The 1,148,009-nt window shown below is 39.8% G+C and overlaps 8 protein-coding genes, 5 long non-coding RNA genes, 1 other non-coding gene and 3 pseudogenes across 46 annotated transcripts; 7 read left to right on the forward strand and 10 right to left on the reverse strand.

The window, feature by feature from the left end:
• Positions 1 to 141,179: 141,179 nt before the first annotated feature.
• On the reverse strand, positions 141,180 to 158,011 carry LOC112582652. Its single transcript, XR_006552390.2, has 2 exons — positions 157,907 to 158,011; positions 141,180 to 141,974 (listed from the first exon to the last, which is right to left on the reverse strand). It is a non-coding gene; the product is annotated as an uncharacterized LOC112582652 (long non-coding RNA).
• A 433-nt stretch (positions 158,012 to 158,444) lies between these two features.
• Positions 158,445 to 309,349, forward strand: PDE5A (phosphodiesterase 5A). Of its 6 annotated transcripts, none has more exons than XM_044946065.2 (22): positions 158,445 to 159,076; positions 159,246 to 160,253; positions 181,024 to 181,612; positions 196,770 to 196,859; positions 224,504 to 224,575; positions 226,477 to 226,566; positions 229,299 to 229,436; positions 231,700 to 231,767; positions 240,409 to 240,517; positions 241,559 to 241,646; positions 252,229 to 252,404; positions 255,483 to 255,542; positions 270,041 to 270,187; positions 275,275 to 275,400; positions 277,155 to 277,249; positions 285,506 to 285,593; positions 289,226 to 289,326; positions 291,040 to 291,117; positions 295,975 to 296,038; positions 300,937 to 301,011; positions 302,746 to 302,829; positions 305,127 to 309,349. In XM_044946065.2, exons 2-22 carry the CDS (start codon positions 160,228 to 160,230, stop codon positions 305,262 to 305,264), a joined length of 2,502 nt encoding a protein of 833 aa, XP_044802000.1. In that variant the 5' UTR covers positions 158,445 to 159,076; positions 159,246 to 160,227; the 3' UTR covers positions 305,265 to 309,349. The 6 variants fall into 6 exon arrangements, with proteins under 6 accessions (XP_044802000.1, XP_044801998.1, XP_006067722.1 ...); XM_044946063.2 differs by having other exon boundaries at positions 158,445 to 158,833; positions 159,246 to 159,392; XM_006067660.4 differs by having other exon boundaries at positions 158,445 to 160,253.
• Positions 186,264 to 186,393, reverse strand: LOC112586310 (annotated as a pseudogene).
• On the reverse strand, positions 271,532 to 382,197 carry LOC102415178. Of its 17 annotated transcripts, XR_006552373.1 has the most exons (9): positions 382,001 to 382,197; positions 365,232 to 365,348; positions 358,372 to 358,432; positions 357,748 to 357,836; positions 344,245 to 344,345; positions 343,623 to 343,687; positions 309,235 to 309,315; positions 300,220 to 300,327; positions 283,881 to 283,952 (listed from the first exon to the last, which is right to left on the reverse strand). It is a non-coding gene; the product is annotated as an uncharacterized LOC102415178 (long non-coding RNA). The 17 variants fall into 17 exon arrangements; XR_006552372.1 differs by lacking the exon at positions 300,220 to 300,327 and having other exon boundaries at positions 283,881 to 283,948; XR_006552371.1 differs by lacking the exon at positions 300,220 to 300,327.
• On the forward strand, positions 360,479 to 363,483 carry FABP2 (fatty acid binding protein 2). The gene is made up of 4 exons (XM_006067659.3): positions 360,479 to 360,545; positions 361,701 to 361,873; positions 362,872 to 362,979; positions 363,349 to 363,483. Exons 1-4 carry the CDS (start codon positions 360,479 to 360,481, stop codon positions 363,397 to 363,399), a joined length of 399 nt encoding a protein of 132 aa, XP_006067721.1. The 3' UTR covers positions 363,400 to 363,483.
• Positions 382,198 to 382,208: 11 nt separating the features above from the next.
• Positions 382,209 to 387,311, forward strand: C7H4orf3 (chromosome 7 C4orf3 homolog). Its single transcript, XM_025290640.3, has 2 exons — positions 382,209 to 382,540; positions 385,933 to 387,311. Coding segments are annotated over exons 1-2 (207 nt in total). The 5' UTR covers positions 382,209 to 382,334; the 3' UTR covers positions 385,934 to 387,311.
• A 1,217-nt stretch (positions 387,312 to 388,528) lies between these two features.
• On the reverse strand, positions 388,529 to 447,454 carry USP53 (ubiquitin specific peptidase 53). Of its 2 annotated transcripts, XM_006067661.3 has the most exons (17): positions 447,269 to 447,454; positions 430,878 to 431,063; positions 429,072 to 429,761; positions 425,666 to 425,758; positions 421,764 to 421,898; positions 419,558 to 419,671; positions 419,395 to 419,477; positions 415,971 to 416,076; positions 415,229 to 415,375; positions 413,548 to 413,697; positions 408,222 to 408,384; positions 407,581 to 407,733; positions 406,437 to 406,583; positions 404,606 to 405,344; positions 402,655 to 402,731; positions 392,517 to 392,613; positions 388,529 to 391,454 (listed from the first exon to the last, which is right to left on the reverse strand). In XM_006067661.3, the coding sequence occupies exons 3-17, from the start codon at positions 429,213 to 429,215 to the stop codon at positions 390,464 to 390,466; spliced, it is 3,339 nt and encodes a 1,112-aa protein (XP_006067723.2). In that variant the 5' UTR covers positions 429,216 to 429,761; positions 430,878 to 431,063; positions 447,269 to 447,454; the 3' UTR covers positions 388,529 to 390,463. The 2 variants fall into 2 exon arrangements, with proteins under 2 accessions (XP_006067723.2, XP_006067724.2); XM_006067662.3 differs by lacking the exon at positions 430,878 to 431,063.
• An 87-nt stretch (positions 447,455 to 447,541) lies between these two features.
• On the forward strand, positions 447,542 to 713,804 carry LOC102409318. 6 transcript variants are annotated; one of them, XR_006552366.2, is made up of 7 exons: positions 447,542 to 447,811; positions 452,258 to 452,335; positions 462,202 to 462,321; positions 501,505 to 501,618; positions 659,953 to 660,150; positions 695,351 to 695,493; positions 712,602 to 713,802. It is a non-coding gene; the product is annotated as an uncharacterized LOC102409318 (long non-coding RNA). The 6 variants fall into 6 exon arrangements; XR_006552370.2 differs by having other exon boundaries at positions 712,605 to 713,799; XR_006552367.2 differs by lacking the exon at positions 462,202 to 462,321.
• Positions 470,593 to 470,705, reverse strand: LOC112586320 (annotated as a pseudogene).
• MYOZ2 (myozenin 2) lies at positions 471,792 to 511,394 on the reverse strand. Of its 2 annotated transcripts, XM_044946067.1 has the most exons (7): positions 511,233 to 511,394; positions 510,623 to 510,713; positions 498,081 to 498,160; positions 494,738 to 494,907; positions 489,500 to 489,629; positions 480,650 to 480,833; positions 471,792 to 472,238 (listed from the first exon to the last, which is right to left on the reverse strand). In XM_044946067.1, the coding sequence occupies exons 4-7, from the start codon at positions 494,894 to 494,896 to the stop codon at positions 472,004 to 472,006; spliced, it is 708 nt and encodes a 235-aa protein (XP_044802002.1). In that variant the 5' UTR covers positions 494,897 to 494,907; positions 498,081 to 498,160; positions 510,623 to 510,713; positions 511,233 to 511,394; the 3' UTR covers positions 471,792 to 472,003. The 2 variants fall into 2 exon arrangements, with proteins under 2 accessions (XP_044802002.1, XP_025146423.1); XM_025290638.2 differs by lacking the exon at positions 498,081 to 498,160 and having other exon boundaries at positions 511,233 to 511,392.
• On the reverse strand, positions 603,434 to 803,153 carry SYNPO2 (synaptopodin 2). Of its 3 annotated transcripts, none has more exons than XM_006065089.4 (5): positions 802,867 to 803,153; positions 647,582 to 647,733; positions 642,973 to 643,772; positions 638,349 to 640,534; positions 603,434 to 607,282 (listed from the first exon to the last, which is right to left on the reverse strand). In XM_006065089.4, exons 1-5 carry the CDS (start codon positions 802,969 to 802,971, stop codon positions 606,746 to 606,748), a joined length of 3,780 nt encoding a protein of 1,259 aa, XP_006065151.1. In that variant the 5' UTR covers positions 802,972 to 803,153; the 3' UTR covers positions 603,434 to 606,745. The 3 variants fall into 3 exon arrangements, with proteins under 3 accessions (XP_006065151.1, XP_006065150.1, XP_044801997.1); XM_006065088.4 differs by having other exon boundaries at positions 603,434 to 607,285; XM_044946062.1 differs by lacking the exon at positions 802,867 to 803,153 and adding an exon at positions 648,655 to 648,726 and having other exon boundaries at positions 603,434 to 607,285.
• TRNAE-UUC lies at positions 795,584 to 795,656 on the forward strand. Its single transcript has one exon. It is a non-coding gene; the product is annotated as a tRNA-Glu (tRNA).
• Positions 803,154 to 850,932: 47,779 nt separating the features above from the next.
• On the reverse strand, positions 850,933 to 854,285 carry LOC123334470. Its single transcript, XR_006552391.2, has 3 exons — positions 853,628 to 854,285; positions 852,728 to 852,918; positions 850,933 to 851,148 (listed from the first exon to the last, which is right to left on the reverse strand). It is a non-coding gene; the product is annotated as an uncharacterized LOC123334470 (long non-coding RNA).
• Positions 853,291 to 969,363, forward strand: SEC24D (SEC24 homolog D, COPII coat complex component). 2 transcript variants are annotated; one of them, XM_025290263.3, is made up of 23 exons: positions 853,291 to 853,509; positions 855,700 to 855,858; positions 865,126 to 865,255; positions 870,743 to 870,891; positions 872,155 to 872,430; positions 872,968 to 873,098; positions 883,045 to 883,156; positions 894,452 to 894,579; positions 925,104 to 925,242; positions 928,419 to 928,534; positions 936,483 to 936,607; positions 941,704 to 941,895; positions 942,488 to 942,581; positions 949,928 to 950,044; positions 950,765 to 950,935; positions 952,245 to 952,341; positions 952,467 to 952,612; positions 953,582 to 953,720; positions 954,487 to 954,605; positions 959,683 to 959,862; positions 961,717 to 961,908; positions 964,040 to 964,129; positions 968,533 to 969,363. In XM_025290263.3, exons 2-23 carry the CDS (start codon positions 855,741 to 855,743, stop codon positions 968,671 to 968,673), a joined length of 3,102 nt encoding a protein of 1,033 aa, XP_025146048.3. In that variant the 5' UTR covers positions 853,291 to 853,509; positions 855,700 to 855,740; the 3' UTR covers positions 968,674 to 969,363. The 2 variants fall into 2 exon arrangements, with proteins under 2 accessions (XP_025146048.3, XP_006065148.4); XM_006065086.4 differs by having other exon boundaries at positions 853,292 to 853,509; positions 872,971 to 873,098.
• LOC123334471 lies at positions 949,741 to 950,769 on the reverse strand. The gene is made up of 2 exons (XR_006552392.2): positions 949,882 to 950,769; positions 949,741 to 949,781 (listed from the first exon to the last, which is right to left on the reverse strand). It is a non-coding gene; the product is annotated as an uncharacterized LOC123334471 (long non-coding RNA).
• Positions 969,364 to 1,003,362: 33,999 nt separating the features above from the next.
• On the reverse strand, positions 1,003,363 to 1,042,926 carry METTL14 (methyltransferase 14, N6-adenosine-methyltransferase subunit). Of its 2 annotated transcripts, none has more exons than XM_006065084.4 (11): positions 1,042,719 to 1,042,926; positions 1,038,661 to 1,038,749; positions 1,037,934 to 1,038,021; positions 1,036,273 to 1,036,353; positions 1,035,854 to 1,035,941; positions 1,023,872 to 1,023,962; positions 1,022,344 to 1,022,485; positions 1,017,357 to 1,017,449; positions 1,015,012 to 1,015,128; positions 1,013,357 to 1,013,567; positions 1,003,363 to 1,004,841 (listed from the first exon to the last, which is right to left on the reverse strand). In XM_006065084.4, the coding sequence occupies exons 1-11, from the start codon at positions 1,042,782 to 1,042,784 to the stop codon at positions 1,004,537 to 1,004,539; spliced, it is 1,371 nt and encodes a 456-aa protein (XP_006065146.1). In that variant the 5' UTR covers positions 1,042,785 to 1,042,926; the 3' UTR covers positions 1,003,363 to 1,004,536. The 2 variants fall into 2 exon arrangements, with proteins under 2 accessions (XP_006065146.1, XP_025146050.1); XM_025290265.3 differs by lacking the exon at positions 1,042,719 to 1,042,926 and adding an exon at positions 1,042,431 to 1,042,641.
• Positions 1,042,927 to 1,099,944: 57,018 nt separating this feature from the next.
• Positions 1,099,945 to 1,101,149, forward strand: LOC102407053 (annotated as a pseudogene).
• Positions 1,101,150 to 1,148,009: the final 46,860 nt, after the last annotated feature.

Below are 1,148,009 nucleotides of genomic sequence, written 5' to 3' on the forward strand. Positions count from 1 at the left end.
GTGTTCCCATGTCAATAAATGCACAACGCACAGGCTAATGTGGCACAGTTAGCACAGTTTCAGAAACATGAGGCTCTATTCCAGCAGACCAGAATAGCTTCCACCCTGTCTCTCTCTATAAAGTAATTTAACATCTGTGAACAAATGCTTAAACACACTGACTTAGCAATGCTGAACACATTTATAAAACAAATACTCCTCTTTTAATATAAATCAGAACTTCTAAATTATATGTTTAATTGATGTTTACATGTGCTTCTTAAAACACATGTCATTGAGTCCTAATATTTAGAAGAATACATGTTTAAAAGAAGGGGTGAAAAGTAGAAACAGAAAAGCTATCTATATTTTTACTATTCTTACAACATTTTTACCATGACTCCCTAGTGTTCCCTTTTTAAATCTTTCTTTCCCATACTGTGTTGTCAACTGTCAGTAGGTAAATATATATATATATACATATTTTTTCAAGCCTTTAAGAAGAAGCTGAAACAAGTTTAAAGTTCTTTGAAGTCAGTAGATAGGAATCAAATCATATGTCTAATTATCTCTGATGAACTTCAGTACTAAATATGTATTAACCATGCTTTACTCTCAAAAGGATTCATTTTTATGCTTAGCATCACAAATTTTTATTAAAGCAGATGGCAAAAGATTAGGCTCAGAATATAACTAAATAATGAAGCAGAGGTATCAACTGAGATGTGTACTTTGAAATCTATAATTTTATCAAATGGCTGACATACATTAAGTGTGAAAGAAAAATTTCACATTTGCAGAATCTAGATGAAGAGTAATAAATCCGGGGTTCCTGGCCATCCAGTGGTTAAGATTTCACACTTTCAATTCAGGGCACACGGGTTTGATCCCTAGGCAGGGAAACTATAATCCTACCTGTCACATGGTGTTGCCAAATTAAAAGAAAAAAATTCTGATGAAGGGTCTCTACTGTTTGAAGTGTTAACAATCATTTTCTTCCTAGTTGTCCTTAGTTCTCAGGCTCCTCTCTTTTTTCTAAGTATCTTACTTTCCAGCCTAGATCATCATTTCTTGCTGCTGCTGCTGCTGTCACTTCAGTCATGTCCGACTCTGTGACCCCACAGACGGCAGCCCACCAGGCTCCCCCGTCCCTGGGATTCTCCAGGCAAGAACACTGGAGTGGGTTGCCATTTCCTTCTCCAATCATCATTTCCAATAGAGACTAAACACACTTCCCTATCCCGGGCCTCTTTCTGGAGCTTCAGATTCACATTCTTAGCTGCTTATTAGCTATAATCCCTGAGCTCACCTATCTGAACCATAAATTCAACTCATCCTAAACCAATTTAACAACTCTCTCCCTTAGAGGAGATCCTTCTCTGGTTTTCAGGTGATAGGAATTCTGGTTTGTTTGTTTGTTTTCCTCATACCCTCAAGTTTATAATAACAGTCATTTTCAGCTCTTCTTTCTACTTTACTCCTTAAATTCTGGCAGTCATCAAGTCATGTAGATTCTATCTCCAAAACATCCTTTGCATTGTCTCTCTTCGATCCTCACTTTCCTCTGCGTTGTTCATACCTTTCTTGTTTTTAACTGGAGCTCTGTAACAGGGGACGGAGAGGAAGAGCATCTTCTCCTGTCTACCCTGGCACAGCTGCCAGACCATTCCTTCTTACCCTCAGCTCTCAACTCATCTTCTGGCTCTAAAAGCTTCAGTGGCTCCACCAAATTAGCACTCTTACCCTGGTATTTAAGATCCCTCTAAATATACAGGCCTGACATATATTTCCAGTCTTATTTCCTACTCCTTTCCCTCAATTTCCACATGTTCCAGTCAAACCCGGTGGCCTCTCCAAAGAAGACCTGTGCCTTCTTTCTTTAAAGGTTTTCTTTCCTTCCTGACACTTTCAGACAGAACAAAATGGTAGAAAGAACATCTGTGAGCTTTGGAGTCACTGCATTCAAATCTCTACTCATTAGTTGTAGAATTGTAGAAAAATTATTTAATTTTTCAAATCCTCTGCTTGTAATCTGTAAAATGTGCATAATTCCTACTTCATAGCTACAGTTTGAGCTTTAAATGACATAATTCAGCAAAGGAACTGGAACTCAGTGCATACTACTGTCCCTACCTCCTTTCTTCATGTAGACAAATCTCACACATAGCGTTCTCACTCCATTAAACTTTTTTTCATCTTCTAAACCGTCTATCTTTACTGTGCATTAAAATCACTTTCTGTGATTTAAACTTTTTTTCATCTTCTAAACCTTCTATCTTTGTGCATTAAAATCACTTTCCAAATTGCAAAACATCTTTGATGTCGATGATTTTGTTTTACTCATCTCAGGATCTCTGAGGCACCCTATATAGTGTCTTGAATCTAGCTCAGTAAATATTTGTAAAATTGAATTGACTATCTCTAATAACAAGCAAGATGCAGGAAAGAAGTCCCTAACTGATCCTGGATCTATGGAGACAATCTACTAATCAGTCACATACAAGATGAGATCACAGAAGAGACCAAACATTCAACTACAGAGAACAAGACTGCCTGCCTTCTTGCAGAATTCAACTTATGCGAGCAACAAAGTAAACCTCACGGCCACACCTCCAGAAGGGTGCAGATGAGTAATTGTTCTGTCCCCTAATTTGAAGCATCTGTTGCCATTAGAAGGAAGTAGAATCCAAGAATCAGAAACTGAGGGAATTAATAGGAAAGACCAACAACAGGTGATTTCACCAGCTCCTGCCAAAAGTGAACTGAGACACAAACATAGCAAACAAAATCAGCATTGACAGGACTGGATCCAATTACCAGGTTAGATACGTCTTCAGGCTATTTGTTAGCATTCTTTAAAGTATCTCTCTTCATTTTTTTATATTTTGCTTTTACTCCAGATTTCATGTGGATGAACATACTGCATGGCAGAAGGCCATTTACTGTACTTTTTTGGGGCCCCAGATTCTTGTAAAGACGGCTTTTGTGAAGCCATTTTTATCTCATCAGCTAGAACTTATTCATATACATTACACTCTTTCAGTTCAGTTCACTTGCCCAGTCATGTCCAACTCTTTGCGACCCCATGAACTGCAGCATACCAGGCCTCCCTGCCCATCACCAACTCCTGGAGTTCAACCAAACTCATGTCCATTCAGTCCGGGATGTCATCCAACCATCTCATCCTCTGTCGTACCCTTCTCCTCCTGCCCTCAATCTTTCCCAGCATCAGGGTCTTTTCCAATGAGTCAGCTCTTTGCATCAGGTGGCCAAAGCGTTAGAGTTTCAGCTTCAACATCACTCCTTCCAATGAACACCCAGGACTGATTTCCTTTAGGATGGACTGGTTGGATCTCCTTGCAGTCCAGGAGACTCTCGAGAGTCTTCTCCAACACCACAGTTCAAAAGCATCAATTCTTCAGCACTCAGCTTTCTTTATAGTCCAACTCTCACATCCATACATGACCACCAGAAAAACCATAGTCTTGACTAGATGGACTTTTGTTGGCAAAGTAATGTGTCAGGTTTTTAATATGCTGTCCATGTTGGTCATAACTTTCCTTCTAAGGAGTAAGCGTCTTTTAATTTCATGGCTTCAGTCACCATCTGCCGTGATTTTGGAGCCAAAAAAAAAAAAATAAAGTCAGCCCCTGTTTCCACTGTTTCCCTATCTATTTGCCATGAAGTGATGGGACCGAATGCCATGATCTTAGTTTTCTGAATGTTGAGCTTTAGATGCCTTCAAAAGTTTGCAAGTTCCCTCTTTCTTGGGATCAATTCAAAGGAAAATACTGTTACACATTTGCCTTTTGATGTAGAGATTACCCCATTTTTATCTACATACTGATTGATGTTATTTCAAGCAGTTTCAACTGATAACTATCAGGATAAAAGCAACTAAGAGAAAAACAATAAGTGTATAGAAAACTCCTTAAAATTTATCTTGTAATTATTTCACTGTGGGAACTAAGTATATGAAAGTATCAAGCATGCTCATAAACCCTTAAGAAAAAAAGTAACAATTCTGTGCTGAAGACAGCTGACCTGACTTCACGTGTGTCTTGGTTCCAATAGTTTTTAAACTTTGTTTCCCAATTGAGCCACAGAATTAGAAACCTGACTAAGGGGAAGAGCAAGTTTTGAGAGAAATGGAATTGCTTCTTTTAATGAGGCACCCATGGAGAACAGAGACCAGCCAAGAGTAGTAGGCCTTCACTCTTGATTATGGAAGCAAAGAAATAACCACAGATAAAGAATTGAGGTCAAAGCCCCAGCAGCATCCATCCTACCTACTCAAGGACACAGCAGACCTACCTCACCCTTTTGGCTTTTGTTGCAACAGGGATCTCTGGCTAGGATGCAGCTATGAACACAAATACTGCATCTATCACCATTCCTACCTATTTCGGTAAATTAAGTTTAATTCATGAAAATACCCTCCCTATGACCAGGGCTGCAAAATTAGGAAAACTGGTTCTCTTTTATTTTTCCTTCTTTTCATTGATCCAAATCAATCAACTGCATTAAATAAAAAAAAAAAAAAAAAACTAATGGTAAGGATTCATTTAAATGAACTCATGAGGGAAAGAATAGCATAAACTTCCTACTTTAATCGCTCTAGCATATTCAGTGGCCATCTTTAAAAGTCCTTCACAATATGCGTAAGTGAGTTAATCTAGACTACAACATCATCAGTTTTAATGTTTATTCTAAACAGTTTCACTGAAAGCTATTTTAAATATTTCCAGGTGGTGCTAGTGGTAAAGAACCTGCCTGCCAATGCAGGAGACACAGGTTCCATCTCTAGGTCAGGAAGATCCCCTGGAGTAGGAAATGGCAACCCACTCCAGTATTCTTGCCTGGAGAATCCCATGGACAGAGGAGCCTGGTAGGCTACAGTCCACATGGTCAGAAGAACTGAACACAACTGAAGCAACTTAGCATGCAATATAAAAAGTCATCTAGTTGGTAGTGTAAAGTATAAGTACTCCTGTGATATCAGTATTAAAAGTTACTACAGTGCCTAGGATGTTGTGGATCCACTATCTATAATTGAAAGAGCATTTAAATCCATATTAAAAGTGACAGGAAGTTTAGTAAAATATGTTGAATATTCAGCTTTCCCCAGATAAATGCTTCAAAATGGAATGGAAGATATTTGACACCTAAAGGGAAAAGGAAACTTCTATTGTAGCCACATGATAGATACTTCTGCTTTATAGATGCTTATTTTATTTTGTTGCTATGTGTTTAAAGTGCATTGTATTGTGAAATTATTATGGCTAAATGCTTTCTTAAAAAAAAAAAAAAAAACTCTCCTAAGGAGGACTAAGGAAAACTCCCAATAAGTGGGAAAAACTAAGAAATTCAAACAAGCAGATATTGAGTAGTAGCTGGTCTCAGGATCTGTCATGCTCTCTGTTTAGCAAGTAAGTGACAATACACAAATACAACAAATTTCGTTACCTGCCCATGCCTCCAGTGGTTCCCACTTACTGCATGTAAAATTTGAAGTTCTACATACGACTTACCAAACATATATATATATATATATATATATATATATATATAATTATGTTGCACTAACCAACTGTGTAATAATAATAATAATTATAATGCAACATAATACAGAACATATATATTATTGTTTCAAGCCTTATGACCTAAGGGATTTTTAAAGTTCATATTCAACTTAACAGACACAACATTTTTAAAATACAATAGGCTGATCACCAATATAATACTCAACAATGAAAAGTTAGAAGCTTTCCCACTAAATATGGAAAAATACTAAGATGCCCACTGCTACCACGTCTCTTCAACACAGTATTCAAAGTCCTAGTCACAGCAACCAGACAAGGAGAAAATATAAACATAACCAAATCAGAAGGGAAAGGTACAATTGCCACTCACTACATGCAGACAACATGATACTAATGATAGAAAAGTCTAAGCATTCCACACAAAAACTTCTAGATCTAACAAATACAGTCAGCAAAGTAGCAGGATATAAAATTAGCATTCAGAAATCAGCTGCATTCTATTACACTAACAATGGAATATTAGAAGGGAATGTTAAACAAACAAAATTGCACACACGCGTGCACACACACACACACACACACAAATACCATAGGAATAAACCTGACCAAGAAGGTGAAAGGCTTTTATGCTGAGAACTATAAAACATTAATAAAGATAATAAAAAGAGATTTCAATAAGTGGAAGAGATCTCATACTCTTAATTGGAAGAATTAACATGGTCAAAATGGCAATACTACCCAAAGCAATTTACAGATTTAACCTCTAATTTAATCTGTGATCCCTAAAAAGTTACCCACAATATTTTTCACAGAACAGGAATAAATAATCAAAAAATTTATATGAAACCGTCAAAGACCGAATTTTGGTACAGCGATCCAAAGGGGGAAAAAAGAGCAGAAGGCATACCTCTCACAGACTTCAGACAATACTACAAAACTACAGTAATCAAAACAGAATGGTTCTGGTACAAAAACAGGCACACAGATCAATGAAACAGAATAGACAGCCCAGAAATAAACCCACACACGTACAGTCAATTAATCTTCAACAATGGAGACAAGAACATAAAATGAGAAAAAGACAGTCTCTTCAGCAAGTAGTGCTGGGAAAGTTGAACAGACACATGTAAATGAATGAATTTAGAATGTGGTGTGTATTCACACCATGCACAAAAGTAAATCCAAAATAAATTAAAGACTTTAACATAAGACATGACACCATGAAACTTCTAGAAGACAGCACAGGCAAAATATTCTGACATGAATTATAATGTTTTATTAGTTCAGTCTCCCAAGGCAATAGAAATAATAAATAAATAAGCAAATGGGACCTAAACAAACTTGAGCTTCCCAGTTCATGATAAAGAATCTGCCTGCCAATACAGAAGATGCAGGAAATGTGAGTTCCATCCCTGGGTTAGGAAGGTCCACTGGAGGAGGAAATGGCAACCCATTCCAGTATTCTTGTCTGGAGAAATGCCATGGACAGATGAGCCTGGCAGGCTACAATCCATGTGGTCGCAAAGAGGTGGACACAACTGAGCACAAAAACACAAACTTACAAGCTTTTACACAGTAAAGGAACAATTCGGTCACTCAGTCATGTTCAACTCCCTGTGACCCCATGGACTGCAGCACGCCAGGCTTCCCTGTCCATCACCAACTATCGGATCTTGCTAAAACTCATGTCCACCAAGGCGGTAATGCCATCCAACCATCTCATCCTCTGTCGTCCCCTTTTCCTCCCGCCTTCAATCTTTCCCAGCATCAGAGTCTTTTCCAATGAGTCAGTTCTTCATATCAGGTGGCTAACGTATTGGAGTTTCAGCTTCAGCATCAGTCCTTCCAATGAATATTCAGGACTGATTTCCTTTAGGATTGTCAGGTTGGATCTCCTGGCAGTCCAAGGGACTCTCAAGAGTCTTCTCCAACACCACAGTTCAAAAGTATAAGTTCTTTGGTGCTCAGCTTTCTTTATAGTCCAACTCTCACATCCATACATGACCACGGGAAAAACCATAGCTTTTGAGCAGATGGACATTTGTTGGCAAAGTAATGTCTCTGCTTTTTAATATGCTGTTTAGGTTTGCCATAGCTTTTTTTCCCAAGAAGCAAGAGTCTTTTAATTTCATGGCTGCAGTCACCATATGCAGTGATTTTGGAGCCCCCCAAAAATAAAGTTTGTCACTGTTTCCACTGTTTCCCCATCTATTAGCCATGAAGTGATGGGACCGGATGCCATGATCTTCATTTTTTGAATGTTGAGTTTTAAGCCAACTTTTCCACTCTCCTCTTTAATTTTCATCAAGAGGCTCTTTAGTTCTTCTTCACTTTCTGCCATAAGGGTGGTGTCATCTGCATGTCTGAGGTTACTGATATTTCTCCCAGCAATCTTGATTCCAGCTTGTGCTTCATTCAGTCCAACATTTTACATGATGTATTCTGCATATAAGTTAAATAAACAGGGTGACAATATACAGCCTTGACATACTCCTTTCCCAATTTGGAACCAGTCCATTGTTCCATGTCCAGTTCTAACTGCTGCTTCTTAACTACTGATTTCTCAGGAGGCAGGTCAGGCAGTCTGGTATTCCCATCTCTTTAAGAATTTTCCACAGTTTTTCATGATCCACACAGTCCAAGGCTTTGGTGTAGTCAATAAAGCAGAAGTAGATGTTTTTCTGGAACTCTCTTGCTTTTTCGATGATCCAGTGGATTTGGCAATTTGATCTCTGGTTCCTCTGCCTTTTCTAAATCTAGCTTGAGCATCTAGAAGTTCTTGGTTCACATACTGTTGGGGAATTTTGAGTATTACTTGGCTAGCGTAAAGGAAACCATAAACAAAATGAAAAGACAATCCACAGAATGGGAGAGAATATTTGCAAATGATGCAACAGACAAGGGCTTAACCTCCAAAATATAAAAGTAACCCATACAACTCAATAACAAAACAAATAAACCTATAGAAAAATGGGCAGAAGACCTTAACAGACATTTCTTCAAAGAAGACACACAGATGGCCAGTAGGCACATGAAAAGATGCTCCACATAACCAATTATCAGGGAAATGCAAATCAAAACTATAATAAGGTTTCACCTCACACCGGTCAGAGTCTTTCTCTTTTTTAATGGCTAAGTCGTGTCTGACTCTTGTGATCCCATGGACTGTAGCCAACCAGGCTCCTCTGCCCATGGGATTCTCCATGCAAGAATACTGGAGTGGGTTGCCATTTCCTTCTCCAGGGGATCTTCTCAACCCAGGAATTGAACCTGGGTCTCCTGCACTGCAGGCAGATTCTTTACTGACTGATAAGAATGGCCGTCATTAAAAAGTCTACAAATAACAATGTTGTAGAGGATGTGGAGAAAAAGGAACCCTCCTACACTGTTGGTGATAATATAAGTTGGTACAGCCACAATGGAAAACAGTACAGTGGTTCCTCAGAAAACTCACCATTCAGATAAGATCATGGTATCCAACCCCATCACTTCATGGCAAATAGATGAGGGAAAAATGGAAACAATGGCAGATTTTATTTCTTGGGCTTCAAAGTCACTGTGGTCAGTGACTGCAGCCACAAAATTAAAAGATGCTTGCTCCCTGGAAGGAAAGCTATGACATACTTAGATAGCGTATCCAAATGCAGAGATACCACTTTGCCGACAAAGGTCCATGTAGTCAAAACTATGGTTTTTCCAGTAGTCCTGTACTGATGTGAGAATTGGACCATAAAGAAAGCTGAGCACCAAAGAATTTATACTTTCCAATTGTGGTGCTAGAGAAGACTCTTGAAAGTCCTGTGGACTACAAGGAGATCAAATCAGTCAATCCTAAAGGAAATCAACCCTGAATATTCATTGGAAAGAGTGATGCTGAAGCTGAAGCTCCAATACTTTGGCCGCCTGATGCAAAGAGCCGACTCATTGGAAAAGACCCTGATGCTGGAAAAGACTGAAGGCAAAAGGAGAAGAGGGCAGTAGAGGATGAGATGGTTGGATGGCATCACTGACTCAATGGACATGAATCTGAGCAAACTCCAGGAGATAGTGAAGGCCAGGGAAGCCTGGCATGCTGCAGTTCATGGGGTTGCAAAGAGTCAGAGATGACTTAGCAGGTGAGCAACAACAGAAAACTAAAAACAGAATCACTGTATGATCCAGTAATCTCGTTCCTGGGAATATATCCAGACTAAATTATAATTCAAAAACATACATGCACCCCTATGTAATAGCAGCACTGCTGACAATAGCCAGAATGTGGAAATAATCTAAATGTCCATTGACAGATGAATGGACAAAGAAGATGCAATACATATATACAACAGAATATTACTGAATGATAAAAAAAAGAGAGAAATAATGCCATTTGCAGCAAAGGGATGCAACTACAGATTATCATAGTAAGTGAAGTAAATCAGAAAGAGAAAGACAAAAATATTATATGATATCACTTTTATGTGGAATCTAAAATATGGCACAAATGAACCTACCTACAAAACAGAAACAGTTCATAGACATAAAGAACACACGTGTCATTGCCAAGGGTGGGCAGGGTGGTGGCAAGCAAGACAGACGGGCTGGGAGTTTGAGGCTGGTAAATTCAAACTATTATATTTGGAATGGATAAACAACAAGATCCTAATGCATAGCACAGGGAATTATACTGAATATCCTGTGGTAAGCCATAACAGAAAAGAATATTAAAAAAGAATTCATATATGTGTATAACTGAGTCACTTTGCTGTACAGCAGATGCTGGCACAATTACAACATTGTAAATCAACTATTCTTCAATTTAAAATTTTTTAAATAAATGGGCTCATCAGTAAAAGATTTTCAAGCAAAAGCATCTACTACATTAGAATGACATGATGTGGGATAAATGGAATAAAACTTTTAAGTTTTCAGAGAAAAGAATGTAAATATTCTGACAGTTAAAGGAGAACTTGTCAAGTTTGAAGATAATTGCAGTACATCATTGTATTTCTTGAACCTAAACCAATGTGTGTTTATTATTCAATGAACCAGAGATATCCTCCAAACCTGAACTCTAAAAGAGAAATAAAATAGTGTAAGAAGCAGAAGAACACTGTGAGAATTTAACTTTGAACCATAGGGAACTTTGGACCATAAAAAGATTGGAGAACTAGGTCTAAAATCAACTAAAGTCGAAATGAAGAGTCTTGGAGATAAATCTCAAAAAATAGAACTATACCTGGCGTATGGCAAATCCTCATAAATATTCACCATCCTTATTTATTATTTTATCATATCATTATCAGTGGCCTCAGCCTACCTGGTTAGCACCTAAGCATCCTCAGCAACTGAGGAATTTCCAAAGGACATTTTCCGTCTTCAGTCTTCAAGTGGACGTCCTTGCACCCCTTGACTGCCCTTCTTCTTAACTCCCATGACACTCCTTCTTGACCCTCATGACACTCACACCTGTTTCTATTTTGAAAATTCTAGTTACTATATAGCTACTATACAATTCCTATATAGTTATATTTTCTTTTTCATAAGCTAACTACTGCCCTATATGTCCATTCTCAGCTCATCACTCTTTGTTAGCCTACATAGTTTCTCTGAGTGATGGTTTCATCAGCCCCTTTGGATCATTTCTCAGTCTGTTTATCCAACTTTAACTTTTCCTCAAATCTCTGAACCATAAGTCCATTAGGAGCAGATCTGGATGCTCCTAGTGGGAAAAATGCATTCACCATTTTGTCCTCCCAAATTTGCTTACCTTTTCTTGGCTCTGTAAGCTGGTGGCACAGGCATTTCCCCCTTTACCAAAAGAAAAAGATCTAGCATACATCCATTGTTTTCCTTCTTCTTTCAGCACTATTTCCTCTTATCATTAAATCCTTCTCATCTTATTGCTAGAAATCTGTTAACTCAGTCCCTTCCTCCTCCCTTGTTCCCTAGTCTCTTCCTCCTCCACTCTTGTTCAGGCTTCACAATCTCTCAACTGGACTATCGTAATGACTTGTTAATTGGTCTCCCCAACTGTAAACCTGCCCTCAAATCCACACTTCCTGACCATATCTGTCTGCTTTAAATATTATTCAGTGGCATCTTGTCCAGCATCTCATCAAGTATAAGCCCTCTAACACCACATGTGAGGACTCCCATTTCCTCACCTCTGTCTCTTCCAAGGGCTCCCCTGGTGGCTCAGCTGGTAAAGAATCCACCTGAAATGTGGGAGACCTGGGTTCAGTCCCTAGGTTGGGAAGATTATCTCTAAGACTCTTCCTATCAGGCTCCAAAATGATGAAACTGCAAGCAATTTTTATTTTGCTTCATCCTTTGCCTGAAATATTTGGCTCACACTTCTTATCTTAGATAATTCATATTCATTAATGTCAAGAAGCCTTCCCTGACCTCATCAGTCTGAGGGCTAAGGGTCTTGATCTATAATTCTTAAATGTTATTGTTGTTTAGTCACTAATTTGTGTTCAACTCTTTTGCGACCACATGGACTGTAGCCTGCCAGGCTCCTTTGTCCGTGAGATTTCCCAGGCAAGAATACTGGAGTGGGTTGCCATTTCCTTCTCCAGGGGATCTTTCCCACTCAGGGATTGAATCTACCTCTCCTGAGTTGGCATGCCGATTTTTTACCACTGAGCCACCAGGGAAGCCTATATTTCTTACTTACCTGTACAGTATCTATATCTATATATCCATATCTTTAGGTCTTCCATTAGACTGTGGATTGCCAGCAGGACATGGATTTTGTCTTATAAAAAGAAAATCCTGTCTGTTTATCCCCTGCATCTTACCACGGTGCTTCCACTATAGTCACAGCACAATGAATGCTGAACAAGACTAAAGTTTTGAGTAACAGCACACAATTCAATGCTATACTTCATCAACAAGATGAAATAGTTGCTTCCTGGTGGAACTTGGTTGGTGCAAATGTAATTGCAAATTTGAACTGTGAATTTTAAATCATTATAACTAGGCTCAAACACATCTTTATTAATCACTATTGCTTGCTTGTGAAGTCGCTCAGTCGTGTCGGACTCTTTGCGACCCCATGGACTGTAGCCTATCAGGCTCCTCTGTCCATGGGATTTTCCAGGCAAAAGTGCTGCAGTGGATTGCCATTTCCTTCTCCAGGTGATCTTCCCAACTCAGGAATCGAACCCAGGTCTCCCGCATTGCAGGCAGACGCTTTACACCGCCTGAGCCACCAGGGATCCTGACATTAATCACTATAGGAACCATTAAAATCAACATATTTTTGCCATCAAGAAATAAGTTTGTTTATTCCTGTAGTATAAAAATCCATGCTCTGGGATTCAATGAACTCTTGGAAAGCATGTTCTGTCTCCTGCTGCTTATGGAAGCATTTTCCCTACAAAATTTGTTGAGATGCTTGAAGAAGTGGTTAGTCAGTTGGCGAGAGGTCATATGACTATAGCAAATGAGGCAAAATTTCATAGCCCAACTCATTCAACTTTTGAAGCTTTGGTTGTACAACAAACAGCCAAGCACTGTCTTGAAGAAGAATTTGGCCATTTCTCTTGACCAACATTGGCTACAGGCACTGCAGTTTTCAGTGCATCTCATCAATTTTCTGAGTATTACTTCTCAGATGTAATGGTTTTGCCTGGATTCAGAAAGATGTAGTGGATCAGAAGGGCAGCAGATCACCAAACAGTGACCATGATCCTTTTTGGTGCAAGTTTGGCTTTGGGTAGTGCCTGGAAAATCCCATGGACGGAGGAGCCTGGTAGGCTGCAGTCCATGGGGTCGTGAAGAGTCAGACATGACTGAGCGACTTCACTTTCACTTTTCACTGTCATGCATTGGAGAAGGAAATGGCAACCCACTCCAGTATTCTTGCCTGGAGAATCCCAGGGATGGTGGAGCCTGGTGGGCTGCCATCTATGGGGTCTCACAGAGTTGGACACGACTGAAGCGACTTAGCAGCAGCAGTGCTTTGGAGCTTCTTCTTGGTCCAATCACTGACCTGGTCATCTCTGGTTGTCATACAAAATCCACTTTTCATCACACATCACAATCCAACTGAAAAATGGTTCACTGTCATCACACAGAACAAAAGATGATGACACTTCAAAATGACAATTTTTTGATTTACAGTCAACTCATGGGGAGCCTGGTGGGCTGCCGTCTATGGGGTCGCACAGAGTCGGACATGACTGAAGCAATTTAGCAGCAGCAGCAGTATGAGGCCCCCATTTATCAAGTTCTTTCACCTTTCCAATTTGCTTCAAATGCAGAATGATGGTAGAATGGTCAACACTGAGTTCTTTAGCAACTTTTCATGTAGTTTTAAAAGGATCAGCTTCAATGATCAACTGTCAACTTCCAATGGCCAACCACTATGCTCTTCATCTTCAAGGTCTCGTCTCCTTTGCAAAACTTCTTGAACCACCACCGCACTGTATGTTCCTTAGCAGTTCCTGGGCCAAACGCATTGTTGATGTTGTGAGTTATCACTGCTGCTTTACACCCCATTTTTAACTCGAATAAAAAATTGCTTGAATTTGCATTTTCTCTAACATAATTTCCTTAGTCTAAAATAAACAGTAAGTAACAAGTCATTAGCAACAAAATATAAAGCGAAAAATGCACATCAAAATGATGTATAACGGGGGGTGATCCTAAGATGGCAGAGGAATAGGACAGGGAGACCACTTTCTCCCCTACAAATTCATGGAAAGAACATTTGAACGCTGAGCAAACTCCACAAAACAACTTCTGAACGCTGGCAGAAGACATTAGGCGCCCAGAAAAGCAGCCCATTATCTTCAAAAGGAGGTAGGACAAAATATAAAAGATAAAAAGAGAGACAAAAGAATTAGGGACAGAGATCGGTCCTGGGAAGGGAATCTTAATAGAGAAGTTTCCAAATACCAGGAAACCCTCTCACCGGCGAGTCTAGGGGAAGTTTTCAAATCTTGGAGGGCAACATAACCGGGAGGAAAAAAAAATAAAACCCACAGATAACGCGCCTAAGGGCAACTCCCAGCAGAGAAGTATCCCAGACGCTCGCATCCACCACCAGCAAGCAGGGGCTGAATGGAGAGGAGCTGCAGCATTGCTTAGGGTAAGGACCGGGCCTGAATGCCCTGAGGGCAATCTGAGGGAGCTAATGTGAGATAGCAACCCAGACTGTGGGACAGCCAGAGACAGAGAAAAAAACAGAGAGAGAGAACTATCCCATGAAAAGCTCTAACCTAAGGCACTGCCGGCCAGCTCACAGAACAAAGCACGGAGCCAATACCAGAGGAAAGCTAGCAGGCTGTGGACCGGTCCATCCCCCACCGGAGGTAGGGGCCAGGCAGGCGCCAGCCAGAGCCAGAAAGGGGCAATCTCGGCCCCAGAGAGGGTATCCCCTACCAAACTGCGAACAGGCTTCCAGTTTCTAACCAAAGACTTTCTGAGATTCTGGATGGCTGACATCCGCCGGGAGGGTTGCAGCCAGAGATCAGCTCCCTGGAAGAGACACATAGCACACCAGAGATGGGCGTGCCCGGAAACCCAGCTGCTGGGACCCAGGAGGTGATAAGACGCACAGCACCTGAGGAGAGTGTGCTCACCACGCACCTGGTCGCCTGAACTGCTCAAACCAGAACGGCACAAAACACAGGCCCAACCAAGTCTGTGCCTTTGGGGAGTGCCCGAGAACCTGAACCTAAGCGGCTTAGACCTGGGAAGTGCACGCAACCCAGGGTCTGCTCCCCACTGAGCAACCTGAAGCCTGAGCATTGTAGACTGGGAAAACACACACGCCGTGAGCAGGGGCAAACCCAGTGTGGCCGAGACACTGCAAGCACTCCCCACACACGCCAGTGGTATTTGTTTGCAGTGTTCCTCACTCCCCATACCACGACTGAACGAGTGAGCCTAAACAAGAGATCACCTTCGCCCCCTTGTGTCAGGGTGGAAATTAGACACTGAAGAGACCGGCAAACAGAAGAAGCCAAATAAACAGAGGGAACTGCTTTGGAAGTGACAGGTACAACAGATTAAAATCCCTGTAGTTAACACTGACTACATTGGAAGAGTCCTACAGATCTTGAGAAGTATAAGCTGGAACAAGGAACCATGTGAAACAGAACTGACCCCACACTGCCCGCAACAGCTCCAGAGAAATTCCTAGATATATTTTTGCTGTTACCATTTTTTTTAATTTTTCTTTTTTTTAAGTCTGCTATTACTCTTTTAATTTTCATTTTTATAACCTTTTATCACCTTGCAAAAAAAGACCCTATTTTTAAAGCAAACTTTATATAAATTTCTTATACATTTTGTGATTTTTTTTCTTTAATATTGTATTTTTGAGTCTAACCTCTACTCTAGATTTTTAATCTTTGCTTTATAGTTATTTGTTACCAATTTTGTACATTTAAGAATCCAGTCTTCAGTACCCATTTTTACTTAAGACTGTGATTACTGGCTTGGTTGCTCTCTCCCCATTTTGACTCTCCTTTTTCTCCAACAGGTCATCTCTATCTCCTCCCTCCCCCTTCTCTTCCCTACCCAACTCTGTGAATCCCTGTAGCTGTTCCAGGCTGCAGAGAACACTTAGGGAACAGAGCACTGGCTGGATCAGTCTCTCTCCTTTTGATTCCCCCTTTTCTCCTCCTGCTCACCTCTATCTCCCTCGTCTTCTCTGTATAACCCCATGAACCTCTCTGAGGGGTCCAGACTGTGGAGAGAACATAGGGAATTGTTTACTGGCTAGCTTGCTCTCTCCCCTTTAGATTCCCCCTCTTCTTCCCCTGGGCAACTCTATTTCCCTCCTCCTATTCTCTTCTCCATCTAGCTTGGTGAACCTCTCTGGGTGTCTCTCACTGTGGAGAATCTTTGCACTCTTAACCTAGAAGTTTTATTATCAGTGCTGTATGGATGGAGAACTCTTGAGGCTACTGTAAGAATAAGACTGAAAACCAGAGGCAGGAGGCTTAAACTCAAAACCTGAGAACACCAGAGAACTCCTCACTCCAAGGAACATTAATGGATAAGAGATCATCCAAAAGCCACCATACCTACACTGAAACCAAGCACCACCCAAGAACCAATAAGTTCCAGAGCAAGACATACCATGAAAATTCTCCAGAATGCAGGAACATAGCCCTGAGCTTCAATATACAGGCTGCCCAAAGTCACTCCAAACCCACAGACATCTCAAAACTCACTACTGGACATTTCACTGCACTCCAGAGAGAAGAAATCCAGCTACCCACCAGAACACCGACACAAGCTTCCCTAAGCAGGAAACCTTGACAAGCCACTCACACAACCCCACCCACAGTGAGGAACCTCCACAATAAAGAGGAACCACAAAATGCCAGAATACAGAAAGGCCACCCCAAACATAGCAATCTAAACAAGATGAAAAGGCAGAGAAATAATCAGCAGGTAAAGGAAGAGAATAAAGGCCCACCAAACCAAACAAAAGAGAAGGAGGTAGGGAGTCTACCTGAAAAAGAATTTAGAATAATGATAATAAAAATGATCCAAAATCTTGAAATCAAAATGGAGTTACAGATAAAGAGCCTGGAGATAAGGATCAAGAAGATGCAAGAAATTTTTAACAAGGACCTAGAAGAAATAAAAAAGAGTCAATTAATAATAATGTAATAAATGAGATCAAAAACACTCTGGAGGGAACCAACAGTAGAATAACGGAGGCAGAAGATAGGATAAGTGAGGTAGAAGATAAAATGGTAGAAATAAAAGAACCAGAGAGGAAAAAAGAAAAAAGAATTAAAAGAAATGAGGACAACCTCAGGGACCTCTGGGACAATGTGAAAAGCCCCAACATTAGAATCATAGGAGTCCCAGAAGAAGAAGACAGGCCATGAGAAAATACTCAAGGAGATAATAGTAGAAAACTTCCCTAAAATGGGGAAGAAAGTAGTCACACAAGTCCAAGAAACCCAGAGAGTCCCAAACAGGATAAACCCAAGGCAAAACACCCCTAGACATATATTAATCAAATTAACAAAGATCAAACACAAAGAACAAATATTAAAAGCAGCAAGGGAAAAACAATAAATAACACACAAGGGCATTCCCATAAGGATAACAGCTGATCTTTCAATAGAAACTCTTCAGGCCAGGAGGGAATGGCAGGACATACTTAAAGTGATGAAAGAATAAAACCTACAACCCACATTACTGTACCCAGTAAGGATCTCACTCAAATATGAAGGAGAATTCAAAAGCTTTACAGACGAGCAAAAGCTGAATGAATTCAGCACCACCAAACCAGCTCTTCAACAAATGCTAAAGGATCTTCTCTAGACAGCAAACACAGAAAGGGTATATAAACTTGAACCCAAAACAACAAAGTAAATGGCAACGGGGCAATACTTATCAATAATTACCTTAAATGTAAATGGGTTGAATGCCCCAACCAAAAGACAAAGACTGACTGAATGAATACAAAAACAAGACCTCTATATATGCTGTCTACAAGAGACCCACCTCAAAACAGGGGACACATATGGGCTAAAAGTGAAGGGCTGGAAAAAGATATTCCATGCAAATAAAGACCAAAAGAAAGCAGGAGGAGTAGCAATACTCATATCAGGTAAAATAGACTTTAAAATAAAGGCTGTAAAAAGAGACAAAAGGACACTACATAATGATCAAAGGATCAATCCAAGAAGAAGATATAACAATTATAAATCTATATACACCCAACATAGGAGCACCGCAATACATAAGGCAAATGCTAACAAGTATGAAAGGGGAAATTAACAATAACAATAATAGTGGGAGACTTTAATACCCCACTTACACATATGGATAGATCAACTAAACAGAAAATGAACAAGGAAACACAAACTTTAAATGACACAATGGACCAGCTATACCTAATTGATATCTATAGGACATTTCACCCCAAAACAATCAATTTCACCTTTTTCTCAAGTGCACACGGAACCTTCTCCAGCATAGATCATGTCCTGAGCCATGAATCTAACCTTGGTAAATTCAAAAAAATTGAAATCATTCCAATCATCTTTTCTGACCACAATACAGTAAGATTAGATCTCAATTACAGGAGAAAAACTATTAAAAATTTCAACATATGGAGGCTAAACAACATGCTTCTGAATAACCAACAAATCATAGAAGAAATCAAAAAAGAAATCAAAATATGCATAGAAAGGAATGAAAATGAAAACACAACCCAAAACCTATGGGATACTGTAAAAGCAGTGCTAAGGGGAAGGTTCATAGCAGTACAGCTTACCTCAAAAAACAACAAAAGAGTCAAATAAATAACCTAACTCTACACCTAAAGCAACTAGAAAAGGAAGAAATGAAGAACCCCAGGGTTAGGAAAAGGAAAGAAATCTTAAAAATTAGGGCAGAAATAAATGCAAAAGAAACACAAGAGACCATAGCAAAACTCAACAAAGCCAAAAGCTGGTTCTTTGAGAAGATAAATAAAATTGACAAACCATTAGCCAGACTCATCAAGAAACAAAGGGAGAAGAATCAAATCAACAAAATTAGAAATGAAAATGGAGAAATCACAACAGACAACATAGAAATACAAAGGATCATAAGAGACTACTATCAGCAACTATATGCCAATAAAACGGACAACTTGGAAGAAACGGACAAATTCTTAGAAAAGTATAACTTGCCAAAACTGAAACAGGAAGAAATAGAAGATCTTAACTGACCCATCACAAGCACAGAAATCGAAACTGTAATCAGAAATCTTCCAGCAAACAAAAGCCTGGACCAGATGGCTTCACAGCTGAATTCTACCAAAAATTTAGAGAAGAGCTAACACCTATCCTAGGCAAACTCTTCCAGAAAATTGCAGAAGAGGGTAAACTTCCAAACTCATTCTATGAGGCCACCATCACCCTAATACCAAAACCAGACAAAGATGCCACAAAAAAAAAAAAGAAAACTACAGGCTAATATCACTGATTAACATAGATGCAAAAATCCTTAACAAAATGCTAGCAAACAGAATCCAACCACACATTAAAAAGATCATACATCATGACCAAGTGGGCTTTATCCCAGGGATGCAAGGATTCTTCAATATCCGCAAATCAATCAATGTAATACACCACATTAACAAATTGAAAAATAAAAACCATATGATTATCTCAATAGATGCAGAGAAAGCCTTTGACAAAATTCAACATCCATTTATGATCAAAACTCTGCAGAAAGCAGGAATAGAAGGAACATACCTCAACATAATAAAAGCTATATATGACAAACCCACAGCAAACATTATCCTCAATGGTGAAAAATTGAAAGTCTTTCCCCTAAAGTCAGGAACAAGGCAAGTGTGCCCACTCTCACCACTACTACTCAACATAGTTTTGGAAGTTTTGGCCACAGCAATCAGAGCAGAAAAAGAAATAAAAGGAATCCAAATTGGAAAAGAAGAAGTAAAACTCTCACTGTTTGCAGATGACATGATCCTCTACATTGAAAACCCTAAAGACTCTACCAGAAAATTACTAGAGCTAATCAATGAATATAGTAAAGTTGCAGGATATAAAATTAACACGCACAAATCCCTTGCATTCCTATACACTAACAATGAGAAAAAAGAAAGAGAAATTAAGGAAACGATTCCATGCACCATTGCAATGAAAAGAATAAAATACTTAGGAATATATCTACCTAAAGAAACTAAAGACCTATATATAGAAAACTATAAAACACTGGTGAAAGAAATCAAAGAGGACACGAATACATGGAGAAATATACCATGTTCATGGATCGGAAGAATCAATATAGTGAAAATGAGTATACTACCCAAAGCAATCTATAGATTCAATGCAATCCCTATCAAGCTACCAACGGTATTTTTCACAGAACTAGAACAAATGATTTCACAATTTGTATGGAAATACAAAAAACCTTGAATAGCCAAAGCAATCTTGAGAAAGAAGAATGGAACTGGAGGAATCAACCTGCCTGACATCAGTTTCTACTACAAAGCTACAGTCACCAAGACAGTACGATACTGGCACAAAGACAGAAATATAGATCAATGGAAAAAAATAGAAAGCCCAGAGATAAATCCATGCACCTATGGACACCTTATCTTTGACAAAGGAGGCAAGAATATACAATGGAGAAAAGACAATTTCTTTAACAAGTGGTGCTGGGAAATCTGGTCAACCACTTGTAAAAGAATGAAACTAGAACACTTTCTAATGCCATACACAAAAATCAAGTCAAACTGGATTAAAGATCTAAATGTAAGATCAGAAACTATAAAACTCCTAGAGGAAAACATAGGCATAACACTCTCCGACATACATCACAGCAGGATCCTCTATGACCCACCTCCCAGAGTAATGGAAATAAAAGCAAAAATAAACAAATGGAAACTAATTAAACTTAAAAGCTTTTGCACAATGAAGGAAACTATAAGCAAAGTGAAAAGACAGCCTACGGAATGGGAGAAAACAGTAGCAAATGAAACAACTGACAAAGAATTAATCTCAAAAATATACAAGCAACTCCTGCAGCTCAATTCCAGAAAAGTAAATGACCCAATCAAAAAATGGGCCAAAGAATGAAATCGACATTTCCCCAAAAAAGACATACAGATGGCTAACAAACACATGAAAAGATGCTCAACATCACGCATCAGAGAAATGCAAATCAAAACCACAATGAGGTACCATCTCACGCCAGTCAGAATGGCTGCTAGCAAAAAGTCTACACACAATAAATGCTGGTGTGGAGAAAAGGGAACCCTCTTACACTGTTGGTGGGAATGCAAACTAGTATAGCCACTATGGAGAAGAGTGTGGAGATTCCTTAAAAAACTGGAAATAGAACTGTCATATGACCCAGCAATCCCACTGCTGGGCATACACACTGAGGAAACCAGAACTGAAAGAGATACATGTACCCCAGTGCTCATTGCAGCACTGTTTATAATAGCCAGGACATGGAAGCAACCTAGATGTCCATCAGCAGATGAATGGATAAGAAAGGTATGGTACATATAATACACAATGGAGTATTACTCAGCCATTAAAAAGAATACATTTGAATCAGTTCTAATGAGGTGGATGAAACTGAGGCCTATTATACAGAGTGAAGTAAGCCAGAAAGAAAAACACCAATACAGTATACTGACACACACATATATATATATGGAATTTAGAAAGATGGTAGCAATAACCCTATTTGTGAGACAGCAAAAGAGACACAGATGCATAGAACAGTCTTTTGGACTCTGTGGGAGAAGGCAAGGGTGGGATGATCTGAGAGAATAGCATTCAAACATGTATATTATCATATGTGAAACAAATCACCAATCCAGGTTCGATGCATGAGACAGGGTACTCAGGGCTAGTGCACTGGGATGACCCAGAGGGATGGGATGAGGAGGGAGGTGGGAGGGGGGTTCAGGATGGGGAACACATGTAAACCCATGGCTGATTCATGCCAATGTATGGCAAAACCACTACAATATTGTAAAGTAATTAGCCTCCAATTAAAATAAGTTAAAAAAATAAGAAAAATTAAGAAAAAAAAGATGTATAACATAGCACAATACACTTGAGAATGTATTCCAATATCAAGTGGAAAAGTTAAACAGTGAAAAAATGCAATTACTTTTGCACCAGCCTAATAAAATCTTTTAAATAAGGCTTTGCTAAGAACATAAAAGGAAAACATAAAAATGAAAATGCAAAGGCTTACAAAGGATCCTAAAATAATTCAAATCTAGTTATAGATTGTTTAGATATGTCAGTTCTCTCTATTCCAACATTATAAGGTTTAAATTCTAGTTTCAGGCTCCCTACACAGAAAACCTGAATTAAACAGAGGTTTAAAATATGCCATGCCCTCTCCCATCTCTATGCCTTTACCCATGCTGCTCTAACTCACACTTTTATTCACCAGGCTAACCTATACATCTTCAGTCTAAGCTCATCTGTGAGTCTAAGGAGAGATACCACAACAGTTATATGCAAAAAGCATTTCTCAAAACAGCATGCACACTTTGATTCTGTCTCAATATATATTTATCTCTGGGTGCATCCAATCCAAATGCATACTTTCATTACACAAGTGTTCAGAAGGACACCTTACCTACCCCCAGGGAGTGGGACGGAAGCAGGACTGGCTCAGAGACTGCTATTTTCACCTTCGTGATACTTGGGAGGAGTTCAGAGTTCACTTCTAGGAGGTCTGACCGGACCTTTCCAGACTGGGTTAGGTGCTACTCCTTTCGGCCCACAGCATCCCAGACAAATTCTGGAGCACAGCAGCATCCCCATAAGTTCTTATAGTATGCTATTTGAGTATCTGTTCCACAATCTATAAGCTTCTTGAAAGCTAAACTTATTTCTGTACTCCCAGGTGAATACAGTACCTGACATATAATAGAAATTAATCTTATATTCTAGAAATTCAACAAATTTCAATAAATATGAACAGCTGAATTCTCCATGACTATGTGCTTTTTTCCAGGAACAGAAGTGGCAGTTTCATGAAAAAAAGTGCTCAATGCCCTGAAATTCAGTGTTTTTAGATACATTCCAAGATAAGAAAACTGTCTATACTCAGTCAAATTTGCTAATAGCTTTCCAAAATTCAGGAGACTTGCTGTTAGATCCTTGTCAAAAATATACCAAACCCACTGAAAATAGGTAATCAGACAAATACTTGTACATGAATGTTCACAGAAGCACTATTCACAATAGCTAAAAGGTGAATACAACCCAAATGTGTATTTATGGATAAACAAATTGTAGTAAGGCAATGGCACCCCACTCCAGTACTCTTGCCTGGAAAATCCCATGGACGGAGGAGCCTGGTAGGCTGCAGTCCATGGGGTCGCAAAGAGTCGGACACGACTGAGCAACTTCACTTTCACTCTTCACTTTCATGCATTGGAGAAGGAAATGACAACCCACTCCAGTGTTCTTGCCTGGGGAATCCCAGGGACGGTGGAGCCTGGTGGGCTGCTGTCTACGGGGTCGCACAGAGTCGGACACGACTGAAGCGACTTAGCAGTGTATCCATACAGTGGAATATTATTCAGCCTTAAAAACGCATGAAGTATTGACACATGCTGCAACACAGATGGACCCCATCAACATTATTCTAAGTGGAAGAAACCAGACACAGAATATCATATCTTGTATGACTCCATTTAAATAAAGTATGTAGGGACTTCCTTGGTGCTATAGTGGATTAGAGTTCACCTGCCAATGGAAGGGACATGCATTTGATCCCTGGCCTGAGAAGATCCCATCTTCCACAGAGAAACTAAGCCTGCAGCTACTGAGCCTGCATGGCCGAGAGCCTGCAGCCACAACAGGAGAGGCCACCTCAGTGAGAAGCCTGTGCACGGCAATGAAGAGCAGCCCCACTCGCCGCAACTAGAGAAAGCGTGCGTGCAACAACAAAGACCCAGTGGAGCCATAAAAACAAATAAATAAAATTTAAATGGAATGTCTAAAATAGATAAATACACAGAAACAGAAAGCAGACTGGCAGTCACCAGAATACGGGGCAGGGTGGGGTAAATGCAGAGTATAGACAGTCTTCTTTTGGCATGAAAAAACATTTTCGAACCAGACAGAAGTCACAGTTGCACAATATTGTGAATGTACTAAATGTCACATTTAAACAAGGTCAATTTTATGTTACATGAATTTCACCTCAATGAAAAACACATGCCAACTGCTTATCACTTAGAAAGAAGTAGTTATAGAAGGGTTAATTTGATAAGTCTTTCCCATCATAAACCAAATATTTAAAGGGAGGGAACTTAACATGTGCTATGTCTTATTCATTAGTAGAATAGCTACTTATTTCTTTCAAGTTTTAAAGGTTTCACGGGGATGATAAAAAAAAAAAAACGAATTACTGGAAGAGAAGATCAAAAAGCAATTAATATTTTGTATCTCCCAACTGTAAAAACAGATTAGACAAATTTGCAAGGTTCATTTTTCTGCAGCTCTTATTTGTTTTTAAAAGCTAAATTTAGCTGAGCTCTTTCTGCAAACAATCAGAATTAATTCTTTTGTCATTATTAAATAATCTACTTCTATATGTGCTATAAACTTCAAACTGTAGAAATAGATGACTCAAGAATATGAAACTTGAATTCCTTGAGAATGATGTAATCACATTTATTTGGATTCAGCTATTAATGTTATCCCATATGGCACTGCCTGTACTGTCATTTCCATGAGAAAAGAGAAATGACTTTTCCATATGGAAAATGTTAAGGATTTTTAGCACAAAATAACACACATACTTGGTTATTAATACTAAATGGTATCTAATGACATGGACTAGTAAATGCAATTCCTTACATATTTAACTTATGGTGCAAACCACTTAGGCTTAATAAAGGGATGCACAGTGCACAGTAATATGGTATCAAAGTGTGTGATATCATTTCTAGAAATACTATTAATATTTCATGGGAAATTACCGAACTAGACGAGCTCAACAATTACTGACCCTCTAGTACATGGTGCCCCTTCATGGATCACAGCCTTGTCAGGGTGAAGGGGCTTGAGTAACTCAATGAAGCTATGAGCCATGTCATGCAGGGCCACCCAAGATGAAGAGGTCTTAGTGAAGAGTTCTGACAAAACATGTGCAGTAGAGGACGAAATGGCAATCCATTCCAGTATTCTTGCCACAAGAACACCATGAACAGTATGAAAAGGCAAAAAGATATGACACCAGAGATAAGCCCCCCACATCAGAATGTGCCCAGTAAGCTACTGAGGAAGAGCAGAGGCAATTACTAATAGCTCCAGAAAGAAAGAAATGGCTGGGCCAGAATGGCTCAGTAACGGATGTGTCTGGTGGTCAAAGTAAACTCTGATGCTGTAAGAATAATATTGTATAGGAACCTGAAATGTAAGAGCCATGAATCAAGGTAAACTGGACATGGTCAAGCAGGTCATGCAGGAGATGGCCAGAGCGAACATCGACATCTCAGGAATCAGTGAACTAAAATGGACAAATTTAATTCAGATCACCATTACATCTACTACTGTAGGCAAGAATCCCTTAGAAGAAATGGAGTAGTCCTCACAGTCAGAAAAACATGTCTGAAATGTAGTACTTGGTGCAGCCTCAAAAACTACAGAATGACCTTGGTTTGTTTCCAAGGCAAATCATTCAACATCACAGTAATCCAAGTCTATGCCTTAACCACTGATGCCGAAGATGCTGAAGTTGACCAGTTCTGTCAGACAGGACCGAGGGACTAACACACATATGTCACATGAAGACCTACAATACCCTTTGGAACTAACACCAAAAAAACATGTCATTTTCATCATAGGAGACTGGAATGAAAAAGTAGGAAGTCGAAAGATATCTGGAATAACAGGCAAGTTTGGCCTTGGAGTACAAAATGAAGCATGGCAAAGACTAACAGAAATTTGTCAAGAGAACACCCTGGTCATAGCAAACTTTCTCCTAATGACACAAGAGACAACTCTATATATGGAAATCACCAAATTGTCAATATTGAAATCAGACTGATATATTCTTTGCAGCTGAAGATGGAGAAACTCTATATAGTCAGCAAAGAAAAGACCTGGAGCTGATTGTGGCTTAGATCATCAGCGCCATATTGCAAAATTCAGGAAAATTGAAGGAAGTAGGGGAAACCATTAGGCCATTCACATATGACCCAAATCAAATTCTTTATGATTATACAGTGGAGGTGATGAATCGATTCAAGGGATTAGATATGGTAGACAGAGTGCCTGAAGAACTGTGGATGGAGTTTCATACCATTGTACAGGGGGATGGTAACTAAAACCATCTCAAAGGAAAAGAAATGCAAAAAGGCAAAGTGGTTGCCTGAGGAGGTTTTACAAACAGCTAGGGAAAGAAGAGAAGGTAAAGGCAAAGGGAGAAAGGGAAAGATATACCCTACTGAATATAGAGATCCAGAGAACAGCAAGGAGAAATAAGAAGGCCTTCTTAACTGAACAATGCAAAGAAATAGAGGGGAAAAAGGAAAGGAAAAGACTAGAAATCTCTTCAAGAAAATTGGATATATCAAGGGAACATTTGATGCAAGGATGGGCATGATAAAAGACAGAAATGGTAATGACCTAACAAAAGCAGAAGAGATTAAGAAGAGGTCACAAGAATACACAGAAGAACTATACAAGAAAACTCTTAACAACAAAAGTCAAATTGCTATGAACAAGCTAGTGAAGGTGACGGAATTCCAATTGAGCTATTTCAAATCTAAAAGACGCTGCTGTTGAAGTGCTGCACTCAGTATGTCAGCAAATTTGGAAAACTTAGCAGTGGCCACAGGACTCAAAAAGATCACTTTTCATTCCAATCCCAAAGGAGGACAATCCTGGAGAATGTTCAAACTACTGGATAATTGTGCTCACTTCACATTCTGGTAAGGTTATTCTCAAAATACTTCAAGCTAGGCTTCAGCAGTATGTGAACCTAGAACTTCCAGATGTACAAGCTGGGTTTAGAAAAGGCAGGGAACCAGAAAACAAATGGCCAACATTCTTTGGATCATAGAGAAAGCAAGGGAATTCCAGAAAAAAAAACATCTACTTCTGCTTCATGCTAAAACCTTTGACTGTGTAGATCACAAAAAATTGGAAAATTCTTAAAGAGACGGGAACACCAGACTATCTTATCTGTCTCCTGAGAAATGCGCATGCAGGTCAAGAAGCAATAATTAGAACTGGACATGGAACAACAGACTGGCTCAAAACTGGGAAAGGAGTATAACAAAGCTGTATTGTCACTCTGCTTATTTAATTTCTATGCAGAGTGCATCATAAGAAATGTCAGGCTGGATGAATCACAGGCTGAAATCAAGATTGCTGGGAGAAATAGCAACAACCTCAGATATGCAGATGATACTGCTCTAATGGCAAAAAATGAAGAGGAACTAAAAAGTCTCTTGATGAGCATGAAAGAGAAGAGTGAAAAAGCTGGCTTAAAACTCAACATTCAAAAAACTAAGATCATGGTATCCAGTCTCATCATTTCATGGCAAATAGAAGGTGGAAAAATGGAAACAGTGACCGATTTCATTTTCTTGGGCTCCAAAATCACTGCAGATGGTGACTGGAGCCATGAAATTTAAAGACACTTGCTCCTTGGAAGAAAAGCCATGACAAACCTAAACAGTGTATTAAAAAATAGAGGTATCACTTTGCCAACAAAGTCCATATAGTCCAATCTATGGTTTTTCCAATAGTCACATACGGATGTGAGAGTTGGACCATAAACAAGGCTGAGCACCAAAGAACTGATGCTTTCAAACTGTTGTGTTGGAGAAAACTATTCAGAGCCCCTTAGACAGCAACGAAATCAAACCAGTCAATATTAAAGGCAATCAACCCTGAATAGTCATTGGAAGGATTGATGCTGAAGCTGAAGCTCCAATACTTTGGCCACCTGATGTGAAGAACTGATTCACTGGAAGAGACCCTGATGCTGGGAAAGACTGAAGGCAAAAAGAGAAGAGGGTGGCAGAGGATGAGATGGTTAGATAGCATCACCTACTCAATGGACAGGAATGTGAGGAAACTCCACAGGATAGGGAAGGACAGGGAAGAACAGGGAAGCCTGGCATGCTGCACTCCATAGGATCACACAGAGCGGGACACTACTGACCAAGTGAACAACAGATTATATGGTCAACACTGTAACAGGGGACAAAATGGTAATAAAAACAGATGAGTAACTTTAAGAAACTGACAATATTCTGAGACCCACAGAATCTGAACAAGCTGTAACTAGATAGCTTTTATGTATAATAAAGTATGCATATATTACAAAATTAGTACAAACAAGGCAGTAATGGGCTCATTGTGGAGAAACTGGACTGAATGGTACATGAACTGGCCTTAGTAGAATGAACAGGAGTCCAAAGGATGAACAAGGTGGGGATAAAATGTTTCAGATGGTCTAGGAATATAAAACAACTTCACCATCATCTGAGACCAACAGCCAATCTAATACTGAAGGAAGAAAAAGAAAATAAGAGTGTGGGAAGAAAAGAAGGAAAAAGAAGGGGAGGAGATGGAGGATGGAAGAAAAAAGATAAGCAGGATATGCAAGAAGTTAATAGAGAATTGACAGAAAATGAGGCTGGAGAAATAGATTGGAACTAATTTAGGAAGGGCTTTGCTGAGCTTGAACTACCTCTTCTAAGCATCAGGGGATTACTAAAGGACCTCATCTGGGGAACGACATGGTCAGACTGAAATGTGGAAGAGTCACTCTGATAGCAATATGGAAAAACAACTGCAGGGGCAAGTCTGAAATCAGGAGGATCAAATAACACCCTACTGTTATAGGTTGTTATTTGTTACAAACAACAACCTGCTGGAGATGACTAGAGATGAACTAACATAATACCACTGGAGACACACTAGAGAAGGGAGACTTGAGATACAGTATGTGTGACCACTCAGGTACTAAAAGTAAGAGAACAGAGGAAGCACCAAATAATGTAAATAAATAAAGTGTAAATTAGATAATTTATACTTTAGATAGTGGTGGTGACATATCACTAGTGTAGACAGAGAACAGAAAAGCACAACAGTTTCAAGGTGGACACACTGCTCAATTCTGGGTATGTTGACTGAAGGAAATTATTAGACCTCTGGCTGAAGATTCATGTTTAGAGTTATTCACTTTTAAGTAATAACTGAATACAGAGATAGACAACATTATCCAGGGAGAGACAATAATGAGAAGAGGACTAAAGAGTAAACCAAACCTAATCACACTTCAAGTAAGTGTGGCTCTAAAGAAAATGTCACAGAAACAGTAGGAAATCCAGAAAAGCATGACATCACAGGAGGACGACATCATCATCTCATGGGAGGAAATACTTTCAAAGAGGAAATAATCAACACTGTTCGATGCCAGAGGAAAACAGCATAAACCAGAGACCGAAAAATGCTCACTGGACTTGACAATAATGAGGTGAAAAGTAATACAGTGGTAAATTCAGCAGAATAAGGGAAGTAGGAATTCAGATGGTAAATTAAGGGCAAAGAAACAAAGGTATACCTGTGGCGGATTCATTTTGATATTTGGCAAAACTAATACAATTATGTAAAGTTTAAAAATAAAATAAAATTAAAAAAAATAAAACTAAAAAAAAAAAAGAAACAAAGGTAGTTTATTATCATCTTCCAGATCAAATTTTACTCTTTATTTTATAAAGGTATTATTCCAGTCAGATGGTAAAGAAGGACAGAAATAAAAGAGGCACTAACCATGGAAAGAACAGTTTCAAGAAGTGTTTTAGGCTTCTTTTTAATGTGTTCAATGTCAGTTCAGTCCTTTTTTAAGAAAATAGAATCACTGGCAGGTTGACCTTTACAATTCTCCTCCTAACAGGACAATCATTGCTGAAAATTTTTAAATGTTTTGAAATAGAAACTTTAAAATTTTAGGAAATTCTTTGCAGCAGAGAAACAGGCATTTGTGAGCAAGGCACCCTAATAACTTCACTTATTGGAGTGTGTGTGCATGCTAAGTCGCTTCAGTTGAGTCACATACTAGAATGAATAGCAAATAAATACCTTCAGATGTGCTGCAAATCAAGAAGCTGTTGACACCACGGAGGTAACGTGGTGGTTAAGAACAGCGCTGAAATCCATCTGTCCAGGTTCAAGGCCTGGTTCTACTTTCTCTCTCTGGGACACTGTCCAAGTTAATTATGTTGTCTTCAGTCTCAGTTTTCTCACCTGTAAAATGGAGGTAATAATGTAATCTACATATTATAATTAAGTTCTGCAGGAGTAAATGATATAAAATTTCTCTGGTATTAAATGGTAAGAATGATGATGTTGATCTGGTATATTTTCCTAGATGGTTATGATGCTGATTATACATAGTTTGCAAAATCTTATTTAAAGCTGTGAACCTGGATAAGACTGTGAAGGCAATGAGGGTTGACAGAAAAGAGAATAGGTATAAAGACTGTTTCAGGGTTATAAGATATTAGGATCTTAAGGAAGACACAGCAAAGGAGACGAAATTGGAAGAGTCACTGACGTAGGAGGAAAACTTGGACAGTAGAGTCCATGGACCCAAAGGGCAGAAAGTGTTTCAAGAGGGAGTGGATGATCAGTTGAGTCAAATGATACTAAGTCAAATAAATGCTAACAGAGAATTGATCACTGGATTTAGCAAAGTGGAAATCTTTAGTGACCTTGACAGGAGAGTGTTAGTGGACCTTTACCTCCCGTGTTAACAAGTGCATGGCCTTGGTCACCTATGTGCAAGCCACTGACTAGTACAGATTTTTTCTCATTGTAGAATATGGTTCAAATAGGGACAATGAACTGTGTCTGATGTTTGCTGGGGGCTTCTGGAAGAGACATTTACATGCTCTTCTCAGAGAGCTAAAGGAAAGATGCATGTTCTGCCACTGGATGTTACCAAGAAAATGAGGATCACTGGGAATTGTTGGCAAGCATCTTACAATCTTGAGAAGAAATAGTTTTGCCACAGAGGAATAGAAGTTAGGTAGAAAACTAGTTCACTAACGACATAACTGAATTACCAGTTATCTGAATTTTGATATACCTCTACTTATCCTCCCGCCAAATCTGCTTCGTTCAGGATCATTATAATAGGAAATAAATTCCATGTTTTGTATGTCATATTAGATTTTTCTGTTACTTGCAAAACAAATATTCCTAATAGTGCAACTTATCAAGGCTCAAATTACATGAGCTGAGTCAGGGGCAGGGCAGTAGTTACTAGAAGAATTTTGGACTGTCAATAAAAATAACTCCCAGCACAATTTATACATTAACCACGACCAAACCGTGCTCTTTTTCATTTCTGCTTACTTCTCAATTTTAAAGACATTCTAATGATTTATAAAATTAATTAAATGACTTTTTAAAAACTAGAATTCTGTTTTGAGAGGATCTGGGAAAACAGTGATCAAATTGGAATGTCTTACTTTCTATTCACTTCTACTTTGACTCCATTTGCCTGTGTTAAGCCAAGCAGCAGCTGGTGATGGTGAGCCATTGAGTATAAGTAAGATACTGAGTTCTGAAAAGGTCTTGGCAGAGGAAATAATATGGGATCCTTTCTAACATGGGACAAGCATAAGCCTGAAAACTAAACTCAGAGGCCCTCAAGATGAAGTTCATACTTGGTGAATGCTGGGAAAAACTTCAGAGTTCTGTACACCCCCCAGCATCTATGGCTGACCTAGTCTCTCATGTTTCTCAGTCTGACTGATGCCCATGAAATCTAAGGAGTAGGCTAAAATTCCCCTATTTCTGAGGGTAGGAAAGAGTGAGTAGAAAGATTGTCTCTGTTGTCTACATAGAGTCTGGCTGTCTACCTGCTGTACAATTCTCCAGTGGTTTAGACACAGGATACCTTGCTTATAGCTAATGAAACCCCTGACACTCCAAGATCAGTACCCAGCTCCACACCAATAAAAATAAAACCCGTTACAACAACAACCTGAAAGAGAAATATCAAAGAATATAGATACCCAGTGAAATAGAGCTGCTTGGGAGATTTATGACAAGCTGAACAACAACAACAAAAATGGAAGAGCACTTTAGTATAGCACACAGACACAACCTAAATACGTATTTAAATCTAAACAGATAATGGTAGACTGTCCAGGAATGAGTTGTAAAAGTTCTAAACAAGAATTCTTAAAATGAAAGTCTAGTGAATTTACAAGTGTTTAACTACCTCAGCAAAACCTAGAAATTATGGATGGTGGTAAGATGAGACTGAGGTGAAAATACTGAGGAATAAAAACATCTGGTGGGATGCTGCACAGAAGGTAAGCAAGTGAAAGCATGCTAACTGGCATAGCTTATTGGAGTGAGCCAGATGATAATTAGGAGGAGTGGAATGTCTTGGTAGAAAAAGGGTGGCCTCTTCTTTCTCTGGTGGTTCAGATGGTAAAGAATCTGCCTGCAATGCAGGAGACCCAGGTTTAATCCCTGGGTTGGAAAGATTCCCTGGAGAAGGGAATGGCTACCCACTCCATTCTTGCCTGGAGAATTCCAAGAAGAGAGGAGGCTGGTGGGCAACAGTCCATGGGGTGGCAAAGAGTCAGATATGAAGAGCAACTAACACTTCCACACTCCTTTCACAATGTATACATATATTAAATAATTACACTGCACACTTTAAATACATTACAGCTTTATTTGTCAAATACACCTCAATAAAACTAACATGACAGTGAGTGAGAAAAAGCAGAGAGGAAAGAGAGAGAGAGAAAACAAGAGTCTAGTGAAGTATTTATTTCTTCATCCTGCTTTACCTTTTGGACTTTCACACTCTATGAGTCTATATAGTTCCTCTTGTGTTTAAGTGAAGGAAAAAAACAACAACAACTAGGTATCTCATTTTTGAACAGTAGCAGAGAAATGCATGTCTGACTTTGAGCAGCAGAATAGGGGTGCTTAAAAGGGTGAAGAGGGATGGAACGAATAGTAACCTGAACAAACCAGAGAAACAAGAATAAACTGCAAATAATAATGTAAAATAAGAGGAAAAATTAAGGAAAAAAAATAAAATGTATCAGACGATATGCTCAATGTCAACAGACCATACACTTCCATTAAAAGATTTAGTCATATTAGATTAAAAAGAATAAAAAATAAGTGGAAACTATTTAAAATAATTATTTAAATAACATGTAAAATAAGGAAATGGGAAAGAAAGTATCAGATAAATGCAAGCAAAAAGAAAAAGAGATAGCAATATTAATATCAATACAGAACTTAAGGTACTGTCTTAAACTTGATAAGCAGGGGAAAACACTAAACTAGATAAGAAGGGAAGTTATATCATGATAAAAGATACAATGTGTGGAAAAAAATGGACTGTATGAATGCATCAATCAAAAAAGGTGCTAATTATATAAAGCAAAATCTGGTATGATGGAAGGAGAACTTGATTAAAAATACATTCATAGTGAAAAAAACTTAAATCTCTTTTCAAATCAGATAGAGACCCAACATAAAAAAGACAGAGAGAAATTGAAAAGTATAAGCAACAATACGTCTCAAGTGGAGAATTTAACATTCTCCTGCATTCAACCACAATATTATCTCACTTGTGGGAGAAATTAAATGAGCATGTAGGAATGACCTGGCCCCTCTCTCTGGCAGTTAAGGCAAGAGGAAGGGAGGCGATAGAGAACGAGATAGGAGAGCGAGGAGGAAGAGATCAAAGAGGAGGGAGGGAGGAAAGGAAAGAGAATGAAAGAGAAGAAAGTGGAGAGCCACAAGGAGATGGGAGCGAGGATCAGGGTGGATAAGAGGAAGAAAGACAGACATACACACACCATGAGTTAAAACTCTGTCCCTTTCTCTCTTCAACTTCTGTGTAAGGAATAGTGTGGCACACTGGAACGAATGAACATGTTTTTAGAGTAGTGCTTTAGAAGGTAATGATATTTAGCACTGAGACAAATTTTTCTGCCTATTTATCTCATGAAAAACAAAGAAAACATTGAAATGAATTACACAATGATACTGTATTTAGATTTTTTGATTCTGCACAATCATTAAATTCTTTTCCAGGAAAAGCTATTATTAACAGTCCTAATTGTAGTTCTGCAAAACAGCTCTCAATGGCTTGTCATGTTCAGAAGGGTGTTTTTCTGTAAGCTTCTGAAAGCCCTAATTAATGGAAAAGACCAGCCTCTAATTGCTTCTCCTATAAGTGCTTAAAGTACAAAAGATGCTTGATGAAATCATACTATCATATGATCAAAATGGATCTTTTTTCCAATCACAGAAATGTCATTTATACAACCACAAATCCTAAGACATTAAAAAGACTAAAATATTTTACTGTATCTAAGAATGTTGTTAATGCATTCATCAGAGTATCTAAAGTCCTTTTTCTTTTCTCATTGAAAAGTAATTAGTTTTGAATATTATACTATTTAAATTTATTGTTTATCCAATTTTTCAAAATTTTAATGTGAAAATTTTCAAATATTTGTAAGTTCAAAGAATCTTAGAGTGAAAATATATAAACTAACAACCTGGATTCTACCATTAATATCTTACTATCTTGTTTTATTGCATAAAAAAGAAATTGTCAAGAAAAAGAAATGCAAAAAGGCAAAATGGTTGTTTGAGGAGGCCCTACAAATAGCTGAGAAAAGAAGAGAAGCAAAAGGCAAAGCAGAAAAAGAAAGATACACCCATCTGAATGCAGAGTTCCAAATAATGGCAAGGAGAGATAAGAAAGCCCTCCTAAGTGAACAATGCAAAGAAATAAGAGGAAAATGATAGAACATGAAAGAGTAGAGATCTCTTCGAGAAAATTAGAGATACCAAGAGAACATTTCATGCAAAGATGGGCACAATAAAGGACAGAAACGGTATGGACCTAACAGAAGCAGCAAATATTAAGAAGAGGTGGCAAGAATACACAGAAGACCATACAGTTCAGGTCACTTGCTCAGTCGTGTCCGACTCTTTGCGACCCCATGAATCGCAGCACACCAGGCCTCCCTGTCCATCACCAACTCCCGGAGTTCACCCAGACTCACGTCCATCGAGTCAGTGATGCCATCCAGCCATCTCATCCTCTGTCGTCCCCTTCTCCTCCTGCCCCCAATCCCTCCCAGCATCAGGGTCTTTTCCAATGAGTCAACTCTTCGCATGAGGTGGCCAAAGTACTGGAGTTTCAGCTTTAGCATCATTCCTTCCAAAGAAATCCCAGGGCTGATCTCCTTCAGAATGGACTGGCTGGATCTCCTTGCAGTCCAAGGGGCTCTCAAGAGTCTTCTCCAACACCACAGTTCAAAGGCATCAATTCTTCGGCGCTCAGCCTTCTTCACAGTCCAACTCTCACATCCATACATGACCACAGGAAAAACCATAGCCTTGACTAGACGAGCCTTTGTTGGCAAAGTAATGTCTCTGCTTTTGAATATGCTATCTAGGTTGGTCATAACTTTCCCTCCAAGGAGTAAGCGTCTTTTAATTTCATGGCTGCAGTCACCATCTGCAGTGATTTTGGAGCCCAAAAAAATAAAGCCTGACACTGTTTCCAGTGTTTCCCCATCTACTTGCCATGAAGTGATGGGACCAGATGCCATGATCTTCGTTTTTTGAATGTTGAGCTTTAACATAACCTTTTCACTCTCCACTTTCACTTTCATCAAGAGGCTTTTTAGTTCCTCTTCACTTTCTGCCATAAGGGTGGTGTCATCTGCGTATCTGAGGTTTTTGATATTTCTCCCAGCAATCTTGATTCCAGCTTGTGCTTCTTCCAGCCCAGCATTTCTCATGATGTACTCTGCATATAAGTTAAATAAGCAGGGTGACAATATGCAGCCTCGATGTACTCCTTTTTCTATTTGGAACCAGTCTATTGTTCCATGTCCAGTTCTAACTGTTGCTTCCTGACCTGCATATAGGTTTCTCAAGAGGCAGGTCAGGTGGTCTGGTATTCCCATCTCTTTCAGAATTTTCCACAGTTTATTCTGATCCACACAGTCAAAGGCTTTGGCATAGTCAATAAAGCAGAAATAGATGTTTTTCTGAACTCTCTTGCTTTTTCAATGATCCAGCGGATGTTGGCAGTTTGATCTCTGGTTCCTCTGCCTTTTCTAAAACCATCTCACCTTACCCATATATATATTCCAATTTTTCCATTAAATTTAACTGTTTAGGCTGTTTAAAGTATGAAATGAAAGTCTAATCTGCCGGGGACCAGCCCCGGCTGATCCAGGGTATTCGAAGGAGAGACGGCTAGGCGAGGGTCAGGGAACAACTGCTTAATTACACTTTAATTAAGGATACAAAGAGTAATAGAATAAGGATAGCTCAGTGAGGAAATTCAGTGGAGAAAAGCGGCTGAAATAAGGATAGCTCAGTAGGAAAATTCAGTGGAGAAAAGAAGCTGAGTGGCTTGGTTTACGCGGAAAATCAATATAACCCGTGACACCAGGTTAGCTCTGACCACGGAGGCCGCAGGCGCCCTCTCGAATAGCGGAAGGTGCCCCACCTTAGACACCTTCTCGAGTGGGTCTTAGAAGCCCAGGCAAATAAATGGTTGCAGAGGACATCCGCGCTCCAGATGGACACTCAGCTGGAATTTGGGAGAGAGAGTGACATGGGGAGACCAAGTTTCAGTGAACAAGGCCCGCACTTTATTTTCCAAAGTAGTTTTTATACCTTAAGTTATGCATAGAGGATAATGGGGGAAGGGGTAGAGTCATGCAGCAAGCCAGGCTTTTTTCCTGCAAACTTATCATATGCAAAAGTTCAGGTGATTGACATCATCTTCTGGCCAGGAGGCCTGTTAACATTTTAAGAAACTTATCTTTCTCTAAAGGTGATTATTCCAAAGTCAGGCGCCAGCCTTCCAAAAAGCATTGGACAAAGCTGCATTTTACATTTCTATACACCCATTATATCAATCAATACACTGCCAAGGACACAGTAGGTAAGGAGTATGGAGACTTAGCAGCAAACATTGGCCCAACAAGTGAAAAACCCTTCACCAATACAATTTCTAATCTTTTAACTACTCAAAGGAATCTGTGTTTAGGCAGTTTAGAACATCTCCTGCCTCTCACAGTTGGGAGGCTCTGAACAATCACATGTGGCCGGAAAAACCCATTCAGGCAGGCTAGAGGATTTCCAAAGGAGTTTGTAGGTTGAAACACTGTCACATCCAGGAATTATTAACTGGAGCTGTAAGCTAACTCTCTTTTCAGAGAGAGGTAGTGGGGGACAGCCCCCCGTAAAGTCAGAGGTGTAGGTGAAAGCACAAAGCAGAAAGTAGGCAGACTCTGGTTTTGGGGGTAGATGCTCGAGAATTTCCAGGGGGACTCCTGAGGCTCGATCCCGCCTTTGCGTATGCCGAGCCTCCTTCCTCATGACCTTTGTCATGGGCGGAGTGCCTCACGCTGGCTCCCGGCAGTGATAGAATTCCAGTTGAGCTATTCCAGATCCTCACTCAATATGCAATATGCCAGCTCCCAGCACTAATCAATATTTGATTTAATTCTTTATACAAACTCCATTTTAAGTACCAAAAATCTTGTTTTTCATTTGGTTTCAGTTGTTTTTTAATTAGTCTTACCACCCGGACTGCCATTACCAAAGGTCAGCAATTTTTATGCTGGAAAGTGTTGGTGTGATGGATCTTTGTGTGTGACTCCTTTCCTCATCTTTTTGTCCCTATGCTAATTCTGAACTTGTTCACCTTCAGATCCATTTCTTATCTCCAAACTAGGAGACTCAGGAGGAAGAGGGCTGAGGCCTGTTGCCTGCATTTCTCTGTTCCCTCATCAACTGCCTCCAGCTGGGTTCAATTAACAGGAGATACTAGATGAAATTAAAGAGTGGGATGAAGGGAGAAGCCAGGGCATTCCTCCTCATTTTCTGAATCGGCCAGCATCTCTAGGGACAGCCAACTCTCCTCCATGATCCCAGTTCTGTAGCCTTGGCCCCCAAACTCCTATGACTCCCCTTCTCCCTTTGCACACCTCGAAGGTAGAAGCTTCCTGATGTTGTTGATCTCTGGCTAGCCTTGCAGTCCCTATTCGGCTTCTACGTTTTCCATCATCTAAGTAAACCAGTCCTCTGCTTTAAATTCCGTCTATTTACTTGATTTAGTCTGATACATTCTCCAGTAATATTTAACCATGTGCCTTTATCAGAAGAAAAGCTCCAATTTTCTTTGAAGCAATAAATAACATGATGGCCTTGCACACTGTAGCACAATTACTGAGAATAGCTCATTCTCACCAATCAACACCAAATGCAATATAACTGATCAAACACTGCTGAGTGTCACATAACCACCACCGCCAGAAATACAGAATCCAATTTATCCATCACCACAGAAATGATACTATCTTCATTCACAGATTCTGCAGACTCCGTATTGAGTTCACAATTTCTCTGTTCTTCCTTGCCCTTCACTTATGATTCCACTAAATGTATAGATTATTAAAATATTTTCCCTTTGAGCCTTCATGCTCTCAACCATCTAAACTGATCTGCCAAATTTATTAAGTAACTGGGCAAGTATCCATTGAGAACCCAGTATTTGCCAAACAGTATACAAAGCAGAAGCTACAGGTTCACCGTGATATAGTCTCTCTGAAATCTCAGTAAGCTGGTAATTATAATTCAGTGTGATAAACAATGTTTTGGTAGGTAGAATTCTGAGACTCCCCAAGACCCCCTCGCTCAGGTTTGCATGCTTTGTACAGGCAAGATTGTGTATATGTATAGGCAAGATTTGTGAAAATGAGGGAGAAGTCCTTTCCTCGATTAGGTTACATTATATATGTAATTATACATTATATATGTCGAAGGCAATGGGTTTACTCCTGTGATTGTGTGATTTACATAAGACTGAGTCTTAGAAGATGGAGAAGAGTCTCCTGCTGGTCTTGAGAAACCAAACTGCCAAGTTTTAGACAGCGCCATACGACAAGGACCTGCTCTGAGGTGGGCTCACTCAATAGCTATTAAGAAAACAGATACCTCAGTCCTACAACTGCAAGGAAATAAATTCTGTCAACACCACGAGGGAGCTTGGAACACTAATTTTCCCTAGATGAGGACATAGCCAGCCAACATATTGATCTTGGCTTTAGATCCTGACCCACAGAAACTGTGAGAAACTCATCTGCTACATTTGTGGTAGGTAATTTGTTAAAACAGCAATAGACAAAGAACATAGATTTAACACAGCAGAGGACATTAGGGAACACAGGAAAAGACCTAACCCAGCCCATGGCCAGGGATGACTTTCTGAAGGAAGACCTAACGCTGAGACCTGAAGACTCTGCAAGTGTTCATCAAGCAAGGGGAGGGGAGTAGGGAAAGAAGGTGAGAGAGAGATTTCAGAGAATCCTGGAAGTGTGTGTGTGCATGTGTATAAGAGAGAGAGAAACACAGACCATATAATCTTTCTCTTTGTCTCTAGCAGTTTTCTAATAAACTTTAAACCATATACTTTAAAATCCTTCACCCTTCACTTCTATTCCCTATGACCATTCTCACCACAATCTATACTTTAAACAACTTCCACCATGTTTCTTACTTTGCAATTCCTATCCCTAAAATCTTACCTAATGTCCTAGGTGCAAACACCAGCTTCTCTGACTCACAATAGGTCTTCTCATCTGCTTCACATAACAACTGTTTCATCACCTCCAGGATGCCTTAATCTTAAAAGTACTTCATTTGAGTCTCTACCCAGAACCTCACACTTCACCACCAACAGTGCATTTGTGTACCAAGTGTGAGAACCACCATTCTTGGTATCCTTGGCTTTTGGAGGCTGGAACCATGTCCAGTTTATGTTCTGTCTTGTTTGAGCTTCTTTTATCATATCATAAACACCTGCTGACTAGCTAATTTTTTTTCTGGCAAGCAAGGCTTAATGACATCTGAGCTATTCCAAATACTAGAAAGAAACCTCTCTCATCCCTAGCCCTGAGACCACCATTCAGGTCTTCTTCTCTCATGGGATATTGTGGGGTTTGGAGACATGGATAATAGAATTTCCATTTTTACCTTTGTTACCAATCAAGTGTATGCATAGCTAAGCTTTCTTACTATTATTATTATTATTATTGACTACTAGGTCTTTGCTGCTGCATTGGCATTTCTCTAATTGTGGCAAGTGAGGGCAACTCTCTAGCTGTGATGCTCGGGTTCCTCACTGTTGTGGCTTCTCTTGCTGGGGAGCCTGGGCTCTAGGGTGTGCAGTCTTCAGGAGTTGCAGTACATAGGCTCAGTAGTTGTGGCTTCCAGGCTCTAGAGTACAAGCTCAACAGGTGTTGGCACACAGGCTTAGATGCTCTGTGGCATGTGGGATCTTCCCAGATCAGGAACTGAACCCATGTCTCTTGCATTGGCAAGCAGATTATTTACCACTGAGTCTCCAGGGAAGCCCTAGTGAAGCTTTTTGAGTGCCCATTATATCCAGCATTGTGTGAAACACTTTATGTGGATTACTTCATCCTATGCTCACATAAAACCAATAGACAGATGTAGTAATATACTACCCATTATATGGACATGGAAACTAAAATTTAGGGAGATTTTGTAACTAAAAGTTAGGAGATACCAGCCCCAGCATTATGTGTCTAGAACCCAGGCTCTCAAGCACTACAGTATGGTATTTTTTCAGGTCTCAACCTGGACATTACCCAGGAAGCCCTCCCTGACCACAGATGCAGCCAAATAATGTTGGACCTGGGAAGCTATCTCCTCCTCAGGGTGTTTTTTGTTTGTTTATTTGTTTTTTAATGCTCAGGCACAGAGTTGAATGAACACTCCATGCACTTAATCACAGTCCTGCCATTTATCAACTTTGTAATCTTAATCCCTCGAGAAAAATATGATTACTATTATTCTGATCCCATGAAAGCTGAAGCAAGTACATATACTCAGCAGAGTGCACTTCTGGAGACAAATGAATATGAAAACACAATGATCCAAAATCTATGGGATATAGCAAAAGCAGTTCAAAGAGGGAAGTTTATAGCAATACAAGTTTACCCTGGGAAGCAAGAAAAGTCTCAAGTAAACAATCCACACTTACACTGAAAGGAGTTAAAAAAAAGAACAAACAAAATGCAAAATTAGTAGAAGAAACGGAATCATAAAAATCACAGCATAAATAAATGAAAGAGACTAATTATATATATATATATATATATATATATATATATATATATATATATAATCAATGAAAGCAAGACCTGGAACTAGGAAAAGATAAAATTGTTAAACTTTTAGCCAGACTCATCAAGGAAAAAAAAAGAACAGGAGAGGGCCCAAATCAATAAAGTTAGAAATGAAAAAGAAGTTACAATCAATACTATACAAATACAAAAGATCATAAGAGACTACTACACTAGTAAAGTGGATAACCTAGAAGACGGACAAACTCCTAGAAATATATAATCTCCGAAGATTGAGCCAGTGAAAAATAGAAAATAAGAACAGATCAGCTACCACTAAGGAAATTAAATAAGTAATTTAAAAATTATATTCTTTGCAGCAAGATAGAGAAGCTCTACAGCCAGCAAAAACAAGATCTGCAGCTGACTATGTCTCAGATCACGAGCTCCTATTGCAAAATTCAGGCTTAAACTGAAGAAAGGGAAAACGACTAGGCCATTCAGGTATGACCTAAGTCAAATCCTTTATGATGACACAGTGGAGAAATTGATTCAAGGGACTAGATTCTGTAGACAGAGTGACTGAAGAATTACGGACAGAGGTTCATTAACAATGTACAGGAGGCGGTGACCAAAACCACTGCAAAGAAAAAGAAATGCAGGAAGCAAAGTGGTTGTCTAAGGAGGCTGTATGAATATCTGAGAAAAGAAGAGACGCAAAAGGCAAAGGAGAAAGGAAAAGATATACCCAACTGAATGCAGAGTTCCAGGGAAGAGCAAGGAAATATAAGAAAGCCTTGCTAAGTGAACAATGCAAAGAAACAGAGGAAAACAATAGAATGGGAAAGACTAGAAATCTCTTCAAGAAAATTAAGAGATATCAAGGGAACATTTCACAGAAGGATGGGCACAATAAAGGACAGAAATGGTAAGGACCTAATAGAACCAGAAGAGATTAAGAAGAGGTGACAAGAATGCACAGAAGAACTGTACAAAAAAGGTCCTAGTGACCCAAATAACCATGATGATGTGGTCACTCACCCAGAGCCAGACATCCTGAACTGTGAAGTCAAGCAGGCCTTAAGAAGCACTACAATGAACAAAGCTAGTGGAGACGATGGAATTCCAGCTGAGCTACTTCAAATCCTAAAAGATAATGCTATTAAAGTACTGCACTCAATATGCCAGCAAATTTGGAAAACTCAGCAGCCACAGGACTTGAAAAGAGGAGTTTTCATTCCAATCCCAAAGGCAGGCAATGCCAAAGAATGTTCAGACTACCTCACAATTGCACTAATTTTACATGTTAGCAAGGTAATACGCAAAATCCTTCAAGCTAGGCTTCAACCTTAGGTGAACTGTGAACTTCCAGATGTACAAGCTGGATTTAGAAAAGGCAGAAAAACCAGAGACCAAACTGCCAACGTTCATTGGATCATGGAAAAAGCAAGAGAATTCCCGAAAAACATTTACTTCTGCTTCACTGATTATGCTAAAGCCTTTGACCGTGTGGATCACAACAAATTGTGGAAAATTCTAAAAGAGATGGGAGTACCAGAGCACCTTACCTATCTCCTGAGAAAACTGTATGCAGGTCAAGAAGCAACAGTTAGATGTGGACACAGAACAGATTGGTTCAAAATTGGGAAAGGAATATGGCAAAGCTGTATATTGTCACCCTGCTTATTTAACTTCTATGCAGAGTACATCATGAGAAATGCTGGGCTGGATGAATCACAAGCTGGAATCAAGATTGCTGGGAGAATATCAACAACTTCAGATATGCAGATGATACCACTCTAATGGCAGAAAATGGAGAGGAACTAAAGAGCCTCTTGATGAAAGTGAAAGAGGAGAGTGAAAAAGCTGGCTTAAAGCTCAACATTCAGAAAACTTAGATCATGACATCCGGTCCCATCACTTTATGACAAATGGAAGGGGGAAAAGTGGAAACAGTGACAGATTCTATTTTCTTGGGCTCTAGATTCACTGCAAACGGTGACTGCGGCCATGAAATTAAAAGACTCCTGCTCCTTGGAAGAAAAGATATCACAAACCTCAACAGCATAGTAAAAAGCAGAGACATCACTTTGCCAACAAGATCCATATAGTCAAGGCTATGGTTTTTCCTCTAGTCATACAGATGTTAGAGTTGGAACATAAAGAAAGGCTGAGCACTAAAGAATTGATGTTTTTGAATTGCGGTGCTGGAGAAGACTCCTGAGAGTCCCTGGGATAGCAAGGAGAGCAAACCAGTCAATCGTAAAGGAAATCAACCCTGAATATTGTTGGAAGGACTGATGCTGAAGCTGAAGCTCCAATACTTTGGCCACATGATGGAAAGAGTCAACTGACTGGAAAAGACCCTGAGTACAGGAGGAGAAGGGGCAACAGAGGATGAGCTGGCTCAATGGCATCACTGACTCAATGGACATGAATGTGAGCAAACTCCAGGAGATAGCAAGGACAGAAAAGCTTGACACACTGTAGTCCGTGGGGTCACAAAAGGTCATACACAACTTGGAGAGTGAACCAAAAAAAAAAAAAAAATTTTTTTAAATTCCCAACAAACTAAAGTCCAGGACTAAATGACTTCATAGGTGAACTCTATCAAACGTTTAAAGAGGAGTTGACTCATCCTTCTCAAAGTGTTCCAAAAAACTGGAGAGAAACGAATCCTTTTGAATTTATTCTGTGATGACAGCATCACTTTGATATCAAAACAGATATCATAAAAAGAGAAAATTACGGGCCAATATAACTGAAGAACACAGATGCAAATATTCTCAACACAATCTTAGCAAACTGAAGCCAGCACTACATCAAAACAATCATTTACCATGATCAACTAGGATTTATCCCAAGAATGAAATGATTTTTCAATATCCACATATCAATCAATATGATATACCATATCAACAAATTGAAGAATAAAAACCATATGATCATCTCAATAGATACAAAAAAAAACTTTTGACAAAATTCAACATCCATTTATGATAAAAAAAAAAAATCTCAGGAAAGTAGGCATAGAGTGAACATATCTCAACATAATAAAGGCCAGGTATGATAAGCCCACAACTAACATCATACCCAGTAGTGAAAAGCTGAAAGCATTTCCTCTAAGATCAGGAACAAGACAAGGATCTCCACTTTTATTCAACATAATTTTGGAAGTCCTAGCCATGACAATCAGACAAGAAAAAGAAATAAAAGGAATCCAAATTTGAAAGGAAGAAGCAAAACTGTCACTGTAGATAGCATGATACTATATACAGAGAAAATCCTAAAGATACCTCCAGAAAATACTAAAGCTCATCAATGAATTTGATAAAGTTGTGGGATAAAAAATTAATACAAAGAAATATGTTGCATTTCAATATACGTATAACAAACAATCAGAAAGAGAAATTAAGGAAACAATCCCATTTACCATAGCATCAAAAAGAATAAAATAACTAGGGATAAAACTACATGAGGAGGTAAAAGACTCATATTCTGTAAACTATGATGCTCATGAAGGAAACTGAAGACAGCACAAACATATGGAAAGATATAGTGTGTTCATGGATTAGAAAAATTAATATTGCTAAAATGACCATATTACCTAAGGAAATCTACAGATTCAACGCAATCCCTATCAAACTACCAAGGGTATTTTTCACAGAAACAGAACAAATAATTTAAAATGTATGGAAACACAAAAGACCCCAGATAGCCCAAATAACCTTGAGAAAGAACAGAACTGTAGGAACCACACTCTCTGATTTCAGACTATACTACAAACCTACAGTAAGCAAATGAGTGTGGTACTGGCACAAACCAGACACATAAATCAATAGAGAGCCCAGAAAGAAACCTATGCACTCAAGGTCGGTCAACAACAAAGGAGGTGAAAATATACAATGGAGTAAAGACAGTCTCTTCAATAAGTGGTGCTAAGAAAACTGGACAGCTCCATGTAAAAGAATGAAATTAGAAAATTCTCTAATACCATATACAAAAATAAGCTCAAAATGAATTAAAAACTTAAATGCAAGGCTGGAAGTGATAAAACTCCTAGAAGAAAACCTAGGCAGAACAAACACTCTTTGACATAAATGGTAGCAATATTTTTTGGATCTTGTCTCCTAGTCACCACAGATATTGTCTGTGGATTTCCCAGACAAGAATACTGGAGTGGATGGCCATTGCCTTCTCCAGGGGATCTTCCCGACTCAGGGATCAAACCCAGGTTTCCTGCATTGCAGGAAGAGTCTTTACCATCTGAGCCACCAGGAAAGCCCACAGCAAAGGAAATAAAAGCAAAAACAAGCAAATAGGACCTAATTAAACTTGAAAGTTTTTGCACAGCAAAGGGAACCACTGACAAAATGAAAACACAATCTACCAAATGGGAAAAAATATTTGCAAATGATATGATTGATAAGGGGTTAATATCCAAAATACATAAAGAGCTAATACAGCTCAATATCAAAAAAATAATAATGACCATCCAACACAATTTAAATAGGCAGAAGACCTGAATAGATATTTTTCCAAAGAAGACAGATAGCCAACAGGTACATGAAAAGGTGTTGAACATTGTTAATCATCAGAGAAATGCAAATTAAAGGTACAATCAGATATCACCTTACACATGCCAGAATGGCTACCATCATCATCATCATCATAATAACAACTGTTGGCAAAGATATGGAGAAAAGGGAGCCCTCATACACTGTTGGTGGGAATGTAAATTGGTACAGCCACCGTGGAAAACAGTATGGAGATTCACAAAAAAACTGAAAATAGAACTACCACATGACCCAGCACTTCCACTACTGCGTATATATATGAAAACAAACACTAATTCAAAAAGATACATACACCCCAAAGTTCATCGTAGCACAATTTACAATAGCCAAGACATGGAAGCAACCTAAATCAATGGAGAATGTATAGTATGGTATATATGTATGTGTGTGTATGTATATACATATACACACACATATATACACACACATGTATACATATACATTCACATATATATATATACACACACAGATATGCACTGCATTATTTATATGTGTGTGTGTGTGTGTATATATATAATGGAATACTACTCAGTATAAAAAGGAATGAAATTTTGCCATTTGCAACAACATGGATGGATGTGGAGAGTATTATACAAAGTAAAATAAGACAGAGAAAGGCAAATACAATATGATCTATTTTATATGTGGAATCTAAAAACTAAAACTAGAGAATAGAATAGAAAAGAAACAGACTCACAGATACAGAAAACAAACTAGAGGTTAGTAGTAGGGAGGGACAAGATGAGGGTAGAAGACTAAGAGATACGGACTATTATGTATAAAATAAAAAAGCTACAAGGATGTACTGTACAACACAGGGGATAAAACCAATATTTAATATTAACTAAAAATGGAATATAACCTTTAAAAATTGTGAATCACTATGCTGTATATCTGTAACTTATACAATATTTTACATCAACTATACCTCAACTTAGAAAAACAGAAAAAATATGGTAACTATTCTTCTAATCCTTAAGGGAACTGAAGAAGGCATGTGCACTTAGGATAGTGCACTTCCGATACTGAAAAAGCAAAATTCCTCTTAAGTCAAGCATTCCTTTCCACGCATTAGGATGATAAATGTCAGGTATGTTGAATGTTGAAAAGTCCTTTGAAACATTACCTTAATTATACTTATTAAGTTATTTATAATGACCAGAGAGAGAAGGGACTATAAATGATATTTTTCTATCTGTGATCTTTAATGGTGAACTTTAAATAATACTGGTGTAAACTGAAAAATTTCAGCTACTTCCCAAATCCCCAATAACTTCAAATAAGGTAAAAAGTATGGTATTCAAGATAGAGGCTCAGAAATTATCAACCTGCTTATTATTATGCATGCAGAGTACATCATGAGAAACGCTGGACTGGAAGAAGCACAAGCTGGAATCAAGATTGCCGGGAGAAATATCAATAACCTCAGATATGCAGATGACACCACCCTTATGGCACAAAGTGAAAAGGAACTCAAAAGCCTCTTGATGAAAGTGAAAGTGAAGAGCGAAAAAGTGGGCTTAAAGCTCAACATTCAGAAAACGAAGATCATGGCATCCGCTACCATCACTTCATGGGAAATAGATGGGGAAACAGTGTCAGACTTTATTTTTGGGGGGCTCCAAAATCACTGCAGATGGTGACTGCAGCCATGAAATTAAAAGACGCTTACTCCTTGGAAGGAAAGTTATGACCAACCTAGATAGCATATTCAAAAGCAGAGACATTACTTTGCCAACTAAGGTCCGTCTAGTCAAAGCTATGGTTTTTCCTGTGGTCATGTATGGATGTGAGAGTTGGACTGTGAAGAAAGCTGAGCGCAGAAGAACTGATGCTTTTGAACTGTGGTGTTGGAGAAGACTCTTCAGAGTCCCTTGGACTGCAAGGAGATCCAACCAGTCCATTCTGAAGGAGATCAGCCCTCGGATTTCTTTGGAAGGAATGATGCTAAAGCTGAAACTCCAGTACTTTGGCCACCTCATGCGAAGAGTTGACTCATTGGAAAAGACCCTGATGCTGGGAGGGATTGGGGGCAGGAGGAGAAGGGGACGACAGAGGATGAGATGGCTGGATGGCATCACTGACTCGATGGACGTGAGTCTGGGTGAACTCCGGGAGCTGGTGATGGACAGGGAGGCTTGGCGTGCTGTGATTCATGGGGTCACAAAGAGTCAGACACAACTGAGCGACTGAACTGAACTGAACTGAATAATAAAAAAGAAAACAGCAAAATTATTTTTAAAAAATAATGTTGAGCATTAAAAAAAGAGAGCGAAAGAGAGGTTCAGAGCAGCTGTATAACCCAAAACATCAGAGTGTGAGCAGTATGTTCAGGACAGGAGGTCAAATTGACTCAGTCTTTTCAATGTAGCTAATGAAGGGCCAACCTCAAAATGTTCCGAGTTTCAGAACTTTTCAGATAAACATTGGAAATGGTGAATATAATTCATTTCAGATAATGATTTACTGAAAAATACAGATGTAGCGAAAATTTCATCATTTTAATCTATTCTAAATATGGTCTCCCTGAAATACAGCAGCCACAGTCTCAACTGTGAGCCAAGAGATGTGGGCTCCAATGCTGGCTCTGCCTTAACTAACTGTGTGGCCTTGGCAAGTCCCTGTCTCACTGGGCTCAGCATCCTTATCTTTACAAAGGAGAGGATGGGGAACCTGACTGGAGGACCCCACAAGTTCCTTCCGGCTTAAACGGCAAATGGATTAAATGAGGTGGTATCTTTTATTTATTTTTGGTATCTTTTATTTTTAAAGCAGATGATTACCTTTGAGAGCATACACTTTAAATAAAGCACTGGTTTAAAGCATTTTAGAAGGCATTTTGATAGCCACTGATTGGAGGAAAAGACTGTAATTAACATCTGGAGTCAAGACAAAATTAAGTCACAATGGAAGAGTATTTAAAAATTTTCCTGAGCATAGAAATGAGACTTTCAGGATTATCATTTTTAAAATTATAACTATTTCAAAATGTACATGATTAGTAACCCTGTTAAAAAAAAAATAAGCACAGCATAGTGTATATAAAATGTATTTCACAGAAATCAACTCAGAGATTTTGAAAACAAACTTATTGTTACCAAAGGGGAAACACAATGGGAGGGATAAATTAGGAATTTGGGGTTAATATGCACACACTACTATATATAAAACAGATAACCAACAAGGACCTACTATATAGCACAGAGAACTCTACTCGATATTCTGTAATAATCCATATGAGCAAAGAGTCTGAAAAAGAATGTATGCATATGTATAAATGAACCACTTTGCTATATACCTGAAACTAGCACGACATTGTAAATTAACTAAATGCATTTTGCATGTAAATCTCAATTATAGAAAGCAAAGCCTTCTTATAAATTATTTTGAAGTATTCATATTACATTTTAATTCATAACAGCCTAAATTTCCAATGAATTTACATATATATTTTTATAATATGAATATATGTGAATTATTGCAAATAAGCTAAATGAATTTCTAAGCATTATATTATACATTTTTAAAACTAGCGAAAGTGAAAGTGGCTCAGTCATGTCTGACTCTGACTCTCTGTCTGACCCCATAGACTATACAGCCAATGGAATTCTCCAGGCTAGAATACTGGAGTGGGTTGCCTTTCCCTTCTCCAGGGGATCTTCCCAACCCAGGGATTGAACCCAGGTCTCCTGCATTGCAGGCAGATTCTTTACCAGCTGAGGCACCAGGGAACCACGTATAATTGTACTTCTATAGTTCATCAGGACATTCCTGCTTCAGAAAGCTTTGAAGCCCGGAGAAACCCTTTATGTCTCAGTTTCACACAATACAGAATACCATACTTCCCTAAATCTTTACAGAATAGTATATTCCACCAAAGGAGACTGGAAGTAGGGATTGAAAATGCTTGTCAATGGTCTGACAGCTAATGGAAAGTCATTTCAAAACTGATGAAGTGGTATTTCCCTTGGGAACTTGTGTGAATTTTACTGGCATGCTCTAAAATTTCTTACTGATTCCTGGTCTATGAATCAAGTTTTTGTTTTCTGTTCCTATGTTAATACTGTTATTTGTCTTGTTCTTCTTTTGTTTCAGTTTTCCTTCTCCCAGGAACTCTTATGAGTAAATATGATGATTCGTAGGCATATTTTGAAATTTCATCTTTCATATCAGTATCAGAAAATTAATCCCTGGTTCAAACTATAACACAAATGCCCAATCTTATTCCTGTCCTGGTGAAATCCCAGGTGGCTCAGTAGTAAAGAATTCACCTGCCAGTGCAGGAGATACACATTCCATCCCTGGGTAGGGAAGATCCCCTGCAACAGGAAATGGCAACCCATTCCAATATTCATGCCTAGGAAATCCACGGACAGAGGACCCTGGTGGGCTACAGTCTGTGGGGTTGGAAAGAGTCAGAAACGACTGAACAACTAAGTACACATACAATAAAATCAAACAGTTTAGAGATATCGCTCAAATCCATTATCTAGACTCTCTGCATTCCTCAAGAGACACAAACTAAATTGCCAAATCTCTGAGAGTCGGTAAACAAGGAACAGAATGAAGTTACACCAAAAAGTGAGAGGGGGGAAAAATATCAAAGAGATTCTATACACTAAGCACACATACACACACATACCTACACTCATGGATGCTTATCTATGCTTCGACCATGTCACATTTAGAAATGGAGAAGGAAATGGCAACCCACTCCAGTGTTCTTGCCTGGAGAATCCCATGGACAGAGGAGCCTGGTAGGCCATGGGTCCATGCGGTTGCAGAGAGTCAGACATGACTGAAGCGACTGAGCATGCACATTTAGAAAGTATTAGAAAAATTTATATACGTGACATCTGTGTTAAGCATAGGATTAGTGTGGATAATTCTAATTCTGCAGTTTCCATTAGTAAATGACAATTGTATGTTTTCTAGGCAGTCTTAAAAAGAATGGTCTTGGTCTCTGAATGGAAGAAGCTGCTGACATGGGTGATCTGCTACTTCGGAGATTTTTCACTCTGGTTGCTCTTGGGTCTTTAATGGTCATTTAATCAACCTTCAAGTACTTATTGAACTAGCTCTAACTAAACATTGTGATTTAAGTGCTGAAATTACTGAGATATTGCTCCAGGGAAATTGATGTTTTTCATGTTTCTAGGGCAACAGTTAATCTCTCCCAGCAGCAAGTCTGTTAAAAAATAAGGGGATGGGAATATTCAAACCCTTCTAAATGAAAGGAAACACTGTATTTGAAGATTAAGGTCAATGGAGAGACGAAACACACACTAATGATACAAGGCAGCATGATGTTTAAGTAATGACATAGTTACTCAGAAAAGCAGAAATCAAGAAAATTTCACTTGATTAAATAGTTTTTTGTTCGGGTAATTTTAGTTTGGTTTTTTTATGTTACTTTCTGTGGTTTTTCAATACAGTTTAACTGCTGATCTGCCTAGAGGTTTGGCTCCAGAAATCTGAAGTAACCGTGTAGCCCTTATAGCAGCAGAGATGAAAGTAGGTGCAGAGCTGTAAAATAAGCAGATGCAGAGAACCAAGGCAACTATTTGTTTTTCTTTTTTGTTTTTTAAGATCCTACTATTCTTCTTAGAACTACCTTTCCCCTCTATTATTTAATATCCACTATTGATACACCTGGAAAACAGATATTCCTCTTCTGTAACAGAATATTCTCAATTATAGTAGTTTTTTCCTTTCAAAATGTGCAAGGGCTGGATCAGAGACTAATAAACTCTTTGAAACAACAGTGCTTTTTTTGTACTTTCCCCTCTCATTCATGGTGAGCAGGGGGTTGGGAAGTGGAAGACAAGTAGTTTTGGTTTCAGATGCTTTACTGAGGGAGGAAGGAAGAATTTCCACCTTCAAGAATCCTGTTACATAATGCAGATATGGGTAAGAAGGAGCAAACCTTTATCAACTGACATAATATTTCTCTAATTGATGTCTCTCAAGAATGAAGGAGAAATTCAAAAGGCGTTATAGAATAATGAGGGATGCTACTAAAGGAAATCCGGGAAGAAAATTAAAGAGGGACAAAATCATTTATGTAATCAATAACCTGCTAACCACCTGATTAGTAATCTCCCTAGATGAGTAGTTTGTTTGTTTACTGTTTGTTTTGGTGGGGAGGGGTTAGACTATGGAGAGAGTACAGTTCTAAGAACCTGACACTCTCAATTCAAGGAAAGAAGAAAAGCTTATTGAGCATTTAACACTTGGCTTTGTGTACACTAGTTCAGGGTATCAGCTCACCCCACCTTCTTTCCTTTTAAACAAGTTCATGTTGTACCATGATCTCTCCTCCAACCATCCGCCAAGAAATTAGTTTTGTTTTTCTTCTTTTCCTACCGAAGTAGCTAAGATTGAAAACTGCTTTATTTTGTTTAATAGAATAATACAACAAACAGTTTCATGAAGAATCAGAGTACTCTCAATATACACAGAAACAAAAATATAAGTGAATGGAAAATTCCCAACAGTGCATTGTATGACTGGTTGACCTCTTCAAAATGTGTATTTGCTTGTTTTTCTTTTCAATAAATGGGCTATTTTAATACCTACTCACTAATGAGAGCTATCAATGTTTCCAACTGACAAACAGCCAATGCAGAAGGATTAAGAAAAACATGGATAATGATTTCCTTGTAGGTAAAGAGAAAAATTATCACTCACGCTGTGTTTCAAGGAAGTCTTTCTGCCAGTATTAAGTTCCTTGGAGAAGGGAGAGTTCCAATGCTTTACAAAATAAAATTTTAAAAATCAACGTGTTCAACTTGTTTTTACCTTTTGAAGACCTTCTAAAGAAAAGTGTCATTTTTCTAAGTTTTCTCTGATACAATATTTTTTCAGAACTATCTTTCCCTATTCTAGATTATCACAATTTTGCCTCTCCTGTGTCAGAGCAAACAAGAATAGATGAGAAAAGATTTAGCAAGTTAAAAATAATATGAACTTTAAAAAAAAAAAAAGAAGAAGACTCACAAAGGTTTATTTGATTATGTCTCCTTCTGTAAATCTACTTCTTGGCCATAGTTTTTTTTTTTTTTTTTTTTTTTTTTAAATACTCAAGGCCCGAACATGCTGGCTCCTACTGTGACCCAGAGTTAGCTGGGTAGGTCCTTGGACACAGACATAAACTCAGAATCTGGGTTTGCTCCTAGCATGTCACAGGCTTCTAGAAAACGTGGATTGTCAGGGACAGTTCGGGTGAGATGGGGAGCTACGTCTTTGGAGATTGGTTAGTAAGAAGGCATAGCATCCATCCTAATGCCTTTAGATTCATATTTTAGTGTAAGAAACAGGTAACTGTCAAAGGGAAAAGATATAAACACTGGTTTCCAAACTTCCAGCCTCATAGCCTTGGTTTTCTGGCAGTTTCCACATGCTCAGACTGGAATTGATTGAAGCAGCTTATTTTGACTTTCTTACTCACCGTTCACGAAAAAGCAGTGAGCAAACACACATGGAAGGGCTAAGTATGCAAATACTGGCTGGGACTCCTAAGTTTTCTTCTTATGATCCTAGCAACTGTTTCTAAACATTCTGAATTCATGCAACTGCTCGGGGGTTCACCTACATGTTGTGCCAGGGAAAAACGGGTGTAGGAACTTCATGAAGTGGAATTGATAGAGGATTATCAAAAAATAAAATGATGCAGTTGGAAAATAATAGATCCAGAGAGGTGTGTGTGTGTGTGTGTGTGTGTGTGTGTGTGTGCACGTGCGCGTGTGTGTGTAGATAATTGGGCTCTGGCTCATTTGCTTTGTGAGACCCATCAGACTGGAAGGTGATTTCTGACAGCATTACTGCAGCTGAGATGTCATGGCAGCAGCCCTCCAATCCCTGTGGCTGCAAACTCAGAAGCATCTGAGACAGCTCACTCAGATGGGTCTCCAGTGGAATCCGTGGCCAGATGGCTGGTGACTTCCTTCTTCTCCTCCTTGTCAACTGTGGATAAATTTCAGTTAACAAAGTTATTTCTGAAGATAGCCTCCTACATCAGGAGACTGTTGGGTTGAATAAACATCCCAGAATTTTACTTCTCCAAATGAATGATCTTACATGGCCACATGCAGAATCAGTGATTCTTCCTCTTGCGTTTCTGGAGCATGTTTTGGAATTGGTTTAACCCTGGTTTCAGAGCCTACAAAGTGGTTCTTTATGGCTTTTGGTTCAGTCAGGCTCTTCTCAGGGAATAAAGATGGACAGCCCCGAAATGCCAGGAGGAAGCATTTCTTTCCACCCTTTCTTACTGCTCCACAGTTCCTGGTTAAGTAGGAGGCAAAATGAGCTCTTATTTGCCTAAGTACCTGCTGTGATGTGTTTAAAATAAAAACAATCATTTCTTCCAAGTCATACATTTGGCGTCTCTTCAGGGACCGAAGAAATCCTTTCTCAGCTCTGACATGGAAATTGATTCATAATTCAGTTCACATTGATTAGTTGAAAATCTGATCTCAATTCTACCCAAGTGCTTATAGTTCACCGAACATCTGAAAACAGTGTAGAGTGAAATGTTTCTGTGGATTTTCGTTTGGTTTCCAGTTCTGCACTGGAAGCTCCAGTAGTGATGTGCTGGGAACTCCAACAGCCGCTGGGCCCAAGGATGCGAGAGCATCCTGTCCCCAAGGATGAAGGCACCGGTGTGGGCGTATGTGTACCACGTGGTTCCCTCACCCCGCCCCCGGATGCTCGCAGTCCCCTGGTCAGGTGTGGAAAGATGGCAGTGAACATCAGACTGGGACTTCAGTGCCTTTGAACACCTGCCATTTGGAGCAATGGGGTAGAAGCAGTTGGGCATTCAGGGAAAATCAGAAGATTTGTCTTGACTGATGTCAAGCTGACAATGCACTGGCAATCTCGTTTTTGTTTTTTTTTAATGTTCCCACTCTTGCTAGCAGTGCTACAGAAAGCCCTTTATGAAAGCCTCAGCCTGATCTATCAGCCACTTAACCACGATATTAATTTTTTTTTTCAGTTGCTGAACTTTTAAGATTTGGAATTACTCTGGGCTGGAAACTAGTTCTGTAGCTCAACCACAACAGTCTGTTAATCAAACATTGCCCATCTTTCGGTAACTTGAGAGTTCTTTGGTGTTGAAAAGGTCCTCCTTTCTAACTACCCCTACACTGGTAGAGAAAAATAGATTAATCATACACCTTGTGGGTTTTTTTTTTTTTTCCTATAGGAAATCAGGTCAGTGCTAGATTTCATAAAATAGTTTACAAGAGGTTTGATCAGAATTTAATAAGCATATCTCACTTTTGATGGAATTTCCTGTGTCCGACACAGTTGCATTCTAAGTTTTTTTTTACGGGGGGACTGTATGCGGTCTTCATTACTGTGTTGCACTGCACAGGCTTATCGCAGTGGCTTCTCTTGTTGTAGAGCACGGGCTCTAGGGTGTACAGGCTCAGTAGTTGCCCTACAGCATGTGGGATCCTAGTTCCTGGACCAGGGGTCAAACCTATGTCCCCTGCATCGGCAGGTGGATTCTTAACCACTGAACCACCAGGGAAGTCCTGCATTGTAAGTTTTGATTAGTGGCTTTGGTTAGAAATCTGGGCTCCCAGCAAGTTCCCAAGCTCAGAAAGATGCTTGTAGGATCAGAGCTGACCTTGTGTGGACTTCTGGCTACAGTTTTTGAACAGTAGTAGCTTTACATTGGGCTTCCCTGGTGGCTCAGTGGTTAAAGAATCCACCTGCCAATGCAGGTTCGATACCTGGATTGGGAAGATCCTCTGGAGAAGGAAATGGCAATCCACTCCAGTATATTCTCTCCTGGAGAATCCTATGGACAGAGGAGCCTGGCGGGCTACAGTCCATGGGGTCACAGAGTCAGACACGATGGAGTGACTGAACAATAAGGACCATGTTAGAGAACATTTATCATGAAGGTACTCCTTGTCAGGTGCCAATTGAAAAAAAAAATCTCAGGAGGCAGTGAATTTAGTCAACGTACACCTTCGAAGTCTCAGACCTGAGCTGCTGAGAGGAATGAAGAAAGTTAAGACGCTTTTACTTACAACTTTCAATTCTGGCTGATTAAACATTTAAATCTCTTTTCCTTAAATGACTAACACATCTAGGTAGGGTGAGATTATTCAGAGGTTATTTTTCAAAAAATTTCCAAATCTCTGGCACAGGACTGGCAATATCCCTATAATGTTCTTTTCATTTAAAGAGTGGTGTTGCAGGAGGGGAAAAAAATCATTTTATTTACACATTGTAAAATGTCTAGCTGACAAAGAGCTTTCCTAAGAGTATTTGTTTTGGTGAAGTAAATTGGCATTGATGCAGAGAGACTGATTCAAGAGAAAAGGATGCCAAAGAGGAAACAACAGAGGGATAGAAATTAAAAAGTAATAAAGGAAGAAGTTTAGTGACTAGCAGGAAATTGCTTATCCATGGTCATTTATTGAAATTATACTTTCAACAACATGCTATAAGTAATACCAAAATCTTTATATTTTAATGGCACATTTAATATTTATTTCAAAGTCTTAAGGAACTCTTCACTCAAGTTAATATACTTTTTGGCATACTTGACATAAAAATCTACATACAGAAAATACAGTGCATCAACTGAAAAAAATGCACAACCCAAAAGCTGAGAATTATGTTTTATTCAGTGGAATTTCTACACTTAAGCCCAGGAGTCAGCCTTTTAGCTCTAAAGGACTGCTCTGAAGAGGTAAGGAGGGAGCCAGGATATATAGGAGTTTTTGCAGCAAAAACTCAGAACATCAAAAGGTTGCTGTTAATTAAAGAAAACCAGACATCTCAAGTCAATGAATTTAGCACTTTCCTGTACATGGGAAGATGTAAGAGTCTGGGTTCACTGAAATCATTCCTTTGATACGCACCTTCACTATCTGGGGCCAGTATCTGGTTTTGTTTTCCATCGTGAATCCCTTCAGTCAGAGCGGCTGCAGTGGTTGACGGCCAGCGAGCCCCAACATCCTGTGTTTACTGACATGGCAGGTGACATTCTCTGTGCACAAGTAAAACTATCCCATTCTTATCCCTATTATGTCTTCCCTTCCTCTACAAGTATTTGGAGGGTCATAAGGCAGAGTGTTTAAGATTCCATATTCACACTGGGTAACTAGTTTGATACCCTCTTAAGCTCTGAGCCTTAGCCAGTATACTAGAGCTGACAATCCTATTTTTACAAGCCAATTATTAAACTTTCAGGAGGTTTTAGAGCGGATCGAGGGCCCCTTGGTAGTTTTAAATTGTCCATGTGGGAGGATTTACACCATGTTAATTGTCAAATTCTATGAACCAGGACTCACCCCAGCACCCCCAAACCTGAGAGCTAGTTAATAAACATTTACCAGTACACCACTGGTCAGAGCTATTCTTTGACTCTTTCACAAAATACCAAAGAAAATAAAACCTATTATACAATTCAGCTTTGACCAAAAATCTCTCTAAAATATTTTATACTTTTTTAACCAATTGTTTTAGAATTTCAGGAATCAGTACTATTAAATTTAAAGAATACAGGCCAATCACATCATAGTCTATTAGACTTACCTATAAATAATTCTATTTATTTTAATGCTTGTAGTAATGTCTTTTAAAGAATTACATACACTTTACTCAGAAACAGTTAGTGTCTCTCCATGATCTCCAGTCCCCTCCCGCTGTCCCTCCCCTGTTTTGAGGATTTATTGATTTTGCAATTTGACTTCCTCAGAATACATTTATCTTATGAGTAACTGTGTATGTCAAAAAATATAGTATTTACATTATTAGCCATTTGGCATGATTCTGTCAAAGACAGACAGAAAAAGTCAGAAGACAATACAGCTGACCTTTGAACAACAGTGGGTTTGGGCCTTCAAAACCCCTCCAACCCCTGAGCAGTCAAAAATTCATTTATAACTTCTTCATTTATAACCAGCTATGTCCACTACTTTTTATCATCAGCCATCCATATCCATGGTTCCACATCCAGATTCAACCAAGCAAGGATTCAACCAACTGTGGCTCTTGTAGTATTGTAATACACATTCAGTGAAAAAAATCTTCAGAAAAGTGAACTCTCGTAGTTCAGATCTGTGTGTTCAAAGGATAACTGTCGTCACATCAATAGAAATTAGAGTAAATGTAAGTGTAAAATGCCCTGAGGAGAAGAGGAGGAGACAGCTTCCCAGGGCCAATATTATTTGGAGACAGCTGTGGTCAGGAAGGACTTCCTGGATGGAGTAAAGACCAAACTGAGATCTGAAGAGACACCATAATATAATGATTGAGACATGAGCTCTTATAAATTCCTAATGGACAACAAAAAGATACTAAATACATCTGCACATAAACTAAATTTTCTCCAACTAAATTTTTATAGAAAAAACAAGGTTGTTTTATTCATTTTGGCTTTAGCTTCACAATTGAGGAAAGCACAATGCTGCTCAAGGCATATTCTCTTATTTTTCTGCTGAAAACTAGGCCCTGGATCTCTGCATAATAAATACTCAGCACCTTTGTGGCAGCGTTCAGTATAAACCAGATTATGAGAGTGTCTTATATATTTAAACAAGGACAGGGGTTCACAGGGAGGTCAAAGAGTTTAAACTTTCCTTTTTTTCCTTGATTTGGCTCTTGCTCAATATCCCTCAGGAAATGAGCTGTGAAGGGATGTGCTGCCACATCAAAATTTTGAAAGAAGATACCTTAAAACCACCAAAGTAAACCTTCCTCTGGATAATTTAACAGACTGACCGTAGCGCATTTCATCACTGACCAACAGAGCAGAAATAGCTACTACAGCCAAAGGCTCGTTCCAGAAACGTTTCTGACCAGTCTTCTTGAGCTTTAGCTTCATGGTTCCATATTTAATCACTTTAGCACTTTGCTGGTTAAACAACTCTGATATGAACTGTGAATCCCAGAAATTGTTGTTTCATCCCAAACAGTTGGAAAATTGGTAATTCTCTTTTCCCCTACCAATAGTTACAGATGCAAAAAGATCATTCCAAATCCCATTTATTCTGCTCAATGAATTGTCTTGTTCTGTGGTTTTCAGAAACCTTAACCAACTGTCCTAGTATCTTTTTGTCTCATTTTATATAACTGCTTTAAACAAATCATCCAAGCTCAGAACTGAATATATGGTAGCAGATTCAGACTCAAGCCCTGCAGAGCACTGGTATCTATTCTCCACGTAACACGTAAGAACAGTTTCCTAGGTCAAGCAGGGCAAGACCTCCAGATCAGTGAACCCTTACCTCTTCTCTGATTCACCTAGCCATTATTTACAAATTTTCTCTAATTTCTTTTAAAATAAATTGAGTATCTTTGTGAAATCATAGACACTATAACACTACTGTTGCTGTTTAGTCACTAAGTCATGTCCAATTCTTTGTGACCCCATGGACTGTAGCCTGCCAGACTCCTCTGTCCATGAGATTTTCCAGGCAAGAATACTGGAGTGGCTTGTCATTTCCTACTCCAGGGGATTTTCCTGACTCAGGGATCGAACCTGCGTCTCCTGCATTGGGAGGCAGATTCTTTAGCACTGAGCTACCTGGGAAGCCCCCATAACACTATTAATTTTCTTTAATTTTTAACAAATTAAATATTACTTCAATGACTTTAACTCTGAAAAGTTATAAATGGCAAATGACTTTTTCTTAGAGCATACAAGATACCAGAAATGTTACTGCTTTCTGTGCACCAGTGATGTTCATGAACTTGATCAATGTATAGTCATTTAGGAATCCACTGGGATAGAATATGAGCCAGTTGGTGTGAACCCAGCTGTGTCCACCACTTTTTTTTTTTTAATAACAGTAAAGCTTCACTTGTGTAGCATTTTTCTTTGTAATTTATTTAAAAAATCAGAATCTAAGGTTATAACATCCAGGGCCTTTTATATACTATTTCCTCAAAGAAATCAAGTCATCATCCCTCAGTTTATGTGGAGAATTGGTTCCAGGACTCCTATGAGTATCAAAATCTGTAGATACTGTGTCCACCACTTTTTAATCATCTGTGAGGGTCATGTGTCATGTACCACGGCTGGATTCTGAGTGAATGGCAGTTGACCAGAGGGGGATTGAAATGCAAATGTGTTCCCTGCACATATGCTCTTGATTCTAAATGATTGAAGCTCTGTTTTATATCACTAAAATCCAAGAGTGTCCAGGTATGAGGGGGTCTAGCCCAAACTGAAAGCAAATCAAGTGAATCTCTGAATGGGCCAAGCAGAACCAAACTTGTCCGTCACTTTCTCCAGGATCTGAGAGGTGATGGTCTCTGAAAGTGCTTTACCCTATGTCTCCTCTCCCTTTAGTTCTGGGCTCTAGGTCCAGCTCCCTCATCTAGACCCATTTTTAAACTGCTAGGGATCTCTGGATAAGCAGCTTATCCATGTGGACTACACATCTATATGATCATTCTCTGCATGATTAAACTCTTTACTATGAAAAAATCATCACAGGCCCCATTGAGCCATCTGATTCCAGGCTGGTTCCCTGTCAGATTCTAGGAACTTTGTTAAGCAAAGGAAGAAGCTCCTCCCAGCTGATCTTACCTTCTGATGCAGACATGTTAGTTCTAGAAACCCCCACAGACCTAAGTTACAGTAAGTCCATCGGAACATTATATGATGCAGAGCCTTTCTTCATGTTAGCAGCCATAGCTTGGACACTGAGAATAAGTCAGGGGTTTTTCCACCTGTTGGATTATATATCTTAATAGTAATCAAAAAATCACAATATTAACATGCTTGCACTGCTTAGTCAAGTGAGTTTGCACCATCAGCATCTTGTATTACTATTTATCTTTAATATTTTTCTTTGGGAGTGCCTTTGCACTAAACAAAGAAAAATTCTTCCTGTTCTCCATCTCCCTGTCCTTTGAGATGATGTTATACCAAACACTAATTTATAAAAAGAATGGTCTCTCAGAAGTGATGAAATACCAAAACTTTAAACTCCTTAAAGTTTAAAGTGCTGTTTGTTTCAAATCTTAACAACACTGAATTCTAATTTAGTCTCAACATTATAAATCAACATTCCAATAATTCTTTTTATCTAGCAATGATGCAAGATACCAAGTTGAGATTCCATCACAAGAAGACATACACTTCCCACACAATGTATGTTTGGTTTTGCATTCAGGCACCTGGGAGAATACTAGATTAATAATGCCTGTCATTTTCAGGTAACTTCAGTTTCCACTGTGTAATATAAAACCAATTCGAATAGGATTTTTAGCATTCTTTTCATTACTTATTAGACTTTCACTTAGTGAGACATAGTGTGTATATGAGTATGTCAGCTTATGTCTCAGTTTCCCCCAAATACATGATATTATACTTTCAACTTAAGGACTAAAAGTCTTAGGAGAAGCACACTGATTGAAACCACCCACCCTGGCCAGGCACCATAGTAACCATTTGCATGAGTTGTTTCATGGCAGGAGGTCCTGGTAAGGAACACAGAACTAATAAGCCTCCAACAACCCGAAGAGTTCGGGAAAGGTCAAAATGAGACACCACATGTCCGACCGACCACCCCCCAGAGTCCTTCTCTCTGGCATTCATCTTGGCTGAACAAGGCATGAACCACCAGGAAGGACTCATAAGTCAGAATGATTGGCTCAAGACAACCGGGAAACTAATCCCATCACCATAAAACCCGAGACTGCAAGCCACGTGGCAGAGCTGTTCTCCTGGGTTCCCTTACCCTACTGCTCTCCACCCGGGTGCCCTTTCCCAATAAAATCTCTTGCTTTGCCAGCACATGTGTCTCCTCAGACAATTCATTTCCAAGTGTTAGACAAGAGCCCAGTTTCAGGCCCTGGAAGGGGTCCTCCTTCCTGCAACAAAAGTATAAAAAAGATTCACAAACATTGCTTATGTTTGCTTTCATCTGACTGATGACAGTTGTATCACATGGCCCCAGGCAGTGCTAGGAGAAGGCTGCTAAGTACACACAGATTGGCCAAACATCACTAAGAGAAGCAAGTCACAAGGTGTGGTCTGTGGTGGCACCAGACACCTGCATCAAGTAATTCCTCAAAATATAAGAAATTCACTTAAGGGAAATGCAGCTTATTTTAACAAATGTTCCTGTGGTAAATTTCAACTTCCTGTTGGATAGTTGTTATTGTCTGGGCTGCTTTAAAACTATTGTTAAGAAACAGCAGATCTTTAAAAATTACAAGCTTTAGTAGAATAAACTGAGCTATCAAAGTGTGGCTATACCCAGAGTAACACTTGGGTGAATTCAACCCAAAGGAATTATAACTTAATAAAGATATATGAGATAGCATCAGGGCATTTTGACAAAATATTTTCTGTCACTTTTATGAAGTTTACTTTTAAATATGTTAACTCAGTCTTTGGAATTTAAAAACAAATGTCTTCTATAACTGTTTAAATAGCTTTAGCATTAATAATTAATTAAATAGCATTCAGACATACTAGACTCTTTCCAATGTTAGGATTATGGGTTGAAATTATTGCTTTAATCCGTTGAGTTGAAACATTTCTACTTCCAACACTAGAGTCAAAGGAGCAAGAAAGGTGATACAATAGAGTACCCTGATTTTAGCATTAACATGTGACTGGTCTCAACTGTCAAGTCTCTCTTGTCAGTTATCACCTACTCTCACCCCATTATCTCTGTCTAGTTTCAGTCTTCATTATTTCTAACATGGCTGGCAACTGTAGCTTCCTCTCAAGCCTCTGGGCCTCCAATCTTCCTCCCCCGCAACCACCCACCACCCTTCAGGAATCTGGCCATTTATACCTTCCTTAAAGCTACGGCAAGTGTTCAACTGCCTATTGTACTTAAAGTTCAAACTCTATTAAATAAACCAAATTTCTGTTAGGTAAATCAAGTGATGAAACAACTTCTTCACAATTCATATTTAACCTATTTCTTCAGCCTTACCTTTAACCATCATTTATGCACTCCTAAATACCTTGAACTGTAATTTTTACCACAATGGCTAAAACAGATTGTGTGATTAGACTCTCCCAGTTCTAATCCCAGTAGACACCTCCTAGACATGTGAACTAAAATTAAGTGCTTAATTTCTTTAAATTTCAGTTTTCCCATCTGCAAAATGAGTATTAAGGGATTGTTGTTAATATTCAATAACACAATTACTCAATAAAGAGTAGCTAGGACTAACCACAGCAAACAAACACTTTATTCACTCTTATTTCCATGCCTTTACCCAAAGCCATTTATTTGCCTGATGTGTCCCTCCCACCTGGCATCTTTTTGTCAATGAATTCCTATCTGTCCCTCAAAGCCTGATTCAAATGGCAACTCTCTTCGAAAGCCTTCCTCTGCCATTTCACTTAGAAAAAGGTAGTTGCTCCCACTGTGGTAATCTTACAGCATTTTGTGCATACTGCGCTATTAAAACATGTATCCTCCTAGATCCACATATACCTTCTTCCCCACACTGTAAGATCTGCATGGGAAACAGCAATAATAACTTTGCATCTTTGTATTAATGGTTGAACTGTGTCCCCCACAAAAAGATATATTTAAGTCTTAATACCCAGTACCTCAAAAGGTGGCTTTAGTTGGAAATAGGGTTGTTGCAAATATAGTTAGTTAAGATGAAGTCATACTGGAGTATGATTAGCTCCAATCCAGTATGACTGGTGTTCTTAGAAGAAGGCAGCAATGTGAAGACAAAGAAACAGAGAAAATAACATGTGGGGATGTTTAGCACTGTAACTTACATTCTGCTCATAAAGTGATAATTATTATTAATAATCAAGGCAGCAATATAAAGTTTTTCAACAGATGATTCATAAAAATGACACAATTATTCATCTTTACATGTTATCTATAATCTGAGGATACTGTGTCTGAGATTCCAGAAAATGTTTTCTCAAAACATTTTTTATTAACAGCACATTTGCTCTTAGTGACCTATTAATATATATAGTGTTATGCTGATATGTGCCCTACACCAAGCCCAAGCCACAACGAAAGATCACGCATGCTACAATGAAGACCCCATGTGCTGTAACTAAGCCAAATAAACACATTTTTTTAAAGAAAAGAAAAAGAACACACCAAGTGAAGGTGGAAGCAGAGACTGGGGTGATACATCGACAGCCAAAGAATGGCAAGGAATTGCTGGCCTTCACCAGAAGCTAAGACAGACAGGGAAGGATTCCTCCTAAGGGCCTTCAGACTTCAAGCCAACATTTTGATCTCAGATTTCTAGCCTCCAGAACCGTGAGACAATAAATGTCTGTTGTGTAAGCTACCCAGTTTGTGGTACTTTGTTATGACAGACCTAGGAAAGTAACACATATTCCCAGATTCAGGGAAGAAACTCCAATATATTTGTGTTGGAGAAACAAATGGCTTTAAGAATTTCACTTAATCAGTTTGGACTTACATAGAAAAGTAAGGGTATGTAGATGGCTATATTAGATCATCAAAAGCTCTAGCTCTAAGAATCTATGATTCTGTGTGATTTCATAGTTTAGTGCCATATTTCCTTCCCTTCCCCATCTAAAATTTTAAGATGATAGATTCTTAGGATTTTGAAACCTTTGCTACATTCCTCCTTGCCCTGTAACCTACATTAATTGCTCATAAAGTGAAAATAATTACTAATCATCATGGCAGTGATATAAAGTTTTTAAACAGATGATTCATAAAAATGACACAATTATTCATCTTTACATGTTATCTGTAATGTAAGAATATTGTGTCTGAGACTCCAGAAAATTTTCCTCAAAGCATTTCTATCTACAATACATTTGCTCTCAGTGGTCTATTAATCTACTACACTGTTATGCTGATATGCGCCCTACGCCTAACATACTAATTTACACAGAAATAACGGTATTTAGTTCAGTTCAGTTCAGTCGCTCAATTGCGTCCGACTCTGTGACCCCATGGACCGCAGCACGCCAGGCTTCCCTGTCCATCACCAACTCCCAGAGCTTGCTCAAACTCATGTCCATTGAGTCGGTGATGCCATCCAACCAACTCATCCTCTGTTGTTACCTTCTCTTCCTGCCTTCCATCTTTCCCAGCGTCAGAGTCTTTTCAAATGAGTATAACATTACAGACAGATAAAACTAATCTTAAATTCTAGACCAGAATCAAGGTCTACTTCTCTACTTTAGAAACTGTAGCTAAGAAAAAGGAAAAAAGTCTAGAGGAATTTGGAAAGTGAAATGTAATTTCAGTCACAGTCGTTAGAAAGAACATTCACTGTATAACTGAAAATTCCAAAGCACACAAAGAAAACAGAAGGCCGTGCTATGTGGTGCCTAAAATAACACATTATTATAAAGTAAATCGATTTAATTTTGAGAGCATCAAAAATCCAAGACTATGAAAGTGTGGCTGCTGAGATCTCTCTGAGCCTTAACTTCAAGAATGTGCAGTGAAGGTGCTAAATCTGTCATAAAATAGAAAGCTCTGCCCTCCCTGAGCCAAACATCCAGTTTTCTGACACCTACATTTACTCGAAAGAGATGTTTCACCTTTTATTATTCAGGTCTGTGAGCACAAGATCCCCAAAGAAAGATGCCAGTATACTGACAGTCCAGTCTGCTGGCTTGCAGAACTTCTATGAGCATACATGTTCCACTCAGTAATCCAATAGTCCAACAGCCATGTGATAATCATGGGTTATGTCTTATCCCAGGCCCACTATTAGTTTGCTGTGGCAACTTTGAGCAAATTACTTTTTTTCTGAAGCTCAGTTTCTTCATTTGTAGGCCAAAATAATGACAGTCTCTGCTTCCTAGGATTTGTTGTGAGGATTAAAATAAGAGAAAGTTCAGAGTGCTTAATATAGAGCCTGGCATATTATAATCACCCAATAAAAGTTAACTGTTATCTTCATCAGCATTATTACTGGTGCATGTAATGGAACTAGGAAGCAAGTTAAGGGTAGGACAATGCCTATTTCTTAATGGACACCAGATAGTAACACTCTAGGCCAGTTATCAGCAAACTAAGCTTGTGGTCCAAGTACAATCCAAAGCTTGCTTTTGTAAATAATCATTTACTGGAACATAGTCACTCCTGTTCTTTTGCATGTAGTCTATGTGTACTTTCCCCTGAAGATTTAGTAGTTGTAAAAAAAGAAAAAATGGAAAGCCTACAGATCCTGAAATACTTATTATTTGGCCCTTTAAAGAACAAATTTGCTGATTCTGCACCAGGTCCTTGTAACTTCTAGTATGGTTTTCGGCACTTCAGACATGTGGACACTCAGGATCCCCACACGTTGTGAATCAGAATCTGCACCTTTACACAGGACCCCCAAGTGATTCAATGCACATTAAAGGCTGAGATGCACTGGTTGAGGCGGCTGCTGCTGCTGCTAAGTTGCTTCAGTCATGTCCGACTCTGTACGACCCCATAGATGGAAGCCCATCAGGCTCCTTCATCCCTGGGATTCTCCAGGCAAGAACACTGGAGTGGGTTGCCATTTCCTTCTCCAATGCATGAAAGTGAAAAGTGAAAGTCAAGTCGCTCAGTCGTGCCCAACTCTTAGCGACCCCATGGACCACAGCCCACCAGGCTCCTTCGTCCATGGGATTATCCAGTCAAAAGTACTGGAGTGGGCTGCCATTGCTGGTTGAGGCCAGGGATTGGCAAACCTTTGTAAAGAGCCAAATAGTAAATATCTCAAGCTCTGAAGCACTGCATCTGTGTTGCACCTGTTCAACTGTGGGAGAGCAGCCATAAACAACATGCAAACAAATGGGCATGGTTCTATACCAATAAAATTATTTATGGAAACTGGAATTTTAATTTCATATGATTTTCTTATGTCACAAAATAACCTTTTAATTTTTCCAAATATTTAAAAATGTTAACACCTCTTTTAATTTATGCACCACATAAACAGGCCACAGGCTGGATCTGGCCCACCGGCCATAGTCTACAGGCTTGTGCTGGGCTGCTGCTGAACCAGCACTGAGCCCCTCCCCTCACTAATTCCACGATCCTAAATATACCTATTTATATTTTCAGTGAAGTTACCTGTCATTTATTTAACTTATCCTAGAATACATTTCTCCTCCTCCCACATAATTTCTCACTTGTGATATAAAGTTTCTGTCAAATGATGTGATGGCACACTACATCGTTTTTCATAAACAGAATAGAATATAGCACAGAGAAGCTGAGCTAAGAGACATATAGCTCTATCTATCTACCTGTCTATCAATAGATTTCATGTATGTATGTGCACACGTATACCTGCCTCTGAAGGAATGTGAAATTGATCATGATAAAGAACTCTCTAGCCCTAAATTTGAACCAACCATATCAAACATTTCTAATAATAAGTATGCAGTCTGGGGTCAAGACTCTTTATTTTGTATGCAAACCTGATGAAATATTGGGATTTTAAACAAATCAGTTTCATAAAAGAAGCTTAATTCATAGAAATCTTTAATTAATGTTTAAATTTTACTGAAGTTAAGTTCAATAGAAACCTGTCACTAGTGATGGCTAGATAAGAGAACTTTGTTGAATTAACATTAATAATTTAGGATCACCAATTTAAGAAACATGGAAGTACTCAAAATTCATCAGAAACACAATCTACATTAACTATCTGAACAATCCTAGAGGGAATATTTATATCTAAAATTTTTAATCTGAATGACTTTGTCAGAGTATGTTCTGACTCCTGGTCCAGGCTACTGCCACATTTTTACATATACTTTTTTTTTTTTTTAAACTTTACATAATTGTATTAGTTTTGCCAAATATTTATATCTTATTGACTCTCTTTTATCTTTCTCCCATCATTCAGTTTTCTCTCTCCTTTCTAGGATAATCTGTTTTCTGAGACAGGCCAAGATAAAGACCTTTCTACTTAATCTGACAAACCCTCTAACTATAAATCATTCACTAATGAAGATTTTTCCCCAGTATATTCACTAGGAAGATTTCACCTACAAGAAACAGAAAATCCTGGCCTAACTAGCTGAAGCCTTATGAAATTTATTATTTTATATAAGATATTCTCAGGTGAGGCAGCTTCAGGATTGCTTAATTCAATGCCTCAACAACATCATGAAGGACTAAGGATCTTTCTATCATTCTACAATGCATTCTTCGGGATATGGCCTTGTCCTTAGGCTAACTACCTTATATCATAATCAGACAAAAGAACATCTAGTGAAAATAGTGTTTTTGTGTATCTCTTTTTAATTGTGACAAAAATTTTCGCAAAGTTCCCCGGAAGATTTCATTCCTTGCACTAACCAGAAATGCATCATACCTATTACTAAAATATGAACAGCCAAGAAGAATGAGATTATCATAATTGGATTAGGAAAACATATGGCTTTATTAAAGAGGTTAAATTATATGAACAGAAATCCCTATTAGGGGGAAGGAGGAGTGGTGTAGGAATTATCACTGAGTAAAATCAAACAATACTCAATATGACAACTGAAATTCCTATTTAGCAAACTGTCCCTAATAAAGGGTATCTCATTCATCAGCCAGAGTTAAACTGAAGGTAGCTAATTGTGTGTGTGCGCACTCGCATTCTTAGTCGTTTTCAACTCTTCCCGACCCCCTGGACTATAGCCTGCCAGGCTCCTCTGTTCGTGGAATTTTCCAGGCAAGAATACTGGAGTGGGTTGCCATTTCCTACTCCAGGGGATCTTCCCTATTCAGGGATCAAACCCACATCTCTTTCATCTCCTGCACTAGCATGAAGATTCTTTACCACTTTGCAACCTGGGAAGCCCAGCTAATTAATTTTCAAGAAATAGATACCACTGGGAGATTCAGACTGTGACTGTATAATCTGAATATTGGTCTAATATAGATCTGAAGCAGCCAAAATGTAATTACAGAACTGAAGGCACATACCACACTGTGATTTCCCTGGACTTTCCCGGTGGCTCAGACGATAAAGAATCCGCCTGCAATGCAGGAGACCCAGGTTCAATCCCTGGGTGGGGTTCGATCCCTCGGTCAGGAAGATCCCCTGGAGAAGGGAATGGCAACCCAATCCAGTATTCTTGCTTGGAGAATCCCATGGACAGAAGAGCCTGGTGGGCTACAGTCCATGGGGTCGCAAAGAGTCAGACATGACTGAGCAACTCAATTTCACTTTCTTTCATCACAATCTGAGGATAGCTATAGAGCTTTGCAAAATCTAACGCTAACATCTTTCCGTAAACCAATATCCATCATGTGATTCGGGCAGTTGGTATTTGTAATCAGCAACCTGGCTCCAGCCAACTTTCTCAACAATATCATCAATTCCAGTTAATATCGGAGAAGGAAATGGCAACCCACTCCAGTATTCTTGCCTGGAGAATCCCAGGGACGGAGCAGCCTGGTGGGCTGCTGTCTATGGGGTCACACAGAGTCGGACACGACTGAAGTGACTTAGCTGTAGCAACCAATTAATATGAATGCTAATCAATTAGAATCTGCATTCTTTTTAGATCCCTTTTCATCCACCTCAATCAAATGCTTGTCATTTTAATAATAGTCTCTTGGTTCCTGCATTCCCCTCATATTTTCACTGGCTTTTGATCATAACTTTACAGTGATTCCAATTTTCGCTATTTGTACTCATCAAGAGCAACCAACATTTGCTTTTACAGGTGGGATATTAGGGAGTGGTAAGGACTGCGGAAAAAATCAAGAGCAGATGGTCTACTCATGGGATCAGCTGCTTCTCAGCTTGGCTGACTTAGCTGATGCTACTGGTTTTCAGGCTCAATATGATGAGATTTTCCAGTTTTTCAAGAGAAATTAGGAATATAGATGCTTATGTAGTAATCTCCCAATTTGAAGTGGCTGATGGGTGATAAGAGGACCAAAATAAGAAGAGAAGTTGGTGCATTCTCTTCCTTCTGTCTCTCACTGTCCACCCTTAGTGTCTACCTAGCAGCAGAAAGTACAGAAAGCTTGGTGAAGGCAGAGCACTGTTTCTGAGACCCAGCTGGTGACAGGGCAGCTTTGCAGACCATTACCACTTATTTTTCCCAAACAACATAAACCAATTCTAAATATATTCTAAAACTACTCTAAGTATTCCAAATATAACATAGAAAACTTTCAAACAAACTTCCTTCTGTAATTTAAAAGTCTAAATCAGAAACTGACTGATATTTGTTAATACACATCAGGACCTGACATGTCTCAGAGACACTTATCTTACCTTCCTGTTATGTTTTGCTCTTTTTTCATAAGAATATAGTTTTATGTTGAGTAATTTAGGATGGGGGTGTCTCTTAATGGGCTTAACAACAAGTGCTATTTAAGTATTTTGCTGCTAAAAATGTGACAGTTACACTCTCTTTTTCCCATGCATGTTCTGAAGACACATTTAAACATTCAATCTGTGAGAATCTGCTTACTTCCTCTGCAGAACATCGAAGAAAAAAGTTACTACCTGAACAGAAAGATTAAAGTGTTTAAATGTGATCAGAGATCTAGAAATAAAATAACATACTCCATAAAAAAATTGTGCGAAATCACAACACAGGTACATTGTAAATGAACAACTCAGAAATGCAGTATAAGAGAACAGGAACATAAGAGATGCTATTAAAGTAAGCTTTAGAATAAGCAAAACCATATAAATTTTGTTGTTTTTTTACAAAGAATAAAGGAAAAATAAGATTAAAATGTCGATATTTAATTTTGCCACTCTTTGAACTTAAGGGTGAATTGTAGCTTGAGAATTTTCTAAAGGTTTGATGAATAATAATTTCCCTTTAAATCCAAAGTTTTTCCCTAATAGCTTTTTGGAGAACTGTCTGATCCTTGACTGTACACAGTCTTGGCTTATGAATAAGGCAAAACAGTTTATGAGGGATAGAGTCTTTGATATATAGACGTGTGTGTGTACATGCTTAAACTGTTTATAATGGAAATGTAACCAGAATAAAGATAAAATTACATAATGGATTCTTATATGATGTAACCACTGCCTCAGAGTCTTGGGAAAACTGTTGTTCAGAGACTTCCAGGATTCCAAGAAATCAACAAGGAAGTCGAAGAAAAAATGTAGGAAAAAATTTTTTTAAGTTCACTGTCCAAATGGGACCTACTTAAACTCAAAAGCTTTTGCACAGCAAAGGAAACAATAAACAAACAAAAAGACAATTCTCAGATTGGAAGAAAATATTTGCAAATGATGTGACTGATAAGGGAGTAATCTCCAAAATTTACAAACAGCCTAGACACTTAATAGTATCAAAACAAACAACCCAAAGAATGGGCAGAAGACCTGAATAGACATTTCTCAAGAGGACATATGATGGCCAACAGGCACATGAAAAATGTTCAACATCGCTAGTTATTAGAGAAATGCAAATCAAAACTATAATGAGATACCACCTCACACCAGTCAAAATGGCCATTATAAAAAAAAAAAATCCACAAACAACAAATGCTGGAGACAGTGTGGAGAGAAGGGAACCCTCCTGCACTGTTGGTGGCAATGTAAATTGGTACAGCCACTATGGAGAACAGTACGGAAGCTCCTTAAAAAACTAAAGATAGAGCTACCATATGACCCTGCAATCCCACTTCTGGGCATATATCCATAGAAAAACATGGCCCAAAAAGACAGATGCACCCCAATGTTCACTGCAGCACTGTTTACAATAGCAAGACATGGAAGCATGGTAAATGTCCATCAACAGAGGAATGGATAAGATGATATGGTATATGTATACAATGGAATATTACTCAGCAATTAAAAAGAAAGAAATAAGGCCATTTGCAGCAATGTGGATGGACCTAGACAGTGTCATGCTGAGTGAAGTAAGTCAGACCGAGAAGGAGACAAATATCATACGACATCACTTATATGTGGAATCTAGAAATGATACAAATGAATTTAAATACAAAACAGAAAAAGACTTACAGACTTAAAAAACAAACTCCTGATTGCCGAGGGGAAGGGATAATTAAGGACTTTGGGAAGGTCATGTATACACTAATATATTTAAAACGGATAACCAACAAAAACCTATTGTATAGCACATGGAACTCTACTCAATATTATGTGCCAGTCTGGATGGGAGGGTGGCTTGGGTAGAATGGATACATGTATATGTATGGCTGAGTCCCTTCACTATTCACCTGACACTATCACAACAATGTTAATCGACTACACCCCAATACAAAATGTTTTGGTGTTATAAATAAATAAATAAAGTGCTACAAGGAAAAAAAAGAAGTCTGCTGTCTAATCTAAGGTTATTTGAACGCTTCTATAGATGTTTATTGGAACAGCTGACACTGAGGCTCCGACACTTTTGCCCACCTGATATAAGAGCCAAACCACTGGAAAAGACCTTGATGTTGGAAAAGACTGAGGGCAGGAGGAGAAGGGGACGACAAAGGATGAGCTTGTTGAATGGCATCACTGACTCAATGTATATGAATTTGAGCAAACCCTGAGAGAAAGTGAAGGACAGGGAAGCCTGGCACGCTGCATGCAGTCCATGGGGTCACAAAGAGTTGGACATGACTTAGTGACTGACCACCACCACCAATAAATGTTTATGAGATTTTATCACCTAGTATTAAGGTTCATAAAATACATCATTTATACACACAACAACCATATGAGTCAAACTCTCTAAACTTTCAAGTTACCACCCAGCTTAAATCCATCTCTTAAACTTGATTTAGTATGTTGCTCTGGATTCCTCCTGGACAGGACAGACTAGATATTGGGAAAGCAGCTGAAGACACAGACAAACTACTGACTTTCATTCTTTCTCTCTAAAAGGCATTTAACAGCACTTTCTGTTTCAGACAGGTAAGATGTTGGTTTATGTGTATTTTCATTTATATAAAGTATTGAGATCTTGGAATCTGAAAGATCATTTTGGTCTTTCAAAAAATAAGGGGAAAGTGAGGAGCAAGGCATTTTCCAAATGTGTGAACTAATCTGCTCTTTTTGCCACTTTGAGTTTTGGAATGGAAGTTATAATCCAAATTATTTTTATGATTCAAAATATCAACAAGTGAACCAAAAAAACCCACAGTAGTAACAAGTATTTGTGATTGTGAAACACAAATCAACACATACTCTCTTGCTTCAAGCGCATTTATGAAATTATTTCCATTCTATCTAGTTCTGGTACTGGTCCAAAGGATGGGGAAAAAAGAAAAACACAAACCCATTAACACAAAAACACTAAAAAAAAAAATACCTAAACTTATTCATTGATAAGATTTCTAAAAGTTCAGAATGGAAAGCATAACAGGAAATGATAGTTTGTTTATAAACAGCTTGATAATGGACTAAATGAGAATTAGTCCATAGAAGTCTTAATTTGGTCATATTCATTGTTAAAATAGTCCCTGGAGTTGGTGATAGACAGGGAGGCCTGGCGTGCTGCGATTCATGGGGTCGCAAAGAGTCGGACACGACTGATCTGATCTAATCTGATCTTACCTAGCTTGGGCTTCCCCTGTGGCACAATGCTAAAGAACCCACCTGCCAATGGAGGAGATGCAAGAGATGAGGGTTCAATCCCTGGGTGGGGAAGATCCCCTGAAGTAGGAAATGGCAACCCACTCCAGTATTCTTGTCTGGAAAATCCCATGGACAGAGGAGCCTGGCAGGCTATAGTCCATGGGGTCGGAAAAAGTCGGACAGGACTGAGCGTGTGCGCGCGTGCACGCACGTGCGCGCACAAACACACACACACACACACACACATACACGTCTTACCTAAAGCTTGTGCTGTGCTGTGCTTTCTCACTCAGTTGTGTACCGCTCTTTACAACACTATGAACCACAGTTCACGAGGCTCTTCTGTCCATGGGGTTCTCCAGGCAACAATACTAGAGTGGGCTGCCTTGCCCTCCTCCAGGGGATCGACCCAACACAAGGATCAAACCCAGGTCTCCCGCATTGCAGGTAGATTCTTTACAAATGGGCTACCAGGGAAGGCCACATAAAGTTTACAATTGCTTATAACTTTCACTCTGCCTCAGTGACATTTTCCTATCTTTGTTCTCTATAACACCATGGTAAGTAAAAATGAGCTGAACCAGGACTCCTAAGGACTCATGGTTTTCTCATCTTCTTTGCCAGGCATGGCTTCTGCTCCTTCTGTGACCCTCCTAGTTGCTGAGGGGAAGTCTGTCCCTTTAACCACCCCCCCATACCCCCAACCAAGTCATCTTTCAAGTCCTGAAACTCCTGATTTTGACTCTTTTTTTTCCTAATTAGTTGTTCAGTTGCTCTTTATACACACACAGACATTTATATACACTTCCAAAAATTTACTTATTTACTTAACCTCACTGTGCCAAGTCTTAGTTAGGTATGCGGGATCTAGTCCCCTGACCAGGAATGGAGCCCTCACCCCCTGCACTGGGAGGGTGGAGTCCTGGCCACTGGACCACCAGGGAAGTTCCTCAGTTCTTTCCAAGCAACTCTAGGTTCTGGGAGTGGTGGCTGTTTTAAATATCCCCATCTCTGAGGATTTTCTTGGTATTTCACTAGACGAATCTGAACTCCCCCACCCCGCGCATTCCCCCTGCATGAATGACTTGACTTTGACTGAAGGCAAAGTCCTGAAAAGGATCCAATTCCATTCGCGTGACGGAGCATGAGACAGCCTTACAGCACCCGGTGCCTGCATCTGCATCTGAGGGCACGACAGGGAGGACGATGCCGTAGAATGCACCGCTGTTTGCTAGTTGGACATGAATGGTCAACTGGTGTTCTGTCAGAAATTCAGCTTTCCCTTCTGTTCTCCTAAATATGTGATGGATTTGTGAAGTAAACTTACTCCTTCCAAAAATGGGTGCACTTTTTACCTCAATTCACTCCTAGAGCCTGAACTTTTAAGTTTCTTGCCAAGAAACATATCCCCATCGTGGCACCCATACCCACTTTCCCTGGAACATTCCAGCACCAGTTTTATGATAGCCCCTTCATTGCGTTGCTCCCACCACTCACCCGATACCCACCCTCTCGTCCACACCCGGGCAGGCAGGGCTGGGACACCAGACCTACCTTGGCCACGGGTAGCACCGGGCAAGTGAGGGTGGCAGGGACAGTGGCTTCTGAGTGCACAGGAGTGGGTGGTGGTTGACGAGATCCGCCCTCAGGTAAGCGGCGTGAGGAGAAGGACACCAGCGGCTTGGGCAGGAGAGAGAAGGGCCGTAGAAGTAGACAGCGCCGGCTATTTTCAGGCGGGCTTCATTTGAGTGGCCTCCTGCCCCCTAATATCTGATATTAGGGAAGAATGGTGGCAAACTGTTTTCCTCCTCAGTTACAGTTGGACACCTGCCTGCTCTCCGCGCACAGGGGGCTCAGGAACTGCCCCTGAAAGCCGAGAGCCTCTCGCGCATGCGCAGTCGGCTTCCCAGAACCGGCCCGCTCCAGTCTGATCCTGTCAAGGCTTGTTGGCCTAGAGCTTGGTTCAGCGCAGGTGAGCCTCATCCGGGAGCTAGACCCCGCCCCACCCCCCGCCCACCGCCAAACTCCTGCCCAGACCCACGCAGTCAACAGGTTAGCTTGACCAGACCGCTTCCTGCCTTATGTAGGATGTAGAGAAACTGGAACTGGAATTATATGCATATATATATATAGGATTTGTATGTATGTGACGGCCACTGCCCTAAACATCAAATTGACCATGCTGTTTCCACATTCAATGGGGCGCAGCAGAGGGAAGGATTTTCTCTCCGTATCTGTGTATCTCCCTACCTGCCAAGCTTCTTCCGCGCATGTATCCCTCAGTCCATGTATCTACGGTCCACCGAAGCAGCTAGGAACAAAGACCCAGGAGAAATGAGAGTTCCTCCTTAGGAGAACAGGAGGAAAAGGCTAGGGAACTTGGTAACCCCCGACCTCACATTCTCTTTAGGAGAATAGAGGGTAGAAAACAGTTTATGCCGTGGGGCCAGTGGGCTGAGGGAGAGAATTCTGGGCGTGGTGATTTCAGCAGAGCTGGGCTTACTGCTGAGGAGCAGAGGTGTAGGGAGGAGACTGGGGCCACAGTCTGGGGCCACAAAGGAAACGCTTTCTCTGCAGATCCAAGAAAGAAAATTATTTGGGGAACTGGAAAGAAAAGACCCTAGGATACTTTCCTCTTTTCCCAGGTCCTTAGGAGCATTTTGAGACCTCCCTTGTAGCTCAGTTGGTAAAGAATCTGCCTGCAATGCAGGAGACCGGGGTTCCATTCATGGGTCAGGAAGATCTCCTGGAGAAGGAAATGGCAACCCACTCTGGTATTCTTGCCTAGAGAATCCCATCAACAGAGGAGCCTGGCAGGCTACAGTCCATGGGGTTGCAAGAGTCGGACACAACTTAGCAACTAAACCACCACCACCACTAGGAGCATTTTAAAATTATCACAGTCTTCCTTCCTATTCTTCCTATTCCTTCCTTCCTTCCTTCGTATTCTACGAATTTAATATAATTTATGAGCTTTAAGCACCCCACTCCAGTACTCTTGCCTGGACAATCCTATGGACGGAGGAGCCTGGTAGGCTGCAGCCCATGGGATCACTAAGAGTCGATTAGGACTGAGCGACTTCACTTTCACTTTTCACTTTCATGCATTGGAAGTATTTGGCAAAACTAATACAATTATGCAAAGTTTAAAAATAAAATTAAATTAAAAATAAATAAAAAAAAATAAAACAAACTCAAAAAAAAAAAAAAAAAAAAGGAAATGGCAACCCACTCCAGTGTTCTTACCTGGAGAATCCCAGGGATGGTGGAGCCTGGTGGGCTGCCGTCTATGGGGTCACACAGAGTCAGACACGACTGAAGTGACTTAGCAGCAGCAGCAGGAGCTTTAAGAATGTATAATACTTCCATTTTTCTCTCATTTCTTGTGCCATAAATTTCATGCAGTTTATTTCTACTTATGCATTTTTTAAACTGCTACTTTGTATTACTAATTGTTTTCTTCAGACACGATGGCTCCTATGCTAAGTGTTTAGTTAACTTTCTAAGAAACTGCTGAGATATTATCCAAAATGAATGTGACATTTTACATTCAGCAGCATGTGAGGGTTCCAGCTTCTCAACATTCCTGCCAACGGTTGAAATTGTTAGCATTTTCAATTGTTTATATTGGGTGTACAGTGATATTTACTGGTAATTTTCAATTTGCATTTTCCAAATGATTGATGATGTTGGGTATTTTTCTTGAGCTTATTAGACGTAAGTGTCCAGATCTTTTTCTTTTGTCCGTTTCTTATTTGGGATGATATTGTGTTATGAACGTTCTTTATATATTCTGTGTATATATGTGTGTTTTACACCCTTTTTCAGATACGTTTTGCAAATATTTCCTCCCGTTTTGCAGCTTGCCTTTTCATTAATAGTGTCTTTTGACAAGCAAAAGCTTTGATTTTGATGAAGTCTAATCAAATTTTTCATTTATGGCTTATGATTATGTCTTATTGAATAAATCTTTGCCAAATCCAAAGTTATAAAGATTTTCTCCTGTTTTCCTCTAAAAGACTTACGGCCTTATCTCTTATATTTACATATATTACTTATTTTGAATCATTTTTTAATGTATAACCTAATAAAAAGAGTTGAGATTCATTTTTTTCCATACAGATATCCAGTTATACTAGCAGTTTCCTGAAAAGACAATCCATTCCTCCTCTGATTTTTTGATACTTTTGTTGAAAATTGATTGATTATATGTGTTGATCTATTTCTGAATTATCATATCTTTTCCATTGATCCATGTCTATTCTTTACCATTATTATACTGCTTTGAATACAATAGTTGTATAAACTTTGAAATCAGATGATATAATTCTTCCAGTTTTGTTACCATCATCCCTAGATAACCACAGGGAATTGGTTCCAGGACCCCTGCCCCTACAGATACCAAAATCCATATGTGTCCAAGGTGCTTATGTAAAATGGCATGATATTTGCATATAACCTTCACAATTCTCCCATATACTTTAAATCATTTCTAGGTTAATTATAATACCTAATACAATGAAATGCTATGTACTTGGGTTGTAAATGCCATATAAGTAGTTGCTAGTGCATGTCAAATTCAAATTTTGCTTTTTGGAGCTTTCTAGATTGGAGAGGCAAGGATATTTTTGATCCATAATTGGTTAACTCTATGGATGTGGAACCCATGGATACAGAGGGTCAATTGTAGTTTAATAAATCATATGGAAATTCTAGATCATTTGAATTTCCCTAAAAATTATACAATAAACATTTCTATTTCTGCTTGCACTCATTTATGAAAGGTATATTTACTGGATATAGAATATTAAGTTGACACTTTTTTCTGTCAATATTTTGGAGAGATAAGTCCATTTTCTTTGGAATTGCATAATTTATGACAGGAAGTCTGCTGTTGTTTTTATCTTTGTTTTTCTGGATGCAGTGTGTCTTTTCTTTCCTGATGTTTTTTTAAGATTCCCTTTGCAGTGGTTTAATTATAATGAAACATGGAGAGACTTTATTTATGTTTATTTCACTTGGGCTTCATTTTGATTTTAGGATCTGAGGATTTATAGCTTTGTTTGAATCAAAATTAGAAAACTTTTGGCCATTACTTTTTCAAATATTTTTTCTCTTCCTTGCCTTCTCCTCTGGAAATACAATTGCAAATATGTCAAATCATTTGTTATTGTCTCACAGGTCACTGAGGACTAACTTTTCTTAGTTTTTTTCCTCTGAGCTTCTTTTTGAATGCTTTCTGTCACTACTCAATATGTATGTTGGATTTGTGCTTTTTAAAGTTCTTGTCTATTACTTAATTGTACTATGCTTTTCATTTTGGATCTGTTTAATTGACTGACTTTTCTCCAAGTTATGGGTCACATTTTTCTGCTTCCTCAAATACGTGGTAATTTTGTTTGGATGCTGGACATCATGGGGGATTTTATGTTTCTGAGTGCTGTATTTTGTTGTCTTTTAAGGTGAATCTGTTTTACCTCCAGTGCTTATTTAGCCCCACTTTTAAGGTGAGGCTTTTCTGGAGTTTCTACTAAATGCACCATATATTAACTGAAGTCTCTTTACTTTGGGTTATGGGACCTTGAATAATTCTCAGACTTTTATGAACTCTATAAATTTTTGTAGTTTACAGCTCTGTAGTCATTGTTCTTTCTTCTGATATAGTTCATGCCCAATGATATATTTTTTGATAGTCAAGGAAAGATTCAGTGGGACTCTGAAGGTATATGGAACACTTCTGCATAGCTCCTTTCTCTTATGCAGTCTGTTCCACAAATTCTAGTTGCTTTGACTTCCCCAAGTGATAATTTAACTCTTCAATTCATTGACATATCCAAGTTTTGTTTGTATCCCTCCCCTTCTTGTACTTCAGTGGAAATTACTTCCAGGAAGAAAACCTGGGAGAAGATAAGGCTCACCTCACTCATTTGTTTATCTTTCATTTAGGATTACTGTTCTGTGTTGCCTACCATCAAGTATCTTAAAATAATTATTTACTAAAATTTGTCCAGTTTTCTAATTGTATGGATGTGAGAGTTGGAATGTGAAGAAGGCTGAGCGCCAAAGAATTGATGCTTTTGAACTGTGGTGTTGGAGAAGACTCTTGAGAGGCCCTTGGACTGCAAGGAGATCCAACCAGTCCATTCTGAAGGAGATCAGCCCTGGGATTTCTTTGGAAGGAATGATGCTCAAGCTGAAACTCCAGTACTTTGGCCACCTCATGCAAAGAGTTGACTCATTGGAAAAGACTCTGATGCTGGGAGGGATTGGGGGCAAGAGGAGAAGGGGACGACAGAGGATGAGATGGCTGGATGGCATCACTGACTCGATGGACGTGAGTCTGAGTGAACTCCGGGAGTTGGTGATGGACAGGGAGGCCTGGCGTGCTGTGATTCATGGGGTCGCAAGGAGTCGGACACGACTGAGCGACTGATCTGATCCGATCTGATCTGAATTGCATATCCTCAATATCTGTCATGGCCAAATTGTGCATTGGCAGGTGGATTCTTCACCACTAGTGCTACCTGGGAAGCCCTACAAATTCTGACATGACTTAGAATGGGGTTTGGTTTTAGAAAATTCTGAGATTTAATATCTTTGAAATATAATAGAATTAAAACATATATTTGACTGTAAAAAAAAAAAAGGTAGACCTTTATTATTTAACCTCACACGTCTCTGGAGTTCAGTTTCTTCTACAAGCAGGAAAAGACAAAATATAATTGGACAAATAAAATTAATTCAGCTTCTTTTGATTTTAAAATATTTTGGAGGAAAAAAAAATCATTCCATTAAAGGTTAGTCACAACTGTTTCTCCCTTCTTAGAGAGACTTCTCTAAATCTTTCTTTACAGCTAGCTTGTGGGTCCAGGCCATGATGGTGATATAGGGAAAGATCTGATCCACATGCTGTTTCCTGCAATTTTTCCTTTCCTTCCTCATCCCTGAATGAGGCTCATTCCAGTGCCTGCTGTCAGTCTTTTTCCATGGTTTCATCTGCCATTGATGCTTCTGCCTCTTATCACGTTCCCTTGTCCTGAGGTCCCTATAGTGATTCTTTTCTGTTTTACTGATTGTCTTAAATCTGTGCTGTTTATGGGAGACTCAAAATAGCTCAGTCGGTAAAGAATCTGCCTGCAATGCAGGAGACCCCGGTTTGATTCCTGGGTTGGGAAGATCCCCTGAAGAAGAGAAAGGCTACCCACTCCAGTATTCTGGCCTGGAGAATTCTATGGACTGTACAGTCCTTGGGGTCAAAAAGAGTCAGACACAACTGAGCGACTTTCACTCACAAAAGAGTCATCAGTGCCATTCTACAATATGCAGAATTCTTTGAGGCAGCCTTCAAATATTGCCTCAGACATTGCTCTTCTTCCCAGAGACCACATAGCACTAAGCAAGGCTGAATGCAGGGTTTGCTAAAGAGCTTACAGCCCTTCATCTTCCCTCTCCCCAGGGCATTCACACCCAAGTAGATGAGTATGTCACTCAGATCTATACTTGCCCCACTTCTCTTTCTGTAGTTTTCAAATCCTGTTCTTAGTTAAAAGGAACTTCCTATCCTGTTACAAGAGAACTTTCCTTTCAGTACAAGCCTTGTTCTCTTCACGCTGTGGCTTCTTACAAATGCAATACTAGAAGAGTTAAGTGAACCAGGCCCAGACTTTTAATTGTAAAGAGAAGCTCTGGGGATTTACAAAACAGTCTTGTTCTTTAACAAAGCATGACTTCATGATTAAAGTCTTGCAATGGATTAAAAAATGTCAGCTCATAGACTCAGAGAGAAATAAAAGACTTCTTTGTTCTGTACCTGCTCTCTGAAGCCATTGATTGAACAGATAGGCAGCCATTAAACACCTCAGGGCTAGGGAACAAAAAATAAAGCAAGCACTGATTTAATATCTGAAAGAAAAATATTGTCTCTTTTACCTTCTTTATAGTAAATCTTTGCATGAGGATTAACTTTCATTATATCCTTCTCCTCCCTTCTGGCATCCACATGTCCTAGTTGTAATAATAGTAAGGGCTAATCTGTGTTGATTTCATGGAGTATATCAGACATTTCTCTAAGTGTTTTAACCTACCTTACTCCCCATAACAATCCATGTGGTATGTATTATTAATGTCTCTATTTTACAGAAAGGAAAGTTGAGGCACAGAACAGTTAAATAACTTGCCCAAGATCACATAAACACTTTATCTTAGATATAATTACTCCTAAATTTCACTTTTTAATTTAAAATTACCTTTAATTTTCAGAATTTTCATCTGTAGAATGAGGATAACAATTGTAATAATATAAATGAGGCAGTATGTGTAGCGTTTAGGCAAAAGCTTCTCAGATCCAGATTATCTGTGTTCAAATTCTGTGTATCTAAGTTACTAGCTGGTACCCTTGAGTTCCTTTGACTTCTCTGTACTTTGTATAGTCACTTCAACTATAAAGCAGGAAGGATGCTAAATATATCCACCTCTGAGGATTATGATGAGGATAAATTCATTAACATAAGTAGAAACTAGGACCCAAACCTGGCAAATAGCATGTTCTCAATAAATGTTAGTTCTTTTCAAAAACTCCTTATCTGAAATTCTGTAGTCTAGGCAAATTTTGAAATTTAAAGACATTTTTTAGAATGGCAAGGACATTACCCTAGTAGGGCATGAACCACCCCTTGACCAAACATTAAGACTTCTATAGCTAAATGTGCAAATATTTACTTTTAATGGGATAAATAAAGACTAATATACTCATGTCAGTTCAGGTCAGATTTTGCTGTCAATTATTTCAAAATTTTCGTTTTCAAAGTTTTTTTTTTTTTTTTTTTAGAACTTCAGATGAGATATGATGTACTGTATCATTTCATATTGTTGTAAGGATTAAATGAGGTGATCTATGTAAGCTAAGTTAAACACAGTGCCTGGCACATAGTAAGTTCTCTGTAAGTGTGCATTTGTCATTATTATTGAAACTAATGCTATTTAGTATTACTATTATAGTAAACCCACAAAATATTTACATCTAGAGCAGCATCTTCATAGATCCTTTACAGTATTCTCCCAGAGAGTCCCACAGATAACTTCCTATGAAGTTCCTGAAATTCCTTTTTCTATCATATTTCATGCCTGGGCATGAAACTTATCTATCCCCTTTTCTCCTCCACCTTACTTGGTGAACAGCCCCTGTTTGACCCCTCAGTCTTATCACTGTCTCATCAGTCCCAGCGAAGGAAAGAACACATCTTCCAGGGAAAAGGAAGAAAGAAAGAATAAAATAATGCATGTCATTTGCTGAATATTTGCTCTGGGATCAGTGCTAGGTACTTTATATAATTATTTTTTTATTGAAGTACAGTTGATTTACAAAGTTGTGTTAGTTTCAAGTGTACAGAAAAGTGATTAAGTTTTATATATGTATATATATACACACACACACATATGCATATTTCTTTGGAGAAATGTCTACTTAGGTCTTCTGCCCATTTTTTTAATTGGGTTTTTTTTTTTTATCTTGAGCTAGATGAGCTGTTTGTATATTTTAGAGACTAATCTTTGTTGGTTGCATCATTTGCAAATATTTTCTCCCAGTTTGTAGGTTGTTTTTTCATTTTGTTTATGGTTTCCTTTGCTGTGCAAAAGCTTTTAAGTTTAATTGCATTCCATTTGTTTATTTTTGTTCTTTTTTCCATTACTGTAGGAGATGGATCCAAAAAGATATTGCTACAGTTTATGTCTAAGAGTGTTCTGCCTATGTTTTCTTCTAGGAGTTTTATAGTATCTGATTTTACTAAATGATTTTTAATCCATTTTGAGTTTATTTTTGTGTATGATATTAAAGAATGTTCTAATTTTATTCTTTTACATGCAACTGTCCTTTTAACCCAGCACCAATTATTGAAGAAACTTTTTCTCCATTGTATATTCTTTCCTCCTTTGTCATAAGTTAACTGACCATAGGTACATGGTAGATAAATATCTTATGTAATTCTCTCAAGTACTTTATGGAATAGCCTTTGCCATTCCCTGCCTGAGAAATTGAGACATAGAGAAGTTAAGTGATTGTCCAGTACTTCAGGAAGAAGTCCCTGAATTTTTTCATGTGCTTCTTCCTCCCCTCTTCTCCCGTGGGAAAGAATCATAGTTTATTCATGTTTTCTAAAGGATGCAAACTGTTCCAAAGATTAAGAACCACTGAGATTATAGATGCTATTAAAATAGTAAATATTATGGGTGGGATTACTGAGTGAGATCAGATTTCAGATTCAAGTGAGATATATTTACAAGTCCCCCTTCCAACTTAGGTAGTATAACATATTGTTCAGTCTGTAAGATGGGGATTAAAAGACATCCCCAACAACACACCAAAGACTGTATAGCCTTCTCTTCTGAGCTCACCTTCAGCATTTCCCCCCTCAGCTTCCATCTTGTTCACTCCCTAAACCCTTTTTGTGTACTCCCTCCAGTCTGTCACCCTCACTGGGTTAAAATCTCCTTTGAAAGCAAAAAAGTGAAGCTGCTCAGTTGTGTCCGACTCTTTGCAATCCCATGGACTGTAGCCGACCAGGCACCTTCATCCATGGAATTTTTTAGGCAAGACTACTGGAGTGGGTTGCCATTTCCTTCTTCAGGGGATCCTCCCGACCCAGGGATCGAACCCAGGTCTCCCACATTGCGGGCAGACATTTTACTGTCTGAGCCACCAGGGAAGTAAGGGCTATGTCGAATTCCTCTTTCCATCCACCCCCAAACTACGATATTTTACACATAGTGACTCCCTGCTATACTTTTGATGAAACAGAAACTAAGCAATACCTTAAGGGAAATCTCAGAGTGGCAATTCAACCTCAGTTGTGTCCTCATTTTGCACAAACATCAGTCTCAAAATCAGCTACAGCTCTTACTTTCCTTTGAGTTCCCAGAAACAGAAGAATCTGAGGTTCTTGTCAAATAACTATTACAGAACATTTTAAACATCATGATAAGTACTTCTCCAGGCAAACACCTATTTAATTAGTCTCCGAAGTTGTAAAATGTACTCTTCTTTTCCTCCACTTGCTGTGTGTGGGATGCAGATGTGTAGAAATAGACTGTGGGTGGAAATCCTCAAAAAGTAAGCCCAAATCAATTTAAGAATAAAAAGAAGAAATCCACAGATAATCCCTTTCATTTCTTTATTTTTCAGTATAGCTTTCCTATAAACCACAACTATATAAAAATGAGATAACAAATGCTGCTTACGTGATATATGACGTCTCCCAGTCATCCATGGAGCATATACTGTATACACATTTAATTTGAGTCCTTCTGTTCTCCAGAAAATCATCTTTGTCTCTTTTCCTTTAGTAAGGATTTTATTTGCACAGAAGTTTGGGTCTTTATGGAATACTAGTAGTATTCAGTAGAGTGAACACTGAAGTTCATGTTTCCATATTCACTTATCCGCTTATTCACATATCACTTATTCACATATCTGCTGGGGTCAGCATGTTCACAAGAAGGGGAATTGAGGGGCAGCAGGAAGTGGAGGTGGGGAAGTTAGGAGACTTGTCTCAATTGTTTCTATCTAAATTACAAACCACAGATCAGTGAAAACCAGAACTTTTTCAAAAGATGATTTTCATGCATTAAGAGAATGGCAGTTGTTTAACTGGTAAACATATTAATAAATTTGTGGGTAACTGAGGGTGGGTTAGGGCACTAAAAGATGGTTCCCCAAACCTCTTTTTGGCATAGCCACTATTCATATGCTACTGTATACATTAAACCACATGATCCCTTCACTGAAGAATGTAAATAAAATTTGAATTTTAAATTAATTAGCATTGAGAAATGGAAGGTTTTTCTTCTTTCTTTTTTTTACATTGTTCAAGGACATATTCGTTGACCCTGCTATGTATTCTGGGTAATACGAAGATACCAGAGAGTTCAGGGTAGAAAGTATATGCCTAGCCCTAACTTCAGGGCTTCCCAGGTGGCACCCGTGGTAAAGAACCCACCTGCCAATGCAGGAGACTTCATGAGATGTGGGTTTAATCCCTGGGTCGGGAAGATCCCCTGGAGAAGGGCATGGCAACCCATTTCGGTATTTTTCCCTGGAGCATCTGTGGACAGAGGAGCCTGGCAGTCTATATAGTCCATGGATTCACAAACAGTCAGACACGACTGAGTGACTAAGCATGCGCTCCCTTCAGCACGGCAGTGATGTCCCTCTGTCAACAGCTGATTGGGTCAGTCTGCCTCAGGGCACTACCTTCCCAAGACTGGAGACCCTCATTTTTCTTTCCCCCAGCACTTAATGCATTGTTTCTTCCTTTAGAAACTCAGATTTCTTTCTCTGAGAAGTAATACAGAGTGTGCTGAATTATGGCTCTTTCAAACTGGAGCTTGGTCTATGTTTTCTTCTTTAATTCCTGGAGAATAATTGGGGGAAAAAATTGTTTAATTCCTAATGTAATTTTCACCTCCATTTAATAGAATTGACATTTGAAATTTTTGCACTGAAAAAATTGTTATACAGTTATTTTAACTTGATTTCGAGAAGACTAGAATTCAGTTGGATTGAAAATTATGGGTAAAATTGTGGAATAAAGGATGTATTCATCAGGAATTAAATCCCTAACATAGTTTATTTTCGATACTATAGATTCTACAAGAGAAAAAAATCCTGCTTTACCTTCTACAGAAATGATGTATGGTGAGGGATCATTTTTGTGGCTCACAACTTTGGAGCCTGTGGAGCCAGAATGGAGAAATGAAGTGAACGTGCTTTGATGTCTAAATTCCATTGATAATTTAAGCAAAAATAACAGTAGAGTGAGCTGTGGAAATAGCAGTAGAAGAGAGTGGATGTTTCAAGAAAAATATTCACACAATTGTTTAACACTGAACTGGTCAAACAAAATTGTGAACCATTTTCTTCTAAGGAAAAAAAAAAAGGATGTTTACGTTCTTGATTTTTCTTTTTATCTGAGTCCAACTATGGAGAATCTAAAGTAAGACTGGGTGGGCCTCCCAATAATTCTTCTTCAGAGAAGCCTTCAGTGAGAAATTACAAAAACCAATACCAGGGAAAGGAAGCTGTTTTAGTGAGAATGTGGATAGCTGGGGAGAAGGGGAGAAAAATATAAAACAATAAAGTCAAAAAGGGAAATCTCTCCAAAAATCTAACTTCTTTTTCTTTTGCTAGCTATTTGACTAGCATCAAATGACTCAACTCTAATAAATTTAAGGCAGTAGTTTTTAATCAGGAATAAGCATCAGAGTTACTCACAGAGCCGTTTCATAACACAGTTGTCACCCTAGGCTTTCTAGAACAGAAACCCTACAAGTAGGACCTGGGCAGAGGTCTTTTTTAAAAAGTCCCAAGTTACTCTGAGGGACACCTCAGCTTGGAAACTCCTTTTCTCATGTAGTCCACCTTTCCCCCAGGTCTCACCACTCTGTGCTTACAAACAGAGCCACAGTAACAACTCGCATCGTCCTCCGCATGCACTTGAGGGCTTCATCCACACATCTCCATAGTCCCCAAAAGCGTAGCGCAAGAGAGCACTCCTCCGAGATTTTTCTGCCTGTCATCCCCTGCTTCAGTCCTGGCTAGGAGAGCCACTTGAGAGGGGTACTTAACACTGGCTCCCTACTCGCTGTGCTGATTCCTGTTCTGGTACTCACAAAGTAAAACCCCTTAATCCCAAACGGTTTTGGTTCTCTCAGAACAAGGCTGTGTTATGCCTCGATGTGGTGAAAGGATGCTCCTTCACAGTGCAGAGGCACCATCTCCTAAAAGACGGAGACCTAATCACAAAACCAGAGAACTCGTCCCCTCCCCTGAAAGCTCACCACTATATTAATAAAGAACTATTTACAGCAGTTTCTTTTACAACTAAGTCATGTTCAGATATCAAGAAAAATTACACAGCATAGCAAATGGCAAAAAACCCCACAGTTTGAAGAGATAGGACAAGTATCAAAACCAAATATGGCAGGGATATTGGAATTATCAGACCAGAAACGTAAAACACCGATGAGTAATGTGTTAAGGGCTGTAATGAATAAAGTAGACAGCGTTGAAGAACAGATGAGCAATCCTCAAAAAGCAAAACCAAGAAAAGGAAGACTGAACAAAACAGAACAGAGTATCCAAGGACTTAGGGACAACTACAAAAAGTGTAATGTATGCACTATAGGAAGGAGAGGAGAAAAAGGAACAGAAGACATATTTGGAATAATAATGACTAGACACTTGCCCAGGTTAATGTAAATGTGCCAAGACAGATTTAGGAAGCTCAGAGAAAAGCAGGACAAATACCAAAAACAAAAATGCTATACATTTGCAAGTTATGAAAAACCATAGATGAAGAAAAAATCCTGAAAAAAGCCGGGGGGAGCACCTCATTTATAGAGAAATAAAGATAAGAATCACAGCTGACTTCTTAGAACCCATGCAAGAAAGAGAATGGAGCAGAATATTTAGTGCTGAGAGAAAATGATGTTATTCTCTCAGCTCCCTCCTGCTACATCACCATGGCCCCTAAGCCACATAGTAGGTGCCTCAGTGCCCGTGGGAACAGGTCCATCTTGCAGCCCATGTCTCCATCAGGGCTCCGACTAACTCCGTGCGAGCCTTTAATAGAAGAAACAGCCTTCTGTCCACTCACGTCCCTCTCCATTTCTCTCTTCAGACACCCTCCTCTCTGAAGACACTTTCCTTCTATGTGAACTACTGCACCAAAAACAGCCTCTTTGAACTTTCAGCTGCAACTTTTCGTCAGACACATACCAAAATTCCAAATCCCAGTTTAGGTTGAGATGAGATCCCCATTACACCAGTAATTCTTCTACAACAGTACCCTTTCTCTCAGGTTACCTAAAATCTAGCCAAGTCCAAGGCTAGATTTCTTGGTTATGCAAGTTGATGAATCTCTGCGGTTACCCAGAAAATGCAGTTAACATCTGCATTTTAAACCCAAGGGCCAAGTGCCTTTGGGATTGACCTACGGATAAGGGCAGGGGAAAAGACTGAGAGGACACTGGGTAGAAAATGTATTCTCAGATCTCCAGTCTTAAAAACTGTTTGAAAAAGTTTTTTAAAAAATAATACAAATGACCTTATTTACAAAACAGAAGTAGACTCACAGACATAGGAAACAAACTTATGATTACCAAAAGGGAAAGCCAGGCATAGATAAATTAGGATTTGGGATAAACAGATGCTACTATATATAAAAGAGATAAACAAATGCCTACTGTATGGCTCAGGGAACTATATTCAATATCTTGTTATAACCTATAATGAAACAGAATCTGAAAAAAGTCTATATGTATTTTTGAATCACTTTGCTATATACCCAAAACAGTGTAAATCAACTACAATTAAGAAATAAATTATAGAAATGGAAAAATTTATTAAAAAAAAAAAAAGAACAAAAGGTTCCCTGAATCAGTTCCTGATCTTCTGGCCTCCTGCATCCCTTCTCTGCTCCCTGCTTTACCTGCACTTCCCAAATCTTGCCTTTCATCTTTCCTGGTGTCTCCACTGTCCAGCCAGTTGCTCAAGCTGAAAACAAGGCACCAAATCTGGCTCTTCCTTCTCCTTTCTCTCACCTCCCATGACAAATCTGTCGTCAAGTCTCATTAGTTCTATACTCTGAATTTCTATTGATTCTGTTGTCTCTTTTTCTCCATCCCACCATCTCTAATCCAAACTTGACTTCATGAGACTAATGCAATAAACCCCAGCTGATGTTCCTCAAGTTTACTTCTGTACCCTGAAATGTTTTCTGTGGTACAAATGGAGTAATTTCTTTAAATGTCTGCTTCCCTCCCTATTACAAATCTTAATATCTCCCTAAATCCTTTGAATGTCAGATTCTTATATAGAGGACAATGATTTCTACCCTGATGATTATAATATGTTGAGACAATGTAAAGTATATGGATAGAGAACATGTATATAAAAAGCCTCATACGTTACTTGGCATGTGTCAGAGTTATTATTTTTGCTTTTTAATGTAGTCGAGGACTTTAGACTGAATAGAAAAACAGAAGTCATTTTTAGCCCTAAACATCTATGATTGTATGTTATTAAAAGGAGCTGGAATGTACCTAAATTTTAAATTTGATGGCATACTCTTGAGATTTTCTATTGGTAATAAAATACTGAACCTGATGGACACTGATATGACTCATACTAGGCCACGTCCAAGCTTATAAAAATCACTCTGTCTACAGATTACACTTCCCCAGCCCCAGCTCTGTCATCCTTTTTCTGCTGGGTCATAGGTTGCTGAAGGATTGCCTGGGCTAGGGAGTCAAAAGAAAAGAGTCAGAGCTTCAAATAAGTCAAGTCTTAAACCGAAATAAGAGATTTAATATAAGCACTACTCATCTTTGTCTCAAATGGGCAGGGGTTAGCGGGGACAAGTTTCCAAAAGTGAAAGTGAGGGGTCATATTTTTCAAGTTAACCCTGAAGAAGGAGACAGGAACAATCAGAGAGGGGCATAACAGGTGGCCTTCTGAGAATAATTATACTTTATAACTTAATTGAACTAAGTTGAATTTAACCCCTGCCCTGGCTCCCTGGTTGTCCTCCACAGGAATCCAGACACTGGAGAATGAGAAACTTGTAGTATTTCCTCTTGTTCCTAGAACTATTTTATGTCTTCTGAACCTGTATGTATTAATATATGGTAGCTGGTGATGGGTTGGCTTGTACGTGTTGAGTAACTACTGGGCAAAGGAGATGGATAAAGAATACAGAATACAGAAGGAAAACGGTGTTTCTTAGCATATCTATATATATATATATCTATATATATATATACATATACACACACACACACACATCTACATACACAGTATCTTCTTCCAAATGCGTAAGTCTATATTCTACTGTTGCCCAGATTTTCTTTTACAGATTCTAAATTCCTGCTTCATCATCCCATTCTTGAAAGGGATCTCTTGGATCAGTGACCCATCATATACTCAGTCATTTCTGGAATTTCCACAGATTTGGGAATCACAGCGTGTCCTTTTCAGTCTGTTATAGATACACATATATCTCTCAATGAATGAAGCATGAGTTTATTTGCTTAAGACAAATAAATAAATGAATAACTAAAGTTTGAGAACTCCCTACTAAGTTGGTTCTTACAGCTTGGATCTCAGAGTCTTCATCTGTAAGTTGTGGGTAGAATGCCTACCTTGTTGGCTGTTACAAGAAACTGAGAGTTATAAATGAAAAACCTTATACTCTGTTTGGCACAGAGTAGACAGTTATCTTTTCCCTTAATAAGGCTCCATGATATCCCAAATTTGGAAATTAAAATTGCACACAAATCCCAAGAATTAACATCATAAGAATTTTTCAAATAATTCATAGCTCATCGTCACAGTATACATGTTTAAAAATGTCAAATAATTGATGACATCCATTAGACTCCCAAGGACATATTTGGCTTTCTGTTATGAATTCCAATACTTGAAAACCTTGGGGGAAAGTCTTCTGTAATAGGGTATGTCAAATACAAGCTCTGTTTTTGCTTATTTATACTAAATAGCCTCTAACCTCCAGTCCACTATGCTGTACAAGATTTATTTACAAAGTCTTCAGCCAGGGCTAGAGTTCCATGAGTTCTGAGTATACATGAACTTCCCTCTTGCAAATTATTTTGGGTCATGCTTCTCTGATGTGACTCTGATTTCCGTATGTTTGTTCGCTTATGTTTAAAAACTACATAGTTATGAACAATTTTCGTCCAGTGAGAGCTATTTTTTCAAGAGTATACTATTTAGAACAAAAAATAAATTTATTGAATACATTCCCACTTGGGTTATAAATTAAATTCTGTAGACAGTGACAGGATCCTTACATCTTAAGCAAGACAGCAAGTTATATAATTTTTAAAATGTTTAGTGAATTCTGTTGACCCATATTTTGAAAAGCATACAAATTTCGCTCTGTGGAATAGTATGAATCTGCCTGGAGAATCCCAGGGACAGCGGAGCCTGGTGGGCTGCCATCTATGGGGTCGCACAGAGTCAGACACGACTGAAGTGACTTAGCAGCAGCACCCAAACTCACATTTACCTAAATTTTTTAAATGTAGAAAAATTCAGATCCCTTTTGCTAAGTAAATTACATACTATTTTTCAAGATACTTGTCATATGACTGCTTTAGTTGGTTGACCTTGTGTTCTCACCAAGATACAATATTGTTTGAAAAGAAATTGTTTTTATATGAGGAATGGGGAAGGGAATTATAAAAATACAAAAATCCTCATCCACATCTTCAGTATTTAATCAGGATTTTTCAGCACATTAACAAAACTGAAAAGCAAGGTAAGCATATTTGAAAGTGACGTTCATTCTTATAACTCATTTTGATGCTATTCATTATAGAGTACTTATAAAATTCTTTCCTAAATGATATATTCATAAATGAAACTTCATGCAGTGAAAAAGCTACCTTCTACAGAAATCCAACTCAATTAGATTTAGTGATAAGCTGAGATACTGGCTTATCTGAAACTTAGGTGTGTGTAATGATAATATAATCATAAGCACCTGTAGAACACTCTGAAGTGCCTTTACATATATTATCATTTATCATTTCATCACAAATAGTTACAGAAAAATGGGGGGGGGGTGGTGTTCAAAATGTAGGAAAAAAAAACTAAACCTAAACTTATATCTCAAACATCTTTTATTAGTATTTTACTGATAAGGAAATAGAGCATTTAACCAGAAGAAATAAATACAGGCTTTGAACAAATAGTTCAGAAAAATGGTTTTTCATTTAAATATAAAAATGCATATACCATGACTACTGTCAATCCTATAAAATTTACTCTTTTGAATATATAACTATTAATACATTATAACTTAAATGGGTTCAATAAGGGTACTGACCAGACACAGCAAAACTTAGGGACTAGAGCCTGACATGTTAAAGCTAGGTTAGGAGTTCAACAAAGAAGGAGCCAAAATCCAGAAAAGAAATAAATGGTGCAAATAGTCATTGTTCTTAAGAATTACAAAGGAGTTATAGTTGGGGAAACCAAATATGTATAATAGAACCACAGTCTAGCTGGTAACAAGAGGCTGATCCAAGGGGGCAGCAAACAGATCCAACTGCAATGGAAAGTCCTGGGATTACTGGATGTGGAGTTGTAGTGTGAACTGTATGCCCTCATGGGTCAGCTGGTCCTCAGGTACAGAAGGTGGGCCTTTCTTAAAGGTGTGTGTTCTAGTCTTGTTAGTCTTAACTGTGTGGTTATGAAACAGTAGGAATAGTGATGCAGTTGCTGATTTCTTATTGATTTGGAATATTATTCAAACCAAATATTTAGCATTGTTTCTATAATTAACATTTATAAGTTATTATAGAAATGAGAATGATTATTAAATATATACAAAATTCCTAATAAGATTACTTTTAGTTCATTTTGAAGAGGTTGATGCTTAAATCCTTCATCCTGATCAATAAGAGAAGAAAAGTATTTCATAAAAGCTTTAGGCCTAGCACTTTGACATGATAGACACCAAAAATTATTTGTTAATTGAGCATGAATTATTTCTAATTTGTTGAAATTTGAGGTGAGTCCTTTAATAGTCTTATCCTAGCCCTTTTAGGAAGTAAAAACCAATACTGCAATTCAATATGATTTTTTTGGTGTTGTTTTCCTTTTTACCTTTGTGATTATATAATTCCAGCAAACCCATTTGCAGGATTCTGAATTTTTATTTTAATTATATATATAGGGTCTTTTTTGACTGAAAACTGTACTTAATTGTCCCCCCCCTTTTGTTTTCACAGAGGATGTTTCTGCCTAATGTTAGTTTTGATCTCTAATACAAACATTGTTCTGGAAAATGTTCTGAGATATTTTTGTGTCTCATGAGGTTAAGGGAAGGAAGTCTATTAGAGGATGCTGCTTGATGCAGGAAAAGTAAGACAACAGCTCAAAGATAAGTTTCCAAAATGCATACCTCCACTGACTCAATGTAAAATTGATTCATAAAATCAAACTCTAAAACTGTTGGTAAGAAAAGAAACTAAAGAGCAGGCAAAGGAACAGAATTATGCCAAGGACTCAAGGGAAATTTCAGGAATAAAAAATAATATCTAGGAGCCTAAATAAAAAGTCAAAAGCTGTACTTTATCGCATTTTGTCATCAATGTGTGCCTTGAATTAAATATTTGAAATAGCATTTTATTCAGAGACAAGAATATAAATTAAAAAGTGAAATTAAAATGTCTGCAACTAATACCAATGTAGAAAACTCATTTCTTCTCCTCTTCTCCTGATCCCTACTTTACAGTAGAAGGTTGATCTTCACTATTAATTAGTTCAAGGAGAGAAATCACATATCACCCCCAAAAGTTGACCTGACCAGGTCAGGGAACAGTTCTCCTGGGAATCATACAGCATTTTTAAGTCTCTTCATAACGGCATCAGTGGTGTCTTGGTTTGCTTCTTTCAGCTCCTGTTTTTCTATGCCCTCGAAACTAGTGCAAGCAGAGAGGGGTTTTTTGTTGTGTGTTTTTTTTTTTTTTTTTCCTCCCTAGTCCCAGTGTAGCCCTGGAATGGCTGCTATAGAAGGAAGAGACTGGGGGACACAGTGATGTTGATTCAGTTTAAGTCTGATAATCAAGGCTGGATTTATGAGAGGACTGGGGGAGATAGATTTCTGTACCTAGAACAATATGTTTTTGCACACTTAGATGCTGCACGGGAAATTTAATGGTAACTGTGTGTTTATTTGTATGTGACTAGGTATTTTCCAGTATCCTGAGAGACCTTGCTGAAAAACACACACACTCAGAGGAGAGGCAAAAAAGAACAACTGAGCTGTAATAAAGCTTAGCTTCATCTTCAAACTAGAGAAACGGCATCATCATCAGTTTAAAAAGAACTCTTCACAGTCACACTGCCAGAAACCTCACCCAGGCCAGAGGTCTTCATCATGGCAGCCTTGAAGATAACCAGGAAAAGCCTCTTAGAACTTTGGCTGCTTAGTCCCAAGTGTCAGCAGTGACAGTGATGTTAATCAATCGTTATCTGTCCCCCTCTTTGCTTCACCTACACCTGCCACAACGCCCACATATACACCCACATGTATTCATGAATAGGAACTATTTCTCTACAATCCTTAACACCTTCTGTATTGAGGTGAGTGGTCCCATATTTGTCTTCCTTCTGCTCTTTCCTCAAACCAAAGTGTCAAAATATGAGCATTTATACACAGAAACACATGGCAGTTTCCTAAATATTCATTTGGCTGACAGTCCAGCAAATTCCAGTACTCTGAGGATTAACTAGTCACTTTATTTCTTTTGGAGAGCTCTGCTACAACCGAAGCCCAGCATTTTGTTTATCTTCCAGGGAACATGCTCAAATGCACTCATCATGACAAAGTACCTGCTGTGGAAATGCTTTTTAAAATTGTGAGACATGAAGGCGTTTTTGGAGGAAGAAGGGTCATTATCTAATTTTTAAGATTTTTGATACCTTGTAAGAATCTTAGAGAGTTTGAACAACTTACTAATAGCTTTAGTGTTTCCAGCCGATCTTTAATGTATAAAGTTAAGCGGATGCATCTTTATGTTAAATGAAGTATTTGAAGCCTATAAATACAAACCAGTTTCATTTAATTGTTTTGACCACCTCCTCCTGCAGTAACATTTTCTGAAGCACTGCTGACAAAGAGTAAACAGAAAAATTTGCATTTCAGAGCCCTTTATTTCCCCAATCATGCGCTGGCTGGCGTGGATTCTAATGAATAATGCGAAAACTCAGTGGCAGGAAGCCAAAAAGAGAATAAAGAGAAGCAAAGATGGAGATAACAAACTATGCCACAAACTATCCTATTAATCCTAGAATGACTGGGAATTGATTATTAGCGAGCTCATTTTTTGTTTGTTTCGGCTCTTGACTAGAGAAGGCTGGCTTTGCAGAGCGTCATAAAGCATGACGAACAGAGGCTTTCTCAAAGGCTCAAGTCCCTATTTTTTCACTAAATGGATGTTAACACTAGGACTATACAAGTCATATATCATTAAGAAAAGAAATTAAGATTTTAGAGTCTTCTCTAAATATATTTTCATAAAAGTAAATTGGAAATAAAGAACACAGGGACTTTATCACTTATCTCAATAGCTAGATTGTTGGCATTTGTATTTAAACAAGTAACTCTAATATGATATAAATGCTATATTCAAAATATGTGCTATGGAAGACAATATATTACATCAATAACAATTAAGATATATATTCTTAGCCTTTTTTGACCCACATTTTATTCAGTTATCAGCATTCGACAAATATTTGTTGAACATGTATGCCAAATGTTTCCATTTAACAATGCCAACTGTTATCTCCTATTCTCTTTTAAAACAAAGATTATTAAATGAATGGGGATTGATGGAGAGAACTGATGATTTATTGGTCTTGGGAACATGAGAGGGAGAAGGAATTTAGAGACCTGGCTGGACCAGAGGTATGCTGGTAAATGTTTAACAACTGGCTCTCCAGGGTTTTAAAATCAAAGAGGCCCCATTTGTTTGTTCATTAACGTGGTGGTAAATAACACCTGGCTTCCCAGTAGTAAAGAACCTGCCTGACATGCAGGAGGCATAAGAGACATGGGTCTGATTCCTGGGTTGGGAAGATCCCCTGGAGAAGGGATCTCCTGGAGAAGGGAACCCACTCCAATATTCTTGCCTGGAGAATCCATGGACAGAGGAGCCTGGTGGGCTACAGTCCATGGGTCACAAAGAGTCGGACACGACTGAAGCAACTTAGCACGCACATAAAGAACACCATCGTGTCTGATCTCGGTCTACCAACCTGACATCATCGAATGTGGAGTTGGGAAAAGACGAACACAATCCATTTTCCTGATCTGTGATGAGCCCACTCTAGTACATCATTGTTAATACTCAACAATGACTTTCTGGGGTCACCCTGAGAGCCTATCTGTGACTACATAACAGGCAAAACCGGGAGGTTAAACAGCTTTGCAGAGTGACTCATAAATGCTCATAGATATATTTATATATGCCTGCATTGTCTTTATATCTCTTCTTTTAGAGCATCTAATCTCTCATGCTGTCTTTCTTTAGCCCTCTGGTAAACTGAGCAACTGACCTCTGCTACCACAAAGAGAAAAACAGCATCTGCTATGGGAAGCTGGCAGTAACTTTAAGCTCCCTTTGCAATATGTTTCACGATTTTGTCACATAACATTAAAAATATGTGTCCCTGAGGATGAGATTTAATAAAATCAGTGATGTTTCTGCTTCATCAAGGAAATTCTTAAATAAAACTTGCAGTTTCCAATGAGAATATGTTAAGATAAAGAATTCAGTGACTCTAAGTCTTAATTAGAGCTAAATTTCCAGAAGTTTACCCACTATTGCTTTTGTACCATCATCGCAAATATCAAGCCAATTTAAAGGGTCAATAACATCTTAGTTTTGTTATGAAAATGATTTTTACCTTGCAGACCTCAAAAAAGCATCTCTGAGCCTCCTAGGGTTCCATGGACAACACTTTGAGAGCTACCACTCTAACCTAGAGTCACGAATGTCTCTTGGCTTGGTTGTCGCAGTAAGCTCCACATGTCCATTCTGGCTACCTTGTGATCCATTCAGCAACAAACAGTCAAAGTGGACTTGTAATAAAGCAAACCTAATCATGTCACTTCCTACTCAAAACCCTCTTAGGACTTCCCGTTACTCTTAGAATTGAATGAAAACCCTTTTTATGGCTGACAGAGCCCTCTGTTATTTTGTCCTTGTCTGCCTCTGCAGCCTCATCTCCCTCTGTCCTCCTCTTCAATCTGTTTACAGCAGCTACGCTAGCTTCTTTCTGTTCTTAACCACAGTAGATTCATTCTTGCTACCGGTCTTTGCATGTGCTCTTCTTTGTAATGTTTTCTCCATATTCCACTGACCTGATTAACTGGACTCATTTTGTAGCTATCGACCTAAATCTCACTCTAAGGATTTCCTTATCAGTCTCCTGTTAGATTAGATCCCCTCTCATGTATTCTTACCTTCTTGTGATTGTATAATTACGGTTGTACTTGTTTTTGAGATCTGTCTTCTCTGAGAGACCATAACTGTTCTCATGGAAGAGACTATGTCTGTCATCATCTCCATAACAGATTAAGGGCTTTGAATGTTGTCTGACTTGATTGAAGATTGTCACCTAGTGTGAAAAAGAAGGAACTGGAAGATGATCTGCATGTAAGTGTCAGTCTACACCTTTGACAGTGTATAACACCGATTCTTTGGACCTTAAATGAGGAGCAACAACCTTGAGAAGACTTTTATTATTTTTAGAAAATGCTAACTGGAGGTGCAGAGAGCATGGGCCCCATTCCCCCCAGGAATTAAATTGGAGCCAGACCAGCATGGTTGTATTCACAACTGAAACTCCACTAGTGAATATTTTGTTATAGGGATAATTTTGTCATACCTAAATTTCTCTCTTTTTTTAAGGATCTTTCCAAGGAGATTTCTACTTTCTTCATTCAAAGAGACTTCAAACAACCTATAGACATGTTCCAGCAAAGATCTGAACTCTGGCAATAAGCATAGTTCAAATGTGGACTTCCGCTACACACTACCCAGTCATTTTATTATCTCATCCATCCCTCCATGTTAGTAAAAATATTGAAATATATACTAGCTCTGAATCAAGTGTATAACTTACTGACGTTCTGGAAAAATTATCATCCTCCCAAGCTCAACACCACAGTACCACTAGAAAATATTAAATATCTCCTTCTATTAAAGAAAATATGTATCAGAAATTAATTCCAGGAGGCTCAAAGTTCTTCTTTGAGGTATGCTCAGTGTGGCCTCACATGTCTTATGCCAGGTGTATGACCAGTAAGTGACTGTAAACAGCAGCCTAAGAAGGGAAAGTAAAAGTTATAATTTTTAATTATTTTTTTCTTGGTTCAAAATAAGCCACCAAAATAAGACTTGCCAAAATACTCTTGCGTATATTCTCCATTGATTATTCTCAAAATGAAATTGATGCATGTTGCACAATGCAATATATGGACAATTCATATTGTCAGAATTGCTTGGTGATGAAAAGTGAAAGTTTTGGTTAAATGGCTAAATATTTTATTTAAAATATCTCAGCTGCATTTAGAAGCATGTGAGACATTGTTTCCATTTTCTATTTCCTGCAGTATTCCTCCCAAAGCTAGAGTTTGTTTTAAAAAGATAAAGATTAAACACTGCAGTGAATTATGTCCCCACTCATGTGCAAACACCTTTTTCTTTTTGCTTGTCTTTGTGAATATTTTAAATCTAATATTTATTACATTTTGTTTGAAAAAGAGACAGGTTAAAATGCAGCTTGAAAAAGAAAAGATGGTAACTGTTAAGAGATCTAATTACAATGAACCTACCATAACTAGGTCAGCGAGAGGTTAGGAATGAATTTGTTTGTAATGGAAATAGGAACTTTTCTGGAACATTTAAATAGCTGATATTGTGTCATTGCCTTGGATGTAATTAGTCATTTTGTTAGACTCAGTTTGAGAACGGAATCCTAGGTTGAAAAGTTCAAAGTACAAGGGTAGTACCTAGAGAAGAGCTGGTAGTTGTACTGGGAAACCTAGACATCAAGAGACCCCTCAAAGGCTGATTGCTGAAAGGAAGAAAGCAGCAGGAATCCCCATCCTCTAAGTGTGGAAGCATCAAGGGAAAATTCCATCCTCTGCAGCAGTTGGATAACATTGCTACTAAATGGTTTGGGGTTTACCTATATCCTTTCATATTTGTTGTTTCTAATGCCTTTTTCTGTTTGCACTATTTGATTTTAGGTTGTTCACCCAACTGACAGGTCACATAATACTCCATAGTTCTATTGTATCTCCTTCAAGGACCTTTTTGCTCACAAAAGCTGTAAGACTAAATAACTATGGTGTATTATATACAAATTTCTTGATCTCAGAAAAGCTGATGGCAGAATTTATATGTTATCCTGCTTCTTGCCTTTAATTTCCTTCTTGCTTCCATTAGGTATACTTTCGCCATGGTTAGTGCCTTCTCCAGAGCTAGAGCAAGAGGGAGGCAAGACTTCAGATTCATGCCAGTTAAGTCATTGGATAAACACTGAGAAGACAAGAGTTGGACACGACTTAGCAACTGAACAAAAACACAATAATTGACTCAGATTATACATTCTTTCTCTAGAATAGCAATGTCTGGGAGAACCTTCTGTGATGATGGAAATATCTGTACTGTTCGATGCAGTTACCACTGGTGCAACTAATGTTTTAATTTAATTCTTTTAAATTTAAATAGCCACATGTAGCGCATAGCCACTGTATTAGTCAGCACAGCTCTCAAATATGCCTTTCTAGTTATCATGCTCAGCTATACAATATCATTTTGTTAATTCCAAAATTACCAATTTAGGAACCATGATTTTTTTAGTTGAACTAACCTATCGCTGACTTTATGAGCTATAAAGAAAATGGCTGATAATCAGATTAACAATGTGAAAAATATTATAGATCAAACGTTTCACTTCTATAGGGACATAATGAATTAATATAGATAATAAATTTGTTAGATGATGAATCACTTTTATTATTCATTGATGTGAAACAGGTCTAAATGGACCTTCACTTGAAAACACTCTTGTGATGGTTAATTTTAGGTGTCGACTTGACTGGGCTAAGGGAATGCCAGGCAAAACTTATTTGGTGGTGTGGCTGTGTGGGTATTTCCAGAAGAGGTTACCAGTTGAATTAGTCGACTAAGAAGAGATCCACCCTCACCAGTGCAGGTGGGAATCTTCCAATCAGTTGAGGGCCAGAATGGAACAAAAAGCTAACGGTAAGGCACTTCTCTCTCTTCTGGAGCTGGGACATCCATTTCTCCTACCCTTGGAGGTCAGAGCTCCTGGTTCTTGGACCTTATGACTCTGGGACTTAACATCATCAACTCCCCTGGTTCTCAGACCTTTGCCCTCAAACAGTTATACAACCAGCTTTCCTGTCTCTCCATAACTGCATGAACTGATTCCTACAATAAATCTCCTCTTATATGTCTGTATGTATTCTGTTGGTCTTGTTTGTCTGGAGAACCCTGACTAATACAACTCTTTAATTGTTAGTTATTCCTTTATCTGAACTATACTAGACACTGGACTAGTGCTGGAGATTTTTTAAATGATTTGCCTTCAAGAAGCTTTCTGTCCTAGAAATTAAATATGTATCTTTGACATTATAGTTTAATATTACTATAAATATTATATATTTACCACTTTGAAGATATTTAAGAACATTAAATCACCTAAGGTCCTCCAAAAAAGTTCATTTTTAGAGATGTATTTTTAAAATGTATTTTTATCTCATGTATTTCATATGTTTCACATAAATCTGAGCTTTCCCCAGATTAGGACAAAGTCATGGTTTTTATATTTTATTTAATTGTATTTACACTGATTATTATTTATATGAGTCATGGTTTCTTTAGTATAATGTATTAGCATATAGTATAGTTTATGTGTATGTATAATATATATATATATCTCAATATTTAAGGTTTGGCTATATTTTTAGGTAATAATAAATTGAAAATTTCATAATATTTAAACCATGACTTAGTTTTATATATAGTATATAGCATTAATGTGTTAGTGTAAGTACTACATTTCTCATAAGTACTATAAGTTTAGCTATAATTATATAAGAATAACCATAAGTATATATATATATAAATATAAAGATAAGTACTAATAATTTCTTATTTTAATTTCTTGCATGATTATTTTAACACCTAATATGTCTATCATTAGTAAAAATGGTGAATCAGTTTGCACTTGATGAAAGGGGCTTAATATATTAGCTTTTCCAGGAATATTGAGTATGGGTTATAGAGCCAGACTGCCAAATTGTTCAGTTCCTTGCTCTCTCAACATACTAAATGTAACCTTGAACAAGTCATTAAATTTATCTGTGCTTCAACTTCCTCACTGGAAAATTAGAAAATAATATCTGCCTCTTCATAGAGTCATTGTGAGAATTACCTTAAAAGAGTCATTAAAAAAAGTGCTTTACATAATCCCTGACACATGATAGTGTTCAGTAAAACTTTATTTTTATTATAAATTTTTTTTCTTACTACTACTCCTACTATTCGGAATATTGCAGGACATAGAGACTCTGTATCATATATTTAGAGGAGATATTTGAGTAAGGGGAGCCTGTCACTGCTCATATATTATCATAGTATACCAGGTACTAATCCAGAGTTTAAATACTGGAAGATTTTTACCCTTGGTATCTAAATTTGTAGACAAAAATCTTCAAGTATTTTTATTTCCTTATAGAATGTTAATTTACATATATTTTTCCTCTCAGTCCAAGGTTAGAAAGTGCACACCATTTTGTAAGTTTGTACTTTAATTTAAAGAATATATATTTAACATGGAGTCATTGCAGAAGATTACCCTATGTTGGAAAAAGCTTTATTTTTTTCTGAAGGACATGTGTATATGAAATTTGAAAATATAGGCTTTACACTGTATGCCTCTAGAGACAAGGAATGGATATATTAAAAATGGGAAAAAAAAAACTTCTAAGGAAACTTTTAAAAATATATACTGCACTGCTGCTGCTAAGTCGCTTCAGTCGTGTCCGACTCTGTGCGACCCCATAGACGGCAGCCCACCAGGCCCCACCGTCCCTGGGATTCTCCAGGCAAGAACACTGGAGTGTGTTGCCATTTCCTCCTCCAATGCATGAAAGTGAAAAGTGAAAGTGAAGTCGCCCAGTCGCGACCGACTCTTAGCGACCCCAGGGACTGCCGCCTACCAGGCTCCTCCATCCATGGGATTTTCCAGGCAAGAGTACTGGAGTGGGGTGCCATATACTGCACTAGTAAGGATATAATATTTGAGAAAGGCTATGATTCAAAAGCATGATCAGAAAATTTCAAATAGAGCATTGAATTAGATCTCTAAATACCACCATGCACTCAGTAAACAGATGGAGCTGGCAGTGCAAATCAAATTGGGAAAACTGAACATCTCAGTAATGCTGCCAGTTTCTCAAGCCTCAAAGGTTTACATCTTTGAATTCTTGCCTAAGTCAGTATTATAGTATATGGAATGTTCCGTGAGTTTAATTTAAGCTCTGCATTTAAAGGTATGTAATTGTAATTCCACTCCTCAACTATAAACTTATAGGAGATTTGAAGGAAATAACTGGCTACAAACGGGAGAGTTAAATAGGAAAATGTGGGCAGTAAGTATGTTTTGAACCCCTATTTCTCTCTTAGGATTAGATTTGAGGCCATTAGCTGCTATAACAAATAAACACACAAATGTGCACTAGCTCAACTACAGTAAAGATTTATTTCCCACTCAAGTTCAAAAATTGAAGTTCTTAGTTCGTGGATGGTCTGAGCAAACTTCAGAGACCCAGGCTTCTCCAGTTTTAGTTCAGTTCAGTTCAGTCGCTCAGTCGTGTCCAACTCTTTGAGACCCTATTAATCGCAGCACGCCAGGCCTCCCTGTCCATCACCAACTCTGGAGTTCACTCAAACTCATGTCCATCAAGTCGGTGATGCCATCCAGCCATTTCTCCAGTTTAGGATGTGTTATTTTCAGCATGTTGTTTCCAGTATGGCAGACTAGGCCTCAGTCAATCAAAAGGGAAAGGAATAAATATCATCAGTGGAAAGGTTTCCTAGAGAAGACCTGGAAATAGTACAGGTCACTAATAGTCATATTCCACTGGCTGGAACTCAGTTACATGGCCACATCTCACTTCAAAGGAAGCGGGAAAAGAGTCCAGGGTATGCCCAGGATGACAGGCCACAGCCACACTCCTCTGTGTAGACTCATCTCTGAGGACTATAGTTTCCTCTCCTCAGTCTCTAGTGCTCTCCCAGCTGCCTCCATCACCTCTTCAACTGCTGGAGGAAAGCAGTCTATTTAATTCACAGTTATGTGTCAGCCCTGGGTGTGAATTTTAAAAGCAGAAGACTGAAGAATGATTACTTATTCCATAAGAAGACAAATAGACAATTTTGTTGTTTTCTTGGTTGTGATTTTGTGGGTTGGGTTGGTTGGTTGGTTGGTAAAACAGGTTCAAAAAATACTTTGAGCAAGGTCCTTAATCCACACACACAAAAAGGCAAGTTCTAAAAACCAGTAAGATTTTTGGAAAATGGGAGAGAAAGTACAAATTAAATAATAGTACAAATAGCATCTGTTTAATTCTGGCTTTTTCTTAATATCTTTAGCTATCTACAATGTAAAGTTTTGGCAGATTGGTGTCTGTACTGGTGTTAAGTAAAAGATGTATCTCATCAAGTCAGCAACAGAGACCATGTGTTAATCCCTATACTTAGTTTGCATTTTTAAAATAGAAATCGTAAGTACAATGTGTTCCAAAACTGAAATCTTGATTCTTTCAGAAACTTGTTCCACCCACATACTGTCCCTTCTCTGTTGATGCAACTCTATCCTAAGAGTTGCACAAGACCAAAATTTAGAGTCATTTTTAACATCTTTCTCTCATACCTCTTATCCAAACTTCTCTCTTCTCTTATCCAAGAAATCCTATTGATTCAATGTTCAAAACACCCAGAATATGAACACTTCTCCTCATTTTCACTTATGGATTGAATCCCCATCCTCTTTCATCTTGATTACTGAAATAGACTCTTAACTAATTTCAGTGTTTTTATTTTTGCCTACCCATCCCCACCTGTACCTCCATACCATACTATACACACACAGAGACTACTCTCAACCCATGGGGTTGGGGAAGAAGCAAAAGTTGAAACAGTGAAATTCGTCTAGGATCTACCACAGTAATCCAGGTAAGAGGCAGCGAATGTTCCTACCACTTTCTCCATCAGTCCGCTTCAGCCATAATGACCTTATTGCTATTTTTGAACAAGCTATTCTCTCACGTTTCTCTCTAATGTCACTTCTCAACCAGGCCTTTCCTGAGTGTCCTATAAATATTTTGATGTGTTGTCCATCCTCCTGCTCAGAATTTTCAAAGCCTCTTGAAATGAGTGTTCACTTTCTCTTTTCTTAATTGAGGTGTAATTGAAATAGGAAATTATATTAGTTTCAGGTACACAACATAGTGATTTGTTATTTGTATATACTGCAAAATGATCACTATAAGAAGTCTAGTTGACGTCCATTACTACACAGAGCTACCAAAACAATGTTTTTCTTGTGACGAGTGCTTTTGGGGAACACATGTATACCTGTGGCGGATTCATTTTGATTTATGGCAAAACCAATACAATATTGTAAAGTTAAAAAATAAAATAAAATTTTAAAAAAGGACCTACTGTCATAGCAACTGTCAAATATGCAATACATGATTTTTTATTATAGTCACCATGCTGTACATTACATCCATGTGATTTATTTGTAACTGAAAATCTGTACTTGTGCCTTTTACCCCTTTACACATTTTGCTGAGCTCCACCCCCCACCTCTGGTAAACACAAATCTGTTCTCTGGATCTATGAGCTTGTTTTCTCTTTAAGATTCCACATGTAAAATCATATGGTATTCCTCTTTCTCTGTTAGACTTATTTCACTTAGCGTCATGCCCTCAAGGTCCATCCACGTAGTGGCAGTGGCAAATGGAAAGATTTCATTTTTTATGACTGAATAATATCTCATTGTATTTATTTATAATACCGTACTTTATTCATTTATCTGTCAGTTAGTTTTAAGTTGTTTCCATGACTTGGCTATTGTAAATAATGCTGCAATGAGCATGGGGATGCATGTATGTTTTTGAATTAGTGGTTTTTTTGTTTTTTCTTTAGGCAAGTACCTAGAAGTGGAATTGCTAGATCACATGGACTTCTGTTATTAAGACTGGAAGGCCTCCTCCCCCCCATACTGTTTTGCATAGTGGCTGCACTAACTTACATTCCCAGCAGTAGTCCATAAGGGTTCTTTTTCTCTGTATCCTCACCAACATGTGCTGTGTTCATGTCTGGTGGTTTCTTCATCTTTGTCACAAGCATTCTTGCCGCATAACTACTTAGCCACAAGGCAGTCTTGCCATAAAAGATAAGTAACAAAAAATAAAAGGACATTAAAAAGAATGTAAACAGGAAACATCAGAAAGGAATAGATTATTGCAAAATACAAAATATTTGAATACCTTTAAAATATGTGTAGACTCATGGCAATACTTCTCAAAAAAAATGTATTGGCTTGTACCAAAACACTTGTCTTCCAGGCCTTTTTTCATAGTATTTTATATCTGTTGTTGTTGTTTTTTTTTGGCTTGTTGATCCTTCTCCTTGTTCAGAATCATACATTTTCTTTTTTCACTAAAATGTCTTCCTTCATTTAGATAGACTTTCCAAATACTAGGATGCCTATTTATAACTGAGCTTTGTACTGTGTTGTGTAAACCTTCCACACTATTGGTTTTTCTTGGAATATTATTGTCACATGTCCATTGAGCGGCATTCCAAAGTTCTGTGGGAAATGGGTATTTGGCCTCTTTCTCCTCCAATGTACTGTATTTCAAAAACAAAAAACAAAAACAACTTTTGGTGCAAAGTCATCATCATCTGTCACACGTTTTGTACATCAAACCAAACTATCAACCATTCATTTTATTTTTACAGAAAAATTGCCATATAGCCAATTAGTTTTGCTGCAAAAATGTGGCAAAATCATTGTGGCAAAGATGCTTAGGGCAAAAGTATCTAGAAACGTTATTTCTTGACTTTTTAAATAATAGCCATTCTAATAGGTATAAGGTGATATCTCATTATGGTTTTGGTATGCTTTTCCCTGATGATTGATGGTCTGAATTTGGCAATAAGGAGTTCATGATCTGAGCCACAGTCAGCTCCCGGTCTTGTTTTTGCTGACTGTATAGAGCTTCTCCATCTTTGGCTGCAAAGAATATGATCAATCTGATTTCGGTGTTGACCATCTGGTGATGTCCATGTGTAGTCTTCTCTTGTGTTGTTGGAAGAGGGTGTTTGCTATGACCAGTGTGTTCTCTTGGCAAAACTCTATTAGCCTTTGCCCTGCTTCATTCTGTATTCCAAGGCCAAATTTGCCTGTTACTCCAGGTGTTTCTTGACTTCCTACTTTTGCATTCCAGTCCCCTATAATGAAAAGGACATCTTTTTTGGGTGTTCCTTCTAAAAGATCTTGTAGGTCTTCATAGAACCATTCAACTTCAGCTTCTTCAGTGTTACTGGTTGGGGCACAGACTTGGATTACTGTGATATTGAATGGTTTGCCTTGGAAATGAACAGAGATCATTCTGTCATTTTTGAGATTGCATCCAATTACTGAATTTCAGACTCCTTTGTTGACCATGATGGCTACTCCATTTTTTCTGAGGGATTCCTGCCCGCAGTAGTAGATATAATGGTCATCTGAGTTAAATTCACCCATTCCAGTTCATTTTACTTCACTGATTCCTAGAATGTCGACGTTCATTCTTGCCATCTCCTGTTTGACCACTTCCAATTTGCCTTGATTCATGGACCTGACATTCCGGGTTTCTATGCAATATTGCTCATTACAGCATCGGACCTTGCTTCTATCACTAGCCACATCCACAACTGGGTATTGTTTTTGCTTTGGTTCCATCCCTTCATTCTTTCTGGAGTTATGTCTCCACTGATCTCCAGTAGCATACTGGGCACCTATCGACCTGGGGAGTTCCTCTTTCAGTATCCTATCATTTTGCCTTTTCATACGGTTCATGGGGTTCTCAAGGCAAGAATACTGAAGTGGTTTGCCATTCCCTTCTCCAGTGGACCACTTTCTGTCAGACCTCTCCACCATGCCTGCTGGTCTTGGGTGGCCCCACAGGGCATGGCTTAGTTTCATTGAGTTAGACAAGGCTGTGGTCCTAGTGTGATTAGATTGACTAGTTTTCTGTGAGTATGGTTTCAGTGTGTCTGCCCTCTGATGCCCTCTTGAAACACCTACCGTCTTACTTGGGTTTCTCTTACCTTGGACGTGGGGTATCTCTTCACGGCTGCTCCAGCAAGGTGCAGCCGCTGCTCCTTACCTTGGACGAGGGGTATCTCCTCACTGCTGACCCTCCTGACCTTGAACATGGAGTAGCTCCTCTCGGCCCTCCTGCGCCCGCACACCCACTGCTCCTTGGACGTGAGGTTGCTCCTCTCAGCCGCCGCCCCTGACCTCGGGCGTGGGTAGCTCCTCCCAGCCACTGCCCCTGGGCCTCAGGCATGGGATAGCTCCCCCTGGCTGCCACCCCTGACCTTGGATGTTAGGTAGCTCCTCTTGGCCGCTCCTGTGCCTTCGCAGCTTGGCACTCATGGCCGCCACCCCTGACAAGACCGGGAGCTGACTATGGCTCAGATCACGAATTCCTTATTGCCAAATTCAGATTTAAATGGAAGAAACTAGGGAAAACCACTAGATCATTCAGGTATGACCTAAATCAAATCCTTTATGATTATACGGTGGAAGTGATAAATAGATTTAAGGGACTAGATCTGATAGATAGAGTGCCTGATGAACTATGGACAGAGGTTCGTGACATTGTACAGGAGACAGGGATCAAGATCATCCCCATGGAAAAGAAATGCGAAAAAGCAAAATGGCTCTCTGGGGCGGCCTTATAAATAGCTGCGAGAAGAAGAGAAGCGCAAAGGAGAAAAGGAAAGATATAAGCATCTGAATGTAGAGTTCCAAAGAATAGCAAGAAGAGATATGAAAGCTTTCCTCAGCGATCAATGCAAAGAAATAGAGGAAAACAACAGAATGGGAAAGACTAGAGATCTCTTCAAGAAAATTAGAGATACCAAGGGAACATTTCATGCAAAGATGGGCTCGATAAAGGACAGAAATGGTATGGACCTAACAGAAGACTATTAAGAAGAGGTGGCAAGAATGCACAGAAGAATTGTACAAAAAAGATCTTCACGACCCAGATAGTCACGATGTTGTGATCAGTCACCTATAGCCAGACATCCTGGAATGTGAAGTCAAGTGGACCTTAGAAAACATCACTATGAACAAAGCTAGTGGAGGTGATGGAATTCCAGTTGAGCTATTTCAAATCCTGAAAGACGATGCTGTGAAAGTGCTGCACTCAATATGCCAGCAAATTTGGAAAACTCAGCAGTGGCCACAGGACTGGAAAAGGTCAGTTTTCATTCCAATCCCAAAGAAAGGCAATGCCAAAGCATGCTCTAACTACCACACAATTGCACTCATCTCATATGCTAGTAAAGTAATGCTCAAAATTCTCCAAGCCAGGCTTCAGCAATACGTGAACCATGAATTTCCAGATGTTCAAGCTGGTTTTAGAAAAGGCAGAGGAAGCAGAGATCAAATTGCCAACATCCGCTGGATCATGGAAAAAGCAAGAGAGTTCCAGAAAAACATCTATTTCTGCTTTATTAACTATGCCAAACCCTTTGACTGTGTGGATCACAATAAACTGTGGAAAATTCTTCAAGAGATGGGAATACCAGACCACCTGACCTGCCTCTTGAGAAACCTATATGCAGGTCAAGAAGCAACAGTTAGAACTGGACATGGAACAACAGACTGGTTCCAAATAGGAAAAGGAGTGCATCAAGGCTGTATATTGTCACCCTGCTTATTTAACTTATATGCAGAATACATTATGAGAAACGCTGGGCTGGAAGAAGAGGAAGTTGGAATCAAGATTGCTGGGAGAAATATCAATAACCTCAGATATGCAGATGACACCACCCTTATGGCAGAAAGTGAAGAGGAACTAAAAAGCCTCTTGATGAAAGTGAAAGTGGAGAGTGAAAAAGTTGGCTTAAAGCTCAACATTCAGAAAACGAAGATCATGGCATCTGGTCCCATCACTTCATGGCAAGTAGATGGGGAAACAGTGGAAACAGTGTCAGACTTTATTTTGGGGGGCTCCAAAATCACTGCAGATGGTGAGTGCAGCCATGAAATTAAAAGACGCTTACTCCTTGGAGGGAAAGTTATGACCAACCTAGACAGCATATTCAAAAGCAGAGACATTACTTTGCCAACAAATAAAAACATAGTCAAGGCTATGGTTTTTCCTCTGGTCATGTATGGATGTGAGAGTTAGACTGTGAAGAAAGCTGAGCACTGAAGAATTGATGCTTTTGAACTGTGGTGTTGGGGAAGACTCTTGAGAGTCCCTTGGACTGCAAGGAGATCCAACCAGTCCATTCTGAAGGAGATCAGCCCTGGGATTTCTTTGGAAGGAATGATGCTCAAGCTGAAACTCCAGTACTTTGGCCACCTCGTGTGAAGAGTTGACTCATTGGAAAAGACTCTGATGCTGGGAGGGATTGGGGGCAGGAGGAGAAGGGGATGACAGAGGATGAGATGGCTGGATAGCATCACTGAGTCAATGGGCGTAAGTTTGAGTGGACTCTGGTAGTCGGTGATGGACAGGGAGGCCTGGCATGCTGTGATTCATGGGGTCGCAGAGAGTCGGACACGACTGAGCAACTGAACTGACTGAACTGAACTGATGACTGATGGTACAGAACACCTTTCATGTACTGATTGGGCATGTGTATGTCTTAATGGAAAAATGTCTATTCAGATGCTCCCCCCATTTTAAATCAGACTGGCTTTTTATTTATTGAGTATATATTTTTTACATTAACGCCTTATCAGATGTATGATTTGGAGATATTTTCTGTCATTCAGTAGGTTGCCTTTTCATTTTGTTGATGGTTTCCTTTCTTGTACAGAAGCCTTTTAGTTTAATGTAGTCCCATTTGATTATTTGCTTTGGTTGCCTTTGCTTTTGGTGTCTAATCCAAGAAATTATTTTCAAGCCTGGTGTCAAGGAGCTTACCTGATTTTTCTTTTTTATGAAATATATAGTACTCTAACGTTTTATAATTTGCATGATTTTTTATATTTATTGTTTGCCTCTCTTCTAGAATGTATACTCCACAGAGCAGAGATTTCTTTTTTCTTTTTCTCATTTCTACCTTTCCAGTGCCTAGCAGAATACCTGGCACATAATAAACACTCTATGAATATGAATACCTCCCTCTTAGAGATTTGCAAAGTCAATTAGTACATTATATTCTCTGAGATAGTCTTTTATAAAGAAAACTATTTAACTATAACCCAGCATTTCTCACATTTACTTAATGCAACTCCTTTTTCATGGAGCAACTGTTAGCATACAATTGAATTATCATTCTGAAGCGTATAATGGAGAAATATTGCTCTTGGTCAATGGTTTAAAAATAATAATATCCAAATGGGATTTACATAAATAAATAAAATGTGGGCTCAACATATGAAAATCAATGGGTCTCCTGCAGTGCAAGCAGATACAGTACCATCTGAGCCACCAGGGAATCCCCCAGTCACAGTAATGTGCTGTGCTTAGTCAGTCAGTCGTGTCCAACTCTTTGCGACCCCATGGCCTGTAGCCCACCAGGCTCCTGTGTCCATGGGATTCTCCAGGCAAGAATACTGGAGTGGTTGCCATGCCCTACTCCAGGGGATCTTCCCAACCCAGGGATCAAACCCAGGTCTCCCGCATTGCAGGCGGATTCTTTACCATCTGAGCCACCAGGAAAGCCCAATCATAGTAGTACAGTATATTAGCTAAATAAAAGATGAAAGTGACATGATCATCTCAATAGAGTCACAGACAGCATTTGAGAAAATCCCAAATTCTTTTATGATAAAAACACTCAACAAATAAGGAATAGAAGTAAAAACTATCAGCCTGAAATATAAGACACTAAAATTTAAGATCAAAACTAAAATCAGAGTAACCAGGAGACTTTCACCTGAGATTCTAGCTTTGTTTGCCAACCTATCAGTTTCAGTGAAATTAGGATGCGTTAACTGTAGGGGGAGGGAATATAACATATACACTAATACACACAACTTCTACCGGGATGTCCTGGGAGGCACTGTAACTTTAAAGATCCCTGAAAAGCTTTAGCCTGGAAACAGATTCGCCAAACCAAACAATCATGAGTTTAACATCGTCAGTGACTCATGTGCACCGTCTCCAACCCTCGTCTTCTGACTCAGAGAATGAAATGTTGCCACAATCGAGCCTGACAGTACAAGTTGTGAAGCCCTAAGTGGCTTTCTAACAAATTTAGACTTGACAGTTATTTTGTCTTTCTCTTGTCTTAGTGGGTTAGTCCACAAGAACACGGCACATTTTCTGGCTTCTGAGGGAAACACACCCTAAGCTATCTGCCTGCAGGCAGTTTTCCAGGATGGTGCCCTGCAGATCGGGCTGTAGGGTGTGCTTGTGACAGCTGTCTGACAACACAGGGGAAGGATGTCCAGAGGAGATTGTGGGTGACTGCTAGGCCAAACTTCTCAACTTCTCATTAGTCTCCTTTTATAGAGTTAAGAGCTAACCACAAGCAGTTGCATGCTTTGATAAAAGTGGATCGTAGAAATGGAAATAAATGCCATATCTGGCATGCATTTTAGGCTCAGTTCTTTGAATAGTTGAATGTAAACCGTTGTCTTTTATGGGGTAGTATCGTCTAGCAGGTATTTTAAAACCTTTATGTTTTATCTAATATTATTACATAAATTAAGCCATTTTCAGTTCAGGTCAGTTCATTTGCTCAGTTGTGTCCGGCTCTTTGCAACCCCATGGACTGCTGCACACCAGGCTTTCCTGTCCCTCACCAACTCCTGGAGCTTGCTCAAACTCATGTCCATCGAGTCAGGGATGCCATCCAACCATCTCATCCTCTATTGTCCCTTTCTTCTCCCACCTTCAATCTTTCCCAGCACCAGGGTCTTTTCCAATGAGTCAGTTCTTTGCATCAGGTGGCCAAAGTATTGGAGTTTCAGCTTCAGCATCAGTACTTTCAATGAATATTCAGGACTGATTTCCAGTCTATATTCAGGATTGACTGGTTTGATCTCCTTGCAGTCCAAGGGGCTCTCAAGAGTCTTCTTCAACTCCACAGTTCAAAAGCATCAATTCTTCAGTACTCAGCCTTCTTTGAGACTTCCCTGGTGGTTCAGATGGTAAAGAATCTGCCTACAATGCAGATTCCCCTGGAGAAGGAAATGGCAACCCACTCCAGTACTCTTGCCTGGAAAATCCCATGGACACAGTCCACAGGGTCGCAAAGAGTCAGACACAACTGAGCGACTTCACTTCAGCCTTCTTTATGGTCCAACTCTCTCATCCATACATAACTACTGGAAAAGCCATAGCTTTAACTTGATGGACTAAAATGACTTTGACTAAAATGACTTGGAATAAGCCATTTTGGGGTAAAACAAATCGTATCTGAATATCAGTATTTAAGTGTTTCTAACATAAAATCATCTGGAATAATTTGCCTCATTCTTAGAGCCTAAATTTTCCTGCTTATGAACATAGCAATAGTGAAAGTCATCTTTCTATTTCTTGTGTTGCCAGGAAAGCTATTGTACAGATAGTGTAAAATAACCCTCTGAATTTAGCCTTGAATGAATGATATGGGCCTGAACTAAAAGAATATAGGACCTTATAGGGTGCCTTCTTGGGAGCCAAATTTAAAAGGCTAATTTGTTTTCCTACCCTTGTTTATCTTTTGCTTTGATTTTATTACTTAGTTCTTTAGCTTGTTATGTTCAGTATGTATTTTGTAAGAGCCTGGACAAACCCTTTTAGAATAAAGTGAGGGTATAAATAATAAAATTTTAATTAAACAGTATAATCATTTAGTTGGACTTCCTTGAGCACATGCTGGGTGATTATGGGGATGATGAAACAGTAGAAAATCTTAGTGTTTTATTTAGGAACACCAGCTCGCTAACCACTTAAACCATGTACACATAAATAAGGTTCTCCTTAACATTTGGGAGAAATTTTAAAATGAAAAAATAAACTGGAAGTGAGCATTAAATATTTATCAATATACTTTTATACTACTTGTTATGTGCCAGACACTATTCTGGTTGTTTTATATGTATGATGTATGTTCTACTATTACCATCCACATTTTGCAAATGAGGAAACTGAGGATCAGAATGGCTAAGTACTTTGCTTAATGTCACACTGGTTAAAAGTGGTCAGCAGATTTGAAACAAGACAGTCTGACTATAGGGTCTATTACACCATTAGGCAGTGTTAGCTCTTCAGATGGCACAGGCAGTTGTATAAATAGCTCTGTGATTCTGAATCCTGAAGGCTCAGTAGCATTGTCCTGGGAAGGGGTGAGGGAAATTAAAACACATTCTGATATCTGGGCCCCACTTGGAAATCATCATGTATATTTTCTAAAATCCCTACAGGGATTAATAAACAAAAGGACAACATTCTGTTCTTGTACCCTATGTTAAGAACTGCTGAAATAGACGAACCACCAGTTTCAGTTCATAAACCAAAGAGCAGCAAGGCCTTTGAAGAGATAGTCTTATGTTCTGAGCAGGCTTTTCAAAATCTTTGGAATGGGGGAATGATTAAAATGAGTGCAGTGTCATAGTGATAAAACACTTACGAGAATAATCATGACGCAGTGAAACCAACCCATGTACATACAGGTTCCAAGCTGTCTCTGTCAACAAAAGACATCACAGTTGCAGGAGGAGGGTGTTACATTCTGTAGTCAAGAGAACACAGAAATTTAGGTCCAGTGAAGGAGAGCAGACCAAACAATGTCTCTTTCACAGCATGTGTAGGTTACACTTTCCATTAATAGAAATGGAAAGAAGTACCATTGTAAGGTAGCCACTCACCAAGCTAAAAATACAGCTGCATAATCCATTTTTACTATTTACATGAAAAAAATATATATATATATCCCTTTAAACCTATGTTTTATGGTCAAAACTGTGTGAAATATCTTTAATTTGTGATAGAAGATTACAGAGATGGAAGCTTGGTTTATTGAGTTCATTTATTCTCTATTTAAAAGCCAGACTTTATTTGGAGGAAAGAGAGAAAGAGTCAAGTGAGAAAGAGGTGAAGTGAAAGAACCTAAGTGTTACCAAGTCATAAAACTAACGTGTGTATTTCTCTTGAGAGTTGTTTGTTCCTCATGGAGACAGGATGCAGTGCCTTTTAATGTCAACCCTCCCAACTCTTTCAATTATTTTAGTTCCTGGAGTTTTCCAGATGCACAGAGGATTTAACAAATTACAAAGACTACATGTATGAATTATTCACTGAGCTTTTTTGTTCATAGTCACACTGTTAAATGCAATTGTGTTGGGTGCCAAATTCCTGAAAAGCAAACAAACAAACAATGGTTTAGATGCTTCAAAGCCTTTTGTGACATGATAGGAGTATAAAGATGTAAATTAATACCTGTCTGCAAAGGCTGCCCATGTTTATCCCTACACTAACACCAAACCATTTTGTTAATGAGGTGACTTAATAAGATGATAGTTATAGTTTCCTACTTATATTTCACTGTGAGGTTCTTAACTTGAGGGAATAAACTTCTACCTGTACCCAGAAACTCAGTCTTTCACCTAATTTTATCTTGGCTGCCATGTGGTAAATAGTGCTTAGCCTTGATGGGCTTTTTTTTCTTTCTTTCTCTTCAGGCTTCACAGTTTTATGGAGCAGTTTTACAGTTTGGAACTATAAAGGATCTCCTAGAGGATTTGCAGGCCTAACTCCATATCAGTTTGAATAAGCACAGGGACAGCACTTGGTGTGATCCTCCAAGGACTTCTCATTGCAAGGTATTACATTAGATTGTTTGATGCTAGGGGGAGTATCTACAATACAATAAGAAAAGTGATAGCCAAAATAATAATAATCATAGTAATAATCTGTCGTTAATGATCATGTTGGTATGTTCTAGCTTGTCATTTTCCCTGATGTAAGTAGTTTGAAGAAGCAAGCTAAACAAATTAATACTCTTATGTAAAATTACAGAGCAAGTAGCATTTCAGATAAATATTTTCTGACATGGTAAAAACATCTGTTGCTCTACAAACATTCTCTAGCCAGGGGACATTATCTGAGGAGGGTCATTGCACAGAATCCACGAGGGCCCATCTTTCTCTCTTGACCTGCACTCTGCAGCATCTGAGCTTGCCGGGCAGACCTGGTCTCCTCCATGAGATTGGTAGGCACGTGCCGGTGGAGTCGGCTTTGCAGAGCCAACTCCACCTGCAAAGGGCTCCTAGATGTCCATTTTGAGTCAGAGTTACAGAACACTGCCATTTCAACCTGGAGTCTCAGCTGCATTTTCTATTTCAGCTTTACAAACCATTAATACACTGACTTGTTCCCAACATTTATGGCTACTTTCTGCCACTTGGAACTCAGAGAAAGGCGTGGGTGATTCATTGGCTCCTAACATTTTTTTTGACTCCTAACTTTAAATGGCCACTTTAGGCAAGTTGCTTCACCTTCCTATAATTTTTAAGAATAAAATAAGAATGTTCAATACTAAGGTCCCCTCCAGGCATTTCAGCTTTACTAGGTAACACATTTTTTAAAACCCAGCTGTAGCTGATTACCATTAAAATATATATATATAGTCAGATTTGTGTGGGTGTAGGAGTAAAGGGAACCCTTGTGTGCTATTGGTAAGATTGTAAATTGGTGCAGCGGCTATGGAAAATAATATGGAATACTCTCAAAAAAGTAAAAATAGAATTACCATGTGATCAACTCCACTTCTGGGAATATATTCAAAAAATAAAAACACTGACTCAAAATGAAATCTGCACCCCTCCCCCATGTTCATAGCACAGTTATTTACAATAGCTAAGACATAGAAATACCCTCAGTGTCCATTGTTGGATGAGTGGATAAAGATGTGGTGTATATATGCAATGGAATATTATTCAGCCATAAAAAGAACAAGAAAACCCTACTGTTATGTGGATCACAATAAACTGTGGAAAATTCTGAAAGAGATGGGAATACCAGACCACCTGATCTGCCTCTTGAGAAATTTGTATGCAAGTCAGGAAGCAACAGTTAGAACTGGACATGGATCAACAGACTGGCTCCAAATAGGAAAAGGAGTACGTCAAGGCTGTATATTGTCACCCTGCTTGTTTAACTTCTATGCAGAGTACATCATGAGAACCGCTGGACTGGAAGAAGCACAAGCTGGAATCAAGATTGCCGGGAGAAATATCAATAACCTCAGATATGCAGATGACAGCACCCTTATGGCAGAAAGTGAAGAAGAACTAAAAAGCCTCTTGATGAAAGTGAAAGTGGAGAGTGAAAAAGTTGGCTTAAAGCTCAACATTCAGAAAACGAAGATCATGACATCCGGTCCCATCACTTCATGGGAAATAGATGGGGAAACAGTGGAAACAGTGTCAGACTTTATTTTTGGGGGGGCTCCAAAATCACTGCAGATGGTGAGTGCAGCCATGAAATTAAAAGATGCTTACTCCTTGGAAGGAAAGTTATGACCAACCTAGACAGCATATTCAAAAGCAGAGACATTACTTTGCTAACAAAGGTTCATCTAGTCAAGGCTATGGTTTTTCCTGTGGTCATGTATGGATGTGAGAGTTGGACTGTGAAGAAAGCTGAGCGCCGAAGAATTGATGCTTTTGAACTGTGGTGTTGGAGAAGACTCTTGAGAGTCCCTTGGACTGCAAGGAGATCCAACCAGTCCATTCTGAAGGAGATCAGCCCTGGGATTTCTTTGGAAGGAATGATGCTCAAGCTGAAACTCCAGTACTTTGGCAACCTCATGTGTAGAGTTGACTCATTGGAAAAGACTCTGATGCTGGGAGGGATTGGGGGCAAGAGGAGAAGGGGACGACAGAGGATGAGATGGCTGGATGGCATCACTAACTCGATGGACGTGAGTCTGAGTGAACTCCGGGAGTTGGTGATGGACAGGGAGGCCTGGCCTGCTGCGATTCATGGGGTCGCAAAGAGTCGGACACGACTGAGCGACTGATCTGATCTGATCTGATGTAACACCTTGGATAGATCTTGAAGGCATTTTGCTAAGTGAAGTAAGTCAGATACAGAAAGACAAATGCTGTATGATCTCACTTATAATCTTAAAAAAACCAAACAAACAAAAACCCAAACTCATAGAAAAGGAGATCAGACCTGTGGTTACCAGAGGAGAGGGTGAGGGAGTAGGGATGAGAGGAGCATGATCAAAGGTTACAACCCTCCAGTTATGAGATAAAGAATCACTGGGGATGTAATGTACAACATGAAGACCATGGCTAACACTGAAGAATGATACGTGGGCACATTGTATTATTGTGCTTTTCTTCTTTGCACTTCAGAGATGTTAGATTTTTCACAGCTGAAGGTTTGTGGCAACCCTGAGTTGTCAGAGGATGGTTAACATTTTTTAGTAATAAAAAATTTTAACTTAAGGTGTGTACATTTTTTTAAACATAATGCTATTGCACACTTAATAGACTGCAGTATAGTGTAAATATGTTTTTATAAGCACTGGGGAACCAAAAAAGTATGTGACTTGCCTTATTGTGATATTCGCTTTATTGTGGTGGTCTGGCACCAAGGGAGAAGGCAATGGCACCCCACTCCAGTACTATTGCCCGGAAAATCCCATGGATGGCAGAGCCTGGTAGGCTGCAGTTCATGGGGTCACTAACAGTCGGACACGACGGAGCGACTTCACTTTCACTTTTCACTTTCATGCATTGGAGAAGGAAATGGCAACCCACTCCAGTGTTCTTGCCTGGAGAATCCCATGGACGGAGAAGCCTGGTAGACTGCAGTCCATGGGGTCGCACAGAGTCGGACACGACTGAAGCGACTTAGCAGCAGGAACCAAACATGCAATATCTCCAAGATATGCCAATATAGGAAAGTTATTATGAGAGTAAATCCTAAGAATTTTCACATCACAGGGAAGAGTTTTCCCCTTTTTTATTTCTTTTCTTGTTTTATCTATGTAAGAAGATAAATGTTAGCTGAACCGATTTCACAATGAATGTAAATCAAGCCATGACTTAAACTTATAAGGTGATGCATGTCAGTCATCTCTCAATAAAACTGGAGCTGGGGACAGAAGTAACCAAATGTGCATTTCTCTAAAAACACTACACTTATGTTCAGGTCTACATATTCGTGAGGCTTTGAAGTAAGAATTAAGAATACAAAGTAAATTCTCATTTACACTATTTCTCTATTCCTTTAAGATAGTGGATCAAATATTAAAATATATTCTTTCCCATTAAAGGAATTTTACAGTTATTATTATTTTCTTATCCCATTTTGGGTACAGATTGCATCTGGAAAATTCAACAGGTTAAAAAAAATGTATGTATGAAATGATATATGGATCCAACATGCATCCATGAAATAAATATTCCAGGACTTATCATCTCCAAAGCCAAATTGCTATGAATCAAAACTCATATATGATTGCAAAGTATTGCAGCAACATATTTTGCCTAAAAAGGAAAAGAATAGAAAAAAGAAGAGTTTCATTCTTTGAACACCTAGATGTGCTAAATATCATGTTAGAGACATTTATATGTCTGTGTAATGGAAATTCTTGTGACTGTTTTGTGATGTAGTTATTTTTATCCTCGTTTTTATAGAGAAGTCATTTGAAGTTTGGAGAGATTGAACACATGCTCAGCAACACACTGTTAGTGAGATCTAGAGTTTGAATCCCTATCTGATGAACCCATGTCTATCAGAACCCATGTCTTTTCCAAATCATTCTTACCATGTGCTGGCATGAGCTGCACTGGGCGCTGGCAGTGGAGAGTGTGCAAAGCTATGGTGACAGGGTGGCTGTTCACTTTTGACAGGATAAACTCCATTTCTACTCCCAGCATCTATGCTTTGTTTTTTTCCTCATGGAGCATCTATTCAGTAATAAGCCTCACATCCTCAGGAAGCAATTGTCCCATCATTCTTAGAAGACTGTTATGTCCTTAAATGTTAGATGGAATGAAGTCATACATCAGGCCCATGGTGACTGGTCTTTGTTTAATGATGGTAATGCATTTGTCCTAAGGTCAAATAGGATTGTTACCAGAACTCTACTGAAACATAAAAGGCAAATGGAAAAGAGACAAAAAAACCAGGATCGGTTTCAGATCTCAAAAGAAAACCACAAAATGGATCTGATGTTGAAAAGCAAAACCTGGGGACAAAAAGCAGTAAAAGAAATGTATTTTACAAATGGCATAAAAATTTGCTTGAAAGATTTCAGTTTTGCATGGCAAAGGAATAAAAGGAAGAAAATGCTTGTTTCTTTCCTGTAGAGGGGAAAAAAAACTAGTGACAGATGACCTTAAAAATAGAAACTTTAAATAATTTTACTCCTTCATGTTTTATTTTAAATAGCATACATATAGGAAAGTATATGCATTTGCCTACATATATACAGGTATAGACCTCAGTGAATTTTCATAAAAAGAACACACCTTGGCAATCACCACCAGGATCAAGAAATAGTACATTTCCAGGGTTCTGGAAGTCCTCCTCGAGCCCCTGCCAGGTGCCTCCAATGCAAAAGTACCTCTCCTGTCTTCTAACACTATAGATATCAGTTTTGCCTGTTTTTGACCATCATATAGACAGAATCATACAATGTGTATTTGACTTCTTTTGTTGGACTCTTAGGAGATTTCACCCGTCTTGTTACATGTAGCAGTTCATGTTCATTGCTATCTAGCATGTCATTAAATGAATGAAATGAAGTTTACTTGTCCATTCTGTGTTTATAGATATTTGAATTGTTCCCAGTTGTGGCTATTATGAATGCTTAAGCATATGCATATTCATGTACCTGACTTTTGTAACTCATATACCTGTTGCATATGTACCTACAAGTGGAACTGCTGAATCATTGGCTGTGCATTTGTCCAGTTTTAATGTTTATCATGAAAAGATCTTCTGAAGCTGCTGTATCAGTTTATACTCCTACTAATGTGCAGGAGTTCTAGTTGCTCTAAGCCATTGATTGAGATTGATATTGTCAATCTTCTTAATTTTAGACATTCTGGAAGGTGTAGGGTGATATTTTAGTATGGTTTTAATTTGCATTTCCCCTTTGACAAATGAAGTTGAGAACATTTTCATATGTTACTGGCAATTTGGCTATGCTTTTTTGTCAAGTATCCATCCATGTAAGTCTTTTACAACATATTCTAATATTTTTTCTTACTGATCTGTTGGATTGTGGGGGGGATTCTCTTTTGGTTTGTGTATTGCAAATATCCTCTGCTTTGTGGCTTGCTTTTCTTAATACTCTATTTTTATCAACAGAATTTTTAATATAGTGCTGCAGTCCATGGGGTCGCAAAGAGTCAGACACGACTGAGTGACTAAATTGAATTGATACATCAATACTTTCCTTTTTGATTAGTGTTTTTTATATTCTGCTTAAGAAATCTTTTCCCATTCAAAGTTCATGAAGTTATTCACTTGGGTTATCTCTATAAACTTCATTGTTTTACCTTTCACATTTAAATCCCAGCATCACTTTGAATTGATTTCTGTGTGTGGTAGGAGTTTCCTTTCTGAAAAAAAATACCTGTTTTAGTCAGTCATCCAGGACAAGAGATAGAACAGTAGGAAATCACAGTAAAGTGAGAAAAAGTATCTAATTGCAAAACAGTCTTAAAATATTGTGTATGTTTGGATTACTTGTGCTTGAAGATGGGATGCTTATTTATAAATATTTTGGCAGCTATTACTATAGAGTCAGCAGCTTTGTCCTGAAAGGATAAGAAAGAGAAATGAAGTAACTTTTTTTGGACACTAAAAAATACAAAACCCTGGTTATTTATGGTGATGAGAGGGTAGGCAATCCCCTATTCAGAATGAGCTCAAGAGCTATAAGCAAGAGTTTTACAGTCAAAAAGAACTGGGTTTACATTTCAGCCTTGCCACTTACCAGCTGTTTCTGCTGCAGTTATATAACTCAGCCTGTGTTCTCTTCTGCACAAAGTCATAAGCCACCTTCCTGGTTAAAAGGAGGGGCAGTCAGATACTATGTATGTCTTATTCACAGTTGTGTCTCCAGCACCTACCACAGCATGTGTCACACAGTAGGCAATTTCCCATCTGTTTATACTATCAGTTATCTACATTCTAATTAGAATAAATGTAAGGGTTCCCTTGAGGGCTAAAATGTAAGAAGTCATGAAGTAACTTGGAAAACATGAGAGCTATGTGCTGATACTCAAAAGCAAAGTTGATTCTTAATAAAAGGAATATTATTATTTTCCTTTTATTATAATAAAAGGGATATTATTATATCCCTTTTATTATAATAAAAGCAATATTATTATTTTGAAATATCATTGAAAGACCAGAAATAGAGTAACTAGCATGCCTTTGCAAACCCAAGTAGTGCTGGAAAGACTAATTTAATTTCCTTTCCTTTTATATAGCAATGTGTATAAAGGAAAAACTCTTTATTCTTCAGTAAGGGTTTTCATTTCATCCTACCCAACATTCCTGGGAATATACTAAATTCTTGCCCCTGTAAGTGTGGGCCTTGGCCCTAGAGCAGCAGCATAAATCTCCTCTGGGAGCTTGCTAGAAATGCAGACTATCTTTCAGACCTACAGAGTCAGAACCTGCATTTTAGGAAAATCTCCAGGGGATTTTAAGCACTTTAATTTTGAGATGCACTGGACCAGTCAGTAGATTAAAGTATCTACTGATCTGATAACCCACACTTTAAAAAAAATAAATAAAAAGCTGGAAGTGGAAGCAAGGATAGAAAGGATAGAGAACTGAAGAAATTGCAGCCATCCTATACAAGGTCAATTTATTTGTTAGCAAGGCCATTTTGACAGCAAGTCCCAGGAACTGGGCACTGAATGTTCTCAACCAGGACTGTTTATCTTTCCATTTATCATCATTTTTTTGGCTCTTTTCACCAGTCTCAAAAAAAAAACCGTAATGATTGGATCTTACTTTTGATTTCTATCTTAGCTTAAAGAGGATTCAGCAAACTGAATAAAAATAAAATGGAGGAAAGGAAGGAGGCAAAGTCTCTAAAGAGATTGGAGCCCTGGTCTTTCATATTGATTCTGCCAGAAACTATTCTGCTTTTCAGTCTCTGACTTAGAGTCCTAAACTCTTTGCCTGTACTTTCTGTGTCTGCCCTTTGAAGAGGAAAAACAGCATGAATGGATTGGGCTACAGAATTTATAAAAAGTATTTTTTGTTAGTTGGTTTGAAGAAGTAAACTCTGGTGGATTGACGCACATATGGACACTTTATCTTTGACAAAGGAGGCAAGAATATACAATGGATTAAAGACAATCTCTTTAACAAGTGGTGCTGGGAAATCTGGTCACCCACTTGTAAAAGAATGAAACTAGAACACTTTCTAACACCATACACAAAAATAAACTCAAAATGGATTAAAGATCTAAACGTAAGACCAGAAACTATAAAACTCCCAGAGGAGAACATAGGCAAAACACTCTCTGACATACATCACAGCAGGATCCTCTATGACCCACCTCCCACAATATTGGAAATAAAAGCAAAAATAAACAAATGGGACCTAATTAACCTTAAAAGCTTCTGCACATCAAAGGAAACTATTAGCAAGGTGAAAAGACAGCCTTCAGAATGGGAGAAAATAATAGTAAATGAAGCAACTGACAAACAACTAATCTCAAAAATATACAAGCAACTCCTACAGCTCAACTCCAGAAAAATAAATGACCCGATCAAAAAATGGGCCAAAGAACTAAATAGACACTTCTCCAAAGAAGACATACAGATGGCTAACAAACACATGAAAAGATGCTCAACATCACTCATTATCAGAGAAATGCAAATCAAAACCACTATGAGGTACCATTTCACACCAGTCAGAATGGCTGCGATCCAAAAGTCTACAAGTAATAAATGCTGGAGAGGGTGTGGAGCAAAGGGAACCCTCTTACACTGTTGGTGGGAATGCAAACTAGTACAGCCACTATGGAGAACAGTGTGGAGATTCCTTAAAAAACTGGAAATAGAACTGCCTTATGACCTAGCAATCCCACTGCTGGGCATACACACCGAGGAAACCAGAAGGGAAAGGGACACGTGTACCCCAATGTTCATCGCAGCACTGTTTATAATAGCCAGGACATGGAAGCAACCTAGATGTCCATCAGCAGATGAATGGATAAGAAAGTGGTGGTACATATACACAATGGAGTATTACTCAGCCATTAAAAAGAATACATTTGAATCAGTTCTAATGAGGTGGATGAAACTGGAGCCTATTATACAGAGTGAAGTAAGCCAGAAGGAAAAACACCAATACAGTATACTAACACATATATATGGAATTTAGAAAGATGGTAACAATAACCCTGTGTACGAGACAGCAAAAGAGACACTGATGTATAGAACAGTCTTATGGACTCTGTGGGAGAGGGAGAGGATGGGAAGATTTGGGAGAATGGCATTGAAACATGTAAAATATCATGTATGAAACGAGTTGCCAGTCCAGGTTCGATGCACGATACTGGATGCTTGGGGCTAGTGCACTGGGACGACCCAGAGGGATGGTATGGGGAGGGAGGAGGGAGGAGGGTTCAGGATGGGGAACACATGTATACCTGTGGCGGATTCATTTTGATATTTGGCAAAACTAATACAATTATGTAAAGTTTAAAAGTAAAATAAAATTAAAAAAAAAACTCTGGTGGATTGAATAAATTAAATGAGCTAATTAAATAAATAAAGTGAGCCCAGCTCACTGTAGTGATCTATGAACATAAAAGCTTGTGAATTGCTACATGGTTAAATCTGTTTTGTTAGTGGGTACCCCCAAAGACTAACTGTTTGTGGTTAACTATCTTTGTTAAAGAATGTTGGTAGAATAATGATAATAATAACAATCACTAATATGTATGGTTTGATTGACATATATCAGGTGTGTAAGTATTATGGATATAATCCCATGTTTAGCTTTCTCAATAATATGGAAGAGTTAGGGAGATTTTATGTAAGTATTCATTTACTGAGCCCCAGTAGGTAAGAGGAAAGTAAAAAGTCACAATAACAAAAAATATTCACGAATAAGACGGCCACTTACAGGATGAATTCCCACTCAAACAAGCATCACTTCTATTTAATGCCAGTATCCTAGTACAGAAGCCAAAGTTTTTGTCTCTCATTGTCTTGTTAATTGTATCAAACATCCAGCACCACGGTGAAAGCCACCAGCAGACACGCGTCCTTGGGCTGGGGACTCCAGCGAGACGGTCAGGACCTTCTGTGCAGCTCTCTCTCTCTCTCTCTGTCCTGCCTGCTACAGTCCAGCTGCTGCATTTCCTCTGAGCCGCCGAAGCTCTCTTTCTGTCCCAGCTGATCTCACTGCTGATGAAGCCCACCCCCCGCCCCAGGGTAAGGGAACCTTTCCTCTTTCACAGCGGTGCAGGTCCCATCCTAACAACAAAGTGTAATTGTAGATTTTGGAAAAGGTGAAGTTGATTAAAAATATGCTTTTCTCTCATCCTACCTAGTTACATGGTGATCTTTCTTGCATTCTTGGTCAGATGAGATCTTCTGCCAGCATTCTGCATGTATTCTATGAGAATTGTTACACATGTACATGTATTTTTGATGTATTTGTGGAAGGAAGGAAGCTCCATGTGCTTCCATTCCACCATCTTGATCCAGCTCTTATCCATTTTGTACATGGGAGAACCGAGGCTTTACCTGGCTCTATAAACTTAGATCACAGCTGGGCATCCATTCTGTAAGATCCAGTCTTAGTCCACCAGAGTATTGCCACTAAAGTTGGGATTCTAAGGACAAGAATTTGACCAACGAAGCCAACAAAATAAGAGAAAGGAACTTTCAATCCCTGAGCTCTAAAGTTGTTGAAAGTTACTGTATGCATGCCTGCATGCTAAGTCACTTCAGTCATGCCCAACACTTTGAGACTCTATGGACCATAGCCTGCTACGATCCTCAGTCCATGGGATTCTCCAGGCAAGAATACTGGAGTGGGTTGCCATGCTCTTCTCCAAGGAATCTTCCTGACCCAGGGATCAAACCCGTGTCTCCTGCATTGCAGATGGATTCTTTACCCACTGAGCCACCTGGGAAGCCTGTGAAAATTATTACTTGATGATAAAGGACATAGAATAGTACCTCGGAAGGTCACTGAATTTATTATCTGGAGGTCAAGATGCATCTGCTTCCTTAGAGAAACTGAATGTAACTGGTAGTGAAAGAAATTTTTTCTAGAAATATGGTATTTGTTGGAGTATTTAGTTCAAAGCAAATTTAAAGGATTAGAGAAGATCTGCAACCATAAAAGCATGTCATGCAAGCCCAGTGCTACATTCTGCTCAAGTTTATGGACAGTGAATATGTGATTGATTGCACATCCAGTTGGAAGCAAATGATGCAGTACCTAAGGGAACTCTGGATGCAACCTCTCATTTACAGACACACCCGAAGGTCCCAGACTATGCAGGTATATGTGCTAATTACAGAAGTGACAAATCCCTCATGACATAAACTGCATGATAACTGGGATGTCCACTGGGCAGCACATCTTTTACTTCTAATTGCTAAAGTGATAGCCATGTCTATTCTTCCTTTTCATATATTTGAGGAAAATTAATCTGCCTCGAATTTTTAGTTGGGTAAGCATGATATCCTTGGGGGAGGAGGGACAGAGAACAATTCTTTATGGCTCATTATCAGATCTCCCACTGGCTCAAATTAAGTGCAATTTTGTTACAGATGTAAACAACAAAAGCAAGAACATTTACTGGTGAGAAAGATATGTTTGAACTGGGGAAGTTGGATGCTTGCCAGTATCGATCCTAACTGGAGAATCAACTAAGAATATTAACCCTCTTAGGAAAAGTCAGGGTAACAAAGAAATTACAAGACATACAATGAAGTGTTTTATAATCAGATTGCCTTAGTGGATAAAAATGAGGCCTGACCATCCATCACAGATGAAACATATTTAAGCTAATGTAACTCCCATGTGTTTAAGCATGTTGTATGAATTATTCTTCTACACACATAATTTGCTTTACTTTTTCAAAAAACTCACTATATATTAAGAGATGGAGACATGAATGCTTATTACTTTAGACTTATAGGACAAAATAAAATAATTGTGTATAATCGGCAAGGTGAATAATATGGTGATTAATGTTTAGTTGTGCACATTTGCATGAGTGAAGTGATACCAAGCTGGATGTTCCGATATGCACTCATGTGAAGGTTAAGTTTTAATATTTAAGCTAGGATGTCTAAGGTAAGTAAGGTTGTATGGAATGGGTGGATTAGGCTATATACAACTCTATAAATGTGTGATGGCTTAGAGGAAAAGTCAGAGAGGTCTTAGAGGATATAAAATGTTCTAATACTAATAGTAATGAAAATCATAGGCACAACACTGAGGATCCAGGGTGAATAAACTGTGAATGAATGAATGAATCAAGTATTTAGTCAATGACTTAGCTAAAAGCCTCGGAGAAGGTGATGGCACCCCACTCCAGTACTCTTGCCTGGAAAATCCCATGGATGGAGGAGCCTGGTGGGCCGCAGTCCATGGGGTCGCTAGGAGTTGGACACAACTGAGCGACTTCACTTTCACTTTTCACTTTCATGCATTGGAGAAGGAAATGGCAACCCACTCCAGTGTTCTTGCCTGGAGAACCCCAGGGACGGGGGAGCCTGGTGGGCTGCCGTCTATGGGGTCGCACAAAGTCAGACATGACTGAAGCAACTTAGCAGCAAAAGCCTACGAAGAAAACTGAGAAATGCTTAAAAAGTGTATGAACACAAGATCATTGCAATGATATTTATATGAACATGGGAAAAACAGAGCAATGACCCCAACAGAATATATCTGGACATGTCAGCAAAAGTCTCTCAATAGCCCTAACGCTGCAGAAAATGGCCTGCAGCATTTGGCCCTAACTTATCAGCTTGGAAAATCCATCTGGGCAAATCATTGTCACTATTTTTTTGTGTAAAGTAAAATAATCCTCTTCTCTACTGGAGACCAGAGGCCTGGTCACATTCACAGTCACCTCCTTTGAAAGATTCAAGGGAATGTGTGTGTAAAGGTACAAACAGCCGCTATAACAAATGTCACTTTGCCCTACCACATGTTCAAATAAATCATCCAATTTCTAAACCCCACTATCTATATTGAATACCATATTAGGCAACAGAAAGGAATTTATAGTATGTTTATGAAAGTTTTCAAATAATGCTAAGACAGGTGGGCTAATGGCAGACAAAAACAAGGTAAGAGCTAGTAACCAGAAAAGACTGTTAAGAACTAATGAACTAAATGCAGGCCATTTTCTGCAGTGTTAGGACTTTCAAGAGACTTTTGCCAACATCTCCAAATAAAAAGAAAAAAAAAAAAATCTAGAGTCATAAAGGACAACAGATTAAACCTGTTGTCTCAGTCCTTAGCCTTACATTGTCATATGATGCTTACAGATATAGGATAAATAGGAAGATGGGAGCTAGAAAGTATTTTTTCCCTCAAACATAATATGTAAATCTTAATTAAGAACTTTGTATTTGGGGACTATATATTGCCCCTAAAAGGGGGAAAGAGAAGAGAGTCTTGGAAGAATCATAGGAATAATAAATAATTTAAAATATGCTATAGTTGTATGAAACATTAAAGATATTTAGATAAGAAAACGAATATCTGTCTTCTGAGAGTCTTAAATTTATTTCAGAGTTGTATAAAACAAAATATTTTTACACTGATTTTAGATAGAACGGAACTCTTTATAACCCTTTTACAGGAGGATGATATCAAACCCTTATAACTAGAATGAACTACTGGTTCATATCCACTAAGAAGGTTGTAATAATAAAAAAAAAAAGATGGACAATAACAAATATTAATGAGGATGTAGGGGAATTGGAACCCTCATATATAGATCATGGGAATGTAAATTGTATAGTCACTTTGGAAAACAATTTGTCATTCCTTAAAAAGTTAAATGGGGACTTCCCTGATGGTCCAATGGCTAAGACTCTGTGCTCCCAATGCAGGGGGCCTGGGTTCAATCCTCGGTCAGGGAACTAGATCCCACATGCTGCATTTATATGAGTTTATATGACACAACTAAGACCTGGTGCAGCCACATAAATATATGTTTTTTTTTAAGTTAAACAGAGTTATCAGGTGTGTGTGTGTTCAGTCGCTCAGTCATGTCCTACTCTTTGCAACCCCATGAACTGTAGCCTGTCAGGCTTCTTTGACCATGGAATTTCCCAGGCAAGAATACTGAAGTGGGTTGCCATTTCGTTCTCCAGGGGGTCTTCCCAACCCAGGGATTGAACCCACGTCTCCAACACCTTGTGCATTGGCAGGCAGGTTCTCTACCTCTGAGCCACCTGGGAAGCCTAGAGTTATCATGTGACCCAACAATTCCATTCCTTATAGATACCTAAGGAGAATTGAAAACATATGTCCACAGAGAGACTTGTATATTAATATTCACAGAAGCATTATTCACAATAGTCAAAAGCAGAAAAATCCAAACGTCAGCTGATTGAAGAATGGGTTCACAAAATATGGTATATCCAAACAGTGGAATGTTATTCACTCATAAAAGGGAGTGGTGCATGCTATGACCTGGATGAACCTTGAAAACATGCTAAGTATAAGAAGCCAGACATAAAAGACCACATATTGTATAACTCCACTTATATTAAGTGGTCAAAACAGACAAATGTGTGGAGGTGGAAAATAGATTAGTTGATCTAGAGAGGGGATGGGTTTCGGGAGTGACAGGGAATAGGGTCAGAGTTTCTTTGGGGGATAATGAAAATGTTCCAGGATTAGAGATATTTTGGAATCCTATCGTGGTGGTGACTGTACAGCTTGGTGAATATAGTAAAAGCCGCTGAATTGTATACTTTAAAAGAGTGAGTTTTATGATAGGTGAATTATATATCAATTTAAAGAACCATATACGTGAGTAATTAATATTAGGAAAATAGCCATATTTTAGAAAATTTTTTTTTCTAAATTGAACCGAACGATATCTCTGCTTCCAGTGCAGGGGGTGCAGGTTCGATCCCTAGTCAGGCAGCTGAGATCCCACATGCCTCTTGGCCAAAAAAACAAAACATAAAACAGAAACAATATTGTAACACATTCAATAAAGACATTAGAAAAGAGGATAATGCACATCAGCTGTTCCCTCTTCTTTAGAAAAGATGAAATAAAAATACTGGACTGAAATGGAAAGGTTAATTCTACAAGGTCTCTGCCCACATAGACTTCCCTGTACAGTGGAATAGACAACCATACAAACAAAAAATTACACTACATGAAAGACATGGGGGGAAAAACGAGGGATCTATACAAGGTAATATAACACAGAAGAGAGGTCTATCCCTGGGCGGCATCAGCGCTTAAGGAGCATTAAAATTAATATAAACTGATCTGAGTCTTGATGCAAGAGTGCATCTTCCCCAGACACACAGGGTGTGGAAACACATGCAGATGCAAACTTCATGAGTCTGCAAGTCATTCTGTTGGGCTAGAACTTACAGAGATTTTGCAGAAGAGCTGATGAGGCTCAAAACGTTTCGTTTTTATGAGGAATGAAGCTATGAGCTCTGTTCCATAGGAGATGGAAAGCCATGAAAGATGATACTCAAGGAAGTGAATTATTCATTTTTCATTTTAAGCAGATCATGCTGGCAGCAATGAGAAGACTGAAGGCTACATGACTAGAGCCTGAGAGATTCTTAGAGAGTAAACGATTAAGGCAAGTAAAAGATGAAGCACTATTAGCAGGAATAGGGATAAGGTGACCAGGTACGGAGAGACGTAGAAAGGCACTGTGAGCTGAAAGAAGAGGACGGAGGGAGAATGACTCACCTTTGACTTGGGCAGAAAGACATTTCCCCGTGTTGTTTACATTTAAATTGTAATGTTAATTTGAAGTGTTTGTTCCAGAATAAAAAATCTAGAGAGTAGAGTTTTGAGTTTTTAGAAAGGAGGAGAATGTATGGGCTGCAGATATTTATTTAAGGGGTCATTAGAACTTTCCTGAACTAATGGGAATGGATAAGATTGAGCAAGAAGAACTAATTTAAAAAGAAAAGAGGGTAAAGGCCAGAAGCCATTTGAAGCCTAGATTATGGATAAGACAGCGTAGAGCCTGGCATGTACTGCTTAGTAAGTATTTGTCGAATGACTGGACAAGTGAACATCATATTTGCTCCCAAGGATAGCAGGTAGAATGATGGGTTGAATATGGACTCAAGAAAGAAGGATGCCACAGAATCTTCTTTCCTAACTGTTAATAAATCACAATGAGAAATATTGGAAATTTCAAGTGCAGAGATGAGAGTGCTGACGAAATGAGTATGAATAGAAAAGAGGGCTGAAGGCAGTTCTAATCTGGCAAAGGAGGCAGATCCAGCAACTAAGACAGACAGGCAGCCAGTGAGATGGGGGTAAAGGGAGATGGGAGTGGTTTCTTGGAAACAAAGTGAAGAAAATGGAGAAGGGGTAGTCACTGCTCCAGATGCTGCTGAAAAGCTAGGTGAGGACTGAGGATTTTATATTGGATATGGAAAGGTGGCTCGAACGGTAAAGAATCTGCTCACCATGTGGGAGACCCAGGTTCGATCCCTGGGTCAGGAAGCTCCCCTGGAGAAGGGAATGCAACCCACTCCAGTATTCTTGCCTGGAGAATCCCATGGACAGAGGAGCCTGGCAGACTACAATCCATGTGGTTGCAAAGAGTTGGACGTGACTGACACTTTCACTTTTCATGGCAAGGTAGAGATCATTAGTGACCTTAACAAATGTTCTTACATGAAGCTGAAATAGGAAAAAATCTGACTGTAGTGAGTTCAGGAGTGCTGTGGAAGAGTCAAACATGTAGGTTCAAGTAAAAGATTCAGACAGAGAATAGGAAGTGAAGAAAATAGAAACAGGTTTGGAGTTCTAGCAAAAAATGGAGTAGAGAAATGGGCAGAGCTAGCAAGGGATGAGGAGTCAAGAGAGAGGTTCTTTTTAATGAGATGAGAGATGTTCTGCACACTTTTAGTTGATAGGAGTAATTTAGTGCAGAAAGAAAGGATGGTGCAGAAGAGGGAAGAGATCAGTCCAGCCTCAGAGAAGTTAAGGAGGAAGAGGACCCAGTATACAAGTTGGGGGAACAAGGGGTTGGTAGGAGCCGTGCTACCGCGTGAAAAGCAGAGGATGTGGGTCCAGATGTAGGAAACTCAATATATTTGGTATAATTTAATTTTGCAGATAAGAAAAAAATAGTAATACATAACTTCCCAAGAACCAGGAAGCCAAGATAGTTAATTAAATTTCTGTCTAAAAATTATGACATGTTAAATGTTAGCCTAAATGGGACATAGTATATTACTTAAAAATAATACTATTATGTTTGTAAAGTAATTTGTTTCTTAGTAAGTGTAAGAATAAAGTGGTATAAAACAGTTTGAATATAGAAAGTATCTGATTTTTACATATCAAATAATATAACAGCAATTATATTGGAATCCATGTAAAGGAAATTTTAACACAACTGAAAGATTTCTAGGGTCACTTAACTAGCCTGACATTAAACAGGAAGCCATCGATAGCAATATTTCCTTTATGAATACATACCCAAATCAAACTCAGAGGGGTACATTTCTTTGAAAAATAAACAGAAAATAAATGCCCTGATAGCTATTTTCTCAGTAATAGTGTGTCTTCACAAAACATTTTTTAAATAATTAGAATTTATCTGTGTATTTTCACAAAATACTTGTAAATAATTATAATTTATTTTACATAGGAGGCGTTCCAAAAAACCCTTTGTTAATGAATACACATATGAATAATATTTGAAGAAACATTGAGGAGCTTTCTAGATTCTATGAATTATTAGTCATAGGATTATTATTAGTAATAGAATTATTAGTCAAATTATTCTTCGAAACATGAGATAACTTCCCTTATAAAACATTGCCTATTTGGGTCCTAAAGAAAAAAAAAAAAAAAACTATTGTAAGCTGTTTAAAGTCAATTAGCTTTTGTAGGACAGATAATACGGAGAAGGCAATGGCACCCCACTCCAGTACTCTTGCCTGGAAAATCCATGGACAAAGGAGCCTGGTGGGCTGCAGTCCATGGGGTCGCTAAGAGTCGGACACAACTGAGCGACTTCACTTTCACCTTTTACTTTCATGCCTTGGAGAAGGAAATGGCAACCCACTCCAGTGTTCTTGCCTGGAGAATCCCAGGGACAGAGGAGCCTAATGGGCTGCTGTCTATGGGGTCGCACAGAGTCGGACACGACTGAAGTGACTTTAGCAGCAGCGGCAGCAGGACAGATAATATAAGGGAAAAAATTATCTGAATAGAGTCATATTTTTATTAGTGGAAAAAAGGCTTGAGCATGCTATTCATGTTTTCATTAACTTGTTTTGCAACTAGAGTTTCTTTACAGTTAGTGGCTAGTTTTTCTTCATTGTAAATAAAGCAGCTAGATAATATGGCTTAACCTGGATTTTTATGTCCAACAGGGAAAATAATTTTTAAATATAACATTTGACATATGGTTGTATTCAATAAGTATTTGTTAATTTGGTTTAAAGATTGTACCTATTTCATATGAAGTAATAAATTATTAAAACAGTAAACCATCAGTCCAAGAAAAGGTTGGAAAATAGTTACTATAAGATCAATTGGGACAATACTGTGATTATATATGAACAAGTTCTGACCAACAGAACAGATATCTGCTACTTAATTTAAAAAAATAGAATTATTGCTTTTCACAAAATACCTAAATACAAAGTAAATGTAAAACATATTTTGAGATTCTTAAGGTCAATTCTCTAGCTTACATAAAGCTGGGTCATTTTTACCCCTTTGCACCAAATAAAAGTATCATAAGTGCTATCTGGGAAGAAAAGCAAGCAGATTTAATAATCTTTTTCTACATGAAAAGTAAATGCTTTTTTTTTAAAAAAAAGTTAGTAATTTGATTATAGGCCATAAATAATCACTTAACACAGAAAATCATTTAAATTTTAAAAGTAATTTTGGATCCTATTTTATACTTGAGAGCATATTTATTCAAGTCATGAGCATACTTTTAAATTTGAGTGTAAGTGAACTGGTATTTCATAAGTGCAAATTAGTCTTCTCTGCTAGATTGTTATACAAAATGGACACACTATTTAATTGCTTAATTGTTTGAGATAGTCTCACTTTGAAATCCCATATTGATAGTGATCATTTAAATTCAGAATGCTTGCTAAAAATTATATGGTATATATGCTGTCATCTACTCAAGGGTCAAATGCTCTTTGACCATTACATTAAGGTACCATGACAACTTTAGACAAATTTTAATCCCTCTGATTCTAGCAATTCATTTTAACTGTGCTGAGAAAGTAATTTATGACTTTTTAGAAATTTGCTGGATTTTAAACATTACAACTTTAAAACATTTTAATATATCATGTGGTGTTAAAAATATGCAAAGGTTCTACAGCAATGCATATACAAATTATATACCCATCTTCACTCTTCACTTTCCTTTGCCAGGTAAATTATTACTTGGGCTTCTTGCTATCACAGGAAACTTGTAATTTCACAAAACACACAATGTACAATGTTAGGAACTGAAGCTTGATAACTTCAGATGAATGGGTATACTTGAATTGGCAAGTTTTAAACAAATGTATTCTTTAAGAGGTGCTTGTTTGGCTTGACAGGCCACTAAGTATAGACTTCTGGGTTTACATGAGTCTTGCCATTTTGATACCATGAGCAAGGACTATCTTTTTTACTTGTTTTATTGACTCAACACCAGAATAAAATCTTAATAGTGCAGAGATAAAGATACTTTCAGCAGCAAATGACAGAAAACCCATCTCAAACTACTTTAAAACTCAACCTGGCTTAATTAGCTAGAAGGCCGGGAAGCGTTAGAGGTGGGAATCATGTGACCTGCTGGAGCTCTTTTTCCTCCTCTAAATAGAAGTTTCATTTTCAGGATAATGTCTCAGTCAGTTAGTCAGTTTGGTCACTCAGTCGTGTCTGACTCTTTGCGACCCCATGAATCACAGCACGCCAGGCCTTCCTGCCCACCACCAACTCCCGGAGTTAACTCAAACTCACGTCCATCGAGTCAGTGATGCCATCCAGCCATCTCATCCTCTGTCGTCCTCTTCTCCTCCTCCCCCCAATCCCTCCCAGCATCAGAGTCTTTTCCAATGAGTCAGCTCTTCGCATCAGGTGGCCAAAGTATTGGAGTCTCAGCTTTAGTGTCAGTCCTTCCAATGAACACCTAGGACTGATCTCTTTTAGGATGGACTGGTTGGATCTCCTTGCAGTCCAAGGGGCTCTCATGAGTCTTCTCCAACACCACAGTTCAAAAGCATCAATTCTTCAGCGCTCAGCTTTCTTCACAGTCCAACTCTCACATCCATACATGACCACAGGAAAAACCATAGCCTTGACTAGATGGACCTTTGTTGGCAAAGTAATGTCTCTGCTTTTTAATATGCAGTCTAGGTTGGTCATAACTTTCCTTCCAAGGAGTAAGCATCTTTGAATTTCATGGCTGCAATCACCATCTGCAGTGATTTTGGAGCCCCCCAAAAATAAAGTCTGACACTGTTTCCACTGTTCCCCCATCTATTTCCCATGAAGTGATGGGACCAGATGCCATGATCTTCGTTTTCTAAATGTTGAGCTTTAAGCCAACTTTTTCACTCTCCTCTTTCACTTTCATCAAGAGGCTTTTTAGTTCCTCTTCACTTTCTGCCATAAGGGTGGTGTCATCTGCATATCTGAGGTTATTGATATCTCTCCTGGCAATCTTGATTCCAGCTTGTGCTTCTTCCAGTCCAGCATTTCTCAGGATGTACTCTGCATATAAGTTAAATAAGCGCGATGACAATATACAGCCTTGACATATTCCTTTTCCTATTTGGAACCAGTCTGTTGTTCCATGTCCAGTTCTAACTGTTGCTTCTTACCTGCATATAGGTTTCTCAAGGGGCAGATCAGGTGGTCTGGTATACCCATCTCTTTCAGAATTTTCCACGGTTTATTGTGATCCACACAGTCAAAGGCTTTGGCATAGTCAATAAAGCAGAAATAGATGTTTTTCTGGAACTCTCTTGCTTTTTCCAATATCCAGTGGATGTTGGCAATTTGATCTCTGGTTCCTCTGCCTTTCTAAATCCAGGTTGAACATCTGGAAGTTCACGGTTCACGTATTGCCAAAGCCTGGCTTGGAGAATTTTGAGCATTACTTTACTAGCGTGTGAGATGAGTGCAATTGTGTGGTAGTTTGAGCATGCTTTGGCATTGCCTTTCTTTGGGATTAGAATGAAAACTGACCTTTTCCATCCCTGTGGCCACTGCTGAGTTTTCCAAATTTGCTGGCATATTGAGTGCAGCACTTTCACAGCATCGTCTTTCAGTATTTGCAATAGCTCAACTAGAATTCCATTACCTCTACTAGCTTTGTTCGTAGTGATGCTATCTAAGGCCCACTTGACTTCACATTCCAGAATGTCTGACTCCAGGTGAGTAATCACACCATTGTGATTATCTTGGTCATAAAGTTCTTTTTTATACAGTTCTCCTGTGTGTTCTTGCCACCTCTCCTTAATATCTTCTGCTTCTGTCCTTTATTGAGCCCATCTTTGCATGAAATGTTCCCTTGGTATCTCTCATTTTCTTGAAGAGATCTCTAGTCTTTTCCATTCTGCTATTTTCCTCTATTTCTTTGCATTGATCGCTGAAGAAGGCTTTCTTATCTCTCCTTGCTATTCTTTGGAACTCTGCATTCAGATGCTTACATCTTTCCTTTTCTCCTCTTTTTGCTTCTCTTCTTTTCACAGCTATTTGTAAGGCCTTCTCAGACAGCCATTTTGCTTTTTTGCATTTCTTTTCCATGGGGATGGTCTTGATCCCTGTCTCCTGTACAATGTCATGAACCTCTGTCCATAGTTCATCAGGCACTCTATCTATCAGATCTAGTCCCTTAAACCTATTTCTCACTTTCACTGTATTATCATAAGGGATTTGATTTAGGTCATACCTGAATGGTCTAGTGGTTTTCTCTACTTTCTTCAATTTAAGTCTGAATTTGACAATAAGGAGTTCATGATCTGAGCCATAGTCAGCTCCCAGTCTTGTTTTTGCTGACTGTATAGAGCTTCTCCATCTTTGGCTGCAAAGAATATGATCAATCTGATTTCAGTGTTGACCATCTGGTATGTCCATGTGTAGAGTCTTCTCTTGTGTTGTTGGAAGAGGGTGTTTGCTATGACCAGTGCGTTCTCTTGGCAAAACTCTATTAGCCTTTGCCCTGCTTCATTCCGTACTCCAAGGCCAAATTTGCCTGTTACTCCAGGTGTTTCTTGACTTCCTACTTTTGCATTCCAGTCCCCTATAATGAAAAGGACATCTTTTTTGGGTGTTAGTTCTAGAAGGTCTTGTTAGGTCGTCACAGAACCATTCAACTTCAGATTCTTCAGCATTACTGCTTGGGGCATAGGCTTGGATTAGCATGATATTGAATGGTTTGATTTGGAAACGAATGTAGATCATTCAGTAGTTTTTGAGATTGCATCCAAGTACTGCATTTCAGACTCTTTTGTTGACCATGATGGCTACCCCATTTCTTCTAAGGGATTCCTGCCCACAGTAGTAGATATAATGGTCATTGAGTTAAATTCACCCATTCCAGTCCATTTTAGTTCACTGATTCCTAGAATGTCGATGTTCACTCTTGCCATCTCCTGTTTGACCACTTCCAATTTGCCTTGATTCATGGACCTGACATTCAGGGTTTCTATGCAATATTGCTCTTTACAGCATTGGACCTTGCTTCTATCACCAGTCACATCCACAACTGGGTATTGTTTTTGCTTTGGCTCCATCCCTTCATTCTTTCTGGAGTTATTTCTCCACTGATCTCCAGTAGCATATTGGGCACCTGGGGAGTTCCTCTTTCAGTATCCTATCATTTTGCCTTTTCATATGGTTCATGGGGTTCTCAAGGCAAGAATACTGAAGTGGTTTGCCATTCCCTTCTCTAGTGGACCACATTCTGTCAGACCTCTCCACCATGACCCGCCTGACTCTAAATAGAAGTTTCATTTTCAGGATAATGTCTAGAGAGAGGGTTACTCTAGGAATCTCTCTCACTGTGATGGTAAGTCTTTCTCAGAGGCCCCTTGCGAACCTCTTTTCAGTTAGCTGGGTCACATGTCATCTCTAGCACCCATCACTTGGTCTAGAGGGGCAATTAGCTTTAGGTGCACTAGACCCGCCCGCCAGAGCAACCTGGAGTGATGAGGTCAAGTTCTCCTGAGACCTACAAGAGGTATGGGGAAGAGACGATACCTTGAATAAAGTCTAGGTATTGTTGGAAGGAAGGGAGAAACCAATGCTTGTACGCAGCAGAAATGTCTGTTTCAAATGGTGATTGTTGTTCATATATAAAATACAGCTCTCCAAAAATCAAAAGCAAGTGAAAAATTTGAGGGAGCACTCTTCTATATATACAGAATTGTTATTCTGTAGCTTCATAATCTTTCAGTCAGGAGATTTTTGCAGTCCTGTCTTTCAGTTTCATGGTGTGCTTTCAACCTTTTTTCAAAAAGGACTTATATACCAACTTGGTCATTTTGTGGCTGCTGTTTTTTAAACTGGGCTTCCCAGGAGGCTCAGTGGTAAAGAATAAGGCTGTAACTTTGGAATGGTAGCAAACATTTTATTTGCCTTCTGTATTTGTTACTGTGCATTTCAGATTATGTTTTTTTCTAACTTTTTATTCAACCAAACTTTAACGAGCACTATCCTTACCTGGGCTTCCCCAGTGGCACAGTGGCAAGGAATCTACCTGCAAGTCTGGAGCCGCAGGAAACATGGGTTTGATCCCTGGGTCAGGAGGATCCCCTGGAGGAAGGCATGGCAACCACTCCAGTATTCTTGCCTGGAGAATCCCATGGACAGAGGAGCCTGGTGGGCTACAGTCCATGGGGTCAAAAATAGTTGGACATGACTGAAGTGACTTAGCACACACACACTCATCCTTACTCAAGGTACTTTTTACACATCTTTCATACATTACTGACATATATATATAGTTCAGGGATTTGGTGGTGAGAGAGTTTAAGGAGGATATGCTGGGGTATTTGATAATAGGGTTTGCTTGGAGTGAGGGATTAATTAGAACAAAATAGGACCTATGCGAACTCTCATTACATCTTACAATTATATAACATCTTGGCTGTGTTCCTAGATTAGCTGCATTCAAGCATCCAGCAATACTCTTGCTTCACTTGCCACTTGATTTAAATGTGACCGTAATTGATGCTTATAAACCAATAATATGGCTAGAGACCCGTCTCTTATAACCAGCTAGAAAAAATTCCTGAGCCTTATCTCTTCATCTATAAAATAGAAAGACAATCTGCCTTACTGAAGGAGGGAAGATTTAAATGCAATGAACTATGTAAGATCATGAAACAATGCCTGACATAAAATAGGCCCAGGAGTCTCAGTGCAGGAGACCCGGGTTCCATCCCTGAGTTGGGAAGATTCCCTGGAGTAGGAAATGGCAACCCACTCCAGTATTCCTGCCTGGAGAATTCCATGGACAGAGGAGCCTGATGGGCTACAGTCCATGGGGTCACAAAGAGTTGAACACGACTGAGCGATTGAGCATGCGTGCACACAGACCATAAAGGTTTAGCGACTTCTAGAAAATGCCCATTGACGGAGTCTCCTAATTAAAGAAGTTAACCATCAAAGGGATTGAAACATGTAGGTACAAATCCTTTTATTGTATAGTATTATAAGATTATTTGTTTGTTTTAGTGAAGAGCAAAGAATAAAGAATGTAGTAATTGGTACAGTTTAGTTTCTTCACCCCCAACCCTCCCCTCCCTGCTAAGTTGCTGCTAAGTCGCTTCAGTCATGTCCGATTCTGTGCGACCCCATAGACGGCAGCCCACCAGGCTCCCCCGTCCCTGGGATTCTTCAGGCAAGAACACTGGAGTGGGTTGCCTTTGGTATAGTTTAGTTTCTTCATTCCCAGCCCTCCCCTCCCTATCCCACCATCAATTTACCAAGAACCCCAGGGACCAGACAATTCCATTCTGGTGGGTCCTTGCCAACAATGGAGTAGAGGTTGGAGCCATGTGGACATGAGCCAAGGAATTCTAGCAGCTTCTAAAAGTTGGAAGAGGCAAGAAATGGATTCTCTTCCAAAATGAACCAATCCTGCAGACACATCAGTTTTAGTCCCACTGATTTTAGCCCTGTGAGACTTAATTCAGCCCTCTGACTTCCAGAAGTATAAAAGAATAGATTTGTGTTAAGCCACTCACCACAGCCATAGGGAACTAATAAAAGTGATTTTCCTAGTTACATGAATATAGTGAGGGGGCACCTAGGAGGATAGATTCCTTTTGACACTCACTCCTTACTGTTGCTGCTTAAAAACCCATACGAGAAATGTGCATGAAGAACCTTGGAGCCTTAGAGAGATTGGGACCAGGACAGAAATCTGGAGTTAGAGTGACCTGTCAGGATAGACTAGGGTGGTTCTGACCAAGACATGGTAACAGAGAAGAGCAATGACTCATCCCTGAACAACCAAAAAAGAAAAAAATGTTTCATGTAGTCCAATTAGAATACCCATTCTGTTTAACAACCCTAACTGACAAGTGAGAAGCAACATATTTAGTCATCTGGTATGAGTCGTTTATCTATTAGCAACTCTATGGGAAAATACACAGACTATTAGGTTGAACTATATGAAATTGACAATTTTTCCAGGTATTTTACCTATAAAAATGGTAATGTCATATGGTACAACATAAAGTCTGTAAATGGTTGCATTTCGAGCCCCAGCCACACTCATCTAGAGCTCGACATGGAACACCTGGTAATTCTCCAAAACACCCTTCTCGCCTTACACCACCCTAACCTGACCCTCGGTAAGATTTTGGTGTGTTGGCTATCTTCTATTTGCTTGTCCAGACCCATCCTCCACCATTCTCACCAGCACCCTGCTCTGTAGTCTTGGAAGGCTGACCTACGTGGACTGCCCTGGCCACTTGGCTTCAGGTGGGTTAGATAAGCAGAAGATCGAAGGGCATGGGACAATGAGATGAGAGTGTGTATTCACCCTCCTTCTCCTCCACTGGGTCATCTTTGGCTATCTGCATCTCTCCCTAAATGCTACCAACTTTTGTCAGATACCCTGTACAAACAGCTCCCTTGATGTCTGGTAACTTCTCCCTTTCCTTCAGTCCAGGGAAAGGTAATGGCTCTCTACTGTTACTAGTTTGGAAGTTCTATACAATCCTTATTTTTGTTTTCTTTAAACACTCCCACACTTTTACAAATAATCCTGACAAGACCTCACAGTATAACACAGTGGCAAAGAGTGCATACCCTCTAGCTGCACTGTGTGGCTTCAGTCACTAGCTCTGCCACTTACTGTGAGCCCTTTGCCCATTAATATAATCTCTGCATGCCCCAGTGTCTTCATCTGTAAAATGGCGATGATAGCAGCTCACGGCTGATAGGGTTATTAGGAGGATTGAGTGAATTATTATTTGTATATTATTCCAGAGTGCCTGGAATATAGAAAGTGTGACATAAAACTGTTAAATAAAATAACACAGTACCAGAAAATGACCAATTTCCACAGAAAGCAAAAGAATGAGTAAGACTCAATGAATCCAGAAAACCTTAAGGATAGTCTTAAACACCTAGTCTCTTCTAAAGTATTCTAAAACATTTCATTAAGGGTAACATGCTAATTACCTGATATAAGTATGTACATGTGCTGTTTTGTTAATTTGTGGCTTTCTAAAGCATAATTTTGAACCTCCTTACATAGACTGTAGCTTTCTCCTCTGCTCTTTAATAAATCTTGAGATGTGTATATATATATATCAAGTCTGGTTTATAAGCCAAGATCCTGACAAGAAACAGATAACACTCTCAAACTAGGTGATTCAGGAGAATTTAGTTAGGGGACTTTACTTTGAAAGGTGGACAAGATTTTCAAAAGCCCATAACAAAAGATAGTACAGTGCATGATGGCGGGGAGTCATTCCCTCCTGCAGGCTGTAAAGCGAGAGTGGTTCTATGGAGAGGCTGTCTTGAAGAGTCTTTGGCAGAGGGACAGAGTCTATCAGGGCTCACCCAGCTAGGAGGTTACCAGGTGTTTGGTTGTTTATTGCTGTGAAACGATAATCACATACTGTGCTCACAGTTTTGTGGGTCACTAGTTCTGGCAGGGCACAGCAGGGATGTAAGATTATTCTTGCTTCACAAAATCCTGGAGCCTCGGCTGGGGTGATTGGAGCAGCTGGAGCTGTCTGAGCCAGCACAACAGGGGTCATATATATCTGGGGCCTCAGTAAAGCCGTTGGCTGGCTCCTTTGGTTCTTCTTCACGAGATATCTGCTGGGACTGCCATGTCCTCCAAGACCTTGTCCTCACTCACATATCTGCCTCAGAGGGCTGGAACGGCTAGCGGGTGGCCAGCATCACTCTCTCCATGCTCTCTCCCTGTGGGTCCTTCCAGCAGGGAAGTCTCAGTGTAATTGACCTCTTACTTACAAGACAGCTCAGAACTCCAAGAGTGAGTTCTCCAAGAGACTGAAGCAGCGGGGTCTGTAAGTCTGCTTGTGATGATCTAGCCTCAGAAGCCTCAAAATGTCACTTCTACTGCATTCAGTTGTTCAAGCAAGTTACTTAGGCCAGTCCTGATTACAGGGGAGATAGGAATTAGACTTCACCCTTCAACAGCAAAAAGAAAAAAAAAAAAAAAATGGCATCATGTTTAGTTTACCATAGCAGGTTTCTTAAAGATTCTGAGCTCATTTTCCTCCTGGCCTGCCATCTCTTGCTGATCCTCCCTATTAACCAAGACAACCAAAGGCCAGAGGGCAAAGGAACTTGTTATTTTTAATCCTGCTAAAATTTAATAAAATGAGAAACTTTACAAATCTATATTATTATACTTTTATAATCACATATTATATATTATATTGGTTAATATGTTTTTATATTCATATTTTTAAATTGAACAATAGTTGATTTACAATGTATTCATTTCAGGTGTACAGTAAAAAGTGATTCAGTTCATATATATACACATATATATTCTTTTTCAGAGTCTTTTGCCTTATAGGTGATTACAAAATATTGAATATAGTTCCCTGTGCCATACAGTAGGACCTTGTTGGTTATTTATGTTATATACAGCAGTGTATCTGTACTAATCCCAAACTCTTAATTTATCTCTCCCTCCCCATTTCCCCTTTGGAAACTATGAATTTGTTTTCTATGTCTGTCAGTCTCTCTTTTGTAAATAAGTTCAGTTTTATCACTTTTTTAGACTCCAGATATATATGACATCATATGATATTTGTCTTTCTCTGTCTGACTGACTTCACTTAGTATGAAAATCTCTAGGTCCATCCATGTTGCTGCCAATTTCATTCTTTTTATGGCTGAGTAGTATTCCATTGTATAAGTATACCACATCTTCTTTATCCATTCCAATGTCAATGGATATTTGGGTTGCTTCCATGTATTGGCTATTGTAAGGAGTGCTGCAGTGAACATTGGAGTGTATGCATCTTTTTGAATTATAGTTTTCTCTGGATTTATGTCCAGGAGTGGAATTGCAGGATCATATGATCAGCCCTGGGATTTCTTTGGAAGGAATGATGCTCAAGCTGAAACTCCAGTACTTTGGCCACCTCGTGCAAAGAGTTGACTCATTGGAAAAGGCTCTGCTGCTGGAAGGGATTGGGGGCAGGAGGAGAAGGGGACAACAGAGGATGAGATGGCTGGATGGCATCACTGACTCGATGGACGTGAGTCTGAGTGAACTCCGGGAGTTGGTGATGGACAGGGAGGCCTGGCGTGCTGCGATTCATGGGGTTGTGAAGAGTCGGACACGACTGAGCGACTGAACTGAACTGAATTGATGGTAACTTTATTTTTAGTTTTTTCAGGAAATTCCATACTGTCCTTCATACTGGCTGCACCAATTTACATTCCTACCAACAGTGTAGGAGGGTTCCTTTTTCTCCACACTGTCTCCAGTATTTATTATTTGTAGACTTTTTGATGACGGTCATTCTGACCAGTGTGAGGTAATATACCTCATTGTAGGTCTGATTTGCGTTTCTCTAACAATTAGCAATGTTGAGCATATTTTCATGTGCCTGTTGCCCATCTGTATGTCTTATTTGGAGAAATGTCTATATAGATCTTCTGCCCATTTTTTATTGTGTTGTCCTTTTTTTTATATATTGAGCCATTTATATATGTTTGATATTAATCCTTTATTGATTATATTGTTTGCAAATATTTTCTCCCATTCTTTAGGTTATCTTTTCATTTTGTTCATGGTTTCATTTACTGTGCAAAAGCTTTTAAGTTAAATTAGGTCCCATTTGTTTATTTTTGTTTTTATTTCCATTCCTCTAGGAGATGGTTCCAAAAAGGTATTGTTGAAATTTATGTCAGTGTCCTGCCTGAGTTTTCCGGAGTTTTATAGTATCCGGTCTTATATTTAGATCTTTGATCCACTTTGAATTTAACTTTGTACATGGTGTTAGAGAATGTTCTGATTTCGTTCTTTGACACGTAGCTGTCCAGTTTTCCCAGCATCACTTATTGAAGAGCTGTCTTTTCTCCACCGTATATATTCTTGCCTCCAAAGGAACTTGTTTATACAGTCCTTATAAGCCAGCCCTCTGGGGAACAGAAGAGCCAGAGGAACAAACAGAAGATACCCAGTGCCTCTCCTAATCTTCAAATATTTATTTTAGGACTTCCAAACACTGTGCTATGGTTATACAGGAGAACATAGGAATCACCAAGAGGAGGGAACCATATAAGCCCTTCATTACCTACATCTGTATTTCCTATTGTTGTACCTTTCATTCTTAATCTGCATTCATACCCAACAGTGTTCTTTGGTTTGGGCTAGAATTTCATCACCTACACATCCTCAATTTCTGGTAGTCTATTTCCCACCTACAGGAAAAAATAGACTTACTTCCAGTTGGAATCCCACCATTGGGATATCTTGACAGATTATCCTTACACAGGGCCACTGGCCACATGTTAGTCTGTTGTGCTTGCATACTGAAACTCGGGGTACAGCGCACTTGCACCCCCAGGAGTCCAGCAACGTCAGGCACCATGTCCTCTGCCACCATGAAGCTCTGTTTAAAAAAATGATGGAGGGTAGGGAATGGTAGAGTATCAGGTGAAGGCCCTGGAAACCATACCCTACATCCTTTTCTTTTTGGTTTGTCTCCAGAATCAAATAGTTAATACCTTTTTCAGCAAAGGCTAGTAAAGTAGCATTTTCCTTCTATACCTTCCAGAATTTTTTGCTGTCCAGTAATTTTAAAACATCTCACAGTTTCATTTTAAACTGTTTCTTCACAGTTTTCCTGATTCTCCAAATCGGAGTCTTTTTACTCTAGAATTATCCACCTAATTCTAGTGACAGGTGACATAGGCACATTCATATCTTGACAGGATGTCTGACCTTTCTTGTCCTGGGATTAGGTGATTCTGAAGAATGGGTGGTAGGGATATTCTTATAAGTCATTCCTACATCAGGGCAGCTAGCAAAAACTCAACAATAAAAAGGAAAGGACAGAAAAAGAAAAACAAACATAATATCGATTATATGTAGAATCTAGAAAGATGATACAGAAGAACTTATTCGCAAAGCAGAAATAGAGACACAGATGTAGAGAACAAATGTATGGACACCAGGCTTGGGGGGTGAGAGGGTGGGATGAGCTGGGATCGCCATATCACACTACTATGTATAAAACAGATAAATAATGAATGAGGACCTACTGTATAGCACAGGGAACTCGACTCAGTACTCGGTGGTGACCTAGATGGGAAGGAAATCCCCAAAAGAGGGGATATATGTATACAAATAGCTGACTCACTCTGCCGTACAGCAGAGACTAACACAATATTGTAAAGCAGCTCTTTGTTGCTGTTGTTTAGTTGCTCAGTCATGTCCAACTCCTTGCGACCCTGCCGTGGGCTGCAGCACGCCAGACTTCCCTGTCCTTCACTATTTCCCAGAGTTGGCTCAACTAACTATACTCCAATACAAATTAATTGTTTAAAAAATGAACTGACTTTGAACCACATAAAGATATCCCCCTTAAACCAGACTAAATGTATTCCTAACTCAACTTCCTCTTAGCTGAATCCCCCAAATGCCTTCAGTCACTCCAGTGATCTTACTGAAGAGTCTGAGGAGGAAATGTTGGGTGGAAACAGTCATTCGCTCAATGTCAGCAGTTAAGTAGTTGCAACAATGTGACCACATTGCTAGGACTCACTCAGACTCAGAAGGTGTCCTGTAAGTGAACGATGCGGTATGCTTCCGTAACTTTGAGGTGAAACCACCTCTGCCCTTTCGGCAGATGAATTTTCCTCAGGAGGAGCCCAGTGCTCTTCTCTGCCTCTGTACCTAGATCAGGGACATCCTGACTCAGCTTGCCACAGTCTCCACCAACCCCCGCCACCCCTGGCTGCCTCCCAGGGCTAAATCTCAGGTGATTCAGATATACATTTTAGTTCATCTCTTTCAGAAGTTCCAAGTTCCTTATGCAAATTAATCTAACTCCATCCTAGGAATCTTTCTTTGCTCAAGGGGTCCCAGGTTCCCCCTTTAGGGGAAACCTTCCTATACCACTTGTACATAACTACAGGCAATACTCCATGCGATTTTTAGCAGATCTGATTCAAAGAAACTGTCTGCCCTCTTTCTCACAGGTTGGAAGTGCTCACTTAATTTTTAATTTTCCCCCTCAAAGGATACCTACAGGTACTGTCTGCCTCAAGAGGCACCCTGTTATTTTTTATCATCAACTACAACAAAAAAATACATGAACATATATCTATCAATCACATACTATATGACATTTTAGGTTATGATGTGGAACATACACAATTTACTGTTCTCAAGGATCTTGTAATCTGGTATTCAATACTTTACTTAAAATTAAAGACCCAGTATGTGCCAGATAGTATTGTGGGACCTGATGACCCAGTGGTGAACGAAGCAAACTCAACCTTATGAAGCTTACAGACATCAGGAATTAAAAAAAAAAAAAAAAAAAAAAGTAGTAAATATAGAATATAATGTCCAGAGTAGACAAACGCCTCAAGAAAGTCACAGCTCTGTTTGGCAGCTCTGATTGTGTGTCTTATTTGCTTACTCAGAAGACCCTTCTGAGATGATCCTTTAAGAAGATCCTTAAAGATCCACATTAAGTGAGAGGTTGAGGTAGATTCAATGCAACTATTTGGATTTTTCCAAGGCAGAGAGGGCAGGTGTGAGAGCAAACATTTGAAAGTTTTTATAAAATCTTAATAGCAATAAAAATTGTTAATGAGTCACAAGAACAGTAAATAAGACGTCAGAAACATTATTCATTCATTCATTCATTCTATAAATGATTACTGAGCCCTATTATGTTCCCTGGAGGAGGAAATGGCAACCCACTCCAGTGTTCTTCCAGGATAATCCCATGGACAGAGGAGCCTGGCTACAGTTCATGGGGTCGCAAAGAGTCAGACACAACTGAACAACTGAGCACATGATGTTCCTAGGGATACAAATATGAACACAGGGTCCTGGAGGGTGTAACTAAGATTGGTATGACTAAGACACAGTACCTGTAAATAAATTTCAAATAAAGGGTAAAAATACAGTGCAATGGCTGAGCAGGTGTTATGAGATTACTTATGAGGTATACATAAATAAACCTTGTGTGGGAAGTGGGGCCCTTAGAGGGCCTGAGAGTGTTGAGCTTCCTGGAGCACTAAATGTCTAAAATAAATCCAGAGGAAATAGTAGGAATTAGCCAGAAGCAAAAGAGAACAAATTTCAGCCTCATGCAAAATCCTAGGAACATGAGAATATGCTACATTTAAAGAAATGAGGCATTGAGTTTCTGCAGTAAACCAACTTCAGATCACAAATAGCTTTCTATGTCCTACTGAGAAGATTATCCTCTACCAGAGGATAATGGGGAGACACTGACATGTTTTAAGAGGGAAGTGACTCCATCAGGCTAACACTTCAGAAAGATCACTCTTCCTGTAGCATGGAGAAGGCATGGCTTCAAGGATTGAAGACAGGAAGTGGGTTGGAGAAAAAGATTTAAGAGTCATGATGAAAGATCAGTCTTGAGGACTCCATGACTGCTTGGAAAAAGAGAAAATTACAAATGAATTATTTACACAAAAAAGGTGACTTCAGAGAATGGATTTGGAGTCAGTTTTGAAGGATGTGCTGGATCTGAATTGATGGGTTGAGAGTTTAATAGAAAGGAGAGGTCTAGAAATCCCTTCATGGAGTTATTCTCTAGGTGAGAACTGTTTAACTGTGTGCTGGGCACTCTGACTACTATGGTGTATTTATTATATCACTTAATAGAACAAGTCTATGTGAACCATTGTTACTCTTGTTACAAATAAAGGAACTGAGGTGTTGGGCAGTCACATAGCTGACAAACAGGATAATCAGATCAGATCAGTTGCTCAGTTGTGTCCTACTCTTTGCGACCCCATGAATTGCAGCACGCCAGACCTCCCTGTCTGTCCATCACCAACTCCCGGAGTTCACGGAGACTCACATCCATTGAGTCAGTGATGCCATCCAGCCATCTCATCCTCTGTCGTCCCCTCCTCCTCTTGCCCCCAATCCCTCCCAGCATCAGAGTCTTTTCCAATGAGTCAACTCTTTGCATGAGGTGGCCAAAGTACTGGAGTTTCAGCTTGAGCATCATTCCTTCCAAAGAAATCCCAGGGCTGATCTCCTTCAGATGGCCTGGTTGGATCTCCTTGCAGTCCAAGGGACTCTCAAGAGTCTTCTCCAACACTTCTAATCTAGACTATAAAAATCAGTCTCATAACCTTGTAACCATTTTACAAAAAAAAAAAAAAAAAAAAACCTCATATTTCCCAACGGACCATAGGTGAAGTAACTTTGGGCTCTTTAAAATATACCCCCCCAAAAAAAAATCACTCTCAGCATGAAATCTACAAACCAAAATATTGTCACTACTGAAGAGATGCAAAAAGTCAAATGCAGACTCTGAAAGCAATTCAAAGAGAAATTTCCCAAAATGTTTCAAGCAATGGCAACACAGTTTATAAAAACATAAGGCTTTCCAAGGTAACTATGGCAAAGAGACAATAACTTACATTGATCAATTCTAGAGTTTTAAGACATTATAGAAATGTTTTTTCACGTTCTCAGACTAGTATTGCACAATACTTCCAATATATGCACCACCTCAGTGATTCCACTGACGGAGAAGAATGAAAACAAATGAACTGAAGGAATCAGGCAGGGCCTGTTCCATAGAGCAGTTCCTTCTTTCAACTGATTTATTGATTACTGTTCTTGGAAGTGCCATTATTTAAAGACAACGTTTTATGTAAGCATAGCTGGAATTTTATCCTGGAACTTCCAGACTAGAATGTTGTACATTACCTACTTTCAACATATTGTTCATTTCCCTATAAGAAGTGAATGGGAAAATTGAGTCACTGTGAAAAGAATGAACTTCTGGCTTCATCTCCATACAGCCTTTGTTTATTTAAAACATGTATTATTTTCAAGGCATGTAGCAAAATTGAATGAAGAATTTTGCATAAGTGTCCCTAATACTTTGGGTCTTTTTTGAGTTTTAGTTGATTTTATTAAATTATAAAATGTTGACTTTTGTTTTCAGAGTTGAGTCAAACAAGTTATCCAAAAGCTACTCTTAAGAGATGAAAATTATCTCTGGTCATGAGGTTCTTTTTTTTTTTTTTTTTTTCTGTGGCATTATAATTATATCACACTTTCCTTACGTATTTGGAAAAAGGCAGGCTTCATAATTGGAGAAGGAAATGGCAACCCACTCCAGTGTTCTTGCCTGGAGAATGCCAGGGACGGGGGAGCCTGGTGGGCTGCCGTCTATGGGGTCGCACAGAGTCGGACACGACTGAAGTGACTTAGCAGCAGCAGCAGCAGGTTTCATAATGATGTCTATGCAGTCATCTGAGATGTTTTAAATGAGACTGAGCATCACCTAAAAAAAATTTTAGTCTGTAACTTACAAAGAAAAGACAAATGATTCTCTAGGCTGGAATCAAGATCAACAAAACTATATCTCTTGATTTACATTTAAACATACACATTTTTGTTCCTTTAACCTTTAAAGAGTCTATTTTTAAATGACCTACTTTTAAACTGGTTTTTAGTTAAGTGTGTCACACCCAGATGCAGTTGACTTTTAAAAGTGTTTCACTCCTTGCTATTTCTTTCTAAACTAATTATTTTATTTTTAGCCATTCTGACTAGCACAAGATATTTTCTCTAGAGAATGAAATCTTTTCTTTAACAGGAAAGTGGATGAAAGGAGCATAGGTTTGTTCTGGGTATAGGTGTTTTAGGTTATTTCATGTTTCTGTGAATGGTGCCTATTATACTGATCAATTAAAACACCACCGTTCTTCTGTTTAATATCTTCTGCAGATGCAGGTGAAAGGGTAGTGAGAAGCCTCAGGAGTTCCTGAGGTTGATCTGCCCTGAGACAGGACTTCAAAGCGTTACCAACAGATGGTTGTCCACCTCATTTGTAAAAGTTGCTAGGGGGAAATTCCACAGTTGTTTTTCATCCTGAATCCATCTGTGCTGCATCCCTTTGTCAGGAACGTGTGTCTAGTATCTGTCCAGAATCTCTCCTGTTTGAATGTAAGTCCATTTCCTTTCATTGTGACCTTCCTTGATGGGAAGAACAGCTGCTCGCCATGCACTGTGTAATGTCTCTTCACACAGATCAGCCTTTATATATCAAATAGAATTCTTGGCTGCTTCAAGAGACTTAGGTAAAAAACCCTATGTTTGATTTGGAGGGAAAATGCTGTGTACTGATTGAAATCATTGCACTGCACCATAACACGGTCTTATTATTCATAGGTTGGTTCTGTCTTTGAAATTCATAATTATGGTTTGATTTAAATTTATGCAGTTAAAATATTAAGCTGATCCCTACCATGTGACACCTTGAAATATGTACTCCAATGCTCTCTGTAGAGAACTGCTAGATCACATGAGCCTAGTGCTGCTAAAAATAAAGGATGATCTTGTGACGAGTGATAAGACTTCCACAGACCACTAAAAGAAATAAACCTTTCCCAAAGATCAGTTGCTGACATATTTACATATATCCAATAAGCAAAAGTACTGCCATAGGCAGTATCAAAGTTGAGTGAAAATTTAAAGCTATTTAAAATTTTAAATCTTCCCAATTCTGGGTTGGGAAGATCCTCTGGAGAAGGAAATGGCAACACACTCCAGTACTCTTGCCTGGAAAATCCCAAGGACGGAGGAGCATGGTAGGCTACGGTCCATGGGGTCGCCAAGTGTCGGACATGACTGAGAGACTTCACTTCACTTCAAAATTCTAAAAGATGATGCTGTTAAGTGTGGCATTCAATATCTCAACAAATTTGAAGACTCAGCAGTGGCCACAGGACTGGAAAAAATAAGTTTTCATTCCAATCCCAATGGAACGCCTCTCCATTCCAAAAGAAGGGCAATGCCAAAGAATGTTCAAACTACCATATAATTACACTCATCTCACATGCTAGCAAGCTTATACTCAAAATCCTTCAAGCTAGGCTTCAGCAGTACATGAATCGAGAATCTCAAAATGTACAAGATGGATTTAGAAAAGGCCGAGGAACCAGAGATAAAATTCTCAACATTCATTGCATCATGGAGAAACCAAGGGAATTCCAGGAAAAACATGTATTTCTGCTTCATTGACTACACCAAAGCCTTTGACTGTGTGGATCACAGAAAACTGTGGAAAATTCCTAAAGAGATGGGAATACCAGACCACCTTACCTGCCTCCTGAGAAACTTGTATGCAGGTGAAGAAGCAACAGTTGGAACCAGACATGGACTGGTTCAAAATTAGGAAACGAGTATGACCAGACTGTATATTGTCACCCTGCTTATTTAACTTATATGCAGTTAAATAAGCATCATACAACTGCCAGGCTTGATGAATCACAAGCTGGAATCAAGATGGCTGGGAGAAGTATCAACAGCTTCAGATATGCAGATGATACCACCCTTATGACAGAAAGTGAAGAGGAACTAAAGAGCCTCTTGACAATGGTGAAAGAGGAGAGTGAAAAAGCTGCCTTAAAACTCAACATTCAAAAAACTAAGACCATGGAATCCAGTTCCATCACTTCATAAAAGGGGGAAACAAAAGGGGAAAAGTGGAAGCAATGACAGATTTTATTTTATTGGGCTCCAAAATCAATGTGGATAGTGACTGCAGCCGTGAAATTAAAAGACACTTGCTCCTTGGAAGGAAAGCTATGACAAACCTAGACAACATTTTACAAAGCAGAGACATCACTTTGCTGACAAAGGTCCGTATAGTCAAAACTGTTTTTTCCAGTAGTCATGCACAGATGTGAGAGTTGGACCATAAAGAAGGCTGAGTGCCAAAGAATTGATGCATTGGAATTGTGGTGCTGGAGAAGACTCTTGAGAGTCCTATGGACTGCAAGGAAATCAAACCAATCAAACCAAGGAAATCAATCCTAAAGGAAATCAGTCCTGAATCTTCAATGGAAGTACTGACGCTGAAGCTGAAGCTCCAATACTTTGGCAACCTGATGCAAAAAGCTGACTCCTTGGAAAAGACCCTGATGCTGGGAAAGACTGAAGGCAAAAGGAGAAGGGGGCAGCAGAGGATGAGATGATTAGATAGCATCACTGACGCAATGGACAGGAATTTGAACAAAGTCTGGGAGAGAGTGGAGGACAGAAGAGCCTGGTGTGCTGCGGTCCACAGTCACAAAGACTTAATGACTGAACAAAAACAACTGCCAAATACTCTTTAAAAAGCCCACATTTCTGTTTAAATTGACCCAACAAATAGCTACTGAACACATGTTATGTCCCAATCACTATACCTTATTCTACAATATTATTCTAGGTGGATTCTTGAGGTAGCCTCCATGATCCCTTCCTCCTCTATTTACACCCTGGTATGGTCAAGGGCAAAACCTTAATTTGTTTCTTTCTACTAAAAAAAAAAGTACAACCTAAAAGTTGAGAATTATATTTTATTCATTGGCCTTACTAAGGACTATAGCTAGGATGAAAAGTGAAAATGTTAGTCACTCAGTTGTCCCCAACTCTTTATGACCCCATGGACTGTAGTCCACCAGGCTCCTCTGTTCCTGGAATTCTCCAGGCAAGAATGCTGGAGTGGGTTGTCATTCCCTTCTCCAAGGGATCTTCCTGACCCAAGGATCGAACCTGTCTTCTGCTTTGCAGGCAGATTCTTTACCATCAGAGCCACTACAGAAGCCCGTAGCCTAGGACGCATCCTCTCAAATAGCTCTGAGGGACTATTCCAAGGAGATAAGGGAGGAGCCAGAGCATGAAAGAGTCTTTGCTGAAAAACAAAACAAAAACCATGTTGTCAAACATCAAAATATTACTGCTAATCATACACACACACAGCCATCTGAAATGAATGATTTTAGTGCTTTTCTGTGTATGGGAAGATGCTAGAGTCTGGGGTCATAGAAATTAGTCCTTTTAGATATGCATCTTAACTATCTAGACTAGTATCCTGTGTGTCTCCGTCCTATATTCCCCTCTGGGCACACGGTTGGGACAGCTGCAGTGGCTGAAGGCTTGATGGCAGGCAACATTCGCTGTTTACTGAAACGGCAGGCAACGTGTTCTTTTGCCCACACTTCCAACAAACAATATGGCAAAGGTATGCATGTGATGATGCGTCTGTGACAGTTTGGATGACATTATTAAAAAACTGCCCTTCTTGTTGGAGGCTGTCTCCCTTGCTGGTTCTGAGGAAACAAGTGGCCACGTTGGAAAGCTCCACGTGGCAAGGCACTGAAAGTGGCTTTGAGAACCAGAGAGGGGCCTTCAGCCAGTGACCTGTAAAAGTTTCAGCCAGCATCCAGCAAGAGAAAGAATTTCTCAGTTCTGTAATCCCAAGAAAGTTAATTCTGCCAACAGTCTGAGTAATCTTAGAAGAGGATCCTTCTCCAGTTGAGCCTCAGATGAGACTGTAGATCTGGCCAGCACCTTGATTCCCTTGTGAGACACCCCTGAGCAGAGTGCCCAGCTCAACCAACCTAGACTCCTAATTCACAGAAACAGAGATAATGAATGTGTGTTGCTTTAAGCCACTAATATTGTGGTAATATCATTCCATAGCAATGGATAACTACAGCTCAGTCTTTACCTTTCTTGACCTTAAAATCTTTGAAGCATGCAGGCGAGTTATTTTGCAGAATGTCCCTCAATCTAGGTATGTTTGTATGGAAATCAATCAATCTCATCCTCATGATTAGATTCACAATTTTGACAGTAATGACATAAATATAATGTTGTATCCTCCTCAGTATGTTCTATTAAATGTGTATACTATTGGTTTGTCCCAATAAAAGCAGAGACATTACTTTGCCAACAAAGGTCCGTCTAGTCAAGGCTATGGTTTTTCCTGTGGTCATGTACGGATGTGAGAGTTGGACTATGAAGAAGGCTGAGTGCCGAAGAATTGATGCTTTTGAACTGTGGTGTTGGAGAAGACTCTTGAGAGTCCCTTGGACTGCAAGGAGACCCAACCAAGCCATTCTGAAGGAGATCAGCCCTGGGATTTCTTTGGAAGGAATGATGCTCAAGCTGAAACTCCAGTACTTTGGCCACCTCATGCAAAGAGTTGACTCATTGGAAAAGACTCTGATGCTGGGAGGGATTGGGGACAGGAGGAGAAGGGGACGACAGAGGATGAGATGGCTGGATGGCATCACTGACTCGATGGACGTGAGTCTGGGTGAACTCCAGGAGTTGGTGAGGGACAGGGAGGCCTGGCGTGATGCGATTCATGGGGTCGCAAAGAGTCGGACACGACTGAGCGACTGATCTGATCTGATCTGATCTGAAGTGATAATGAATCACTTGGTTAGAGTCTCTTTGTTGTAAAGATACTATTTGCCCATGGTAACTAATAAGAAACCTGCCAGGTGATACTTCAAGCTATGTAAATATCCCACCCATCATCACACTCTCATCAGTTAATTCTAATGACCATTAGTGATTTTTCTGGGCTTCCCTAGTGGCTCAGACAGTAAAAGAATCCGTCTGCTATACAGAAAACCCAGGTTCAACGCCTAGGTCAAGAAGATCGCCTGGAGAAGGGAATGGCTACCCACTCCAGTATTCTTGCCTGGAGAATTCTATGGACAGAGGAGCCTGGTGGGCTATAGTCCATGGGGTCGCAAAGAGTCGGAGGTGGCTGAGTGACTAACAACTTATTTTCAATGATTTTGTAATTACATGATTCCTTTTATATTCATTTTGTTGACATTCTATTGTAAGGAACATTCCTTTCTCTTCTGTTTATTTGCTTATCTAGTTATTTATTTATATCAGTATGGAATCACAGTTTCTTATTTTAGTCAATGGTTTAAAATTTGTTACTATCAGTATATGTCAATATATATCAATACGTATTTTGATATTCTAATTGTTTCAGACTTGTATTAGACTTTGGAAGTCCTCTGTTCTGATATGCTGGCATTATGTTTAAGTCTTTCTTACATTCTGTCAAAACAATATTTTCCAGGTATATTTTGCGCTTTCCCTGTCACAGACCTGGAATCTTCTACAGAGACTCTTGGTTTCTTTTAAAGTGAAGAAACATATTTTTAAGCCAAAATCTAGGACTAAGTGTACTCTGACACATGAATATCATTGCTTCTAGTATTTCTCAGTGACAGTGGGATATATATTGAAATAAGTTTAACAAAATACATGTAAGACATGTACACTAAAAACTTCAAGACACTGCTGGGAGAAATTTTAAAAGATTGAAGTAAATGGATAAATACATACATTAATAGATATAGGACTCAGTGTTATTAAGATGTTGGTTATGAAGATGTCTACTGCTTAGCATCTCATAAGGGTGCAATCAGTTTATTGGCTGGAATTGTGGTTGTGGTCTCATTTGAGGCGTGACTGGGGAAATATCTGCTTTTGAGCTCACTTTAGTTCTTAATCTTACAGTTATAATACCAAAAAATTAATTTTCTTGGTGGCTGGAGCTCCTTGTAGGCTATCAGCTGCAGGCTGCCCACAGCTCTTAAAAGCTGCCTGCATTTCCTTGTCATGTGGGATTTCCCCACATCATGCACACACACACACACACACACACACACACACACACATTTAATTTTTAACCTCCAATTCCATTTCAACATCACAATGTACCTTCTAGGCTTCCCCTTCAACAATGAGGGACCTAGATCCTATTATATGTGCTAATATATTGACTCAATTTTCTCAAGCTTAGAATATATGTTTGCTGTAAGAAAAAAGAAGATACTATGTAGTATTTGAAAAAAAAAAAAAAAACAAGGCAGGAAAGATGTCATGACTTTCATAATCTGTGTTCTCTTTTGGAAAAGGAATTTGATCATCCACGGTTTTATTTGTTTTTTCTAGTTGTATGAACAAAACCTTTAGCAACAGAAATGAGTAAAAGTCATACAGAACCTTGTAAGCCATGTTAGAGATTTGAGTTTTTTCCTAGTACAATGAGAATATAACAGGTTGGAGGGCTTGTCTGTTAGGTCATTGCATTTTTTGTTGTTGTTGTTTTAAGTAGCATTTACCTCACCTTCCAAGTTATTTCCTCGTAATGTTTATTATTACTCATCCTTCAACTTATTCTAAAACAAGATTTGATATGCTTAGAGCAATCCATACCAATAAGTTAGAAAGAATGTATGTTAAAAAAAAAAAAATGGAGGAAACTGGGATAAAGAATAAAAGAAGCCAGAGAACAAGATGCCAGGGTGAGGCCAATTCAAAATATTCTTAACTTTAAGTACTTTAAAGTTACAAGAGGTACTGTTCTGAGTTTTCTAGAGACTAGAACAGTTTGAAATGCCTCATCCCATCCCTTCACAGTAACCCCCACCCAACATCTATACCACACAGAATTGAGACTCACTGATGGGAGAGTCCAGGGATTGTTTTTCTTGCACAATTTTTTTTAGACGCCTTCCTGGTTTCTGATAATTTAACCCTTTCAGGTTGGGAGAGAAAAGGGACATTTGGATAATGCCTGTTTATTTAATCATGGTAGCCAACCAAAGCAAGCATTTTAAGCCAAAAATTCACTCCATCCTTAGTTGGAAGTAGAATTTTAAAATATAATTGACCTCCTGAGAGGAGAAATGCATGACCTTCCACAGAGAAAAATTGAGCACTGAGGAGATGGTCTTTAGGTCATGAGCGCTATAATCACTATCATAGTAAGAAATTAGAAGATCATCCTCATTTTAAAATCTGATATAACTTATCATGTATTAGTTCATACTCCTTTGCTTGCTTTTTACTGGTTTGTGGCTACTGGCATACAGCAGTGAAGTTTCAAAGAAACGGAAATGACAAAAGGACAATCATTTAATGAAGGAAGTATAAACCATTGCACTGGGGGACTGGAAGACATTTCTTAAAGTTCTCATATTATCTGTTTAATTACGTGTTTCTATGTAGTGAGTAATGTCTTACATTCTTGCCAAGAATATTTGGAAAGGAGTTTGTTAAAAGTATGTCAGCTAAATCACTTTTGGTATATCACTGCTAATGGTGTCGTTCACACGTTGTGAAACACACAGCTCCAGTTTAATTCTGCCAAAAAAATTAGGTCATTGCAAAATACCATATTAAAACCGCAGGGAGATGGGGATGAGAATAAAGCAAGGGAAGACTCCCAATTCTTTTTTGTGAAGCATGATAGAAGTGAAGTGAAAGTCGCTCAGTCCTGTCTGACTCTTTGCAGCCCCGTAGACTATACAGCGGAGAAGGCAAAGGCAACCCGCTCCAGTACTCTTGCCTGGAAAAATCCCATGGGCGGAGGAGCCTGGTAGACTGCAGTCCATGGGGTCGCGAAGAGTGGGACACGACTGAGCGACTTCACGTTCACTTTTCACTTGCATGCATTGGAGAAGGAAATGGCGACCCACTCCAGCGTTCTTGCCTAGAGAATCCCAGGAACGGCGGAGCCGTCTCTGGGGTCGCACAGAGTCGGACACGACTGAAGCGACTTAGCAGCAGCAGCAGACTATACAGTCCAGGGAATTCTCCAGGCCAGAACACTGGAGTGGGTAGCCTCTCCCTTCTCCGGGGGAACACCCCAACCCAGGGATCGAACCCAGCCGCAGTTACAGGCAGTTTTTTTTTTTTTTTTACCAGCTGAGCCACAAGGGAAGCCCTATCAAAGCATGATGAGGATAACGACAAAACAGGGTAGGAATGCTGAGTCCTTTTAAACGGATACATTTTTCGTGGTATGTGTACTTTAACTCCAGTTCAATATAAATGAAGAATTAAAAACTGGGCTAACTGGCTGCTCTGCACGGTACCTGGGGACTGCCCCGTAGATCAAGTTAACCTACTTGTATGGAGATTTGTGATTTCATACACAAACCATGGTGATTATTGTATCTCAATTTACCTTTATCTTTTTCCAGTTAGGAAAGGGGGCTTAATGCAAATTAAGCCTTTCTTGTGAAGGCAGTTAATTTATACTTACTATGGTTATTAACGTTAATCACAGGAATGGCTCTGTTAGAAGTTACCCACCAGGACTGTTAAATCTATTTTGGTGACTCACGTCCCAGATCTCGTCACCCCAGATGTGGTCCCTTGGCTGGGGCGCCCTGAGCCGTTGCGCCGTCAGGGCTTCGTGGGAGGTGGGTCCCAGCTCCTCCCAGACCCACGCGCTGATCTGGCGGAAAGTGAGGCAGGACAGTCATTGTTCTCCCAGGCCCGGGGAAAAGAGCGCGGGCTACCAGCACCTCTCATTTTCGGGCGAAAATTTCCCCAGCTACAGCTCTCTGGGTTTGGGCTGGGTCTCCACAGCGTGACCTTTCCTTGCCTAGAGAGGGACGCTCAGCGAACACATCCACCGTCACCTTTGCGCGCTCCTCCGGAGCCGGCTTGGCATGCAGCGCACCCCAGCGGCCGCACGGCCTCCTTTCTAGTCCTGGCCACTAGGCTTCCGGAGAGCTCGCCAGTCGCCGCCCTGGCCGCCCCGGAATCTAGAGACTAGAGAGACTTCCAGAGCCAGTCTCAGACACACCCCGGGGAAGGCGCGGGGCTGCGGCACCCCACCCCCACCCCCCCCGCCCTCCGCACCTGGAAACGGTGAGGACCTGGAGAGGCGGGGCGCGGCAGGAGGCTGGCCCGGCGACTGAGCAGCTCCGCCGAAAGCCTGCCCGACTGAAGCAGGGCGAAGGGGGGAGGGTCTCGAGGCGAGTTCTGCTCCTCCGAGGGAGGGACCCCAGCTGGAGTGGAAAACCAGCACCAGCTGACCACAGAGACACGCCGCGCTGATCATGGAGAGGGCCGGCCCCGGCTCCGCGCGGCCGCAACGGCAATGGGACCAGGACTCGGTCGAAGCGTGGCTGGACGATCACTGGGACTTTACCTTCTCTTACTTTGTTAGGAAAGGCACCAGGTAAGAAGAGGAGCCGCGGAAGCCCCGGCCGGGGCATGGAGCGTGACCTGGGGTTTCTCTCTCTCCTCTATTGAATGCTCCCCTTCTTTAAGCATTAAGCAGTCTCCACTCTCAGGCCCTTTGCTTTTGAAGTTGGGCCATGATCTTACGGTGTAGAGACCTCGACTTTTAAGGCGAGTGCAGTCGAAAAACCCAAGCGTCGGATCCGATCCAACTTGCTCACAAAAGTTCAAATACAAAAATGTATGTGCCGAACCCCCACCCCCACCCCCTCCACACGCCGGCAGCCCTGGTAGTCCCTGGGAGCAAGATTATTTCCATATATTTGTTCTCACGGGCCTTTCTCTAGCCTCCTGGTTCCCCTAACTCTCCTTAGCGAAACCAAAACAGTGCTTGACCCCCTTCCCTGCAGCTCCGGAAGCACCATTTCCAACGCGGTCCCCGTGGCTCCGCTCCTCCCCCGTCCCCCTTTGCCCCGGCCCTGGCGGGGCGGAGAAGCCGGGGTAGGGGCGAGACCGAGAAGCACCCAAAGGCAGCACCATGCCGGAACCTTCCCAGAGTGAGTGCTGTCGTCTTTTGCCCCCCTCCCAGTCCCCTGGTTGTCCCGCGCTCTTCCTTTCCTTCGCGTTTGCGCGCAAGGCGGCGGCGTGGAAGGCGCTCCGTGGAGGGGCTGGCGGCGCGCACACAAAGGACGGCGGAGAGCTGACCCCGGGGGGGTGGCAGGTCCCGCGCGGCCCGAGGCGACCCCGGAGGCCAGTCTTCCTGGTCCGGAGCCAAGCGCCGGGGCGGCTGCTGCGGAGGGTGGGGAGAAGGGAGCCTGTGCTTGGGGAGGAGGCTGCGCAGCGGACAGTCGAGGCGCGCGTGGGAAGCGCCCGCGGGAGAATTGGAGAGGCATCCAGGCTGAAGCCGAGGGGCTAGGAGGGTGGAACGAAGAGTGGGAGGCGGGAGGGTGCCCGGAAGCCGGAGAGTTGATGCGAAGCCGCAGCGAGGGCGAGGCTGCTGCGCGCGGACGGGTGCTGACTCCCAGGCGCACTCCTTTGGAGAAGGGGCCCGGACTTCGCCGTCGCCGGCTCGGGGCAGCGGCCTTCGGGCAGCCGGCGCTGGCCGCCTCGGGCGGGAGGGAGGCACGCTCGGGGCGGTGATGGTGGAGGAGCCGGCCGGGGCTGGCCGCCGGACTCCCACCCTCCGGCGCACCGCCGCGGTCCGGCCTGGCGCTCCCCGCCAGGGGGCGGCGCGGCGCGGGGCGAGCGGGCGGCGGCGCGACGGCGGGGACCGTAGGGAAGCCGGCTTCGAGCGACCCGCCTCACCTGGGCGAGTCGTCGCCCCCGACGCCTCCTGCAGTCCAGGGTCCGCCGAGGCCGCCTGGTGTGCACCTCCAACTCCCCTCGTTTGCTATGTTGCCTTTTGGAGACAAAACAAGGTACTTCCTTCAGCACTGCCCCAGTCTTTCCCAGTTTTCCCGGGGGGCGCGGTGGGGCCGGGTGCTGTGCTGGGTGGTGGCACCCGGGTCACACTGGCTGGGAGATGCTTTATTGAAAATGCGTTCTTTGACATTTTTGTCTTCCTTTACATTCCTGCAGATGTAATATTTTTGAAATCTTAGTTAACTGAGTCTTTTTAACTCCCGTTTCTCCCAGCGAACGTTCAGGGTTGCTATCGGTTTGATGACTTTGGGGGTTTTTAACAGAGGCGAAGGTTTCGGGACAAACCTTATCTCTTCTGTTTAATTACTCCGCCTTCCTTTTAAAATCCTCTTCTCCGTCGCTTTCGTCTTCTATCACAGTATTTAATCTGGAGTGACCAGAGGATAAACCCTGAATAAAAGTGGTTTCTTTCCGAAGGGCACTTTTCTGCGCGTTTGGGGTGAGCACCAAGACCTTCTAGGCCTGGAATGATCCATTGCTGGAGGCCGACAGTTTCTAGAGGTCGCCTCCTCCGAGGCTGTCTGTCCCCGGATTCCTTTCACCGTTTGCACACTTCCACCCTTAATGAATTACAGCGCAGAAGAGACTGGACAGGAGAACTGGGCTGATCTTTTAAGTGTGTGGGGGGATGTTCTTTAGAGATGTGCCTTAGGCATATTATTAAGAACGAACGAAAGTATTTATTTAAAAATCAGCGTTGATGTCCTTTTCTTTGTTTTCTCTCCTCTCCCTTTAAAAACACAAACTTGGGCGTGTTTGGCGGTAGCTTTTAACTCATACATAAGAACACTTCACTTTGGGAACCTGCCAAAACTTGAAGAGTAATATTTTTTTCCTAATAAATGAATTAAGTTACATTTCTTTTCACATTTTTTTTTCCTCCGAAGTAGCATAGGATTAAAATCTCAATTCTCAAAATTACACTACTTAGTGTAAAATTTAGATCATCTGGAGTTTTTATATTACAATTGATGTTGAGAGTAGGTTGAACACATTCTGTGATGTGTGTGTGTGTATATCTAATCTTGAGAGAAGAGTTTATGTTGAGTAGAAGTTGGAAAACGAAAGTGAAGATATTCAAGAATAGTGCAGGCCCTCAGCTTTAGGAATTATAAAGTGCTGAAAGTTGTCAGTGTGAAGAATATAATCTGAGTCTTGTGTGTAGCCATAATTTTTTCTAGAAACAATATTCCAGTTTGGGCTTATATTTGATAGCGTTAACTGGAGACTTAAAATTTTAAGAATGAGAGGTTGGACATAAAAATGCCAACCTGCTAAACACCGTGTGATTCACACGGTTGTGGTAAACTCTTATTGCCGACACTAACTTTACAGCTAAGTTGTGTGTGTGTGTGTGTGTGTGTGTGTGTGTGTGTTTAACAAGAAGCTCGTGTTACTTTGCTCCCCCTCTTTCTCAAATTTTTTATGTATAAAATGAATACTGTTGTAATTCAGGAAACTTGTGAAATAGAATAGTTTTGTAGGGGCAGTTTGCATGTTTATTTAAAATAAATTTGGATTTACTTAGATTGGCCATCTGCATCTGTAGACAGGCTTATTGGTAGAACTGTTTCCTCCTTATTTGATTTAATTGTTTGACATTTATGGATGCGTCTCTGTTCTCTTCCCAGACTGAATGGTCTGCACCCAATAGTAGTCATTGAATAGAAGGAAGGTTCTGGCACTCCTAAAGTCTCGTTTAAACACCTGTGAATTTTGATTGACCTGGAAAGCAATTATTGCTGCTATATTGCATTGTTTTCTATAATTATCTTTCAATACAGAGCTAAACACCTACTTAAAAGCCAGAGCGTGCAGCACACAAATAAATGGTTTTTAGCAATCAAAACCTGGTTAAGTGGATTTGAGAGCGTCAGTTGAACAATTTACAACATAATCTATTGGCATAAAAATTAGTTTGCGACTAGAAACTAAAACCTATGGAAAACTCCCACCCTTGCTGTTGTAGAAAACTTTGCAGTCCTACAGGTTTGAGATACCGTGTTCATTAAGGGCTTACGTGCTCCCGCCTTTGCAGATGAAGCCTTTCTGGTGCTAATGCCACTTTAACAGCTGTTGTTATTCTTGACAGCATATTAGAATAATTTACCTTTCAATAGTTACTTACCAGCTCCGTGATTGTGGGCAGTGTTTTATCTTATTTAGTATTGAGGAGGTAATATGATTGACTAGTACTTTGTTTTGTACTAGGCAAACGCAGACTATTTGGCACATACTGGAAATAGGAGATATTAAATGAGGGCAACTTTTTATGACTTCTTGGATCAAAGTCCATAAACAGCAGTTTTACACTCCCATACAGTTTTCTATGATAGACTTTATTTAACGCTGCAAAGCTGTGGTGAATCAGTTGGTGTTCCAGGTTCACTGTTTAGGATTCTTTCTTGTTTGTTTGTTTTTAATATTATTTTTTCATCTCTTGAAACTGTAATTATTATTTGCAAAATATTTTTCTTAAAGTCAGATGATGGGTGTAAAATAAATATTGCTATTCACTCTTTAAAATGATTATTTCTATATCATATAGGAATATAACCTTTTCACAATTTTCAGACAAACATTTTGTTAAACATTTTTTGTTAAGTAGTCATTAAGGTTGAAGACAATAAAATCCTGTGGGTATTGACTTAGTCGGGCTTTGATATTATTTCTAATATTTTTATTATGGTAATTCTGGTGTGATAATGTCCTTTTATCCTTGTATTGCTTATAACCAGGGTCCTTATAGCCAGCTCTAAGGCACTTTTTAGTGCCCTAAAAGTTCTCATGTGGATTGAATTTGGATGTGATTGAATCTGGAAGAATCTGCAGGAGCCCCTGAAATGATGCTTCTCATCGCTGTTCTGTCACTAATGTTCTCAAGGTTTTCTATTTAGTTCCATTTTTAAAGCCCCCAATACAAGATTCCTAAAACTGTGGTAGAACCCAATGCAGTGGCAGTTAGTCATAAATATCTCAAAATAAATATATTTGTTTAATATTAATATAATACTTAGGCTTGTAATGCATTTCATTAACTTTTTTTTCAGTTTGTGATCTAAAGTGAAAGTGAAGTCGCTCAATGAAGTCCGACTCTTTGCGATCCCATGGACTGTAACCTACCAGGCTCCTCTGTCCATGGGATTTTCTAGGCAGTAGTACTGGAGTGGATTGCCATTTCCTTCTCCAGGGCATCTTCCTGACCCAGGGATGAAACCCGGGTCTCCTGCATTGTAGACAGACGCTTTACCGTCTGAGCCACCAGGGAAGTCCTAAAGGACTTATCTTTGTGATCTAAAGATCTATAGAAATTGCTAATATTTTCATGAAGTCATCTTCAGTCCCTGAAGATGAGCAACTTTTAGCGTTTTGATTATGTCGTGCAACAGAATTTCCTATTTAGATAGTTCCACCTGAAGCAATGACTTGAGCCTTGTCTCTGATATCATTTCTTTAAAAATATTTGAAGGTGTTTTCAAGTTGTATGGGTAGAGTTTGTACCTTCACCCTTACCTGATTACAGAGAGTATGTCTTACCAAGATGCTTCGCTTCCTCTAGATTTGAAGACATGATTTAACTTTAAACTGCTTGAACTTCATAGTACATTTTAATAACGGTTGGGAGAAAGCTCTTTCATACTTAAAATGGCTGGGGAAAAACTGCGTGGTGTTTATTAGTTTGTCCCCCACATATTTTTCAAACTAACAGTTTGGTAAACCTGTAACTGTTGTATTGAGTTGTTTTCTTTCTTTGTTTTCAGGGCTAAGTGTAGGATAAAGGCGCTTCTTAGGATAAAAGCCTTTGGTTAAGGACTGCGGAGAAGGCGATGGCACCCCACTCCAGTACTCTTGCCTGGAAAATCCCATGGACAGAGGAGCCTGGTGGGCTGCAGTCCATGGGGTCGCACAGAGTCGGACACGACTGAAGCGACTTAGCAGCAGCAGCAGAGTAATTAAATAAATCACTGAGTTGATTGATAGTGAAGGGTTGAAAAATGAATTTTGAATGCAGAGTAGCTACTGACTGTGCAGGACTTCCTATGAGATTAGTTTAGCTGGACAGATACAGATTTAGTTGACCAATTGATGTGGCTGATTGATGTGGTCTTGGAAATTTCTGTTAAATCAGGTTCAGTTAAAAAAAAAAAAGTACCTGTGAATTGCAACCTAAGAAGAAAAACTGAAGAAACTTTTCCATATGAGTCATTCACTTGATACTTAGCTCTGTAATCTTACTTACTGACTTGGTATTCTCATTTTATTTTGAATCTTTTTTTTTTTTTTCATGCTGTGAGTGCTTTATTCATTTTCTCTAACTGGCAGGAATTTATATGTATTGCCAACTAAATATCAGGCAGGTAAAGCAAACTGAGTGTTAAGTTTATAAGAATCATTCTGATAAATATTCGTAAAAGCTTCTAAAAGCCTTTTATTGGGTAGGACAGGAAGTTTCCTCTGTTTTTTTCCGAAGATGTTATGGAAAAAAGCAAACTTTTCCAACTCAATATATATATAGATGTGTGTGTGTATGTGTGTGTATATATATGCCCCATTTGTAGTTTGTAGTGAACTTGCTTTTTAAAGTCTTAGGTGCCATTGTTAGCTTCTGTGTTCTTTGAAACTGTTTCCTTGATTCTGAATCATAAAGTAAGATTAACTTTTTCAAACTGTCTTTTCGGAATAATTTTATTACATCTAAACTTGAGAGAGAAGTCTCCTATCTGATATAATATCGCTGGTAATAATCATGAAAAAAGTAATCACTTCTACTTACTGTTGAATAAGCGTGCTGAGGTTATAAGAAAAGCTCCTGATTTTTTTTTAAGCTGGTGAAATATTTAAAACACACACAGGATCTTTGAACTTTATAGAGCTGGAGATCATGTAATTCAGTGTTTCTCAAATTTAAGTAACCTTCCCCTGTTAAAGAAAGACATTCTTATTGACCTCCATTATTTTAGTTAAAAAACTTTCAGTCACAAATGACAGAAATTCATGTTGAACTCATACAAAATTGACATTCCTGGGGATTGGTTTGGATGTGAAATTCAGTGTGATGACATCATCTTGTCAGTATTCTTTTTTTTTTTTTGGCCTGTATAAATATCTAATCAATCTGTCTTTCCCCCTTTCTTCCCTCCATCCATCTCACCATCCATTCATCCCACCATCCATCCATTTGTCCAGCCATCCTTTTGATGCTATGTTATATTGGTTTTAGTCTCCAGCAGGCTTTCTTCATGTGCTGGAACATTTTTCTTGGCAAGTTTATGTGGGTCTTAAACTTTTGATGTTTGAGAAATACCTTCTTATCCATGTCAGTCCTCTCAGAATTATTTTGGCCTTACCTGCATAATTTGCCTGCTCTGGACTAACCTTTATTTCTGGAAGAATAGGTTTGTCTCCTTCCTTCGTTGGGGCAGGTAACCCATAGTGGGATGTGTCAATGGGGGAGGAGATGTTCCCAAACGAAAGTGATGTGAGTGCACCCAGAAGTTCCAGCTATCTGCCGTACCTAATATTGACTTTCTCTTATTTTAATGCTAGTTAAATGTGGAATTCTTAAGAGTAGGTATAATTTAATCATAGCTATAGCATTTGTGCAACTGCAATACCAAAATAAATGTATAAGTTAATTATGAATAAAATGATAAAACTCTAGCCAGATGCAAATTGACAACACTCATTAAATCATCCTTGTGGAGTGAATGTGGCCCTAATGGCAATATAATGCTGGGTCTGGTGAGGCCGTCTTGCCTTTGCTACAGTTGCCTTGTGATGATTCATTTTTCCCACTGGGTCTCTCTGAACAGTCATGAAACTTTTAGCCTATAGCCCAGTACACCAGCTTTTGGTTTTACTTGGCTTGAAAGCATATTTGCATATTAAATCTACCTCTTTTATTTTCTCGTTATCCCAGAACCACTGGGCTGCAGTGTGACTGTAAACACAAATATAAACTTGACTCCTAAAATTGCAGGATAGTAGTTGGTTATAAGGTAGTCATCCCAGTAATTTAAAGTGTACATCTTTGTCTGTCTTGGTTGTTGTTATTGTCATGAGTGTGAAAACAGAATTGCAGCATTTCCATTGAAACACTGTGTGTGTGCGTGTTAGTCACTCAGTTGTGTCCAGCTCTGTGTGACCCCGTGGACGTAGCCCACCAGGCTTCTCTGTCCATGGGATTCTCCAGGCAAGAATACTGGAATAGATTGCTGTGCCCTCCTCCTGGGGATCTTCCTAACACAGGGAATGAACACAGGTCTCCTGCATTGCAAGCTGGTTCTTTACCATCTGAGCCTACTACAGATCTTCAAAACATACTTGCTTCAGACTCTGAGGGCTTCTCATACTTCAGATTGAGACATGCCAATCTAGTCTAATCTTTTCTCCATGTCTAAGCCGCAAAACAAATTGACTTACATATTTACAGCATAGATTTTGGTTATTAGATTTTCTTTTAAATGTAAATAGATACATCTTTAAGGAACATTTATCATACATGTGATTATGAATGCATGGAAAATTGCAAAACATGTCCCTTCCAACTCTTGGTCAAATTTGAATGTAAAACCATATGAAGTGGTTATGCATTTTATTTATATTTGGTCCCAGTAAGCTTCTGAGATGTTTTCATAGCTGGAGAAGACTTGGGAATGTTAAATAACTTTAGGCAGCATTTGTTTCTAATCCATGCCAGAAGCAAGGGAATTACTCAGTGTAACATCAGAGTAGAGGTTATTGTAGGAATCACTTGGAGGTGTCTCAGATCTCCCCTGTTTCATTAAATACCCTGTTATAGTATGGTAATCTTTTATTCTTATTAACCCTTGCTTTTTTTCTTCTTTTTTAATTGAAGTGTAGTTGATTTACAATATTGTGGGAGTTTCAGGTTTTCAGCAGAGTAATCAGTTATATATGTATCAGTTTCATATATATGTATAGTATGTATATTTTATATATATGTTCTTTTTTTCAGATTCTTTTCCGTTACAATAAACCATTGCTTCTTAAAGGGGATGCTGTTTGGCCTTTGGTAGTGATACATTTTGTTGTGAGAAGCTGCTCAGCATATTGCAGGATGTTTAACATCCCTGGGCCCAGCCACTAAATGTCAGGAGCACCCCGATTGTTTTGACACACATTTCCAAATGCCCCCCCCAAAGTCTGGCACCAGTACTTGGTTGGGAACCACTGTTCTGAGCCCTTTAAAATTTATTTCAGTTTACGATGGTTAAAGGGCCCAGCTAAGACAGATTTAAGCTTCAACTCCCAAACTACATCTTTCTTAAGAATATGACCTTTAGGTACTTTATTTTCTTTCTCTGTAAAATATTAATAATAACATTACTTCTGGTGTTTTTAAGAAATTTAAAGGAAATAATGCATATTTTAAAATCTTTTTTTTAGAGTGATTTTCAGTAGGTTACAATTTATTTTACGTTGGAAATCATCAGTGGTTTACTTATAATTGCAAGTTTGGGGAGTCATCCCCCTATTCTGATACATGGAAATTAGAACAACAGAATAGGGATTTAATAGACTTTGTGTCCTCATTTTTAAAGTGAATTTTTATTAATGGTTTGAACAGAACCTTCTGAAGACTGTGTAAGGTACTGGAAAGGGAATTGGAATGGGAGTTCAGACCTCCCGTCTGTGTCCCCAGCTTGGTAACTGGCCCAGGTTAATAGACCTTGGCTTTATGTGAGATGGGAGTGGTGAGAAATCAAGGCAGAGAGATTTATAAATGAGTTTAAAATTCTCTTCCATCTCTAAGCATTCTTGATTCTCACCAGAAGAGCAGAGTGTCAACTTCTCAAATTTGAATAGTTTCCTTCTTTAAGTATTTTCCAAGTAAGAGTGGTGGATCTAGGTCAAAGTGTCCAAACATGGCAACTAAAACTGTAAAATTAGGGTCCAGGAGCAGGAGAAATATCTGTTATATTTTATGTGAGTTATTGTGTGTTTTTCCTACAGATGATTTTAGCCCATTTCCATATGTTCTCAACCATCCTTTGACAGGAAATTAGTACACTCTTTTTGATTCTAGTTTTAATTAGTTAATTCACATGAAGATGGAAAAAGCACTGGAAAGAAAGAGAAAGGGGTGATGTTTTAATAGTGGCCTTAAAAATGTGTTCCTGCATTGTGTTTTATGGATCACTCAGGGCCTGCAGCTTTTTGTTCTGTATTATTTGAGGTGCCCTGCAAATTTCCCCAAATGTTATACCACACGAGGGTAACATCCATGAGGCTCAAGTATCAACCTACTTACAGAATTCCCCCAAGTAAGCCTCCTTGGGTAGGAACTAAAATGGACCGACTTTAATCCCTAAATCTCCTGTAGCAAATGTTAAAGCATTGTTTTTATCAAGTATTGAAACCATTCCCCAGTTTAAAATTATGGTTTTTATGAAATATTGTTAAGGTTTTTATCATAGGCAGTTAGTTGTATATTTTATCACAATTTTTAAACAGTTTTATTATATCTTTAGTATTTAGAAACCACATCATCCTCCAAATTCTATAACTTATTTTTAGCGATTAAGTTCTGAGTAGTAATAGAAAAACAAATTATGCTCTCACAGTGATTTTTCTCAGCCAAATGATCAGCTCTTATTCTTTATGTATTATTTAGAAAATTATGTCATACATAAGTAGTTATTGGTCTAAGGAGTCCATGTTTTTTCTATTCTAATTTGAGAAACTATAGGCATTGAAACACCTTTTTTGTTTTGCACAAGTGTTTTTGTAGAGAAATTAGTGCTTTTAAACTAGGAGCTTGGAAGACAAATGGCTAACATCTAGTTATTCTGTAAAAATCCATGAATAAATTCTTTTTATTTTTATAAAGAATTTAATTGCCTTTGAAAATATACTCCAGTTAATGTTTGATTAACTTAAAAACAGTAACTGTAATATATTAAACCCTTAGTACCAGACTCTGTGCGATCACTTTATAGGTGTCATTTTTCTTAATTTTCTTAAGAAGCCTATGAGGATTAATACCCTTATCACCATTTTATAGACAGCATAAATAATGCACCTGAGGTCTTATCTTAGAAGCGACTCCGGTTGAAGCCTAAGTCTGTCCCACCTGGGGCCCTTCATTCTCTACTGAAGTTCAGTGTCAGTATTAATGGAAGCAAAGGAAAGACTCAGAGATTTAATATCATGAGAAATTTAACTCAGGAAGAGGCTGAGGTTCCTCCTGGTGCCTCTTAATGTGCAAGCACGTCACTAAATGAGCTGCCTAGAGACCTTGCCCAAGTGGGTTTTGTTTCCATATATGATTTTGAAGCATAAAAAGTGGGAACTCTCTAGTGATATCTTAAAAGAGAATGGCTGAAAATGTAGGTATTAGGCTGTTAACAATTATATTCTTAGTATTAGACTATGGATACCCTAAGTGCAGTATTTTCAAAGAATTTTTTTCCTCTGGTACATTATTTTAGGCAAGAGTACAAAACACATTAAGCTAGTTGCTCTACAAGTAGGTTTCATCTAATTATATTTTTAGCTCATGAGAATTATTATGTTTACATTAGAATTTTACACTGCTTTGTAAATTGTTTCCTTTTCTTGATGCCAAGAAATTTTCTTTAAAACCTAGGCAAGGTATTTTAATTATTTTTCCCTTTCAAAGCATCTGGAATACTGAATATGTATTTTAAGGTAGTCCTGTCTTTTTAAGATTCGTTTTGTAACCTGAGTGAGCAGTTCGACTTTGGTAGAAAGTATAGTTAGTATTGGATGGAGCTGCTTTGTGTGTGTGTGTCCCTTTTGCTAATCATATTTGCAGTGCCATGTGAGAGCTTGTATTTCACTATGCAGTGTTTTGCATATCCTATTTAATACTTCTAGATTATAGGCATTTGGAAAAAACTGTGATCTAATTAGATTAATGGAAAATTATATTAGTTATAATAATTATAAACTGTCGTTTCCTTTCTGTGATAGGTAGTAATATTGAGTGAAAATGAGAAATTGCAAAAGGGGAAAGTTTTCATCCTTAACAGAGTATGTGCCATCATATAGTGACTTTCTGGTTTTTTTTTTAAATGAATGTGCCTGTGTGCTCAGCCGTGTCTGATTCTCTGCGACCCATGGACTGCAGCCCACCAGAATCCTCTGTCCATGGGATTTCCCAGGCAAAAATACTGAAGGGGGTTGCCATTTCCTCCTCCAGGGTTTTTAGTGAATATTACTAATCAATTTAAAAAATTTTTGAAAAGTATGAGATGAAGTATAGGTGATATACAAATAAAGCTATTTAAATATACAGTAAAAACAGATATTATTAGCTTGCTACCATTAAATTTAATCATTACCTTGACTCTAATTTTAAGAATAATTTTCATCTTCTTTAAAAATATGAACACATGGGATGTGTAGTATGAAATAGCACTTTATTTCTGCCACGTGTGTAATTTTGATGAGATAAACTCTTTATTACAATGATTAAAAAAAAAAAAAAAAGACAATTCACCTAGACTTTCTGCCCCACAGATTTCCTTCTGGTTCGTTTTTTGATCATTCACAAGTGAATGTATTCATTCCATTCCTCTGTATATTATTAAAGACCCCAAGTGTCTGACACTGGAAATGCCAGTGCTCAGCCTTTTCCTGCAGCAGCTGCTGGAGCCTGGCTGCCTGGCCTTTTGAGACATAAACTCAGTTTTGTTGAGCGCTCCACCCACACTGACACATTGTCTTGAAGGATGCAGTGCTATTAACACTCTAAGGAAGCCTCATGAAGTCAAAATATGCTAAAGATTATTCCTCCTGACACTGATTTTTATATTACATCATCATTGCATGGGCAAGACTCTTGAGCTGCTAGGGTCTTCAGTAAAGTAGAATATTAAGGTAGTAAACTTCTGGTTGGATTCATTGCTTTAAAAGATTTGAGATTTAAAATCTAAGTCACATTATGATAACTCATAGCAAGTTTTTATCAGCTTCCAGTTGGCTTCATTTCCTGCCATCTAATTAATATCAGTTTGGGGGGGGGGCGGTTCTTTACTTGCTCTTTTGAGGTTCTTTACTTCTTTACTTGCTCTTTACCTGCCTTGTGGGAAAGGGTCCCTTGGTGAGCTGTGAGCAGCATCTGTGCAAACTTGTGTTACAAGTTTGAAATCACAAATGGTATTCATATTTATGTTACCTGAGAGGAATAACTCCCGGCGCTGATTTTGGTACCCTCTAGGGTTTCTGCATCTCACTTCCCAGGTGGTGCTAGTGGTAAAGAACCTGCCTGCCAATGCAGGAGACACAGGTTCGATCCCTGGGTCAGGAAGATGCCCTGGAGAAGGAAATGGTAACCCACTCTGGTATTCTTGCCTGGAGAATTCCATGGACAGAGGACCCTGGCAGGCTACAATCCATGGGATCCCAAAGAGTCGGACATGACTGAAGTGAGTTAGCTCGCATGCAGGATTTCTCCAGTTATTGTAAGACATATTGTAAAAGTTTAAGAACAAAACTGAATGTTTACCCATTTTAAAAGAGGCATATAATATATTTCATTTATGAGGTAAGAAATTTTTTGTGTAATAAAGTATGGAAGGAAATAACTCACTAGAGGATAATAAAACAGGTTTCGGTGAGGAGAGAAGGTATGATTTGGATGGGATGTTAAACATCAGGATCTTGTCATTGATTATAAATTCTTGGCATTAACTTTTATTGCATTTCTTTTGGCTGTGGCTTTATTTTTAGCATCCAGGGCCTGTTGTCTTTCATTAACGGCCTTGTAAAAGTTCAATCAGCTCAAAGACTTCAAGATGGTTGCTCTGTTTTTGTTTGCAGGGCAGTTAACAAAGAGTTGCTTATACATAAAAGTAGGGTTTCTAAGTTATTAGAACCTCCAGCAGAGGGTAAAATACCTTTGTGGAATTTGCATCCATTTTGTTCTTTTTGCTCAGACAGCTAGGATGTAATTTATGTAGAGTTATGATGTGACTCATCTTTTTAGGGGGAAGCTTAGTGGGATTCTAGAATAAATAACAATCTGCAGTATATTCTTTGGACAAGGACCTAGATGGTCAGGGTGTGTGTAGACAGGCTGTTTCCAAATCATTTCAGACCCACTCAGCCTGTGGGCCTGTGCCACCAGGAACATGACCATTCTTCCCCCTTACTTTCTCTGAGTCTCTTGGTTGAACGTCATGAGGAAATAAACACCCATTGCCCCTTATGCCAGCCCTGCAGCTCCATTGGAAAGGGTCTAGGAGATAGCAGCATCTTAAGTAAGTGGAAGAGATTTTGAAATGCTTCCTTGTGCATTTTCTAATTTGACTTGAACTTCAGCCGCATGAGATGAGTGAAAGAAGAAGAAAGAGAAGAAGCTGAGGGGCAAAAGGAGATGACGAGAGTTGACTGACCTAATAATAATCACCACCTATTGGTCTGCTGATAATGTTAGCACTTGTGGGAGTCTTCCTGACCCATTCAGAGAGTTGCCCATTTTTAAAATGAAGAACTTGTATTCAGGAGAAAATGAACTCCAGAGAAGTCATGATTGTTCAGTAGAATTATCTCCTGATGGCCAGTTTAGTATTCTTGACTTTATACTCAACTGAAGATAGTCACCACCTTACACATCAGGAAGAAGTTAGAACAGGCAGTACTTCCCCTACTGAATACAGGATGAAATTGAAACTCAGAAGAAGAAAATTGTTTGCTATTGGTTACAAATTCCATTGGTAACAAATGCTAAAGTATAGATTGGAATTTGGGATTTATGACTAAAAACATAGCCTCTCAGTGCTTCCCAAGAATTTTTAGCAATGTGTCAGCCTCCCTTATATAAGTAGATTGCAGTTTGTTTTTTCTCTACTAAATATATGGTATGATTTGGACAGTAAAATGAAAAGGCTTGATGTAAGGAAGAATTTTATGCCACAAATTATTAATCTAAGAGCTTTCAAAAGTTCAGTTACCATAATACACAGGATCCTTTGTGCTCCTTCAGTGATACAGTTATTTGATAGCACAGAGCTCATTGATGTGCTACACAGACCTACCTTTTCTTTGATGTCTATCTACCAACAATTTCAGTTGGGAAAAACAGAATATCAAATGACTAGTATGGTCATTTGAAATAAATTCAGTATAATTTGAATTTTAGATACTGTTTATGTTCAAACTGTATTCATTATTTATCTGAAACTCAGTTTTAATTTGTATCCAGTATTTTTATTTGCTAAGTCTTTCAAAATCACAGTGGATAGTGACTGCAGCCATGAAATTAAAAGACACTTGCTCCTTTGAACCTAGATGGCATATTAAAAAGCAGAGACAAAGGTCCATATAGTCAAAGCTATGGTTTTTCCAGTAGTCATGTGCAGATGTGAGAGTTGGACCGTAAAAAGGTTGAGCACTGAAGAATTGATGCTTTTGAATTGTGGTACTGGAGAAGACTTTTTAGAGTCTCCTGGACTGCAGGAAGATCAAACTAATCAAATGTTAGGAAATCAACCCTGAATATTCATCGGAAGGGATGCTGCTGAAGTTGAAGCTCCAGTACCTTGGCCACCTGATGCGAAGAGTTGACTCATTGAAAAAGACCCTGATGCTGGAAAGATTGAGAACAGGAGGAGAAGGGGGAAGTAGAGGCTGAGATGATTAGATGGCATCACCAACTCAATGGATGTGAATTTGAGCAAACTCAGGGATAGGGAGGACAGAGGAGCCTGGTGTGCTGCGGTGCACGGGGTCGCAAAGAGTCGGTCATGAACTTAATGAGTGAACAACAACAGCAATGCAACCCTGAGAATTACTCTTATCTTGAACACATTTACTATGCCTTCTCTTCAGTGCATCATTATAGGTTTATAGACCCTGACCTGTTTTCAGAGAAACAGGCCTGAGATTCAGTCAGACACTGTCCTTCAGAGTTTTTGTTCTGAGTCCCTTGACACAGTGTTTTTACGTCAGAGATTTAGTGTGCCATCGTTTTGTGGTCTGGATGCAAAGAATTAAGTTCCAGGATGTGCTGTTACAAGTGAGTGTGTTCTTTCTATACCACATATATTTAAATTTAATTTTTTACTCTTTCTACTGCATCTGGATGTTATGAAGTGTCTTCTTCATGACAAACATTGATGTTCTGGGAACTTGTATATTCTTATAGGTTGTAAGACTTGGAATAGGAAACCTAGATTTGATTCCTAGTTTTGCTACCAGATAGCAGAGTGTGTTTGGTTCAGCCATTTAGAAAGTAGGATTGGTAATACCTGCCTCACCAGGTTTAAATAAAATGGTGCTTTTTTCTTCCAGTATCTCTGATAGACATACTTTTCAAAATCTCATAGACTCAAGGAAGAGAAAGAAGGGACAGTAGAGATCCTGTCTCAAGCCATAGAAGTGATTTGCCCCAGTCAGAGCTATCAATCAGGTTTCTTAAATCCCATCTGGTATATTTACCCTCATATTTGACATGTTCATCTTTCCATCTTTATTCATTTATATGCAAAACCCACTTCAGTACTCTTGCCTGAAAAATCCCATGGAGAGAAGAGCCTGGCGGGTTATAGTCCATGGAGTCTCAAAGAGTCAAAGATGATTTTAGCAGCTAAGCAATGACATATAACTTCGTATGACAGCAAAATTCAGTATGTGTTTAAAGCAACTTCTGGACACACTATAAGTCTCAGTTTGGGAGGAGAGGTCTGGGCCTGCTCACTCCTGTATCCCTGGTGGCAGCGCAGTGCCTGGCGTGCACAAGGAACTTCATGAGAAAATTACAGTCTAGAGCAAAGGACACTTAAAGTGAATCCAGTTAAAATGAAGAAGTATCAGTGAAAAGGTTTTGATTGGAACTTTACTTTGAAAAATGGAACCACAGGTTATGAAAGTAAATTTATTTTAGATCTAATAAAATTTAAATTATAATGGAAACTCCAAGCTAATTTGTAAAATAGACAGTTTCTGGCAAATAACTTTACTTGTTTGACATTTGGAACAAAATCATAGAGTTTTTTTTTCCCAAATACAGTTTTTTAAAATTAACATTTAAAGATCTTCCGTTTTTCCAGCAGCCTTTCTTAATCTACAATCCACTTATTTGAACAGAATTCTCTTTTCAGGTATTTGTTATGTTAATGATCCTTGTTGATTTTGTTAGCTGGTTTTTAATTGGGCTTACCCTTTAATTATCAGTGGCTTTATGTAATATTAGAATAGTCTCCAACATCACTTTGTTCTACTTCTAGAAATTCTATATCTTATGTAAGTTTACATTTCAATCTGCAAGTGATTTGTATTTGTAGAGCTTTAAGTGTTAAAGAACAGGAGTTGATCAATACTAGTCTTAGGAAAGAAGGCTCACTTCACATAGCCATGTAGGTCATGCTCTGCAAAACGTCAAGGGATGCCTGAAAGGAGAGAGGTGTAAGCGATGATTTAATATTATTTATGGCTGGCTTATAAGTAATTGTTTTGATGTTATGATAACTTATATTTTCCTCCACAGGCATATATATCTACAGGGACTCAGATAATCAATAATGTGGTCTTAAGAAAACATTTCCTCCCATGACTGGTGGTTAATAAAAATTGTTGGTTGAATGACTGAATATACCAGATCTACCTTTCCTGTGTCATTTAATACTGAGTTCATTTCTCCAAGAAAGTATCTACAAATACAACACCTGTGAGACAAATTAAACATAATAATGCAAAATATCTAATAAAGAATGTGGGGGCACTGGCTGTATTTAAGATGTAAAACAGGCCCTACAGGATACATGAAGGTAGAGTAGCCACGATCAGTTATGAGGCTTACATCCAAGGAGTGGTGACCATTAATAGCTAAAACATAATGTTGATTTTCTAAGCATTCAAATTTTCAAAAGACTGTTGTCCTTTTTAATGCAGTTAGTTTAGGAGGCTTCATTTATTTATTTATTCATTCACTTCACTCAGATATTTATCAGGGACATAGTATTAATATGTGACAGACATTTTCTAAGTACAGGAAGGCAGTTGTTAACAAGACAGATGATTATGAAATTTACATCTCCTTGGAAGAAACAGACAGTAAACCAACAGGTTAATAAACAAGAAAAAATAGATGATAGTAAGAATTCATTACCACTCTTAATGGCAGAAAGTGAAGAGGAACTAAAGAGCCTCTTGATGAGGGTGAAGGAGGAGAGTGAAAGAACCGGCTTAAGACTAAATATATAAAAAAACAAAAAGCTAAGATCATGGCACCTGGCCCCATTACTGCATGGCAAATAGAAGGGGGAAGGTTAGAAGTAGTGGCAGATTTCCTCTTCTTGGCCTCCAAAATCACTGCAGACCATGACTGCAGCCATGAAATCAGAAAACGATGGCTTCTTGGCAGGAAAGCTGTGAGAAACCTAGACAGTGTGTTGAAAAGCAGAGACATTACTCTGCCAACAAAGGTCTGTATAGTCAAGGCTATGGTCTTCCCCATTGGTCATGTACAGTTGTGAGAGCTGGACTGTAAAAAAGGCAGAATGCCAAAGAATTGATGTCTTCGAACTGTGATGCTGGAGACGACTCCTGAAAGTCCCTTGGACTGCAAGGAGATCAAACCAGTCAGTCTTAAGGGAGATCAACCTTGAATATTGGGAGGCTGAAGCTCCCAATATTTTGGTTACCCGATGCAAACGGACGACTCATTGGAAAAGTTCCTGATGCTGGGAAAGATCGATGGCAGAAGGAGACAAGGGCATCAGAGGATGAGATGGCTGGACGGCATCACGGATGCAATGGACGTGAACTTGGGCAAGCTCTGGGAGATGGCGGGGGATAGGGAGGCCTGGCATGCTGCAGTCCATGGGGTCGCCCACAACTGAGCGACTGAAGAGCAACAACAAGAATTCAGATCATGTCGGGAGGAACATAATGTGTTGGGGTCCCTTGAGAGGTGGAGTGAGCAGGGAAGACCTGTCTGTGCAGGTGAGGAGGGAGCTTTGACCTGCCAGATGCAGGTGAGGAGAGCGTTCCAGCCTGGGGGCAGTCAAAGTGTGATGTGCTTGAGGAGCATCAGGGAGGCCTGTGTGGACAGGAGGGACTGTGGTCGGGGATTGGAAGAGTTTAGGTTTTATTCTCAATTCAGTGAGAAGCCCAGTAAGATGGTTAAGATGTTAAGGCTTACTTTTTCAAGGATTGCTCTAGCTGCCATGGGGAGAATGGGTTGAAGGAGGCTACTATGATTTCAGAGAGTCCAGTTAAGGGGCTGTGGCCATAGTCCAAGATGAGAGATGATGCAGCTTGAACCAGGGAAGATAGAAATCAGCAGATTGGACTATAGGGTTTTGGAAGTCAGCTGGACAGGACTTGGTTGCTAGATTGGATGTGAGTTGAAGGAAACAAATTCAGAGTAATTCCTAGATGTGCAGTTGAGTAACTGGGGATGGTGCTATTTATTGATATGAAGAAGATGGACAGGGAGTGAGATTGGAGCCAGATGAAGGGTGGGGCGTTAGGAATCGTGATTTCACCACTTTAAGGTGTCTGTTTAGATGTTGTCAAGTAGGTGGTATGATTAAAATGTTGATCATTATTTTTCAGTGAGAAGATAAGAAATAAGTTGAGGCTGTGTTTCAGGTTCGTAGCTGACATAGTTAAAATACCTGTTTTTATGTTGATTTGAGAAGTTTTTAAGTTACATGTACATATTTTTTAATCACATAAACTAGATTAGCTTAAACATATTGCTGTGTTCCTGTTTCATGTTTTACAAAACATTTAATTCAAATGCTTCCTGTACATTTCTCACATACATATCTGACGTCAGTGTCTTTGGCACAATCTTTCTTTGTGATTTTGGAGGTTACATAAACATTTCCCAAAGTATGTCCCCCTCATTTCTATAGAACTAGAAGTTTTTGAGATACACTGTTACCAGAGTATATTCTTATGACTAGAAATTTTGTCCCAAGCCACAGTATGCATTTATAAAATATTTGGCAATTACATTAAAAAATTCTGTGCTGTAGGTATATACTGGAGTACTATAGTAAGTACTTTTTTTATTTTATTTTATTTTTAAATTTTACATAATTGTATTAGTTTTGCCAAAGAGAGCTTTAAAATGTATCTAACACTTGGAATTATGAGATAATCCTGATAATATCTATGTTATATTTTTTTTTTACCCATTTCATTCTAGATTGGTGTCAATTCCGGGTAATATATATTTACCAAACAATAGATTATTGTTCAAAATAAAATAATTCAGGGAACATTCTATAAGTGAAAGACTTAGTGGAGACCCAGAAAAATGATTAACTCTTCTCTCCTCCTTCTGGATCTTCTTTTTTCACTTAATAGATTGTGGTGATTATTCATATCAGTACCTTGTATTCAATTTTTGCTTCCCAGGTGGCGCTAGTGGTAAAGAACCTGCCTGCCAGTGCAGGAGATGTAAGAGATGCGGGTTCGATCCCTGGGTTGGAAAGATCCCCTGGAGGAGGGAGTGACAGCCCACTCCGGTATTCTTGCCTGGAGAATCCCAAGGACAGAGAAGCCTGGTGGGCTACAGCCCATAGTGTTACAGAGTTGGACATGAAGCACCTTAGCACAGGCAGTGTTCCATTTATAAACATGCCATGATGTATTTTGCCAGGCTTCTATTTATGGGATTAGTTTGCTCTTATCTTTGCTATAACAAACAGTAAATAAATACACTGATACTTCTTTTGCCGTGTGTGTAAAATCTTTGGAACAAAGGATACATGCATTTTAAAACTTGTTAGATTCTGCCTGCTTGCCCTCTGAAGAGGTGTTATCAATTTCTGCTGCAGCCAGAAGGATTGGAGAGTGTCTGCATCCTGTCTCTTTCATGAAAATAACCAGTAAACCGTTGCTGCATGGAGATTGCATTGCTCTTATAGGCCAGTTCTTTTAAATATCCTCAGTGCTAGCAAGTTATTGTCTTCTGAAAATAAATTTTTGAGTTTGGAGAAAAATCAGGTCTGTATTTGGAGAAAAATCAGGTCTGCATACGATATGTATTAAGTTAGCCGGTACTCTAGGCTTTTTGTGGTTTTATTTGCTTATTCAAAGCAAGGCTCAGTGAAAAACAAGATCTAGCTTTTAGGTAAAACTAATATTCTTATATGACTTTGAATTTTTTTAGAAGTTAGTTTCAAAAGTTCCCAGAATGTTTAAAGTAATGGGGGCATCAATTGGCATCAGATTACAGCTTCCCAAGAGGATTTATTTGAACTGAACAACAGTCTTTCGGATGTGTATGATCTGATATATTTGGCTTAAAAAAAAAATACTGACTATGAAACCTTTAGCTCAGATAGGTTTCTTCACGGAGTGGCACATGAACAACATAAATAATTTAATTTTTCTTGGATTTTTATACTAGTTATTGCCTATTTTTTGTTTTCCTCCTTTATACAAGGAGCAAATAGAAGATTATTCTAGATTATTGGACATGCAATATTAGGATGTTATTAATGGAAGTCTACGATCTTTCTTCTACATACGAGATCAAATTGTTTCTGTTTTCTATTTCCTTTCCTAAATCTAATCTATATATAGTGGTATAGATAAAAACTGTCTAAAATTAAGCATGTTACCTAGCCAAATTCAGATAATTTTTTAAAAAATTTTAAAATATTTAATTTCAGAATAAGTTGTGTGTTTTAAATAGCAAATTTCCATGCCTGTGTTTTCCGAAAACTGTCATCAAATTTAGTAGCTTTTACTTTAATTCAAACTGATTTTGAGAGGTACCAACTTGACACTTGATGCATTATAAATCAGATATCTGAAAATATATGTATATAGGAGCCAATCTTTTATTAAAATGTTCCCTGAAACAATTGTTTTCAGTTTTTCAAAATAAACTGTCTTAAATAGACCGTTATGTTTTCATTTTCTATGACAAATGGTTACTATATCAGTTAACCATGAGAGGATTTTAGAAGTTTTCAGGGGTAGCAGTATTTAAGGAGGGAGCTTTCCAGGGGGCACAGTGGTAAAGAACCTGCCCGCCAATGCAGGAGACAAAAGAGATGTTGGTTCGATCCCTGGGTTGGAAGATCCTCTGGAGTAGAAAATGGCAACCCAGTCCAGTGTTCTTGCCTGGAAAAGTATATGGGCAGAGGAGCCTGGCAGGCTACCGTCCATGGGATAGCAAAGAGTCAGCCATGACCGAGCAGGCACGCCACACTCACACACACACACACACACACACTCACTCTGTTTTGTTTTTATTGAGGTATAGTTGCTTTATGGTGGTGTGTTAATTTCTGCTCAATGATGAAGAGAATCAGTTATGTGTACACACATATCCCCTCTCTCTTGGACCTCCTCCCTTATCCCGCCCCACCCCACCCCCCTTGCCCCTTCTAGGTCACCACAGAGCACCGAGCTGAACTCCCTGTGCTGTGCAGTAAGTTCCCAGCACCTGTCTGTTCTCCACGCGGCCGGGCACATTCCTCAGTCCCAGTCTCCCAGCTCACCCTCTGCACGTCCACCTGTCCACTTTCTACATTTGCATCTCTGTTCCTGCCCTGCAGATAGGTCCATCAGTACCATTTTTCTCGATTCCATATATATGTCTTAATGTAGGACATCTGTTTGTCTCTTTCTGACTTACTTCATTATGTATGACAGACAATAAGTCCATCCACGTCTCTGCAAGTGACCCTGTATCCATCCTTTTTTATGGCTGAGTAGTATTCCATTGTGTATATGCACCACATCTTATTTATCCACTCCTGTCTTCCTCAAATATTTGATGTACCTACATGTTCTTTTCTGCAGAGAAATGGTCAATGCATGGTTTGCTGAGAGAGTCCACACCATCCCTGTGTGCAAGGAAGGAATCAAAGGCCACACGGAATCCTGCTCTTGCCCCTTGCAGCCAAGTCCCCGTGCAGAGAGCAGTGTCCCTGGAACACCGACCAGGAAGATCTCTGCCTCCGAATTTGATCGGCCGCTTAGACCCATCGTTATCAAGGATTCTGAGGGAACTGTGAGCTTCCTCTCTGACTCAGACAAGAAGGAACAGATGCCTCTAACCTCCCCACGGTTTGATAATGATGAAGGGGACCAGTGCTCGAGACTCTTGGAATTAGTGAAAGATATTTCTAGTCACTTGGATGTCACAGCCTTATGTCACAAAATTTTCTTGCACATCCATGGACTCATCTCCGCCGACCGCTACTCCTTATTCCTCGTCTGTGAGGACAGCTCCAACGACAAGTTTCTTATCAGCCGCCTCTTTGATGTTGCGGAAGGTTCAACACTGGAAGAAGCTTCAAATAACTGCATCCGCTTAGAGTGGAACAAAGGCATCGTGGGACACGTGGCTGCTTTTGGTGAGCCCTTGAACATCAAAGACGCCTATGAGGTAAATGAACTCTTGGAACATAGGCAGGGTGGGGCGTGGACTATGGATGGGGCATGGGCAACTACTGTGAATCATAGGGATATTTGAAACTGAGATTTCATCATTTACATACTATTTAAAGTGGGAATCTATGGTTAAGAACCTCCCCATCTTTGAAAGTCAGTTTCTTCACTGGTGGCTGAGTCCAACACAGCGGCCTTAGAGAAAGGTTGTCTTGTTGTTCTCTTTAATGATAATTTGACATAGCTCATCTCACAGTTGTGTTCTTTCATTGTTTTTTGTTGATCACTATACATATCCCCAGGCTTCCCTGGTGGCTCAGAGGTTAAAGCGTCTGCCTGGAATGCGGGAGACCTGGGTTCGATCCCTGGGTCGGGAAGATCCCCTGGAGAAGGCAATGGCAACCCACTCCAGTACTCTTGCTTGGAGAATCCCATGGAGGGAGGAGCCTGGTGGGCTACAGTCCATGGGGTCGCAAAGAGTCGGACACGACTAAGCAACTTCACTTTCACTTTCACTTTCATACATATCCCTATCCACGTTATCGCCACGTGAACTTCCAAGTATTTTACTGAGATTCTAAAATAATAGGTCCAAAAACTGTCTGAAAACCAAACCAATAGTCTTTTTAAATTCATTCATTCACTTAATCATACACATTCATTTGACATCTCATTGATACCAAAGTCTGATTATCTTTCTTTCCACTCTTTCAGTTGTTTTATTAAACAAATAAATGTATGTGTATCTTGAAAAAACAGAAATTTTTGCTCTACAATATTTTGGTGGAAGGATTTGATACTTCTTCCATTTTTGTTTCAGTAGTGAACAAGTCTATTATAAACTTAAAGATTACAATATATGTTTCTTCAAAAATCCTATTGAAAATGATTCTTTTATTAATAGAGTTAGAGATTTTAAACAAAGCATCTTAATTGTATGGTAGTATGTTTATGAATCATGTTCTAGCACCTTGATAGAACAACTGTTCTTGCTGCCTATCATGTGGTACACTGTGTAGGTTCCATAGTAACACAGAGGAGTTGAGGCTCCTCTGTGCAGTTTGAGGGGTCATAGATGTTTTGTTCAGCCTTGTACTCCTGGTGCCTAGTACAGTGCCTGGCACAGATTATGATAAGTCCTAATAAGTATTGATTAAGAGGAGACTGTGGTAGAGGAGATAAATAAGTAGAGTAGAAAGCAGGTCATAATAGAGCCAGGAAAAATGTGTTAGGTTCAGGGAAGTAGAAGATCACATGTAATTGGGGAGATGGAGAGAGGTTTCTTTGAGGAAGCAATGACTGGCACAGACCCTGGAGGATGGGTGAGATTTGAGTAGATTGAGTTGTGTGCATGGTGAGAGCCAGATGTAGAGAGAAGTTTGAAGAAGAGACGGGAAGTTGGATCATGTGGTGCTTATGTGGGTATATGTGGGGGATTGTGTAGATTTTGAGGAGCTACTGGAGATCACTGAGGTCTTGAATGCCCAGCTGAGGAGTATGTCTTTGATTCAGAGCCATGAGGAATAATTGAAGATGGTTTGAAAGGAGGACTGGTGTGATTCAGACTGTGCTTTAGAAGGATGAATATTATGGTGGTCATAAAGTGAATTAGGTGGAAAAATACTGGAAACTGGTAGGAGAGGCTGTTTTAATAGGCTGAGGAAGTAAGGACCTAAACCAGGGCACTGGCCTTCAAGATCAAAGGAGGAAATGGATTGCAGAAGCAGTTGAATCTGCCAGACTTGGAAGCTAGTAGGAGATGGGAGTGAGAAGAGAAGTTGGAGATGCCTCAGGTTTTGAAGTAGGGTCAGTAAATAGTGGTGACTGGTGAGGAATTCTGAGGGTAGGGGCCTGGGGAGATATGTGATAGTTCACATATGTTAAATCCTGAGATAGCTTTCAGAATCCACTCTATACCAGCAGTGTTTTCAACTTTGGTTCTTCACGGAGCCATCTCCATGACCTCTTTGAGCTCTGTGAATAACGTCACACCGTAGCAGACTCCAAGAGTATTAAGGGCACAGTTGAAGGATTGCTGCCAAATTTGCTGAATCCCCTTCCCATCTTAGGTGACAGTGGTAGAGCAGGACCATAAATATGCTTCGGTTTTGCTGAGGAAGCCTTCATTTGTCTGCATTTTCCCAAACTTCACCGGCACTGAGGATTTCTTCACGTATATCAATTTTATTTCATTTCTTTACCATCTTTAGAGTTTTTGGGTTACCCCAAAAGTTTGAGTTTTTCATAAGATGTTACAAAAAGTCTGAAAGAACTTTTTGGTCAACCCAATAACATGGTGTAATTTTTGTTCTGCGGTGAGCAGTGATTTAATTCTTGTCTAAAATAGGCCCAGTGCCCTTGATTGGCAGTGCCCCAGGGTGAAGCCCCTTAGCCTGGAGGATTTCTCATGTTGCCACTCCACCCTTGACACCCTCGATCTGCGTTTATAGTAGCCTTGCAGAAGTTCTTCCTGGCACAGAATTTCATTAAAAGTTGTGGGATTGATTGTGATGTAATTTACCTTGGTATTAACAGTGAAAATCATTTGGCTAGTGGATAATTCATTACTTGGCTTCCCTGGTGGCTCAGTGGCAAAGAACTTGCCTACCAATGCAGGAGACGTGGGTTCGATCCCTGGGTCAGGAAGATCCCCGAGAAGGGAATGGCAACCCACTCCAGTATTCTTGCCTGGGAAGTTCCATGGACACAGGAGCCGGATGGGCTAGTCCATGGGGCTCGAAGAGCTGGCACAACTGAGCAGCTGAGCACACACGCAGTTCATTACTCAGCCCACTCATAATTAGTAGTGCTCAAAATGCTGTCTCATAGCCTTTGTGGAAATAGTCAAAGTATGAAAGCATGTTCTGTTTTCTTAGTCCTACACACTCCTTAGATATGTAATCTGTAGACACTGTATAGCAGCATTTCTTGGGCTTACATGACCACAGAATGCTTAGAAGTTGTAGTGCGGCAGTAGAGAGCCAAGCAGTGGCCATGAAATAAAGTAGTGTTCAGATTGAAGCTAAGAATAAAAAAGTCTCTTAGATAAATTAATTTTAAGAAATGGTCAACATTTGATTCCCATTTTAAAACTTTGTAACAGAACGGTATACATTTGGGAATTCAACTGTTTTATTACTGATAAAATAATACACTCACATATTTAAAACATGACCTGATCCACAGCTTAGACCAGTGAGTTTCAGTTACACCACAAATGTCAGCGATATTCAGTCAACACATCATCTCCTCCTCTACCAGGCCATCGCCCATGCAACTTTCTTGAATGTGGCACAGCATTTATTAATAATAAGGTATTGACACAATAATCAGAACAACTTATATGAATGTGTTGGAATTTTCCTAATACTTGAAAACTAGACATCATACAGTATTAAGATCAGATTGTGTATCGCTCAGTGTTCTTCAGAGAAACAGAACCAGTAGGATATATAGAGATAAATAAGAAGTGGTTCATTGTAGGAATAAGCTCACTTGGGAATGGAGGCTTAGAAGTTCCACAGTCTGCCTTCCATCTGCAAGCTGGAGAACCAGGATTGGTGTAGTTGATGGTATAACTCAGAGTCTGCAGGCCTAAGAATCAGGGGGGCCAGTGGTGTAACTCTGGTCTGTGTTTGAATCAAAAGCTTTAGAGCCGGGAGCTCTCGTGGACTGCAAGAGGGCAAGAGAATATGGATATCTTAGTTCAAACAGAGCGAATTCGTCCTTCTTTCCTCTGCCTACTCAAGGGAGTGGATGATGCCCACTGGCATTGATAAAGATCTTCTTTACTCATTCTCCTGATTCAGATGTTCATCTCCTCTGGAGACATCCTCACAGACACACCTGGAAATAACGTGTTATCAGCCGTTTGGGCGTCCCTTAGCCGTCAGGTTGACACATAAAATTAACTATCACAGACTGCCTTGAAGCCCTGGTTCTATGTCTGGTGGAAGCCTTACGCCTCCCAAGATTTCCTATGTCTAAGGATTTATATTGTCTAAATAACTCTCTTATTTCCTAAGGCAATAGGAACGCAAAACTTAGACCCATCTCTTGTTTCCATGGGGCAGCCTCTCCACGGACACCATGATTTTTAGGGAGAAAAATTGGAGGGTTCTTAGGGAAGGATCACATCACCACTCATGTGGCCTTTACCCTCGAGCTGCAGCTCTTCCCGCCCCAACCTCATTCCCCTCTTTTCAGTCCTTCTTCAGATAAATACGTCTTCACTCTCTCTCATCCTGCGGGTCTCAGGTGCTACTCAAGTGAATTGCTGATGAATAAAATTATTTCCAAAATGAATTTCAGAAGAAAGAAGTGACAATAGCTACTGTCCCAGTCTTAATAAACTACCAGTTTTGATACATTTGTCATCTTGTGATTGTGTCCCAGGGAACAGAGTTTGGGAGCTGCTGTATCTTTGTTAAATGCTCTAAAAATCTTTAGATATTCCACTCTGTGGAAGAAGACCGGCATAGAATTTGGCAAATCTAGTTGGTTATTTCCTTTTCTATTATTTTTATCTTTATATGATTTCAAGCTTATAGAAAAGTTGCAAGACCAGTATCAGAAACTTGGATATACCCTCTACCCAGATTCTCTAATTGTTTATATTTTGCCCTGTTTGCTTTATTATTTTCTTTTTCTGTGTGTAATGCATGTAAGTAATGCATGCATATTATTTTTTTCTGAGCCATTCGGAGACATTTTTTTATATGTATTTTCTGATAAGAACAGATACTGCACTTGATCTTAGCTAAAAGGCTGAGAAGCAATTACTATACATATTTTCTAACAAGAATATTGTCTTCCACAATTGTCATACTTTTATCAAAATCTGGAAATTTTTTGATACAAAGCTCTTAGCTAACATTTCATAGACAAATTTGGTCAGTTGCCCCATGAATGTCCTTTGCAGTGATTTTCCCCCCCTCTGTTCAAGGCTCTCAGTCAGGGTTACATATTGCATGTATTTGTCCTATCTTGTTAGTTTCCATTAAATCTGGAGTAGCTTCTCAGTGCTTCTGTATCTTTCTTGACATGTATTTTGGAAGGAGACAGGCCAGTTATCTTGTAGAGTGTTTTTCTTGAATAGATTCACGTTAGGCGCTTTTGGCAGGAATACCACAAACGTTCTTTCGACCTTGTTTGGCTTTACAGACGACGATCAGTTCTTCACCTCTGCACCAGTTGTCCAACTCAGTCCTGACACTAGTTCCCTGGAGTGAGTGCAGACCCCGAGGTTAGGGACCCTGTCGTACAGCGTTGTCCCCACTTAAGATGCCACAGCCATAAGAAGGACCCCCAGGCTAGCCACACTTGTTTCGGGCTGACTGCAAATGCAGGGGTTCTCCACCTGGGTTCAGTGATTTGCTGGAATGACTCAGAACTCAGGAAAGTGCCATACTTAAGATTATAGCTGTATGTTTATAAAGGATAACATTCAGAAATAGCCTAATAGAAGAGATACAAAGAACAAGGAGTGAGAGGCAGGGGACACAAAACTTCCTTGTCCACCTTCTATGGCAACACCATCCCAGCACACAGTAGATGACCTTTACCCAAAAGTTCCCTCAATCTGATTTTTCTTTCAGTATGTAGGGATGGTTGATTAAATCATTGACCACTGGTGATTGGACTTGGTCTCCAGGCCCCTCTTCCTTATCCAGTGGCAGGGCTGAACGTTCTGACCCTCTAATCGCTCAGTGGGTTTTCCTGGCAGCCAGCCCCAGTCCTGAAGCTATTTGAGGCCTTCTCCCCCATGAGACTGCCTTAGCGTGAGCTCAGGTATGCTTGGCAGGGGCTTGTTACGAATATAAACAGACTATCAATTAGGTAATTCCAAGGGTTTGAAGAGATCTAATGCCAGACTAAACATGTTTTGTAATTATACCACAGACCTTCTTAGCATATGTGACCAGGTAGCACACGATGTTACTTTACCACGTTTTTGATGATGTTAAGCTTGGTAAGTGGGTTAAAGTGGTGCCCACTAAGTGTTTCACTATAAAGACACAGGTTTCCCATTATAATTAATAAATATCTATAGGGACGTTATTTTGATATTGTGTGAATGCTCTTTTCCTTCTCAGTGCACTTACCACTTTGGGCATCTACTAATTTTCCAACTTTATATCAATAATACCATCTATATGTGTTAGTTAACATTCTAATGTAAAGAAGAGCTTTGCCTTCTTTATTCACATTATTTCTATCATTATGGATGCATGGATTTTTATTTTTTTAATGAGTTATGCTGTGTTACTGTCTTATTCATATTCTCAGATTATATCCAATTTATTGGCTCCTGTGTCCTTTTGGCTCAGTCTGCTGCTGCTAAGTCACGTTAGTCGTGTCTGACTCTGTGTGACCCCATAGACGGCAGCCCACCAGGCTCCCCCGTCCCTGGGATTTTCCTGGCAAGAACACTGGAGTGGGTTGCCATTTCCTTCTCCAATGCATGAAAGTGAAAAGTGAAAGTGAAGTCGCTCAGTCGTGTCTAATAGATGATGCTATGAAAGTGCTGCACTGAATATGCCAGCAAATTTGGAAAACTTAGCAGTGGCCACAGGACTAGGAAAGGTCAATTTTCATTCCAGTCCCAAAGAAAAGCAGTGCCAAAGAATGTCCAAACTATTGCACAATTGCATTCATCTCTCACACGCTAGCAAAGTAATGCTCAAAATTCTCCAAGCCAGGCTTCAACAGTACATGAATCGTGAACTTCCAGATGTTCAAGCTGGATTTAGAAAAGGCAGAGGAACCAGAGATCAAATTGCCAACATCCATTGGATCATCGAAAAAGCAAGAGAGCTCCAGAAAAACATCTACTTCTGCTTTATTGACTACACCAAAGCCTTTGACTGTGTGGATCACAGCAAACTGTGGAAGATTCTTAAGGAGATGGGAATACCAGACCACCTGACCTGCCTCCTGAGAAATCTGTATGCAGGTCCAGAAGTGACAGTTAGAACCATACATGGAACAAAAGACTGGTTCCAAATTGGGAAAGGAGTACATCAAGGCTGTGTATTGTCACCCTGCTTATTTAACTTACATGCAGAGTACATTGTGCGAAACTCCAGGCTGGATGAAGCACAGGCTGGAATCAATTGCCAGGAGAAATATCAATAACCTCAGATGTGCAGATGACACCACACTTATGGCAGAAAGCAAAGAAGAATTAAAGAGCCTCTTGATGGAAGTGAAAGAGGAAAGTGAAAAAGTTGGCTTAAAACAACATTCAGAAAACGAAGATCATGGCCTCTGGTCCCATCACTTCATGGCAAATAGATGGGGAAACAATGGAAACAGTGACAGACTTTATTTTTTGGGGCTCCAAAATCACTGCAGATGGTGACTGCAGCCATGAAATTAAGACTCTTGCTCCTTGGAAGAAAAGCTATGACCAACCTAGACAGCACATTAAAAAGCAGAGACATTACTTTGCCAATAAAGGTCTGTCTAGTCAAAGCTATGTTTTTTCCAGTAGTCATGTATGGATGTGAGAGTTGGACTATAAAGAAAACAGTGCCGAAGAATTGATGCTTTTGAACTGTGGTGTTGGAGAAGACTCTTGAGAGTCCCTTGGACTGCAAGGAGATCCAACCAGTCCATCCTCAAGGAAATCAGTCCTGAATATTCATTGGAAGGACTGATGCTGAAGCTTAAGCTCCAGTACTTTGGCCACCTGATGTGAAGAACTGACTCATTTGAAAAGACCCTGATGCTGGGAAAGATTGAACGCAGGAGAAGAAGGGGACGACAGAGGATGAGATGGTTGGATGGCATCACCCACTCAATGGACATGCCTTTGAGCAGGCTCCGGGAGTTGGTGATGGGCAGGGAGGCCTGGCATGCTGCAGTCCATGGGGTCGCAAAGAGTCGGACACAACTGAGTGACTGAACCGATGTCTTTTTGATATGTTCCCACATCACTCTTGGCATTTTCTAGCTTTCTGGGGGAGCTGAAAGTTTTAACTACTTAGTAGGATGTTCTAGACTTCCCTTACACTTTCCTTGCCATTGACGTAGGGACCCTGGTTCCTCTCAGTGGAAGGGATGGTATTTTAAAAGCAAGATCTAGGCACTAGGCATGCTCATTGCTACTAGTTTTTCAGCAGATAGAGCTAGAAAAAAATATACAGACTAACATACACTAATATTTTATTTATTCCTATAGCTAGCTATAGCTATAGTTACCCACTATATTATAAACAATAAATTCTTACCTCTGATTTCAATCTAACACCTCAAGGTACCTTTTGTTTTCTTCCTCCAAAAGTGAAGAACCAGGCTTCCTTCTTCTTCTTTTTTTTAACTGAAGTATAGTTGATTTACAGTGGCATGTTCAGATGTATAGCACAGTGGTAAAGTTTGTGTGTGTGTGTGTGTGTGTGTAAGTACACATACACATATATTTCAGATTTTTTTCCTTTTAGGTTATTATGAAATATTGAATATAGTTCCCCAGCTTTACAGTAGGCCCTTATTGGTTATCTTTTTTATATACAGTTTGTTAATCCCAAACTCCTAATTTATTGCCCCACATTTTCCCCTTTGATAACCATGTTTGTTTTCTATGTGTAGAGATCTATTTCTGTTTTGTAAATAAGGTAATTTGTGTCTTTGTTTTTTTTTAAGCTTCCACACATAAGCAGTATCATAATTACCTTTCTCTGTCTGGCTTACTTCATTTAGTGTGATAATCTTAGATCCATCCATGTTGTGCAGATGACATCATTCCATTCTTTTTCATGACTGAGTAATATTCCATTCTACAACAAAAGAGACAGGAATATACTGGACAAAAGACAGTCTCTTCAATAAGTGGTGCTGGGAAAACTAGACAGCTACACATGAAAGAATGAAATTAGAACATTCTACAACACCATACACAAAAATAAACTCAAAATGGATTAAAGACCTAAATGTAAGACCCGTTACCAAAAAACTCCTAGAGAGAAATGTTGGCAGGACGCTCGTGGACATAAATCACAGCAGTATCTTTTTGGGTCCATTTCCTTATTATTTTTATGTTTGTGCTTGTGCTCAGGCCAAGTTCCAAGCTCTTTATTCCTTTCTGTAGAATCTGTTTCCTCAGGCTGAAGAACTTTCATTAGTATTTCTTTAGTATTGGTCTGATGGTGACAAATTCTCTGATTTTGTTTAAATCATCATTTTGCCTATAATCTTGAAAGATAATCTTTACTGCAAAGATACTTCTCGGTTAACAGTAGTTTTCTTTCAATATTTAAAATGTTTTCCCACTTGTTTCTGGCTTTCACTTTTCTTATGAGAAGTCAGCAGCCTTCATTTCTTACACGTTTCATGTTACGTATCATTTTCACACTATGTGTATATGTTTAAGGTTTTCGCTGACTTTAGGAAATTTTTGGTCATGTGTTTAAATACTTTTTTTCAGCCCCATTTTCTTCTCTTTGGACTCCAATTGTATATATGTTAGGCCATTTAATGTTGTCCCGGAGAACGTTGAGGCTCTGTTAACTTGTTACAGTTTTTGTTTTCCTCTGTCTTTTTGATTAGGTATTTGTCAGACTACCTTCAGGTCACTGACTCATCCAAGCTGCTGTTAATCAGTCAACTCTTCATTTTAGACTTTGTACTTCTCAGTTCTAGAATTTCCATTTGGCTTTTTAAAAGTACTTTTTTTCTTTCTTTGCAGAGATTCCCATCTGTTCATTATTACCATATTTTAAGTTTTTAAATACATTTATGATAGCTTCTTTGAAGTCCTTGTTGTTAATTCCAATATCTGAATCATCCTGGGGTCATTTTTTACTGACTGTTCTTTTTCTTCACTATGGGTTGTAGTTCCCTATTTCTTCATTTGTTGTGATTATGTTTATTGTAGGCTGGACATTGTGACTGTTTGTTGAAAGTCATTTGGATTATATCATCTTCTTTTAAAACAGGGCTGACCTTTATTCTTGCAGGCAGTGAAATTACTGGAAGGTACCTCTGATGGGTGGGACCCCTGTGTCTTCAAACATTTTTATAATTGGTAGCACCATTCCACTTTCAGCTTTCAACAGGTAATTTTTGCTTGTTCTCTTAAGAGTCTTCCCAAATACATGTTCAGCCTGGCTAGCCCCTGTCTTCTGCCACTCCTCCTTTACACCCTCCCCCACCCACAACACAGCTTGTCTTATCAGGTACTTTGCCTTGCACATCCCAGCACTTTTGTTATTGTCGTTGTTCAGTCCCTAAGTCTTGTACGACTCTTTGTGACTGCATGAACTGCAGTATGCCAGAGTCCCCTGTCCTTCACTGTATCCTGAGTTCGCTCAAATTCAGTCCATTGAGTCTGCGATGTTGTCTAACCATCTCATCCTCTGCTGCCCCCTTCTCCTTCTGCCTTCAGTCTTTCCCAGCATCAGGGTCTTTTCCAATGAGGGACTTTGCATCAGGTGGCCAGACTATTGGAGCATCAGCTTCAGCATTCATCCTTCTAGTGAATATTCAGGATTGATTTCCTTCAGGACTGACTGGTTTGATCTCCTTGCTGTCCAAGGGATTCTCAAGAGTCTTCTCCAGCACCACAGTAATAAAGCATCAATTCTTCAGTGCTCAGCCTTCTTTCTGGTCCAACTCTCAACAGCTATACATGACTACTGGAAAAACCATAGCTTTGACTTAGACGGATATTTGTCAGCAAAGTGATGTCTTTGCTTTTAATACACTATCTAGGTTTGTCATAGCTTTCCTTGCAAGGAGCAAGCATCTTAATTTCATGGCTGCAGTTACTATCCACAGTGACTTTGGAGCCCAAGAAAATAAAATCTGTCACTGCTTCTACTTTTTCCTTCTATTTGCCATGAAGTGGTGGGATTGGATGCCATGATCTTAGTTTTTTGAATGTTGAGTGTCAAGCCAGCTTTTTCACTCTCCTCTCTCAACCTCATCAATAGGCTCTTTGGTTCCTCTTCACTTTCTGCCATTAGAGCGGTATCATCTGCATTTCCGAGGTTGTTGATATTTCTCCCAGCAATCTTGAGTCCAGCATATGATTGAAAAATCCAGCCCAGCATTTTGCATTATGTACTCTGCATTTCAGTTCAATTCAGCCGCTCAGTTGTGTCCGACTCTTTGCGACCCCATGGACCACAGCGTGCCAGGCTTCCCTGTCCATCACCAACTCCCGGAATTTACCCAAACTTCATGTCGATTGACTCAGTGATGCCATCCAACCATCTCTTCCTCTGTCATCCCCTTCTCCTCCCACCACCAATCTTTGCCAGCATGAGGGTCTTTGCAAATGAGTCAGTTCTTCGCATGAGGTGGCCAAAGTATTGGAGTTTCAGCTTCAACATCAGTCCTTCCAGTGAACACTCAGGACTGATCTCCTTTAGGATGGACTGGTTGGATCTCCTTAAGTTAAATAAAACTTAGCAATTTTTATTAAATTGTTACAATTTAATTTAAGGGTGACAGTATACAGCCTTGTCACACTTCTTTCCCGGTTTTGAACCAGTCATTTATTCCATGTCTGGTTCTAACTGTTGTTTCTTAACCTGCATACAGATTTCTCAGGAGACAGGTAAGGTGGTCTGGTAATCCCATCTCTTTAAGAATCTTCCAGTTTATTGTAATCCACACAGTCAAAGGCTTTAACATAGTCAAACAACCATAGTCAAACGAATGTTTTTGTTTTTGTTTTCTGGAATTCCCTTCCTTTCTCTGTGATCAAAGAAATATTGGCAATTTGATCTCTGGTTCATTTGACTTTTCTGAACCCCGCTTGTACATTTGGAAGTAATTCTTGGTTCATGTACTGATGGAACCTAGCTTGAAGGACTTTGAGCATAACCGTGCTAGCATGTGAAATGAGCACAGCTGTGCGGTAGTTTACACATTGAGAGCTGCACCATAAAGAAAGCTGAGCGCCAAAGAACTGATGCTTTGAAACTGTGGTGCTGGAGTAGACTCTTGAGAGTCCCTTGACTGTAAGGAGATCAAACCGGTTGGTCCTAAAGAAATCAGTCCTGGATATTCATTGGAAGGACTGATGCTGAAGCTGAAGCCACAATACTTCGGCCACCTGATGTGAAGAACTGAGTCTTTAGAAAAGACCCTGATTCTGGGAAAGATAGAAGGCAGGAGGAAAAGGGGACGACAGAGGATGAGATGGTTGGATGGCGTCACTGACTCAATGGACATGAATTTGAGTAAACTCTGGAAATTGGTGATGGACAGGGAGGCCTGGTGTGCTGCAGTCCATGGGGTCACAAGAGTCAGATAGGACTGAGCAACTCAACTTGAAAATTCTTTAGCATTGCCCTTCTTTGGGATTGGAATGAAAACGTGTTTTCTAGTCCTGTGGCCACTGCTGAGTTTTCTAAATTTGCTGACATGAGTGTGGCACTTTAACAGCATCACCTTTTAGGATTTGAAACCATTCACATGGAATTCCTTCACCTCCACTAGCTTTGTTCGTAGTGATGCTTCCTAAGTCCCTCTTGACTTTACACTCCAGGATGTCTGGCTCTAGGTGAGTGATCAAGCATTGTGGTTATCTGGGTCATTAAGACCTTTTCTGTACAGTTGTTCTGTGTATTCTTGCCGCCTCTTCTTAATCTCTTCAGCTTCTGTTAGGTCCATACCGCTTCTGTCCCTCGTTGTGTCCATCCTTGCATGAAATGTTCTCTTGATATATCCAGTTTTTTTTGAAGAGCTTTCTAGTCTTTCCCATTCTGTTGTTTTCTGCTATTTCTTTGCATCGTTCGGTTAAGAAGGCCTTCCTACTCTCCCCTTGCTCTTCTCTGGAACTCTGTTTTCATTTGAGTGTCTCTTTCCCTTTCTCCCTTGACCTTCACTTCTCTTCTTTGATCAGCTGTTTGTAAAGCACTTTGGAAGCCCTGAATTCAGTTCCATTTGGAACTGTGGTTCCTTTGGGGACCACCTGCCTTCCCCTTGGTGGGAGGAGTGCTGCCTGGAGGAGCGAGATTACCGCAGGGCAGCCATGTGCGTCCTCTGCATGGTGTGCAGTTTAGCTGTCTCAGTTGTTTGATCTGGTCGGATATTTTCCAGCAGGATAACAAGTCTGGTACTAGTTGCTTTTTATAGGAGATGGATATTTAAGTTTTGTGGGTTTTTTTTTTCACTGCCATGTTCTCATAAACAGTGAAAGAAATAACAATAGTAATAGTAGTGCTCCATTTTTCTTTCAGTGGCTCCTGGACCTAGAAGCATTAGAAGTTCTCCGTGTTTGTAGCCCTTGCGCTGGGTGCATTGTCAAAGGCAAATTCTTTGAGATGCCAAAATTCTCTTAAAGTGATTTTGAGGCAGGCATTTCTCCTACTTCTTTCACTAAAGAGTGAAATCCAAGGTTGCTGTTTATTTTAAACTTCCAGTATACACAAAATCTGTGGCAGTCCTATACCTTTCAAACTCTTGCTTTGATTAGACAGTTGAGTTTAATCCTCTTCTTTACAAATTGGTCTTGTGATTCAGATATTCATTAACAAAATAATTGCTGAGGATGCATTTCCATTCATATTTTGATTATTAGCCTATGGAATAATTCCCTATATAAATTCATAACGTTTAACTTCTTTTAATTCATCCATATCAGTAGCCTGTCTGCTTTCTTTAGATACCTTGCAATATAGCATGTTATTTAAAACTGTTTTTTGGAAACATTCAAGCAAGATTTTCTCTGTCTTTTTAATACAACTTTGAACATGTTTGCAGAAAAATTAAAATGCAATAGTGTTCATTTGTAATATAAAATATGTTGATTCGCCACCATTTTGTAACTTTTGAAAGTTTGTCTTTAAGGCCAAATTCAGCCCTCTAAATGGGAAAATTAGCCTCATTTCCGACCCTAGTTTGATGGAATTTAGTGTAATCATTTACTTCATTCACAGCTTTGGCTTTGCGTGACGTTAGACTAATTAAAAAAAGAAAATAGAAATGACCTTCAAAGATGAGGATTTTTCCAGTGTGACTACTCCATATTTTCCAAAGGGAATTCCAAAAGCAGAGTTTTTACAGCAATAATTCTATTATTAGGTTGAGTATGTAAGTTCCCAAGGCTGCTGCTTTGAAGGGAACAATATTCGTTCAGATATTTATATTCTGGTACGTTTGCTTGCATTCTAATTGTATCTCATGTGCTCGTATCTGTCCATTTCCTTGAGCTTATCCTACCTCTACAAGATTTGTTTTAAGCTACAGTAAGCTAAAAATGATCACATTGGATAACTGTGGGTATCAGTTGTTAATGAATTGCTTCATTTATTTAACAAATGTTTTTGAGTTCCTGAGTTGATCCTGGGAATACAGCAATGAACCAACCCTCACAGAGTTTACAGCCTACCTTTAATCTTCTTAATCTGGTTTAATGGAAAATAGCATGCATCTTTTTTTTCTTTAACCTACATTTTGAACTTTTACACATTTCAAAAGCCCTTTGTGATTATTGGATGTGCAAGAATGTACTTTGTGAAAGGGGAAAGAGATTCAGAAGATTAAGGAGTTGTTTATAGTTTGATGAAGGCCATGCACTTTTATTAAATAAAAAAGAAAAGATTTTAATTCTTATGAACATCTGAGATAGAAATACAGAATACTGAGGTAATAGATAAACAATCGTTTGTTGCTATTGTGTTATGCTCAGTCTTGGACAATGTACTATAGCCCATCATGCTCCACTATTCACAGAACAAGGTCATTCGTTACAAGGGAAGTAACATCAGTATTGGAAAGGTTATTTTGGATGTGGTGGGTTTTATAGGAAAACATTTCAGACCAGAGATGCTTACCTTTTTCAGAAGAATCACTGAGATGGGACTAGGCAAATTGTATACAGAAGAGGAGAGTTGTCACTTTATCTGGAGTTTAAGTGAGACTGTCTACATTGGTTACTTTTTTGAATTTTCTTTATTCCTTAACATTTGTTTGCATCTGTATTTATTCATGAACACTAGCTTCCTTAAAAAACTTTAAATTTATCCTTGTCAAAGATTATATGTACTTATATGATTTGATACGTTTTACAATGATAAAATTTAACATTCAGAGCAACAAGGTAAGTCAAAGGTTAGATTTCTCTAATCCTATAAATCAGAAAAATGACATCAATCATGGAATAAGTCAGTCACTAAATTGAATTTCATCTTCCTTACTAGGATCCTCGATTCAATGCAGAAGTTGACCAAATTACAGGCTACAAGACACAAAGTATTCTTTGTATGCCAATTAAGAATCATAGGGAAGAGGTAAGCCAGTTTTCCATTTTATAAAAGGTCATTTGGAGGCATTTTTCTTTTTGAAAAATTTTTTTTTTACTTTTCATACTTCTGAAATAATGCTATAGTGCAGTTAACTGGAAAGTGCTTAAATGTTCTGCTTGATGTTTTTTTATTTAGGCTTCAGTAATAGAATTGTATCCTGATTATTTACTTTTACTTGGAAGTACATTTTAGACATATACTTTTTTTTACCTCTGTTTCCTGAAGATCTCACTCTATCCTAAGATACATAATTGTGGTTGTGATTATAATCAATTTATTTCATATTATATTTTGAACACTTGAATAATGCTTGTTTCATAAATGGTTATCCAATCTCAGTGGTCATCAACTGATTTTATTTTTTATTCAAAATGAGGTTTTGAAAAAAATGGATATTATTGTAGCTAACTCCAGGCAAAATTTATTGTGAAATTATAACAAGCAGATGAAAATAGGTTGGTTTATATTTCATCTAATTAGAAGGTTTGGATTCTGTAAATACTGAATTCTCTCTTCATTTTACATTTATTTGAAAAAAATAGTTAATAAATGATCGTTTAAACTGAATGCTTCACTTGAGTGTTCTCAGCCCTGCGTGCACATTACAAACAACGGTGGAACTTCTAAAAAGTTATGGGGAACACATGTAAACCTGTGGCGGATTCATTTTGATATTTGGCAAATCTAATACAGTTATGTAAAGTTTAAAAATAAAATTAAAAAAAAAAAAAAAAAAAAAAAAAAGAATCTCTAAGGGCCGGATGTAGATACTGATACATTTTTAAAGCTCCTCAAATAATTCTAAAGTGTAGCCAGGGTTGAAAATCATCTAAGTGAAAACAAATTGAAAGAGCTCCTATTTGTGGTTCTTAACCTTGGCTGCAAGTAGAATCACCTGTGGAACATTTAGAACTTCTAAAACCACAGTTGTTGTTGTTCAGTCACGAAGTCCTATCGGACTCCTGCAACCCCACGGACTGTAGCCCGCCAGGCTCCTTTGTCTGCATATTTTCCAGGCAAGAATACTGGAGTGGGTCCTTCCTGACCCAAGGGTGGAACCTGCATCTCCTCTCCTGCATTGGCAGGTGGGTACTTTACCACTGAGCCACCTGGGAAGCCCACCCAGTCTTTTACCAAGTTCCACAGATTCTTTTTCTATTAATGTTTCCCATTTCCATTTCTTTCTTTCGATTTCATTCCTGGTACCTGTACTGTACCATGATTCAGATCTTGAAGTAATGTCTGAACTTTTAAAATATTCTCCTAAGGAGTTTCTGTACTTTAAGTCCGCTTCCCTTTGATCCCCGCTACTTATGCTAAAGCACGGCCTTCTAACTCCATGCTTCCAAAACAGGACTGTGCACATGGGATCCTGAAAATGCAGGTTCTGAGTTCAGTGGTCTAGGTGAGCCCTGAGGGAGTCTCCTGCAAGCCCTGACGTGATGCAGGTGCTCCCGGCCTGCAGTCACAGGTGAACAGGCCCCAAGTCAGCAATTTCTTAGTCTTCTAAATACCTTCTCAGTGCCTTAGAGTTGCTACATGGTTTCTTAAGGTAGTTGCAGCCATGATTACTAAAAATACCTGCAGCTAAAACATATATATGAGATTAAATAATTAATAAGCTAATTAATTGTGAATGAATAAATGAAATTGAAAAGACCATACATGGACCAATGGTGTTCTTTAATTGGATTGCCAGATAAAGGAAATATAAAGCATATCTTATGCAATATTGGCGGACGTAGTTATACTAAAGAACTATTTATTATTCATCTAAAATGAAATTTGACTGGACATCCTATGTTTTATCTGGCTGCCCTAGTCATAAACCAAGGATGTAGTTGTGTGCACTTAAGAAGGTAACGTTCAGCTTTTAGCTTATAAGTATGTTTTAAAACCATGGCCTGAGAAACAACTTTGTACTGGTCGAGAGACTTAGCCCAAATCATGCTGTGGTCAAACATCTCTTTCTAAGCTTCATGAACACTGAGGATTGAGGGAATCCATGAGAATATGCAACAACATCACCAGGGTGAAGAGACTGCCTTTCTGCAAGAGAGCATCCTCTGGGTACACACGTTTCTGTCTTGGTAACTGCCAGTGAGGAAAGTGAAAGTGAAGTCGCTCAGTCGTGTCCGACTCTTTGCGACCTCCTTGACTGTACCTACCAGGCTCCTCCGTCCATGGGATTTTCCAGGCAAGGGTACTGGAGTGGGGTGCTTAAACTAAAACAACAGCAACAAAAACCCCTGCTGTACTGAGGTACAAGTTAGGTAATCAGATTCACTCATTTTAAGTGTATAGTTTGATGAGTTTTTAAGAGATGCATGTACAGTCCTGTGACTACCACTATCATCAAGATACAGAATACCTGGGACTTCCCTGGTGGTCCAGTGCCTAAGCCTGCGCTCCCAGTGCAGGGCCTAGGATTCGATCCTTGGTCAGGGAACTAGATCCCACGTGCTACAGCTAAAGATCCCAGTGCAGCCAAATAAATAACAACACTAATAAAATTTTGAAAAGATGCAAAGCATTTCTGTCCCCTCAGATATTTCGCTGCACCCCTGTAGTTGATCTTCTCCTCCCTCAACCCCCAGCTGCCAACAGTCCCTGAGCTGTTTTCTGTCACTGGTATCTTGCCTTTTCTAGAATGTCATATGCATCATGTAAGTGGAGTCACACAGTATGTAGTCCTGTGTGTCTGCCTTCTTTCACTTAGCGTCATGCGTGTGATTCATCCATGTTCTTGCGTGTGTAAGTAGTGTGTTCCTTTTTTATTGCTGAGTGATTATTCCATGGTGTGGATGTGCCACAATTTGATTATCTATTCATCCGTTGGTAGACTTTTGAGTTGTTTCCAGTTTTTGTCTCTTAGGAGAAGACTCACAGTTGATGTTTGCATACTGGTCTTTTTGTGGACATATTTTCGCTTCTCTTGGGTAAATATATATGAGGGGTATTTCCAGGTCATATGTTGGGTGTTTGTTGAATTCCATAAGAAATTTCCAAAGTCCTTTCCAAAGTGACTGTGCCATACGCTTTTTTACCACTGATGTGTATGAGAGTTCTAGTTGCTTCACATCCCTAGGCAACACATGTCAGTGTCAACTTTTAAAAGTTTTAGTGCTTAAATTTGGTTACGTGAATAAATAACCTCGCTCACAGTCATGGGCCATCTGCTCGCTTACAGATGAGTAAAGTGGGTTCAGCCGCAGGTCCCCAGATTGTGACTCACCAGAGCTCCCCCTAAGACTTCTGCTGCATTGTTGAGCATTCTCAGCATTGCCTGCCTCCAGGCCTCTTCTTCCTCCCCTGCTGTCTCTGTTTTACCCTGTGATGATTTGATGAGAAGACTGAGCTCTTCACTGGTTTTCACAAAAGCTTATTCACACAGAACATTTCGTGAGATAAAAAATTTTCAGTGACTTCACTGGCGTCTTAGTAACTTTACTGATGGGAAGGTTTCCAAACACAGCTTTTTAAACATCTTGTTGACCCTCCCCATTCTTTGTCCTCTCCTCCCACGCTCACACTGCTGGGTTTGAAATTATTTCCTGTGAGAATGATTTCTTCAGAAAAAAAGGAATGAAGAGAAACAGTCAGAAAAGCAGTCGTACTCTCAGCTTGGTTGTGGTATAAAAAGTCATTTAGCTGACCAAGAACACTAAGAAGATGAACTGTATGGATTCCAAAATTATCTTTAGATTTATAGATACATAAACAAACTGGGAATAATGTTTGCTATTGTGTACATACAATAGAAAAGTGCTCTTTCTCCCACGAAGCTTTTTAAATCACAATGGGAGAGCCCCAGTAGGGCTTTGGGGAGTAGTTGTTAATGCTTGCTCTGAGCTCGAGTCCCATCTTCAACACTTACTTGATGAGAAACCAGGATGGAATTGGTTAATCCCTTGGCTCTTCAGTTTCCTCATCTGCTGAATGAGGGTTGTAAAAGGACGTACCTCACAGGGTTGTTGTAAAGATTAAATGTGTTTGTTCATGCAAAGGGCTTGACATAGTTCCTGGCACACGGGAAGTGATCCATAAATGTCAACTGTCATTTGTTTAAAGGAGACATGGAACTTTCATGAGAAAAAAAGGATGGAGAGGTCATCAGTCACGTAATAACCAGCCAGCTGGGATCAAATGACGGCCAGCACAGTCCCTGACTGGTCTGTTCACCCTCTAACAAACCTTAAGCTTCAAAGAAAGATACTTTTCATTGTTTTTGCTCATAAATGAGGCAAAGTAAATTTGGTTTCTTCTCTTTGTGTTAGTGCAGTTGTATCGAGTAAGCGGACACTGACTCCAACAAATTACCAAGGAACCGAAGATGAAATATGATTATTGATTGTTTAGTAAATGCCTTGGCACCTTTTAGTGACCCCAGTTTCTTAAGGTACCAGCTCTGGAGAGCTGATTGAAAGGAGCAATTGAATACTGAATACTAGGGTCTGAACTACAACATAGTCCAGAATATTCAGGAAGATTTTTAAGATTCAGTAAAATATGTAATCACTTCATCTGCCTCTCTTCTTGTGAAATCTCCCAACTAATTAAACATTTTCAGGAGTTCTTTTCATTAGTGTTACAATTGTAAGTATAATAGTGCAGTGCCGTTTTGGAAGTCAAAATCAAAGATATTCCTAAAACTTCTGTGATATAATTTTTTTTTTAAGTCATAGAGGATAAATGTTTACAACCTTCCCTTCTCTGTATACTCCCTTCTAAGACAGTGGGGTTAATGGGCAAAGGGTTGTGGCGGTAGGGAGCGGACTGGAAATGCTGCTGCTAAGTCACTTCAGTCGTGTCCAACTCTGTGCGACCCCATAGATGGCAGCCCACCAGGCCCCCGCCAGTCCCTGGGATTCTCCAGGCAAGAACACTGGAGTGGGTTGCCATTTCCTTCTCCAATGCATGAAAGTGAAAAGTGAAAGTGAAGTCGCTCAGTCGTGTCTGACTCCTAGCGACCCCATGGACTGCAGCCCACCAGGCTCCTCCGTCCATGGGATTTTCCAGGCAAGAGTACTGGAGTGGGGTGCCATTGCCTTCTCCACTGGAAATGCTAGAAGAAACGCTAGAAGAAGCTAAAATAATTTATTTGGGAAAGGTCACAGAACTATTGGCTAGAGAAAATGAATGAAGACAAAAAGTAAAGGGGTCAAGGGAGAGAAAAGAGCCAGTCTGGGCTGTATAATAAAATGGTTTGAGGAACAACATGGGTAGGACTTGGGAAATAACTCCTTATACTGTGGAAACTGTTTGGAGGACTTGATGCATGTTAATTCTTTTAAATCTTTGTCACAACCAGAGGAGGTGGTCGTTATTTTATTCCCACTTACAGAAGATGAAACTGAGATACGGGACGTTTAGGGAACTTGGCCAAAGTCACATGACTAAAACTTGGCGAATCTGAAATTGAAACCTAGGCAAGAGGGTTTTTTAAAATTCCACTGTGGACGATGACTGCACTGTCTTTCTTCCGCTTCATTGTTTTCTTGAGCTGCTGCAGTAAATGCTTAGATTACTTTTGATTTGGGGGTGGGAAGTTCCCTGATGTGATATGTGACCATGTAGAAGCCAGGCTTGAAGGTGGAGACAAGGAGAACTGGCTATATTCTGGTGGCTCTTCAAAGTTGTGCTCAAACCGCTCTGCCGACAGACCTTTTTTAAATTGGAAAAAAAAAAAGAGAGAGAAGAAAGGGAGCAGGTGGGGGTGGGGAGGAAGAGGGGTCAGAGTCTGCCCTTTATAATGTATTTGGAGTGATACATCCAGTAAACATGAAGAAATGTTTTCCAGGGATATAAGCTGCAGGAGCATGGTTCATGTGAATCTGGGCGCGTGTGCTCTGTGACATGCGCAGGAAGCATCATGAAAACATTTGCAGCAAGTATGTGAATTTTTAGAGCTGCTGTTAAATTTCTTTTAGGCTTAACACTGGATTTTTCAGGCCTGGGCACTTGGATCCATTTTTTAAATTTTTGTCACACACATTAGTTATTACTATAACTAGATGGTTCTTTTATGTTTAGTAAACAGTAGGGAAACTCAGGAGGAGGAAATGGCAACCCACTGCAGTAGTCTTGCCTGGTGAGTCCTGTGTACGGGGGAGCCTGGTGGGCTGCCGTCTATGGGGTCGCACAGAGTTGGGCATGACTGAAGCGACTTAGCAGCAGCAGGGAAACTCAGCCTTTTCTCTGTAGCTCAGCTGATCTATTCCTGAAATACTACCCTCTCTTGAAGTATTGCTTGTTATGGCATGTGGAGATGAGCGCTTTGTTTTCCAATGGCTGCATCAGTGAGGTAGAAGCCAGGACATTGTGAAATAATGCAAGTTCTTGAAAACGTTCCTATTGATCTGAGGTGGAGACTATATCCAATAATGTCAGGTTAGGCTGACACCTGTTTTCTCTTGGTTGAATGTCGACTCTGGTTATTAAGTAGAAATCTGATTTGGAATCAGAGCTTTTATTCTCCTGTTTTTATCATCTTGAGTTTATCTTATCGTACTTGATGACATAATTCTTCATTGCAAATGTAACAGCCATAAAAAATATTTATGATAAGGTTTTTTTTTTTTTTTGCAGTGTGATAAAGGAGCATTTTTAGCTATCTATCTAACTGTTTATATCTTCTTTTAAAAGAAACCTGAAAAACTTCAAAACATATCAGCTAATTTTATGATATAAATATTTTGATGAGTCAGAGAGATTTGTTGCATGCCAAAAATCATAAAGTAAAGCATTAACGGAATCAAGTGTGTAAATCTAAGTGTAGTATACAAAAGTAAATGTTTTCCAAAACTAGGCTACATGACTTTATCTGCTCATTTAAAAATTTTTTCAGTTCAGTTCAGTTGCTCAGTCGTGTCCAACTCTTTGCAACCCATGGACTACAGCACGCCAGGCCTCCCTGTCCATCACCAACTCCCAGAGTTTACTCAAACTCATGTCTGTTGAGTCGGTGATACCATCTAACCGACTCATCTTCTGTCGTCCCCTTATCTTCCCGCCTTCAATCTTTCCCAGCATCAGGCTCTTTTCAAATGAGTCAGCTCTTTGCATCAGGTGGCCAAAGTATTGAAGTTTCAGCTTCAGCATCAGTCCTTCCAATGAATATTCAGGACTGATTTCCTTGAGGATGGACTGGTTGGATGTCCTTGCAGTCCAAGGGACTCTCAAGAGTCTTCTCCAACACCACAGTTGAAAAGCATCAATTCTTCAGCGCTCAGCTTTCTTTATAGCCCAACTCTCACATCCATACATGACTACTGGAAAAACCATAGTTTTAACTAGATGGACCTTTGTTGGTAAAGTAATTTCTCTGCTTTTGAATATGCTATCTAGGTTGGTCATAACTTTCCTTCCAGGAAGTAATTGTCTTTTAATTTCATGGCTGCAGTCACCATCTGCAGTGATTTTGGAGCCCAAAAAACAAAATTTGCCACTGTTTCCACTGTTTCCCCATCTGTTTGCCATGAAGTGATGGGGCCGGTCATCCCCTCCTAAATGATCTTATCTTAAAAATAATTGTTGAATCACTGTAATATGTAAAGCACTGGTCTAGGCAATGAGGTTTTTTTTTTTTTTTTTTTTTTTTTTAATGAAGCAAGGAAGATACTTAAAAAAAATTTTTTTTTCAGTTTCATTGAGAAGATTTTGTATCAGAAATTAAACATCAATACAAGGTAACAGGACAAATGTTAAATACGTTCGGTATTCAGTACATAAGTTTGAAAGTCTGGATTTTGAAAGCCGGAGAAATCACAGAGGAAGGATGAAAGCTGTGGTTTCATACAGCAGATCCCTGCTGTGTTTATCCCACAGCCTTGAGAGAGGAAGCTGGGAGATGGTGGAGGCAGGCTGAATACTTGCCTATGATATCCTGCTTGCGCTACCAACTGAGCTTTTCTTAAACTGGACATGTAAGCTTGGAAAAATAAATGTTAGAGCCTTATACATAATCCTACAATTCCAAATCAGCCTAGATGAAAACATAGCTACACAAATAAGGAGAGTTTAATTGTAGACGGGCAGTGGATCTAGATCTATTTTAGGCCTAAAGAATTGGCCGGTTATATATATTTTTTTAATTTATAAAATGTCCATTGCATTTATTCCCCTGTGATATTTTCTCATAGCTTTGTTTTAGAAACAAAACAAAAATACTCTGAAAAGTTTCCGATGGTTCCAGACTTGATATCTTGATGTTGATGGTCTTTTCCTTTTTCCACATTGCCCTTTAAATAATAAACAAGTGTATTTTACAAAGAAGATGGTAATGATTTTCCTCAGGAAAAAACATTTCTTAAGAGTATCAGAGGAACAATATATTACTAATAGGTTAGATTCCTGAGGCCACACTGCTGATCCAGGAGAAGAGTGAATAAACCCTTGAGACTGAATATTACATTAATGGTAAGCTATGTTTACCCAGATTTTATTGTGGATGCTCAGAAAATTTGGTTCAGAGCGAATGCTGTGTTTTATTCAATATGAGGTTTATCTTCATTGTACTTTTAGAATAATCATTCTCAAACTTCATTTTAAGTTTGATAGAGCATTTATAAGTTTAATTTTGAGATGTTTTATATAGATCCTGAAGTATGACTAGTAGAGATCTGGAACCAGTTGCAGATATGCATAATTTCTTTGTATAACATCTGACCCAGAGCCACATAATTACACCTTGGGATGGATTTTTATTATTAAATAATTTTCATGCATTATTAATCTTTATGCATTCTTAAAGAGTTTAGATAGTTGTCAGTGACATGGCTGCTATCAGTAGATATATATATGAACATCTGTATCCATCTAAAAGCTAAGATTACATAGGTAAAATGCTTTATAAACTATGTATTTTATATTCCTTCTTATTAAATCCACATTGAAAAGTTCCTGCTTATTTCTCTTCTACCACCGAGTGGAAATTAATATTCTATGCAGAGTTCAAATTAAAGTGTAAGAGATGATATTTAAAATTTTTTGAATCATAATCATCTTTGTGTGTTTGGTTTTTTTTTTGGCATCACTTGGTGAAGTAAAGTGAAAATGGTCTGGATTTAGAATTCCAGATCCATTTGATTATTACTGATTAGTTGGTGATCATGAGGGTGACATTAATGATCTCTAAGCTTAGTGATTTTGAACAGCAGCCTCTGTTATCTCAGTTTCCGTGGTTCAGGAATGCCAGAGCAGCCTAGCCAGCTGGGTGGCTCCGGCCCCGGCTCCCTGCCCGTGGCTGCACTCAGGATCCTGCAGGGACACCTGCCTCGTGCATGAGCATGCACTTCCCAGAGGGCTCGCTCGCCCTGGCAGGAGACCCTCCCATATCACGCCGTGTCCTCAGCACGTGGCAGAGAGCGAGCATGGAGCGATCAGCCGCGCCTTGGGTGATCAAGGCCCCAGAGCTGCTCACTTTTGCCTCATAGTAACTATTCACTAGAATCCAGGCGTCAGGGACTTCCCTGGTGTCCAGGGGCTAAGGCTCCACACCCCCAGTGCAGAAGGTCTGGGTTCGATCCTTGGTCAAGGAACTAGATCCCACATGCTGCAACTAAGATTTTGCCTGCTGCAACTAGAGCTCGCCTGTTCTGCAGCTAAGACCTGATGTAGCCAGATAAATAAATATAAAAAAAGAAAAGGAAAGAAGCCAGGCATCAAATCCAGACTCAGGAGGAGGGCAGTGAGGCTCCACCTCTTGAAGAGAGGAATGTCAAAGGGTGGGTGGACATACTGTGAAACCACCAAATGTACCAAGTGTATTTTGAGGCTTTAGTATCTTTCCTTAAAGCTGGCCAGTTGATAAAGAGGAACTCTACTTGTTACTTAAAATAGTATCTTAGGGACTTCCCTCGTGGTCCAACAGTTATGAATCCACCTTGGAATGCAGGGGACGCAGGTTCAATCCCTGGCCAGGGAACAAGACCCCACCTGCTGTGGAGCAGCCAAGACTGTGCACCGCAGCTGTTGAGCCGTGCTCCACAACGAGAGAGTCGTGTGCCACAATAGAAGTTCTCACCTGAGAACAACTAAGACCCCATCAGCAAATAAATAAATAAAAATATTTTTAAAAAATAAAATAATATCTTAAACAACAAGGACCTACTATGTAGCACAGGAAACTATATTCAGCATCTTCTAATAATCTATAATGGACAAGAATCTGAAAAAGAATATATTTGTATATAAGTAAATCAGTTTTCTGTACTCCTGAAACATGTCACCTATACTTCAGTTAAAAAAAAAATCTTAAAAATTATTGTTTTTCAGCCTTTCATGTACTAAAAAATAATATCTACCAAAGGCAACACGGATAAGAGTTTTAAAAAATGTGGCAAGTTGGTATATGTGCTCTTCTAGAAAATCCCATGGGCAAAGGAGCCTGGTAGCCTGCCGTCTATGGGGTCGCTAAGAGTCGGACACAACTGAGCGACTTCATTTCACTTTTCACTTCATGTTTTGGAGAAGGAAATGGCAACCCACTCCAGTGTTCTTGCCTGGAGAATCCCAGGGACAGGGGAGCCTGGTGGGCTTCCATCTATGGGGTCGCACAGACTCGGACACGACTGAAGTGACTTAGCAGCAGCAGCAGACTGGCTTGAGTCAAAGAGAAAGTAGAACCAGAAGAGGAAGAATGCACGCATGCTAAGTCACTTCAGTCCTGTCCGACTTTTTGCAACCCCACAGGCCATAGTGGGCCAGGCTCCTCTGTCCATGGAATTCTCCAGGTGAGTATACTGGAGTGGGTTGCCATTCCCTTCTCCATAGGAGAGGAAGACTGAGGAGACAAGAGGAAGATGCCTGCTGTTTGAGCTATGGCAAATGATTGAGGTATTAAAAGTCTTAAAACATTATGTCACAAATGCGAGTCTTCATGAGATCACTGTTTGTGTGTAGCTTAAGTACTTGGCTTCTTACTACCCATGGGAAAATACCCACTGGTGTGTCTTTATGATCGGTCATCTCTCTGCACCATATTTTCTGCCTCCCTCATGGATCACGACTGGAAGCAATTGGTCCAGTACTTCAGCCCAGTGTTTGCTTGAGTATAAACTGGAGATGAGGCCATACAGGCAGGCCGAGGCAAGGTCACAGAGTCCTTAAATTGCCATGCAAATGAGGTGCTGGGTTTTATTTTATTTTTTAAGCCAGGAAGCATTTGCTATCATTTAAAGATCTGTGTGGCCACAGCATTAAGGATGAACAGTTTCCTTTGTTTATACTGTAACCCAGAGCCACATAATTTGAACACTTGATAGATTTTGATTTCCATATTTGTTCATACACAGAGACGGTTCTGTCTGGAAGCAGGGCAGTTGGTAAGGAGGAGTTTACATAATCCAGACTAGGAGTGGACTTGTTACACCTCTGTTTACGGGGGTGAGGGATTGATTTGATGGAGGTTTGAGTGGAAGGAAGAATGTAGAATACTTTCTAGGTTTTCTAGGTAGATATAATGAGGGAGAATTGTGATATTTCCTAAAATAGAACATGCAAAAGAGAGAATTGGTTTGTGGGCATGAAATCAGCTGGCTCTTTGGGGGCCAGTGGGTGGATATGTTGTCTTACTGTCTGTTATTTTCTCCTCTCTCCTCAGATCTCAGTGCTGTGTCCCCATCCCCACTTTGAGCTGGTGGTCTTGCTTACTATTTCGGTGAAAAACAAAGCAATTAGAGGCGTCCTTCCACAGAGCGCTTCCCCATCTCTTTTCCCCACTCCTGTATCTGACTTTATACCCTCTAGATTCCTGCCTCCCCCCTCCCTTTTTTTTCTTTCTTTTTTAAGTAAAAAAATTGTTTAGGGTTTGTGGGGCTTGCCTTTTTTTTTTTTAATTAAAAATTTTTTTGGCCAAGTAGCATGTGGGATTGTAGTTCCTCAACCAAGGACAGGACCCCACCCCTTGCATTGGAAGCTCAGAGTCCAACCACTGGACCATCAAGGAAATCCCCTCTGATTCCCCTTTGACTTTAACCGTTCATGAAGTAGCAAAGGTCAGCCTGGCACTTGAGCTCTCTCATCCATCTCATCTGCTCAAAGACAGCCCAGCAGCTCCTCCCTCTGTGTCCAGAATCACCAAAAGTCGCCTCCTCCACCAAACTGGTTTGTCAGCATCAGTTCAGTTCAGTCACTCAGTCCCGTCTGACTCTGTGCCCCCATGGACTGCAGCACGCCAGGCCTCCCTGTCTATCACCAAATCCCGGAGCTTACTCAGACTCATGTCCATCGAATTGGTGATGTCATCCAACCATCTCATCCTCTGTCATCCCCTTCTCTCCCACCTTCAGTCTTTCCCAGCATCAGGGTCTTTTCCAGTGAGCCTGTTCTTTGCATCGGGTGGCCCACGTATTGGAGTTTCAGCTTCAGCATCAGTCCTTCCAATGAATATTCAGGACTGATTTCCTTGAGGATGGACTGGTTGGATCTCCTGGCAGTCCAAGGGACTCTCAAGAGTCTTCTCCAACACCGCAGTTCAAAAGCATCAATTCTTCAGTGCTCAGCTTTCTTTATAGTCCAACTCCCATATCCATACATGACCACTGGAAAAACCATAGCTTTGACTAGATGGACCTTTTTTGGAAAAGTAATGTCTCTGCTTCTTAATATGCTGTCCAGGTTGGTCATAACTTTTCTTCCAAGGAGCAAGCATTTTATAATTTCATGGCTGCAGTCACCCTCTGCAGTGATTTTGAAGCCCCCCAAAATAAAGTCTGTCACTGTTTCCATTGTTTTCCCATATATTTGCCATGAAGTGATGGGACCAGATGCCGTGATATTAGTTTTCTGAATGTTGAGTTTTAAGCCAACTTTTTCACTCTCCTGTTTCACTTTCATCAAGAGGCTCTTTAGTTCTTCGATTTCTGCCATAAGGGTGGTGTCATCTGCATATCTGCTGCTGCTGCTAAGTCACTTCAGTCGTGTCCGACTCTGTGCAACCCCATAGACGGCAGCCCACCAGGCTCCCCTGTCCCTGGGATTCTCCAGGCAAGAACACTGGAGTGGGTTGCCATTTCCTTCTCCGCATATCTGAGGTTATTGATATTTCTCCCAGCAGTCTTGATTCCAGCTTGTGCTTCATCCAGTCCAGCATTTCTCATGATGTTCTCTGCATATAAGTTAGATAAGCAGAGTGACAATACACAGCCTTGACGTACTCCTTTCCATACAAACATGCTATTATTTCTCCCATCTTAAAAACAAAAGCAAATGCTCATTGGACTGCACATCTCCTTGCAGAGACCACCATTTCCCTGATGACCACAAGAGCTAAACTCTTGGAAAGAGCTGTCCCTGTTTGCTGTTTCCATTCCTCCCTCTCACTGGAGCATAATCCACCCCAGCCTTCAGCCTCACCACTCTATGGAAACCACTCTGTGCAGGGCCACAAGATATCCATGGGGCAAGAGCTAGCGATGAGAACTAGCAGTTCTTGACTTACCTTGTAACATGTCTAAAACATCACCCCTGATCTTCCTTCCCTCTCTACCTGCTCTGTACACAACTCCATCACAGTTAACTTGTCTGTCATCCCAGCCATTCAAGCTAAATTCCTTACAAGCTGAAATCGGGTGAAATTCATTCTCCCCCCCCCCCACCGCCCCCCAGGATATATCCAGCTCATCAGGAAAACCCTGGATGTTCCCTTCAGCTGGTGCTCTCCACCTGCACGCCTGCCTCCCTGGCGCTTCAGCACAGAGCACCTGAATTATAGCAGCCTTTCCCACCCCAACTGATGTCCCTACTTCCAGCCTTGGACTTCCTGCAATCTAGTCTCAAAATGCACTTTATAAAATGTGTTAGATCTCATCTCTCCCCTGCTTTAAACCTTGCAATGGATTTCCCCTTCAATCTCTAAGAAAGGTCCCTCATGATCCGGCCCCGAAGCCCCTCTGATCTCACCTGTTATCTCTCCCTGCCAGTCCTCTCTAGCACAGCTGTTTTCTCAACGAATCAGGTAAGCTCCATCCCCAGGCCCTCTGCACTAGCTGTTTCCTTGTCTGAAGTCCCTTCACCTAGTTCTCCACGTGGCTCACTGTCTCATCTCCATCAGGCTTTTTTGGTTTGTTTTAAAATATTCATTTATTTATTTTCGCCATGTCGGGCCTTAGCTGCATCAGGTGGGGTCTTTTGTTGGGTCCCGCAGGCTCAGTAGAGGCGGCACATGGGCCTAGTTGCCCCGTGGCACATAGGGTCTTAGTTCCCCAACCCGAACCGAACCCACGTGCCCTGCTTGGGAGGCAACCCCCGGAGCACCGCGGAAGTCCCTCCTCCAGGGTTTTACTCAGATGACGTCTCAGTATGAAGTTCTTCCGCCGTCTATATTGATTGCTGCTGCGCTGTGCTATGCTCAGCCGAGTCCGACTCTTTGCCACCCCATGGACTGTAGTCAGCCAGGCTCCTCTGTCCATGGGATTTCCTAGGCAAGAATACTGGAGTGACTTGCCATTTTCTTTTCCAGGGGATTTTCCCAATCCAGGGATTGAACCAGCATCTCCTGCATTGACAGGGAGATTCTTTACCTCCTGAGCTGCCTGGAAAGCCCCTCTGTATTGACTATCAACCTATTTCCATCCTTGCTAGTCTCCATTAGGCATGCTATGTATCAGCTTACTGGTTTTTGTTTCCCCTCCCTAGACTGTAGACTCCATGAGAGCGAGGTGAGACAAGAATGTTTACCGAGGAGATGGGAGGGCGACATTTAAACTGCACGCCTGGTATGCCGTAACCTAGTTTACCTGAAATCTACTTAAAAAAAAATGTATCTTTGCCATTTTAGAGCCTAGAAACTGAAACAGACAAATAAAAGGGGTCTCAAGTAGAAATTTAATCAAGCTACGTGGTTAATAGCAGTAGTACTTGGATCTTCCTGCCAACCTTTAGAGATCAGAAATAACTGTTTTGTGTTGACATCGTCATCCCCATCTCCGATGAAGAATTAAGGACTGGGTCAAGTTAAGGAATGTCCCAGTATTTCATATCTGTAAAGTGGGAGGGCTGGAATTCAGACCCAGGTCATCTTATTCTAAGGCTGCATTCTTCTCACCATGAAATAGTTACAAGGTAACTAACAACCAACTCTTGTACTATTTTAGTTTTGGAAAATGCAAAACTATGGACTGGAGTAATAGAATGATAAAATCCAGAGTTGCCAACAGTGATTCCCAGTTAATTACTCAGTGTAGTATGTGCACAGCTGTGCGGAGGAGGGCATGTCTCTGTGCTGGTAACGCCTACTGCTCCGAGTTCTGCGGGTGAGACAGGTGTCTGTCTGCATCTGAGCTTTCCTGTAGGTTATCTTTTAAGGCTCATCTTCCATCTTGGAGGAAAAAACACTTAGAGATAAAATAGTATAAATTATATTCTCTATATGAAGGATTTGTTAAAGGTAAAAGAAAATTATAAACACACACAGATTTCCCCCCTGGATCTCTTCAGTTAAATGTTGTGAATATCTAGCTTCTATGATGTGAATATCTGGCTGTGATGCAGTTCGATGGGCTAGTAGAAACAAGAACACTGATCTAAACACTTAGTTCAGCTCCCCTTAAGAAGGTGTTCGCTCAACCCTGTGACACCAGCTTTAATTTGTAAATGAGGTTCAGCCTGTTCAGTGTCCTGATGCATAAAACTCGCCTTTTGCCACTTTGCTGTGTTACTCCTCTCCTGTGTGTATTGGGTACACATTATGGGCACAGCCCTTTACCCTGTAATTATCAGAGAGCTTTACTAGAACAGCATCCAGCCAGGCTGCAGAGCACGGACCTTTTGTAAGTGTAGGCAGTGCCGGAACAGACTCCATCCTGGTTTGATGGAATCCAAACCCAGCAGCACTGTCCGGGTGAAGCCTGTGCTTTTGCAGGCCAGCACCTGGCAGAACGCAGGACCTCTCCCTGAAAATAAATCTTAGCTGTTCAATAGATCCCAGGCTCTGAAGTCATTTTCAGCAATGACGTGTAAAGGTGGGCTTAGACAGTGATAAGATTATTCTGATACAAAGTGCAAGTGCAATTTGTACAATATATACTGAGTACACAAATTTTTTATTGTTATTTTGGACTTGCTCCCAATGAGCCAAGCGAGATAGAGTTCAAAGGAGAGAGTTACAACTGTAGTAAAAACAACTCAGTCTTAAGGGCCAGCTTAAGGTCAGTGATGGCTGAAGAACCTCTCTTCACCGCTGTGTGCTTAAGGTGTGAGGCTTCAGCGGGAGGTGCAAATAGTGGGAGGCTTGACGGGGGTCGTAGTGAGACAGGGAGTGTGACAGTGCCCACCGCAGAGCTTGTCCCCTCACAGAGGCTCAGACTGTCCGCGTCCTCCCTGTGCAGTGATCAAGGGCAGACAAATGGAGGAATGGAAAGTTCCATAAAAACAGTAAGGGCTGAGCCTTCCCTGCCATGGGAAGGACAGCAGGCTCTTTTCTGCTGTGTAACCTTTGTGTCTCTGCAGTTTGTTAAGGGCAGAGGAGGAGACAATTCGCTCACAGCGGCTGTGTGCTGCTCTGTCTCAGACCTGAATCTCTGTATCCCTGGGGTAGAGAGGTCTAATAAGGCAGCAGGTGCCTGTGGTTCTAGGTTTCAGACCTTCACCTCATCACTTAAAAACTGGTGTAGCAGAGTTTGGCTTTTGGCAGGGAAGAGGATTTTTTTTTTTTTTTGGTGCAAAGGGATAAGAATAAATACTTGGATCAAGAATTATGCCCAGCATCCCCTTGTCTGGAAGGAAACCAATCTCAGGTTGGCACCACTCCCACTGGATGTTCCCAGGGCGGGACAGCTACTGACCCCCAAAGGTGGATGTGTTCCCGCGCCATCAGGGACCTCTGCTCTGTTGCCAGCGCGGAGCACACGGTCAGGACATCAGCGCGTCCCTCCGTGACCAGGGCAGCTGGGGTTGCAGCATGTGGACCGCCACCTTACAACATAAGAAGCAATCACCAGCTTACTTTTAAATACTTTTTGAAACTAAGGTAAAGTTTACATACAGTGAAATATGTAGGCCTTTGTGTATTATACAATTTGATTAGGTTTGACACATGTTTATACATTTGTGTAAGTAACACCCCAGTCAAGATAGTGAACAGTTTAATCACCCTTGTCAATGCCCAAGAGCCATGGGCTACCCAGTTCTGACTTTTATCACCATAGGCTTATTTTGCTTTTTCTTGAATAATCTGCTTATTTTTGAAATTGCTTATTATCTAGTTCCCCCTGAAACACAGGACTTTTATGTTATGTAAGTAGTTCTTGGCAATAAAAATAATTTATAATCAGGAGTCTAAGAAAACAGAACTTTAAGCAGCCACTTTGGATTTGATTTTGTCTTGTTTTAAAACTGTTCCATTCCCTTTGAGGAAAGCATGCATTAACAAGATAAGCATATGTATGGGGTCTGAAAACAGTCCTGGATATACTGGGAAACTGTTGGTCTTCAGGATTCATCTCATTTGAATCCTAGTACTTAGGAACCTAAATTTTATATTCTGGTTTCACTCTCCCCTGCAGAGTGGAAAGATCATAGACTTAGGGGTTATACCTGGAGAAGCACTGGGGTCTCCACATTCTCGCACTACCTGTTAACTTCTCTGAAAATCAGCTGCTCTTCTGATGAAATAGGAGTAATCATATCGACCCAAAAGTGTTGTGACAAAGATTAGAGGGATTAACAGAGAAAGTACCTGTTACATTGCAGATCCTTCCTTCTCCTTTTTTTAAATGGCAAAAGTTTTTGGCATTATTAGTTTCCTTTTTTTTGACCAGGAATGGGTTTATTAACTATATTAGAGCCACTGGCCATTGATAATGTATTTCTGATGCCAGTTATCTTCAGGGCACTGCTGTTTATATCTTGCAACTTCCTAAAAGTTTCTCTTCACCCCAACTACCTCTTCTTGGCCACCCAGGCTGCAAAAGTAAAAGTATCCACTCCTGTAATCTTTCTTGTCTTGTCTCCCAACCCGGGAAGATCCATAAACATACTCTTGAAAGAAATAGGTATAGCAGGACTTGTGCATAACAGTTGGATAAAACAGATCACAAGCAAGTAAAGTCAGTCTTACCAGCCATTTAAAGAAAGAAGAAACTTTGATTCTCAAAAAGCCAGACAATTCAAAACAACAATGAAAGGTCAAAATTAGCAAAGATACACATTGGCAACACAGAAAAAGAAAACTAACGTAGCAGATGATAATTTAAAAGTGCTCATTCTCTGTAGTAATCAGGGAAATACAAATTAAAGCAATAATGAGATACATTTTTACCAACAGATTGACAAAGATTAAAAAGCCTAATCATACTAGGTGCTGGTTAGGATGTGAGGTTAACAGAACTTTTCTGCACTGATGATAAAGGTAAAATTCTATAATCCTTTAAAGATTTCATCAAAGAAACTCTCATGTGTGTGTGTGTGTGTGTGCATACTGTGTCACTCAGTCGTGTCTGACTCTCTGCAACCCCATGGACTGTAGCCCGCCAGGCTCCTCTGTCCATAGGATTCTCCAGGCAAGAATACTGGAGTGGGTTGCCATGCCCTCCTCCAGGGGATCTTCCCAACCCAGGTATCAAACCCAGGTCTCTTGTGTCTCCTGCATTGGCGGGTGGGTTCTTTACCACTAGCACCACCTGGAAGCCCCAAAGCTCTCACACGTGTACAGAGTTCTATACAGGTATGTTCATTGTGGATTGTTTGTAATAGCAAAAAACTGCAAATATCCCAGACATTTGGCATGAAATACAATGAGACTGGGAAGAGAAAAGTCCAATTTGGTATTTTCATAATTTAACTTAAAAAGAGGAAACATTACCAACAATTGAGTAGTTCTATATCAATGGCTATCAAAGTGTATTTTGTCCCTAGACCAGCAGCATTCGGCATCACCTGAGAACTTTTAGTAAACTTAGTAAAACAGATTCTCGGGCACCAACCTAGATCTCTGACTCTGACACTCTGGGGGTGGGACCCACCAAGCAGTGTTTTAACAAGCCCCCCTTTCCTACTGTTTTAGATGACAAGGGGTGGATGCTTACTGTCTCATTCTCTGTGATTTTCTATATTTTTAAAATTAAAACAATCTCAGACTTTTCTTTCATGATTTTCCAAAGTCCTTTTAGGCTGTAAGTTTCAACTCCATAGCTAAAGACTTATTAAGTGTATATATTTCTTACTGCCACGTAAGTTTTCATTCTTAATATCAAGGGAAGACGAGAGGGAAAATGGTCAAATATTATTCAGATGTGAAGTGTCCAGTAAGTGCATGTGTGCTAAGTCACTTCAGTCGTGTCCGCCTCTTTGTGACCTTATGGACTGGAGCCCACAAGGCTTCTGTGTCCCTGGGACTCTCCAGGCACAAATACTGGAGCGGGTTGCCATGCCCTTCTCCAGGGGGTCTTCCCAACCCAGGGATTGAACCCCTGTCTCTTACATCTCCTGTATTGCGAGGCAGGATCTTTACCACTAGCACCAAAACTTCAGTAAGTACATCACCCTAAAAAACTTTGATTTCTCTGACCCTCTTCCCTTATCATCAACAGCAATTATCTATAAGGCATTGAGAACAATGTCAAGTATTGATGCTCCCATAGGCATAAGATATAAATCATGTCCTTAGGAAACAATTGTGTTGCAAATTTAGGATGTAAGTAGAAGGAATGAGGTTAAAAATGAGAATACGTCATCACCAGATTATGGCACGCTTAACTATCACACAGAATTTCAAAGGACTTTGAAGGCAAGCTTTTTGGAGACAGCCTCAGTTGAGAAAGTGGAAGAAAATTTTTCAAGGGATGATGTGCGCCAAGGTGGCATTCTATGTCAAAGACCCTTGTAAGTGATTTTAGTTTATGTGGAGTGTATGGAATCAGAATCTTCAATTTTTTTTGTCCTATAGATGGATGGATGGAACCATTAAAAGCTTTGAGTAGTGAGATCAGTATTGTGTGCAAAATAGTGTTCCAAGAAGAACACAATAAGTTTGGCATATGTGTCAAAGGTGGACTGAGGCAAGAAAACAACAGCAGTGAGATGTCAGGGCTTTCAAAGAAAGTGAGGATTTATCTTTTTTTATTATTTTATTTTATTTTTTAACTTTACAATATTGTATTGGTTTTGCTATATATCAAAATGAATCCGCCACAGGTATACACGTGTTCCCCATCCTGAACCCTCCTCCCTCCCCATACCATCCTTCTGGGTCATCCCAGTGCACCAACCCCAATCATCCAGTATCGTGCATCAAACCTGGACTGGCAGCTCGTTTCATATATGGTATTATACATGTTTCAATGCCATTCTCCCAAATCATCCAACCCTCTCCCTCTCCCATAGAGTCCAAAAGGCTGTTCTATACATCAGTGTCTCTTTTGCTATCTCGTATACAGGGTTATTGTTACCATCTTTCTAAATTCCATATATATGCGTTAGTATACTCTATTGGTGTTTTTCCTTCTGGCTTACTTCACTCTGTATAATAGGTTCCAGTTTCATCCGTCTCATTAGAACTGATTCAAATGTATTCTTTTTAATGGCTGAGTAATACTCCATTGTGTATATGTACCACTGCTTTCTTATCCATTCATCTGCTGATGGACATCTAGGTTGTTGCCAAGTCCTGGCTATTATAAACAGTGCTGTGATGAACATTGGGGTACACGTGTCTCTTTCCCTTCTGGTTTCCTCAGTGTGTATGCCCAGCAGTGGGATTGCCGGATCATAAGGCAGTTCTATTTCCAGTTTTTTAAGGAATCTCCACACTCTTCTCCATAGTGGCTGTACTAGTTTGCATTCCCACCAACAGTGTAAGAGGGTTCCCTTTTCTCCACACCCTCTCCAGCATTTATTGCTTGTAGACTTTTGGATCACAGCCATTCTGACTGGCGTGAAACGGTACCTCATAGTGGTTTTGAGTTGCATTTCTCTGATAATGAGTGATGTTGAGCATCTTTTCATGTGTTTGTTAGCCATCTGTATGTCTTCTTTGGAGAAATGTCTATTTAGTTCTTTGGCCCATTTTTTGATTGGGTCATTTATTTTTCTGGAGTTGAGCTGTAGGAGTTGCTTGTATATTTTTGAGATTAGTTGTTTGTCAGTTGCTTCATTTGCTATTATTTTCTCCCATTCTGAAGGCTGTCTTTTCACCTTGCTTATAGTTTCCTTTGTTGTGCAGAAGCTTTTAAGGTTAATTAGGTCCCATTTGTTTATTTTTGCTTTTACTTCCAATATTCTGGGAGGTGGGTCATAGAGGATCCTGCTGTAATGTATGTCGGAGAGTGTTTTGCCTATGTTCTCCTCTAGGAGTTTTATAGTTTCTGGTCTTACGTTTAGATCTTTAATCCATTTTGAGTTTATTTTTGTGTATGGTGTTAGAAAGTGGTCTAGTTTCATTCTTTTACAAGTGGTTGACCAGTTTTCCCAGCACCACTTGTTAAAGAGATTGTCTTTAATCCATTGTATATTCTTGCCTCCTTTGTCAAAGATAAGGTGTCCATATATGTGTGGATTTATCTCTGGGCTTTCTATTTTGTTCCATTGATCTATATTTCTGTCTCTGTGCCAGTACCATACTGTCTTGATGACTGTGGCTTTGTAGTAGAGCCTGAAGTCAGGCAGGTTGATTCCTCCAGTTCCATTCTTCTTTCTCAAGATAGCTTTGGCTATTCGAGGTTTTTTGTATTTCCATGCAAATTGTGAAATTATTTGTTCTAGCTCTGTGAAAAATACTGTTGGTAGCTTGATAGGGGTTGCACTGAATCTATAAATTGCTTTGGGTAGTATACTCATTTTCACTATATTGATTCTTCCAATCCCTGAACATGGTATATTTCTCCATCTATTAGTGTCCTCTTTGATTTCTTTCACCAGTGTTTTATAGTTTTCTATATATAGGTCTTTAGTTTCTTTAGGTAGATGTATTCCTAAATATTTTATTCTTTTCGTTGCAATGGTGAATGGAATTGTTTCCTTAATTTCTCTTTCTGTTTTCTCATTATTAGTGTATAGGAATGCAAGGGATTTCTGTGTGTTGATTTTATATCCTGCAACTTTACTATATTCATTGATTAGTTCTAGAAATTTTCTGGTGGAGTCTTTAGGGTTTTCTATGTAGAGGATACTGTCATCTGCAAACAGTGAGAGTTTTACTTCTTCTTTTCCAATCTGGATTCCTTTTATTTCTTCTGCTGCTCTGATTGCTGTGGCCAGAACTTCCAAAACTATGTTGAATAGTAGTGGTGAGAGTGGGCACCCTTGTCTTGTTCCTGACTTTAGAGGAAATGCTTTCAATTTTTCACCATTGAGGATAATGTTTACTGTGGGTTTGTCATATATAGCTTTTATTATGTTGAGGTATGTTCCTTCTATTCCTGCTTTCTGCAGAGTTTTTTTTATCATAAATGGATGTTGAATTTTGTCAAAGGTTTTCTCTGCATCTATTGAGATAATCATACGGTTTTTATTTTTCAATTTGTTAATGTGGTGTATTACATTGATTGATTTGTGGATATTGAAGAATCCTTGCATCCCTGGGATAAAGCCCACTTGGTCATGGTGTATGATCTTTTTAATGTGTTGTTGGATTCTGATTGCTAGAATTTTGTTAAGGATTTTTGCATCTATGTTCATCAGTGATATTGGCCTGTAGTTTTCTTTTTTTGTGGGATCTTTGTCAGGTTTTGGTATTAAGGTGATGGTGGTCTCATAGAATGAGTTTGGAAGTTTACCTTCCTCTGCAATTTTCTGGAAGAGTTTGAGTAGGATAGGTGTTAGCGCTTCTCTAAGTTGAAAGTGAGGATTTAAATGGTGAAGCACAAGATATGATATGGGGTGAGAAAGAGTGCAGAGGAACAGGAGCATGTGAGATTAATGCTAACAGAATGTATTAGTTTCTTATTGCTGTCGTGAAAAAACTACTGGGATTTCATGGCTTAAAACAACACAAATGTATTATCTTAGAGTTTTGGAGGTCAGAGTCTGAAATAGTTCTCAGCGGGCTGGCACAAAGTGTCAGCAGGGCTGTGTTTCTCTGCAGAGTCTCTAAGAATAAATCTATCCTCTTACCTTTTCTTGCTTCAGTGGGCTGCCTGCAGCACTTGGCTTGTGGCCTCTTCCTCAACTTCAGAACCTGCAGCTGCACCTTAAAATCTCTAACTCTGACTTGCCTGCCTCAAACTTTCGGTCATAAGGATTCTTGTGATTACATTGTATGTGCTTAGTTGCTCAGTCGTGTCTGACTCTTTGTGACCCCATGGACTGTAGCCCACCAAGCTCCTCTGTCCATGGGATTTCTCAGGCAAAAATACTGGAGTGGGTTGCCATTTCCTTCTCCAGGGGATTTTCCCAACCCAGGGATGGATCCTGAGTCTCCTGCATTGGCAGGTGGTTTCATTACCACTGAGCCATCGGGGAAGCCCTCTGATTACATTAGGATCACCTAGATTATTCAGGATAGTCTCCAGATATATAACTTAGTCATATCTGCCAAATCCCTTTTGTCATTTGAGGTCACATAGTCGTAGGTTCCAGGGAGTGGGATGGGACATCCTTGTAGGTCTTTGTCTTGCCTACCACATGAAACATGGCCATCATTTGCTGATTGCCTAGGATTCGGAAGAGAGGTGAAAAAGCCTGGAGTGGTCAGGTCAACCTGTCAGTTTCATTTTGTCTGTATAGGAGGTGTGGGCAAGGGCACAGGAGTAGGATTCCCTTCCAAGTGTAACAACCTGACCAGAATGTCAGCTCCAGAAGACCAGATCTGTATCTGTCTTGTTCACTACTGTGCCCTCTTCATTGTCTACAGCAGTGACTGGGACATTCATGGTGCTTATTAATGATCTGTTGAATGAAATATTTGTTGCTGAATGAATGACTGATTGGGGAAGCTTGAGGAAGAGCACTAGGGAGAACTCCCCACTGTCTTCTGTCTGCATCAAGTTCCTGTTTTCTTGGTGAAGTTAGGTTCTCAGCTCAGGTTGTAGATGGTCTGGAATCACGTCAGAATGATAGAGACATTCTGCTGGTGGGAGAGAGAGACAGCTAAGATTGTAGAGCCTTTTCCTTCTCTCTCTGGCTTTTAGCCTCTGTGCCGAGCATCTCCTGGAACGAGGAACAGGGAGAAGCGTAGAAACTGATGTATGGCCTCAGTGAAGGTCGGGGCAGCTGCTGATGGAGGAAGAAGTTGTTCGCTATGGCGACGATCGCTTGTCCCTGCAGCGACCAGCTGTCACATTCCTCATTGTCACCCAGCCAGAGTCAAGTCTTGCCCTTTGCATTCCTAAAAGAACACTTGACCCTGTGAGGACATGATATGCATTTATGCTGTGAAAAGTGCCAGTGAAATAGAAAACCGAGAAGCTTCTTGATGCTTTAAAAAATAGCATAAAGCATTGGTGTTTGAGGGCCCTGCAGGTAGCCAGCGGGTGAGCAGAAGCGATTGGGTTTCTGATATGGAAGCTAACATGTTTAGGGGCTTTGCCTCTCAGATATGAGGTCTGATAAATACTTTGAATAAAAGCTGTCCTTGTAAACTGACATTAAAAACCTTGTCTTGAAGAAAATTAACTAATTCATTGAAAGGAGCAATAGATGGTAGAAAAAAGAAAGACTTTTTATTAACACGAGGAGGACATGGGGTACATGCTTTGCTGGGCTCTATGAAATTTGGAGAATCAAAGTCTTCTGGTCTTTTACTGTCTTACGTCACCTTGGACAAACAGTGTACCTTTTCTCGGATTTTTATCTGTTGTCTTTATCAGTGCTGTTTTAAAAATGTCATCCATCTAGGTATTGAGGCACATGTGAGTATTGTATTTTCCTGGTCTAACAGTCTCTTGAAAGAACTTGCCTGTTTTTTTTTGAAAGAATATATTAATTATATTTAATTTATCATCCCTTAAATTAACCTCTCTATCTAATCTATAAAATTATTAGTAAGAGAAATAATTGGTTACCACAAAGGATGGAAAATTCATCATTGGAAGTCCTTATTCCATAAAGTTGCCTAATGATTAATATCTTATTGTAATGCTAAGGAAACAAAATTAAATATAGGAAAGAGCTGGTATTCATGGTGTACATGGTAGGTTTTAAAGCCCGTGAACAAGATTTCTGGTCAGTTTGCCAGACAGAACAAATGCAGAACACCACCCCACCCCATCCCTATTCTGCAAATAAGTGGAGGATAAAATTTCACCAAAAGCGACTTTTAAAATGACAGATGATCTCAAGAAAGGGAAAACACAGGTATTGGAAAGAAGGGGAACTCAGGGTAAGCAACGTGAGTGACCAAAGTCCAGATGGCGTGTAGAGGCATGAGACTCGGGGTGGTAAGAAGAATGTCTGTGGGTAACAGAGAGCGACGGGAGGGGATGAGTCCCCTCTGCAGGCATGGTGCGGGGAGGGAAGGGACTAAGTTCCCAGGGGAAGCCGAGGCCTGTGAAGGTGCCATCCATGGAACCAGGCCAAGAGAACCCCACTTGTGGCCAGAAGCAGTAGCAGGAAACTTGTCTCTGTCTGCAGTTGCGAGAGAAAGGAGAGACCCCAGTGGCTGGGGAGAGCCGGGCTTGTGCCCCGCGGGGTATAGAGCTCAGATTCGCACCCTGAGTGCCACGCCAGGTTAGGAGCACGCTGTGTGCCCGACACTTCATTCTTGAGGGGACGGGCATGGACTTATGCTCAAAAGTACGTTCAAAAGATGAAGGACAACTGGCACTAGTATTTAAAGGAAAAAGGAGGAGGAGGAGAGACAGGCAGGTTTGGGAAAAAAAAAAATCAAATAGAAATTCTCAAAATGGAAGATAGTTATTGAACTACGTGAACACTGTTGTGTTGGTTGAAAATTGTCCTGCTTATTAGTACATTGTCTCACTAATATATGGTTCCAGATACAAATAGCACATGGATACATACTTTTTTTTTTTTTACTGTACAATTATCTGAGGAGGTTTGCATAACAGTCTCTCTATCTGTTTTAATCTCATTTTCTTTAAAGTGGAGATTTAAGTCTTTTATCAAATGATTTATTAAAGACAAAAACTCACATGTCATTATTTGTGAGAAACTCTCTCTTTTATGCATATTTGGTCACCCTTCTGTGCTCTTAGCAATCTGTGGTTATAAAAGTAATCCTGTCATTCCTTGTGCTGTTAAGTGTATGTTTATATATCACCCATTCTTGAGCTGTTCCAGGCAGCCTTTCTTCCAGTTTTTAATCACTCCTTGGTACACAGTAGGCCCCACAATATTGTTGAGTAAAAGAACGAAGACTTAAAGTCATCCAGTTTCACTGGTAGCTCTATGTATTAGACCCCAGACCTTAAAGAGGCTCCCATCAGTTGTATTTCAGTAATGTGTCTGGCTGCAATCCTGATGTTCTGACCTTAGACAAAAGCTTTTGTAAGCATTTAGTCATTGAAATTGGAGCCTTGAGAAATCTGTTGGCCAAGAACTAACGAGTGTAAAATAGGTACAGGATAATTGAATGATTCTGCTTTTTAAAAGTCAACATCCTTGTACGCTGTCATGGGGTGGGGAAGAAATGTGTTGAGAAGAGCAGAAAACGGCATCAGACAAGAATGTGTTTCCCCTTCCTTGCTCTGCTGTGTTAGAGAGGAATTTTGTTTCCATTTCTTAAAGCTAAGGGACTAGGATGAGCTAAGAAAAAAGGATGAACTGTCCACACAAAACTAAGGACTTTATTCCTCAAATATAATCATTTAGAGGATAATAGCTTTTTCCACTAATTAAATTGCAGAAGGAAGGAAAGAGTGGAACTTTTAGTAATAAAGAGGAAGCAAAAGTAAGTTGAAGGTCTTTATAAAACTAATAATAGAAACTAAGTTGGAACTAGATGGGTAAGTAAAATATACTTTAAGCAGAAAGATGAAAAGTTTCTTAGGAGTCTTGGTAAGTGTTTTGTGGAAATGTAAGGCACATTTCCAGAGTTTAGCTCAGTCTTCTTAAGATGTAGTTTATCTTTCAAACACCTTCTGATTTGAAATCAGGCTCAGTCTGTTAATTTCTTGTTTGATTTTTCAATAAAACTTTCCCGCTAAATAAGTCTGTTGATGGTAAGATAATTTTCAAGGTCAGAAATTTCCAAAGAAGTTAGACTACCTTCCTAAATTAGGAATTATTGTTACCCTAATTGGTTCTCCTGTATTTTAAATTCTGTGACTGGGCCGTTGGTCCTGTTTCATTTGCAATAAAATAACATTTAGCCCATTTGAAATATTATAGTTAAAACCAATATAAAAATGTTCATTTTGTCATGTATTTTATTGAAATGTAATATAAATTGTGTTTATTTTTTTTTATTAAAAAGCCATGAAAATTATTCACAATAAAAGTGATTGCTGATAAATTTCTTTCACAGAGCAGCATGAAATTCCAAAATAAAATATAGTTTGGGACTCAAGAAATTAGAAACATTTGAACTCTTATGAAGAAAAAAAATATTACAAAATGCTAGGGAACTAGTTTAAATGCTGAGGGATTTGTTTTAACTTTGTAGCTATTGTTTTAATTTTATAGCTTATTGTTATTTTAAAGCACATGTAGAAATTCTTCTGTAAACACGCTTTGGTGAATTTATACCAATAATTTCTGGCAATGAAATTATCAATGTTCTCTTCTTATACCAGGTTGTTGGTGTAGCCCAGGCCATCAACAAGAAATCAGGAAATGGTGGGACATTCACTGAAAAAGATGAAAAGGTACCAAAACTTGTGGCTGGTATGATCTCATTAGGAAGATGCTTTCTCTTTAGAGTGTATCAGTTCAGTTCAGTTCAGTCGCTCAGTTGTATCCGACTCTTTGTGACCCCATGAATCGCAGCACGCCAGGCCTCCCTGTCCATCACCAACTCCGGGAGTTCACTCAGACTCACGTCCATCGAGTTGGTGATGCCATCCAGCCATCTCATCCTCTGTCGTCCCCTTCTGCTCCTGCCCCTAATCCCTCCTAGAGTGTATAGACCTTTGGAATAAGCCATTATCAAAACTGTTGATCACAAAAGCAGTATGGTTTGAAAGGATCTGAAATGTTCAGAGGGGTCTCTTTTCCTCTGGCTAAATCAGTACTGACCATGGTCCTCAGTCAACAGAACCCCCACCCCCAGCCTGACCCCTCCCTCGCCACGCCCCCAAGCCTGCCTCGCCACGCCCCCAAGCCTGCCTCGCCACGCCCCCAAGCCTGCCTCGCTAAGCCCCCAAGCCTTCCTCAGGGCTGTGTGCATGCTGGGGCTATCCAGAGAGTGATGTGATATTTTAACTCTCCCGTTTATTTTTTCATCACTGGTATAAAGAAATTCAACATTAAATTAAAAAAAAAAAAACCCTAAAGCACTACTCCAAGTTCAGCACTCCAGGTCTGCTAAAAATTGGAATTGCTTCCTGGTGAAGCAAATTTCAGAATATTTTATAAGCTTTGCACACAGACGATGGGGCGCCAAGGTGTGAATTCAGGCTGGATGATGTGAATTTAGCTTCAGAAAGAGCGGCAGTCAGCATTATTTTATTACCTTTATCGTCCAACTCTGGAGGGATAGTTTCCTTGCACCACATCGATGTGTTTTCCGTTTTAAGGACGGAAGCCCTTAAACCTGTTTATAACTTCATTCTGTCTGTAGGTTTTATTATTTCTCTTCCTGGATGTAATTATATGTATATCATGGCACCCTCTGAATTATTCCTCTTTAAGCCCATTGCTATTTCTGTCCCTCCACTGAAAATTAGTAGGAACTTTTGGAAGACATTCCAATAAGACAGAGTTATTTTTGTCTCCTGCTGTAGGCTGTATTGGCACTGGTGTTGGTCCCCATGCCTTAATTGCTTCGGAACATAGCAAGTACCTTTTTAAATGTGTAGTAGTCATCTACATCCTGTTAATGACATCTGAGAGTATTTGGTGGGAAACATGGTCCTAGATTGGCTGTTTATTCCATTATTTGTCTATAATCCATTCAGGTAAACCCCTCTTGAAAGATTGTCATTCTTAGTCTGTATCATCTCTTGGCAGAATGAATTCATGATTGTGAATAAAGTATGCCACTCCTTTTAATCAATAATTAGTATAACTGTGAACACATCACCTTGGTATAGTATTGTGAGGGTGATAGGCCCGTGTTTAAAAGAATATATTTAATATTTGCAATTTAGTATGGGATTGCTGTTGCCAGTATTCTCCTAACAAGTGTGTGAGCTTTCAGTTTGCCCCGGTAATAAGGTACAGACTATTTTTATAGTCTTAGCTTAAATCCAAGTCTTAATATCATTTAGAGACTACACCAACTTTTGCATAAAGTGAATTTCAATATCAAATCATGTAAAGAGATCTCTGTCTCCTCTCTTTCTCCTTGCTTATTTTACAACTATTTTATGACGTTAGGCAACTTTATTAACACTTGTCATCTACTGATTATATCATTTAGCTAACACTTGATTTGCAACAGTTTCTAAATTTATGCAGAATAAATATCTACTGTGTTTATTTGATGCTGTTGGTTTTTTAATATTTATTTGAACTATAAATATTTTTGGATGTTGTTCCTGTTTCCAGCAATATAACAAGACAGGTTTATTGACAGTTCTTAACTTGGCTGTTGTCTGTTTTCTAGGACTTTGCTGCTTACTTGGCATTTTGTGGAATTGTTCTTCATAATGCTCAACTCTATGAGACTTCACTGCTGGAGAACAAGAGAAATCAGGCAAGTCTGATTATAAAGAGAGAGTATAGAAATTCTTTTTAAGAAAATGGTTAAATTTTTATATTATATATATATCATACAGATTCAGTTTCTAAATATTTTAACTGTTTCTACTGTTTGTTCTGATAGATATTTTTTCCATTTTGTATTTTTCTGTGAGCTATTGCTTTATCACTGTTAACAGGTAAAGATTTACTTTTAACTTTACACCACCCTTTGTCATCATGGTACCAGTATTATGATGTCACTGTTTTAAGTTATTGAATGAATTGCACTTGTAATATTAAGGATTTAGTTCTTATTTTATCACTTAGAGATGTCATCTCTTGATTCCTTGCTGTATAAGATAAGGATCTCAACATCCCTCATCTCTCCTTCCCAATTACTACTCCTTACCTCTGCTTTTCCTATCTGGACTTCTTCTTTTATGTTGCCCACACTGATAACATGTACACAGATGGTCTTCAATTTACACTGATTATTTAGACTTACATTTTCAACTTTGTGATGGTGCAAAAGCTATTCACATTCAGTGGAAACCATGCTTCACACTTTGAATATTGCTCTTTTCCTGGGATAGTGACACATACTCATGATGCTGGCTAGCGGCAGTAGCCAAAGCTCCTCGCAGCCACGCCATCATGAGGGTAAGCAACTTCAAACCATTCTGTTTCCCACACAGCCATTCCAGTTTTCACTTTTAGTACAGTATTGAGTAAATTCATTAGGTATTCAATACTTTATTATAAAATAGGCTTTGTGTTAGATGATTATGCTCAGCTGTGGGCGAATGTAAGTGTTCTGAGCATGTTTAAGGTAGGCTGGACTAAGTTGTGATGTTCAGGTGGTTGGGTATATTAAACAGATTTTTGACTTGCAGTATTTTTAACTTACAATGGATTTATCAAGATGTGACTCCATCGTAAATTGAGGAAGAACTATATTGTTCTAGGACCATGATTAACTTTTCTAAAGCTTTGTCTGGATTAATTCCAAAGTTGCAATTTAAAAAAAGTATTTATAAGTACTGCAATATAAATATTGCTCATATTACCTTTGTTATATAATTTAGTTTTTCTTGTTGATTCTGAAATTTATTCCTTTTTCCTTGAACTGTTTGCACTGGTGTAGCCTCAAGTTATTGCTCTCTCCCCACAAACTCTCCATTATTTAGGCATTCTCTGGAGTTCTTCTTTTTCATGTAGAATCTCCAGATTGAGATTCTCTTTCTTTCTCCTTTCAAGCAAACCTGTTTCTCCTCATGCCTGCTGTGCAGGGTTCATGGTAGAACTTTCCCTCACTGCTTTCTTAGGAAGACTCCATTAGTTATCCACTGGATCCCAGAACTCCTTCTTTCTCAGTTTACTCCTTTGTTCTGTTGTAGCACATTCTTAATTAACTACTTGCAACAGGTATTGTGATGTGAGCACCTTACATGTATAAAAATATTTATTATACCATCCTGCCAGTTTGGCTGGGTATAAAATTCTGCATTGAAAAATGTTTCTCAGAATTGAAAGATAATGCTTTGTCTTCTGCCAGCATTGTATTGTTCTGATTCCTGGAGCTCTTTTTTTATCTATAAGCTTTTGGGATTATTTCTTTGTCATTGCTCTTGTAACTGAATTTCACAATATGATTCTTGTTTTCATTCATCATGCTTGTACCTGGTCATTCCTTTCAGTCTGGAGATGTAAGCCCTTAGGTTTTACGTATTTCTTTTTCATTATTTCTTTGATAATTCATCCCCCTACCCTTTAATTTCTCTTTTTAGAACTTGTGTTAATAAGACAGTGGACTTTCCATGGCTTTCAACTGCAGCATATTCCTAACATCTCCCTGCTCCAGTCTCACCACTCATTAATCCAGTCTTCATTTTATGAAAATGAGGTGATCTTGTCCCTTCTCTACTGCAATCCATCACAGTCCAAATGGCTTCAAAAGACAGGGCTTTCGGGATTCTTGCTCCATTTGCCTCTGCAATATCATCTGCTTAGTTTCCCCTTTACACTCTGTATTCTTAAAAAATTTGATCAAAACATACAATATGCCAATTTCTCTTTTTGACTGTGATATTTTCCTTCCTAACTTCAATGACTATTCTTCAATAACTATTCTAACTTCAATAATTATTCCTAACTGAATAATTCCTGCTCATCTTTCAGACCTCCCCTGGCATAGTATTGCTTCCGGTAAATCTTAAATAATAACCCTTCCTCGGCCCTCCATGCACAGATAGTCCTGTGAGACCAGATGAAATTCTCTGGAGTTAAAGGAAAGAGAAATTATCAGGAAAAATATGAAAGGAACTCTGAAAATTTTGTTTATTTAGGAAAACATTTATTCTGTGAAAATGTTGGCAATGTTGGTAAATGTTGATCTCAGAAGTTTGGATCAACAAAAACAATAGTGTGTTTTATGTATCAGACACTGTTCAATGTTAACTTATTTAGTCTTCATAACAGCCCCATAATTTTGGTACTGTTTTTCTCATTTTCAAGAAACTAGATCACAAAGCCTGCAGGAGGAGAAACCAGAATTAAAAACTCTTGGCTCTGACTTCAGAGTCCGATCATAACCACTGTACTAATTGTACTAACAATCAATAGGAAAGTTTTCTTTTTAAACTTGGTTTTAATTTGTTAGATTATATATAAACCATTTACAACCCATATAAGTCACTGTATTGCTTTAATAATTACTAAATCAGAGCTCTTAATTTTTTTGTCTAGGTGCTGCTTGACCTTGCTAGCTTAATTTTTGAAGAACAACAATCATTAGAAGTAATTCTAAAGAAAATAGCTGCCACTATTATCTCTTTCATGCAGGTGCAGAAATGCACCATTTTCATAGTGGATGAAGATTGCTCCGTGAGTACAGAGTATGACTTTTTTATTTTTAGAAAGACAGAAGCTTACGGTCCTTAAAGCACTGCTTTTAAACCTCACGTTGGCCTCAGAACTCCCTCTCAAGTCCAGCTGAACATGGTTGTTTATGTAAAGCTGATTAAAGAATGTGTCGTTTGGTTGGAAGGGGGTAGAGGTGAGGTTGGAGGGTGCCCCGGTGCGCCCTCACCTTGTTGACCCTCCGCTGAGCAGTCACCACTGAGTGTCAGTGGGCTGCTTTCGTCAGGCCTGCACTACCCTGATGGGGAAGTGCATCGTCACGGCAGCGTGCAGGCCTTTTCTGCCCGGGAATAGCGGTGCCCTCTTGCTGTGAGCAGGTAGACCAGTTCTGCCTGTTTATTCTGAGTGGAATGGGATTGTGTGGAAATCATAAGGCTTGGCCCAATGGAGGCAGTGCTGTTAAAGGTACCTGTTAGTCCCAAATTCTTCCCACCAGGGAAAGTTGCTTAAGTATTCTAAGCGGTAGATTTCAAGCCATTGATTTGCATGTAAAGCAGTAAGATCTGTGTGGAAAGATGGCGTGTTCCCATAGAGCGCTGCTTACTTACAGGCCAGCTGACCTTGCTGTGAGCATCAGCACCTTTGGCCTAAGGCCGTTTTCTTTTCTGCAGTTTCTTTTCCTTCTTAACTGATGAATCACTGCTTTTGGTATATTTCTTTTTGATGTAGTTGTTTGTTTTCTTTTTCCTTTAGACCCTGAGAACATGCTCTTCGTTGGTGGGTTGGGAAAGAAAATAGGGATTCTTGCATAAAGTCAGTTACAATCTGTATAGGATATTTGAATTGATTTTGGTTGGGGGGGGGGGTGGAGAAATGAGCTACAGTCCATAGGATTACAAAGAGTCAGACATGACTGAAGTGACTTAGCATGCATGCATGGGGGGAGAAAAATAATAGTTTTTTCTATTATTTTATTGAAAAAAATTATTTTTTATAAATATAAATAAAATATATTTTATTTATAAAAAAGATTTTTAATACTTATATTTTAAATTTTTAATTATTTTATTAGATAGGAAGACAAGACTGTGTGCTATAGCATTATTTGAATCATTGTGTTTGTGTGTGTATAACTCTCATTAATAGGAAATCAAATGAGAATTCACTGTGCTGTAAGATAATCAGTATTCTCATGGAAATTATTTAAAATATTTTCACTCAGTTATAAATTCCTTAATATAGAGATAATTACAAGATTGTAGCTATCCTTCTGAAGTTCAGGTCTGAATTTAATGCAGTATATCAGTTCACCATTTTTGCTCTGTGACTGCTCTTTGTCATTTAATTTTTGAAAGTTATACACAAGGGCACTCCGTTTTTAGACCATTTAAATATCACTTTATTTAACATTCAGCTTATCCTTCTACCAGTTAACAGCTATCATGGCAGCAACTGACTGGTATCAGAGTTGCTTTGGCAAAACTAATACAGTTATGTAAAGTTTAAAAATAAAATAAAATTTAAAAAAAAAAAAAAAAAAAAATAAAGTACAGCTTTAAAGTATAGCTCAGCAGTATGCCCATTAATCTGTTTTGCTCACTTTTTAAAGACTTAATTTGTTGGGGGTAGCAATTAAGTGACTTGATGTTCATTTATACTGTGATTATTTTTTTATAAAAAACATTTCAACACATGAGCAAAAATCCAAATGTGAACAAGAAAAAAATATTACTCATTTCTTCTGTTCCCACATTAAACTGATATCATGTTTTATTTGTTTCCTTCCAGTTTTTTATTCAGTTATAGTATGGGTGTAAATATGTATGCTGCTTTTCAATTTAACTTCAAAAGTACATCCCTTTGTTGCCAAAATCTTCATAATTTAATAATCTCATAAAATATTATTGAATTATGTCTTTTAAAAAAAAAAGACCCAAGAATAGCAGTGAATATATGCATAAAGTCTAAAACTTGAGGATTTTGAATAAATATAGAGAAAATTTGAAGTTAACATGTTCATTAACAACTGGCAGAAAAGCAAAAACAAATAGTACTCAAATAAGTACTTTTGTAGGTCAGTATCAGAAACAATAGGAGCATGGTTCTTAGCAACGGGAAGTAGGTTTGAGAGTGTCATGAAGTAAGTACTTGGGTCAGTTTTGTCTGAGAAAGTGAAAAAATACAAGAAGTGGTGTCTCAGTTCCACAGACTTGTATGTCTGTGTCTAGATAGTTTTCAGTGTATTCTCAAACTTATTTCTCAGTATGTGTTGTTGCTCTGTTTCCAGGATTCTTTTTCTAGTGTGTTTCACATGGAGTGTGAGGAATTAGAAAAATCGTCAGATACTTTAACACGGTAAGGACTTACTGTCTATCTGTCGTTTTCACATGTACGTAATGCTGGTTACATAGCTATTTCACGACCTGTTGAAGACACAGAAGCTGCAGTTGCTTTTTTCCTCCTACAAGTAACTTCATTTGTGAAAATACTTTACTATTTGACGTTATAGTTCCAGGATTTTTCCACTGCAGTTGACCTGTTGGAGAATTCTTTCACAGAGTGAATAGTGTCACAATTAGTCTAGGCCTGGTACAGTGTTTTCTGTGAGCTGATTCATTTAAGACCCACAGACATATATTTCAGATATATTTTTGCTTTGTACTTTGGGCCCTCGGTGAAAATTTGATAGGCTTCTGAGTCTGTTCAGATTTGGAAACAGCCCTGGGATTTAACTGACCCCAGAAGGGTGCCTGCAGTCTCCATCACACCAATACATGTATGCATGGCAAGAATCAGAAATCTGTTGTAGTTCATTTCTTTTTCATGTTCTTTGTAATATTAAAATTTGTATTCATTTTTTGTTGGCTGGTACACAGAAAAAATAGAAAGTCCAGGTTATATGTATCAAGGTTATAGACGTTACTGGCCCAATTTTATACGTGCTTTCTGAAGAACTTTAAAAAGGATTTAGAGTTAACTAACAAATGTTCTTTCTCATATTTTTGTACCCTTAGCAAATTACTGGTGGTGGTTGCTTAAGCAATTGGGTAATCCCAGGAATATAAGTCTGCCAGGGTCAAGCGTCAGGAATTCTTAGGCATAATGCCATTTGTATTTTTCATTATTTATTTCTTTCAATTATTTCACTCCCTAAAATAATTCATGTCAATTTATACTACCCCTTATTAGTGATATTATAATTAAAAGCCACATATGATCATGGAAACAGAACATTATTTAACTTTACCATTGACGTTAAAGTTCCAGAGTTTTTACTCTACAGTTGACCTATCAGAGGATTATTTCATGTTGGTGAATGATGTCACAGTAATATCCTCAGGAACCAAGTCCCTTGGCGGTAGTTCTTTAAAAACAACCTTTGTGCAAATCTGTCGAACATTCTATAAGATAACTGGCCTGACGTGAAGTGAAGTGAAGTTGCTCAGTCACGTCCGACTCTTTGCAACCCCATGGACTGTAGCCTACCATGCTCCTCCGTCCATGGGATTTTCCAGGCAAGAGTACTGGAATGGGTTGCCATTTCCTTCTCCAGAGGATCTTCCCAACCCAGGGATCGAACCTGGGTCTCCTGCATTGTAAGCAGACACTTTACCATCTGAGCCTCCAGGGGATAACTGGCCTAGTCTCTTCAAAAAGTCAACAGTCATTGGATAAAATGGAGGGAGGGGCTGTCCTTGGACATAACAGCCAAATGCAGTACCTGAACCTTGATTAGATCCTGCTGCTAAGTCACTTCAGTAGTGTCTGACTCTGTGCGACCCCATAGATGGCAGCCCACCAGGCTCCCCCGTCCCTGGGATTCTCCAGGCAAGAACACTGGAGTGGGTTGCCATTTCCTTCTCCAATGCATGAAAGGGAAAAGTGAAAGTGAAGTCGCTCAGTAGTGTCCGACCCTCAGCGACCCCATGGACTGCAGCCTACCAGGCTCCTCCGTCCATAGGATTTTCCAGGCAAGAGTACTGGAGTGGGGTGCCATTGCCTTCTCCGATTAGATCCTAGTTAAAAGCAAATAGCTGTCAAAGACATTTGTGAGGATAATTGAAAATCTGAATATGGACTGTATACTGGATATTGGTGTGGAATTATTGTTAGCTTTTCTTTGGCATTACTAAGGGGTTAGTAGAAGAATGTTCTTATTTTTAGTAGATTCGTGCTGGTTTATGTAAGGATAAAGTGTTAGGATGTCTGCATCTTAGTTTAAAATAGTTCAGATGGGCCAGCTGGGGAGGCAGTAGGGTGTAGTAGGGTGGGTGGGTGATAAATTAGGAGGTTAGGACTAAGCCTATATATACTACTGAATGTAAAACATAATCAACAAGGACCTCCTGTATAACATAGGAAACTATACTCAATATTTTGTAATAATCTATCAGGGAAAAGAATCTGAAAAAGGGAAAAGATTCAGTTATGTATGTGTACACATAACATATATGTATTATACACGTATATATACATATATAACATATATAATTTATGTATATTGTGTTGTACACCAGAAGCTAACATGACATAGTAAATCAACTGTACTTCAATTAAAAAAATTTTTTCCTTCAATTAAAAAAAAATATTTTCAACAAAAAATAAAATATGGTTCAACCAAAAATAAAACAGTAAATATATCTAAATATAATAAAGCAAATATATCTAAATTTAGTATAAGTAAATGAATATATTTGCACATATGTAGATATAGCAAATGTGGTAAAATATTAAAAATTGTTGAATCTACGAATAGGATATTTATTTTGCTTTCAGCTTTCTTATGTATTTCACAAGTTCACCATAAAAAATTGGAAGAAAATGTTTGTAATAAAAAGCTGGAAATAAAATTAAAATCATCTTTGTAGGTCATATAAAGCCAAACTGTCTGAGCTTGCAGCTGCAAGAGCAAAATGCTTGAGTGTGCAGCCTGGTTTTGTCCCAACCTTCCTCGTTAGGATGGACCCCATGGACCAGTGTGGGGTCTGCAGAAGCTGTCTTCTGCCCTGTATGCCCTTTCCTTTCTTCTTCTCTTCCCTTTCATGACATTTCCTGTCCTTTTCTGTGCTTCCCATCAGGATGGAGAAACTGTTGACTCTTGTGATTTAAAGTTGTTACTTTGTTAAGTGATTGCATTTAAATCAAAACATTATATTAAGAGTATTATTTTACCAATATGATACAATGAAAGACCTTTTCTTCTATTAAAAGTATTTCAGGAAGCTGCAAAGGAGCAGATGTAACTTGGGGACAGATAGGGAATGTGTTTGACTTGCGGGGTACACCTGACCCAGGCCGTGAGTGCTGACCTGGGTGTGCAGTGGGTATTCAGGGTACATAAACCATGGAATCTCTACCCCAGAGATGTTTCTGCTACCCTTCAATTTTTGTTTCATGAAATTATATCAGAATAACTGACCTTTATTTCCCTTTTGGCATTGTTGGTCATGAACTGAACTTTATTTCCCATCTCCACATCTGTTCTTTCCTAAGCTTCTGTGTGTGTATTTTCTGGCATATTTAACATTGCTTTAGTGGATTTTGAATCCTTTTTGAATATGTGATAGTATGCACATGTCCTGGTGAGTATATATGTATCTTTCTTAAGTGCTGGTATTGGGCTGTACTGCCTAGGTCAGTTATAAAGTCTTATTCTTAGGAGGAATATTAATAGATACTATTTTAATTTTATGACACCATAACATTTTTGTTGCTTTTTATAATGAACATTTTAGAAAACTTTTAAACATTAAATATTTGATTATTTTACTTTTGGCTTGCATAAATAATGATTACTATGCACACAAAAATATATATACATGTTTATCAGTTTATATATATCCAGAGGAGAATAGGAAAATGAGTATGATATGCATATTAAATGTATAAAATGATGAGAATTCCCTAGCCATCTAGTGGTTAGGACTCTGTGCTTTCACTGCCGGGGCCTGGGTTTGATCTCTGGTTGGGGAACTACAATTGTGCAAGCTAAGAGGCACAGCCAAAAAAGAAAAGAAAAATGTATAAAATGAGGAATTATCTATATTTACCTTTAAATGTATTTGTGTGGCAGCATATTTCTGTGTACTTTTATGTATTCACATTGGGATTTTTGTTATTAATTCAGATAAGTCCTCTAATTCTGATAGTTGAACAAGCCCAGTGACTTGGTGTAATAGTGACCTCTACTGGTGAATATGCATTAAAAAACTAAAATCTTACTATATATTTGATGTGTGTTACTGTCTTGTTTTGTTTCTAATGAATATCACATTCCCTCTCTGTAAAAGAAAATATATCTTTCCACTTTTAAAAAGTATTCCAAGACAGTCTTAGTGTAAAGATTTTTTTATAAAGGATAAATGTCAGTATGGTTACCTTAAAAGAGACTAATTTTACATGGACCATTTTAACTGATTCATTAACCGAGTTTACAGTAATGAAAATTATCTAACACCAGTACCTTACATTAGCTAATAGTTAGCTTTTAATCTAATGATGCAGTACGAGACCTCATAGTGATGTATGTTTTTATTTTAATAAAAATTAGATATCAGGCTTCATTTTGTGAAAACTAAAATGGTGTTTAGTAACTTTAGTTTTGTAAAAGGACTAGCTGATACTGACCCTTGGCCAGCAGATTCTTTATAACATTTCTTAAATTTCTTATTGATAGAATTTAGGCCTTTCCAGTTTTCATTATTAAACACTTTGTCAATGCAAACCTCTTTCATGAGATGAAATGCTTGGCAGTTTGATGATGTTAGCTGTAAGCAAATCATTCTTTTTAGGCAATTATGTGTCAGTGGAAAAGCATGGCTCACTTAGTACTCTTCTAACCAACCATCTGATTAACTTTTAAAAGATAAAATAATTTATTGAAGACAGTTTTGAAATGTTAAGTATAAAAATAAAGAATAGTGAAGGTGAACATTATACATAATTATTAGAATTGTATTATCAATGGGATCAAACACAGTAAGCTCTTGGGGTTTGTAGAAATTGAGAAGTGAAGGTCATCTCCAGATGATGGGAGGTTTCAGAGTTTCCTGTGCTTCAATTCAGAGAGCCACCTAATTAGAAGGAAAAGTGAATGTGATGTTATACCATTTCTGTAAGTTCGTAATTTTAAGAAATAGATGTTTTAGTGCTATAATTCCACATTAGTTAATTTCATGTTAATTTTGTGCTGTGCTTAGTCTTAACTCAGTTGTAACCAACTCTTTGCAACCCTATGGACTGTAGCCTGCCAGGCTCCTCTGTCCATGGGATTCTCCCGGCAAGAAGACTGGAGTGGGCGCCATGCCCTCCTCCAGGGGATCTTCCCGATCCAGGGATCCAGCCCAGGTCTCCCGCATTGCAGGTGGATTCTTTACTGTCTGAGCCACCAGGCAAGCCCCGTGTTAATTTTAAATGCATATTTTATCACATAATGACAAACACATGGAATTAGTCCTTTAAGCTCATGTTCTTGGAATATATATACTACTTGTTAATTATAATTACATTGGGAAACATATTTAAATGCAGGAACACCTACTATTTGTAAAATAGTAAAAAGATTTGTACTCCTTTAAAAAATGGTAGACATAGAGTATGAGAGTGTAGACTCTGAAATCGGACTGCTTAAGTATTTGGGTTCATCTGGCTCCCTCTATTGAAATCATGATAATAACAAAAGTCATATGTTGTTATCATCATCATCATCATCATTGTAGAAGACATTTGGACAAAGGAATCCTTTTCCAGTGTACTCCTTTCTCTTTGTAGATGCTTTTTCATTTTTCTTATCTTTACTGTAGCATCTTTTATTTTCCTGAGACTTCCATTTTCTATGAAATATTTATTGTTTTAAAATAGTTTTGTTAACTGAAATCCTGCACTTATCTCATAACCTTTTCTTGGGATTCTCCCCAGGTAATTATGTACGAAGTATTAGGAAGCCAGGCGTATCCTAGGTCTAATGTCTCTAACATTTTTCATGCCTTCTCAGATTATCAGTCTAGGCTCAGAAGTGTTCAGTCTGAAATTCATCTATTCCTCTGTTACCATGGTCGTTTCCCTTTCTTTCTTTTTCCGTTGTATATAGTACTGGACATAAGTTCATTACCTGACTTGGCCAATTACACTTAACCTAAAGTGTACATCAAAGAACTGAAAGTCACTCAGTCGTGTCTGACTCATTGCGACCCCATGGACTATAGAGTCCATGGAATTCTCCAGGCCAGAATACTGCAGTGGGTAGCCATTCTCTTCTCCAGGGGATATTCCCAACCCGGGGATTGAACCCAGGTCTCGATCTGGGTTCTTGAACCCAGAAAAAGAGAATGTCTACCCACTCCAATATTCTGGCCATATCAGAGGAAGGAAAGACAAAAATATCTTGGCCAGAAATGGGGCCACGACTTCAAGAGTCTTTGTGATATCACTAGTGATCAAGAACACCATTTGAAACCACTGTCCTAGAAGCAGTTTGCACAGGCTGAGTGAGAAGGCAGATAAGAAAAGATTGGAAACTTGAGAACTCAGAGCAAGTGGACAGTTTTCCTGAGACACCACTTAATTTTGAAATGTTTCCGTCTATTCAGTTCAGGCAGTTCAGTTGCTCAGTTGTGTCTGACCCTTTGCTACCCCATGGACTGTGGCACATGAGGCTTCCCTGTCCTTCACCAACTCCTTAAGCCTGTTCAAGCTCATGTCAATCGAGTTGGTGAAACCATCCAACCATCTTATCCTCTGTCATCCCCTTCTCCTCCTGCCTTCAATCTTTCCCAGCATCGAATGAGTCTTTTCAAATGAGTCAGTTCTTTGCATCAGGTGGCCAAAGTATTGAAGTTTCGGCTTCATCATCAGTCCTTCCAGTGAATATTCAGAACTGATTTCCTTTAGGATGGACTGGTTGGATCTCCTTGCAGTCCAAGGTACTCTCAAGAATCTTATCCAACACCACAGTTCAAAAGCATCAATTCTTCAGCACTCAGCTTTCTTTATAGTCCAACTCTCTCATCCATACATGACTATTGGAAAAACCATAGCTTTGACCAGATGGACCTTTGTTGGCCAAGTAATGTCTCTGCTTTTTAATATTCTGTCTAGTTGGTCATAGCTTTTCTTCCAAGGAGGAAGCATCTTTTAATTTCATGGCTGCAGTCATCATCTGCAGTGATTTTGGAGCCCAAGAAAATAAAGTCAGCCACTGTTTCCACTGCTTCCCCATCTATTTGCCATGAAGTGATGGGACTGGATACCATGATCTTAGTTTTCTCAATGTTGAGTTTTAAGCTAACTTTTTCACTCTTCTCTTTCACTTTCATCAACAGGCTCTTTAGTTCTTCTTCACTTTCTGCCATAAGGGTGGTGTCATCTGTATAACTGAGGTTATTGATATTTTTCCTGGCAATCTTGATTCCAGCTTGTGCTTCTTCCAGCCCAGCGTTTCTCATGATGTACTCTGCATAGAAGTTAAATAATCAGGGTGACAGTAAACAGCCTTGACGTACTCCTTTCCCTATTTGGAACCAGTCTGTTGTTCCGTGTCCAGTTCTACTGTTGCTTCTTGACCTGCATACAGATTTCTCAGGAGGCAGGTCAGGTGGTCTGCTATTCCCATCTCTTTTTTAGTTTGTTGTGATCTACACAGTCAAAGGCTTTGGCGTAGTCAATAAAGCAGAAGTAGATGTTTTTCTGGAACTCTCTTGCTTTTTCAGTGATCCAGAGGATGTTGACAATTTGATCTCTGGTTCCTCTGCCTTTTCTAAATCCAGCTTGAACATCTGGAAGTTCATGGTTCACATACTATTGAAGCACGGCTTGGAGAATTTTGAGCATTCCTTTGCTAGCGTGTGAGATGAGTGCAATTGTGCGGTAGTTTGAGCATTCTTTGGCATTTCCTTTCTTTGGGATTGGAATGAAAACTGACCTTTTCCAGTCCTGTGCCTGCTGCAGATTTTTTCAAACTTGCTGGCATATTGAGTGCAGCACTTTAACAGCGTCATCTTTTAGGATTTGAAATGGTTCAACTGGAATTCCATCACTTCCACTAGCTTAGTTTGTAGTGATGCTCCCTAAGGCGCACTTGACTTCACATTCCAGGATGTCTGGCTCTAGGCTCTAGGTAACCATCGTGGTTATCTGGGTCAGTAAGATATTTTTTGTATAGTTCTTCCCACTATTAGGCTTTCCTATTTCTTCAGTTAGTGATCTTACAGTTACTGTAGGCACATCCTTTCAGAAATTTATGGAGTAAATTTGCATAACCCGACCATCTTTGCCAAGTTTATTCCCATCACCAGTGAGTGTAGGAAGTTTCCTAATGAAAAGACATATTCTATTCTGTTTTCCCAACTCTGGCACTGGCATTATACTTACTTACAAACCCTCTGACATCAGGTTAACCTTTTATGTTCTACCTGTTAAGCAAGAAACTGGAAAAAGAGTTGGGAAAATATTGTAAGCTCAAAAGCATTGTTTTTCATTTAAATACATGTCTTAAAGCACCTCAAAGCAGAAAAATGAAGAGAGAAAAACTTAATAAAATTCTAGACCTGCTCGATTTTTCTATTGGTCTAAAATGTGTAAAAGATTATTCTATTGGTATGAGTAGACAAATAAGGAAATAAAAACAGACACTCGACTTTAGACATTCTATTATCTGATGAGAAAATAAGACATAGAGGAAAATTCATATAAATTTCACATTAAATGGCACAAAAATCAACATGACCATTAACAGTGGTAATAAGATTACTTAATGACATTTTAAACTTGTTTTTGATAGCTGAAAAGTTGTGAGCCTTTGTTTTTTCAAAAAATTTCAATTGTAGTAACTACTGAAGTTGTGCATCATCGAATATGTTTAAAGCTTCATTTTCTAATTAAGCTGTACACTTTGCTCCATACTTTCAGACTGCTATGTTTCTCTTATAACCATCTATGTGCCTGTTTTGCCTGCATTTTTTCACTGCATGGAAAGAGCTCACCTCTGTTCTTTCCACAGGGAACGTGATGCAAACAGAATCAATTACATGTATGCTCAGTATGTCAAAAATACTATGGAACCACTTAATATCCCAGACGTCAGTAAGGACAAAAGATTTCCCTGGACAGTAAGTAACCTGGTTCTAGACTTGGAGCTTGACAGCTGTTTTCCTATCGGACCTGCTCTGTACTAGTTACTCTTAACCGAAGGACCTGCTCCAGAATTGGCTCTTTGGAAGTGATCTCTGCTTGCCCCGATCTGAGGAAGGGAAATAAAACAGCTCAGAACATCTGTTCAGAGGTGGTCAGCAATACCTACGTATTTTTCTCTGTACTTTTTGTCAGTTTTTTAAAAATGTATTAATGAAATATCATTAACTTTGAGGTAGTTTCACTGTTACCTACTTAATATCAATTGACACTCTTTAGATAGTATTGCTAGAGTTCCCGAGTTTGTCTTCAAATATTAAGTTCCATATGGCTTGAGTGTCTGTAACTGGTCATCTACCACAGTGAACAGCTCGTGAAAAAACAATGAGTATTTGTTTTTCTTGACAGCACACCTACAAGGGTCAGTTTCTCAGACATTGGAAACTTTAGGTTCTAGTATGTTCTCTCATCTGACTTAAGAAAAGCATTGCGGTTGGAGGCAGCTGCCTTGACTTTGTTATTTGCATATCTAGGAGACCTTTTTAGGACTGTAGCAATATGGACAATAGAAACAGTGGTAAAACTAAAGAAAGAGACATTTGTAACATGTAGAATCCTTGGTGGTGTAAAGATTCTGATTTCTACCCTTCTTATTAAGTTACTTGAGACATCTACTACACAGGGACAGTTGGAACTCAGTAAATATTTTGCTCAGTACTACTGTAAGCTGCTTAAGAAACTTTAAAATGGAAAATAAAAGAAATATAGGTAAATAAAATGGAAAATAAGAAAAAAATTAAACATAGGATATTTATTATTTTTAGTAAAGACTGTTTTTTATTGCATTTATATGAGCTTCATTATAATTTGTGCATTTTTTACACTCTGATGTTATCTCCAGCTAATAAAAGATAAGCATATTAATAACTTCATATGTCCAGTATGGTTTGTATAGCATCTAATGGGCAGACAATCTGTTCATAGTATTTAGCTGTTTTGCTTTTCGTTTCTTTGTTTAGAATGAAAACATGGGAAATATAAACCAGCAGTGCATTAGAAGTTTGCTTTGTACACCTATAAAAAATGGAAAGAAGAACAAAGTGATAGGTAAAGCCTTTTCATTGACCTCCACTCTGCACTTACTAAAGAAAAACATATATTCCTAGAAACTTCTTTCCAGTGTAAATTTAAAGACTAAAATATGGAAAAAAGATGAAAATTGGAATGATAAAAGAATTTTGAAATAATTTTACCTTGGTAAATGTTGACAAACATTTGTTAAATATCTTGTTAAATATGATATACTTTTGTAATTATAATCCTGTTTCAACAGAGGTTTTGTTTAAAAATGACATGTTGAAAGTTAGTAGACTGAGAGATATCAAATTGATAATGTATATTGTTTTAGAGCCTCACATCTTAGTTTATGATTTTTCTTTTTTTGAATATGTGGTTTAGCTTGTAGATTGTATTCATTGAATACTCCATGTTTTCGGCACCCGGGATAAATCAGTGAATAAGTCAAAATCCCTGCCTCAGGGAGTTTACATTCTTATATAAAGTTTAGTAAAACATGTCTACTGCAGGAATGGTGGAAGAAGGCATTCTCAGAAAAATGAGATGATGTTTCCTGTTACTGACATATTTGTTTCTTGGCACTTCAGGTTATATTAAGAGTCAAAAAGAAAATTTATATGCCAATTATGGCTTCCTTGGTGGTTCAGATGGTGAAGAATCCACCTGCAATGCAGGAGACCCAGGTTCAATCCTTGGGTTGAGAAGATCCCCTGGAGAAGGGAATGGCAACCTATTCCAGTATTCTTGCCCGGAGAATTCCATGGACAGAGGAGCCTGGCGGGCTCCAGTCCATAGGGTTACAAAGAGTTGGACACAACTGAGTGACTAACACATGCGTGATTGATGCTGTAAAAATAGCCTGAACTGTTAAATATTCCCCCTAGAAATTGAAATAAAGGTTAAAACTTTTAAATAAAAACCCTAATGGTGCAAAATTTAGCTGTATAAATTTACCTTAAAAAATCTGATTAGTTTCCAGGTTGAAAATCAGTTTCCAGAAAAATAATTTCTGGTTAGTTCCAAGATTTGACTGTAATTTTATTAAAGAAGAGTGTCAGTCAGAAAGGTGAGGGAGGCAGGTATTGTTTATGAAAGTGGGGAGTGGGGAGACCAGTACTAAAATTGGCTGTCCAGTTCTGTCCAGTAGTCTGGGAACTTTGGCCCTTTCGTGGAGATGGGTGTGGAAGGCTGTATCGGTGTACAGGCTCTTCTGACCACTTGACGAGACCAGCACGTGAGTGGCCGTGCATGCAGCAGGTGGTCCTGGTACTTCCCAGTGATTCCAGTTCTCCTCCTGGTGTGCGTCCTCGCTTTGAGACAGATACACCGACTTACACCTTGAAACAGCCCACCAATCTGACTTCCCTTGTTCTGATTATTTACTTTCCAAGATATGTTAACTCATGTGAGGAGAATGCCTTCTTCCTAGCCTCACGAATGCATGGCTCGTTTTGCCAGTTGTTCCTTTTCGTAGATCAGTCCCCTGGACTTGAGGTCGTGGGCTGAGTTACAGGTGCACTACTCGTATTCCTGAGGCAGATCCAGTTCTTGTTGGTACCCATTTCTTGATACTATTCTGGTTTTATAAGTCAGTCTGTGAGCTGAGGTACTGTTCTGCACCCCAGAGAGCAGGAGGTGTCCTCGGCGTGGTAATCTGCTTTGCGAGCCTCTGGGGCTGGGCTCACTGGTAAATTGTCTCATCAGCCTCTTGGAAGACAGCCTGGTGACTCCCTGAAGGCTGTTCATCACTTACACGCCTCTCAGTTCTCAGAGAAAAAAGGAGAAGCTAGTGAACTCATGTATTAGCTCTTTTCAAGAGTATCACTGATCAGATCCCTAACAGAGACCAAAAAACTGACCGAGGTGCCCTACGATATGACACTGAGTAAATGTTTAGTTAAAAGTTTATATCCTAGGGAGTTAGGTGCAAACTACATTGCAGATGTTATGCTTTTTGATAGAAGTGTAGAGCTTACAACAAGCTGCCTTTGACCTTTGAAAAGGTGAAATGAATTCCAGAAGTGATGCACCATTTATTAATACTAATATGTTTTGGTGAGAAGGAGGGCAGAGTGGCAGCTGGCCGCATTAAGTCATGTCTTCACTTTTTCTCAGCAGCATCTCTTTGGAATAATTGGGAATGGGGAGTGGCTGGAGGAAGTTATAATCAGGCTTTTTCATCACTTTACACAAGTGATAAATAAGAGTCATTTGGGGAAGCACAGAGATCCCTGGATAGGAATAGGACTCAGGATATCCACGTGGTTCCACTCTCCATTTAACCTTTTAAACAGTTATGGGCACCTTATACAACTAAGTCACACCCTTCAGATCCCTTCAGAATCCACCTTCTATGGTCCTGTCACTGTTCCAGACAAGTGAACAAGAAATGAACAGTACCAGCTAAAGTAATCAGACTTCTGTCTGCATATATTTTATGTCACTCTTATTTGATAACAAGAGTCAAAAGTAAGCAAATGTTGTTTTGGAGAAGGAAAAATTCCCTACCAATTAGAAGAAAGAAAAATACCCTAGTGAGATTTCTGGTGGGGGTTCAAGGTAATTCCAATAGGGAAAATTTTCAGTGTTCCCCACTGTTCTGTAAGTTTGACAAAACAGAGAATTTGAATTCTCAAGTGAACTTTATATTCACAGATGTACCATGGAAAATAGCATGGTTGTAATAATTTTTCTTACATGTCACAGACCAGATTTTGCTATTATGTAATTCTAATACATAATCCCTACAGAGTTACATGCGGAAAGACAGACGGGCCCATGTGTTTTTTGTAATCTTTCTTTCCTTCCTTTTTTTCCATTACTGACAATTAGATGAAATTGTAGACATTAGACGAGTGCAGGGCCTGTTGTATCATTAATGTCTGCTCAGTGGTCTGGCTGATACAGAATGTTTCCACGACTTTGTTTCCAACACTATTAAGAAGCTCCTTTCCTCATGAAGCATTCATTTATTTTAACCAATTATTTCCCCTATTTATTAGATTACATTTGTCTTTTTCTTATATTTACCAGAAATACTCATGCCTATTTTCCATGTCAGTTTCAGGGCATGTTTTGAAGAAATCAGTTCCATTCCCATCCAAAAGGAAAAGTTGTTGAGAACATTTCCACTTTAGATAACTTACATTTATATCTCTTCTTTTAGTGAAAAAGTGATGCAAATCATAGTGTTACACCACATGTTATTTGACACAGTGAAGTATGAGAGAGAAGTATGTATTTCTTACTGAATGTATTTTCTAAACTCATACTGTCAATTCTTTGCTCATCTATGTGTGGCAATATGATTCCAAGGCATAAGTAAATGCTGTAAAATTATCTAAGTTTAAATTTTACTTCTACTTAATTTTCTTTTTCATATTAAATTATATCATTTGGCAATCTATTCAGTTGTTTGTAAAAAGATTTGCTAGGGTTTTCCTGATGCAAACGTAATTACATTGTACAGCATCATACATGGTACATGTTGCCTATGTTGCTTACGGGATCCAGTTTTTCCCAGTTAGAGAACTGTAAATTGTGTTTAATGATAAGAAGCACCAGAAAATAAGGCTGTAGGGACAGTAATAATTGGAAGAAAATGAGAGAAAAAAAAAAAAAAAAAAAAACTAGTGCATTGTATCTTTAAATTATAAAAGTGAAAATCTACAGAATGAAAATAAACATAAGGATTATAGTTTCAAGAATTGATTGAAGAAATAGAAAAATAAGAGAAACTTCATAGTAGCCCTGGAAAACAGAGCTTACCTTTATTGGACCACTAACATTGAGGAATTTCTAAAAGATATTAATATGAAGTATATACTGTTTATAAGAACATGCTGTACACAAAATGGGCAAAATTTGTAAAGAGATAACAATATTAGTATCAGAGAGGGTAGATTTTAAGATAAAAGAGCATAATGTACAGAATCACTTTGCATCGAATAAGTTAAATTCACAGAGGGAAGTATAATTGTCATAAATGCCTCTAATGTAAATAACATCATTGATATATAAAAGTCAAAGCTATTAAAAATACAAAGAGAAGTGGACAAAATGGTAGTCATAGTGAGAGTCTTTAATACATTTTTCATAAAATGCTAAATAGGAAAAAAGGAAACATTAGAATTGATTAATATAAAAAATGAAATGATTTAAGTGGCATACATTTACTTTTATATGTCATAATTTAAAAACAAATTCCTGTCAAATATCCATTAGAAATTTACAAATACACACATACAACATAAACTTAGTCATCTCTGGAAAGTAGAATTGAAAACCACTGTCATGGATCACAGTGCATTAAAACTAGAAATGCATAATAAAAGGATAAATTAGAAGGGAAAAGCTCACTTAGAAAATGAAAACATTCTCCCAAATGTCAAAGAAGAAATCAAAAGTCAAAATGAAAGTATAGCATTTCAGAAAATTAGTGGTCACCTCAATTTAATATAAAAATGCAAGGTCAAAAATGTACTCAGAGGAGATGTAGAGTTTTAAATATTTTGCTATTTTCATTGGGAAATAATAAACTAAAGAGCTGCTTGATGAAAGTGAAAGAGGAGAGTGAAAAAGATAGCCTAAAGCTCAACATTCAGAAAATGAAGATCATGGCATCTGGTCCCATCACTTCATGGGAAATAGATGGGGAAACAGTGGAAACAGTGTCAGACTTTATTTTTCTGGGCTCCAAAATCACTGCAGATGGTGACTGCAGCCATGAAATTAAAAGACGTTTACTCCTTGGAAGGAAAGTTATGACCAACATAGACAGCATATTAAAAAGCAGAGACATTACTTTGCCAACAAAGGTCCGTCTAGTCAAAGCTATGGTTTTTCCAGTGGTCATGTATGGATGTGAGAGTTGGACTATAAAGAAAGCTGAGCACCGAAGAATTGATGCTTTTGAACTGTGGTGTTGGAGAAGACTCCTGAGAGTCCCTTGGACTGCAAGGAGATCCAACCAGTCCATCCTCAAGGAAATCAGTCCTGAATATTCATTGGAAGGACTGATGTTGAAACTGAAACTTCAATACTTTGGCCACCTGATGCGAAGAGCTGACTCATTTGAAAAGACCCCGATGCTGGGAAAGATTGAAGGCAGGAGGAGAAGGGGACGACAGAGGATGAAATGGTTGTATGTCATCACTGACTCGATGGACAGGAGTTTGAGTAGGCTCCGGAGTTGGTAATGGCAGGGAACCCTGGCGTGCTGCGATTCATGGGGTCACAAAGAGTCGGACACAACTGAGTGACTGAACTGAACTGAATCAGGAAATAATGAAACTATTTCAACCAAGTGTTCATCTCACTCCCCACACTGCCCCCAAAATAAATAAATGAATAGGAAGAAAGAAAGCAGAGGAAAGAAATTGAAAAGGGAAATTTATGAAATGAAAAGGGATAGTAAAACGAGATGATGGGCAAACACTAAACAAACATCCAACACAGATAATGAGGGAAATAGATCAGATCAGATCAGTCGCTCAGTTGTGTCTGACTCTTTGCGACCCCATGAATCGCAGCACGCCAGGCCTCCCTATCCATCACCAACTCCCGGAGTTCACTCAGACTCACGTCCATCGAGTCAGTGATGCCATCCAGCCATCTCATGGAACAAGAAAAGAAATGTAATTATAGATGCAGAAAAAATGTTATATAAAGGATGTTATATAATACACTGTACCAAAAAAGTGGTATGTTTTGATGAAACAAATTCTATAAAAATTGGTAATAACCAATACTAAGGAGAGTTTAAAATTTCTCATGGAAGTAGTTGAAAAAGTTATATTTTTAAAGTCATTAAAAAAAAAACAAAACACTATTACCCAAAGTAAATTCTTACCAAAGCAACCAGAGGACAGGAAAGGATGAAATAAGGTGAAGTATGAAAAAGGAAATAACAAAGTAACTAACAACATGATATGATTGTTAAGTGGAAAAACCCAAGAGAATCAGCTAAAGGTAGCTATCTAAAATGAGAGTTGCAAAAGTGCCTGGCTTTCAAATTGTTAAAGGAAAATAACTTGCTTACATGGCAAAACAAATTTGTTGGAAAATAATAATGGAAAAAAATCCCATTTTCAACAGTAACAAGGAATAAACTTTGTCAGAAATAGGAACATCTATGTGAGGAAAACTATAAAACTGTACTAGATAACTTGAAAATCTTCAGTATATGAACTGACAAAACATTTCCTGATGATAAGAATTTTTTTTTAAGATGTTAAGTTTTTGCAGATTAGGTTTTATTTCAATTTTAATACATGTCCTGATAAGGTTGTTTCTCAAAGGGGAAGGGAGTTCTTAACAAACATATAAAAAATTCATCTGGAGGATAACATATAAGAAGAGTTATTTATAAAATTCTTCTGGAAGGATAGTGTAGAATAATCAGAGTTGATGGATAAAGAATTGTCTTATCAGAAATTAATGCTGTATAAGTAACATAATTAAAAGTATTAAATATGTGCTCGAAAAGATGGCAAGATTGATGGAACACAATAGAAAGTCTAAATGCAGACCCAAGTCTGATATAATTTGTGTTGGTATATAATAGACTATATTTCTGTTTCTAAGATGTTATTGGTTGAAAGACACCATTTTATGTACCTCAAAGAAAGAAAGACATGATTTCTGTTACACCATTACAAGCAATTGATGAGAATGCAAACTGATTTCATAAAATTTAAATGTGAAAAAAGCATACTGTTGAAATAATATGAATTTATTTTTTGAGGTGACAATTTAAATTATTAAAGTATGAATAACTAAGTTTCATAAGAATCCAGTAGCAATTTCGGGGGGGGGGGGATTAAGTACAAGTAAAAGATTAAATGTGATAGAATGAATCTGTAAAAGTGCTAGAGGAAAATATTGGTTTATATGTAGTCTTAAAACAGGGAGCTTCTTTTAAAATCAAGACACTATAGTTGAAAACATAAAAGATGACTTACTTGAGAAATTAAATCTTTTCTGCAGCGAAAAACTTCCTAAATTAAGATAATTGGCAAATAACAAGTGAAAAAAGATTTTTTTTGCAAGGTTGGTCATAAGGGTATAAAAGGGCAGGTCTTGTGTGTATATGTGTTAGTCACTCAGTCATGTCTGACTCTGTGTGACTCCATGGACTGTAACCCGCCAGGCTCCTCTGTCCATGGGATTCTCTAGGCAAGAATACTGGAGTGGATAACCATTCCCTTCTCCAAGGGATTTTCCTGACCAAGGATCCAACGGAGGTGTCCCGCATTGCAGGCCAATTCTTTACTGTCTGAGCCATGAGAGACCACAAGCAGAATGTAAGAGTTGACGCCCTGCTCTGCCACAAAGCCAGAAGGAAAACTGTGGTTGCTAAGAACATCTGACCTCTGGAATTATAGAAAAGGAAACCTCAGTGGATGATTTGAGAAGCTACCCAGTTCCCTTCAGCATAATTTCCAGAGGCCTTCAGTGCCCTCTAGCTCTCAGAGCTGCTGTTGTGAGCATGTGAAATAATGTCTGTACAAGTACTTTGTGAACTAATAATATTACGTAGCACTGATATTTTATTATCTAGCTCTGCTACTTCTTGGTTTTCACCTAATATGTTTTTGAATATTTTATTTTATGGTTATACATAGTGATTGGTTTTGGCTGAGTGATTTTATTTTTGGTTCTGCAGTAACTACTTTGTTTTTACATATAAGTGCTTCTGATTTTATATCGCTTGCTGGTAGATGTGGCATTTCAAATCACTAGCTTTAAATTTCATTACTATACTCTTCATCCACTCTTCCACATCTTTAAGAAATACATTGTGCAAACTATCGGTAAATGGGTCCAAGCTTTACATTTTCTCAAAGAACCCTGTTTGTTATAAACTTTTTTCTTCTTCATAGATTTTTTTTTCCAACTTAGGTATTTCTGTTTAATAGAGTTAAATTTTATGAAGGGTATAAAGAGATTAATGAGATTATCATGAATGCTCTATAAATGTGACTGCTTTCAAAGAAGAATCAAAGTATATTCCTAAAGGCATCACTTGTCCTCTCCCCTTTTCTTAACCCTGAGCGTTACTCTGTGTCTGCCTGTCTGTCGAGGTGGGTCATGACACAGATACATGCTTGGTGTTCTGCCCTGAGCTGTGGTCGGTACAGCCAGCTCTCGCTGTGTGTATGCTGAATTTGCCGTTGTAGTACCTTTCGATTCCTGAGGTATTAATTAATACCACTTACTGGGCTTCCTCAGCGGATCAACAGTAAAGAATCTGCCTGCAATGCACAAGCCACAGTAGAAGACACGGGTTCCATCCCTGGGTCAGGAAGATCCCTTGGAGTAGGAAATGGCAACCTACTCCAGTATTCTTGCCAGGAGAACCCCATGAACAGAGGAGCCTGGCAAGCCTGATTGAGCCTTGTGATTCATGCGGTTGCAAAGAGTCAGACACGACTGAGCGACTGAACTGAACGGAGCGGCTAAACAACAATGTATTCATTCAAGGACTTGACTGAGGCTTATGATTTGAACTGTTGTCCAGGAAAGAGTTCCTTACCTTGGTCCCAAGCCTAGCAGACTGCCTGATGACCACATCTCAGCCTCACCTTGTCATCTCAGCTTGTCTTTTCCTTTCCATACATGCAGTCAATCTTATGAAGTGACAAAAAGAAAAATCCTGTTTATGAAAAGTGGCCATCAAGCAGGAGAAAACTTAGTAAAAATTGAAAAGCAGTTACATTGTGATATGAAGATAAGGAATGCATGACTCTCAAGAACATGTGATGTGGGAGATAGCCAGATGCCTTCATAAACAGTTCCATGTTTATAATTTGGGGATTCACAAAGGTGGGAGGACATAACCCTTGTGTTTGCACTGTACATGGTATGTGGTCTTTTAAATTGATAAATGCTGATTGCCATTTACTCAAGGTTTTTACTTGCAGTGTCCAAATTTTAAATTTTTCTTGATAATGGAATATGTGTTAGAGAAGTAACCTCTGCAGTGGTAATACTGATAAATAAGGATGGCTTTACTGTCTAAAATAGAAAAACTCTCACAAACAAAGAGCAAAAGGAGGATACAGAAAATTAGTAGTGTTAAAAACAAAGTGCACATCAAAACTACATGTGCAACCGTGCATCATTTCAGACCCTCTGAAATCCTTTTGTGCTCCAGGAAAAAATAAGAGATAGCAAACCACAGTCTTCATGGGAAAGTAATTGGGTCAGAACTGCAGTCTTGCATCCTTTCGTTAACTTGGTTAACATTTTTTGAGTCCTGCTGTGTGCCAGGCCTGGCTAGCTGAGGAAGTGGAACTGAAAAATAAAATCTCTTAAGCCCGAGATATGTACAGTCTAGAAAGAGAGACAGAAATAAAACTCCCCATGATCCTCCAGGTGATAAAGTTAAGGAGCTAGGAGAGGTGTCTGCCTCCCCTGGGGGCGCCTCTGGGCGCTCCCTGTGAAGGGCACATAGGGATCTCCTGGGTAACATGAAAGAGACTGGGACCAGCGGAAAACTATAGGCAAACGTGTGGGTGAGCAAGAATAAGGTGTGGGTCGAGAAACTGCCAACAGTCATCAGACGGGTAAAAGGCACAGGGCAGCTGCATGGTAATAATCTGGTCTTTGGGGCTAGCCTGAGCTGGGGTTTCAATTTTAAACCTAAGCACCCCGGAGCACATGACTTAACCTTCCTGAGACTCTGTCTTCATCTGTAAAGTGGATGTGAGCACACCTTTCTCAGTGTAAGTCATGCAGACCAGAGTCCACGTGTGTCCTGAAGCATGGAGCACTGCACCTACTCCGCAGTGGGCACGCGATGGAGGTCTGTGTTATGTACGTAGAGGCAGAAGAGACAGGACGTTAGAAACACTGTTCCCCAGAGGTACGAGGTCATCAGACTCCTCGCAGAGACCCCTTGGGATCGGAGCCCCGTAGAACAACGAGTTCAATTAAGATTTGACATAGTCTTCCATTTATATATACTATGTGTTTGACTTTCCAAGAAAGACCAGGACTTGGGAGGTTAGGTGATGATTTTCTTCAAAGATTAATTTTGCTCTTAGACCTAAGTAAATAGTCATCTCTACGTGCATTTATTTGCAGTATCAAAAATGATTGGAAATACTCTCCTGGATGCAGAAGTACATATTTGAAATTTGAGACTGTCTCTGTGAACTGTCTGTTTCCTACATTCTATTTTGTGGATAACTGTGTTTTTTAACTTCTGATTTCTCAGTAAGGAAAGGCAGCCTGGGTGACCCAAAATTCTGATGTGCATCAAAATTGTTCTCTTGGCAAGAGTACAAAAATCCAATTAGTCTCCAAAGGACAAATTGTCTTTGGGGATTCAACTGATATAAAATTCGTGACAGTATCTGGAAGAAAATAGTACTCTAGGATTTTTTTGAACATAGACAACATACATTTAGGACTGTGTGAAATGAGCTTGTATGTAAATTAACTCAGTTCATTGTTCTAGCTTATATTTGTGAGGATCCGTTTGCGTATTTGGAGATGGCAAGCGTTCCTAAGAGAAAAGCCCTAGACCTTTGGGGGTCTGTGTTAAAGTCTGTGCATGTTGTGATTAGGAATAGTAACATTTGTTCAATTTCTTGGATTATTATAGGGGTTTGCCAACTTGTTAATAAGATGGAGGAAACCACTGGCAAAGTTAAGGCTTTCAACCGAAACGATGAACAGTTTCTGGAAGCTTTCGTCATCTTTTGTGGCTTGGGGATCCAGAACACACAGATGTACGAAGCAGTGGAGAGAGCCATGGCCAAGCAAATGGTCACGTTAGAGGTGGGCTGCCCCTGCAGGACGCCTCAGGCTCCCTGCACGCACTCTCAGCTGACCCCTCCCTGCGGCAGCGCTCGGTGTCTGTGACGTCACTGCGACCGTACGAGAACCACGTGCTTCCTCTCTCCTCACTTAAACAGCTGAGGAAACTGAGGCCCAGCATACTTTAGAAACTTGTTGAAGGTCATACGACCATATCAAAGCTCAGGCCCCAGTCCCTTCTGTCCTCCGCTTTCTCAGCCGAAAGCGGTCCTTAGTCCTTAGTGAGGAGCTGCTCACACTGATGATAGTCCCCCGCGCCCTGTCCTTTCTCAATTGCCTGAGCCTCCCCATCTCTCCTCGTGAGCAGCTGTAGTCACACAGCAAAAAACAAAACCAGATATCCCAAGCACTCAGAATCAGAAATGAGGAAAAGGGAAAACTTCCAAATTACAGATTTGTGGATCTTGAGAAAATTCTGATTCATTAAGTCCTGGGTGGAGGCTGGGAATCTGTGTTACTACCAGCACCGCGCCCCCCCCCCCAGGTGATTCTGAGTGTGAACCATGGCCTGGGGACTGGCCTCAAACCTGACTCCCTCCCAAGCAGGATGCGCCTACCCACCTGGGCCAGCCTTCTCCAGATGTGTCTCACTGACTCCCTGAAAACACTTGGTGTAAGATAGAAATTTCTTACATCATAGACCAGTCTAGGGAATTAGACTTCAGAAAGGGCATTCCTTAGTCATTCATACACTGGTGTGAAATATATTTTAGTGTTTGCCTACTCTTAGCCTGTAGAGATCAGTAGGAATCAATGTTTGAGTTATGGATTGTAACTCTTCCTCCACCCCCTAATAAATAAGAGCTAGAAAGATATGTAAGTCAAGATTTACCAGTAACCAAGATGGTATACTTTCTAATGTGAATATAAAACTCTAAATAGTTTTAGTAAAGTACTAATATAAGAGACTTTGGATTAGAAATCAGTAGAAATCTGTTTCAAATACACACACACACAAGTATACATATATTTTAAATTAAATGTATGCATATATATACATATATACAATTTTTAATACAATTTTTTACTGTTTCCATGACTACTGAAGAATTGACTCTAAGCCAGCTATCAATTAGAAGGTAATCTCTTTTTAAACATACTTCCTATTTGGAAAATTTCAAACATAATGCTGAAGTAGAGAGGATAGCTAAGGAGCCCCCGTGTCTTCATTAGCTGTCCTCAGTTGACCTGTGGCTACTATCATTCCATCCATACACTAGCCCACTTCTCTGCACTCTTCTTCCTTATTAATCCACTGATTACTTTGAGACAAATCCCAGGTATAATTTTGTTCAAACTTTCTGAATATTTTCCCCGTTGAGATTTGCTTCTATTTTTACACTAGTTTTATTTCAGTTAAAAATGAGTACTTCTACTTTCACTTAGTATACCCATTTTCCAATTTCAATTCATTATAGGAAATCGTATCTGTGATCACCAAGTTAACCTTGAAAAAATTTTCTCCCAAGGCATTGGATAAAACCCAGGGACATAAATGCCTTATGTTTTCTTATGACAGGGAATTATTTTCACCTAGAAGACATCAGTATAATGACAGTAAAACAACAGTAAATAGCTAACCTTTATCAAAGGCTTACTCTGTGTTCTCACATGCATTAACAAAAGTTAATCCTTACAACACGATGAGTGTGGTGCTATTTTTATCTTCAGTGTGTGGCAAAATTAATTTTTTAAACTTAGCATGTCATGTTACTCCTTTATTCATTTTCCGTGTTGCATTGCATTGGTTTATATTAGACTAGTTCAGGGTCACCGTCTTAGCCTTCCTCAACAAACCACCTCCCTGGTGTCAACGGCAGGTTAGGTGTGACCCGTCAGCTTCACGGTGGCGGGAAACAGCAGCTCTGCGGTTCCTTAGGTTTCCTAGTGATTAATGCTTCAAACACTAAGACAGTCACATGTATTACCATAGTGTAATATTCTGAATCACAGTACATAGGCATATTTACCATTTGGCTTTAGATTTTTAATTGCTTACAATTTTAAAAACTAGTTAAGGAAAGCTGGTTTGGGTCACTGAATTACTTGACTCGCCATTTAAAGTCTGAAAATAAGGTACCTTTTTATCACTGACCCTAAAACTTTAAGAGATTTTAGTAAATCTGTGTTAACTCTGTCAAAAAGGAACTTTTAAAAATATTTAATATGATAAACAATTTAACATATAATCACTACCCTGGTTTAGAAGAACATCTAAAATATTATCCCATCATTTGGAGTTATTGGTTTTGAAAATGGGAATTAATGATTCACATGTTAAGTTATAGGAAGATAGTAAATCTGCCTTACTATCTTCTTGTAACTCCATTAGGATGGTGAAAAGTGTACGAGATTAGGAGATGAAAGCTTGGTCCCAGGCCCTCTTCTCACTGGGTGTAAGCTCACAGCCAAGTGATGAGAATCCCTGAGCCTAGGTGTCCTGTGCTGTTAACAGATGGATTTATAGGCCACTTCTGCTCTTCTCAGTTCTTGAATTCTACAAGTGGAAAAGTATCCTTAAATCTGTCTGACATTTATCTCTCTGCTATGCAGTTTTTCCTTATGAATTCTGCAGTGGTTACAGGCCTCATCCAAGAGCCACTTCCAGCCACTGCTTTCTTCCTAAATATCAACATTAAAATGTCAGCTTATGCAGAAGTCTTTTATCTTGATTCAGTACACCAGTAAAATAACTAAAGTCAGTATTTTTGTTTAAGAAAAGTAACACAGAATTTTCTGCCAAGTTTGAGCTAATAGTGTGACTTATAAATAATGTGTTTGTTGTATCAACGTTGTCAGAGGAAAAGTGACAGTTTTCTTTGAACACAGGGAGTATAACTTTCCGTTTGCATAAGAAGCATTTGAATAAAAATCTAAGATTTTCTCTCTGTTGAAGAAAGCAGCAAAGAAGATACAATGTTCTGAGGAGTTTAGATACCTCTGCAGGAAGGCTTAGGAGAATCCCAGGCTTGAAGTCGTGGTCTGTGTTGGGTGTTCCTCTCTTGTCTAACATGCATTCCTTCTGTTCTTGCCCCATAGGTTCTGTCTTATCATGCTTCAGCTGCAGAGGAAGAAACCAGAGAGCTGCAGTCCTTAGCGGTAATCCTCCTCCTCCTCCTCTTTTGTAAAAATGACTAACCAGAGGCACCTAATTAAGACGTAGTTATGCTTCTCTCAGGGCAGCTGCTGCTGCGGGTAGTGGTCCCCAGACCTTTAATTAAATGTGGTAAATATTTATATGGACATTTATAAAAAAATCTAATCCTATTTTCTTGCAAGGCTAGAAATTCACTGATAACACAGAGCAAATGATAACATTGTATTGATTTTGTAACACATTAAATGATTCTGATATTTTCCCAATAATTGTTATAATCTTTACATCTTTCTTAAGTCAAAATTAAATTTAGTTTTTGGTTCCTGGGGAAGTGTGGACAGGGGATTGCAAGGTGGTGGTGTGGTTTGAGTACTAACAACAAAGCTTTTATAGCTTGTTACTGATAACGTACTCTGCGTTATTAGAAATGGAGAATGGTTTTAATTTCAAACCATATGGCTTGCAGAATGTTATTTGAAATTGGGTTCAAATAAGGTCAATTCCCGAATTTTTGCAAAGTTTTTTTTATTTATTTATTATGGATGCTTTTATATAATAAGCATCCATCTTACTTAGGATGCTAGGAGAGAAAAGCACATTGATGTGTGTCTTGATGTGTGCCCAATTTGATTGAGATTGCCTTGGTTGAGGTTAATGGAAATTCAAAGCACTTAGGCACTGATAACCAAGCCTGCCTTGTGAGTTTACATTCATGTAAGACAACGTAAAGTGTATGTGAGACGTCGTGGGAGCGAGGGACCAATGAGAGGGTCGCTGAGGCTACTGAGATTCCTTCTCTTTGTCATCATCATTATGGCTTGCCAGATGGTCACGCTCCATGCCCTTATATACGTTTTCTCATGTAAACTGCACAAGCTGTGCTACGGATGCCACACTGAAGCCCACGGACTTGCTCTGGGTCTCACCAGCAGAAACTGAAGAGTCAGGATAGACATTTGCACTGTCTGTCTCCAGAGCACTGCACGTTAGCGCTGTCCTGTCTGTGATGAGCTTTAGGGAGGGAGGAGGTTAAAGATGATTCAGACGTCCTGGCCTTGGTAGTTCAAAGAATGATCATCCCCTTCATTAACCAAAGTGGAAATATTAAGAAGGAAAAGATAGATTTGATGCAGAACACAGTAAGTTTGAGATGTGGGTGGAACAACCAGATAGACATCTTGCACACTGGGAAGGGCAGGAAACTAGAGGCGGCAATTTGGAGGTTAAACGATAGGGTTTGGGGGTGGAATCCCTTGATAGTGAGATGATAGGAATGGAGCAAGTGCAGGAGAATGCGGGAAGAATGCAAGGCTGAGGGCAGAACTGTTGTAGGTATACGTTTAGATGGAAGCTGTAGGAAAAGAAGCCAGCTAAGGCAGAGACATGGTAGTTAGACAGGGAGGCAGACTTAGGCGAGGGCAGGCAAGCAGAACAGCTTTTATAAGGAAGGAGATCCCATCAGTTGTTGCAGGAAGGTTGAGAAATAGGACTGAGAAAAGGCTGCTGGATTCAGTGATTAGGTGATGGTGGAGAAGGCAGCTTCAGGAGTGAAAATGCAAAAGGTCAGACTAGATGGTGAGAAAGTGGAGGAAATGAGTAGTAGTTTAAAAAGTATGTTTTGTATGAAAGAATGAAATGGCTAAGAAGGGTGTTGGCTGCATCATGTAAAGTTTTTTTATTGTTTTGTTTTGTGCTTGTGAGCAGTTTGCTTACAAGCAGGAGAGGCACAATGTTTGTGGACAAAGGGCCAAGGTCCAGGGTGAGCGTGAGCCTAAGAATGTAGGACAGTGACAGGTCTGGACCTTGAAGTGGTCTAAGCATTACAGACATTTCTTTGGCCAAGACCAGAGAAAAGCAGTGATGATAATAGTTACACTTACTCTGTTAGTCACTCAGTCGTGTCTGACTCTTTGTTACCCCACAGACTGTAGCCCACCAGGCTCCTCTGTCCATAGAATTCTCCAGGCAAGAATACTGGATTGGGTTACCACTCTCTTCTCCAGGGAATCTTCCCAACCCAGGGATCGAACCTCTGTCTCCTGCCTTGCAGGAAGATTCTTTACCATCTGAGCCACCAGGGAAGCCCCACACTTACTGAGCACTTACCATATACCTGGTGTGTTTGAAGTTCTTTGTGTATGTTAAGTGTATTAAGTCCACAGCTACCCTATAAGGTCAGTATTAGCATTTTGAAAATGGAATCTGAGGTTGAATTTAGATTGCCCTACTCAGGATCTCCCAGGTTGTGAGTAGGTACCAGGACAGACAGTCCAGACCCAAAGCACACACATCATTGCACAGCCCTGGAGAGAGTGAGCTAGGAAAGGAAGGAGGGTCCAGACTTGTAGATTCTTGATTAAATCACTGAGTATGAAGCTGAGTCATCTGCCAAGAACAGTCAAAGGAACTCGAGATGATTTCATCTGAAAGGTTAAGCTTCTCTGGAGGTTAGCCTCATTCGAATTGGCTATATTTCTTTTGCTCATGATGATGTTTGAAGGAATGAGCTGTTTTTCAATTATTTACAAAGGTTTAAAAGTTTAAAGTATCTCTCACATCAGGCTTAATTGCCCATTTGTCTAATCCTCCTAGAGTGCTAGAGTTTTGCACTAACTGCATGCTGTGAGCAGGAAATGATCACATGGAGAGAAGCATTTTGAAGCGCTTGCAAGCTCTGTGGGATTAATATTACTGCAAAACGAGGCTAGGTTACACTCTTCCATGTGTTGTTTCAGATAAATAAAAACTAGCAAAGATAATGCTAAAAAAATTCATTAGGATATTAAATTTTGCTTTTTACTCTGAAAATAGCATAGTCTTTCAGAAAAATCTGAAAATTATTTTCTCAATCCTGTTTATAATTTTGGCAAGAGGAAAACACTTTGGAAAAACTGAGCATTGCTTGCTGTCTTGCAGTATTGTTCAAAACCATCTGTTGTTCCATTTGGAAAAGAGATTTCTGGCAGCTGCATTGAGAAATTTAGGATAACGTAGGTCAGATAATTCATTTAAATTGGTTGAAATTCAGAAAATGATTACAACTCTGTTTTCTGTCAACCTAATAAAAATTCCTTTGCAGCCCCAACTACACAGGTGCCTGCATCATCCAGCAATTACCAAAATTGCTATCTTAGTCACGTGTCTGATGGTTCATCTCAATTTAAAACCTAAAATAATTGAAAAGCTGTCAAAGGCTTAATTTTTATTTTTAGAAATGCGTTCTTGAAATACTGTGCTTAAGTACACTAAATATTTCTGTGCTCAGAAAAGTTCTCGATACAGCAGAAAGTATAACAAAGTTGATAGGAAATTCAGAATCCCTTTTTTTCCCCTTGCTTTACTTGACATTTTTGTCCTATTTTTAATCTTATTTTTTGTTGGCTTAAAATTGGGTGTAGCAGAAATAGGGCCTTAAACAAGCATTTTGTCATATGCCCTTTAATGATCTTTCGTCACAAGTTTTGAGATAAAAATAAATGGACCCCAGTTGACCTGGCTATGATCATTGGAAAGTCATAGTTAAGATATCAGAATGAAATGTGTTTATTACAAGTAGCTGCATATCCGATTGATCTGTCGCCTCTTCTGCCTTCTTTTGCTGGAATCACAGTGAATAAATATCTATTGGAGCTTCGTTGTTTAGATGAGCTTCCCAGTTTTGTCATGGAGTCGGTGCTGGTTCAGTTCCAGTCCCTGTAGCTTGCTGTATTTTATAGCAATTTCTTTAATCACAGACGTTGTATCTAAAAGCACACAGACCCTGTTGTGATCCTGTATCAAAATAGGGAGAGAGGAAGAAACTACCCACTCAGGCAGGATTTCCTAGGACAGAATTTATACCTCCTCCCGACCTTACCCTTTCAGTAAGCTCACAGGAAGCCCCTTGATCAGGCATGCCTGTGAATGCTGCACGTAGCAGCAGTGAGGGCCACTCCCAGATGCCTGACTCAAATCTCACAATGCCGAAGGCAGTGGTAGAAGACAGAGCCCGTTCCTTATGTCACGATGCTCATCACATTCCTTCTTTGGGATTTCTTTGGGAGAAATCTCTATGGATAATCAAATTTTGCAAATGGAAAATTTAGAGCAGATAATAATGAAGAAGAGTTGACCTATGAGCTTGATAACCAGTGTCCCTGAATCGTAGTGTAGTAACAAGGCATCCAGTAAGGCGCCTACTTCCTCATGAAGAGCTACAAGTATTTTTGAACAGTTGGGGTCCTTTCACTTCCTCTCCACGGTCAGTTGATGCATTCATTTTTGTGGATGTCTCTAACATGAATTGGGCTGTATGTCTTCCACATTGCCAGATTTAATAGATTCTGTTTGATTCTTCCTACTTTCATTTGATAAGGGGATTAATTCCAGTGGCAGTCTTAGCTCCAAAGTATGGGGGCACTGTTCTTGAGCTTCTTATGTACTAACTGGATGTTAGCCAGATCTGTGTATTAGTCCCAATTGCAGTCATACATTTTCTCTGCAGTTTTACTTACAGGCAGGTATGGACTTTACTGGAATCTTGACACGGTCATGTGCTTTCTTTACATGGTTTTGAAAAACTTTATGCTAATCTTTCAGGGTTTTTTACAGTCTGTGCCTCTTCCATATTGCAATTTAAAGGAATCCATTTATATAATGTTAAAGGAAGGAGAAATAATAAAATACATTGATATAGTTATTGAAGAAAATACTAATCTGGTCCTGCTGTGCCTTACTCCCTTCTTCATTCGCTTTAAGATTTGATTCCACATGCTGAGTTGGAATATTCACCTCTTTTTGTATTAGTAATGTTTCTTTCTCATTTGTACTTGCATCTTCTTAGGAGAGATGTAGTCTGACAGCCTTATACACTAATTAGGGGCTTTTGCTTTAAGAACACATTTTCTGGGCACATTGCACATGAGGAAGACATTAAGCGTCTGTAAGGTGTTGTGTGATGGCCATAATGTGGCTTTGTTCAAAGACCTGAACCCAAACTGCCGTGTACAGAAGAAGGCCCCAAGGCGTGAGATGGCGACTGGGGCAGAGCTGCAAATACCCGACTGGGCGTCTCTCCTTGTAGCTACCGATAAACATGTCAGATATCTGAATTTCATTCCTGTAAATAACTTCCTTAAATCATGTATCATTGAGGAAAATCTCTTTTCCTCTTTACATTTATATTGAATAAACATCAAGGAGGAATATAACAAAATACCTTCATAAAACACTGAAGCTAATTGGAAGAATTTGACATTTTATGGAAGATCAAGTTCAGTAGCTGCCCTTCTTTTCAGAGTTATTATGATAAATAACTTTCTGAATAAGGAGCCTGTTCTTAACAGTTGGCTGTTAGGAGTTGTTTCTCTGATTTTTGTTTTACGTCCTGATATTTGATACGTCAGACCTAAGGCAGGCCGAGTGCCTGACTACAGTGTGACCTTTTTTGTCTGAAGCTCGTACAGTTGAGCTCATTGTGTAGCCACATGTCTGTATTTTCTTCTGAGGTTACCAGAGACTTTGCCACAGGCTAAATATAAACCTTTTTGCATGAGCATCCACCAAAAATATGAAATTCAATAATTTTTAAATGACCCTTATATTTACCTTACCCAAGTGTATTCTTATTTTCCTTGAGCATGTGCTTTATGGACTTCCAGGAGACTATGCATTTTTAAAATGTATTCTTTCCTATAAAGTTTCTTTTCCATGGTTGTGTAAAAGGGACTCCAGGGTGTCTCCTTCTGTTGTGTAAATACTTATTTCATGATAAGCGGTAGTTGAATAAGAGAAGGGCTGTCTTAAGTAAGGTACTGATAAAGCTCAGGAATGATTGTCCCTGACTTTATAAAGATAGGTGACTTTATTAGTCAGGGTTCTCCAGAGACACAGAACCAGTAGATTTTGTATGTACATGAGAGAGATTCTTAGGAATTGACTCACGTGATTACGGGAGCGGAGAAGCCTGGCAGTCTGCTGTATCCACGCTCAAGACCCAGGAAACCCGTGGTGTCGTCTGGTGTGGTCTCAGGGCGCGAGAACAGGGCAGGCTGATGGCAGAAATCCCGGTCCAAAAACCGGAGAAGGTACGGGATGGCCCCACTCCAGCAGGGTGGGAGGCAGCAAAAAGGGGTGAATTCCTTTTTTTCCCACCTTAGGTTCTGTGCAGGCCCTCCGTGGCCTGCGTGGTACCCACCCACCCTGAAGAGTAGTCTGCCCTGCTGAGTCCACTGATTCAAATGCTCGTCTCCTCCAGGAACACCGTCACAGACACACCCAGAAGTGTTTAATTTGGGCATCCTGTGGCCAGTCAGAATTAACTATTCGAAATGACTTTAAAACAGTAAATGTGTACCTAAGTTCCCCATCACTGTGTTGTTAGCGATCACTCATGCAAACTATCAGCATATTTGTGTTGTCGTTACTTAAAAATCTGTGTATTTCCATTATTTATGTATCTGTCTTCTCCATCAGACTGTTAGTTCTTGAGTCCTATTTTAATAATAATAATAGAAATAGCTATTATTTAGTGATTGCTTAACAGGAACTTGGTTTATACCCTTTGTTGAATGACTGATTCTGGAAAATTCAGACTTTTAGAAAGTCTGTAATCTAGCATGAAATAACACAGTTCATAATTCGTCAAAGCATTCAACAAGATTATACTTTCTTTTTTCTTAAAATGATTATGAAGCTAGAAATAATTTAATGATTGAATAAAACGGCCTGCTAACTGGTCACAGAGCTGGTCCTGTTGAGGGGTACCGAGATACATTTTCATTGCCAGCTTTCAGTTTCATGAAGATAGCATGATGGTTAAGAACGGGAGTCTAGAGAGAGGTGTCTGGGTTCAGATTCCACCTCTGTGATACCGGGCAAATCTGTGCCTCTGTTTCTTTATGCCTCAGTTTCTTCCTCTGTAAAAAGAGGATAATAAAGGAACTTCCTTCAGAGAGTTGGAGTGCCCAGAGTTCCTGGTACCTATGCCCCGTCCACATGCATATTATGTACCAGTTACTGTTAGTAGGTGGTGATACTGGGAGGAAAATCAGTTCTAATACCGGAGAAGCAACATTGAGGCCTTCATCTTCCCTGTCATGTTCCAAGTCTTTTTGCTTAAGCTGTTCTAATTATGCACACCCGGAGGATGGCAGGAACTGAACTGAGAAGGTGTCTTTAAATGAGGCAGGCAGCTCCATGTAAGCAGTGGATCACTTCACTGTAAGGTACCTTACCGGGTGGGATCAGATGAGCGACAATTTGGAAGCATCCAGTGCTGCCCTCCACACCATGGGGCCCACTGGGATGGTGTTATAGCTTCCCTGGGGTGTGGGGAGGTGCTTGGAAGCAGGGCGTGCATTCCTAAGTCAAGGTTTATGCGTGGGTAACTGGTCTCTCAGGTACTGGGAATATGGTAAGCGAGGTCTTCACCACTGTTTGGAGCCAGCAGGGCAGAGAGGCCACCTGGACCTAAATGACATCTATTCACTACAAAGCCCTTGATGACAGAAGAATGATTTACTACAGAGTACAGTCCTGGGGGGGTCGGTGGAAGCTCAGCATGGCCCACGATGGCATCAGTTGTGCTAACAGGTATATAAAAGCATACACTCATTTTCTAATTAGCCAAAGAACAACAACAGGTAGGTGGAAAACTTACTGGAAGAAAAAAGCACCATATGTTCTAAGAGAAATGTAAACCTTTTGTTTATGAATAACATATAACCAATTCTCTACTTGAGGGAAGTCATCTTGAGTTGACCATTTTAAGTAACTTCCTACGAGAGCTGCTAAAAAGCAGAACACTTTTGGTAATTGTTTTCCCATCCTGAGTTTCCAGTGTTCTTGCAAGTGAATGAATCAAACTTTATTGCCACTTACACTGAGTTTTTAAAATTATAATGTGAAGTATTCATTGTGCAAATGAAAGGAAATCAGCTATAAATAAACATTTTCAAAAGTAAATAAAGTGAATACTTGAACTGTAAGAGAAGGCACAGTCTACAGTTCATCTGTTGGGTCTGACATAGCATGGTTCATTACAAATTTTAATGTTTGTATTATAGCTCTTTACCAAATTACATTATTGTTAAATATTATTATGTATTATTAAATATTATGTTTAAATATTATTAAATATTGATGAATTGATTAGGTGCTTGATCACAAATTTTTTATTTATACATTCATATTTATCTCTTGTTTTATGTGAGTATTATGTTAGGTGTTCCAGATATAACAGTGAATAATCAATGTCTTGCCCTCTTGGGATTTAAAGAATAGTGAGGGACTAAATGTATAACATAATTGTGTAATATTATGTAATTATAATCAAGAAAAAAGGTGCTCTGACTATAAAATATAGGCATGTGAAATTATACTGTAGAGACGTTTCCAGCATGAGTCACCACACCGTCTCAGCGTCTCAGTTTCATTCCTGGAGCCTCCGCCGCTCCTCAGCAGTGCTCTAATGTTCATCTGTGAGGTGTGGCAAGTCTGATTTCATCCTATAACACAATTCAGCAACCTGCAGGATAAAATGGAGTGTGGGTTTCGGCTCTATTAGTGCTTCAGCGGACAGAGTGTTTTAGGAAGACCATAAAAACTCTTTTCTCACAATTTATAGCCCAGAGCTTCTCCTTCCTTCCTGTAATCCTTGCACAGCAGCTGGAAGCAGCGTTCCACCACCGTGTGACACGGCAGCCATCACGGGTCCTCAAGGATTTCCTTCTTGATAACTGCAAGAGATGACCTCAGTGACTGTTACATGCTATTGATTATTAATAACCACTCTCTAATGCGGCAGCTCTCCAGCACTCACCAGAATCATCTGGAAGTTTCCTTATAATACAGATGGCTGAGCTCCATTCCCAGAGTTTCTGATTGAGTAGTTCTGTGTGGTTGGTGGCTGTTCAGTCACTAAGTTGGGTCCGACTCTTTGCGACCCTGTGGACCGTCGCCTGCCAGGCTTCCCTGTCCTTCGTTGTCTGTGTTCTGTGTTACAATCCAGGAATTTGCATTTTCAGCAGGTTCTCAGAGGCCACTGCAGCTGCTGGAACCAAACTTTGAGAGGCGCTGCTCTAACAGAAACTTGATTCTCTTCTGCCTTGTCCAAGAGAGCTCTCTGACCCAGAGGGCTCACCCTGAGAACCTGTTGCCCACCGACACTTTGCCCAAAGAGCACCATCAGGACTCAGTTGCAGATAACAGGAGCTCCTTTTGCTGTTTAAAGCAGAAAATAATTAAGTGCTTTCACATAATTGGAGAGGGTGGCTGGATGACCTCAGGAATTAGTCCTACAACAGAACTGTAGTTTGGTTCAGTGTGGGAACTCCCATGGAAGACAGAATCAGAAACCCATTACAGAACCTCCTTCCAGAATCAGCCAGGGCGGTTTGGTTTGGGAGTCAGAAAGCGTCTACTAGAACTGCAGCCTCCACAGCTTTTGACACCCTCTGGAACCACATTTCAGGAACATGGGTTCCTCATGTGTTAGTTTGAAATCCAGGTCTCCCTCAAGTATACCTCACGGGAGAAACCAAATTCCATCTGGAACCCTAGATGAGAGGGAGTCTGGGAAATAAATTTTTGAGCTTTCTTGACTCTTAAGAAAACGAAGGCTCGCTTGGAAAAGGTGGATGTAGATATTGTGTTAATAGAGTCTTGCTACAGGGTCTACCACAGAATGTTTCTTGGGTGCAGCTGAGACATACAAAAACGGGAAAGAACTAGCTATATGATGATGTGAGGGCTGTATTCCAGGCAGAGGAGGAGGAACAAGGAGACCCAGAAGTGAGTATTAATTAACCTTGAAAACAAATGGCCATGATACAGACACCTCCCCTATCTGTACATTAAAAAAAAAAACAAAAAAAAAACACATAGATGGCAATTTCTGAAAACTCAATTTTTCATTTAGGGTGTTACTGCAGTAAGTATAGAGGCCACCATGTAACCAGTCTCACCCTCCTCTGCTCTCATGGTGGAGGCTAGGATCCTGTATTTAAGGCTTCTTGGAGGAGGAATGTCTCTTCTGTCCTGTGTGAGGAATCAAGCATGAAAAGCATAGTATAACCATAACAGCTAAGGTGCACCATCTATCTAAATGGTTAGAGAACTGGAGGCAGAGCCTGGACCTGTACAGGAATGTCACTGGCAAGATTTAGATGCCACTCACAGGGTGGCCTTGGGTTCCAAAGTGAAAAGGCAGTAAGAAATCCTAGTTCTGTGGTCACAGAGATAACTTAAACCTTAGCGATGATCTGATCCAACCCCCTCATTTTACAGGTGAGAAAATAGGCAAAGGTTGAATGTCTTGTTCAGGGTGACAAAGTCAGTGGGACATCGGGACCAGAGCCCCTAACAGCAAACATCGCTTCACCATGTGCTTCACCTTGCTTTTAGACTTCTCTTTTTATGATCATAACCAGTTCAGTCACTCAGTCGTGTCCGACTCTTTGCAACCCCATGGACTGCAGCACGCCAGGCCTCCCTGTCCACCACCGGCTCCTGGAGTTCACCCAAACTCATGTCCATTGAGTCAGTGATGCCATCCAGCCATCTCATCCTTGGTTGTCCCCTTCTCCTCTTGCGTTCAATCTTCCCCAGCATCAGGGTCTTTTCACATGAGTCAGCTCTTCACATCATTATGCCAAAATGCAAATGTGGTGGCAGATCTGGGATGTTGCTGGGTCACGATCAGTTTATTATGTAGTTCCTTATCAGTTAGATGGTGTTCACAACAACTGTTTTGTTTTGTTTTTTAATATTTGTTTTATTTTTGGCTGCATTGGGTCTTGGTCGTGGCATGTGAACCTTTCATATCCAGGCTCCGTAGTCGTGGTGCACAGGCTCTAGCTGCATGTGAGAGCTTAGTTTTCTGAACAGGGATCGAACCTGAGTTCCCTGCATTGGAAGGCAGATTTTTGGCCACTGGACCACCAGGGAAGTCCCATTAAATAAAGTGTGTTTATTTATGGCTGGGCTGGGCCTTCACTGCCGCGTGCCGGCTCTGTCCACTGCAGTGCACAGGGCTGCTCCCTGCAGCGGTTCTCTTGTGGAGCGCTGGCTGGGGCGTGCAGGGCTCAGTGGCTGTGGCATGTGGAATCCTCTCGGATCAGGACCAAACCTGTGTCTTCTGCACTGGCAGACAATTCCTAAGCGCTGGACCACCAGGGTTGTCCAGAACAACTGGTTCTGATTAAAGACCACTGAGCAATGTGTCCAGTTTCACCCTTAGTGAATTTCACTTCCAGAGCTGTTTGTTTTTAATTTTTGCAAGAATGGTGAAAAGGGATCAAGGCCTTAGGAAAAGGAGTCATAATAAAAAAGGGACTTAAATGAATTTCCTCTAAAGAGTCATACAAGGAATAGTTTATTTATTAATAGTTTATTACTAGTTTATTAGTATGAGTGGCAGATGTAATTAAAGGACTCAGAAGAAAAGTGACATTATATTAGCAAAGTGCTAGGTTAAATATTTAATCCAAGGAGCTTTGTATATATTTTTTTACATTCAGTATTTGGTTAATTTGACATGGATTGGAACGCCCAACTCTAGAAAGGCTTAACTCTATTCAAATTAAGCAGGCAAATATCTAATTGTTTTTCCCTAAGAATTCACAAGCATTGTGTGCTCACATGGGAGAATAGCAGTGTGGAAGAGTGTTGTTGTTGTTCAGTCTTGTCCTACTCTTTTGCAATCCCATGGACTGTAGCCCACCAGGCTCCTCTTGTCCATGGGATTTTCCGGACAAGAATAATTGAGTGGGTTGCCATTTCCTTCTCCAGGGGACTTTCCCAATCCAGGGGTCAAACCCGTATCTCCTGCACTGCAGGCAGATTCTTTATCACTGAGTTACCAGGGAAGACCTTTGAACAGTGTTAGGTGGTATCATAGTTCCAGAAGTTTTGAACTGGGTTATTCAGTCATAATACATACATATATTTATAGCACTGTATTGCTTTACAGAGTCTATAAAATGTTATGTCTGTTAAGTATTCAATATCATAAGTTATATTACCCCCCCAAAGATTTCACTTTGCAAATTCTGACAAACCATCCCTGAAAGGAAGAAGCTATGAAAACCCAGAATTGTATATACATAACCTCTCCCAGACACACCACATCTTTTCCCCTGCTTATTAGTAAGATGTAGAATATTTTATTTTATAAATGGTAAGTTAGAATGACAGGCAGTATGTTTTCTTTCAAATCCCCTGTATCCCAAGCCCTTTCAAGGCAAACAAAGTTGAATTCTCTTGTGATGGTCAGAGAAGCAGTTTATGAGAGCTTTAATGATGTATGACTTTCTCATGACTTATTAACAATCAATCCCAAGAATCTGGAACCTCTGTATCACTGACCACAAGGTTCTGGAGGAAAATGTCTGCACACCCGCCTTAGATTAGCTCAAAAGTCTGAGTCATGGTGTGACGAGGCTGATCAAGCAGAAGAAAAGCGTCTCTTCTCTCGGAAGAGAGTGCTCAGAAATTAGAGTGTGTAATGGAGCAAGGCACCAGGCATGTTGGCTGGCTGTGTCCCGTGCGTGGTGTTTAGAATGTCCTTTGTGGAAGGAGCGAAAGCCAACTTCCTGCGCTAAGAATAATGATGTCCTAAGGAATGAACATCTGTTCTCTTGTGCAATGTTTAAGAGAAGCAGCTGTTATCTGCTTTGAGTTAAAAGGTAGGTTTGCTCCCACCTCCACACTTCCGAGCTCTACCCCAGTGCCTGCCCGGTCCCTGATGCTGGAGGCTGCTGTAAACAACACAGCCATTTACCCAAACATTTCAGTCCCCCTCCTTCCCCTCCTCGAGCCCATGCCTTAGCCCGTAGAGCCGGCTGGACGGAAGGCATATTTTCTTGTGAAATTTGGGCTCGGGGAAAGAGACTTAGTTTGGAGTATGAAGAGGGTGACATTCTTTTAAAGTTGAAACACGTCTGGAATGCTTAAGTAAAAGGTGCCAGTCAAGATGCACGGAGAGTGTGCACGTGCCCGCGGCTTGGCAGGGGAAAGCTCTAGGTTGCTCCATAAGATTTTATAATTCTGTGTTTGACCTTTTCACTTCACGAAAAGATGGAGTGAGAGCAAAGAAGTGATATGGCAGATACTCAGAGGAAGCTTCAGGGGTTTAGAGAAAATCAAGGAAAAAACATTAAAAGGAACCTGGTTGAGATTTCTGTATTTTCTTCCCTCTGCCCCCCACCAAGTTAAAGCCTCTTAAATTTCAGCCAGATGTGGCTAAGGCCACTAAAGTACTGGCAGAATAAATAGTCAAGAGGGTTGAGGAGTGAGGTTCTTGTAAGTTTTCATGCTGGTGGGGGGCCTGGCAGAGAATCTGGGTGTGAAACCTGCTCAGTCTGAGGGGCCTGGGGGTGTGGGGTGGGGGTTTGGGGGAGGACAGCTGGCTGTGGCTAGTCGCTTCATGGGAATTGAAGCTCAATGTGGCCTGATTTTTCAGGAAAGACCAGAAATACGGCTTTATTGTTAAAATCTCCCAATTTTAAAATAGTGTAACAAATAATGGTGATTTTTAAAAATATTCAGTGCCAAACAAAACAGATTGGAATGAATGCATCTGCTAGTTTTCCAACTCAACATTTATGGAATTCACCTTTCTAGGAGGATTTGGGACCTTAAAACCAGACCTTATAACTTGTAACTCAAATTAAGTGAAGAGAATGCCATTTTTTCCCCCTCCCAATCATTTAATAAGTATTCATATTAACAAATATCAGAACTCTATCCATCAGTAGACACAATGGAGGCAAAGATGTGAGATTCAGCCCGACCTGTCATGCAATGTGGTTAGGAGCGGATAAACAGGAAAGTACACTGTAGTGAATTTTGTGTGATTAAACAGGTATTCCCACAGTGGGCTTGCTCTGAAGGGCATTTATTAATAGCTCTAATTTGGATGGGAACTGTGTCTTAGAGAAGTCCTTTAGTTTAAGAAAGTAGGAGAAGCAGGAGGTAAAAGGAATATTGATTTTTTTAAAAGAGCAAGGTGTATCTGAAGAAATTGCAAGTGTTTACTACCATAAGATGATTAAAAATCAAACCAAGGATGGAGCTAGAGTATCCATTTCAAAAGGTTGTCTTGAGAATTAAACATAAAATGCTTAGAACATTATCTTTATCCTGCTCACTACTTATTCTCAGTCCATAGTACCGGGACAGGTCCAGAATAACTACTCAGTAAATATCTGTTGAGTGAATTGACGCTGAGGAAATGTAAAGCGGTTGGATCACTGGACTCCTTAGATCTGCCTAGTGGTCCAGGTACAGTTACCCTCTCTCCACCTGGCCTTACTTAGAAGCATAGCAGTTACCCACAAGCGGCTCAGTTAAAAAAAAAAAAAAAGGAATAACTTCTGTAGTAAAACATTTCTAGTGTATGACATTAAAAATAAAAAATTAAGTCCAACGTGCCATTTCTGAAAGCAAAGCAAGGAAACTCTGCATTTGTGTTGCTCTGATTAACAGCTTCACTTAGTTTCTTCCTCTCCCTTTACCCAAGGCTGCTGTGGTACCATCTGCCCAGACCCTTAAAATCACTGACTTCAGCTTCAGCGACTTTGAGCTGTCTGACCTGGAAACGGCACTGTGCACAATCCGGATGTTCACTGACCTCAACCTTGTGCAGAACTTCCAGATGAAACATGAGGTAGCAATGTAGTGATGTGCTCTGGAAATTGTGTGTGTGTGTGAGAGAGAGAGAATTAGTTTCGGATTCTAGTATGGAATGAAGTTTCAGTATGAAATGAAGATGAATGAAGTATGAATGAAGATTCATATACTGTCAACTAATACAGACCCAGAATGTTTGAAGAAAACTTATCAGCCACTGAGAAGACATGTACTGGGTTCCCACACGTATCAAGCAGCAGGTTGCAGAACAGGGCAGGGTGTTCCCGACAGAGAGCAAGGGGAGGGTCGAGGTGGGGCGTGGAGTGCTGGTTGGGGTGACGGTGGCAGAGCTGCTGGAGGATGGTGAGAAGCAGGCCGCGTGGGTCCTCGTACGCTACTTAGAGGAATTTGGATTTTATGCTGAGAACAATGGTGAGTCACTGAGGAATCTTAAGCAGGGAAGTAATAAGATCTGGTTGCAGAGGTTATGATAACACAGTAGAAAGAAGGACCCAAACAGAGTGAACGCCTTTGGAAATGAGGGAGCAGAGGGGCTGATGTGCAGCCAAGCTCTTGGTTCAGACAGGGTCACACATACGGAGTGAAGATGAAGACGGACTTTAATCCCAGCCAGTTACCTTACTTGCCTCTCAAAAATAGCAAGACTGAGCTCTGTCCCTTCTCATACCAGTTGGGGAGATTTCAGGGAATTCTAGTTTGTTTCATAATGCCTGTGTTATTGCATGAAAGAATAAGGGAGAATAGAAGGGCCTATATGAAAAAGAAATTAAATAATTTGCCTTTAAAGCTGTCTTTTTTTTTTTTTCCAGTCAGTTGCATGTCTAGTCTCCTCGTATGGATTTCCTATATGGATATGTAAATACCTTGAAGGCCTCCACTATCCAGCACTCCATTAATACATAAAATAAAAATTTATTAACAATAAACAGTGTACCCAGCACTGTGCTAGGGACGCACTTTAGTGATGAGTTGTCCCTGATCTCAGAGCCTTACTGAGGTCTGAGAGCTGAGCTCTAATATAGTTAAGGTTAATACAGTGTCATTTCTGGTATTACTGGGGGCCCAAATCTGGTTCTTCCTTCAATTTAACCAAACTTTATATTATTCTTGGGTGAAAATACAATCTGTAGACTCTAGTAATAGTTCACTCCTATTAGAGTGTGTTGATTAAGGGATATCATATCATTTAATTATTTCAAGAAGCTCTCAAGAAACGTCCTTTGGTTATTATCGTCCCTGTGTTACAAATGAAGAAACTGACATAGCGTGAAAGTGAAGTAGCTCAGTCGTGTCCCAACTCTTTGCGACCCCATGGACTGTACAGCCTACGAGGCTCCTCCGTCCATGGAATTTTCCACGCGAGAGTATTGGAGTCGGTTGCCATTTCCTTCTCCAAGGGATCGTCCCAACCCAGGGATCGAACCTGGGTCTCCTGCCTTGCAGGCAGACAGACGCTTTACCGTCTGAGCCACCAGGGAAGCTCCAGACATAGCAGGATGGAGTAGAAGGTTCTTGGATTTGAGTCATAGCTCTACTGGTGATTAGCTCTCATTTCTTTGGGCAGGTAGTTGCTCACGTTCTCAAGTTTTGTAACCTGTTAATTGGGAATAATAGTATGACTTTCCCTGTGGGGGTCTTGTGAGAATTATACATGTATCTGTGTGATTGTCTATTTGTATGTGTGTCTATGTGTGCACACCTGTATATTTTGCTTAATACAAAAGTATTAAGTAGAAAGTTAATCCCTTCTTTAAACCAGATTTGACCATGGTTATATTACCCCATAGGGCTCATATATTAAAACCTTTATTAATGGCATGAAGATCCCATTTAGAGCCAGAAGATCTAAATGTGAGTCTCAGTTCTGCTGCTTGCTAGTTATAGGACTTACATAAATCTAGGTAGCAACTCAGGTCGATTTCCATTCCTGAGGTCTCCCATACTGTGCACCGGTAATGGCTCTGTTGAAAGGGCCTGGCCAGGACAGGAATATGATCTTTGTACCTATTTATGAAATTATTACATAAATTGATTTATTTCTTAAAAAGATAAGCTCTAAACAACAAAATTCTATAAAGCAATTATCCTTCAATTAAAAGTAAATTTTAAAAAATAAGCTTTAAGGTAGCATTTGAGTGTTGGATAAGAAGATAGTCCTTTGAATTTCTCCCTCAGTCTTTTATTTTTACCTTTCCTGAATGTTTGTCCATTAGGCAGGTATTTCTCCTCAGTGTCTCGTTCATCTCCTCTGCTTTTCCATTTGAGTAACTACTGTTCTGATTCTGGCCAGTGTCATCTTGAACGTCTCTATTACTCTTGTTGCCCTTCCTGCCTTGGCGACTCATCCGTTTTATTTCAGATATTATTGTCACTATACATTTCAGATATAATTTTAGGATGATGATTAAAATGTTGCTGCTAGAAAAGATGTTAGCATCATAAAGTGCCCTGACAAAGAATCCTTCCTACTGAAAGATATGACAAATCTTCTTGTCCCTGTTGGCTTCCAGACCTTTTCTCTCCTGTAACGCTCATGGATCTCTGAAACAGATTCTTTTACTTTACTCTACCAATCTGCGTGTGCTATGCTTGTTTTCCTTTACCGTCTGTCTTTGACAAGTCATTCCTCCCATGAATGGACAGGATTGTCCACTTCCAAGTCCACTCCACTGTGTACCACAGCATACTTTTTCCTTGAAGCATGACGCAAAAGTCTCTATTCCTGGGAAAACTCTAGGACTGACTTCATGCCACTTGGAATCCTGTTGACAGTTTATAAATTTGTGTTCTCATTTTTACGTGAATTTATTTCCTTTATATGTGTGCTTTTGTTAGTTTTGCTACTGATTGAAACTCTTGAAGGCAAGAGCTGAGCTGTGTTTTCTTTCTTTGCTTCCTTGCACAGAATCTTAAGTATGTTGCTCAGGACTCAGGAAGCCTTTGTAATTGTTGGAGACCAATTCACTGTACTGAGCATGCTCCCTAGGGTCTTCCAAACTGCTCACAGCTGTTCAGGAGTCCTGTACGAAAGGCTGTATTACAAGTTTGAACATTCCAGGCATAGCCACCAAGCATTTAACAGATCTGACCATAATTTTCCTAAATGTTGTTAAGAACATTCTGATAACAGAATACAAAACTGTACTTGAATCTGGTTACTAATTAGATACAATGGGGCAGTCGTTGGGTTACTCAGTTCAACAGGCCCATCTTAGTAGAAGCAGAATCAGGAGTTCCCTGGTGGTCCAGTGGTTAGGTCCACTTAGGATGACCAGGTTCAATCCCTGGTCAGAAAACTAAGATCTCACAAGTTGCACAGCATGGCCCCCCAAAAAAGAAGAGAGTAGTCCATTAGGAATTAGGTTTCATAATTATTTTGTCCATTATTTCCCATTATATGCTATACATGCCTATTTAATTATGTCTACAGATTTTATGATTAGTAGAGAGATATGCCCATAGGTTAAATATCTGGGCTTTCCTGCTTATTTTCCTTGATTCTATATTTAATCAACAGAATTTTCTACAACAGGAGTTCCCAGGTGGCTCAGTGGTAAAGAATCTGCCTGCAATTCAGGAGACATGGGTTCGATCCCTGAGTTGGGAAGATCCCCTGGAGAAGGAAATAGCAACCCATTCATTCCAGTATTTCTGCCTGGGAAATCCTATGGACAGAGGAGCTTGGAGGGCTACAGTCCAGGGGGTTGCAAAAGAATCAGACACAACTTAGCAACTAGACAATTTCCTATAAGACTTCACTGTATACTTTCTAAACATATCAAAAGAAAGTTAATAGTTCTTACTTAAAATTCTAATAAGATGAACCTATTACCTTCAGGGTCAACTTTATTCAGAAATGGTCATGCTGTAGTATATTTCAGGTCAGCACATGTCAGTCTTAGCCTTCGAAAATCCTCTGGGAAATATGGTTACTCAGGGGTGGGTAAAAGAGCTTGGGGACATTTGGGTTCCTTTTATCAGAATTCTCTGTGAACTGCATCATAGAACAAGAAGAAAGAGACCTGAGAAGAAAAGGGAGGATATGAAAGCATTGATTTTTCTGCCAAATCCTCTATAAGCAATTTTGTACTAACAAAGAAGAAACCTTGTTTTTTGGCCTACTTTTGCAGCCAATCAAACTGTGTTGAATATTATTAAAGCAAGATTCTTTTCCCTGGTACTTTTTCATTCCCCAGAGCAATGGCTTTTGTGTATGAAATATCCCCATAAATATACATAGGGAGAAGCACATATTTATTTTTAGAGATCCCCCAAAGCATAGTAAATTATTCAGAATCGAAGAGAGGCAGACTCTGATGCTAACACAAACACAAAATTATCATGCTTAGGGCCCATGAGTCCCCCAGGGATTTTGTTAAATCCACCACTTAGGAGTTGAATTAAATAAACCTAGCTTATGAGATTTTCTGAACAGTCTGTCCTTTTTTTCTCCATCTTTAAAAATACATAGATTAAACACACTCACATACACACACACACCAGGGCTTTGTGTGTGTGTGTGTGTGTGTGTTTTAAATTACTTCTTGATAACCAAGCAGTAACTCTGCCTGAATATTTAAGAATCGTTTAAAGGGACAGAGGCTGTGATGTGGAGTTTTAGTTTGTCCCTGGGTGTGTGCCGTGTGCCCTGCCCCCAGTCTGTCCCCAGAAGGGCCTCACGAACACCTGTGCGGACGCACAGAAAGAGGGCGTGCGAGCAGCTGCCTGCGGGCTCCCTGCGCATGGGTTCATGCACCTGTGACTGGACTGTCCCAACTGACTACACGTGGACGTAGTATCTTCTAAAAAGCTAGTCTGTGCCCTGCCTTTCTTAGAGCTGCCTTGCCTTTTACATCTAATTTAGCTGGCACCGTGGTTTGCATGGTGGACTCTGGAATCAAACTCTCAGGATCTGAATTCTGGCCCCATCCTTCACATGCACTGTGGCCTCGGGCAAGCTTCCTCTCCGAATGCCACTCGCATCATCTGAAGTGTGTCCCACAGAGCCCTGGGGTCAGATGTACATGCTTCGTACAGTGCATGAAGTCAGTGTAGGGTGAGCGTTAGCAGTTATTTTGACTACTTACACCTTGTTTCCTAAAGGTCCTTTGCAAGTGGATTTTAAGTGTGAAGAAGAACTATCGGAAGAACGTCGCCTATCATAATTGGAGACATGCCTTTAATACAGCTCAGTGCATGTTTGCGGCACTAAAAGCAGGCAAAATTCAGGTACTGCTCAGAGTCGTTTATATATTTAGACGCTTTGTTGCTTCACAGCATATTCTTCCAGTTGTTTTAATGTGCACTAGTGATGACCGAGAATAATACTTACTTCCAGTTAGAAGTAAACTGCCTTGTGTGTGCTTGTGCTCAGTCGTGTCCGACTCTTTTGCAGCCCCATGTGTGACCCACCAGGCTCCTCTGTCCGTGAGATTTTCCCAGCAAGAATACTGGAGTGGGTGGCCAATCCCTCCCCCAGGGCACCTTCCCAACCCAGGGAGTGAACCCTTGTCTCCTGCGTCTCTTAATTCAACAAGACTAATATGGCAAAATAATTTCTAATTTTCTTTCATATATAATATACATTGCATGTTTAAAAAATTTTTTAAATAGCTTCATATTAAACTTAATAGTCTTTGGCCAAATAAATACCTCCTTCAGAGGAAACTCCACAGTAGAAGGAAAAGTATCCAGCCTCTCACAGTCACATTTAAACTGCTCCATAGTAGACTTTCTCAAAAACCACTCGGGTCCTAAACTTGGCTCCATAGATGGGCCCAGGGTTCTCTATCACATTTTCTCTGGAGCACTAATTTTATAAATATCATTTCATGGAAAAGGTTTTGGTTTCATATACATGACCAGAGACTTTAACAAAGAAGATCAGTGCCAAAAAGATTCAAGTAATTCATTCCTTTCCAGGTCAGATTTTTCATATCTCTGGCCTTAGATTCTAACTTCACTGGGAATTGACTAGTTATTCTAGGTAAGTGATTCCAGGCACCCATCATATGACTGTTTTTAATTCAGAGCTTCCATGCTCTTTTTTATTTAACAAACTCTCAAAATTTTATCCTCTGTCTCGACTTTCATTTAGTGCACATTTTAACTGGCTAGAACTAAAAAAAAAAAGTGATTGTTGTCTTAAGAAGCCATATCAAATACCATGATTGTATTTTCCTACTCTAACAAACATTTATAAGAAATAAGGTGAATTTATTTTGGGGTTTGAGACAGTCATGAGGACTGTATCACTGAAGCCTCTCCCTGCATTTTGTGAACAATAATAGAATGGTGACTTTTGTATATGCTGTAGACATTACTATGTAGAATGTTCAGAGGTCCAACAGGACAGAGCTGATGATAATTTCACCTGTGTTTTCTTACTAATGAAGGAGAATAGTTGAGTAGATAATACAAATGGCAGGAATTAAAAATAACCTGTATTTGGCTTTGGAATATATTATGCAACTTTTCAAAGCCAAATTTTCATTCCTTGTCTTTTTTTCCTATTGTTGGCTAGTAATCACATCTGTGCTCCTAATGAGAGAGTCAGGTATATAGTAACTGGCAGAGAGAAAAGGCCACAGAATCTAGAGGGAATGCAGAAGGTTCCCTGCAAAAATTCAGGGAGAAGACAGTTGTTGGAAGTTCGGATTATCCCACATGTATGTAGATAATGAAGAATTAAAAACATTGACTGCACATGGACAGATTGTTGATTATGTGAGGCATCTTAATTTTTTCTGTTGATAACAATAACCCCATTCTGAAGACTGGGGTTATTACTGGGGTTATTATCATTGAATATGACTGATTCAATCCCTGCAGGAAAGGATTCTAGCGCGAGTCCTCTGTGACTAGAAAGAAGCACATATGTAAAGTGCTGAGGACAAAACCACGTGATGGGTGGAAAGAGGTAGCTAACGCGCTTTACCAAACGGTTCTTTCTCGTTCTCTCCCCACGGTCTTCGGTCACGTAGAAGAGGCTGACGGACCTGGAGATACTCGCACTGCTGATTGCTGCCTTAAGCCATGATCTGGATCACCGCGGTGTCAATAACTCATACATACAGCGGTAAGACATTTGCCCCAGCGGCAGAAGAGGGTGTTTCTTTTAAATTGTAGGGTTGTTTTGTTAAAAGTAGAAGCCACGGCAAATTCTAATGGTACGAAATTTCAGTTGGTCTGGGTCCCGTAACATACTCTGGTTTTATTTAAGGGAAATGGAAAAAATAATGCAAGTCCAACATCACATCGGGAACATCTCTGGCCTGAAGTTTGAAAAGTATTGACATTGAGACTCTTATTTCATTGGATAATTACCAGGAGTTTTGCTTTAGTTTATGAACACCAGGCTTAAGAGCTTCATTGGAAAACTATTAAGACTAGTACAGAAAAGGTAGAATTTCACCCTGGAATAAAAGATAGTACTTGAAAAGTGCTTAGCTCGATCCTAAGTATTAGTAAGTGTCATCCATAAAGAGGCTTTTGGTCTTAGTGAAGGCAGTAGACCACAGTACTGGCAAATCTGGGCTCTGAGCTCAGACCTGGATTCAAGTCCTCCCCCTCGCCACAGAGTCCCTGTGTGATCGTGAGCAGAGGTGCTCACCTCTGTGAAATCAAGATAATAGCCTTCCTACTCATAGGGCGGACATAAGTTTTTTAAGACATAATGCACATCACTACCAGGTAGAATGCCTGGTACATTTTTAAGTGTTAAAATGAATCTTAGCTTCAGGTGCTAGTGATAGTCCTGTCGTCATCAGAAGCCTGCTTTGGGACTGATTTTGAGAGTATAAGATACTAATTCTTCAGACAAGTTTTTCAGGCTCATTTGTGGGCCGTGCTTACATAACATTTGCAATGGCAAATGCGATACTAAAGGTGATCATCAGATTTATGACATCGTAAATGCTATCATGACATTTTTATTTTCTTGGAGCAAATTAGTTGAAAGCATACATTTCTTGGCGAAATATCTTATTACTGAACATTTTTTAAAGTATGCAAGTGATTCAGCTAATGCATATATCTCTCTAGGATATTCCAGATATCTGATATCTTGAGAGAACTTCAGAAAGTTCTCTAATCACATCCCCTTTATCTAAATACAGCAAGTGGAAAACTTGATGTAAAAAGAACTGTAGCAATGTAGCGACCACGTCCTCTTCCAACCATTGATGGGAAAGGATCGCACGCTGTGGCCTGGCTGTCGGAGGCGAGCTGTTTCCTCTCTAAAAGCTAACGTTCTGGAGAACTGACTGTGTGATGCGCCCTTTGCCCTCGGCGCTCTGTCACGTACTGTGGTCCTGAGCCTCACATCAGCACGGGAGCAGCTATGAGAGGGAGCAGTGATGCGAAGAGACGTGTGCCGGAGAGTCGCAAGCAGGCCGGGGCTCAGCCGGTGGGGCCTCCTCCTCTTCCCTCAGCCTTGAGCATCGTGTCATCAGGGTATGGACTGTTACTGTATGGCTGGCCATGCTGCCATGCTTCAGAGTGAAAAAAGTACTCAGCTATTTTTTCCCTTTGTTTATTTAAAAATAATCACCCAGAAAAAAACATCTGGAGAAACGTCATCTTCTCTTCAAAAAAAAAAAAAAAGTCCTGGGAAAAAAACTGCAGGATCTTACTTCCACATATACCACAAAGTAGACTTGCACCAAGTAATAACAACTTTTAAAAATAAATTAAAGGAGTTTCAAAGATACTTATTTTTTCCTACATCCCTGTGGTTTGAGTAGAGGAAGCCAAGAACGTCCCAGGGATGTTTCTCTTTTTCTTCTTGGTGATAAACAAGTGGTATCTCAAGGAGAATTTTCTTAACCAGGGGCCTCTTGGGAGACTAAGAGCGTCAGAAACATTTCCATATAAAGAACTGACTTCTAGAAAGGTGTACTGTGTCCAGACCTTTATCAAATAAAAGGCAACACAGAAATAAAAGTCAGTGCGTCAAAAAGAGAAAAAGCCCTTATGAAGTAGCAAAGTCAGAAACAGAACTACCATCATCTGTTCTTCTTGAAGATCTCATCAGAAAATCTGAAGTAAGAGAGGCCTTGTTTAGGAAACTGTCTTGATTCTTGATCGGGTTCTCTGGTTCCGTCCTGGCTCAGGAAGACCGCCCTTACGAGGAGCACTGTGAGGATGCCAGTGAAATACCTGGGGGAGAGTGCACTGCCTGCGCCTTCCTCCCGCACATGGCTGGATGGTGGGAAGAGTGGTTTCAGATGGATACTAAAAACAGACCGTCACAGGAACAAGTGGCTGAAGAACAGACATCTGCTTATGTAGAGAAATTTTCCCCCATTAGGCCTGTAGTCCATATAGGAGGACTGTGGTAGATACATTTACTTGGTTAGATTCAGGATTTGTGTTTTATAAACGTAAGTATAGTGAAATTATCCTACATTTTAGGCAGATGGATAATGTGCAGTTACTGGGCCCTGTACTTTGTTAGGCAGAGAGCTATAAACGTGTAAAATTCAATTCCTGTTCTCCAGGAATTTTTATTGTCTCTTCAAACAGTGGTGACTAATGTCAAAGTATCTGGTAAGTCCTGTGTTCCTTAATAACATGGGCTGGAAGTGTAGGATAGAGAAGGAGATGGGTCATGATCAGCGTAGCCCATCTTTACTGTTAATGGAAGAAGTCAGAGTTAAATCGGATCTTTGAAGTGAGTAAGATTTAGAGAGGAGAGAACATGAAGATATTCCAGAAATACCATGAAGTGGGCATTTTCATTGGCACAGCAGTGATGGCTAGCCTGACTAGTCAGAATGAAAAGTAAGAGTATGAAGAAGCAGAAGTTAGAAGACCCTCTAGAGGGAGGGCTAGGAAACCAGGCTGTGCATTTTATTTGGTGTAGTGACCACTGAGTGGCTAATGGCATTGCTTAAGAAGAAAAGATCTGAAAGTATGGTACAAGGTAAACAGGTAATAATTAGAACCACAGAGGTCAGCCAGAAAGCTGTTAGGGGAAGCCAGGTGTATATGAACATCACATATTAGCTCGAGGAAGGAAGAAAACTATTTAAATCTAATACTGAACAGTTAGTTATATGCAAGAAGGAAGGGGGAAATGATAACCCTGGGTCCAGGAAATGAGCAACGATGGTGCCACTGATGAGTGGGAGAGAGCTGGGAGGTGTGTCTGAATGCTGTGTCCTTGGGGGGGAGCTCAGAGGGGAGAGGAGCCCAACAATGAGGAGGATAACACAGGATGGTGGTTAGAAGAGGTAGGATGACCAAGTGAGGTTTTTTTTTTTCAAAATCAGAGATTCAGCCAAACCAGAATGAAAGAATTTCCTGGTAACCACAGTCCGATCACGTGTGCGTGTGTCCTGGAAGAACTCGCCCTGCACCGTGGTCCCCGCTGCTCTGTAACAGAGGAGCAACAGTGAGCTGGGTCATGAATGGGCTGGTGGTCACAGAGGGTCAGCAGGATCTCAGAGACGTCAGAGGGCAGCAGCGGCAGCACAGGAACCATAGCCCGTGAAGTTCAAACTGGGCAGAGTGTACTTGAGCCAGGAATGAGGTCATCCTTGGTAACGCTGGAGAGCCTGAGAGACTGGAGGTCTGGATATGAAGAATGTGCAAGTTCAGTTAGTCTTAATGTCAGTAGCTAATAATAATAGTAATAACAATAATAGAAGTTAACCCTCAACACAGTCATAGCTTTTAGCCTTGTGGCATTTGGAACTCTTTCTAGCACTTTATATACGTGAGTTCAGTTAGTCCTTAGACCGGCCTGAGTGCACATTCAAATCCTGACTCCTCTCACTGTGTCTTTGAGCCAAGTCATTTAAACTGCCTGTGTCTCCTTCTCTGTATAGTAGAATAATGACGGAAGAATACCTGTCTCACAGGGTTTCCTACAAGGATTAAGAAGTATAAACAGATGCAAAGTGCTTGGAACAGTACCTGAAACAGATTATCTGCTCAGCGAGTTTTAGCTGTTTTCACAGGGGTATACTATTAATGATATACAAGAGCTCAAGATCTTGCTCTGTCCCAGAGAGGGACAGGGACTAGTAGAGAGACTGCCTGGTAGCAGCTCGAGAAGGGAAAGTCTTCTGTTGTGAAAAAAAGACAATCGGCAGAGTCAGGGAGGTCAAAGAACTGGAGTCACAGGGTGAAATGATTCATCAGCTTGAGTATCTGTGATCACAGAGAACAGGAACATAAAATAAGCCCTGACTGACAGGCGATCATGATGATTTGGAGAGAAATTGTGAAGCTGAGAAGTAAATGGTTTGGCATGGGTTACAAAGAGTAGCTAAAAGATTTGAGCCCAGAGCAATATATATGGATGAGAAGCCAGATTAAAGGACGGCTGTTAGAGCCAGTGAAAAGGAATACTGTGCTGGGGCGGCTGTGTTTTCTCCCAGCACTTTCATTTTCTCCTGATTTCTAAGGCACTGGTCTGATTTCTGCACCAGCGTCCTTACGCCGCCCAGAGATGGAGCAGCAAAGGGAGGAGAGGCAGGGAGAGTGTGCTCACCCACGACTGCTCACTAACCGCGGTGGGGAAGAATCCCGTGGCAATAGTGGTTTAAAGTGTCCTTGTGGCATGACCTCGAAGGAGGCGGTGATGTGGCCTTGTGTTTAAAGAGTGAGAAAGTGACAGGACAGGGGATACACTGGTTTCCATGAATATCTTTGTAAAGACAGAATTTGGGGCATTTGTCACCCTGTCGTTGACTCATAAATCCATAGTTTTAGAACATAAGTAAAGGTAAACCATGTGAGTAAGCATGTAAAAATGTAAGTAAGTTTGCATTTGTTTATCTCACAAGCCAAGAATCTTCTCTAATATGAAGCAGTCCTTTCTGCATGGTGTAAAAACGCAATATGCATTCTCAATTTTAAACATGTTTCCATTGTCGCTGCCTGGTTGTGTTTCCAGTCTGGCTGCTAGGTCGGTGAGGAGATGCTGTGTGTGCAAAGTGCGGTGGGTCGCGAGCCAGAGTCACGCGGTGAAGAGGGTGTGTGTGAACCCCGGCTCTGCCACTTGTGTTGACCTTGAACAAGTTAGATGATCTCTCTGAACTTTAGGTTGTCTAAAAAAACAAATGCTAAAATGCTGTCGTGACATCTAAGGCTGGGTCACCCTGGAGCAGAGCCTGGGACAGAAGCCGGGTGCATACAGCTTAGGGGTGCATGTGACCCCAGGGGGCGGAAATGCAGGCCTGAGGGCGAGAAACGGAGAGGAGGGGAGGCCAGGAGGAGGACGAGGGAGCCAGATGTCCGTGCACACGGCACCCGGTGCTCACTGCCGCCAGCAGCCTGTGAGCGGTCCAGGACAGGAGACGCAGAGCTGTCTGCAAACTGACGGAGATGAACGGGGAGGGGCGGCTCTCCACCCGCGCGGTATCCCGCGGTCACAGCTGACCTCCACAGGCCTCACCGCTTCACCCTCCCAGCTGAGCGGCCGAGTGCAGAGTGCTCCTGTGGGCAGAGATGAGGTGTTCCCGCGGGGCGGCGCGGGCACCTCCTCAGGGGCTCGTCACGCCACATGTCACAGCAGGGCTGGCGCTGGACGCCCCGACAGCGGCTGCAGTATAGGGGGACTGAGGACTTGACGTGGTGAGCTAAAGCGTCCTATACGAGAGTAACGTCAAAACTAAGTCAACTGCTTAGCACAGGGCTGGACATGTTACAGCAGAGAGTACTTGTTCTCATTGGGGAAAAGGAATCTACCAAACTGAAAAGGAATACAATCTAACAGGTAACAGACTTAAAAACAACCAGCAGAGTAAAACAGATGGATGTGCTGAAGTTTCTTATATAAATGGAAGTAACAGGCATTCCAGAAGCTTTTCCTTTCCTAGGTGAAGGGCATGAGGAAGGCTGCAGTAGTTTTACTGAAGTGTAAACACGAGTGGTTCTAGTGGGTCTGGTCCGAGTGAAGAGAAAACACTGTGGCCACAGCAGAGACGGTAGACTCCAGGCAGGATGTGGAGGGGATCACGGGTCTGTTTATGCTGGGCCCTCTGTAAGCCCAGGCCATCTTCCTGGAGACCGCTTGCACGGCTCAGATTTCCAAGCGTGCTGATGTGACCCAAGCCTCTCCAGTCCAGACATTTATACCCACGTGGCTGGACCACAGCCACCCTAAAATCAATACATCGAGCGCTCACCTAGTCAGCCTCCCTCCTTCACCCCCATTGTCTCCTCCCTGTTGCCCTGTGTCAATAAATGACAATGCAGGAACTTAGCCTCTCTGCTTTCCCCCTTCATCTCTCTCATCACCACTAGTTCCCACCACCAGGACTCACTGCCAGCTCCTGACTCGTCTACCTCCTTAAACAATGCTCTCTATTTGGGATTCTACCAAGCCCAGTAGAATCCCCAATTCTACCAGATCCACTCTAATCCAGGCTCTCTCTCACCTGGCTACTAGAACAGTTTCCCACTGGGCTCCTAACTAAATCCCAGTAGTCTCCATGCATCTCCAGAATGGTTCCAGTGCATTTTTCTTCTAGATTTGCTTGTTTTAGTTCATCCCACCGTCTTCCCTTTGTCCAGTGATCAGCACAGGATCTGACCGATGGTACAACTTACTAGATATGAAAGGAGCAAAGAAGACAGGCAGGAGTTACTTTGGGAGCAAGGTTACGACAATGACGAGACGTGGCAGCTTGGGTGGTGGTATGAGATGAAATTACCCATTCTCTTACCTTTATTTCCGTTTTACTGTTTTTGTTTTCCCTTAAGCTGCTCTCACTCTTGGCTCATTTTTTCCTGTGTCACCTTTCTTCGGTCTTGGGTGGTGTCTCTATCTTCAACAAATGAAATACAAAGTAAAATAATGATTCACATAGTAGTATAAAGGAATGACCAATCAGTTGTATTATTTAAGACTTGTATGATGCTTTACAATTCATAAACCCGTGTCCTCTAAATTTAAGAAACAGACTTTCAGGAACTATAACTTTTTCTGTTGTTTTGAAAGAACAAATAGTGGAAATGGTGCTTTATATTCCCACGTGAAGGGTCATGAGAACTAGGAGATGGAGGACTCTGCTTATGATGCTTCAGAACTTGATTTGTGACTGTTAAACATAATGAACTGACTGTAATATTCCCTCCTCACCCCTTTACTTAACATGGGCTTCCCAGGTGGCGCTAGTGGTAAAGAACCCGCCTGCCAATGCAGGAGATGTAAGACATGTGGGTTTGATCCCTGGGTCGGGAAGATCCCGAAGGAATCTTCGTGAAGGAAAGGAAATGGCAACCCACTCCAGTATTCTTGCCTGGAGAATCCCATGGACAGAGGACCCTGGCGGGCTACAGTCCATGGGGTCACAAAGAGTCGGACACAACTGAAGTGACTTAGCACGCACACACCGCTTTACTTGGCCAAATGTTCTCTACCGTTCTCCCCGAGTTCAGCACCGAGTCCTGCGCTGCAACAAGCTGCACCCACAGGGGGCTTTTTCTAACTTAGCTGTCTCCTTCCTCCCTCCAGTGGGGCAGACATGCACCCGCTGTCCCCCGTTCCCTTGCTTCTCACCACTCACAGCTCTTACATGCACATGCACAGAGACGCTGACCTTCAGCCTTATTTCAGAACAAAGACTTATATGGAAATTGGTATTTCAAATTTTAAAGTAATTGCACTTTTGGACTGCAAGGAGATCCAACCAGTCCATTCTGAAGGAGATCAGCCCTGGGTGTTCTTTGGAAGGAATGATGCTAAAGCTGAAACTCCAGTACTTTGGCCACCTCATGCGAAGAGTTGACTCATTGGAAAAGACTCTGATGCTGGGAGGGATTGGGGGCAGGAGGAAAAGGGGACAACAGAGGATGAGATGGCTGGATGGCATCACCGAATCAATGGACGTGAGTCTGAGTGAACTCCGGGAGTTGGTGATGGACAGGGAGGCCTGGCGTGCTGCAATTCATGGGGTCGCAAAGAGTCAGACACAACTGAGCGACTGAACTGAACTGAACTGAACTGCACTTTTGAAATTGTAAAGTATTGTTGGTACTGCTGTTTCAGGATTTTTTTTTTTTTATGTGTAGAGAGAGTAATCCTTTGTTCTTATTCCTTCTACTATTATTATTTTAATAAAAATTAAAACCAATGAAATTGTTCATACTTTGAACGGGGAGCAGTTACACTGATACTTGAAAACAATTTGACTCTTGACATGTATTTCCCAAAGATGACATCACTGTTTACAGCAGAAGGAGAGAAAATTGTTGGATTAATTTTTATGAAGTAGCCTCTTTTTCAGTTAACCAATAACAAGAAGAAATTGATAACTGATATGTTGGGGAAACTGGTCATATCTTAAACTTTTTTTCTCTTTCTTCAACTATGTTTCAGAAGTGAACACCCACTTGCTCAGCTCTACTGCCATTCAATCATGGAGCATCATCATTTTGATCAGTGCCTGATGATCCTTAATAGTCCTGTAAGTACCTAGTTTATGGTTGTGGACTTTCAAAAGAGAGTTTATAAATTCAGTTTTATTTTTAGTTTTGGATTTATTCCCAGCATCATAAATTCTTGAGCATGCTTTCTTCCTTTTTGGGTAAGAAAGGCAAAGCCAAAACATTTGAGATCTTCACAGCCTTACTTCTCTAGAAACCAAAACTGTCTTAATGTTGCCTGATAAGGGAAAACTGGTTACTTACCTCAGTTTGGTTATTCCAAGTTAGGAACAAACAAAACTGGTATTTTATGGTTCTCTGTTAGTTCTGTCTTTGTTTTTGTCAAATGATGTGGTTTATACTGCTCTCAAATGTCTTTCATAGGCAATACCTTTTCCTCTTTTTCTTGAAACTTCTGACCACTAATAAACATTTCTGTTAAGGAATAAAGTTATTCAGTGCTGGCTAAATGAATTATCAGTGTAAGAAAGCATGTGATATGCTATGCCAGTCATATTTATGTTAAGGAAAATATTAAAATGATATACGCCAAAATATTCACAATGGCTGTCTCTGTCTACTTAAATTATTAGCTTTTTTATTTTCTGATTCGGATTTGTTCATTATTCGCATTATCCATTTTATGCACATATTACCTTTATAATAAGAAAAAAAATGTAAGTTGTAGACTCTTATGTTGAAAAATCACAATGCGTGGTATATAATTTTAAAGCAATTTTATCTCCATCTCTTTACATTTGCCCACTGGGTTCGTTCTTCCCTGAGCCCTAGAAAACTTAAGAGGCTTATGACTTTTGTGGTGACTCTTTTTAAGTCAAAGCTTTCTAGTTACTGCTTTACATCACAAAATACAGCGTAATTTTCAAGTTAGAAACCAGAATGTTCAGTCCTGTGGAATAGTACAGATTCTGGACTTGATTTAAAGCTTCGGGTCCTCTCTCTTCCTGCCCTGGTTGGCCTCTTCTGTCCCTCCTTAGGCTTCTTTTGACACCTTCCTTACCCTCAAGTCCCCACGTCCTGGAGAACAGGAAAGAAGAGGGCCCGGAACACTCATCAGACTGGTGCTCTTATGCCTGTCCCCCTCTGTATGCCTCATAGGTGTTAAAACAGGTTATTTTCTTATGGGTAAGTCCATGATTGTGGCCACGCGCCCTAACTGTGGGCTTTTTCACTGACGTCCCCCTTAATACTCGTGGTCACCTCTCTCCAGTGTATCGCCTTATGACTTCCTCCTCAGCTCCTGGAACTCTGAGTAGTGACTTTCATCTCCTTTCTGCTGTGGTTCCTTGGCCCTCCTTGTGGTCCTCTTGAAAAGGACAGGACTTAAAGGGACCTAATGCGTCCAAAACTTTGAAGAGGCAGGCCATCCTGAATGGAAGCAACCTCTCCTTCCTGCTCAATCAGAGGGTCTGGCCAGCTTGGGTCTTGCCTTTTCAATTTTCCAGACGGGAATCAGACACGCGTGCACTGTAGTCCCAACCCACCCACCCAACTCCAGGAGACACACAGTGACTGCAGGCTGCTCTCTCTTACTTGAGGCAAGAGGAATGCTGTCCTGCCTCAGTGTGGGTGAAGGGCTAAGAATTATGTGGCCAGTTCTGGCACCTCCTTGTAAATTCTGCACATGCTCTAGTACAGACTGTCTGCTACAGATGTCACTTTTAAGAAGAATTAGTGTGTGACTGGGAGGTAGAGGGATGATGTTGGTAAAACGTACAAATTGTACTGTTTCGTGCACAAGTTCTCTTGGGTTAGGTGTCAGAATTATGGGAGCTGAATTTCAGGCTTCAGCAAGAAAGGAAGAAACGCTCTGCTTGGCTCCTGCCCGTGTAGCCCTTTCCGTCGTTATAGGAGTACTGGAAGTGGGCACTTGCCCCGAGAGGCACGCCCTCGCCCTGGACTGCGCTGGGCCGTGGGAGGGGGGCTGCTTATCCCCCAGTGCCTCCTGTGATTCAGCCCCGCTGTCTCCGCGGTCCAGTTCTATCTGCACTGCCCCAGGCCTCCATAAACCAGCATTTCCATTCCGTTGTTTTTGTGCTGCTTTAATGTGCTCAGAGGCAGCTGCCAGACTTGTGAGCCTGGCCTGTCCAAGTTACCTTCAGATGTCCTAATTCTTGGTTTGTTTTGCGCTCTGGTTTAAAAGTTGCATAGGCTTTGAGTGGTCTCCCCCAGTACTGTTTTTCCCATACACCATGTTATTTTTTTAGTGTGTGGTTTTTCTGAACTGAGACTTGTCAGGAATGTCTATGTTGAATGATAGTAGAAACATCTGTACCTTCGTTGGAGTTTGCTGTCTTTGCCCTTCAGCTCAAACTTCATTTTTAATATCCTATTTAGTTTTAAGAAAATGTGCTTAACCTTTTTCTTAAAAAGCATATTGTACAGTATTCCTATCACACTGCTCTCTGTTATCAGATGACATAACTTACTATGTAATATATTATAACATAAAAGGAATCTTGCTGTATATATGGCTGGCCTCATATTATAAGACCCATCTCTACATTCTCTCTTTGTAAGCACCAGTACATAAGAATTTATAGCTTTTGCTCATGGAAGGGAAAATTAAAATATAATACCAAAAGACATTTCTACTTTTTCATTTAACATAGTCTTATCTTAAATAAAAGTATCAGAACCTATCTTCTGAACAGTACTGTTTTGTCCAGAATCTAAAGTGATTTAATATTTAAAACTAGTGTTTCTTGTATAATCATAGATTATTAATTAGACGTATATCACAGTTTTGGCAACTAGTTATCCTCTAACCAGTGTCTGACCCCAGCTCAGCAGTTTTCTCTCTTCAGAGCAAATCCTTTGCCTCCACACCCTATTTCTAAGCTTCTGAGTGTTTTCCCCTCAGCGCTAAGGTTTAGGAAGCACATCTGACTCAATTTACAGGTGTTGTTTTGAGTATAGTCTGAGTACCCAAAGTATGTTTTACTTAGTTCAAGATCAGTTGAGTCACTGTGCTTTAAATTACAGGCAAGAAATTTTAAAAATGGTTACGTAGCAAAAACTTTAGGTAATTTGCACATGGATTAGCCATCTTTGAGATTCTCCTTATAGATGTTTCAAGCTCTTCCTTTCTTGAGGAGGCACATATTGCTCATGCCCGCTATCCATCTATACCGCACATGTTCCTAAGAATAAACACTCTTCTCAATAAGAAGTTAAAAAATATAAATCTGCACCAGAAATGTTATTGGATTTGTTACAGAAGCCAGAGAAATGATTTTTAAAATAATCATTTACAGTTTCATCCCTCTGTTCTTCACATCTATTAATATAGATGTTGATTTTTCAAAGTTTTACTTGCTGTCAGATTTAGCAGTTAACTTGCCCAAAGGAAAAAGGTATATAGGCATTAACTTTTGGACCTGGACTAAAGCCAAGAAGTACAAGAGTTGGAAAAACATGCTTACTTTGGTCAATGAACCATCATGAAGCTGCTTTTTCCTCAAATGACAAGGTGGTGGGGTGGGTGCATCAAGGGGAAACATTACTTCATGGTATTGACTTATGTAAGTGGATGTCCTCTGTCTTCCTGAGTTCAGAATGTGTGTAAGAGATATGACTGTATTTTCAGATTTTGTTCTTAGCAGCAACATCTCCAAGTGGAGGGCTTATGATGGTTTTCTTTTTTATAAAGGGCAATCAGATTCTCAGTGGCCTCTCCATTGAAGAATATAAGACCACCCTGAAGATAATCAAGCAAGCTATTTTAGCTACAGACCTAGCACTGTACATAAAGTAAGTTTTAAGAAATATCTTGATAAATAGATTTTGGATGTGTTTGCATAGTTTCCAACTTTAAAAATTGCCATTGGGATATTTTTAGATTATAAAAACCAATGTCCTGGCAAAGATGTTTATCAAACTATGGAGCAGTTTGTTAAACAGGAAACCAGAAAAGTCTACTTAATGCTAGAAATGACAGAATACAGAATTATTTCTGACATTTGTCTTTGAAGCTCTGCACAAAGCAGATAACCATCTCAAGGTCATTCTAAGCTTGGCTGGCCAATCTAAAGAATAGAATAATGCCCTCTATAAAGGACACCTGCTTTTCCTTCGTCCCTCACTCCCCCAATGTCTGACCATTTCACAGTCCCTTAAACTGTTATCCAAGCCCATGTGGGCAGGAAAAGGAGCTGAGTGCCAAACAAGTAAATCTTGTTTCTTTTTATTGGATTTTGGCAGATGAAGAGTATTAATGTAGAACCTTATAATTAATGAAGTTAACGACTTAAGAATTAAAGTATGCATTAGAGTGTATCGGTGATATAGGTGTGTGTTTGCATAACTAAACTTACTTTCTAAAAGAAAGGAAGGATGTTGCTGGGTTTGGGCAGCAGTTTGTTTCCCACGCAGAGACTGAGCTCTCTGCTGCATGTGTGGGGGTGAAGGCAGAGCGGCAGTCATGCTCACAGGATTTCCTGGGAGCAAGGGGCTCTCCCCAGCTGTACACAGATGCACGCTGTGGTTTTAGCCACTCTTGAAAAGTAAAAACAAACAGAACAGGCACACAAAACCGCATACCAGATAGACACTACTGTACATCTAAAAGTGACTTATGTCTGAAAGAGTCTGTTTCCTTGGACTTTAGAGCACTTTAAAGTTAATTAGGGTAAAAAAATATATATATTGTAAATTTCAGTTCAAAATGACTGCAGGATAAAGACCGTCAAGTTACCAATAATTTGAAAAGTACCTGAAACCACAAAGACTTCCTGACCTTTTCAAGCCACACGGGTCTCCCCTCTGGATCCTTCTGAAACCTCTTTTCATCTTGGTTCTCAGTCACAGACAGGCAGTTTTGTTATGCAAGTTTCTCTTATGAGTGTCCCGTGACTTTGACTAGTTTAAATGTTACGAAAAGAACTCATGTCTCAGCATTTTCCAAGATGCTTATCCATGTTGAGCACACGGAGGTGTTCACTATACAGTGAGCAAACATCAGTTTATACTGGGTCTTTCTTTGCTTCAGAAGAACTTCACAGCTTTATACTGAGATATATTTTGGTATACAGTAAAAAATTATGTGAATGACACGTATAAAATTAAATTGAAACCATAGAGATCTTGCACCATATGCAAAATTTCTTAAATCATTCTCAGCATCAGATTTTTAACTCACATTGTTTCATTTTCTTAAATCATATTCAAGAATTGAAATTTCTATTACTTGTGACCTTAGTTAAAAGTGAGTTAAGATTTAATATTTCAACCAAAGAATATGGTAGAAGAGAGGAAAGTAAGGTGTTCAAGATTTTTATATGATTCTTATATTGGATTATATATTCTGATTTATAAGAATATATGTAACAATGTAAGATTCTTATTTGAGAAAAACCACTAGAGATTCTTTTCCCTGAAATTTTACTTGATGAGCCTTTGTTGACCAAAAAGATAAGAGCTTAGGGGACTCATCATAACTACCAAATATTTTTCTTTATTTTAAAGGAGACGAGGAGAATTTTTTGAACTTATAATGAAAAATCAATTCAATTTGGAAGATCCTCATCAAAAGGAGTTGTTTTTGTAAGTAGGATTACTATCCTTAAAGCTGGCTTTGCTATGCAATTAATTTTATTGCAATTATTTGTTACAATGTGATAATCTTAGAGGCTGTCAGAATTCTTACAGATGTTATACAAAGGGCTAAATAGGAGTATTTATTTGAAAATAAATGCATTTGCAAATTCAAAAGAGTAAATTACTCTTTTTGTCCTAGAAGGACCTTTAAATGTGGTAGAGTGTCATACAAGGCTGTAGAGTTCCCTTGTTCACACTCACAGTTCTTTTGACTGGAAGACCTGAAAATGGCATCCTAAAGACTGCTGGAGCAAGAACACGACTATGAAGTGTTTACTTCTCTTACGTGATGGCAGAGCAGCAGTCAGACCTTCAGTTCAGTTGGCTGCTCAGTTGTGTGACTCCATGGACTGCAACTCCCTGAGCTTGCTTCCCTGTCCATCACCAGGCTTCCCTGTCCATCACCAACTCCCAGAGCTTGCTCAAACTCTATCAAGTCAGTGATGCCATCCAACCATCTCATGCTCTGTCATCCCCTCCTCCTGCCTTCAGTCCTTCCCAGCATCAGGGTCTTTTCCAGGGAGTCAGTTGTTCACATCAGGTGGCCAAAGTATTGTAGCTTCAGCTTCAACATCAGTCCTTCCAATGAACACCCAGGACTGATCTCCTTTAGGATGGACTGGTTGGATCTCCTTGCAGTCCAAGGGACTCTCAAGAGTCTTCTCCAGCACCACAGTTCAAAAGCATCAATTCTTTGGTGCTCAGCTTTCTTTATAGTCCAACTCTCACATCCATACACTACTGGCAAAAAAACATAGCTTTGACTAAATGGACTTTTGTCAGCAAAGTAATATCTCTGCTTTTCATATGCTATGTAGGTTTGTCATAGCTTTTCTTTCAAGGAGCAAAGGTCTTTTAATTTCATGGCTGCAGTGATTTTGGAGCCCAGGAAAATAAAGTCTTTCACTGTTTGTATTGTTTCCCCATCTATTTGCCATGAAGTGACAGGACTGGATGCCATGATCTTCATTTTTTGAATGTTGAGTTTTAAGCCAGCTTTTTCACTCTCCTCTTTCATCTTCATCAAGAGGCTCTTTAGTTCCTCTTTGCTTTCTGCCATAAGGGTGGTATCATCTGCATATCTGAGATTATTGATATTTCTCCCAGCAATCTTGGTTCCAGCTTGTGCTTTATCCAGCCCAGCATTTTGCATGATGTACTCTGCATATAAGTTAAATAAGTAGGGTTACAATATACAGCGTTGACATACTCCCTTCCAAATTTGGAAGCAGTCTGTTGATCCATGTCCCTTTTTAACTGTTGCTTCTGGACCTGCATACAGGCTTCTCAGGAGGCAGGTAGGTGGTCTGGTATTCCCATGTCTTGAAGAATTTTCCACAGTTTGTTGTGATCACACAGTCAAAGGCTTTAGCAGAATGCCTTAGTAGTCAATGAAGCAGAAGTAGATGTTTTTCTGGAATTCTCTTGCTTTTTCTATGATCCAACAGATGTTGGCAATTTGATCTCTGGTTCCTCTGCCTTTTCTAAATCCAGCTTGAACATCTGGACGTTCTTGGTTCACATACTGTTGAAGCCTGGCTTGGAGACTTTTGAGCATTACTTTACTAGCGTGTGAGATGAGTGCAATTGTGCGGTAGTTTGAACATTCTTTGGCATTGTCTTTCTTTGGGATTGGAATGAAAACTGACCTTTTCCAGTCCTGTGGCCACTGCTGAGTTTTCCAAATTTGTTGGCATACTGAGTGCAGTACATTCACAACATCATCATTTGGGATTTGAAATAGCTCAACTGGAATTCCATCACCTCCACTAGCTTTGTCCATAGTGATGCTTCCTAAGGCCCACCTGACTTCACACTTCAGGATGTCTGTCTCTGGGTGAATGATCACACTGTTGTGGTTATCTGGGTCATTAAGATTCTTTTTGTACAGTTCTTCTGTGTATTCTTGCCACTTCTTCTTAATATCTTCTGCTTCTGTTAGGTCCATACCATTTCTGTCCTTTATCGAGCCCATCTTTGCATGAAATGTTCCCTTGGTATCTCTCATTTTCTTGAAGAGATCTCTAGTCTTTCCCATTCTCTTGTTTTCATCTATTTCTTTGCATTGATCACTGAGGAAGGCTTTCTTATTTCTCTTTGCTATTCTTTGGAACTCTACATTCAAATGGGTATATCTTTCCTTTTCTCCTTTGCCTTTCGCTTCTTTTCTTTGCTCAGCTATTTGTAAGGCCTCCTCAGACAGCCATTTTGCCTTTTGCATTTCTTTTTCTTGGGGATGGTTTGGATCACTGTCTCCTGTACCATGTTACAAACCTCCATCCATAGTTCTTCCGGCACTCTGTCATATCTAATCCCTTGAGTCTATTTGTTACCTCCACTATATAATGAATGGTGAGGGATTTGATTTAGGTCATACATGAATGGTCTAATGGTTTTCCCTACTTTCTTAAACGTAAATCTGAATTTTGCAATAAGGAGTTCATGATCTGAGCCACAGTCAGCTCCTGGTCTTGTTTTTGCTGACTGTATAGAGCTTCTTCATCTTGGGCTGCAAAGAATAGAATCAGTCTGATTTCATTATTGACCATCTAGTGTTCATGTGCACAGTCGTCTTGTGTTGCTGGAAGAGGGTGTTTGCTAAGACCAGTACGTTCTCTTGGGAAAACTCTGTTAGCCTTTGCCCACTTCATTTTGTATTCTAATGCCAAACTTGCCTGTTCCTCCAGATATCCCCTAACTTCCTACTTTTACATTCCAGTCCCCTATGATGAAAAGGACATCTTTTTTTGGTGTTAGTTGTAGAGTCAGAGCTTCAGGGTTCTGTTTTTCCTCAGCTGTTGTCCCTGTCCCTCCCTCCCATCCTTTGCTATTACTATCACTGCCTTTACCATGACAAGAACTAGACCATTAAAAAATAACTAAGTGAATAATAAAGACAGAAGTGGTAATAAGACTGAGGACAGTGCTCTACTACAATTTTATAACTAACATCTCTTTAGATAGATAGGTATCATTTCACATGCAAACAAACATACAAATGTCCAGCTGTCTGTTCATACAAATGTCATGCTTCATGTAAGAGCCTCAACATGTTTTTTAGAGCAATGCCTTAGAAAAGTATACACACACTACTGCAATCTGTGACCAGTTTTTCCCAATAACAAAAATGGAATCCAACCTCAATTCCAAGTCTGTGCCACCGTTTTCACTGCTATACTCTCCTAACTTCTGACCTCTTGCAGAGAAGCACTCAGTACACCTAGCACTCAGGTTGCCTCTTCCACTGTTCACTGTCCAGACACTGCCTGGGCTTCTTTGGGGGAGACAGTTTGCATTGGCAAGCATTATTGGAATCCTTCATGATTAAACATTTCTCTGGTGTACTCATTACCTGCGATAAGAGTTGGTATAAGAGAGTCTGAGGCCAAAAACCATTTTCTTTGTGGCCTAATATGGTTAGGGAAGATGTACTTTTATTTAGATTGTCCTCTAATTGCAGCCATGAAATTAAAAGATGCTTACTCCTTGGAAGGAAAGTTATGACCAACCTAGATGGCATATTCAAAAGCAGAGACATTACTTTGCCAACAAAGGTCTGTCTAGTCAAGGCTATGGTTTTTCCAGTGGTCATGTATGGATGTGAGAGTTGGACTGTGAAGAAAGCTGAGTGCCAAAGAATTGATGTTTTTGAACTGTAGTTGTTGGAGAAGACTCTTGAGAGTCCCTTGGACTGCAAGGAGATCCAACCAGTCCATTCTAAAGGAGATCAGTCCTGGGTGTTCTTTGGAAGGAATGATGCTAAAGCTGAAACTCCAGTACTTTGGCCACCTCATGCGAAGAGTTGACTCATTGGAAAAGACTCTGATGCTGGGAGGGATTAGGGGCAGGAGGAGAAGGGGATGACAGAGGATGAGATGGGTGGATGGCATCACCGACTTGATGGACGTGAGTTTGAGTGAACTCCGGGAGTTGGTGATGGACAGTGAGACCTGGCGTGCTGCGATTCATGGAGTCGCAAAGAGTTGGACATGTCTGAGCGACTGAACTGAAGAGGTACAAGTGACGCAGTCCTTTACCTTGAGTGTTTCTGTATGTGACAGTGATGGCCTTTTTGCCTATGTCTTCAAACAGATTGAAAGAATTAGATGGCAGGTATTTAGACCTGACATGGAAAAACACTACCCCAAAGAGAAACCATTTCCATGCAGTAGTCACGGTACTGAGTTCTAGAGCACCTTGTCACAGACCCCAGAGTCCAACATGGTTTTCAGCTTCTCTAACAAGAGAAGGAGTAAAGAGTGCCATCTCCTTTCATTTCCCTCTTCTCTCCAGCAGGTACTGTTCAATAATTTAAAGACTTTTCACATAGGAGCCACGACGTGTGCTGAGTGAACTAGGATGACCCATCACAGTCCTTGCTGTCACAGGGATTTTATCAATAGGATAGCTGATGATGTTTCACAGTTAATTATTAGTAATCAATGTGTTTTCACCATACTGTCACTGAGAATGGAAGGCCAAAGTAAAAAAATAATAATAGCAGGCAAGTTTTTGCTCAGAGGTTAGTAATTTCTCTCTTTCTGCTAATCTGGAGATACAACAAGGCAGTTTGAGGGCAAATTCCAGTGGTTCACTGGGTAACCAAAACAACTGACACTGTGATACCCTTGTATCAGTTCTGCTTCTATATAAATTCTATTTCTGTTTCTTTAGTCTTTGTAAACTGCCATCTCTGGAGTTTATGGGGTTTTAATTTAGCTTTTTATCAGTAACTAACTACTTACTAAGGTTTATAGTCACATAAAGGTAAACAGGAGTATTGGACCTCTTTTTCCTTAACAGAGCGATGCTGATGACAGCTTGTGATCTTTCTGCAATTACAAAACCCTGGCCTATTCAACAACGGGTAGGTTTAGTGATGAAAAAGTAGTAATTAAAAGTCAAAGTATGTGATGATTTGAGAGAATAGCATTGAAACATGTATGTTACCATATGTGAAATAGATCGCCAGCCCAGGTTTGATGCATGAGACAGGGTGCTCAGGGCTGGTGCACTGGGATGACCCAGAGGGATGGGATAGGGAGGGAGGTGGGAGGGGGGTTCAGGATGGGGAACACATGTATACCCGTGGCTAATTCATGTCAATGTATGGCAAAACCAATACAGTATTGTAAAGTAATTAGCCTCCAATTAAAATAAATAAATAAATTTTTTTTTTAAGTCAAAGTATGAAAAACCTTTACTCTTAAATGTAGCTTTTAAAGTACTTGGGAAACTTTTAATCTAAACTTTAAGTAGTATTAATAGCAGATAATTGGACATAAACACTTTTCTTTTTTAGAACACTTGTTATGACTTAATAATTATTAACACAGCAAAAACGTAGCTGTTGATAAAGTTTAATTCCAGTACTGTTTTTAGCTCAGTTGTTTTTTTTTTTTAAGCACATCCCTTTAATAGTCTTAATAATTAGAAGACACAAACTCCGTTTTCTTGTAGTTAGCCTACTAGGCTGTACTTCAACTCTAAATAGGCATTAACAAGTAGAACTTAAACATTTCTGGTGCTCATCAATATAGGACATGTTGATACAAGATATGCAGAAGGTGCTAATTAGAGCCCGGGGTCAGGTGGCTAGAAATATATTGTCTCTCTAAATAAGTCAGTGCCGTAACATTGTGCTGAGGCATAAAGGCCCTAGGCTAAATATAAGGGGGGGTGGGGGGTATACATGCGATGATGTGTATATTGTGTTTGTTTTCTGAGACTGCATTGTCAATCCTAAATGTACTACCTGAGATTATTGACAGTTGCTGTTGGTCACGGCTATGGGATACATAGTCATGGAGCCCAGGAATGACAGGCTCATCTCCTGAACCACGTGCTGACAAGACAGTATCAGGAATGCACTCTCCAGGCGCCAAAGCTGACATGCCATAAGCACGCCAGAAATGTCTCTACAGACCTTCCTGCTTCATAATAAGTAACACTACATGCCCATTTCAAAACAGGAAAGAGAATGGAAGAGGAAAGAATTTCTTTCTTTCTCTTTCTTTTGAATCAAACTCTGAAAACATACAGCAGTGAAGCTGGGGTCCAGATAAAAAGCAGCACTATAAAGCCCCTATAATTAAAACAGTTTGGAATTGGTATCAGACCCATGAACACAATAGAACACTAAGAATTGCATAGAACACTTACATAATTAAGATAGCATTTCAAATAACTGGGGGAAAGACAGACTTTACTATATAATGTTAGGACGGTTTTCCCATCTTCCATAACCAGATGGCAAAAGATGAAACTGGATCTATTCTGCATACTTAAATTCCAAATGGACCATAGAGCTCAGTGTAGACAATTAAACCATACAAGTACTAAGTAAAAACATCTGTGGATTCTTTTATAACTGAGGAGTGAAAAAACTTTCCCAATTACGGCTCCATATGCAGAAACAATAAAGACTGACAAATTTGATTACATGAAAATAAAAAATTAAGAAAACTTTTTTGCATGACAAAGACACAATAAGCAAAAACAGACAATGCTGCTGCTGCTGCTGCTAAGTCGCTTCAGCCGTGTCCGACTTTGTGTGACCCCATAGACGGCAGCCCACCAGGCTCCCCGGTCCCTGGGATTCTCCAGGCAAGAACACTGGAGTGGGTTGCCATTTCCTTCTCCAATGCATGAAAGTGAAAAGTCAAAGCGAAGTTGCTCAGGCATGTCTGCCTCTTAGCAACCCCATGGACTGCAGCCTACCAGGCTCCTCCGTCCATGGGATTTTCCAGGCAAGAGTACTGGAGTGGGGTGCCATTGCCTTCTCCGAACAATGAGGAATAGGTAAAAATACTTACAACTTTTATCTGATAGCTAATATCCATAATATCAAAGAACTTCTTAAACATAAAGAAAACAGCTAACAATCCTACTGGAAAATGGGCCAAGATTTGAACAAAAAGTTGATAGAGAAAGAAATGCGAATGGCTCTTACTCATTTGAAAAGGTCTCAGAACCTCAATCACAAGGAAAGATGCAAATTAAAACTGTACTGACACAAAACGATTTGTCCAGAATCTCATAACAGCATTATTCCCAATAGTCAGAAGCTAGAAACATCCACATGTCCCTCAACAGGAGAGTGGATGCATGCATTGCAGAGCACTGCCGCACACAGTGCCGCTCTGCTCAACAGCAGAAGGGAGCTGACGCCGGCGCAGGCAGCGCCATGGACAAGTCTCACCAACAGTACACATCCAGTGAAAGCAGCCGGACACAAAAGAACACGTACTGTGATTCATTTATGTCGCGTTCTAGAAAAGGCAAAACTAATCAGTGGTGAAGGAAATGAGGAGAGTGGCTGAGTGGGGAGGAAGCAAAGCAGGTTCGGTGACTCATGGAGAAGGGCCTGAGGGCAACTGCTGGGTGATACAAACACTGTTTCTTGGTTGGGGTGTGTGTTAACCTAGTCACATGCATTTGTGACTGCAGACCCATGATCTATGCAATTCATTGGAAAAAAAAAAACACACTAAGACACCATTTCTCAACTGTCTGATTGGCAAACATTTAAAGATTTTACAGCATACTCTGTTGGGGAAGCTGTGGGAAAACAAGAAATGCAAAATATTGTAACTGTTTGGAAGTATATGATTACACATACTCATTTACTATTACTTCTAGGAATCTTATCTCAAAGATATACTGGCAAGAATATAAAAATACATTTACATAGACTATTCATTTTAGTGCTGTTGGTCATGGCAAAGACAAGAAATAGCCCAAGTGTTCATTAATATGGTACTAAGTGAACTGTAGTATTTATTTATATGATGAAGTCTCTGCAACAGTAAAAAGAAAGGAGTACTTTCTATATACTACTATGGGGTGATTTCAAAGATATAAGTAAAAAAGAAAAAGCAAGGAAGAGAAAATGGGTATGGTATGCTACCATTTATCTGAGAAGGCAATGGAATATGAATGTATGTACTTATATTTATTTGCATATAGTTTTAAAAAGCAGAATTAACTGTTAAAAAGTTAATGATTTCCCACAGGGGAAGGAGGGAATAAGATTGAAGGAACAGAGATATAAGGTAGAGTTGCTTGCATGTACTTGTTTTGTAGATTTAATTTATGAACCATGTAAATTGTGTTTATAAAGTTGAACTTAAAAAAAAATCACATAACCTGGGAAGCAAAATGCAACAATGTGATTTTGGTTGCAAAACCACACTGAGGGGGACAGTTTTATTCCAAGAGATTTAAAACCGTTACTTGACCATGTAACTCCAGTCGATGTACACGAAGAAGAACAACAGCAAACAATTAAAGCTGCTTTTCAGTAATCATATTAGGGGAATTTTGTATATATATTCAGTCACCATAGTGGATGATGTGGGTAAAAGCAAATGAGAAATTATATTGATATTGTTGAGAAGTAGGATTTTTAGTGTGAGTAGAAAGAGAGAGATCCAAGGTGGATAAGGTTTTGCAGAAATCCTATAGTCCTGATTTGAATAGGAAATACTATATGAACTTACATTGTGTAAGCTCCATTCATTAAAAGGGCTTAAAAATAACCAACACCCTGGTAGAAATGAACGAGCCTTGTGCCCTGATTGAAGTTTCTAAATACCTCAGTTTAAAAGAATGAGGACTCCATGAAGAAATGGCTGATTGCCCGTTCCAAAACAGGAAATGTACAAGATGAACTAAGAACATCTTGTTATAGCAGAAAGCAAGAACTATCAAAGACTGATAAAGCCGTGTCAGAAGAGCAAAGAAGCCAACTCAGTTGGCCAAAATGGAACAATGTGGGTGGGCATCAGTAAGGACTGAAATACATTAATTATGTTTAAATCCAAAGTTCAAAATAATAATAAAAATAATAAAGCCTTCTTTAGTCATGTTTGTTGGATGCTTGAGAACTGAGTTATTATTTTTTCCCAATGGTAATTATAATAGAGAAAATCAAGTTATTTCTCCTTTATTTATACAAATTATACTTCAGGGTAACTAAAAATTGATGTGGGGGACTTATTCTATTTCAGCTATAAAGAAAAAGGGAATGATTGCTTTGTATATTACCTTTTTGCAGCCTCTAAATTAATGGATCCAGGCAAAGCTCATGAAGGACTGTTAATATCACAAAGAGAGGCGACCAGGCATTCCATTGTCAGAAGTACATGGCACAGCCTGAGAAACAGTCGTAGCAAAAAAAAAAAAACTCAATCGAATCAAGTGTCTAGATCTCATTACTGGTGTATGGAAATACAGGGAACAGAGAAACATTAAATTTCATTATGGAAACACAATCAGCAAAATCCAGGCAACAGGAAACTACAGGAGAAACAACGCAGTTTATTCAACAGCAGTCAAAATCATAAGGACATTTTTTAAAAAGAGAGACGAGGAGGAATCGGTAGACTGGAAGACACCTAAGAGGCATGTCAATCAGCTTCAGTGTAAGGACCTACCTCATCCTGTGCTTCCCGCAGCGCCTGGTGTAACCGGTGCTTAATATCTCACTGATTATGCGTACGGATGGGCACACAGTGCTTTCTTCCCACTACTGCTGAGGCCGAAATAACATGTTGCTCTTTTCTCTGAATTATAGATTACAGACTCTAGCCTTTGTGATTAGGTACACATTACAATAAAGTATTTACTGTTACTGCTTTATTCTAATTTTACTGATGTGGTTAAAAGCCACAGATTTGATGGGTTTTATTATCTTCATTTAAAGTCTGTTTTACTGAGTGATATGCCTTGAATTACCCACACTTAGTCTGTTATTGATTTCAGATAGCAGAACTTGTTGCCACTGAATTTTTTGACCAAGGAGACAGAGAGAGAAAAGAACTCAACATAGAGCCCGCTGTAAGTATGAGACCTTGTTGGGAGGAATTATTCATACGCATGTTTTTGTTGTAGATTCCTTTTTGTGCTTCTATGAGATTTTAGGAAGACAATTTCTCATCTTTTTATAAAGTCCTTGTTCTTTCCTGAAGAATTAAACATGTTCGTTACAGAAAACATGCAAATAACCAAGGACAGAAAAGACTCTTGAGTTATCAAATCACACCTACTTTTTGTAATTTTTTCCATTTATATATCATAAGCCACTTTGCATTCTAACAGATGTTCTGTCCTATATACCGTTTATAATGGTTACATGAAGTAGTGCATGCATGCTCAGGCATGTCCAACTCCTGTGACCCCATGCATTGTAGACTGCCAGGCTCCCCTGTCCATGGGATTTGCCCAAGAATACTGGAGTGGGTTGCCATTTCCTCCTCCAGGGGATCTTCCCGACCCAGGTATCAAACCCACGTCTCCTGGGTCTCCTGCATCGGCAGGCGGATTCTTTACCACTGAGAAGAAGTGGTAAGCCCCACATGAAATAGATGCAGCTATTATTTACTCTTTGGTATAATTTTGTAGAGTTTACTATTACAAACAGCACTTTGATAAACAGCTGTTGTTGTTAAATATTTGTATACTGCATTTTTTGCTCAGGGTAGGTAGAGAATTTCTAATACAAGAAGATTCTTCTCAACCAATGAAGTTTTTCCTGAAATGGATGAGTTTTTCCTGGAAGTGGTGCATAGGGTCATTCTTTTACTCAAATGAATATTTATTGAGCCCACATTAAATGGGCCATGGTTACAAGATGCCCCTCCTCTGGTACCATTGCCTCTGCTTTACTCTTTAGCCTCATCTGGGCACACCCTATGTCTCATTTGTCTTTTGCAATTATTTAGTCTCCTAGACATAGTAGTCGGAGCTTTCCTGGTGGCTCAGTGGTAAAGAATTCTCCTGCAGTGCAAGAGACACGGGTTTGATCCCTGTGTCAAGATCCCCTGGAAAAGGAAATGAGAACCTGCTCCAATATTCTTGCTTGGACAAACCCATGGACAGAGGAGCGTGGCGGGCAATAGTCCATGGGGTCACAAAGAGTCAGACGTGACTTAGTGACTAAACACACACACAGTAATAGGCTTGTTAGAAGCTCGGAATCCTCTCAGAAAATGGTGGGTAGCAGAGTGATGGTCACAGCTAACAGAGAATCTGCTTCATTTTAAACAAGCACTGAGATAGACTCTTTGCTCCCCTCAGAGGTGCTGGCTTTGTCTTATGTCGTCATGAGCTCCTGAGAAAAAGCAACAGTGATATCTGCGTACTTTTCACTCAGAAAGCTCTCTGTGTGAACTGAGTTGTAATCGACTGTGGCCTCAGTGGCATCTTTCACAAAGCTGAGAGTGTTTGATTCCACATCAGTAGACAATTAGAAAGCATGTCTGTTCTCCAGATACATGTCAGCAGTGGACTCTAGGTCAGTGCCTAACTCTAGGTCACCAGTTGATCTGAGGTCAGTGATCCGTTCTGGTTCTGGGGGTCACACAGGGACAGTCACAGCCCCAGTGAATGAGAGAGAGAGGACCAGGGCCTTCTTGAGCATGGTTTGGTGCAGGGGGGTAGGAGCCTCCAGAAGGTGAAGAGGCAGGTAGGCAGGTATCTGGCCTTCCTCAGCTAACCCAGGGATTCAGCGTTTCAGAGCCAACTGGTATTAAGTAAATGCAGATCTGTGTATGTGTGTTTCTGTGTTTTCAGGATCTAATGAACCGGGAGAAGAAAAACAAAATCCCAAGTATGCAAGTTGGATTCATAGATGCCATCTGCTTGCAACTGTATGAGGTATTTACTATGAAAACTACTAGACTTTTGACAGTGTTATGAAGTAAATTGAAGCAATGAACATCAGGCACATATTTTTTCCTTCTTAATCAAGAAACTAGAAGTAAAATAATCAGGACATTTCTTTTACTAATGAACATGATGTTTGTACTGAACAAGGAACACATTTTATATTTACTATTCCTCAAAAATGTTAATTCACTGATGTATAACTACCTAGTGAGTGCCTACTGCGTGCTAGGCTCCAGCAAATTCATGTAGCGAATGCTGAGAAAAAGTATGTGCAGTGCTACACTCAAAGGAGGCATATTCTGTATACTCTATGTTAGCATATTCTTTTTAAGACTAAATTTTGGCCTAAATAAGGATAAACAGTTATCTAACTTCTTCTCATAGGGTGACTTTACTACTGTTAAGAAAATTTTTATGAGGATTACAGGAAGGCAGCTAGGAAAATATTGGAGGTTCCCATTTTCATATACTTGTTAGTTTGGGTTTTTAAAATTATTCTCCCTAACATATCCAACTAACTAGTTTAGATACTATGCCCCAAATACAGAAAGTAGATGCTGTCCTCGTCTTTATACATTTAAATAGGAAACTGTCTTAAGTTTAAGTATTTGGGGAAAAAAACATTTATCATAGGAGGAATCATAGACTGCCAAGACCAGAAGAAAGGCTAGAAATTTTTTAATCCAGACATTTCACAGATTCAGTCATTGAATCTGTAAAACGTCCATCTTCCAGGGAGATGGAATGCTTGTCCCAACTAGGTAGGTAGTGGGAGAACTGTGTTTAGAGTTCAGTTCTCAGCCTGGGCCCAGGGTTCTAGCCATCAGATGAATTGAAGAAAGAAGCTGTGGCTGATGAGGAAAAAGGAGGGAGGGACAGGAGAGACAGCAGAAGAAAACAGGACGAAAGAACGCGTGTGAGGCCCCGGCGCCGCCTTCTGCCCTCCCTTCTCGGCAAGCTGGCCGTTTACCGCTGTGCAGAAGCCTTCCCAGCAGTGTCTCCAGCACCTCCAGTCATCCTTTCTGTAACTAATGCCTTCCTTATGGACTGGATTAAGAGTTCCTCAGCTGCAGATACTAATGTCTCTCTCCATTTTTTTCCCATACCCATATAGTCAAATCACCCATTATAAATTTCATCCTTCTATATTTCCTATTCATTTTATTTGAATCTATAGTTAAATTCTATGTGATATATACAGGCATTTTTACTATTATTACAGAAGTTATAGGTTCTTATAGAAAAATCAGAATAATAGAGAAGCGAAAAGATAAAATCACTTATAATTCTACTATGTGATAGCCACTGTTATTTCAGTGCATATTCTTTATGACATTTTCATATATTTTTCATTTAACAAAAATTGCTCTTTGCAATCCATAATAGAACGTACATCTTTCTGTTTCAAATGTGTCTTCTAAGACAGTTTTAATGGCTGCAGAATAGTAACACAATATTCCTAACCCTGCTGTTGGGTATTTAAGTCAATATTTGTCTATGACACAGAAATCTACAGTGAAAGTTCTTGTAAGCTAAATAGTTATGGAACTATAGTTGGTAAATAATAATGCCATATAGAGTTTAATCTTTATTATGCTGCTGCTGCTAAGTCACTTCAGTCGTGTCCAACTCTGTGCAACCCCATAGATGGCAGCCCAGCAGGCTCCCTCGTCCCTGGGATTCTCCAGGCAAGAACACTGGGGTGGGTTGCCATTTCCTTTTCCAATGCATGAAAGTGAAAAGTGAAAGTGAAGTCGCTCAGTCATGTCCGACTCTCAGCGACCCCATGGACTGCAGCCTACCAGGCTCCTCCGTCCATGGGATTTTCCAGGCAAGAGTACTGGAGTGGGGTGCCATTGCCTTCTCCGAATCTTTATTATAATCTTGGATAAAAATCTAAAGTATATTGGATAAAATTATTTTATAGAAAATCACAAAAACTAAGCATCTCTCCATGAAGTCAACACTTAGAGAGAACCATCTGTAGTACATAAAAGCAAATGGATTCTTTCTCTACAGAGCCAATTCCACACAGATCTGTCTTCACTGCTTAATAATGTTATGTTGAAATGTGTGCATTTGCTCTTTGTCTCAGCATGTGTTGCCCGTCTGTATAGCTTAAGAGGAGTCATTCATAAATGATCTGTGATCACAGCTCTGGGAGAACCCCAGCAGTGGGTCTGCTTGGGAAGTGAGTGTGTGATGTGACCCTCTGGGACAAGCCTGGGGAGAGGGCTTATTTCCCAGTTGCCAGCTAGTCACCGGCTTTCTTTCTCTCTCTTTAGGCCTTGACCCATGTGTCAGAGGACTGTTTCCCTTTGCTGGACGGCTGCAGAAAGAACAGGCAGAAATGGCAGGCTCTTGCAGAACAGCAGGAGAAGACACTGATTAATGGTGAAAGCAGCCAGACCAAGCGGAACTGAGAGGCCTATTCATGCAGAGCTGAAGTTGACAGATGGTGTCTTCTGCAGTATGCCGAGTTTTGCTACATACTGTACAGATTTGGTGTATACTTTGCCACTGCTGTATTTTTATTTTTGCACAATTTTTGACAGCGTAGCATGAAATGTTTTTAGAGGACTATTGCATATTTTCTGTACATTTGTTTTATGCCACTGAACTGAGATTATCAACACCACCCACTCTTAGCACGTGAATAAGAGCACTGTTTGTAATATTTTGTGTACTGCAGGTACAAGTTGCATTCTTGCACAGAGGCTAATTTTGGGTTTGTTTGTTTTTTTCTGGGGATTTTAAATAATTGGTTTTGTGTTTTCTGAATTATCAATCTTTGAAGAATGTTTAGAATCTTTTCTTTCTTAAAAATAGTCTAGGAGCAAACTGAATATATTCTGTGACATTTAAAACCTTCATAGAACAGAGAAAAGTGTTGACTTTTAAAGCTTGTTGGATTTTAAAAGGAATGGGCTATATTTTTCAACACTTATTACCTTAACGAAAGAAAGTTAAAACTCTAAACAAATGGAAAGTACTATAAGGCAGTATTGTAAAGAAAAGACATTACTTAATTAATTTGGTTTTTGTGTTGTTAGAGAACAGGCAAGAGAGAGATTTCTTATTTCAGTGCAATACATCCCAAAGGCTACCCATAAATGCTCACTTCGACCTAACAGACCTGGTAGAGAGCAGGAGGAGCCTGGGAAGAAGACCCAGCCCCTGAGTCTCGAGGGATGAGCCTGCTGCAGAAATGGAGTGGCCAGGACAGCCGTCAGGGAAGAGAACGCTCCACCGGAGGACACCCTGACAGTCAGGGTGTCACACACTGAGCTTCCTTTTCGTTCACCTCACGAGTCATCGTTGTAAGTCAACACTTTAAAACACAACAAGCGATCATGGGCGCACAGGCCTGAAATGAGCTGTGACCACTCAGGACAAGAGGGTATGCACCCTAAACTGGCCCCTGAGCTCATACTTGGTGGGATTTACTTCTCATAACTTTTAGTCCATTTAGAAAATGCTAATGTTTTCTTAGAACTTGAGCTCATTTAATTGTATTCCCACTGTACATATGTGCCCCTAAAGACACTTGTATTCCATATGAGAGCAGTAGATAACGAAGCGAGAAACTGGTTCCGGAAAAGAAAATCTGCTCTAAATGTGCAGTAATGTTTGGACTTGGGGAAGAATAGGAAGACAGGCGTTTCATCTGTTCATATCCCTCCACATCTCTGAAAAAAGTTTCTGAGTTTCTATCACTGGTTTGGATAGAAAAGCTCTTGGGGATATGATAATGCAGCATAGAAGAATTTTCACTAAAACATATTTTCCATTTATATACATTTTTTCCCTAAACATCCTAAAATTCAACATATAAGTTTTGAAAATTCTAAGTGTGTATATGTATCTTGACATAAAGTAATTTTATTCTTACTCTTCAGTTAAAAAAAACACAAAACATATTGTATTGCCATCATTTTGTAGTGGTAAGGGAGAGTCTAGAAGGTTATCAGTTGTTTAATGCAGTATGTATTACTGTTGTAATACTTGTAACTTCAGCATGTTATTCTGTTTTTAAGTCATACACATGAGATCTGAGAGTTTGCCTCTTGGTGGCACTGGTGTGTAACTTACACAGACTGTCACTAACATAACATATCTTCATACCAGGATATGCCTATGCATGCATACACAATTCCTTAGTACCGAAAAATTGTTTGAAGAATAGCAGTCTTTTCAGTAACCTATCATCTTTTTACCATACACATTGTGATTTAGCAGCTATGCTAAAATCTGTAATCAAATATTTCAGCAGTTTGTTCAGGGCTTCTCATGTATGTCATTACAACTTTTACATACATAGTAGACTATGTATAGAGAATTTGTATGTATGTCATTTTAACAAGTAAGATGATAGATTTAGAAATTCTTGGCTTACTTTTAGATAATGGCTTATTTTACTTTACTAGTTTAGAAACTGAAAGAAGTTGGGCAATGCCATACCTATTTTATCTTTGGGTATTTTAGTTCATACAGAAGAAGAGTGCTTCTTGAAGCCTGGTTAGTTGGTTCAAATAATTTTTAACTTTTAGGAAAATCATTCCATACATGGATTAATACCTGGTACATGGACACAAATTCTTATGTGAATATTTCCTTTCCAGTATCCTCTCAAGTTGGGGGAATATATATATATTCTCTCACCCTACCCTATATTTATATTACCTGTAACTAGCAAGAAATTGTTCTAGATTAGTTTGCTGTTGTTCTAGCTGAGTAACATGATACCATTTCATTTCAATTTTCAGCCCCAGAAGTCCCCACTACTTTGCTAAGTTGTGAATGATGTCTGTAAGACTGCCTGCCTGGCCTTATACTTTCACAGGAGTGGCCTTTGCCAGTCACTAACCCGTGTGAACTCGAGTTTCAGTGTCATAACTGCTGTGAATGTGAACCAGTTGTGCCGCTGAAGGAGTTGTGTTTGGGCTAAGCCTTCCCTGCAAGGGGGATGTCACAGAGGACAGCTCCTGTGTCAGAGCTGGTGGGCCCTGGAGACCACTGTCGGAAAGGAGACGGCGGGCCCCAAAGCAAGGTGTCTAGTCCCATATGTTATTTCCTATGTTGAGTTTCCAAGACTGGGGAGGAAAAAAGTACATTTCTTTGGCTCCTAGTGCAGATCATTAGTTGTGTGAGATTTAGAGCTCTCTCAGCACCTCGCCTCAAGGTACAAACGCCACCGATCTCCTTACTACAAGTAACAGTTTCCTCCCACGGGAGTGTTGGAGATGAGAAAGCGTATGACAGCGTACTGGAAATAATGGGTTGCGGGAGGAAACGGGTCACAGATATATTCTCACCTAGCTGTGAAGTGCCTTTATTTTCAGCACAGAGCACAAATGTCAGACCAACTCCAATTTGATGTTCTGTTTCCCTGTGTTTTCCATCAGATTGTAGTCCTAAAACTTTACAGGCCATCAGAAGAAATGCTGTTTGTTTTGTTTTACAAGCTTGATTTAAGATGGGATTGGGGGAAAGAGTATAATTGCTCTCCTCTCCTAGGAATAATTATAGTTAAAACAAGGTAGTATAACGCAGTGCTCAGCATCCGACATGCCTCAGTCCACCTTTTACTGAGCTTCTGCCACATGTCAGGTACTGCACTCCACAGTGGAGACCATGCAGCGACCTCACGGAGTTTGTAAGTCTCTGCAGGGAGTGCGGATAAGAGACTCACCAGCTTCTGCTTCTGGCGATTTAATGTGAAAATATAGGGTACAGTTATCACTTTCACTTATATGTATTATACAGTTTTTCAAGGACCTTCTTTACCTGGAACTTATTAAGAATCCGTCAGTGAACATCCTGTCTTCCTATAAGTATGAATCACTTAGCCTGTTGATAGCTTAAAGAACACCTTATGTTAAGTATGGAGTCATATATTCCACTGTATAGATTATTTTTCCATATGCTAGCCAGGTAGAGATTACTCAAGAGTTCTCTCAGACTGTTAAACTGCACACGGTTTTGGACCCCTTCTGCTCCACCGCAGGGAGCGAGGAAGAAAGTATTAAAACTCACTTTGCCCTTCCCATATGCTTCTCAAAAGCCTATGTAAACATGTCTTAATGAATGTTGTTGAAAGCCATGTAAATAGTTAAAAACATAAATTTCTAATACAGTTTAAGGGAAGAAAAGCTTATGAATTATCACTAGCCACTTAATATCTATTTCTTATACCTTTTCAATACATTTGAACAAATATATAGTTTCTAGCACTATTTTTATACTAGGATAAAGAGTTATTACTATGTATATTATGTTTAGCATTTAAGTCATTTTAAATAATTGTGAATGTTGGTTTCTTGTCTTTCCTCTCCCCCACCATGAAAACCATTTCATATGACTTTGACAAAATCACTTTAAAAGAACACTTACCCACTTATGATGCCAATGATCAGGGTGGTTTTTCCATTGTGCAGACTCATCACTTGTCAGCTGTTTCCTCATTTTGCCATGCTGTGTAAAAATAAAAAGAAGAATTAACAAGTAAGTATGAGCACTGTGTCATTCTTACAGGACTTTGAATTTTAGGTGAGGAGAATGGGCCCAAGAGTTTGAGTGACTTTAATCCAGCTAACCTGTGGTCCTATTAGCTGGGCGGGGGCGGGGGGGGGGGGGGGAGGCGGATGTGGTTTAATAAACTCCTTTGTTCAGCCTAGACACCTGAGTAAAATAATCTTTTTGTTAATATCCTTTGCTACCAGGTGGAGGGCAACATTTTCCACACACCTTAGCACTTCAAGTCTCTAACAACAGAGAGAATAACTGTTAGCATTCTCAGATTGCATGAGGAGCTAAGGCTTAGGAATTAAAGACTTGCCAAATGGCATGAGTTGGATGTGAGCCCAGATCTGTCTAGTTTGAAAGCAGATATTTGTTCCACTTAGTTCTCTTCTTGAATTTTAATTGTAAAAGGTCCCGAATCCACTCTTAGTGAATCAAATGGGTTATCTAGAAGCACGAGATACAAGATGTCCTGCAGATGTGGCTTTATTTGGGGCTTCAGAGTTAATACTCCTTTGGTTCATCTGGTAATAGCTAATGCTATGCCATCACAGAATCCCAGGTACCACTGTGCTTCAGTGCTGCTAGTCTAGAGGCATGGAGGTATAATTAAAGGCAATACTTCTGATTCTGATTCAGTTTTGCCACTAGACAAGCCCTCTCACGTTGAGCACAGAGTATCCAGTCTATGCCTAATTCACAAAGCTAAAGACAAAAATAAAATGAAAGCTCATGTAAAACAGTATTGTAGATCTTCTAACCACTAGATAGCACCATAATTTCAGTTGTATTTAAAGAAGTAATCTTAACTGGGTACAATGAATAAACTGCTTTTAAAAATATTTTTACCGGCTAAAGAAAAACAGGGCTTCCCTGATAGCTCAGTTGGTGAAGAATCCGCCTGCAATGCCGTGGACCCTGGTTTGACTTCTGGGTCAGGAAGATCCACTGAAGGGATTGGCTACCCACTCCAGTATTCTTGGGGTTCCCTGTGGCTCAGCTGGTAAAGAATCCACCTGCAATGTGGGAGATCTGGATTCGATCCCTGGGTTGGGAAGATCCCCTGGAGAAGGGAAAGGCTACCCATTCCAATATTCTGGCCTGGAAAATTCCATGGACTGTACATGGGGTCACAAAGAGTTAGACACGACTGGGGTGACTTTCACTTTCAAAGAAAAACAGAAAAAAAATCAATAAAGAATTAAGATTTGCTTACTTCTGTCCAGTGATCATTTGATTAAGATTTTCTGCAAACAATAATTGATCATCTGAAGTCTCTCTAATTTATACTCATTAGTCTTTCCACAGCGACATCATCCCTTCTTGTATAAAATCCACATTTTTGCTATTAGCTGTGCTGCCTTCTCAGTAAATGGATATAGTTGATATATATATATGTATTTGATATATGCAAATATCAGTGTGTAATTTTCTGCATTTAAGGCATATAAAAAATTAACAGAAACACCTTGAATTTGCAGAGAATATTTTCTGATTTTAAGTTACATTCAGCCTTGGCAGGAGAGAAACTATGTGTTTCTAACCACATGTTTTTTTTTTTTTTTTTTCAAAATAAAAATACACAGGAATTATGAATGGAATCAAAGTAATAATTACTGGAATCAAAAGAAATCTAAAAGGCATGCCTGTCTCATTTTTAAAGGTATGTATGCAGGCATGTGTGTGTGTAAATATTCAGGAACTAAGTTGACTCTCAGTCATCTAACAGCAATCCCAATGCTATGTTTTAGGTTTCATCTTTCTATCTGAATTTAAGGTACAAGAGCACATGGCTAAGGGCGGGAAGTGGAAGGAATGAACTATCACATGAACTACCACAACAGCTTTAAACTTTAATATCCCCTATATTAAATACTTTTAGAGCCACGTTTCATGTCATATCACTGTTTCCCTTACCCAACAGGAGCATTTTCTAGGCTTTATACAACATCAATCCAGCATACTGCTGTAAGTCACGAGCTTACCCCTTCACCAACCAGCTCTCTGAAAGGTAGGGATTCTCTGATCATGCTGATATGCCTTGACAGGGAGGAAAAGCATAAAACATGCTCAATGGCGACCTTGGCTACAGCTGCTCTCTCTCCAGAAAAGCTAACAGAAGTATTTACTAAGGGTGCTCTACCAGTCTATCAGAATAAGTAATGGACTTCTTGGGGGAGTGTATGAAGGCAGGGCTGTGTCCCATCATCATGCCCTCTCTTTCTTCAACCTCTGTTTCTCTTCTTCTACTCTGGCTCCATGCATAAGGCCTTCAAGCATACTTGATTCTCCTGGCCCTAAAGAACAGCTGCCTGGATCACACAGCCCTCCCGCCAACATCTCTTGCATTCTGTTTCTGTTGATACTTTGAAGGTACCCAACAGTGAAAGAACAAATTTTCATCCAATTCCCTTTGACGTAAAATCGGATCTTATAAAGAAAGGATAAGGTAATTCTAGTGAAGGGCAACAGAAAGATCAATACAGCATTTTTAGAAATTCTCAGACAAGAGCTAAATTTTAAGATGGAAAAATAAACTGAATAAAACAATTTCGGGAAAGAATATTTGTTTTCTATTGTGAACAGGAAGTCACCAGGCTTTCACTAATAAACTGATAACCACTGGTGGAGTTACTCTCATTGGGAGTTTCACCATTTTGCTAGGAGCCAAGAGAAATTCATAAAAGGCTAGTTAGAGGTCAATGATCTCATGGAGAAGATAAGACTTACATTTAAAAATAACAATGCCCAACAAAAGTCAACAGAAGATGTTGATTCATTTCTAAATACTTGATTCTTTCCTAAGTATCAGGCTCAGGTAAACTAATACACATTGTCTCACAAAGCATCTAGTCCAGCAGAAGCTACACAGGAGGGCAAATAGTCACGTCTCTGCATCAAGTGTGGGAGCGGAGGGTTCACAGATGGCTTCCTGAAGTGTGTGACAACTGGCTTACCTAAGTGCAAAGGAGGAAGAGTATTCCAGGCTGAAGGAACGTGTGAAGACCTAGAGGCAGCAAACGTGAGAACCCAAAAGGCTTCCCACAATTTTACTTAATTTTTATAAAATTTATACTTTTAAATGATGAGGGTTACAAACATATTTATAAAGTATAAATATTATGAATACTTATAAATGTATAAAATAAAGCAAATGTGCTTTATTTTTAAATTGAAGTATAGTTGATCTGGGGCTTCCCTGGTGGCTCAGGCGGTAAAGAATCTGCCTGAAATGCAGGAGACCAGGGTTTGATCCCTGGGTTGAGAAGATCCCCTGGAGCAGGGAATGGCAACACACCAGTATTCTTGCCTGGAGACTCTCATGGACAGAGGAGCCTAGTGGGCTACAGTCTATGGGGTCACAAAGAGTCAGACATGACTGGGTGACTAATATACACACTTAGCTGATTTACAATATTATGTCAGTTTCAGGTATACAATATGATGACTCAATATTTTTATAGATTATATATTCCAGCAAAATGTTCTTTAAATGTATATTTGAGTTTTTAAGAAAATATAAGAGAAATCTCTAGAGGCCAAAGAAAGGCTAATTAAAAACCCAGTTTAAGTGTGTGAGCTGATACTATGTCAGGCCCAGGAATACCTGCAGATCTATATCACGAAGGGGTTTTAAATGAGACCTGGAAACATGGTCTTGAGAGTCAGGGAAGCACCTAGGAAATGGCCCTCCAAGAAAGACTGAACACTCTGAAGAGCTGTGCTCTCAACATGTAGAAAGTGGGGGAAAATTCATTCAGAGACACAGGACAACTAAAGGAAGCCTGCCTGTCTTAATCTGAGCTCTGGTTAAAAAATAATAACAACATAGAGTCCATCTTCACATTAACCCAGATTTGGGGTTTGAAGCTGATGCAGGACTATCCAAGTTAAATAGCAAACAAGAAGTCTCAGGCAGGTAATATCCATGAACAACTGTTGAAAGCAAAGGCAAAATGTCTTTGGAAGAACACATCCTCAAACAGGCCCATGAAATTTCCACACAATTTATACCACTAAAGACAAACTCATAATTGCAATATACACGAGGAAACAGTAATTCACACCATACAAAGTCAGAAGCCATAAGACTGTAGGATCAGATCCTCAAAAAATTCAGGCAACAGAACCCCTAAACAGAGGCTGCAGGGAGGCATCACTGGCTCCTCGCTCTTGTGCTTCCAAATGCAGGAACACCCTTCAGGTGACACCCGTGGCCTCCTGTTCCAGCATTCACCCAAACAAGCGGTTCCTGAACTTGAACACTACCACTATGGATTGATTTTTACATGGCAATAAGCTAGGTAAATATCTCTTCTCAACTTCCTAAATTTTCATTGAAAAAAAAAATCTGTTAGCTTCCTATTGCTGGTGCAGCAAATTACCACAAATGGACTGACCTAACACAAATTTATTATCTTACTGTTCAGGTGATCAAAAGTCTAAAATGTGTCAGCAAGGCTACATTCCATCCAGAGGCCACTTCCTGGCCTTCCTGAGCTCTCAGAGGCTCCTGGCACTGATGAGTTCATGGCCTCTTTCTCCATCTTCAGAGCCAACAGCATAACATCTGCAAAGCTCCCCCCTCAGTCACACACCACACACTTCCCCCTACCTATCCCTGCTTCCATCCTCATGGTTTCTTCTCTAACACTCCTGTCACCCTCTTAAGGATCCGTATGATCATGTGGCCCATCCAAATAATCCAGGATGAACTTCCTTTTTCAAATGCTTAACAACCACCTCTGCAAAGCTTCTTCAGCCACATAAAGGGACATATTCACAGATTCCAGGGGTTAGGATGTGGACATGTTTAGGGGCCATTATTCTAACACAGCCACTTTCACATGGGCTCTTGAATACGTTTTTGGTGTGCTCTTTTAATAAGACTGTTTTTCAGAAAAGTTTTGGGTTGGAAAAGGATTGGCCAAGAAAGTGGTATAGTGGAGTAGAAAGACCCTGAGGTCACCTATCATGAGCATACCAAAATCACAGCTAAAGAGCTATCATCTATGAAAAAGACTGCTCCTACCAGAAGAGCTCCTCTACAACTAAAGACAAAAAGAAGGAACCACAGCAAGACGGGTAGGAGAAGTGGACTCACAACCTATGACCAAGTCTCATATCCCCACGTGGGCAACCCACAAACAAGAATAAGTACAGGGCTGTCCCAGAGGAGTGAGTTCTTAGCCCCACTTTGGGCTCACCAACCCTAGGATCCTGCACTGGAAAGATGAGATTCTAGAGAATCTGGCATTGAAGGCCAGTGGGACTTAATTTCAAGAGCCCCACAGGATGGGGGTGGGGCAGGGGAGAGGTGGGGGAAATAGAGACATCATTCGTACAGGGTGCACATAAAATTTTACACCAGGACCCAAGATAAAAGCAGGAATTTAATGGGATCCAGGGCTAGACCTCCTTTCTCGTCTTGGCAAGTCTCTGGACAGGTAGGGGTGGCTGCGGCTCACCATGGGGACATAGACCCTGGCGGCAGCCATACCGGGGAGGTTCCCTCTGTCACATGGACATGCCTACTGGTGGCCACCATTTGGGGACCCTCCCTCTAGCTCATTAGTGCCCAAACCTGGCCTTATCCAACAGCCTTTAGGCACCAGCACTTGGATGCCTCAGGTCAAACAACCAAACAGGGTGGAGGCACAGACCCATCCATCAAGCAAACAGGTTTCCTAAAGACTTCCTGAGACCACAGCCATCTCTTAACACTCCCCTAGACATGGCCCTGTCCCCCAGAAGCTGCTGCCAAGACCCAGCTCCACCCACCAGTGGGCAAGCCCAATCCTGCCCTCCAGAAGCCTTTACTGGCTTCTAGACCAGCCTCAAACATCAGTGGGCAGACACCAGACACAAGAAAACCGTGCTCACACAGCCCACCCACAACAGGCCAGAGGCTTCCTGGGACAGCAGGCCAGCACCAGCTTCTCCACAGCCTCGTACCCAATGTGGCAGGAGGCTGTCCCCCCCACACCACCAGTGATCTGACCCCTGCCCGGGATCCCTGGGCCCGACAGCCCAGACTTCAGAACCCAGTTATGCCAGTAATTTGTCACCAACCCCTGGAATATTCTGGACCCAGATCCTGCTACTAGTGAGCCACCACTAGCCCTAGGGCCACCTAGGGTTCTGTAGCCTGCAGCCTGGAGACCAGGCCACATTAACCAACAGTCAGGAGAATCCACATGGGGCAGGGCCTGATAACCAACCAGGCTAGGGGCCTGAGAAACCTACGATACCACCCGTGTAGTGAGCCCTGTCACAGTAGGACTCACAGCTCTTTTACAGAGAAGCCCTAGAGCGTACAGCTTGGGTGGTGAGAGGGGAGTGTGCTGTGGTGAGGCACAGATATCCACAGAAGGATACTTCTCCAAGGTCAATAGACATAACTAACCTACCATGTGCATAAAAATACAAACAGCACTTAGAAAAAAATGAGGCAGAAGAGGACCATGTTCCAGATGAACGAACAAGAATAAAACCCCAGAAGAATTAAGTGAAGTCCAGATGGACAATCTACCCAAGAAAGAGTTTAGGTGTAAAGGTGATCAAAGAACTCAGGAGAAGGATGGAGGCAGAGCAAGAAGTTATAAGTTTTTAACAGAGCTACAGAATATAAAGAACAACCAAACGGAGGTGAAGAATACAACAGAAATGAAAAATACACTAGAAGGAATCAGTGAAGAAAGTCTATATATATATAGACTACTATTGATGAAGGTGAAAGTGGAGAGTGAAAAAGCTGGCTTAAAGCTCAACATTCAGAAAACGAAGATCATGGCATTTGCTCCCATCACTTCATGGGAAATACATGGGGAAACAGTGGAAACAGTGTCAGACTTTATTTTTCTGGGCTCCAAAATCACTACAGATGGTGACTGCAGCCATGAAATTAAAAGACGCTTACTCCTTGGAAGGAAAGTTATGACCAACCTAGATAGCATATTCAAAAGCAGAGACATTACTTTGCCAACAAAGGTTCGTCTAGTCAAGGCTATGGTTTTTCCAGTGGTCATGTATGGATGTGAGAGTTGGACTATGAAGAAGGCTGAGCGCCAAAGAATTGATGCTTTTGAACTGTGGTGTTGGAGAAGACTCTTGAGAGTCCCTTGGACTGCAAGAAGATCCAACCAGTCCATTCTGAAGGAGATCAGCCCTGGGATTTCTTTGGAAGGAATGATGCTAAAGCTGAAATTCCAGTACTTTGGCCACCTCATGCAAAGAGTTGACTCATTGGAAAAGACCCTGATGCTGGGAGGGATTGGGGGCAGGAGGAGAAGGGGACGATAGAGGATGAGATGGCTGGATGGCATCACTGACTCGATGGACGTGAGTCTGAGTGAACTCCGGGAGTTGGTGATGGACAGGGAGGCCTGGTGTGCTACGATTCATGGGGTCGCAAAGAGTCGGACATGACTGAGCGACTGATCTGATCTGATAGATGACTATCTTCAGTGTTATTTTAGATTCCTTCTTTTTGTGTGTATATGTGTATATATATATATAAATGTTTACTTTGAGTTTACCATGAAATTTTTGTATATATACAGACTACTATACAAAAGCTGCTATACAAAAGCTTCATGGCAAAAACATATCAAATATCTATAATATATACACACAAAAAGAAGGAATCCAAAATAAATGATACTCATCAAATCACAAGAGGGAATAAAAAGGGGAAAAAATACCTACGAAAACAACTCTAAAACAATTAACAAAATGGCAATAATAACATACATATTGATAATCACTTTAAATGTAAGTGAACCAAATGCTCCAACTAAAAGCCACAGACTGCCTGCTGCTAAGTCACTTCAGTCGTGTCCGACTCTGTGTGACCCCATAGATGGCAGCCCACCAGGCTCCCCTGTCCCTGGGATTCTCCAGGCAAAAACACTGGAGTGGGTTGTCATTTCCTTCTCCAATGCATGAAAGTGAAAAGTGAAAGTGAAGTCGCTCAGTCGTGTCCGACCCTCAGCCACCCCATGGACTGCACCTTCCAGGCTCCTCTGTCCATGGGATTTTCCAGGCAACAATAGTGGAGTAGGGTGCCATTGCCTTCTCCGACAGACTACCTAAACAGACACAAAAACAAGACATGCTCTTGTAGGCAACATGTCTTGTAGGCACAAAAACAAGGCATGGGTCTTGTTTTTGTGTCTACAAGACATGTTGCTTACAAGAGACTCCCTTCAGATCTAGAGATATACACAGACTGCAAGTGAGGGAATAGAAAAAGGTATTACATACAAACAGAAACCAACAGAAAACCAGAGTAGCTATACTTACATAAAACAAAATATACTTCAAAATAAATACTGTTACAAGATAACAAAGAAGCACTCTACATAATGATCAAGGAATCAGTCCAAGAAGATAACAATTGTAAATTCATGTGTACTCAAGAAAGGAGCACCTAAATAACTAAAGAAAATATTAATGGACATAAAGGAGAAATTGACAGTAACACAATAATAGAAAGTGAAAGTGAAGTTGCTCAGTCGAGTCCGACTCTTTGTGATCCCATGGACTGCAGCCCCCCAGGTTCCTCTGTCTGTGGGATTTTCCAGGCAAGAATACTGCAGTGGGCTGCCATTTCCTTCTCCAGGAGATCTTCCTGACCCAGGAATTGAACCTGAGTCTCCCGCATTGTAGGCAGATGCTTTACCATCTAAGCCACCAGGAGAGTCCTATGTATATGTGTGTGTGCTATGCCAGATAAAGCATACCCTTTAACGCAGTAATTCTGGTAATGTTTCCAAAGAATATATATATATAGATAGATAACTCAGCCATACAAATATGAAATTTTACCATGTGCAATAACATGGATGAACCTGGAGGGTGTCATGCTTAGTGAAATAGGTCTGGTAGAGAAAGACAAATACTGAATGCTATCACTTACATGTGGAATCTAAGAACATACGATAATAGTAGAGGACATTAACACTCCATGTATGTCAACAGACAGATCATCCAGACAGGAAAGCAATATGGAAACACAGACCTTAAAACACACATTATGAACGTAAAAGACACCCAATGAACTTAACTGATTTATAGAGAGCATTCCACCTGAAAGCAACTGAATAGACACTCTTCAAGTGCACATGGAAATTCCCCAGGACAGATCACTGCTGCTAAGTCACTTCAGTTGTGTCCGACTCTGTGTGACCCCATAGACGGCAGCCCACTAGGCTCCTCTGTCCCTGGGCTTCTCCAGGCAAGAATACTGGACTGGGTTGCCATTTCCTTCTCCAATGCATGAAAGTGAAAAGTGAAAATGAAGTCGCTTAGTCGTCCCCAGCTCTTAGCAACACCAAGGACTGCAGCCTACCAGGCTCCTCTGTCCATGGGATTTTCCAGGCAAGAGTACTGGAGTGGGGTGCCATTGCCTTCTCCAGGACAGATCACTAGCTGGGCTATAAAATAAGCCTCAGTAAAACGGAGGAAAACTGAAATCATATCAAGCATTTTTTTGTCTGTTCACAACACTATGAGACTAGAAATCAACTATAAGAAAAAAAAAAAAACTGAAAAAAAGTAAAATAAACCACAAACACATAGAGGCTAAACAATATGTCCCTAAGCAAACAATGGATCACTGAAGAAAGCACAAAGGAAATTAAAAAATACCTACAGACAAGTGAAAATGAAAACTCAACAATCCAAAACCAATGGATGCAGCAAAAGCAGTTCTAAGAGGGAAGTTTATAGTGATAAACACTTACGTCATGAAACACAAAAACTATCAAATGAACAACGTAAAATAAGAAACAAAGAAACAAGCAAAAAGAAAAAAGAGAAAAAAGAACAAGCAAAACCCAAAGTTGGTAGAAGGAAAGAAATCATAAAGATCAAAACAGAAATAAGTGAGACACAGACTAAAGAAAAAACAATAGAAAAGATGACTGACATCAAATCCTGGTTCTTTAAAAAGATATTAAAAAAAGAAAATGACTCCTCAAGAAAAAAAAGAGAGAGGGCCCAGATCAATAAAATCAGAAAGGAAAAAGAAGAAGTTAAACTGACACCACAAAAATACAAAGGATCCCAAGGTATATGAGCAAATACACGCCAATAAGATTGACAACCTAGAAAACAGGGACTATTCTTTTCCAAAAAAAAAAAATTCTTAGGTACAATCTCCTAAAAATTCTTAGGTACAATCTTCCTTTTTTCCAGGAAGAAAAAAAATATGAAGATACCAATTCAGTTCCGTAACAGTCGCTCAGTCGTGTCCAACTCTTTGTGACCCCATGGACTGCAGCATGCTAGGCCTCCCTGAGAGACCAATTATCCATACTGAAATTGAATCTGTAATTTAGAAACTCTCTACAAACAAAAATCCAGGAATAGATGTCTTCACAGGAGAATTCTACTGAACACTTAGAGAAGAGTTAACACACCTACATGGGATTAACATATACACCCTACTGTATTTAAAATAAGTAACCAACAAAGATCTGCTGTACAGCACAGGGAACTATACTCAACACTTTGTAATAACCGTATAAGAGAAAAGAATCTGAAATAAATAGATGTATGTATGTGCAGAACTGAATCACTTTGCTGTACACCTGAAACTAACACAACATTGTAAATCAATTATATTCCAATTTTTAAAAGTTGGGGGAAAAAAAAACCAAAACACCCAGAATGGTTCTGTCACAGAAAAGACACACAGATCAATGGGACAGAAGAGAGAGCCCAGAAATAATGGGCTATTAGTCTACAACAAATGAGTCAAGAACATACAATAGAGAAAAGACTGTCTCTCCAGTAAGTGGTGCCCGGAACACTAGACAGCCACACGTAGAATAATGAAGTCAGAACATTCTCTAATACCAGATACAAAAACAAACTCAAAATGAATTAAAGAACTAAATGTACAACTGGATGCTATAAAACTACTAGAGGAAAACATAAGCAGAATACTCTTTGACATAAATCGCAGCAATAATTTTTTTATATCTATCTCCCAGAGTAAAGGAAATCAAAGCAAAAATGAACAAATGGGACTTAATTAAACTTAAAAGCTTTGGTACAACAAAGGAAAGCATTGAGAAAATGAAAAGACAACCTACTGAATGGGAAAAAGCATTTGCAAATGATATGATCAATAAGGGATCAATACCCAACATATATAAACAGCTCATACAACTCAACATAAAAAAAAAAAAGGCAAACAATCCAATTAAAAAATGGGCAGAAGCCCTAAACAGACCTTTTTTGAAAGATGAAATGCAGATGCTCAAAAGGCACATAAAAAGATGCTCAATATCACTAATCATGAGGGAAATGTAAGTCAAACCCACAATGAGATATCACTTCACACCTGTCAGAACGGCTAACTTCAAAAAGAACAGAAATGACACGCTGGCAAGGATATGGAGAAAAGAGAAGCCTTGTGTACTGTTGGTGAGACTGTCAATTGGTGCAGTCTGTGTGGAAAACAGTATGGAGGCTTCTCAAAAAGCTAAAAATAGAGCACCATGTGACCCAGCAATTCCACTCCTGGGTATTTATCCAAAATAATAATAATAATTTAAAAAGATACACACACTGCAATAGTAGCATTCATAGTTCACAGTAGCATTATTTATAATTACCAAGATATGGAAGCAACCTAAGTGTCCATAAACAGATCAACTGATAAAGGTGGTATATATGTTATATATTTTATACACACACACGCACACACATAGATAAATAGATATAATGGAATATGGGGCCCTGGTGGTTCAGTTGGTAAAGAACCTGCCTGCCAATGTAGGAGACACAAGAGATGTGGGTTTAATCCCAGGATCAGGAAGATCCCCTGAAGAAGGAAATGGCAACCCACTCCAGTATTCTTGCCTGGAAAATTCCATGGACAGAGGAGCCTGGCGGGCTACAGGCCATGGGGTCAAGAAGAGTTGGACACAACTTAGCACATGCACGCATGCGCACACACACACACACACACACACACACACTGGAATATTACTCAGCTATAAAAAAAAGAATGAAACTTTGCCATTTGCAGCAACATGGATGGACTTGAAGGGCATTATGCTAAGTGAAATAACTCAGACAGAGAAAGACATACTATATGCTATCACTTCTATGTAGAATCTAAAAAATACAACAAACTAGTGAATTTAACAAAAAAGACACCTACAGATAAAAATAAGAAACAGTGGTTACTGGAAGGAAGGGGGAGAGAGGTGGGGTGGTGGAGTACAAGGTACAAACTATAAGGTATAAAACAAGCCACAAGAACTAAATCTAAGACTGGATACTATACGGAGACAGCAGAGGAAAACACAAACAGAACACTCTTTGACATAAACCGCAGTAATAATTTTTGTGCAACACAGGGATAATAACTACAAATGGAATGTAACTTTTGAAAACTGTGAATCATCTATCAGTTCAGTTCAGTTCAGTTCAGTTGAGTCACTCAGTCGTGTCCGACTCTTTGCAACCCCATGAATCGCAGCACACTAGGCCTCCCTGTCCATCACCAACTCCCGGAGTTCACTCAAACTCACGTCCATCGAGTCGGTGATGCCATCCAGCCATCTCATCCTCCGTCGTCCCCTTTTCCTCCTGCCCCCAATCCCTCCCAGCATCAGAGTCTTTTCCAATGAGTCAACTCTTCGCATGAGGTGGCCAAAGTACTGGAGTTTCAGCTTCAGCATCAGTCCTTCCAAAGAACACCCAGGGCTGATCTCCTTTAGAATGGACTGGTTTGAGATAAATCCACGCACATATGGACACCTTATCTTTGACAAAGGAGGCAAGAATATACAATGGATTAAAGACAATCTCTTTAACAAGTGGTGCTGGGAACTCTGGTCAACCACTTGTAAAAGAATGAAACTAGAACACTTTCTAACACCATACACAAAAATAAACTCAAAATGGATTAAAGATCTAAACGTAAGACCAGAAACTATAAAACTCCTAGAGGAGAACATAGGCAAAACACTCTCCGACATACATCACAGCAGGATCCTCTATGACCAACCTCCCAGAATATTGGAAATAAAAGCAAAAATAAACAAATGGGACCTAATTAAACTTAAAAGCTTCTGCACATCAAAGGAAACTATTAGCAAGGTGAAAAGGCAGCCTTCAGAATGGGAGAAAATAATAGCAAATGAAGCAACTGACAAACAACTAATCTCAAAAATATACAAGCAACTCCTACAGCTCAACTCCAGAAAAATAAATGACCCAATCAAAAAATGGGCCAAAGAACTAAATAGACATTTCTCCAAAGAAGACATACAGATGGCTCACAAACACATGAAAAGATGCTCAACATCACTCATTATCAGAGAAATGCAAATCAAAACCACTATGAGGTACCATTTCACACCAGTCAGAATAGCTGCGATCCAAAAGTCTACAAGCAATAAATGCTGGAGAGGGTGTGGAGAAAAGGGAACCCTCTTACACTGTTGGTGGGAATGCAAACTAGTACAGCCACTATGGAGAACAGTGTGGAGATTACTTAAAAAACTGAAAATAGAACTGCCTTATGATCCAGCAATCCCACTGCTGGGCATAGACACTGAGGAAACCAGAAGGGAAAGAGACACATGTACCCCAATGTTCATCGCAGCACTGTTTATAATAGCCAGGACATGGAAGCAACCTAGATGTCCATCAACAGATGAATGGATAAGAAAGCTGTGGTACATATACACAATGGAGTACTACTCAGCCATTAAAAAGAACACATTTGAATCAGTTCTAATGAGGTGGATGAAACTGGAGCCTATTATACAGAGTGAAGTAAGCCAGAAAGAAAAATACCAATACAGTATACTAATGCATATATATGGAATTTAGAAAGATGGTAACAATAATCCTGTGTACGAGACAGCAAAAGAGACACTGATGTATAGAACAGTCTTATGGACTCTGTTGGAGAGGGAGAGGGTGGGAAGATTTGGGAGAATGGCATTGAAACATGTGTAATATCATGTATGAAACGAGTTGCCAGTCCAGGTTCGATGCACGATGCTGGATGCTTGGGGCTGGTGTACTGGGACGACCCACAGGGATGGTGTGGGGAGGGAGGAGGGAGGAGGGTTCAGGATGGGGAGCATATGTATACCTGTGGCGGATTCGTTTTGATGTTTGGCAAAACTAATACAGTGTTTCAGGTTTAAAAATAAAATTCAATTAAATTAAAAAAAAAAAAGAATGGACTGGTTGGATCTCCTTGCAGTCCAAAGGACTCTCAGGAGTCTTCTCTAACACCACAGTTCAAAAGCATCAATTCTTCGGCACTCAGCTTTCTTCACAGTCCAACTCTCGCATCCATACATGACTACTGGAAAAACCATAGCCTTGACTATATAGACCTTGGTTGGCAAAGTAATGTCTCTGCTTAATGCTATCTAGGTTGGTCATAACTTTTCTTCCAAGGAATAAGCGTCTTTTAATTTCATGGCTGCAGTCACCATCTGCAGTGACTGTGGAGCCCAAGAAAATAAAGTCTGACACTGTTTCCACTGTTCCCCCATCTATTTCCCATGAAGTGATGAGACCAGATGCCATGATCTTCGTTTTCTGAATGTTGAGCTTTAAGCCAACTTTTTCACTCTCCTCTTTCACTTTCATCAAGAGGCTTTTTAGTTCCTCTTCACTTTTTGCCATAAGGGTGGTGTCATCTGCATATCTGAGGTGATTGATATTTCTCCCGGCAATCTTGATTCCAGCTTGTGCTTCTTCCAGCCCAGCGTTTCTCATCATGTACTCTGCATATAAGTTAAACAAGCAGGGTGACAATATACAGCCTCGACGTACTCCTTTTCCTATTTGGAACCAGTCTGTTGTTCCGTGTCCAGTTCTAACTGTTGCTTCCTGACCTGCATATAGGTTTCTCAACAGGCACGTCAGGTGGTCTGGTAATCCCATCTCTTTCAGAATTTTCCACAGTTTATTGTGATCCAAACAGTCAAAGGCTTTGGTATAGTCATATAAAGCAGAAATAGATGTTTTTCTGGAACTCTCTTGCTTTTTTGATGATCCAGCGGATGTTGGCAATTTGATCTCTGGTTCCTCTGCCTTTTCTAAAACCAGCTTGAACATCTGGAAGTTCATGGTTCCCGTATTGCTGAAGCCTGGCTTGGAGAATTTTGAGCATTACTTTACTAGCGTGTGAGATGAATCATCTATACATACATCTATATTATACAACTGTAATTTATATACTATTATACAGCAACTATATGTCAACAAAACAGACACACACAAACAGACAGACACACAAAGGAAATAGAGTTTTGGGTTCACAACAAAACTGAAAACAAAGTACAGAGTCCCCAGATACCCCATACCTCCACAGGCACAGTCCCCCACTATCAACATTTCTTAGTGATATATTTTTTTACAGTTGATGAATCAACACGGACACATCATTGCCACCTAAAGTCCAAAGTTTACATTAGGGTTCCCTCTTGAAAGTGAAAGTGTTAGTCGCTCAGTCATGTCCTACTCTTTGTGACACCATGGACTGTAGCCTTTAAGGCTTCTCAGCCCATGGGATTTTCCAGGCAGGAATATTGGAGTGGGTTGCCATTCCCTTCCCCAGGGGATCTTCCTGACCCAAGGGTTGAACCTGGGTCTCCTGCATTGCAAGCAGTTTTTTACTGTCTGAGCCATCAGGGAGGCCCCAAGGTTCACTCTTGGTGTGGTACGTTCTATGGGTTTGGACAAATGTATAATAACAGGTATCTAATTACAGTATCAAACAGTAATTTCATTGCTCTAAACATCCTCTTTTACCTTGTCATCACCCCCAACACCTGACAACCACTTTTTTTTTTTTCCAATTTACAGACTATTTTTTCAGAGCGTCTGAGGCTCACAGCAAAATTGACAGGAAAGTATGGAGACTTCACATACACTCCCTGCTTGTATCACTATAAAATCATACATATTCCACTGCCCTAAAAACCCTGTGTGCTCTACCTAGTCAGTCCTCTCCTCTCCCTCAGCCCTGGCAACCACTGACTTTTTCACGGTCTCCACAGTTTTGCCTTTTCCGGAATATCACATGGTTGGAACCATACATTATGCAGCCTTTTCAAACTGGCTTCTTCCACTTAGTAACATGCATCCAAGTTTTTTCCTATGTCTCTTCTTAATTTCCTAGTCCATTTATTTTTAGCTCTAAATAACATTCCATGGTATGAGTGTACCACATTTTTAATTCAAATTGTGCATATAGACAGGGGCCTCACAAACCCAAGGGGGCTGCCCTGCCCTAAGGCCTTAAAAACATTTTAAATAGGTAAGGAGTTTATATGATAAAGTAGATTTTATGAAGTTTCTGAAAAATGTGTTAAGTCCCCCATACAGAAAGTACAATAAATAGTAGATTAGAAGGCAATGGCACCCCACTCCAGTACTCTTGCCTGGAAAATCCCATGGATAGAGGAGCCTGGTAGGCTGCAGTCCATGGTGTAGCTAAGAGTCATACACGACTGAAGCAACTTCACTTTCACTTTTCACTTTAATGCATTGGAGAAGGAAATGGCAACCCACTCCAGTGTTCTTGCCTGGAGAATCCCAGGGATGGGGGAGCCTGGTGGGCTGCCGTCTATGGGGTTGCACAGAGTCAGACATGACTGAAGCGACTTAGCAGCAGCAGCAGCAAACTTCCATTATTGTTACTTTTATTATGATGATGATAACGATGAAAGACTTCTATCCCAGATGTTAAAAGATTTTATTCTTAAGATAAAAGTTGACTATACATCTAGGGGACTTCCCTGGTGATTCAGGGGTTAAGAACCCGACTACTGATGCAGGGGACACACGTTCAATCCCTGATCAAGGAAGACTTCACGGGCAACTAAGCCCATGCACCACAACTACTGAGCCCGTGCTCTGAAGCCAGTGCTCCAACAAGAGAAGCCGGCACAAGGAGCCCTTGCCCCACAGAGAGAAAGCCTAGGCGAAACACAGCCATGAAGACCAAGCACAGACACAAACAAATAAACTAAAGAGAAACGGAAGTGCACCTAGGATGAAGGGAACTCAGGTTGTGCTTTGCCATATACCAGGCTCCTTCACGTGCATGACCTCGTCTCATTTTCAGAGCAGTTCTGAGATGCAGGCGTTGCTTTCATTCCTGATTTTCAGAAGCTGAAACTTGAGTTTCTGAGACTCAGTTGTTTCAACTCTTATAACTTGCAAAGTTGCCATCTGAATCTACATCAAATCTGGCACAGTTTGCATTACAAAATAATGCCAGTCTCTAAGGTTCCAGATGGTTAGGCTGCTTTATAAATCTGTAATCTGCAAAGTGTGCGTGCTCCTGGGCCAGCAGACCAGCGTCACCTGTTGAAACTGCAAATTTTTGAGCCCAACGCCTGATGTTCTAAGGGTCAGGCTGAGCAATCTGAGTTCTCATGAGCCTTCCGTTTTATTCTGATGAAGCCTGAGAACCACCAATCTAAGACACTGCTCTTTTCTTCTGCTAACAATCCCAAGATTAAAGAGAAATAAAATACTTCCACACAAAATCACTTAAGCAATGATTAAAGTTACATTTCCATTCAAGAGAAATTTGAAACAGCAAACTCACTGAAAACGGTTTGCCCTCTAACTATGCCCTCTAACTTTCATCTCAACAAAAGCACAACATATTCCATCTATGTAGGGAAGAGAGGTCAAAACATTGACAGTTTGGATTGAGTTTCAGCAGGGCAGAAGTAAGATGGTCATGATGGTCTCCAGAATTTCCTCTCCTCCTGATGATCTACAATTGCTTAAATAGGACTTTGAAAGATTACCTCCATTATCAACCCTCCTCCTCCCCATGGATAATCTCCTTGGAGAACACTTGACTGCAAAAGGTCAGAATGATGAGATTAAGTCCTTCTCACAGTTGTAACAAAGAAAAATTGGATGTGGCTGAGAGGGGAACAGGGAGGGCTGACATTTCATATGGCACAGATACTGCTTCCTGGTAATTCTCCACACTGTTTCTAGATCTGGGAGAAGAGGGCAAAGGTGCTCTTCCTGATTCATCATCTACATATGTCCTGATGGCTTGGATCAACATCCAGGAGTAACTTGGAAGGGCAAAGTTTCCTGCCAGCTGCCACCCCAGAGGTCTGACAATCACTTTGCATTATCAGAACCAAGGATCAGTCCAGCTTTGAAAAAGGCCCTGGCAGAAGACTCAGGCAAAAAGCATCCCTGAGCATGCAGTCTGTCCCAAGTCCATCAGAGAGAAAGCATTTCAAAGGAGATTCAGAAAAGGAGGTGAAGCTAGTGGTGCTTTCATCTGAAGCCGAAATCCAGGGGATGGCTGGTCCCCCACTCAGCCTTAGGCCTCTCCGGCTGCGCTAGTTTGGAGCCTCTTAAAAACCCAGAGCAAACTCCACATGAGGACGGGGCAGTCCCAGCTCCACAGGGATACAAGGCTCCACTCTGGCAAGGCTCAAGGCCCTCGGGACCACCCTGCTGCACCGAGTGAGTGAACTGTCTTTCTGGCCAGAGCCCTGCCCCTTAGAAGAGCTGTGAAGCCTGTGTCCTGGGCACAAATGGCAGGGGATTTCACACCAAAGAGGCCTTTTTTATAGAAAAGAGCTACCAGAGGACAATTCTCAGAGTCACAGAAAGGTCTCCTAGCACAGTGGAGGGAAGGAGGTGAATGTTTATTGAGCAGGAAATATGTGGCAGGCCCTTTCCATGCATGAACTCATTTTATCCTTACAACCCTCTCATTAAGTAGATATCTGGGTCCCCAGTTTTCAGACATGAAAACAAGGCAGAGAAGGGTTACCTGCTCAAAGAGACATACCTTGCAAGTGGACCAGCTAGAAAATGAACTCAGGTCTGACTTCAAAGTCCCTGCTGTGCTGTCACAGGAGAAGGGACCCCACTGGCTAATCTCCAGTATCTGAGAGGCCACTTTCAGCCTTTCTGCACGAGCCATTGTCCACAGATCAATGGCAATTGCAGCATACATCTCATCAGTGCCATCATTTTTGGCCTACAAACATGCATCCTACTCTGTCCAGAGAGAGGAGTCATGAGCTTCTACAACCGCAGAAGTGGCTAGCGATCAAAAGCAGCTGAGCTGGGAGTTTTTCTCATGGATGATGGGAATGTAGGCTGTCTACCCCTCTTTCTCCATTCAAACCTCTTTCCTCCTTCCTCCATATTACCTCCCTGCATGTTTACTCAGTCGTGTCTGACTCTTTGCGACCCCGTGGACTGTAGCCCGCCAGGCTCCCCTGTTTATGGGATTTTCCAGGCAAGAATGCTGGAGTGGGTTGCCATTTCCTCCTCCAGGGGATTTTCTCAACCCAGAACCCGTGTCTCCTGCACCGGCAGGCAGATTCTTTACCACTGCACCACCTGGGAAGCTGTACACCCCAGTTAAACAGAAATCCATAATAAATCTTTTGTTTTAATCTCTTATGTGAGGGGGAAAAAAAAAAGGCCAAGGTGAATGAGCTTTTGATTGCAAAGGTAACCAAAGGGCATTTGCTGCAATCTGCTTGTTTCAGCACAATCTTTAAGTGCTCTCTTACCTGCCCTGAACAAGCGTGATATACAACAGAGTCATAATCATCAGTGATATTTAAGCCAGTTAATCATTCATTTGTGATTGCCTAAATCGTAAGAACCATTTTCTGTGAAGTTTATTTTCCCATTTTCATGCTGGCCAAATTAACTTCTTGTAAAAACAGACTTCTTTCTTGGGGTATACTGGGGATTTATTTAACTATTACAGAATAGTGAAGTGTTAACTAATACTCTAATATTTCACATTAGAAATTCTATTTCCCAAGAGACCAATAGTCAAGGTAAGAAGTTACCATCCTGCAGAAGTAACCGACCCAGAGTATCAGAAGGAAGGCTTGCTCTTACACAACAGGAGGAGGAAGGAATATGTTTGGTACCCACATGACCCACTAGAAAATTGTTTAGTATCTCTCTGCCAAATTTTAAAAGAAAATAGATAAGGGCAGCAGTCACAGCGAGAGAAGGGCATAACGGCCAGGATCCCAAGGCTCCTATGAACAGCCCCCAAGAACAAGGCAAACCTAGAATGGATAATGGGAGAGAGAGCTTATAAGCATCAGCTGTGACCCCAAGGACAGCTGCTGCCACAGGGCTAGTTACTCCGCATTTTCCTCAGAAAAAGAGACCAGTCAGGGTACTGGAGAAGTTGTTCCCACATGAAGTAACTTGAGCCTATGCAGCAAGTTGATCCAAGCAATGCAAGAGCTAAATTTCAGTGAATACTGTGGTGTCCTGACAAGATCCATCTCCCATCAAGCTGCCACGACCCCAACCGTACCCGCACACAGAACCACAGCACAGAAGCTTTCATCTCCAGGCTGCCAGGATCGTCCAGCACTGACAGCGTCAGGGCACAGCTAGGTCCTCCCTAAACCTGGCCCGGGCCTGAGGCTGCACCCTCTCTCCAGGGGCAGGCTGTGTCCAACCCCTCCGTCTAGCCTGTTTTTACCAGAAAATTACTAGAGCTAATCAATGAATATAGTAAAGTTGCAGGATATAAAATCAACACACAGAAATCCTTTGCATTCCTCTACACTGATAATGAGAAAATAGAAAGAGAAATTAGGGAAACAATTCCATTCACCATTGCAACGAAAAGAATAAAATACTTAGGAATATATCTACCTAAAGAAACTAAAGACCTATATATAGAAAACTATAAAACACTGGTGAAATAAATCAAGGAGGACACTAATAGATGGAGAAATATACCACGTTCATGGATCGGAAGAATCAATACAGTGAAAATGAGTATACTACCCAAAGCAATCTATAGATTCAGTGTAATCCCTATCAAGCTACCAATGGTATTTTTCACAGAGCTAGAACAAATAATTTCACAATTTGTATGGAAATACAAAAATCCTCAAATAGCCAAAACAATCTTGAGAAAGAAGAATGGAACTGGAGGAATGAACCTGCCTGACTTCAGGCTCTACTACAAAGCCACTTCCGGACCGTCTTAGAGGACCAGCTGAAGACTGCATGCACCACGCAGCAGACAGCCCCCACTGTCTGATTTAGAATCAGGTCGCAGCCCGGTCCTGCGGCCTCCGTCATGTAGAGGTTTCCCCCACGAGCAGTCCCGCAGAAACTCCAGGCGCTTCATTCTGTCTTCAGGTCTGGTTTGCAGGGTACCAACCTGAAATAGTTGGGGATAATCCCTAAATGGGGGGATTATCAAAGGTTATTGTCTCCTTTTAATCTATATTTGTGATTTTCAACAGTAAGTATGTATCACTTCTGTAGTAAGAGCTTCATACAAATATCTACATATATGTATACATATAAAGTTTCTTAAAGTCACTGATTTCAAGGGAGAAAAGTTCCTGGTGGCCTTGATACCCTGGCACTTCCAGCATACCCCACCTGCAGAGACTAAACATGATTTTTTTTTTTTTTTAAACTAGAAGGGCTAAAATAGAATTTATTTGGATATGCTTTGTACTATATATGTGAAATGTATTTTTCTATATCAATGCTAATATTAATAAAAATATTCAGTAAATGTGTACATGTTTCTTGAATTTCCATTTTATTCTCTGCAAAATGTTTTGTTGGAAATGTGGACTTTGTAATGTGTGTTAATGTTCACAGACCTTCTGCTCACTTGCAGCAACAGGGCTACAGACTCCCTGGTGTCACTGAGCCCTAAATCAGTTTCTGAACAAGTTAGCCTTTCACTTCAGGAGGGTTACTGTAATTAGATTTAAATATGGTCATTTATATATCAGCAGGAACTGGTACACAACAAGTCTTGACAATGTATTTTAGGAAACATCATGGCATGAAATTCAATTCAGCTTATGTGTTTGTTCTGTTATTATATGGATCATTTTTACATAGTTATGATTTTGGCATATGGGGTCTCAGAGGTCATATGCCTTGGGCTAAGACAACTTTCTGGATTATAATTAATTCAAATCCCAATTATGCTCTCCCAAGCAGGAATGGTTCTATAAAATCCTCCTGGCTGTGGCCAGCATGTTCCAGTTTAGTTTCTTTAGTTTATTAAGCCAAATGCACTACAGGCTATCCTTATGGAGCTGGGTCATTCAACCAAAGCTGACAACCTAATACTTTACAGAACAATACACTGCAGGTGGACATAAGAAAAAAACTCACCTATGTTCTCCTCTAGGAGTTTTATAGTTTCTGGTCTTACGTTTAGATCTTTAATCCATTTTAAGTTTATTTTTGTGTATGGTGTTAGAAAGTGCTCTAGTTTCATTCTTTTACAAGTGGTTGACCAGTTTTCCCAGCACCACTTGTTAAAGAGATTGTCTTTAATCCATTGTATATTCTTGCCTCCTTTGTCAAAGATAAGGTGTCCATATATGTGTGGATTTATCTCTGGGCTTTCTATTTTGTTCCATTGATCTATATTTCTGTCTTTGTGCCAGTACCATACTGTCTTGATGTCTGTGGCTTTGTAGTAGAGCCTGAAGTCAGGCAGGTTGATTCCTCCAGTTCCATTCTTCTTTCTCAAGATTGTTTTGGCTATTTGAGGATTTTTGTATTTCCATACAAATTGTGAAATTATTTGTTCTAGCTCTGTGAAAAATACCATTGGTAGCTTGATAGGGATTACACTGAATCTATAGATTGCTTTGGGTAGTATACTCATTTTCACTGTATTGATTCTTCCGATCCATGAACGTGGTATATTTCTCCATCTATTAGTGTCCTCCTTGATTTATTTCACCAGTGTTTTATAGTTTTCTATATATAGGTCTTTAGTTTCTTTAGGTAGATATATTCCTAAGTATTTTATTCTTTTCGTTGCAATGGTGAATGGAATTGTTTCCCTAATTTCTCTTTCTATTTTCTCATTATCAGTGTAGAGGAATGCAAAGGATTTCTGTGTGTTGATTTTATATCCTGCAACTTTACTATATTCATTGATTAGCTCTAGTAATTTTCTGGTAGAGTCTTTAGGGTTTTCTATGTAGAGGATCATGTCATGGGCAAACAGTGAGAGTTTTACTTCTTCTTTTCCAATTTGGATTCCTTTTATTTCTTTTTCACTCTGATTGCTGTGGCCAAAACTTCCAAAACTATGTTGAATAGTAGTGGTGAGAGTGGGCACCCTTGTCTTATTCCTGACTTTAGGGGAAATGCTTTCAATTTTTCACCACTGAGGATAATGTTTGCTGTGGGTTTGTCATATATAGTTTTTATTATGTTGAGGTATGTTCCTTCTATTCCTGCTTTCTGGAGAGTTTTTATCATAAATGGATGTTGAATTTTGTCAAAGGCTTTCTCTGCATCTATTGAGATAATCACATGGCTTTTATTTTCCAATTTATTAATGTTGTGTATTACATTGATTGATTTGCGGATATTGAAGAATCCTTGCATCCCTGGGATAAAGCCCACTTGGTCATGGTGTATGATCTTTTTAATGTGTTGTTGGATTCTGATTGCTAGAATTTTGTTAAGGATTTTTGCATCTATGTTCATCAGTGATATTGGCCTGTAGTTTTCTTTTTTTGTGGCATCTTGTCAGGTTTTGGTATTAGGGTGATGGTGGCCTCATAGAATGAGTTTGAAAGTTTACCTTCCTCTGCAATTTTCTGGAAGAGTTTGAGTAGGATAGGTGTTAGCTCTTCTCTGAAATTTTGGTAGAATTCAGCTGTGAAGCCACCTGGACCTGGGCTTTTGTTTGCTGGAAGATTTCTGATTACAGTTTCAATTTTTGTGCAGTCCCACTGCTGGGCATACACACCGAGGAAACCAGAATTGAAAGAGACATGTGTACCCCAATGTTCATCGCAGCACTGTTTATAATAGCCAGGACATGGAAGCAACCTAGATGTCCGTCAGCAGATGAATGGATAAGAAAGCTGTGGTACATATACACAATGGAGTATTACTCAGCCATTAAAAAGAAGACATTTGAATCAGTTCTAATGAGGTGGATGAAACTGGAGCCTATTATACAGAGTGAAGTAAGCCAGAAAGAAAAACACCAATATAGTATACTAATGCATATATATGGAATTTAGAAAGATGGTAACGATAACCCTGTATGCGAGAAAGCAAAAGAGACACAGATGTATAGAACAGTCTTTTGGACTCTGTGGGAGAGGGAGAGGATGGGATGATTTGGGAGAATGGCATTGAAACATGTATAATATCATATAAGAAACAAATCGCCAGTCCAAGTTCGATGCAGGATACAGGATGCTTGTGGCTGGTGCACTGGGATGACCCAGAAGGATGGTACAGGGAGGGAGGAGGGAGGGGGGTTCAGGATGGGGAACACGGTGGTGGATTCATGTTGATGTATGGCAAAACCAATACAATATTGTAAAGTAATTAGCCTCTAATTAAAATAAATACATTAAAATTTTTTTTAAAAAAGAAAGAAACTCACTAATCTGTACCTGGTTACACAAATAGGCAGAAGGTGCTTGAATTGATTTCAGAGAATTATCTTTCACCACTCAAAATCACTGGCGCCAACTGCTATGGAGGAAGTTAGCTTTACATAACAAATGTTTATGGATTAAATTACCCCTTTAATACATCAGCTTGAAAATAAACTTAAAAAAACTCAATGCTTATATTGATATGCATTATCTGCACTCCTTGATACAAAGTTTGACTTCATCCTTAGCTAACAACTACCTCTAAGGCAGCTGAAGGGTAATAAAAACACAATTTACAAAGAAACTGACAATCAGATACTTTGCTGCTGCTGCTGCTAAGTCGCTTCAGTCATGTCCAACTCTGTGCGACCCCATAGATGGCAGCCCACCAGGCTCCCCCATCCCTGGGATTCTCCAGGCAAGAACACTGGAGTGGGTTGCCATTTCCTTCTCCAGTGCATGAAAGTGAAAAGTGAAAGTGAAGTCGCTCAGTCGTATCTGACTCTTAGGGACCCCATAGACTGCCGCCTACCAGGCTCCTCCATCCATGGGATTTTCCAGGCAAGAGTAGTGGAGTGGGGTGCCATTGCCTTCTCCGATCAGATACCTTGAGGACCATTAATTTTTCTCTGACAAAGAGATGGGAATACCAGACCACCTTCTCTGCCTCCTGAGAAATCTGTATGCAGGTCAAGAAGCAACAGTTAGAACCAGACATGGAACAATGGACTGGTTCCAAATTGGGAAAGGAGTACGTCAAGGCTGTATACTGTCACCCTGCTTATTTAACTTACATGCAGAGTATATGATGCTAAATGCCAGGCTGGATGAAACACAAGGTGGAATCAAGATTGCTGGGAGAAATATCAATAACCTCAGATATGCAGATGACAACCACCCTCATGGCAGAAAGTGAAGAGGAACTAAAGAGCTTCTTGATGAAAGTCTAAGAGGAGAATGAAAAAGTTGGCTTAAAACTCAACATTCAAAAAACTAAGATCATGGCATCTGACCCCATCACTTCATGGCAAATAGATGGGGAAACAATAGAAACAGTGAGAGACTTTGTTTTCCTGGGCTCCAAAATCACTGCAGATGGTGACTGCAGCCATGAAATTAAAAGATGCTTGCTCCTTGGAAGGAAAGTTACAACCTACCTGCACAGCATATTAAAAAGCAGAGACATTACTTTGCCAACAAAGGTCCGTCTAGTCAAAGCTATGGTTTTTCCAGTAGTGATGTATGGATGTGAGAGTTGGACTATAAAGAAAGCTGAGTGCCGAAGAATTGATGCTTTTGAACTGCGGTGTTGGAGAAGACTCTTGAGAGTCCCTTGGACTGCCAGGAGATCCAACCAGTCCATCCTAAAGGAAATCAGTCCTGAATATTCATTGGAAGGACTGATGTTGAAGCTGAAACTCCAATACTTTGGCCACCGGATGCGAAGAACTGACTCACTGGAAAAGACTGTGATGCTGGGAAAGATTGAAAGGAGGAGGAGAAGGGGACGACAGAGAATGTAATGGTTGGATGACATCACCAACTCAATGGACAGGAGTTTGAGCAAGCTCTGGGAGGTGGTGATGGACAGGGAAGCCTGGTGTGCTGCAGTCCATGGGGTCCCAAAGAGTCGGACATGACTGAGCGACTGAACTGAATTTTACTCCGAACAGGATCAGACTCATCATTCCATTTCTGAAGATCTCTTTTTACACTGACAAACTGATCAGACACTGTGGAATGAGCTGATTCAGAACAGCTTAGTGGGCTGACTACACAGGTGAGCAGAATAGAGGAGCTGGTAACATGACAATGTTTCAAGTGACAGGAAAGTGGAATGCATTGTGGCTCCTTTTAATTTTATATATCAATCTCAAGGCCTACTTGTGAGGCAGACCAATTAGTATACCCTTTGTAAGTATAAACATTTCCATCTAACAGTCATTAGTTTGGAAAGTCAAAGTGAGATCGCAACTAGAGTGGGTTGCCACTTCCTTCTCCAGAGGATCTTCCTGACCCAGGGATTGAACCCGGGTCTCCCAAATTGGAAGCAGACGCTTTACCATCTGAGCCACCAGGGAAGCCCTTTAATCATCTCTTAAAATGAATTAAGCATTAGCATTTGAAGAGTGTCTTTATCCTCTTTCATACACAACCCCATTAAATGAATAGCTAGATGGATATAATTTAAACTGGAAATTTTGACTGATGCAACAACACAAAAAAAACAAACATTTCAAAATGAGCTGTTGGAACACAGAGCCTAAATTTCAACATAGATATAATCAGATCAGATCAGTCGCTCAGTCGTGTCCGACTCTTTGCGACCCCATGAATCACAGCACGCCAGGCCTCCCTGTCCATTACCAACTCCCGGAGTTCACTCAGACTCACATCCATCGAGTCAGTGATGCCATCCAGCCATCTCATCCTCTGTTGTCCCCTTCTCCTCCTGCCCCCAATCCCTCCCAGCATCAGAGTCTTTTCCAATGAGTCAACTCTTCGCATGAGAGTGCCAATTGAGAGAATTTTTTGAGGATTACTTCACTGGAAAGAAGATGCGTTTTGGGAGAACAATGATGAGGGCTGTTTGTGATGCACCTCAAACAGTCACAGCACTCACTGAACATCTTGTGCTCTAATCCTGTCTTTAGTCATAGTTTTGATACCTTGCTCATCATGGTTTTTTGCATTAATATTTATTTTTAAAATATTTCATTACAATAGTTTATCTTAATTGCTAAGTTTTTTGGCACCCGCTGTAATCTTGCACTCAGGGTGACTGCCTCAGCAGCTTCGCTGCATCCCGTCCCAACTGACAAGCACAAGGTAATGTCTGACCCTCACCTGTACCTGCTATAGCAAGCTAGGAGAGCAGACACACATGGGTGGCTCAGAAGGTCCTGGCCTCTCCTCTAGCAATGGGTCAGAAGTATGGGAATTCTAGGGACTAGATGAAAACTAGTGGTATAAATATCTGCCCGGGGTCATTTAAAAAGGTATCCTCTCATTGCAAGCACGCGGTAGAGCAGTTCTCCTGGGTTCCCTTACCCAACTTCTCTCCACCAGGTGCCCTTTCCCAATAAAGTCTCTTGCTTTGTCAGCATATGTGTCTCCTCGGACAATTCATTTCCGAGTGTTAGACAAGAGCCCAGTTTTAGGCCCTGGAAGGGGTCCGCCTTCCTGCAACAAATGGAGACTCTGGTGGGGACTCTTCTTTGCTGAGACTGACATCCTGATCACTCGGGGTACTCAGGGGCCAGCTTGCCTGCCAATGGACCAGACCCAGTGGCCGCAACTGGGACCCTTTTGTCCCTGGTCTCCTCCTGACGTGGACAACTGGCCAGAGTGCCCTGACCGGGTAAGGAACAAGAGACTTTATTGACCTCTCTTCCCTTCCCTCTCTCTTTCCTCTCCTTAACCCTTCCTATCCTTCCCCATTTTTCTAGTCCCCCGGTCCTGGACGTAGGAATCTGGTTGAAGGGCCCTCAGCCTGAGCTGAGGATTGGAGACTGATCACCTCCTCTTGGCAGAGAACTCGAATTCTGGTTCTGGTCTGGTCTGATTTCTGGTAAGGCCGAGTTCCAGTCCTCCCTTCTCTGGAGGCCCAGGGAAAAGTCCCATAATGCCTGGGTATCTGTAGGTGGCAGGAGACTGTAAGGCCACCCCTTCGCCCCCCTCTCCCGCCTCCTCCCCCTTCTTCTTTCAACCCGGCTTCCTTTCCTCCCTTTGAAATCTTTGATGTTAGTACTTGGATCTGAAGTTCTGTGTCTCTATAGGAGGTTTTCTGAGAGACTGTATTCTCATATTTAAGGGCTTCCCTGGTGGTGCAGAGGTTAAAGTGTCTGCCTGCAATGTGGGAGACTTGGGTTCGATCCCTGGGTCAGGAAGATCCCCTGGAGAAGAAAATGGCAACCCACTCCAGTCTTCTTGCTTGGAGAATCCCATGGACGGAGGAGCTTGGTGGGCTACAATCCACGGGTCACAAAGAGTTGGACACGACTGAGCGACTTCACTTTCACTTTCCAACAGGAGAGTCTGAGAGGGTGGAAGCCAACCTAGGAGTAAGGGGTTTTGTGATAACTGCCACAAGGCAGAATCCCAGGGGCACTGGGAGGAACCGACTGAAGATGAGGCACTGCTATGAGTGGAGAGTTAGACTGAGGGCCAGGTCAATCAGAGGGGCCGCCTCTAGCCCTCCTCCCAACTGCACAGCCCTAAGGACTGAGCAATAAGGTTTACAGTATACTCTTTCCTGAAGACTGCTAGTGTGTCTCCTGCCAGGCCCTAGAATGAAGGCGGGGTGGGGAGGAAAAGTCCTAACTGAATGAAAAGTAACGTATTCTTCAACATATGAGATGAAACATATCTAAATACTGAATTAAAACTATGATTTTGATATTAAAGTGACCTTAGGACTCAAGGCCATGTTGCAAAACTCCAATGGCAGCATTCCCATTATTATCTATTCAAGTTGGGGAGACACATTTACAAAGATTACAATGCAAATGGTGTCCCCTATAGTTGGGCAACTTGGAGGCCCTGATAGAACATTTTATTACTTAAACGGTCAGAAAAATCATGAGACTGCCTAGATTTTTATGCAGGCACAGGAAAATAAAAAACTCCCAGTGAAAGATTAAGACCAAAAGGAATTCACATTTTAGTTAAACTTCATAAATTGACTTATACAACTTATGGTTATAGAAGGATGAATGGAGGGAAGAATGAATGAATTCAAAAAAGAAAAAAAAAAGCAATTTAAGTTATTAAAGAGAGTGATTCTATTTCAGTTAACCTGTTTTCTTAACAGGGAGATGATACAAGAAGAAAATTCCTGTTGAAAAGGGTAAAAACATTCATTGGGGGCAAATGTCAATGTCTGATTGACTGATACTGTTTAGGGACTTTATCTGTATTTCAAAGGTTGGTCTTCCATACAGATGAGCTAACTGAGAAGAGAATGCTGTGCCCTGATGCCCTTGGGAAATACATACCCATCTGGTACAGCTGTTATCTGCTGTCTTGTTTGCTATTCTACTCTCTGACACCACCAGGGCGTTCCCACATACCTGTGGTTATCTTTTCTCCAACCTCATTTTCATCATCTTACTTTCAGTCCTCATTTCTCACCAAGATCACAGTAATATTTAATTAGCCTTCTCTTCCAGATGTGTCCCTCAAATCTTTCCTATATTTGGTCTCAAATGAAGCTTTCTAAAATATAAATATAATCAAATGAAGATATGCATGTGGGTATCTACAGTACACACACAAACCTATATGAATATACACATATACACACTTATGTATTTGTATACACACAAGATGTGTATACATACACACACATAAATATACAAAGGAATATATGAAAATATATACATACACATATACTTAAACTGGAAGAACCATATGTAAACATCACAGCAATTATGTTCAGTTGGTGGGATTATGAATCTTTAAATTTTTCTTCATGCTTTTTTATATTTTCTAAGTTATCTGTAATGACTGCTCAATATAATTTTTAAAAATTTCTTAATGATCTCATTAAAATCTCATCTCATGAAATGAGAAAATTTTAAACAGTTTTCAATTTTTGAAGTACTTACAAAATAGTATATATAGTATGATCTCATCTCTCTGTGTAAAGTGTATACTTTATATAAATGAATGGTGTGTGTGCATTTATATTTATATAGAAACATACACACAGAAATGCTAACACTGATTACCTTGGGAGATGATCCTTTGAGCAATTTTTACTTATCTTTTTGCTTAGCTAACATATTCAAATCTACAATGAGTACATACAGTCATGGTAATCTCCGTGTGTGATTCTCTGTGGCAAGGAGGTAAAAATATAGCAAAGCTAACTGATATTTTTTCTAAAACTGGTAAGATCTCCTTTATTTCTGCAATACTACTTCTGCCAAGCCCAAAATGTAGTTCTTTGACATTATTCCTTCCTTCTGAGATGAAAATTTGCTTCATTTCATCAAGGAGTCAAAGTTCCTTGCAGTATTTTACCAACTAGTTAGCTTTGGAGCCAATTATCTCCAACTATCTTTCTTTTGGAAATTTGCAAATGGGCGCTCTTTATTCAGACTGAAAAGTAGGCAGAAGTCAAATTACTACACAGGGTAAGCCCATGACCTTATAGTGTCAGAATAGAAAGGAGTGGGGTATGGTGGAAATCAAGATGGCACAGTAGGAGGACGTGGAGCTTACCTCCCCCAACAAAAATATCACTTCTACATGTGAAAAAAATTTCATGGAAAACTAACTGGAAGCTGACAGAAGTACTCTTGTACCACCAGAGTTTCAATAAAGATCAATAATCAGGTAGGATAGGGGATAAATGGCATTGGGTTGATTCCTGTGTCTCTTGTGGAGATCTGTAAGGTAGAGAAGGCCCACATGGGTGGGCTCCCACATGGGGGAGAGAGCAGGTGGAGCCACAATCTGGGCATCCCAGTCCTAAGATCCTGCACAGAGGAGACAAGTTCCCTTGCCTGCTAAGAAATGCCCCGAGACAGACAGGGCTAGAGAAGCCTGGATTCTACTTGTAAGAGGTGCTCATGTGCTGGCTTGCAAACAATCAAGGCAGAGAGAGCCTTGCTCTGGTAGCTGCCACCCTGATACACTTACCAATCCAAAGGGGGCAAACATCCTAGCCCTGCTCCCTCCACGCTACAGCCTGGCATGAGATCCCATGAGATCTGGGCAAAGATCTGGTCTAGCCATGCAGAGACAGACGGGGGCGCCTGGGGAATGATCCAGGTGGAGCCAAGGGAGCCACTGTCAGTGCGCACACCTGGCGGTAGGTGGGGCCTCAGTGGTCAACATCAGGATATGCAGGAACACTGCCACAAAAGCACTTGGCAGCCAAGTGCTGAATCGCAGGCAGAGAGCCCCGGGAGAACACATCTAGTTGCAGAGAGACAGCTGGAGGGCCTGAGGTACTGTCTGAATGAGGTGATGATGGCCCCTGTGAGCATGCTCAGAAGTAGGCAGCAGTTCCACTCTCACGGGGAGCTCCCTGGGTCCTCCACTCCACACCACAGTTTAGCACTAGAACTGGTATAGACAGGTTCTGAGAGAAAGTGCCACAGAAGCAGCCCAGATCTTACACAGAACAGCTACAGTAGTTCCTGGAGCTACGAACAACCCCAGCCCCAGCCCTACTCTACTCAACACCATGCACTAACTAGATCTGGGACAAACACAGAAAGAGATGTGACCTTGGGCCACTTCTGAGCAGAACTGCAGACACCTACAGAGGTGGTGCACAGGCCCCCTCTGACTGCACAGGCCTCACTGCTTCAGCAATCACCTCCTCTGAGGCAGGACACCGAGCCTCATCACGCAAGGGCAATAGAACTCATCAGTCCCAAACTTCGCCACTTTTACTCCAACACCTGGGGAGCAGACCCTGGCCCTGACAGGGCAGAGAGGAAGCCTCGCTTCACGTCTAACACAGGCTCTAGACACTACAACAATATCCACACTCCCTATCAAGAGGTTAACAGCCAGCATATCCTGAGGAAAGGCGTGGCTGGCATACATACCAAAACCAGCCCTCATACCAAAAACATTAGACATCTACACAGAGACTCTCCCACATAAAAACAATGTTTCAAAACCACAGCAGATAACTGTTTTTCCTAAGTTCATAGAGACAGAGAAATTCAAGTAAAACGAAAACACAGAGGAACGACTCCAACTGAAAAGCCCAGAGAAATCCCCTGAGAACAAATGGAAGAGTTTATCAGCATACTAGACAACAAGATAAAAAAGAAAGTAATGAAAATGCTCACTGAATATAAAAAGATTGTTGATTGGAACACAGACTACTGTAAAAAGGAACTAAAAACTATAAAAATAAACCAATCAAAACTGACAGTTTAATTGCTAAGATAAAAGACGATCCAGAGACAGTGAACATCAGACTAAATGACACAAAAGAATGACTAAGTGATCTGGAAGGCAAAATAATGGAAATCACTCAATCAGAACATCAGAAAGGAAGACAAATGAATTGAAAGCAACATATAAGATCTATACAATAATATAAACTGTGTCAGTCTACACATAATAGACATTACAGAAGAAGAGAGAAGAGGATTGAAAGTGTATTTAAAGAAATTAAGAAATTCCCAAACCTAAAGAAGGAAACAGATATCCAGGTCCATGAAGCAGAGGGTCCCAAAAGAGATGTACCCAAACTTACTCAGGCCAAGATATATCATAATTAAAATGTTAATGGCAGCAAGAGCCAAGCAAAGAGTCAGTTACAAGGGCATCCCCATAAAGCTATCAGCTGATTTACCTGCAGAAACTGTGCAGACATAAAGGAGTGGCAAGATATACAAAGTCCTGAAAGGGCAAAATCTGCAATCTAGAACATTCTACTGGGAAAGATTATCATTTAGAATAGAAGGAGAGATAAAGAATTTCTCAGACAAGCAAAACTAAAAAGAATTCACCAATACTAAAACTATCTTAGAAGCACAAGCTGGAATCAAGATTGCCGAGAGAAATATCAATAACCTCAGATATGCAGATGACACCACCCTTATGGAAGAAAGTGAAGAGGAACCAAAAAGCCTCTTGATGAAAGTCAAAGAGGAGAGTGAAAAGGTTGGCTTAAAGCTCAATATGCAGAAAATGAAGATCATGGCATCCAGTCCCATCACTTCATGGCAAATAGAGGGAGAAACAGTGGAAACAGTGTCAGACTTTATTTTTGGGGGCTCCAAAATCACTGCAGATGGTGATTGCAGCCATGAAATTAAAAGATGCTTACTCCTTGGAAGGAAAGTTATGACCAACCTAGATAGCATATTCAAAAACAGAGACATTACTTTGCCAACAAAGGTCTGTCTAGTCAAGGCTATGGTTTTTCCAGTGGTCATGTATGGATGTGAGAGTTGGACTATAAAGAAAGCTGAGCACCGAAGAATTGATGCTTTTGAACAGTGGTGTTGGGGAAGACTCTTGAGAGTCCCTTGGACTGCAAGGAGATCCAACCAGTCCATCCTAAAGGAGATCAGTCCTGAGTGTTCATTGGAAGGACTGATGCTGAGGCTGAAACTCCAATACTTTGGCCACCTCGTGCGAAGAGTTGACTCACTGGAAAAGACCCCGATGCTGGGAGGGATTGGGGGCAGGAGGAGAAGGGGACGACAGAGGATGAGATGGCTGGATGGCATCACCGACTCGATGGACATGGGTTTGGGTAGGCTCTGGGAGTTGGTGATGGACAGGGAGGCCTGGCGTCCTGCGATTCATGGGTTCACAAAGAATCAGACACGACTGAGCAACTGAACTGAACCAAACTGAAAACTATCTTAAAAGAAACATTGAAGGGTTTTCTCTATATATAAGAAAAGCAAGAATCTATAGAAGAGGGAAAATCACAATATTAAAGACAAATACATAAAAGAAATGAAGATCAATTAAGCCAGTATATAGAAAAATATATATATATATAAATGATGATAACTGCAATTAACAATAACAGGATAAGCATGAAGATGTAAACCAGGACTTTAAAGTCACAAAATGTGGTGGAGGGAGTATAAAAATGTTGATCTTTTAGAACATGTTTAAACTTATATGTCTTAAAGAAAGTAGATATAATTACAGGTCAACATACTGGAAGTTCATGGTAACCACAAATCAAAAACATATAACAGATTCACAAAAAAACAAAAAGAAAGAAATTTAAGCATTTTACAAAAGAAAGTCATCAAAGTACAAAAGGAAAAATAAAAAGGAGAACGAAAAACTATGATTAAAATGGCAATAAGTACATACCTGTAAATAATTACTTGAACTATCAATGAACAAAATGCTCTGATCAAAAGACATAGAGAGGCAGACTGGATAAAAAATAAAAAAACAAGAGAAAGATGAATATTATATGGTATCAGGTACAGGTGGAATCTCAAAAACAATACAAATGAGTCTATATACAAAACAGAAACAGACTCAGAGACAGAACACAAATGTATGGTCACCAAAGGGGAGAGAAGAGAGTAGGAGGGACAAATATACTGCCTACAAGAGACTCACTTCAGGGTGAAAACCACTCACATACACTGAAAGTGAGAGGAACTGGACAAGAGAGTATAGCAGTAATCATAAAGACAAAATAGACTTTAAGACAAAGACCAGAGAGAAAAACAAAGACTCTATTATATAATGACAAAGAAATCTATACAAGAAAAGAATATTTTACTTATTAACACATGTGCTCCCAATATAAGAGAACCTAAATATGTAAAACAAATACTAACAGACATAAAGTGAGAAATGGACAATAATAGTAGGAGACTTTGACATCTCACTGACATGGGTGGACTGATCATCCAGACAGAAAATCAATATAACAGAGGTCCTAAATGATACAATAGATCAGTTAAGACTTAATTGATACCTGGAGAATCCCAGGGATGGGGGAGCCTGGTGGGCTGCCGTCTATGGGGTCGCACAGAGTCGGACACGACTGAAGTGACTCAGCAGCAGCAGCAGAGGATGCTACATCCAAAAAAAAAAAAAAAAAAAAGAGAGAATCAAAAACAAAAATAATAGATTCTTTTCAAGTGCATATGGATCTTTCTCTGGGATAGAGCACACAGTAGGTCACAAAATAAGCCTCAACAAATGTAAAGGAACAGAAATTACTTCAAACATCTTTTTTGATAACAACAGCATGAAATTAGAAATCAACCACAGGGACCAAAAAAAGGAAAAGAATGAACACATGCAGACTAAATAACATGCTACTACAAAAGCTATGGGTCAAAGATAAAATCAAAGATACCAGAAAATATCTTGAGACAAATGAAAACACAACCTTACTAAATTTATAGGATGCAAACAAAAGCAGTTCTAAATGGGAAGTTCACAGATAGAGGCCTTCCTCAAATTTAAAAACTTTTGCACAGCAAAGGAAACTATAAACAAAACAAAAAATAATCTGAGCAATGGAAGGATATGTGTAAATTATGTGACTGACAAGGGGTTAATATCTAACATACACAAACAGCCCATGCAACTTAATATGGAGAAAACAAACAATCCAATCAAAAAATGGGCAGAAAAATTATACTTAATGAAGTAAGTCAGAGAAAGAAAGATGAATATTTTATAGTATCGGGTACAGGTAAATCTAAAAAACAATACAAATGAGTCTTTATACAAAACAAACAAACTCAGAACACAAATGTATGGTCACCAAAGGGGAGAGAGGAGAGTGGGAGGGACAAATCAGGAGGACGGAATTAACAAACTACTACACAAGCTGGAATCAAGATTGCCGGGAGAAATATCAATAACCTCAGATATGCAGATGACACCACCCCTATGGCAGAAGGTGAAGAAGAACTAAAGAGCCTCTTGATGAAAGTGAAAGAGCAGAGTGAAAAAGTTGGCTTAAAACTCAGAATTCAGAAAACAAAGATCATGGCATCTGGTCCCATCACTTCATGGCAAATAGATGGGGAAACAGTGGAAACAGTGACAGACTTCATTTTGGGGGGGCTCCAAAATAACTGCAGATGGTGACTGCAGCCATGAAATTAAAAGACGCTTACTCCTTGGAAGGAAAGTTATGACCAACCTAGACAGCATATTCAAAAGCAGAGACATTACTTTGCCAACAAAGATCCGTCTAGTCAAGGCTATGGTTTTTCCTGTAGTCATGTATGGATGTGAGAGTTGGGCTGTGAAGAAAACTGAGTGCCGAAGAATTGATGCTTTTGAACAGTGGTGTTGGAGAAGACTCTTGAGAGTCCCTTGGACTGCAAGGAGATCCAATCAGTCCATTCTGAAGGAGATCAGCCCTGGGATTTCTCTGGAAGGAATGATGCTAAAGCTGAAACTCCAGTACTTTGGCCACCTCATGTGAAGAGTTGACTCATTGGAAAAGACTCTGATGCTGGTAGGGATTGGGGGCAGGAGGAGAAGGGGATGACAGAGGATGAGATGGCTGGATGGTATCACTGACTTGATGGACCTAAGTCTGAGTGAACTCCAGGAGTTGGTGATGGACAGGGAAGCCTGGCTTGCTGCGATTCATGGGGTCACAAAGAGTCGGACACAACTGAGCGACTGAACTGAACTGAACTGAAACATCAAGTGTACATGTATAGTGTATACATAGCATCCGTGCTGGCTCAGATGGTAAAGAGTCTGCCTGAAATGCAGGAGACCTGGGTTCCACACCTGGGTCAAGAAGATCCTTTGGAGAACAGAATGGCTATCCACTCCAGTATTCTTCCCTGGAGAATTCCATGAACAGAAGAGCCTGGCGTGCGGGCTACAGTCCATTGGGTCACAAAGAGTTAAACACAACTGAGCAATTAACACTATACATGAATAAAAAACAAAGATTTACTGTCTATCATAGGGAATTCTGTTCAAAAGCTCATAATAACCTATAATGGCTATAATAGGAAAAAAAACCTGACATCACTATGCTGTACACCTGAAGTTAACACAGTACTGTAAATCAATTACACATCAATAAAAGGTCTAAGAAAAACGGCACTGGTATACTGCTTATGATGAAACAACCTGTTCAGAGCAGTTCAGCTCAGTTCAGTCGCTCAGTTGTGTCCGACTCTGCGACCCCATGGACCGCAGCATGCCAGGACTCCCTGTCCATCACCAACTCCCAGAGTTTACCCAAACTCATGTCCATTGAGTCAGTGATGCCATCCAGCCATCTCATCCTCTGTCGTCCCCTTCTCCTCCTGCTCCCAATCCCTCCCAGCATCAGAGTCTTTTCAAATGAGTCAGCTCTTCGCATCAGATGGCCAAGTATTGGAGTTTCAGCTGCAGCATCAGTCCTTCCAATGAACACCCAGGACCAATCTCCTTTAGGATGGACTGGTTGGATCTCCTGGCAGTCCAAGGGACTCTCAAGAGTCTTCTCCAACACCACTGTTCAAAAGCATCAATTCTTCGGCGCTCAGCTTTCTTTATAGTCCAACTCTCACATCCATACATGACCACTGGAAAAACCATAACCTTGACTAGACGGACCTTTGTTGGCAAAGTAATATCTCTGCTTTTTAATATGCTGTCTAGGTTGGACATAACTTTCCTTCCAAGGAGTAAGCGTCTTTTAACTTCATGGCTGCAGTCACCATCTGCAGTGATTTTGGAGCCCAGAAAAATAAAGTTAGCCACTATTTCCACTGTTTCCCCATCTATTTGCCATGAAGTGATGGGACTGGATGCCATGATCTTCATTTTCTGCATATTGAGCTTTAAGCCAACTTTTTCACTCTGCTCTTTCACTTTCATCAAGACACTCTTTAGTTCCTCTTCACTTTCTGCCATAAGGGTGGTGTCAAATGCTTATCTGAGGTTATTGATATTTCACCTGGCAATCTTGATTCTAGCTGGTGCTTCCTCCAGCCCAGCGTTACTCATGATGTACTCTGCATATAACTGCCCCTGGTCGGTAGATGCCCAATATACTACTGGAGATCAGTGGAGAAATAACTCCAGAAAGAATGAAGGGATGGAGCCAAAGCAAAAACAACACCCAATTGTGGATGGGACTGGTGATAGAAGCAAGGTTCAATGCTGTAAAGAGCAATATTCCATAGGAACCTGGAATGTTAGATCCATGAATCAAGACAAATTGGAAGTGATCAAACAGGAGATGACAAGAGTGAACGTCGACATTCTAGAAATCAGCAAACTAAGATGGACTGGAATGGGTGAATTTAACTCAGATGACCATTATATCTACTACTGTGGGCAGGAATCCCTTAGAAGAAATGGAGTAGCCATCATAGTCAACAAAAGAGTCCAAAATGCAGTACATGGATGCAATTTCAAACACAACAGAATGATCTCTGTTCGTTTCCAAGGCAAACCATTCAATATCAGGGTAATTCAAGTCTATGCCCCAACCAGTAATGTTGAAGAAGCTGAAGTTGAACAGTTCTTTGAAGACCTACAAGACCTTCTAGAACTAACACCCAAAAAAAGATGTCATTTTCACTATAGGGGACTGGAATGCAAAAGAAGTCAAGAAACACCTGGAGTAAGAGGCAAATTTGGCCTTGGAGTACAGAATGAAGCAGGGCAAAGGCTAAAATAGAGTTCAGTCAAGAGAACACACTGGTCAGAGCAAACACCCTCTTCCAACAACACAAGACTCTACACATGGACATCACCAGATGGTTGGCACCAAAATCAGATTGATTATATTCTTTGCAGCCAAAGATGGAGAAGCTCTATATAGTCAGTAAAAATAAGACCGGGAGCTGAATGTGGCTCAGATCATGAAATCCTTAATGCCAAATTCAGACTTAAATTGAAGAAAGTGGAGAAAACCACTAGACCATTCAGGTATGACCTAAATCAAATCCCTTATGACTATACAGTGGAAGTGAGAAATAGATTTAAGGGACTAGATCTCATAGAGTGCATGATGAACTATGGACAGAACTTTGTGACATTGTACAGGAGACAGGAATCAAGACCATTCCCAAGAAAAAGAAATGCAAAAAAGCAAAATGGCTGTCTGGGGGAGGCCTTACAAATAGCTGTGAAAAGAAGAGAAGTGAAAAGCAAAGGAGAAAAGGAAAGATATAAGCATCTGAATGCAGAGTTCCAAAGAATAGCAAGGAGAGATAAGAAAGCCTTCCTTAGCAATCAATGCAAAGAAACAGAGGAAAACAACAGAATGGGAAAGACTACAGATCTCTTCAAGAAAATTGAAGATACCAAGGGAACGTTTCATGCAAAGATGGACTCAATAAAGGACAGAAATGGTAGGGACCCAACAGAAGCAGAAGATATTAAGAAAAGGTGGCAAGAATACACAGAAGAACTGTACCCAAAAAATCTTCACGAGCCAGACAATCATGATGGTGTGATCACTCACCTAGAGCCAGACATCCTGGAATGTGAAGTCAAGTGGGACTTAGGAAGCATTACTACAAACAAAGCTAGTGGGGGTGATGGAATTCCAGTTGAGCTATTTCAAATCCTGAAAGATGCTGCTGTGAAAGTGCTGCACTCTATATGTCAGCAAATTTGGAAAACTCAGCAGTGGCCATAGGACTGGAAAATGTCACTTTTCATTCCAATCCCAAAGAAAGGCAATGCCAAAGAATGCTCAAACTACCGAACAATTGCACTCATCTCACACGTAGTAAAGTAATCCTCAAAATTCTCCAAGCCAGGGTGAAAATATACTGCCTTGACATACTCCTTTCCCTATTTGGAACCAGTCTATTGTTCCATGTACACTTCTAACTGTTGCTTCCTGACTTGCATTCAGATATCTCAAGAGACAGGTCAGGTGGTCTGGTATTCCCATCTCTTTCAGAATTTTCCACAGTTTTTTGTGATTCACACAGTCAAAGGCTTTGGTATAGTCAATAAAGCAGAAGTAAATGTTTTTCTGGAACTCTCTTGCTTTTTGATGATCCAGTGGATGTGGGCAATTTGATCTCTGGTTCCTCCGCCTTTTCTAAAACTAGTTTGGACATCTGAAAGTTCACAGTTCACATACTGCTGAAGCCTGGCTTGGAGAATTTTGAGCATTACTTTGTTAGTGTGTGAGATGAGGGCAACTGTGCAGTAGTTTGAGCATTCTTTAGCCTTGCCTTTCTGTGATCACTGCCAAGTTTTCAAAACTTGCTGGCATATTGAGTGCAGCAGTTTCACAGGATCATCTTTTAGGATTTGAAAGAGCTCAACTGGAAATCCATCACCTCCACTAGCTTTGTATGTAGTGATGCGTCCTAAGGCCCACTTGACTTCACATTCCAGGAGGTCTGGCTCTAGGTGAGTGATCACACCATCGTGATTATCTGGGTCATGAAGATCTTTTTTGTTACGTTTCTTCTGTGTATTCTTGCCACCTCTTCTTAATGGCTTCTGCTTCTGTTAAGTCCATACCATTTCTGTCCTTTATTGTGCCCACCTTTGCATGAAATGTTCCCTTGGTATCTCTTATTTTCTTGGTATCTCTAATTTTCTAGTCTTTCCCATTCTGTTGTTTTCCTCTATGTCTTTGCACTGATCACCAAGAAGGCTTTCTTATCTCTCCTTGCTATTCTTTGGAACCCTGCACTCAAATGAGTACATCTTTCCTTTTCTCCCTTGCCTTTCCTTTCTCTTCTTTGTCAGCCCTTGTCTGAGGGCTCCTCAGACACCCCTTTTGCCTTTTTGCTTTCTTTCTCTTGGGAATGGCCTTGATTCCTGCCTTCTGTACAATGTCACGAACTTCCATCCATAGTTCTTCAGGCACTCTGTCTATCATATCTAATCCCTTGAATCTATTTCTCATTTCTACTGTATAATCATAAGGAATTTGACTTAGGTCATCTGAGCAATGATTATATGGTGGAAGTGAGAAATAGATTTAAAGGACTAGATCTCATAGACAGAGTGCCTGATAAACTATGGACGGAAGTTTGTGACATTGTACAGGAGACAGGGGGCAAGACAATCCCCAAGAAAAACAAACGAAAAATGGCTGTCTGAGGAGGCCTTACAAATAGCTGTGAAAAGAAGAGAAGCGAAAAACAAAGGAGAAAAGGAAAGATATACCCATTTGATTGGAGGAGGAAATGGCAACCCACTCCAGTGTCCTTGCCTGGAGAATCCCAGGGACGGGGAGAGGGGGGGGCCTGGTGTCCTTGCCTGGAGAATCCCAGGGACGGGGAGAGGGGGGGGCCTGGTGGGCTGCCGTCTATGGGGTCGCACAGAGTCGGATATGATTGAAGTGACTTAGCAGCAGCAGCATACCCATTTGAATGCAGAGCTCCAAAGAATAGCAAAGAGAGATAAGAAAGCCTTCCTAAGTGATCAGTGCAAATAGAGGAAAACAATAGAATGGGAAAGACTAGAGATGTCTTCAAGAAAATCAGAGATACCAAGGGAACATTTCATGCAAAAATGGGCTCGATAAAGGACAGAAATGGTACAGACCTAACAGAAGCAGAAGATATTAAGAAGAGGTGGCAAGAATACACAGAAGAACTGTACAAAAAAGATATTCATGACCCAGATAATCACAATGGTGTGATCACTCACCTAGAGTCAGACATCCTGGAATGTGAAGTCAGGTGGGCCTTAGGAAGCATCACTACAAACAAAGCTAGTGGAGGTGATGGAATTCCAATTGAGCTATTTCAAATCCTGAAAGATGATGCTGTGAAAGTGCTGCACCCAATATGGCAGCAAATTTGGAAAACTCAGCAGTGATCACAGGATCATTTCAAGGCAATGCCAAAAAATGCTCAAACTACCACACAATTGCACTAATCTCACACACTAGTAAAGTATGCTCAAAATTCTCCAAGCTAGGCTTCAGAAGTATGTGAACCGTGAACTTCCAGATGTTCAAGCTAGTTTTAGAAAAGGCAGAGGAACCAGAGATCAAATTGCCAACATCCACTGGATCATCAAAAAAGCAAGAGAGTTCCAGAAACACATCTATTTCTGCTTTATTGACTATGCCAAGGCCTCTGTCTGTGTGGATCCCAATATACTGTGGAAAATTCTGAAAGAGATGGGAATACCAGACCACCTGACCTGCCTCTTGAGAAATATGTATGCAAGTCAGGAAGCAACAGTTAGAACCGGACATGGAACAGACTGGTTCCAAATAGAAAAAGGAGTACGTCAAGGCTGTATATTGTCATCCTGCTTATTTCACTTGAGTACATCATGAGAAATGCTGGGCTGGATGAAGCACAAGCTGGAATCAAGATTGCCAGGAGAAATATCAATAACCTCAGATATGCAGATGACAACACCCTTATGGCAGAAAGTGAAGAGGAATGAAAGAGCCTCTTGATGAAAGTGAAAGAGAAGAGTGAAAAAGCTGGCTTAAAACTCAACATTCAGAAAACTAACATCATGGCATCTGGTCCCATCAGTTTATAGCAAATAGATGGGGAAACAGTGGAAACAGTGGCTGACTTTATTTTTTGGGGTTCCAAAATCAGTGCAGATGGTGACTGCAGCCTTGAAATCAAAAGATGCTTACTCCTTCGAAGGAAAGTTATGACCAACCCAGACAGCATATTAAGGAGACATTACTTTGCCAACAAAAGTCCATCTAGTCAAGGCTATGGTTTTTTAGTAGTTATGTATGGGTGTAAGAGTTGGCCTATAAAGAAAGCTGAGAGCCGAAAAATTGATGCTTTTGAACTGTGCTGTTGGAGAAGATTTTTGAGAGTCCCTTGGACTGCAAGGAGATCCAACCAGTCCATCCTAAAGGAGATCAGTCCTGGGTGTTCATGGAAGGACTGATGTTGAAGATGAAACTCCAATACTTTGGCCACCTGATGCGAAGAGCTGACATATCTGAAAAGACCTTGATGCTGGGAACGATTGAAGGCAGGAGGAGAAGGGGATGACAAAGGATGAGATGGTTAGATGGCATCACTGACTCAATGGACATGAATTTGGGTAAACTCTGGGAGCTGGTGATGGGCAAGGAGGCCTGGCATACTGCAGTCCATGGCATCACAAAGAGTCGGAAACAACTGAGCGATTGAACTAACTGAACTGATTTGAGCCACAGTCAGCTCCTGGTGTTGTTTTTGTTGACTGTATAGAGCTTCTCCATCTTTGGCTGAAAAAAATGTAATCAATCTGATTTCGGTATTGATCATCTGGTGATGTTCATGGGTAGAGTCTTCTCTTGTGTTGTTGGAAGAGGGTGTTTGCTATGACCAGTACCTTCTCTGGCAAAACTGTATTAGCCTTTGCCCTGCTTCATTCTCTACTCTAAGGCCAAATTTGCCTGCTACTCCAGGTATTTTATGTGTTCCTACTTTTGCATTCCAGTCCCCTATAGTGAAAAGGACATCTTTTTTGGGTATTAGTTCTAGAAGTTCTGGTAGGTCTTCAAAGAACCATTCAACTTCAGCTTTTCAGCATTACTGGTCAGGCATAGACTTGGATTACTGTGATATTTAATGGTTTGCCTTAAAAACGAACAGAGATCATTCTGTCGTTCTTGAGATTGCATCCAAGTACTACTTTTTGGACTCTTTTGTTGACTGTGATGGCTACTCTATTTCTTCTAAAGGATTCTTGCCCGCAGTAATAGATATCATGGTTATCTCTGTTAAATTCACCCATTCCAGTCCATTTTAGTTCATTAATTCCTAAAATGTCGACGTTCACTATTGCCATCTCCTGTTTGCTACTGCTGCTACTGCTAAGTCGCTTCAGTTTTGTCCAACTCTGTGCGACCCCAAAGACGGCAGCCCACCAGGCTCCTCTGTGCATGGGATTCTCCAGGCAAGAACAGTGGAGTGGGTTGCCATTTCCTCCTCCAATGCATGAAAGTAAAAATTCAAAGTGAAGTCACTCAGTCGTGTCCGACTCTTAGCAACCCCATGGACTGCAGCCTACCAGGCTCCTCCGTCCATGGGATTTTCCAGGCATGAGTACTGGAGTGGGCTGCCATTGCCTTCTCCTGTTTGACCACTTCCAATTTGCCTTGATTCATGGACCTGACATTCCAGGTTCCTATGCAGTAGTGCTCTTTACAGCACCAGACCTTGCTTCCATCACCAGTCACATCCACAACTAGGTGGTGTTGTTGCTTTGGCCCTGTCTCTTCATTCTTTCTGGAGTTATTTCTCCACTGATCTCTAGTAGCATATTGGGCCCCTACTGACCTGGGGAGTTTCTCTTTCAGTATCCTATCTTTTTGCCTTTTCATACTGTTCATGCGGTTCTCAAGGCAAGAATACTGAAGTGGTTTGCCATTCCCTTCTCTAGTGGACCATGTTTTGTCAGAACTCTCCACCATGACCTGTCAGTCTTGGGTGGCCCTACAGGGCATGGCTTGTAGTTTCATTGAGTTAGACAAGGCTGTGGTCCATGTGATCAGATTGGTTAGTTTCCTGTGATTGTTTTTTTCAGTCTGTCTGCCCTCTGATGGAAAAGGATAAGAGGCTTATGGAAGGTTTCTGGTGGGAGAGACTGACTGAGGGGGAAACTGGGTCCTGTTCTGATGGGCGGGGCTGTGCTCAGTAAATCTTTAATCCAATATTCCCTTGATGGATGGAGCTATGTTCCCTCCCTGCTATTTACCTGGGGCCAAACTATGGTGGAGGTAATGAAGATGACGGTGATGTCAAATGGGAAAGTAGAAGAGTAGAAGAAACAAACAGGTTCTCAGAGTATTACAATCAATACAATAAATGTAAAATCAAAGAGTTAGGATGATACTGATATGAAGAAAAGTTAGCTCAGGCACAGAGGAAGCAAGCAGGCCTGTTGAAGAGGTGGCAGCGCTGAGCCGGCTCCCAAAGGCTGAGTGCATGTCAGGCAGGACGGGCATGGTGTGAGGGGTGCGGTTTCCCAGCAGAGGAAAGAAGGTATGCAAAGAGAGACGCGATGGCTGACAGCACCCTGTGAAGGAAGAGTAAAAGGGGGTGCGGGAGAGGTAAGGAATTTGGACTTTATGCTGGCAGCAATAGGGTATCACTGAATGTTAACAGGGAAGGACAAGACGCAGTCAAATTTGCATTTCATAAAGATATTCTCTGCACAAATTAGATTCTGGAAGACCAGAGAGGGGAAAATCATTTAGGAGAGTATTGCAGTTATCTAGGTGGAAAATGGTAATTATCTGGGAATAAAAAGGAAGGGAAAACATATTTAAGTGATGTTAAGGAGTTAAAACTGTATTGATTTGTTGAGAAAATGGAAAGCCAAGGATAAAGGAGAGGAAGAGCTTTAGAATGATTCCAAGGATGATGGCACCATTCACTGATACAGGACCTGCAAGAGAGAACAAGGCTGAGTGGAATGTTAAGGTTCTTTCCAGCTTGTGGGGTCTGAGGCACCAATTGAACTTGCAAACAGAGCAACTTGGTAAGGAATAGGTACCTGGCAGGAGACAGATCTGGGCTGTATCTTAAAATTTTAATCCCACAGATGGAAACTGAAGACATGGGAATGGCAAAAACAAAGAGATCCTAAGATGCAACTTCAAAATATAAAATGTTGGTTGAGGAAGAGTTGCCCATGAAAGAGCCTGAAAAGGACATTTAGAGAAGAGGAATATGAAGAAAGAATAAAGTCAAGAGAAGAAAAGGAGAAATTTCAAAAAGGGAGGAGTCCATGGTCTAGAATGCTATAATGACATAAAATAAGGGCCAAGGCAAGTGTATTGGATTTGGCAGCAAAATAACTCATCAACGAGCTTAGTGAGTAGTTTTGGTGGAGGGGTGGATATGAAAGCTGCACTGCAGTAGACTGAGGCTCTAATCAAAGGTAAGAAGATGGAGATGGCACAGATCACTTTTCCAAGAAGACTGGCTATGAGGGGGAAGGAAAAAGACGGAGCAGGTTATAGAAATGCCAATAGAATCCAGGGAGACTTGTTTTCATTTCTTAAGATGAGAGAAACTCGATTATCATAATGTGAAGGAGAAAAGATACCACCTCAGCCAAATAAATATAAAATGAAGACATACAGATAGGAAAAAAAATCTTTGCAGGTACCAAATTATTCTAATTTCAAGCTATGCTTTCTCTTGACAGAAAGTGTATGTGTTCATCATTCTATCTCTGTAATTTAGCCCAGCGCCTTGGTCATAATGAGAATTCAAATATATATTGAATGAATAGGTGGGTGAAGAATTTATAGAAGTAAATAAAGTAGTAACAGGTAATACTGAAAATAAGAACACATAAATTGAGAGGATTATGGCTTGCTGTTTTATTTTTTATTTTGGGGTATACAAAAGTCTTGCCAGGCAGGGCATGATTCCTCTGAAACTAGAGACCATGCATGTGTAATAGCACTTGGGACAGCAAAGGAAGTATTTTATTGGCAACATGTATCGATTGGATAGAGAATGTAAACAAACCAGGAGGGGGCTCCAAACTTTGAGGGAAATAGAGGAAATAACTGACTGAGGTTCTCGTCAAGCTGAGAACTGATGGTATGAGGAAAATGAAGGAGCCGATCAGATGAAAATCTGTGAACACAGAGTGGCATGTTGAATTTCACAGGAGGAAAATCTCTAGTAGTGACAAATCACAGGTTGTAGCCCTGGGTGTAGGATAAAGTGTAGCAAAGCAAAAGGTTATTAGAGATTAGGAGATTAAAGCACTGTGAGGCCAGAGTGACAAGTGTCTTATCCACATGGACTTTGAGCTCACCCAGGATGATGGCAAGACACAGCGGGACAATAAGAAGATGGTGAGCCCAGTGCCATGAATCTCCATGATAGATGGTAGATAACAATGATAAACGGGGACAGACAGTAGATAACGATAGATGGATTAGATGGTAGATAATGATGATGAAGTAGGCTAGAAGCTGACAGCCAAATGGAAATGGCCTCAAAGGAAAAGATTTCCTTAAAGGAGAAGGAAATGGCAACCCACTCCACTCTTCTTGCCTGGATAAGTCATGGACAGAGGAGCCTGACAGGCTGTAGTCCATGGGGTTACATGCCTGAGCACACATGCATGAGGGTAGAGGGAGATGGGTTGGTAGCAATAAACTGGTAGAACTAAAAAAGAAAAAAAAATGTCGAAACATAATAGATGTGGGAATGGGGAGCTAAGATAATGCAAACCCATCTTCCTGTGACTGTGGTATGAGTGGCATAGGAAATGAGCAACCTCTCACTCAAACTGCTGGAGGGAGACTCATTATTTGGGTGAACAGACCCAGATTAAAAAAGATAAGGCAGAGACTTCCCTGATGGTCCAGGGGTTAAGATTTCATGCTCCCAATGCAGGGACCCTGGGTTTGATCCCTGGTCAGGGAACTAGATCCCACACACCACAACTAAAGACCTCGAGTGCCACAACCAATGATCCAGCATGCTGCAATGAAGACCCGGCACAGCCAGATACATAAATATAAAAAAAAAGGTAATGATAAGGCAGAAGACGCAGTCATAAATCCTTCATGCAACATCATTCAACCAACACATGTGGATCCTATAAAATGGCTGCCTTGCTAACAAACACATGAAAAGATGCTCAACATCACTCATTATCAGAGAAATGCAAATCAAAACCACAATGAGGTACCGTCTCATGTCGGTCAGAATGGCTGCTATCAAAAAGTCTATAAACAATAAATGCTGGAGAGGGTGCAGAGAAAAAGGAACCCTCTTACACTGTTGGTGGGAATGCAAACTAGTACAGCCACTATGGAGAACAGTGTGGAGATTCCTTAAAAAACTGAAAATAGAACTGCCTTATGACCCAGCAATCCCACTGCTGGGCATTCACACTGAGGAAACCAGAATTGAAAGAGACACGTGTACCCCAATGTTCATCGCAGCACTGTTTATAATAGTCAGGACATGGAAGCAACCTAGATGTCCATTGGCAGATGAATGGATAAGAAAGCTGTGGTACATATTCACAATGGAATATTACTCAGCTATTAAAAAGAATCAGCATTTGAATCAGTTCTAATGAGGTGTATGAAACTGGAGCCTATTTTACATAGCAAAGTAAGTCAGAAAGAAAAACACCAATACAGTATACTAACACATATATGTGGAATTTAGAAAGATGGTAACGATGACCTTGTATGCGAGACAGCAAAAGAGACATAGATGTAAAGAACAGTCTTTTGGACTCTGGGAGAAGGCGAGGGTGGGATGGTTTGAGAGAATACCACTGAAACATGTATATTACCATATGTGAAACAGATCTCCAGTCCAGGTTCGATGCATGATACAGGGTGCTCAGGGCTGGTGCACTGGGATGACCCAGAGGGATGGGATGGGGAGGGAGGTGGGAGGGGGATTCAGGATGGGGAATGCATGTACACCTATGGCTGATTCATGTCAATGTATAGCAAAACCACCACAATACTGTAAAGTAATTAGCCTCCAATTAAAATTTTTAAAAATGGCTGCCTTGTTGTTAATGACAATTAGCAGGGTGCACTCACCATTATTTGGTAGATACGTCCTTGTACACTGCTGTAACTCTATAGCCTTCTTTGGAAGAAAATGAGCCAGCAATATCATGCACAAAATCCTAAAACATAATTTAAAAGGTCTTAGTATTTCTAAAGTTTAGAGGCTTATGGTTAAAACAGAATGAAGCAAACTCTGTAGGCAAACTTCAGAATTCTCCCTCGTTCCCCATTCACTGCTAGGGACTGGACAGTAGCCTTAAGACTTTACTCTTGCTCCTTACATCTGTCCCTCAAGTCCTCTTACAGGGCCCTCAGAGAGACCACTACCTTTCTCTGACTTGAAAAAGTTAAATAACTTGGCACTGAAAAGCAGGGTTCAGAAATTCTGAAAATGCTATTTCCCATAAGTGATATATATTTTTAAAAATAGAAAAACTTTCCCTTCAGCTTTACAACAGGCTAAAAGGGTTTCTGTGATCTCTAGAAAGCCATTCCTTGTAAGTGAGCCTGAAGCATCATACGGTCCCTCATCATGATATCGCTCTCTGTACTTCATGATGATACAAATGATGGTCAGGCGTCAACTCCTTTTGTCTCTTATGAGCTATGTTGAGGCTCCTGGAAGGTCACTGCACTTGAGAGATGTGGACTCACCTGACCCAGTCTCTGTGGTTCAGGACATGTTTCCTGGAGCACGCAGTGACCAAGTTGTGACCTGAAGCAACAGAAAGCAGGCACATTCACAAGACTGAGGACTGCAAGAAGTTCGATATACTAAATCTCAGAGTACACAGTAAGGAATGACAGGAGACCCAAGATATAAGAAGGGGCATGAGAAACCACGTTAAGGAATGTGATTTGTACTTGGAGGAATGGGACAGGGATGAACAGGAGCTTCTGCTGATTTCTACTACTTCCACACAACTCAGTGGCTGACGTGGACTGTGGAGTCCATATAGAGAGTACAACTCTCATATAGAGAGTACAACTCTACCTCTATAGCATCATTACCACCTGTCCCCCACCCCCAACCAAGCACATCTAACCCACCCAGTTTCCCAAGCTGCAGGAGCAGGACCCTAAATCTTCTAGTATTATCAAAGAAGAAAATAAAGGACTGAGTCAGCCCTCAGCTGACTGGCCCAACTGTATCATCAGTATGAGAAGTCTGTAAAGGGAAACTGGCCATTGGTTCTGTATGACCTTTTCTAGATGGGGGTCTGGGTAAGCGGTAAGAAATGGGAGATAACAGAGTTTGGAAGCTGCAGAAAAATGTGTGATGTTAAAAATTCAATCTAATCATGTTTTTTTAAATATTGCTTCTGTTTAATATTTTGCTTTTTTGGGCCATGAAGCATGTGGGATCTTAGCTCCCTGACCAGGAATCGAACTTGCACCCCCTGCATTGGAAGGCAAAGTCTTAACCACTGGACTTCCAGAGAAGTCCCAATCTAATCATTTTTTTAAATGTCAATGATTCCACACTATAGAGATAACAGGGATTCCTAACTGATTTTAAATTAGGTTACTGCTACTGACAAATGGAAGATGAAAGTTTAACATGGCCATTTGTTAGCAGGTCTGCATGAGTCCCAGTGCTATTTGCCCTCATCTAATCTTATTCTGCTCTTCCTGGGAAGCTCAAGGTAGCCATGAGATAAAGGCCAGTGTTAGGTGAACAATGGTAAGAAGCCATTCTAGTTTCTTCCTCCCCACCTTCCGGAGTCAGGCACTTTTATTTCAGTCGCTGCGAGATCACAGAGAGGCAAGCTGTATTTCCAAAGGGAGCTAAAGCATTATGCTGATCTTAACAGGCGAATCCAAGTCCTATCTGGTCCCAAGTTAATCACTAGTACGTGTCAAAAACTACCTAAATAAACACACTTTCAGTGACTTTCTAACAGACAGTAGAAAATCAAAGATTTTCTTAACCAAATATCAAGGATTTTCTTAACCAAATATAGTGGTTTGAGTATGGGGAAAGTAAACACAGGAATGGTTTTAGTTAATGGCATAGCTGACATCTGGCTTTTGTTTTTTCTGCACATGGCAGATGTCTAAAGATTCTTTCACTTATGGGAGTTTTCATGACATCCATCCATGTTTCTACCTCTTGAAATTTTTCTCAGTGGCCTACCAGCATTTAAGACCAAAACAAAAATGTAATGGGTCCCTACTGTGTGTCATGCCCTGTACCAGGTGCCACGATATTTACCCAAAGTCCTGGAAACCCAAAAACACAATGCAAAAGGACATATTAGAAAAATAAATAAACTTCCAGTCTCCATATCCTATTAACATCAACTTGCAGCTGTATTTGATCATGAAGTCTTACATTACTTACAAGGTAATTGCTATTATAAAAATGGGATAGGTCATTAATAGTCTCATTTTCCAAAACCCATTTGATATATGCTCTAAATTATGCTACATCCAACAAAGTGTGCACTTTGAACTTGCAAACAAAAAAACTATCTTCATACAGTATGCATTCTAACTCTTGAAATAAATGTACCTGCAAGTCATAGTTTAAGATAGAATACATATGCTTATCATGTTTATTGCAGTTGAATTTCAGAAGGGGAGCTAAGAAATTTATAGAAACTAGAAGGTTTGGCATTAATGAAGTCAAGTGGCCTCTTGAACTTTAAACTTCCACATCACAATATGAAGCTGGTTCTAAGATAAGAAATATAATAAATTCTCTCCTAAGGATGGACCTGAATCTCTGATTGCTCAGAGGCTGAATTAACCAGAGACCATGGCGTTTGATGGTACTTGGAAGGTAGACAGAAATGAGAACTATGAAAAGTTCATGGAAAAAATGGGTAAGTGCTTAATACTTTAACAGCTTGTTCTTCTGTTTTTCACAGACATCTTTAACTCCTTCTAAACCTCAAGTCTTAGGCAATGGCACCTGTTGTGCTGGTGAGGATCAAGAATCGGTGCTGGTTCAGAGTAGGGAAAACCACATTCTCACTTCTTACATTAGAAAGAATACACTCTCACCAGTGGAAGAAAAGATTCTTGGGCACTATTCTCTAAAACACAAAAACATCCAGATATGTTTCATTTATGTTAACTGGTGACTGAAAATTGAATAGTTTTTTGTTTGTTTAGAAAGTAAAATATGGCAGAGCATAGTGATAACTTTCATACTTTAAAATATTAAATTCTAGGGGATGGAAAAGCAAAGGCCATATAATAGAGCAATGAAAACAAATGAGACTTAATTCTCTTCCTCTGACTTGCAGAGCTTTTGGAATGATCTCATGACAGCATGTAGTTTCTACAAAAGTTTTAATTTAACAGATTTTAATATCTACACCACTACTCTGGCAGCCCATACACTGAACACTTTGGGCAAAAAGATTTGTCATTCCCTAAAAATAAAAATCTGCATCAATTATATCCTGTAGTTTAGGAATTCCAAGTTCACATTTATGGAATTTGTAGATTCTTATAATAATGAATTTGACCGTAATATTTGCTAATTTTCTCATTTCTATGATAGAAACACCACAAAAAGCAAAGAGAATTATGAAATTCAAAATTTTAAAGCCATGGAAAACAAAGGGACATTAAAAAAGAAAGTGTACCATACATGTGGAATTAAAGTAGTATATATCCTTATAAATATATAAATGTACTTTCTTAATCCTTCATTTGATATCCCTGGAATTTGACTTACTTAACATTGAAACAAAAATATTTATAATTTTTTTAAAAATTACTCAAAGATTCTACAATTCTATGCTTCATTTAATTTTTTTCAGTTTTAGAAAAATAGTTTAATATGATTGAGCTTGAACTTTTTCTACAGAAGCAATCTGAATGCTCTTGAGCAAAGGCAATATGATCAGGTATTCCTCTTCACCCACAAAATATTAACTGGTTAATTAACTAGTTAAAACAGAACTTGGAAAAGTAGCACTTTCCATGGCATTTTGACTTTATTTCCTCCATTCTCTTTGTCTTTGCAGGTATTAATGTGGTGAAAAGGAAGCTTGCAGCTCATGATAATTTGAAACTGATAATTACACAAGAAGGAAATAAATTCACAGTCAAAGAATCAAGCACTTTTCGAAGCATTGAAATTATTTTTGAGCTTGGTGTCACTTTTAATTACAGCCTCGCAGATGGAACTGAACTCAGTGTAAGAAATTTTTTATAAGCAAAGCATTCCTGATTTTTCTACATACTGCAAAAATAATCTCTGTTTTCTTCCACTGGATCGGTTAATGAATGTAGGTCTCCTTCATTTACTGAAGCAGTCAGTGGAGTTTATCCATATTAAACATCATACAAGTTAGCAGAGTATTTAAAAATGTTTTGATTTTCATATGTTATCTATTAAAGAACCTGGATTAAACAACAATTAGAAAAATATCCTTTGAATGACTGAGTATACACCTATTCATAAAGAAAATGTCAGTGTTTTCAACATATCTGACAGCAATAAAAGCTTCTAGAGCTATCTAACTTAACTAAAATAGACGTGTAATTGAAATGATAAAATAAGTGAATAAATTAGTGAATGAATGTGTGACCAAATAGAAAGGTCCAATGTTACAATGTAGGTCACTGGGAATTCATTTTACTATTTAAGATCTAAAATTTTAAGATATAAAACGGGGTCACATTTTTCAACTGATTTTTAAAAAAATGTTTCCACTTAGAACTTTTCAGGTTAAATTAAACATGTTTGCAATGACAATTAAGCTGTCAACTATTTTATCAATTATGGCTGTTTCATCTGTTACCACAATTACATAAGTTAAAACAAGTACAAGCTTGTTAACTTCTCTGTTAAACTAATATGAACCATGATTAAACTTAGAACACTCTTTTTAATGTGAAAGACTTAGTAAAGAGAAGTCCCGATTATCTGCCTTACAATTCGGCATGAAACTACAGAGCCAGATGGTTACCAGCATGTACTCTAGAGCCCCGGTAATCTAGGTGCAAGCTTGGCTTTGTGACTTTAATTACTGTATTTCAGTTTTTTCATCTGTGCAACGGAGATAAACATATCTACTTCATAGGGTTACAGTGAAGTTTGAAGAAGTAGATCTGTAGGCCTCTGAACAGTGCCTGACACGTGTAAGACCCTTAAAAATGGTTTTTTTATTATTATTTTGAAATCTTATACAGGGGGCGTGGGCCCTGGAGGGAGATAAACTTGTCGGAAAATTTAAACGGTTGGACAATGGAAATGAACTAAATACTGTCCGAGAAATTATAGGTGGCGAGATGGTCCAGGTGAGTTATTTTCCAAAGACAAAAATAATTACATAGCAGTGATTTTTATCTGGGGGGTTGCTGAGTAAAATCATCAATAAACAGACTATTACTTTTCTCATAAATCTTTCTGAGTTTTAAAATATAGGTATTTTCTGATGCCTATTTGAAGAGAACTTACATACATCAACACATTGAGCCTATTTTAACTGAAAATGTGACTACAAACCAAAACATATTTTTAAATGAATGTCTCCTCTATCTGTATAAAATGTGACTATCAAGTACAAGAAAAAAAATACATTTTGAAGCTAAATACTACTAATATTTTTCTTAATTGAGCCTCTAATCTTAATGTCAAATTCTTCTATGTTTATGAACACCTTTCAGACTTACACTTATGAAGGTGTGGAAGCCAAGAGGATTTTCAAAAAGGAATGAGCACTGTTCCTGGAGCATTTCCCAGAACACAGATTAGATGGAAAATCTATATGGAACCAGAAATGCTTTCCTCTCCTCATCTGGTTTAAGTTGCTGATTGATTAGATCTTTTATAAGCATTGGTCAATGGCTTATATTTCCAGTCTCACCAAAGAAAAACATGTAAAAGCTAATTAGGATTTAACTTGTCTTACATTTTCTAAGATGTATTTACTGGTGTTCTAAAAGAATGTGACATTTTAAAAAACATATGAATAAATATTGTTCCCACATTGCTTTAAAAGTAGTCTTTCTTAAAAAAAAAAAGACATATTCATTAATAGACTGTTTTGGGTTTTTCCCCACATTTGGTAAATTAAAGACATATATTGCATGGGGGTCTTTATAATCTTGTGCTGGTTGTAAATATTTCCCTTAGCAACATTTATTATAAAAATAATACATATTTAACCAGAAAGTTTAGAACTAAGAAAAACAAATGCAAAATAAATATTTCCATAAACCCATAAGCCAGAGATAATCACTATTTTGATTTTAATAGAGATCCTCCATCTTCTTCTCTGGCTGTGGATTTGTGTATTTCTTCATACATACATACCACTCTGAACAAAACGACAGGAAACAAATGATGTGCTAAGGCAAAGTGCATTTTATTTTTCTACATTGCCAGTGATTCCCAGACCTGGGTAAGCAGCAGGATCATCTAAGAAACTTAAGAAGTGTTTGCATGCTTAATCCCTACCATTATCCTGTTAGATCAGAATCTCTGAAAACAGAACCAGGGATTTTAGAGAACTCCCAAGTGATTCTGATGCAGCAGGTACACTAACCAGTCTTTGAGAACAAGTGGGCTATCAGGCACCAAAAGTGTCATCTTCAAGTGTCACCCCTCCCCTTTTATTCATAAACACATACACTTACAGGTTTTCAGGGCCCCCAAAGTTTTCCTTCACTCATATACTCACATAATATACTACTTTATGTATTTCAACCAATTGCATTTTAGGTCGGTGTGTATACAGGGCGCAGAGGTGGTAAATTTTTTAAGCATTTGGCTCTATGGATTTTTGTTTTGACTATTTTTCACATTGATGAAGGTAATAGCTAACATTTATATAGTTCTTACAAAGTTCCAGGTACGGTTCTAAGTTGTATATAGACATGGCAGATACATTACAATGTAGAAAGAAAAATGTTTGTGTACATGTTGAAGACGAACAGATTGAAGAATATAATCTTTTACAAAAACAAGAACTTAAATCCACTGTTCATTTTATAACTGTATGAAAATCTTCACATTGAAAACAGTAACTACTTAGATTTTTCACACACTTTCTAGAAATGAAGGTTCAAAGTGCTTCTACCTCTCGGATCTTGTCTACATATGTGAAGTAGGAAAAGGGCAGGTGTTAATTTCATCTGACAGTGGAAAATCTATAGTATGGAGAGGTTTATTTGCTTGTCTAATGTTGCAGAGAGTCCATAAGGAACACAGGAATTAAATGTAGGTCTTGACTCTTAGTACATTATCATCTATGCTATTACTCAGCCTAATACAAAGAAATATATCTTAAAAAAAAAAAACAACCGAAAACCCTTAATTCCTTCGTGGCACCCAAGAATAGCACTCCAAAGGAGTCAGATCAGACTGTAAAATAATGGCAATTAAGTGGTTAGGCACTTATCTATTTCTAGCCTTATTGCAGGCTCACTTTTCTTTGAATAATTTACATCCTTTCTTAGCACTAAATCTCCACTATTTATTAGTACTAGAGAGCAGCGTATTGTTTGCTAAGTGACTGCCATTGTTATAACCTCTCTGGGAAACTGACCTTGATATCGTGCCAACTGAAAGGACCAAGAGAGGGCGTCTGACCCAACAGCAGCCTCTCTAACACAGTCTGGCCAGTTTATGAACTCTGTGCAGAACGAACAACAGCAAACAGAACCTAGAATGAATTTCAGAGATACACAATAATTGGTAGAAGGAAAAAGGTTTCAAGAGGACAAAGAGGGCAGACAGTAAGTAAAAACCATGAGTACGAGAAGCTGTGAGCAAGCAAGACCCGCGGGGTAAACTGCAGAATACCCGGAGCAGTTGTCACAGGAGCAGCTGGGTGGGAAAAGCTGAAGATTTACACATGGAATATGGCATTTGGGGTTCCCTTCAAACTGCTTCCTTCCCAATCTAGGATAGGGAGGTAGTGGAGAGTAGTACAGAAGAAATGAGGTTGGTCACAGTTGACAATTGTTGCAGCTGTTTAAAACAATCCCCTTATTACCTACCTATCTGACATGCTGACACCTCACAGGTCCACTGGGTACCTAGTAGGAACATTAAACTTATCTCCCTACTTCTGTATGTATTTGACATTTTCCATAATAAAACATTAAAAATTTTAACACATACATATATAAATCCAGAAGCCAACCACTTCCCATCACTTCCATTGCTATCATCTTGGTCACCACTAATCTTTCCTCTGATTACTATAATAATCCCTAAAAAGCCTTTTTCAACATAGCACTCAGAATGATCCTTTAAAAATCAAAATCAGATGAGGTCACTCCTCTGCACAATATACTGCAATGTCTCCCATTTCTTTTACAGAAAAAGCCAATGTCCTAAAATGGCCTATAAGACTCTAGGTGATCAGATCCCCTTATTACCTATCTGATATGTGTTCCTTTTCTTGGACTATCTGGGGGAAGAATGTTTCAAGTGGAGGAAATACCCTAGAACAAAGGCCTTAAGGCAGGAGCAGGCCTGTAAATTTGAATAACACAGATTACCTTGTAAAATGACCTCTCTAAGGTCATCTAGAGATTATAAAAAACGTGACCAATGTTCAGGAAATAGAGGCTGACTCAGCCTTCCTAGAACTCAGGAATGATGTGGCAAAAAGGGAACGGGTTTTAGAATCACATAGACTTACCCAAACTCTTATCTTTCCCATTACTGACTAAAATTCAAGTTCTCAGCCTTAATTTTTCTTACTTGAAAAACAGGGAAAAGTAGCAATGATTTTCTGATGTTCTATCAACTGAGGTATTATATACAAAACGTCTAGCAGAGTGCTCAGCACATAGCTCGTACACAATAAATGTTACCAAGTAATACGCCCCTGTGCCCTTCTCTTGCAGTGAAAACAGAGCAAAGTCTGGCTGGAGAAGACAAGAGAATTCTCTTCTTAACATAGCCATCACGAGGCCTGTGTGGTAGATGGACCCTAGCTGGTAGATGAGAACTCTTAGTTCTGGTTCAAGCTGTGACAACTAGATGGGGACTTGAGGCCAGTCATTTCATCGCTTTGGAATTTAGTTCAATCATCTTTAAAATGAGCTAACTAGACCTCGATTGCTAAGATACAGTCCTGAGATCCTGTCTCCGAAAAACAGTCAGGGACTCTGCCCTAAATAGCCCCCCTGGTATGCAGCACAGGGACGTGTTGCAAGGACAGAGGGTGGGGTGGTGAGAGGAAGACGTCTTCCAAATTCTTAAGCCTGGCTGGCTTCATGGCTGTGTGACCTGTGCAGGCCCAGGAATGGGCTTCATTGAATGCTCTGCTGCGAGAGTCTCAAAATTCTCAATAAAGTTTGAACAACGAGATCTGCATTTTCATTTTATAGTGAGACCTGCAAATTACGTGCTCAGTCCTGTTCCTAGGAGATGAGTATGAATAAGTAAGATATTTTTCTATCATTAATTAGAGACTGGCAGCAAGACCCCTGGTGGGTGAGATAGTTGTCTGGGGCAGAACAGAAGTGGGAGGGGGTTTTGATGGGATCAAGAGGGGAGGGTGATGATGGATGAACTTTTCCAAGTACAGCTGACCCGTCAACAACAGTAGGGGTTAGAGGTGCCACCCACCTCCTAGGTGAAGATCCAAGTATTACTTTACAGTCCACCCTGCATATGTACTGCTCCACGAACTTAACCAACCGATCATATATAGTATGTATTTATTGGAAAAAAATCCATGTGTAATAAACTGTACTCTGAAATGTTTCTTTACCTTCTGCGCCTTGCTTCCTCTAAACTGCAGCACAAGACTGCCATCTAGTGGCCAATGACGTGAATTCTTTCAAAGACTTCCAATGTGAGGTCTTTGCATCTCAGCACCTACAGGGTGTTCCAGAAATTTCTGACATACTATACTGTGTAGTTTGTAATAATTATTAAATGCTTTCCTCAGTTTCAACTCCCAAAATAATCAGAAGTAATATGAAGACCCCTTTTCTGTTTTCCTGAACAATTCCCTAAGGCTGCTTTCATCTGTTCAACAAGAAATGATTTAAAAAATTTTTAAAAAGGACTAGTAGCAAGTATTCCATGATGAACACCACTGGTCATTAACAATGTCATCAAACTGATTCCAATGCTCAGGTTAATCCTGGGTCTGAATCAGAATACCCAGAATATCATCATCTTCAAAACTGGATGGTCATTTAGGGGTAGGGTTACGCTTTCATTCAGTCTGTGCTAACATGCAGGGTGATATTCAGGCCCAATGACCCACGTTCAAGCTACTGGCTGGAACAGGCATTACTGAACAATTAACCGGAAAAGAAGAGTAAGCAACGCAGCCATAGAAGATGAAGAAAGTGAGGAGCCTGGAGCACATCAACAGTCAGCGTCCCAGGGGGCGTCTCTCATCCATAAGCATCCCCACTGAGAACTCCACCAGATGAAAGGGTTACCGAGGTCCTCCCGGCTAGATTTCCAGGAAGAAAAGAGGGAGCTCACATACTCGTTCAGTGATTATTGCTTAGGACCCCTGTGCAGGGAGAAGACTGCAAACATCTAAAGAAGGGTGAGGAAGTTCTCCCAGGACCTCCACCCAGTGTTAAGACCACATCCCTCAGATTACAGGTGGCGTGACTGGTTCTTTTCAAACAATTCAGATATACTCACTGCACTGACTGGAGAAAATATCTGAGCGCCAGACAACAATACTCTCTCTCCACTCAAAAACAAGAGAGTCCTTTAGGGAGAGGAGTCTTTACTTAATGCCATTTCTTGCTTTGTTTTGGATAATTTTTTTAAACAAGACCTCAAGATAACAAGGCTATAAAGAGGCTATAAATGTGACATTGAACTTCTTCTTTTTAACACATCCTTAGGGCAGAAAAACCTGAGTGAGGATGGGGCTTATTTCACACTTCCAGTCGCCACTAAGTATTCATCCTGTTCCCATAGCATGACATGCTCATTAATATCACACCATTTTTCTGTATTCAGTTTGCTTGTCTGTCTCCTCTAGTCTGTGAGCTCCATTAGGGTGAAGATAGAGTCTTATATCTATATCCCTACCTCCACTATATCCCTTTAACACACAGTAAACATTAATAACTGCAAAGGAGTGAATAAATGGAACATGCTGAACAGTCTCAGCCTTAGCAAGCCAGCCTTTCCCATCCACTATTCTGAGTCCTTACACACAGAATCTCTACTGAAGCAAACAGCCTTAGCTGTTCCTGTACACAGATAAGCTTAATCTGAACTAGATCGACCCTACCTAGATCATAACAGATTAGACCACTTGCTCCAAGAGCAGTCAATCTATATACTTGAGAACAGTCTATGAGAACTTTGTCTAAGACCAGTAATTCTAACTAGTTAAACTAGTTAGGGTCTCATTCTTGGGAATCTGACTTAAATACACAAGAAAGGCACCAGCTAGTAACAATGGATGGTAGAGGGGAATGAAGTTTGCCACCCCCAAAATATATCTCTTTGGCATAATGATTAATTTAGGTTGATAATCTCTAAGAAACAAGAGACTTAGAAAGTCTTTCTACTTTCCTCTTGGCTGCCGAAAATATTTAAATAAAGGGCTTATTCCCAAAATAGAAGTATCACCAGGAATATCTGCAAAGAATATGGGCTAGGTGTGATGGGGGAAATTCCGTGGGGCCTAGAGATCAGAGGCCACCCTATGTCTCATTTTCTCTGCGTGGCCAGCAAACATTTGTTTATCAAACATCTGCTTTTTCATCTTCATGAGAACTGCCTCACTTCCCTTTTAAGTTCCAACATCCTCTTTCATCTCTCGCTGAAGGTGGTACTTAAGGTGAAGGTTTTGGCCATTTTGGCAAGTTACTCCATTTTCCTAGGTATGAAAAAGTGAAAGTGTCAGTCACTCAGTCGTGTCTGACTCTTTGTGACCCCATGGACTGTAGCCCACCAAGCTCCTCAGTCCATGGAATTCTCCAGGCAAGAATACTGGACTGGGTAGCCATTCCCTTCTCCAGGGGATCTTTCTGACCCAGGGATCGAACCTGGGCCTCCTGCATCGCAGGCAGATTCTTTACCATCTGAGCCACCAGGGAAGCCCTCTTCTATGTATGCAAGTTATTTAATTTCTGTTTGACTTTCTCTTACTAACCTATCCCATGTCAATTTAGTTCTCAGTACAGCCAGAACCAAAATGGGTAGAGGAAAATTTCCTCCTCGCAGACAATGGGCCAAAGTAGAAAGGCATAAAGGAGAGACAGAAAACAGAGGACATGAGGCAAAAGGAATCACAGTGAGTTCTTGTAAACAGAACCTAGACAGAAGAAAAGGTGAAGTAATAGGTTCTTAGAGATGGAAATAATGAATTCTTGCTTATGGTGAATAAAACTATAACTTGTTTACTATAGCCTCCTCGGATCATGGCTGGCCAAGAGAACATATTTCTTAAATATGAAGTAAGCACCTATCATGTGACACATATGAGTTTCAGATATAAACAAGACAGATCTATTTGGTTCCCAAGGAGATGTGAATTCAGCTCAGAAATGTACCATCTACAGGTTGAAGACTGACATTAAACAAGTAAAAACAACAGTGATAAGCATTACAAAGAAGTAGTGTAGGCTCTCACAGAAACATATGATGCCTTGAATTATATTTTCCATTGGTCTATTTTTGCTAAGTTCTCTGATTATACACACTTTCCTGCACTCTAACGAGGTCTCATTTACATTTGACACTTTTCATCCTTATTTTCACCTCTAACTGTACATATAAAGGCTACTTCCCCAAGGTCTACAAAATTTTCAAAATACAAATTGGCTCTAAATTCAAAGAGAAAATTGTAAATTTAAGTAAGTGAACGCTTTCTCAATAAAACACAGCACTCATTCCAATGTCCTTCAATGCAACTCTTACTACAACTACAAGGTAACAGTGTCTACAACGTGCCGGACATTGTTCAAGACGGTTCACAGAATCAACTCATTCTGTGTCCTGCTGAGTAAAGTCAGACAGAGAAGGCGAGATATCCTGTGACATCCTTTATATGTGGAATCTAAAGAGAAATGATACAAATGAACTTACTTACAAAAGAGAAAGAGTCACAGACTTAGCGAGCTCATGGCTGCCCGGGGATACGGAGGAGGGGCAGGATGCAGGGATAGTTAGGGAGTTTGGCTGGGACTGACATGTACACACTGCCATGCTTAAAATGGATAACCAATAAGGTCCTACTGTACAGCACAGGGAACTCTGCTCAGTGTTATGCAGCAGCCTGGACAGGAGAGGAGTTTGGGGGAGAATGGACACATGTCCATGTGTGTATGTCCATACATACATGTGTATGTATGGCTGAGTCCCTTCACTGTTCACCTGAAACAATCACAGTGTTGTTTGTTAATCGGCTGTATCAGTTCAGTTCAGTTCAGTTCAGTCGCTCAGTCGTGTCCGACTCTTTGCGACCCCATGAATCGCAGCACGCCAGGCCTCCCTGTCCATCACCAACTCCCGGAGTTCATTCAGATTCACATCCATCGAGCCAGTGATGCCATCCAGCCATCTCATCCTCTGTCGTCCCCTTCTCCTCTTGCCCCCAATCCCTCCCAGCATCAGAGTCTTTTCCAATGAGTCAACTCTTTGCATGAGGTGGCCAAAGTACTGGAGTTTCAGCTTTAGCATCATTCCTTCCGAAGAAATCCCAGGGCTGATCTCCTTCAGAATGGACTGGTTGGATCTCCTTGCAGTCCAAGGGACTCTCAAGAGTCTTCTCCAACACCACAGTTCAAAAGCATCAATTCTTCGGCGCTCAGCCTTCTTCACAGTCCAACTCTCACATCCATACATGACCACTGGAAAAACCATAGCCTTGACTAGACAGACCTTTGTTGGCAAAGTAATGTCTCTGCTTTTCAATATGCTATCTAGGTTGGTCTTAACTTTCCTTCCAAGGAGTAAGCGTCTTTTAATTTCATGGCTGCAGTCACCATCTGTAGTGATTTTGGAGCCCAGAAAAATAAAGTCTGACACTGTTTCCACTGTTTCCCCATCTATTTCCCATGAAGTGATGGGACCAGATGCCATGATCTTCGTTTTCTGAATGTTGAGCTTTAAGCCAACTTTTTCACTCTCCTCTTTCACTTTCATCAAGAGGATTTTTAGCTCCTCTTCACTTTCTGCCATAAGGGTGGTGTCATCGGCATATCTGAGGTTATTGATATTTCTCCCGGCAATCTTGATTCCAGCTTGTGTTTCTTCCAGTCCAGCATTTCTCATGATGTACTCTGCATATAAGTTAAATAAGCAGGGTGACAATATACAGCCTTGACGTACTCCTTTTCCTATTTGGAACCAGTCTGTTGTTCCATGTCCAGTTCTAACTGTTGCTTCCTGACCTGCATACAGATTTCTCAAGAGGCAGGTCAGGTGGTCTGGTATTCCCATCTCTTGAAGAATTTTCCACAGTTTATTGTGATCCACACAGTCAAAGGCTTTGGCATAGTCAATAAAGCAGAAATCCCCCAATACAAAACAGAAAAAAAATTTTTTTTATCGACTCATATTAATCCTCACAACAACTCCTCTACACTATAAGAACTAGTAAAACTATTTTCATTTTACACATTAGGTAGATGAGGCAAAGAAAAATTATATAAGTTAGCCAAAGGTCAACAACTAGTACGTGGCTGAACCAGAATTTGAACCCAAGCACTCTGGTTCGAGAGTCAATACATTCTAGAGTCTAGACTCAATTTTACTCAATATGGTTTTCTTGGTAAATTCTCTTTCAAAATACTATTCAACAAATATGTATTGAATGCTTATTAGATGCAGGTGTTGATCTAGGTGTTAAAACAGTGAACAAAACAGACAAAAAATCCCTGTTCCCATGGAGGAGGATACAGATAACATATTAGAGAAAAAGGTAAAACATAAAGTACATTAGACAGCGTAAATGCTAAGGAGGAAACAAGGCCAGAAAGAGGGATGAGGAGTAAGTATGACTTTAAAAAGGTGCAGGGATATGAGTACAATTTTAAATAGGCTGATCAGGAAAGTAACCTGAGTAGGTGATGTTTGAACAATGACCCAAATGAAGTGAGGACATGAGTTGTTTCAGTTAAGCTTTACAAGATAACGGGCAAAGTAAGAGCCCTGGGTTTGGATCCTTGGACTCATTACAGTCTAAAATGGCCCTGGAGTTACATTTAGAGTTTCTGGGGTGTGCACAGAACCAGCACATTCTATCAGGGCTTGATGCTGCCAGTTTGGGAAATGCAGAGTAATACAACTGAATGAGTGTTACAAAACGAGCAACAGCTTCTTCAATCATTCTGAGCAAGAATTCATGGAGGATTATTTTATGAGGTAGCAATGCTGAACACTTTATGAACTTTATTCTTCCCAGTTTCTAAAGTCAGTACTCTGTATCTTAATCTGCCTGGGTTAACAACTGATGTAGCATACTCTGCAGCTTTTGTGTGGAGTATTGTATACATCTCTATTATGTCTCATTGGTTTATAGTGTCCTTCAAGTCCTCTATTTTCTTTTTTTTTAATTGAGGCATAGGTGATGTACTATATAAGCTTCAGATGGACAACATAGTGACTCACACCTTTTAAAGGTTATACTCCACTTATAAAATACTGTCTATATTCCGTGTGTTTGCAATGTATCCTTGTAGCTTATTTTATACATAGCAGTTTGTACCTCCTATTCTCCTACCCCTAACTTGCCCCTCCCAACTTTCCTCTCCCTGCTGGTGACCACTAGTTTGTTCTCTACATCTGAGAGCCTGTTTCTTTGTTATATTCCTTGTGTTGTTTTTTTTTTCTTTCAGATTCTATATATAAGTGATATCATACGGTATTTGATTTTATCTCCAAGTCCTCTGTTTTCTTACTGATCTTCTGTCTAGATCAGATATTTTGCTCATTACTGAAAGAAGAGTACTGAAATTTTCAAGTTATGTTAGATCTATTTCTTCAATTATGTTCAAGTCTTCTCACACATTTTGACTCAATTTGCTTAGTTTCTGGAAATCTTTGATGATTTCTCAAAGTTTCAACAAACTTGCTTCAAATAGTTTCTGCTTATTTTTCATTGTTTCTGTGAAGGGATGGGGGCATGGAGCTACCTACTCTACTCAGCATGGCTCTCCTAAGGTGATTTTTTGACAGACCTCTCACCAGACAGGAAAAAAATAAATCTGTTTTCTAACAGAGCATGTTTATAGATATGAACATAAAAGTCGAGTTTCCCTACTAGAGGCCTGAAGCCTCATTCCTTACATCTATTGCCTCCATTTCATGTTGGTTCCTCCGTCTTCCCTGAGTAAACATGGAGCTCCATGAAACAGTTTGCAAAACACTGTTATAAATCATTAGAATCTTCTGACACTTATGTGCCGAGTGCCTGTGATCAGATGTAGAAATAGCTAAGTAATCATTCTGACCTAGACTATTCCTTGTTTGTTCCCTAACTTATTTCAAAATGTGTTCTTCCCAACTTTGTGGAAAAGCCACAATGAGTAAAATGATCTGTCATTCCATCTCCCAGAGTTAACAGCTGTTAACATGTTGACATTTCTCACACTTATAAAATAAGTATAATTCAGGTTAATCTTTTATATATAGCAGTTATCATCTTGACGTCTATGTGCCTAACACTGTTATTCTAGTTCACACCTATGTTAATACTGTCACATTTACTCTTGGAAGCTTATTATATAACTTTTACAAGAGAAGACACGTCATGTATTGACTAACCTTTCAATCTGCATAACCATCCCTTCAGTATCTTTCAATAAAACAAAAACAGGTTGATTACTCTATAGGTTAGCATAATGAGACTTCAAGTCTGTGGGTTTCAACATCTTTGTCATCTATGCCTACCAATGAAGCTTGGCCATATTGAAGTTGCTTTTAAACGTCAAAATGCAGCAAAATGCCATCTTTATTTTGAAATCAAATCTTTTATGAAACCCCCCCAAAAAAAATAAACACAAAAAATAAAATAAAACTAAGTGCTGAAGGTTGAAGTCTGCAAATGTGCGAGTAGATTGGGGGAAGAGGGTAAGCAGTTTATTCACAGGCAGTCCTGCTTAGCTGTCCTAACACCCCAGCATGATGCAGAACCCCAAGGCTCTGGGACAAGAATGTCTGAATATCCCATATCTGCGCGATGTCCTCAATCAGTACTTTTAATGAACTGGATGACTATTGCATCTGTATCTCCTCTGGCTGCTCAGACAGTACCTGACACAAAGTAGCAATTTAAGAAGTACTCATGGAAATAAAAGACATGAAATTCAAAATGAGGGAATGGGTTAGTACGGATCCATTACTGGTACTTGAGAAAAACCTAAGCAAGTACCCCCACTGAGAGCAGTAAACCAGTAGTGGTAGATCTCAGTGGTATCATTTGACCAAGATTCTATCAGTGGTTGCAGAAGACAAAATATAACTGAATAGACATTTAATTTCTTCCACATTCAAGGTATTGTCTGAAGGACTATCGAGGCTGCAAAGATGGTAAAAGTACAGTCTCCCTCCTAAAGAACACTTAATACTCTGATAGGGGAGATAATTTACATAAAATTGTGCTACAAAGCTAGCCAGTGCACCAATGTGTAAAAAAAATTCCATGGTTTTTGAGCTGAGGTAGAGAAATTTTGAAAAATGATCAACAGACAGCCTCATCAACAGGTGGCTGTTACAGAATGTAGAGGGTGACTGATGCAGAAGAAAGTCAAAAAACCATGGGACAAATACTTCACTGAAGAAAGCATGGCATATAAAGCAGTTGGAGATGAGTTAAAGGTTATCTTTTTGTCACTGGTGTGTTAAAAATACTGAGAATGGAGAGATGACACGAATTGTAGTGAGAAAGCTTTTTAAAGTTGACGTTTGAACTGAAAAAGGAGGGGGAGGACTACGGTAGGTGGGGCAACATTTCAATTTAATGAAAGCCATTTCCTTCTCCAATGCATGAAAGTGAAAAGTGAAAGGGAAGTCGCTCAGTCGTGTCTGACTCTTCGCGACCCCATGGAGTGCAGCCCACCAGGCTCCTCCGTCCATGGGATTTGCCAGGCAAGAGTACTGGAGTGCGGGGCCATTGCCTTCTCCATTTAATGAAAGCAACATGCATCAAAGCCCAAAGGCCAAGAGGAAAAAGGTCTCCATGAGGAATAAGATGAAAGCAATCTGGCTGAAGCAAAGGGTGTTTGCTGGGTACCAGGCTTGCTGAGTGGGGTGGAGCCAGATTAATAGTGGGAGCAGCTAAAAGGCCACGATGAAGATAAAGGAGACTCTCAAAGAAAACTATGATAGGTATGTAAAGTAGTAATGATGGAAAAGAAATACAAGAAATGCAAGTCCTAAGGATACTGAGGTGGCCATGAAAACATCTCATTGCCTGAGCCCAGAGAATTCGACAGCTTGGATAGAATCAGGGGGGACAGGCAGAGATAAACCCTCTGAATGGATAGTAAAGTTCCGCAGTGTCAATTAAGAATTCCAATGTTTGATTCTCTACCGTTCCGGGAGGCAGCGTGAGGACCTTCGCCCGTGGCAAAGGTCATGAGGAAGGAGGCTCGACATACGCAAAGGCGGGATTGAGTCTCAGGAGTCCCCCTGGAAATTCTAGAGCATCTACCCCCAAAACCAGAGTCTGCCTACTTTACTGCTTTGTGCTCTCACCTACACCTCTGACTTTATGGGGGGCTGTCCCCCACCACCTCTTTCGGAGAAGGAGTTAACTTAGAGCTCCAGTTAATAATAATTCCTGGGCGTGACCGGAGTGTTTCAACCTACAAACGCCTCTGAAGGTTCTCTAGCCTGCCTGACAGGCTTGTCCGGCCACATGTGATTGCTCACAGCCTCCCAACAGTGAGAGGCACAAGATGCTTTAAACCTTCTAAAAACAGGTTCTTTAGAGAAGTTGGAAAACTATTAGTATAGTATAGTGGGCTGATTAGAAATTGTATTGGTGAAGGGTTTTTCATTTGTTGAGCCAATGTTCGCTGCTAAGTCTCCACATCCCCTGCCCTTATACACATTAATGAAAATATAGAAGAAATAAGTATTAACCTTTGATATTAATCACGTTAGACCTTAGGTTAAGTAAATTCTTTCCTTAATTAAAACCCACTACACCCTCACCCTATAACTTTATCTGGTACCTTCGGAAGGTGGCATCTGTTTTAAGAATAATCACCCCTGGAGAAATAAGTGTTCTGGTTGACTGACCGCTGTCACAATGAGAGGGTCATAAATTGTCAGCAGGCCCCCCTGGCCAGAAGATGATGTAACACCCCTAAGACTTCTGTATACATTTGTATGAAGCACCTGACTTTAATAAAAGTCAGGACTGCTGACCCCGCGTGACTTTTGTATCTCAGTGTATAAAAACAGACCCTGGAAAAATAAAAAAATGGGATCAGTTCCTCGGAAGACTGGTCTCCACATGTTGTTCTCTCACCTTCTGGCTGAATTATCTGGAACGGGGAGGCTCGTGAAGCCTACTAACTATGCCTGGGCTACTAAGATCTGACCGGGGAGGCCTTAGTTTCTCCTCTCCTTCGGGAGAATGGGAGGACGCCTACGGCCTACATAGGTGACGTAAATTCCTTGCCTTGGAATTTTACTAGCTTTCCACGTAAACCAAGTTATTCAGCCTCTTTTCTCTGCTGAATTTTCCTACTGAGCTATCCTTATTCTATTACTCTTTATATCTCTAATTAATATTTAATTAAAGCTATCGTATCCTGATCGCCGAAGCCGTCTCTCCTTCGAATTTCCCTGGATCCACCGGGGCTGGACCCCCACACTACTGTAAGTTTAATTGTTGGATCTGGGGTCCCACTGAGAATCAGTTGATCCTGGCATTTGATGGTGTACTGTCCCTCAGAAAGGGAAAAATATACCCTCTGAAGGTGCTGGGGTGTAGAGAGATTGTGTTTTAAGCTTTTCTTTTTCTACAGACATTAGAAATAGAAAACAAGAGTACTAATACAAGACTCCAGAGTCACTATAATCCCCAAAATGGTTCACAGAAATGTTTTCTCTTGCTAATCGAAATTCAGAAAGGGAAAACGACAAGGAGACACTCTTACCATCCTCATTTGATTGGATACTACAGGCAGAAACCTGGGAGACTGGCAGAATTCGTACCTTCTGCTGGCTTATGTTAGAAGTCCCAGGACTTCTCAGCAACAGCAGCAGCCCTGGAGTGAGCAGGGTCTAGTCAGTGACATGCAACCTTGACACCAAATTGCAGGTAAAGAAATACTCTCCTGTACCACACTGCCCCTTGCAGGACATCAAATGGACTCCATAGTTTTTCTTCCAGCTTTAGGCTATTCCCAGTGGTTTAGCATGTACATGGTAATAGATGAACTAAATGCTACCCAACTGGACAAGCCAACACCCACACAGTGGTGAAGAAATTAGTACCTAGATTATTTCTTGTTTCGGTCTTCCTTTATGGACTGAGTCAGACTAAGGAACTCATTTTATAGTTGAAACACATCACAAACAAATTACAAATCAAAGCTTGTAAAAACTTTGGGATACTCATTAAAATTCTAACCCCTGCACCATCCCCAATCCTTGGGGCAAACATAACACAAAAATGTAGACATCAGAAGGGCTTTAGGGAAAGTTTATCAAGAAACTGGACTTAATAGCCAGAGGCACTACATCTGGCCCTTATAAAAATCCAGCATACTCCAAATAGAGGCTGTGAATTAATCCTTTTGAAATAGCATTTGGTTGCCCTCTGCCTAATGGCATCTCTAAATCTTCCATTTCTGATTGAGTGAACACTCTAGGAACTTAGGTAAGAAATTTGATACCATGACTTGCTCTGTAGGAACTAACCAGCATACTTGGAGATCATCAACAGGTAAAAAAAGGGTGTGGCATCCACTGACTGGCAAGCCTTGCTATCCCCTTTGGCCAGAAGACTGCATGTACATTAAGCTTTTTAGAAGAAAGTAAGCATTGTTATCATGCTGGGTCAGTCCTTACAAACTGCTAACCATTTGCACTGCCATCCTCCTGGATTCACACGAGCCCTGCCGGGTCTGACCCAAATTGGCAGCACTCCCAGGACAACTGGAAGACCATCTCTAAGGTGACCTTAAACTAAGCATTTTCAGGGCCAATTCCCAGGTCCCTGAAGCAGACAAAATCATGAAGTTGACAGCTTTTCTCAAGATCACAGATAAAGAAACTTCCTTCTACTTACTTTCTCCCCCTATTTGGTTTTCCTACTCCCGGGGTGGGGGGTGGGGAAATCTTCCTTTTAACAAAGACTTCCCTTTCTTTAGCCACTGATTATAAAGCTGACAGGAGATCGTTAATTTCAATCTATTTTTCCCTTCCACTATGGGCTCTCCTTCAAAGTTTGTCTTCCCTCTCAACAAGTCAAGCACAAACCAGGTAACTCTTTATATCGGTTTTCCAAAGCCTGGTGACATTAAGTCATCAATCTGTTCACTGGTTATGTCTCCATCTAGATTATGCAAAAGAACCTGAACTAATTTTTCTTGCCAATCCAAGCAGCTGGCGACAACTCAGGAAAAAGGATGCATAACAGGTAAGCATCCACAACCAAGTAAACAATGTCACTCTTTTCCTTTCGATGAGATAACTGGACATAGAAAACCTCTCTAGAAGATCAAGGACTGTCCTTTGCTCAGGTAAAGACATTAGAAGGGAATTTTTCTTTTGCACTGAAATCAGGCATAGAGCTTCACCTTTCCAGGTCTAAGCGATACTGCAACCAAACCTTGTGGTTCGATTCCAAGATGCATACTCCAGCCTCTCCTGAAGGTCATAAATGGCCTCAGCACCGACTCATGCAGGGGCACTGGCCAAATCACCAGATGTTATGGCTAACTCCTAAGTCACCCTTATGTAACCTAGGGTATCTCAGTTGCTTACATCATTAGCCATTAAAGACTGCATATCGGCAGACCAAAAATCCAGACTAAGTTGGCCAAGTAATAAAACCAAGCTTTACAGCTACTATGGCCTAATTGTAGGCCTCCTATATCACATATTTCAAAACCTGTCCTGCTCCTACAGACTGACAGGGATATACAAGATGGAGATGTACAGATGTCAACATGACAGGTGACAAGACACACTAAACCCCAACTAATATGTCACAAGCTCCATTCTGACCTTATCCAGGAACAATGCTGGTCTTTTGAGATAAGGTGTATAAAGAGTTCCTATCTGGATGGGCAGAACAATGTGGACTTGAATTTCTGAAACCCTCTGTCACCTTAAAATTCCAGCCCAATTATAAACTCTGGTTTCTTTGTTTGTAAAAGTGAAAGTGAAAGTCCCTTAGTTGTGTCTGACTCTTTTTGACTCCACGGACTATACAGTCCATAGCATTCTCTAGGCTAGAATACTGGAGTGGGTAGCCTTTCTCTTCTCCAGGGGATCTTCCCAACCCAGGGATCGAACCCAGGTCTCCCACACTGCAGTCGGATTCTTTACCAGCTGAGCCACAAGGGAAGCCCTACTTTGATAAAAGCACTACTACCTTTTATGAAAGCACTACTTTCATAAAAGCAGTGTCACATAAACACCTCAGACCAGATCTCATAGAAAACTGGCTTGTTTATCACAATTCTAAGTTCTTTTCAGTACTAAGATCCTTTTCCTAGCCTTTGGAACTTATGAGTTGGAAAAGGCAGTTCTCAATCTTTCCATAGTAACAGGATTTCAATATTACTATGCAAATGTTGGAAGCCTTTCAATCAAAAGTTAACAGTTTCTGTTGGACTCGAAAATTGCCTTGCCCTGGATATACTGACAGTCCAAGTAGGAGGAGCTTGTGCCATCACTGGTGAAGAATGCTGTTTCTATATGTACATCACTTGGGCCAACAGTGTCTAATCTATACCTTTTGCCTATGGAGAAGGGAACGGCAACTCACTCCAGTATTCTTGCCTGGAGAATCCCTATGGACAGAGGAGACTGGCAGGGAACTGCGAAGAGTGGAACACGACTGAGCAACTAACACTTACTTCCTACACTTTTTGAAGACAAGATAAACATGCTCCATCAGATAACAATGAGGCTCACCCATTCTATTGGACTGAACTACTCCTAGGGAAGGGAGACTGATTTCATGGAATATGGGGAAATGGGCTTAGGTTCGTTATTTTCTGTTTATTCATTCTCATTCTATGTTCTTCTCACCCTTTGCAGATCTCTTGCCACGCAGTTGCTAACCCAATTCTTCTCTCCACAGTTACTGACTCAGATTTTTCTTCTAGGGACATTTCAGACAGGGGAACGAAGGAGTTCAGAGTATGTCAGTCTGGCATACTGAATATTTTGAGTTAAAGGCAATGGAGAAAAACCTGATGCAAGAAGGGCATTCTGACCTTCCTTGTTCTTCCAGAAAGAGATAAAATTCCCATTTAAAAGATGCCCTCCCTATACTAGGAGGAAGAACATTTTTTTTTTATCACTAGAGATGGAAAATTGGACCAAGAAATCCCCATACAAACAAACCTTGTTAAACTAACCCTTATCTTCCTAGTCATTTCTCCACATTTCTCCTAGCAGAAATCTCGTTGTTTTTTTCCTTTCTAAGCTTTCTGCCCTGGTCACTTCCTCAGGTTGTGATTCTCCTCTGAAAATTCCCATGTTCACGTTATAAAAAGAAAGAGAAAACAAAAACTTCTGTGCTTTTCTCTTGTCAACCTGTCTTATGTCAGTTTAATTCTTAAGTTCAACAGGAGAACCAAAGAGCGTAGAAGAGAATTTTTCCTTGTCTACAATGCTAAACCGTTTTCTTTCTGGTAACATTCTAATATCACGGGGGAAATTACACTCCCAGACCCTCGTATTATTTTTAAATTCACTCCTTTGAAATACATACAAAATTCTCAAGTTTTGCTCACTGGCCCCATTAGAAACTCACGCTCACACTTAAGATGTCAACCTCATTATAGCCGTTTCAAGAATTAAATAAGTGCAACATGCTAGGAAGTTAAGTGAAGTGAAGTCTCTCAGTCGTGTCCGACTCTTTGTGACCCCATGGACTGAAGCCTACCGGGCTCCTCCATCCATGGAATTTTCTATGCAAGAGTACTGGAGTGGGTTGCCATTTCCTTCTCCAGAGGATCTTCCCGATCCAGGGCTCGAACCCGGGTCTCCCGCAGTGTAGGCAGACGCTTTACCGTCTGAGCCACAAGAGAAGCCCTGGAACACGCTAGAACAGTACAAACCCCATTAGAGGAGGCCCTTTTTAAAACCTTGGCATAAGGACGCAAAAGCAATACAGGGATAAGGAGAGGTGACCATAGGCTGTTCCAAGGTGGAATCCATCACCTGTCAGGAACGGGACCTGAGTAACTTCTGGTCCAGCCACCGAGTTATTTCTCCTAGCGAAACCTGAAAAACCAGCTTCCATCCGGGTCGCTGCAGGGCGGGTGGCCTTCTCTGCTTCCGCTGCCGGACGGAAGCTGCGCTGCCTGCCCGCAGTCACGAATGCAGCGGACGGCGCCTGCGCACTGGGAGGGACGGGCCGAGCGCCCTTTCCCAGGCGCGGAAATGCGCATGTGCATGGGGTTGGCCTCTGTCCACTTTTTCGCAAGCTGAACGCGGAAGTGCGGGATCTGAGGCATTTCAGGTGCTCGGATTCTGGCGCGGCTACTGGTGCGAAATGGAGGTGGACGCGGCCTCAGAAGGTGGTCGGGACGGCCCCCGGGAGCGGCGAGGCTTCGGTGAAGCCGAGAGGCAGCAGCAAAACCACGAAGCGCGGTCTCAGTCCGGGGCCGCCGTGTCTCTCAAACACTCCTATTGGTTGGATCTCTGGCTCTTCATCCTCTTCGACGTGATATGGTTTTTCTTCGTGTATTTTTTGCCATGGTGAGTACTCTGAATGTAACACTCAAGCGGTGAGGGGCTTAGGAACCTTCTCCCCAATTTGGGAAGGTGGGTGGGAAGAGGAAAGGAAACTGTGTTCCGAAAGTCCGGTAAATGGAGGAGTTGGAATGAAGTAAACTAGACTGAAAATGGCTTCCTTGGCACCTCAGTTGAGGGTGTTCAGAGGTATGGAGGCAACTTGACTTCACAATTTTTTTGTTATGTTTTGAAATGAAACCGGCTGGGTTTGAGTTCCTGCACTACCATGAAGAAACTGGATAAGTTATTTGACTTTTTGGAGCTTTGTAGCTAGTTTCATTTATAGGGACCAATAGTAACCTGGTCATAGGGGTTTGGTGTTTTAGATAAATCGCTAACTTACCTCAAAGCGATATGTTTGCATATTGCTTTGCAGCAGTAAGCACTCAGCTAAAGCTTATTGTTTTTATTTAGTCGGTAAGTCGTGTCCGACTCTTGCTGCCCCATGGACTGTAGCCTGTCAGGCTCCCCTGACAAGGGGATTCTCCAGACAAGAATACTGGAGTGGGTTGCCATTTCCTTCTCCAGAGGATCTTCCCCACCTAGGGATGAAACCCGCATCTCGTGCTTGGCAGGCGACTTCTTTACCCTGAGCCACCTGGGAAGCCCAAAGCTGTTGTTACAACACAACAGTTAGACCATGAGCAGGGTATCTAAAATAGGTCCAAAACTCAGTTCCTAACTTCTTATCCATTAAGTGTTCCCATTTCAAAAAATGTTAACTTGATCCAATCCTCCTCCCAGAAGCTTGGGACTGTTTTTGACTTACTTTTTTTTTTTTTTTAATACACATCCACGCAGTCCAAAACAACAATTGGTAAGTCACAAAATTCCTTAGATACCTCTTGGAAAATCCATGCTCTCCATTTTCATTGCCACTCACTCTGAAAAGACAGTTTTGGCAGAGGGTAAAGGAAGGGAACTTAGACAAGAGGGACACAGGACTGAGATGATAAGGGACAAATTCAGAAGACAAGCCCTGGGCTGGAGGAAAGCAGTGCAGCTCATTTAGTTATTAAACAGCTCTCTTGGACTTAAGAGCTAATTGTTGACTCCCTCTAAGTTATTCTCAATCTTGTTATTGAATTTGCACTCCCTAAAAGGTAATTGTCTTCTTTTCTCACCCCTAGTCTCCAATATTGGCCAAGATCTGGGCATAAACTCACTGTACCTGAAGCCCCATTGTCTGTGATTCTTATATTTCTTGAATGGTATGGCAGAGGGTTCAATGGGACAAATGGGAGATGAGTATTTCTATAAAACCCTCCATTGAGTCACTTGTAAAGGAAAATCTTTCCTCCTGATTTTTGGTGTTACTTCAAATATAGTGATTTTTTTTTTTTTTTTAATCTAAATTTTCAGCTCTGGGTAGAAAATGGAAGACTTAACAAGGAATCAGTTCAGTTCACTCGCTCAGTCGTGTCTGACTCTTTGCAACCCCATGGACTGCAGCATGCCAGGCCTTCCTGTCCATCACCAAATACCAGAGTTTACTCAAACTCATATCCATTGAGTCCGTGATGCCATCCAACCATCTCATCCTCTGTCATCCCCTTCTCCTCCCACCTTCAATCTTTTCCAGCATCAGTCTTTTCCAGTAAGTCAGTTCTTTGCATCAGGTGGCCAAAGTATTGGCGTTTCAGCTTCAGCATCAGTCCTTCCAATGAATATTCAGGACTGATTTCCTTTGGGATGGACAGGTTGGATCTCCTTGCAGTCCAAGGGACTCTCAAGAGTCTTCTCCAGCACCACAGTTCAAAAGCATTAATTCTTCTGCGCTCAGCTTTCTTTATAGTCCAACTCTCACATCCATACATGACCACTAGAAAAACCATAGCCTTGACTAGATGGACCTTTGTTGGCAAAGCAATGTCTTTTAATATGCTGTCTAGGTTGGTCATAACTTTTCTTCGAAGGAGCAAGCATCTTTTAATTTCATGGCTTCAATCACTATCTGCACTGATTTTGGAGCCCCCCAAATAAGTGTCTGTCAGTTTCCATTGTTTCCCCATCTGTTTGCCATGAAGTGATGGGACCAGATGCCATGATCTTTGTTTTCTGAATGTTGAGCTTTAAGCCAGCTTTTTCACTCTCCTCTTTCACTTTCATCAACTGGCTCTTCAGTTCTTCACTTTCTGCTATAAGGGTGGTGTCATCTGCATATCTGAGGTTATTGATATTTCTCCCGGCAATCTTGATTCCAGCTTGTGCTTCTTCCAGCCTAGCGTTTCTCATGATGTACTCTGCATATAAGTTAAATAAGCAGGGTGACAATATACAGCCTTGACGTACTCCTTTTCCTATTTGGAACCAGTCTGTTGTTCCATGTCCAGTTCTAACTGTTGCTTCCTGACCTGCATACAGATTTCTCAAGAGGCAGGTCAGGTGGTCTGGTATCCCCATCTCTTTCAGAATTTTCCACAGTATATTGGGATCCACACAGTCAAAGGCTTTGGCATAGTCAATAAAACAGAAATAGATGTTTCTGGAACTCTCTTGCTTTTTCGATGATCCAGTGAATGTTGGCAATTTGATCTCTGGTTTCTCTGCCTTTTCTGAAACCAGCTTGAACATCTGGAAGTTCATGATTCATGTACTGTTAAAGCCTGGCTTGGAGAATTTTGAGCATTACTTTGCTAGTGTGTGAGATGAGTGCAATTGTGTGGTAGTGTTTGAGGGTATTTTTTGATCTTAACAATATGTAAATCATTTAGGAATAGGCAAACAACTAAAATGATCAAGATTTTCAGAAGTTCCCTGGAGAAGGAAATGGCAACCACTCCAGTATTCTTGCCTGGGAAATCCCATGGACAGAGGAGCCTGACAGGCTATGTAGTCCATGGAGCCACAAAAGAGTGGGACACAAATTCACGACTAAACAACAACAGCACTTATATGTGACATCTTAAAAAAAAAAAACAAATGAACAAACTGAACAGGAACAGACTCATAGATGCGGAGAACAAACTGGTGGTGGCCACAAGAGACAATGGTGATCACTGTGACAGGGTTCAGGGAAAAAGACAAAGACAAAAAGATTCAGGTACAAAATTCCAGTTTAAAATAAATAAGTTATAGGTTTTAATGTACAATATTAGGAATACTGTCGATATTTCAGATACTTTGTATGATGACAGATGGTTGCTAGACTTACTGTGGTGTTGAATTTGTAGTGTATATTAATGTGATATTACTATGTTGTAACATGGAACTAGTATAATTTGTTAACTGTAGTCCAATAAAAATAAAGCATTATTTTATATGCAAAAAAAAAAAAAAGATTTTCAGAAGTTTACATAAGGTATTTAAAGGGGGAAGAAAAAGGAAACATTGTTGACATATATTTGTTTTTCCAGAATGGTTTGCCTGATACCTAAAGAATTCTGGCTACTGGACTGGATTCCTGAAGATGACTACAGACTTCTTCAACAAAGAAGACGGGGCTGTGCACTAGAAGGATTTCAAACTCTAAGGGACCCTCATTTCATTTTACACGTTCTATTGTTATCTGTCAGTGGGGTGGGGTGGGAGAAAGGGTATTAAACGGGTAATGATCTCACCCAGTCCTAGCTTAAGTTTGTAAAACTTGACTTTGATTCATGTTTAAAAAATTTTTTTCAAATTGTCTGATGGCTTTACAGGGGCTGAATATAAAAAGTATTTTACATGGGATTTATTATAGTCATTAATAAATAATTAATGTTTTTCTCTTTAACATTTTAAGAGTTGGCCAGAGTTTAGTATGATGCAAATAATACAGTAAAATAATGTGAAATATTTAAAAACAGATTATTCAAAAGTAAGGGAAGAACTTGGGAAAAAAATGAGTAAAAGCTATACAAGAAAGTCCAGGCCCACAATGTATTTGCTGCAAAGGCCAGTTTAATTTTTAAGTGGCCCTCTGCTATGGTTGCTAGGTTGGTACAGTTTTAGAGAAAGTATATAGTATCCAGTGGTTGGTGGAAGGCTAGAAGTCATGTCATCTTTACCTGGATGCTTCCCCTCAGTTTTAAGCTCTTGAACTCAGTGAAACACAACTATTTGTTTCAAACCTAATTTCTATTAGGTTTGCATTAAGAATGCTTGTGACCAAAACATGTTTATTATAATGTCTGTAACTTTTAATACTTCAGCAAAGTCACCGTATTTACTCATTGAGCAAATATTTGAGCACTTAACTGTGGGGCAGGTACAGCAGTGAACAAAACAAAAATCCTTGCCTTCATGGAGCTTACATTATTTATCTAAATATGTTAATAATTTTATTTCTAAGATTGATCAGCTAGTATTTAATCAAAAAGGTCACACTCCCAAAGCAGCTACTATAAGCCCTTCAGAAGCTATTCCTATTATATGTATAACAGATATTAGAAATGGCCTCTCTTTGAAATTGGTGATACTTTATATATTGGAATTGCATAAATATTTTTCAGTTCCCTTAGAAACAGGGTGTAGGTCTGGTAAACTCTCCATCCTCTACTTTTTTAGAATGGCGTTTAGGTTAGTGTGACATCTGGGATTGATTTTGGAGGACTTTAGCCTAATGCCGACTATGAGGTTAACAGTTATGCCATCAGAGAACCTAATAAATCTGCCTGAAGAGAACGTTTTAGGCTTGAAGCATCTAGACAAACACAGAACTGGGATTTCATTGAGGTTACCAAACAGACTGTATGAATAGTTTCTCTGCTGCTTGCTAATAATTTTGTCCAGTAAATGTTTATTACACAGTAAATTAGGTGTGATTTGCTTTCGTTTTAACTAATTACTTGTGTGTTAGGTCACACACACAGATTTACAATCCATACCACCTTTCTGAGCCTAAAATCAGCCTATTACCACAACTCTTGAATATCTCAGTGTCCTACAGATGAAATCGTGCCTACCACTGTGCCATCTCAGATAATATAGTGTACTTGTAAGCTTTTGAACTGGGTAAATGAGACATCAAAAACAATTTGGCAAACTTGCTACAGTAAAGACATCAAAAGAATAACATCAAAGTGATTTTAGTCTGATCAATTCCTTTGTAAATATCACAGTTTCATTAAGTGAAATGATTGTTTTAACCATTTGAAATCAGTTGGCTAATGACTAACTGTGGTGAAATCTTTAGAAGTCTGTTAACCTGAAATTTTTAGGATGTAAAGTGCTCCATATACCTAGTCCCTAAATGGCATGGGGATACACTCAGAGGCTACAAAATTATTTACTGAGGGCATTTAATGTAGATGTTATGCTCTAGGGAAAGGGTCACCAAACTACCCACATCTGGCCCATTTGCCTCCGCCTGTGAGCTAAGAATGATTTTTACATCTTAAAATGATTGAGAAAAAAACAGAAAGACTATTTCATGAAGTGGAAATGATGTGAAATCCATGCTTCAATGCTGCTAAAGTTTTACTGGAGCAGAGACAAGCCTATTCATTAGCATATTATGTAAATGTTACGTTCTGGCTGTTTTCACACCACCCTGGCAGAACTGAGGGGCTGTTACAGAGGTCTTAGGGTGCACAAGGCCTAGGTTATTATACTGACTCGCTGACTTTAAAGAAAGTTTATCAGCTCCTGTGGGAACTCTCCTTTAGACCTCACTGGAGTTGAACTCTTAAGAGTCTCCTGTGACAAATTTTTTTGATCAGTGATATTCCAAGTTCACCCCTGAACTTTAAATTGACCTACGTTTCCCATAAGATACATAATTCACAGGGATGAGAGAGGAATCAACAGTTCATGAATGCAAAGAAAAGTCCAACCATATTAAAAATCAGTTTACCCCCCTCCAAAATTTTGAACCAGAAGAAACTGACATCACATGAAAATACTCTGAAGTATTTTGAACATTACAGCTGTTGGTTGTGTTATTTTGAATGTTATCATAATCTTATAACCACAAGAAAACATGTATAAAAATAAAGTCACCCTAGAAATAAAAATTTCACATATGAATGATTATTAGTAAATACATATTCTGTCTATATTTGGAGTGTTGTGTCAACAAAAACAGTCGGTTTCTAGTTTGTTAGTACTACAGCATAATGCAGGAGGTTTTAACTGGACAGCAGTACTTTAAAAAGCCCCAGAATCAGACATTTCTGGGTGATGTCTGCAACTCGACTGTGAGTTAAACTTCATACAAATCTATGTTGTTGTTAAGTATCAGAAATCAGTTTAAATGTTTCAAATAATACATTTTCAACTGGACATAAAAACAAACTACACAAAGTTTTTGAAAATTATTAAAAATACTTGAAGCTCATTTTTCTAGTATTTTACAATATTATAAAAGCAGTAATTAAATACACTGATATTTCAAGTACAATTTTACAAACTTTACAATATTTACAAACCTTCCATACTAAAAGCTATGTTAAAAAAAGCTTTCTTAAAAGATAAAATTGTACTTAGTTGATATTCAAGTATTTCTACATTAACAGAATATAAAATAATAATCACCTACTGTTACAGTTAGAAACTTCTCTAGGTGGAAGACAAAATTTGATCAAGATCTGATAACTGGGTTACAGGACTGAGCTTAGACCTGTACAAGCAATTATTTTCTACTTATCTAGAAATATTCAGTTTTAATCATTAACATTTTGGAATATTTTAACAATTTATGGAACTGGTCAAAATATTGAATTTGCTAATTTACAGAATTACTATGTTTTATATATAAAATTTACCCAAATTCTCAGTTCTCTAGCATGGACAATATAAAACTATTCTAAACCACAATTAGTGTACCAGTTTAGTACAAAATTAAATGACAACTATGAAATAAGGCAATTAAAGTACTTATTTCCACTTGTAATGATAAAAATGGAAAACTTAAAGCCTCCATGAAAGTAGGTGGGGAAAAGTATTATTTGTTTAGAGCAGAAAAAAGGGAAGGATGCTCAATTTAATGCATTTCATTAAAATTAAACCTATATGAAAGGCAAATATTTAATCTGGAAATCCAGAATGATTTTCAAATTCAAGACTGAATATCATTAAAATGGGCTGACAACCTACAAATAAGTACTATTATAGCAGGGAAAATTTAGGCAGTCACAGTGATACTCTTAAAAAAAGGCTTTAGGTCAATTCCTAACACTGGTTACTAGCAGCAGCCCAAAGTAAACCAAACCAAAATAAAAACCTTTCATATTTCATATAAAACTAGAAAAAAAGTAACATAAATATACTAAAGTGAAATATTTTAATTATTTTTAGCTTACATGACTGAAATAATGTTTATAAATACATACAACAAAGGATATTCTGAAGGTAAAAATTCTAGGAGCAAAATTAAGTCTCTTCCGACCTTGAGAATTTAATTAAAAATTGCTTTATCATTAAGGCTTTTTTCTTGAAATGCTATCAATTTCATGGGTTGATTTTTTTTTTTAAGACACTTAAGGAATCATATGTAGTAGACTATCACAGAAGTCAAAAGCAAATGGTGAAGCCTTCTTTTGGCTACCCATTAGAAAGTGCTTCCTCACAAAGCAACTACTACTTGGACTATGCAAACTACCTGCCATCTGCTATCTTTCAGTTAGCACAGTTAACCAGTCTACATATGAGAACTGCTTAGTTTAATACTTATGGGTCTACCAGTCAAAAAATAAAGGGTCAAATTACATTTTTACTCAACTGCAGTGTGTGAAAAAGGACTTTCTGGACACACCCTGATTTTCTATTTTTTGAGGCATGCCAAGGCTAGTCAGGGAATTTCCAAAATACCCAATAAGTTGATTTTCACAAGATAAAAAGATCTGTATAGAAAGTTAAAGTGATTAATGACTAACAATGCCATGGTTTTCATTTCATATAGCACTAGGTTTGGTCAGTTGATTCTTAAATGGTCTCTGAGAAGTAAAAGCCCACCGGAGTCATCATTTATCTATTACAGTAAATACCAGGTTTATGTTTTTGCTCAGAAGGGCAGTTTGAACCAAAACTACTATGTAACACAGGTCCTAGCTCTCTTTCATTCTGAGACAGTGAATTATCATTACAAAAGCCACTGTTCTCTGGAAAGCAAAGCTTGGGCCTCTGATGGTATTTCAGTCTATATGTATCAGTCATGCAGTTATCAACCGAAAAATAGGTAGTTAATGAAACTGTCTCATTTGGACATATAGAACTAGAGTCTGTTTCTGGCTGGCAGAAAGCACCAACAACTCTACCTGAGTCTACCTGAAAATCTTTAGTTGCAGAGCTGGATGGAGTGTTTGATGTGTTGCCGACATACTCTTTTGCTTGAAATGTATCCTTAAATCTTTCTTCATTCACATACGGACTCATGTCTACACCTGGCTCTGAGGCTGTACTTAGACTGTGCTTCAGAAGACTAGAAGAGTTCGTCTTAAACGTCTCTGTTACTTTGACATCAGGAGTAGAATCATTTTTCTCTGGCTGTGGCACACTGGTCATAGCATATTTCTTTGGTGGCAGAGGGGGTGGTGCATTCTGGCAAACAAGTTTCGGCATCTGACAGCCGTCAGATCTACAGGTTGACTGAACCAGATGTTCCCTGGGTAGAGAGTTCTCAGAGTAATATCGTTCCATCATGTTTTGCTGCTGGATGAGGGGAGCAGTTTCTGGCTTTGACCCCACAGTTCTCATGTGTGAAGACCATGATGAAGATGGTGAGACTGTTTCATTACCGTTCACTCTCTTTCCAGAACCAGAGTTATCATCAGTGTGAAAAAGCAAACCTGTTTTCTCAGACTTTTCTTTATTAAGCCACTCAGAAAACTTGGGTTCGCTTGATTTTTCAAGTTTCTGTTCATCTGACTGGTGGGTATGCTCTCTGACTGTGTGGTCCTTGAGTATTTCTGGATTGGATGAAGGGAGTGTCTTTCCATTGGTTTCGTGTATATGTGACCTGAAAAATAAAAACAAAGCTAAAACACCATACACAAATGTGCAAAACTGGAGGGAAAAGAAAAACACTTGTCCCATTGTTTAACTTCCCAATATAGTGTTTATGTTATTGGTATAACATAACAGAAATGGGAACCATTAACAATTACAGCCATTAACAATTTACACTCTCTGAATCCAAAACCTTTATCCTAGAATACATAAATGTTTACCAGAAACATCATTACCAATATCAGATTTGTAATAATTAGAAGTGTAATTTTTTTTAAAAAGCAAATTTCCAGGAAATTCCTGGTGGGCCAGTGCTTATGACTCGGTGCTTTCATGCCTGGGCCCGGGGTTCAATCCCGGGTCGGGGAACTAAGATCCCACAAACTGTGTAGTATGACCCCCTCCAAAAAGTTTCAACTTACAAACACTGAAATTACATTTATTGTTATAAATAATAGCATAGACTTAAGGAAACTGTTATTAGCAAATAATTCCAATACTCTAAAACACTTCCCAACCAACATTACAATGTTTATAGCAATAAAAGTACTTTTATTTATAATGCCATAAGGATAGGATACTAATTAAAAATAATCAGACTACTTTTACTTAATAATATCCAAGATGAATAGAAATAGTATCACATTACAAATTATTTATCTTCATGTGATTAAATTATTTTCTCCTGTGACTTGCATGGAATTCAATTACAGTACAAAGATGAAATGAGTTGAGGCTCTGCCAAGTAGATTAGAACTCTACTGAAAACTTGGCTCCATTGGCTTGGGACAAATTACTTAATCTAAACCCCAAATTTTCTCTTTTGTAAAATACCATCTACCTCAAAAGAATGCTGTGAGGATTAAAACAAACAATCATAAATTGTACAAGGAACTTTGTACGCTCCCCCATAATTATGATCCGCAATAAAATATGCATTATAACACTCTAGACCCATGGCTATCAGGTAAGTATGTATGCCTATCAGGTAGCTAAGAACGCCTTTCTGATAAAGAATTCCTATTATACATGCATTTAGAAGATTCTAGTATTTCCAAACAGCTATGATTACCTTTTTATCAAAGGATTTTTTATTTGTAGATGTGATTCTGGGTGGAACTCATGAGCTTTAGAGGCTACATCTAAGTTCTTGAGTTCTCTTTTAAAGCCTGAGGAGGAAAATGAGAAAAACAAAATTATGTAAGTGATCTTTCAGAATTTACTCCATCTATAAGTGAAGTTAAAGCTGCTCAGTCGTGTCCGACTCTTTGCAACCCCATGGCCTCATGGACTATAGAGTCCATGGGATTCTCCAGGGCAGAATACTGGAGTGGGTAGCCTTTCCCTTCTCCAGGGGATCTTCCCAACCCAGGGATCGAACCTAGGTCTCCTGCATTGCAGGAGGATTGTTTACCAGCTGAGCCACAAGGGAAGCCCAAGAACACGAGTGGGTAGCCTATCCCTTTTCCAGCAGATCTTCCTGACCCAGGAATCAATACTTCTCCATAATTTACATAAGGTTTTCTATATAACAGGTAATTCTCTTCCAAATTAACAGAAAAAAAACTAGTTCTTCAAGCCTTTGCTCAAATAATACCTTTTCTGAACCCTTTATACAAAATTAATGGTTCTTTCCTCAATTTATTACACATGAAAATGTCAGCAATGCCCCAAAAGTGTTATTCTTGATGGGTCATGTGGAACTGTGTTTCCCGTTTACTCTTTACTGATGAATGGGTGGGAAGATCCTACATTTGAAAATAGATGCCTTGAGTTGCCTGCCAATCAATGCAGGAGATGTAAGAGAACTAGGATTCAATCCCTGAGTGGGGAAGACCCCCTGGAGGAGGGCATGGCAACCCACTCCAGTATTCTTGCCTGGAGAATCCCATGGACAGAGCAGCCTGGCAGGCTACTGTCCATGGGGTCGAAAAGAGTCGGACACAACTGAAGTGACTTAGCACAGGCACACAACTTAAGTTGAAGTTTGGACTCAGTGTTTATTGGATGGTTACTTTATATTAAAACCAACTTTAAAAACTTATACCACCTTACAGTCTAGGTTTCTTCCTTTACCTAATGAGATACTACTATCTATTTTACCTGCTTCACAGGAGTATTAGGAACATCAACCGAATTAAAAGGAGAGGGTATTACGATAACACGTAAAATGTCATTCCACCATGAACTAGCTACCATTTATTGACTGCTTACTCAAGTTTTAAGAAGTTGATAATAGTTACTTCACTTAATCTTTACAGTTGAAAACCATTTTTACTTGAAAAGACAATGGACCAACTTCAGTTATTCAGAATTGAGTATCTGACATACATTTTCTTGAAAATGAAAGAAGTGAGCCTGTCATTTCAGGAAAACAACTGGCAGTATTTATTGCCAATGATAAAATTCAAGCTTTTGGATGAAAGCAAGGGTTTTGGAAAACCTGTATTTACCACCATGAGTTTTATAGTTTTCCAATAATTAAGACTTTCTGCTGATATCTGTGGTAATATTTAAAAATGTGTTCTTTAAAAAGATATATACAGAAATGTAACAACATTTGGAAGACTTGCATAAGATCTTTGACAGCTGCTTTATGACTAAAAAGAAAAAGTAGTATCAGAAAGAATCTTAACTATTTTTCATTCTTTAAAGTCTGAGAAATTTCTAAGTTGAAGTTATAATTTCCCATCCACTGTGATTTTAACTACACAATGTTTATTTACTTCTTAACTTATCTGTAACTTAAAGTTTAATATTCACAAATACAAAAAATTAAACACTTAATTCTCAAAGTATCCACACAATGGGCAGCAGGAGGCAGCAGAGGTTTTATAAATATGCTTGAAATTTTAATATCACTGGCAGGCATTCAACCAAGTGGTCTGACTTCAGAATTCCAACTAACTTAAAAATAGATGTGTTATTTTTCTCTTCTGCTGACACAGACATCCATGTGTCTTTACCGAGAATTTCGGCTCCAGGTTCTTTGCAAATCTAAGAGTTGGATTTTAACACTTGGCAAAGCAGCTACTTCAACATCAACACAAGGAGCTTTAATTAATAATGCTAATTTTGGTACTGTATACAAACAAACCTAAAGCCCAACAGTCAAGAAATCAAAATATATTTACTTAATTTGAAAAGGTAACCTAGGTTTAAAATAGACTTACATAACAAGAAAACCAAACTGCTATTCTAGACACTATAATCCTCACTCTTGTTGTATACAAAGATTTCAGACTAAAAAAATAATATTGCAACTACAAAGCCTAATAACCTAATCAATGATCTGATTTACAATAAAAAGACATTTAACATTTGAATACTTTAGGGAAAAAAAAAAAATCACAAAATTTTAACTGTATAAATATTTCCGGCTAAACTTACTACATGCCAAAAGGAACAGATACTTTAGTATGTAGTAATCTACTCTATCAGATACCAAATTTGGGGATGATACGAAATAAAAAGCAACGAGTCTTCTTTTCTCACTGGTATTTTACTTTAAAGAAAGAGCAAATAATGCTATTTTGCTACAAATTAAATTTCAACGCAAAGTTTATGGTTTTTAAAAATATATAAATATTTGATGATGCTAGGCCACAGCAACTTCTTCTCAATGGTTGGTGAAGCTCTTTCTTTATTTAGAGAAAATAAACTTAGTATGCAGAGACAAAATCAAATGTTAAAAGTACCTCTAAAGTATATTCTTTAGATATACTTTCTAATGTATTTATTTTAAATGAATATACTCTGAAGTTTGCAAAAAAAATCTTAGAGAAAAAAATCAAACTTATGTATACAAATATACTTTTTGATTAAAATATTTTTTCATTTACTAATTTTAGGATTTAATAACATTAAGGATAGCGTATTTCACTTAGCTCATTGGAGGTACAGATTTTTTTATAATAAGAATTAAGGAGATTAACAGATTTTTTTTGACCACTGATTAACTCCTTTCACTCTTTCTTGTCCTTTGCAAGATCAAGAATCTCAGCTTGCACCAACCCTGACTTTTATGATTAACTGTTAAGTACTAGACTCCAAAGTAAATGGCAAAAGTTTTTGAAAGGCCTATGTGATTAGTTACTTACAATCTGTAAATGTCTTAGCATACATTTATTTCAGTAGATAACCTTACTCCACAGAGAAAAGAGTCCATTAGGTGTGAACTCCTTCAAAGGATTCATCTAACATATGTACTGAATGGTACCCACACTCACCTTTATCTCTCCCATTACAGAAAAACTACCACACCTTTAATTCAAAGCCTTCCCTGTTTCACTTTCACTCTACTTCCAGAGATCTCATTCCATTAATTACTGTTCTGTCCTACTCTTAATTTTCACACCTTTCTCCTCCTCTGTACAACATTAGTCACTTTTACCTTCTGTAACATAAATGCAAAATAAGCGCTCGGTTTCATTTTTCTCCTTTAGTTTCCCTGGTGGCTCAGCTGGTAAAGAATCCGCCTGCAATGCAGGAGACCTGGGTTCGATCCCTGGGTTGGGAAGATTTCCTGGAGAAGGGAAAAAATCCACTCCAGTATTCTGCCCTGGAGAATTCCATGGACTGTATAGTCCATGGGGTGGCAAAGAGTCGGACATGACTGAGAGACTTTCACTTCACTTCGATTCTTTACTATTCACAGCAAGGATTTTGACAGACACATGCATTTATTTACTGCTTTTTTATTCACTTTTTATTTTACTGTAATCTTTTCTGAAAAACTTTTAGTTGGAAGATAACTTCAAAAAGTTCAGAAAAGCTGAAAGACTAAAACTACTACAAAGAATACCTACCTGTATATCCTTTACCCAGATTCACCTATTATTATCATTTTACCTTTTTTTTTTCCCCTGAACCATTTGAAAATAAGTTACAAACATCACTGCCCCTTACTTTTAAACACTTCAGTTCTATCACATTCTTGGTTCTATTCTAACGTGCCTCTAACACTGCTTTCACTAGGTCACTAATGCCTTCAGATCAGATCAGATCAGTTGCTCAGTCCTGTCCGACTCTTTGAGACCCCATGAATCATAGCACGCCAGGCCTCCCTGTCCATCACCAACTCCCGGAGTTCACCCAGACTCACGTCCATCGAGTCAGTGATGCCATCCAGCCATCTCATCCTCTGTCGTCCCCTTCTCCTCCTGCCCCCAATCCCTCCCAGCATCAGAGTCTTTTCCAATGAGTCAACTCTTCACATGAGGTGGCCAAAGTACTGGAGTTTCAGCTTTAGCATCATTCCTTCCAAAGAAATCCCAGGGCTGATCTCCTTCAGAATGGACTGGTTGGATCTCCTTGCAGTCCAAGGGACTCTTAAGAATCTTCTCCAACACCGCAGTTCAAAAGCATCAATTCTTCGGTGCTCAGCCTTCTTCACAGTCCAACTCTCACATCCATACATGACCACAGGAAAAACCATAGCCTTGACTAGACGGACCTTTGTTGGCAAAGTAATGTCTCTGCTTTTGAATATGCTATTTAGGTTGGTCATAACTTTCCTTCCAAGGAGTAAACGTCTTTTAATTTCATGGCTGCAATCACCATCTGCAGTGATTTTGGAGCCCAGAAAAATAAAGTCTGACACTGTTTCCATTGTTTCCCCATCTATTTCCCATGAAGTGATGGGACCGGATGCCATGATCTTCGTTTTCTGAATGTTGAGCTTGAAGCCAACTTTTTCACTCTCCACTTTCACTTTCATCAAGAGGCTTTTTAGTTCCTCTTCACTTTCTGCCATAAGGTTGGTGTCATCTGCATATCTGAGGTTATTGATATTTCTCCCGGCAATCTTGATTCCAGCTTGTGTTTCTTCCAGTCCAGCGTTTCTCATGATGTACTCTGCATATAAGTTAAATAAGCAGGGTGACAATATACAGGCTTGACGTACTCCTTTTCCTATTTGGAACCAGTCTGTTGTTCCATGTCTAGTTCTAACTGTTGCTTCCTGACCTGCATACTAATTTCTCAAGAGGCAGATCAGGTGGTCTGGTATTCCCATCTCTTTCAGAATTTTCCACAGTATATTGGGATCCACATAGTCAAAGGCTTTGGCATAGTCAATAAAGCAGAAATAGATGTTTTTCTGGAACTCTCTTGCTTTTTCCATGATCCAGCAGATGTTGGCAATTTGATCTCTGGTTCCTCTGCCTTTTCTAAAACCAGCTTGAACATCAGGAAGTTCACGGTTCACATATTGCTGAAGCCTGGCTTGGAGAATTTTGAGCATTACTTTGCTAGTGTGTGAGATGAGTGCAATTGTGCGGTAGTTTGAGCATTTTTTGGCATTGCCTTTCTTTGGGATTGGAATGAAAACTGACCTTTTCCATTCCTGTGGCCACTGCTGAGTTTTCCAAATTTGCTGGCATATTGAGTGCAGCACTTTCACAGCATCATCTTTCAGGATTTGCAATAGCTCAACTGGAATTCTATCACCTCCACTAGCTTTGTTCATAGTGATGCTTTCTAAGGCCCACTTGACTTCACATTCCAGGATGTCTGGCTCTAGGTGAGTGATCACACCATCGTGATTGTCTGGCTCGTGAAGATATTTTTTGTACAGTTCTTCTGTGTATTCTTGCCATCTCTTCTCAATATCTTCTGCTTCTGTTAGGTCCATACGATTTCTGTCCTTTATCGAGCCCATCTTTGCATCAAATGTTCCTTTGGTATCTCTGATTTTCTTGAAGAGATCTCTAGTCTTTCCCATTCTATTGTTTTCCTCTATTTCTTTGCATTGATCGCTGAAGAAGGCTTTCTTATCTCTTCTTGCTATTCTTTGGAACTGCTAAATCAAACCAGCAGTTTTTAATCCTTATTCTCCTCTACCTGTGACCATTTTTCTTCTTGAAGCTCCCCATTTCCCTAGTTTCTGTGCGATAATTTCCTCTGCTGTATTTTCTCATACTTTCCAGTTACTACTCATTCTTTTCCAAAGTTGCTCCTTCGTTCTACCTTAGCTCATCCCTTCTAGTCAACAAACCTCATGTTCCTTCATCTACCTTCTGCCCTAGCATCTCATGTTTTCCTGAGTGATGTTGTTCACGTCTCTGGCATTCAATTCTGATATATGTTGATGGCTACCGATACATGTTTCCTGCATTCCAGACATTTGTAACTAATAAATCTGTTTACCTAAAATGACAAACCAAACAAATCCAAAACTAAATCTGACATCCCCACTTGATGCCAAAATATGAGGGCTTCCCAGGTGACCCAGTGGTAAAGAATTTGCCTGCCAATGGAGGAGATGTAAGAGACACAAGTGCGATCCCTGGGTCAGGAAGATTCCCAGAGGAGGAGATGGCAACCCACTCCAGTATTCCTGCCTGAAAAATCCCATGGATAGAGAAGCCTGGTGAGCTACAGTCCATGCAGTCATAGTCAGACAACTGAGCGACCGAGCACTCTCACCCTCCAAATCTGTCTCTTCTTCCTATATTCGGATAAATGGTGAATCCACTTAGGTAAGACCCAAATACGGCCACTCCTAACTTCCTACTTTTCCTGCACTGTGTACCTCTGTCATAGAACCTGACTGCACTGTCCACATATACTTATAATCTCTGAAATCTTCTTTCTTGACATAGATACAGCCTTAGTTTATGCACTCATCTTTTCTGCCTTAAGTTATTAAACTCTATATCTAATTTTTCTCCCACTGCTCTAAATTCACCCTCTACACAGCCACTAAAAAGTCTTTTCTAAAATGCAATTGGAGTACACTACTCTTCTTGTCCTTTGGTGCCTTTCCACTTCTTAGGATTTAAAAATAGCATAAAAGTTTCATCATGATTTGGCTTCTCTCTAGCCTCTATCCATCATCTCAGAATTTCCATGGATGCCTTCCAGCCTTGTATATAACAAGTTACCTGTATTCGTCCAATATGTGGTATCTTCTCCTGACCATGTACTTTTGAACATGTCATTTCTTCTGTTTTAAATGCAATTTAAGTCATTTGAAATTATCCCCATTAGTGACCCATTTTTAATACAGGAGCTAAAATAATCCAAATGGCATTGTGGAATTTCAAAAATGTTTTCAAATAATAGCTTTAGGCAATGTAAGTATTTTTTCTATTTGCAACAGAACCCATAAATATAACAGGCTATGTAGTATCTCTATCAGTGAAAAATTATTAGTGAAATAACCACAATGGCCCTACTTTAGATTTTAAGTTCTCTACCAGTACATAAACTTATACAGACTAATATTAAAAGCTGACTTAAATGTCAAACAGAATATAGAAATTAAAAATTTTTTTCTAAGGTTCTTTTATCCATGTATAGAAAGTGATTCTTCAGGTCAATAATGTACGTGTGTCCCATTTTATAAATAAGAAATAGGAGAAATCCAAGAAAATGATACCATGCCACAAAAAATTAAATTGTGCTTGACTGGGGAAAAAAAAAATCCATACAGGGCAACCTTTTAGCTTAGGAAATAAACTGCTATACCCACTTTAACATGTTCTCAATCAACGACAAGGGGAGGGGAATACACATATGGATACCATAAGGTATGTACTTTAATAAAGGTTCCCTAAGCAAAGACTGGGCTTCCCAGATGGTGCTAGTGGTTAAAAAAAAAAAAAAAAAAGCCTGCCAATGCAGGAGTCTTAAGAAATGCGGATTTAATCTCTGGGTCTGGAAGATCCCCTGGAGGAGGGCCTGTCAACCCACTCGAGTATTCTCGCCTGGAGAATCCCATGGACAGTGGAGCCTGGTGGGCTACAGTCCATCGGGTCACAAAGAGTCAGACATGACTGAAGTGACTTAGCATGCATGCACACAAGCAAAAACTAGCTTAACGAACTCTTACAGGTTTTGAAGTTTATTAAAACAGAAAATAACAAGTACTGGTGAGGAGGTGGAGAACCTAGAACCTTTGTGCACTACTGGTGGGAATGAAAATGCTGCAGCTGCTATGGAAAATAGTGTAGTGGTTCCTCAAAAAATTAAACATAAAATTGCCAAAGGATCCAGCAATTGCACTTCTGGGTATATATTGAAAAGAACTGAAAGCAGGGATTTCAGGTATCTATATAAATAGGAGCATTTCATACAATACCCAAAAGGCAGAACCAACCCAAATGTGGACAAACAAAATGTGTTACATCATATAATGTAATGTTAGCCTAAAAAAGGAGTGGGATTCTGATACACGGAGGAACTCTGAAGACACTGTGCAAAACAAAATAGTGAAAGTGAAAGTCGCTCAGTCATGTCTGACTCTTTGCAGCCCCATGGCCTGTATAGTCCCTGGAATTTTCCAGGCCAGAATACTGGAGTCGGTAGCTATTCCCTTCTCCAGCGGATCTTCCCAACCCAGGGATCGAACCCAGGCCTCCTGCATTGCAGGCGGATTCTTTACCAGCTGAGCTACAAGGGAAGCCCAAGAATACTGGAGTGGGTAGCCTATCCCTTCTCCAGGGGATCTTCCCAACCCAGGAATTGAACTGGGGGCTCCTGCATTGTAGGCAGATTCTTCACCAACTGAGCTATGAGGGAAGCCCATTAACGAACAAAATAAGCCAGTTGTAAAAAGACAAATAATTGTATAATTCCACTTATATGAGGTATCTACAGTAGTCAAATTCAAAGAGCCAGAAAGAAGAACAGCAGTTGCCAGGGGCTGGAGGGAGGAGGAAATGGGGAGTTGTTTAATGGGATAGAGTTCAATTTGCGAAGGTGAAAGAATTTTGGAGATAGATGCTAGTGACAGTGGCAAAACAATATGAATGTAGCTATTATCACGCAATCTTTACTTAAAAATGATTAGAATGACAAATTTTGTTATGTATTTTATAATTAAAAAGAATATTTTTAAGTGGGCTACATATATACTCTTTCATATTAAATAGGGAAATCCACTACAGAGTTCTTATAACAATGCACTCCAAACCATCAACATTTCTATGACCCTGTGTTTTTAATGTCAGGAAGCAAGCATCATTTTGTAGAGGGCAGTGAACTTGCAATGACTGCTCAGTTTTTACTGACTTTGGCTGTTGATTTTTTGGCCAACCCCTTACTGTTTCCTGTAATACTTGGTTACCAGACTTTTATCAGATTTTTAAAACAGGCGAGACATTTTATATGGGAAAGGAAGGTTATTTCCTTAATATAAGTGCTTCCTTCTGATATTATACCCTCTGAAGAAAACAAAATACTTAAAACAGTTAATCAAATTTAACATCTGCAACCTGAAAAATAATCTCCATAAAAGCCTTAAGGAAGATAAAGACTAAAAACAAACTTTAAAATGTGTTCATCATAGCTGTTTTTTATTGTTAAAAATTATATCCCTTCTAATCCTCTCAATTCTAAAATTTGAAGACAATGTCTTTGACTGCAACTTCTATAATCCCCTTGCTCATCATTTTCCTTGAACCCCATTTCCCAAGTTCTTCAGGTATAACCTCTCAGTAATATTCCCAAATTCTATACACATTCAAATATCTAATTTTCTTTGCTTCTGAGCTGCTCTACATTGCTAACAAATCACCTATAATAATTCACACCATTACACATTTACTGCTTCCAAACTGAACTTTTCCAACAGGCTGTTTATCGGGTTTTCTGTCTATCCTTAATGCATGCGGCAGACATCAGGACTGTTCATACAGACTGAATGCACTGGTAAACCACCCTTTTCCACACTATGTGATATTAGCCTGACTGTGAAGCCTTGCTCAGCCAGTGAGATGTGAGCGGCAGCGCCTGGATCGCTTCTGGGTTGACAGTTTTAAGCCCTCACACGTGACTGATTCCCCACGTTGTGCCCCCTTCACTGCTCTCTCCCGCAATGCTGCAACAATTAGAGAAACGCTGGTGGAGATGCGGGTACCATGCGTCTCAGGCCCTGAGACATCACAGGAAGAGACGTTATGCTGACCTCCACCGGACGTGTGTTGTGAGCAAGAAACAATCTTGTGTTAAGACATTGAGATTTTCAGGTTGCTACCACTGCACAGGCCAGAATATAGCCTAGCCTGGCTGACACACTTGCCCTTTTTCCTATTTCCTGAAGTAGCTATTTGCATCCTTTAAGACTTTAAGCATAAACTCTCCCAACTTCCATCCTCATTACTCATCAACTCATTAGTAGAAGGACTGTTCTCAGCTGCTTTACTCTTAATATCATGATTTACTTTTTACTGCTACTATTACAATATATTTAAAAAAATTTTTACCTTCTAAGTTATTTTTGCTCTGTTGGGAGGTATAGTTCACATGTTCTGTGTTTAGGTTGCTTGTCTTAATCTGATCACTAGAAAATAAAAAAAACACACACCAAACATATCAGCTATCATGGATTATTATTTACTTTACCCTAAGAAAAAGAAAGGAAACATTTGTTAAACAATTATTATACACCATGTGCTGCTCTAGGGGATTAATTACATCTCAACAATACTTAAAGTAGTGAATATCCTCATTTTACAACAGTTATTATCCTCAGGTCACAGATTAAGGCTGTGAAAGTCAAATTAATTTGCTCAATAACTTAAATCAAAGAAGCACAAGCTGGAATCAAGATTGCTGGGAGAAATATCAATAACCTCAGATATGCAGGTGACACCACCCTTATGGCAGAAAGTGAAGAGGAACTAAAAAGCCTCTTGATGAAAGTGAAAGAGGAGAGTGAAAAAGTTGGCTTCAAGCTCAACATTCAGAAAACGAAGATCATGGCATCTGGTCCCATCACTTCATGGGGAATAGACGGGGAAACAGTGTCAGACTTTAATTTTGGGGGCTCCAAAATCACTGCAGATGGTGATTGCAGCCATGAAATTCAAAGATGCTTACTCCTTGGAAGGAAAGTTATGACCAACCTAGATAGCATATTCAAAAGCAGAGATATTACTTTGCCAAGAAACATCCATCTAATCAAGGCTATGCTTTTTCCTGTGGTCATGTATGGATGTGAGAGTTGGATTATAAAGAAAGCTGAGCACCAAAGAATTGATGCTTTTGAAATGTGGTGTTGGAGAAGACTCTTGAGAATCCCTTGGACTGCAAGGAGATCCAACCAGTCCATCCTAAAGGAGACCAGTCCTGGGTGTTCATTGAAAGGACTGATGCTGAGGCTGAAACTCCAGTATTTTGGCCACCTCATGCGAAGAGCTGACTAATTGGAAAAGACCCTGATGCTGGGAGGGATTGGGAGCAGGAGGAGAAGGGGACGACAGAGGATGACATGGCTGGATGGCATCACTGACTCGATGGATGTGAGTCTAAGTGAACTCTGGGAGTTGGTGATGGACAGGGAGGCCTGGTGTGCTGCGATTCATGGGGTCGCAAAGCGTCGGACACGACTGAGCAACAGAACTGAAGTGAACTGAACTGAAGCCTATCTGGTTACAAAGTCCTGATCTTTCTAATACCTTAAGAAGTATTATGAAATTACCCTGCCAAATAAAAAAACTTCCCTAAGTCTTCATTATAATGATTATTTTAGTAAAACATGGCGGTCATTTTTTACAAATCTGGCTTTTCAATAATCAATGTGATAAAATACCAGCTAATATTGAATTAAGATGTTTTAGACTGATTAAGGGAAGACATAGTGGGTTAACTGACCTAAGCTGTGGACATATTTTAGAGGTTACACAGAGATGTGGAAGTAGACTGCTAACAGTAATATAATAAATGTTTTCAGAATTAAGAATTAATTGAACACAAACTTAATTACTTGGCTGTATGCTTTAATATTTGCTAAAGGAAAAATATCTCCTTCATGGAACTGGGTTATGACAGAAGAAAATAACCCCAGCTCTGAGTTACAGATGTTAGAGATAGGATAATGAGCATTAAATAGATTGAAGAATTAAGCAATGAGCTTAATGACAGTTATACCAATTTAAATTTATGGTTTAAAACTTGTAGTATATATCAATAGTTTTTAGTGGTAAAATGATAGTGCATTTTACTTTCTAAATTTATCCAAAATAAACAGTTGTTATTTTGGGAATCAGGAGATAACTATTAAAAAGAGAAACTCAAAATATCAAACCTGCAATATCCCAGGTTACTCTGAGCTCAAGCTCTTTGCTTTTCATTTAACTGACCCCAATCTTTGAAAGTTCCTTCAAGTAATTAAAAAGAGAAAAAGGGAAATCATTTATATAATTTGTGTATTACCTGAAAGATGTGGTTTCTTTATCACCACTGATATCCACCACTGTACCATTTCCATCAATAATAGGTGAGTCCAAATTAGCAGAGCCATTACTGATATGATCACTGCTTTCATATCCAGACTCTGTCCTTTGCATCTGCCAGTTGTCACCATGAACTTTAGTTTCTTTGAGGGCTTTATTTTTCTCTGCTACTTTTCCATTAAATTCAAGGGAACTCCTGCTTCCCGTTTCCTGCTTCATTTCATCTTCATATATAGTCATTAAACACTTTTGCTTTGGATTCTCTTTCGGCCAATTGCTAAAACTCTGATCTTTGCTACATTTAGACTTGTTACTGATATTTGATTTATGCCTTGGACTCTGCTGCCTTTTTTCACTTTCATTAAAAATACTATCAACATTTAATGTTTCTCTCATAGGTTTCCAACCTCGGTTTCGGCTTTTATTGCTGCCGTTAGAGCTGCTTCCTTTATCACGAGAATCTTGGCTACTGTCTGTATCATACCCAGTACCACTGTCACTCTTAATTTTGCCAGTTATTTTCTCTCCCGAAGCAAGAATCTGGGATTTGCTTGAACTTGAGGTTTGTGCAGAAGTTCGATTCTGATGGGCATTTCGGTCATGCTTACACGGTCCTTTTCCTTGACTGTGATATAGATGTGGATTCCCATACTGTCTAAAGCCATTTAAGGTAGGAGGTGATCCAGTCTTGAAATGTGGAGGGTCTTCATCAACCAAATCTTTAAAAATAAATAAGTAAATAATGATACAAAAGCTCTTCAGAGCCACTTGTTAGTCACAAGCCAAACACCTTCTTTGGGAAGAAAAGTTAAACAGTAATAATCATAGTTATTTAAATCACATAGTGCTTTGAGGTTAAAAATTGCTTTTGAAATCTCTATTTATGCTTGATGTGATACATTTATAACATAAATGGTTATATAATGATTTTAAAAAATTATCTGCAAAGCAGATCACAAGGTAATTAGAGAAGTTTAAAAAAAGGTATTCTATCTCATTCATAACAAAAAGGATGGGGAACACATGCATACCTGTGGCGGACTCATTTTGATATTTGGCAAAACTAATACAATTATGTAAAATTTAAAAAAAAAAACAAAAAACATATTTTCCCACCTACTATATTGGTAAGATTAAAAGTTTACTAAACCAATTACTGCAGGAAACAGACCTTAATCACCACTGGTGGGAATGCAGACTGTCAAGTATTTTAGGAGGGCAACTGAGCCACACCGATCAAAACTGAAAATAAACATATGCTAACCCAGTAATCATTCTGAAAAAATTTTATGCTATGGCTACATGCAAAAAGTACACAAAGGTAACTGTGAAAGGATTTCACTGCAGCAAGAATATTAAATCAAGTTTTAAAGCCTAGAAGTCATCAGTTAAATCATGATATGTCCATAAATAAAAGAGTATAAAACCATAAAAGTAAGACATGACCATGAAACTGTTAACAGCGGAACAGAGCAAAGGTCAAGGGTTGCAGGAAAAAAAGTTCTTTTTATTTAATTGTATAACGTTTCTTATTATTTGAATGCACCATACAGGTGAATTGAATTTATAGTTACAAGGTGAAACTATAAAAAAAAACCCACAAAATTTCCAGGCTATAATTGAATAAGAACTAGGGAACTTTACATTTATAGATGTAACTGGCATATTATAGAAATCATACTAAGATACATAACATATAAATATAATATATAAATAAATTATATTAAATTGTATTAAATTATAAAAGTTAGCTTTAAAGTATAAGATTGTAGCTGCCTTTCTCCAATGAATGCTATAAGTTCTTAACTTACCTCTATGTCTACCCAAATCTTTTCTCTGTCCCCTCTCCAAATCTTTCCTTTGTGAGGAAAGTAAGTTTTTCTGTTCAATGGCTTTTAGAGCACATTCTCTGGAAATGTCTTTAATTTTTTCCCTTTGATCACTGTGACTTGACTTAACTAAAAAAAAAAAAAAAAAAAATTCTTATAATAACAACACAGATCATTTTTCATGCTATTCAATAAAAGCACAAACTGCACATTAAAAATTTAAGATGCAATATATTAACAAAATACAGATGAATATATAAAATGGAAAAAGGTATAGTTCCATTAAGAACTTTAAAAAGCATTTATTATAGTTTTTTGTTACTGATAATTGTTAATTCTGAATCTTTTCTTGCTTAATTGGTTACTTTATGGTTAGACATTATTTCATTAATATATTTTAAAAGCCGTTTATAAAATCATCCTCAAAAGTCACTCAATTAGTTATATATATATATTTCTAAACCATAATTATATACCATACTTTGATATCTCCTATTGGATCCTAACCACAGATCTTCATTTGTGAAAATTAAAGTTGTAGGTTGATAATGACAAGAGAGAGTTGAATAAACAAGAGGTTAAAAATAAACTACAACAATAGTAACTTCAAATTCCTGTTGCATTCACTAATGCTAAATTTAATTTTGGCATACGAGCCAAATTATTAACTAAATGTTCTTCCTCTCCAAGTTAATAATTAACTCCTTGAAGGAAAGGCCATATCCATATCATAGCTTTCTTTGGTGACAGTCCAGATTGCCTCCAACCTATTATGTACAGCCTTGAGTACACGGAAAAACTCAACCACTGGTTGAATCAAAGTGTTCAAATAAAACTATAGGTCTCAGACAAATGCTTAAGTCAGAAGACAAAATTTTGTTTCTATTTGCTATTTTCTCTTCATGGCCAAGGAAAGCTAGTTAAGGATTCTCCTTCTGGTCTTTAAAAAGAATTATATACAGTAAGTGAAAAGGGGGGAAGCTTAACTACTCAAGGACAACGTAAAAATGAAAATTTAAATACATATCTGGTCAGGAATTCTCTGGTGGTCCAATGGTTCAATCCCTGGTCGGGGAACGAAGATCCCGTATGTCACACAGAACAGCCAAAAAAACCCCCCACATACCTGGTCCTCTACCCCCACTTGTTTGAATGTGGCTCCGATTAAATGATGAAATGCTATCTGCTTGAAATTTCTGATTTTCTCTCTGCTTTGTCTGATCACCAAATCCATTTTCTTTTGAATTTTCTGACTTAGAAATCGAGGGCTTTTCACATCCTTAAAAAGACCAACAAAAATGTTTCATTCCTTTCATCCTCTCCACCAGAAGAAGAGATATTTGAATCATCTTTTCAGTCACTTTTAACACTAATGAGAACATTATTTAAAAACTTAGAGGACTGACATCTTTTAAGGATTTCTACATGTGCTGTTAATACATTCAAAAGTGGCCTAGCTCCTTTGGACTTTTCTGGTGTACTTACTTGAAATCTCAGTACTCATCACTAGCAAGAGCTACCAGCCAAGTAACCCCTCCTGGGCTTGTGTGAGCAGGGTAGTGGGTGGCTGCTGAAGGTGCCTCTGAGGCCACAGATGAGGAAAGGTTCTTTAAAAAGACTAACTCAAAGTATTAGAATTTTCCTGGACTCCACTGAAACTACATTTTGAGATTATCCCCAAAATTCATTTCATATTCACTATATTAGTATTTCTAGTGTGATTCTGACAATGAAAAACACTAAAAAGAACTTTTAAAGAAGAATTACCTATATTTTCTGCAATAGATTTATGATGTGACCAGTTGATGACCTGCCTGAGTGCATCTTCAGTGGAAACTGCTGTGCCATCTGGGTTCGCATAAAACAAAAGCAATGGCTGGAAATGGCATCGGATACACTTGGAGACCACATCTTTCCATCTACTTCCAACCTTAAAAAAAAAATCACAATGAATAGAAACAGAACTTTGCAATCAATGCATTACATGAAAAGGCAGAGACTGAATTATTTTGTATATTAAAAAAAATTTAAAGACACCCAGATACTACCAGTTCAACTATTCATCATATTATACAATTAATTTTATTTAGAAACTAGTCAACATAAAAATCTTTTAAACATTATCATTTAAAAAATTGATAAGCAAGATTATACACTTTCTATATTAAGATCTAGAATATCAAATTTTGAAAGGCTTTGCATATACATGGTTGACTGACTTTTGACAGACTTTAAGCAATTTAATGGGGAAATATAATGGTCTATTAAAAAAATGGTGCTGGAACAAGTGGATGGCCATATGAAAAAATGAACTTTGACATCATTTCACTAAAAGCATAAAAATGAACTCAGAATGAGTCATGAAAAAACTATAAAGAAGAAGGTGTTATAAAAGGGTTGGTCACTCAGTGGTGTCTGACTCTTTGCAACCCCATGTGCTATAGCCCACCAGGCTCCTCTATCCATAGGATTTCCAAAGCAAGAATACTGGAGTGGGTTGCCATTTCCTTCTCCAGGGGATCTTCCTGATCCAGGGATTGAACCCAGTTTCCTGAATTGCAGGCAGATTCCTTACTGTCTGAGCCTCCAGGGAAGCCCTATAGAAGAAAACAAAAGATAAAATCTTAACAACCTTGGGGGAGGTAAAGATTTCTTAGATAGGACATCAAGCAAGTCAGAGAAGAAAAAAAATTATAAAACTGGCTTCATCAAAATGAATTAATAACTTCTGCTCTTTGAAAGACACCATTAAGAAAAGGAAAAAAAGCCATATATATCTAATAAAGAACTGGTGACCAGAATAAAGATGATTATAACTCATTAATAAGACAATCCAATTTGAAAAATGTACAACACATCTGAACACTTAACCAAAAAGACATTAAAAATGGCCAATAAGAACATGAAAGACTACTCAAAACATTATTAATCATAGGGGAAATGCAAATTAAAACCACACTGAGATAATGTCATACATTCGCTATAAGGGCTAACGTTAAGATGACCACCAATATGGAGTGCTCCTGAGAATGTGGAGCAACTGGAACTCCAGTACATGGCTGGCAGGAATGTAAACTGTACAATCCCTTTGGAGATCAATTTGCCAGTCCCTTGTAAAGATTAACACATACCATACAACCCAGAAATCCCATTTCTGAGTATTATCTAAGATTAACGGAAAACAGTATGTTCACACGAAGACTGTTCATAACTCAACAAGTGAATGGATAAACTGTTATACGGTCATAAAATGGAACACAACAATAAAAATAAGGCACTGATACACACAACACAATACACATTTTAATATATGACTACATGTTAAAAGATAAATATATGCTTAGCAGAGGAAGCCAAACACAGAGAATATGTATTATAAGGTACCACACATATAAAAGTTGTAAAATGAGCAAAACTCATCTATGGTGAGGTCAGTGATTCCCTGGGGCCTAGGGTGCAAAAGTGCCAGCAAAGGGACAGGACAGGGTTTTCTGGAGCCGTGACAATGTTCCGTACAATGAGCGTGGAGGCTGCAGGCATGTATACAGCTGTTACGATCCAAACTGTAACCTTGCACGGGCTGCATTTTAATGTTTGTAAGTTACACCTAACGTTCATTTAAAAACAAAACCAATGAAACAAAAAACAAAGCATTCTAGAATATTAGCTTAGAGAAGAAAAGGACCTTTAAAAAACTGCTGAGGAGCTTGTTCATATTACACACATTTAGCTGTTTACTCTCTTTACTTGGGATTCTGAGATACTTGAAAAACTAGACTAATTTGAAAACAAAACAAACCTAAAACTCAGAGTGACCATATACCCAGTTCTTTCTTCAAATTTTGACAATTTAAGCTATCAGGATGCAAAATAGGAGTGCCAAAATGCTGCTACAAACTGACTCAAACGGAACTTCTTAATAAACTGCCATGTCAAAGTATTAAAGAATAAATAAATAAAGTCTGTCACTGTCTCCACTTTTTCCCTTTCTATTTGCCATGAAGTGATGAGATCGGATGCCATGATCTTAGTTTTTTGAATGCTGAGTTTTAAGCCAAGTTTTTCACTCTCCTCTATCACCCTCAGCAAGAGGCTTTTGAGTTCCTCTTTGCTTTCTACTATTAGAGTGGTTCTCATCTGCATATCTGAGGTTGTTGGTATTTCTCCTAGCAATCTTGATTCTAGCTTGTGAGTCATCCAGCCTGGCATTTCGTATGATGTACTCTGCATATACATTAAATAAGCAAGGTGACAATTTACAGCCTTATGTAATCATTTCCCAATTTTGAACCAGTCCATTGTTCCATATCTGGTTCTAACTATTGCTTCTTATCCTGCACAAAGGTTTCTCAGGGGCCAGGTAAAGTGGTCTGGTATTTCCATCTCTTTAAGAATTTTTCATACTTTGTTGTGATCCATACAGTCAAAGGCTTTAGCATAGTCAGTGAAGCAGAAGTAGATTTTTTGGGGGGGAATTCCCTTGCTTTTTTCTATGATCCAACAGATGTTAGCAATTTCATCTCAGGTTCCTCTGTCTTTTCTAAATCCAGCTTGTACATCTCTCATTTAGCACAATGCTTTGGAGATTTCTCCACACTCAACAGTTTTCTGTATCAACAGCTCATTCCTTTTACTGCTGATTATTATGTTCCAGTGTATGGTTATACCACAACTTCTTTATCTATTTACCTGATGAGTTATCTTTATCTATTTACCTTATGAGTTATCTTTATCTATTTGAGTTGTTTCTAGTTTTGGTTACTATAAATAAAACTACTAAGAACACTGAATTATAAATAATGTATAGATACATGCTTTTACAGGAGTGGAATTGCTAGGTTGTATGCTAAGTATTGGAGAAGGCAATGGCAACCCACTCCAGTACTCTTGCCTGGAGAATCCCATGGATGGAGGAGCCTGGTAGGCTACAGTCCATAGGGTCACTAAGAGTCAGACATGACTGAGCGACTTCACTTTCACTTTTCACTTTCATGCATTTTAGAAGGAAATGGAAACCCACTCCAGTATTCTTGCCTGGAGAATCCCAGGGACAGAGGAGCCTGTTGGGCTGCTGTCTATGGGGCCGCACAGAGTCAGACATGACTGACGTGACTTAGCAGCAGCAGCATGCTAAGTATACATTTGAATTTATAACTGTTTTCTAAAGTGATTATCCAATTTTGCATTTCCATCAGCCTCGTGAGAGATCCAGCTGTTCCACATCCTGGTCAGCTCTTGGTGTAAACAATCTTTTTAATTTTAGGCATTCTAATAGGTGAGTAATGCAACCTCTTTGTGAATTGAATTTGTACTTCTTTATGCCTAGTGATGCAATGAATATCATTTCAAGGGCCATTCATATATTAATATCTTCTTTTTGAACTGTCCAAATCTTTTGCTCACTCTTTAATTGATTTGTCTTTTTATTACTGAGTTGTAAGAGTTCTTTATATATTCTGGATATGGGCTTTACCAGATATATAATTAACAAATGCTTTTTCCCAGTCTATGCTTGTCTTTTCATTCTAACAGCATCTTAATGAAGAGCAGAAGTTTTGACGAAGTCCAATTTACCAGTTATTTTTATGGTCCATGTTTACTGACTGTTATCTAATAAATCTCTCTATAGCTAAACAGCAGTTTTAAAAGTCTTATCTGGTATTTCTAGTTCTGTCATGTTTAGTGTTTTTCTTTCTAAAGTAATTTAATATCAGATCTGGCCTGGAACTGGCTCCAAGATCATCTGGATATTAATTTGAACCTTTACTTTTGAGATGCTGATGCTCAAGGTTCTGAGAGAAAGGAAGGTAAGCTCCATTTCCCTACCCTGCCTGCTCACCCCATTATCATGTGACTTGAAGGAATGAAATGGCAGAGCAGATCTGCCGTTATTCCTTCAGGGGCTGGGTCATAGCTTCCTACTTCTTTGAGTATTTTGTAATTTTTTTTATTGAATACTATTTTGAAAAGACATACTGACATTTTACTGAATTTTACATTTTTCGGTATTGAGGGTTTTTTTTTCTTTCCTTTTAAATTGTTAGCATGTAGTTTTGTGTTATGTTAAATTGCATGGGATCAGCTTCATCCTCTGACAGCTTCATTTTAAGCTTTTTATGTCAGGTCCAGAGCAATCTTCAGTCTCGGAATAATTTAGCCCCACTACTAAGGTGATACTTTTCTGAGGAGTCTACTTGATGTTCTGTGTACCCACTCTTGCTACTAAGATGCAAGCTATCCTAGCCCTGTACAAGTTCTGGGAGTTGTCTGGCCTTGTTTCCCAGTGGTTATTTCTCCCAACTTGAGCACATTTGCCCTACACATAGTTGATCATTATTCACCCAAAGATTGAAAGGGGAGCCCTCTGCCGATCCCCAGAACTTTCCCTCTGTACAGCTTTCTTTCTGATAATCGTCCAGGAAATTTTAGCCATCTTGGCCCCTGTGAATTCCAATTTCCTCAGCTCAATGAGACTACGAGGCTCTGTTTGGGTTTGCCATCTCTGCACTGCAATCCAAAAACGATCTCTAGCCAGCAAGGAGGGTTCACCATGTTGGTTCCTTTTTTCTGTTCGACTGCCTGACGTCCAACAACTAAAGTATTCACTTCGTCTATTTGGTTTTCTAATTTTTAATACTGAAGGTCTTTAATGATGCTATTATAATTAAGTCCACTTATTACTAATTTATGGAGAAGGCAATGGCACCCCACTCCAGTACTCTTGCCTGGAAAACCCCATGGATGGAGGAGACTGGTAGGCTGCGGTCCATGGGGTCGCTGAGAGTCGGACACGACTGAGCGATTTCACTTTGACTTTTCACTTTCAAGCATTGGAGAAGGAAATGGCAACCCACCTCCAGTATTCTTGCCTGGAGAATCCCAGGGATGGGGGAGCCTGGTGGGCTGCCATCTATGGGGTCACACAGAGTCGGACACGGCTGAAGCGACTTAGCAGTAGCAGCAGCAGCATTACTAATTTATATAAGTATCCGCATATAATTATCATTTTTATATAATTTTATCATTATTATATCATTTACCCCTCAAAAGTAAAAACCACAGTAATTATTCCAGTTAGTCAAGTGTCACTTACCTCTTTCACATTTGCATCATCAAAAAATACCCATTTGGAACTCTTGGTATGAAAAGCAAAGGCACAGTAATGTCGGCTGGTGTAGCAAATCATGCCAACAAGGTGAAGCTCACTATTTTTGGCATTTTCATCAGTAACTCTATAAAAAAGCTGTTTAAAAATAATGTATATTTAATAGTTCTTTTCACAGATGAGGAACAATCATTTGATGAGTCATGCATTTGATTCTCTAGGACAATTATTTCTCATGCATACTGTCCCAAACTGATGTTAGTACTAAAGACACCACACCGCACTGTTAACAGAATTATTACTTTTGATTAGTCTATAAGAGAAATGATGTCTAACAAAATGTAATTACTACAACTTAGTTCAGTAGCACAGCATCTTGAACACAGAACAGACACTTTACATACATAAAACAAAATGAGATAAATCACACACTTCCTGATAATTCATGGTTGAATCGCATTATTTTAACATACATTAACCATACTACCTAAAAGATAACTATCTAAAAGTTTAACTGTAATACAAATCAATTTAAAATAAGATAGTAATATGCACACTTATGGCAAGAAAGTGAAGAAGAACTAAAGAGTCTCTTGATGAAAGTGAAAGAGGAGAGCGAAAAAGTTGGCTTCAAGCTCAACATTCAGAAAACGAAGATCATGGCATCCGGTCCCATCACTTCATGGCAAATAGATAGGGAAACAGTGGAAACAGTGGCTGACTTTATTTTTGGGGGCTCCAAAACCACTGCAGATGGTGATTGCAGCCATGAAATTAAAAGACGCTAACTCCTTGGAAGGAAAGTTATGACCAACCTAGACAGCATGTTCAAAAGCAGAGACATTACTTTGCCAACAAAGGTCCGTCTAGTCAAGGCTATGGTTTTTCCTGTGGTCATGTATGGATGTGAGAGTTGGACTAAAGAAAGCCGAGCGCAGAAGAATTGATGCTTTTGAACTGTGGTGTTGGAGAAGACTCTTGAGAGTCCCTTGGACTGCAAGGAGATCCAACCAGCCCATCCTAAAGGAGACCAGTCCTGGGTGTTCATTGGAAGGACTGACGCTGAAGCTGAAACTCCAAACTTTGGCCACCTGATGCGAAGAACTGACTCATTTGAAAAGACCCTGATGCTGGGAAAAATTGAGGGCAGGAGGAGAAGGGGACAAAAGAGGATGGGATGGTTGGATGGCATCACTGACTCAATGGACATGGGTTTGGGTGGACTCCCGGAGTTGGTGATGGACGGGGAGGCCTGGCATGCTGCGGTTCATGGGGTCGCAAAGAGTTGGACATGACAGAGTGACTGAAATGAACTGATGCACATTAAAAAATAAGAGCTACAGATAAATTTTAAACCTTAAAATTTTCTAGCTTGATATTTATAATTTATAATCATTATCATATACACCCAAACAAGCATATACACAGATGTATACAGTGTATTATCATTATTCTACAGTGATAAAAAGGATAGAGTATGTGATGGATTATTTTATAACAGAAAGCAAGAAAGGTATTCCAGTTTGCCTGATCTGATGAACTTTATCAGAGTTACATCTGCAAATTATTTCCTTTAGAAAGAAAATTTAGCTCTGAAAAACAACATATAGTGTAATGTTTCAAAGGAATTTAAAAACAAAAAGGAAGAGAATGAAAAGAATTATTATACCCCAGGAAGATAAAGCTGGGTTGCCAGATTCCGAACAACATCTTCAGTCAAGTCAGAATGCTCAGAGTCCCAGACTAAACCGATTGTAACAATCTCTGGGCAGTTCATTAAAACACGCCGAATTTTTATTTTTTGGCCACAGTTACTCTAAAGAAAAACAAAAAAGACAACTTTTGAAATTATCAAAACAAATATATCAAAGGTAATGCCTTACAGAGCTTGTATTATGCAAAAGCATGTATCAGAAATTTATTCAGCACATTAAAAGACTTCTAACAAACTATCTGTCTTAATTACTGATTAAACAAATTTATTTTAAATCAAAGAACTTTTCTTTGATATTTTTGTAAATCTGTTAAAATAAGAATTCAACCTTAGACCTTAAGGTTGAATTTTTATTCAACTAACAATTCAATTCACTAACAATATCACATGGGAAAAGAATTATACCATTTGTAATGTTTATTTAAAGAAGAACAAAAACGAAATTTTCAATGTAGTCAAATGACAGGCTTCAGAGCTTAAAATTAATCAACGTATGCCACCTTAAATCCTTCACAAAGTAACATGTTTTTAAAGAAATAATGTTGAAATAAAGAGCTCAATGGTACAATTACCTAAAGAACACTTAAAAAATTAATTCTTAAAATTAATTCCAGATTTAATTACTATTTGCATGGCAATTTCTATTTTCAAGTTTACAAGCACAGAAGCACACTAACATTCTCTGAATTATACTTACAGGACACTTTCTGTAGTCATCAGTTGTATTTGCTGCTTGCAGCAATTCTGCAAACATATCAGGTTTAAAGCGCTCATGCCTTTCCATCATTCTTTCAACTTCATTGCTACGAAAGAAACAAATGGTCCCAAATCTGGCCTATGAACTTAAAAAAGATCTAATAAATTTGCACTAAAAATATTAAGTTATTAATATAGGTATGATCACTTTTTCTACCTTAAAACACAATTTTGTTTGAAAAGTTAACCATAAAGTAAATTTCCATGATATGAAACATAATGAAATTTGGCAGTATATGATGAAAGAAATTAGATCAAAAACAGGATAAAATAACATGAAATCACACACCATTGTTTGGAACTATATCAATGATATAAGATGCTCTACCTCAAGGTAATTATAAGTTAACTATTTCTTTTACATTACTACTTAATAAATAGAGACTGGAGTTTAAACTTTTGCCTAACAAGAACAACAAACTTTAGGAGAGTCTCCCTCTCTAGCTTAAAGTTTCCAGACACAAAATTATTTTCAGCTAAGAAAAGGCCCTTTGATGATTAATGCAGAAATCACAAGCTACTTAAGCCAGGTTTGTGATTTTTGTTCCTATTATGAATGCTAACCATTTCCTAAAGAATCTAGGGAGGGTTATCTGTGTCAGTTTCTATCCAACTTCCTCCTAGAATCTAATTTTCACACATCAAAGTATTAAGTATTATTAGACAACCCCTTATTTAACTTATATGCAGAGTACATCATGAGAAACACTGGGCTGGATGAAGCACAAGCTGGAATCAAGATTGCAGGGAGAAATATCAATAACCTCAGATATGCAAATGACACCACCCTTATGGCAGAAAGTGAAGAGGAACTAAAAAGCTTCTTGATGAAAGTGAAAGAGGAGAGTGAAAAATTTGGCTTCAAGCTCAACATTCAGAAAACTAAGATCATGGCATCTGGTCCCATCACTTCATGGCAAATAGATGGGGAAACAGTGGAAACAGTGAGAGACTTTATTTTTGGGGGCTCCAAAACCACTGCAGATGGTGATTGCAGCCATGAAATTAAAAAATGCTTGCTCCTTGGAAGAAAAGCTATGACCAACCTGTGCAGCATATTAAAAAGCAGAGACATTACTTTGCCAACAAAGGTCCGTCTAGTCAAGGCTATGGTTTTTCTAGTGCTCATGTATGGATGTGAGAGTTGGACTATAAAGAAAGCTGAGCACCGTGGTGCTGGAGAGGACTCTTGAGAGTCCCTTGGACTGCAAGGAGATCCAACCAGTCCATCCTAAAGGAGACCAGTCCTGAATATTCACTGGAAGGACTGATGCTCCTTGCAAGAAACTCCAATACTTTGGCCACCTGATGCGAAGAACTGACTCATTTGAAAAGACCCTGATGCTGGGAAAGATTGAGGCAGGAGGAAAAAGGGATGATAGAGGATGAGATGGCTAGATGGCATCATGGCATCACCAACTCAATAGACATGAGTTTGAGTAAACTCTGGGAGGTGGCAATGGACAGGAAGGCCTGGCGTGTTGCAGTCCATGAGGTTGCAAAGAGTCGGACTGAGCGACTGAACTGAACTGAGACAACTACTTAGCATTTCCAAAAAGATATATAATGCAAGCTCACTACTCCTACTACTTTCTGTTCTAGGTGCTCTGGTTTTACTTTATAGTAATTTAACCTTCTTAGAGCTGGATTTATTTAACAGTTCAATAGTTACAATAATAGGGAATATTCAATAACAACTAAATGTACCAGTTCCTCTAAAGCACCTCACAAGCAGACTAGAAATCACTAAATCTGACAGGCTCATTCAAGTTGTACGTAACAGTTTTTTTTACAAAATTGACAGCATCAGGGTGGTGCTTTAACCAGACACATTTTGAATTTGAAATGAACCTAGACCTGGGTTTCAATCTTAATTCACCCATTTACCAGATTAATCTTATTAAGCCTATTTCTTGAACAAAAGTTTCTGTTAAGATTAAAAGCAACAATTTATGTAAAGTCTGGAACATAGTAGCATTGAACAATTGTATTCAATATTTATTACCAATAAAAAGAAAGATAATTAGAATTCAAAGTCTGGGCTCTTGCAATTGAACAATTGTATTCAATACTTATAACCAATAAAAAGAAAGATAATTAGAAGTCAAAATCTGGGCTTTTGCAATTCATGCTGTGGACTGGGAAAAAACAGATGAAGCTCCTATTCTTTTTACCTAAGATACTGTCTCAGAGCACTGTCATTTTACACTTTCAAAGTAGACTTCAAGTTTAACAGTTTTTAATTTGCGGTCTATCCTTATTCAAACACCATTCTACTTTTCATATCAGATGAATGAAATTGACTACAACTGACTAAACTTTAAAGACTGTTCCTTTAAACCAATGTTTCCCAACTCTGTATATATATAAATTACCAACTTACTACATTGGATGATCTTTAAGAACTAATGTGCTATATCCAAAAAATCAAGGAAGTTTAATAACATGATGAAATTGATGAGCACCTAACACTCACTTTGTGAAATGATAAAAACATTGGTAGCATTTAGCAGCTAACTTTGGAGAAGGAAATGGCAACCCACTCCAGTGTTCTTGCCTGGAGAATCCCAGGGACGGCGGAGCCTGGTGGGCTGCCGTCCATGGGGTCACACAGAGTCAGACACGACTGAAGCGACTTAGCAACAGCAGCAGCAGCTAACTGCTATACTGATGTATTCTGATTGATAATGACCGCTTCATGTTTTATCTTTTGTACTAAAGTATTAAAGTATCTGCAAACATTTATGGTCTTATTCAATGCTTTCATACATCAAATATTTATACTTTCAAATAGCTGTTGCAGTGTTCAAACAATTCTTATTATGTAAAGCCTAGGTATCACCTTTGGATCCTTAAGCTATTTCAATACCAGGAAGGGAGCGAGGGGACAGAGAAGCCTACAAATGTTTATTTCAGGTGAATGGTGAAGCTTTAAATCCAATAAATCTAACAGAGGATTATTTTTATTTTTTTCTTTCTTGTCTGCTTACCCTAGCTTCCATCACCACGCAGAGACATGGTCACTGCAAAGGTAACACCTTAGCAAAAATGAAGAAATCACGTACAGTTCCATTTACCATTCAACTTAGCTCTCTTCCATAGTTCCAAAACCTTGCTATAAATATAAATAAATAAACATTTTGACTAATATTTTGTACATTTGTCATTACTAAGTGACATCTATATTTGGTAAATCAGAAACAACCAAAACTGAGATAGACATCACTTAGTACCCGTGATGGTAGCACATTTGTGCCTCTCACAGAGTAGATATTCATATATGCTACGGTTTCATAAAGTAGAGGCTCAATGTGATCACATACATTACTAACATCTTTGGTAAATATGCTTTAATAAGCTCTTACCACAGGGCTGTTGTAGAAATGTACCGTACAAATTCTGTAAAGGGTAGAGGATCTGATGATGCTCCACAGCTACGACACACACACTGCAGGTAAAAACACATGTCTAATTTATCAGTCATAAAACATAAATATATCCTCTACTAAAATAGTTAAGCCATCTCACCTGCTCATACAGAGTCATAGCAAACTTTTGGTGAGTGATACAAGATTTAGAGGTACACATGTCTGCGTCTCTGCTTGGCACTATGTGAAAATGAATCCTCTCCAATATATTTTCCTAATTGAAAAATTAAAAGACAAATGAATTGCAAATCTTGCACAGGACACTTCAAAATACAACTCTTTTTGCTTTACAAATTTAAAAATCTAAAGATTTTCCAAAATGTTAAATTGAGTGCCATATATGTTGTCAGCTTTTCAGCTTTCCTCTTATCCAAGCCTTCCAATGCTGCTCAATTATTCTCCTTCTGTAGTGTCAGCTTTAAAAAAAAAAATTCATAAAAGAAACATTATAATATAACATAATTTTAATAAAGATTTTTAAAAAATCAATTCATGGTGACTGACATCTAGAATTTAATATCAGAAAACCAGACTTCCTATGTTCTCAATGTTTTCCCATTGAGAAAAAGCAATTAATTAAAAAAAAACACTCTGCTTGGATCATTGGATAGTCTATACAACTTAAATTAAAACATCAATGATAAAGGCTTACAATACCTAAACTAACACTCTAATGCAAGGAATCTACTGTTCAACAAACTTCTAATAAAAGGTTGGATTTGTAAAACAGATCAATAAGAGTTATTAATTTCTTTAACAAATTATTCTTTTCACAAAGCTTAACCAATGGATTCTTTTAATTAGTTAATGTCCCTTCTTTTGCCTCAGGACATTTATAACAATTCATTTAATTAAGTCTGCATTTCTAGATATCCTGTGAATTATCATACCATGGATTAGTATATTTCATTTAAGTGAAAGTAAAACTATAAAGTTCAATATTGTGCAAAATATATCTATCTATATTTTAAACAATGGACAATTATAAACATGAGAAATATGAAAAGCATATTTCATGACTGTGTGCGCTGTTTTTGTCCCACTTTAGTCAACATGGCTTTCCGTCTATCTGAGAAAACATTCAAGATGTTCATTTAAAAACATAAATGCCAAATGAATTCCAGAGAATAATAAATTCTTTGGAAATTTGGAGAATGTACTGGGGTGCTTTGATGATACATTATCTAGCAGGCCTGACAGGCTGAACTGTAACAAATAACAGATTAGGAAAGTTTTGAATATTTCAAGAACTTGAGCAAAGTCTCTAGAACAGGAATTTTAAAGACATGTTTGAGGAACAGAGTGAAACTATCTCACTAAGGGAAAATTCAGAAAGAAAACAAAGAGATAAGCTGGAGTATAAATGTAAAAAGCCTTAAATGTCAGAAGAGTCAGATTTGAATTACAGCAATATTTGACATGTAAGCATTTATCTGAAAAAAATTATATTAATATGATGGTTGTTAAAAACAAACTTGAAGGACAGAGGCAAAAAGGACACTAGCAGTCAGGGATCCCCTGGTGACTCCATGGTAAAGAATCTGCCAGTGAGGGAGATGCAGGAGACATGGATTCAATCCCTGGATCGGGAGGATTCCCTGGAGGAAATGGCAACCCACTCCAGTATTCTTGCCTGGAGAATCTCCTGGTGAAAGAAGCCTGGCAGGCTACAGTCCACAGTATCGCAGAGTCAGACATGACTGACCGATTGAGCACACGCACATCTTAAATATAGGTGATATCTATGTTACTGAAACAATTAATCATCAAATGCATATTTCAGAAAGTACACAATGTACGTGCTTCAGCAAAGGAACGCTCTATTTATCAGTATAGTGGTAACAGAGTCTCAAAACATCAACCTCAGTCAGTGATTCTCAACCTGGAGTAAGCCGGGTAAGAGAACTGCTGCCCCTGACAACTGCACGTCAAGATCCTCTTCTTTTCCAGAGAGAATCACTGCATGAAATGAGAAATGCTACTGGGAGAGCGTGTTGTGTGTGTAATCCCTGCGGGAACAGAACAATGACCTAAGTGATATGATTTATACGCAATAAGCCTTTTTGCTCCAATAAAAAAATGTTAAAGTATTTTAGTATCCTAGCTCTTAAAAATTAGAGCAGCACAAGTAAGCAAAAGCAAACGTACACAAAACACACGTGGAGCTTTGAGAACTTCGAAAGGTAGGAAGACAAGGATCTACTAGGCAGTTCTGCTATAAATGGATGCTTCATTTGTCTCAGAAGGCACGTCACTTAAGGCATGCAGACCACTACCCTGACCTAGGGGTCATCAGACACACTCACAAAGCACTCTGCGGCGTCGTCCATCAGGCCCAGCTGAAACCGCTGCTCATCTCTGAAGCTCTCTGCAAGAGCGTGCCTTATGTTATCCGAGGGGAGGGCTTTCTCTCGACTGTGTTGAAACTGTGCAAATATTGTCTGGGAAATCAGCAAATTTATGAACCAGTAAGTTTAACACCAACAACTAAAAAACACTTGAGTAATTTCATTACAATAAATTCAAAATTCTAAACTCTACACTCAGAAGCTAATACAGTCTTTTGTTCTAAAACTCCATGCAAAAAATTATGTAGAAATGGTTGCCCCAGCCTCTTAATCAAGGGTTAGTGCATAAGAATTAAACATATAAAGTTCTCAAGTCCCATTCTCAGAGATTCTGATTGAGATGTGGCCCATTTTAAACTGTTCCCTAGCTGAATGTAGTCTATGTTGTTTAGAAAGAGTTTTGAGATATTCTGCTTTAAATGTTAAAGTATACTGTAGGAATTAAAATTATGTTATACAAAAATAAGCATATAATCAAATAGGAACTTCACTAGCAGTGGGAATATTATTTAAGAATATGTGACATAGGTGTTAATCTGGTCTTCTATTTATTGCATTCAAGCATGGAAAACTTTTAATAAGTTCTAGTTTTACAACAATTATCTTAGGCGAGGGGAAGTGAGGAGAAAAATAAGGTTTGAAGCGGTAAACCAACAAATAAGGATGGGTCATATTATGTTCTGCATTAACTAGTTCAAGGGGTATATCATCTCAAAAAAAATTGCTTTTAAGATCAACATATAGTAGGCTAGAAAATAAGAATCTGTTCCACCAACATAAGAAAATTTAATTTACAAATAAGAAACTACTAAAATAAGAAAGATGCTAAACAGTATCAGATAACCAGAACTAGACTTTTTAGCTACAATTATAGATGCTAAAAAGTGAAACATATGTTCACAAGTCACTTCTTATTAGGGTAGTCAACTTTTCCAGGTAATATTTAAGGTATTAAAAAAAAATTTTAGCTACAATTACAGATGCTAAAAAATGAAACATAATCTCACAAGTCATTTCTTACTGGTAGTCAACTTTTCCAGGTAATGTTTAAGGTATTAATCCCAGACAAGACTGATGTTCATTCAATATCTGTTTTTTGATTTCCTGGTATATGTGGCATTGTTCTACACCCGAAAACAAAGACCCTGCCTTGTGGATGCATAGTCTAGTCGTAGTAATGAGGAGAGAGCAGGTAAGTAATGATATGTCAAGAGGTAGTAAGTACAACAGAGGGAAAACAAAGAAATATAAAACAAGAGAGAAAGATAGGGTGGTACAACAGGGACAGGGATGCTGGGGGGAGAAGGGAGGGAGGGAGGTGACCTACTACCTAGGGTCGTCAGGGAACGCCTCACTGAAGGAAAAAACATGTGACGGAGAGGCATAAAGGGAGTGAGGGTGTCAGCCTTGGGGACATCCGCAAGAAAATCATTCTAGACAAAAGGAATAATAATGAAAACACCCAGAGATCAAAGGTAGCTCTGAGAAACTTCAAGGAGGACAGCACTGTATGTGTGTGTGTGCGCGTGCGCACACGTGCACGCAGGCATGCACACAAGCACATGTTTTGAGGTGGGGGAGGCAAGCAGGAGGAAGAGGTAGGTGATATGTAAGGCTACAGTTGGACAAAACATTCCAAATTTATTGTAGAAGACTTCTTTATGTCTCGTCTCCACTGCTGTCAGTGGGCGGGGTAGGGGAGAGTGTGACGAACGGAGAGAGCAGCATGGAAACATATGCACAACCATATGTAATACACAGCTAGTGGGAATCTGCTGCATGACTCGGAACTCAAATCAGGCCTCTCTGACAACCCAGAGGGGTGGGATGGGGTGGGAAGTCGGAGGGAGGTTTAAGAAGGAGGGGACATATGTAGACCTATGGCTGATTCATGTTGATGTATGTCAGAAACCAACAATATTGTAAAGCAATTATCCTTCAATTAAAAATAAATAAATTATAAAAACATTTACTGCTGAGGAAATAAAATGCAAAACTGTAATTTGATTTAAATTCATTCTTCCTCAACCTTATTTTGCCATATAAAAAAGGGAATATACAACTGCCTCCTTTGGTGACTTATTCAAACAGTCTTTTTAGGAATGTAAATCAAAGTATGAAAATGACCTTTCATTTTCCTCTATTATGTATATTTGTGTGTAGTAAGAATATTCAAGAATGTAAGGGCTGAAATATTTACTTCTGAAAACAATAATCGAATCTTAAATTCTTGGGCAAAGATTTCAGTGACATTCATGAGTTGCTAATATATACTGGACTCCCCGTTTCCACTTTCATTCCTATTCTATTTACTCTCATCCAAGAAGCCAGAGAGATCTAGGCCAAATATTATACTTAAGTTAGCACAGGTTATATACACCTCTACTCAAAACAATACCCACAACTTCCTACATCACTCAAGAGAAAAAAAATCAAGGTCCTTACAAAGGCCTAGAAGGACCCTTCACAATCCAGATTCTTGTTCCAGTTATTTATTGCTCCATTAACAAAACCACCCCAAATCTTAGTTACTAAAACTAACATTTATTTTGGTCACAAATCTGCAGTTTGGGTGAGGACAGCTCAACTCTGCTGCATTTGCAGTCATCTGTAATAGTCTGAATGCTGGGATCACTGGTCATCTGACAGTGGTCTAGAAGTTGATGCTGGTGGTTGGTGATGCCTGTTGGCCGAGATCTTTGTTGTAGCTGTAACCAGCACAGTGACTCATGTCCAAGAACGAGTACCCCGACAGAAAGAGCCAGGTGAAAGCTTTATTATTGTTTCTAATCTAACCTAATCCCTTTTCCGCCACATTCTATTTGATGGAAATGAATCATCAAGGGAAATGCATTTCAAGAAATCAGACTCCACACTTTGATAAAACAGTGCAAAAGAATCTGCAGACATGTCTGAAGCCACGGGAACTCACCTGACCTCTGAGCTCATCTCCCATTACTGCCCTCCTTGCTCATGAAGCCTCTGCCAGGGCTCAGGTGTCCCTGAGTACCCACCTCAGGGTCTTTGCACTGGCTGTATCCCTGCCTGCCTGGAATGCTCTAGACCGCTCTATCCCTTTTCTAAGTCGTGATTTAAATGCCACTTTCTCAGTGAGGCTTTCCTTGCTACTCAACATTCACCATTCCCTTCCCTGATTTATATTTCCTCCTTTGCAATTATTATTACCTAACATACTATTTTTTATTTACTTATTTTCTTCTCCCCCACAAGAATATAAGCTACATAAGAGTGTTTTTTATTAGTTCAATTCACTGCTGTATTCTTAGTAAGTATAGCAGTACCCAGAATTCAGTAGTAACTCAAAAAAAAAATTGTTAAAATAAAGGATTATTTCAAAATAACAAAAAATATAATATTTCTAACAATGCTACACTGGTTATTAAACTGTTCTTACAGGAAAATGGAAACATAAACCTGAATAAGTCATACTTTAAGAATTCATCTTCAAAACTCTAAGTCACTTGACAATAACTTTCAGTTCAGTTCAGTTTAGTCGCTCAGTCATGTCCGACTTTTTGCGACCCCATGAATCACAGCACGCCAGGCCTCCCTGTCCATCACCAACTCCCGGAGTTCACCCAGACTCACATCCATTGAGTCAGTGATGCCATCCAGCCATCTCATCCTCTGTCGTCCCCTTCTCCCCCTGCCCCCAATCCCTCCCAGCATCAGAGTCTTTTCCAATGAGTCAACTCTTTGCATGAGGAGTTTCAGCTTTAGCATCATTCCTTCCAAAGACTTTAATTACAAATAAACTAACCAAATATGTCAAACAAAGCAAACTATCAAATAAAATTTTTGAGGAACAACAGTACTTTTTCAGAACTATTAAAGGTTACCTTCAATGCACAAAATATGCAGGCATCTCCCTGACAAACATGTCCAGTCAGCACCCGCAAGCTTCTTCGGAATATATCTAATTGCCATAAAACCTAAAAAACAGTGAGATGTGAAGAATGAAGTATAGTAATATTTTTCTCACTGTGAATTAAAGACAAGATTTAAATATATTTTTTAAACTGCAGGAGGCTAATAACATCTTTAAATCTCATGTACATAGTCAAGATATATACAACCACTAAAAATAATAAGTATAAAACTGCTATGTATACGTAGTTCATATATAAAAGATAGATTTAGAAACTGTTTCTGTTGATTCACAAGTAAAAACTACCAGAGGCATAGAACAAGAGAAAAATAACTCCTCTGTTAAGGAATTTATATGACTAGGAAACACGCAGATACTGAATGGAGGACTTGGAGGAGACTTGAAAGAGGAAGTGATTATAATACTTGGAATGAACTGAAATTTAGGAAGGATGTATGACTGCAGTTAAAAGTCAGGGTGTACCAAATAAGGGTCAGTATATAGTGACAAGGAAAAGGGGCAGAGGCCTGTGTGGTCACTGTATAAAGAATGAGAAAGGGAACATATGTATAGTAATGGGGATACAGCAGAATATGAAGCAGTAGTTAAAAAATAAATATATTTGCTGCAATTATCTAATCATCATTTACTACTAAAAAACAAAAACAGAGTTAAAAGGACTGTAGTTGTTTAAATAAATCAGTCCAATACTTAAAATCATTCTAGAAAAATATGAAATCTATACAATGAGGATAACTCATAGACTTCTTGTAAGAATGAAATACATTTGTAATATGTGAAGTGTCCAAAGTAGTGTCTAGTACACAACTGGCATGCACTGAATTCAATCTGCTATTTGTTACTGTAAATATTACAACATTTAAGATCTTCAAGTTTCTCTATACCTTATTTCTTCAAATAATAAAAGTAAGAAAATCTATTCACCATCTCACATTTCTTCCAACTAAAAAGAAAATTTTCTCTCCAACTAAAAGCAAGTAATTTTAGAAGTTTCCAGTATTTGTAATCACTCAATAACTAAAAGCCAGAATTTCTCTTTGATAGTTGCTTTTTTTAAAAGTATAATTAACAGGATGCATTTATGTATCACAAATAACACAGTTTTGCAAATCACTTGAAAATGTTTAATAACCTTCTTGCACACCGTATTCTATCATTCCATAAAATGCACTACACTGAAATTCATTCGTCAAGATGATGGGCCACGACGGCCCAGCAGTGGAAAGTACACAGCACTGTGGTTAATGATACAACCTCTGAAGGCAGATCTCTTGGATTCCAGTTCTGGCTTTACTTTTAACAGCTCTTGGACTGACTTGAGCAAAGTATTTTCTGAAGCTCAGCATTCTTATCACCATAAGGAGGATAACAGTAGTATCTACCTTTTAGGGTCATTGTAAGAATTAGATTATATTGTACAAACACACAGTAAGAACACAACAAATATTAGCTTTTAAGTATTTCAACTTTGCTTTTAACTTAGAGATCTTAAAACCATACCAATATGCCAGATTTACTTAATTGTACCACTTCCTCTTCAAATAAAAGCTTAAAATATTCAGCCAAAAGAGAGTATCTCTATAATCTGCTTAGAAGGCTAACAAACTAAGTCTTTCAAATGTAACCAGAATGTTTTATAGGATTAGCAAAATGTTTAAGTCATACTGGATCCAAACTATAGAAAAAATATTTTATGTGACTTCTCTGTATATCACTTAATATAAAAGTTTAAAAATGATTTCACAAATCCATACCAAAAATTATCTTCACTATAGTTAACCTTTATTCTAGTTCATTTGCAGATGTTGACTATATTGTACCACCTGTTTTAAAAAGTTAGAGTCTAAGCTAGTTGTTGAACTAGTTTTTAGCAATATAATTTTATAATATAAGCATTTTTCTTCTGCATTATTTGCATGTTGCACTTTAACATGGTTATCTAACAAAATTAATGTATTTTGAAAAGATTAATACATATATGTGTATGTATTTAATAATATAAATATAAACCTTGTGTAATATTTCTCACTTCAAAATAATATAAGAATAAAAACTAAGGGGAAATGGCACATAAACTCATTTTTCTGAGTCATGTCTAAAATATTTGAATAATGTGCACTTTTAATAATTTCTTACAAAACATATTTCACAATTTATTCCAAGGTTTAAGAAGTATTGAGCAACTGAGAACACAAGTCTGGGTCAGATGTCTGACCCAGACATCTGACACCTGACACATTCGCGATGCACTGATTTATCCAATGGGTTATTCAAGCAGGACTTCACTTTCTGCTCTCAAGTTTCAGGTGCCGATGGTGGTTCAGTTGCTAAGTTGTGACCAACTCTCGCGACCCCGTGGACCGTGGCCCACCAGGTTCCTCTGTCGATGGGATCTGCCAGGCAAGAATACTGGAGTGGGTTGCCATTTCCTTCTCCAGGGGATCTTCCCCACCCGGGGACTGAACCCATGTGTCCTGCACTGTAGGCAGTCTCCTGCATCACAGGCAGATTCTTTACTGACTGAGCCACCAGGGAAGCCCCTGGAGGGGGAAATAAAGCAACAGAAAGAAAAATACATGAAAAGCTATTTATTTTCAACAAAATCTTTTAAGGTACATTCTAGGGTCAGTAGAAAAACATTTCAATATTCTGAATCTTCTTTACCTTTCATACTGTAGAGAAGAATAAAGGCACCTATGAAATCTGAAAACGTTGAATAAAAACTATCATATATAAGAAAGGATATTTATCTAAGGCAGAAAACTGGATTAATACATATTTGCTAATTAAAAGAATTTCAACAAAGACTGAAGCAAAAGCAATTAACTGTAAATTTAACTAAAACAGTGGTGTCCAAATTACAATTCTAAAAAGGTGATTTAAGGCCACAGTGGGAGGTGAAGGGAGTTTGAGAAATGAGGATTAAAAATTCATTCATTCTTATTTTAATCCAAGCAGCTTGTTTTTGTTTTTGTTTTTAAATGCTATTAGCAGACTAAACCACCACCATGAGGATTCATCTGAATTTCTTAACCAAAACAAGGGTGGGGCAGAATACAGTAGCTAATTAAAAAAAAAAAAATTTATGTATTTTAGAAGCATTCTTACTTCACTAAGTGAACATTTAAGCCACAGATGTTTTTATATCCTAATAATGTAGCATTCTGTTGAAAAAAATTTCCATTTATTACAAAAACCAAAATGCCGAGTCAAAATATTTGCTACTATTAAAAATGATATTAAAAAGTCATTCCAGTCAATAATAACAACTTTATTCTTCATTTACAAGTTAAAGAGGCATTAAAGAATTTCTTGAAAGGCACTTTTTAATATTTGACAAGAAACGACCGTCTCACCTGTACAGCACTGTTAAGAAAGCAGCTGTTTTGTCCTGGTTCATTCAACAAGCCTTTGGTAGGGGCCAGGGACAGCATACTCCCAGGCTGATAAGCTTTTCCGAGATTGCCACCAGGTTTCCGTAAGAATTTTACCCATGCCATTTTCAAGCAACTTTGCTTGCATTAAAGCTAAGATGTGTGTACTTATGTGATAGTTCTGATGATAAAATGGATGGGGTCTTGAATGGTCCACTTACATCTGCTCCAGTCTATTACAATAATGTAAGTTTTCAAGTCCATATCTTTCCTGATGCTGTAGTTTTGAGGACTTTGTCAAGTAAAAATAGGATACAAAAGCATTAAGTTCTGAAAACTAAACAAGAAAGCTATTTTAAACAAGGCCTTAAAGATTTAAAAATCTTTGTGCTAAATTTTATAAGAGTACAATTTAAGATGAAAAATATTAAAAGATTTTTTAAAAACTGTTAAAAATAACCTCGATGAGGAAATCATATTCTTTAAAGCACAAGTCATTTGTCTTGATGGTTTCAAAAACAGATGATACAAAAAGATGTAGAGTTAGCATTTGGTATGATTCCTTTGGTCATTTGTTTTCCTTATGTTTTTTAACAAGAAAGAAGACTCTTTTCCAGGTGAAGTTATTAAAGGTGACTCCATATTTCATACCAATGTGACCTCAAAGCATATCTACAAGAAAAGAAAAGAAATGTTTAAATATAAGGCTAATCAATAAAATTCCTTTTTTACTTTATGAACACAAATATTTAATACATTAGTAAAATAGTATATGTACACTCATAAAAGGATCAGAATAAAGTTCTTTTCAAATTAAGAAAATTTAAACATAGTTCATCATTTTCAAAAAATATCAAGGTGATATTAATCACTATCTACTTCAAGATATCAATGGTTGCACGATGGTTTCAAACGAGCTACTAGAATTAACTTAGATTTCAGGTAGTCCTTTGAATAATACTAACTTTACTGTCAACACTATTATATATTTCTGTTTATTAAAACAAATTCATCTACAGAGACTCTATATCGTCTCTTACCCTACACAGAATCATATTTCTCTAAGAATGTCAATAGATTTTATGTAAACTGACCTGCATTAAAACTCAGGAGAAACATTAAATTGATAAATCTTAGGGAATTAAATTTCCACACTGTTCATGAACACATGCTCTTGGCTAAAAGGATTTCAAAATGTTCAACTTCTTAATTAAAAACAATCAAGTATTACTAACAAAGTGTATTCAACTGAATTTTTTTCTGCATTCTTTCATTCAACAAACATTAGACTGAGACAGGTTCTGTGTCAAGCACTGGAACTGACATTGTGATGAGGAAAGAGAGACCTTAATTCAGTGAATAATAAATTGTAGAGTGTACTAGAAGAACTGTGCACTGAGCACTAACATAAAAACAATGTAAGCAAAGGGGATGAGAAGTGTATATAATGGGAGATGGTTTGAACTTTTAAACAGGATAGTCACAGAAAGTATAACTGAGAAGGTTACCTTTACACAAAGATTTGAAGGAGGTGAAGATGCTATCTTGGAAAAGACTTTCCTAGCAGACTGAACAGCATGCCTGGCATACCAGAAGATTGTAAGAAGCCCAGCGCAGCAGAAGAAACATGAACAAAGAGGAGAGTAGATAAAAAGAGAGGATCCCTGGGAAAGAGAGACCATGGTGGGCCTCCACAGTCCTGTGGAAGGACTTCTTTCAATTTAAACTCTGGGTGAAGGGCCCTGAGTTTACTTCACAGCACAAAAACATGAGAGGAAAGAATGTTACCAGTCAGTTCAACACCACTGATCAAACGCCCGATATGCTGGCAAAGCACTGAGGAATAAAGAAGAAAAGTAGTAGTCTTCACAGAATTCAGGTCGAGAGACTCTTGTTTCCAGCCCCACATATTATTGATCATGTCTTAGATGTTTGGTCTTAGATAAAATCTTGTCATCTGATTCATAGCTTCATCTAAAAAATGGAAACAACAATAATAAAAGCCCTGCTTAAGATAGGTTAAAAGTTTCAAGAGTTATAAAACACTACATTATGTTAGCTGTTTTCTTCTTTTTAACTCTGTGGTTTGTAACTTCTTCTAAAGTGATCTAAATGATTCTGAAACCTTTCATAGAAATTTTTAATAAATGCAGTCATGATTTTACAACAGTAAGGGAGCACTGTATCAGTAGTAAATTTGTATTTTTTTTAAATTTTATTTTATTTTTTAACTTTACAATATTGTATTGGTTTTGCCATATATTTGAAATGATATTCTCTCAACAATCATATAACTAGGCACCAGGTCTTACCCTGAACGGCTATATTTATGAAACAATCCCTACCATAATGAGTTCGGTTCTGTGATGGACTCAAACACAAACAGATAATTTAAAAAATATTTAGCTGCTGTTCTTGGGCAAAATGTCAAATTAATATGTCCTCCTGGTTTTCTTCCTCCAATGCAACTCTGTGGAGATTATAAAAAAGCAACAAATAGTCTAAGTAGAAACCGGAAAAACCTTAAGTACAATAACTGGCTCATAGACTGGGAGAGAAATAGCATCCAGAGACACAGAGGGCCAAATGTTACAGACTGGGAAGATGTTTCTAGTTGTGAACTTTTCCATTCTTCACACTGCTCTAGGCCGAGAATTCCCACCCCACACAATGCAATAAAACAGGAAAGTTCTGTTACCACCCCAGTGCCATTTGGAGGGTATGAGATTAAAACATCAGGTAAGCATCAGAGTACAGCCAGTGGTAACAAGTGCAACATGAAGAAGTAGATGTTTTTTCAGAAAGTCCCTTGGCTTTTCTGTGAGCCAACAAATGTTGGCAATTTGATCTCTGGTTCCTCTGACTTTTCTAAATTCAGCTTGTATATCTGAAGTTCTTGATTCATGTACTGTTGAAACTTAGCTTGAAGGATTTTGAGCACTACCTTGCTGTGAAATGAGTGCAACTGTCCAGTAATCTGAACATTCTTTGGCATTGCCTTTCTTTGGGATTGGAATGAAAATTGACCTTTTCTCGGAGAGGGCAATGACACACCACTCCAGTACTCCTGCCTGGAAAATCCCATGGACGGAGGAGCCTGGTAGGCTGCAGTCCATGGGGTCGCTAAGAGTCGGACACGACTGAGCGACTTCACTTTCACTTTTCACTTTCATGCATTGGAGAAGGAAATGGCAACCCACTCCAGTGTTCTTGCCTGGAGAATCCCAGGGATGGTGGAGCCTGGTGGGCTGCCGTCTTTGGGGTCGCAGAGAGTGGGACATGACTGAAGTGATTTAGCAGCAGCAGCAGCAGCTCCTGTGGCCACTGCTGAGTTTTCCAAATTTGTTGGCATATTGATTGCAGCACTTTCACAGCATCAACTTTTGGGATTTGAAATAGCTCAGCTGGAATTCCATCACTTCCACCAGCTTTATTCATAGTAATGTTTCCTAAGGCCCACTTGACTTCACACTCCAGGATGTCTGGCTCTACGTGAGTGTGAGTGATCACACCATCATGACTATCTGGGTCATGACCTTTTTTGTACAGTTCTTCTGTGTATTCTTGCCACCTCTTCTTAATATCTTCTGCTTCTGTTAGGTCCATACCATTTCTGTCCTTTATTGTGCCCATCTTTTCATAAAATGTTCCCTTGATATCTCTTTTCTTGAAGAGATCTCTAGTCTTTCTCATTCTATTGTTTTTTGCTATTTCTTTGCATTGTTCACTTAGGAAGGCTTTCTTATGTCTCCTTGCTATTCCCTGGAACTCTGCATTCAGCTAGGTATATCTTTCTCCTTTGACTTTTCTTAGCTATTTGTAAAGCCACCTCAAACAAACACTTTGCCATCCTGTATTTCTTTTTCTTGGGGATGGTTTTGACCACCTCCTGTACAATGTTATGAATCCCATCCAAAGTTCTTCAGGCACTCTGCCTACCAGATCTAATCCCTGGAATCTCTTCGTCACCTTCACAGTATAATCATAATGGATTTCATTTAGGTCATACCTGAAAGGTCTAGTGGTTTTCCCTATTTTCTTCAATTTAAGCCTGAATTTTGCAAAAAGGAGCTCATGATCTGAGCCACAGTCACAAGAAGCAACAGTTAGAATCTGACATGGAACAATGGACTGGTTCAAGGCTGTATATTGTCACCCTGCTTATTTACCTTTTATATAGAGTACATCATGCAAAATGTTGGGCTGGATGACTCACAAGCTGGAATCAAGACTGCCAGGAGAAATATTAACAACCTCAGATATGCAGATGATACCACTGTAATGACAGAAAGTAAAGAGGAACTAAAGAGTCTCTTGATGAGGGTGAAAGAAGAGAGTAAAAAAGCTGGCTTGAAATTCAACATTCAAAAATGTTAAGATCATGGCCATCATAGCAAATAGATGGGGAACCAATGGAAACAGTGACAGACTTTATTTTCTTGGTCTCCAAAATCACTGTGGATGGTGACTGCAGTCAAGAAATTAAAAGACACTTACTCCTTGAAAGGAAAGCTATGACAAACTAGACAGCATGATTAAAAAGCAGGGACATCACTTTGCCGACAAAGATCCATATAGTCAAACCTATGGTTTTCCCAGTAGTCATGCATGGATGTGAGAGTTGGACCATAGAGAGGGTTGAGTGCCAAAGGACTGATGCTTTTGAACTATGGTGTTGGAGAAGACTTTTGAGAGTCCCCTGGACTGCAAAGAGATCAAAACAGTCAATCCAAAAGGAAATCAGTCCTGGGTGTTCATTGGAAAGACTGATGCTGAAGCTGAAGCTCCAATACTTTGGCCTCGTGATGCCAAGAGCCAACTTACTCGAAAACACCCTGATGCTGGGAAAGATTGAGAACAAGAGGAGAAGGGGGCGACAGAGGATGAGATGGTTGGATGGCATCACCGACTCAACAAACATGAGTGAGCAAACTCCAAGAGATAGTGAAGGACAGTGAAGCCTTGTATGCTGCAGTTCATGAGGTCACAAAGAATCAGATATCACCTAGCAACTCAACAACAAGTGGAGACACCTTCAAGGCCCCTGAGTGTTCTATCCTCACTCTACCCCAACAATCTATCAATGTATCAAAAGAATAATGTGCCACTGGAAAATTAATAAGATTTATCCTAGGAATTCAAATGTAATTCTGTATTTACTCTTTCAGTAAATATTGGGGAAGTTGTGCAGAAAAAGAGCTAACACAGCAATATTTACAGCAGCTGAAAGGTGGAAAAACAACCCATATATTTGACTAAAGAATAAATAAAATATGGTGTATGTGTGTATATGAATGTGTGTGTACACACATAACAGAATACATTATTTAGCCATAAAAAGAAATGAAGTACTTAAACATGCTACAACATAAACACCAAAAACATGTTGAGAAGTGAAAGTCACAGAAGACCACACACTGTAAGATTCCATTCATCCAAAATGTCCAAAAGAGACACCTCTAGAGACAGACAGTAGATAAGTGGTTGCTTACCCTGGAGACGTGAGGGCTATGGAGAACAAGTGAAGACTGGGTTGGAAAGTAATAGTAAAGGGTATTCAGATTTTTCTCCTTCCAGTTTTATTGAGACATAACTGACACACACACTGTATAAGTTTAAGGTGGATAGCATAAAGATTTGATTTAATACATGATGCAGTGATTATCACAATAAGTTCAGTGAAATATCCATCATCAAATATAGATACAGAATTAAAGAAGTAGGAAAAAATATTTTCCTTGTGATGAGAATTCTTAGGATTGACTCTAAGAACTTTCATATAACAAACAGCAGTGTTAATTATAATCATCACGTTGTACACTACATTCCTAGTTCTTAATTTATCGTATAACTAGGAGGCATAACCTGTACCTTTTGACAACCTGCATCTAGTTTACCCACTTCCCCAAGGCCCCACTTCTGGGTAAACCACAATCTGCCCTTTTTCTATAAGTTTATTTGTATGTTTGCTTGTTTTTAAAGTATAACTGACCTATAACATTATGTTAGCTCCTGTTATACAACATAGCAATTTGGCACTTCTACACATTTCAAGGAAAAAAAAAAGTTACAAAATGTCACATTACAAAAACATTACATTATTGACTATAATATAAAAACATTACGTTATTGACTATATTTCCCACACTGTACATTTCATACCTATGACTGCTTTACTTTGCAAATGGAAGCTTATTCCTCTTAAGCTCCCTCACATACTTCCTTCTTCCCTGCAACCTCGGTCCTCTGGCAGCCACTTGTTTGCTCTCTATATTCATAATTCTGTCTCTATTTTGCTATGTATAATTGTTTTGTTTTTTAGATTCTACATATAAATGAAATCACACAGTATTTGGTTTTTTATACGTGATTATTTCAGTTAACGTAATACTCTCTAAGGTCCGTCTAAGCTGTCACAATTGGCAATTTTCATTTTTATGGGTGAATAATATTCCACTGTATGTATATAAATACACGCAGCACCTCTTCTTTATCCATTCATTTATCGATGGACACCTGGGTTGCTTCCATATCTTGGCTGTTGTAAATAATGCTGCAGTAAACACAAAGGTGCATACATCTTTTCAAAATAGTGTTTTGGCTTTCTTCTGATAAATAGGAGTGCAATTACTGGATCATTTGACAGCTCTTTTTTTTTTTTTTGGCAGTCCTGTTTTTAATTTCTTGAGAAGTTTCCATATTACTTTCCACAGTGGCTGGCCAGTTTATATCTCCACCAATGGTGCACAACGGTTCCCTTTTCTCCACATCCTGGTCAACACTTGTTACCTGTTGTCTTTGTTTTGGCTGTGCTGGGTCTTAGTTGTGGCTTTTCATTGACACATGCAGGATCTTTATTGGAAGCATATGGATCTCATTCCTTGACAAGGATCAAAACTAGGGCCCCTGCATGGGAGTGCGGAATCCTAGTCTCTAGACTGCCAAGGAAGTCCCTGTCGTTTTTTTAAATGACAGCCATTCGGTGATATTTCATTGTGTTTCTGACTTGCATTTCCTTGATGATTAGTGATGCTGAGCATCTTTTCATGTGCCTGTTGGCAATCTATCTTCTTTGAAAAAAATATCTATTCAGATCCTCTGCCCATTTTTTAATCAGCTTGTTTTTCTTCTGATATTGTATTGTATGAGCTCCTTGTATATTTTGGGTATTAATCCTTTATCAAATATATTATTAACAAATACCTTCTCCCATTCAGCAGGTAGCCTTTTCCTTTTGTTGACAGTTTCCTTTGCTGTGCAAAAGATTTTTGGTTTGATGTAGTCCCATTTGTGTATTTTTACTTTTATTTGCTTTACCTGTGGAGGCATGCTGCTGCTGCTGCTAAGTCACTTCAGTTGTGTCCGACTCTGTGTGACCCCATAGATGGAAGCCCACCAGGCTCCCCCGTCCCTGGGATTCTCCAGGCAAGAACAATGGAGTGGGTTGCCATTTCCTTCTCCAGTGCATGAAAGTGAAAAGTGAAAGTGAAGTCCCACAGTTGTATCCAACTCTTAGCGACCCCATGGACTGCAGCCTACCAGGCTTCATGGGATTTTCCAGGCAAGAGTAGTGGGGTGGGGTGCCATCGCCTTCCCCATAGCTCCCAAAATATTACTAAGACTAATGTCAAAGATAGTGTTGCCTATGTATTCCTCCAGAATTTATGGTCTTAGGTCTTATATTTCAACGTTTAATCCACTTTGAATTTATACTTGTGCATGGTGTGACACATTAGTCCAGTGATTCCTTTGCACAGAGCTATCCATTTCTCCCAGGACCATTTACTGAAGACTTTGTCTTTCCTGCTGTATATTCTTGCTTCCTTTGTTATAGATCAACTGTGGGTTCATTTATGAGCTCTCTATTCTTTTCCATTGATCTATGTATCTGTTTTTCTGCCGTATTATATTCTTTTGGTGACTGCAGCTGTGTAATATAGCTTGAAGTAAGGGGACATGATATACCGAGCTTTATTCTTCTTTCTCAAAAATGTTTTAGCTATTCAAGGTCTTTTTTCCATACAAATTGTAGAATTATTTGGCCTAGTCCTGTGAAAAATGCCACTTGTGTTTTGATATGGATTGCACTGAAATTGTAGATTGTCTTGAGTAGTAGGATCATTTTAATAATATTATTTCAATCCATGAGCACAGTATATCTTTCAATCTGTTTGTGTTGTCTTCAGTTTCTTTAATCAGTGCCTTATAATTGTCTAGTGACCAAATAGGAGATGGCAAGAGTGAACGTCAACATTTTAGGAATCAGCGAACTAAAATGGACTAGAATGGATGAATGTAACTCAGATGACCATTATATCTACTACTGTGGGCAAGAAATCCTTAAAAGAAATGCAGTAGCCATCACAGTCAACAAAAGAGTCCAAAATGCAGTACTTGGATGCAGTCTCAAAAATGACAGAATGATCTCTGTTCATTTTCAAGGCAGACCATTCAATATCACAGTAATCCAACCCTATGCCCAGACCAGTAATGCTGAAGAAGCTGAAGTTGAATGGTTCTATGAAGACCTAAAAGACCTTCTAAAACTAACACCCAAAACTGATGTCCTTTTCATTGTAGGAGACTGGAATGCAAAAGTAGGGAGTTGAGAAATACCTGGAATAGCAGGCAAATTTGAAATTTGGGCTTGGAGTACAGATGAAGCAGGGCAAAGGTTAATAGAGTTCTGCCAAGAGAATGCACTGCTCATAGCAAACAGGAAAAGAAAAGAAAACAACAAACAAAAGAGGAATCTACACATGGACATCACCAGATGGTCAACACTGAAATCAGACTGATTATATTTGTTGCAGCCAAAGATGGAGAAGCTCTATACAGTCCGCAAAAACAAGACAGGGAACTGACTATGGCTGAGATCATGAAGTCCTTATTGCCAAATTCAGACTTAAATTGAAGAAAGTGGGGAAAACCACTAAACCATTCAGGTATGGCCTAAATCAAATCCCTTATGATTATACAGTGGAACTGAGAAATAGATTTAAGGGATTAGATCTGATAGAGTGCCTGATGAACTATGGACAGAGGTTCGTGACATTGTACTGGAGACCGGGATCAAGACCATCCCCAAGAAAAAGAAATGCAAAAAAGCAAAACTGCTGTCTGAGGAGGTCTTACAAATAGCTGTGAAAAGAAGAGAAGCAAAAAGCAAAGGAGAAAAGGAAAGATACACCCATTTGAATGCAGAGTTCCAAAGAATAGCAAGGGGAGATAAGAAAGCCTTCCTCAGGGATCAATGCAAAGAAATAGAGGAAAACAACAGAATGGGAAAGACTAGAGATCTCTTCAAGAAAATCAGAGATACCAAGGGAACATTTCATGCAAAGATGGGCTCGATAAAGGACAGAAATGGTATGGACCTAACAGAAGCAGAAGATATTAAGAAGAGGTGGCAAGAATACACAGAAGAACTATACAAAGAAGATCTGCATGACCCAGATAATCACGATGGTGTGATCACTCACCTAGAGCCAGACATCCTGGAATGTGAAGTCAAGTGGGCCTTAGGAAGCATCACTATGAACAAAGCTAGTGGAGTGATGGAATTCCAGTTGAGCTATTTCAAATCCTAAGAGATGATGCTGTGAAAGTGCTGCACTCAATGTGCCAGCAAAGTTGGAAAACTCAGCAGTGGCCACAGGACTGGAAAAGGTTAGTTTTCATTCCAATCCCAAAGAAAGGCAATGCCAAAGAATGCTTAAACTACCGCACAATTACACTCATCTCACACGCTAGCGAAGTAATCCTCAAAATTCTCCAAGCCAGGCTTCAGCAATACATGAACCATGAACTTCCTGATGTTCAAGCTGGTTTTAGAAAAGGCAGAGGAACCAGAGATCAAATTGCCAACATCCGCTGGATCACTGAAAAAGCAAGAGAGTTCCAGAAAAACATCTATTTCTGCTTTATTGACTATACCAAAGCCTTTGACCATGTGGATCACCACAAACTGTGGAAAATTCTGAAAGAGATGCGAATACCAGACCACCTGACCTGCCTATTGAGAAACCTGTATGCAGGTCAGGAAGCAACAGTTAGAACTGGACACGGAACAACAGACTGGTTCCAAATAGGAAAAGGAGTACATCAAGGCTGTATATTGTTACCCTGCTTATTTAACTTCTATGCAGAGTACATCATGAGAAACGCTGTGCTGGAAGAAGCACAAGCTGGAATCAAGATTGCCGGGAGAAATATCAATAACCTCAGATATGCAGATGACACCACCCTTATGGCAGAAAGTGAAGAGGAACTAAAAAGCCTCTTGATGAAAGTGAAAGAGGAGAGTGAAAAAGTTGGCTTCAAGCTTAACATTCAGAAAACGAAGATGATGGCATCTGGTCCCATCACTTCATGGCAAATAGATGGAGAAACAGTGGAAACAGTGTCAGACTTTATTTTGGGGGGCTTCAAAATCACTGCAGATGGTGACTGCAGCCATGAAATTAAAAGATGCTTACTCCTTGGAAGAAAAGTTATGTCCGACCTAGACAGCATATTAAAAGGCAGAGACATTAATTTGCCAACAAAGGTCCGTCTAGTCATGGCTATGGTTTTTCTAGTGGTCATGTATGGATGTGAGAGTTAGACTATAAAGAAAGCAGAGCACTGAATAATTGATGCTTTTGAACTGTGGTGTTGGAGAAGACTCTTGTAAGTCCCTTGGACTGCAAGGAGATCCAACCAGTCCATCCTAAAGGACATCAGTCCTGGGTGTTCATTGGAAGGACTGATGTTGAAGCTGAACTCCAATACTTTGACCACCTCATGAGAAGAGCTGACTCATTGGAAAAGACCCTGACAGTGGGAGGGATTGAGGGCAGGAGGAGAAGGGGACGACAGAGGATGAGATGGTCGGATGGCATCACCAACTCAATGGACATGGGTTTGGGTAAACTCTGGGAGTTGGTGATGACAGGGAGTCCTGGCGTGCTACCGTCCATGGGGTCACAAAGAGACACGACTGAGCGACTGAACTGAACTGAAGTACCAGACTACAGTCCATGGGGTCACAGAGTGTCAGACACATCTTAGTGACTAAACAGCAACAGGTCTTATACCTCCAGAGTTAGATCTTTTTCTAAGTTGTATTCTTTTAAATGCAATTGTAAATTCTAACCACCAATGATTTGATTAGGCTACTAGATCAGTCTCGGTAAATGGTAGTAATAGCTGAAATTGGACTCATTATAGCTGTTATAGGGCTTCCCTTGTGGCTCAGACAGTAAAGCATCTGCCTACAATGCAGGAGACCCGGGTTCGATCCCTGGGTCAGGAAGATCCTCTGGAGAAGGAAATGGCAACTCACTCCAGTACTCTTGCCTAGAGAATCCCATGGACGGAGTAACCAGTAGGCTACAGTCCATGGGGTCTCAAAGAGTCAGACACAACTGAGCGACTTGACTTCACTTCACTTCATAGCTGTTATGGTTGAACTGTGCTCTGCCCCCCAAGTATTTTGAAGTACTAGCCTCTAGTACCTGTGAACATGATCTCATTTGGAAATAGGGTTTTTACAGATGAGATTAGGTTATGATGAGATCATTAGGATGGGGCCTAATCAAAAAGACTAGCAGAAGTCATTAGAAGAAGAGACAGAGACAAACAGAATATCATGTTTGATACAGAATGATACAGCTACAAGTAAAAGAACACCAAGAATTGACAGCTACCACAAGAAGCTAGAAAGTGGCAAGGGAGGATTCTGTACTGAGCCCTAGAAAGGAACCAATCCTGCTAAAACCTTGATTTTGGACTTCTAGCCTCCAGAACTGTGAGAGAACAATTCTATTGCTTTAAGCTGTCTTGTTTGTGGTCCTTTGTGACAGCAGCCCTAGGAAACTAACACAATAGCTGATAAAGCCTTAGAGACTCCTTTGTTCTTTTAAGTATATTGTTTCTTTCTTGATTATGAAACAGTATTTGTTTTTTATATAGATATCTAAAATACACATAAATATTTAAAACAGAAAATTTAGAAATACATACAATCCCATAGAAGGGGAGAATCACTGTTAATAAAGCTGCTGAAATACACTCTTAACAGTACCCTGGCCTAGCCATCAAACTCTAAAGTGAAATTTCATTTTAACATCTTTTCACTATAAGCAATATAGCTAACTAAGGGACATACTGAAGAGTTTTCAGTGATATATTACAACCATCCACCTTGCTAGTAAAACTATTTAAAACTTTATTTTAGATAATTAGATAGCAAACTATCTATAAGTATGCCTATATTTATATATATATATACTTATATATACCTATACATAGGTAAGTGTGCATGCTAAGTCACTTCAGTCATGTTCAACTCTGCACCACCAGACTCCTCCGTCCATGCGGATTCTCCAGCCAAGAATACTGACTAGAGTGGGTTGCCATCCCCTCCTCCAAGGATCTTCCCATATGTAGGTAGATAGCAAGTTAAAGCAAAACAAAAACAAAAACAACTCATTCATTATAGGGCTCCTTTTTATAAAGTTGAAGGATTATAGTAAGAAAGATAATAGAAGAAGAGATGACTTTTGATACAGAAAACCACAGTCACTCTACAAATGGAGGAACTGAGAAGACGATACTAGAAAATTTATTAAACACAAAATAAAATTAAAGTAATAAGGACAAACCATACTACCACCACCCCAAAAAGCAAATTTTAAGTAACTTTCAATGTTTTGTATCTTTTTGCTCAACTTCTTTATGCCCAATAAAGAACTGTGCTTTATTTATTCTGGCTGTTACCAATCACTAGTTTCCAATGGCAATTAATTAGAGAAAAACAAGAGCGCATATGTATCCAGAATACAGAGTATGAACGTGAAAGACAATGGCTTATGGCAATCTGCTTTAAGACATGATCTTCAGAAGAAAAGTATGCCATGCCAAGGCAGGTATCACCTAACATTCCTTTGCCTTGACAAAGCCCCAAACTGAACTCCTGCTTTACCTCTATCTTCTTCCCCATTTTAGCTGATGGTAACTTCATCATTCTAGTCACTCAGAAGAAATAATCTTGGTATCATCTTTGACGCCTCTTGCTTGAATATCTTAGACAGAATGTGCCCAATTCTTACCACCTCCACTTCTACAATTCTGGACTTCGCCATCATCAGATCTTTCCTGGATTGCCAGACAACGTCGTAATTGTCTCCTTGCTTCTACCATTAGCTGTTACAGTCTATTCTCAAGATTAGACATGAAACTTCTAAAATTAAATGATAAAGCCATCCCTCTGTTCAAAACTTTTTAATGGGTCCTTATTACATTCAGATTAAAAACCAAAAGTCTTTACAATGGCCTGCAAAGCTTATACTACCTGCTAAAAGTAAAAACGCTTTTTTCTAAACTCATACCACTTCTGAGCCCAGATGTGTGGGTTTTTACACAATAAGCAATTCTTTAATTCTCAAGACACTACAATTTAACTCGATTTGACACTACTGGAGTTAGTATCAGATCCCACAAGCCAATGGCTCAGTCCCACTAGAGACTCCCCATTTTAGACACCAACCACAAGTCCCAAGAGTCACCTGTATTTCTGATTAACCACCAATATGTTAGGGGTTCCCTCCAACCTCTGCCAAGGATTCAATTAACTTGCTGCCATGCCTCTGGAAAACAGCTTACTTAAGTGGGTTTCAACTTCATTATAAAAAGATACAACTCATGAGCAGTCTGATGGAAGAGCTGAAACAGGGCAAAAAATGTGGGAAGGGGCAAGGAGCTTCCACACCCTCTCAAGAACACCATCCTCCCAACACCTCTACAAGTTCACCAACCCAAAAGCTCTTCAAACCGCTTCAGTTAGGATTTTTTAATGGAGGTTTCATTGTGTATGCATGCTTGATTAAATATTTGGCCACTGGTGAGTAGCTCAACCTCCACGTCTCCCCTCTCTGGAGCTGTGTGTATATGTATGTGTATGGTGAGGAGAGGGGGTGGAGGGCTGAAAAATTCAATCCTCTAATCCCATGGTTGGTTTTGTGGCAATCCGTTCTCACCCTGCGGCTAGCACCCAGTCACCAACACACATTTATCTCGACCATAGCCATCTCAACACACATTTACCACCTTGCAGATTCCAAGAATTTTCGGAGCTGTGTGCCAGGAAACAGGCAGAGACCAAATATACATTTCTTCTTATGTAACACCCATCTTCTCACCTCTAACTTCATCCCTAACTACGTTCCCTTTACATTCTCCGTTTTCAACTTTATGGGCCTCCTCGTTATTCCTGAACAAACCACGCAAACTCCTGCTCTAAAGCCTTGACAACTCTATTCCACTGCCTGGAGTACACTTCCTCTTGATACCCACACGACTTCTTCCTGGCTCACTTCATGATTGCTTTGCTCAAAATTCACCTTCTATATGAGGCTTATACTTAAAATTGCAACCCACTCCATATTCCCAATTCCCCTTGCCCTGCTCTACTTTATCTTTTCTCCTTGGCATTCTTCACCAACTAAGATAGCATACAATTGACTTATTGTTTTTTTATCACTGTTTATCATTGTTTCTCCTCCCAATCCTCTTAGAATATAAACTGAATTCCAAGCAACTAGAACAATACAAAGTACATGGTAGGCAGTCATTAAATACTTACTGAATGAAGCTCAGGAAATAAAGCGAAACCTCAATCAACAAACCCTATGAAATCAACAAAGGGGACCCGGGCATTAAAGGTATAGGACAACTTCCCACCACTTGGCAGCTAGGTTAGTGTCAGTAGTATACTGACAAGGAGGTAAGATTATTTCAGGCCTATACAGCAGTACCTTATAATAGAAAACATCTTCTAGGGTTCAAACAGACTGCTCACCTAAAAACAGGGAGGGCCATAATTAGAGGGCCAAGATTTTATTATGCAGGGTGAGAAGTTTAGAAGAAGATAAAGCACAAAGTACCTGGTTAACAAAGAATGCCCTGATGGGTTCTTGACAAGGATGGAATTCATGTTCTGGCACTGACCTCATGATTTCCAATTATTCTACCTCTGAAAAACTTCCACCAACACAGCATATTACTCAACTACTTAATCATTAAAAGCAAATGAATTCCATTATCTATAATTATGATCTATATTAAAAAGTTCATAGAATTATGGTAAGAATCACAAACCATGTCTAAAATAACTAATAAATGCCCCAAACACGGCAAGCACTCAGTAAAAATGCGAGCTAAGTATAATAACAGCAAAAACACAATCTTTGATATAAAATGATTTTAACACTATAAAAAACACATCTGAAGAAAAAGTAAAAGCTGTATTGATATTTTACACCCCATTTTGTTATTCCTCCATTTCTTTAAGCTGATGTATCAATCTTGACTAAAGACATAATCCAGATTAGTGGCATCAGATAAACTGTACAATGAATTATTAACTTTCAAATTTTAAAATCTATTAAGTCATTCTTAGTAGAAAATAAGTAGTTTCATTTGTAGAGCTATCCTACTTTAAGAAAACTTAAAATATGAAAACTTCTAATTACAAAAAGAAGTTTGGGAATGCTTCAGTTTACAAGTAGATTCACCATAGAATTATTTTAAACATTGATTTATGAACTGAGCTAGAGAAAGAGAAATGAGTTACCATGTTAGAAGGCAATGCATCAGAAATAAAGTGAAAGCAATTCTGAAATAATGTAAGCAACAGAGATTTAATTTAGAAGAATTCAACCTATGTACAACTTTTCAGAAAAATTCAAAACTTCCTTAATGACAATTTTAATTCATAAATAACACGACAACCATGCAGCCATAAACAATAACTAGCAACTTTTCTGAAGTGACTCATGTAAAATAAAAGTTCTTCAACCATATGCAATGGCTTGTAGCACGTTGGGGTATGTTACGGAACACCTTTGATGGCAGCCTATGGACCCCTTAGGATGATGTTTGTAAAAACATAAAATATAATTCATGGGATTACAATTAAAAAAGGGCGAAAAAAGTGTATAAGATTCCCAAGAAACCCAGTTACATTAAAATTCAGTTCTAATCATAGACCACAGTTTTAATCATGAATCCTCAGTTAATAAAAGAACTGCTGATAGAGGTTACGGATTAACTTGGAAAAGCAAAGAAGAAATACTTTTGCCTAAATATTCTATACATGTAGTATTCCTAGTATTTAAAAAAATAACTTGCCAAGATTAGGATATTATATAGTTATTTAAAGTTTAAATAACCTTTGAAAGTTTTTATCTCTGGTAAGAACATTTCTTATTCCTACTGTGTGCATATACTATAATGCAAAATAACAGTTTCAACAGGAAAATAATTTGTGACTTGACTACTGAATGTGTACATTACCTTAAAACAGAATTTTCATTTTTGAACTCTGGCTAAAAAAAACTTCTAAATCATTATTCCCAAAATATCCTGGTACTGCACAGTTTAAAATATATATTTGACACTAAATAATGGAAAAGATCTTGAATCACAGTATTTACTAAAATCGTTAAGGTTTTTGATTTTTTAAGAAAAAGAATAAACTAAGTGAGAAATGGTGCCCTTCCACCATTAAAATAGCTTTCTTTGAAAAAACCACTTTTTTGTATCTAAAGAAAATATTAATAAATGACTATTAGTGTCAAGTTACAAGAGCTATACAAATCTACCTACATTTACAAAAACATTTTTTTAGTTAATAGGGAAAATGAAAGATCTGTTCTTGGTTGCTTATTTTTCACACTGTAGGAAAAAAACACACATAACTAGTGTGTTGAGTAGAACAAATCACTTTCATGTTTTATCACTAGTAATTGTGAAAATAAAACAAACTGTACAGTGAGTTCATTTTAAAAACGAATAAAATTTAAAATAAAAACAAAAACCTTGTTTTTTTCAGAGCATAACTAACTCCTTCCTACAGTGTGTTTGTCTATTTGAAATTATGACAACAGCAGATAAATTATATATTCCTTTTTTTTTTTCATATATTACATTTGCAATATGTTTCATTTGTTTTCATTTCTCTTTGCCTAGACCATCATCATGGAACTGAAAAGAATAGAACATTAAACTAACAAGAAGTATTTAATATTAACTTAGCCAAAAGTTCATTTCAATTCGAATTTTGTTAGGAATTTCTCCTTCTTTTAAATACTGAGAATTACGAACGCTTTTCTTTAAAGAACATTACTAAAAGTGAATCAGATCCTAATCACAAAGAACCTCCTAAATTTAAACATCCCTCAGAAATAGCCTTGAAAACTCACTGCAAAAAAATACATATTTTCTTCCAGATAAGGAAACATTTGGCAAACTCTTATCTAACAAATAAAGCCTTGCAGTACATTTGCAAGCATTAATGAGGCTTCGTACTGATGGAGAAAACCTTGTAGCGGAATCAAAACCTCAGAGCACGCTCGAAATGCAGGCTTTAGAAACGCTCTCTGTTACACCTGTGCAAGTACTTCCTGTTCTCCAAAGATATTTAAAAGTTGTTTGGTAAACGTCCCGTTGGAGAAAGAAATGGCAACCCACTCCAGTATTCTTGCCTGGAAAATCTCATGGACGGAGGAGCCTGGCGGGCTACAGTCCATGGGGTCGCAAAGAAGTCGGATACGACTGGGCACACACCAGACCAGAAGTGTCCACTAAATCGCCATTTAGAAGCTAAACATTAACTTCATAAATTACTACTACTAAATCACTGCATTATTACTACTACCACTCAGAAATCACCAGTCTGAAGTCTCACGAATCATCTCTTCTCCAAACAGAGCAACAAAACCTCTTTAAAAAGCGGCTGCTCGAGAGGCAGTGGCTTGGATAGTGAGGGGCAGGCGCCAGGTAAGCATAATATTCATAATTCCAAAGCACTAAGCGACCCAGCAGGATCCCAGGTTCCGCCTCTGGCCAGCCCTCAAATACAGCAGCAACAACCACAACCCAGTAAGTACAGGACCTCCTCCCTACGCGTTCGCCTCCAGCCTGGTCAAAGGCACCTCCGCCAGATCCTGGACGCGGCGGGAGGGCGGCGGGAGGGCTGCGTGACCTCGAGTCTGCCCCGAAGCGGCTGGGGGAGGAGGTCGGGGGGCAGCGAGGAGAGACATCGAGTCTGGGACTGGAACGTGGGTCTTCCAGTCAGGCCCGCGGAGGTCGCAGGTCTTTGGATCTCCAGCCAGGGACTAGTTTCGGAGACTTACCTTGAGCTCTGCCCTTTTAGCAAGACGGGCGTGCGGTCCAGGTAGAGAAATATGGGCCTTCTACCGCCACAGGGCAATCTCCCGCTGGCCCAGCTCCGCGTCAAGCTGACACCAGGCTGACACACCAACAGCTGCCAGCGAAACCGAGGCTCACCGGGAACTGGAGCAGAGGCGACTGGTCTCCGCCGCCCAGACCTCGACCCAGCGCATGGAGCATGCGCACACGCCTCACCACCCAAAGGCCAGTCAGGCCAGTGACACCTGCGATCAACAGGTCCTGGGAGCCCCGCCCAAATCCCCGCCTCACCCCCGCCCCGCCTCCTCGAAGTTGACCCCGCCCTCAGGCTCCAGGAGCTGGCTCCGCCCCCACACGCGATTTCCCGGCTTTCCAGACCTGCGGATCTGTGTTCCCGCGCGGGTTCGATAGGGCTGGTGATCCAGTTGACTTACTCCGAGCCGCGAGATCCCGCGAGAGCAGGGAATTGACTATTTTTCTTAAGGCGGGAGCGGAGCGCTGGGGTTAACTGTTCGAGAAGGCTGCAGGTTGGTTTTTGTGGTGTAGAGAGAAAAAAGGAATAGTTGTGGAAGTAGTTATTCCGATACTCTTGGTCATTTATTTATTCATTATTTTCTAAGGTCAGGGACACGAATCCACCAGACACTGGGTTTTAAGTTAGTTGTTATTACCTCAGAGAAAACGACCTGTATCGGTTGGCCTCGAAACCCTAGGCGAATTCGCAGTTCTCTTTAGCTTTCTGTGAATCCTTACAACCTGTTTGCAGTTAAATGATTTACATTGGCTTGAATGTATATTCCCCAACTGGTTGTTTCGTGACTATTTAATAAAATGAAAGGCTTAATAAACATGTTGACCCCGTTAATGGTTAAGTGTGAGAAAAATTTGGCGTCCTCCTTACTGTGCTTTCAACAGGTTTTAAGTTGCAAGCTAATGTTTGGGAAATGGGCGAAACTTCGTTTTGTAATAACTTGTTTCTTAGGAATAGTAGTAAAAGGAAAACCCACTGTCATCTTTAGTATAAACGATCCCTCTCAATGAATAGTAAGGTTTTGGAACTCATTTCAAAGCTGTTGCAGGTTCAACATACAGATTCTAAAAATTGATCAAACAGGTAGGTAACTCGAAATGTCTATTTGAAGAAACAGAAAGAGGAAACATTTTAGATTGATATAGGCAAGTAGTACCTGTGACGGAATCAAGGAGAATTTGTTGAGCATTTATTGTTCCCTTCACTGAATTGGGCACTGAAGAAAATACAGTGAAGTTTAAAATAGGGTTCTTGCCCTCAGGAAATTTAAAACTTGGAGAAGGAGAAAAAGAACTACATTAAAAAAAAAAAGCACCATTAATTCTCCCCCCTAGTGCTACTTTCTCCTGGTTTTGCGACTACCTCTCTGAGGCACTTTAAATATTTTTATTCTTAACTGTGCCCTCTGTGTTCTCAAACTCCATTTTCTTGTGTTGTAACTTCTTTTGTGTCTTTGAACAGTCTTTTCCCCACGATGGACTTATCTACTAGGTATACTGGGCACCTGGAGAAGGAAATGGCACCCACTCCAGTATTCTTGCCTGGAGAATCCCAGGGACAGAGGAACCGGGTGGGCTGCCATCTATGGGGTCGCACAGAGTCGGACACGACTGATGTGACTTAGCAGCAGCAGCAGCATCCTGGGCACCAAGGACTCCCAAATGGATATCTTCAGCTTAGACCCTTTTAAGCAACAGCATCTTTGGGTGTCATGTGCTGAGTCACTTCAGTAGTATCCAACTCTTTGCAACCCTATGAACTGTAGCACACCAGGCTGCTCTGTCCATGGGATTCTCCAGGCAAGAATGCTGGAGTGGATTGTCATTCCCTTCTCCAGGGGATCTTCCTGACCCAGGAATCGAACCCTGTCTCTCATCTCTTATGGCTTCTGCATTGCAGGCAGTCATATAGGTATGTCCCAAATTGACTTGGACATCTTTTCTGTTCCCTACTCCTAGTGTCGTATCTCTTCCCACCCATCTGGAACCTACACTGCTTTCATTCCCTATTTTAGATAATAGCACCCAGTTGCCCAAGTCAAGAATCCATGTGTACCCCTATATTACATTTCCTTCATTTCCTCTGTCCTGATACCAAATTTGATTAATTCATCTCCTTAAGGATCTCTCAACCCCCACACCCCTTTTAATCTCCATTCTCACTGTCTTAATCTATCGGCTAATCATCATCTCTCCTAACTCATCTCCCTTGGACCACTGCAATAGGCTCTAGTTATTTCCCACTCCAGTCCAACATCCATGTCTGTTAATAATTTTTATAACACAAAAATATGATTACAATATTACCAAGCTTTTTTCAGGAGCTCCCCATCTCCTTCAGGACCTGGCCCCAGACTTAGTCTCATCTACTACTCTTGCCCATTTACGCCATGCTAGCTGTATTGAATTCCTTGCTCATCTGTGTTTCTACTAGGTTCTCTCAAGATCTTTTAGGTCTCAGTTGAATACTTATTTCATCCATGGAAACTTTCATAACTTCCTGAGACAGATTTGCCCTTCCTTCACCCTTTTTGGGTTTATCTATAACAATTATGTTATAATATAGTTATTTCTTTGCAAATGTAATTGACAGAGCACTCTTGAAAAATAATTTGAACTTTGGATAATAAAGACTCATACTATCTCCCTGCCTCCTTTCTAGATTGTAGAATGCCCTTCAGTTTACCATGCTCAAGAATTTGACAAAACCGTAACTGTACAGTTTTTTTAATCATATAACTTCAAACTTTCTGCTACTTCTTGGCATATTTAAGTACTGAGTTTTACATGGTATACTAGGTCACAAGTTAGAGTCAAATGGGCAGTCTGAAGCAAACAGTGAAAAAAAGGAAAATTGACAGTGCACTGTATTTTAGGACAGGAGTTGCTCCCAAAAAACTTTGTAGTTAGAAATGTCACAACATAAGTTTTAAATGTACTGCCTCTGAGAATTACTGTTTGTTCTCGAAGTATATGTGCAGTTATTGGGCAGACCCAAATTAATGAGGAAAAATCTCTGCACTTCTCACTGACTTGAGGTCATGAAAGAAAAGATTTGGAATGCCAAAGACCACCTTATGTTGTTTGAATGAGGCCAAGCCAAAGTTTACATCATCAGCACCACCACACTTACATACATCTTTATTATTCTGGAGTGATTATAATCCAGACTTCGGGAGATGTACCATCTTGTGGTTCTATTCACCCTATTCACTAATAAGTGGTAGCAGTAGCAGATGCAGGCTTCGGGAGATGTACCATCTTGTGGTTCTAATCACCCTATTCACTGATAAGTGGTAGAGGTAGCAGTATTCTGTTCTGAGAAGCTGTCATCTGGTAGTTCCAGGAGGTAAACAACAGCTAAAGACATGGCAAACCATGAATGGGCTGGGTAGGATAAAGTGAAATATAGTATAGAGAAGTTGTAGCTAAATGGCTGTCTCAGGATTGGATGTGAGACTAACTCCTTTTTTCCTAATTGCATGAAGGAAATGTTGACAAGTGTTATCTTCTTAGTAAACTTGTAGAGAACAGGGACTATATTTTTTCACTGTGAATTTCTAGGGCATAGCACAGTGCCTGGCATAGATATATAACAAATGTGTTCAGTGGATAGGCTGAAGAACTAGAAGTTCTGTTAATTTTTTAGAGAATAGAGACATCTGTGTGGACCAGAATTGGGGAAAGCTGCTATGGGAGATCAGATATGAGCTTCAACTTGGAAGGTTCATGGGTAGGCGTATTTGAATCTCTGTGAAGGAGATATGACTATTCAAGAGCAAAGTTTTAGAAACAGGAATTAAAGCCAATGCAGGGCTATAATAGGAAGCCTTTTAAGTTCTTGAACAGGATGTTTAGTTTGGAATTATATACGGATTTGTAGGGGAAATTGTAGTGAGGCAAGAAGATGAGCTAAATCAGTACAATTCCAGAGAAACCTTCAGTGATGATGAGGCCAAGCAAAAAATCTAGTCATAATCAACCACTTCCTCTATGACTCACATACCAATTTTTGTAACACCATCCTCTTACATGGCTTTCCTCCAACCTATTTGGTTGTTCCTTTTCAACCTGCTTTTCTCTTACACTTTCTAGATGATGGTGTTCGTTGTGCCTGGCCCTAAGACCAGGTTTTATTCTCATGGTTTTAAATATATATTTCGCACACAGCAGCCAAAGTAGCCTATTTTAAATATTGACATGTTACCCCCCTACTTAAAATTGTTCAAAGACTTACTATATACATAAAATAAAATCCAAATAGACACCTGAAGGAGCTATTCTTCCCTCCGTAACAGCATCTCATGCTATCAAGGATTTTGCACTCTTTATTCCCTATACCTAGAACCCTGGTTCTTAATGGGGGGTGCTATTGTCTCTCAAGGGACATTTGGCAAAGGCCAATATGTTGCTGATTGTCACAGGGTAGGAAGGGAGTGCTGCTACTGGTATCCAGTTGGGGTGAGGCCAATTCTAAACACCACACAACAGACAAGTCACCCACAACAAAGAATTATATGGCTCAAAATGTCATTAGTGCCAAAGCTGGGAAACCCTGACCTACAATGCCTTCCCCTGAGTCTCCAAGTGGCTGACTCCTTTTCATCCTCTATACTCTAGTTTTAACTTTGTTTTCCTAGAAGTCATCTTTGACTTAGAACTTCCTACCTGTCTCTATCACAGTGTTCTGTTTATTCATCTCATACCACTTTTCAAAACCTGTGATTATTTAGTTTATTTGTTTGTCTTTCTCACTATCTAGAAAGCAGATCCCATGAAAAGCCTCTCTCCATCATTATTCTTTCTGTAAAGGCTAATACAGTGGCACAGAGTAGGCATCAATAAAGAGTTATTTGACACCTGAATCTGGATCTACAGTGTCATAGAATGAAAACAATAAGGCTTTTTCTTCTTCTTTTTTTCTGTAAAATTAAAATATGCAGTTACTGAGAGAACAGATTGAAGACACCTGCAAGGAAGTTGTCATCACTCAGTGTCTTCTGGAAGTCAGCTGGCCTGAGGTCAGTATTCAGATGTGCTCCACAAATACCCTTCCTTCCTAAGTAGCTTCTCACAATCAGAACCAAAAGTAGAATCATACTATGGCCAATTTAACTAATGTCTGTGAAGTAAAGAGAATCAGGCAGGAAGGAAAAAAAAGAAACAAGGATGAATAATACCAAAAATGATATAAAATTATTTGATCAAACTAAGAAGTTTAGAAGACCCAATTTTTTAATATGTTGCATGTCTTTACAAAGCTGTTTCAAAACTGTATTTAGAATTACCTGGTTAAAATACATTTTAATTTTTTTCAGTTAAGAAAATATGTATTGTGGACATATATTGCTTTGTCCTTTCCTGCTTTTACCAGTAATAATAGATCATACCACTTAACCCCAGGATGGGCATAACTTCATGTTGAGCATTTCATCATTTTCTGGCTCTGGTGATTAGTGTATGAGTGATTTGAGCTAATCAGTATTCTTTCTCAGGAGTTTTCAAATTATTAATAGAGCTTACAGGAAAGATCCTTTTTCTTCTCTGTGTACAAAGCTATAAAACTGTAAGCTCAGAGGTGCTTGTGGCAATGTGCCTTGTCATTTACAGTATCTAGTCTGAAAGAATAAGGCAGCTTTGGAGGAGAGGGGAAAGAGAAAAGTTCCTAAGGGTTCTCTAGCCTCTTATAAAATAGGTAATTCAGGAACTGAGTGTTCACTAAACTGCAGCATGACCTTTTGTTAAACATCAGATTAAATTCAGTATCCATAGCATCTTAGCCAGCTCTTCCTTAGGCACAACTTTACTGGCCTTACATTCCAATCTTTCTATTAGCTAGTTAACCACATTGAGTGGTTTAACCAGTAACCTCCTTAATTTTGCTGACTTATTGTCAGTTTAAGCAATTTCATTACCTTTGTTATTTCACTTTGAAGCATCCTAATTTTCTTATCTGTAAAACTGGGATGAGAAATAATACTTATATATGATGTATTTTGATGTTCCCAGATAAAAGCAACTATAAAGTCTTATACTGTGTTATTATGGCCATTAGTGTTGTTATTACAGTTACCAATACTGCTGTCATCAATGATAATATGTTGCTATAAGAACCTGTATATTGTTTTTCTTGCTATAATATGTATTTTATTACAGTCTCAAAGATACACAAGGCTTTAGATTCCTTCTGGTCCAGCCTCCTACTCACTAAAGTACTATCCCTGACAGTAGTTGTCCAAACTCTGTTCAAATATGGTAACAGCAGTAGAAAACTTGATGTTTTGTGAGACATCCTTTTCTTTTTAAGACTTCTTTAACCACTAAGAAATTTTCATCACGGTGAGTTGAAACTTACCTTCTAGTAATTTCTATACACAGATCTTATTTCTATCCTTTATAGGAACGGAGATCTATGTTCTCTTTTCCATAAGACACTACTGAACTTTGAAAACATGTTTTGTGTTTTCTAGCGAAAAGTTCTCTCAAAAATTTTTTGAAGGCCTAGTAAAATATTAAACTAATATGCTCATTCATTCATTCTACTTCACCTTATCCCACAAAGATTTAAAGTAAATTCTAAAAAATAAAATAAATTCTAACATATAATATAAAACAATGGTCAAACATAAATAAGAAAAAGAATCAGAACTATGAGAAAGTAGAATATGAGTAGAATGTAAAGAGTGAGAATGAAAGAATAAAAATAAGCATGAGCCTGTGGCTTAAGTTTGTTTGACTCTGATCTGAAATTATAAGTGAATATGATATTTATCCGTGACAGGAAACATTTTTCTGTCATCATCTAAAATGCTTTTTCCTCTACGTTGGCCCTCATCTAAAAAGGCTCTTACCTGTGTTCACTGACAATAGACTCATCTACATGTCCCTGGAAAATGAAGTAATAGGCATCATAATCCATGAAACTGACTTCAGGATGCAATATTGTTGTCAACTTCTGGAAAAGATATGGTGACAAAAAAAAAATGCTTCTGCAATTAGCATGATTATCAGTTCAGTTCAGTTCAGTTCAGTTGCTCAGTTGTGTCCAACTTTTTGCAACCCCATGGACTGCAGCACTCCAGGCTTCCCTGTCCATCACCAATTCCTGGAGCTTGCTCATTCTCATGTCCATTGAGTCCATGATGCCATCCAACCATATCATCCTTTGTCATCCCCTTCTCCTCCTGCCTTCAATCTTTCCCAGCATCAGAGTCTTTTCCAATGAGTCAGTTCTTTGCATCTGGTGGCCAAAGTATTGGAGTTTCAGCTTTAACATCAGTGCTTCCAATGAATATTCAGGACTGATTTCCTTGAGAATTGATGGTTTGATCTCTTCGCAGTCCAAGGGACTCTTAAGAGTCTTCTCCAACACCACAGTTCAAAAGCATCAATTCTTTGGCGCTCAGCTTTCTTTATAGTCCAAGTCTCACATCCATACGTGACTACTGGAAAAACCATAGCTTTCACTAGATGGACCTTTGCTGGCAAAGAAATGTCTCTGCTTTTTAGTATGCTGTCTAGAATGGTCATAGCTTTTCTTCCAAGGAGCAGGCATCTTTTAATTTCATGGCTGCAGTCACCATCTGCAGTGATTTTGGACCCCAAGAAAATAGTCTGTCACTGTTTCCATTGCTTCCCCATCTATTTACCATGAAGTGATGGGACCAGATGCCATAATCTTAGTTTCTTGAATGTTGAGATTTAAGCCAGCTTTTTCACTTTCCTTTTTCACTTTCATCAAGAGGCTCTTTAGTTCCTCTTCATTTTCTGCCATAAGGGTGGTATCATCTGCATATCTGAGGTTATTGCTATTTCTCCTGGCAGTCTTGATTCTAGCTTGTGCTTTATCCAGCCCAGGCATTTTGCATGTTGTACTCCCCACAGAAGTTAAATAAGTAAGGTGATAATATACAGCCTTGATGTACTCCTTTCCCATATTGGAACCAGTCTGTTGTTCCATGACTGGTTCTAACTGTTGCTTCTTGACCTGCAAAGAGATTTTGCAGGAGGCAGGTTAGGTGGTCTAGTATTCCCATCTCTTGAAGCATTTTCCACAGTTTGTTGTAATCTACACATTCAAAGGCTTTGGTGTTTTCAATAAAGCAGAAGTAGATATTTTTCTGGAATTCTCTTGCTTTTTCTATGATCCAACGGATGTTTCCTCTGGTTCCTCTGCCTTTTCTAAATCCAACTTGAACATCTGGAAGTTCATGGTTCACATACTGTTGAATCCTGGCTTGGAGAATTTTGAGCATTACTTCGCTAGCATGTGAGATGAGTGCAATTGTGCAGTAGTTTGAGCATTCTTTGGCATTGCCTTTCTTTGGGATTGGAATGGAAACTGACCTTTTCCAGTCCTGTGGCCACTGCTGAGTTTTCCAAATGTTCTGGCATATTGAGTGCAGCATTTTCACAGCATCATCTTTTAGGATTTGAAATAACTCAACTGGAATTCCATCACCTCCACTAGCTTTGTTTGTAGTGATGCTTCCTGGGGCCCACTTGACTTTGCATTCCAGGATGTCTGGCTCTAGGTGAGTGATCACACCATTATGATTAGCTGGGTCCTGAAGATACTTTTGGTATAGTTCTGTGTATTCTTGCCAACTCTTCCTAATATCTTCTGCTTCTGTTAGGTCCATACCATTTCTGTCCTTTATTAAGCCCATCTTTGCATGAAATGTTCCCTTGGTATCTCTGATTTTCTTGAAGAGATGTCTACTCTTTCCCATTTTGTTGTTTTCATTTTTTTTCTTTGCACTGAGCACTGAGGAAGGCTTTCTTATCTCTGCTTGCTATTCTTTAGAACTCTGCATTCAAATGGTTCTATATTTCCTTTTCTCCTTTGCCTTTGTCTTCTCTTCTTATCACAGCTATTTGTAAGGCCTCCTCAGACAACCATTTTGCCATTTTGCATTTCTTTTTCTTGGGGATGGTCTTGCTCCCTGCCTCCTATACAATGTCACAAACCTCCATCCATAGTTCATCAGGCACTCTATCAGATCTAGTCCCTTAAATCTATTTCTCACTTCCACTGTATAATTGTTAGGGATTTGATTTAGGTTATACCTGAATGGTCCAGTGGTTTTCCCTACTTTCTTCAATTTAAGTATGAATTTGGCAATAAGGAGTTTATGATCTGAGCCACAGTCAGCTCCCGATCTTGTTTTTGCTGACTGTATAGAGCTTCTCCATCTTTGGCTGCAAAGAATATAATCAATGTGATTTCGGTATTTACCATCTGGTGATGTCCATGTGTAGATTCGTCTCTTGTGTTGTTGGAAGAGGGTGTTTGCTTTGACCAGTGTGTTCTCTTAGGAAAACTCTGTTAGCCTTTGCCCTGCTTCATTTTGTTCTCTGAGGCCAAACTTGCCTGTTACTCCGGGTATCTCTCTTGACTTCCTACTTTTGCATTCCAGTCTCCTGTGATGAAAAGGACATCTTTTTTTGGTGTTATTTCTGGAAGGTCTTGTAGGTCTTCATAGAACCATTCAATTTAGCTCTTTCAGCATCACTGGATGGGGCATAGACTTGGATTACTGTGATACTGACTGGTTTGCCTTGGAAATGAACAGAGATCATTCTGTCATTTTTGAGATTGCACCCAAGTACTGCATTTCAGACTCTCATGTTGAGTGTGATGGCTACTCCATTTCTTCTAAGGGATTCTTGCCCACAGTAGTATATATAATGGTCATCTGAATTAAATTCACCTATTCAAGGTAAATTAGAAGCGGTCAAACAGGAGATGGGAAGAGTGAACATTGACATTAGGCATCAGTGAACTAAAATGGACTGGAATGGGTGAATTTAATTCAGCATGATAATGGTTTGAGCAAATTATTTCCTCTCTTGGTTCAGCAGTTTAAGTAAGACTGTTTTGAGGTATTTTGTAATGATGTCATTTCATTAGCCAATGTAAGTTTGTGTTCAAAATACTAACTTTTTTGTTCCATTATTTTGTTGTTATGAATTGGTATTAAGGCACGTTTCACAAATTTTAAAGCCCTTAGTTTTTTTGGACACAGATGCTTGTATTACTTCAGTACATCAGCATCTTCATCATCTGTTTCCTTCATTTCTTTAAAACATCCTATTATTTTTTGAAGTTTTAGTCCATATTTCTTAAGATTTAGTATTCTTCCTCCATTTTTATATTGCCAAAATTAATGATAACTTGTTTGTCTTCAGCTCAGTCATTGAGGAAAATGTTTGTGAAGGTTGGATCCTTGATATTCAGTTCCAGCCATAACCCACATTAACCCCTTGTGGCAACATTAAAATTATTTAGAAAGCTAAGTAGAGACCATGTTTAAGGGCAACATGGTATCATAAAAAGTATGACCTTTAGATTTGGACAGACTTAGGTTCTATGGCAACCCACTCCAGTGTTCTTGCCTGGAGAATCCCAGGGACGGGGGAGCCTGGTGGGCTGCCGTCTATGGGGTTGCACAGAGTCAGACATGGCTGAAGTGACTTAGCAGCAGCAGCAGGTTCAAATCCTGACTTTACTGTTTATTGTGTGTGACCTTGAGCAGTTAGTAACTACTCTAAAACCTAGTTTCCTCATCTGTACATAGCGGTGTTTCCTAGCTAATCCCTAACTGGATTGCTGGTGACAGGCAGGCCACTGCTCTGGGCATATATTTGCTTGATTTTATTTTTTTTTTCTAGCAGTGTTTTGTAATCTGAGGAAAAGAATGAAAAAAAAACAGTGAAATTGCTTGCCTTCAAAAGCAACGTATTTGACAGAAAGAATGGATAGAGAATTAGGGAACTCTCTTGCTCTCAAGTAGATGTATGCTGTGGGGAGGTTAGTTTACCTCTTAACTTTTCTTGATCCTTAAAAGAAGAAATTGGACCACATGATTCTAAATTCTAAAGATGTGAAATGAAGGAGTCTTTTCCCAGTTGTTACCTAATTACAAAATATGTCAAGAATAAGTGCTTTATGCAAAGTATTTTATTTAACTTTCCTAACAATGGTAAAGTGTTAATATTTGGATATGATTAATATCCTGATTTTACTAGTGTGTGAGAAGAGTGCAATTGTGCGGTAGTTTGAGCATTCTTTGGCATTGCCTTTCTTTGGGATTGGAATGAAAACTGACCTTTCCCAGTCCTGTGGCCACTGCTGAGTTTTCCATATGTGCTGGCATGTTGAGTGCAGTGCTTTCACAGCATCATCTTTCAGGATTTGACATAGCTCAACTGGAATTCCATCACCTCCACTAGCTTTGTTCATAGTGATGCTTTCCAAGGCCCACTTGACTTCACATTCCAGGATGTCTGGCTCTAGGTGAGTGATCACACCATCGTGATTATCTTGGTCGTGAAGATCTTTTTTGTACAGTTCTTCTGTGTATTCTTGCCACCTCTTCTTAATATCTTCTGCTTCTGTTAGGTCCATACCATTTCTGTCCTTTATCGAGCCCATCTTTGCATGAAATGTTCCCTTGGTATCTCTGATTTTCTTGAAGAGATCTCTAGTCTTTCCCATTCTGTTGTTTTCCTCTATTTCTTTGCATTGATTGCTGAGGAAGGCTTTCTTATCTCTTCTTTCTATTCTTTGGAACTCTGCATTCAGATCCTTGTATCTTTCCTTTTCTCCTTTGCTTTTCACTTCTCTTCTTTTCACAGCTATTTGGAAGATCTCGCCAGACAGCCATTTTGCCTTTTTGCGTTTCTTTTCCATGGGATGGTCTTGATCCCGGTCTCCAGTACAATGTCACGAACCTCCATCCATAGTTCATCAGGCAGTCTGTCTGTCAGATCTAGTCCCTTAAATCTATTTCTCACTTCTACTGTATAATCATAAGGGATTTGATTTAGGTCATACCTGAATGGTCTAGTGGTTTTCCCTACTTTCTTCAATTTAAGTCTGAATTTGGCAATAATGAGTTCATGATCTGAGCCACAGTCAGCTCCCGGTCTTGTTTTTGCTGACTATACAGAGCTTCTCCATCTTTGGCTTCAAAGAATATAATCAATCTGATTTCAGTGTTGACCATCTGGTGATGTCCATGTGTAGAGTCTTGTCTTGTGTTGTTGGAAGAGGGTGTTTGCTATGTCCAGTGCATTTTCTTGGCAAAACTCTATTAGTCTTTGCCCTGCTTCATTCCGTATTCCAAGGCCAAATTTGCCTGTTACTCCAGGTGTTTCTTGACTTCCTACTTTTGCATTCGAGTCCCCTATAATGAAAAGAACATCTTTTTTTGCATGTTATTTCTAAAAAGTCTTGTAGGTCTTCATAGAACCATCAACTTCAGCTTCTTCAGTGTTACTGGTTGGGGCATAGACTTGGATTACTCTGATATTGAATTGTTTGCCTTGGAAACGAACAGAGATCATTCTGTCATTTTTGAGAGTGCATCCAAGTATGCATTTCGGACTCTTTTGTTGACCATGATGGCTACTCCATTTCTTCTGAGGGATTCCTGCCCGCAATAGTAGATATAATGGTCATCTGAGTTAAATTCACCCATTCCAGTCCATTTTAGTTCGCTGATTCCTAGAATGTCGATGTTCACTCTTGCCTGTCCACTTCCAATTTGCCTTGATTCATGGACCTGACAAAGGTTCCTATGCAATATTGCTCTTTACAACATTGGACCTTGCTTCTATCACCAGTCATATCCACAACTGGGTATTGCTTTTGCTTTGGCTCCATCCCCCAATTGCACTCATCTCACACACTAGTAAAGTAATGCTCAAAATTCTCCAAGCCAGGCTTCAGCAATACGTGAACCGTGAACTTCCAGATGTTCAAGCTGGTTTTAGAAAAGGCAGAGGAAGCAGAGATCAAATTGCCAACATCCATTGGATCATCAAAAAAGCAAGAGCGTTCCAGAACAACATCTATTTCTGCTTTATTGACTATGCCAAAGCCTTAGACTCTGTGGATCACAATAAACTGTGCAAAATTCTGAAAGAGATGGGAATACCAGACCACCTGACCTGCCTCTTGAAAAACCTGTATGCTGGTCAGGAAGCAACAGTTAGAACTGGACATAGAACAACAGAACAACAGACTGGTTCCAAATAGGAAAAGGAGTACGTCAAGGCTGTATATTGTCACCCTGCTTATTTAACTTATATGCAGAGTACATCATGAGAAACGGGCTGGAAGAAGCACAAGCTGGAATCAAGATTGCCGGGAGAAATATCAATAATCTCAGATATGCAGGTGACACCACCCTTATGGCAGAAAGTGAAGAGGAACTAAAAAGCCTCTTGATGAAAGTGAAAGAGGAGAGTGAAAAGGTTGGCTTAAAGCTCAACATTCAGAAAACTAAGATCATGGCATCCGGTCCCATCACTTCATGGGAAATAGATGGGGAAACAGTGGGAACAGTGTCAGACTCTATTTTTTTGGGCTCCAAAATTACTGCAGATGGTGACTGCAACCGTGAAATTAAAAGACGCTTACTCCTTGGAAGGAAAGTTATGACCAACCTAGATAGCATATTCAAAAGCAGAGACATTACTTTGCCAACAAAGGTTTGTCTAGTCAAGGCTATGGTTTTTTCAGTGGTCGTGTATGGATTGTAGAGTTGGACTTTGAAGAAAGCTGAGTGCCAAAGTATTGATGCTTTTGAACTGTGGTGTTGGAGAAGACGCTTGAGAGCCCCTGCACTGCAAGGAGATCCAACCAGTCCATTCTAAAGGAGATCAGTCCTGGGTGTTCTTTGGAAGGAATGATACTAAAGCTGAAACTCCAGTACTTTGGCCACCTCATGCGAAGAGCTGATTCATTGGAAAAGACTCTGATGCTGGGAGAGATTGAGGGCAGGAGGAGAAGGGGATGACAGAGGATAAGATGGCTGGATGGCATCACCGACTCGATGGACATGAGTTTGAGTGAACTCTGGGAGTTGGTGATGGACAGGGAGGCCTGGTGTGCCTCAATTCATGGGGTTGCAAAGAGTTGGACTCGACTGAGCGAATGAACTGAACTGAACTGAACTGAATATCCTGATTTTAGAAATAGTGAAAGTTAGGTACTTAGCACATTGTCTGCCATATAGGAGGCACTCAATAAACAAACTGAATTATTTAATAAAAGATCTATCAGTTAAGTATGACATCTGGTTACAGCCAGGAATTATAGTAAGTCAAAATGAGGAAGGCAATGTGTGCCATACTAATAAATCCAGAAGTAAAGGCCAAAACCATCTAGGTTTTGATTAAAGCTATTGCTAGAATTTTTGTGCATGAATGCAATTTCTCTTTAATTTTTTGAAACCAAGTTTTATACCATGTTATATTTGTATAATTCTTTAGAATCTTAGAGATGGAAAGGATCTGAGAGATTAGTTTGCCAAAATCCCTTATTTTACAGATGAGAGCACTTAAACTGAGGGACATGCTAAACACTGATAAAAGCAGGACTAAAATTCAATTTCTAGTCACTTGGAATTTGCCTGGTATAAAATATTTTCTGTGATATATTCTGAAATTTCACAGGAGATAGCAGTCTTTTGTTTCTTAAAGTACAACCAAATTTCTTCCATATTCAAACACTGTTGATAAACAAAATTGACACTTTTGTCCCTTTCTGAAAGACAAGGGAAGGGAAACAGAAGAAACAAGTCAAGAGCGTTTCACAGGTAAAGGTTATCTTTTTCTGAATTGTGATATCTGTAGTAGTATTCTGACTTTATGAAAAACAGTATGGTTTTCAGAAATTTACCAAACTTAATTTCCTACCTCTTGGGAATCTAACAAATCTAAGTCTCTGCCATGTATATGTGTGCACATGCACACACATATACCCACACACACATACTATTGTGTATCTTAGACTGAGTTGTTTTTGATGTAGTTCTTTAAGAAATACAATAGTGTAATAACAGTATGTCTTTCACTTATTGCATATTGGCTGAAGCCACAAACCCAAAGGAAGTTGCCCTGGAGAGCACTTTGCTTTGTAAAGATGGCAAAGATATTGCGGGCACCAGTGTTTTCAAGTTGAACTTCCTTGTTGAAATTCACTTCACAAAAGAAAGTAAGTGTGTTGTTTAATACAGTAATAAAATTATTGGAAAATATTCAGTGATAGAAATATTACTAAATATTACTATACAAAGAATTATAGGTAAAGGCAGAAATTTTAGAGTATTTAATTTCTTTATTTTGTAACTGTTAGTGGTCTTGAATTTTCAGTCTCTTGTCTGTAAAACAAGCCCTCAAACTGAAATTATGCTGGAGGAAAAAAACAAACTTTTGGCAGGTAATATCCCTGGAATGCCTTTTTGTAAATTTTTAAATCAAAGTTTCTGATTAAATTATTTTCTATAAGTTTTGCTCTGCTACTGTTTCAGATTCTTTTAATTCTGAAGAACTCTATCAAATTAGTTATAATAGTTTTGATGTGATGGAGAAAAGCAATTCCAGTTACCAATAACAATGCTGACATTTCCTTTTTAAACAGTATTTAGTAGTAGGTAGAGCAGTAATTTTCAAACATCTTAGACCGCAACCTAGAATAAGCAGTATATTTTATGTTGTAATCCAGTTTATAAGAACACATATTAAAAAAAAAAAGTAGTTTCCTGAAATAATACTGTTTCTAGTGGTATGCTCTGATATTTTCTTTTATTCTATTCTGTTTCATTTGAAAAGCTTCTAACCTAAGTTAATTTTTACATCACCTAACAGGACAGAACTATAATTTAAAAGACATGGACCAAGAGGTTTTTAGTGGAAGGAGCAACATTTACGCTTTCCTTTTAATACTAAAGAGTATGGAATTTTACTCCCTTCCAGTTAGGAAGAATATTCATTTTGTTTCAATATTGTTATATTAACATTTTTTTTTTTTACTGTTTAAAGTAAAATTTTTTAACATTATTTTTTTAAAAAAAACTTTACTCTCTGTTTCTACATTTTACTGACATTATCCTGACTCACGGTTTTATTTCTTTGTGGCTAATAAATAAGGTATACAAATTATATAAGGCTATATTTATATAGATACAGATAAATATGAAATCATGTACAGTGTGTTATGTCACCAGAAGGTGCGTTGATTGTGCCCGTGGTCTGGATGATTGTGTTCTCCACTGAGATAGGAGAGGGAATAAGATAGTGGGAGGAGTGTTATTAGAAGATCAGAAGCAGAACCCTTGGGTTCTAATTTTAGACATGCAATGTGAGACAGTGACAGTTTCTTCTCAGATCTAAGTTTCTATTCCTTAAATAAGGGAATTGATATAAACTATTTCAAGATAGAGGCTAATTCTAAAGTGCCATGGTTCTAAGTAAATGATTGTTTATTTAAACCAAAGAGAGTTAGTATTATGCTAGTAACAGTACTAGTGGCTTGTATTTGGTAAAAGAGTAACTGTTTTCATTATTCTAATTATCTATATATTAATATCTAAAATATTAATATCCTTTTGTATTAATAAGAGGACCCTTAAATAAACATCAGTGTATGGATTTGTACAAGTGGCATAGTCTAATACATTCTGATAATTATGATCATTAGCCATAATTAATATTATATGTAAATGCATCTGAAAACATAATTTTTTTGTGTTGCTATTCATCTTAGTCTGTTCAGGCTACAATAACATAGATTGAGTGCCCTGTAGACAACAGAAATTTATTTCCCGTAGTTCGAGAAGCTGGGAAGTCCAAGGCCAAGGTGCTGACAGATTGGTGTCTGGTATGAATGTACTTCCTGATTTATATTTGGCCATTTTCTCTCTGTACTCACATGGGGAAAGGGGCAAGAGAGCTTTGTGGAATCTCTTATGAGATTCTAATCCCATTCATGAGCCCTACATGCTTATCATTTAATTACCTCCCAAAGGCTCCACCTCCTAATACTAATCATATGGGAGTTAGGATTTCAACATATTGATTTTAGGGGTGCCATGCACCTTGTCTATAGTATTTTAAGTTTAATGTCTCTTTAGTAGATTTTGATGAGTTTTTGAGGAAACTTATTATAATAATTATATCCACATCCCTTTCTATGTATCAGAAGTAAAGAATGTTTCTTGGATAAATGTGGTCTGTGTTTGCATTTGACTTTATGTTCTGAAATAGCAGCTGAGCCTAGAGTGCTCAGCTGACCCAGAAGACAGCCTTGCAGGAGACCTGCAACCTGAGGCAAGTCGGTTAGAATCTTCATTAGCTCTAGTTTCTCATACAGGTAGAAGTAAGGTAAAATAGGTATTAGGTACTGAGTTTAAAGTTAAGCTTCGAAAGTAGTCCTGCTTTTTCAAGATAAGTTGGAAAAGAAGAAAAAGTTATTTCAGGTTGATTATATTTAGGTAAGTTTTCCATTATGTTAGCATCATGCCTCAGTTCTTTAAGCAATGTGGCAAAAGGACTTTGGGGTGAATGTTTTTATTCATTGTACTACAGAGATGACTGTGCCAAAACATTCGAATTCAGGGGCTATGTACTTCATGATTTGAAATATTCCAAGCAGGTGCATGAATGAACAGTCATTTTAGTTTTTTAAAAAAATGAAGGATTATGTAGCCATCTGTCCTTGGGAACTCCTTTCTGGTTGTCTAATGTAGTTTCTAAAAGAGGTAGGGTATACTGATTGAGAGAAATAGCCATCATATTGATTTTTTTTAATTCTCAAGTGACCTACAAAGTATGTGAATGCTCACAAGAAATCACACTGTTCTAGAAAGATCCTAAAAAGTCTACCCTAACTGCAATTTTGAGTCTGAGAGCAGAGTTGGCATTAATGCTTATGCTAAAAAATAGTCAGGCAGTGTTAGTGTTTCTGATTATACATGTGTTTAATATACTCACTGCTCCAACATATTTTACTTCTAAATCAGGGTCAAATATATTTATCCCAAAGCAGTTCCAGCGTAACCTAATCTAACTTCATTCTAAATGTCTTTGCTTTCTTACTGTGTGGTCTTGATAATTTTTTGTTACTAATAATAGCTATTTATCCCCATAATTAAGATGAATTTATTTATGTAAAAAAATTTTATTGTTCTTCACTATATATCAGGCATAGAGCATACAGCAGCTAATAAAAAAGGCAGTCTCTATCCTCAGAGAGCATTCATTCCAGTGGGTGAGATCAATAATCAAGGAGTAAATATATTGTGTGTGGCAGCTACAACTTGTGGGTCTTAAACAACGTAGTTGACTGAGAGCCCCAGTTCTCCTTACTCTGACTTCCATCACTGCATTCGTGCTGAGTCTGCCTTTCACAGTGTGCTCCCAGCCAGTGAGTAACCATGACAGTGACCCTAAGGCAGACATGTTGCTGAGAAACACTGGACCTTTTCTGCAGATGACCTTGGCTCGCAGATCTTCCAACAACCTTGCTGAATTTTCCCTGGACTGTCAGGCAGTCTAGAACATATCCATATACTTCCACCTGAGGTCCCTTAGGTCTCTCCCAGCCTTTCTTTGACCTGTTTCCCTGTTTTCCTAATAAAATTGTTACCGATTTAACTGCATCTTGGCTTCTGCTTCTCAGAGGACCCAGACTAATACATTGTTAGGAAGTAATAAGGGTTATAAAGAAAAACAAAAGCACAATAAGGGGTTATATGTGTGCTCTCTTAAGTAAGGGTGGTCAGGGAAGGTCTTAAGCAGAAGTGGCCTGTGAAACAGAAATAGTTGGACAAAATTCCAGAGTAAAGTAAATTGCTTGAGATTATATTATTAATTAGTGATAAATCAGCAAATAGCTGGCACATTTAAATGCAACTACTGTTTTATATGCAGTTTATAAGTAAGTGATGATAAAGAAAATGAATGAGAGTATTTAGGTGACAGTTCATATTAGACAATTGATATACATAGAACAAAACTACTTCAGAAGGAGTGAGGAGAAAGCTCTAGAAACCATAGAATAATGCAGTTATTTCTTTTCAGCCTACTTCATTCTGGCATTCCTTTCTTCCCCCTGTTCTTTTATTTTACTAGTGCTGCAGTTTCTATACCAATTCTATACCAAATCAGCAGAATTTACCTTTTTTCTTTCTGACTTTTTCCGGTTCTGTTTCCTGAACTGTCTCCATCTCCTACACTGCCTAAGTTGTTGTTGAAATGTGTTTCAAAATATTACACAATCCAGAATAATAAGCACATTCATTTTGAATCTGAACTATAACCTCTTAGAAATAGCTCCCTTGCCATCTGCTCTTTGCCCATATGCACCAAATCTTCCTGTTGAAATCACATTATATTGAGAAGTCAGGGGAGGTTTGTATCCTGATTTGAAATCTAGTTCTTTCATTTAAGGAATTTAAATAGGGACATACCTTTTTTTAATCTAATAATACATCATCTTCAGCTATTGAAATTCTTATACAGTTTTACAATTTTGCTTTTTTCTTAGCTCTGAAAAGTTAAACTTTTTAAAGCATTATAATTTTCTAAAAATCCTTTTGTGTATTTGTGAAGTGCTTTGATCAGTTAGTTTGAAATAGATTCCCCTTGCTTGTTCTTTTGGCAAAAACCTGGCATTCTTCCACCTTTCATAGAAAGTAAACTGCCCTTCTTCCTACAGAATAGAGCATGTGGAGGTCGAAAGTATTTTTCATAAGAAAAGGGGCATTCAGAGCAATACTTAGCTAAGCTTAATAAAAAGCAGTTGTGGCTGAGAAACTGCAATGATGTCATGTAAGTTTTATCTTGCATAAGCAGCAGAGTGAGGAAATTCCAGAATTAATAAGTCTGCTGGTACAGCTGTGCCCTGAGTTGGAAAGTTCAGGATGTACTTTTCACTCTCACTGACTGGACATTTTGCTCCACATCAGCCTTTGTGAAAGTAATTGGCTCTCTCCATTTCCAAGCTGCTAAAACATTTATAAATGAGTCTATTTAGAAAATGTGAAATTTTCAGTGGATGCAGTAAGTGATCATTTGGACTAAAAATTATTTTCCATATTTACCTTGATTTTGTAATAACCAATAATTAGTTACTTTAAATTATCAAGTCCTTTCAAATATTGAATTAAGAAATGGAGTATTAGCCTTGAGAAATGATTGAAGTGAATGAAGAGTTAAAAGCCAAGAATGAACATTGGTCTAGTTGTTAATGTAGCTCTAGTATTATCCAGAAACCAGCTGACCAGCTGATCAACAAGAAATTGGCTAAATAAAATAGATATAATTTTATGACCCAGAATTCTGTTGAACAGTATAATACAAATTCTTCTAAAGTTTTGAAAAGTAGAAAATATTTTCATTTAAATGAATGTGTTTGGTGTGTTATTACACTTCATTCAGCCTTATGGGTATTAGTGTTTTATATTTCTGTCCTCTATTTCCTCTTCTTTCTCCCTTCTTTGTCCTTACGGGGGAAAGGGGGAAAAAAAAGATTACATGGAACAGTCCATGGAATTACAAAAAGAGTTGGACACAACCAAAAAAAAATTTTAATAATTAAGCATGCATATTGCTTGTTTGAAAATCTGAAAGTTTAGCTTTTTATGATTATGAGTACCTGAATGACTTTAATGGATGACTCTAAAATTACTCAATTTATAGATATATTTTTGCAAAGTTAATATTAATATGATGGATATTTTTTATTATTTTGTCTAGTAATAAAATAATTTTAAGGTTGAAGTTATTTCTGAAGGAGAAGTTATGAATTATGAGTTCTTAGAGCATATGTTTTAGATTCAGACTCACCAAGTTCTTCCACTTTGAAGCTAGTATTAAGCTAGTCACTCTAGTTCCCTGAGGCTCACTTTTCTAACACAAAATGGAGATTATTTATAATACAGTTCTCACAGGATAATCACAAAAATAAAATGATGTTAAAAATACAGGGAATTCCCTAGCAGTCCAGTGGTTAGTACAAGGTGCTTTCACTGTGATGGGCTGGCTTCAGTCCCTAGTTGGGGAACTGCTGCTGCTGCTAAGTCGCTTCAGTCATGTCTGACTCTATGCGACCCCATAGACAGCAGCCCGCCAGGCTCCCCTGTCCCTGGAATTCTCCAGGCAAGAACACTGGAGTGGGTTGCCATTTCCTTCTCCAATGCATGAAAGTGAAAAGTGAAAGTGAAGTTGCTTAATTGTGTCCGACTCTTAGTGATCCTATGGACTGCAGCCCACCACGCTCCTCCGTCCGTGGGATTTTCCAGGCAAGAGTACTGGAGTGGGGTGCCATTGCCTTCTCCGAGTTGGGGAACTAAGATCCTGCAAGTCTGTGTGGTATGGTACAGCCAAAATAAATAAATATAATATTTTAAAATACACATTAAGTAGCCATTATTAGGCTTTTTTTTTTTTTTTTTTTTTTTTTTCAAAATACTCACTACACCGTTAAGTAGTGAGTATTATGCCTGGCATTTAGTAGTCCATCAGCAAATGTTATTTTTATTCATTTTCTTTTAACTTTTTTTAAACTTTTTTTCTCTTCTGTTTCATTTTCCATATGTACAAATGTGGGTGGAAAAAAATGCCAGACTTTCACTGTTCTGAAAAAGCTATCATATTTCTTCAGACTTAGAAAGATTTAGCTGCTTTTCAGATCAGTGAAAAACCCATTCAAAATTCCTTTCAAATTCTAATTGTGTAGCAACCAGAGTGTGAAATTTGGCATTTCTAAAGGTGTCAGACAGCTGAATTAGAATTAATAGACACTTCCCAGGAAAGGAAGAAATACAATAGTGAGCAGAGAGTTATTCCATTATTTTCTAACCAATTAAAAAAACATACTTAAAAATTAAAATATTTTCCTTTATGAAATGGAGAATACTGTTCTATAGCTAACATCTTTAATTGCTGATCCCCTTTTGGTGATTGTCAGAGTGGTGACACTGAGCATAGAGTTTAACTACTTTGAGATAATTACAATAACATAATAAAATTTCAGTGTAATGAAAAAAATAGCATTTTGAATTGCTAATAAAGAACTAAACCATTTCATCAAAATGCATAATAGAATAGGACTAATTCTTTTTCTTTTTTAAAAGATTAAACAAAAAAAAAGCATGAAGGTTCTCTGATATCTAGAGTTTATTACAGATGCCAACACTGTTATTTTAAAACAGGTAAACGGGGAATTCCCTGGCAGTCCAATGGTAGGAATCTGCTTTCTCTGCCAAGGGCCCCGTTTCAGTCTCCGGTCAGAGAACTAAGATCCCACAAGCCCGCTTGGTGTGGCCAAAAAAAAATTAAATAAAATAAGTGAAATGAGTAAACACCAAAACATAAAACTAAAATATCTTAAAGATATATTTTAAATAAAACAAATTCCCTACAATGATAATATGTATAAATATATTGATATTGTTCCTTTCTAGAGATTGCATTTTTCATAAGCATTAATTTTTTTAATTTCTCTGCTTTCAAGATTGAAGATCATCAAAACAACTGTTGCAGGAAGGGGGACCCCTTCCAGGGCCCGAAACTGGGCTGTTGTCTGACACTCGGAAATGAATTGTCCGAGGAGACACATGTGCTGACAAAGCAAGAGATTTTATTGGGAAAGGGAACCCGGGTGGAGAGCAGTAGGGTAAGGGAACCCAGGAGAACAGCTCTGCCGCAGCTCTCAGTCTTGGGTTTTATGGTGATGGGATTAGTTTCCCGGTGGTCTTTGGCCAATCATTCTAATTCAGTCTTTCTTGGTGGCACACGCATGGCTCAGCCAAGATGGATGCTAGCGAGAGGGATTTTGGGAAGTGGACAGACACGTGGTGTCTCCTTTCGACCTTTCCCGAACTCTTCTGGTTGGTGGTGGTTTATTAGCTCTGTATTCCTTATCAGGATCTCTTGTTATAAAACAACTCATGCAAATGGTTACTATGGTGCCTGGCCAGGGTGGGTGGCGTGTGCCACCAGGAAAGACTCTGAATTAGAATGATTGGCCAAAGACCACCGGGAAACTAATCCCATCACCATAAAACCCAAGAGTTCTCCTGGGTTCCCTTACCCTACTGCTCTCCACCCGGGTTCCCTTTCCCAATAAAATCTCTTGCTTTGTCAGCACATGTGTCTCCTCGGACAATTCATTTCCGAGTGTCAGACAACAGCCCAGTTTCGGGCCCTGGAAGGGGTCCCCCTTCCTGCAACACAACCACCAATTTCAGCATTAAAGTGAAAGAAAGAAAGAAAGTGAAGTTACTCAGCCGTGTCTGACTCTTTGCAACCCTGTGGACTGTAGCCCGCCAGGCCCCTCTGTCCATGGGGTTCTCCAGGCAAGAATACTGGAGTGGGTTCCCATTTCCTTCTCCAGGGGATCTTGCCAACCCAGGGATCAAACCTGGGTCTCCTGCATTGCAGGCAGATGCTTTATCCTCTGTGCCACTAGGGAATCCCAAAAAGCCTACGGTACCTGGTATTCCCAGGTGGTCTCCCATCCAAGTACTAACCAGGCCCAACCCTGCTTAGCTTCCGAGATCAGACGAGATCGGGCGTGTTCAGGATTACATACTTTTATAAATATGTGATGTTGCTACATGCCATTTTCATTACTCTGTTGTGTACTTTCCTTCTTCCAGTCTCCTAAACTTAATCTGGTAGGTAGTTTTCTGTGTATGAGACATTTCTTCTCTGATATAAACATCTACCACAGAATGTTTAACTGAATTGAAATGGGAAGAATTGGTATTTATTTCTTTCCAACTCTATGTTGTATATTCAATCATATTTTTAAATATACCTATAACTTTATGTTAATTTGAGTCTTTTATACTAATATTTTCATATATTTATGACAGAAATGTGCTGTATTACATTCAAATGCTCTTGTCTTCTTCCATTTCTTGCTTTTGTTTTATGGCATGTACTCCCTAGAGCTTAAGGATTTGAGCAGAATTTAAAGATTCAGCAGAGAAAGCTGCTAATTCAAATTACATACTTTCTCTCTCCCTCATATACATACTTATTTATATGTCTATTAGCATGTGTCTTGTTATTACTCTTCTAAAAATGTATTCATAAAGTTGAACCTAAATAACACACAACATTAGGATTTGCAGAACTTGAATTCCAAGTATACCTTGGTCATGAAAACTACAGTAGTATGACGTTCTTTGAGTCATTTTCTCTCCATATCGTAGACTTAATACTAGACAACAATAATAACCCACTTGAACTCTGGAGACTGTCATCTGGAATAATTATCTGATGATTCAAAGCATGTTGAAAAATACAAAGCAATTTCAAAGTTCTAAGAAATTTGAAATTTTAAGAAAGACTATTGAAAAGACTTTATCTAGACAAGTTATTTTATCATGGAAGCTTGTCAGAAAAGAAGAACCCAACCCTTTTCTCCATCAATAATGCTTGTATATCAACTTCTATAGCTTTCATCCCTTAAATAAAACTCTGAATTAACCTAAATATTTTTGTGCTGTATTTTGATTCTAGATCCATCTAAAAACTTTATTCAGGAATAGCTTATATTAAAGGCAACAAAGATGAAACCCTTTGTTGTCAGTAACTTTTCTGGACTTTTCCAGTGTGGAGACCGGATTGTTTAACCAAGCGGTAACAAGATTATGAGTAAAGACAAGTGAGTTAAAAGTTTTTTGTTTTTTTTTTTAATAAGATTTTGAATTGTTTATTAGATTTTGATCTGAGATTGAAATTAAATGCCATAAAAGGAAAAGTGCTAAATTGCTATTAAATTATTGCTACTAATGAAGAGTGTTAGTGGCTTTGCCAGTAAGTAGAATAATAATACAGCAACATTTATATTCAGAGGTTTTTGTCGAACATACAACTTTCTTTTATAGGTCTTCTGATTCTGGTATGGTGTTATCCTCTGTAGGTTCAGTTGTTATAACTATAGGAATATTCTCAGATACCCATCCCTTCGGAGTCCTATTAAAGGACCGTCTGCCAGAAAGAGGATTGGCAAAGGCCATGAACCTGGGATCTGTTAGAAGTAGTAGGTCAAAATCTGGAACCTTGAATTTAACCATTTTTGATGCTTTTTCAAAACCTCCAAATGGGGTGGCAACTCTGTGAGGAGAGAAAAGAAAAAGAATAAATTAATATTCAAATTTATTTGCCAGAAAATAGAAAACAATTTAATGCATGATCTTATGGGGCATGTTGTCCTGTTATAGTCTTAGTAGGGTTTCAATTTTTGACCTCTGAAGTAAGCGTTTCCATTCAAGGACCATACCCTTATGATAAAACAGATATTTGATAATGAATTTGTGTAAAGACCTTTTGTATGTACTCTTAGTTTTGGACTGAACCTTTCTGTTCCCTGGACGCTGAGTCATCACACACATTTCTTGCCTTCCTGCCTTTGCTAACAATGTTACACTTGCTTATTTCCTCTAGGGGAGGAAAAAAAAAAAGGTAATTCCTCCCTCTCTCCTTTCCACCTGTATATATCCTGTGGCCTTTAAATTTTAACTTCCCCCTAAATAGATGGGGAAACAGTGGAAACTGTCAGACTTTATTTTTCTGGGCTCCAAAATCACTGCAGATGGTGACTGCAGCCATGAAATTAAAAGACGCTTACTCCTTGGAAGGAAAGTTATGACCAACCTAGATAGCATATTCAAAAGCAGAGACATTACTTTGCCAACAAAGGTTTGTCTAGTCAAGGCTATGGTTTTTCCTGTGGTCATGTATGAATGTGAGAGTTGGACTGTGAAGAAGGCTGATCGCCGAAGAATTGATGCTTTTGAACTATGGTGTTGGAGAAGACTCTTGAGAGTCCCTTGGACTGCAAGGAGATCCAACCAGTCCATTCTGAAGGAGATCAGCCCTGGGATTTCTTTGGAAGGAATGATGCTAAAGCTGAAACTCCAGTACTTTGGCCACCTCATGCAAAGAGTTGACTCATTGGAAAAGACTCTGATGCTGGGAGGGATTGGGGGCAAGAGGAGAAGGGGACGACAGAGGATGAGATGGCTGGATGGCATCACTGACTCGATGGACATGAGTTTGAGTGAACTCCGGGAGTTGGTGATGGACAGGGAGGCCTGGCATTCTGCAGTTCGTGGGGTCACAAAGAGTCGGACACGACTGAGCGACTGATTTGATCTGATCTGAACTACCCCAAGCCCTCACTCCCTTTCTTAACCAAATTCCTATAACATTGATTGTTTTATGTTAGTCTTATAGTGCATCTGTTAATAATATGGCATTTGGTATTGTCAGCTTCTATTTTTCAGAATATGATTTGGTTTAGGTCATCTGTGAATTATAAATTCTTTGAGGGTAAGAAATATATCTTTGCGTTTTTCTAGCTGTGCCCCAAAAACATCTAAATCCTTCTACTCATCTGAAGAAAGTCGACCTTCCTTATCTTGGCATTCAAGATGTCACAGTTTAGCTTTCTTTGATTTAGCCATTAATTAATCATCCAGTGCCAGGCACATTTATAAATGCTGGGCATATGGCAGTGAGCAATGTAGTCAGAGTGTAAGGTTTTATATTTCTAGTGAAAGAGATAGCCAAAAAATAAACATGTAAGTTATTTATACTTCAATAAAAATAATAATTTTTTGTTTTTAATAAAGCACTAAACATACAGACAAATATTCAGTAATAAGAGCTATGAGAAATTTAAAATAGGGTGATACCATAGAGCATAACTGAATGACTAGATAGGGAGAAAAGACTTCTCTGAAGATGTGACATTTAAACTGCCATCTGAAGGTCAGAAGTTAGCCATGGACAATATAACAGAAGCACTTCAGCATTTCAGATAGAGTAGCTAATACAAAGAATCTAAGGCAGAAATAATATTGACCTTTTCAGAAAAGAAAGAAAGCCTATGTTGCTAGACAAGTAAGTGAGGGGAATGGTAGAAGGAAGAGAGGACAGAAGGGTAGATTGTGGGGAAATCCATGTGTCCAGTGAAGAACATGGATTTCATTCTAAGTGTGAAGGAAAGATACTGAAAACTGAAAAAGGTCAGTTTTCATTCCATTCCCAAAAGCAATGCCAAAGAATGTTCAAACTACTGCACAATTGGGCTCATCTCACATGCTAGTAAAGTAATGCTCAAAATTCTCCAAGCCAGGCTTTAATAGTACATGAACCGTGCGTGAACTTCCAGATGTTCAAGCCGGATTTAGAAAAGACAGAGGAACCAGATATCAAATTGCCAACACTTTTGGATCATAGAAGAATAGAGAATCCCAGAAAAACATGTAATTCTGCTTCATTGACTACACTAAAGCCTTTGACTGTGTGGATCACAACAAACTGTGGAAGATTCTTCAAGAGATGGGAATACCAGACCACCTGACCTGCCTCCTGCAAAACCTGTATGCAGGTCTAGAAACAACAGTTAGAACCGGACATGGAACAACAGACTGGTTCCAAATTGGGAAAGGAGTACATCAAGGCTGTATGTTGTCACCTTGCTTATGTAACTTCTATACAGAGTACATCATGAGAAACGTTGGGCTGGATGAAGCACAGCCCAACTCAAGATTGCTGGGAGAAATATCAATAATCTCAGATATGCAGATGACACCAGCCTTATGGCAGAAAGCAAAAAGAAACTAAAGAGCCTCTTGCTGAAGGTGAAAGAGGAGAGTAAAAATGCTGGCTTAAAACTCAACATTCAAAAAACGAAGATCATGGCATCTGGTCCCATCACTTCATGGCAAATAGATGGGGAAACAATGGAAACAGTGACAGACTTTATTTTGGGGGCTCCAAAATCACTGCAGATGGTGACTGCAGCCGCGAAATTAAAAGATGCTTGCTCCTTGGAAGAAAAGCTATGACCAACCCGGACAGCATATTTAAAAGCAGAGACATTACTTGGCCAACAAAGGTCCATCTAGTTAAAGCTTTGGTTTTTCCAGTAGTCATGTATGGATGTGAGAGTTGGATTGTGAAGAAGGCTGAGCACCAAAAATTGATGCTTTTGAACTGTGGTGTTGGAGAAGACTCTTGAAAGTCCCTTGGACTGCAAGAAGATCAAATCAGTCAATCCTCAAGGAAATCAGTCCTGAATATTCATTGGAAGGACAGATGCTGAAGCTGAAGCTCCAATATTTTGGCCACCTGATGCGAAGAGCCAACTAATTAGAAAAAGATTCTGATGCTGGAAATGATTGAAAGCAGGAACAGAAGGGAATAACAAGAGACGAGATGCTTGGATGGCATCACCAACTTAATGGACATGAGTTTGAGCAAGTTCCAAGAGATGGTGAAAGACAGGGAATCCTGGCGTGCTGCAATCTATGGGGTCGCAAAGAATTGGACAGGACTGAGCAACTGAACAACAAAAACAGGAGTGGTATAACTTGAGAAAATTTTAATAAAGATTACTCTGGCACCTGTTACTGTGTGAACAAGTATAGGTGGACAAGAATGAAAGAAGAGGAGATACGGTACCAATTCAGGTAAGAAATGACGGTAGCTTAGATTTCAGGTGTTTTCCTTGAAGAAGTGGGGGGTTTTAGGATGTGTTCTACAGGGAGGGTCAACAGGATATGCTGACAGATTGGATGAAAATTGTGAGGGAAATGTAAAAATCAAGGATTATTCCACAGTTTAGAGTTTCAGTAGCTCGCTGGTAGAAGGCAAGGAGAAACAGGTTTGATGTTTGTGTGTGTGGAAAAAAATGACTTTGACATCATAGTGGAAAGGTCAATCCTGCTAGTTTTACCCTATACACTTTCATTTAGTCTTTGTTCCAGTCATACTGGTATACTGCTTGCTCTTCGCCTTGTTGGAGAAGGAAGTGGCAACCCACTCCAGTGTTCTTTCCTGGAGAATCCCAGGGACAGAGGAGCCTGGTGGGCTGCTGTCTATGGGGTTGCAGAGTCGGACATGACTGAAGCAACTTAGCAGCAGCAGCAGCAGCTTCTCCTTGTGCTCTCCAACGTCATTGCATTTACTCACTCATTTTTCTCTGCCTGGAGTGCTCTGACCGTCATTACTGACGTTTCTAAATCCCCTTTAAGTTTTAAGTATGTTCTTTAATTTATACTTAAGTATTTGATATTTAATTTTATTCTTGAAGTTTTCCCTGTTCTCCCACAGCCAGAACTAAACTATTTCTCCCCTAAGTTTCCATGAACTCTATTTTTACCTCCCTGTAACCTCATTTTCATCTTTCATTATATTCAATAGTCTGTCTGCCTAATTTCTTATCAGACTACACTCCAAGATGACTGGAATTCTCTCTGATATATCTTTATATCTTGCTCAATATACGTAACTGTTTAATGTATTTTGCCTAGAGGATCCTCGTAAACATTTGGACAATGGAATTGGCAGGACTATAAATTCTCCAGTATTGTGGAGATCATTTTAAAGCCTAGAAGAGATCTGATTTTCTTTGAAGCTCAATCACCTGTGATCTTTCTTGACTATCTTAATTTCTGGATGATAATAGTAAGGGACTATGGAGTCTAGTAAAGTAAGGAGGAAATGAAGGATGGACTTTGAAAAATGAGATGGGTTTGATGTGTGGACCTGAAGCATGATTGAAATAAATAATAAATGAAAAAATTAAAAATGAAATGTGGTAGTGAAATGCTTGAAATTTAGATTTTGAAGATGATGCAGATATTGGTTGGCTTCCCTGGTAGCTCAGTGGTAAAGAATCTGCCTGCAATGCAGGAGACCTGGGTTGGGAAGATCCTCTGGAGGAGGGTCTGGTAATCTACTCCAGTACTCTTGCCTGGAGAATTCCGTGGACAGAGGAGCCTGGTGGGCTATAGTCCATGAAGTCACACAGAGTCAGACATGACTTGAAGTGACTAAGCAGCAGCAGTAGCATAGATATTGGTAATGGCAAACTTTAAGGAAGGTCAGTAGTGACTAAGATGGGATTGAGAGAGAGATCCTTGAAAGCAATACAGTCAAGGACTTAAAAGGGCTGAGAGTTCAGTGAATCATTTAAGCCACCAAAAAGTGATGACAGGAATAGTCCTGGGGAAAAAGACTGAGAGCCAGATAAAATCTTCAGTGTCCACAGGGTAGATAGGTGACCTCAATGATGGCTATAGCACATGTCACTATGTCATATATTGGATTGGCCAAAAATTTCGCTTGTTTAGGATTTCCATAAGATGTTACAGAAAAACCTGAAAGAATGCAGGTTTTGGCCAAAGCAGTAGTAGTATAGAATCTCATGTCTTGCTATGTGTGCTTAGTTGCTCAGTCGTGTCCGACTCGTTGCAACCCCTTGGACTGCAGCATGCCAGGCTCCTCTGTCCATGGGAATTCTCCAACCAAGAATACTGGAGTGGATTGCCATGCCCTCCTCCAGGGGATCTTCCCAACCTAAGGATCAAACCTATGTCTTCCCCATTCCAGGTAAATTCTTTACCATAAGTGAAAGTGTCAGTCACTCAGTCGTGTCTGCTGTTTTCTATCCCATGGACTGTAGCCCGCCAGGCTACTCTGTCCATGGAATTCTCCAGGCAAGAATACTGGAGTGGGTAGCTATTCTGTTCTCCAGGTTATCTTCCTCAGCTGGGGATTGAACCAGGATCTCCTGCATAGCAGGCAGATTCTTTGAGCCACCAGGGAAGCTCTCATGTCTTATTGGCCCATAATTTTCTTGTCTTCTAGTTTTTTTTTTTTTTTTTTCTGAAGAACAGTATGTTTTACTTTCTGTAAACATACATCTTTTCTTACATCTTTTCTCAAGATGGCTGGCCTCTTACAATATTTCCCCAAATCACTGTGGAAAATATGGATAACAACAGATTACTGAGTAATGCATTAACTTCAGTCTAATGCAGGATTTGAGCAATCATATCAGTATAGTCTTGGACCTAAAACCATGTCCAGGGCCTAAAACCATTACTCTGGGGGTGAGAGAGATTGGTTAGGAAAATAACTTTAAGAATTTAAATTATCAGTCAGGTGCTTTGTGATCATTAAACTTCAGAAGGCATAGTAATAATGAAAGCTAATATTTATCAACAGAGTGCTGTGTACCTGCTCTGTTAGTATGGAAATCACCTTGTGATCTTGTTAAGCTACAGATGCTAATTCAGTCAATCTAGTATGTGTCCTGAGATTCTTCATTTCTAACCAGTTCTTAGGTGATGCCAGCACAACTGGTCTCACCACACTTTGAGTACCAAGGCTTTACATGATTGTCTCATTAAATTCTCAAAACAACTACTTGAGTTGATTATTTTTCTATCCCCTTTTAATAGATGAAAGTGAAACACAAATAATTAAATGACTTACCCAATGTCACCCACCTAATAAGGTATGGAATCAGAATTTAAACCCAGGTATTCAGACTCACTGAAGCCTGCTCTTCTATACTGCCATTTGTTGTACCCCTTGGACATAATTCTTAAGGAGTATTGGGCCTTCTGAGATCATTTCTAAGTAGAGCAGTATATTGAGGACTCACATCTGTGATATAAGTGAGTGATTTAATGTCCCACATTTTGTCATTTGATTTAGTGGATTGAAGAGTCATTAAGAATCAAATTTGACTCAGTAAAACTTCATATTCTTTGATGTTCACGATGTCCAAGACAATGTTTTGTCATTTTGGAAGTTTACCATTATAAACCTATAATTCATTTGTTGGTTCATTCATTTACTCATATAAAAAATTGTGTGTGTGCGCGCTAAGTTGCTTCAGCCGTGTCCGACTCTTTGAGACACTGTGGACTATAGCCTGCCAGGCTCCTCTGTCCATGGGATTCTCCAGGCACGAATACTGGAGTGGGTTGCCATTTCCTCCTCCAGGGGATCTTCCTGACCCAGGGATCAAACCCGCATATCCTGTGTCTTCTGCCTTGACAGGCAGGTTCTTTACCACTAGCGCTACCTGGGAAGCCCGATTATATCTAGATACTCTACTATATGCTATGAATTCAAAGATGGAAAGATTGTAGTAGGTCTTAATTTCAATGAACTCACAAACAAGAAAAGAGAGAAATATAAGTAGGGCGTGGGGGAACACATCATGGACTAAGATAGTTACTTTAAGGGAACATTTTCCTGAATACAGAGGAACTTGGAAAATTTAGAGCCTGGGATCTGATCCAAACACTTTTGTAGGGCACAGTGCAAAATGAAAACTCGGGACTCTTTGTTTAAAGCTTGTTAGGAATTTCAGACATTAAAGCAAAAGTTTAAATCAGCTATGGCCTTTTTAATTGTGGGGCCCCCTGCAATTGCACAAGACACACATCCAAGGGAGTATAAGAGTATATTGTTATCCATTGGATACAAGAGGCTGGAGTTGAACATTATCAGATTTAGGGTGAATTTGGTCAGTTAACCTTGTATTTGGAGAAGGCAATGGCACCCCACTCCAGTACTCTTGCCTGGAAAATCCCATGGATGGAGGAGCTTGGTAGGCTGCAGTCCATGGGGTCGCGAAGAGTCGGACACGACTGAATGACTTCACTTTCATTTTTCACTTTCATGCATTGGAGAAGGAAATGGCAACCCACTCCAGTGTTCTTGCCTGGAAATCCCAGGGACGGGGGAGCCTGGTGGGCTGCCATCTCTGGGGTCGCATAGAGTCGGACACGACTGAAGCGACTTAGCAGCAGCAACCTTGTATTTATTAATTCCAAAAATCACTTTTATTCTTTTATTTATTTTTTCTGAATTAAATGAAGAAAGAAATGTTCTTCTGCCACTGAAATCCAATATTTGAGTTTGGTGTTTAGTGCATTAGCTTTTCCCTTTTCATTCAGTATGTTTTGTTTTTCCCTCTTAATTTTTGGGTAACTTTCTTCTGTAAATGAAAACATTCCCGTCCATTTCATCACCCATCTCCTACCTCCTACCACTTATCCAGTGAAAGATTGTTGTTTCAAAAGCAGAATTTTCTTTTCTTTGGCACCATTTGAGACTGTATCCTGTTTGTTTAAAATTTTATTGCCTTCAGACACAAAGTAAACTTGTTAACAGAAATGTTAAACATTCAAAGTGTGAGACTATTTGTAAGATTTTTAAGATCTCTGAAAATAGTTTCAAGTTTTATTCAGTTAGAAAAGCAAAATATTCCACTGAAAGATTTGGAATATTCTACTAAAAAATAACTGTGCATCTCTGTAATTCCCATAATATAATTTCTTTGAACACAGATCTGACTTAAAATGATTTTTTACAGTTTGTCATCTATGTAGTGACTAACAAGATTGTTTGGAGCAACACATAAACTAATATCAACTTTCACATTAGAAATCAATATTAAAATTGCTTTTTAAAATGTTGGAGATGATCTTATAACAGTGATAGTTTGTGATTCATAGCCTTCATTTTTATACTAAAAATGTACCATATTAGTAATATTGCAAAAATGAGTCTTTGCCTAGGCAGAGATATTATATATTGCTTGTAGTTTTTTGGTTTTTTTTTTTTTCCTACCAGGGGATTCAGTTCTCCATACTGTGATATAACAGCCTTTGTATTGCATGCTGAAGTGTCATCCAGGGTAATTGAATTACCTGTTAAAGCTCCTGTAATCAGGCAATTCTGCCTTTCCTTCAGGCTTGAAAAATTTAGGGTATAAAGCCTCTAAAAGCTCCGGATCATTGCTAATGGCCTGTTCCCAGGGCGACTGGTAGTACTTAGGGACAGCTGTGGTGTTGAATCTTTCAGGAGGAATTTCCTTCAGTGGTCCAGAATATCCTTTGGAAAAATATTGCAAGAATAAGTAAACACAGAGTTCCTGAGAGTTACTAAATTCCACCTAGCATTTTACCATGTTTAATTTTTCATACAGGGGTAAATTTACGAAGAATGCATTCTTTTTATGATCTCTCAGAAAAGAGTAGTCCTACAGCATTAGACATTTTTAAATCCCTTTAAATTTATGGAATTTTCAAAAGAAACCACTTAGTGTTTCACTTTACCAAATTATACAGTTAGTTTCTTCCTTGACTGTCGTAGTATATATTTGTTCAGTGAAACTATTAATTGTGCACCTTACATTAATTTATACTAGGCCTTATATACCACAGTTACTGCATTAATTTAGAAACTAGGTTCTGTGGAAATATCAATAAAGACAGATCTCCCTTCCCTGGGAGCTGATTCTTTATAGGTAATGTTCAGATGTTGACTATCTAAAATTGCTGCATGCTTACATGCGGCTAAGTTGCTTCAAGTCGTGTGTGACTCTTTGGACCTCAGCCCTCCAGACTCCTCTATCCATGGAATTCTTTAGGCAAGAATACTAGAGTGGGTTGCCATGCCTTCCTCCAGGGCATCTCGTGACGCAGGGATCAAACCCACAACTCTTATGCCTCTGCATTGGCAGGCAGGTTTTTTTGTTTTTTTTTTGTTTGTTTGTTTTTTGTTTTTTAACCACTAGTGCCACCTGAGAAGCCCAATTTTTTTTTTTTTTTGTCCTTGGATGTGGGATCTTAGTCCCCGACCAGGGATCGAACCAGCGCCTGATGCTTTGGAAGTGCAGAGTCTTAAGCACTAGACTGTCAGGGAAGTTTCAAGAATACTGGAGTGGGGTAGCCATTCCCTTCTCCAGGGGAATCGTCCCAACCCAGGGATCGAACCCAGATCTCCCACATTGCAGATGGACTCTCTACCTTCTGAGCCATCTGGGAAGCCTGAAATTGCTGAGTGACCTGTCAAATGTTCAAGGTTCAAAATGGTGAAGTAGCTTGCCTCCACTGTCTTTGTCAGGCCCTTATTCCCTGATGTGCCTATCCTTTGTTTACATCGTTCCTGAGGATTTCTAACCTAACGTTTCTGCTTCCAGTCTTACCTCCTCAATTTATTCTTCTCCCATGAGCCAGAAGTTTTCTGTAAGTATCATTTAAAAATCACACAATTCCTGGCATAAATGTGAAACCATTTTCACATATATTAACTGACATTCTTCAGGTCTTCAAAGGCAGAACTGTTTACTTTCCAGCTACACTACCTTACTGTCTAGTTATCTCTTTTAAATAGTTCTCTCTTCTGTCATATCAGAACCTCTGCTATGCAGTCACTGCTACTTTTAGGTTTCCGTGATGCTCTTTTCCTTCTCTAAAATGTTTTCTCTTTTTATTATGTTCAGATCAGTCGCTTAAACCATGCCTAATCTTTCTATACACTAAAAATTAGTTTCTCTTTTTCAAAAACTCTTGATAATTCCACCAATAGGCGCTATTTGTTTGTAGTAATTTAATTTTCTTCTGATTGTCTCCAGCATCAAATGGCAGTCTCTTCAATAGGCTGCTTTACTCTGCTTCAGTTCAGTTCAGTTCAGTTCAGTTGCTCAGTCGTGTCCGACTCTTTGCGACCCCATGAATCGCAGCTCGCCAGGCCTCTCTGTCCATCACCAACTCCCAGAGTTCACCCAGACTCACGTCCATCGAGTCAGTGATGCCATCCAGCCATCTCATCCTCTGTCGTCCCCTTCGCCTCCTGCCCCCAATCCCTCCCAGCATCAGAGTCTTCTCCAATGAGTCAACTCTTCGCATGAGGTGGCCAAAGTACTGGAGTTTCAGCTTTAGCATCATTCCTTCCAAAGAAATCCCAGGGCTTAAGTTTAATTTATATATTTGGCTTTAATTGTGACCTACATATTGATGATTCCAAGGTTTGTTTTTTATCTTGATGCCCTTCTATTCAGCCACCTAGTCAGTTCAGTTCAGTTCACTCGCTCAGTTGTGTCTGACTCTTTGCAACCCCATGAATCACAGCACACCAGGCCTCCCTGTCCATCACCAACTCCCGGAGTTCACTGAGACTCACGTCCATCGAGTCAGTGATGCCATCCAGCCATCTCATCCTCTGTCGTCCCCTTCTCCTCTTGCCCCCAATCCCTCCCAACATCAGTCTTTTCCAATGAGTCAACTCTTTGCATGAGGTGGCCAAAGTACTGGAGTTTCAGCTTTAGCATCATTCCTTCCAAAGAAATCCCAGGGCTGATCTCCTTCAGAATGGACTGGTTGGATCTCCTTGCAGTCCAAGGGACTCTCAAGAGTCTTCTCCAGCACCACAGTTCAAAAGCATCAATTCTTCGGTGCTCAGCCTTCACAGTCCAACTCTCACATACATACACGACCACAGGAAAAACCATAGCCTTGACTAGAGGGACCTTTGTTGGCAAAGTAATGTCTCTGCTTTTCAATATGCTATTTAAGTTGGTCATAACTTTCCTTCCAAGAAGTAAGCGTCTTTTAATTTCATGGCTACAGTCACCATCTGCAGTGATTTTGGAGCCCCAAAAAATAAAGTCACACTGTTCCCACTGTTTCCCCATCTATTTCCCATGAGGTGATGGGACCAGATGCCATGATCTTCATTTTCTGAATGTTGAGCTTTAAGCCAACTTTTTCACTCTCCACTTTAACTTTCATCAAGAGGCTTTTTAGTTCCTCTTCACTTTCTGCCATAAGGGTGGTGTCATCTGCATATCTGAGGTTATTGATATTTCTCCCAGAAATCTTGATTCCAGCTTGTGCTTCTTCCAGCACAGCGTTTCTCATGATGTACTCTGCATAGAAGTTAAATAAGCAGGGTGACAATATACAGCCTTGAGGTACTCCTTTTCCTATTTGGAACCAGTCTGTTGTTCCATGTCCAGTTCTAACTGTTGCTTCCTGACCTGCATACACGTTTCTCAAGAGGCAGATCAGGTGGTCTGGTATTCCCATCTCTTTCAGAATTTTCCACAGTTTATTGTGATCCACACAGTCAAAGGCTTTGGCATAGTCAATAAAGCAGAAATAGATGTTTTTCTGGAACTCTTTTGCTTTTTCGATGATCCAGCGAATGTTGGCAATTTGATCTCTGGTTCCTCTGCCTTTTCTAAAACCAGCTTGAACATCTAGAAGTTCACGGTTCACGTACTGCTGAAGCCTGGCTTGGAGAATTTTGAGCATTACTTTAATAGCATGTGAGATGAATGCAATTGTGCGGTAGTTTGAGCATTCTTTGGCATTGCCTTTCTTTGGAATTGGAATGAAAAGTGACCTTTTCCAGTCCTGTGACCACTGCTGAGTTTTCCAAATTTGCTGCAGCACTTTCACAACATCATCTTTCAGGATTTGAAATAGCTCAATTGGAATGCCGTCACCTCCGCTAGCTTTGTTCGTAGTGATTTTTTCTAAACCCCACTTGACTTCGTATTCCAGGATGTCTGGATCACAGCATCGTAATTATCTTGGTCTTGAAGATCTTTTTTGTACGGTTCTTCTATGTATTCTTGCTACCTCTTCTTAATATCTTTTGCTTCCGTTAGGTCCATATTTCTGTCCTTTATCGAGCCCATCTTTGCATCAAATGTTCCCTTGATATCTCTAATTTTCTTGAAGAGATCTCTAGTCTTTCCCATTCTGTTGTTTTCCTCTATTTCTTTGCATTGATCGTTGAGGAAGGGTTTCTTACCTCTTCTTGCTATTCTTTGGAACTCTGCATTCGGATGGTTATATCTTTCCTTTTCTCCTTTGCTTTTCGCTATTACATTCATCCAAATTACTCTTCCCCTGACATCCTTTATAATCTGTCTAGACCTACATGCAGCTGTTTTCCAATATATTCTGCTGCTTTCTGTATATTGATTATCTTAACAAATGTTATCACTATTCTTAGATATCTGAGACAGACATCTGTCCTAAACAATCTTTCATTCCCACAACAAATCACTAAGTATTACCAGCTATACTTAAGGATTTCTTAAATAGGCTTCTCAACTTTGCATTTTCTGAATCACCATGGGCACCTACTTAAAATGTTGATAATGGATTCTTCCTTCCAGAGACAGGAGGTCTCAGATATGGCTTACACATTTAATGCAAGTGATTTGCAAACAGAACACTGGAAAGTAACTGTTCTAGCAAATTCTCTCTTTCCTTCTCATTTCCATACCTGGTTCAGGCCCTGTACATTTCTTGCCTGGGCTTTCATAGTAGCCTTTGCTAAATTCAGATAATCTATAGTTTGTACTCTGAATCTATAGTTGTACTTTTCAACTCATCAACCAAGAAGGAAGGACCCATTACTCTTTCTTCTTTGCAAGCTATCTGATAACCTTGAAACTCTCCCTTTTCTTAGTCTATATTACAGACATGCCCTAATATTTAATAATTGAATATTTAAACTTTAAGTAGCTATATTAATTTATACTTCCAAAATTTCTCTCTCTCTCTATATATATATATATTGGAATATATGTATGTGTTTGTGTGTAAATATACATAGATTGTTCCTGATAGTAAATAAAATATACATATGATATTGAAGTTTATATGGCAGAGAGAAAATGAGACTACAAATATAGCATGGACATTTGTCCTGTGTCCCTGTCTATGAATTCCTTGAGGGTAGAACTTGTTTATTCTTTTTGAAATTTCATAGTTTATAACCAGTTTAGTTGCTCAGTCATGTCCAACTCTTTGCTGCCCCATGGACTGCAGCACGCCAGGCTTTCTTGTCCATCACCAGCTCCTGGAGCTTCCTCAAATTCATGTCCATCAAGTTGGTGATGCCATCCAACCATTTCATCCTCTGTCATCCCCTTCTCCTCCTGCATTCAATCTTTCCCAGGATCCCTTTGCATCAGGTGGCCAAAGTATTGGAGATTCAGCTTCAGCATCAGCCCTTCCAGTGAGTATTCAGGACTGATTTCCTTGAGGATTGACTGATTTGATCTCCTTGCTGTCCAAGGGACTCGCAAGAGTCTTCTTCAACAAAACAGTTCAAAAGCATCAATTCTTCCGCACCCAGCCTTCTTTATGGTCCAACTCTCACATCCATACATGACTACTGAAAAAGCCATAGCTTTGACTAGATGGACCTTTGTCAGCAAAGTAATGTCTCTGCTTTTCAATATGCTGTCTAGGTTGGTCATAACTTCTCTTTCAACATGCAAGTGTCTTTTAATTTTATGGCTGCAGTCACCATATGCAGTGATTTTGGAGCCCAAGAAAATAAAGTCTGCCACTGTTTCCACTGTTTCCCCATCTATTTGCCATGAAGTGATGGGCCTGGATGCCACGATCTTAGTTTTTTAATGTTGAGTTTTAAGCCAGCTTTTTTACTTTCCTCTTTCACCTTCACCAGGAAGCTCTTTAGTTCCTCTTTGCTTTTTGCCATAAGGGTGATGGCATCTGCATATTGGAGGTTATTGATATTTCTCCTGGCAATCTTGATTCCAGCTTGTGCTTCATCCAGCCGGGCATTTCGCATGATGTACTCTGCATATAAGTTTAATAGGCAGAGTGACAGTATATAGCCTTGATGTACTCCTTTCTCAATTTTGAACCAGTCTGTTGTTCCAAGTCCAGTTCTAACTATTGCTTCTTGACCAGCATACAGATTTCTCAGGAGGCAGGTAAGGGGATCTGGTATGCCCATCTCTTTAAGAATCTTCCACGGTTTGTTGTGATCCACACAGTCAAAGGCTTTAGAGTAGTCAATGGAGCAGAAGTAGATGTTTTTCTGGAATTGTCTTGTTTTTTCTATGATCCAGCAAATGTCACCAATTTGATTTCTGGTTCCTCTGCTTTTTCTAAATCCAACTTGACCATCTGGAAGTTCTTGGTTCATGTACTATGGAAGCCGAGCTTGAAGAATTTTAGCATTTCTTTGCTAGTGTGTGAAATGAGTACGTTTGTGCAGGAGTTTGAACATTCTTTGGAATTACCTTTTTCGGGAAATGGAGCAAAAACTGACCTTTTCCAACCCTATAGCCACTGCTGAGTTTTCCAAATTTGCTGGCATATTGAGTGCAACACCTAACAGCTTCATCTTTTAGAATTCGAAATAGATCAGATGGAATTCCATCACCTCTAGTAGCTTTGTTTGTAGTGATGCTTCCTCATGCCCACTTGACTTCACACTCCAGGATGCCTGGCTCTAAGTAAGTGATCACACCATCGATTCATAATAATTGATGGTTATTGATTCATAATAAAACTTTTAACTTAGTAATGGAAGTGCCACATTGAATCAACATAAACTTTTCTATATGTCTTCTCTTCCTGTTAAAAAACCTTACCATTCCACACATTAGATAGCAGGAGGTTACAGTATAGTGGTTGGAGCTAAAAGAAAATATATATAGTCTATTATGTATTAGGTATATAAAAATGGGTAAGGAAAGGATAAATTTTAACTCAGTATTTTATTGTATATTAGGGACTATACTCACATTCTCACATTTAATTTTCACAACAACCATGTGCAGTGAGATTTATTTTCTTTATTTTACAGATTGAAGAAACAGACTCAAAGAGATTTATTTTCCTTCTCAGCACAGTAGTAAAGTGGGCATAGATGAAAGGATCCAGCAGCTTTATTGCTGCTGTCCACAGTGGTGATGGAACTTCCTTACCTGATCACAAATTATGGAGGGACAGGATAAAGATTTATTATTTCTTTAAATAAAAAGTAAGAATAATTTGATTTTGCTCATTTAAGAGCAATGAAAAAATGATGGGATGTTGACTGTGTTTGGCACTCAGGACACCTCCGCGAAGGTCCTTGTTCTGCATGGCATCCATCAGCTTTTACCCTTCATCCTTCTTCACTTTTGCTTCTGAGCTTGGCTGTACAAACTTTCACTTTCATTTGATAATATAAATTCAATTAATTTTACCATTTGAGAGACTACTGTAACTAAATACTAAAGGAGAGAGAACATCTTTTTATTATGGAGTATGAAAAAAGGGTAAACTTCTGCCACTGCAGTATGTTTTTATTAAAAGAGGGCTTGATGAATTTAGATTCATTTAGGGATGGTTCATTTACTGGACTGTTTTCTTAAAATCCCAGCATACCATCTTTAGTAATAGCTGTAGTATGTTGAACCATTAATTTGATTCAACCATAATTTTGGTTCAACCAAAAAAACCATAATTTTTTTTTCCTATTCTCAGTTGTCCGTGTATACAGTCATATTAAAAGCAAATCTGTTCAACCAAAAAAAAAAAAAAAAAAAGGAGATTGCAGGTTGAACCCAGACCCATCAGATTCTAAAGTTTGTTTTTGCCACATGAGCTTAATGTTGTATGTGTAGAACCTGTTGCCTGCTCTTCTGTCATAAAAAAATCTATATGAAAGCTATTTGAGAATTTTATTACAATGCTTTACTTCAGAATTCTATGTATTCTAATTGTGTATTTGGTTTCCTTCAAAATTAGTTTGTCTATCAATACCTTTTCTCATTGTGCTCTGTAAGAATGTCCTAATAAATCTAAGCTCATCAGTGACATTCAACTTACTTTTAAATAAGATTGAATATTATACAGTTATTTTACTTATATATTTTCAAAAACACTATGCTATTTGAGAAGGTTCCTCAGAAGTACTCTTGATAGATTTACTATTTAATTTACAAAAATATGACACAGACATTGCTAATTTCAGTATAAAATTAGTTGAAAATTTTATAAATCTACTGTATACATTACTCGAGGAAAAACTTAAAGGTATTTGCTTTATGTTATTTTGGAAAGATATTGTCTAAGTAGAGCAGATAATTTTTCTGATTTAATATTTCAAAATCTAACAATACTTCAAATAGCATGTACTGGTTTGAATAAACATTTACTTATTTTTTGGACTTCCCTCATAGCTCAGTTAGTAAAGGATCCACCTGCAATGTAGGAGACCCCAGTTTGATCCCTGGATTGGGAAGATCCCCTGGAGAAGGAAAGGGCTACCCACTCCAGGATTCTGGCCTGGAGAATTCCATGGACTGTATGTATATTCCATGGGGTTGCAAAGAGTCGGACACAGCTGAGCAACTTTCACTTTCACTTTACTTATTTTTTAAGATAATAAACAAATATACAGTATTAGAGGATTGCATTTAAAGCCCTGTAAGAGAACAGAAAATAACAAAAGCAGTCTCCACAAGGTCACTCACATGAGACATCTGTGAATTTGGTATCAGAGCTGGATTTAATTCTTGATCAGTTAGTGTTGGCTTCTAGCTATTCACAACCTCAAGTTCTTAATTTATAAAATGAGGATTATAATAACTGTCATAATTATTATTAAATTAAAGAAGATACATATATATAATAGTATTTCATAAATTACACAGTTCTATACAAATAGGATTTCAATATAATTACAAACAGACTTAATTTTTAGTATGATAAGCGACTGCCAACAAAAGCTTGGGCCATCTGAAAGAACATAAGACTCCTGTAAATGTGTTACTAAACTCCTCTAGGTCTGATCTTTACATTTGTCCTGAACTTATCTACAAAGTAGGTATATAATGTGAAAAGCTGTATCATTCAGACCCCATTTACTAAAGAATCCAAGTGACTTGAGTCATATATTTATGTGCATAGCAGTTTTATTATTCTGTTTGTAAGGGGATTAATTACCTGGTGCAATGTTTTCTGGATTTGGGGGACTTCGTGGATCCGGAGTGTTAGGAGGAGTAAATGGTGCTTGCTGTGAACCACTTTCCAAGTTGATTCCATCCAGTTTCTCATTCTGCATGGCAATATTGTGCTGTATTTGATCAAAAGTAAACTCAACTGAAAACTCAAAAATATACACTAATAGGACATATCATATGTGCGAGACTCCATTTGTATACTTGGAATTTAAATATAATGCCAATTCATTGTTACATACTGACTCAATAATTTATATGGTACCGAGTTGAGCAGTTGAATGAGAAATTTTACTGATATCAATCTAAACTGTTTTATGATGACAATCTACTTAATAATAATTAATTAAGCCTTACTGTGTGCCAGGCACTGTGTCCAGGGCTTTATATCAATTATCTGTAATTTACTATTCACAACATATCCATAAGATAAATCTATTTAGTTTTTAAGTCTTTACTGATTTAATATCATATAGCATACTCGCCAAATACACAACTTAGTCATTGTTACATTATTAGTTTACTTATACTTGGGATTTAATTATATTCTTTAATATGACTTGTTTTAAAGTTTAATCTGAAATTTGGACATCAGTCACATATAACAAAAAATATTTTCACTTTAAGCTGCATAAACTTATAGAAGGAAGAATTGGGGTTTCTAGAAAATAGAATATTTAAAAGAGCGTTTGTCTAAAGTTTTAGGTGAATTTGCTTTACTGTTATAATTTAGGATTTATTTTATGGCAATATAACACTTTAAAAACAGTCAATTGGTTTTTAACAGAGAAGAACAGACATTGTAATAGGTTATATCCTGAGATGTATAGCTAGGATTTACCTCTATAATAAAATATTGTTTTAATTATACATGAGAGATACATATTTTTTAAAAGAAGCCAATCTATTTAAGTGCATAAGGTCAAATCATCTTTTAACTTTATAAAGAAAAATTTACTGAAGGCCATAGCAAATAAACATCAATTTTGAGAGTTTCCTGTGTGAGATAAGCCAAACGTATTTTAAAATATTTTTTATTTCTGTATTTATTTATAAAATGATAAGGTAAAGTACACTTTTGCAATTTAATAATTATTTAACTTTATAGAAATGTGATTATTTCATACTAAAATCCAAATGCTTACAATAAATAAAGATCATAAATTAAGGCCTCACCTGACAAAATTATGAAAAAATAAAGTTTATCCCATTTTCAGCTTTCACCCACCCACAGCCACTCTCCAGGTGCCTTTCACCTTATTCCAGGCAGCACCCTGGTAAAGTTGCTGTGCAAATGAGCAGGGCAATGTTAGTAGTTGTGAGCTGACTTGTGGAGACATGAAAGAAGGAATGAGAGGTGACATTAACCAGGTGAGTATGGGTCTTGGTTACTGGCCATAAGAGTTTGCATTTTATTCAATAGGCAAAAAGAAACAATTTCTAAAGATGAATAGTGCTGTACTCCAATACATCAGTTTTTAGTGTTTTGAATTTAGCTATTATCTTAAGCGTTCAATTTAATTGACTTGGTTAATAACTTTTTTCACTTCTGAACCTTTGTCACTTCTTAGAAAAAAGTCTTGCTAAGTTTAATTATAAATAAAAGCCAGTTGAGATAAATATAGAAAGTTTAATTGTATCATGCATTAAAATTACTTTTTCTAAGTTACTGTCCATGAAATGAGTTTCACCTAAACTTATAAGTCATTCTACCTACATTAATTTAAAAATTGTAATACTAACCTCCTTTATAGACAGGAAAATCAACTCTTTCTAGCTGGTCATTAATTATCAGAAGACACTCAGTACCTCTGTTTGTCATTGTTAAGTATACAAGCAAAGCCTTATAATAATTGGGTAGTGACTTATTTTAGTTATGATAGCCTTAAATGATTTTTATAATGTTATTTTTTGAACAATATATATATATTTTTTGAACCTCACTGTATTTAGTTACATCTTATTTCAGAATTACTTTTTACAATATAATTCCCCTTTTTCCAATATTATATAAGATTTCTAAAGATTTTTTTTAAGTCTTTATTGAATGTGTTACAATATTGCTTCTGTTGTTTATGTTCTGGTTTTTTGGCCATGAAGCATGTGGGGGATCTTAGCTCACCAACCAGAGATTGAACCCATGCCACTTGCATTGGAAGGTGAAGTCTTAACCCCTGGGCCACCAGGGAAGTGGCTTCAAGGAATTTTAAAAGTGCTTAGTTACTGCAAACATATGTAGTTTTAACTGTAAACTGTGGATTTTTTTTTTTTTCTTAGTTCTTTGACCAGGGATTGAACCCTAGTCTCCTGCATTGGAAGGCAGATTCTTTTTTTTTTTGACTGCTCTTCGTTGCTTTTGCATGGGCTTTCTCCGGTGGTGGCAAGTGGTGGGGCAGGTCTGGGGAGGGGGGGCGGCTACTGTTTGTTGCCCTGTGTGGGCTTCTCATTGCGGTGGCTTCTCTTGTTGCAGAGCACAGGTTCTAGGCATGTGGGCTTCAGTAGTTCAGCACACAGGCTTAGTAGTTGATGCTCGCAAGCTTAGTTGCTCCACAGGATGTAGAATCTTCCCAGACCAAGGATTGAAACCACGTCTCCTGCCTTGGCAGGTGGATTCTTACCCACTGTGCCACCAGGGAAGTCCATGGATTGTTTTGAATAATATCCTTTTGTGAATCATTCTTTTATTTTCTCTTGTATGCTTCTTTTCTTCATCCCTTTTTGTATGTGTATGTGTAAGAAGTTATCAGTTCATGAACTAGGACTTTGAAATTGGCATGTGTAGCAGGCAATGTATCTTCATTTTATTTTAAAAACGCATATTTTCTGTTGTTATTTATATCATAAGAAGGTTTGTGTGGCTTGAATTTACTAGTTTCTCAGCAAGAGAATAAGCCGAAAGCTGTGCTTATTTTTTTTAATTGTACTTAATATTTAAATAGATGGCATTGATTACAAAAGAATTGGTTTATATTTTCATCTAATGATGTCCTGAAATTATAAGAAATGCATAAATGTAAGTTAAATATTTTGATAATATCTAAAGCTCAAGGGAAGCAGTAAAAGATTATTTCAGAAAATGTCGTCAATAACATTAATTTGATATAAATCATATAAGGATGATTCAAGAACTAGATTCTAAGTAAATCATTGTTTTCTATTTATCAATGTTATTTTTTCCCTCCATCACTAGACAAGGGCTGTATTAATTTATCTTTGAAATCCAAGCATAGTTTCTAGAACATAGTAGGCAATCAATAAATTTTTGCTGAAAGTATAAATGAATGAAAATAGACCCAAACCTAATACCATCTTATAAATTTCTGTCATATTATCAATGCTTGCTCAAAGTTGCAGTCTAAAGCCTTGATAAAAGCAAATGTGTCATCAAATTTCATTAGACTTCAGAGTATATTGTGTAACTCAGTGACATGTGACTTCATTCCATATATTATTATTGTGTATTATTTTATGCTACTTATTAGCATTTAATTGTTTCAGTATATTCAGTATATGTTCAAATATTTTAGTACAGCTGTTTGGGACTACTTTGTTCTCAATCTTCCAGGAATGCTGGAAAAATATTAAGACATATTCTTATATATTTTACCTATGACCAGAATGTTTGATCACAGGTATATAAGACTATTGTCAATAATTTGAAATACTACTGATGAGAGAATATGTTGTATTTTAATGGACATTTTAAGTCTTATACCTTCTTTCAGAATTGTAATTAAAGCATTATACTTACAGATATAAATGTTAGTTTTGAAAACTGAATTTATTCAGATGTGTAGACTTGTAGATGACTTTTCAAAGAATTTCCATTAAGACACTGTATTTCATATTGTTCTTCAAGCTACCTCTCTATTGTCATTATCCATCAGATGAGCCAGAGGTTATTTTAGGTTCATACTGTATTAGCTGCAGACATTTTCTGATAAGAGGATACTGAGCGTAATTACAGGATACCATGGCATTACATTTATCCATGACTTCAAGTGAAAATCTTCCTTCATTAAGTGTAAATACTATGGTTGAGTAAAATTTGATGTCTAACTGAATTCATAATTATAACTAGATTCAATTCATGGATGTTGAAGGATGCTCATTAATGTGAAAAAAAAAAAAAACCTGTTTAAGATGTTCTCAAACCATTTATTGTTAAGCAGATCATAAGGGAAATAAGCATTTCAAGGGAAATAGAAATTTCAAGAATGAGTAAAATTTTAGTGTTTGTGAGTGCAAATGTTAGTTCTGTAGTGTATTTTAGTAATTATGATAAAAGATCAGTGAAACTGGTCTGTTTGCTATAAAGAATTTAGCTGTTCATTCAAAACAGCTTACTAGTGATGGCAGTTGGAAAGCTTTCAGGTTTAAATTCATGAGTAAACTTGTAAACTTTTCATAGCTATAGAAAAAAACCCTTAGTTCAAAAAAAAACCAAAAACATATTGTTGTAGTCTCCACCATCTCCTATAGTGCACTATTCCTTTTTGATTCTTCATACTGGTATTTTATTTTTAAGATATTTTCCTGAAGCTAATTGTTTTTCAATTTTGAACTTCTTCCTCTAAAATTTCTCTGAATGACAATTTAAAAGAATATGGTATTCATGCAATATGTAAACTATAATTTAATGAGTTTGTTTGTTTTAACTTTTGGTTGATGGGAACTTTTGTCCAAAGAGTTTTATCCACATTGATTTTATTGTCAGTGAGTACCAGGCTTCTCTATACAACTGTGGAATGAATACTTTGAAAGGAGATCAGCTGTGTCTCGTTCCCAGGCATGTTTCAATGCCAGGATGTTTTCAGCCAATAAAATGCTTCTACCTCCAAAAAAAAAAAAATGCTTCTACTTGCTTTATGGAGCACTGTGTGCTTTGGAATTGTTTCCATCCCAAACATTTAACCAGTGGTGATAAGATATGGAAACTTTTAGTTCCACCAGTCTCCACTCCCTCTCCCTCCTCTTAGCTGAACAGACCAGTTCTTCAGTGCCAAATCTACAAACATGCAGTGTCTCTACTGAACCAAAAAGATACTCATATCAGGCATAATATTCATTTATCCACCTAAATTATTCATTATCATGAAAAAAAGTGTAACAGAATCAATGAAAAGAAAATTTGTAAAATACTTTTTTGGGAATTTAATAATACATATAAATTTAGAAATGCTGCCCATTTATTTAGATAACCATATTATCAAGTTATACCTACATTTATTTGTGCTTTAGTTTCATACTGGAAATTTTCAAATGTATATTTGTCAGATCTTCTTTGTCGCATCTTAAACAGTCTGGCACCACGGTTACTGAGATGGGATAATTCTTCCAACATGATGTCTTTGGGGATGCTGACTTTTTTGCCCAGGTGCATGACATCTACATCTGTAAAAGAATATTCATGTGTGTGAAAAACTCTAAGATAAACATTTTAAAATGCTCTGCTAAATTTAATAATTTACTATCTGCTATATGCTAGAATGGGCTTCCCTGGTGGATCAATAGTAGAGACTCTGCCTGCCAATGCAGGCAGAGAAGGCAATGGCAACCCACTCTAGTACTCTTGCCTGGAAAATCCCATGGACAGAGGAGCCTGGTAGGCTGCAGTCCATGGGGTCGCGAAGAGTCGGACACAACTGAGCGACTTCACTTTCTCTTCATTGTCATGCATTGGAGAAGGAAATGGCAACCCACTCCAGTGTTCTTGCCTGGAGAATCCCAGGGACGGCAGAGCCTGGTGGGTCGCCATCTATGGGGTCGCACAGAGTTGGACACGACTGAAGCGACTTAGCAGCAGCAGCCAGTACAGGAGACGCTGGTTCCATCCCTGTGTAGGAAAGATCCCTTGGAGAAGGAAATGGCAACCCACTCCAGTATTTCTGCCTGGGAAATCCCATGGACAGAGGAGCCTGACAGGCTACAGTCCATGAGGTCACAAAAGAGCCGACACAACTTGGTAACTAAACAACAACAATATGCTAGTATAGTAACTAAAATAGAGGCTCTTTACTCAGACTGCCTTGGACTGAAGGACTTTTCTGAAATCCAAAAGAAATAAAACTCCTCCACTTGCTCCTTGGGTTAAATCCTGGGTCTTCTACTTTCTAACTGTATGATCATAGGTATGTTGCTTATTTTTTTGTAAACCTCAATTTTCTTATCTCTAAAGTGGGACTAATAATAATAATATATACTCATAGGTTTTATGTAAGGATTAAATAAAATGTGTTTCTTATCAAACATTTAGTATCATAAAAGAGTGAGTAAAGTTTAATGACACTACTAATTTATTCTTTCCTTATTTAGTGACTTATCAAACAGTACCACTTGTAGTTCTGTTCATAAGCTCTGTTTGACTCCCAGCATTTTTATGTATCAGTTTGAATTGTCTCCATTACAAGAATGCTTACGCTTTGACTCATGCCACCCATTTCTCTGTCAGAATACTATTAATTCTGTATGTTGCATCAAGGAGCCTAACATAAACTAGATAGGTGATAAGTATTGAGTAATCCTTCTCAATCCAGTTTATGTGCCATTTCTGTCAATTCCTCCTCTAAAATTTCTATTCTTAATTATTTATGCCTTTTCTGTATTCTCATAGCACTGAATCAATATTACTTGATTCCATTTTACTTATTCTGTGATTTGCATTTTCTTTATGTTTTTGTCTTTGTGTCCTCCATGCCTTAAATAGAGGAGATGTTCAGTAAACAACTATTATTTTCTATTTCTAGTACTGAAGGACTTTTCTGAAATCCAAAAGAAATAAAACTCTTCCACTTGCTCCTTTAATCAGAAGTGCTTTTTTTGGTAACACACAGAGTTCTTTTGCCACTGCTGTCCACAGTGCTTAAATGCAGAGAAGAAAAATTGGACCATTCGTAAAATAAATATTCTGGAAGATTGGGACAACATTTTCTGATGTTACAAATTAACCCTAATAATTAGGCTTTTTGAGGACTTAAGGGATAAAATAATAAAATTGCTTATAAATTTTCTCCCCATTTTGCTTTGAAGAAATCACTTTGCTTATATATCTTGATGTTACTAGAAGAGGCACTCCACTAATTATAAAAATTGTAATATCAAGACTTCTGTTTCTGTGAAGATAGAATAGATCTACTTTTCCCTGTATATTTACTAAGTAAAACTAAAAATCCTGGACATTAGTATAAAATAAACATAAGACTAAAAGTTGGAGGCAAGAAGGAGGACCAGCTAGGGACCTCAGGACCAAGGAACAACACAGTACTAATTCTTTGAGTTTCTTTAGGCCCCACATATCCCAGACTTGGAGCTGAAAATGCTTTTAACTGAGAAACATGCAACAGGTGCAGCCAAAAACCTACAGTAAGATTGTTCTCACTAGCCAAGACCAGGAAAGGAGCAACCTATAAAGACAAGAAACTTTTAGACAATAGCTACTCTACTTTAGCCAAATGCCACAGGAAAAAAAAAAACTAGCCTCACCCATACCAACAAATTTCAAGTGTAGAGCCCAGGATTTTACCCTTGCAAAGCTATGATGAGGTGCCCCAGTGCACCCTTATATAAGGGTGGTATCTGAGAGGCCAAGGAGGAAGCTGGGACTTTCGTCCCTGTTAGCTAGTAACAACCCTCAACCCCTGCAGAGTTAGTAGAGACTAGGTGGGGATTCTGAACTCCCACCACCTCCTAATAGTAACTAAGTGACCCTCCTCAAGTTTCATTGTGGGCCAACTGAAACTTTGACTTCTTATTTCTACCTGGCAGTGATGAATGAGGTGGCACTCTCTTTCCCCTGCTGAAGCAATGTCAGACAAGTATAGATAAAATTGAAGGCTTAAATAAGAGCAAGATTCTTAGAATATAATATGAAAATGTGCAGGCTCAAATAAAAAACTCATTTGTCATACCAAGAAACAAGAAGATCTCAAACTAAATGGGAAAAAAGACAGATGCCAGCATGAGAAGACTGAGATATTAAAATTATATAACAAAGATTTTAAAGTGGCCATGATAAAACTGCTTCAAAGAGCAATTACAAAGTTTCTGGAAACAAATGGAAAATTTTAGAAAACTTTAGCAAAGGAAAAAAAATCATGACTGAAGTAAAAGTTATAAAGACCCAAATGGAAACTTCAGAACTGAAAAAATACCCCAAATAAAAAGTTCAGTGGATGGATTCAATAGCAGAATGGAGGGGATAAAGGAAAGAATCAGTGAACTGGGAGACAGAGTAATGGAAATTACCCAATAAGAACAACAGAGAAAAAAATAGGAAAAAAGTAAAGAAAGCCTTAGGGATCAGTGTGACTAGAACAAAAGATACAGCATTTGTATCACTGAAGTCCCAGAAGGAGGGGAGGTATTTGGAGTTGGAAAAGTACACAAAGAAATAATGGCTGAAAACGTCCCAAATTTGGCAAGAGACATAAACCTACAGATTCAGGAAGCAAAAAGTATTCTATAAAAGATAAATCTATAGAACTCTACAACAAGACATATCATAAAGTTCTGAAAACTAAAGACAAAGGGAAAATCTTGAAAGCAGCCAGAGAAAAATGACAACTTACCTATAGGGAGAAAAAAATGAGAATGACAGTAGATTTCTCATCACAAACCATGAAGACCAGAAGGATGTGGCACAAAAATGCTGAAAGAAAAGAAATGTCAACCCAGAATCTGATACCAAGTGAAAATATTCTTTAGAAATAAAGGGGAATTTGAGACATCTTCAGATGAAGGAAAAGTAGGAGATTATTTTTCCTGGAGACCTACCCTAAAAGAATTGATTCATGCTATTATAACAAAACATCCAAGACTGGTGACTTATAAACAGCAGAAATGTATTTCTTATAGATCTGGAGGCTGGAAGTGTGAGATATGGGTACCAGCATAGTTGGTTCAGTTGAAGTCGTTCTTCTGAGTTGCAGACTGCCTACTTCTCACTTTGTTTTCATGTAGTGGAAGAGACATGGTAGCTCTCTTGGGCTTCTTTTATAAAGATGTTAATATCATTCATGAAGACCCCACTCTCATGGCCTAATCACCTCCCAAAGGCCTCATCTCCCAACACCATCAGGGGCATTAGGATTTCAATATATGAATTCTAGGGGGACACAAATATTCAGACCATAGCAAATAACTAAATGAAGTTCTTTAAACAAAATGGAAACAAAATAAGGAGCCTTAGAAGATCAAGAACGAGAAAAGATTACAGTAAGCAAAAATGTGGGTAAATACAATAAGTTTTCCTTTCCCTCTTGAGTTTTCTAAATTATGTTTGACTATAGAAGCAAAAATTATAAACCTCTCAGATATAATTATAAATGTATGTAGAAAATAGGTAACAGTTATAAACAGTAACAGTTATAAACAGGAAGAGGTAAATAGATATAAAGGTAGGTAGGTTTTCTGTACTTCACTTAAACTGATAAAATGACAACATCAGTAGACTTTGATAAATTAAACATATATAATGTAATAGAACAACGACTAAAAACTATAAAAATATACTTGAAAAACTAGAGAAATAAAAATTGAATTCTGAAAAATAGGCAAGAAACCCCATAGGAAACTAAGAAAAAGAAAACAGAAATGAAAAACAGATAACAAACAGAAAGCAAAAAATAAAATGATAGACTTAAGGTCTACTATGTCAATAATTACATTAAATATAAATGCTAAAAATATACTAATTAGAGGATAGAGACTAGTGATTGGATTTAAAAACATGACCCAAATATAAATTGTCTAGAAGAAACCCACTTCAAAAATAAGTACCTTGAGCAATATAGGCAAGTTGAAAGTAACAGGATAGAAAAAAGATATCAAAAAAACATTAATCAATGGGAAGTAGAAGTGGTTATATTAATATCAGATAAAGTGGACTTCAGAACAAAGGAAATAAACAAAGACGGAGAATGTTATATAATTAAAGTGTCAGTCCACTAAGAAGACCTAAAACTACTAAATGTGTATTCATCAGAAAACAAAGCTGCAAATGGAGCAAAAATTAATAGAACTAAAAGGAAAAATAGATAAATCCACAGTTATAGTTGGAGACTTCAATATCCCTTTCTCAACAAATGATAGGGCAACAGAGAGAAAATGAGCACGGACATAAAAGAAATCAGTGACACCATCAACCAGTAGGATGTAAATGTTTGTAAAATACTCTACTGAACAGCAAAAGTTGCACATTCTTTCCAGGTGCACATAGAGTATACACCAAGATAGACCATTTCCTGTACCATAAAATAAGCTTTGACAAATTCAAAAGAGTGAAAATTATATACAGTATGATCTTTGATCACAGTGGAATCACACTAGAAATCAGTAACAGAACAATTACAAGAAAATCTCCAAATATCTGGAAAGAAAAAAATACTTCTAAGCAATCCATGGGTCAAAGAAGTCTCAAAGGAAATAATTCATTGAACAAAGTGAAATCGAAAACAGTTTATCAGCAATACTGGGCATTTATTCTAGTGAAATGAAAGTTTTATATTCACACGAAAACCTATACACAAATGTTCACAGCTTTATTCTTAATATAAGAGTCAAATGTACTTTAATGAGTAATGGTTAAAAGGGGCTTCCCAAGTAAAGAATCCTCCTACAATGCAAGAGACGTGGATGCAATCTCTGGGTTGGAAAGAGTCCCTGGAAAAGCAAATGGCAACCCACTCCAGTATTCTTGCCTGGGAAATCCCATGGACAGAGGAACCTGGTGGGCTACAGCCCATAGGGTCTCAAGAAAGTTGGATACAACTTAGCTACTAAACAACAACAAATGGTTAAAAACGCTATGATCCATCCATAGCATGGTATTCAGCAATAAAAGTGAACAAACTATTGAAACATAACAGCTGGACTACCTCCAGGGAACTACACTGAGTGAGAAAAGCTATCCTCAAAGGTTACATACTGTATGATTCCATTTTACAGCATCTTAAAATGAAGAAAAAAAAAAATATATATATATAAGAGATAGATTACTGATTGATAGGAGTCTCTTGACTGCATGAATGTCAATATTCTCGTTGTGATATCGTACCATAGTTTTGAAGATGTTGATATTGGGGGAAACTGGGAAGACATACTGGGTTTGCTCTGTATTCTTACACGCATCTGTACTCAGTCACTCAGCTCAGTTGTGTCCAACTCTTTGCCACCCCACAGACTATAGCCTGTCAGGCTCCTGTGTCCATGGAATTCTCCAGGCAAGAATATTGGATTGGGTAGCCATTCCCTTCTCCAGCGAATCTTCCTGACGCAGGGATCAGACTCTTGTCTCCTGCATTGACAGGCGGATTCTTTACCACTGACCCACCTGGGAAGCCTATTCATTCTTAAAGCTGCATGTAAACTTTTATCTCAAAATCAAAAGTTTAATTAAGAGCTATCAAGCCATGAAAAGACATGAAGGATCCTTAAGTGTATATTGCTAAGTGAAAGAAGCCAGTATGTAATGGCTTACTGTGTGACTCCAACTTCTGGAAAAGACACAACTTTGTAAGAAAGGAAAAGAATCAGTGGTTGTCAAGCGCCTGTGGGGAGGGAGTGCAGATGAAGATGTTGAGCACAGAGGACTTCTAGGGCAGGGAGACTGTTCTATATGATATTATAATGGCAGGTACATGACAGTGTGCATTCATGGAAACCCATTGAACAATATAAGCCAGTGTGAACCCTGATGTAAACTATGGACTTCGATTAATAATACTATATCAATATTGATTTATCAATCACAGCAAGTATAATACACTACAATGTCAATAATAGGAGAGACTATATATTGGAAGAAGAAGGGTATATAGGAACACTGTATATAGGAAGAAGGGTATATAGGAAGAAGAAGGATATATAGGAAGAAGAAGTGTATATAGGAAGAAGAAGGGTATATAGGAAAATTTCTGTTCAATTTTTCTGTAAACTGCTCCAAAAAATTAAGTCTATTCTAATTAACATGTTCAATTTAAAATTTTTTCATAGCACTGCCTAATGAAGGCAGAATGGCATTGTCAAGATGGAAAAAAATTCTGTGCTTTACAGTCGCCAGGGATGGCAGAAGTAGCTTATGGAAGAGGAATGAAGGCCAACAGCAGAGTGAGTGAGACTATTTTATAATTTCCTGGGGCTTGTTTGCCAGCTCTATGAGTTCTACAAGGAATATTCACTTCTTTTTATTTGCAAGTGTTTGGAGTTTCTGTTACTGTGTGCTTGCAACATGGAAGAAGGAACTGGGTTATTTTTTGGTGTGTCTATATCCCTCAGTATTCTAGAAAGTGTGACAGGAGTGAACTATTTCAGCTTTTTTATTCCGGAATCAAAATAAGTTCCCTTTAGATCACAAATGATAGAAAAGCCACAATATTGCTTATAGTAATTTGGTACAATATTAGGGCTTCCCTGATAATTCAGTTGATTCTCCACCTGCAATGCAGGAGACCCCGGTTCAATTCCTGGGTCCAGAAGATCCCCTGGAGAAGGGATAGGCTACCCACCGCAGTATTTTTGGGCTTTCCCTGTGGCTCAGCTGGTAAAGAGTCCACCTGCATTGAGGGAGACCTGGGTTCGATCCTGGGGTGGGAAGAACTCCTGGAGAAGGGAAAGGCTACCCACTCCAGTATTCTGGCCTAGTGAATTCCATGGGCTATAGTCCATGGGGGCAAAGAGTTTGGATGTGACTGAGCTACTTTGACTTCACTTCATAATACTAGGGGGTGGAGGGGAAAATCTCCTTTAAATGCTTCTTGAAAGAATTCAATTAGCAATGCAAGACAGAGAAGATAAAAAGAATTACAGAAAATTGAAATCCGTAGGAATACACATTCTGTTTAACAATTATATATTACAAGTTATGTTTTTAAAGAAATTTAGATTTTTCCTGAAAAACCTTTCAACTGGGACATTTTCAAGAACTAAAAAATGCCCCATACCAGGCAACCACTAAAAAATGCAAAGATGACAGTCTTTATAGTACAGTATGTCCCCTATATGTGAGAGTTCGTTCGAAGAGTGCATTCGTAAAGTCCAGCGAAGTTAGCCTAGGTACCCAACTAACACAATCAGCCATATAGCACCATACTGTAATAATGTCACCCAAATAATACATAAAAAACACACTCACCAAAAAACATTTATAATCTTACAGTATCTTGAAAAGTACAGTAGTACAGTACAAGAGCTGGCATACAGGCATCTTTGAAAGCTTGCCACCTGACAGTTCATATGTAGGGGACTTAACTGTAATGGAGTCTTTCTCCTTACAATTAATGCTGTTAAGTTTTTACATAAGGAAACCAAAACAAGGATGCAGCTTTTCTCTTTCTCCTCTTTACCAGTTTGAGTCATTATAAACAGTTAAATGAAAATAAAGAGTCTAGAAAAAGGAAATAGCGTATTATTATTTTCTAAAAGTTCTAAATTTCAAGCTATGGCATAAGTTTAATTTGGGGACTCCGAGACAAGGATTGGAGAAAACTTTTCTCTCATTTTCCTCTTCCTGCTGCCGCTGCTGCTAAGTCGCTTCAGTTGTGTCCGACTCTGTGCGACCCCATAGACGGCAGCCCACCAGGCTCCCCTGTCCCTGGGATGCTCCCGGCAAGAACACTGGAGTGGGTTGCCATTTCCTTCTCCAATGCATGAAAGTGAAAAGTGAAAGGGAAGTCGCTCAGTCGTGTCCAACTCTTAGCGACCCCATGGACTGCAGCCTACCAGGCTCCTCCATCCATGGGATTTTCCAGGCAAGAGCACTGGAGTGGGGTGCCATTGCTTTCTCCTTCCTCTTCCTAATGACCACCAATATTAGCTGATTACACCAATGTTTCTGAAATAACCACATGACCTAAGTGAATCCTATCCCTCTGATTTACAATAGTCCTCTGAGGTATATTTGACAGGAATTATTACCTTTGTGATTGAAACAGGAACAGGTGTGTTGTAATGACCTAGGCCAGTGAGAGAAAATACCAGAACTTTTCTTTGTGTACACTATGCCAAAGATACTTTCTTTTCCTGCTATGTATAAGCACGGATGCATATTGTCCCGCAAACTGTTGATATGTACTTGATAAAATGATAGAGTCAGACATGAGGTGAAGCTTACCCCAAGGAAATCAGAGCAGAGGCAGAGAAAGAAACTGGTCCTTAATAACATACTTGAGGTGCCAGATGAAGATTTATTGAATCACCTCTGAACTTTTCAGTTATATTAGGTAGTAAATTCCCTTTATTTTTCAATCTAGTTGGTTTCTGATTTTCTGCTATTTTCAACTTAAAAAGCATGCTAACTGATATGGTCATTCTCTCAGATCTTCATCTCACTGATATAGGTCCAAAAAGTTTATTAAAATTGGAATCACAAGAAAGAGTAAAGGATAGCCAAGAAGCCCATCAGTGGGAGTCTCGAAGAAGAAAGGGAAAAAAGAACAGAGGTATAAACTATACCTCTGGCCAGACTTGTTTGGACTCATAAGTAACATTCACTCCTTTTTAGCAAAACACAATAAACATCACTCAAGCTGCTGCAAGGAATAGATGTATAGCAAGAGCCATGAGGAACTTACCTACCCTCAATAATCAGCTGGTGCAATCCATTATTACAGTAAATTTATACCACAATAGAGAAATAAGGGACAAAAAGGAAAGAGGAGAAGAAGGCACACATAACTGACCAACTCTCAACTCTCTTTCTTATTCTTCATACTTACTTTTACTTTCTTTAAGCCTAAATTATCTTTCTTACTCTATAAGTAACAGACAAGGAGTTCATTGGCTTTGAGTGACCATCTAAAGGTACTGTGGATACCTGGGATGAGATAACTTCATGAGAAGTCTCCTGGTATCTGAAGCAGGCTTGTCTTGGCTCACAAAGAGTCAGTCAATAAATTTTCAGAAATTCTGTGAGCTAGTAGTTAAAGTCAATGAACATAGCCACTATTAAAATTAAATTATATAAACTTAATAATTAGATAAATTATATTAAAAAGAAAGCAATACTCAGAAATACCACTTTATAAATACTTCTTTTTGCAATTATCAATGTTCTTGATGTTTTCTTATATCTATTATATCTGTATGGTGGAAATACTTTAGTATTGTATTACTACACACCTCTTCTCAACTCTGCATTCAGTTTCTCCTTGATGGTAGTTCAAACTTGTTCATAGCAAGAGAATTTTGCAAACTGTACAAACTGAGGCATTCCCCACCTAAAAAACCAGTTAAATATTCACTAGCATACTAATAGACATAGGAACATTTTAAGTCAACATGTTTTGCATAAACAAACAATAAAAGACATAAACCAAATTTTCCAAGGCTTTTTTTCCCTTCCTTTCCAGTCGTTGAGTTTATGATGTCACTGGAGCTCGAGTTCCAGACCATCTATGAGTTGGGAAATCTAACATATGAGCACTCATTTATTTAAACTTTCAGAGTGAAGAATTCTCTCAACTGAGCAGATAGAATCCAAGTTCAGCTGTTCCCTGCTCTTTATTGCAAACCTCTGTGCAGGGTCTTAACAGTGTGTTTTATCTGGATGCCTGATAAATGATATAACTTATTCAGGGTTCATATCCTTGCCCTGATGGATTAAAAGGTTGTCTTTGTGGCATTAGATCATCTATTGAAAATAATATTGCTAGACATACTTTCCTGTTGTTGTCATTCATAGTGATCCAGAATTTTCCATTTATTCTTTAAAGATCTTATAGGACTTAATCCATTATAGCTTGCTGCTATTTTAAGGAGATCAGTGGTTATTTTGGATTAAATATCCAATTATAAAAAATATTAAAATATACCTTTAGGGTCTTGACCATAAGAAAATTAGTTTCCACAAAAACTCCACATTTTTGAATCTACTAGAGATATTAAATAATTGTAACATATTCTTTATTAAGTGCATTTTTTCTAGTTAGATTAAGATTTAAAATCTTACATTATAAAGTTCAAAATTTTGATTTTTGAGTGTGCTTTCCTTCCACTTTAGCCACATTACTATGAGTACTGGAAACCAATTGAAAAAATATATTTTTATGGGAGAGTATCAGTGGTCTTTGAAAATGTGATCTATTTCTTTTTCAAATCTTTCTTCAATATGTAGTCTTATGAGCAGACCCTGGATCTAAATTCTTCCAAAAGGAAACATTCTTTTTTTCACATTTATTTCATAGGTTAACATTCTGAAACTTAGCAAGGATTTATGGATGCACAGATAGTTCTGTGTTTTTATTTTGAAAAGTTGATCCTGCCAGTGTTATATATTTAGTTAGATCAGTGAGTCCAATTTACAGTTGATAAAGATACTCAAATAATTGTAGTCAGACAAAAATCTTTTAAAACTGTTTCCCTATGATTCACTAGCAGCTGCAATTCTGGTAGAATGGGCAAAGCCACAGACGGGGAGATAAATGAAACTGATTTACTTGAGAGTGGTCCTATCAGTTTAGTTAAAAGCCTACTTGAATCTAAGAGATGTCTGCATTTACACAGGACTCTTTGGCCTGCTTGCAGTTAACCTATGTGCACTGAATAATAATCCATAAATATACATCATTGTGTACTGAAATATGCATATATACATGCTATATAAAAAAGTTAATAGTCCAGACTGATTTTGATTTTGAATAGTGCTTTAAAAGTCTACATTTGATTAAAAGTTTACTACTAATTTCTAATAGTTTTCTCTACATGAAAAAAGTTAATTTTGAAACTCATCTGGGATTCCGTATTTTCCTACTTTGTATCTCTTTGCCTTGATTTGAGTTCTAAACTATAAAGTTTTCAAAACTTTACTGTTAAAAGTATTGCCACTTATAAACTGTGTAAATCTATAAACATTTAAAAAATGAGATTACCAATGTATTGAACTATGCAAATTGAATTACACAAACCAGTAATTCAACCAGAACTGTTTATAGGATGTACATCTAGAGTATGTTAGAGTGAAAAAGACAATAAAGAAATTAGGATGATGAAATTATGGCAAGAATTAAACATTATCATTTCAACTTTGGTATAAACTGGAATTTAGCCTGGTTCTCTGCTGCTACTTTTCTGGAAGGCCTTATTAGAGGTTTAGAAATCTACGGCACATTTAGAAATAGCCACGATTTTACAACATGTTACTGCACACTGATTTTCAAAATAAAGCATGATTTTTCTCAGGGTTATGAGAAAGCTAATGTGAAATGTTAAACCAAAGAAAACTCTCAGACTTGTACATTGAAGCATTAGGGTAAGTTCTTTTCCTCCCCCAGACTTTTTACATTTGATCTGTGGTATTTAAGGCCATCCTTGAGTCCTTGTTTTTATATCGGTAACTTGATCAATTACAGTTTGAGATATGCTTGTATAGGAAAAGTAAAAGGGTTCCTCACCTTAATCTTTCATCTGAAAGTTAAGACATCATGATTGTGTTTTTCAAAGTGTCCCTGCAATTTGTGTCAATATTATCATTGCCTTTGCTATTGGTGGGGAAACTCAAACACACATAGCTCAATACATTAGAGTCATGACATTTTAGAAGTAGATGTCTGAACAGACCCAACCTCTTCAGTTTCAGGTGAGGAATTAGATGTCTGGTCTGGAACCCAGGGCTCCTGGTACCATATCAACAATAGCACTCCATTTAGAACCTGGCTTCCTATTTTCAGACCACAGACTAACGTCTTTTCCTGAAATCACACACAAAAAATCTGCTCAGTCTTCTTCTGTGTACTGTTACTGTTCACCAGCTGTTCACCAGTCATGAGGGAAAAACAAACAAAAACATACCAAGAAAGCCCTCATGAAACCCAGGTAAGAAAACTGTAGGGTCACTGAAACAGTAGTCTTTCTATTTCTGAAAGCTCTTCTTCTTCAGTGTATTTGTGCTTAAATTCAGGGGCCAGCATACTCCCAGTTCTTACATAATTTTAATTCCTATTCCTTTTCCCCACCATTTCTGACAGATGCCAGTTGTTCTAATGTGCCTCTCCTTCTTCCATTTTCATCTCCCATTCTCTTTCTCTATCGACTTATTGCTTCCTATTCATTTATCCCACCCTCTACCCTTTCTGGGTCTCAGATGAGTTCCTGAGAGAGAAACAGGATCACCACTGGAGAATGGGTACAGCTTCAGGAGTAAATAGCACAGGACTGGTGGGCATTACCCACCATTATAAGCTGTCTTTTCTTGCCTCCATAACTAATTCATGCCCCAATAATGGCAAAATATTTCTGTGTTTTTGTCTGTTAGAATAGCACTTGTTAGATGGTAACAGCATGGCTCTGGTATTTCTGTTTAATACTTATAGGTTTTGTATCACAGCTGTAGCACAAAACAATTACTACCATCAGCTCTAACACTTCTGATACTGATGGTGATGACCATGATGGTCATCATCTGGATGTGATGATGAGGACGGTCTGCCTTAGTATTAGGGGATACTTTCTATTAATTACTTTTGAGACTGTAGTATATTTGGTTCTGGTACATAATTTGACACCAAATCATGATGGCTCCGTAATGAGTGAACAGTTTGGGGTTTGTTAGAGGCGGGGTCATCTTCATTTTTACTCAGGCAATCCAGTTCAATGTACTCTAGTCTGTATGGATAGGATTTTTCAGTGATTCTTTGAGATTATTTCTCCTTCAGATTAAGTGAGTGCTGTGATGAAAAACTCTTCTTTTGATTCTTGTATTTTTCTATTGGCGGATCTCAAGACTCACTAACTATAGTCTCTCTCCCCACAACAAGAACCGGACTGAACTTCTAGTTCAGGTTTAGAAAGCAACTCATTTAACCATCTCATTGTCACATTGTATTCTCCTCCTGGCTATATGTTTTTGAAAAGTAATATAAAAAATAAATGAATTATAATACTGCAAAAAAAAAAATCTTGATTGCACAAGGGGAGGAGGGAATGGAAGAAGAACGTAGACTGGGAGAAGAACTTCTCTGATCATTTTTATAAAGGACAATTCAGTCTAAATTTTATTTAGTCTTAGAATTAAGATCAAAACTGTGGTATGCTTCATCATACATTGTCCAGGTTTTTATGGTGTGAAGTGTTTGAAAATTTGGAGGATTGTTCCTAAAAAAGTTTTCTTTGCAGTCTATGTCTCATTTCTGCCTCCTTAGGAAAAATGATGCCCCTCTAATTCCACATCTCTAAACAATATGACATATACAAATAGTAAAGTTCCGTGTAATATGTCAGAGGAAATAAAAGAGGGAGATTATTTAAATTACTTCCTAAAGTACTACAGCTATTTTGGTTGAGATGAGTTAAGAAAGAGTCTGCGATTATCCGTGTGTTATCTGTAGTACTTGACCTCCAAACTAAGGGAAAGCATGTGACTCTACTTAAGGGACTGGAAATCTACCCGTGATTTGGGAGGGAGGCTTTAGCAGACTTTACATGGCCAGGACCTGTTGGTGGTGAGAGAGTAGTTTTGAGAATTTTTTTATGCCTTGAGATATAATTGTATTTTTCCTTTATGTTTCATTTTAAAAGTTATGTTACAAAAAAAGAAAAAGATACTCTTTAGAGGTCTATATCAGTTATAGAGTAGAATTCAAAACATGATTTAAACTGGGAATAAATTAAAATGATGGATTGATTTATGATTATGACATAATTAGAAAATGATAAGTTATCCCAAGCCTAGTTTGAAGGTAAGTAAGTTTAGTCATGAACGCAAATGATTATCTGATTTTTGCCTTACTGATCAGGGAAGCTGTTAAAACAATTTCAAGTAAACTACATGAAGCAGGATATACAAAGAAGCATAAAAAATGAAAAGAAGCATCAATTTTGGAACCTTACATTGGTACAAATTTAGTTCTGGGGTCTGATTCAGAATTATCTTCACTTTATTCCAAGCTAACTCAAAATGATAGTAAAACACAGGACTAAGTTGAATCCAGTATGGTGATTTTATATTACAGACAATGAAAACAAGACTTAATAACAGAATCCTTAAATATGACTACATTATGGGGGAAGCATCTAACACAATCTCTGATTGGTTCTATTCAGCTCACATTATGGAACGTGAAGTATGAAAATGCTACTCTGTGTACACCTGAAACTAACACAGCATTGTAAGTCAACTATAGTCCAATACAAGTTTAAAAGAGAGAGAGAAGAAAATGCTACCCTTATCCTGCTCTCAGCTGCCTTCACCAGATCTCATTTCTCTAGCTTTCAGTATTGTTCAGGTAAAAGGTCATATTCCTTGTCAATAGAAGGGAAGTAAGGAGATGCCCTGAAAACTCCACAAATACATTCTGGAATGGCTCAAATCAGCCCTTAAAGGAATCTAGATATTCTACTTATTTGCTTTTAAAATTGACACTATCCTTTGCTCAGTTTCTTTTATTCTTTTAGTCAAAGTTGAATTTCCATTACAACAATCAAAATGCAATATATAAAGTACTAGTTTCTAGAATTTTTACTAGAACTTAAAAGAGTGATGTATCGTCTTGCATCTTACATTAAAAATTTTTTTGAGTTGTATGTTTTGAGACTATAGGAAATCTGTGTTTTCCTAGAAATTATAAATAGTAGATTTCCACACAAAATATCTTGGTAAATCAGTTACTAAATATGAAGACTTATTTCAGTGTTAAAGAAGTTCACAATTAATATGAATTCTAATTTTTCTAAAGGGATAGTAGAACAGATTTTGAATAATTTCTATAATTTATGGTAAAAGAAATCAATATAGATCTTGTGGGATGGACAACGAACACAAGATTTCATGAGACCTGTCTGAAAAAAAAAGAGAAAAATAAAAAAATAAATGATCTGAGAGTGGTGATATTAACTTATAATGTGAAGTGTGAAAGGCAAGCCAAGCAGAATGTACATCAGCTGTCAGATTGCTTCATTCCTTTAGAACAGTTGTTCATCTGAAAATAGCTTTCAAATGAGAAAGGATGACTACAAAAGGATTAGTTACCATAGGCTTTTCCACACCCACTAGAGCTCCAGGTTTGTTATGACAGAATAGCAAGAATTTAAAGAAAGTAAACTATAGAATATTAAATAACATCAGGAAGGGTCTACATTAGTGCTGAGCTGTGTTAATGCTACTAAGAATTGTCATTGATACCATTTCCATGGATTTCCTTCATGATGGCTGATGCTTGCTGTTTCCTCTGCTTCACCATGGTATTATGTGATAGCATGATTTTTTTTGTTCCCTGTTAAAAATAAAGAAACATTATTGAGGCAATGTGAAGTCATTTGCAATATTTTATAATCATCCTTTTGAAGGAGAGCATCTTTGTTCTTTATTATTGCTTTCCTCTGAAAGGCTTTAATACCATTCCTTGTTTGGTGACAGAGTATGCTATTCATTGACAGGCAATATCACAATGAACAGAAGCTGATTCTCAGAGTTTTAGGCCATCTTATCTGTATACTAGTACAATCATTATTGGGCAATAAGAAGCAATGAAAGAGCTGGCTTCCTTTCCCCTTCCTTTCTCACTTTCACAGTTTATTTTAACCTGTCATTGCTTCCTTACTGGCCTTCAGTTCCAGCAAACTCTAAGAATGAAGAGAGGACACCAGATTAAATCAGAACTCTTTGGTGGTAGCATTTTAATATTGGCATCAACAGCTGTCCTTTAAAGCAAAGAAAGCCCACTAATGAGTCACAGCTCTGAACTTCCTTGGACAATTGACTAATACAACATTTTAGGAAACAATATACTCACCTTGCTTTTCAGGAAGGAGGAATCCCAATTTGTGGAGGAAAGACTGGAGATGGACTATGGATGCCACTTGGGCCCGATGGTTTTTATCCTTGAGCCTGGGACGGCATGGTCCCTAGTTCTGACTCAAACTGGAGAGTGAGCCTTTCTGAAGAGACTGGCATCCAGCTGACATCAACTGACTATATATAGCACCAAATACTTCAGCTACTCATATCTTCCTGGCAAAAGGGAGGAACCAAGAAAGATTAGGTTCTCTCCATTGTGTTTCTATCTTGTGAGACGGTTGAATGAACATACAGAAGGTTTCTATGGAGCACCTTCTGTTTGAAGAGCTAGTAGCCCAAAGAGATTTTTTTAAACTTTTGAAGATATAAGTCTTACATTTCATCTTAATCAAGGTGGCAAAAGATACGTACTTGAATAAGAACAGAATGATGGATTATTAACAATTAAAGTGAAAGCACTGACAGTGTCTGAGGAGTTTCAAGAAGAAAGAAAGCAATATGGGGCAGAGCTATCCCTTAAATAATGCCATCCCTTAAGCAAGAGTGAGAACCTATGCTAACTTCAGAAAAATGGGTGATAGTTGGGTGAATTGGAGAAGCTTTTTGTAATGGGCATTAAAAGTTAAGCCTTGAATCTGAGTAAAAATTTAGACTCGTAGCTGAGTCGTGAGTCTTCTTGAAGACTGTAGAGAACAATGCCTGCAAAGTTGCCTGATCTCTTCAAGGTCTGGAGTCAAGTATTCCTGTTTGAGAATCAAGATAAAAAGTTGAGAAGGTAGGCCAAATTGGCCACCTTGCTGATCTTTGAACACAGAAACATGTTCCTCCTGTATCCTTTTTCTTTCACTATGTCCCTCTTCCTGGAATACTGTCTCCTGATACCACTTGGCTTACTCATGCATTCAGAACTCCTCCCAAATATTGATTCTTCAAAGTCCTTCCTCAGTCACCCTTTAATCACCCTCAGTCTAAAATACTACACAGAGCCACACTCTTGTCCCTTACTCTGCTTTATCTTTAAAATATTTTTGTATTAGTTTAGATTAAATTCTAATGCATGTGACAGGGAACCCTAAAAACAGAAAATTCAAAAAGATGGAAATTTTTGTTTTTCTCACACATGAACTTTTCCCAGATATAAACAATCTAGGGTTGATGAGATTGACATAATTATCAGGGGCTCAGTCACCTCTAACTTCTTGCTCCCTTGTCCCCAAAATGAGGACCCTTGGGCCTAAATTCCTGCTTCAGCTCTAGTCAGCATACTCTTATTTCAGCCAACGGGAAAAATGAAAAGGAATGATATCTTTCAAACATAGCCTGATATGGCTCAGATCTCTTTTGTTTACATCCCTTTGACAGGACTTAGTCACATAACCATACACAGCTCAAGAGAGGTTGGGAAATGTGAATTTTATTCTGGGTGGCCATGGACCCAGTTAAATTCAGAGTTTAACTTACTAACAAAGACGATAATGATTATTGGGTGACAACTCTCAGTTTTTGCCACAAGGACATAGCCACATTATTTTATCTCTATCAATCCATCTGCCTATCATCCTTCTATCAATCTGTCTCTATCTGGTAGCTCTTTTTCCTGTTAAAATATGAACTTAATAAGGACTTAGGTTTTAAATCTTCAGCAGCAAGAATTGTGTCTAATATATTGGTGGACATTCAATATTCATTTAATGAATGAATAAATGAGTGGTTTGGAGGTTAATTGTAGAATGCATTTAAGGTTTGGCATTAGTTTGGAATTCTTTTCCTGTTATGTCAAACACTGGGGGAAATAGAATTGTAATAAACAGTCAGTTGATTATAAGATGATGGTGGCTACTCAAGGGAGAGGTTTGTTTTGTATGCAGCTGAAATAGGTGGCTGATCATAGGCTCGACAGTTCAAGGTAGTAAATGGCAGGTTTCAGTTCAGTTCAGTCACTCAGTGGTGTCCGACTCTGTGTGACCCCATGAATTGTAGCACGCCAGGCCTCCCTGTCCATCACCAACTCCCAGAGTTCACCCAAACTCATGTCCATCGAGTCGGTGATGCCATCCAACCATCTCATCCTCTTTCGTCCCCTTCTTCTCCTGCCCTAATCCCTCCCAGAACCAGAGTCTTTTCCAATGAGTCAACTCTTCGCATGAGGTGGCCAAACTATAGGAGTTTCAGCTTTAGCATCATTCCTTCCAAAGAAATCCCAGGGCTGATCTCCTTCAGAATGGACTGGTTGGATCTCCTTGCAGTCCAGGGGACTCTCAAGAGTCTTCTCCAATACCACAGTGCAAAAGCATCAATTCTTTGGCGCTCACCTTCTTCACAGCCCAACTTTCACATGCATACATGACCACTGGAAAAACCATAGCCTTGACTAGATGGACCTTTGTTGGCAAAGTAATGTCTCTGCTTTTAAATATGCTATCTAGGCTGGTCATAACTTTCCTTCCAAGGAGTAAGCGTCTTTTAATTTCATGGCTGCAGTCACCATCTGCAGTGATTTTGGAGCCCCCAAAAATAGTCTGACACTGTTTCCACTGTTTCCCCATCTATTTCCCATGAAGTGATGGGACCAGATGCCATGATCTTAGTTTTCTGAATGTTGAGCTTTAAGCCAACTTTTTCGCTCTCCTCTTTCAATTTCATCAAGAGGCTTTTTAGTTCCCCTTCAATTTCTGCCATAAGGGTGGTGTCATCTGCATATCTGAGGTTATTGATATTTCTCCCAGCAATCTTGATTCCAGCTTGTGCTTCTTCCAGCCCAGCGTTTCTCATGATGTACTCTGCATAGAAGTTAAATAAGCAGGGTGACAATATACAGCCTTGACGTACTCCTTTTCCTATTTGGAACCAGTCTGTTGTTCCATGTCCAGTTCTAACTGTTGCTTCCTGACCTGCATATAGGTTTCTCAACAGACACGTCAGGTGGTCTGGTATTCCCATCTCTTTCAGAATTTTCCACAGTTTGTTGTGATCCACACAGTCAAAGGCTTTGGCATAGTCAATAAAGCAGAAATAGATGTTTTTCTGGAACTCTCTTGCTTTTTCGATGATCCAGCGGATGTTGGCAATTTGATCTCTGCTTCCTCTGCCTTTCCTAAAACCAGCTTGAACATCTGGAAGTTCATGGTTCACGTACTGCTGAAGCCTGGCTTGGAGAATTTTGAGCATTACTTTACTAGTGTGTGAGATGAGTGCAATTGTGTGGTAGTTTGAGCATTCTTTGGCATTGCCTTTCTTTGGGATTGGAATGAAAACTGACCTTTTCCATTCCTGTGGCCACTGCTGAGTTTTCCATATGTGCTGGCATATTGAGTGCAGCACTTTCACAGCATCATCTCTTAGGATTTGAAATAGCTCAACTGGAATTCCATCACTTCCACTAGCTTTGTTCATAGTGATGCTTTCTAAGGCCCACTTGACTTCGTATTCCAGGATGTCTGGCTCTATGTGAGTGATCACACCATCGTGATTATCTGGGTCATGAAGATCTTTTTTGTACAGTTCTTCTGTGTATTCTTACCACCTCTTCTTAATATCTTCTGCTTCTGTTAGGTCCATACCATTTCTGTCCTTTATCGAGCCCATCTTTGCATGAAATGTTCCCTTGGTATCTCTAATTTTCTTGAAGAGATCTCTAGTCTTACCCATTCTGTTGTTTTCCTCTTTCTTTGCATTGATCGCTGAGGAAGGCTTTCTTATTTCTCCTTGCTATTCTTTGGAACTCTGCATTCAGATGCTAATATCTTTCCTTTTCTCCTTTGCTTTTCATTTCTCTTCTTTTCACAGCTCTTTGTAAGGCCTCCCCAGACAGCCGCTTTGCTTTTTTGCATTTCTTTTCCATGGGGATGGTCTTGATCCCTGTCTCCTGTACAATGTCATGAACTTCAGTCCATAGTTCATCAGGCACTCTATCAGATCTAGTCCCTTAAATCTATTTCTCACTTCCACTGTATAATCATAAGGGAGTTGATTTAGGTCATACCTGAATGGTCTAGTGGTTTTCCCTTCTTTCTTCAATTTAAGTCTGAATTTGGCAATAAGGAGTTCATGGTCTGAGCCACAGTCAGCTCCTGGTCTTGTTTTTGCTGACTGTATAGAGCTTCTCCATCTTTGGCTGCAAAGAATATAATCAATCTGATTTCGGTGTTGACCATCTGGTGATGTCCATGTGTAGAGTCGGACCACAGCCTTGTCTAACTCAATGAAACTAAGCCATGCCATGTGGGGCCACCCAAGACGGGCGGGTCATGGTGGAGAGGTCTGACAGAATGTGGTCCACTGGAGAAGGGAATGGCAAATCATTTCAGTATTCTTGCCTTGAGAACCCCATAAACAGTATGAAAAGGCAAAATGATAGGATACTGAAGGAGGAACTCCCCAGGTCAGTAGGTGCCCAGTATGCTACTGGAGATTACTGGAGAAATAACTCCAGAAAGAATGAAGGGATGGAGCCAAAGCAAAAACAGTACCCAGCTGTGGATGTGACTGGTGATAGAAGCAAGGTCCGATGCTGTGAAGAGCAATATTGCATAGGAACCTGGAATGTTGGTCCATGAATCAAGGTAACTTGGAAGTAGTCAAACAGAAGATGGCAAGAGAGAATGTCGACATTCTAGGAATCAGCGAACTAAAATGAACTGGAGTCGGTGAATTTAACTCAGATGACCATTATATCTACTACTATGGGCAAGAATCCCTTAGAAGAAATGGAGTAGCCATCATGGTCAACAAAAGAGTCCGAAATGCAGTACTTGGATGCTATCTCAAAAATGACAGAATGATCTCTGTTCGTTTCCAAGGCAAACCATTCAATATCACAGTAATCCAAGTCTATGCCCCAACCAGTAACACTGAAGAAGCCGAAGTTGAACAGTTATATGAAGACCTACAAGACCATTTAGAACTAACACCCAAACAAGATGTCCTTTTCATTATAGGGGACTGGAATACAAAAGTAGGAAGTCAAGAAACACCTGGAGTAACAGGCAAATTTGGCCTTGGAATGTGGAATGAAGCAAGGCAGAGACTAATAGAGTTTTGCCAAGAGAACACACTGGTCATAGCAAACACCCTCTTCCAACAACACAAGAGAAGATTTAAGTTAACCTATTGCAATTGCTTCTAAGTAAATGCTTGTTTTGAAGTTATTAATTAAATACCAGTGAGAAACAGTTAATCAAGTCATTGAATTTAAATTTCCTCTCAAGATCTCTCAACTGCTTGTATATTCTTGGCTTTAGCATTTACAGTGGTGTGATATTCATCAAGTCTCTCAAGCTGTGTTTTTTCATCTGTAAAATGGTGGTTACAATATCTACCACATAGAACCATGGGCATTTTACATGTAACAATTTTAGAAATTCTTGATACTTAATAAAAGCTGAGTGTTAATTTTTCCTTTTACTATTTTATTCCTGCAATATGACAGGATTTAAAACCTTAGAACAGTCAACTGCATTATTCAGTAAAAAATTAAAATGTATTTAGAAAGATGGTTTTCCTACTTGGTCACCTTTATATGTTCCCAGTTTTGTGTTATATACAGTTTAAAGGTTGAAATGGTGTCCTCAAAAGACAATAATTACTATGTTGATTTTGGTTTCCAAAATGAAGAGAGTTTATTTTAAAAGATTTTAAAAGCTTTGAAGAATATAACTTGTTTTTGTTTATTTCTCAGTGACACCTAAAATTGTTTTGCCTTATATTTTAAAGTCATTTATACATATCTCTGATAGCTTTCTGGTTTTTAAGTTATTATTTGTTCTGAAAAGAAGAATTAGTCACTGGTATTATAGCTTTAAGACGGTTACACTATCCGATTGCTTTATGACACAACAGCTAAATTTTAAAAAGACCTTTAATGGTTATTATACTGCATTTTTAGATGGTCCATTCTGAAAGCCATTGCATTTGAATTTTAAATCAAGTCACAGTTAATATAATTCTGTTTCATCTACACAGAGTTCTGGCTCCAGATTACACTTCCCTCAAGTTTGTCATATTGCCATCTTTCTTTGTCTGCAGGCCCCACCGCCTCACCTCTGGACCCAGGAATGTCTCCCTCCCTGGCTCTCCCCACCGCACCTACGCATACTGTACACTGGGAAAGAGTCTCTCCTACCCGCCCGCCCCCCCACCCCCACCCCCAGGGGATCTCAGCACCTACATTGGCCCTACTCATCATCCCTGTCCTTGAAGTGTCTCCCTAATCCCAATTTAAATACAGTAGTACTGTATTGTCCCCTCAAGGCCTAAATATTTTAATCTAATTGGTGCTAAAGATAATGGTAGACTCTTTTATTGTAGGCAAAACAATGGGATTCTAATGGTAAAATTTGGTGCCTTAGGAGGCTAGTTAAGGAAGAAGTTCTTGACGGAGCTTTTCAACACCCCTATAACCAAATTCTTTCCATTTCTGGGCCTGTCACAGTTGCGTTTCCAACTCTTTGAGCACTTGCTAAAAGACAAAAAAAAAAAGATTGTTAATCTTAAAAAATAAGATGAATTTTACTGCCTATATACCACCCAGCAAAAATCTACACCATGAGGACCCATGAAAGACAACCTTATTCAGCCAGTGGTAAACATGAGCCCTTTTAGAGTGGTAAAAAAGGTCTACATTCATCTTCCCCTGAGCACTTTTTTTTTTTTTAATTCTGTGTTTCTCCTTGTCCCATTTTCGGTCTGTATTAGGTGGCTGTGAACAGTTGGAGATTAGGGCAGGATCCAGGGGAGGGGGACGGAGCCCAGGATCTGAGGGCTGACTGTCTGCTAGGTGGGCAGAGAGCACATTACCATTACTGAGGCTCAATTCTGGATTAATGCACACAGAACCCAAACAGGGTAGCCCCCAGGCTAGTGTTGAACAACATATCTAAGAGGATGATCCGTTCTTTACCAGCCTTCAGGGTCTCAGACATGGTGGTAACCCTGGGAGGAAAGAATCTATTTGAAAGGATAAAAAAAATATGTAAAAACTCACAGCTGATGAGGCTGTCTATGGAAGCCCGCTTTGGTTTCTGCAAAAATCCCTGTGAAGTGAAGTGAAAGTCTCTCTGTCATATCCTACTCTTCACGACCCCATGGTCTATACAGTCCATGGAGTTCTCAGGCCAGAATACTGGAATGGGTAGCCTTTCCCTTCTCCAAGGAGTCTTCCCGACCCAGGAATTGAACTGGGGTCTCCTGCATTCCAGGTGGATCCTTTACCAACTGAGCTATCAGGGAAGCCAAAAATCTGACACTTGTAGCTTGTTTCCTCCTGCTGCTTAACAGAGAGAGAAAAAAGTCTGACACTTGCAGCCTATTTCCTCCATTTGGAGACCCCTAGCCTTCCTCATTCCCTTCTTTTCTTTTAGGAGAATTATGTCGCCTTGGGAAAGGGGTGGAGAAGGAAATGGCAACCCACTCCAGTGTTCTTGCCTGTAGAATCCCAGGGATGGGGGAGCCTGGTGGGCTGCTGTCTATGGGGCCGCACAGAGTCGGACACGACTGAAGCGACTTAGCAATAGCAGCAGCAGCAGCAGCAGGGAAAGGGGAGTCATCCCTAAATTGGTAAAGCAACATATTCTCCTAACCCTCATATTGAGGGTCTTTGATCCAGGGGCCCCATGTAGTAGTTGGAGGAAGCTGCCACAGTGGCAGGAGTTTGAGCAACCATTTGTAACTTAAAAGCCTTAATGTAGCTGGAAACAAATCCAGTCACACAGTCACAGTTGCGGGGAGCAAACAGCAAAAACAGAACAATCAGTGAAGTTAAAAGTCACATTATGTCCACAGTTAGGTACAAAGTGTTGGACAAGTCCTTTTTAGGATTGTTGCTGCTGCTAAGTCACTTCAGTCGTGTCCGACTCTGTGCGACCCCATAGACGGCAGCCCACCAGGCTCCCCCGTCCCTGGGATTCTCCAGGCAGGAACACTGGAGTGGGTTGCCATTGCCTTCTCCAATGCATGAAAGTGAAAGTGAAGACGCTCAGTCGTGTCCGACCCTTAGGATTGTTAGATACCATCAGATTAAGAAGAGGCATCACATATGATTGTTGTCAAAGGTATTCACAGACTTGGAGAAAGTCCTTTCCTTGAAGTGGAGATGCCCACAATGGGAAGCCATTCAATGATGAAGAGGGGAGCACTCCACAGGCCCAGCAGTAGACTGATTGTGAAATGCAGCGTAGGAGTGGTCTATACAGTCCATGGACTTCTCCCTTTCCCTTCTCCAGGGCATCTTCAGAACCCAGGGATTGAACCCAGATCTCCCCCATTGCAGGCGGATTCTTTACCAGCTGAGCCACCAGGGAAGCCCAAGAATACTGGAGTGGGTAGCCTATCCCTTCTCCAGCAGATCTCCCACATCCAGGAATCAAACCAGAGTCTCCTGCACTGCAGGTGGATTTTGTACCAGCTGAGCTACCAGGGAAGCCCAGGTTGCTCAGTCGTGTCTGACCCCATTGACTATACAGTATACAGTCCAGGGAATCCTCCAGGCCAGAATTCTGGAGTGGATAGCCTTTCCCTTCTCCAGGGGATCTTCCCAACCCAGGGATTGAAGCCAGGTCTCCCATATTGCAGGTGGATTCTTTATCAGCTGATCTACCAGGGAAGCCCAAAAGCCCTGTGCATTCTCCTTAATAGCTAATTGGCTTGCCATGCATTCCATGGTTTCTATTTTCCTATAATGAATAAGATCCAGCTTATAATTGATCTCCCTACTGGCCCAAAGCAAGGGCAGAATAGTTATAAGCAAAGCTGTGGTGATTTTCCTACTAGCTAAAATGAGATATTGCAAGACAAATAGAAGCCTAAGGGCACCAACTAATAGAAAAAGGAACTGTTACAACTTCTGTTTTAGTTAATATTTGCTAGATATTTCATTTGTTTTGCAGATGAGGAAATTGAGGTTCTGAGAGATTAAGTAAAGTCCCCCATGTATCATAAGTTACAAAGATGAAATTAAAAGGTGTTTCTCTGTCATTTAAAGCCTTTTGTGTTTTCACTATATTGTGGAGAAATCTCCAACTTCCTGTCTCTGAATATCTCTGTATTGATACCTTCATGATAAAAATAAAAAAATAGAGTTAAGAATTGTCAAAATAATAATTTCATTGTGATCCTTATTGATTCCTTTTGGAATTTAGTATCCCAATACTAGGTTTATCTTGGCTGAGGTACTTTTTGCTTATTAACATTTATGGCTCTTTCCCAACTCATGGTTTTCTGGTTAGCAAACTTCTAGAGTTCCTCATGGTGTCTATCCTCAGGGTGCCTTCCTTTCCTTCAGCTGTGCAAATACTAATGTTATTAAAATGCTGAACATAAACAATGGAAATGTGCCATTTTCTATGCAGACCTCTCCTTCCTTTCCTGGCCAGTGTACCACACACATCACTGCCAAAATAAGGATCAAATCCAATTCTATCAAAATAATCCATTTACAGGCAAGCTCAAGTGTTTTACCTGTCTTCCTCTGCAATTTTGTTGTTGTTGTAGTTTTACTTAAGCATTTCCTTCTAGGCTCTTAAATTAAGCCTTAAGGTAAACTGGGAGAGGTAAACAGAGCTCAGTGGCCAAGCTTGTCAAGAACAGAAGCTAACGTAATAGGGTTGGGAACTTGGAAAGAAAGAAAGTTTCATATACAGGAATATTAAGACAGAAGTTGCCAAACAAAACCTGCAAATCATTTTTTTCCTTTGCTTGCATAATCCCAGCATTTATCTAGAACTTTGTCCTATTTCCTTTCACAGTTGTAGCCAACCTGTATTTTTCCTATCATCTACAGAAGCATTTTCTTTGACAGTTTTCTCACATGCAAGAATTATCTCTGCTTTTATATACAAATTTAGCATGACCTAATTAAATAAGAGTTAATTAAAGAAAACATTAAGTTTTTAAAAAGAATGTATAGACAAGGATTTTAGTGATAGAATATAGACTTCACAGCCATGTATCACATGCTAGAGTCTCAGTAGCATCATTATAAAATAAGGACAATCATAATATCAACATCATAAGGCTGTTGCATGACACAGTACTTGTCACAATGCCTGGCTCATATTAAGTGTGTGATAAATGTTAGCCATTATTATTATCATCAAAAAGTTTGACTTTAGCATAAACATGTAAAAGGATGACAATCAAAATATGTTAAGTCACCTTAAAAAATAGCAGCTTAATACTTATTTGCAGATAACACAGAGGGAGGTTAAATCACATTTTGAAGGTCACATAGATAGAAAAAGTAGAAAAGTTCCTTAACTGAGAAAGATATGAAGATGAATGAGCTGTTGGATTAATATAATAAATAAATGTAATTAATAAAGCATGTGTAGATCAGAAGAGGGAATGCTAAGAAATAAAATAGAAAAGAGCAGTGAAGGGTCTGGTGTACTTGAAAAGTATGAGTATGTATATCCTATGTGGGTGTGATTTACCAGCGCATGAGAACCCAATGTCATTGAACAAAATCTGAATTGTATGAATAACTCGCCTTATTCTTATTCTATGTTCCCATGAGTTTACTTGAATCCAAACCCATCTACTTTATCTCACATATTATGACACATTTTAAGAGTTAAAAAACTCAGTGTCTAGTATTTGTTGAATGAGTGAGTAAATGAAAGGATGAATCAAAAAGTTAAAGAAATTGGGGAGAAAAAAAACCCAGGAGAGCAAAGTTCAAGAGAAAAGAGAAATTTAAGGCACTGTCAAATTCTACACAGAGATTATAAAGGATGACATATGAGAAAAGGTCATTGGATTTAGCAAGAAGTAGGTCATTGGCAGAATTTAGAGACATTTTTTAATGTGGTTGTAACAGAACCCAAATAGAAAGGATTTAAGGCAAAAAAGAGTGGATTGGAAGTGTAAACTGCAAATGGAAACTATTTAAAAGATCTGGCTGTGACCTAAAGAGGAGAGAGTGTGCAGTAGCTAATAGAAAAGCAATTTGTGTGTGTGCTTGTGTGTTTTGAAAGAGAAAACTTGAACATGTTTGGAGATAAGTGAAACAAGTTATGATGTGTAAACAGTAAAAACTCTGTTAATTTGATATTTGGGGTGGTTCACTTAATTATACATGCTAAGTCTAGGATGGTTGACCATTGGGGAGAAATCCCAGTAGGAGAGAAGAAGTATGTGCATGGAGGTTTGGCATCTGGGCCAAATGGTACCATCAGAAGGCCTTGTAACATGTCATCATTGGGGTAAGTTTTCCAGGGACCAGGTGCTGAACAGGTCCAGACTTGCCAACTTCCCAATTTCATTAGTCTTAGGCTGTGCCCCATCACTTCATTTAAATTACTTTTGAGATGAGTGATCTCCTAGATGGCAGATACTAACCTATCTCCTGGCCTCTTAACTGTATTCCAAGTTGCAACTAGAAACCTCATTTTAATGCTACACAAACATCTCAGAATTAACATCCCCCAAACTGGGTTTATCTTCCTCTTATATAATCTCCTTGTCCTAAATCTTCAAACTCAGACAATATACTCATCGCTCTCTACACAGTAGACCAAACCAGAGATCACCCAGAATCTTCTTTTCTTCCTTTTCCCTTTTATAATCTAATCAAGCTCTTAAGTCATGTTTAGGTTAGGGAAATGGAAGTCTACCTCAACCCCATCCCTCTTACCCAAAGAAACAGAGGAGACAATAACCTGATTTTTGACTCCCAAGGCACACATCTGGTTAGGTTGAGTGGTGCTGTAGTCAAAATGTTTTGAGAGGATATCCAACTAAGTATTGTTTCATTCTTTGCTGTCTATTCCAAGCAAGCAACAGAAAGTGAAGTCGCTCAGTCGTGTCCGACTCTTTGCGACCCCATGGGCTGTAGCCTACCAAGTCTCCTCTGTCCATGGGATTTTCCAGGCAATAGTCCTGGAGTGGATTGCCATTTCCTTCTCCAGGGGATCTTCCCAACCCAGGGATCGAACCTGGGTCTCCCACATTGTAGACAGACGCTTTACCATGGGAAATGGAAGTCTACCTCAACCCCATCCCTCTTACCCAAAGAAACAGAGGAGACAATAACCTGATTTTTGACTCCCAAGGCACACATCTGGTTAGGTTGAGTGGTGCTGTAGTCAAAATGTTTTGAGAGGATATCCAACTAAGTATTGTTTCATTCTTTGCTGTCTATTCCAAGCAAGCAACAGAATTTGAAATCAACTCCAGTCCCAGGCTTCTTGTTCTTCTCTCCTGTTTCCAATTTTATATGACTGACAAGATTGTATTAAAGCTTGGAGTTTGTAGGCTCTTGTTTAGGCTTGGGGTTGGTAGGCTCTTAGGCCTCTACCGATGTTCATTGTTTGAAACTTTAAAGTTTTACAAACAATAGTTTTTCCCTCTACCTGTTGAGTTCCCTTACTTGGTTAGTCTCCACTGATTTTTCTGTGGTCTCCTTCTACAAACATCTCTACCTCCTTGAAACCTCCTCTGACCTTCCTAAGCAGAGTTTATGTTTGCTCATGGGTTACTTGCTCTTCTGGGCTTATGTTGTGTTATGTTGATATGTGCAATACATCTATTATTATATTCATTCTCTTTGATCTAACAAAGTTTTAATGTTTTATTTCCTGACATATCATGGAATTGAGTCACTTTGGTACTTAAAATACTCCTGGCATATGGTAAGCATGTGGTAAATATTTGTTGGATAACATAGCATAATGATTAGCACATAAGAGGAATGTAATGTGTATTAGTTCCTTTCACCACCATCAGCTAAACCATCCGTTCTCCAGTCTTATCCCCTGATTCCATGATATGCGGCAGTGGGTCAAGAAGTAGCATTGGTCAGCGGACCTTCACTCCCTTATTTTGATTCAAAACTCTCGATGCCAAAATGGTGTGCATGTCATACTAACATGACTTCAAGACATCTCAAATAAAAACATGCATCTCAAGTAAACAATGCATCAGTGTTACCTTTTTCTCTTGAAAAGTTTTCTTTTCTCGTTCCAGCAAACTTTATAATCCTGGTTTTCCTCCTCTCTTCCTTCCTAGTTTATTCATTCAACAAGTATTTACTGACCAGCTATCATATATTAGTTACTATTCTAGGTACTGCTGCTGCTGCTGCTAAGTCGCTTCAGTCGTGTCCGATTCTGTGCGACCCCAGAGTCGGCAGCCCACCAGGCTCCCCTGTCCCTGGGATTCTCCAGGCAAGAACACTGGAGTGGGTTGCCATTTCCTTCTCCAATGCATGAAAGTGAAAAGTGAAAGTGAAGTCTCTCGGTCATGTCCGACTCTTAGCGACCCCATGGACTGCAGCCCACCAGGCTCTGCCATCCCTGGGATTCTCCAGGCAAGAACACTGGAGTGGGTTGCCATTTCCTTCTCCAATGCATGAAAGTGAAAAATTAAAGTGAAGTCGCTCAGTCGTGTACGACTCCTAGCGATCCCATGGACTGCAGCCTACCAGGCTCCTCCATCCGTGGGATTTGCCAGGCAAGAGTACTGGAGTGGGGTGCCATTGCCTTCTCCTCTAGGTACTGAGTAGGAAATAAAAACTTTTAAATCCTCACCATCATGGAGCTTACTTTCTAGTGGGAGAAATCGGCATGGAGCAAGATAAACAAGTGAAATAAACTATATGTTAGATAAGGGAAACAATAAAGTTGGGGAAACAGCATTGTTGGGAGTAGGGATTGTGGTTCTAGGTAGAATGACTGAGGAAGACCTCATTGAAAAGATGACATTCAGCTAAAGATCTGAAGGAGATGGAGGAGGAAGCCAGAAGAATATATTAGGAGAAGAACATCCCAGCAAGAAGGAACAAGTACATCGGCCCTGAGGTGGTAACATGTCTAGTATATTTGAGAAAAGTACAGAGCCTAGTGTGACTAGGACAAAGTAAGGGAGGGAGAAGTTAGGAGATGGTCAGAGATAATGTAAACCTCAACTTAGGACTTTAGTTTTCCTCTAGGATGGGAAGCTATTAGAGGGTCTTACCCAAAGTTTTGACTGTAGTTCTAACATGCCCTCTCTGATTGCTCTATGGAGAATAGTGTATAGAGGAGCAAGGACAGACCTCTCAGGAAAGCTAATGCAATAGTCTAGGCAAGAGATGGTGGTGACTTGGTCCAGGGTGGCGAGCAGTAGAGCTTATGGGAAGTGGTCTGTTTCTGGATATATCTTGAAAGTAGAACCAACAGAATTTGCAGGTGAATTGGATATAAGATATGAAAAGTAGAAATGACTCCCAACTTTGGGGACCTAGGCAATGGGAAAAATAGAGTTTCCATCCCCTGAGATTTGAAAGACTGAGAAGATTGGATTTGGAGGAGAATATCAAAAGCTCAAATTTGAAAATGTTAGCTTTGAGATGTCTGTTAGTCATCCCAGGGGAAAATCTGGGGTAGAAAGATGAACTTGAGAACTGTCAGTGCTTATATGATAGTTATTGTCATATAAATATGATATATGATATCAGTGAAAGTGAAGTTGCTCAGTCATGTCTGACTCTTTGCGACACCATGGACTGTAGCCTATCAGGCTTCTCCATCCATGGGATTTTCCAGGCAAGAGTACTGGAGTGGGTTGCCATTTCCTTCTCCAGTGGATCTTCCTGACCCAGGGATCAAACCTGGGTCTCCTGCATTGCAGGCAGACACTTTACCCACTGAGCCACCAGGGAAGCCCCTGGCACATATGATATTGTCAGTGCTTATATATTTAAGGCCTTGAGACCTGATGAGATCCTCTTTGCTAGTTCCTATTCAATAACCCAAGTTTTTAATATTAAAATGCTACAGGGCCCCATCTTTGATCCTCTTCTTTTTTTTGCTTATACTCACTCATTTCTTGTTCAAAATGAAGCAAGGCAAAGGTTAACAGAATTTTGCCAAGAGAACACAGTGTCATAGCAAACACCCTCTTACAACAATACAAGAAACAGGTCTACACATGGACATCACCAGATGGTCAGTACAGAAATCAGATTGATTATATTCTTTGCAGTCAAAGATGGAGAAGTTCTATAACAGTCAGCAAAAATAGGACCAGGAGCTGACTGTGGCACAGATCATGAATTCCTTATTGCCAAATTCAGACGTAAATTGAAGAAAGTAGGGAAAACCACTAGGCCATTCAGGTATGACCTAAATCAAATCCCTTACTATTATACAGTGGAAGTGAGAAATAGATTCAAAGGATTAGATCTGATAGACAGAGTGCCTGAAGAACTATGGACAGAGGATCCTACGTTGTATAGGAGACAGTGATCCAAACCATTCCCAAGAAAAAGAAATGCAAAAAATTTAAATGGTTCTCTGAGGAGGCCTTACAAATAGCTGAGAAAATAAGTGAAGGGCAAAGGAGAAAAAAAGGTCTATCCATCTGAATGCAGAGTTCCAAAGAATAGCAAGGAGAGATAAGAAAGCCTTCCTCAGTGATCAATGCAAAGAAACAGAGGAAAACTATAGAATAGGAAAGACTAGAGATCTCTTCAAGAAAATTAGAGATACGAAGGGAACATTTCATGCAAAGATGGACACAATAAAAGACAGAAATGCTATGGACCTAACAGGAGCAGAATTATTAAGAAGAGGTAGCAAGAATACACATAAGAACTATACAAAAAGGATCTTAATGACCCAGGTAACCATGATGGTGTACTTACTCACCTAGAGCCAGATATCCTGGAGTGCCAAATCAAGTGGGTCTTAGAAAGCATCACTACCAACAAAGCTAGTGGAGGTGATGGAATTCCAACTGAGCTGTTTCAAATCTGAAAAGATGATGCTGTTAAAGTGCCACACTCAATATGCCAGCAAATTTGAAAAACACAGCAGTGGCCACAGGACTGGAAAAGGTCAGTCTTAACTCCAGTCCCAAAGAAGGGCAATGCCAAAGAATGCTCAAACTACCACACCATTGCAATCATTTCACATGCTAGCAAAGTAATGCTCAAAATTCTCCAAGCCAGGCTTCAACAGTATGTGAACTGATAACTTCCACATATTCAAGCTGGATTTAAAAAGACAAAGGAACCAGAGATCAAATTGCCAACATTTGCTGGATCATAGAAAAACCAAGAGAATTTCAGAAAAACTTTTGCTTCATCAACTAGGCTAAAGCCTTTGACAGTGTAGATCACAACAAACTGTGGAAAATATTCAAGAGATGGGAAAACCAGACCACCTATTCTGCCTCCTGCAAGACTTGTATGCAGGTCAAGAAGCAGCAGTGAGAACCAGACATGGAACAACAGACTGGTTCCAAATTAGGAAAGGAGTACGTCAAGGCTGTATTTTGTCACCCTGTTTATTTAACTTCCATGCAGAATACATCATGCAGCCATGAAATTAAAAGATGCTTGCTCCTTGGAAGAATAGTTATGACAAACTTAGACAGCATATTAAAAACCAGAAATATCACTTTGCCAACAAAGGTCCATCTAGTCAAATTTCCAGTAGTCATTTATGGATATGAGAGTTGGACTATAAATTATAGAAAGCTGAGGGCCGAAGAATCGATGCTTTTGAACAGTGGTGTTGGAGAAGACTCTTGAGTCTTTTGGACTGCAAAGAAATCCAACCAGTTCATCCTAAAGGAAATCAGTCCTGAATATTCATTGGAAGGACTGATGCTGAAGCTGAAGCTCCAATACTTTGGCCACCTGATGCAAAGAACTGTTGTTGGAAAAGATTGAAGGCAGGAGGAGAAGGGGATGGCAAAGGATGAGATGGCTGAATTGTATCACTGACTCGATGGACATGAATTTGAGCAAGCACCGGGAGTCGATGGACAGGGAAACCTGGTGTGTTGCAGTTCATGGGGTCGCAAAGAGTTGGACATAACTGAGCGACTGAAGTGAACTGAGAATACATCATACAAAATGCTGGGCTGGGTGAAGCACAAACTGAAAGCAGAATTGCCAGGAGAAATATCAGTAACCTCAGATATGCAGATGACACCACCCTTATGGCAGAAAGTGAAGAAGAACTAAAGAGCCTCTTGATGAAACTGAAAGAGGAGAGTGAAAAAGTTGTCTTAAAGCTCAACATTCAGAAAACAAAGATCATGGCATCCAGTCCCATTACTGCATGGCAACTAGATGGGGAAACAGTGGAAACAGTGACAGACTTTATTTTCTTGGGCTCCAAAATCACTGCAGGTGGTGACTGCAGCCATGAAATTAAAAGACGCTTACTCCTTGGAAGAAAAACTATGACCAACCCGGACAGCATGTTTAAAAGCAGAGACATTACTGTCAACAAAGGTCCATCTAGTCAAAGCTACGGTTTTTCCAGTAGTCATGTACGGATGTGAGAGACAATAAAGAAAGCTGAGCACCGAAGAATTGATACTTTTGCACTGTGGTGTTGGAGGACTCTTGAGAGTCCCTTGGACTGCAAGGAGATCAAACCAGTCCATCCTAAAGGAAATCAATCCTGAATATTCATTAGAAGGATACTCCAATACTTTGGCCACCTGATGCAAAGAGCCGACTCATTGGAAGAAACCTTGATGCTGGGAAAGGCTGAAGGTGGGAGGAGAAGGAGACGACAGAGGTTGAAATGTTTGGATGGCATCACTGAGTCAATGGACATGAGTCTGAGCAAGCTCCAGGAGATGGAGATGGACAGGGAAGGCTGCATGCTGCGGTCCATGGGGTGGCAGAATCAGACACGGCTGAGCAACTGAACAACCACCACCGCAACCTCTTTCTCCCATACTCCTTATCAAATCTGGTCAGCAAATCCTGAATATTGAAGACTTCAAAATATCCAAAACTGACCCCTTCTCACCACCTCCACTCTTACCACTCTGATCCATTTCTCTTGCCTAGATTTTGCAGTAACCTCAAAGCCAATATTCTGTTTCTGCAACTGTGCCCCAACAGAAGCTGATGACTAACATGATTTCTTGAGCTTGTCTTGCAAAGCAACAAATAGGGGAACAGCTTGTTAAAACCCCCCTACTTATAAATTGCCTTCACTGATTAAGCTGGCTTTAATTATTGCTTTCTTTCTTTTTTTCTCCTCTTAACTGCATATCTTCCCAGCTTTATGTAGCCCAGCTTTATTACAGGAACTTGGAGTTGGCTCATGTCTGATGAGAGCTGACTAAGACTAATTAGATCACCAGCCTTAAAACTGAGACCACTCAGGTGTCCAATGAATGGACTTTTGATGTCAGAGGGCCAGGAAACTCCCCCTCAGATCATACTAAGCACCTCCATTTTTGAATACACAGAAGCATTGTAACTGTGCAGATACACATCTGCACAAAACTGATTACCTCACCTTTTCCCCAACCTTTAATCTTCTTTCCCCACACCTGAGACCACCCTGCTTCTCTCATAATACTCTACTACCCTTGCCTTCAAATAGGCAGATCTGAAACTCATCCTCCTAATCTCTGTCTCCTCAATTGGCTGCCTTGTGAATATATGTTTTCTCTGTTGCAAACCTCTGCATCTCAGTGTTTAGCTTGCTGCCCATTGGGGAGATGGACCTTATTCAGTAACATTTCTACACGAATCTCACTTACATCTGTTCTTTAAAAGGAGCTAGAACTTTTTGAAAGCTAAAACTTATTGCTTAGTCATGTCCGAGTCTACAACCACACAGACTGTAGCCCACCGGGCTCCTCTGTTCATGGAATTTTTTAGGCAAGAGTACTGGAGTGGGTAGCCATTCCCTTCTCCAGGGGATCTTTCCAACCCAGGGATCGAACTTGGGTCTCCCATATTGCAGGCAGATTGTTTACCATCTAAGCCAAAATTAAAATGAAATTTTACTTCTCTGCTCAAAATGCTTTAATGGTTCCTATATTAGAGTAAAAATTAGTCCTAAAAATGACATAAAATATCTTTTGCAACCATGTCATCTGTTAACTCACTGATCACACCTCCTAAACTCTCTGTTACTTTTGCTGCCCTAAACTCCCAGTCTGTTTTACTTTTCTCAGACATCCCAGGCAGTTCCCTCTGAGAGGAACGCTTTGCTCCAGATACTTGAGTGGCTTTCTGCCAAGCAACATTGGGCCTTCATTCAATGCCACTTTCCCAGGGGAGCATCCCTTGTCTACCTTATTTAAAAATGCACCACCTCCTTCCCCTAGAATTCACTATCTTCCCAGATTTATTTTTCTCCATAATACTAATCACTGTCTTCCGTATTTACATAAATACCATGAGGCATGAAGTATTGTCTGTTGTTTTCTCTGCTGTATCCACAGCACCAAGGATAGTATCTGACACATTGTTGACACTTAAAAATATACTTTAATAAATGGATGAAAGAAACATACATAAGCAAAAGCAGTCCCATTGCTCTGTGAACATTTGTTTCAAAGTAGTCTCCCAGACCTTCTGTCAAAATCCTCTCTAGGCTCCTAAATGAAATGCTTAAACACCCACTGAAGTGGCTTAAGCACCCACATATAGTAGAAAGTATATGCTGTGCGGCTCAAGTCATACTGAGTGTTTCGTTAGTCATGTCTGTAGCGGGCGTTGATAAAAATGATTAAACTATGATTCCAGGTTTTGAGGCATTTGTAGTCCAATAGAGGTGAAAGTTGTATACAATGTGACTTGAGTAAAAAGAACAAGTTTTAACATAAGTATTCACAACTTTGGGCTTGCTTCCTAGGTGGCCCGGTGGTAATGTATCCATTTGTAACACAGGAGACATGGGGTTCAGTCCCTGGGTGGGGAAGATCCCCTGGAGAAGGAAATTAACCCACTCCAGTGTTCTTGCCTGGGAAATCCCTTGAACGGAGGAACCTGGTGGGCTACAGTCCTTGTGATCTTAAAAGAGTTGGACATGACTCAGCGACTAGACAACAACACAGCTTTCCCTTTGGATGCCAATTCCTAAAAGATATTTTGAGCCTCTGGCAGCAAAGAGCTGCAGATTTAAGAGAAGGTGGGTGAGGCTTTCTTCAATCAGTTCAGTTCAGTCACTCAGCCGTGTCTGACTTTTTGTGACCCCATGGACTGCAGCATGCCAGGCTTCCCTGCCCATCACCAACTCCCAGAGCTTGCTGAAACTCATGTTCATTGAGTCACTGATGCCATCCAACCATCTCATCCTCTGTCGTCCCCTTCTCCTCCCCTCTTCAGTCTTTCCCAGCATCAAGGTCTTTTCCAATGAGTCAGTTCTTTGCATCAGGTGGCCAAAGTATTGGAGCTTAAGCTTCAGCATCAGTCCTTCCAACAAATATTCAGGACTGATTTCCTGTAGGACTGACTAGTTTGATCTCCTTGCAGTCCAAGGGGCTCTCGAGACTCTTCTCCAACACCACAGTGCAAAAGCGTCAATTCTTCAGTGCTCAGCTTTCTTTATGGTCCAACTCTCACATCCGTATATGACTACTGGAAAACCCATAGCTTTTGACTGGATGGACCTTTGTTGGCAAAATAATGTTTTTGCTTTTTAATATGCTGCCTAGGTTGGTCATAGCTTTTCTTCCAAGGAGCAAGTGTCTTTTAATTTTATGGCTGCAGTCACCATCTGCAGTGATTTTGGAGCCCAAGAAAATAAAGTCTGTCTCTGTTTCCACTGTTTCCCCATCTATTTGCCATGAAGTGATTGGACCGGATGCCATGATCTTCATTTTCTGAATGTTGAGCTTTAAGCCAACTTCTTTAGTCTCCTCTTTCACTTTCATCAAGAGGCTCTTTAGTTCTTCACTTTCTGCCAAAAGTGTGGTGTCATCTGCATATCTGAGGTTATTGATATTTCTCCCGGCAATCTTGATTCCAGCTTGTGCTTCATCCAGCCCGGCATTTCTCATGATGTACTCTGCATAGAAGTTAAATGAGCAGGGTGACAATATACAGCCTTGACGTACTCCTTTTCCTATTTGGAACCAGTTTGTTGTTCCATGTCCAGTTCTAACTGTTGCTTCTTGACCTGCATACAGGTTTCTCAGGAGGCAGGTAAGGTGGTCTGTATTCCCATTTCTTGAAGAATTTCCCACAGTTTGTTGAGATCCACACAGTCAAAGGCTTTGACATAGTCAATAAAGCAGAAATAAATGTTCATTGACTTACATTTAAAAGGGGATAAGTGGCTCAAGAAAATCTCCTGAAAGGCCAGCTTAAAAAGGAAGGAATTTTGGGTAGTGATAAGAAGAGGGAAGGAATATGATAAGATAATAATTGTGGGCTTAGGGTGCATGAAAGGGAAGAAAGAGAAAGGATTTTGGAACAGCTTCCATAAGAATTGGAGAAAACCAAGTGGATAAAGAAAATTTTTAATATTTATGGATTAAGTAAAGGAACTATCCTTTCTTTCCTCCAGAATACCTCAATTTTATGAGCAATTTTCTTTTTGAGAGCACCCAAATGACTTGGTTGCAAATGTGCCTGTAGAAGGATGACCGACTGAATTCATCTACCATTTGCTATTTGACTTGGAAAATGTCTTCTTTTGAGACAATACTTTCATCAATTCCTTCTGACTGTACGTGGGAAAGATCAGAAGCTCTCCCTGTTTTTTTGTTTGTTTGTTTGTTTTTTATCAAACCATACCATCAACACAGAGGAGAATGTTTGTGAAGGGAACTATTGCATCTTGTACTTTTACAAAAGAAATCTATGAATGTATACATATACACAAAACTCCTTTTTATCTAGAAGATACTACATTTGTACTTAAAATATTTGCTCTCTAGCATACTTTCTGCCCTCTTTTTATTTGTTTTTTGTTTTTTTGTTTTTTTGGCTTAAATGTTAAGCCACTTTTATACCATAAAAATTATAAAATGTTATTAATGTTAGGTGTTTTTCTTTTTAAATTTTTCATCCTTTTATGCAGGGACTGATTAGCTGACCAATGAACTGATGCAAGCAAGGGCTAGAAAGACCCTTTCTACCTTCTCTATTGAGGGATCTCTGAGTGTGGATTTCTGTATCTCACAAGTAGATTATCACTGAATCAGTATTAAGTTTCTATATATGCTTGCCTGTTTCTGTGACATCTGTCATGTTTCACTGGCCTATTAGTCTGTTTCCATATCATACTCTCTTCAATTTTATAACTTTTTAATTGTTGGGAGAGTGTATAATTTCCTCAGTTCTGCCTCACCACAACAAAGGTTTGAAATGATGGAGCACTGTTACAGCTCAGTTTTTTTTGGCAAGCAAAGTATAGTAAATCCTTGAGGCATGAGAGTGGACTGACCCAAAAAAGAAGGGGCCTCAATCCTGGCTCCTCATTTTATGTTTTGTCTCCTACCCCTGAGCCTGCCCTGTGTAAATTGGGCCAGCCAGGAGGGCTGTTTGTTTCACCTGAGTTCTCACTCTGGTCCTCGGATTTTCTTTTGTTCCATTTTTGTGGGCTTTTTCCTTTTTTGTCTTTTAGCCACTGCCGTTTTGGACTCCTTTTTCCTATTCTAACCACCTAACATTCCCCCCTTAAGAAATGGGAGACCCAATTCTTTTAGAATAGGGGCACCGAGGTCTCTCTGGCTACTTCCTGCTGAGCTGGGAGGGCGAGGGGCATTGGGCCTCCCCCTCTTGCTAGTCTCAGGCCTCAGAGTTCTTACAGCGGTGTCCATCTAAGGGTGAGTGAGATTTTTCCACGGTCAGGTGTAGTTTTATACATCCTTGTTGAACTGGCACTGCATGTTGCAGTTTGGTGACCTGGGCAGAGACAAAATGGGTTAGACAATTGATAATACATGAAGCAATCATAAGCAGCATCAATATGGTGATAATAGGAATTAATAGGAGCATTCAGATCAGATCAGATCAGTCGCTCAGTCGTGTCCGACTCTGCGACCCCATGAATTGCAGCACACCAGGCCTCCCTGTCCATCACCAACTCCCGGAGTTCACTGAGACTCACGTCCATCGAGTCAGTGATGCCATCCAGCCATCTCATCCTCTGTCATCCCCTTCTCCTCTTGCCACCAATCCCTCCCAGCATCAGAGTCTTTTCCAATGAGTCAACTCTTCGCATGAGGTGGCCAAAGTACTGGAGTTTCAGCTTTAGCATCATTCCCTCCAAAGAAATCCCAGGGCTGATCTCCTTCAGGATGGACTGGTTGGATCTCCTTGCAGTCCAAGGGACTCTCAAGAGTCTTCTCCAGCACCACAGTTCAAAAGCATCAGTTCTTCAGCGCTCAGCCTTCTTCATAGTCCAACTCTCACATCTATATGCCAACCCCAAATCCCACCTTAGCAGGACAAGGATCCCCCAAAGAGAGATTATAGCCACCCTGAGGACTCTCTAGCTCGTTTTTTGAGATCCCATAGGATCTGAATGTTTTTCTTCAGGACTGTGAGACTTTAATTTAGCTGGAGGTATTTATCTAGAAACAACACATCTCATTCAAGATGGCTCAAGTCCCTCCTTGTTCAGGGATCAGGAAATCTATCACCTGTCTAGTACAACCCCTGCCAAGCTGTGTTGCCTCTTTAGAGCTATCCTGAGAAATCTTATCCCCAGAAACTTAATTTTGGGGGTGTTCCCTAGAATGGCACTCATTTGTAGTCCTGAATAGTATCTGAGATCTCCCAGGGGCTCAAGGTGTATTTTGAGTGTCCACTTCTGTTGTCTTCCACAGCTTGACTCGTGAGTGGTGAATCCAAGAGTCGTGCCCTAGTACCTTTACTGCTGTGGGGGTAGGAACCCTTCCATGTGGGCTGGAGGTAAGCCTTTGGGGACCCATGTTTCCAGACTTTAATTAGGACTTGAGTCCCTGGAGCATATAGTGGTGGCTCTTTAGAATCTTTTGGGTCCCAGTTGACACCCCACAAGCATATTTCTTGTTGGAATTGCCCAATGGCCATGGTGTAAGACTGAAGAGTATGAACCTCTGAATGTAGGAAGAGGTCTTTGACATAAATGAAAGGTCTCCCATATAGCATATCACAAGGGCTAAGACCAACCTGTTTCTTAGGGGCAATACAGTTGTGGAAGAGAGCTATTGATAAAGCCTCCTTCCATCCAAGGGAAGTCTCTCCTGGGTTATCTTTTTTATCACTGATTTTAAGAATTGGTTGGCTCTTTCAGCTTTTCCTGAAGACTGAGGCCTCCAGGCCCAATGGAGGTAATAAGTAATGCCCAATGCTTTAGAGACCACTTGGGTGACCTTAGAAGTAAATGATGTCCCATTGTCATTTTGTAATGAGCTGGGCAGACCAAATCTCAGAATGATTAGTGTTTTTACCACCTCCTTGGCCTTCTCAGTGCGGGTGGGAAAGCCTTCAATCCATCCTGTGAAGGTATCTATCATGAATAATAGGTATTTATACCCTTGAGAAACTGGCATCTGGGTGAAGTCCATCTGCCAGTCCTCTCCTGAGTTGGCCCCACGTCTTTGGACAGGCTGGGCCAGCTGGAGTCTTTGAGCTCTGTGAGGGTTGTTTAATTGGCAAGTGGGACAAGAGGAGACCACTTGCCTTACAGTTGTTTGGAGGCCTGTCCCTCTGAAGGAACTTTCTAGTCATCTTTGGAGGGCCTTCTCCCCTAAATGAGTGGTGGTGTGTAAGGAGTTAACCAACTTCCATTAGAGGTTCCCAGGCAGAAAAAGGAGTCCCTCCTTTGGGAACCACCCCATATGATCTTCTTGAAAGCTCTCATGCTTAGATTTAAGAGTCTCACCCTCAGTATATGAAGGAGTTTCTGGCAAATCAGTCTGTAGAACTAAGGTGGCAACCCCTATTAGGTCACTGTTCTGTAATGCTGCTCTCTTAGCTGCCTGATCATCTGCTTGGTTCCCTTGTGCCACTTCCATGCTCCCTTTTTGGTGTCCTTTACAGCAGGAGACTGAAACCTCAGCGGGCCAATGGACTGCATCCAAGAGTCTAAGGATTTGATCACCATACTTGATTGGGGATCCTCGGGTGGTCAAGTGGCCTCTTTCTTTCCAAGTATCAACATGTGCATGTAGCACCAGAAAGGCATACTTGGAGTCAGTGTAAATGGCTAATCTTTTTCCTTTTCCCAGCTCTAAAGCTGAAGTCAGGGCTATGAGCTCAGCCGATTGGGTTGAAGTACCTGGTAGCAAAGGTTTAGCTTCTGTGGTCTCAAAATTGGAGACTACTCTATATTCGGCTCTTCTTTTTCAATCCAAGACAAAGCTGCTTCCATCGGTGTACCAGATTTCCTCAAGATTGGTCAGAGGATCTTCTGACAATCCCTCTTGGGGTTTTTTTTCCAGTGGTCCAAGATTTCTAGGCAAGAGTGAAAGGGGCGAGAGCCCTCGGGGGTAGGCAGAAGGGTAGCTGAGTTAAGAACCTCACAAGGGGATAGAGTCAGGCCTGGGTTTTCCATCAGCACTGCTTGATATCTGAGGATCCTTTGATCAGGCATCCATACATGGCCTCTCCCATTCAGGAGTTGTTTTACTTGGTGGCTGGTAAAAATAGTTATTTGTCACCAAGAGAGAGTTTTAAAGCATCTTTTATCAGGACTGCAATAGCTACAAGATTCTGAAGGCAGGGAAAGACCTCTTTCCAATAAGGGAGTAGGACACTTAGGGACCACCAGAAACTAGTGGGAAAATATTTGTCAGTCAAGCAAAAAGAAGTGCTTAGGTAAATTTTTCTGTGATTGTTTTTCCTGTAGCACCCAAGATGGCACAGGTTTTGGAGGAAAAGGCTCCAGAGTAGGAGGGCAGGACAGAGTAGGTAGCCCTGTGTCAACCAAGAAATTCTCGGACCTACCTGCCACATCCACTTGCACCCTTGGCTCCAGCCCTGTGATGGTGATCTGTGACAGATGGGCTGGCTGGAGGGGGCTGCTTCAGACATGTTGAAACATCATGAGGGAAGGCTTGGCGCTTGACCTTGAGGCTCTTGGGTCCCGAGGGCAGAGTACCGCCCAGTGTTCCCATTGATGGCATTTGTACATCAAGGCTGTATATTGTCACCCTGATTATTTAACTTATATGTAGAGTTCATCATGCAAAATGCCAGGCTGGATGAAGCCCAACCTGGAATCAAGATTGCCGGGAGAAATATCAATAACCTCAGATACATAGATGACACCACCCTTAGGGCAGAAAGTGAAGAGGAATTAAAGAGCCTCTTGATGAAAGTGAAAGAGGAGAGTGAAAAGGCTGTCTTAAAACTCAACATTCAAAACGTGAAGATCATAGCATCCAGTCCCATCACTTCATGGCAAATAAATGCAGAAACAATGGAAACAGTGACAGACTTTATTTTCTTGGGCTCCAAAATCACTGCAGATGGTGACTGCAGCCACGAAATTAAAAGACACTTGCTCCTTGGAAAAAAAGTTATGACCAGCCTAGACAGCGTACTAAAAAGCAGAGGCATTACTTTGCCAACAAAGGTCCAACTAGTCAAAGCTATGGTTTTTCCAGTAGTCATGTATGGATGTGAGAGTTGGACTATAAAGAAAGCTGAGTGCCAAAGAATTGATGCTTTTGAACTGTGGTGTTGGAGAAGACTCTTGAGAGTGCCTTGAACTGCAAAGAGATCCAACCTGTCCATCCTAAAGGAAATCAGTCCTGAATATTCATTGGAAGGACTGATGCTGAAGCTGAGAATGCAATACTTTGGCCATCTGATGCAAAGAGGTGACTCATTGGAAAAGACTCTGATTCTGGGAAAGATTGAAGGCTGGAGGAGGAGAAGGCGACAACAGAGGATGAGATGGTTGGATCATCACCGACTCGATGGACATGAGTTTGAGCAACCTCTGGGAGTTGATGATGGACAGGGAAGCCTATCATGCTGCAGTCCTTGGGGTCGCAAAGAGTCGGACACGACTGAGCGACTGAACTGAACTGGCCCAATGTCCCCCCTGTCTACAGATTAGGCATTTGCCTCGTGCCTTGTCCTCAAGGACTTGTGGTTTGCCACAGGGCTTCCCTGGAGGGTGGCCGGCATCTGGGCATGTGTTTATCTTTCCTTTTCTCCCTTTCCTGGGCCTTGCCTTCCTCTCCTATTCTCTGTTATAAAAGTTACTGATGGCTGTTCAGACCATCTCATCTAAAAAGGCAACAGGGTCCTGCTGCTGTAACTGTTGTAACTATCCTGATGTCTGGTGTACACTGGGATAGGAATTTGTCCTTTAAAGTCACCTGTCCCTCGTAAGAGTCTTAAGTCCAGACTGGTAAGACTTAAGGAGGGCCTCTTTTAGACTTTCCAGAAGGGCAATGGGGTTCTGATTGGACTCCTGAATTATTGCTGAGACCATGCACAGTCCCACAAGTGATAGGCTTCCTTCTATTTCTATGGGTGGACTGCCTTAGGGGTAAGTCTTTCTGAAGCTTATCCTACCCAGTACTGTTGCAACCTGAGAGCCAGGCATCCCCAGGTCAGGGTGCAGATCCCCAGACAGGTTGAGGTGTGACAACCTCCTGGAGATCGAATCCCCAGGCAGGTCGAGGCATGTTGGCTTCCCAAAAATTGGGTCCCTGGGCAAGTAGAGGCATGTCAATCTCCTGGCACCCTGGGCTGGTGGATCCCTGAGCAGGCTTAGGGATCCTGAGCCTGCTGAGGTTGATGACAACCTCCTGAGGACCAGATCCCTAGGCAGGTCAAGGCAGGTTGACCTCCTGGGAACCCAGGCTGGAGTTGGGCATCCCCAAGGTCTCCAGCCTGACCAGTCCTGGGTAGGATTAAGGGGATGTAATCTTAACTCATTGCCAGTTTGTCCACTGTGGATGGGAATAGATATCATGATGTACAGCAATTCAAGCCTGTGCCCTAAGACTGGGAACCTGGTGAAGCAGTCATAAGCCTTATCCTCTTACTGCTCTGAGGGATTATAAGTCACTGATTTCCTCCCCTAGTCCTCTATAAGAGTAGTTTAGGATGTTTCCAATGGTAAACATTTCATTGTAATAGACCCTCTTTAGGTAATAATAGAAGTAGTGACAAAGCAGTGGGTATCTGGTCCTGTTAGGAGCATTAAGAGTATTTTATTAATAAGCTAGGTGGAGTGATGTTGCCTACAAGGGGGCAGGGTCCTGGTTGTAGGACTTAGTAACTGGCTTAAGAACAAATTGATAAGAGGCAACAGACCAGATGTTCCATAAAAGTGGAGTGGAGATCTGATCCTGGGGTATAACTTTAGGAGAAGGGTGGTAAGTGTTTGGGCCCAAAGAGGCTGCAGGGCTAACTCCCAAAGTGGCAAACATTATCCCTGGAAGCCCAACTGCCCTTGAAGGGATGCCACCAACTGATGGACTTCTAGCAGGCATTGTGCACCTGTTGCCCACCCTAGCGGGTTCACTGAGAGATGCTGTTCTTGCATATGTTGTACGAAACATGGAAGATGAAGGCCTGAATCTCTAGAGGAATTGAATATTATACAGTTATATTCCTGCCAAGAGCCAACTATTTTCTGGTTGTCCCTCCAGAAGATTTAGAGGCAACTTTGTGGTCCAGGAAGGGACTCAGGGAAAAAGCATGAAACAGGAGGGAAGGGAACAGGGCACAAATTTTAAAGAATGACATAGCCCAAGGGCACAACATAAATGGATTAAAATCAAATGGGTCCAAGATGGCAAACAAGTCAAATTCAACTAAACCTTGATCCTCAATTTGCAAGCTAAATGACACACCCAAAAACGCAATGACAGTTCCAAGGCACTATCAAAAGAGTAGGTGGTTGGTTCCCCAATTGTTGGAATGATCCTCCCACTCATTAGCATATGAAATTCAGTTCAGTTCAGTTGCTCAGTCCTGTCCGACTCTTTGCGACCCCATGGACTGCAGCACTACAGGCCTCCCTGTCCATCACCAACTCCTGGAGCCTATCCAAACTCATGTCCATTGAGTCGGTGATGCCATCCAACCATCTCATCCTCTGTCCTCTTCTCCTCTCGCCTTCAATCTTTCCCAGCATCAGGGTCTTTTCAAATGAGTCAGTTCTTTAGAACTGCAGATATGCTTCAGCATCAGTCCTTCCAATGAACATTCAGGACTGATCTCCTTTAGGATGGACTGGTTGAATCTCCTTGCAGTCCAAGGGACTCTCAAGAGTCTTCTCCAACACCACAGTTCAAAAGCATCAGTTCTTTGGTGCTCAGCTTTTTTATAGCCCAAGTCTCACACCCATACATGACTACTGGAAAAACCATAGCTTTGACTTGTTGGAACTTTGTTGGCAAAGTAATGTCTCTGCTTTTTAGTACGCTGTCTAGGTTGGTCATAACTTTTCTTCCAAGGACAAGCATCTTTTAATTTCATGGCTGCAGTCACCATCTGCAGTGATTTTGGAGCCCAAGAAAATAAAGTCTGACACTGTTTCCATTGTTTCCCCATCTATTTGCATGAAGTGATGGGACCAGATGCCATGATCTTAATTTTCTGAATGTTGAGTTTCAAGCCAACCTTTTCACTCTCTTCTTTCACTTTCATCAATAAGCTCTTTAGTTCTTCTTCACTTTCTGCCATAAGGGTGGTGTCATCTGCATATCCGAGGTTATTGATATTTCTCCCAGCAATCTTGATTCCAGCTTGTGCTTCTTCCAGCCCAACATGATGACCTCTGCATGTAAGTTAAATAATCAGGATGACAATATACAGCCTTGATGTACTCCTTTCCTGATTTGGAACCAGTCTGTTGTTCCATGTCCAGTTCTAACCGTTGCTTCTTGACCTGCATACAGATTTCTCAGGAGACAGGTCAGGTGGTCTAGTATTCCAGTCTCTTTCAGAATTATGCACAATGTGTTGTGATCCACACAGTCAAAGGCTTTGGCATGGTCAGTAAAGCAGAAGTAGATGTTTTTCTGGAACTCTCTTGCTTTTTCGATGATTCAACAGATGTTGGCAATTTGATCTCTGATTCCTCTGCCTTTTCTAAATCTAAACTTGAACATCTGGAATTCATGGTTCACGTACAGTTGAAGTCTAGTTGGAGAAGTTTGAGCATTACTTTGCTAGCATGTGAGATGAGTGCAATTGTGTAGTAGCTTGAGCATTCTTTGGCATTGCCTTTGTTTGGGATTGGAGTGAAGACTGACTTTTCCAGTCCTGTGGACACTGCTGAGTTTTCCAAATGTCCTGGCATATTGAGTGCAGCACTTTAACAGCATCATCTTTTAGGATTTGAAATAGCTCAACTGGAATTCCATCACCTCCACTAGCTTTGTTTGTAGTGATGCTTCCTGAGGCCCACTTGACTTTGCATTCCTGGATGTCTGGCTCTAGATGAGTGATCACACCATCATGATTATCTGGGTCATGAAGATCTTTTTTGTATAGTTCTTCTGTGTATTCTTGCCACATTTTCTTAATATCTTCTGCTTCTGTTTAGGTCCATACCATTTCTGTCCTTTATTGTATCCATCTTTGTGTGATGGCATCTTTGTTGGGCTTCCCTGGTGGCTCAGAGGTTAAAGCACCTGCCTGCAATGTGGGAGACCTGGGTTTGATACCTGGGTTGGGAAGATCCCCTGGAGAAGGAAATGGCAACCCACTCCAGTATTCTTGCCTGGAAAATCCCATGGACAGAGGAGCCTGGTGGGCTATATTCCACGGGGTAGCAAAGAGTCGGACACGACTGAGCAACTTCACTTTCCTCACTTTGCATGAAAAGTTCCCTTGGTATCTCTAATTTTCTTGAAGAGATCTCTTATCTTTCCCAATTCTATTGTTTTCCTCTCTTTCTTTGCATTGATCACTGAGGAAGGCTTTCTTATCTCTCCTTGCTATCCTTTGGAACTCTACATTCAAATGGGTATATCCTTCCTTTTACCCAGCCCATAAAAACCTAACCACAGCCACATTTCATGCTACACCCTGTGGAGTGTGCTTCTTTCTGAATCCAAACAAATCTATCTCTTACTTATCACTGTCTCTCTCACTGAATTCTTTTTATGCAATGAGACATCAAGAACCTGAGCTTCATTAGGTCCTAAAACCAGGCACTGTATGTTTTGGCCAGGTTCAAGTCCCGGTCAGACATGACTGAATGACTAAGCACAGCACAGAGTCCCTGTCACGTGGGTTTGAGTCCCAATCTTAGGTAAACAGTTTCAAGCACACCTTTAAGAAATGGAAAGATGATAACCTGCCCAATACTTTGTAAATAGTGGCATAGATGGAGAGAGGAGCTGAAGGACGGGAGGAAAAAGCAGTGGGAAAAACATGCCAAGAAACCCCCTTCATAACCTATCAGAAAAACTGTTAAATGCCTAACCTGTGCCCACAGTTTTCATTGTCCTGATGCTTGGCAGAATGAAGATTAAGGACGTAAGAACCCTCACCCACTTGGGTAGCAGTTACTAAGGCACAGCAGATAGTGGAGTCTTCAGCACACACTGGAGAGTAGCCCCTGCCGGAGTCCCTCAGTTGCACCCACTACTATTTGCAGGGGGTTGCAGGAAACAAGAAATAAGAGATTGTAAAGGAATTAAGATTTTGTTAGCCGTATGTCCTTCCAGCCACAGGGGCGAGGACCTCCTACGTAAAGTGGAGGTCTTCTGGAATCTGAGACTGAGCTATGTGAGCTTTCTGCCGAGTTCGTTTTTGCTGTCCCAGTTTCCAGCTCGCTGGGCTTCTCATCACTTTCATTGTGCTGGGTTTCCTTTGCCTTCAGCTTCCACAGCGTAAGCTTTCACCGAGCTGTGCTTCTGCTGTGATTGGTCTCTGCCTCACTGGGGCTGAGCTGAGGTTGCTTCAGCCAGGTTAGATCCACATAAAGACACCAGATATGTCAAGGGGGGTGTGTAATTTCCTTGGTTCTGTCTCACCACAGCAAATATTTGAAATGGCAGATCAGTGTTACAGCTCAGTTTTATTTGGCAAGCAAAATATAGTACATCCTCAAGGGATGAGGGTGGGCTGACCCCAAAAAAGAAGGAAGCTCCATCTTGCTCCTCTTTTTATGTGGTTTTTCTCCTCCCCCTGAGCCTGCCGTGTGTAAATTGGGCTACCCAGGAGGGCTGTTTGTTTCACCTGAGGTTCTCACTCTGGTCCTCGGATTTTCTTTTGTTCCATTTTTGTGGGCTTTTTCCTTTCTTTTAGCCACCTACATTTTGGACTCCTTTTTCCTATTCTAACTACCTAACATAATGAATCTATATCTGGCAGGGAAAGAAGTATCCTCTTTGTTTTTCTTCTTTAAGAAACTCTTAACTCATCTTGGATCTTCCACGTACATATTAAAAGCTTTTTGTCAATGTCAAGAACTGGGAGTTCTGGGATATCAACATGCTTTCAAACTAGTAAGTTAGCTTACCACTGTTTCATGAATGCTAGCAGAAGACGTGAACTCCTGAATCAGAGTTAAAAGACTTTACTTAAGGCACAGCAAGCAGCATGAGCTTCATATTCACATCTGTTCTCCTGTCTCCAAGTCCCTCGGGGCAACATGGATGGGCTCAGAAACTCAGATGAATGCATGAGTATGCACTGGATACATTATGGAAGAGGATCCCTAAGCTTAGAGAGCCTGAATCTTTTACAGTGCTCAGTAAATATGAATGCTCTTTACTCCAGAAGGAGACATTATATTTTCCAATGCTGTTTATTATATTATTATACAAACACCCTGAAAAGTTAGTCCAGAAATAAAACAGTGTCTCATATCTATATCTACAGTGTTCCCCCTTTTCATTCCTAACATTGTTAGTTTTTACTTTACCTCTTTTGCCATGGATTAACCTTTCTGGAGGTTGGTTAGTTTAGTCTTTTCAAAGGTCAGCATTTCATTTTGTTTTTCCTCTGTTATATGTTTGTTTCTATTTTCTTATTTTCTATATTATTTTACTCTTCCAACTTTTGGGGATTTATTTATTTTCTAATTCCAGTATCTTATTTTTTTTTTTACTATACTCTCCTCAACTCTTGAATTACCAAAATTGTGTTTAAAAGTTTGCAAGCAGAGATAACTATTTTAAGCTCTTATTTTATTTTTAATTTCTGTGTCCTCATAATAAGCTATCAGCAGCAACAAATAATTCCAGATCTCACAGGGCTTAGCACAATACAAGTTCATTCCCTGTTCATTTGAAGTCCAACCAAAATGTTTCCTTATAAGACACAGAGAGTAAGCTTCTTCCCTTTTATGCTGCCAGCTTTCTCAACGTGCAGCTCCATATGTTTTTGAAGAAGAGGAAGCAGGGCTGTGGAATTGCACAGGATGTTCATGTGTTCAGGCCTGACAGTACAGGCAATGCTAAATATATATATATATATATATATATATATATATACTTATTTATTTGGCTGTGCTGGGTCTTAGTTGTGGCATGTGGGAAAACTTTTAGTTGCAACAGGTGGTATCTAGTTCCTTGACTAGGGATGGAATCCAGGCCCCCTGCATTGGGAGCAAGGGGTCTTTCCCTCTGGACCATCAGGGAAGTCCTCATGTAGCACTTTTGCTCACAGTCCATAAGATATAGCCAAGCCTTCTAAATTTACCAGAGGCTGGAAATGACATCCAACTCTTATGTCCAGGACAGCTAGAAAAATCAGAACACCTGCCATAATTTTTAGTGTAGTTATATTATGATTAAAAAAAAATGTGTTCTGTATGATATCTTTAGAAAATTTGAGATACAGTCAATTTTTGTAAATGTTCTGTGTTTGTTTAAAAATAATGTATATTTTCCAATTAGTGAACACAAACTTCTGTATACATCACTTCAGTTCAGTTCAGTCGCTCAGTCATGTCCGACTCTTTGCAACCCCATGAATTGTAGCATGCCAGGCCTCCCTGTCCATCACCAACTCCCAGAGTTCACTCAAACTCACGTCCATTGAGTCGGTGATGCCATCCAGCCATCTCATCCTTCTCCTCCTGCCCCCAATCCCTCCCAGCATCTGAGTCTTTTCCAATGAGTCAACTCTTCGCATGAGGTGGCCAAAGTACTAGAGTTTCAGCTTTAGCATAATTCCTTCCAAAGTAATCCCAGGGCTGATCTCCTTCAGAATGGACTGGTTGGATCTCCTTGCAGTCCAAGGGACTCTCAAGAGTCTTCTCCAACACCACAGTTCAAAAGCATCAACTCTTCAGCACTCAGCTTTCTTTACAGTCCAACTCTCACATCCATACATGACCACAGGAAAAACCATAGCCTTGACTAGATGGACCTTTGTTGGCAAAGTAATGTCATAAATGAAATAAAATTTGCTAATTTTATTGTTCAAATTATCTACATTCTTACTGGTATTTTTTTTTAAATGTATTTGACATATAACATTGTGTAGGTTAAAGGTGTACAATATGTTATTTGATTCATTTATATAATTTGATTGTCATTGTAGTGATATTAGCACCTTTATCATATTACATATTATCACTTCTTTCTTTGTGATAGGAATAATTAAGATCTAGTCTCTTAGCAAGTTTGGTGTTTATAATACAATATTGTTGTCTAAATTCAGTATTCAGTTCAGTTCAGTTCAGTATACTGTGCTTTAGATCCATAGGACTTATTCATCTACTGGTTGCAATCTTATTGGCTTTCTTATCTACTTTAAGTATTAATGACCAAGAGATATGAGTTAGAAATTTCCCACAATGTTGATGGGCATGTCATTTTCTCTTTACAGTTATTTTGAGGCTATGATAGTAAACAATGTAAGTTTACAACGTGGTATCCTTTTGATTATGTCCTGTTATATTTATTGACTTCCCTTCTTTATTGGTGATATTTTTTCTTTAAAAAATACTTTGTCTGATATTTATTATAGTTATAATACTTTCTTTTGGTTAAATTTTCCTGGTTCTGAAATTCTGACTGTATATGTTTTGGACTTTATTCTCCTTCTGTCTTCAATTAATTAAAAAAATTTTTTTTTACCTTTTTATCTTGATTGTTTTATTCTATGTAATTTCTCATTTTACATAAAAATCTTCCATTAGTTGTCTCCTCCATTGTAACTATCTGCTGTTTAACATTGAATATTTACTTTTAATTATCATATTTTTTATTTCTGGGAGATCACTTCCTCTAATTCTGCCTAAATCTCTTGCTGATTAGTCATATTTTTAACCTCCCTCCCCCATCTTAAAACTTCTTGAGCCACCAGGGAAGCCCATCTTTAAATGTATAAATATACTTAATTTATTTTCTAATATATTCCTTGTATTTGTGCATTTTTAATATCCAAGTTCCTGTTCTTTATAATTTATGTGACACTAGTTTATGGTGCCTTAGTTTCTCATGTGTCTCGTTATGTTTCTTTTAACATGAACTTCTATTTACAATAAACCACAACCTTTTGAACTTTTAAAATTCATTCCTCCAAGGAGGATTTGTGTTGCTTTCCACAATAGGTATGAAGACATTTCAGACCTGGGTCCCGTTTAAACTGGTCCAGAAATGAAATTTTTTAGCTTATGATATTCTTTACCAGGTAAACAGTGTAAATTTTGATCCTAAACCCATCTCTGAACCTTCCAGTAGCTACAGATTCTCAGGAGTCCTCGCCCTCCCACCGCCCCACCCCCCCCCCACCCAACCCCAAGCTCTTCTAGACAGTTTTCTTTCCTGCTTAACTCTGTGAATGGTTATTCACTCACTTGCTTCATGTGAACCCTTCCTTGCGAATGGCTTTTCCTGAGCATGACTCTTAGACTGGACGGTTGTCGATGGAGCTCTCTGCTCTGGGCAGATGCACAGCTCTAGACGGCCTGTGCATATAGGTTCCCCCAGGGCACCCAGCTGCTTCCATTCCCACCTCCTTCCCTACACTCACACTCCTGCTCTTCTGCAGCCTCTGCCATCCATTTAGAAAGTATCATTAGTATTTTATCTAGCAACTTTTCAGTTAATTTAGAGAATTATGAATAAATTTCTTTTATTTTTTCAAATAGCATTTAAATACAGTATAAAAATGGTACAGATATTTGTGAGAGACATGGTTGTCTTGTCATTTTCTTTTCTCTTGCTAATGCCGGAGGCCTCAGTGAATTGGTATATCATTTGAAATAACACCATCAGTGCTCAGAATTGGTGAATTCTGAATGGCATACAGATTAGAATTACTGTTCATATGAGGCCTGTGAAAATCCAGTCCTCACTCTCCCACTAGGTAACTTTGTGAACTTCTCTGGTGTTAAGCCATCCTTTGAGACTTGATTTTTTTTCCTCATTTCTATGATCCACTGGTTTATCTAGTATATATTCTCAAGTGAGTTACAGAGAGAGAGGTTACATGGGAGATCTTGATCTCCGTGACCAAGTGTTGCCTGCAGCAGCATGACCTCCTTGCCAAACACTGAGTTCCTAGTAGATAGTCTCTTCTTTTTATCTCAGTGTGCCAGACAATCATAATTTTCCATGTGCAGTGTGTTGTAAAAAAGGTTAAGAAGTGTGATCTAGATCTTCTAACAGCCCTTCTATCTTTAAAGCTACTTTTCCTCTCTGGGTACTTGCTTAGTGAATAAGTATATTGTATCCAAGAGAGAAGGCAGGCAGGTTTTACGTAGAGTTGTTTTGAACTGAAGTCTTCAAAAGGAGCTGCGTGTCTTTGTGAATGAGGAAAATCTCAAGAATTTTGTGCTAAGTGACCTGTTAGAGCCAGTAATGCCATTCTAGGATTTGAATGAACCAAGGCCTTTGATGGCTCCTTGGACCATATTTTCTTATAACTAGTTTCATTGTGCTTCTTCATCTCCTCACTTTTGTGTGGCTTCATGTCCTTTCCTTTTTCTTTTTTTTTTTTTTAATATTTAATAGTTGTATACCTTTGCTTCACTTTGTTTTCAATCCCTCTTTTCTCTGGTATTTTGAACAGTTTGAAATAAGAGTCTGGATTTCATTTACCAAGGACTCACACCCTGCTAAAACCTATTAAAATCAATGATTGATTTTGCTTATACATGAAAGCATGGATCCCAACATGCTCTGCTTCTGTTTCTAACATGATTCTGAGTCATGCTTTAAGAATAATATTTAGCACTTAGCAACCCAGAGTTTAGTTTGTCCCTGAAATCACATTGTTTGGTTTGGGATGTAGTGTGTTTCTGAAACAATGGATTCTTGTCTCCACTCCAGACTTAGCAAATCTGAACCTCCATGAGTGCATGAGTGGAGGTCAGAGAATGCAGTTTTGTATTTTTAGTTCTGGGAACTACTTCTCTGGAAACAACTGAAAGATCACATTATTTGGCTATAAAAATGGAGGTAGCATTGAAGAAGACTTCACAGAAGAGCTTTTAAAAAAAAAAAAAAGATTGTCTTTGAAGGATGAATCAAATATTCGCCTGATGAGGAAGACTAGGGAAGGACAGAAGTGCCTGAGTTGAGGCACAAGAGTGAGACCCCATGTCCTGTCTTTTAGAGCTGTGGGTCTAGTATGATTTAGATTGATGCCAATATAGGAAGTAGAAATAACAGAAGAAGGATCAGGAAAGTAGATTAGGACTAAATTATGGAGTTTTGATTGATAAAGAATTACTTTTTCTTTCATGGGAAATAAAAGCCATCAAAGGATTCATAAATATGGCAGTAATGGGGCAAGATTTTTATTTTACATTATAACCATGGCAGCAATAGGGAGGATGAATTCAAGGGAAAAGAAACTGGAGACAATGAATCCAATTGAAGATTTAGTTAGAGTATCTCAGAATGATTATAAGACAGTAGTTGGGGAAATGAAGGAAAAGGGCATAGATTTAGAATCATTCATTTACTCAATAAATATCTGTTGACTATTTTGTATATGCTAGCTGTGAGCCCTGTGCTAGACTGGTAGGGAAAAAACAAACCAAACCATGAATATTCTAAGACAAATAAAAAATATGTAATGTATGTTTGTATGTGTATGCATGTATATGTAGATGAAAAAAATTAAAATATTTTTAAAATAATGGTATCCTCTTTGTGGAAAAAATAAAAATAATTTTACTTTCTTAGACATTCTTGAATTTTCAGAAATGACTGCAGTATCAGTGTATCACATTTAAAAACTTCTAATTTTGAAAATTAAAAACTTCTCTAATTTTATATTTGCCTCCAAAACTCTAGTGGAAAAGATAGTCATATGAACAGCCAAAGTAGCAATACAGTAGTTATAATAAGAGATATATTAAAAAAACAAAAGGCAAGCAGTAGTATCTAAACATGCCTTCAAGAGACAAGGCATCTTCATGAAGGAAGCAACATTTCAAGTGAAGCTTGTATGGCTTGTGGGAGTCCCAGAGAAGTGATACTCCAAACAGAGGAAACTCAAATTAATTGGAAAATTAATCTGAGTGGGTAGGCAGATTCTGAAGTCTTATATTGTTCGTGAAAGTGTTTAGAATTTATCTTATAATCTATTATGAAAATGCAAGCAGAAAGAAAACAGCAAATGTTCACACCATGAAGGCCCTTCTGCAGAAGTACAGACATTAGATTGAGGTGATGTGGAGTGAAATCAGAAGCAGGTAGGAAAATCAATAAAAAGGCACTTGTGATAGTTTAGGTGAGAATTAGCAGGCATTAGTGATTTGGTCAGATGAGTGGAGTGGTATTTGTATGTGTTTGTATGCATGTGTATATCTGTGTATATGAAGCACAAATGTGCTTGGCAGGTAGATAGTCAAAGGAGCAGAAATTATCTAACTTCTGATGTCTGTCAAGTTACTCTTTTTTCTCTCAAATGAGAGGATAATGGTGTTATTCACTGTAAAAGGAAATACATGACTAAGAGACTGGTGAGTTATGATGAACTGAAGGTACATGTGGGATATTTAAGTGGAAAATTTTCTTGGGCAGATGTGTATGTGTGCGCATGCTAAGTCACCTCAGTCGTGTCCAACTCTGTGACCCTATGGACTGTAACCTGCCAGGCTCCTCTGTCCATGAGATTCTCTAGGCAAGAATAATGGAGTTGGTTGCCATACCTTTCTCCAGAGGATCTTCCCGACCTAGGGACTGAACCCACATCTCTTATGTCTCCTGCATTGGCAAGTGGATTCTTTACCACTGGTGCCACCTGGGAAGCCCATATATGAGTATGCTGCTGCTGCTAAGTCGCTTCAGTCGTGTCCGACTCTGTGCGACCCCCTGGACTGCGGCACACCAGGTTCCTCCGCCCATGGGATTTTCCAGGCAAGAGTACTGGAGTGGGTTGCCATTGCCTTCTCCGATATATGAGTATAGACCTCCTTAAAAAGATAAAGATTAAAAAGTTAAAAAGATTTGGTGACTGATTAGATATAGTTGGAAGGGATGGTGGTAAGGTATTCAAATATGGGAAAAAGAGGGAAATGTTGGAGAGGAATGAAATACTGTTTGACCTTGAGCATTATAATTGTTTAATGACTATGTAGCAAAGTGATTAAAAATGTGACCTCTCATGAAGCTCTAGACTACTTAATTTAAAATCCTAGCTTTAAAACTAGCTGAGTATATCCTCATGAGCAAATTACTTAACCTCTATGAGGCTCAGGTTCCTCAGCTGTAAAATAGAATTAATATCAGCCTTAACCCACAGAGTTGCTGTGAGAATGAAATAGTTTATGAAGGGCACTAGAAGTAATACCTGAAGGATAATTAGTATGTTAGTATTCAGGTTATTTAGGAAAATGAAGCAATTTTGGTGGCTCAGACGATAAAGCGTCTGCCTACAATGCGGGAGACCTGCGTTCAATCCCTGGATCGGGAAGGTTACCTAGAGAAGGAAATGGCAACCCACTCCAGTATTCTTGCCTGGAAAATCCCATGGACAGAGGAGCCTGGTAGGCTACAGTCCATGGGGTCGCAAAGAGTCAGACACAACTGAGTGACTTCACTTCACTTCTGTGAAGAAAAAAAAGTCTTTGTTCCTTTACTACCGTTGAGAAGGTAGCCGCTCTGTGTTTTGGTCCATGGGTCAAAATGATGCAAAAGGACTAGAGTTTTCAATAGAAAAAATAGCTGATGCTGCAGTCAGTTTTGAAATCTAGTTCACAGTTGTTCAGAAGGTAAGAAGGTAAGACGAAGAGCAGACCTGTGACTATTTCTCAAGACGGCTCTGTTGTGTTCATCACGACCATGAGGCGCTCTTGTTCTTTTCCAGGCATAGCAGATTATTTCAAATCTCTCAGCTAGGTAGTTAGAAGACACATTTCTCACTTAATGTCCTAACTATTGCTTCCTTGTTCTTATAATAAAGCATTACAGACTCAGATGTTAGCCACCAAAGGGAAATGGAAGCCTGGAATATGACGTTTGGCTATGTTCTCTCAAGGCTGAATCATACTGATTATATTTTTTTGTATCTTAAGAAAACTACAGAAAAAATAGACAGGCTTTCAAGGTTTTAGTGATTTTTTTTCTTCTTAGATGCAATAGGTGAATGGATTTTAAGACAAATAAGTACATTTCCAAGGTTTTATTTTATTTTTCTGAAATGGTAAATAAATCATGTGGTTTGATTATGAAAAGACCCACTTCTTTTAATGACAAAGGTGCAGCTGATTCACATATCTTTTCAGATTCTTATTTTTCTTAGAAGAATACTTTTGAGTATCTGTTGTGTGACAGTAATTGTTCTAGGTACTACTTGCATATTTTAATGAATTTAATATACAAACAGCCTCATGAAGTAGGTACTATTATATAGCATTTTATAGGTTAGCAAATTGAGAAACAGATTAAGTAGTTTGCCTTGAAAGTGAAAGTGAAGTCGCTCAGTTGTGTCCAGCTCTTTGTGACCCCATGGACTATAGCCTACCGGGCTCCTCCATCCATGGGATTTTCCAGGCAAGAGCACTTGAGTGGGTTGCCATTTCCTTCTCCAGAGGATCTTCCCGACCCAGGGCTCGAACCCGGGCCTCCTGCAATGTAGGCAGACGCTTTACCATCTGAGCCACAAGGGAAGCCCTAGTAAAGGATACACAAATCTTTATTTATTATTAATAACAAATCTTTATTTATTATTGTGTATCTTTAGTAAAGGATACACAAATTCGTTACACTCTTAAGTGCAACATCACAAAGGCCATTTACTAAAAACCCACAGCCAACATAGTACTCAGTGGTGAAAAGCTGAAAGCCTTTTCACTAAATGCAGGAACAAGACAAGGATGCTCACTCTCACAGGCCTAGGTAACACACTCATGGTTACCAAAGGGGAGAGGGAAGCAGAGGAGGGATTAATTAGGGGTATGGGATTAATAGATACAAACAACTATTACATATAAAATACATAAGCAAGAAAGATATACTGTATAGCACATGAAATTATACTCATTATCTTATAATAACCTGGAATGGAGTTTAACCTGCAAAAATACTGAAGCACTATGCTGTACACATGAAACTAACACAATATTGTAAATCAACTACACTTCAATTTTTTTTAAGTACTTCACATAAGTTATCTCATTTGATAGTCACAACAAGCTTACAAGTAATTTTTGTCTCCATTTTCAAGTGAGAAAATGAGGTTCAACGAGTTTACTTACTCAAGGTTGCATGAAATAATGAAGTTGGGACAGGAATTTAGGCCTGTCCAATGTTTTTTCCACCAGTCCATCTTCTTAATTTCATGAACAGTAATTCCATTGTGCCTATGCAAGGTAGAAGAGGCATGGGGCAAAATGGGACATTTTTTTTGAAATAGTTTTTTTTTTTTTACTGAATCATATAAAAGTGCAAACTAAGGTAAACATTTACGATTAGTACTGTATTTAATACCCAAACTGAATTTCAAGTAAAGAGTTATTAGATTATTTCCTTCCCTCTTCTTCTTTCCTTTCTTACTTACTATAAGATCGAATCTTACCAATCTCGTTTTAGAAACTGCATTTCTTCACAATGAATATATTAGAAATTAGGCCATCCTCTTTACCTGCCTGTTGATCTTTAAAATTTTTTTCTTAAATGAATTTTAAGTGTTTCTGAAAAGAATTGAAAAATATTGTTTGATTTTATTTAACGCCTTTTTAGAAACTGATCTCCCACTGTTATTATTCACTAAGATCAGTCTTGAAATAATTGTGACAATATCATAGCCTAGTACAGTTTATCCTTTCTGGTTTTTTTGTTTGTTTGTTTTAATTCACAAAACACTTTGGAGGTTAATCAATTTTCTCTATTACACACAATACATTAATAAAACAACAGTGTTTTAGAACATTCTAGGGCCATCTTCTCTAAGTTTCTGCTTAGAGGATGATCCTATGCAGGTATAGTACTCTTCTGGAGCTTACTCCAAATGTAAGAATAATGGGTATGTTCTGAGTTTGTTATAAATATGAGAAATAACTGCAGGAGAAGATTTATAAGTAAGATATATAGAAAAGCAAATAAGGGAATGAAGGAGAGGTGGTAGCTAAGAACTCAGGACAGCTTCTTTCTTGCTGATTTACTCTTTCTGAAAAGAAAAAGAGTCTAATCACTGCGCTCCCAAATGCCTTAAAAATATACCTTCTGGTTAGTGGTCATGCTATGGAAACATTTGCTGGTTTTCATCCTTGAGCTGAATTCTGTCGATGGAGAAGCAGACCAAAAATGAAGGAAAGGCTGTTTAATGAAGTCATATAAAGTCGGCCTATTTATTTTTTGCTCCAGTTACAACAAGGTTATTTCTAGTCATATGACAATCCAGTCATAATCAGAATGGTCTTACAAGATATAAAACCTTGGGCCCTGAGTTTGGGGCCACATTCATTCATATAGACAAGTGGTGGCAACTGCAGAACATGGAAACGTGAGTCGACAATGGCTTTTTAATTTGGTGCTATGGTTTCCATATCTACAATCACTCCACACGTTCCTTTACTTTGTATCATGAATTGGGTGATTCTCTTTTTCATGTATGCTTTTCAGTATGCTCTCTGCTGTGATTTCTTGTTCCTATGGGCTACTACTTATTTAATATTTATTTTATTATTATTTTTTTTTAATACCAAAAACATTTTGTATTGGGGTATAGCTGATTAACAATGTTGTGATTGTTTCAGACAAACAATGAAAGGACTCAGCCATACATATAACCATTCTCCCCCAAATCCCCCACATCCAAGCAGGCACATAACGTTGAGCAGAGTTCCATGTACTATAAAATAGGTTTTTGTTAGTTATACATTTTAAATATAGCACTGTATACACATGACTTTCCCAAAGTCCTTAACTATCCCTTCCTCCCCTGCAACTCTGAGTTTGTTTTCTGAGACTCTTTATGTTTTGTAAGTAAGTTCATTAGCATCATTTCTTTTTAGACTCTACATATAAGGGATGTCATATGATATTTCTCCTTCTCTGTCTACTTACTTCACTCAGTATGAACTCTCTAGGTCTATCCATGTTGCTGCAAATGGCCTTATTTCATTCTCTTTAATAGCTGAGTAATTTTGTTGTTGTTCAGTCGGTCAGTTGTATCCAACTCTTTGCAACCCCATGGACTGAAGCAAGCCAGGCTTCCTTGTCCTTTTCCCTCTCCCAGAGCTTGCTCAAACTCATGTCCATTGAGTTGGTGATGCCATCCAACCATCTCATCCTCTGCCATCCCCTTGACCTCTTGCCTTCAATCTTTCCCAGCACTAGGGTCTTTTCTAATGAATTGGCTCTCCGCATCAGGTGGCCAAACCAATGGAGCTTCAGCTTCAGCATCAGTTCTTCTAATGAATATTCAAGGTTGATTTCCTTTAGGATGGACTGGTTGGATCTCCTTGCAGTCCAAGGGACTCTCATGAGTCTTCTCCAATACCACAGTTCAAAAGCATCAATTCTTCAGCACTCACCCTTCTTTAAAGGTAATCAGTCCTGAACATTCATTGGAAGGATTGATGCTGAAGCTGAAGCTCCATTATTTTGGCCACCTGATGTGAAGAACTGACTCATTGGAAGAGACCCTGGTGCTGGGAAAGATTGAAGACAGGTGGAGAAGGGGACGACAGAGGATGGATGAGATGGTTGGATGGCATCACTGACTCAATGGACATGAGTTTGAGCAAGCTCCAGGAGTTAGTGATGGACAGGGAAGCCTGGTGTGCTGCAGTCCATGGGGTCGCAAAGAGTCAGACATGACTGAGAGACTGAACTGAACTGAACAGCCTTCTTTATGGTCCAACACTCACATCCATACATGACTAATGGAAAACCGATAGCTTTGACTATATAGACCTTTATCAGGAAAGTAATATCTCTGCTTTTTAATACGCCTTCTAGGTTCATCATAGCTTTTCTTCAAGGAGAAAGCGTCTTTAAATTTCATGGCTGAAGTCACTGTCTGCAGTGATTTTGGAGCCCAAGAAAATCTGTCATCATTTCCATTGTTTCCCCATCTATTTGCCATGAAGTGATGGGACCAGATGCCATGATCTTAGCTTTTTGAATGTTGATTTTTACGCCAGCTTGTTCACTCTCCTCTTTCACCTTCACCAAGAAGCTCATTAGTTCCTCTTCACTTGCCTCTATAAAGTGGTATCATCTATGTATCTGAGGTTGTTGATATTTTTCCCAGCAATCTTGATTCCAGCTTGTGCTTCATCCAGCCCAGCATTTTTCACAATGTGCTCTGCATATAAGTTAAATAAGCAGAGTGACAATATACAGTTTTGTCGTACTTCTTTCCCAATTTTGAACCAGTCATTGTTCCACGTCTGGTTCAAATTGTTGCTTCTTGACCTGCATACAGGTTCCTCAGGAGACAGATAAGGTGGTCTGGTATTCTCATCTCAAGAATTTTCCACAGTTTGTTGTGATGCACATAGTCAAAAGTGTTACCATAGTCAATGAAGCAGAAGTAGATGTTTTTCTGGAATTCTCTTGCTTTTTCTATGATCCACCAGATGTTGGCAATTTGATCTCTGGTTCCTCAGCCTTTTCTAAATCCATTTTGTACATCTGAAGTTGGTGGTTCACATACTGTTGAAGCCTAGCTTGAAGGATTGTGAGCATGACCTTGCTATCTTGTGAAATGTATACAATTGTGCGGTAGTTTGAAAATTCAATAGTCCATTGTGTGTGTGTGTAGTATATATATATATATACCTACCACATCATCTTTATCCAGTTCTCTGTTGATGGACATTTAGGTTGTTTCCATGCCCTGGCTATTGTAAACACTGCTGCAATGAACATTGGGGTTCATGTATATTTTGGGGCCATGTTTTTCTTTGGGTATATAACCAGGAGTGGGATTGCAGAGTCCTCTGGTAGCTATTTTTAGTTTTTCAAGGAACCTCCATGCTATTCTCCAGAGTGGCTATACCAATTTACATTCCCACCGACAGTGCAGGAGGGTTCCCTTCTCTCCACACCCTCCCCAGCATTTGTTGTTTGTGGACTTTTTGATGAAAGGATGGGCTATTTTTTATTCTTACCATATCTCCTGTACCAAAACCATGGTTATTACATCTCGGGAGAGTGAGGGAGCATAGCCAAGGATAGGGGGAAGTCCACCCCTCCTTGCCCCGTCTATAGATAGTGTGATTTCCCCCAAGCCAAGAAAATCCTTCATTTTCCTATATTTTGTTTAATTTTCTCTTTATCCTCTGTGTTGTCAGAGCACTTAGCTCATACTTCTGATATGGAATTTGCAACCTAATATTTGGGGTTATTATTATTGTCATTAATTTTGGCTGTGTTGGGTCTTAGTGTGGCAAGTGAGATCTTCCTTGTGTCATGCGGGATCTTTCCTTGTGCACAGACTCTTGAGTTGTGGCACTCAGGCTCTGGAGTGAGCATGTTTCAGTATTTGTAGCATGTGGGCCTCATTGCCCCGTGGCATGTGGTATCTTAGTTCCCCTACGAGGGCTCGGGTCCATGTCCCCTGCATTGCAAGGCAGACTCTTAACCACTGGACTACCAAAGAAGTCCCATGTGTGGGATTTTTTAATGTGTTTTTTATTTGTCTCTACTGCTTGAAGATAGAGATTCTATTAGATTCAGCTTTGTATTGTTCTCTAACACCCATCTAAATCACTCAATATGCATAGTAGATACTAAATAATATGAAATGAATCAGTGAGACCAATATTTATATTTGTGTTTTCTACCTATATGTATTTTTTTACAATGCACATTTTCGTTTCTTTTCTTTTTTTAAAATTTTCTTTATTTATTTATTGGCTGTGCTGGGTCTTTGTTACTACACAGACTTTTCTCCAGTTGCGGCAAGCAGGGGCTACTCTCTAGTTGTGGTTTGCAGGCTTCTCATTGCGGTACATTCTCTTGTTGCAGAGCACAGGCTCTAGGCACATGGGCTCAGTAGTAGTTCCTAGGCTGTAGAGCATAGGCTCAATAGTTGTGGCACACCTCAGCATGTGGGATCCTCCTGGACCAGGGATTGAACCTGTGTCTCCTGCATTGGTAGGTGGATTCTTTACCACTGAGCCACCAGGGAATCCCTGCACATTTTCTTATGTTACTTTCTTAAGGAAAAAAAAATTAGATTGCGTTATCTGAAGAATATGCTAATTCCTAGATAATTCCTTTCTTGTTGATGATCTGTGTAGTTGGTAACTATCAGCACAGGCCTCTCAGAGTTTTAGAGTCACACCAGAAGCAGATACCAGTGAGCCCTACATGCACACTAAGAAGAAAAGACATGCTTGCTGATTGTCACTCCCGGTGCCAGGCCTGGCCAGGGTCAGAAGCCTTGTTCTTGACTGACACCTGTTAGTTAGCCTCTGTGCAGTAGCTAGGGAGCAGGGCTGCTTATTGATGATGGTTCTGATAACTACAGACACACTAAGTAGTTTTATTTATCCACATGTTTTATTTCATCTAATCCTGTGGTGTGGGCACAGAGAAGGTGACTGACTTTGCCAAGGTCACACAGTGGCATGTAAGGGAGCCTGACATTCAAACCCCTACAGTTTACCTCTAATCATTTTTTTTTTTCTTAAACTAAACATACGCATTTTTAACATTTTTTACTTACTTTTTATTTTTGGCTATGCTGGGTCTTCATTACTTTGTAGGGGCTTTCTCTAGTTGTGGAAATTGCGGGCTACTCTTCCTTGCAGTGCGCCAGCTTTCTCATTGCAGTGGTTTCTCTTGTTGTGGGGCATAGGCTCTCAGATGTGTAGGCCTCGGTAGTTGTGGCTTGTGGACTCAGTACTTATGGCGCACAGGCTTAATTGCTCCATGGCATGTGGAATTCTCCTGGACCAGGGGTCGAACCCATATCCCCTGCCTTGGCAGGTGGATTCTTATCCACTGTGTCACCAGGGAAGTCTTGCCTATAGTTTTTATTCTTAACCACAACATTTTTCTGTCAAAAAGAGAATGAATTAAAAGAACAGTAAATTGAATTTTCTCATAAAATAGATTTATATGTATGTTTAATGATCTTCTGATGCTGGGAGGGATTGGGGGCAGGAGGAGAAGGGGACGACAGAGGATGAGATGGCTGGATGACATCACTGACTCGACGGACGTGAGTCTCAGTGAACTCTGGGAGTTGGTGATGGACAGGGAGGCCTGGCATGCTGCGATTCATAGGGTCACAAAGAGTCGGATACGACTGAGCAACTGAACTGAACTAAACTGAATGACCTTTTGCCTAACTTTTAATACAAGTAACAACTAAGGTATATAATGTATTGATTATCATGCACAGCAAGTACTAAGTATTAGAATGTTTAAGTAAGTTAAACAAGACAACTCAGTAATGAAACATTTAAAATTAAAATATATGCTGTTTCATTTTTACTATTTAAAAGAGTTTTTAACCTTCTTTAGTCGTTCAGTCACTAAGTCATGTCCAGCTCTGCAACCCCATGGCCTGTAGCACACCAGGCTTCCTGTGCTTCACTATCTCCCAGAGTTTGCTCAAATTCATGACCACTGAGTCAGTGATGCTATCTAACCATCTCATTCTCCTTCCCCGTCTCCTTTTGCCTTCATTCTTCCCCAGGATCAGGGTCTTTTCCAGTGAATCAGCTCTTTGCATCAGGTGGCCAAACTATCAGAGCTTCAGCTTCAGCATCAGTCCTTCCAATGAATATTCAAGGTTGATTTCCTTTAGAATTGACTGGTTTGATCTCCTTGCAGTCCAGGGGACTCTCAATAGTCTTCTCCAGCACTACAGTTGGAAAGCATCAGTTCTTTGGCCCTCAGCCTTCTTAATGGTCCAACTTTCACATCCATACATGACGTCTGGAAAAACCACAGCTTTGACTATATGGACCTTTGTCAGCAAAATGATATCTCTGCTTTTTAATACACTGTCTAGGTTTGTCATAGTTTTCCTTTCAAGAAGCAAGCATCTTTTAATTTCATGGCTGCAGTCACCATCCACAGTGATTCTGGAGCCCAAGGAAATAAAGTCTGTCACTGTTTCCATTGTTTCTCCATCTATTCGCCATGAAGTGATGGGACTGGATGCCATGATATTAGTTTTTTGAACGTTGGGTTTCAAGCCAGCTTTTTCCACTCTCCTCCTTCACCCTCATCAAGAGGCTTTAGTTCCTCTTTGCTTTCTACCATTAGAGTAGTATCATCTATATATCTGAGGTTGTTGATATTTCTCCTGGTAATCTTGATTCCAGCTTGTGAGTCATCCAGCCCAGCATTTTGCGTAATGTAGTCCGCATATAGGTTAAATAAGCAGGGTGACAATATACAGTGTTGACATACTCCTTTCCCAATTTTGAACCATTCTGTTGTTCCATGTAATATCCTAATTTCTTAATCTGTGACTTTATTTTCTACAAACCAGAAAAAGAAGTAATTATTTTTATCAGAACTATGGGATTCAGAAATATTTCTTTGTGGAGATATTTATAGACATTCTTGAAAAGAAGTTTGTGAAAAAGTAGGTCACTTCACAGATTTTTGCAGTCTTCCTTTAAGAAAAAAAAAGCTTCCTACTGCCATAACCTATAGAGAAAATAAAATTCTTAATCATTATGTTATCTTTCAAAATGAAGATCTTTTTATTCTTGACCTGCAGTTTATTAACACTCGTTAACTTTATCTTGGACCCTTAGCTGAATTTTTTTTATCATTTGATACTTTACTACAATTTCACTATACAATATATTTTAACAAAGTTTTATCATTAATGGTGTTCACACTCTAAAACACAATTCATATTGATTCTGAATCCAGAAACATAAAGCTCCTGATCTTGCTCTCAAGTCCTGCATTTTCTTTTCTGATTATTTGTAATAGTAGTCCTCAAACACGGGTAATTTAGCTCCCGAGGGGGCTTTTGGCAATGTCTGGAGAAATGTTTGATTATCACAACTAGGGGTGCTACTGGCATCTGATGAGTAGAGGCCAAAGATGCTGATAACCACCCTGTAATCCACAGGAGCCTCCCACCTCCCACTGTTATCCCACCTGAACAGTGCTGAGCTAAGAAACACTGCTTTATAAGAAACATTTTTGGGAACATTGCTTTGTTATCTTTTCAGCTACTGTAGAAGATTTTTTAGGTACTATATGAAATAAATGTCAGATTTATAAGAATGTATACATTCAGATGAAAATTGTGCTTCAGAGGATTCTAAGAGACAGTGGATAATAATGGAATCCAGAACCTAGGTTGAAGGGACTTCCCCCCCCCCGCCCCCCCCCTCCCCGAAAATGGAGGCTTTTCCATAACGGAAGGAGGAAGGAAGGAAACAATGGATGTAGCTGCAAATAATTTTGAAGATGTGCAGATATAAAGTGGAGGCCACCTATTGAGAGAGAGGTGGCAGTGGTGTCCTAGGAGGTTTAAAAATAAAGGTACCTTAAAACATAAGACAAAAGCCCAATCTTGGTGATAGAGAAAGGAATTCTTTCCCTTATCTAAAACCAATGAATAAGCTCTACTGATTTATGGATTTAGGTAAAGCCCATAAAAAAATAATAATTGAAGTAGAAATAGCCACTGTAGAGAATGGACAGTGGCTGTGCTTGAAGTTAAATGGGCAAAGGCATCACTATTCAGGTAATCATCAAGTTAGTGCTAAATATAGCCTCCAGGAGATGGAGATTATGGAGGGATAAGGAAGGGCTCATTTCTTACCAAGTAGACTAGGGTGCAGGACAGAGTCCTAGTCATAGCAAGGGACTTGGGGAACCAGTAGAAGAGAGAAGCCTAGTGGTTATTAGGGTGGATAAATCACTGGATGGATAAAAACTATGGTGGTTAAGGGAAATGATTGTAACTTGATGGGCATGGAAGAGCCCAAGCTTATACTGCATGATTGATTCTTAATCCCACCTGCAGATGGGAATGGAAGTCTTATTCACTTCTGTTTTAAGCATTAGCTCTAACAGCTATTGAAATAAAGGCTGGCATATTGTGGAGGCTCAATAAATATTTGTTGAACGTGTAAATGCTGCATACTGTTACAGTACTAGAAATGGGTACTTTGCTGAAGAAAATGTTTTTTTTTTTCCTTACATAAACTGGCTGATTTGTTTTTTTCTGGCATTTTGGCACCAAAAGAGACATAAATGATACAAGGGAGAAGCACACGGTACTCTGAGACCCAAAGGGGAGTCATCTAACAGTCTTGAGGTTTCAGAAAGGGGCTTCCCAGAGCGGGTGAGCTTTGAGTTTGTATAGAGCAATCCGAGGATGAAGCAAGATCACTTTATTTTTGTAAGGATGTGTCCAGGTGGGCTATGGGAGGCAAAGTTGACACTGAGAAATTTGCCTCTTGCCTTAAATCCCTTTGCTCTCCTGCCAGACAAAAATTCTGTAGAACAGAAATCTCCAATAAAAGGGGTAAGTCTAATGGGACCTTATACACATTCATTGTAAGCTGCCTGTTTTACATACTTTACCAAGGATCATATGCATGAATTCCAAGGTCAAATTACACCAAATTAAGGACAGTCAATTGAAGAAATGGTGAAAGTCCTTACTTACTTAATGTGGGGATGGACAGCAAGGATTTTGCATTGGTATCATCAATTGAGTAATGTCACTGACCACTGCAGGTGAGCGGCTAAATATTCCTGCCTCAGTTTCCTTTTCAATAGCATGGAATCTGTGTTATCTATTGACATTAATTAGTATATTTTTTTTAAAAAAAGGATTCAGAATGCTTGGAGGAGAAAGTAAAATTTATTTTTCTATTCAAGATAAATATCCAGCCATATTCACCAGAAAACACGTTTGTATTAATCTGTAATTTAGACTTTAGGTTATATAGCATAAATAGCTTTTTTTTCCTTTTTTTGTGCTGAAATAATTTTTTGCTCCTTTATGCTTGATGTTTTAAATTATTGGACCTAATTCTTGCTAATGTGTCTTTTTTCATTTGATCCACTGTACTTGCAATAACTTGCAGCAACTAACCTGATAATTATCAAAACACTTCCCAAGCAATCTAATGCACAAAATGGGGCTGAGGAAGAGTGCTTTGCTGGCTTATACTTGTCTGATGAAAAAAAAAAAACCTGAAAATATGTTTATTTGAAAAGTATTTCATGTTTTTCTTTTTTTCCTTTTTAAATAAAAATTTTATTGAAGTATATTGATATACAATGATGCATTAATTTCTGCTGTACAGCAAAATGACTCAGTTATACATATACACGTGTGTTAGTCGCTCAGTCGTGCCTGACTCTTTGCGACCCTCTGGACTGTAGTCCGCCAGCTTCCTCTGTCCATGGAATTCACCAGGCAGGAATACTGGAGTGGGTTGCCATTCCCTTCTTTAGGGGATCTGCCCAACCCAGGAATTGAACCGGGTCTCTCACACTGCAGGCAGATTCTTTACTGTCTGAGCCCCCAGTGAGGCTGCACACATATATGTACTCTTTCATATTCTTTTCCATGATGGTATATCACAGGATACTGCATATCATTCTCTGTGATGTACAGTAGGACCTCATTGTGTACCCCAGTTTCTCCTTTATGATGTGCATGCTAGCTCAGTTAAACTTCTCTCACTTGTAAACACAATTCCTAGCTAATATATTCAATGACTCTATCTCTCACTTCTAGTATACTCATGCACTGGACTTTGTTTTATGGAAATTCCTGAAAGGCAAGCTGAAAAGAAAGCATCCATATAGAAAATATCATTTCCCCCAGTGATTTCCATCATAAAATGTCAAGTTTAGACCTTTAATGGTTTGATCCTAAGAAATGCAGCTTGGATTAGGCACTGATTTTGAGTCTGGAGACCCAGTTACAAATTCCAGCTTTGCCATTAACTGGTTATGCGTCATTGGGCAAGCCACATCACTTTCCTGGGGCTTGATTTTTTTTTTTTTTTATAATTTAAAATTCACTTATTAAGGTGTTCATTTTTATATGAAAAATGCATGCTTACAAAGTATTTATGCATGTGTGCTCAGTCATGTCTGACTCTTTGCAACTCCATTAACTGCAGCCTGCTAGGCTCATGTTTTTCAAGATACTTTACCATATATTTTAAAATTTATTTTTAAATTGGAAGATATCATATATTAATGTAATAATGCCACAATAATTCTGTGAATTAAGTATTATACTTTTACTCATTTAATAGTTGAGGAAGGTTAGGAGGTTAAAAAAGTTGGCTGACTGATCATTTCAGACTGTCTCTGCAATATGTCTCTGGTAAGAAAAGTAAGCATCCAGGTGAACTGAATAAGCTAAGTTCTGGACTGAAGTTAAGTTGTTCAGCTCCTACACATTTAGAACTAGCTGGAAATCTTTGCTGTTAGGTCTTAGATCCCGTTTTTTCCTCTTTGAGGAATCAAAGCCAAAGAAGTAGAAACATTAAGGATATTTTTCAAATGTGGATTTTAATGGTCTCCCATAAGAATTAATTTTGGAACTAATGCCAGCTGATTTGGTTTAACTATATCTATACTTTGTCATCTTATTCAGTAGAATAAGATGGCCCATTCTTCCTGAATGATAGGAAGTGGTTGTTTGCTCTTCTGAATTCATATTATATTATGAATACATGGACTATATGAATATAATTATGGAACCATTGCATGTTCCAACAGCTTTAAAAATCTTTTCTCTAATAGATTTCCACTGAAAAAGTATTTGTGTATTCATATACATATAATCTGGGGGGCTTCCCCAGTGGCTTGGCAGTAAAGAATTCACCTGCAGTGCAGGAGACTAGGGTTCAATCCCTGGGTTAGGAAAATCCCCTGGAGAAGGAAATGGCAACCCACTCCAGTAATCTTGCCTGGAAGATCCTATGAACAGAGGAGCCTGGCAGACTACAATCCACAGCATCATTGAAGAGTTGGACATAATTTAGCAGCTAAATAGCAACAATAAATGCCCTTCTTTGTCTTTGGTTACAGTTTTTGTCTTAAAGTCTCTTTTGTCTCATATAAATATTGCTACTCTAGCTTTATTCTCATTTCCATTTGCATGGAATGTCTTTTTCCATCCCCTCACTTTCAATGTGTATCTATCTTTAGATCTGAAGTTAGTCTCTTATAGAGAACATATGTATGAGTCTTGTTTTTATGTCCATTCAGCCACTGTCTTTTTTTTTTCACTCTGCCTTTTGATTGGCACTTTCATTAATTTGCATTTAAAGTAATTATTGCTACTTATGTACTTACTGACATTTTGTTAATAGCTTTGCCTTTCTTTTTTTTTTTCCTTTTTTTTTCTCTTCCCTTGTGATTTAATGATTATCTTTAGAGTTACATTTGGATTCCATGCTTTTTTCTGTGTATCTGTTTTAGATTTTTGGTTTGCGATTACTGTGAGGTTTATATCTAGCTATATATATATATCCAGTTCCAATTCAGTCACTCAGTCGTGTCCGACTCTTTGCAGCCCCATGAACTGCAGCACGCCAGGCCTCCCTGTCCATCACTAACTGCCAGAGTCTACCTAAACCCATGTCCATTGAGTCAGTGATACCATCCAACCATCTCACCCTCTGTCATCCCCTTCTCCTCCTGCCCTCAATCTTTCCCAGCATCAGAGTCTTTTCAAATGAGTCAGCTCTTCACAACAGGTGGCCAAAATATTGGAGTTTCAGCTTCAACATCAGTCCTTCCAATGAACACCCAGGACTGATCTCCTTTAGAATGGATTGGTTGGATCTCCTTGCAGTCCAAGGGGCTCTCAAGAGTCTTCTCCAACACCACAGTTCAAAAGCATCAATTCTTCAGTGCTCAGCTTTCTTTATAGTGCAACTCTCACATCCATACATGACTACTGGGAAAACAATAGCCTTTACCATATGGACCTTTGTTGGCAAAGTAATGTCTCTGCTTTTTAACATGCTGTCTAGGTTGGTCATAACTTTCCTTCCAAGCAGTAAGCGTCTTTTAATTTCATGGCTGCAATCACCGTCTGCAGTGATTTTGGAGCCCAGAAAAATAAAGTCAGCCACTGTTTCCCCATCTATTTGCCATGAAGTGATGGGACCAGATGCCATGATCTTAATTTTCTGAATGTTGAGCTTTAAGCCAACTTTTTCGCTCTACTCTTTCACTTTCATCAAGAGGCTCATTATTTCTTCTTCACTTTCTGCCATAAGGGTGGTGTCATCTGCATGTCTGAGGTTATTGATATTTCTCCCAGCAATCTTGATTCCAGCTTGTGCTTCCTCCAGTCCAGCGTTTCTCATGATGTACTCTGCATATAAGTTAAATAAGCATTGTGACAATATACAGCCTTGACGTACTCCTTTTCCTATTTGGAACCAGTCTGTTGTTCCATGTCAGTTCTAACTGTTGCTTCCTGACCTGCATACAGGTTCCTCAGGATGCAGGTCAGGGTCTGGGATTGCTGTGTCAGTCTTTTCCAGTCTGCATGATTTCTGCTGAAGTCAGATGATAGCTTTATGGGAGTCACCTTGTATGTAACTTGTTGCTTTTTCTTGTTGCTTTTAGTTTTCTCTTTTTATTTTTAATTGTTGCCATTCTATACAGTATGTACTGGGATAGTCCTCTTTGAGTTTGGACTCTCTGCTTCCTGGACCTGAATATCTGTTTCCTCTCCTGGGTTAGGGAAATTTTCAGCTATTGTATTTTCGAATTTGTTGTCTGTGCCTTTCTTTCTCTCTTCTTTGGGACCCCAGTAATGCAAATGTTAGTATGTTTAGTGTTGTCACAGAGGCCTCTTAAATTGTCCTCATTCTCTTTATTGATTCAGTGATTTCTATTACTTTGTCTTTCAGCTTGCTGATCCATTCCTCTGTATTATCTAATTTACTATTGATTCCTTCCAGTATATTTTTCATTTCAGTTGTTATATTCTTAAGCTCTGTTTGGTTCTTCTTTATATTTCTAATTCTTCATTAAGAGGGAACAAAGAAACATGTTTAAAAAAGGAACATATTTTTCCAATTTTACTTTTTAAAATTTCTATGTATTTGGTAGATTGGTTACACTTTCCAACCTTAGGGAAGTGGTCTTTCATAGACCTTCTATTGCACTTCTGTGCATCCCAGCAGCCCGCTCCCCTCTGTTCACCAGAGCTGTATATTCAAGGGGTGCCTCCTATTTGAACTGCATGAATCCTTCTGTTGTGGTGACCTGGCTACCATGGGTGATCTAGTAGGCGTGGCTGGTCCCTGGTCCAGTTGGTTACAAAATCCTGCCTCCTGTAGAGGTTGCTGTCCACTGGTGGGCAGGGAATGGTCACACAGCTGCTGGTGGTGGGGCCCTGGAGGATCGCAGGGCTGGTGCCAGGCCAGGGGTGAGCAGAGCTCAGTTCTAGAGTGACTCACTGTGAGGCCAGTTGTCCCGGGTCTAGCGTCGACCTGCTGGTGTGTTGGGCTATTTCCTGACAGGCCGGCTGCGGTATCCAGAGTATCCTGAAGCCTGTCTTAGCCTGCTGATACGGGACTAGATTCCAGAATATCCTGGGGCTAGTGCCGACTCACTGGTGGGTGGAGCAGGTCCCTGGGTCTCAAGAACCCTGGGGATAACAGACCTTTTGCTGGCCCACTGGTGGGTGGGGCCAGATCCTCGGGCAACTGGGTGAGGGGACTGAGTCATCTCAGAGCTGGTATTCGCTTGCTGGTGGTCAGTGCTGGAGCGCAGCGTGTCCCTAGGACTTGGGCCTGCCTGCAGGCAGGTGGCCTGAGTCCTTGGACTAGCACCGGCCCACTGTTGGGCAGACTCGGGTCCTAGATTTCTGGCTGTGTGGCTTAGAGATCCTGGATCTGGTGCCAGCCTATAATTGGTGGGCAGCTGAGGCCCTGGGAGACACAGGGCTAGTGCCAGCTCACTCCTGCATGAAGCCAGGTATTGGGGTCTCTGGCTGCAGGACCTTGAGGTATCCCTTAGTTGGTGTTTGACTCACTGGTGAGAGAGCCTGGATCCATGGAATCCTGGGGCTGTGCTTACCCACTGGGTGAGGCGTCCTGAGGCTGCTGCCAGTGCACTGCTGTGCGGGCCAGGTCATGGGCTCTCTGGTAGACAAGGTTTGGCTCCAGGGTGCTGCTGGCTCAGGGGGTCATGAGGGTGCAGGCCTGCTGGTGGGTGGGGCTGTGGCTCTGCCTGGCTGGTTGCTTGGCCTTAGGTGTCCCAGTAACTGGTATGGATGGGCTCGTGGGCATGCTGAGTCCTGGTGCTTAAGCTAGAGGGAGAATTTCAAAATGGAGCCAGCCAGCACCAATGTCCACATGGTAGAACAGGCCTCCAAAAATGACCCAAGGTGTGCTCCCATCACCTCTTGCCTCTCTGAGAGGCTCTGCAATATCAGCAAGCGGGTCTTACCTAGTTGCCTTTCAAATTAGTGCTTTTGTCCGGTGGGATCCTGATGTGGAGCTCAGACCCCTCACTTCTTAGGGAGAATCTCAGCAGTTTTAATTATCCTCCCACTTGAGGGTCACCCACCTATGGGTATTGGTTTTAACTGTACCACATCCTTTTTTTAAAAAAAAATTTTACTGTCTTGGGTCTTAGTTGCAGCATGCAGGATCTTCTCACTGCAGTGCTTGGATTCTCCAGTTGCGGCACCTGGGCTTAGTTGCAATCCTGCTATTCCACATCTTGACCCCTCCTACCCATCTTATTGTCGTTCCTTGTTTGTACTTTTAGTTGTAGAAGATCTTTTCTCCTAGTCTTCTGAAACTTCTCACTGAGTTCTATAAATATTTGTGATTTTGGTGTCCCCATGGAAAGAGGTAAACTCAGGGTCTTCCTGTTCCACCACCTTGGCCATTCCCCCCAGTGCTCTGTCCTTGACCATTTGGATGTGGCCATTTTTATTGAGCTAATTAGCAAAGTAACAATAATAGCAGCAACAACAATGAATACTTGTTTAATAAAAATATTCAGGAAGAATATTATAAAGATAAAATTGACCTTAGATCCATAATTCAATTAAGAGAGAGACCAAAGTTAAGTGACAGTGAAGGTTTTTAAAAGGTCAAGTCAAATTCTGCTTGTTTTCTGATTGACCTGCAATGCTGTGTGCCAGGACTCCATACCCAGTCAGCTTTAGCTATCTCTCTTTTACCTTACCATGCTCACAGTTTCTATTGCCATCAATAGAGGCAATAAAAGGCAGTAGAAACAAGCGCAGACACAATAAAAGGACAGTAGACTCTTGCTTGAGTTTTCAGTTACTCATCAGTGCTGGTTTATGGGCTTTCCATGAATATACGTATTATTTGTTTTTCTTTGCCAAGTCACCTGATTTCTCAAGTCCTGGATTAGGAAATGAGACAGGCATAGAGGCATGCCATTGGCTTTCAGAGAACTGTGTTTGTTACACGTGCCTTTTGTTTTATTTTTTACAATACAATGCATAAAGTGCCATGTAATTATGCGACTTGATTATTTATACTCTGAGGCTAAAGATGGTAAGGATTAGTTGCTCTACTTTTCTTACTCCTATTTTTCCTAGACATTTCTGCTTTGCTAAACTTTTAGATTACAAGATATTATTTGCCGTAACAGTGATCTCCATTTTGCTGTCTGGTTTACAAATACTAATTGCTTCAGAATAACTGAGCATTTTAATATTTTGAGGATATGAAATAATACATTGAGGTAAGCTATAGGATTTGATGTAAAATTAATATATTCCTAAGGAAAAGCAAAACACTGTGATACCTCCTCTAAACTTGGTGGCTAATTGTTAAAAATTTGAGAAACCACTTTTTTCTAAAGAGTTTGTTAAAAGCATTGAGTAGCTGAAAAGTAGGTGAAAAACTTACTCTAAACTCATGCTATATGTATATCTGCTTTATGTGTAATTTTTTGTTCAGGTATTTTTCTTCTTTAACTGTCACAGCAGTATGCATGGATGAGGCTTCACTGCTCCATTTTGCAAATGAGAAGTCTGAGACAGAGTGATTAAATAGCTCTTCCTCCACCTACAGCTAGTAAACAAAACCAGGATTTAAGCCAGGTTATATGTTCAAAAATCTACATATTTAACCCCTATGTTACACTTTCCTTTTTTGTTTATTAAAAATAATAATAAAATAAAATTTAAAATGTACTTTTTTAATATGGAAGAGACATGTCAGAAGCCCTCATTCTTTCTAGTCACTAATCTGAATCCTATAAATGAGGTAATTCTTCCTGAACTAAAGCTGAAATTTTTGTTAAATTTGGTGAGAGTTCTTTAATTATACTAGCAGATTATAAAACAAATTCATGAATATACATATAGGAATTCAAAAAAGACACTGGCACACGTATTCTCACCTAGACAAAGAGCCATAGTCTGGAAACCTGTTTGTGTAGAAAAAATTGAATCCCAGCTCTTGAATGAACTGTTCCAGCACTCATGCTGAATGAAATACCTCAAAAAGATCATTTCTAGAGATAATGTTAGTAGCTTAGTGGTAGAGATACTATAATAAAGAATAAATTACTTTTATCTTGTAGATCTTTTTTCCTTCTTTATTTTTCCTTCAGTTCAGTTCAGTCGCTCAGTCATGTCCAACTCTTTGCGACCCCATGAGTCGCAGCATGCCAGGCCTCCCTGTCCATCACCAACTCCCAGAGTTCACTCAAACTCACGTCCATCGAGTCGGTGATGCCATCCAGCCATCTCATCCGCTGTCGTCCCCTTTTCCTCTTGCCCCCAATCCCTCCCAGCATCAGAGTCTTTTCCAATGAGTCAACTCTTCACATGAGGTGGCCAAAGTACTGGAGTTTCAGCTTCAGCATCATTCCTTCCAAAAAACACCCAGGGCTGATCTCCTCTAGAATGGATTGGTTGGATCTCCTTGCAGTCCAAGGGATTCTCAAGAGTCTTCTCCAACACCACAGTTCAAAAGCATCAATTCTTGGGTGCTCAGCCTTCTTCACAGTACAACTCTCACATCCATACATGACCACTGGGAAAACCATAGCCTTGACTAGACAAACCTTTGTTGGCAAAGTAATGTCTCTGCTTTTGAATATGCTATCTAGGTTGGTCATAACTTTTCTTCCAAGGAGTAAGCGTCTTTTAATTTCATGGCTACCGTCACCATCTGCAGTGATTTTGGAGCCCAAAAAATAGTCTGACACTGTTTCCACTGTTTCCTCATCTATTTCCCATGAAGTAATGGGACCAGATGCCATGATCTTCGTTTTCTGAATGTTGAGCTTTAAGCCAACTTTTTCACTCTCCTCTTTCACTTTCATCAAGAGGCTTTTTAGTTCCTCTTCACTTTCTGCCATAAGGGTGGTGGTCATCTGCATATCTGAGGTTATTGATATTTCTCCTGGCATTCTTGATGCCAGCTTGTGCTTCCTCTAGCCCAGCATTTTTCATGATATACTCTGCATATAAGTTAAATAAGCAGGGTGACAATATACAGCCTTGACGTACTCCTTTTTCTATTTAGAACCAGTCTGTTGTTCCATGTCCAGTTCTAACTGTTGCTTCCTGACCTGCATATAGGTTTCTCAAGAGGCAGGACAGGTGGTCTGGTATTCCCATCTCTTTTTTTTCCTTAGTCATCTGTTATTGTTAGCTGCTTGTAATCATAAAAAAGACATTGTCTTTTCTCATGTTTTCAGGATTTCTTTCTATTAAGTCATTGTTATTAGACGGAAGGAAGTTGAGTACTTGGAACTTAAGTGGCTTAGTCAAGATTACAACAGTGACTCATTTACTTAGCTGGAAAGGGAGCAAGGAACTTCCTGGTTATCAGTGTTACACGCTGTTGACTCAATCTGCCTTTTCTCCTCCCCTTCAAATCCATGAGCTTTTAGTGCAAAACAGAAGGGCTTGTTCTTCAATGTGACCATCACTGCTGCTCTCTGAGGAGACATAACTTGAATTAGGATTTGTTTTGATGGTCAGTGTATAAACCTCATGGTTTTATTTTGAGAAGTTAAATCTTTTTTTTTTTTAATTGGAGGAAAATTGCTTTACAGTGTTGTGTTGGTTTCTGCCATACAACAATGCAAATCAGCCATAATTCTACATTTATCACCTCCCTCTTGAATCTTCTTCCCTCCCCCATCCCACTCTTTTAGGTCATCACAAAGTGCCAGGCTGGGCTCCCTGTGTTATACAGAAACTTCTTACCAGCTATCTGTTTTACACATGGTAGTGTATATATGTCAATGCTACTTTGAGAAGTTAAATCTTAAAGTGAAGATTCCTTGTTTAGTTGGTAATTTCTTTGCAAACACTGCCTTCAGAGTTGATTGTTCCTGCAGAGTAAAGGCTTTGAAGTTCAGGCAGTCTAGGGTCAAGCTGTAAGCAGGCATAAGGAATGAGACAGTGTGATCATTTGCGCTCTTATTTTGCAATATAGTTTACACCCACTAGGTATCCACCTGGTGTGATGCACTATTTCAGGGGAGGTACTGTTAACTCTGACTCACAGGTATCACTGTTGTCTGGACATGAGTGATCTCTAGAATTTATTTCTCATGAAATAAGATTTTACATGTAGTGCTGTAGCAGTTAGAAATTAATTTTACATATGTATTGATAATTCTTAATTCTCAAGTTAAATTTTCTTTATGTCTGTTCCCAGTGCTAAGCTATATACCATATTCTTTTCTATATTGCAGTTGTCCCTATCACTTTTTCTCATGAGCTTTGATTATATAAAATTTGCCTTGTTTGCCCATAATTTAATATATTTCACGAGGCAAGTTAGGAACGACCTCAATTGGACTGAAACAACAGGCCTCTTTGCTAGTGTCTCACACAGAGTTGGACATAACTGAAGTGATTTAGCAGCAGCAGCAGCATAGTACAGCAGATATTAATAGAAAATTTCACTTTCCTTTAATTATTATCTCTTACTTCTCCCTTCAAAGGCCCCTGGGATGGATATAATACTATTGCTGATTAAATATTTAAACTTTTTTTTAAATTTATTTTTTTATTGAAGGATAATTGCTTTACAGAATTTTGTTGTTTTCTGTCAAACCTCAACATGAATCAGCCATAGGTATACATATATCTCCTCCCTTTTGAATCTCCCTCCCATCTCCCACCCCATCCCACCCCTCTAGATTGATACAGAGCCCCTGTTTCAGTTTCCTGAGCCATACAGTAAATTCCCGTTGGCTATGTATTTTACATATGGTAATGTAAGTTTCCATGTTACCCTTTCCGTACATCTCATCCTAATCTTAAATATTTAAACTTTTAATGACATTTTCTAAATTCTTCCCATCACTTCCCATGATCCTTAAGTAATAACAATCACTGTACATCACAGTGGCCTTCTCAGGTCATAATGGTAAAGAATCTTCCTGCCAATATAGGAGAAGCAAGAGACACAGTTTTGATCCCTGAATCTGGAAGATCCCCTGGAGTAAGAAACAGCAACCTACTCCAGTATTCTTGCCTGGAAAATTCCATGTACAGAGGAGCTTGGCAGGCTACAGTCCATTGGGTCGCAAAGAATCAGACCTGACTGAGCACACATGCACACACATCAGGATACATGCCCTCAGTCAAGCAGTGTGATTTTAATTCCTATTTCCAGGTCATATGATATTCTTCAGAGCTGCTGCACCATCCACCAGTTATTCCTAGAATGTACTTCTTCCTTTTCCAACTGCATCTGTTGCCTCTGTTAAAAAATACTATTAAATTTCTTCCTGTAGATTTTTTCCCTACTCACATACTTACTGGGTTTATTGTCTTCAGAGAATAGGAAAAAGACTGAGAGAAGTGGATAAGTGTATTCATTGTAGCCCTTATCATCACTTTCCATCAGTGATCCAGGAGAACATCCACATTTTTCCAGCCATATATGCCAACTTTCCCACTTCTGTAATGTTATATTTTGTCTTCTTTCCTATTATAACAGATCAATTATACATGATGTTATTTAGAGTCAAACTCTCCATTCATGCACTAGGTCCTCTCTAACAGCCTCACTTCATTTAGGTTCACTGCTTCATTGTCATTAAAAAGACCTTCTCTAACAATCTAAAACAATAGCATTCCCACACCATTGAGTTCTAATCCCTCAGCCTGTCCTACTTTTCTTCAAGGCAATTATTGTTATCTGGAATGATATTAAACATTTTTTGTCTCCTTCCACTTAGAACAGAGGTTGGCAAGCTATGATTGAAAGACAAATTGGCCTACCAGCTGTTTCAATTAAAAAAAATTTATTGAAGCTCAATCATGGTCATTTGTCTGTCTTTCCGTTTGTCTGGCTTTGGCACTTACAACAATAGAGTTAAGTAGTCATGAAAGTGGAGAAGGAAATGGCAACCTACTCCAGTACTCTTGCCTGGACAATCCCATGGATTGTTACATGGTGGGTTACAGTCGATGGGGTCACACAGAGTCAGACACATGGTGGGTTACAGTCGATGGGGTCGCACAGAGTCAGACACGACTGAGTTCACTTTCACTCTTCACTTTCATGCATTGGAGAAGGAAATGGCAACCCACTTCAGTGTTCTTGCCTGGAGAATCCCAGGGACAGAGGAGCCTGGTGGACTGCCATCTATGGGGTCGCACAGAGTTGGACACGACTGAAGTGACTTTGCAGCAGCAGCAGCAGCAGCAGCAGCAGCAGCAGTCATGATAGAGACTGTATGGATCACAAAGCCTAAAATATTTATTGACCTTTTATAGAAAAAGTTGTTCTACCCCTGCACTCGACTACAATCCACACAAAGAAAGGGACTTTGTTTTGTGCCCTCCTGTATTCCTGGTACCTAGGAGGATACATGAGGCTCAATAATTACTTGTTGAAGAAAGAAAATAAAGAATAAATGAATAATCTCTGGAACCATCTTGATTCAGTCTTCTCTGTCTTCAGTATCCTTCTTCCATTTTCTATAAATGTCTGTTCTCTGATTTGTTTCCTCCATTAACTTTTTTTTTTCCATGTAAAATTTTCAGTTGGAGGAAAAAAACTCTAAAAATAGCTAAGTAAATTTTGGAAATATGAAAGTTAAGTTAGAGGAACTATTTTTCCTCTGGCACTAGTATTAAAAATATGTCTAAAACTATTAAAAATTCCAACATATGGATGCTGAACACCATGCTGCTGAATAACCAACAAATCACAGAAGAAATCAAAATATGCATAGAAATGAATGAAAATGAAAACACAACAACCCAAAACCTATGGCATACTATAAAAGCAGTGCTAAGGGGAAGGTTCATAGCCATACAGGCTTACCTCAAGAAACAAGAAAAAACTCAAATAAATAACCTAACTCTGCACCTAAAGCAACTTGAAAAGGAAGAAACTGTGAACCCCAGGGTTAGTAGAAGGAAAGAAATCTTAAAAATTATGGCAGAAATAAATGCAAAAGAAACAAAAGAGACCATAGCAAAAATCAACAAAACCAAAAGCTGGTTCTTTGAGAGGATAAATAAAATTGACAAATCATTAGCCAGACTCATCAAGAAACAAAGAGAGAAAAATCAAATCAACAAAATTAGAAATGAAAATGGAGAGATAACAACAGACAACACAGAAATACAAAGGATTATAACAGACTATTATCAGCAACTATATGTAAATAAAGTGGACAACTTGGAAGAAATGAAAAAATTCTTAGAAAAGTACAACTTTCCAAAATTGAACCAGGAAGAAATAGAAAAATCTTAACAGACCCATCACAAGCATGGAAATTGAAACTGTAATCAGAAATCTTCAGCAAACAAAAGCCCAGGATCAGACGGCTTCACAGCCAAATTCTACCAAAAATTTAGAGCAGAACTAACACATATCCTACTCAAACTCCTCCAGAAAATTGCAGAGGAAGGTAAATTTCCAAACTCATTCTATGAGGCCACCATCACCCTAATACCAAAACCTGACAAAGATGCCACAAAAAAAGAAAACTACAGGCCAATATCACGGATGAACATAGATGCAAAAACCCTTAACAAAATTCTAGCAAACAGAATCCACCAGCATATTAAAAAGATCATACATCATGACCAAGTGGGCTTTATCCCAGGGATGCAAGGATTCTTCAATATCCACAAATCAATCAATATAATACACCACATTAACAAATTGAAAAATAAAAACCATATGATTATCTCAATAGATGCAGAGAAAGCCTTTGACAAAATTCAACATCCATTTATGATTTAAAAAAAAAAACCTCCAGAAAGCAGGAATAGAAGCAACAAACCTCAACATAATAAAAGCTATATATGACAAACACTTAGCAAACATTGTCCTCAGTGGTGAAAAATTGAAAGCATTTCCCCTAAAGTCAGGAACAAGACAAGGGTGCCCACTCTCACCACTACTATTCAACATAGTTTTGGAAGTTTTGGCCACAGCAATCAGAGCAGAAGGAGAAATAAAAGGAATCCAGATTGGCAAAGAAGAAGTAAAACTCTCACTGTTTGCAGATGACATTATCCTCTACATAAGAAACCCTAAAGACTCCACCAGAAAATTACTAAAGCTAATCAATGAATATAGTAAAGTTTCAGGATATAAAATTAACACACAGAAATCCCTTGCATTCTTATACACTAACAATGAGAAAACAGAAAGAGAAATTAAGGAAACAATTCCATTCACCATTGCAATGAAAAGAATAAAATACTTAGGAATATATCTACCTAAAGAAACAAAAGACCTTTATATAGAAAACTATAAAACACTGATGAAAGAAATCAAAGAGGACACAAATAGATGGAGAAATATATCGTGTTAACGGATCAGAAGAATCAATATAGTGAAAATGAGTATACTACCCAAAGCAATCTAGAGATTCAATGCAATCCCTATCAAGCTACCAATGGTATTTTTCAGAGAACTAGAACAAATGATTTCACAATTTGTATGGAAATACATAAAACCTCAAATAGCCAAAACAATCTTGAGAAAGAAGAATGGAACTGGAGGAATCAACCTGCCTGACTTCAGTCTCTGCTACATAGCCATAGTCATCAAGACAGTATGGTACTGGTACAGAGACAGAAATATATATCAATGGAACAAAATAGAAAGCCCAGAGATAAATCCATGCACCTATGGACACCTTATCTTTGACAAAGGAGGCAAGAATATACAATGGAGAAAAGACAATCTCTTTAACAAGTGGTGCTGGGAAAACTGGTCAACCACTTGTAAAAGAATGAAACTAGAACACTTTATAACACCATACACAAAAATAAACTCAAAATGGATTAAAGATCTAAAAGTAAGACCAGAAACTTAACTCCTAGAGGAAAAAATAGGTAAAACACTCTCTGACATAAACCACAGCAGGATCCTCTATGACCCACCTCCCAGAATATTGGAAATAAAAGCAAAAATAAACAAATGGGACCTAATTAAAATTAAAAGCTTCTGCACAACAAAGGAAACTATAAGCAAGGTGAAAAGACAGCCTTCAGAATGGGAGAAAATAATAGCAACCAAAGCAACGAACAAAGAATTAATCTCAAAAATATACAAGCAACTCCTGCAGCTCAATTCCAGAAAAATAAAAGCCCCAATCAAAAAATGGGCCAAAGAACTAAACAGACAGTTCTCCAAAGAAGACATACAGATGGTTAACAAACACATGAAAAGATGCTCAACATCACTCTATCAGAGAAATGCAAATCTAAACCACAATGAGGTACCATTTCACACCAGTCAGAATGGCTGCGATCCAAAAGTCTACAAGCAATAAATTCTGGAGAGGGTGTGGAGAAAAGGGAACCCTCTTACACTGTTGGTGGGAATGCAAACTAGTACAGCCACTATGGAGAATAATGTGGAGATTCCTTAAAAAACTGGAAATAGAACTGCCTTATGATCCAGCAATCCCACTGCTGGGCATACACACTGAGGAAACCAGAATGGAAAGAGATACAATGTTCATCGCAGCACTGTTTATAATAGCCAGGACATGGAAGCAACCTAGATGTCCATCAGCAGATGAATGGATAAGAAAGCTGTGGTACATATACACAATGGAGTACTACTCAGCCATTAAAAAGAATACATTTGAATCAGTTCTAATGAGGTGGATGAAACTGGAGCCTATTATACAGAGTGAAGTAAGCCAGAAAGAAAAACACCAATATAGTATACTAACGTATATATATGGAATTTAGAAAGATGGTAACAATAACCCTGTATGCAAGACAGCCAAAGAGATACAGATGTATTGAACAGTCTTTTAGACTCTGCAGGAGAGTGTGAGGGTGGGATGATGTGGGTGAATGGCACTGAAACATGTATATTATCATATGTGAAATTAATTGCCAGTCCAGGTTCGATGCATGAGACAGGGTGCTTGGGCCTGGTGCACTGGGATGACCCAGAGGGATGGTATGGGGAGGGAGGAGGGAGGAGGGTTCAGGATGGGAAACACATGTACACCCATGGTGGATTCAAGTCAATGTATGGCAAAACTAATACAATATTGTAAAGTAAAATAAATAAATAAATAAATTTTTTAAAAAGGAAAAAATTTTCTTTTCTTTTTTTTTTTTTAATTCTACCATCTGTATCATTGTGTTCATTTTGAAGCAAATTTTGTCAGGATTTTGTAAATAATAGAAATATAAATGATATTTCTTTTAGCAGTCATTTTTCACAACTAGTTATCTAGCATATTGCTTGATACTCTTGGCAGTCTTTTTGCTAATAATGTTCACACCTTTTTTAGCTTTTTTTTTTTTAATTTATTTTATGGAGTTTGATTTTTATAGAGCAATCTTTCATATTTGGTTGCCTGAACACTTTTTATTATTAATATGTAATGTATTTACCCCTTCTTCAATTTTCACTCATGAGTCTCTCTCCAAAAAGCAAACCCTATTGACATTCGCAGTTGTTTTGATTTCACAACTTACCCATGCCAGAGATAGTTTCCAACTTTGATCTCGCAGATGGAGAACAAAACCAGTACTAAATAAGTGAACTTCCTATGCCTATACTTAAGACAAAAGAAAACAAACAAAAGCTTTTGCTGGATCTAATTACTCCTAGGTAAGTAAAAATTCTGTGAATCTGTGGAATCTGGAATGTACTGGTAACAGAGCTGGGATTACCTAATGGAGTCTTGGGATTATGATGTTGAAATAGGAGGTTAAATCTCTACTGTATCCCAAAACAACCTAAAGTGTGGAGTTGCTCCCTTAGAGGAAAATTCATAATTGTATGGTATCTATGGTAAAAGTATGTGATTCTGAATATGCAGTTATGTGTTAAGAGTGAAGGCATGAAATCAGATCTAGCATTACTGTCCTGACGTGATCACTTTTGTCATCTGCTTCTAACACTGAAGAGACCTTTATGGTTCCTCAGTCTCCATGGTTCCTTCATAGTTTCTCAAAGGTGATTTGCTGCTGCCTTATAACAAATAATGATGAAGACACTTGCCCCTTCTCTCTGTCTCTAGCTCTGACCTCATTTATTTAAATTCTGAGGTTAATTCCTGACAGATCTTCAGTTTACATTCCACCTCACCTATATCTCCTTGCCCACACTTGTGCTAAGTCGCTTCAGGCATGTCTGAATCTTTGCTGCCCCTAGGACTGTAGCCTACCAGGCTTTTCTGTCCACAAGATTCTCCAGGCAAGAAAACTGGTGTGGGTTGCCATGCTCTCCTACAGGGGATCTTTCTGACCCAGGGATCGAACCCGCATCTCTTACATCTACCACATTGGCAGGCAGTTTCTTTACCACTAGCTGCACCCAGGAAGCCCTCTATAGCTCCTTAGTTATATTTATTTGAGGCTCATAAGTAGTGATAATGGCAGAGAAACCTGATGAATGATTTTTATTTCTAAATAAATAAATTCCTAAGTTTATTTCAAAATATAAAGTTTGTAAATAATAAAAGCTTTTTCTTTAATAATAATTACATCCCTAAATAACTTTGACATTTCCTAGTTTTTTTAACTACTGTGCTGGTAAAGACAACTGAGATACTGGGAAACAAAAAGATTAACCTATACCATGTGATGGAAAGTTGTTTGTTTGTTTTATATATATAATTTATGCATTCATTTCAGCTTTATTTTTTTTAATTGGTTTATTTTTTGGCTATGGTGGGTCTTCATTGCTGCACGCAGGCTTTTCTGTAGTCTCTGAGAGTGGGGGCTACTCTTCATGGACTTCTCATTGCTGTGGCTTCTCTCGTTGTGAGACAGGCTCTGGGCACATGGGCTTCAGTAGTTGCGGTGCATGGAATCAGTAGTTGCAGCTTGCGGGCTCTAGAATGCTGGCTCAGTAGTTGCAGTGCATGGGTTTAGTTGCTCTGTGACATGTGGGTCTTCCCAGACCAAGAGTGGAGCTGGTGTCCCCTGCATTGCAAGGTGGACTGTTAACCACTGGACCACCAGGGAAGCCCCTGGCTTTTGTTTTATTTTTGAATTCCAGTGGATTGTTTTTGCTCATTTTTCATAAATTTCTGACATTAGGTACTCAAACTAAATTTATAAAAATCTATCAAGTTTACTAAACATATTTATGATTTTTTTTTTTTTGGTAAAATAAAGCCTGCATATTATATGATAGCAATTCTTATCTGGCTTCTAGGCAGTTTCTATTGATTGTGGAAGGCCAAGAACCCTGGTTGGTATCAAAATTCCTGTGGTATATAGTGATCATTCAATGAAAGGTAACAATTATATTTTTAAAAAAAGAAGAAGAAGAAGTAAGTTCCTGGGAATCAGGAGACCTTGTCCTGAAATTGCTTCTGTTGTGTGATTCTAAACAGGTCACATAACTTCTCTGGGATTTGGTTTCCTCATCAGTGATGGGAGAGGATTGAATTATATGATCTCTCGTCTCTTCCAGTCTTACACTGGAATAGTCTCACACTCTATTTTAAGGTCTCTGGGATGTGTGTTGTGGAAATAAATTCACAAACTGAAATCCAGGTGTATATATATATTCCTACTTCCATCTTTAATTTTTTTATTCTTACTTTCAGTATTTAGCTCAAAATGAGGACCAAAGTAAATTCTTTTAGTTTATTCATCTTTTGTTATTCCAAAGGCACACCCAAACATGGGTCAGTGAGAAAAATGTTCAAACATTTGTAAACAATCAACTATCCTATGTGAAGCCCAACCAAGCAGAATCCTAAATGGGGCAAGGCAATGAAAACAGTCTTAAGTTCTGGCTTGGACTCCTTTAAGGGGTCCAGAATTAGGATTCTTTGCTAACTGTATCCTTTTTGTCTCCCTTCCTTTTATAGCAGTGTTTTATTGCTTAAGGCAAAAATGGTGTGGAAAGATAATGCCACTGATTCACTGAAACATAAATCTCAGCATAATGATTTAAACACTGTGACTTTGTATTGGGCTGATACCAAGCAGGGTGATCGGGCAACTTGACTCAATACCAGGCTGCACAATCTGTGAAGGGCAACCTGATGTTTTGAGTGCCCAGACAAAGCCTGTTGCTAAAAAAAACTTAAAATGTTGGTTGAAAAAAATCTTGATTGCATTCATGTGCTGGAATGCTCAGCCATGAAATCAAAGAAGGTGGTAAACCAGAGAAAGCAGCGGAGTAGTACATCTTTTGAGTTTATTTCCTGACTTTGATGAACTTAAGGGTTGATTTTTGTATCTTTGCAATTTTATGGGGCTGGGTAACACCCAGAGGGGAAAGAATGACACCTTTGCTGGTAATCTGGCAGGAAAGGAAAATCTGGAGAAGTGGAAAAATGTCTACCAGGAATTTTCAAATGGAGTGGTCAGCTCTAGAGCTGTGTGCTTTGAATATTTCTTCCTTTGTTTCCATAAAATCCTTTGTCAAGTTCAATTTTCTCAGCAATATTTTTCTGTGAAGTGGATTCATTATTTTGTGTGTGACTGGGGAGGCTTTTGGGGAGCTCAAAGAGAAGGACCAGGAGACAGATGAAATCTGAGCTGCATTTACACATGATCTCCTAATTTAAGCTGCCAAAGATACTTTTTCAACTATAGGGGCAAAGGAAGTGAAGATTGAATGGACTGAGTAAAAACAGAAAGGCTGTTTTCTCTGAAAACTCAGCATGACGTTAGGGTAGTGCCGCTTAATCCAGATGCCGTGAACTGAGAAGAGAATCATCCTTCCGTCTTTGGCCTATAGCTGGGCATTCTCTGTGGAGGAAGAGCACAGTAGTCCTTTTGAGCCCACAGTCCTGAACAGCCCTGAGCCACAGTACAAGGTTTGACAGTAAAAAAGTCGTGCGTGTCAGGAGATATACTCTGGGCATGTGGACTTGCTATTGTTAGCCTGGAGGAAATAGCAAGACAGAGAGTCTAAGAAACTTGCTCAAGGTCGCAAAGCAAGGAAGTGACGGATCTAGGATTTGAACCCAGGCCACCTGACTGCAGAATCAGGTTCCTCACCACTGTACTAGATCCTAGAGGACACGTTCTGGAAATCAGACACCTGAAATGTTCCCAGGCTCCACAACTGTATTCCATAGACTGTAAGCTCCATGGAAGTAAACCGGACAAGGCAAGGAGTATGTGTCTGTTCTGCTCATCACTGTACACTCAGCAGCTGTTAAATGGTAGGTATTCAGTAAATATTTATAGACTGAGTATAATGAGATGTATCACTGCATACACAGGATGTCTTCTTTCATCCAGACTGGAATTCTCTACACTGTACAAGTCCATAGGATGTACAAGTCAGAGCAGAAGTATTTTTAAATTGTTGTTTTCCTTTGAAGGATAAAAGAGAATGATCTCTAATAAACTCATAGGGATTAAAGGAATATGACACAACACACCAACTTTATAAGTTAGCAACCAGACCCAGAGTGGTAGGAATCTGCCAAGGTCGCACCATCCAGAAGGACTAGGATGGTGTTAGAAAAGGCAAACCAAACATGTGTCAGGGAGCGGTGACAGAGAGAGAGAGAGAGAGAGAGAGAGAGAGAGAGATCATCTCTATAACTAGTTTGTTCAAAATGTAAAAATCACAAAATCTAGAAAAACAGTTATCCTAATGGTAACTGGGCACAAGGGTAAGTTATGTGTCATTAAAAACATTAATATGTTATTTGAATTACATAATGGGAGCAGTGATGGACCCATAGTTTTTGTATGCTTGGGACCTAGAAAGATCTAAATCCTACCCAAACCAGAACCAGGAACTGGACTCAGACAGCTTCTCCTCCTCCCACCCCACAACTGTCAGACTGTGCATTCCTCTTGAAACCGAGCAGGACCCTGCAAGCCCCTCCTGGGTCCAAGAGCCCCTCCATGCCTTCCATTTATTGTTTGCAGAAAAAGGCTTCAATCTCATAGGCCTTCCGAGTTCCAAGGTGCAGATTCAAGCAGTTACTAATTATGTAAGTGAGAGAATGCAGAAATAAAGGAAAAGCAGACAAGAAAAAATAGTTCAGCGAGAAAACACAATCCTAAACCTTACGATGGTGGAAACTTGAAAGAGTCTTTTACCGCTCTGGATCTAGTTGCTCATATATGAAGTCCGTGTGTCATGGTCCTCTAATGTCTAGTTTCTCCTCAAGGGATACCCATAACAATCCAGCACACATCTTTGAGTTATTCTGCAGGAACTAAGACCCCCACCCAGATGGAGGGCGATGACTTCATGCTGCACACAAGCTAGTAGACTCCAGACTGGTCAGTGCCAGGCTGATGACTGTGACTCTTGAAACACCGCCCTGTTACCTCACCACCAACCAAATCAGAAGAAGGTCATGCACCCTGCACCCCTCACCCCAGACGTTGCCTTTAAAATTCTCCCCTGAAAGCCATCAGAGTTCCAGTCTTCTGAGTAGGAGCTGCTTGTTCTCCTTGCTTGGCCCTGGCAGTAAACCTTTCTCTACTCTAAACTCAAATGTTTCTTTTTGTTTGGCGACAGGCACACAAACTTAGGTTCAGCACCACTCTTTCTCCCTTTTGTCAATTGGAGCTATTATGTCAGGGCCTGGCTGGATTCTGAAGGAAATGCTGAAGGAGGGGTGGGGTACAGAGAAGGAATGTGGATGACAGATTCCCAGCCCATCATTCCTTTCCTTTTGCACAGGGAGGCCACACATGACACAAGGAAGAACTGAACTCATTAATCGTGTTCTTTGTCATATGTCCTTCTTTTCTTTTCCTCTTGCTTCCAACTTCCCTCTTCCCCTCACTTCCCAACCACAACAAACATGTTTTACTCTGGAATTTCAGACAGATCATAGGATTGGTGTGAACCTGATGACACTGAGTAAGCCAGTGTGATGCGTTTTCTGTTAGTAGCTCAGGACCACGGCATTCTGCTGTTCCTGAAGAATTTGTTATCTTTCTTTTCCTTCCTTGTTTTCTAGTTCACACCTCTTTTAGGGGGCGTGGGTGGGAGGAAAGGAGAGAGACAATAGGAGACTCTTGATGCGAGGCCCCACCCTCTTTCTCTACCCCAGGGAAGGACTCAAGGGGTGGCGCTGAGCCTCTCCCATTCAATGTTCAAGAGGAAGCCTGTACCACACAGCAAACCCTTCCAAATCACTATTGACTTTTCTTTAAGCTTTGTTTACAAAAATTTGTAACCATAGATAATCATGTAAGAAACCAGAGGTGGCTCCAAGTTTTGTGGAGCCTGTTGTTGTTCACTCACTAAGTTGTGTCTGACCCTTTGCCACCCCATGAACTGCAGCACGCTGGGCTTTCCTGTCCTTCACTGTCTTCTAGAGTTTGCTCAAACTCATGTCCATTGTGTCAGTGATGCCGTCCAACCATCTCATCATCTGTCGTCCTCTTCTCCTCCTGCCCTCAATCTTCCCCAGCGTCAGGGTCTTTTCCAGTTAGTCCACTCTTCACATCAGGTGGCCAAAGTATTGGAGTTTCAGCTTCAGTATCAGTCCTTCCAGTGAATATTCAGAGTTGATTTCCTTTCAGATTGACTGGTTTGATCTCCTTGCAGTCCAAGGCACTCTCAAGTGTCTTCTCCAGCACCACTTCTCCAGTTCAAAAGCATCACTTCTTCAGCACTCAGCTTTCTTTATGGTCCAAGTCTCACATCCATACATGACTACTGGAAAAACCATAGCTTTGACTATAAGGACCTTTGTTGGCAAAGTGATGTCTCTGCTTTTTAATATGCTGTCTAGGTTTGTCATAGCTTTTCTTCTAAGGAGCAAGTGTCTTTTAATTCCATGGCTGCAGTCACTGTCCACAGTGATTTTTGGAGCCCAAGAAAATAAAATTTGTCACTGTTTCCACATTTCCCCCCATCTATTTGCCATGAAGTGATGGGACTGGATGCCATGATCTTAGTTTTTTGAATGTTGAGTTTTAAACTAGCTTTTAAACAGACATTTCTCCAAAGAAGACATACAGATGGCTAACAAACACATGAAAAGATGTTCAACATCACTCATTATCAGAGAAGTGCAAATCTAAACCACAATGAAGTACCATTTCACACCAGTCAGAATGGCTGCCATCCAAAAGTCTACAAGCAATAAATTCTGGAGAGGGTGTGGAGAAAAGGGAACCCTCTTACACTGTTGGTGGGAATGCAAACTAGTACAGCCACTATGGAGAACAGTGTGGAGATTCCTTAAAAAACTGGAAATAGAACTGCCATATGATCCAGCAATCCCACTGCTGGGCATACACACTGAGGAAACCAGAATTGAAAGAGACACGTGTACCTCAATGTTCATCGCAGCACTGTTTATAATAGCCAGGACACGGAAGCAACCTAGATGTCCCTCAGCAGACGAATGGATAAGAAAGCTGTGGTACATACACACAATGGAGTATTACTCAGCCATTAAAAAGAATACATTTGAATCAGTTCTAATGAGGTGGATGAAACTGGAGCCTATTATACAGAATGAAGTAAGCCAGAAAGAAAAACACCAATACAGTATACTAATGCATATATATGGAATTTAGAAAGATGGTAACAATAAGCCTGTATGCGAGACAGCAAAAGAGACACAGATGTATAGAACAGTCTTATGGACTCTGTGGGAGAGGGCAAGGGTGGGATGATTTGGGAGAATTTCATTGAAACATGTATAATATCATATGTGAAACGAATTGCCAGTCCAGGTTCGATGCATGATACAGGATGCTCAGGGCTGGTGCACTGGAATGACTGAGAGGGATGGTATGGGGAGGGAGGTGGGAGGGGGGTTCAGGATGGGGAGCACGTGTACACCTGTGGTGGATTCATGTTGATGTATGGCAAAACCAGTACAATATTGTAAAGTAAAAAAATAAACAAGCTTTTTCACTCTCCTTTTTCACTTCTATCAAAAGGAAAGTGAAATGCTTTCTGCCATTCAGGTTCCTGTGGAGCCTAAAATATGCCCAGATTTGGGCCTCACTCCTTTAAGAAAATAAAGACGTAAAGTTAAAAATATAAAATTAGCACAGAACTTTAGAAGGGACCTCTATAAATCAAGTCCCTTAAACTACATGAAAGTAGCTTAAAGTATTTTATCTTCAGGCTAAATCTTGGGAATGCTTTTGACTTTTAAACTGAAAGGTTTTATTTTGTGACTGTAAAGAAGTTATGAGGGCAAAGATTGTTTTGTCTATCTTTTCCACTTCTCCAATATTTAGCCATAGCACCTACTACTGGTAGATCATAAATATTGGTCCATAAATTGTGTTGTTGTCAATGAAACAATCTGATAGGCAGGCATCATGCTAGGCTGATAGGATCACTATAACAAAGTGCTCTGGAAAATTTTTGGCCCTGGAAGCGGTGGGGACATAGGGAGGAAAGGTCTGTTCTATTTGAGGCAGAGGCAGAGTAATCACAAAAAGCTTCAGAGACAAGTTGATCTGTGAGTTGAAACGTGAAAGATGGGTGAAGGTGTGGGGATAGTGTTGAAAGGCATTTAAAGCAGGGAGAGAAATATGAGCTGGAGGTTGCTGTTTGAAACCACATAAGGAGTTCGTGGAATTGTAAGCAGTTTGGTATGGGTGGAGTATGAAGCACTAGAAGACAAGGGTTATTAGCAAAAGGTAAGGCTGAAAGGAAGGAAAAGGTGAAACACCTGTGGGCTTCACAGGAGTTAGAACTTTAGCCTGTGAACTTTAGCCTGTGGAGAGCTTTGATGGCTTTAAAGCAGGAGAAGAACATGATGTGCATTTTTTGCAACATTATTCTGGCACTTGCATGATAAACAGAGTGAGGCTGTGGCAGTGAGACACTTCTGACCCTGTTTCAGCAAAGGGCGATGATGTGTGTGTGCTTAGTTTCTCAGTCATTCCAGCTCTTTGCGACCCCATGGACTGTGGCCCGCCAGGCTCCTCTGTCCATGGGAGTCTCCAGGCAAGAACACTAGAGTGGGTTGCCATGCCCTCCTCCAGGGGGGTCTTCCCCACCCAGGGATCAAACCCGGGTCTCCCGTGTTGCAGGCAGATTCCTTCCTGTCTGAGCCAGCAGGGAAGGGAGATGAGGGGCCGGTCAAATGACGTGACAATGGATGTGGCAGGGCAGGCTGATAACTAGAGACTCTAAGCAGGGAGCTCTCAGTGTTTAGTGATTACTGTGTTGAGTAAGGGTTGAGCTAAGAGGGGAAACTAGAGCAATGATTCTAGGCCTGGCAGAGGTAGTTGGGCACCAAGAGAGACATGTAGGAGAATGAGCAGGCTATGGGGGAAAAGGAAGTGACGTCTTTTTGAAATCCATGATGTTTGAGAGTTACCCAAATAGTGAAGTCTAGTGTGATTCAGGGCTGAAGCAGACGAGATCATTGAGTCAGGCTTGGATATGGATCGTCTGTCCCCAAAGGGAGGCAGTTGTACTTGGGTTACTTAGGGAGAGCCTTCAGAAAGAGGAGAGCCGGGAGGGGTGGGGGATGCAGGCAGGGGTGGGGGGCAGGGTTGGGGCACTCACGTTTAGAAAGGCATTTCCATATCTGCTCTGCTGAAAGTTTTGGGTACCTGCTACCTGTGTGAAATGGCACAGGTGGTCCTATGGTAGCTCCAAGGTGCTCTATCAGACTCTTCTCTTCTCTGGCTGAGAAACACTGAGCTGCATCCTAGTTGAATCCTACCTAATTCTCACATGGAGGAAATTTCCTCATTTCCCCGCTGTGTCTACTATTTCCAGCACACATCACAGATTATTTTAATAGGTGGCGATGGTGGTGGTTTAGTTGTTAAGTCATGTCTGATTCTTTGCGACCCCATATTCTGTAGCCCACCAGGCTCCTCTGTCCATGGGATTTTCTGGGCAAGAATACTGGAGTGGGTAGCCTATGCCTTCTCCAGCGGATTTTTCCCATTCAGGGATCAAACCTGGGTCTCCTGCATTGCAGGCAGATTCTTTATCAACTGAGCCACCAAGGAAGCCCTGTTTTAATAGGTGGTTTTATTTTTTTTTGTCTCCTGCTCTAATTGGGAGCTCCATAAAAGCAGGGAATTGTAGTTCCCATGTTTGCTCCAGTGCCAGTAAATAGTCTCCAAAGTGGATGACTGTGGATGGAAGTGGGTGTCTGCTGGTGATTGTCCCTGGAGAAGAGAGCTAAATGGGGATCCAGTTAATTCCCCTGGGAGAAGTCCTTGCTGAGCAGCAGTCTCTACTTGGTGCCCAGTACACAATGTGATTTCTATAATGGCATTCATAATAAGAACAGTTACTTTACTTCAGCAGCAGAACTGTTGTTTATTCAAAGTCAGTGTTTAATTAATCCTATCATGTAATGTTTGGAGAGCTGTGTTTGTGTCCTGTTGATTTTGTTTAGAAGTAAATTTAATTACATTCCTGGCACCAGGTCATTACTTTTTCTTTATACAGAGATAAAAGGCCAGGCTCTGGAGTCAGACTGCCTGGATTTGCACCCTGAATCTGCCATGTACAAACTTGAGGCCTAGGGAAGTATTTGACCATTCTGTGCTTTACTTTCCTCATCTGTAACATGGAGGTCACAATAGTAACTTCTTTTTAGAGCGATTGTTTGGGGAATTATATAGCTTAAAATGTAAACAAAGTGTGCCACATGGCAAGCAATCCCAATGGTTATTAGCTATTCTTATTGTTACCTGGTGGTTTGTTTACTTTAAGAGCAGTTTTCTTCAAAGTTTAAAGTCTCCATTCTTAACATCAGTTCAATATAGCCAAACATTAAACTCTTTTTTCCTCTCCTAAATTTATTTCTCACTTTAGTCTTCCTCATCTCAGTAAAAGTTATGCCATCCAAACAATGATTCAAACCATAAAGTCTAAAAATAAACTGTAATGCCTCCCTTTCTTTTTCTGCCCACGTCTAATAAAACATTTCCAAGACCTAGTGAGTCTGTCTCCTAAATATAACTAAAATCTGTCTGTGTTTCTTCCATCTCCGGTGACTCCACTTTAACTATTATTTGCCTGGATTTCAGCAAGAGCTTCCTAGTTGGGCCTCCTACTTTTACCCTGGTCCTGCTTCAGTTCAGTTCCTTCATTTTTAAATACACAAGTCATATCAGTTCCAATGACTCAGAACTCTTCCATAGCCCCCAGTGGTTTTTAGGGGAAAATTCTAGTTGCTTATTATAGCCTACAAAGCATGTGAAGCATTCATGAGCTGTGATTGCCCTGCCTGTACAACCATTTCACCAATGTGGCAAGGGCCACATAAACCTGTTTCTTTCCTTGACCATAGCGATTGATCCCTTTCTTCTCTACTGCCTGAATGCTCTGACTAACTCTCTACCTGGAGAAGGAAATGGCAATCCACTCCAGTGTTCTTGCCTGGAAAATCCCATGGACAGAGGAGCCTGGTGGGCTATAGTCCATGGGGTCACAAAGAGCTGGCCACAACTCAGGGACTGAGCACAAGTCTTTACCAGGCTAGACATCTCACATCTCATCCTTTGAGATCTTCATTGGAATAGTAAGTGCTGGGAAAAGGTTATTCTAACCCCTCTTTCTACGATGGCCTTCCACAGTTACTCTCTCACTTCTCTGCTATTAGTTACTTCTCTGACATTTATTGTTTGCATGTTATTTTTTGTTATCTGCATTTCTTGGTAGAAATAGTTCCATGAGGGCAGGAACCTGGTTTATCTTTTTTTTTTTTTTAATCACTATAACCCCTGAGCCTAGCAAAATACCTAGCACAAAGAAATATAATATTTGTTGAAGGACCAAAAACTTGAATAGAAGCTATTGGGGCAAAAATTGGAAATCAAGAAGCCATAGTACTCTCCATCTATTAATTCAACAAGCATGTACTGAAGACCTACTTTGAGTCATCCATATGATTTGTTAGATGTTAGAGTGAAAGATGAGCAAGTCCTTGTCTCTAATACTGAGTATAAGTGAAATATTACAGAAATGGAGAGGAGGAAGTTTGGAGAATGAAATACTTAACCGAGTGATATTTGAGCTGCTTCCTGAAGGATGAGCAGGTTCACAGACTAGGAAAAGAGAAAGCATTTTAGACAGAGGGAAGAGTATACTGAACACAAAAGGAAAGGCACCTGAACCACAGGATTGTAGAAACGGATTATTAACCAGCTGGAGCAGCGGTAGGAGCTGGAGCAGGAAGGAGGCTAGATTGGTGCTTGATAAGGTAGACCTGGGCCTTCAGGAAAACGAATAGATAACCAGTTTAAAGGGTTTAAGTAGTTCAACATTAACAGATGATACGAGTTTTAGAAATATAATTATAATAGAAAATAATGGAACCGGAGATAGACATGGTATGATGTATGATGCTATTTTAATAGTTGGGGTAACAGATGATGAGGACCCAGCCTTGTGTGGGAGCACTAGGAGTAAGGAAAGTGTTTTTGCACTCCATTGGGCATTTTGTCCTAGCTGGGTCTCAGTTTTCTTCCTGCAGAATGAGAGTTTTGACTAGATAATTGCTATGATGCTTTTCCGCATCATGAACCCATATATGCCTTAGAATTTGTCTTTTGTTATAAATTTACTATCTAGTTTCCCAAACATGGAGAGGCCATGCCATCTATATCTTTTTATCACGTATATATAGATAAGTGCAAAGAGAATGGACTGTGAAACAGGAAGGCCCAAATTCAAATCCTTGATCTATTGTCTTCTGTTAGTATCATCCTGTCAGTTATTGATGCATTCTGTACCTCAGTTTGTTCGTCTGTAAATAAGGATTTAAAAGTATCATGTATTAAAAGTTAGGAGCCTTAACAGATAATAGAGTTAAAAGTGTATAGGATTTAGTACATTGCCAGTATGTATAAAGGGTGATCATCATCATCAGTCTTTCTACTTAGCAGAGTAATTATCACCTAAAAATACTGTATTCCTGATGAGTGGTTGACTAAATGCAGTGACAGAGAATGTGTCAAATCTCTATTTTTTTCTTGATTATTGAATAAGATTAATTCTGTGAATAAATGGTCTGTCTAGTCAAGGCTATGGTTTTTCTACTAGTCATGTATGGATGTGAGAGTTGGACTATAAAGAAAGCTGAGCGCTGAAGAATTGATGCTTTTGAACTGTGGTGTTGGAGAAGACTCTTGAGAGTCCCTTGGACTGCAAGGAGATCCAACCAGTCCATCCTAAAGGAAATCAGTCCTGAATATTCATTGGAAGGACTAATGTTGAAGCTAAAATGCCAATATTTTGGCCACCTTATGCGAAGAGCTGACTCATTTGAAAAGACCCTGATGTTGGGAAAGATTGAGGGCAGGAGGAGAAGGGGATGACAGAGGATGAGATGGTTAGATGGCATCACCGCCTCAATGGACATGAATTTGAATAAACCCTGGGAGTTGGTGATGGACAGGGAGGCCTGGCATGCTGCGGTTCATGGGTTCGCAAAGAGTCGGATGTGACTGAGTGACTGAACTGATAACTGATACTGTGAATAAATAAGCAGGGTGACAATATACAGCCTTGACATACTCCTTTCCCAATTTTGAACCAGTCTGTTGTTCCATGTCTGGTTCTAACTGTTGCTTCTTGACCGGCATACAGTTCTCCCAAGAGGCAGGTAATATGGTCTGGTATTCCCATCTGTTTAAGAATTTTCCAGTTTGTTGTGATCCACACAGTCAAAGGCTTTAGCATAGTCAATGAAGCAGAAGTAGATGTTTTTCTGGAACTCTCTTGCTTTTTCTATGATCCAGCAGATGTTGGCAATTTAATCTTTGGCTCCTCTACCTTTGGCTGAATCCAGCTTGAACATCTGGAAATTCTTGGTTCACATACTGTTAAAGCCTAGCCTGGAGAATTTTGAGCATTACTGGTTCAGCTTGGGAAAGGAGTATGTCAAGGCTGTATATTGTCACCGACTTATTTAACTTACATGAAGTTTCATGTGAAATGCCAGGTTGGATGAAGCACAGGCTGGAATCAAGATTGCCGGGAAAAATATCAATAACCTCAGATATGCAAATGACACCACCCTTATGGCAAAAAGCAAAGAGGAACTAAAGAGCTTCTTCATGAAGGTCAAAGAGGAGAGTGAAAAAGCTGGCTTAAAGCTTAACATTCAAAAAACAAAAATCATGGCATCCGATCCAATCACTTCATGGCAAATAGATGGGGAAACAATGGAAACAGTGGCAGACTTTATTTTCTTTGGCTCCGAAGGTCACTGCAGATGCTGAGTGTAGCCTGAAATTAAAAGACGCTTGCTTCTTGGAAGAAAAGCTATGACCAACCTACACAGTATATTAAAAAGCAGAGACATTACTTTGCTGATAAAGGTCTGTATAGTCAAAGCTATGGTTTTTCCAGTAGTCATGTATGGATGTGAAAGTTGGACCATAAAGAAGGCTGAGTGCCAAAGAATTGATGCTTTTGAATTGTGATGTTGGAGAAGACTCTTGGGAATCCCTTGGACCGCAAGAAGATCAAACCAGTCAATCCTAAAGGAAATCAATCCTTAATATTTATTGGAAGGGCTGATGCTGAAGATGAAGGGCCAATACTTTGGCCACCTGATGTGAAAAGCTGACTCATTAGAAAAGACCCTGATGCTGGGAAAGATTGAAGGCAGGTGGAGAAGGGCATGACAGTATGAGATGGTTGGGTGGCATCACCGAGTCAATGGATATGAGTTTGAGCAAGCTCTGGGAGATGGTTAAAAACAAGGAAGCCTTGCATTCTGCAGTCCTTGGTGTTGCAAATAGTTGGACACAACCGAGCAACAACAATTCTGTGAAAGTAGATGAGCAACAGCTAAGTCTCTAGTGCGCATCTGCACTTTGACATATTTAAGAAGCTTTCATTTGGAGTAACAAGTGTGATGAAATCACAGCAGATCAGAAGCACATGTGGCAGAATTGCTCAGGTTTTGTGTAACACTTTTCAATTTTTTTCTTCTGTTTTTGAAAATCCATAGTAATTGAACTCTTGTGACTTTGTCATAATTTTTCACGTATCCTGTTGAAAGATTTTCACATCATTCTTGAGTGAGTATAGTAGACTGGCAATTTCCAGACTCCAGGGCCACTTTAGTTAGAATGAGTTATTATTGTAGTATGGCCCTTTCTGATTTACTCTTTTAGAAGCACACATTATTATATGTCTTCCATTACTACCTTCCTGTTCATTTTATGTTTCTCCACTTTGGGAGGATTTTAGAATGGAGATAATGATAGAGTGCAACATAAAATCTATCCACTAGATCGCCAGTGACATCACCTCTGTCTGTAGAACAGGAAGGGAAGAGTGATGTTAACCCTGGCTGTGTCTGGAACAGGCATAACACTGGTTCAGGTTTATACACATCAAACACCTTCAGAGTTTAAAATGGAGTAACATTCATGTTTGAAGGGCTTCTCTGGTGGCTCAGTGGTAAAGAACCCGCCTGCCAATGCAGGAGACATGGGTTCGATCCCTGGGTTGGGACGATCCCCTGGAGAAGGAAATGGCAACCGGCGCCATTGTTCTTACCTGAAAAACTCCATGGACAGAGTAGCGTGGCAAGCTATAGTCCACTGGGTCGCAAACCAGTCAGATACGACTGAGCACGCGCAGACACACACACACACACACACACACACACACACACACACACAAACACACACATTCATGTTTGAAAGTGGTATTTTACCAAAGGTGAGATAATCCTGCCATCTTAAAACTAGTAGATCTTGCCTTAGAAAAGCTCTGCAATCAATTGTTTGAAGAAAACATAACATTGAAAGGAAAGAGAACCTGATGCTCATTGTGGCTTTTTAAATCTCTTCTGTGTTTCAGTATATGGTCTAGGTTCCCTTCTCATTTTAATAGTCCATGGGTTTTAAAAACTTACCAAAGCTATCCCTATTTTAGTTCTTAATCTATTAAAATCACTTTGATATCAAAACATTTTTGTGGGATATTTCATTTTAAATGCTTTGAAATCAAGACTCTTTAGCGAGGGAAAAAAATCTTAGATTACGTTGCCGGAAAAGAAGATGGCATTACTTCATCTGCCAAATGCAAATTAAATTTTAAAAATGACTTATGCCTAGCAACTGGAAAAATAAATGTTCCAAAGATTGTAACCACATCTGTAACATGCATTGATGACTTGGAGGAAGGTTGGGTCACCCTAGTGCTCACTCAGCCATTACCATCTTCCCAGAAACTAGAGAAGTGGGGCTCCTGGGGGTCACTCTTGCAGCACAATTTCCTGTTTTCTGTTCTGTCGAAAGAGTTTACAGAGAAAGCCAGCTGGTAGCCATGCTGTATGTTTGGGATCAGATGGTGAGGTGAGGAGGAGGGTGAGATAGGAGGAGGAAGCACTGTGGCAGAGAAAGGAGTGGGCAGTAACAGGGGAGTGAAGGGACATGTAGGGGATATTCTAGTGTTGACTGATTTATTACAGTGTTCAAGGAGGTAAACTGTGCTCCTTTTCACAGGAAAGACTTCACAGCTCTCCATGTCCTTCTTTCCTTGGGCTCTTCTCTCTCAAATGTATCTTCCCCACTGCTGCCATTGCCTCTACCAAGAGGAAATGTTATTTAGCGGCTAAGTCATGCCCAACTCTTTTGCGACCCTATGGACTATGCCCACCAGACTCCTCCTAAGTCAGGCCAGTTCCTGTTTAAAATCCTTTAGTGGTTTCACATTGTTGCCTGACAGCAGAAATTGGAAAACTGGCCAACGACCCAAGTTTAGCCTGATGCCTATTGTATACACAGGCAGTTACAAATAATTTTTACATTTTTAAGTGGATAGAAAAAAAGTTTAATAATATTTGATGACTTGTGAAAATTATGTGAAATTCCAATTGTTGTTGTGTTGTTGTTTAGTGAATAAGTCGTGTCTGATCCTTTTGCAGCCCTATGAACTACAGCCTGCCAGACTCTTATGTCCATGGAATTTTCCAGGCAAGAATACCATTTATCTACTCAACGCTACATACAATGCTTCATGCAGGGATGTATCAATGAATAAAATGTGGCCTCACATCAGGAGTTGATAGTGCTAAGGATACAATGTAAGGGGACAAGAACACTGGAGTGGGTTGCCATTTCCTACTCCAAGGGATCTTCCCAAACCAACTATCAAACCCATGTCTCCAGCACTGGCAGATGGATTCTTTACCACTGAGCTGCTGGGAAAGCTCAATTACAGTCTCCATAAACAATGTTATATTAAGCCATGCTCATTCATTTTCATATTAGTTGTGGCCACGTTTGTAGAGTTGAGTCAAAGCCCCATGCTTCTCTAAGCCTAAAGTATTTACTCTCTGACCTTTTACAAAAAGGAAAAATTTGTCCTTCCCATAGGATAAAATCAACTGCTTCCTGACTCTCACCTTATTATCCAACAATAACACAGATCTTTCTAGAGCTTATTAGAAAGTGGGGTAATGGTGAAATAAAAATCTGTTACAAATTATTATGAAACTTCCTTAGGTAAAATATCCACAGATTTTGTTCATACCTCTGATTTTTTTTCCTGTGTTAGCACTTTAGGCCTTGAACAATTCTTATTTCTTTCTTAGTGTCTTCCTTTTCATGCAAAGTGAGAAATCCACTTACTTCACTTATTTAAGGTGTTGTGGAAATTGAATTTCAGTTGGAAACACTGTAAGATTTTCAAACACTATGGAAACTATGTAACTCAGATTGCTACTTGAATCCATGTGGCTGGGACTCAAATCTGGCCAAAACCCACGCTTTAAACTGAGATAATACATCTGGTTTCAAGACTTAATGAAACTCAGGTTCTTAATGTCTTGTTGCAGAAATAATTCAGCGAGAGACAAAGTGATAGGTAAGAAATGGATTTATTTAGAGATAATACACTCGTCAGACAGAGTATGGATCATTTCATAAGACAAGAGCAGCCTCAAAATATAGTGTGGTTAGCTTTTATGGACTGGGTAATTTCATAGGCTAATGAGTGGGAAAATTAGAGATACCAAGGGAACATTTCATGCAAAGATGGACTCAATAAAGGACAGAAATGGTATGAACCTAACAAAACAGAAGATATGAACAAGAGGTGGCAAGAATACAATAGAAGAACTATGCAAAAAAAAAAAAAAAAATCCTAATGGCCCAGATAAGCAGGATGGTGTGATCACTCACTGAGAGCCAAATATCATGGAGTGCAAAGTCAAGTGGGCCTTAGGAAGCATCACTATGAACAAAACTAGTGGAGGTGATGGAATTCCAGCTGAGCTATTTCAAATCTTAAAAGATGATGCTATTAAAGTGCTGCACTCAACATGCCAGAAAATTTGGAAAACTCAGCAGTGGCCACAGGACTGGAAAATGTCAGTTTTCATTCCAATCCCAAATAAGAGCAATGTCAAAGAATGTTCAAACTACTGCACAATTGCACTCTTTTCACATGTTATCAAAGTAATGCTCAAAATTCTCAAAGCCAGGGTTCAACAGTATGTGAACTGAGAAATCCAGATGTTCAAGCTGGATTTAGAAAAGGCAGAGGAACCAGAGATCTAATTGCCAACATCTACTGGATCATAGAAAAAGCAAGATAATTCCAGAAACACATCTACTTCTGCTTCATTGACTATGCTAAAGCCTTTGACTGCGTGGATCACAACAAACTGTGGAAAATTCTTAAAGAACTGGGAATACCAGACTACCTTACCTGCTTCCTGCAAAACCTGTATGTAGGTCAAGAAGCAACAGTTAGAACTGGACATTAAACAGTGGACTGGTTCAAAATTGGGAAGGGAGTATGTCAAGGCTATATATTGTCACTCTGCTTATTTAACTTATATGCAGAGTACATCATGCAAAATGCCCGGCTGGATGAAGCACATGCTGGAATCAAGATTGCCAGAGAAACAGCAGTAACCTCAGATATGCAGATGACACCACCCTTATGGCAGAAAGTGAATAAGAACTAAAGAGCCTCCTGATGAAGATGAAAGAGGACAGTGGAAAAGCTGGCTTAAAGCTCAACATTCGAAAAATGAAGATCATGGCATCTGATTCCATCACTTCATGGCAAATAGATGGGGAAACAATGAAAACTGTGTCAGATTTTATTTTCTTGGGCTCCAAAATCACTGCAGATGGTGACTGCACTCATGAAATTAAAAGACGCTTGCTTCTTGGAAGAAAAGCTATGAAAAAACCTAGACAGCATGTAAAAAGCAGAGACATTACTTTGCTGACAAAGGTCCAGCTAGTCGAAGCTATGGTTTTTCCAGTAGTCATGTATGGATGTGAGAGTTGGACTGTGAAGAAGGCTGAGCGCTGAAGAATTGATGCTTTTGAACTGTGGTGTTGGAGAAGACTCTTGAGAGTGCCTTGGACTCCAAGGAGATCAAACCAATCCATCCTAAAGGAAATCAATCCTAAATATTCATTGGAGGGACTGATGCTGAAGCTGAAGCTCCAATACTTTGGCCACCTAATGTGAAAAGCAGACTCATTGGAAAAGACCCTGGTGGCTGGGAAGGATTGAAGGCCAGAGGAGAAGGGGATGACAGAGGATGAGATAGTGGGATGGCATCACCGACTCAATGGACATGAGTTTGAGCTAACTCCGGGAAATGGTGAAGGACAGGAAAGCCTGGCATGTTGCAGACCATGGTGTTGAAAAGAGATGGACACAACTGAGCCACTGAACAACAAATGAGTGGCAGGGTCATTCCAACTATTTTGGGAAAATGGTGGAGATTTCCAGGAATTGGACCACCACCCACTTCTTTATCTTTGATGGTCGGCCTTGGAAAATGGTGCCTGTAGGTGTGTCATTTAGCTTGCTGATGTGTTACAGTGAGCATATATTGAGACTTAAAGGTCTCAGTTCAGTTCAGTTCAGTAGCTTGGTCCTGTCTGACTCTTTGTGACCCCATGGACTGCAGCTTGCCAGGCTTCCCTGCCCAAACTCTATGTCCATCGAGTCAGTGATGCCATCCAACCATCTCATCCTCTGTCACCCCCTTCTCCTCTGGCCTTCAATCCTTCCCAGCATCAGGGCCTTTTCCAATGAATCAGTTCTTCACATCAGGTGGCCAAAGTATTGGAGTTTCAGTTTCAACATCAGTCCTTCCAATGAATATTCAGGACTGATTTCCTTTAGGATGCACTGGTTTGATCTCCTTGCAGTCCAAGGGACTCTCAAGAGTCTTCTCCAACACCACAGTTCAAAAGCATCAGTTCTTTGGCACTCAGCTTTCTTTATAGTCCAAGTCTCACATCCATACATGACTACTGGAAAAACCATAGCTTTGACTAGACGGACCTTTATTAGCAAAGTAACCTCTCTGCTTTTTAATATGCTTTCTAGATTTGTCATAGCTTTTCTTCCAAGGAACAAGAATCTTTTAATTTCATGGCTACAGACACCATCTGCAGTGATTTTTGAAGCCCCCCAAAATAAAGTTTCTCATTGTTTCAATAGTTTCCCCATCTATTTGCCATGAAGTGGTTGGACCAGATGCCATGATCTTAGTTTTCTGAATGTTGAGTTTTAAGACAGTTTTTTCACTCTCCTTTCACTTTCATCAAGAGGCTCTTTATTTCTTCTTCACTTTCTGCCATAAGTGTGGTGTCATCTGCATATCTGAAGTTATTGATATTTCTCCCTGCAATATTGATTCCAGCTTGTGCTTCATCCAGCCTGGCATTTGGCATGGTTTACAGTACATAGAAGTGAAATAAGCAGGGTGACAGTATACAGCCTTGACATACTCCTTTCCCGATTTGGAACCAGCCCATTGTTCCTTATCTGGTTCTACCTGTTGCTTCTTGACCTGCATACAGTTTTCTCAGGAGGCAGGTAAGGTGGTTTGGTATTCCCATCTCTAAGCATTTTCCACAGTTTGTTGTGATCCACACAGTCAAAGGCATTAGCGTAGTCAATGAAGCAGAAGTAGATATTTTTCTGGAACTCTCTTGCTTGTTCTATGATCCAACAGATGTTGGCAATTTGATCTTTGGTTCCTCTGTCTTTTCTAAATACAGCTTGAGCATCTGGATTTCTCTGCTTACGTACTGTTGAAGAATTTTGAGCATTACTTTGCTAGTATGTGAGATGAGTGCAATTGTGCAGTAGTTTGATCATTCTTTGCTATTGCCTTTCTTTGAGATTGGAATGAAAACTGACCTTTTCCAGTCCTGTGGCCACTGCTGAGTTTCCCAAATTTGCTGGCATATTGAGTGCAGCACTTTCACAGCATCATCTTTTAGGATTTGAAATAGCTCAACTGGAATTCCATCACCTCCACTAGCTTTGTTCGTAGTGATGCTTCCTAAGGCCCACTTGACTTAGGACTCTAGCATGTCTGGTTCTAGGTGAGTGATTATACCATTGGGGTTATCTGGGTTATGATCTTTTTTGTATAGTTCTGTATATTCTTGCCACCTCTTAATATCTTCTTTTAATGTTAGGTCCATAGCATTTCTGTCCTTTATTGAGCCCATCTTTGCACGAAATGTTCCCTTGGTATCTTTAATTTTCTTGAAGAGATCTCTCGTCTTTCCCATTCTATTGTTTTCCTCTATTTCTTTGCACTGATCGCTGAGGAATGCTTTCTTATCTCTCCTTGCTATTCTTCAAAATTCTGCATTCAGATGGGTATGTCTTTCCTTTTCTCCTTTGCCTTACCTTTTCTTCTTTTCTCAGTTATATGTAAAGCCTCCTCAGACGACCATTTTGCCTTTTTGCATTTCTTTTTCTTGGGGATGATGTTGATCACTGCCTCCTGTACAATGTCACGAACCTCTGTCCATAGTTCTTCAGGCACTCTTGTCTATCAGATCGAATCCCTTGAATCTATTTCTCACTTCCACTGTATAATCATTAGGGATTTGATTTAGGTCATACCCGAATGGTCTAGTATTTTTCCCTAGTTTCTTCATTTTAAGTCTGAATTTGACAATAAGGAGTTCATGATCTGAGCCACAGACATCTTGGACCCATTTAGTTCTAGTCGACATTGGACTTTGCTTTCACCACGAGACACACCAACAACTGAGCGTTGTTTCCCATTTGGCTCAATGAACAGGAGATTGTGAACAACGGGACTGAGCACTGAACAGCAACAAAGTTCTGGTTAGTTTACGTTGTGTCCTCAGGCTATGCCATTCTTTCCAAGTTTGTGCCCTGCCCCCTTCCTTCCTATTTCATTATCACTGGAGAATGCTACAGGACATAAAACCTCTGCCTTCTTTTATTTTCTTTATCAAATTTACACTGGACATAGGGCTTGGCTTAGCCGAGCATTGAACTTTGGCTTCTTTATCCCTAAATCAATGTTCTTTTTCCTCTTAGCCCTCTAGTAAGTATCCACTTCAATAAATTAAAGGCCTTTTGTATTGCTAATAATCAGACCTGTAGTTTCTGTAGACAGAAACCAGAGAAGATATCATTTGAATTTAAGAAAAAATTTAACTGGCATAAAGTTCCAAATTAAACCACATTGTGGGAAAATAGGTAAACTTCTCCCCCATTTATTTATTTAAAAAATATTATTCTTTTCTGTCTTATGTACTGGTCTGGCAGAAGGCTCTGGTATGAATGACATGTAGAATAGCAAGAAAAACTACCAACCTCTTGAAATCAGACTATTTCTAACTAGGTCAGGGATCAGCCCTAGGGTCCTGCAAAACTGCTGTGGACTCACGTCATGGATTTCTATGCTGCTTAAAAAATGGTTGTTCCATCCAAGTGAGAGTAAGGGCAGTACAAACAGTGTATTTTCCCTAGTTTAAGGATGGCACTTTACTTTCCAACACATGTACTATATCTACAGAATACATCTGTATCTCAATTTTCTCAATGGATAATTTTTTCCAGAAGAGACAATGCTGACAAAAGGCTAAAGCAGGGTCCTCTGAATATTCATAGTAATGTAGACAGGGTTCTTAAAGATCAATTTGACCTTAGGTAAGATTGTGCCTTTACCTATATATATATACCCCGTTATAAGGGCTTCCAAAGTGATGCTGGTGGTTGAGAACTTGCTGACCAATGCAGGAGACATAAGAGATTCAGATTCAGTTCCTGGGTACAGAAGATCCCCTGGAGGAGGGCATGGCAACCCACTCCATTATTCTTGACTGGAGAATCCCCATGGACGGAGGAGCCTGGTGGGCTACAGTCCATGGAGTCGCAGAATCAAACACGAGTGAAGCAACTAAGCACACCACTCACACCCCTTTACAATTTATTTGGTAATTTAGGGCGAAGCTCACATTTATACAGCTCATCATGGTGAGCCAGTCCTGCCCTAGAAAGCCTTTTCAGAAGTATAAATCTTAAAATCCTGAAGAGGTGGTGAAGCTTCTTCCTCTTGGCAGTAAGTGGGAATGGAGGACAGTTTATGAAGAAGAGTGGCAAAGAAGTCAAGGAGAAAGAAGGTACAAAATAGCAACACTTCACTACAACTTTAGAGAGGAAAAAAAAAAAAATCATAGCCAGACACACTGGTGGCATTTCCTCATAAAGTTACTCAATTTTTATAGAGAGGATTGCCAGACTCCTTCTAGAAATATAAACTGTTAAATTTTTTTAAGACTATGAATAATGAAGTGTCCCTTTGTGAAAATTGCTGCTCCATTAAATTTGAGAAGTCACAGATTTTGTTATTTTCCAAAACAACTGAGTAAAAGTACTTTGCACTAAATATTTCTAGTGTTACGTGGACTAGGGAGACATTGGCTAGCCCTGAAGCATCTCTGTTGCTGTCTTCCTAGTGAACTACCAGGGAATTGGACTCTCCTGGCCTTAGCCTGCCCGCTGGCTCCATGTAGAGATAACTGATCTCTTGGCATGTTTTGAAACGTGTAGTTTACTGAGTGATAGGAATTCATAAGAAAGAATGGGCATTTTCTATGGCATTAGCATCTTCATACATGTGAACAAAGAACAGAGTGTGACTCATCATCTAGTTATACAAGGGTTAAGTCAGAATCCACTCCAGTCAGCCCACCTACAGGACAGTGCAACCTGAGGGGAATACAGGATGGAAAAGACAGGGTGATGCATTCTGTGCTTTTGATAAACAGGCCTCTAGGTAGTTAAGTGAGAAAGTGGCAGAAAGTGAAGAGGTACTAAAGAGCCTCTTGAAGAGGGAGTAAAAACCTGACTTAAAACTTAACATTCAGGAAACTAACATCATGGCATCTGGTCCCATCACTTCATGGCAAATAGAAAGAGAAAAAGTGGAAAAAGTGACAGATTTTATATTCTTGGTCTCCAGAATCACATGAAATTAAAAGACACTTGCTCCTTGGAAGAAAACCTTTGGCAAACCTAGACAGCATATTAAAAAGCAGAGATATCACTTTGCCAACAAAGGTTCATATAGTCAAAGCTACGGTTTTTCCAGTAGTCATGTATGGATGTGAGAATTGGACCATAAAGAAGTCTGAATGCCAAAGAATTGATGCTTTCAATTGTGCTGGAGAAGACTCTTGAGAGTCTCTTGGACTGCAAGGAGATCCAACCAGTCAATCCTAAAGGAAATCAACCCTGAATATTCATTGGAATGATTGATGCTAAAGCTGAAGCTCCAATTTTAGCCACCTGATACTAAGAGGGAACTCATTGGAAAAGACCCTGTTGCTGGGAAAGAGCAAAGGCAAAGGGAGAAGGGGGCAGGAAAGGATCAGATGGCTGGATGGTATCATCAACACAATGGACATGAGTTTGAGCAAACTCTGGGAGATAGTGAAGGACAGAGGAGCCTGGTGTGCTGCAGTCCATGGGGTCACAAAGAGTCAGACATGACTTAGTGACTGAACAAAAACAATAAAAGTAGTTAAGATACACATCTCAGGAAGAGTTTCAATGACCCCACTTTCTTGCAGAAAAGCATAAAAATCATCAGTTTGAGATATCTGTTCTGTTTGATTAGCAGTAGACTTTTACTGAGATGTATACTTGATGGCCGGTATTTTCTAGCAAAAACTTTCATGTGTACGCTGGCTACTCCCCCGCCTCTTCAGAGCAGTTTCTCAGAGCTACTGAGAGACTGTCTCCCAGGCTGTCGTCCTCAGTAAGACCCTGAATAAAGCTTAAACTCACAACTCTATGTTGTGTGTTTTTCTTTAAGTTGACAGACAGTATGGTGCTAACTATCTCTTAAGTTTTTCAAATCTTTAAGATGGTACTCATATTTAGGGAATATTTCAATTTCTTTAAAACTATTTTTTATGAGATTGCCAAGAGAGTCATTTTATTCATAATTTTTAACAAGAAATATCAAAAAGCTGTGCTGCATGGTCGCACTGACCAGGGAGCTCACATTCCAGCTGATGGTTTTAATAGTATGTAAGAAGATCCAAGTCATTTTTTAAAAGTTTTACTTAAATATGCTTTATTATGATGAAGCGTTCAGTTTAATCAAGGTCAGTCATGGGGCAGTCTGCAGAGAATAAGTGATCAGAAGCAGTGGAATGACAAACATGGTAGACTCTCTGAGTCCAGGGTGGTTTTAGAAATTCAGCCAATACTTTATCAAGTCATATTACCACTAGCTATGCTTTTGCTTAGGACAGATTTTTCAATATTATGAAAGAAAGAATTAATACAGAGTAATATTAAATTAAGAATAATACTATAATATGAAAATATGGGTCTAAAACCTCTTAACTTACATGTGAAACTGATCATATTTTCAGGTAAGTTGTTTTTTAAGTTTTTAAATGTTACTGTTAAAATGTTGCCAATCAGCATGAAATTTTTTTAATGTGCCTGAAAGCTGATACTGTAGAAACTAAAATTTTAAAATATGTAGTAGATAAGATTAAATCTTTGGGGTGAAGACTATTTCAAAAGAATTTTTTAATAAGGAAAAATGAAAAGGCTCTTTAAATTGATTTTCAAGTTAATTTTTATTACTTATACAATTTTGATTTTCAGTATGCATCTTTCAAATACAGTCTTTGGGGATAAACAAAGGTAGAAATATTAAGCTAATAAGCAGGAGAACATAGTCTATTTTAGTAGATGTGTGGATAGTGTAAATACTACTACTTTGAAAAAAAATCAAATGTGAAAATCTACTTTCTTTTACAAACATTTCTACAGTTCCTCTCTAATTATAATAATGAGCCTATTTGATATATTTTTTATCCAAAGTTTCAATTCATTAATGTATATATGTGTATGCCTGAGCCCTAACAGTGTAGCCCTTTCCAATATGAGTGATGAGGCCAAAACATGAGATATATTCAGAGATAAATGGATTAGAATCATGTAGTTTTAAAATTCAAAATACAAACAGTATTTAAATCATCTCAATAACAGATATTTCACACACATGCAATTATATTTTTAAACTGAAGATGGAAAGAGGTGCCAAATTAGTGTACATCAAGAGAATGCTTTTTAATCATGGTAGCACAGAACTGTTTCTACCTCTGTGATTGCTACTAGTAGAAAAATGTCTTACAACAACACATGTGATATATATTTACAAAGCAGGTGGCACTAGTGGTAAAGAACCTGCTTGCCAATGCAGGAGACTTAAGAGATGCAGGATGGATCCCTGGGTGGGGAAGATCCCCTGGAGGAGGGCATAGCAACCCACTCCAGTATTCTTGCCTGGAGAATCCCCATGGACAGAGGAGCCTGGCAGGCTTCAGTCCATAGGGTCGCACAGAGTCAGACACGACTGAAGCAATTTAGCACACATGCAAGCTCTTCTCTGAAAATAGTATTATTTGGAATATAAGACAAACCAATTTTATTTATTTATTATTATTTTGGCTGGTCTGTGCAGCATGTAGGATCTTAGTTCCCAGACCAGGGGTGGAATCCATGCCCCTCACAGTGGAGTTGCGGAGTCTCAAACCACTGGACTGCCAGGGAAGTCCCAAACTGATTTTATTTTTGTGAGAACAGTAATTATCTAGGTTTTCTCAGCAGGAATCAGATGTCAAGCATGGCAGCCTTAGCTCAAACATTAGCTTGAATGTAAGCAATATAACTTTACTACTTTTGTGAAAACTGGAGATAAATACCCATACATTTTGTGATGATTTGACAACGTACTTTTTTTTCTCAGAATTATATCTGCGACGTATGAGTCCCTGAAACATTGACTTCTAATAAAAATGAGACATTAATTTCCCTATGAATGAAAAATGTACAACTTTCCTGCCATGTGTTATATTTTCTTTTTTTTTTTTTTTTGATGTCTGGAATAAATTCAGATAGCTTAATACAATGATTGTTTTGATCTAGTGCATGCAAAGGGGGACCTGTCTGTTTCATAATAATATTTAAGTTTAAAATGTCTGCATCTCTCTATTTTGAGTCTGGTGAAAATTTTAGTGAATAATATAATGTATTATGTATCAGCCTCTGGAACTGAAGTATCTAAAATCTAAGGAATGAAGGAAATAACCGCTAGCATTTATAAGAGAAAACAACAAAATAGGATATGATCTTGTACGAAATTCCTTCTGCTAAATTCTACATATCTTAAAACATTGACATCTAGATTAAATGAACCACCACAAGAATTTTTATGTGGGGATTCCTGAGAATTGCTGACAGATTAACCAATACACCAGGCATTATTTTTTTTTTAATTCCATAGGAACTCTTTAGGAACCCATAATTATATCTTCTAATTTGAGATATAATTCAAATTTCTATGAAGTACTCTATTTTTCTTAATAATTGAACAAATTAGTATCTGGGTGATTCTATTAACAGTAGAACTTACTGTGATTTCTTCAGCTTTTTTTTTTGTTTCCAAATAACGGAGTACTTGTATCCTGGCAGTTTTTAAAAAATATTATTCTGTGAAAGAGATGATCATAATAATAAATTCAAGAGTCAAAAAAGTAAAACAAAGCAAAATAATCATATTTAGAAACCTAAGAATGTTTTGAACACTCAAGATGTTTTTATTTTTTAAATATTCTCATACTTGTTTATGATGTAAAGTACTTTGAATTTCCTTGTGTTTAATCCTTTGTGGGTGTGACAGTGAGGAGCAGATGTTTAACTGATTGTCTCATGGTCATGCTAACCAGGCATGGGTCATGGAGTTGTCCAAGCAACTGTTTAACTTCCTTTGAACATCCTAATGATGCTTTTCTAAAGAAGCACCACTTGTTGCATAGGCTTCTGTGGCATGCTTTCTGTAATTAAATAAATGTTCATGACCTACAGTTGTATAATAACAGACACATCCATCTACCACTTCCTTTAATCCATTAATAGCTTTTTTTCTTCTCATCAGCCCTCACTCATGTAACACATAGCTCAAACCCTGCTGCCCAACAATTCCTCTTGGACCTTTAATGATACGTGTTGTGACACCAATGACCTAATCCACTCTTAAACTTAGTTTGATATTTATATGATGAGCAACAAAAATGAATAATGCATCAAAGATCATTTTACAAATGAGAGAAGCTCAGTTCAGAATATCAGAGCTGTTAAGCATCGAGGAGATTAAATAATCTGATCTTCTCATCTCACAAGTGAGGACACCTGAACCCAGAGTCTATTCCTGTCTCAGGCCCCTGCCTTTAAATAGATTAAAAATAAATCCTATACCTACATCTTCTATTCCCCACGTATTACACCACTTACCTCAGAAGTCCAACTGAAATGTATAATTGTCTTACTCTCAAATATTTATTTCTTTCTGAGAATGTCTTTGTCTCAATTCCAAAAACCAAATATGAATGTTATCAGATTTTAAAGTATATTTCAAAGAAATGTTTAAAATAACACCAAGGAAATCCTTTTTATATAATTATTGCTTATACTACCATTGGAAACTTCTCCAATGTTATAGTCCTTTCTGTTACTGCTAGTATCAGTCAGCATACCATGTTTCATTAATTCCACCCTGGACTAAGGCACATACAAGAACATAGTTAATTTCATTTTAATTGAGAAGAGTTTAGTTGCCTAAATTCTCCATATTAATGAAATAAACGGAATTTCTGTGTCATCAGCACAGGAAATGAGTTCTTTAAAGAAATTCTCTATGCATCTGCAGAGAAGGAAGTGATTTACACTCCAATGTGCATACACACACAGATAAATGACCTATGAGAACAAGCCAAGATCAAAAGTGAATCTAAACTATTAGAAAAGTGGAAAACACTGCAAAGAAACAAAAAAAAATCTAGGTGGCATATGACCAGTTCTGCTAACTTCATGTTTGACGTCTCCATCCCCTTGGGTGTGGGTTATAGTTGCAGTTGGTTATGGAGAGACAATAATCAGACCTGGTCTCCATGGACATTATTTCAGAATCGTTTCTGGAAGGCTGCCTGTAATATGCATGTGGTGCCTGTGAACCATATTGGGAGTTGGGCATACTATAATTGGGTAGGGATGCAACATTATATTCTTGCTTTGCAAATGAGCCCACAGTGGTCTTCTGGGTTTGAGGGACATAGGACAGTCTTGCATTCCATTCCTCAGACTGCCCTGGAAGCACCTTTCTACGAGCTGCTGAGACCACATTTGCCACAATGGATTCCTGAATGTTTCTGGGTCTGAAGGCCTCATCCACTAAGCCAAGGGGAGACTTGGCTGCTGCTTCCCAAGGAGTCAGTCTCTTCTTTGCTTCCTCGAGCCCATCCGTTGGCTTGCTAGTGTAGCTGTAAGCAGGCTGGTATAACCAAGGAGATGTTGCAGAGATGGCAGGTGGGACTGGTCTTCCAGGAAGAGAAAGAGAGCGTCCAGTCTGCTAGAAATAATGAAAATGTTAATATATCTCATTCATTTTGGTTTATGCTGATTGGCTACTACTCCAAAGCATTCTCCACACCATTACTAAGCACTATAAAAATCAACAAATCCCCACAATGCTTATAATTAAAGCCAAAATAGGCTGCCTCTGCCTGGTATATTATTAGTGCTGGTCTGGGACTTGACCTTCCTTTAGGCCCTCCTTGCTCTGCTTTTCTGAACCCATAGCTCCAGTTGCTACCGTCTTTCTTAGGCACCACCACCAATGCAAGCACCCTGTCATCACTGGGGCCACCCTTACTCCTGTCTACCCTCTTCACATTCGTACCTACATCTACAGCCCACCCTCATTCTAGTCCTGTTTTCCTAATACCGAATAAGCATAAGTATATAAATAACTCTAGAAACAGACCATGTTCTACTGGGCTTTGTACTTTTTCCAAGTGACTTTTAATATTTTGTCTTATTTTTGTCTTATTTAATATTTCCCGTTTGATGGAGCAGATGACATTTTTCCAGCCAAGTTCTATTTATATATTGGTGAAGATCATGTGGATCTTCATTTCCTGAGTGTAGTATATTGCCTGTGTCTCTGAAGGAAACAGTTCAGCCACTTATTTCATTTGTGCTTTGGTTCCTTTTATGCATATTATATTCCTTATTTCTTTGAAAGTGTGTGTCCCTGAAACATTCCCTTGTGTATGCTAAATGTTCAGTTTGTCTAATATCATGAAATACAACTTAGTGAAAGCTTTTACTCATTCTCTATTTCCAGGGACCTTGAAGTCTGGTTATATACATTACTTCCTTACACATTCCTATTTGCTTGAGATGCTTAGGAAAACTCCTGGCAAAAAGTAGCAAAGACACACTTAAGAGAAATGAATCAACTTGGGAGTATCATAACATTGTGTTTCTTGAACAAAAAGTATTTCCATGCTTTAAAATGTGTTCAAATTCCATAAATGGTTTTAATATATTTTCTTTCTATATCAAATTCTTAAATTTAAAATGAATAGCAACACCTAGATTTGGACAAAATATCTCAGATTTAAATGTTTGGGGTTTTTTTTTGTTGTCGTTGTTCCATTAAGCACACAAAGGTAGGTGGTTCATTGTTGCTTTGCATATAAAGAATAAGAGAGTCAATATAATGGATCTTGATTATGTCTTTTTAATCATTGAAGCTTTAATAATAATGGAGAATTCCCTGGCAGTCTAGTGGTTAGGACTTGGTGCTTTCACTGTGGGGGCCCCAGGTTTTATACCTGGTCGGGGAACTAAGATCCCACAAGCCACAGGGCATGCCCCTACCCGCACCACCCCCCCAAATAACTCCTAGCAAAAACTTGTTTTCATTAATCTCCTTCTCTTAATCTAGATCTAATAAGTTACTATTTAAGGATTTGGTTTCTATTCCATATTATTAATGCATTTGTTTCATTCATTTAACAAAAATTTTATTCCTAGTATTTTTAGGCATTTTCCTGTGAACTCAATATACAAAGATGCTTCAGATAAAGTCCATGTCATCAGGAAGCACACAATCCAGTACTGTTTTTAGCTCTGCAGTTGTGAATTAGTCAATCAGAGATCAGTTTAGAGAAGAGACTCATTACCTGTTTTGACAGGACCAATGGTTTTGTACATTAAGAAGTGTTAACATTAAGTATGATAAGGGCTTCCCAGGTAGCATTAGTAGTAAGAAACACACCTGCCAAAGCAGGAAACGTGAGTCACAGGTTCTGTCCCTGGGTTGGGAAGATCCCCTGGAGAAGACCATGACAACCCACTCCAGTATTCTTGCCTGGAGAATCCCATGGACAAAGGAGCCTGGTGAGCTACAGTCCATGGGGTTGCAAGAATCGACACAACTGAGCAACTAACACACACATACCCAACCTTCCATATGATAAAGAGAAATTAGCTCAGTTGTGTCTATGTCTCCATTTGTCCTTATCTCTGGAAGAAAGAGAACACTGATCTAGAGAGTTGCTGGGGCATTTTTCACATTCCAGTGATACCTGTTTTCCATCAGATATAGCAGCTTCTTTAGTCAGATCTTTAAAATAATAGAGACTTAAAGGATGGCATGGAGAAGGCAATGGCACCCCACTCCAGTACTCTTGCCTGGAAAACCCCATGGATGGAGGAGCCTGGTGGGCTGCAGTCCATGGGGTTATGTAGAGTCGGACAGGACTGAGAGACTTCACTTTCACTTTTCACTTTCATGCCTTGGAGAAGGAAATGGCAACCCACTCCAGTGTTCTTGCCTGGAGAATCCCAGGGACGGCGGAGCCTGGTGGGCTGCTGTCTATGGGGTCCCACAGACTTGGACACGACTGAAGTGACTTAGCAGCAGCAGCAGCAGCAGCAGCAAAGGATGGCAATAAAAGGATCCAAGTCTTCAAAGAAATAAAGAAGTTCCTGAACACACATAAGGGTTACTACCATCACTGGCTAATAACCAGAAAAAAATAATTGTCAATATATTTTGAAGTATGGGGTACAATGTGAATGCATGCAGCTCAGTGATAGGGCATGCAAAACACTGGATGAAAGAGAGAAAGTTATTTTCTGGTCTTCTTCTACCCACTTAGTCACAAATCTTCAGAAGAATGGAATCTTAACAGAAATGCAAAAGTTAAGAACACTGTTGAATGATATTCTAATAACAAAGACATCAGGGATTGTTCTTCAGTTAAGGCAAAAACATTAATCAGTTGAATGTGGAGGGAAAGAACAAAACTTTGAGGTATAATATTGGAAGAGTAACTCAAAGTTTTCTGAAGAGAAAATAACACTGAGTTTACAAAAAAAAAAAAAAGAAAAATCTTATAGAATAGACATATGCTAAATATAGCAGCAGAGCTGTGAAGGAAGAGTGCAGTGACCTCGATGAACAAAATGACTGTTGCTCTTCTACATACTCCTCAGTCTGCCAAATGTGACTTCATGCTCCTTTAAGTGCTAACAATAGAATAAAATTACAAATTGTCTTAGGTTAGAAATGCACCTGTGGTATAAACAAATAGTTCTTTAGGCACATCGTTGTTTCTGTTTATTCCAAAAATATTTCAGGCCTCTAGTTTTTGCCTGCTCCCAAACCCCTAATTCTAACCTATTTCCCCAAAGCCATTTTCACATCTTGTTCTTTGGTGCTATTTCCTCTGTCAGTCTCTGTCCTGAGGCTCATACTGTTCTTTGCTTGGCTGGGTGAATGAAGCCACGTGATTCGTCCTGAGCCAGAAATGACCAAAGGCACCTGAAAATAACAGAAGTGTTTCTTCTATTTTGGAGTTTGGATTTCTGATGGAAGAATCCTAGCATATCATGGGTTAGATCCTGGATTGGAATTTCTACCTTGGATTGTATTATTATCAAAAGAATTTAAAATTTTGATATGAGAGTGCTTAATATGTTAAATTGTCATCAAAATGCTTCTTTCTTTTTGTCTCCTCCTACACTTTAATTTTTTTACCATAAAATTATTTTATTATTAATCTAAACTGGATTAGATTAAGAAATCTATTTTTTAATAAAAGAAATTTTTTCACCACTGCTGGATCAAAACTTAGGTCCTGTGATATTCGACTTCCTTTTAGGATTAGACCGTCATCATCTTAAGTTACTCAAACCATTATATTTCAACTTATAATATTACAGCCACTGGAATAACAAATTTCAGTCTCCTCTTAGAGGTAAATCTCTTCTCCTTCCCTAGCTAGAGCTCATTTTAGAAGGATCACCTTCCTTCAGGGAAGGCAATGTGTTTAGCTTCTTCATGCTTTCCTCCTCTTCCTCTCCTAGCTTGCTAACCCTGACTTTTACCCTGAGGTGAAAGTGCAAGGATGGAGAACAAAAAAGAGCAGAAATATATTTTTTTTACTTTATATAGTAACATCGTATTCTGGCTTTTCGCTCTCAGAGCCAGGGAGGCACAGAGAAGAAAGCTTCAAAGGGATATTTGAAGATCCGTATCACTGAGGACATCTTGTCTGTAGTCCTCAATTAATGTCAGTTCATCTCAATTCTAGAGTTAACTTGTAACTCAATCTACAACCCCTGGAAAGCTGTCTTCCTACAGCTTGTAGCTACTAGGGTCTGTTTGCACCCTTGGACAGGCCCCAGGATGACTCCATCCAGCTCTGCCTTACTTCTGCCCTGCTCTGGTCCATGGGAAAGAACCACATCATTTGCCCTTGGGACTTCAGCAGCAAATTTCCCAGTTCTTTGCCAAAACAGTTTTTCAGACCATCTCTCACTCTATAGATATCCTGGGAGGGAGTCAGACCCCAGCCCACTCTGACCTCCCATCCATCCTCATGCTGACATCTCATACAAAGTCCTTTAAGAAATCACTTTAAATCTGTTTCTCACAAGGCTGGAGGTGAGAGAGCAGGGTCCCCCAACTCCATCTACTCTAAACACACACCTTGATCTACAGAGTTCCAGAATTCCTCCTCACAAAATCCTTTCTTCCTGCCAGACTCTGACCCCCTTTAATAACCTGGAGCTGCCTAAGGGGTTCAAGAATTGTGGCAGTGGTTTGCTAATCTTTGAGCACACCAGGGACACTCATGTCTACTGTTTTCTCTGTAAAGTCTGTGTTTATCTGGGATCTCATTTCAGTGTGCAGCATCTCTTGTATTTGAGGGCCTAGGGGGAAACTTCCACTTTTAATATCCTATTATATAAGATTATCATTTCATTAGAGAGTATAGTTCTTATTTTCTTTTTAAAATAAAATATAGGCTAAAAATAAAATGATATGTGTGTTTGTTTGTTTGTTTTTCTAGTAATATCAAATAGTCTTGAGTTGAAACCTTTTACCTCACCCAGGCCTTGCTCTAGAGAAGGGAGCTCACTAGTTTCCAGGCCATCTCAGACAGTCTTTAAGCTCGAAGTGTTGAGAATGTCTTCCCTACATTGAAGCAAACTTTGCCTCCCATAACTTTACTCCATTGATCCCAATACCATAGAGTGCATCTACTTACACTCCTATCCAGTCATCCTTTCATATATTCCCAGTTACTTCCATTCTCTTGGAACCCTTCCCGTCCTTATACTATTCTTTACTTTTCCAACTAAGGGGAAATAACATTGATGGTATTCATTCTCTCAAGTTTTCTACATTCTTCTTTTCCTAGTTTGTTAGATAAAGCTAATGCAAAGATAATATCTTGCTCTCCTTAACTAGATGTACTTAAATAAACAATCGCCAGAAGCAAACCAATGAAGATATCGTTCAAACTGACCAAATTGCTGTGTCCTCTGGCAGGTCACAGTTAATATTGGACTTATTAACAGTAATCTGTGTGTACTCAGAGTAGTGTGTCATTTAAGTATTGAATCTTAAGAGGATATGTCAGTCTTTAGCTGGTCCAATATAATGTGAAGTGAAGGCTGCGAGCGTTTGCACTGAACTCACGAGTCTCCTGAGGTTACATATTTCCATCAAAAGAATAAACTGGAAGGAAGTGTGTTCCTATCTCTGCCTTTAATAATAGCCACCACTAGTAGATCACTTACTGTGTGCCCAGTGGTGATGCTTAATTGCTTTATGTGGAATATTGCATACAGTCCTTCATATAACCCCATGAAGTAGGCACTTTTAAAATCCCTGTTTTCCAGATGAGGACAGTGACACTTAGAGAGGGTAAGTAAGTTCCCTGAGGATAGAAAGCTAATAAATTCTGGTGTAGCGGGAGTTGAACCCAGGCAGTCTCATATGAGGTTTCTTAATCAAATACATCTGGCACTATATTTGCAATGAAATTGTTTAGAAAACAAATTTTTTTTCAAAAAAAAAAAGATTTGAGGGACTTCCCTGGTGGTCCAGTGGTTAAGACATTGCCTTCCAGCGCACAGCGCTCGGGATTCACGTTTACTCCCTTGTCAGGAAGATAAGATCGCACATGCCTCTCAGCCAAAAGCCAAAAACATAAGACAGAAACAATATTGTAACAAATTCAATAAAGACTTTAAAATAAAACAAATAAAAAGGGAGGGGGACTTCCCTGGTGGAGCAGTAGATAAGAATCCACAATTACTGAGCCTGCGTACCTCTATTACTGAAGACTGCATGCTTTAAGGCCCACTAGCCACAACTAATGAGCTCCTGTGCAGCAACTCCTGAAGCCTGCATACCCTGGAGCCAGCAAGTTGCAACTGTGAGCCTTCATGCTGCAAGTACAGAAGCCTGTGCACCTAGAGCCTGTGCTCTGCAACAAGAGATGCCCATGCACCAGAACTGCAGAGTGGCCCTGCTCACTGAACTCAAGAAAGCTTGTATGCAGCAAAGAAGACCCAACGCAGCCAAAAACAAGTAAGAAATAAAATAAGCAACAAGTGCAAGTAAATAAATAAACAAGCAGTGTATACAAAAAAAAAAGAAAGAAAGAAAGAAAGAAATTTGAATCCAAGAAAACTAAATGGAGTGAGACTTTAGAAATTTTTGAAAGGGACATTGAAATCTTAAATTTGGATTAATTGATATTGGCATCTTGCCATTTGTCACAAGCACCAGTAGGCTCCAGTGCATAGGGACATATCACGTTGACAGGCATTCCCTCTCTGAAGGGGAGACACAAGGCTCTCTGCTTCCAGGTCAGCTGAAAAGCTCAGAGGAGCTGGGGGCCTTTCTCCGCTTAACATGGACCATCTTTTATGTCAATTAGATGTTGACTTATACACATAGCTTGTTAATGAAGTAGCTTAGTGAGCTTCCTTGTTACACAGTCTGGTAACCAATTTAACTTGACATTTTAAAAAAGGAAAGGTCATCTGAGGTTTACCTAGGACAAAGAAGTGAATTCTAAAGCAATGCAAATTGCCCTAGAAGCCAAAGAAGTTTAATGTGATATACTGATATATGCTTTGAAGTTCAAACTATTTCTTACCATAAACCTTAAAAGCTATAAGAATTGTCTTGACTGAAATCCTGCTCAAACATGCACAGTAGAGAGTCTCCAGATGACAAATATTATTTCAACTCCTTCAACTTCTTTCTCTCTAAACATATATGAACAGTAAACACACATGAGATTCCAATAATAGCCAACAGGAATAAATGGCATTTCTTTTGTCTTTTAAATCACTAGTTAAAATTTCTACAAATCAGGGGTCCATAAAGGGGCACATGGATACAAGAAGGCACAAGGCATTAGCCAGTGTTCCATTTGCTCAGGTCAAAATACCACTATTTGCAGTGATTGTTGACCCCACACCTGAATTGTCAGCTTTAAAATACATACAGCATCTGAACATTCCCTACCACTTCCATCGGTACCATCGCAAGCTAATCTATCATACTCTTTTGCCTGGATTATTGCTATAATTAGTGTATATATATATATATATATGTATATATACGACGTATATATATATATATATATGTATTAAACAGAGGACAGAGTGTATATATATACATATATAAGTATATATATAGCTTAATTAGTTTCCCTGGTTCACCCTTGCTCCTTTAGTCTATTCTCAATATGGCAGTCGACATTATCTTGTTAAAAACCTAAGTCAGATTATGTCACTTTGTCCTCTGTTTAAAACTCTGTCATGGTTTCTCGTTTCAAAACAGGGAACTCCAAGTTCTTTCACTGACCCACAAGGCCCTAAAGAATCTGCTGATTTCACACCTCTTATATATCTGATTTCATCTCCTCCTGTTCTGTCTCTCCCACTTTACTCCAGACACACTGGCCTCTTTGTTATTTGAACAGATCAGGTCCACTCATGTCTCAGGACCTTTATACTTGCTGATCCTCTGCCTGAAACACAGAATTCCAGGTATCAGCATGACCCTACTTCATTTTCTTTAGGCCTTGCTAAGATATCATATGATCACTATTGGCTGTTCTCAGATTCTCTCTCTCTCTTCGCACCCTCAAGATTCCCTCTCCTCCTTCCCACCTTTATTTCTACCCTTAGGCTGATGCCTATCTAACATAATAAATGTTTATTTAATTATTCTGTTTATCTGCTTCTCCACTCTAGAATTTACCTCCATCCAAAGTAGGGGTTATTGTTTCACTCATTTAGACATCCCTTGATCTAGAACAGTGCCTAGCAAGTAGATGTTTCATAAGCATTTGTGAAATGAATGAACAATTTCTATATCAGACTGTCATAATCAGGAAATTTGGTTATCTTTACCAAAGTTTTTGGTCATGTCCTAAGATGTAGCCCTTCTCACCTGTCAATTACATATGGTGAGGGCTTCACACAAATAGACCCATTTCTGCCACCCGCAATACATGCACACCAAGATGTCTGGCAAATAGATAAGATTAATCAACATTTACAGACAAATCAAATTTTCTAAACAGGTAAAAGATTTTAACATGCTTTAAATAAATGATTTGCTTTAATGTCAGTGGAAGTGTGAGGGTTTTAAATTGCTTTGATTCTCTAAATGAGAAAAGTCATGGAAAATTATTACATGAATCCTAAAGAAAGCCCAAAATCTATTTGTAAGATTTAAAAATTAAGACCAAAGAAGAAAAAGATCATGGAAATTGGGATGAGTTAGAGTTGGAGAAGAAAGAGTTAATTTACCACTGAGATGGCAAACAGGTATAGGAAATGGCAATTTCAGCTAGCTAATCTCTTAGGGGCTCTTCCAGCTTTAGAGAATCTTCACTTATAATTTCCCTGAAAGTGGAAGCAGGTCAACATCAGAAGGAAGTTCTCCATAGGGATATAGAATTCCTTTATCTAGAGATCTTTAAATATAGGACAAATGCTCCCTTGAGATAATTTAGATACAGTTAGGTAGTCAGGAGAATTTTAAGGTTATTTTTGTTCTAGTCTCTTAATAACAGTGTCTATTTCCTGGGACCTGTCTTCTCAAGTGAATCTTAAATCTTTCCTTCCTGGAGTTTTGAGGAATTCTGTGGTAGCTCTCTCTTATCAAAAAAGAAAAAAAAAAAAAAAAAAAAAGAAGCGTGTCCATTTCTTTAAATAGAAATCAACAGTATTAGTCTGCTTACTAAGAATGTACAGATAACCAGTACAGATGGCTTAGCGGTAAAGAAACTGCCTGCCAAGCAGGAGACTCGGGTTCGATCCCTGGGTTGGGAAGATTCCCTGAAGAAGGAAATGGTAACCTGCTCCAATATTCTTGCCTGGGAAATCCCATAGACAGAGGAGCCTGGTGGGCTACAGTCCATGGGGTCACAAAAGAGTCAGACACAACTTAGCAACTAAACAACATTTATCTTAATTCATCTTAAACTATCAGATTAAATTTTGGGTTCTAAAACAATAGACTTTTTAAAAAAATTGTTTCATTTTAGATTTGAAGACAATCTCTTTGTGAGAAAGAGTAAGAGTTCTAACTGACAATAGGAGCCAGTATGTTGTATTGGAAAGAACGTGAATTTGGACATCACGTTGACCTAGGAGTCCTGCCTTTGCCTCTTTTACCCATGTGATTCAGCTTCTCCCAGCCTTACTTTCGTTGGTTGTAAAATGGTAAGAATGCTGGCTACTTGCTTCAAGATTATGGGTAGAGTAGAGATTGTGTTTATAAATCAAATGCCACGTAGCACAAGAGATTATTCCTGTTATTGTGAGAAGAGTCCGCAAGGCCTTAAAAGGTGTCAGAGACCTGGTAGAACCTTTTGTTCAAGAGGCAACTGCATAGGCAGGCTGCTGACCCAGGATAAAAATAGGAGGAAGCTGCCTTTGAAGTGGCATTAGCACCGCACGCCTCAGATACTGTTGTTCCAGCCACTGCCTCCCTCATGCCAGAATGCAGGCAGCAGGGTTAGCCAGAAACATCACCACTGACCTCATCTCTCTGCAAGTTCTGGGTGGGCCAAAGTATAGACTTCTCAGACTTTTTTGACCTTCTGTTATGGAAGAATAAAAATAACCACATTTAACTTAATGTTGAAGACTGATGTTAGGCAGGAATCTATGCATTTATTTCTGTGGTCCCTTTCATCTTAGAAACAATGATAACAACCCACTCCAGTATTCTTGCCTGGAGAATCCCATGGACAGAAGAGCCTGGCAGGCTAAAATCCATAGGGTCGCAAAGAGTCAGGTATGACTGAAGCGATGCATGCACACATAGAATTTTTACTATGTACTAGTAACAGTAATAAGCATTTTTTGTCTATTAACTCATTTAATCCTCCCAACAATTCCATAATCCCCAATTTCTGCAAATAAGGAAACTGAGGCAAAGAAATTAGGTGATTTACTTGAAGTCACACAGCTCATGTTTGTAAAGGGAAATTGAAGAATTAAGGCTATAGGTAATAAAAATTTATCTAAATAATGTGTTTTAAGGCATTTAGTCTTTTAGTGGAAAGATATAACGCTACTACACTGAAGTTTTTGCCCTCTGACTTTCCATCATCCTCAGAAAAGAAGTATATCACTCTAAAAATTATAATCTGTAAAAATACTCCTGCTAATATAGACTGTGTTCTATTTAAGTAGCTGAATTGCCATTTTAATTTTTTGTAATTTTTGGAGAAACGCCTTACTTAATTCTTGGAGAAAAGCCTTAAGTATATTTTTATAAAAGTCTACTTCAATTGCTTTGAACAGAAAAATAAAATCTTTTAAACACATATTAAAAGGTTTTCTGAAGTTTTCTCCTCAAAAGATTTAAACAGTAACAGTTATATAGATCCTCACTATAGAATGCAAATTGATGTAGCCACTATGGAGAACAGTAGGGAGAGTCCTTTAAAAAGTAGGAATAAAGCTACCATATGATCCAGCAATCTCACTACTGGCCCTGAGAAAACTATAATTGAAAAAGACACATGTACCTCAGTGTTCACTACAGCACTATTTACAACAGCTGTTCACTTTCACTTTTCACTTTCATGCATTGGAGAAGGAAATGGCAACCCACTCCAGTGTTCTTGCCTGGAGAATCCCAGGGACGGGGGAGCCTGGTGGGCTGCCGTCTATGGGGTCCCACAGAGTCGGACACGACTGAAGTGACTCAGCAGCAGCAGCAGCAGCAGGACTATTGTGAAAGCAATATTGTAAATATTGTAAAAGCAACCTAGATGTCCATCAACAGATGAATGGATAAAGAAGTTGTGGTACATATATGCAAAGGAATATTACTCAGTTATAAAAAGGAATGAATTTGAATGAGTTCCTATGAGGTGGACGAACCTAGAACCTATTATACAGAGTGAAGTAAGTCAGAGAAAAACAAATATGGTATATTAAGGCATATATATGGAATCTAGAAAGATGCTACTGATGGACCTATTTGCAGGGCAGAAATGGAGACACAGACATAGAGAACAGACTTGTGGGCACAGGTTGGGAAGGAGAGGGTGGGACAAATGGAGAGAGTAGCATAGAAACATACTTACCATATATAAAATAGACAGCCGGTGGAAATTTGCTGTACGAGCTCAGTGAGCTCAAATTGATGCTCTGTGACAACAGGGGGATAGGATAGGGTGGGAGTTGGGAGGGAGTTTCCAGAGGGAGGGAGCATATGTATACCTATAACTGATCCACACTGATGTATGGCAGAAACCAATACAATATTGTAAAGCATTAATCCTTCAATTAAAAATAAATAATTTTTTTAAGTTATATAGATTTCCACTATAGAAAAGAATGAATGATAGGAAAAGTTCAGCTCTCATCAGTTTCTAGAGAGAATTTCACAATAAATAAAGGTGTCGCGAGTACCCCAATGTTCATCGCAGCACTGTTTATAATAGCCAGGACATGGAAGCAACCTAGATGTCCATCGGCAGATGAATGGATAAGAAAGCTGTGGTACATATACACAATGGAGTATTATTCAGCCATGAAAAAGAATACATTTGAATCAGTTCTAATGAGGTGGATGAAACTGGAGCCTATTATACAGAGTGAAGTAAGCCAGAAAGAAAAACACCAATACAGTATACTAACGCATATATATGGAATTTAGAAAGATGGTAACAATAACCCTGTGTACGAGACAGCAAAAGAGACACTGATGTATAGAACAGTCTTATGGACTCTGTGGGAGAGGGAGAGGGTGGGAAGATTTGGGAGAATGGCATTGAAACATGTAAAATATCATGTATGAAATGAGTTGCCAGTCCAGGTTCGATGCATGATACTGGATGCTTGGGGCTGGTGCACTGGGACGACCCAGAGGGATGGAATGGGGAGGGAGGAGGGAGGAGGGTTCAGGATGGGGAACACATGTAAACCTGTGGCGGATTCATTTTGATATTTGGCAAATCTAATACAGTTATGTAAAGTTTAAAAATAAAATAAAATTTAAAAAAAATAAAAAAATAAAAAATAAAGGTGTCGATCCTGTATAGAATAAATGAATTTTTGACCTTGTGAGAGGGTTTTGTAGAGAAAAATTATCAGTGCCTGGTATATAGAAAGCACTTCATAAAAGATAGTCATCTGTATTAGTATAAAATTAATATTTATACTATATCTCATTTGAATTATGATAAATTACCAAACCCACTTAAAATGTGTTTAACTGTGTGAATATACCTTTAGCTGTTCATAATATTCTAAACACCTTTCTTTCCTGAAACAAACCCAGGTAACCATCTCCTCCCTCGGTCATTCACAAAAAGAAAAGTTACCATGAATATGCATTTATCCTTAGAAGGAAAGTAGGAATAAGAGATTGTTTCTATAGCTTCTGCTGCTGCTGCTAAGTCGCTTCAGTCGTGTCTGACTCTGTGCGACCCCATAGACGGCAGCCCACCAGGCTCCCCCGTCCCTGGGATTCTCCAGGCAAGAACACTGGAGTGGGTTGCCATTTCCTTCTCCAATGCATGAAAGTGAAAAGTGAAAGTGAAGTTGCTCAGTCGTGTCCGACTCCTAGTGACCCCATGGACTGCAGCCCACCAGGCTCCTCCATCCATGGGATTTTCCAGGCAAGCATGCTGGAGTTGGGTGCCATTACCTTCCATAGCTTATGTGCCTGCTATTTGAAGTAGAGCTAATATCACTTAAGCAAACTTGTTTCCCAACTAAAATGACTTTGGCTTTCTCAGAGGAAAATTTTATCAGCTAAGATATTAAGAATTCTTAAGATATATGTGGATGCTAGAGAAAAGCTTGCTTGGGCCCTTTGCATGATAACATACTCCAAATTTCCCACTGGCAGATTTTTAAGCAATCCTTCTGTAACAACTCCTGATTACATTTATAAAACTGGAAAATCAAGCTGCTTAATGTTAGTGACAGACACATCAACAACTACACAACACGTGGCATTATTTCATAAGGATGTGGAGGATACAGCATGAGGAAATGACTTACTTGATCTTTGTAACTGTTTTTCTATTAAGTTTCCAAGCTTATTAGTGGATGCTTTGATTCTTATTCTGGGCCATGGGGAAAATGTTTAACACAATGTTTGCTGGGAAGTTTAAGATTTAGTACCAAATCATATTTATGTTTCCTTTGTCAAAAACATGGCCCAGAGTGATGTTTAAAATTGGGAATAAAAAAATATAAGCCTTCATCTGGGAAATCACCCACTGGTTTTCTTAAGTACAGAGGAGATAAAAATTTTGCTTAATTGCCTAACCATATCTCTCTGGTACAAGTGATGAATTTTTACTTAATGATATCTTTCTTGTTTGAGGGAATTTATACAGTAATTTCATATATGTCATTTCATTTTAAAAACACAGAAATGGCATAAAGTGAGATTTTCAAATGAATAGATAAAAGAGCACTAAGGGGGACAATAGATTAAGGCAGAGTGTACAGTGATAGCCCTGATCCTGTGCTTCTCAAATGCAAACAGGAAATATGGAAACATGTTGTAACAGAAGGGCCCAGGTACCTTCCTTCAAAATAGGAAGTATTTACTTTACTTGAAAATACTACTCCTGGGTATAAATGTAATCCTACGAATGGTTCAAGGGGATGTCTCATAAAGTGTTAGGATGGTTGTCTACTTGTCAAACGTTCAAAATTAGAGAGCAAATATGTAACTTTGCCTTTGGCATTATCTGTTATTACAGCTTTTCCTATTGGCTTGGCTTTCTTAAAGCACTTACAAAACAGCAATATATAATTATCTAGACATAACATTTCATATTAATACTATAGCAAATTTTTATATGTAGACCACTCATTTATTCAAAAGATCTCATTCCTTGTTATTTCCCTGACCATTCCTCATTTCCCAAGTTCACCTTCAATTTGATATGATGTTAATAAATTATTGACTATCCAACTGCTAAACAATTGTTTCACTTTCAGTACTGACTCATGCAAACGTACAGATGAATGAACAAAAGCCTTACCGATCAGCTACAAACATTTCATCAGCCCTCTAAGCCACTTTGGTTGTGTAGTCTTAGTCTAATATAAAAGGTAAATTCTTCTGGAGGTACTAACATGTCTGCTGCTGCTAAGTTGCTTCAGTCGTGTCCGACTCTGTGCGACCCCAGAGACGGCAGCCCACCAGGATGCCCTGTCCCTGGGATTCTCCAGGCAAGAACACTGGAGTGGGTTGCCATTTCTTTCTCCAATGCATGAAAGTGAAAAGTGAAAGTGAAATCGCTCAGTTGTGTCCAACTCTTAGCGACCCCATGGACTGCAGCCTACCAGGCTCCTCCGTCCATGGGATTTTCCAGGCAAGAGTACTAGAGTGGGGTGTCATTGCCTTCTCCACTAACATGTGTATGCTATGCTAAGTCACTTCAGTCGAGTCCGACTCTGTGCGACCCTAGAGACGGCAGCCCACCAGGCTCCCCCGTCCCTGGGATTCTCCAGGCAAGAACACTGGAGTGGGTTGCCATTTCCTTCTCCAATGCATGAAAGTGAAAAGGGAAAGTGAAATCGCTCAGTCGTGTCCGACTCCTAGCGACCCCATGGACTGCAGCCTACCAGGCTCCTCCATCCATGGGATTTTTCAGGCAAGAGTACTGGAGTGGGGTGCCGTTGCCTTCTCCAACTAATATGTCTAGGCCCTTGTAAATACACATTTGAGATTGAGAGAAGAAGAAAAGAAATCCTTCAGTAAGATATATGTTTGAAGTTCTTATGCAACTATCCATTAAAAAAAAAATGCTGGGGAAGGGATGGAGGAAAAAATATCCAAGAGCTTATCTATTTGCAAAAAGATTTCTTACACCAGTCAAAAAGTAACTCTCAAGCCTGTTTTGATGGCTGTTTCCTAATTCTGTCCTTGTTCTTAATCTTGCTTCTTTCAATACTCAAATCTAATGAAGATAAGTCCTTTTTAACATATAGTTAATAGATCAAGTGACCACTGACGAGCTGAAGTCACATATGCTAGTGACCTGGGCTGGAACTTTTGTGTGTTTTAGCTGAGAGGAAACTCATGTCCCAATTCTTTCACGTTTTACAGAGCCTGAAGGAGGTGTGGGTATGGGGAGCAGCTCTTGCAGTTTCTCATTGTGGGTCACATAGTCCCGGGTGAAATCCAGCTTTGATATTACAACTGGTTGTCTAGATCAGTGCATTTTTTGCAAAAAATGAAGTCTAATAAGACAAAATGAAGTCTGACAATACAGTTCATCCCTACAATACACTGACAATTAAATGTCTATGCACCATTCACAAAATAAGATTTTGATTTTGACCACAGTTGACAGTGGTAAGTAGAATATCACAGAAGTTTGAGGGGAAAAAGGGACAAAACAGAGGTTGAAGAGTAAACAAATAAGATAAATATTAAATGGTTCTTTTAAAAGATTGCTTTTTGTATCAATACACAATACATTTGACATAATTTTATAAACTGCAACATGTGCATTCTAACAGCAAAGGATAGAGATCTAGTGATTGAGGTGAAATGATTAGCCAAGAGTAGTAGAAGTTCTGTTTTATAGTATTACAAACCCTTTTCTTACTTTACCTAAGGGAGCCTGACCTCTGCCCTAGGACTAGAGGTGTCTCTGAGTTTCAGAATGCTCCCTTCTCAGGAAGTATGTGTGTGTGTGTGTGTGTGTGTGTGAAGAATAGTCAGGAAGAATTATAATCATTTTACAGACATTGGAGCTAAAGCAAATCCTCTAGTCAGTGCTTTAAGGAAAGAAAAATTATTCTCTAACCTCCTACTCTCTCATTAGTAAAATGACATTTTTAATTTTAAGCTATTTTTCTTCAACTACTGGGATTAAATTGAGAAGGAACAAACAAATTTTGTCTAGTCAGGTTTTAAACTGACCCTGGTTTTTAAAACACTTAACTACATCAAAATATTCACAACACTTAAAAACCCAAATCTTTTTAAGGAGCTATTTAGATGTAAAATTATAAAATCTTAAAGATGGAAAGCATTTTAGGGATCCTGCAGACAGGCTTTCATGAGGTACAGGAGTTCCTTTTATGACACACCTGATAGGCACTGCATTGGAGAAGCACAGGCTGTGAACACAGATTCAGCCAATGAGTCCACTACCCTACTGGCTCGGTGACTTTGGACTATTTTCTTAAGCTCTCTGAGCTTTGACTTCCTTATCAATTAAAAAAATGAGGATAATTTCCACCCAATAAGGTTGTTGTGAAATTTAAACTAAATACATATACTAAGGCCTGTAACACATTTTATGTCTAATATATTAGTTCCTTTTCCATTCCTTCTCTGCAGTTTTTGAAGTTTTCTTAAACTGAAATTTACTGTCTTATGACTTCCATTCATTAGTCCTGTTTTTCTTTTTCACCAGTGGAGACCTTTACTCTCTCATCCATACCAAAGTGGCTCAAATACCCAGCTCTCCTACCTCCTTTTAGTCTTTACCCCTCCCACTGGTAAATATATAAACATATATCTCATAATACAGAGCTTCCAGACACATGACCATCTTTTTAGTTTTAGAAATAAACTGTAGTGCATCAAAGGCCTGAAAACAATACTCTTGTTGGGATCAAAGCTGCTACTCAGTGGGCCTACCCGTTCCTTTGTTCCATTCACTCTTCTAATGTCTAAACAGCCTCTTTACTGATTTTGTGTTTTATCAATCCACCACACCATTTGGCTGTCTTAAGTTTAAACAAAAATATTGGATTTTTTTCCTGTGATCCATAAAGTGCACAAACTTCTTTTTAGTTTTGAAGATTGTACCATCATGTTTGTTTTCTTTTTAAAAACTAATTAGCATTCAAAGTGCTTCAAAATTCTCCTTTAGTCTAGATCCCAAAATAAGACTGTTTTGATTATTGCCAGAGAGACTTCAGTTTGTTATTAGTAAGAACATTTCTGATTGGAGATAAGAGACTGTACTGCCCGACGGCCAAGGGAAGTCATACAATCCTTTTCCCCAGAGATAAGAAAAATCAGCCAAGGAACTTTGTACAGTCTCTTCTCTGGATAATAAAATTGTATCATTCTATTCCTAGAAATATTTATTCTGAGACTTGATGAGAAGCAGAGGGTCAGATAAAATCACATCTCAAGGTCCTGTTTATTCTTTTATTTAAAAAACAAATTTAAAAGACTGTTCAAAGCAAATTATTTGCAACAGACTGTAGAATGGCTGCCTGCGAAGCACTTTCTGATCGGAAAGGGAATTTGCTGCCACCTCCTGGGCCTTTAGAATAAAGCCGTCAAGATCAGCAGCACTTCAGGGCCTGTACCCTTCAGACAACATCAAGAGCGTTGGAAAGCAGGTGCTGTTTACAAGTCTGGCTGTCCCAGACTGAATGAACTGGAAACTATTTATGGGTTTTAAAGAGTAAAGTTGACTTCAGTGTTTTGCATGTTAGAAAACAGATATTAAAGTGTGGTTCGCAATCTATTAGCATTAGAATCATCCAGGGTATATGTTACAAAAACAAATTCCTGGGCCCCACCTAGGGGCTACTAAATCAGAATTTCCATGCGTCAAGGGGAATCTTAATTTTCCCCTTGAAACAAAAGTGGAAACCGTATGTGAGGACTGTGAAGGCAATAGTTTGCAAACACTGAAAACTGTATATAAAGGAAATAGTAGTAATTGGTGAATTGAAATGTAACAGTAAAATGAAAAGTTCTACGAGATATATTTTGCTTTGCTCTCAATTTCAGTAATACCACCCGAAGTGAATTGTGACATTTTTATGGATATTTCATAATGTTGTAGAATTTAAAATATATTTAGCCCATATTGAAGGGTTTCTATGAAGAATTATAATTGGCACCATCTGATAAGCATTAACAAGTAGTCCAGTGGGCTAGACAATCAGTAAACTCTGAATGTGATTAAAAAACAAACTTCCAGCTAAGGGTTGATATACTTTAAATTAGCATTTTATTTATATCAGTCCAGCCTACTCCATAGTGATTTTTTAGCTCTTGAGGATGGTTTTATGAATACTTCTTTATCAGTCTGAGATATGCTGACACACACACACACACACACAAACCATGCAAGGAAGAGACCTTGTTATTTTTCACTTTTTAAGAAAAAAGTGTAATAAAATGGTACAAAGGGAAAACTAAACTAAGTCAGTTTAACTGTATTTGAAACAAAAGATATTTTAGATTCAGATAAAGTTTTCAGAATCTCCTCTTGTGATCTTTCTCTCTTCTACATCAGTCCCAACTTCTGGTTCTGACTCAGAAGAACTCTAAAGTAACAGAAAACCCACAAAAATTCCCTGGGTTTTAAAGGCAGCTTGAATTTTAGGTTCCTCCCTATATCAGTCACTCAGCTTCTGAGAACTGTTTTTCATCCCTTGCCCTGTGAGCTGGGAGTCTGCTCTGTTTAGACAGAGGTTTCACTCTTTCCGGTTTTGGAAACTGATCATGCTTCTCAGGCAAGGGGATCAATTACTCTAAAGAGGCCATGTTGCTGACCCTTTGTCCTGAGACAGGGTTGGGGAGGAGGGATAAGAACAGCTGTCTGCTGCACCTTCGGAGGCAGGCAGATTCTGTCAGAGCCCCAACTGCCGCAGGCCTGAACTGGGTGGCTTCGGGGATTGGGATGCCACTTTCTGTGTGGTAGACCTAACTGAGCTTCAGCTATCCTCCTAGATGGGCTCCCATGTGGCTCAGCTGCTAAAGAATACACCTGCAATGCAGGAGACCTGGGTTCAATCCCTGGGTTGGGAAGATCCCCTGGAGAAGCGAATGGTTACACACTCCAGTATTCTAGCCTGGAGAATTCCGTGTATAGTCCATGGGGTCGCAAAGAGTTGGACACGACTGAACAACTTTCACTTTCGTATCCTGCTAGAACCTTGCTCAGGATACCAGCTATCCTATTTTGAGAATATATTTCATTTACAACCATTTCCCCATAAGAATTCTCTCTATATTGCCACATACACCACACTTGTTTTCTTTAACATTGGTACTTTGAACTGAACACAGTCCCTTTATAGTGGAGTCTCAAAGCTGAAATTGTTTCTTTTTTAAAGAATATATATATATTATACCAGTCTTTTTGAATCCTGGTCTCATCTTTGTACACGACTACAACATTTCTAGTACAATAGATGAAGACAAAGAAGAAAAAGTTGACCAATAGGCTGACTACAGAGGAACATAGAAATATAAAGCTTAGGTAAAAAGAAAACAGTAGAGAAGAAACAAAGATCTCCCAGTAAAAGACTCCTGCTGTTGCTGCTGCTAAGTCGCTTCAGTTGGGTCTGACTCTGTGCAACCCCATGGACTGCAGCCTACCAGGCTACTCTGTCCATGGGATTCTCCAGGCAAGAACACTGGACTCCTGGGGATAGATTATTCTTCGTGTCCATATCAGATTCATGCAGACATGGCGTTTTCTATTTTTGTTCTTTTAGATTCCTTAAACTGGGATTCATATGAACAAGGAAAACAAATGTTTAATTATCGTGTGCATTTTCCTTCTTGGAAGTTTTTGAAATAGTACCTATTGTTAATCAAGTGCCCTTTACAAGAATATTAATAGCTAACATATGTTGAATGCTTTCTCTGTGCCAGGCCCTGTTTTATACACATCAGACATACTGGTTGGTCTCATCTTCACACCTTGTGAGATACACCTATTATTCTCTCCATATCACAGCAGAGGGTACTGAGACACAGACACACTAAATCATTATCATTAGCTTAATGTCTCCCAACTAGCAATTCCTGGAATTCAACAGCAGGCATTTTGGCTTACCACATGCTTACCTGCTACAATATGTCTCTGTATGCTTGGTTTTATGTGTATGCCTCACCTAATCATAGGTGAATTTCACTTAAAGGATGCTTATCTTTTGCTTCTCCTAAGTCAAGTTAGACCTTTTATATATTATTTTAAATATTTGTAGAAACAATTTTTCTGCATTATTATTACTAAAATTTGAGGCATTTCTCATCACTATTCTTTTTTCCCTTAATTAACCTGGTATAAATGAGCATAGCTGGGCTTCCTTGGTGGCTCAGATGGTAATGAATCTGCCTGCAATGCAGAAGATGTGGGTTCAATCCCTGGGTCAGGAAGATCCCCTGGAGAAGAGAGTGGCTACCCACTCCAATATTCTTGCCTGGAGAATTCCCTGGACAGAGGAGCCTGGTGGGCTACAGTCCATGGGGTCACAAAGACCTGGACACGTCTGAGCAAATAACACAGTAATATATGATGGCTAGAAGTGAGTAGTCGAGGAATTTGGTCTAATGCATCAATGGTCATAGCAAACACCCTCTTCCAACAACACAAGAGAAGACTCTACACGTGGACATCACCAGATGGTCAACACCGAAATCAGATTGATTATATTCTTTGCAGTCAAAGATGGAGAAGCTCTCTACAGTCAGCAAAAATAAGACCAGGAGCTGACTGTGGCTCAGAAAATAAGCTCCTTTTTGCCAAATTCAGACTTAAATTGGAGAAAATGGGGGAAACCACTAGACCATTCAGGTATGACCTAAATCAAATCCCTTATGATTATACAGTAGAAGTGAGAAATAGATTTAAGGGACTAGATCTGATAGACAGAGTGCCTGATGAACTATGGATGGAAGTTCATGACATTGTACAGGAGACAGGGATCAAGACCATCCCCAAGAAAAAGAAATGTAAAAAAAGCAAAGTGGCTGTCTGCGGAGGCCTTACAAATAGCTGTGAAAAGGAGAGAAGCAAAAAGCAAAAGAGAAAAGGAAAAATATACCCATTTGAATGCAGAGTTCCAAAGAATAGCACGGAGAGATAACAAAGCCTTCCTCACCGATCAATGCAAAGAAATAGAGGAAAACAATAGAATGGGAAAGACTAGAGATCTCTTCAAGAAAATTAGAGATAACAAGGGAATATTTCATGCAATGATGGGCTAAATAAAGGACAGAAATGATATGGACCTAAGAGAAGCAGAAGATACTAGGAAGAGGTGGCAAGAATACACAGAAGAACTAAACAAAAAAGATCTTCATGACCCATATAATCACGATGGTGTGATCACTGAACTAGAGCCAGACATCCTGGAATGTGAAGTCAAGTGGGACTTAGGAAGCATCACTACAAACAAAGCTAGTGGAGGTGATGGAATTCCAGGTGACCTATTTCAAATCCTAAATGATGATGCTGTGAAAGTGCTGCATTCAATATGTCAGCAAATTTGGAAAACTCAGCAGTAGCCACAGGACTGGAAAAGGTCAGTTTTCATTCCAGTCCCAAAGAAAGGCAGTGCCAAAGAATGCTCAAACTACCGCACAATTGCACTCATCTCACACGCTAGTAAAGTAATGCTCAAAATTCTCCAAGCCAGGCTTCAGCAATACATGAACCATGAACTTCCAGATGTTCAAGCTGGTTTTAGGAAAGGCAGAGGAACCAGAGATCAAATTTCCAACATCTGCTGGATCATGGAAAAAGCAAGAGAGTTCCAGAAAAAACATCTATTTCTGCTTTATTGACTATGCCAAAGCCTTTGACTGTGTGGATCACAATAAACTGTGGAAAATTCTGAAAGAGATGGGAATACCAGACCACCTGACCTGCCTCTTGAGAACCTTGTATGCAGGTCAGGAAGCAACAGTTAGAATTGGACATGGAATAGCAAACAGACTGGTTCCAAATAGGAAAAGGAGAACGTCAAGGCTGTATATTGTCACCCTGCTTATTTAACTTATATGCAGAGTACATCATGAGAAACGCTGGGCTGGAAGAAGCACAAGCTGGAATCAAGATTTCCAGGAGAAATATCAATAACCTCAGATATGCAGATGACACCACCGTTATGGCAGAAAGCAAAGAAGGGCCTCTTGGTGAAAGTGAAAGAGGAGAGTGAAAAAGTTGGCTTAAAGCTCAATATTTAGAAATCTAAGATCATGGCATCTTGTCCCATCACTTTATGCAAATAGATGGATAAACAGTGGAAACAGTGACAGACTTTATTTTTCTAGGCTCCAAAATCACTGCAGATGGTGATTGCAGCCATGAAATTAAAAGATGCTTACTCCTTGGAAGGAAAGTTATGACCAACCTAGATAGCATATTAAAAAGCAAGGCCATTACTTTGTCAGCAAAGGTTCGTTTAGTCAAGGCTATGGTTTTTCCAGTAGTCATGTATGGATGTGAGAATTGGACTATAAAGAAAGCTGAGCACTGAAGAATTGATGCTTTTGAACCATGGTGTTGGAGAAGACTCTTGAGAGTCCCTTGGACTGCAAGGAGATCCAACCAGTCCATCCCAAAGGAGATCAGTCCTGCGTGTCCATTGAAAGAACTGATGTTGAAGGTGAGACTCCAGTGCTTTGGCCACCTGATGTGAAGAGCTGACTCATTTAAAAAGACCCTGATGCTGGGAAAGATTGAGGGGAGGAGGAGATAGGGACGACAGAGGATGAGATGGTTGGATGGCATCACCAACTTAGTGGACATGAGTTTGAGTAAACTCCAGGAGTTGGTGATGGACAGGGAGGCCTGGCGTGCTGCAGTTCATGGGGTCACAAAGAGTCGGACATGATTGAGCAACTGAACTGAAATGAACCGATCAATGGTAACAAGCAAAATATTAAGCTTCCCCCAGTGTTTTTGAGTTATAAGCCAAAAGGCTGATGGAAATAAAAACCATAGTTCTCCCCTTGTACCTGTTCAAAAGTGTCTATCATTTGGGGCTACCAAAGCTTTTTCAACTTTTCTTTGATTTAGAAGGTTTTGAGTTATTCCTGAGATAGGTGTAGCTTATTGCCTCTGATGAGCAACTTCTTTTATATATAGTGACTTTGTCTTTTTGTGATCAAGGGCGGTAATGTAGCCATGTGATTTGATGAGAGAAGGGCTCTGGAGTCTGTTGGGTCTTGGTCAGCCCCATCACTTGGACAAGTCCCTTATCTTTGCTGTATTTTCTCATCTGTAAAATAGCATGATAATGGTACTTTGTTCATATGCTAGGTGTTTTGTGATGACTGTGAAAGCTAACATTTGTCAAGTATTTAGAACGGCGCCTAGCATATAGTAAGCCTCAAAATCATCACTTTATTAATGGCTCTGCAATTTTAAATTAAGGCAGTGAAACTCTCCAAAACATATGAGGGTTTTTTGTTTTGTTTTGTTTTTGTTTTTTTTTTATGATTAACTTAGAAGTTCACATCTTTTCTCCTTGAAATTTACACTAGTTCTTTAGGAGATGTTTTCAAAATGACAATTAGACATAGCTTAAAACAAAGACAAACAAACAAAAACCCAAAGCTAAAAAAAAAAAAAAAACTACTAGAAAAATATACGGTATAAAACTGCCCTTTCTGGGAACTTTTTGACAGAAATAACCTTTTGAGAAAACTTCCATTGAGGATGTTGCGGCAAGAAAGGTTTGCTGCCTCGTCCATACCCAGGGTGAATGCGTGCGAGTTGAGCCAAAAGAGACTTCATGGAACTCCAAGATTCCAGTGACGACTACATTTTTAGATATATTTGAAACCCTGAAAACTTGTGACTCTGTCAGCATTATTCTGTTTAGAATTATCCTTGTTGAAATATCTCTAGTTCTTATTGGTTTAGTAGCAAGCCAAGCTGGGTGCTGATTCATCATGATAAGAAAGTTCCCTGAATTACTTTTAGTGGGAAAGGCATGAAGGGTAGCACTTCCTTTTATGTAGAGCCTTTGATTTTTTTTTTTTTTTTCAAATGCCATTCCTCACTACCCTCAGCCCATAAATATCACCTTTTCATCCTGAAAGAAAAGTGAAAGAATTTGGGGAATTCAAAAATACAAAATCACTGTCAAATCTATTTCCACTTATAAAACAGAGGCTTCTTTTTAGACTGTTTTTCACTTTCAACATATTATTATAGCATCTGATTTTATAAGCAATCTTATGAAAGTAATGGGGTACTTTCTAATGTCACTCAACATAGTAAAAGCCATCCATTAAGCATATACAGAGTAGGCTGTTGGTGGATAGTTTGGTGAAGATACAATTAGCAGGTCTCAGAGAGTGGGATTCTGGGGTCTAATAAGACTATGGAAACCATGTCGTACTGAAGGGAGAGCCTGGGCTTCGATGTCAGAGAAGTATGTAGTTCCAACCCTAGCCCACTCCTTGTAAGCTTAATGATTGCCAGACAAGTTGGTTAGCCTCTCTGAGCTTCAGATACCTCACCTATGAAATGGAAGTAATAGTCCCTTCACTTTCAGGGTAATTCTGAGGAGTAAATTAAATCACAATGTCATTGGTTAAGGATGTAGGTCGACATGAAATCCAGGGTCTGCTAGTTAATACTGTGTGATCTTGGGCAAGATATTCAGCCTGTTTGTGCCTCAGAATCCCATCTATAAACTGAGGATTATGGTGATACCTATTTCATAAGGACTGCTGATTATAAAAGATAATCTGTGGTGATTACCAGAGGGGTGGAGGTGTGGGCAGGCAAAATTGGGTGAAGGTGGTTAAAGGTACAAACTACCAGTTATAAACTAAATAAGTCCTGGGGATATTGTCTAGCATGGTGACTGCAATTAACAATGAAAAAAAAAGTGAAAAAGTTAGTTGCTGTCATGTCTGACATGTGACCAAATGGACTGTACCTGCCAGGCTTTCTGTCCATAGAATTCTCCAGGCAAGAATGTGGAAGTGGGTAAGCATTCCCTTCTCCAGGGTGTCTTCCCAACCCAGGGATTGAACCTGGATCTGCCACATTGCAGGCATATTCTTTACCATCTGAGCCACCAGGGAGGCCCATAGTTAAGAATACTGTATTGTATATTTGAAAGTTGCTAAGAGAGTAGATTTTTAAAGTTCTTATCATAAGAAAAAGAAATTTGTAACTATGTGTGATAAAGGATGTTAGAGCTGGGCTTAACTGTGATGATCAATTTGCAATATATACTAATATCAAATTATTATATTGTACACCTGAAACTAATATTAATATAATGTTATATGTCAATTATATCTCCATTCTTTAAAAAAAGAGAGAATCTATGAAGATACTTGGCACAATTCAGGGCCCAAAGTTTGTGCTCAGTTAATGTTAGGTATTATAATTTACATAAAATATTTAACACCATTTCTGGTTTTTAGTAGAAACTTAATACATCATCCCCTCACCCTATCTTTTCCTTAGATCTTATGAGATTGTGTGAATGACTGTTAAAGCTTACATCCCCACCCATGTCATCTGTACTTGTACTGTAATCTAAACTCAGGGTCTTTGTATGGTCTCGAGAACACATCATTCCACTAACTAAAGATATCAAAGACTCTCTGTGACTTCTAAAATGTCTCCTGAAGAACAATTTAAAATACTTACTGTTTTTTTGATATTTACTTCCAAGAAGAAAAATTTTCTTAATTTATTCCCCAAATGTGCATTTCTTTTCAACTTAGAGCTAATTGTGATCTGTGTTTATATTCCATGAACAACTAATAATAGTTATCAGGAAGCTCAAGAAATAGGGGCTATGAAGGCAGGATTCCTCCATGGTATATTGGAATGTTATTATTTTAAATATTATTATTACCATTACCAGGTAGAGGAAGAAGGGGCTTCCCTGGTAGCTTAGACTGTAAAGAATCCACCTGGAATGTGGAAAACCTGAGTTCGATCTCTGGGTTGGGAAGATCCCCTGGAGGAGGGCATGGCAACCCACTCCAGTATTCTTGCCTGAAGAACCCCTATGGACAGAGGAGCCTGGTGGGCTACAGTCCACGGGGTTGCAAAGAGCTGGACACAGTTGAGCGACTGAGCACAGCACAGAGGAAGAAGTGTTGGCTGGAAAGTAGGTCCTTGTGATTACTTTTATTAGGGGCCCTGAATGTATTTCATAAGTCATGAAGCACACATGATTTAGATAAACAAAAGAATGAGGTATAAACAGAGGTAAACATGAGGAACTTTACATTTAGAACCAAAAAAAGGAAAACTTATGAAATTCTGTATTCAATAACAACTATTTAAACTATAGGATCATGTAGAAGTCTAACTTTTTATGCTTAAGAAATACTTTATTAGCTGGCATAGCTCTGATAAAATCAGGAATCTGAGAAATATCTGACAGGATTTGATATTTATAAATTAAATTTCTCTTCATTCAGTTGCTTCTGAGTAATAAGGTCTATGATTTCCAACTGCCAAATGGTAATTCAGTATAAAAATATACATATCATGGAAACGTTCTTTTTTTTTTTTTTAATTTAAGAAACTGGCTGTACCTGATAACATCAAGGAAAAGATAATCTGATTTGGGGGCTTTTGGCTGTTATTGGCCCGATGTCCCACAGGATGGTCTGTAATTTTTTTCCTTTTTCTTTTCTAACTCAGACTAGCCTCTTTTAGCAATTTTGCCTGGTGTTTGGGTCCTGTGGGAATTTACAAGCTTGTTTTATGGCTTTTGGCCAATCCTGGTGGGAAGTCTACAGAAGAATTCAATTCTGCTTTTTCCCAGAATACTTGTTGACAAACTCAGTGGCACCGAAGTGTTACATGAGTCTTTATGTCCCCCAGAGTCCAGTGATAAGGGCACTTGAGACCAGCAAGGGTCGGTGCTTCTGGGAATATGATGCTGGTTCTCAGAATTTACATATTTTTCTCATGAACTTTTAACAATTTTTATAACAAACAACTCTGATTGTAAGAGGGAATGAGAACACAGCCCACTGCTTCCCTCTGGAAGCATTTTAAGCATTTAGCTTTTTAGAAAACAATCACTTCTTTTTGATGACTATGACTTCAAATACCCTTCCTGCTCGGCCAATGGTGACTCATAAAATAGCAGTAGATTTCAGGAATTCACCCGGGTGCTTGCAGGTTCTCGAATTTATAACTGGATTGAATGGATACACAGCAAGGGACTTTTGTTTGGAAGATTAAATCCAAACTCAGACACTAACAGCCGTGTGTCTTCTTGTGTTCTCAAGAGACTTCTGAGAAAGTGCTGCAGTCAGAGTGTATGATATGCCTGTCAGCAGAAAACGGCCTTCCAAGTTTTTTCAAGCTAGTAACTAAACAAAACAGTGGTCCCGCATAAGTTAGTCCATTCCCTTTAAACACAGATCATTTGTTCTTGACATCTCAGATGTGACTCTTGCTGCCAGGCTAGAATTCAGCTGTGTGGTAATATTCAGCAGCCCTATGAAACCCATGTTCTGAAAGGACTCAGCACTATCTAGAAGAGTTAAAGAACGCTGGTGTAGTCTCAAGAACTATTGTAACTCAGATCAATTTTCCTATAGTTCAGATGAGTTGCTTCTTGTGAAGATTAAATGAGATACATGTTCTCATTAAAAATCATACTAGAAATATTTTGAAGTACAAGCTTTTACATGCTTCAAAATGACAGCCCCAATGTGTCTTATAAAACATATTCCTAAAAATGTATGCTTTATACTATCAATGAATATTCAAAATGCAGAAACAGTGTGATTTTCTTCTCTCAAAGAAGAATGTGTTTATTATTGAAATATTAGAAATAAAACTGTAACTGTTCTAAGATCAAAGTGGCAATGGTCAGATCCCCAACCTTAAGAGTTCTGTGATTCAATCTGTCCTCCTATAGGACTGAGAGGAATATGTGTACTTAAATTTACAAAGCACCTTTCTTCTTAGAATATCTGGTCTTGTGTGCTGTACTCAGTATGGTACAACATTCCAGAAAGAAAGGTTTGAGACATTATTAAGGGGACACTGGTGGAAAGAAATTTGCATAAGGTCTTGTAGGAAGTCAGTGACTGTCGTTATATTATATTTTATATTCCAGTGCCTGTAAACCATATAATATATATAAGGCGCCTAACATAACACAAGCACTCAGTAAATGAACGTTGCCATTGTTTTGGTGATGAAAACTTGACTTCATAGGTGTTCTGCACAGAAAGTAAGCTAACAAAGGACAAGGGTAAAGGCAAGATCCTAAAAACCAAAAAAAAACTGCCTCTTCATACCCTCAAACCAGTCAACTAACCAACTGAAACATCTGCTACCAAAAACAGGCAACAACACCCAGAATTCAAAGGGTGTCCAGTGGGAAGGAAGCTGATGTCATGAGTCCTAAGTCTCCCACCTGCCACACTGACATCATTTCCATAACTCCAACCTGAGAGGTGACACACCCAGCTTATTCTGTATCCAAGTTCCCAGGGGCTCCCTGGCTGGGGAAAAAAGACAAAGAAATCTCTTTTCCTCCAGGGAGTTGGCTTAGTCCTTCTCCCTTCCATGCCCTCATCTCTCAGGATCAAGTTAGACTCTGCTGTGGATACAATTCTGGAAGATTCCCTGCCTTTCCCATAATTTGGGACTGTATGGTTCCAGATGAGAGCTATGCTACCAGCTCCCAGTCGAAGTTGTGGATGCTTTGACTGCATACCTGCCATCTTCTTAGAAGCTTTTTGGGAACCCCATGACAGTCCCAGCCATGTTAGTTGTGTCTTTAGTCATCAACTCCAAATAGTAGCTCTGCTTAGATGGCCACCTGTCCTACAGGAAACAGACCCCAAACACTCCTCATTCCTACATACCACAAACCACTGGACAACTGGGAATACTTGTGGGTCATTACCATTCTAGGATACTTTTGAACCAGAGGACTCAAATTGACTACCTTGTGTTCCACTGTCTTCTCCCTAATTCATGCCATTCTTTAAATGCTGTGTTAAGAATGCAAAGTTATAAAAATGATCTCCTTTCCTGCTTCACTTTAAGATGCCTTTTTTGGTTGTTCTATTAGAAAAGAATGCAAAATGCACAGCATTCAACAGATTTCCTTTGCAGGGAACAAGTAACAAACAATAGTATTATATAATGGATAGACTGCTTTTTCCTTTATCCTGTATGAATCTTCCTAATTGATTTCCCAAAAAGGCAAAAAAAGAGACCAAGCTACATCCTGTGGTTCTGACCTCTAGGTAAATTGCCATCAAAGCCAATAGAAGATTTTCCAGAGAAAAAGAATAAGGCCCATTGTTCTGTAACTAACTTAATTCTCCTCTGTGTTTTATCATAGAAATACCTATGGCTTGCAGTTTTGCAATGTACAGAGAAGTGGAAATGTTCACAAAAAAGAAACTCAGATATTTGGAGAGTGATATAAGTGAAATATCAGAAAAAATGACTTAGAACAGTTCATACAGGGATTTTTTTTTAAATACATTGAACAGATAAAGAAGATAGTAATACTTTAATAGGATAGTGAAAATATAGCAGATTGACAGTGACAGCAGAAAAAGAACAGGAATACAGATATTTTCAGAGGATTAACATGGTACCATGTACCCTCACACCAGGCAAGCTTTTATGAGACGTCTCTAGACATATCTCTTCTATTGAGAAGATGGTTTTCCTTGGAGTTGTCAAAAATGCTTTGTGGTTCTCTACATTAATTCATGTTGAATAGTTTCCATGATTGGTCAGACTTGGACTTAAAATAGATATGAGAAAGGTCTTCAGGTTTACTGTCAGTAACATTATTGACTTCAGAGCCAGCTGGATGATGACATGGTGTGTGACCAATCCAAATTTACAAGGTAACCTTGCCTTAATCCTCCTGGTCCATCAAATATAAATAATAAAATGAAGGTGCAAGAATAGAATTGCAAGGAACAGTGGGAGAAGCAGTGGTCAGAAAGAAAAAATAAACTGAAGAAAAAAATCCGTGAGGTCACTCAGAAATGATGCTAATAACTGTGTGTTCTCATCCTACGGCCTCCACATACATGGGGTTCCTTGTGCTTCACAGTCAGCCCCCAGAGTCAGTAACCTTTCAGTAACCCAGAGTCAGTAATCTCCCAATCACATGATTTCCAAAAGGAAAACAATGGTCACACATGTGCCTTTATCTGAAGCCTACTCACCTTTTTATACATTCCTCCTTTATAATGTATTCTACCGCTTGCCTCAGCTGAGGAAAACAAACTTATGCTTTCATGGGCAATTGGAGATGTACTCACTGAGTTTCTTAAGTAATTGGGGAGGGAGGATGGGAATCAACCTCTAAGAATAATTATCCCTCTTGCCCATCCAGTTTACTTTAAAGAAGTCTTTGAAATAAGATAATATATATATAACATCTGGCAAGGAGCCTGGTAGATAGCAAGTACTCCGTAATTATTAATCCCCTCTTTCTTATCCACCTTACTAAACTATGTACATTCCAACAATCCCCAAGTTCTCTGTGACATCAAACAGGTGGCTGAGGTTGACAGACCAGAGCTGATCCCTGTCCTCAATAAATTTCTTATCCCTTAATACTAGTAATAGAGATAAAGCACTACTTAGAAAGGAAACTTCAGTCAATACATGTTATATTTTCACTACAATTGAACCTTTTCACTGTAGGAACACAGCTGTTCTGTCACATAAAGACTGTGTCCTAATGTTGATAACACTGATCACTGTCTTGTGGCTAAATGCATAAACCCTAAGTATCCTGCTTACTTAATACAATGGCCCATGTCTATTTGGGGGTGCTCCCAGATTTTTTTTTAAGTGTGCAACGAAGATAAATATGTTTTAAGTCAATCTGAGTTAGATTTCTGACTCATTAAAAATATTCTGCTTCTTGGACCCAGATTGGGAGGTGACATCTGAAATTAAGTAAGTTGAGGACTTGCTAGGCATTCTCTGGGACTCAAGTTAACACCGCAAACAATTCGTTTCAAGCAAAGTGGACACTCAGCTTCGCCTAAAAGATTACTCTTCCACCACAGATGGTTTCCACACCTGAACTGTGACACCGCTCTTCTTTGCTGAGAACTTTGGCCTTGGTGCCACAAAGTAAGATGTTGAGGCTGATTCCTGCTTTGGAGAGGTGGGGATGGCCACGGGCACTGGGGAAGCGCTGACCGGTGAGGTGACCTCAGCAAAGAAGGAGGGCGGAGAGGTATAGGCTGGCACGGAGTACACAGAGGAGGCCTGAACATTAGTGGGCGAGCCAGCGTTCACTGGCCGAGGAGGAAGAGCTTGCTTCGCAGCTGGCACTGAACTGGCCTTGACCGATGGCTTTGCGGGGAGGCCGTCCTTTCCATCCGGAGGTTGGAAAGTAAACAAGGACGCATTAAGCTGATAGGGTTGGTGCTTCATGACATCCAAAGCATTGAGGGGTTTCTTGCCCTTTTTCTTGCCTGTCTTGGAGGCCTGTAGGCCTGATGGCTGAGACTTGACAGCAGCCGGTGGGTAGGAGGGGGAGTGGATAGGATTGTAGGCCACAGGCGGAGGCGCTCGGACATTGGAGGAGTACTTCCAACCGGCCGGGAGAGACGGGGTGGGAGAATGAGCCCGGGCAGCGTGGGCCTGCACGGTGTCCGAATCTACCACGTACTTCTCCATCCTTGACTGCCTCTTAGCAAAGAGCTGGGCTCCTTTCCCACTCATTCCTGGAAGCTCATTGGATGGTCCCACCGCACCAGCATGAGCAGTGTTCACTGTCGGTGTGGGAGCTGCTGGCTTGGGAGTATAGTTCCGGCTGGCTACCGCTGCCTGTGGGCCTTTGAAAGGACCAGCCAGGTTCAGAGCACTTGCAGGCCGGGCGGGAGCATAAGAAGGCTGCGCGATTTTGATGGAGGAGACCACGGTGCCATGTGACGGGTTAGATGTGGGGAAGGCAGGAGGTTGCGCTGGAGCCACTCCTGGCGACCAGACTGGAGAAACCGGAGTGACTGGTTGGGAGGATGATGACTTGACAGCAGGCTTTGGAGCGACAGGAGGCGGGGTCTTCTGTTTTGCAGAGGAGCCTTGCATGAAGTTACAAGCCTCTGCTCCTAAACTGAGGTAGTCTTCTTCAGGTCCGGAATCTGCTCCCGCTCCAGGGCCCTTTTTGCCCTCAGAATTTTGAAGAAGTGACAAGAGTTCAGGGTTGGGGCTGACTTTGGGCTCTTTAAAAGTGAACATGGGTTTTGTCGTGCTTCTCCTTTTGGCCTCTTGCAATATCCCCGTTCTTTTTGCTGGCACCGCAATCCTTTCATCCCTGGAAGCTATTCGTTCAGATGAATCGTAAAAGGCTGGCTGGGACCATGGGGCAGGCTGGGGCCACGGAGGGGGCGGTGCTGGGCCAGCTGTTGGACTCGACACTGCTCTGGAGAAGGTTTCAGGTGGGGGTGTGACTGCAGAGTAAGGTGGAGGCGCAGGAAAGTCAGCGATAGGACTTGTCACGTTTCGGCTTGGAGAGAAGGGGGTTGCCGGCTGGTTCCCAGACCCCGGGAAGGGCTTGGCTGTTCTATTCACAGGGATCATCCTCTGAGCTTCTGCTGTCTCAGACACCCCAGTGAAGCCATTCTGTTGGGGCACATGGCCAAGACCATGGCTCACCTCAATGTAGCTTTTGCTCACAGAGCTCTGCACTCTCACTGACTCTTCTTCCTTCCTTTGGTAAGACGTCACGGTTCTCAGGCCATCTGTCTGGGCAGCATCTGGTTCTCTGCTTGGCACTCCGGCCGCCCTCTCCTCCTCTTTTTGGGCTGTGATCTGATCCATTCTCTCCCTCCTCTTGGCAAACATGAGGGCCCCCTTGCCTGTGGTGTCTGGCAACATCTCCATCTTGTCCCCTCTGCTCAGTTTCTTTTCAATGTCCACTAGACCAGAATCCCAGTCAAAGTTTGCAACTTGTGTGTTGTCCTCAGTGTCAGACAACAGCTCTTCATCCACCTCCGATTCGCTTGCACCCAGAAATGCTACTTCACATGGATCCTCTTTGTCGCCGTCTTCCTCCTCCTCCTCTGCCTCTCGCTCAAGTTCCCCAGTCCCGTAGCTGACTAATGTGTATTTCCTGGCCCTCCTACGACGCTTCTTAAACATCAACACCCCCTTGGAGTTGGGGTTGGGGGCATCTGTCAGAAGGAGGGCAATGCTTTTGCATTTAGATTTTGCTTCTTTCACCTGCTTTTCTGATAAGCTTTCACTCCTCCTGAGCCCTAGGGAAAATACAAAGATTACATTGAGTTGATAAGTTCAAGGAAGACTGCATAGCAACCCAGAAATCAACTCTCCTGGGGGAAAATAAATACAGAAAAAACATGTTTACAGTTGGGTACTAAATTGTGATGCAATCCAACTCATTTCTCTTTCTTCTTTCAAAATGTATACTTCTATATTGATATATATGATGATATAGATATAACTTGCATATATATCACTTCATTTTTTTCTACAAATACATTTTTATATTGATTAGAATATGTCTCATAATTTGTTTCTGTATAGCTCCTTAAACTTTAACAATAAACACTGGAAAATAAATGTCGGTTAATTGGATGTAATTAAAATTACAATGGAAATAATTTAAGGACATAATATTTTCCAAAAACAACTTAGGACAAACCTTGTATTTTCATATTTTAAAAATAAAATATTGATATAAAACATTTCCAAGCATTTTAAAAAGGAGGGAGGGAGAAATAAGAAAATATTGTTTACTTAAATCTTTTCATGTAATGAGTTTAAATATTTAGGTTTTCTTTTTTCTTTTAGTTTGCCATTCCCCTAAAGTCTTTGCATTCACAGCTACTAAATCAAAATAAAATTTAAAATGTAATGAATAATAATTGAAGGTACTGAATCAATAATTAACAACAATTCAGAGTATAAAGTTATTGTGACTATATTTAAGAAACTTTAGCTACAAAGTTGTCTAGATAAAGTTGTTCATAAATGCATTGCTCTCTTGGAAATACTACTTTAGTTGCAGCAAGAATAAGTGTAAATCTTGGGGGAATTTTAAATTTTATTACTAGTAACATTTACAGCTGTGGGTAGACAGAAATTAAGTCATGTAAAATGAGAACCTGACAGTTTTAGGATAACAAAAAATTATATTTAAAATTTTAACATTATTATTGTTATAAAAATAAATTCGTGGCAAGTTAATTTATAGCACTGTCGATGATAAAAATAAGCATAATTCACAAATAATTTTTGAATTCCTCAAAAGAGTTAAATAAAAATTTCAGACATTAAAAAAAAAATTTTTTTTGATTGAAAATTACTTCTGTTTGTGACTGGGGGGAAAAAAATCACACTTAATGGTTAATTTTTTTTTAAATAAAATAGAATCAAAATAGTTTTATAACAAAATTACAGATATTCACTGGTAATCAAATTTTACTTAGAGAAATTCACTGGTAATCAAATTTTACTTAAAGAAATCAAATTTTACTTAGAGTAAAAAGCATGGTCATTCCTAAATGTAATTCCTTTTTTGACTAGTGTTATACAACTTACTATTAAATTGACAGTCACAGTTGCACAGTTGTTGCTCACTTCACTGCCAACATGTAAAGTATGTGAATGCTGCCTTAATACACTTGTTTAATATGCTATAAATGTGAAGATGCATACAGATGCTTAAAGTATAAGGAATGATTAACAGCACTTGTCAATTCAGCTACACATGGTTATGCTAAAAATATGCTTTAAAAGGAATAACAGTAGTTAGGAGAATTAATATACTACTTTGAATAACCAAGATCATTACTGTTGTGTATCACGCATACATTCAAGTGTCTTTGACAGTCAACCTTTACCTCCTCAAATGCCTAAATGAAATTCCAAATTTGTTTTTAAGAAGTTCATGAAAGAAAATTACAGAAATCATAAAACCCAACTGCCATTCCTATCTTCATTCGTCTTTCTTTAATCACTCTCCTGGGTAAAACAAAACACCATAAAAGGCCTTGATTTTAAAATATATCTTGAGTTGGGAGACATTTAAATGACTTCACATGGCCTTGGGGATTGACTTCTGTGTCTAGAAGGTAGATGAGATGCTTTGCAGTCTAGTGAAGACTTAACAAAACGGAGAGGATCATGTAACTGCTCAGTATTCCACATGTCCTTGTCCATCAAACTCACTTCTGCAAGCATCATCATGCTGCACAATGATTTTTTTTCAAAACGAGGATCTGCTTTTAATATCAGTGGTTGAGCCTGTATTTTAAAGACACCTCTCCGCAGCAAACTCAACAGTTTTTGACATTTAAACTCAGCATCCACGTGACTGCAAAGACTCTCAAATGCTATTTTAACATAGAATATGAGACAAATCAAAAAAGGCACATGAACTTTAGTATTTTCTTTAACAGTCCCCGTGCCTTTGGGAAGAAAAGAAAGTGCATTAAAAACATTCAAATCTACTACAAAGTTAAAACTTATTACTTCCAGTTCAGAAACTGGTGTTTTCTACAATTTCATGTTTGTTATTTTGTGCATTAGTTAAAAAAAAAAAAAAAGCCAATGAAAGACATAAGAAAAACCTTAAAAAGAAAAAATCCAGGCAGGCGAACCAGCAGCAAAATACCCTAAGCTCCCAAGCCCCTTCCAGCTGCCCAGCAGTGGCTCCCAGGGCAGGACTTACGTGCGTGGCGCGCTCTGTGCTTGTGAGGTCTGCTGTGATCCCTTTCTGAGCATGGATCTTCTCCCTGCTCTGCGCCTTCTGATGAGACTGCAAAGGATACCAGAGAAGGAGGTGCTTCTGACTGCCCTCCTTCCACTGGAGAATCCACACACCCCTTTGCTGCCTGAAGCCTGCACCCTTCCGTCTTCTGCCTGTCAGAGCAGTCGAAGATCACTTCCACGCGGGGCAGCCCCGTGTCTGCAGCTTCATTTCCCTGGATCACTCTCAGCTCCTGGCCACTGGAGATCTGGATTGTCTTGCTGGACCTCAGAGGAGGGTCCTCTTTCTCTGTAGTGGGGGCAGAATTTATGTGGACAGTCCCATCGTGTAGTAAATTAGGCTCTGGGTCAGGAGACTTAGATTTTTCTGCTCCCAGGAGAGCCACTACAGCAGCACTCCTGCCCTTGTGTCTCTCTTGTGACAGGGACAGTTGCAGCTCAACCACAGTGCCTGGCCGCCCCGCTTCTGCCTTCTCACTTAAGATAATCTCCTCTGGTAAGCGTCCACTTTCAGAGTCAGACGTGTGAGGGGCCAGGCCTGTTTCTTCTTTTATGCTCCCAGAAAAACCAGCACCACTCGCTTGCTCCTCAGCTAGGGGAGCTCCACTCTTGACAGGGACAATATAGAACTCTCTGTACTGGCTCTTTGTGGCTGGTCGAATCTGTAGGGTGGTACTTTCCACGTACCCTTCATGGGTGACATTCTCCTGGTTTTTGTTTTCAGTTTCAGAGATCGAAGTTTCACTTATTCCATTGGAAGGTCTGCACACAGGAAAATTAGTCCAGACAGTTAAATCAGAGTGTATTACACCTGCCAAAGAACTTCCTGACACTTGTATGATGTCTAATACACAATACAGTAAAAATATTTCCTCCTAAATGTCAACTGCAACATATTTGAACACAGAACTTGGCAACATGTTTATATTATTATTTAAAGATCTTCCAAATAAACTTGTCTGTAAAGCAAAGCAAAAATGCTCACAAAAGTTTATAAAACCAGAATCCATCTTAAATTCACATTTTTTTTCTTTTTTTTTAAGCATAGGTTATAGCTATATGGATGCCCTTCACCTATAATTATTGGAGTGTTTTCAAATAATCATGCTTGTTATAATATGACAAAGCATTGCAACGTCTCATTGACTGAGTTAGGTCTGCACATTATAAAGTTTTATAAACATATTCAGCAGCTTCAGAGCAATATTAGTATACAGATAACTCAAGTAATCCTTTTAGAGGCTGTGCTTTCTTGAAAGGAATGAAATATAAGCTGTTTTTTAAGCTCCAATGAGCATGTGTTTTGTAATAAGTGGACCCCAGCCCAGTACTCTTGTGCAAAGAGAAATCCTTTCCATGCTGCAATGAATCATTGAGTCATGGAGTATTTATAATCTGAAATGTCTCCCCTTCTCTATTTGAACTTGTCACTTGGAGCATTTTCCTTATAGGATCTCTGAAGTCAAACTGTTCCTTAATCGCTCAGGTAAGGAGCCCTCAGCTGTTCACCACAGTCTTTTTATTTTGACATTACCCATTCCCAGCTGGTTTTGCAAATTTGTGTTTGCAAGAAGCAAAGTCATTTAAGGGTTAAATGACTTCTTGCATGAAACTCTAATTTAAACTCTAACTGCTTTTAGAAGAGAAGCATCATTCACAGAACAGCTGTAGGAGATGCTTTCATTTCTTACATTTGTACGTTTTTTAAAGAAGCAGTAGCATCTATCTCAGTCCCATTCTTTTTCCCTCAAAAGTACCCTAACTAATGCAGGATCATCTGTTGAAGGGAGTGGGCCCATACTTCTATTCTATTCAAAGGAATTCACCTTAGAATTTATGTAGTAATAAAATTCAAGACCAATATTCAAAATAATTACTCTTGACTTTGCTTTTCACTGAATTTAGCAAAACAAAAATAAACAAAGCACAAGCTAACAATCAAATGAAATGCAGCTTTCTCTGTGCAAATAATCTGTAGAGCTTCCTGGTAATAGCAAAAACAACAACAACCCATTATAATATAGTATTTTTAAAACATGATGAAAGCAAATTAAATATTTTGTATATAGGAAGTGATGAATACACTTTATGCAACTGAAATTTGAGAGTTTCAAAAGGGAAGAGTTTTAATTTAGGAAGGTCTTGAGATGGAAGTAGATTAAATCACTTTGAATTATATTAGCAATAAATTATGAAGCTGAGAAGAGAGTAGTGTGAATTCATTCCAGCCTTACAGACTGTAATACAGGCAAATGGGTCAGATAAATATTAACATTTATTGGTAGCCAAAATAAAATGGATAGATATACATGAATAAAAATCATAAAAGAACTAGAGGTTAAATAAAGCTTTATACCTTAAAATGCTCATTTCCATTCAGTGCACATAGGTACTTAATTCCAAAATTTATGTGTCATGATTATATGTGTGTGTGTGTGTGTGTGTGTATAACATTTAAATAAAATTTACAATAATAGAGACAATGTTGATAGTCTGACCCAGCTATCTCTGGGTAATAGCCCAGGAAAAGTAAATCACTTGTCCCCTAGGGACAGATGACAGTTACATGAGCAAGAGAAATATTTAATTCCAGGAAACAATGTTCAGATATCCAGATTTGTAGGGGTGGTGGTGATGATATTAATTACTTTGGGGATGATTTTAATTTGAGATTTCATTTAAAATCTCTGCAATTATTTATTTATTTTGTAAAAATAAAAATACTTAAGATAAAATAATAATAATCAAGATTCCAGTTATTAAAAGTAGCAGAGAACTAGTCCATTTACTTTTAAAAGTAAATCTGTACCTAAGACTCAGCTTTAAACCACCAAGGACTTTCCCAATGACAGTCATCAAAACAAGAAATCGTAGGGGATGTTCCAGTCTACAAGTGTGTTCTGAAGAAACTGGCCTCATTAAATCAGCAAAGACACTAAAGGGGAATAAATTAGAAAAGGTTTTTCTCCTATTTTGGATGTGATGAAATCTTTACAAAGACGGAACTTCAAATACCCCAGAGATTTAAATGTAATAATGGCCAACACTGTGACTGCACTTGGCAAGGTTTCTATTAGATCCCTTGAAAAAGCAAATGGCAGCTTTATAAATAAGTAGGATCTCAGTCACTTACACACTGGACTTGAGGGTAAACGTTTAGATGGGAGATTGTAAGAGAATTGTGAGATTTCTTTATTGTCACAAAAGTTTGGCCAAAGTAAGTTCGTGTTTGTATAGAAATGGAATCATATTGAATGATTACCAGAGGGGTAACGCTGTATGTGGCTTCCTAGATGACTCAGTGGTAAAGAAAGTGAAAGTAAGTGAAAGTGTTAGTCTCTCTGTGTGTCAACTCTGTGTGACCCTATAGACTGTAGCCCGCCAGGCTCCTCTGTCGTTGGGATTTCCCAGGTAAGAATCCTAGAGTAGGCTGACATTCCCTTCTCCGGGGGATCTTTCTGACCTGGGGATAGAACCCAGATCTCCTGCATTGCAGGTGAATTATTTACCATCTGAGCCACCAGGGAAGCCCCTCAGTGGTAAAGAATCCGCCTGCAATGTGGGAGACATGAGTTTTATCCCTGGGTCAGGAAGATCCCCTGGAGAAGGAAATGGCAACCCACTTCAGGATTCTTGCCTGGAAAATCCCATGGACAGAGGAGCCTGACTCTATAAGGTCACAAGAGTCAGACATGACTTAGCAACCACCACCAACAATGCTGTTATGTAGTCTTTCTGCAGAGTTAAGGCAAAACTCCTAGAAGGTTTTGAAATTCTGTGTGAAAAGTCCTCTCTTGTCTTTCTGAAGGCCTTATCTAGAAAGCCAGAGATTTCCTTTGTGGATTCATTGTATTGCCACGGTCAGGGCGTCACTTACAAGGTTAATATGGACTAAACTGTGATTTGTACATGGTAAAAATGTTGATGCTGTAGTTTCTTTGTGATGACCCTCATTGTTTTGTTTTTATGTTTAAGGTTGACTTCTGCATGTTTAAGCAATTAGATGAGGAGGGTAGCATTTGGAGAGATCAAATTGACAAGCTATTTGCATTGAGAGTGCAAAAACTTTAACCATTAGCTTTTGCCCATATCTAAATATTGTTGTTGTTTTTTTGAAATAGAAATCAGGCTGCTTTTAAGGGTTTCTTGATTCTTTTCCTCCTCTTAGGCATCCTCTTTCTAGTCAAACCAATATTACACAGTGTGCCATTTTAACATGTAAACATTTTAAATTAATCTATAAATCTAGGAATTATAATTTAGTGATCATAATTAATCTTGACCTAGAAGTATTATATTATGCCAATATACTGAGCTTCCTAAGGAAGTAGTCTAAAATACCTAAGATTTTCAACAAAGTTCTTGAAACAAACTTTTCAAGTTAATTCTCGATTAACCAGAAAATTCAGCTGATTAGAATTACCATTTTCCAAACACTATGGTTTTTCTGTTTACACTGACATACAGAGCACCCTCATTTCCCCATAGAGAACAGTTTATATGACAGTAAGAGCTGTAATTGTTGCCATGTAGCTTCAGGAGAAAATAAATATTCCAACAAATCTTGTTACCTTTTGACGAGCATTTGGAGAGAATCTGTTATGCTCTCCATGAGCTTGATGACTTCTGGGTAGGTGAGGTCTGCACAGGGGTTGCCATTGATAGAAACCACTTCATCCCCCTCACAGAGCCCAGACCCGGAGGCTTTGCTCTGGCTTCTGATCTGAGTGGAGTAAAAAAGGATGCAATAATTAGAATTATGTAACTTGTTAAAAAAAAAACGCGCCACTGTCTTGGAGAAATTTTTACTTAGGAGTAGTAAATAGATCTGCAAACTAAAATCAGCCCTGAGTGTTAATTCACCTGTTAACCTATAAGACAATCTTAAATACTTCTCACCCTTTTTACAATTTATTACATATTATACTGTCAAACATTCAATTCATAGCTTTCTAGGTAAATAGACAAAAAAGAAAGTAAATCTATGGTGAAGGAATGAGAATAATGAAATAAAGAATAGTGAAGAATGGCGAAGACAGATGTTTAACTTAAGTTATACATTAAAAACAAATAGTTCATACTGTGAAGCTTGATCTAATCAGAACATGGCTTCTCTCATTAAAATAAATTTTAAGAGCCTTTTCATTGACAGTGTGGGTGGAACACCAACTATAAGAAGGAGATGTATGGCAGGACAATGAGTTTAAGGAGAGAGCTATACAGCTCAATAAACTGATGAAAGCCCTTCCAGTAAAATGGGGGAAATTAGGCAGCAGGATGTTAAGAATTATGTCAAAGGGAAAAATCCTTCATTGAAATCAGTTATTCAAGACTTGATAATAAGCAAACTTTAGCAAAAAAGGAAGAAAAAAAAGATTATTTTGCAAAAAATAAAAACAGCCCTTCTTAAGGACTGCATCATATTCTAGCACAGATTCAGTGGAACTAGAACTGACTAAAAACCTAGAAGAGAACTTTCAGATGCTGGAAGAAGAGAAATCCAGAGCAGTAGAATAGCAGCAGAGAGCTCCCACCAGTCCTAAGTGAGGAATAGCATTCAGTTCTTCCTGAAGGTTAACATTCTGTGTAATTATGATTATGGTAAAATGTTGTGCTAGTCATTCTCCCTCAGCCCATTCTCTACCCTCTCTGGCTCTGCTTTCTGGCCTCTAGAGACTGCAGTGGCCAAGTTCCCTTGCATGCTGACTCCTGGTTGGCTTTGGTCAACAGGGAGCTCCAACAAGAGATAAAGAGCAAGGGAAATGAGAGGGCAGGGAAATGCTGTCCCTGCTGGACCTGCTGGGCCACGGTTTGGCAATGGCTTTGCTCCTCGATGTAGACAGTCAGAGCTCCTGTCTGTCTGTTGCTCTACCATGGCTTAACTCTTGTTGTGTTCCAATAACACACACCACCTCCTTGCATCTTCAGACCCAAGGGTAATAATAGCTTCCTGCTCTTCACCTCTGGGTGCTTCATTTCCATTCATTGGTTTCCACGAGCCTGTACTATATTATCTTTAATTACTCCTTTGAATATGCCACCTATTTTCTGCTGGGACCCTAAATGATACTAATATGTTTAGATTTCATTTTACAATGTGAATTTAATGGTTTTTAATGAATCATGTATCATGATCACAATCTCAAAGTTAAGAATACTTTAAGATCATCTTCTATATATTTTCCACCAAAGGGATCCCTGTTTGACTATTAAACTCAAGATTATGAGTCCAAAGAGCTCAGAACCAGGTGAGCAGCATTTCTTAGAGTGTTTTCATAGCCAGGCTCACTTCTGATTGGGCACGAAATGTATTTCAGTTTATCTCTAACAGTTGCCCACTAATTCTTGCTAAGGTCTTAAATGATAATTAATTTGCTGACTGATATAGCTCTAAAGTTTATATCTCCATGTGCATTTACATTTTACATGATACTCCTGGAGGCAGAAGCATATCTTTAAGTGCCAGAACAATGATGCTAATGAAATTTGAAGTGTTTCAGTTAGTTTTCTTCTGGGAGGGTCTATTCTTTTATTGTCATAAATTATAAGAAGGCCTTCGCCTTTTCTGAAAAAAATCAATGTCATTCCTTCTTTTTTGAAAGCACACAACAATTTATTGCAAAAATTAAATGAATTCAATATTTCCAAGGCTTTAAGGATGCAGCCAAAACAATGAGAAAAAGAATAGTTACCCAGTTTTGAAAAAATATCTGTTTATTGACTGCCAGTTATATTCATTTTGCTGTCTTGTGTGAAATTATTATAATGGAGAATCATGAAAGAATTGTTAATAAGTCAAGGATAAAACAATACTCAACAATGAACACATAAGTTAGGGATATTTCATTCATTTAAATTTAATTTTTTAAAGATAATAAAATAGATTAAAAATAGATAACAAAAAAGATAATAAAACATGTTTCTGCAGCATAAAATCATTCATTCAGTGCAGTCAGATGTACTAGTATATGAACAGAAAATTCATCCCTTTGAAGACCAAAGAGGTTTTATGTTGATAAAACAGATGTGTCATTATATCCTGTATCCCCTTCCCCGAGGTTAATCTTGAAGCTGATGTTCCATTTATCAGCAATAAGTTATATGAGTTTTAAGCAGCTTCATGGGTTTGCAGAGTAAGATGAAAAATTGGTTCTTGGAAGGTAAACAAATCCTCAAGTTAACAGAGCTGTCTATCATCCAAACATGTGTTGCTTGATGGGAAAAGTGCAATTCATCATTGTGCTTGTCAAGTGGAGCTTTTAGTGGAATCCAAATAAGCAAAAGCACTGTGGTAGGAGCCATTAGCATTCCTTCAGAGCATACATTCTGAGGTCAACACTTGGAATCAACTGCTATGATTGTGCTTAGTTGACCTTTTACAATTGTCTGAACAGCAGGAAATATTTTTCCCTCATGAACCATGTTAAATATGGTGATACTTTCCTTGCCACAAGGGCTTTTCTAAAGGACTACTCTTTCTCTATTTTTTATAGAACTAAACTAAACAAAGGTTATCTGCCAGAGTCAATTGTGCCCAAACATATCCCTTGCAATCACCAGCTTAATCAATATGATTCTGTTCATAGGTATATTATGAAGAATAAACATTTATTAGTGTATAAAAGATCTTTACCTTCTGTATACAATTATGCATTTTTCTAATTTGTATAATTGTGCATTATTATGAATCTGAGTAAAAATTTTAACCCCTGAAAATATTCTTACTTGTTAAAATGAAATACTTTGTCAGTAAAAAGAGTAAGTTTGAACATAAAAACCGTTAACATTGACAATGCTGAATCTCTATGAATGAACTTATCTACCAGTCTTCTCCTCAGGCCATTAGGCCTAGATTCATAAAATATGTGCCCTAGTGGAAGAGAACACCAGCCCTGATGAAAGAAGGCATAGGTTTCAAATGTGTGGCCCCAGTGCTTACTAACCCTCTGAACTTAGTCAGATGAGTTGCATTACCTTCTTAAGCTCTAGTTTTCCAAAATGTAAAATAAAACTAATAAATTTGATCTCTCTTGAGGGTTAATAAGGATTAGAAATAATATATGTTGAGTTCCATGATGCACATACACCTCACAGAGGTGCTCAAGAAGGGATTACTGAATAAGAATGCATTGACTTCCTATACACACACACACACACACACACACACACAGGAAGAACATGCCAATAGAATTTGTCTATAAGATGTTTGAAAATATCTGGATTTATTTTCAGTTTTCATACATATACTTGGTATTAGCTCATCATAATCTAAGATAAATAATTTTTCATCTGTCTTTTCCTCTGTAAGTATATATTTCATAACTGAATTGAGGAAGAACACCAACATATTTATTGTCTCCCAGCAGAAGTAATAATATAAATATGTAAATATCAGTGGCTTTTTAAAATTGAGCACTTACTATACTAAGCCCTTTACTTCCTTAAATCATTTATCTTCAGAACACTTTGATGAGAAGTATAAATGTACTTCTACTTGTATATGTTCAGATGGACTGTCATTACCTTCATTTTTATGGAGAGGAAACCAGAGAGTTAGAAAAGTGAGGTACTTTGCCTAAAATTATGCAGCTAGGACCAGAAATTGAACACAGGAATTCTGACTTCAGAGCTTGTGTTTCTAATCACAGGGATTACCTGGTAGCTCACTTGGTAAAGAATCTGCCTGTAGTGCAGGAGACCTGGGTTTGATCCCTGGTCAGAAAGATCCCCTGGAGAAGGAAATGCAACCCACTCCAGTATCCTTGCCTGGAAAATCCTAGGGAAAGAAGAGCCTGGCGGGCTATTGTTCATGGGGTCGCAAGAGTTGGACACAACTTAGCAACTAAACCACCACATAAATTGCCTTCCTCATCAATAGTCTAACTTCTATACCATGAACCCTAGAATGAAGAGAGAGAGAGGAGTGTAAAAACAATTTACATACAGTGCATACAGTCAAGGAGGAAATGGAAAAGACTAGAGAAAGAGAAAAACTTGCCTGGTCAGTCTATAAACCAGTGTTGAGAAAGACAGATTTTGTTTGTTTTCCTTTTTCCTCTTTTATTATTTTAAGAGCTTTATATATATTAATCTTTAAAGATTTTTCAATCTTTAATTTTCAAATAGTCAATATTATGATTATTTGTAAAATAATATGTTATAGATTCAAAATTGAGTAAAACTGTCTTTTACAAAGTGTGATTTGGTACAACATACTTATGTGAGCATGTGATATAATTCCCTTTTTTGAAAACATTCCCTTAGAGACTTCATTCCACACCTAATACATTAATCAGATGAGTGAGCTTCTGTCCATAAATACTATTTTCCCCTTCAGTGTCTCTCAATTTAATCAGATACATAACTAAGAGAAATGCTGGTAATGTAAATATTTAAAAAATACTATGTTCTATTGCTCACAACCTCTTGACCCATGTCAGGTAAAATTTATTTTACTGACACCAAGTGAAAATGTAAAGTTAAGGCTTCTGTGAGAAATTTAACATTATTTCACTTTGTAAATAAAATCTGAGAAGCGTATCAGCTTTGCTTATTTACTTTTATGATAAATAATTCCCTGGTAAAATTTTAAGAAGCTCCTTTTCTATTAACTTACTATTGCTTGATTTCCACATCTTCCAGAGCTGACTAGAAATCAAGTACAAGATTTGAGTTCTCCTAGAACCTTGGACTTAAACTATTCTGTATATTGTATGTGACATATCAGTTGTGTCAGATTCCTGTTAGCAAAACTAAATCTTTACTCATGGCTGTATTTTCACATACAGTTCATTGACAAGTCCACTTGAAAGATGTCAGAGTAAGTGGTAGAACCAAGACAGTCTCCTCCTTAAATTCCACTACTCTATGTATTAAAATACATGAAAAGGAAAGAGAAAATTAGTATAAATAAGCTTATCCAACATCCTCTGGATCATCGAAAAAACAAGAGTTCCAGAAAAACATCTATTTCTGCTTGATTAACTATGCCAAAGCCCTTGACTGTGTGGATCACAATAAACTGTGGAAAATTCTGAAAGAGATGGGAATACCAGAGCACCTGACCTGCCTCTTGAGAAACCTATATGCAGGTCAGGAAGCAACAGTTAGAACTGGACATGGAACAACAGACTGGTTCCAAATAGGAAAAGGAGTACGTCAAGTCTGTATATTGTTACCCTGCTTACTTAACTTATATGCAGAGTACATCATGAGAAACTCTGGGCTGGAAGAAACACAAGCTGGAATCAAGATTGCCGGGAGAAATATCAATAACCTCAGATATGGAGATGACACCACCCTTATGGCAGAAAGTGAAGAGGAACTAAAAAGCCTCTTGATGAAGATGAAAGAGGAGAGTGAAAAAGTTGGCTTAAAGCTCAACATTCAGAAAACGAAGATCATGGCATCTGGTCCCATCACTTCATGGGAAATAGATGGGGAAACAGTGGAAACAGTGTCAGACTTTATTTTTGGGGACTCCAAAATCACTGCAGATGGTGATTGTAGCCATCAAATTAAAAGATGCTTACTCCTTGGAAGAAAAGTTATGACCAACCTAGATAGCATATTGAAAGGCAGAGACATTACTTTGCCAACAAAGGTCCGTCTAGTCAAGGCTATGGTTTTTCCAGTGGTCATGTATGGATGTGAGAGTTGGACTGTGAAGAAAGCTGAGCATCGAAGAATTGATGCCTTTGAACTGTGGTGTTGGAGAAGACTCTTGAGAGTCCCTTGGACTGCAAGGAGATCCAACCAGTCCATTCTGAAGGAGATCAGCCCTGGGATTTCTTTGGAAGGAATGATGCTAAAGCTGAAACTCCAGTACTTTGGCCACCTCATGCGAAGAGCTGACTCATTGGAAAAGACTCTGATGCTGGGAGGGATTGGGGGCAGGAGGAGAAGGGGACGACAGAGGGTGAGATGGCTGGATGGCATCACTGACTCGATGGATGTGAGTCTGAGTGAACTCCGGGAGATGGTGATGGACAGGGAGGCCTGGCGTGCTGCGATTCATGGGGTCACAAAGAGTTGGACACAACTGAGTGACTGAACTGAACTGAACTGAACTGAACTGAAGCCCATCCCATGCAAGGCTATTCTTAATCCATAAAATAAAGTCTTGGGGTCTAAGGATAACCAAGACAGGATGATAGACATGATCTCAGACAAGTAAAAACATTTTGAGGGAATGTGGAAAGTAGTCTATGATCTAGTAGCTCCTTCTGAAGCCCCAGCCCTTCTTCAATTTTCCACTTCAGGCTTTTGGCAAAACTTACCTCATACTTCTGAGACAGAATTTAATAAGCATTCCCTCACCCCAAGTGGCTCTTAAACTGAAGACTTAGATAACTCTGTATTCATCAGCTGTCCAGAAAAATGGTCAGAATGGTCAGTGGAAGGTGCATCAAGACCAATGTTGTATGGTTAAAGTTTTAGAAACAAGCAAATAATCCTACTTTTAATGAGTTTCCTATCCAGATTCCAAAATCCAACCTCAGCCCCTGCTGAGGGGTTTTCTAGTACCAAAACTGAGTTTATAAGTTGTTAGGAAGTCATGTTTACGGTGGCACAATATTTTTGGAAATCAATAGGAATATAACAGTTTCAGGATGACAAGGCAAAAGAAAACAATAAGGACCAGGACACCATATAATAAAAATAATAATAACCCAAGAAATATATTAATAGTAGGAGGTAAAAAAATCTTGGAATTTAGTGCAGAAATTCAAACAGTGAAATGGAAAAAAAAGGTTGAGGAAATATCTAGACTGGGATAAATAAATAAGAAATAGAACTAGTAACTGAGTAAATCAAGAGTCAGTAGAAAAGACTGGCAAACAGTTAAATGGATTGCTTGACTTTTGTCTCAAGCCCCTTGGAATGTGTCTTGTGTGCAGCAGAGGCAAAGGAGATAAAATAATATTTCCCAGACTCTCCTTCAGCTTAGGTTCTAGGTGTGATTTAATTTCAACAAGAAGGTGTACCTATAAGAAACTTGCACTTAAAACTGAATTAAGCAAAGAGAGGAATTAGACTGTAAGGCATCCATCTTGCTGCTGCAGATCTGGTAGAGATGATTGTTACTCTGGATACAGCAGTTCTACTGGCAGCTTCTTAATCCCAGATCACAGATAAGGTATGTAACCCTAGACCCAGCGCTGGGCCAGCCCAATAGCTTCCTGACTCCTTAATTTCCTGATTGTGGCAAATGTTGCCAATCCCTTGGATAGCCAGTTCTGCAGTGCTATCTGAAGCCATTTCTGGAGGCCCTGTCTTTCCAGAGCTTTCAACAATTCTATAAGCACTGACATTCCTTTTCTCCCTAAAATAACTAAAGAGGCGTCTATTTCCTGCAAATGAACTGTGAGCTGATACAGAAAGATAGAATTAAGGGCAAATATAGAAGGTAAAAAAAGGACAAGAGGTAAAAGGGCAACTGTTTCTCAGATACAGAAAAGGAAAAAAAGATGGACACAAATGCTGATATTTCAAGACAGACAGGATAGACAGTGCAGGAACTTACACTAGATAAATTGTATAGGGTCACCATCTGCCAAGAATAAAGGAGGAAAAACAGAGGGGGATTAAAACTTGAGGACAAGGAAGGAAGTTTCAGAAAAGCCACTCTAGAGAATTTACTAGGAACTTAATATGAGTTTGTGAAGAACTTAGAAGGAATAAAGTGAAATGATTATCAGTATCTACTGTTGTCCACACAAATATTCTAAAAGAAGAAAAGATAATTCCTAAAATTAAGCAAGGCTTTTCTCCATTAAAGCATTGATAAGTATGTGAAGAACTTAATAAGAAATTAAATTACACAAATTGTCTAGTGAAAAGAATTCTTCAACTATATATACAAGTCGGGTCATGAGTGCAAAATACAAGTAGACACTAGGAATCCACACTCAATAATCTGTTCTCAAATTAATAAAGATTAGGAACTTTTCTGTTCTGCCCAGTAAATATATGTCCAGCTACTTGGCAAAAAGTTTTCCTTTTGGATGACTGTCTTTATCCTTAGGGACCAAGTCACCATAAAAGTAAAAAGTATTCCTGGTAGCAACTTTGGAAAAATTCCTGAAGTAAATAACTCTCTTTGACAGGAATGAGGGCCTTAATCCATGGGGGCTGCATACTTAAGAATCTGCATACCAATGTGATTCCACAGGCAGAAACGATGCCACAGTGTTAGTGCTATGAGCTGTTATAAAGCAGCCACCATGATGCTAGAAAACCAACAAGTACAAATATGGAATGGTATTCTCTGCTCTTCTTTCCTTCCAAAGAATGTAAACATCCCAGCTCTTTCAGAAAAACACTGATGGACCAGAGCCTTATGTAGGACATGTCCCTGTCTACTCTTTTTGTTGGATTAAATTCTGAAAGATTGCACAAAGGCTTTGAACTATATGCACATTCTTTTTATAAATATTTACACAGAATTAAAAAAAATTTTTTTTCAAGACCTCATTTAAAAAAAAGCACATGTAAAACCTAAAAGATTAGATAAATAAGTAGTATAATTAGGAAGACTCAGAAAAGAATAAAGCTAGAAACTCACTATTTGGGTTTCTCAAGTCTCTGTTTATATTTATTAACTGTACACCCAACTATTAACTAAATGTTTATTATGCTGCAATACCTCATCTATTAAGAATTTAGCTATCTAAAAAACCTGTAAGTATGCTCAACAGTATTTGAGTGGTTAAAATACAGTAAAAAATACAGTTACCTAAAACTTCTGTACATCACTCTAAGTATCTGGGATTTTTTTTTTTCAGTCTATTTGTTCAATTTTATACAATTCTAATAAGCTTGTTTGGTTTCTAGAAAATTAGAAATGGAGAGGCAAACATGAGCATTGTTAAAGATGTTACAGTTAATACAACACCAAAGCAAGAAAGTAAAAGCCAACATTTAAAAACACACGAAAATCTTAAAAAAAAAATACTCAGAATACATTTAACTAAAGTATAAAAAACTTCCACATACTCAGTGAGACTTAGTGCCTCCACTTTGAGTAAAATAATAGGAATTATTAATAATGATCACAAGTCATTTAAAATATTTAAATCATTGTGCTAGGTTGATTAGATGTAGAAAAACATATGACATCTTTTAGAAAGAATATCATTCCAAACAGATAAAATAGAAGTTTTTCTATTTAAAGGTAGAACTAGGCCTAACGCATTGCTACATTAATAAAGAACTGGATTAGAATTCATAATCTGAGGTCCTAAATACTTTGCCTGTATTGCTATTTTTACTGAAATTATTTAATTTAAGAAATGAGTATGTCCCATGTACCTGAAAAATGTATCTGTTTTTCCATAGCTCTAGATATGCTGATACAGGGGCCCCAGGAATGTTAATCAAGGACTATGCCTTTCAGAGAAGGGCCAATTGGAATGATATCCTCCAAAGTTTTAGTTAACTGGAAGTTCATGTAGTCAATCATTAGTATATAAAAGTGTGTGACCTAAGGCAGCAGCTCTCAACCATTTTGGTCTAAAGACTTATTTATACTTTCAAAAATAATTGAGGACCTAAAAAAATATTTTGTCCTTGTGAGTACTATCTATTGATATTTACCATGTTAGAAATAAAAAGATCTATAATTGATTTATTAATTTTAAAATTCAGTAATTTTAGAGGGCCAAAAAGTTCATTTTTATGGGAAACCCAAATGAACTTTTTGTCAATCCAATAGTATGTTAATACAAATGTTTTATGAAAAACAACCATGTTTTCTGACACTAAGATAATTTGATGAACATAGTGATATGTTTTTTGCATTTCTGTTAAATTTCTTTAATGTCTGAGCTTAACACAAGACAGATGGATTCTCTTATGTGCTTTTGCATTCATGCTGTTGTGTTACACTGTGTTGACTGAAGTGTATGAAGATGTAGCTTCACACAGATACATAGTTAGAAAGGGGCAGGGTATTTTAATAGCCCTTCAGATAACTTTGGATACTCCATGACACTACATCAAACTCAGTAAGTGACAGTTTCTCAATATTAAAAATATTAAAAGATATGTGCTATAAATTTAATAAAAGGCAAACTTTTTACTGCTTTGTCAAGGACATTCTTATGTGAAACCACCATCTTGTTTCTTAAGTGAAACGATGACAATGATGAATACAAGGACTCCTCGTACTGCCTCAAATGCTAAGGTATCATCCACTCTTGCTTTTACACCATCAGTGCAAATGTCAACACAGTAAAAATAAAACAAAACAATGTCTTTAGTACCATTATGAAAATCATTTTGACCTCACAGATCCACTGAAAGCATCTAAGAGACCCTAGAAGTCTGCAGACCACACTTTGAGAACTACTCATCAAACGGGAGAAATATCAACAACCTCAATATGCAGATGACACCACTCTAATAACCGAAAGTGAAGAGAAACAAAAGAGCCTCTTGATGAGGATGAAAGAGGGGAGTGAAAAAGCTGGCTTAAAAATCAACATTCAAAAACTTAAGATTATGGCATCCAGTCTCATCATTTCATGGCAAATAGAAGACGACAAATTGGATGCAGTGGCAGATTTTATTTTCTTGGGCTCCAAAATCACTGCAGGTGATGACTGCAGCCATGAAACTAAAAGACACTTTCTCCTTGGAAAGAAAGCTATGACAAACCTAGGCTGCATATTAAAAAGCAAACACATCCCTTTGCCAACTAAAGTCCATATAGTCAAAGCTATGGTTTTTCCAGTAGTCATTTTCGGATATGACAGTTGGACCATAAAGAAGGCTGAGCACCAAAGAATTGATGCTTTTGAATTGGTGCTGGAGAAGACTCTTGAGAATCCCTTGGACTGCAAGATCAAACCAGTCAATCCTAAAGGAAATCAACCCTGAATATTCATTGGAAGCACTGTTGCTGAAGCTCCAATACTTTGGCCACCTGATTCAAAGAGCCAACTCATTGGAAAAGACCCTGATGCTGGGAAAGATGGACGGCAAAAGGAGAAAGGGGTGGCAGAGGATGAGATGGTTATATAGCATCAGCGAGTCAATGGACATAAATCTGAGCACACTTCAGGAGACAGTGAAGGACAGGGGAGCCTGGCGTGCTACAGTTCATGGAGTCGTAAAGAGTCAGACATGACTTAGTGACTGAGCAACAACAACCATAACATCTAAAGGGACCGGGATACATGATATGCATCCTTAGCCTCTTGGGTGTCTGAGTTTGAGAAAAGGAAATTCCATCAAACACAATTTAGGGACAAACCAGAGTAAGGTCCAGCCTAGGGAAGAAAGGCTGACAGAAGCCAAGAAGGGATACATTTTAAGAGAATGTGCTAAGAGCTCATGCTACAGCCATGAATTCAAATAAAAGATCACTCTGGCGATTTGGAAAAATGCAGAAACAAGCTGTTTCAACCCAGATTGTCTTAGAGAGGAGAACTTGGCTGGAGTGTCAAGGGTTTTTGAAAATAACTTCTTTTCAGTTTCCAAGCTACTGGCTAGTCGAAATTCAATATGAGCTGTAAGTGCAGTTCAAAGATCTTTGATTCTTTTATAGACCAATGTATGTCTTACACATATAGGCATGCAATAAATATGTGCTAAATATATGTCAATATGGCTTCCCTGGTGGCTCAGTGGTAGAGAATCTGCCTGCCAATGCAGGAGACATGGGTTCAATGCCTGGGTCAGTAAGATCCCCTGGAGAAGGAAATGGCAACCCATTCCAGTATTCTTGCCTGGGAAATCCCATGAACAGAGGAGCCTGGCGGGCTACAGTCCCTGGGGTTAAAAACAGTTGGACATGACCTAGCAACCGAATAACAACAACAAAATGAATAAATTTAATTTTATCCAAAAGTCTATTTCAACTTCCTTTAGCAATGGGCCAATAGTTGCTCCCAAGCCTACTAATTTCTATATATTCTTTATTTGTCATCTCTTTTAGGTTTGAAATTACTCCAAAAGTATCACGTGGATGAATGGGAAATTCCCAGTGTATCTGTGGAGAAAACTGGTTCTATTGGATACTGGACATCAGAGATAACTGAGTTTTCCCCAGCAAAGGGGATGGCCACACCAGCAACTCTGCAGCAGCTCCTTCCAGTCACTCCATTTTGCCATCATTCCCTTGGCCCCACGAGAGGTAAGGTCACAAAGCAACCAGTAAAACATACAACTTCACCAAATGCGGGTCTGGTTGCAATTTATGGAGATAAGCACATGAGCAGAAGCAGCGTGAGGCACTGGAGCTGAGACACTACCACAGGTGCTGTTGCAGCTTCCTATGCTCTCCGTCTGCCGTGGCAACTCCACATGAGCGTAGCTGAGCTGTGGGAGTGATTTCCAAATCCTGTACTTCAAGAAGAGAAATCAGGTCATGCCAAGTGCCCTTTGTGTCCATATAAGACACACATCCATCTTCTGTTGATGCATTTTAAAACTAGTCATGCTCCTTGCTGGGATTGACTAATACTTCTCCTATTTATTTCTGATTGACAAGAGACTGCAAGATTGTTATCATCTGGCCAAAAATTTCTTAGTCAGTCAGAGCCAGCCAGAGGGAGCCTTGCAGAGGTAGGCAGGAGCCCTCAGCTACGCCCTCTTCACTTAGCTGGAGGTCACTGTAGAATTTACAAAGAAAATGGAGTTGGAACTTGAGGCTTTGCTTCCATTACCTCATTTAATTAATTGGTTTAGTGATTGTCCTACATAGTCAGTGCTTGTCTCTCATGGACAGAGTTCTGAGGTCTGAAGTGCCCTCAAAAGCTTTATATTCTAAGATAAACAAGAAAGTAGGTAATTATAACCAAGTATGACAACTCCTATGATTAAACTTAACACAATATGCAGTGGAAACACGCAGCAGGGATATACAGCCAAGGATTATTGGAGGGGGTAAGGTTTTCTAAAGGACACAAATGTGAGCCTCATGAGGAAAGGCCAAGGCGAGTCAGAAACACAAAGATCTAAGATCTAAGAATCTGACATGCAGTGAATGCTTAGTCAGTGCTTGCTGGATGAATTATCTTCTCACAACACAATGCTGTCTCCCATTAACACTACAGTGTCTTGTAGAATGGGCATCCCCCATGGCTTAGTGGTAAAGAATCTGCCTGCCAATGCAGGAGAGTTGGGTTCGATCCCTGGGTCAGGAAGATACCCTAAAAAAGGAAATGGGAACTCACTCCAGTATTCTTGCCTAAGAAATCCCATGGACAGAGGAGCCTGGTGGGCTACAATCCACCAGTTCAGTTCAGTTCAGTCACTCAGTCAAGTCCGATTCTTTGTGACCCCCTGGACTGCAGCACACCAGGCTACCCTGTCCATCACCAACTCCCAAAGTTTACTCAAACTCATGTCTGTTGAGTCAGTGATGCCATCCAACCATCTCATCCTCTGTCATCCCTTTCTCCTCCTGCCTTCAATCTTTCCAAGCATCAGGGCCTTTTCACATGAGTCAGCTCTTCAGATCAGTTGGCCAAGGTATTGGAGTTTCAGCTTCAGCATCAGTCCTTCCAGTGAATATTCAGGACTGATTACCTTTAGGATGGACTGGTTGGATCTCCTTGCAGTCCAAGGGACTCTCAAGAGTCTTGTCCAACACCACAGTTCAAAAGCATCCATTCTTCAGTGCTAAGCTTTCTATGTAGTCAACTCTCACAACCATACATGACTATAGGAAAAACCATAGCTTTGACTAGATGGACCATGTTGGCAAAGTAATGTCTCAGCTTTTTAATAAGCTGTGTAGGTTGGTCATAACTTTTCTTCCAAGGAGCAAGTGTCTTTTAATTTCATGGCTGCCGTCACCATCTGGAGTGATCTTGGAGTCCAGAAAAATAAAGTCACCCACTGTTTCCCCATCTATTTGCCATGAAATGATGGGACTGCATCCATGATCTTAGTTTTCAGAATGTTGAGCTTTAAGCCAACTTTTTCACTCTCCTCTTTCACTTTCTTCAAGAGGCTCTTTACTTCTTCACTTTCTCCCATAAGGGTGGGGTCATCTGCATATCTGAGGTTATTGATATTTCTCCCAGCAATCTTGATTCCAGCTTGTGCTACATCTACTCCAGCAGTATTCATCATGTACTCTGCATATAAGTTAAATAAGCAGGGTGACAATATACAGCCTTGACATACTCCTTTCCTGATTTGGAACCAGTCTGTTGTTCCATGTCCAGTTCTAACTGTTACTTCTTGACCTTCATACAGATTCTCAGGAGGCAGGTCAGGTGGTCTGGTGTTCCCATCTCTTGAAGAATTTTCCACAGTTTGTTGTGATCCACACAGTCAAAGGCTTTGGCATAGTCAATAAAGCAGAAATAGATGTGTTTCTGGAACTCTCTTGCTTTTTTGATGATCCAGCAGATGTTGGCAATTTGATCTCTGGTTCCCCTCCCTTTTCTAAATCCACCTTGAACATCTGGAAGTTCATGGTTCACATACTGTTGTAGACTGGCTTGGAGGATTTTGAGCATTATTTTGCTAGTGTGTGAGATGAGTGCAATTGTGCAGCAGTTTGAACATTCCTTGGCATTGCCTTTCTTTGGGGTTGGAATGGAAACTGACCTTTTCCAGTCCTGTGGTCACTGCTGAGTTTTCCAAATATGCTGGCATATTGAGTGCAGCACTTTTACAGCATCATCTTTTAGCATTTGAAATAGCTCAACTGGAATTCCACACTGGAATTCCACTGGAATTCACCTCCACTAGCTTTGTTTGTAGTGATGCTTCCTAAGGCCCACTTGACTTCACATTCCAGGATGTCTGGCTCTAGGTGAGTGATCACACCATTGTGATTATCTGGGTCATGAAGATCTTTTTTTGTATAGTTCTTCTGTGTATTCTTGCCACCTCTTCTTAATATCTTCAGCTTCTGTTAGGTTTATACTATTTCTGTCCTTTATTGAGCCCATCTTTGCATGAAATGTATGCTTGGTATCTCTAATTTTCTTGAAGAGATCTCTAGTCTTTCCCATTCTATTGTTTTCCTCTAATTCTTTGCATTGATCACTGAGGAAGGCTTTCTTATCTTTCCTTGCTATTCTTTGGAACTCTGCATTCAAATGGGTATATCTTTCCTTTTCTCCTTTGTCTTTCGCGTCTCGTCTTTTCACAGCTATTTGTAAGGCCTCCTCAGACAGCCATTTTGCCTTTTTGCATTTCTTTTTTCTTGGTGATAGTCTTGATCCCTGCCTCCTGTACTATGTCCAAACCTCTGTCCATACTTTTCAGGTACTCTATCAGGTCTAATCCCTTGAATCTATATCTCACTTCCACTGTATAATCATTAGGGATATGATTTAGGTCATACCTGAATGATCTAGTGGTTTTCCCTACTTTCTTCAATTTATGTCTGAAATTGGCAATATGGAGTTCATGATCTGAGCCACAGTCAGCTCCCAGTCTTGTTTTTGCTGACTGTATAGAGCTTCTCCATCTTTGGCTGCAAAGAATATAATCAGTCTGATTTTGGTATTGACCATCTGGTTATGTCCATGTGTAGAGTCTTCTCTTGTGTTGTTGGAAGAGGGTGTTTGCTATGACCAGTGCATTCTCTTGTCAAAACTCTGTTAGCCTTTGCCCTGCTTCATTCTGTACTCCAAGGCCAAATTTGCCTGCTACTTCAGGTATTTCTTGACTTCCTACTTTTGCATTCCAGTCCCCTATAATGAAAAGGACATCTTTTTTGGGTGTTAGTTCTAGAAGGTCTTGTAGGTCTTCATAGAACCATTCAACTTAAGCTTCTTCAGCATTACTGGTCGGGGCATAGACTTGGATTACTGTGATATTAAATGGTTTGCCTTGGAATTGAACAGAGATCATTCTATCGTGTTTGAGATTGTATCCAAGTACTGCATTTCGGACTCTTTTGTTGCCTATGAGGGCTACTCCATTTCTTCTAAGGGATTCTTGCCCACAGTAGTAGATATAATGGTCATCTGAGTTAAATTCACCCATTCCAGTCCATTTTAGTTCACTGATTCCTAAAATGTCAATGTTCACTCTTGTCATCTCCTGTTTGACCACTTCCAGTTTGCCCTGATTTGTGGGCCTAACATTTCAGGTTCCTATACAATACTGCTCTTTACTGCATCGGACTTTACTTCCATCACCAGTCACATCCACAACTGGGTGTTGTTGCCTTGGCTCCCACTCCTCATTCTTTCTGGAGTTATTTCTCCACTGATCTCCAGTAGCATATTGGGTACCTACCAACCTGGGGAGTTCATATTTCATGGGTTTACAAAATAGTCGGAACTGACTTAGGGACTAAACAATATTCATTTATTAACATAAGGGCTTCTCAGGTGGTGCTAGTGGTAAAAAATCTGCCTGCCAATGCAGGAGATACTATAGATACAGGTTCAATCCTGAGTCACGAAGTTTCCCTGGAGGAGGAAATGGCAACCTACTCCAGTATGCTTGTCTGGAAAACTCCATGGACAGAGGAGCCTGGCGGGCTACAGTCCATGTGGTCGCAGAGTTGGACATGACGTAGCTACTAAATAGCAATAGCAGCATCTTGTAGAATACTTCAAAACAAATACCTGTTAGCTCACCTACAAAATGGCTAGAAAAATCCCATCTTTGCTATTCAAAGTGAGATTCACAGACAGGCAACATTGGAGCCACCTGGGGACTTGTTAGAACCACAGAATTCTATCTCTCAACCCAGATGAACCAACATCTGCATTTTAAGATCCCCCAGTGATTCATATACATACACATTAGGGTTCAAGACTGTCCTGTACTAAAGTCTCGTCAACCAGTGATGGCCCTCTAGGACAGGGGTTTATAACCTTCGGGAACATCAGACTCTGGAGAGGAATTTTGAAATGCAAAAATCCAGTTTTTATTCCCCTGTCTTCCACAAAAACCAAATCTTAGCACCTAGGACCTATGTATGTGCATTTTTAACAAACTTCCCAGGGAATCTTGAAGCCTGTTCTTTGATACCTGGTATTATTTTCTATACAATACTTTAAGGAAATATATTGGGGGCCAATCAGTTCTGTGTGTGTGTGTGTGAGACTGAGTGACTTAAAGACAGATCTTTATTAAGTGACTTCTTCCAAGAGATTGTGGTAACTCTTTTTGAGCTTCATACTTTTCAAGGAGACTATGAAAATGAGTTTATGATCTTTATTTTCAGGTTTTTTAGCATGTCCTTTTAACCATAAATCAAATCCCTTATGATTATACGGTGTAATTGAGAAATAGATTTAAGGTACTAGATCTGATAGACAGAGGACCTGATGAACTATGGACGAAGGTTCATGACATTGTACAGGAGGCAGGGATCAAGACCATCCCCAAGAAAAGGAAATGCAAAAAAGCAAAATGGCTGTCTAAGGAGGCCTTACAAATAGCTGTGAAAAGAAGAGAAGCAAAAAGCAAAGGAGAAAAGGAAAGATATACCCATTTGAATGCAGAGTTCCAAAGAATAGCAAGGAGAGATAAGAAAGCCTTCCTCAGTGATCAGTGCAAAGAATTAGAGGAAAACAGTAGAATGGGAAAGACTAGAGATCTCTTCAAGAAAATTAGAGATACCAAGAGAACATTTCCTACAGAGATGGGCTCAATAAAGGACAGAAATGGTATGGACCTAACAGAAGCAGAAGATATTAAGAAGAGGTGGCAAGAAAGCTATGGTACATATACACAATGGAGTATTACTCAGCCATTAAAAAGAATACATTTGAATAAGTTCTAATGAGGTGGATGAAACTGGAGCCTATTATACAGAGTGAAGTAAACCAGAAAGAAAAACACCAATACAGTATACTAATGCATATATATGGAATTTAGAAAGATGGTAACAATAACCCTGTGTACGAGACAGCAAAAGAGACACTGATGTATAGAACAGTCTTATGGACTCTGTGGGAGAGGGAGAGGGTGGGAAGATTTGGGAGAATGGCATTGAAACATGTAAAATATCATGTATGAAACGAGTTGCCAGTCCAGGTTCGATGCACGATACTGGATGCTTGGGGCTGGTGCACTGGGACGACCCAGAGGGAAGGTATGGGGAGGGAAGAGGGAGGAGGGTTCAGGAAGGGGAACACATGTATACCTGTGGCGGATTCATTTTGATGTTTGGCAAAACTAATACAATTATGTAAAGTTTAAAAATAAAATTAAAGAAAAAAAAAAAGAAAAACCATTAAAAAAAAAAAAAAGAATACACAGAACTGTACAAAGAAGATCTTCACAACCCAGACAATCACAATGTTGTGATCACTCACTTAGAGCCAGACATCCTGGAATGTGAAGTCAAGTGGGCCCTAAGAAGCATCACTACAAACAAAGCTAGTAGAGGTGATGAAATTCCAGTTGAGCTATTTCAAATCCTAAAAGATGACGCTGTGAAAGTGCTACACTCATTATGCCAGCATATTTGGAAAACTCAGCAGTGACCACAGGACTGGAAAAGGTCAGTTTCCATTCCAACCCCAAAGAAAGGCAATGCCAAGGAATGTTCAAACTACCACACAATTGCACTCATCTCACACACTAGCAAAGTAATGCTCAAAATTCTCCAAGCCAGGCTTCAACAGTATGTGAACCATGAACTTCCAGATGTTCAAGGTGGATTTAGAAAAGGGAGGGGAACCAGAGATCAATTTGCAACATCTGCTGGATCATCAAAAAAGCAAGAGAGTTCCAGAAACACATCTATTTCTGCTTTATTGACTATGCCAAAGCCTTTGACTGTGTGGATCACAACAAACTGTGGAAAATTCTTCAAGGGATGGGAATACCAGACCACTGACCTGCCTCCTGAGAAATCTGTATGCAGGTCAGGAAGCAACAGTTAGAACTGGACATGGAATAACAGACTGGTTCCAAATAGGAAAAGGAGTACGTCAAGTCTGTACATTGTCACCCTGCTTATTTAACTTATATGGAGAGTATGTCACAAGAAATACTGGGCTGGATGAAACACAAGCTGGAATCAGGATTGCCGCAAGAAATACCAATAACCTCAGATATGCAGATGACACCACCCTTATGGCAGAAAGTGAAGAAGAACGAAAGAGCCTCTTGATGAAAGTGAAAGAGGAGAGTGAAAAAGTTGGCTTAAAGCTCAACGTTCAGAAAACCAAGATCATGGCATCTCATCCCATCACTTCATGGGAAATAGGTGGGGAAACAGTGGAAACGGTGTCAGACTTTATTTTTGGGGGGCTCCAAAATCACTGCAGATGGTGATTGAAGCCATGAAATTAAAAGACACTTACTCCTTGGAAGGAAAGTTATGACCAACCTAGATAGCATATTGAAAACCGGAGACATTACTTTGCCAACAAAGATCTGTCTAGTCAAGGCTATGGTTTTTCCAGTGGTCATGTATGGATGTGAGAGTTGGACTGTGAAGAAAGCTGAGTGACAAAGAATTGATTCTTTCTAACTCTGGTGTTGGAGAAGACTTTTGCAAGTCCCTTGGACTGCAAAGAGATCCAACCAGTCCATCAAAAAGGTGATCAGTCCTGTGTGTTCATTGAAAGGACTGATGTTGAAGCTGAAACACCAATACTTTTGCCAGGTGATGTGAAAAGCTGACTCATTTGAAAAGACCCTGATGCTGGGAAAGATTAAAGGCAGGAGGAGAAGGGGACGACAGAGGATGAGATGATTGGATGGCATCACCAACTAGTGGACATGGGTTTGGGTAGATTGTGGGAGTTGGTGATGGACAGGGATGCCTGGCGTGCTGCAGTTCATGGGGTCGCAAAGAGTCAGACATGACTGAGCGACTAAACTGGACTGAACTTTAACTATATAAATTCTATGGTTCTGAAAACTTAGATGATCCAAAATCAAGACTTTCTGGATTAGAAGTGATAAACATAATATAAACTAGAGTGCAGCTAAAGGTCACTTAAGGGGAAAATTATAATCCAGAAATTACCCCTTCAGCAGATCATGCAGGCACTATTCTGTGTAGCCCCCAGCCATATGAAAATTCCAAGTACCATTTGAGAATATTTGTACTAAATGCATAGTGCAAATATAATAGCACATTCAAATTTTTATTACTTCAGCTATAATTTGTATTCTCTATCTGCTCATAAAATTTAACATGCTAAAGACAGGAATTTCCATTTGTTCTTGATTTTCATTTGAAACTAAATATGATGACATTTCCATTTCCTGTCTATTATTACACAAACCTGAAGCAAAGAAACGGAATTACCAAGCCTTGTTTTACAGGAAAAATTATCTCCACATTAATTAAATTAGTTGAGCATAATATGGCATCTTCTAATATTTTGAAGGAAATGGAATAGTCAAATGACAAATAAATGCATTAAAGTATTTTAATCAATTAAGATTCAGTATAAAATCATTTGGTGTAATTGAGCACACTACAGAACAGTCTGTATAAATTATGCTTTTAAAGGAAAAAATAAACCATGTTAATTTATTCAAATCAGGGCTTGACTAATTTTACAAATTGTTTGTAAAAGAAAATTTAAGTGATACTGAGTCTCCTCCTCTTCTCATGAAACAATCTGAATTTGAATGAAAATATCAAATCAATAATTTTTTTTGAAGTGAAATGGTTTGGCATCCATCTTTCATAGTAACACATCTCTTTTACTGTTGGATCACATTTATATTTGCTAAGACTTGCTTTCATTAAGAGTTTGCTTTAGAGAGAAATAAAAAGCCTCAGTTTTGAAGGCATTCAACCATTCACCAAGTACTGAGTTGTCTCCAGGAGCAGGTACTGTTCTGGGCTTGCCTTCCCCAGGCTGGCTCCAGAGAACAGGAAGAACTTAGCAATTGAACCTCAATCTTAAAAGGCTGGTTATATGACATGCCTTGATAACTACAGAGAATCATCGAAGTCAGAGGGGCACTGAACCCATGAGGATTGTTTTAATCCAACAACAAATTGTGTATTAAGCACATAGTATGTGCAAAGTACTATACTCTGAAACATATGAAGATGTTTATGGTAGAGTTCCTGAACAAGCTCTCTGAAGTGGAAAGCTGTTACATTATCTGCTGCAAAATTTAGTCTCCCATTTCTGTCTTTCATTTATTTGTCTATCCTTCCTTGCCCCCACCCTTTTATCCATCCGCTCCTCCCCTCCTCCTGCCTCCTCTAACTGTCTCTCATAATGATGTTTCTTGCAGATTCTCCATAGACAACAATTACAGTTGATGGACCCAATCTACTTGTTATTCACAATGATGTGAAAAGAGATTTCTTGTGATTGAGTGTACATTTAAGATCCACTTTCACAGATTCCTTTCAGTTCAATTGAGTTCAGTCACTCGGTTGGGTCCAATTCCTCGCAACCCCATGGACTGTAGTACACCAGCCTTCCCTGTCCACCACCAACTCCCAGAGCTTGCTCAAACTCATGTCCATTGAGTCAGTGATGCCATCCAACCGTTTCATCCTGTGTTATCCCCTTTTCCTCCTGCCTTCAATCTTTCTCAGCATCAGGGTCTTTTCCAATGAGTCAGTTCTTTGCATCAGGTGGCAAAAGTATTGCAGTTTCAGCTTCAGCATCAGTCCTTCCAATGAATATTCAGGACTGATTTCCTTGAGGATTCACTGGCTAGATCTCCTTGCAGTCCAAGGGACCCTCAAGAGTCTTCTCCAACAGCACAGTTCAAAAGCATCAATTCTTCAGCACTCAGCTTTCTTTATAGCCCAACTCTCACATCCATACATGACCACTGGAAAAACCATAGCTTTGACTAGATGGACCTTTGTTGGCAAAGTAATATTTCTGCTTTTTAATATGCTGTCTAGGTTATTCATAGCTTTTCTTCCAAGGAGCAAGCATCCTTGAATTTCATGGCTGCAGTCACCATCTGCAGTGATTTTGGAGCCCAAGAAAATAAAGTCTGCCACTGTTTCCACTGTTTCCCCATCTATTTGCCATGAACTGATGGACGTGAGTCTGAGTGAACTTCGGGGGTTGGTAATAGACAGGGAGGCCTGGTGTGCTGCGATTCATGGGGTCTCAAAGAGTTGGACATGACTGAGCGACTGAATTGAACTGACCTGATGGGACCGGATGCCATGATCTTAGTTTTTTGAATGTTGACTTTTAAGCCAACTTTTTCACTCTCCTCTTTTACTTTCATCAAGAGGTTCTTTAGTTCCTCTTCATTTTCTGCTGTAAGGGTGGTGTCATCTGTGTATCTGAGGTTATTACTATTTTTCAGGGCAATCTTGATTCCAGCTTGTGCTTCATCCAGCCAAGTGTTTCTCTTGATGTACTCTGCATATAAGTTAAATAAGTAGGGTGACAATATACAGCCTTGACTGACTCCTTTCCCAATTTGGAACCAGTCAGTTGTTCCGTGTCTGGTTTTAACTGTTGCTTCTTGACCTGCATACAGATTTCTCAGGAGGCAGGTCAGGTGGCCTGGTATTCCCATCTCTTGAAGAATTTTCCACAGTTTGTTGTGATCCACACAGTCAAAGGCTTTGGCACAGTCAATAAAACAGAAGTAGATGTTTTTCTGGAATTCTCTTGCTTTTTCTATGATCCAGTATATGTTGGGAATTTGATCTCTGTTTCCTCTCCCTTTTCTAAATCTACCTTGAACATCTGGAATTTCATGGTTCATGTACTGTTGAAGTCTGACTTGGAGCATTTTGAGCATTATTTTGCTAGCGAGTGAGATGAGTGCAATTGTGTGGTAGTTTCAACATTCCTTGGCATTGCCTTTCTTTGGGATTGGAATGGAAACTGACCTTTTCCAGTCCTGTGGTCACTGTTGAGTTTTCCAAATGTGCCGGCATATTGAGTGCAGCACTTTCACAGCATCGTCTTTTAGGATTTGAAATAGCTCAACTGGAATTCCGTCACCTCCACTAGCTTTGTAGTGAGGCTTCCCAAGGCCCACTTGACTTCACATTCCAGAATGTCTGGCTCTAAGTGAGTGATCACACCGTTGTTATTATCTGGGTCATGAAGATCTTTTTTGTATAGCTCTTCTGTTTATTCTTGCCATCTCTTCTTAACATCTTCTGCTTCTGTTAGGTCCATACCATTTCTGTCCTTTATTGAGCCCATCTTTGTATGAAATGTTCCCTTGGTATCTCCAATTTTCTTGAAGAAATCTCTAGTCTTTCCCATTCTAGTGTTTTCCTCTATTTCTTACATTTATCACTGTAGAAGGCTTTCTTATCTCTCCTTGCTATACTTTGGAACTCTGCATTCAGATGGATTTATCTTTCCTTTTCTCCTTTACCTTTCACTTATCTTTTTTTCTCACCTACTTGAAAAGCTTCCTCAGACAACCATTTTGCCTTTTTTGCATTTTCTTTTCTTGGGGATGGTCTTGATCACTGCATCCTGTACAATGTCACAAACCTCTGTCCATAGTTCTTCAGGCACTCTGTCTATCAGATCTAATGCCTTGAATCTATTTTTCACTTCCAGTGTATAATTGTAAGGGGTTTGATTTAGGTCATACCTGAATGGTCTAGTGGTTTCTTCCCCTACATTCTTCAATTAAGTCTGAGTTTTGCAATAAGGATTTGATGATCTGATCCACAGGCAGCTCCTGGTCTTGTTTTTGCTGACAGATTCCTTTACTAACACATTTTTATTTGACATGTCTATAGTCCTTGAAGGGGTTTCCCTGATGGTGCATCAGTAAAGAACCCACCTGCCAATGCAGGAGATGCAAGCAACACAGGTTTGATCCCTGAGTCAGGAAGTTTCTCTCCAGGAGGTAATGGCAACCCACTGCAGTATTCTTGCTTGCAAAATTCCATGGACAAAGGAACCTGGCAGGTTATAGTCCATGGGGTAGCAAAGAGTCAGATACGACTGAGCAAGTAAGCACAGCAGATAGCCCTTGAAACAAAATATACATAGTAAAAATATGAGATAATATTGTTAGCATATAAGTGTATAATCCAGATGGTCCATATGTTCCCCCAAAATCAGTATTTAAAAAATCGAAATCCATAGGAAAATACGATTGGAGGAAACATGAATTGATACTTCTGCATGAAGAGCCAAGATTGAAGAATGTAGAAGACCTGGGCCACGGATAGCCTGACACTGGTGATGAGGACAATACTGTTCTGTGCTGTACAAAGTCCAAATTAAATTGTGAACTTGATTCTGAGCAGTGTAATTGTGTACTTATAAAATGATGAATGCATTGTGAAATCTAGATTTTGGCTTATGTCACATAAGGCTTATAGATATAAATCTAAGTACTTTATTCACTCTCTATTGTTCAGTAATTTAAAAGCCAAACTCTCAGATAAAATGGTATTACTTTCAGTTTTTAAAAATATTAGTATGACCGTCGTTTTCCCATGTCCTCCATTAAAAAAATGTTACTAGTAAAATAGAAGTGTGCCTTCTGATTTGTGTGTGTGTGTGTGTGCTCGCTCAGCCATGTCTGGCTTTATGCAACCCCAAAGACTGTAGCCCACCAGGCTCCTCTATCCATGGAATTATCCAGGCAAGGATACTGGAGTGGGCTGTCATTTCCTATTCCAGGGCATCTTCCTGAACTAGAGTCGAACCAGCATCTCCTATGTCTCCTGAATTGGTAGGTAGATTCTTTACCACTAGTGCCTTCTGAAAGTCCACCTTCTCATACACCTTTGGGTTTTTGGTATATTTTAGGAATATTCTGGCTTCTCTCCATCTTTCTTTTCATGTGTGTGTGTGAAGAGAAATGTCTATCAGCCACTTGACAGTGTACATAACATTTTTCTACCTGGTAGAAAAAGCCAAATGCATTTCTTAATGTGATGTCTCTTATCCCTAGAAGTCCATGAATGCAATTGAAAAAAGAATAAAATAGTGAAGCAACAAGGCAAAATATTAAGAGGACCAGAAGAAATATGAAATAATCTAGGTGGCCACAAAAATTGTTAACAAGCACACAATAAAGGAAAGCTTGGTTGATAATAAATGTAGATTGAAAGACTGATGATAATTAGGGAGACAGTGTCTGGGTGTGGCAATATGCTGGCTATGGCAGATTACCCTGGCTCTTATAGCTAAATGGGAAAGCTGTTAACATAATGAAATAGTTACCACCAGATGTATCTATTATAAAAATAAAATATTATGAGTATTATAATAGAAATTTTAAAATAAATAACAATCATATTTGGGGAGGATTACCTAAAATTCAATTCATTGATTTATATACAGATATTAGTGATGCTCACTAGGTCTCTAATTTATTAGTTTCATCTTTGATTATTGACATTTCTTGATGGAATAAGTACCTTAGATTATGAAGCTGTCATATTTTTTCCCCAAACATTCTTTTATTTTATTTATAAGACTGCCTAAGTACTTGGCAGTCACATGGCTTTTCTCAGTAAACCCCAAGGCTTCCATGAGCATTTTTAGAGCTTACAACCAAAGAAGTAGTTATGGAATTTCAGATATTAAAACTTTTTTCATAGCCAGAAGTTTCTTTGATGTTTGGGTTACTGAACACAAATTTCCTGGGTAATTTGTATTCTAATTATGTCCAACCTAGATAGCATATTCAAAAGCAGAGACATTACTTTGCCAACAAAGGTCTGGCTAGTCAAGGCTATGGTTTTTCCTGTGGTCATGTATGGATGTGAGAGTTGGACTGTGAAGAAAGCTGAGCACTGAAGAATTGATGCTTTTGAACTGTGGTGTTGGAGAAGACTCTTGAGAGTCCCTTGGACTGCAAGGAGATCCAACCAGTCCATTCTGAAGGAGATCAGCCCTGGGATTTCTTTGGAAGGAATGATGCTAAAGCTGAAACTCCTATAGTTTGGCCACCTCATGCGAAGAGTTGACTCATTGGAAAAGACTCTGATGCTGGGAGGGATTGGGGGCAGGAGGAGAAGGGGACGACAGAGGATGAGATGGCTGGATGGCATCACTGTCTCGATGGACGTGAGTCTGAGTGAACTCCAGGAGTTGGTGATGGACAGGGAGGCCTGGCGTGCTGCAATTCATGGGGTCACAAAGAATCGGACACGACTGAGTGACTGAACTGAACTGAACTGAAAAGACCTATATAGTCCACTTCTATTCCTAAGAGTATTTGTCATACTTCTTTTCAATGAACACTCTGAATCCATCTTGAACAACTTCTCCATAAGAATCTTTTTTTCTTCATATATTGTAAACTATAAAAAAAGGCACTGGTTAGGACATCAACTTTCACACCTTCACATTTTCTTCTCTTTAAGAAGTTGCATATTGTACCGCTGATAGTGTCGGGGTGAGTGTGGTTGGAGTGGGTTGCTGCTTCCCCTTCCCCTCTGCTCAGAGCTTCCTCTTGCTAAAGAAGAGGACATCTTTGCCTTTCTGGTGCCCCAGGGCCTCTGGTTAAAGGCTCAGATAACAGTGGGCTGATGCTTTTTTTGCTATCAAACAATTCATTCTCTTTGTAGAACATAATAATTATAGTCGCTGAATGCTCCAACTGGATATGTGTCCCTAGACTAGCTTGGTGTTAATGTTATTTCAAAACAATGATTTTGTTGTTCAGTATGTGCTCCTTGCACATATTGTTTTCCAAAGGTATTTATTTTCTGTTTTAAAACTTGCCTTGGTTATAAAGAAAATTGATTTTTAATAGTTGTACAGACAGGCAGACCCAGAAACACTGACTCCTAAGTCAGGAATGGAGAAAGCCAAGAAACAACATAATTTGTTCTGTAGAATTCCTTAATGAGTCATGAATTTGTGGGAACAGTTCTCTCTTGAAGTAACGGTGAGGGTAGGAATGAAAACAGGAAGACTAGTTGAAAAAAAAAGACATGAGAACCTCCCAGTATCATTTCCTATTCTCCACGCCAAGCAAATGTCCTTTATTCACACTTGCAGGACACCAGGTACAGCTGACGGTGGGTGTGCCATAGGGAAAACGGAGGCTTGCGTGAAAGATTAACCACTAGATCTTAAGACAGCCTCCCCTGCCCCAGCCACATTTCTGCCTGGGCTCCTGGAACTCTGGCATCTGGACTTTATACCCTTCTAGAAGGAAAGTAGGAGATTCTGATTAGCCAGGAGCTTTGCCAAGAAATGGCCCCACCTGTTCACCTACTTACTGTAGCAAGAAATTGGTCTTCTAACCTAAGGGAAGTTTCTATTACAAAAGACACCCAAACAAGCAAGAAGCAAGCATGACAACTATGTTGGGAGGGGGAAACATCAAAAAGTTTGTCACTGGCATCTCCAGAGTGATCTGGAGTTCATGAAACAGAAACAGGATGCTACAGAAAAGAATGAGAAAGACTCTCGGCAATTAAAAATACCACAGCTCAGTAAAGAATTTATAATGTTGAAGAAATTTTCTAGAGTATCCTAAAAACTAACAGGTTTAAACAGCAAGACACAGATGAAAACAGAAGAAAAAGGCTACGAAGATGAGACAACACATACTAATAGTTCAATGTATAAATAACAAATTTCAGAATGAGAAAACAAAGAGGATAAATGAAATAAATTATCAAATAAGTAACTCAAGAAAATCTCCCATAATTGAAGTACATGTTTTCTAGATCAAAAGGACCCACACAGCAGATGAAAATACACCCAAACCAAGGCACAAAATTTGAAATTTCACAAAAAGTCTTATGTTTCCAAGAGAAAAAGTTACATGTGAGAGATGAAAAAATCAGAATGGTTTTGGACTTCACAAGAGCATGGGAAACTAAAATATAGACTGAGACCTTCACAATTCTGAGAAGAAGTATTTCCAGCTTAGAAGTTTGAGGGTAGAATAAATACAGTATCAAATATACTGGATCTCAAAAAACCTAGCTCCCATCACTCTTTCTTAGGAAGCAGTTAGAGAAAGTGTGTCAAGAAAATGAGGAAGAAAAACCGAGACATGGAATCTAGGAAATAAAGAATCAACTCAAAAGAGAGGAAAGTGAATCTTTAGGATGATTGAGAAGGGAGATTCCAGGAATTAGCTGTATACCTGGCAAAAAGAGCTACCAGTCCAGATCAGAGCAGGTCAGAAGACTCTAGGCAAGATGTCTCTAAAACAGATAATATTGATAGAGTTACTAATAGGTCTTAAAATATCATAAGGTTTATTTAGACAGATGCAGAGAGTTTGGGGTGAGTTAATGATAAATACATAGCAAACTAAAAAAGAAAGACGGCTGTTAATTCTAAGAAGAAAAAAGTTGTGAAAGAAAAGAAAAAGTACTCATAGCATACTCCATGGCTTAACTTCATAATACAAACCTTAGATATTGATTCAACAAAATATGACGCAATTATATTGGGCAGATGGAGTAGAAGGAAGGAGATTATGTGAGCTTGAGGCAGGGAATGTTAGGGGTAACATCTATGGTCTTCATTCTCCATAGTCCTGGACAAGTGGATAATGTTTACAACTAATACGATAAAGAAATTGCACAATAAGTATGTTTTTTATAAACAAGGAAACGGCCAAAGGTTAAAATGTCACCTTTGGGAAATCTAGAATTGATTGTTTTTCATCTCCAAGTCTTTTAGAAATATTTGACTCTTTAAACAAGGTGTGTGTAACTTTGATAAGGATTAAAAACTAAATTCTAAAAAGCATCATGGCTTTTGTCCAAGTTTTTGTATTTTTAATATTCTGGTTCTCAGGTATACTGGATCTGAGTAACCTGTGAATCTGAACTTTGTGTAAATACAATTTGTCTTGATTTACTCAAAATTCCACTGTAGAATATTAAATCTGTGGGATTTATGGACATGAAAGTTTAACTTCTTGCCTAATTCTTCAGTGAACTATGAGTATTTAATTAAGGAAAATATTGAAGAGCTGAGTGTTGTTTTTTTTTTTTTTTTTCCAGTATCTGTCCTTAATCTACCAGCCAGTATCAAAACATGAATATATATAAATATATAAATGTCCTTGCGCTTTATCTGTAAAAGACTCTGTTCTAAGAGTTTGAGATGAGGCAGTTTTTCTTTTTCCTTTTGTTCTCCCTAGTCAAGTGATCCATTCTTCCTTTAACTGTACATGGAAGGGCCAGGATGCTGAACAGTTTCAAGGGGCCTGCGTCACATTGCCCACCAGGCTCCTCCATTCGTGAGATTTTCCAGGCAAGGGTACTGGAGTGGGTTGCCATTTCCTTCTCCAGGGGATCTTCCTGACTGAGGGAATGAACCCGGGTCTCCAGCATTGCAGGCAGACGCTTTACCATCTGAGCCACCAGGGAAGCATGCATCGCATTAGACACATATTAATGACACCCCTTGTGGGGCACCAAGTGAAGGAGAAACAAATGGTGGTTATGAAATGAGAGTGACTTTTGACCTCTTGAGAGCAAAGTGTAAGGGCAGAGACCAGTGTGGAATACAAATTCTACGATGGAGAGCTCAAGAAAATTCTACTTCACTCGTTTCAAATCCTAGACCTAACTTATTTGTGCCCTAGCGAATGACTTCAGAGTTTTGGTGCTCAGAGATTTTCTAGGTGTATGTCTCAGCAGCATTGAGAGAGAAGGAAGGGAAGGAGGGAGGGGAAAAAGGAAGGAAGAAAGAACAAGAAGACATAGACCCTCTGCACACATGACATCACTGAATTCTAAAGGTGGAATGAAATGTTTTAATGAGATCAACTTGCTGATCTTTGCTTCCTCTCCCTCCTGTCCTCCTCCCTTCCCCTTTCTCCTGGAGTCTAGCCCTGGCAACTCAAACCATGATGAAGTCATAGGCTCCAAAATATGGCCATGGTATGAAGGCAGCAGCACAAATTTTTAGACAGCATTTCAGCACCACACTGCGGGGCCGAGAAAGGAACCTTGTGTAACGTGAACAGCTATGAGCTTGTGCTATTTTATTAATCCAGGGTGTCTGTCCCTGGGGGTTGCATTACCTGTGGGTGTGTGTGTCTTTTGCAGTCTCCTGTTTTATACGACAGTCATCAAGAAGGCTTCCTTTTCTCAGACAAGGCAAAAGGAGAGTGGAGATAGCTCGGCATTAACCCTAACTCTGGGGTTCTCACCTTTGAGCAAGGTCTTTGACATTAAAAGCAAAGAAAGACTGAAACGACCTCTGACATCCCCTGCTTCTAGATTCGGCTTCTGTGTGTGTCAGTCTCTTGCTCCTTCTCACCTCATTAAGTCGCCAAACCTTGCTACCTGCAAGGAAAGATTGATGGAGTGATAATGGGGTGTCTCTCCTCACACAGCAGCCAGTGCTCTTCCACTTGCTTATTAAAGGAGGCTGGCTTTTCCTCCAGGGGGACCCACATTCTGGAGCTCCTCCCTGTTAACAGACCATTCTTCAAAGCTCTTCAACTCCTTGCCAGATCCCTCAAAGGAAAAATAACTTCTTGGGCCACAACATGGAGGTATTTAATGTCTCTACTTCAAAACCTTGTAAACACGCCAAGCAGCAGTGCAAAAGCTGAGAAGTAGGTGAGAAGAAAATTCTTCTCTGTGTGTAGAATCTGTTTTGCGTTTCCCAGAATGTCCATCCTGTGTTCAGATTGGATGTTTCCTTCAGAACCCATACCAAAGGGCTGTTCCTCCTTCATGGAGCCTTTCCTCTGATTACCCCACTTTACCTTCCAGGCAGGAGTATTTGTAGTCTGTGAACTCAATAAAAATGGCTTTGAGGGACTTCCCTGGTAGTCTGGTGGCTAAGACTCTGCACTCCCACTGTAGGGGGCCCAAGTTTGATCCCCAGTCAAGGAACTATTAATAGATTCCACTTGCTGCAACTAAGGCTTGGTGCGGCCAAATAAATAGATAAATATAAAAATACAAAACTTTTTTTAAAAGGAGTTTCAAAAAATGACTTTGAGTTTCTCTTCTGGATAACTGCATAACTTTTAACTATTAGAAAACATATTATCTCCCCTTCTAAACTGTGTCTTGACAAAAACAGGAAACTCATTTAATCTCCCTACTATCCAGACATAGTAAATTAGTAATAACAGTGACCACAGCTAAACCATTTTTGCCATATACACACTATGTCTAACCCTCACAACAACGCTGAGAGGCTATTAAGTCTGTTTTGCAGAAGAAGAAACTAAGTCTCTGAGAGGTTAAGTGGTTTGCCCAGGATTACACTGTTAGGAAGTAGCCAGCATCTCACTGAACTTATCATTTCAACCTGAATCTGTCTTCTTCATCCTCTGCTACAAGTTAAAAGGAAAGAAATGAAGGAAGGAAAGAGGGAGAAAGGAAAGGAAGAACATAAAGTTAAAAATATCAGAATTTTGCCCATTGGAATAGAATTTCACAGGCTCCCGGAATAGTAAGAGATTGAAGAAAACTTAACACAGCCCATCCTCTCCTTTATCCACAGAGAATAACTGAGACCAGAGAGGTTAAGATCCCTAGTCAAGGTCGCACAGCCTGTGACACAGTGAAGACTAAGGCAGACCTTAAGGACCCTGACTCCAGTTCCCAAGTTGCTCTCTCTGTAAGATGTAAATTTTGAAGCCAGAACTAAAACATTAAGATGTTTAAAAGAGGACAGCAATTCATAGATATATAAGCTTGTTTGCTTATTTAAACTTTTGCTTATTAAAATCCTCTGGCTACTAAGAAGCAAGAGTTTTAATTGCTATAAGTTTTCTTGAGTAATTTTTTCGTCTCCAGTATAATATCTAAAATATACAAAATAGCATAATTTTATTTTGTTGTTTCACCAAAAAGGAAATACGCTTTTTAAATGTCATTTGTTACTTAGCAGTCATAACAGTGCAAATAGTGAATGCTTCACCTGCTAAATGCATACTTCTGAACAGCATGAAGGCAGCAAAGTTTAGAATATGATCAAGCCAGTGAGATGTGAGTATTAAAAATCTCTCTCTATATAGGGCCAAGTTCAGGACCATGTCATTCCACCCAATTAGCTGATATATACTTAAGGAAAAATGTGTTTAGCAAGCGTCATCAGTTGAGCAAATCCAAGATGACTCTGAAATCTAAAAAGCAGCTCTGTGTACTTTCACAGTGTCGTGTCAACACCCCCACCCAACCTTCTCTCAGAATCTCAATACTGTCTCCTTCAGGAAGCTTTCCTCTTCTTCCTGAATTCTTTCCCTCCTCCCGCAAAGGGAAATGCATCCTGGCAGGAATCTGGGACATCTAAGATCCTAGGAATAAGGGAAAGGGGGTTGCCTCTGAGAGAGAACTATAAAATCAGCAGCAACAGATGAGAACAGGAATTTTCAGAGTTACTTTAGATAAATGAACTGAAAACGGACAAGAGCAGCCTAATGGAAAGAATTACCATTGTCGAAAGAAAGAAAGTGTCTTTCTGAATAGGATGTCCAGCTACAGAAGTTAGAAAAGGGAAGGAGGTAAACAGTGCCCATTAAAGTACTGCCCAGAGGAGAAGCTACCCAGATGGAGGTCTTGATCCTCCAATACCAGGTGCATCAAACTGTGGACGTGAGTAAGGCAGGTGCCCGCAGTCGCGTCTTTCAACTCTTTGTTCTGATTCCACACACAAAGCCATTTTGTCATAATAATGTGGTTTCTAAGGGAAGATACAGCACTGGCCGGGAGAGGCAAGTATTCAGGCTTCTTGTCAATGTGCTTTAACCTCCCTCTAAAGGAAGAAATCAGAATTCTAGCTTACCCTTGGTCTTCTTGGTCTTTTAGGAACATGAGTCAGTATCCCCAGAGTGCATTACTGCTTGAACGGTGACAAGAACTGTTTTTAGAATTTGGATAATTGATGGTCAGGCCCTGGACTACGTGAAATTTACAAAGGTCAGGCCACCTTTTGTCAGTCTGTCAGTCAAATTTTCCCTACCTCAATATACCGTCTTTAAATTTCAGTTAGAATTAATTGATTTCGTCTCTTACCCACTGGATAGACATTCATTTCTCTCTCTCCCTTAAGGCATATCTTATGCCTAATATTATATTTACTCTGACTGTAAGACAGTATATCTCATTGAGAAAAGGTATTGTTTTGTTTATTCAATTGCTGTTTTCAGTGTCAGTATAGAAATGAGTACGATATAGAGGATTCTATATACTCAAGTAGGGGTAACAGACAGAAAAACAAGTTATACATATGAAAAAGCAATAATAAAAGTATGTATAAAGAACTCATTTGTTCTTTAGAGATGCAACAAGAGGGAGAGACAAACAATGCTGGAAAACCTCCCTGGAGGAGGTGATGTCTGAATTGGATTGTGGAAAATAAACTTCACCGTAAAGATCAGAAGGGGGAAGAATATTCAAAACAAAAGGGAAAATATATGCAAAGGCAAAAAACAAAAAAACAAAAAAAAAAAGTGTGAAATGACTTGAGAACCAAATTAAAGCTCTGTATTGAGAAAGTGTGAAGTGAAGTCACTCAGATCCAAGCCTGAGGCTAGATGGGTGGAGAGAGAATGAAAGATTCATGTATTCCCTGGGTGGAGTTTGTACTTTACATTGCAGATGACAGAAGCTAGCAGAGGCTTTCCATTACAAAAAATACTGCATCAGATTTGTATTTTAAAAGATATCTTTAGTACCAGTGTGGACAAGGGAATGAAGACAGGTAAGACAGAAAACAGCAAGATCAGATTTATAATAGAGGAATCCTCGTCATTCAGTCGCTCAGTCATGTCCGACTCTTTGCGACCCCATGGACTGCAGCACACCAGGCTTCCCTGTCCTTCACCATCTCCCAGAGCTTGCTCAAACTCATGTCCATTGACTCGGTGATGCCATCCAACCATCTCGTCCTCTGTCGTCCCCTTCTCCTGTCTTCAATCTTTCCCAACATCAGGGTCTTTAATGAGGCAGCTCTTCACATCAGGTGGCCAAATAGATAGTGTTAAACTAATTAAACAAGGAGGCTATTAGACAGAGGTGGCTCTAATGCTGTAGCTGCCAATGTAAGCAAGCCAAAACCTAAGTCTAAAGGTTACAAAATCAAAATGCTAAGGACAAGCAATCACAAACACCCAAGTAGGCTTTACATTACAGCCCATCTATAATTTCCTTTCTTTGCTTCTGCACCTTTTCTATTTGTCTTTCCCCTATCTCCTGTTGGAGGCAGTGCTGCTAACTTCAGGTGTGGCACTGCCCAACTGGAATCTGCAAATGCTCAGATAAACTCTTGAAATTTTCAATATACCTGAGTTTACCTTTTAACAATAGGTAGCAGATAGAGAGATGATAAAGAGATAAACTAAGAGATTATTATATAGAGAGAAAATAAGAAGGCATTTGGAAAAGTTCAGGCTAGTACTGGCCAATCAGTTCAGTTCAGTTCAGTTGCTCAGTTGTGTCCGACTCTTTGCGACCCCATGAATCGCAGCACGCCAGGCCTCCCTGTCCATCACCAACTCCCGGAATTTACTCAGACTCACGTCCATTGACTCAGTGATGCCATCCAGCCATCTCATCCTCTGTCGTCCCCTTCTCCTCCTGCCCCCAATCCCTCCCAGCATCAGAGTCTTTTCCAATGACTCAACTCTTTGCATGAGGTGGCCAAAGTACCGGAGTTTCAGCTTTAGCATCATTCCTTCCAAAGAAATCCCAGGGCTGATCTCCTTCAGAATGGACTGGTTGGATCTCCTTGCAGTCCAAGGGACTCTGGCAGTCTGGCTCCAGGGTCAAAAGTTACATAACACATCGCACAGCCGCTCTCAAAACAGGGCTGACAGAATCAGACAAGTCTGCATGTAAATAACTCCTTGTATACATCATCAGTTTTCTCATCTGTGAAAAGAGAATGATAGGCCTAACCCATGGGGTTATCAAGAGGAATGACTGACACAATCTATATAAAGTGTTCCTCATAGCAATAGGTATACAACAAGTAGTAAACAGTATTAATAGTTGCTGTTATCATTATATACATTGCACTTGGAGCTTAATGCAGACTTCAAGTTGAGATATCTGTTTCCCTTCAAGTACCTAACTTGAGATGTGGTCTGAGTTCTGTCTTTAAAAATAAACAACAAAAAAAGGACTTTGATTCATTACAAAGACTCATTTAAAGAACTTTACAGATGAGAGCTAAAAGCTGGAATCATTCTGCAACAATAGCTAAAACAATCACAGGCATTTAGATCATGAGACAGCACTGCTGAGTGTTCATAGCAAGTAGATCCTATGGAGAACTGCATTGGAAGTAAAAGTATTGCTTGTACCCTCAAGAAATCTAGACGAATAGATTGAATACATTATGAGAACACATTTGTTTGTGTGCATTTTTATTAGTTAGTGATAAAACAATCAATATAAATTATTTATGATACAGGGATCTATGGTTACTTGGTTAAAAATTCCAGACAATTTAATCATAAGATCTAGGTTTATCACATCTCCCATCAGGATAATCTCATTCTTGTATGGGCAGGCATTTGGATAAACAAAAGACAAAATTAAATTAACTAAATAACCAAAAGCCATAAACAAAGGACATCTTGCTCTACAATGCCTGGCATTTTAAACTTCAGATTTCCAATACATTCATATTAATTACACGCCATTTCCTGCCAAGCTTACAGTCATGTGACCTAAGTTAGCACTGTAATTAGCTTTTGCCTCTTACAAAACACTCTGCTTTTTTTTTTCCCTCTAGCTGATGAGCTGCTGGGTGCAGAACCTCTTGAATAGTTTTAAAGAAAACTTTGGCAATCAATCAGCGCTCAGACTTTCATGATCCCCCAGTTCACATGTTGAATCAACGAGTGCTCATACTGATGCATCCAATCCATTGTCATTCCATCCCTTAGCTCTCTACATTCCTTTAGGTGATAGGCCTCCTCTTTCATATCAGGACTAAACCAAAAACATACTTTAATGCTCTGAATGCCAAGCTCATGTGATTCTTCTCATCTCAGGTTCTGTCCGGAGGCCCTCCTAGGAAACCTCTCCACGACAAGATGTTCAAGTGGGCCACATACCTTGCTTGCCCAACAGGCACAGCAGATGAGTAACAAGTGTGTTTATAGATTTTGTGGTGCTCCAGCTGTCTTCTGCTAAAATTGGTATATTTTTGGCTATCTGCTTCATCCTCTGAGTAGTTCAAACATCACCAGCAGGGCCCAGTGGTCTGAGGATGCCACATTTAGATTCTTTGTAGGTATAAAACAATTTGTCAGACGGTTGCCTAATATGGTGGCAGTAACTGACCCAGAGACCTCCAAAAGAACTAAATGTTCAACAGCAATAAAAAGGGAACATTAATTAGATCAGGGACAGTGCATGGGACTGGAGATCAGCCAGTCAGGCTTTAGACTGTCTCTCCCCCAACTTGCTGGGTAAGAAGAGTAGGTAAAGCATGAACTCATGCCATCCCTTCAGGAATCAAACTTGCTAATAGAATGTATTTTCAACCCGTTGAAGACAAACATTCATTTGAGAATCTTTTACAATTTAGAAAATTCAGAATAATATTTCAAATGCAAAAAGCACATACATGTATGAAGAAGTGAAGTGAAGTCGCTCAGTCGTGTCCAACTCTTTGCAACCCCATGGACTGTAGCCTACAAGGCTCCTCTGTCCATGGAATTTTCCAGGCAAGAGTACTGGACGGTTGCCATTTCCTTGTCCAGGGGATCTTCCTGACCCAGGGATCAAACCCAGGTCTCCTGCATTGCAAGCAGATGCTTTACTGTCTGAGCCACCAGTGAAGCCCATATATATGTGTGTATATATACACACATATATGTGTATATGTATGGAGGAAAAATGTGGGGAGGAAGAGAAGACCCTGGAAGCAGTTAAAGAGGTTCCCAACAGACCTCTAAGAACACCATATGAGGCTGTGGGTTATGTATAGGATGAAATCCTTGTCACAGGAGTATAGGCCAAGAAATCTGTCTGCTAAGAGAACTGTGCTTGAAGAGCAGATGGAGGAGGGAGGGGGGCTGCTGGCTTACACACAACTATTCAGCAAGTGGATGGGTCCAAGAGTTGAGTGGAAAGTTGTTTGAAGATGTCAGAATTTCATGCAGACATGTTAACAAGCTGCACTTGACGATCTGATCCAATGGACTATGTTTTTCCTCTGAATTTTAAACCAACTGAAATCAAGAGACTTCATAAAATGAAGCAAATTTGTCTAAAAAAGTTTCCAAGTAAATTTAAATCCCCTGAAATTATGTTTCTCTACAGTGGCCAACCGCACACACTCTATTGTGTTTCCTATTTCATTTCTACCTTGTAAAGGACTTTTTCCTTTTAAAAAGAACACACATACCCACACCCACACCCCATCCCACCCCATCCCTACGTACTACACACTTGGCTTCCTGCCTTCAGTCTCTTCCTTCTTTAATTAATTCTGCAAATCAGTGTCAAAGGATTAATAAATATTTCTCTCAAGTTGCTTTACTATTCAAGGACTAACACTGACTTCCCATTAATTCTCAGATCTACTGTATTTGGTTTTAGTAGTTATCTTAATAAAATAAGCCTAGCTTTGCCTGACTACCTGCCCGGGGTCCAGAGTAGAAGATACTTTCTCTATGATCACAGCCAGAGTAGAGCCTCTAAATAAAACCACCAGACGATGCCTCAGATCTGAGTAGCGAGAGAAGCTGCAACCATGAAGAGGAGTCAGGATACAAAAACTGGAGTGTGTGCATGCTAAGTCATGTCCAATTCTTTGTGACCCCATGGACTGTAGCCCACCAGGCTCCTCTGTCCATGGGATCCTCTGGGCAAGAATACTGGAGTGGGTTGCCATGCCCTCCTCCAGGGGATCTTCCAGACCCAGGGATTGAACCTGCGTCTCTTTTGTCTCCTGCATTGGCAGGCAAGTTCTTTACCACTAGTGCCACCTGGGAAGCCCAAAAACTGGAGGGCAGTGAAGAAAACTCTGTAAGTGAGAGGCTTAGAGACAGGCTTGGAAGGTGGACAGGAGCTTCTGAGGCAGGCTAGAGTTCCAAACCTAAGAGCTAATAGCAAGTCCAATCTAAGTCTTCACTTATCATACAGGCAAGATGCCCACAGATGCCACAGTCTGACCCCCATCCCATGGCCCCATCTCTTGCCACAGTTCTGCCTCACTCTGCTCCTTCCTCCAGCCTAGAGTGTGGTCACATGCCAGGCTCTTGCGGGACTCTACATCTCTGCACATGTTACTAACTCTGGAGTGAATTCCCATGAATTCTTTTTTGTTGAACTTCATTAAATGCTGTCTTTTCCTTCTTTTTTATTCTTCTATTTTGTCCTTGCTCAGCCAAGCTCTTTTCTGCTTCACGACAACTGTACACGCTATTTCTGCCTAGAAAACACGTACATGCTATTTCTTCCATTCTCTCTTTGTATGGCTAACGCCTTCCCATCCTTTGGTTGTTGGCTAATATCAGAACTGACATCCTCCCAGCCCCTTTCCCTGGAAGCACAGTTGTTAGAGCCACCAGGAGCCTCCAATATGGCTCAACTTAAGTGCCCTTCAGAGTTCCCTGCAAAGGTCAATGGCTGAGGAGCCTCAACAGCAACATGTTTCTTTCTCTCTCTCCATTCTCACTCCTCTCTCCTCTTCTTTAATTCTCTCTCCCAAAGTCTAATCGCTTCAGCTGTAAGAGTTTCCAAACCTTGACAGAAGGTTCAACTTTGATTAAAATTTCTCTAGAAGATCACTCATCTGTTGTAGATTATGAGCAGTAGGTCTTGAATTTCCCTTCCTTGATTAAAAGTAAATAAATAAGGTGGTCACACCAAAAGGAGTCACTGAATGAGGCCAGATATGGCTTTGGGAATAGAATTTGAAGCCATGGAATCAGTGATCTTACCTGCATAATTTTATGTTTACACACAAGGTAGCTGATTTGGAAAGACATCTTAGCCTGGGCTGGACTGAGTCCCAAGCTACGTTAGCCTAGTGCTCTTGCCAAAAGACCCTAAATACATTTGAAAGTCACAATTCCCCCATCTCAGCACCTCTGTTTATCCTTAGTGAGTCTATTTGTTTGGTTTTGGCCTGCCCCTCCCTGTGGCAGAGAGAGGACCAGGGTTACATCTGTTTTGTTCACCACTGTGTCCCTAGCTTCTGATACAATACTTGCTTCATAATCGTGCTCTGCAGTCATGTGCCAAATAAGGGACCGAACAAGTTTCTTACTTATTTTTTCAAGATTAAGCAAAAAGTGTTAATTCCTAGGTAGAGCCCTGCCCCCCCCCCACTTTCTTGGGCAGCTATTGGTTGTTGCCTCTAAGCACCCACCACATTGTATATACTACTCTTATAGAGCACGGGATCAAACATTTTCTGAGACTCTATCACATGCACTGTGGCAGGGACTACTTATACATATTTCTCCTTTCATTCTTTCAAGAATTTTAAGAGATAGTACTTTTTTCCAGATTTACAGATGAAGAAACAGGCCCAAAAAATCCAAGTCACACAACCTGTAATAGGTGTCAAAGTCTAGATCCAAAGCTAGGACCTCTTCCCTCTTTTGCAAAACCCCTTTCCATTAGATCATGCTGTCATACAGTTGGAAGCTTGATATCATAATTATCTGTTTGCTGGTTCATACCACCCCTGGAAGCCAAGACCATTCATATAAACATGTTTATGTCCACAGCACTGACCCATGCCATACTTAACATCAGAGTTAAAGAATATATGAATGAATGAATTTGGGTCTGTCTACTGATGGAAAGAGGACTTCTGTGGCCTCAAGGCTTGCTCTCCAAGACTGCTGCTAATACTGAGCACGCACTCTCCAGAGGGCTTCTGCCCAGGCCTAAACACAAGTTTGATCTCCTCCACCAAGTCCCTGAGCCTTAATCCAACCCCTTGTTTCTTTTGTCTCCACCACAAGATTCCCCAGCCCTGAGTGCATCTGACTTCCTTCTGCCTCATGGAGTATTTCAGTCTTAGTGATCAGCACAGCACCACAGAGGCATGGCCACATGACACACTCCTTTGTTACTTGGAACATAAACACTTTTGCTTTATTTGCAGCTGAAGTCATTACTACCAGGAGTTGTCAGTCAGTCCACAAGGTGAGCCCATGACTCTGACAAATTCTTTTGGGAAATCAAAAATAGCATGCGCTCTGTCTTCAGATTCTTTTGGGCTTGATAGGGAGATATGATCACACACGAAACAATTAGAGAATGGTGCAAACAAGTTTAGAGTCATAGGCCAATTTGAGTCACAGTTTGAGGTCCTGACTCTCAGTCTTAATCTTGCCAGAACCTTAGCTCTTCCCCACTGCACTCCAAAACTCTCTGCACATGCTGTTCAGTCCCCCAGAAGTTGACAGTATCCTCCCCAGGTTGGGCACAGGGTCTCACAGGCATAATCATGACCCATGGCCTGATGCTTTCAAATGTATTCAGTCTTCTGGCAAGAGCACCAGGCTAACACAGCTTGAGACTCAGCCCAGACTAGGCTAAGATGCCTTTCCAAATCAGCTGCCTCGTGTGTAAACATAAAATTTTGTAGGTAAGAACACCAGTTTCAGGAATTCAAATACATTTCCAAAGCCTCATTATGACCTAATTCAGTGACTCCTTTTTGTGTGACCACCTTATTCATTTTTTAAAAAGCAATTTTTTAAATTTATTTACATATTGGTGTACTTGGTCTTCGTTGCTGTGCAGGCTTTTCTCTGGTTGCGGCAAGCAGGGGCTACTCTGTTGCAGCACGGGCTTCTCAGTGTGGTAGCTCCTCTTGTGGAGCGTGGGCTCTAGGGCACGAGGTTCAGTAGTTGGCGTTTCCAGGCTCTAGAGCACAGGCTCAGTAGTTGTGGTGCATGGAGTTAGCTGCCCCATGACATGTGGGGTCTTCCTGGACCAGGGTTTGAACCTGTGACTCCTGCATTGACAGGCAGATTCTTTACCACTGAACAACCAAGGAAGCCCTTTTTCATTTTTTTTTTTAATCAATAAAGGCAAACTATGAGACTTGCTGCTTATCCATACCAGTTGAGTGACCTTTAATCACGCTGAACCAGTTGAGAGAACTTTAATCAAAGTTGAGCCTTCTGTGAAAGTCTAGAGACCTTTAAGACTGAAGTTACTAAACTTTAGGAGGAAGAATAAAAAAGAGAAGAGAAAGAAGAAGAAGAGGGAGGTGTACATTGCCTTTTGAAGCTCCCCAGCCACTGCCTCTTACAGAGAAGGGCGCCTGAGCAGAGGCAAGATGGAGGCTCCTATAGCTCTGACATCTGTGCTTCCAGGGAAAAGGGCTGGGGAGTCTGGATCCGCAGCTCTTCATTTTAATGTTAACTGAATCCCTTCCTTCTGCCAAAATGAAAGGTACAGTCATTTATTAATTTACAAATAGAAGTCCAAATTCTTACAGATTTTCTTCAGAATAACTTATAAATACAGAAACAATCCTTGGTGCTTTCCTAAAAGAAATTCTGGATGCACTCTCTAAAATGTCAGTTAGAAATAAAACAGAATCCAAATGTCCCACCTTGTAGAGTCCAAGCAATTCCTATTTTTAGAAAGAGGTGTCAGCCAACCTGCTGTATAAGGCTGTGCTAGGAGCCTTGGCTTTTAGGGAAGTTCCCTGCTCTTGCCTCCAACAGGGTTGTTTCATTTCACTTATATGCCTCTCCATTAACACCTTCCTCCCATGTCCAGGGAGAATGAGCTTCCTATTTGGCCTAAAAGTGCTCTTAAAAACAGGACAGTGTACAAAATGAAAAGCTAAACACAAAACCAAAACAGAAAAAAATAATAATAAGACACAGGTGCACATGTATCTAAATTCATGTTAGAGATATTGACAGACAAATAAAATTTATACAATATTTGCTCTAGTTGTTCAAATAAACAGGCTGAAAATAGCTTTTAGCTCATAAAATTGAGTTTGGAAATCAAGGCTATGTGTGCATAGTACCAAATGCCTTCTGTTTTATTTGCATTTGAACTCAGATTCCCCCATTTAGTAGCTTGTATGAACTTGGGGAAAATAATGATAATTTTAGCTAATACATATTGAGGAACTATTACACGTCAGGCACTGAGATAGTTATTTTCCATGTTATATAACTTTTCTATGTCACTTTCCTTTTCTGTAGAGTTATGATGATAATATAGTCCTTATATGTTTTTATAAATATAGAAAAACATGAAAAAAACCCTAGAGATGCAATAAGTGACTATAAAAATAACTATTTTAAAAATTAAAATGGAACGTAGCAATAGCACTGCTAGTATATTTAAACAGCCACCTAATTCTTTGTCTGTTCTTAGATGCATCAGTATTAAGAAAAGAGTCTAAAAGCAATGATTCTGGTACATATTGGATATTTTAATAATCTGAAAAAAAGTCAAACTAGAAATAACTAAGACAACATTATCTTTGAATCAAAGTGAAATTCTAAAGAGTGAAAAGCATATTATTTGATTTCTTTGCCTTGATGTTTTTTGAGTGAGTTCGTCTGTGTTCTGAGAGAAAGGCAATTTTATCATAGTTCTAGAAGAAGGACTTAGACCTTAGTTCTCCATCTGTTCTACCTTTATTAACATGTTCTGTGAACTTGATCCAGTCCTTTAACTTTTACACTCATCCATTTGGATATCTATAATTAACTCATTAGAGATTATTTATTTGTAATTTCACCTAGAACAATGATAAGGATAATGAGATATCTAAAAAAGACTTTGTCTTGGCATAATTCAGTGAAACTGTGGTGGTTTAACCGCGTGAGACATAGCACACAGTGCACCACACATGAATGGGTTAAGAGCACCCCACTGGAATTTTTTGGCCCTTTCAGAGATGTTGGTAGGGGAAATTGTTGGAAGCTTTAGGGGAAATGTCAATAGCATGCTGAGTAACATTGTGTTTCCTGGTTCCTCTGATCCAGCCAGGGCATTTATTTAACGGCTAGATGAGATGGAAAAAGGAAGAGCATGTACAACAGTCAGCCTGAAATAGCCTGTGGAACGATGTGGAGGTAGAGTTGCTGGCCAAAATCCCTCTCAGTAAGGGACTGGTCTCTGCTGCCCACGGTGGCTCAGCCCAGTTCTAACCCTAGCCCACTCGTATACTGAACACAGTAGAAGTGGCCACATGTGCCTGCTATCTCCTCTCAAACCTGGGACAGGCCAGCAGTGTTTCCCTTACACACCTTTGATACAATCAATGCCAGCTGAGCTACTTTTAAAAACACTCTAGGTCTAAGAAAGATAAAAGGCCATCATTTTTTCAGATCTCATCCTTGGTGACTTTGATCAGATACTATCTCCCAACAGGTAAACCTATTATGGTTGAAATCTGATTTTCAACACTCTAAGTGACCTTGTAGAATGTGTGATAACCTATAAGACACTCTTGGCACTTCCCATTCGAGTTGACATTTTTAGATACATCGAACTTACTTTACTATCTTTGGTTCATAAAAAGCTAAGCTGGTAGAAAATGGCAAACTGTGCTGTACATTTATGGCTCTGGTCTCCATGTGACTGTTAGGAAAGAAATGAAAATATAAGTGTCAGTAAATGTGGCCTAGAGCACAAGAACATTCTGCCTATTGATATGGGAAAGGGGTACAGGGTTGGGGAACATGGGTGAATTTAAAAATAAATCTTAGCATGTAAAAGGATTTCAAATTGTCAAAATGAAGGTCACTGATGCTGAGTTGGGGTTTTTTTTTAAATTGGAGTATAACTGCTTTACAATGTTGTATTAGTTTCTGCTGTGCAACAGAGTGAATGAGCAACAACTGGACGCACACCCCCTTCCTCTGGAGCCTCCCTCCCACCCCACCCCACCCCTCTAGGTCATCACAGAGCACCGAGCTCGGCGTCCCCGCGCTGTCTGTCTGACACATGGTAGCAGATAAGTGTCAGTGCCAGCCTCTCAGCTTGTCCCACCCTGCCTTCCGAGTGGGAACTTCTGAGTGTAACGTAGAATGGCAGGCTAGAAGAAAAAAAACTTTCTTTCATGGAGTCATACACTTGTTTGTTGAGTTTCTCATTTTAGTTCAATGGAAGTCCAAGGAAAATCCAGCATTTTCAGATGAACAACATCAAATTAAGATTGCTGAACAACTGGTCACATTGGAGGAGCTGACCTACTTCTGTTGCTCTTAACTTCATGAAGGGCTACAGAATTATGTAGTAAATGGTGGTGTTCATGAGAAATACAGCTGAGCAACCTGACATAACCATAAAGGCAGGCAACTGTGGATGGCACAGAACAGAATTAGATCCTAGGTCAGGGAGAATGTAAGGTCACTGAACCAAGCTCTGCACAGGGTCCAGCCCAGCCAGCAGATGTTACAACAAGACACTTCTGGATGCCTAATCCACATTCAGTAAATACTTGTTGATTAATTGATTGACTTACTGATTGACAAAATGGTCTCTAGGGATGCCAGGTTGGATGACTAGGCTTTGACATTAACTCTATTAATATGTCAGAGGCTTAAGCAGGTCTCAACATTTTCCTGCCTCAGAATTCTCATGTCTACAATACAGAAATAATCACCTGCTCACAGGGGTTACAGGAAAGAAGAGAAGATGGGGAAAAGGCGAGATTATTGTTGAAACCTGAGGCACCCCTCTCCACTTGAAAGGTGCCAGCAGCAGATACTGCAGGGAATCAGCTTAACAGCCCTGCTGTCAATCTCCTGAAAGGAGAGACAGAGGGCGAGTCCTGTTCCAGGAGCACGAGGCATAGCCAGGCGCATGAAGCAGGGTTGAAGGACTGGCAGAAGCCAAGGAATGTTGAGCAGACAAGCAGGATCAGCTTGAAAATCTCTGGGAAGAAATCTCAGGGATGTTCTCCTCTAAAAACCTTCCCCCAAAGCCCGCTCCTGCTCTATCCTATTAGAGAAGAAGCTCTCAAACCTAAGTGTCTGTACATGAGGATCACCCTGGGATACTTGTTTTTATCAGATTGCCCAGTCCTACCCCTAGAGATTCTAAACCATCACATTTCAACTGAACCCCAGAAATCTGCATTTTAGCAAGGACTCCAGGTATTCCTGTAGCAGGTGGTCTAGGGCCACAATTAGAGAAGGACTGACTTAAAGAGGACCCACCCAGCTGTGTACTTCTTAATGACAGTGCCAGCACCCGTGAGGACATGAAGATGCCATTGGGTCTCATATCCAAACAATGCTAATTTTGGATTTCTTGGTGTACCAAGGACCAATATCATTCAGAAAACATTCTCTGAGAACCCATCGTGTGAAAAGCATTGAACAGCATAAGAACAATCATGTGCACAGGTAATTTCAAAACCAGGCTGACTTTGATAGAATCAGCAAGTCCTTAATAGGAAACCTGAAGACAAGAAGGAGTCCTTCTAAATGCTGGGATCTAAGAAAGCATCTTGGAAATGGTGCCATCTAAGGTGAAGCTGGAAGGGAGATAGGGCTGCATCTGGTATGAAGAAAACCACCTCAGGCAGAGGGAAAGGTTTGAACAAAGGCAGGGATGCCTCAGAATCCAGAGCAATGGCATGTGCCTGGCCTGTGGAGTGTGGGATGGAGACAGAAAGCAGATTAGGAAAAAGGCTACAAGGGTGGGCTGTGACCATACCTCAGAGAGCTCCAAACAACAGGATGAAGTTTGATTTTTGTCCTGAAGGCAATATATATAGGATTTTGAGAAGAGTAGCTAAAAAGGATGTTTCATTCATTTAATTTCATAGGTAACACAATATTTAACTTAAACAGTATTCTTTTTTTTTAAATTAAAGTATAGTTGAAGTTATACATGCCGGGAAGCGCAGCCAAAAATTTTTTTGGTTTCATCTATGGCACAGCAGGAAAGAATGCCGTGTAGCAGATGTGGGTTTGATCCCTGGGTTGGGAAGATCCCCTGGAGAAGGGAATGGCAATCCACTCCAGTATTCTTGCCTGGAAAATCCCATAGATAAAGGAGCCTGGCGGGCTACAGTCCATGGGGTCGCAAAGAATCAGACATGACTTAGTGATTAAACAACAACAACAAAATAGTTGAATTATGAGGTTGTGTTAATTTCTGCTATACAGCAAATGATTCAGTTAGACTAAATATAAATTCCTTTTTATATTCTTTCCCATTATGGTTTATCACAGAATAATGAATATAGTTCCCTGAGCTGTAGAGTAGGACCTTGTATATCTATTAAACAATATTCTTAGTAGTTAATAATCCATGGGGCACAGAATTTTAAAGGAACAAGATGGTACATAAATGTAAAATTTCCCTTCCTTCCACCCCTGTGCCCCTGCCGTTTATTCTGGAAGCAAGTAATGCTACCTATTTCTTTTGTATGGAGACAACTGTTTGGTAAAATAGATAATGTCCCGATACTGGTTTGATAGTAGTGGAGAAGAGAAAGATTAATGACAGAGACACCAGTTTGGCAATCACTGCAAAAGTCCAGGTGATGAAATGAGGCATTAAGTAGAGTAGTTACTCTGAATATAAGAGACTCTAAAAAGACATTTCATCATCCTTTACTCCCATCCAATCTGTTTAGAAATGGCACGGTAGGAGTCGAAGATGACTGAAATTTTGTCTTGAGACTTGAGGAATGGTAAGGAGGGGAAGCTATTTTGTGACAAGGAGATGGGGAGGCTGTGTGGGAAAGATGAACCCTGTTTTGGAAATTTTTGTTCATGAAATGACAAATATTCCATTAGCCCGTGAGCTACATAGCTTGGAAGGGAAATATATATCGGGAAGTCAAGGGCAAAGAGCTGGTAGTTAAAGCTATGGGATCAGATGAGTTTGAAAGAGGAAGATAAAAGGGGTACGGAAGACTAAAACACTTCCACATTTAAGGGGAGAGTAGAATAAACCAGCTCAACAGGGACTGAGGAGGACCTGCATTACTGAGTCCTCGGGGAGAAAGAGTTTTAAAGGGAGAGGCATGGATTTCTGGCTAATACCTCACTGTGGGAACAGAGATATGATGCAGTAAGGAGAAGCGCTGAAAAGAAATCCGTGGACAACCTGGTGATGAGCAGATTACTGATGAGCTTTAAAGGATAATTGCTGAAGAGTGGTGAGGGGGGAAATCATGCAAGGGAGAGAGTGAAGAGAGGCAAAGGTGCAAGGGCCTTGTGAAGACCTTTCTCTCAAGAAATCTACTATGAATGGAGGGAGAGAGGAAAGGACCTGGGGAAAGGGAATAAGGCAGGGAAAGGACTTTTTTTTTTTTTTTTCCTGCAAGTGTAGTGGAAAAGGTTGACGAGAAAAGGGTGGAGTTAAGAAGATATTTAATGGAGCAAGATGGCTATAAGAGATCAAAGGGGAAAAACTGAAATGAAGGGAGGAAAACTGAGGAATTGACACCTTATCACCTCAGCCCTCTCAAGAAAGAAGCTGAGCTTACCCGCCATGGTTGAGGGAGTATTTCAGAGGTTTGCTCCCTCACCATCAGTCTCCAAAGAGTTGTGCTGAAAGTACCTTTGGTCTCTGAATAATCTTGGAAATGTATTCAAGAACTATCTTGTTCTTTCTGTCGCCCATAAAGAAGAGCAGAGCAAGGGACACAGCATTCCTTCCAGATGGGCTTCGGGAGATAACCACGGGGCTCTGTTAAGCACTGATATTGGAAAGAGAACGCAAACAGCAATTGCAACTTGTCTATTAACATCCTGTGAAAACTACCAAAAGGTATGCACAAACAATTTATGGGGGAGATGTGGGAGATTTGAGTGGAGTCAGTATGCCTCCCTGTGATTTGGGTCAGTGCAGACACTTCCCCAGAATTCATAATCGGTGATTCTCTAAGGACAGAACACAATGCCTTCCTCCTTCTCTCCTCCCTTTCCTTGTAAGCCTCCTTCCTTTATCTTCACTTGCCTATCCTGGATTTGCTCCCAGAATACCAAAGAAAGGCAGAGAAGCAGCATTTCTGCTCAGGTTAAAAACAGTTATAAGGACATATTAGTTGTGAAAAACTGTGTCCTCCAAGAGGATCACAAGGACCTGCAAACATACCCTGATTTTGTTCCCAGGTTAATATATTTGAGTTTAGCTTGTTTTGTTTTTATGCTGTCCTAGTCCTTTCTTCTTCTTTATTTTTGTAATAACACTCCAATTTTAAATCTCCCTCATATGAGTGGCTTATATTGTGCCTGCCTCAAGCAATTATATAAGAAAATTATGTAAGTACATTTAAAGTTAGACATCTATTCCTTCATTTTAAAATTTGATATGACTCCCAGGGAGTGTTTCTTATTGTTTACAGATTATTTCCTGAATTCCAATAGAGCAGTGTATATGTAAAACCCACATTGTCCGTTTCCTTCTTAGGCAGTGTTGTAGTTGGTTAAAGCACACTTCTAAGGCTATACTGCCCTCAAGTGGTCTGGCTTGGGAACAAACAATTATTTTTTTTCTGGATGGAAACTGTTTCTAACCAGACTTGTCTGACTTAACAGTAACTTCTGACCAGAAAAATAACAACAACAAAAATTATTGCATGCCAAGTCTGAAGAGTATGAGGGAAAAGGAATATTTTATTTCCCAATGCTCTCTCAAAAGGTATAGAGTAAAAAGTACAATAGCAAGAACCACAAGCTTGTTTTGTTAATTTTAGAGTAACTGTCTGCACGTGTGGCCACAGGGATGCAGCTATGGGGTATGAGTTGAACTGGCTCCGTTAGGCCTTTGGGGACAATCTTCAGCTTCTCAAGGGCAACCCCTTCATCAGAACTCATGACATCATGTTCCACAACTAAGGACACACAGTTGTTTGGAAAGAATGCATTCAGGGAAAACATTCAACTTTTCCCCATGTGGCCAAGACTCAAAAAGGAGGCCAACAATTAGGGTGATTACATTAATCACAGGATGGCTTGTGGAGAAGGGTACTGCTGTGGAGGGCCTATAATGGTAGCTCTGTGGGGACTCCATTCTAATTGGCCACCATCAGGGCCCTCTAATGCCTATGGTTAGCTTCCCACGTTGTTGGTGGAAAAAGGAAGAGACCACCCTCAAAGGGATGAGCAGACTCAGGATGCGTTGGGCTGTTCTGGGCTGGACTGAAGAGGCAGGTCGGTTGTGGGGTATTTGGCCACTCAGCTGAGAGCCCCTCCTGGAACGGGGGGACAGCTAAAGATGCATGTGGTGCTGTCCCTTGTGGTTTCTGGTTTTTGGGGTGATTTCTGTTAATCGTGAAAATCCTTCAATGATGGATGATTTTTGAGTGGGAAAACACTAGTTCTCATACGCTGCTCTTCGGCTGGGCACAGAGATGAACTGGGCTGGTCCAGTGAGTAGAAACGAGCTCTTAATTCATCTGTTATCTGGTGCTATGGGAAAGAACGCTGAGCTTCGTAACTTGGGATCTAGAATCAGTTCTGCACACCAGTTATTTGACCATGAGAGACTCACTTAAACCTTCTGGGCTCAGGTTCCTCACCTGCAAACTGTGACATTAGCTCAGGTTAGTGGTTTAAAGACTGCTACGTGGGTGTGCCCACAGGCTACTGCCAGGATGCAGAGTCCTTTCCCCTCCTTCTTTAGGCAATAGCAAGCCCACTTGGATTCGCTTTATAAATCTAAATTTGAAAACCACTGGATCAGATGGTCTGTGCATCTTTCCTTTCCAGCCTCATTATTCTGCGGTCAGGACAGGTACTCAGCAGTGATGGTGGCACTCACTGGTGATGTTCTTTTTCTTCTTAAGTGAAATCCTATATGGCTGTCAGTCCAAATGCTTCCCTATAAAATGAGTCCCATCTGATTCTGGCATTCTGGGATGACACCAAGTGGGTGCTGGAAGAGGGGAGAAGAGGAAGAGGTGTGAATCACTGTGATCCCACAGCTTCTGGGGGACAGAGGCCAGGGAAGGAACTGGGCAGAGCTCACCAAGCAAACACCAGTCTAGGAGTGTGGGCATGTGAATAAGTGTGGTTATACTCTATCAGGAAAATCAACCAGAAGATGGAAGATCACGGCCAAGGAATGCTCTGGAAAGAATAGTAGGGCGCATAGACAGAATAACAACTTTTTAAGGAAAATGATATATTAATATATATATATATATACATGTCATATATATTATATATAAGATATAATTGCAGCTTTTTTCTCAGGAAGCTATAAGGTCTGAATGGGCCCCCAAAGAAAAATACACTAAAAAGAAGTAAAAATTTCTGGAAATGGAAGGTTTTAATACACTGTACATGTCTCTCATTCCTAGTAGGAGCCATCATTAATAAAATTCATAAGATTTGTTTTCATCCAGGAAGCTGTCCCTTTAAGGTCACTTAAAAGCAGAATAGAACATAAAATGTGTATAGTTTTATTTCTCAACCACTGAAAGTTTTTCCCTCTGTAGTGTTTAAGTTGAGATCATACAAGTATGGATGAATAATAGTTGGGCTTCCATCCCCTCTCTTGATAACATGTGATACAGATTAAGTACCCAACCAAGGGACTCAGCATCATGAAATAGCCACTGTTCTAGTTCATGTAGGCCGAGTAAATGCAGAACAATTTTCTTTTCCACTTTGTGTTTTCATATCGGCATCTGTCATTTTATGAAGAGATTATAATTTATGAAATTGCTCAAACTGTAGTTCATAGTTCCATGAACTTTTAAGGCCTGATTTGTATGGCCCTCAATAGATTTCTCTATTGATGTACCCCATTATTGTGCTGAAAATATTGTATAGATAGTGAATGTACACCCAGTGAACAAATACGTACAGAGCACATATTACAGGAAAAGCATTGAAGTAAACAATATGGGGATGCAAAGATGGGCCAGACACAGTCCTCGCCCACAAAGTGCATACAGTCTAGTAAAAAGTGATGTGTGTAAACAACCACAAAATAAGAAAGTAAATAGCTGACTACCAGACACACATGTAGTAATATGTACTTCTGATATAGAGTTAAGGGTGGGATTTTAGGCAATTTTTTCAGGAAAGGGTTTATGGAGCAAACTTTTGGTCCAGGCCTTAGGTGCACATAAAATTTAGGTAGAGGTGGCAGGAGTGACAGGAACAAAGCTACGGAGCTGGGAAAGCACGGCCAGCGTTGAGCGGACAGAGAGGCTGGCGGAAGGCTGTTGCTGTGGGGGATGAGGGGGCCGGGGGTGAGGAGCAGTAGACAAGTCCTGACAGGATGCTGGAATTATATTGGAGAGGCAGTTTTATTTCTGCGGAGGGGAGGGAGGGGTTTTATGGCTGCAAGTACAGAAACAATGCACAGAATATGTAAAGGGGAAAGTGACCAATCCAAAATAGCCTCCGGAAGACTCTTAAGTTAGCCCAGGTATAAAATGGTGGAAGTTTGACTTTTAGTGATGGCATTGGAAATGTTGTGTGAATGCGTGCGTGGTGGGAAGTAGTACTGGAAAAAATGCAATTCAATTCAAAGTCACTGCCAGGGTGAAACAATAAGTTGGACAAAATGAAAAAAGTTAGAGTCCTACACATAAAACATTATAGGCACCTTTCAGCAGATGGGCTAAATGTGTGTGTGTGGGGGGTCATGTCTGGAGTAATTAGTGTGATATATTTGTACCCGTAATTAGCCATAAAGTCCTGCCATCGTTTTCCAAAGTAAAAGAACATTCTTTTAAAATTGAAGTGAAGAAACATAATCTGGAAGTAGGGAGAAGTGATTGGGTACTCATAATCACTACTTTGTAAAGAAGTTGAGTATTTTTCCATTTCAGCAAGTCATTAGAACAAGTGGAAAATTTATTGGAAGACAGATACAGTCTGTAAACAGAACAAGATAATGTACATTTCCTTACAAATGGTCTGTAGTTCTTTTCTTGTTAAAAAAAAAAATGAGTATTACACCCAATTCTTTTGTATTTTACTTCCCTGTTTATCATGCTAGGGAAAATGTCATATTTTATGTCAGGTGTAACTAAACAATTGGAGTAAATGACTGTCTATAATTATAAAAATTAAAATCGTAACAAGATGTAGTCATTGAATTAATTCAACTGCAGGTTGAATACTTGTTCTGAAGGCAACTTTGGCCTAAATTTTCAGGGAACCGAGATAAAAGAAACTCAGCTCATTCATAAAAAGGCTTGAAATTTAGTTGACTAAATCTGACTAAAGAATAAGAGGAATCTAAAAATCAATAAATCATCATATTGTAGGCCCCTGATGTCATTCAGGAATTCATCTGGAGAATTTAGAAAATTCCCAATCCTCAAATTCCACAACAGCATATAACTGCCATGAAATTTTCATGCAGAAACAACTTGACATCACAGAGGTATGCTGGGCAATGGGGCTGGATTCCTGGGCTCACTCACTTGGCTAGCGACCCACTACCTCAAACCAGCTTCGCAGAACTCCTGAATGGAAGTCTTTGCAAGGTTGCAAACAGCAATACCATGAACCTTAGGGATTAATTGAAATGTCGAAACTGGGACTGTAGCGCTACACAGGGTCAAGTACTGTACAGCAAGGAGCCTGTCCAAAAGGGACTCAAAGAACAAAGGCATCCTTAGAACAGAGTTGGCTTCTCAGAAAATGTGGGTTTGTGTTGAGAATGAGTCATGTTCAGGATTGGTAGAAATGAGAGAAGAATGGGGAAGGGAAACATCCCAGCATCTGGCCTTGCCTGACTTCTTGCCTCTGGGCTCTTTCTTCTCCGTCCTCTGTCTGGATTGGCTAGATCCCACCTACAGGCTTAGCCCCACCTCAGCCAGTAGGTCAGTCCTTTGCTTGGGCATGTGTGGTTTCAGCAGCTCTGACAGTGGGCAGCAGGCCTATTATTAAGTGATAGGTGCCACAGCAGGCACTTTATTTAATCATCATACCAAATCTGTAAAATATTATTTTCCCAAGTGCCCTGGTAGCTCAGATGATAAAGAATCTGCCTGCAATGCGGGAGACCTGAGTTTGATCCCTGGGTCGAGAAGATCTCCTGGAGAAGCAAATGGCAACCCATTTGCAACTAACACACAAATATATAAAGAAATCAAGGCTCACAGAAGTTAAGCTAAGAAACTTGTGCAGGATCATAAATCTGGTGGCAGGAGAAGAAAATTCAAGTCCAGAATCATTTACTGTGGTAGATGGCCTCTCAGGCTCTGAAACACATATTCCTAGCCTTGGGTGTCAGAGGCACAAGACTGTGTTACTTGCTGGTAGGCTTTCCTTGGGTGACTCAGTTTTGACAAGCTTCTTCCTTGTTCTACAGAAACAATCCTGTAACTATATTCCTGCTGGCCTTACTCTTTGTGACTTACCAGCTCTTCTGCAATGGGAGTCTCTTCTTGCCCTTTTCATACATCCTCCTTTTCCCAGGATGGAAATCTTGTTTCACTTGAATGTTTGGACTCTACCTTGTGTTTGACCTCATAAGGGTGGGAGGGTGTGTTTGACAGGTCGTTGAAAATAAAGGTGAATTAGTGATGTGAATGTTCAAATTACCTTACAGTTGCACTCATTTCACATGCCAGCAAGATGATGCTCAAAATCCTTCAAGCTAGGCTTTAGCAGTAGATGAACCAAGAAATTCCAGATGTACAAACTGGATTTAGAAAAGGCAGAGGAACCAGAGATCAAATTGCCAATATCCGTTGGATCATAGAAGAAGTAAGAGAATTAAACCAAAAAAAAGTCTACTTTTGCTTCATTGACAGTACTAAAGCCTTTGACTGTGTGGACCACAACAAACTGTGGAATGTTCTTAAAGAGACATGAATACCAAACCACATTACCTGCCTCCTGAGAAACCTGTATGCAGGACAAGAAGCAACAGTTAGAACCGGACATGGAACAACAGACTGTTTCAAAATTGGAAGACAAGTACGTCAAGCCTGTATATAGTGACTCTACTTATTTAACTTATATGCAGAGTACATCATGCAAAATGCCGGCTGGATGAAAGCACAAACTGGAATCAAGATTGCTGGGAGAAATATCAACAACCTCAGATATGCAGATGATAACCACTCTAATGGCAGAAAGTGAAGAGGAACTAAAGAACCTCTTGATGAAAGTGAAAGAGGAGAGTGAAAAAGCTGGCTTAAAACTCAACATTCAAAAAACTAAGATCATGGCCTCTGGTCCCATCACTTCATGGCAAACAGATGGGGAAAATGTGGAAACAGTGTCAGATTTCATTTTCTTGGGCTCCAAAATCAATAAGGATGGTGACTGCAACCATGAAATTAAAAGACACTTGTTTCTTGGAAGAAAAGCTATGACAAACCTAAACAGTGTATTCAAAAGCAGAGACCATAAAGGTCCATATAGTCAAAGCTATGGTTTTTCCAGCAGTCATGTATGGATATGAGGGTCGGATCATGAAGAAGGCTGAGCACCAAAGAATTGATGCTTTTGAACTTTGGTGCTGGAGAAGACTCTTGAGAGTTCTTGGACATCAAGAAGATCAAACCAATCAATCCTAAAGGAAATCAACCCTAAATATTCATTGGAAGGACCGATGCTGAAGCTGAAGCTCCAATACTTTAGCTACCTGATGCGAAGAACTGACTCATTGGAAGAGACCCTGATGCTGGGAAACACTGAGGACAAGAGAAGAAAGGGGCAACAGAGGATGAGATGGTTGGATGGCATCACAGACTCAATGGACATGAGTCTGAGCAAACTCAGGCGTGCTGCGGTTCATGGGGTTGCAAAGAGTCGAACACAGCTTAGCAAATAAACAACAACAGTGAGTGAAATCACATTAAAGACAATTTTAAATTTGGGATGAGGCAATTGCATATAATCCAACAGTGATGAGAAGTTATTACTCATGCAGGATGGACTGGAGAGGAAAAGACTGAAGAGAGAGAAACTGAGAAACCATTAAAGTTGTGCACATTTGAAGTGATGAGAGCCTGGACTGGACTTTATAATAACCCAAAGGAAGGAGATAAGAAATACCATATGAAGCAAAAGCTGTAGACTCAGTGACAGGCCGGATTTTTAGAGAAGCAGAAATCAATAATGACTGCAAATTTGTAAGTATGGTGGTGTCATTGGTAGAAGCAAAGAAATCTAGGAAGGGGAATCAACAGAGTGGGGAGAGAACCCTAAAATCCCAGCTCTTGTTCCAAGAGGTTTCAGTAATAGCACTGATTATATTTGAGTGTGTTGTTAGCAAGTATTCAAGCAGAGGCATGTTTTAAAATCAGTTGAATTGTTGAAGTGAGACTAGAAGGCGAATGAGAGGATCAGAGTTAGACGATCTGTCTGGGATGGGTGTGGGAGTGGAAGTCATGACTATGGATGAGGGAGCTATAGGGGAACTCAATCCTAACCTGGCAAGCAGTCCACAGTTTGACACAATATTCTGGGGCTGGGTGTGTGCTGGGCCAAGGGCCAAGGACAGGGAAGGGAGTCATGGATGGACTGAATATTCATAATAAAAGAATCTATTATACAACTTGGCTCTTAAAAAGCCCACCTCGGTGCCTAAGTACGGAATCTCGTGCATGAGAACGCTGATGATTCAGCACCCGTGTGAGCCTCCCCCATCCTATCCCACCGAGAAAAGCAGCCCAAGGGCTGCTGCTATCATTCCCCTTGGGTGCTAAAACACTGAAAGTGCTGCAAAATGCCTCTCTTCTTAGATCAAATATGATAATTATTGAGTTGGGCTTTAATTCAAATTCTCAGTTTTCCTTTCCATAGTGTAGATCGGTGACCAAGATAAGCCAGTGGCTGACTGTGTCTAAGTCAATGTCCTCAGCTGTAAAATGGGAACCTTAACACCTACCTTCCCTTTCTGTGAAAACAGATCAATACAGAATTTATATTTTGTCTGAGTGATGGCAGATTGCTTATTTCAGTATGATTCTTTTAGCTTATAAGTTCAGAGACCAGTGATGGGTGTAATCAATACAACTTTTATGTAACTTCAGGACGAAACTAGGTTTCTTTTAGTTCTGATCCTAATTAAAATTAAAAACTTTGTTAAAAAAAAATAAAATGAAGGAAGGAAGGGGGAAATGTGGTTATTTAGGGTGGGTTCTTTTATGAGGGGGAATTTCTTGGATATGAACTGGCATTTGTCCAATAATACTCTGAGTTCAGTAAATAACTCAGCATATATGCATAAAGTTTCCAATGACAATCATGAAGCTTAAAAAATTAAGTGGAAAGTCCTTGGCAGGACACATATTTACAGTTTGATGAAGGGAAATTTTTTTGGTGGTTGGCCAAAGCTGACAGGCATAAGGATTAACCCATCCTCACCCATCACCGTAACAGAAATTTCCAGTTATCACTGGCACCGTGCTGTGGCTTTCCCAAAGAAACCTGGAAGGAAGCCGACCTCTATGTGAGTGTGGTGTGTGCGTGTGCACAAACATAGTGCACAGGTATGCCTTACAAGTGAATGACTTACTGAAGACGTGAAACTTCTCTAATGTATAAGCTACTTTCTAAAAAGGAGGAAAAAGTCTGATAGTGGTACTATAATTCTCTTCTTTCAGACATGAGTCTGAAATAGGTCTCTCTTCTCACTATGATAACACCTTTTAGCACAGTAAAAAAAAGATGTGATCTTCTGAATGACTTACCCATGGTCACACAACTCATGAACAGCAGAACAGAAATTCAAACCCATGACTGTTTCACTCAAAAGTTCAGATATTTTCTGCTACATTTGCTGCCTGCAAAAAATAATGGTGTGGATGTGGAGACAAAGCAGGAGGCTGGTGGGGGTAACCCAGCCTACAAAATACGTGTTTATAATTCTATGACATCTACTTCATTTCTAATGGTTGCAGGGAAGGCACTGATATTAATAAGCACTCACTCCGAGATGAAAAACAAACTCAGCCTCAGAGAGGCTATAGTGGCTTTGCCAAGGCCACAGAGCCAGGACATGGGAGAGCCAGGACACATAGCCAGAGATATGTGACCTAAAATGTTTGGTAATGGGTGAAATGTTTTCAAGCATGATACCTCTTTAAACCTGAAAACAGCCCCAGGAGAGGAATGCTACGGTGATGGAAAGAAACTGGAATCAAACACAAGAGACAGATTGGCTAGGCTTCCTTATGGGTTATTTCAAATTAGCTCCCACATTTTGAGGCTGGGGGTGGGCGGGGGGAGAAAAAAATAAATAAAAGGTTTTATTTTCCCAAATGGGAAACATAAGGAGATCAGATTTTGTTTGTAGGCTCTGATCTCTTTCTGTATGAATGGTAACTATTGTTCTGTCTTCTTTGTTCTGATGAGGGTCTCCATCAGAAGTTAATATAATTCTTATATCAGAATTTCTTAAGAAATTAAACAGTGTTCTACATATAAATGTGCAGTTGTGTTCAGGGCAATCTGCAGAGCACTGTCATGGTCACTGGATCTGCCCTGTGAAGTCTACCCTGTAGAATAATTTGGTACTGGGGAGACCTTCATTCCCCTTTTCATTCTTTCTTAAAAGAGGGAAATTTCATTCCCCCTTCAGATGGGACAGTATGACACTTCTAGATGTCTCCTGTCATTTTCCCCTGGAAAGAGAGCTAAGCTGGTTGGTTAAGAGCCTGAAAGCCACGAGCCATCGTTTCTCCAAGGAGTAAGGTCATTGAATTCTGAAGTTAGTGATAGCCAGTCCTTTCTCTTACTGGTTTGAATGGGCTATGCTCATGGACAGTGGCTCACTTGTGCTTCAGGATCCAGGAAGGAAGCAAACTTTCCCCGAGAAGGGTCAGCTGGGCTTCTGCTTTTGTTGCCAGCTTTCTTGTCTGTGAACGGGTGAGTCAGAGGCCCATCACCAGAGGCCAATTAACTTTAATCTAATAAATCTTAATTTCCTAAAGGAAGTGCTATATTAGCCTAACTTAAAACATGTTAGTTCCCTAAAAGGAAGTACTATTAGCCTCAGGTCAAAGTCACATTTTCCAGTCTACATTTATTGTGACTAAAATTGATAATCTGAAATTAAAGCCTAAAAGGAAGGTAGACTATGCAAGTTAGGCATTTCAGTCCTCTGCTGTCTTAAAACACTGGCATAACATAACCATCAGCAGGATGTGGCTCCCAGTTCTTAAGAGTCATGGATTTGTTTTGCATTTTTCTTTGCTTTGCTTAAAAGGCACACAATAAACATCTGTTGATTGATTAATAATAAGCTACTAAACCAGAGCTGGTGTTTAAATTAATCCTACTTGAGCCAAAACAGCTGGCCTGAGGCACTGAGCAGATCTCAGAAATCAAATGTATCTACCTTCCCAGCAGAAAACAACATGCTATATTTTAAGATGAAAGCAGAGGAGGAAGGGGAAAAGGAGCTAACAGGAGCTCTCACTGGCACCAGAGGTGCTCAGTCTGGAAGCCACTGCAGCTTTCTGCCTCCTCTGAGAGTGCTGTGCTTGTAGCCAGCTAGTACAGAGAGGCAAAGGGTCATCGAGGATCAAAACAAATTAAAAGATTCCATGTACTCTGGAATGTACATGGAAGTTCCTCTGAGGAAAGCAAAAACAACTTTTTTGATTGGTTGCTTCATTCATTCATTTATTGGCAAGGAGATATGCTGCTGCTAAGTCGCTTCAGTTGTGTCCGACTCTGTGCGACCCCATAGACAGCAGCCCAACCAGGCTTCCCTGTCCCTGGGATTCTCAAGGCAAGAACACTGGAGTGGGTTGCCATTTCCTTCGCCAATGCATGAAAGTGAAGAGTGAAAGTGAAGTCCTCAGTCATGTCTGACTCTTAGCGACCCCATGGACTGTAGCCTACCAGGCTCCTGCGTCCATGGGATTTTCCTGGCAAGAGTACTGGAGTGGGGTGCCATAACTCTTCTAGGTAGAACAGGTTTCTTTGCACTTGCAAATACTTCCAAGATGAAGGGAACCTGTAGAAAGTCCAATATGGTTCAAACCATGTTCTCCAGGCCAACTTTACCAATAATAAAGCTGATTTTTTTTTTTTCCTAGCTCCATCTTACTCTGGTCTATCTCTTAATTGGTTCAGAAATTAAAAGGGGTGATTCATTATTGCCCCCTAAAATTTCACAATGTTTATTTTTTTATACAAAAAATTACAGAACTTGCTCTTAGAATATTCCTTACTTTAGACTGGTTTACATCAATTGGATATTTGGTAAGTGCTGACAGACGGCAGGTAAACAGTACACTTCCCGCCTTATTCCTGTGACTCAGCTAGCTGAAGAACCATGCTGACTGCAGGCCAGAAGAGACTGAAAGAAGTCGCCCAGATAGAAGGCCACTCTGTCCACACTGGAAGACAGAGGTGGCCAAATACAGAGACAGGCTGGGCAGGGCTAAGACGCTCAAGAAGTCTGGGGTTGTCGTTCAAAGGTCATAAATATGGAAAGGGAACCAAGGCCCCCCATTGCACATCTTACAGTATGACCTCATTGAATCCTGGAAATCTTTTAAAGCAAGGATAACTAAATGCCTACCTTAACCGTAACAAAAGGGAAAGATTTATCAAGGTATTCAACATGGAGCCTGAGTATTCCTTATATGTATTTCTGAGCATTCCTTATATGTATTTCTGAGTATTATATGTATTCCTGAGTATTCCTTATATGGCATTTGAAGATTTAAGCAAAGCCTCTTCAGTATTCCTTGTGTTTTCAAAACACACTCTTGGTAACCAAATAAACTAACTTGCTAAATAGGTTTATTGACTCCCAGCCAGTTAAATGTCAGAATCGTTTACCAAAATTATTCACCTTGGTTCTGGAATGTTGGATCTGTAGCTCTCTGTTTTGGCAGTAATTGGATCTAGCAGGGACAGTTTTCTACTACAACTCCTCTCAACTCATAACAATAAAATAAAGTTATGTGCACTTAGAAGTACATTTATCTGTTTATTATTTACAAAGACATTTGTGTTTGGTGAGTTAGGAGAGATGCATGCATACATCTTCTGCAAGGGAGGTATCAAGTTATTAAAAGAATAAGAATGAAGTGGGAAAAAATGAGGTTAAAAAAAAATGAAGATGCAAAATCCATTCTTGTTTTTCTTAGTGAAAAACAAGGAGTTTTTAGTGGGGAATACTGTATGACAGAATTAGTCACTAGTGCCCTGGACCCTGATGGGAAATAATCAAACTCCTGGAACTCCAGACTGACACAGACAGAAGCACAGTCTGTGGAAATGTCTCAATAATACATTTTGCTCTCACTAAACTGTTGACCACCTCAAGTCAGAAATTCAATTTTCTCATCCAAGAGTCTATACCTAGTACATGGTAGGCATTTGACATATAATTGTTAAGTGAATGAACTCTGCTGATAATTTGTAACTCAGGGGTGATGAGATTTCAGGTAAATGCTTCCGTTAGGTGAGTAATTAATACAATTACAAGCACATCTCCAGGAAACTGCATGAATGTCTGTGTTATATTTTGTTATCAATATTAAACAAAGGCCCTAGAGAATGAACAGAAATGTCACCTAATATTGTTAATTAAAAGTAGATGATGGTATAATTGAAACTACAAAAATCACTCATAGTTTTTCTTGTGTTCCTGCTGCTGCTGCTAAGTTGCTTCAGTCGTGTCTGACTCTGTGCGACACCATAGACGGCAGCCCAGCAGGCTCCTCTCTCCCTGGGATTCTCCAGGCAAGAATACTGGAGTGGGTTGCCATTTCCTTCTCCAATGCATTATGTACCCAATATTAAAATGCAAACAATAGAACATCACCACAAAGCAATTCTATTATGCTTCACTCACATGGAAAGTTTTCATCTATTAATAAATCACTTTTGTTGCCATTTCTACTAATTTTGTCATGTTTTAAAAGATAACTGATCTGTTTTTAAAAAACACCCTGTAATCCACTTCTAAATAAACAGCTGCTTCCATGTATTAGTAATCTTGTAGAAAGAACACCCAGAACTTAATAAAATCTGAGAAGACTTTAGAAAATCCTGACTCACAAGAACATAGTGCTTGTTTGGTTTCAAGCCATTGGCTACTTCATTGCTGGGATTTTCTAAGTTAGGTAGTGTTACACTTGGAATATGCCTGCGAGCAATAATACCAATGACCGAAAGTGAAAAGTCTAGGCTTTCCAAATCCAGTGTTCTCCTTAAGGCAGCAGAGGGCAGTAAAAGCACTATTACATAAACCTTTTAATACAATCTGGAGAGAACTGTTTATTTCCAAACAACTGCATTTTCCATTTTAAACATGACACAGGTAAGTGGTTTGAAAGAGGGTACAATTTTTTTTTTTTTTTTTTTTTTTGTCTCAGATGCATTTTTGTAGCCATATAGAATGTTTACAAAGTGCAATGAGCTATCTACCCAGCAATTCAGGGACTTACAGTTCAATTTAATATAACAGAAAAGTGAAGATAATACTACATTGGGACCTTGATCTAAAATTTAACTCTGTAGCATAGGAGATAGTAAAACTTGTGGTAGCCTATCAGAGATAGAGTGCTGTGTTCATATTAGCAATGAATTTGAGAGGTGCACAGGCCCTTGAGATCAACTAATGAGCCAAGCCCCTCTCTTTAACCGACCTCGAAAGTTAACTGGATTCTCTCAACTTGATAGAGGTTAAACTATAAGCAGAAGAGTAGTCTCCTCATTCCTCTCATTCTTCACTTTTTTATTTTGCCACAAAGGTCTAGGAATACTAACTTGGAAATGCAGAAGTAGTCAAATGATATTGATCTTGTTTCTGCAAAAGTTTCAAGAGGTGAAAGTGAAAGTGAAGTCACTCAGTCATGTCCGACTCTTTGTGACCCCGTGGACTGTAGCCTGCCAGGCTCCTCCATCCATGGGATTTCCCAGGAAAGAGTACTGGAGTGGGGTGCCATTGCCTTCTCCACGGGATCTTCCCAACCCAGGGATCAAATCCAGAGGAGAAAATAAACCCAGTAATATCACATACTCGGTTTTTGTTGTCTTTTAAAAACTTTTTTATGTTGTATTGGAGTGCATCCAATTAACAATCTTGTGATAGTTTCAGACAGACAGCAAAGGGACTCAGCCATACATATATACGTATCCATTCTCCCCCAAAGTCCCCTCCCATCCACCCTGCCACATAACACTGAACAGAGTTCCCTGCTAATATCAAATATTTGAAGCTTTAAATTCCTCTCTACCTGTGGCAAATCAATATATATTTCATGATCTTTGAAAGTAGGACCCTGTCGTTTCCTAACCCTAACCCCAGGACTAAAAGAAGACACTGCTCTTTTTTTGGCTGTGCCAGTTCTAGTACCCTAACCAGAGATTGAACCCGAGCACCCGGCATTGAGGACTTGGAATCTTAGCCACTGGACCACCATGGAAGTCCTGACACTGTTCTTTTAACCTCAGCAAACTCATATAAATCTGGTCCCTTTCCTTCTCTCCAGCACTGGATCTTGGTTAGAAATGTTACGAAATGAGGCCAGAATTGGCTATGGATGCTTTCTTAGCTGTGATCTTCCAAAATCTAGGCTTCAGTCTGGAAAGTCTGCCATTCACTTTCCCTACTGATGTAGGAATGTCAGCATCAGGGGACATGGTTGTATGCCCAGTGGTGAAATAAGCTCTGATAGAAGAAACATCTCAGTGAAGCCAGGACACTGCTGTAACTGTCACATTGAAACGTTTCATTTCTGGTCGTTGTTTATCTATCTGGAACGGGAGGTCTGACTGACAATAGTAAGTTCAGGGGCCGCCAGTGACTTTCTCCTGACCCCTGCAGCAATTTCTTCCTTCTTTAAAGAACACACACTAAGCCTCGGGCTCAAGACCTCTTACTTTCATTTTCACTAGTTGCTTTGTTCTTAGCCAGCTTGCTTTGTTCTAAGTCTTTCACCAAGGGCCAGGCTGAAATCCCAAGCAAATTTTTCCAAGGCCAAACAAGGAAATGTTCAACAGTCTCTGGAAACCAATAACCAAGAACATTAGGTTATCTTATTTGGATGTTAATATATTGGATGTTACATATTTTCCACCAAAATTAGACATTTTATGGATTAGCTGTTTATCCTCATTATGTCACATTCTCTAAGAAAGGTTAAAGGTGTATAGAGAGGTCTATGTTTTAAGTAGACTCTATATTTCTTGTAAAATAGAAGGTTTTTCAAAGCCAAGTCAAAGGGAATACCACCACAGAGGCTCTGGTGTTATAAACTTCACTTGAAGTGCTATATATCTTATGATTTCTTGAGGAGATGGCTAATAACTAACAGAATTATATAGAGGTGGTGCAATGGTTAAAAACAAACCAAAAAAAAAACAAAAAACAAAAAACCTGCCTGCCAATGCAGGAGATGTAAGAGATGTAGGTTCAATCCTTGGGTTGGGAAGATCCCCTGGAGTAGGAAATGGCAACCCATTCCAGTATTATTGCGTGGAAAATTCCATGAACAGAGAAGCCTGGAGGGCTACAGTCCATGGGTCGCAAAAAGTTAAGTTGGGCACAACTGAGCACTCTCACTCACACTCATGCCAAAAACATGGGGAAAAGCATGGAACCTCTTTGTATAGTAACTATCAAAGACAGATAGAAAATGAACATAACTATTCTATGTTCATTTTTCCCAGATGGCAAATGGTTCTCTAGAAATGACCATGGATGGGAGGGTTCCCCATTTTGCCCTTAGGTGGATAGGCCAGAAAAGCCACAGAGCCTCAGGCCAAGGACAAAGTGGAGCTTTGTTTTCTTGTTTGTATGCTATAATGTATTACCACCCTTCAAGGTTTAGGTGTGGAAACCCTGGAGCCAGGATTGTCAGAATTCTGGCTCTGAAGCAAACCCAAAGGGAAGCAAAGGACAAAGAGAAGCTCTTTGTTTAGAAAGTCCAGTGTCCAGGAATGTTAGAGCTAAAAGGTCAACTGTTGAGTTATCAGGAAGCTCAAGGAATACCTTATTAACATGATTCCTCTGAAAGATTTTTTTCCCCCGGAGAGAGAGAGTGAGAGGACAGAGAGAGAGAGAAGAAAAAAAGGAAAGGAAAGGGGGAAAAAAGGAATAGCTAGGATAGAATGGGAGTTAAAATGGGCTCTAAGTTAGAAACCACTAACTAGTTCAACCACCTAAGCCTCTTTCTCTGCAACATTAAATGGGATTAATAATACCCACCTAAGTTACAGGGTTATTCTAAGAATTCATTGACTTAATCTCTGTAAACAATACAACACAGTGTCTGAAATCTGTCAAGCATGCTCAGTAAAGCTACCCATTGTTACTGTTATTTTTAAATAACTGGATAAGAAGGAGGAAAAAGACGTACCCATTGTGAGGTACAGATCCTTAAACACTTCCATGTTACTAACTAATCATTTAGAGCCTTCTGAGGAAGGACCCACTCTTCCACCACATCAGTGGACTCAGGTCCTGGGAGAACTTCATCCATTTATAAATTTACAGAATCTGAACAACCCAGGACAAACCAGGTCACCATTGTTCAGATTGCACCCTGCCCAAAGGGAACTGTTTGGGGAGATCTTTCATTTTCCAAGCACTGCCCCCTATATTTGGGTTGTATAATCCCAGAAGTGGCTTTTTTTTTTTTTTTTTTTTTTTTAGTTTTGCATAAATGTTCCATATGACCCAGGAGCAGCTCTGGGGTCCAGTCCTAAATCCCACAGCTCCTTCATGACCTGAACTTTCAGTCATACCCTGGCTTCCCTTGTCTAGGGAGACGGCAGATAAGTTCCTCCCTTACCTGGGATCTGCCCAGATAACCAATCCAGGCCTGTCCTAGCTGTGGACTCAACCCTGAAATGCAAACAGAGGGAGAGTCTGCTTTTCTTCCTGCCTGAAACATACTGCTTGAGTATGGAGGTATGGGAGTGAGAGGGAGCGATGACGGAAAGCAACCACCTTTTCTGTCTCCCTTTTCATCCTAGCAGCCTGGATGGTTGCTGGAGAACTTCACAGCCATTGTCACCAAGTCCCTCTGTCTGAACTGCCATCCTAGGATCCACCTAGATCAACGCAGCCTGTCCCGTCACACCTGGCGTTCTCTGATCTGTAATCCCACCGCTCTCTGTTCATAGCATCCTGTGCATACTGCCAGGAGCGTAAATCCACAGAGGACAGGACCTCTGTGCCTCTGTTTTACGAACCTAAACGGTACCTGATACACAGCAGACGACCGGCAAATGTTGTTGACTGGATGTCTAAGTGGGTCAGTACGTGTAAAGCAGGGAGAAACAGTGCAGCCACAACTGCCTTCTGTACGGAGAATGGAGAGTGGATTCTCTACCCTGAAAAGCCCCTCACCTGAGCGTCAGGGTGGATTTAGGCAGGAACGAAATGGTCCGGATTTGAACTGCCTGCAAGGAACAGAATGACTCTGCACAACAGACAGCAAGAGCACCCCAGAGCTGGAGTGTCGGGGCGGGAGAGCTCTCGGCAAGAGGGGCGGCCTGGGGGAGAGTGGGCAGGGCGGTGCGCGAGAAGACCGCACGAGTGGGGGCGCGGCGCGGGGTGAAACAGACGGGAGAGTTCCGGTGACGGGGGCCCAACAGACCCACGACAGGAATGTGCCCCATGCCATTTGAAGTTGACTGCTGCGTTCTCCCATGACCCCAAAACTCTCAGTTCAAGTTTTGAAACATTATCAGTTTTGTTTTCTTGATGGCTTTGTGTGGGAGGAGGAGAGGCAGATAGGGAGAGGGAGAAGAGAAGAGAAGGAATTGTGACCCAAGCTTGGGTTTATGTCAGGACAGAGATAAAGAAACTGCTGCAAGATGCAGAGTACATCGGAAGGCAGGAAGTCAGAGCACAGCCCACTGCAAATGCAACAGGACTCGGGGCATTCTTTGGCCTTCAGATGGACATGACATGGGAATTGTGTGCTTCTAATCTTCACCAGATCTCAAGGGGTTAGACAGTCCCAGCAAACACCTGGGGCATCATTCTGCCATAAAGGTTAATTTTCTTGTCTGTGACCCATTTGGACTATGAGTCCCTTAAAGGCAGGGATTTCCTTATTTGGAAAAGCATATAAACCTCTAGGGAGAAGGCAATGGCACCCCACTCCAGTACTCTTGCCTGGAAAATCCCATGGGCAGAGGAGCCTGGTAGGCTGCAGTCCATGGGGTCGCTAAGAGTCGGACACGACTGAGCGACTTCACTTTCACTTTTTCTCTTTCATGCATTGGCGAAGGAAATGGCAACCCACTCCAGTGTTCTTGCCTGGAGAATCCCAGGGGCAGGAGAGCCTGGTGGGCTGATGTCTATGGGGTCACACAGAGTCGGACACGACTGAAGTGACTTAGCAGCAGCAGCAGCATATACCTCTAGCACAGTGTCTAACAGAGAGTAGCTACTGTCTGTTGAATGAATAAACGAATGGCTTTACTACAGATCTTCTGCATGAAAAATTAACAAAGATTAATGAAAAATCAAATGGGAGAGAGAGAGGAAAGAAGAAGGAAATGGAAATAGAGATGATGAAGAGAGGGAGGAAAGAAGGGTGGGAAGGAGAAAGAGAATAAGAGTGGAACCCTAGTACGTAAAATCTGAAGGTTTCCTCAGGTGAGTTTTTTTTTTTTTTTTTTTTTTCCCTTGACTCCAATTTATCCTGTTGGGGGCCAGAGTGAGGCACTCTGCCCGTGGCAAAGGTCATGAAGAAGGAGGCTCGACATACACAAAGGCGGGATCGAGCCTCAGGAGTCCCCCTGGAAATTCTCGAGCATCTACCCCCAAAACCAGAGTCTGCCTACTTTACTGCTTTGTGCTCTCACCTACACCTCTGACTTTACGGGGGGCTGTCCCCCACCACCTCTTTCAGAGAAGGAGTTAACTTAGAACTCCAGTTAATAAAAACTCCTGGGCGTGACAAGAGTGTTTTAACCTACAAACTCCTCTGAAGGTTCTCTGGCCTGCCTGACAGGCTTGTCCGGCCACATGTGATTGCTCACAGCCTCCCAACCGTGAGAGGCACGAGATGCTTTAAACCTTCTAAAAACAGGTTCCTTAGAAAAGTTAGAAAACTATTAGTATAAGTATAATGAGCTGATTAGAAATTGTATTGGTGAAGGGTTTTTCATTTGTTGAGCCAATGTTTGTTGCTAAGTCTCCACATTCCCTGCCCTTACACACGTTAATGATTATATAGAAGAAATAAGTATTAACCTTTGATATTAATCACGTTAGACCTTAGGCTAAGTAAATTCTTTCCTTAACTAAAACCCACTACACCCTCACCCTATAGGAATGTAACTTTATTTGGGTGGCATCTGTTTTAAGAATAATCACCCCTGGAGAAATAAGTGTCCTGGTTGACTGACCGCTGTCACAAGGAGAGGGTCATAAATTGTCAGCAGGCCCCCTGGCCAGAAGATGATGTAATATCCCTAAGATCTCTGTATACATTTGTGTGAAGCACCTGACTTTAATAAAAGTCAGGACTGCTGTCCCCGCGTGACTTTTGCATAACATCTCAGTGTATAAAAGTAGACCATGGAAAATAAAGAATTAGGATCAGTTTCTCGAAATGCTGGTCTCCCCATGTCGCTCTCTCTCTCACTCTGGCTGAGTCTCCATCTGGAGCGCGGAACCCGCCACGCTTACTAATTATGCCTGGGCTTCTAAGATGCGACTGGGGAGGCCTCAGTGTCTCCTCTCCTTTGGGAGAACGGAAGGACGCCTGCGGCCTCTGTAAGTGGTGCAAACTTCTTGTCTTGAAGTTTTATTGGTCTCCCGCGTAAACCAAGCTACTCAGCCTCTTTTCTCCACTGAATTTTCCTACCGAGCTATCCTCATTCTATTACTCTTTACATCTCTAATTAATATCTAATTGAAGCTATTGTACCCTGATCCTCGCCGACGCCGTCCCCGCTTCGAACTCCCTGGATCAGCCGGGGCTGGACCCCAGCATTATCCCTAACAGACTTTCATTGTCACTTGCTCCATATTCTAGAATTAGGTTGAGAAGAGCCAAAAAAACCTAGGGGATGGTTTTCATGGGAAGTCTTCCTCCTAAGCGCAGGCCATGCACACCCCGAGAGGCTGCAGTCCCCTCTCAGGGAGAGCCACGCGTCGCCTGGCCAGTGGCTGAGTAGAAGGAGTCCCATCTCAAGGACAGAATGTCTCCAGGACAGCTCTGGCCTCTGTGCTACTGTGCATCCACCTGGAGGCAGCACTCAACGATGAATAACAAGGTTTCCAGACCTTTGTTAAAAGCTTAACGCAAGCTGTTAGATCAGAGGGTCTGCGGATATACCCCTGCAATAAAGGTTTTATAGATAATAGAATAAGTTATAACAACATTTAATAATACTCATCTTGAAAAGTTGGTTGATCCTCATTTCCGTGTGTATTTGATCAATTAATAGAAAGAATAAGTAAAGTCTGATGTTTAAAGAAACGTAAAGATGCAAAACTTAAGTTTTGGGACCAGGTCTAAAGACATGAAAATCCAAATGTCATAAGTCGTCCTTATTATTGTAGATATATTAAGCATTGAAATAGCAATTACTAATAATATACATCAGTAAGTCAGGCAAAATGATTTCTTAGTCTGTTAACTTGTGTGAATATGCACTTAAATGAATTACCCCATCTTTGAAATTGTAGATAGGATTAAAGCTTAGTTTTTCCTAGATGAAAATATGCTTACATAGGACAGAAACTACTGTCTGCAAACTCACTGAGATCATCTGACAGGATAGATCTCTGCTCAGGATGCCTTGTGGAAAGTATCTGACTCCAGGGATGAGAATGACTCTCTCATTTAAGGTGGTATAGAAGTGCTTCTTTCTTAGAATCAAATGAAATAACTGCATTCATTTTCAGGCATGTTTAACTCTTATTCTCTACCTGGCTTTCAAATATGTCCTTGCTTTAATTTCCCTTTTCATATGACGGGACAAAATACACTATCGCAAGGCAAGTCAATAATATGTGCCTGAGATGAAGTAAGCTCTCACTCAGCGGCTGTCCCCACAATTTCTCTTGGTCCTCAGTGTATTTGCCCTCAGATTCTGGACATTACAGACAGTTTGCATTCCTCAAGGCCAGGATCATGGCTAACGGGTGGTAGGGAGAAAAGGGCCTGTCATTCTCCAAAGATACGACCTGCCAACAAAATGTGGATAAGCCCAAGAAACCACTTCCAAACATGGAAACAGGACTGGATCAGTTTGAGGCAGATGGAAGATCTTGCCAGTTCTTAATTTTGCCAATCTCCCTAACTGATTTCTCAACCACTCAACACAGGATGAAAGGGGGAAAAAATAACTTCTATTTCCAACACTTTGGCACTATTAGAAATGCAAAAGTTTTCCCATAATAAGTAAAATACATAATAGAAAAATTAAGGATCTGAGGATTATCCTGAAACCTTTTACAATTTATGGAAACTTCATAGCAGAGTTTTTTTTTTTTTAAGTAAGAATTGAATATATTCATTACCATCTTTGTAGATATTTTATAGCTAAGTTTATTTTTGCAATGCCAGAAAAATTTTTGCTGTTCACTGATTAATGGAAGGAACATGCACCCCCAAGACAAAAGCATAAAATTCCAAAAATGCATTAACAATGCTTTCTTTATGTACTCACTGTTTTCTATTACTCCATGATTGGGGCTTCTGAGACTTTTTTTCCTCTTACTTTTCTGATCAGTTTTTCTTTATTTTTCTTTGAAGACTTTCCTTTCTCCTCTATTCCTAACCATAGGTTCCCTCTTTGGCTTTTCTCTCTGAAGGCAATCCCTCAGTGGGCTTCTCTGCTCTCAGGGATTCATTCACTGATTCTATGTGGATGCTTAAAAATATACAACCACATTAACAACTGATTATCAGTCATCTACTATGTGAAAGCCTGATCTGTCTTCAGAACAATAGATTCAAAAGTAAAATAACATTTTTTCCACAAACAAGGCCCTAGCTTCTCATTCTGTCAGTGGTGTTAAGACTTAAATGAAGATAATATCCTAAGAGCCATAGACTAGAAACTGATGAGGGCTTAGAAATAAGCCTGCCTTCCTGGTGATTCACTGCATCACTTCTGAGACCAAACATTTTATGGGTTATTTAACTATCCTCTATTGCTTTACATTTGATTTGATGAATATCTATTAAGCACTTACTCTGTGCCAGGTGCTGCCCTTGATGCAGGCAGACAGAAGCAAACATGAAAGACCCTAGAGGAGTTTGCAATTTTTGAGGGAAGAAGTGAACACTAAACTCATAAAATATAAAATGAGTTAGCAAGAAGAGCAATATAGAAGGTAAAAGCAGGCTAGCGCAGCAGAGCACCTGGGGTTAGGATGCTGTGGGCTGCTTCGGATGGGCGGTGCCTCTCTGAGGAAGCAGGATTAGAATTCATACCTGAATAACGAAGCTACAGAAATGCAAAGATCTAGGAAAAGTATGTTGCAACCCAGAGGCAGAGCATATCCAAAGGCTCTGAGATGGGAATAAGTTAGCATATCTGAGGAGTTGACTGAGCAGGCGCGTGTGCACACACACACACACATACACACAGAAAAGGAAATCAAGCAATAGAAGGCAGCTATCAGTTCATGTGGACTCTATAGGGCAGGGTTTCTCAACCTTGGCGCTATTGACATTTGAGGCCAGATAATTCTTTGTTGCATTGTGTACAGTGCAAGATATTTGGCAGCATTCCTGGGCTCTATCCTCTAGACTCCAGTAGGCTCTCCCTAGTCGTAGCAACCCAAACATAGCTCCAGAAATTGCCAAATGTTTTCAGGGTTGTGAGGAGCCAAATAGCCTCCAGTTGAGCACCACTGCTGTTGGCCAAGGTAAGAAATTTGGATATTATTCTAAGTGCAATGGGAAGCTACTGGAACATCTTAGGCAGAGAGTGAAAAGAAATGAGTTACACTGCAGGAACTTTACACTGGCTTTTGTGTGAAGAGAAGAGAGTAGAGGCAGGGAGGAAATTAGAAGGCTACAACAGAAACGTAGGTCAGAGACAATGGAGAAATGGTAGCCAAGAGGATTCGTCTAGGAATTAGGTAGATGGGGTTCAGAGGAAAAGAGTCAAGCATGATGCTTAAGTTCTTTGCTGGAGCCATAAAGTAGTTGGACCTAAGCTCTAAGCTTGAGATGATAGTGACCTTTATTGATAGGGAAGACAAGGACACAGATTTGTGGATGCAGAAGATAGAAATCAAGAATTCTGTTGGCCATACTAAGTTTGAGATGTCTATTGGATATCCAAGGCAGACGTGAAACAACAGATGCATAAGCGTGGCCCCGGAGGACAGTCAGGATTGGGGATTGAAATGTATAGATGGAATTTAAAGATGCAAAATAGATGGGATTTTCTAGCTTAGTCACTTCCTTTGGATGCTGTAACAAACTGAGTACACACTTGTGGCTTAATACAACAAAAATGTCTTCTCTCGATCTGAGGCCAGAAGTCCAAAGGCAAGGTGGTCTGTAGGGCAGCACTTCTTCTGGAGCCCGCAGGGGAGAGTCCATTCCTCACTGTTTTTCGTTTCTGGTGCTGCCAGCAGTCCCTGGCTGCAGCCTCTGACCACAGCTCTCCAAGCTCTATCTCTTTGGTCATATCACTTCCTCTTCTGTCTGTAAAATCTCCCATATGTTTCTCTCTTTTTTTAAATTCTTTAAAATCCGTTCATTTAGGCCATGCTGCACAGCATGCAGGACCTTAGGTCCCCAACCAGGGGTCAAGCCTGTGCCACTATGCATTGGGGGTACAGAGCCTTAACCACTGGACCACCACGGAAGTCCCTCCCTCATGTTTCTCTTATAAGGACATTTGTCACTATTAGGGCCCACCTGAATAATCCAGGATGATCTCTTCATCTCAAATTCCTTAATTTAATTATATCTGCAAAGACCCCCTTTCCAAAATAAGGTAACACTCACACGTTCTGGGAATTAGGATGTTGACCCATTAGGAGGTAGACCCATCTTTGGGTCTACCATTCAACCCACAATACCTAGAGAGAGGTTGTAGACAAAGAAGACAAAAGGGTTGTTCCAAAGACAGTGACATTCTAAGGACAGGGCCTTTGCAGACTCCAAGTAGGTAGAGGAGGAAGAGCTAGGAAAGAATGGCCAGACGGTACAGAGGTCACAGACAACTAGAAAGAGAGAGCCTAGGGTTCATGTTTCCTTTGTATCGCTCATGTTTCTTTGCACCAGATTTGTCCCAGGATAACTTTAAAAAATAGTTGAATTGAAATGAATGTTTATAGTGATCTTCTTAAAAAGCACATTGTCCGTGCCAGTAAACTTCCTTGAGGTTGTTGGAAAAACTCAGGGGTAATCACCCACACATTTATTGTTTTAGGTAAGCACATGGAAAAAAGAGAAAGAAAGAAAAAAATCTGTTTTATTTTGTGCCAAGTTTTTACTATAAAAGTAACCATCACTCTTCTTTTAATTCTTTATTCCCAAGGCACAAAGGGCTAACATTTGAAACCTATTTAGCAAATTCTTTGGAACTTGTAGCAAACTTTCAAAGTTAGATTTAGGATTCAAACCTCCATGACTGGTCAGTGAAGTGAAAAAAATGGAAAGCAATGGTTCAAGGAAATTGCTTTCCTCTGATGCCCTGATATGGAAATGGGAAATACACCTTCACTCCTGGGGAAAATATACGTATGATATTTTCATAGAAATAATAGATTTGGTATTACCAATAACTTTATAGTCAATACTTTTCAGCTTTATAGCCCTTTGAATAGAAATATATCATGCAGGATCAAAATGTCATCTGTCTTACAACGTAAAAATTGTTATTTAGAGAAACACATTTTAAATCAAAATAAAATTTAATGTATGACCTCAGAATGCAGGAACACAAGTCCTTTTTTTTTTTTTAAACCCCAGGTGTGACTCTTACTGGCTGGCAGGGTACTCTAGCTCTTACCCTGCAAAAGCTCTCGGGAGAGCAATTAGAGGGAAAACTTCAACTTTTCTTCTAGTCATCTTGCTTCTAGAAGGGAAACAATGACTGAAACAGTCTGTTTGCTGAGATGGTTGATGACTGCAAGGGGAGGCTTGATGAATTTTCTATAATTTCCCTCGGTTCACACACTGTGGCCAAGTTGTAAGGCAAAGCTATTCAGGAGCCTTGTCCTCTCCACTGGAGATGGTGCAGTACTTGCAGTCTCTTGCTTCTGACCCTCTCTCCTCCACCTCCCACCTTCACTCTTACCTGCCACAGAACCCCTAAGGATTAGACAAAATTAGATAAGATTGAGACTTGCTTGTCTAGGGCCTTACACCTTCCAAGCAAGTATAATATCAAATAAGTAATGAATAAGTCAATTAATTTGGTGTACAAAGTTAAAGAAAAGTATTATCAGAGGACTTAAAATAATATGACATGTATGAAAATCTTTGGGATTAAATTTCACTTGTACTTTTCTCTTGTTAACCACTCTCCACCCCACTACCAAACACATAATGTCTGAGCCACCAGGAAAGCCCATACATATACCATGGAATTCTCAAGGCCAGAATACTGGAGTGGGTAGCTGTTCCCTTCTCCAGGGGATCTTCCCAACCCTGGCATCGAACCCAGGTCTCCCACACTGCAGGTGGATTCTTTACCAGCTGAGCTGGCAGGGAAGCTGAAGAATACTGGAGTGAGTAGCCTATCCCTTCTCCAGGGGATCTTCCTGACCCAGGAATTGAAACAGGGTCTCTTGAATTGCAGGTGGTTTCTTTACCAGCTGAGCTCCTGGAGAAGCCCCAAACACATACCACATATATCCAAACCAGTACTCTGATCTGACTGGAATGGGTGAATTTAACTCAGATGACCATTATATCTACTACTATGGGCAAGAATCCCTTAGAAGAAATGGGGTAGCCATCATAGCCAATAAAAGAGTCCAAAATGCAGTACTTGGATGCAATCTCAAAAGCGACAGAATGATCTCTGTTTGTTTCCAAAGCAAACCTATCAATATCACGGTAATCCAAGTCTATGCCCCAATAAGTAATGCTGAAGAAGCTGAAGTTGAACAGTTCTATGAAGACCTACAAGACCTGTTAGAACTAACACCCCAAAAAGATGTCCTTTTCATTATAGGGGACTGGAATTCAAAAGTAGGAAGTCAAGAAACACCTGGAGTAACAGACAAATTTGGCCTTGGAGTACGGAATGAAGCAGGGCAAAGGCTAATAGAGTTCTGCCAAGAGAACGCACTGGTCATAGCAAATACCCTCTTCCAACAATGCAAGAGAAGACTCTACACATGAACATCACCAGATGGCCAACACCGAAATCAGACTGATTATATTCTTTGCAGCCAAAGATGGAGAAGCTCTATACAGTCAGCAAAAACAAGACCAGGAGCTGACTGTGGATCAGATCATGAACTCCTTATTGCCAAATTCAGACTGAAATTGAAGAAAGTGGGGAAAACCACTAGACCATTCAGGTATGACCTAAATCAAATCCCTTATGATTATACAGTGGAAGTGAGAAATATATTTAAGGGACTAGATTTGATAGTGTGCCTGATGAACTGTGGATGGAGGTTCGTGACATTGTACAGGAGAAGGAATCAAGACCATCTCCAAGAAAAATACAAAAATGCAAAATGGCTGTCTGAAGGGCATTACAAATAGCTGTGAAAAGAGAAGTGAAAAACAAAGGAGAAAAGGAAAGATATAAGCATCTGAATGCAGAGTTCCAAAGAATAGCAAAGAGAGATAAGAGAGCCTTCCTCAGTGATCAATGCAAAGAAATAGAGGAAAACAATAGAATGGGAGAGACTAGAGATGTCTTCAAGAAAATCAGAGACACCAAGGGAACATTTCATGCAAAGATGGGCTCAATAAAGGACAGAAATGGTATGGACCTAACAGAAGCAGAAGATATTAAAAAGAGGGGGCAAGAATACACAGAAGAACTGTACAGCAAAGATCTTCATGACTCAGACTATCACAGTGGTGTGATCACTCACCTAGAGACAGACATCCTGGAATGGGAAATCAAGTGGGCCTTAGGAAACATCACTACGAACAAAGCTAGTGGAGGTGATGGAATTCCAGTTGAGCTATTTCAAATCCTGAAAGATGATGCTGTGAAAGTGCTGCACTCAATATGCCATCAAATTTGGAAAACTCAGCAGTGGCCACAGGAGTGGAAAAGGTCAGTTTTCATTCCAATCCCAAAGAAAGGCAATCCCAAAGAACGCTCAAACTACTGTACAATTGTACTCATCTCACACACTAGTAAATTAATGCTCAAAATTCTCCAAGCCAGGCTTCAACAGTATATGAACCATGAACTTCCAGATGTTCAAGCTGGATTTAGAAAAGGCAGAGGAACCAGAGATCAAATTGCCAACATCCGCTGGATCATCAAAAAAGCAAGAGAGTTCCATAAACACATCTATTTCTGCTTTATTGACTATGCCAAAGCCTTTGACTGTGTGGATCACAAAAAACTGTGGAAAATTCTGAAGGATATGGGAATACCAGACCACCTGACCTGCCTCTTGAGAAACCTGTATGCAGGTCAGGAAGCAACAGTTAGAACTGGACATGGAACGACAGACTGGTTCCAAATAGGAAAAGGAATATGTCAAGGCTGTATTAGAGAAGGAAATGGCAACCCACTCCAATATTCTTGCCTGGAGGATCCCAGGGACAGGGGAGCCTGGTGGGCTGCCATATATGGGGTTGCACAGAGTCAGACACGACTGAAGTGACTTAGCAGCAAGGCTGTATATTGTCACCCTGCTTATTTAACTTATATGCATAGTACATCATGAGAAATGCTGGGCTGGAGGATGCAGAAGCTGGAATCAAGATTGCCAGGAGAAATATCAATAACCTCAGATATGCAGATGACACCACCCTTATGGCAGAAAGTGAAGAAGAACTAAAGAGCCTCTTGATGAAAGTGAAAGAGGAGAGTGAAAAGTTGACTTAAAGCTCAACATTCAGAAAACGAAGATCATGGCATCCCGTCCTATCACTTCATGGCGAATAGATGGGGAAACAGTTGAAACAGTGGCTGACTTTATTTTTCTGGGCTCCAAAATCACTGCAGATGGTGACTGCAGCCATGAAATTAAAAGATGCTTACTCCTTGGAAGTAACGTTATGACCAACCTAGACAGCATATTAAAAAGCAGAGACATTACTTCGTCAACAAAGGTCCGTCTAGTCAAGGCTATGGTTTTTCCAGTGGTCATGTATGTATGTGAGAGTTGGACTATAAAGAAAGCTGAGCGCAGAAGAATTGATGCTTTTGAACTGTGGTGTTGGAGAAGACTCTTGAGAGTCCCTTGGACTGCAAGGAGATCCAACCAATCCTTTCTAAAGGAGATCAGTCCTGGGTGTTCATTGGAAGGACTGATGTTGAAGCTGAAATTCCAATACTTTGGCTACCTGATGCGAAGAGCTGACTCAGTTGAAAAGACCCTGATGCTGGGAAAGATTGAGGGCAGGAGGAGAAGGGGACGACAGAGGATGAGATGGTTGGATGGCATCACCAAGTCAATGGACATGGGTTTGGGTAGGCTCTGGGAGTTGGTGATGGACAGGGAGGCCTAGTGTGCTGCAATTCATGGGATCGCAAAGAGTAGGACACGACTGAGTGACTAAACTGAATGTCAACTGTTGGAAACATAAGTAAACCACATTTTTTTTTTGAGACGCCAAAAGGATGAAAACAATGCCTACTTAAGAATACTAAGAATAAATTGAAAAGTGCCTTGAAAAATTAAAGCAGAAAAATGGTCAAGGAATTGCTGAGGCTAAGAAATGATACACGACTTGCCAAAAGTTGAAAGTTCAGCAAGCAGCTCTTTGATGTGACTGGAGAATTAGCTCATCTCTGCATTGTGTTCAGTACATAAGTGGAGGGGTATTTTGGCAAGAAAAGTGGCAGCAGATTCTTGGCTTTTCCCATCAGGTTTTTACAAGCATGAGCAGCCCTGGGTTCTAGTGCAGGCTCTGTGACTTTTCCACTTAGTGACTGCTAAGTCCTTGTCCCTTGCTGAGGCCCTCTCTCTCCATTTGCAGAATAGGAGCAATAATGAACACACTGACTGATTCGCAGGTTTGTTGTTAGGATAACATGTATTAGCAGATATGAAAGTGCTTTGAAAAGATTTAAAGTTGCAAGCCATTTTATTATGTAGGAAAAGGTATCAGGATTAAGATTTTCTGACCCTACTCAGGCCTCATAATCAGTTAGGATGATCACCATCCTTTCCATTCAGTTAGGTTCAGTCACTCCATCGTGTCCGACTCTGCGAGCCCATGAACTGCAGCACACCAGGCCTCCCTGTCCATCACCAACTCCCGGAGTTCACCCAAACTCATGTGCATCGAGTCGGTGATGCCATCTAGCCATCCCATCCTCTGTCATCCCCTTCTCCTCCTGCCCCCAATCCCTCCCAGCATCAGGGTCTTTTCCAATGAGTCAACTCTTCACATGAGGTGGCCAAAGTATTGGAGTTTCAGCCTCAGCATCAGTCCTTACAAAGAACACCCAGGACTGGTCTCCTTTAGGATGGATTGGTTGGATCTCCTTGCAGTCCAAGGGACTCTCAAGAGTCTTCTCCAACACCACAGTTCAAAAGCATCAATTCATCAGCGCCCAGCTTTCTTCACAGTCCAACTCTTACATCCATACATGACCACTGGAAAAACCATAGCCTTTACTATATGGACCTTTGTTGGCAAAGTAATGTCTCTGCTTTTGAATATGCAATCTAGGTTGGTCATAACTTTCCCTCCAAGGAGTAAGCATCTTTTAATTTCATGGCTGCAATCACCATCTGCAGTGATTTTGGAGCCCAGAAAAATAAAGTCTGACACTGTTTCCACTGTTTCCCCATCTATTTCCCATGAAGTGATGGGACCAGATGCCATGATCTTAGTTTTCTGAATGTTGAGCTTTAAGCCAACTTTTTCACTCTCCTCTTTCACTTTCATCAAGAGGCTTTTGGACCTCCTTAAATAATAATTAGAGTAGCTACCATGTCTTTAGTGTCACATGGACAGAGCATTTAACAATAATCTTTGATACAGGGTTACTACTTCCATCTTCACAGATGACAAAAGTAAAGTCCAGAGGGATTAATGGCTTTCCAAATCACAATTCTGATAAATGGAGGAGGTGGGGTTTGAACCCAGATCTGATTCCCCGGCACATGCTCTTCCAGAATGAAGACCAGAGAGACGTGAAACATGGGCTTCAGTAGCATGGGTGGGTGTATTGATGGACCTCAGCCTACTTCTCTTCACTAATTCCCGAGTCTTTCAGATCAGCAGCACCCACTAGGTCCCTGCCATGGAAGATCACAGTGAACTTTGCTTAGGAGGAACCTACTGTGTTTATAGGGAATGGTTTTTCCAAAGAAAGACCCCAGTTTCAAAAATCTATTACAGGGATAAAATTTGCCAGGACATTCTTATAATCTATTGTGTAAGTGAGTTCATAAGCTTCTTATCACCATGTTCTCTCCCTGCATCTATTCTCCATGTGCCTAAGGGGAAGGAATATCACCCAAGCTCTATGGTTTAGAAACCTTTTTACTCTACTGTGAGTTACACTTGCCTCCACCTCTCCCACTAAGTTTCCTCCCTATTGTTTTGTTACAAGTGCTCAATAAGCATTATAGATTGACTGGCTATCTCCGAAAGAATTGATTTACCCAGTAAAGAATAATTTTTAGGTTGAAAAAATTAAAATAAGTTGAAACAATAAAGCTGTGACTACTTATATCTACACTGTGTAATGTGAATGTACTGGTTCTCTGTGCCCACATTCTCCTCTTCCTCTCTGTAATGCTTAGAACTGTTGACCACAATTTAAATCTTGAAACAACTTCCTCTCTTGGCATCCATAAGTTTTACACCATCCTGATACTCCACAGCCTCTACTTTAATAACTGCATCTACAAGGACTTTTCTTCTACTTCTTACTCCTCACACATGGACTTTACCTCAGGTTTTATCAGTCCCCTTCTAAATTGGTCTCCATCTATGAAGATGGCTTCTGAATCTCTTCATTTCCAGTTGGTATCTACTTTTCACTTGCATTCCATATAGTCTGTGTTTCCCAGGTTAAAAACCTTTGAAATAATCTTTGATGTTTCCACTTAGGTTTCCATAACAGCTTAGATAATTCCTCTTGATACTTCTGAGAAACAGTCTCAGAAGCTATGCCCTATGTTTTACTTATTTAAAATGGATCTTTGAATTCCAGGCCCTCCTCTTGAAAAATGCACAAAGGTCTGAGTAAGCCTCTGTTTCCTTTTTCTTATCCCTTCTATTCTTGCACATGGTTGCCAGATTAATATTCCCCAAATACTTTTTTTTGCTTTCCCACTCTTGCTCTTGACCTCTTAAGACAGCTTTGCTTTATCTATGAAATGAAATCAAAATTCTTTGCCTGATAGTCACATCCTTGTAACATCTGGATTTAAGCAACCTTTGGAAACAGATCTATTTTTCTCTACTTTAACCTGTTGCTTTGGGTAGACTGGTCTTCCTGCTGCTCTCCTCTAGTAATGCTGTGTACATTGGCTCAAACCCTTCCTCTCGCCTAGAATGCCTTCTGTTCTCTGCTACTCTCATCCAATTCTTCCAGTTAAAAAGGCCCAGTTCTTCAGTTGCTCTCTTCCCAAGAAGCTTCTCCTGATTACCTCGGTCCAGAGTAAAACAGGCAGGGGAAACACATTCTCTAAATTGCAGCTATTGCGACCTCAGAGCCCATGCACCAGCTAAGACCCACTACTATGAGACATTCTGCATTGTGAAACGGAGTTATCATTTAGCTTCTCATATGTGAACATCTAAATTTCCCATTATGTTGCACCACCTCTGAGGACAGAAGCAGTTTGGCATGGTGGGAAAGCTATGAAGTCTACAGCAAAACTGTGTGGGTTCTGGTTATCACTTACTACCTATGTGATCTTGGGCAGTGTATTTTATTACACCTCAGTTTCCTCATCTGTAAAAATGTGGATAATATTATATTTCACATGATACTCACTTATCATGCGAGTTAATATGTATAAAATGCTGAGACAGTACCCAGCACATAATAAGTACTTTGTAAATGTTAGCTATTATTCTTTCTTTTATATTTCCCCATGTATACCTAAATATAGACAGATGTATACACACATATCTATATCTACATCCATATATACACACATTATATCTGCCTTCTACAGATATAATGTACCTACATCTGTACCTACATCTATATATATAATATATGCATACACACACACTTTACATCTACATCTATATATCTGGAAAAGTAGTTACTAAACCAACCAGTTAATTTGGGGAGTGTGGAAATGCTATCTATTTCAAGAATAGATATGTGTTTCTGTGTAGCTCAGTTTTGTGCCTGGATTACGCCTAGAGTTCCTTCAGCCTCTCATTCTTTTCCTGACTGCACATGATTGTTCTTCTGAGACAGAAAGATGGGTGGCAGACTTAATATCAGTTAATGCTATGACCAGAATAGAAATGCTCATTTTCAGTTGAACATCTTTTCACATTTGAAGACATACACATTCCCTAGATGGCAATGATGAATCTATATGAAAGGGTGCTTTGTAATAGAATTTATGTTTGGTTTGGAAATAGGATCTAGGGCTTTCCCCATGAATAATCTTCCTGAAGTTAAAAAGAGAGAGAGGGAAAAAAATGGGGAAAAAGCCAGAACCCCGTTGAACGATGAAGACATTTAAGGCCCATCTGTAGGCAAACTGCCTATTTTTAAAACACCTTCTTTTGTTTTAAAGATGTGTACCGGTGTTATAAAATACGATTACATGAAAATTTATGTACTTAAATCTTTTAAAAACTGAATTTAAAGTGTGATTTTATAACATAACATAGTAAAACCTATATGAGAAGAAGAGCATAAGTAGTTGGGGATGCTAAGGAGAAGTGATGGTTAGAGTCTGAGGATAGGGCAATAGGTACCATGGAGACAGATGCGGCCATGTGTCAGGAAAGTGGGGATGGACAAGGGCCTGAGCAGGAACCCTGGCTTTCCAGGAGGGGCAAGGGGATCTGCTCCACCTTTTTCATTCTGATCCTTGCCTCACCAAGCCCAGAAAATCCAGTTTTGTTAGAGAAAAATTCACTGAAGAGGACCACGAGAGATCAGTACCTCTGACTCTCCATGGAACTCATTAATACCCAATTTTATGGTGACTTATGGTCTTCACTTAGGTGATATTTGGCAACCTATATTAATTCCTAAGCTAAGCTAAGCTAAGTCACTTCAGTCGTGTCCGACTCGGTGCGACCCCATAGACGGCAGCCCACCAGGCTCCCCCGTCCCTGGGATTCTCCAGGCAAGAACACTGGAGTGGGTTGCCATTTCCTTCTCCAGTGCATGAAAGTAAAAAGTGAAAGTGAAGTCGCTCAGTCGTGTCCGACTCCTAGCGACCGCATGGACTGAAGCCCACCAGGCTCCTCCGTCCATGGAATTTTCCAGGCAAGAGTACTGGAGTGGGGTGCCATTGCCTTCTCCGATATTAATTCCTAGGCATCTATAATTAGCAGGGTGCTTTTGCAGTTACATGTGCAAATTACGAAAATTCTTCATGGCACAGTGTCCAGAGCCTCATGGTGTGCACAGTTATGAGCAATTTTTGATTTTCAAAAGGAATGGCTACAGCTAGAGAAAGGTTGGGTCCAGCAGAATCTCTCCTGCTCTGGTCTGAAGTTAATACCCTCTAACACTCATTTCTGAGAACTCTATGCCTTTAGTAATAATCAGTGAATAATGAGCGGCTATCCTGTCCCAGTGAGAGGAATCCTCTGAAAAGAGAAGTACATGGTATTGTAGAACTTTAGAAAAATAATTGTGTGCCCACTAACACTTCAAATTAGATCAATGTAGGAAACTTGTTTCATTTTCTCTAAGCTCTCAACATAGTTTGGATGAACCAGCTAAAATATTTTAGCTGAAAATGAATAATGTGTTTAAACTCATATGTGAAGATTTGAAAAGTGTTGTCTTCCTATCCTCACTTCCATTAAGTGAGGTTCCAAGGTCATTTCAAAATTATGCTAATAGAACTACAGCCTTGTTTTCTTTCTTTTCACATTAGATTTTTCCCAGGGAGAGACTGAAGGACTTATTTAAAAGGAAACAATGTGGGCTTTGCAGGGTTCTGAGTTAGAATTCTGACTTTACTAGTTTCAATCTGATACGTATAACTTTGGGAAAATCACTCCACCTCTTTGAGCTTCGGTTTTCTCTTTTATAAAATTGAAATAATAGTAATTCTTTTGAGAGTTGCTAGAGGAATAGAAATAAAGCTTTATAAAGCATGGAGCCCAGTGCCTGACACATAAAGTGCTTTATAAATAGTATCTATTAGTATCACTGTTGAAAACTACCAAATTCTTCTTTGTTGGCCTGTATGTGTAATAATGATGCTTACTCCTTGGAAGGAAAGTTATGACCAACCTAGATAGCATATTCAAAAGCAGAGACATTACTTTGCCAACAAAGGTCCGTCTAGTCAAGGCTATGGTTTTTCCTGTGGTCGTGTATGGATGTGAGAGTTGGACTGTGAAGAAGGCTGAGTGCCGAAGAATTGATGCTTTTGAAGTGTGTTGTGGAGAAGACTCTTGAGAGTCCCTTGGACTGCAAGGAGATCCAACCGGTCCATTCTGAAGGAGATCAGCCCTGGGATTTCTTTGGAAGGAATGATGCTAAAGCTGAAACTCCAGTACTTTGGCCACCTCATGTGAAGAGTTGACTCATTGGAAAAGACTCTGATGCTGGGAGGGATTGGGGGCAGGAGGAGAAGGGGACAACGGAGGATGAGATGGCTGGATGGCATCACTGACTCAATGGACGTGAGTCTGAGTGAACTCCGGGAGTTGGTGATGGACAGGGAGGCCTGGCGTGCTGCAATTCATGGGGTCACAGAGTCGGACACGACTGAGAGACTGATCTGATCTGATGTGTAATAATGAGGATGTGCCTAATTGTTCTATATGGCAAGATGAATTAAATACCTACCATCCAATGTGTTCAAGTAAAATACCAACAAAACAACTGAATAGTAAGATTTAATACTTACGTGCAAAGATTGCTATTGTATTATTCCTAACATTTTCACCAATCTACAGTCTTACTGGAATGGAATTTGAGAACTGTATATAACGTCAATGAGGTAATTCAGAATACATAATTATAAGTAATTTAGACAGAACATCCCCTTTTCTAAATTGAAAAGTATGGTGTCAAATATTAATAAGAGAAAAAAGATAAAAAAGGGAGCTATTTTATAAATTCAATTCCAGAAGAAGGAGACGTCCTGGTGAATTTATCTCTATTTAAAATGCCTGTTGCCCTGGTTAGGCATCTTGCATATCTTATCTGTAATCTATCTTCATAAGACTCCTCAAACTGGTGTAGGGGGATTTCCATCCCTACTTCTAACTTTTCCAGGGTGGGGAGGCAGGAACCCACTCTCTCCTTTACCGCTCGTCACTCACCCTTGGAGGAGGAAGAGGAGGGCCTTGCCTGATCGGCTGAGATAGGGAAGAGGGACTGAGCAGGCTTAGCTCTCATCAGACACACCACCCCCCCTCCAACCCCAACTTGCTCTTCCCTGCTCAGGAGACTTAGGATCTATTCTCAGCCAGTCCCTGTGATGAGTTTAGAAGAGTCACTGGGAGTTCCCTGGTGGTCCATGGTTAGGACTCAGCACCTGCACTGCCGGGGCCTGGGTTCACTCCCTGGTCCAGGGACTAAGATCCCACAAGCCATGCAACACAACCAAAAAAAAAAAGCAAAAACACAGGTGGGCTCCTCCTTGGTGAGGTGAAATACTAAGAAGCTCATTATGGCCATACATCTTGGCCACATCCTCAAAATCAGCTTCATTTAGTTTAAAAAAATTTTTATATTTAAATCTTCATCTGTTTCCTGGGTTTTGCTTCTCAGTTGTTTCCAATCTCAAGAATAGATTTAATTTGCATTTTATGATGAAAAGCCTCATGTTTGAAGAAGTAATATACATAGCTTGAGAATAGCTGAGTTAGAATTCCAGCCCTGGCCTACTTTACTATACAATCTAGCTTCTTTTCAGGATGCAACGCTGCCTTCATTTTTTTGGACAGTAAAAATAACATGACTAAACAATAAAAACTTCTGGTCCTATTTAGAAGCTATATATTTTCACCCTCAGGTCCCAACAAACTGGCCATCTCTTTGTGTACCAGTACTGTCTGGTAACAGAATGTGTCTGCTCTGAACTTCCATCGTTACATACTGTCTCTGCACGAACCAACCACATATAGAAACAAGACGGGAGGCAGAATTAATTAAAGCACAACTTTGATGCAAATCAACCCAATTCTGAGTCCACACCCCCACCTGCCTCCTCTATCGAGTACTCTAGGAGGCAGCATTCCTCTGCCATAATCATCTCAAGGCCAGACAGCTAGGGACCACCCTGATAATCCAGAACCCTCCAAAATTATTCAAGTATCCAATCCTAAACCTGCTCACCTTGCCTTGCCCGTTCCCTCCCTGGAAATCACAATAAAGCCTTTTGCCCAAGCTCTCCCCTCTCTCTCTGCCTCCTAACCAACCCTGGCTCTTCCCGAGTGTCCCTTCATGGTGTGTGCGTCCCCTCCCCTTGGAAACTGTGAGTGAAAAACCATAGTTGACCCTTGAATAATACAAGTTTGAACTGTGTGGGTTCACATATATGAGAACTTTCTTCAGCAGTAAATACAGCGACTACAAGATCCATGGTTGGTTGAATCCAAGAATGGGGAACCATGAACACAGAGGGCTGACTGTAAGTTATACATGATTTCCAAATGCAAGGAGGGTTGGCACCCCTAACTCCCACGTTGTTCAAGCATCAACTATAACTTTTTAGTAGCAATTATCTTCCGATCTGTTGGCCTCACCATATCTTAATAAAAACAAAATCCCGAGTACATTTTAAAACAAATTTGCACTCTTGCAAATATCAGAGATATTTTAATATCTTTTTTTGTAGCAAGTTATATTCTATTTATTCTAGTTATTCTAACTTATTCTATCTAAGTTATATCTATATATATATATATCTATATATAAGTTATATCTAACTTATTCTAGTTATATTCTAAAGCTGTATTACTATAAATTAATGAAGTAATAATTTTCTATAATTCTTTAGAAAAGTAATATTATTCAGACAAGGATATGGAGGTTGTTTTCTATTGTGGTTTCTTTTAATAGAATGTTGTTTTACAAACTTCATTACATGCATTTGACAGTAGTTTAGAGTAAAAGCAATTTGAAGTCACCTGGTTGCCTTACAGATTCAATGGAATTTTTCTGAAAGCTTCATGAAGATCAGAGTTATTTTCAATACAAAATAGTATGAAGCCATAATGAAACAAAACTAATTATAACTTCTGTGCATATTCTAGAATAAGAATACAGGGTAGCATTACTCAATACTATATGTAAAAGCATCTAGCGAGGTGAGCAACATGTAATAGAACTTTAAAATGCTATTCTTCCCCACCAATATCTACAACAGCACCCAAAAAGATTTGTGTTGCATTTTAGAAGGAAGTTAGAGTATTGAAAACTAATAGCAGCCTCCCAGAGTTAGGGCAATATTTCTCAATCTTTTTTCATGATCGTTTCCTAAGAGGTCTTTTTTCCTAACTGTCCCCATCCCCATCAAACGCTAATACTACAGGTATACTCCACACATGTGCATGTGTTGTAGCCCGCTGGTGGCCCACAAACCAGTAGAACAGTTAAGATATATTTTTTCCCCCAGAGAAATAATCTTCACCCCCATGGGGGTGATCTTACCTTACTGATAACCAGTGAGAATACATGGTTAGAGTCACCAATGGTTCTTAACCCTGGCTACACACTAGAACTAACTGAAAGGGGTTTAATTACCAGGTCCACATTCAGAGATTTTGTGTAATTCATCTGAGATTGGACCCAGGCTTTGTTATTTTAAAATTCTCTAGTGGGTTAGATCAAGAAAGATCCTTTACTGCTAATCAGAGAGGAGCAAGTCTAAGTGCTTATTCCATGCTTTAAGCCTGTGACAAGCTAACCAAGTAACATGATATGGTGTGTTTCTGATTTACGTTAGTTGTAAATGGACATACATCAATTCTTTCATACTGAAATAAAAACTAGAATATTTATGTATATTTATATGAATGTCCCATGTATAATGAGGGGACAAATGTGGTGAAGAAAGAGGACAATGATCATGATTCCAGGAACATGGTATTTGAAGGAGAAAATCCCCTCTTTTCATCTTTGGGCAGCAGCAGGGCATTATCTGGGGCAGGAGAACACTCAGTTGGCACTGTGACCCAGAAGAGCCTGTTTTGGTAGAACAGTAGTTTTCAAAGAGTGGTCCCTAGACCTTAGAACTTACTAGAAATGCAAATTACTGGACCTTACACCAGACCTACTGGATAAGAAATGTGTGGGGTGGGGGGAGACAGGGATCTTTGGTTTACTAAGCCTACCAGGCTATCATGATACACACTTGAGTCTGAGAACCACTGTGGTAAAACATGTTTCCTGAGCATTTTATGTCCCGACCGCTTCTTTTCTTTTCTTTCTTTTATTCTTACTGCTGATTTTTTTCCTGTGCTTGATTAAATTTGTTCTTAATTTCGTTCCTATGAACCAAGACCTTAACAACCTAGATCATATTAGTGCAATCAACAAACATTAAAAATTCCGACTTTCGTAAACCAAGGTTGGAAATAATGTGAGATAGAGCTCTAAACCACTTTGAACCTCTCTCTGAACAAATTGTAGAGAGGGAAAAGAAAAAGTGTTGTTTTTGTCGTTGTCGTTTTGCTTCCAGAGTTCACTAGCCGAAGAAGTTTCCTTTTGGACGATTACATTTAAACTTCTTTATGTTTTGTGGGAAATGCCAAACATAATCAAATCCCCCAAAACTAAGGTGACATTAAACAAAAAGCAATTTAGAGTATGGTAATAATGACATCTAGTCTCATTATTCTTTAAATCTTGCCGATTCCAAAGCTACACTGTCCTGAAATTTAAACACACACGCATACACACAGTGCTACAGGAGCACTTCCTAGCAGAACTTAAAACATAGTCCACATACTAGAATTAAACTCTTCCATTCCCTTAAGTTGCTTTAATTTTCCATGTAGTTCAAAATTTCCTTTTAACAAGGGAATAGATTTGAAAGCTGAAGTGGGATGATGACTTCTTCTGGGCCAGGCCTAATTAATAGAATGCTGATTCTGCCGATTTGGAGAGAGGAAGACCTTAAAAGACATGGAGAATAAGTGCAGAGTTTGAGGCAATAAACTTATTTCAGGTGGCTTTAATCAAACTTAAGAGACTGGAATGAAGGTCGTCCTCCTCCTCTACATTTTAAGAGGAAATGCTGCTTTAAAAAGGTTCAGGTTGTTGACATGAACATGCCTAGAAAATAATATCGTATGGGAATCCAGGCATAAAAACAAAGCCCATTTGCTATGTAGCTTAAAGGGGAAGGCTGTAACATGTTACATGTCTCACTGCCCATAAAAGGTAATATATCTCTGCTTGTGACCTTATTGTTCAAATATACCTTGTGCCTGATGTAAACCATTTTCCCCATCTGGCTGAAAAGAGATAATACAGAGATGACAAAGAACTTTATCACTAGAGACTCTGAAGTTCATGGAATTCAGTCAGTCTGCCTAAAAATGAACTAAACTGCCTTGAAGCCAAGAAAAAATGTGATCTCTTGTAAAACCTGAAGCATTAGTAAAAAAAACTCATCTTGATAGAACAGAGAGATTAAGAAGAGTGTTTGCTTAAAAATTTTAGTTGTAACTTCACAAAAGTAAGACAACTAATCAATACACTTAAAAAATTGGTCAACTTTAAGTGTTTGACCCACTGAAGAAGCTGAAGTTGAACGGTTCTATGAAGACCTACAAGACCTTCTAGAATTAACACCCCCAAAATATGTCCTTTTCATTATAGGGGACTGGAATGCAAAAGTAGGAAATCAAGAAACACCTGTAGTAACAGGCAAATTTGGCCTTGGAATACGGAATGAAGCAGGGCAAAGGCTAATTGAATTCTGTCAAGAAAATGCATGCGTCATAGCAAACACTCTCTTCCAACAACACAAGAGAAGACTCTACACATGGACATCACCAGATGGCCAACACCAAAATCAGATTGATTATATTCTTTGCAGCCAAAGATGGAGAAACTCTATATAGTCAGCAAAAACAAGACGGGGAGCTGACTGTGGTTCAGATCATGAACCCCTTATTGCCAAATTCAGACTTAAAATGAAGAAAGTGGAAAACCACTAGACCATTCAGGTATGACCTAAATCAAATCCCTTATGATTATACAGTGGAAGTAAGAAACAGATTTAAGGGACTAGATCTGATAGACAGAGTGCCTGATGAACTATGGACGGAGGTTCGTGACATTGTACAGGAGACAGAAACCAAGACCATCCCCAAGAAAAAGAAATGCAAAAATGCAAAATGGCTGTCTGAGGAGGCCTTACAAATAGCTGTGAAAGAAGAGAAGCGAAAAGCAAAGGAGAAAAGGAAAGATATAAGCATCTGAATGCAGAGTTCCAAAGAATAGCAAGGAGAGATAAGAAAGCCTTCCTCAGCAATCAGTGCAAAGAAATAGAGGAAAACAATAGAATGGGAAAGACTAGAGATCTCTTCAAGAAAATTAGAGATACCAAGGGAACATTTCATGAAAAGATGGGCTTGATAAAGGACAGAAATGGTATGGACCTAACAGAAGTAGAAGGTATTTAGAAGAGGTGGCAAGAATACACAGAAGAACTGTACAAAAAAGATATTCACAACCCAGATAATCACGATGGTGTGATCACTGACCTAGAGCCAGACATCCTGGAATGTGAAGTCAAGTGGGACTTAGGAAGCATCAGTATGAACAAAGCTAGTGGAGGTGATGGAATTCCAAGTTGAGTTATTTCAAATCCTAAAAGATGATGCTGTGAAAGTGCTGCACTCAGTATGCCAGCAAATTTGGAAAACTCAGCAGTGGCCACAGGACCAGTAAAGGTCAGTTTTCATTCCAATCCCAAAGAAAGGCAATGCCAAAGAATGCTCAAACTACCGCACAATTGCACTCATCTCACATGCTAGTAAAGTAATGCTCAAAATTCTCCAAGCTAGGCTTCAGCAATATGTGAACCATGAACTTCCAGATGTTCAAGCTGGTTTTAGAAAAGGCAGAGGAACCAGAGATCAAATTGCCAACATCCGCTGGATCATTGAAAAAGCAAGAGAGTTTCAGAAAAATACCCATTTCCGCTTTATTGACTATGCCAAAGCCTTTGACTGTGTGGCTCACAATAAACTGTGGAAAATTCTGAATGAGATGGGAATACCAGACCACCTGACCTGCCTCTTGAGGAACCTGTATGCAGGTCAGGAAGCAACAGTTAGAACTGGACATGGAACAACAGACTGGTTCCAAATAGGAAAACGAGTACGTCAAGGCTGTATATTGTCACCCTGCTTATTTAACTTATATGCAGAGTACATCATGAGAAATGCTGGGCTGGATGCAACACAAGCTGGAATCAAGATTGTTGGGAAAAATATCAATAACCTCAGATATGCAGATGACACCACCCTTATGGCCGAAAGTGAAGAACTAAAGAACCTCTTGATGAAAGTGAAAGAGGAGAGTGAAAAAGTTAGGTTAAAGCTCAATATTCAGAAAACGAAGATCATGGGATCCGGTCCCATCACTTCATGGCAAGTAGATGGGGAAACAGTGGAAACAGTGTCAGACTTTATTTTGGGGGGCTCCAAAATGACTGCAGATTGTGATTGCAGCCATGAAATTTTAAAAGACATTTACTCCTTGGAAGGAAAGTTATGACCAACCTAGACAGCATATTGAAAAGCAGGGACATTACTTTGTCAACAAAGGTCTGTCTAGTCAAGGCTATGGTTTTTCCAGTAGTCGTATATGGATGTGAGAGTTGGACTATAAAGAAAGCTGAGCACCGAAGAGTTGATGCTTTTGAACTGTGGTGTTGGAGAACACTCTTGAGAGTCTCTTGGACTTTAAGGAGATCAAACCAGTCCATCCTAAAAGAAATCAACCCTGAATATTAATTGGAAGGATTGAAGCTGAACATGAAGCTCCAAAACTTTGGCCACCTGATGCGAAGAACTGACTCATTTGAAAAGACTCTGATGCTGGGAAAGATTGAAGGCAGGAGGAGAAGGGGATGACAGAGAATAAAATGATTGGATGGTATCATCAACTCGATGGACACGAGTTTGAGCAAGCTCCGGGAGTTGGTGATGGACAGGAAAGCCTGGTGTGCTGCAATCCATTGGGTCGCAAAGAGTTGGACACAACTGAGCAACTGAACTGACTGATTCTGTGAAGGAAGTGAGGTTTACAGAGGCCAACAACTAGTTCACAGTCATACTCCAGTTAAGACAGGATGCAAACACAACTCCTCCTGACCTCAGTACTTTATTACCACACTATTCTCTTTCCTATATATATAAAACCACAAATATCCCCTCAATGGTGTAGATTTTTAATGTTAACTCTCAGCTAAACTCCACCATGGGCTTCCCAGGTGGCTCAATGATAAAGAATCCACCTGGCAGTGCAGGAGATACAAGAGACACAGGTTCAATCCCTGGCTCAGAAAGATCCCCTAAAGAAGGGAATGGGAACACATTCCAGTATTCTTGCCTGGAGAATCCCATGGACAGAGGATCCTGGCTAGCTCTACACCATAGGGTTCCAAAGAGTCAGACACAATTGAGCACAGATTCCATTATGATTCATTTTTCAAGCATTGTCTACAATTGCCAGATCTACTGTACAAAGTCATTGAATTACCAAGTAAATCAATTATTTCCTTGCCCAAGGACATTAGTTGCTAAAACATGTCTCCTAAAAACCAAAATAAATATGAAAAGCATAATGGGTAAAGCATAAAATTGTGTTATTATTCTTTTTATTATCACAGTTGTTAACATGGCCTGCATCATTGCCATAAAGGAAAACTTCTGATTTCAGTTTAGGACTTCCCAGGTGGTGCAGTGGTAAAGAATTTAGCTGCCAATGCAGGAGACACAAGTTCTATCCCTGGGTCGGGAAGATCCCTTGGAGTAGGAAATGGCAAACCACTCCAGTATTCTTGCCTGGGAAATACCATGGACACAGGAGCCTGGTGGGCTACAGTCCATGGGAGCACAAGGAGTCAGATACAACTGAGCATGCACACACGTACTTCAGTTTGCATCAGCATAAAAGTTAGTGATTTTTATGATTTCTTTCCTTCTACTAACTTTGGAGTTCTTCTGTTCTTTTTCTAGTTGCTTTAGGTATAAAGTTAGGTTGTTTATTTCATGTTTCTCTTGTTTCTTGAGGTAGGCTTGTATTGCTATGAAACTTCTGCAAACTAGTACAACTACTATGGAGAACAGTGGAAGATTCCTTATAAAACTGGAAATAGAACTTTCATATGACCCAGAAATCCCACTTCTGGGCATACACACCAAGGAAACCAGAAATGAAAGAGACACATGTACCCCGATGTTCATTGCAGCACTGTTTACAATAGCTAGAACATGGAAGCAACCTAGATGTCCATATCAGCAGACAAATGGATAAGGACATTATGATACATATACACAATGGAATATTACTCAGCTATAAAAAAAAGAACACATTTGAGTCCATTGTAATGAGGTGGATAAAACTGGAGCCTATTATACAGAGTGAAGTAAGTCAGAGAAAGAAACACCAATATAGTATATTAATGCATATATATGGAATAGATGAGGAATTTTAAAAGACGATAACGATGACTCTATATGCAAGACAGCAAAAGAGAAGAGATGTAAACAACAGACTTTGGACTCTGTGGGAGAAGGCAAGAGTGGGATGATTTGAGAGAATAGCATTGAAACATGTATATTACCACATGTAAAATAGAAGACCAGTGCAAGTTCAATGCAGGAAGCAGGGCACTCAAAGCCGGTGCACTGACAACCGGGAGGGAGGTGGGACGGAGGTTCAGGATGGGGGGACACTTGTACACCCATGGCTGATTCATGTCGATGTATGGGGAAAACCACCACAATATTGTAAAGTAATTAGCCTCAAAATAAAATAAATTAATTTTCTTAAAAAGTAATGAACTCAGTCTACTTTCAACGAACACATATTGCTGTTTGACTCCAGTTGCTATGCTTCTTCCAATAGGGATATGTCCTATTTCTGTATTTATTATGGGAAGGCATTGTTTTGTTTTCACTGTCATTGTTCAGTCCCTAAATCATATCCAACTCTTTGTGACCCCATGGACTGCAGCCCGCCAGGCTTCCCTGTCCATCACCAGCTCCCAGAGCTTGCTCAAACTCATGTCCATCATGTCGGTGATGCCATCCAACCATCTCATCCTCTGTCATCCCCTTCTCCTCCAGCCTTCAATCTTTCCCAGCATCAGGGTCTTTTCTAATGAGTCAGCTCTTCGCATCGGATGGCCAAGGTATTGGAACTTTAGCTTCACCTTCAGTCCTTCCAAAGAATATTCAGGACTGATTTCCTTTAAGATGGATTGGTTGGATCTCCTTGCAGTCCAAGGGACTCTCAAGAGTCTTCTCCAACACCACAGTTCAAAAGCATCAGTTCTTCGGCGCTCAGCTTTCTTTATAGTCCAACTCTCACATTCATACATGACTACTGGAAAAACCATAGCTTTGACTAGATGGACCTTTGTTGGCAAAGTAATGTCTCTGCTTTTCAATACGCTGTCTAGGTTTGTCATAGCTTTTCTTCGAAGGAGCAAGTGTCTTTTAATTTCATGGCTACAGTCACCATCTGCAGTGACTTGGGAGCCCAAGAAAATAAAGTCTGTCATTGTTTCCATTTTGTCCCTATTTATTTGCCATGAAGTGATGGGACCAGATGCCATAATCTTAGTTTTCTGAATGTTGAGTTTTAAGCCTGATTTTTCACTCTCCTCTTTCACCTTCATCAAGAGGCTCTTTAGTTCCTGCCATTAAAGTGGTATCATCTGCATATCTGAGGTTATTGATATTTCTCCTGGCAATCTTGATTCCAGCTTTTGATCATTTAGCCTGGCAGTTCACATGATGTACTCTGCATATAAGTTAAAGAAGCAGGGTGACAATATACAGCCTTGATGTACTCCTTTCCCAATTTTGAACAGTCCATTGTTCCATGTCTGGGTCTATCCATTGCTTTTTGACCTGCATACAGGTTTTGCAGAAGGCCAGAAAAGGTCACTTTTCATTCCAACTCCAAAGAAGAACAATGTCAAGGAATGTTCAAATTACTGTACAATTGTGTTCATTTCATATGCTAGCAAGGTAATGCTCAAAATTCTTCAAACTAGGCTTCAACAGTACATGAACTTAGAACTTCCAAATGTACAAGCTGGATTTAGAAAAGGCAGATGAAGCAGAGATCATATTGCCAACATCCACTGGATCACAGAAAAAGCAAGGGAATTCCAGAAAAACATCTACTTCTGCTTCATTGACTACACTGAAGCCTTTAACTGTGTGAATCACAACAAACTCTTTTCACTGTAGATAGTCCAAAAAGAATAGAGGCATTAGCTAAGTGACTGGGAGTTTGGTAACCATCTCAATTTACCTGGGACTAAGGGGTTTTCTGGGAAGCAGGACTTTCAGTTTTAAAATCAGGACACTCCCAGCCAAACTTTGATCCATTGCTACTCTACTGGGAGCAGACTTTTATTACTTCTTCTATTATAACACTAACCTATCTCAAGTACATGAGACATACATTTGATTTGACACTGAAAAGCCATCCTAAATAAGGTCAATGTAAATGTGGCCAATGTAAGGTTGACATCTGAGGAAAGAACTTAAATACCTTCTTGCCTAAAGTAGAAATTCCCAGATTTTGAAATGTGGTTCAGTTCAGTTCAGTTCAGTCGCTCAGTCGTGTCCAACTCTTTGCGACCCCATGAATCGCAGGACGCCAGGCCTCCCTGTCCATCACCCACTCCTGGAGTCTACCCAAACTCATGTCCATCGAGTTGGTGATACCATCCAGCCATCTATTCCTCTGTTCTCCCCTTCTCCTTCTGTCCCCAATCCCTCCCAGCATCAGGGTCTTTTCCAATGAGTCAATTCTTCGCATGAGGTGGCCAAAGTACTGGAGTTTCGGCTTCAGTATCAGTCCTTCCAATGAACACCCAGGGCTGATCCTCCTTTAGGATGGAGTGGTTGGATCTCCTTGCAGTCCAAGGGATTCTCAAGTGTCTTCTCCACCACCACAGTTCAAAAGCATCAATTCTTCAGCACTCAGCTTTCTTTATAGTCCAACTCTCACATCCATACATGACTACTGGAAAAACCAAAGCCTTGACTAGACAGACCTTTGTTGGCAAAGTAATGTCTCTGCTTTTTAATATGCTGTCTAGGTTGGTCAAAACTTTCCTTCTAAGGAGTAGGTGTCTTTTAATTTCATGGCTGAAATCACCATCTGCAGTGATTTTGGAGCCCCAAAAAATAAAGTCTGACACTGTTTCCACTGTTTCTCCATCTATTTCCCATGAAGTGATGGGACCAGATGCCATGATCTTAGTTTTCTAAATGTTGAGCTTTAAGCCAACTTTTTCACTCTCCTCTTTCACTTTCATCAAGAAGCTTTTTAGTTCCTCTTCACTTTCTGCCATAATTAAACTTTAAGAGGACAGATTGGTGGTTGCTAGCAGTGGGAGTTGGAGGTGAAGAAGAAAAGGGATAATTTGTACTGAAATACAAACTTCCAATTGTAAGATTAATAAATTCTGGGGATGTAATATACAGTATGGGGACTACAGTTAACAATACTGTGTTCTATATTTAAAGGTAGCTAAGAGAATAGATCTTAAAAGTTCTCATTACAAGGGAAAAAACTAGTAACTATGTGAGGTCATGGCTCTTAACTAAACTTACTGCGGTGATCATTTGCAAGAAACACATATATCAAATCATTATTTTGTATCAGTCAGTTCAGTTCAGTTGCTCAGTCATGTCTGACTCTTTGCGACCCCATGGACTGCAGCATGCCAGGCCTCCCTGTCCATCACCAACTCCCGGAGATTACTCAAACTCATGTCCATTGAATCAACCATCTCATCCTCTGTCCCTTCTCCTCCTGCCCTCAATCTTTCCCAGCATCAGGGTGTTTTCAAATAAGTCAGCTCTTCACATCAGGTGGCCAAAGTACTGGAGTTTCAGCTTCAGCATCAGTCCTTCCAATGAATATTCAGGACTGATTTCATTTAGGATGGACTGGTTGGATCTCCTTGCAGTCCAAGTGACTCTCAAGAGTCTCCTCCAACACCACAGTTCAAAAGCATCAATTCTTCGGCGCTCAGCTTTCTTTATAGTCCAACTCTCACATCCATACGTGACTACTCGAAAAACCAAAGCTTTGACTAGATGGACCTTTGTTGGCAAAGTAATGTCTCTGCTTTTTAATATGCTGTCTAGGTTGGTCATAATTTTCCTTCCAAGGAGTAGGCTTTTAATTTCATGACTGTAGTCACCATCTGCAGTGATATTGGATCCCAAGAAAATAAAATCTCTCACTGTTTCCATTACCTTAAACAAATACAATTATATATAATTGGGCTTCCCTGGTGGCTCAGCTAGTAAAAAATCTGCCTCCAGTGTGGGAGACCTGGGTTTGATCCCTGGTTTGGGATGATCCCCTGGAGAAGGGAACAGCTACCCAACTCGAGTCTTCTTTCTTGGAGAATTCCATGGACTGTATAGTCCATGAGGCTGCAAAGAGTTGGACACGACTGAGCAACTTTCCCTTTTCTTTCATATATATATATATATATATATATATATATATATATATATATCATTTATACCTCAATAAAACTGGGGGGGGGGAATTTAAACTTTTACATATAAAAAGCACTATAAGACCTGTCCTGTATGTTTAATTCTCATACTGACATAAATTTGGTTGTGCACACACCTGGCATTATTTCCACATATATCTGTAGCAATGAAATCAGTATGACTATTAGTTATGTTTTGCTAACACTCATACCTCAATATGAGCATTTCTTCTGAAAATGATCATCTCAAGAGGCTATATATTTACTCCAATGTCATCAACTTAGCTCAAGACGTTTCTAAAACTCCTTTTCAGAACTGCCTTTAAAGTCATATTCATATAATTTATAGCCTGTCTTCAATTTTTATGAACCCTGCTTTAGAAGCATGGATAATTTTCCTTATTCACCATATATAGGTCCAAATAACTTGATTTTTCCCCCAAAGCAAATTCCTGCCTAAAAGGGCAATGTTTGAAACTTCTGATGTTATTCAAAAGAGCATGACAAAAGCTCTAGAGACAGTTCCAAAAAGGAATGACAGCATTGCTTTGATCACTGGTAGTATGTTAAGCTGAAGAAGACAACTCCACTTTTAAAGAGAGCAATTTTGGAGTTAGAGGCTCTATATGATTGTTCCTTCCCCCCTACATCACTTATGTTAACTTAAAGTCATGCCTTTCAACTGTCAGCTAAAAAGCCTATAATTTCAGTACTCATTTTAAGCCCAGACCTCGGTGTCATCATGCTATGTATCAATCCACTTAGATCTCCTTTCGTGGTGCCTGCTCAAATGCTGAACCCCTCTCTGCAGCTTGCCAGATGTCCTCCTCTAAGAATTACTTTTCTCCCTCAGGGCTGTTGTGTTTACCTCAAGATATCCGCTACTGAGCTGGTAATTGCTTCATGGAAGAGTTGGAGGACGTGGTTAGTTGTAGGAGGTCTTTTTAGGTGAACTTGTCAAACACATCACGTCTAACAGAAGGTTTTCCAATGTCAGCACTATTGAACTTTTAGTTTGGAAAACTGTTTGTTGCAGGGGGCTGTTTTGTGTATTATACAGGATAGATAGCAACATCTCTAGCCTCTATCCACTAGATGCCAGTTGTGAGAACCAAAAATGTCTCCAGACAATGCTGAAGGTCCCCCATAGAGCAAAACTGCCCCGGTAAAGAATCACTGGCTACGCAAGAAACATGGAGATGTGTTGGTTTCTTTACAGAGTTTTAAATAATACACATTATGCTGAGACAAATTAGTTTGAAAGGAAAACACCCCTTCAAATTTAAACCAAATAAAAGCATATTTTAATTAATTGGTGTAACAAAATCTGTATTTGGGGGGAAAAATGTGGTGCTTTCAGGTGAGACACTAACTCCATATGCCAGGTAGAAAGGTATCCATTCTTTTTCATTCCACTAACATTCACTGAGCATCTACCAAGCGAGAGATACTCCCGTGGGCAATGGGGCTACCGTAGTGAACAAGACAGACAAGATCCCTGCTCTCAAGAAGCCTGCAATTTAACAAGTTCGGGAGATGATAAATAACCCAGTGCGATATGTGCCATACCACAACCGGTGATAAGTATATTAATCATGTTTTTTATTGTCTCTCTATATTTTTTATTGTCTATATTTTATGATGTTTTGACATCTTGGCAAAGGGTGTTGTGGCAGGAGAGAGACTGCTAGTTAATTCCTAAAACAGTAAATAACATGCCTGGAAGCACTCCTTTCATATGAGAACCAGCCAATCTTGAGTCTCCACCCCCAACCATCTTTAACCCTCATCTGCCAAGCCAGTACTTCCCCTGCCCTAAATCAGTGTAGGTCCAGGTGTCAGACAAGTAGGACTGCCCCTATGCCCCAAAGCCTGCTGGAATTACTCAAACTAGCCAACCCTAAACTGTCTTCCTGCCCCTTCTCATGGGAAACACAGTATAGACTGCGGCCTATGCTTTCCCCTCATTCCTTCCTACATCCTGACTGGTATCGGTGCGTCCCTGTGTGACCCTGCATGGCACAACGTGTCCCCCTCCTCTCTACAAGTGTAGTGGCATTAACCTTGCTTCTTTCAATGGCGCTAACCACTCTGTGTTGTCCCTCAGTCACCCCTAAAACAGGTACACTTGTTGAGATGACACATAGAAAGATTAACATGTTGTTGTCAAGGGGACCAGAAGTGCTTCCCTGAGGAAGGACAGAGTTGGTAAGGAGGATACATGGGGAATACATTTCACGCAGGGAGACAAGAATATATAAATGGCCAGGTGTGACCAAGCTGGGGTAAGAGAGCAGAAATGCAGATTCACTCAGAATATTCATCCTGCAGGCAACCAAAAGCCTTAAGTATTTAAATCAAGTAAGTAACAGGATTTACTCTGTTTTCCTAGAAGATTGTTCTGGATGCTTTGTGGGGGCAGAGATTAGCTAGTAGATTTTTAAAGCAATATCAGAAAAGATTGATAGCATCCTGAATGAAGTTGGTGACTGGGAATGAACATGCACAGAGTAGGCATTCAACTTATATTTGTTGAATAAATGAAAAAAATGTAAGTTCACATGCTTGAGTCATAGGACAGTTTTTTTGGGTAATCACTTAAAGCGAATTTACTCCTATTTTGGAAATAATTCTAGTAATGTTTTGTTTTTGTTTTTGTTTTTTAAATCTACAGGTGATTAGAAACAAAAAATTTAGAGAGGGGAGATAGAACTAGAGGTACACAGAGTCATACACGCTGACAGGGCACTGAAAGCTAAAAAGTGAAAGAGGAAACGAAAAAAGCTCTGTATGCGGCATTCCAGCGTTCTTTAGCATAAATGCTAACATGTTCACAAATTTTAACAAAATACAATTTGAAAACTGATGCTCATGCAAAACTCTGTTAAGTCATCAAGACAGGATATGTAAACTTTTAATAGATTTATTATGCAATGGCAATTATTTTTAGTTTTTTAAAAATAATTTCACTATGTCTTTCTTCTGCCTGTGCTGGGTTTCCGTTGCTGCACGCGGGCTCTCTCTAGCTGTGGGAAGTGGGGTCTCTCTAGTTGCAGTGCATGCGCTTCTCACTGCAGCAGCCTCTCTTGTTGGGGGTCACAGGCCCCAGAGCACCCAGGCTTCAGTACTTGTGGTTCCTGGCTCTAGACTGCAGGCTCAATATTTGTGGCACATAGCCTTAGTTGCTTCCCAGAGCAGGGATTGAACCTGTCTCTTCTGCGTTAGCAGGCAGATTCTTTACCACCAAGCCACCAGGGAAGCCCTATTTTTAGTTTTTAAAGCAAAGATTACATAAAAGTCAGAAAGATTCAAAGTGTAAAGCGATGATGCCTTCCAGCTGAGCTTCCAGATAACTGGGATACGTGCATTATCTGGTGTAGCTCACTCTCGTATAGTGGGAAAGCCATATAAACAAGTTGCTGCCATAAGTGGAAATGCACTACTCAGAATGACACAATGGAATCTCTCGCCTTTCTTGTTTATAAACTCATGAAGACCGTGCTCCTTGCAAAGCACGTAAAGCACGACACGATGTTTCAAAGTGGCTACCCCACTGTTATCGGTGTTTTCTTTGTCAGTGTGTGCACAAGTTTAGGGAGCTTTTTGCAGTGTGAGTTCCCTGTCCGCCCTCCACAGCACAGCACCGAATCACCATTCTGCCACCTCCTGCAGTCAACATGAGCCTCTCTGCCACAAACTTAGGACCGCGTTCTTAGACACTAAAATAAAGCTCACTCAGAAAATATTCCTAAATAGGGCACAATGGTTAAACTGAACTGGCAACGCTATAAATATTACAGGGCCAAAGTATATTTTTGTCCTTCTGTATGCCAGACGCCGTTAAGCCAACTGTTAATACACAAACTTTGTTGTTGTTGTCGTCAAGGAGAGTATGCAGCTTCTTCAGGACTATTTTAAATTCTGTGCTTCATTTCACATAAATATTTACCCAAAGGAAGGTGTTTGACAGTGAAAAATCTATATAGTGTCATAATCCTTTTACACAGAGCAGTATTTTCACTGTATAGACCTTGCTGAAGATATAAAAAACTCCCCCATGGAAATCCCACTGTGAGAAGAGAAAGAGGAAAAAGGAAAAAGTACCATCATTCTTCAAAAGTCAAAGTTTATAAAAACAAAACGTCTTTGTCAAGAGGCCCAAGCAATTTGTCGTGTGTTTAAAATATGTTCAACTCAGCAATATCAATGGAAAAAATAAAGAGTAGTGGTGGATTATTTTTAAAAGCATTTGAAAATAACTCTGTGAAGTGAAAGTGTTAGTCATTCAGTCGTGTCCGACTCTTTGCGATCCTATGGACTGTAGCACACCAGGTGCCTCTGTCCATGGAACTTTCCAGGCAAAAATACTGGAGTGCTTTGCCATTTCCTTCTCCAGGGGATCTTCCCAACACAGGGATCAGACCTGGTCTCCCGCACTGCAGGCAGATTCTCTACCATCTGAGCCACCAGGGAAGCCTCAAAATAAGTATTGTATATATTTTACAAATAAAAAAAATCTCAACATACTTTAACACAACCTCTGAAACAGAGATTAAACTATATATATTAGCATGGCTACACTGGAATATTTAACAATTAATAAAAACATGTTCAGGGAGAATCACAGTGACGCTATTAGTGAAAAACACAACTTTTAAACACTGTTCTAACTTGTATAACAATAACTTTTCTAGGGACTTTTTAGAAATATTCCAGAAACATCATTTTCTAGTGGTTTTGCCTGCAATAAGTAAACATATCCTAAAAGCAATGATAATATACTAGTTCAGTTCAGTCACTCAGTCATGTCCAACTCTTTGCGACCCCATGAATTGCAGCACTCCAGGCCTCCCTGTCCATCACCAACTCCCGGAGTTCACTGAGACTCACGTCCATCGAGTCAGTGATGCCATCCAGCCATCTCATCCTCTGTCGTCCCCTTCTCCTCCTGCCCCCAATCCCTCCCAGCATCAGAATCTTTTCCAATGAGTCAGCTCTTCGCATGAGGTAGCCAAAGTACTGGAGTTTCAGCTTTCGCACCATTCCTTCCAAAGAACACCCAGGACTGATCTCCTTCAGAATGGATTGGTTGGATTTCCTTGCAGTCCAAGGGACTCTCAAGAGTCTTCTCCAACACCACAGTTCAAAAGCATCAATTCTTCGGTGCTCAGCCTTCTCCACAGTCCAACTCATACATCCATACATGACCACTGGAAAAACCATAGCCTTGGCTAGATGGACCTTTGTTGGCAAAGTAATGTCTGTGCTTCTGAATATGCTACCTAGGTAACCAATATAAACTAAACACCTGTTACATGCCAAGCACTCCATTTAGCACTTTAGACTTTGTGATCTGAGCCTTGCAACAACCATAAAAAGGGTTTTTCTGTAATTAAATATTATTTCCTCTATAGAGAAGCTGAGCCTGGGTATTCAAAGCCCCAGCAGCTGCCAGGTGAGGATACGAGGATTCAAAGCCTGTCCGTTTGACCACATCCTAGAGACTAGCAGTGAGCCAACCCACTCCTCCAGCAGCTTGTGGCCCTACTGGTCATGGCGAACTTCAAACAATCAAACAGTACAGAGGGCCGGCCTCATCTGAGGGGGTGGGTACATTCCAAGACTCCCACTGGATACTTGAAACTGCAGATAGTACTGAGTCCTACACATAACTGTTTTGTTTTTTTCCTTATATAAACATACCTATGATAAGGTTTAACATATAAATTAGGCACAGTAAGTGATGAATAACAATAACTAACAATAAAAGCAGAACAACTACACTGCCATAATAGTGATATGAATGTGGTCTCTCCTAAATATCTTATTGTGCTGTGTTCACCCTTCTCCTTTTGATGACATGAGATGATAAAATGCCTAAGTGATGAAGTGAGGTGAATGATGAAGGCATTGTGACCTAGTGTGAGGCTACTGTTGACCTTCTGACAGCACCTTAGAAGGATCATCACTTCAGGCGATCCTGGGTCATGTAGCCATGACGATGTCGATGGCTGGGTGTCAGGAGCAGAGGAGGTCAGTGGTTGGGGGTGAGGATGGAGGGCAGGATGATGGAGTGGGATTTCATCATGCTACTCAGAATCGCATGAAATTTATTTATTTATTAAAAAAGTGGGGGGTGCACCATGCAGCTTACAGGATCTTAGTTCCCCCAACTAAGGATCAAACCCATGCCCCCTGCAGTGGGGATGGGGAATCCTAACCAATAATAATAACCTGGCAGGCCAGGGAATTCCCTGGCATGCAATTTAAAACTTATGAATTGCTTATTTGTGTAATTTTCCATTTAATATTTTCAGACTGCGGTTGACCACTGGTAATTGAAACTGAGGAAAGTGAAACCATGGATAGGAGTGGACACATATAGGTGCTCTGAAAGGAAAGTAGAGAATGCTTTTAGAGACTATAAAACTCAGGCTATCAAGGGGGAATCTAGAGTAAATGATCCTTGGCCTAAGAGGTATTAGTTAGAAGGAGTCAGGCAAAGAGATGGGGAAAGCTCCAAGCAGCACAGGGAATGTAGGGAAAGGACTTGAGGCAGAAAGAGTGGATTCTATCAGTGAAACAGAAAGAAAATGAATATATCTGAAATGTATTAACTGAGAGAATGGAGGGAGATGGGCTTGGACATGCAGACCATGTGAGGAATTTTGTATTCATCCTGAGTGCCATGAAAATCGATTGAAGAGTTTTGAGTAAACAGAAGAATGATGCTATTTGCAGTTGAAAGTCCTCTGGCTGCTGGTTGGAAAATGAACCAAAGGATGGGAAGAGAGCAGTCTGGAGACCACTGCAGAAGTCCCAAGTCACTGATGCTGATTCCCGAACTGGTAGCGGCAGTAAGGTTGCAAGAAAGGGAATGAGCTTGAGGTGTCTGTAGAAGTAGATTGATAAGACTTGGTAGTGGATTAAAGAGAAACCTCTAGAAAGCTCATCAGAGGCTTTCCTTAAGTCAGTGCTCAACTCCTTCCCACTTCTGTTGTGTCTGATGGAGACCAGCCCTTTTCAGAGATAATACCAGTGCAAATATTTTATGAAAGGATAACCATGGATGTAACAGTTATTGGTTAGTGGTATTAGGTTGTAAGTGTAACTAAATTTTCTTGGTGTTTCTAGGTGGGAGAGGTAGACAAAGAGGTGGGAGAAAGCTATCTACCGCTAAGGAACAGCTGTTACATTTCCCTTACAAATGCTTCAAGTTGCAGATCCTGGGGGTTGTCACTGTGTTGGAGAACATTAATAGTTAGGACAGAATTCATATTTCAAATGACAGAATCCAAAGGCACGTTGATGTAATACTTTCTCATTAACTTTTATGGGACAATAAAAAGAATTATCTGTAAAAACAAAATAGTATATGTTATATGTGTGTGTGTGTATATATATATATACTATTATATTGGAGAAAGAAATGGCAACCCACTCCTGTACTCTTGCCTGGAAAATCCCACGGACAGAGCAGCCTGGTGGGCTACAGTTCATGGGATCGCAAAGAATTGGACACGCCTGAGCAACCAGGACACACCTGAGCAACCAAGCACATACTATTATATACAAATATAAAAAATATATATATAATAAATCACAAAATAAATATATATTAATGCGATCTATTATTAGGCACTTATTTATTAGAATACTAATAATTCAAGTCTACAACAACAGAAATAAGTAATTAGGCCCAATATCAATGGTTGGAGATTAGCGGAATCATGTTCTAAGACATATTTTTTGCCCACATTCTGCAGGTATTTTAGTTTAAGTTCTGAGATTGATTCTACAGACTGCTACTTAGGTGATTCTCTGCAAGATTTAGTCTTCTTTTCCTCAGCATCTTTCTACATATGGCGATAAACCACTTCCCAATGGCCCTGTGGACAGTCTCTTTGTCAGTATATGGAACTGAATACCTGAGTATGGAATTGCCTAGCCAGAATTCATATAAAGAAGAAAAGTCAAAACAGTGAGGGTGTTTTGAATCTGTCAACATCAATAACTTTGGAGAGAATGGGAGATGTTGAGCCTGGAAAAGGGAGACTAAGAATGACTATCTTGCTGCAGCTGCTGCTAAGTCGCTTCAGTCGTGTCTGACTCTGTGCGATCCCATAGATGGCAGCCCACCAGGCTCCCCCATCCCTGGGATTCTCCAGGCAAGAACACTGGAGTGGGTTGCCATTTCCTTCTCCAATGATGAAAGTGAAAAGTGAAAGTGAAATCACTCAGTCGTGTCCGACTCTTAGCGACCCCATGGGCTGCAGGCCACCAGGCTCCTCCATCCATGGGATTTTCCAGGCAAGAACACCGGAGTGGGTTGCCATCGCCTTCTCTAATGACTATCTTAACTATCTTAATATATACTAGAAAACCTGTCATGTGGTCACAAGAGTAAAACAAGGCTCAGTGGATAGGCAAGCAAATTTATGCTCAATGTAGAGAAGGCCCTTCCCAGTGGAACTGTTCAAAAGTCACCCAGGCTGTGGTGTCACTGTCACAACAGACACTAAATGACTGTTTTTGGCATCAGTGTTTTGTAAAGTTCTGTCAGTTTGTTTGACTACATTGGTTGTCTGGCAATATTGTGATATATGGCAAAACCAATACAATATTGTAGAGTTAAAAAATAAATTAAAAAAAAAAAAGAAAGTCCAGTTTGGATTCTAAGTCTCCTTCTATTCCTAAGATTCTCTATGTAACTAGTAATGTCTGTAGCCCCCATTCTCACCATTCTAACAGTCACAGGTTTCCATCTGGTGCTTTGGGTAGTTCATTGGCATCACACTGGGGGTTGGGAGGACCTTGAAGCTACACTAAGGAATGAGTGCATTTTTTTATTTCTCTGGCTACAGTGACTGGGTCATTTCTTGGGAATTCTGGGGCTAGTATGGTTTATTCCCACCAGTTATAGATAAGAGGCATGTGGCTTCTGCCATAACTGGCCGTCATCTTAGGATCACAGGGGAGATCTTATACAGAATGAAGAAACAAGGAAATCAAGCAAAGAACTGGAGAGAAAAGGACCCAGACCTAGTCCAGTTATGGACATCAGCAGATCTAAAGCTGCCTTTCTCAGCTTTTCAATCACGTGGACTTTTCAATTGCATGAGCCAGTGAAGTTTATTTTTGGTTTAGGCAGTTTGAGTGTGTTTTCTATACATGTAAACAAATGATGCTGCTGCTGCTGCTGCTAAGTTGCTTCAGCCGTGTCCAACTCTGTGCGACCACAGAGACGGCAGCCCACCAGGCTCCCCCATCCCTGGGATTCTCCAGGCAAGAACACTGGAGTGGGTTGCCATTTCCTTCTCCAATGCATGAAAGTGAAAAGTGAAAGTGAAGCCGCTCAGTCGCGTCCAACTCTTCACGACCCCATGGACTGCAGCCCACCAGGCTCCTCTGTCCATGGGATTCTCCAGGCAAGAGTACTGGAGTGGAGTGCCATTGTCTTCTCCGAATGATACCTAACTCCAATTCTTATCCAAATATGTGTAAAGTCATCCATTCTCAGAAACATAGTAAAAAAGAGACAAGCTGCATTTTGTATGCAGGGATCCACTTAAAAACCAAGAGATCTCTTAATCCTAATCTCTGAATCATATAAACTCAATTTATGTGAAAATCTGGCCTCTGTAACCACCAGTATCTCTTTTGGGACAAACTATGTTAATCAACACTGCAACTAAATATTTACTAAGGATTTAAAACAGATCTAAAGCAGTCTTACAGAAAACTTTTCCTCCTACTTGCCTAAACTTAATCCTTCTTCCTCCATGCAGGGCTACTGTCAATGAAAAACGCAGTTACAATCAATTTAGACATCCTATGGGTTAACGGCATCACTGACTCGATGGATGTGAGTCTGAGTGAACTCCGGGAGTTGGTGATGGACAGGGAGGCCTGGAGTGTTGCGATTCATGGGGTCACAAAGAGTCAGACATGACTGAGCGACTGAACTGAACTGAACTGAACTTATGGGTTGATGACCTTGTGAACTGATATTAAATGCTTAAATAGTTTCTTGGTTTACTTAAAGTTTTGATAATGTCTCAACACGTAGAACAGTAAGAACCTTAAACTATTTTGCATGATGTTTTCTAATCTTTCATATTTTGATTTTATAGAATATGGCTTTTGATTTCCGTAGGTCATCCTCAATGGGTTCAAATTTTACTGTCCTCTACTTACCTGTGTCTATATGTAAATTGAAAAATGAAACCACAGTCATACACTAAAGCCAAATGTTACCATCACCTTGCTTCCCACCTGCTGGTTTGTGGTCCATTAAAGTGTTAAGATACTGATTTTTTTCCTTCAATCCTCTGTGCAGCTATGCAGAACCCAGACAGACCCAGACCCTAGATCAGAAGCCTAAGGCCAGAAGCAACCTTGTTTGTTCACCCAAAATGCAATGAAAACACTTTCATTTCCTATGTATAGCACCACAATAAAAACTCCATGATGCACTACCCTACATAGCACTGCTTAAAGATTCTACCTTGTTCCTCTTTTATTGAACTTGGCACATTCTGACTCTGGAAACCTATAAAAAATATTGTTTTGTTGGCATATTGGTAAAGGAAGCTAAGCTTTCCTTTGAGTTTGAATTCAAAGAATTCCAAAAACTCCAAAATTTACTTTCTTTTCCAGTATTGAGATAAAATATTTTCACTTGTCTCTTTCCCTTGAAAATTATTTTTATATTCTTTTACTCCCTCTTAGGAAAATGAATTTTAGCAAGTGTGGGCTGTGAAAAAATTGTGAATTTTCAGGGTAGAGCGTATGATACATGACTCATTAACGAGACTCCTTGTAACATGGAGATGTGAGAAATGTTGCAGAGATAACACAACCTGGCCCTTGGAAAATTTGTAAGGGACACTGTAGAAAGAGGGGAACTTCTTCCCATGATGATGCCAATGAACTACCAATAACCTGCCTGTTACTCTCATTAGCAATGGTTATTCACCACTTCAGATTTTAAATTGCAGAGAGCAAATTCTTATATAGATAGAGTGCCTGATGAACTATGGAATGAGGTTCGTGAGACAGGGATCAAGACCATCCCCATGGAAAAGAAATGCAAAAAAGCAAAATGGCTGTCTGGGGAGGCCTTACAAATAGCTGTGAAAAGAAGAGAAGCAAAAAACAAAGGAGAAAAGGAAAGATATAAGCATCTGAATGCAGAGCTCCAAAGAATAGCAAGAAGAGATAAGAAAGCCTTCCTCAGTGATCAATGCAAAGAAATAGAGGAAAAAAACAGAATGGTAAAGACTAGAGATCTCTTCAAGAAAATTAGAGATACCAAGGGAACATTTCATGCAAAGATGGGCTCGATAAAGGACAGAAATGGTATGGACCTAACAGAAGCAGAAGGTATTAAGAAGAGGTGGCAAGAATACACAGAAGAACTGTACAAAAAAGATATTCACGACCCAGATAATCACAATAGTGTGATCACTGACCTAGAGCCAGACATCCTGGAATGTGAAGCCAAGTGGGCCTTAGAAAGCATCACTACGAACAAAGCTAGTGGAGGTGATGGAATTCCAGTTGAGCTATTTCAAATCCTGAAAGATGATGCTGTGAAAGTACTGCACTCAATATGCCAGCACATTTGGAAAACTCAGCAGTGGTCACAGGACTGGAAAAGGTCAGTTTTCATTCCAATCCCAAATAAAGGCAATGCCAAAGAATGCTCAAACTATCGCACAATTGCACTCATCTCACACTCTAGTAAATTAATGCTCAAAATTCTCCAAGCCAGCCTTCAGCAATATGTGAACCGTGAACCTCCTGATGTTCAAGCTGGTTTTAGAAAAGGCAGAGGAACCAGAGATCAAATTGCCAACATCCGGTGGATCATGGAAAAAGCAAGAGAGTTCCAGAAAAACATCTATTTCTGCTTTATTGACTATGCCAAAGCCTTTGACTGTGTGGCTCACAATAAACTGTGGAAAATTCTGAAAGAGGTAGGTATACCAGACCACCTGACCTGCCTCTTGAGGAACCTGTATGCAGGTCAGGAAACAACAGTTAGAACTGGACATGAAACAACAGACTGGTTCCAAATAGGAAAAGGAGTATGTCAAGGCTGTATATTGTCACCCTGCTTATTTAACTTATATGCAGACTACATCATGAGAAACGCTGGACTGGAAGAAACACAAGCTGGAATCAAGATTGCCAGGAGAAATATCAATAACCTTAGACATGCAGATGACACCACCCTTATGGCAGAAAGTGAAGAGGAACTAAAAAGCCTCTTGATGAAAGTGAAAGTGGAGAGTGAAAAAGTTGGCTTAAAGCTCAACATTCAGAAAACGAAGATCATGGCATCTGGTCCCATCACTTCAGGGGAAATAGATGGGGAAACAGTGGAAACATGTCAGACTTTATTTTTCTGGGCTCCAAAATCACTGCAGTTGGTGACTGCAGCCATGAAATTAAAAGACGCTTACTCCTTGGAAGGAAAGTTATGACCAACCTAGATAGCATATTCAAAAGCAGAGACATTACTTTGCCAACAAAGGTCCGTCTAGTCAAGACTATGGTTTTTCCAGTGGTCATGTATGGATGTGAGAGTTGGACTGTGAAGAAAGCTGAGCACCGAAGAATTGATGCTTTTGAAGTGTGGTGTTGGAGAAGACTCCTGAGAGTCCCTTGGACTGCAAGGAGATCCAACCAGTCCATTCTGAAGGAGATCAGCCCTGGGATTTCTTTGGAGGGAATGATGCTAAAGCCAAAACTCCAGTAGTTTGGCCACCTCATGCGAAGAATTGAGTCATTGGAAAAAACTCTGATGCTGGGAGGGATTGGGGGCAGGAGGAGAAGGGAACAACAGAGAATGAGATGGCTGGATGGCATCACTGACTCAATGGATGTGAGTCTGAGTGAACTCTGGGAGTTTGTGATGGACAGGGAGGCCTGGCATGCTGTGATTCATGGGGTCGCAAAGAGTCAGACACGACTGAGCAACTGAACTGAACTGAACTGAAATTCTTATATAGGTGCTCTCACATTGCAAGTTAATGTTGACACAGGAAACACCACTTTATGGCAAGCACTTAACCTAAATAGGGTCTGTGCCCAGTTTCCATGAAGATTTCTTGGAAATCTTATCCATGAGCCAGGATAAAGTAATTGAGTATCAATAGTACCAGAAATCTGGCAATTTGTTGGCTAAAGTTTAAATTTTTCAACTGATCAATTGCTTCAAGATGCTTGCTCTCAAAGGATAACATTTTTTATTTTATTAACAATATCCAGTTAGATACAAGCTCAAAACTCTGCTCTGTTTCTGATGGCAGGACAGGAAGCTTTTCAGAGCACTTGTTTTTCCTAAACTAGAATATTCCTTTGAATCTCACACTAAGCGCTGCCTTCTTCCTTGTGAGGTCAGCACTGCCTCTATCTCAGAATACAGGTAGGTCAACGAAAACACTCTCATGTATTTTCAAACATCATGGGATCTTTGAAGTGGAAACTCTTATAAATAGTTGAAAGCGCTATTATTAGAAGTCTTTTTGGAAGTTTTACCATTTTGGTCAGAACGAAAATACCTGCTGAAGAAAGAGATTACAAGGCTGTGGGGAGCCAGAATCAAATGGTTTAGAGCAGCTGGCACACTGCTTATGCTTCACTGTGCTGGATGGACACCTTCCAAAATGGGCAAAAGAAACAGAGTTTAAAAGCATGCTGAAAGTTTGAGCAGTAAGAAGTGTTTAATTCAGCGGAAAAAAACAAACTTTTATTTGTAGAATTCAAATTAATGACTGCTGTAGTAAAGAGTTTTCAACCAGGAGATAAACAAATATTTGCTGATCTTTAAATTATGCATAAAATTGACCCTTATTGATGCCAGTTGTTTTTGTTTCAGTCACTAAGTCATGTCTGACCCTTTGCAACCCCATGGACTGCAGCACACAGGATCCCCTGTCTTCCATTGTCTCCCAGAGTTTGCTCAAATCCATGTCCATTGAGTCAGTGATGCCATACAACCATCTCATTCTTTGTCACCCTCCTCTCCTCCTGCCCTCAATCTTTCCTATCAAGGTCTTTTTCAGTGAGTTATCTCTTCACATCAAGTGGTCAAAGTATTGGAGTTTCACTTCAACATTGGTCCTTCCAATGAATATTCAGGACTGACTTCCTTTAGGATTGACAGGTTTGATCTCCATACAGTCCATGGGATTCTCAACAGTCTTCTCCAGCACCACAGTTCAAAAGCATCAATTCTTTGGTGCTCAGCCTTCTTTATGGTCCAACACTCACATCCATATATGACTACTGGGAAAACCAAAGCTTTGACTATACAGACCTTTGTCAACAAAATGATGTCTCTGCTTTCTGATACATTTTCTAGGTTTGTCATAACTTTTCTTCCAAGAAGCAAGTGTCTTTTAATTTCATAACTGCAGTCACCATGCTCAGTGATTTAGGAGCCCCCAAAATAAAATCTGTCACTGTTTCCACATTTTCCCCATCTATTTGCCATCTATTTTCTTTGGCCCCCTGATGTGAAGACTTGACTCACTAGAAAAAACCCTGATTCTGGGAAAGATTGAAGGCAGGGGAAGGGGATGATAGAGGATGAGATGGTTGGATGGCATCACTGGCTCGATGGACATGAGTTTGAGCAAGCTCTGGGAGTTAGTGATGGACAGGGAAGCCTGGCATGCTGCAGTCCTTGGGGTTGTGAAGAGTCGGACACAACTGAGAGACTGAACTGAATTGAACTGATTTGCCATGAAGTGATGGGACCAGATGTCATGATCTTAGTTTTCTGAATGTTGAGTTTTAAGCCAGCTTTTACATTCTCCTCTTTCATCTTCATCAAGAGGCTCTTTAGTTCCTCTTCACTTTCTGCCATTAGAGTGGTATCATCTATATATCTGAGGTTGTTAATATTTCTCCCAGAAATCATGATTCCAGCATGTGCTTCATCCAGCCCAGTATTTTGCATGATGCTCTCCATATAAGTTAAATAAGCGGGGAGACAATAAACAGTCTTGAAATACTCTTTTCCCAATTTTGAATCAGTCCGTTGTTCCATGTCCAGTTTTAACTGTTGCTTCTTGACCTGCATACAAGTTTATCACGAGACAGGTAAGGTAGTATGGTATTCCCATCTCTTTAAGAAATTTCCACAGTTTGTTGTGATCCACACAGTCAAAGGCTTCAGCATAGTCAGTGAAGCAGAAGTAGGTGTTTTTCTGGAACTCCCTTGCTTTTTCTGTGATCCAGTGGATGTTGGCAATTTGATCTCTGCTTCCTCTGCCTTTTCGAAATCCAGGTTGTACATCTGGAATTTCTCCTTTCACGAACTGTTGAAGCCTAGCTTGGAGGATTTTGAGCATTACCTTGCTAGCATGTGAAATCAGCTCAATTGTAAGGTATTTTGAACATTCTTTGGCATCGCCCTTTTTTGGGATTGGAATAAAAACAGACCTTTTCCAATCCTGTAGCCATTGGTGAGTTTTCCAAATTACCTGACATATTGAATGCAGCACTTTAACAGCATCATCTTTTAGGATTTGAAATAGTTCAGCTGGAATTCCATCACTTCCACTAGCTTTGTTCATAGTAATGCTTCCTAAGGCCGACTTGACTTCACTCTAGGATATCTGGCTCTAGGTGAGTGATCACATCATGTGTTATCCAAGTCATTAAGACCTTTTTTGTGTAGACATCCCATAAATGTCTGAGGCATTTTTTGGCAATCCCAAGCAAAGAACTCTCGATTCAATGAGCCAAAGAAATGGAAAGAGATCCATTGGATACAGGTGGATAGTAATGAACTGGGTGTGGAGCTGGTTTCTGAGAATCTGGCATCCTACTGATTTGCTCTCAGAATTTGCTATGCCTCACTCCCAGCTATTTCTGATCTGTGTAGCAGAGCTGAATTCTGCCTACAGTTTAGATTATAGAGAAAATAAGTGATATCAATTCATTTCAATATAGGATTGCTTTTTTTTCTTTCTTCCAGAGAGTCAACCTTCCTGGGAATATGGCATTTATATATAAAATTTTTCCAAAGGAGCCTACTATTTTGTAAGTGCTCAATAAATACTAAAAACAGGAGTAACCTAATGACCTAATGTACAATCCTATAGAGCCCTTCAACTTAAGGAGCTGATAATTCTCATAAATTGAAATGTCAGCTGTGTAATAGTTTAATACCATAGCAAGGACCCAAACTAGTAAGCAGAAGGCCTATGTTCTCATCCCAGCTCTGCTACTGAAAGCTCTATAAATGCAGACAAGTCACAAACTTTTCAATAGCCAATGTACCTACTTATGAATCCCTAATTTCTCAAATTTACTGTAATAACCCAACAATGTTCTTTTAAAATTGGAAGGCCCTATAAATTGAACATCTATGTAAGATGTGATGGTATTCTCATATCTTAGTTAACATGACTTCATAGATATAACTTAATAAACTGTATAATAATTAAATATTTATTGAATATAGCACTCATTTTAACTCTTAATCCAACTTAGAAAACATTACTTTGAGTCATTGTCATGGGTAAAGAATTCACAAGGCAGATATTCCTTATCCTCAAGGTAGTCATAATCTAACAAAGGTGACAGACCCAGATATAACCATTTATTTATTTGGCAAATATTTGCTGAATTCCTACTAGATAACAGGCACAAATATGAAAAGGTCCTGTACCATGACATCAAGGAGCTTGTATTTCAGTAAAAAAGGGAAACTTCTTTTTTTTAATTTATGAATTATTCTGTACAATACACGAATGCTTTAATGGAAGTGTGCATAACAGTTGAAGAGTAGAAGTGGGAAGGGAACAATGGGGAAGACAAGAAGGTACTAAAATATGACGACTAGTACAACTAATGAAGAGCTCAAGATAAAATTTATGTTAAAACCCCACCTATGTGACCTTTTCCAAGTTACGTGGTTCCTCTGTTAGTTTCTAGACAGGTAAAATGGGCGGGGGGAACGTATTATCTTCCTCACAGGGCTTCTTTGTGAAATAAATGATACGATGCAGAAAATAGTATCGCACCTAGTGCATTATAAATGCTTAGCAAATGTTTAATTAGTTATCACAGTTATGTCCCATCTTTATTTTCTCTGAATGCCTAATAAAATGTTATACACATAACTGGTTCTCTAAATTCTTAGCTACAGCCCTACAGAGTCATTATTATGAACGTTAATCTAAAGGATTATCATCATTAATATCTATTCCAACAACAGAACACTGAAGAGGTAATTTCTGTTTAGTAAATTAATACCATCCACTTACTTTCTTAGTCATTTGATTTTTTTCTTCTATGAGCAGAATGAAGAAAAAATAAATCAGAAACAAAACATACATATTGATAAATCATGGGCTGGGGGGTTCTAATTAATGGAATCTGACTTAAGCCAGATAAATCTACTCATTATGATAATCACTATATATTTTTGTTTAAAAAGCTCATGTATACTTTTTTGGAAGTTTCCATCATAGTTAATTAAGTTATTGCAATTTTGTAGGCTCTTGGGAGATAACTGAAGGATTCTATACACATACACACACAAAAAATGAGGATCTTAAAAAATCATTTATCTAAAGTGAGAGGTAGGATTCAAGAGGAAGAAATGAGGTATGCATTGTTCTATTAAAAATTAAAAGCCAAAAAACTGTTCTATATATCAGTGTCTCTTTTGCTGTCTCGTATACACGGTTATTATTACCATCTTTCTAAATTCCATATATATGCATTAGTATACTGTATTGGTGTTTTTCTTTCTGGCTTACTTCACTCTGTATAATAGGCTCCAGTTTCATCTACCTCATTAGAACTGATTCAAATGTATTCTTTTTAATGGCTGAGTAATACTCCATTATGTATATGTACCACAGCTTTCTTATCCATTCATCTGCTGATGGACATTTAGGTTGCTTCCATGTCGTGGACTCTGTGGGAGAGGGAGAGGGTGGGATTGAAACATGTATAATATCATATATGAAATGAGTCGCCAGTCCAGGTTTGATGCACGATACTGGATGCTTGGGGCTGGTGCACTGGGACAACCCAGAAGGATGGTTCAGGAAGGGAGGAGGGAGGAGGGTTCAGGATGGGGAACATGTGTATACCTGTGGTGGATTCATGTTGATATACGGCAAAACCAATACAATATTGTAAAGTTAAAAAATAAAATAAAATAATAAAAAAAAATAAAAGCCAGCTCTCCTCTACTGGGGAAATTAACAAAATATATTTCTTTTACTATATTATTAGCCAAAGTGAGATAAGAAACCTCTTGATTTTAACTTTAAGATACATTTGATTTTCTAAAAGGACAGTCTGAATTCTTTATGTTGATATAAATTTAAAAATATAAATGACTCAGTTACTCAAGCAAAAACATTAATCTTGATTTTTGAAAGACCCAAAAAACTGTCCAGTTTATATTTTTATGACAAATAAAAAATAGCATTCAACTGACTTTTTTTTCCAATATGCATCTATTTTTTTCCTCCAGTTTTTTTGAGATATAATTGACATATAGCATTGTATTGGTTTTAGGTGTACAACACAATGATTTGATACATGTATATATCATGAAACAATCACCACAATAAGTTGAGCTCATATTCATCACCTCACAAAGTTACAGACTGATTTTTCTTGTGGCGAGAAGTTTTAAGATCTTACTCTTGTGGCCACTTTCATATACATGATACAGTATTGTTAGCTATAGTCACCATGCTGTGCATTACACTCCAGAACTTATTCAACCGGCTTTATTTTTTGCTTCTGATCACTCTTTCTTTTCCCTTTCCTCTCTCCTTCCTCTTCCGCTCCATCCTTCCCTCTTTCCCTCTTTTCTTTCATCCTTTCTATTCTTCCTCTCTTTCTTTTTTCCTTTCTCTTTATCCCTACCTTTCACTTTTTTTTTCTTTATATAGCCAGGGACCAGGATCTTTCCTAAGTGCTGGCAAAGAAACAGTGAATAAGATAGACGTGATTCCTTCCTCAGAGCTTACTATCTTCTATGGAAAACTGTTAATTTAATGAGTGTTTTTATTACAACGTTAGAAGTGCGATAGGCAGGTACAGTGTAGGACAAGAGCACATTGCTGTGCCATGTTTAATTCATGAACAAGAAACAGCTCATTATCCAGGGTTTTCAAAGTTGCTTTACAATATACTATGTAGGTATTTATGTATAAGTATATAAAAACAAAAATACAACATAAGCAGACTTTGACTCACAGTATCCCAGAGTGATTAGGTTTAAGCATCTTGGCTCACTTTAATAGGCTTAATCCTCTTCGCCAGACGTTTATAAGATAAAGGAACAAATTAAAAAAGGTTAAAGACAAAAAAAAAAAACCATCCTTTTGTATCTATGTGGGAATAACCTGAAACTTTTTGAGTAATGCCTAATCTTTCTAAAGAAATGTCACTGCACACATTTGGATGTCTGGAACTAGTCTGGATTTTCAAGTCTCAAAGTATCAGTTATGACCTGATAAGACCTATGCCATCTGTTTTCTTCTTGCTTGGAGAAGCTTTTTTTAGTTTACTCTAGAAGGACATATTTTAAATGTATTTCTTCCCACACAAATTTATATGTAGGTTGGCAAGCTTTCACAAAGGTCAACACTTCTGACTTCATCATAAGTTAGAAGTGTTTTTTTTTTCCTATAGTGTAATCACCAATGCCTGTTTTTCAAAGGCTTTTTATAAGTTTTGATCCTGACCAATTAGAAAATAAAGCCTTACATGGACTGATTAGTTCTGAACAAACAAACCTCTTGCCATAAAATATCAACACTTCTTAAAGGGTAACACATCAGCAATTACTAATTTACTGTGCCTACTTGTCTTCTGGGAAGATGGCGGCTGGCCAGGCAGGAATATCCAGGCTTGTTTGAAAGCTCGCTCTGGTTGCCTAGCAAATCTCCTGTCATGGCAGTCGGGCAGCCCAGCCTCTGCAGATCCTGAGCTCCCAGCAGACGCCCTCCTTCTCTCAGGTTGAGATCCAAGCACAAATGCTTTTTAAATAAGAGAATAGTTTCTCCTTTTCTGTAATCAGCCCATATACATTTTTAACACAGAGCATTATGAAGTTTGAAATGGGGGGAAAGTTTAATATTTCTAGATCAATAGAGTTTCCTGACCAATTTCTATATAATACCAGCACAAGACATATAAGCAGAATGCTTTTTTTTTCAAGATGGATAGCAAAACTAAATTTTCCAAAAACTCAAATTATATCCATAGAATATATATGTAAAACTAACAGCAGCTACTAGATATCTTGTAGCAGCAACAGCCTTTGCAAATTCTCAGTCATCCATGGAACATTAAACATCCATCATTTTCCAAAGTTCTGTCATGACTGTAACTCTTCAACCATTTTTAGAAAAAAAACAAACCTTAGAATAACATCATTAAAAGCAACCCTGGGTCAGCATGGCCACCAGTACGTATCATAATGCAGAGTCAAGTCTCTACATTCATAGAGACATAATATATTAATAGTACTATCTTGCAGCTATACGACTAGAATGTCCAAAATGCAAAAGATATATATTTTTTGGACAAATCTACTTTTCCAGTACAGAATGCTAATCAACGACACACTTTCTGTTTCCCCCTTCCTCTCCCTCTCCCTCTCCCTTCCCCTCCCCTCTATCTCTCTTGTGCAATTTCAAGAAGGTTCTGGGAAGCAGCTTGGTGATAGAAAAATACTGTCTGAGAGTCAGGGCACTTGAGTCTAGACTCTTCTCAGACACCACCTGGTTGCATAGCTTTACTTTTCTGCACTTCAGTTTCCTCATCTGAAAAAGGACAAGATTGGCCAAGGTAATTTTAGGATCGTTCCTGGTTCCAACATTTTATATCTTGGCTCTAGTATAAACTGAAGAGAATCAGCAGCCACTATGAGTTGGAAAAATAAGAGTAAAGGTCTAAATAATGTCAAATCTTGGAATTTTGTTTAAATGCAGAAAATATCTGTGGCAGGAATGCTCCTCCGCCCAGCACCTGCTAGGGTCCAGGCAAGGCTGTGCATGTTGGACAAACTGGTGACACAGGACTAGAGGAGGTTTTGTGTTTTGCTGAAGGGGAAAGAAGGAGAAGACTCCAGGAAGAGAATTAAATAGAGATGATGTCTCCCTAAGTACTCCTCTAAGAAAGAGGTGTCAATCTATGGACTGGGATTGGCCAGGTGGGGGCTAACAGAGGATGAGTCCCTGCTGCTTCTGTGTCTGCCTGCTAAGTGGGCCCCCCGGAGGGCAGTGCATTCTTACTTACTACTATGGACAGATGTGTGGGGAAGCAGACTCTGCTGCTGGGCTTTGGCAGACTTAGGAGAGCTGAAAGACAGCACCGTGGCTCCTCTAGTGAAAGGCATATTTGGACTATAATAGTAATAATTTACCTTTATTACTGGAAAAGGAAATGGCAACCCACTTCAGTATTCTTGCCTGGAGAATCCCATGGACAGCGGAGCCTGGCAGGCTACAGTCCATGGGGTCATAAGAGTTGGACACAACTTAGTGACTAAACCACCACCACCACAACCTTTATTACAGTTTATAACTTATAGCATCTTAGAGTTTTTGTCTTATTCGGTTAGTTCAGTCACTCAGTCATGTCTGACTCTTTGCGACCCCATGAACCACAGCACGCCAGGCCTCCCTGTCCATCACCAACTCCCGGAGTTCACCCAAACTCATGTCCATCGAGTCAGTGATGCCATCCAGCCATCTCATCCTCTGTTGTCCCCTTCTCCTCCCACCTTCAATCTTTCCCAGCATCAGGGTCTTTTCAAATAAGTCAGCTTTTCACATCAGATGGCCAAGTATTGGAGTTTCAGCTTCAGCATCAGTCCTTCCAATGAACACCCAGGACTGATCTCCTTTAGGATGGACTGGTTGGAACTCCTTGGAGTCCAAGGGACTCTCAAGAGTCTTCTCCAACACCACAGTTCAAAAGCATCAATTCTTTGGTCCTCAGCTTTCTTTATAGTCCAACTCTCACATCCATACATGACTACTGGAAAAACCATAGCTTTGACTAGACAGACTTTTGTTGACAAAGTAATGTCTCTGCTTTTTAATACGCTGTCTAGGTTGCTCATAACTTCCCTTCCAAGGAAGAAGCGTCTTTTAATTTCATGGCTGCAATAACCATCTGAAGTGATTTTGGAGCCCAGAAAAATAAAGTCTGTCACTGTTTCCACTGTTTCCCCATCTATTTCCCATGAAGTGATGGGGCCAGATGCCATGATCTTCGTTTTCTGAATGTTGAGCTTCAAGCCAACTTTTTCACTCTCCACTTTCACTTCATCAAGAGGCTTTTTAGTTCTTCTTCACTTTCTGCCATAAGGGAGGTGTCATCTGCATATCTGAGGTTATTGATATTTCTCCCGGCAATCTTGATTCCAGCTGTGCTTCTTCCAGCCCAGCATTCCTCATGATCTACTCTGCATATAAGTTAAATAAGCAGAGTGACAATAAACAGCCTTGCTGTACTCCTTATCCTATTTGGAACCAGTCTGTTGTTCCATGTCCGGTTCTGTTGCTTCCTGACCTGCACATACAGGTTTCTCAAGAGGCAGGTCAGGTGGTCTGGTATACCCATCTCTTTCAGAATTTTCCACAGTTTATTGTGGTCTATACAGTCAAAGGCTTTGGCATAGTCAATAAAGCAGAAATAGATGTTTTTCTGGAACTCTCTTGCTTTTTCCATGATCCAGTGCATGTTGGCAATTTGATCTCTGGTTCCTCTGCTTTTGCTAAAACCAGCTTGAACATCTAGAAATTCATGGTTCACATATTGCTGAAGCCTGGCTTGGAGAATTTTGAGCATTACTTTAATAGCGTGTGAGATGAGTGCAATTGTGCAGTAGTTTGAGCATTCTTTGGCATTGCCTTTCCTTGGGATTGGAATGAAAACTGACATATTTTGGTCCTGTGGCCACTGTTGAGTTTTCGAAATGTGCTGGCATATTGAGTGCAGCACTTTCAAAGCATCATCTTTTAGGATTTGAAATAGCTCAACTGGAATTCCATCACCTCAACTAGCTTTGTTCATAGTGATGCTTCCTAAGGCCCACTTGACTTCATATTCCAGGATGTCTGGCTCTAGGTGAGTGATCACACCATCATCATTATCTGGGTCATGAAGATCTTTTTTGTACAGTTATTCTGTGTATTCTTGCCACCTTTTCTTAATATCTTCTGCTTCTATTAAGTCCATACCATTTATGTCCTTTATTGTGCCCATCTTTGCATGAAATGTTCCCTTGGTATCTCTAATTTTCTTGCAGAGATCTCTGGGTTTTCCCATTTTATTGTTTTCCTCTATTTCTTTGCACTGATCACTGAGGAAGGCTTTCTTATCTCTCTTTGCTATTCTTTGGAACTCTGCATTCAGATGCTTATATCTTTCCTTTTCTCCTTTGCTTTTCACTTCTCTTCTTTTCACAGCTATTTGTAAGGCCTCCTCAGGCAGCCATTTTGCTTTTTTTGCATTTTTTTTTCTTAGGGATGGTCTTGATCCCTGTCTCCTATACAATGTCACGAACCTCCATCCATAGTTCATCATTCACTCTGTCTATCAGATATAGTCCCTTAAATACACCTTTGAATAATGTGCCTCTTGTAGCTGACTGTGTTTTTCTCCATGCTTTGACTGCTAGAAAGTTCGGAGCCTCATCTGCAGCCTGGCTCTCAGGCTGTTTGTACAGGTATGCACTGCACCACTCAGGGGGTGCTATGTTCCCTTCTGAGTAGGTGTCAGAACCATTTAATCAAGGCAGAAGAAACAATCCATTAGTCATGCTTATTATTCTTTCCCCCTACCTCCATCAGATCATCCTAGTATTTCCACTGTATGACCCAGACATTCCTCAACCACATCCTGTTCTCCTCAACCCACTGCAGCTGCCACAGTTCACCTCCTCACCGTATTCTACGTTTGCAGTAGCTTCCCAGCAGCTCCAGACATGTATAAAGAAGCAAAAGATTTTTTTTCCTCTGCTGGATGGCTCAAGAATTATGTGAATAAATTTCACTCTCACTAAGATTCTTGAGAATCCCTTGGACTGCAAGGACATCCAACCAGTCCATCCTAAAGGAGATCAGTCCTGGGTGTTCACTGGAAGGACTGATGCTAAAGCTGAATCTCCAATACTTTGGCCACCTTACGCGAAGAGTTGACTCATTGGAAAAGACCCTGATGCTGGGAGGGATTGGGGGCAGGAGGAGAAGGGGACGCCAGAGGATGAGATGGATGGATGGCATCACTGACTCGATGGACATGAGTCTGGGTGAATTCCGGGAGTTGGTGATGGACAGGGAGGCCTGGCGTGCTGCGATTCATGGGGTCGCAAAGAGTCGGACACGACTGAGCGACTGAACTGAACTGAATGCTTTGAATAGCTCACTATTACACACTGACAGGACAAAACCCAAGATCTGCATCCAGGCTTCCAAAGGCCTCCCTAATCTGGCCCCTGTCCACCTCTCCAGTTCACGTCCTGTAATCCCCAGCTCTGTTCTCCACTCACAGCGGTGCTTGTAGTTCCTCACACACCCCCGTGCTATGCCTCCTCGCCATTTCAGATATTGTTCCATCTGCTCCACTTGCATTTCTCCTCATCTGCCTCAAGAAAATCTACTACTGTCTCCCCTAAAAGACTACATTTTGGAGGCAGTGTGTTAGTCACGCAGTCATGTGACTGGACTAAAACCCGCCAAGCTTCTCTGTCCATGGGATTCCCCAGGCAAGAATACTGGAGTGGGCTGCCATTCCCTTCTCCAGTTGGAGGCAGAGTCTGTGTCTAATTGGCCTTGTTTTCCCAGTTCCTTGCAAGACAAGGGTTGGGGAGTAAGAGGGACAAATTACTATATATAAAATAAATAAGCCACAAGGATATATAGCACAACACAGGAAACATACCCAATAGTTTATAATAACTACAAGTGGAATATAACCTTTAAAAATTGTGAAACTATTTTGACCCCTTGACGCTCACATAATAACATACATCAACTATACCTCAATAAAACAAAACATTGGAATTTTTTAGACATTTTTAAAATGTCTTGGAATTCTGAAACATCAAGGTTGGGAAACTGTCACACTGAGATTTCAGGATACCAACTCTGTATCTATAATTGTAACCTGAACCCAGCAGGCAAAGAGTTAACAATCATGCATGGCACTCCTAAGTTCATGGGGAACTCTTACTATCTTTAAGATAGATCCCACCTCCTCTTCCTCCAAATGTACTGCAGGCAGAATTAAACTGACCTAGTGATGTTAATAATAATTAAATACAGCTATATTCAGGAGCTCTATTAGAAGTAGTCTTTAATGAGCCTAAAGGTAATAATAAATGTTGCTCTGAGAAAGCAAGTGAGTTCAAGATATTTAGGCTTGTGTCCTCACACACGGGTCATAAGTCCTGATACCTGGGGTCTCTATTAAATGTGGAGCTTCTGATATTTAAGTAAATGACAATGAACTATGACTAGCCGAGAAAAAAAATGCAATAACTGGAATGGGCTTTGGGGGGTGGAAAAAAATCCATGCATTATTTCCCAGTAGGCTGGGCTTTTAAGGCCAGCAATCAAGTGATTTGAGGCCAGCACCTTACTGGCTGGTGAGTCCAGGCAGCAATTTGTATCTGATGCATGTGACTGGGTAGTAAGCAGTATCTGATGCTTCACATGCTAGCAAGTCCAGGTACTGAGATAGTATTTCCTTGTGTTCTCTTGCCATGTCAGCAATATTTTCCATCCGGATGCTTCTCTAAATCACATTTGTTTAGTTCCCATGGCACTGAAATGACCACATTCTTGAAACTTTGGTGCCCTCCACAAAATTAATTAGACTGTAAACAGAAATTCTGACAAAGTGCTACATCTCACCCTGTGATGGAATTCGCAGTGCAGGTGGGAGCATATGCCATGGAAAGAAAAGGACAATCACTCTCACTTCAAGAAAAACATCGGTTATTGGATCACTACAGCTAGAAAGACTGTGTACTAGGTTTTATGTGCCTCGGATAGCAATTTGCAGAATGGTTTTCCAAATCCTGGTAGTATGTTGGCTATTCAACTTCAGTGCACATTACTGGGGCTTTTGCAACTGAGAGGCTGTTAGAAACAAGCCTGGAGAGAAGCTGCCTCACTGCCTGCAGAGGGGCCTAGAAGAAAACCTCCCTTAGAACAGTGCAGATGCCAGCAGGAAAGACCGTCACTCCCTAATCACTGAGCTTTACTTACCTGGCCAGAGAAGACATGATATAAGAGGAAATCTCTCTGCATCTGTTTGGAGACCCCTCAGCCTTCTACCATGCCCACACAGAAATGCTCTGTCATATACACCGGGACCAGCACGATGGCCCTGCCAAGTGCCTAAGAAGGCGGACAGGAATGCACAGGGGCAGGAGAAGAAATGCCCTGAGGCACAACTTATCCAGCACTGAGCAAGGTCTTGGCCTTTTTCTCTGAATCCCCTGTTGGCTTCTGTGTTGCCGATACATTAGGCGCACATCTGGGGAAGTACTTCTATCATATCAAGAGCCATGTGGTTGTTAATAATGAATTAACTCAGAATGCTTGTGGCTTCGTTCCATCCCGCATAATAACACCTAAAAGGCAATGCCAAATTAAAAAGTTCTATACTCCTCACTGCAATCATGCCCTGAGACTTTCTTCTGCTGATTCTAGATCCCCATACTCTGCAAATAAAAAATGGGTAACGATTTCCTGCAGACCTCTACCATCCTAGAGTTAGGGCATACCCGTGACAGAGGGATTGTTTTTGGTATGTCTGTAATTCTCCATTGATCTGTTGGTCCTTAATCCACTGTAGGATGCTACACACCCATACAAAGCCCCTGGGTACTGCCCTTCACATTTAAAGCTTTGATTTACTGACAGATAGGTAAACCCTGATGTATCTAGGCAGCTCCTGTCAACCACACGTGTACTGAAACACAGATTACATAGAAGTGCAAATTATTACAGCTGAGATCAGCACTAATTGAAACTTAGAATAACAGTCCCCTTAAAACTTTCTTGAAAAACTGGTCACATGAACTCCAGTGACTTTTGTTCCATGGTCTGTTTTGTGTGTATTTTGTATAGCCTATCGAGATATCTGTCCTTTCCTCGTGCTAGGAACTTTTCATAAGCAGAGGTTCAGGAAGTTAAGGAAAGGAGCCTCGTTATAGAGGAGCACAAAGCCTATACTGATGTGAGAGTGTGTCCCCCTGATGGGTCTGCAGGCTCTAGGTATGTCCTGAGCTATACTCAGCAGCCAGCATCTGTATGCACCTATATTTGAGGAGGGATGGCACGGGTCAGTTAACCACCTTTTTTTTTTTTTGTATTTATATCTAGGAAGCAAACTTCAAGGTCAATATTTGGGCTCTTGGACTAAATAATATGTGTGAAATTTGACTAAAACACCAACTATCTGAAGTTGCCATCAAGTGTGTATGGCAGAGACTTTTTTCCCCCAAATATATGCAAGGAACTTGGATATTGCAGTTCCTTTATTATATATCCATGAGATGTATTGTTTTATTTACAGGACTTACTTTGTACTGTAGCACATATCTATAATAAAAAATGCATGCATAGATAAAGCCAGCCAGTCCAAAAGTACCTGGTGAGAGTATGTAGATGATACTTCCAGTAAACCCATCTTATTTCTTCCTAACAGCCTGAGCCTCTTAGCTGTCTGAAGTCCCTAACATAAAGTGATTCTTGTAGGACATGAGTTTAAAATGTAAGACAATACTATGTCTCTCCATCCTGTTACATTAGCAGCAATTAAATTCACAACTAACAGAAATCAGAAAATACCAGGAGTTAATGTACTGGATCAAATTGCCAATATCCGCTGGATCATGGAAAAAGCAAGAGAGTTCCAGAAAAACATCTATTTCTGCTTTATTGACTATGCCAAAGCCTTTGACTATGTGGATCACAATAAACTGGAAAATTCTGAAAGAGATGGGAATACCAGACCACCTGACCTGCCTCTTGAGAAACCTATATGCAGGTCAGGAAGCAACAGTTAGAATTGAACATGGAACAACAGACTGGTTCCAAATAGGAAAAGGAGTACATCAAGGCTGTATATTGTCACCCTGCTTATTTAACTTATATGCAGAGTACATCATGAGAAATGCTGGGCTGGAAGAAGCACAAGCTGGAATCAAGATTGCCAGGAGAAATATCAATAACCTCAGATATGCAGATGACACCACCCTTATGGCAGAAAGTGAAGAGGAACTAAAAAGCCTCCTGATGAAAGTGAAAGAGAAGAGTGAAAAAGTTGGCTTAAAGCTCAACATTCAGAAAACTAAGATCATGGCATCCGGTCCCATCACTTCATGGGAAATAGCTGGGGAAACAGTGGAAACAGTGACAGACTTTATTTTGGGGGGCTCCAAAATCACTACAGATGGTGACTGCAGCCATGAAATTAAAAGACACTTACTCCTCGGAAGAAAAGTTATGACTAACCTAGATAGCATATTGAAAAGCAGAGACATTACTTTGCCAACAAAGGTCCGGCTAGTCAAGGCTATGGTTTTTCCAGTAGTCATGTATGGATGTGAGAGTTGGACTGTGAAGAAAGTTGAGCGCTGAAGAATTGATGCTTTTGAACTGTGGGGTTGGAGAAGACTCCTGAGAGTCCCTTGGACTGCAAGAAGATCCAACCAGTCCATTCTGAAGGAGATCAGCCCTGGGTGTTCTTTGGAAGGAATGATGCTAAAGCTGAAACTCCAGTACTTTGGCCACCTCATGCGAAGAGTTGACTCATTGGAAAAGACTCTGATGCTGGGAGGGATTGGGGGCAAGAGGAGAAGGAGATGACAGAAGATGAGATGGCTGGATGGCATCACTGACTCGATGGACGTGAGTTTGAGTGAACTCCAGGAGATGGTGATGGACAGGGAGGCCTGGCGTGCTGCGATTCATGGGTTCACCGAAAGTCGGACACAACTGAGCGACTGAACTGAACTGAATGTACTGGAAAAGACTGTTAACCCTCTTTGGTTTTATAAACAAATATGATATATGTCTCTTTGTATAGACATGTACATCCTAATCAAATATGTGGGTAGAACATATATAGGTCCCATAAACATGTAGGTAGAAAAGAGTTAAAAGCAAAACTTATTTGACCATCCTATCAGACTAGAAAGTAAACAGTTGGCGTTTCCTCAGGAAATTTTTCAGGAGGATAAAGTAAGAAGTACCACCAATATAGCATGTTTTTACTTGCAGAAGGGATCAGCTATCTGTGCGTCTTGGGGCAGACAGCCAATCTACTTTTTTCTCCAAAACTGAAGGAGTTCCTGAGGGAAGGAAACAGCTCTGCACATCCTGTAAAGGTATGTCCACTTCAGATAGTATCTGACTAGAACTGGTAACAAAAAGAATTTAGCAGTAACAAATTTGCATGTGGTTACCTGGAATTACTAAGTGGCTAAAACAATTAAGCTGAAGTACAAAAACATGTTTTTCATGTGAGTTTTCCCTTGATCTTCACTCCTCCCTTATTTGTTTAACCATTCTATGAGCATATGCTAGTCACTAATGATGCAAAGATGAATTCAACACAGTCGCTACCTGCAAGGTGCTCCCGGGGTAGTGAAGGAAACAGCCATATAAACAGGTAATTATGAAACAATGTGTTAAGTAACAACAATATGCACAGAGTATTAGAAAATAGAGAGGTAACTCATTCAGGGCCAAGACACCTTACCTTCTGAGGAGGGAGAGAGTTGCATACAGAGGGAGCAGCAGGAGTGAAGACAGGTGACCCCAAAAAGTACACATACATGCATATATGTGAAGAGTAACTGTAAGCAATGGGTGTTACTAGAATTTAAAGCTCAAATAGTAAGAAGGAAAAAAGATAAGGCTGAAGAATTAGAGCATCATTGATAAAGGATCCATTTTCCCAAAATTAAACAGTATTTGCTTTAGTCTGAAAGGAACCAAGAAACGCTAAAGGGTTTTAATCAGGAAGGTAGCAGGGGCCAATATGTGTTTTGCCAACATCACCACGGCTGGCAATTGTGTGGAGGACAGATCTGAAAGGTGCGAGGGACAGAGACGTGGACAGCATTATCACAATAAAGGCAGGAGAGTCTCAAAGGATGCAATTACAGAATGAGAAGGCAGTGAAACCCTACAGCATACCAACGCTTAGAGGCTAGGTAAAGAACTCAGGTAGACTTTAATAACCATCTTCCTTGGCTAGAGGAGTTTCTTTCCTTTTTAAAAAAACGTTTTATTTTGTATTGGGGTATAGCTGATAACCAGGAGGATGGCAGGGCAACCCACTCCAGTATTCTTGCCTAGGGAACCCCATGGATGGAGGAGCTGGTGAGCTGCAGTCCAGAGGGTCGCAAAGAGTCAGACACGATTGAAGCGACTAAGCACCGCACAGACAGCAGAGCTGATTAAACGGTTCCCAGTCGGTGCTAGTGGCAAAGAATCTGTCTGCCAATGCACGAGACACAAGAGATGCAGTATTCTTGCCTGGAGAATCCCCACGGGCAGAGGAGCCTGGCAGGCCAAGTCCATGGGGTTGCAAAGAGTCGGACACAACTGAGGCAACGTAGTGCGCACGCATACTGATTAACAGTGTTGGAATAGTTTCGGGTGGACAGCAAAGGAACTCAGCCATGCATATACATGCATTCATTCTCCCCCAGACTCCGCTTTTATCCGGGCTGACACATAACATTGAGCAGACTTCCATGTGCAGAGTTCTATACTGTAGGTGGAGGAAATTATTCTTAATTTGGGCAGTGTGCACACCTACATCCTGGTTATCCCACGATTAGATTGGTGTTCAAAAAAAAAAGCAAATGGTTTCATATGTGTATTTCGAACATACTCACTTGACTTCAGATTTATTTCATCCTCAGCAAAACTGCCAGTATGCAATTTTAATAAAGTTGGAGTATGAAACACATATTTCTTATTAGATCGCACTAAAGCTACAAAGAGTTTTCTTGATGGTTAAATTACCTTACAGTGGAGAGAGAAAGAGCACAGAAAACAACTGCCTTTCCTCTGTTCCATGCTGGGTTATTTTATTCTTAGAGCCCGTGCATCGTCCAGGACAGAACAAGTACCTGGTCGTGTGCCCGCTGTACGTGCCAAGAACTGTTGTATCTACTCTGTGTGAAGCTGGATCACTTAGATAACAGTTGTTTTTCTTGATGTGGGTGATCTCACCCACTCCAATGACTTCAACCACCAGCTGCACACAGATGAATTCCAAATCTTTCCTTCTCTCCTGAGCTCTGGAGCCTTACCCATAATTGCCAACGAGACACTGTGGATTTCCTCCAACAACCTCCCACTTCAAATGCACAAAAGTAAGCCTGTTATCCTTCTTGTACACCTCTTCCTTCTTCTATAGTCACTATCTCCAAGAATGACCCTAAAATTTGCTCAGTTACCCAGGTCAGCTCAGATTCTTCTTTCTCCTATACTAACTGTATACCCACCTAATCCTACAGAATCTAATTATTCTGATCAATGGGCTTCATCTCTTTTCTACTTCTCATCCTCTGTCCTCTCCCAGCCTTGAGGTCCCTCACCCAACCAATCCTATCTCCAGGGCTTGATCATATTATTCCTTAAAGGTGTAAAATGGTTTTAACGGATTCCCATTGCCTTTTGAAAATTCTAGCTACTTCGAGGTCACAAGTCCCTCCATGACTTGGCTCCTACTTAACTCCACAACAATGTATCTCATCTGTAGCTCCACCCTCAGGTGCCCCACTCATGCACACCCCGAGGCCCTGGTTGCAGCAGACTCCTGCACTCAAGAGGATCTTACAGGCCACGCTGGTTTATGCCTTAAGGCTGTTCCTTCTTAGACCATGTCCTGTTTGCCCCTGCTCCATCCAGGCAGAAGCCTTCCTGTATTCATGCTTCAGTTTATGTATTTCATCTTCCAGAAAACATTCTGATCACCCCTGTATATCCCCCTTTGTGTCTCCATTATTGTCTACACCATCGTCTACAAAAACACTTAGAACATTGTATCATGCTAATTGTATCACGTATTTGACTCTTTCTATAATAATGCAAGCTTTTTGAAGAGAAGAACTTTTTAATACTCATCTTTGCATCCCAGGAGCCTAGTTTGATTCCTGGCGCTCCCTTAACTGATGTTTATTGACACCAAAGCAGTTTTTAAAAACTGTATTCAGATGAATACATTTTTCTCTTTCCTTTAATTACTTTGTTATTTTGTAGCCAAAATATGGGGCTGGAGACTGACTTAGTATGGTGATTGCAGAGACTGAGGTCAAAGTCCAACTCTAATTGCAGATGTCTGATAGAGCACCTAGATAGCATATTGAAAAGCAGAGACATTACTTTGCCAACAAAGGTCCGGCTAGTCAAGGCTATGGTTTTTCCAGTGGTCATGTATGGATGTGAGAGTTGGACTGTGAAGAAGGCTGAGCGCTGAAGAATTGATGCTTTTGAACTGTGGTGTTGGAGAAGACTCCTGAGAGTCCCTTGGACTGCAAGGAGATCCAACCACTCCATTCTGAAGGAGATCAGCCCTGGGATTTCTTTGGAAGGAATGATGCTAAAGCTGAAACTCCAGTACTTTGGCCACTTCATGCGAAGAGTTGACTCATTGGAAAAGACTCTGATGCTGGGAGGGATTGGGGGCAGGAGTAGAAGGGGACGACAGAGGATGAGATGGCTGGATGGCATTACTGACTCAATGGACGTCTTAGTGAACTCCGGGAGTTTGTGATGGACAGGGAGGCCTGGCGTGCTGCAATTCATGGGGTCGCAAAGAGTTGGACACCCCTGAGCAACTGAACTGAACTGATGGAGCACAGACCTAAAGGCAGGGAGGCCCCATCCAGACTCTGAAGAATAAGTGCCGTGCTCTATTAGCACTTTCTGTCATGTCTGTCCCTTATATTTGCTCTCCCTCACTCAGCGTGAGCATTCACTAACCAAGTCTTTTTGAATAAGTATTCAATAAGTATTTTTAAAGATCTCATTGTGTTCACATGAGTATAGCTGTATCTGCATTTTCAAACAGCATATCCACACTGGGAACATCTTGCTAAAACCGGCAAAGCAGAGAGCATTTCAGTTTGATACTGCTATAGAAATCTTAAAAATGTATATTTAATTTTATGATAGCCTAAATTTTAAGCTAGGCTATATGGTTGGTACAGTTATATTTTTTATATGCAATTCGCTAAACTTAAGAATCTAAAGTAGTCATTGAGACACCTGAACAAGAATTAAATAATTTCTAATTTACCCAGTAATCACCTAACAACAATACATGTCATATCTTTTGGCAAATACAAAACTAGATATAGTGAGTTAAAAAGGCAAGTGAAAATCTTATCCCAGTGTTTGAATTAAGTGTTTTTTTAAAAAACAAGGAACAGCTTATTTTATCAACAAAGTAGATTTAGGAAAATGCAATCCATAAAATTTCCTTTTAAAAATTACTCCCTTGTTCCACAGAGTCTAATTAGATTCTGTTTCATTATAATTTTATCTGAACCCTATATGCTGTGCTCAGCCTTGCAAATGAGTCATAGCATAACTATTCCCACTTTGTAGCCAGTTCTCCAGAGAAGCGAAGGAGAAAAGCAACGACTGCCTTTTAAGGAAATCAAACCTGTTTCTAGAGATAAACCTCTGTCCATTTCTATTCGAACATATTCTCAACAACCAAAAAATAGAACACTATAAAATACAGATCTAATGAGTGAGCCACCTGGCCAAATATGTCTGTAGGTTTATTTAATGTTTCTCCTGTGTTATAATCTATTACAGATCATCACATTACATAAACATGCACACCTGGCCACATGTGAAATGGTAAAAAATGAAAGGACATTTCTTTATGCAAACATTGAAACATCTGGTTGCAGTTCAGGATTATATTTTGGCTATTTATTAAATAAATTTGTTTTCAAAAGTAAAAAAGAAAACTTGCCGTTTCTAGGAAACTTGTAAAACATGGAATTTGTATTGCAAAGAATCTGAATAGAAAGCTAAATGGGAAAGACTGTAAAACATAGGGCCACGCAGTAAACACTGTTCAATTAACTGATGAGAAAATGATCACCTTCATTTGGACTTCTCTCTAACTCTGCTCATTCACTGAATTTGAAAAGTGACAGAATATCAAATTTTAGTATATGGAGGCTTGAAATTTAGCTAATTTTCCAAATATTTTGCAATTGTTTTATTCTCCTTACATTATACCAAAATATGCCTGCCACCAGTCTTTTTCTCACGGTCTTAGAATTAACTAGAAAAATGACTCCTGGCATAATCAAATTTTTCTTTTAAATAAAGTACAAGCAGTTGATATTTATCCAGTACCACAAATTCATTTTTACAGACTGAAATATTTTTAGTGTTGCTCCCTTTAAGTCATACATAAAAAGGAACACACATATACTATATGTACATATGGCAACATAGTATAAAGCTAGGTTTCATTTTTTTACTAAATTCTTTCCTACTTCACTTATCCAAACAACAAAGCTACAGCTGAAGAATTCAAAAATTAAAAAACTTGATTCCTAGCTATTGTCACAACACCCTGATGCCATTATTAAATCAGAAAATTGCAATGGCTGAACTCTAGAAATGTGAGGTGGTGGCAGCAGATGGGGGTGGGGATTGCTTTTAACCAAGTTACTTTTAATCTCCAAGATGATTAAAACAAAATTTTTTAAAGCCTGGAATTGAAAGAACACCATTATTTAAGGAAAATAAAAGGTTTATTGTAAAAAATAAATCTAGTAAAACATCTTGGAAAAAACATTTAAAATAATAATTACAAAAACTCAGATCTTACAGAAAATATAGGTGTATATTTCTTTTTTTTTCTTTTTATTATTTTTTTTTATTTTAACTCCCTCCTCCCTCCCCATTCCATCCCTCTGGGTTGTCCCAGTGCACCAGCCCCAAGCATCCAGTATCATGCATCGAACCTGGACTGGCAACTCGTTTCAGGTGTATATTTCTTAAACTTTAGTGTAATAAAAGATTTTTTCTAAGAAGACCCAAAAAATTAATTATAAAAGAAGATAATTGATATGTTTGGCTATATTGAAATTGTTGTTCATCCAAAGAAACCTTAAATAACATGAAAAGGTTATAAACCTTGTGAGTTCATTTAGTATACATCCAACTGACAAGGTTTATTATATGGAGAATGGATAAAGTTCTTATACTCATTAGTCATGAAGGATACAAATAACCTAGAAGAAAAATATTCTAAAGATATGAATAAGCAATTCACAGAAGAAAAAACACATATTGCCAAAAAAACAAATAAAGAGATATTTGAATTACCGGGTGGTCAGAGAAATACAAATCAAGACCACAACAGATAATATTTTACTGCCAAAAGAATGGCAAAAAATTAAAAAATCTGATCAAGTGTTGGAGAAGATGTGGAGGCATAGGGTTCCTTAGGCATTGCTGGTGGAATTGTAAATCATGTATCTATTTGAAAAATAGTTTTCCTACTAAGCTGATCATTTGCAAACCTATGACCCAACAACTGTACTCCTGACTTTATAGCTAAAAGAAACCCTCACCCACTTGCAACAGGAGATGTTCTAGCAGCACTGCTCAGAGCAGCAAACACCCAGAGCAGCCCACATGTTCTTCGACAAGAAAAGGATAGGTAAATTGTGAGATGTTCACGCAGTGGAACATTACACATCCAACACAACAAATGCACAGGCTGCAGCCATGTGGATATATGCCAGTGACAACATACTGAGAAAACAAAATCTCCAAACTAAATGCAGCATGATGCCCTTCTTATAAAGTTAAAAATAACTAAACTTAAAACATCTCTTTCTTTAGAATGCATAAATATTCAATTCTATCTCAGTCCCAAAGAAAGGCAACGCCAAAGAATGCTCAAACTACCACACAATTGCACTCATCTCACATGCTAGTGAAGTAATGCTCAAAATTCTCCAAGCCAGGCTTCAACAGTATGTGAACCGTGAATGTCCAGATGTTCAAGCTGGTTTTAGAAAAGGCAGAGGAACCAGAGATCAAATTGCCAACATCTGCTGGATCATCAAAAAAGCAAGAGAGTTCCAGAAAAACATCTATTTCTGCTTTATTGACTATGCTAAAACCTTTGACTGTGTGGATCACAACAAACTGTGGAAAATTCTGAAAGAGATGGGAATACCAGAACACCTGACTTGCCTCCTGAGAAATCTGTATGCAGGTCAAGAAGCAACACTTAGAACTGGACATGGAACAACAGACTGTTTCCAAATCGTGAAAAGAGTACGTCAAGGCTGTTTATTGTCACCCTGCTTATTTAACTTATATGCAGAGTACATCATGAGAAAAACTGGGCTGGATGAAGCACAGGCTGGAATCAAGATTGCCGGGAGAAATATCAATAACCTCAGACATGCAGATGACACCACCCTATGGCAGAAAGTGAAGAAGAACTAAAGAGCCTGTTGATGAAAGTGAAGGAGGAAAGTGAGAAAGTTGGCTTAAAGCTCAACATTCAGAAAACGAAGATCATGGCATCTGGTCCCACAACTTCATGGCAAATAGATGCAGAAACAATGAAAACTGTCAGATTTTATTTTCTTGGGCTCCAAAATCACTGCAGATGGTGATTGCAGCCATGAAATTAAAAGATACTTACTCCTTAGAAGAAAAGTTATGACCAACCTAGAGAGCATATTGAAAAGCAGAGACATTACTTTGCCAACAAAGGTCCATCTAGTCAAAGCTATGGTTTTTCCAGTAGTCATGTATGGATGTGAGAGTTAGACTATAAAGAAAGCTGAGTGCTGAAGAATTGATGCTTTTGAACTGTGGGGTTGGAGAAGACTCTTGAGAGTCCCTTGGATTGCAAGGAGATCAATCCAGTCCATTCTAAAGGAAATCAGTCCTGAATATTCATTGGAAGGACTGATGCTGAAGCTGAAACTCCAATACTTTGGCCACCTGATGCAAAGAACTGACTCATTGGAAAAGACCCTGATGCTGAGAAAGATTGAAGGCAGGAGGAGAAGGAGATGACAGAGAATGAGATGGTTGGATGGCATCATCGACTCAATGGACATGAGTTTGAGTAAGCTTTGGGAGTTGTTGATGGACAGGGAGGCCTGGCGTGCTGCAGTTCATGGGGTCGCAAAGAGTTGGACACGACTGAGCGACTGAACTGAACTGAAATAGTCAATTAAACTATATAAAAAGAAAGGCAAGTAATAATAAATACAGAATTCAGGATGATGCTTACCTTGAGTCCATAGAGGCAGGATAATATAGTGGGAAGTAAGGGCAGGTTGTTTTTTTTAGTTTTTGGTTAGGAAGTTGAGATCACATGTACTTATGATATTGTTAAAAATAGCTTAAGAAATGTGCTATGCACTAAGGATTATAATTACTCCAATTCTGTGTTCATGTTGTCCAAATCATTCAAATAAATAAAAATTCCCAGTCTCCAGCTTAGACACTTTTGGAAGGCACTGTTTTTTAGAACAAATAACAGCCTTGTTTGTTTTTCAGTTCTTTTGTAGAAAATTTTTTACATCTAATATTTTCTATTAGTTAAGAATACTTCTAAATATCAAAATAAAATACTTAGCGCTAAGTTCAAGAGATTTAATACTTCCCAAACAACTCTAACTTTGCTATAAGAGTAATTACCTTGTCTTTCTCTCTTTCTCCTGCTAATATGCTAAAAAACACTTTCCTAAACCTCTTTTCTCTCAAATAGATGTCATCTTCACTCTTTCTGTTTTCTCACCCAAATCCTCTTATGTGTCAATGTATGGTCTTGTCATCCTTTTCCTTAAACCCTGAAATATTTGTCACTGATAAGCAATTCCTTAAGATATATTCCCCTTTCTTAACATACCACAAATGCTTATGCTCTTTCTGTCTCTCTTGTAACCTCTTTTAACTTCGTTTTCTCTGTCCAAACTCTGTATACTGATTTTCTCCAAGATTCTGTCCTGTATCCTCTTTGCTTCTTACTTCATGTGTTTCAGCCATTTCCCCAGATGAACTCTAGTACTGGTAACTTTCCCAAGTCAGACTTACACTCTTAACTCTTCATTACACAGCAACTTCTGGATGTCCAAATTCAATTTATTTAGAATGAAATTTATTTTCTTTTCTCATAAATGCTACATCCATCCCTTTGTCTTCCAAGATAAAACCTCCAACTACAGTCTACTCTTCCCCTATTCTTGCCATCCACAGCTATATATTTTTAATTTATCTGTGTTTCTTTTTTTTCAGCCCCAGTGCCATCAGCCTAATCTAGAGTCTCATTATTTATTTGTCATTGGTGGAGGTGGTTTAGTCACTAAATCTGTCCGACTCTTGTGACCCCATGGACTGTAGCCCGTCACGCTCCTCTGTCCATGGGATTTCCTTGGCAAGAATACTTGGGTGGGTTACCATTTCCTTCTCCAGGGATCTTCCCAAACCAGGGATCAAACCTAGGTGTCCTGCATTGCACACGGATTCTTCACTGACGAAGCCACTGGAATACTCGAACCACCTCCTTCCTATTATTCTCCCTCCTCCAAGCTCCACCTTTCAACCCATCTCCACATTACTGTCAGTCATCTTTCTAAGCATGCTCTAGATCATGCCAGTCCCCTGTTTAAAAATCTTTAATGAGAATTTGAAAGAAAGCGTTTATAACAAACAAGATGATGCATTTGAAAGGAAGAAGACAGTGACTTTTAATCCCTGGTTGTTCTCAGTTTCTCAGTTAATAAATTCAAGAGAGTCTAAAATTTGGTATCTTTTCACTCTTTCCATGATGGTGAGATGTGAAGACCTTCATTATAGCCTTTCTTACAAAGACTTGAGTCTGACACAAGTGCTTCATGCAAACCATAGAAAATGAGTGTAAAATTTCAAATGTTATTATAGTGACCAGTGAACTTTTATGCATACATAAAGGAAAGAAAGAAGGCCAAAATATCAGACTGATAGTATCTGATTGAATTCTGTCTAACACATACTTCACTGAGATTTATCCAGTACTCATAATAGCACTGAAACAGAACAATTTCTCAGAAGATACGAGCCTCTGCAGCGGCTTGCTGTCCATTCACCATGCCATGCTCGTGCAGGCTTTAGTGCGCATGTGCACGGTGTTCCCTAGGCCTGGAATGACTTTACCCAGTTCAGGGTCCAGTTTGAATAGTGATTCCTCTGTATAGTTCCTTGATGCTACTATGCAGAACTAATTTATTCATGGTTTTTATTTTATAATACATTATATATTCTTCTCTTTAAAACCTTGTCACCTTCTTAATAGTTATAAATCTGCCCTTCCATGGAGGTTTACCTTTCTTAAGAGCAAAGACAATGTCTCATTTATCCCAGAATTTAGCATATTTGTGGTATAACAAATATATTTTGTCTTTGTCGGTAATACCTGGCACAAAACTCCTTAAACCCCTGGAATTTCCTGAGTGAGGAGTGGCTTTCATTATTCATGAGGAATCTTTTTGAGCACACCTGGGTTTGTATAATGATGTGACTGAGAGCAGGACTCCTGGATACCCTCAGGATGAGGCTGGTCACTAGAAAGACCGAGTGATTAGGAAATTTCAGCCCCACCCATTGACCTCGGGAAGGCAAAGAGGCGGTGTTGCATTTTAAGCTCTATAAAATCTTGAATATCAAGATTTGAACTTCCAGGTTGATGAGCACAACACTCGAGAAGGTGCTGAGCCCTATATCCACAAGGAACAGACGTTGCTACACTTAGGACTCTTCATGACTTTCTCCTACATACCTCTGTATCTGGCTGTTCATCTGTATCCTTTATAATATCTTTTATAATAAGCTGGCTCAGTTCAGTCACTCAGTTGTGTCCAACTCTTTGTGACCCCATGGACTGCAGCACACCAGGCTTCTCTGTCCATCACCAATTCCAGGGCTTACTCAAACTCAAATCCATCAAGTTGGTGATGCCATCCAATCATCTCATCATCTGTCGTCCCCTTCTCCTCCAGCCTTCAATCTTTCCCAGCATCAGGGTCTTTTGAAATGAGTCAGTTCTTCGCATCAGGTGGCCAAAGTATTGGAGCTTCAGCTTCAGCATCAGTCCCTCCAATAAATATTCAGGACTAATCTGCTTTAGGATATACTGGTTGGATCTCCTTGCAGTCCAAGGGACTCTCAAGAGTCTTCTCCAACACCACAGTTCAAAAGCATCAATTCTTCAGCACTCAGCTTTCTTTATAGTCCAACTCTACATCCATACATGGCTAGGGGAAAAACCATAGACTAGAAAAACCATTGACTAGATGGACCTTTGTTGGCAAAGTAATGTCTCTGCTTTTTAATATGCTGTCTAGATTGGTTGGTCATAGCTTTTCTTCCAAGGAGCAAGCATCTTTTAATTTCATGGCTGCAGTCAGCATCTGCAGTGATTTTGGAGCCCCCAAAATTAAAGTCTCTCACTGTTTCCATTGTTTCCCTATCTATTTGCCATGAAGTGATGGGACCAGATGCCCTGATCTTAGTTTTCTGAATGTTGAGTTTTAAGCCTCATCTTTAACTTTCATCAAGAGGCTCTTTAGTTCTTCTTTGCTTTCTGCCATAAGGGTGGTGTCATCTGCATATCTGAGGTTATTGATATTTCTCCCAGAAATCTTGATTCAAGCTTGTGCTTCATACAGCTCAGTATTTCTCATGATGTACTCTGCATAGACGTTAAATAAACAGGGTGACAATATACAGCCTTAACAATACACTCCTTTCCCGATATGGAAACTGTTGTTCTATGTCCAATTCTAATTGTTGCTTCTTGACCTGCATACAGATTTCTCAGGAGGCAGGTCAGATGGTCTGGTATTCCCATCTCTTTAAGAATTTTCCAGTCAAAGGCTTTGGCGTAGTTAATAAAGCAGAATTAGATGTTTTTCTAGAACTCTCTTGCTTTTTTGATGATCCAACAGATGTTGGCAATTTAATCTCCAGTTCCTCTGCCTTTTCTAAATCCAGCTTGAACATCTGGAAGTTCATGGTTCACATACTGTTGTAGTCTGGCTTGGAGGATTTTCAGCATTACTCTGCTAGCGTGTGAGATGAGTGCAATTCTGCAGTGGTTTGAACATTCTTTGGCATTGCCTTTCTTTGGGATTGGAATGAAAACTGACATTTTCCAGTCCTGTGGCCACTGCTGAGTCTTCCAAGTTTGCTGGCATATTGAGTGCAGCACTTTCACAGCATCATCTTTCAGGATTTGAAATAGCTCAACTGGAATTCCATCACCTCCACTAGCTTTGTTCATAATGTTTCTATCTAAGGTCCAGTTGACTTCACATTCCAGGATGTCTGTCTCTAGGTGAGTGATCACACCATCGTAGTTATCTGGGTCTTGAAGATCTTTTTGTACAGTTCTTCTGTGTATTCTTGCCACCTCTTCTTAATATCTTCTGCTTCTGTTAGATCTATATCATTTCTGTCCTTTATTGTGCCCATCCTTGCATGAAAAGTTCCCTTGGTATCTCTAATTTTCTTGAAGAGATCTCTAGTCTTTCCCTTTCTATTCAGTTCAGTTGCTCAGTTGTGTCCTACTCTTTGCAACCCCAAGGACTGCAGCACGCCAGGCCTCCCTGTCCATCACCAACTTCTGGAGTTTACCCAAACTCATGCCCATCGAGTCGGTGATGCCATCCAACCATCTCATCCTCTGTTGTCCCCTTCTCCTCCTGCCTTCAATCTTTCCCAGCATCAGGGTCTTTTCAAATGAGTCAGCTTTTCACATCAGATGGCCAAGTATTGGAGTTTCAGCTTCAACATTAGTCCTTACAATGAGTATCAAGACTGATTTCCTTTAGGATGGACTGGATTGATCTCCTTGCAGTCCAAGGGACTCTCAAGAGTCTTCTCCAACACCAGAGTTCAAAAGCATCAATTATTCGGCACTCAGCCTCTTTATAATCCAACTCTCACGTCCATACACAGCTACTGGAAAAACCATAGCCTTGACTAGACAGACCTTGTTGGCAAAATAATGTCTCTGTTTTTTAATATGCTGTCTAGGTTGGTCAACTATTTTAGTTTACAGATAGTATTTTGCTGGCAAAGGTCCATCTAGTCAAAGCTATGGTTTTTCCAGTAGTCATGTACAGATGTGAGAGTTGGACCATAAAGAAAGCTGAGTGCCAAAGAATTGATGTTTTAACTGTGGTGCTAGAGAAGACTCTTGAGAGTCCCTTGGACTACAAGGAGATCAAACCAGTCAATCTGAAAGAAAACCAACCCTGAATATTCATTGGAAGGACTGATCCTGAAGCTGAAGCTCCAATACTTCAGCCACATAATGGAAAGCACCAACTCACTGGAAAAGACTCTGATGCTGGGAAAGATTGAGGGCAGGAGGAAAAGGGGGTAACAGAGGATGAGATGGTTAGATGGCATCATCAACTCAGTGGACGTGTGTTTGAGCAAAGTCCAGGAGATAGTGAAGGACAGGGAAGCCTGGTGTGCTGCATTCCATGGGGTTGCGAAGAGTCAGACATGACCGAGCAACTGAACAACAAAAGATACTTTTTGGTTACAGATAACAACTTATAGGAGGAGTCAGAGATAAGCACCCAGGCTGTGCTCTCTGTAAATCACACAGATATGAGTATGATCTTGATGCCCCCAGGGACACTAATAACTGGAAGTTTGCTAGCTGCTCCTCCATGCAGAGGGACAAGTTCACTCACATCCTTCAGCAGCAGCCTTCCCGAGGATGGATGTGGCCCATAATCCACCCATGTCCACCCCTTCAACCACTCTTTCCAGAAGAACTCAGGACAAAGTTGCCTTTCTCCTAAGAGTGCAGGGGCTCCTATGTACGAAGCTGGAGAGCTGTAAAAACTTCAGGGGCTTAAACTGCACTGTCTCCAGGCCTTGCCATCCCCGACTATGTATGAGAAGGGAGGGCCAGAGCACACCTCTCCACAGCACTTGTCACACATTGACCCGATCATCTCATCCCCTGTCATCCCCTTCTCCTCTTGCCCTCAATCTTTCCCAGCATCAGGGTCTTTTCAAATGACTCAGCTCCTCCCATCAGGAGACCAAAGTATTGGAGCTTCAGCTTCAGGACCAGTCCTTCATAAAAACTAAATACAGGTTTTGCAATACAGTTTATAAATTAAACATCCCTCAAAAAAAAAAATTCTAAAACCTAAATTTCAATGAGGTGTTTCTGAAAAGAAAGGCGTCTCTTAAACCTACCCTATCACGTTAAAGAAAACAATACTAAAATGATATTTATAACAATACTTTCATAATATGGCTTTATCATGTATAAAACCTACTTTCACATATCTTTCAAAGATCTTATTTCTTTAAAGTAAGTTTTTAAAAATCTGATTTATCTGACAATGACATCTTGATAATTACATGGAAAGCTGCAAACCCTCATTCCCTGGGCACTAATACCGTCTTGTTCATTACTTTTAAACACTGATCATCTTTATGCAAAATTTTTATCCTGAAACAATCTAGAAATTTAATAGAACTGGAACATGTGGGAATTTTTTTTTCCTCTCAATTTTCTTTTAAGACATTTTAGAAATTACCAATCACGATCAATACTTTTAAGTGTTTTGAAGTGAAAGTATGTTACCTAGATTGTATAACCTTGACATTTACATATTTATCTGCCAAAACGAATTGTACTGACTAGCATACTAATGCAGAGAAGGCAATGGCACCCCACTCCAGTACTCTTGCCTGGAAAATCCCATGGACGGAGGAGCCTGGTGGGCTGCAGTCCATGGGGTCGCTAAGAGTTGGACACAACTGAGTGACTTCTCTTTCACTTTTCATTTTCATGCACTGGAGAAGGAAATGGCAACCCACTCCAGTGTTCTTGCCTGGAGAATCCCAGGGACGGGGGAGCCTGGTGGGCTGCCGTCTATGGGGTCGCACAGAATCGGACACGACTGAAGCGGCTTAGCAGCAGTAGCAGCAGCAGCATACTAATGAGTGACATGTACATGATTAGAAATTTTCTCCTTATATATAAAATAGTTGACCCCAAATTAATTCAGATAGTCTTCATTTTCACCAAAAAAATATATAGTATATTCTCAGAGTAGTAATCTTACTTTTAGGGATTAATTCTATAGAAATGATCAGATAAGTACACAAACATAGTTTATATATGCAAAATATTCATTTGAGTGGAAAATTATAAATAACTTATATGTTCAGTAGGGGATGGGTTACAGAAATTATGGTCAATCCATACATGTAACACTATGCAGTTACTAAAAAGATGATGTAAGTCGGGACTCACTGACACAGAAAGATGTTCATGTTATGTGTTTAATAAGAGAATACATTTAGTACCATTTCATTTACATGGAATTGAATGTAGGTGTGATTGTAAGTTGGCATGTGTGAAGAGAAAGAGGGAACTAAGGAGAATATCACCAAAACGTTAATAATGTGCTATTTCTGGATGGTATAATTTTTACTTTATTTTTATCCTTTTCTGTAATATTTGAATATTTTAACAATGACAATGTGTCATTTTTATAACCTAAAAATAAAAGCCATTTTCAGTTCTAGCTATTTTAATTTTTTTTAATATAGAGTTCAATCCATCTGTGGGGAGGAACTATGATTGGATTCAAAATACTGCACTTTGAGATGTGGAAGTAAACTAATCAAGGCCAGGTTTACCAAGGACTGTCTCTTGTTTTTCTTTGACACAGTTTACCCAAATGAGAGGGGTTTAAAGAATAGATGAAGAGTATCAAACACATTCCCTCTTCTCCATCAAATTAGAATTTGTCATAGAAGTCCAGTGAGGTCAGAATGAGTGGTTTTACTCTGTGAGATAATCTCTACCTAGTCTCTACCTGGAGTTTCAAGTAGGGTAATAAAAACAAACTTAAAGGCTCTTAATCATGTCAGATCCAGAGTTTGAAAAAAGAAATTAGATTTATAGAAACATCAGTTCTATTTAAATCCATGAATTCTTAGTGATACTTTTAAAATAGTTGATTACATTCATGTATGATAGTGAACTATCTTTTTATTTAGAAAAGTAATAAAGAAAGGGAAAGAATAAAGCATTTATTAAAAAAACATTAGAAAATGCTGAATTCAGTAATAACTCACTGCAATACAATTTTCATTATTAAAAAAGTAAAATATAGCAAAAAAGCACATTAAATCAATGTCATTTGAGATTTTTTGCTTATTTGTTTATAACACATATATCCTACAAATTATGATTTGGTGAAATGAGACTTTCAGTCCCATAGAAATGCCTTATAAAGAATTGCCTTTTTGCAGAAAACACTGCTTTATTTTTTCACGTTAACAGAGGAAATATGACCATTCATGGGTGTTTTCGTTCATCTATTATCTTCTTGATTTGAAGTAGAATCTAGCTATAAGGCACTTTATGTGTTCTATCAATAAATCTTTCCCTTTATAAGTAGAGAAATGGGGAGTCAGAGAATTTTAGTTGAGGTAGCAGAGTAAACTCAAGTTAGACCAGTGCCTAAAATTCAGGTCTCCTGATTTTCAGTTCAGTCAATGATCTTTTCGCTGAACCTCTTAAATTGGCATCTGGTTACTAGATAATATCAAATCAATAGGAACACACACACTTATAAAGCATATATATGACCCTTATAATCACTCTTTAAACAAACTGCTCATTTAAAAAAACACCAGATAAAGCTTCAGCAAAATCAGGCTTTCCAGTAGTTGCTACCTCACACTACAGAATAGAAGATACACATCTACTCATCCATCCATTTATTCAACAACTTTTCAGTAAGTACATGGTGGATTTAAGTCCCTAGTTACACATGTATGCATGTTATCCACATTAAAGAGCCCTGTTTTAGGAGATACAAGAGCTAGACTCCTGCTTTCAAAGAGCAAAGGTGACAATATAAGCATGGAAAATGCAAATTTTTAAACCAGAGATACCAATGAGCAACAGGCCTCTTTATCACAGCCTTTAGCTCCATCAGAATAGTAATATTTGCTTGTTAAGTACAAAATAAGAAGGCATACTGTGATCTGAAGCCACCCTTTGCTACCTTGGCTCCAGGACCCTGGGGTCTGAGTAAGAGCTGTGGTTTGATAGTAACGTGAGTACTTCTAAAGGAAGAGTGCCCTTGTTACATGCTGTGCTAACCTGCACCGCAGACCCCTTCTGCCTGCCCTTTACCCTCTTTAATCCTGCAGCAGAATCGTCTCCTGGCTCCCACTTGCCTTTGATACAGATTCTGAACTTCAATTCATTTACCTTTATCGTTCAAAACATTTATCCTTAAAGCTTCTGACAAAACTCATGAACTTCCTCAAACAATAAGTCCTTGTTTTCCACTGAAAGTGATTTTATCCCTTACTAAATGAAAAAGGAGAATCGTTATTAATCAGGTAAAAAATAATAGTCTTTATTGCATACCTTTTATGGACTGGGAGAAATAAATACAGAGAAACATTCCATTGCAGAAAAGATCAAGGTCAAAGTCACAGAGACCTGGGAGAAGAATAAACATGTCATGTTCAGGAGAAAATGAGAACCGCCTCCCAGGACGAAGCAAGCTGCTCAGACCAGAGACAACGATAGGAGGCAAAGGACCTAAAACCTTGAAAAGGAGTTTCTCGGAGTGAAGGACTGGACCATGGAAACACACTCCTGGAAAGTAATTCTCCAACCTAGTTCATACTAGTTCAGCTCTGAATTGAAAAATCCATCATGTTGTTACCTTTCTATGAAAATCAATTAAGGAAGAGAGACTTATATACAGCTTTCTCTTTTGTGCTCTCTCTCTGTCTCTTTCTCTCTCTTTCAGACACACACACACACACACACTCGATATTATTCCTTTTTCTTATGCAGATAGGCGATATCAGATTTGGTGTCTTTATTTGCTTAGGAAGCTATAGGGGAAAGAGAGGCATAAAAAGAACTAGATAAAGAATGAGAAGAGAATGGGGGCCGTGAAGGAGGGATTTTCCTTCTCAAATAAGAAAAAGAAGCTGAGGGTAAGAGTAGCTGACGGTAATGAAGAACAGAATGGAATAACTATCATAATGGGGTCCTTAATTGAATTCACGTCTACCCTCAGCCCAGAGCCTGCAGCTGAAGGAAGCCCTTGGTAACTCACTCAACATGAAGCCGCGTGGCCATTTTGGCTCGGAGGAAGCAGACAACGACGGGCTTCCTCTCTCAGATTGCAGCTCTGCCTCAGGATGAAACTGTTCTGATCAACATTTCCCCATCTGGCAGGCAGGCGGCCAAAAGATTGGAGCCCTGAAAATGGATCACTGCGTTTTGACTCTCTGCAGCAGCCAATACATGTAATATAATATTTATGCAATTCAACCTAATATCAGTCATGCTGAGCACCATCCAGTGGAAAATGTTATGCTTTTCATGAAAGAAATAAAAATAAAGGTGACTGTTATGGTCGTATCTGACTCCCAAAGCCTAAGCTTTTCACAAACTATTTTTCATTTTAGCTTCATCTTGACTGATGAAAATAACTCTCCACTGTTTGAAAAGCTAAAAACATCAAGAGTATAACTATTATCATTTACTTAGAAAAAGCAGCCTTATATAGTAATAACGTCTTCTAATTTAGCAGACAAGGGTTGTGGAGGTGGAGGCTGGGGAGGGATTGAAAGGCTCATTAGCCTTCCCCTAAAGGCCCTGGCACAGAGTTTTCCTGACTATTCAGAGATCAGTGTCCTATATTTACTTACCAGGGAACAATTTATTTTTCTTTTATATTTTCAAAGCACTTGAAATGATTCCTTCTCTTCGTGATGGTTTCCATATGCTGCTTCCAGTGAAAGGGCAGTGGCTTACTCAGTGAGCATAAGGCCACATTCTGAAACCATTACATGCCATCTCACAGGGAGAGACCCCGAGGACCGCAGAAGCCCATTCTTAGGGCAGAGATCCGGATCTCAAAAAGCATTGCGTGGAAGACAGCAGATAACCCTTCAATTTTATAAAGGTTGGTTAAATAAAATTGGGATAACCACAGATGTGGTAGTAGTAATTTTTTAAAACACTTGAATGTTTCCTGTGTGTTAAGTAATTTGCACATGCGATTTCTAACCCTGAAAACAATGCTCAGAGCTAACGCTATCCCCATTTGATAAATGAGAAAACCGAGGCGCAGAGCCTCAAATGATTGAAAGAGTCAGAGTTGACTTACTCTAAACAGAGCTCAACAGCACTATAAGTGACTAATTCTTCATGGCTTGAGGTATTTTCCTTTTAAAAATCTGTACTCAGGAGAAATTAACACAACATTGTAAATCAACTATAGTCCAATAAAAAAAAGTGTACTATTTTTAAGTGGGATAATCATTTTATTTGGCCTTGTAAAACATATAACTTAAGGATTTACTGCCTCAAGCTGAGTAAACTACATAAGAAAGCAATCTCGATTCATAATTGATAGCTGCATATGTTTTGTGAAATATTGCATCTTATTAAAACTGAAAATTTTCCCTGGGTAAAATAATCATCACAAATAGTTTATTTAGCTTTTGTGCTCTTAACTTTCATTAGGTATCTGGAGAAAAGGGACTGGACTGCTTTTCTTAATTTCTGGAAAAAAAAAAAAAAAATTTGTGTAGAAGACAGTTTGTTGTTGTTGTTTAGTCACTAAGTCGCATCTGACTCTTTGTGACCCCACAGACTATAGCCCGCCAGGCTCCTCTGTCCAAGAGATTTCCTAGGCAAGAATACTGAAATGGGTTGCCATTTCCTTCTCCAGGGATGGAATGCAGGTCTCCTGCATCGCAGGTGGATTCTTTACCACTGAGGCACTAGGGAAGCCCAGAAGACACTTACTTCCTCCTCTAACTGGAATTATAATAACAATGACAGACTCCTTTACTGCATGATCACTATGTATCAAATATGATCTTAACAGAGAACATTTCAAAATTATCACAAGACATATTATTAACTGATTGCTTGGCTCTCCAGATGCCTCACCTGTAAAACTGGTGACTTTTTTTTTTTTTCTGTAAAAACAGCAATTCCATTACATAGTATGCCATTTTACAGATGAGGAAACAGGCTCAGAAAAATCTGTTTAAAACTATACCTGTGGCGGATTCATTTTGATATTTGGCAAAACTAATACAATTATGTAAAGTTTAAAAATAAAATAAAATCAAAAAAATAAATAAATAAATAAAACTATACCGTAAGTGGTAACCAGCATTAAAATGCTTTCATCTTTTCAGTGGGTCAGTTTCCAAATAACATCTAAATAAAATCATCTCTTTTTTGAGGAAGAAATGAAATTGAAAATATAGTAAAACTATCTGCTCTAGGTCTGACATTGATGTCAAAATAAATAGGATCTATACATCAAATTCTCTTTAACACTTCTTAAATTCTTCTTATCTCACTGGGAGAATCAATTTCAGAGGAAGGAAAAGATTAATAAAATGTTTAACCAAACATCTACATAAGAGGCGGTAGTAATTATTCATTTAAATAAAGTTTTCTAAAGAATGGCCAGTAGGCTTCTACATTATAAAAAGCTGAAATGGATGAAAAGGAAACAGGAAGATGATAGCTTAGAGTCGTTCTCTGGGACAAGTGTGTTAATCATTTAAAGATGGGAAAATAGCCACATGGTCAGTGTTCCCAGGAGAGAGAGTTCTTCGCTTTTATCACTGGGAAAGACTGGACTTCTTAGAGCCAATTCTCATGGAAATGGTGTCAGCCGCAACTGGCATCTTCACAGTTCCTTGAGCATGCCAAGCATGCTTCAGTCCTAGAGCCTTGTCCCCACAGCGCCCTGTGCCTGGAAGGCTCCCCCCCATATCTGCCAAGCCAACCAGAACTTCCATGTACATTTATTTTCAACTACAAAATGAAAACGAGCTCTAATGTTTGGAAAATGAAATGTGACTCGCTCAGTAGTGTCCGACTCTTTGCAAAGCCATGAACTACCGCTGGCCAGGCTGCTCTGTCCATGGAATTCTCCAGGCAAGAATACTTGAGTGGGTTGCCATTCCCTTCTCCAGGGGAGCTTCCTGACCCAGGGTTCAAACCTGAGCCTCCTGCACTGCAGGCAGATTCTTTACCGTCATGGATTGACATCAGTACCCTGTGTCCAGTCTGGTCCAGACAGTTAGGAATTTCATACAGTACTTGACGTGACCCCACTGAATAGGTTCACCTCCTAGCATGGCAGAGGGGAAAGAAGCTTCCTCATATGTTCCTTCTTTTGTAGTATATTATGTTTTATGGTGCTTGATTAAATGAATTTCCATGTTATCATCTAGCAATAGTTCTAACTCTCACAAAACGACACAAGTTTTAAAATATTCCTGAAAGGCTGCTATTGATTAAAAATAACACTTACATTTCAGCCACAAGAGAAAAAGAGTTGACCCTCCTCTATATTCCTTTAGAAACTCTTCATCAGCCATGGAGCGAGATTAAACACAATTATTATTGAATCATATGTGACAGGTAGGTAAAATATTCAGAGTTACTAAGAACACTATTTAGAATATGGATTTATATCCACTGTTGTTAGAGAGGAATTTTGTCTTATTGTGCTCTATGATATTACTTAGTGTGAAGTAGTCAGGACTAAGAAGATATATAATGACTAAGCATCAAAAACTTCCAAATTTGCTTTTTCAACAATGGCTGAAGTCAGGCAGTACTCAATGTAAAACATGACAGAATTAAACCACACCATAATGTTTAGAAAGCTCCTCATGGATGCATTTAAAAATTGTTAAAAATAATACAATAGGGGCAACAAACCAACATGTATTTTTATCAGCAAATATTGTTGAAGATGTAAAGAAAAAAGAACTAGGAAATTGGTAGAAATAATATTAGAACAAACTATGTGGTGGAGGAGTTTTGCTGTGAAGTTAGATTAAAGAACATGTTTCTGGCATGTCCTGGACTATTTTCTTGATTCTGTTTCAATACTGAAATAGATGAACTACTCCTTTGGAAAGCCAATAAGGAAAAATACTGGAGATAAGTTCTCAAAATAAATGAATTCTTTAATTTTTAAAAAAAATCAGTGTTTTATGGGGAAAAAAATGTAAATAAGGCCACTGATGAAGTACCAGCTCTAACAGGGATTAACAAAGACAAAATTCTTGGAGAGGTTCATGAAATGCCTCATATAAAATTCATTCAGTGCATTATTTTTAGGCAAGTTAAATTGAAGAGAAAAGCAAAATGAAAAGAAGGGCAAAAGAGGTGCAGGATGTCATCAATATGGCTGATTTTATAAGAACTCATACTTAATACATACTGGTGTCTATAAATCATGTTGCAGTGATACAGAGAGTCCTGGTGGCCATTCAGAGCCTGTGCTTTGGCGTCTCACTGGCCTCCATCCTGGATGCCTGAACCTGCTCTACCACCTTAACTTACTCACCTAACTTCTCTAAGGTTCAGTTTTCTCATCTGTTTTTGTTTTTTTTTTTTTTTAAAAGGATAGTTAAGGCTATTGTGAATGATATATAAAGCACTTATATCTACAGAAGATTTTTTTTTTAACGTTATGGTTATTTTGATGACTATGATGGGAAGACTTTGAAGTATTTTAAGCAGTGGTATAGCAGGTGATTTAGAAAAGTCTCTCCGGCAGCTCACTGTAGCATGAACCTGAGGAATTTGAAACCCTAAGCAGAGAGACAGTTAAAATGCCCAGCTAGTCATCTAAGAAACAGTTGCAGAGGGCCTGAGCTGAAGGAGCAGGAGTAATCACATATGGAGCAGGAAGTGAGTGAGCCGTGGAGGAGGTAAAGTCAGAATTCAGTTCCCACCGCAATGTGCCCTAAACTATATGGCAAAATTCTCAAGCATGGTCTTACTGCTAGAAATTTTTTGCTTCGAAATAAAGTAGCATGGGAATTCCCTGATGGTCCAGTGGTTAGGACTTGGTGCTTTCACTGCCATGGTGCCAGGTTCAATCCCTGGTCGGGGAACTAAGATTCTGCAAGCTGCTTGGTGCAGCCAAAAACAAAAATAAAGGAGCAAGTCGTATTTGTTAAGAAGACATGGGAAATCTGATCAGAAAAAAAAAAAATTTTAATCTGTGCTTCAGAAGACAGAATTATCAAAGTTTCTAGTCTGTTTCTATTTCATTTCCTAAATTATTTGTTCCAGAAATAAAAGCTACAAATAAAATGATCTGACACTAATTTAAATTATAACATACTTAATGTCAGAACAGAAGAAGTAAGTTTTGTTTATGGGACCACAACAATCTTTCCACTGTGGTCTGTTTAGGTCCTTCATTTCATCTTAACCAGCTGTTCAAGCTACACTTAACCCAAAAGTATCATGTGTAGAAGCTTAGAAGACATACCCTGGAGCCAAACTGGCTCTAAACTATGAGACAGACAAACCCAGGTCTGGCTCTACTACTTATAAGACCTGAGGATGTCACTTAACCACTTTCTGCCTCTGAAATGGGATCTTAAATGGGGTAACCTCACTGAGTTCTCTCGTTATATTTAAAAGGTGATTAAAGAAGTGCCCAGCAACCCATAAGTATCAATATGAGTTTCTTGAAATTATCTCCAGAAGGTACTGTTAAAGGCAATAAGATGTTTGGAGGAAAATGATACTCTGACCATTATTATAGATTTCTTCTGGAAAAAATAATGCATCCCCAAAAGATGAAATTCAAGCCATGTAAGTTTTGATAAAGGAAGCATGGGGCTTCCCTGGTAGCTCTGCTGGTAAAAAATCCACCTGCAATATAGGAGACCCCGGTTTGATTCCTGGGTTAGGCAGATCCCCTGGAGAAGGGATAGGCTACCCACTCCAGTATTCTTGGGCTTCCCTCATGACTCAGACAGTAAAGAACCTGCCTGCAATGTGGGAGACCTGGGTTCAATCCCTGGGTCAGGAAGATCCCCTGGAGAAGGCAAATGGCAACCCACTCCAGTATTCTTGCCTAGAAAATTCCAGGGATAGAGGAGGCTGGCAGGCTGCAGTCCATGGGGTCAAAAAGAGTCAGACACAACTGAGCGACTCACACTTTAGACTGAGCAACTCACACTTTATAGACTAAGTGGGATCAGAATGAAGATAAGCGCATAGTTCAGTTCAGGAAAATTCATCCACAACATTGTTTTATCATTGTAGTACCTACACTACTTCCAAAGTGGAAAAGCTAGTCTTGGGTGAGTAAGATTATGGAAACCAAAACCCAGTGGATAGGAAAACTATTTGTTACATAATCAAATAACACATCTTGTGTTTATAATGTTTCGAATAGTAAATCCACCACATTTTTTAGTACTTTATCTGAAACACACCATATTTATATACCAGTTAAGGATAACTACAGCCAGACCATCGTAACACCAAACTGCATCTACTGTGGCTGATGATCTGCCACATGCCAATGGAGTTCACAAAGACTTTGAAGACACAGTTTGTTGACAATGTGGCCATCTCTGCTTTTTAATAATAAGAAAAGAATGGTAAATAATTCAGAAAAATAAAGTGCCTAAGGTAATTCAATACTATAAATATGTTCTCATTGAGATGGTCAAACAATGAAATATCCCCCAAAGATCTAACATTATTTCTGTTTCTCAGATGAGCTTTTAACTTCATGAAGTTGTTTATTCTTTCAGATTGTTTAATGAAGATGATGCATGCATTCTCCATTTCCTTTTACGAAAACCTCATGGCATTTGGTTTCTTCACGAATCTGTTAGAACAGACACAATAAACATTGGAGGCCATATATTTTTCAGGTTTATTTACAAGTAAGCCAGTTCCCTTTCCAGTCTTGTCTCTCATTGCATGTTAGCTCAGAGATGTGTTTCCTGTAATCCTTGTCCTCAGGCCCAATAAAAGAAGAAATCATTACAAATGGTTTTAAAGATCAAATCTTAGATAGGTGACATTCTATTTGATACAATTCTGTATTGAAGTCACTGCAATTTTCAGCATTACTAAATGATAGACAGTTCTTTAACAACTGGACTGCCAGGGAAGTCCCAATTGGTGATAAGTTTCCAAGCTAACATACATCAAGTACGTGTGATTGATAATATGAACCTGAGTTACGGAATCGATGTTTTTGAGGAGTATCTTTCATTTGGTTATAAACATGAAACTATTTTATTTCTTCCAGTAACTGTTTTCAACTACCATAAAGCCAAATCCCTCCCTTAATAATTCTTTGGTCAGATCCCATACCTTTTTGGTGGCTTTTGGTTATTAAAACAGTCTAGTCCAAATACAGCTTTGATCTAACATCTATCTCTAAGCTCTCTCCCTAAGCATGGTAGCTGGCTCCTGGCTCCAGGGCTTGGCAAGAGGCAGAGAGTGCTGTCTGCTCTTTACCAACTTCCCTCCTACTCCTCCCAGGTTGAAGGCAGGAAGGAAGACTGAAGCAGGAGGGGGAAGGTAGATCTATTTATTCACAAGTGAACGTTGTAGCATTTCTCTTTGTTGGTTTTTGTACTTCTTTGGTTAATGTCGAGTGGCCATCATTGTCCTTTCTGCAGCTGGTGTCCAAATGCTGGGACACTTATGTGGTTTCTTCTAGGAGCCAGGAGGGTTTCACCCTGCACGGTTCCCTAACAGAAGAAACAGGGCTCCTGCCCAACACTTCTCTGTCCCTTCCAAGGCCCAAGTAGTTCCTCAAGATGCCAGCCTGCTCCTGCAGGCCCTGGCTAAGAGTTTGGCCTTTCCAGGTAGGCCAAGCAAGATGGCTCACGTCCCACCAATGCCTTTCTGTGACAGTCATTCATCCAGAGGAAATGGAAGAATTCATCCAGAGGAATGAAAGTTCCTACTTGTCCATTCATTCTCACTCTATCCCTGTCTCTTCTTCTCTCTCCTTTTCCCTCCCCCCACCCCCCGCTCCATCTTTCTCCAGTTTTACTTCCCTACCTGCCTCTCCCTACCTCCATCCCACTGTTTATACAGGCACTAGGCAGGCCACCAACTGCAATGACAAAGAAGACATCCTATGAAGGATGCACCTGGAACGGTTCCTGGCACAGGATAAATGTGAGCTCCATATGGACTCTGTCTAGATAATGGCAAAGTTCATGCACAGTCACGGTCATTATTTTATCTCATTGTCTTTCAACAGTGATGTCTTAAAATATGCAAGTCCAAAATAAAAATTTTATGTAACATCTGCTTAATAGATCTAGCTAGAGTGCATGGATTTCTATAAGTATAGATGTTTTTAAATTTTCTTGAAAGTGCTCAAAACATCAATAAAAATTCAATGATCAGTCATATTTACTAATAAGATATCCCTAGCTTTCCATGTGTAGTAAGGAGGATTTATCCCAAAAGGTATATATTCAAACATCAAATATTTCCTATTTTTCCCTTTCAAAATCACTGTGTTTCTTGAATTTATTCTATTTGAAGCATTTTGATATCTCCCTGATGGCACTAAGGGATATAAATTATGTATTTGAATGTACTTTGCCTAAATACTTTATATTTAGACATTTAAAAAGAGGATATACAATAATAGCTAAGAATCATTAACTCCAACTTATACTCATAAAATGGATGATTGTAATTTCTCATCTAAATTTTAATGGTTATTTGAAACTCTGAATTAAAATTCATTTTAATAAGTATCATAGTGGTCTATACTTTTGAAGAAAGCTTCCATTTCTAAACATTAAAACTCATGAAGAATAAACAGTCTAAACATTTTTTGTTCTTTATTTTCAAAATGTGAGTTACTTCTAAATGGTTCATAAGATTTGTTCACAAAACAAAAAGTTCTTCCTGTTTCTTTATGTGGCAATATTCTGAAGTGATTTTCCAAGAGTATGTCCAGAGACATGCCATGTAAGTACATGTTCCAAAAAATAGAGTTTTGTAAAGTAAAAGTGCTAACAGACTTTTTATAAGGACATCTGCACACACACAGTGAGGTTTTATGTTGTAATTATGGCTGTATAAATTTTTTTCTGTGGGTAATCTCTTAGAAATATACCTTGCAAGAGTACTATCTTACTACAGTGTATTAGAAATGTTTGCTTCCCATCACATGTATTTAGAACATAAATAAAAAGATATATACACATTTAAAAACCTGGACAATGTTACTGATTCTTTGGGCCTTTTAGAAATTCAATTTATCTTGAAAACAAAACAGAATTTTATGGCCTTGAGTTTCCATATCAATGAAAAATTTTATCTTTAATATTTCTACAGTGATCTTTGAAAGTTGGGGTTCACCTACAGTTCAGCCAGCCAGCCAAATACTAAAAACATTTGAATATCTTTCAAAAATGACTAAACATGTCACTAGAAGGATGTTTACTGGGAATTATAAAGCTATTAAATTTCTGATCATTCTTAATAATATTAGACTAGTTTTTCTTTTGCTATTTCAGCTTGCTAAATTTTCATTCTATATAGAATTATTTAAAATCTAAATACTAGGTATTTAAAATGAACCAAAAATTTGTTGTTATCTATAGAGCTTCTTTGTGGCATTTTAAAAGGTACCCATTTAAGCACTGTCTGAAATTTTCTTTTCTTTGAAAATATTCTCTTCAATTCCCAAATTATTCCTTTGCATGTTCTTCAAAACTGAGAATTTTGGTTGCCAGCAATCATCCCCTCCTTAGCGTTTCTATCTCCTTCCTCCACATCTTCCTACTTGGAGGTAACTTGGTTCTAGTAAGTTTTCACCATTCCTTGGAAAAGGAGAAAATCAAGCAACATATACATTACCTTGATCTCAATGAGAGACCTTTACTGGAATCAAGCTGACTTCATGTTTTGAATGAAAAACAGTGATCCCACTGAGGCCATGGCCTTGATAACATAGAGAGTGACAAACACTTTGTTCCAAGGCTTTTCTAGGGCAAATAATGCTAGTAATAAATTAAATATAATAATTTTTAATTAAGTATAAAACCAGACCAAGAAAAGTGGGCATTGCTACAGTAATTTAAAAATTATGTCTTCTTTAGAAGGCTCTCTAGTCACTTTTTACATGTGGAAAAAAAATTATAGATTATCTCTCTCTTTTACACACACACCCCCCCACACACACACAGCAGTTAAGGCAAACATCCAGGTGCTTTCATAATATTTTAAATCAGTAACTTTATAGTAACACAAACTAAAAAAATTAAAGCAAACATCCTGATGCTTTTTTATAATGATCTTTTTAAAACTAAAAATATATTTCCTAGATATTTGAGGAAAGATGATTTTGGGGAGAGCAGGAATGAATTTTTTGACCCTTATTCGAACTAACAGCCTCTCTGAATCCTGATAATAGAGAGATTTCAGCAGAGAAACACCTCCAAAGCACCCTTCATAGCAATTTGCTTCAATTCTTCAAAAAATCACCACTCAGTGGTGCTACTTTGAAATAAGCACATCAAGAACTGAGGAAAACCCATTCTATTTTGTAGGTATGGCTATGAAAGAGCTACCAAGAATCATAGCTTCTAGCCACTTCTGTCCCCACATTTTAACTGGTTGGCAAGTGATTCTAAAATTGTATACTAATAGGGCTGTAGAAAATTCAAGCAAATAGAACCTCACTAATGGTAGAGTCCAGTTTCCAATGTACTTCTCCTCTTTCCCACCCCACTCAAAATCTTTGTCTCTTTCTTCTTCTGCACACACACACACACCGCCCCCAAATGAGTCAGGAAGAGTGATCTGTCTCAGCAGAGACATCGGCTGCATGTTAGATCAGAGCTGGAATTAGAACCCAAATCTCAGTGACAGGAGCCGGCCAACTGCTATTCTAGACTCGGGATAAATCCACTTTGGGCTCATGAATTCTACATATGCTGAATTAGGCATTAATATTTTGTTTGATGTTGCCTACCATTGACTCCTAAAGAAAAACAATGAAACCAACAACCTTTGTACCTTTTAATCACTCTGCCAGTTCCAAACCTAAGACCAAAGACCCGAGGCAGGTTACTTAGCTTCGGAAGGTTCGTTCCTTATCTAAAATTAGCAGGTTGAACTGGGGATCTCTGAGAAACTTTTCAGTTCTAAAAATGTCTGATTTTCATCTGCCCTTTTATGCTTCATCCTTGATGTTTGAAATTTTCACTAGGTGGCAGGATTCCACCATCACATTTTGAAAGGATTTTCCGAGGAAGCCTGGGTGCAGAAAATTTCAAAGAAACTCCTTTCTTCACAGTGAACATAAATTGAAAAAAAAAAAGCCAAAGGAAAAGAAGAATAACTACAAAGGCCTACGGTCCATATATTTCATGAGGATCTAGATCCATTTTCAATGTAAGTATAAAATAGAAAATCAAACATGTTCTTTCCTAGGTACTTCAATTTAGTATTAAAATTGGGTAAAAGTCTGCTTTTTCTCATGTATTTTAAAATTGGTTTTAGCTGAATCACAATTAGACAATACCGGATCCCCTCAAGCAAACTGGTAAGCATACTGAACTAAGAAAGAAAGCAATCTAATGGAAATAAAAACACCTAAAATATTTTAAGTCATTATCAGATGCATTTCAAAGTTAACCTCTAAGTTATTTACAATATATTTCCAGTGTCTGTGAATTTTATTTTGAGCACTTAACAAGATGAATGCACATGATGGACCAGGGTACTTAGACTTTTGCATTTATTAGCCAAATCCTTAAAAGAATATTCTTTCAAATAAATTTATGAGATCTTCATATTTTAAAAAATTATTGCCCCAAGATGGCTTTCTCATGGATGCTGTATGATAAATGTCATTAACAATACTTTATAAGAGTCCCCAAAATAGCCAAGCCAATTGGTTATACTGAGCTGAGCGTTTCTCCTCAGCCAGAGCCAAGTAAAGGGACATGAAACAATAACAACTGTGGATTCTAAGACTGCCTAGAAGAAGCGTTCACAAGTGTCTTGCTGGTTGCCAGAGAAGCAGCTGATTAGGCTTTTCTTCAGCTGATAAAATGTAGCACTCTTTCCCCACCCCATTAATGACTGATTAATTACATATGTGCTATATGTTACTCTCCAAAGTTTTTCTGAAGGAAAAAAAAAAAACAAACCCACACCCAAGAAGAATTCAGCGTCAGCATCACAATCAAACTAATATAGAGACCTCTGAATCAGAACTTGAATAAACCATCAACAAGTTGCTTTTATCCCTTCTCTCCCAGCCCAGAACAAGGTGTGATAGCCCATCTTTGGTGGTCCTACCTTAGCGACTTGTAAGGGCTGCTGCTGCTCCTTGCCACCTTGCAATCGGAACCCCCAGGGTGCCCCTCCGGTCATGGAAATGCAGATAAAATCCCCCGTGCCCATTTTCTTCTTTTAGTCGGGTAGCATGAAGAGCTTGAAAAGACAGACGGAGCCTGGGTGCGGTTGAATCTCTGTGCTCAGCTTCGGGCTCGCGCCGAGGAGGCAGCACTGGGGCGCACAGAGCCTCCGCTGCAGCCGCCGCCGCTACCCCGGCTGCCGCTTCGAATTTGCGCCGCTAATGGGATCATTCACCGGGCGGCAGAGGCGCTAGAGGCATCAGGGACACAGCCCACTCTTGCGTCACGCTCCTTTGCTCAGCCCACCTTCAGGGAACGGGAAGAGCCTCACACACAAGATAATGTCCCCATTTTGCGGCGAGGTGGAGGGGGGCGGGGGGCGGGAGGAACGGGAGCAAAAGATCTCTAGCTCTAACTGATTAAACCCCAGCCCTCAAATGAAAGAATGAGAGAAACACTTACATTGAATAATTCTATAAATAGTAGAGGACACATGAAGGTTTTGATCTCCAGGCCACAAGTGACATCCTAAAATATGAGCTGTAACGGTTGAACTACTAGATGATTAGATTCTCTCAAACAAATGTTTTGAGAATTACCACAGTAATGATGGAAACAGACAAAAGGGAGTTTAAAAAAATTATTATTTTTCTTAGCTTTGCTGTTTGCAGCCTGCAGAACTAGTCTGCAGGAAATAAAAGAAAGCAAAGTATTTATTTAAAAAAAACGAAAACAAAAACCTTGTACTCCGAAAAGTACTTTTCCGAACTGGTACTTACATAGTTCAGCAGATGAAGAAGAGAGGCAGAGAGAGGGAGAGAGGGAAGCTACATTCTTACAACTATGTCTATTGCATGATTTGCTTTAAATTTAAATAGTGTTTCATTTTCTTCCTTCCTCAACAGGAAGGAAACTTCTTAAAACTGAATAGTCAGCCAACTGCATACAATGTCACTGCATATAAGTTTCTTATTTTTATATAGTCTTTCATCAAGTGTTCTGAGTCTGGGTGGCCCAATATAAAGTTGACTTTATATGTGGCCCAAAATAGTTTAATGTTTTGAATCTGAATATGACCTACCAAAAACTGTCCAAATGGAACATTTTTATTTTCCCATAACACTTTTATTTTCCATGACATTCCATATAAAAACACACTAAATAAAGGAGAGCCTGGGAAAGTGAGCGTTACATGTGCCACCAGACCACTAACTTCCAGTCTCTGCCTTTTTCATTACTCGGAAGCATCATGCAATGAACATTTACACAGCTCTGCTCCCAGCACCTAAACATGCCAAATGATTTTATTTGTGTCTCATCACTGGAGTAAGAAAGACCATGTAATCAGAAACCGTTGGCGCCGGAAGAGACCCTCCGAAGGTCATGAGGACCAGACTCTCATTCCAAGTTTGCTTCTCTTTGGAAAGGTAAATTGACTTTACCAACATCTTTCTTTTAAAAAAAAGAATTTTCCAAGTACTGACATCCTAAAATAGGAACTCTGAGAACAAAAGAGAAAGAAAAGAACTTTTTTTACGCTTATTCTTTCTGTCTCCTCCTCTCTTCCACTCCTCACCCACTCCAGTCTAGCTTCTGTCCCCACAACAGGAAAAACTCTCAGCAAGGTTACTTATTACCTTCTTGCTTTTCTGTAGCCCTTGCTCTTACTGACCACGTCCTCCTAAACTGTTTTCTCTTTTAGGCTTCCAGGACACAGCATGCTCTTGGCTCTGCTCTTGCCTCCCTAAACACTCCTGTCTCCCTTTTGGCACTTCTTGGCTTCTACTCAGCCACTAATGGTGTTCTGTGCCAGGGCCGTGTCCCGGTCCTTGTGTTTTCTCACTGTATACCACTGCTATGGGTTCTCTCACTCACCCCACAGAACCTAACCTTCCCCCTCAATCCCAGATATCTTTCCTTAACTCCAGGCCTGTGTATCCAACTGCCTAATAAACCTCTTTCTATGTGAATATATCACAGAACCCTAAAATTCCATATATTCAAAATTAAGTTTGTTATTTATTCTCAAACTTCTGTCTTCTCCTCCTATGTCCCCCATCTCAGGATAATTAACTAACCCATAACCTTTCTCTTATGCATGGCCCCTTCAACCCTGACTTAAAAGTAAATATGATGCTGGAGGCTGGAACTGGGGCAGCTGTATTGTGACCATGAGGTAAAGCCAAGGGTAACAGCAAAGATTCCACTGCTGACCAAGTTAATGCCAATAACTATCCATCTCCAGTTCTCTTTACTGCACAGGAAAAATAACCTCTACTTTTAAAAACTGCTGTGGGTTCAGTTTATTGTTACTTGCAGCCAGCACACTCCTGACTGCATTGAATGAATAGTGTTTCCATCCAACCAGTTCTTTCAGACAGAGAAATAAGAACTGACATGTTGCTATAATTTATTAAAGATTTATTCTATGTCAGAAACTTGACATAGAGTATTTTATTTCTTTGCATGTTTATCCTCAAAGCAGCTTTTCTAGGTAGTTATCAATGTCTCCTTTTTGCTGGTAATTAGCTCAGCCTTAGAAGCTACATGTAGATTAGGATTTGAACCTTTGCCAGTACTCTTGCCTGGAAAATCCCATGAATGGAGGAGCCTCGTGGGGTGCAGTCCATGGGGTCACTAAGAGTCGGACACGACTTCACTTTCACTTTCACTTTTCACTTTCATGCATTGGAGAAGGAAATGGCAACCCACTCCAGTGTTCTTGCCTGGAGAATCCCAGGGACAGGGGAGCCTGGTGGGCTGCCGTCTATGGGGTCACACAGAGTCGCACACGACTGAAGCGACTTAGCAGCAGCAGCAGCAGCTACTTGAATTAAAAATATCTGTTCTTATCATTGCTATCCTATCTCCAGGCCTTAAGTATTTCCTTATTCTCATCTCATGCATCCAATTACTCATTAAGACCTACAGCTCTAACTTCTATTAATAAATAGATTAAAAATCTGTGCCTTCATCCCATTTTCACTGGTATAATTAATTCTGTCTCTGTGCTGGATTTCAGCAATCTTCTAACTAATCTCTCGGTCCTGGCCTTGCTTCCTCCTCAATTCATTTTTCACTCTATATAGCCAGTGTGAAATTACTGAAATGCAACATCTACCTTGTTTTCCCTCTTTTTTTAAAGTCTTTAAGGTTTCTTAGAAAAGTCAAGTTTCCTTTACATAGATAACACTTTCTGCCTCCCGCTCCTCACTTCTCCTGCCTCTTCTCTCACTTTGAATTTTATGATTCAGACACACAGGATCACAGTCAGTTTCTCTAACTAGCTCTGTTTTTCCATCTCCTAAGGCATTCTTCCAAGCTCTCTAGTCCTCACCCACACACAGGTCACCTGATAACTTCTGTTCATCCTCTGGCTTCAGATTAGATATCATATTCTCCAGGAGTCTCTTCCTAACCCTCCCGCTCAGTGTCCAGGTGAGAGGCTCCCTCTATGGGTTACCATCACTCTGTATTTTTCCATCTCATCCTAATGGTCTCTTAAAATGAATCCTTTTCTAGATTATTAACCTGTGAGATTAGGAGTCATTTCTGAATTGTATCCCCAAGTCTACTACAGTTCCTGACACCTAATTGGTGCTCAATTATTATTAATACAAAGAAAAAATAGATAAGATAGCCCAGAATAAAGGCATAGAAAAGAAGGCCAATGAGTTCTAATTTTTTTTTTCTTTCTCTCCACTTCATTTGACTTTCGAAACCTGAAATAGAGCAGAATTCTTGAATTATACCATTTAGAGACCATGTAAAGTAGGTAATGGCTGCCACCTAACATTTTGCTTCTTCCCCATTGATAGCTATTAAGTTGGGTAAAATTGATCCTCCCACCGCAGCCAGCATGGATGATCTAAGGAATAAGAGTAATCTTCTTCTTTAACATGGAGATTAGTTCAGGAATGGGTGCAAATCTAGGCCTAAGTCAAGGACAGTCCTCTGGCCCCAGTGATTAATTTGTATGTGGTCCAACCAGAGGGACGCTCAAGGCTTTTCCAGGCAGCTGTCAGGAGCCATGTCCACCCTTCGTGGATATTGATAGCAGTAGTCGAACCCAGAATGAGGATAAAAATCCACCAGGTGGTGGTGGGAGAGTCCTCCATGGGTCACTAGGCTCCTTTATATCTTTCTAGGTGTGTCGGAACTAGAGATCCTAATGCTTCTTTTCCTGAGCTATTGCTCAGGGTTGAGTTTGCAGCATGCAGCCTTGAGAAATGTGGTAATTTCCCAGGCTTGCACAAAGAGCAAGTTATCTAGCTGATGGTTAGCCAAAAACAAAATAATAACAACGGACTCATTAACTTTAGTGTTCCTTGCTGCTGCTGCTGCTGCTAAGTCGCTTCAGTCATGTCCGACTCTGTGCGACCCCATAGACGGCAGCCGACCAGGCTCCCCTGTCCCTGGGATTCTCCAGGCAAGAACACTGGAGTGGGTTGCCATTTCCTTCTCCAGTGCATGCAAGTGAAGAGTGAAAGTTAAGTCGCTCAGTTGTGTCCGACTCTTAGCGACCCCATGGACTGCAGCCCACCAGGCTCCTCCATCCATGGGATTTTCCAGGCAAGAGTACTGGAGTGGGGTGCCATTGCCTTCCTTAGCTGTTGTGCAAACTTACTGTGTGTGTAGCATCCATCTGGGTCATACCACACCAACCCTGTGGAGTCTGAGGCAAGATTCACTGGTGTCAACAGGCTGATGTTCATGCTGCTTGCTGCATCCTCGTAGTGAAGCTCTTTGTCTCCACCCAAGAGTCTCACGTCTGCTTTCAGCATCCATGAAACAGTAACCGGGTAGCTTAGTAACTTGCAAGGAGGGTAAAATTAAATCCCAGGACAGTGGGGTAAAACTGAGATACTAGTAGAGGAATGGAAACAGAGCCCTGGTCAAAAACCACATAAGTCAGCTCTTAATTTTATTTGGGTTGTAAGAATCATGTCAAGACCAAAATACATATTTTAAGGGGAAAATGTGTCTTAAGTGGTTTTGAAAATGATCTTCTTAGACTGGCTCTACTTCTGAACCATTTAAATTACTTAAGACTGTACCAGATGCTCTACTCTTCATTCATTCATTCATTTGGTTTTTATTCAGCTAATAATATTTATACTATCTTTCCCAATTTGGATAGCACATTAAGATTTCTGAGCCTAATGTGAACTAGGAAGACATATTATGAAACAAAAATATTTATTAGGAATGACTTATTCTACAATCATTTTACATTGGTCACCTATGCCTAATTTATGCCTTTTTTATTTTTCTAATTTAATTTTTCACTCAAATATAACTTTATATTTTGAGCTAATGTCTACGATCCTTTGCTAACTATTCAAAAACAGAAGCTATTCTTTATCATGAATAATATAGTAACATTTTAAATTCTGGAGAAAAATAAAGCATCACAGTGAACTTCAGTTCACTTGCTCAGTCATGTCCGACTCTTTGCAACTCCATGGACTGCAGCACACCACGCTTTCTTGTCCATCACCAACTCCTGGAATCTACTCAAACTCATGTCCATTGCATTGGTGATGCCACCCAACCAATCAATCCTCTGTTGTCCCCTTCTTCTCCCACCTTCAATCTTTCCCAGCATCAGAGTCTTTTCCAATGAGTCAGTTCTTCGCATAAGGTGGCCAAAGTATTGGAGTTTCAGCTTCAGCATCAGTCCTTCCAATGAATATTCAGGACTGATTTCCTTTAGGATGGACTTGTTGGATCTCCTTGCAGTCCAAGGGACTCTCAAAAGTCTTCTACAATGCCACAGTTCAAAAGCATCAGTTCTTAAGCACTCAGCTTTCTTTATAGTCCAACTCTCACATCCATACATAACTACTGGAAAAATCATAGCCCTGACTAGACGGACCTTTGTTGGCAAGTAATGTCTCTACTTTTTAATATGCTGCCTAGGTTGGTCATAACTTTTCTTCCAAGGAGCAAGCAACTTTAAATTTCATGGCTGCAATCACTATCTGCCATAATTTTGAAGACCAAAAAAATAAAGTCTGTCACTTTTTCCATTGTTTCCCCATCTATTTGCCATGAAGTTATGGGACCAGATGCCATGATCTTCGTTTTCTGAATGTTGAGCTTTAAGCCAACTTTTTTACTCTCCTCTTTCACTTTCATCAACAGGCTCTTTAGTTCTTTGCTTTCTGCCATAAGGGTGGTGTCATCTGCATATCTGAGGTTATTGATATTTCTCCCGGCAATCTTGATTCCAGCTTGTGCTTCCTCCAGCCCAGTGTTTCTCATGATGTACTCTGCATATAAGTTAAATAAGCAGGGTGACAATATACAGCCTTGACATACTCATTTCCCAATCTGGAACCAGTCTGTTCCATGTCCAGTTCTAACTGTTGCTCCTTGACCTGCATACAGATTTCTCAGGAGGCAGGTCAGGTGGTCTAGTATTCCAATCTCTAAGAATTTTCTAGTTTGTGGTGATCCACACAGTCAAAGGCTTTGGCATAGCCAATAAAGCTGAAGTAGATGTTTTTCTGGAACTCTCTTGCTTTTTCGATGATCCAGCAGATGTTGGCAATTTGATCTCTGATTCCCCTACCTTTCTAAATCCACCTTGAACATCTGGAAGTTCACAGTTCACGTACTGTTGAAGCCTGGCTTGGAGCATTTTGAGCATTACTTTACTAGCGTGTGAAATGAGTGCAGTTGTGCAGTAGTTTGAACATTCTTTGGCATTGCCTTTCTTTGGGATTGGAATGAAAACTGACCTTTTCCAGTCCTATGGCCACAGTTGAGTTTTCCAAATTTGCTGGCATATTGAGTGCAGCACTTTAACAGCATTGTCTTTTAGGATTTGAAATAGCTCAACTGGAATTCCATCACCTCCACTAGCTTTGTTCGTGGTGATGCTTCTTAAGGCCCATTTGACTTTGCATTCCAGGATGCCTGGCTCTAGGTGAGTGATCACACCATCATGGTTATCTGGGTCATGAAGATCTTTTTTGTATAGTTCTTCTGTATATTCTTGCCACCTCTTTTTAATATCTTCTGCTTCTGTTAAGTCCATACCATTTCTGTCTTTTATTGTGCCCATCTTTGCATGAAATGTTCCTTTGGTATCTCTAATTTTCTTGAAGAGACCTCTAGTCTTTCCCATTTGATTGTTTTTCTCTATTTCTTTGCATTGACCACTGAGGAAGGCTTTCTTATCTCTCCTTGCTCTTCTTTGGAACTCTGCATTCAAATGGGTATGTCTTTTCTTTTCTCCTTTGCCTTTTTGTATCTTTTCTTTTCTCAGCTATTTGTGAACGAACAATTCTTTTGGTTTCTGATCACAATTCCAATGTTTGTCTGTGGGACGGGGACCCCCCACACTACCAACAAGCAAATCTCAGGACACCAGCAGGGTGTCCAAGAATTCAACTAAACTCTGACACTATCTACCAGGAGATAAGGCGCTCAGTCCCACAAGACTGTCCCCCCACCCTCACTCACCCACCCCGCAGATGCCAGTTGCAATCCTATGTTCTTGCTTGTGCTTCTGACCAACTGACTATAGATGAGAATTTCCAAGGACATCCCCCTCCTTGGGTTTGATTAATTTGTTAGAGCAGCTCACAGAACTCAGGTAAACACTTACTTACATTTACCAATTTATTAACGGATATGTGAGAAAGGATACAGATGAACAGAGGGAAGGGATGGGTAGTGAAGCAAGGGTATGTGGAAAGGGGCAGGGGCTCTCACGGCCTCTGCTAGGGGCACCACCCTCCTGGCACCTCCATGTGTTCCCCTACCTGGAAGCTTCCCAGGCCCCATCCTTTTGGGATTTTATGGAGGCTACATCACATAGACATGATCAATCATTAACTCCACTTTCAGCCCCCTCGCTTCTCAAGAGAATGTGGGGCGTGACCGAAAATTCCAAGCTTCTAATCATGGTTCGGTCTTTCCTGCAACCAGCCCTCAATCAGGAGCCATACAGGAGCTCGCCCAATGTCACCTCCTTAAAACAAAGGCACTCCCATTACCCAGAAAATTGCGAGGGTTTTAGGAGCTCTGTGGGAGGAACAGAGGTCAAAGGCCAGTATTAGAACAAGAGACACTCCTAGTGTTCTTATCAGTTAGGAAATGACAAGGGTTTTTAGGAGCTCTGTGTCGGGAACTGGGGACAATGGCTAATATGTATTTTTTATTATTTCACAACATTATTGTAAAATTATGTGAAATTTAGAATAACCAAAACTGGAAAAATGCACCACGATTTCACTATTTACACCAAACTTAAGTTTTCTTTCCTTTTGAGCCACCAAGACTTGGTGGTTATTAAAGGGACTTTTTAAAAAAGTAGCAGGCATCTTGCAGCATTAGCTAATATATTTATGTTACCAGGGCTTCCCTGGTAGCTCATGGGTAAAGAATCTGCCTGCAGTGCAGGAGACCCAGATCCTATCCCTGCATTGGGAAGATCCCTTGGAGAAGAAAATGGCAACCCACTCCAGAGGGTTGGAGAATTCCATGGACAGAGGAGCCTGGCAGGCTACAGTCCATGGGGTCGCAGAGAGTCAGACACGACTGGGTAACTATATATTTATGTGAGTTAAATTTGAATGAATCACCAAATGAAACCACATGGATGAAAATCCTTGTAGGATAAATACATATTAAAAGTTTCATTTTCAAAAAGCATACATTGTAAAAATGGTGTGTGTGTATGCTTGTGCCTGTGTGTGTGTGTGTATACTTTAGGACAATGATGATGGAGTTAAACATATTAGAAAAGATAGTTTTAGGCATTTGAATTTTCTGAAACACTGGAGGGCATTTGACTGTACCGTCAAGGAATGAAATACTATGACTCATGATGTCTGCTGACTATATCATTTTGCTACTTTATGGTTTTGCTAATAAATCTCCCTTTTTTGCATTTCAGATAGTACTGGATTATCTGAAACAGAAAAAAGTAAAAAGATAATTTTTAAGGAAAAACGTAAGGTAATGTCAATGAATTATAAAAAATGAGATTTACCTTGTAGCTTCTATATTTTTAAACAAACAACATCATTTTTCCACAGGTACAATCATTATTTGGAACTGTCACTAAATTATACCCTCCAAAATCAGTGTTAAATTTTAGAGCTTTGAAACAATGCATTTTGGTATTGTTGCTTTATTTTTCTCCCTGCAAAAAAATGACTGACAACAATTAGACATAAGATTATGTATCTGAGAAGAAATTAATATCCCAGACAAAGACAGTAAGATCTTTTCAAATGATTGTTCTTAACCTCTGGAGGAAACATGCTGGTTGGAATTAGTTACGATTATTAGGTATACACATAATCAATATGATGCATAAACATTTGTTAACTCATATTTAGCAGTTATGCAACTCCCTGACTACTGCAGAATTACTAATTCATCATCTGCTGACCCCACTGGGGCCTGCTGCCACTTGAGCGTTTGTGTTGTTTCGTGGAATGCACGTGTGTGAAATACCATGTGAACAGGTGGTGTTGGGCTCTGCAACATTCCAGTGGAGGCAAGAAGGAGTCGTGTGAAAGACACTCCAGGCCCTCCTAAAGGCATTTTCCCTGCGCTTCTACGTACCTGCTCTTGATGAATGTGGTCTGGCGAGAAACCACCACTGTTGCTACGGCTGGTGACTTGAAGTCCCATCCTACAGGGTTGCAGAACTAAAGAGATGCATACTAGCAACTCCCACTTTCACACAAGGCCCAGAGTTGCTGCCTCGCCCAGCCTTATGGCCTCAGGGAGTAGTTTACTAGGACTCTATTATAAAGCACCACAGACCGAGTGGCTTCAAGAACAGGCATTTATTTTCTCACAGTTCTGGAGGCTTGAAGGCTGAAATCAAGGTTTCAGCAGAGCCTTCTAAGGCCTGTCTGCTTGCTTAGAGATGGCTGTCTTCTGCAAGCATCTTCTCATGGTCTTCTGTCTGTACCTGTCTATGTCCTAATCTTGACACCAAGACCATAGACAGCTCAATGATCAGAGAAGGCAGTGACTGATAACCTGCTCCTCTGTTAAATTCTAAGTGTTATTTGCTCAGTCATATCCAGCTCTTTGCTACCCCATGGACTGTAGCCCAACCAGGTTCCTCTAACTATGGAATTCTCTAGGCAAGAATACTGAAGTGGGTAGCCATTCCCTTCTCCAGCCTATCTTCCTGGCTGAGGGATCAAACCTGGGTCTCCTGTATTGCAGGCAGATTCTTTACTGTCTGAGTCACCAGGGCAGCCCTATCACCTTTGCAAATTCCAAGGAGGAAGGGGCCCTAATAATACCTGAGATTGGCTTTCCAACCTGGTGAAATGGAGGACTGGAGTTGTTTTTATATTCTTGAGCTAATTAAAAAGATATTTATGCACTTTTGAGCTTATAGTTTGTTCATTCATTCAAAAATCATTTGAATGAATAAGGCCAGATCCTCTTTTAGGTTTAGGTGTTGTAGCTGTAAGCATCTTGGGCAAAATTCCTGCTCTCTTGCACCTGCATTTTACTGGAGACAAGTAAGTAAGTAAGTAAACAAAAGACAAGTAAGTAATCAAAATAGCTTCAGACAGAAATGAGAGCTAAAAAGAGAGGAACCGAGTGGCATGGCAGAGTAATTGGATGATACACAGGAGACCAGAAAAGGCTTCCCTGAGCTGAGACACAAAGAGTAAGGGGACAGTTATTTGAAAGGCAGGAAGAAGTGGGAGGAAGAACAAAAAGATGCCTGGTCAGTGCAAAAAAAAAAAAAAAGAGAGAGAGAGAGAAAGATAGAGGTTAGTGTAGCTGAAGTGTAGTAGATGTGAACCCATTACTAGAGAATCTAACATGAAGTTAATGAAGCTGGAACTCAGGACCCTCCCTTCCAAGATCCCTTCCAAAGTCCCGGAAGGAACACCAACAATGAACTCACATGTTCATATGCCTTTGTAAAATCTGCCAGAGTAAAATACTTGATCTGAATTCGGTTAAGACTGTGATCTCTTTTCACTCCAACTCCCCCTCCATGTACTGATGGAACATTACTGAAATCCAGCTAAAGGGAAGATGAGTGGGAGCTTTGTTCAGCTTGGTTTTGGTGGAATATATCTATGTGGTTCTCGGTCACGTTTACATCAAGCTGTTCCCAGCTGCACCAGCATGGGAATGAACAGCTCACAGGCACACTCCCCCATGTCTTAGGCCAATCTGCCTGGTGTGGAAACACTGAAGGACAGGCCAGAGGTCTTACTGTAACATCAAGCGTTCTAAGGTGCTGACACCGTTAAGTTTGGGTAGTAGAGGAGAAACAGGTTGACATGTGCAACACCTACAGATTCGTCTGGAAACTTTTTCAGTAGCTAAACATAAAAATTGTCAGTGAAGAGTTAGTTTCTAAATGGTGTCTAGTCAAATGCGAAGCTGTCCCCTTTCAGGAACGTGCTAGATGATGCAGCACACACAATTATAAATGCACCATGTGGGTTTGCTTTTTTTGCTATTACGAAAAACAGAACTTATCAGAATTCCTATGTTTCTGGGCACAAACCTGCAACGAGGTTATAGTGCAAGCCAATTATCAATAATAAAAACTATTAATTTAATATTGCTAAAGTTTACTGGAAAAATAATATTACAAAGTTACTGTCATATAAAGAGGAAATCAAAGAGAATTCAACTAAATAATGTAGGGGGAAAGAGGTGTATCAAACGGTTAATAAAAATATTGTTCTTTATCTGGATTTTGAAATGATTGTAATAATGACCTAATTATTATACCTGTAGCTAATTTGTTTGGGTTTTTTCATAGACAAAACTAATGCTTTTTCATTTTTGTAATTTAGTTGTCTCTCTCCTGATCTTTAATTTTTCATCAGTTTTTCCACCCTCTGTCTAACTTTATATCTTTACAAGATAAATTAAAATGTCTGTTTTGCCCTTAGGCATCAGGAAGGTAATAATATTTAAAATAGATACATTTATATTTACAAATGACAAAATGTCTAAAGTGCTATTCAAAATGCCTTAAAAAGTAAAATAAACCATGCTGATAGGGTTCTTGAATGAAGCCTTACCCTGAAGCCAAATTTTAGGTAATGAGTAATGATTTCTTAAGATGGGAGTTACTTTTAACTTAAGAAACAAAATTTTAATTCAAATTGCTGCATGTTTTGCATCAAAGTGATGTTTTTGAGACTAAACCATAAGTGCTGTCAACTGTCACAGGTTTGCTATCTACCCTGCCTTAAAAAAAAAATAATGAGCTTGTTTAATAGATGTTTATTATTTATTTCAGGCACTGTTTTAGGCATGAGAGATATGGAAATCGATGTGCTGAGATGAATTCTCTCTGCTGCTGCTGCTGCTAAGTCGCTTCGGTGGTGTCTGACTCTGTGTAACCCCATAGATGGCAGCCCACCAGGCTCCCCCATCCCTGGGATTCTCCAGGCAAGAACACTGAAGTGGGTTGCCATTTCCTTCTCCAATGCATGAAAGTGAAAAGTGAAAGTGAAGTCGCTCAGTTGTGTCTGATTCCTAGCGACCCCATGGACTTCAGCCTACCAGGCTCCTCCGTCCATGGGATTTTCCAGGTAAGAGTACTGGAGTGGGGTGCCTTTCTCTCTAGAAACTCGTATTCCAGAATGCGGGACAGACAAGACAAATAACCCTATGTCATGTCAGAAGGTGGTAAGTGCAATGAAGGAAAATAAAGCTCTAGGGGTAGGGAAGGGGAGGGTAGAGAGAGGCTAGGGCTTCCCAGGTAGCTCAGTGGTAAAGAATCCGCCTGTCAATGCAGGAGACACGGGTTTGATCTCTGGGTCAGGAAGATCCCCTGCAGCAAAAAATTGCTGCAGTATTCTTACCTGGAAAATCCCATGGACAGAGGAGCCTTGTGGGCTACAGTCCACAGGGTGGTAAAGAGCGAGTGAACACAAGTGCAAAAGGGAGAGGCTGACTACTTCCTGTCATATTTGAGCAGGAACCTATTTTAAGTATTTGTAGTCTGTTGCAGCAGTGGTGGTTGTCATTGTTTATTTAGATCATGAAGTATTTGACCAAGTGAGATCCTGGAGGTATACTTTTACCAGAGGCAGACAGGGAGCAGAGAGAGGCAGGAGTCTGGTGTGGATACGAACCCCAACTCTACTATTTTCTGCACAGCCTTGGGTAGATCATTTGTCTTTTCTGAACCTTGGTATTCTCCTCTTTTGAAGTTTCCTGAGAAATAAAAGATGTTTTTTAAATGCCTGTTTTTTATACAAATTTTAAATGAGTAAATGCTTGATAAATCTTTCCTTTAATCTTTCCCTTGCTCCCTAAGATGGTCCTTTCTGGATGGAAACGCAGGTGCTGAGAGTTTTTAGAAGGAAATAGCTTTTCATTGAAGGTCAGTGCAATGGACTTCCCACAAAAGTGAGAAATTTACTAGAAAATTGCTAATTATTTGCAAGGCAGCCAGCAATAACTGAGCAATCAGACAGGAAAATGGCCACCATTGAGTTTGAGAGCTTATGATCAGCTGACTGGATTTCATTACTCCTCATAAATGTTTGGAATCAAGATAGGCCTAGATTTGTGTCCCTGTTCTGCCACCCACTAGCTGCTTTCTGTGGCTTTCTAAGCCTCCGGTTCCTGAAATATGAAAAAGAAAAGGCTATTATGAAAAACTGTGATGTATGCTGCTGAGGCTTAACACTGTGCTGGAATCCAGGAGGTGCTTGGTTTATTTCTGTTTTTGTTACTGGTAGTGGTTAATCAATTTTTGACTCAGGGTGCTTTCCCATTCACCATCTTACCAAGGGGCTTCCCAGGTGATATTAGTGGTAAAGAACTCGCCTGCCAGTGCAGGAGACATTAGAGACACGAGTTCTATCCCTTGGTTGGGATGATCCCCTGGCAAAAGGCACGGCAACCCACTCCAGTATTCTTGCCTGGAGAATCCCATGGACAGAGGAGCCTGGTGGGATACAGTCCGTAGGATTGCAAGGAGTTAGACACAACTGAAGTAACTTAGCACACACACACATATTACCATGAAAGTAGAAATGATATCATTCATTTTGACAGAACTGTGAAATAAGGCTGTGAGAGAGCATGGTTCCATCTATAGTTTCAATCCGGACAAGGATTTCATTTCAGTCCCAATTCTCCAGCATCTAAAACTGTGTCTGCACCCTACTAGGAGCTCAGAAATATTTGCTGATGGATTGATTGTGTTGTCTCCCAGATTTCCTGCTGGACTTCACATCTGTGTGTGATAGGATTGCTGAAGCAGACAGGGAGATTTTTTTCTGTCCTTCAAGCAGAGGAAACCCTTTGCCCTCCAATATGGCTAGTGAGACAATTTCTACAGGCCCTGGATTTTTAGTTTTCTGAAGTTAATCATAGCTCCTCAATAAACACACATGGAATGAACTTGCATACAGTCAAGCTGAATTAAATGTAAACACAGTAAATGTTTTAATTTAGAGTTTTAAATGCAAACTTTAACATATTAAACCTGGTTTGTAGTTTTATTTCCAGATTTCAACTTTTGTTGACCAACGAGTACAAGGAACAGTACTTTTTTCATCTTTGATTGTTTTCTCTTTGAAATCTTGAAGTGGTTATAAACATTAAGTCCCACCAAGTAAGTGTCATTTTCTAAACTCTCAGAGGAGAGGGAAAAAAGACAGCCAGGTGAAGCAAATTTCCAGAGATCACACTGGGATCCGTGAGAAAGCAAACCAGACTTAGAGTCATCTTACCCCAGCAGCAGTGAAGAGAGAATGTTATGTGGAAGTGCTTAGGCCCTTGCCCTGACAACATATTCATGGAAATTTCCTACATTTTGTTTTCTGCACTTTGGCAAATTTGACCTTAAGTATCTCTAAGGATAGAGCTTACAAGGTGTCTCAGTGGTAAAGAATCTGCCTGCCACTGCAGGAGATGCAGAAGATGCAGATTCGATCCCTGGGTCAGAAAGATCCCTTTGAAGAGGAAATGGCAACCCACTTCAGTATTCTTATCTGTAAAACCCAATGGACAGAGGAGCCTGGCGGACTACAGTCCAGGGGTCACAAAGAGTCAGACACCACTGAACAACTTAGCATGTACAGCTCTAGGGATAGCATTTCCTTCCATCTTTAATAAATACACTTTTTTTTTTAATCCGTAGGAATGATTGACTTGTACTGATGCATTTATTCACTTTGTCCTTGTCTCTTTGTGACAAATAGTGCGTATTTTTGCAACAGAGATAGTGAAAGGGGAAGTCTATGGCTGTAAAAAACAAAACTAAGAGGTACAGCCAGAAATTGGGTCCATACTCTTAAAAAATTATACTCGTTGGCATTATTCTTTAACCAAGAAGGCCATTTGACTTAAATGATACAAAACAATGCAGACAAATACAGCACCATCCTTCATTGCCTTTAGACGTTTGAGAGAAATTGACTGAGCTCAGTATATTTTTTAAATTAACTTTTATTGGAGTATAATTGCTTTACAACGTTATGTTGGTTTCTGCTATACAGGTAAGTGAATCAGTTATACATATACACATATCCACTCTTTTTTAGGTTTCCTTTGCATTTAGGTCACCACAGAGCACTGAGCAGAGTTCCCTGGGCTATTATTAATTAGTCAATCCCAGTCTCCCAATTCATCCCATCCCCACTCTGTCCCCCCTTGATAACCATCAATTTGTTCTTTATGCCTGTGTTTCCATTTCTGCTTTGCAGATGAGGTCATCGATACCATTTTTTTAGATCCCACATGTAAGCAATATTATGCAGTATTTGTTTTTCTAACTTACTTCGCTCTGTATGACAATCTCCAGCTCCATCCGTGTCTCTGTAAATAGCATTGTTTCATTCTTTTTTGTGGCCGAGTAATATTCCACTGTATATGGGTACCGCATCTTCTGTATCCATCCTGTCAGTGGACATCTAAGTGGCTTCCATGTTCTGTCCTCTGTAAACAGTGCTGCAGTGAGCATCAGGGTGCATGCATCCTTTCTAATTCTGGATTTCTCTGGATATATGACTAGGAGTGGAATTGCTGAGTCGTATGGTAGCTCTGTTAGTTTTCAGGGAACCTCCACACTGTTCTCCATAGAGAACATTCAGTTTACATTCCCACCAACAGTGGAGGAGGTCTCCCTTTTCTCCACACCCTCTCCAGCATTTATTGTTTGTACATTTTTTTGATGATGGTCATTCTGACTAGAGCAAGCCGATACCTCACTGTAGTTTTTATTTGCATTTTTCTAATAGTGAGCGATGGTGATTGTTGCCAGGAAGAGCAGCCTGTCTTATTCCTTTTGGGCTCTGCTGTTGTCCCAGGGCATGAGAGCACCCCCTTCTGGTCTCCTGACTCTATTTAACTGGGATTTCTGGATCTTTCTGTTTTGCTCTGTTTTTTTTTTTTTTAACTTACATGCGTACTTCAGTCTCTGTGTCCTTGTTAGCATATCTCTCCCTGGGTCTGCATTAACCTTCAGCTTTCCTCCCTTCCTCCTTCTCTCCTGCTTCCCTCCTTACCCATCTCCTCACCTACTTCTCTTTCTCTTCTCTCTCTCTCCTTCTGTCAAGAAAGTCCACCTCAAGCATCATTTCTTCTTTAGCAGAGTTCCATAAGCAGCCCTTTCATCACCACCCCCAGCATAATCCCTTTATTCTCCTCTGATACCATAACACAGTGACTCTACCTCTATTATGGCACATATCAGACTGTATGTTGTGATTTGCATTTATACCTGGTCCCACAACTAGCTAGGGAGTTGTTTGTGGGTAGGGACTCTGTGTTACTCACCTTTATTCCAAGCACCTAGGATTGAACACTTGGATGGCTCTCAATAACTCTTAAGAATCACTGCTTGTTTTCTTTCAGGCTGTCGGTTTCTCTGCTGCAGCGCGCGGCCTCTTCCACTGCGGCCCGTGGGCCTCTCTCTGCCTGTGGTGTACAGGCTGCGCTGCCCCACGGCGTGCAGAATCTTAGTTCCCGCGCCAGGGACTGGACCTGTGTCCCCTGCATTGGACAGTGGATTCCTAATAACTGAACCACCAGAGAAGTCCCTCGATAAATAGGTGCGTAGCCTTGTATCTTCTTGTTCCTTGGGTTAGCAAATATCTACTTCTGAGATGCCCATAGATTTATCAAGGAGGATTGTAAAGCCTACCACAGGACCATCAAGGCCTCCTCATTAGCAAAGCCATTGTTTATGTTGAGCCGCTAGATATCACTCTAGATCCCCGAGAATTTCAAATGTATATATTCTTAAAAATAGTGTTTCCTCTTGTTAGTGTGAAAAAGGATTCATAGAGTCTTCAATTGTATAGAACTAATGGACATTCTCCCTTTATTTTTATTCTATGTGGTGTTTTAAATAAAGGATGTGAATTTGCTTTGTTTCTAAAAACAATCTATGAAAATTCTTTATTCAACAAATTTATTCTTTATAGATATACACCCAAATATAGGCCTTTATTTTTATAATTTAAAAGAAATCTTGGCTTCAAGATCATTTATTAATAAATATATAATTAAGCCATTTATATTATTATCTTATACTAAACTTGGGGCAATCTTCATAGAATATATTGTCTCCCATTCTTTTCTAAACATTGAAGGAACAAAATACAGACAATCATTTCTTCTTTGGGTTTCTACATTAAAGGCATTAGGTAATTTAACAAAACAGGGCAAAAGAAACACCAAATGTGAGAAAATTCTTCATTCCAAGGAATTAGTAGTATTAGTGCAAAAGTAACAGCCAGATAGAGCAGCCCAGTTTCCCAGGAAACTTCATAGATCATAACCTTATCAAGCTGAGAGTTTGATAAATTATGATAGGTATGCATATTATATAATAAAAAATGATAACTCCAAAGGCCAGCCAAAGCATGGTAAGTTAATAGTAGATCGGATTGCATTTGACAGTGGAAAGCCTTTGATGGAAAAATTTCTGGATTTTTTTTGTAAAAACTTCACAGAGCATATGGTTCACTGAAACAGGATAGGAATTTTTTTTAATCAAATGTTTTAACTAATCTGTGAAACTGCTAAAATTTTAAATCTCTTCACAGATGAAAATTAGTTAAAAGAAAATCACTGAATTTCAGTGTAAAGTTTAAGCTTGTTTTTAATTTCCTGTTGAATAGAATGCTTTCATACTGTCATACAGACTTTTGCAGAACACTTATTTGAATAATATCAATCATTATATCATAACAAAGACACATGCAGAGTATTTTTATTTTTTATAAGGAAAGTGAGTGGCTTTTTGAGGTTTCTTTTGTTTGTTTTGGCTACTTTGACTTATAAAAGTAATTTGGGAAGAAAGTGACTCAATAAAATTGCAAGAATCAAGAAGTGATGGTGATCTCTTGTTTAGCTTACATTTCTCTTGCTTTCCTTAGAATTTGTACCTCTGCATAGTTGAAAATCACAGGGCTTCCTGACCATTGAATCCTCAAGGGCAGGCTGGATTTTCTTGCTTTCATTTCTTCCCTGAGGCCCGTGGATTGCTGCCTCCTTCACCAGCCTTTTTAACAGTGTTAGCATCTTCTTTGGTGCTTACTAGCCTTGGTAATTGTAGCTACACACTGAGACGGATACATATACAGTCTCTCCAGCATCCACTTCCTTACTTCCCTGAAAACAAGCAGTGTAGCTACTTCTCATTTCAGAATTTTATCATTATCCATTGTAGGATAGAATTTTGATTAAAAAAAAAATATGATCAGACTAAGAAAATTGCAAAATTTTAAAAACATACCATTTTTGGAAAGACCATTTTTTTTAAGTAATTTTAAGTTCACAGCAATATTGAGACAGTACAAAACTTTCCCACATAACCCCTTCTACCACCTTTATAATATTTTAGTGCACATTGTCCCTTCACAGCCTCCCCCTGTAGCTCGAAGACCCAGGGACACGGAGGATTCCTATCTGCTCTTCTGTTTCCAGAGCAGATCGCATGTGTTCCTAGCTTTCCTGTTTCTAGGCCCCAAGATGCCTCTCTCTATAAAGGCCTCCTTCCCTAAACAGGCCTGAAGATACAAAACGAAAGGTGTAGGTCAGCAACAGAATTAGGTTACCTGTTTCAGCACCCACCAATCTTGACTCCCTTCTCAGTGGCATCGAAACTCGAGATAGATCACACTCCCCTATGATGTTACCACACCTAGAAGCTTTCTTTGAATAATCATGGTTTCTGAGAGTCTTGGGATGATATAAAAATAAGCCTGAAATCTTCAATTTTAGTAATGCATAATGCCTACTGTATAATGAGGCAAAGGTTATGGATGTCCTTTGTTTAGCCCAAATGTGCTGGTTTCATCAAGGTTTATGTAAAAGTGAGTGAATCCCCGTCCCTCATTCGACCTTTCAAACTTCTTCCAGTTTTAGTTCCCCTCGCCCCCACCATAACCACTGGCATCCCCTAACAAGGGGATGGAATAGAGGCCGTATTTGGAGGCATGGTGGAAGGGTGAATTTGGCTGCGAGTTAAGCTTTAGTGGCAAAATCTTTCCTCTTGATTAAAGTCAGTAAACTAAATGAACACCGAAATCCCATATACCCTTCATGTCAGTTAAGGGTAAAGTAAACTCAAATGTTCTAAGATAAAAGAAAGTTACATTACTCTACTGTTCAGTAAATATAATGACTGTTCTATGTATTGCTACTGGCTCTATTATTAAACAGTTGAACTGCAAATAAGAACACGGAGGCATACTGGAGGTAGCAACTTCAAAAAAATGGCCCTTCCCAATACCCTTCATAGGTCTGGAGAAACAGAAGAAGTTGGAATTTATTAAAACATAGAAGTTTGAAAGTGGGACCTCGTGAGCCTCAGCCAGCCATCTGAGGAGGGGCGGCTGCTCGGCCCGTGCGGGTATTAGAAGACTGGTACTGCGAAGTGTCTGAACATCCATAGAGGAGAATCAAGGTTGGTTGTTGGAACGAGTGCTGTGGGAACTGATAACAAGTGCCTGCTCTCTGCTCTGGCCTTGCCGTCTTCCTCTAGCGCCCCCTATTGGCAGACCTAAGAAGGAGCTGCTGGCAAAGCGGAAATGCAGTCTGAGTTGCAGCTGGAGCAGCATCAGTTCAGTTCAGTCTTTGCCGACCGACTTGTCCGACTCTTTGCGACCCCACGAATCGCAGCAAGCCAGGCCTCCCTGTCCATCACCAACTCCTGGAGTTCACTCAGACTCACGTCCATCGAGTCAGTGATGCCATCCAGCCATCTCATCCTCTGTCGTCCCCTTCTCCTCCTGCCCCCAGTCCCTCCCAGCATCAGAGTCTTTTACAATGAGTCAACTCTTCGCATGAGGTGGCCAAAGTACTGGAGTTTCAGCTTTAGCATCATTCCTTCCAAAGAAATCCCAGGGCTGATCTTCAGAATGGACTGGTTGGATCTCCTTGCAGTCCAAGGGACTCTCAAGAGTCTTCTCCAACACCACAGTTCAAAAGCATCAATTCTTCGGCGCTAAGCCTTCTTCACAGTCCAACTCTCACATCCATACACGACCACAGGAAAAACCATAGCCTTGACTAGACGGACCTTTGTTGGTAAAGTAATGTCTCTGCTTTTGAATATACTATCTAGGTTGGTCATAACTTTCCTTCCAAGGAGTAAGAGTCTTTTAATCTCATGGCTGCAGTCACCATCTGCAGTGATTTTGGAGCCCCAAAAAATAAAGTCTGACACTGTTTCCACTGTTTCCCCATCTACTTCCCATGAAGTGATGGGACCGGATGCCATGATCTTCATTTTCTGAATGTTGAGCTTTAAGCCAACTTTTTCACTCTCCTCTTTCATCAAGAGGCTTTTTAGTTCCTCTTCACTTTCTGCCATAAGGGTAATGTCATCTGCATATCTGAGGTTATTGATATTTCTCCTGGCAATCTTGATTCCAGCTTGTGCTTCTTCCAGCCCAGCGTTTCTCATGATGTACTCTGCATAGAAGTTAAATAAACAGGGTGACAATATACAGCCTTGACGTACTCCTTTTCCTATTTGGAACCAGTCTGTTGTTCCATGTCCAGTTCTAACTGTTGCTTCCTGACCTGCATACAGATTTCTCAAGAGGCTGGTCAGGTGGTCTGGTATTCCCATCTCTTTCAGAATTTTCCACAGTTTGTTGTGATCCACACAGTCAAAGGCTTTGGCATAGTCAATAAAGCAGAAATAGATGTTTTTCTGGAACTCTCTTGCTTTTTCCATGATCCAGCGGATGTTGGCAATTTGATCTCTGGTTCCTCTGCCTTTTCTAAAACTAGCTTGAACATCAGGAAGTTGACGGTTCACGTATTGCTGAAGCCTGGGTTGGGGAATTTTGTGCATTACTTTACTAGCGTGTGAGATGAGTGCATCATAGAGCAGTGGAAGGTAGAAAGGTGGATTTGAAGCTGAGAGGCACAGTATGATAACTGCCATACTGCACACGTGTGGGATACATGTGGATGAGACAGTGAAGGAACCAAAGAAATGGTGATAGAAGGAGATTCAGGTTAGTAAGTATCAGAAAAGGACACAGGAAATTTTTAATGGTAAGTACTGTGGCTATAGGAAGACCATTGGCTTTACAATTAAGATTTGGCTAAGAAGACATTTGCAGAGAGTTACTGAAATAGATTCTAGATTTTAATAAAGTGGACACAGTCATGTCGACCGCTCTTTCAATGACCAGCTACAAAGGGAGGAAATGTAGAGACTAACCTAAAAAAGAGAATAGCATTGATATACCCTTAATAGTATAATATACCATTTCACATATGGTATATTACCATATGTGAAATAGATCACCAGTCCAAGTTTGATGCATGAGACAGGGCATTCAGGGCTGGTGCACTGGGACAACCCAGAGGGATGGGATGGGGAGGGAGCTGGGAGGGGGTTCAGGATGGGGGACACATGTACATTCATGGATGATTCAAGTCAATGTATGGCACAAACCACTACAGTATTGTAAAGTAATAAGCCTCCAATTAAAATTAATTAATTAATTAAGAATTTTAAAAAGCAGAGACTTTTTAGTTTTCCAACAAACATTTATTTAGTCAAAGCTGTGGTTTTTCCAGTAATCATGTGTGTGAGATGCTGGACTCTAAATAAAGCTCAGCACAAAAGAATTTATTCTTTTGAACTGTGGTGTTGGAGAAGACTCTTGAGAGCCCCTTGGACTGCAAGGAGATCCAACCAGTCCATCCTAAAGGAAATCAGTCCTGAATATTCATTGGAAGGACTGATGTTGAAGCTGAAACTCCAATACTTTGGCCACCTGATGTGAAGAACTGACTCATTTGAAAAGACCCTGATGCTGGGAAAGATTTAAGGCAGGAGGAGAAGGGGACAACAGAGGATGAGATGGTTGGATGGCATCATCCACTCAATGGACATGAGTTTGAGTAAACTCTGGGAGTTGGTGATGGACAGAGAGGCCTGGTGTGCTGCAGCGCATGGGGTCGGAAAGAGTTGAACACAACTGAGCAACTGAACCAATGACCTGGTAGGCTCTCTATGTGTCTTATATTTATCTGTATCATCTCCATCTTTCTCATGTTCCCCCTTCTGCTTCAATCTTCCCTTCAGGTTTAAATGTCTCTTGAAGAATAGAAACAATAACTTGATTTCCTTTGATCTGTCCTCACAAAACAAGCAAAATGCCTTATATATAGAAGATGCTTAATGGACATCTGTTGAGTGGATGGATGGATGGATGGGTGGATGGATGTATGGACAGGTAGATGGGTGGGTGGATGGATGGATGGGATGGGTGGATGGATGGATGGGATGGGTGGATGGATGGATGGATGGGGATGGGGGATGGATGGATAGATGGATGAATAGGTGGATGGGTGGATGGATAGGTGGATAGGTGGATGGATGGATGGATGGACAGGTGGGTGAATGGGTGGATGGATAGGTGGATGGACGGATGGGTGGATGGATGGATGATGGATGGGTGGATGGGTGCTGGCTGGCTAGATGGATAGATGGATGAACAGGGGGATGAATGGGGTGGGTGGGTGGGTAGATATGTGTGGAAGGATGGATGGGTGGATGGGTGGATGGATGGGTGGATGGGTGGATGGATGTATAGTCAAATGTTCTTGAGCAGATGCTTTGCATTTGCTTCTTGAAGTCCATAGAGCAAAGTGGGACAGGATAGGAGAGCAGAGGTTGGAGAGTTGGGATCTGCATGGGGACAACAAAGAGACAGCTGTAAAAGATAAGAAAGAAGAGTTGGCAGACCTAAAAATAAGTTGCATTTCAAGAAATAAGAAAAAAAAGTAAAGACGGCTAGACTGTCTACTTGATGTGCAAATAGCAAATGTTGTTTTATATTTTGAATGTGTGAAATTAAAGTTTAACCCCAAATGACACAGAATGATATCACTCCTGACATCACCTTAAATAAGTCATCCCAGCTTGTTTGGCTCTGTCTCTGATAGGCCTGGTGCAGGCATTTTTAATGCTCTAGATGGCATCTGGTTATCAAAGCAAAGACTTTCTGCCAAGTCATCTTAAAGTCCAACTTAACTTGCACAACATGTTGTCTTATAATTAAATTAAAATCGCAGGATGTTGGATTAGAGGGATCTTTCTTCAAGCAGACCCAAGGTTAGTGAGAGAGTATGACCTGTCCAGGATAGAATTTCCTCACCCAAAAACACACAGAACATTTCACTGGATTAATTTGCAACTCATTGGGAGATTCGGGGTCCAATTTGCTAAAAGATTTTCTGTTTCCATTTTTCTTTTCAAGTCATGTCAGTATGAATTTATTCAGCTCTGTTATTGAAAATGAAATGAAAAGTATTACTGAGTCCAAAGAATAAATAAAAGAGCAGATAAAATGCAAGGAAAAGAAGAAAAGTAATGAATGAATAAGTAAGTTCATTCATGAATAAAGAATTTATTCATGAATAGATAAATTCCTTCATCCTACAAATGAACTTACAGAGCTCTTATTTGTACCAGGCACTGGGCAAGGTAAGTTCTGTGCAATAGAGAAATATAAGCCATTGGTTCTGTCCCCAGGAGTGTAGGATTTGCTTTATTTTTTATAAACAAAATTCCCATTGGATAGTTTAAAGAAAAAAGAAAAAGTGATTTTGAGGCGGGGGTATGGGGGAAAGGAGAACTGATAAGGCATTTCCTTGATAAAGAGGAAACACTTTCTTAAAGATGGAAAAGAATGAATGATATCATAGGGGGGAAAATGTGCAGAAAGGAAGTAGACACAGCTTTAATGATCTTAACCAGATCATTTAGGTAACTGGTGAGGTGCTTTTCTGAGGATGAACGTGGCTATGGTGGGATTGGGACCTGGGGGAGCGAAGATGATTCAGAACACTTCTTTTGTTGAATTTAATAGGTGCATGAAAAAATTCCATAGCTGAGATGGAAAGAATCTAACAAAATGATTCCTTGAACATGTCTGAACCAAACCAGGAATAAGAATTACATACACTCTGTGGTGTGTATGTGTTAGATTCTAAGCCTCCAATTTCTGTAGTCCAGCGTTTCACAACAAGGCACTATTGACATCTTGGGCCAGATAATTTTTTGCTGGGTATGGAGGGCTGCCCTGTGCGTTGTAGGGTGTTTGGCTGCATTCTGGCCTCTATGCACCAGATGCCAATAGCAAATCATCCCCTTACCCACATCACGACAATCAAAAGTGTTCCCAAACATCGTCAAATGTCCCCTGGCAGCAAAACTACCCTTGGTTGAGAATCACTGCCCTGGCTCCATGAGATCAACAGAGGCTCTGCTGATTCCTTGGTTCCCAGCAGTAGTCCTCTCTCGGGGCAAAGGCTCTAGTCTCAGCTTCTTGTCCTTCTCTGGAATCTTGACACTTCCTTATCCTAATTGGTTCAGCACTTGTGTTGCCTTTAAAAATTTATTATCATTAATAAATTTGAAATTGTTGATATCTTCAGGTGATTTCTTCTATTTTAACCATACTATTTTTAATTATGAAAACCCTCAAGAGTTACTAAGGTACCTTGTCAGATAAGAATAATGCTAAATTGAGAGTATTTTCCATTTGAATTGCATTATATTGAAACACAGTAATTCTTCAGCCAAAGTATTTTCACAGGTACTCTCTTTTTGCCTCCATTCAGAGTGTAGTGTGCGTACTCAGTCACTCAGTCTGACTTTGCGACTCCGCGGACTGCAGCCTGCCAATCTCCTCTGTCCGTAGAATTTTCCAGGCAAGAATACTGGAGTGGTTGCCATTTCCTTCTCCAGGGGATCTTCCTGAGCCAGGGAACGAACCTGAATTTCTTGTGTCTCCTGCATTGGCAGGCAGATTCTTTACCACCAGCGCCACCTGGAAAGCCCATTCAGAATGTATTTATTCATTGCATGTTTTACTAAACTAAATTTGTCAAAGTCTCTCTATATATGTCTTTTAAATGTTTTGCCAAATGTAAAGTTTTAAAAATTTTATTATATTTTTGTAGCGAGGACAATTTTCTCTCAAAAAAAGGTGGGAACATAATCAAAGGACATTCAAGATACCCCAAAGATCTATTATCTAATTTTAAAATCAAATCTTCCACTGTTTGAACTTGGATTATTTCAGTACTTAAAAGTAAGTTTAATATATTGCATTGCACTTAGATTGATTTACAAAGAGCTTCCTTATGGGCTCAAGCACTTCTAAATTTTGATCATGTGTAGCAAAGAGACAAAGTGTATACTTCCACACAGCATCTGAATTATTTTTTATTTCAACATCAAATTTGTAAAAAACAACAACAACAACAAAAAAAAAACAAGTATACAGTTCAGTAACTCTAACTGCACTATACAAAATATTTATAAAATTTAATGACTATAGCTTCTACTTCAATTGTTAGACCATCACAGCTCTTTTGGGATGCAGTTATAAATTTTATATGTATCACAACCAATACAATAAGCACATTTCTTCAAAGTATATTTCCTAGCTTAGAGGAACATTGTTTTTACTATGTTTTTACAAAGTTTTCCATCAAAATTTCTGTTCATTTTACTACTGTATAAAGCAACTAATTTTATCTCAAAGTTGAACTTTTGAACTAAATGTATAAGGTCTTTAACCTTATATAAAGTGTCAGACACTTTATCTTGACAGAATGAACTTTAGTTTTACTTTGATTCCATGATTTGTATGGGGAAAAAATGGAACCATTTTTAATTGGCTGCTTTTTATTTGTGGCATCTGATTGTTCTTGCTGTTGTTCAGTTGCTAAGTCACGGCTGGCTCTTGGCAACCACATGGACTGCAGCACGCCAGGCTTCCCTGTCCTTCATGTCTCTTGGAGTTTGTTCAAATTCATGTCCCTTGAGTTAGTGATGCCATCCAACCATCTCATCCTCTGTCACCCCCTTCAACTCCTGCCCTTAATCTTTCTTAGAATCAGGGTCTTTTCCAATGTGTTTCTTCTTCGCATCAGGTGGTAAAATTATTGGAGCTTCAGCATCAGTACTTTCAGGGACTATTCAGGGTTGATTTCCTTTAGGATCGAGTGTTTTGATCTCCTTGTTGTCTAAGGGACTGTCAAGACTCTTCTCCAGCACCACAGTTTGAAAGCATAAATTCTTTGGCATTCAGATCTAAAACCATAGCTTTGACATTACAGTCCTTTGTCAGCACAGTGATATCTTTTTTTTTTAATACACTGTCTAGGTTTATCACAGCTTTCCTTCCAAAGAACATCTTTTCACTAAAGTTAAAAATTTCAATTTTCTAGCTGCAGTCACTATTTGCAATGATTTTAGAGCCTAAGAAAATAAAATCCGTCACTGCTTCCACTTTTCCCCCTTCTATTTGTTACTATAAGATTCTCATTATTTAACTATTTATGAAGTTATTCTGTTAGTGGAACTAATAAATAGTTAGCACTTCATTTTTTATACAATCCTCAGAAAACTGGAAATTTAAAATGAGCCAAGTATAGCCATAAAATCATTTGATCCAAATAGAAAGTCATGCTTCACAGAGTGACATGTAACTTCTGCAGCTGCACACGTTAAATCATGATCTCTGGGAACAATTGTCTTAAAATAACATTAGCTTTTGAAATAGATACTTTTAGTGTTCATGAGCTAAGCAATTATGGCCCCATTGTTGGATGGGATTTATAAATTTTTGTAAGTTATACCTTCAACATTATCTTTTTTTTTTTTTTTTGAGAAACAGAAACCCAGTACTTAATTTTTCATGAAACAGTCTTGGCTTTTGCCTATTACTGGCAAGAGAGTCTGTTGCAATTTTTTTTTTTTAAAGGCATTGATAATGATATAAGAAAAATTTAAGGGTACTGGCAAAACCGCTGCAGCTAGAGCGTTCAGACCACTGTCAATACACAACATGGTGACCGCCCTCTATTTCCTGAACATATTTCATGGATACCTAGTCTGTCATTACCCACACGTCTGAACGACCCTACTGACTCGCAGTGTGGCAGTTTTTTGCATCTTGAAACCTGTAGAATGGGCCATGGCATGATTGGTTAGAACACCAAATAGACCGTTCTGGGCAACTGTGTTGGAAACTTCTTCCTCCACCCCTAAAACCAGAAGGATTAGACTATTCCTAGCCACTTGAATCTAAGTGCACATCAATTTATCAATAAAAACTCCACAGAATGTCCTGTACAGCAGCTGTTAGTTATTTTGTATTTAGCAATGTTCTGGAATAGGTGTACTCTAACCAGAAAACTATCTTCATATGTGCTAAACTGAGAATTCTTTCCCCTGAATATTAGTCTTAAACTTCTAGATGAGACTATTGCAGAAATTACAAGTACAAAATAAAGGCCTATCACAGTGATCCTCACTTATTTTATTTATTTATTTATTTTTTATTTTAATTGGAGGCTAATTACTTTACAATAGTGTGGTGGTTTTTGCCATACATTGACATGAATCAGCCACAGGTGTACATGTGTTCCCCATCCTGACCCTCCCTCCCACCTCCCTCCCCACCTCCCCATCCATCCCTCAGGGTCATCCCAGTGCACCAGCCCTGAGCACCCTGTCTCATGCATCAAACATGGACTGGCGATCTGTTTCACATATGGTAATATACATGTTTCAATGCCATTCTCCCAAATCATCCCACCCTCGCCTTTTCCCACAGAGTCCAAAAGACTGTGCTATACATCTGTGTCTCTGTTGCTGTCTCGCATATAGGGTCATCATTACCACGTTTCTAAGTTCCATATATATGTATTAATATACTGTATTGGTGTTTTTCTTTCTGAGTTACTTCATTCTGTGTAATAGGCTCCAGTTTCATCCACCTCATTAGAACTGATTCAAATGCATTCTTTTTAATGGCTGAGTAATATTCCATTGCATATATGTACCACAGCTTTCTTAGCCATTCGTCTGCTGATGGTTTCTTCCATGTCCTGGCTATTGTAAATAGTCCTCACTTATTTTAATACAACAGTGAACCCTCAGTCAGTCAGTCAGTTCAGTCACTCAGTCATGTCCGACTCTTTATGATGCCATGGACTGCTGCATGCCAGGCCTCCAATTCCCAGGGTGTACTCAAACTCATGTCCATCGAGTTGGGGATGCCATCCAACCATCTCATCCTCTATCACTCCCTTCTACTCCCGCTTTCTTTCTCAGCATCAGGGTCTTTTTCAATGAGTCAGTTCTTCGCATCAGGTGGCCACAGTATTGCAGTTTCAGCTTCAGCATCAGTCCTTCCAGTGAACACCCAGGACTGATTTCCTTTAGGATGAACTGGTTGGATCTCCTTGCAGTCCAAGGGACTCTCAGCAGTCTTCTCCAACACCACAGTTCAAAAGCATCAATTCTTTGTGCTGAGCTTTCTTTATAGTCCAACTCTTATATCCATACATGACCACTGGAAAAACCATAGCCTTGACTAGACGGACCTTTGTTGGCAAAGTCTCTGTTTTTTAATATGCTGTCTAGGTTGGCCATAACTTTTCATCCAAGGACCAAGAGTCTTTTAATTTCATGGCTGCAGTCACCGTCTGCAATAATTTTGGAGACCAAAAAAATAAAGTCTGTTACTGTTTCTACTCTTTCCCCATCTATTTGCTATGAAATGATGGGACCAGATGCCATGATCTTAGTTTTCTAAATGTTGAGTTTTAAGCCAACTTTTCCACTCTCCTCTTTCACTTTCATCAAGAGGCCCTTTAGTTCTTCACTTTCTGCCATCATAAGGGTTGTGTCATCTGCATATCTGAGGTTATTGATATTTCTCCTGGCAATCTTGATTCCAGCTTGTGCTTCATCCAGCCCAGGGTTTCTCATGATATACTCTGCATATAAGTTAAATAAGCAGGATGACAGTATACAGCCTTGACGTACTCCTTTCCCAATTTGGAACCAGTCTGTTGTTCCGTGTCCAGTTTTAACTGTTGCTTCCTGACCTGCATACAGATTTCTAAAGAGGCAGGTCAGGTCATCTGGCATTCCCATCTCTTTCTAAGAATTTTCCACAATTTGTTGTGATCCACACAGTCAAAGGCTTTGGCATAGTCAATAAAACAGAAGTAGATGTTTTTCTGCAACTCTATTGTAAGAGAGTACCAGAAAAACGCTGAACCCTACTTGTTTAAATTAGAGAAAAATATCTTAAAGTGGGTGGTACAAACGGATAGGTATGAATGCAGATTGTCTCAGGTGTACTGGGGCATATGAAAACCCTAAAGTATAAATTCACAGGAGAAATAAATTCAGTTCAAATCCACAAATATTTGTTGAGGACCTACTAAGCCCAGGCACTTCAGCTATAAGCTGATAGGAAAATACAAATAAGAATTAAGCCTATTCTTTTCTCTTACCTTTAGGAAGGATAAGGCATATATACAAAGGATTCACATTCAGAGTAGAACGGTATAATTGTGAATGAATGAAGACTCTTGCATTGAAGAAAATAACACAGTGTTTGCTTCCAGTGATAAAATTTGAACTTGTGAGTGAAAACTGTTAACTGGAAGAATTGTATCCAATACTGTGAGCTTGTCAGTTCCCCATATTTAATGTTTTTTCTGATGTGATTGGTAATATGATAGTAATATGAACAAATGTGATACTGAAATGTGGCAACATTTCAAGGACTCACATAACTCAGTGGATCAGTATTTTCCAAACGACAAATGTGTAAGTCGTGTTACAGAAATCTCGCATGGGTAGAAAATGGTCATTCAAATTGCAAGATAGACAAATGGATTTTAATGTCTGAAAATTGTATTAATATGGTTTCAGATTCCACATTACAACTAATCTTTAAGAAACAACCCCTTGTTAAGTTTTGGTGTGTATCTAAAAAAGAAAAAATATCCACAGTTTTCCGAAAAGGCTGTTAAATGTGTCCTTTTTCCAACTTCTTGTCTTTATAAGGCTGTTTTCTTCCTGTCCCTCAACCAAAACAGCTAATCACAATAGATTGAATACAAAAGTGTTTATGATAATATGTCTGTCTTCTCTTAATCCAGGCATTAACAAGGTTTGCAAATGTAAAACAATGTTACTTTTCTCACTAAATTGGTCTGTTTTAGAAAAAATATATTTTTCATTAAAATACTATTTGCATTGATATGTAACAGCCTTGTTGCTATTTCAAAAAGAATCAATGTAGAACGATCACCTATAATACAGCTGTATCTAATTTCATGATATTGAGATTATTGGGAAAAGAAGGGAAAGAGATTATGGCAGAAATGATTGGAAAAGTTTTCCCCAAAGAGCTGATATTCCAGTTTAGACTCTGAAAAGTAGAATTTAAAGAGGAACTCTTTTTGAGAGGGTGAAAAATCATATGTAAAGGCTTGGAAACAGGAAGGCACCTGTTATTCTCAAGAAATAATGAGTAACGAGTTCAGTTGGCTGAAACGTAGGGAAAGCACCATCCTCCTGCTTCTCTTGGTACTCACTCCCCCCGGCTTTTCTTTGTCTTCCATTCCATGGAAAGGCAAACCCATTGGGTTTGCCTTTGGATCTCTTTTCTCACTCTGTATGTCTCCCTCAATAATCATGTCCACCTTCAAGACTGCCACTTCACTTCTCGGCTGTTGGATCCCAGATATTTATCTCACCTTCCTTCCTGAGCTCCAGAATTATATGTTCTGGATGTCTTGAAAGCAATAAACCTAAAATGGAATAAACATCTTTCCAGAAACCACTCCCTCTTATATCCCCTTTATATCCCCTTTCTTGGCACCACCCCCACTTCAGAAATAATGCAGGTCAAAAACAGCAATCACCCTAATCTTCACTCCACCTTCCTCCCCTAGCATCATTCAGTCTTATCCACTTACATCACCACCGTTTCTTGCTTTTCTTTTCTATACCATTACGTTATGCTCTAGTCTCACAACCTTCCATTCCATCCTCCATATTGTCGCTAAAGTCAATAATACAAAAACAACCAATCTAATTACGTTTCCCTGTTTTGAAATCCTCTCATGCACCCTTCCAGAGATCCGTAATACCTTGGTGGAACATCAAATGTCATCCATTACCTGGCCCTTGATCACTTCTCCATTCTTAATACTTGGCAGGTGCCCTCCTCAGCCCATAATGAACATATCGCTTGATTCAGGCCTAGTAAAGAACTTGTTGTTCTCAGAATGTCACGAGATTGTTTTAATTTTCCATGCTCTTGTTCAGGTGCTTTTTCATCCAGGAATGTCCTTTTCCACCCCACCAACAAAGAATACAAATTCACCTTTCATCATTCGTTTAGAGATCCATTTCCTCTAAGAATCTTTCTTTTCAAATTGACTTTAAGTAAAACCTTTATTTTCCTCTTAATAGTAACACTTCACAGTGAAATCTCTTCCTGAAACTATTCTTAATTGGTATCCCTTCTCCACAGCATGAACTACTCCTGAATAAAGCATTTTGAAAACGCTCATATTGTTGTACATAAAAAGCAAAGCAATTGTAAATATCTAGCTGAAAGTACCCAAATCCATATTTCTTCCAATGTTTCTGCATATAAACAGGCAGGCAAAGAGCCATGGTTTATAAGACATATATGATAGCCATGTGTGTATCATGTCCTTTCAAAACTTTTTCACAAGTGATTTTGTATTTCTGGAATTCCTTGAATATTTTGCAAATCTAATTTCTGGTAGATCTGAAATTGCTTTATATCACAGAAGTATTTTGTTTTGAGAAGTTTTTTTCCCACAAACTGAGCTATATTTCTAGTCTTTCATATTAATGTAGCTGGTTATTCACAGCCCATTTTAAAAAGGATTAAAATTCTTAAGCAGCAACATCATAGCTGTATTTGCCACCCCCTGAATTCAAGTGATATCAGAGGTACAGATAAGCCTGCCAGAGACTTGCTTCATTACTGGGCTCAAGTCCCCTAAATCAATAAGCACCCAATCCAGCAGACAGAAAAGAGCTCTAAGGCGCTGTGCAAAATGAAAGACTTGTATAAGCAGAAGGGAGTGGAAACAAGGAAGTCATACCAGGGAAAAAGCAAGTTGGTTACTGCAGAGTTATTTTCCTCTAGGGGATGGTAGGGGGTCAGTCAGGTAGATTTTTCTCTCTACTGCTAACCAGGCAATTCCTGATTGACTGGTTTAAGACTGCATTTCTGGGAGAGCCCAAACTGTAATTAAGTCTTAGTTTGGTGGCGTGGGGCTTAGCATGAGTGATTCCATTTGGGGCCTGTTGTCTTATCTTTAAAATAAAAATTTGGAAGGAAGTTTATAAAGGAACTGAGACAGAACTGTGTTTGAGCATCTCCTGCAGAAGTCCGGGTCAGCAGTGGACTGCCACAGTGGGGGCTCTGGGTGCAGCAGCCCTGGGTGTGGCATAAGCCCTCTTGGAGGAGGTCGCCATTAACCCCACCATAGAGCCACCAGAACTTACACAGGACTGGGGAAACAGACTCTTGGAGGGCACAAACAGAACCTTGTGTGCACCAGGACCCAGGGGAAAGGAGCAGTGACCCCACAAGAGACTGACCCAGACTTGTCTGTGAGTGTCCAGGAGTCTCTGGAGGAGATATGGGTCAGCAGTGGCCTGCTGCAGGGCCGGGGGCACTGAGTGAAGCAGTGCTTGCAGGGGACCTTTTGAAGGAGGTCACCATTATCTTCACTACCTCCACTATAGTTTGGCCTCAGGTCAAATAACAGGGAGGGAACACAGTTCCACCCATCAACAGAAAATTGGATTAAAGATTTACTGAGCATGACCCTACTTGACTTCACATTCCAGGATGTCTGGCTCTAGATGAGTGATCACACCATCGTGATTCTCTGGGTCGTGAAGATCTTTTTTGTACAGTACTTCTGTGAATTCTTGCCACCTCTTCTTAATATCTTCTGCTTCTGTTAGGTCCATACCATTTCTGTCCTTTATCAAGACAGAGACAGTCACGTGGGCCTTAGAAAGCATCACTATGAACAAAGCTAGTGAAGGTGATGCAATTCCAGTTGAGCTATTTCAAATCCTGAAAGATGATGCTGTTAAAGTGCTGCACTCAATATGCCAGCACATTTGGAAAACTCAGCAGTGGCCACAGGACTGGAAAAGGTCAGTTTTCATTCCAATCCCAAAGAAAGGCAATGCCAAAGAATGTTCAAACTACTGCACAATTGCACTCATCTCACATGCTAGTAAAGTAATGCTCAAAATTATCCAAGCCAGGCTTCAGCAATAAGTGAACCATCAACTTGCTGATGTTCACGCTGGTTTTAGAAAAGGCAGAGGAACCAGAAATCAAATTGCAAACATCTGCTGGATCATGGAAAAAGCAAGAGAGTTCCAGAGAAACATCTATTTCTGCTTTATTGACTATGCCAAAGCGTTTGACTGTGTGGATCACAATAAACTGTGGAAAATTCTGAAAGAGAAGGGAATACCAGACCACCTGACCTGCCTCTTGAGAAATCTGTATGTAGGTCAGGAAGCAACAATTAGAACTGGACATGGAACAACAGGCTGGATCCAAATGGGAAAAGGAGTACGTCAAGGCTGTATATTGTCACCCTGCTTATTTAACTTATATGCAGAGTGCATCATGAGAAACTCTGGACTGGAAGAAACACAAGCTGGAATCAAGATTGCCGGAAGAAATATCAATAACCTCAGATATTGAGATGACACCACCCTTATGGCAGAAAGTGAAGAGGGACTAAAAAGCCTCTTGATGAAAGTAAAAGAGGAGAGTGAAAAAGTTGGCTTAAAGCTCAACATTCAGAAAATGAAGATCATGGCATCTGGTCCCATCACTTCATGGGAAATAGATGGGGAAACAGTGGAAACAGTGTCAGACTTTATGTTTTTGGGCTCCAAAATCACTGCAGATGGTGACTGCAGCCATAAAATTAAAAGACGCTTACTCCTTGGAAGGAAAGTTATGACCAACCTAGATAGCATATTAAAAAGCAGAGACATTACTTTGCCAACAAAGGTCCGTCTAGTCAAGGCTATGGTTTTTCCTGTGGTCATGTATGGATGTGAGAGTTGGACTGTGAAGAAGGCTGAGCACCGAAGAATTGATGCTTTTGAAGTGTGGTGTTGGAGAAGACTCTTGAGAGTCCCTTGGACTGCAAGGAGATCCAACCAGTCCATTCTGAAGGAGATCAGCCCTGGGATTTCTTTGGAGGGAATGATGCTAAAGCTGAAACTCCAATATTTTGGCCCCCTCATGCGAAGAGTTGACTCACTGGAAAAGACTCTGATGCTGGGAGGGACTGGGGGCAGGAGGAGAAGGGGACGACAGAGGATGAGATGGCTGGATGGCATCACTGACTCGATGGATGTGAGTCTGAGTGAACTCCAGGAGTTGGCGATGGACAGGGAGGCCTGGCGTGCTGCGATTCATGGGGTCGCAAAGAGTTGGACACGACTGAGCGACTGAACTGAACTGAGCTGAGCATGACCCCGCCCATCAGAACAAGACCCAGTCCCCCTCGGTCAGTCTCTTCCAGCAGGAAGCTTCCATAAGCCTCTTATCCTTCTCCATCAGAGGGCAGACAGACTGAAAACCACAGTCACAGAAAACTAACCAATCTAATCACATGGACCACAGCCTTGTCTAACTCAATGAAACTCTGAGCCATGCCATGTATGGCCACCCAAGACAGACGGGTCATGGTGAAGAGTTCTGAAAAAACGTGGTCCACTGGAGAAGGGAATGGCAAACCACTTCAGTATTCTTGCCTCGAGAACCCCACGAACTGTATGAAAAAGGCAAAAAGATAGGACACTGAACGATGAACTCCCCAAGTCAGTTGATGCCCAATATGCTACTGGAGATCAGTGGAGAAATAACTCCAGAAAGAATGAAGAGATGGTGCCAAAGCAAAAACAACACCCAGTTGTGGATGTGACTGGTGATGGAAGCAAGGTCCCATGCTATAAAGAGCAATATTGCATAGGAACCTGGGATGTTAGGCCCATGAATCAAGGCAAATTGGAAGTGGTCAAACAGGAGATGGCAAGAGTGAATGTCCACATTTTAGGAATCAACAAAATAAAATGGACTGGAATGAGTGAATTTAATTCAGATGAGCATTATATCTACTACTGTGGTCAAGAATACCTCAGAAGAAATGGAGTAGCCCTTATAGTCAACAAAAGAGTCTGAAATGCAGTACTTGGATGCAATCTCAAAAATGACAGAATGATCTCTGTTCATTTCCAAGGCAAACCATTCAATATCACAGTAATTCAAGCCTATGCCCCAACCAGTAACTCTGAAGAATCTGAAGTTGAACAGTTCTATGAAGACCTACAAGACCTTGTAGAACTAACACCCCCAAAAGATGTCCTTTTCATTATAGGGGACTGGAATGCAAAAGTAGGAAGTCAAGAAATACCTGGCTGCTGCTGCTGCTGCTGCTAAGTTGCTTCAGTCGTGTCCGACTCTGTGCAACCTCATAGACGGCAGCCCACTAGGCTCCCCCGTCCTTGGGATTCTCCAGGCAAGAACACTGGAGTAGGTTGCCATTTCCTTCTCCAATGCAGGAAAGTGAAAGTGAAGTTGCTCAGTCGTGTCCGACTCTTAGCAACCCCATGGACTGCAGCTTACCAGGCTCCTCCGTCCATGGATTTTCCAGGCAAGAGTATTGGAGTGGGTTGCCACTGCCTTCTCCGAGAGGATGGCATTAGTGATACGTTTAAACAGGACAGAAAGTTAAATCTCAGAAATGGGAGAGGACTCTGTCCCTTCTCGCTGATAGAAAGTGTGGAAGGTTGTCCTATCTAGGGAGAAGATTTTGGTTTTCCACCTTCTGCTTCCCACTTAGTGACACTGTGCCCCTGGTTTCTATAAAAATGAGATTGTAAAGCTGAAATTTGGAGGCAGAAGAATTGGCTTTTAGAGGAAAAGCATCGTGCTACAAAAACAGATTGCAGCCATGAGATTAAAAGACGCTCACTCCTTGGAAGGAAAGTTATGACCAACCTAGATAGCATATTAAAAAGCAGAGACATTACTTTGCCAACAAAGGTCCGTCTAGTCAAGGCTATGGTTTTTCTAGTGGTCATGTATGGATGTGATAGTTGGACTGTGAAGAAGGCTGAGCACCAAAGAATTGATGCTTTTGAACTGTGGTGTTGGAGAAGACTCTTGAGAGTCCCTTGGACTGCAAGGAGATCCAACCAGTCCATCCCAAAGGAGATCAGTCCTGGGTGTTCATTGGAAGGACTGATGCTAAGGCTGAAACTCCAGTACTTTGGCCACCTCATGTGAAGAGTTGACTCATTGGAAAAGACCCTGATGCTGGGAGGGATTGGGGGCAGAAGGAGAAGGGGATGACAGAGGATGAGATGGTTGGATGGCATCACCGACTCGATGGACATGAGTTTGAGTAAACTCTGGGAGTTGGTGATGGACAGGGAGGCCTGGCATGCTGCGATTCATGGGGTCTCAAAGAGTTGGACATGACTGAGCGACTGAACTGAACCTGGATGATTGGAAACTGTTGATGTAATACATGGTTAGAAGGCATGGAGCCTAGAAAGGCAGAAGCTGAGAGCCAAATTTCCAGAAACTTGAGGACTGTGTACAGTGTTGGGTTAATGTGAGCCTTATCTCCTCCTCTTCCCTCCCTTTTCCTCTTCTCTCTTTCTATTTGTGTGTGGGGGTGGGGATGGGAGGAGCATATGCCTCCATGAACACATGAACTTTAAATAAATGAATATATATACATGTACAGAGCTGGCTTAAGACTAAATATTAAAAAAAAAAAACTAAGATCATGGCTTCTGGCCCCATTACTGCGTGGCAAATAGAAGGGGGAAAGATGGAAGTAGTGGCAGATTTCCTCTTCTTGGGCTCCAAAATCACTGTGGACGGTGACTGCAGCCATGAAATCAGAAGTCAATGGCTTCTTCGCAGAAAAGCAATGACAAACCTAGACAGTGTCTTGAAAAACAGAGACATTACTCTGCCTACGAAGGTCCATATAGTCAAGGCTATGGTCTTCCCGGTGGTTACGTATGGTTGTGAGAACTGGACCATAAAGAAGGCAGAAAACCAAAAAATTGATGCCTTTGAGCTGTGATGCTGGAGAAGACTCCTGAAAGCCCCTTGGACATCAAGGAGATCAAACCAGTCAGTCTTAAAGGAGTTCAACCCTGAATATTCACTGGAAGGACTGATGCTGAAGCTGAAGCTCCAGTATTTTGGTCATCTGATGCGAACAGACCACCCATTGGAAAAATCCCTGACGCTGGGAAAGATCGAGGGCAGAATGAGAAGAGGGCGTCAGAGATGGCTGGATGGCATCACCGATGTAATAAACATGAACTTGAGCAAATCCTGGAAGATAGTGAGGAAAAGGGAGACCTGGCATGCTGCAGTCCATGGGGTTGCAAAGAGTCGGACATGACTGGGCGACTGAACAATAGCAATACATTTACAGAGAGAGAGGCAGTGCTGATTGTTCTTTTGTTTTAAAGCTTGCTTCAAATTATCTTTTTGAAATGCAGTTATAATTCAAAATTTGCTTAACTTTTAAAATGGACTTTTTAAGGAAAATATAGAAAATGTGGAGAGAGTTTGCAACTATGCAAAAGGTACTGGAGTGTAGATTAAGAGATCTGGGTTCCAGTCCCAGCTTTGCAGAATCCATGTGAATATGAACTTGACAATTTGAACCTCATCTGGAGAATGAAAGTATTAAATGGACTAGAATGATTTTTAAGGCTTCTTCCCACTTGGACATTTGATTATCCTATGAAATCTGGGTTAAGTAGACAGGCAATCTTCACATAGCTCGTTAACATCTGGCAGAAGCACGTCTAAAGTGTTAAGAGCAGGGAGGGACAAAGTCAGCTTCTGAAATATTGAAATTGCCCTCCTCCCACCACAGCAAATGAGTACCTTGCTTTGTAATGAAGTGAGAACAAGGATCACATTATAGCAACATGAAGAATTTGTTACAGGTGAACAGGGCTAAAGGTGGCAAAGTCAGTACATACATAGGATTACCAAAAGAGGAGGGCCAGCATATGGGCTGGGCTGGCCTTCATTCGATCTCCCAAGTGAGATAGATACATTTAGAGACATCATGCAATTATAATGCATAATAAATCCAGTGAGAAGCAACCATGCTCATTGGAACAGTTGATGGATATACTTGTGCATAGTTACTTGGATGGATCACTTCTATGTGTATTTGGGTAAGTTAATTATGTGTTCATTGTAGAAAATTTGAAAAATATAGAAAACTATCAAAGAATAAAAAAGACAATGCAAGGAATTCTGAAATATATAGTTTTAGCTTTCCAACCTTTATATTAAAGCAAAAGAGAATCAGGTGTTCCTGTATTTGTGATGCTTATCACTTTTACCTAAAATATCATTTAAATACATGTGCTAAAGTGATTTCCTTTAAAAGCACAAGCAGACAGAAATGTTTATCATAGTTTATTAATCAACATTATTTTGGAAGTTTCAATGAGTGCAATAAAAAATATTAAATTAAATAATTTATAAATCTACTGGAATAAAATATACATAGGTCTAATGATGTAGTTGTACATCTAAATAAAGCAAATTGCAGTTTAAAGTAATAAAATAAAAAGGAGAATTTGATAGTTCAATCATATATATATATATATTTACAAATCAATAGCTTTTCCTTCGGAGAAGGCAATGGCACCCCACTCCAATAATTTTGCCTGGAAAATCCCGTGGACAGAGGAGCCTGGTAGGCTGCAGTCCATGGGGTCCCTAGAGTCGGACACGACTGAGCAACTTCACTTTCACTTTTCACTTTCATGCATTGGAGAAGGAAATGGCAACCCACTCCAGTGTCCTTGCCTGGAGAATCCCAGGGACATGGAAGCCTGGTGGGCTGCCATCTATGGGGTCGCACAGAGTTGGACACGACTGAAGCGACTTAGCAGCAGCAGCAGCAGCAGCTTTTCCCTTACTGTCAATAAACAGACACAGAATGAGAAAAAGCAAACACATATAAGACAGATAGTAATAGTTAAGCTAAGAAGAAAAATAGAGGAACTATATTAAAAAAAAAAAGAAACAGCAAAAAAATCTATGCTAACTATTCGAAGGGGCCAAAGGTAAAGCAATCAACAGACAATGGTCTGGGCTGGAAAATTTTAACATCACAAAAATATCAAGTCTGTAGAAGAAATAAGCTAGACAGCATATTAAAAAGCAGAGACATTACTTTGCCAACAAAGTTCCATCTAGTCAAGGCTATGATTTTTCCAGTAGTCATGTATGGATGTGAGAGTTGACTATAAAGAAAGCTGAGCGCCGAAGAATTGATGCTTTTGAACTGTGGTGTTGGAGAAGACTCTTGAGAGTCCCTTGGACTGCAAGGAGGTCCAACCAGTCCATCCTAAAGGAATCAGTAATGAATATTCATTGGAAGGAATGATGTTGAAGCTGAAACTCCAATCCTTTGGCCACCTGATGCGAAGAACAGACTCATTGAAAAAGAACCTGATGCTGGGAAAGATTTAGGGCAGGATGAGAAGGGGATGACAGAGGATGAAGTGGTTGGATGGCATCACCAACTCGATGGACAGGAATTTGAGTAAACTCCGGGAGTTGGTGTTGGACAGGGAGGCCTGGTGTGTTGCGGTCCATGTGGTCACAAAGAATCAAACACAACTGAGCAACTCAACTGAACTGTATATATTTAAATATAAAATTTGAGATATATACACACAGTTCAGTTCAGTTCAGTTGCTCAGTCGTGTCCGACTCTTTGAGACCCCATGAATCCCAGCACGCCAGGCCTTCCTGTCCATCACCAACTCCCGGAGTTTACTCAAACTCATGTCCATCGAGTCGGTGATGCCATCCAACCATCTCATCCTCTGTCATCCCCTTCTCCTCCTGCCCCCAATCCCTCCCAGCATCAGGGTCTTTTCCAATGAGTCAACTCTTCGCATGAGGTGGCCAAAGTACTGGAGTTTCAGCTTTAGCATCATTCCCTCCAAAGAAATCCCAGGACTGATTTCCTTTAGGATGGACTGGCTGGATCTCCTTGCAGTCCAAGGGACTCTCAGCAGTCTTCTCCAACACCACACTTCAAAAGCATCAATTCTTTGGCTCTCAGCCTTCTTCACAGTCCAACTCTCACATCCATACATGACCACTGGAAAAACCATAGCCTTAGACGGACCTTTGGTGGCAAAGTAATGTCTCTGCTTTTGAATATGCTATCTAGGTTGGTCAAAACTTTCCTTCCAAGGAGTAAGCGTCTTTTAATTTCTTGGCTGCAGTAACCTTCTGCAGTGATTTTGGAGCCCCCCAAAATAAAGTCTGACACTGCTTCCACTCTTTCCCCATCTATTTCCCATGAAGTGATGGGACCAGATGCCATGATCTTCGTTTTCTGAATGTTGAGCTTTAAGCCAACTTTTTCACTCTCCTCTTTCACTTTCATCAACAGGCTTTTTAGTTCCTCTTCACTTTCTGCCATAAGGGTGGTGCCATCTGCATATCTGAGGTTATTGATATTTCTCCCAGCAATCTTGATTCCAGCTTGTGTTTCTTCCAGTCCAGCGTTTCTCATGATGCACTCTGCATAAAAGTTAAATAAGCAGGGTGACAATATACAGCCTTAACGTACTCCTTTTCCTATTTGGAACCAGTCTGTTGTTCCATGTCCAGTTCTAACTGTTGCTTCCTGACCTGCATACAGATTTCTCAAGAGGCTGGTCAGGTGGTCTGGTATTCCCATCTCTTTCAGAATTTCCCACAGTTTATTGTGATCCACACTGTCAAAGGCTTTGGCATAGTCAATAAAGCAGAAATAGATGTTTTTCTAGAACTCTCTTGCTTTTTCCATGATCCAGTGCATGTTGGCAATTTGATCTCTGGTTCCTCTACCTTTTCTAAAACTACACACACCTGTAAAACCATCATCACAATCATATCCTTCAACCTCAAAGGTATCCATTGCCCCTGTGTAACCTCTCAGCCCCTCCCCATTTCCAGGCAACTACTGATCTACTTTCTGTCACTATAGATTAGTTTGCATTTTTTTTGGAATTTATGGAAACAAAACCTTATGTTCTCTTTTTTGTTTGGCTTCTTTCACTCAACATAATTACTTTGAGATTCATTCATTTATTGCATGTAGTTCATTCCTCTTTATTTTTGAGTATTTCATTGTATGGATATACCATCATTTGTGTAGCTATTCACCTCTTCACAGAAATTTGGGTTACTTCCAGTTTTGAACCTTTATAAGTAATGCTGTTATGAACATTTGTGTATGAGTCTTTGCATGGACAGTCTTTTTTCTTCTTGGAACTTTCAAGACTCTAGAAGAAAACAGGAGAAAAATATTTGTGATCTTGAATTTAAAGTTTTAGGGTTTTCATTAAGGTTTATGTTCCATTTTGAATAATATTTTTTACAATGATGCAAGGTAGGAAGTTCAATATGTATTGAAGTTCGTTTTTTGCATGTGAATATCAAATTGTTTCAATACCATTTGTTGGAAAGACAAGAAAAGTTTGTTGTCCTTTTTCATCTTTGCTGAAAATCAATAACTATATATGCTTATGTGTGATGTGAAAATCACTCAGGTGTGTCCAACTCTTTGCAATCCAATGGAATATACAATCCATGGAATTCTCCAGGCCAGAATACAGGAGTGGGTAGATTCCCCTTCTCCGGGGGATCTTCCCAACCCAGAAATCGAACCCAGGTCTCCTGCATTGCAGGTGGATTCTTTACCAGCTGAGCCATCAGGGAAATACATATATACTTATATTTATATATAAATATTTCTAGAATCTCTAATCTATGTCCTTATTGTTTTTGTCTATTTTGATGCTACTACCATACTGATCTGATTATTGTACCTTTTTAATAAGTCTTAAAGTCAGATGGTATAAGTCCCCAACTTTGTTCTTTTCCAAAGCTGTCTTCATTAGTATACATATTTTGTATTTCCATAAGAATTTTTGAATAGCTAGTCATTTCTAAACAAACAAACTAACTAACTAAACTAACCTAAACTAAAAACACCTTGCTGGGATTTTGATTCAGGCTGCATAAACTCTACAGATGAATCTGGGAAGAAATGACTCAATAGTATTAAGGCTTCCAATTTCTCAGATCTAAAGTTCATCAAATCAGATCCTCAGCTCTAAACCTCTGCTCTCGATGCCTGTTGGTGGAGATGAGTGGGACTCAGAGGTGCTCCTATAGGCTGCAGGGTGCTCCAGAGCAAACAGACTCCTCTGTCATGGACACTGTGCCACACGTGTCACCTGTGCCCAGCACAGGACATCGAGAGCCATGATGAGCTCTCAGACCCGCCCCACCGTGCCCCCCCCCCACCACTGGCAGAGTGGCATACTCCTCTGTGTCTCAGTCTAGACTCAACTTGTAGATCTAGGAGAAAGCGGAGAGGGAACCCTCTCCTTCCTCAGCCCAAAATGATCACCTTAGTTCTTGGCCAATAAAACACTATCCATTTTGATTAATGATAGAAACATCTGTCCCCTTGGATTTTAATGCTAGACTCCATTAAAACAATAGAATCACCAAATTGTCTACACATTTTCTCAGTTCAGTTCAATTCAGCTTAGTCACTCAGTTGTGTTCAACTCTTTGCAACACCATGGACGGCAGCACGCCAGGGCTCCCTGTCTCTCACCAACTCCTGGAGTTTACTCAAACTCATGTGCACTGAGTCGGTGATGCCATCAAACCATTTCATCCTCTGTTGTCCCCTTCTCCTCCTGCCTTCAGTCTTTCCCAGCATCAGGGTCTCTTCCAGTGAGTCAGTTCTTTGAATCCGATGGACTAAGTATTGGAGTTTCAGCCTCAGCATCATTCCCTCCAAAGAAATCCCAGGGCTGATCTCCTTTAGAATGGACTGTTGGATCTCCTTGCAGTCCAAGGCACTCTCAAGAGTCTTCTCCAACACCACACTTCAAAAGCATCAATTCTTCGCACTCAGCCTTCTTCACAGTCCAACTCTCACATCCATACATGACCACAGGAAAAACCATAGCCTTGACTAGACGGACCTTTGTTGGCAAAGTAATGTCTCTGCTTTTGAATATGCTGTCTAGGTTGATCATAACTTTCCTTCCAAGGAGTAAGCGTCTTTTAATTTCATGGCTGCAGTCACCATCTGCAGTGATTTTGGAGCCCAAAAACATAAAGTCTGACACTGTTTCCACTGTTTCCCCATCTATTTCCCATGAAGTGATGGGACCAGATGCCATGATCTTCGTTTTCTGAATGTTGAGCTTTAAGCCAACTTTTTCACTCTCCTCTTTCACTTTTATCAAGAGGCTTTTGAGTTCCTCTTCACTTTCTGCCATAAGGGTGGTGTCATCTGCATATCTGAGGTTATTGATATTTCTTCCGGCAATCTTGATTCCAGCTTGTGCTTCTTCCAATCCAGCGTTTCTCATGATGTACTCTGCATATAAGTTAAATAAGCAGGGTGACAATATACAGCCTTGATAGACCAGTCTGTTGTTCCATGTCCAGTTCTAACTGTTACTTCCTGACCTGCATACAGATTTCTCAAGAGGCAGGTCAGGTGGTCTGGTATTCCCATCTCTTTCAAAATTTTCCACAGTTTATTGTGATCCACACAGTCAAAGGCTTTGGCATAGTCAATAAAGCAGAAATAGATGTTTCTCTGGAACTCTCTTGCTTTTTCTGTGATCCAGCAGATGTTGCAATTTGATCTCTGGTTCCTCTGCCTTTTCTAAAACCAGCTTGAACATCAGGAAGTTGACGGTTCACGTATTGCTGAAGCCTGGCTTGGATAATTTTGAGCATTACTTTACTAGCATGTGAGATGAGTGCAATTGTGCAGTAGTTTGAGCATTCTTTGGCATTGCCTTTCTTTGGGATTGGAATGAAAACTGACCTTTTCTAGTCCTGTGGCCACTGCTGACTTCTCCAAATTTGCTGGCATATTGAGTGCGGCACTTTCACAACATCATCTTTCAGGATTTGAAATAGCTCAACTGGAATTGCATCACCTCCACTAGCTTTGTTCGTAGTGATGCTTTCTAAGGCCCACTTGACTTCACATTCAAGGATGTCTGGCTCTATGTCAGTGATCACACCATCATCATTATCTGGGTGGTGAAGATCTTTTTTGTACAGTTCTTCTGTGTATTCTTGCCACCTCTTCTTAATATCTTCTGCTTCTGTTAGGTCCATACCATTTCTGTCCTTTATCGAGCCCATCTTTGTATGAAATGTTCCCTTGGTATCTCTAATTTTGTTGAAGAGATCTCTAGTCTTTCCCATTCTGTTGTTTTCCTCTATTTCTTTGCATTGATCGTTGAGGAAGGCTTTCTTATCTCTTCCTGCTATTCTTTGGAACTCTGCATTCAGATGCTTATATCTTTCCTTTTCTCCTTTGCTTTTTGCTTCTCTTCTTTTCACAGCTATTTGTAAGGCCTCCCCAGACAGCCATTTTGCTTTTTTGCATTTCTTTTCCATGCGGATGGTCTTGATCCCTGTCTCCTGTACAATGTCACGAACCTCATTCCATAGTTCATCAGGCACTCTATCTATCACATCTAGGCCCTTAAATCTATTTCTCACTTCCACTGTATAATCATAAGGGATTTGATTTATGTCATACCTGAATGGTCTAGTGGTTTTCCCTACTTTCTTCAATTTAAGTCTGAATTTGGCAATAAGGAGTTCATGGTCTGAGCCACAGTCAGCTCCTGGTCTTGTTTTTGTTGACTGTGTAGAGCTTCTCCATCTTTGGCTGCAAAGAATATAATCAATCTGATTTCGGTGTTGGCCATCTGGTGATGTCCATGTGTAGAGTCTTCTCTTATGTTGTTGGAAGAGGGTGTTTGCTATGACCAGTGCATTTTCTTGGCAAAACTCTATAGTCTTTGCCCTGCTTCATTCTGTATCCCAAGGCCAAATTTGCCTGTTACTCTAGATGTTTCTTGACTTCCTACTTTTGCATTCCAGTCCCCTATAATGAAAAGGACATCTTTTTGGGGTGTTAGTTCTAAAAGGTCTTGTAGGTCTTCATAGAACCATTCAACTTCAGCTTCTCCAGCATTACTGGTTGGGGCATAGACTTGGATTACTGTGATATTGAAAGGTTTGCCTTGGAAACGAACAGAGATCATTCTGTCGTTTTTGAGATTGCATCCAAGTACTGCATTTCGGACTCTGTTGTTGACCATGATGGCTACTCCATTTCTTCTGAGGGATTCCTGCCCACAGTAGTAGATATAATGGTCATCTGAGTTAAATTCACCCATTCCAGTCCATTTTAGTTCGCTGATTCGTAGAATGTCAACATTCACTCTTGCCATCTCCTGTTTGACCACTTCCAATTTGCCTTGATTCATGGACCTGACATTCCAGGTTCCTATGCAATATTACTCTTTATAGCATCGGACCTTGCTTCTATCACCAGTCACATCAATATCACATAATAATCTTTTAATGTTATGAAGACGAGAGTACCTTCCTTATAAGTATTTTGTTACATAAAAATTAGGTTTCTTTCACCTCTTAAGTGCCTGTTCTCCTGTCTTCTTTGCTTATATCAAGAAAAGCAGTGCAATAAAAACAGTGCAATTAAAAGAGTCTTATCTCATTTAATTCATCAGTTGGAAAATCAAATCACCAGGAATGTGTCATGAGTAAGGACCATGCAGTCATCACAACCCAGTTTTCCTCCTACTTTTATAGTAGGTTTTTTTACAGCTTCATTTGCTTTCCTCTCAAACCTTAGTCATTATCAAGAAAATTTATTAGAAATGAAATGATTGAAGGATAAATTTCTGAGGCCTAAAATCTCACAGACTTTGTAAAATCACTGTTTGCCAAATACCAGATTTTCTATGAAGATCTGCTACCTTCCGTATAAGTAAAAAAAAAAGGGGGTGGGAATAAGTCATCCTGTCGTTCCTCAGTTTTAAACCTGAAATGACCCCTTTAAAAAAAAAAACAGAATAAAAGCCAAACTCTTTTCAAATGGCCTAAAGCACCATCTCCTTCCCCTCTTGACCCTCCCGTCCTACAACATTCCCCGCTTTCCCTCCGCTCAGCCTTGCGGATTTGGCGGTGTAGTGTCACACTGCCCACTCTGCGGCCAACGCCATAAATGATGTAGAACACTCGGAACAAGATGCTGAGATAGTCAGAAAGCGATTCTACCTAGGAGTGAAAGTGCTGGGTCACATGGTAACTCTAGGTTTAACATTTTTTTCTATCTCTTCTTGAATCAGCTTTGGTGGGTTACATTCTCAACTGGTTTCAGTTGTAAAATTTTTTGTGGGGGTGACATTGCATATTTTATTTAAAAAATAAAATTTCATATAGAGTGACAACATTGTATATATGCTAAGAGCATAGCCTTTGAAGTCAGACTGTCTGGAATTTTTTTGTTTTGTTTTGTTTTTACGTACAGTGTAGAGAATTAAAATTCCAAGAGAAATGAAAACATATATCCAAACAAAAACTTCTACATGAATGTTCATGGCAGAATTATTCATAATAGCTGGAGATGCAAGTAGGAACAGGAGTCTGGTCCCTGGGTCGAGAAAAATCCCCTGGAGAAGGAAATGGCAACCTGCTCCAGTATTCTTATCTGGGAAATCTCATGGACAGAGGAGCCCGGCAGGCTACAGTCCATGGAGTCACAAAAGAGTAGGACACCAGTTAGTGACTAAATAATGACAAAAACAAAACCTAAATGTCCATCGATTGATGGGAGGACAATGGACTATTATTTGGCAATAAAAAGTACTGAAACATACTACAACATGAATGAACTTATAAAATGATTGTCACAAAGGACTACATATCATATGACTCCATTTATATGAAAGGTCCAGAAGAGGCAAATCTATCAGTAGAAATTATGAGTAATAGTCAATTATAGCTCAATAAAGCTTTTATTTTTAAAAAATAATTCCAGAAACACCTTGGTGTCGGGGCTTGATGAACAACTGGACTTTCCTGTTACTGTTATTGTTCGCTAGCCCACCATGGACCCTTCCCCAGCCCCACTTAACGTGGCCTAACTTACTATGCTTCCATGTATTTAACAAGTCCAGATCTTGACCATTTCAGCTTTTTTAAATACAAAGCTTCTTCAAATTGTAGCTTTGGAATTAGACATCTCCAAATTTATTAAGTGACATAAATGCTTCAGTTCAGTTCAGTTCACTCACTCAGTCATGTCCGACTCTTTGCGACCCCATGAATTGTAGCACGCCAGGCCTCCCTGTCCATCACTAACTCCCAGAGTTCACCCAAACTCATGTCCATTGAGTCGGTGATGCCATCCAGCCATCTCATCCTCTGTCATCCCCTTCTCCTCCTGCCCCCAATCCCTCCCAGCATCAGAGTCTTTTCCAATGAGTCAACTCTTTGCATGAGGTAGCCAAAGTACTGGAGTTTCAGCTTTAGCATCAGTCCTTCCAAAGAAATCCCAGGACTGATCTCCTTGCAGTCCAAGGGGCTCTCAAGAGTCTTCTCCAACACCACAGTTCAAAAGCATCAATTCTTCGGTGCTCAGCTTTCTTCACAGTCCAACTCTCACATCCATACATGATGACTGGAAAAACCATAGCCTTGACTAGACGGACTTTTGTTGGCAAAGGAATGTCTCTGCTTTTGAATATGCTATGTAGGTTGGTCATAACTTTCCTTCCAAGGACTTAGAGTATGATAATTCTAACTTTCCAAAGGCCACCTATCAGAACTCTGAGTTGTTCTCAGGAAATTTCTTCTTTCTATGTGGTCTTTTGCAGAGTTGACTCTCTTCCTTCTTTTCCCTTTAAAGTTATAACAGAAAGACCTTAAGAACACAGAACACCAGCACACAGATGTTCCCTGTGACTTCACCTTTCAATTATGATATGGTTACCAGAGTGACCAAGTTAATTACATATGGAACATCAGAGCTGATCTCAGGTAGAAATAGCTCAAGTGAAACCCAGGAGGGCTGGGAATCCAGGCTGACCTTCAGGTCTAGTGAAGGTCAGTGTCTCAACCACAGGAATAAGCTAAGAAGTTAGTCACTTAAGCCATGGGCACTAGGGGTCATGAGAAGGGAAGGGGGACTGAAACCAGAATAGGGAAAAAGATTTGTGATTAGGAACTCCAGTCACTGGTGGACTTGTGTGGTTAATTACTATTTTCGTCATTTGAAAGTTTGAATATAAAGCAGTAACATGAAAAATGCAGAACCAGTTAATAGAAAATAGTACCTCAGAGTAATATCAAAAAGAAGAGAGTATGTGGTGAAAAGAACTTTGGGATTAGAATCAGAAGGCATGACTTCCAACTGACTCTAAGATTAGTAAGTCATTTCCATTTCCCGAGCCTCAGTTTATTAATCAACAAAATGATTGGGTTGAATTCAGTCCTCACTGAATATTTGGTTGAATATCAATCTCTCTCAAATCCTTCCCAGCTTTAAATAGTTAGGAATGCAAAACTGTCTTAGAACTGAAACCACAAATTGTTTCTTTCTGTTGCCCTGAGCAAGGGGAGAGATCAAATGTACAAATCCAAATTTTGTGGTTTTACAGGAGCTGCAAGCTAACCAAGTCATCACTGTGTTCCCAATTCCAAGTGATTCTTTCCTACATTGTGACATGGCTATGATATGAAAAATTTTATTTTTTTTAATTGCTTTTTCAAGTTGCACTGCTTCAGCTTAGGTAGAGCTTCCTAAACTCCATCAGATATTTCCATCATATTAAGAATATAAGAAATCTAATGTAAAACAATTTTCATTGTAGATTTTTCAAACCTGACCAGTGTGGAACTGGACGTAGGTAGATTCAACCAGGTTAACCACACGTTAACATCTTAACAAAAGAAAAATGGGGAAAGGGACCATTAGTCTTCACTAGGCTGGAACAGCATAAAATGCCTGCCAAACTCATGGAGCATTTCAGCAGAAGCGTCATGCTCATGCAAGTTTTTACCTAAACATATCATCAGTAAAAGGAATTTATCAAGTCGCTTTCATTTTCTTGTTGCCCAGAAGAAAGTGTATTTTGGGAACAAAACACTGGTCTGGTGGTCCTTTTCTAAGTTTGAGCAAAGTGGTAGCTACACCAAGCCTTGGATTGGCTGAAGGCCTATTTAGCAGTGAGGGTTGCGAGAAAGCAGCCAGATGGCACTGAATTTTAAGGTTACAGAGAGAGGTCAAGCTCCACGTCTCACACAGGTTACCTTTCTCAGCTGTCTTTCATAACACTGAGTGCTTATACATGGAGCGATCCCTATTTTGGGGTGGAATCAGTCATTCTACTTTACAGACAATGAATATGCAGACATTCTTTGAAGGAATACACAGAAATCTAGCAATCCTAGCTTTGGTGAAGACCCCCCTTCCCATACTTTTAGCTGGGACGTCCTTTCCCCGGTTTCTGCGCCGCGTTGACAGCTGCCTTGGGCGTTGCTTTCTCTGTAGTGCCTCGCGGAGTGAGTCAAGTCTCCGTACATGTGCCAGATTCACCTCTAGACTGCAATCTCTTCGAGATCCCGAAGCGTGTACCTTCCCATGTCGGCAGTGCAGAACCCAAAATATCCTAGTAAATATTATTATTATAAACATCACTGTTACTAGTAAATGTTATTATGACTCAAGTAATACGTATTGAATGAACAGCTGAACCTGCAACCTGTTGAATGAATGAATGTACCCTCAATACAAACTCCCTCCTTCCTACAGGAATCCACGGTGAAACTGTGGCTCTAATTTAGCCACAGCGTTAATATCTTTGACCTGCTGGAGGGAAACGAACCAACAAACAAAACAGGAAGGGGAGGAAAGAGCAAAAAGAGGAGGACGCTCAGCCAGCGCGCGCGCCGCGCCGGGCGGCTGGAGCCGCCCCCGCCCCGCCCCGCCGGCGTCTGTGCGCGCGCGCCGCCGGGAGCGCGGCCGCTGGTCGGAGCCCGGCCCCGGGGGCGCGCCACCGGGAGAGGCTTTGACGTGGCAGTTCCCAGCCCGGCTGCAACTCGGCGAGCGAGACCAGCCTGCGGGGACGCCGGCGCGGGGCGAGGCGAGGCGCGGCGCGGCGGGAGCAGCGGCCGCCGCGGGAGCAGGGTCACCCGGGCAGCCGGCACTGCGGCCAGAGCGCGGGCTCTCGGAGGCCCGGCGGCGAGCGGCCGCCGAGCAGGTAATGCCGCGCCCAGCCTGGCTGCGCTGCGGCGGGACCCTTCCCCAGACACAGTTGTGGGGGTTGCGGTGCCAGGCTGGGGGTGCAGTGGGGCGGTGGCGAGAGACGGGATGCTCACCTGTGGCGGGGCAGCGGAGGAGACCTGCTTTGCTCCTTCAGTCCTTTCGTGTAGTTTAATACTGGGGGGTGGTGGGGTGGGGGTGGGCGTGGGCATTTTTTACCCGCCCCCGCGCCCGTATCTTTGTGTCTGGGGATGCTGAAACTCCCAGGTTAGGGTCCTCAGTAGCCACGGTATTCCAGCGTTGCTGCCCGCGGTGTTCTTATCTCCGTATCAACTTAATTTCCCCTTCCTTGGAGGGAGGGAATGCTGGAAATACTCATTTTGTGATAATGGCAAATGTATCCTCAAGCTTCGGGACAGCCTGACAGTGAAACTGATTTGTCCAAATCCCAGCTGGGTCCAGGGTAAGACGAGCATCTGGTGAGAACGGGCGAATGACAGCGGGCTGGGGGTTGTCCTGGGCTTGGAATCCCAGATTTTGAGGCTCGGCCTGCTCGTGCCAAGTGGCTTTCTGCCATGTTGCCGCTTGAAGCTGAGTCAGGTTTCTGTAACTTGGTGCTCCAGTGTGAGGAAGTTTGACGTGGCAGACTGGGTTGAGTGAGAAAGCAAATTCCTTGCCAGGACCAGTTGAAGAGGCACCCGACTTGCTTCCTACTCTTTGGAGTGAACATCCCTGCCTTTCCTTTCTGTCACTCAGCAACAGGCTGCTGCGTAGGTGTGTTCCTGCTGACTTCCTAAACGCGCTTGGTTGGATGAGCTTGACCCAAGCTCAGGCTGCCACGTCTCTCTCCGCTAAGTGGGAGGAGGGAAGATGTGTTGTCAGTAACACAGTGGACCCAGGGGCCTATCACTCCTCTTTTTTAGATCTCCCCTCCCAAGGAGAATAAAGTGATCTTACAGTATTTTTACTTGAGTTGCTTTCATTTTGGAATCGTATAGTTTAACATGAAATTGAAACCAAATGAATGCAGTTTCCTGAACATGTTTCAAACCTTAGCCGGTTTCACTGACCTTATAGTTTAAAAGATAGCATCGTAAAATAGCAAAAGGAAAAATATTCCAATGCTGGGTAAAGAAAGTGGAAAGAAATTGTAGAACCGTTGTTTTTTATCTGGAAAGGCCTTAGAAGCTTTATTTTGTAAGAGAGAACTGACGCTCAGAGAGGTTCTTCAGATTATTCTGTGTCACACAGCTAAGAATGAGCAGATGTGTAGTGTAAACCCACTTCTCTTGCTGGGATTCAGAGCTTTTTCTGTTATAATTTTTCTTTTTAAGACTAGTTCTATGAAATGTGTCTTCTTTTATGAAACCTGGAGAAAATGTCAGCTTTAAAAACGTTGATGTTTTGGTTCTGAGTAGAATCAAGATGGATCTATTGTATTTGTGAGCTGTGTGTGTGTGCTTAAACACATGTGCAATTGGACTTTTTCCCCTTCATTCTTTAAATATATATGCATGTATTCTTAGAGGTGTGGTATTTAAATCAGAAAGAAAGTCTGTCGTCTTTGCCTGAGAAACCACTGACAACTCTCAAATAGTTGTAGGCTGCCACTTGGCTTCATCAATATATGACTCATAAAATCAGTCCATTATCAACTTATTTTCTACTGTATCTGTTGGACTTTTTTTCCCCCTTTATCCTAACTGCCTGGTTAAAGTTAGTAATTAGGATAGCACTAAAATGACACAAGTCAGAGCATCCAATTGCAGGCTACTGGCAAGTCTGGTCAGTCAGTGACAGTGACATGTGGTTATTGCCAGTGACACGCTCTATGCTGAAACAGGGCCCTGGAAACAAAAGGCACCAAGATAGTAGATACATTTATGAGAGACTCGCTGTGACACAGTTTAGGCTTACAATGAGAAAGGGATTGGCAGCTGTTATTCAGGATTTAATGCCTGTGCATTTGCCTAGGGCTATGGAAGTGAGTTACTGAATTCCATAGAGCTGTGGTTAGAGCCTTTTTAGGGGAAAATAATATTGTTTGATATGAAGCTGTCTCATGTACTTGATAACTGTACCTTTCTTCAGACTATCATAAACATTTATTAACAGTGTTTATATTTTTAATAACATTCAGTGACTCAAACTCTCATGTTGATGTTTTTTCTTTTTCCTTCTGTTACAGGGTTCTTTCATAGAACTGTTCCTTGGAATGATATTTTCAAAATGAGCCAGCAAGGTTATGTGGCTACACCTCCCTATTCTCAGTCCCAGCCTGGAATTGGCCTTTCTCCACCGCATTATGGGCACTATGGGGACCCGTCTCATGCAGGTTCTCCACCAGGTAAGGTGCACTATTGTGATGCGTGTGTGATTATTGAATCTCAAGCTCGGGGACATAAGATATTCTTAAAGAGCAGCTTTGGAAGAGTTGAATGTTAATTATAGACAATGCAGTGGTTTGAGCTTATAGGATTATTTGGAAAAGCCTACCTTATCACTTTGGTTTTTGCATAGAGGTTTATTTTTTAAATATAGATGAAAACAAAGACACTTCCTGAGTGTCTTGTTTTTACTGTTAGACTTGCTCTTATTATTAACCGGTAGTGTGAGGTTATTACAAACACTAAAACCCCCACAAATTATATATACATACACATATATGTGTGTATATATATATGTATATACACTATATACTAAATATATGTATGTTAAATATATACATATACTAATATTGGAAAAATCTCATTAGATTTGTATGCTGAAGTTTATTCAGTGATGATAATAATAAGAAAAACATGGCCTTGCTTCAAAATCATTATTGAATAATATTGGTTGCCCTAAAATTTGGTACCCAGCAAGGAATCTTGGTTTTTGGAGCAGAGGTGGGAGAAGGAGTCATGGAGTGGGACTCCTGTTGCTCTGATGGCAGCTGACATGATAAGATCACCTCCCATTTTCAAGGGGCTGCCCTGAGGGGCCAAGTTTCAGGGTCGGCAGGGAGGCTAATAATAGCTTGTTTCAGTGCTGATTACCCCAGATTCCCTAAAAATATTTGTGAAAGACAGTTCTTGGGACTGGCTGTGTATAAATAATTGAGTATCTCTGGAGGTTTGCTAGGACTGACTCAGGGATATAGGATCCAGGCCTTGCTGGGTAGCTTGTGTGGAGTGCAGAGTCAGCCAGGGGTGAGGAAAGCCTCTAGGGAGGCTTGATGGTAGCAGCCACGCACAGTTGCAGCAGAAGATGCTGTGAGACTGAATTTCCTGTGGGAAGTCGCTCTTCTGACTTAGTCTGGGTTTTAAAAACCTCCAGATGAGGCATCGTCATCTTGTCTAGGTTCAGTCCTCCCCATAACATTTCTTGATCTGGGTCCTGTAGGAACCATTTAACCCATCTTTCTCCAATTTCTTTTCTGTCTGGTGGTTCATTCCCCCTCAGCATTTATATATAATTATCATTATGCATTGCTTTTTTTTTTTTTTTGAGTGCTTATCATGTATCATAAACTGGCCCTAAAAGAATTATGTGTATAATTTTATTTAACCCTCATTCAATGCTGTTCAGTAGATTATTAGCCCTGTTTTGCAGCTAAGAAAACTGGATGTCTGAAATACCATGATTTATCCAAGGTACAGAGCTGGTGGTGTAACTGGGATTCACACCGCAGTCCCTTGAGAAAACACAAGCAGCAAACTTGAATAGACACCTAAGTAAAACATTCAGTGTTACTCACTTTTCCTCCTGCTCTTCACAGCCATCTCTTAAGTGCTCAGTCCACTCCCTCATGCCCCATCCTTGCCTCGCAGCCCTCCATGGCTCAGTGTATTCTCTGCTCCATAGCCTGGGCCCCGTCCACCCTTCCCCTTTTCCCACTAGGGTTGTTGGTGACCTCCTGTTACCAAAGGCAGTAGACACTGCCTTGTGCTCTTGAATTTGACACCGTTTACTGCTTTTGTTTGTACAAAACTCTTTTCTCCTTTGGTTTCAATGACTCTGTCCTTTGAGTTTTCTTGGTGGCTTTCTGGACAGCTCCTCTAAGGGGTTCCCACTTCCCCACATGACCCTTAAGTGGTGCTGATTCTGCTTCTTTGTTCTGGCTTCACCCTTATTTCCCTCTCACTCTGTAGATTTTTCCCTTAACTCTGTTATTCCATATGAAGGGCTAGTCTCTCAGATCTTTTCCTCCAGCCCAGATGACTTTCTTAAGGTCCAGATCTGTATTTTCAGTTGGCAACCTGTTTAGGTGGGCATATTAAACTCATCATGTCCAAAATAACTTAGTATATTTTTTCACAAAGCATGTTTTTTCTGACATTCCATACTCACCGAGCAGCTATCATTCATTCAGCTATCTAAATTAGAACTTGTCACTGTTTGAAAAAATCTCTCCTTTTACCTTCTATAATCCAAATTCTTTTGGGGGTGATTGTAAATCTTTTCTTCCTGCTTCCTCCTTTCTACCCAGTAGTCACTATTCTTGCTCCAGCCATTCACCTCTCACCTGGATGACTAACGTCTTCTAACCACATCTCCTTTCCAGCCTTTCTCCAAACAGTCCAGTCCTGTGTTTCGTTCATTCAGTTGCTCCCTCGTGTCCGACTCTTTGAGAAACCATGGGCTGCAGCACGCCAGGCCTCCCTGTCCATCACCAACTCCTGGAGCTTGTTCAAACTCATTCATGTCCACTGAGTCAGTGAAGCCATCCAACCATCTCATCCTCTGTCTTCCCCTTCTACTCCTGCCTTCAATCTTTCCCAGCTTCAGGGTCTTTTCCAATGAGTCAGTTCTTCACATCAGGTGGCCAAAGTATTGGAGTTTCAGCTTCAGCATTAGTCCTTCCAATGAAAATTCAAGACTGATTTTCTTTACAATTGACTGGTTTGATTTTCTTGCAGTCCAAGGGACTCTCAAGAGTCTTCTTCAACACCACAGTTCAAAATGATCAATTCTTCGGTTCTCAGCTTTCTTTATGGTCCAACTCTCACATCCATATGACTACTGGAAAAACCATAGCTTTGACTAGGCAGACCTTTGTTGGCAAAGTAATGTCTCTGTTTTTTAATATGCTGTCTAGGTTGGTCGTAGCTTTTCTTCCAAGGAGCAAGCATCTTTTAATTTCATGGCTGCAGTCACCATCTGCAGTGATTTTGGAGCCTCAAAAAATAAAGTCTGTCACTGTTTCCCCATCTATTTGCCATGAAGTAATGGGACCGGATGCCATGATCTTCGTTTTCTGAATGTTGAGTTTTAAGCCAGCTTGTTCACTCTCCTCTTTCACTTTCGTCAAGAGGCTCTTCATTTCCTCTTCCCTTTATGCCATAAGGGTGGTGTCATCTGCATATCTGAGATTTTTGATATTTCTCCTGGCAATCTTGATTCCAGCTTGTGATTCATCCAACCTGGCATTTTACATGATGTACTCTGCATATAAGTTAAATAAGCAGGGTGACAATATACAGCCTTGACGTACTCCTTTTCTAATTTGGAACCAGTCTGTTGTTCCTTGTCCGGTTCTAACTGTCGCTTCTTGACCTGCATTTAGGTTTCTCAGGAGGCAGGTCATGTGGTCTGTGTTGGAGGGACTTTTATAGCCTGCAAATCTAATTCTGACTTTATTCTGCTTCAGGCCTTTCTGGCACCTCCAGAAGCTGGTCTGTGCCTCCGGTCAGGGCCTCCAGCCCGTCTCCCCACAGGGTGTGCCCTACCCTCCTCCTCCAGACTCAGTTCACCTGTGGGGCTTGCTGACGTTTCTGACCACTTCCCATTCTTCCTCAAGCTCATTCATAAAACTTCTCCTCCTGTGTTCTCCAACCCCTGTGTGGCTTTGCTGCCAGTTACCGCACTGTGTGTCACAGATGTGCCTGAACAGTTCAAAAGGTCCTCACTCAGCGTTCGTTCAACAAATGAGTGTACGACCGGCTGCTGCATTCATCAGCCAAGTACTCAGGAGTTCACCAGTGCTAAAGCACCATTTTGTTGAAGTAGATCCTTCATGCTTTAATTTAAACCTCTTTCTCCTTATCAGTTCTCACATACCAGGCTATCAGACTCTCTCTTTATACATACCCTTCTGTAAATTGTGGTATATTTGTTTAATGACTTAAAACTGGCACTAAATTACCCTAGCCTATCTTTCTCTGTGCTGAATGACCTTAGATCTCTTAGTCTTCAGTCATCACATACTTTCTTTTCTAGTCTTTTGGTGTACCTTTTTTTTTCCTGTGACAGACTCAGAGAACTTAGCTGTAGTTCCTTGAACTGTCTGTTCTACTGTAGATCTGGCCAGTGCCAAGTCTTGGCTTCTATTTCTTACATACCATACTGTCCTTTGTGCCTATTATGTGATGCTAGTGCTATGCAGTGACAATGTAGCAGGTTTATTGGGTGAGCAAAATACCTGTGGCGATGCAGCAATGAATAAAACGAACCCAAGCTCCGTCCTGATAGCACAGGCTTGTCTAGTGGGACGTGCATGAAGGAAATGGATGGTGACAATGCAGGGGAAACACCGTTTTGAGGAAGTAGAGGGTGGAATGGAAGCTCATAGCAGGGGCACCTAACCAAGGCTTGCAGGCGAACGGAATCTTCCTGGAAGGAAGGACCTGAAAGATGAGTGAGGGTCGGCCAGATAGGGAGGCAGGTCACTGGGGTTGGAGAGGTGGCACCTTTGAGGACGTGCAAGGGGTTCGCCGTGGCTCTAAGGACAGTAGGGTGCAGCGAAGCATCTTAAGCGGGGAAGGGTCACGTATATTGTTTAGTTATATTCCACATTAGAAAGAGTGTGAGGAGGGAATCAGTGGGCACGCTGCTTTCTGGAGCACAGTTTCGGGTCCTCAGCACTGTTGACGTTTGGGGCCAGCTAATTCTTCGGTGTGGGAGGCCGTGCTGTGCATCCTAGGGCCTTTAGCAGCATCCTTGGCTTCTATGGATCATCATATAGCAGCGCTCCCCCTTCTACTCCCACCCCTGGCCCCAAGCCATCGCAACCGAAAATCTTAGACCTTACCAAGTGTCCCTTCAGGAGCAGCATCACCCTTGGTGGAGGACCACTTGTCTAGAAGCTGAGCAGCAGGAACTGTTGATGTCCTGGAACCAGGGGCTGTGGTGAGGCTTCTAGTAAATAGTGAACTTTTGTAGGAATAGCACCAGCCACAGCACCTTAGAGACGAGTCATTATGGTTCTGCCCGTATAATAGGGACTTTGTTTATTTTAGATAAACTTCTTTCTTTCGCAAATGGTTTTTAATTTTGGTTTCAGTTCGTCAGATCCAGGGCCAAATCCAAGATACGCTTTTCTGGGATGTGGTCTTGGTCAGAGGTCAGTCTAGCAGAAAGACATTTGTGAAAGGGTATCAGGAAGCGAAGAGAATAGTAGAGTCAGAGAACCAGGCTTGGGACTCTGCGGTCACGGAGCCGACATCCAGTAAGCGTTCTTTCTACCCGGGAGCCGTCACTAGAGCACGCGGCAGCCCAGCCTGTAAGGAGTCTAGGAAACGGAGAGTCCATCTTTCCAGCTCAGGACCACATGGAAAGGCAAGCCAGAAAGGAATTAGAATTGGTATTGCATAAGCTAGTCTGTAAAATATGTCATTGCATTAAAGGCCAGTTTATGATTTTAGATATTTTTCTTTGGACATTGTTGTTGTTGTTCAGTCACTCAGTCGTGTCTGACTCTTTGCAACCCCATGGACTGCAGCACGTCAGGCTTCCCTGTCCTTCACTGTCTCCCAGAGCTTGCTCAAACTCATGTCCATTGAGTCAGTGATGCTATCTAACCATCTAATCCTCTGCCACCCCCTTCTCCTCTTGCCCTCAATCTTTTCCAGCATCAGGGTCTTTTCCAGAGAGCTGGCTTTTTGCATCAGGTAGGCAAAGTATTGGAGCTTCAGCTTCAATCCTTCCGGGCAATATTCAGGACCAATTTCCTTTAGGATTGACTGGTTTCATCTCTTTGCTGTCCAAGGGACTCTCAAGAGTCTTCTCCACAATTTGAAAGCATCAGTTCTTTGGTGCTCAGCCGTCTTTATGGTCCAACTCTCACATCCATGCATGACTACTGGAAATACCATAGCTTTGACTAGGCAAACCTTTGTTGGCATAGTAATGTCTCTGCTTTTTAATGTGCTGTCTAGGTTAGTCATAGCTTTTCTTCCAAGGAGCAAACATCTTTTAATTTCATGGCTGCAGTCACCATCTGCAGTGATTTTGGAGCCCAAGAAAAAAAGTCTGTCACTGTTTCCACTTTCTCTCCATCCAGTTGCCACGAAGTGATGGGACCGGATGCCATGATCTTAGTTTTTTGAATGTTGAGTCTTAAGCAAGATTTTTCACTTTCTTCTTTCACCCTCATCAAGAGGGCATAAGCATAGTTAGATCTTTCTCATGGTATGGTTTTGCTTTCCTATTAAGGTTCTCATACTGAAATTCTCATAACCTGATTCCTCTTTACCTCTGATCAGTTATGAAAATGCCAGGTATGTGACCAAAGACTATGACTGTGCAGATAACAGTGATACCGGTTTCCTTTGCCCCGAGAATAGAGTCCAAATGGTGCCTGGGACTTTGTAGTCTGACCCCAGCCAACCTGGACAGCCTCTGCTCCGGCCACTTCCCCACCGTCTGCCAACACTTCGCCTTTTGCCTAATCACACCCAGCTCTCTCAGATCTTTAGTTAAGCTTTGCCTCCTGCCTGGAACCCCCTGTCCTATCTCTGTGCTAAGACTGCTCCAGCCCGTTCAGAATTCACCACGAGCAGGCCTTCCTCTCTAAACTTCTGATTCCCATAGGAGGTGTTAGGTAGTTCCTCTGCATTTTACACTTGTCACCAGGGGCTGTAACTGTTTGTTTACATATTTGTCTGTTCCCTAAGAGCTCTAAGTGCCTCAAAGGCACACTGAATGTATGTTGAACAAGAATGAATTTGAATCATTGCTACAGAGTTGATTTCCAAAAATAAAAGGGAAAGCATCTTTTAGTAAGATTTGCGTGAGACATTTCTGCTTGAGTGTGTAAGAACTGTTTTTGGTTTGGTTTGGTTTTTAGAAACAGGTTTATAAATATATGCGTCTCATGTACACATGAAAATACCAGGGCGTAACTCCGAGAACTAGTTTTTGATGCTGTATGAGAGCTGCTGATGAAACTGCTGTTTGTATACCTATTTAAGGAATGAGAATATCTTTGGATTCTTGCAGTGCCTTTAATTATTACTGCATTAGTGCTAGTATTGTAGATTTTCTATTTTTGTCCAAAATAATGTTTTAAGAATGAAAATACAAGAGTGCATATAATTATGATATATGTATCTTGTTAGACTATATTGATAAATATTTGGAAAAAAGGGGACAAAGGGTATGACCAGGGTGAAGAAACTAAGATTTCTTGGGAGATTCCCTTTATATATCTGGCATTGTTCTGGATGCTCCTATGCCCATTACCTAGTTTAATTCTCAGAATGATCCACAGAGACAGGGGACAGTGTTGCCATGGTACGGTGTCAAAAGTTTAGATTCTGAAAGAAAAAAGTATCTTTTTAGGGTCACAGGTGTTTAGTGATACAGGAAGAATGCAGACTCCAGTCTGTGTGGCTGTGAGTCTCATGTTTTTCTAACTCTGCTGGATTTGAGGTATAAACCATATGTAAAAATAAGAATAATATTTGTTGTTTTTGTTCTTGGTATATGGAAAATGGCTAAAAAAAACTGACGGTAAAGTTAATATAAATTTTTTCTTAAGTTTGAGGAAATCAGTTTTAAGAAAAGAAACCTTTGTATAAGTTTCACTAATATTATTCATGACTACTGCTACTTCACTGGCTATGTTTCATTCTGGATTACCCTGGCATCTGAGAGCATGCCCTTCAGAGGGTTATTATGACCACATAAGAAATTCTTCCTGGGCCACTGTAGGGTCATCCAATCACTTTGCTTACTCTCTAAGGGAATAAACTTTCTCGGAAGATGAAAGAAGAAAGGAAATGTTGAGTATGAAATACCATTGTGAGGTCAAATGGAAGAGTTCACAGAAGGCAGCCAGGAGGTCACTGGTGACCGTGCCAGAGAGGAGAATGGGGTCAAAAGTAAAGTGAGTGAGAGAAAGAAAACTTGTGGTTACCAGGGAGCAGAGCAGAGGCGGGGTAAACTGGGGGATTGGGACTAACATATACACTCTGCTGCTGCTGCTGCTAAGTCACTTCAGTCGTGTCCGACTCTGTGCGACCCTATAGACAGCAGCCCACCAAGCTCCCCCATCCCTGGGATTCTCCAGGCAAGAACACTGGAGTGGGTTGCCATTTCCTTCTCCAATGCATGAAAGTGGAAAGTGAAAGTGAAGTTGTTCAGTCATGCCCGACTCTTAGCGACCCCATGGACTGCAGCCCGCCAGGCTTCTCCGTCCATGGGATTTTCCAGGCAAGAGTACTGGAGTGGGGTGCCATCGCCTTCTCTGCATATACACTCTACTATATATAAAATAGGTGACTAATAAGGATCTACTCTATAGCACAGGGAACTCTACTGTATTCGGTAATGGTCTATATGGGGAAAGTACCTAAAAAAAGAGTGGGTGTATGTATAGTAACCGATTCACTTTGCTGTGCTGTTGAAACTAACACAACATAGTAAACCAACTATACTCCAATAAAAATTAGTAGAAGAAAAGTTGAATGGTCTGGAGCAAAAGCAAGCAGAATGGAAGTAGGGACAAACACATAGAAGAAATGTACTTTTTCTCTTTTTTCTTTGCTGAAGTCTGAAAGGGGTGTCACAGGTAATCATGTCTGAACCTTTCCTTCTACAGTGAGGGAAAACTGAGGCCCACAGAGGTAAACTTCTTGCCCAGCCTGGCTGGATGGGGCATCACACTGCTCTAACCCAAGCTCAGTGATTTTTCTCCTTTACCACCATTTCTCTGTAAGAAGGAGAGAAAAAATGTTTGAGAACAGTTTTAAAAAGAAACTTTTAAAGATCTCTGTTGCAGAAGAGGTGCTTGTAAGTTAAAACGGGCACTGCTGGGAGCATCTTCATCACGTGTGGTCTCGTAGTTTGTATGAGAAACTGAGATGACTTGAGCAGGCCCTCAGCTGCTTGTCACCCAGCCCGTGGGAATCCTGGAAAAATGATTAACTCTGAGGTCTGTGCTCTGGATCCGTGGGAGAAACAGATGCCCTTCTCCATTCACTTTCCTCATGCTGTAAGTCAGGCATTTTCAGAGGTCCTTTCCCCCTGTAGTTAGAATTACTACGCTTTGCAAGGCCTCATACTGTTTTTCTCCCCCGATTTGCAGTCTGATACCCAGTGGGCGCATTTCACTGTGTACTCGGGCAGTCTTTATGCGATGGTGCATTTCTATCAGGGTGCCTCTCTACCAGACACAAAGATTTGCTTCTGTTTTAGTTTCTGGTTAAAGTGGTGTCCACACCCCTGTCACTGTGGCGGTCAGTGATGCCGCAGCCTGGCATGGGTGAGTCTGTGCTGGCGAAAGCAAGTGTGAAGGAGACCCTGTCCTAACCCGTTCTGCCCCTCCTGCTTTCCATTTTTGACCTGTTACCTTTGTGTCCTCTCTCCCTGCACGTTCACACTCTTCTAAGCTCCTGTCCTTCCCTTGCAGGCATGATAAAGCCGGCGGGGCCTCTGGGGGCTGCTCCCCCTGGGGGGATGTTGCCCCAGGGCCATCCGCCTCCTGGACTCCATCAGTTTGGCCAGAATGGAGCGCATGCGCAAGGTCCTCCTCCACAAAGGTGAGCTAGAGGCTAACCCCCATCTGTGTAATCTACTGAGATTGTCTCACAGGTCCCTTTTGGACGTGCAGGTTTGTCGATTGAAACTTTGACCTCTTGATGCCTCGAAAGGATCTATCGGAAAATGGTCAGGAAACAAAGCATTTAAAAAAGTTAGGACATTGAAATGCCAGTGCCAATAAATAAAATACCAATACTGTTAAAAAAAAATAATGAAAATGACTTGTGTCAGTAGCTTTTAGTTTGGAATTGTATTCATCTTGCGTGTATGGGTGCTCAGTTGCTAAGCTGTGTCCGACTCTGCAACCCCACGGACTCTATCCACCAGTCTCCTCAGTCCATGGGATTTCTCAGGCAAGAATACTGGAGTGGATTGCAATTTCCTTCTCCAGGGGATCTTCCCAATCCAGGGACTGAACCCACGTCTCCTGCGTTGGCAGGTCGGTTCTTTACCACTGAGCCACCAGGGAAGCCCATGTTCATCTTAGTGCTTTGTATTAATCTCTAATTCCTTCAGATGTCTGTGCTTTATATTCTCCAGTGGAATTTTAAATCATCTGTTCCGTTAAATCCTTTATAGAACTGAGTTCAATGCCAGTAGGTACTGAATAAATACTTAAAAAAAATTAAATCAGATCGCGGCCAGTGGTGAGGACTGTGGATTTGATGTGGAAGGCACACAGATGCCAGTGAAGGACTCTTGAAAGGCAGGGCGATACTAAAAACAACCCAGGAAATCAATCTGTTTGTGTTTATAAATTAAGGAAGGGAGAAGTGGGAGGCAGGCCCGGAGAAGCCAGGGTGTGGGATGTGGGACATGCTGGGAGCCCTGCAGCCCCTTGGGACTGTGCCCTGCGGGGGGAACCCACCTCACACCTTCCCGGCTGGAATCCCATTGCCGTGTGTCCTGTGAGCTGTTGCTGTTGAGAATCCCAGTGCTAAGTGGTAGACAGTCTTTACTTTGGCATTTGTCCAAGGATTACCCAGAGGCTGTGTTTCCCAGGTCCCTTCCCTAGGTTGTCAGGCTGCAGGGTTGGGGCTAGGGGGGGAGTGGGCCCTCTGGAGGGCTCTGGACCCTGCCGATGGTGAGGCCCTTGGGTTACCCTTTCAAGGAGACCCTAGTCCCTGTTGATGGGGAAACCCCCTCTGGCACATTTTAAATCATCACTGACAGGGCATTTGTGAGGCTGTCATTTCCTGGTTCTTGTTCTGATAACATTTTCCATTGAAACGGTAGCTCTGAGATGCAGGGAAGGTTATTGTAGGGATCACTGGATGAGTGAGTCTAAGAAATTTGGTTTCCATGGGATTGCGCTTTGAACACGGAGCATGAAGTCCAAGGCCCCAGTTCAGGACATGCCCCTCGGGCCCCTCGTCTCAACAGTTGTAGCAGTGGGGCCTGCGGGGAGGACGTGAAGGTTGAACCCAGACGCTACCTCTGGTTCATTACCCTTGTGATGCTGGTGACGTTCCTAGGCCTCTAGAGCTCATTTTCCTCACTTGTAAAATGAAGAAATAGAATTCTCAGTCCTGAATATAGGTGAGACGTTCTGGAGAAGTACATTGTTGTGAACTGTCAGGCAGGTCAGATTATTTTTTTAAAGAAATGCAAAAATAGAACAGCCACTTTGAAGTTAAAATTCGAGTCACCAGAAATAGCCTAGATTGCTTTGAACTTTTTGCTTATTTCCACTTGTTTTGCTTGAATTAGGTTGCTTGTGTGTGTGTGTGTGGTAGTCACTCAGTCGTGTCCGACACTTTGCAACCCCGTGGACTGTAGCCCCCCGGGCTCCTCTGTCCATGGAATTCTCCAGGCAAGAATGCTGGAGTGGGTTGCCGTTCTTCTCCCCAGGGGATCCTTCCAACCCAGGGACTGGGCCTGGTCTCCTTTGAGCCACTAGGGAAGCCCAGGTAAATCATGGACTTGGCCATCAGAACCATCTTGGCTGTGTGGCTGTGCGCTCTGCACGGCATCTGCCACCGTGATGAGTAGCAGAGACGGTAGGGTCGGGCGTGTGTGATACTCGTGGCTCAGGCAGTTCTGGCTGGACAAGTTGCTCTGCCTCTGTGTGCCTTGGTCTCCTCATCACAGGTGTAGCAGTAAAGATGTGCTGGTGAGGATTTTGGTCATTAATCCATGCAGAGAACCTCGCACTGTGCACAGCGCCCGTGAAAGGCAGTGTGCATTAGCCGTTATCGACACCAGCTCACTGGACTTGGAAAGTCTCTGGTCTGTTGCTTGCCCTGCCTGCTAGCTCAGTGTAGCTACCTATCACAGCTCAGTTGAGGAATCTGCCTGTATTGTGATTCCTAGGGAGACACTGACAGATTTTGCCCCATCTCTTTCTCCTCCTGTACTGTTCAATTGCTTCAGCTTAAACTGACGGTGGGGAAAGATGGGGGTAAGGGATAGTTAGGGAGCTTGGGATTGACATGTATGCACTGCTGTACATGGATAACCAAAGAAGGGCCTACTGTATACCACAGGAAACTCTGCTCAGTGTTATGTGACAGCCTGGACAGGGGAGTAGTCTGGGGGAGAAGGGGTACATGTTTATGTATGGCTGAGTCCCTTTGCTGTTCACCTGAAACTATCACAACTTTGTTAATCAGCTATACCCTAACACAAACTAAAAAGTTAAAAAAAAGGAGAGATCTGGTGTTCAGGCTGAGCCTCTGTGTTGAGACTCCCTAGCCTCAGAGGATGCATTTCTGTGTCTGCAGTTCAGTGCAGGGTAAAGGGCCCAGTGACTGTGCTGGTGAGTCATTCCAGCCTAATGACAGGGGTTGTCAGAGAGCAAAGGTCACATGTGGCCTTTTTGTGATGATCATAGTACTTCAAGGAGTCATTTGTCCTGAGAGGACCCATCCTAGAAGTCTTTTCATTTTTTACCACATCTAAACTGTTGAATAAAGACATGATCAATTCAGTCATTATGCTGACTTAGATTTTAAAATCATAATTTTTATTTTTAAATATTGCTATTTCAAAGTTTCCTAAAACTTAAAAATCATACCTAGTCATTTAGCTTTTTTATCTTGGCTGAGGCAAAATAAATGTCTTAAAATTGTAAATGGTACTAAAGTTCTCTACAGTGTGTTACTGCTGGGTGGGATTAATTTCTTATATAAAATCTATAACCTAAAGTTCCATTTTTTAATTATTAAGGGAAAATTTAATTGTAAGTGTTCTGTTTTGACCCAAGAAATGGGAAATTACATGAGAGGGAAGGTGGGAAGGAGACTTGTCTTCCCAAATTGAAGCTATTACTAGGGTGAATCTACCAAGAAATTGGTTTCAATGGAAAAGCAGAAAACAAGAAAAATAAGAGGAACACATAGTTGTTTTCTCTTTCTTTTTTGTGTGTATGTGTAAAGCAATGATGGTTTGGCAGAGCTTTTATTTTATTCATTGGGCTTAGTATTTAAAAATCTAGATTTTGTATCTATCTAATCTTGAAAAATTTGGTACCTTATCTCCAGATTCTAACAAACTTCAGCATGTCACGCACTTCTTAGGCAATTTGTTGTTAACTTGAAGATGAAAAGTGTTTGAGGTTGAGCAGACCACAGACAGCTGAGTCATCTCTTGAGAGGTTTGGGGTGAAACCGAGGCTCAGTTCTGATATTTTATTAATCCTCAGGTTATAATCCTTTATGGTCCTTTTTGATTACCTCTTCTGACAGTCAATGAAACAATTAATTAAAATATGTAATTGGAGCTTTTCTATTCTAATTTTCATTATAATTGTGTTAAATCTATAGATTTAACTTGAAAAGGATTGATATCTTAATAACTTTGAATCTTTTGATTCATAAACAAGTATATTCCTCTATTTAAGTCTAGTTTAATTTCTCTTAGCAATAATTTATATCTTTTCATATAGAGGTTTTGCACTTATTTTGTTAAATTCATTCCCAATATTGTATGTTTTTCAATGGTATTATAAATGGTGTATTTTAAACTTTCACTTCCTCATTTGTTGCTAGTATATAGAAATAGAATTCATTTTTGCAAAAAAAAAAAAAAGTGTTTCTTAACCAAGAAACATGTTGAATGGAGTAATCAATGAGAAATACTTAAATCTGTATGATTTTTAATTCTAACCTCATTGTATTTAGAGCAGGAAAGGGACCATTCCATTTTTATGGATTGAAAACTACGAGCTACAAGGAATTACATGGCTTGTCCCAGTTCACACAGCAAGCCTTTAGGTTAGGAATCAAGGGCCTGGATTCTCACCTAAGCTCTGAGATCCACATGGCCTTGAATAAACTAATTTTGAAAAGTAATGAAACTTGAAAAATATTAAACCACTTTGTATGTTTAAGATGTTTTGTTAATCTTTTCATATGTATGTCAGAGCTTTTAAAAATATGTTTATTAAAAAGTTATTTAATCAAAGTTATCCTTTCAATACTATTTTATTTTTACTTTTATGTTGATAATATTGCTTGACTGATTCATGTTGACATATGGCAAAACCACCACAATATTGTAATCATCCTCCAATTAAAATTGATTAATTTAAAAAATCCAATCTGTTAAGAGTTAGGTTGGTCAGAAAAAAAATTTGTGAATTTCTGATGCCTAACTCCTAGGATATGTATTAGGCAGTGAATGATAAGTTGGCATTTATGGGTCAAAAAGTAATAGCTAATGGTTGTTCAGTCTCTCATTCTGTATTTTAAATCTTTAACCTTTTGTTCTGAAATACTTGAGGGTGCTTGTCCTACTTCTATTTGAAACGTATTTCATCCTATCTGTACTATCTCTTTAAAAGTGATTCACAGGATTTTATATTTAAGAAATATTGTTAACATCTATGAAATATTTCTGAACATGTTAGGGAAATGTCTTTTCTCGAAAGAGTGAATAATACTGCCCACCTTCTCTGGTTAGCCCAAAGCCTGTTGCTGGACCTCACTCTAGTCACTAACATGTTCTGTAGCATACGCACATTCTGCCTGTGTGCAGATGGTTCCTGTTATCTATGAAACCCCATGAATGAGTTTTCAGAAAAAGACAAAGAGCATAATTTTTTGAAAAAAATGAAATGATTTCTTTTTATGAAGCAATGGATTTACAAAGCATATCTTTCACACAGTTCTCAAAAACTTAATTCTAAGTGATCATAAAGTTACAGTCAACAAACAAAGCATTTTAGTTTTCTTGGTTTCTGTCCTATTGATCATTAGCCCTAGTATAGATGATTTCTGATGGACTCAGCTTCCTAAATTGATTTCCAAAACTTGTTAAGTGATTACCATTAGAATTTTTTTTTTTTGGCCATGTGTCTTGCTATCTTTAGCATGTGAACATAAATATGGGATGGTGCTACACGATTGATTTTGAGCTCATGTCGAGGGTAAAGATGTATCATATAGTATCAGTCGTTTTCCTCGTGCCCACTAGACGGGCTGATTGAACTTTGAAGTTGTTGTATGTCATCTGCATGCGACATTAACACGCCTTTTCTCTCTCAGATTTCCTGGCCCTCCACCTGTCAACAGCGCGGCCCCCGCCTACCCACCATACTCGCCCTCAACACAGTCGTCATATCCAGGTCCAGGGTCCACTTCGTCCGTCGCCCAGCTGGGCAGTCAGCTCAATGCTATGCACATTAACAGCTATGGTAACAATTTCATTTTTCACGATTATTGACTGCCTTGTCTCATGAGTATTTTTAGTAAGAAACTTTTCCCTCAGATTCAAAATAGAAATATCTCTGGTATACCATATTGAACTAATTTTGGACGTTTTCATATAAATTATCTGTATTATGTATGGCAGTAATTTTTTTTTCCAAATTATGTTGCCATTTATTTCAAGGTAAGTGGAGGACCCGCAGAATACCTTACATTCAACACTACACCGATAAAAAACAAAAAATACTGACTTCACAAATAAACATTAGAACAGTGAAATTACTTTAAGAAATATAAGTTTTAACCCTGTGTTTATTATGAGGCCCACAAATCAAAAATATAATACTCTTAGTTTCACAGTGCATTTTAAATTCTGCATTTAGATCATGGGAGGAATGGAAGCTCAAATGTTTTGAGGCAGAAAAGATTAATAGAGAAGACAGTTACAGTACTGAGATGTTCATCAGTAGAAATGCTGTCTATTTTAGGAGCCATGGACGTGTTCTCTGGGACAACTGCAGGGTCAGCCATTGATCTGGATGACAGATGTTTTCATTCCTTATAGTTAGTTTCTTAAAAGTATCAGTAAAACTCCCCTCAGAATATTTCCTTTTACTGGTTTCAAAATGGGTAAATCTTCAAAGCAACTCAGTTTCACATAATCAGAGGAAGGAAAAAATAATCTGGTTCTACAACTTCAAATATGACTGGATAGAATTTTTGTTGCCAGTCCCTTCTCCTTTGTTACCTCTTCCTACTTCCAAAATCCATTCTATCAAGTCAAGCACAGGATGCAAATAATTTATTGACCTGAGTAAACAATGCTTGTTATGTAAAAAATTTTTTTCTGTATGGTTTTCTATACTCTGCACCAGACAAAGTTCAGTTGCTTAGTTGTGTCCTACTCTTTGTGACCCCATGGACTGCAGCACGCCAGGCTTCCAGTCCACTTTTCATGATAATTAATGGCATGTATCATGAAAAGTGGATGCAACTGAGTTAAAATTTATCCCTCTAATTTTCTATCATTATAAATGTAGCTCTTTTAAAATTCTTCACTTGTGTAAAATACCCCAAATAGGATTTGTGTTACTTTCCAAATGATGATTTCTTCTTGTGGGGGAAATGTTGACTTGTAAGAGTGCCTTCTTGCTTTACTCAGGAAAAGGAGTGTCCCTGTTGTATGTATGTGGTAGAAGTGAGAGAGCTGTGGGGTGTGGTGTTTAGGTCGGCTGGTCTGTTTTTCCTAGGTTCAGGGGTGGCCCCCCCCGGTCAGGGCCCACCTGGGCCTGTGTCAGCAGCATCGTTCCAGGGGCCTCCACAGCCTCCACAACCGTCCATTTTGCAGCCTGGATCTCAGATTCTGCCCCCACCGCCCACTGCGCTCAATGGTCCCGGTGCCTCACCCTTGCCTCCGTCAACGCACAGAGCAGACGGGCTCCCTGGGCCTGCTCCTCCGAACGCCCAGTACCAGCCTGCACCTCTCCCAGGACAGACCCTGGGCCCTGGATATCCTGCACAGCAGGGTAAGGTCGCCTCAGGTTACCTGGGGGTACCCTTAATTGGGAATCAGGTTTGTTCCTATGTTACTGCTGCTGCTGCTGCTAAGTCGCTTCAGTCGTGTCTGACTCTGTGCGACCCCACAGATGGCAGCCCACCAGGCTCCCCCATCCCTGGGATTCTCCAGGCAAGAGCACTGGAGTGGGTTGCCATTTCCTTCTCCAGTGCATGAAAGTGAAAAGTGAAAGTGAAGCTCAGTCGTGTCCAACCCTCAGCAGCCCCATGGACTGCAGCCTTCCAGGCTCCTCTGTCCATGGGATTTTCCAGGAAAGAGTACTGGAGTGGGGTGCCACTGCCTTCTCCGTACTAGACATCTATCCCTTACTATTTTTGAATAGTGTAACCAGTAAAAAGAAGAGGGGAACTGTAGATGCTTGTTTTAATTCCCTGCCTTATTTAATATGAGAAATGCAGCATGCTCGACTGAACAGCATAGTATTGTCAGTGAGCCCTCCATCTGTGTTTTGGGGTTATAGTCATTTCTTTTTAAACTTTCTTCCAAGCAGCCAACTACGGGCCCCCAGTGGCAGGTGCACAGCTCTCCTACCCGGGAGGATTCCCAGGAGGGCCTGCGCAGATGGCCGGCCCACCGCAGCCCCAGAAGAAGCTGGATCCCGACTCCGTTCCCAGCCCAGTAAGTGCTCTGCTCTCCGTCTCCCTCACGAAGAACCCACTCTTCATTCAGTGTTCTCAGAAGCTCTTCAGTCTGTCAGCGTTTACCCTGTCCTTTATCATCCGAGCACAACACCCATCACGTGGGTGAGCCTCGCTTCCCTCTGTGGATGTCCGGGGTGGGGAGGGCGCGTCATGGTATACCAGAGGTCTCCATGAGAGAGGCAGCCTATGTGGGCTTGTTTGGTATCATGTAATCTTGGCAGGATCCACTGATGTTTATTCTCATGTACATCAGCAGTATTTATTGATAGTTAATGATTCATTTGTAGTAAAAATATATCTATATAAAAATGCTATTTTCAGAAACTAAAAGATCCTTTCAGGATACCCATAGGAGTGAAAGTACAAAGTATTTTCAGTTCAGTTCAGTTGCTCAGTCGTGTCCAACTCTTTGCGACCCCATGAATCGCAGCACGCCAGGCCTCCCTGTCCATCACCAACTCCCAGAGTTCACTCAAACTCACGTCCATTGAGTCGGTGATGCCATTCAGCCATCTCATCCTCTGTCGTCCCCTTCTCCTCCTGCCCCCAATCCCTCCCAGCATCAGAGTCTTTTCCAATGAGTCAACTCTTTGCATGAGGTGGCCAAAGTACTGGATTTTCAGCTTTAGCATCATTCCTTCCAAAGAACACCCAGGACTGATCTCCTTCAGAATGGACTGGTTGGATCTCCTCACAGTCCAAGGGACTCTCAAGAGTCTTCTCCAACACCACAGTTCAAAAGCATCAATTCTTTGGCACTCAGCTTTCTTCACAGTCCAACTCTCACATCCATACATGACCACTGGAAAAACCATAGCCTTGACTAGACGGACCTTTGTTGGCAAAGTAATGTCTCTGCTTTTGAATATGCTATCTAGGTTGGTCATAACTTTCCTTCCAAGGAGTAAGCGTCTTAATTTCATGGCTGCAATCACCATCTGCAGTGATTTTGGAGCCCTCAAAAATGAAGTCTGACACTGTTTCCACTGTTTCCCCAAAAGTATTTTACATATTTTTAAAAACTGGTTTAAATAAAATTAGAGCTATAACTTATTCTCCTCCACCAAAGTGATTTTCTTTAGAAGAATACTCTTTAGTAACTGTATCAGTCAGCTTTGTTAGGTTTAGTCTGCATATCATACAGTCCTCAATTTAGCTTATATCCACAAAGATTTATTTATCACCTAAGTTACCTGTAAGCTGCATTAGCTGCAGTTTGATTTTAGATTCTGCTCCATACGCCCTTATCACTCCAGAATCCAAAGTGAAGGGGCATCCCAAATGGGGACATGTATTATCATGATAAAGGGAGAAAAGGAGGAAAACTGGTTAAAAGGTGCAATAGCTCTTAAAGCTTCCAGTCAGATGTAACACACGTCAAAATCACTCACACGTCCTTGGCTGAAGCAAGTCGTATATCAAAGCCTGACGTCAGTGGTGGAGGGATATAAATGTTTGCCTCAGAAACTGGGCATCTTGTGGCTCTGAGCAGGGATGTAAACTCCTTTGGAGTAAGAATGAAATCGTTTACAGTTAACTTTCATCTTTGAAGTGGTTTTATAAACATGAGTAGAAAAATTTAGAAAGAGACTAAAGAGCACTAAGAGATATTATGTTTATATTTTATATTATTTATAACCTAACTTTTGTATTAACAAATCATCAGAAAACTTAATAGCTCAGAAGTGCCATTTATTAATGCTCATGAGTCTGGGCAGGTTTGCTAATCGGGGCTGGATCTGACTGATTTTGGTTGGGCTTGCTTTGTGCATGTGGGGTCAGCTAGAGGCTCGGCTGGAGTCTGGATGGTCTAGGATGGTCTGTGCATTTTCTGTGGTTGCTGTAGCCAAGTACCATGAACTCAGTAGCTTAAAGCAACAGAACTCTCTTGTCTTTGAGTTCTGGAGGTGGTATGTCTGAAGTCAGCGTGTAGGCAGGGCTGTGCTCCCTCCAGAAGCTCCGTGAGAGAGCCTTGTCTCTTCCTTCTTTGGCTTGTCTCATCATTCCAGTCCTCGCCTCTGTGGTTACATCACCTTTCCCTCTTCTCTGTGTCTTTTCCTCCAGGTGTCAGTCTCAAAACTGCTTGTGCCTCTCTCGTAAGTTTCATGTGATTCCCCTTAGGATCCACCAGATAGTCTAGAATAAGCATCATCTCTCAAAATTCTTAAATTCGATCAATTCTTTTGCTATGTGCAGTTTTTGTTGTTTAGTCAGTAAGCTGTATTCGATTCTTTTGTGACCCCATGGGGTGTAGCCCACCAGGCTCCTCTGTCCATGGAACTCTCCAGGCAAGAATACTGGAATGGGTAACCATTTCCTTCTCCAGGGGATCTTCCCAACCCGGGGGCCAAACTTGCGTCTTCTGTTTTGCCAGCAGATTCTTTACCTTCTGAGCCCCTGGGAAAGCCCCATATGCAGTGTCCTTACTGATGATCATATTTCCAGCCATTACTTTTCTAGCTTAATATTGGGTTGGCCAAAATGTTCATTCAGGTTTTCCTATACGATGGTATGGAAAAACCCAAACGAACTTTTTGGCCAACCCAATATTAAATTATTCCACTTGAAGAAGTATCATGTATTTGTGTGATTTGCAGTTTAACTTCTTATTTCTCTGCTTGTATGTAACATCTGCAGTCTCTCTAGGTTGTTTCACTTCATTCTCTGATGCTTTTGACACCCGGTTTGTTGTTAATCTCTCCAATACTGTTTCTGTTGCAGTTATTGGCAATTTTATTATCCGTCTGTAGACTCTTCCATCTCCAGTGTCTCTCAGCTCTTGATCTTCCTTCCTTCCGATGTGCTTTTCATCTGCCCCACATCTAGTCTTACCGTGGCTCCTGTCATTGCCAGGACTGTGTACCTTCAAAGTCTCAGTTGAAAACATCCCATCCTGCAACCGCTGCGTCTTATCTTTTCAGCTCATTCCCTTCAGGACTCAAACTCCCATAATACTTCACCCACCAGGATTTACAGTCTACCACTTTTTCTTGATTCCCATCACCTTCATCTTCTCACTTCCCTAATGCAGCTTAGACTACGTGATCCATAATTATAAATCTATCCCTTGCGTCTTCCACTCTGAATTCCTTTGCCCCCTCCCTCCACTGGATTCATCTAGAAAATTCCCAGGTGTTGTTAAACTAACTTTCCACCTACTCTGGTTAGGTGACGGCAACTCGAGAAAGATGCATGCCATGCTTACTGGTCTCACTTTGAATTCATAACCACTAAACGAAAGTGAACGTATAGTTGCGTTTTTCTAAAACCGGGCTGCGTGAAATACTAACTGGTGGAACATTTTAAATTGCTGATGCCTTGCTCCCAGCCCGCCACATTATGATTTAATTGTACTGGGCCTTGGGGTTTTTCAAAGTTTCTCTATAAATTCTAATGTGCAGCAAGTTTGGAGCCCATCACCCACCTCAGCTGACCCCCTTCCATTTCCCTGGATGACTGTCATTTCTTCTCTCTTGAAACTTATGATACTACCTTTCCCTATTCTGACTCTTTAATGATCACCTTGCTTCTGAGAAAATAGAAGAAATGCAGAGAGATGCTCTGCATGCTTCATTTCCGCGTCTCCCTGGGTCTGTGCCCGTTTGCCCCTCTTCCTGCTTAGTGTGAATAAGCTTGTCCATACTCCTAACCAGGGCTGTCACCTCCACTTGTGCCCGGGAATCCATCCTTTACGGCCTTTCAAGAACAGCCTCCCAGAAAATGTTCGCTATATTAGAGTTCTCAAAAACAAAAACAACCACTAGGATATATGTCTCTATATGGAAATAAATTTATTTTAAAGAATTGGTTTGCTTGATTGTCGGGGACTGGCAAGACCAAAATCTGCTGGGCTGGCCAGCATGCTGGAGACACAGGAAGAGCCGATGTTGCAGCTGGAGTCTGAAGGTGTCTGGAAGCAGAATTCTCTCTTCCTCTGGGGACCTTGCTCTTTTTCTCTTCATCCTTCAACAGGTTGGATGAGGCCCACCCACTGCTTCACTCAAAGTCTACTGATTAAATTCTAATCATATATTTTAAAAAAATACCTTCACAGCAAGATCTGGACTGGTGTTTGTGACTGGGTACCGTGACCTAGCTACATACACACACACACACACCCCGTTGTGTCCCAGGCCCTCCCTGCTCTTCTGCGTCGCGTCAGTCACACCAGCCGCCTTTGTATTCCTCAGCCAGATGTCCTCCTGCTCTAGGTCTTTACACATGCTGTCCCCTCTGCCTAGACCTCTTCCCCGACATAGATGCAGAGCGCGGCTCAGTTCTGTGTTTCCTTCACGTCCTGTTTGCTCATCCCTGAGCTCACTTGCACCCTTATCCACGTCGCTCGTATCCATAGCACTTATTACCTCACATAGGGTGTATCTGATTTATGCATTTATCTCCTGTCTTCCAAACTAGAATGTCAGCTCCAAGAGGTCCAGGATTTGGTTTTGTTCACTAGTGCATCCCTAACACACAGAACAGGGCCTAGTACAGAGTATGCACTCACGTATTTGTTGAATGAATGTTAACAACGAAAGCAATAAGCAGTATATGTTGTGATTTATTTCAGAGTCCTAAAATATACACATACAAATCAGTCCAATAGTATTTTTATCTTAAAACGGTTCTATGAAGACCTACAAGACCTTTTAGAACTAACACCCAAAAAAGATGTCCTTTTCATTATAAAATTCTAGGTGCCACCAAAAACTGTTAAACATAAATGAATTCAACCAAATGCAGAACAGAAAATCAGTTGCAAACCTCCTGCATTTCTATACATTGACCACAAACTATCAAAATAGAAATTAAGAAATAATCCCTTTTACAGTTGCATCAAAAAAATAAAACACCTAAGAATAAATTTAACTGGGGAGCCATAAGACCTGTACTCTGAAAAGTATAAAACATTAATGAAAGAAATTGAAGAAGACACAAATAAATGGAAAGACATACCCTGCTTATAATTGAAATAATGAATATTATTAAACTGTTACCCAAAATAACCTTCTTATTTAATAAATTCTCATCAATGGATGAATGAATAAAGAAGGTATGCCTTTCAAATTTGGCCATAAAAAGTAATGAAATATTGCTTTTTGTGATAGCATGGATGGACCTTGACTGTTCTATGTTAAGTGAAAAGGTCAAACAGAGAAAGACCAGACACTGCATAATATCACTTACATGTGGAATCTAAAATAACAAAAAAAAAAAAAAAAAAAAAACAAAAAACTAATGAAATACCAATGCCATATGGAACCTGCTTATATTCTTATTACCAAAGTAGAATGCTTTTGCTAACTAAATTAATTCTTCCTTCTGGAAAGAAAGATGTGAAATCATATTTTCTGATCTGTTGCATGCCAGTCCTGAGCTAAAGGCTCACTACACTTCCGGATGGTGGTCTTAATCCACATTTTTGGAGTTGAGGACACTGGTATCACCATCAACTCTTCCTCACTCTCTAATCAGCGGGAGGATTATCCAGAGTTTGAGCCCTTCCCGTCCCCCTCTTTCTCTAACCATGCCAGAGTGCACATGGTTCTGCTTTAAGCACCTGCCTTCGTGGTGCACATGCATCTTACTATCTTGCCTCCCTTATCTGTCTTGTTCCTTTATCTCAGGAAAATCACTTTCTTTTTTTTTTCTCTTTCCTGATTCTATTTTATGAGAGCAAAATACTCTATTCATAGCAGAGAAGTGTGAAAGTGATTTTAGTGGCACATCTTCTGGAGGAAAAAGAAATCCATAAACTTTGAAGTGGCATTAGCATTATCAGGTGTTACTGTCAATCAAGCTGAAAGCCTTGAAGAACTGAGGCACACTCAGAACCTCTGTTGAGATTTCTCTGTGGTGCTTTATGCCTAAGCTGTTTTCCGAGAACATGGATTTGAGGTTTAAATAAAAGGTCTATTTTTAATAATCAGAAAAAGAATATATACATATGAATCACTTTGCTGTATACCTGAAACTACTATGATATTATAAATCAACTATGCTTCAACTTAAAAAAAAAAAAATCTCCTAACAGAAAAAAATGAAACCATTGCTTAATCCAATAAAAACTATATATTTAGAAATTACTAGAGCTGTTGTATTTCTTACTGTCTTTGTAGTATTCTTGATCTCTTTGTAGTATTCTAGCAAAGACGTGTATTTATTTAGAAGTGTATAATTACCACTTGTTTTTGTTTCTTTGGAGGCAGTGCTTTGTAAGTTGCAAATGGCTAATTTAAAACAAACTTTCTGGAAGCATAGTCTATTTGGAGACTGAGAGCTATCTATGTTCAACATATAGATTATTGTGGTTTTTACCTCACTTTCATATTTGACACTTCATTGGTTGAAATAATGACAGTAAGTGTTGATAATAGAAAAACTACTCCAGTTTTGAAGAAACCAGATGACCCCTGTGGTTGAACTATAGAGTGTGATCAGTGTTTTGGTTTTTCTGTTTGCTTCTTTTCTTGGCCCATGGTAGCTTTTAGTCTCGTTTGTATCTTACAGTAGTTGTGTTTGGAGCATGTTCAATACCCTTAATTGAATAAGAATTTAAATCCTGTGAAATTAAAAAGAAATGTGTGGATTTAAAAGCAGGCTAAGTCTATTTCTGATATGTTGTAGAAACCAATGATGTCAATGCCAACTGGGGTATGGATTGGACGAGATGGGAGGGGAAATGGAGCAGTAACATTTCAGAGTTACCTGACAGTTTTCATATTAGTAGTAGTTTTTTTTTTTTAATTGAAATATAGTTGGTTTACAGTATTGTGTTTCAAATATACAGCAAAGTGATTCAGTTATACATATTTTTCAGATTTTTTTCCCATTGAATACAGTTCCCTGTGCTATACAGTAAATCCTGTTGTTTATCTATTTTATATATAGTGACGTATATATGTTAATCCCAAACTCCTAATTTATTTCCTACCCTTTCCTCTTTGGTAACCATAGATTTGTTTTCTGTGTCTGTTAGTTCGTTTCTGCTTTGTAAATAAATTCATTTGTATTATTTTTTACATTCCACATTTAAGTGATATCATATATTTGTCTTTCTGTCTTCACTCAGTATGATAATCTCCCAAGTCTATCCATGTTGCTGCAAATGGCAATAGTTCATTCTTTTTTATGGCTGAATAATATTTTGTTGTACATTTATATACAAGATCTTCTTTATCCATTCATCTGCTGGTAGACACTTAGATTGTTTCCAGTAGTCTCAGCTATTGTAAATAGTGCTGCTATGAACATTGGAGTGCATGGTATCCTTTTTAATTCATTTTTATCTCTTCCAGATATATGTACTCAGGAGTGGCATTACCATGTCATATGGTAGCTCTCTTCTTAGTTTTTTGAGGAACCTCCACACTGTTTTCCGTAGTAGCTTACCAATTATATTTCTACCAACCATGTAGGAGGGTTCCTTTTCTCCACACCCTCCCTGGAACTTATTATATATAGACTTTTTGATGATGCTATACTTTTTGATAATGACCAGTGTGAGGTGATTTACCTCATTGTAGTTTTGATTTGCATTTCTGTAAATAACTAGTGATGTTGAGCATGTTTTCATGTGCCTGTTGGTCATCTGTGTGTCTTCTTTGGAGAAATATCTATTAACATTCAGGTCTTCTGTCCATTTTTTGATTGGCTTTTCTGTTTCTTTAATATTGAGCTGTATGAGCTCTTTGGATATTTTGGAAATTAGCCTCTTGTCAGTCACATTATTTGCAGTCCATAGGTTGTCTTTTTGTTTTATGTATGGTTTTCTTTTTTGTGCAAAAGCTTTTACATTTGATTAGGCCCCATTTGTTTATTTTTGCTTTTATTTATTTTGCCTTGGGAGACTGAGCTAAGAAAATATTGCTACAGTATATGTCTGAGAATGTTTTACCTATGTTTTCTTCTAGGAGTCTTATGGTGTCATGTCTTATATTTAAGTCTTTAAACTATTTTGAGTTTATTTGTGTATGTGGTGTGAAAAATTGTGCTAACTTTTTATTGATGGCACGACTGAGCGACTTCACTTTCACTTTTCACTTTCATGCATTGGAGAAGGAAATGGCAACCCACTGCAGTGTCCTTGCCTGGAGAATCCCAGGGACGGGGGAGCCTGGTGGGCTGCCGTCTATGGGGTCGCACAGAGTTGGACATGACTGAAGCGACTTAGCAGCAGCAGCAGCAGCATCCAGTTTTCTCAGCACCACTTTCTGAGAAGGCTGACTGTTCTTCATTGTATATTCTTGCTTCTCTTCTTGAAGATTTAATGGAATGTAGGTGTGTGGGTTTATTCCTGGGTCTGTTCTGTTCCATTCATCCAGGTATGGTTTTGTGCCAGCACCACACTGTTTTGATTATAGTAGCTTCATAGTGTTGTCTGAAATCTGAGAGAGTTACGCTTCCTGCTTCGTTCTTTTTCCTCAGGATTGCCTTTGGTAATTCTGGGTCCTTTGTGGTTCCATATAAATTTTATGATTATTTCTCCTACATCTGTGAAAAATGCCATGGGCAATATGATAAGGATCACATTAAATCTGTAGATTGCCTTGGGTAGTATGACCATTTTAACAATAGTAATTCTTCCAATCCAAGAGATGCGATGTCTTTCCATTTCCCTTTGTCTTTCTAGTGTTTCATTGTTAAAGAAATGTAGCAGATTTCTGTATATTAATCTTGTACTCTGCTGCCTTCCTGGGTTCATTTGTTAGTTCTCATAGTGTTGGTATGGAGTGTTTAGGGTTTTCTGTATAGCGTATCATGTCATCTGCATATAGTAACACTTTTACCTCCCAGGAGCACAGGGCCTGTGCTGACTCCTCCTCCCTAACCCTCATCCTTTGGTACTACGGAGTTACAAGGGGGATCATTCCTGCAGCTTTGGTTGTATAAGAGATCTTCTGCCAGCTTTCAGTTAGTACTCTCTGAGAATTCTTCCACGTGTAGATGTATTTTTGATGTGTGTGGGAGGGGGTGAGCTCCGCGTCCTTCTACTCTGCCATCTTGATTTCCCCCACACTAATAGTGTCTTTAAATTGCATGTTCTCCAATGTAAATATTCCATTCTGAACGCTCATCTCATTTCTCCCCACTTTCCCCTCTAAATTTTTACTCCCTTTTTTTTTTTTTAGTTTCTTGTCACTTTTATCCTGTAAGAAAGACGTGAGGGCAGGGAGAAGATAAAGAGGAAGAGAAAGATCCTTTTATTATTAGAATTCCTTGCAACTGGTCCCTGGACAGTTACAACAGAAGGACAATATTTTGTGCCTATATCTTCACCAATAAATGTTTTAGTAGAGAAATACAAGGTGTTTCAAAGTAGAGGACAAAACTTTGGGACTTTTCTTTCTTCTCGTCTCTATATGGTAGGCAAAAACCATATGGGAACACTTGATATTGTTTGTTTCTTGTGTCTCAAGGAGCAGGAATGTGGTGGGGGAAACTTGAAAGGCAAATTAAAGATTAAGAGGGATTTGAGGAGAAAAGTCAGGGCTTCTTTAAGTTATACGTTGTAAATCATTTCTTCTGAATTTAACTATTTTTAGCTTTGTAGAGTTTTCTTTAACTGCAGAAAGTATTTTTTTTTTAAATGTTATTTTCAATTTCTTCTCCAGTGAGAATCCTTTCCCAAAGAACTCTTACCTGTGATCCCAAGAAACAAATTGAATAAAAATAGATTTCCCTGAAAGATCAGAGTTGGAGCTCAAGAGTATTACAGAATAGAATTTGGAAGCTACTAGCTTAAGGTTGTGAAAATAAAGAAAAGTGAGGCTGAAGATATGATGGATTCTCAGTGAGAGTTTGATTTGAAATCAGCTGAAAGGATTTAGAAAATGCCTGTGTGTGTGTGTGTGTGTATAGGGAGAGGGAAATGTTGACAAGTCTAAACTGACTTTAACTTGCCCTTGACTTCTTACTTACAGATCCAGGTGATTGAGAGTGACAGAGCCACCAGAGGGGGACAAGTTTATGCCACCAACACCAGAGGCCAGATCCCTCCACTGGTCACTACAGACTGTGTGATACAAGACCAAGGTATTCTTCTCTCAGTTACCTTTCTGATTGAGCTCTTAGTATTTCTCACCATTTTTTTTTTTTTTTTTTTAAAGCAAATGCACAGATACCCTCCAAAAATGGTTTCACTGATGGGCCACCCCTTTATAGGTGGTAACAAGAAGTAATTCGTCATTAATCAAATATGGAGAAGGCACTGTCAGCTGAGTTCTTGTTGAAATCTACAAGTTTAAGAAAATTTTAAATTTTCATTTATGGGTTTAAATGTGTTCATGCCTTACTTTGGTTTATTTACTACAGTTGGAACCTGGCAGGATGGCGTGAGCAGACAGTAGGGAATTAAATATTTGACTTAATTAAGCCAGTAGACTTGGTTCTAGCCCCAGTGACATTTCTAAAATAAGTCCTTTAATGTTTTGGGCTCTGGTTTCCCATTTTAAAACTGGATGAGGAGAGGCTGAGCTCTGTCTCTACTGACTCTATCCCAGGTTTGCTATCAGTTTCATATTTCTGTTAGACTTTGTCCAGGTTTAATCAGGGAATGTATTATTTTGTTTATGGCAAGTTAAAATACAGCCTGATGCAGTGTGCCATCTCAGATTCTGAATTTAATGGAGTGTATACTTGGTTCTAGAAATATAGCATTGGTACACAAGCAGGCGTGTCGTCTCATCTCAGAGTTGCTGAGTCAGCCAGTCTCCTGGTGCGACTCCCCTTTCGTGAGTCCATCCTGTGTTCTGCCTTCAGCATGGTCCTTTTGGAGCTTGCAGCACCGTGAGGCAGAAAGAGCTCGGATTGGGAGTTTGGCACGCCTGCACGCAGACCCGGGTTCTCTTCCTTACTGTCCTGAGCTTTGCTCATCCCACCTCTTTGAACCTCAGCGTTGCCCTCTGTAAGACGTGGGAACTAAGACCTGCCCTACAGGGCCAGTGTGAGGATTGGGGGTGACTCTGTGTGCTGCGTGTGTCTGTGTCTGTATCCTTGCGTTGTTGTTCAGCCACTAAGTCGTGTCCAACTCTTTGCGACCCCGTGGACTGCAGCACACCAGGCTTCCCTGTCCTTCACCATCTCCTGGAGCTTTCTCAAGCTCATGGCCATTGAGTTGATGATGCCATCCAACCATCTCATCCTCTGGTGCCCCCTTCTCCTCCCACCTTCTATCTTTTCCAGCATCAGGGTCTTTTCCAATGAGTCAGCTCTTTGTATCAGGTGGCCAAAGTATTGGAGCTTCAGCATCAGTCCTTCCAATGACTATTCAGGATTGATTTCCTTCAGGACTGACTGGTGTGCATACATGGAAGTATCTTTATATGTATGTGGGGTCTTGACCTGTAGAATGGGTTGATATAGATTACAGATGATGTTACTGTTAGAGATACTACTATTAAAACAGACTTCAGATTACTTAATTTCCTCTACTAAAAGTGATTTGTTCCTGATTACTTATAGAATCTATCCAAACTTGTTAAATGAATTCATATTTATTCAGTACTTAAGACCTGGTAGGTTGCTGCTAAGTCACTTCAGTCGTGTCCGACTCTGTACGAACCCATAGACGGGAGCCCACCAGGCTCCCCCGTCCCGTATGAAATTGCTGATTTTTTCTGTTTTGTTGACCGACAAAAATGGCAGTTTCATTTCAGCCTAATAGTAAGTGTTACATTAGTATTTTTTAATATTTTAGTTGGAGGCTCTTTACAGGCCTAATCTCTTTAACAGCCTCATCTCTCACCTGTTTCTTTCTTTACATCTGCCTCAGCCATACTAAACTCACCCCCTTCCCCTCATGTCACCGATTCTCACTTTGTGCTATTATCTCTGCAACAGATTAGTACTGTTTTTGTTCACCATTGTACCTCTAGAAATTCACCTGGTATCTAGAATATAATGGTCACCCAACAAATATTTATTGAACAGATGTACTTGGTATATATAACTCTAACCCTTTTAGTTGGGAAATTCTTAGTTCTTCCAAACTCATTCTAATTTTCCCTGAGAAAGCTCCTCTAATTTCTTCCCCCACAGTGCTTCATAGACACTCCTATTATAACCCTGTTCCATTAAATTTTACTGTGGTTTGGCTCATCTTTCCTACAAGGCTATGAGCTACTTAGAGCAGGATCATGCTTGTTTGTTCATTCATTCACTTACTCATTCAGCAAATATTCAGTACCTATTACCATTGTGGTTAATATTTATTAAGTGTTTGCTATGCATTAAGATGTCTTCTGAATACTTTATGCATATTAATTCATTTAATCCTCTCTGTAACTTGCTGCTGCTGCTGCTAAGTTGCTTCAGTCATGTCCGACTCTGTGCGACCCCAGAGACGGCAGCCCACCAGGCTTCCCCATCCCTGGGGTTCTCCAGGCAAGAACACTGGAGTGGGTTGCCATTTCCTTCTCCAATGCATGAAAGTGAAAAGTGAAAGTGAAGTCGCTCAGTCGTTCCCGACTCTTAGCGACCCCATGGACTGCAGCCTACTAGGCTCCTTTGTCCATGGATTTTCCAGGCAAGAGTACTGGGGTGGGGTGCCATTGCCTTCTCTGGTAACTTACTGAGATAGGCATTAATCTCATCTTCATTTTACAGAATGTGAAACCAAAGCACAGAATGCTTAGGTAATTTACCAAGATACTCAGCTAATGGGAAGCAAAGCTAGAATTTGAATCCCAGCATTCTGATGCTAGAAGCCATGCTCTTAACTACTCACCTACTGCCTCAATTCAGAAGTAAGAGACACAGTGCTGTTCTTTTCTTTCCTTTCTTTGGCTGTGCCTGCAACATGTAGGATCTCAGTTCCCTGACCTGGGATCAAACCTCTACCCCCTGCCCTGGGAGCACAGAGTCTTAACCTCTGGGCCGCCGGGAAAGCCCCATGGTCTTATTCTTAGATGAGTGCACGGTCTGGCAGGGAAAAGATATAACTAAATATTAACATTACAATATTATGGTAATATTATAAGAATAAAATGAATTTTGCTGTGGGAACTTGGACATGCAGTAACTAGCCCAGCCTGTGCTGCTCGAGTGGGGCCAACTAAGCTGAGCCTCGAGTGAGCAGGTGTGGACCAGAACACAGGTGGGGAGCTCGGGAGAGGAGAAGGTCGGCAGCCAGCAGAGACGGCTGTGCTGAGGTCTGGCAGTGGGAGAGCGTGCATGTGTTAAGGAGCAACACCTGCAGAGTTTTTTGTTTTTGTATTTTTTTTAACATAGAGGTGATTTTTTAAAATTGCAGTAAAATACACATAAAATAAACTTTGCTGTGTTAATAATTTTAAGTATACAGTTCACAGTGTTGTGCAACCATCCTGATTATCCATTTCCAGAACTTTTTCATCAGTCTACACTGAAACTCTCTACCCAATAAACCACTGCTCCCCACTCCTCCACTCTGCCAGTCCCTGGGGTCTTCTGTTTTACTTTCTGTCTCTCTGAATGGTTTACTTTCTGTCTCTGAATTTGCCTAGTCTAGATGCCTCGTGTAAGTGGATTTGTATAATATTTGTCCTTTTGTGTCTGGCTTATCTCACTTAGCATAATATTGTCCAAGTTTGTCCATGTCGTAGCGTGTATCAGAAGTTCATTCCTTTTTAAGGCTGAGGGATACTCACTCTTATGTATATACTGCCTTTTGTTTATCCATTCGTCTTTTGAAGGACATTTGGGTTGTTCCATCTTTTGACTCCAGTGCACAGCTGTAGCCACGAACACTGGTGTACGCGCATCTCCGTGAGTCCCTGCTTCAGCTCTCTCGGGTGTATGCCTAGGAGTGGCACTGCTGGGTCATAGAGTCCATATAGGGGAAGCTAGGAGGACGGAGTGGAAAGAGGAGGAAGGAGGTGGCGAGGTCTGGATTATCATCAGCTCTCCACAGCCTACAGCCCAGCCCTTGGCAAGAACGGAGAGCTGCCTGGCATGGAGAGAGAGCCCTGCAGTTGGGCAAGTCACACCCGTTTGCTGTGAAGCCCCTTTCTCTGGCTGATTTGCTGTTACATATTAGTAGACTTTTTAAAATTTTATTTTTTTAATTGAAGTTAAATTGATTTACAGTATCATGTTAGATCCAAGTGTAGAGCAGAATGACTCAGTTATATATATATATATTCTTTTTCAGATTCTTTTCCATTATAGTTTATTACAAAATATTCAGCATAGTTCCCTGTGCCATACAGTAGGTCCTCACTGATTATTTTATATATAGTGGTAAGTATATGTTACTCCCAGCTTCCTAATTATCCCTCACCACTCCCTTTCTCCTTTGGTAGCCATTTGTTTTCTATGTCTGTGATTCTGTTTCTGTTTTATAAATAATTCACTTGTGTCCTATTTTAGATTCCACATATAAGTGATATCATATAATATTTGTCTCTGACTTAACTTCACTTAATATGATAATCTCTGGGTCCATCCATGTCGCTGCAAATGGCATCATTTCCTTTTTATGGCCGAGTAATATTCCATTATATATATGTACCACATCTTTATCCACTCATCTGTTAATGGACATTTGGGTTGCTTCCATGTCTTGGCTGTTATAAAGAGTGCTGCAGTGAGCATTGGGGTGCATGCATCTTTTTGAATTAGTTTTCATCTTTTCCAGATATATACTCAAGAGGGACATCAGTGGGCCAAGTGGTAACTCTAGTTTTAGTTTTTAAAGGAATCTTCATACTATTCTCCATAATGACTGTACCAGTTATATTCCCACCAACAGAGTAGAGGGTTCCCTTTTCTCCACATCCTCTTTAGCATTTATTATTTGTAGACTTTTTAATATGGCCTTTCTGACTGGTGTGAGGTGACACCTCATTATAGTTTTGTTGTGCATTTCTCTAATTATTAGTGATGTTGAGCATCTTTTCATGTGGGCTTTTAGCCACTTGTCTGTCTTTGGAGAAATGTCTGTTTAGATCTTATGCCCATATTTTGATGAGGTTGTTTGTTTTTGTGATATTGAGCTGTATCAGCGGTTTGTATATTTTGGAGATTAATCCCTGTTGGTTGCATCGTCTGCAAATATTTTCTCTCTTTCTGTAGGTTATCTTTTTGTTTTGTTTATGGGTTCCTTTGTTGTACAAAAACTTTTCAGTTTAATTAGGTTCTATTTGTTTCTTTTTGTTTTTATTTCCAGTACTGTAGGAGACAGATCCAAAAAAAAATATTGCTGTGATTTATGTCAAAGAGCATTATGCTCTTATTTTCCTCTAGGAGTTTTATAGTTAGTGTTCAGTCTTACATTTATTGATAGGTCTTTAACCCCTTTTGAGTTTATTTTCCTGTTTAGTGTTAGAGGATGTTCTAATTTCATTCTTTTCCATGTAGCTGTCCAGTTTCCCTAGCATGGCTTTTTTTCAGGTACAGTTTTTATTGATTGGTCTGTGGCTCTGCTGGGTCTCCATCGCTGCAAGGTTTCTCTCTGTGGCTGGGATGGGGGGGCTGCTCTCTGGCTGCGGTCTGCGGGCTTGTCACTGCCGTGCTTCTCTGGTTGTGGTGCACAGGCATCAGCAGTTGCAGCTCCTGGGCTCTAGAGCACAGGCTCGGTTGTGGCACATAGGATCTTCCCGGACCAGGGATCGAACCTGTGTCTCCTGCATTGGCAGGTGGGTTCTTTACCACTGAGCCACCAGGGAACTCCCCGAGCACCACTTACTGAAGAGACTGCCTTTTCTTCATTGTATATTCTTGACTCCTTTGTCGTAGATAAATTGACCCTAGGTGCGTGGTTTTATTTCTGGACATGAGTAGTCTTTTTAGTATGAAGCCCATGGGTCTCAGAGACATAGAAATTCACAGATATAAGTAAAGTGTTGAGACTGAAGGAACCTTGGACTTCATCTGCCCTGCTCTCTCACTTTGCAGATGTGAGCGCACTGAGGTCCTGGTAGTTTAAGTGATTCGGCCAGGGCTGCACAGCTGGTTAGCAGAGAAGCCAATAAAGAGGTGCACCTGCTTTAAGAATATCACTTCTTTGCCTTTGGCTGCAGGATCTGAGTTTAAGACTCCATTTCTCCCTTGATTCTGTGCTTCTGCCTGTCCCGCAAGATCCTGTTCAAGCAGTGCATCCTTTGTTTAGTCACCTGTGACCCATGTGTAAAACTCATTGCCTCCCTTGGGCCACTCTGTAATCGATTTGGTCTTCTGTGATTCTTACCTGCCATTTTGCAATTGCCCGCTTTATTTGCTTTATTTGTTTATTGTTGGCTTTGTTGCTCTTCATCGCCGTGTGGGCTTTTGTCTGGTTGTGGCGAGTGGGGGCTACCCTCCAGGTGCAGTGCGTGGGCTGCTCACTGCAGTGACCGCTCTTGTTGTAGCGTGCAGGCCGTCGGGCAGGTGGACTCGGGAATTGCAGCTCCTGGGCTCTAGAGGACAGGCTCTGTGGCACATGGGGTCCTCCTGCATCAGAGACTGAATCTGTGTCTCCTGCATTGGCAGGTGGGTTCTCTACCACTGAGTCACCAGGGATGCCCCCAATTATCTGCTTATCATTCTCTTCTACCAGACCTTAAAGCCAGAGGCTTCACCCTCTCCTGCCTCTAAGCCTCTAACTTGGGGATTACCTTCATAAATATTTGTTGAATGAATAAATTACTGAATGTTTTTTAGTCAGTTTATCCCATAAGTTTCTTTATTAAGAATGTCAAGGGATTTTGGATCTTAATTACCAAGACTGCTAAATTATCTGCTATAAACATACCTTTCATGCCCCACTTTTGCATACCTGCTTAAGAAATAAATTCTTCATTGCTTTTTAAAAATTTATTCTTGGTGTGCATTAGCTTCTTGTAACAAGTTTGTTTAGTCACCTTCATGAACTTGTTCATATGCATATTTCATAGTAAAAAAAAGATTTTTAAAGATAACAAATGCTCAAATTCAGTGTATTATTGGAAATGTTAACTAGTGAAAGTTGAGTACAATGAACAAATGAACAATTAAAATACACTTTAAAATATTCAGAAACTCTTATTTCCCGCTATGTATAACATTGTGTGATAATGAGGAGGTAGGTTTTATCTAAGTTATACGAAATATACAATAATAAGGGTTCAAGCATCTTTACATTTATTACCTAATATTTCTTCTATTCCTGATGTCAAAACTCTTGTTTTACCCTATGTCAGTATTCAGTTGGACTCTACCTGTCTCTGATCTTTCTTCCTGCTCCCAGAAGCTATCTAGTACATTCTGAATAATTTTTTTAGGGTATCTATTTGATCATATGAGTGGCTCAGTGGTAAAGAATCCACCTGCCAATGCAGGAATAACAGGAGATGCAGGTTGGATCCCTGCGTCAGGAAGATCCCCTGGAGGAGGAAATGGCAACCCACTCCAGTGTTCTTGCCTGGGAAATCCTATGGACAGGGGAACCTGGCAGGCTGCAGACGATGGGGTCACAAAGAGTAGGACATAGCTGAGCATACACGCACACGCATTGCTGGAAAACATCCCTTCATTGCCCAAGGGAAAACAGGATTGGTCTGAACTCTTGTCCAAACTCACGGCTTCATGACCTGGACCCAGCTGGTCTGGGACGTAGGAGAGACTGTGATAGGTTCTAATACCCCTTTTGCCACTTCTAACCCTTTGACTTTGGTAAGTCACTTAACCTCCCAGTGTCTCAGTTTACTCCTCTGTAAAATGGGGTCATAGGGTATCAGTGTCACAGGCAATTGTGAGACTAAAATGAATTTACATATAGCAATCTTAGAATGATGCCTAAACCATTGGCATTGATTGTTATTATCCTTGTTGCGAGTGCCACCTTTCTCCCCTTTATCAGATTCTCTGCAGCAGGGCCCCCAAACTGGATTCAGCCTACAGACATGTTAATTTGTTATACAGAATAATTTATTTCTGTTTGAATTAGTTGCCATTATATAAAAATCAAAATTTTTATGTAAAAACCCAGATTTCTGTCTGGTCCCCCCAAAATTAAAATGTGTAAATAATAGATTAAATATGAAAGGAAGCTCAGCTTCTCGGGTCCAGCCTTCCCCTCGTTCCCGACCCACCTGTGCAGTGAGGAGTGGCCAGAGAAAGGATGAGAGGTTGCAGACCCGGCAGAGTGACCGCTCATCCTTCTTTCAGCTGCTTACGTCCTCCTTTCTGAGAAAAGCGCACAATCAGAAGAGAACTTCTGTGGAGTCCCACCATCGCATCAGCCCCCATTCATCATATGTCCTTGTGCTCTGCCTTCTGACTCTTGGCCATAAATGTGCTGCAGTTGAAATCTCCTACTGTGTGCCACTCAAGTGCACTGCTACCCTAAGTCTCCCCCCTCTCTCTTACGTCTCTAACATTTCTCTTTCTTTTACAAAGCCTTCCCCTATCTTAAACAGTGTTTTCTCGATCCACCTCCTTTACCAACTCCCCCCTTTCTTTGCTCTCGGGTGATCCTCCGTGCAGGGCAGCAAAGGAGACAGAGACGTGAAGAACAGACCTTTGGACGCAGTGGGAGGAAAGGGTGGGATGATTTGAGAGAATAGCGTTCAAACACACATATCGCCGCGTGTGAAATGGATAAGCAGTGCGGCTTTGCTGTGTGACGGAGAGCACACAAGCTCGTGCTTTCTGCAGCCTGGGGGCGCGGTGGCACAGGGATACCTGTGGCCGACTCGTATTGACCTGTGGCAGAGATCATCACGGTATTGTAAAGTAATCATCCGCCAATTAAAGTAAATATATTAAAAACCTTGAAAGGATTATTGCGTATTTGGCACCTGCCTCTCCCTCCTAAACTCACTGTGAGCAGCCTCCCTACCCTCCTCCTCCTCACCCCACCATCCCACCAAAAGTCTCTCTCCCGGCTCTCCAGCCCCGCTCCAGCCCGCGGTCATGTTGACCTGGCGTCAGCGCCTTAACAGACGGTTCTGCCTCTTCCTTGATGTACTTTCTTCACCTCCAGCACCCCCAGACTCCCTCGTTTGTACACTTCTTGGTCCTTCTGCTGGTTTCTCCTTGTCTCCTGGCTTCTTTATGTCAGAGGACTCTGGGCTCAGTCCTCACTCCGCTCTTCTCTGGCCACTTTGTGGTTTTTAATCTAGTTTCCTGGCTTTGAATACTGTTTATATGCCCAGAACTCCCAAATGTGTCTCTCCATCTCAGCTTTCATCCCAGCGCCAAGACCTTGTGTGTTTGACTGTTTACTCAGCGTCACTGCTTGATCACCTAATAGATTTCCCAGATGGACATGCCTGGAGCCAGATTCCCGGTTTCCACCCACGGGCTCAAAAAAAACCCCTTCCCTTCCCGGAGCCTTTCTCTGGTCAGTTCGTGGCAACTTCGTGCTTCTGATTCCTCAGGCCAAAAACTTCAGAGTCACCTGCGTCGGGCTGATTTGGTCTCTGTGACGTCTCTGAATTTCTCCCCAGCTGCCCCAGGCACCTCATCCAGCCTCACCAGCCTCCTGACATTCCTCTGCCAGCCCAGGCTAGCCCTGTCCCGACACCTGCGGGCAAATCCCTTCCCACTTTGGGGCCTTTGCTCCAATGATGCCTTTTGAAGAAGACCAATTCTGTAACTGTTTAAAATTGCAGTCTTTCCCCACTGTGGTACCCCTCCCCCAGAGGTGCTTTTTTCCCATAATGTTTGTCATCTTCTAAGGTCCTGTGTAATTTACTGGTTTTTTTTAGATCTGTTATTGTCCGTGTCCTCTGCAAGAACATAAACTCTACAAGGGAGCACCTAGGACTGTATCTAAAAGTAGCAGACAATCAATACACACTTGTTTGATAATTACATTCTTTTGCCAAAATATATTGTGATTTAATTGTTAAGTTTATTTTAGATAAGTTATTCTAGTGATTTAGAAATATTCACGCCATGGATATTGGGTTTCTTTAATTTCTTTTTAATTGGAGGATAATTGCTGTATAATGCTGTGTTGGTTTCTACCATGCTGCTGCTGCTGCTAAGTCACTTCAGTCGTGTCCGACTCTGTGCGACCCCATAGACGGCAGCCCACGAGGTTCCCCCGTCCCTGGGATTCTCCAGGCAAGAACACTGGAGTGGGTTGCCATTTCCTTCTCCAATGCATGAAAGTGAAAAGTGCAAGTGAAGTCGCTCAGTCGTGTCTGACTCTTAGCGACCCCATGGACTACAGCCCACCAGGCTCCTCCATTCATGGGATTCTCCAGGCAAGAGTACTGGAGTGGGGTGCCATTGCCTTCTCCACCATAAGTATACATATATCCCCGCCCTCTTGCGCCTTCTTCCCACTCCCCCATCCCACCCCCTAGGTTTTCTCAGAGCACTGGGGTGAGCCCCTGTGTTATGTGGCAGCTTTCCACTGGCTATCTGTTTCAGGCATAGTGATGTATGTATCCCAGCGCTACACTCCAAATCTGCTCCTCCCTCTCCTTCCCTCATTGGGTCCGCAAGTCTGTTCTGTGTGTCTCTGTTCCTGCCCTGCAAATAAGCTCATAAGTGCCATTCCCATGGGTATTGTTTTAATACTCATGCATGCTGTGAAAAAAATATTTGGTCAGGAAACTTGGTGTATTTTAAAAATAGATTTGGGTGTTTTAAAAAATTTTTCTATTATAAATAGAATTTTAATTTCTAAATTGAATTACAAGTTGAGGAGAACATGGTCAAATGGAATTCTATTTGACACAGTATAACTAGCTGATATGAAATGGTATACAAATGCTTACCTTTCTCATAACGGATGTGTTGATAGGAGAGGATGAAGAAGGAATTTTATTCTTATGTTTTGTGTCTTTGCTTTACTTTTCCCATTGAATCTAAATACCTCTCAAATCTCTGAGTGGCTATGTTAATACGCTGCTTATGGAAAATAATACTTTAAAATCTTTTACATTTTTTCAGCAGTATTTAGTGTCTTATTTTACAAGAAACTATAGTGTGCTTAGAGTATAGATCATAAAGTTATACAGTGCTCCTTTTTATTTTCTAGAAATCACGAAGCTTTACAAATAAGGCAATGCATTACCTATGCTATGCTAAGTATGCTAAGTCACTTCAGTCGTGTCCGACTCTGTGTGACCCTGTAGACGGCAGCCCACCAGGCTCCCCCGTCCCTGGGATTCTCCAGGCAAGAACACTGGAGTGGGTTGCCATTTCTTTCTCCAATGCATGAAAGTAAAAAGTGAAAGTGAAGTCGCTCAGTCGTGTCCGACTCTTAGCGACCCCATGGACTGCAGCCCACCAGGCTCCTCCATCCATGGGATTTTCCAAGCAATAGTACTGGAGTGGGGTGCCATTGCCTTCTCCATGCATTACCTAGACGTGCCTTTATAAATATTTAAATATACAGGGCAGGTTGTGAGTCTACACCATTGACCGTTTCAGGCAATGCCAGTCCCCGGTACATCCGCTGCACCACGTACTGTTTTCCCTGCACGTCAGATATGGCCAAGCAAGCTCAGATCCCATTAGCCGCCATCATCAAGCCCTTTGCCACGATCCCTTCGAATGAGGTAAGTGATGAAAATAGCAATTCAGTAATTTAATAACTCTAAAATTCCTCTTTTGTCATTATTTTCCTGTATGTTTTTCTGTATCATAAACAGAAAACTGGAGTGTGAAACACATGTAGTCATTCAATTCATTAAGTAAACCAAGAACTGACCATATAGCACAGGGAACTCTGCTTAATGCTCTGTGGTGACTTAAATGGGAAGAAAACCCCAAAACGAGGGGGTGTGTGTATATACACATATGTATAACTGACTCACTTGGCTGTACCACAGAAGCTAACACAACGTTATAAGGCAACTAAACTCCAATTTTTAAAAAGTAAGTCTAAGAAGAAAGAAAAAAATCTGATAAACTGTGTTTTTTTGGCATCCTGTATTCCAAACACAGATGGGCTAGGTCTCTTTTTGGCCTGTTGTAACAATGCACATGAGCTGTAGCCTGCCAGACTCCTCTGTCCATGGAATTCTCCAGGGAAGAATACCGGAGTGGGTAGCCAGCCGTTCCCTTCTCCAGGGGATCTTCCCAACCCAGGGATCGAACCCAGGTCTCCTGCATTGCAGGCGGATTCTTTACCAGCTGAGCCACCAGGGAAGCCCCTGGTTTGTGTCATTGGAAAAGTCCCTGGTTCTGGGAAAGATTGAGGACAGAAGGAGAAGAGGGCGTCAGAGAATGAGATGGCCTGATGGCATCACTGATGCAGTGGACATGAACTTGGGCAGACTTTGGGGATGGTGAGGGACAGAGAAGCCTGGCATGCTCAGTCCATGGGATTGCAAAGAGTCGGGCACAACTGGTGACTCAGCAACAACAACAGCAATGCACATATACAGGAAATACAGACTGTCAGAAAATGACAGATGCCCAAACCTCTTGTGAAGTCTTTAGGCCCTAGCTCAGTACTGCAGCATCGAGGTGCTCTGGTAAAAGGAAGGTAATGCAGGCTGAGGTCCTTGGTCTTACTACATCTGCTTTAGTAATCACTGGGCCAGGATGCTTATAAGCCCCTGTCTAAACTCAGCAGGCGGAGAAGGCAATGGCACCCCACTCCAGTACTCTTGCCTGGAAAATCCCATGGACGGAGGAGCCTGGTTGGCTGAAGTCCATGGGGTCACGAAGAGTCGAACACGACTGAGCGACTTCACTTTCACTTTTCACTTTCATGCATTGGAGAAGGAAATGGCAACCCACTCCAGTGTTCTTGCCTGGAGAATCCCAGGGACGGGGGAGCCTGGTGGGCTGCAGTCTATGGGGTCGCGCAGAGTCAGACACGACTGAAGCGACTTAGCAGCAGTAGCAGCAAACTCAGCAGGATTAGAAAGCATGAGGTAGATCAATTGTATCTGTCAGCTGAGAAAGGTGTACCCAATTTATAGTTGCTATGCTGTATGCTATGCTCGGTTGCTTCAGTCATGTCTGACTCTTTGCTACCCCATGCCTGTAGCTCACCAGGCTCCTCTCATGGAGTGTTCCAGACAAGAATACTGGAGTACGTTGCCATTTCCTCCTCCAGGGGATCTTCTTGACCCAGGGATCAAACCCATGTCTCTGGCATTGGCAGGTGGATTCTTTATCACTGATCTGCCTGGGAAGCCCAAAGTTTATAGTTAAGTGGCGACAAAGTTAAGTGGTGTGTATTTAAGATCTCTGATATTAGGATGCTGTTAGTGGGTCCTGGGATTAGGACGTCCACTCTCTGTAGCTGCTGTTCCTCCTTTGTTGCCCCTGAGTGGTAGATGCCCACGTGCACATGGAGACAGACACGAGGTCCTGTAGCAAAGCCGGTCAGGTGGGGGCTGAAGGAAAGCCTTACTCGGACTGGAGCTGTGACTGTAACCTCGCGGTGGTCCAGTAAATTAGGCTGAGCTCTGGATTCTATTTGCTGGCTAAAAGCTGAAGTATAGACGCTGTTCCCAAGTTAAACCTGATCTTGGCTCTGATCCTTTGAGATCGCTGACCTGTGCTTACCTAGTAGCACCTGAGCAAGAAGTAGAGCCTCTCTGCTGCTGCTGCTGCTAAGTCGCTCAGTCGTGCCTGACTCTTTGTGACCCCATAGACGGCAGCCCACCAGGCTCCCCCGTCCCTGTTATTCTCCAGGCAAGAACAATGGAGTGGGTTGCCATTTCCTTCTCCAGTGCATGAAAGTGAAAAGTGAAAGTGAAGTCGCTCAGTTGTGTCTGACTCTTCACAACCTCATGGACTGCACCCCACCAGGCTCCTCCGTCCATGGGATTCTCCAGGCGAGAGTACTGGAGTGGGGTGCCATTGCCTTCTCCAGAGCCTCTCTAAGAGAGAACAAATCTGTACTGTTTCTTGGGCCTGTCATGCCAGCTGGGACGGGGGGTAAAGTGACCTGGGAAGGGGTAGGGGGCTGCTGTATGACCCTTCAGAGAAGGAAGGAGGAGGAGAGAGGCAGTGTCCGCGTGCACAGTGGCTTCCATCCCCTTTGAGGTGTTCACTCAGTCTTTTTATGGGTGCAGCAGAATGCTGCCATCTCCGCTGAGAGCACAGTGAACTGGGTTAGAGTTGGGCATAGAAGAGGCACTGGGCTGTTCCTGGAAGCCAGTCTTACATGCAGTTATGGTCTCATAAATTAAGAAGTACATTCAGTATTTGCTTCTTTTAGGGATGGTGTCTTTTGTGATGGTCCCAGAAATTTAATGTAATGCTCCTAAGTGGAAGTAGAAGTGTTAGTTGCTCAGTCATGTCCAACTCTTTGTGACCCCATGGACTGTAGCAGCCAGGCTTCTCTGTCCATGGGATTTCCCAGGCAAGAATACTGGAGTAGATTGCCATTTCCTTCTCTAGGGGATCTTCCTGGTCCAGGGATCCAACCCACATCTCCCAAGTCTCCTGCATTGCAGGTGAATTCTTTACCACTATGCCACCAAGGAAGCCCCATCAGTTTTATCTACTTTTTTAGTGATGGACATCTGGCTATTTCTGCTTTTCGGCTTTTGTGAATAAAGCGGCTTCTATCAATATTCTAGTACAAGTGTTTCTATGGACATGTATTCATTTCTCTTGGATTAATACCTGTGAGTAGATTGCTGGCTAATGGGGATACATGTTTATTTAGGTTTATAACAAACTGCCAGACCATTTCCCAAAGTGGTTATATGATTTTGTAGTCTTTTCAACGTGGTATCAGAGTTGCAGTTGCTCTGCATTCTCTCCAACCTTTGGTATTGTCGTCTTTTTAATTTTAGCAGTTCTGACTGCTGTATAGTAGTATCTGTGAGAGAGATTTCTTAAATTTTAATCTTGATCCTTTGAATGAAATTTAAAGTGTTAGTGAATAATACATCAGTGTACATGCCACCGTCATTAACAGATGTTAACGTTTTGTCATATTTGACTAAGGTAATTTTCTAAGAATTAAAACTTCGTAGGATATCTCTTCTTCCCTCCCACTCTAGGCACAAACACTAATGAATTAGGTGTGTATCCTTCCTATACATGTGGATTTTATATATTTGACTTCATATATATGTGTCTATAACAATATGTAGTATTTTTTGCTTTTTAATGAATCGATTACTTTTAAATAGGTACCATACAAACATTCAAAAGATGAAAATGGTATACAGTGAAAAAGGTTCCTTTATACCCCTCCGCCCCACCCTTACAATTTTTACTCATTCTTTGTGATTCCGTCTAGAAATAAGTATGCATATACCAGCATATCAATATCCATCCTTTAAAAATAAATGTGTAAGTGACAGTATAGCATACTATCACCACTCCACCCCACCACTGGCTGGATGAAAGTCTGGGTCACCAAGCACTTAGGCCTTCTTGGCAGCCTTCCCTCTTGTGGTCTCCATGACGCCCTCCTGGTGTATCTTTTCCGGCCTCACAGGAAGGGAGCATTTTAGTTCCTTTTGTTATCATCCTGACTTCTAATCCTGGGGCCCATTAAGGCTTGAGTTTTGGGTTTCCTCTTTTTTTTTTTTTCTCTTTCTTTTTTATTTTTTAAAGTATGAAAATATAATAACACATTTATAGGAGACTTGGAAAATACAGAACAAAGTTACATATAGTTCCACTATATATTGCAATTATTTTTTTAAGTAGACAAATTAAGATTTTTAGTTGGAATTTCAATATCAAACTCTCAAAAATTAATAGAATGAATATATAGAAAAATAGAAAGATTTAGTAGACCTGAAAAGCACCATGAACCAATTCAACATAACAAAGATTTATACAGTTTTCACACAGTGGTAGGATAAACTGGGAGACACTGGAGTATATCCAGGGACATAAAACAAGTGCAAAAGTTTCTTGGTCTAAAGGTATTGAAATCATACAGTCTGTTCTCATGGAATTATGTTAAAAATCCGTATCAAAAGATATTTGAAAATAACTCGGGGTCTCCTCTTTTTTCTCTTAGACTCTATATCCCCCCAAAGACTAAGTATCATCTGTAACAGTTACTGATGAGAATAATAATGGTCATAACTTATAAAGCACTTAGTGAACACAGTTAGAAATGTTTTAAATATATGTTCATTTAGTTAATTCTCATAATAGCCTACTTATTGTTCCATTTTTGGTATAAGGAAACTGAGGCACAGAGTTAGATAACTCGTAAGACCAGTAGCTGTGAAGAAGGCTGAGTGCCAAAGAATTGACGCTTTTGAACTGTGGTGTTGGAGAAGACTCTTGAGAATCCCTTGGACTGCAAGGAGATCCAACCAGTCCATTCTGAAGGAGATCAGCCCTGGGATTTCTTTGGAGGGAATGATGCTAAAGCTGAAACTCCAGTACTTTGGCCACCTCATGCGAAGAGTTGACTCATTGGAAAAGACTCTGATGCTGGGAGGGATTGGGGGCAGGAGGAGAAGGGGACAACAGAGGATGAGATGGCTGGATGGCATCACTGACTCAATGGACGTGAGTCTGAGTGAACTCCGGGAGCTGGTGATGGACAGGGAGGCCTGGCGTGCTGCGATTCATGGGGTCGCAAAGAGTCAGACACGACTGAGCGACTGATCTGATCTGATCTGATCTGAAGACCAGTAGCTAATAAATGTTACCTAAGACCAGTGGCTACTAAGTAAGAGAGCTGGGATTCCAAGCCAGGTGGTCAGAAGCCAGGTCCTTAACTCTAAGTCACTGTACTATTGCTGTCCTTCATTCACTCCTGTATCTGTAGCCCCACCTTCGCGTACCCAAATGCCTTTCGAGAATCTTTCCTTGGGTACCTCTTAGAACCCTCACACTTAACATGTTCAAAAGTGAATTTCTGATCTCTACACCCTAAACCTGTTCATTCTTCCACATATCCAAGCCCAAAGCTAAACAGTTATAGTTAATAATAGAGAATAAGGGGTATGCTGATTTTTAAAACATATTTATTTGGCTGCACCAGATCTTAGTTGTGGCATGTGGGATCTAGTTCCCTGACCAGGGATCAAACCTGGACCTCCTGCATTGGGAACATGGAGTCTTAGCCACTGGACCACCAGGGAGTTCCTGATATTTTATATTTATAACCTGTAATCAAGGAAATAAGTTTTAAAGTTTGTTTCTTGAAGGAAAATGGATTGCATGAATACTGTTATCCTCCTTCTGAATAGCATCCTAATTTCTTTTCCTCTAGAATAAATGACTTGCTTATTTTTAGGTATAGTAAAAGTTTAGGATTTTATTCCTTATATTGCCACTATTACTGCAATTTTAAAAAAGATATCCTTCAAGATACCCTGATTTGGCATCTATCACAAGGATTTATTTAGTATAGCTTTTTTTTTTTTTCTAAGTCAGTTCTGTTGTTTGACAGAACCTTTAAAGCATGTCATTGTGTTAGCAACAGACTATAAAAATAAACCTAACCCAAGCAATTACTATCCAAGAATGTTCCCTGTGAGCATTTGCTTTGGAGATGTACGCTATTTCCAAGGACATATCTGTGTCATCTTTGTTTAATATTTCATGCTACTTACTATAAATTTTAACTTTTTTGGTATTTGTTTTAAGTGAAACCCATTACTATATTAATATAATTAAATATGAGGTATTTATTCAGCAAAAGTAATCAGTTATCTTGTAGGCTATTTTGCTTAGTAACCTGTGAATTTATTTTTGATGTTGTATTTTAAGAACTAAGGTAGAAATGGTAGATTTCTGGCAAAAATTATACTTAGTTCTTCATTTCCTTTAAAATAGGAATTTTTACATTTGTGGCAAGTACGTACATCATCTAGTTATACATAAAATTAAGTAATTTCACCTATAAAACAGATGGCAGAAACTTTTACTCCATTTGGGAATAGATTCAGGAATATCTGTGTAATTTTCTTAGATTAGAAATGGATATAATAGTCAAAGTAATTTCTTTTCTTATTGATTTAATCAGATACTTTTTTTATCCAGGACTTTAAACTTCACTTGATTTATAATCAACTATTAATTCTGTAGGAACTTAGCTGGACTTTAGGGACACAGGGAAAAACAAGACCAGTTATTCTTGTCTAAAACAGGTAGAAAATCTGGGACATAACTAATTTTTGTACAGTGTGAAAAAGTGAGAATAATCTTATTCTTTGGAGTTTAGGTTCAGAGAAATTGTACCTTAGTTATGACTTAATGCTATGAAAGTGCTGCACTCAATATGCCAGCAAATTTGGAAACCTCAGCAGTGGCCACAGGACTGGAAAAGGTCAGTTTTCATTCCAATCCCAAAGAAAGGCAATGCCAAAGCATGCTCAAACTACCGTACAATTGCACTCATCTCACACGCTAGTAAAGTAATGCTCAAAATTCTCCAAGCCAGGCTTCGGCAATATGTGAACCGTGAACTTCCAGATGTTCAAGCTGGGTTTAGAAAGGCAGAGGAACCAGAGATCAAATTGCCAACATCTGCTGGATCATCGAAAAACCAAGAGAGTTCCAGAAAAACATCTATTTCTGCTTTATTGACTATGCCAAAGCCTTTGGACTGTGTAGATCACCACAAACTGTGGAAAATTCTTCAAGAGATGGGAATACCAGACCACCTGACCTGCCTCCTGAGAAATCTGTATGCAGGTCAAGAAGCAACAATTAGAACTGGACATGGAAAAACAGACTGGTTCCAAATAGGAAAAGGAGTATGTCAAGGCTGTATATTGCCACCTGGCTTATTTAACTTATATGCAGAGTACATCATGAGAAAACCGCTGGGCTGGATAAAGCACAAGCTGGAATCAGGATTGCCGGGAGAAATATCGATAACCTCAGATATGCGGATGACACCACCCTTATGGCAGAAAGCAAAGAGGAAGTAAAAAGCCTCTTGATGAAAGTGAAAGAGGAGAGTGAAAACGTTGGCTTAAATCTCAACATTCAGAAAACTAAGATCATGGCATCCGGTCCCATCACTTCATGGCAAATAGATGGGGAAACAATTGAAACGGTGAGAGACTTTCTTTTCTTGGGCTCCAAAATCACTGCAGATGGTGACTGCAGCAGTGGAATTAAAAGACGCTTCCTCCTTGGAAGAAAAGCTATGACCAACCTAGACAGAACATTAAAAAGCAGAGACATTACTTTGCTGACAAAGGTCTGTCTAGTCAAAGCTATGGTTTTTCCAGTAGTCATATGTGGATGTGAGAGTTGGACTATAAAGAAAGCTGAGCACCAAAGAATTGATGCTTTTGAACTGTGATGTTGGAGAAAACTCTTGAGAGTCCCTTGGACTTCAAGGAGATCCAACCAGTCCATCCTAAAGGAGATCGGTCCTGAATGTTTGTTGGAAGGACTGATGCTGAAACTGAAACTCCAATACTTTGCCACCTGATGAGAAGAGCTGACTCATTTGAAAAGACCCTGATACTGGGAAAGATTGAGGGCAGGAGGAGAAGGGGCTGACAGAGGATTAATTGGTTGAATGGCATTACCAACGCGATGGACATGAGTCTGGGTAAACTCCGGGGGTTGGTGATGGACAGGGAGCCCTAATGTGCTGCCATCCATGGGGTCGCAAGGAGTCAAACACAACTGAGTGACTGAACTGAGCTGAACTGAGTATGACTTAATGGATAAGGGAGTTTGTACTGTTATTAAATAGTTTAAATTATTTTTCTTCATGATTGTTCATAGTCTGATAGATTTGGTAGATATGAAGAATATGCCATTGGAAAGAAAAAGGGTTGGATGTCAGTGAACTGACAGATGGGGTTAACAAAAAAGGGAAAGACTGTCAGAGAAAAAATGAACACCAGCACATTACATCCACATCCGTCACCTACAGAAGGCACTGCCTGGTCATGCAGTAGTCTCAGCCAGTCTTGCTGGTGTGAGTTGGCAGAGTTTGGGCAGAGTTTCCACTGCTGTTTAATCCATCAAAGGGAAGAAAATCTGCTTCACGGTCATGGTTTGTGTGTCAACTTTTTAAAAGGAAGCCAGCAGCTTGCGAAAAAGGTGTTATCTGAGTTTTATAGATGAAGAAGTTCTACAGGTTATGGGGCAATTAAAATCACACAGTAAAATCATTGCTAATAAGTAATGCTGTGGAAATCAAGGTTCCAAATTCCAAGTTCTTTCAGCAATATCTGGCTTACTGAGGTTTTATTTAAACACATAAAATAACATTCTTTTTTCTTGTTAGCAGAGATCTTTTGCTCCTGAAAACTTGTGGGTTAGCTTGACATGTCCACCTTAGACCTCTTTTCTTGAAGTCTTTTTATTTCACGTTACTGCTTACTGCTCCTTAATGGCAGAGCCCATCTGGACTGCAGCAGTGGGCTGGGCGTACTGTAGAGGTCCTGGCCGAACAAATGCATTCTCCTGAGGGCTGGACAGACATTTAAAAGGCAAAGACAGACCAAACTGCCGAACAGTAGCTGAGTTCTCTAGGTATATTAGGCTTCTAACAAACTCTGTGAATACAGAAAAAAAAATCATTTCAGAGGTTGTCAATGTATTCTATCACCTATTAATGTGATAGCTGTATATTCTGTCATACTAATGAGAAAGGTTATATTTCATTTTAAAGAGCAGAACAGAAAAGTAAGCAGGGAGACTATTTTAATAGTTAATATTTTTTTTAGTTTTTGGCTGTGCTGGGTCTCTTTCTCTAGCTGTGACGAGCGGGGTCTGCTCTTCCTTGCAGCGCGGGCTGCTCACTGCTGGGGCTTCTCGTTGCCCAGCGCAGGCTATCAGTGCACCACGAGCTTTGTTAGCTACACAGGCTTGGTAGTTGGAGCTCCCAGGCTCCAGAGCAGAGGCGTAGCAGTTGTGGTGCGTGAGCTCGGCTGCTCCATGGCATGTGGAATCTCCCCGGACCAGGGATCAAGCCCATGGCCCCTGCATTGGCAGGTGGACTCTTATACTGTCTACCACTGGGGAAGTCCTAGGAAGAATTTTTGATCATATAAAGGTACTTAAGAAACCATGTTAAAAAACAGACTACTTTCTCCAAAGCGCAGTAGATAGTAAGCATAATGTGGAACACTGGGCCAGGAAGCAGGAAATGTAGGTCTGTGCTGTACCTTGTATTATGACCTTAAGCTTCCATTCCCAAGAGGGAGAAGCCTGTTCTGACGTTCTGTAAATCTCAAAGGCTAATGTCTACCTTCCTTTTCCACTGTTTCTTAGGTTTTCAGCATGGATTACCATGTATTTGTCACACATCCTGTATGTTATTAGAAATTCATGTGAACATTTTCAAGCCAACCCAAAGGGGTTTCATTAATATTATACTTTTAGTATAAGAAACCTATAGTATATTATTTACTTAAAAAGTACATAAAGATTGGGAAACTATGCATTTTTATATCTAACCCCGATTTAGCTAGCTTTAGTTATAAATATTCTCTGCAGTGAAACTGATTACTGCATAAGACTGTGTCCTAAGGAACTTAAAGACTTATATCTTAAATTATTTTAAAATGAATGCTTCAAAAGCCTGAATCTATTTTTAACATGTGTATCATAATCTTAAATTGTTTGCTTTAATGCAGTATTTTAAAAGTATTAACATAAGAACTTGGAAACATAGATTTATGTACTCACGTAGAAATAGAATTATGAACGTAAGATTTAAAATAGTTAATGTATAAAGTTAAATTAGAAACTGAATCTTATCCCTTAAGGATTTTGGCCACTGTTTGTATACTGCTATGAGAAAGTACTATGAAAAAGAGCTCAGCAGCTGGAGAACAGAATGTTATCCCTTTTTAGAATGGTGTTACAGCAGACACACAGAGCTGCCACATTTGTCAGGGCAAAGGTTGTTAGGATCCTATTTTAAGTTACGGTTTAGAAAGTTAAATACACCAACCTTATTTTTTCAATCTTGAAATTATTCATATAAATATTTCTTTTATTAAATGGAGAATTATGTTGGGAGAAACAAGAAGAAAAGAGAAAGCATTCTTCCTTGGTTTGATTTTCAGTGAATCCATAAGTGGGTTTTATGACCTTTGGTGCCTGGCAACTGAGTGTTGTGGTTATTGAGTCACTCAGTTGTGTTCGATGTTTTGCAACCCCATGGACTGCAGCACACCGGGCTTCCCCATCCTTCACTATCCCTGAGAGTTTGCTCAAACTCATGTCCATGATGATGGACATGAGTCGATGATGTCATCCAACATCTGTTGCCCCCTTTTCCTCTTGCTGTCAATCTTTCCCACCACCAGGGTCTTTTCCAATGAGTCTGCTTTTCTCATCAGGTGGGCCAAGTATTGGAACTTCAGCTTCAGCATCAGTCCTTCCAGTGAATATTCAGGGTTGATTTCCTTTAAGATTGGCTTGTTTGATCTCCTTGCAGTCCAAGTTACTCTCAAGAGCCTTCTCCAGCACCACAGTTCAAAAGCATCAGTTCTTCGGCACTCAGTTTCTTTATGGTCCACTTCTCACATCAGTACATGACTACTGGAAAAACCATAGCTGTGACTGTACGGAACTTTGTTGGCAAAGTAATGTCTCTGCTTTTTAATATACCGTTTAAGTTCATCATAACTTTTCTTCCAAGGAGCAAGCATCTTTTAATTTCATGGCTACAGTCTGTCCACAGTGATTTTGGAGCCCAAGAAAATAAAAGTCAGCCACTGTTTCCATTGTTTCCCCATCTGTTTTCCATGAAGTGATGGGACCAGATGCCATGATCTTAGGTTTTTGAATGTTGAGTTTTAAGCCAACTTTTTCACTCTCCTCTTAAACCTTCATCGAGAGGCTCTTCAATTCCTCTTCACTTTCTGCCATTAAGGTGGTATCATCTGCATATCTGAGGTTATTGATATTTTTCCCAGCAATCTTGATTCCAGCTTGTGCTTCATCCAGCCTGGCATTTCACATGATGTACTCTGCATATAAGTTAAATAAGCAGGCTGACAGGATACGGTCTTGACGTACTCCTTTCCCGATTTGGAACCAGTCTGTTGTTTCATGTCTGACTCTTGCTTCTTGACCTACATACAGATTTCTCAGGAGGCAGGTAGTGTGGTCTGGTATTCCCATCTTTTTAAGAATTTTCCAGTTTGTTGTGATCCACACAGTCAAAGGCTTTAGTGTAGTCTATGAAGCAGAAGTAGATGTTCTTTGGAATTGCCTTGCATTTTCTATAATCCAGCAAATGTTGGCAATTTGATCTCTGGTTCCTCTGCCTTTTCTAAATCCAGCTTATACATCTGGAAATTCTCATTTCACGTACTATTGAAGCCTGGCTTGAAGGATTTTGAGCATTACTTTGATAGCATGTGAAGTGAGTACAATTGTGTGGTAGTTTGAACATTCTTTAGCATTGCCCTTCTTTGGGATTGGGATGAAAACTGACCTTTTCCAGTCCTGTGGCCACTACTGAGGTTTCCAAACTTGCTGGCATATTGAGCGCAGCACTTTCACAGCATCATCTTTTAATATCTGAAACAGCCCAGCTGGAATTCCATCAGCCCCACTGTCTTTGTTCATAGTAAGGCCCACTGGACTTCACACTCCAGGATGTCTCTTCTAGGTGACTGGTCACACCATGGTGGTTATCTGAGTCATTGAGACCTTTTTTGTCCAGTTCTGTGTATTCTTGCCACCTCTTCTTAATCTCTTCTGCTTCTCCTGGGTCCATACTGTTTCTTTTTCTTGATTGGGCCCATCTTTGTGTGAAATGTTCCCTTCATATGTACAGTGTCCAAGACCAGGCTCCCTGGGTGTGGAACAGTGGGCATCCACAGACAGCCACCGCAGCTGAGGAAGTATTTTAGAGCCTCTCACTATCATTTTATCATTTATCTCACTATCATTTTATCATTTATCACTATCACTATCAATTCTAAGGCCCGCATTTTCTCACACTTTAACATTTCTAAAATAGGAGTATGTCTTACTAACAGTGACTTCTTAGCATTATGTCATGATAAGTTGGAAGCTTTGATGGGATTTTAGAATCATTGAAATACATTTGTGTACCCTGCTTGATGATTTCTAACTCCAGTTATGTTTTGTAGTAATTACTGGGACTTGAAGTTTACATAGTTGATGTGTCTTCTCAGTGGTAAAGTATGAGAAAGTAAAAAATTTAAAGATTTTTATTTGAAAGTTTCCTGAGCAACAGGTTCTCACTGAATAAAAGGCTTAACAATTTTTTTAAAATAAAGTCCTATTTTTAAGGAAGGAAGAAAAAGAAAGCCTGTGCAAACCTGTAGTTTGGAATTCTTTCATGGAATATTTGAAAATGACACCCGAGCTTGTCTGGTGCGTGAATGATTGGGGCGTGATTCTCTGGCAGGAGATGAGCATCATATGGGCAGTGTGGTACAGGTAGGAGCTTGGGCGTCAAATGAAGTTGAGTGCACAAACTGACTGTGAAAAATTTTCCATAGCGTTTTTAAACCTCACTTCTCTCATAAAATTATTGCACCACTTAACACTTAATTTAAAAATAAGCTGGTATGAGAAATGAGTATCATTGGTTACCACTGTTTGCTGTACAGAATTAAATTCTTCTTTGGAAAATTTCATTTAATCCAACATTCATTGGTTTGGGGTGTCTACTGTGTGCAAGGAAGAGAAGTATGAAAACTGGGGTAGCTTCCGTTCACCTGCAGTGTACACACCCAAGAGAGATACAGCCAAACCCGTCCAGTGATTGTAATGCCTGTCTCACGTAAGAAGGAGCAGACTGGCACGGGTGCCACAGCTTGTGTTCATGTAAGAAGGGAAGAGCTACTCATTTACGTTTTGGAAAAGAAATGTTTCGTGGTCTCTGTCATTTGATATTATATTGCTATTTTCTATTTTTTACTATTCAAATGAAAAACACCCACCATTACAATTACATAAAAATGTCTTTAGCTTTTGTTTCTTCATAAGGTGCTTCATGGGCACTTGCTGGAATAATTTTCCCTCAACCTCCTTCACACTATCCTGCCCTTTTAGCCTAGTTAATTGCTGTTCACCTTTTAAATTTCAGTTCAAGGTCACCTCCTCAGGAGAGCTTTCGAGAATTCCCCGCATTATACTCCCTGGAGCTCTATTACTGTGTATCACAGTTTGCAATTGTGTATTTTTTGTTTTTGACTCCTGTTTTTCTCCCATTAGATTCCATGAGGGTAGGGACCACCTGTAATTTTTTCCCACTATTTCGTTTCCCAAGACCTAAAACAGTTCCTGAGAATTTTTGCGCCAAATAAATATTTAATTGGATAGTTTCATTACATGGTATCATTAGTGTATGGAAGTAAATTGGAATTTTGAGACCAGGTAATTTGAAGAGTTTGCCGACTTAAACAAAATGCACAATATGAGAATTATGAGTTGTTTTATTTGGGGGCAAAATAAAGACCATAGCCTGGGAGATAGCATTTCAGATACCTCAGAGAAACTGCTTTAAAGAGATGGGAGGAAGGTCAGTATATATGTAATTTTGGAGAAGGGGGAGTACATGAATCAAGCACAGGTTTTTGTAAAGAAGGTATCTGCTGGGCATGTGAAGGTGTCTACTGGTCATATGAAGGTGTCTGCTGGTCTAGTGAGGGTGTGCGCTGGCCATGTGAAGGTGTCTCCTGGTCTAGTGAAGGTGTCTCCTGGTCATATGAAGGTGTCTGCTGGTCTAGTGAAGGTGTCTGCTGGTCTCGTGAGGGTGTCTGCTGGTCTAGGGAATGTGTCTGCTGGTCTAGTGAAGGTGTCTGCTGGTCTCGTGAGGGTGTCTGCTGGTCTAGGGAAGGTGTCTGCTGGTCTAGGGAAGGTGTCTGCTGGTGTCGTGAGGGTGTCTCCTAGTCTAGTAAGGCTGTCTGCTAGTCATGTGGAGCAGTTATCACCAAAAGAATTTTAGTGCTCTTCTAGATACAGGAGATCTAAGAATTGAGCTCATGGCTCCTGAAAATACCTCTCTGAAGACCTGTTCTACCGGCTTTTCCCAAAGCTCAAGCGCCTCCTTTCTGCTCTGCACCCTGGACTCCTTTCCAGGGGTGGTGAAGTCAGCAGCCACAGCAGCACAATTTAATTCTTGTAGAGGTCGATGGCAGGTGCCAGTTTGGAGGTGACAAGAGTTTCTATGCTCAAACACTTACTGAGCACCTACTTTACATAGAAATGCTGCATTTGGTACTAAACAAGTTCCAAGGAAATTTAAGAAGGAGCTGCCAATCCAGGAGCCAAATTGTGCCAACTAGGATAACAACTGCTTAAAAAAAATTTCATAAGGTTAGCTTAGATTTCACTTTATTCTCCCTCCAGTGTTTCTTTTCATATCATCTCCCTATAAAGTGAAAGTGTGTGTGTGTGTGTGTGTGTGTGTGTGTGTGTGTTGGGGGGGAGGATAAATGAGACATGTTAAAAAGAGAAGATTAAAATCTTTAAAATGTTATTCATTGGGAAAATAAGAGCATGTTTAATGTTCTTGAACAATATGTCTGCAAAATACAGAAAGAGAACAGAAGAGCCATATGGTATGGTAAAACAGAAGAGCCATAATAATAAACTCTAGTGAATGTAGATATCATGGAATTCATCTGCAGAGTTCACTCTCCTTAATCCAGAACTGAATTGATATATGTCATAGTCTTTAACATGGGAACGAGATTTAAATTTCTTTTTGTTTGCTACATTCCATACTGTCTTCTCTTCTGTAGTTTAAAAAGTTTTCAAAAACTCTTTTATCTAAATACTTCTTACAAACTTACAATTTCATCTACATTTCTCATTTTCCTATAGAAAAAGGAATAGACTATTAGCTCATACTTATCAGTTTTTATTACTTGTTTGATAAATTAAGAATCATCTTTCTTCTCCTTCCAGCTCACTGTTCATGCATAATAAATATATAAATGTATTTATTTCTCCAGTTGCTTTCAAGCTGGTCACATACATTTTTTAAATTAAAATTTTCTTAACTTTTTTTACAACCCTATTTTCAGGTTTTACCTCCAGATGGCTTTTGTCTGTTTGCCCAGATCAAATTAACTCACAAAAGATGATTGGCCGCATCACTTGGAGCAGACCGGCCGGGGCACGGGGCTGCCCTCCCATGGGCACTGACAGCGGGTTGGACTGTGTGACTCTTGCAGTCCTGTGTTTTTTCCCCACTCTAAAAGCAGTTCATACAAAAAGCTTCAGATAATCTTGGATAAATGTAGAGCTTCTGTAGGTGTAAACTGTGAAAAGAAAAATGGTAATTTGACTTTTGTGATATCCTTATATACAGAGTTAGTTATATAATTGTATAATAACATAATGATTTTAGGAATTTTTCAATTGTTTTATACATAATGAGGGCAATAATACATTGTTATGTGATATGAACAGTGTCCATTTTTATGAAGAATCAATTTATTTCAACAAGGATTTTTTAATTGACATACAGTTGATTTACAAAGTTCTGTTAGTTTGAAGTGTACAGAACAATGATTTAGTTATTCATACATATATATCCAAGAAAAAAAGGCAAAATGAGGAGGCCTTACAAATAGCTGAGAAAAGAAGAGATGCTAAAGGCAAAGGAAAAAAGGGAAGAGATAAGCATCTGAATGCAGAGTTCCAAAGAAGAGCAAGGAGAGATAAGAAAGCCTTCCTCAGCAATCAATGCAAAGAAATAGAGGAAAACAACAGAATAGGAAAGACTAGAGATCTCTTCAAGAAAATTAGAGATGCCAAGGGAACATTTCATGAAAATGTGGGCACAATAAAGGACAGAAATGACATGGACCTAACAGAAGCAGAAGATATTAAGAAGAGGTGGCAACAATATACAGAAGAACTGTACAAAAAAAGATCTTCATGACCCAGATAACCATGATGGTGTGATCACTCACCTAGAGCCAGACATCCTGGAATGTGAAGTCAAGTGGGCCTTAGGAAGCATCACTATGAACAAAGCTAGTGGAGTGATGGAATTCCAGTTGAGCTGTTTCAAACCCTAAAAGATGATGCTGTGAAAGTGCTGCACTCAGTGTGCCAGCAAATTTGAAAAACTTAGCAGTGGCCACAGGACTGGCAAAGGTCAGTTTTCATCCCAATCCCAAAGAAAGGCAATGACAGAGAATGCTCAAACTACCACCCAATTGCACTCATCTCATATGCTAGTAAAGTAATGCTCAAAATTCTCCAAGCCAGGCTTCAACAATATGTGAACCATGAACTTCCAGATGTTCAAGCTGGTTTTAGTAAAGGCAGAGGAACCAGAGATCTAACTGCCAACATTCGTTGGATCATTGAAAAAGCAAGAGAGTTCTAGAAAAACATCTATTCCTGCTTTATTGACTATATCAAGGCCTGTGACTGTGTGGATCACAACAAATTGTGGAAAATTCTGAAAAAGATGGGAATACCAGACCACCTGACCAGCCTCCTGAGAAACCTCTATGCAGGTCAGGAAGCAACAGTTAGAACTGGATATGGAACAACAGACTGGTTCCAAATAGGAAAAGGAGTACGTCAAGGCTGTATATTGTCACCCTGCTTATTTAACTTATATGCAGAGTACATCATGAGAAATGCTGGGCTGGATGAAGCACAAGCTGGAATCTAGCTTGCTGGGAGAAATATCAATAACCTCAGATATGCAGATGTCACCACCCTTATGGCAGAAAGTGAAGAAGAAATAAAGAGCCTATTGATGAAAGTGAAAGAGGAGAGTGAAAAAGTTGGCTTAAAGCTGAACATTCAGAAAACTAAGATCGTGGTGTCTGGTGCCATCACTTCATGGCAAATGGATGGGGAAACAGTGGAAACAATGCAGACTTTATTTTGGGGGGCTCCAAAATCACTGCAGATGGTGGTTGCAGTCATGAAATTAAAAGACGCTCACTCCTTGGAAGAAAAGTTATGACCAACCTAGACAGCATATTAAAAAGCAGAGGCATTACTTTGCTGACAAAGGTCCATCTAGTCAAAGCTGTGGTTTTTCCAGTGGTCATGTATGGATGTGAGAGTTGGACTGTGAAGAAAGCTGAGCACCGAAGAATTGATGCTTTTGAACTGTGGTGTTGGAGAAGACTCTTGAGAGTTCCTTGGACTGCAAGGAGATCGAACCAGTCCATTCTAAAGGAGATCAGTCTTGGGTGTTCATTGGAAGGACTGATAGTGAAGCTGCAACTCCAATACTTTGGCCACCTGATGCAAAGAACTGATTCATTGGAAAAGACCCTGATGCTGGGGAAGATTGAAGGCAGGAGGAGAAGGGGACAACAGAGGATGAGTCGGTTGGATGGCATCACGGACACAATGGGCATGGGTTTGAGTAAGCCCCGGGATTTGGTGATGGACAGGGGGGCCTGGCGTGCTGCAGTCCATGGGGTTGCAAAGAGTGACTAAACTGAACTGAACATATATATCTGGGCTTCCCCGGTGGTTTAGCAGTAAAGAATCTGCCTACAGTGCAGGAGCCTCAGGAGACATAGGTTCGATTCCTGAGTTGGAGGAAATGGCAACCCACTCCAGTATTCTTGCCTGGAGAATCTATGGACAGAGGAGCCTGGAAGGCTACAGTCCATGTGGTCTCAGAGAGTCAGACACGACTGAAGTGACTTAGCATGCATGCACCCATATATCTATTTTTATCAAATTCTTTTCCTTTAGAGGTTATTATAAAATAGTATAATTTCCTGTGCTAAACAGTAGGTCCTTATTGGTTATCTGTTTTATGCATAGTAGGATGTATATGTTAATCCCAACCTCCTAATTTATCTCTTCTCCACTTTTCTCCTTTGGTAACCATAAGTTTGATATTTGTCTGTGGCTTGCTTCCCTTAGTATGCTAATCTCTGCTGCTGCTGCTGCTAAGTCACTTCAGTCATGTCCGAGTCTGTGCAACCCCATAGATGTCAGCCCACCAGGCTCCGCCATCCCTGGGATTCTCCAGGCAAGAACACTGGAGTGGGTTGCCATTTCCTTCTCCAATGCATGAAAGTGAAAAGTGAAAGTGAAGTCGCGCAGTCGTGTCCAACCCTTAGCGACCCCATGAACTGTAGCCCACCAGGCTCTTCCGTCCATGGAATTTTCCAGGCAAGAGTACTGGAGTGGGTTGCCATTGCTCTCTCCGATGCTAATCTCTAAGTCTATCCATGTTGCTGCAAATGGCATTGTTTCATTCTTCTTTGTAACTCATATTCCATTGTATACATGTACCACATCTTTATCTAGTCATCTTTTGATGTACGTTTAGGCTGCTTCCATGTCTTGGCTATTGCATATAGTGCTGCTGTGAAAGTTGGGGGGCATGTATCTTTTCAAATTAGAGTTTTGTCCAGATGCATGCCTAGAAGTGGGACTGCAGGGTCAGATCATGTGGTAACTCTGTTTTTGGTTTTCAAAGGATCCTCTGTACTGTTTTTTATGGTCGCTCTTCAATTTGCATTCCCAGCGGGGTAGGAGGGTTCCTTTTTTTTACACCCTCTCCAGCATTTATTATTTGTACACTTTCTGATAGTGGCCATTCTGACTCCTGTGAGGTGAAATCTCATTGTAGTTTTGATTTGCATTCTCTAATAATTAGCAATGTTGAGCATCTTTTCTTGTGCCTTTTGGAGAAATGTCTGTTTAGATCTTCTGCCCATTTTTTTATTGTTTTTTGTTTTTGTATTTTTTTTTTTTTTTTGACATTGAGTTATATGAGCTGTTTGTATATTTCGGAAATCAATCCCTTGTTGGTTGCATCGTTGCAAATATTTTATCCCATTCTGTGGGTTGTCTTCATTTTGTCTATGGCTTTCTTTGCTGTGTAAAAGCTTTTGCATTTAATTAGGTCCCATTTGTTTATTTTTGTTTTTATTTTCATTCCTATCGGAGACAGAGCCAAAAAGATATTGCTGTGATATATATCAAAGAGCGTTTTGCCTATGTTTTCCTCTAGGAATTTTTAGTATCCAGTCTTACATTTAGGTCTTTAATTTGTCTTAAGTTCATTTTTGTATATGGTGTTAGAGGATATTCTAATTTCATTCTTTTCCATGTAGCTGTCCATCTTTCCCAGAACTGTTTATTAAAGACTATCTTTTCTCCATTGTAGATTCTTGCCTCCTTTGTCATAGATTAACTGACCCTAGGTCTGGTCTGAAATAGCTCAGTCATGTCCGACTCTTTCGCGATCCCATGGACTGTAGCCCACCAGGCTCTTTCATCTATGGAATTCTCCAGGCAAGAATACTGGAGTGGGTTGCCATGCCCTTCTCTGGGAGATCTTCCCAACCCAGAGATCAAACTCAGGTCTGCACTGCATTAATTATCTGAGCCACCATAGGTGCATGGGTTTCTTTCTTTCTATCCTATTCAACAAGGATTTAATTCAGCAAACGTTTACTCTTTACCCATTGTGTGCCACATACTCTTCATGGTCCTGGGATATGTCAGTGAACAGTATAGACAAAAAAAATCTCTGTCCTCATGGAGCTAGCATTTTAATGGAAAGAAGAAAGACAGCGAACCTAGTAATAAGAAAATTATTGAACAGATGGAGGAAGGAAAAAGTAGAGCAGGTCAGGGGATGGGGGCAGCCTGGGGAAGGGGCAGAGGGCAGGCTTCAGATTGCATGGGGTGGGCAGTAGACCTGATTGAGAAGGTGTCATTCGAATACAGACTGGGCTCATGCTTAGGGAGGACTGTCTTGAAGTGTTTCCATAGCCACAAAGAAGTGAGATACATGGAGGGAAGACTTTGGCTAACTTGTAATTCTGTCAGAAAGACAAAGGAAGTTGGCCTCTGAACTTATTATCTTTAACACTTTCATCTTTAAAGTGGAGCATTTTACATTTTTTTGAGAAACAAAAAACTGCCAATTATTTTGTTATGGAAGAAACAAGCTTGATTCATAGGATTTTTAAGTCTACAATATATTTGCATTATCTGTGGGCCACTCTGTGTTCTTATAGCGATGAAACACGGCTTCAGTCAGTGGCCTATGATCAGACAACAAAATATGATTCTTCCTTAGGGACCAAAGAAAAATTATAATAGGTCAAAGTTTAAAAGAAATGTGGGAAAATGTCTTTTAACTATAGAATCCCTGGATAACATGGCTCCTTGAGATGGAATGTCTTCCTCAAGTTTTCAACATGTGTTCCAGTAGGAACAGTAACACTGATCTTTGCAAATATACCCATAACTTGAACGGAGAAGGCAGTGGCACCCCACTCCAGTACTCTGGCCTGGAAAATCCCATGGACGGAGGAGCCTGGTGTGCTGCAGTCCATGGGGTCACTGAGTCGGACACGACTGAGCGACTTCACATTCACTTTCACTTTCATGCCTTGGAGAAGGAAATGGCAACCCACTCCAGTGTTCTTGCCTGGAGAATCCCAGGGACGGGGGAGCCTGGTGGGCTGCCCTCTATGGGGTCGCACAGACTCGGACACGACTGAAGCGACTTAGCAGCAGCAGCAGCAGCAGCCATAACTTGAAAGACTACGTCAACACAATCCAATCCCAAAAGACCGTTTTTTTTGCCTAAGAGTTATTTCTCATGGTTTATAATTTTGTCATGAACTAGGACTTCCATTCAGGGAAACTGATGTGATGGTGCTCTCTGACCTGCACTGCCAGTTGTTTTCCCTTTGCATCCCTGGGCGCCCTGTCACCAGGAGCAGCCCCATAGACTGCAGCATATGGTCTGACTTGACCTTCCTCCTGAAAAGCCTCGTGCTATTGGAGGGCCTTGGGAGGAAAGTCACAGCTATGTTGGCTTTATGATGCTGTTGGCCATTGCAAGAGAAGAGACTCCTGGTCTGCTTATTTTTGCGTACCTTGGGATCAACTTACTATCCTAGGGTTTTTCACACCCAGACCTGGCCTTCTGTGATGAAAGGACTGGCAAATATATCCAAGCATGACTTCTGTATTTTCCTTCTTCCTTCATTTTTCTTTTTCATTCTGTTTGTCCTTTTTTCCCTCCCTGTTTTTCTTGTCATCCGTTCAACAAGTATTTATTGAGAATTTACTCTGAAACGTGCACCATTAGGAATCAGTGATGAACCTGAGGTTACTTAAGCAGTTAAGGAATGGACTTTTTTTAGTTAGAAATTTAGAAGTAATATTCAAACATCTTTTGATGTTTATTTTTAAAAGAGATTTTAGGGATTGAATAAAATACAGCCGATGATGAAACAAACAGAAATTCTAAAAGTTCCTCATGGTAATTCTAACGAATTTACTAATCAGCAGGTTTGGGAACCAGTACCAGTCATTCTTCCCATTCCATTGTTTTAGTTTTGTGAAAGGTGAGATCCTGACTTGAGATGTCAGAGAGGAGAGGAATGTAGTGGAGGCGGGGGAGGAGAGCGAAGCCTGAGCAGTCAGGATGTGCTGCTCTGTCTGGCTTTGAGCATCCTCCCCAGAATCCCTCCAGCCCTCCTGTTCATCTTCCTTCTTCTCAGCTCAGCCTGGCTCCTGCCTGCGGGCCACCACCTTCCCCCAGCTCAGGCTTTTCTTCCTGAGCCATGCCGCGCTCTCTGTTCTGTCGTCAGTGGAAATGCAGCTCCTCGTAACTCCCCACCGTGAAAGAATCCTTTACCCGCCCCCCTCCCCCAAGGAGCAGTTTCTTCTTTTATTTCTGCCTTTGGTTTAGCATCTATCATGAACTGCCCTGGGCTTGGGACAGCATATTTGCGGGTACCTGGTAGATATTTTGTTTGTTCATTCAAAAGCCGTCGACTGCCCATTCTCTCAGGAATTGCTCTGTAGGAGAAACACCAATTAAACAAACAAACAAAAGGTGTTAGGCCTGTAAGGCACGGGTCTGAGAATTTGGTAGTGATGCTCGGAAGTAAAGCACTGTGAAGGGTGCTGTCAGGAGCAAGGCCCAGTGGCAACGCACAGCTGAAATGCCTGAGCCAGTGCTGAGGGGCTGGTTGGGACCTGGTCCCGGTTTAGATAAAGGCCCTGGGAACATGTCAGGAGGAGAGATGGACGCTCTTTTCATTGTAGCAGGAGGGAGAAAAGGAAACGTTAAGTAGGTGCTGGTACGTTCATGGGTGTTCCTATCTGAGGTATTGTTTTCCTTTGTGAGCGAGGAGGGGAAGCTATCTGCTGAGGGAGGTGGGAGGAGAGCTTATTTGAAGGATTCAGTGAAACCGAAAAGACATAAAATAGCTCCTGTAGAGAGAGAGCGAGAGGAGACACTTCAAGGGTCCCAGGGACCACTGAGGGCTTGGTGGTGGACCGTGGGTGATGGCAGCTTTCTCTGAATCAGTGTGCTTCTCTACCAAAGCACTCTGCAGGCAGTTTCTGAGTGCATAGCACAGGAAATGAACGGGAATTCAAGCTCCTGCTCTGCAGTTTATTGGGCGAATGAATCCCTGTTCCTCACCGATGTCCATTCCCTTCTCAACAATGGGATGATAATTCCCACACCCATGGTGGTTAACATCTCAGCATCCCGAGATCTTTATACACATGAAAGCATTTTAAACCACAAATCATACAGATGATAGTTATGATCTTACATATATTATAAATTTGAATCAGGATTTGTCAATGCTGGATAGACACAAAAAACAACCCCCTTCCAAACCAAAAAAGACCAGTTTCCAAATTAAAGACATGTTAAAATCCAATATAAGTTCTCGATATAGTTATAACAAGAGTAAATGTTATATAACATTATATACAATATTATATTGTTGTTATTGTTGTTCATTTGCTTAGTCGTGTCAGACTCTTTGTGACCCCATGGACTGCAGCATGCCAGGCTTCCTTGTCCTTCACCATCTCCCGGAGTTTGCTCATGTCCATTGAGTTGGAGATGCCATCCAACCATCTTATTCTCTGTAATCCCCTTCTCTTCTTACCTTCAATCTTTCCCAATAAATGACTGCTCAGTAGCATTATTGAAGAGGAAAAAAATTGAAAATAATCTCTCGAGTACCACAAACTAGCAAGAGGTTAATTTTCCAGAAATACGAAAACACAAAGTTTTAGGGCCAACTAAAAGGAGATCAGCCCTGGGATTTCTTTGGAAGGAATGATGCTAAAGCTGAAACTCCAATACTTTGGCCACCTCATGCGAAGAGTTGACTCATTGGAAAAGACTCTGATGCTGGGAGGGCTTGGGGGCAGGAGGAGAAGGGGATGACGGAGGATGAGATGGCTGGATGGCATCACTGACGTGAGTCTGAGTGAACTCCGGGAATTGGTGATGGACAGGGAGGCCTGGAGTGCTGCGATTCATGGGGTTGCAAAGAGTTGGACATGACCGAGCGACTGAACTGAACTGAACTGAAAAACACTTTTAAAAAGTGTAAACATATTCTTATAGTTATTTCAATACATTGACTGTTTTATTATTAGGCTCAGTTTCTTTTTAGAAGAATAATTTTTAAAAGGCATTCAAAAAATACTATTCTTTAATAGCCCTGCTGTTGAGAAAACGTGTGTGCAATAAGCATCCTATGCCCTGTACCTTTTCTGTTGGTGTAGGCTGACCAAATGGTGTACGTGGTGAAGCCGAAAATAGAAAACACACACAAGCTTCTCATTTCTCTTTCCTATAGAAATATTTTTAATAAGCACAGTTGATATAGACTCTCTTCATTTTAGCTGCTGGGCATAATCCTCTGGGAATCCGACTCTGCTTGTCTTTCAGCATGCTTAATAGTCTGAACGTTTAACATTTTTAAAGGGTAGTTGTTCATCACAAGTTCTGGATTATCTTTTCACATACCGTTTTCATGCTTCCACTTATATCCCCTGATTAATCCAAATTACTGACTGAAACTGTCTTGAGATGCACCCAAACTGTAAGCAGCGCTCCAGGCCCAAAGAAGTAGCTGTGTGCCAGGATCACATTTGACAATACAATATATCTTTGCTGCTAGAGATATATATATTTACAGTAATTTACTAGGGAATTGGAAAAGGCAATGGCACCCCACTCCAGTACTCTTGCCTGGAAAATCCAATGGGCGGAGGAGCCTGGTAGGCTGCAGTCCATGGGGTCGTGAAGAGTCGGACACGACTGAGCTACTTCACTTTCACTTTTCACTTTCATGCATTGGAGAAGGAAATGGCAACCCACTCCAGTGTACTTGCCTGGAGAATCCCAGGGATGAGGGAGCCTGATGGGCTGCCGTCTGTGGGGTCGCACAGAGTCGGACACGACTGACGCGACTTAGCAGCAGCAGCAGCACTAGGAAATATAGTCTGATATTGAATATGATCCCATATCAAGCTGGAGGACCATGCTGCATTTTGATTGAGGAGCCACTGTAGGCAAAACTGTCTCTCCCATTACTAGTAGTTATTTAGCCGAGCTATTTCCTTCAGGCACTTAGTAAAGTTGAGTATTCTTTGTGTGGGGACAACTGTGTAGTCCCAGGATACTGACTGCTCTCCTGGAGACTTCTCATGAAGAAAATAGGAGAGAAAAAAAGGAAGAGAAGTATATATTGAAAATGCAAAATGTGTATTTTTTTCCAGAATCAGTAAACAAGCATTGGAAGACGGGGGAAAGTGGTGGTTAAGAGTGAGCTTGTGTGTTATGCGTATGGCCTGTGTTAGAACCTAGCTGGAAGGCAGAGGGGCTGTCTTCACCCAGGAGCGTCCGGGAGACGGGCAGGAAGCCTCCCTACACCAGCACGCTCCTGGATCTCCCTATTTGGCTGCTCTGTCCACGCTGTGCCTTCCCCCATCCACTCCACTGCCGGTGGTTGGATGTTCCAGCAGCAGGAAGGTCAGCCTTCCGTCACAGGTGCTGCTGAGCGCCGTGCCTCACACCTCACTGTCTTTACCTTGCTGCTTTGTACCGTGAGTGTGAGCAAGTGTGAGGAGTGGGGTGGGTGCCGGCAGGGCGGCGGGAGCGTGGGCTTCCTCGCCCCCCCCCGGGGCAGCAGCATCCTGCATGCCCGGGGCCACCAGTCCCTGCAGGGCCCCCGTTTTCCTACATGTAGTCATGGAAGTTGGGAGAGGATTAGAAACCTTTAAAAAAGATTTTTCTCAACTATTATCTTCAGTATATTTGGCACAGTCTGTAATTTCTATGTAATTCATGCTTAAAATAGCCTGTATTTCATCTTTAAACACATTTTGTTTTTACCAGAATATTTTTTACCAATTATCAAAGACTCTCTCAACAAGAATACAGGTTTCTTAATTTTGTGATGGTAACAACTGACATGAATTCAGTTAATTATGGTGATAGCTACATAAAATGTATATAGCATAATTATCTTGAGTATTTTATTACCTGAGGAAATAGTTTTAATTTTTAGTTGTACAGTGCCACCTAGTGGACCTGTGGTATAAGAACACCTTCGTATTTTCTTCAGATTTCCAGGTTTGGTGTAATTAGTTTATAGGTATAGTTATAGGCAGCTTAAGGGCTTCTCTGGAGAAGGCAACGGCAACCCACTCCAGTGTTCTTGCCTGGAGAACCCCAGGGAGGGGCGAGGCTGGTGGGCTGCCGTCTGCGGGGTCGCACAGAGTCGGACACGACTGAAGAGACTTAGCAGCAGCAGCAACAGCAAGGGCTTCTCTGGTGGCTCAGCTGGTAAAGAATCTGCCTGCAATGCGGGATACCTGGATTCAATCCCTGGGTCGGGAAGATCCCCTGGAGGACAGCATGGCAACCCATTCCAGTATACTGGCCTGGAGAATTCCATGGACTGTATATGTATAGTTCACGGGGTCGCAAGGAGTCAGACACGACTGAGTGACTTTCACTTTTTCGTAGGCAGCTTAAAGGTATAGGCAGCTATAATAGCTACCTTCTGTTATTTATCACTTTGCTAAAACAAAGAGTCTGTATGGAAAGACTTGTGTATTCAGACTTTGGTTATAGAGATGCCAAAACAAAAGTACCTAGGCCATAAACTTAATCAAAATTCTTCATGTTGGATCTTTCTCGGTCGTGCTTCATTTCTTTGAGCATTTATTTTTGTTGTTGTCGTTTTAGGTTACAATCTGTGAATACTTTAATGTTGCTTTTATTAATGATGATTTCCCAAGTAGTCTTTCTGCTTCTGCATTGCTCTTTTAATTACACGTTTATGTGTTTAATAACATTGGCCTGTATACCCCATCAAGGCACACCGCACACCCGGCACTGAACGTACAGATGTTAGAGGGAATGGCAGGAATGCTTGGAAACTGATGATATATAAATATAGGAAAACTTTAAAAGTTGTACTAGCAGTGCCAAGGAGTTTTTGATCAACACATTTTGTTGTCTACTCCTTTTACATGGAATAGTATTCAAAACTTTTAACGCTGAACCTCACTTCCCCATGAATTATATTCTTTCTTGTGGTCCAAAAGGACTGTGGTGTTATATATGCATACAAAGGAGATACCTTTTATTCAACTAAAGGATCTTAGTTAAAATTAGTACCAATAAAGCATTTGGCATAACCCTGGTAGATCAAAACGACAAACTAGGGGTTCAGATACTATTCTCCTCTGTCTTTCTTTCCCCAGCATCACCATCAGTTTCGTGTTACATAAACTCAGGCCACACAGGACCAGAGCCAAGAAGAGCCAAATGAGGGTTTTCGAGTGAGGCTCCCCATCCCTTCACTTTTTTCCATTTAAGAAAAGAACAGAAAAGAAAGAGCAGGCAGGAATATACTAGAGGCCAAAAGAGTAAAAAACACACGTATAAACAAAATTGCAAATCTGAAAATATTTCTGAGGTAAGTGTAATATAATGTCCTTATTAAGAAGAAGAAAAAAGAAACTTAGGACTTTTTGGAAAGTAATTTGATATTTTTTTAAGCTGTATACACTAAAGTTGAACTGAGAATACAAGTGAGATTAGCTGTTTATGAGCTCATGCATGCTACTGTACAGCAGATAAGCAGACATCTGGAGAAAGCAAAGAAAGTCCCTGATGGCTTTCAGCACAGCCTGAGAGACATGAAGCAAGACAGTGTGATGTGGAAACCCTTGTGCTGGTGCCCAGAGAGAAAATGTAAACAGTCTAAAAGCTTTTAACATTCTTTACCGTCACCTCAGTTGTCTGCAGTCCTTCTCTTACCTATCCATCATTCAGTTTCCAAAAGAGTGAAAATTGAAAAAAAAATGCACGCGTGTTTCACAGCCTCGATACAATCATTACTCAATTCCAGTTTGTGACGAGACATTCATTTTCAGTTCTGCAAGTTTGAATCTGCCCGGACTGGAATGCTTAGATGGTAGCTGCCGACAATTTCACAGTAATTTTTGGTTGGGCTTGCCTTTGAGTAAATCACATCAGGAAAAATAAGGTTAATTTCCATTACCTCTGCTTTGTCTAGCAAAGACACTTTTCCTAAAGTGTCTCAGCGAATTCATGATAGACTTTGAACTCTTTGAAAATGATAAAGGAATGAGAGAAGTACACTTGGCTGGAGTTTATGTATGTTGCAGGCTTCAACCCTGGTGTAACTCTTGAAAGCAGCTCCTCATCTCTGAGGTGGAGGCCGTAGAACTCAGCAGCGCCCAGAGAATGACTGATGACTGGGTTTTTGACCTGGAAAAAAGCTACCTTATCATTACATTTTTGTTGTCTTTCACTTCTGATTCTGCACTCATCGACCGTACCTTTTTTTTTAATTGGAGTATAACTGCTTTACAGTGTTGTGTTAGTTTCTGCTGTACAGCGTGAATCAGCTATAAGTGTACGTCTGTCATATTTTCATTTGCTTCCCTTTTGTTCCCCTCAGATTATTTCTTATTATTTCTAGTTGAAGACAACACACATCCATCACTTTATGCCTTTCAAACAAACAGTGTAGATGAGAAAGTGTTGTATGGGTCTGTGTTTGAATGCATATATAGTATGCATTCCTTGAGTGTCTGCAAGGACTTCCCTGGTGGCTCAGATAGTAAAGAGTCCTGCAATGCAGGAGGCATGGATTTGATCCCTGGGTTGGGAAGATCCTCTTGAGGAGGGCATGGTGACCCACTCCAGCATTCTTGCCTGGAGAACCCCCATGGACAGAGGAGCCTGGAAGACTACAGACTGTGGGGTTGCATAGCGTCGGAAATGAGTGACTAAGCAAAGCACATGTGTATGCAAATCAAACTCATAGAACAATTGTAAAATCTAGTGTGCCTCTCAACTTTTTTAACCATCAGATGGTATCAAAATCTCCTGAAAGGTGGATTCCCTGTCTTCTAAATCATTTTTACAATAACATTTCATAGTAACAAATTAGCTAATTTAAATATTTATGAATAAATGCCTTTAGAAACTCAAGCCTATCTCAAACTTATCAAACTCTAACCCTCCTATTAAATATACACACTCTCTTGAGATGAGTGGTTTTAAGAGAGGAAAGGTTGTTCTGTACAGATATAACAACAACAGTTAGATACTTTTTATCCAATAATTTTATGCCAGGCTTAATACTCTACGTTGCACAAGGCCTCCTAATTGTATGGGGCTTCCCTGGTGGCTCAGATGGTGAAGAATCTGGCTGCAGTGCAGAACACCTGGGTTCGATCCCTGGGTCGGGAAGATCTCCTGGAGAAGTATTCTTGCTGGAGGATTCCTTGGACGGAGGAGCCTGGTGGACTACAGTCCATGGGATGGCAGAGTCAGACACAACTGAGAGACTAACACTTTCACTTTTTCTTCATTGAATCCTTCTCACAACCTGACCAATCGGACACCAAAGCCATACCCATGCTACAGACCAGGAGAGACCAGAAACAGGAAAATTCAATCCATCTCCTGGCTTCCTTGAAGCAAGAGGTGGGAGAGGACAGTGCCTAGTGATTCTGAATGTATTTTGTATCCTTTCCCTGATTCTTTTATGTATCATACCATCTGTTTTTTTCCTGCTCTGAGGTCTCAAAACTCCTTTCTGAAACCTCAGCAGATTAGTTTCCACATTGGACATCTGGTTAGGGACAGACTGTAGATCTCTTCTCTCTCTCTCTTTTCTTCTCTAAGAAAATGGCAGAAAATGGCCTTATGACCTCACCTCATCGCCACCTTCTTCCTGCTCTTCAAGTCTCCATTAAGCAGAAGTCTGCTTTATTTACATCTGTTTCTTTAAAGAAAAACTTAGTTGATGTGCCAAACCCTGTATTGTCAAGCTTTTCTAGAAATGTTATCTTTAAGGAGATTTATAAAAACAAGAAGAATCTTTGTGGTTTTGTTCTGAAAGCTGGAAGTGCTGAGAAATAAGGCAGACTTCCAACGCTGAGCTTTTTCGCTTTCAAGCTGTAAAGGACGTGTAACGGGTTCGACACATGTTTATAAGGAAGAAGCCGTAGAAATATTTATTCTTTTTGTTCTGGCAAAGCATGACCTGCTGCATCAAGAGTACTTCCTTCATGAGACATCTCATCATGGGATAAAGAAATGGAAAAGGCAGGATCCGCCTCCTTGCCTAAATAAGTGAACACCACTGCAGGTTTCTTCTGAGAGTTGCTGTTTTGAAGAAACATTCTGTGTATTGGGTGGAATTATCTAAGCAGTATGCCGATGTGCAAACTAGTGATTTTAAAATCAGACCTAGTTCCCTTCTTTATTTATAGTTAATGAACAAACTTAGCAAGATATGTGATACATGGTATCCAGGACGTTTTCAACATAAGCTTTATTAAGCAGTATTGTTGTTTAGTCGCTAAGTTGTGTCCAACTCTTAGCACCCCCATGGACTGTAGCACTCCAGGCTTTCCTGTACTTCACTGTCTCCCGGAGTTTGCTCAGACTCATGTCCATTGAGTCGGTGATGCCATCCAACCATCTAATCTTCTGTCGCCCCCTTCTCCTCCTGCCTTCAATCTTTCCCAGCATCTGGGTCTTTTCCAATGAGTTGGCTCTTTGCATCAGGTGTCCAAAGTGATGGAATTTCAGCTTCATCATCAGTTCTTCCAATGAATATTCCGGGTACCATTACTGTGTTTTATTTTTCTCTTTCTGTCTTCACACGCATTGGTAAATACACATATACATAAATGTACAAATATATTTATACAGTAGACATGCATTTAAAGTAGTTTTTGTTTGGGCATTACCTTGAATTCCACACAGTCTCAAGAGAGGCGTCCTTACTCCCCTGGTGGACACTGAGTTGAGTTCCTTAATGAGTCCGGAGTTTTCGCATTTCAGTGACTACAATTGTAGGACTTCTGAAGAAACCTGGAGACCCCGTGCCCACGTGATTTTACTTCTGCTTGCTTCCTGTAGACGCCCCTCTACCTGGTAAACCATGGCGAGGCTGGACCAGTCAGATGCAACAGGTGCAAAGCCTACATGTGCCCGTTCATGCAGTTCATCGAAGGAGGGCGGAGGTACCAGTGCGGCTTCTGCAGCTGCGTGAATGACGGTGAGTGGTGCCCGCGGCGGCTCTGAGAGCCCGGCTGCTCCCTCGGCGGTTTCCGGCCTGCGTCATCACCTCCATGACCTCTCGGCTCGAGGGCATGCTCTGCTGGGGGAGCAACGCTGGCCTCCTTGTGCACTCACACCCTTCACACAGCCCATGACTTCGCCCAGCCCCCAGTGCAGGAGACTGACAGAATGAGGCCTCCTCAAAAAGACCTTTAAGAGCCCCGTGCTGGGGCGTGGGATCTTGGTTCCCAGCCTAGTCTCGAGGACGGGCCCCTGGCCCCTGGGAGGTCTCTCGCCCTGCAGCGGCGGTGGCACCTGTCCCGCACACAGTGGGTATACCAGTGCGAGCAGGCTCCGCTGGTTCTCTGCCTTTCCTGCTCTTTCTAAGGAAGGTCTTATTCCATCGCGCGTGCTTCATGAAATCTGCAACCAAATCCTACACAACCCTGGGACCTGCTTTTCAGGAACCCTGTGAGCACACGCTTCCAAGTGCTTTAGTGTTGGGGGAAAACGTCAGGAGATGGCAGAGGCCTCTCCTGGAGCATTTTCGCCACGCCTGCACAAGGTCATCGGATTCCCAGCACGTTCACTCAAGCCCTCAACTTTCTTCGCAAGGTGATCAGAAATCCATCGAGGATCCATCTACGTAGAGAGAGCATCTAGGATCTTTGTTTTCTCTGGCCTCAATCCCAAAGTGTCAGCGTGAAGCCTTAAAAGGCCCTGCCGCTTCCTGGTAGAGGAAAAACACACAAAGTTCTTGTATTTCTACACCCGAGGGAATGCCTCTGGTGTCCACTCCTAAGAAGCTGCTGAGTTCATTTTCTAATAGGGTTGTTCATATTCTTGTTGTTGTTCAGATGCTAAGTTGTGCCTGACTCTGCGATCCTATGGACTGCAGCACGCCAGGCTTGCCTGTCCTTCACTGTCTCCTTGAGTTTGCTCAGACTTAGGTCCATTGAGTCATTGATGCCATCCAACCATCTCATCCTCTGTCACCCCCTTCTATTGCCTTCAGTCTTTCCCAGCATCAGGGTCTTTTCCAATGAGTCTGCTTTTCGCATCAGGTGGCTACAGCATTAGAGCTTGAGCATCAGTCCTTTCAGTGAATACTCAGGGTTGATTTCCTTTAGGACTGACTGGTTTCATCTGCTTGCTGTCCAAGGGATTCTCAAGTCTTCTTCAACACCACAGTTCAAAAGCATAAATTCTTTGGCAGTCAGCTTTCTTTATGATCCAACTCTCACATCCATACATGACTACTGGAAAAACTGTAGCTTTGACTATATGGACCTTTGTTGGCAAAAATACTAGATTCCAATATTTGTTTCTGCAAGAAAGCCAGACCCCCTTAGATGTCATTGGTACCTGCATTCTTCATTTAGGTTTAGAGAAGGCAAAGGTTTGTTAGAACCTTGCAGGCACGGTCAAATGGTTTCACTCTGTTTTCTTTCAGAACGTCAGAGATTCTCTCTCAGTCAAAAGAACTTGAGGCCAAAGACATGCAGGAAGACGAGTGTCACATGGCCGTGTGTAATTTATGGGGGGACTTGAATCTGGTTTATAAAACATGACAGATAATATTAAATGCTAACAAATACAAAGCTAATTGATTTTAAGGGGAATTTTTTTTACCAATTACATGTAGATGTGTGAATAAAAATAAATTCTAGAAAGTGTACAGAAAGTACCATCCATACATCCTGGAACAGCTGGTGCCGCATTATCCATCTCATCTATTCTCGCCTGGAAAATTCCATGGATAGAGGAGCCTGACAGGCTGCAGTCCACGGGGTTTCAAAGAGTCGGACACGACTAAGTAACTGAGCATGTTAAACATAACAGAAGAGCAGTTTAAGGCTGTCACAGCCTTCTTAGCTGAGACTGTCAGCTTCCCACTTCCACAATCTTTGCAAAACACTGAACTTTCCAAGTTCACAGATCCCTATGTACAAGTGAATCTTATAAAACTTGTTTAAAAAGAAATGGCCACAATATAGTAAGAAAATAGAGAAAAAAATAAAGCAAGCCTTAGTGACTATTTTCTTACGTCCAAACTAATAAAACAGTCCTGTTGGAACCCATGTGCTAACGATAGTGAAAGTTGCTCAGTCGTGTCTGACTCTTTGCAGCCCCATGGACTGTACAGTCCATGGAATTCTCCAGGCCAGAATACTGGAGTGGGTAGCCTTTCCCTTCTCCAGGGGATCTTCCCAACCCAGGGATCGAACCCAGGTCTCCCGCATTGGGGGCAGATTCTTTACCAGCTGAGCCACCAGGGAAGCCCAACCCATATGCTAGTTCATAACTAAAAATAAAGAATACTGAGTTATTGGTTTTAAAACAAGTCATTAGTTACATGGTTTTACAAATGAAAATGTTTTTCTTTATGAAATGCTTAAAACCAGAGCATAGCTAGTTACTCTAAGTACTTCTTTTGTCAGTGGTTTAACAGCCAGCCCTGTTCTTCTTGAGGCAGTAGAGTTCGTTTGCACAGAGATACCAGGCCATATTTGTCCAAGAGTTCAGTGTGTGAGTCATAAGTGTTCCTGTCCTACCGGATGATTTCCAGGGCTTTGCCAGAACTAACCTTCTTAGACATTTGAATCAAATTAAGAGTTCCTCAGCTGAGATCTCATGGTGTAGTCTTTCCCTAATACAGTAATCGTCTCCACTCTGAAGCCCAGACGTTAAAGATTACCGTGCAAACTCCCCATGGCTGAAGACATCTCTGATTAAAAGATAATAAACATTAGAGCTAATAGTATAGTCCAAATAACCAATGTAAGTTTGCTGGGATATTGAAAATTTAAATAGTTTAAAAAGTTAGAATTCCTTTGAGAAAAGGTAATTAAATAGGGAGAATTAACTTTTGGTTGTGACAATTTAAAAACTCCCGTGCTTTTATCTGCTGTTTCTCTGTAATGATCCAGACCATTAATGTTCTTTGTCATCAGTAACTTGCAGAAGGGTCAGGAAGATATTTTAGAAAACCCTCATTCTTTCCAAGACTGGAAAGAAAGACTAGTGGATTTTTGGAATATGCTACATTCCAGCTTTAAAATTCTTTTTTTCCCTCATACTAACTCCTTTCCTCCCATAATAAACTTTGAGAACTTACTAAATTGTCTGTGTTGTAAAAACAAAAGATTCCCTTTCCTATTTTGTTTTTATTAGTTCCACCATTCTATTTCCAACATCTGGACCACATTGGAAGAAGACTGGACCACTATGAGAAGCCAGAGTTATCGCTAGGATCGTATGAATATGTTGCTACTTTGGATTACTGCAGGGTAAGTGCTCCCAGGACTTCCAGTGTTTATATATGGCTATCAGATGCAAGTGAATAACTTTCATGTTTAATGAACTGACTCTTAATTCACAACCAAAGCATTTGAGTGGTGCCATGGGGAAGTAGAAATCCCTAAGACACAGATCAAGCCGTCTAGGCTGTTAATGTGATTAAACAGTCAGACTATCCACTGCAATGACAGGAAGAAAAAAATAATAATTTCATTTTTATGTCCCTTTAAGAGAGAATATGCTAGGTCCTCAATGCAGCAGTTCCCTACAGCACCTCTGCCCTATTTGCTTTGTCAGTCATCCCCAGAGAATCTCCCTTCTCAGGCTGAAGGTCAGCCAGCATGGTCAGCAAGACTACTGACGTGTTTCTCTGGCTCTCTTCTCCACTCCCGCTGGCACCACAGTCAGTCAGGCTCTCAGAATCGCCCTTAGATTATTTCAGCAGCCCGGGATCCTGTCCTCTGGCTTCCTTGCTTTAAAATGTAACTGTGAGACTCCTCCTACTGCCTCAGTCTAAAAAGTTAAATTCAAAAGTTTGTTTCCTTATAAGACCATTAGCTCCCACCTCAGCTGCATCTTCAATTGTACAAAACTCTGGCTCCCATACTCTGAAAGGATCACTCCTCTGCTCAACTCCATGCTTGTATCGAAGATGTTCTTTTGACCTGACTGCATTTTCATCCTCCTGTTACAGCTCTACATATCCCACCCAGCAAATTCCTACTTATTCTCTAATCTCTGGCTGAAATTTTATTCTATGTGAGGGTCTCTCTGACTTCATCTGACTCCCTCTGACTTCATCGTGGTTGTTATTTACTAAATGTTCTGATTTGTCGTCCACATAATTTGGTCCGTGTATCTGTTTTAGCAGTTATCCCCATAGAATTTTAATCTTCCTATGTTTTCCCTCTTCCTAGATTCTGATATCATTGGGAACAAGAATCTTGTCCTCCCTCTGTTTTTTTTTAATATATTAGCTTTTTTGAATTTGATTGATTGATGTCTGGCTGCGCTGAGTCTTCGTTGCTCGCAGGCGTTCTCTAGTTGTGGGGAGTGGGTGCCACTCTCCAGTCCGGGTGTGAGGGCTCCTCACTGTGCTGGCTTCTCTGTTGCGAGCCCAGGCTCTGGGCGCGTGAGCTTCAGTGCTTGGGGCACACGGGTTTAGTTGCTTTGTGGCATGTGGGATCTTCCCAGACCAGGGATTGAGCCCAGGTTCCCTGCCCTGGCAGGTGGATTCTTAACCACTGGACCACCAGGTAGGCCCTATCCTAGCTGTCTTTACGGCAGCTACCGCAGTTCCTGCCACGGGGTAGGCAGCTGATCAGTGCGTGCAGACGGGTGGGCAAGTGAGTCAGGGGACGCGTAAAGGAATTCGCAAGTGTGCCCCTACCCCCAGGAGCAGCTGTTTCCCTTCTCCAGCCTCCTAGTGATAGTGACATCATGATGGGTATCTTGCAGGTCTTTAAAATTCTTTAGTGGTTTGAAAACATCTTCTTGGATGTCACTTCAAGTTTCAGCTTGTATCTGAAGTGCTATGTGTAGACTTGAAGAAACAGAGTCATTCTGACTTACTTCCCCTTCCAAAAAGGAGTGCTCCCGAGGGCCCAGTCCTCAGGAAACGGCCTCTGACCCACAGACCTCTTCCCTAGATGTTCACTAGGGGGCCAGCCCACGTTGTGTTGAGTAAAAATTACAAAGAACATTGTTCCTAACTGGAAGTTTTTTCAACTGAGTGAATTTAAAAATGTTTTCCAATTAATATGCCTTTTTCATTTATTTTAGTGTTATCTGAGTTTTTCACTGCATGACATAGACCTCGTTATCAAAGAAGAGTTCATGCTGTATTAGTTTTAAGTGTAACATTGGAACATATTCAGGGGAAACGTAAAAACATGTTTTGGTACAAATGATTTATTTCACACGAAAAAGATGTCCTAGAGTATCAGTTTCTTTTGGACAGTTCATGTGTCCTTTAACAGTTACTGACTGAAGGAAAAGGATTAGGCGGAACAGAAACATTTGAAGTTCTAATTAAATAAAGCTATTGTAACCTAGTGACAGAAAATTTATTCACTGATCTTTGCAGCTGGAGTATAAATCTAACTATGCTCCGAGTTTCCAGTTCTCTGCCAAAAAGGCTAAATTATCTTGATTTTCTGCTTTTTTAGTAGAAACCTAGGCAGGGAGTCAAATCTATTTCTGGGAACAAAAGTCAGTATCTTCAAACTCTGCTATGTGGAAATGCTCCAGACATCTAATTGATGGGAAATCTCACACAGCAGGCAAGGAACCAAATAAAAACTGTACATTTCTAAGGGTTTTTTTTTTAAATAAGCTTAATGTTCCTTTTATAATAAAAAGATACTCTTAATATCTTAAAATTTAATTATAACTTAAAATGTAAATGAAGTATAATAATGAGGTGCCTTAGGAATTTGGATGATGAAAAAGAGCGTATTTAATTTGTGTGTGACTTCCCTGGCGGTTCGGTGGTTAAGACTTCGCCTTCCAATGAAGGAGGTGTGTGGGTCAGTTCCTGGTAAGGGGGCTAAAGATTCTACATGCCTCAGGGCCCAAAACCAAAACATAAAAAAACAGAAGCAGTATTGTAACAAAGTTAATAAAGATGTTAAAAAACGGTCCACATTTTAAAAAAAATCTTTATAATTTGTATGTGTATTTTTTAACAGCATACAAACTTAAAGGAGAATTACAAAATCACATTTTTACTATTCAATTTAGTTTATCTTAATGCCAACTGTAGATAATGAAATCAGCGCTCATTGAGCATTCACCGCATGTGATGCTCTGTGCTACGTGCTTTCTCTGTATTGTATTGTGTAGTTCTTCCAGTGAACTCGTGCGGTTAGTTACCACCATGATGTGGGGAAACTGAGGCTTAGAGAAAAGTGCTGACCTCAGGCCATACATATAAAAAATGATGGGGCCAGACCGGAAACCACGTCTGTGTGACCACACAGCCCCTGTTCCCTCTCTGTGTGCTGTGGATATGTTGGCATCTGTTTACCAAAATCACCGTGGAGTTTTGCTAGAAAAAAAGACCCAGCTCTGTCTCTTAACTGGAAGTTTTTTACCTCAAAGTTTACGGAATATATCTATCTATGCATATAGTGTATCTGGAAGGTAAACTTTCATTCCAAACTAGTTGTTTTTTTTTTTTTTAATGTAGTTTCTCCATTTAATTTTTGTTCACTTTGACATTTGTTTTATACCTACTATGTCCAAGGCTCATTGGTTGTAGTTCCAAAACTAGCAAGGATATGAACCCAGTCTCAGTCCTTCCCATGCATAGAGACCTGATAAGAAAAGTACATAATTATAAATCCAAATGGAAATGCTACAAGAGTAGAATAATCAGAGTGCCATGAGAAAACAGATGAGCAATCATTTCTGATTTGGAGAGGATTGAAGAAGGGCTTTAAAAAGTAAGTGCCATTTGAGCAGAGGATGGACATGTGAAAACGGAAGGGGAAGCTAAGTGGTGAGCAGAAGCAGCTTCTCAGGGGTATGTGCAGCTCACTCCAAGTCCTTTGGGCAGCCCACTCCAGCACGCTTGCTGGGAGAATCCCATGGAGAGAGGAGCCTGGCAGGCCACAGTCCGTAGGGTCGCACAGAGTCCACTCGACTGAAGCCAGTTAGCACTTTTGGGGGTGAGGGGGGGCTTTGTAGATGAACAGTGGGGCCCTGGTAGAGGCACTAGAATAATTGGAGAGTATATTCCTCTGTTCCCCAAAACACAGTCACATTCAAATATTTTTAAAAAACACTATGCCAAACAAAATAGTTTTTCCCGCCAAGGAAATATTTTTCTTGGCCCAGGCCTACTAGGTTGTGACTTCTGGATAGAAAATGTTTTGAAAATGGCAAACACTTAAACTGGAGGAATGTGTTTTGGGGCATGTTAGGAAGTAAAGCTGGGAAGTTGTTTTGAGACCAGACCGTCCTTTTATGTTCCACTAGGCTTGGCATAGCTTTGATCTCTTAGGCTTTTATATGTGTTTGCTGAATGAGTATTATGGGGAGTTTCAAATGCCAGGCCATTGAAGAATTTTATTAATTCAGATTCAGTAGGCCATGAAGACAGTCAAAGGCTGAGAGGGAGCTGTTGCTGTTAACCCACCCACCCATCTACGCCTTTTGCGCAGCACTGAGCGCCCTTCCGACCAGGCTCTGTGCCCAACTGGGGGCTCGGTAGGCTGCCTGTCCTCAGGGGAGCAGCACTGGGGTTTGTATTGTGCCTGGGTGGTTTATTCTGACAGCAGTCCATGTCCTGAGAGGAGGGAGATTGGTGAATGTAGTAGTTAACCAGTTAACATGCAAGAGAAAATGAGGGTCATTTAGCAGTTCCTCAGAAAAAAAAAAAAAAATTAAAAATTGAACTGCCAAATGGTCCAGCAATTCCACTTCTGGGTATATTCCCAAAATAATTGAAAAGAGAGTCTCAGAGAGAGATCTGTACATCTGTGTTCATAACAGCATTAGTCACAATAGCCAAAAGCTGGAAGCAACCCAGGTATCCAGAGATGGATGAATGGATGAACGAAATGTGGTATGTACATACCATGCAGAATTAGCGAGCCTGAGAAACAAAGGGAATTCTGACCCATGCTTTAACATGGATGAATGTTTAGGCCATTATGCTTAGAGAAGCCAGTCGCATAAATGACAAATACTGTATGATTTTACTTATATGAATTACCTAGAGTAGTTCAACTCATAGAGACAGAGATTAGAAATGTAGAAAAGTGGTTCACAGGGACGGGGGCGGGGGGATGGTAAACGATTGTTTAATGCGGCACCCTGAGTGGGGTGGTATGAAGTTTCCGTTCCGCGTGCTAGAGATGGGTGGGGGCGGCAGTTGCACAACAGTGTGAGTGTGCTGACGGCACAGAATTCACACTTGAAGATGGCGGCTGTTCTTGTTTAGTCGCTAAGCTGTGTCCAACTCTTGTGACTCCATCGACTGTACTCTGCCAGGCTCCTCTGTCCGTGGAATTTTCCAGGCAAGAACACTGGAGTGGGGTGCCATTTCCTGCTGCAGGGGATCTTCCCCACCCAGGGATCAAACCCAAGTCTCCAGTGTCTCCTGCAGTAGCAGGCAGATTCTTTACCACGGAGCCATCAAGGAAGCCCAGATGGTTAAGATGGTAGATTATTTTCTGTTTTACCACTATTGAAAATAATTTTAAAAGGAAAGAAAATGAGGGTCCAAATTTGGTTACTGGAACTAGAACAAGCCATAGAGGCTTCACAGTTAACTCCGTGTGGCTGGTAAGGGAGGTAGACAGTTCCAGAGAGAAAGAGTGATGTAAAGCCCAGATTGTTTGAGAGGATCATGCTTTCTGTAAGTTCCTTACGGAAGATTAGCCGGAGTGGGAGAAGTGTTGTCTACACTTTGAGTGTAAGGTGCTGGTGCGGCCTTGCCGTGGAGGCATGCTGTGCTGTAGTTGACTGGAATGCTGGCTGGGAGCTCAGGAAACAGGCCCTGAGGAGGGAACGTGAGTCACCGATAGGTGCTGCTTAAAAATGAGCAAGTGAGATTCCGTGCTGGAGCATGTGATAAGGAGAGCGAGGAAGGTGTCCTTTGGAGGAGGTTAGAAAGTGAGAAACAGAGGAGGAGATCAGACAAGCGGGAGAGGAAATGACACCCTGTGCCTCAGCAGCTGAGAAAGGGAAAGTGGTCTGCCAGGCTGAAAGCTGCAGAGATGGAGACTGAGGAGGAGAGCTGGATTTTATTTCAGATCACTGTCGTTTGCAGCCAGGAGGTCTGTGAGCTTCAAGAGAGCAGTTTTAGTAAGACGACCCAGTAAACCAGCTTATAGAGTTCATCCATTGCTAAGCTTGGCTGGACAAAGCCCGCCGGGGTGCCCGGGTGGAGTGGTGGGTGAAGGCAGCCAGTGATGGGGCCAGTGTAGGTGTTAAGGCCCGAGATGAGACGCTTCCCAGTGGCTAAGAGGCGGATGGGTAAAACATGTGAAGGAAGCATTTTGAAAGAATAAATCAATGGAACTTGATGGAAAGAAAAGGAAGTGTCACATCTGATTTCACGTTTCCAAGCCTTTGGGTTGATGTGTAGTGATGTTATTGATAGAGCTGTTGGAAGGCAATGTTCCTTAAAGGAGTGATGTCTTAGTTTTCTGTAGGCGGCTCAGGTGGTAAAGAATCTGCCTGCAATGTGGGAGACCGGGTTTGATCCCTGGGTTGGGAAGATCTCCTGAAGAAGGACATGGCAACCCACTCCAGTACTCTTGCCTGGAGAATCCCATGGACAGAGGAGCCTGGTGGAACACAGTCCATGGGGTCGCAAAGAGTCAGACGTGACTGAAGTGTCTAACACACAAAGTGACCAAGATGAAGATGCAGAAAACAAGTTAGAGGGATGCATTACGTAGAAATGTGTAGATTAGAGATAATGGAGGAATTCAGTGGGGAACTGGTGATGCTGAACTTCGGAGAGAAGGTTAAATTGGTAGGGCATGTTTGGCGTGGTCACAGGTTTTGGTTCAATCAGTGGGAATGACTGTTGTTTTAATTCTGTGTAAATTGGCATAAGCATGTCAGGAATGAGATTATGTGGAAATCGAGAGACTGGCAATAAAAATTGCTCGCGTAGACAGCAGTAGTGACTTTCTTCTTCTGACTTGTTTTAGTTGGGGCCATGCTGGGTTTTGGTTGCGGCGTCAGGCTTTCTCTGGTTGCGCTGAGCGGCCTTCTCATGTGGAGCCTGGGCTCAGCAGCGGCGGTGAGCGGCCTTAGTTGCCCCGAGGCATGTGGGATCTTCCTCGACCAGGGATTGAACTAGTCTCATCTGCACTGCAAGGCAGATTCTTAACCACTCTACAAACAGGGAAGTCCAGTAGAGTTCTTATATTTCTTTGTTGGTCTTATTCTGGATGTGGCAAAACTATGAAATAATCAGGTTAGTAGTTTTCAAGTCCTGCAATTTTTTTTCCTTCTTTTTTTTTTTAACAAATGACTTTTATAAGAGAAATGTTACATCTAACCCTATAGTTGGATATAGGATGAATTAGTAAGATAATTGGGAGATATTATCACCTAATTTTATAATTGTAGCAATTAAAATATAATTTAGAACATTTTTAATTTATCCTAAAGTTAAGATTTAATTAGCCTTAATTCTTTATTCTCTAGTGTCACAAAAGACGTTTGCCTGTGGTTCTATTTCCTAAATATTTTGTACAATCCAACTGACAAATCCCTTGCTAAGAGCTGTTTGAATACCAGCCAGTAAAGGACCAAAAGCTACAAAATGTATTTAGCAGCTGCTTTATGTTAGTGATTATTTGAAGCAGATAGAAAAAAGACCCAGTATTAAACTTTTTTTTTTTTTTACCATAAGTCTGTAAGGAACAGGTAAGTATTTGATAATATAGTATAAATTTTTAAGTATACAATTATATTTTTGCATGTAATTTCATATCTTTAAAGAGCTTATAAAGGAAGAGTTGAACATGATGATATAACAAGTTTATGAAGTTTAACTTCAGTTTCAAAAACAAACACTAATTATAGTTTTGTACTGTTGACGGCACAGTTTGCCAGGGTTCCAGACACGTTTCTTCCCCTAAGGCAGAGGGTTATAAGCAAGGCCCCCACAGGCTGTACTCACCCTTGGGCAGGTGTGGTCGTAAGGCCTTCTGAGCCCTGCAAACGTGAGCCTTCTCTGCTAGCTCTCATCATCCTGTCTACTTCAGTAGTGGGACTCAGGTCACAGCCTGGAAAATAAACAGCCTTCATCTTTTTTATAGTGGCAGAGACTGGTCCAGAAAGTGATTTGATTCCACAGGTGTTATATTAAAGGAGAGGTCTGATGACCTTCTAGAGTTCCTGGGGGCTTTAATTTGATTATGAAATGTATGTACTTTATATGTGTGTGATTTGCTTGCTTTCATGTAGAAGAATAAGCCTCCCAACCCACCAGCCTTCATCTTCATGATCGATGTGTCGTATAGTAACATCAAGAATGGACTTGTGAAGCTCATATGTGAAGAACTGAAAACCGTGCTGGAGAAACTTCCAAAGTAAGGGAACTTCCATTCTTTTTGTAACTTACACAATATTGCTGAATTAATTTGTTGGCCAGCAAACAAGTGCTGAATGGCCCATTGAGATTTTTTGCTAATGGGGACATTAGATAATTGTTTAAACAGCATCAAATAATTCTTAAAGAGTCAGAGTGCTCTTTTGTACGAAGAAAAAGAAACAAAACTGATAAGAAATAATGTCACAGTAAGCAACATTCAAAACACATTCTAGGGACTTCCCTGGTGGCTCAGTGACCAAGACTCCGTGTTCCCAAGGCAGGGGGCTTGGGTTCAGCCCCTGGTCAGGGAACTACATGTCGCAACTAAGAGTTTGCATGCTGCAACTGAAAAAAAAGCCCTTATGTATCCCAACAAAGAGCAAAGATCCCACGTGCAGTCTCTAAGACCTGGTGCAGCCAAAACAAACAAACAAATGAATAATTAAGCAACAGCTAATCTTAAAGAAGTGCATTCTGAGTTGTAAGGAAGATCCCAGCAGTGTGGTGGGAAAAGCCGTGGCAGTCAGTTTTCCCTTTTCAAAAACACTGATTTTCCGGTGGAAACAGGTAGTTGCTGGTGCGGAAGGTATTTCTAAGGGACACAGGAAAACTGGCCTGCCCTCTCATGGCAGCCGTTGCGGCTCTTTGGTCAAATTTCTTTCTGTCCATCTGGTTCCCTGTCTGGCCCCTCGGCAGCCTTCCTGCCTCTGTGACCTGTGACTTAAGGGCACAGTGAACATCACTTGTCTTGTCACTGCAGCGGGAGTGCATAAAAGGAAGGATGGAAGGTGTGTTAGCAAACATGACTGTTTTATCGTACGCGAACTAGCTTGTTTAGGGTTGGAACTAGCATCTAGGAAGGAGACTTGGAGCAGGGAGAAAGCCTTTGTTTATGCGAGGAAGGCATGCTTAAGGAAGAAAAGAGGCTGTGGAAGACCGTCTGAAACCTGGTGTGTGCGCCAGTCTTAATCTGTTCCGCCCCTCCCCACACCCTGAACATCAGCAGCCTCTGTCCTGGAAGGGTGCTCTGCGGGCTGGGCTGTCCACAGCCCCCAGGGCTCCGTAGAGCTCGGGCGCCCCTCCTCTCTGCTCCACGTGTGGCTGGGGCTGTGGTGCCTGTGAGTGAGGCTCAGCTGAGTGAGCGCTGGTGCTGGACCTCCCAGGAGTCGTTTTGTTTGTATCTGTGAAGCTGAAGTCATCATATTCTCAAGAAGATGGTTTGGAAAAAGCAGTGGGGATGTTTAAAAAAACACTGAGGTGATTTCAAACTGAATCTTGCAGTGAAGAATGAGCTGGAGCAAGATGAAGATGGGGCAAGAAAAAGGCCTTGCTGCCTGCCAGCGGTTGTGACTCCAGTTTCTGTTACCTCATTCTCACGGACACTTGACAAGGATGGACTTTCTGCCGAAAATGACGTCTTTGATCACAGACCTCTCACAGGGCTGCTTTAATATACTACATCTGAATTTCAAACTTGAGGAGTGTGAAAGCTATTCTGATTTCTGGAAATAGTCTCTCTCTCTCCCCTTCTCTCAAACTGCTTCAAATTACTCTCACATGACTATTCACATGGCTAGTCACTTCACCAACCCCGTGTGCCTTTTCAGCATACTAATGATATGAAGCTTATAACCTATTGATGTAAGTTAAAAAATTACACTATTCAGTTCAGTTCAGCTCAGTCGTGTCCGACTCTTCGCGACCCCATGAATCGCAGCACGCCAGGCCTCCCTGTCCATCACCAACTCCCGGAGTTCACCCAGACTCACATCCATCGAGTCAGTGATGCCATCCAACCATCTCATCCTCTGTCGTCCCCTTCTCCTCCTGCCCCCAAGCCCTCCCAGCATCAGGCTCTTTTCCAATGAGTCAACTCTTCGCATGAGGTGGCCAAAGTACTGGAGTTTCAGCTTCAGCATCAGTCCTTCCAAAGAAATCCCAGGGCTGATCTCCTTTAGAATAAGTCTTGGTTAATGTCTAAGTCAGGTCTTCCCTGGGGGCTCAGTGGTAAAGAATCTGCCTGCGACGCAGGAGACATGGGTTCAATCCCTGGGTCAGGAAGATCCCCTGGAGAAGGGAGTGGCAACCCACTCCAGTGTTCTTGCCTGGGGAATCCTACGGACAGAGGAGCATGGCAGCTACAGTCCAGGGAGTTGCAAGAGTTGGATGTGACTTAGCAGCTAAACGACCACCACCACAAATGTCCAAGGTATGTTCACCTCTCAGCTAGTCTTTTGAGAAGGGAAAGCCTGTTCCTTACTATTGAACTTTGAATTTGAGTCTTTGGTACGGCCAGGGTGACAGACTTCTCTGTCTGACTTTTCCAGAAAAGGACAGAAAAGATTTGAAATGTTTTACTTGTTATTCACCCCAAACTCTTGGCTTTCTTTCTGAGTTGTTTGTGTCTAATGCTGGTGTAGCTAATATGTTCAAAATGCTTGATTTTGGAATATTCTAGTTCTTCAGGTAACTTGATATCTTCGGTGTTGCTCTGTCAGATTCATTCCATAATAATAGGGGCGAGTGTTGAGGGAAAGGGTCATTGAAAAAGGGAACAAACCACGTTGTTCTTTATGATATCCTGTCTATAACTTTACAGAATTTGTATAGAATTAATATGAAGGAGAGACAGATTCCATTTTCTTGTGGATATGGTTTATCAAGGCAGCTATCCTGCTGAAAAAGAAAATTTTAGCATAGTTCTTTGTTTCTCAAATTTAAAAACAACTGTTCCAGTAAAAACACTACTCCTACTATTTTGTAATAATGTGAGATGTCCTGATTAGATATTTATAAAAAATGTTAATTAGAATTTAAGTGAACCTATGAATCCCAGGATACTCTTTTCCCATCACTAAAAATGTCCAAATCCAATGGGGAATAGCAATCCAGATTCTTCTCTATAATTTTTGAGTCTTTTGCCTTGGCTGACTCCAAGTTAACTATTAAAAGAGAATAAGTACCCTTCATGATTTGCTGGACATGTTACTCTTATGTAATACAAGGTTCACTGGGAAATAGGAACTTAACCAATGGTGTGCTGGAAAACTGCTCTGAAATAAGCAAAGGCTTTATTTGCATTGTTTGCTCATTCCTGTAGTGTAAATACTTCCAGGAGGCTGATTTTAAGCTACCAACGCAACATCACTCCCCTGGAGTTGGGAAAAGATACAATCAGTTTATCAGTCTGGGCTCTAACCTGCCATCCCAAACACGTGTTTCACCGTCATGATAATCGTCCTCAACAAGACCTCTAATTCCCCACGTTGTGCTAGACCCTCAGAGCAGAGAGCGTAAGCCTTGAGCCCTGACCTTTATTGGTTTATAGTCAAGGATTCGGGAAATGTTAACTGAAAGACACTATCTACCAGGAGCCAACTGAGAAGGAGTCATAGGAAGTTAAGTTCTGGTTGGTGGCGTCAGGGGAAGTTTCACGGAAGGAGGACTTGTGCTTGGCCTTGAGGAATAGGATTCTAACGAAAAGGGAAAGAAGAGGGGAACATGGACGCTGCATAGTATAGTCATGGTTGCCTGAGGTCATACAGTTTGGGGTGTGGAGGGGATGTGTGTGTGAGAGAGAGTCTGTGTATGTGTAGTTACAAAAGGTAAGGATTCCCATTTCTAAAAATGTTGCAAGAGTCCAGAATACAAACATTTACCAAGTGCTTCTGGAAGACATTATAAGGATCTATTTCAACTGCCCCCTCATTTATCAAGGCCACAGTGAAGAGCAAATGCCGTCAGCAAAGTAAACAGAAAAATAGAAGAGGGTTTAAAGTCGAGAGTCAGCCTGTACTCTTCTGAAACATCAAGGAAGCTGGAATGTCCACGGTGGGACCAGCAGCTGGAACTTCACATCATTCCAGTTCCCTTTCTCTTGGACTCAAGTAACTCTTCAGGCCAGGTGCAAAGTTTGCAAACCGAGCACACTAGGAGCTTTTTCAAACAAGCTGCTCCCTGAGAAGAGTAAGTTTTACTGAAATCGAAGGGTCAGAGAAAGTGGCATCCGTGTTCTGTAGCTTTCACACCGTCCCTGAGCACCGTGTTATGTCCACCGCTGATTATTAGTAAGAGCATCAGTGGCGTCCAGGTGTCTTATTTTAGAAAGGGGTGTGGAAGCAGGAGGGGGAAAGAGAAAGAGGAAAACACTGGAGTCTAGACCGCTCAACTCTGAATTTACTCAGTACAGACTTGAGTGAGAAGATTCATACCTGTATACTCCTTTCGGGAAGAGCAGAGCCTTGTCCTGGGATTCTGCAAAAATTTTAAACTCTCTGTTGCAGTTCTGTAGCCTGTATTGCTTTTACTGGCTGGTTGTGAGTATCACAAACGGTTCCCTGGTAATTTCATCGTCAGTCCGTACATGTGGTTGTTTTACGTGTTGTTCTGTGTGTTTGTTTATATGGCATGGTGGGTTAGTCGCCAAGTCGTGTCCGACTCTTGTGACCCTAAGGACTGTAGCCCGCCAGTCTTCTCTGCCCGTGGGATTCTCCAGGCAGGAATAGTGGAGCGAATTGCCATTTCCTTCTCCATTGTATGGTATATAACTTTCAAAATCTAGCCCATCTCCTGTTGAGTCTTGAGAATGGGTAAGACGAGTCACAGGAGAGGAGCAGGTCCTTTCTTGATAAAATAGCTGTCTTGTTTGTCATCTGAATGTGTGTTTCTCTTCAGATATTCCATCTGTTACTCTGACCCTCTAGTGACTTCTGAGAGCTTTGTTTATAAAGAATGTAATAAGCCTAGCTTGTTTATGATGGTGGGGGTGGAATACTTTGTAATTGCTATGGCTTGAGAATAAATATGTTAGAAAAATACAAATAAATTCACTATCTTTTTTTTTTACCTAGGTTTTTGAGAATTTTTTTTCTTTATCAATTTACTTAGTTTTGAAATATCTCCCACCCCACCACTGTGACTCAGTATTATCTACATCTGATAAATGATAACAAAACTTTAAACATATCTTCCATATATTTTATGGAATTCCTTACTGAATTTAATTTAAATTCCTTACTGAATTTCTCATAGAATCCTCTCTCTCATAAATTTATGAAAGAGCCTCAAACTTTTTTTTTCCCCCCTCTCTCACAGGGAAGATCAAGAAGAAACTTCTGCAATTCGAGTTGGTTTTATCACGTATAACAAAGTGCTGCATTTCTTCAATGTGAAGAGTAATTTGGCCCAGCCTCAGATGATGGTGGTGACCGATGTTAGCGAGGTCTTTGTTCCTCTGTTGGATGGCTTCCTTGTCAGCTATCAAGAATCTCAATCTGTGATTCACAAGCAAGTACCAAGTGCTTTATAATTTAGACCTGGATCACTTGTCTGTTCGTTCATGTCTTGATTCAATCACATATGTTTTGTTTTGTCATTAGTAAGGGGGGTTTTAACACATGGATTATAAAACTCTCTGTTAGGTCTGTCTCTTCTCAGTGTAGACCAGTATCTAAAAATGAGGAGTGTTTTAGTTCTCACACTCAGCCGTGTGAGTGTGAGTACTCACACTCAGCCTGTCCGTCCCTTCTCTTTGCTGGAAAGGCAGCCCAGGAGTTATTTCCTGTGCGTGGGTGAGCATTTTCACTGATGATGTAGCCACTGTTCTATAATTCATGGTCTAAGAGATCAGAAATGTGGTAAATAGAAAAGTGACATTTATAAAGAGCGTAATTTTTGTAAATTTTCCAACCAAGTCATGAATTTTGGTGCCAAACCATGCCAGGATATCATCCTGAGGAGGGACCTGTGAAATTCACCCCCAGGTGTTCAGTGTAAAATAGACGCTGCATGTCTTTAGCCTTGATGTGTTGGTGAGTTACTTCTTGATGTTTGTTATAAATATGCAACGTATTTAAAGCATTTTGCTCATTTCTTACAGTTTATTGGATCAGATCCCAGAGATGTTTGCAGACTCTAATGAAAATGAGACCGTCTTTGCCCCTGTCATCCAGGCTGGCATGGAAGCCCTAAAGGTGAGCAGAAGCCACTTTTGGTTGGTAGTAAATAAACTTTAAAAATGACACACACACGGTAAGTTTCATCCATGAAACAAAACACAGCCTTCATTAAAACATGCAGCTTGCTGGAGGCTGTTCCCCACTTCCCCGCGAATCTCGGGAGGAAATGGCCAGACCGCAGCTCACCCCCAGCGTTTACATTCCAGTGCTGTTAGCATCCGAGCAGCCGATTCTGTCGGGTTTCCAGTTTAGCTCCTCCCTTTGGCTTTCATATGAACTTTATGTGATCTATTTTTAAATTATTGCAACGACATCTGAACTACCAGATATGAAGAGGAAAACCCCCCATTTCTCTCCTTCCTTGGGGTTTTCAAACATGCAGGGGCCAAGTCGTGACAGTCAGTGACAGAAGCAAATGCTGCCGGGCCTTCCCGAATGCCAGCGGGTGTGGGGCTGGCACGTCTCTGGTTGGGAAGCTGGGACCAAGTGACTCTGCTCATTGTCGTAGTAATAAAGGCAGTGATTTTAGGAAGGCGGAATGGTTGGAAAGTGCTTCACTCTTAATCATGATTACCTTAGCACAGGAGTCACCTTTGGCCTAGACAGCGAGTTCCTGAAATTGGTTTTTTAATCTTATTATTAAAGTTACACTTAAATTAATTTTTTAAAATAAAATGGCTAGCAATAATAACAAACAGCAACAACAACCCTACAGAATTAAGTTTATGAACTACTTCCACATAGGTTTTGTGTCCAGACGTTTTAGTCTGGTTCCAGTATAGATGCTTGTCTGGGTTTTTTGATCTTCATAATATTTACTGATGAGATCAAAGACCTGCAGATATCCCTCAAAAAGCCTCAATACATGTTAATTTAATGTAAAGTTAAAGATAAATTTTATATCCGAAAGCTATTTGGAGATGTTAAGTTTCACCCCGTGGAAGCCAGCAGTGATCATTGTTTGGGCTACAGAAAGACTTTAGGAATTCCTATTTTATTCCACACTGCTAAAGACAAATATCTGTTTCAGTTTGAAAGTTCTGCAGTTGTTGTTATTCTCTCCTCCAAAAAGGTGTCTAGAAATTCATACGTAAATTTCCTGATATGTGGTAAGTTATACATGACGCTACAGGTCTTTCTACCCTAAAGAGTTCGTCCTGGGAGTAGCAGTATATTCACATGCGCATGCCTGAGAGGAAAGATGAGTGGAGAATCGCAAGCCAGTAAATCGTTAGTTAAGACAGCAGAGTGGCTCTTCTTTAGTTGCTAGTAAATAAAATTTTTAAAAAGATAGGCGTGCACACACACAGGAAGTTTCATCCATAATGGAAAATATAGGCTTCATTAAAATATGCATACAGCATCCCAGCTCAACCCCATATATCATTTCTAAAAGGGAACAATACTGTCTTGTCACAGTGGGTTCCACATTGCAGTCCACAGGTGGTCTAGAGGCTGCTAAGCATCCTAGAAAGAAAAATGTAGGGAGCAGTTTGTGTGCGTGCTTTCCACATGTCCAAAGTGTGTTGTTACGATACACGACGGAAAAGCACTGTGTTCTTAATGAGCAGGGTGTTCTTGGAGGTCACTCAGCACCACGCTGACTGCACTGCCCGTGTTCTCAGCTGCCTGTCCTTTAGCAGAGGCCAATTCATTTCAGCTGATCTCCTTTTTATTTTTATATTATACTTGCAGTTTTAATGTTAGAGTAACATATGCCTTTCCACTGATGTTTAAAGAGAAGAAACAAACATCTAAATATAACTAATCAGAAGTCAGAGTTAACAAGTACACTATTCTCACAAAGTAGAGTGAGCTCCTTTTGGGGAAGGTAAAGAGCTGTCTTTCTATGAAGATGAGGAGCTGCCTTTACAAAACGACAGAGTTGGACATGCTGTCAGTGGCGGTTACTGCCCCGTGCCTGCTGGCAGGATGTCCCCCAGCCGCAGCCCTGAAACGGACTCCGCGGCTGCAGAAGGACCACGAGGCAGCCAGGCCCCGCCTCACATCAGTGCAGTCACGTGTTTAGAGGACAAGTACTTTTAAAACTACAGCTTTTTGGCCCCACTTCCAGAGATCCTGATTCATCAGCTCCACAGTTTACTGATTATCTGTATTTAGGAACCACCAGCATCAAGAATTGCTACTCATTCTGCAGTCTCTCAGAATATCCTCACATTAAGTTAGCTCCCCAGGAAATTGCATACCTGACCCTTCCAACTTCACATTACACTTGGACTAAGAATGCTTTTCATTGAACTATGCTTGAACGTCTCATTCTGTGCTTTTATTTATTTTTAATTTAATTTGTGTATTCAGCTGTGCTAGGCCTTTGCTGCCCTAGTTGCAGTGAGCAGGGGCGACCCTCATGGTGTGCAGGCCTCTCATTGAAGTGGCTTCTCTTGTTGCCGACCCCAAGTTTCGCTAACTGTGGCACATGGGCTCCAGGGCACAGGCTCAGTAGCCGTGGAACACAGGCTTAGTTGCTCCGCAGCATGTGAAGATATTCCCGGACCAGGAATCAAACCCGTGTCTCCTATATTAACAGGCAGATTCTTTACCACTGAGATACCAGAAAAGGTCTTCTATGCTTTAAACTAATGGTTAAATTAAGAAAGAACACAATGAAGAAAGTTTCTTTCTTGTGTAGAGAAATGGAGACATTATTCAGTCTCTAACGTGTAGAAAAGGTTCACTAGCTGGTTTCCTAGAGTCAGTTGTGATAAGCATTCTGATTCATAGTTTTAGCCTTAACTAAAATAAAAAATACTAGTACTACTTAGGGTGGATGTTCTAGTTTCCCTGACCTTTCTACTGATTTCTACATGTGCCTTAGTAATTCTATTATGATGTGCCTTTAATTGTCTGTTTCCTCAAAAGTTTTTTTACAAGTAGATTATTGCTATAAATAACAAATTAATGAAAAATGTTTCTTCTGCATCTCCCAGGAAGATTCCAGGTGATTATAATTTGTTGTATAAGAGCAGAAGCTACTGTAGTACAGTTGGAGCTTGTCTGTGGGTTATACTTTCTGCCTCAAGCAACTTTATCAGGTTTGGATGAAGAAAAAATAGGATAAATGTGTTGTGTGTTTGTGTAAAAATGTGTAAATGTCTGATGTGTGTATGATAGTTCAGCTGCCTCTGACAGTCATATTATCTCATCATCTTTCAGGGCCTATGTGGCTAAAAATCAGTCAGACTTAAATTTGTGTTTAAGAGTTGGACACGACTGAGCAACTTCACTTTAAATTTGTATGTACATATACAAGGATACTAAAATTCTTGCTTGAAGTCATTATCAGGCTGAAGGCTAACAGTTTTGAGAACCTGCAGGGTAGTATCTAAATATTGAAGAGACTACATCATTCGCTTGTTCTTTCAGTCAACAAAGATGGACTAGATGCCTGTGTTTTATGAGACAGTGTTAGGACTACTGTCCCTGTTTCTAAGTTGCTCACAGTGTGTAGAAGAGCTGTAACTCTGTAATACAAGACATGATGTTTATTGCTAATATTCCCCAAAAAAAGGCTGTGGGGGAGGAGAGCAATGAGTACCTCTAGAGCGTCCAGGTCTGCGGCAGGTCAGTGAACAGCTCAGCGTATCCTGCCCAGGAGGCCAGAGCCCGGAATCTCATCCGCCTGGATCGGAGGAGAAGCCGAGAGGACAGCACCGTGCACCGCCTGTTACTTGTGTCCAAGTGGAGACACTGTAGAACCAGACTCCCCCGCTTGAATTATAGCTTTACCTTCAATCGGATAGATGCCAAGTCAAAGCTATATATAATTAGTTGTAATAAACTTTTTGAAGCAAAGATGGAAGACAAAAATGGACATAAAACACGCACAGATTTGTCACAGAGATACAAAGGGGCTTGTTGGAACGTTCTCACACACACTCCAGTTCTGTTTTCTGTTGTACACGCTTCCATGGCGACTGCCCCTTGCACTCCTAATGTCTTTTTTTTTATATACAATCTTTCAAAATCTGCACCTATTTTAAAATCTGACACTCATAACCCAACCGTATGTGAATTGCTGGCAATGTCTTTCAAGTTGGCCTCAGAACAGATTTCTGAGTTAGCTTTCACTTTCCCATAAAACGAGATAAACAGAGTTAGCCAAAAAGTTGGAGGGAACTGGCCTTTGGCGGTTATGCTTCAAATACATGGTTGGACGCGGGGATCACCTCAGTTGTCTTCATAAGCGCTTCAGTTCGGTTTCCAGATGCTGTGTCACCAGCTGCCCTCCACAGGAAGCATGGGGCACCTGTGGGGTGAGGGGCCAGACCTGAGGTGGGCGCAGGGAGGGCGCTGTGCCAGGGAAGACACATGCGAGGAGGGCCGCAGGCCTGCCTTCTGCTGGACCAGAGATCCTGGACGACGGCGGAATACATGAGGTGTCATGAATTCCAGAAAAGCCTCACCTACAAAGCAGAGTGGGGGCAGAGAGGAAGAGGCAGGCAGCCCTGCCGAGGCGATGAAAACCTCTCTCGGAAGAAAGGACGCTGGAGCTGAGTTTTGAACAGTGGGTTCTCCAGGTCAGCCCTCCTCAACCTGTCTCCATCATAACGAGAATGACGTGTCACTCGTCTAATCCTGTATGATACCCTCATGTGAGCACAACCAGATTCTGGCAGAAACATAACATTTTGTGGGGACATAAAGCATATGAAGCCATAGGAGCTCTTTCTTTTATTGCTACCTATCAAAGATTTTTTAAAGGATTAATGCAATTATAAGTCTGAAATTAGTAGCCATTATATATATAAAGAAAAAAGATAAATATGGCTTCTTAATTTTTTTCTCTAATATTATACTTTATCTTTTTTCCTTCAGAATTTTACTCAATGGGTAATATTAACTAGGCAATCATGTATGTGTAATTATGATTAACACCATGTCCTGGATCATTGAATTCTCTCAGTATTTTTGTGTAATAGTTACGATGATTCCTATGTCATATAATTAGGTAATTGAAGCATGAAAGTGAAAGAGAAAGTCGCTCAGTCGTGTCCAGCTCTTTGCAACCCCATGGTCTATGCAGTCCATGGAACTCTCCAGGCCAGAATACTGAAGTGGGTAACCTTTCCCTTCTCCAGAGGATCTTCCCAACCCAGGGATCGAACCCAGGTCTCCTGCACTGCAGGCGGATTCTTTAATAGCTGAGCCACAAGGGAAGCCCCATTGAGGCATAGAGAAGTTAAATATTTTGCCCAGTGTCATTTAGCTAATAGAATGGCTGGGATTCTAAACCCATGCAGATAGGAACTATACTCTTGATCTTAACTCCTGTGGTATAAAATTACAATCCTTCCATGGGTAGCAAAGATCTAGATGGATAGAAGAATTTTTGATAATAAATTCCTTAGGGAAATTGGGCAGGTAAGGCAAGAAAAGTCAAGGAAAAGATAGACTTTTAAGAAAGGTTTTATACCTTTTATGCTACTTGAATTAAGACAAAAAAATACTTTTGTAAAAGTGGCAAAAATGAAAAAAAATTTAGTCATGGAATTTCAAAACCTTGAATGTGTTGTTATCAGTATCACTGGAAATGTTACTAGGATTCAGTTATTGGAACTAGCGTGTGTCTCTCAGCCGGAGTGTTGACAGCTTGCGTCTCCTGTGCTGTGTCTGCACATGGAGGGCCACTGTCCATGCTCGTCACTCTTCACAAGAAGGACGCCTTCCCTCCTCCTCATTCATGTTGTGTCTGTCAGTAATTTCCAAGAGAAGTCTAGGGCAACAGTAAAACTGCTCATACTGAGTCCCACAGCAAAGATGAGGCGGGGCTTGGGTTACCTCCCCTCCGTCAGCGGGGACCCTCCTGCTGGGACCCAGTCCACACAGCACATCAGAATATCACGTGGTGAGACGCATTAGGACCGGGCTAACCTTGAGTTCTCTTCATTTGCTTTTTGAGGAAGTTAGTCACAAACCCACATACCTTATTATTAGCAATAACTTCCCAACACATTTTGCAGCTGACCTGGGCACACCAGCTTGTGCCCCTGAACCCCATCTTTGCACACACCGCTCCAGGTCACGGAAAGGGAGAGATGTATTCCAGCCAGAGGGGACAGTGCAAAGAGAAAGAGGTGTGTAAAGCATAATGGTGTACTCCAGGAAAGCAGGAAGGGTTAGAACTTCCAGTGTAGGGGATGGTCAGGGCAAGAAGATTAGACTGGAAAACAGATTCAGACTCAGCTCCAAAGGGCCTTGAAACTCTTTTTCCATGCTGTGTGACCTGGGCCAGACTGGATGGGCCTCAGTTCTCCTGACCTTAACATGCAGCCCTACCTTCTTCCCCAGGTTGTCAGCGTGAAATAAGAAATGTGTGTGAAGGTCTGGGCAGAGCTGCACACAGCAAATGTTGGTGCAACACATCCCACTGTTTCCTGGCCTTCCTGCCCAGATAAAGGGATGTGGACTTTATCCTGTAATGGAAAGCCTTCAGGCATCACAGGGAGAAAAGCCACCTCTGTGATCAGAACAGCTGTCTTCGTTTCGAGGCAGTGATGTGCCCAGGCGACTTGGAGAGAGGCAGGACTGCATGGGGGCAGTATCCCGCGTTAACTACTTTCAGTAAGCTTTGCTCATAGGCTACTTCTGCTTCAGCTCCTTAAATAAGATTTTAAATCTCAGTGCTGAGTCGATGTTCATGGCGTCCACCTGGGCTCTGTTACTTCCCAAGGACTACAGGTCGACAGGGTCATCGTGATCCCACATTTTTTCCTTCTGTCCTCTTGCCTGAAAGCTGGTTCCTCTGTCTCATGTTGCCGCAGCACCACTGCATCCTTGCGCCTTCCTCCTCGGGTAGCACTGCGGGTGTCATCTGTGTTTACTGACGGTTTCAAAGAAGAGCTCCTATTCCATCAGGATCCTGGGAATCGAAACTTCTACTTTTGGGATTCACCTAGTTCTGAAAGACTTGTGTTACCTAAAGGAGAAAGTATTTTTAGTTGGACACATCATTTTAACAGCTGTTTAAAACATCATGGTACAGAGACCTACATTTAAGTGTTGGCTCTTTGGGGATTCCCGGTGGTCCAGGGGTTGGTACTCCGTGCTGTCACTGCTTGGGGCCTGGCTTCTGTCCTGGCTGTGGGTTCTGCAAGCCCCACAGTGCAGCTGATACGTACATATTTATAGTCTCTTTCATTTACAGGTTGTTTGACTTGAAGCAGATCTCTCAGCCTCCCTGAGCCGTTTCCCAGTCTATATAAGGCACAAACAAGGTTATTGTGAGGATTAATGAGATGTATACAGTGCTCGACTCATAGAAAGGACTTATATTTTATTTTTCTGAGTCCCTTACAATAAAACTTTCCCACTGAAGTCTTTTTTTTTCTCTTTTTTCAAAGGCAGCAGACTGTCCTGGGAAGCTGTTCATCTTCCATTCCTCTTTGCCAACTGCAGAAGCACCAGGGAAACTCAAAAACAGAGATGACAAAAAAATGATTAATACAGACAAAGAAAAGGTATTTGTAAACAGCTGCCCTTTGAAATGTCATGTCAGTTCTTACAAGAGAATAGAGAGAGAGGGCATGTGTGATTTGTGTAGGAAAGGGGGCAAAGTTAAATGTATAAATCCAGGGTACTGTACATTGTAAGGAAGATTGTGAATTATAAATAATTTAGGAAACGGTATATTCCTAGGGAAAGTGATATCTGACCTACATTAAGATAAAATCTCAAGCTTCTTCATGTATAACCCATGTAAGACACTGGTTGGTAAGACTGTTACGGGGATGGGAGAAATGGGAGAAAATGCAGAAAGGTCAGGTAGAGGGTGAAAGTGATGGACAGCCCCCTAGGACGGCAGTCCTGAGGTGCCTGGGGCTCAGAATACGCTTTGCTCAAACCCTCTGAGGTGTTGCCCTGGGACCCAGTCAGGGGGCAGGGTGAGCCGTGAGGCAGGTGTCCAGCCGAGGCCATGCGACCCCAGACAAGTTGCCTCATCTCGGCTTGTACAGGGAGGGCAGCGGCGTCAGCGTCCCTGGAGTCATCAGGGGGTCAGATGACACCACGCACATGCGTGCACTTCACGTGGCACACGCCTGGCACACGAGGCGCTCGACGCACAGCCGCTACTCTGGGGAACACCACGGTTTGCTTCCTCGGCCGGGAGAACGCAGTAGAAACTAACAACAGAAACGTTCCGTGGGTTTCATTCCCCCTCTGTGCGTCCTTTTCTTCAGATACTTTTCCAGCCTCAGACCAACGTCTACGACTCTCTGGCCAAAGACTGCGTGGCTCACGGCTGCTGCGTGACCCTCTTCCTCTTCCCCAGTCAGTACGTGGACGTGGCCTCCCTGGGGCTCGTGCCTCAGCTCACGGGGGGGACACTCTACAAATACAACAGCTTCCAGGTAAATGCCCGCTGTCTGTTCCCCGGGTTTCCTCCTGCCTCTCGGAACTTAAGAGAGCTGCGCCCCCTTGTGGGCAACCGACAAGTGTGAACTCTGGAGCCGATGGAAAAGGATGGACCGGTGGTTAAGAATTGCTTTCCTGGGAAGGAGAGGGCGGGACGAAATGGGAGCGTAGCACTGGCATACACACGCGACCGTGTGTCAAACACTAGCCAGCGGGGACCTGAGGTGCGGCCAGGGAGCTCAGCCCGGGGCTCTGCGACGACCTAGACGGGGTGGGATGCAGGCTTAGGATGGAGGGGATGTAAGCATACTTACGGCTGATTCAGGTTGCTGTGCGGTAGAAACCAACACAATACTGTAAAGCAATTATCCTTCAATCAAAAAGAAATTTTTAAAAAAATTACAGAAAAAAAAATTGCTTTCCTGCTTCCTAAGTTATGGCAACAGACTGAGCTCAATTCAGCCTCAGGTTTGAATATCAATGTAAGCTTCCTTGTTGGAGGGAAATAATATTTTCTATTAAATGTTTATATGTTGTATAAAACTTTATATTCCATATATTTAAGATTGTTTTTTAAAGTGACCATGCTTTGTTTTAAATTGTTATGGTTTGAAGGGGTCAGTTCATTATACCCCCTCTTCCAAGCCTGAACTGAGTCAAGAGGTGATCAGAATGTCAGCACTGGAAGGGACCCAGGTCTGTGGGACTTGCTTGCTACGCCTTTCCCCTCCATGGTGTCTATCTGGTGGTGTCTATCTCTGGTGGTGAGACAAACACCACCAGGCACAGGGTGGGCGCAGACAGAAGCGTCTCCCGTGGACCCTGACCCTTGTGAGCTCCAATATTGAGGGCCAGGCAATGCGTGCCTCCTGCAGGCTGCCCGCCCCCACCGTCCCACCCAGAGGCTGCAGAAGAGGCTGAGCTCTGCCCTCCGGCTCCTTGTCCCAAACTCAGACGTCACCTGCCCTCACCTGAGAAGGGGTGAGGAGGCGCCTCTGATGTGTATACCTCCACATGGAAACATAGAGTGGGAACGAGTGATCCCCCAACAAATGTGACAGATGTTCATCATCTTTATTTTGATGAAGGCAGTTATTTTTAATTGCATAGCTACATACTTACATTGTAAACTAGCTAAGGGATTGGATAAGATCAAAGATTACAAATGAAATAACATTGAAAGGGCTTTCAGAACCTTAAGATTTCTGGATAAACTAGGTTTTAATCAGAATTTTTTTTTTAAGAAAGAATTGTTTTCAGTATTTTACTGCCACCTGGTGGACATGATCGTCCTTTATTTTTTAGATGCACTTGGACAGCCAGCAGTTTTTGAATGACCTCAGAAATGATATTGAGAAGAAAATAGGATTTGATGCTATTATGCGGGTTCGTACCAGCACAGGTACTTTTCATTTATACTGTTTTTCAGGTCTCTGATGTATAATTGCTTCCTCTTGAAACTAACAACAGGCCAACAAAGAAAAGGACAGTAAAATAAGGAGAAACAAAATTTCTGTTTTTCCTCAGGTTTCAGAGCCACTGACTTCTTTGGCGGCATTTATATGAACAACACCACCGACGTAGAGATGGCAGCCATCGACTGTGACAAGGCCGTGACTGTGGAGTTCAAGCATGATGACAAGCTCAGTGAGGACACTGGAGCCTTGATTCAGGTGACTCAGAACGGACTCCTGTCTTTTGCTTCATTTGTTACTGACAGTGATCATTGGGGAGACTCCCAAGACCATCAGCTGTGTCAGTCTGTCCATAAGGAAGTCCAGCTCCGTTTCTCTGAAGGTGGAAGCCACTAGATTGGAGTGCTCTGTGGTTTATTCTGCACACCCTGGTTCCTGTGCAGTTTCTCTTAACTAATGATGTCTATGGAGCCTTTGCATGAGACCCCGCAGACTTGAGGTCAGATGACAGGCATCAGTCCCCAGCCTCCTGGGTTTGCTGCACCCCTGCCATGCGCCGGACACCGTGCTGAGGCGGGTCATCATATCAGAAGCAGGTGTCCACAGGACATGGCTTTGTAGCAAGTAGGATTAACTAGAAGCCATGGAGACTTTGACATAAAACAGGAGAAATTCTAATGGTCAGTTTTCAGACAACAGTATCACTCTCAAAGAAGGGAGAGGTAGACATCAAATTGAGGAAGAACTCTAGTAACTCATGTGTACTTTAAAATCACAGAAATGGGGAAATGGTTACTTGTTCGCATTACCAAAATGTATACGTTTATCATTAGTATAAAACCTGTCACCAGAGCTAGCTGTTTCTTTTTGGGTGAAGTGAGCCTGGAGTAGGACTATGATAATGTGAAGGTATTATTTCTGGACCTGAATCCCTGGCAATAAAATCTAAGCTAGGAAGTGTAGCCTCGTTGTGGAAATGCAAGCAGGTATTTGCATGTGAACAGCCCCATTAAAACCTAAGTTTAAACCAGCGAAATGCTGCATGGACACCCAGTGTATCGCTGGCCATCATTCCTCCCTTATGTGCTGTTTAGTCTTTAGCAGTAATAGGAAAAGCCTGTTGGGGGGTTTAGAGGTCTTGGAGCTGTGCACACTGTCCTGTGCATGTAAGTAAGACCAGGCTAGCTTGGGTGGACACGCTAACCAGCAAATACGTTGCCTCTGCAGTGTGCCGTGCTCTACACAACCGTCAGTGGTCAGAGACGACTTCGGATTCACAACCTGGGCTTGAACTGCAGCTCCCAGTTGGCCGATCTGTATAAGAGCTGCGAGACAGACGCCCTCATCAACTTTTTCGCCAAGTCAGGTAACTCTCTGCCAATCCTGGGGTGCAGAGTACCTTGCCTAGTGGTTCAGGCAGCCTTGTGGGTTAAACCGAGTTAGTAGCTAACAGGTCTTGGGATTGTGTAGCCTTCTGGTGGGTAAACTCAGAATTTATAAAAGCAGAAGGTAAAGAATAAGAGTCAGCATTTCTAAGTCTAGACAAATAAGGAGAACACTGAGTCCTTCCCAGGGCAACAGAGTTGAAATTGAGGAAGGTGATCCTGAGACTCATGATGGTGTGTGATTGTGCCCTGTGGCACATCCAGATAATGGAAGAATAGGGTCCCTCACATGAGACTGAACTGGATTAGCCTTACCGAGATAATTAGGAAGTGGTAGGGGCCCGAGGTGGAGTTTCCTGGCTGCTCCTCCCCTCCTTGCCCCAAACCCCAGCTGAAATTCTACACTGAGCTTTGGAAGAGCAGTCCAGCCCATAGGAGTTCAGAACATCAGAGATGGTGAACTGGTCTTGCTTTTCTCTGAGTCGAGTCCTGTATCTAATCTTCTGAGGACGACGAATCTGGACAGATTTCCCACCTTTTGTTATAGGTAGGCTGTTGTTTTCCACTGGCTAAACCATCATACTTAGTCAAGAGGAGAGCCTTACCCAATGACTTTAACATTTTAAAATGCTGTTATTCCTGGCTGAGCGGTCTGAAGATAATAGCAATTTGTTCTTTGATTATATTTGGAGGGATCCATTTCTGAGCTAAACCTTTTATGCCCTCTTAATTGTTTTGTGCAAACAGCTTTTAAAGCCGTTCTACACCAACCCTTGAAGGTCATTCGGGAAATTCTGGTTAACCAGACTGCCCACATGTTGGCCTGTTACCGGAAGAACTGTGCTAGTCCCTCTGCAGCCAGCCAGGTAAGTCACCCGCTGTCTTCAGGGACCTGCTCACGCCGTGCTCTGCTGCCGAGGCTGCTGTTGTCTGGGCACTGAGATGCTGCCTGGTGAACTGCAGCCGAGAACACTTGGGGTGCCACTGGGGGACCATGGTATTTTTATGTGTGAAAGTCGCTCAGGTATGTCAGGCTCTGCAGCCCCATGGGCTGTAGCCCACCAGGCTCCTCTGTCCATTGGATTCCCCAGGCGAAAATACCGGAGTGGGCAGCCGTTCCCTTTTCCAGGGGATGCTGTCAACCCAGGAATCGAACCCAGGTCTCTCCTGCATTGCAGGTGGATTCTTTACCAGCTGAGCTACCAGGGAAGCCCATGGTATTTTTACAGCCAACATGAAAAAAACTTAGTGGCCTTACAACATGCAGAAACCTCAAAATGTGTGTGCATATTGTGCTGACAGCCACTATATTACGTAAAACAAAAAAATATTATATGTAAGAAATGTCAGTATAAATCAGGTTTTCTTTTGCATGTAGATGATGAATATTACATTGTGAAATGGGGAAGCTTAAATACTTTTTGGATATATTAACAATCAAAGTTGACACGAGCTAATGGCAGAAATGATTTATCTATATTTTATAAACATAAAATTTATAAATTCTGAAATTCTCTGTATTTAATAGTTAATACTAGGGGATTCCTTGGCAGTCCAGTGGTTAGGATTCCATGCTTTCACTGCAGGGGGCATAGGTTTGATCCCTGGTTGGGGAACTAAGACCCCCATGCTCACAGCCAAAAAACAAAAAATTAATAATAGATATGAAGAGTTTTGGAAAAAACTGGCTAATAACTTGAAATTTTAGAAGACCTTTTAAATAAATCTGACTCATGAAAATAAAAGACAAAAAAAAAAAAAAATAGGCAGAACCTCAGGCCCACACTTATTTTTGCATCGGTTCTCTTCTTTATAATCTTTCCCATCATAGCTAGATGCCATTTTTCATAGCTGTGTATTGAACATCTGAACCCAGAATCAAAGAAGACAGCAACAGGTGGGAGACTTTCTGGTTAATTCTTGTCCACAGTGACACCTGAAACCCCACCTAAAGCAACCCTTCAGCAGCAACAATAGTAGAGATACATCTGGGGGCCAAATTCATAATCTGGGTAATGCAGGAAATTAAAAGACTATTATTAGTTTGGACTTTTTACAGAAATTCCTTTGCTGTCCAGAAGGATTAAAGTAGCCATCCATTCTTTCATCTCCTGTTGATAATCACAGAGGCAACTCTTAGATCTGTTAGTCAGAGGGTTTGCCTCTTCAGTAAACTCAGCGTCAGTCCCGTTTCGGAGCATCCTACACAGAGCCTCCCAGGAGCTCCTGGGTGCAGGCCAGCGAGGACCACTGCAGCCTCCAGTCTCACTGTTTCGGAGCTCTGGCAACATTGCTCTGTGTCTGGAGTGTCTCATACGTCAGGAGGACTTGCTGAAGAAGAACAGGTACAGCCAGTGAGCTCTAAGGAAGTTTATTTGCTACAACAATTGGATTCAAAAAACCTTACATTAAAAACAAATCTGTTGCCTGCTTAAGGGAAGAAATAAAACTGGTCGGTTCCTTCTGGTTTAAAGTTATAAGCTTTGCCTTTACTACTAGATCATCTGTTTGCACAGTTTATTTCTGGAGTGACGGCATTCTGATGCCAGTCTGTTTCTGAAAAAAGTAGATAAAGATTATTCCTGTTCTTCTGGAGATTTTTCTTTCTCCATTAGCACATTTCAGCTGTACCCATCAGGGAGTAGGGAAAATGTAGAGATGATAATACTGTTAGTAATAATGATATATTAAAAATACACCATTATTTAACAGAATGGCTAGACGAGGTTTTTCTCAGAGAATATAACTTCAAATTTGGTGGTCTTTCCATAGTTCACTTGCAAGAAATTATTTCCATGGGGAAATTTGTAAAGGAATTCTGTTTTATTCAATACTACAGAGCCCAAAGTTTCCTTAGTCCAAGCAAGACTGTTAAGGAGCTGTGTACTTGCATTATATGTACTGAACCTCAGGAGATACGCTTTTACTGAATTGCCAGGGCCAGCACAAGGTTGATGCAAAAGAGGAGCTTAAGGCACAAAATTTAAGGAGGCACCCATTCTGCAAGTCATAGGATAGATGCTGGGTTAAGACATATAATTTAAAACAACATTAAAACAAGCTTTTAACCTTACATAAGCAATGTAGCTTCCTTTTTTATTAAATATAACAACTCACTGTCCCAAACTTAAATATATTACATCATATGGGAGTACACTGACTTCAGGAGGTAAGTCGCATCACCTTAACTGGAAAGTAGTAGTTTTTTTTTGCCCTTTTTTTTTTTTTTTTTTTTTTTCCCATTACCACATCTGTTACTTCAAAACCCAAAGCAGAGAATTCTCCAAATTCAAACTGGAATCATATGAATTTGCACTCCCTCCTCACTCACACCTTTTCTTCCCGAGAGTAATTTCACTATTTATGGAGAAGATCAGGGAGGCAAGGAAAGGTTTTAAGTACTGATCCATTACCACATTTCCTTCCCTACCTCAAAAACATTGACTGTTTTCTTTCACTCTAACTCAATTTTCTTCATCACAAAATTTCCTTCTTACTTTTATTCTCGGTTCTGTTCCTCCTGCCCTCTGTAGTCTCCTCTAATCAGACTTTTTAGTCCTGAAAGAGTCATCATTGGCCAAGCTCAACTCTTTGTGGTATTTAGGGCAACAAATTTCTAAACTGTCTTAATATGACCTGATTAATGAGAAACAGCCAGTGAATTGCAAGATAATATTTAAAAACTGTACATACATGCTTCTCTATGGGGATCTAAGAACATTTTTAATCCATAACAGGTAAGATGCCTAACTGGTAATTAGCCCAGAAATAGCCCTGGGGCCACTTGGCTCCAGTGACCATGGTTTGTGTCCTGTATCCTTGGATCGTAATTTTTTTTTTTTTAATCCTAATTTTCTTTGGCTGAAAACATATTCCAGTACCAAATGCTGTCAAATAAAAATACTTTATGCTAAATAAGTGAAGTAAGTCAAAGAAAGATAAATACCATATGGTCTCACTTGTATGGGGAATCTAAAAGACAAAAACCTAGCTCAGATACTGAGAAGAGACTGGTGGCTGCCGGGAGATGTGGAGGGTGGGCAAAATGGGTGAAGGGGCTCAAAAGGTACAAACTTCCAGTTATAAAATAAGGAAGTAATGGAGATATGATGTACAGCATAGCTGCTCCAGTTAATGCATGTTTGAAAGTTGCCAAGAGTAAATATTAAAAAGTTCTCATCACAGGGAAACTCTGTAACTTTGTATGGTGATGATGTTAACTAGAATTGTGATCATTTCACAATATATACAAGTATCAATTATTATGTTATATACCTGAAACTAATATAATGTTAAACATTATTTCTCAATTAAAAAAAATTTATGCTAGAGAAGAAATTCTAAGAGCATTTAAAATCCTCATATGAGGAAATATGCGTTTATCTGTCTTTGGTTTTTTTGAAAGGAGATAAAAATTGAGAGGAAAAACAAACTGCAAAGTAGAATTTTTCTAAAATATATTTTCCTTAACCAGTTAGAAAGTTCTGTCTTACATATTCCTTACTTAGAAGATCATGAGAAGCGATGATAAAGGGATTTCAGGAATAAATACTATTAATAACAGAGCCCTAAGGGAAATTTTCTTTTCAGCGTGTATTCTGTTAAGGGAATATTTTTTTCATCATTAAAATAGAAAGCTAAAAAAAAATCATGAATTTATAGACCAGATATTTATATTTGCAGATTATCTACTGTATATGCTTTTCTTTTGGATATTTTGTTCATTGACCTACTATAAATGGAAGAAATGACAGTCTGTCTTGATTCTTAGCCATATTTGTAAAACTGTGTTGGTAAGGTTAAACACACAGGCAAATTATTTGTAATTTTTTTACTCATGTTTCTAGAATTGTGTTACTATTTGGAGCATTATGGTATGTACTTGGAGGCAGTTAGAATGAAGTCAGAATGAGCTCACATAAGCCAAAGAGAGGGTGGAGAGGAAGAAGGTACAGGTGGATTTTAAAGGTTATAAAGGTGGATTATAAAGGAATGGAGAGAATTTGTGTTCTAATTGAAGGTAAAGAAAAAATGAAATCAGGTTTCATCTAGTAGCTCTAGTATCTAAAACAGGAAACATAAGAGGAAAAACATGTTTGTAGAATTGTAGGAGTTTGATTTTTTCCTGTTATCATTTAGTGACATACCTAATAAATTCACAAAACATTTCCTGTTTTAATTTCTATGTATATATTGAACGGCATTGTAATTTGAATTTCCCTTATTATGGTTTATCTGTCTGTATGCATATCATCCCCAGTGCACATTAGGCATCTGCATGTGGACTGTGGCTTATTCCTCTGCAGAGGCCTTGAGGCGTTGATAGAACCTGTGACCCAGTCCTCCTTCAGTGTCTGATGAGTCTGTGACTGTGAGTTTAAGCTGCAGGAAGAGCACAGAGGAAGAGAGATCGCAGGGGTAGCTGGAAATGCTGTTCTTGAACTCAAGAGGTAGAAAGAAGCTGGTAATAGAGATTAGGAAATAACTTATACATTTCATTTCATTTAATAAACGTGTGTATGACACTGTGTGCTGGGCATTACTATAAGTACTGCACAAATCAGAAACAATTTAATCCTCCTAACCACCCCAGGATCGTGAAGTAGAGGTGCTATTATTTTAGAAGAGAAAATGGAGGAAACGAGAGGATAAGGAGTTTTCGCGAGGCATACAGCTGGTAAGAGGCATGCCCCGCGGTGAGCTGTACTGAGGAACGCTGTGCCAAGCTTCCAGGGCCCTGGAGAGCATGATAGCCACCTGCCGCTCTCTGAATACCTGCCCTGTGCTGCTTTCCCTGCTCTAGGTGCTGCACTTGGGTTATCGTTTCATCCTCTCTGCAACCTCAGAGAGCAAATCTTGTTTCTCTTTTACAGGTAAAGTGCAGTGGGCCTTGATTCTCAGCAAAGAGCACAAGCATCTGAAACCAGTGTCTCTCTCTTCCAGCTGATTTTGCCGGATTCCATGAAAGTCCTGCCGGTGTACATGAACTGCCTGTTGAAGAACTGCGTGCTGCTCGGCAGACCCGAGATCTCCACAGACGAGCGGGCCTACCAGAGGCAGCTGGTCATGACCATGGGCGTGGCCGACTCGCAGCTCTTCTTTTACCCACAGCTTCTGCCCATAGTAAGTAGGAAGCGTGCTGTGGTGGCGCATTTCCTAGAGACGTCTGGGAGAGAATCATCGTTTGTTCTTAACCAGAAACTTCGGTGTCACGTGCAGCGCAGGCCTGAGACGGGCTCGGGGCGGGGCGCTCCAGCTCACGGAGCTGTCGGGTGACTGCGTCTCTGCCCTCATGCCCAGACAGGTCCTCTTTGACGGATTAGGCAGACTGAACAGTCAGGAAGCCCAGCTTCAGTTGAAGAAATCTACTATGGCATGAAAGGCAACTGCTATATCTGTATGGACGTTGATAAACACAGATATATTTGTTTTTAGACAGTGTATTAATTGTCTGAGAGTCACCTCGTTTAATCAGAATGGCTCTGATGAGCCTTGTGCAGGCGCCCTCAGGGAATTTACCTGGTGATGTACTCTGCTTCTTTACTGAAGACAGCCCTGACGTGCCTAGGCTCCTTCCCCGCGAGACCTAGCAGGTTATAGCTGAGGGGTCAGAGCTGGGACAGCGAGGGGTGGTTTCTGACTCCTGGATCAAAACTCACGCCCAGGCTCTCAGTAGTAGTGCAATTAGGAAGAGTTAACGTACGTTTAAATAATTGATTTTCGGATAAAACTGGACTCCGCCAGAGAAGCTAGGACCCTGGGGAACACGGACATGACGTCTCACTAAGACCGACCGAAGTCGCGGTGCCCAACCTGTCAATAAACCCCGTGGGCAGCTCGCAGTCCTCTGCTGTGAGCTCGGCATCTGACAGTCTCTCCCTGTAGAGCGCCCTCTTCACCTGCTTCCCGGGTTGCTCTCCCGCTTCCCCGGCCTCTCCTGCGGCCGGCTTTGCTGGTTTACTCTGCTTTCCCCGTGCGGGCCCCCAGGGCTCAGGCCCCGGGACCCTTCTGCTGTCTGCGCACACAGCCTTGCGGGGGTCTGACCTGCGTTAGGCCAGCAGCCACAGTCTGTGCCGAGGCTCCAGCTCCAGTCTGCAGCCGGCACCGCCCTGAGCTCCGCAGCGCTGGCTGGAGCACCTGGGGCCCGTCTCCGTGAGCTGTGACGGGCATCGCCCCCGAGCGCGGTGGGCCTCCTCTCCTGCAGTCTTACCCCCCTGCGTCTGTCACCCTCTCTCCTTCCGGTTCCTCAGGACCAAAGGCCCACGCTCACCCTTTGGCTCTCTTCTTCCTCACCCACCACATCTCATCCGTCAGCACTCTTTCCACGCCCACTGTCACCACCCAGACTCCCAGCAGAGTCGCCTCTTCTAACAAGCCTGATTGCTGGCACCTGTCACTTTTTGCCACAGAAGTTAGAGTAACGCTGTTCAAATAACTGTCGGTTCATGGCCCTCCGCCCCTCAGAACACCTCAGGATTTCCCACTTCAGGAGAAGCCGACCTGCTTCCCGCCTGGGCCCCGCCCTGCTTTCTGTCTGACTCATCTTATTTCTCTCTCTCTGTACTCCAGCCACACTGGGCTCCTCTCTGACCCCTGAACGTCCGAGACAGTCCTGCGCCTCAGGGCCTCTACACCCGATGCCCCCCATCTGGAATGCCCACGGTCCCCGGCTCAGATGTTACCTTCTTAGCAAACCTCTGACTCCCCTGTTTAAAACTAACACCACCAGTGTGCTCTATCCCACTGCCCTGCTTCATAGCAGTTAACACCTAAATTTCTGTATACTTAGGTTATCTGCTGTCCTTTCTTCCCTCCAAAACATGGTTAGCTATACAAGGTGGGGATAACTGTCTAATGACTAGAATGCCTGGCGCAGAGCAAGGACTCATTGAAGTGAGCTGGGAGGGAGGAGGGGGAAAAGGTAGGAGAGGAAGGAGGGAGCAGGAGGGCCTTCTGACTCTCGCCTCTGCCTCGCAGCACATCTTGGATGTCAAGAGCACCACGTTACCTGCTGCTATTCGCTGCTCTGAGACCCGTCTTTCAGAAGAAGGAATCTTCCTCTTGGCCAATGGTCTAAACATGTTCTTATGGTTGGGAGTAAGCAGCCCACCAGAACTGATTCAAGGAATCTTTAACGTGCCATCTCTTGCACATGTCAACACAGATATGGTAGGTATATTTTTTTTCTTTGCTTTGCAGTAATAAATTCTTAAATGCTTTTTGTTCATATGCAACCATGTATTATAGAGAAAACAATAAGGTCTGTAGTTCTATATAAGAGAATTTCATGTTTTAATGAATAACAATTTAGCTAGCATAAAGTTGTTTGTATAAAGTATTATCCGACAACCAAATTACATGACTTTAATAGAGACTGCTGACACTACCAGAGCATTTCCTATTTGTTAGTCACTGCTCCAAATACTTTAAACACAGTATTTCATTTAATTCTTGTAACAAATCGGTGAGATAGATACTAGTATCAACATTTTCTAGACATCTCCAGTGAGGCGTAGAGACAAGTTCTTTCAGTAGTAAGTGGCAGAGGTGGGAAGTGAGTTTGGTCTTAGGCTCTGGGCTCGTCCCTGGTGCTGAACTACATATTCACAAGGATTTGGAAGCTGTCGTACACGTTTAGCTACAGATATGACCACCCCACAAAAACAGTTATACACCCTTCTGTTTCATTTATTTCAAAAGAGATTTTAGATTTGATGTGGAATGAACACAAATGATGTTCTTCTTAAACTATAATTTCTGGTTTTCCTAGCATACTCTGAGAATCACTGACTGCATACCTTATTTGCAAACCATCGTGTGAGCCCCACTGCTGTGATGGTTGTCTTCCTCTGCTTGACTGGATTCCCTATGAATTCAGATGCAGAATGCAGCAGAGAATTTGTTCCCTGAGTCCTCACTCATGTTTTGGCAGATGGCTTAAGGCTTTAATTTCTGGTATGAAGGTGGACACATAGCATCTGGAGGAGAAGTCTGGATTAAAATTTCAGGTTAAATAGATACGTGGTCAGTTTAAAGAGCTGCATATCTATTATGAATGTAAAAATATTTTTTTAAAGAAGTTAAAGGTATCCATTAAGAGGCTCATTTTAAGATGAAGATTTAGAAATAGTAAGATGTTTGCATGTGGTTGAAATTAAGAATGATTAGAAATGCAATTTCTTAAAAATTAAAGTTCAGTGGGCAAAGAACTATGAGCATGAAGAATGTTTATATAAAATTTAAGGAAGCCTCCTTTTATGTCATATATTAAATATTAAATTTCACATTAAATTTAAATTTCACATATAAATGTTAATGCATATTTGTTGAATATAGATATGGAGTAGCCAAAGTCTGTCCACCACAAAGCAACAGATTGCTAGGTTTGTGCTTATGTCTCCATATTTCTTCTCAACCTTCTTCAAAAAGTAAGACAAAAAAACAAATATTGTTTTCTTTTTAGAGGCAGTTGGCACTTTGAGACATATACGTAAAGTATACTTATTTTATGTTTGTTTTTTAAATAAAATTAAAAAATAGTCTTAAATGTCAAGAGAATACATAGAGGGTGTGGAATGTGAATATAAATAATGAATTTCTTGCCTTTTTTTTTTTTTTTAAACAACTCCTGTGAAAAATATTGGCTATGATTTTTTCCTGGGATGTGTGACTTTTTGGTAAAATGGACAGTTCACTTTTCCAGTGACTAACTCACAGATGTTGTCTTAGCTCTTGGTATCTCCTTGCTTAGAAGTAAGCATTAACATTTACTGTCTTAATGAAAGAAATCTAAGTCCAGATCTCTCATGTCCTCCGGGGGCCGCATGCAGTGGGTGCTATCTTTTATATACCATTACCCAGATTTCAGGGAAATTTGAGGCCACATTCCCTCTGAGAAGTCAGCATTTGGTGGTTTGTCTGAATGTTGGGATAGTGGTATTTGGATGGCATTTTCCACTTGGGGTTAATGCCTTAGGATCCTGCCACTGATCCACTGAAGGAATGAGGTATATCCTTCTCTCATAACACAGCCTTGAAATATCCATCTTGCAAAGGAATTAATATCATGGTGAGTTGACATTCTTTGCAACAATCATATACTGTTTGTGTCAAATTATGCTGATATGTATGAATCATTTTTAATGCATTTTTATTTCACATTTTTGGTTTTTAGGTAGATGAATTAAGCCAACAGCGTGGAAGGATGTTTTTTAACTTTACATTCTAATAATCTCATTCTGCTTCTATCTAAATGTTATAAGTTGTACTGAAACTTAAACTTTATTTTCCTTAAATTTAGACATTATTGCCTGAGTTGGGAAATCCATACTCACAAACACTCAGAATGATAATGGGTATTATCCAACAAAAGCGGCCATATTCAATGAAGGTAAAAATGAGATTTTCTTCTTTCTTCAAGTGTTTTGATTTCCTTACAGACTTTAAAATGCATGTCCTATATTTTTATAACATGATTTCTGATAAAAAACTCACAATCTCTGAGTACACCTACCTACCTGTCAACCATACACATACAAAAATAACTATCACCATGCATTAACTATGGATTATCTTACTAAGTATTAACTTAGAAACAATTGATATTATTAAGTCTTTGAAATGACTTTTCCTTCAATGCTTAAAATTATAGAAGTATAAAAGCATTTGTTAAATTTGACTTTTACAGCTTTTGATTTATTATCTCTGAAAAATTTTGTTGTCCTAGTCCTTCCAAGCTTTTTTTGAGTGTGAGTAAAAGAATTTAAAATGTCTGTTAGGAAAATTATGCCTTGTTGCTAAGTGCCAAGTACTCACCCCTGTCTTCCTTTTGAAGCTCAATAGTAGAATTGCCTGGAATGTACAGATGACAGTGGTCTATTACTGTACAACCTCCTGTGCAGGACACTCAGCTGCAGGCAGGCCTCTACAAGAACCAGGGCATTGTGGGGCTATTGTTCCCCCGAAACATAAATATTATGTCAGTTTATATCAATGTTCTTTACCATGATAGATACTCGTGCACGCAAACGTCAACTTTAGTAGAACTTTTAGAAAGTTGAATAAAGAGCTTTATAATCTCTAGGACATCTGGGTAAACAAAACCTTTCCAGAACTGTTTTTACATCACTGCTTGGGTTCAGTTTTAGGGCAGGACCTAGAGATGGCAGAGAAGGCTCAAACTAAACATGTTCTTCACACAACACTCTGAACACCCTGGAGACATGTGATGAAACCTTAGGGTCGTATGCCACACAGATTGACCAGAACTAGTGTTCAGCATGCACAGCGAGGACGATCCACCCTTGTCCTAGTGGCTGCATCTCCACAGCTGGCCCCAAATTGCAGAGAAGGAGCCAGACTAAACGTGGTGATCACCCCTGTGCTCAGTAACCCCTTCTTCCAGGAAAAAAGAAAGCCCTTTCCTCTCCTCTGCTCCCTGATCTGCTTATCAAGGTCATGTCAGCTTTGGTTATTAAAATATCTAAGGTAGTCGCCAAATATGATAAGTAAATAAAATATAAGAAGTTATATAATATTAATACTAATTTTAGCTTAAATGATTTTTTTTATGTGCTACTTGCAAATGTATCTCTGTTTGAAAAAATCCTTGACATTTTCAGGGTTTCAAAGAATTTGAAAATCTAAAATCCAGAAATGTGAGAGCTGAAGGAATCCAGGAGATGCCTGGTCCCCCACAGGCTCTCAGCTGCCGTTGCTGCTTAGCAGACATGAAAAGGAGTGCGCTCACCTGGTCAGGGCGCACAGCTAGGTCACAACAGACACGGGCCCGGCCTGGCTGTTCAGTCCATGCACTTGGTTTTACATCTTCTTCTCCAGCCTTTGAAAATGGATCATACAAAGGAAATGGAAACACACTTAAAGAGTCTTTATATCTTTGAAAGAGTCCAGATTGACTAGGAGGAGAAAAGGGTCAAGGATAGCAAAATCAAACCAGAAGGCATTGCTACCTTCTCGATTATGCTAGTTAGTTTTTCAGAGAATCAGCCCTCTTAGAGCTCACTGTCGGCACAGTCTTACATTTGTGGGAGAATTAAAAAAAAAAGATTTCTATCACAGTGTATTCCCAGATTACCTAAATCAAATGCTTTACTGAAATTCTAGTCCTGCCCTGCTCATGGTTCTCCAGGCTCCAAAATATCTCTCCTTCCTCTTGTGTTTCCTAGAATACTCCCTCCCCACTGGCTCCTTTCCAGTTTACCAGCTGTTGTCACATCTTCCTTCTTTGAAGCTGCTGCTTCTCCAAGATGCTGCTCCCTTTTCCTTTTTATCCCACAAATTTTGTACTGAACACTAGAAACATAGCAGGCATTTTACCACCATGCTTCCTGCAATGTTAATAACTGCTTGTAATTTCCTTCTTCCCAGCTCCAGTTTTCCCTGAACTGCCAAACTGCTAAAGACATGTTATTCTCAACCCCTTTACAGGATTGAGTACTACTACTTTCCTCAATGTTTCTCTTCTGTCCGCTTTCAAGACATCATACTCCTGATTCTTTCTCACTGACCTTTTTCCTTTGGCTTCTCTTCATTCATCTGCCCCTTAGGACGAGTTGCGTTCTCCTAAGTTATACCCATGGCGCTCTCTCATTCAGCATACTCCTTCTGGGCCATCCTGATCACTGCCGCCATTTATCTGTGCCCTATGAAACAGGCAATGTGAAAGAAGAAAATGCATTTTGAAGTACAGTAATTCTGTAAGCACTGGTAACATGGCCCAGAGAATATCCCATTTAGACCAGTTGGATTAACCAATCCTTCCACGGAGAGGGCACACAGGAACCTGCGGGGGAGACCAGCAGTGACCATTTTATAGTCCTCTCCCCTCCCCACCCCACCCCACAGAGCTGTGTCCCTCCCTGTGGAAACACTGAGGGGAATAACACACAGATTCCCAGTCCCTCCCAATATACTTTCTCCTCTGACGTGGGTGGTGTATCCATGAGAAAACTACCAGCGTGTCAAGACGCCATATCCACCACTTCTATAAATGCAGTTCCCTGAGACTTTCCACCAAGTGCTGGGTGATCCAGCTTTGTAGAGACTCAAATGCCAGAGCAGGATATTAATTCCTTTACCTTAAAGATGAGTTTCTTCCAAGGTTGAAATTCATCCCCTCTTCTATTTCCTACTTCAGATTATGGCCAGATGCACACATCAGAGAAGGTTTTACGGTGACCACTACATGTAAACCAAAAACTAAATAAATGAATGGCAGTACCCCCAGATGAGCAATATGAACTTCCATTAATTTCCATAGAAAAATTAAATTCTAAGGAAATTAGGGCCTCGAATCCTTCCCTCCATGGTGTTTTTATTCTGCCCAGTCTCAGCCTGAGCTGTCTCACTGAGGCCAGACCCACATTGGTGTTGCCCATAGCAGACAACAGTAGAGTCCTAGCGGCACCTGGGGAAAGGTGGAGAAGACAATTTACTTGTGTAAATTTCTCTTTTTGAGAAAATTGCCTTGGTTTCAGGCTCACCAGGATGCACACTTTCAACTCCTTGGCGATGTTCCCATGGGAGGGGCTCGTTTCTTTCCCCTCATCAGATGGAATATGACTCTGCACACTGCTGTTGCAGTGTCAGCTCCCAGGGCCTGGCACGGACCAGCCAAGACGTCACGTGTGTCCGTTATCCATGTGGAATTTGCCAGCCCGAAACAGTAGCTGCACCCAGCCGATATGGAATGTGCCTTCTTCGGCGTAGCGGGTGTGAAGCTGGTAGCTGCAGGCACTTTGGGTGGTTTCACCAGGCAAAAGGAAGTGAGAGATGATGCCCTGGTTCTTCTTAATTATACAGGTGGTAGATGGAGACAGTGTTTTGCACATCTGTCTCCACTAACCACACACACAGCTCAACAGATATCAAATTCTGACCTTTCTGATCATTTGCTTTAACTTCTTGAAATACAAGTGAGTAAGTGGGTCAGCAGAAGAGCTGAGAGAATTCATGACAAACTACCTTTTTCTGGGCTTCCTCCCCATGGGTCTCTCCCTCTAGAGCAGTACTGTCCAGTAATGTAAGCTGCACATTAATTCTATACTTTGTAGCAGCCACAATTAAAATGAAAAACAATTTTGATAAGGTTTTAACTTATCCAAAATATTACCATTTCCACATGTAATCAGTATAAAATTATTTTGAATATTTTAAGATTAATTTCAGTAGTTTAAGAACATTATCTTTTCCATCTGTCTCCTTTGCAGCTACACTGCCTCATTCAGGTCTTGACTGTCTCCCACCTTAGATGCTTCCAGCTGCCCCCTGTCTAGTTTCCCTCATCCCCCTAGTGAATGCTATGCACCATAGCCAGTTGTTCTTCATCAGCTTCATTGAATCACATTTCCTACAAAAACCGAAACACATCACCTCCCATGGACTTCTAGAAGTGTGTGCTAATTTACCTGCCATCCAGGACTGTGTATTTGGCATGTGGTTCCCCAGTAGAATGCTAACACCATACTCCCACATCCTTAAGGAAATCTACATTCTTAAGGAAATCCTACCCTGTCCTTTAAGGTTCCGCGAGTCACTGCCATTGTGAAGCCATTTCCAGCATTCTGCTTGTGTTTCATTGTTGCCACTTACATGTCTTGATTTTTGTGGCTTTGTACTCAATGCCTCTCTCCACTCTGGGTAACAGGCACTTTCCTATCCTCCTCCAAGGCCTCATAAACAACAGACATGTAATTCTGGTGGAACTGAAGCATGCAGAATTGAGCCACATTCAGGAAATGTTTATAACTAGCTGCCTTGTTGTTTTCTTCCTAGCTGACGATAGTCAAGCAGCGAGAACAGCCAGAAATGGTTTTCCGACAGTTCCTGGTAGAAGACAAAGGACTTTATGGAGGATCATCCTACGTGGATTTCCTTTGTTGTGTTCACAAGGAGATCTGTCAGCTGCTTAATTAACAGAATCTTCTCTGTTGTTAATACTGCCTTTCTAAGGAGACACTCTCCTTCTTGGTGCCTAATTCTCTGGATAGTAACAGTCTAGTTTTGATTTCTTGCTCATTTTCAGAATAGCTTTCCAAGACGGCATTTTAGAACTTCAGCTTTGGTGCTCAGGTATAAAGCCAACTGAGGTACAATTGTACCGTAAAGGGAACAGTCTATTTCTGATTGCACAATTTAAAAAAATGATGCAGTTTGCATTTCATGAAAGGCATAGTTTACAGAATTGTAAACATTCTCAGTTTTCTTTCTTTGTGCTAGACATATAAATTATTTTTCAAAATGTATAGATTTGGGGTAAAAAGTTGTCTCAGTTCCTCTCCCATTTACAGTAAGGGATAAAAAAACTTAATTTTTACATTATACTTAATTTTTTTAAAACAATATAACCCCATTGAACATTTTTCAACTTAAGGTTTGCATAGCAGACTTTTAAATAACCTTGGAATCTATTTTGTGGAACAATTTGTGTTCTACGTTTTTTTCATAATTACATGTTGTGTATGTTAAGACTATTTTCCAGTTGTTATTTTGTCTGTAAAACTGTCTTTGTCAATATTCTTCATCGTTCCCTGTACAATTTTGATGGTTTCTACCTGTATATAATGGATCTTAACCAGTATCAATAAATCACTTCATATGCTCTTACCTACCAGGTAGAATTCATTAGGTATTTTGAGGTTTTAAAAGAAACTCCAGTACTTTGGCTACCTCATGCGAAGAGTTGACTCATTGGAAAAGACTGATGCTGGGAGGGATTGGGGGCAGGAGGAAAAGGGGAAAACAGAGGATGAGATGGCTGGATGGCATCACTGACTCGATGGATGTGAGTCTGAGTGAACTCCGGGAGTTGGTGATGGACAGGGAGGCCCGGCGATTCATGGGGTCGCAAAGAGTCAGACACGACTGAGCAACTGAACTGAACTGAACTGAAAAGAAATAAGAGTGGTAGTTAAAGTGTCTTGGAAAAAGTTGGATGGATGGATCACTAAAAAAATAAGTTTTGGGGGTGAGTTGGGAAGAATTAGGTTAATAAATAATGTCAGACAGTGTACTCAAGAAAGGCAATTATAAGTTCTCCAGTGAGTCTTGGTGAGCAAAATAAATAAAAACAGGACCATTATTAATGAATATACATAAACCTAGGAGAGTAGCTTTGAGTGATGTGACACAGGTATCTGTCTTTCTCACTCCTGCTGAACTCTGATGTCAGTGATGTGAGTAATTAATAAGACCTAAAGTACACTGAATACATACAATGTTCCAAGAACTGCACTGGCTGCTCTGTGAACATCTCCACCTTCATTCCTCACAGTAAGCATAATCAGCCCCATTCACAGATGAAGAAACAAGCTTGAAATGGCTAAGGATTTCATCTGTGATTACATCTCAGACATCCGAGAGTGTGAAGTCAAGTGGGCCTTAGGAGTCATTAGTATGAACAAAGCTAGTGGAGGTGATGGCATTCCAGTTGAGCTATTTAAAATCCTAGGAGATGATGTTGTTCAAGTGCTGCACTCAATATGTCAGCAAATTTGGAAAACTCAGCAGTGGCCACAGGACTGGAAAAGGTCAGTTTTCATTCCGATCCCAAAGAAAGGCAGTGCCAAAGAATGTTCAACATACCACAGAGTTGTACTCATTTCACATGCTAGTGAAGTTATGCTCAAAATCCCTCAGCAGCATGTGAACCAAGAACTCCCAGATGTATATAATACAAGCTGGGTTTCAAAGAAGCAGGGGAACCAGAGATCAAGATGCCAACATTTGTTGGATCACGGAGAAAGCAAGGGAGTTCCAGAAAAACATTGATTTCTGCTTCCTTCATTACACGAAAGCCTTTGACTCTGTGGATCACAATGAACTGTAGAAAATTCTTAAAAGAGATGGCAACACCAGACCACCTTACTTATCTCCTGAGAAACCTGTATGAAGGTCAAGAAGCAAAAGTTAGAACTGGACATGGAACAACAGACTCGTTCAAAATTGGGAAAAGAGTATGTCAAGGCTGTATACTGTCACCCTGTTTATTTAACTTCTATACAGAGTTGTTGTTCAGTCACCCTGTCATGTCTGACTCTTTGTGACTCCATGGACTGCAGCACACCTGGCCTCCCTGTCCTTCACCATTTCCTGGAGTTTGTACATCATGTGAAATGCCAGGCTGGATGAATCACAAGCTGGAATCAAGACTGCCAAGAGAAGTATCAACAAGCTGAGATATGCAGATGATACCATCCTAATGGCAGAAAGCAAAGAGAAACTAAAGATCCTTTTGATGAAGGTGAAAGAGGAGAGTGAAAAATCTGGCTTAAAACTCAACTTTCAAAACACTAAGATCATGGCATACAGTCCCATCACTTCATAGCAGATAGATGGGGGGAAAAATGGAAACAGTAACAGGCTTTATTTTCTTGGGCTCCAAAATTAACTGTAGGCTGTCTGACTGCAGCCATGAAATTAAAAGACACTTGTTCCTTGGAAAGAAAGCTGTGACAAAAGTAGACAAGTGTATTAAAAAAACAGAGACATCATTTTGCCGAGAAAGGTTCATATAAGTCAAAGCCATGGCTTTTCCAGTAGTCATGTATGGATGTGAGAGCCAGACCAGAAAGAAGGCTGAGCACCGAAGAACTGATGCTTTCGAACTGTGGTGTTGGAGAAGCCTCTAGACAGTCCCCTGGACTGCAAAGAGATCAAACCAATCAATCCTAAGGAAATCAACCCTGAATATTCACTGGAAGGATGGATGCTGAAGCTGAAGCTTCAATACTTTGTCCACCTAATGCAAAGAGTAGACTCAATGGAAGAGACCCTGATGATGGGAAAGATGGAGGGCAGGAGGAGAAGGGGGCGGCAGAAGATGAGATGGTTGGATACCATTATTGACTCTGGTCATGTGCTTGAGCAAACTCTGGGAGACAGTGAAGGACAGGGAAGCCTGGCATGCTGCAGTACATGGAGTCACAAAGATTTGGTCACGACTTAGCAACTGAATAACAAGAAGCCTAACATGGTATGCTTTAAAATTTGTAGATATCATGAAATTGAGAAAAATAACAAATATAACAGGATTGAAATCTTCCCACAAGTCAGCCAATTGCATAATGTTTCAGATCAATCTGGAATAGTTTTAATAAGAAGAAATGTAAGAGTCTGAACTTGTGTCCAAAAAATAAATGTACATGAAGCTGCTTCTTAGGGGGGAAAAAAAACTGAGTTATTTAAAAGAGAATGTCGGAGGTCTGTCAATATGAACCTATAGGAGGATGAATGCATATATGATCCAGAGCTACTTTTTTTTTTTTTTTTAACAAGTATAGTTCATCAAGTAAGTACAGCAGCCTCCCACTCCACTCTGAGGTGAGACTACAGTTAGGTGAGTTTCAGTTCCAGGCACCATGCTGTACATGAAACAGAAGCCCAGTCCACATCCCTTAATTCACTTGAAGACAGTCTAATAGATCAGCCAAGAGGGCAGAGGAAAAATACACTGAGCTTGCTTCTTTACAGGCACCACAAAATTACAGCTATCTGCAGAACTACTACTGATGAAAAAGACCAGAATCCACCAGAAAGGATATACAACTAAAGATAAAGCAGAACCACAAGGAGATGGGTAGGAGGGATGGAGTCAAGATACAGTCAAGTCTCATAACTCTGGGTGGGCAGCCTACAAATGGGAGAACGCTGGCTGCAGAGCTTCTCCTACAGAAGTCAGAGGTCTGCACCCCACGCTGGGCTCCCCGGATCAGGGGCCCCACATGGAACAGGAGCTCCCAGGGTATCTGACTGTGAAGGCCAGCAGGGCTTCCTTTCAGGAGTCCCTGAGGGCTGAGGAACACAGACTCCACTCTGAAAGGGCACACACAGGCTCTCACGTGCTCCGGGACCCCGGGGCAGAAGCAGGAATTTGGTAGGAACTTTGGCCAGACTTACAAGAGTCTCCCAGAGAGGCAGGAGGCAATGCAGCTCCCCCACCGTGAGAACGAAGACAAGGGCAGTCATTCTGGGAGGGCCTGTTGTGCCAGGCGGACACTGTGCTGGCGGGCACCACTGTGGAACCCTCCCTCTAGTTTCAGTTTCAGGACTAGCCCTGCTCCCACCCAACATCCTGCAGTTGTCAGGCTGGGATGCCTCAGGCCCAGCAGCTGACAGCCTCACCATCAGGAGACAGGCTGATTGAAGATCCTCAGGGCACAATTTGCCCACTGGGTGGCCCAGGACACAGCTCCATCCACTAGGGCAGCAGGCAATAGACCTGCACCAGGGCTTTCAAGCCAGAGACCCTAGGACCCAGGCCCCCCCGCCCCCCACCAAGGAGCAGACGCCAGCCAAAAGAAAACTGCAGCTCTGACAGCAAGCTACACAAACTTCAGGACCCCCCGTGACCCTACACCCAACCATGTCAGGAACCAGCCCTGATCACCTGCAATCCAACACAGCTCTGGGACACCTGGGCTCTGCAACCAGACTGCAGGACCCGTTCTGTCTGCCAGTAGGTCAGCACTAGCCAGGACCTTTGTACCCACGAGTGGATGGGCAACAGCCTGGGGTCTCTTGGACAGACTCCACCCACTAATGAGCCAGCATTAGCCATGGGCCCCCCTAGGTTCTGCAGTCAATCACCCTGTGACCCAGACCTGAGCTAAGTAAAGGTAGAAAAAAATAAATCTTTCTTGGACTTATCAGGAGATGGCCCAAATCAATAAAATTAGAAACGGAAAAGGAGAAGTTGCAACCAACACCACAGAAATGCAAAGGATCATAAGAGATTACTAGAACTACATGCCAATACCATGGGTCACCTAGCAAAAATGAACAAATCCCTAAAAAAATAGTCTCCCAAGTGTGAAACTTGAAGAAACAGAAAACATGAACAGACCAATTACCAGTAGTGAAATGAATCACTAGTAAAAAAAAATAAAAATAATATGACATATAACCTGTGTCACACCACTCAAACAACAACAACAACAAAGAATAGTACATGACCTATAGAATTCTCAGGTGAATTCTATCAAACATTTAGATAAGAATTAACACCTATCCTTCTAAAACTATTCCAAAAAACTCAACAGAAGGAATGGTTACGAACTCATTCTATGAGGCCAGTATCACCCTGATACAAAAACCAGATTAAAAAAAAAAAAATCAGGCCAATATCACTGATGAACATATATGAAAAAGTCCTCAAAAAAATTACTAGCAAACCAAATACAATAATAAATTAAAAGGGTCATATACCATGATCAAGTGGGATTTAACCCAAGGATACAAAGTTTTCAATATCCACAAAATTAATATGATACCCCACATGAACAAACTGATAACACAATTATCTCAAAAGATACACAAATGTATCTTTTGACAAAATTCAACATCTACTTAGGATAAAAAATCTTCAGAAATTGGGCAAAGGGAACATACCTCAACATAATAAAGGTCATACATGACAACCCACAGCTAACATCATACTCAACTATGAAAACTGAAAGCATTTCCTCTAAGATCAGAAGACAATGAGGCCCACTCTCACCACTTTCATTCAACACTGCTGAAAGTCATAGCTACAGCAATCAAACAAGAAATAAAAGAAATCTAAATTGGAAAAGAAGCAGTAAAAAAAAAAAAATTAACACTACTTGCAGGTATCATACTATATAAAGAAAATCCTCAAGATGCCACTAAAAAACTGCTGCTGCTGCTGCTGCTAAGTTGCTTCAGTCATGTCCGACTCTGTGCGACCCCATAGACAGCAGCCCACCAGGCTCCCCCATCCCTGGGATTTTCCAGGCAAGAACACTGGAATGGGCTGCAGTAAAGGGTACAAAATTAATATAGAGAAATCTGTTAAATTTCTATATACTAACAACAAAAAAAAAGAAACTAAGGGAATACTCCCACTTATAATCAAAAAGAATAAAATTCCTGGGAATAAACTACCTAAGGAAATAAAAACTGTGCTTGAAAAACTGTAAGACAACTATTAAGACACTGGAATGCAAAAGCAGGAAGTCAAGAGATAACCTGGAGTAACAGGTGAGTTTGGTCTTGGAGTACAAAATAAGCAGGGCAAAGGCAAACAGTTTTGCCAAGAGAACGCACTGGTCATAGCAAAGGTCATCTTCCAGCAACACAAGAGACGACTCTACACATGGACATCACCAAATCGTGAAGACTGAAATCAGATTGATTATAGTCTTTGCAGCCAAAGACGGAAAAGCTCTATAGAGTCAGCAAAAACAAGACAGGGAGCTGATTGTGGCTCAGATAATGAATTCCTTATTGCAAAATTCAGACTTAAACTAAAGAAAGTAGGGAAAACCACTAGGCCATTCAGGTATGACCCAAATCAAATCCACTATGATTATACAATGGAAGTGACAAAGACATTTAAGGGATCAGATCTGATACAGCGTGAAGAACTATGGATGGAGGTTCCTAACACTGTATAGGGAGGCGGTGGTTAAAACCATCCCCAAGAAAAAGAAATGCAACAAGGCAAAATGGCTGTCTGAGGAGGCCTTACAAATAGCTGAGAAAAAGAGAGAAGCAAAAGGCAAAGGAGAAAAAGAAGGATATATCCATCTGAATGCAGAGTTCCAAAGAAGAGCAAGGAGAGATAAGAAGGTCTTCCTTAGTGATCAATGCAAAGAAATAAGAGGAAAACAATAGAATGGGAAAGACTAGAGATCTCTTCAAGGAAATTAGAGGTACCAAGGGAACATTTAATGCAAAGATGGGCATAATAAAGGACAGAAACAGTGTGGACCTAACAGAAGTAGAAGATATTACGAAGAGGTGGCGAGAATATACAGAACTGTACGAAAAAGGTTTTAATGACCCAGATAACCATGATTGTGTGATCACTCAAGTACAGCCAGAACTTCTGGAGTGTGAAATCAAGTGGGCCTTAAGAAGCATCACTATGCACAAAGCTAGTGGGGGTGATGGAACTCCAGCTGGGCTATTTCAAATCCTAAAAGATGATGCTGTGAAAGTGCTGCACTCAATATGCCAGCAAATTTGGAAAACTCAGCAGTAGCCACAGGACTGGAAAAGGTCAGTTTTCATTCCAATCCTGAAGAAGAGCAATGACTAAGAATGTTCAAACTACTGCACAATTGCACTCATTTCACAGGCTAGCAAGGTAATGTTCAAAATTCTTCAAGCTAGGCTTCAACCTACTGAACTGGGGAATTCATCTTTCAGAGTCATATCTTCTTGCCTTTTCATACTGTTCATGGGGTTCTCAAGGCAAGAATACTGTAGTGGTCTGCCATTCTCTTCTCCAGTGGATCACGTTTTGTCAGAACTCTCCACTATGACCCATCCATCTTGGGCGGCCCTACACAGCATGGCTCATTGTTTCATTGAGTCAGACAAGGCTGTGATCCATGTGCTCAACTTGGTTAGTTTTCTGTGGTTGTGGTTTTCCTTCTATCTGCTCTCTGATGGAAAAGGATAAGAGGACTGTGGAGGCTTCCTGGTGGGAGCGACTGGCTGTGGGGAAAACTGGGTCTTGCTCTCCTGGGCAGGTCCATGCTCAGTAAATCTTCAATCCAATTTTCAGCTGATGTTCCCTCCCTGTAGTTTGTCCAGAGGCCAAACTATGACAAGGGTAATGGCAGTGATGGTGACCTCCTTCAGAAGGACTTCTGACAGCACTGTTGTATCCAGTGCCCCTGACCCCACAGCAGACCACTGCCAACCCACGCCTCCACCAGAGACTCCTGGACACTCACAGGCAAGTCTGGCTCAGTCTCTCCTGGGGTCACTGCTCCTTTCTCCTGGGTCCTGGTGCACAGAAGGTTTTGTCTGTGCCCTCCAAGAGTTTGTTTCCTCAATCCTGTGGATGTTCTGTAATAAAATCCCACTGGCCTTCAAAGTCAAATCCCCTGGGAGTTCTCAGTCCTTTGGCTGGATCTCCAGCTTGGGAAATCTGTTATGGGCCCTAGAACTTTTGCAACAGTGTAAGAACTTCTTTGGTATAATTGTTCTGCGATTTGTGGGTCGTCTGTCGATGGCTCTATAGTGGGGCTAATGGTGACCTCCTCCAAGAGGATTTATGCCACACTCTGAGCCTCCCAGGTCTGCTGCAGCCAGAGCCCCCCTCCCCCTGGCAGGCCACTGCTGACCTGTGCCTCCGCAGGAGACACTCAAACACTCAAAGGCAGGTCTAGCTCAGTCTCTTGTGGGGGTCACTGCTCCTTTCTCTATGTCCTGGTGTATACAAGGTTTTGTGTGTGCCCTCTGAGTGGATGAGAATGAAAAAGGTGGCTTAAAACTCAACATTCAAGAAATGAAGATCACGGCATCTGGTCCAATCACTTCATGGCAAACAGATGGGGGAACAATGGAAACAGTGACAGACTTTATTTTCTTGGGCTCCAAAATCACTGCAGATGGTGACTACAGTCATGAAATTAGACACCCGCTCCTTGGAAGAAATGATATGACAAACATAGACAGCATGTTAAAAAGCGGAAACATTACTTTGCCAACAAAGGTCGGTATAGTCAAAGCTATGGCTTTTCCAGCAGTCATGTATGGATGTGAGAGTTGGACCAGAAAGAAGCCTGAGCACGCCAGAAATGATGCTTTTGAACTGTGGTATTGAAGAAGACTCTTGAGAGTTCCTTTAGAATTGACTGTCAATTCTAAAGGAAATCAATCCTGAATACTCATTGGAAGGACAGATGCTGAAGCTCCAATACTTGGGCCACCATCTGATGCAAAGAGCCAACTTATTAGAAAAGACCCTGATGCTGGGAAAGAAAAATCGAAGGCAGGAGAAGGGGACGACAGAGGATGAGATGGTTGGATGGCATCACCGACTCAATGGACATGAGTTTGAGCAAGCTCTAGGAGATAGTGAAGGACAGGGAAGCCTGGCGTGCTGCAGTCCATGGGGTTGCAGAGTCAGAAATGACTGAGTGACTGAACAACAGTAAGACTTCAACAGTACATGAACCAAGAACTTCCAGAAGTTCAAGCTGGATATAGAAAAGGCAGAGGAACCAGAGATGAAGTTGCCAGCATCTGCTGGATCATAGTGATAGCTTACGGTGAACAGTGTTGGATTTGTGATCTCTGAAGATTTAACTTCAGGACCAGGGACCAGGCTTGATCACTCAAGAGCTTTTGTATAGTAGAGTTTTATTAAAGTGAAAAGGGACTGAGAAAGCTCCTGACACAGACATCAAAAGGGGTATGGAGAGTGCCCCTCCTTTCCACAGTAATAGCAAGCCCATCCATTTTCACCTGGGTCCCTCTGGGCATTTTTCTCAGGCTGTTTAAGAACGGCTCTGACAGCCATTACTTTTTTCGCTGCCTTTCTTTCTTTTCCTCATATTCCCTGCCATAAAAAACTGAGTCAGTTGCAACAGAGTATCTAAAGACTGATTTGGTTCATAAGCCTGTTCTAATAGTTTACGGCAGCTATCTGGAGCAAACTGAGTGAGAAATCTATCCTTTAAGATCACTCTTTCCACTTCACTTTCGGGATCTGCACAGGGATTCCCTCACTCTAGGAATTTACCAGGAGCTTCCTTCTCCTCCTGTTCTATGTTTGCCAATTTGGCATAAAGTCTTAGCATGTGCTTGCCTGAGTCCTTCAAGAACACACCTACAAAATGACTCTGATCCCATCTTCCTTTACCGTGTTGTAGTCCCAGTCTGGTTCTATAGTCGGGACTGCCTGATTCCCAGTGGGGAAGGCAGCTATCTGCTGCTCCATCTTCCCTACTGATTCATTACCAAGCCATTCATCTCCATAAGCAACCACTTTTCCCAAAACTCGAGTTTTTGAGTCGGGGGTTAGCATTCATCCCAGGATATACATCACATCCTTCTAAGAAAGGTCATAAAGCAGAGTAATACCCTTAAAAGCTCTAATATGTTTTTCTGGGTCCTCTAAATAGTCTCCCAGATCCTCCTTTTTTTTTAAAAATTAATTTAGTTATTTTATAATATTGTACTGGTTTTGCCATACATTGACTTGAATCTGCCATGAGTGTACATGTGTTCCCAATCCTGAAGTCCCCTCCCACCTCCCTCCCCATACCATCCCTCTGGGTCATCCCAGTGCACCAGCCCCGAGCAGCCTGTATCATGCATCAAACCTGCATATCACATATGATATTTTGCATGTTTCAATGCCATTCTCCCATATCATCCTGCCCTCACCCTCTCCCACCGAGTCCAAAAGACTGTATACATCTGTGTCTCTTTTGCTGTCTTGCATACAGGGTTATCGTTACCTTCTAAATTCCATATATATGCATTAGTATACTGTATTGGTGTTTTGCTTTCTGGCTCACTTCACTCTGTGTAATAGGCTCCAGTTTCATCCACCACATTAGAACTGATTGAAATGTATTCTTTTTAATGGCCGAGTAATACTCCATTGTGTATATGTACCACAGCTTTCTTATCCATTCGTCTGCTGATGGACATCTAGGTTGCTTCCATGTCCTGGCTATTATAAACAGTGCTGCGATGAACATTGGGGTACACGTGTCTCTTTTGATTCTGGTTTCCTCAGTGCATAAGACCAGCAGTGGGATTTCTGGGTCATATGGCAGTTCTATTTCCAGTTTTTTAAGGAATCTCCACACCGTTCTCCATAGTGGCTGTACTAGTTTGCATTCCCACCAACAGTGTAAGAGGGTTCCCTTTTCTCCACACCCTCTCCAGCATTTATTGCTTGTAGACTTCTGGATCGCAGCCATTCTGACTGGTGTGAAATGGTACCTCATTGTGGTTTTGATTTGCACTTCTCTGATAATGAGTGATGTTGAGCATCTTTTCATGTGTTTGTTAGTCATCTTTATGTCTTCTTTGGAAGAAGACATAAACTTCTGTTTAGTTCTTTGGCCCACTTTTTGATTGGGTCTTTTATTTTTCTGGAATTGAGCTGCAGGAGTTGCTTGTATATTTTTGAGATTAATTCTTTGTCCATTGCTTCGTTTGCTATTATTTTCTCCCATTCTGAAGGCTGTCTTTTCACCTTGCTTATAGCTTCCTTTGTTATGCATAAGCTTTTAATTTTAATTAGGTCCCATTTGTTTATTTTTGCTTTTATTTCCAATATTCTGGGAGGTGGGTCAGAGGATCCTGCTGTGGTTTATGTCGGAGAGTGTTTTGCCTATGTTTTCCTCTAGGAGTTTAATAGTTTCTGGTCTTACATTTAGATTTTTAATCCATTTTGAGTTTATTTTTGAATATGGTGTTAGAAAGGGTTCTAGTTTCATTCTTTTACAAGTGGTTGACCAGGATACCCAGCACCGCTTGTTAAAGAGATTGTCTTTTCTCCATTGTATATTCTTGCCTCCTTTGTCAAAGATAAGGTGTCCATAGGTGTGTGGATTTATCTCTGGGCTTTCTATTTTGTTCCATTGATCTATATTTCTGTCTTTGTGCCAGTACCATACTGTCTTGATGACTGTGGCTTTGTAGTAGAGCCTGATGTCAGGCAGGTTGATTCCTCCAGTTCCATTCTTCTTTCTCAAGACTGCTTTGGCTATTCGAGGTTTTTTGTACTTCCATACAAATTGTGAAATTATTTGTTCTTATTCTCTGAAAAATACCATTGGTAGCTTGATAGGGATTGCATTGAATCTATAGATTGTTTTGGGTAGTATACTCATTTTCACTATATTGATTCTTCTGATCCATGAACACAATATATTTCTCCATCTATTTGTGTCCTCTTTGATTTCTTTCACCAGTGTTTTATAGTTTTCTATATGTAGGTCTTTTGTTTCTTTAGGTAGATATATTCCTAAGTATTTTTGTTGCAATCGTGAATAGAATTGTTTCCTTAATTTCACTTTGTTTTCTCATTGTTAGTGTATAGGAATGCAAGGGATTTCTGTGTGTTAATTTTATATCCTGCAACTTTACTATATTCATTGATTAGCTCTAGTAATTTTCTGGTGGAGTCTTTAGGGTTTTCTATGTAGAGGATCATGTCATCTGCAAACAGTGAGTTTTACTTTTTCTTTTCCAATCTGGATTCCTTTTATTTTTCTGTTGATTGCTGTGGCCAAAACTTCCAAAACTATGTTGAATAGTAGTGGTGAGAGTGGGCACCCTTGTCTTGTTCCTGACTTTAGGGGAAATGCTTTCAATTTTTAACCATTGAGGATAATGTTTGCTGAGCGTTTGTCATATATAGCTTTTATTATGTTGAGGTATGTTCCTTCTATTCCTGTTTTCTGTGGGGTTTTTTATCATAAATGGATGTTGAATTTTGTCAAAGGCTTTCTCTGCATCTATTGAGATAATCATATGGTTTTTATTTTTCAATTTGTTAATATGGTGTATTACATTGATTGATTTGTGGATATTGAAGAATCCTTGCATCCCTGGGATAAAGCCCACTTGGTCATGATGTATGATCTTTTTAATATGCTGGTGGATTCTGTTTGCTAGAATTTTGTTAAGGATTTTTGCATCTATGTTCATCAATGATATTGGCCTGTAGTTTTTTTGTAGCATCCTTGTCAGGTTTTGGTATTAGGGGGATGGTGGCCTCGTAGAATGAGTTTGGAAGTTCACCTTCTTCTGCAATTTTATGGAAGAGTTTGAGTAGGATTTATAGTAATAGTATGAGTTTGAGTAGAGTTTATAGTAGTTCTTCTATAAATTTTTGGTAGAATTCAGCTGTGAAGCTGTCTGGTCCTGGGCTTTTGTTTGTTGCAAGATTTCTGATTACAGTTTCAATTTCCATGCTTGTGAAGGGTCTGTTAAGATTTTCTATTTCTTCCTGGTTCAGTTTTGGAAAGTTGTAGTTTTCTAAGAATTTGTCAATTTCTTCCAAGTTGTCCATTTTATTTGCATATAGTTGCTGATAGTAGTCTCTTATGACCCTTTGTATTTCTGTGTTGTCTGTTGTGATCTCTCCATTTTCATTTCTATTTTTGTTGATTTTTCCTTTGTTTCTTGTTGAGTCTGGCTAATGGTTTGTCAATTTTATTTATCTTCTCAAAGAACCAGCTTTTGGTTTTGTTGATTTTTGCTATGGTCTCTTTTGTTTCTTTTGCATTTATTTCTGCCCTAATTTTTAAGATTTCTTTCCTTCTACTAACCCTGGGGTTCTTCATTTCTTCAAGTTGCTTTAGGTGTAGAGTTAGGTTATTTGACTTGTTTCTTGAGGTAAGCCTGTATTGCTATGAACCTTCTCCTTAGTGCTGCTTTTACAGTGTCCTATAGGTTTTGGGTTGTTGTGTTTTCATTTTCATTTGTTTTTATGCATATTTTGATTTCTTCTGTGATTTGTTGGTTATTCAGCAGCGTGTTGTTCAGCCTTCATATGTTGGGATTTTTAATAGTTCTTCTCCTGTAATTGACATCAAATCTTACTGCATTGTGGTCAGAAAAGATTCTTGGAATGATTTCAATTTTTTTGAATTTACCAAGGCTAGATTTATGGCCCAGGATGTGATCGATCCTGGAGAAGGTTCTGTGTGTGCTTGAAAAAAAGGTGAAATTAATTGTTTTGGGGTGAAATATCCTATAGATATCTATTAGGTCTAACCTGTCTATTGTATTATTTAAAGTTTGTGTTTCCTTGTTAATTTTCCGTTTAGTTGATCTATCCATAGGTGTGAGTGGAGCATTAGAGTCTCCCACTATTATTGTGTTATTAATTTCCCCTTTCATACTTGTTAGCATTTGTCTTACATATTGTGGTGCTCCTATTTTGGGTGCATATATATTTATGATTGTTGTATCTTCTTCTTGGATTGGTCCTTTGATCATTATGTAGTGTCTATCTTTGTCTCTTTTCACAGCCTTTGTTTTAAAGTCTACTTTATCTGATATGAGTATTGCTACTCCTGCTTTCTTTTGGTCTCTATTTGCACAGAATATCTTTTTTCAGCCCTTCACTTTCAGTCTGTATGTGTCCCTTGTTTTGAGGTGGGTCTCTTGCAGACAACATATATAGGGGTCTTGTTTTTGTATCCATTCAGCCAGTCTTTGTATTTTGGTTGTGGCATTCAACCCATTTACATTTAAGGTAATTATTGATAAGTATGATCCCATTGCCATTTACTTTATTGTTTTGGATTCGAGTTTACACACCCTTTCTGTGTTTTCTGTCTAGAGAAGATCCTTTAGCATTTGTTGGAGAGCTGGTTTGGTGGTGCTGAATTCTCTCAGCTTTTGCTTGTCTGTAAAGCTTTGATTTCTCCTTCATATTTGAATGAGATCCTTGCTGGGTACAGTAATCTGGGCTGTAGTTTATTTTCTTTCATCACTTTAAGTATGTCCTGCCATTCCCTTCTGGCCTGAAGAGTTTCTATTGAAAGATCAGCTATTACATTATGGGAATCCCCTTGTGTGTTATTTGTTGTTTCCCCCTTGCTGCTTTTAATATTTGTTGTGTTTGATCTTTGTTAATTTGATTTATGTGTGTCTTGGGGTATTTCGCCTTGGGTTTATCCTGTTTGGGACTCTCTGGGTTTCTTGGACTTGGGTGATTATTTCCTTCCCCATTTTAGGGAAGTTTTCAACTATTATCTCAAGTATTTTCTCATGGTCTTTCTTTTTGTCTTGTTCTTCTGGGACTCCTATAATTTGAATGTTGGGGCATTTAACATTGTCCCAGAGGTCTCTGAGGTTGTCCTCATTTAATTCTTTTTTCTTTTTTCCTCTCTATTTCATTTATTTCTACCATTCTATCTTCTACCTCACTTATCCTATCTTCTGCCTCTGTTATTCTACTGTTGGTTCCCTCCAGAGTGTTTTTGATCTCATTTATTACATTATTCATTATATATCGACTCTTTTCTATTTCTTCTAGGTCCTTGTTAAACCTTTCTTGCATCTTCTCAATCCTTGTCTCCAGGCTATTTATCTGTAACTCCAATTTGTTTTCAAGATTTTGGATCATTTTCACTATCATTATTTGCAATTTTTTATCAGCTAGATTCCCTATCTCTTCCTCTTTTGTTTGGTTTGGTGGCATTTATCCTGTTCCTTTACCTGCTGGGTATTTCTCTGCCTTTTCGTCTTGTTCATATTGCTGTGTTTGGGGTGGCCTTTCTGTATTCTGGCATTGGTGGTTCCTCTTTATTGTGGAGGTTCCTCACTGTGGGTGGGGTTGGACGGGTGGCTTGTCAAGGCTTTCTGGTTAGGGAAGCTTGTCAGTGTTCTGGTGGGTGGAGCTGGATTTCTTCTTTCTGGAGTGCAATTAAGTGTCCAGTAACAAATTGAGATGTCATTGGGTTTGGTGTGACTTTGCTCAGCCTGTGTATTGAGGCTCAGGGTTATGTTCCTGTGTTGCTGGAGAATTTGCATGGTATGTCTTGCTCTGGAGCTTTTTGGCCCTCGGGTGGTGCTTGGTTTCAGTGTAGGTATGGAGGCACTCGATGAGCTCCTCTCGATTAATGTTCCCTGGATTCAGTTCTCTGATGTTCTCAGGATTTGGACTTAAGCCTCCTGCCTCTGGTTTTCAGTCTCCATCTATACAGCACCATTGATAAAACATCTAGGTTAATGATGAAAAGCTTCTCCACAGTGAGAGACACCCAGAGAGGTTCACCAAGCTAGATGGAGAAGAGAATAGGAGGAGGGAAATAGAGTTGCCCAGGGGAAGAAGAGGGGGAATCTAAAGGGGAGAGAGCAAGCTAGCCAGTAATCAATTCCCTATGTGCTCTCCACAATCTGGACCCCTCAGAGATGTTCATGGAGTTACACAGAGAAGAGAAGAGGGAGGAAGGAGACAGAGGTGGCCAGGAGGATAAAAGGGGAAATCAAAAGGAGATAGACAGATCTAGCCAGTAATAAGTTCCCTAAGTGTTCTCCACAGCTTGGAACACACAAAGAGATTCACCGAGTTGGATAGAGAAGAAAAGGGGGAGAGGGGAGATAGAGGCGACCTGTTGGAGAAAAAGGAGAGTCAAAAGGGGGAGAGAGCAATCAGGCCAGTGATCTCACTCCCAAGTTAAAATGGGTACTGAAGATTGGGTTCTTAAAGGTACAAAGTTGATAACAAATACCAAAAAGCAAAGATTAAAAATCTTGAGTAGAGGTTAGATTCTCAAAAATACAATATTAAAGAAAACAAAAACAAAACAAACAAAACAAAAAACAAACAAAAAACAGTCACAGAAATTATAAAATATATATATGAAGTTTGCTTTAAAAATAGGGTCTTTTTTTTGGCAAGGTAATTGTAGGTTATAAAAATGAAAATTAAAGGAGTAATGGGGACTTAAAAATAAAATAAAAAATTTTTAATTTAAAAAATGATAATAGTAAAAATATATCTAAGACTTTCTCTGGAGCTGTTGCAGACAGTGTGGGGTCAGTTCATTTTCAGATAGTTCCTTGGTCCGGCTTGTACTTCTCATGGTCTATAGGCCCCTTCCTATGTAGTCAGTGCTAACTACAGGGTTTTAATCTATTGCATCTGTCACTTCCCAAGCAGTTCCCTCTGCTTATTTTAGCTTCTTCTGTTTGGTGGTCTCTTCAGTGTCTAATTTCTGCCCTGACACAAGCGGCACGGTGGTGATCACTTTTTTTTTTTTTTAAGGCTTGCTTGTTCAGTCGTGCTTTGGGGAAGGAGGAACACTGCAAACAAATATCACTGGTGTGTGTTCACAGTGATTCAGCCACACTGGATTTGCCCTCGCTCATGGTGTGTGCTTTCCCAGTCTACACTCCTCAGACTCTAGGTTGCTCTGCTGGGAACTGTCTGCAGCGGGCCCTGGGTTGCATGCACTTCCCAGGTCTAAGCCCCTCAGGTTCAGGTTCTCGGGTACTCCACAAAGGCGCAGACTTGGTTGGGCCTGCGTTTTGTGCCTGTCCCAGGTCCAAGCACCTCAGGTGACCATTTCCTTGGCGCGCGTAGTTGCCCCCAGTTGAAGGCTCTGACTTATCCCCTCCCCCGTCCCAGCCACTCGGTTTTCTGGGTGTACAACAGGCACGCCTTGTGTCTCTTCTGGAAAGCTGATCTCTGGCTGCAACCCTCTCAGTGGATGTCAACCGTCCAAAATCCCAAGAAGTCTTGGTTAGCAATGAAGTCTGCTTGCAGTTTGGTATAGGATGCCTCTCTGGGACCGCAATTGCCCCCTTTGGCTCTGGCTGCCCTCGCCTGCCTGTCTCCAGTGGGGGATGGGCCAGTCCACAGCCAGCTAGCTCTGCTCAGTCCTTTGTTCTGTGAGCGTGCCTGCTGGTGGTTAGGGCTTTTCCTGGAATTGTGGGATAGCTATCCCACAGTCTGGGTTTCTATCTCAAGTGAGTTCCCTCAGATTGCCTCAGGGCATTCAGGCCTGGTCCTTATCGTAAGCAATGCCGCGCGGTTCTCCCTGTCCCTTCCCTGCTTGCTAGTGGGGGATGTGAGCATCTGGGTTGTTGCACCACTGGGAGATGCTGTTAGGCACGTAATCTGTGGGTTTTAATTATTTATTTATTTTTCCTCCCGGAGAAAATAAATTTTGCCCTCTGAGATTCCAAGGCTTGCCACAGACCCACTGGAGAGAGTGTTTCCTGGTGTTTGGAAACATCTCTCTTTTTTAAGACTCCCTTCCCGGGACAGATTTCCGTCCCTACCTCTTTTCTCTTTTTATATTTTGTCCTACCTCCTTTCGAAGACAATGAGCTGCTTTTCTGGGTGCCTGATGTCCTCTGCCAGCATTCAGAAGTTGTTCTGTGGAATTTGCTTGGTGCTCAAATATTCTTTCGATGAATTTGTGGGGGAGAAAGTGGTCTCCCCATCCTGTTCCTCCACCATCTTCCTCCTTGATTCTTTGTATTTCTTGATAAGGAAAGGGCTTATTAACTCTTATAGATTGATTATTTCTCCTGGTGGGTGTTTCATGAAGAGGCAACAGCTTGTGCGGCTGTTCCTCAGCCTCTCTGGCTGCTCTGCGCATACGATCCCAAGGATAGATTGGAGAAATCTGCTTTTCTTTTTCTCTTTGTCTCCTGTTCTCCATCTCATCCTGTATTTCACCCTTAGTTTTTGCTGTCTGAGCTTCTCTTATGTCAATGGTCTGAGTTTCTATTGAAACCAGAGTACTCTGAGGTTGTACTGAGACAGGGTTTGTTTGGACCTCTACTTGGGCTGTTTGAATCTCAGTTTGGGTTGTTACTGAGACCAAGCCAACCATTCCCGGGGAGATTCCCTGACCTTCAGTTTGCCCAGTTTGGAGCCCCAGGATCGGGGGCAAAGTAGGAGGACAGGAGGGAGCTGAAGGTTTCACACCCAAATCTATACCCTTAGGACATAAATCTGGCATGTATCACAGAGAGAAAAAGGGCAACACATATGCTACTTCTAACCATCTCCCTTGTTTTCTACAGAACCGGTCTAATTGTAAAACAGTATTATACTTAAGAGACCGTCCAACCAGCCACCGTTCACTGTCCTCCAGTGGGCACCACGGCCATGCAGTATCACATAGGAAGACCAGGGATGTCATCTTTAAGCTCTGGGGGTCAAATCTATCCCAGTTTTTCAGGATACAGTTCACAGGAGTGAGGCTGGAATTGCTAGCTACCATCTGTAAGAGAGAAAAAAGCGACCAGTGCCCTTTTTCTATCGGAGGCATCCCTCCCTGCTCTAGATGGGGGTGTAGACAGACTTTCCACCAAAGCTCTCCTTCCCTGGTCGGACTTAGTCTGTCCCTTCCAACACAGGCACCATACTCGTCCCTCCCAGTTCCACCACTGAGAGGGGGTGGGGATGCACCAGGGGCAGACCTGATGGCATCGCAGCCTAGTGTCCAGTTGCTCACCATTAAAGCCTTGCTTGCCTCTGATGCCACCCTGGGTGCAATCAGAGTAACCTTCCAGAATACCTCCCTAGCTAAGACCACTGGGGGAAATATTTGTCTCGAGTGCCTGTGCATGACCCTGAGTATATTACTGACCACAATAAGACCAGTATAAACATAAAACCAAACTGTTCCTTCTGAGCATCATCACACCAGTATTCTCGCAGATTCCACAGAAAGAATAGCTAAGGAGTTGGGACAAAAGCCACCGGAGAGCCTCCTCTGGTCCACTAAGAGCTAGTGTTAGCAAAGGAAGAGGCCCGCTGTACTTCCTGAGAAACCTGGAACCCGAGAAATGCTCTTGGAGCTAGAGCTTCGTCTAGCTTCCGAACTTTCAACTCCTAGTGAAGCGAGGCACTTCCTGACTACCAATCTAAGTTTGGGACCTAAGTAACAGCACACAGTAACAGCACAGATCACAGGTCTCTTGAAAGTCTGTGGTCCGACAGTTTAGTAGTTCTAACTTCCCAGGCAATTACGAAGTGGTCAAAGAGACCAGGAAAACGTGACTGAGAAAGGAAAGTTCAGTCCACATGCTTTGCCCATCTGTGGCCGCTCCTCGCAGGGAGGTTGGGTGTCTCTTGGCATTGGCAGCTCAGAATAAACCCCCAATAAGGTTCCCCTTTTTGGGGCTGCCTTCAGTCATTACAAGGCACTGCAAAATCACAGAGCAGGGCTCATCACTTGTTTCATGCAGGGCGTGTCATTCATTCACACAAGCACACTGAAGAGTTAGTAAAGCAGAAAACGTGTATACTGATAAAGCAAAGAGGCTACAGCTCTGAGTGTTCTTACCTTGTCCTGAATATCCTGGATGAGCCCCCAAGAAGATAGCTTACGGTGAACGGTGTCAGATTAGTGATCTCTGAAGAAGACTTAACTTCGGGACCAGGGACCAGGCTTGATCACTCAAGAGCTTTTGTGTAGCAGAGTTTTATTAAAGGATGAAAAGGGACAGAAGAAGCTTCTGACATAGACATCAGAAGGGGATGGAGAGTGCCCCCCTGGTAGTGTTAGCAAGCTGTTTTATGTCTATTAGAAAGCTATTAATCAGGTAAGAGAGACACTTCCAGGCTGACAGAGTTTCACCAGGCCCCTCTCCCACAATATGCATTTTTGAGATAGGATGGCACAAGGTATGTCATCCCCTAGCCATAAAACAGTTGATATGAATACTGGTTTGTTGAGCTATTATCAGCCCTAGGTTTGAGAAAAGAAAAGTTAGTCTTAGGTGGGACCATTTTGAAGAAGGGCAAATTTCAAAGCAAATGCATAGTTTCATTAGCATAGCTTAAGAAAAAAAATTTTTTCCATAGAGTTTGTTTCCTCCTGCCACTTAAGGGAAGGAGAAAAAATGTATGAGACTTTCAGCCTATTTTCTCCATTTGGAGACCCCTGACCTTCATGCCTGTTACCCTCTCAATAGAAAAAGCAACAGAATTCCAGAAGAACACCTACTTCTGTCCACTGAAGTCACACTAAAGCCTCTAACTATCCACCTGTTGTGGACCACAACAAACTGTGGGAAATTCTTAAACAGATGGGAATACCAGACCCTCTTACGTGCCTCCTGAGAAACCTGTATGCAGGTCAAGAAGCAACAGTTCGAACCAGACATGGAACAACCAAATGGTTCAAAATTGGGAAAGGAGTACATCAAGGCTGTATATTATCACCTTGCTTATTTAACTTCTATTCAGAGTACATCATGTGAAATGTGGGGCTGGATGAATCTCAAGCTGGAATCAAGATTTCCAGGAGAAATATCAGTAAGATATATCTCAGATATGCAGTTGATACCACCCTAATGGCAGACAGAGAAGAGGAACTAAAGAGCCTCTTGATGACGGTGAAAGAGGACAGCAAAAAAGGTAGCTGAAAGCAACATTCAAAAAACTAAGATCATGGCATCTGGTCCCATCACTTCACGGCAAATAGATAGGGGAAAAAGTGTAAACAGTAACAGACTTTATTTTCTTGGGCTCTAAAATCACTGTGGACAGTGACTGAAGCCATGAAATTAAGACGCTTGCTCCTTGGAAGAAAAGCTATGACAAACCTAGACGGTGTATTAAAAAGCAGAAACATTACTTTGCCAACAAAGGTCAGAATAGACAAAGCTATGGTTTTTCCAGCAGTCATGTATAGATGTGAGAGTTGGACCAACCATAAAGAAAGCTGAGCACCGAAGAATTGATGCTTTCGAGCTGTGGGGCTAGAGAACAGTCTTGAGAGTATCTTGGAGAGCAAGGAGATCAAACCAATCAATCATAAGGGAAATCAACTCTATATTCATTGCAAGGGCTAATGCTGAAGCTCCAATACTTTGGCCACCTAATGTGAAGAACTGACTCGTTGGAAAAGACCCCGATTTGGCGGAAAGACTGAAGGCAGAAGGAGAAAAGGGTGACAGAGGATGAGATGGTTGGATGGCAGCACTGACTCAATGGACATAAATCTGAGCAAACTCCAGGAGATAGTGAAGGACAGGGAAGCCTGGTGTGCCTGCAGTCCATGGGATCGCAAAGAGTGAGACATGACTGAGAGACTGAACAACAAGACAGTGATGAAAGAAATTAAAGACAATACAAGCAGATGGAAAGGTATACTGTGTTCATGGATTGGAAGAATTAATATTGTTAAAATAACTTATTTACCTAAGGCAATCTACAGATTCAATGCAATCCCTATCAAAATACCAAAGGCATTTTTCACAGTAATAGAACAAATAATTTTAAAATCTGTATGGAAACATAAAAGGCCCCAAACAATCGTGAGAAAGAAAACCAGAGCTAGAGGAATCACACTCCCTGACTTCAGCATATAATATGAAGCTACAGTAATAAAAATACTATAGTACTGGAACAAAAATAGACAACCAGATCAATAAAACAGAATAAGACAGCCCAGAAATAAACTCATGCATCTATGGTCAAAGTAAGAATATATATAATGGAGAAAAGACAGTCTCTTCAATAAATGGTGGTAGGAAAACTGAAAAGTTGTATGTTAAAGAATGAAATTAGAACATTTTCTAATACCACACACAAAAACAAACTCAAAATGTATTCAACACCTAAATTTAAGACCAGAAACCATAAATCTCTTGGAGGAAAACATAGGACAAACACTCTTTGACATAAGTTGTAGCAGTAATTTTTTTGTCTGTTTCCTAAAGTAAAGGAAATAAAAGCAAAATTAGACAAATGGGACCTGATTAAATTTAAAAGCTATTGCACAGCAAGGGAAACCATAAAACGAAAAGGTAACTACTAAATGGGAGAAAATATTTGCAACTGATATAACCAATAAGGGGTTGCTATCTAAATATATATGCACAGCTCATAAAACAAACAAACAAAAAATCCAACTAAAAACTGGGCAGAAGACCTGAAGAGACATTTTTCCAAGGTAAAAAGATGGTCAGCAGGAATGTGAAAAGCTGCTCAACACTGTTAATCAGAGAAATACAAATCAAAACCACAATGAATGGTGTTGCATCGAATGGCTAGCATCGAAAAGAACACAAATAACAAATGTTGGTGAAGATGGAGAAAAGGGAACCCTCATACACTGCCAGTGGAAATCAAACTGGTACAGCCACTCTGGAAAACAGTATGGAGGTTCCTCAAAAAACTAAAAACATAACTACCACATGACCTAGCAATTCCACTCCTGGGTACCTATCTCAAAAAAATAAAAACACTAATTTGAAAAGATACATGCAGCAAAGCTAAGCTAAGGAACAATACAATAGCCAGGCTAGGGAAGCAACCCATGTGTTCATCAATGGATGAACAGGTAAATATGTGGTATACACACACACACACACACACACACTCTCTCATACAATGAAATACTACTCAGCAACAACAGCAAAAAAAGAATGAAATTTTGCCAAATGCAACGATATGGATGGACTTGGAGCATATTACACTTAGTGAAATTAAGTCAGAAGATAAATACTGCATGTTATCATTTACATGCAGAGTTTTAAAAAAGAAAGAAACTAGTGAATATAACAAAGAAACAGACTCATACATAGAGAGAACAATGGTTACCAGTAGGTAAAGGGAAGTGGGGTGGAAAGAACAAGATAGGAATAGGGCGTTAAAGAGGTATAAACTACGATGCATAAAACAAAGTACAAGGATATATTGTACAATACAGGGAATATCGCCAATATTTCATAGTAACTGTACATGGGGTACAACTTTTTAAAAAATTAAAAAATAGTCTAATTATTGCCCTGTGTGTTCTCAAGGGTACAGAAAATAGAACCAATAAATATAAGTGACAAGGTGCAGCTCAACTGAAAGAAGAAACTTCTAAGTAATTAGGTAGGTGCTCAAAGAATGTGCTCTTCAAAGAGGTAATCTGTTCTCACTTAACAAATATTTATTTCACAGCTGCTGTGTGCAATGTGTCAGGCACTATACCCCTACTGGGGAGACAGACAACAAATAGTAAGACCACAAACCAAATCTCATGTATATACGCTGCTGCTGCTAAGTCACTTCAGTCATGTCCGACTCTGTGCGACCCCATAGATGGCAGCCCACCAGGCTCCCCCGTCCCTGGGATTCTCCAGGCAAGAACACTGGAGTGGGCTGCCATTTCCTTCTTCAATGCATAAAAGTGAAAAGTGAAAGTGAAGTCGCTCAGTCATGTCCGACTCTTAGCGACCCCATGGACTACAGCCCACCAGGTTCCTCCGTCCACGGGATTTTCCAGGCAAGAGTACTGGAGTGGGGTGCCATTGCCTTCTCCGGTATATACACTATATACACATATGTCTGTATGTATATATATCATATATGGGCTCCCTGGTGGCTCAGCGGTATAGAATCTGCCGGCAATGCAAGAGACACTGGTTCAATCCTTGGGTCGGAAAAATCAAGGAAATGGTAACCTGCTCCAGTATTCTTGCCTGGGAAATCCCATGGACTGGGGAGCCTGGCGGGCTTCCGTCTGTGGGACTGCAAAAGAGTCGGGCATGACTGAGCACGCAGGCACGTGTAGGATGTAGCATATATATTAGGGATACCTCACCTAATATAGTTGGGGGCAGGGTATAGTCAGTAAAGATTTCACAGTACTTAAAACACTGAAGCTGGGACCTGGAAAATTTGGTAGACATTAGCTAGGTGGAGGAGCCTGGTGGGCTGCAGTCGATGGGGTCGCTAAGAGTCGGGCACGACTGAGTGACTTCACTTTCACTTTTCACTTTCATGCATTGGAGAAGGAAATGGCAACCCACTCCAGTATTCTTGCTTGGAGAATCTCAGGGACAGAGGAGCCTAGTTGGCTGCCGTCTATGGGGTGGCAGAGAGTCGGACACGACTGAAGTGACTTAGCAGCAGCTAGGTCACAGGGAGTACTGGTAAAATAGTCCAGAAAAGGAAAAAAATATGCATGAAGGCCCACAGAGAGACAGCATATACTACCCTTCCAATAAACCTAAAGGATTTTAAGTTTAAAGTTGACTGGAACTTACTAAGGAGAAAAAAGCAGCAAAAGAGAAAATGGAGTAAATTCTGGTCAAGGAGAGGTTTGGACTTAAGCCTAAATAAAGGCAAACTGCAGACATTCAAAGTAACTTCAGCAAGACAGAAAAGATCACCCTTTAGGAAGATCACTTTGGGGTGTGAGGTGGCAGAAGTAAAGCAGAGAAACCATTTAGGCAGCTCTCAGAACAGTCCCTTTGAGGACACATAGGGTGCCCTGAACTAAAATGATGCTATTTGACAGAAAAGGGCAGGGAGGAACTGGAGTTAGTGAGGGAGAAGGAAGTGTCTGAAAATGATTTCTGCTTTGGATAGCTGGGTAGACAGACCATTCCCTAAAAAAGGAAACATGGATTTGAAACAGATTGTGTATATCTGTGTCTCTGTGTGTAAGGGGTAGTTCACATCTGTACGTTAAGGTATGTTGTAAGTTATACAAGTGAGACCAACTATAGCACCTAAAAATATGGGTCTGAGGCTCAGGAAAGAACTCTGGGCTGGAAATGTGCAAGCCATCTACACAGAGGGGGAAAAAGCCACACAGGTGGATGAAACAAACAAAAAAAAACCCCAAAACATAGGGAAATCCTGTAGTAAGAGCACAACAAATCCTTGACAGACAGTAAAATAGAAACCTGGAGACTGAGAAGGAAGTGCCAGAGAAGGCGGAAGATGTGGCAGGAGGGTGTCACAGCGCCAAGGGGAAGGGGTACATGGAGGTGGACAGGCAAGTTCCAGGCTTCCCAAAGGCAAGCTATAAAGACTAAGAGGTACATTGGAATTAGTTAAAAAAAAAAAAAAAAAAGTAATGAGGAATTGGTAAGAGCAGTTTTACTGGGTCAATAAGCTTAAATGCTAGATGAGAAAAGGTTGAGGAATAGGAGACAGAATGGAGGCAGCTCAAGAAAGGGATGAGAGAGGGTCACAGACAGAAGGACGGGTTTTGTTATTTAAGGCAGGTAGGGATTTGACATTTAAATATTGGCAGAGTCCAGTATTACATTGGAAGAAAAATAGTGGCAGTACTGTTTCATTCAACTCTAAGAATGCTGAAAGTTGAAAACAGAAAAACAGAAATAGAAACACACAAAACCCTTAAAAGAGTCACTCAAGAGCACAGGAAGGAATATAATACAGAGTACAATAGAGACTAGATTTCAACGGTGCATGTGCTAAGTTGCTTTGGTTGGTCTGACTCTTTGTGACCCTACGGACCGTAGCATGCAAGGTTCCTCTGTCCACAGGATTCTCCAGGGAAGAATACTGGAGTGGGTTGCCATGCCCGCCGCCAGGGGATCTTCCTGTCCCAGGGATAGAACACACGTCTCAGGTCTCCTGCACTGGCAGGCAGGTTCTTTGCAACTAGTGCCAACTAGGAAGACCCTTCAATGGTAGAAGAACCCAATATACAATGGAAGTGTGCCAGTGAATTCCAACTACTACTTTGCTGAAAATGGTGTGAATGCTGTCCCAGTGTTCTGAAAGTTATCCCATCCCCCAAACCCTGAGAGGCGGGAGGGCATAATGGCTAAGAGCTTGGGCTCTGGACCAGCCATGTGGATTTCTATTATGGCTCTACCACACAGGTGTGTGATACAGCTAAGTTAGACAACCTTCTGTGCTTCAGTTTCCTTTTCAGCTGTTTCATGGATTAAGTTAACACAAGGCTTAGAACAGTTCCTGGCACACAGTGGTATCCCATCACCACAGTTTCATGGCTATTAATATTAGGTTTTTACATTAAACTTGCTAAGGATCAAGAAAACTACATGTCTCGTGAATATCTTAATTTATGTCCTTAAAACCAAGCATCTTTAAATTCTACAGAAGTATCCAATTAAAAGATGGTCTCAGAGATTAAAATAAACTCTTCAATGAGAATATTAAACCAAGCTGCTTTAGGTGTTAAACCAAAACTTAAACTAACATGCTTTAACTGCTAAATCAAAACTTTAGTAATATATAAACCAAAAGCAAAAATTTGTATTTGGAAGGTTGAAGAATCAGTATGAGAAAAATAAGAGTTCACTCACTCAAAAAGGCACATGTTTGAGGATGTTACTAAATGGTACTCCCTTCACTTCCTAGAAATCTAACCTAATAAGATTGAGAATAATTAGGAGTAGTATATTAATCTTTATTAAAAATGCTGCCAGATGGAAACATGTTTCTCTACTAATAAAACCATGAAGAGTAGAGATCAAAATTAGATCATGTTCAAAGGTAACTTCAGCTCCACACTGAGAGTCTGGAAACCTTCCAAAAAGTTTAGTTGGTAATTTTCCAGAGAAGACAATTCTTTGTGGGGGAATTCACTACATAAATTATAATTACTGAAAACAAGATGTAACACTGAATAATCTGAATAAAAAGGAAAAAAATCTTAGTTGAAAGAAGCAACAGAAATCCCCAGTCATCATCTCTAACAGATGTTTCCTGGCCTCCACTTGGAAACAATGTGGTAAGAAACTTACTCCCTCCCAAGCAGCCATTTATGAACAGTCTGTTAGAAAATCATATTTTGCAGGCTGCATTCCTTTTGTGCAAACTCTGTCTGAGGTCACAAGTGAATTCTTCCACTCGATGACAGTTTTCAGAAAGTTCAAAGGCTACCATGTATCCCTATCACGTCCCTTGTCCAGGCTAAGCTCCCCCAACTCCCAAAGTATGTCCTCATGAATATGGTTTCCAGAGCCACTGTCATCCATGAAAATTCAGTTTTAAACTACATAAAGAATGAAGTCAATTTGGGAAGCAAAATAACTAATGTCTAGTTTAGGAAACTATCATAATAGTGACTACAGATCTGGTCTCAAGAGTATGAGCTCTGCAAGGATTTTCAGGGTATGTTTTTTCTTTTTATGACATTAAAAAATATTAACAAACACAGACCTCTTATATGATAAGAATTTTCTATTTTAAGATCTTTTACAGAATAAAACTTTGAAGGCAATATTTTTCAAACTAGGGTATACCTTCAGTCAGTTCAGTTCAGTCACTCAGTTGTGTCTGACTCTTTGCGACCCCATGAATTGCAGCACGCCAGGCCTCCCTGTCCATCACCAACTCCCGGAGTTCACTCAAATTCACGTACATTGAGTCGGTGATGCCATCCAGCCCTCTCATCCTCTGTCATCCCCTTCTCCTCCTGCCCCCAATCCCTCCCAGCATCAGAGTCTTTTCCAATGAGTCAACTCTTCGTATGAGGTGGCCAAAGTATTGGAGTTTCAGCTTTAGCATCAGTCCTTCCAAAGAAATCCTAGGGCTGATCTCCTTCAGAATGGACTGGTTGGATCTCCTTGCAGTCCAAGGGTCTCTCAAGAGTCTTCTCCAACACCACAGTTCAAAAGCATCAATTCTTCGGCACTCAGGTTTCTTCACAGTCCAACTCTCACATCCATACATGACCACTGGAAAAACCATAGCTTTGACTAGATGGACCTTTGTTGGCAAAGTAAGGTCTCTGCTTTTTAATATGCTATCTAGGTTGGTCATAACTTTGCTTCCAAGGAGTAAGCGTCTTTTAATTTCGTGGCTGCAATCACCATCTGCAGTGATTTTGGAGCCCCCCAAAATAAAGTCTGACACTGTTCCCACTGTTTCCCCATCTATTTCCCATGAAGTGATGGGACCAGATGCCGTGATTTTCGTTTTCTGAATGTTGAGCTTTAAGCCAACTTTTTCACTCTCCTCTTTCACTTTCATCAAGAGGCTTTTTAGTTCCTCTTCACTTTCTGCCATAAGGGTGGTGTCATCTGCATATCTGATGTTATTGATATTTCTCCTGGCAATCTTGATTCCAGCTTGTGCTTCTTCCAGCTCAGTGTTTCTCATGATGTACTCTGCATAGAAGTTAAATAAGCAGGGTGACAATATGCAGCCTTGACGTACTCCTTTTTCTATTTGGAACCAGTCTGTTGTTCCATGTCCAGTTCTAACTGTTGCTTCCTGACCTGCATATAGCTTTCTCAAGAGGCAGATCAGGTGGTCTGGTATTCTCCTCTTTCAGAATTTTCCACAGTTTATTGTGATCCACACAGTCAAAGGCTTTGGCATAGTCAATAAAGCAGAAATAGATGTTTTTCCAGAACTCTCTTGCTTTTTCGATGATCCAGCAGGTTTTGGCAATTTGATCTCTGGTTGCTCTGCCTTTTCTAAAACCAGCTTGAACATCTGGAAGTTCATGGTTCCCTTATTGCTGAAGCCTGGCTCGGAGAATTTTGAGCATTACTTTACTAGCGTGTGAGATGAGTGCAATTGTGTGGTAGTTTGAGCTTTCTTTGGCATTGCCTTTGAGACTGGAATGAAAATTGACCTTTTCCAGTCCTGTGGCCACTGCTGAAGTTTCCAAATTTGCTGGCATATTGAGCGCAGCACTTTCACAGCATCATCTTTCAGGATTTGAAATGGCTCAACCGGAATTCCATCACCTCCACTAGCTTTGTTCGTAGTAATGCTTCCTAAGGCCCACTTGACTTCACATTCCAGGATGTCTGCCTCTAGGTGAGTGATCACACCATCGTGATTACCTTGGTCGTGAAGATCTTTTTTGTACAGTTCTTCTGTGTATTCTTGCCACGTCTTAGTATCGTCTGCTTCTGTTAGGTCCATATCATTTCTGTCCTTTATTGAGCCCATCTTTGCATGAAATGTTCCCTTGGTATCTCTAATTTTCTTGAAGAGATCTCTATAGTCTTTCCCATTCTGTTGTTTTCCTCTATTTCTTTGCATTGATCCAGTGATCATTCTCATCTCTCCTTGCTATTCTTTGGAATGCTGCATTCAGATGTTTATATCTTTCCTTTTCTCCTTTGCTTTTCGCTTCTCTTCTTTTCACAGCTATTTGTAAGGCCTCCCCAGACAGCCATTTTGCTTTTTTGCATTTCTTTTCCATGAGGATGGTCTTGATCCCTGTCTCCTGTACCATGTCACGAAGCTCCGTCAATAGTTCATCAGGCACTCTATCTATCAGATCTAGTCCCTTAAATCTATTTCTCACTTCTACTGTATAATCATAAGGGATTTGATTTAGCTTAGGTCCATGAAAAACTCTTCTTTAAAAAGATATTGTTTCAAAAATATAGTTTTAGGATACCCCATGAGGTTTAATGGAGAAGGCAATGGCACCCCACTCCAGTACTCTTGCCTGGAAAATCCATGGACAACGGAGCCTGGTGGGCTGCAGTCCATGGGGTCGTTAAGAGTCAAACACGACTGAGCGACTTCGCTTTCTCTTTTGACTTTCATGCATTGGAGAAGGAAATGGCAACCCACTCCAGTGTTCTTGCCTGGAGAATCCCAGGGACGGTGGAGGCTGGTGGGCTTCTGTCTATGGGGTCGCACAGAGTCGGACACGTCTGAAGCGACTTAGCAGCAGCAGCAGCAGCATGAGGTTTAATATTACCCAATCAATGTTTTAGGGACTCATCATGCCTGTTCAGTAAAAGGCTATTACATTTATCAATTAGGGGAAATCAGATTTGGCATATTGACATAAATTTGCAGCAGTAAACTCTAGTATACCAAAAAAAAAAAAAAAAAAATCATGTTTTAAAAATTAGCACAATCACTTCTCAGCCTTATGGCTAAGATCAAGTATAAAAATCAACCTGAGTCAGAATCTCTATTTCACAGAACTGGCAGGGAAGATTTCCTGTCTTCAGTCCACACTGATGACTAGTGTCAAAGCCCTACAGTCCACACTGTGTTTGGGAGAAATAAATGTGTAGCCTGGGGACCAACTTCCCTGTGTGCACCATTCAGCTACTTCCCAGTGAGGTCCTCTCTGCCTGAGGCAGTGTCACTGACCCCCAGCAATTTCCCAAGACCCCCAGGAGCCTCCCTATGCCCATCCACAATCATCCTGTGCTCTCCTCACTCTTAGGCAACCTACCCTCCCTCAGGTCCACTATTATAAATAGGAGGAATAGTCTAATTTTTTACTGAAGCTGTTAGCAACAAGGTGATACAGATGTGGTTAATAAATCTGCCTTACTTTAATAGGCTACATTTGACACAGTATTTTAAAAATTAATGTCCTGAGGGAAGTTAGATGCCTTTAAACTCAGACCAAAGGAAACTGATTCTGTAAGTCCACTGGTAAGTAGTAAGTCATTTCCTCAGCTTCAAAGATGATGTTCTAATACTTGAGAGGAAAAAAATTCTTACTATTTAGAAAATCAGTCCTCTTATGGAGCAAGAAAGAAACAGCAAAAAGGAAAAGAAGTGAAACAAGAAGGGTTCTAAAAATCCTCTGGGAATTACTTCCAATTATTAGTCAAACAAGAGTAAAGGGCTATTTATTTACTGAGCACTTGCAATGTGCTGCACATTAGAAGCTGAGAAAGCATACTGCTGCCATTATAGAGTCTGTGACCAAGACCAATTGCTAAGAGTGTGAGCAGCAGAGTTATTAGTTCAGAACTAAATGAGCAGGCAAAAGCAGGTACCAGATGGAACGGGAATCTTTCACTTGAAAAGCATCACTCTAAAGCAATCAGAATTGGGAATGTTCCCCAAAGAAGTTCTAATGACATTCTGACCCAATAGGTTATCAGCATCATTTCAAGGAAATGATGGGATTTAAAATTCATGGGGTCATAGGACTTCCCTGGTGGTCCAGTGGCTAAGGCTCCACACTACCCAAGCAGGGGGGGCCCCAAGTTCACTCCCTGGTCAGGGAACTAGATCCCATATGCCACAACTAGAGTTCACATACCGCAACTAAGAGTTCACACACCACAACTAAGCGCTCACATGTTGCAACTAAAAGATTCTGCATGATGCAAAAACGATCAAAGATCCCATGCGCCACAACTCAGACCTGATGCAGCCAAATGAACAAATACTTAACAGAATAAAATAAAATTCAGAGAGTCAATTAGCTGACAAGCTTACATGTGTGCTTATAGTTTCTGAAATTTTGCTTTGGAATTACTTTTATAAGCATAATACTCCTAATCATGCTTATATGCTGTAAGATTTTTATTTCAGTAAGATATAGCAGTAGAAAAGTAAGCTAGACTCTTGAGATCCTATTTACCACTATAATATACCTTGCTTTTTGGACAAGGCAAAATAATCCCTCTACCTGTGCAGCTTATCTGAATCATGGGCAACATCATTACATCCAAACCCTCTCCTTGTACTTGATATCAAAGTATGTACCTACCATCTTGAAAAGCATAAACCTATAAAATGACAGCAAATTCCTTAAGACATCCAAGAGATTACCCTGGAAATTTATCCAGCATAAACTACTGAACTGGGTATCCTAGCAAAATAGCTGGACATTTTGTCCTCTACTTTAAAAAACCATGCAAAAAAACCCCACAGAATGATGATGTACTCTTTTATGACATTAACAGCTATAATTCTAAGTTAAAAGCTGGGGCAGATGTGGGGTTCTATAAGGAAGTGTGGCAAACAGGCCTAGCCTCCACATTCCCTCCACTGGACAGATGAATGGCTGCAGTCACACCGCTATATCCAACTTTAAAGCATTAGTCCATGTCTGCAATCTCTTTAGTGTGTTTCAAAGTGTACCAACAACATTCTTGAAGTGAATGTTTCCTGTCCAAATCAAGTAAATTTTTTTCTTCCTCTTTAAGTAAATTTGGTAACAGTATTTAGAAGCCAGAATTTAAAATGTACACAGAATTTAGCTAACCAAACTAATTTTTAAAAATTTCAGTTCTTTGAAAGGAAAATGTAAGCAAAGGACACAAAGTGTTTTAACCGCCAACATCTAGGGAGATTTCACATGAACATTTCAGACTTACCGTCCTCCCTCTGTGGTGACAATCAGTTGGCGTTGGGTATGATGTCTGCCTTACCCATGAGCTGTGTTGCCACCTCTCTCTCAGATCTCCACAGCCTTGAGATCAAGTCAACGACTACTTATTAAGGTGCTCTGTTCTGCTCCCTTTTCTTAGAGAGGAGCTAAGAAAATCCACCCATGTGGGAAAGCAGCAAAGACAGGACAAAAGGGAGACAGTAAATGAAAGTAAATAGTCCTGCATTAAATATGCAAATAGCATTGTGAAAGTCACTCAGAATGTCTAAAAAAAGAATTCCGTTCAGTTCATTCGCTCAGTCGTGGTCTGACTCTTTGCGACCCCATGGACCGCAGCATGCCAGGCGTCCCTGTCCATCACCAACTCCCGGAGTTTACCCAAACTCATGTCCATTGAGTCAGTGATGCCATCCAACCATCTCATCCTCTGTCACCCCTTTCTCCTCCTGCCCTCAATCTTTCCCAGCATCAGGGTCTTTTCCAATGAGTCAACTCTTCGCATCAGGTGGCCAAAGTATTGAAGTTTCAGCTCCAACATCAGTCCTTCCAATGAACACCCAGGACTGATCTCCTTTAGGATGGACTGGTTGGATTTCCTTGCAGTCCAAGGGACTCTCAAGAGTCTTCTTCAACACCACAGTTCAAGAACATCAATTCTTTGGTACTCAGCTTTCTTCACAGTCCAACTCTCACATCCATACATGACTACTAGAAAAACCATAGCCTTGACTAGATGGACCTTTGTTGGCAAAATAATGTCTCTGCTTTTTAATATGCTGTCTAGGTTGGTCATAGCTTTCCTTCCAAGGAGCAAGCATCTTTTAATTTCATGGTTGTAGTCACCATTCCACTATAAAATGAACTCATGGCTTGCTTCACTGATTCACATTATATATGTAATTCCTATATGCATTTTATATCACTGACTTCAAATTTAATTTTTTATAAGTATTTTTGGGAAAAAAACCTACCTTATTTGATTTCATTGTTCATCAGCCCCTCTACTTATAAAAGAACTATAACACAGACTCAAACTGATCATTTTAATATTTTGTCAAATTCTAGAAAAAGGGTTTACAGAAAAAGAACATCTAGATTAAATGAGGTAGTATTTTCTCTTTGCATTATACCTAACAATGTTCATATGAGTAGCTGACTGGGTGTCTTGAGAGCAGAAGCAAATGTGACTTTTCAGAAATGGAATCTTCAATGGGCTCAATTTGCCAGATAAATGTTCTAACCTCCTGGGGAGTCCTAGGTTTATAGCTTAAAAACTGACAGCATATACTTAACTCCCTATCAGTTCAGTCCCTATCACTGAACATCAAAGATAATGCTAATGTCCTATATGGACCCCAAGATTATACAGGACTGTTCCAAGAAAAGCCTTTCTTATACACAAAAGCTTATGTTTTTAACAGCGCACACAAAAAGAGAGTTTCCAATCAAAGACTATCATTTAGAATAAATCCCAACTGGGCCATCATTTTGTCAAGTTAATAAAAATTATATTAAATCAATAAAATCTAAAACTATAGACTAAATCTTATGTTCTTAAGTTCAGAATGAAAAAAGTACAGGTTTTAAAAATAAGCTGCTGTAATCAGAACATTGAAGTTAATTAACAACTAAAATGGGAAGAAAGTATTTTAAGAGACATGCAAAGGAATCATTCTTAGTTACAGTGTGCTGTCCCAGGCATCCAACCATTACGATCCCATCAACTTAAAATCAAACTGTGGCATAACAATTACTCGGTTTACAAATAAGAGAGTTATGTAGTTTTTATGAGCTAAGGACTTATAGGAGGTGGCTCTTCTACTTACCAAAGTATTAGCTGGTGCAGCCCTGATTCCCACTGCAACTCTGGATATGCGGCCTGGCTACCAAGTCTGACTCCACACTTGATCCCCCACTAAAACACCTGACACCTCATGCACTGTGCTGTCTCATTCTACACTTTGACTGACATTGTGACAATTACCTGGTCTAAGATGGTTCAGTAGTGTTTGGGTATGGTATTCCCCACCACGAACTCTGTTCTAGCTGACCCAGAGCAGGGACCAGGCTAGAGTCCTATTTAAAGGACAGAGTCACTCCCTAGCTGGTGTGTCTAAGGACTCCCACTGGGCAACTGAGTTATCTGTCTTCTTCATTCCCAGGTCACCTTTAACAAATAGAGTTCTCTCTCTGGTAACTTCTAATTACTGAAGCTGAAAATGTACCACCATTTCAGTAAAAATTCTAACCAACAGTTCCACATCATATCTACATCAAGAAGAACATTAGTCAAATGCTACCTGTATTAGAAAGCTCTAACAGGTTGAGCAAGTAAAATTCATCAGGCTTTTAAGGATCTCAAGCATATTCCTCTAATTCAGTCCCTATCTTCAAACTGAGCCTTTAAAGGATATAACATAACCTCATTTTGTGAGCCAATGAAAAGCACAGAAGGGCTACTCACAGACCAAGAGAATAGTCTTATCTGAGGTCAATCCTTTTTCATTTGGTAACGACGACAATTCCACTCACAGAAAAGAGACTCTCGAAGTTCAAAGGTTTAAAGTTTCATTAGAAAAATCATACATAAAATAAAAAATATATTTATCAACAATAATGGTATTATTTCATTCAGCGGATTCATGCAAAACATGAGTGACAGTATAGAAATTACAATATAAAATCTCATACAACTTATCTGGAAAACCAGTCCCTTAGAAGGCAACTGCAGTTCCATTTTTCCAAGCTCTCTTCTTAAGTTGAGGGTTTTCTGTAACTGGTTTTACCTTTTCTCCACAACAAGTTTAAAGATGTATGTCATTTTCCCATCACCAAGTACTTTATTCCCCAAAATGTTTAAACCAAGCACCTGATAACCAGGTGTATCTGTTGCTTCCAATTCTTTTATTTTGCTAGGGAATATGAAACTGCTTTGAAAGTCAATCCAAGATCACACCAAAGTTTTATTGTCCTTAGCTACTTGGCTATTTGTCCTCGTCAGCTTCTTAGGAAGCATGAGTAACAGTCATGGGTAGCTGCGTAACTGAGATTATAATGAGCACTTTTTTTCCTCTTTGTAAAGTATGCCTATAGGCTCTACCTCCTCTCTGCCCACCCAGTGGCTCCACCTCCCTGATCAGATTTAGACCTGGGAGGAGGTTTTTGTTCCAAATCTCTTAATTTCTTCTGTGATCAAATTACACAAGTTTACTTGAGATTTTTCAAAAAGAAAGAAAAAAAGTCTCTTGTATTGTTTCAATGAGAAAATGTTGAACCCCTAAGAGAAGTTTACCATCTGTCCCAACCCCACTCCATCAAGGCTGCAGACAGCTTCCCATCTGCTGTGGCAGCAGTGGTGGGATGCCCATGGTCGACTACTGCCAGCACCCATGTGATACTTCAGACTGGGTCTTTTTCACTGCTCGCTTTATTCCTGAAAAGCAAAAGCCTTTGTAATTAGACTAAATTCAGTTTCTGAAAGCGAAGGTATTTGTGTTGTTCCAGTCTGTTTGGTTACATGCACAGGACAAAAGACAGGATGACTGATTTACCCTGAATAAAACGAGACAGTGACAACTGCAAGGGAGGTTGATTAAAATATTCCTGTAGCTTAGAGAAACTAAAGCAAAGTGCAAGCTGGAACAGAGTTCTAAACATATCCTGGGTGAAATTCAAACTATCAGAAAGAAGGTGAAGGGGCATTAATCGGATCAGTGTCCTAAAAACTATCGAGGTGGAAAGCCACCTCTGTGTGCTCCTCCACGGCCCCCCCTGAAGCCACCTCTTTCTCCTCGGAAGTTAGATCGATTTCTCTCTCGCCCACGGCCAGCAGATGTGCCACCTCTTCCGCCTCCTCTGGGAGCTCCACCTCCCCGATCAGATTTAGATTTGGGAGGAGGTGATTTTGGTCGAAGTCTCTCAATTTCCTCTGTACATCCAGTCAAATAGGAATTCGGGGCACTGAAGTAGGATGCATACGTTTCTGCATTGTAGTTACTATTTGTAAGAGTTGGTCCAACTGTAAGCCACCCTGAAACGGAGGGGTAAAAAGATTAACCTTTTTTTTCCCCCCAATTCTCTTACTGATCTTTAGGAGTCATTTCAAATCTCCAGTGTATTTCCAAAGATGTCCCTATCACTTACCCAATATTGATATTTTACATAGAACACATGGCATTTAACTATGGTCTTTGATTTCATATATATATATATTTTGTTTTGTTTTTCCTCTTAAACTGTAACTTTCATAATATAATCATCATCTCCATCCATATTTCACATTCTGTGAGAATAGGATTTAGAAAATATTAAGACACTACACTGAGTTCTGGCTTAGTGAAAATTTATTAAATTTTATATTACCTTCCTACTTGTAGAAATTTTTCTACAAGTAGGTTCCAGTTTTTTGACTAACATCCTGGAACTAACTTTTGCTTCTTCTCTTCCAACCACATTAACCCAGCTGGCAGGTCTTAGAAATTCAACCTACTACCATGCTGCTCCTACTTGTTACCATCTTTCCATTTCTGCTGCCACCCTTGGAGTTTTTATTTTTCTACTAGTTTTGTCCCCTATACATATAACAGACATACATGTATACTGTAATGCTTTCCCAACCTCTCCTCCCTCTAAAAGTGGAAAGCCTAAAGCAAAGCTGAAACCACATTCCTTCTCTGCACAACCTTCTGGGCTTTCCACTAAGCCAGAATTCAGTAACATGGAATCGGAAGCCTTATACAATGAGGTCTGAACTAGCTTTCTAATCGCACTGCTGAAACAATGAACCACTATAGTTAACTGTTTGCACACTGGTCTCTACCTTGCGCCTATAATTTTTTCTATCCTGTCAACCTGGTGAAAATTCCATCCTTCAACATCCACTTTAAAAATGTATCTTAATGAAATGAATTATCTTTCTGAATTTCCATTACATATTATATTTCCATAGGTTTTGTCAACTTCATTGCTAGATAATTTTCCTTATAAGGATGGTTTATGTTTGATTACATTGTATCTGCAACGAGAAGAACTACAAATTAACTGTAAATGCCTGATGGAGACCTCATGCTTTGAGGTTCCCTGCATGTGGCGATTCCTGATTATTAGGGCAGATTGAGGAATCTCTAAGAATTAGGTTCTTCACCTGAAAAATTAATCTCACACAATTTCTGCCTTATCAAGATTATTTCTTAGACTATTAGGTCCATGATAAAATGCAAAATGTTTTACTAGGGTCACATTCTAAAATGTAGTAGCCTTTTTTGGTACAAAACCGTTCATCATTTAAATTGTCTAACAGTGCACAGATAAGATCTGTAATATCTGGAGAAAAATAACAGATAAAACCATACGATGCCTTTCATGTCTCATTAAGTAGACACCTTGATAAAAATGAGATGAAAGAATACACTGCACACCTATGTGGTCTCACTGACAATTGAACCTATGAGACTTACTTGCTTTTGGTTCATTTTCTGCTATACATATGGTGCTGTGGAACACAACATACATGCAAGAGGTAAGAAAAAATTCGAAGATTTAATAAAAATAGTTAATGTTGTCTCTTTCATGCTATAATGCCCTACATAAATAAGACATGTAAACCTTTACAAAGTAACCTGCAAGGGATGCTGCCTCCCACTCACAAATTCTTCACTGCAACAGTGTTCTATTAAAATGTCTAATCCTTAATTTCTAAGAGCCAAGTAAGTTTAAATTAGCTTGGCTTCAGTGAATATGATACATATATCAATCTTTAAACTTTTAAAGCAATAATAAAGAGGATTCCTCTGGTATGTGTTATATACCTTAGACTACCTCCTTGAGGAAGAAATGTATTTGAGGATTTGACCCAAATAAATTATAGTCTCTTGAACAGACTTCTCTCAATTGCTCCTATTATTATTACTTACATGGTTAACTTCCTACTACATAATTTTCCCAAGTGGATACTCCTTCTTAACACTAAAATAATTTGTGCAAGAATGGGCAAAGATAAAGAATCAGATAGTAGTTTACAAGCAAAAAATAAAATCTAAACCTCTAAGACTTTGTACAACTGGTATAGATATAGATAGAAGGGTATCAGAGATACAATGTATAATATAAAGTGGGTAGAGTAGCCATAGCTAAATGAATGGAGAAAATTCCCATTATGTTATAGTTATAGAATATTATAAATACAAACTGGCACCAAAATTTGTATTTTTATTTCGGTTGCTGTTTAGGCTTATATCTATAGCTATACTTAATAATTATCTACTCTCTCTACTCCTTAGGTTCTTCCACTCACATTAAAAAAAAAACTTAAAATAATGCTGCTGCTGCTGCTAAGTCGCTTCAGTCATGTCTGACTCTGTGCAACCCCAGAGGCGGCAGCCCACCAGGCTGCCCCATCCCTGGGATTCTCCAGGCAAGAACACTGGAGTGGCTTGCCATTTCCTTCTCCAATGCATGAAAGTGAAAAGTGAAAGTGAAGTCGCTCAGTCGTGTCCAACTCTTAGCCATCCCATGGACTGCAGCCCACCAGGGTCCTCCATCCACAGGATTTTCCAGGCAAGAGTAGTGGAGTGGGGTGCCATTGCCTTCTCCATAAAATAATGCTATAAAGCCATTAAAAGCATTATAACTAATTACTTAAATGTAGAAATAATTTTGACATATATTTTGACATAATATTGAGAAAAATACAAAATGATGAATGACACAGTTATGTAAAAATTTGTATGCACAAGAGGACTGGAAAGTATTATGCAAAAAAATAATACTTCTTGGAAGTAGTGAGGCTTAATCTTTTTTCCTCTTGAAAATTTTCTTTAATGTTGTTACACTAACTTTTCAATTATTAAAAGATTACCATCTGTTTGATGTTCCCTTTTATTGTTCAAATAGCTTTGCTGTTTCTTTAAAGTTTTCTACTTCCTTTAAATAGCAGTTCCCACTGGAGATTGTTCCCAGATTCAAGAGCTATTTATGAGTACCAAGGTTAATGATGGAAGATAAAAATCTGTTCCTTATTTCCTCAAACACTACAGCCATAATCTTAATATTCAATATCTATGGACATCTACACTTTCTGAAAAACACACAACTCCAGCTGAGCATCTAGTCATATTACTTTCTCTTAAGCCAGTGAAGAGGAAATATTTGCTTGCCATAAGCTCTGTTGCCAAAATATTTTACTTTGATAAGAGAGTAAAACCATCTACTAAACCTCCAAACAAGATGTTCATGTATATGTACAGCAGAAGTCTCAACAACTCAAAGTTCATTCTGTAGCTGTATATCTAGTATGTGTGTAAAACTCAGGCATGACTGTATATATAGAGAAAAATTGCTTTTAAAAGACTAAAGAAACTATGAAGTTTAAACCATAGCATTCCTACCCTTTAAAAAAACCAATATGCTACTTTAATTTAGAATTTAATAATTCAAGGGTACATGCTGCAATTTCCAAGAAAACCAGTGAAGGAACAATAAAAAAATATCTAAGAAGTTAATAAAAAAGAAACACTGAATAATATAAGAATACTTAATCCAAAAGAAATAAGAGAAAACGGAACACAGAACAGGTGGTACCAATGTAAAGCAAACATTAAGGTGGTCATAGCAAACACCCTCCTCCAACAACACAAGAGACAACTCTATACATTGATGTCACCAGATGGTCAACACTGAAATCAGACTGATTGTATTCTTTGCAGACAAAGATGGAGAAGCTCTGTACAGTCAGCAAAAACAAGACCAGGAGCTGACTGTGGCTCAGACCATGAACTCCTTATTGCAAAATTCAGACTTAAATTGAAGAAAGTAGGGGAAACCACTAGGCCATTCAGGTATGACCTAAATCAAATGCCTTACTATTACACAGTGGAAGTGACAAATAGATTCAAGGGATCAGATCTGATACAGCGTATAGAACTATGGATGGAGGTTCCTAACACTATATAGGGAGGCAGTGGTTAAAACCATCCCCAAGAAAAAGAAATGCAACAAGGCAAAATGGTTGTTTGAGGAGGCCTTACAAATAGCCAAGAAAAGAAAAGAAGCAAAAGTCAAAGGAGAAAAGGAAAGATATACCCATCTGAATGCAGAATTCCAAAGAAGAGCAAGGAGAGGTAAGAAGGCCTTCCTCAGTGTTCAATGCAAAGAAATAGAGGAAAATAGAATGAGAAAGACTAGAGATCTCTTCAAGAAAATCTGAGATACCAAAGGAACATTTCATGCAAAGATGGGCACAATAAAGGACAGAAACAGTATGGACCTTACAGAACCAGAAGAGATATAAGTGCCAAGAATACACTGAAGAACTGTACAAAAAAGGTCTTAATGACTGGATAACCACAATGGTGTGATCACTCACCTAGAACCAGAAATCCTGGAGTGTGAAGACAAGTGGGCCTTAGGAAGCATTAATATGAACCAAGCTAGTGGAGGTGATAGAATTCCAGCTGAGCTATTTCAAATTCTAAAAAGTGATGCTGTGAAAGTGCTGCACCCAATATGCCAGCAAGGATGGAAAACTCAGCAGTGGCCACAGGACTGGAAAAAGTCAGTTTTCATTCCAATCCCAAAGAAGGGCGATGCCAAAGAATGTTCAAACTACCACACAATTGCACTCATTTCACATGCAAGCAAAGTAACGCACAAAATCCTTCAAGCTAGGCTGCAACAGTATGTGAACCAAGAACTTCCAGACGTACAAAGTAAATTTAGGAAAGGAAGAGGAACCAGAGATCACATTGCCAACATCTACCAGATCACAGAAAAAGCAAGAGAGTTTCAGAAAAACATCTACTTCTGCTTCAATGACAACACTACAGTCTTTACTGTGTGGATCACAGCAAACTGTGGAAAATTCTTAAGAAATGGGATACCAGACCACCTTACCTGCCTCCTGAGAAACCTGTCTGCAGGTTAAGAAGCAACAGTTAGAACTGGACATGGAACAACAGACTGGATCAGAACTGGGAAATGACTATGTCAAGGCTGTATATTGTCACCCTGTTTATTTAACTTATATGCAGAGTACATCATGAGAAATGCTGGATTGGATGAAGCACAAGCTGGAATCAAGATTGCCGGGAGAAATGTCAAGACCTCAGATATGCAGATGACACCACCCTTATGGCAGAAAGCGAAGAGGACCTGAGAGAGTGAAAAAGCTGGCTTAAAGCTCAACATTCAGAAAGCTAAGATCGTGGCATCTGGTCCCCTCACTTCATGGCAAATAGATGGGGAAACAGTGGAAACAGTGACAGACTTTATTTTCTGTCTCCAAAATCACTGTGGATGATGGCTACAGCCATGAAATTTAAAGACACTTGCTCCTTGGAAGAAAAGCTATGACAAACCTAGACAGCATATTAAAAAGCAGAGACATTGCTTTGCTGACAAAGGTCTGTATAGTCAAAGGTATGATTTTTCCAGTAATCATATACAGATGTGAGAGTTGGACCGTAAACAAGGCTGAGGGCCAGAGAATTCATGCTTTTGAATCATGGTGCTGTAGAAGACTCTTTAGAATCTCTTGGACTGGAAGGAGATCAAACCAGTCAATTCTAAAAGAAATCAACCTTAAATTTGGAAGAATTGATGCTGAAACTGAAGCTTGAATACTTGGGCCACTTGATGCAAAGAGCCAACTCACTGGAAAAGGCCCTGATGCTGGGAAAGATTGAAGGTAGGAGTAAAAGGGGATGAGATGGTTTGATGGCATCACCAACTCAATGGACTTGAGTTTGAGCAAACTCCAGGAAATAGTGAAGGACAGGGAAACCTGGGGTGCTGCAGTCCATGGGGTCACAAAGAGTCAGACATGACTGAGCGACTGAACAACCACAAATATCAGAAATTATACTAAAGGTTTTCTTAGTGGCTCAGTGGTAAAGAAACCCCACGCCAATGCAGGAGACATGAATTTGCCCTTGATCCTGGAAGATCATACATGCTGTGGGACAACTAAGCCTGTTTGCAATTACTGAGCCTGTATTCTAGAAACTGCAGCTACTGAGGCCACTTGCCAGAACTACTGAAGTTCTCCTGCTCTAGAGCCTCTATTTCACAAGAAAATCCACTCAAATGAGAAGCTTGTGCACCATAACTAGAGTAGCCCCTACTAGCTGAAAAGTCTGTGCAAAACAAAGACCCAGCACAGCCAAGAATAAATAAAAAGAAACATTTTTTAAAAAGAAATTACATTAAATATAGACTTGACTCGTAGCTCAGTTGGTCAACAATCTGCCACCTGCAATGCAGGAGGTTAGTGTTCAATCCTTGTGTTGGGAAGATCCCTTGGGGAAGGAAACAGCAACCCACTCCAGTATTCTTGCCTGGAGAATCCCATGGACAGAGGAGCCTTGTGGGCTACAGTTCATGGAGTTGCAAGAGTTGGACATGACTTAGCGACTAAACCACCACCACCACCAAACAATTCAATTAAGGGACTTCCCTGGTGGTCCAGTGGTCAGGATTCCACACTTCCAAAGCAAGGGGCAAGGGATAAATACCTGGTTGCGAACTGAGATCCTATGTCTCTCAGCCAAAAAAAAAACAAAAAACAAACATGGGAAAGGGAGCAATCAATTATTTTAAAAAAACCCAATTCAAAGATAAAGATTAAATCTACCTGTTTAATGAAAACTACCTGTGTTTGATCACAAGAGGTATGTTAAAGGATATGGAAGACTGAAAATACAGGATGGAAATAATATGCAGAGTAAACACAAACCAAAAAAAAGCTGAAATCACTGTAATAACGTTAGATGAAGTAGGATTTAAAGTTAAGAAACTGGATTAAGAAGGACAGTTCATAATATTAAGAGCATCAATCTACTAGGAAGGCATACAAGTCCTACATTTTAAATACATCTAATAACAATCTTGAATAGACATAAATTCAAAACTGACAACCAAACAGAACCACAAACCCATAATCTTAATAGATTTAAACATACCTTTCTCATAGAATAGTTAAAAAAAATCAGTAAAGACATGGCTGACAGAAACAACATACACAAATACTACAACCAACAACAAAAAATTTACATTATTTTCAGTCATCTAAATTTGGTCAAAGCAAATTACAAATTAGTGATATTTTATGATACATATTATTTGACCACAATATTAAGCCAAAAAGCAATGATAATTGATAACTTAAGAATGCAATTCTAAATGACAAACTGCCAGGAGAAAAACCATTTAACTTTTAAATACAGAAAACATTTTCTCTAAACCTAAGCCACAGAGAAAAAACATTTCACACGCAAAATATTTCTTTGTAAAGAGAATGCGCTTTTATTTTTCTCTTTATCATTTTACAGAAGTTTATGAAATTTAAGACCAGTTTCTACAAACAAAGATATTTCTGTGTTCACTAAAGCACACCCACAGAGAATAGCTGACGAGTCTGGGGTGGAGGTAGGGAGAATGGATCCCATTATACCTACCGCAACTTTGAGGGTTACTTTTTTTAGAATGAACATCAGTTTCTTCTAAATTCTTAGGTACTTTGAAGGCCAATTATTCCACTGTACCTTCTTCAACTTTTACTTTGTATAAAATGTAGACTATTTAAAACAAATAAGATCCTGGCTCCTTTCAGCTTTAAACAACATTTCTAGCACAGGTAAAACTAAACAGGTTGATTTTATATACTGATTGAATGATGCAATGTCCTTAAAAGTAATTTTTATATTTTCTGAGAAGAAACAGAATGTATAATTAGTTCAACAATACTTTGTAAACAAAAGCTGTGCCCTCTGAAAGAGAATTCCAGTCTGTAACAGCTTAATTATTTTCTACTCATTTTTTTCAAAATTGTAAATTCATATTATACAGATTTAGTAAGGAAGTTAAAGTTTTGATAAAACAGTATCATGATATATGTAAGGAGACAAACCAAGTACTAACAAGGCTGAGATATATCATATATTTCACAAATGTATGGTTATTTTCTATAGGATCATTTGATTAGCAGACATTTAGTGCTATCTAAAAAGTAAGACATTTTGTTCATGCCAAAAGGTCCTTGAAACCTGAGCAAATCTGGTCCCTGCCAAATGATTTTGGACAGGGCCAAATATCAAGAACCTTTTGGTGTGGACCAAATGTCCATTATGCGTTTCTTCAACACAGTATTCACTTAATAACCTAAATGCTGGTTCAAAAGAAGAAAATAATAAGACAGTCTTTGCTTTCTGTGAGACTGCAGTGCTAAAGAGATTGACTATAAACATGCCCAAATGATTCTATAATTCAGATAATAATAGTGCTATGAGGGAAACAGTGGTGGGAGGTCTGGATAGTACTGTGAAACTGGCTAATTTAGGCAGTGTTGTGAGAAAAGGTCCATCAGGATCAGAATGATAGGAAAGAGGACCCTGAAAGAGTACTGAGACAAGACTGAGCTTAGTATACTTGAAATACAGCAAGAAGAGGGGTCAAATGTGTCATAAGCATTTTATTTTACAAAGCACTGTGTACTCTTTCTTAACATCTATATCTCAAGGAACTTTTAACATTTCCCCCTACTGAGATCTTACCTGGTCGAATTGTACTATCTCTTCCAAACAGATGAAGGCGTCTTCTACCAAGACAAAAATGTTCAATTATATGAAAAATTTCTACAGGCTTTTCTATATTGCCAATTTCAGGTTCTTCTGTGATAATCAAGTCAATATCAACATTAGCATGAATGAAGTCCCCGTCTGTGCTACGCTTAACAGTTCCTTTGATCCCCATAAGGCAGTGTTCCTAAGTAACAATAAAAACAGGCCAATTAATCTCTTTTCATAAACAGTCATATTGCACAACATTTCACATTTCAAATTCCAAAACAATACTCATTTCTCTGAATCTTTGGGATATAGTTCTATGGGCAAAAACACAATAGGAAAAACCTGGATCTCTGGACCTTTGAAGATTGGCAGGGAAGCTAGACATTAAACTCAGGGCCATCAAATTTTAGATAACTGAGTCAGTGACTGTGGGATCTTTTCCTCTGCAACTCTTGATAGTAACTTGTTTCCAGAAGTTATGGAAACATGGCACTTGACTTCAGAATCTGATGTTATATTGGGCCTCACATGCTGCTGCTACTGCTGCTGCTGCTAAGTCGCTTCAGTCGTGTCCGACTCTGCGCGACCCCATCTGTACACAAAGTGTAAGCCTTTTCAAACGGAGAGAAGACTTTAAGCAAGGATACAAACTTAAAATACTCAACATACATAAATGTGAAAGTCAAACAATTTCTTTTTATGTTATTTTTTGACCTCTATTTAATCTGGACAACACAGTAAAGTTTAAATAAATTTAATCTCACTTGACTCTATGAAATAATAATAGCGAGGATGGCTTGAATTCCCTTCAAAAAGAATTTCTAGCCCAAGAAAGACTTCAAAAAGACCCTCCCCTTGAAGCTCCCAGAAGAGTGAAAGGCTGGAGGACAAACTGTTGAACCCTGATAACTAGGAGGGCGGTTCTACGAATCAGAGGTTCTCAGGGCTTGTTCAGGTTCTTATGTAGAAAAAAGAAGGGAAAGTGAAAGTTGCTCTGTCCATGGAATTCTCCAGGCCAGAATACTGGAGTGGGTAGCCTTTCCCTTCTCCAGGGGATCTTCCCAACTCAGGAATCGAACTAGGGTCTCCGGCATTGCGGGTGGATTCTTTACCAGCTGAGCCACCAGAGAAGCCCAAGAATACTGGACTGGGTAGCTTATCCCTTCTCCAGGGAATCTTCCCGACCCAGGAATCAAACTGGGGTCTCCTGCATTGCAGGAGGATTCTTTACCAACTGAACTATCAGGGAAGCCCAGAAAAAAGAAGGGAAGAGGAGAGAAATATTCATCTCAGCTGGCCAGCTATGAGTCTTGCTGCCATTTCTTTTTTCTGAGTCCAGAGAAAGGAAAAAATATGGGGGTCAGAAGTACCAAAAGCCCACATCTGACTGAGAATGACAGTAGTATAGGATATACTATACTACGGGAATACACAGTAACTTCTCCAGCACAGCACAGGCTTCTCTGTGTGAATAAAATTTTTTAAATGAACTTGGCTGTGTTACTTTAATGCTCAATGCCATCTGTGCAAGTCTGAGAGACGAACCTTTCCACCAAAATGAATTAAACAGCATGGAGTCATTTGTAAAAGCTTGAGAGAAAATAATTAAAATATAGAAAAGAAAACAGTAAAGACAATACCTTTGTTCTCTGGAAGACGGCCTTTGGATCTAAAGTCTTAGTCTTCCCAGGATTGTTTTTATTGGTTTTAATCCAACAAATATCTTCACATCTTCTGTAACCCCACTTGCGTAAACACTAGAAATAAGAGAATTTTTAAAAAATCCTTAGCTAAAGGAAATAAACAATACTTAATCAACCAGCATTAAAAACTTCCTAGAGGTTTGAGACAGTAAATTCCAAGATGTCATAGTAATTTTGTATTACTGTAGAAACAGAAAAAAATACTTGTCTTTAAATATACAGCCATTATAAAAACATATAATATCAAAACATGGAAAAGACTATATAATACTCCAATTCTTTATACTACCTTCCACTGTCATCAATAGAAAGTGACCTTTAAATAAGAGAACAATCAGCCCTTCTTTAATCAAAAATTAATTCAAAAGGTAAAGTGTTCTTGCCACCTCAATTTTCTATCTTCTGATAAAGCTAAGAACTGTTGAGAAGTTCTAATCAGTAACTTCCTTTCAAATGAGTCTTGTAAAATGTTATTTTTATATATTTAATACTAAACCTCAAAAATCCAAAGACTTACAATTTTCTGTATATTTCTTTATAAGATAAAACTTTACTTTAAGCTTTATGTAACCTAGACAATAGAGAGGTTTGAATCTTAGTGTCTTAGAATCTGTTATATACGAACATATAACAAATACCAACTAAGTGAGTACCCAGAGTAGCATTTTGAGCCCTACCATATGTAAGTGTTAGCTAGCTGCTGGGATTAAAAACATGAGTAAGATATAGTCCTTACCCCTAATTGACTAAGCACAAAGTAGGAGGAATTAAGTAAATTGTGCAGTGCAATTCTGTTGGCACTATGATCAAGTACAAAAAAGACACAGTGGAGCATAAAACATATGTACTTTTCATTATATAAACTGAGATACACCTCAAAATGGAACTTAGATTTTTAACTTAAAATCTCAAAAATCACAATCACTATCTGTTCCTGTTGCCAAATATTTGTTTAGCATGGGATATTCATGAAGTATCACAAGGGCCTAAATCCAACATGCCCTAATCAACTTAGCACAAGTTCATGAGTATTTCTCATGCTGTATTATTTCTGTAATTATTTTGGGCCAAAATCTGCTTTCACTAGTATGATAAACTGATGCATAAACAAATAAGATAAAGCCTCCTAATCAATTTCAAGCTAATCTGGGGGGTAGGAGAAAAGCCCAAAGCTAGATATTTGATCTAAAAAGGGTAATATATCTATAAAATATACCAATATACCTATAAAAACATATGGTGTGTTTCTATTTTCTTAGATTTTTTTACAGCATCTTAGGGAGATACCAGCAATAAAACAGATTTCCAGTATACAGTTTTAGTCTTACCATGGAGTTAATAAATGACAGAAGCAATGATGTGATCCAACAATCTCAAACTTGCTATTTATACAAAAAATACAAAGCAACTGCAGAACTTCAGGATTTGAGCACAAATTTATCTCAATATAATCTTACTTAAATTCTTCACCTGTCAAATGGACACCTCCTAAAATTACCAGGATTAAATGAGATCTTGGTAGTATATCAAGTATTAATAATATGTCCTAAAAATGTAAATATTATTCCATAACAAGCAAGGAAACTGAAACACACAAGAGTAAATACCTCTTTACCCAAAGTTTCACTGCTGGATAGCAGATCTGAGACCAAAACTAGCCACAAAGCTACCAGTATTAAAAAAAAAAAAGCTTTTAGTATTTTGTTTCCATTTAGAAATTCAAAATACTCCAACCAAAAAAACAAAAAAGTTCTGAATACGATAAACATAAGGGACCTAAAATAAACTGAGATAATAAACGTCTTTCTTACTCTCATTCATCCCTTCAAACTATGTGTTCTAGATGCTGTGTTATTTATTCAACGCAATTCGGCTTACATATGGAATTCATGAGTTAAGGCTACTCAGAAGAATACATTTTAGCTACTAATAATGGACAGTATACAACAGGAAGCTGCCTGTTTTTGAGCTGCAATTCAATTTCAAATCTCTAAACTGCTCTCTTCCTGCAGTTGTAGTAAATCGTAGTTTGATTTTTCATCCTGAAAGCTAGTTAACTGACTAAGGGGTACTGTCTTTTACATATTCTTTTTATTTTTTTTAATTTTTAAAATTTTTTACATATTCTTTTAAAAACAGTTTTTCCTTCTGAATATTTGAGTACTATTTAAGAAATGAAGAACAATGTAACATTAATCTTCAAATTTCTTATACAACATACTGTTGTTTCTTATGAATTTTTAAAAAACACTTAAAAAAAAAAAAAACAAACACCATCTTACCACTCTTCCAAGGTCCAATCCTTCCCCAGAACCACACCAGAGAAAAATAAATGATCGAGGTGCTGCGATCTCATCAATTTCTAACTTCATAATCTGGAAGAAACCAAAACAGTATTGCACTGAAGTATTTGTTTCCCATTCATTCTAAATCCAAAAGAACAAGCACTGAAATTTATCAGGACTTATAGTATATGTTTATATACTTATATGCTTCCCTGGTGGCTCAGATGGTAAAGTGTCGCCTGCAATGTGGGAGACGTGGGTTTGATCCTTGGGTCAGGAAGATCCCCTAGAAAAGGAAATGGCAACCCACTCCAGTACCCTTGCCTGGGAAATCCCATGGATGGAGGAGCCTGGTAGGCTACAGTTCATGGGGTTGCAAAGAGTCAGACACAACTGAGCGACTTCACTTTCCTTTTCATTTATAGTATATGTACTCTTTAAATATACTAATTTTCATTAGGAAATACAATGGAAAATAAATTTTAAACTTAAAACTTGTTCTTATGGGTTTTTTTCCTGTATTAACACAACACAGATGAACACATGCACATAGATACACTTGATTTTATATGAAAAGTTTATAGGAAACCATATTTATATAATTATGGAATTTTATAAAGTATAGCTTTAGAGTAACCTGTTACCATTTACAGAAAAAGAAACTGAAAAGAAAAGGGATTAAATTACCTCAAAGTTAGGGGCAAACTTAAAATAAAACATAACCACAAATGTTTGTAGAGGACACGGTTTCCAGAAGAACAATTCTAAATAAAATAAATCAATATACACATTTCATTGTAATGATCACTTTATGTCTGAAATGTAAAAAAAAATAGGCTATAATTGTTGGCTTTGTATGTGTTGAGTATCTCAATTAAAAAAAAAAGTTCTTTAATAATTAAATCTCTAAATTTGGGGACTACCATAGTGTGTATAAATGACTACAAAAGCAATCATTTTATATGGTATTCTTATTCTACTGCTTCCTTATTCTACAGCTAACAAGTTCCACAGACCATGGCTCAAGCTAATACTTATTAGTTACATGCACTAAGGAAATTTTAACTTAAAAAAATTTTTTTTCCCTTAATTTTTTTCTTTGACCACACCTCACGGGCATGTGGAACTTTCCTAACCAAGGATGGAACCCACATTCCCCACAGAGGAAGCACAGAGTCTTAACCACTGGACTACAAGGGAAGTTCTTTAACTTTTACCTGAGTACATCAAAACCATATCACCTATAACTTATCTAGGTAAAAGAAACATTATTTGAGGATGATGCATGCACGCATGCTAACCCTGTGTCCAACTCTGTGTGACCTTATGGACAGTAGCCCACCAGGCTCCTCCGTCCACAGGATTCTCCAGGCAAGAATACTGGAGTGGGTTGCCATTTCCTTCTCCTGGGAGCTATAAATAAGCAAAAGATGGTGCCTATGAGAACCTTCCAAGCCTTCATAAACCTCCCTTTTAAACTTGCCGATAATGGTGACTACTAGATCCCTTAAAATAGAGAAAAGGACTTCCCTGGTGGTACAGTGGACAGGAATCCACTTGCCAGTGCTGGGGACACAGGCTCGATCCCTGCCCCCAGGAAGAATCCACACGCCGAGAGGCTACTAAAGCCCTTGTGCCACAACTATGGAGTCCAAAAGCCTAGAAGCCACTGCGATGAGAAGCCAGTGCACCACATCTAGAGAGGAGCCCCTGCTTGCTGCAACTAGAGAAAGCCCTCAGACAGCAATGAAGACCAGCACAACCAAAAAGAAATTCAAAAAGAACAAAAGGGTCTGCTCTTCATCAGCAGCCTCTGGAGAAGGGGCTCAAGCTAGATGAGCAGAAGGGACTTTAAGTGGCAAAAGGAACGCAGGCCCAAGTTCACGGAGAATTACAGCAAAGAAGGCAAGACACAAAAGGCAGAGGCCTTAGGACACACAGACACCCCAGCAGCTGGTCAAGAGGACACAAACGCATACTTTTAGCCTGTGTAACAGGAACCCTGTTAATTGTTTCTGAGCAGAAACCCCAATCTGTTTCCAACACAGAGGAGACTTTAAACCTCAATTACCATAGCCTGGTGTTATCTATATAAATCCATCCCATAATTGTGGGAAAATTTTTTCTTCCTTTGCTGAAACTTTTCATGTTGCTCTGATTGAGCTTGAGTAATAGAAAAAAGCTCAACTTTATGGCCAGAGTCAGAGCAGGCATTATTAATTGGCCCAGTGAGGGGATCCCATCTAGTAATATCACAGTGACCTGAATATGACTACAATTTTTTTTTTAAGTAAATTTTTTCAGGGCCAACCAGGATGACAGTGGAAATAAATCACAATAGGCATAAACCTATTCAGTTTTACACTTCCAATTTTGTCTTGCTATAACGCCTGATCTAATATTCTCATAAGAATATGAATAAACATTAATATGCACAGACACATACATATGCCCACACACATTCATACATGGCATAGCTAAGGTAAGTGATGGCACACAGTGAAGAACAGTAAGCAAATAACTCTTGACATTACACTTATAAATACTAAATATTGGTATTTTAAGTAAGTGCTTATATTCTTAACTAAAACACACTGACCTCCACTGACTGTAACATGAAAAAGAATACCTGAGAAACTCACACACTTTTTAAATTTATATTTAGCTATTGGCACTTTCTTTAGGTTATTACTACATAAAGGTTAAGAGCTTAGAGTTCTTAGGGCTCTAGACAAAACTTTTCAATATGCATATAAAATAGAATTTCTTTATTACAAAAACTCTATTAGTTTATCATATAAAATTTAAACTCTTGGATTTCACTGACCCAATCTTAGAGATGGGCCAGAGAAAATAAAGTTCAACCTAACTACTAATCATCGACATAATAAGATTAATTTTTCAATTTTCTTTTGCCTAAATTGAAAAAGATTATTTTCTATATTAATTTTGATGAGGAAAATAGATATTTCTTTTAACTTGTAAAACCTATCTGGAAAACCTCTCGGCCCTAAATATCAACAGCACTACATCTTTAACCTTAAGTTTTGGGGATACTATATATTTCTGTGTTTCAACAATAAATACAGATTATACTTATCAGAGGAGAGGAAAAACTTGTAAAATAAAATAAAAATGTAAATAAATGTGACAGAGGTATTGAAGCTGATAGGAAAAGCTTCAAGGAAGAAAAACTGAAGTTATACCTTGAAGAGTAAGTAATACTAACAATAGTAAAGACTTAACTCAGAAGGGGATATGCAAGGATTCAAAGCAGATTCCTGTGAAACATCAGTTTACAGAGTTTCAGTCCATTACCTTCCTTACCTCTCTTCTGTGTTCAGCGCTTTTGATCACATGCTCCTCCTTAATTAGGGAAGTTCTCTATGTCCTTGGCTTCCATGACATTCAAACTGTCTTGATTCACCTCACTCATCTGTGACCCATTCTTTTCATATCTTTCCTACGTGACTCTTAAATGTTAAGTTTCCTGAGCCTTTACTGAAAATTCACATTGTATCCTTATTGAGATACTATCTCAAGACACATTCATTTATTCTCATAGGTTTAATATGCTAACCCTTTAAAATCTGTCTTTTAGATGGCCAGATCTTTCTGTTAACTTGCATACTCCTATTACAATCTCCACTTGAATGTCTCTCATATAGCTCTAATCAACACATTCAGCATACCCTAATCTTTCTAATCCTGCTCTCAGCCAGTGATAACTGAACCCATTTATCCCAAGACTCAAAATTCCGTGCATCCTTACCTCTTTCCCTCATCCCAGTTACTAGATCTCACCAGACATACCTACAAAACATTACTGAATTTATCACCTTTCTGTCCTTACTACCATCACCCTAATTCAGGGAACCTTCATCTCCTAACCAGACTACTGCAACCGTCTTCTACCTGCTCTTCCCTCTCCAGTCTTCATTTGCTCTGGACCATCCTTCTCCACACACTAATTAGACCATTTTACTAAACCGGTTAAAGCCCCTCAAAGATTCCTTAATGCCTTCAGGATAAAAGTCCAAGCTTCTAAGAAGACAGCATCTCTAGACAGTCTCCATCTGTGTTTCAACACAATCAACATACATACAGACCTCCATTCTCACCTCTTTGCCTCCTGTTCTTGCTGTGCCTTCAGCTTGGAATTCCTAGCCCAGCCCATTCTCAGTGGCCAATTCTAGCTAATCTGTTCATGCATCACTTCCTCTTCATGTCCCTCAGCTTCCTCAACTTGGTCAGGTTTTTTTTTTTCAGATCACCTTATGCAGTCCTCTATTACTGAACTAACAAAATGATACTGAAATTATCTGTTTAGGTCATTGCTTATCCCATTCAACTGTGTGCTCCTTAAGGCCAAATACTAAGTCTCATTCATCGTTGAATCTCCAGTACCTAGTTGCCTAGTACAGAGTGGTACTCAATAAATATATATTTGCTATTTTTGTTATTGACCAATAAAAACAGATTATTTTATGTAACTCACTGAAGCTATCAGTTAGTTTACTTTTATTTAGGAAAACAGAATTTTACTGCAACTATATAAGACTGAGATTATATATACTTTAAATCTATTATACTCTAAGTTCTTTAACGAGTAAAAATTATGCTAATATATATGTGTGTGTGAATACTCTGACATTCACTGAAACTAATCAAATACAGAAAGCTATCAACCATTCAATCCGTTTTTAGATTTATTTCTAGCTTTACATCCAAGGACTCTAAGATTGGAATTTTAAGGTTTCTACAGACAACTTACTTATTCCCTGCTCAACTTCTGCCTCAAAAAGACAGACCAAAGATATTATAATATTTGTTACTGTACCTTACATCTTCAGCCATAATATATACTATAAATCTATATTTATAATTCCTAAGACAGTATTTATAATATTACTCTCTTATCAAATAAAGATATATTCATTTGAAAAATAAATAATTCATTACAATGTAGAAAGTTTCATCATACATCATCCCAAGTCCAGCATTTTTCATTAGCAGTGATGCCGGTCTCTCTGTAATATTCTTCTAAAGGTGGTTCAAGAAGAATCACATCGAATTTGGGTGTCAGTTCTCTGATGTCAAAGGCTTCTATATCTGCTTGTAAGTACCTATTTGATTAAAGCGTAAAAAGTAAGAGATTACAGATGGTAATGAAAAAAAGTTTCTTAAATATTTCCTAATACTATTTCAAAGTCATCATGAGCTAATAACTAAATACCTTTTTATGGAGGAATCTCTCCTCAGTATAAACAGTAAAACAATCTACCACTGTTCTTCCTGAGGAGATGGATAGAATCATACTGCAAAGGAAAACCATGATCCCACAGGAACATCCTGAGTATAAACCTCTACCATTTTTTATACTGAAAATCCATACTCAGATGTGAGTGTCTGAGTCCCTTTCCATTATCATCATAATACTTTGAGGAATATCATATTCTTTTTCCTGCAATGGTCTTTTAGAAAAATTGCTTTGTTTTAAATTCCTCCATCTAAAAGTTTCTAAAGATAGACATAATTTTCTTTTGCTAGTTTGTTTGTTAGCAATAACAGTCCTTTCCAGCCACCTAGTATAAATTACTACTAGCCTTTATTTAATGGTTATTTCTACACAGTACGAAGGCATTTCAAATATAAATACACAACACTCTGGGGCTTCCCCAGTGGCTCAGCGGTTAAGAATTCACCTGCAATGCAGAAGACCCAGGTTCAATCCTTAGGTCAGGAAGATCCCCTGGAGGAGGGCATGGCAACCCACTCTAGTTTTCTTGTCCGCATAATCCCATGGACAGAGAAGCCTGGAGGGCTACAGTCCACAGGGTTGCGAAGAGTTGGACACGACTGAAGCAACTTAGCATGCATAAGTTACTTTAAATGTAAAATATTTCTAAATATGATCAATATTAGCCTGTTAAATTTTTTTCTACAAATTCAGTTACCTTTGTGGTTCTTCTAATCATTAATAGCATACATTTTAGCAAATTGTTAAATGTACAAAATGTTCAAAGTAACCTAAAGAGTCTCCAAGTTTAAGGATTATACAGTTTTTGAGGGAAACATTATTCTGTTAGCAAAGGTTAAAATGAATTTTTGTATTCCAAAATGTTAAGAATAGTATCCCTAGATGCCAAGTTATAATTAACTTTCATTTTCTTATTTTCTCTCTCTTAAGTTTTCTAACTTTCTTCAATAAGTAATTTTTGAGAAGAAAAGATATTTAAAAACATTTAAAGACAGTTAAGAATACAACAAATCAGATTTTCTAAGAAAAAATACTTAAAGACACTCTAAATTATCTAGTAAACTGAAAACAAATTAAATGACAACCTACTGTGTACTCAGTGCCAGAGTTTCAAGCTAATACCTTTCGCTATAAAGAAGAAAGAGTGTGTTAACCTTTCAAAGATGCTGAATTTTTTTCAAACTTCAGAAAGGTTACATGACAAAAAGACTAATATTTTAAGCCTGCGTTGGGAACAAAAAACCCCACTTACATAGGAGGAGTGTTAGATTTAGCTATTAACTCATCCTTCAGTCTGATGAGCTCCCGCAGTTTAGGGTATTCTTCAAATCTGTCGGCCAAACCTGGGGAGGAAAAATAGTAAATTCCAAATTTCAATACAATTGAGTATCAGTGAATTCAAAGGTGATGAGCCTGCTCAGGAAAACAAAATAAGACACAACCAACTTATCATTCTCACATCCTTTGTAAAAAAGTTAGTTTTAAGTATTTTTAAATACTTCATAAACACATTTTATACTTAATGACCCTAATTTCACATGTAGGCAAACACCCAGGTGTTTTAAAGGCCAGATGGTTTAAGTCAATTAACCATTAAATTTTTCAAACTTATTATATTAAATAATCTGCTTAAAATATCAAGTTTAGACATTCTGTTCTCAGGAAAAGAATTTTTTTTTTTATTCATGCTTTTTTCCTTTTATTTTTACTAAACAAACAAAAAACAAAAAAACAACTATCCCAAAGATCTAGTGACTGTTCAGTTTTCCCTTAGTTTGACAGTCAAAGTAGAGAAAATGAAGATTTCTTATCCTTACTACTGACGATCTTAAATGGCTTAAATTATGGACACAATCCCAGAACAAACCGAAGCAGGAAGATAATGAGTCCCTGTTAGTTGATCAGCTCTCACCTCACTCACTCTGATTACTCATCTAAATTGTACTACCAACTCCAAGACAAGTCACTTTCTCTAAGAACATATCCTATATCAGTATTTATAGTTTTAAAGATCTCACATCTCCACATATTATAAACCAAATCCTCATATATATTTTCAAGCTTAGGATCTTCAAAAACACCTCCAAGTCCCAGAAAGGTTAAAAGCAGGAGCCTCATTGTTTCCATGTCCTTAAAAATATTTAAATCTTTGAACCTCAGAAGAGATTTTAGGTAAAATAGCATAATGCCTGTTTAAACAACTGTAGAGGTAAGCAGGGCTTTGAGTATCAAACATTCCTAAAAGATCTTATTTTACTTTATCCTGCTTCCTTACAAGAATCATAATCATCTTAAGTTAAAAACCAAAAGTCCATCTCACAACCCTAATATCAAAGATTAAAAAAAATGAAAGATTTTGTAAAGCGTCCTTATTCAGTGGTTACAGATCAAATTTCAAATGAAACAAGTTTGAAGATTATATTCGGGTTTCAATCACTGTAGAGTCAGCTCTCAATCATCTACAAAACAGAGGTACAACTTTTTCTCAATCCATAATAGTTTCCTAAGTACATTTTCTTTGCCTCAGAGAAATAAATGTCTTAAAAGCAGAAAGGCCAATAATGAAATTCGGCTATATTACTTATAACCTTAAAAAAAAAGCTTTATTGAAGTATAATTGATAAAAACCTTATACATTAAACTTACATTTAATGGATACAATCTGATGAGGTTTAACATATGCATATAGCTGTGAAACCATAACCACAATCAAGGTAAGACATATTAATAACCTTCAGAAGTTTCTTTGTGTTCCTCTGGTTTTGGTGTGTATGTGCAGTAAGACCCCTTCATGGATCACTGCCTTGTCATGGCGAACAGGCTTGCATAACTCAATGAAGCTATGAGCCATGCTGTGAAGGGCCACCCAAGACAGATGAGTCACAGTGGAGGGTTCTGACAAAATGTGATCCACTGGAGGAGAGAATGGCAAACACTCCAGTATACAAGCCTTGAGAACTCCATGAACTGTATAAAAAGGCAAAAAGATGTGACACTGAAAGATGAGCCGCTCAGGCTGGAAGGTGTCCAATATGCTTCTGGGGAAGAGCAGAGTACAACTACTAATAGCTCCAGAAATAATGAAGCGGCTGGGCCAAAGCGCAAACAACACTCAGTTGTGGATGGGTTTGGTGATGTAAGTAAAATCGGGTGTTTTAAAGGATAGCATTGCATAGGAACCTGGAATGTTAGATTCATGAATCAAGGTAAATTGGACATGGTCAAGTAGGATATGGCAAGAGTAATCATCAACATCTTAGGAATCCATGAAATAAAATGATTGGGAATGGGTGAAATTAATTCAGATAATCATTGGACCTATTACTGTGGACAAGAATCCCTAAGGGAAGCAACCTAGATGTCCATCGACAGATGAATGGATAAAGAATTTGTGCTACATATACTCAGCCATAAAAAGGAATGTATTTGAGTCAGTTCTGATGAGATGGATGAATGTAGATCCTATTATACAGAGTGAAGTGAGCCAGAAAGAGAAAGATAAATATAGTATTCTAACACATATATACAGAATCTGGAAAAATGGTACTGAAGAATTTATTTATAGGGCAGCAATGCAGAAACAGACAGAGAAGTCTTATGGACATGGGGAGAGGGGAGGAGAGGGTGAGATGTATGGAAAGAGTAACATGGAAACTTACATTACCATATGGAAAATAGATTGCCAATGGGAATTTGCTGTATGTCTCAGAAAACTCAAACAGGGGCTCTGTATCACCTTAGAGGGGTGGGATGGGGAGGGAGATGGGAGGGAGTTTTAAAAGGCAGGGGACATGTGTGTACCTATGGTTGATTTATGTTGAGGTTTGATAGAAAACAACAAAGTTCTGTGAAGCAATTATCCTTCAATAAAAAAATAAATTAAAAAAATAAAAGAATCCTTAGAAGAAATGGAGTAGCCCTTATAATCAACAAGAGAGTCTGAAATGCAGTACTTTGGGTGCAACCTTAAAAATGACAGAATGATTTCAGAATGATTTCAGTTAGTTTTCAAGGCAAACTATTCTACATCACAGTAATCCAAGTCTATGCCCCTACCACCAATACTGAAGAAGCTGATCAGTTCTATGAAGACCTAGAAGACTTCCTAGAACACCAAAAAAAGGATGTCCTATTCATCATAAAGAAAGCCAAGTGCCGAAGAATTGATGCTATTGAACGGTGGTATTGAAGAAAACTCTTCAGAGTCCCTTGGACTGCAAGGAGATCCAACCAGTCCATCCTAAAGGAAATCAGTCCTAAATATTCATTGGAAGGATTGATGCTGAAGCTGAAACTCCAATACTTGATTCGAAGTATTGGAAGCTACCTGATTCGAAGAACTGACTCACTGGAAAAGACCCTGATGCTGGGAAAGATTGAAGGCAGGAGAAAAAGGGGACAACAGAGGATGAGATGGTTGGATGACATCACTGACTCAATGGACAAGAGTTTGAGTGAACTCTGGGAGTTGGTGATGGCATGGAACTGCATGCTGCAGTTCATGGGATCACAAAGAGTTAGACATGACTGAGTGACTGAACTGAACTGATTCATCATAAGGGACTGGAATGCAAAGTAGGAACTCAAGAGATACCTGAAATAACAGGCAAATTTGGCCTTGGAGTACAAAATGAAGCAGGGCAATGGCTGACAGAATTTTGCCAAGAGAATACTCTTGTCATACCAAACACCCTTTCAAAACAACACAAGAGTTGACTTTATACATGGACATCACCGAATGGTCAATACTGAAATCAGATTGATTACATTCTTCATAGCTGAAGATGGAGAAGCTGTATAGAGTCAAAAAAAACAAGACCTGGAGCTGACTGTGGCTCAGATCATCAGCTCCTCATAACAAAATTCAAGCCTAAACTAAAGAAAGTGGGGAAAACTACTAGGCCAGTCAGGTGAGACTTAAATTCCCTATGAACATCAGGGGAGGTGACAAATAAGACTCAAATGATTAGGTCCAGTGAACAGAATGCCTGAAGAACTATGGACAGAGGTCTGTAATACTGTACAGGAGGCAGCAAACAACACCATCCCAATGAAAAAAATGCAAGAAGGTAGGCAGTTGCCTGAGGAGGCTTTACAAATAGCTGAGGAAAGAAGAGAAGAAAAAAGAAAAGGGTGAAATGGAAAGGTTCACCCAAATAAATGCAGAGTTCCAGAAAATAGCAAGAGACCAGAAGGTCTTCTTTAATGAACAGTACAAAGAAATAGAGGAAAACAACAGAAAGCATAAGGCTAGAGATCTCTTCAAGAAGATTGGAAATATCAAAGGAACATTTCATTCAAAGATGGACACAATAAAGGACAGAAACAGTAAAGACCTAATTGAAGCAGAAGAGATCAAGAAGAGATGGAAAAAATACACAGAAGAATTGAACAAAGATCTTAATGACCTGGCTAACCACGATGGTGTAGTCTCTCATTCAGAGTCAGACATCCTGGAGAGAGAAGTCACGTGGGTCTTAGGAAGCACTGCTGCCAAAAAGATAGTGAAGGTGATGAAATTCCAGCAGAGATATTTAAAATCCTAAACGATGATGCTATTAAAGCTCTGCACTCAATAAGTCAGCAAATTTGGAAAATCTAGCAGTGATCACAGGACTGGAAAAGGTCAATCCTCATCCCAACTCCCAAGAAGGACAGTACTAAAGAATGTTCAAACCAATGAACAACTGCACTCAACTCCCATGCTACTAAGGTTATGTTCAAAATCCTCCAAGGCAGGCTTCAGCATTACATGAACCAAGAACTTCCAGAAGTTAAAGCAGGCTGCATTCAGAAAAGGCAGTGGAACCAGAGATCACATTGCCAACCTTCACCGGATCACAGACCAAGCAAGGGAATTCGAGAAAAACATCTATCTCTGTTTCACTGACTACGCTAAAGCCTTTGACTGTGTGGATCATAAAAAACTGTGGAAGACTAAACAGAGGAGAATATCAGACCATATTACCTGTCTCCTGAGAAACCTGTATGCAGGTCAAGAAGCAACAGTTAGAGCCCTTCAGGGAACAACTGACTGGTTCAGGATTGAGAAAGGAGTAGGACAAGGCTGGTATTGTCAACCTTGTTTATTTAACTTATATACAAAGTACATCATTGGAAATACTAGGCTGGATGAGTTACAAGCTGTAATCATGATGGCCAGGAGAAATATCAACAACTTCAGATATGCAAATGATACCACTCTAATGGCACAGCATAAGGAGGAACTAAAGAGCCTCTTGATGAGGGTGAAAGAGGAGAGTGAAAAAGCTGACTTAAAACTTAATATTAAAAAAACCAAGATCATGGCATCCATTCCCATCACTTCAGGGCAAAGAGATGGGGAAAAGGGGAAAGCAGTGACAAATTTTCTCTTCTTGGGCTTTAAAATGACCAGGGATGGTGACTGCAGCCATAAAATCAGAAGACAACTGCTTCTTGGCAGGAAAGGAAGATGACGGCTTCTTGGCAGGAAAACTACGACAAATCTAGACAGTGTGTTAAAAAGCAAAGACATCACTTGGCCAACAAAGGTCCATATAGTCAATCAAAGCTATGATCTTTCCAGTAGTCATGTACGGATGTGAAAGTCTGAGCACCAAAGAAGTGATGCTTTTGAATTGGTGCTGGAGAAGACTCTTGAGAGTCTCTTGGAAAGCAAGGAGATCAAACCAAATCAAATCTTAAAGGAAATCAACCATGAAAACTCTTTGGAAGGACTGATGCTAAAGCTGTAGTTCCAATCCTTTGGCGACCTGATGCAAAGAGACGACTCATTAGAAAAGACCCTGATGCTGGGAAAGATTGAAAGCAGGAGAAGAGGGCAACAGAGGATGATGGTTGGATGGCGTCACTAATTCAATGGACATGACTTGGGCGAACTCTGGGAGATGGTGAGGGACAGCGAAGCCTGGCGTGATGCAGTCCGTGGGGTCAAAAAGAGTCAGACACAACTTGGCGACCCAACAGGTATCTTTAAGTAAGATAAAATATGCCCTCTTAAATTTTTTGAAGTATTGTTGACTATGGTCAGCAGTATTGCTGAGTATAGACAATTTGCTATACAGCACATCTATAGAATCTTTTTATCACAGGGCCTGGAATGCAAAGTAGGAAGTCAAGAGATAACTGGAATAACAGGCAAGTCTGGCCTTGGAGTACAAAATGAAGCAGGGCAAAGACTAACAGACTTTTGCCAAGAGAACACACTGGTCATAACAAACACCCTCTTCCAACATCACAAGAGACAACTCTACACATGGACATCACCAGATGGGAAAGATGGAGGAGCTCTTTGCAGCCAAAGACGGAGAAGCTCTATACAGTGAGCAAAAACAAGACCAGGAGCTGACTATGGCTCAGATCATGAACTCCTTATTGCAAAATTCAGACTTAAACTGAAGAAAGTAGGGAAAACCACTAGACCATTCAGGTATGACCCAAATCAAATCCATTATGATTATACAGCGGAAGTGACAAATAGATTCAAGGAATTAGATCTGATAAGAGTGTGCCTGAAGAACTATGGATGGGGTTCATAACATTGTATAGGAGGTAGCGACTAAAATCATCCCAAAGAAAAAGAAATACAACAAGGAAAAATGATTGTCTGAGGAGGCTTTATAAAATAACCGAGAAAAGAAGAGACATGAAAGGCAAAGGAGAAAAGGAAAGATGTATCCATTTGAATGCAGAGTCCCAAAGAATAGCGAGGAGAGATAAGAAAGCATTCCTAAGTGATCAATGCAAAGAAATAGAGGAAAACAACAGAATGGGAAAGACTAGAGATCTCTTCAAGAAAATCAGAGATACAAAGGGAACATTTCATGCAAAGATGGGCACAATAAAGAACATAAACAGTATGGAACAGAAGGAGAAGAGATATAAAAGGAAATGGTAAAAATACACTGAAGAACTTTACAAAAAAGGCCTTAATGACCCAGGTAACCATGATGGTGTGATCTCTCACCTAAAGCCAGACCTCCTGGAGTATGAAGTCAAGTGGGCCTTCAATTCAGTTCAGTCTCTCAGTCGTGTCCGACTCTTTGCAACCCCATGAATTGCAGCACACCAGGCCTCCCTGTCCATCACCAACTCCCAGAGTTCACTCAAACTCACGTCCATCGAGTCAGTGATGCCATCCAGCCATCTCATCCTCTGTCGTCCCCTTCTCCTCCTGCCCCCAATCCCTCCCAGCATCAGACTCTTTTCCAATGAGTCAACTCTTCGCATGAGGTGGCCAAAGTATTGGAGTTTCAGCTTTAGCATCATTCCTTCCAAAGAACACCCAGGACTGATCTCCTTTAGAATGGACTGGATGGATCTGCTTGCAGTCCAAGGGACTCTCAAGAGTCTTCTCCAACACCACAGTTCAAAAGCATCAATTCTTCAGCGCTCAGCTTTCTTCACAGTCCAACTCTCACATCCATACACGACCACTGGAAAAACTATAGCCTTGACCAGACGGACCTTTGCTGGCAAAGTAATGTCTCTGCTTTTGAATATGTTATCTAGGTTGGTCATAACTTTCCTTCCAAGGAGTAAGCGTCTTTTAATTTCATGGCTTCATTCTTTGGGGTGTGAAGAGAGGTAGTGACTACTTCAATGCAAGGAACCAGGAGTTCCAACCAAAGGCAGATGTTTTGTTGTCCTGAAGATTTCAAGGGCATTTATGATACCAGTCAGACATAACAGGCAGCCCGATGGATGCAGATGGGATAGAAGAGCAAACAACTATTAATTGGCTGCTGCTCTGCACAGCTTTTGGGAACCTAGCTTCCTGACAAGGGATCAAACCTGTGACTGCTGCAGTGGAAGCTCAGCGCTAACCATTGGACCCCAGGAAATTCTCTAGCTTTCTATTTTAATAAATGTTTATAAAAAAAAAAATAATAATAATAATAATTTCATGGCTTCAGTCACCATCTGCAGTGATTTTGGAGCCCAAAAAATAAAGTCTGACACTGTTTCCACTGTTTCCCCATCTATTTCCCATGAAGTGATGGGACCAGATGCCATGATCTTCGTTTTCTGAATGTTGAGCTTTAAGCCAAACTTTTTTCACTCTCCTCTTTCACTTTCATCAAGAGGCTTTTTAGTTCCTCTTCACTTTCTGCCATAAGGTGGTGTCATCTGCATATCTGAGGTTATTGATATTTCTCCCGGCAATCTTGATTCCAGCTTGTGCTTCTTCCTTAGGAAGTAGTAATATAAACAAAGCTAGTGGAGGTGATGGAATTCTAGCTGAGCTATTTCAAATTCTAAAAGATAATATGCCAGCAAATTTGGAAAACTCAGGAGTGGCCACAGGACTGGAAAAGATCAGTTTTCATTCCAATCCCAAAGAAAGGCAATGCCAAAGAATGTTCAAACTACCACACAATTCACTCATTTCACATACTAGCAAGGTAATACTCAAAATCCTTCAAGCTAGGCTTCAGTAGTACACAAATCGAGAACTTCCAGATTTCTCAATGTACAAGCTGTATTTAGGAAAGGTACAGGAACCAGAAATCACACTGCCAACATCCTTTGGATCAGAGAAAAAGCAAGGGAATTTCAGAAAAACATCTACTTCTGCTTTATTGACTACACTAAAGCCTTCAACTGTGTGCATCAGAAGAAACTGTAGAAAATTCTTCAAGAGATGGGACTACCAGACCACCTTACCTGCCTCCTGAGAAACCTGTATACAGGTCAAGAAGCAACATTTAGAACAGGACATGGCACAACAGACTGGTTCCAAATTGCAAAGAGTTCGTCAAGGCTGTATATTGTCACCCTGCTTATTTAACTTATATGCAGAGTACATCATGTGAAATGAAGAGCTGGTTGAATCACAAGCTGAAATCAAGATTGCCAGGAAAAATATCAGATATGCAGATGACACCACTCCAACAGCAGAAAGCAAAGAGGAACCAAAGAGTCTCTTAAAGAAGGTGAAAGAGGAGAGTGAAAAAGCTGACTTAAAACCTAACATTCAAAAAACTACAATAATGGCATCTGGTCCCATCACTTCATGGCAAACAGGGGAAAAAAATGGAAACAGTGATAGACTTTATTTCCTGGGCTATAAACTATTACAAACCTAGACAGTGTATTAAAAAGCAGAGATATCACTTTGCTGACAAAGGTCCGTATAGTCCAAGTTATGGTTTTTCCAGTAGTCACACAGGGCTATGAGAGTTGCACTATTAAAGGCTGAGCACTGAAGAATTGATGCTTCTGAAATGTGGTGATGAAAAAGACTCTTGAGATCCCTTGGATAGCAAGGAGATCAAACCAGTCAATCCTAAAGGAAATTAACCCTGAATATTCATCAGAAGGACTGATGCTAAAGCTGAACCTCCTAATACTCTCGCCACTTGATGAAAAGAGCCAACTCAGTAGAAAAGTGATGCTGGGAAAGATTGACGGCAGGAGGAGAAAGGGGAGGCAGAGCTTGAGATAGCTGGATGGCATCACCAAGTCGATAGACATGAGTTTGAGCAAATTCCAGGAGACAGTGAAGGACAGGGAAGCCTTGCATGGTGTGGTCCATGGGGTCAAAGAGTCAGACATGACTGAGCAACTGAACAACAAGATCTACAGAATTAATTTATCTTGCATAGCAGAAACTTTATGCCAACTGCACAACAACTTCTCATTTTCCTCTCTCTCTAGCCTCTGACAACCACTGCTGTGTTCTCTTCTATGAGAATCACTATTTTAGGTAGCTCATAAAAGGGTATGTATTTATATATGTACTACTGATATTTTAAGTGCCTCTTTAAGTGTGTGCATTTCTGTCATTCTGTAACTGGCCTATCTCACCATTATTATTATTACTTTTTGCACTACATCTAAATTGTGACCATGAAAACATTAAAATCAGTTTCTACATGTTGCCTTATAAGCAAAAAAAGAAAAAGTATATTGGATTACATCAAAATAAAATTTTTGTGTGGCAAATGGCACTATCAAAGAAGTGAAAAGACAACCCACAGAATGGGAGAAAACATTTGCAAATCATACATCTGATAAAGGACTTACACTGAGAATATATAAAGAACTCTTACAATAAAAGTCAAATACCAAAAAAAAAGCTTTTAGACATTTCTCCAAAATGGATATTTAAATGGAAAATAAGCATAGAAAAAGATTTTTAATATTGTTAGTCAGTAGGGAAATGCAGATCAAAACCACAACGAAGGAATGGGAACTGACTGCTAATGACTGAGTACTAAGTTTCTTTAGGGGAGATAAAAATGTTCTGAGGATGTGTAATATTGTTGGTAGGAATGTAAATTGGTTGCAGCAACTGTGGAAAACAGTACAGAACTATCATACTGTTTTCTCAAAAAACTAAAAATAGAAGTAACTATATGAATACAGAAATTCCACTCCTGGGTATGTATCTGAAGAAAACAAAAATACTAATTCAAAAAGACACATGCACCAATGTTCTTAGCAGCATTATTTACAATAGCCAAGATATGGAAGCAACCTAAGTGCCCATCAACATATGAAAGGATAAAGAAGATGTGGTACATATACATATGAAATGGAATACTACTCAGCCATAAAAAAAGGTGATTTTTTTTTTTTTTTTCCACCATTTGCAACAACATGGAGGATAATATGCTTGGTGAAATAAGTCAGAAAGACAGATACCATGTGAAATCTAAAAAATAAAGAGCAACCTAGTGAATATAACAAAAAGAAACAGATTCAGAAAACAAGTTAGTGGTACCAGTTGGGGATAGAAGAGGCAGAGCAAAACTGGGGAGGGGACTAAGAAATACAAATTTCTCTCTATATAATAAATAAGTTACAAGCATAATGTTCAGCAGAGAGAATACAGCCAATATTTTACATTAACCATAAATGAAGTATAAACTTTAAAAACTGTGAACCACTATTTGTACATCTAAAACTTATATAATATTGTAAGTCAACTATACCTCAATTTTAAAAAAAAGGTCTAAAATTAGATGGTGGTGATGGCTGCACAAACCTGTAGACACTTTACAAAATTAAATTATATTCTTTAAATGGGTGAATTGTATAGTGTATGAATTATCTTAATCAAGCTATTTTCAAAACTGCAGGGATACTGCCTCTGATGAGCATACTGGTAGACTGAACACAGCTGAGGAAAGAATATGAGCTTGAGGATATCTCAAGAGAAATCTCAAAAACTGAAAAGTAAAGGGAACAAAAATTGGGGGGGAAAAAAGACTATCCAAGGAACATGAGATAACTGCAAAAGGTGTAATGGAAATATCAGAAGAAAAAACCACAGGAACAGAAGAAATATCTGAATCAATAATAACTGAGGGGACTTCCCTGGTGGTCCAGTCGTTAAGAGTCCACCTTGCAATTCAGGGATGATGGTTCGATCCCTGGTTGGGGAACTAAGACCCCACATGCGGCAGGACAACTAAGTCCATGTGCCACACTACTGAGCCACAACAGTGAGCTCACATGCCACAACTAAGATCTGAAGAAATCAAATAAGCAAATAAAACAATGACTAAACATTTCACAAATTAATGTCAGACATCAAACCCCATATATAGGAAGCTCAGAGAGTACCAAACAGGATACATACCAAAAAAAAAGAAAAAAGAAAACCTCAACTATACCTACGCATATCATTTTCAAGCTATAAAATAAAAGTTCTGAAAGAAACCAGGAAAAAAAAAAACTACTATGGCACAAAGTTAAGAATTATATCCAACTTCTCAGAAAAAAGCAAGCAAAAAGAGAGTGAAGTAAAATATTTAAAGTACTGGAAGAAAGAAAACACCAATTCAGAATTCTGTACTTTACAAAATTAATCTTTCAAAAGTAAAGGAGAAATAAAGACTTTCTCAGAGAAACAAAAACAGGGAATTTGTTGCTAGTAGGCCTATCTTGCAAGAAATGTTAAAAAAAAAAATTCTTAGAGGAAAGGAAAATGACATAGGTCAAAAAATCAGATTTACCTAAAGAAAGGAAGAGCATCAAAGAAGGAATAAAGGCAAAATAAAAATGAGGGATAATCACAGAAACAAAATGAAGGAAAGGAAGGAAGAAGGAAAAAATCAACACTGCTTGATGGAAAAAGAGCGTGTACAATAAGTACTATGAATGGAAAGGGGAAGCCAAGTCAGGAAAAAGTAATTTTGTTAGAAATAAACCTCAAAATGGATAAATTACATGCACGTAACCGGCAGCCAGCAATCGCATATCCCCAACAAATCAGACATACCTACATCCCTGATGAAATTCTGGGGTCTATGTCCAGTGTCTACAAAATGTTGGCAGTAATCATTATGGGGATTTAAACTCTGTGTTCCCTAAAGAAAAAGTCAAAATTAAATTAATAGCTTTCACTCTGGTGGCAGATACATTAACTCGGAGCTTTATATTTTATTATGAGGCCAAGCAAAATATAAGCTAACTGATAGATTTAAAAAATAAAAAACATCACTACTAAAATGATAGTTTATAATTCAGTTATCTACAGATATTAATAGCCAAGCATCAGAAGAACATTTCATGAATAATTTTAAATATTTTATACTAATAATGATCCTTCAATAACTGAAAAAAAATCTTAAACATATTTCAAATCTTTTCAGGCACAAAGCTGAAACATGAAAAGTTAAAGATTTGAAAATTATTTACCTTAAGAAAAGTACTAGAATCTTTATAAATCTCTTCTTCATATGGCAAATTTTCTTCCTCCTGTTGCATTTCTACTTCATCCTTAAAAAAGAAAGATTAAGTAGATATTTTATGTATAAGAGGAATCTTATGTATTATATTGTGTTAACACTCATAAATATTTTATTTCCCTAAGACATAAATTTTTCAAATTACCATTAAAGTCAAACATTGAAGTCTTTGCTTTCTCATCATTAGCTTTGTTTATAATAAAAATTTCCTTTTCATTCTCAATAATAACTGTCTATAACTACTAATTTTATTGACTAAGTTATCTAGATTTACCTTAGATATAAAACTTTAAATTATTAGAATTTGGCTTAACTCATGAAAGATAGGTCCACCAATGGGGCAATTTTACTTCTACTAGAGCAAACCAAAAGAAATCGCTATTTTATAGGTCAAAAATGTTAAAATATGAGGAACTGTACATGCTTTAATCTAACATAATCACAACATATTTAACATATTTAAGTTATATATTAGGATATATCAAATGCAACCAACACACAATATTGTTTCGCTAAGTTGTGTCCAACTCTTTGCAACCGCATGGACTGTAGCCTGCCAGGCCCCTCTGTCCATGGGATTTCCTAGGCAATACTGGAGTGGGTTGCCAGTTCCCCCTCCAAGGGATCTTTGAAACCCAGGGATTGAACCCACATCTCTTATGTCTCCTGCACTGGCAGGCACATTCTTTACCACTAAGCCACCAGGGAAGCCCAACACACAACATAGTTTTTATGAAATTAGGTAATTATACTTAAGAGATTTACTGAAACTATTTATTCTCTTCTGTTAAATATTATATAACAATTAATTTGAAAAAATGGAGATAGGTTATTTGCCCTTTACTTTTTTTTCCACCTAAATAATGCAACTACAAGTTCAGAAGTTGGGTTTTTTCTCTTGGGCCTCTGTTAGAAATGCTTCTACACTGCTATCTAGCCCATGAATTCTCAAAATATTTTAACTGCACTACCTTATATTGTTAAGATGTAACAACACAACTCTTAAAAGATAGCACTGTAGCCTCCTGAAAACTGATCCAATTATCCAACGTTTCTGGTACATTTAACTCCTTGCTCTTATTTAAGAATGTTGTTGCCTAGAGCTTACTAGTGGAGAAGGCAATGGCACCCCACTCCAGTACTCTTGCCTGGAAAATCCCATGGAGGGAGGAGCCCCAGTGGGCTGCGGTCCATGGGGTCGCTAAGAGTTAGACACGACTGAGAGACTTCACTTTCACTTTTCGCCTTCATGCATTGGAGAAGGAAATGGCAACCCACTCCACTGTTCTTGCCTGGAGAGTCCCGGGGATGGTGGAGCCAGGTGGGCTGCTGTCTCTGGGGTCGCACAGAGTCAGACACGACTGAAGTGACTTAGCAGAGAGCTTACTAGGCATTACACTTAGTGCTTTACATACATCACCTGATTTAATCCACATACCTCTTCTATTAAAATGAGTAAACTGATATAAATGGTGACATATATGCTAATGACATTATTCAGTATTTTGTCAAAATTCAACTTTTGTCAAATTTGTTTTCCTAGATAAGACTCTACAGATTGTAAGGACTTATTTTTTTCTTGACCAAAACATTGTCCTATTCTCTACTTGCCTTATATTCTTCCATCTTGTCTTCATCTGTCTCTCCTTCATCCTGATACTTACGTTTTGCATTTGGAGCAGAGGTATCATAGGAAGCCCTGAAAATTAAAACTGAAATATCACTCACAAATACATAAGATGTATACACGTATTAACATTAAAGAACAGTTTTACAGAGACAGAATAAGGCAAATTTTTCCTAACTAAACAGTATCCATTCACTCGGTTTATAAATTTTAAAAGTATCATAACCTGATTAATAACTCTGTACTTTATTTTTGAGAAAGCAACCAAATGAGAAAATAAGTTTTTATAAGGTATGTATGGCAAAGAGAAATTTCTACATATCATTCTAATCTGTCTTGAGTGAAACTGATGTTCTGGTTGGTTACTACAATACTGAAAAATTCTAAATGCTTTATGAACTATCAAATGAATACCACTTTTAGGGTAAAGTACTTTTTCTAAAATAAGGATTTTTAAAATAAAATTATATATGGTACATAAGCTAATTCTCAGCTTAATATTCCATTTTCTAACTAGTTCATAAATGAGAACTTATATTCAGAAAATAAGCATTTCATAATTCATAGACAATAAAAATCAATGTTTTCCAAATTGGTATGCTGATGCTTATCATAACAACACACTTGATACCTAAGATTATTGTTTATTAAAGCAATGATCCTTTTGCAAATATTAACATATCATTTATAAAAAGCCATTATTCTACTGACCTGCAAGTTTCTCTTGTTTCAGCAATTTCTCTCTGCTCATCTTTGCTATTTAACACAGCACCGATGCTGTCGGCACTTTCAGCTCCCAACTGAGAAAAGGCAAAACTCAACATGAGAACACAACACGCTAAGCATCCTTTCTAGCCATTTGCAGCAGCATTTAATACATCAAATATTAAAAAAAATAATAATCCCTAACTACCATAGCAAGCAAATGGACTATTTACCTTCCAGGAAAAACAGAAAGTACCTTGAAACAAAATCATGTTATTTAAGAATGATTTCAACAGCTGAAAAGTATTTTATGCTTTAAGTTATACTGAAATCAAAACAATTAACTTGAGCCAATCTTCTTTTAAAGTAAATAATAAAATACGGTTTAGCAGTAGTAACCAAAAAAAAAAAAAGCAGCTAACAGTGTTTATAGTTTGATAGGCATTATGTTAAACACTTTTCATGATTCTGTGTACCATACCTTATTTATTTTATACAGTACATATACTTCATGTGCTATACCTTATTTATCCCATACTGTAATAAAATTGGTTTTCTTCAAGCCAAGTCTTTATATAATGATTACAGGCACAATACTAAACTTTCCAAATACCTGAAAAATAGTTATGCAAATTATGGCCGGCAGTTGCGGAAATTTTGCAAAATACAAATGTAAACAAATAACTAGTTGAGATAAGTCTGGCTACAAACTGTGGCATCAATTCATGGAAAACTTAAAAACCAAACCAAAGGTATAGAAAGCAATTTATAGGCCATGAGGAATCACTTAATATTTTTAAGCACAAGAAGAGCATGAGGAAGTCTGCATTAGATAGTCCCTTGAGCTCACAAAGGTGAGAAAGCACACTAGAGCCCAGCCTTTATTAAACAATTTTTATTACACAATTATATTAATTCCCACTGCCTCTTTAGACTATTCCATGAGTCCCCTAAGGTTTCTCCAATGATAAATCTCTTCCAATATATTAACTGTTCCTGATATTTTAACTCTTCCATAAAATTTTCCTGACCCCTACTCTGTTTCATCGGAAAACACATCTACTTCCTGTAGGGGAAATGCCTTTTAACCTTCTTCCCATGAAAGTGACTGACTCCACTCCCTTCAGTTCTCAGATAAATACAAGTCACTTTCTCAGAGAGTTCTTCCATGAACACTAGAGAGAGAAAATAGGTAGTCTCCTTCCATTTTTCTCTTATCTCATTTGCTTATTCAGATCATAGTTCTCATTCAGATCAAAATACAAACTAATTTTGTTTTACTTTTGTTTATTCCCTATTTTATATTTGTACACCTCAATTATTTTATGTTCACTTTTGTCTACTTCTCCCCCTACTGAATTGTTAGCTCATTGAGGAAGAACTCTGTCCTGTTGATATCTAATGTTCAAGAGCTATTATAAAGTCTGACTTGTAATAGATGCTCAATAAATATGTGAATAAACCAATGAGATTTCTTGCCAAGGCCTAAATTAGAATACGATGTTTTATAAGACAAACGTTTTAAATCAAATTGTGCTTACATACATAATCGTTTTCTTGTGTTCCAACTTTTTTTTTTTAATTGTGGAATGACTGGAGTAATTAAACAGACTTTCCATTGTGGGTGTGTATTTGTATGCACTCAGTTGTGTTCGATTCTTTGTGATTCCCCCTTGACTGCAGCCCACCAGGCTACTCTGTCCATGGAATTTTCCAAGCAAGAATACTGGAGTGGGTTGCCATTTCCACTGTGGTAGCATTAAATATATTATTTGAATAATTATGACAATTTGGTATCCTTTGAAAGTATACTAACTTTTAAAAACAAAGCTACAAGTTAAAGAGCAGGTGTAAATTACTGGTGGCAGCATCAATGGCCACATCATAGTGTGTGCCTATACACTGCATCTGATCTCTTCAGCCAAAAGCAACTCAAGCAAATTATATACGTTGAGTTGTGCTCTACTTTGAAGTTCATGAATCAACAAAAACTTATTAAAAACTAACTTTGGGTAAGAAACAAAGTTAGGGAAGAAGATTAACCCAACTGGAATTGTATGAGTTAGTGATGTACAGCAGTGGCCTCAACATTCAGTCAGGACAATGGACGCACAGAGCGAGAAAAGCCTAAACCAGGGAGTTCCAGACCAAGTTCTGCCCTGGGCTGTGCCATAAAGGATAGACAGAAATCAGAAAGACGCTTCTTAAAAATTACAAAGTCTATATTACACAAATAACTTTCTGGAGAGCAACTGGTCTGTCTTGTTCACATAGTAAGTGAAAAAAAGGCTTCTGGTAAAGTGGAAATCTACCATTGATTATATTGGCCATCCTCACCCAGGTGGAATGGCTTCTAACCAGTTATTTTAGATGGTTAGAAGGTGTACTGGAAAGAGCACAGAAAGGCCTAAGACTGAAGCTGGAAAACTTAAGTTTTATCATCTTCAGCATGTAAGGTAAATTCTTTGTGCTTTATTTTCTTCACCTATAAGATCCAGATAGCACCTGACTTGTATGATAAAATAACATACGTAAAAGTTTGTCAAGTCCCTTGACACATACAACGGACTTAATAAACGGCAACCATTATTAAATGCTCTACACTGTGTAAGTTCTCTAAAGGTAGGATAACCTATTATTCATAGTGGACTTACCAACATCTACAAGAGTTCCTGTACATAGTAAGATATTCAAGAAATAATTGTTTATGTATGTATCTTGAGTCAAATATATAGGTCTGAATTCAAAACTTAAGTGTAAAAATCTTACTTGGTTGTAATAAAGAGCCACTGGACATTTTCAAACATAACATGATAAAAGCAACTGGGATAAAGAAGGCTTGAAAAAGATATCTGATTTGTCAAAAAATCATAATGTCAGAGGCACAGAAACAGATCTAATTCCAAACACCCACTTTTTTTTTTTTTTTTTGGGGCTTACACCACGGGGCTTAAGGGATCTTAGTTCCCAGACCAAGGACTGAACCCAGGCCACAGCCATGAAATCACAGAGTCCTAACCACTGGACCAACAGAGAAGTCCCTAAACACCGACATTTTAAACACTATATCATAAATCTTTTCATCGTGTCATGAAAGAAGCTATATCTTTGATTTTCATTTAGCAAAACCAAGATTCATTAGAGAGAAAAAAAAAAAAAACTATTTTCGAATAACTATTAAGATTCCTCATTAAAGCTTATGAGCATTTCCCCCATCAGTTACTGACCCGAGAGGCAGAAAGGAAAACACAGCCTCTGACTTTAAACAAAGGTGTGCATCTGCATTTTCTGCACGTGTACTCTACTAATCAGCACGCGTCAACTTACACGCAAGCAGCGCTGAAGACAAGCCTTTGGAGAGACAAACCAGGGTTCAACTGACTGGCCTAGCGGTTAACGACTCGGGGGAAAAATTCGTTAGCCACCGGCGCCCGTGTTTCATTATGTGAAGATAATGCTACCTCTGACAGATTTGTTGTGACTGAGTAAATAATTCAAACATTTAGCTGTGGGTAATGACGAGGATACCGTATACAGCACAGTCGACTGCAACACCCATGATGCAAAACCTAAAATTTACACCCAGGCTACTTCCCATGCGGTCTTTAGATATTATCCCAGAAAAAAACACTGTAAACCCATTTCGCAATGAAGCCACAAGCTCATGAATCAGGCGCTGATACGAGAAAAGTAAGACACAAAAGACCATTTTAAAAGTGAAGAGAAACTGAGGAGCTAACGAGTCCCCTTTCCTCGCGTGAACTGCGATAACGTACACACAAACACCAAAGTTTTGTATCCTCATCACTGAGGATGCCAGGCACCTGGCGGGCATTCCATACATGCTGCTGAAGACCAGGCGTGGCGGTCGCTTTAGCACCGCCGCCAAGGACCACAGCATGAAAGGGGAACGATTCGGGGTACAGAGGTTAGAGAGGTTCTGGGATTAAAGTCGCGAGACCAGAAAGGGCTGCCGTGTGGCAGGTGAGGAGACGGAAAAACGGGGAGAGAGGGGCGAGGAACGCGGCGCACGCGCATTCGCGACCCCTCCCTGGGCCGCGGACCTGCTGCGCGAGAAGCTGTCGACGTAACTTCTGCCGCTCCCGGATCTCCTGCAAGCGGCTGTCCATGTCCCGACTTGTCTTCCACTACCTCGAAAACCTGGCAATTAGCGGATGAACCCTTGCTCCAATTTCTCTTCGGAATCTGTGGATCACAAAATTTTCCAGCCGCTTCAGGAGGCGGGTACCCAATACCCTCTCCTCAGTAGGTGTTTCCGGCGCGGCCGGAATTTTGCGCCACGAAGCCCGGAAATCCCGCCTCCCCCTGGACGCCCGCGATTTGACGTTATTTAGCAGAGGCCCAATGAATGTCCTGCGGCGCCCGGGGTTTCACGGAAGGTGCCCGCGCTTCCGAGAGCGCGGGCTGTCAGAGTGGTGCGGGCTGGTGACCTGCCCTCTCACTGTCCTCTCCTGGGACTGCAGGCTTCCTAGGTCTGTTAGCACTGTTTCCGAGTTGTGGGCTGTATTGTTACTTTTCCAGTGACTCCCCAGTGGCCGGTGCTGGCGTTTTAAAAATTGCTGGATACCAGGTTTTTTTGCTAAAAGCACAGACTCGAGTCCGATTGCCGGATTTAAACCTGGGACTGTCCTTTACTAGCTGAATGGCCTTGGCTAGTTAATCACCCTCTGTGTGCCTCTAGTTTTCTCATTTGTACAGTGGGAGTGATAAGAGGGCCTACTTCACAGAGTTGAAGATAGAAAGAATAAGCAGAACTAGGAGCATACCACCATGGAGATGTTTATTGAGATTTTTATTATTACTTATATTTCCCTTTAGGCAGGGAACAACAGTGCAGGAGACATAAGAGACACGGGTTCGATCCCTGGGTCAGGAAGATTCCCCTGGAGGAGGGCACAGCAACCCACTCCAGTTTTCTTTTCTGGAGAATCCCATGGACAGAGAAACCTCGCAGAGTTGGACAGGACTGAGCGACTAACACTTTCACTTTGATTTTTTTGTCCTCTATTACAGTTCAGTTCAGTCGCTCAGTCATGTCTGACTCTTTGGGACCCCATGAACCGCAGCACGCCAGGCCTCCCTGTCCATCACCAACTCCCGGAGTCCACCCAAATCCATGCCCATCAAGTCGGTGATGCCATCCAACCATCTCATCCTCTATCGTCCCCTTCTCCTCCTGCCCTCAATCTTTCCCAGCATCAGGGTCTTTTCAAATGAGTCAGCTCTTTGCATCAGGTGGCCAAAATATTGGAGTTTCAGCTTCAACATCAGTCCTTCCAACGAACATCCAGGACTGATCTCCTTTAGGATGGACTGGTTGGATCTCCTTGCAGTCCAAGGGACTCTCAAGAGTCTTCTCCAACACCACAGTTCAAAAGCATCAATTCTTAGGCACTCAGCTTTCTTTATAGTTCAACTCTCACGTCCATATATGGCCATTGGAAAAATCATAGCTTTGACTTTACGGATCTTTGTTGGCAAAGTAATGTGTCTGCTTTTTAATATGCTGTCTAGGTTGGTCATAACTTTCCTTCCAAGGAGTAAGTGTCTTTTAATTTCATGGCTGCAGTCACCATCTGCAGTGATTTTGGAGCCCAGGAAAATGAATCACTAAAGGGATGCTGTCTGTACGCTTAAATTATACATAAACGGCCCATCTCTGGGAACCCTGGTTTCCAGGGAATGCACATTAAGCTAAAATCCTTCTCATAGGAAACATCCTGACCAGACCCACCTGTGAATCACTGCCAGGAGAAAGAGATTATCACATCGCCCTCCAGAGGCTGATAGGAAACAGAAAGTGTTTGACTTTACTCCCTCCACTTTTACTATAAAAAAAGCCTAAATTCTAACTCAGGCAAGATGGTTCTCTGGGGCATGAGCCCACTCTCTTCTTGCTTAACTGACTTTCCAAAGGAAGTCATTATTCCTTGTCCCAACTACTTGCTTCTTGATTACTGGCCTTTTGTGCAGCAAGCAGTATGAGCTTAGACTTGGTAACAGATGGGTCAAAGGAAAACAAGTCTTGGTTGTATTCTAGAGGTCAGATGCTAGGGGGCCCCTTTTTCGTGTTTGTGCATTTGTCTTAGCTGGAAATAACCCTGAGATCTAAAAACAAATAGTCTACTGAAATAACCTGCTTGTAGAAGGGGGCTCAGTAATGATTCTCCTGTCTTTATAGGAAGGCAGCAGAGACGAAGTCTTAAGTTATTACCGCTATATACCATATTATCATCTTATTCCAAATTCAAAGTACTAGCAGAAGTAGGCTAAGAGAGTCATGTGGCTCCATGTTTAGTTGGAAATTGTGGCAAGTACTTAGTAACATTAGTAACAAGTCTATATTCTTCAAGAGGGGATTTACTTTTTGAAAATAGTATTAAATCCTCCAGATTGAAAGCAAGTGGTCCAGGCTAGGCCAAAAGGGCTAAACTCAGTAACAGGTGGGTCATTGTAAAACGTGTCTTGGTTCATGTTCTAGAGGTAAGAAGCTAGGGATCCCCTTTTTTGTGCTTTTCACTTGTCTTAGCTGGAAATAACCAGTACTAGACTCTACCAATTGTCATGAATTTCTCAATAAGTAGCTCTGAAAGGCAATTTCAAAAAAGGAGTCCTAAAAATCCTTTGAGTGGTGGCAGGACTACTTGAAAAAGTGTGCTGAGTTCCAAGGGCCCTATACTGTAAAAGACAATACTGTTGCTGCTGCTGCTGCTGCTGCTAAGTCGCTTCAGTTGTGTCCGACTCTGTGCGACCCCATAGATGGCAGCCCACCAGGCTCCCCTGTCCCTGGGATTCTCCAGGCAAGAACACAGGAGTGGGTTGCCATTTCCTTCCCCAATGCATGAAAGTGAAAAGTGAAAGTGAAGTCGCTCAGTCGTGTCCGACTCTTAGCGACCCCATGGACTGCAGCCCACCAAGCTCCTCTGTCCATGGGATTTTTCCAGGCAAGAGTACTGGAGTGGGGTGCCATTGCCAATACTAAACTTGTACTTAAAAATCAGCTGCATCACTTGCCAGTCACATGAGTACTGATTTGAACTTTTATTGATCAGTGATATAAATAGACATTTTGTTCACTCAAATATGCATTGATATTTATTGAGCATTTTATATTGCAGACACTATGATGGACCCTCGGGTATATCAATGACCAAAAACCAAATCAGATAGTTTTTCTTTAAGGAGCTTACTATCAAAAGGAGGGAAAATTTTTTTTCCTGGTAAAGTGCAGTGCAGTGAGTGGTACTTGAACCTCATACTCACCCACAATCTGCTCTGTGATGATGGTTAAGCTGGGAGTTCACAAACTGAATTTCCCAGCTTTCCTTGTCTAATGGCTTCCTGTAAGATTCTGCAAAGAATTCTGCACAGGCAGATTAGAAGGTGGAACATGGGAAAGCTATTGTCCCTTATTTCTCCGCCTTCTGCTTCTGTATCTGGGGGAATGGCTGTGGCCTTTATAAAGTCGTAGAGCCAGTTGAGGAAGCCCCTCCTTAGTGGTCCCACCTTACCTTTCCCTACACTCAGTTGGGTGTCCCCAGAAGTGACTTTGCTCTTGGGCTCTGAAAATACCACCTCCCCACTCTATCCTACCAGCTCTAGGGCTGGCAGCCACTTCCTGAAGTTAGGAATTATGATTTAATCTCACCTTCCACTTTTTGCTCTTCTAGCCTTCAACATTTCTCCATAGCAAATGTTGTCTCTTTAGAATCCCTTGTATGATTTGTTTTCCTGCATGAAACATGTACTGATAAAGAAGCAAGTGTGTGCTACATTATAGTATTTACAAAGCCATTGGCATGTAGCAGAGTTGTCGCAGTTTTCACAAACAAAGTCTGTCTCCCAATGAATTTTAAAACACCAGACCACACCAGCACACATGTAGAGTACTGTACATGTGCATCAGTAATATTTCTTCATCACGACAAAATAAGGGCCACTAGGGAATGTGTGTGGCAGGGGCGGGGGAAAAGAAATTTGGAAATTCCCCAAATATAATTCATATTCTTTGAAAAAGCAATTTTACTTGTAGTCACTTATTTTAAGGAAGTAATAAGAGATGCAGGCTTCCCAGGTGGCTCAGTGGTAAAGAATCCACCTGCCAATGCAGGAGATGTGGCTTCAGTTCCTGGTTTGGGAAGCCCCCCTGGATGAGGGAACGGCAAGCCACTCTAGTCTTCTTGCCAGAAAAATCCCATGGACAGAGGAGCCTGGCGGGCTACAGTCCATGGGGTCACAAAAGAGTCTGACATGACTTAGCGGCTAAAAAACAACAACAAATGAAAGATCGAGGTAACAATTAATGCATCTCCCCTCTTGGGCTCCATCCCATAGGCCTACAAGTCCTGTGCTCATCCAGCTTCAAGCCCAGGGTTAGCAACAGAGACACAAATGGTTTAATGGATGGGGAACTAACATGTGTGAAGCAAGTCCTGGAGCAACACCTCATGGTGTATGGCAGATGGCAGGCAAGATGTGGTGGCCATCTTCACTGGGGGGACAGGAGTATATTACCAGTTATAAGGGAACTGATGTCAGAAGGGCTCATTCCTTACTAGGGTAACCAGTAGAGGGGCATGCCCCTCACCACCCTTTGATGAGAACAATTACTAAATCACTAGCTGAAGCCTGAGGCAAGTACAAGGGAAGGTCAGTCATGTGATTAGGATGCAAGCAGTAGGAGTGCGGGGGATGTACAGAGAGCAAGAGAGCAAACGTCTTCAGTGACCTGACCATGCATTCCCCCTAAGTTCCTTGAGGACGACTCTTCCAAACTTGTGTATCCAACTGCCTATTGTCCATCTTACTAAAATGTCCCTCACAGTCTCAAAGTTGAGATGGCTATAAGGTGAATTCATCAATTACCCCCATCCATTAATTTTTTAATTAGTTGTTATTGAAGTATAGTTGCTTTACAATGTTGTGTTAGTTTCTGCTGTACAGCAAAGTGAATACACGTACATGTATTTGGGTTTGGGGTTTTCTTCCCATACAGGTCACCACAGTGCACTAAGTAGAGTTCCCTGTGCCTATCTTTTAAATCCTACTCTGAAAATGTTTCCTCTTTCAGTGAGTGGGATCAATCAGTTCAGTTCAGTCACTCAGTCGTGTCCGACTCTTTGTGACCCCATGAATCCCAGCATGCCAGGCCTCCTTGTCCATCACCAACTCCTGGAGTTCACTCAGACTCACTCACTCAGTGATGCCATCCAGCCATCTCATCCTCTGTCGTCCCCTTCTCCTCCTGCCCCCAATCCCTCCCAGCATCATGGTCTTTTCCAAGGAGTCAACTCTTTGCACGAGGTGGCCAAAGTACTGGAGTTTCAGCTTCAGCATCATTCCTTCCAAAGAACACCCAGGACTGATCTCCTTTAGGATGGACTGGTTGGATCTCCTTGCAGTCCAAGGGACTCTCAAGAGTCTTCTCCAACACCACAGTTCAAAAGCATAAATTCTTCCACACTCAGCTTTCTTCACAGTCCAACTTTCACATCCATGCTTCACAGTCCAACTTTCACATCCATACATGACCACTGGAAAAACCATAGCCTTGACTAGACAGACCTTTGTTGGCAAAGTAATATCTCTGCTTTTGAATATGCTATCTAGGTTGGTCGTAACTTTCCTTCCAAGGAGTGAGTGTCTTTTAATTTCATGGCTGCAATCACCCATTTTCCTAAATAAGAAGCACTCTACCTCTCCTTCAGCCTTCTTATCTGCTTTGTGACTGTAATCTCTTCCCTGACCTTAACACTCACACAGATACCCTCGTCTTCATTTCTGTAAACACAACCTTGGATGATACGTATCCTGATTCATATCCTAATTTTCCTATCAGTTTTCAGTCTATCAAATTCTTACTAGAGATTTATGGAAAAATTAAAATTTATCACTTGACTCTACTAAACATTTTTACATGCTTCCCCACTGTCTGGGGCAGTGCTGTCCAATAAAAATTTTTATAATTATAGAAATTGCTATTTGCACTAAGCCACTAGCCATATGTATCCACTGGGGATTTGAGCTGCGCCTAGTGTACCCAAGGAACAGAATTTTTATTTGATTTTAATTAATTAAATGCAATTAACCATATTTGGTTTATCAGCTATTATATTACATAACACAGCTCTAGGTTCAAGGGGATTAAAATCTAAACTACCCAGCATTATATGTAAAACAGTCCTCTGTTAGCCCTCCCATTTTCATTCTATTCTCCTTTATGTACCCAATCTTCCAGGCATATTAAAATTTTTATCTATTTTCCTAAAACATGCCTTTTTTCTTGTATGTTTTATGAACTTATAACTGCGTGAAAGAAAATCTCCTAAAATAAAAAGAGATATTCTTAAAAGACTTTTAAAAAATACATTTGGTAAGAAACTTTTTAGGAAAGAGCTAAAGAACTAGAAATGGATGCTTTCTCCCAGTGCCTTGGAAACAACAAATGCTCAACAAATGTTTATTGATGAACTCGTTCAGGCTACCTGTCTAATTTTTCCGAGCTTCATTGGGAAGGTTGGTTGTCAGTAGCTGTTTTGGGAGGGATGGGAGACAGCCAGTTAGCATTTGACATTTGCCACATCATCCGTGGAAATTCACTTACAGCCATTGGGTGCAGGTTTCTCAGTCTGTGCGTGTGTTGTGCCCAACAGGACAATGGATAAGATCTGGTGCAGCTGTAGCACAAGAGAACATTTAGCAAGCCTCATGTGTCAAAGAAATGGACTACATAAGGAACACGGATTAAGATGGTTTTTCTTATCATCTGTCAATAGAATTTTTTAAAGGCATTGTGATTAAATTATTCTGGAGACTTTCCTGGTGGGCCACTGGCTAAAATTCCGTGCTCCCAAAGAAGGGGGCCCAGTTTCTATCTCTGGCCAGGGAAATGGATTGCACATGCCACAGTTAAAGCATTTGAATGCTGCAACGAAAGATCCTGCATGCTGAAATGATGGTCCAAGATCCCACTGTCGCAACTAAGACCTGGTGGAACCAAGTAAATTTTAAAAAATACTTAAAATATTTTATAAAAGATTCATTTCCTGGAATATAAAGAAGAATATTTCACAGATTATATGTCAGTGTTAACTGGAAAAATGTGGAGAATGAAGTATGTTTGATTTACCTGGAGAATTAGCACAAAAAAAAATCCCTAATCTTTTCAAAATGACAAAAATAAGGAAGCAACTGAGACAAGGCAAAGTGAAAACCATAAAATAATGCAAAGACAGTTTAAGTAATGTCAACACACTTAACTAAATAGATGAAGAAAAATGTTTAAGTATTGGTTAGTGTGATGTTAAATGACTGTATTATTTGCAAAAATCAGTTCTGCTGGAGCACACAAAAGAGGGTGGATGAATCCCATAGGATAGGTTAAGTACAGGTAATGAGTAAGGCCTTGGAGTACAGAATAAAGCAGGGCAAAGGCTAACAGAGTTTTACCAAGAGAACACACTGGTCATAGCAAACACCCTCTTCTAAAGACACAAGAGAAGACAATGTACATGGACATTATCATATGGTCAATACTGAAATGAGATGGATTATATTCTTTACAGCCAAAGAAGAAGCAGCTCTATACAGTAAACAAAAATAAGACCCGGAGCTGACTGTGGCTCAGATCATGAACCCCCTTACTGCAAAATTCAGACTTAAATTGAAGAAAGTAGGGAAAACCACTAGACCATTCAGGTATGACCTAAATCAAATGCCTTAAAGTGGAAGTGATGAATAGATTCAAGGGATTAGATCTGATAGACAGAGTGCCTCAAGAGCTATGGATGGAGGTTCATGACATTGTACAGGAGGCAGTGATCAAGACCATCCACAAGAAAAAGTAATGCAAAAAGGCAAAATGGTTGTCTGAGGAGGCCTTACAAATAGCTGAGAAGTGAAGAGAAGTGAAAGGCAAAGAAGAAAAGGAAAGATATACCCATTTGAATGCAAAGTTTCAAAGAATAGCAAGGAGAGATAAGAAAGCCTTCCTCAATGATCAATGCAGAGAAATAGAGGAAAACAGCCCAATGGGAAAGACTAGAGATCTCTTCAAGAAAATTAGAGATACCAAGGGAATATTTCATGCAAAGATGGACACAATAAAGGGTAGAAATGGTATGAACCTAACAGAAGCAGAAGATATTAAGAAGAGGTGGCAAAAATACACAGCCATATTATACAAAAAAGATCTTCATGACCCAGCTAACCATGATGGTGTGATCACTCACCTAGAGCCAGACATCTTGGAATGTGACGTCATAGCATCACTATGAACAAAGCTAGTGGAGGTGATGGAATGCCAGTTGAGCTATTTCAAATCCTGAAAGATGATGCTGTGAAAGTGTGGCCCTTCAATATGCCAGTAAATTTGGAAAACTCAGCAGTGGCCACAGGACTGAAAAGTTTAGTATTCATCCCAATCCGAAAGAAAGGCAATGCCAAATAATATTCAAACTACCGCACAATTGCACTCATCTCAAACACTAGCAAAGTAACCCTCAAAATTATCCTAGCCAGGCTTCAACAGTATGTGAACCGTGAACTTCCAGGTGTTCAAACTGGATTTTAAAAAGCAGAGGAACCAAAGATCAAATTGCCAATTTTTGGATCATTGAAAAAGCAAGAGAGTTCCAGAAAAACACCTACTTCAGCTTATTTACTATGCCAAAGCCTTTGTGTGGATTACAACAAACTGTGGAACATTCTGAAAGAGATGGGAATACCAGACCATCTGACCTGCAACCTGCCTCCTGAGAAATCTGTATTTAGGTCAAGAAGCAACAGTTAGAATTGGACATGGAACAACAGACTGGTTCCAAATCGAGAAAGGAGTATGTCAAGGCTGTATATTGTCACCCTGCTTATTTAACTTATATGCAGAGTACATCATTAGAAACACTGGGCTGGAAGAAGCACAAGCTGGAATCAAGATTGCCAGGAGAAATATCTATAACCTCAGATATGCAGCTGACACCACCCTTATGGCAGAAACTGAAGAACTAAAAAGACTCTTGATGAAAGCGAAAGAGGAAACTGAAAAAGTTAGCTTCAGTCAGTCAGTCAGTCAGTTCAGTTGCCGACTTTTCGCAACCCCATGGACCACAGCATGGCAGGCCTCCCTGTCCATCACCAACTCCCAGAGCTTACTCAAACTCATGTCCATTGAGTCGGTGATGCCACCCAACCATCTCATTCTCTGTCATCCCCTCCTCCTCCTGCCTTCAATCTTTCCCAGCATCAAGGTCTTTTCAAATGAGTAAGTTCTTTGAATCAGGTGGCCAAAGTATTGGAGTTTCAGCTTCAACATCAGTCCTTCCAATGAACACCCAGGGCTGATCTCCTTCAGAATGGACTGGTTGGATGTCCTTGCAGTCCAAGGGACTCTCAAGAGTCTTCTCCAACACCACAGTTCAAAAGCATCAATTCTTTGGTGCTCAGCTTTCTTCACAGTCCAAGTCTCACATCCATACATGACCACTGGAAAAACCATAGCCTTGGCTAGATGGACCTTTATTGGAAAAGTAATGTCTCTGCTTTTAGTATGCTGTCTAGGTTGGTCATAACTTTTCTTTCAAGGAGTAAGCAGAGACATCTGGACATCACCAGATGGTCAATACTGAAATCAGATTGATTATCTTCTTTGCAGCCAAAGATGGAGAAACTCTATACAGTCAGCAAAAACAAGACCAGGAACTGACTGTGGCTCAGATCATGAACTCCTTATTGCCAAGTTCAGACTTAAATTGAAGAAAGTAGGGAAAATAAAAAAGTTGTCTTAAAACTCAACATTCCTGGAAACTAACATCATGGCATCACTTCATCCATCACCAGTCCATCACTTTATTGCAAATAGATGGAGAAATAATGGAAACAGTGAGAGACTTTATATTTGGGGCTCCAAAATCACTGCAGATGGTGACTGCAGCCATAAAATTAAAAGATGCTTGCTCCTTGGAAGAAAAGTTATGACCAACCTAGGCAGCATATTAAAAGGCAGATACATTAGTTTGCCAACAAAGGTCCATCTAGTCAAAGCTATGGTTTTTCCAGTAGTCATGTATGGATGTGAGAGCTGGACTATAAAGAAAGCTGAGTGCTGAAGAATTGATGCTTTTGAACTGTGGTGTTGGAGAACACTCCTGAGACTCCCTTGGACTGCAAGGATATCCAACCAGTCAACCCTGAAGGAAATCAGTCCTTAATATTCATTGGAAGGACTGGTGCTGAAGCTGAAACGCCAATACTTTGGCCACCTGTTGTTAAGAATGGACTCATTGGAAATGACTCTGATGCTGGGAAAGAAAGATTGAAGGCAGGAGGAGAAGGGGATGACAGAGGATGAGATGGTTGGATGGCATCACCGTCGTGATGGACATGAGTTTGAGTAAGCTCCAGCAGTTGGTGATGGACAGGGGAAGACTGGCGTACTGCAGTCCATGGGGTTGCAAAGAGTCAGACATGACTGAGCAACTGAACTGAACTGATACTTTAAAACATTTAAATTATCAAGAAGAGAGGAGAGTAAGTGGTTTTAAAAACACTTATAATTAGGAGGAAGTGCATGTATAGTTCTGCTGCTGCTGCTGCTGCTAAGTCACTTCAGTCGTGTCCAACTCTGTGCGACCCCATAGATGGCAGCCCACCAAGCTCCCCTGTCCCTGGGATTCTCCAGGCAAAAGCACTGGAGTGGGTTGCCATTTCCTTCTCCAATGCATGAAAATGAAAAGTGAAAGTGAAGTTGCTTAGTCGTGTCTGACTCTTAGCAACCCCATGGACTGCAGCCTACCAGGCTCCTCTATCCAGGGGATTCTCCAGGCAACAGTACTGGAGTGGGTTGCCATTGCCTTCTCTGATGTATAGTTCTACTTTCTATGAATGCTTCTATTATTTCTATTCAATTTCTTCAACATTCCCTGTATCTTTACTCCTATTTCAAAAACACTAATAGTGCAATTTTAAAGATCTGTGAGATAAAAAACTTAATAAAATGAAATATCACTATGAAATGAAAGCAATTTCCCCCTAATTTATCTCTTCTATAATTTATTTTAACAGGTCAGTGTATCTCAGTGTCCTGGAGGTGGAAAGGGCAACTCACTCCAGGATTTGTGCCTGAAAAACCCCATGGACAGAGCCTGGTGGACTACAGTCCATGGGGTTGCAAAGAGTCAATCCCAACTGAGCCACTGAGCACTCACACAGGTGTCTCTATGTAACACAGAAAATGTTCAGTTAAAAATCTGTAAATTTTGAAATACCTGTAACAGCATGTAGGGCTTTCTCTAAGAAGATTACCATACTTATGTAAGAAATGAAATTGTTTATGAAGCAAATACTTTTGGGAGCTTATTCAGTGGTTTTGAAAGAATAGGAAGTTTTGTACTGCAACTAACAGCCTTAATGCTTTACACTATTTTTTAAATGTGTTTGTTTTTACAGCTTAATTCTTACTTTGAGTATTCTCTCTCTCCAGAATTTGAAATGTTAAAAACAATTAGAAAAAGAAAGTACATTCTTGAGTGAATCAAAATACAACCTATAGGGACTTCCTTGGTGTTCCAGTGGTTCAGTTCAGTTCGGTTCAGTTCAGTTCAGTTCAGTCGCTCAGTCGTGTCCAGCTTTTTGCGACCCCATGTTCATAGCACACCAGGCCTCCCTGTCCATCACCAACTCCTGGAGTTCACTCAAACTCATGTCCATCGAGTTGGTGATGCCATCCAGTCATCTCATCCTCTGTCGTCCCCTTCTCCTCTTGCCCCCAGTCCCTCCCAGCATCTTGGGAAAAGACCTCCCAGGGTCTTTTCCAATAAGTCAACTCTTCGCAGGAGGTGGCCAAAATATTGGAGTTTCAGCTTCAGCATCAGTCCTTCCATTGAACACCCAGGACTGATCTCCTTTAGGATGGACTGGTTGGATCTCCTTGAGTCCAAGGGACTCTCAAGAGTCTTCTCCAACACCACAGTTCAAAAGCATCAATTCTTCGGTGCTCAGCTTTCTTCACAGTCCAACTCTCACATCCATACATGACCACAGGAAAAATAATAGCCTTGACTAGATGGACCTTTCTTGGCAAAGTAATATCTCTGCTTTTCAATATGCTACCTAACTTGGTCATAACTTTCCTTCCAAGGAGTAAGTGTCTTTTAATTTCATGGCTGCAGTCACCATCTGCAGTGATTTTGGAGCCCGCCAAAATAAAGTCTGACACTGTTTCCACTGTTTCCCCATCTATCTGCCATGAAGTGATGGGACCAGATGCCATGATCTTAGTTTTCTGAATGTTGAGCTTTTAAGCCAACTTTTTCACTCTCCTCTTTCACTTTCATGTGGTTAAGAATCCACAATCCGACGCAGGGGACACAGGGTCTATCCCTGACTGAAGAACTAATTCCCACATGACGCTGGGCAACTAAGCTTGCTTGCCACAACTAGAGAAAGCCAGCACAGCAAAGACCCAGTGCGGCCAAAAATAATAAATGCGTAAAACTCATATTCAAAGAGGAATTGATGATATAATAGTAAGTGTGGCAATGGCAACCCACTCCAGTACTCTTGCTTGGAGAATCCCATGGACAGAGGAGCCTGGTAGGCTGCAGTCCATGGGGTCACTAAGTGTCGGGCATGACTGAGAGACTTCACTTTCACTTTTCTCTTTCACTTTTCTCTTTCACACCTTGGAGAAGGAAATGGCAACCCACTCCAGTGTTCATGCCTGGATAATCCCAGGGACGGGGGAGCCTGGTGGGCTGCCGTCTATGGGGTCGCACAGAGTTGGACACAACTGAAGTGACTTAGCAGCAGCAGCAGCAGCAGCAGCAGCAGCTTACTTTTTAGTGATCTGTTTGGGATTTGGGGTATTTTTAAATATTTAAAGTATTTAATAAAACACACATACAAATTGTACAAGATTTGGTCTAAGAAATTACAAAGTACTATTATAAAGGAATCCACTAGTCCAGAAATTTGGATCAGAAAAATGCTAAAAACTATTTTTGTAACTTTATACCCAAACTTCCCAGCTGGCGCTCATGGTAAAGAACCTGCCTGCCAGTGTAACAGAGGTTGAGAGGCACGAGTTCAATTCCTGAGTCGGGAAGATCCCCTGGAGGACAGCATGGCAATGTACTCCAGTATTCTTGCCTGGAGAATTCCATGGACAGAGGAGCCTGGTGGGCTACACCCATAGGATCGCACAGAGTTGAATATGACTGAAGCGACTTAGCACGCAGGCACCATGATTATAGATTTCATTGGATACATTCTTTAAAACAGGCGACATATTAATATAGAGTGAAGTAATCAGAAAGAGAAAAACATCATATATTAATGCATGTATATGGAATCTAGAAAGATGGTATAGATGAGCCTGTTTTCAGGGCAGGAATAGAGATGCAGACGTAGATAATGGATAAGTGGACACGGGAGAGAGGGGAATGGAGTGTAGAACACGTCGCTAGTGGGAAGCAGCTGTATAGCACAGGGAACTCAGCTCGGCGCTCTGCGATGACCTGCTGCTACTGCTGCTGCTGCTAAGTCGCTTCAGGCATGTCTGACTCTGTGCGACCCCAGAGAGCGCAGCCCATCAGGCTCCCCGCTCCCTGGGATTCTCCAGGCAATAACACAGGAGTGGGTTGCCATTTCCTTCTCCAATACATGAAAGTGAAAAGTGAAAGTGAGGTTGCTCAGTCGTGTCTGACTCCTCGCGACCCCATGGACTGCAGCACACCAGGCTCCTCCATCCATGGGATTTTCCAGGCAAGAGTACCTAGAAAGGTGTAATGGGGGAGGTGGGAGTGCGAAGAGGCTCAAGACACAGGGGATAGGAGTATACATAGAGCTGATTTACTTTGCTGCACAGCAAAAGCAAAGGAGAAGAGAAAAAATCAAATCAGACTTAAATTGAAGAAAGTGGAGAAAACCACTAGACCATTCATTCAGGTATGACCTAAATCAAATCCCTTATGATTATACAGTGGAAGTGAGAAATAGATTTAAGGGACTAGATCTGATAGACAGAGTGCCTGAAGAACTATGGATGGAGGTTTGTGACATTGTAAAGGAGACAGGGATCAGTACCATCCCCATGGAAAAGAAATGCAAAAAATCAAAATGGCTGTCTGAGGAGGCCTTACAAATAGCTGTGAAAAGAAGATAAGTGAAAAGCAAAGGAGAAAAGGAAAGATATAAGCATCTGAATGCAGAGTTCTAAAGAATAGCAAGGAGAGATAAGAAAGCCTTCCTCAGCGATCAATGCAAAGAAATAGAGGAAAACAACAGAATGGGAAAGACTAGAGATCTCTTCAAGAAAATTAGAGATACCAAGGGAACATTTCATGCAGAGATGGGCTCGATAAAGGACAGAAATGGTATGGACCTAACAGAAGCAGAAGATATTAAGAAGAGGTGGCAAGAATACACAGAAGAACTGTACAAAAAATATCTTCATGACCCAGATAATCACGATGGTATGATCACTCACCTAGAGCCAGACATCCTGGAATGTGAAGTCAAAGGGGCCCTAGAAAGGATCACTACAAAGCTAGTGGAGGTGATGGAATTCCAGTTGAGCTCTTTCAAATCCTGAAAGATGATGCTGTGAAAGTGCTGCACTCAAAATGCCAGCAAATTTGGAAAACTCAGCAGTGGCCACAGGACTGGAAAAGGTCAGTTTTCATTCCAATCCCAAAGAAAGGCAATGCCAAAAAATGCTCAAACTACCACACAACTGGAATCATCTCACACGCTAGTAAAGTAATGCTCAAAATTCTCCAAGCCAGGCTTCAGCAATACGTGAACCGTGAACTTCCAGATATTCAAGCTGGTTTTAGGAAAGGCAGAGGAACCAGACATCAAATTGCCAACATCCGCTGGATCATCGAAAAACCAAGAGAGTTCCAGAAAAACATCTATTTCTGCTTTATTGACTATGCCAAAGCCTTTGACTGTGTGGATCACAATAAACTGTGGAAAATTCTGAAAGAGATGGCACTACCAGACCACCTGACCTGCCTCTTGCAAAACCTATATGCAGGTCAGGAAGCAACAGTTAGAACTGGACATGTAACAAAAGACTGGTTCCAAATAGGGAAAGGAGTACGTCAAGGTATGACAAGGAGTATTGTCACCCTGCTTATTTAACTTCTATGCAGAGTACATCATGAGAAACGCTGGGCTGGAAGAAGCACAAGCTGGAATCCAGATTGCCGGGAGAAATATCAATAACCTCAGATATGCAGATGACACCACCCTTATGGCAGAAAGTGAAGAGGAACTAAAAAGCCTCTTGATGAAGGTGAAAGTGGAGAGTGAAAAAGTTGGCTTAAAGCTCAACATTCAGAAAACGAAGATCATGGCATCTGGTCTGATCACTTCATGGGTAAAAGATGGGTAAACAGTGGAAACAGTGTCAGACTTTATTTTGGGGGGCTCCAAAATCACTGCAGATGGTGGCTGCAGCCATGAAATTAAAAGACGCTTACTCCTTGGAAGGAAAGTTATGACCAACGTAGATAGCATATTCAAAAGCAGAGACGTTACTTTGCCAACAAAGGTCTGTCTAAGAGTCAAGGCTATGGTTTTACCAGTAGTCATGTATGGGTGTGAGAGTTGGACTGTGAAGAAGGCTGAGCGCCGAGGAATTGATGCTTTTGAACTGTGGTGTTGGAGAAGACTCTTGAGAGTCCCTTGGACTGCAAGGAGATCCAACCAGTCCATTCTAAAGGAGATCAGCCCTGGGAGTTCTTTGGAAGGAATGATGCTAAAGCTGAAACTCCAGTACTTTGGCCACCTCATGTGAAGAGTTGACTCATTGGAAAAGAGTCTGATGCTGGGAGGGATTGGGGGCAGGAGGAGAAGGGGACGACAGAGGATGAGATGGCTGGATGGCATCACCGACTCTATGGATGTAAGTTTGGGTCAACTCTGGGAGTTGGTGATGCACAGGGAGGCCTGGTGTGCTGGGATTCATGGGGTCGCAGAGTTGGACACGACTGAGCGACTGAACTGAACATAACTGATCAATAGGTATGTCTTGCCTCAAACAAGATAAGGACCTTACCATCAGCCCATTTCTTTCTGTCCTGCCTCAGCTCTTCACCAGCCCATATTGGTATCATCTAGCATTTTTGTTCAGCATTGATATAAATATATTTTAAATGCTTCTTTCGCATTCTTTTCCTCAAGTCAATGCTTAATGAACTTATTATCTTTATATTATTTTGTTCATCTTTAAATATAAATATAAAGTTGTTTTCTCCACAATTTATTTCTCTCTTGATGGAGTATTTCCTCCAAGAGTCATTGCAAAGAAGGTTTTTAAGTGAAAATCTTTTGCCTCCTTATATTATCAAGCTCTTACAAATGTAGTTTTCCTAGAAGTAAAAAATCTAGGTTAAAAGTTGTTGTGTTAAAATCCTATGAAAATATTAACTCTATTACCTTCTTGCACCTAGAGTGGCTAATGAAAAGCTAATGGCAAGCTAATTTTTGTTTCTCTATAGGCGATATGCATTTTCTCTCAGAAATCTTCTAAGATGTTTTCTTTGTCTTTGATGTTGCAATGTGAATTGGCCACTCCCCATCTCCACCCTTTCCATGATCTTCCAGGCAATCCTATCCCTTAGGAAACCTTCTATCAGTTTTACCAACCTGGGCACTGTTCTTTGCAGCAACTGTTTCCTTGGGCTGTAATTATCTGGCCAGAGTTGGGGTGCAGCGGGTGAAGGAGTAGGACGCACGCTCAGGGCATAGTCAGCTTGCCTGCCTTAGTTATTACGTTACCGTATCATTACCCTGGGCTGGCACTGAGCCGGAGCTAGTGTTTTTCCGCCCTGCAGAGGCAGTGGGATGGGAAATAATTAGCCAGAACAATGTAGGCAAGAGAAAAGGACAACTCTTCCTCTAAGCAAACCTCCATCCCTGATGCCTAGCTCTCTTCACCTGGAGGTCACTATTCCCTGTGATCATCTCCTTCCTCTTCCACACACACACACACACACACACACACACACACACACACACAGCTTTTGTTTCTTGAAAGAGGTAGATACAACCTTAGAAGAAAGCTTTGTAAATATCCTCAGGTGATTCTGAGACACAGAGAAGTATTTAAACCTTTGGAGCATAGATCAAACTTTTTTGCTCATGATTGAGAAAGTAATAATTGGGCTAAAGAGAGTAAGAGAATGCAGGCACAGGAGTATCTTAGACTGAGAGAAAATGAAATCAAGAAAGAGAGCAAGGGAGACCAAAATTCTGGGTAAGAAGTTTCTTGGAATGAAGTCCAAAGCATGAACCTCTTGAATAGTCACCAGCTACCTATATAGTGAAAGCCAGTGCGCTAGCTGGACCTATTCCCTTGAAAAACTGTACAATTCATTAGAAGGGCAGTGACTGGCTGAGCTGCTTTTGATAGCTGTTCCCTAGTGCAGTTGTAAGGTCCTTAAATCATCAGAGAACAAGGTCTAGTCCTTTACATCTCGGCTAGAGTGTCAGATTGAGAAGAAGCTCTCAAAATGAAGAATGGAATAAAGCTATTTTGAGGAGAGTTATTTTATGTCTGTCCTAATAGCATAGAACCGATGGGGAACAGGATGCTCCCTCTCTGGATTTCATTTTCTCTAGGTCCCAGAAATGTAAGAAGTGTTAGTCGTTCGGTCTTGTCTGACTCCTTGCAACTCAATAGACTCCAGCCCTCCAGGTTCCTCTGTCCATGGGATTTTCCAGGCAAGAATACTGGAGTGGGTTGCCATTTCCTTCTCCAGAGGATCTTTCTGACCCAGGGACTGAACCCGGGTCTCCTCCATTGCAGGCAGACTCTTTGCCGTCTGAGCACCAGGACTCTTCAACTCGGGTAAGAACAGATGGTCAGAGATCTGGTGATACAGGATGCAAGAGGCCATCATCACCAGCAGTAGAAAGGGAGGCTGCTGAGAGAGGACCGAGAAGACTCAGATCATAAATTGATCTAAGAGACGTTTTGAGCACGTCTCGATCCTGAATGAAAGGTTTAGAAGCTAGGTTCCCATGATGCTGCTGGTACAACTGAACCGAGCATTATTCTATTATTACTACTACTGGGACTGTACTGAACCACTAACTCTGTTCCACCCACTCCTCTCCCCCACTGATCTTCTTCTATCTTTCAGTCAAGACAGACTCACAGAATCTCTGATTAAATTGATGATACTCAGTATTCATCATTTTACTGTGATATCTATTAAACTACCTATTTAGATTGCATAGCTATTATCTAGTCTTAAGAAAATTCACCAAAAATAAATTTTTTAAGGCAATGAAAGAATACTCACTAATGAAAAGGGGTCAAGTAAAGAAAAAGGAATAAAAAACTCTCATCACATCACTCTTAGTGGTAAACTAAAAGGTGGCATAATCTCTATTCATTTTCAAGCCACTCTCCAGAAAGTTGTTACTCTTTGATATGAAAAATTCATTGCTATGATTACAGATTTCACATAGCCCCTGGGCTTTTAAAAAAATGATCATGTATCAAGCTTCCATGTGGTATGAAGAAAAATATCCATAATTATCTTAAAAGAATATTAAAGTTTTAAAGGTTTAAACTCCTTTCCATGAGACCAGATTTTCTTCATATACTTTAATCAAAACAACATATCACAGGAAAATCAATGCAGGAAAATATCTAAGAATCCAGCCATTCTTTATTAAGCCAGACATTAAACAGATTTTTTTTATCATGCAAAGCAGTGCTACTCTTCTTAAAAAAATATTTTGTTTTGGAAAACTTAGTTATTTCTCATAAAATATATTGTTTATGCTAACACACACTGAGATAGTTATTTTTAAATGAATACGTTTTTTCTCAAGTTTTTCTCAGTCTTATTTCTAATATTGTAATAATGATTGATATAATCCTCACAAATATAAATTGAGCTCATTGAGATCACCTGTTTTAAGAGAGTAAAGAAGTCCTCTAGAGACTTCTTTGAGAAATCTCAAAGAACCACTGAATTATTTGAGAACCACTAAATTATTTCATTCCTTTTGAATTGCAGTTTAGGAACACAGGATACAAATGGTTAGATGACTTGATCCATGCCATAAAGCTACTTCTTTTTCATAGCTCAAGAATTTTTAAAGCCTGGTTTACATTTATAAATAAAAATTCTACTTTTATAAATTAAATTACATATTTTATTTTACTGAATTCTATTACAATATTACTCCTAGTTTTATTAAGGTAACTATAAGGCTCTTTTGATATTTTAAAATTCTTTTAAAAACTCTACACAATGTATTTTATGAAACTGTATCATATATTTTAAGTTTCAGTTTCTTTGAAAATCCTTTCAGAATCAGAATGGATAAATGGACAACTTCTTTTTTTATTTGTGTGTTCTATTATTATGTTGAGTTCCACAGGGTTTCAAGTAAGTGAATGCTAATAATATCAGAAAGGTCTTTCATTTCAAAATAAGGAATGTGCCTTCAATATTCTAATTATGTAATAGATACATAAACTATAGAATTTTAAGTTTATAAGATGTATTTCACTGATTTTCTACTAAAGTTTTTAGGCTATGCTGATATATCTAAGAGTCTTATTCTAAAGACACAATTTAAAATGGTCTGAGACAATTTTTCAACCTAGCTAAATTCCAAATTTATCTTTAGACTTAATTGCAACCCAACCCCCAAAATTAATTTAATAGATGTAATAGAATCCCACCAGTATCTCTAAGAATGTGGCATCCTTTGTGGCATGAACTCTTCTTACGCCATCATGTAATAAATGTGCTGTTCCATACAAATATAGACACAAAATCACACAGCACTTAGAACAAATAGAAACTGTTTTACATAGCATCTTGATGAGGTAAGCTTGTGTTATATCCTTTTAATACAAAGAAACACAAAGCTGTGAAAACCTGTTCAGACTTGCCTAGGTTAAATCACAGAATTACTGATGAAGTCAAAGGATAAAAATTCCCATGGTTTCTGGAACTTGTGAAACACAACAATATCCTCTCTTTCATTTAGAATCAAGACATGTTTGAGATATATTTATTAATATATGGTTCCACTTTTTTATTTACTTCATGCAGCATGAATAGAAGACTTGACTTAGTGTTAAGCAGCATGAGTAGAATTTATTTGAAATCATAGCTCACTTTTCTTTGTTTCTGTAATTAATTAACAACACTATAAATAGTCCCTTTTGAGGATATACTGAATCTACCAGTAGTTGAATACTCAAAAAGAACTTGCATTTTGAAAAGGAAATAGAAATGTTAAGCATGTAATAAATATTAAGTGACCCCTATGTGCTGGGTGTTCGAGATGTGATGAATATGACAGGCTAGGTCACACTTTGAGTGGGGGCAGGTGAAGTAAAAAAATAATTTCAGCTAGTCTAGTGCAAAAAAATAACACACAACAGAGTAATAGCAAAATAAAAATTTAACTTTTAAATTTTAACTATTGTATAGGATATATTAAATTTTTAGGATTAAAAGATGCTTATTCTTTGGAAGAAAACCTATGACAAACCTAGACAGTGTATTAAAAAGCAGAGACATCACTTTGCTGACAAAGGTCAGTCTCTTGAAAGTTATGGTTTTTCCAGTAGTTGTGTACAGATGTGAGAGTTAAACCATAAAGAAGACTGAGCACTGAAGAATTGATGCTTTGGAGGTGTGGTGTTGGAGAGGACTCTTGAGAGTCCCTTGCACAGCACGAAGATCAAACCAGTCAATCCTAAAGGAAATCAACCCTGGATATTCATTGGAAGGACTGATGCTGAAGCTGAAGCTCCAATACTTTGGCCACCTGATGTGAAGAGCCAGTTAAATGGAAAAAACCCTGATGCTGGGAAAGATTGAGGGCAGGAGAAGACAACCAGCAAGGATAAGGTGGTTGGATGGCATCACTGACTCAATGGACATGGGTTTAAGCAAACTCCAGGAGATAGTGAAGGACAGGGAAGCCTGTGAGCTTCAGTCCATGGGGCCACAAAGGGGCGGACACGGCTGAGTGACTGAACATCATAGGATATATCTTTCACTTAAGTGTACACATACTTGTGGAAGTTTTGGCTAGGACTTCCAAAGTTTCCAATGTGTGGATCACAACCACCCTGTCGGACATGTAAAAGAAGCAGAAGATAATTGGCTCTAAGGCTCTAAACTATTCTGTCTGCTTCTGAGTCCTCAAATGATCAAGAAGTGGTGATTGGAGGAGAGAATTTTCAGAGTTCACTGTATTCACAGAGTTCAAGAAAGGGAGGGAGAGCTTAGTCCTGCTTAACCTAAATCAACAAAGGAGGCTTTAAGGAGACTATGGGGGAACCTGAGGTCTGGGGAATATGGGACTGTTTACTTTCCATTTGGAATGGTTGGTTAGTTGCTCAAAAGGACAAGTGGCCACTTTGTAATAGGATTTCTGGTTTTCCTGAATTCTGGCAGTAAAATACTGCTTCCAGAGGCCATTGGGATAAACAATGTGGTTTTTCCATGAACCAAATCTTGGAAAGCCACTCACTTAGGAAGCCAGCATGGGGTCTTCTTAGATTATGCCCTGAAGAATAGCCAAGAGGTAAAAATAGTCCTCTGCAGAAAGAAGCCAAGTAAATAAAGAAAGCTAAAGAACAGCAGAAACAGAGATGCATTAGCTCTTGTCATGGGAACCCACAGGGAGAGTAGAGTGGGTCTTGAAAGAATCCATGAAAATGCAAAATGAGAAAGTGTCAATTTTAAGAGACTTCTGTTGTGGTCCAGTGGCTAAGACTTCACTCTCGGCAAGGGAATGAGATTCCACATGTTGCAACTCAGAGTTCACATCCTTCAACTAAGAGTTTGCGTGCCGCAACTAAAGATTCCACATGCAGCAACGAAGAGCCAAGATCCCACCTGCCACCACTAAGAAGTGGCGCAGCCAAATACATAAAATAAATATTTTAAAGAAAGAAAAAGAGTCCATTTTGAACATCTGCCAAGTCCAGCAAGTTTCTATGCTAGATCATGAAGACAGTACCAATTTAGTAAGAACTTTTCCGATAAGCTGTCCATTAAGTCCCCTCAATCCCCACACTCCTACCTTGGGGGTGGGAGTCTGCAGGTCTGACTGAGATGTGGAGCTGGAGCATCCCCAGGAGGACAGAGAGAAGCAGCAGACAGCGCCCTCCTTTCTCTGCCTCTGCAATGGTGAGCTTCACGCCTGCAGCTGGCCTGAAGACGGGGGGTAAGGAGACAAGCCTTTACCAGAAAGCCAGAATTAAATTGTGACTTCTTACTTTGATTGTTATGTGTGTGTGTTAGTCACTCAGTCATGTCAGACTCTTTGCGACCCCATGGACTGTAGCCTGCCAGGCTCCTCTGTCCATGGGATTCTCCAGGCAAGAATACTGGAGTGGGTTGCTATTCCCTTCTCCATGAGATCTTCCTGACTGAGGGATCAAACCCAGGTCTTCTTCATTGCAGGCAGATTCTTGCCAACTGAGCCACCAGGGAAGGGCCCTCCCCTGCCCCCATCTCATTGTTATAATGAGACGAAAACTTGAATAACCAAATAACGGTTTCTAATAAATAAGAATGACCAGAAAAACTATAAAGACTGCTTAAGTTTTCATCCAAGGACAGGGGAAGAACCAGTCTCACAGAAAGAGTAGTAGAAGACAATAATTAATTTGCTTTATGAATATATGCTACAAGCCTTGCTGGGTCAGTATTCTAAATACAAATGTAATCTTCCTATGCTTGCAGGCTCAGTGTCCGATTCTTTGCTACCCCATGGACTGTAGCTGACCAGGTTCCTCTGTCCATGGGATTCTCCAGGCAAGAAAACTGGTGTGGGTTGCCATTTCCTACTCCAGGGGATCTTCTGACCCAGGGATCGAACCTCCGTATAGTGTGCCTCCTGCATTGGCAGGCAGATTTTTCACCATCTGGGAAGCCCCAATCTTCCTATACACCTTAACAAAATTTTTCCAAATTATACTTTGCCATATGTGTGCACACGTACATACAGAATCATGTGCTTTCCCCCCTGCTATGAAGATGATACCTGTTTTCAGAAACTACCAATTCAGTCTTGGGTACAGATGTGAAAGAGTTGCTTACATATAATGTCATTTCCAGTTTTCATGAATTAGTTAACTTACAGAGCAGTAATCAGATCAGATCACATCAGTCGTTCAGTCGTGTCTGACTCTTTGCAACCCCATGAATCGCAGCATGCCAGGCCTCCCTGTCCATCACCAACTCCCGGAGTTCACCCAGACTCATGTCCATCGAGTCAGTGATGCCATCCAGCCATCTCATCCTCTGTCGTCCCCTTCTCCTCCTGCCCCTAATCCCTCCCAGCATCAGAGTCTTTTCCAATGAGTCAACTCTTCGCATGAGGTGGCCAAAGTACTGGACTTTCAGCTTTAGCATCATTCCTTCCAAAGAAATCCCAGGGCTGATCTCCTTCAGAATGGACTGGTTGGATCTCCTTGCAGTCCAAGGGACTCTCAAGAGTCTTCTCCAACACCACAGTTCAAAAGCATCAATTCTTCAGCACTCAGCCTTCTTCACAGTCCAACTCTCACATCCATACATGACCACAGGAAAAACCATAGGCTTGACTAGATGAACCTTTGCTGGCAAAGTAATGTCTCTGCTTTTGAATATACTATCTAGGTTGGTCATAACTTTCCTTTCAAGGAGTAAGCGTCTTTTAATTTCATGGCTGCAGTCACCATCTGTAGTGATTTTAGAGCCCAGAAAAATAAAGTCTGACACTGTTTCCACTGTTTCCCCTTCTATTTCCCATGAAGTGGTGGGACCGGATGCCATGATCTTGGTTTTCTGAATGTTGAGCTTTAAGCCAACTTTTCACTCTCCACTTTCACTTTCATCAAGAGGCTTTTGAGTTCCTCTTCACTTTCTGCCATAAGGGTGGTGTCATCTGCATATCTGAGGTTATTGATACTTCTCCCAGCAATCTTGATTCCAGTTTGTGTTTCTTCCAGTCCAGCGTTTCTCATGATGTACTCTGCATAGAAGTTAAATAAGCAGGGTGACAATATACAGCCTTGATGAACTCCTTTTCCTATTTGGAACCAGTCTGTTGTTCCATGTCCAGTTCTAACTATGGCTTCCTGACCTGCATACAAATTTCTCAAGAGGCAGATCAGGTGTTCTGGTATTCCCATCTCTTTCAGAATTTTCCACAGTTTATTATGATCCACACAGTCAAAGGCTTTGGCATAGTCAATAAAGCAGAAATAGATGTTTTTCTGGAACTCTCTTGCTTTTTCCATGATCCAGCGGATGTTGGCAATTTGATCTCTGGTTCCTCTGCCTTTTCTAAAACCAGCTTGAACATCAGGAAGTTCACAGTTCACATATTGCTGAAGCCTGGCTTGGAGAATTTTGAGCATTAATTTACTAGAGTGTGAGATGAGTGCAATTGTGCAGTAGTTTCAACATTCTTTAGCATTGCCTTTCTTTGGGATTGGTATGAAAACTGACCTTTTCTAGTCCTGTGGCCACTGCTGACTTTTCCAAATTTGCTGGCATATTGAGTGCAGCACTTTCACAGCATCATCTTCCAGGATTTGGAATAGCTCAACTGAAATTCCATCACCTCCACTAGCTTTGTTCGTAGTGATGCTTTCTAAGGCCAACTTGACTTCACATTCCAGGATGTCTGGTTCTAGGTCAATGATCACACCATTGTGATTATCTGGGGCGTGAAGATCTTTTTTGTACAGTTCTTCTGTGTATTCTTGCCATCTCTTCTTAATATCTTCTGCTTCTGTTAGGTCCATACATTTCTGTCCTTTATCAACCTCATCTTTGCATGAAATGTTCCTTTGGTATCTCTGATTTTCTTGAAGAGATCCCTAGTCTTTCTCATTCTGTTGTTTTCCTCTATTTTTTGCATTGATTGCTGAAGAAGGCTTTGTTATCTCTTCTTGCTATTCTTTGGAACTCTGCATTCAGATGTTTATATCTTTCCTTTTCTCCTTTGCTTTTCGCTTCTCTTCTTTTCACAGCTATTTGTAAGGCCTCCCCAGACAGCCATTTTGCTTTTTTCTATTTCTTTTCCATGGGGATGGTCTTGATCCCTGTCTCCTGTACAATGTCACGAACCTCATTCCATAGTTCATCAGGCACTCTATCTATCAGATCTAGTCCCTTAAATCTATTTCTCACTTCCACCGCATAATCATAAGGGATTTGATTTAGGTCATACCTGAATGGTCTAGTGGTTTTCCCTACTTTCTTCAATTTCAGTCTGAATTTGGCAATAAGGAGTTCATGGTCTGAGGCACAGTCAGGTCTTGGTCTTGTTTTTGCTGACTGTATAAAGCTTCTCCATCTTTGGCTGCAAAGAATATAATCAATCTGATTTCGGTGTTGACCATCTGGTGATGTCCATGTATAGAGTCTTCTCTTGTGTTGTTGGAAGAGGGTGTTTTGTTATGACCAGTGCATTTTCTTGGCAAATCTCTATTAGTCTTTGCCCTGCTTCATTCTGTACTCCAAGGCCAAATTTGCCTGTTACTCCAGGTGTTTCTTGACTTCCTATTTTTGAATTTCAGTCCCCTATAATGAAAAGGACATTTTTTGGGGGTGTTAGTTCTAAACTGTGCTACAAATATGGAAATTGTTTACTTTGGCCTAAGATGAAATTACCTAAGTAAGGTCCAGCCTTTAGAGACATAACAAACTATTACAGTTGGAAATTGAAGTTAGAATCCTATCCAGCTCCTCTCCAGAATGAGAAAATGTCCATTTTTTCCCCTTCAGTAAAGCTCTTCAAGTTTCTGTAGCCAAAGTTGTTTTTCTCTGCAAAATTTCACCAGGATCAACATGCTTTGAGTTATTGTATATTTGACCCATAAACAGATGAGAGAAAAAAAAAAAAAACAGTTGAGATCATTCAAATCAGAGGGAATACTGCATAACCAGTGAGTAGCCAGTGAGTGCTAATTCTGCACATTCCTAAGTCATCTGACATAAATGCCCAGAGGAGGAGGCTGGGAAGGAGAAAGTAGGGCGACTCCAGTGATTTCTCTTGGATGCACTGATTTATAATCGAAAACCGATTTAGCATATTAGTCATAATTTGGTCTTAGTATCTGTATTTTTGAGCACATATACAAGAATTACCTTTTCATATGCATTTGAAACTTAATTCTTTGGAATTTAGAAATTTAATTTTAAATACTGTAAAAATTATAGCATTTGCATTGGCTACAAAAATCTGTCATACTTTTTTTTAAATTGGCATATAATTGCTTTACAATGTTCTGTTAGTTTCTGCTGTTTAGTTCAGTTCAGTCACTTAGTTGTGTCCGACTCTTTGAGACCCCATGAATTGCAGCACGCCAGGCCTCCCTGTCTATCACCAACTCCCGGAGTTCACTCAAACTCACATCCATTGAGTCGGTGATGCCATCCAGCCATCTCATCCTCTTTCATTCCCTTCTCTTCCTGCCCCCAATCCCTCCCAGCATCAGAGTCTTTTCCAATGAGTCAACTCTTCGCATGAGGTGGCCAAAGTACTGGACTTTCAGCTTCAGCATCATTCCTTCCAAAGAAATCCCAGGGCTGATCTCCTTCAGAATGGACTGGTTGGATCTCCTTGCAGTCCAAGGGACTCTCAAGAGTCTTCTCCAGCACCACAGTTCAAAAGCATCAATTCTTCGGTGCTCAGCTTTCCTCACAGTCCAACTCTCACATCCATACACGACCACTGGAAAAACCATAGCCTTGACTAGATGGACCTTTGTTGGCAAAGTAAGGTCTCTACTTTTCAATATGCTATCTAGGTTGGTCATAACTTTCCTTCCAAGGAGTAAGCATCTTTTAATTTCATGGCAGCTATCACCATCTGCAGTGATTTTGGAGCCCCCCAAAATAAAGTCTGACACTGTTCCCACTGTTTCCCCATCTATTTCCCATGAAGTGATGGGACCAGATGCCATGATCTTCGTTTTCTGAATGTTGAGCTTTAAGACAACTTTTTCACTCTCCTCTTTCACTTTCATCAAGAGGCTTTTGAGTTCCTCTTCACTTTCTGCCATAAGGGTGGTGTCATCTGCATATCTGAGGTTATTGATACTTCTCCCGGCAATCTTGATTCCAGCTTGTGGTTCTTCCAGCCCAGTTTTTCTCATGATGTACTCTGCATATAAGTTAAATAAGCAGGGTGACAATATACAGCCTTGACATACTCCTTTTCCTATTTGGAACCAGTCTGTTGTTCCATGTCCAGTTTTAACTGTTGCTTCCTGACCTGCATACAGGTTTCTCAAGAGGCAGGTCAGGTGGTCTCGTATTCCCATCTCTTTCAGAATTTTCCACTGTTTATTGTGATCCACACAGTCAAAGGCTTTGGCATAGTCAATAAAGCAGAAATAGATATTTTTCTGGAACTTTCCTGCTTTTTCCATGATCCAGCAGATGTTGGCAATTTGATCTCTGGTTCCTCTGCCTATTCTAAAACCAGTTTGAACATCTGGAAGTTCACGGTTCACATATTGCTGAAGTCTGGCTTGCAGAATTTTGAGCATTACTTTACTCATGTGAGATGAGTGGCATTGTGCAGTAGTTTAAGCATTCTTTGGCATTGCCTTTGATAAGTACAACTAATTTGTCTAGACAATTGAGTCTAGTCCTTTGGGTTTTAAGAAGAGACAATAAAGAACAAAATAACACAATTATTCTTGTGCAGTTGTCAAGTCATGTTTGACTCTCTGCGACCCCAAGAACTGGAGTACACCAGGCTTCCCCATCCTTCACTATCTCTGTTTGGGAGGATAGGATTGACTGGTTTGATCTCATCGCTGTCCAAGGGACTCTCAAGAGTCTTCTCCAGCACAATTTGAAAGCCTCAATTCTTAAGCCCTCAGTCTTCTTTATGGTCCAACTCTCATGTCCATTCATGACTACTGGAAAAACCCCATCACTTTGACTATATGGACCTTTGTTGGCAAAGTGATGTCTCTGTTTTTTAATATGTTGTCTAGGTTTGTCATAGGCTTCCCAGGTGTGCTAGTGGTAAATAATCCCCTTGCCAATTCAGGTGATGTAAGAGACATGGGTGTGATCTCTGAGTCAGGAAGATCCCCTGGATGAGGGCATGGCAACCCACTCCAGTATTCTTGCCTGGAGAATCCCATGGACAGAGGAGGCTGGTAGGTTACAGTCCGTGGGGTAAAAAGAATTGGATACCACTGAAGTGACTTAGCAAGCAGCATGCAGGTTTGTCATAGCTTTTCTTTGAAGGAGCAAATGTCTTTTAATTTCATGGCTGCAATCACGATCCACAGTGATTTTGGAACCCAAGAAAATAAAATATGTCACTGTTTCCACTTTTTCCCCATCTATTTGCCATGAATTGATGGGACCAGATGCCATGATCTTAGTTTCCTGAATGTTGAGTTTTAAGCCAGGTTTTTTATTCTCCTCTTTCACCTTCATCAACAGGCTCTTTAGTTCCTCTTCACTTTCTGCATTAAAGTGGTAGCTATCATCAGCCTATCTGAGATTGTTGATACTTCCAGCAATCTTGATTCCAGCCTGTGCTTCATCCAGCCCAGCCTTTTGCATGATGTACTCTGCATAAAAGTTAAATAAGCAGGGTGACAAAACACAGCCTTGATGTACTCCTTTCCCACTTTTTAACTAGTCCATTGTTGCTCATCTGATTCTAACTGTTGCTTCTTTACCTGCATACAGGTTTCTCAGGAGGCAGGCAAGATGGTCTGGTATTCCTATCTCTTTAAGAATTTTCCACAGTTTGTTGTGATCCACATAGTCAAAGACTTCAGTGTAGTCAATGAAGCAAAAGTAGATTTTTGGGGAATTCCCTTGATTTTTCTGTGATCCAGTGGATGTTGGCAATTTGATCTCTGGCTCCTCTGCTTTTTCTAAATCCAGCTTGTACACCTGGAAGTTGTCAGTTCATGTACTGATGAAGCCTAGCTTGAAGGATTTTGAGCATAATCTTGCTAGCATTTGAAATGAGTGCAATTGTACAGTAATTTGAACAATCTTTGGCATTGCCTTTCTTTGGGATTGGAATGAAAATTGACCTTTTCCAGTCCTGTAGCCACTGCTGAGTTTTCCGGATTTGCTGCCATATTGAGTGCAACACTTTAACAAAATACATAACTTTTAAATTAGCAAAAGATAATATGCATTATCCTATGGGAAATAGAAAAGGAAGAAAAGAATACGACAATTGCAAAACACTAAATAAGGGATCAGAAAACATTCCAAATATCACAATAATTTCAATCAATGTCAGTAGGTTAAATTTACAGATTACAAGACAGAAATTTTCAGATTGTATTAAAAATACAACAGTTTCTAAAAAATATGTTTCTCAAAAGAGACTGTTTCTTTTCCAGAGAGATACATGGGTGAGCTGTGCATCCCCATTGGAGTCTGCATCTGTTTTCCCTTTGGGTATCAAGAACCTACAGCCAGATCGTCACCATATCCATTGTCAAGATCATTGCCAAAGTGTCCTAGAAATGTGGTGTTGAGGTTAAGCTTTCCATCTAAAAATTTCTCTTCAGTGCTCTTCTAATAGCATGTCAATCAGTGTGTGTGTGTATATATATATATATATATATGGCCCTCGAGTTCTGGGAAACAATGAAAAAAAGTGCCACCAAAGCTGTCAAACACATAAGCTAAACTACTGGAACTGCCTAGTAAACAAGCGAGTGCGTGCTATGTAAAGGAGGTTGACAACCTGATGACAAATTGGCACTGAGAAGGAATTTAAATAGAAATATTGTCAAACTAAGTATTCCCCTTAATTGGAACAGCTGAAACTGTCAAAGGGGTGGGGGGGCCTCTCTCTCCCATCTCATTATCAACTAATCTGGCCACTCAGATGTCACCTAGTCAGTTCCAGTTTTCAGTGTGATCAAGAACAGCAACAAGCTCACAATGCAGTGTTTCACAACACTTCTGAAACTTCTGAAGTGATGCAAACTTCAGATAATGCACTAGAGTTGAGGTCTAACAAAACGAAAGAACTTCATCAAGGAGGAATAAAGAAAGATGCACCAATAAGGGGCATGAGAGGTTTTCCTCTAAACACCCTTGAGAATAATGAAGCCCTGGTCCTGTTAAAGATCATCATTGCAAAGGCTGCCTACATGGATAAAGTTGTTGACAGAGATGAAAGTACCTCTGGTTCTTCCAGTGTTGGAGATATGACCTGGATTTCAAGTCTTTTATGACTCAATGGACGTGAGTCTGGGTGAACTCCGGGAGTTGGTGATGGACAGGGAGGCCTGGCGTGTTGTGATTCATGGGGTCGCAAAGAGTCGGACACGACTGAGCGACTGAACTGAACTGACTGATGAACTCTAGCTGGTATATCTTATCTGACGAGTTATCAAACATGTGCAAGTTTTTCATCAAAGATGCTTTGGTGGCGTGATGCTGTTGTCTATTTGACATCCTTTTCATAAGGATGGCTAGGAAACTTGAAAAAAAAAGTTCCCTAGCATACTATTTTCCAGGTGGCAGGAGTAGATCTCATAGTGACCAGCCCCAAGAAAATTTCCAAGGCTATGATGAGAAATCATGCCATTGCCTTCTGCTCACAGTGAATCAGACCAGCTCTGAAACTGAGTGTTTTCAGGTGTGCTATTTGGTTCAGTCCAAAAGGTGAATTCTCATGGTTTCCCATAATTCTAAAGATACTGAGATGTTACTGCTGTCAACACGGACAGCACAAGGCCCTCCCTGTTCCAATCTAAGTGCTTGGCCAAGTACAACCGGGCAACAGAGAAACCAAAAGTTCCACAGGCAAGTATTACTGAGTAGGACCTCTGCTCCTCTTCTAAAAGCACATAGCCCCAGATAGCATAATTACCTGTTGTTTTGCCCATTTACCTTTTGATAGGCTTCATGATTCATTACAACTGCTAACCTGGAAACTAAGCTTGTACCCGGAACATGTTGGGGGAAGAATGTAGATTTTGTGTCTGACTCAGAATGATTATGTAATCTCATCTGTCTCTATGAAGCTATATACTTATAATGTAGATCTTACAGTGTTTGTAAGCAAGACCTCTGGCTTTATGTTGGGGGAGGGAAACAATTCAGTAACTTACCTCAAATGTGTGCATAAAAGGGTATATGTTAAGAAAAAGGGATATCAGGTAAATATGAAATAATCTCCTTTAAAAAAAGCCATGATAGGAAAATAGAATTTGAAGTTAAAAGTAACTTTTAGAATAACAGTATACCAATAAACTATAGTAATATAATATGAACATTTCAGCAACAGACAACATAACTTTCAATTATATTGCTAAGTCACTTCAGTCATGTCCAACTCTGTGCAATCCCATAGACGGCAGCCCACCAGGCTCCCCCGGCCCTGGGATTCTCCAGGCAAGAACACCGGAGTGGGTTGCCATCTCCTTCTCCAATTTCAATTATATAAGGAAGGAGAAAGAACTATTGAGAGAAATTAATAAATTAATTTAAGCTGGAGATTTTAAGTCATCCTTCTGAAAAAACTTGAATAAGTCTTCAAAAAATCAACAGTATACAAAATTATAACATGACTTATAAACTGAAATGAAGATAATAGAATCTTACACTCACCAGAGTATAAATATATATATATTTATATAGTATAATACATTATATATTTATTATATACAATATATAAATATCTAGTAATATATTTTAATATATTTAATATATTAATACAGATTTTAATCTATTTTAAAATTATATATTAATTATATAATTATATTATCTTAATATATTATATATCAATTATATAATATAAAATTATAATTTTTATATTATATAATTGCATAATATATAATATATTATATAGTATTATATTAATATATAGTATCATATAAATATATATTAATAATGTAGTATATTATATTATTATATAATATATTTATATTATATCATGATATAATATATACAATAATCTATATAATTATTATATAAATAATCTAAATAAATAAATAAAATAATAAATAAATATAATATAATATATATTAAATCATATATAACAATATATAATATATTTTATATACTTATAAGTAGATATTAAATATATTATTGTATATTAGATAAGTATGTAATATATATTATACCATAACATTATATTGGAGAAGGAAATGGCAATCCACTCCAGTACTCTTGCCTGGAAAATCCCATGGATGGAGGAGCCTGGTAGGCTGCAGTCCATGGGATGGCTACAAGTTGGACAGGACTGAGCGACTTCACTTTCATGCATTGGAAAAGCAAATGTCAACCCACTCCAGTATTCTTGCCTGGAGAATCCCAGGGACAGGGGAACCTGGTGGGCTGCCATCTATGGGGTTACACAGAGTTGGACACGACTGAAGTGACTTAGCAGCAACATTGTATCTATTTATATATAATATATAATAATATATAATGTATATATTTTATTTAATACATATTATACAATATAAAATTTGTATTATATTATATATATTATATATGAACAAGTACTTGTTATAATTAATGTTATATATTAATATAATGTTATATGTTAATATTATAATGTTATATATATTATAACATTATATAATTAATATTATAATTAATGTATATATAATTATATATAATATATTATTTAGTATATAGTATATATAACTTATATGTAATATATAGTATAATATAATATATATAATAAAATAATATTATATAATATATTAATATCTATATAATAATATACAGTATACTATATAATTAACCGTGAACTTCCTGATGTTCAAGCTGGTTTTAGAAAAGGCAGAGGAGCCAGAGATAAAATTGCCAACATCCGCTGGATCATGGAAAAAGCAAGAGAGTTCCAGAAAAACATCTATTTCTGCTTTATTGACTATGCCAAAGCCTTTGACTGTGTGGATCACAATAAACTGTGGAAAATTCTGAAAGAGATGGGAATACCAGACCACCTGATCTGCCTCTTGAGAAATTTGCATGCAGGTCAGGAAGCAACAGTTAGAACTGGACATGGAACAAAAGACTGGTTCCAAATAGGAAAAGGAGTTCGTCAAGGCTGTATATTGTCACCCTGTTTGTTTAACTTCTATGCAGAGTACATCATGAGAAACGCTGGACTGGAAGAAACACAAGCTGGAATCAAGATTGCCGGGAGAAATATCAATAACCTCAGATATGCAGATGACATCACCCTTATGGCAGAAAGTGAAGAGGAACTAAAAAGCCTCTTGATGAAGGTGAAACTGGAGAGTGAAAAAGTTGGCTTAAAGCTCAACATTCAGAAAACCAAGATCATGGCATCCAGTCCCATCACTTCATGGGAAATAGATGGGGAAACAGTGGAAACAGTGTCAGACTTTATTTTTCTGGGCTCCAAAGTCACTGCAAATGGTGACTGCAGCCATGAAATTAAAAGACGCTTACTCCTTGGAAGCAAAGTTATGACCAACCTAGATCAGATCAGATCAGATCAGTTGCTCAGTTGTGTCCGACTCTTTGCGACCCCATGAATAGCAGCATGCCAGGCCTCCCTCCCATCACCAACTTCCGGAGTTCACTGAGACTCACGCCATCGAGTCAGTGATGCTATCCAGCCATCTCATCCTCTGTTGTCCCCTTCTCCTCCTGCCCCCAATTCCTCCCAGCATCAGAGTCTTTTCCAATGAGTCAACTCTTCGCATGAGGTGGCCAACGTACTGGAGTTTCAGCTTTATCATCATTCCTTCCAAAGAAATTCCAGGGCTGATCTCCTTCAGAATGGACTGGTTGGACCTCCTTGCAGTCCAAGGGACTCTCAAGAGTCTTCTCCAACACCACAGTTCAAAAGCATCAATTCTTCAGTGCTCAGCCTTCTTCACAGTCCAACTCTCACATCCATACATGTCCACAGGAAAAACCATAGCCTTGACTAGACGAACCTCTGTTGGCAAAGTAATGTCTCTGCTTTTCAATATGCTAACTAGGTTGGTCATAACCTTCCTTCCAAGGAGTAAGCGTCTTTTAATTTCATGGCTGCAGTCACCATCTGTAGTGATTTTGGAGCCCAGAAAAATAAAGTCTGACACTGTTTCCACTGTTTCCCCATCTATTTCCCATGAAGTGGTGGGACCGGATGCCATGATCTTGGTTTTCTGAATGTTGAGCTTTAAGCCGACTTTTTCACTCTCCACTTTCACTTTCATCAAGAGGCTTTTGAGTTCCTCTTCACTTTCTGCCATAAGGGTGGTGTGCCTCTTGAGAAATTTGTATGCAGGTCAGGAAGCAACAGGTAGAACTGGACTTGGAACAACAGACTGGTTCCAAATAGGAAAAGGAGTTCATCAAGGCTGTATATTGTCACCCTGTTTATTTAACTTATATGCAGAGTACATCATGAGAAACGCTGGACTGGAAAAAACACAAACTGGAATCAAGATTGCTGGGAGAAATATCAATAACCTCAGATATGGAGATGACACCACCCTTATGGCAGAAAGTGAATCTTATTACCAGACCTTAAATCACATTCAGAAAACTGTCAGAGAATTTGAAACAAGTAGATTTTACTTTCAGTTTCTGCATGTTACAAGAGTTAGAACGAGATTGAAAAATAAATCCACAGAATCAGATAGTATTTTGAGTTTCAGAACTTTCAAAGTAAAGATAATTCCACTTGATATAAAGTGTTCCAGAAAAAAGAAAATGAGGGAAAGCGGTGTACCTCATTTTAGGTCTCAAGTTAATTAACTTATTAATTATAATCTTCAGATCAATAATAGGTTGGGAAAGTACAAGAAAGGAATATATTAGCCCATTTCACTATGAAAAAAATGTGAAATCCTAAGTAAATATTAGTTGAGTTCAACGTGTTTTTATAAACAAAACACGGTGATGTCAATTTCATTTCAGAAATGTAAGGGGGTTAATCAGCAGAAAAGCTATCAATACAATTTAGCTCATTAATGACCTATAGGGGAAAAACTACTTTAACATAAGCATAATTAATATTTGATAAAGTTTAAAACCTATTTATGATAATTTTAAGTGTTAAAAATAAGGAATTAAAGAAAATTTAACTTAATAAAAGCTTTTAACAAAAACCTATGAAACATTATGACATAGGATTAGGAACAGGGAAGAGAGGCTTGCTATTACAGCTCCCATAGTGAGGAGACTTTGGCCAATATAATAAGACAAGAAAAAAACAGGAGGTATAAGGATTGGGTAGAATAAATTACTCTGTCACTGTAGATCATTAGATCTTCTATTTGAAGACCTAAGTGAATCAATAGACAAACTATTAGAACTAATAGAGTTCCAAAAGATTGCATAGATGCAAGATCAATAATAGGCAACATACTAAGTAATATGTAAGCGTGTACTAGGTACTATATAAAAAACTATATACATATTTTACTTATACTAATCTATTTACATTTAATGTAAATATCAAAACACTTTTCTGCATCAGCAGCAACCAACCAGAAATAAGCATGGAGAATACGGCTTCACTTACATTAGCAACAAAAACTACAAAGTACATAAGATAACTTAATGAAGAAGTACTAATCCTTTACAAAGTACTTTTCAAATTTTATTAAATTACATATGATAAGATTTAGGTAAAAAGAGAAAAGTAACATGTTCATGGATGGGAAAAACTACACTGTAAAAAAATATCATTCTCCATAAATGAACTTATAAATTCAATGCAGTTTTGATGAAAATTTTAGCAGGGTTTTGTGAGAAAACAGAATATTAGTTTCTGTGAATGGAAGAATAATGGACTAAAGAAAGGGAATTTGTTTTATTGGATATATTAAAATATTTTATAAAACCAAAGCAATAAAAACAGTATGGTACTAGTACAGAAACAAATTTTAAAAATAGATGCGACAAATAGAAAAGCAATGAATAAGCGCCTGTTATATATGAGAAGGTAGCAGAAATCAGCATCACAAATCAAAAAAGAGAGATTATTATTTGGTAAATTACTCAATATATAGGTAAAGTATATTTAGATTCTTACAGAATTAATTCCAAATATATTAAAAACCTAATTATATAAGGCAATATATAAAGTAATAAAATATATGAGGCTGAAAAAAAATATATGAGGCTGTCCTTGTGAACTTGGGATAGGAAAGAATGTTTAGACACGACTAAAAAATTATAAACTTTAAGAATAAGTGAGGAGCTTCCCTGGTGGTCCAGAGGTTAAGAATCTGGCTTCCAGTGCAGGGGACTTGGGTGTGATCCCTGGTCGAGGAGCTAGGATCCCACATGCACAAGACAACTAAACCCTCGGGCTGCAACACCACAGTGAGTCCAAGCACCGCAACGAAGACCCAGCACAGCCAAAAAAAAGTGTAGGTGGCATATGAATTTTAATTCATATATAACTTAATATAGAAATCTTTCATATTAAAATGAAAGATTTCTCTACAAAGAGGATATGATAGACAAACAACAAGCTTGTGGAAGATTAAAAGATGTTTTCAAAATTTAAAACTGAAAAATAATTATTAACAAATAGAATATATAAAGAACTACTAATATCTTCAAGGAAACAAAAAACTCGACAAGGAGTAAAAATAGACTATTCATGGAAGAAGTAGTCTAAATAGCCTATATGGACATGAAGAGATGCTTAACTTCACATGAAGTCAGAAAAATTCAAATGAAGTCAACCTAGTATTGGGAAAAATTTAAAAGTCAGCTAATACCAAATGTTGGTTAGAATGAGGAGTCATGAGAAACTTTATGCACTGTTGTGAGAGCAAACTGATAATATTGAGTGAAATTAATTATCCATATATTCTGTATACATATCATTCCTTCATCTGGGTTTACACTGTGTACAAGTTTTTAAGGCAACATTTATGACGATAATGTCATTACATTATTTGTGTTAGCAGAAAGTTATAAGAAGCCTTGATATCTGTCCCTAGGGAAATGGATTATCAGAATATGTCATAAATACATGCAATGAAATACAGTGCAGCAATAAGTAGTTAATCATTTTAAGTTATAGCAATATAGATAGATCTTAGAAATATAGAATGAATTATATAGGGGAAAACAATTTATGTACATTCAAAACACACACATAGAAAGTAATACCATCTCTCAGGGTTATAGCTTCAGATGCCTAAGGACATATATAGAATATACTAATGTAAACATCTTGGATGGGAAGGACAATGTAAATGAGAATGGGTAGGACGAAGGGGAAAGAATGATGAAATAAAACGAGAGGAGCATTTCATGGACTTTATAATAAGAGTAGGAAATGAAATCTGTGTATGTGAGAGCCATCTGACTCATGAATAATTAGCGTTTGTCCTAATTTGGGAGAGGAGTAAGTAATGTTCCCAGCAAAAGGATGCACATATTTTAAAACAGATTCTGGGAGGATTTGAATGGCCTTATGTAGAAGACAGATGGATATCTGACTAGCATAAATCTTTGCTTTAAATACATTTCTCCACTGAAAGTGTTAGAAATTAGTTTGAAATTAGCCTCCAGCAATCAATCAATCTAGGAAAGGAGTGAAAATTTGAAAATGTGACTAGTTAATATTCAGAGAGAATTGTTCTGTAAATCTGGAAAATACAAAATACTCTGTGAAAAGTTTGCCTTTTGTTGAGTTTCATGTAATCTGTCATGCAGTAGCTTAAAAAGCATCAGTTTGTTTTGTTCGATGGTATTATCTCATTGCACATACTCATTGACTAAACTTTTTATTCATCAATAAAATTTTCCCTATCATTAATTCTCATGTGAACAATATACTACAGATAATAGCTTGTGGATGCTGCTCTGTCATGCTTAGCATATTGCATTTTTCAATTGCTTTGGTATTCTCGGTATTAATCTTAAAACTCTTTAAAGTCTTCTGGATAGTATGTCACTTTTGTCCATATTGTACTTAGTAAATCATAGCAACGTGAACTATATAATTAAATGAAGGTTAAATTCTATGTGCTAAATATTCAAAGGCACTATTTTTTGATGGCCCAACCTCATGCATGTTTTAATAGAAAATATTTGCTATAACCATCTTTTCCTATCACTCACATTTTGGAAGTAATATGATTTTCATTATTAATATTTTAAATAATATTCTTTAATCATAGCAAATATCTCTACTAAAATGTCTTGGAGCTTGTCAAAAATGTTTCTAATAATGTTATAGAAGTATATATTTATATTTATATATATACTTATGCATGTCTTATTGTTCCACAATTTTATGATTCTTATTTAATATTTCATGTTCTTTTCTAACTGTAAAGTGGGTCAGTGTACAAAAGTTCTTAGCATATTAATGTTCTTCTTTCAGATGTTTTTCATGCCTTGTGTGTGTTAGTCACTCAGTCGTGTCTGACTCTTTGTGACCCCATGGTTGTAGTCTACCAGGCTCCTCTGTCCATGGAATTCTCCAGGCATGAATACTGGAGTGGGTTGCCATGCCCTTATCCAGGGGATCTTCCTAACCCAGGGACTGAACCCAAGTTTTCCACGTTGCATACAGATTTCTTTACCACCTGATCCACCAAGGAAGTCCTTGGTAAATTAAAATATGATAACATTTATAAGGCACCCAGAGAAAGTTATGTGAAGCCACTTGTAGCCAGAGACAACTCCCTGCCTTGTAAGTCCTGCCCCACCATCCTGGAGCTGAAGGGGGAGCTATTTCCTACACATTTAACAACTCTTTGTGTTCCAGCAACCAGATTGGAAAGCTCTGAATTAATGCTTTTATTTATTTATTTATTTTTTCAGGATTTTCTCCATGATTCCTTTTTATTTATTTATTTATTTTACTTTACAATATGGTATTGGTTTTGCCATACATCAACATGAATCTGCTACGGGTGTACACGTGTTCCTGCTTTTAAATTTTTTTAAAGAAATAATTTCTTTCCCAGCCTCTAGACGTAAGATTAAATCTAGAACATAGTGAGACCTCCTCTTTTATACAGAAAGAAGGAATAAAAGATGGTAAGTTGTATGGCCCTTCAAAGAGTAGGGAAGACTCGGAAAATCTCTGGGGACTTTTTACTACTACTGCTGCCGCTGCTAAGCCACTTCAGTCGTGTCCGACTCTGTGCGCCCCCATAGACGGCAGCCCACCAGGGTCCCCCGTCCCTGGGATTCTCCAGGCAAGAACACTGGAGTGGGTTGCCATTTCCTTCTCCAATGCATGAAAGTGAAAAGTGAAAGTGAAGTCGCTCAGTCGTGTCTGACTCTTCGCGACCCCATGGACTGAAGCCCACCAGGCTCCTCCTTTTATGGGATTTTCCGGGCAAGAGTACTGGAGTGGGGTGCCATTGCCTTCTCCAACTACTATTACTACTAGTATAATGATTTACATTTGGAATCACGATGTCAATATGTGTCTAGATTTAATAGTTTTTAAGGATGCTGGTAATGCGGCAGACACAGAAAGGTGATAGGCAAGCAGGACAGGACACCTGGAAATAATAATGGGGTGGGTAGTAGGAGACTACACTGCAGGTGAGACGCGGCTATTTGAGAGCTATGATTCACAAACTGCTCAACCTTTCAGTGTCCAAGATAACTGGATGAAACCCTGAATAGGTAATGACTGATCTGTCTGCACTTTCCAAAGTGCATTCTTCAGGACATCTTTGTGAGATATTCGTAAGTATTTGGAGGGGTGGGGGAAAGATGAATCTCTTTATCAAATAAATGTGAGAAATTCTGAGATAGTTACACTTGATGCTTAATTTCTAAGTCTTTAATATACTGCTATTATTTGTATGTTTCCAGGAGGAAATAGTAACACATTCCTTTTCTCAGATGAGCAATATACACTCTTTTCAAATGTGTTTGGCCATGTGCACTTACTTCATTTTTTCTCAAAATATATTATTAACCCCCTCAGAACACTAGGGTTTTTTCCTAAGATAAGAGTAGACCTATCCTACTGCCTTTAAGTGTGTTGTTTGGAACAATATATGCCAACTTTGAAGACTATAAACTGGTGGTAGTAACCTGTCTTGAAGTTGGATAAATCGAAGTGTTTTTCCCTTTTTATTTCTGATTTGTTTTCTATCTCTAGTCAATATCTTTTAATATACAAAGTTGTCATACAAATAGATCTGTGACATGTTTCTCAATTTATGTGAGATGATTTCATACATTTTAAACAACTTGATCAATCTTTCAAGTGGTTGCAATGTTTTGCTATTCAGGAAAAAAAGTTTGTGGAAAGTTATATACGGTTTTTATAGCCTGTTAGTATTAATTTTATGTGTAATATTACTTTTTTAATGTGGTTAAGAAAATGTAGCAAATTAGAAATTAATAAAACTGATTAAGTTAATTTCAATTGATAGCAAATTTTATTTAGGCTTCCTAGGTGGTGCTAGTGGTAAAGGACCTGCCTACCAATACAGGAGACATAAGAGATGTGGGTTTGATCCCTTGGTTGGGAAGATTCCCTGGAGGGGCTCATGGGAACCCACTCCAATATCTTGCCTAGAGGATCCCATGGACAGAGGAGCCTCATAGGCTACAGTCCATGGGGTCACAAAGAGAAGGACATAACTGAAGTGACTTAGCACAAGCACAAGAAAATTTTGTCACTAACCCAATTGTTTTGAATTTTTTGCTGATTTGTTCTTTATACACTATAGCTTTTCTGACTTTCTATATTGCTTTTACAGTGAAAAATCAGACTTCATTATATTTTTATATATGATATGTAAACCATAAGGTCCTAAGACACTGGAAGGAAATGTGCAAAATATAACTACAATTATCTTGGAGTGATAGGGCTTTATGCAATTCAACTGCAAGGGCCCTCTGAATTCTGCGTTTTAGGAATTTATTATAAGGACAAATAAATATGTTTTTTAAAAAGATTTAATTGCCACCTGGACAATAAAGTGGTGCAACACTGTAAGCCTCTAAAGTGAAGCCGCAGATAAACCTCCACACGTCCTAGGGTCAGTAGATCCTTCACCTCCCATGCAACCTTCACTAAGTCACTGACCTGTTCCAAGTGTCTTCCGTAAAACTGGAACGGTAATGCACCTACCTCACAGGAAATTAAAATACGAAAATACTGTTTTCTGCATGACTAAGGCTGTATATTGTCACCCTGCTTATTTAACTTATATGCAGAGTACATCATGAGAAAAGCTGGACTGGAAGAAACACAAGCTGGAATCAAGATTGCTGGGAGAAATATCAATAACCTCAGATATGCAGATGACACCACCCTTATGGCAGAAAGTGAAGAGGACCTAAAAAGCCTCTTGATGAAGGTGGAAGTGGAGAGTGAAAAAGTTGGCTTAAAGCTCAGCATTCAGAAAATGAAGATCATGGCATCTGGTCCCACCACTTCATGGGAAATAGATGGGAAAACAGTGGAAACAGTGGCAGACTTTATTTTTCTGGGCTCCAAAATCACTGCAGATGGTGACTGCAGCCATGAAATTAAAAGACGCTTACTCCTTGGAAGGAAAGTTATGACCAACCTAGATAGCATATTGAAAAGCAGAGATATTACTTTGCCAACAAAGGTTCGTCTAGACAAGGCTATGGTTTTTTCTGTGGTCATGTATGGATGTGAGAGTTGGACTTTGCAGAAGGCTGAGTGCCAAAGAATTGATGCCTTTGAACTGTGGTGTTGGAGAAGACTCTTGAGAGTCCCTTGGACTGCAAGGAGATCCAACCAGTCCATTCTGAAGATCAGCCCTGGGATTTCTTTGGAAGGAATGATGCTAAAAAGGAACTCCAGTACTTTGGCCACCTCATGCAAAGAGTTGACTCATTGGAAAAGAGTCTGATGCTGGGAGGGATTGGGGGCAGGAGGAGAAGGGGACGACAGAGGCTGAGATGGCTGGATGGCATCACTGACTTGATGGACGTGAGTCTGGGTGAACTCCGGGAGTTGGTGATGGACAGGGAGGCCTGGCGTGCTGCGATTCATGGGGTCGCAAAGAGTTGGACACGACTGAGCGACTGAACTGAACCAAACTGAAACTGAAGATGTAACTGCCTACATAAAAATGAAAGTTCTTTGGAAACAATCTCCAAGTTTATGATAACACAATTTAACAGTGTTTTGCTACTGACACAATCAGTTCAATCTTCAGTGAATTAAAGTTTGAGAAACCTTGAGGGAAATTATAAAGAGTTAAAATTCTAAAAGAATCAGCAGCAGCTCTGATGAGACAATGGATGTCCAGCCTGCCTCTTGTTGATGTTTATCTGCATTTTGCATAGATCAACATTCTCTCAAGGAAGAGGTTCTGTTGCTTGTGTTCACTGAGACAAAGCCTACTATTGCTTTCAGTTCAGTTCGGTTCAGTCACTCAGTCGTGTCCGACTTTTTGCGACCCCATGAATCGCGGCAAGCCAGGCCTCCTTGTCCACCACCAACTCCCAGAGTTCTCTCAAACTCACATCCATCGAGTCGGTGATGGTCTAGCTCAAAGATGCAAATATACTTCTGGGGTTTTGATTCTGGAAGTTACCCTATCTGGTTCTTCACCATTTTGACATCAATGTAATTGTTGATTTTCCACCACGAGGAGTATAAAAGGAAAGATACAGCCTAGAGGTAGCAATGTATTTTAGATCAAGGGTGGCTATGAATTCCATTTTCTCACACTGGTCCACCGAGTGAAATACTTCATGCTCTGTGTACTGGTGGGACGGAATGAAGCACACTGCTTTGAAACTTTTATCTTTAATTTTTACTATTGTATTTTCTTTCTTTTCAATTTAGAAAGATAATAAGAGAAAGAATCACAGGGGAAACTATGTTTCTATCTCAGTGTTTTGAACAAAGCAATCTATTGAATCTTTGACATGTTTGAGAAACCACCCACATGATTAAAAAAAAAGTTTGCTTCTTTTTGAGGCTCATTTACTGCTGCTGCTAAATCACTTCAATCGTGTCCGACTCTGTGCGACCCCATAGACGGCAGCCCACCAGGCTCCGACATCCCTGGGATTCTCCAGGCAAGAACACTGGAGTGGGTTGCCATTGGAACTTCAAATACAAGGAAATGCATGACAATTATCTTTTGATTCCTGCAATTCAGTGGGGCCCATTTAATGTTAGAATGCCAGTAAAAATTTTTGCTGCCCAGCAGAAGCACAGAACCCAGATCAGATGATGTTGATTACCTGTGACACTGACAATACGTGTAAGAACAGGCGCTGTATTTTGGAGCACACTGCTCTTACTGTGAAGCTTTGGACAACTTTTTTTTAAACTTTCTATGTTGTACTGGGGGATAGCCGATTAACAACATTGTGATACTTTCAGGTAAGCAGTGAGGGGACTCAGCCATCCACATATATATATCCATGGGCTTTCCCAATGGCTTAGTTGTAAAGAATCTACCTGCCATGCAGGAGACAAAGGAGACATGGGTTCAGTCCCTGGGTGGGGAAGATCCCCTGGAGGAGGAAATGGAAACCCACTCCAGTATTCTTGCCTGAAAAAATCCCATGGACAGAGGAGCCTGGTGGGCTACAGTCCCATATGGTGGCATAGAGTTGGACATGACTGAGCACATTCTCCCCGAAACTCCCCTTCCATCTAAGCTGCCACATAACATTGAGCAGAGTTCCATGTGCCATACAGTAGGACCTTGTTGGTTATCATTTTAAATATAGCAGTGTGGACATGTCTATCCCAAGCTCCCTAACTATCCCTTCCCTGCATTCTGCCCCCTGGCAACCATAAGTTTGTTCTCAAAGTCTGTGAGTCTAGGATAACGTTTAAATGAGGATTCTTCCTCCATAATCTTATTTGTGAAAGAGATTCAAACTCCTTTGATCTAAGTTCAGATTTCACCCTGGGGCCACTGGTTGCTGCTGGGGATGGCCAGCGGTAGATGCAAGGAAGAAGCATTGCGCAAAGGCACAGGGGGGCTGGGTTTGGGTGCAGAGGAAGAGAGACACAGATAAGTGATCAGTGCACAACAAGGCATGTTTGTTCACACATCAGATTTTTGTTACTGAGGGAGTACCGCTTCTTAGTACTTCTTCTTAGAAGAAAAGTACCACTATTAGTCAGGATGGATCCAATCAGGAAAACAGGGTCCATGCCAGGTGGCTCAATAGGAGGAATTTAATATAGGAGCCTATTGCAAAAGTCATGAAATCTGGGGCCACCACGACTTTCTGCCCAGTGTCTTTACCATTGGGCTGTTTCTTTCACTTAGGGAAGAATTAAGTAAAAACAGATATTTTCCAGTTGTTTCTTTCTTAAGAGTATTATTTTTCCCACTAAATCTTTAAAATATGCTTAACATTTATTCTAAAACCCTTTCCTTATTTACTTTGCTTCATATGCAAATCAGACTCTGAAAAATACCTTCAAAAATGCAAAAATCAACAATACAGATCATAGAAATAAAAAATGAAAAAAAAAATCTTTAAAATACCAATCACTCTACACCCAGGGATAATAATTTCAAATCCTTGGTTGAAAAGTTTATAGAAAAATCTTACAGTAGTATACAGTCTTGTTACCAGCTTTTATCCTCCAATGAACATTTTTTTTTTTTCTACTTCATTAAATATTCTTCAGAAACTTTCCTTTTGGTGGATTCAATATATTCCAAGTCTAAATTTCTTTACCATTTTCCTGCTGTTGGAAATTGAGTTTATTTCCAACCATGTAATTTTAAATAAAGCTAAAATATAATATTCTTATAAATAAGCTTTTTGTTTTTTTGCCTCTTTGATTATTTCCAAAACTAAGAGAAGTCCTACCCTCTTTTTGTCTCTTCTTAATTTGTGAGAGGGGGAAAAAAGTCAGGTCTAATTATGACTTGAATATGAGTAGTGCTAAATGACATGGTTTCTTAGAAATTAAAGAAAATTATAACTTAAAAATAAAATTATATATAAAAAATAACCAATTCCAGAAACCTATAAAGTTTTCATACCCTTTAGTCCCCTCAATGTTCTGTTCATGTTCTCTCTGTTTTCCTCTTAATGAACATAATTTTCTACAGTGTCATCCTTCAAGAAAAAGAATCAGATTCTCTTATATAGATTTTCTACTTTATTCAGTTACTGTAATTGGAGGCAATATTATTTTCTACCATTTCAATAAACTGTACTTCAGCTGAATAACAGGCTTGGACATATATTTTTATAGTTAATATTGTTTCTATGGGAAAATGTATTCAGAGATTCAAATACGTGTTTAAAAATAAAATTTAACAACACAGTTTGCTTACAGGTAAAGGATGTTCCGTATTTCAAAAAGTAAAACATATTTGGTTAACCTCGTTTCATTATTCACATATTACCAAATACCATTGTACTTTGATATATAGTTCATCAGGTCAAATATGAAAATCTCTTTTCTAAGAAATGTGTGTGTGCATTAAATATTAGATATGATAGATTATTTGAAGGATTTAGGCACTTGGAATTACTAGCTGACCCTTAAGTTATGTTGATTTCCAGAAGGAGACTATAAAAACTGTGTCAATGATGATTCTGAGCAAATTTTGCACAATAGCATAGGCATCACTGTTGTTACTGTCTTGCTTTATTTTCTTTTCATAACATTTATCGCTTGGTTTATAATATATTTAAATGTTTTTATTTTAAATTCCATCCTTCATTAGAGTATTAGCATCATGAGAGCAGGTCATTTCTTTCATTCTCTGCTTTATTCACTGTCTTGTATATAGTAGGTGCTCAATTAATGCCTTATTTGAATGAATGACTATTGTGTGAATAAAATGTGAAGATTGTTTCAGATCTGATACAACAGAAATAACATAAAAAATATTGAAAAATTTGTAAATAAGCCCAATTTTAAAAATTGCAAGTGTCATATTTTTATTATCATCCAAAGTATTTGTGAGTTGTTTTGTTTTATAGACATGTTCATTTGTGTCATATTTTAGATTACACATATAAATAATATCTTGAAATACTGAGTGTGTCAAATCTTTAGCTGTGTCTGTACAGAAAAGAAGTGTGAATCTCAAAGCCTACATTACAAAACATGTATCTTTTTCTTTCCAAGTAAATTAAAAATTTTGTCTTAAAAAAATGTGAAATAGACCTAACTCTTTAAACCAAGCAGCACTGCTGATGATTTTAGAATGTGGTTGCCTTGACCTTCATGGAAAGTCACAAATATGTTTTTCATTTAATACAGACTTCATTTGCTTTATTCTTAATAAGTTAAATGTCCCACACCATAAAAATTACCCTTAGACAAAGGGTGCTTTGTCTTCTGAAAGTAAGAATTCTGAAGCTAAGAATTCTCAACGATTCAAAGATAAACGTTAGTCTTCATGAGGGGCAAGGCTACAAAGAAATAATAAGATGACCAGGGTCAAATTTAGTCTGGCTTTTTTCCCCCAGCAACTCTTAGGCATTTGTCATAGTGTTTAACAGAAGTTCCCAAAGGTAAATGAGGGAACAGAATTACAATAGATTTTAAACAAATGTTTATTAAGATCCACAACTGTATTCACTATTAGTAACTGGAACTTCAAAGCAGAGTAATGAATTTAAATACATAGTAACAGAAAAAAATTTTTTTTAATTTATAGAAGGAACAAGTTAGGTTGGAAAGAATCATTACCATCAGTCAGTCTTAGAATTGAAGCCTTTATTTTATGCATGCCCGAGAGGCAAACTGGTTAATGTATCTATGGCCTGCACATTTCCAGTATATCTCTTTTCTCTCTCTTTTCCATTCTGCCCTTCATTTTTCAGACCCCTTCCATCTCTCCCAACACAATCACCCCACACATTCATGCACATACACAAGTCTGTCTTTGGTATGAAGCATCTTAGGTTTATTGGTAACTCATCTTACTAATGGACCCACTTACAATGATCTCATTAGAAAAGTTAAATCAATAGCTGCCTATTACCACAGAAATGTGTACAAATGATTAACAAAGTAATTCCCTTTTCTTCTTCTAAATTGCATAGACTGTAATGAAAGCAATTACTTTTGCCATTTCCTGTGTTATCAGAATGTTCATATCACTGCAGAAGTAAGAAAAGTTTTTCTATTTAGTTTGGCCTCTGCAATCACAGCAAAAGGTATTTATACAAAAGGCCAGAAAACCATCAAGATATTTTACTCAATAATCCCAATGCTATCAAATCCATCCTAAGAAAATATTCTAAAATAGTGAAAATTATGAATACAAGCATGGCTGCAAGCAACAAAATGAATTCAAGGTAAATTAAGCAAGTAGGAGAATTTGTTGAAAAGATAAGTCATAAATTTAATGGCACATTTGTAAAACAGCTTCAGGAACAGATAGGAGCTAAGAAACAACCCTAGAGTGGATCAGAGCTACAGGAATTCCTAGAACCTCTTATCATTGTGCTACCACTGGAAATAGTCAGCTTTAGCTACATTTTCTTTCTTGATTTTTACATGCTTAAGATTCAAAAAGTAAAGAAAAAAGAGGACTAATTAAAATCAGAAATGAAAGGGAGATATTACAACTGATACCGCAGAAATACAAAGGATCATAAGAGACTACTATAAACAATAGCATGCCAACAAATTGGACAACATAGAAGAAATGGAAGAGTTTCTAAAAAACATACAACCTATCAAGACTGAATCATGGTGGAAGAGAAAATCTAAACAGACCAATTAACTGTTAATGAGACTGAGTCAGGAATTAAAAACCTCCCAGCAAACAAAAGTTTAAAACTTCACTGATGAATTCTACTAAACATTCAAAAGAGAATTAAACCAATCCCTCTCAAACTCTTCGAAAATAGAAGAGAAAACTCTTTTAAACTCATTTAAAGAGGTCAGCATTACCCTGATACCAACACCAGACAGGATACCAAAGGAAAGAAATTATAGGCCAATATTATTGATGGATCAGAGAAGACAATGGCACCCCACTCCAGTACTCTTGCCTGGAAAATCCCATGGACGGAGGAGCCTGGTGGGCTGCAGTCCATTGGGTCGCTACGAGTTGGACGTGACTGAATGATTTCACTTTCACTTTTCACTTTCATGCATTGGAGAAGGAAATGGCAATCCACTCCAGTGTTCTTGCCTGGAGAATCCCAGGGACGGGGGAGCCTGGTGGGCTGCTGTCTATGGGGTCGCATAGAGTTGGACACGACTGAAGTGACTTAGCAGCAGCAGCATTATTGATGGATGTAGATGCAAAAATCCTCAACAAAATATTAGCAAACTGATTCCAACAATACATTTTAAGGATCATACACCATGATCAAGTAGGATTTTTTTCTAGGGGTGTAAGTATCATTCATTATCTGCAACGAAGTCAATGTGATATACCACATTAACAAAATGAAGAATAAAAATTATGATTCTCTAAACTGAAACAACAACAAAAAAAGCATTTGACAAAAGCCAACATCCATGTACAAAAAAAATCTCTAAACAAATGAGAATAGAGGGAATGTACCTCAACATAATAAAGGCTGTACATGACAAACCCACAGCTAACATCACCAGTTCAGTTCAGTCGCTCAGTCATGTCTGACACTTTGCGACCCCATGAATCGCAGCACACCAGGCCTCCCTGTCCATCACCAACTCATGGAGTTCACCCAAACTCATGTCCATCAAGTCAGTGATGCCATCCAGCCATCTCATCCTCTGTTGTCCCCTTCTCTCCCAATCTCTCCCAGCATCAGGGTCTTTTCAAATGAGTCAGTTCTTCGAATCAAGTGGCCAAAATATTGGAGTTTCAGCTTCAACATCAGTCCTTCCAATGAACACCCAGGACTAGTCTCCTTTAGGATGGACTGGTTGCATCTCCTTGCAGTCCAAGGGACTCTCAAGAGTCTTCTCCAACACCACAGTTCAAAAGCATCAATTCTTCGGAGCTCAGCTTTCTTCAAAGTCCAACTCTCACATCCATACATGACCACTGGAAAAACCATAGCCTTGACTAGATGGACCTTTAACATCATACTCAATGGTGAAAAGCTGAAAGTCTTTCCTCTAAGATGAGAAACAAGACAAAGATGTTCACAATCACCAGTTATTTTCAACACAGTATAGGAAATCCTACACAGAGTAATTAGGTGAGAAAAAGAAATAAAAGACATCCAAATTGGAAAGGAAGAAGTAAACCTGTCAATTGCAGAGGACAAGATGTTATACGCAAAAAACCCTAAAGATGCCATCAAAAACTGTTAGAGCTAATAAACAAAATCAGTAAAGCTGCAGGATATAAAATCAATATGCAAAAAGTTGGTGTGTTCCTGTACACAAATAAATGAACATAAAGAGAAATAAAGAAAACAATCTCATTTATATCAAAAAGAATAAAGTTCTCAGAAACAAATTTAACCAAGAAGGTGAAAAGCTTACATATTGAAAACTAGGGAATTTCCTGGCAGTCCAGTGGTTAAGACACAGCACTTTCAATGTGGGGGCCTGTGTTTGATTGAAATAGATGAAAACAACAGAATGGGAAAGACTAGAGATCTCTTCAAGAAAATTAGAAATACCAAGGGAACTTTTCAAGCAAAGATGGGCAAAATAAAGAACAGAAATGGTATGGACCTAACAGAAGCAGAAGATATTAAGAAGAGGTGGCAAGAATACACAGAAGAACAATACACAAGAGATCTTCATGACCCAGATAACCACAATGGTGTGATCACTCACCTAGAGCCAGACATCCTGGAATACAAAGTCAGGTGGGCCTTGGGAAGCATCACTATGAACAAAGCTAGTGGAGATGATAGAATTCCAGTTGAACTATTTCAAATCCTAAAAGATGATGCTGTGAAACATTCAATATGCCAGCAAATGTGGAAAACTCAGCAGTGGCCACAGGACTGGAAAAGGTCAGTTTTCATTCCAATCCCAAAGAAAGGTAATGCCAAAGAATGCTCAAACTACTGCACAATTACACTCATCTCACACGCTAATAAAATAATGCTCAAAATTCTCCAAGCCAGGCTTCAACAGTATGTGAACTGCGAACTTCCAGATGTTCAAACTGGATTTAGAAAAGGCAGAGGAATCAGAGATCAAATTGCCAACATCTGTTGTAGTTGTCAATTTTATTGGTGCTATGAAATCTAATTAAGCTTTTGAGATTTTTCTTTTTTTCTTCCAATCACACTTTTTATTGCTGTTATAAACTTCTGCCTCTATGTTGGGCTTTTGCCGTTACATGGAGTTTTCCTTTTTCTTTTTCCTTTCCTCTTCCTTTTTAAATTTTTTAAAACCTATTATTGTTTTTTTTTTTTTTTTTTGCTTTTATTACTTTGCTTGCTTTCCTACTGTTCTTTTCCCCTTGCAGTTATCTTTAATGTATATAAATCTTCTTTATCTATCTCTATTTAGCTTTGCATATCTATTCTTTCTTTCTTACCTTTCCTCTCAACATATGTTTTCACTACTTTATTCCAAACTTGGCACCTTGTTTTAGTTTTGTTTTCCAGTTTGTGCTTTAGTTAGTTTTGTTCTTAACTGATAGATATAATTTTTGGTTTCCTTTGTTCTCCAGGTCACTCTATTGTACTTTATTTTTGTTGGACTGCTTGATTTTGCTCATGGATGTATCTGTATATGTGTATAATCCATGATTTTAATTATTATTTGCTGTTATGTAACTTCCATTAGTCTGGGATTCATCTTTGGTTTCTCATTTTTGGCCATGTGTTTTTATCTCACTTAATGACATAACAAACAACTTGTGGAATTTTGTTCCTGACCAGAGGTCAAGCCCTGAACCTTTGCATTGGGAGCACTGACTCCAGGACCCTAGACTACAAGAGAACTAACCCTGCTGCTGCTGCTAAGTCGCTTCAGTCGTGTCCGACTCTGTGCGACCCCATGGACTGCAGCCTACCAGGCTTCTCCGTCCATGGGATTCTCCAGGCAAGAACACAGGAGTGGGTTGCCATTTCCTTCTCCAATGCATGAAAGTGGAAAGTGAAAGTGAAGTCACTCAGTCGTGTCTGACTCTTAGCGACCCCATGGGCTGCAGCCTACCAGGCTCCTCCATCCATGGGATTTTCCGGGCAACAGTACTGGAGTGGGGTGCCACTGCCTTCTCCCATGTGACCCCATAGGGAGTATCAAATAGTGAGATGTCACACAAAGGAAACCACTGAATACAAGACCCAGAATCACCCAACCACCAGTAGCACCCTGCGCATGATGCCTCATCCAAAAAACAAACAAAACAAAAATACAAACAGAATTAGCAGCAGACAGGATTACCACCTTACCACCTTACCCATCAGAGGAAAAAAAAAAAACTTAGCATAAATCTCACCCTATACAAAGCTTACACAAACCACTGCACCAAACTTAGGAGGGCAGAAACCAAAAGGAAGAAAGAATTCAACCTTAAAGCCTGGGAAAAGGAAACCTCAAACACAATAAATTAAAAAAAAAAAATTAATGTAAACGCAGAGAAATACTGCACAAATGAAGAAACAAACTTGAAACACAGAAGGCCAAATAAATGAATAGGAAACAGGCAAACTACCTGAAAAAGAATTCAGAATAAGGATGGTAAAGATGATCAAAACTCTTGAAAACAAAATGGAGACAACGCAAGAATCAATTAACAAAGACCTAGAAGAATTAAAGAATAGACATACAGAGTCAAACAACACAATTACTGAAATTAAAAATACTCTGTTGCTGCTGCTATGCCACTTCAGTCATGTCCGACTCTGTTCGACCCCATTGACGGCAGCCCACCAGGCTCCCCAGTCCCTGGGATTCTCCAGACAAGAACACTGGAGTGGGTGGCCATTTCCTTCTCCAATGTATGAAAGTGAAAAGTGAAAGTGAAGTTGCTCAGTTGTATCCGACTCTTAGCGACCCCATGGACTGCTGCCTACCAGGCTCCTCTGTCCATGGGATTTTCCAGGCAAGAGTACTGGAGACGGGTGCCATTGCCTTCTCCTAAAAATACTCTACAAGGAATCAATAGCAGAATATCTGAAGCAGAAGAATGAATCAGTGAGCTGGAAGATAAAATGGTGGAAATAGCTTCTGAAGAGCAGAATAAAGTAAAAAGAATGAAAAGAACTGAGGATAGTCTCAGAGACCTCTGGGACAATATCAAACACACCAACATTCAAATTATAGGGGTCCCAGAAGAAGAGAAAAAGAAAGGGTATGAGCAAATTTTTGAAGAGACTATAGTTGAAATTTCCCCAACATGAAAAAGGAAATAGTCAATCAATCCAAGAAGTGCAAAGAGTACCATACAGGATAAACCCAAGGAGAAACATGCCACAAGACACATACTAATCAAACTAACAAACATTAAACACAAATAAAGAATATTAAAGCAGCAAGAGAAAAGCACAAGTAACATACAAGAGAGACCCCATATGTTTAACTGCTGATCTTTCAGGAGAAACTCTGCAGGCCAGAAGGGAATGGCAGGATATATATAAAGTACTGAAAGGAAAAAATCTACAACCAAGATTACTCTATCTGGAAAGGATCTCATTCAAAATTGATGGAGAAATAAAAAGCTTTTCAGACAAGCAAAGTTAAGAGAATTCAGTACCACCAAACTAGCTTTACAACAAATGTTCAGTTCAGTTCGGTTCAGTTCAGTCACTCAGTTGTGTCCGACTCTTTGCAATCCCATGAATTGCAGCACGCCAGGCCTCCCTGTCCATCACCAACTCCCGGAGTTCACTCAAACTCATGTCCATCGAGTCGGTGATGCCATCCAGCCATCTCATCCTCTGTCATCCCCTTCTCCTCCTGCCCTCAATCCCTCCCAGCATCAGACTCTTTTCCAATGAGTCACCTCTTCGCATGAGGTGGCCAAAGTATTGGAGTTTCAGCTTCAGCATCAGTCCTTCCAAAGAACACCCAGGACTGGTCTTCATTAGGATGGACTGGTTGGATCTCCTTGCAGTCCAAGGGACTCTCAAGAACCTTCTCCTAAACCACAGTTCAAAAGCATCAGTTCTTTGGCACTCAGCTTTCTTCACAGTCCAACTCTCACATCCATACATGACCACTGCAAAAACCATAGCCTTGACTAGACGAACCTTTGTTGGCAAAGTAATATCTCTGCTTTTTGATATGCTATCTAGGTTGGTCATAAGTTTCCTTCCAAGGAGTAAGTGTCTTTTAATTTCATGGCAGCAATCACCATCTGCAGTGATTTTGGAGCCCCCAAAAATAAAGTCTGACACTGTTTCCACTGTTTCCTCATCTATTTCCCATGAAGTGATGGGACCAGATGCCATGATCTTCGTTTTCTGAATGTTGAGCTGTAAGCCAATTTTTTCACTCTCCGCTTTCACTTTCATCAAGAGGCTTTTTAGTTCCTCTTCACTTTCTGCCATAAGGGTGGTATCATCTGCATATCTGAGGTTATTGATATTTCTCCCGGCAATCTTGATTCCAGCTTGTGTTTCTTCCAGTCCAGCATTTCTCATGATGTACTCTGCATATAAGTTAAATAAGCAGGGTGACAATATACAGCCTTGATGCACTCCTTTTCCTATTTGGAACCAGTCTGTTGTTCCATGTCCAGTTCTAACTGTTGCTTCCTGACTTGCATATAGGTTTCTCAAGAGGCAGGTCAGGTGGTCTGGTATTCCCATCTCTTTCAGAATTTTCCACAGTTTATTGTGATCCACATAGTCAAAGGCTTTGACATAGTCAATAAAGTAGAAATGGATGTTTTTCTGGAACTCTCTTGCTTTTTCTATGATCCAGCAGATGTTGGCAATTTGATCTCTGGTTCCTCTGCGTTTTCTAAGACCAGCTTGAAAATCTGGAAGTTCACGGTTCACACATTGCTGAAGCCTGGCTTGGAGAATTTTGAGCATTACCTTACTAGTGTGGGAGATGAGTGCAAGTCTGCGGTAGTTTGAGCATTCTTTGGCATTGCCTCTCTTTGGGACTGGAATGAAAACTGACCTTTTCCAGTCCTGTGGCCACTGCTGAGTTTTCCAAATTTGCTGGTATATTGAGTGCAGCACTTTCATAGCATCATCTTTCAGGATTTGGAATAGCTCAACTGGAATTCCATCACCTCCACTAGCTTTGTTCGTAGTGATGCTTTCCAAGGCCCACTTGACTTCACATTCCAGGATGTCTGGCTCTAGGTGAGTGATCACACCATTGTGATTATCTTGGTCGTGAAGATCTTTTTTGTACAGTTCTTCTGTATATTCTCGCCACCTCTTCTTAATATCTTCTGCTTCTGTTAGGTCCATACCATTTCTGTCCTTTATTGAGCCATCTTTGCATGAAATGTTCCCTTGGTATCTCTAATTTTCTTGAAGAGATCTCTAGTCTTTCCCATTCTGTTGTTTTCCTCTATTTCTTTGCATTGATTGCTGAAGAAGGCTTTCTTATCTCTTCTTGCTATTCTTTGGAACTCTGCATTCAGATGCTTATATCTTTCCTTTTCTCCTTTGCTTTTCACTTCTCTTCTTTAATTATTAAGGAAATGCAAATCAAAACCATAGTAGGATATCTCCTTACATCTCCTAGAATGGCTGTTATCAAAAGACAAGAAATAACAAGTGTCGGCAAGGATGTGGAGTAAAGGGAACCCTTTTGAACTGTTGGTGAGAATGCAAATTGGTGCAGTCACTTTGAAAACAGTATGGAGTTTTCTCAAAAACTAAAAATATAACTACCATACTGTTCAGCAGTTCCACCTCTTGGTATTATCAGAAGAAAATGAAAATACTAATTCAGAAAGAAATACAACTCCATGTTCATTGTAACATTATTTACAACACCAAGATATGTGAACAATCTAACTGAATGGGTAAAGAAGATGTGGTGTATATATACAAACAAATGTGTGTGTCAAGTATGTTGAGATTGCTTAACAAATTTGAAAATGAAAAAAAAAAAAACAAAAACTTGCCATTTGCAACAACATGGATGGACCTTTAGGGCATTATGCTAAGTGAAATAAGTCAGAGACAAATATTCTATGATCTCTTTTATATGTGAAATCTAAAAAATAAACATAACAGTTCATAGATACAGAGAACCAATTGGTGATTGTCAGAAGTGGGGGTGGGTGTGGGAAGAATAGGTATTAGAGGTCAAAAGGTAAAAAAATAAAAAAGAATTCCTTCTGAACTAGCCAATAGATTCTTATTATCCTAGTCTTAAAATTTCCTTATTTCTATCAACAGAAGCATCATTAATTCAAACCTGCCGAAGGCATTTAGATGTAGTGAAAACATCTGACTTATAGTCTAATTCTCCACAACATACTTTTATAACCAAAGTACAGGATTGAGTAGAGGATTATAGAAGATCCATTGCTTCATTAATGGATTAAGCTGCTCTGTGACTACAACTTAAAATGTTTATTCTTTCAGCAAACGATTATTGAATATTTACTGTGGCCAGCTTCAGAGGTAACTGCCAACATATAACTGTCTGTACAGAGGTGGTTACTGCACAATTGCACTCATTTCACATGCAGGCAAAATAATGCTCAAAATTCTCCAAGCTAGCCATCAATAGTGCGTGAACTGAGAATTTCCAGATGTTCAAGCCGGATTTAGAAAAGGCAGAGGGACCAGAGATCAAATTGCCAACATACGTTGGCTCACAGAAAAAGCAAGAGAATTCCAGAAAAAACATCTACTTCTGCTTCATTGACCATGCTAAAGCCTTTGACTGTATGGATCACAACAAACTGTGGAAAATTCTTAGAGAGATAGGAATACCAGAACACCTCACCTATCTCCTCAGAAACCTGTATGCAGGTCAAGAAGCAACAGTTAGAACCAGATATGGAAAAATGGACAGGTTCCAAATTGGAAAAGGAGTACATCAAGGGCATATATTGTCACCCTGCTTATTATACTTATATGCAGAGTACATCATGCAAAATGCCAGCTGAATGAAGCACAAGTTAGAATCAAGATTGCTGGGAGAAATATCAATAACCTCAGATATGCAGATGACACCACCCTTTTGGCAGAAAGAGAAGAGGAACTAAAGAGCCTCTTGATGAAGGAGAGTGAAAAGGTGGCTTAAAACTCAACATTCAAAAAACGAAGATCATGGCATCTGGTCTCATCACTTCCTGGCAAATAGATGGGAAACAATGGAAACAGTGACAGACTTCATTTTCTTGGGCTCCAAAATCACTGCAGATGGTGACTGCTGTCATGAAATTAAAAGACAGTTGCTCCTTGGAAGAAAAGCTATGTCAAACCTAGACAGCATATTAAAAAGCAGAGACATTACTTTACTGACAAAGGTCCATCTAGTCAAAGCTATGGTTTTTCTAGTAGTCATGTATGGCTGCGAGATGGACCATAAAGAAGGCTGAGTGTCAAAGAATTGATGCTTTTGAACTGTGGTGGTGGAAAAGACTCTTGAGAGTCCCTTGGACTGCAAGGAGATCAAACCAGTCAATTCTAAAGGAAATCAATCCTGAATATTGATTGGAAGGACTGATGCTGAAGCTGAAGGTCCAATACTTTGGCCACCTGATGTGAAGAACTGACTTATTAGAAAAGACCCTGATGCTGAGAAAGACTGAAGGCAGGAGGAGAAGGGGACGACAGAGGATAAAATGGTTAGATGGCATCACTGATTCAGTGGACATGAGTTTGAGCGGGCTCCAGGAGTTGGTGATGGACAGGGAAGCTTGGCGTGCTGCAGTCCACGGGGTTGCAAAGAGTCGGATACGACTGAGCGCTGAACAACACAGAGGTGGTTGTAAAGGTAAATATTTTATAATGCTCTTTGGAGCCAGGTTTATATGTTTAGTTTCTAAAGTATGTTCTTTTGTAAAAAATATGTTCAGTTAAGTTGCTCAGTCGTGACCTGGCATGGACTGCAGCATGCCAGGCATCCCTGTCCATCTTGAACTCCTGGAGTTTACTCAAACTCATTACCCAAAGAAAGGCAATGCCAAAGAATGCCAAAAAAATATATAATATCAATGTAAATTTAATTTCAGTGTATGAATTATGATGTTACTGTTGTCTGAATTAGTAAAATCTCACTATGTTCTCAAAAGTGTTAATGAGGTTATTCTTGGTACAGACATACACGTTGTTTCATTGCACTTTGCTTTATTGTGTTTCAAAGATACTGTGGCATATATCCAGACAAAACTATAATTCAAAAAGATAGCAGCACTATTCATAGTAGCCAAAACATGAAAACAACCAAAATGTCCAATGATAGATGAATGGATAAAGAAGATGTGGTACATATTTACAACTACTCAGCCATAAAATAAAAAAGGAAGAAAGGAAGTAAAAGGAAGAAAATAGTGCCATTTGCAACAACATGGATTCAATTAGAGATTATCATACTAAGTGAAGTAAGCCAGAAAGAGAAAGACAAATACCATATGATATCACTTATAGGTGGAACCTAAAATAGGGCACAAACGAACCTGTCTACAAAACAGAAACAGACTCACAGGCAGAGAGATCAGACTTGTGCTTGTCAAGGGAGAGGAGAAAAGGGAGAGAGTTGGCCTGGGAATTTGGGGTTGACAGATGCAAACTATTATATTTATCATGGATAAACACCAAGGTCCTACGGTACACCACAGGGAGCTATATGCAGTCTCCTGGGATAATCCATATGGAAAAGAATGTTTTAAAAAGAGAATGTAGGCTGTTTCATGGATGTCAGGTGTGCGGGAGCATCTGGGAACGCGGGCGGGAGGGGACTGGGAAGACCTAGGCTAAGTTCTGTGGATTTGAACCTCCGCATTTCTAACCTAAGATCTCGAAATGCATCGTGATTCCTGTCCATTGGACTGTAAATTTTTTTTTTTTGAAAAAAATTTTTTTTTAATTTTATTTTAGGGACTGTAAATTTTATGTAGATAATCTTGGAAACAATGGTAACAAGACTGAATTGGAACGAGCTTTTGGCTATTATGGAGCACTCTGAAGTGTGTGGGTTGCTAGAAACTGTCCTGGCTTTGCTTTTGTTGAATCTGAAGATCCCCCAGATGCAGCTGATGGTGTCCCAGAGCCAGACGGGAGAGAACTGTGTGGCTGCCGAGAAGGGTGGAACTATCCAATGGTGAAAAGGGAAGTCGAAATTGTGGCGCACCTCCTTCTTGGGGTCATCGCCCTTGAGATGATTATCCGAGGAGGAGTCCTCCAGCTCCATGCAGATCTCCAAGATGGAGAAGCTTCTCCCGCAGCCGGAGCAGGTCCCTTTCTAGAGATAGGAGAAGAGAAAGAACACTGTCCTGGGAGAGAAGTCACAAGCCATCCTGATCTTTCTCTAGGTCTCACAGCTGATCTAGGTCAAATGAAAGGAAATAGAAGATCAGTTTGCAAGAGGAGTGGTGTACAGGAAATAACTTCATTTGACAGGAGCATGTACAGAAAATTCAAGTTTTGTTTGAGACTTCATAAGCTTGGTGCATTTTTAAAATGTTTTAGCTGTTCACATTTGTTTGTCTGTTGGAACAGTGACACACAAAGGTGTAATTCTCTATGGTTTGAAATGGATCATATGAGGCATGTAATATCAAAAATTGTTACTTTAAAATGTTCCCTTAAACAAAATTTAATTTGCTTTGAATTTTAGTCTTGCCTAGGCTGATAATAAATCTCTAACTCCTGCCCAGGTAAAGCTGATGTTTAACATTACAGAAACAAAAACTGGCAAAAATTGGAAGATTTTTTTCAACATAGCTGGGATATGGTATGCAGCTGTAGTTAAGCAGTTTTTAAAAGCTGCTGTGAACTCAAAAGCTGGAAAAATTAAAGCTGCATCCTTAAACTAGATTGGAGGTTTAAAAATTCCACTAGTTGTCACACTGGGCAAAAGGTTGTCCAGTTGGTGTAGAATCTAAGAAGTTTCAAGGAAGTTAGTTTACTTTTGCTTTAGGTTGTTAAGTTCCTTCTGCGATTGCTGTATAAGAATACATAGCTCTTCGTAACATTCTTTATCTGGAACTTTGAGACTACTCAAAATACCATATGTCCTGCCAGTTTAAGGGTACATTGTAGAGCTGAACTGAGTTACAGTGCAAGATTCGTTTTTCATGCTGTCATTTGTAATATTTTGTGAGAATCCTTGGAATTAAAGTTTTGGTTACAAAAGAAAAAAAAGAGAATGTCTATGTGTAAAACTGAGTCACTCTGCTGAGTTTTGCACAATGTTGCAAATCAACTATGTGTCAATAAAAAAGGGGAAAAAAATAAGGTGGTTCCACTGTGAACCTGTAAGATTAACAGAGAAGAAAAGTCTGGCAATACCAAGAATGTCAAGCACATAGGAAAACAAACTCTCAAGTACAGCTGGTGGGAGTATAACTTTGTATAATCATTTTGGAGAGCATCTGGCAATGTTTAGTATAATTAAAGATGCACATACACCATTTCCTAGGAATTTCACTTCTAGATGTATACTCTGAAGAAATTATCACCAATGTGTACAAGGAGACATGTTCAGGATGTATACAAGATTATTTTCTGTAACAGCAAAAAAAATTGTACTAAACGTAGAAGAAATGAATGAATAATATATGTGTATATATGTGTGTATAATAAAATACATATTATCTTTAAATACAAATAAAACACTAAAAAATAAATCAAGGGATTTCCCTAATGATCCAGTGATTAAGAATCTGCCTTCCAATGCAGGAGACACAGGTTTGATCCCTGGTCTGAGAGTTAAGAGCCCACATACTTCGAGGCAACTAAGTCTGACTGCTGGAAATAGAAGCCTGTACCCCAAAGAAAGGTCCTGCATGCCACAACTAAGACCTGATGCAGATAAATAAATAAATGTTAAAAATAAAGTAAAAGCTAGAAATGATTAAGTGTAGTATGGAAGGAACGTAGAAAGCCAAGACAGGCCAAAAGTGAAGCCTCTTGCACTGACCACTTAGCCAAGCTGTGAATGCAAAGGAAAAGTTCTTGAAGGAAATTAATCGTGTGTGTGTGTGTGTGTGTGTGTGTTTTCCTTCACTCTGTTAGAGAGCTGTCTGGGCATGCGTCTGTGATACGTTACTTCAGTCGTGCCTGACTCTTTACAACCCTATAGACCATAGCCTGCCAGGCTCTTCTGTCCATCGGATTCTCCAGGCAAGAATACTGGAGTGAGTTACTATGTCCTCCTCCAGGGAATCTTCCTGATCCAAGAATTAAACCCCGCGTCTTATATGTCTCCTGCGTAGGCAGGCGTGTTCTTTACCACTAGCGCCACCTGGGAAGCCCAATGTGGTGTATTACATTGATTAATTATTAATTGATTTTCGTATGTTGAACTATCCTTATATTCTAGGAATAAATCCCACTTGGTCATCGTGTTTAATCCTTATCGTATGCTGCTGAATTGTATTTGATCGTATCTTATTGAGGATTTTTGCATCAATACTCATAATAAAGGATATTGATCTGTAGTTTCCTTTCTTGCTGGTCTTTGGCTTTGTTAATTCTGACCTCATAGATTGAGTCAGAAAGTGTTCCATCCTCTTCACTTTCTTGAAAGAGTTTGAGAAGGAATGGTGTTAGTTCATCTTTAAATGTTTGGTAGTGAAGCCATGGTCCAGGGCTTGCTTTGTCAGATTTTTGATTCCTGATTCAATCTCATCACTAGTTAGTTCTCAGGTTTCAACCTTGGTAGGTTTTGTGTTTCTAAATAAATGGAGTTTATCCATTTCAGCTAAGTCATCTAATTTGTTGGTATATAATTGTTCATAGCACTCTCATAATTTTTTATTCCTATATAATTGGTAATAATGATCCCATTTTTATTTATATTGGTTAGGTATTCTCTGTCTCTTTTTTCCTTTGTCAACCTAGCTTAAGATTTGTCAATTTTGTTCTTTTCAAAGATCCAGCTTTTGGCTTTGTTTATTTTCTCCATTGTTTTTCTGGCCTCTAATTTTATCTCTGCTCTTATATTTATTATTTTCCTTCTTTTATGGTTTCTTTAGTGTGCCAACCTTATCTCCAATTTAAATCCCTTACAATAGTGTCTGGTTTTGTGGCTTGGGATATTTCCTGACTCGCCCTTTATTTCCTTTAGGACTCAGTTCCTCTGGACACCTTTACTGACCATCCAATCTAAAGTAGCCTATAGCTATTATCGATCACAGCATCATTTTTCTTCACAGCCCTTATCACTCTATGATATTTTCATTTTTGTTTTTTTGTCTGCCCCCCCCACCACACAAGCTTGCACATGCATGTATGCGTATGTGCATATTGTGCATGCACATTCCTTAGAATATAAACTCTGTAAGAACAGACATTTTCATTGTCTTGTTTAACCACTGCATCCCCATGGCCTAGAATAGTTTCTGGCCCAACAGTAAAAAATGTTCAATAAGTATTATTGACTGCTCTAATGTGTTGCAAAGGCTATTATTTTGAAAATGAGTGATTGGTTAAAAATCTCCTTACCTCTTGCTCCTAGAAGATTACTGAAAGACAAGAAATTTATAAAGTAGTTTTAAATTTTAAGATGGCCATAACCTAAATCATTGTGGTCTAATATACTTTATTAACACAGTTGGTTTAACATAGTTATTAGGTAAATAACCATGTTTTACATGGTATCTTTATAATATATCAGCATCTACTTACTTATGTATTATTTATTATTCTGTTTGTTTTTTGAGGTTAAAGTTTTTGGGGGGATATAAATTACACACTACTCATATCAGGTAGTCAGTACATGGCACTAAACTGGAAGTCTTAGTTTCTAGCTTCATCTTTGCTATTTAATTTATATAGCTTTGGGAAGAAGGGCTTCCCTGCTGGCTCAGCTGGTGGTAAAGAATCCACCTGCAATGTGGGAGACTTGGGTTCGATCCTTAGGTTGGGAAGATCCCTGCAGAAGGGAAGGGCTATTCACTCCAGTATTCTGGCCTGGAGAATTGCATGGGCTGTATAGTTCATGGGGTCACAAAGAGTCAGATACACCTGAGTGACTTTCACTTTGGAAAGAGTTGTTTAACTTGTTTGTACCTCAGTTTTTTCATTTGCAAAACAAGGGGATTAAATTAGATAAACTGATAAAGTCCCTTCCAACAATCAAATCTATAATTCCATAATTTAGAGTTCAATTTTACTAGTTTAACATGTTTATAATTGTTGGATGTTCATAACATATTTTTCTTTAGTTTTTAAAATGTTAGGTTCTTTAATATTACTTAAGTTATAAAATTGCAACCCCCTGTTTGAGCATGGAGATTACCTTATAGATTTCCACTTTACTTTTCTTAGGAGAAGATATATCTTTTTACATTTCTACAATATATTTTTATCTATTTTAATTAATTTAAAGTGTTTGGCTGTGCTGGGACTTTGTTGCAGAAGAAGCACCAGGGCTTTCTCCAACTGCAGCTCTTGGGCTCAGTTGCCCCATGATGTGTGGGATCCCCGTTCCCTGACCAGGGATGGAGGTGTGTCCTGTGCGTTGGAAGCTGCATGTCTAACCACTGGACCACCAGGGAAGTCCCTAAGTTATTTTTAATTGGAGGATAATTGCTTTACAATGTTGTGTTGGTTTCTGCCATACAACAAAGTGAATCAGCTGTAAGTAGACACGCATCCTCTCCCTGTTGAGCCTGCCTTTCATGCCACTTCATCCCACCCCTCCAGGTCATCACAGAGGAATTTCCACTGTATAGAAGGGCTTCTAGAACTGAACTATGTGAAGTTTTCCCTAGTCTAGGCAAGATGAGTAGCTGGCTCTCAATAAATTTTGTTGAATTTTTAAGTTGAGTCTGTTAAAGGAAAAGGAAAGCTAATATAGCAATGATTGATTGCTAATAAAAATATTATATTCCAAAAGTATACTCCAAAAATTAATGCTTTACATCAAAGAATTCCATTTAAAAATAACAACTAAAATTATAAATTAAAATACATAATAATTTAATGAGAAGATGAAATGCTTTCAGACACTATGGTATCTATAAAATAAATTTTATCTAACTTGGCAACTGGATTTAAACATGAGACATGAATCCTGATATAAAAAGTAACATCAAAAGGACAATGTTGATTTCTTCTCATAAACTTTAGGATCGTGAACATAAACAACCATCATATGTTAGAGGAAATAGGTCTTAGAAGTTGAGGTAAGTTTACTTTTCCAATTTCCTGACCCACTCCGGGGCTGTCACAATTTTCCTCTCTCTCTCTCTCTCTCTCTCTCACACACACATATACATATGTAATATTTTGGATATATTTAAAGTAAAAATTTTAGGAAATGAAGCAGGTAACTTGTTGTTTAATCGCTGGTTACGTCTGACTCTTTGTGATCCCATGGTCTATAGCCTGCCTGGTTCTTCCACCCATGGGATTTTCCAGGCAAGAATACTGGAGAGGGTTGCCATGCCCTTCTCCAAAGGATCTTCCCGACCCAGGGATCAAACCTGTGTCTCCTGCACTGGCAGGTGGATAGTTTACCATGGAGCCACCAGGGAAGCCCAGGCTAAAATACACATTTCACGTCTTCAGAGATTCAAAACAGGAGGACTAGCTGTAAATATCCAATAGAAAGTCCTGCTTATTAAGAAAATAGTGAGTTGTGACTCTATGAGGTAAAAAGCTTTGATTTACTTCACCTAAGGACACTTGGAGAAGGAAATGGCAACCCACTCCAGTGTTCTTGCTTGGAGAATCCCAGGGATGGGGGAGCCTGGTGGGCTGCTGTCTATGGGGTCGCACAGAGTCGGACACGACTGAAGCGACTTAGCAGCAGCAAGGACACTTGTATGATTATAAATGTGTTCTGTGAATGTAGCTAGTCAACTTGATTTGTTACCATTTCTCTATAGGAATAAAGATAACATAAAGGGAGTCTCTCAAGAGGACTGGAGACTTCAGTACTGGCCAACCACTTGGTAACTTTTTAATTATCTTTTTTCTCTTCTCTGTATTTAGACCATTTAATTCATTTAGAATCCCCACTGAAACTCTAACACCTCCTCCACCATGAACCAATTATGGAAAGACTTCCTCCATACAATCCATTTTGCATGATATAATGAAAGGGCTGAGCAGAAGGGATTTGTTAAACATAATTTACATCTACTCCATAGTCAACCTTAATTATTTAGTGACTGATTGTCCTCTTAGGGGATTATGCAAGCATTTTGTTTCTACTCTGTCTCACTGCTGCTAACTGTTTAGCCATTTCACTAATCAGCATGTCTATTAGGAGCAGTTTGGGGATACAGTAAAGCAGAGGATCACACTGTGATCCATCATTTTGTCATTTCTTAGAAGATTTAGTAAAATCTTTAATGATGTGGGGGACTGAAGCTTGTGTGTAAATCAGTGGAATTTAATGTTTTCATTATCCATCTTATTCTTCATCTCCTGAGGACAATGAAAATTTTGCTGTATGCATTTTGAAAATCTTAAGAATAAGAACTTGTATCTTACTTTGTTCAGGATGCTATGATAAAATACCACAGACTGGGTGGCTTATAAACAGCAGAAATTTATCACAGTTCTGGAGGCTAGAGGTCCAAGATCAGCGTGACAACTCTGACTGCAGAACTCACAGTATCCCGCTGTAGCAAAAGGGGCTAGGGAGCTCGGTGAGATTTCTTCTTTATGGAAAAAGCTCGAACGAAGTTCTTGGCCAACTCGATGTAAACACACTTATTCCGTCCAGGAGGGCTCCATTCTCATAACCTCATCAACCCCGAAAGACCCCCCTACTAATAACATCACCTTTGAGGGTTAGGGTTTCAGTATATAAATGATTGAACATAAACTTTCAGCCCACAGCAACAAGGCTATTGTTCAGTTGCCAAGTCCTGTCTGAATCTCTGTGACCCCACAGACTGTACACTGCCAGGCTCCTCTGTCCATGCGATTTTCCAGGCAAGAATACTGGAGTGGGCTGCCATTCCCTTCTCCAGAGGAATCTTCCTGACCCAGGGACCAAATCTGTGACTCTTGCCACATCTGTACTGACAGGTGGATTCTTTGCCCATGAGCCACTGGGGAAGCCCCAGCAACATGATTATACATATTTAAATTTTTAATGGGTATTGCTATATCATCCTGTCACGTGAGTGTATGTTCCTCGGTTCTTTGTCTCGTCACAGCAAAGATTTGGAGTGACGGACGTTAAAGCCCCCTCGGCGTGTCACAGCTCTCAGGTCTTGGATAGACTGTGTTATAGCTCTCAGGTCTCGAATGGACCATGTTATAGCTCTTAGACAAATCAGTGATACAGCTCAGTGTTATAGCTCTATTTTATTTAGAAGATAGCAGGAAAATCCATTTTTGAGGCGTGAGGGCATGTCGATCCCAAGACATGAGGAGAAGAGCACCCCAGCGCACAGGGGAGAGAGAGAGAGTGAGAGAGGGAGAGAGAGAAAGAGCGCACGCACGCGGGAGAGAAAGACAGCGAGAAAGCACTTTGGCTCTTCCTTTTATATGTTTTTTTCCTCCACCTGGGCCTGCCCTATGCAAATTGGGCTTAGCCAGAAGTACTGTTTGTTCTACCTGAAGTCTTCACTCTGGTCCTCAGACCCTCCTTTGGCCTTCCTTTGTTATATTTTCGTGGGCTTTTCCCTTCCTTGTCTTTCAGCCACCACCATTTTGGACTCCTTTTCCCTATTTTACCTACCTAACAGGTGATGGAATTCCAGTTGAGCTATTCCAAATCCTGAAAGATGATGCTGTGAAAGTGCTGCACTCAATATGCCAGCACATTTGGAAAACTCAGCAGTGGCCACAGGACTGGAAAAGGGCAGTTTTCATTCCAATCCCAAAGAGAGGCAATGCCAAAGAATTCTCAAACTACCGCACAATTGCACTCATCTCACACGCTAGTAAAGTAATGCTCAAAATTCTCCAAGCCAGGCTTCAGCAATACGTGAACCGTGAACTTCCTGATGGTCAAGCTGGTTTTAGAAAAGGCAGAGGAACCAGAGATCAAATTGCCAACACCCCCTGGATCATAGAAAAAGCAAGAGACTTCCAGAAACACATCTATTTCTGCTTTATTGACTATGCCAAAGCCTTTGACTGTGTGGATCACAATAAACTGTGGAAAATTCTGAAAGAGATGGGAATACCAGACAACCTGATCTGCCTCTTGAGAAATTTGTATGCAGGTCAGGAAGCAACAGTTAGAACTGGACATGGAACAACAGACTGGTTCCAAATAGGAAAAGGAGTTCGTTAAGGCTGTATATTGTCACCCTGTTTACTTAACTTCTATGCAGAGTACATCATGAGAAACGCTGGACTGGAAGAAACACAAACTGGAATCAAGATTGCTGGGAGAAATACCAATAACCTCAGATATGCAGATGACACTGCCCTTATGGCAGAAAGTGAAGAGGACCTAAAAAGCCTCTTGATGAAAGTGAAAGAGGAGAGTGAAAAAGTTGGCTTAAAGCTCAACATTCAGAAAACGAAGATCATGGCATCCGGTCCCACCACTTCATGGGAAATAGATGGGGAAACAGTGGAAACAGTGTCAGACTTTATTTTTATGGGCTCCAAAATGACTACAGATGGTGACTGCAGCCATGAAATTAAAAGACGCTTACTCCTTGGAAGGAAAGTTATGACCAACCTAGATAGCACATTCAAAAGCAGAGACATCACTTTGCCAACAAAGGTCCGGCTAGTCAAGGCTATGGTTTTTGCAGTGGTCATGTATGGATGTGAGAGTTGGACTGTGAAGAAGGCTGAGCACCAAAGAATTGATGCCTTTGAACTGTGGTGTTGGAGAAGACTCTTCAGAGTCCCTTGGACTGTAAGGAGATCCAGCCAGTCCATTCTGAAGGAGATCAGCCCTGGGATTTCTTTGTAAGGAATGATGCTAAAGCTTAAACTCCAGTACTTTGGCCACCTCATGTGAAGAGTTGACTCATTGGAAAAGAGTCTGATGCTGGGAGGGATTGGGGGCAGGAGGAGAAGGTGATGACAGAGGATGAGATGGCTGGATGGCATCGCTGACTTGATGGACGTGAGTCTGAGTGAACTCCGGGAGTTGGTGATGGACAGGGAGGCCTGGCGTGCTGCGATTCATGGGGTCGCAAAGAGTCGGACACGACTGAGCGACTGATCTGATCTGATCTGAACAATCCTATAAGAAAGTTTCATCAGTTGTTATTCCCTGTGAATGGTGCATATGCGTGGCTTCCCTCTCTAAACTTCTCCAAACAACACTCCAACTTTTTCCCAAAAGGATGGGTGAATTTAGCTGTTAAATCTTTCAGGCCTGACTTCAGGCTCTACTACAAAGCCACAGTCATCAAGACAGTATGGTACTGGCACAAAGACAGAAATATAGATCAATGGAACAAAATAGAAAGCCCAGAGATAAATCCACGCACCTATGGACACCTTATCTTTGACAAAGGAGGCAAGAATATACAATGGATTAAAGACAATCTCTTTAACAAGTGATGCTGGGAAAACTGGTCAACCACTTGTAAAAGAATGAAACTAGAACACTTTCTAACACCATACACAAAAATAAACTCAAAATGGATTAAAGATCTAAATGTAAGACCAGAAACTATAAAACTCCTAGAGGAGAACATAGGCAAAATACTCTCCGACTTACATCACAGCAGGATCCTCTATGACCCACCTCCCTGAATATTGGAAATAAAAGCAAAAATAAACAAATGGGGCCTAATTTAACTTAAAAGCTTCTGCACAACAAAGGAAACTATAAGCAAGGTGAAAAGAGAGCCTTCAGAATGGGAGAAAATAGTAGCAAATGAAGCAACTGACAAACAACTAATCTCAAAAATATACAAGCAACTCTTACAGCTCAACTCCAGAAAAATAAATGACCCAATCAAAAAACGGGCCAAAGAACTAAATAGACACTTCTCCAAAGAAGACATACAGATGGCTAACAAACATATGAAAAGATGCTCAATATCACTCATTATCAGAGAAATGCAAATCAAAACCACTATGAGGTACCATTTCACGTCAGACAGAATGGCTGTGATCCAAAAGTCTACAAGCAATAAATGCTGGAGAGGGTGTGGAGAAAAGGGAACCCTCTTACACTGTTGGTGGGAATGCAAACTAGTACAGCCACTATGGAGAACAGTGTGGAGATTCCTTAAAAAACTGGAAATAGACCTGCCTTATGACCCAGCAAACCCACTGCTGGGCATACACACTGAGGAAACCAGAACGGAAAGAGACACGTGTACCCCAATGTTCATTGCAGCCCTGTTTATAATAGCCAGGACATGGAAGCAACCTATATGTCCATCAGCAGATGAATGGATAAGAGAGCTGTGGTACATATACACAATGGAGTATTACTCCGCCATTAAAAAGAATACATTTGAATCAGTTCTAATGCGGTGGATGAAACTGGAGCCTATTATACAGAGTGAAGTAAGCCAGAAAGAAAAACACCAATACAGTATACTAATGCATATATATGGAATTTAGAAAGATGGTCACAATAACCCTGTATACGAGGCAGCAAAAGAGACACTGATGTATAGAACAGTCTTTTGGACTCTGTGGGAGAGGGAGAGGGTGGGATGATTTGGGAGAATGGCATTGAAACATGTAAAATATCATGTATGAAACGAGTTGCCAGTCCAGGTTCGATGCACGATACTGGATGCTTGGGGCTGGTTCATGGGGATGACCCAGAGGGATGGTACAGGGAGGGAGGAGGGAGGAGGGTTCAGGATGGGGAACACGTGTATACCTGTGGCAGATTCATGTTGATATATGGCAAAACCAATACAATAGTGTAAAGTTAAAAAATAAAATAAAAAATGAAAAAAAATCTTTCAAATAAACTTACATAAATGCATAAGACATTTTCATTTAAAGGGATAAAACCCATAGTACAGAAGTTTGAGGGGTAAAGGTTAGATGGAGAAAAATTTTAAATACAGCAAATTATTTTTAATAATTTGCCAATGTTTACAAAATGTTTCCCTTGAAATGCACTGTTACATTACAATTTCCTTTTGGGAGTTGAAAAATCAAGTGGAGAACTATATTTTTTAACAAATATTTCATGTTAATATGTAAAAAGATAAAAATGTTAGTTGCTCAGTTGTGTTCCCTCTTTGTGACCCCATGGATTGTGGCCTGCCAGGCTCCTATGTCCATGGAATTCTTCAGGCAAGAGTATTGCAGTGGGTTGCCATTTCCTTCTTCAGGGGATCTTTCTGATTCAGAGTCTCCCACATTACAGGCAGATTCCTCACTGTCTAAGCCACCAGGGAAGCCCCAATATTAATATATAAGCTTACATTAAGTTATAATATTAATAAGACAAGCTTACATTAAGTTATATTGTTATTTCAGTATAAAATGCCACTAGTAGATAATAGATGGGGAAACAATGGAAACAGTGAGAGACTTTAATTTTGGGGGCTTCAAAATCACTGCAGATGGTGACTGCAGCCATGAAATTAAAATACACTTGCTCCTTGGAAGGAAAGTTATGACCAACCTAGACAGCATATTAAAAAACAGAGACATTACTTTGCCAACAAAGGTCCATCTAGTCAAAGCTATGGTTTTTCCAGTAGTCATGTATGAATGTGAAAGTTGGACTGAGCCCCAAAGAATTGATGCTTTTGAACTGTGGTGTTGGAGAAGACTCTTGAGAGTCCCTTGGACTGCAAGGAGATCCAACCAGTCCATCCTAAAGGAAATCGGTCCTGAATATTCATTGGAAGGACTGATGCTAAAGCTGAAGGTCCAATACTTTGGCCACTTGATGCAAAGAACTGACTCATTTGAAAAGACCCTGATGCTGGGAAAGACTGAAGGCAAGAGGAGAAGGGGACGACAGAGGATGAGATGTTTGGATGGCATCACCAACTCAATGGACATGAGTTTGAGCAAGCTCTGGGATTTGGTGATGGACAGGGAGGCCTGGTGTGCTGCAGTCCATGCGGTCGAAAAAAGCCGGACACAACTGAGTGACTGAACTGAATATAGCAGCATTATAAACTAGAAAATTAGATAAGGATTATCCAACGAGTCCATAAAGGAGATCAGTCCTGGGTGTTCTTTGGAAGGAGTGATGCTGAAGCTGAAACTCCAGTACTTTGGCCACCTCATGCGAAGAGTTGACTCATTGGAAAAGACTCTGATGCTGGGAGGGATTGGGGGCAGGAGGAAAAGGGGACGACAGAGGATGAGATGGCTGGATGGCATCACCAACTCAATGGATGTGAGTTTGGGTGAACTCCGGGAGCTGGTGATGGACAGGGAGGCCTGGCGTGCTGCGGTTCATGGGGTTGCAAAGAGTCGGACATGACTGAGTGATTGAACTGAACTGACTGATAAACTGGAAAATTAGATAAGGGTTACATGCTACATTATAAATGAAAGGAGTATATAAAAATTCACCCATTTTCAAACTAACAGTAGCATTTTCCTTTGACATTCAGACTCTTTTTCTCTGAATTATTTCCTAATTATAATTATTTACAATAGTCAATATTTGGAAATGGTCAAAATCTTCAACAATGTAATTGAATACTATAAAGTCATTAAAATGGACATTTCAAAGAAATTTTAATGGCACGGAAAAGATTCTACAATGATATAATGAGTGGAGGAGTCAGAGAACAAAACTGAAAATACAATGTGACTTCAATTTAGTATTTCCATCCTCCACTGGAAATAGAGAGTGTGATAGTGATAGTGAGAAAGGAAGAATGGAAAATGCACAGTAAGAGCATTGAAAGGAAATCAAATCAGCAAAATGTTAACAAAATTACTTCTGGGTGATGGCATATAAGAATTTAATTTTCTAAGTTTTTCTTTGAGTTTTTATAGTGATAATAACTTTTGTTAACAAAATTTCCTCCTTATTTTCTGTGTTTTTTTTTTTTTTTGACATCTATACTACCAGTAGGTACTGCAGCAATGATCATTTAACTCTTCCACAAAACTGGGATTTCCTGGGGAACAGAGCCTTGTTTATTTATCTTTATACTCTCAGCACATAGAGCTTAACAAATGTTTGTTAAATTTCAAAGCTTGAGATAATAAAAAAAAAAAAAACCAAACACCTCATAATATAACTAACACCCAACTCTCAGGGCTTTGGACCTTCCCTTGCGGCTCAGATGGTAAAGAATCTGCCTGCAATGAAGGAGACCTGGGTTTGATCTGTGGGTTGGGAAGATCCCCTGGAGGAGGGCATGACAATCACTCCAGTATTCTTGCCTGGAGAATCCCATGGACAGAGGAGCCTGGTGGGCTACAGTCCATGGGGTCACAAAGAGTCAGACATGACTGGGTGACTAAGCACAGCACAGCACATCAGGGCTTCCCAGGTAGCTCAGTGGTAACGAATCCACCTGCGGTGCAGGAGATGAAGGTTCAATTCCTGAGCCTGGAAGATCCCCTGGAGAAGGAGACAGTAACCAACTTCAGTATTCTTGCCTGGAAAATCCCATGGACACAGGAGCCTTGCGGGCTATAGTCTATGGGGTCATAAGAGTCAGACATGACTGAGCCACTAAAGAAACAAAAAAATCAGAGTACTCATCCTCTAGTCCAAGTGCTAACATCTGTCACATTGTTCTATCTATCATCTTTCTATCTATATCATTGCTGATGTCATATGTCACCCATACAGAATAAAAATACTCTTCTACACAAACATAATACCATTACCACAAACAAGAAATTTAATACTATGTATCCCAGGGATGGGGGAGCCTGGTAGGCTGCCGTCTATAGGGTTGCACAGAGTCGGACACGACTGAAACGACTTAGCAGCAGCAGCAGCAGTAATATTATATTCAAATTTCCCCAGTCGTCTGAATGATGTTTATAGCTTTTCATTTGTTTGTTTAATTCAAGACCCAAACAAGAATCAAGCATTGCATTTACGTGATAGGTTACCCTAGCCTCTTTTACTCTAGGTAAAAAAAGTTGGTTTTCGTTTTGTTTTGTTTTGTTTTGTTTTTAACCGAAAAGAGGGTTCTGGGCTTTTTTCTTTGACTTTCATGACCACCATTTTTAAGCATCTAGGCCAGGTGTTTTGTAGAATGTCCACAATTTCAGTTTGTCTGACTGCTTCCTCACAATTAGAAGCAGTTGAAATATTTTTGACAAAAATACTAAAAAGATGATATAATGTCTTCCTTAAATGTATCACATTTGGAGGTACATAATACCCACTTGTCCCATTATATTTATGCTATTTTTAACATAAGTTTTAAAAGTTTTGTAATTCCTTCCAACTGCCGTCATGGCTTTATCCTACAAATTTGGATAAGTAAATTCATTTCATTCAATCCTAAATATCAACTTCCACTATAACTTCTTTAACCCATAAATTACATAGATATGTGTTTTGACATTCCTAACTAAATGTTATTTACTATTTTTTAGACTTTATATTTTGAAATAATTGAAATTACTGGAAATTTACCTGAAAGTTTCAGAAAGGTACACAAAGCTCCTGCATATCCAGCTTTTGAGCACTTCCTGACTGCACTTTCCTAATCCTGACGTGGAGACAGACAATATTCTGAGGATCTTGGTCCCTTTAATGCGTGTGTGTTCAGTCGCTTAGTTGGGTCTGACTCTTTGTGGCCCAGTGGACTGTAGCCCATGGGGCTCCTTTGTCCATGGAATTTTCCAGCCAAGAATACTGGAGTGGGTTGTCATTTTCTTCTCCAGGGGATCTCGCCAACCCAGGGATTGAACCCATGTCTCCTACGTCTCCCGCATTGGGAGGCAGGTTGTTTATCATTAGTGCCACCTGGGAAGCGCTGGTACCTTTTATAAGGTGCGTGTTTGGGTGATCAGTCACTTCAGTCATGTGGACAATAGCCCACCAGGCTACTCTGTCCATGGGATTCTCCAGGCAAGAATACTGGATACAAGGTAATGGAATTTAAAAACAGGATCTGGGCACTACATGCTTTCTTTTTTTGTGTTTTTAAGTGACTATAATGAGGCATCCTGAGATGGAGATGAGTGCATGAATTTGTAAGTCAAAACACAAGGTTCCAGTTTCGACCAGGCAAGTTGCCAGCTGTGTAACCTAGGGGCATTATCCTCCCTGATATTTGGTTTCCTCATCTTTAAAATAGTTACTTAAAAAAATAGTAACAACAAAAACAATAATGATAACAAAGAAAGGAAGGGTAATGATATGTGATTATAGTAATCTGATGGGTACTATTCTAAGCTCATATCACAACAATATTGTTATTATGCCCATTTTACAGATGAAGTAAATGAAGATCATAATAAAACATTTATATCATTTGAATAAAATGAAGTATGTGGAAGTGATATGGATTCGAATTGTTTGGGTCCACTTATATGCGAATTTTTTTCAACAGTTAATACTACAGTACGTGATGGCATCACTGACTCGATGGACGTGAGTCTGAGTGAACTCCGGGAGTTGGTGATGGACAGGGAGGCCTGGCATGCTGCAATTCATGGGGTCACAAGGAGTCGGACACGACTGAGCGACTGAACTGAACTGAACTGAACTGAACTCTATCTAAGGCTGAATGAGGGGATATGGGACCTCGGATTCAGAGGAATAACAAGCATATTTGGAGGGTCAAGTATAAAATATACACAGATTTTGGACTTAACCTCCAAGTTATTCAAGGGTCAATTGTATCTGTATACATATAATCACTCAATTATTTATTGATTCAATCAGTGAGTATCTATTAAGTATTTACTAAGTACCATATGCAATTTTTATGCTAAGTATAAAATAAAACAATGTATACATATTAAAGTTTATCATTATATATGCATATCTATGTTTATAACTCCATAGAAAATTTATTTTAAACTGCCATACAACAAAAATATAATGTAAGTCACATATGTAATTTAAAATTTCCTAGTAGCTGTAGTAAAATGGCTTTATTAAAGGTGAAATTAATTTTACTTATATATTTTATTTTACATAGTGTATCCAAGATATTGTCATTCTGACATGTAAATGTAAAACAATTATTCATGATATATTTTACACTTTTTTAGTCTTCAAAATCCATCACAGATTTTATACTTAGCACATCTCAGAACAGGCCAGAGCTTAAGTTCACAACAATCACATGTAGTTAGTGGCATCTGTTGGATATTTCAGGTCTAGAATAACATACAAAAACTGATTGGGAGATGGAAGAGGGAGAGGAATTTACCTTTTATTATATATCCTTTCATACTTTAGATTCTTGTATGCTGTGTACTTGTCGCCTAATCAAAGAAATTTGAAAAAATAAATTAATATATTAAAAGCATCATGTTTTCATCTGTGCATGAGTGTGCATTCTTGTCTGTCAATGGTTTTCAATTGTGGGTGATTCCCTGTCCCCCTCAGAAGACATTTGGAAGCTTTTGGGGGTATTTTGGGTAGGTGGGTGGGGACCACTGGCATCCAGTGAGTAGATGTGAGGAATGCTGTTATAGATCCTACCATGTATGCTACAGCACCCTCCCCCAGTAAGGATTATATGACCCAAATATCAATAGTGCTGAGGCTGAAAAACTCTTCTATGTTATGTGTTGTAAAAAGTAAAAATTTCAGTGTCTACTTGTTACCAGGCATTATCAAGACCTGGGTATACAAAGAAGGTTCCCACACAGCACCTACACTTCAGTGGCTCACAGTCTAGTGAGGGAGAGAGACAATAGGCAAATAATTGCAGAAATGTGATAAATTTTAGAACAGAGTAGAAAGAAGGCATTAAGAAAGAATTAAATAAAGTATCTGTAAACATATTCATTAACTAGAAAGCCACTTGTTAGAAACATTAATTTGAATTGAATAGTTGAAATTGAAGGCTTCCCAGGTGGCTTAGAGGGTAAAGCGTCTGCCTACAATGCAGGAGACCCAGGTTCAATCCCTGAGTCGGGAAGATCCCCTGGAGAAGGAAATGGCAACCCACTCCAGTACTCTTGCCTGGAAAAGCCTATGGACAGGGGAGCCTGGGAAGCTGCAGTCCATTGGGTCGCAGAGTCAGACATGACTGAGCGACTTCACTTCACTTCTTCACTTCAGGTGGCGCTAGTGGTAAAGAATCTGCCTGCCAATGCAGGAGATTTAAGAGACCTGGATTCCATCCCTGGGTTGGGAAGATTCCCTGGAGAAGGTCATGGCAACCCACTCCAATATTCTTGCCTGGAGGATCCCATCCATGTCTAGAGGAGCCTGATGGCCTCAGTCCATGGGGCTGCAAAGAGTCTGACACAACTGAAGCAATTCAGCACGTATACAAGCAGCTGAAATTGAAACATCAATTTCATAAGTTATTTTCCACCAAATCCTCAGGTTGAGAGTGTAGCACTTTATTCAAAGGCTTTAATGTGCCTCTGTACCACTCTAATGTCAATAAAAGATGTCTGGGAAGAACCCTTAATTTGGTTATAACATCTGTTACTCTATTTCTGTGCTGAGTATTACATTTTGGAACTTTAAATGGACTCTGATATATCTTAAAAAGAATGTGTAACTTATGACTAATTGTTGTTGCTGTCTGAAAGAGATAGCTATATTTTATAAGAACAACAGTCCAAAGGATTATCATGTTTTGCATATTTCTTCCCATGAATGTCTCCACTTTTCTGAGAGGCTCCCAAGTTCCACCATATTTCATTATCTATCAAAGAAATGAGACAAAAACTCAGACTGTGAATTCCACTGGCTTTGTTTAGGTTTTCTTAAACCTTAATGCTCTCATATTTTAGCTTTGGTTTAGTTTTTCATGAGTGAGCTCACAAAGTATTGTACACATCTGTTTGCAGGTTGGAAGGCTGTGCCCTTCTCACTGGCTGCAAACTGCTAATACAAGGGGCAGCAAAGGGCCATGGAGAAGGGCAAGTGCTCTGGTTTGAGTCCTGGTTTCACCTCCTAAGCTGCATTACAGCTTACTTAACTTCCCCAGACTTCTGTATCCTCATGTAAAGTGTCTATCGTTCAACGAGATCAAACAAGATAACACATTAAATTCACTTATCATTGCTAGGAATGAAGTAATGGGAGCTGTTACTATCCGAATGGCAAAAAACAAAAATCAGACTTTTAAGCTACAAGTCAGAATAGAGCTCATGGGTTTTTCTCCACCAGAAATTATTTATATTTTCATAGTCATTATGTTTCTAAAAAAATAAGTGATTCCCTACCTTTTTATTTGAACCTTAATTAGAGAAATGTGAGTACTGCTTTGGCACTCTGGGTTGAATTGGTTCACATTTGCATTCACTATTCATTTCTTGCTACCTTTCACCGCTGTGCTGTTAGAATACTGTACTAGCTCCCATTTTTTTTATGTCTAGGCTTCTTCCCAGCTAAGTTCACGTTGTGTATTTAAAACCCAACTGTAGTGGATTTTGGGGCCCTCATTATCACACTAACTAAACCTCACTGAATAGTAACCTGTATCTGTTTAGCAACAAGCCCATCTTCAATAGCTTGAAAAAATACAGTGCCATTCCACAGAGTTCATCTATACGCAGACAAAAGGCTTCTTCTTGACTGTAATTTCAACAGACCAAGTGATTGTAATGCTACTGTGGTAAAAAATGCAGCTGCGTTTTTTCATGCTTTTTAGAAAAGTTGAGATACAATCTTACAATCACACCACACATAGTTTATTATTCAAACCTCAAAGAGGTTTTGTTTCATTCAAAAAACTGAAATTATACATTTCATTTGTGTGAAAAGTTATACTGGAATCAATTAATTTTATACAAAATCTTACATTTCTCTTCTGTCAAAATACCCACTGAATGCCTAATTAAAAGATGCAATAGCTTTCTTCATCTTTAAATATATTGATATTTTACACTACCCTATTTTCATGACAGCAAAAAGTTAATGACCTAATTCAAGATTAGAGGAGGTTATAATAACAAAGAATATAGGTAATTTCATTGTTTTTCTTATGATTGATATTAATAATGATAATATTAACAGAGAAGAGCATAAATAAAAGGTAAACTAACAATCTAATAGCCTAATGACTTGAGATGAGTGCAACTGTGTGGTAGTTTGAGCATTCTTTGGCATTGCCTTTCTTTGGGACTGGAATGAAAACTGACATTTTCCAGTCCTGTGGCCACTGCTGAGTTTTCCAAATTTGCTGGCATATTGAGTGCAGCACTTTCACAGCATCATCTTTCAGGATTTGAAAGAGCTCAATTGGAAGTCCATCACCTCCACTAGCTTTGTTCGTAGTGATGCTTTCTAAGGCCCACTTGACTTCACATTCCAGGATGTCTGGCTCTAGGTGAGTGATCACACCATCGTGATTATCTTGGTCGTGAAGCTCTTTTTGTACAGTTCTTCTGTGTATTCTTGCCACCTCTCCTCAATATCTTCTGCTTCCTTCAATATCTTCATACCATTTCTGCCCTTTATTGTGTCCATCTTTACATGAAATGTTCCCTTGGTATCTCTACTTTTCTTGAAGAGATCTCTAGTCTTTCCCATTCTGTTGTTTTCCTCTATTTCTTTGCATTGATCGCTGATGAAGGCTTTCTTATCTCTCCTTGCTATTCTTTGGAACTCTGCATTCAAATGAGAATATCTTTCCTTTTCTCCTTTGCTTTTCGCTTCTCTTCTTTTCACAGCTATTTGTAAGGCCTCCCCAGACAGCCATTTTGCTTTTTTGCATTTCTTTTCCATGGGGATGGTCTTGATCCCTGTCTCCTGTACAATGTCATGGACCTCTGTCCATAGTTAATCAGGCACTCTATCTATCAGATCTAGTCCCTTAAATCTATTTCTCACTTCCACTGTATAATCAGAAGGGATTTGATTTAGGTTATACCTGAATGGTCTAGTGGTTTTCCCTACTTTCTTCAATTTAAGTCTGAATTTGGCAATAAGGAGTTCATGATCTGAGCCACAGTCAGCTCCCAGTCCTGTTTTTGCTGACTGTATAGAGCTTCTCCATCTTTGGGTGCAAAGAATATAATCAATCTGATTTCTCTGTTGACCATCTGGTGATGTCCATGTATAGAGTCTTCTCTTGTGTTGTTGGAAGAGGGTGTTTTTTATGACCAGTGCATTCTTTTAGCAAAACTCTATTAGCCTTTGCCCTGAATCATTCCGTACTCCAAGGCCAAATTTGCCTGTTACTCCAGGTGTTTCTTGACTTCCTACTTTTGCATTCCAGTCCCCTATAATGAAAAGGACATCTTTTTTGGGTGTTAGTTCTAAAAGGTCTTGTAGGTCTTCATAGAACCATTCAACTTCAGCTTCTTCAGTGTTACTGGTTGGGACATAGACTTGGATTACTGTGATACTGAATGGTTTGCCTTGGAAATGAACAGATCATTCTGTCATTTTTGAGATTGCATCCAAGTACTGCATTTTGGACTCTTTTGTTGACCATGACGGCTACTCCATTTCTTCTAAGGGATTCCTGCCCGCAGTAGTAGATATAATGGTCATCTGAGTTAAATTCACCCATTCCAGTCCATTTTAGTTCGTTGATTCCTAGAATGTAGACATTCACTCTTGCCATTTCCTGCTTGACCACTTCCAATTTGCCTTGATTCATGGACCTAACATTCCAGGTTCCTATGCAATATTGCTCTTTACAGCATCAGACCTTGCTTCTATCACCAGTCACATCCACAACTGGGTATTGTTTTTGCTCTGGCTCCATCCCTTCATTCTTTCTGGAGTTATTTCTCCACTTATCTCCAGTAGCATATTGGTCAGGAAGCAACAGTTAGAACTGGACATGGAACAACAGGCTGGTTCCAAACAGGAAAAGGAGTACATCAAGGCTGTATATTGTCACCCTGCTTATTTAACTTCTATGCAGAGTTCATCATGAGAAACGCTGGACTGGATGAAGCACAAGCTGGAATCAAGATTGCCAGGAGAGATATCAATGACTTCAGATATGCAGATGACACCACCCTTATGGCAGAAAGTGAAGAGGAACTCAAAAGCCTCTTGATTAAAATGAAAGAGGAGAGTGGAAAAGTTGGCTTAAAGCTCAACATTCAGAAAACTAAGATCATGACATCTGGTCCCATTACTTCATGCCAAATAGATGGGGAAACAGTGGAAACAGTGTCAGACTTTATTTTTATGGGCTCCAAAATCACGGCAGATGGTGATTGCAGCCATGAAATTAAAAGACGCTTACTCCTTGGAAGGAAAGTTATGACCAACCTAGATAGCACATTCAAAAGCAGAGACATTACTTTGCCAAGAAAGGTCCGTCTAGTCAAGGCTATGGTTTTTCCATTGATCATTTATGGATGTGAGAGTTGGACTGTGAAGAAAGCTGAGGGCTGAAGAATTGATGCTTTTGAACTGTGGTGTTGGAGAAGACTCTTGAGAGTCCCTTGGACTGCAAGGAGATCCAAGAAGTCCATCCTAAAGGAGATCAGTCCTGGTTGTTCTTTGGAAGGACTGATGCTAAAGCTGAAACTCCAGTACTTGGGCACCTCATGTGAAGAGTTGACTCACTGGCAAAGACTGATGCTGGGAGGGATTGGTGGCAGGAGGAGAAGGGGACGACAGGGGATGAGATGGCTGGATGGCATCACCGACTTGATGGGCATGAGTTTGAGTGAACTCTGGGAGTTGGTGATGGACAGGAGGGCCTGGTGTACTGCAATTCATGGGGTCGCAAAGAGTCGGACACGACTGTGTGACTGAACTGAACTGAACTGAATGACTTGAGACAGACATTTAGGCTCCAATCCATCAAGGAGGATGAGAGACCTTCAAGGTGAGCAGGTTTTTTGTAGAGAGGGAGAGCCTGGACTCTGCCCTTCCCTCTGCCCACAAGGGAAAATGAGAAAGAGATCTAAGCTTCTTTGAACATTTTTCCTCCTGTTTTCCCCTCTATTTCTTTCCTGAAGGGAATATTTCAGAGGTGGTATGTCCATTATATACATAACAGATTCCAAAAGCGGGATTTTTTTTTTTTTTAATGATAGAGCAAGTAAGGGAACAAGGAAAACACAAATGGGGCAGGGAGAGAGCAACTGCAGACTGAGTAAGCTGTGGAGAAAAACTACCACTGGATTGAGTGTGGGAAGAGACAAAGAGAGCTTTCTGGGGGAAAATGGCTGAAAATCTGAGAGAACAATCGGGAATGTAGACATTTAGAAATCACCATAGGAAATCACAGCTGAAGTGGATCATTTTATTGTTTTGCACCCAAAACTGTGCTCAAGTCGCTTCTTTATCCAGTTCTGGGGAGCTGGAAGAAAAAGTCCGTGGCCACAGACGCAGCAGAGTGCGAGCTGCTCAACAAGCTCCTCATCAGAAGCACCAGTCTCAACCTGTTGACGCTCCTTCACCTCTTACCTGGTCTAGAATTTTAACCTCTCCTCTCATTCCTGTGGGTGACACACCAAAGTGGGTGGTTATCTTAAAAAGCTAACAATTAAGACTCCTGGAGGTGGAGAAGGGGCCCTGAGGGTTCTTTTAGTCCAGCACAAAGGAATGTATCAAATCAACTGCTGGCAAACACTCAGGATCTGATACTGTCCATAACCCTGGAGGAGGGCATGGCAATCCCCTCCAGTATTCTTGCCTGGAGAATCCCATGGACAGAGGTGCCTGGTGGGCTACAGTCCATAGGGTCACAAAGAGTCGGATACGACTGAAGTGATTTAGGGGGTGTGCACTGTCCATAAGGCAGTGCTTGTGATAGGAGACTTGCAGAGAAGAGAGCCTGAAGCCTTGAGGCTTTATTCCTGAAGCCACCTTCTGGGTATGAAGGGATGAATAGCTAGAAAGTGCCAGACCTAGGAGAGCAGGTCCTGGAATCCCACTCAGGAGGTACACTGCTACAGAGGGTACTCAAAGTGAAGAATATGGAAAAGCAAGAAGTACCAAATTTATTTATTTCTTTTTATCTACCTCATATAGGGCTTAACTTGGTTTGATATCAGTTAACAGCCATTCTGGAGTGGGTCTGGGTTGGAATCCTCACTGTCTAGAGCAGGCTGGTATAAAAAGGTGGCGGGGGGCAGGGGGCGGGATTACACTAGAATGTATTGTCTTGAAGAGGCTGGTGGCACTCTTGAGAATCCTGAGCTATATTGTGGGGCTAATGCCTGAGCTCCAGGTGGCCCAGTGATAAAGAATCATCTGCCAGTGCAGGAGACGCAAGATATACAGGTTCAATCCCTGGGTTGGGGAGATGCCCTGGAGTGGAAATGGCAACCCACTCCAGTATTCTTTTTTTTTTTTTTAAATACAAATTTATTTATTTTAATTGGAGGCTAATTACTTTACAATATTGTATTGGTTTTTCCATACATCAACATGAATCCGCCACGGGTGTACACGTGTTCCCCATCCTGAAACCCCCTCCCACCTCCCTCCCCATACCATCCCTCTGGGTCGTCCCAGTGCACCAGCCCCAAGAATCCAGTATCGTGCATCGAACCTGGACTGGCGACTCGTTTCATATATGATATTATACATGTTTCAATGCCATTCTCCCAAATCATCCCACCCTCACCCTCTCCCACAGAGTCCAAAAGACTGTTCTATAAATCTATGTCTCTTTTGCTGTCTCGCATACAGGGTTATAGTTATCTTCTTTCTAAATTCCATATATATGCGTTAGTATACTGTATTGGTGTTTTTCTTTTTGGCTTACTTCACTCTGTATAATAGGCTCCAGTTTCACCCACCTCACTAGAACTTATTCAAATGTATTCTTTTTAATGGCTGAGTAATACTCCATTGTGTATATGTACCACAGCTCTCTTATCCATTCATCTGCTGATGGACATCTAGGTTGCTTCCATGTACTGGCTATTATAAACAGTGCTGCGATGAACATTGAGGTACACGTGTCTCTTTCAATTCTGGTTTCCTTGGTGTGTATGCCCAGCAGTGGGATTGCTGGGTCGTATGGCAGTTCTATTTCCATTTTTTTAAGGAATCTCCATACTGTTCTCCATAGTGGCTGTACTAGTTTGCGTTCCCACCAACAGTGTAAGAGGGTTCCCTTTTCCCCACACCCTCTCCAGCAGTTACTGCTTGTAGACTTTTGGATAGCAGCCATTCTGACTGGCATGAAATGGTACATCATTGTAGTTTTGATTTGCATTTCTCTGATAATGCCCACTGCAGTATTCTTGCCTGGAAAATCCCACGGACAAAGGAGCCTGGGTGGCTACAATCCATGGCGTTGCAGAGTCGAACATGGCCAAGGGACTAAACACGCACACGTACACACACACACACACACGCACACACACACTCATTCACCAAAAAGTCTCTCAGAACTGAATGAGGTCAAACTAATTGATTCCAACCTAAATCAAGGTTAATTATTCAGATGAGAGGACTAGCCACTGAAACTTAGGGCAGAGTTGTGAGGAATTCTATTAATAACAAGTAGCCTAGTCCTTTTAAAATGAGGACCGTTGTTTTAAACAACATTGTGGACTAGAGTTGTCTCAAAGGATATTTATAGGGGAAAAAAATGGACCTTGATTAATTGTTAAGATTAAATAGGTGGAGAAGAGGATGAAGACAGTCATTGATTCACTCATTTATTTCTTCAAGAAATTATTCATGAAGCCTCTATGGGAACTGTGCTACACACCAGGGGTTTTGTGGACAGCAGAAGTGACAGGTTCCTGCCCTAATGGCACTTACCTTCCTGAGTGTGGAGTCAGGCAGCAAACACAGTAAAAGACAAAGATTGCCTCAGACAGCAGTAGGCGCTGTGAAGGAAGGAGAGCAGTTTTGTGGGGTGGAGAGTGACCTGGGGGGAGGCTGGCGATGAGTTCCTAGCTAGACGGTGCAGATTCAGAGACTCCCTGGAGAGGTGAGTTCTTAGTTAGACGGTGCAGATTCAGAGACTCCCTGGAGAGGTGGCATCTGACTGAGATCCAAGAGTTGAAGTGTGGCTCTGTGAAGACCCAGAGAAGGGCATTCTTTGAAGAGGGAGTAGCAAGTACGAAGGGCCTGAAATATCAGTGAGCTTGATACAGTGGGGGAAGAAATCAGCAACAACAACAACAATGAAAAGGAATGTGGCCAAAGTAAACAAAGGACAAAAAGTCCCAGACAAAGTCAGCAGGCTAGGCCGCATGGAGAGTTTCTTTAACTGTAAAGAGAATTTAAAGGGAAGATTAAAGTAGAGGCCAGTTCTGATCCAGAGGAAATTCAGGAAAGTCAGACAGAATCCACTAAAACAGCGTTTTTGAGGACGTAGAGAAAAGAGGGCAACCCTAGGTGTAGCACCCTTAAAATCGTAGAGACAAGAGCTAAAAAGCCTGGGTGATACGCAATGTCAGCAAGCTCTGGTTTACAAACGTGTGCTCCAGAAAGAAAGGTAGGGAAAAAAGCCTCATTGTGGCTGCAGCATAGGTAAGGAGCCCCAGGGATCAACCCAGACTACAGTGTTAGTCACCACAGCTGGCATTCTAAATCAAGAGGAAGAGGGAAATGACCACCACTGATAACTTCATTAAACAAGAACATAGATAAAATTTACATAGATAAATTTACATAGATAAAATTTAAAGGCCTAAATATCTTAGATTTTTAATAAAGTAAAAAAAGTTAAAATTCCCGTGTGAGAACCCAAAAGAGTATCAGTGCATAATTTAGTCCTTAGAGGTAATATCTTACTTGTTTTATGTTTCAAAGGCTTAACAACACTTTCATTTGGTCTGAATTCCTTTGTCTACCAATTTAAAAGGCAAAGGAAGTTCAGTTCTTTCTCAAAGAAATGAGATTTTACTTAACTACACATTATTTACCAGATTTCAGAGCCACAAATGCACACTGGGTAAGGGTTTTGTTTTGTCTTTTAAAAGATTAGCATGTTCTCAAGGATGTGTAGCATCCTTTCCCTGACTGTTCTTCTTCAGTCTGGATTGTAAAGCTGCATCTTGACTCAACATGCTTTGGTAGGAAAAAACTGTTAGTCCTTCAATAATATTGAACAAAGGATGAGGTTAGACAAAGGGGGAAAAAACGAAACAGAAAACGTAACATCTGTCCAGTGGTCATGAAGTAGTCAGCACACCATTTTTCTTGTTCCTGCACAACATCACTCTGAGGTGGTGCTGACACGCCCAGATGCAACTCGGAGAGAAACTAGCAAAGATCTGAGTTGTTGAACGCCTGGGGGGAATTTGATATAACGTCCTTTGGTTGACAGTCTGTCTGCTGTCCACCAGGCTACACAGCATCCCCTTATTTAGATGTTTGTAACAGAGACAATAAAAATTTGTTTACTGACATAAAGAAAAATCAATGCATGTAACTGATGAATGGTCACGTTAATTGTAACACCCCCCTTTTCTGATGGAAAAGTTACCTATTAAAAGTTGGCTAAGGATACAGGTAACTTGGCAAAATGAAGAAAAGGGCAGCAGAGCATGAGATGGTTAAATAGCATCACGGACTCAATGAACATGAACTTGAACAAATGCTGGGGGACAGTGGAGGACAGGGGAGCCTGGTATGCTGTAGTCCATGGGGGTCAAAAAGTCAGAAACGACTTAGCAACTGAACAAGAACACAGGTACCTTTGGGCTTCCCTGATGGCTAAGTGGAAAAGAATCCGCCAGCCAATGCAGGAGATGGAGGTTCAATCCCCGGGTAGGAAAGACCCAGAAAGGAGAAAATGGCAACCCACTCCAGTATTCTTGCCTGGAAAATCCCATGACAGAGGAGTCCACATGGGGCTCACAAAAGAGTCAGACACAACTTAACGACTAAACAACAACAGGTACCTCTCACAGAGTGTCTATGATGCAGAAAGCCTGGAGAAAGGAGGGAGAAGGTAAGAACAGCCTGCATGGGAGCCTAGGAAGATTATCCACTAGGGTTTGAGGAAAGTGAATTCTTCCAATTCCTTTCAGTCAGTCAGTTCAGTCACTCAGCTGTGTCTGACTCTTTGCAACCCCATGGACGCACTCCATGGACACTATGCCATGCAACACGCCAGGACTCCCTGTCCATCACCAACTCCCAGAGCTTGCTCAAACTCATGTTCTTTGAGTCAGTGATGCCATCCAACGATCTCATCCTCTGTCGTCCCCTTCTCCTCCTGCCCTCAATCTTTCCCAGCATCAGTCTTTTCCAGTGAGTCAGTTCTTCCCATCAGGTGGCCAAAGTATTAGAGTTTCAGCTTCAACATTAGTCCTTCCAATGAATACTAAGGACTGATTTCCTTTAGGATGGACTGGTTGGATCTCCTTGCAGTCAAGGGACTCTCAAGAGTCTTCTCTAACACCACAGTTCAAAAACATCAATTCTTTGGTGCTCAGCTTTCTTGAGTCCAACTTTCACATCCATACCTGACTACTGGAAAAACCATAGCTTTGACTAGATGGACCTTTGTTGGTGAAGTACTGTCTCTGCTTTTTAATACTCTCTCTAGGTTGGTCATAGTTTTTCTTCCAAGAAGCAAGCATCTTTTTATTTCATGGCTGCAGTCACCATCTGCAGTGATTTTGGAGCCACCAAATATAAAGTCTCTCACCGTTTCCATTGTTTCTCCATCTATTTGCCATGAAGTGATGGGACTGGATACCATGATCTTAGTTTTCTGAACCTGGAGTTTTAAGCCAAATTTTTCACTCTCCTTTTCACTTTCATCAAGAGGTTCTTTAGTTCTTCATTTTCTGCCATAAAGGTGGTATGATCTGTGTATCTGAGGTTATTGATACTTCTCCCAGCAATCTTGATTCAGCTTGTGCTTCATCCAGCCCAGCGTTTCTCATGATGTACTCTGCATATAAGTTAAATAAGCAGGGTGACAGTATACAGCCTTGTCCTTTCCCAATTTGGAACCAGTCTGTTGTCCCACGTCCAATTCTAACTGTTGCTTCCTAACCTGCATACAGATGTTTCATGAGGCAGGTAAGGTGTTCTGATAGTCTCAATTCTTGAAGAATTTTCCACAGTTTGTTGTGTTCCACACAACCAAAGGCTTTGATGTAGTCAATAAAGCAGAAGTATATGTTTTTCTGGAACTCTCTTGATTTTTCAATGATCCAATGGATGTTGGCAATTTGATCTCTGATTCCTCTGCCTTTTCTAAATCCAGCTTAAACATCTGGAAGTTCACGGTTCATGTACTGCTGAAGCCTGGCTTCAGGAATTTTACGCATTGCATTGCTAGTATGTGAGATGAATGCAGTTATAAGGCAGATTGAGCATTCTTTGGCATTGCCTTTCTTTGGGATTGGAATGAATACTGAACTTTTCCAGTCCTGTGGCCATGGCTGAATTTTCCTAATTTGTTGGCATATTGGGTGTATCACTTTCACGGCATCATCTTTCAGGATTTGAAAGAGCTCAACTGGAATTCCATCACCTCTACTAGCTTTGTTCATAGTGATACTTCTTAAGGCCCACTTGACTTCATATCCAGGATGTCTGGCTCTAGGTGAGTGATCACACTATTGTGGTTATCTAGGTCATGAAGATCTTTTTTGTACAGTTCTTCTGTGTATTCTTGTCACCTCTTCTTAATATCTTCTGCTTCTGTTAGGTCCATACCATTTCTGCCCTTTATTTTGTCCATCTTTGCATGAAATGTTCCCTTGGTGTCTAATTTTCTTGAAGAGATATCTAGTCTTTCCCATTCTATTTTTTCCTCTATTTCTTTGCACTGATCGCTGAGGAAGGCTTTCTTATCTCTCCTTACTGTTCTTTGGAACACTGCATTCAAATGGGTATATCTTTCCTTTTCTCCTTTGCTTCTTTTCTTTGCTTCTCCTTCTCTTCTTTTCACAGCTATTTGTAAAGCCTCCTCAGAAAACCATTTTGCCTTTTTGCATTTCTTTTCCTTGGGGATGGTCTTGATCCCTGTCTCTTGTACAAATCTCATGAACCTCTGTCCACAGTTCATCAGGCACTCTGTCTATCGGATATAATGCCTTGAAACTATTTCTCACTTCCACTGTATAATCATAAGGCATTTGATTTAGGTCATAGCTGAATGGTCCAGTGGTTTCCCCTACTTTCTTCAATTTAAGTCTGAATTTTGCAATAAGGGGTTCATAATCTGACCCACAGTCAGCTCCCAGTCTTATTTTCACTGACTGTATAGAGCTTCTCCTTCTTCGGCTGCAAAGAATATAATCTATCTGATTTTGGTATTGACCATCCGGTGATGTCTATGTGTAGAATCTTCTTTTGTGTTTTTGGAAGAGGGTGTTTGCTATGACCGATGTGTTCTCTTGGCAAAACTCTATTAGCCTTTGCCCTGCTTCTTTTTGTACTCCAAGGCCAAATTTTCCTGTTACTCCAGGTACCTCTTGACTTCTTACTTTTGTATTCCAGTTCCCTATATTGAAAAGGACATCTTTTTTGGGTGTTAGTTCTAGAAGGTCTTGTAGGTCTTCACAGAACCATTCAACTTCAGCTTCTTCAGCATTACTGGTCGGGGCATAGACTTGGATTACCATGATATTGAGTGGTTTGCCTTGGAAACAAAAAAGAGATAATTCTGTCATTTTTGAGATTGCATTTAAGTACTGCATTTCAGACTCCTTTGTTGACTATGAGGGCTACTTCATTTCTTCTAAGGGATTCCTACCCACAGTAGTAGTTATAATGGTCATCTGAGTTAAATTCACCCATTCCAGTCCATTTTAGTTTGCTGATTCCTAAAGTGCTGATGTTCAGTCTTGCCATCTCCTGTTCGACCACTTCCAATTTGCCTTGATTCATGGACCTAACATTCCAGATTCTTACGCAATATTGTTTTTTTACAGAATTGGACTTTACTTCCATCACCAGTCATATCCACGACTGGGTGTTGTTTTTGCTTCAGCTCCGTCTCTTCATTCTTTGTGGAGTTATTTCTCCACTGATCTCCAGTAGCATCATAGGCACCTACCAACCTGGAGAGTCTGTCTTTGAATGTCCTATCTTTTTGCCTTTTCATACTGTTCATGGGATTCTCAAGGCCAGAATACTGAAATGGTTTGCCATTTCCTTCTCCAGTGGACCAGATTTTGTCAGAACTCTCCACCATGACCTGTCTGTCTTGAATGGCCCTACACGGCATGGCTCATAGTTTCATTGAATTAGACAAGGCTGTGGTCCATGAGATCGGCTTGATTAGTTTTCTGTGATTGTGGTTTTCATTCTATCTGCCCTCTGATGGTTAAGGATAAGAGGCTTATGGAAGCTTCCTGATGGGAGAGGCTGACTGAGGGAAACTGAGTCTTGTTCTGATGGGCGGGGCCATGCTCAGTAAATCTTTAACCCAATTTTCTGTTGATGGACAGGGCTGTGTTCCCTCCCTGTTGTTTGACCTGAGGCCAAACTATGGCGGAGGTAATGAAGATAATGGTGACCTCCTTCAAAAGATCCCAAACACACACTGCCACACTCGGTGCCCCCGGCCCTGCAGCAGGCCACCACTGACCCATATCTCCACCAGAGACTCCTGGACACTCACAGGCAAGTCTGGATCAGTCTCATGGGGGAGACTGCACCTTTCTCTTGGGTCTGGGTGCACACAAGGTTCTGTTTGTGCCCTCCAAGTGTGTGTTTCCCCAGTCCTGTGTTAAGTTCTGGCAGCTGTATGGTGGGATTAACGGTGACCTCCTCCAAGAGGGCTTATGCCACACCCAGGGCTGCTGCACCCAGAGCCCCTGGCCCTGTGGCAGTCCACTGCTGACCCGGACCTCTGCAGGAGACAGTCAAACACTCAAAGGTAGGTCTGGCTCAGTCTCTGTGGGGTCTCCTGGTGCACACAAGGCTTTGTCTGAGCCCTCCGAGCATCTCTGGTGGGTATGGGGTTCAATTCTAAACGCAGTTTCTCCCCTCCTGCTGTCTTGTTGGTGCCTCTCCTTTGCCCTTGGATGTGGGATATTTTTTTTGGTGGGATCCAACATTCTCCTGCCAACAGTTGTTCAGCAGCGAGGTGTAAGTTTGGAGTTCTCACAGGAGAAGATGAGTGCATGTCCTTCTACACCGCCGTCGTTTAGAAACCAATTCCTTTGGCCTGTTATTATACTATTCAAGAAGTCACGCAGAAGCCTAGGGTGAGCTCCTTAGAATTTCCAGAAACCAGCAATCTGTTTTGTCTTTCTTTACATAAAAATAAATACAGAAGTGTAGGAGTTCTTTCACGTACATTTAGGTTTATGGATCCGTATTTTTGCTTGGAAGTATTTTGCTTGCTGTGCTTGCTTTTAAGCATGGACCACTTGAAACCCGAGTGCCTAATGTTAACCCGGCTCCTGGGCAGGCTGAGTCTAACTGTTAGTGAACCTGTGACTTCTCTAAACCATGTCCAAAACTTCCTTCTTACCTCGTTCTCAGAAGACAGTCTAATGGCCTGATCTGGGGCCAAAGTCAACAAAGTAGTACAGAAAAGCCCTGTTCTTTTTCATTGCACCTCCCCTGATCCTAAGATGTCCTATTCTGTACTTATTTCTTAATAACAATAATTGTGGCAATAATATTAATAGCCATCATTTATCCAGAACTTACTGTATGCCAGGTATTATGCTGTTAGGGCATTATTTTATTTAATCATCACCAGTGAGTGTCCTTGAGGTAAGTATTAGTGTTGTCAGTCGCTCAGTTGTGTCTAACTCTTTATGACCCCCATGGACCATAACCCATCAGGGTCCTCCATCCATGGAATTTTCCAGGCAAGAATACTGGAGTGCGTTGCCATTTTCTTCTCCAGGGGCTCTTCCTGACCCATGGAGCAAACCCAGGTCTCCCACATTGCAGGCGAGCTCTTTACCATCTGAGTCACCAGGGAAGCCCAAGGTAAATATTAGAGTTGAACTCATTTTATAATTGTAAGCTGAGCTAAAAGAAGTAAGCAACTTGCTCATATGATAATAAGTACATAATTCCTTCAAAAAATGTTTTTGTTTATGAAAAGCAGTTTTCAAATACCTATTTTAATGAACTAAATGCTTCTCATTTTTAATTAATATTATTTTGATCCCTTTCCTTCCCTTTTTCTTTCTCAAAGAGCCAGACCCAAATAAATGCTTTATAAGCATTATCCCACTTAATTCTTGTAACAATTTTATAAAGCTTATGTAAGTTATGTAACTTGCCCAAATGATCAAATTGATAGTAAGCTACTGCTGCTACTGCTGCTAAGTTGCCTCAGTTGTGTCCGACTCTGTGCGACCCCAGAGATGGCAGCCCACCAGGCTCCCGTGTCCCTGGGATTCTCCAGGCAAGAACACTGGAGTGGGTTGCCATTTCCTTCTCCAAAACTTGAAAGTGAAAAGTGAAAGTGAAGGTGCTCAGTCGCGTCCGACTCCGTGCGACCCCATAGACGGCAGCCCACCAGGATCCCCAGTCCATAGGATTTTCCAGGCAAGAGTACTGGAGTGGGGTGCCATTGCCTTCTCCAGTAAGCTACTAGGATGGATTTGAACTCAAGCTGTCTGAATCCAGAGCTTGCACTGATAACAGTCAAATCATGCCATTAAAACTCACCTGTGTGATAAAACCAAAAGCTGATCAGGCAACAGCTCAGGTGGTCTCTCATGAGCTATCATCTTCTCATTTGACTTTTTAGCTTTTCAACAGGTCAGATCTATGTATTCAGCTGGCACTAAAGTGTGAAGATCCATCTGATAAATTCAGTCACTGAACTCAAGTAAGCCCCTGAAATCTACTTTTCTATGGCTGCACAGCAGAAATTAGCTAAAGCCTGATTCTAGCCTTCAGTTTAATATTGTAAGTTAATCAAATCTACTGAATTTTTACTTTGTTTTGAGAACTGGTGAATTGTATATTTGTACTGAAATCTATGGGCTTCCCTGGTGCCTCAGTGGTAAAGAACCCATCTGCAATGCAGGAGAGGCGGGTTTGATCTCTGGGTTGGGAAGATCCCCTAGAGAAGGAAATGGCAACCCACTCCAATATTCTTGCCTGGAGAATTCCATGGACAGAGGAGCCTGGTGGGCTGCAATTCATGGGGTTGCAAAGAGTCGGACACGACTTAAGGACTAAACAACAAACTCTCTAAGCCTGTTTTCTCTTCACTTGTCAGTGGGATAATAATGCCTATATTATGGAATTTAGGAAATATTAATAAATATGTATTAAATATATGGTTGATAATGTGGTTAACGTTATGGTTAATAGTATGGTTCACTTACTGAACATAAATGTTCAATTAATGTCAACTCACTATTTAACCTAAATTGTCAAGACAGTTACTTTGACTCTTGCCTATAAATTGTACACTGCTAACATAAGCTTTGAATGTGAGGGTTCAATAGGCAGACAAATCTGAAGAATTAAGCATGTGTTTTTGATCTAGTACTTATCAGGTTTATTATTTATAATTCTTCATACTTTGCTCCATGTTAATTCACGTCAAGTTTGAGTTGGCATTCATAACAAGTTCAGTTTGGAACAAATTGTGGCAGATACTTAGTGACATACAAAATAGAAACCCTTGCTTCTGTTATTTGCAAATAAAAAGTAAGCAACTGGGACATCCATGGTAGTCCAGTGGTTAAGAATCTCCCTTGCAATGCAGATAATGTGGGTTTGATCTCTGGACCAGGAACTAAGATCCTGCACATGCCCTGGAGCAACTAAGCCACACTCCAAAATTAGAGAGCCTGTGCGTTGCAACAAAAGAACCTGCATGATAGAGAACCCAGAGATGAACCCACACACATATGGGTACCTTATTTTTGACACAGGAGGCAATAATATACAATGGGGCAAAGACAACCTCTTCAATAACTGGTGCTGGGAAAACTGGGCAGCTACGTGCAAAAGAATGAAATTAGAACACTTCCTAACACCATACACAAAGATAAACTCAAAATAGGTTAAAGACCTAAATGTAAGACCAGAAACTATAAAACTCTTAAAGGAAAACATAAGCAGAACACTCAATGACCTAAATCAAAGCAAGATCCCCTATGACCCACCTCCTAGAGTAATGGAAATAAAAATGAAACTAAACAAGTGGGACCTGACTAAACTTAGAAGCTTTGGCACATCAAAGGAAACTATAAGCAAGGTGAAAAGACAACCCTCAGAATGGGAGAAAATAATAGCAAAGGAAACAATTGGCAAAGAATTACTTTCCAAAAAACACAAGCAGCTCATACAACTCAATACCAGAAAAGCAAACAACCCAATCAAAAAGTGGGAAAGGGACCTGAAGAGACATCTCTCTAAAGAAGACATACAGATGGCTAAAAAGCACATGAAAAGATGCTCAACACCATTAATTTTTAGAGAAACTCAGATCAAAACTACAATGAGATACCATCTCACACCAGTAAGACTGGCCACCATCAAAAAGTCTGCTGCTGCTGCTAAGTCACTTCAGTTGTGTCTGACTCTGTGCGACCCCATAGACAGCAGCCCACTAGGCTTCCCCATCCCTGGGATTCTCAAGGCAAGAATACTGGAGTGGGTTGCCATTTCCTTCTCCAATGCATGAAAGTGAAGAGTGAAAGTGAAGTCACTCAGTCGTGTCCGACTCTTAGCGACCCCATGGACTGCAGCCCACCAGGCTCCTCCGGTCCATGGGATTTTCCAGGCAAGAGTACTGGAGTGGGGTGCCATTGCCTTCTCCGCCAAAAAGTCTACAAACAATAAATGCTGGAAAAGGTGTAGAGAAAAGGGAACACTCTTGCATTGCTGGTGGCAATGTAAACTGATACGGCCACTGTAGAAGACAGTATAGAGATTGCTTAAAAAGCTAGGAATAAAACCACCATATGACCCAGCAATCCCACTCCAAGGCATATACCCTGAGGAAACAAAAATTGAAAAAGACACATGTATCCCATTGCTCACTGCAGCACTGTTTACAATAGCTAGAACATGGAAGCAACCTAGATGTCCATCAACAGATGAATGGATAAAGAAGCTGTGGCATATATATACAATGGAATACTACTCAGCCATAAAAGGAATGCATTTGAATCCATTTTAATGAGGTGGATGAACCTAGAGTATATTATACAGAGTGAGGTAAGTCAGAAAGAGAAAGATAAATAGAGTATACTGACATATATATGTAGAATCTAAAGCCATTGCACTGATGAATTTATTTTCAGGGCAGCAGTGGAGAAAGAGACATAGAGAACAGACTTATGGACATGGGGGAGGAGAGAAGGGAGAAGGGGACATGTATGGAGAGAGTAACATAGAAATTTACAATAGTGTATGTAAAATAGATAGGCAACAGGAACTCAAACAGGGGCTCTGTGACTGGGTGAAGGGCAGGTTGGGGAGGGAGATGGGAGGGAGGTCTGGGAGGAGGGGACATGGGTGTACCTATGGCTGATTCTTATTGATGTCTGACAGAAAACCACAAAATTCTGTAAAGCAATTATCCTTCGATTAAAAAAATTAAAAAAAAAAAAGAACCCACAAGATGCAACAAAGATCCTGTGTGCTGCAACTAAGGCCCAACATAGCCAAATAAATACATTTTTTTAAAGTTATTGTTGTTTAGTTACTAAGTCATGTCCAACTGTTTTGCAACCCCCATAGACTGTAGCTCAGCAGGCTCCTCTGCCCATGGAATTTCCCAGGCAAAAATACTGGAGTGGGTTGCCATTTCCTTCTCCAGGAAATCTTCCCAACCCAGGGATCAAACCTGAGTCTCCTGCATAGGTAGGCGGATTACCACTGAGCCACCAGGGAAGCCCTTTTTTAAAAGTAAGCAACCATAAAAATTCTCAACTCCTACAGAGTCACTTAGATTTAGGAATAGTCAAGTTTATAGAATAAGAGTTTCTCTTTGAAATACAGATATTCCTCAACTGCCAACAGATATTCCTCGACTGACCATGGGGTTATATATTGACCTTGGGGTAAGTTGAATATATTGCGTGTTGAAAATGCATTGAATACACCTAATGTACCCAAATCAGAGCTTTGCCTCATTCACCTTAAACATGCTCAGAACAGTTACATTAGAGCCCAGTTGGGAAAAACCATCTACAAAGTTTAATATATAATAAAGTGTTGAATAGCTCATGTATATGAATATTGTACTGAAAGTCAAAAACAAGAATGGGTGTGTGGAGACAGAATGGTTATTAACGTATGTTGGTTGTTTACTGTCATGATCGTGAAGGCAGCTGCTCCTACTGAGTATCATAAGATTATACCATATAACACTAGCCTGAAAAAAAGATCAAGCTTCAAAATCTGAAGTATGATTTCTACTGAATGCATATTGCACTGCCATTAAGTTAAAAATTCATTAAGTTGAACCACTGTAAGTCAGGGACCATCTGCAGCAGCATTGTTAATACCATATCGTTCTTCTTTAAATACAGAAATGTTGTTAATAACATTTTTTAACTTTATAACTTCCTGAAATATTGGATCCATTTACTTGTTTTTCCTAAACATAGTATATATTCATTTTTCCTGATTTATATAGAACAATTTCATTCAGTATCATTCTTAAGATTGTTTAATATCCTGCAACTTCATGAGAACGGTGGTCTAGAGTGAAGTTTATAAAAACTGAAATCACAGCATTCTCCAGTATTTGCAAAATAGGAGGAGGGATACAGTGTGGTTGTGTGAATTACATGATTGATTTTGCACTTGTATGATGGGCTTCCCTGGTGGCTCAGGTGGTAAAGAATCTGCCTACAATGTGGGAGACCTAGGTTCGATTCCTGGGTTGGGAAGATCCCCGGGAGGAGGGCATGGCAACTGACTCCAGTATTCTTGCTTGGAGAATCCCCATGGACAGAGGAGCCTGGCGGGCTACAGTCCATGGAGTTGCAAAGAGTCAGACACAGTTGAGCAACTAAGCACATGATTTACTCTGACCACCAAAAACACTTAAAAAAATTGCTGTTGCTCCAAAGTCATCTCCAGATGCTTAAAAATTGTTTGGTCACAGTCCCTATAGATTTGCTAACCCAATCTATCATATCTAAGGGCATAAAAAAGAAAATATAATGGGAAGATACATATTTGTAGCAAAATAAAATGTTCTAAATAAAGTCAGTTTCTTTATTTTTATTAACATTTTCCATAAAAACTCATTTAACTTGCAGGGAAAAAACTCTGCATTTCACTGCCTTCTGTGCATTTAACTCCAGGCAACCATCTCACAAAGGTAAACAACTAACCATCAAGAGAACTAGATAAGAGACTAGAGTCAGTGAAAATATTTATTGAGAAGCTTATACTAAGTAATGAGGATCCAGAAACAAGTAAGATCCAGTACCTCACTCAAGAGCTTATATAAGCCCAGCACAAACCCATCCAACCACTTGAGAAAAATTCATTATGAAAAAGACAATATATTTTTAAGTGCTCACATGGATTCCATTAAATGTGCCCTTTGTGCTTTCTTTGTAAATCTTTATCAAACATATTTTGAAAATAAAAGAATATAGAAAATTATGAAGTATAAAATCATAACTTTCAAACACTTTTATGTATCACAATCAAGAACCAAAATTATGGCATTATGTGTATTCTTAAAACTAATGTTATTGCTCAGATTTTTGTGTTGATTTCCAGTGTTCAAGCATTTTAAAACTCTTCAAGAGATCTACTTCTTAACAGATTTCTTCTTTCTGCCTTCATTATTATATGCCCTGTTGAGCTAGTCAAGTTCCAAAGGTTAATATTATTCAAAGTTATTGTTGAGTCTTTGAAATATTTTACTTAAAACATTTCTGAAGACAAACATTCCACAAGACATAAGCATTACATTAATATCTGTTCTTTCACAGATATTGTTAGTTAACATTTCTTATTTCAGGTTCCTACATGGAACCCAGAAACATCCATGAAGTTGCCTTTGCTCAGGCTCAGAAGTGAGCTCCAACAGAACTGATACTGTGTGCCTGGTATTGTTTTTCTTGTTGACTGACTGACCGTATTTCATTTTTCTAATGACCATGGGATAGCAAAGAACATTTAGTCATATGTAGAGACTTTTAACACTGGATAGAGGTTTTCTAAGCCTTCTAAAAATAGAGATTAGTCTAGAGTAGCGTCATATTTTTAATGCTCTGAGTTTATTACACAACTCAGTTATAAATACTGCCAATGAATCTCTGTTTCAAAACTGTTATCTTTCAGTCTCCAAATGAGGGCAACCTGTACTTCACAATGTAACTGTTTCATGGAAGGGGGAAAAAAGAAATTCTTTCTAATTTCAGCTCCACCAGCATATTTTATTTCTAGTTGTTACAGCAGTGTTGTGCATGAGTGTGAGCCTTTTTAATGCTTTGGGGTTTTTGGTTTGAGGGTGTGTAGGAAAGCAACAGCAATGTGTGAAGCTTAAATTTCTTGGATAAGAAACTTTACTGCATTACAAAATTCTGGGAGTTGTGGTGAATACAATTTAACTGAGAAATTTTGTGATCTCCTCATCAAATTGTTATTGCTGTTGTTGATCAGTCACTAAGTTGTGTTCGCCTCTTTGCAACTCCATGGACTGTAGCCCACCGGGCCCCTCTGCCCATGGATTTCCCAGGCAAGAATACTGGAGTGGATTGCCATTTTCTTCTCCAGGGGATCTTCCCAACCCAGGGATCAAACCTGCTGTGGTCCCCTGCTTGGCAGGCATATTCTTCACCACTGAGGCAACTGAGAAGTGCTCTCAACAAATTAAACCAGGGCTATTTTTGTTTCATGTTTCTTTTTCTTTATCAGTATCCTACTAGGGACAGCCTTACATGTGGTACAATTGCAGGAGGCTTCCTCCTTATCCAAATTCCTGCTCTCCTGGGACTTGGTTCAGGGGATGCCTGAAAGCCCATAATTCCTTTGTCCATTCCATGCATTCTTTTGTCCCTGTTACAATGTTAATATCTCCACACTGGTTGATACATTAAGTCTTATCAGGCAGCTGGTACACTTTGGGAGTCTTTTACTAGGAGTTTGGAGACCGGAATTCATTGATAAAATCTTTTGGGTTTTTTTTTTTCCTTGCAAACAGATAAAAAACAAGACTGAGTTAGCTTATAATGTAGAGTGGGAGATGTAATTCTAGGGATATTAAGACATCTTTGCTTACAGCTGACCCTATGTTTCACTGAAGTGATTGTTTGACAACACACCTCCAAGATATTTAGCATGGGAAAATTCATGTAGTGACCCTGCAAATAAGTATCTGTTTAAATTCCCTGTCTGGGACTGTTTAAATTCCTTCTCTGGTGGTCCAGTGATTAGGAATCTGCCTTGCAATGCAGGGTTCGAACCCCGGTTGGGTAATGAAGATCCTACATGCCACGGGACAACCCGGCCTGTGTGCACAACTAGAGAGTCCAGGCTCTGGAACAATCTGGCACGATGTAATAAAGATCCCGTGTGCCACAACTAAGATCCGATGCAGCCAAATAAATAAATAAGTACTTTATAAATTCCTATATATATACACACATTTCCTGCATAGAACAGTTGTGTAGAATGCAACTATAGTAGCCAGTCTCAAAGACAGCCACCCCCCCAACCCGGCATCTCCACCCCCTGGAACTCACACCCCTCCTGCACTGTAGCACAGTTAGTTTACTCTGTGAGCGATAGCATATGGCAGAAGTGACAGTATGTCAGTTGTTAAGATTACATCATAAGAATCTTCGTGATTTCTGTCTTGGTCACGCTCATGCTCTTTTGGATCACTGGCCCTGCTGGAAGCCAAAGCCTTATTGGGAATGGCCTTATGAGAATTCCCTGTGCCGAGGAACTAAGGCCTCCAGCCAACAGCCTGTGAGTGATCTGGGAAGCAATTCCTCTAGTGCAGCCAGGCCTTCAGATTATCGCAGTCCCGTCACCACTTGGACTGCAGCTTCATAAAATATCTTAAGCTGGAAACACCCAGTTCGGCCACTCACAAATTCCTGACTCCCAGAAACTCTGTGAGATAATAAATGCTTATTGTTTTAAACCACTAAATTGTACGACAAAACATTGTCATGTCACTGTAGACATTTATCATGTGTCTCCAGAATCCATAGGCTAAAATCTGTGAAATATCATAATTTAGCATGAAACTGCTGCCAGATAAAAAAGTATAACCCAGGTGTAGTAAACTCAAATGCTTACAAAGTCCAGGCAGGTGGGACCCATGGTGAATTGAGGACTGTTCCCTAAGTCTAGGATGGAAACAGCCATAGACATTTGTCGCTGTGTGGGAACTAGGGTTGTGGTAGTGCCAGAGCTTCTGATTTTTTCAATTTGTAGTACACATCGGTTGATCTCTTCCCAAGTTCACACAAAATTAGTCCAAGCTAATCACAGCTAAGTCTATCCTTTCAGTCAGTGACTGTTGCAGGAACAGGTGTGCATGCGTGCTCAGTGGTGCCCAACTCTTTGTGACCCCATGGACTACAGCCTTCCTGCCTCCTCTGTCCATGGAATTCTCCAGGCAAGAATATTGGAGTGGGTTGCCATTTCCTTCTCCAGGGGATCTTCCCGACCAAGGGATCAAACTCGTGCCTCCTGCATCTCTTGCACTGGCAGGTGGATGATTTACCACTGAGCCACCAGGGAAACCATAGGTACAGGCATGGGACTCAGGAATGGCCTACGAAGTGCAAGGAGAAATATCCTTGGAAGCCTCTGGGAAAGATTATTTTGCTCCTCAAAAGGGGCACAGAAGGAACAGATTTCTTTTCTCCTTCCGGACATGAACTCTATCTAGATTTAATGTCCTGTTCTTTGTTGGCAGTCTGAAGACAAAGCCAACACTCAGATAGCCACACAGACAAAGAGCCTGCCACCTCAAAGGCGTGGTTAGACACCGAAGCAATCAACCTGGATTGCTTGGTACTTCCTACTGAATGAGATCATATAATCCTTGAAAATACCTGACTTTAAGCCAGTTTGAGTTGAAGTGTCTTTTACTTGCAGCCAAAAGCTTTCTAACACGCACACACACAAGGAAGGCTGGTAACCCATAATTTCATGGATGAGCTACTGATTTTAAATAATACATACAGTTCAATTATTAAAACAATGCTTCACTAAACAAAATATATCTGGATGGCATGTCCATCTTGGTGGTGGCTAGTTTGTGATCTCTCTGTAGACACTATATGATCATATTAGAAAAAAGCATTAAAAGCTCATTTGCATTTGAGGATCTCATTTGTTCACTGTTCATTGGCTGACATTTTTAAAAACTTGACTTAAAATTTTTAGAGCAGTTTTAGATTTACAGCAAAATTGGGGGGGAAGGAACACAGATTTCCATATATCCTCTTCACCGCTCATGCATAACTTCCTCGATTATCAACATCCCCCACCAGAGTGACATATTTGCTACAATTGATGAACCTACACTGATACATGATAATCGCCCAAAGTCCATAGTTTATATTACAGTTTACTCTTGGTAGTATACATTCCATGTGCTTGGAGAAATGTATAATGACATGTATGCATTATGATAGTATCATATGAAGTATTTTTACTGTCCTAAAAATTCTCCATGCTCTGCCTGTTCATTCCTGCCCCAACACCTCAACCACTAGCAGCCACCAATCTTTTTACTGTCTCAACAGTTTTGTCTTTTCCAGAATGTCAAATAGTTGAACTCATATAGTATATAGTCTTTCCGGATTGGCTTCCTTCACTTAGTGATATGCTTTTGAGATCCCTCCACATCTTTTCATGCTGAGTAATTCTTTTCAGTGCCGAATAATACTCCATTGCCTATTGGCTTCATTTAAGGACCAAACACTATAGAATGCACAATTCTTTCCATTGGGGATTTTACAATGAAAACAAGTATGGAACAATGTGATTGTGACTGTAGAAATTCTGTGTGTATGGCATGCCAGGCTAACCCAAATTTCAAGAGCAGAATTTGATTAGGGAAGATTTCATAGCTTGAACAGGGTTTTAATGGCTATGGGGAATTTTGTCAGACAGACAAAAGTTTAAGAGTAAACTCAAATACAAACAACCACATATTATGCTGCTGTGGAAAAGTTAATGTAATCATAGTGTGGTATATGGAATAAGAGTGACTTTTTTCCCATTGAAATCTGCAATGGGTAAATAATATCTGAGGTACTGTTTTTAATTCTGAGTTGCCATTTACTGCCGTATTTGTCCTGATAATTGTCTTCACATACTTAAATGATAGTCATGTGCTCACTGTCCAGCCCTTAATATACTGTTTCTAATTCTTATAGCTTTGTAAAATAGAGTTATCTCCATATTGCAGACAGGGAAACTCTATTTTCAAAGAGGTTAGCAGTGATTGATGGATGAGTGGAGAGCCAGGATCCCTAAATCCTATCTCTGCTCCCATCCTCTCCCATCCTCAGGCAATGAGCTCCTCAGAGGACGTTTATGCATAGGATACAAGCCGGGCAAATGCAGACTTTTACAATCAGCTGAGGCTTTGATCCCAAATCCCAAAGTAGTTTCCTAGTAGTCGTGGAAGTGTTGGTCGCTTAGTTGTATCTAACTCTTTGTGACTTCATAGACTGTAGTCTGCCAGGCTCCTCTGTCTGTGGAATTCTCCAGGCAGGAATACTGGAGTGGGTTGCCATTCCCTTCTCCAGGAGATCTTCCCGGCCCAGAGATCGAACCCAGGTACCCTGCACTGCAGGCAGATTCTTTACAATCTGAGCCACTAGGTAGGCAAACAACCAAACAGCTAAACTGCTTCTCTCCCTCTCTTCCAACCTCAACCCAAATCTCAACTTTATGGTCCCTAAGATTCCAGTGATGAAGTAGGAAAAACAGTAAGCAAAAGGAGGGAAAATAGGACATTGATCATTTATGCTTGTACAGACTTATACCTCCCACAATACTACTATTAAGGGAGTCCAGTAATGCGAATCCATTGCTGTTCTTGGACCTGCACACTCCAAATCGGGACATCTCTTTCTTGAACATGAAAGAAGTTGGGGAGAAAGGAGTCTTTAATACCACTCTACCCCCAGAGGCCAGGAAACTAATAAATAATTTAATAGGGATTTGAACCCAGGTCTGCTGGATTCTAAATCAGTAGGAGAGTATAACCAGCATCATAGCTGGATAAAGTAGGTTTCCACCTGGAGGCAACTTGTGGCTTAGTAGATGGGAAGATTTTCCTAACAATTTGGATTTTCTAGAGACGGAGTGAGCTGGCTTCCAAGTAGAAATTTCCCCCACCACAGTTTTTAAAAAATACCTGGAAGTCCACTTGTTAGGAAATTCTGGAAAGGTTTCCTGCATTTGACAGAGAGTTGGGGCTCTAAGTCATTTTCAATGTGGAGATTCTGTGCTTCCCAGATCACGGGCAAACAGTTCTAGCCAGGTTTTTCTTCCTATCTGTTTACTCCTTTTACCAGTGACCACAGCTCACTTGCAACTGAGAGATTTGAAAACTACTCATTATCCTTAGGCAGATTGCTCAGGAAGAGTTTTAACTCAAAATATCTAGTATTGGGTTGACCAGAAAGTTCATTCGGGTTTGTCCGCAAGGCCTTGGCTTTCAGGGACCAAACCTGTGGGGGGAAGGAGAGAGAAAACCCATCGGACAGGACTAGTGCTCAGGGGAGTGGAGCTAGGGTGGCTGCATGCTTGTTGTCCGTCTTAGCGGGGAGATGCTGGGGTGCAGCAAGGGACAGGGGCATGGTAGCGAGGGGATTTTCTGCTTTGTGGAGGCAGGTTTTCTCAGAGAGACTTACTCTGAGGAGTTAAGAACTCAAAGGCAGTTATTGAGGCTAACCTTGGAGAAGGCAATGGCATCCCACTCCAGTACTCTTGCCTGGAAAATCCCATGGACGAAGGAGCCTGGTGGGCTGCAGTCCATGGGGACACTAAGAGTTGGACAAGACTGAGCGACTTCACTCTCACTTTTCACTTTCCTGCACTGGAGAAGGAAATGGCAACCCACTCCAGTGTTCTTGCCTGGAGAATCCCAGGGACGGGGGAGCCTCGTGGGCTGACATCTATGGGGTCACACAGAGTTGGACACGACTGAAGTGACTTAGCAGCAGCAGAGGCTAACCTACTGCATTATAGTTGGCACTTTCTGAGTGCTCTGCTCATCAGTTTATAGGCATTATCTCAGTTACCTCCCCCCATCAGATCTATCTTGGAAACATGATTACTATCCCTTTTTCAAAGATGCTGAGCCTTTGACTTAGGAAACTAAGGGAACTCGCTTTAGATATTTCAAGGCCAAATTAACCTTTTTTCTTTTGGGGGGCTCAGGGATTAAGAAACCTGCCAATGCAGGAGATGCTGGTTTGACTCCTGGTTCAGGAAGATCTCCTGAAGAGAGAAATGGCAACCCATTCCAGTATTCTTGCCTGGGAAATCCCATGGACAGAGGAGCCTGGTGGGCTACAGTCCACAGGGTCACAAAAGAGTCAGACATGACTTAGCAACAAAACAACAATGAAAATCTATATATTTACATCTATATTCCTCATATATCCTAAGTATAATTTAAGTAAGCCTGAAAATGAATCTACAGAATTAATTTCCATGTAGGGATTACACCAAGGTTAGATAAGCTTTTTAAAATAAATGGAAACAAAAAAGTATTCTGTTTTATAAAATTCTATTTAAAACAATAAGGAAAATAGAGGTCAAATGGCTCTTAAAAGCATTATGAATACAAGGAGTCAAGCAGAACTTTTCTTTGGCTCTCAGCCAACCATATGTAAGGGCAACGGCCCTTACACACGGGTATATATGGTTAAATACGGAACAGCTGTTGCAATTGTGGGTCCTCAGACATCTTCACGGCAGAGGGCGGGCAAAGAAGAGTGTGACCAATACAAGGAAGAGGCATAAACCTGACCTCTACTGCCAGAGACTTCCTACCAACAGAGGCCCTTTGCCCAAACCACTGTGCCATTCATTTAGCAATTCATTACTTGTTTTCTGGATCTTTCATTTCCTAGAACTTTAAACTAAATACTATATGTTCTTTTATTGTATCCACTCCCCTTGACCAAAGGCCTGATAATGTCTTATAACTTTAAATCTTCCACAGTCCCTAGATAGGGACTTATGTTATTGATATTATTTAATATGTTTTTGCTTTTATGTGACAGAACAATGCCCAATTTTTTTTTTTAACAATATTTTTGCACTTGGAATTGTTCAAGTAAATACTGCTTTTAGCTTTTCCAAATATAGGCAGTACCCAAATTGTACATGGAAACTTATCCAAAAGTTATTTGGTGTATTGGTTTTAGAACTCTGTATATTCAGTCCATTAAGTAGGTAAAGCATAATGATCCCCTAAACGACCGTGAAACCAAATGTCCCTGTATAACAGTTGCCGCAGTAACCTACAGGTATGCACATGTGTTCAGTACTTGCGCTCGGCTCCGCCCCCAAGGCTGCAGCTCCTCCCTGCTGTGAGGTGGGCAGAGAGACACCCCTCTTCACTTCCCTTGTTAGGTTTTCGGCTGGGAGGCTGGGGACAGTTGAGCTCTTGAGCCTTTGTCACCCAGGTTGCTCGATGGAGCTAGAGGTTGCAGAGGTGACAAGAGAGACTTGGGGACCTCACGGGGCTTTCAAGGCTTTTGCTGAGAACGGCCTGCCGAGTGTCATCTGTTTCCTTCTGTTCCTTCTCCTTGCTTCTTTAGTGCTGCTGAAGCAATTGGAAGACAGAGAAAGAAGCCACAGTGGGCTTCTTGCAGCTGTAACACGATGGAGTTGCCGCCCCCTTTCCTTCGGCTTTGCCGTGTGTGACAGGGTGAGGAGCGTCTGAGGGGAGAGTGGTGGCTGGGTGGGGCCTCTCCGGGGTGGAGGGAGACTTCTCCTCTAGCCCCCAACACAGGTACCTGAATGTGTCAGAGGCAGGAGCGAGAAACGCGTGTCAGGGAATGGGGAATCCACTCCATCGGATGGGGAATTGGAAATCCTAAACATCTGCGTGATGGCAGCAGCCAGGAGGAATGAAAGAAGAGAAGGAAGGAAGAGATTAGCAGAGGAGGGGAGTAATATGTAAAGAGCAGGTCTGTTTAAGCCATACTATCCCTGTAAAATAGAGGACAAAACTCAAATCGAGGCCCTTGACTTCGCAGTCCAATTACAGACATGCTGTTTTATCATCTCAGAAAGGGTACGCTTTAAAATGGAAGCTTTAAAATGTGGAATTTTCTGCGGTAACTCCACTTCATATGTGTCAGCTTCATGACCTGTTAAATGTTAAGTAGACCTTGGAAAATCTTCAGGTCTTCTTAGGTGTAAAACGAGCTGGAGAAGAGGCCACACCAGGGTCCCTCCTCTTTTGAGCTCAGTTCCAACCATCTTCTCTTCTACTCACTTCTTTCTTGTTATTTTCCTCTCTCCAAGGTGCATAGGAGCTCTGGGACTGGGTCTGCCTCCGCGCTCCCAGGAAGTGTGAAAGCCTGGGTGTAGGCGCCTCATAGAAAAAGGAGGGCAGCAGGGCTAAGCGGGCCACTCAGAATCCGCAGGTGAGCCTTTCGTGGACCATCATGTGAATGGCAGAAAGTGGAGACTCAGTTTTGAAGAAAAAGGGTTATTCCTTTTAGAACTGTCACGTATTATAGGCAAAGAATCTACGATTTGTCAGAATCTGTGATTCTTCCCTGATGGTCCAGTGGCTCAGACTCCATGCTCCCAATGTAGGGGCCTGGGTTCAATCCCTGGTCAGGGAACTAGATCCCATGAGCTACAACTAAGACCCAGAACAAACATATAAAAACAAAGAAGTAATTAAAAAAAATAAACTGTACAAATCAATGGTTAAATAAAAAAAAGAATCTGCAATTGATGAATTCTGCTGACCCCTACTAAAATAAGTAAATCAACTTCCCCCAAATATGTATTTTAACTTTACTCTTCTTCGCCAAGTACAGTTTTAACTATGCTTTTGGAGTCAGAAAAGTGTAAGTTTAAAAAAAAATGAAACAGTGGGTAAAAGCATCTTGAGTAAAAACATATCGAATAAAGATTTGATAAACACATTACTGGATGCCTAATATTGTTCATTTGTCCACTTCTGTAAGTAAAAATCAGATATTTCATTAACAGGAGTGAAAAGTTAAGAAAACAGTAAGATGATTCAGAATGGTTAAACTAAGATTATTTGAGTTGGGTGTAGGAAATTAACTCAGTTTCTAACTGAAACTAGGTTTTAACAATAAACATTTAAGTCATGTTCAAGTTTTCTTCAGAGTACAGTGTACTATGGGATTCCCAGGTGGCTCAGCAGTAAAGAAACTGCCTGCAATGCAGGAGATTCAGGTTGGATCCCTGGGTCAGGAAGATCCCCTGGAGAAGAAAACGGCAACCCACTCCAGGGTTCTAGCCTGAGAAAACCCATGGACAGAGGAGCCTGGTGGGCTACAAAAGAGTCATGGGGTCATAAAAGAGTCAGACACGACTGAGCGACTAAACAACAGTATACTGTGGGACAGCCGGTCTCCCCTACACTTCAACAGGATTATGCCAGGCTGCAAAGCATTACCTTCTTTATTGGCCTTCCTCGTTTCTTGTTT

This window comes from Bubalus bubalis, chromosome 7 (assembly GCF_019923935.1).
Source record: "Bubalus bubalis isolate 160015118507 breed Murrah chromosome 7, NDDB_SH_1, whole genome shotgun sequence".
Taxonomy (NCBI): Eukaryota; Metazoa; Chordata; class Mammalia; order Artiodactyla; family Bovidae; genus Bubalus; species Bubalus bubalis.

Excerpts from the sequence above, each read along its gene's own strand:
- PDE5A (XM_044946063.2), top strand. The coding sequence starts at position 158,712 with ATGGAGAGGGCCGGCCCCGGCTCCGCGCGGCCGCAACGGCAATGGGAC. Across the intron at positions 196,860-224,503 it reads TTAAGAATCATAGGGAAGAG|GTTGTTGGTGTAGCCCAGGC; the intron begins GTAAGCCAGTTT and ends TTCTTATACCAG. Across the intron at positions 226,567-229,298 it reads TGGAGAACAAGAGAAATCAG|GTGCTGCTTGACCTTGCTAG; the intron begins GCAAGTCTGATT and ends TTTTTTGTCTAG.
- FABP2 (XM_006067659.3), top strand. The coding sequence starts at position 360,479 with ATGGCGTTTGATGGTACTTGGAAGGTAGACAGAAATGAGAACTATGAA. Across the intron at positions 360,546-361,700 it reads AAAGTTCATGGAAAAAATGG|GTATTAATGTGGTGAAAAGG; the intron begins GTAAGTGCTTAA and ends TTGTCTTTGCAG. Across the intron at positions 362,980-363,348 it reads TAGGTGGCGAGATGGTCCAG|ACTTACACTTATGAAGGTGT; the intron begins GTGAGTTATTTT and ends AACACCTTTCAG.
- C7H4orf3 (XM_025290640.3), top strand. The coding sequence starts at position 382,335 with ATGGAGGTGGACGCGGCCTCAGAAGGTGGTCGGGACGGCCCCCGGGAG.
- USP53 (XM_006067662.3), bottom strand. The coding sequence starts at position 429,215 with ATGGCATGGGTAAAATTCTTACGGAAACCTGGTGGCAATCTCGGAAAA. Across the intron at positions 415,376-415,970 it reads ATGACTACAGAAAGTGTCCT|AGTAACTGTGGCCAAAAAAT; the intron begins GTAAGTATAATT and ends GTTTTTCTTTAG. Across the intron at positions 408,385-413,547 it reads ATGATGCAAATGTGAAAGAG|GTTGGAAGTAGATGGAAAGA; the intron begins GTAAGTGACACT and ends TTTTTTTTTAAG.
- MYOZ2 (XM_025290638.2), bottom strand. The coding sequence starts at position 510,698 with ATGCTATCACATAATACCATGGTGAAGCAGAGGAAACAGCAAGCATCA. Across the intron at positions 489,630-494,737 it reads AAACTAAAGCACAAATAAAT|CACAATATTGCCATGCAGAA; the intron begins GTAGGTATAACT and ends GATCAAATACAG. Across the intron at positions 480,834-489,499 it reads TCCAGAAAACATTGCACCAG|GATATTCTGGACCACTGAAG; the intron begins GTAATTAATCCC and ends ATTTTTCCAAAG.
- SYNPO2 (XM_006065088.4), bottom strand. The coding sequence starts at position 802,971 with ATGGGCACGGGGGATTTTATCTGCATTTCCATGACCGGAGGGGCACCC. Across the intron at positions 640,535-642,972 it reads GCACAGAGCGCGCCACGCAC|GGCTCAGGAGGAGTGAAAGC; the intron begins GTAAGTCCTGCC and ends TATTTTCCCTAG. Across the intron at positions 607,286-638,348 it reads AGAGCGGTGTCACAGTTCAG|CAGACTGGACGCTCTCTTTC; the intron begins GTGTGGAAACCA and ends CATTATTTCTAG.
- SEC24D (XM_025290263.3), top strand. The coding sequence starts at position 855,741 with ATGAGCCAGCAAGGTTATGTGGCTACACCTCCCTATTCTCAGTCCCAG. Across the intron at positions 865,256-870,742 it reads CAAGGTCCTCCTCCACAAAG|ATTTCCTGGCCCTCCACCTG; the intron begins GTGAGCTAGAGG and ends TTTCTCTCTCAG. Across the intron at positions 936,608-941,703 it reads GTGCTGGAGAAACTTCCAAA|GGAAGATCAAGAAGAAACTT; the intron begins GTAAGGGAACTT and ends CCTCTCTCACAG.
- METTL14 (XM_006065084.4), bottom strand. The coding sequence starts at position 1,042,784 with ATGGACAGCCGCTTGCAGGAGATCCGGGAGCGGCAGAAGTTACGTCGA. Across the intron at positions 1,023,963-1,035,853 it reads GAATTTCATCAGGGATGTAG|GTTTGGCCGACAGATTTGAA; the intron begins GTATGTCTGATT and ends TTTCCTCCCCAG. Across the intron at positions 1,013,568-1,015,011 it reads CCGTCTTCCAGAGAACAAAG|GAACACTGCCTTATGGGGAT; the intron begins GTATTGTCTTTA and ends ATTGTTACTTAG.